Source organism: Ornithorhynchus anatinus, chromosome X1 (assembly GCF_004115215.2).
Source record: "Ornithorhynchus anatinus isolate Pmale09 chromosome X1, mOrnAna1.pri.v4, whole genome shotgun sequence".
NCBI lineage: Eukaryota > Metazoa > Chordata > Mammalia > Monotremata > Ornithorhynchidae > Ornithorhynchus > Ornithorhynchus anatinus.
The window spans coordinates 1,974,691-3,128,123 of NC_041749.1; the positions used below are offsets into that span (position 1 = coordinate 1,974,691).

Below are 1,153,433 nucleotides of genomic sequence, written 5' to 3' on the forward strand. Positions count from 1 at the left end.
TGGTACCTCACAGTCAGTCGATGAGCAGTATTTGTTAAGCGCTGACTATGTGCAGAGCACACTGTTCTAAGCACTGGGGTAGATACAGAGTAATCAGGTTGTCCCACGTGAGGCTCACAGTTAATCCCCATTTGACAGATGAGGTAACTGAGGCACAGAGAAGTGAAGTGACTCGCCCACAGTCACACAGCTGACGAGTGGCAGAGCTGGGATTAGAACAGTGCTCTGCACATAGTAAGCGCTGATCAAATACCAACATCAGTATTGGCTGACCACCTACCGTGTGGAGAACGCTGTACTAAGCACTTGGAAGAGGGCAGTAGAGTGTGTGTGTGTACCGCTCCCTGCTCTTACCTTCTCTAATCGTGGGCCGTAGTATCTTGTCTGATCACTCTACTTGGGAATATCTTTATGTTTGTCTCCCCCGTTGGAGAGGTAAGCACCTTGTGGACAGAGGACAGGTCACTGAGTCATTCTGTTCTTGTCTAACGTCTAGATCGTTGCTCTGCACCGAGCAAGTGGTCCATAAATGGGGATGGTGGTGATGCCGATGGCGGTTACTGCTTCTAGTACTACATCAACAGGAGTGGACGTTTATCATCAGTCATACTTACTGAGCACTTAATGTCGGTATTCGGTAAGGTCTTACTATGTGCCGAGCACTGTTCTAAGCACCGGGGTAGATACGGGGTGATCAGATGGTCCCACGTGGGGCTCACAGTTAATCCCCATTTTACAGATGAGGTAACTGAGGCACCGAGAAGTGAAGTGACTTGCCCAAAGTCACACCGCTGACAAGTGGCAGAGCCGGGGTTCGAACCCATGACCTCCGACTCCAAAGCCCGGGCTCTTTCCAGTGAGCCACGCTGCTTCTCCCCTTACCGTTCGCAAGGAACTGTGCTAAGCACTTGGGAGAGTACAGTAAAACAGAATCGGTAGACAAGCTCACTGCCCACAAGGAGCTGTCTGATGGCTTCTCTTGGATAGATCACGGGCCTGGGAGTCAGAACGATCTGGGTTCTAATCCTGGCTCCACCACATTGGCATCGTGTGACCTTGGGGGAGTCACTTGACTTACTGGACCTCAGTTCCCTGACCTGTAAAATGGAGATTAAGAGCGGGAGCCCCATTATGTGGGACAGGGCCTGTGTCCAACCTGAATGGCTTGTATCTACCCCAGGGTTTAGACCAGTGCTCGACACGTAGTGAGCACTTAAGTGCCGTTATCGTTATTATCATCATCACTGTTAGTCTAGATGGGGAGAGAGACATTAAAATGAATTATGGATAAGTGCCGAGGGTAGGGTGAGTAGCAAGCGCTTAAAAGGTACAAATCCAAGTGAAAGGGCAACACAGAAGGGAGAGGGAGTAGGGGAAATAAGGGCTTAGGGAAGGTCTCTTGGAGGTGATATAATTTTAATAAGGCTAAGAAGGTGGGGAGAGTTGTGTTCTGCCAGACAGTAAGGGGAGAGAGTTCCAGCCAGAGGCATGCGGTATATCCTCCTTCCTCAGTGGTTCAAGGTGAGAATTTTCCCACTGACCAGTCCTAGAAGGCAAATGGTAAGAGGCCTGATAAAAAAACGGCATGTATCGAGAGCGGTATTACGTGTTAAGTGCTAAAGTCGGTACAGGATCATCAGAACAATAATAATAACGATGATAATCGTTAAGCGCTTACCAGGTGCCAGACACCGTACCAAGCGTCGGGGTGGATACGAACAAATCGGGTTGGGCCCAGTCCCCGTCCTACCTGGGGCTCACGGTCTCAATCCCCATTTTACAGATGAGGGAACTGAAAGCACAGAGAAGTGAAGCGACTTGCCCCAGGCCACGCAGCAGACGAGTGGTGGAACCGGGATTAGAGCCCATGACCTTGGCACTCTCAAGCCCGCGCCCTGTCCACTAGGCCATGCTGCTTCCCGGATGCCTTCGCCGCTCATAAGGGGTCTCCAATTTAACGGGCCCCTGAATTTAGGAGCGTAAAGCTTCATATTCGGATATTTACAGATGTCTCGATTAAACTAGCGCACGAACAGTTATCTCAGCCTGGGCGGTTGCTCCAACGGGAAGGAAACTAGAAAGTACCGTACTCAGGGAGAAAACTGGATTTTTTGGCCCCCAGTCCTTCTAGGTGCTTGTTTCCTCTGTGGGTTTTCCGTCCGGCCCCTCAGTCGGCTTCTCTGTTGAGGCAGGTACTGGCATAGCACGGCCGCGTTTGCCATAGCCACCGAGGTCAGCGGAGGACTCCAGAACCTGCCCCCTGCTCACCATGGCGTGTACCAGTGGCCGCGGGACTTGCTCAAGCCCGATCTCGTGCTCTTGCTTACGTTGTCTTCCGAGGAGAGGGTTCGGCGGATCCAGAGGCGAGGCGTAGAAAAGACGGAGGAAGAAATGGAGCTGGAGGCCAACGACTTGTTCCGCCAAAAGTAGGTCTTCCGGAGGGACACGTGGTGGGGCTGTCTCTCCCTCTTTTCCTCTTCGTTTTCAAACACCGGATGCTGTTCTCTGCGCACATTATGGATTCATTCATTCATTCATTCATTCAATGGCATTTAGTGAGCGCTTACTATGTGCAGAGCACCGTACTAAGCGCTTGGAAGGTACAATTCGGCAACGGATAGAGACAATCCCTGCCCAGTGTCGGGCTCACAGTCTAATCGGGGGAGACGGACGGACAAAAACGGGATAACGTAATCACGATAAATAGAATCAAGGGCACGTACACCTCATTAGCAAAATAAATAGGGTAATAAAAATATATACAAATATATACAAAATAATGGTGGTTTTTGTTAAGCGCTTACCATGTGCAAAGCACTGTTGTGAGCTCTGGGGTTGATACAAGGTCATCAGGTTGTCCCACGAGGGGCTCCCAGTCTTCATCCTCGTTTTACAGATGAGCTCACTGAGGCACAGAGAAGTGACTTGCCCAGAGTCACACGGCTGACAGGCTGCGTAGCCGGGATTCGAACCCCTGACTCCCAAGCCCGGGCTCTTTCCATTGAGCCACGCTGCCTCAGTAATAAACGGACCGTTTATCTTCCGGACAGTGCATCTTCTACAGTGCTCTGCACGCAATATGGGTCCAGCACAGTGCTCTGAGAACAGCATAGTTTTCTTTCCACTATATACACTGAGCACAGTGCTCTGCCCCCAGTACGCATCCAGCACAGTGCTCTGCCCCCAGTATGTATCTAGGACAGTGCGCTGCCCACATTGTGGATTCAGCAGACTGCCGGATCTCCTCCTGCCTTCAGGTCACGTCTACTCGGATGTCCTCCCCCACCTCAAACCCAACACGGCCAAGACGGAGCCCCTTATCTTCCCTCCCAAACCCCGTCCCCTCCCTGACTTTTCTGTCACTGAGGACGGTACGACCTCCTTCCCGTCTCACAGGCGCGCGGTCTTGGTGTCCTCCTTGACTCTGCCCTCTCATTCACCCCAGATATCCGGTCCGTCACCAAAGCCTGCCGGTCTCGCCTTCACGACGTCACCAAGATCCGCCCTTTCTTCTCCATCCAGACCGCTCCCGCATGGGTGCGGTCACTCATCCTGTCCTGACCGGATGACTGCAACAGCCTCCTTTCTGACCTCCCAACCTCCTGTCTCTCCCCACTCCAGTCCATACTTCACTCTGCCGCCTGGATCATCTTTCTAGAGAAACATTCCGGGCACGTCACCCCTCTCCTCGGATATCTCCAGTCGTTGCCTCTCAACCTCCGGATCAAACCAAAACTCACTGTTGGCTTCAGAGCTCTCCATCACCTTGTCCCCTCTTACCTCACCTCCCTTCTCTCCTTCTAAATGCCAGCCCGCGCACCACTCCACTCCTCTGATGCCAACCTTGTCGCTGTGCCTCGTTCTCGCCCGTCTCGCCGCCGACCCCTGGCCCACGGCCTACCTCTGGCCTGAAACGCCCTCCCTCCTCAAATCCTCCAAATAATCACGCTTCCCTCTTTCAAATCCCTCCTGAAGGCGCACCGCCTCCAAGAAGCCTTCCCAGGCTGAGCCCCCTTTTCCTCAGCACCCCGCCCCTTCCTCCGCATCACCTCGACCTGCTCTCTTTGCTCTCTCTCCCCCGCACCCCCACCCCCCCCGGCCCCACAGCACTCATGTATATATGTATATATCTGTAATTCTATTTGTTTATACTGATGCCTATTCAGTTGTTTTGATGTCCGTCTCCCCCCGCCTCCCATACCGTAAGCCCGTTGTAGACAGGGATTGTCTCTCTTTATCGCTGTATCGTGCTTTCCAAGCGCTTAGTACAGAGCTCCGCACACAGTAAGTGCTCGATAAATACGATCGAATGAGTGAATGAATGACCGACGGTCGTGATGGACTGTGGCTTTGAGACTAGTGAAGTGATGCTGCAGTTTGAATGTTTTGGAAAAGAGCTAACACCCCTGACCTCCGCCAGTGACCACAAAGAAAGAGCAGAATCCCTGACGGCCTTGTTATAAATTTAAAACAAAAGCCCAGTAATTTCTAGGGAAAGAGCAAACACTAAGGCTAACTGCAGCAATCCCCCCAAATTCCCCACTGTGCATTTTCTTAGTCCTGGTCGTCGTCTAAGCATCTGTTTTCTGGTAATGAGCACAGCACTGGGAAAGAATTTCTTTTATGTGGGAATATAAACACTGATTAAAAATAGCAAAAATCTACTATAAAACAAAGTGAGTCATTTTTTTTTACTCCTAAACTGAGCTAATTTCCTCTGTAAGAAGCTGCGAGTTGAGAACATTATATGACTGCTGTCTGCTGAGGTGATTAATTTGTCTTTTCGTTTGTTTTTAATTGGCAAATTTTCTCCAGCTGCAGTTGATTCCACTGCTAAAGATGTGAACGTCTCATATGTGTTCACATTCGCTAAGGGAACTTGTAGAAATGGTTAAGTTTAAACTATAATTAAATAGAAATAGAAATAAAGGCTGTTGAAGTTCAGATAATGCACAGTTAATTTTCGTAGTCGAACATATCCTGTTCAATAATTACCAAAATGGTAATCAGATCGGTGCGTAGTAACTCAGTCGGCTCTGGGGCCATCTTTCTCAGGCTGACGGTTAGAATTTTGTTGCCCCATAAAAATATGAAGGTAATTACTTCCAAAAGCGGCCTTCCTTAGTAGGAACTAACCTTGGGGAAGAAGCGTCTTAATGATTAGCTTGGAATCCAGAGTTTTCTTGGTAAATCGCAGAAATGGCCGGAAACCACCCTAAACAAGCTTTTATAGTGGGAATGCAGGCTGGATGTGCTTAAAGATAGAGTGGCCAGTTGCTCCATATTATCCTACAACTTCAAACATTTCCTCTGCCTTCCTGCCTTTCGTCTTCCCAATTTCAACCGTGCGACACCCGTTTCGATATTCGCCCTTTGCTCATTCTCATCACCTGCTGAAATTCAAAAGAAAAATGCATTTGGTGTAGGAAAGAGTGTGAAGTCAGTTGGGATTTAGATTCGTCAAAACGGCAGTCACGGATGGCTCCGTGGAGAGCCAGTCGAGTGGTCGATCCAGATAAAGGGATTGAGGACATTCTAATCAAATTTGCTGAAATACAGATTGGGTAAGGTGGTGAACACTTAGCAGTGGAAGACTAACGGGCGGTATACGATCGTGCTTGACTAAGCTAGGAAGTACTCATGATTAATCACAATTAAAATAACGTCCAAGAGACCAGATTTATGAGCAGGTGATCTCACCTGCATTGGTGCGTGGATTGGCATCGATCTGAGTCGGTGTCGTGTCTTTGCTTTCGGAAATAGCCGTGTCTAGTTTTATTCTGAAATGATTTTCTAAAGCTGTATGAACTGCATGCCCTGTTAAGGTGGGTGAGATGAAAATGTATGAGAATAAGAGCCGTGGCCACGCAGTGAGTGGATAGGTTTCACGAGCACTGGCTTTCATCGGGAAGAGGGAAGAAGCGGATTCTCTGTGAATCAGCAGACACAGTGAGACGTGGATAGTGGGTAGCCCGGTCCAGTCTCTTTGGAAAGCACCTGAAGATTCCCCGAACGTCTGTTGTATCCTGGCTCAAGTTGGTATTTTCAGCCTCCACCATTTTCTCTTTTTTCTTTGTTATAGGGTGGAAATGTCTTACCAGAGGATGGAAAACCCTGGATGCCAGATAGTTGATGCCAGCCACTCCAGGGAAAAGGTTCTGGAAAACGTTTTACACTTAATTAAGGGCCACTGTGATTCGAGGTAGTGTTCTTGGCATGTCCCCAGTTGGAATGGATTTACTTCGTGCTGATAATTAGTCTGGCCAGACTGCTTTTCTATGTTGGTTTGTTGGGCATTAATTGCAGCAGAAAACTGAATAAAAGAGAGGACTTTTCTCAATCATTCTCACTTTAGAGGTCATTATATTTTGCTAATCCTGTCTACTAGAGTGTGCTATTTCAGATTGTATAATCCTATCTGCCTGTCCCAGAGGAAGGAACTATTTGCACATGGACTGACTTCTTTTAACCCCCGTTTGGAATGTCAGCTCCTTGAAGGTAGAAATTGGGTCCACCCAGTCTGTGGTACACTCCCAAGCTCTTGTCACAGTAGGTGCTCAATAAATACTACTGCCTGATGACTGTAAGGAAGAAATGTGTGCTACATTTGGGGTTCCTTTCAGGATTGGTCCGGAAGCTCGATTCTTCTCTACTCGACATCCTCACGCCTGCCCACCGGGCGATCCGGGGCCCAGCCAGTAGCTGACCGGCATGCCCGGAGCTCACCAAAAATCCCTTACTCTCCCGGTGACCTCCACGTTCTCCAGGGGGGCTGAAGACCAAGGCCACCTCGAGGCTACGATCGGTGTCCTGGGCCTCTCTTGGTTCGGATGCGTAACAAACAGCAGGATCCGGACGACTTGGAGGACATCTGTTAGGGAATTCGGTTCATGATGCTAGGCCCTATGTCATCACTGTTCCACTGGGCCTGGACCTAACGGAGAGAAATGAAACAGGACTCTTTTAGAGAAGCAGCGTGGCTCAGTGGAACGAGCCCGGGCTTGGGAGTCAGAGGTCACGGGTTCGAATCCCGGCTCTGCCACTTAGCTGTGTGACTGAGGGCAGGTCACTTCACTTCTCTGTGCCTCAGTTCCCTCATCTGTAAAATGAGGATGAAGACTGTGAGCCTCACTTGGGACAACCTGATTACCCTGTACCTACCCCTGCGCTTTGAACAGTGCTCTGCACATAGTAAGTGCTTAACAAATACCAACATCATCATCATCATTATTATTATTCTTACCTTTGCTGAGTTCAACAGCTTTTCCGATGGTCCCACTTTAGAGAGAGAACACCATGCAATGAGAAACAAACTAACCCTTTTCAAGTTTATTTGGATTAGTGTTTTTAGTCTGCCCCCCTTCCTGGCTTTTCTTCTGAATACCTAGAATGGAAGATATGGGCATTCCATCCAGCTGGACACTGGGCAGTGCTCAGTTGAGCTGTTTAGGCATTGTACCTGTTTTGCTGTTTCTGAGTTTTCCTCCCTGTACTGGCCGTGCCTCGCAAATTAAAACTCCAGATGGGAAGATGATAAAATCCTGGTAGGGCACTTCTGTTGCATAAGCTTTATTTAATAATAAGGATGGGGTTTGTTAAGCGCGTACTATGTGTCAGGCACTGTTTTTAGCTCTGGGGGAGATAGAAGCCAGTCAGGTTGGAAACCGTCCCTGTCCCACATGGGGCTCACGGTCTTAATCCCCATTTTACAGATGAGGTAACTGAGGCACGGAGAAGTTAAGCGACTTACCCAAGATCACACAGCGGACATGTGGCAGAGCCAGGATTAGAGCCCATATCCTCCTGACTCCCAGGCCTGTGCTCTGCCCACTAGGCCACGTCACTTCTCATTTATCTGTCTAAATGTGCTTTGTGGTTTTGAGAGTTTGATGTGTACCAGTAGCTCTTCCATTGACTGAGAATGGTGTGATTTAACCTGACATATTTAGCCACCTAACCCTCCTTCAGGACTGAATGCCCCACAGATGGAAGGAAAAAATAGTCTCCCTTCTACCGACCTCATCGATAAACAATATTTCCAGAAGGCAGAGTCAAATTATATAACCAACTGAACTGTAACCCCAACAAAAGCCTTACTCGTGAGGATGAATAGTTAATACCAAACAGAGGTGGGGTGTCTTCGGCTCCCTCACAAGAGTATTCAAAAACTGATTCTTTTGTAGAAATCCTACAAAGCAGGTGACTTAGGGCAGGAGATTGTTTTTCAAGGCCTAGGGAGTCATACTGCATTTTGATTTTGTTTCCTTTGCATTTTGGCAAACTTCAGAAATGATACTGTAAGAAGCGTTAAGCATGTCTGCTGATTGGCATATTCATATCAACTGAGTAAATGTGCACATTTCCCAAGTTGGTACTGGTTTTCTTGCAAAGGGCTATTTCAGTCCGGGCTGTTGATACACTGGCTGTAGGCTCAACCCGGTATGACTCTCTCTAAAATCCAGTGACAGGTTTGGGGTGCAATGAGCTTAATGGGCTCCTGCTGAAAGTCAGGGGTGATCATGGAGATGAGGAGATTTTGGGAGCAGCATCGTTTCAGAAGACCCCCGATTCGATTTCTCCCCCGTTTAGACCGTAAGCCCGTCAAAGGGCAGGGACTGTCTCTATCAGTTACCGATTTGTACATTCCAAGTGCTTAGTACAGCGCTCTGCACATAGTAAGCGCTCAATAAATACTATTAAATGAAAAGACCCTAAAATCTTAGATTCAGGAAAACAGCCGAACAGCTACAATCTCAGAAGCCTAGTCTCTACTGATTTGAAACATAATTTTTGACAATGTTGCCTGTGTACCAGTTTGAAAATTATGGTACCTTTGTCCAACAGGATCTTATTTGCCAGCGTTTTGTGGAAAAACAGAATCATCCTCTCTGTGCCTGTCGTCTAGACTTTTCCCTTAAGAGGTTGGCGTTAGTCATGTGTCAGTTGTGGAAGCAGAAAGATGAATAAGATTCAAAGGATCATATTCATTCTTGCCCCTCTACCCTCACTGTTCTGCTCTCACCACTATCAGCCCAGAACTTCCCCGCCCACCCCCTTCCTTAAAACCATCCCCTGAAATGACAGAGTGTGGGAAAGAACTCACAGAACTCAGACAGTCCCCCCAAAATAGGACGCCCAAGTCATCTTAGATCATTGGAAGTACCAGTTCTCCTGGGATTCTGTGGCATGTGGAATTTGGTCCACTTTCCCTAACGAGCCAAAATAAAATAAAAATAAATGGTGGTATTTGTTAAGCGCTTACTATGTGCAAAGCACAGTTCTAAGCGCTGGGGGGTACAAGGTGAACAGGTTGTCCCATATGGAGCTCACAGTTTTAATCCCCATTTTACAAATGAGGTAACTGAGGCACAGAGAAGTGAAGTGACTTGCCCAAAGTCACACAGCTGGCAAGCGGCAGAGCCGGGATTAGAACCCACGACCTCTGACTCCCAAGCCCGGGCTCTTTCCACTGAGCCACGCTGCTTTTCGCAAGCCAAGTAAGCCAGGTACAGGTGGATCTTTTTACCAAGCAGCCATGGCGGTGGCCTTCTCAACGTTGTAACCCTTGAGCGGGCCTCACTCTGCCATCATTTGAGTCCTTCCCACCCTAGGGAAGGGGCTCATGGGAGTCACGGCAACGTGGGAGGATAACAGCCTCTCGTCTAAAGGGTTAGGCCGCAGAGCAAACCCTTCAGGTTCGGGGAGAAGCGGAGGGCTCGCACGGTTATCAGTGGGTTTGAGCAGCATCCGATGGGAGTCTCGGTAGTATGGGGAGAGGGATCCAGGGGTCAGATGTAGAGGACGCTTCCCTGGCTATCGCCATGTTGGTATATGTTAAGCGCTTACTATGTGCAGAGCGCTGTTCTAAGCACTGGAGGAGATACAGGGTAATCAGGTGGTGCCACGTGAGGCTCACAGTCTTAATCCCCATTTTACAGATGAGGTAACTGAGGCACAGAGAGGTTAAATGACTAGCCCACAGTCACACAGCTGACAAGTGGCAGAGCTGAGATTCGAACCCATGTCAAACAAAGCATCGTCCCTCAGCTCTAATCATGGATCCCCATTTTCAATAACCAAATAAGAATATATTGCAATCAGTGGAGAGCCTCATCAGAGTCCAGATGGCCAGCTAACTGAGAGGGTAACCGGACTCTCGACGGGAGTCCATTCTGAACTGAAGAATGCATCGCAGCTCGGGGAGGGAAGACGAGAGAGAGGAATCGGGGAGTTCCCACCCTGGAATCTGTTGAATCCACACCCCGTCTCCCATCTGCTATACCCACTCCCCTTCTCCCATCCCATCTGCTTCCATCCTGACTGTCTGAGTGTCTCCTGGCTTTCTCCAAGCCCCGCGTAACAAGGAACGGTTCAGAGCCAGAAGTGCTCTGCACACAGTAAACACTCAATAAATGTCATGGATAAATTGCTTAAAATGCGAACAAAGTTATTATTCAAATACACTTGCTTCCTGCCTGCAAATCACTCCTAGCTTAAAAATAAATGACAAAAAAGAAATGTTAGGGTGGGTTCAGAGGAAGGATACAACTAGTTCTAGTAGCAGTCATAGTATCACTTATTGGGCACTCAAGGGAGGCAATATTCTGGACAAAAGGATTTGGAGAAGACAAAAGAAACCAGTGCCATTCCCTGCCCACAAGGAGTTAACGCTCTAAAGAAATGTGAAACAATAAAACCCACAAAAAGACAACGTAAAAAGACAAGGACAATAATGCAGATCAGGGAAGACAGAAGACTGAGCTAAGGACCCATTGATCTGACACATGTGGTATTTTTTATGTTCTAAAATTCTTAAATCTGAACCATGCCTTGAATTTCATTCAGAGATCACATCATTGTTTAAGTCTCCTTAGATGTCTGTCCTGAAGAGGGGCCTCTCCTGCCTAGCCCTCATTTCCCCTGTCTATTTGCCATCCTCTCCGTGTCACCAAACTCTTGGGTCCGTTTCCCAAGAAGCAACGTGGCTCAGTGGCAAGAGCCCGGGCTTGGGAGTCAGAGGTCGTGGGTTCTAATCCCAGCTCCGCCACTTGTCAGCTGGGTGACTTCGGGCAAGTCACTTCTCTTCTCTGGGCCTCGGTTACCTCGTCTGTAAAATGGAGATGAAGACAGTGAGCCCCACGAGGGATAATCTGATAACCTTGTACCTAACCCAGCGCTTAGAACCGTGCTCGGCACATAGTAAGCGCTTAACAGATACCAACATTATCATTTCCATTAAACACTTTAATAGTCACCCTACTCCTACCCCACATCACTTATGTATGTATCCTAATTCTCATTTCACCTATCTTTAATTTATTTTAATGTCTGTCTCCCCTTCTAGATTATAAACTACTTGCAGACAGGGATGGTATCTCCCAACTCTATCGTATTATACTCTCCCAAGTGCTTAGCAGTGTTGTGCACGCAGTAAGTGCTCACTATTTGCCATGGATTGCTTAATTAACTGATTTCACATTAACCTTGACTCTTTTAAGGCTGTGAGCCCCACGTGGGACAACCTGATTCCCCCGTGTCTGCCCCAGCGCTTAGAACAGTGCTCGGCACATAGTAAGTGCTTAACGAATACCAACATTATTATTATTTTAAAATAAAGCAAGTCAGAATCTATTTTTGAGAAAATCTGCAATAACTTGCATTTGACTGGACCTTTGAAAATTGGTTTAGCTGAAGGTTTTTTTTTGTTTTGTTCGTTTTTGTTTTTTCCAAATTTCATTATAAATTCAAAGAAGGAAATAGTACCACAAGGGGGCATATAAGTGTTACAGTTTAGCAATACGAAGGCCTGGATCTTTAAGAAAAAAGAACGCATCCCTGCCATTGACCTTACATTCAACCGAAGGATATTGAGAGATATGACAACAGTTTTACGTTTAATCATCCAAACAGCTAATTGCTTCGTTCAACTTAATACTTGCTAAGGAACATTTTCTTCTCTGCTTTGTGAATATGCATATAGTATTAGGAAACCAGTTCCTTTTTCGTTTGCTTTCAAAAGAAAGAAAAATCCCCAAATGCAAAATACAAGTAGCTTCATCTAGCACGACTGATACCTAACTCCGGATAATGGGAAACTGAAGGCCGGAATTCCTGTAATCACCGACAATATGAAAATTCCCAAGTGGGGAAATAAAATCACAAATTTCCTGTCGTGTGTCCAGAGTTTTTAGCGACATGCTGTAATAGCTGGGTTCTTTCTCATATAATTCAGAGTGTGTCAAGGTTTCCCCTAATCACACTGTGTTTTAGGAAAATATCAAATTTCACTTCTGGCTGAACCTGACACGCATTCAATCTCATTAAAACTCATTCCTAATGCATTGTGGTTTTATGCTGAGGAATGCAAGATTCCCTTTGCTAAATTTGACTTGTACTCATCGATTCGAAAATTAACGTTTCTTGGAGTCTCTTTCTGATAGCATTTCTTTCACCGCGTCTGTGGTATGTGGCCAAATGTAGCCCGATTAGTTTGACCATTTGACATAATTGGGCTTATTTCCGCTTTCCGGGGAGAAAGCGATCACTAGTCCACATCAGGCATGATACCCTCAGCCTCCCCTGCTTCCCAGATTTTTCTGAGAAGAGATTCCATTTGGTTTTTCTAGGACATAAAGAACCAAAGCAGGAAGCCGAGGGGCGGGGGGTGTCAGACGAACTGTCAAAATGTAACCATTAAAAATTACACTTATTTTTAGCCTTGTCTTTAATGCTTAAAGAAGGCAGTGGAATTCTACCCATGAGTGCTCATGGGACTGGCAGATAAACTGTGACTGCATGATCCACAGACTGAATTTACCGGCAGTGAGATCAGAGAAAATCATGCACGTAGGGGATCGTAGATCATTTTTACAATAATTACTCGTCTCATCAAGTACAGCTTTTTCAGAAGAAGGGTCACTGCTCCATTTTGGGGTGAGAAATTTGCTACAGATCCCATTTCAATCATTCGGAATGGCCAAGTCAAGTTGCAGTTAGCTTGATTAAAGTTAACATTGAAGGATAATTAGAGGAGAAGCAATTGTGTGAAAGTGCACTCTCAGAAACAGTTAATGTGATGTGGCTTACCCTACAAATCCTCTTTTTTAAAAACAGTATTTGTTAAGTATTTACTATGTGCCAGGCACTGTACTGAATGCTGGGGTGGAGACAAGATAATCTGGTTGGGCACAGTCCCTGTCCCAGAGAGGGCTCACAGTCTAACTCCCTGTTTTACAGAGGAGGTAACTGAGACACAGAGAAGATAAGTGATTTACCCAAGGTCACAGAGCAGGTGAGTGGCGGAGCTAGGATTAGAACCCGGGTCCTCTGACTCCCAGGCCCATGCTCTTTCCACTAGGATAAACTGCTTCCCTCAATGCATGCAAGGCATGTGTTCAGAGAATATTCAGAGAATGAATTTATTCCGTGCTCATTCCTGTTTATCGACAGTTTAATGATATCTAGCACACATTCTTCTTTAGTCAGACTGAAGCCCCCCAGAAGCCTATTATGGGAAGCTAAGAAACACTCATGAGGAGTTGGAGAGATCCAGGACTTTGCTGTAAAACACGGAGCTAAGGACTTTAACTCCTTCCAGAAGAATCTCTCTGAGCCACGTCCACAGAGCTGGGCTGGTCGAGGTAAGGGCGCCACGGCCTCAGCCAATCTCCTATCATCATAATATCTGGGGTATTTGTTAAGCACTTACTATGTGCTGGGGTAGGTACAGAATAATCGGGTTAGAGACAGGCCCTGTCTCTATATGAGGTGTGTCCATTGTAGGAGGTGAGACCATTTATCCCTATTTTACTGATGAAGAAACTGAGGCAGAGGGAAGTCAAGTGTCTTGTCCCAGGTTACACAACAAGCAGAAAATAATAATGATAATTATTAGCATGGTATTTGTTAAGCCCTTACTACGTGCCAAACACTGTTCCAAGTGCTGGGGTAGATAAGAGGTAATCAGTTGTCCCAACGGGGGGTTCACGGTCTTAATCCCCATTTTACAGATGAGGTAACTGAGGCACAGAGAGGTTAAGTGGCTTGCTCTAGGTCACACAGCAAACAGGTGGCGGAGCCGGGATTAGAACTCACGTCCTCCGACTCCCAAACCCATGATCTACCCACTAAGCCACGCTGCTTTTCTAATGGTAGAGCCAAGATTAGCATCCTCTTAACTTCAGGAACAAAGCCATTTCTTGGGGCATTTTAAGGATGTCTTCTTAAAATGCCTGCTGCAGAGTGGCCCATGTCGACGTGTCTGCCTCTTGAACCATGGGGATTGGGGTGGTATAATAATAATAACTGTGGTATTTGTTTAGTGCTTACTCTGTGCCAGGCACTGTACTAAGCTCTGGGTTAGATACAAACAAATCGGGTTAGACACCTTCCCAGGCCAACGTGAGGCTCACACTCTTGATCCCCATTTTTAGGATGAAATAACTGAAGCCCAGAGAAGTGAGGTGATTTGCCCAAGATCACACAGCACACAAATGGCAGAGTCAGGATTAACACTCAGGGCCTCTGAGTCCCAGGCCCGGGCTCTATCCACTAGGCCATACTGCTTCTCAATCAAATCTCCTCAAGACTTAGCTCGCTGTGAGCAAGGAATGTGTCTGTTTTATCATATTGTTCTCTCCCAAGCACTTAGTACAGTGCTCTGCACCCAGTAAGCGCTCAGTAGATACGACTGAATGAATGAAAGAGAACTCACATTCCTAGAATCGGACGTAAAATCACCCTCCGGTGAGCAGCAGCTCTGGTGGGGCTGAGGAGACATGATGGGTGGGTGTACGTGTGGCCAGACAGCCAGGCAGGAAGAAGAAATTTGATGATGAGTTAGCACCTTTCATCCCTGGATTTAGTAAATGCCTCTTTCTGGGCCTACCATGACTTGGTAGCTATATCGGTGGGTGGCCGCGTAGCCAGGAAAAAGGAGAAAAGAGGAAAGCAGGCGACCAGGCCTTCCTACAGGCAGTTTGGATAACAGTCACACCTCATAGGCCTTGGCTTTCTCAGCTCATCACCTTGCCTGGGACCATCCCCGGGCCGATCGAGTCCGTTGAAATGATTCCTCTGCCAAACCGTGTTCTCTAATCTCTAATCCCTAGGGCCTCCCTCTCTCTTAACACATCAAGTATCTCACTATGCTTGATTTAAACTTCTTCAACTCCTCCTGTGTCTGATGAGGTAAGACTTAGTAAGGCGATATTTTGGCTCCCATCCCAGGGTTGTAGATTTAGGCGCTTCCCAATGATAATTTGCTCCTAATTTCTTTTAACGAATGTACGGCCATTAGAGGATGTTTCCCCGTACCAAAATGTACCCTACCAAATGGACCATGCTCTTCACTCAATCTAAATGTAAATGCCGCCAAAGGGGGAAGCCGGATGAGGGAGGGAGGAAGCTTCCAGATGCCCGATCTGACCAACGGTCATCAAGTTGAGAATTCTGCGTTCCACCTCGCGTGCTGGGAGAAACAGTGGGAGAGTCTCCCAGGACTCCCACGCAATGAAATGGCTTGTGGGGCTCCCTCCACATTGAGGTTGATGCCCCTTCTAAATTGGCAGTCCCTCCCAGCGTGAGGCAAAAAGGGTGAGAAAGAAAATGAAAAAGACCCCACAAATCAAGGGGCCGTTCCCCAGATGATCATCAGAGCCACATCACGGGAGCCAGTCTGCCCGAAGCGGAGCGAACGGAGAGGATTATAACGCCGGGCATCTGTGCTGGGCACGGGGAAATGCTGTGGCAGCAGCTGGAGTTTTCTCTGGCTACATCTGTTGGGTCACAGCCAGGCCCCACAGATGGGAACTGGGTAGAGCACCTCCTACCCAGAAAGACAGTCAGTTCCCAAACAGGTGACAGTGGAAAGGGAAGGGGCGTAATAAGAAGAATTTTTGTACCCGTTAAGCGCTGACTTAATGTCAAGCATTGTACTAAGCACTGGAGTAAATACAGTATGAAAAGGTCCCTCCCAGTAATAAAAATAATAATGGTATTTAATGACTGCGGTATTTGTAAAGCACTTACTATGAGCCAGGCACTATACTAAACGCTGGGTTGGATACAAGCAAATCGGGTTGGACACAGTCCCTATCTCATGTGGGACTCACTGTCTCAACCTCCATTTTACAAGCGAGGTAACTGAGGCCCAGAGAAGTTCAAGTGACTTTCTCAAGGTCACACAGACGACAAACGGCGGAGCCGGGATTAGAACCCATGACCTTCTGACTATTTCCGCCGGTCCACACCGCCACAGGAGGAAGACGGTGGAGAAGCGAATCGTTTCAGAAATCAGCTGGATTAGCTGGTCACATCTGGAGGGAAATGGACTTGGTGTCGGGGGTGGGGTCAAACACCAGAAAGGGTAAACTCCGGGTGTTCTCTACCAGGAGGGCGTACTGACTTTTCTGGGCGGGGTTTTTGCTGAGTGTGTGCATTGTGTCCCCATTTGCTTCCGAAAATCACCTAATCAATCAATTGTGTTTATTGAGCACTTAACTGTTTGCAGAGAGTTGGACTAAGTACTTGGAGAATCCAGCAGGTCACACAGAAAAGCATCAGGACCTAGTTGAGAGAACGCAGAAGTGGGTGTCAGGAGACCTGGGTTCTAATCCCGGCTCTGCCACTAGCCTGCTGTGTGGTCTTGGGCAGGGCACCACCTCGGTTTCCTCATCGGTAAATTGAGGAATATATAACCGTTCTCCCACCCCTTTAGGCTCTGGGCTCCATGTGGAACAAGGACTGCATCTGATCTGATTGAACTGTAGCTACCCCACCTCTTGGTTCATCGCTTGGTCCGTAGTAAGTACTTCACAAATACCACTCCTGTCGACCTTGTACGAATAGAGTCAGTAGGTTCAATCTCTTTTCTCAATCTAATTAATTAATTAATTATGGTATTTGTTAAGCACTTACTATGTGCAGAGCACTGTTCTAAGCGCTGGGGTAGGTACAGGGTAATCAGATTGTCCCACGTGGGGCTCACATTTTTTAATCCCCATTTTTACAGATGAGGTGACTGAGGCCCAGAGAAGTTAAGTGACTTGCCCAAGGTCACTCAGCAGACAAGTGGCGGAGTCGGGATTAGAACCCACAACCTCTGACTCCCGAGGCCGGGCTCTTCCCACTAAGCCACGCTACTTCTAGGGAAGGCAGACCCTAAAATAATTTAAACGTGGATAATCCAATGTTTCTGCTCACGGTGAACGTTCCATCAGTTTTCTTTACTAACTTCAATCCTTATTTTGACCCCTAAAGCTCATTTTCCTCCAGTTCACAAAGACTCCTACAGAAGAACCCTCCTGCTTCCGCTGTTGGTGCTTCTTAAATCTCCAGCCTGCCTTAGCCAAGTCCAAACCAGAGCAGTTCACCACATAAAAGTCTGGATTGATTTCCCAAACTCACTTTATTTGTAAACAGTATTCTATCCAGTGCAGAGGAACATAACCGGACTCCTAAACTGGCATGCTCATACAATGTTTTCCTGTGTCTTTGGGGATAGGATTGGGCTTTTGGATAGATTCAGCCTGCAGTAAACCGGCCTCAGTAGAGTCAAATTATAGTAAACAAATGTGTCAAATCTGGTACCGCTGCGGTGCTGAGCCCCTAGTCTACAACAAAGTGAAATTGGCTAATGGACATGGAATCTGGGGGTTAATCTAGTGATGAAGCGTTCCTCTGTTTCAGACCAGGAAACAGAAGTGATGCCCAGATGGCAAATTTCTCTCTTCTGCATTTTCACATTCAGCATTAGAAAGTCAAGGATCTAATTGCTATTCATAATTTACAAGGTGAGGTCTGTTACGATTGCTTTCAAAAAGCCTGGCCTTGAATAAAATGTTCTAGGGCTTGTGCTGAAGAGTGAAGGATCTTGATGTGATATAGAGCGAAGCTTTCAAATGGCAGGAGCAGACAACGTGGGTGAACCCTACATTCTTTACTGCTTAGCCACCTCCCTGACCTCCCTGACTCCAGTCTTCTCCCCTCTCTTGTACATGTATCACTCTGCTTGCTTGGATCAATTTTTTCTAAAACCTTAATCTGTATTAGTCTCCTCAAACGAAAAAAAATCAGTATTAAAATCAGTCTTATTGACTGTGTGTTTACTCTTTGCAGAGCACTGTACTATTCGCTTAGGAGAGTACAATAGAGTGAGTAGAGATGACCCCTGTGCCTGAGGAATTTACAGTCTTTTGGGGGAGAACCCCCCCCCCCCACTAAAATGAATTACAGATAAGATGAAGAAATAGAATGTGAAGATAGGTGCATAAGGGCTAAAGGATGGAAAGGGAATGAGTGCTTGAATGTGTAAATTGCATAGAAGTACTGAAGTGGCAGTAGAAAGGAAATGTGGTGGACATAGTAGAGGTTAATCAGGGAAGGACTCCTGGAGGGAAGGACATTCTAGGCGGAAGGGAAGGAGCAACCAAGAGGTTAGCGGCAAGAGGGACAAAAACCAGGCGTAGTGAGTAAGTTGAGAGGAGAAGAACAAAGCGCGTGAGCTGGGGTGTAGTGGGAGAGGAGTGAGACTGACTGGGAGAGAGAGCCTATTGACTGCCAAAGCCGGTGTTTAGGAATTCCTGCCTGATGTGGAGAGGAAAGGACAATGATGGGAGGACTGGAGGGAACTGGGAAACATGTACAGAACTCCCTCCCCTTTCAAATCTGTCAGAGCACAGTTCAAAGTCTTCCTGAAATTCCACCTACTCCTGGAAGCTTTCCCTGACTGCTTTTCATCCCCCTCAGTCAAATATTCATTCTTTCAGTAGTATTTATTGAGCGCTTACTATGTGCAGAGCACTGTACTAAGCGCTTGGAATGTACAAATCGGTAACAGATAGAGACAGCCCCTGCCCTCTGACGGGCTTACGGTCTAATCGGGGGAGACGGACAGACAAAAACAATAGCAATAAATAGAATCAAGGGGATGAACATCTCATTAAAACAACAGCAAATATAACTACCACCTCCAAACCTGTGTGCTCATATCCACCTTTGTACATAGCACTTTATGGACTCTACTACTTACACAGTCATCTATTTGCCTAACTATATTTCCTTTCTCTTTTTCACACAAATGGTAATTCATTCTGCGACTCCACCTCCTGTTAGACTGCAAGTTCTTTGAGGCCAGGCACCTTATCTTTTATGCCTACTATATCTCCTAGCCAGATAGCCCAGTGCTCTAAAGACGGTAGGCACCCAGTAAATGCTGCTGATTGATCAATTTACTGTGGTAAGGAGAGGGGTTTAATAATAATAAGTATCATTAGGGTGTTTGCTAAGCGCTTCCCATATTTCAAAGGTCTATGCTAAAGCTCTGGGGAATATATAGGATAATTAGATTGGACCTAGTCCTTGCCCCACATGCGACTCACAATCTAAGGAATGGGAGAACAAGAATTTTACTCCCCTTTTACAGATGAGGACACTGTGGCGTAGAAGTTCTCCGGCCAGTGGCTGAGCTGGGATTAGAACCCCGGCCTCTTGACTCCCAGCCCCAAGCTCTTCCCATTGGGCCACACCGTGGTTTGTTATAGATTGGCGTAGCTTCCAGTATGCTTCATATCTAGATTGTCTGTGTATTATTTCCCTCTTGTTTTCCCTATAATTTTGCATGCAAAGGTTCACACTGTTACCAATTTGGGACGAACAGTAAGGTGAGGAAAAACAAATGGTCAAATAAAAAAAATCCCCTTAATACTTGTTCATGTTCCATGAGAAATTAACTGTTCTATGACTCCCTCTGAATTACGTGGGACTTTGTGATTTCCAATTGTTCACCATCCTTAGAGCCATTTCCGATATGCACTATTTGCAAATAAAGTGGTGCTATATGAAATAATAATGATACATTCATGCTCGAGCTGCTTGAAGAAAAGCCCCAATTTATCTACTTTTCTCCATAATTCTCTCATCACTAAATTGTCTTGGGTCCATTATTGAAAATAATTGGCTATGGAAGTAATTTGGCTTGGCCTATGAAATTAAAAAAAAAATCCAGACTGACAGGAAAGTATGATTTTGACTGATGATATAACTAGGTTAGACAACAGTCTTCTTAATAAAGCTTCAAATTTTGGAAGAAAAAGGCTTCCAAACAATTGTACTAAACACTTGGGAGAGTACAGTTACAACAGAGATAGGCCCAATTCCTGCCATCATGGAACTTACACTCAAGTGGAGTAGCTTACTGAATGAGAGCATATTATGTAGTCATTTTCAATACAGACAAATCAGAGAGGCAATGCTTAGGTTTTTAGCAGCAAGAGGTGAAGAATTGTACGCTTGGCCAGATGTATGTTCGGGTGAGATAAATCAACGATATTGCTCAAGCCTTTACTCGGTGCACAGAACTGTACTAAAAGCTTGGGAGAGTATGACATAGTTGGTAAATATGATCCTGCTCTCTGGAAGCTTACAGTCTGACAGATGCGTGGTGCGAGGAGTTGTTTGATAGGGCAGGCTGTACCGTGGGGCAAGCTGTATGGTGGGATGAACTGTTTTATTGGGGAGCTTGCCACACCTGGTATGCTTAGATGTGGGTCTTATCGCGTGTAGCAGCTCATTCCCTGCAAGGAATTCCCAGAGCAGTACCCATCTTTGGAAAAGGAGAGCACATTAAAAAAGCTACTCTGGCCCATTTGAAAGGCTGGAGCCTGCACCGGTAGTCTTTTTGGAGAGGTGGCTTGGCTTGGGAATGGTTGCAATTAGTTCCGATAGTATCACACGTGGGCACACACACACATACACACTCACTCAGACACACAGCATGGCAAGAGCTCCCTGGGCCCTGACAAAGAGTTCTTTGGTGAATTCTGTTGTTCCGGCAGTTTCATTCGTCATCCTTTACTTGTTTACTTCGCCAGGCGAGGAGGGGGAGCCTTCCAACCCCGAGCAACGTAACGGTGACGGAGACCCAGGTTGAAGGCTCTCTCTGGCCCGTTAGTGCAGGTGCGGGTTGCAGCTACACGATCAGCGCAGAGTCCAAATGCAATAAGATGTCATTAATTTGACATTAGGTGAAGTGGAAAAAAATGGACTTCGAATGAACGGTGCTTCCATTATCCAATATTTTTGTTTAAAAACATCAGAACCTCTAGTAGCCCGAGGAATCACAGTTGTATCTTAATTAGGTTTCGTTATAGGCCAGGAAGAAATCCCTGTTATTAAAGAAAAGGAGACCTCTTTTTCTGGCTTGAATTGCCTAGCCAGGCAGTCCATATTCATCTAATTCACCGAGCAATCGCTCAGCCCTCCACTTCCCTCTGCCAGGGCGGGCGGAACTTGGGGAAGCCAGGAAAGACCGGAAATGATCTGAGCTCTGTCTTGCCTTGCTTTGTCTATCCAATCCTGTGCGTGGGCTACGTTTTCCCTTTGTTTTCTGTTTGTCTTGTTCCCGAGAATATCATCTCCAAACCAAATGTGGAGTGTGGGATCTAAAGATGTACATTCCCCTTTTAGGGGTAGGGTCATGGGAGGGTGGAACTGGGGATTCTGGCCTCTAGAGAGAGGCCCGGTAGCCTGGTGGAAAGAGCCTGGTTGAGGGAATCAGGAGTCAGCTCCGCTTCTTGACTGTTGTATGGCCTTGGACAAGTGCCTGGCACGTAGTAAGTACTTAGCAAACAACACAGTTATTATTACAGTGCCCTCCTCTTTCAGCAGCTGTTTGGATATCCCTCTGTCACCCGCTTTCCTCACAAACCATACAGTCTCCATGAGCATCACCTAGATCAGGCAGGCACGCTATGTTCCAGCCCTTCGAGCGTACGCAGCAACTGGAAGGCTCTGTGCAGCCGTCAGAGCAGCTGGCTACATTGCTGAAGGAAGATGAAGATCAGTTTAGGCAAGCCCTTCCTCACCCATCTTCACGGCTCAATGCTTGGTGTTTAACTCACTTCTGCTCTTCACCCCCCCCCAGCAAATATCGCTTCAGAAACCAAGAAGCATAGCATAGTGGATAGGGCACGGGCCTGATGGTCAGCTAATCCTGGCTCTGCCACTTGTCTGCTGTTCTTCTTCACTTCTCCGTGCCTCAGTTACCTCATCTGTAAAAGGAGGATTGAGACAGTGAACCTCACATGGGACAGATACTGTCTCCAACAGGATGGCTTGTATCACCCCAGCGCTTAGCACATAGTAAGGCTTAACAAATACCAATATTATTATCATTATTATAAAATGAGGATTATTTTCTAGGAGAGCCTAATTATGTTCCCATTTAATAATAATGAAAATATAATCAATTGTTAGGGTGGTATTTCAAAGCCATCATGTATTTATTAGAATGAGATTTTTTTATAGGTATTTGTTAAGTGCTTACCATCTGCCAGAAACTGTACTAAGTCCTGGGGTAGATACAAGCTAATCAGTTTGGACACAGTCCCTGTCCCACCTGGGGATCACAGTCTCAATCCCCATTTTCCAGATGAGGGAAATGAGGCACAGAGAAGTAAATTAACTTGCCCAAGGCCACACAGCAGAGAAGTGGTGGTGTCCGGATTAGAACCCATGACCTTCTGCCTTCCAGCCCCATGCTCTGTCTACTAGCTGCTTGTCCCACTGGGCCATCCTGCTTCTAGGGGCACCAATTTTCCTAGTACAAATCTATTTGAGAAATGGCCTTTGTTATTCATCAGAGCTGCCCAAACAACTCTCTACAGTAGTGGGATTAGCTGAAGTATTTGGTAACAGCTTACTATGAAGAGGGCTCTGAACTTGGATCTGTACTGTAACGACAGGATACCCACCCAGCTGCTGCATTGAGAGCTGAAACTGGGAAACCAAAAGGCAGATAGGGCAGAGGAAGCATTATAAGGCCATTGTAAAAAGGAGAAAAAGAAAAAGAAAAAAAAAGCCTCAGACATGGCTACAACCCAGTTGAAAACTGGGAGTCACCTGATGTGGGTAGACCAGAGTGGCTCATTGCCATCAAGAAAGGAGGGACTTTGTTTTGAAGATACGTTTCATACAGAATGAAAGACAAGAAGGCAAAAGAGAAAACAGCACCAGTCACTGCAAACATACAACGCAAGAGGGAATAGCCTTTTTGTGTGCACAGTGTGGCCGGGGCTGGAGTCCTGTGGCGACCTAGCAGTCACAAATATATCCGTAGGTAAATCTCACCTTCAGGGGCGACTTTTTTTTTAATGGCATTTTTAAGTGCTTACTCTGTGTCAGACACTGTACTAAATTCAGAGGTAGATAGGACGTGATCAGGTTGGCTACAGTACATGGCCTACATGGGGTTCGGTCGAAATCCCCATTTTACAATCAATCAATTGTTCATATTTATTGAAGGTTTACTGTGCAGGGCACTGTACTGAGTGCTTGGGAGAGTACAACATGACAATTCATTCAATTATTCATTCAGTGATATTTATAAGTGTCTTCTGTGCACAGAACACTATACTGAACGTTTATGACGGACACGTTCCCTACCCGTAACGAGCATACAGTCCAGAGGGGAAGACAGACGTTTATATAAATAAATTACGGATAGCTACGAAAACATCGTGGGGCCGGTAGGGGGAATGAATAAAGGGAGCAAGTCAGGGCAACTCAGAAGGGAGTTGAAGAAAAAGGAAAAGGAGGCTGAGTCAGGGAAGGCCTCTTGGAAGGGATGTACCTTCAATAATGCTCTGAAAGTGGGAGAGTAACTGTCCGTTGGATATGAAAACAGAGGGCGTGCCTGGCCAGAGGCAGGGTGAGAGGTGGGTGGCAAGATAGTTGAGTTTGAGATACAGCAAATAGGTTGGCATTAGAGGAGTGAAGTGTGCGGGCTGCGTTTTAGTAGGAGTAGCAAGGTGAGGGAGGAGGGGACAAGGTGATTGAGTGCTTTAAATCTGACGGTTAGGAGTTTCTGTTGAATACGGAGGGGGATGGGCAACCGCAGGAGAGTCTTAAGGAGTGGGGAAAAGTGAATCGAACGACTCTGTAGAAAAATGATCTGGGCAGCGGAGTGAAATATAGGCTGGAGTGGGGAGAGACCGGAGGCTGGGAGGTCAGTAAAGAGGCCGATACAGTAATCAACGCAGGATTGGGTAAGTGATTATATTAACGTGGGAGCAGTTTGGACGGAGAGGAAAGGTTGGGTTTTAGCGATAACGTCGAACCTACGGGATTTAGTGATGGATTGAATATGTGGGTTGAATGCAAGAAGTCAAGGATAACGCCAAGGTTAAGGGTTTGTGAGACGGGAAGGACGGTGGTGTTGCCTACAGTGATGGGAAAGTCAGGGGAAGGTTAGGGTTTGGGTGGGAAATTAAGGAGTTCAGGTTTTGCATGAGATAACTGAGGCACAGAGAAGACTTATCCAAGGTCTCATGGCAGACAAATGGGAGAACAGGCATTGGATCCCAGGTCCCCCAGGTCCACGTTCTTCACACTAGGGCCGCTTTGCTTCTTCTTTGAGCACAAAGGATCACTAGAGATAAATCTTGCACTTTTAGTTTTAAGTAACCTGGGATAAATGCAAGTTTTGGGAAGAGAAGATGGCAGTGAGAAGGAGATTATTTACATTTTTTCTCCCTCCCGCATGTTACCCTTCCCCCCTTCTAAACCTTACTGAAGGCTCATCTCCTCCAGGAGGTCTTCCCTGACTAAGCACTTAGAACAGTGCTTAGAGCACGGTAAGTGTTTAGAACAGTGCTTGGCACATAGTAAGCGCTTAACAAATACCGTTATTTTAATTAAGCACCCCCTGTCCTCTTCTCCCATTCCCTCTGCATTACCCTGACTTGCTCCCTCTGTTCTTCCTTCGTCCCAGTCCCACGGCACTAAAGTACATATCTGTAATTTATTTTTTTATACTGATGTCTCTCTCTTCCTCTAGACTGTAAGCTCCTATGGGCAGGGAATGTGTTTGTTTATTGTTGATTTGTACTCTCCCAAGCGCTTAGTACAGCGCTCTGCAGAGTTCAATAAATTGAATGAATGAATGAATGTCGACTTTCAGCGGGCACAAAAGTTGGAATAACTCATCCGTGTCTCTCTCGCTCTGTTAAGTGCTTCCTCTGTGTCAAGTACTGTACTAGGCGCTGGAGTAGACACAAGTTAATCAGGTCAGACACAGACCCTGTCCCACATGGGGCTCACAGTCTTAGTAACTATAACTTTATTCATCAGTAACTTTAGTTCTCTGGTGTCATTTTATAGATGTATTTAAATTCCCAGGCAAACTTTCATTTTTCCTCCTTTCCTCCAGGATCCTCTTTCTAGAATTATCTTGTGGGGGAATGACTGAGTTGCTTGGTGATTGAGAGGAGACCAGCTTTGGGTAATTTAAGAACAGAAAGACAGGCTGAAAGCTCTCTGATTTAATTACAGGATGTAAAATCTGGGGATTCAGAGCACACAACTGACAGACGATGGAAACCTTGACCTGTTTATCCTTGTTTCCATCTCCAGAGATAATGTTGACAGATCCCGGGGGAAGATTCTGAGGCAATAGTAATAAACGGCCACTTTTGTTTAAATGCTGCAGTGAATTGCGAGGGAATTTGGGAGGAAACTCATCAGAATAACCTGTTCACTCTTCCCGTCTTTCTCAGTGCAGTTCCCCTCTCGACAGAATCGTTACAGAGGCAACATTAGAGAACTAGACCGATTCTCTTTTTCAGCACATTTTCCCAGATGAGTAATCTATCATGTTGGGTCCATAGCATTTGGGGCCGTAGGCAGAGTATAGAAGTTGTCAAGATATGAAAATTGAGACTTAGCTCCGTTTGTACTCAGACCCATGAAGACTGGAAAGAGCGCGGGCTTTGGAGTTAGAGGTCATGAGTTCAAATCCCAGATCTGCCACTTGTCAGCTGTGTGACTGTGGGCAAGTCATCACTTCTCTGTGCCTCAGTTACCTCATCTGTAAAATGGGGATTAAGACTGGGAGCCCCACGTGGGACACCCTGATTCCCCTGTGTCTACCCCAGTGCTTAGAACAGTGCTCTGCACATAGTAAGTGCTTAACAAATACCAACCTGGACCAGATCAACTACCCAAGGTGGGTCTTCAAACAAGAGGAGGAGCATCTTCTACATCCCCATGGATTTTTTTCTGAGAATACTGAAAAAGGCAATCGATCAACCAATCAATCGTTGGTACTTATTCAGCACTTGCTGTGTGCAGGGGACTGTACTATGTGCTAGGAGAATACAACAGAGTTGGTAGATACGTTCTCTGCCCACAAGGAGCTTACAGTCTAGAGGGGGAGACGGACATTAAAATGAGTCACAGATATGAAGGTGAGGTGAAAATTAAGTGCCTAAAAGGCATATATTTATTTATTTGCTATTTATTTGCTATTGCTTTAATGAGTTGTTCATCCCCTTGATTCTATTTATTGCTATTGTTCTTGCCGTCCGTCTCCCCCGATTAGACTGTGAGCCCATCAAAGGCCAGGGACTGTCTGTATCTGTTACCGTTTCGTCCATTCCAAGCGCTTAGTACAGTGCCCTGCACATAGTAAGCGCTCAATAAATACTATTGAAGGAATGAATCTATCTGGGCATAAGCGACGCAGTAGGGGGTAAACTCACCGTGGGCAGGGAATGCGTCTGTTTACTGTTATATTTTACTCTCCCAAGTGCTTAGAACTTAGGGCTCAATAAATACGGTTGAGTGACTGACTGACTGCGTCTGTCAAGCCTGTTGTACTCTCCCAAGCACTTCTTACAGGGCTCTGCACATAGAATGCACGCAGTAAATACCTTTGGTGATGAAGAGGGGAAGTAAAGGCTTGGGGGAGTACATTAGAGTTGTTAGACGGGATTCCTGCCCGCTTGGAGCTTACACTATAATAATGGTCCCCAAGAGGGTGCCAACCAGGGTTGTCAACTGCTGAGAGTGAGTTTTCCTTGGAAGCCATCAGCCCAGAGCTACCAAACTCCTCCTTCAGATGTCCAGTGCTTTATAGAGAAGCAGCGTGACTCTGTGGAAAGAGCCCGGGCTTGGGAGTCAGAGGTCATGGGTTCGAATCCCGCCTCTGCCATCTGTCAGCTGTGTGAGCGTGGGCAAGTCACTTAACTTCTCTGTGCCTAAGTTACCTCATGTGTAAAATGGGGATGAAGACCGTGAGCCTCACGGGGAACAACCTGATGACCCTGTATCTACCCCAGTGCTTAGAACAGTGCTCTGCACATAGTAAGCGCTTAACAAATACCAACATTATAGAAAGGGGTGAAGGTGGCGAGGGCACTCCCGGGATCCCTCCTCCTGTTTCCCCAGCTGCCAGTGTTTATGAGCGCCCAAATATTTCTATGAGCTTTACAGTCTTGACCGATCCTAGCTCATTTCTGTGGGTTGTCTGTGAATTTATGGACGAATGGCAGCCCGGAAGCCAAGGAAGCAGCTTTGGGGAATCTCACTGGCCAATATCCTGCAAGAAGTAGAGTAACTCTGGACCGATTGCTAGGGAGTGTTGCCAACCCCTGGGTCCCAGAGTCGCAGTTTGGCTTCAGGGTACAGTGAGGCATGGTGAAATTGATCTAGTGAGGGGTTCTTAAATGAAGAGCAGGGGACAGTATGAGGGAATCCCTGTGGCGTTCAGAAACTTTACAGACATTTAAAATGACCGGGAGGCTTAGATTTTGGCAACTCCGATTGCGTTTGGTTGCCTAGAAAACTGGTTGAGAAGGAAGTGAGCACAGGAAAAGAAAGAAGAAAGAGGGAGAAGGAATAGAAGAGGGAAAAATGGGTTTAGATGTCGGGTTCTAAACAAGACCGATTCAGAAAAGACTGGATCGAAATTTAAAAGGAATCAGGTCACTGTAATGTTGAGAAGTCATAAATTTGAGCACAATAAACTTTGCTCTGACAAACCCACAGAGGGACTGGGTGAGAGGGTGTGGATGATGCTGGTCAAACCGTCACCGATACTGGAGAAGTAAGTCCTGCTTTTGTCCTGCTGATGGTGAAATATTCCCTCTGCTCACCTTTTCCAAAGTCCTAGGTACATTGAGCCCCGAATCTGAAGGTAATGGATGAATCAGTTAGTCAGTGGTATTTATGGAGTGGTTACTGGTTGCAGAACACTAAACTAAGTGCTTGGGAGAATCGAGTACAGTTGGAAGATACGATCCCTGCTGTCAAGTAGACTAGAATTTAATGGAGGAGATACAACACGGTGTCCAAGTATACCTATTTAGGGCCCTGCCACTCACCTGCAATGGGGAGGATCTAAGAAAGGTTCCTTAGATGTTACCTGCCCTGCCAAACTCTAGTAATAATAATAATAATTGTGCGCCAGGCTCTATGCTAAGCACTGTGTTGGGTACAAGCAAATCAGTTGGACAAAGTCCTCGTCCCACATGGGGGTTCGCAGTCTCATTCCCCATTTTACAGGTGAGGTAACTGAGACCCACAGAAGTGAAGTGAGTTGTCCAAGGTCACGCGACAGGCAAGCGGAGGAGCCGGGATTAGAACCCAGGTCTTTCTGAGTCCCTGGCCGGTGCTCTATCCGCTATGCCACGCTGCTTCTCACGGATGCCGGGACACATCCGAAACAGGCCCCCATTGTGGGACAGTCCCACCTCTATGACCAGAATCCAACCTTTCTTGAACCGACGCACATTGCTCTGTTCAGCAGATATAGATAACACCTCACTGTCACACAAGCTCACACAAACACACACACACACACCCATTAGAACACTCTACAGGACTCACTGCATTCATTCATTCATTCAAACGAATTTATTGAGCGCCTATTGTGTGCAGAGCACTGCACTAAGCACTTGGAAAGTACAACTCAGCAACAGAGACAATCCCTGCCTACCCCAGACTCATGGTCGGAAAACGGGGAGACAGACATCAAAACAAGAAAACAGGCATCAGTAGCATCAAAAGTAAATAAATAGAATCATAGATATATGCACGTCACTAATAAAAATAGACAGAATTATAAATAGGTATGTATATAGTCCAGTGCTGTGGGGCAGAGAGGGAGGTAGCGAAAAGGGAGCGAGTCACGGTGCTGGGAGGGGAGGGGGAGGGGAGGAAAAAGGGGGTTTAGTCTGGGAAGGCCTCTTGGAGGAGGTGAGCCTTCTGTAGGGCTTGGAAGGGAGGAAGTGTGCTAGTTTGATGGATTTGAGGAGGGAGGGCATTCCAGGCCAGAGGTAGGACGTGTGACAGGCTCACTGAAACACCCTCTAGGACGTATAATTGCATGCTCACACTTGAGCCTGTTGGCTCCCTGCTTGACGAGGAGCAGCATGGCGTAGTGGATGGAGTCGCATCACCTCTCCGTGCCTCAGTTACTTTATCTGTCAAATGGAGATTGAGACCGTGAGCCCCCCGTGGGACAGGGACTGTGTCCAGCCCGGTGTGTTTATATCAACCCCCGCTCATTATACAGTCCCTGGCACATAGTAAGCGCTTAACAGATACTATATTATGCTCCCCGGTGTGCTAATAAATGAACATGACCAAGCAAAGGACAGTACACGGTGTAATTCATATTTATTGGTGTGTGTGAGAGAGAGAGTGAGTGTGTGTATATAGACATATAGGGTTGGTAGACGCCTCATTGACAATCTCCATCAACCTACGTGGGCATCATCGTGGCATATCTGAGCCCCTCGGGGAGCCCTCTGTCAATGGAAGATTCGCCAAGATCCACCCTTTCCTCTCCACCCAAATGGCTATCTTAGTGTTACAGGCTCCCGTAATATCCCGGCTGGATTATTGTGTCAGCCATCTCTCTGATCTCCCTTACTCCTGTCTCTCCCCGCTCCAGTCTAGTCTTCATTCCTCTGCCCGGCTCATCTTCCTGCAGAAACGCTCTGGGCATGTCACTCCACTTCTCGAAAACCTCCAGTGGTTGCCTATCGACCTCCGCACGAAACAAAAACTTCTCACTCTAGGCTTCGAGGCTCTCCATCACCTTGCCCCCTCCTACCTCTCCTCCCTTCTCTCTTTCCACCGCCCACCCCGCACGCTCCGCTCCTCCGCCGCCCACCTCCTGGCCGTTCCCCGTTCTCGTCCATCCCGCCGTCGACCCCCGGGCCACGTCCTCCCACGGTCCCGGAACGCCCTCCCTCCTCACCTCCGCCAAACTTATTCTCTTCCCCTCTTCGAAACCCTACTTAAAGCTCACCTCCTCCGAGAGACCTTCCCAGACTGAGCTCCCCTTTTCCCTCTGCTCCCTCTACCCCCCCACTTCACTTCTCCACAGCTAAACCCTCTTCTCCCCCCTTTCCCTCAGCTCCTCCCCTTCTCCCGTCCCACCCCCTCAGCACTGTACCCGTCCGCTCAACTGTATATATCTTCATCACCCTATTTATTTTGTTAATGAGATGTACATCACCTCGATTCTATTATTTGCTATTGTTTTAATGAGATGTTCTTCCCCTCGATTCTATTTATTGCCGTTGTTCTCGTCCGTCCGTCTCCCCCGATTAGACCGTAAGCCCGTCAAAGGGCGGGGACCGTCTCTATCTGTTACCCATTTGTACATTCCAAGCACTTAGTCCAGTGCTCTGCACAGAGTAAGCGCTCAGTAAATACTACTGAATGAATGAATGAATGGAAAGGGTCCACCGAGGCTGGGCTTTCCACACAGGCACTGAGAATGCCAGATTTCCCCACAGACTCTTCCATATAGGTTAGCATCAATTCTATCTACCTATCAACCGATCAATCAATCCAGTATTTATAGAGTGTATACTCAGCTCAGTGCACTGTGCCGAGCACTTGCCGGGCCCGGAGTCCTCATGATTAATTCAAGTATAACAGCTTGGGGACAAATCTAGTGGGAACCATATTTTTCTGCAAGCAGAAAAAGTATTAAGATCATTACATTTCATAGGGATTTTAATATCATACGTTGTTTTAATTACTGCACTCAAGTGTGAATTTATAGCACAAATATAGCTGAATTTTTTCAGTTCCATACTTTTATCCAAGTAACTATTACAAACTGGACTGCTTTAGACCCATTCCTACACAAGCCTCTAAGTTAATGATATGAAAATAAGGGATAATGAATACTCAGTTGTACATAATGGGGTTGAAATTCAATGGAGGGAGATGCTTGAGTGGTTTACTAATGTTACTAGAAATTCAAACGGAACCACAGCCTGCCCTGAGTGTAAGCACCCTGGAGAATTTCATCAGTTCGGTTTTAGCAGAAATAGTCCTGCGTGATTTCCTTTGCTGACGGGTGTCGGTCTGAAGCCCTGAGCTGTCTAAATTAGGTTGGCTTGTTGAGAGGAGACTGACCTTTTCGTCGTCAGTGATATTTATTGAGCGCTTACTGTGTGCAGAGAACTGTGCTGAGCACTTGGGAGAGGGTACTACAACGGAGTTGGTAGAAACGTTCCCTGTCCACAACGAGTTTACAGTCTAGAGGGATCGCGTTCATTCAGTCGCATTTATTGAGCGCTTACTGCGTGCGGAGCACTGTACTAAATGCTTGGGAGATTACAGTGCAACAATAATCAAACAGACATTCCCGGTCCGCAATGAGCTTACGGCGCATTCTCCGGTAGAGAAGCAACGTGGCTCAGTGGAAAGAGCCCAGGCTTGGGAGTCATAGGTTATGGATTCGAATCCCGGCTCTGCCACCTGTCAGCTGTGTGACTGTGGGCAAGTCACTTAACTTTTCTGTGCCTCAGATACCTCATCTGTAAAATGAGGATTAAGACTGTGAGCCTCACGTGGGACAACCTGATGACCCTGTATCTCCCCCAGCACTTAGAACAGTGCTCTGCACGTAGTAAGCGCTTAACAAATACCAACGTTATTATTATTATTATTGTTATTATTATTCCATGGAGGAAGACATAGGACTCTCCAGATGAGGAAAAGGTGATCTGGAAGCAGAGACTGGGTGATGGACGCTGGGTGTTCACTGCTTCTGGATCACAGCATCCCTTATCGTCATGGGCTTCATGTTCAATCCACGTAATAATAATGATAATGATGTTGGTATTTGTTAAGCGCTTACTATGTGCAGAGCACTGTTCTAAGCGCTGGGGTAGACACAGGGGAATCAGGTTGTCCCACGTGGGGCTCACAGTCTTCATCCCTATTTTACAGATGAGGTAACTGAGGCCCAGAGAAGTTAAGTGACTCGCCCACAGTCACACAGCTGCCAAGTGGCAGATCCGGGATTCGAACCCATGACCTCTGACTCCAAAGCCCGGTCTCTTTCCACTGAGCCACGCTGCTTAAGCCTCCTTAAACAAATCGCTTCAATTCCTCTGGTCCTTCAGCCCCAGACCCTACATGTGCTCTGCTCCATTCTTTCTTTTTCTATCTGTCCCTCGATTATTCTTCTCTGAGAAGCGGCATGGCCGAGTGGGTAGAGCACAGACCTAGGAGTCACAAGGACCTGAGTTCTAATTCCGGCTGGGCCACTTGTCTGCTGTGTGACCTTGGGCAAGTCACTTCTCTGGCCCTCAGGTACCTCCTTTGGAAAAGGGCGACTGAGACTGTGAGCCCCATGTGGGACAGGGACTGTGTCCGACCTTAGTGTGTCTTTCCCCAGTGCTTAGAAAAGTGCTTGACATATAGTAAGTATTTAACAAATGCTATTATTATCATTATTTAATGTCACCTTTATCTTGTGTCGTACACTGGGTCTAGTTCAAGGAATCCTTGTCCCCTACTCTGGTTCTTGGATTTAGAGTTCTGAAAGAAGTAAAATGTTCCCGTTGAATCAGAGTCACACTTAACCTTGGATTAGATGAGTCAATCAATCAAGAGCATTTATTGAGAGCCAACTGGGCACAGAGCACTGTTATAAGTTACACGCTCTAGTAGGGGAGACCAGCTACTAAAATAAATTATCGATAGAAGGAAGTAATGGAGTATAAGAATATGCACGTGAATGCTAGAGAGGGTTGTGAAGATTTAAGTTCTTGGCTGTCAGGGAAGTGCTGAAAAGGCAGTTGGTGTTATAAAGTGGAGAAACTGGTGATCAACCAGGGAAGGCCTCCTGGAGGAGCTATGATTCATTCATTCATTCATTCATTCATTCATCCAGAAGGGCTTCAAAGATGGGGAGAGAAGTGGTTTGCCAGATGTGAAAAGGGGGGAAAGTTCTAGGCAGAGGAGAAGGTGTGATCGAGGGGTCGGAGTTGGGAGAGATGAGGATGAGGAATGGTGAGTAGGTTGGCATGAGGGAAACGAAGGGTGTGGGCCGGTGGATAGTGGGTGAGGAGTGAGGATAAGTAGGAGGGTGAGATCTGACTGAGTCTTTTAAAGCCACGGTCAGGAGTTTCTGCTTGATGCAGGGTGGAATGCGCAACCACAGGAGGTTTCTGAGGAGTGGGGAAGTGTGTGTGGAAGAATGCTTTATAAAAATGATCTGGGAAGCAGAATGAAGAATGGACTGGAGAGGAATTAGAACGAGGGTATCGTGGGCAAGAGGTGGGAAAGCAGGGGCACAAATGAATTAAAGGAAAGTCACCTTCGAGTCCTTGTTTCAATATCGTTTTTTGAAATGGTCCTGATGATTAGCACCCCTCCAGTAGATTCGTGTTTTCACATATGTGAACCAATTGGGTAATATTATTGTCACTCTGGGAGGGTGGCTGGATTATTTTGGCCCATTGTAGGGTGTGAGGGACTCAGGAGCTGTTGATGAGAGAAGCATCGTGGCTTAGTGGGCAGAGCACAGGACTGGGAGTCAGAGGACCTGGGTTCTAATCCCGTCTCCACCACTTACCTGCTCTTTGATCTTGGACAAGTCATTTAAATTCTCCTTGTCTGTTTCCTCATCTGTAAAACAGGGATTAAATAACCATTCTCCCTCCTGCTTAGACTGAGAGCTCCATGTGGGGTGGGGATGCTGTCTGAACTGATCGCATCCACCTAGTGCTTAGCACAGAGGTTTGCACATAGTAAACACTGAACAAATGCCACAGATTATACTGTTATTATCATTAATGACTTATAATAAATGAGAAACAGTGCGGCCTCGTGGATAGAGCACGGGCCTGGGAGTCGGAAGAACCTGAGTTCTAATCCCGGCTCGGAAGCAGCATGGCTCAGTGGAAAGAGCCCGGGCTTCAGAGTCAGAGGTCATGGGTTCGAATCCCAACTCTGCCACTCGTCAGCTGTTCGACTATGGGCAAGTCACTTTACTTCGCTGTGCCTCATTTTCCTCATCTGTAAAATGGAGATTAACTGTGAGCCTCACGTGGGACAACCTTATTACCCTGTATCTACCTCAGCGCTTAGAACAGTGCTCTGCACATAGTAAGCGCTTAACAAATACCAACATTATTATTACTTGTCTACTGTTTGACCTTGGGCAAGTTACTTCACTTCTCTGTGCCTCAGTGACCTCAACTGTAAAATGGGGATTAAGACCGTGAGCCCCATGTGGGACAGGGACCGCGTCCAACCTGATTGTCATGTGTCTATCTCAACAGTCAGTCCGGTGCCTGGCGCATAGCAGGTGCTTAACAAACGTCAAAAAAAAGAAGTCTCATAACCACAGATATTATATGCTCACAGAGATTGGATAAATATAAAATCTTCAGGGTGCCCTTGCCCCGAAAAACTCAGTGACTCAGTGTATGTATCAAGGAACACTAGCTGAAACCTCTTATTCATCTTATCTTTGGAGCAGCATTTCCTTGCTTTCCCTCCTCCCTCCTCCTTCTCCACCGCTTTCCAGTGCATTTGGCAGAGATCCTATCACACTGGCTCTTTTCAGTTTCACTGTATGCTCTTGGAGAAATTACCCTTCAAGCTGAGTTTTGCTCCAAGCCTCCTTAAAATATCAGAGATTTTTTCAGCGCAAACTGAAACTTAATAACAGTAATGAACAGATGGCTTTTATCTTGGTTTTTGCCAAGTCCAAGTATTATGGCTAAAAACCTTCATAATTACCCCATCATTTTATCTACGATGGCTTAGTCAGAGGATTTCAGGAGCTTTGTTGTCTAAGAGGTAATCTAGTGGGGGAATATTTTGAAGCTGTCTGGCAGCAATTTCCCCTCAAAAGAGGCATTGTTCTTATTGGGGTTCATCTACCATTCCACCCAATTATCCTTGACATTTGCAGTTCGCACTGTGAACCTTTAAGGTAAAAAAAAAAACCCAAAAAATGAAAAACAAAAAACAGTTTGGTCTCTGTCCTCTTTATCTCTTTGATGTTTTTTGGTCACTCATTTTGCAAAAAAAGAAAGCCTTCCCCCTCACTTCTGAGTGGTGTGGGTAACCGAGTCTTTTCTAGTTGGGGGCAGGGGAGACTTGGTTCTAATCTTGGCTATGCCACTCGTCTGCTGTGTGACTTTGGGTAAATCACCTAACTACTCCAAGTCTCAGTTTCCTAAACTCTAAAATGCTTCCTCTCTTTTTTTTGTTTCCCTGTCAGGTTTGCACATTTTCCCCTATGAAATGTTATTCAGGAAAAGTCCTTCAAAATGATATGACACTTGGGTGGATTCAATGGCTACTGCTCCATCAGCTCACAGATCAAATTATGAGATCACTCGATTTTGAGATCGGGGGCGGTGCCGGAGAAGGAGGAGTGGGACTTTCCCGAGAAGTTCACAGGAGGAAGGGACTCACACGGGGAGCGGGATGGAAACCCGAACACACGTGCTTTCCTCTGAACCCGAACAATGTGTGGGTAATAATGATGATAATTGTGTATTTGTTAAGCGCTTGCTCTGTGTCAGCCACTCTACTAAGCTCTGGGGTGGACACAAGCAAATCAGGTTGGACACAGTCCCTGTACACATGGGGGCTCACAATCTCAATCCCCATTGTACAGATGAGGTAACTGAGGCCCAGAGAAGTGAAATGACTTGCCCAAGGTCACATAGCTGACAAGTGTCAGAGCCGGGGTAAGAATCCACAACCTTCTGACTCCCAGGCCTGTGCTCTTTCCACCACTCTATGACGTTTCTGAGCTGGCTTCCTTGGCACGGGGAGAGGGGACCCCAGTCTAAGCCACCACACATGAGGGACTCCCAGCTCCTCGAGAGAGTTCATGCTGCCCGAGATCAGTCTCCCCATTTGTCAGCTCAGGTTTCGGGGAGGCGGCTGGAGCACAGAAAGCAGGGAAACACCCACGGTTCCTCACCAGACACTTGACCTGTGGTCCCAGCTCTGGGCTGGCTCGAGGAGATGAGTGTTTATTTTTTACTTAAAAAAAATCTACAAAAAATAACTTCCCCTGAGGACAGCAAGGATAAGCCCCAGACCAGGGAGCACTGTGGCCACTGCCCGGCCTAGTGAGTAGGACGTGGGCACCAGGCTATCTATCAGATTGCATTATTTGATTCTACTAAGGATTGGTGGACTTGATAGTCCATCCAGACAAATTAGTCAATCAACCAAATGCATCTTTGCAAATCACATCCTTTCACGGACACCTTGGCAGCCAGTAGGCACTCAATAACCACTATCATTATGATGATGAATATTAAAACACAGTTTTGGACTTGACAAAACAAGCTTTTTCAATCCAACACATTTAAGGGTTTTATAGAACAAGCTATTCAAAACTTTTGTGACATGAACAACCACAAGGTGATCTCTTGAAAATTTTACTTGAAATAGCGCCTGCCCAGGGGGTTCTCCTGAAGATTACAGATCTTACTAGAGAAAGCCAATGCCAAGAGTAGACTGCTGAGCTCGTCGTGGGCCGGGAATGTGTCTGTCGTACTGTTATATCGTAGTCTCCCAAATGCTTAGTACGGTGCTCTGCACAGTAAGCACTCAATAAATACGATCGACTGACTTTTGGGTAATTTCCATTCTCTCTACCATCTCCCTTCTGTGTCACCTATGCATTTGGATCTGTACCCTTTAAGTAATTGATAGCCCATCCTCAGCCCCACAGCATTATGTACATATCTATAATTTATTTGAATGCACATCTACCCCTAGACTGGAAGTTCCCTGTGGGCAGGGAACGTGTCTGCAAACTTTATTGTGTTGTTCTCCCCCAACCACTCAGTACAGTGCTTTGCATGCAGTAAGCACTCACTAAATGTCATTGATCGGTTGACCTGAAATGACAGATTCCCCCCTCCCCCCACCCACCCATTCCTTACCCTCTCCTTTCCAACTAAGTGGATGAGAATGCTCTGTTGGACACCTTGCTTAGTGGATTGGCCAATTCTCAAAGGAGGTGGGGATCTAGACTGTGAATTACTTGAGGAAAAGGGTTGAGTCTTCTATCACACTCTTCCAAGTTCACAGAAAAATGCTGGCACACAGTATGTGCTCAGAAAATCCTACTAGTCGGTGATTGATTGAAGGGGAACAAAAGGGTTCTGGGTCGATCAGCTATAGGGAAGTCCTTCCCCATATTACTTGCTGCCCCACATTTCAGAGAGAACACGTAGCAGGCCGTGAGGGCTGAATCTAACAGCCCGGCCTGTCTTGGCTTTTTGTGGATATGGAAGGGGATCTGGATATGTTAATTAATCAATCGATAATATTTGAGTTCTTTCAGTCTATAGAGCGCTGCAGTAAACACTTAGGGAGTACAATATACCAGTCAGTAGATACATTTCCTGTCCACAAGGAGCTTACGGTCTAAAGGGGCGGACTGACATCAAAATAGATTCCAGATATGTACATAAGTGCTGTGAGACTGAAGGTGGGAGGTGAATATCAGGCACTTTAAGGTTATATATCCAAGGGCATAGCGGATGCAGAGGAGAAGGTGTGTAGGAGAAAATTTTTAGGCCATTGAGAGACACGTGGATTACAGATTGTATGAGGACAAAGCCAAAGTTCTCTGTCTGCCACTGAAGGCACCTATGGCCTGTCTGTACTGATGTATTTCTGCATGTCTACAAGGACCTAAGGGAGGTACTTTCCCAAGTGGAGAAGCTACACAGCAGCTGGGTGGCAAGAGCAGTGAAATGGCCTACCTACCTAGCGGCAGACAGAAATGGGGGGACTGGTTAAGATCAGGGACTTCTGGAAGATTATGGCACCAATAATAATAATGATAATTATGGTACTCATCAGGCGCTTACTATGTGCCGAGCACTGTTCTAAGGGGTGAGATAGATACAAGTTAATCAGATTGGACACATTCCCTTTTCCATATGGGGCTCACGGTCTTAATCCCCATTTTACAGTTGAGGTAACTGAAGCAGAGAGAAATGAAGTGACTCGCCCCAAGTCACACAGCAGACAAGTGGCGGAGGCGGAATTAGAACCCAGGTCCTCCACACCAGGAGGCACCAAGGAAAAATTAAAACAACATCAGGCTCTGTGAGTAACAAATGCCACATGGCCACCTAGGGCACAATATCTCTCAGCACATTCCATTATCCGATTCGGTGCAAGGATTTGAGAGGCATCGTGGACAAGTGGATAGAGCACAGGCCTGGGAGTCAGAAGGTCACGGTTTCTAATCTCAGCTCCTCCACTTGTCTGCTGTGTGATCTTGGGCAAGTCACTTAACTTCTCTGTGCCTCAGTTCTCTTACCTGTAAAATGGGGGTTAAGAGCCCACTGTGGGACAGGGACTGTGTCCAACCTGATTATCTTGTATCTACCCCAGCCTTAGAACGGTGCCTGGCACATAGCAAGAGCTTAACAAATACCATCTTTATTATTGTGATTATTATGATTACGATTATGATTATTATTATGTCCTGGCTGAAAAATCCTGCTTCGATCAGCTTTGGATTTTACATTGGCGTGGTCAGGTAAGTACACAGACTCAAGTGGAATTGCCATTGGAAGGATAGGGCAAGTACACGCCGCACATTTCATACAATTAAAGCCGAGGGTGCTCATACTAAGAATTCCCCTTGGCTTTGAGTGATCATTCAAAGAGCAATTTCCTATTCTGGTTGTTTCATTTCTAGAGTCACAATCGTATTATCCCATCAAGGTGGTTTGGAATCAGTACAGACCATTCTTTTATGTGAAAAACTACTTAACGATGTGATATACAGGGCAGTAGTTCATACCAACTCATTTTCTTGCTGTCATCTCTCAACATGGCCAGTTAGCCTGAGGGTTCTGGGCCTGAATACTCTCGTTTGAGCCAATCTTCGGGAGAATGAACAAATGTAGCTCTTACGGTTTTCCACTGAGAGGCACTCTGACTCCACAGAGTCACAACTCATCCCCTATCACCGGGGAAAACGGAATTCAAAAATCAAGAAGGGCAGAAGTGGAATTTTTGTGGTGTTGGGTGTGATGAGCTTCTTAATGTGATTTATCTTCACTTCGAAAACGTCATCCGTACGTGTCTTCCCACTTAAATGCCGGTGTTCGGATTCTACGGGCGGAGTCGGCTTGATTTTTTGCTGCTGCTGTTGGCTGGCTTCTCCAAATCAAAAGCGACGAAGAACCAGTTACTTCACAGGATGTCCAGTGTGGCCGTGCCTACCGCATCACTTAGAAGATTAAAAATAAATTGAAGTACATGTCACTTCGAAGGGGGCACGGAAAGGACGTCGGCGTTATTCGATGCATTAATGAGAAAGTTCTGCTGTGCCTTGATGTGAGAAGGAAGGAAAGCGATAGGAATGCGTAACCTTGTGGGTTGAAAACATTTCAAATGGTTTTTTTTTATAATGGGAGCGACTTTTTTTTTTCAACCCGTGTTCCTCCTTCTCTTTTTGACAGACGATTGGTAAATTGAGCTTCACTAGCCTAACTGAGAGAGTTTGCCGAAAAAAGGGCCAAAGCCATCTAGCTCCAGATATCTAAGGCTCAGTTTCAGTAGAATAAGCAGGAACAGCTCTCTTGCCTGAGGCCAATCTTATGAAGCAAGGCCATCTGTGCAGCTACAAACTAACTATGGAGGGCACCGCATGATGCTATAGGCATTAAGCTTGGGCTCACAAGCCAACACCTATCCATCTCCACTGATCTTTTGTTTCAAAGACTCATCCCCCACAGGCCCCTCAGTTTTTCCTGAATCAAACACAGTAGCATCCCAATAGCAATTGCCTTCCTTCCAATGGAGGGGGAGGCCCTTATCCTTCTCGTTTTTCATGCCCTGTCACGGGGACGGAGCAGTACGTAGAGTGGGAAGCAGAGGAGAGCCGGCCTCGGAGAGGGACGCAAAGACAGATGCCCTCATGAAAAATTAAAATACGAAGTTTCCCGGCTGCGCTCCCTGTCCCCCGGTCAGTCCAGCTGTCCTGGGAAAGGCTCCTTTGGTACAGAAGAAAGGGGGACTTCCAGCGGGCTAATGCGCTGTGGTTTTCACGCACGGGGTCTGTTCTCCGGAGACTCAGTTGCAAATGCAGTTTAGGCTAAATTGATGAAGTATCAGTTCATCTAAGCCTGACAGCTCGGGGAGCCGCAGCTGCAATGAGCTGCCGCAGTCTCAGAGCAATAGGACCAAAAGGGAGGAAAAAAAATCAAGTAGAACTAGAGCATTCATCTTCTACGTTGCACTTTCCCAAAGTTAATCTGCCATTATCCCTGGCTCCCAAAGAGGGGCGAAATGCACTCAGACTCGGTTTCCCTGCTCCATTTCTTATCCTCTTGCAAATACCCCAAAGGCACAAGAACGTTCTTCTTTCTTTGGAGATGACGTGAGATTCGCCATTCCTTATGGAAACAAGTCCTCCATCTCCAGATGCAAATCACCTTTCTTTGACTAGCATTCTGAGGCATAATTCATAGAATTCCGGGGATGGGAGATATATACCAGGTCGGCTGTTTACTCGGGTGATAGTTTCTGCAGATGACTCCAACGTTGTGGAAGCAGTTGATTCCGTCGGTACAACATTTCGTGATCCTGCAGAGTTGTGGAGAATACCCTCTTATTTTCTGACCTGCTGTGTGATCCTGGGCATGTTCTGTAACCTCTCAGGGCCTTAGGTTCTTATCTGTAAACTGAGGAAAAAAAATAGATTGTGGTCCCTTTGTGGGTCAGGGACTATGCCAGATCTGATAGCCTCGGCAAATAATAAGCGCTTAACGAGTACCATCGTTATTATTATAGTCTCGTGTCCAAGCCACGGTTTAGCACATCGTAAGTGGTTAATAAATGCTGTCGTAGTGCTGGAGTCGACCACCCCCTGAAGTCATTTCTATTCCTCTTGACCAGCGTCGGTGACAAAAGGGATGTATCAATCAATCAATCAATGTATGATCAGACGGATGTATGAGAAAACTCTCAAATTTGGCCCATGTCAATGAGGCAAGTCCTTAATAGATCAAACAATAGTATTTATAATACTGGTAATATTATTAATAATAATGGTGGTAATTTGATAAGCGCTTAGTATGTGCCAGACACTGTACTAAGTGCTAGGGTGGATACAACAAATCCAGTTGGACACAGTCCCTGTCCCATGTGGGGCTCACGGTCTCAATCCCCAATTTACAGATGAGGAAACTGAGGCCCAGAGAAGTAAAGAAATTTGCCCAAGATCACACAGCAGTCAAGTGGTGGAGCCGGGATTAGAACCCCATGACCTTCTGACTCCCAGGCCCGTGTTCTATCCATTACACCATGCTGCTCACTCTGTGCAGAGCACTGTACTAATTGTCCGGGATCTGTTATTGGGCAAGAACTTCACCGTTACTTTTCAGGCCACAGGATATCTTCCTGGAAAACAAGCACCTTCGCCTTGGTGGGGACTGTGACTACACATCATTTCAGTCAGTTGTAGGAGTTTCTTCCTGTCTGTAGGAGGTACAGTTTCCAAGTTGGCGGGATTCGGTCTCTGGAGGGTCAGCAGGCCCCGGACAGTGCTCTGTAACTGTTGACCCGAGAAGCAGCATGGCGTAGTGGAAAGAACCCGAGATTGGGGGTGAGAGGATATGGGTTCTAATCCCAGCTCTGCAACTTGTCTGCTGTGTGACCTTGGGTAAATCCCTTAACGTCTCTGTGCCTCAGTTACCTCATCTGTCAAATAGGGATTTAGACTGTGAGTGCCATGCGGGACAACCCGATTACCCTGTATCTACCCCAAAGCTTAGAACAGTGTTTGGCACATAGTAAATGCTTAACAATACCTTTATTCTTATTCTCATTCCTGACCTACGGAGCAGGAGAGCAGATTCAGGGTAGGAGAGGGAGGGAGCCACTCGTTTCCTGACCCAATCTCCAGTGGTGGTTAGCACCACCTCTAGTTCCAACGTTCCCACTGAAGCCGACTCTTTATGGATTCTGTCACAGAAGTCAGCCAGTTTCAATGATGATGGTAGTTGTTAAGCGCTTACTATGTGCAGAGCACTGTTCTAAGCGCTGGGGTAGATACAGGGGAATCAGGTTGTCCCACGTGGGGCTCACAGACTTCATCCCCATTTTACAGATGAGGTAACTGAGGCACAGAGAAGTGAAGCGACTTGCCCACAGTCACACAGCTGGCAAGTGGCAGAGCTGGGATTTGAACTCATGACCTCTGACTCCAAAGCCCGGGCTCTTTCCACTGAGCCACGCTGCTTCTCTAAACGTTCAAGAACGTTTTTGGTTCACCCCCAAAACTCCACCTCTGTGTAATGAATTCCTTTGCCTTAATCTATCAGATTTAGGGACGTCATTGGTCCAATTTAATCCCGAACAGTCTGGCTTCCTGCGGATCGGTCCGATACCCCGTAACGATTTGGAACCAGATGCTTTTTGGTCCATTTTTAAACATTTGGTGCCGAGCCTCCTTCCGACGTGACTCTAGCTCTAAAGTCCTGTGCCTCAGACTCAGTCATTCGGTGGTATTTATCGAGCGTTTTCGGTGTGCACCGTTCAAAGCACTTGGGTGAGTCCAGTACAATCGAGTTGTTACGCATGATCTCTGGCCTTCAGGATCTGGCTGCATTCACGTGGACCCGGCACCTTTCTCTGGAACAAGTTGGGCTGGTGGAGAGGGCTCGGGGAGCTTGAGAATGGTGCAAACTCATTGAACGTCTACAAAACGCCACCTGTGATGTCATCACACCACACTCTGATGATAATCATAATAATAGCATTTGTTAAACATTTACTCTGTGTCAAGCCCTGTACTAAGCGCTGGGGTAGTTATGAGCTAATCAGGTCCCACATGGACTTTCTGGTCTAAGTAGTAGGGAGAACAAGTATTGAATCCCCATTTTGCAGTTGAGGCAACTATGGGACAACTGTGTAAGTTGTGACTTCCCCAAGGTTACACGGCAGACAAATGGCAGAGCGAGAGGGTCGGTGCTCTTTCTGCTAGGCCGCACTGCTTCTTACTAGACCACACTGCTGATGTTGCCCGAGTCTCTGTCCAGGATTTGCAAAGACAAGAGGGCAGCACAATTTTCAATAACCTCACAAAAGCATTTGGCGTCCTTTAAACTGTAAGTTTTCTGTGGGGAGGGACCCCCTCTACCGACTCTCTGGTAGTATACTCTCCTGAACACTTTGTAGAGTGCTCTGCTCAGAGTAAATCCTCCTTGATTGATTGACTGATCTGTATATCTCAACTCTGGTAGTTACTTAGTGAATTTAGCCCCATGGAAAATTTCATTAAGATTCTGAATTTACTTCATAGCAACATCACTGGTCGGGTCAGCAGTGGGGCTATCCAATCCCTTCTTAATTGCCAGAGGGGGAAAGCGATCGTGGTCCAGCTCAATTTCTTCTATACAGCCGCACTGTGAGGGAGCTGGGTGCAGGTTCAATTGAGTGTACACTCCTTGTGGAAGAACATGTGTCATTTGCTTCTTCTGGACCTCCCAACTAGCCAGTCATAATGATAATGTTGGCATTTGTTAAGCGCTTACTATGTGCAGAGCACTGTTCTAAGCGCTGGGGTATACAAGGTAAGTAAGTACTTCCACCCATAAGTACTGGGTGGAAGCAGCATGGTGGAGTGGCTAAAGCACGAGCCTGGGAGTCAGAAGGTCCTGGATTCTAATCCTGGCTCCACCATGTGTCTGCTGTGGGCAAGTCACTTCACTTCTCTGTACCTCAGTTACCTCATCTGTAAAATGGCTATTTGAGACCTTGAACCCCACATGGGACCGGGACCGTGTCCAACGTGACTTGCTTGTGTCCATCCCGGTGCTTGGGACAGTGCCTGGCACATAGTAAGCACTTAACAAAAACCATAACTAATAATTTTATTATTATCCTGTATGTGGGCAATAAATGTGACCACTGCTGCTCCTCCTCCTCTTCCTCTTAATAATAATAATAATTATGGTGTTTGTTAAGCGCTTACTATGTGCCAAGCACCGTTCTAAGCGCTGGGGTAGATACAAGGTCATCAGATTGTCCCACATGTGGCTCACAGTCTCAAGCCCCATTTGACCAATGAGGTAACTGAGGCACAGAGAAGGACTTGCCCCAGGTCATGCAGCAGACAAGTGACGAAACTGGGATTAGAACCCACGATCTCTGACTCCCAAGCCTGTGCTCTTGCCATTAGGCCATGCTGTTCCTACTACGATTACTGTGTGTCAGAATACTTTTAACACTTTTAAGCTTTTGGGAATCCCTTCTACCTCAGAAGCCTTTTAACAGCATCCCAAATCCTAGAGACGATATGCAGGTGACTGCACCCTCTAAGCATATACCCCCAGAAGACCTGAAAATGATTGGAAATCTATTCTCTGAATCGACCAAGTGCTGTGGGCTGACAGTCAGCCTGAAGAAAAAGCAAGGTGAAGTATGAGCTTGCAGTCGGGAAGCCATACCCACTATCAAAAATCCATTCAGGCAACACAGTTGAAAGCCGTCCCAGAATATTGCCCAGCCAGCACACTGACCATCCAGTGAGCGACGAGGAAACAGAAAACAGAATGAAGAAGGTCAGTGCATCCCTTATGACACTGTGAGACAGAATGGGGTCCAACCTGGTACCAGGTTCCAGACCAAACTGAAGGTCTACAGAGCTGGAGTGTGGTCCAGTCTTCTCTCTGGAGTGTTTTCCAATCTGCTCCACCCAAGGACCGTGTCCAGAGGGCTCCTTGAACAGTTCTATCAGTGTCACTAGTGGACTCCACACACCACTAAATTGCAGGGCAGGGTCTCAAATACCAAAGCCCCAGGAGGAAGTCAATCTCTCAGCCTCAAAGCCGGGCTTAACTTTATGCTGCTCCATTGCGGAGACGTATGAGGAGAATGAGCTACGGCAGCTGCTGTATGAAGCACTGGATTTGGGAAACCGGAAGCAAGGATGGCCCAGGAAGCATTTTAAGGAAATGGGAAACAAAGCTTCAGACAACGGTGCATCCCATCTGAAAGCAGGTCATCAGTTGCCAAAGACAGCCTGGAACGGTGCACTGTGATGAGGAAAGGAGTAACTCCGCTGGAGGAGACTCTCCAAAAGGAACATGAAATAAGGAGACAGAATGGAAACAGAGGCTCGCGGCGTGAACAGCAATCATGACTGAAAAGCGAGTGTCTGTGTGTGTGTGTGTGTGTGTGTGTGGTGTGTGTGTAATTCATTTATTTACAGTAACGTCTCCCTCCCTCTAGACTGTAAGCTCATTGTGGGCAGGGAATGTGTCTGATTACCATTGCAGTGTACTCTCCCAAGAACATACTAAGAGCTCAATAAAGACGACTGAATGCATGTGTGTTTGTGTGTCAGATGTGGCCAGGACTGTGGGTTCTGCATTGGCCTTTTCACCTACACATACACACACATTCATTCATTCATTCAATAGTATGTATTGAGCGCTTACTATGTGCAGAGCACTGTACTCAGCGCTCGGAATGTACAATTCACTGTGAGTGGCATCTTCTTTTAAAGTAAATATATATATATATATACACATATATATTTATATATATACACACATACACATATATGTGCAAATACGCAGTCATAAATAATAATAATAATAATAATAATGTTGGTATTTGTTAAGCGCTTACTATGTGCCGAGCACTGTTCTAAGCGCTGGGGTAGACACAGGGGTATCAGGTTGTCCCACGTGGGGCTCACAGTCTTAATCCCCATTTTACAGATGAGGTAACTGAGGCACAGAGAAGTTAAGTGACTTGCCCAAAGTCACACAGCTGACAAATGGCCGAGCCGGGATTTGAACCCATGACCTCTGACTCCAAAGCCCTTGCTCTTTCCACTGAGCCACGCTGCTTCTCATAAATATAATATGTATACCTGTATTATACATGTATATATGTATGTGTATATTTACATGTATATAAATACATATACACATACACACAAGTACATATATGAGAACTCCCCAGAGCTGTCCAGATTACAATGGGAGCAGTTGGTTAAGAGAACAAGCCTCTACATTTAAACCCCTTTACATTTTGAGATCCTCAGTAGATAAGTACTTCTGAACGGTCCTTACATCTTTTATCAAATCCATCTTTTTACCTCAGGGTCAGATAATCACTTACAACTGCATTTCTGCTCAGTCCAGTTTATTTTTTTCTCATTTACCTTTCTAAATAATTAAAAGTTATCTCACGATCACCCCCCAATTAAGAATCTTTCACATTTGAAATTTAAACAAAGCTGTATAATTACTTCTTCATTGATTCACTACAGGTCAGCGGATTTTCAACATTAAAAAAAGGATATCGATGGAGAAAGACATTTTTATTTAAAACACTACTTACCAACATTCTCTCCACCCTACAGATCTCTATTATAGAAGAGACTGATCAAATCTGAGAAATGGAGTTAGAGAAAGAGGCAGGATACGTAAGAAGGTACAAACCAGACAGGTCACTGCCGCTCAATCACTGACATTTACTGAGCACTTACTGTGTTCAGAGCCCTGAACTAAGCAGCTGGGAGAGCAAAATAGATTTGGTAGACATGGTTTCTGTCCTTTAGGAGTCTATATCTAATAGCTCTATGTTTATTTAATGAGTCCTTCTTGGTGCAGTGCCCTAAATTAAACACTTGGGAAAGTAGTGGTAATAATATGTATTGAGCACTGACTGCAAAACACTGTAATAATAATAATGTTGGTATTTGTTAAGCGCTTACTGTGTGCAGAACACTGTTCTAAGCACTGGGGCAGATACAGGGAAATCAGTTTGTCCCACGAGAGGCTCACAGAAAATCCCCATTTTACAGATGAGGTAACTGAGGCACAGGGAAGTGAAGTGACTTGCCCACAGTCACACAGCTGACAAGTGGCAGAGCCGGGAGCCGAACCCATGACCTCTGATTCCAAAGCCCACGCTCTTTTCACTGAGCCACACTGCTGTACTAAATGCTGGGAGAAAATACACAGGTGGGAATTAAAAACGGTTCCTGTTCCTCATGGGATCACATGTCCCACCCAAAAGGAACTTACACTTAAATGGAGGGGACAACGCACACGCACACAAACACACAAAAAAATCAAACTAAATATATAACAAAGTGCTGAGGGTAGAAATGAATAAGAACCTTGAGTATAAGAGTTGGTGGTTATGTTACTGTGATCTGGGGTGTTAGGGAATAGTCAGGAAATGTTTGTTGGAATGGCAGAAATTCAAGAGGGATTCAAAAATGTGGAAAGCTAGGATCTGGGAGATTGGGGATGAGGGACACTCTCAAGCCAAAGGAACAGCGCTGAGTGAGGGGATGTAGGCGGGAGAATCGAGAGTCAAGTTGTGAAGTTGGCTTTGGAGGAGTGAAGACAGCAAGCTGAGGAGTAGCGGGTGAAGAAACCGACATACAAGATCTGGAACCCACCTCTTTACAAGACATCCATGCCAGAAATATAAGAGTTCTGTGCTTGAAGAAGCAGCAGAAACCACGAGACCTCTACGAGTTAGGGAGGTCTTTGCATCTTAAGTAGAACAGATTTCCTGAATCCAACCTGCAAGAGTGTTGAAACCCTTTGAAAGTGGATTCACAGGGAGTGTGGAATAAGAAAGAAAGAGGGAGTGAGAGGAGGGACAAAAAGAGCGAGCGAAATGGAGAGAGAAGGGGTGCAGAGACAGAGTAACAGAGGACCTAGTAGCAAGAGAAACTGATGATTCAGAAGGGGAGAAAGGGAAATTCATAGTTCTCTTAAATGTGCCCCCTTGTGATAAAACTGGGTTATCTTTCTTGAAATTCAAGTTGCACCATGAATGTTGTGTCATGGAGAATGTTTTCCTATAAAAATAGATGTCATTAATTAGGTTTTGTTACAGATCCTCTGGAAAAGTGATGTGAATTTTCTTCTCATACTCTATATTGTAATGGTAAAAATTATGAGACATTCCTAATCTTTATTAATAGTATTTCAAAACAAAACATCATAATATTCAACGAATGAAGAGCTGTAACATGATTCGAGTCTTTATACGGAGCAGCGGAAGGTAGGTTTGTTCTAATTGTGGGTTTCAATTTTAGTAAAAATAAATCTTTCCAGTGTATATTGAAGAGCAGTCTTCTTCCCTTCTCGGTGCTCCTTGCAACCGTCGGGCTCCTCTGAAATTCTCTGTGCGTCTTTGTACTCCTCTCTACAAGGGCAGCCTTCAATCATGTTTTCAAGTTCATCCACTATATGGAAATGGATGCAAGACTTTGAATCCCAAGGTTTTAAATGGTGGTAGAGAAACCATCTGCCTCTCAGAGTCGCACCTGGAGAGTTTCCAGCACTCTACCAGTCTTGACTATGGGGGTCAGAGTCAAGCAGAGGCATATCCATTCCATTCCTAGCTTGGCCAGGGACTAGCGAGTGGCAGACAATCTGCTACAGGTCAAAACTCACCTATATTGAGCAGCAGCGGCATGGGAGAAAGTCAAGAGTGGAGACTCAGATTTAATGCGCAGAAGGAGGCAGTGATAAGCCACTTCCATATTTTTACCAAGAAAACTCTATGGATCCACTACCGGCACGATTGCAGGTGGAGGTGGGGCGTTCTGGGAGAGATGTGTCCATGACGTCGCTATGGGTCGGACATGACTCGACAGAATAAGACAACAACAGAGAAACCATAATTTTATCATCATGTGATGCATCATCTTGCAAGGATGCTTTGGTTTGTCAATCTTCATTGAAGTTATCAGAAGAGTTGCTCTCTTGGCGAGTCGCAATCAACTTGGCTATCCATTACTAAATCAATTCAACACCTTTCTTGGCATCAGCTCTGGAGTCTTTTCAGTGTCTTGAAAGTCCATCACAAACTATGGGCTGAGCCTTCCCCCTGTTCCGTTTCCTGTCAGTGGCTCAAAGTCAGCCCTGGGGGTGGGGAGGAGAGGATGGGGAGAGTGACTTACCTGGAGGGCTCGGTGGAACAGCTGGGGATGGTGGGCCTTGAGGCATCAAACAACATAGATCCCGACTCCGGCACTCGTCCGCTCTGTGACCTTGGGCAAATCACTTAACTTCTCTGTGCTTCGGTTACCACATCTGTAAAATAGGGATTAAGGCCATAAGACCCACGTGGTACAACCTGACTACCTTGTTCATTCATTCATTCATTCATTCATTCATTCATTCATTCATTCGTATTTATTGAACGCTTACTATATGCAGAGCATGTACTTAGTGCTTGAAAGTGCTTAAAACAGTGTTTGGCACATAGGACTTAACAAATACCATCATAATTAATAATAAGATGGTTACCCCATCAGTGGGAGGCACGGCAATCCGCGGTGTGACCTGACTACTGTAAAAACCTCCTTGCCACCATCAAGAAGGAAGGGTAAGAGAAGACCCGTTGTCTCTCTTCCACTCCTCTTCTTTTTTGGCTGTCACCATGGTCCCTACACCTTTTGGGACTCTTCAACCTCCACCTGAAAGAGAAGCTCAATCTCTATCATGTTCTCAAGTGCTCTCAATCAATCCATCGAGCAGTTACTATGTGTAGAGCACTCTACTAAGTGCTTGGGGTGGTATGAGTAAGCAGACATGACCCCCGCTCTCAAGGAGCTGGAGAGGAATTTGCAATCTAATGATTCATTCGGGCTCTGTAATCAGTAGATGTTCAGTGAATGTGATTGCGGCTATTGATGATGCTGAGGATGATGGTGGATTCCACCATGGAACAATAAAAATAATTTATAGAGCCCGGTCCTGGAAGTCAGAAGGTCACGGGGTCTTAACTCGGCTTCTCCACTTGTCTGCTGTGTGAACTTGGGCAAGTTATTTCACTTCTCTGGAGCTCAGTTACCTCATCTGTAAAATGAGGGACAGGGACTGTGTCCAACCCAATTTGCTTGTATCCACCCCAGTGCTTAGTACAGTGCCTGGCATATAGTAAGCACTTAAATATAATAATAATATTATTATTACTATTATTAAGTGCCTATTGAGTGAAGGGCACTGTACTAATTATTTGCAAGAATCCAAAAGAATGAAGTGATCCCTTCAGCTTAATATCCAGTGTGTAACTAAGGGGTTGGGTGATATTTTGGGATGCCTTTAGTAATTCTGAAGTCGTGGAGTCGTGCTAATAGGTCTGTTGAGACTGATCATACTCTTTTTTTTCTGTGTCTCAGTATTCCATTTAATCGCCCTAGATGGGAGGCGGTGGTTTTAGCCATGTCTAACAGTGAATGCTCAAGCAGGTTTTCACCAAGCTGACCCAGCTATTGGTTGTTTGAAAACTCTGATTAGCTCGAGTCCACAACCCTAAGTTCTCAGGTCAGGCGCGATCAGTTAGAGCCCGCGATTTGGTAGTACAATGACACTAGAAACATGAAAGCAAATGGAAGGTCTGCGGTCCAAGTTAATTGGCCCGAACATATTTAACACATGGGCTGGGCCAACCACCCTAAGGCTCTAGAAGAGATAAGGACAAAGACTAATTGTGCCAGACCTTTCTGAAATGTGGTTGTTTTTGTGTTGTGGATGACTGGGCTCTATTTGTGAAACTGAATGTGCTGTCATAATTGGTCTCAATGTGAATCCCGAAACTAAGGCTTAAAAAATACTTGTCTGAAACACTCCTCAACCCCAAAGACAAAACCCTCTGTCTTCTCTAAATGTGAACCTTAAATTCATTTGCAGAGTCTAAACAGAAACTGCAGACATTTGACTATAAGGTGATTTTTAAAAATTCACTGGTGGAAGACTTTTTCTTTGGAATGAGAATCTTAGAAACCAGTAACGTGTCTTTGTGTGTAAAAGAGTGACTGTTGTGGGAAAGATGGCACAGTATAATTTGCATTCGATTTTTAAGACAACCTATAATACTTTAGTATACTCGGTTGTTGTATTTTTATATTACTCCTTTCATAAAGTAAACATGAAATACATGTTTCAGGCTCATAAAAATTAAGACTTTTTTCCCTCTCTTGCATGTATGCAATTGAAGGATAGTTTTGGTTTTGACATGTAAATCAGCACCGTTGCAAAAAGTGATATGTCATGGGTTTATTCACATATCAGTGCCTGGAATGATTTTCCAGAAACATCTGAGGATGAGTACAAACAAATAACCTGCTGATTTCTAGAGGGGCCAAGTTCCTTTATAAGTGTTTTGCAGGCTGCAGCGGTGGAAATATTTTCTTAATATTAGTTTCAGGTTCTTCCGGTGTTAGAATAGGATTTTAAGGACAACTATTTTGCCAAGTAGTTAAATTACTGAGACTCTTCTAGTAGCTCTCCTCTCCCGCAAAGAGACCTCATATCTCTAGGCACTTTTTTATGGTATTTTTAAGCACTTGCTACGTGATGGGCACTGTACTAAGCACTGGGGCAGTTACCGGATAATAAGGATAGGTTCAGTCCCTGTCCAAATAGGACTCACGGTCTTATTCCCCACTTTACAGATGAGTTCACTGAGACACAGAGAAGTGAAATAACTTTCCCAAGGTCACACAACAGACAGGTGGCAAAGCTGGAATTAGAATTGAGGTCCTCTGACTCTGAGGCCCATGCTCTGTCCAGTATTCATTCAATAGTATTTATTGAGCGCTTACTACGTGCAGAGCACTGTACAAAGCGCTTGGAATGAACAGGTCGACAACAGATAGAGACAGTCCCTGCCGAACGACGGGCTTACAGTAGGCCATGATGCTTCTCCCTCTATTTATCCCGGGCCGATGAGACCCATTTGGACAACCAACCCAAACTCCCTTCTCTACCAAACTCAGTCCCTAAAGCCCCCAACCCTCTGTTGACAACACCCGCCACTGATGATCACAACATGCCCCCTTCTCACTTGAGCTAACATAATTAGTTGGGATCCTTTCAACTGACCTTGGCCACCTCTAATTCTCTCTCAGATGCTATAACCCTGCTCTCTCTTGTGTTTACCGCCACTACAGCCTCTTCCCTAATCGACACCTATGCCCACTGTCCCGTCAACTAATCCAGATTTTTAAGTTCTTCCTGAAACTTCCAGTGTCCCCATCTACCTCCCCTCTAGCTCTTGCTGTCCTGGCCTTTGCTCACAAAATTGAAATCCTCTGGCATGGGCTGTGCCAAATCTCCCTTTCACCTTCCCGACCCACTCTCACCCATGACACACTAACAGTGGGGATCCTGGATGAGCTTTAGTGCTGGATTTGGCATTCATGATTTCAGAAGCAGTGTGACCTAATGGATAGAGCACGGGCCTGGGAGTCAGAAGGACCCGGCTTCTAATCCTGCCTCTGCTTCTTGACTGCTGTTTCATCTTGGGCAAGTCGATTAACTTCTCTGCGCCTAGGTTATCTAACCTGAAAAGTAGGGATTAAGACTGTAAACTCCAGGTGGGACAGGGACTGTGTCCATCTCAGTTTGCTTGTATCTACCCCTGTGCTTAGTAAAGTGCCTGGCACACAGTAAGCAGTTAAAAAGCACAAAGTTAAGCTTATTAGTACTCAGAAACTTTGGATTTGTCTGCACACTGGATCCAGAAAGATGCAGATCAAAAAGCAATGTCTTTTCTTTTCCCTCAAAAAATGCTCTTGGCCCAGGCTGAATCAGCAAAGCGCTTAGAGCAGTGCTCGGTACATAGTGAGCGCTTAACAAATATAATTTTCATCATCAAAGTATCTCCTTCATATCTGGCTCCGTGGCTATTCTAAGCAACGTTAATGTTGGTATTTGTATTTGTTAAGCGCTTACTATGTGCCGAGCACTGTTCTAAGCGCCGGGGTAGACACAAGGGAATCAGGTTGTCCCACGTGGGGCTCACAGTCTTAATCCCCATTTTACAGATGAGGTAACTGAGGCACCGAGAAGTTAAGTGACTTGCCCAAAGTCACACAGCTGACAAGTGGCCGAGCCGGGATTCGAACCCATGACCTCTGACTCCAAAGCCCATGCTCTTTCCACTGAGCCACGCTGCTTCTCTAACGTTAAGCAACCATCTTTGGTGGAGGGAAATAGGAAGTTTAGTCATTCTCTCGGCTATGACTGTCAGCTCCTGATGGGCAAAGAACATGGCACTTCTCTGTTTGACACTTTCCAAATGCTTGAGTGCCATGTATTGCACATACTGAATGCTCAATCAATGCTATTGATAATAAACTGCCTTTGATGAAAAATGATTATTTGACTTTAATTGCTCCTATTTGCTGTCTTTAATCAGCATAAGAATAATTATGACATTTGTTAAGTACTTATGATGTGTCACAGTGGATAGAGCACAGGCCTGGGAGTCAGAAGGACATGGGTTCTAATCCCAGGTCTGCCACTTGTCTGTTGTGTGACTTTAGGTAAGATGTTTCACTTCTCTGGGCCTCAGTTCCCTCATCTGAAAAATGGGGACTAAGACTATGAGCCCCATGTTGGACGTGGACTGTGTCCAGCCTGATTTGATTCCATCTGCCCCAGTGCTTAGTACAGTGCCTGGCATGTAGTAAGCATTTAATAAACACCACAATTATCATTATGTGCTCTGGACAAGGTGCTCTGGGAAAGCAGCATGACCACATGGAAAGAGCACAGTCCTGTGAGCCAAAGAATCTGGGTTCTAATTAGAGCTTTACCACTACCCTACAATGAGACCTTGAACAAGTCACTCGACTTCTCTGTAACACAGTTTCCTCATCTATAAGATGGGGATTCAATACCTATTCTCCCTCCTAATTAGATTGTGAGCCTGATGAGGGACAGGAGCTATGTCCAGCTAGATTATCTTGGATTTACCTCAGCGCTTAGTAGGGTGCTTGATATGAAGCAAGCACGTGCTTAACAGATACCACCATTATCATAATTATTTGAGATAATCAGGTTGGAAGCAGTTCCTGACCCACCTGAGGCTCCCAGTTCCTCTAACAACTGTTAGCTTTATTGCTCTCGGGCTGCTCAGATGCAGGTTCAGGAGTTTCAGATTTCATTAGCCATAAGTAGCATTTGAAGTTCACCCATGACTGCATATGTGGATGAAAAGCCCAGTGAGGGAAACACAATCGCAGCCTCACTGTGCCCCACAAAAACTCTCCCTTGTTGTGTTGTCGTATTTAATGTTTGCAATGCCTGGTGTTGTTCATTCGATTCAATCGTATTTATTGAGCACTTACTGTGTGCAGAGCACTGTTTCGTCTTTAATAATAATAATAATAATGTTGGTATTTGTTAAGCGCTTACTATGTGCCGAGCACTGTTCTAAGCGCTGGGGTAGACACAGGGGAATCAGTTTGTCCCACGTGGGGCTCACAGTCTTAATCCCCATTTTGCAGATGAGGTAACTGGGGCACCGAGAAGTTAAGTGACTTGCCCAAAGTCACACAGCTGACAAGTGGCCGAGCTGGCATTTGAACCCATGACCTCTGACTCCAAAGCCCATGCTTTTTCCACTGAGCCACGCTGCTTCACTCCTTGTCTCTCATTTCTTAGGAATCATTTCTCAAAGAGAGCCACTCCATTCTTGATCATTCTCCACAGCTTGTTGCTGATCAGAGATGCTAGGTTTTATTCCAGTAGATGTAAAATGAAAGTTTTTACATTTTGACAGTGCAATAAACATACTCTTTGTTTCTTCAATCACTTCCTCGGCTATCCTCATTGTACTCCTACATAGCCATAATGAAAAGGAAATGTCTTGAGTCTGTGACATCGCCTCCATTTTTACATATTTCATTTTGCTCTACACGCCTATTTGTTTAGATGGAGCAGCTTCCAATAAACCGTGTTTGACACAACTATTTGGAGGGATGGATTCAAGTTATTGCCTATATTAAAGTTATATATATGTATATATATATATATATATATCTGTATCTCCAAAGATATAGATATATATATGCTTGTAAACGTATGCATGAAATGACCATATTTTAGAAGGAGAAACAACACACACACAAACATACACAGGGCAGTTCATGTCCATTCATTGCATAATCAGTGAAATTAAATTTTTAAAAGACAATGAATTACTAAGATGCCTTTGTGCAACCGCTTCGGACAGGTGACTTTTCTCATCTCAGAAATCCTTCTTGGAAATAGACCTTATTAATTTTGAGCTGCGAATGCATGCGTTCTTTAAAAAAATCAAACAACCAATATTAAAATACGCTGGGTTACCTGGCAGATCACAAATCAAGTTATGCCAACGAGTATCACAAAATATAATATAAAATAGTAAAGGTAGCTAAACTCAAAAGAAAGGTTGCCTGTGGTTATATGTATCACAGGCATGACATCCATTTCCCTTTTTAAAAAAAGAATTCAATATATCTCGCTCTTTCAAGTGAAAAATGAAAAAAACAGGCTATATATCAAGCTGAAAGGCCTCTGTCGGTTAAAGACTCTTGCATTTTTATTGCGATGCGTTTTTTTTTTTTTTTTGGTAAACTTTTTCTGTCACAAGCTGCTGCATGAATGTATTTATAGTCTAGTTGCATTTAACTCTAATCATTCGTACTGATCTGTGGCAGATTTATTCGGCCATAGATTCCTCATGTCACTGCTGCATTATTTATATTTCTATAAATTAAGGCCATTATTATCAAAGATGGCTGCTGACAATAGAGTGTGGTGGTTGGAAATTGCATTTAATATTTCCTAGGTTCTGATAAATTCTCTAAGGTTTACAGCTTGATGTAGCATAAGAATTTTGTGTCTCCTAGGAGAGAGAAAATTAAATCACTAATGAAATAATAAAATTCTCGGACTATTTGTGGACATCGGCTTTTATGCCGGAACACCAACACAGGTGATAAATAGTCAAGAGATGCAAGACGTGGCTGATGACAAAGATAAACCAGGTCCGTAGCTTTCCCCACTGAAAGGAACTGAAAGCTTCACTTGAAGCTTTTCTTTCCTTCTGTAGGTTTGGGGCTGAGGCTGACAACCGAGGATTTTAAGCAAGTGTTTTATGACAGATGTCGTACCTAGAAATTTTATCTCTCTGGCCTCGATAAAGCAATAAAACTTAATTGGATGCTATGGATTTATGAGCCGAATCAGGTAGCTACTCAAGAGATCAGGGGGAGAATGGGTGGATCAGTGTCATCATCATTAAGAAATTCTCTCGACGGTGTCACTCCGATTGGGCTACACGGCTCCCTTAGCTTTCCATCCATGAGTTTAAACACCGATTTCCACAGGTGAGCTTCCTCTACGTCTTTTTCTCCAGGTGCGGACTCTCTCAGTGTGGTTTCCAAAATTCATTTATAGAAACAAAAAAAATCCTTCCTGGAGAGTGTTCTGGTCTTCCATCTGGACTCCAAGTTTCCCTGAGATTTTAGGGCTGGCTGACCCACTTTGTGGGATAAAATATTAACTCCTAGCTTCCTGTCTGTCAGAATATGTGCTTTTCAGGATTGCACTGGTAGGGTATTCATTATTTTTTCTCTTGGCCCTGGTATGTGTTCTCTTTTTTATTGTTATTACTATTATCATTACTATGACTCTGGCATTTATAAAGTGCTTACTCTATGCTAAATTCTAGGGTAGGTTTAAAATATTGAAGTCCAACATATTCTCTGTCCCACTTAGGACTCACAGTCTATCTTTTCTCATTTTGCAGGTAAATAATAATGATAATAATAGTTATGGCATTTGTTCAGCACTTAATGTGTGCCAGACTCTTTGCTAAGCACTGGGGTGGATGCAAGAAAATTGAGTGCCCTGTCCCACGTGGGGCTCGTATTTCAATCCCCATTTGACATATGAGGTAACTGAGGCACAGAGAAATGAAGGGAAGTGACTTGCTCACAGTCATTTAGCAAAGTGGCAGAACGGGGATAAGAACCCATGACCTTCTGACTCCCAGTCCCATGCTCTGTCCACTACTCCACGCTGCTTCTCAATAAAGAAACCGAGGCCCAGAGAGTTTAACTGATATGCCCATGGTCAACCAGCGGACCAGTGGCAGAGCTGGGCCTTGAACCCGACTCCCAATCCCACACTGCCTTGTTGTCTCTCCACCATCTTTCTTTACTATCAGTTGGCCCTTTCCAATTTGAGCTAAGCTTAACCTTTCCTGGCTATTTCCTGGGTTTGGCTCTCGAGGAAAAGTGTGGTCCTGCAAGAAGCTGCTCTTTGTGGGCAGACAACATGTCACTTCTCTATTCTCTCCTTCCCAAGCATCTCGTACAGTGCACTGCACCCCCTGAGGGCTCAAAGGGTTCAATTATTCCGAACCGGAATCAGGCTGGGAAGGGACATAGTTTTCCATGGTAGGAATCGACTGCATCGGTGGCAATAGGCATGGGCAGTTTTTCACCTCCTCCCTGCTCTCCCGTCTCCTTTCCCAACGGTGCTTTCCCGCCTGTGGGTGGGGATGGTCCAGAGCCCCGGGTATTTGCAAGAGACTCCAGGAAATGCTTCTAGTCACACCTCACTGCTTTCCTCCATTTCAGCTGCCACGAGTCCCCACAAATCCACTCACGCTCGCAACGAACAGGGTTTATGGACCATGTGATGATTTTTTCTTGCAGACCATGGATACGCAGTCAGTGAGGAAACTCCAGTATTCTTTAAATAGATTGGTTAATTTAGGTCTCTGGTGTGCCTTTCACTAACCTACTTCTTGTAGAGTGCCCAGTGGAGCCTTGGAGCTAGACCATCTCAAACCCTTTGGGTGGATCTCTCACATGAGCTGAATCCTCAAGACTGGTTATCCCCTTCCCCGCCCTCTACCCCTGGGTCTTTCTCTCATCTGAAGGCTCACAGCACCCTTTTTTTCCTTTAATTTTTTTATGGTATTTGTTAAGTGCTTCCTAAGTGCCAGGAATTCTACTAAGTATTGGGGTAGTTACGGGCTAATCAGGTTGACCCCAGTCCATGTCCCACCCAGGGCTCATAGTCTTAATCCCCATTTTACAGATGAGGTAACTGAGGCACAGAGAAGTGAAGTGACTTGTCCAAGGTCACACAGCAGGCAAGTGTCAGAGCCTGGATTAGAACCCAGGTCCTTCTGACTTCCAGGCCCGTGCTCTGTCCACTAGGCCACACTGCTTCTCACCTGCTGTAGAGATCTCTCTGTTGTCAAACTCTGGTTGTGTCCTGTCTCTGTCTAGCATCCTTCACTACTATCGATTTCTGTCTCGCCTTCCTGCCTGGGTTGCCTTTCGCCTAACAGGGAAGGGAGGGTTGGGAATGAAGGCACATCTCCTCCAAGAAGCCTTCCCTGATTAAGAGCTTCCTATCCTCTTCTCTCACTCCCTTCTGTGCCACTCTTTTTTTGCTCCTTCATTCATCTTCCCTCCCAGCCTGTCAGCACACATCTATATATATCTGTCATTCATTCATTCATCTATCTATCTATCTATCTATCTATCTATCTATCTATCTATCTATTTATTTATCTATTTATTTATATTCATGTCTCTCTCCCCCTCTAGACTGTGAGCTCATTTGTGAGCAGGAATGGGACTGTTTGTTGTTTTATCATATTCATTTATTCATTCATGTTTATTGAGAGCTCACTGTGTGCAGAGCACTGTACTAAGAGCTTGGAAGGTATAATACAGCAATAAAGAGATACAATCCCTACCCATAATGGGCTAACAGTTTAGAGAAGGGGAGACAGACATCAAAACAAGTAAACAGATATCAATATAAATAAATACAATTATAGATATACACATAGATACATAAGTGCGGCGGGGTGGAGGGGGGGAAGAGCAAAATGAACGAGTTGAGGTGAAGCGGAAGGGAGGGCGAGCTTGGGAGAGTATATTGTACTCTCCCAAATGCTCAGTACAGTGCTTTGCATACAGCAGATGCTCAATAAATACAATTCGATGAATTAATGAATGGTCAGGGTCCCCAGTGCAGGTCAGTGAAGGTCACCTAGTGAGGGTGTGGAGGTCAGAGAAGCTGACCTCTGGAGGACCCAGCTTAGGTTTGACCCCTTTCTTAAACCTCTAGTAGAGAAGAGCAGTGAGCAGTCCTCCCCTTCACTACCCTGATCTGACGAGGTTCTGATTGGTAGAAGTTTTTGTTTTCCAGCCGGAGCAGTGGGAAGTTAGAAAAGATTTTTGAGTAGGGAGGGGTGGATAGCATTAAGAGAAAGGAACGGTGGAAAGCAAAAGGGGCTATACTCTAACTTCTTGAGAGTAAGGATCACGTCTATCAACTTCATTCTAGTCTCCCAAGCACTTAGTACAATGCTCTGCACAAAGTAAGTGCTTAGGAATACCACTGATTGATTGAAGTGTAAATTAGGCAAGGATCTAGATTAAAAAACAAATGTATTTTGGAGGGATGTGGTTAAAAAAAAATTTATAGAGATTTTTGGTTTATCTCCTTAAGGCTGAATATTTGGATGTAACACAAAGTGGAAATTGAGTATAAATGGACGTTAATTGGGAAAGAAAATGATTTTGATCACTTTTTCCCGGTCCAACACTTCAGCATTTAATGAAACCCTCAGAGGATATGTGATAATGTATATGATGTGCTTAGCGTTTGTTTGAAGAAAGGCAGGGTGGGAATTCAAGGTAGCAATTAGCTCGAGACTTTCTGGGAGCTTGGTTCAAGTTCAAATGCATTAAGGCAAACATTCGAGGTAGTTCATCTTAATTTGCCAAAAAACTTAACGGAAAATGCCCAAGAATACATTTTTTAGAAAACTATAATACCGCCCCTCAATCTTCATACATGCCATGACCTGGGGACTTTTTGCTGTGTAAATTTCAGTCTGTCTTGCTGCTTCTGGCATTGAACAACTACACACTGGTCAAAAGGAGGAGAGAATAGGGTTAATAATAATAATTCTCTGGTTTTGTGTAAGGCTTTTATTCCCAAAGTGCTCTCACATTACTTACCTCATTTTTTTCCCTCACAATAACACCGTAAGGAAGGTAGAAGGGTAGGAGTTATGATTCTCATTTTGCAGATGAGGAAATGGAGGTCTAGCACATCTCCTCCAAGAGGCCTTCCCCTACTAAGCCCTCATTTCCTCTTCTCCCACTCCCTTCTGCACTGCTTCTGCACTTAAGTTTCCACCTTTTGTTGACCCCTTCTTTAGCCCCGCAGGACTTATGTAGATATCCAAAATTTATATATTTATGGTAATATCTGCCTTCCCCTCTAGACTGTAAACTCATTGTGGTCAGGGAACGTGTCTACCAACTCTGACACATCATACTATCCCAAGAGCTTAGTTCAGTGTTCTGCACCCAGCAAGCAGTCGATAAATATGATTGATTGATTGATAGATTATTAGTTCCTTGTGGGCAGGAGTCGTGTCTACCAATTCCATTGTATTACACTCTCCCAAGTGCTTAGCACAGTCCTCTGCACACTGTAAGACCTCAATAAATATCACTGATGAAAAGATTCAGAGTGTGGTCTAGTGGAAAGAGCACGGGCCTGGGAGTCAGAGGACCTGGGTTCTAATGCCGCTCCATTACTTGTCTGCTACGTGACCTTGGGCGAGTCACTTAACATATCTGCGCCTCAGTTCCCTCATCTGCAAATTGGGGATTCACTGTCTGTTCTCCCTCCTTAGACTGTGAGCCTCATGTGGGACCCGACTATCTTGAATCTACCCCAGTGCTCAATGACACCTAAGTGCTTAACAAATATCATAGTTATTGTTATTATTATTATGAAGTGACTTACCCAGGCAGGTGGCAGAGCTGGGACTCAAACCCAGGTCTTCCAGCTCCCGACTGGCCCTCCTCCACTAGGCCATGCTGCTCTCCCTTGAAGGAGATGATTTAATGGCTATTTATGCCTTCACTCTGCCACTTCTCCTGGCCAGTTCAGGATTCCATCTCGCCAAATGGCCCTGGAGAGATTTGGATGGTTCATCAAGTTTGTTAGAATTAAACCAGCTCTTGCTTCCAAAGTCATATCCACTTCTTCTCCTTCCTTCTTTCTGTAAACTGTTTAAATGACTGTTTCCCCATCGAGATTAGTGGTAGCAGGAATAATAGCAAAAGCAGCAGTAGGAGAAGTATATAGCGGATTTCCACTGGGTGCAATACAGTGTGCTAAGCACTTGCACAGTAATAATAAAAACTATAATAATGATATTTGTTAAGCGCTTACTATGTGCCAGGCGCTTTACTAAGCACTAAGGTGGAAACAAAAAAATCAATTTGGACACAATCTCTCTCCCACATGGGGCTCACAATCTTAATCCCCATTTTACAGCTGAGGTAACTGACGTACAGAAAAGAAAAGTGATTTAAATCAGCAGACAAGGGTCTTAGCGGGGATTAGAACCCAGATCCTTCTGACTCTCAGGCCCATGCTCTATCCACCAGACCAAGCTGTGAGAATACAATATAACAGAGTTGGTGGACATGTTCCCTGCCCACAATGGGCTTATAGTCTAGAGGGGACCACAGACATTAATATAAATAAATTAATTGAATTATGGATCTCTACAAAGGTGTTGCAGGGGCACAACAGCCAGCAGCATTGCTTGCCGAAGGTGAGGTAGAGGTGTGATCTTGCCCAAAGTGGCCTCTCTGTTACTTTTCAGTTCAAACTGTCCTTCCATTTTGGCCTGGAACCAAAGTGGCATCCAGACATGCCTGAATGGGACATGGGCCAGGAAGAATGCCAGTGGTGTTTCTCTTCACACTCTCCTCCTTTATCTCTTTAGTTTTCCTCTTCATGTAACTAGAATAGAATTGTGACTACAGATTAAAAGGAAAAGTTTCTACTGATAGTTTGCTTCTTTTCTGGGGGAATAATTGTCCATTTTTTTAATCAAATAGTCATGGTGTTTTACACAGTCTGTCATTATTCTCCTCTCTATAAAAGTGGCTTCCAATTCTGGGAAGACGAATCAAATCTTTTTTTTTTTTTTTTTGGTGGCATTCAAGTGCTTTCTATGTTCCTACGTGCTGTACTGATCGCTGGGGTAGATACAAGCTAATCAGGTAGGACACAGTCTATGTCCCATATGGGGCTCTTACTCTTAATTCCCACTTTACAGATGAGGGAACTGAAGCTCAGAGAAGTGAAGTGACTTGGAAGGTCACACAGCAGACAATTGGCAGAGCCTGGATGATAAACCAGTTTCTTCTGAATCTCAGGCCCATGCTGTCTCCACTAAACCACACTGCTTCTTTTCTTATAACTAGATTAAGGCAGTAGTCATTGCCCAGACCACAGGATATGTAGTTCAACCTGATCATTTCCTGACTCTCCACGCTCTGGAAGATTTGAGAAAGAGCAAAGCAGTCAACAATGTGGAATTTGTATATTTTTGCATATGTCGAGCTAAATTATTACAGGAGCTTGATTTAATATTAAATGGGGACTCACAGGTTCACAGAGGACATTCATTTTGCTGAATGATTGGAAAGGGGTATTGCTCACTTAATTAGCAGAAAGTGAGGTAAGGTAATGACCCTCATTCACCTTTTGACATGTATTCCTGCTCTTTTATCCTACTGACTCTCCATCCTCTGATTTCTCCATCAGAAAATTCCAACTGAACCCTGGGCCATAAAATGCTTTCTGACTTTACATCTAATAAAAACTCAGATTTTGGTATTCCAAAATTCTTATGTTGAGCTAATTCGTGCTCCAGTGATGAGTAATGTGCAAGCCTTTCAGTATCCACACTTGCAAAATGATTATGAGCTGGCCAAATGTCGCAGAAACGTGATGACGTCAAAAAATGTCTGCTGAAATGAATCAGATTTCTCCAACAAATGTAACCGAATTGTTCTGCTTCTCCTAGATCCACTAGCATTGGTAGTAGGAGCTTATGGAAACAGCTTTTTTATTGAATTGCATTTCTTCAAAACAAGATATTGATGTTCCACTCTATCATGTGAATGGAAGTCTCACATTCCATTGAGAGGCTGCAACTGCTAGGAGCGATCAGGGACTCACTCATCCAAAGGAGTGAAGGGCAGGCAAAAAACCAGATTGGAAAGGAAAAATAAAGCTTGCATCAGTCTCCCCCGGTGGACGTCGACCAGTTAGATTCTCAAGCCATCTTCATCTTTTTCTCCGGTCTAAATGTGAAGTATTTGTTTTCTGCTTTAAACCGGCCCAACCCAGGCTCCCTAAGTCTTGGCTCAGAACTTGAACAGACCCTCCCATCAGAAGCTGGCCCCCATTTGAAGCAGACTTCCATCTGTTGCTGCTCTCACTGACTACTAACACTCTTGGCTGCATACCTGTTCAATCCCTAAATGGTTTGAAATTTGCCAAAGCACAATAATAATAATAATAATAGTGTTATGTATTAATGTTGGTATCTGTTAAGTGCTTACTTTGTGCAGAGCACTGTTCTAAGCACTGGGGTAGATACAGGGTAATCAGGTTGTCCCACATGAGGCTCACAGTCAATCTCCATTTTACAGATGAGGTAACTGAGGCACAGAGAAGTGAAGTGACTTGCCCACAGTCCCACAGCTGACATGCGGCAGAGCCGGGATTCCAACCCATGACCTCTGACTCCCAAGCCCGGGCTCTTGCCACCGAGCCACGCTTCAGACCTCCTCTACCTGCTCAGCATATGTGATCTTTATGTGCACCTGTTCCCTGGCTGCAGAGATAACTTCAGATGATCTCTTTGAGGGGCAGAGATAGAAGGCTCAACTGCCTTTCCGCTCAGTCCTGTGGGCCTCTGATCCAGACGTGCTCTGCGCACTCCATTCCTCGAGGATAAGAGCTGCTGCCTCGTTCTCTCATTGTCCACTCCACCGATCAGCCAAGCCGCCTCTTTGGGAACTGACAGTGGCTCTCCCCTACACCAAAGAGCCCGGGCTTGGGAGTCGGAGGCCGTGGGTTCTCATCCCGGCTCTGCCACTCGTCAGCTGTGTGACTGTGGGCCAGTCACTTAACTCCTCTGGGCCTCAGTTACCTCATCTGTAAAATGGGGTTAAAGACTGTGAGCCCCACGTGGGACAACCTGATGTCCTTATATCTATCCCAGCTCCTAGAACGGTGCTTGGCACATAGTCAGCACTTAACACAAACCAACGTTTATTTCATTTACTATCGGCAAGATCCAACCCATCCTGCCGGAAAGAGAATAACACTGGCAGCGTGAGGTCCCCACAGAGCCTCAGGAAGACGGGAGGCTGTTTTAATGGCCACCGTGACTATTGTTGTGCCTCGGATTCCATGTCTTGAGGAGCCTGAAATTCTCCTGTAGGCACAGCACCCTACTGATTAGTGTTTCCGCTTTGTACACTTCTCCACATGTTTTATGCTGGTTTGTTTTATGTTTTCATCACTTCCTCCTTGTCTTCCTCCAGTTCTCTCTCCCCTACTTAAATTCTGGATTCTATGCTTCCTAAGGGGACAAGGATCATGTCTTATTCCCACCTATATGTTCTTTTCTTTTCATTCATTCATTCATCCGTACAGTTTTCTGCTCACAGTAAGTGCTTAATGAATATTACTCCTGCGAATTGCTTCAGCAATGATTAGCATCTTTCTGCTGTCTCTCCCCATTAGATTGTAAGCTCCTTGAGGGCAGAGATCATGTTTATTATCTCTATATTTCTCTCCCAAGTTGTTAATAGAGTGTCCCCTCTGCACAGAGTAAGCACTCAAACAGTGCCATTGATTGGTTGATTGACTGAGCGGTAGGGCATCTGTGTCTACTTTATTATACTCTCCCAAGTGCTTAGTACAGTGTTCTGTATGTTAGTGAGTGCTCAGTAAATACCACTGATTGTTTAATTGATTGATTGTTGGGGTGAGAAGTGTGCGGTAGGAAAGACAAGCTGGGCGTTCTCATGTTTCTAGGATTTGGGATTGCAGGGCTGGGCTGGGATATGGCAGAGGGACTGAGAGGTCTAAAAGTGAGGAGGATATGGGCATCTGGAACCATTTTGGGCGTTATGGTAAGTGGGGGTAATATCAGGCAAGGGAGGAAGGAGGGAAGGGGGAGATGAAGTTGGGTGAATCAATCTTCAAGAGTTCCAATCAGTTTGGGGGAAACAGTATCCAAAGCCATCAAAGATATATGTAGAGCTGCAGTGAGTAAATCAAACCATATTGGCTGCTCTATTTTGGAGCTACTGCGAATAGACCCCTCCAGACTATAAACTCACTGTGAGCAGGGAACATGTCTACCAACTATGTAGCGCTGTTCTCTCACGAGCGCTTAGTAGAGTGTTCTGCACACAGTAAACACTCAGTGAATGCCATAGTTGATAGTGGCAAAACCGTAATCCTGAAAAAAAACTTCCACTTCCCTGTTCCCCATCTTTAAAACTACCTTCTCTTATTTGCTTTAGGCTTCTTGCATTTTACAGCTATTTTTCTTCACTTAATTTCCTTCTTCATCATCCACTCTCACCTCTCTCAGTTCACTTTTGCCACATACCATTTCCTGCTTTCTTCCTTTCAACACGCTTCTAAACTACTCCCGGGTTTGGAAGCCTGCTTTCTGTCTTTCCCACTCCTTAATTAAACTGCATATCCTGCACGAGAAACTGCTGTAATAGGAGCTTGCTTGTTTTCCTTTATATCGTGGTCTTGTCGGATATTATGTATCTGTTCTATAAGGGATTAAAAATACAAATGGATAAGAAGAGGTGAAAAGAGACATTTGAAAGTCAGATGAAAGTTGAACGAGGAACACAGAAGCTAATTCAATGGCATTTTCAGTCCTTTCTATCAATTTATTCATCATGCCAGTAGTAAATAATACTTCTGAGACATCCAGATGATATCCAAGACACATCACTGTGCAATTTGCCGGAAATCTACATATGCTTTCCCTTTTCAAAATCTGTGTGTAATTCATCTAAACAAGCACCTGAAAAAGTCTTCAATTAGTCCATATGCCCCCTTTTGGTAATGCTGGAAGTGATTAATTTTATCTGATTATGGAGACTGTCTTTGGCATCCAGAATTGTTGGGTGCCCAGAGAGAATTCAGTTTTTTCCCTGTTATGATTAAATATTTATTCAGCAACTGTAGCATCCATCTAGGGGAGGGGAATACTATTTTTATCTTCTGTTTTCCTCTTCCAGCCGAGCTTCTAAGAGGGATTTAAAGAGTGATGGAATAAAAGGAGGAGAAATTAAGAAAACAGCACTCGTTACCCCTATTTGGATATTCCCCCCCCTTCAAATCCAGCCAAACACAGTTCTTCCCATCTGCATAGCTCTGCTGAATTTATGCCTACTCCAGGAAGCCTTCCTCAATTTATTTCCCTTCACTCCAACTTAAATCCCCCACCTGCAACTTTTTTTTAAGGATATTTGTTAAGCACTTACTATATGCCAGGCACTGTATTCTTTGCTGGACTAGATGTGAGAGAAGTGGATTGGATAGAGTCCATGTCCCACCTGAAGCTCAGTCTTAATCCCTATTTTACAGATGAAGGAACTGAGGCACAGGGGAGTTAAGTGACTGGCCCAAGGTCACATAGAAGACAGGTGGCAGAGCTGGGATTAGAACCCAGGTCCTCTGAATACCAGGTTTGCATTTTTTCCACTAGGCCACGCTGCCTCCCTTTTGTATCATTTGAGCACTTCTATACTCACAACTCTCATAACACTTATGAATATATCTTACATATACTATTACTTAATCATTAACTCATATTTTGTGTTTATATATATATAAAGGAGGGGGAGAGAGAGAAAGAGAATGAGAGAAAAGTGGAGAGAGAGAGACACAGACAGAGATAGGGAGATCTACAAGATGCCTACCAAAATGTATCCCTTCCTTGTCCCTTTTCTATGTACCCTAATTTACTTTAATATCTCTCCTATTAGACTGTAAGCTCCTCAAGGGCAGGGATCTTGTCTATGTGGTCTCCCTATCACTTGTACAGTGCCCCGAACACAGTAAGTAGTAGGCGTTCAGTAAATAATACTGATTGATAGGCAGTGTGGCCTACTGGATGGAGCACAGACCTGGAAGTCAGAGGGACTTGAATTCTAATTCTGACCCTGCCACTTGTCTGCTGTGTGACTTTGGGCAAATTACTTAACTTCTTTGTGCCTCAGTTATCTGTAAAATGGGGATTAAGACTGTGAGCGCCACGCCGAACACGGGCTGTGTCTAACCTGATTAGCTTGTATCAAACCCAGTGCTTAGAACAGTACCTGGCAGATGGTGCTTACCAAATACCACAAAAAACAATGACAAAAAGCAATCTTATTTACCAGGGACTGAGAAGAAAGAGCATGTGCTTGGGAGACAGAAGACCTGAGTTTTCATCCCAGCTCTGCCACTTATCTACTGTGTGACACTGAGTAGGTCACAACTTCTTTGTGCCTTAGTTACCTCTTCTGTAAAATGGGCAGTAAATCCTCCTTTCTATGACTTGGTCTTTGAGCCCCGGGTGGAACAGGGCATGTGTCCAACCTAAATATTTTGTAGCAGTTCCCGGTACAAAACAAAACCCGTAAAAGCAGATTCCAGATAAATGCACAGTCAAGGATAGGAGGAGTCAAAAATGTGCAGTTCATTCTTGCTGTTCTGAGGAGACTTTTTCTCCCTCGGTGATGACTTGAGAGTGCATGACTGAACTTCCTAATTAAAATCCCAATGGCATTTAATCAATTAATGGCATCTAATGGCACTTACTGTGTGCAGAGCATTGTACTAAGGGCTTGGGGGAGGCTTGGTACAACAAAGTTGATAGACATGATCCCTGTCACAAAGACATTTCTGGGTCTGGTCCAAAATCCCCATAAAGAAAGTCACCTATTCAGTTATCTAGAATGGTGAACATGGCAGAGTGGCTCAAATGTAATAATAATAATAATAATAATAATAAAAATGGTGTGTGTTAAGTGCTTACTCTGTGCCAAGCATTGTTCTAAGCCCTGAGGAAGATGCAAGGTAATCAGGTTGACCCACATGGGGCTCACAACCTTAATCCCCATTTCACAGTTGAGGTAACTGAGGCACAGAGAAGTGAAGAGACTTTCCCAACACCACACGGATGACAAGTGGAGGAGTCGGGATTAGATCCCACGACTTCTGACTCTCAAGCCCGGACTCTTTCCAATAAACCAAGCTGCTTCCCAATGTCTCAACTCGAACCTATTGCTGGATAACCCCAGTCATCCAAACCTTTGGCAGCGATGCTAGAGGTTTAGAGTGCTTCCACAGCTTGTCATCTTGGATACATATCCATAGGCATATCCTTTGCCCTATCCATGACCATATCCATAACTAATAATAATAATACTAAAAGTAAGAGTAATGATGATTGTGCTATCTGTTAAGTGCTTACTATCTATCAAGCATTGTAATAAGTGCAGGGGTAGATACAAGATAATGCGGTTGGACACAGTACTTATCCCACGTGGTGCTCACAGTTTAGTTTAGGGGCGAGAACTGGTACTGGATCCCCATTTTACAGATGATAATAATGTTGGTATTTGTTAAGCGCTTACTATGTGCAGAGCACTGTTCTAAGCGCTGGGGGAGATACAGGGTCATCAGGTTGTCCCACGTGAGGCTCACAGTCTTAATCCCCATTTTACAGATGAGGTAATTGAGGCACAGAGAAGTGAAGTGACTTGCCCACAGTCACCCAGCTGACAAGTGTCAGAGCTGGGATTCGAACCCATGACCTCTGACTCCCAAGCCCGGGCTCTTTCCACTGAGCCGGAAGCTGAGACCTGAAGCAGTTACGGGACTTGTCGAAAGTCACACAACAGGCAAGTGGTAGACATGGGATTGGAACTCAGGTCCTCTGACTCCCAAGCCCATGCTCTTTCCTCTAGTGGACATTACAGGCTCCATCGCCATATCCATAGCCATATCTGCGGTCATATCCATGTCTCCTTCCTCCTTTCAGTAAAATGATGTTAGGGGAGTCCCGCCTCTAGCTCGTTAGTAGTAGAAGTAATAATAGTAGAATTTAGTATTTGTTGAGCGCTTACTATGTGCAGAGCACTGTACTAAGCGCCTGGAATGTACAAATCGGTAACAGATAGAGACAGTCCCTGCCCTTTGACGGGCGCACGGTCTAATCGGGGGACACGGACAGACAATAAAGGCATTTATTGAGGTTCCTCTGGGTAAAGAACGCTTGGCTAAGCTCTTAGAAAAGTACAGCTGCAACATGAGACGTGTTGGTTTGTTTGTTTCAGTTTTATGGAAGGAGGGCAGCCGCTATTTCTGAAACTGGATTTTGGAGATATTTTTTAAATCAGATATAATAATAATAATAATGATAATGTTGGTATTTGTTAAGTGCTTACTATGTGCCAAGCACTGTTCTAAGCGCCGGGGTAGATACAGGGTGTAATCAGGTTGTCCCACGTGGGGCTCACAGGCTTCATCCCCATTTTACAGATGAAGTAACTGAGGCATCGAGAAGTTAAGTGACTTGCCCGTAGTCACGGACCTGACAGGTGGAGGGGCGGGGATCAGAACTCGTGACCTCTGACTCCTAAGCCCGGGCTCTTTCCCCTGAGCCACGCCGCTTCTCAATATGCCATCTGAACTTTGTCATCTGTATTCATTACAATAAATCTTAATTAACTGAAGGAGAGAAGCAGCATCACTTAGTGGATAGAGCTTGGGTCTGGTAGTCAGAAGGACCTGGGTTCTAGTCCTAACTCTGCCACGTCTGCTGTGTGACCTTGGACAAGTAACAAGTTCTCTGTGCCTCAGTTACTTCATCTGTAAAATAGGGATTAAGTCTGCAAGTCCCTTGTGGGAGATGGACTCGGTCTAACCTGATTAGCTTCTAGAGCTCAGAAGATTGCCCGGCATAGAGTAAACACTCTTCATTCAATCTTATTTATTGAGCATTTACTGTATGCAGAGCACTGTACTAAACACTTAGCACTGTACTAAACACTTAACAAATACCATTAAAAAATTTGATAGTACCAGAGGTTTCTCTTTCGTTTTAATCAGGAATGGGAAGTAGCATGGCCCAGTGGAAAGAGCTCAGACCTGGGAATCAGAAGACCTGGGCTGTAATGCCAGCTCTGCCAATTATTGCTGTGTGACATTAGACATGTCACTCAATTTCTCTATGCCTCAGTTTCCTCATCAGTAAAATGGGATTAAATACTAAATACCGGTTCTCCCTCATACTTAGACTGTGAGAGACCCATGCCAGTTAGGGATTGCGTCCGCCCTAATTAATCTGTATCAATCCCAGTGCTTCGAGTAGTATTTGATACGTAATGAGCACTTCACAAAAACCATAAAATAAATGGGACAACATTTGGCAGGGGCAGTGTGGTTATGAGGACCGACCCAATAAATTTTGTGTCTGCCACAGAGCTTACAACAGTGCTTGACAGATAGTAAGTGCTTAGCAAATATAACAATAATAATAATGATGATAGTAGTAATGATAATAATAATAATGCTAATAATGTTAATAAAAGGTCCTCTTTCTTCTAGGCCCACACTCTTTCCACTAGGCCATACTGTATTTCTCTCTTTTAATAGTTGGAGAGGGGAGGGGATAGTAGGCTAACTGATCCCAGCTTTTGCCAGTGGTGGGATCTCACTGGATGCTGGGTCCCAAGGTTAAAAAAGCAGGGTTTTGGCTCCCGTCATGGTTGGTTTCGAGGGTGAGGTAAATGAGAAAAAGTGATGACTGGAAATAATTCAATGAGAGAGGTGAGGCTAACCTTGCATTTCCCTCTGTACCATAAGCTCGTTATGGGTAGGGAATGTATCTGCTAATTCTGTTGTGTTGTACCCCCCCAAGCGCTTAGTACACTGCTCTGTACATAGTAATCGTTCAATAAATATGATTGATTGTGATTGACTGTTTGATTTCCCCTTCTGGTATTGGCCAGCGGACACAATCTTTTAGCGAGATTTTGTTTATCAGGAAGTGGTGTCAACATGGCTCAGTCGACTTCCTTTCTACTTTACCCCAGTATTGGGTGCCAAACACTGAGCAGGCAGGACCTTTGTGGGAAGGCCCTGGGCCTGACTTACTGGGGCTGGTGGAAAACCCCACATTGGGGGCTCAAGGAAATGTGGTTGATGGGGCAGCAAGGGCCAAGTGAGGGAACGGTGAGCGGCAGCAGGGGGAGGTTTGTTTAGGAGTCTGCCCTGTCCCTGCCAAACCGATGGCCCCGGGAGCCCTGGCCTCTGGGATCAATGTTACTGAAGATCCTTTCCCCTCACTTCCTCTTCTCCTCCTCCCCTGCTCCCTAGCCTCCACCCTCCAGCCTTTCAAACAGCCTTGGACCTGCAGGTTGACAGTTCCTGGAGATTTTTTGTTAAAAAAGCTCTGTAAAAAGTACTTTCCAGGAAGAATGTCCAAGGGCACAATCACTGAGGCCTGTTGCTGCCATGAATTTTATGAACAGTTTGATGGAAACCATATAAAAAGGCAACATTAGCCCACAAATCAGGTCGCGGCGGCCTCCTTCCAAGCCTGGGAGAAGAGTGATTCCGGGCGCGTTTGGGATTCCAGGGCCGCCAGTCAGGCAGGACCATTTGTCAGTTTCCCGATCCCATAGCTGCCAGGCTGCAGTAGTCCTCGCGATTGCTTCTTAACGATCGCTGCACACTGTGCTTGTACACATCCAGCCCATCTTCAGAATCGCCCCGGAAGCTGGAACCCTCGCTAGCCGAATCCGAATAATGTTAGCCTGCCTCCTTCGGTGACAGAGCCCCCGTGAGGAAATTGGCTGCCGATATCGCGCTGTGATGGAGCAGCAAACTTAGCCAAAGTAGAAGGGCCCAGTGAACTGTGGGATGTTCTCTGTTAAATCGAGAGGGAAGAGTTTGCGTTTAGAGCTGACGGGATAAAATGAAGTAGAAGTAGAGGTTTGAAGAAGGATGGGAGTCCCAGAGGAATTCAGAGCAAGAGTCTGCGAGCCAGGAGGCCTGGGTTCTAGTCTCGACTCTGCCCCTTGACCTTCTGTGTGAGCAGAGTCAAGTTACTTTACCTTTCTGGGCCTCAGTTTCCTTATTTGTAAAATGGAGAATAGATCCCTGTTCTTGGACAGCCCTCTTTTATATTGGAAGCTCTTTTGTGGGGTAGGGGCTGAGCCTGATTTCATCATCACATATCTACCTCAGCACTTAGCACAGTGCTAGGCACATATTAAGAACTTCATAAATGCCATCATTATTATTTCATTTTCCTGGATTTTGCCGATAAGGTCCTCCAGTATCTTTGGGTCTGAGTGTCAGAACACCTCTCTAAGGAATTAGTTGACATTAGGACTGAGTGATCAGAAATAATCCAGTTTAGCTTCCCACTTTCCATTCAAGGTGTTTTGAAAATGAATAGAAAATTTATTACTGAAACTTCAGCTCCAAACTGGAAACTCCAAATAAAACCAAAATGGCATATGATTTTGTTCTGAATCTCAAATTCTGATTTAACCTTTGGGGATTATCTCTATTTGTTGCCGAATTACACTTTCCGTTCGCTTAGTACACGGAGTGTTCTGCACAAAGTAAGCATTCAATAAATACAATGGAATGAATGAATGCTCTGTACAGGTGATCTACTACAGGTAAAGATATATCGGAGAAGGAGGAGTAATAGGCTATCATAAGTTGTATTTTCCATTTTCAATAAATCTTTTATGAACTGCATAGAGCTCCGTGCCAGGAAGGGCCAACGTTCTTTGCCGTTGGCTAATGTGAATTATATGTTAGTCATCGAGAAACATTTTTCTAGTGCTAAGTGATGCTTGAATAGCGGTGATAATAGTGATAATTGTGTCAGACGTTGGTGATGATAGTGCTAGGCATGCTTGAAAGTAAGAAGGTCAAGAAAATGTCAAGCCTAGCCATCAGTTTCGGCTCTGGGCCTCCCATATCTTTAAATGAATCATGAGGCCTGTCAATCACCAGCAGACCCGAGAGCTGTAGTTCCGGGAATTCAATCCTCATACTCTTCAGAAAACTATAAATGTTCGAATGAGTCAAATGACCAAAGAGGATGGTGGAAATAAAGACTTCAATTCAGTGGATGTTTTTCGCTTCTTCATCTCGGGGCAGAGGTAAGCTAAAGACGACTTTCTAACTGGTCTCAGGCAAAGCGGAGTAATTATTCCCTTTGAATCACAATTCTAATGGATTTGGAGCATTACATTTAAAATGTAAAAAACGCTGGTTCCAGCTTCAGCAGTGCATATCTAAAATGTGGGAGGCATAGTTTTCTTGGTTATGTGTCAAAAGGGGTAGGCTTAATATAGATGCTGAAAGGTTTCTCTTTCGTAGCTTCCACCTGTCAAGTAGAGAGTTTTAAAAAAAATGGGTCACTGCTTTCTTTGCCTCCATTTACTTGAGGCTTTATTTTACTGGGCTTTTTATTAAAAAGAAAAATAATAGTAATAAAAAAACTTACATGGCACAAATCCCACCATAGAAAAGAAACAAAATTCACCCCCAAACAATTGATCTTGCACCAGGAAAATCAACATATTTCATTTCACTAGGACAGTGATGTGAGAATTGTTTATAAAGCACTTAGAGCTCTCGAGAAAGATGAACTAAAGATATTCAATATAGTGTAAATGGATTTCAGATTTTGGTCAACTCATCAAATATAAGGATGAGTTTTTCTTTCTACTTAATAAGCTCAAGATTTTGAAAATCCCAATAATTCTTGGTCCTAGTTTTATGAGGAAGGCCTAGATTTTACAGTATTAAAAACAGAGGAAATGACCAGTTGCCCTATCTACGGCTGCTTTTACTATTCATAGCTTTGGAGGTACCCGGATAAATTTCAGAGAACTCGTTTCCTTAGAAAGCGGCAGGTATGAAAGTTCAATAGCCTCATATCTGGATATAGATTGAAATTACGATTCTTGGTATTTGCTTTTTCTTAAGAGTGATACCACGGTGAATGAATTTTCTTTAGTCACTTGCTCTTTAGAAGATGCAGTCTCCTTTTAGAAAATTAATTGTGTCAAAAATAGAGTTTGGATTCAGGGAGGGAACTCACTGTCAATCAATCATTACTATTCCCTGAGCACTGACTCTGTGCAGAGAAACCAGGAAACTACAAGTTTCAATTGTACTACAAGGAGCAGCATGGCCTAGTAGGAAGAGTAAGAGCAAGTCACTGATTTTATCTGCGCCTCAGTTTCCTCATCTGTAAAAGGAGGATTAAATGCCTGTCTTCCCTCCTGCTTAGACTGTGATCCCCTTGTGGGACATGGACTGTGTCAGATCTGATTAATTTGTATCTGTATTTGTATTTGTGGCTCAGTGGAAAGAGCCCGGGCTTGGGATTCGGAGGTCATGGGTTCGAATCCCGGCTCTGCCACTTGGCAGCTGTGTGACTGTGGGCAAGTCACTTAACTCCTCTGTGCCTCAGTTACCTCATCTGTAAAATGAGGATTAAGGCTGTGAGCCTCACGTGGGACAAGCTGATGACCCTGTATCTACCCAGCGCTTAGAACAGTGCTCTGCACATAGTAAGCGCTTAACAAATACCAACATTATTATTATTATTATTATTTTTACCTCAGTATATACAGCAATATTCAGCACATAGTAAGGGCTTACCAATTACCATACTGATACTAATGATAATAATGATATAATAGAGTTAGTAGACATGACTCCTACCCTTAAAGACTTGACAATCTAGCTGGAAAATCAGCCATTAAATTAAAATATAAAATAAGAGGAGACAATCAAATATACGGATCTGTACATGAATGCTGTGATAGAGGAGTATGTGAGTTCCTACGTGCTTAGTGGGTCTGGACCCATGTGGAAGGGAGAGAAACTAGGTAAAGGAGGTGAGAGATTAACCAGGGAAGGCTAACTCTCTCTCTTTGTCCCCTAGTCTGGCGGTACCCGGCAAATGTTCGGCGATAACACTGGCAGGCATAGGGGATGCGTTCACCGGTCTTCAAGGATTGGAGGGGAACTATTTGTGGTTCTCAAGAAGATAAATATCTTAAATTCAGGCTGCTGAACATACACAGCTTGGCTCACGCAGCAAGCCCTAAACCCGTCTTGTAATTCAGCAACTGCCATTCAGCTCAGGACTCTAAATCCTTTCCCCATAGAGTAATTATTCAGGCTGCAGGTGGGTAATGGCTTAAGTGATTAATGTATATACAGCCATCATTTACCTTGAAGCCTCCGTCTCTTGCGGGTCTCCTGGCAAGCTGGCCGTGTTGCCCACTTCCCGGTCCCCAGCGTCACCCTGACCAACAGGAGAGATGTGGGCATGGGCCACTGAAGGAAGGGCAACCCTGGAGCTACCGTTGTCTATGCTCAAGAGGCTCTATTCACCCACCTGCCAAACTTTAAGAGAGGAAAGTGTGAGACCAGAAGGAGCCAAGTGAAAGCCAGGTGCAGAGGGCTCTAGGCTTTCCTAGATTCCGTGGAGAGAAGGGACGTTGCCCAGCCCTGGGCCAAGACCCAAGTCACCTTTATCCCTGTCCCGAGCCGTGCTCGGCCCTGGCGCTGAGAGGTCTCGAGAGACCTGGAGGGTGAGAAGCGGAGAGCTGAATCTAGGGAGCTCAGCTCCCGAGGAATGTGGAGACTGCGCTGCACATTATAACATTGGTATTTGTTAAGCACTTAGTATGGGCTGAGCACTGTTCTAAGCTCTGAGGTAGATACAGGGTAATCAGGATGTCCCACATGAGGCTCACAGTCTTAATCCCCATTTTAGAGATGAGGTAACTGAGGCACCGAGAAGTTAAGTGACTTGCCCAAAGTCACACAGCTGACAGGTGGCAGAGCCAGTATTAGAACCTATGACAAGACTCCTAAGCCCGGGCTCTTTCCACTGAGTCACGCTGCTTCTCTACAGATGTGAGACAGCCATTCCCGGCCGGAGGAATGTGGGCAAAACGGGAAGGGGTGGTCCTTCGGGCTGAATCCGGGTGGGTGGCCGGCTCGGGTCGCGTTAATGGGCACCGCTGGCCGCCGAGCAGCGCGTGAGCTGAAGCACACGGGCTAGCGCTATGATGTCACATGGAGCTTTTGGCTGGAAGCCCCACGTGGGGTAGGCCCAGCGTCCCATCTGACTGCATCCTATCTGCCCCAGAGATCAGCAGCGTGTGTCACGGCCATGCTGAAATAGTAATAATAATAATGATGATGATGGTATTTGTGAAGTGCTTACTATGTGTCAAGCGCTGTTGTAAATGCTGGGGCAGATACAAGACGGACAAGTTGAACAGAGCCCCTGCCCCACGTGGGGTTCACCGTCTTACACCTTTCCTAATGGTCAGAGAGGCACTGGGGTGCAGAAAGTGGGCAGAACAGCCCATTTTACAGATGAGGTGACTGAGGCACAGCAGCAAAGTCACGCAGCAGACAAGTGGAGGAGTGAGGATTAGAACCCAGGACCTTCTGACCCCCGGGCCCGTGCTCTATCGCTAGACCACGCCGCTTCTCGGCAGCAGGGTGGGGAGTTGAGATGAAGGACGTGAAAGATTAATCAAGGATGGGCCCTTGGAGGAGATGAGAACCTTTTCTCCTTGGGCCCCTTCGATTCGTTCAATTCATTCATTCATTCAATCGTATTTACTGAGCGCTTACTGTGTGCAGAGCACTGTACTGAGCACTTGGAAAGTACAATTCGGCAACAGAGACCTACCCAACAACGGGCTCACCTCACAGTCTAGAAGGGTGAGAACGACAACAAAACAAAACAAGTGGACAGGCATCACTACTATCAGAATGGATAAATAGAACCACAGATAAATGTACATCATTAATAAAATAAACAGAGCAATAAATACGTACAAATATATGCAGGTGCCGTGGGGAGAGAAGGGGGTAGATCAGAGGGAGGGAGTCGGGTGGATGGGAAGGGGAGGAGGAGGGCTCAGTCTGGGAAGGCCTCCTGGAGGAGGTGAACTCTCAGTAGGGCTTTGAAGAGGGGAAGAGATCTTCCCACGTGCTGCCAGGGCCAATGCATTCCCCACCCCCAGGCCCTCGTGGACAAGGGTGCTGCTTCCCAGCCACAAACCGGAGGCAGGAGACTAGGCGGAAGGAGATTGGGTGCTGGAAAAAAAAAAAAAAAATCACCTAAGAAGATACCGGTGCCGTGCCTATATCGGACAGGGGACACAGCAGCTGAAAGCCCGACTCCCTGGTAGAAATCGAGACACGTGGCCACCTGTGTCAAAAACCTTCACCTTGACGGCCGAGCTCGGGCAAGCGTGGACGCCGATGGCATAGCTCCTGGAAATAGTCCCCTCCGGCCTACTGTTTCATTCCCAGCGCGGTGTCGTGCGGACTCTTTCTCTCCTAGTATACAACTAAGATTACCGCTGTTGGGTTGCTGTCACCCACGCTCAGCGGAACACGTCAGAGGTGAGGCTGAGGAGGGTGTTTTTTTTATTTTATTTTTTGCATTGAATTTGGGAGCCCCCCGGGTCCCCTGGTTTCCAGGGAGCGACTTTCCAGGATGCCACATCACTGAGCAGATGGGCAAGGGGGAGTAAGGAAGAAGGGAAAGGAAGGGGAAACGGAGAGTGAAACAAGAGACGGAGAGGAAGGCAAGCAGACAGCCCTTCCTCTGCTTCCTTCCCCTGATGGGAACGGGCTCTCTGTGCCGAGCTGGGCCCGAAGGAGGAGGAGCTCCTCTCAGCAGCAGCGGCCAGTCTGTCTTTTGTTCTCTCTCCTCTTACAAACACAGACCCCTGTGGTGGTCCGGAGCCCCTCTCGGAGTCTCGCCTGTTCATCCGCGGGGAAATGTTATTAAAGGCCCAGCGGCAGCTGCAGCCAAGCAGAGCCCCAGCTGCACCCGGCCGACAGAGGAGAGAATGGGGACTGTTTCCATGCCCCGCAAACATGGAGGGGGCAGAGGGAGAGATGAATGAAAGGCATGATGGAAACCTCGGTGTAGGCCCCGCTGAACGCATGGCCGCTCCTAAATCCAAAACGGGCTGTGGTCCGGGGAGGCCCGAGGCGATCGCTTGGGACCCGGTGCTTTCGATCAACTTTTAGCAGCTCATTTCACCATTGTGTTACATGGAGTGGAAGTGGGTATGAGTCAGTGTGCCAGTAAAAAAGGTGATGGTGACCAGGAGGATGATGGATGTTGGTGGGCAAGGCCAGAATTGTAAACAAAGAGGTGGGCCATCCAGAGAGATCAAGAAAGAGCCAAATTTTAAAGACTGACTACTTGAATTCACACCTAAAACCAACATGCTGTCAACATGTTATTTAATGGATTTTTGAGCCACCCTAGGACAGGCAGCTTGATGGAAGCCCAGCTGTTGGGGGAGAGAGTGAGGCTGAATGACTCGCAGCGTAACAGTGGGGGATGGGCCGTTCTAGCCGGGGACAAATGCTTCTCAAAGACACCCCAGGAAGCTAAAAGCTCTGGGATCACCAGCAAAGCTAAATTGGCTTCTGCAGATACCTGATTCTCCCTTTCTGAGCTTTCTGTTTTGCTTTTTTGCGTGTGTTTGCAAAACTAGTTGTTTTTAGAATGTGTAAAAGGATGCCTCCTATTTGTTAACCAATTTTTATGCATGGGTTTTTTGGGGGGGGGGCCATAGGGATTATTCATTTTGCATCCTCCCATCTGCCTTATTGAACTGTAGGTTTCAGCATGCTCATATATTCTGATAAGGATATCTTAAATGCCTATTGTGCAATCCAGTCACATTAACACTATCCTTAGGAAGATATGCTGACAATCAAACAGTAGCTCAGCTGACATTTAAAATTCCTCAGTGTATTCCAAGCCCCCGAACTGCAGCCAAGTTAAAACAGAACTACGTTTGTAAGTGCTTAATAAATATGATTGAATGAATTGCAAGATTTCCAGGCCCTTGGATCGAGTGACAGACTCATGGTGGGGTGGTCCTCTTTCAGGAACCTGAAAATTTTCAGATTTTCAGATCCCTGAAAATTTAGATTAATGCAAGGCACCTATGCGTATGTTTTCAACTGCAATTTGTAGCCCACAAAATAGTTGTGACTACAGATACAAAGAAAACACTAAAGCTGATTCCTTGTTAAATCAAGGCGATGAGATTGACTAAGGATTTCAGAATGCTGAAGGGCTGGAGGAAAAATAATAATACTAATAGTAATAATAATAATAATAAATAATTCTATTTCTTAAACCCTTACTATAGGCCAAGCACTCTACTAAGTGCTGGGTTAGATAGGAGATAATCTGTTCTCACATTGGGCTCATATTCTAAGTAAGAGGGAGCATAGATATTGAATCCCCATTTTGCAGATGAGGGAACTGAGGCCCAGGGAAGTTAAGTGACTTGCCCAAAGTCTCACAACAAAGAAGGGGCAGAATGAGATTAGAACCCAGGTCCTCTGACTCCCAGGCCCCTGTTCTTTCTACTCAGTTTGACTGGCGATCAAAGAGTAGGAAAAAAAAAATGTGCATCTTTCTTAACACAATCAATTCCTTTTCTGAAAAGAAAGTGAGAAGGTGAAGTATTGGGCTGTGTACATTTTGACTTCATTAAATAATAAGCATTTTTATAAAAATGACAATTCATAAATAGAAGCAGCATGGCCTAGTGGAAAGGTCACGGACCTGGGAGTCAGAGAACCTGGATTCCAATCCCTGCTCTTCCATTTAATAATGTTGGTATTTGTTAAGCGCTTACTATGTGTCGAGCACTGTTCTAAGCGCTGGGGTAGGCACAGGGGAATCAGGTTGTCCCCCGTGGGGCTCATAGTCTTAATCCCCATTTTACAGATGAGGTAACTGAGGCACAGATAAGTGACTTGCCCACAGTCACACAGCTGACAAGGGGCAGAGCTGGGATTTGAACTCATGACCTCTTACTCCAAAGCCCACGTTCTTTCCACTAAGCCACGCTCCTTCCATTTAACAAACATGTGACCTTGGGGAATTTATTTAACTGTTCTGTGCCTTGGTTTCCTCATCTTTCTTTTTTTAATGGTATTTGTGAAGTGCTTACTCTGTGCCAGGCATTGTACTAAGCATTTGGGCGGATACTGAGTAATCAGGTTGGATACAGTTCTGCCTCTGCCACTTGTCAGCTGTGTGACTGTGGGCAAGTCACTTCACTTCTCTGTGCCTCAGTTACCTCATCTGGAAAATGAGGATTAAAACTGTGAGCCCCAAGTGGGACAACCTGATCACCCTGTATCTACCCCAGCGCTTAGAACAGTGCTCTGCACATAGTAAGTGCTTAACAAATACCAACATTATTATACAGTCCCTGTCCCACTTGGGATTCATGATTTTAATAGCTCAGTGGAAAGAGCCCGGGCTTGGGAGTCAGAGGTCATGGGTTCATATCCCGACCCTGCCACTTGTCAGCTGTGTGACTGTGGGCAAGTCACTTCACTTCTCTGTGCCTCAGTTACCTCATCTGGAAAATGGGGATTAAAACTGTGAGCCTCACGTGGGACAACCTGATCACCCTGTATCTACCCCAGCGCTTAGAACACTGCTCTGCACGTAGTAAGTGCTTAACAAATATCAGCATTATTATTATTATCTTACAGATGAGGTAACTGAGGCACAAAGTGTGGTGAGCCCACAACAAGCTGCATTGTTGGGTGGTGGGGGGGGGCTTTTTCTCCCTGTTCTACCCAGTAACGGGCCTAGACCAACCAAGGACTGCAATGTAGAGCCACAGCTGTGATGCCTAAGGCAGATAAAAGCTGCTCATTGTGAGGGGGGAGGGGGCACCTGGAGGCATTAGGAGCGGAAATATGCAGGCAGTAGCATGCTGAGACGTAGAGAGAAGTATTTGAACAGCAGAAGACCGGAGCACTTGGAAGCAGAAAGAAGAAGCATAGGCAGAAGAGGTTCCTTTGACTATGGACCGGTAATAATAATAATGTTGGTATTTGTTAAGCGCTTACTATGTGCAGAGCACTGTTCTAAGTGCTGGGGTAGATCCAGGGTCATCAGGTTGTCCCACGTGAGGCTCACAGTTAATCCCCATTTTACAGATGAGGGAACTGAGGCACAGAGAAGTGAAGTGACTTGCCCATGGTCACACAGCTGCCAAGTGGCAGAGCCGGTATTTGAACCCATGACCTCTGACTCCAGAGCCCAGGCTCTTTCTACTGAGCCATGTTGGATCCTTGAGTGAGAGTGTGTATGTGTCACTCCCTTGCACGTTGATAAAACTAAGTAAAAAGCCTGGCACAGTAATCTTGGTGATCAGAGGTGTGGTTTGAGCTCTACTTAGTGTCACCGAGGCTCCCCCAGTCCGGGAAGGGCCTGGTCGGTACAAACCCGTGGACTCGCGACACAAAGACTTGCCTAAGGTAGCGCTACAGACAGCGGGGTGGGATTAGAACTTGGGTTCTCTGATTAGCAAACCCAAGCTCCATCCATGAGGCCATGGTACTTCTCACCTGGAAAGTGGGGATTCAGTACCTGTTCTCCCTCCAATTTAGACTGTGAGCCTCAACTGGGATAGGGGCTGTGTTCAGTTTACCCCACTGCTCAGAAAAATGCTTGACATAATAAATGCTTAACAAAATGGTGATGATGAATAATAAATTTACCTGAGTGGCAGTGAATTTAGAGGTATTGGCCCCTGGCTGTCAGAAATTTCTGCACTGGGGCTGGGGTAGAAGTGTTTTGTTTTTTTTTTCTTTCCTGGGGAGATCAAATATCACTATAAAGCATATGTTTCAATACGTGTATTTCTATAAAACCTCATGAGATTGCGAATTTGTTTCCCCAAAATGACTTCAAGATGGCGCTTCCCTTGACGCACAAATGTAGCAGTCCTTCCCCTTCAAAGGTGGCCTTGCTAATGGTGAGATTCTTCTCAGCCGGGACTGAAAAGACTGACACCCAACTGACAATCTCTTCCGCACTGTGTCCATGAAAACTAGTTCCTTGCTAAGCTGATGCCTTTGCCTATACAGAGCCTGTATCCGTTTTCCAATAACCCTGTGACCCTTCCACCATCCAACTTGCTTGTGAACAGTCCGCCTTTATTGCCCACAGCCCTAGGGCTTAGGCCCAGGCCCGTGCTCTATCCCCTCAGAAGATCATGGGTTCTAATCCTGGCTCTGTCACTTGTCCTTTGTGTGACCTTGGGCAAGTCACATCACTTCTCTGGGCATCAGTTACCTCATCTGTAAAATGGGGATTAAAACTGTGAGCCTTCTGTGGGACAAGGACTATGTCCAACCGGACTAACTTGTAACTACCCCACTGCTTAGAACAATGGTCTTTGGTAGAGGTTAAAAGAAAAGTATCTACCCTTGAAATGAAGAACCAAAGGAAATAGTACCCCAGTGGTTTGCAAAGTGGAGATAAGGGCCACAGTCAAAACTGGCATACCGAGCTAACCAAGGCACAGCAATGCCTAAAACTGCCCTGTGGCCATAGACTACACCCCTCATTTCAATCACACATCTGGAAAAGCCTGCCGGTGGTTGGGGGTCCTGGATGAGAGAATGTGGATGGCTCAGAGCATATCTTCATCACTGCTGAAAACATAACTCCAGCACATGTCCCACTGATGCTGGGATGCCCCCTCCCCTAGCCCCCAAACTAAAGGTTTCTACAAAGAAGATGGTTCAGGATATTGGTTGTTCAACAGCAGAGCAGATGCCTGCCAGGATAGGGTGACACCTTCATGCTTATCCCAAATGGGGGAGGGATCAAAAAAACACGTCCTCCTCATTGCCCGCTACTCCAAGCTCAACACTGGCTCGTTAGATATTGGATCTTGGCAACTCATAGGCCGGGGCACAGTTCCACAAGAAATCATTGAATAGATGGAATGCAACCATCACATCTCGGAACAGTTTGACACTTTTGGACGATGGAAGCAGAAATCATCCCCAAAGGACGAGACCCGTAGGAAACTGAAGTTTGTCTCAAATTGGACTTCCCAGATGAAGCATTCCAGACTTTCTCCTGATAGATCCCCTAATTGACACTGACTATTTAGTCAGTGGTTTGAGCTGCTGTAAATGGACATGGGATAAATATTGTTTGTTTTGTTTGTTTCTGAAAGCAGTCACAAACTCTTTGCATCCTCTGAGCTGATAATGGGAACCTCCCTAACATGCTACGGGATCTAGTGGAAAGAGCACAGCCCTGGGAGTCCAAGGTCCTCAGTTCTAATCCTGGCTCTTCCAGTTGCTTGCTATGTAACCTTGGGCAAGTCACTTAACTTCTCTGTGCCTCAGTTCTCCTAGTCTCCCTCCTGTTTAGACTGTGAGTCCCATGCAGGACAAGGACCGTGTCCAACCAAATCAACTTGAATCTACCCCAGAGTTTAGAACAGCATTTGACACATAATAAGCACTTAAATACCACTAAAGACAAAACAAAAAAAAAACTTTCAGTAAGTGAATATTTATTTTATTTTTTTTTAGTCTCAACCAGAGGAAACAGCCTAGTGTTACAAAAAGAGCAATACAAGAGTGTCTGGTGCACTGATTCACACCCTGTGCGATCAGAATTCAGAGGACATGAATGATCTACAGAGGATGAGTAAGCATATAATTACAAATTTTCACTATAAGGATTTGAAGATTCATGTAAAGTGCTGGAACATTTGTGCACTCTCTAAGATTCACTGTTCCACATAAGAAAGGGTTGATGTAAGTTCTATCAGTATAAGTGAGACACAAGGAGGTGGAAAATTTGTAACGGTCATAAATGCAGTTGGAGTAAAGTGCACACAAAAATAATGTCTGCTATTATTACATTTCAGTAGTAAGAGCCTGTGCAGGAGTCCACTGTACCAAGACTTATTGACTCAAATATATTTAGTTGGGAATTTATCTTTCACCATTACTCGGTTCTTCATGAAAACTCGTGCATCCAAACTAGAGCTGCATTTTGTAATGACTCGTCATTTTCCCTAATCTTAGATCGGAAATTCAAGTAATATAGGAAGACTGCTAAATTGGAGCCTCCAAATCATTGTATCAAATGGATATGCACTTTTTCACCCATCTGCCAGAAAATGGAGAAGGAGGGGAGAAAATATCTTTGAAGCAGATTTTGTGCATCCCAAGAAATGTTTGAACTTCTTGTTTGGATTTATTTTTCAGTGAATACAATCATTTCTGGGGATTCTCCATTTTTATTAGAAAGTGATTTTTTTTCCTCTACAATGTACTAGCGACTGATACTGAAAAAATATCATCTGTGAGGCACTTTCTAAATTAAGTAATCTCTAAATTATGTAAAACATTTGAAATGAGTTGGCAGGGAGGTAGAGAGGGATTAAATGACAGAATCAATATCATAAACTTAGTGGCTTCTTGTTGCCTGTATTGCTCTGTTCCTTGCAGACTACCCTTCTGTGGTTTCTATGTTTGAAAAATCTGAAACGTCAAATGCGATGTTCACCTCCTCTTCGCTGCTTCTTTGACATCTTCTATTGTAAGTTAGGGCCTACAGTTGAACATTAAACCCTATGCCATAGATATTAGCTGAACACGGGTTTGGGGAAAGATAATGATTATGGTACTTGCTGAGCCCATACTATGTGCCAATCGCTGTTTTTAATGCTGCAGTAGATACAAGTTAATAATAATTGTGTTATTTGAGCATATACTATGGGTCAGGCACTGTACGAAGCACTGGAGTGGTTCCAAGCAAATCAGGTTGGACACAGTCCCTGTCCCATGTGGGCCTCACAATCTCCAACCCCAGTTTACAGATGCGGTAACTGAAGCCCAGAGAAGTGAAATGACTTGTCCAAGGCCACACAGCAGACAAGTGGTGGAGCCAGGATTAGAACCCATGGCCTTCTGACTCCCAGGTCCATGCTCCATTCACAGTGTCATGTGAGCCCTTGTCCCAAATCGAGCTCACGGTCTAATAGGAGGAAGTAGGATTAAATTCCCATGTTACAGATGAGGTAACTGAGGCACAGATACATTAAGTGACTTGCCCAAACTCACCAAAAGACATGTGGCTGAGTCAGGTCCTCTGACTCCCAGACCCACATTCTTCCTACTGGGCCACACTGCTTCTTAGTCAATCGGTAATAGCTTTTTATTTGATTTCTAAAATAAAGTAGAAATGAACTTTGTATCAGCTGATGAAATGGAAGAACCAGCCACAAGGTTAGTTAGCACAGAGGAAGAACCCAGCTCGAGTAAGGTGCAGGACAGGCTCATCAGGTGTAATTTGTCACACTTTAATCTCAGACCTAAAGCTGCTGTTTAATCATTCTGACCCAAGAGGAAACGCAGGAGCCGGCTGCTGGAAGTGTAGGCAAATAGCACTGCCTATAAATCTCTTCTCCTCCACTGTAAATTTGCTTAATGCAATACCATCTTCCAGTACTTGGGAGCTTATAAAGGTCACACTAAATCAAAACACCAACAAGTGTTACTGGTTACAATTTCTGATCCCCAGAATTTATGGATCATTTCTTTTTCCTGTCTCTGGTCGAAGCTGGGGTATTGAACAAGCCGTCACTCCCACCTATTTGTTAACAAAGGGGAAATAATGTTGTGGTTTTGTCACTGAATGACCCTCGGTTTCTGATGAAGTCAATTAATCAGATCAGAGCACTGTACTAAGTGCTCGGGACCTTGCGATAGAGTTCGCAAAGCAGCGTGGCCTAGTAGAAAGCGCACGGGTCTGGGAATCAGAGGGCCTGGGTTCTAATCCGGACTCTGCCACTTGTCTGTTGTGTGACTTTGGGCAAATCACTTAACTTCTCTGTGTCTCAATTTCTTCATCTGTAAAATGCAGATTAAATCCTACTCCCTCAATTTAAACTGTGAGCCCCAGGTGGGACCAGGACTTTGTCTAACCTGAATATCTTGTATGTATCCCAGAACTTAGAATTGTGCTTAGCACACAGTAAGTGCTTAACAGATATTCATTCATTCATTCAATAGTATTTATTGAGCGCTTACTATATGCAGAGCACTGTACTAAGCGCTTGGAATGTACAAGTCGGCAACAGATAGAGACAGTCCCTGCCCTTTGACGGGCTTATAGTCTAATCGGAGAAGACGGGCAGACAAGAACAATGGCAATAAATAGAGTTAAGGGGAAGAACATCTCATAAAAACAATGGCAAATAGAATCAGGGTGATGTACATCTCATTGAACAAAATAAATACCATACAAATACCATTATTAGACATGATCTCTACTCTCAGGGAGATTACAGTCTAGAGGAGATAAAGTATTAACGTGACTACAGTAAAAACAATCATTTGGGTAAGGATGACAGGCTCAGGTGAAGCTCTCTAAACAATGGCAGGTCTTTGAAGTCACAGTAGTAGTTTGTCCATCCAACTGTTATCACTCCTTTATCCAGTGTATGTTTGTAATTGTGTCTTCTTGTCTTCTCCAACAGATTATAACATTCTCAAGGGGAGAGCCTATGTATTTTTTTTCCACTGTATTTTCTCAGTGTCAAGTTCAGCAATCAGTGCTGTTGCTGACACCTTCTGTACACTGTCCTCCTATAACTCAGGGTGGGTATTTTCTTGATGAATTCCCACGTTAATGTAAAAGCTCATTAGAGGGTCCGTGCCGTGATCTGCATCACACGTGCACAATTGTTTCTTTCAAAAAGAGCATCAGGTTCTATTCAGATAAATGTGCATTGCTGAATGTTACCCATTCCAAAGCAGCTTTCTATCCAAAATATGTAACAGAAACATTTTTTCAATCTGGGCAAAATTCAACTGCTGTGCAACTTTCAGCCAGCCACAAATCCTGCCCCCTTTCAAAAGATTAATTGGGAAAGGAGAGAGTGGATGGGGTTTAAGGTGATGTGCCCTGAATCCTGCAATGAACCAGTTGCTCGGTCAATGAGTGACCTCTGGATATCAGAGTTTCTGGGAAGGAGACCTAGGCCTATATCTATAAACTTAGCAACTTCCTACATAAATTCCCTGATTAGCTCCCCACGTCCCAAATCATATGAGTCAACAGCCTACTCCAGCACTGACGTATATACTCAATCCCTCCTCAAAATTTATTTTCAACTGCACATCAATTATTATTTTTCTTTTAATGATGGCTATGGCACTTGTTAACCACTTACTTTGTGCCAAGCACTATTCTAAGTGCTGGGGGAGATATAAGTTAATTAAGTTGGTCCTTGTCCCACATGGGGCTCACAGACTAGATAGAAGTTAGTCGGGTTAGACACAGTCCCTGTCCCACATGAGGCTTACACTCTTTAATTGTAAACGCTTTTATGTCTGACTCCCCAAAAGGAAGTTCCTAGGAATGTGTCACTTGCTGAATTGCGCTTTCCAAGTGCCTAGTGCAGTGCACGGTATCTAGTAGACACTCAATAAAAGCTATTTCTACTAATATAATAGATTTTCTCCTCACTGGTCTTGAATTTTTTTTTTTTAAAAAAAGATTAAGGATTAAGTAGCTCTTCCTTAGTTTAAGATCAGGCAGACAAAGTCTGTGTTGCTCTGACTCCCCTTGTGCCGTATTTCCAAATGGATCAAGTGAAGCAGCCGCCCGCCATTGCTGTCCAAGATGGCTGCACTGACGGGTGGCGATCGGGTTTGAGGTCACATAATGTAATGTAGCAGCTTTGGTATGTCTATCTGGAAATTGAAATAGTGTGGTCCAATTTTAGCATGACCTGGATCGTATGGAGGCTGGGTTTGTTGGTGTGGAGACCAGGACCTTTGCAACTGAGCATGGTTTACCGGTCATAGGCAAACTGAATACTGTGCTTAATTTCCAGAATAATGGGGCCATTGGACCCATTTATCCATCTCAATACAGCCTGTGTCTTCGGCTCACCATTGTGCTAATGAATGGTCCTGCTCAAGAGCTGGCAGTGCAATCTAAATCCTATTAGTTTTCCTATCTTTGCTCTGGCTGACTGAGTCTGCAGGTGCTCTATGAGCAGCTGGTGACCCCATAGCCTCTCCCCTCTCCAACCCTCCCCTCTCCTCCACCTTCTTCTTTCTCTGGTCTCCCCAGGAAAGAACCCGTGCGTCAATCTGCTGGTGCCTGATCTAAATGTGGAAAGGGTCAGGGAGGGTGATGGCGGGAGGGGGCTGGACTGGGCCACAGAAGGGCACAGACTCACTTTTGTCCTGAATGACTTCTTGGCACTGTCTAGTAGTAATAATATTTATCCTTGAGCAGTATTCAGGAGAGGGTGGCTCCCGGTGATCTTGGCTATCATTTTATTCATATCATTTGTCTCCGAGTCTCTGGAATCACATGAAGCTATAACACAGCCAGAGTAGTTTATAACGGACAACTAAAGACCACTTCCAATTTAAGTGCTTACTGTATGAGCCTCCTTGCTGACCTCTTTGCCTCCAGCCTCTCTCCACTCCTACTTCATACTTCACTTGGCTGCCTGCCTCACTTTTCTACAAAACGTTCAGGACACGTTTACCACTCCTCAAGAAGCTCCGGTGGTTGCTCATCCACCTCCACATCAAAGAGAAACTGCTCACCATTGGCTTTAAAGCAGTCAGTCACCTTGCCTCACCACCCCTGACCTCACCTTGCCACTCTCCTACTACAACCCAGCCCGCACTCTTTGCTCCTCTAATGCTAAACTTTTCACTGTACCTCAGTCTCCTCTATCCCTCCACCGATCTCTCACCCACATCCTGCCTCTGACCTGGAATGTCCTCCCTCCTTATATCCGGGGGACAAATACTCTCCCGTGCTTCAAAACCTTAACGAAGGCACATGTCCTCCAGTGGTATTTCGTGACAAAGGCCTCCTTTCCTCTTCTCACACTCCCTTCTGCGTTGCTCCTTCCAGCCCCACAACACTGCTGTACATATGTGTAATTTATATATATATATATATATATATATATAATATAAAAATTAATGTCAGTCTCCCCCTCTAGACTGTAAGCTCACTGTGTTCAGGGAATGTGGCTATGTGGCTATTTATTGCTATATTGTACTCTCCCAAGCTCTTAGTAGAGTGGTCTGCACATAATAAGTGCTCAATAATTATGACTGGCTGACTGACGAACCCAATAGCCAGCTCTAGAATTAACTCATACTCCTTCAAAGCATTCACACACACATACAAATGTGTTCATTGGCTTCATCATTCAATGACTTCAGTTGACTCTTCTATTTGTAAATAACTTGAGGTCATTAACCCCCTACTAGTAGCCTGTAAGTCCCTTGAGGATAAGAAAGTAGCTAATGGGTTCCAGTGAGACAGGATTGGGATTAGGTAGTAGAGAGAGATCTGATTGACTGCCTTAAAGGAGACAGAGGTTTCTGCCACAAGCTACCCACCTACCTATCCTCAGTGGAAGGCTGAGAAGAGTGAAGTTTTGTCTGGAGGTTCAGTGACGAGAGTCAGCCCTGACACACGAGTTTCCATTTTCGGCCAAGGGTAGGATTTTCCATGGTAGAAATGAATACGATGCCAGCTAAAAAAAAAAAAAGTGTTCCTTCACCACTAGACTTGAAGCTTTTTGAGGGCAGGGGTGTTTTTTTACTTAACTCCGTTCTACTCATCCACATTTTCTACAGTACTTTGCATACAGTAAACTTGTAGTCAATCAACCAATCAATCATATTTATTGAGTGTTTACCATGTGAAAGTCTACTAAATGCTTGGGGAGTACAGTGCAACAGAGTTGGTAGACACATTCCCTGGCCAAAATGAGCTTACACTCGAGGTGGACCGGGAGCAGACACTGAGATGAATTAAATAATTACAAATACATATAGTCACAAACATAAGTGCTGTGGGGTGAATATCAGAAGCCCAGAGGTCACAGATCCAAGTGCATAAAAAATGCAGAAGGGAACCAGGAGCCAGGGTAAAGAGCGAGAAGCAGCATGACCTAGTGGAGCTGAGTGACATCCATGGGCCTGGGTTATAATCCTAACTCCACCACTTGTCTGCTATGTGACCTTGCCCAAGTCACTTCACTTCTCTGGGCCTCAGTTCCCTCATCTGTAAAATGGGGATGAAGCATGTGAGCCCCATGTGGGACAGGGAAGGTGTCCAACCTGATAGCCTTATATTCACTCAATAGTATTTGAGTGCTTACTATGTGCGGAGCACTGTACTAAGCGCTTGGAGTGTACAATTTGGCAACGGAGAGAAACAATCCCTGCCCAATAACGGGCTCACAGTCTCAACATCTACCCCAGCACTTAGTACAGTGGCTGAACACTTATAAGTGCTTAACAAATGCCATTTAAAAATAGGGGGCTTAATCAACGAAGAACTCTTGGAGGAAATGTGACCTCAATAAGGCTTTGAAGGTGGGGAGACCAGTGGTCTGGTGTATATGGAGTGTGGCTTGGTGGAGAGAGCACAGGGCTAGGAGTCAGAAGGTCATGGGTTCTAATCCTGACCACCACTTGTCTGCCGTGTGACCTTGGGAAAGTCACTTAACTTCTCTGGGCCTAAGTTCCCTCATCTGTAAAATGGGGATTGAGACTATGAGCCCCATTTGGGATGGACTGTGTCCAACCTGATTAACTTGTATCTACCCCAGTGCTTAGAACAGTGCTTGGCACATAGTAATCATTTAATAAGTCCTGTAATTATTATTATTACTATGTGGAGGGAGAGGGAATTCCAGGCCAGAGTGTGGATAAGGGAAAGGGGTCGGTTTAGGATAGACAAAATCAGAGCACGGTGAACAAGCTGCACTGCAGGAGTGAAGTGTGAGGGCTGGGCTGGAGAAGGAGAGTAGTGAGATGAGGTAGGAGTGGGCAAATTGACGATTACTTTAAAACCAATGGTAAGGAATTTCAGAGGTCAAGTACTGGGCAACCACTGGAGACTTTTGAGGAGTGAGCAGATATAGAATGAATGTTTTTTTCTTTAGAAAAATGATCTGTGTAGTAGAGTGAAGTATGCACTGAAGAGAGGAGAGACAGGAAATGGGGAGATCAGCAAGGAGGTAGATGAAGTAGTCAAGGTGGAACAAGATAAGTGCTTGGATCAGCATACTAGCAGTTTGGCTGGACAGTAAAGGGTGGATTTTAGTGATGTCAAGGTAGAACTGACAGGAGTTGATGACAGATTAAATATGTCGGTTGACTCAAAGAGATGCTTTGGTTAAGGCCGATGATATAGGGAGGATAGTGGTGTTATCTTCAATGATAAGAAAGAAGGGAGAGGACAGGGTTTGGGTGGGAAGATGAGGTGTTCTCTTTTGAACATGTTTAGTTTCTGGTGTTGGTGGGATAGCCAAGTAGAGATGACCTGAAGGCAGGAGGAAATGAGAGGCTGGAAAGAAGAAGAGAGATCAAGGAGTGGAGATTTAGATTTGGAAATCATCCACATAGAGATGGTAGTTGAAGCCTTGGGAGCTAATGAGTTCTCTAAGGGAATGAGTCTAGATGGAGAATAGAAGGGGACCCAGAAATGAACCCTGAGGGACTCCCTCTACCGGATGGTGGGAGGCAGAGGAGGAGCCGTCAGAGATCATCGGAGAATCAGCCAACCTTACATATTGAGAACACACTCTGTGCAGAGGTGCTGTATTAAACACTTTGGATCATTTTCCTACAGAAAAGTTCAAGACATGCCACTCCACTCCTCAAAAAACTCCAGCGGTTGCTCATCCATGCCCATATCAGACAAAAGCTCCTCACCAGTGGCTTTAAAACAGTCCCTCACCTTGCCCCCTCCTACCTCACCTTGCTTCTCTCCTACTACAACGCTGCCGAACACTTTACTTCTCTAAAGCTGACCTTCTCAGTGTGCCTCGATATCACCTGTCTTGCCACTGACCTCTCACCCAAGTCCTGCCTCTGGCCTGGATCACCCTCCCTCCTCAAATCCAACAGACAATTATTCTCCCCCACTTCAAAGCACATCTTCTCCAGGAGGCCTTCCCTGACTAAGCCTCCTCTCTCCTCTTCTCCCACTCCCTTGTGAGTTGCCCGGACTCGCCGTCTTTGTTCTTCTCCCCTCGGCCCTAGAGTGCTTATGGACATATCTGTAATTTATTTATTTATGTTAATGTCTGTTTCCCACCCTCTAGACTGAAAGCTTATTGTGTGCAGGGAATTTATCTGTTTATTGTCATAGTGTTCTCTCCCAAGCGTTTAATTCAGTGCTCTGCACACAGTAAGAGCTTAATAAATATGAATGAATAAATAAATGAAAGTCCTATAACACAGAGTGGGTAGACTTGCTTCTTGCCCACAACAAGCTTAGAAGCAAGAGAGGATAGTGTCAGTGAAAACTCTTAGGATTAACTGATAATCCTAATGCTCCTATTTGAAATTTATTTTGCTGTCTGCCTGCCCCAGTAGATTGTGAGCTCCTTCTGGGAGGAGAGCATGTCTACCGTCTCTACTGAACTGTACTCTCTCAAGAGCTTAGTAGGGTGCTCTGCAAACAGTAAGGGCTCAATAAACATCATTTATTGAGTGATCACTCCCAGTGCTTCAGTATCAAATTGAAGTAAGGCACTTGTATCACGACCGAGAGAGACAGTGACTGAATAGGAGATTTTACTCTCCTGCCAAAGATATTTTCCAAAATGGCTATCTAAGATACTTGAGTTCGGGACTTTGAATGAAAACGCTTACCTTTGAAAGCTCCTTTGGCTGGGTTAGCGATTGTTAATTAATATTTATGGAACCCCAGGAAGGTGGTAGATACATTACACACAGAAAGATAGACACGGTGTCCACCCACTGACTTGCATTTGGAATTAGACAGATGAAAGACAAAGTCAAATGAGAAACAAAGGGCAGAAGGGAATTTAGCATAGGGAGACGTAGGTGGCAGCTGATACAGGGTGAATGCAAGTGTTTAGCTTATCACTGACTGTCAGAAGGGGAGTCTCTATTGTCGGGGAAAGGCTTCAGAGAGGGTCTTACTGGTTTAATGGAAGGGGGTGGAGACTGCATATGAACAAACAAGGAGAAGTTGTTCTACGCATAAGGGATATATGGAGGAAGCAGATGAGAGAGGAAAGGAAAGGGAAAAAAAATGGACGGTGAAGTGTAAAGCTAGGGCAAGAGACCAACTAAGGGGTTAAGAAGAAATGAGAGTCATGAGGCATTTAGAGGAAGTGTGAAATGCCTGGAAGTGTAAGGAAAAGAGTGTAAAATTAATGTGAGGGAAAGGGAAAACCAATAATGAGATGAGAGGTTTTTTATTTGTGAGGTCCTCTTACTGATTGTAAGTGAGATGAGGGTCAAAGAGGTGAAAGACAACGAAAATGAAAAAATCCAGAATGGTTGAAGGATTTATGATAATTTAGGATTACAAGAGCATGAGCGAGGGCAGATCAGGTAAAAAGCAGAGTCAAGATGTAGGATGGAGAGAGGTGGTGGAGAGCCTTGAATCCAATAGTAAGAAGTCTTTGCTCGATGAGAAGGGGTAGACACTTCAAGTTTTTGAGGTGTGGAGAGATTTTTGCACAGCGACAGATAAGGCAGTTGATGTGGGCATCCACATGTAGTCTAGGTTGAAAGAGGGCTAGGCTGGAGGTTGGGTGAGCAGTGAGGAGACCGAGTCACGACTTTAATTGTGAAATGATGAGAGCGTGAGCCGGTGTGTTGGCTGTCTGAGTGGAGAGGAAGGATATGGAAAATACTGTGGCGGAAGGATGAATGTAATTTAGCACTTGATTGAATACAACAGCTGAAAGACAGTGAAGGAATAGTCAAGGATGATCTCAAAGGTTCAGTGGAGAGATTTCTGGGGAGATAGACAGCTGGATAGAGTGAATAGATTATCCGCCCAAGAGAACCAGTGTAAGAGAAAAGAATGGGAGGCCAGAGCAGAGCCCATGGAGCACCTCTAGAGTTAATGGAAGAAAGAGGGATAAGGGGCCAGCCAATGAAACCGAGAAGAAGCTCCTTGGATAGAAAGCCTTTTCAGATTCTTGCACAATTAGAACAGACCTCGAAAATGCTAAAATGGAAGGCAGGCAGGGAGGGCTGTTTCTACGTCCACCTCCCCTCCTTATTTATGTTACAGTTAATAAATAATCAGTGGTATTTATTAAGGACTTACTATGTGCAGAGCTCTATAAAAATGCTTGGGCGAGTATAATTTGGTTGATAGACCTGATCCCTGTCCTCTAGGACCTTACAATCTGGTGGGGGAGATGGGAATTACAGTAAGTTACAGTAGAGGAAGAAACAAAATATAAGATGTTGTACACAATTGCTTTGGGAAGAAGGGGTGAGTGACTCTCAAAGCTAACATAGAAGCGACAGAGACTGGAGCCGGAGATGAAAGCTTAGTGAAGGAACACTTCCTGGAGTAGATGTGATTTGAGTAGGGCTTTGAAGAAGGGGAATTTGGTGGTCCTTTGGATATGGAGGGGGAGGGAGTTTCCAGCAGGAGGGAGGATGTGAGCAAATGGTTGATCACAAGACAGGCAAAAATGACACAAAATAAGTAAGTTGGTGTTCAAAATGTGAAGTGTGTGGACTGGGTTGTAGTAGGAGAGGTGAGGGCACAGGTGGGATGAGGAGAACTGATTGACTGCCTTAAAACCCCAAATTGAGGAGTTTCTGTGTGATGCACAGAAGTCTGGGAATCCACTGGATGTTTTGATAAGTAGAGAAATGTAGGCAGAATGATTTTTTTAAGAAACATGATCCGGGCAGCAGAGTGAAGTAGGGATTGGAGTGGGGAGAGACAGAAGGCAGGAAAGTCAGTTGGGGCAGTAGTCAAAGCGGGAGAGGATAAGTGCTTGCATTAGCATTGAAGTAGTTTGTTCAGCTCTGTGACTGTGGGCAAGTCACTTCACTTCTCTGTGCCTCAGTTACCTCATCTGTAAAATGGGGATTAAGACTGTGAGCCTCACGTGGGACAACCTGATTCCCTTGTGTCTACCCCAGCGCTTAGAACAGTGCTCTGCACATAGTAAGCGCTTAATAAATACCAACATTATTATTTGGGTGAGAAGAAGGGGCAGATTCTAGAGAGGCTATGAAGGTAGAACTGACAAGATTTGGTGACGGGTTGAATGCTAGGGTTGAATGAGAGAGATAAGTTAAGGATAATGCCAAGGTTAGTTCATTCAGCAGTTTTTATTGGGTGCTTATTATGTGCAGAGCACTGTACTAAGCCCTTGGAATGTACAATTTGGCAACAGATACGATACCTGCTCAATAACGGGCTCACAGTCTAAGTGACAGTCTAAAGATCGTAGACGTACGAGACAGGGAGGAAGGTGATGATTTCTGCTATGATGGAAACCTGAGGAGAAAGGGAAGGTGTGGGTGGGAAGACATGGAGTTCTATTTTGGACAGATTAAGTTTGAGGTGTTGGCAGGACATCCAGGTAAGTACTCCTTTGGGGAGGAAAATAGTCCCCAGGAGGGTTGAAATAGGACCTGGGAGTCAGAAGTCCTGGGTTCTGATCTTTGGCTCCGCCGCTAGTATGCTGGATGACCTTGGATAAGTTATTTACTTTATAAATTCAGTTTTTATGAATCCAGGAAATGATTCTCCCCTATCCATGCTCTAGGTCTGGGCATGAGGTGAGGTAAAAATAGCTTTTCAGCTCTGAGTCAGCCTCAGGCAGGGTCAGTGAATGGGAACTGGGATCCTCTGCTTTGCTCTGACCAAGCATTGCCCTATTGAGCACTGTGACCAAAGTTTCCTTATTTTTTAACCCGATATGAAGTGGCTATAGATGATTTAATGCACTCCCATCTCTCCCCATCTTCAAAGCCTTTCTTAAAGTCACATCTCTAAGAGGCCTTCCCAGATTAAACCCTCTTTTCTCCAATTCCCTCTCCCTCACCTTTGCACTTGAATTTGCACCCTTCATTCACTCCACCCTAACCCCGGCAGTTCTTATGGATATAGCTGTAAATTATTTATTTATAATAATGCCTATCTCCTCCTCTAGATTGTAGGCTCACTGCGAGCAGGGAACATGTCCATCAACTCTGCGTGTCTGTACTCTACCAAGTGCTTAGTAAGGGGCTCTGCACACAGTAAGCTCTCAGTAACTACCTTTGATTGACTGACTTAATAGTCACAGAGACGCTGTTGGTACTTATCGGCACTTACCGTTTACCAAGCTCAATGCTAAGCGTTGGGGTAGAAAGAAAATAATGAGCTTGGACACGGTCCCTCTCCCACGTGGGGCTCACAATCTGAGAGGGAGAGAAAGCAGGTATTTTATTTCCATTGGAACTGAAGCCCAGAGAAATGAAGTGATTTGCCTAAGATCAAAGAGCAGGTAGGGGCAGAGCCGGGGATGGACCAGGGTCTCCTTATTCCCAGGTCGGTGCTCTTTCCACTAGGCCACGTGGTCTCTCAGGACGCAATTAAGGGCTGGCATTCTGATTGACTTCAGAATGTGGCAGGAATGCTAAACTCTTGGTTCATTTCCTGAGAAGACTAGACTCCAATTTAAATAGATATGCATGACATAGGAATTTTTACATTTTCACTTCTGATGGTGGAGACTAATTCTCCCCTCCCCGAAGCCCCCGTACAGACTCCGATGAAAACGCATCCTCAAGGGAATAATACGCGCTGTAAAGCAAAGCCATCGCTTAGTTTAAGGGGAGTACGGAAGAGGGCAGTAGAGACCAGACATGTTTTCTATTTCTGGGCCTGGTCTAGTCCACCTGGCTTGCAATCACCAAGGGCTTCTTAAAGCTACCATTATCCAATAGTTCTAAGCCACCATCTCCCAATGCAAGCCATTATCAATGTTCTTGTCCTTTTAAATGCTGGGTGTTTGCTAGGTAATGTCAGCGGCTTTGAAACTTTAATAAGCACATGGCATAACTGTTCTTGCTTCAGGAAACAGGAATGTTTAACTGTTGGCCTTGCATTCATTAGATTAATTATATGCAAACAGATTTTCGAACTACGCTAATTATTTTTGACTGCACTGTCCAGGTTGAACGGAAAATCACAGCAATTTATTACATTCCTGCTAAACAACTCTATTAGCATGTGAGTAGAGATTTTTCTGGATCTCCTGTTGAAGAGCTGGAAGATAACCTCCAATCTTTAAATATGTTGCTATTTTACAGATTATCACTATTATATGTTGCTCTGTATAATACTGCACACACGAGGGAGATTAAATCAGTTGTGAAACTAATCAGGAGTCCATGTTTCCGGGGCCTACGTAAATCAGAATGAGTCTAAGGAGAATTAGGCAGGTGAATAGTGACGCATTGGAAACGTTCAACTTTCATAACAGTCGGTGTTTCTGGAGATAATCAGAGCGTATCCGCCGAAAGCAGTTGCTTTTATTCTGCGCCTGTTTGGTAAAGCGTTGGAGATGGGGTTGGCAAAGAGGGACCCGTAAGGATTTCCTTTGCAAATCATATGATATTTGAAAACCATTAAAATGGCTGGCTTAACGGTGGCTAAGGCTGCTCGTCAGTACATAGTTAAATAATCCTGGTATTTTTAAAACACTAAATGCCAAGCACTCTGGTAGATACGATACAATCAGAACAGCCAGAGTCCCCGTTTTACGTGAGGCTCGGAACCAAAGGGGGAGGGATAAAGGCACTTAATCCCTATTTTACAGATGAGAAAACTGAGGCACAGGTAAATTGACTTGCCCAAGATCCCACAGCAGGCAAGAGGCAGGATTAGAAACCAAGATCCCTGCACTCTTCATTACTAGGCCATGCTGCTTCCCAGTTTAGCTGGGTTGGGCCTCGGGGGTCACATTTGCTAGCTCGATTGTCAGCAGTGCTGCTTGGGTAGTTTAAAGCTTAGTGTGACCCTGGCATTTGGTCACCGTGGCGTTGGGTATCTCTGGGTGGGGGTAGGGGTGATAGGCTGACGGGAAGCACGCTATGATCCCTTTATGCGAGGAAAGACTGTAGGGACTCTGGGCGTGGCCCGGTCCCACTTCTTCATGACTTCAGAGACTGCCTGAAACCTTTGATCAAAATGAAACACCCCATTTTTGGTTGTTGCAATCCAGATGGGTTAGTTTGATCCTGCTGCCTCCCAGCATTTCGCAGAGCTGTCTCCTCCTTTGAAGGTGAATTTCATTCCTTCTTTCACGCAACAGTAATTGATCCACCCCACTGCATGCAAAGCACGGTACTGAGGACTAGGACAGAGTGGGTGGCTGGGAATTGGACACGGTCCCAGACCCCTCTGGGCTTCCAATCTAAGAATAAATGATAGCGGTGGTAGTATCAGTAGAAATAACATGTACAGAATAATGTTGGTATTTGTTAAGCGCTTACTATGTGCAGAGCACTGTTCTAAGCAGTGGGGTAGACACAGAGGAATCAGGTTGTCCCAAGCGGGGCTCACAGTCTTAAGCCCCATTTTACAGATGAGGTAACTGAGGCACAGAGAAGTGAAGCGACTTGCCCACAATCACACAGCTGACAAGAACACTCACCGGCTGCAAAGCACCATACCAAATGCTTGGGAAGAACAACGCAGAATCAACCGATGGTATTTATTAAGCACTTACCATGTGCAGAGCACTATTCTGTGCACTTGGGAGAATAAAGTACCTCAGTTACACGTACGAATACACCGTCATGGGTGAATTTCACTGTCAGTGACATCTTCCATCATAAAGGGCAACCCTAGACGCAGCTTTTGGACAACTCTTTCCAAATTTTGGATTCTCTTCGTAGCCTGTCGATTCCAATCCCAGTGGATCAGAAGAAGCATTCTGGAAACCATCTTGCTAGTTCCTCATTGCCTTCTTGGGCATGGCGACATAGAGTAGCATAATAATAATAACGTTGGTATTTGTTAAGTGTTTACTATGTGCAGAGCACTGTTCTAAGCGCTGGGGGAGATACAGGGTAATCAGGTTGTCCCACGTGAGGCTCACAGTCTTAATCTCCATTTTACAGATGAGGTAACTGAGGCAGAGAGGAGTTGTGATTTGCCCAAAGTCACAGAGCTGACAAGTGGCAGAGCCGGGATTCGAATCCGTGACCTCCGACTCCTAAGCCCAGGTTCTTTCCACTGAGCCACGCTGCTTCTAGCAGATCTGGACTCAGCTCTCACAGCTTGCCTTCTTGACAAGGTGAGAAGACGACAGGGGCAGACAGGCCACTTCCAATCACTCCTTGACCTAACATCCTTTTACAGAGTAGCTTTAGAATCTTGTGAGCACCTCTGGCCAGTCTCTGGCTTGTTGATGACATCAAATGCTTTGTAAGATCCACGGATAAAGTGGAGAAGCCTTGGGAGTGTCCCTTGATCTGTTGAGTGACACAGATCAGGTCAGCTGGCCTGCCCTTTGATTTGAAGCCACACTGTTTCAGGCATGTCTGGGTTAACGACATTATCCAGTCGCTTTTCCAACATTATTCTGGGTAGAATTTTTCTGACAATGGAGAACGGTGGACAGCCTGACGTCTATCGATAACTCTTACTGAACACCTTCTATGTACAGAGCACCATTCTGGGTAAGTGCTCGATAAATTCCATTAATTGATTGATTGCCTGGACCGCGCTAAGAACTGCATAGCTATCACCCACTACTCCTATCAATCCCATCTTGAATAATCCATCCTCTGTATTTAAAATTAAAAATGTTGATTTTTTTTTGAATGCAATAAGTGGCTGCTTTTCCATCCCCTAGAGGTGTGGAATTATCATTAGGAACCTGTCTTTCACTTGTCTGTTATTGCAACCTTGACTGTTGGACATTTTTGTGAAATATCTGGGTTTAGGATGACATTCTTGACTGTGCATAATGACTGTCTTTATTTGGCTATCTGGACTGATGACTAAAATGAATACTTCATACTCACAGGTTTTCATAATAGAAGATTCTGCTGTCTGACAGAGTTATTTCTTGTGTGAACATATGTGGCAAGAAAGACTAATGCGTGAGCTGTTCTTTCCACTTGGCTCACCTGCTTAGTTTGCCCCCGGGGTTGAGTTGCGCATCCTCCTTGAAGGATTCATGGTGGTTTTAATTTCTTCCTGTTCACACATGATATTCCTTCTCCATTAGTCTCCAGTGTAGGTCTTGGATCAAAATTGGGACTGCTTTTCTGTAAATCCTCCAACAAGGAACGAAACAGACATTCTGTATTTAGGACTATGAAAGCAGTACATGGAATTAAGAACTTCATCCTGGATTTCATTGAGTTTTGTAGCGGCTCCAGCACCCTTGAACTGAGATAAACTTCTAAACCAAAGAGGATCCAAATCAGAATTTAATTAGTGGTCTTTCTCACTTTCATCTGAAGAGTGGTTGTCTAAAACATCTACCGGAAAGTGACCATTGGAAGACCTGTTAAAATTCCCTCTGAATGATGAGATTGCCAAAAAGTTCATAATTCTCCCCTAGAGTTGTTGTCCTTTAATTATAGTCTTTTTTAAAAAAATAGTATTGTTAAGCACTTACTATGTGCCAGGCAGTGTATTAAGCACTGGGGAATATACAAGACAAAACAGGTCGGACACAGTCCCTGTCCCAAATACGACTCACGGCCTTAATACTAATTTTACAGATGAGGTAACCGGCATACGGAAGTGAAGTGACTCGTCCAAGGTCACACCACAGGAAAGTGGCAGAGCCAGGATAAAAGCCCATGTCTCCTGACTCTCAGGCCCGTGCTCCATCCACTAAGCCATGCTGCTTCTGTTTCTTTGCTTCCTTCTGTCTCCTGGGTCCACCCTGGGAACAGCCCATCTTTGACCTTAGGTTCACAGGAAGGGAGAAAGTATCTCTGCCAAGTTTTCCCCAACATGGACTCTTTATCTTCTTGCTGCTTTGAAAGTCAGATCATTTTCCTTATGCGCCGATATGCTTTCTACTAACCAGCTGTCGAATTACAGAAAAAAAAAATATCAGCCATAATTATATTCTCACCCCTAGCTTTGGCGTTAACGTTAATCTGAAAAACACTCATTTTTGTAGGGAACATGATATGAAACCAGAATTTAGACACAGCAAATGGCTCAATGTCGGATTTTGTTCTGCTGTGTTTCGGCTAGGAGTGCTGCTTGACAACTGTGAAAATGTTGGCTTGCCCTGTGTCTTCAAGGGGAAACTTTAAAGAGCCTGACATTTGTCAAATGAAGCCGTTATCAGTATAACTATTTTTAGGTCCTCCTTGAAGCACCAGGCCTTAACAACAGAACCGGAAAACTAATGAACTACCTTGTGTTTCAACAGAGCTGACAAAGAGCCAATTTCCTGGAGGTGGGGAGATTCTAGAATCAGACTGCTGAGGTGGGATTTGGGGAGAAGAGAGGTGAGAATAAAGGTAAACTGTGATGTGTGAGTTAAAATAGTCTGAATTTTAGCGGGCCAAAGGGACGATCTCAGGATATTTTTATGGTTCTCACTGGAGTCGAAGGGCAATGGATTTCTTCTTGCGGATCCCCTAAAATATACAATTCTTGATCTCCCCTTATGTGTCTGTCCCCGGTGTCCTGTCCAATATTCTTAGACTGTGAGCCTTTGGTGGGTGGGGAATAGATCTGATTCTCATCTATATAGTTTATTCCAGGGCTTAGTACTGTGTTTTGCACAGTGTAGGTGCTTGATAAATACTATCATGACTACTATGGCATCGATAATGAAAATAGTAATGGCACTTGTTAAACACAAAGATTTGTGAACCCCCTCCCCCCTTGCCAAAGGGACAGGGACCATGTCTAATTTGCACATATGTGTTCTCTCCCAGGTCTTAATATGCAAACAGTAAGCACTTAATATATGCTATTTGTTACCCTATGCAAAGTCCTGGGGAAAATGTAGGACAATCAAGCTGGCACCATTCCCATCCCCGCAGTATAAGAAGCAGGGAAAGCAGGCATTTAATCTATATTTTACGGACGAGGAGACTAAGGTCCAGAGTAGTTAAGTGACTTGCCCAATGTCAAACAGCAGGCTCGTGGTGGTGCCAACATTGAAACTTGTAGTCTGACTTCCAATCCCATGCTCTGACAGCTAAATCATAGTAGCAGTCTCCCTCTAGACAATAAGCTCTTTATTTATTTTTTTAATAGTATTTGTTACCTGCTTACTTTGTGCCAGGCACTATACTAAGCATTGGAGTAGATACAAGCTCATCAGGTTGGACACATTTGTTGGACCCAGTTGTCGTGGGCAGGAAACTAGTCTACCAACAATGTTTTAATGTACTCTCCCAAGCGCTTAGGCCAGTGCTCTGCAAACGGTAAGCGCTCAATAAATATGACTTATAAATTGATTATTCCGAGCTTACTGTGTGCTTAATATTTCCTTGCATCTGTGGAAATAGCTGAGGTCCCTGCACCGTCATGCAGAGTAGGGACCCTCACTTAGGTGGGGGCGAGGAGTCAGGACCCAACGGATGATTTTCATGGCCTCAGTGAAAGCATCTGTGGGTGTACAATGATAATTTTCTCCCCAGTCTCGTGGGCGGGGAAGATTCCTAGAATGGAGACCCTCGGTGGAGAAGGGAAAACGGCAGTTATCAGTGGATGATTTTCTTGGCTGCAGCGAAAGGATCCAAGGTTGTATTACAGCAAGTTTTGTCCCGACCATCATGGGCCTGGAACATCCTGGGAACAGCAGCGTGGTCTAGTGGAAAGAGCCTGGGCTTGGGAGTCAGAGGTCATGGGTTCTAATTCCGGCTCCGCCACTTATCAGCTGTCTGACTTTGGGCAAGTCACTTCACTTCTCTAAGCCTCAGTTACCTCATCTGTAAAATGGGGATTGAGACTGTGAGCCTCATCTGAGACAACATGATTACCCTGTAACAAGCCCAGCGCTCAGAACAGTGCTTTGCACATAGTAAGCACTTAATAAATACCTTAATCATTATTATTATTAGTGGCAAGAGCACGGGCTTCGGGAGTCAGAGGCCGTGGATTCTAATTTCCGCTCTGCCACTTGTCGGCTGTATGACTTGGGGAAAGTCACTTAACATCTCTGTGCCTCAATTACCTCATCTGTATAATGGGGATGAAGACTGTGAGCCCCACGTGGGACAACCTCATTACCTTGAATCTACCCCAGCACTTAGAACAGTGCTTGGTATATAGGAAGCACTTAATAAATACCATAATTATTATTATTAGAGACTGTCGGAGTGGGGGGGAAGAACCGTAGCGGTTCCCGGTGGTTGATTTTCTTGTCCTCGGGGAAAGGGTTTGAGGGTATGAGACTGCAGTTTTACCCCCGGCCAGTTGGACCCAGTGATTATCAGGGCCATTTGATGTCAGGAAGGAAGGAGGCAGGTGCAGTGGGCCTGGGGATGATGAAAGGGAGCAAGTCAGGGCAACACAGAAGGGAGTGAGAGAAAAAGAAGGGAGGGGGAGGGTTTACTAAGCACTTACTGTAGGGAGCATTGTATTAAGCATTTGGGAGCGTACCATAGAGGTAGTAGACTTAAATAACCTCTATTCCCAGTTGATAAGGTTTATTGAGTACCTACCGCATACAGAGTACTGCCCTGAGCTCTTGGGAAAAGAGTCAGGAGACATGATCTCTGTCCTTCGGTGTTTATAATATAATCAATCATTTAATCAATCACCTGTAAGAAGAGCCCACTGTGTGCAGAACACTGTTTTCTAAGTGCTTGAGAGACTACAGTAGAGTGACTAGATATGATCTCTGTCCCCAAGGAGCTTCAATCTAGTGGGTTTCCCCTTAACGGTGATGTTTCTCTGGATGCATAAGATTTAGAAATGGCAGCAGCCTAGACATTCATTCATTCGGTAGTATTTATTGAGCGCTTACTATATGCAGAGCACTGTAATAAGCGCTTGGAATGTACAATTCAGCAACAGTTAGAGACAAGCCCTGCCCAATGACGGGTTCACAGGCTAAATGGGAGAGACAGACAGCAAAGCAAGACAGAACAAAAGAAAACAAGACAAAATCATCGAGATAAATAGAATCAAGGAGATATACACCTCATTAAGAAAATGAATAGGGTAATAAATAATGTATACAGATGAGCAAAGTGCTGAGGGGAGGGGAAGGGGGAAGAGCAGAGGATGGAAGGAGGGAGGTGGGGAGGGGAAGCAGAGGGAAAGGGAGGCTCAGTCTGGGAAGACCTCCTGGAGGAGGTGAGTTCTCAGTAGGGCTTTGAAGAGGAGAAGAGAGTTTGGCGGATGTGAGGGGGGAGGGCGTTCCAGGAGAGCGGTAAAACGTGGCCCAGGGGTCGACGGCGGGACAGGCGAGAAGGAGGCCCAGGGAGGAGGTGAGCGGCAGAGGAGCGGAGTGTATTGGATGGACTGGAGAAGGAGAGAAGGGAGATGAGGTAGAAGGGGGCAAGGTGATGGAGGGCTTTGAAGCCAATAGTTAGGAGTTTTTGCTTCATGCGAAGGTTGATAGGCAACCAATGGAGAGTTTTGAGGAAGGGATTGACATGCCCAGAGCCTTTCTGTAGAAAGATAATCAGGGCAGCGGAGTGACAGAACAAGACGAAGGAGCTGCATCAATTCTCTCCAAAATGTGCCTTTTTAAACTGTGTGATGGTGTGTAACTCTCCGTATCTCATTCCGGTCCTCCGGACAGTGCTCGGCTCAGAATTAGGTGCTTAATTTACACCCTACTGCTTCCACGAGCTGACCTGGCCACGACCTTGGGGTCCTGAAAGAAGCCCGGATATCAGCAGGCTAAGCACTTGGGAAAATACAATACGGCAGAGTTGGTAGTCAAGTTTCTATCCCATTAGAAGTTTACAGGCTAGTGGTGGGGTATTATTATTGTTAGTAATAATAATAATAATGGTACTTGTTAAGCTCTTACTGGGTGCCAAGCATTGTTCTAAGCGCTGAGCACTGTTCTAAGCGCTGAACACTGTCTAAGGACCGGTAAGGTATTTCTCAAGAATTTAGTACAGTGTTCTGCAGACAGTAATGCCACTGATTAGTTGATTGATTGGATACTTTCTAGTTATTAGTTATCATTGGCTTTAAAGAGCTCAGTCAGCCCACCTCCTCCAGTCTTACCTCACTGACCTCCTTCCACTGCCCAGCCCACATACTTCGTTCTTCTAGCACAAGATTGCTTACTGTGCCGTGATCTCGTCAAGCTAGGCGCCAGTCCCTTTCCCGCATCCTCCCTCCGGCCTGGAGCACCTCCTCCTCCATATTCACCACCACTCTTCCCGTCTTCACAGCCTTATTAAGCTCACATCTCGACCAAGAGGTCTTCCCCGGTTAAGCCCTCTTTTTCCCGACTCCCTCTCCCTGCTGCATCGTCTATGAGCTTGGATCTGTACCCTTTTGGGGCTTGGTATTCACCCCACCTTCAGCCCCAGAGCACTTATGTACATGTAGACAAATTATTTATATTAAAGTCTGTCTCCCTTCCCTAGATCAAAAGCTCTCTGTGGGCAGGGAATGAGTCTACTGACTCTGTTGTACTCTCCCACGTGCTTAGTACGGTGCTGTGCACACAGCAAGTGCTCAGTAAATAGCACTGCAGAATTGATTAATTAGAAAGAATCTCAGCCTCTGAAGCTTTTAAGACAGGCTTGCCTCACTTCATACATGTGAACAGTTTATAATACATGGCTTGGTTGACTAGAGTTTATTTTTCAGTAAGGTGACTGCTTGAACTCATTTCACAAGCACTGAAACGGGCCCATTTATAAAAACCCTTCCTGTATTGTTGCTGTTATTCAATCCTTGGGTTTTTTGACGAGTCAGTTTATCAAACTCAGAGTCTGTTCCTCTCTCGATTTTGTGCCTGTGAAATGTGGGGAGGAAGAAGAAGGAAAAGGGGCTGGGAGAAAGGGGAAGGTCTCTGACGAATGAAGAAACAGAAAAGTGAGAAGGGGCTGCCAGTGTCTTGGGAGCAGACGGTGACAGGATCCAGGAGCCCCAGGGTCTCAAACCTGCCCGGGTCACCCACCCCAGATAAACTGGGCTGCAGATAGGTAGAATCTCAAAGTGAAAGATAGATGGAAGAGGTGCAGCTGTGGTTTTTCAGTCCAGATAGGAGCATTCTCAAGTAAAGAAAACCCACCCAGCTCTGAAAAAAAAATCACTAGAAGAAGCTGAAGCAAAGGGAGAAGCTGAAGCAAAGGGAGAAGCAGCGTGGCTCAGTGGAAAGAGCATGGGCTTTGGAGTCAGGGCTCATGAGTTCGAATCCCAGCTCTGCCACTTGTCAGCTGTGTGACTGTGGGCAAGTCACTTAACTTCTCTGTGCCTCAGTTCCCTCATCTGTAAAATGGGGATTAAGACTGTGAGCCCCACGTGGGACAACCTGATTCCTCTATGTCTACCCCAGCGCTTAGAACAGTGCTCGGCACATAGTAAGCGCTTAACAAATACCAACATTATTATTAGACATTCTCCGGAAACTTCTCAATCGTGGCAGAATGAAAATGCAGTATTTTACTTTATATTCTAAACATAAATTATATTAGGGATAATTTAGAGAAAAAAAGCTGCTGTCTATTGCATTTTAAGGAACAAATGTACTAAATTATTTGAGCATTTATTGGGCTTACTATGTGCTAAATCCTGAGGTAGATACAAGATCATCGGTGTAGGCACGGTCCCGATCCCACACGGAGGACATGAGAACAGTTATTTTATCCCTGTTTAACAGATGAGGGAGCTGAAGCACAGAGCAGTTATGTGATTTCCCCAGGGTAACACAGGAGCCGTGTGGAGCTCAGACTCCTTAGGTATGTATTTCTCAGAGGATCATAGCAGGTTCAGTGCTTCAGGTCAATTTTTACTTATCTCTCCAAACTGGAGGTGAAGTCTCTAAGGGGCAAAGAAAAGTAAGGCAGCACAAAGACCTGGGATTTCAGCTGATTCTCCCCCATCATTTTGAAAGAAGTAGCCTTGCTTAGGAGAAAGGACACAGGCCTGACAGGAGACCTGAGATTAAATCCCATCCCTGCTTGCTGGGTGACCTTGGGCAAGTCACTTAAATCAACTGTGCCTCAGTTTCCTTGTTTGTAAAATGGGGTTTAAATACTTGTTTCCCCTACCCCTATGTCTGTGAACTGCTTGTGGGACAGGAATTATACCTTATCTGATTATGTTGTATGCACTCTACTGCTGAGCCCCTAGGAAACCCTGAACAAATAGTGTAACATCATTATTATTATTATTATTAATATCATTGTTAGGAAGATCCCTGAAAGGGTAGATATCTATTTTGAATTGGAGATTTGGTTCAGCTTAAAGCATTGAGTTCATCCAGTTCCTACTCAAATGTGTGTTTGGCTAGGACATTTTTAAGGAATTGGGGCATATTCTCCTGGTATCACAAGCCTGGCTGGGCCTTATGGGAATGATAGTAATCAATAATTGTGGTACTTCTTAAGTGCTTACTATATGTCAAGCACTGTAATAAGCACTGAGAGAGAAACAAGATAGTGAGGTTCCATGGGGGCTCACAGTCCAAGTAGGAGAGGGAACAGGCATTGAATCCCCATTTTGCAGATGAGAGACCTGAGGCACAGGGAGATTAAGTGATTTCCCCAAAGTCACATAGCAGGTAAGTGGAGGAGCAGGGATTAGAACCCAGGTCCTTTGACTCCCAAGTCCATGCTCTGCTGCGTGACCTTGGGCAAGTCACTTCACTTCTCTGTGCCTCAGTTACCTCATTTGTAAAATGGAGATTGAGACTGTGAGCCCCACGTGGGACAGGGACTGTGTTCAACCCAATTTATTTGTATCCACCTGAGCGCTTACAATCTATAATAATAATAATAATGGTATTTGTTAAGCACTTACTTTGTGCCAGATACTGTTCTAAGCACTAGGGTAGATACAAGACATTCGAGTTGGACACAGTCCCTGTCCTACATAGGGTTCACAGTCTTAATAACCATTTTACAGATGAGGGAACTGAGTCCCAGAGAAGTGAAGTGACATGTCCAAGGTCACACAGCAGACAAGTGGCTGAGCTGGGTTTAGAATCCACGACCTTCTGACTCCCAGGCCCGAGTTCTATCCACTAGGCCAACCTCCTCCTGTTGGGGCAATAGGCAAACTCAAATGATATACAAGTGGTTGGGAGCACAGTGAGGCAATCGATTTGCCCTTTAATAATAATGGTGGTATTTGTTAAGCGCTTACTATGTGCAAAGCACTGTTCTAAGTGCTGGGGGGATACAAGGTGATCAGATTGTCCCACGTGGTGCTCACAGTTTTAATCCCCATTTTACAGATGAGGTAACTGAGGCACAGAGTTGAGTGCCTTGCCCAAAGTCACACGGCTGGCAAGCGGCGGGGCTGGGATTAGAATCCATGACCTCTGACTCCCAAGCCCAGGCTCTTTCCACTGAGCCTCCAGATGAAGGAAAGGGGCAGAATTGAATAAATTAATGACAAATTGCAGGAAATTCTTGGAACTCTCTATATTCCAATGCCTACGGTGACACTGTCCACAATTGATATGATTGGCATTTGCAGCAACATCACCTTGGGTGGTAGAAAGTGAATTGGAGAAAGTTCTTAAGAGGAGGTGGAATTTCAGGAGGACTCTTCAGAGTTGTGGCCAGCTGGAGTTCCAGGATGAGGGCGATCAGACTGGAGGAGTGGTGTCGATAAGTGATCGAAGATGGGAGAGTTGAGAACGAGGCAGGTTGAGAAGGCCAGATTGGGAGGAGAGAAGATCATGGACTGGAGGGTCACAGCTGAAAGGAGAAGGTATCACTTCATCAGTGGTATCTCTTCAATCAGATCGATCAACCAATCAGTGGTATTTATTGAATAATAATAATAATGTCGGTATTTGTTAAGTGCTTTCTATGTGCAGAACACTATTCTAAGCGCTGGGATAGATACGGGGTAATCGGGTTGTCCCACGTGAAGCTCACAGTTAACCCCCATTTTACAGACGAGGTAACTGAGGCACAGAGAAGTTAAGTGACTTGCCCACAGTCACACAGCTAAGTGGCAGAGTTGGGATTCGAACCCATGACCTCTGACTCCCAGGCCCGGGCTCTTTCCACTGAGCCACTCTGCTTCTCAGTTGAAAACGTAATGTGGGCAGAACACTGTACTAAGTGCTTGGGAGAGAATAATACAACAGAGTTGGTAGACACATTTCCTGACCACAATAAGGTTACAGTCTAGAGGGGGAGATGGAGCTTGATATAAAGCACGGAGAAGCAGCGTGGCTCAGTGGAAAGAGCACGGGCTTTGGAGTCAGGGCTCATGAGTTCGAATCCCAGCTCTGCCACTTGTCGGCTGTGTGACTGTGGGCGAGTCACTTAACTTCTCTGTGCCTCAGTTCCCTCATCTGTAAAATGGGGATGAAGACTGTGAGCCCCACGTGGGACAACCTGATTTCCCTATGTCTACCCCAGCACTTAGAACAGTGCTCTGCACATAGTAAGCGCTTAACAAATACCAACATTATTATTATTATTATTAAATAAATAAATTGTAGGTAGATACATAAGTGCTGTGGAGTTGAGGTGGGTGAGCTTATGGTCTAGAGGACATGTAAGGGGGAGATTGTTGGTGGAGAACCTTTAATCCCAAGGGCAGGAGTATCTCCTTAGTGCAGAGGGGCATGAGCAGCCATTGCAGGTCTTTTATCTGCTCATTTTCTGCAGACCTTTGGGTTCTGGAAGCAACAAATTTATAAACGAAGATGAATGTTTTTAAAAAAAAATTATCATCCGTAGCCCTTGCAGTCTATTTGGCAGCTTTGTGGCAGAGGGTACGTACGGTCTGACAGCTCATGGAGAACCACTAACACGGGGAACAGGTCCCCTCATGGTCTGAACTCCCGCTTCATTTCGGAGAAATAATGGACCAATTCGTGTACAGTCATTAAAATGTCACCGAGCTGACAAATGGCATTTTCTAGGCTGGAAAACTGGCCAGGTCCTCCTCCAACCCTGGGTGACCGAGAGAGCCCCGGAATGGGCTCGGTGGAGGGTGCAGGACTCTGACTCCAGCCCTTTATGTCAGCCCCAGGTCATCTATTTGGATCATAGTGTAGACACAGAAGGTAGTTATTTGACTGGAGACAAGTGGCATGCCATGATCCAGCACCCCGAGGCAATAAATATGTCACCATTGATAACATTTTTGTTCTGTCAAAGTATAATGGCAAATTCTGAGCAGATCTATGTACAGTTTCCCGTCTCCCACCAGAGGTGATAGTGAAAACACAGGAGGAAAGAGTGGTCAGAAAACTGCCAGGCAGCTTTTGAATGTGATCAATCAGCAATATATGATACTGCGTGATCTTGTTTACCTGGTTTGCTTGGTACTGAGTGACACATGGATACCGAACACTTCAGACATTCCAGGAATAACTGGCAGGAAATCCCAGGAGTTATGGGCGAAGTCCTACAGCCATTTCAAGCTGACCTCAGCTACTCACTCCAGCTCTCTTGCCCGTATCCTACTGTCTGAATTTAGGACCAATTTACAAATGGTGGTACGATGGGATTCGCATCCTTCCGCATTTCTTGGCCCAGAGAAATTCAGAGCGTCCCTATGCTTTTCTGGTCTTTTTAAAATTAATCATCCTACTGCCATCTGGATAAAGGTAATCCCTACTCTGCCACTTGTCCGTGTAACCTTGGACAAGACACTTCATTTCTATAAACCCCAGTTACCTGTTACTGGGTAAAATGGGATTGAGACTAGGAGTCTCATGTGAGACAGGAACTGTGTTCAACTCGATTTGCTCTTATAATGTTGGTATTTGTTAGTATTAAGTGCTTACTATGCTCAGAGCACTGTTCTAAGTGCTGGGGTAAATGCAGGGTAATCAGGTTGTCCCACTTGGAGCTCATAGTCTTAATCCCTATTTTACGGATGAGGTAACTGAAGCACAGAGAAGTTAAGTCACTTGCCCATTGTCACACAGCTGACAAGTGGCAGATCCGGGATTCGAACCCATGACCTCTGACTCCCAAGCCCGGGCTCTTTCCACTGAGCCACGCTGCTTCTCTTATCCACCCCAATGCTTAGTACGGTGTCTGGCATGCAGTAAGCACTTCAATACCACAATTATTCTTGTTATTGTTATCCATTCAGTCAATAATATTTATTGAGCGCTTACTATGTGCAGAGCACTGTACTAAGCACTTGGAATGTATAAGTCGGCAACAGATAGAGACAGTCCCTGCCCTTTGATGGGCTTTATAGTCTAACTGGGGGAGACGGGAAGACGAGAACAATGGCAATAAATAGAGTCAAGGGGAAGAACATCTCATAAAAACAATGGCAACTAAATAGAATCAGAGTGATGTACATCTCATTAAACAAAATAAACAAAATAAATAGGGTGATGAAGATATATACAGTCAAGTGGACAAGTACAGTGCTGAGGGGGTGGGATGGGAGGGGGGAGGAGAGGGAAATGGGGGAGAAGAGGGTTTAACTGCAGAGAGGTGAAGGAGGGGGTAGAGGGAGCAGAGGGAAAAGGGGGGAGCTCAGTCTGGGAAGGCTTCTTGGAAGAGGTGAGCTTTAAGTAGGGATTTGAAGAGGGGAAGAGAATTAGATTGGCGGAGGTGAGGAGGGAGGGCGTTCCGGGACCGCGGGAGGACCTGGCCCAGGGGTCGAGGGCGAGATAGGCGAGACCGAGACCGAGGGACGGTGCGGAGGTGGGCGGCAGAGGAGCGGAGCGTGCGGGGTGGGCGGTAGAAAGAGAGAAGGGAGGAGAGGTAGGAAGGGGCAAGGTGATGGACAGCCTTGAAACCTAGAGTGAGGAGTTTTTGTTTTGAACGGCAGGCAGGAGACAAGTTTCTCTTATTGAATCTGTGTTTTCGAAGTATTTGTTAAGTGCTTACTATGTGCCAGTCACTGTTCTAAGCACTGGGGTAGGTAGAAGATGATCAGATTGGACACAGTCCATGTCTCATGTGTGGCTCACAATCTTAATCTCTATTTTATAGATGAGGTAACTGAAGCACAGACAAGTTAAGTGACTTGCCCAAGGTCACACAGCAGACAAGTGGAGGAACCGAAATTAGATTCCATGTCCGCTGACTCCCAGGTCCACACTCTTTCCACTGGCCGTGCTGCTTCTCCTGGTAACTGGTTGAAATAGGGCAAATCCTCTATTCTCTAAGTGTCATGGTAGCCCTCTCTGTAAAATAATTTGCCGGTAGCATTTCCTGTGCAAGATCAGAGAAGAAGGCTATACCTGGAGAATGCTTCAATCCCTAGCAAGAAAGGTCAAGTCGTTGTTACCCGCCTGAAAACCAATCTGGTTTCTCTGTGCAGAGGCTAGTTGTGAACATTTTAAAATGAAACATTCATTTTTTAATTAAGACTTTTCCTAGAGTTCATTAGCACCATTAAAAATATTTCACTCAGTGGGATAGGTAAGGAGTAAAAATAATGATGGGATGGATTAAGCGCTTGCTATGTTCCAAGAACTGTGGTAAACTCTAGGATAGATACAAGGTAATTGATTGGAAACTATCAATTCTATTTGTAGACTGCTTACTGTGTGTAGGGCACTGTACTGAACACTTGGGAGAATACAATATGACAGACATGTTCCCTGCCCATCTCAAGTTCTCCAGGGCCTCAGAGGAGATTTATTATTGAAAAGGGATATGGGGAATGTGAACACTGGGGAGGGAATGAAGGGTGAATAAAGGAGATTAGTTTAGATTGTTCTTAACCTAAAAAAAAACACCAATTTACCAAATCAGTGAAATTAAAAACTAGAGTGGTTCCTATTTGGTGTAGCATGGGGCAGGGTGTTTGAACTGGAATTTTGTTTTCTCAGTCTTTCAGAGAATTGCGTTTAGGACTAAAGTACTTCGCCATCTCCAAATGATTACTTTACTGACCAGTTATTTTAACACTGGAACATTTGGTTGGGGTTAGTTTCATATTCCTCTAATCTTTGTCTCCTGTGTAATTCAAAAGAATTACTGAGGGATTTTCTCACATATAATGGGATCTCTGCCTTCATTTTCAATCTTGCTTTTCATGTTGCTGAAATGTTTAAGATGTTTAGTTTAAGTGCTTTCATTTTAGTGACTTAAAAATGGAGATGAAAAGAGAAGTCTAAATGAATTTCTTGATAGTGTCAATTTCTACTAGTAGTTTTTGGTAACGTTGCAGAATGATTAAACTTTCCACATTTACTTAAAATGGCTTACCTTTATTACCGTACAATTTTAGTCAAAATGGAAAACAGATTTCCTTGTATCATACCGGCATTAGAGAAAATATGCATTCTTCAGACCGATCGAATAATTTCCTTTAAGACTAGCAGGGGCTAAAGTCTTAGAAAAAAATTGTTCAGAATCACCTTCCATTTCCAACTTCTCTTTGTGGCAAGAAAACATTGTTCGGTGAAAATTCAAAGCGAGGATTATTTCACAGAAGCCATCCAGCCGGCTTAGATCGCTCTCAGATCATTCTTTTCCTTGTTCATCTGATCTCTATTCATGTGCTATGAGGCTCTGAAGTAAATGGGTTCTTCTAATCACTGACTGAGGGCGGTTGAGAAATTCCGTGCTAGCCCATGCGATCTTTGAGTCACGGGCAGCACTCTTCAATCCTATCCTAATGAAATCTCACTGTTTGGAAATGAACTGGATCGCATAGAAATAGGCTGTTCATTAGAAATGCTGCGGAAAGTCATATTTCTGCCACTGTGGTTTCAGTTAAAGGTTCGAGTTTGACAAAAGGATCATATCAAAGCCTGTTTCACTCCGATTGGGAATGTATCCCTGTCATCATCTTATCCTCCACCTTTGGGCTCAAGGGGACCAGACTCTTTCATTCTTAAAGGCTTTGTCTTTATTGTCCTGCTCAGAAATCACTAATTCATTCAAATGTATTTATTGAGCACAGACTGTGTGCAGAGCACTGTACTAAGCGCTTGGAAAGTACAATTCGATGCTACTGTACGTTCACGTGGTCTCTAGGCTCTAGTCTTGAGAGGTGGTGTTAGAAATGAAAGGACATTGTTTTGTCACTGGACTTAATCATATTTATTGAGCATTTACTGTGCGCAGAAAACTGCGCTTAGCTCTTGAGAGAATACAGTGGATTCGGTAGACATGTTCCCTGCCCCAAAGGATCTTACAGTCTGGAGGGGGAGAGCGGCATTATTAAAAATTAATATATTACCGAGAACTACATAGGTGTCGGGGGTCTAAGGTTGGGGTGAATAAAGTGTACACCACTGGCAGTGGGGTCTAGTGGAAAGATAACCAAGATCCTGGGCAAGGGAGTCGGAGGACCTGGGTTCTAGTTCGGGTTCTGGTGCTTACCTGCTGTGTGATGAGAAGGGGGAGAATGGAGACCTGAAGGCCTTCTAGACTGTGAGCCCATTGTTGGGTAGGGCTTGTCTCTATCTGTTCCCGAACTGTACTTTCCCAGTGCTTAGCATAATGCTGTACCCACAGTAAGTGCTCCATAAATATGATTGAATGAATGAATGAGCAATCCAATAACTACCCACTGGAAAGAAGCTGAAAAACAGAAAATAGAAAATGGCAGATGAGGAGGGGAGAAATAGGTGTAGGCCAGGCAGGGGAAAGGCCGGAGGTGATAGAGGTGGATTGGGCAGGGGTGATGAAGTTCTGGAGGTCAGAAGACTCGGGTTAGGAGTTGGGTTACCAAGTGCTTAGTACGGGGCTCTGCACACAGAAAGCGTCAGATAAATGCCATCTGCAGGCATTTGGCTGGATGAGTCATTCCCCCATAAAAAGCACAGATTTGGTAGACTGTCCCTTCTCAAGTAGGACCTGTGACCATCCTGAGACTACCTCATTCAAAATAGTATCTGAGTGCCCGCTGGGTGCAGTACAATGTACTGGGCACGTGGGAATTCCATCACCATTCCCTACCCACAAAGAATTTGTGGTACTCTCCCCTACGACCTCTGGAGCAGGAACACATTCCACCCAGAAGCAAATGATATTGGGAGCGCTAATATCTGAGCAGAAGCAGCATGGCCTAGTGGAGGCTGCACGCTCCTGGGTGTCGGAGGACCTGCGTTCCGGTCCCGGGTCCACTATTTCTCCATTAGAGAAGCAGCATGGCTTAGTGGAAAGAACCCGGGCTTGGGAGTCAGAGGCCGTGGGTTCTTATCCCGGCCCCGCCAGTTGTCAGCTGTGTGACTTTGGGCAAGTGACTTCCCTTCTCTGTGCCTCACTTACCTCATCTGTAAAATGAGGATTAAAACTGTGAGTCCCACGTAGGACAACCGATCACCCTGCATCTACCCCAGTGCTTAGAACAGTGTTTGGCACATAGTAAGCACTTAACAAATGCCATCATCAGAGAAGCAGCATGGCTCAGTGGAAAGAGCCTGGGCTTCGGAGTCAGAGGTCATGGGTTCGATTCCTGGCTCTGCCACTTGTCAGCTGTGTGACTGTGGGCGAGTCACTTAACTTCTCTGGGCCTCAGTTACCTCATCTGTAAAATGGGGATTGACTGTGAGCCTCACGTGGGACGACCTGATTACCCTGTATCTACCCCAGCACTTAGAACAGTGCTCTGCACATAGTAAGCGCTTAACAAATACCAACATCATTATTATTATTATTATCATTTGCCGGCTGTGTGGTCTTGGGTAGATCGCTTAGGTTCTCTGCTCCCTGATCTATAAAATGGGGACTAGGTCTGTGGGCCACATGAGGGACATGGACTGAGATCGACCTGATTGTCTTTTATCTGCTCCAGTGCTTGGTGTTTTGCCTGGCACATGGTGGGTGATTGGGAAAAGCCATTTAAAAAACAACTCTCAAGGGCAGAGTGGACCCTACCCAGAAAGAATGGCACTGGATATGAAGCACAAGCAGGAAAACTAGTCAAGGGCAAAAACCCAAGGTTAAGGCTCTGCAGCTTGGGGTTCTGAAACCAAGTGTGTTAAGGGCTCCTGGGATTCCAAACAAATGCCAGATTGGCTAGAAGCTCCAATAAACCTCACGCCGGTGGGACTGCCTGAAAGTACGGCCCTCCCAAAATGCAAGCCTGTCACCTCCGAAGCCACAGGGTCCCAGTGGCCCCTCCAGATGCGCGTAATGGCTTCCCTGTCACTGGCCTCTTAAAGTGGAAGGTCAAATGCTGCCTTTTTAGCTCGAGGTCAGTAACAAAGGACTCCGCTTTTCTACGGTGGTGTCGTACCGTTTGGCCAGAAGGGGATTTCTGCATATGCTGGGGTAGAGACAGCGAGAGAGAGAGAGAGAGAGAGAGAGAGAGAGAGAGAGAGAGAGAGAGAGAGAGAGAGACAAAGGCAGCCAGAGAGAGGGCATCAGAGATTGAGAAACAAACAGAGACTGAGTGAAATCGTGACACAAGCAGGGTAGAGGCAGAAAGATGGCATTTTAAAAGAAGCTGGATGTTCCCTGGTTTTCTGCCCCTTTTTTTTCCCCATTATCCCAGCTCTCTTCCTGCCTTCTCAGAAATGATGCTCAACCCACTGGGACATTCCATACTTTGGACATTATTTCAGCTGAAATGTACCAAGAGAACAAAATGGCTTAGAAATATTTTTTATCTTAATGCATTAAAGAAACAGGCTAAATTGTTGGGGTCTCTTATTGCCCATTCCCCGGCCCAGTCCGAAACAGCATGGCGTAATGTGTTGAGCATGGGCCTGGAAGTCAGAAAGACCTGGGTTCTAGTCCCAATTTCACCACTTGTCTGCTGCGTGACCTTGGGCAAGTGCCTTAACTTCCCTGTGGCTCAGTTACCTCAAGTGTAAAATGGGGATTAAGACTGTGCGCCCCATATGAAACAGCGACTGAATCTGACCTGATTACGTTGTATCTACACCAATGCTTAGAACAGTGCCTGGCACATATTAAGTGCTTAATAAATTCGAATAAAAAAAAATACAGTAGAATCCAAAATTAGAACTCAAGTCCCCTACCTGGCCTGTGCTCTTCCCACTGTTTCTCAATTATTATTGTTATTAAAGATAAGGGTGCCTCTCCAGCACTTAGAACAGGGCTTTGCACAAAGTAAGCGCTTAACAAATGCCATCATCATTATTATTATTATGCCAATCTCAGTGATGATGATGGTGGTTTGAGACTGTGAAATCTCACTGAAAGGAATCACTCAGGGTAATCGTAGAGAGAGTGCAAAAGTTTGTGGTTTGAAGGAGTTCAGAGCAGTTCCAGATAGATGGGTTGAAGAAGGTATAATAATAATAATGATGGTATTTGTTAAGCGCTTACTATGTGACAATTACCGTTTTAAGCGCTGGAGTAGATACAAGGTAATCAGGTTGTTCCACTTGGGGCTCACAGTCCTAATCCCCATTTTATAGATGAGGGAACTGAAGTGAAGTGACATGCCCAAGGTCGCACCGCAGACAAGGGGCAGAACAGAGATTAGAACCCACGACCTCTGACTTCCGAGCCCGTGCTCTTTCCACCTAAGCCACGCTACTTCTCAGGCACTATATGCACCGAGACCCAGATGAATGTTAGTGGATCTGTTAGGTCTGGGGACTAGTTGAGAGTCAGTGAATTGCATCTCCTCTACTCCCTATATCAAACCAAAGCTTTCTCCTCCTTTTTTAAAACAATGAAATGCCTGAAAATTTTGAGATACTTTCCTTAAGCTAATAACTCTCAGCTTTCTTTGGTTGTAAGGTAGGTAAAAGTTTAAACCGTGTGGTTTGATTGTGAAAAGACTTGACTGTGAGCCCCATGTGGGGCAGGAACGGCGTTCAACTTGGTAATCTCATAGCTACCCCAGTGTTTACTGCATTGCTTGGTAAATCGAAAGGGCTTAACAATTGCCACAAACGCACACAGTGAGGTGAAAGAGAGCCTGCTATATGATGGGCCCCTCAGCGCGTAGAACAGCAGCTAATGCTATTCCTGAATGATTTTCTCTGACAGACATCCCACTGGATGACACTCCAAGGTTACTATGGATCACCCATCATTCGTCAAATAGAAGCAGACCCACCCTCTTGGAATGTGCTCAAACGGCAGCCGGGTCTGGTGCCCGGACTTGCTCGCGATCACTGCACTGCTCTTCTTTCCTGAATCATCACAGTCTGGAACTGTCATCTCAGCGACCGTCTCTGGAGGGTTAACTTCGGGGAAATGAGTGGAAGTCATCTGAAGTGTTTTCTGTCGTCTTTTGATGTCATTGTTAGGCGTAAAATGAAGACTGTTAATCTTGGCCATTTCCTCAAATTTTCAATTTAAAGGAAGTGACGCGTTTACCATTGTCGGTGGTCCGAAAGGCAGAGATCACCACCATCATCATTCCGCCCTCCTCACCGTCACCAACACCTACGGTTCGTCTTCTATTCACACGCACATATGTGCATGTTTTCCAATTCACGCCACGTCATGCCAGTCTGTTTCCATTAACCGTAACAAATGATGAGAAGCGGCGTGGCCTGGTGGATAGAGCACACGCCTGGAAGTCAGAAGGACCTGGGTTCTAAGCCCGGCTCCACCATTTCTCTGCCGTGTATCCTTGGGAAGGCCTCTCTATGCCTCAGTTACCTCATCTGTAAAGTGGGGATGAAGACTGTGACATGGGACATGGCCTGTGTCCAACCTGATCAGCTTGTTTCTGTCCCACTGCTTAGTACTGTGTCTGGTATATAATAAGTACTTAACAGATACCATTAAAAAAAAATAATTCTCAACTCTCAAAGGAGTCGCGAAACTGACCCGGTGGCCAGAATGAGCCAAGGCGTGACTGTGCGGAGCTTCTAGGGGATCCTTGGACCAGAACGGTTTTGACCTACTACCACAGAATTGAAGTAAACCATGCTAGTTGATGTATTCTTAGACGACATTGCTGATGGTCCAGTCCCGCTGTGATTCCGTGTGAAACTGAAAAGGTCAGTGTGGCACCCACAGTGCCAACCAGCTTTTTGCACAGAAAAAGGCTGTCCGTTGATGGGTTCCCCATCCTAACTGCTGTCACATTAATCCAAGCCTTGATATGCAATAGCATCATCCTCCTCGCTGACCTCCCCGCCTCCTGGCTTTCCCCATTCCAGTCTCTATTCTTGACTGCACAGACCACTTTTCTGCAACAATGTTCAGTCATGATTTCCTGCTCCCCAAGAACCCATCCACCTCTGCATCAATCAAAAAACTCCTCACCATTGGCTTTAAAACACTCAATCACCTCGCTCGGTTCTTCTAATGCCAACCTACTAACTGTATTTCGATATTGTCAATCTCGCCATCAACCTCTTGACCATGTCCTACCTCTGGCCTGGAATGCCCTCCTTTTTCATATCTGACAGATGATCATTACCCGCCCCCCTCTTTGGAGCACATCTCCAAAAAGCCTTCCCCAACTAAGCCCTCATATCCTCGTCTCCCACTCCCTTCTGCATCACCCTTGTGCTTAGATTTGCACCTTTTATTCACCCCTCCCCCTCAGCCCCACAGAATTTCTGTACATATACATAATTTATTTGTATTAAGGTCCATATCCCCCTCTAGACTGTTGTGGGCAGGGAATATGTCTACTGACTCTGATATATTGTAATTATTAGATAATAATAATGGTATTCATTCATTCAATCATATTTATTGAGCACTTACTATGTGCAGAACACTGTACTAAGGTATTAAGTGCTTACTATGTGCCAGGCACCATACTAAACATTGGAGTGGATGCAAGTAAGTCAGATTGGAAGAGACCCTGTCTCACGTGGGGCTCACAGTCTCGGTCCCCATTTTACAGAAGAGATAACTGAAGCCCAGAGAAGATTAGTGACTTACCCAGGATCCTGCAGCGGACAGGTATCAGTGCCAAGATTAGAACCCATGACCTCATGACTCCAGGCCCGTGTTCCATCCATTACACCATGCTGCTTCTCCCAAGTGCTTAGTATAGTGTTCAGCACATAGTGAGTGCTCAATAAATATGATTGATTTATTGACTGATTGTTGTCTGTCCAGTGTTACCAGTACCTGGTGCTGTTTCCCCATCTCTTACAAAACTGTTGCTCAAAGAGGTCTGCTGTTTCCTTGACAGCAGTAAGCCATGCACGACTATCCTTAGCAATCAACTCTCAGTCTTAGGTTGGTAGGTAGCGCTATCTTTTCCAGGTCCTTCAATCAAGTCCTCTGTTATCCGTGTTTGCAGTTTTCTTATTTCAGCTGTTTGGGTATCCTGCTACTGTTCATTTTCCTCACGCGTCCCACCCAGGGTAGCTGCGTTGAGGTGAGCGGGACTTCACGTCTTGGAGAATGACAACGTTCCAGTCTGGGGAATGCAGAAAACTGATTAGTGCTTTGGCTCTGTGATATTTCAAAGGACGGGCAATCGGGTTCCGTATCAGCGTCAGCTAGTCAAGTGGCCTTTCATGTTCAGAGCGGCATTTTCCCATCTGCTGTCTCCTCGCTAATGCGCATGAAATGATTCGGTCAGACTTGAGCAAGCAGTCTGCGGCAGTGCTCTCTCTTCGTGGAAGCTCTGCAAGTTGCAAAAGATCAGAAATGTCAGTCCACAAGTAGCACCCCAGTCCTGTGCTTTCTCTGCTTCAGTGGTTGTGTCAAGCCTGAGTGGTCCTTCTGCTTGGCATGAAGGCCCCTGACCCACTTCGCGGTCTGCTTGCCTATATGCAATTCCCCTCTGAAGCCCCCAGACAATGAATACAGAACTGAGATTGCTTCATCATGAAGCCAGTTTTCCAGTGTGACTCACTATGGGTTTACTGCATATTACCAGAAACAAATGGCCAGCTGTTCTTTAATCTTCAATTCACTCATTTAGTTTTCCAGGATTTTGTCCTAGTCATTTTGTGTGGTGACTTGTTTTCTTTGTATCTATTTATCTTTTATATTTTCTCTGTGTCTACTGTGTACCGAGCCTTGTACTTAGAGCTGACGTAGATACGAGTCAGACATAGTCCTTGTTTCGCGTGACGCTTACAGTTTAAAGGGAAGGGAGAACAGATATTTCATCCCCATTTTATAGATGGGGAAACTGAGACATAGAGAAGTGAAGTGACTATACCCAATTTCACACAGCGGGGAAGTGACACAGCCTGGATGAGAAAATAGGTGGCCTGACCTAGCCTGTTGTCTTTCCAGCAGGCCATTCATTCATTCATTCATTCATTCATTCATTCATTCATTCAATAGTATTTATTGAGCGCTTACTATGTGCAGAGCACTGTACTAAGCGCTTGGAATGTACAAATCGGTAACAGATAGAGACAGTCCCTGCCCTTTGATGGGCTTACAGTCTAATCGGGGGAGACGGATAGACAAGAACAATAGCAATAAATAGAATCAAGATCCTTCTCATTGTTATGAACAACTAGCTTTTTCATTACTATTTTATTTAATAGACATTTTGCTGGCTTTAATGTCATCTGAGCAATTTTTCAAGAATTGAGTTCATTGATTCCTGCCTGACAAAGGCTCTCTATTGAGGTCAGTGAAAGATCTTTCCAGTTAAGGTAAAAATAAATGAATAAATGTGCTTACATTATCTCCAGTTTGGGTTTCTGTGAAATTATCCCTGTAACTTAGGCAGTGTCCAGGAGGGCTAAAACCTAAATGTGGTATCTGTTAGCACTTACTCTGTTCCAAACACTACCAAACACTGAGGTAGAGACGAGATTATCAGATCAGACCCGATCTCTGTACCCAAGGGGCTCATAGTCTAAGTAGAAGAGACAACAGGTATTTAATCCCCATTTTATAGATGAAGAAACTGAGGCTGAGAAGAAGTAAAGTGATTTTCTCAAGGTCACATATCCGGGAGATGGCAGGCTGTTCTTCTGGTGACCTGCAGACTAAAAATGAGTGGATAGTATGCTTGAAACTTTTAAAAATTGAGTTGGGGATCATTCAAAGCCTTTACATAATTATGGTCCCACAGATCACGATAGAGCAGATGATCTGACTTCCTATGTGTCTGATTCCCATATAATTAGTTCCAAGCCCCCCAAAGCTAGAGGCCCCATGTGTTCTACATGTTGCTGCATCTATGTATGCATATGAGTAATAATCTTTCAGAATAAAGGGGGAGAGAGAGATGTTGAGTAAATGTTGAAAGAATCGGATGCATAAATGGTGAAACTGATATATACTATTTTGCTATTAAATTAACCATGGAATAAATAACACAAAATCTGTATTTTCCAGCAGAAATAATTGAGTATCTAATATCCCTTTTGAATAGTTCCGTTGTCAGTAGGCATCTTTCTTTTCACCCAATCTATTAAAATTTGCTCTGTTCTCCTACTGAGCTAGAGCTCTTTTAATTTTCTGCTTCATCTAATTCCTATAATCCCTTTTGAGTGGCTCCTGATAAAGCATCCACTGTAAAAATATTTTTAAATTATACTTATGTTACAATTGTGGATTTCAGTTGCCTGCTGGAATATCATTTCGGTTCTGTTTTCCAACAGAGTTGTTTGCCACACCAGGTTTTGATCCTTTGGTGTCTCTAAGGTAGATTTTGGGATTGATTCTCCAACCCACATCAAGACAGCAAGTCATCAGCCTCCATTGCTCCTCCATGCCCCAAATGGATGCTATTTTTTTTCTCTCTCCCACCTTGGATTTACATCCTTTCTTATTCTGCATTTGGGAGGCAGCATGGCCTAATGGTAAGAGCCCAACCCTAATCTCCCCCCATTCAAAGCCTACTGAAGGCACATCTCCTCCAAGAGGCCTTCCCAGACTAAGCCCCCTTTTCCTCATCTCCTACTCTCTTCCGCGTCACCCTGTCTGCTCCCTTTTCTCTTCCCCCCTCCCGGCCCCTTGGCACTTAAACATATCTAACTTATTTATCTGTATTGATGTCTCTCTCCTCACCCTTGAACTATAAATTTGTTGTGGGCAGGGAATGTGTCTGTTGATTGTGGTATTGTATGCTCCCTAATCCTTAGTACAGTGCTCTTCACATAGTAAGCGCTCAGTAAATGCAATTGAATGAATTAATGGATGACATGGGTTCTAGTCTTGGATCTGATACTTACCTGCTGTGTAACACTGGATAAGTCATTTATCTGCTTTGTGCCTCAGTTTCTTTATCAGAGAAAAGTTTCTTGCTTCAGAGAAGCAGCGTGGCTCAGTGGAAAGAGCCCGGGCTTTGGAGTCAGCTCTGCCACTTGGCAGCTGTGACCTTAGGCAAGTCACTTCACTTCTCTGTGCCTCAGTGACCTCATCTGTAAAATGGGGATTAAGACTGTGAGCCCCACGTGGGACGACCCGATTCCCCTGTGTCTACCCCAGCGCTTAGAACAGTGCTCTGCACATAGTAAGCGCTTAACGAATACCAACATTATTATTTATCTGTAAAATGGGTTTTAAGTACCTGCTCTCCCCTCTACTTAAATGTTGAGCCTGATGGGGGATAGGGACTGTATCTGACCTGATCCATCAATCAACCAATCATATTTATTATGCTTGCTCTGTGCAGACTACTGTGCTAAGCGCTTGGGAGAGCACAACATGACCAAATTGCTAATACTAATGATGGTATTTGTTAAGCACTTACTATGTGCCAAGCATTGTTCTAAGCACTGGGGAAGATACAAGTTAATCAGGTTGCCCCACACGGGGCTCACAGTTTTAATCCCTATTTTACAGATGAGGTAACTGAGGCACAGAGAAGTTAAGCTCTCCCCCGATTAGACTGTAAGCCCGTCAAAGGGAAGGGACTGTCTCTATCTGTACATTCCAAGCGCTTAGTACAGTGCACCGCACATAGTAAGCTCTCAATAAATACTATTGAATGAATGAATGAAAGTGACTTGCCCGAAGTCACACAGCTGACAAGAGGCACGCCGGGATTAGAACCCACCACCTCTGACTCCCAAGCCCGGGCTCTTACCACTAAGTCACGCTGTTCCTCCATTCCCGGTCCACAGTGAGTTTACATTCTAGAGAGAGAGACTGACATTATTGTAAATAAATAAATGACGGTGTGCATATAAATGCTGCGTGGCTGAAGGAGGGGTGTATACAGAGAGCAAATCAGGACATTGCAGAGGGGTGGATGAATAGGGGGAATGAGAGCTTAGGGGAAGCCTCTTGGAAGAGATATGATTTTTAGGATGGCTTTGAAGGTGGAGAGGGTCTATCACATATGGAGGAGGAAGGACTTCCAGGCCAGAAGGAAAGATGAGGGCAAGAGAGCTGTGGTGAGATACAGGAGATGGAAGCATAGTGAGAGGGTCACTTAGAATCATTCCCACCTCCATATACTCAAGGCCCCGCACCAGAGTTGAATTTTGGGAAGAACCAAAGAAAACCCAGTCCTGGTCCAACCGACCGAGGGTTTGACTCTTATAATAATAATACTACTAATAATGTTGGTATTCGTTAAGCGCTTACTGTGTGCAGAGCGCTGTTCTAAGCACTGGGGGAGATGCAGGGTCATCAGGTTGTCCCACATGAGGCTCACAATCTTAATCCCCATTTTACAGATGAGGTAGCTGAGGCACAGAGAAGTTAAGTGACTTGCCCAAGGTCACACAGCTGACAAGCGTTGGAGCCGGGATTCGAACCCGTGAGCTGTGACTCCCAAGCCCAGGCTCTTTCCACTGAGCCATGCTGCTTCTCTTCCATCCCGGAGTCCTGCGGCCAATAGGTGCAACACAAAGCTTGGCAGTAAAGGGCCACGTTCGCCCTCCTGTCGCTCAACCCGACGTTCGACGATGAACTCTTCCCTCTCCACCCCTAACTCCCTCTGACCTTATCCAAACTCCTCTTGATCCCACTGATGTTTTCAGTCTGCATGCCTTCCTGCTGTATCATTATTCCATGCCGCTTTGGCAGGGGCCAGGACGATTTCAAGGACATTCTTTTCATTTTCTCCATGCCAGGTTTCTGGATTTTTCTTTTAATTTTTTCGTAAACCTAGGCCTTCATCCCCAGCTCCTATGTTAATTGTTAGAATTAATGTTTCCTTTCTTTAGACGTGTTACAGGAACGATATTTTTCAATGATAAAAGAGCCACAGGGTGAATAAAACTCCGATCTGTAGATATTACCTAAATATATCTTGCAGAAGAGAATTTCACACCACCGCGTGTAAATATTTAATAACAAATTTTCTTCAAGGATTAAGATAACTAAAATCAATTTTCTGTCGCGTGTGTGATGAAAACATTATTAGGACCATATTATTAGGACTGCACCCCCCGCCCCCGCTTCCATCTCAACACCCCTGCCCTCATTATATACTTAGGTGTCTGTAGCCCTTCTTGGTCCAAGAAGACACCAGTGGGGTGGAGCTCACCAATGAACCCCTTGCGTGCCATTGGCAAGGCCAACTTTTGACCCGTGGCCGTGGACACGTGAGGCATGCACAAAGATAGTGTTGCCCAAGGGAACGTTTATGGGCCAGAGAGTCAGAGAACCTGGGTTCTTATCCCAACTCTGCCACTTGTCTGCTGTGTGACCTTGGGCAAGTCATTTAACTTGGAGAAGAAGCATGGCTTAGTGTGGATAGAGCATGGGCCTGGGAATCAGAACGTCAGAAGGCTCCTAGTCCTGGCTCCTCCACTTGATGATGATGATGGTATTTGTTAAGCGCTTACTATGTGCCAAGCACTATTCTAAGCACTGGGGTAGATACAAGGTAGATATCAGGTTGTCCCACATGGGGCTCACAGTCTTAATCCCCATTTTACAGATGAGGTAACTGAGGCCCAGAGAAGTGAAACGACTTGCACACAGCTGACAAGTGGCAGAGTTGGGATTAGAACTTATCACCTCTGACACCCAAGCCCTTGTTCTTGCCACTAAGCCACGCTGCTTCTCACCTGTCTGCTGTATGACCTTGGGCAAGTCATTTCATTTCATTGGGGAAGCAGCGTGGCTCAGTGGAAAAGAGACTGGGCTTGGGAGTCAGAGGTCTTGAGTTCGACTCCCGGCTCTGCCACTTGTCAGCTGTGTGACTGTGGGCAAGTCACTTAACTTCTCTGTGCCTCAGTTACCTCATCTGGAAAATGGGGATTAACTGTGAGCCTCACGTGGGACGACCTGATTACCCTGTATCTCCCCCAGCGCTTAGAACAGTGCTCTGCACATAGTGAGCGCTTAACAAATACCAACATTATATCTCTGGGCCTCAGTTACCTCATTCATTCAGTCATTTATTGAGCGCTTACTGTGTGCAAATCACTGTACTAAGTGCTCGGGAGAGTACAATATAACAACAAACGGACACATTCATGCCCACAACTATCTTTAAAGTGGGGATTTAGACGTGATCTTCATGTGGTTCAGGGACTATGTTCAACTGGATTTGTTTGAATCCAGTCCAGCACTTAGTACAGACCCTGGCATAGTAAGTGCTTAACAGCTCTTAGATGATGATGATTATCTTCTCTGTGCCTCAGTTCCCTCATCTGTAAAATGGGTATTCAATTCACTCCTCTCTCCCTCTTAGACTGTGAGCCCTGTGTGGACCTGATTATCTTCTATCTACCCCAGCACTTAGAATAGTGCTTGGCACAGAGTAAACACTTAACAAAAAACATATATTATTTACAAGATGCCATTGTGTTATCATGCTTGGGGTTTACAGAGCCTGGTGATGTTTTTACTTTTACCTCCTTATCATCTCCCAATCCTTGGTAGTTTCTGCTCTTAAAGAGACTCTCTTTTGTTGTTGGGGGTGCAGTGTTTATTTACACCTCGCTATCAGCCTTTCCCAATTAATTTATCTTTTCCCACCCAAGCCTCACTCCCCCAACCACCAACTTCCACACTTCTGCCCCATACATGCATTTGTGTATTCACAACCACCCACAGCAGCTGTGTACCTAGCATTTGATTTCCATAACCTCCTATTTTAGCACTTACTCATCTACCCAGCCAATTTTTCTCTCTCTTTTTGTTTCTGTAAATAATTCCCTGTCTCCCCTTTTAGGCTGTAAACTAAGTTCAAAGCTCTGGGGTGGATATAAGATAATCAGTTTGGTCGCGGTCCCTATCCCACTGGAAGCTCACCTTCTAAGAGGAATGGAGAGAACAGGTATTTTATCTCCATTTTGTCGCTGAAGAAACCGAGACACAGAGAAGTTAAGTGACTCCCCCAAGGTCACACGGCTGACAAGTGGCAGAGCCAGCACAAAGGATCGGAGTCTATGATTACCAGAGCCATGCTCTTTTCACTAGACAGTGGATTTGTCTTCCGTAATCTCAGGTCTCTCAGCACAGTCATACAGAAGGCTGGACACCAACTCAGCCTTGGAGATCCTCAACACAGCATAAAGTCTGATTTTTTTTTAAAAAAGGACTTGGTCGGGGCTACCTTTTTGACCTAAATCTGTAGATTTGAAGAAGGGTAAATAAACATACCCATCTAAATAACAGTTCCAAATACCCATACAGGGTATCAGAGAGGAAGGGTAGGAATCAGAGATCGCCCAGTAGGAGGGTCTAGATGTCGGCCATCAGGTACAATGCGTCCGGCTGTGCCATCTTGGCTCTCCATTTGGCAATAAGAAAATTGGGTAATTGAGGTGAAGGGAAGCAGGTAGGTCTGAAATCATTAAGGAAGCCAGAACTTTAGAAATTTCCAGACCTCACCTATGGAAACGACTGTGATTCCAGCCAATCCTCATATAACCACGATGTGTTTTTTAAAAGCTACCTGTTTTGGGAAACGATTCCATTTACTCAGGGGAGTGCAAACGGGGTATTTCCGTCGTCTGGCTTTTTCTGTCGGCTGCATGAAAAAAGATCATGTTTCTTGGAATTCCATTTACCTCCTTCCCCGAAGACATAATCTTGTGCATTGAACATCATATTCATTTTGACAGCTATCAATTGTGTTCTGCCATGAAATTTGGTATCTTGCTATTAAGACAACAGATCTGAAATGCACAACAGAGAACTAACCGTCCTTCTACACGGCCTTCTAGGAAGCCCATAAGCATTAGGGAAATTGGGGACTTTGAATTTAAAACTGCAAGTTTTCTGTTTTACCCAAAGCCAGCCTTCTGTATGTTTTCCTAATGGAATAGTGATTACGGAACATTTTAATGTAAGAAAGGTTTTAAGACCATTAAGCTTCTAGGCAGAGACTTAAAGCTTTCTTATTTAATGAATAGTGCCTTGGAAAAAACAACAAATTGATAATGAAAAGTCAAGTCTGCTATTATTTGTCATGCCTACAACAGCTACTAGATTGCTGTCAGGTTGGGTTGTGTGCACTGCGCATTCTTTAACAGTACTTAGACATGCCTACATAAAAGACGAAGATGATCCAATTATTTTTTTTTTCTGCAGCTGCATCGCATTCTGCTAATGCTTACAAATTAAGGGTGTCTGACACTCCCTTCGTGGAACAGCCCATATCTCATTTTAAATCTCATGAATTTTAGAGTTAGGCAACACTAAAATGCAGAAGTAACTCTTAACAGTTAATAGTTGACCTACAGATCCTAATCCCTGTCTAGTCAGTATGAAAATCTATCTGAGTGGGGAATTCAAAACTTATTCACCCAATGTCATTTGATATTAGTAAGGATATCTGTACCAATTTACCGCTAATGGACGATTTACATGAAGTACTTCATGTGAAATTGGTTTTCAGGTGGAAATCTCTGTGTGCTTAGCTAATTCTGCCCGATCAGATTGTGTTAGCTGATTTTTTTTTTATTTCCTTTCGAACCGCCACATCACTGTTTTTATTGCTCTTTCGAGTCACATATGGATACAGACTTGTATGCTAGATGGGGTGGAGTGGTCCCTGGAAATAGAAATGATAATAGTGGTAGTTAGAGCTTGCTGTGCTAGGGTAGATAGTGGATAATCAGCTAGGATACAGTCCCTCTCCCACATGAGGCTCACATTCTAAGAGGGAGGAATTGGGATTAAATCCCATTTTACAGAGAAAACTGTGTAACAAAGAAAAGATCTGTCCAGGGTCACCCAGCAGTCGAGTGACAGAGTGGGGTTTAGAACCCTGGTCCTCTTACTTTCAGGCCCCTGGGCCGTCCACTAGGCAAAGCAGTCCTGCTACCTGTGGCGGCCCAAGTGGGGGAAGCGAAAGCCTCCATTTCCCCATCCCCATCCCCCTCCCCGCTCTGCTCCCCGGAAGATATACAAACCCACTCTCCAGTTGTGGCAGAAAGCAGAAAAGGGGACTAGTCTCAGAGACTTCCTAGAAATTCTGGAAAATTGGACCCGGGGTGGGGATGTGAAGAATCGGCAGGGAAGTCTTGCCCCTACCCGTTTGACTTTGCTATTCCCACCTGTGGCATTGGGCTCCCCAAATCCCGAACCCCTGCTCCAAAAGCAGATCTCCAGGAGCACTTGGGAGACTGAAGATCCTGGGCCTTCTCACTGCCTTCGAAGTGAGGAGGTTATGGTGCTACCCAAAAGGGTAACTCCATCACCCAGTCAGGTCTAAATGAACCCTAGCCCTCCTACATTACCTCACTGATTCCCTACAACAACCCAGTCCTCACACTTCACTCTTCTAAGGCTAACCCACCCTGTCTGTCTCCCCATCAATACCTTGCTACAACCTCTCCGTGGCCTGGAACTGCCTCCCCTTCAGGTCTGAGAGACCACCACTTTCCCCATCTTCAAAGAGAAGAAGTGCGGAATAGCGCGGCTAAAGTCCGGGCCTGGGAGTCAGAAGGTCATGGGTTCTAATCCCTGCTCCTCCACTTGTCAGCTCTGTGACCTAGGGCAAGTCACTTCACTTCTCTGGGCTTCAGTTACCTCATCTGTAGAATGGGGATTCAGCCCGTGTGCCCCTCTGGGACGTAGACTGTGCCCAACCTGATTTGCTTGTATCCACCACAGCACTTAGTACATTGCGTGGCAAATAGTAAACACTTAAGAAATGCAGTTATTCTTCTTCTTATTATTATTCAAAGCCCTACTAAAATCAGAGTGCGTCCAAAAGGCCTTCCCTGACTTAGCCCTCCTCTCCCCGCCAGAAAAGTCTTGCCTTTTGCAACGCCTGTGAACTTGGGTCTGGACCCCTTAAGCAGTTGATATTCATCCCCATGTACATAACCTTATACTCCGCAGATTCCCCCTATTTGTAACTTGTTTTACTGCCTGCCTCGACTTCTAGACCTAAAGCTCCTTGCAGGCAGGGAAGGTATCTACCAACTCTATTGTATTGCACTTTCCCAAGGCTTAGATCAGTGGTCTGCACATAGTAAGACCTCAATAAATTCATTTGACTGACTGTTTGACAGAAATGTCCCAGTGAGGAGCAGGTAAGAATGACTGACAGAAGTGTCTCAGTGAGGAGCGGAGAAGTATGTGTTTGCTAGAGTCTCAGTTAGGCCTCTTTCAGGATTTGAATTGATAACTTCCAGTGGAAATGGCCAGTGTCCAGGCTGAAGGGTCTGGATAGAATGTGTACAGTCGCTTCATTCTCACTACCAAATGAGTCAGAATGCACAGTTTACCCTCAGCCCAATAAAAATGATAATAATTACGGTATTTGTAAAGTGCTTCCGATGTGCCAAGCACTGTTCTAAGTGCTGGGGTAGATAGAAGGTAATCAGGTTGTCCCACGTGAGGCTCACAGTCTTAATCCCCACTTTACAGATGAGGTAAATGAGGCACAGAGAAGTTAAGTGACTTGCCCAAGACCACACAGCTGACAAGTGGGGCAGCAGCAACTAGAACCCACGTCTCTGACTCTCAAGCCTGTGTTCTTGCCACTAGGTCATGCTGCTTCTGTCCCCGGAGGCGGGTCATCAGTGACTATATGAGCTGTGTGTGGGTTTGTGTGTGAACACGTGAATGGGAGGAGAGCTGGAGAGAGAATAGGATGCAGATCGGCCCCTGCATCCTTCCTAAATACCCTCCCTCCCGACCTTCATCATCATCATCAACATCGTCACCCACATATGTGCGCTGACCATGCTACTAATGCTTGGAAGCATCGATTAGACTGTAAGCCCGTCAGTGGGCAGGGATTATCTCTATCTGTTGCTGAATTATACATTCCAAGTGCTTAGTACAGTGCTCTGCACATAGCAGGAGCTCAATAAATACTATTGAATGAATATAGCAGAGTTAGTAAAAACTATCCCTGTCCCCAAAGAGCTGCCAATCTAACACAGCAGAGGCCAAAAGGAATAACAGGTAGGAGGAATTCATAAACTAGAAGGATGTGTGGTTAAGACAGTGAGTACATACGTGCCTAGGTGGCAAGGCGGGACCGAAATGGCATTTGGGGGATAAATGGCGAAAGAATGAGCTATTTAACCAGGGAAGACTCCCTGGGGGAGTTGTCTTCTCAGTAAATGGGGATAGCACCGTAAACTCTTTGGGTCAATTTAAAGAAGCCATTTAAAGGGCTTCTAAATGTTCAAGGCCATGGGTTTTAAGGTGTCAGACTCAAGAATTTAGTATCTTTAGTTTTTTTCTGGATTATCGAGGTATCACCCATTTTAATATCTATCTGCCATCTTGTAGCAGAAAGTGGAAAATGCAAATGAGGCTATTCAAATATTCGGTAATTTGCAAAGCATTCCCTTGGGATTCCGGAGCAAACAAGCATGAGCAAATAAAATGGAAAGGGGGACTTTGGGTGGTAAAGTTGCAGTATTCTTTCATCAGAGCCAAGCTAAGCAGAAATCTAGCTATTCACATTTCCATCACCGGGAAAACATTAAAAAAATTTCAATTAAAAATGGTCCCTGTTCTCAAATCTCTGTGGTCAGTTTAAGGTGCTTATTTCTTTGAAACAGCTGACTCTAGTGTTTTTCAGCTTTCATTGAGCATTTGTACAGGAATGTTCATGTTGTAAAGTCAGCCTTAGAGAGCAAAGGAGGAGTGAGAAGCAGTGAGGTCCAGAGGAGGGAACACAGGCCTGGAAGTCAGAAGGACCTGAGTTCCAATCCCAGCTCTGCCATTTGTTTGCTGTGGGACTTAAGTCACTTCACTTTTCTGTTTCTTAGTTTCCACAATTGTAAAATGGGGATACCTCTTCTCCCTCCTACTTAGACTGTGAACCCCATGCAAGGCAGGGACGGTGTCTGACCGGATTCACGTGTACCTTACACAGCTTTTACAATAGTGTTTGACACACATTAAGCATGAACACATGCCATAAAAAAAAAAGACAGCTGGCTGTTCTACTACCATCCTCTTCTTTCCTCGGGGCATGGCAGTTCACACTGTCCCTTTGGTGACCTGAATTCTATCTGGGCTAGAGATAAAGAGCAGTGTCCAATGCTTAGAACAGTGCTTGGCCCATAGCAAGCACTTAAATACCATCATTATTATAAAGAAGGCTTACTCATCTGAGCTTCTCAACTGCAAGGCTCTACTGTGTTGGACAACTGTGGAGAGTACTAAGTCCCCTTCACACCTCCATCCACCCAGTCATGTAGCCAGAGTGATAACCTCAACTTGGAGAAGGACTGTAGCCTAGGGAGAAGCAACACGGCCCACTGGATAGAGCGTGGTCCTGGGAGTCGAGGGGCCCGGGGCTCTGTGGCTCAGTGGAAAGAGCCTGGGCTTGGGAGTCAGAGTTCATGGGTTCGAATCCCGGCTCTGACACTTGGCAGCTGTGTGACTGTGGGCAAGTCACTTCACTTCTCGGTGCCTCAGTCCCCTCATCTGTAAAATGGGGATTAACTGTGAGCCTCACGTGGGACAACCTGATTCCCCTGTATCCACCCCAGCGCTTAGAACAGTGCTCTGCACATAGTAAACGCTTAACAAATACCTACATTATTATTATTATTGTTCTAATTCTGGTTCTGCTCTGTCACCTTGGGAAAGTCACTTGTCAGTTGTTATTCATGGAGAAGGTAAAATATTTCACAGTCATCGTATGCTATGTTCAGCTTTTTCTAATATGGTGTCAGCTACCTAAGAGCTCTTAGCTCATCTAAGACCCTCGCTTCCCTCTCTGGCTTGCGGCTTGGTGAAATGGCTTTATCCATTTCTGCTGCTCTAAGGAAATGGGAAGAAATCACCTCACCCTAACCCATCTTCAGTTTATTAAACTTCTCTGGGAGACGTTTAGCAGGAGGATTTATTGAAAATGGTGGATTGGCTGGATTTGGGGTTATTGGGCCAGGGCGGCAGGAATGGGAGCCAGTTGAAGTGCTCACACGAGTCAAAAGTCAGAAGTGATAACCTCGTGCTAAGAGCCAAGGCTCTTTCTCCGAAGGTCCTGTCCTCTTCGATGACTGTCAGCTGGAGAAATCATTGCTAGCTGCTGATCGCTCCGTCTTCCCTCAAGAGAGGTATCGGATCTGGCCTGGAGCAGTCAATATGGGTGATGCTGAGGACATTATTCAGAATAATAGGAAGGGGCCTCCTTTTCTGCAAATTTTCAATATAGCTTTGGGGTAAAGCACAGCTTCTTAGGGGTAGCCAATACAGATGTCTCTTTACTAATCTCCGTAGGATTGGTTCACAGGTGTCCCCGGGAGACCTTCCTCAATAATTACTTTTCCATCTGAAAGGATTGATTTACCGCACAGTCGTGGACTGTGTCTTCTGGTCCCCATAGTTCAAAAATAGGTATCATTTGAGGAACCCATGTTAGAACACCCTAGCTGGTTAAACTCAGAGAACGGTGCCAGTTTAAGAATTCTACTCTCTTTTTATCTTTGAAAGGCATTCTTCAAAGAACTTTAATGGCTTCCCATGAATACTCCTCTTTCATAATATCTTTACTATTGAGGCCTAGAGGAAAGAGAACAAGCATAAGTCGGAAGCCCCACTCGAGACAGTGTCTGTGTTCAACCTCATTATCTCATCTCGACCCCAGCATGGAGTACAGTGCTTGGTACATGGTAAGTGCTTAATAGTTAAAGTTCCACCACTGGCCTTTGGAGAGCTCCCTGTTAGATGCTCAGTAAAAATCAACTATTAATGATGATGATGATGATGATGATGGTACTTGTTAAACGCTTACTGTGTGCCAAGCACTGTTCTAAATGCTGGGGATAGATTATTCAAGTTAAGTTGGACTCAGTCCCTGTCCCACATAGGGCTCACTCTTTTAATCCCCATTTTACAGATGAGGTAACTGAGGCCCAGAGAAATGAAGTGACTTGCTCAAGGTCACACCACGGACAACTGGCAGAGCAGAGATTAGAACCCATGACCTTCTGACTCCCAGGCCCGTGCTCTATCCACCGTCACACTGCTTCTCATCCAAAACCGAGAACAGGTTTCTAAGCTGGAAAAATCTATCAAGTCCATTAGAGGACTTTTCCAGGGCCAGCTTTTCTTGGGTCACTCTTCAGAGTGACACTAATTTATAGTTTTGTAGGCTTGCCTCGTCCAGAGGGACACAATTCCATTCGGTAATATGAGAAGACTCTGCAGCTTCCTTAGCAAATTTTCCAAGTCGATCCATCCGTCATTTTTCCAAGATTCTGTTCCGGGAAAGAAGGCCCAAACCTTCTTTAGGGTGTCAGTGGCCCCCACGTTTCATTTGGTTCGGAGTGTGGTAATTTTCTTGAGAAGTTTCCATAAGAGGCCCTGAAAAAGGTATAAACTTTTTACTTGAATCTAGTCACATTTCCAAAACAATCCAATTAAGCCCACCCAGATCACTCCTAGGAGAAGCAATTCAATCTCAGTTCTAACCTGCTGCGTTTTCAAAGGATGGAGCCCCATCGACTCACCCAGTTATAAGCAGGGTTGCCGGTGAGAGACCTTTTGGTAGCTTTCACTTGTGTCTTACGTGGTGGCAAACACAAGCCTGCAGAATGATTTCCATGATTAGTGGGGAATCTCACTAATTTCAGCCATCAGCTGCTTCCCGCCCCCCCTCCCCCCCCGCCAAATCTGGAGCCTTGTAAAAGGGATAGAAAGAAGTGGTAGGCCACCATCTGGCCTCAGACTCTTCGATGCAACTTAGCATATCATCTGGAGCTTAAATGTGAACCGATTGCTGTGACATATGGATTTGGGATCCTTTGAACCAGCGTTAGATGAGCAGGGAAGTGTCGGTACCCTAATGCCTGGTATTGCACGTCTTAACGTCTGCACCAGTGACCGGGCAACTCATTTGTAGCTTTATCTGGTTTTGTTCTCCCAGTAAATGCTCTTGCATTAAGACAACACAGAGCTTCACTTAATCCCTCCCTGTGAGAGTCCTCTCTCTCCTTCAGTGCAAAGCCCTGATTTTCTCCAAGAGGCTCTTCCTCTCCCTCTAATTTTCATGTCTAAATGCAGGAAAATGGTTCCTTCCTGCTCGTCTTTAATTCTTAGTCTCTCTATCTTGGGGATTGGCGGAGGATGGAGTTTGCCGTTCATATCGCCTCATCGTTCCCTCGATGGGAATGCTGGAGACCATGTTGTAATTAACCCTCCCGCATCCTGTAGGGGAAGGAGCAAGAAGAGGAAGGGAAAAGGCTTCTCCTCCACACCTACCCCGGGAAGAAAGGAAAGGCATGTCAGTGAGCGATAAGCTTTCTGCCTGCCCTAACCAGAGGATTTCGTGTCCCCCGTGCCCCCGCCAGACTCATCCCTGAGATTGGAGTTAAGGTCGGTCCGTGTGTTGAAGGTTGGTCCACTCGCTGCATCGGCTGAGATCCCCCAGAACGAAAGGGGACCGAGATAGGATACAGATCCAAAATAACATGACGTCGATGCACTCCACACTGCTGGAAAAATGAATTTTGAGTGCGAGCCGATTAATCGGCGCTTCGCCTTTCTGTCCCGTTTCACATTCAATTATCGTTCCTCTTATCGGCTTCGCGATCGCCTCCATTGTGCACATGGGAAAACGGAGGCCCCGAGATTTAGTGACTCAACCAAGAGTACACAGCACATTAATATGTGCCTTTGGGTAGCTGGGAGTTTGCAATCCCACTTTATAGTTAGACTCCGTTTCCCTCTCTGTCTTGTTAGCCAGAGGGAAGTCATATCTTTCCCAGCCGGCGGCAAGATCAGAATGGATACCATGAACTTTGGGTAGGCCCACAGAGACTTCTAAATGGTCACTGCGGTGAGTCTGCCTGTGTGGATGCAGATCCATTCATTCATTCAGTCCTATTTAATGAACAACTTACTGCGTGCAGAGCACTGTACTAAGCACTTGGAAAGTACAATTCGGGCAACAGAGACAATCCCTACCCAACAACGGGCTCACAGTCTAGAAGGGGGAGACAGATAACAAAACAAAACAAGTAGACAGGCATCGGTAGCATCAGTATAGACACATAATGATAATAATGTCGGTATTCGTTAAGCGCTTACTATGTGCAGAGCACTGTTCTAAGCGCTGAGATAGATACAGGGTAATCACATTGTCCCTCGTGAGGCTCACAGTCTTAATCCCCATTTTACAGATGAGGTAACTGAGGCCCAGAGAAGTGAAGTGACTTGCCCACAGTCACACAGCTGACAAAAGGCAGAGCGGAATTCGAACCCATGACCGCGGACTCCCAACCCGGGCTCTTTCCACTGAGCCACTTTGCTTCTCTCCATAGAGTTATAGATATATGCACATCATTAATAAAATGAATAGAATAATAAATATGTACAAATATACACAAGTGCTGTGGGGCGGGGAAGGGCGGAGAGCAGATGGAGGGAGGAGGGGCGATGGAGAGGGGAGGAGGAGCAGAGGAAAAGGCAGGGCTCAGTGTGGGAAGGCCTCCTGGAGGAGGTGAGCTCTCAGTAGGGCTCTGAAGGGGGGAAGAGAGCTAGTTTGGCGGAGGTGCGGAGGGAGGGCGTTCCAGGCCAGAGGTAGGACGTGGGCCGGGGGACGACGGCGGGACAGGCGAGAACGAGACCCAGAGAGGTGGTTAGTGGCGGCAGAGGAGCGGAGCGTACGGGGTGGGCTGTAGAAGGAGAGAAGGGAGGTGAGGGAGGAGCCGGCCAGGTGACGGAGATGCCCGCATAGATTACCTATCAAGTGTCATAATCTCCCTTACGGAGCCGGGCACTGTACGTTAAGGATACCGTCTAAACCCGGGCTGACCACCCAAGTTCCTCATTGAGACTTCTTTCTGGTACGGTTCCAACAGCAGGTCGACCTTATCAATTCTGTTTCAGTGAAGGCACGTAGGTCGAAAGGATGCCCTGCTCACCTTACGTTAACGCTTTCCTGATGCCGCCTAGGAATCATTGAGAGGATTTCTTTTGCTATTTCTGTAACGTCAAGGATTTGGAGCACTTGGATTCCTGCTTTAACGCCCCCTCCCACCTCTCCCCACACCGAACGGACATCCTTGGAGCCACGGGGTAAGAGTCTATTCAGTTCTAACAGTGACATTTCCCATCATCCTGCAGCGCTCCATCCCAAACAGGCCGGCCAATCTGTCCTTCCCAGATAATGGGCTTTTCTGTGGGTTCTTGCCAGACCTTTCGTGTGGATCTCGCCGTTTGGAGCAGCAGGCGCTCAAGGGTTAAAAAGCAGCGCACACCCAAGCGAGCGGGACAGGTGCCAGCGAATCACGTTCTGAAATCTGATAAATGACAAATGGGGCCGCGATCGGATTTAATCACATTTGTATTCAGATGTTGTTGAGAGCAGACACTGATTTATGAACTATCAACAGACACCAGGGCTTCCTGACCGCTTTACGTTACGTGGGCACGGACGGACGGCCGCTTAGATAAACGGACAGGGAAATCACGCCGAAAATCGCCAGTCCCCAGAGCCGCTTCTAGCGGAGATCTCCTCACACCGATATCCAAAATGGGTTAGATAGAGTTTTTCGGAGCAGTTCGCAGAGGTGCTTTCATCTTACCATACGGGATGCTTTGAAGATAATTTCCCTCGGATTAGTATGGTGGATGAACGGTGTCTGTAGTTCTCTAGCACGGTAATCTCTGCTTAGAGGGATGTTTTAGATGTGATGGAAGTAGGGAGGAGGTAGAAGATTTGTGGTAATACATTACATCAAGTCCTCAATTATCTCTATCAGCCACACCTTTAAAAATATAAAACCAAGCAGTACATAACTACACACTGATGCACAGGAATACGAATTTCAAACAAGAGTGTGAACGAGGGGAGTAAGGGAAAGAGAAACGTGATGTATTATTGATGAAATGGAGGAAGAAAACACGAACAGAAAATAAACGCCCATCTGCTGACATAAATATATGCTGAAGAAGACCTCTTGCCTTACAAACGAACCACTGCCCAATCCCCAACCCAGAAAACCTCTTGCCAGATGCCTTAGGGCTTTCCAACACGGAATCCCAGAGGAATTTTATTCTAATTCAGTGGTAATACCAAAGTTCGATTTGTTACGCATGTGGTCCCGAGAGATGGGGACCGGAGGGTTTTCGTGCACTTTGATAGTCAGCTGTGGTGATCAGAAAGTGCCGCTCAGGAGTATTAGAATACACGACTCCCCCCGCCCCCGCCGGGACAATCGGAACGGGCAGCTCCCCTCGGCGGGATCATCGGAATACTTTACCTCCCCTTGTCGGGATGATCAGAATACACAGCTCCCCTGGCTGGGATGATCAAAATATGTAGCTCCCCTCGTCAGGACGATCGGAATACATAGTTCCCATTGTCAGGACAATCAGAATGCGCAGCTCTCCTTGTCAGGACGATCAGAATACGCAGCTCCCATCGTCGGGAAGATCAGAACACGTAGCTCCCTTTGTTGGAACAATCAGACTATGTAGCTCCCCTTGTCAGTTTGATCAAAATCAGAATACACAGCTCCCCTCATCAGTTTGGGGTCTTTGACCAACAGTCACTGTGCTGCAGACTTTATTCTCAGCAGACAGGACTGTTTTTGCAATATATCTATATTTATATATATATATACACACACCTATGTACTGCATGGAAGAAAATCGATTATTCTCTGGAACCAGGAGCGGAGAATGTATATTCTTCAGGAACATGGAATTCACTTTCTTCTCTTTGTCCCCAAATTAGGAGGTTTTGGGGGGGTGGGGATTTTTTCAGTAATTGTTCATTATATTGATTTGTATGGAAACGCTATGATTGCTTAGATTTGTTTTAATAGTATTTGTTAAGTGTGTACTGTGTGCCAGGCACTGTGCTGGGGTAAGTGCTGGGGTAGATACAAGGCTGTCAGGTTGGACGCAGTCCCTGTCCCAAGTGGGGCTCACAGTCTTAACCCTCGTTTTACAGATGAGGTGACTGAAGTGACTTGCCTAAGGTCACACCGCAGACAAATGGCAGAGCTGGGATTAGAACCCGGATCCGTCTGATGACTCCCAGTCCCATGGTCTAACCACTAGGCCAAGCTGCTTCTCACGGACTAGAACTAAATTACTGAGAGGCAGCGTGCCCTAGTGAAACGGGCACGAGCCTGGAAGCCGGAGGATTTGGATTCTAATTCTGGCTCTGCCACTTGTCTGCTTTGTGATTTAGCTCAAGTCTTTTAATTTTTCTTTGACTCAATCTCCTCCTCTGTAAAATGGGAATTAAATACCGTTCTCTTTCCTACTCAGACTGTGAGTCTCAGGTGGGAGAGGGACTATATCTACCCTGATTATCTTCCATCTCTCCCAGTTCTTAGTAGAGCATTGGCATATAATAAGTGCTAGACAAATGTTATTACTATTATCGTTATTATTATCATTACTTTTAATTCAACTTTAATCACTCTGGGCTGCATGCGTGCCTATATAAATGTCTCTATATCCATATATCCTACTACTAGATTTCATGACACGCGTATGAACTATCAGGGCAGATCACAAATCCGGGAGGAAATCTGTGACCAAATTCCATGTTTCTCTGTATTACCAGAAATTCCCAGTGAAGTTCCAGAAGCAGAGGATGGGGCGGGAGGTTGGTGGGTGGGAACTGTGAGGTGGGCCCTGAGCAAGGCCAGCGAGCTAGCTGGTTCAGCCGCTCGGCCTTGTTAACTATCTCCCCAGCCCAGCTGCCCCACTTCCCGGCTTTTGGACTTGTCTATGTTCATTCAATAGTATTTATTGAGCGCTTACTATGTGCAGAGCCCTGTACTAAGCGCTTGGAATGAACAAGTGGGCAACAGATAGAGACGGTCCCTTGCCGTTTGACGGGCTTACGGTCTAATCGGTCTAAGTCTATGTCCAAGTTGCCCGGGGCCAGCTCAACGGGTCACTCTCTCTGGGCCCGCAGTCCTTCCCCCGTCCCCTCCCCACACACCGTTCTGTGCCCTCGTGGCTTTGTTGCTGTTGTGGTGGGAGCGGCTACCTAGTCTCTCTGTCGCCCTGGGCCACTGCCCTGCACAGGGCATGGCCCCGGGGGTCGGAAGGACCTGGGTTCTAATCCCACCCCCGCCACCTGTCTGCTGTATGACTTTGAGCGAGTCACTTCACTTCTCTGGTCCTCAGTTCCCTCATCCGTACAATAATAATAATGCTGGTATTTGTTAAGCGCTTACTATGTGCAGAGCACTGTTCTAAGCGCTGAGGTAGATACAGGGTAATCAGATTGTCCCAGGTGAGACTCACAGTTAATCCCCATTTTACAGATGAGGGAATTTAGGCCCAGAGAAGTTAAGTGACTCGCCCACAGTCACACAGCTGACAAGTGTACAATGGAGATTAAGACTGTGAGCCCTACGTAGGATAGGGATTGTGTCCAACATGATTATCTTGTAATAATAATAATAATAATAATGATGTGGGTATTTGTTAAGCGCTTACTCCGTGCCGAGCACTGTTCTAAGCGCTGGGGGGAGACAGAGGGGAATCAGGTTGTCCTATGTGGGGCTCACAGTCTTCATCCCCATTTTACAGATGAGGTAACTGAGGCACCGAGAAGTGAAGTGACTTGCCCAAAGTCACACAGCTGACAAGTGGCCGGGCCGGGATTCGAACCCATGACCTCTGACTCCAAAGCCCGTGCTCTTTCCACTGAGCCACGCTGCTTCTTGTACCTATCCCAATACATAAAACAGTGCCGGGCACACAGTAAGCGCTCAACAAATACCGTTATTGGAAAGAGCCCGGGCTTGGGAGTCTGAAGTCATGGGTTCGAATCCAGCCTCTGCCAGTTGTCTGCTGTGTGACTGTGGGCAAGTCACTTCACTTCTCTGGGCCTCAGTTCCCTCATCTGGAAAAGGGGGATTAAGACTGTGAGCCTCACGTGGGACAACCTGATGACCCTGGATCTCCCCCAGCGCTTAGAACAGTGCTCTGCACTTAGTAAGCGCTTACCAAATACCAACATTATCATCATTATCATTATTAGATGGACCCCTTAGAGCCAAGGTTCAAAAAGCCGTGTCATCCGTTGCCAGGCCGATGAGGGGGCTAAACAGCAGGATAGATGGGAGTCCCCTGCTACTCCAATGGGAAGATTGGAATCAAACCCTCTAGGGTCTGCTTAGCTCCTGCCCTGGCTCTTAGACCTGTTTTGCTCTCAAGCAGGGGTGCCAAGCGGGCGTCGGTGGGCCTTGTCTGCTCCCTGGGAGGGCAGAGGCTCAGCTGAGCTCTCAGGAGGCTCAATTTTTTGCTCTGAGTTACTCTGAGTTGAGGTGATAGTTTTAACTATTTTTTTGTTGTTCTTTCGCTCTGTTTTATGTCATTCGTTAAGCAATTGCTATGTGCCGGGCACTGTTCGAAGCTCTGGGGTAGATACAAGCTAACAAGAATAATAATAACGATAATAATGATGGTATTTCATTCCATCCTCTACCGAGTGATTACTGTGTGCAGAGCGCTTACTGTGTGCCTAGCACTGGGCAGAGTCCATGTCTCCCATGAGGCTCACAGTCTTAATTCCCAGTGTGCAGATGAGATAATTGAGCAGCGTGGCTCAGTGGAAAGAGCCTGGGCTTCGGAGTCAGAGGTCGTGGGTCCGACTCCCGGCTCTGCCACTTGTCAGCTGTGTGACTGTGGGCGAGTCACTTAACTTCTCTGTGCCTCAGTTCCCTCATCTGTAAAATGGGGATTAACTGTGAGCCTCACGTCGGATAACCTAATTACACATAGTAACCTCTGCACATAGTAAGCGCTTAACAAATACCAACATTATCAATTGAGGCCCAGAGAAGTGAGAGACTGGCTCAAGATCAAACAACAATAAGTGGCAGAGCCGGGACTAGAATCCAGGTCCTTCTGCCTCCCAGCCCGTGCTCTATCCACTAGGCCATGCTGAAGAAAATCTGCCCTTCTTGGTGCCAGGATTAAGAGGTCAGGGTCGGGGGGGGCGGGGTTGGAGGTGGCCCTCTCCCCACTTCTCAGGCTCCAGCAACCCGGGAGGATATTTCTCTGGAGCCGCAGGGTTGACGATGGTAATAATCATAATGACGATTGTTGTATTCGTCAAGTGCTTAGTATATGCCAAGCACTGTGCTCAACATTAGGGAAGATGTAATGCAAATTGGAGAGCACACAATCCTTGTCCCACACAGGGTTCACTGTCTAAGGGGGAAATGAATCCCCATTTTACAGAAGAGGAAAGAGACTCAGAGAAGGCAAATGACTTGTCCAAGGTCTCAACACAGCTCGTAGGTAATGAGGCGATTCATTTTACTGGGGTTGATCGGTATACACGTTAGCCATCAGTTGTATTCATTGAGTGCTAACTATGTGCAGAGCACTGTACTAAGTGCTTTAGAGAGTACAATATAACGGAGTTGGTAGACATGTTCCCTGCCCACAGAGGAGCAGTGTGGCTTAGCGGATAGAGCATGGGCTTGGGAGTCAGGAGGAACTGAGTTCTAATCCTGACTCCAGCACTTATCTGCTATGTAACTTTGGGCGAGTCACCACTTTTATTGTGCCTCAGTTTTCTCATCTGTAAAATGGGGATTAAGACTGTGAGCCAAATGTGGAAAGAGACTACGACCAATCCGATTAACTTGTATCTACCCCCAGTGCTTAGCACAGTGCCTGGCACATAGTAAGTGCTTAAAAATACCTTAAAATAGAGCTTACAGTCTAGAGGGGGAGACAGATGTTAAATAAATAAATCCCTGACACGTACATAGTGTCCTATTGTGATTTTTCATTTATTTCCAATACTTCTGTGGGCAGTGAAGTGAAGTTGAAACCTGGAGGAGTACCACAGGATGACACTGATTGGCGAATGGAACCCGTCCAGAGGAAATGCTAAATATCAGCCTAGGCTTCCCGGCGTTTGGCTGGCCAGAACATAGTAAGAGAGTGTGGCGTACCCAAGATTTAACCCCTGGCTGATGGTGAGGCCCGAGGCCTGCTCCTATTCTGGCTGCTTGAGATACCAGTGCTCCCACCATCTCTCACATACTCAAGGAGAAAGGGGAAAGTGCTCCCAAGCTCCCCAGTGCCTCAGGGGACCTCACGGCTCTCAACTGCTGGCAGGATCGTAGTCAGGATCTTCTCAGATCAACTGCGGATGGACTTTCTTAATCCCGTGGCACTGGCAACTCAGGGCGACTTCAGACGATAGCAGGGTGAGGAGGGAAGAGTCTTCATGGCATCTCCGGTTCAGGAGAAGCATGGGGAAGACTATATGGTGTTTGGAAACTCGCTATAACTCTTGACACCATCAACGTCAAAATTTACTGAGACCCTGAGTTTATTCCATGATGGTACAACTGAGCACTTGAGTTTCTCCTAACCCCCATCAGAATAAAGCAAGGCAGTGTCCATCTACTTTCACTCATTTATTCACTTCACTAAGCCTCCTCCTGAGTCTGCAACAAGGCATCTGGAAACCGGTGTCAAAATGAAATTCCGATCCTCTGGGGACTTTTCAGTCTGAAGCAAAAACCCTTGGAATACTTCTATGACTCTTCCAAAATGCTGGTGACTGAGGCCTGAGAATACAGTCCAACTTTGCATCTTCTCCTCTGGCTACCTCTAGCCACATTTGGCCAGCCCTGGCCACCTCTGGAGCATTCTCCTGCGCTGCCAAGCCTCCCTGCTAGCTCTCTTTCGATTGTCACCTCGAATTCCAGGCTTGTGCTCTTTCCATTAGGCAACGCTGCTTCAGTGCCTGTTGAGACGGATGTCTGGAAAGGAGGGACTTAACTAAGAAAAGCCTATTTTAGGGGAGCCTTGAAGGGAAGGAACCAGTTTGGAGAAGCAGAGTGGAAGGATGATCCGGTCAGGAGAAAGATGTGACTCTAAGGATAAAAGAAGGAAAGTTTAGAACGAGTTGCGGTCGAGGTTTTTCCAAGAAAGGGGTGAAGACCATGAGTTACTGAGAGGTGAGATTAGTAATTTTACCTTGAGGCCAATGAAAGCAGACTGTCCGTCTGGCATGTTGCAGGCATCTGGCCGCCCTCGTTAATTAAACAGAGGATTTGGAAAAGGTTCCTATGATCCGCTCAGGTCGTCGTGCTTGGGCTATCTGAGTCCAGAACTTTGATGGCCTGATAAGAGTGACCAAAGGCCAGCCTTATGTCCTTACACTGAATATCCAAGATCCTCACCTCTAGAAGAAGATAATCTCATCTGAGGCATCACAGAGTGTGACTAGCCAATCAAACCTAAGAACAGAAGCCCACATGAAATGCCATTTTTCTCTCGTATTCGTGGTTCATTGAGTACAGTGTTCTATTTCTGGTAATGGCTGGACAGATCCACCCAAGTGTTAAGGACGGACCTCCTAGCATCCTTCATCTTTACCTCACAGGCCCTCATAGTCTCTTTAAGTTGTACCACCTTCAGGTTTCAGTGGAGCTACTTCACCCTGTCATGATAATAATAGTCATCATAATAATAGTGGAAATCGTCATCATTGTATTAATAGCAGTTACAGTATTTGTTGAATTCCTGTTAGGTACAATACACTGTACTTGCTATTTAGGAAGCGCAAAAGAAGCGAATGACACATTCACGATCCACAAGGGGCGCTTAAAATCTAATGGGGAAGTCGGACGTAAAAGAGAAGTCAGTAAACAAAGCTGAGGAGGGACGTTCAGAGAGTTAGTAGGTTAGTACCATGTTACTGCTACATAGAAGCACGGACCGTGACCATGTTGTTACTACATAGTAACGTAGACTGTAGCTCCCTGTGGGCAGGCAACATGTCTTGCTACCCTGTTTTACTCTCCCAAGCATTGGGTGTAGTGCTAGGCACAGAGTAAGTACTCAGTGAATACCACGGACGATGATAGTAACTAGAGTAGTTATTGTAGAACTCCTATTCATTAATCGCATACTGTGTGCAAAAGCACTAGGAACAAAATACACCGAGGAGAATTGGACATGGCCCCTGACCCCAGATGAGACTCACCACCTGGAAATAAAGAGGGAAAGGGGAGAGCAGTGACAGATTCCTTAGGAAAGAATTTACCTCTAAGTACTCTGTACTGGAGAGCTTAGATGTTGTCTGACCGCCAAACTCTAATTAAAGCAAAAATGGGTAAAAGATGATGTCGATGTTATGTATCAATATCTTTCCTGCTTCCCACTTAGACTGTGAGTCCCATGAGAAACAGGGATTGTGTTCAACCTGATTATCTTGTATGTACCTCTGCGCTTAGTAATAATAATAAAGTTGGTACTTGTTAAGCGCTTACTATGTGCAGAGCACTGTTCTAAGGGCTGAGGTAGATATAGGTTAATCAGGTTGTCCCATGTGAGGTTCACAGTCTTAATCCCCATTTTCCAGATGAGGTAACTGAGGCACAGAGAAGTTACCAGTTGTGCTGTCAGTCACACAGCTGCCAAGTGGCAGAGCCGGGTTTCAAACCCATGTCCTCTGACTCCCAAGCCCGGGCTCTTTCCACTGAGCCACGCTGCTTCTCCAAGTACAGTTCTTGGCCCCTAGTAGGGGCTTAAGAAATACCATCGTCATCGTCTTCACAACGAGGAACTATTCTGAGAATCCCAAGATAGAAGTCCACCCTTTCCTTACCTAAATTTAAAAGGGAGGAAGGAGAAATCTCTGATCGATGGGGGTGTCCCACATTAACTCACTCCAGGAGGAATGGTGGCTGTGCAGCAGTAACTGTAAGCTTGTTGTGGGCAGGGAATGTGTCTCTCAATTCTACCATATTTTACTCTTCCAAGGGCTTAGTACAGTGCTCTGCACCCAGTAAGTGTTCAATAAATACCATTAATTGATAGTCATCAATCAGGACATGGGACTATGAAGGCATTGTAAGACTGGAGAAGGAAATTTATTTGCAAGCCAAAGATCTGATTTTGAGAGGAAAACTAGGGCTTGTTGGGATCTGAGTGGAAATGGAAATTTGGTAGGTTTTCCTTATTTCTGAGAATACACACCCTCACAAACACATGCACGTTGTGATTTTTCTTTCATTTCCAAGGCAGCCAGTGAATGTCAGCAACTCTCACCGTGCACAGATCTCCATCCTAGGCAGTGCTGGATACCAGGGCTAGGCAAAAGAATGTGAATCAGTATCATTTCCCAGTGGACTACTTCCCCGGGATTCTATGGACTTTGGGCTTTGTAAAATTTCAGTTTCAGTTGCCAGTGTCTAAGGGCTGCAAAAAAGAACTAAGAAAAAAGAATTCTAGAAAGCGTATGAGGAAGGAGGGGTACGTTCAAGGAATGATTAAAATGTAAAATTGCATACCGAGGAAACGGAGTGGCACGTATTGAAAAATGCGAGGCTTAATGGGATCCATTTCTGTGAGCTGTAGCATTACGGAATGTAGCCGCGAAGAAGGGGTCAATCCTGCGAAAGGCTCTGTGAGGGCTGGAAGATCAATGGTCTAGCCTTCCTGGGAGAATTTCCTTTGTCAGTGCGAAACAGAAAATCAAAATCCTGAGGGAAAAATCCATGCACGAGATTTGAAATTCAGATTTAAGCTTCTTTTTTAAGACAGGCTTTATACAGAGCTGAATGTGTAAAGTTGCAACATTTATTCAGTTGGACTGGAGAACCTCTGAAACGAAGCCAATTTATTCTTTCCGAGCGACCTGATCTCTGTCTAAATGGGAGTCATGTGATCCGCCACCCTCTGTCAGGACAGAGTGCAGCTGGGCCCCTCTTAGGGGCACCAGGAGGAGTTGGGTGGGGGGAGGGAGGGCATTTGAAACCAAACAATGGGCATTTAACAAATCACAAACCCAAGGCAAAGCAGGTTGTCTTAGGAGTGTCCTCGGCCCCTCAGGGCTCCCTTTTACTCATCCTGAAAAAAGAGAGGAGACTAACGTGTGATCTTTTTTGTACAGGAATTTTCTGCTGGTGGAACAGATCAGTCCTTGGAAGGTGGAAAGCTGGGCATCTGGGTATTAACTGACCCTTAAAGGTGAAGAAATTGTTGATAGGGAAAAAAGAGCGCAGATATAAATACGGAATTGATGATGGATGGATGATTATGATTATTATCATCAATAACAATGATAATTATGATAGTATTTGTTAAGCGCTTACTATGTGCCAAGCACTGTTCTGAGAGCTGGGGTAGATGCTTGGTTATCAGGTTGTCCCACTTGGGGCTCACAGTCTAAATCCCCATTTTACAGATGAGCTAACTGAGGCACCAAGAAGTTAAGTGACTTGCTCAAAGTCACACAGCTGACAAGTAGTGGAGGCAGGATTAGAACCCACAACCTCTGACTCCCAAACCTGGAATCGTTTTACTAAGCCACGCTGCTTCTCATATTACCACTATTATTATTGGAAAATAATAACAGGAGAAGTCGTGCAGCTCAGTGGAAAGAGTACGGGCTTTGGAGTCAGAGGATGTGGGTGCTAATCCTGGCTCCACTACTTATCAGTTGTGTGATCTGGGGTAAGTCACTTAACTTCTCTGTACCTCAGTTACCTCATCTGTAAAATGAGGATTAAGACTGTCAGCCCCACCTGGGACAACTGATTATCTCCCCCTCTGCTTAGAAGTAAGTGCTTAAAAATACTATTATTATTATTAACTCATTATTACCACTATCATTATATCTATCAAGCTCTTAGTCCGTGTCAAGCACCATATCATTTGCTGGGGAGAATATAAGACAATCAGCTCAGATATGGCCCATGTCCTGTATGGGGCTCCAGAGTCTAAGATGAAGGGAGAGCAGAGATCTTTCCCCCATTTCACAGATGAGAAAACCGAGGCCCTGAGAGGTTAAGCCATTTGCCCAAAGTCCCACAGCAGACTACGAGCAGAGCTGAGACTAGAACCCAGGTCTTGTGACTCCCTGTCCCATGTGTCACTCACTAGGCCTTGCAGAATTGGCTCCCATCCCCATTGTGGACTTGAGAAGCAGTGTGCCATAGTGGAAAGAGCACGGGTTTAGAAGTCAGAGGACTTGGGTTCTAATTCCGGCTCTGCCACTTGTCTGCTGTGTGACCTTGGGCAAGCCACTTAAATTCTCTGTGTCTCAGTAATCTCATCTGTAAAATGGCGAGTAAGACTGTAAACCCCTCGCGGGACAATCTGATTACCTTAAATATACCCCAGTGTTCAGAAAAGTGCTTGGCACATAGTAAGCGGCTTAACAAATACCAATATTATTACTCTTATTCCTATTATGACTTAGGGAATTTGTACCGGCCAACATCTGGACGGAAGCAACAAACCGGCCAACATCTGGATGCTGCCTGCTGTTTCCAACCCTATGCTCTCTCTGCCACTCTGTTGTCTCCAGTCCCGTGCTCTCCTGCACCTCTGCCGACGTCTCACCTCGCTTTCTTTTCTCCCAGCAGCTCTCCCAACGCCAGCCCTGAACTCCCAGAGGAACTTCCAACCCTGCCCTGTGGTTCCAGCAGCTCTTCCGTCCTAGCCGTAGGAAGCAGTGTGGCTTAGTGGAAAGAGCACGGGCTTGGGAATCAGAGAACATTGGTTCTAATCCCAGCTCCGACACTCGTCTGCTCTGTGACTTTGGGCAAACCACTTAGCTTCTCTGGACCTCAGGTACCTCATGTGTAAGATGGGGATTAAGGCTGTGAGCCCCATGTGGGACAATCCGATTACCTCATATCAACCCCAGTGCTTAGAACAGCGCTTGGCACATAGTAAGCACTTAACGGATACCATTATTATTATTATTAGCCCTTTACTCCCAGAAGCAGCATGACTTAGTGGAAAGAACACGGGCTTGGGAGTCAGAGGATGTGGCTTTTAATCCTGGCTCTGCCACTCGTCTGCTGTGTGAATTTAGGCAAGCCACTTAGCTTCTCTGTGCCTCATTTCCCTCATCTGTAAATTGGAGATCTAGAATGTGAGCCCTATGTGGGACTTGTATCTACCCCAGCGTTTACAACAGTAATTGGCACATAGTAAGCGCTTAACAAATACCATAATTGTCTTTATTAATACCCCTGTACTCCCAGAAGGTCTCCTAACCCATCCTTGTAGTCCCAGGACCCAGCACCCCTTCCAACCCAGCCCTGCAGTCCTAGCAACCCTTCTTACCCCAGCTTTATGGTCCCAGAAGTTTTTCCATCCCAGTCCTGTAATCCCAACACACCTTCCAACCCATCCCTGTAGTCCTAGCAACAATTCCTTCCACAGCTCTGTAGACTCAGCTATGCTTCCTACCCGAGCCCTTTACCCTCCAGCTTTCCAGCAGCTCAGCTACTCTTTGCTAGGGTCCTGCCATCATGGTAATGATTGGATTGTGCTTTCGCTGCTCTCACGTCAGCTAGGTGAAGAAGTAGTTCTTTGAAATGGATTCCATTCTCTCCTCTTCGTACCCCCTGCCAATTTCCTAGGACTCTCCTTTCGATCCCTCCCCTGGGATATTTAGAAATAGCTAATGCCTCTTCAACTGATTAGAATCAAAGCTTTTACCTGAGTCAAACTATTGTGGTAGGCTTATCTCTTCTGCAGCATCAGACTTCTCAGTGGTGATAGGCCATCCTTGATTCATTTTTCCAGTTGCCAACAGTCTTGCAGAGATGTCCGGGCTTGAATTCTTTCACATCAGATCCGGGGGAACCCCATTCTCTGATGATCCAGAAAAAGTCATCTACTCAGATCCCACAGTTAAACAATTAAAGGTATCCAAACCAGAGTGAACGGGTGTTCCTCTAGGGAGCATCTGACTGCCCCTATAATACTAAAAAATGTTCATGATGGCATTTGTTATGTGCTTACTGTGTGCCAGGCAGTATACTAAGCGATAGGCTGGATACAAGCAAATCAGGTTGAACACAGTCACTGTGCCATGTGGTGCTCACAGTCTCAATCCCCATTTTACAGGTGAGATAACTGAGGCACAGAGAAGTAAAATGTCTTGCCCAAGGCCACACAGCAGTCAAGTGGTGGAGCCAGGATTAGAAACCATTACCTTCTGACTCCCAGGACTGGGCTCTATCCACAACACCATGCCGCTGTTCCAAGATGCATCTCTAGGATCCCTCCACTCCAGCCCCCTGAGCAGGAGCTGCGGGAGGGTGGGATGGAAAGCGAGGTGAGGTGGCTGGGTCTTATAGGGTCTGGAAATCCAAGCCCCTCAGAATGGCATGCTCGGCAGCTCAGGACAAGTGGTCCTCCAAACCAAGCCCCCAACGCTGCATATTGTACTCTCATTGAAAATTGTATATAATGTATTATATTGTACCCTCCCAAGGGCTTAGTACAGTGCTTTGCACACAGAAAATACTAAATAAATATGATTGAATGAATGAACATTCACTCCAGATGAACAGATGAGCTCAATGTCCTCATCTGTAAAATGGGGATTAAATCCGACTCCCTCCTACATCGCCTCATGGGAGCTCCACGTGGGACATGGACTAAGTTCAACGTGATTATCCTGCGTCCACCCCAGGTCTTTGTATAGTCACTGGCACGTAGTAAATGCTTAACAATTACTTTTAAAAGCAAAGCATCACCAACAAAAAAAAACCTCCTAAATCCCGTGATGAAAATCTCATGGGAATGTACAAAATGTACAGTGCAAAGCTTAATAAATAAATAAATAAATAATAATGGTATTTGTTAAGCGCTTACTATGTGCCAAGCACCGTTCTAAGCGCTGGGGTAGACACAAGGTAATCAGGTTGTCCCATGTGGGGCTCACAGTCTCAATCTCCAGTTTACAGATAAGGTAACCGAGGCACAGTGAAGTGAAGTAACTTGCCCAAAGTTACACAGCTGACGTTGAGAACCCACGACCTCTGACTCCCAAGGCCATGCTCTTTCCACTAAGCCACACTGCTTCCCCATAATGATGATGAAGACTTGATTTTAGTAGCAAAACCAGTTAATGTGGCCCAGAACGCTACAATCTTATAAGAACTGATCAAAAATGATTTACTATTTCTAATGATGGTGGGTTTTAGTGCCTTTGAAAATATCCCAACATCTTCCAGAGTGCTGCATTGTAACTGGATTGCTATCAGTACTGCGATGTTGCTTGAGAAATGACTGTTGGAAAGACCTTCTGATAGCAAAAGGAAAGTCAACATTTTAAATGAGATTCTAAACAGAAATATGGAATGAGGCCATTTCATTATTCAAGCAAACCATATTTTAAATACATAAAATTTCTACATGTCATGCTTATTCATGATGGGGAAGAGACATTTTAAAATGCCCCAAAATGGCTATTTTGCTCAAAAGCCCGATACCTCCAATACTACTGAGAGTTTGTTTTGAAGTGTAGCTACCAAAAAAAGGTGTTTTTATCTCATGTCATATATATTCAGGAGTCAGATACAAAAGAACCCCCTTCTTATAAGCAGTCTCCACCAGGCTGCTTTTGCATAAGATTGCTTTACAATGAAATCTCAGTTTTATCTCTAAGAAAAATGAGACAATGAAAAGTTCTATCCCTAAAGGTTATTTGCACATAAATTATTGGACTTGCTACTGAGCTAAATTCTGAGTTAGCTTATTTGGCTACAGCTACCTCAGAATGGGGAAGAATTAATACCCTCTCCCTCCTCCATCTCCCACGGGGGAAGAAAAATGGTGAAATCATGTCAGTGGCTCCAAGGTAAAATGAGTTTGAAAAAGAAAAAAAATCCTGAAAATCTACTTTGTAAAGACAGAAAAGTCATTGTATTTAGAAAATCCCTTAAGAGAAGAATACAGGTTATGTTATAAAAGTAAACAAAAATAAGGCCTCCTTGAGTAATAACTGAAAAGATTCACTGCAACTTTTAAACTGGACATATCAATTTATAGTATAATAATAGTATAACAGAATTTACAGAAAGGGTAATCAAAATAAATGATTGAGAGTACAATTGAAGATATGTATGTATAAATATATATACACAAACACATTTAATAAATATAAATACCAAGAATAGATATAAATAAGTACCTAAGTGCTCTAGATGTCTGAAGCAAGCATAATTCCTTCCAATCCCCTATGATAGCAATGAATCTGTATTGCACGTTGTAACGATTTAAGTGGAAAATGCTGGAATTGATCCTTTGCTAGAAGGAGGGAGCAGAAGCAAGAGGGAGCCCCCCGCCGAAAAAACCCACTCATGTTCCAAACATCAACCCCAGACTGCTGCCGGGGGTAGATTATGGGTCACAGGTGACCAGAGTGTGAGCCGTTATGCCAGGGGCCGGGACTAAGATCTTGGTTGTCAGACTCAGGTGGCTTTCCTAGGTGCAAGACACAGCTCTGTAGCAGAGCAGCTCCCTCCCTGGGCAGACTTAGCCTGTGAGGGTGACACCATCGCCTTCTCCCTCAGGCTTTCTGTAAAGGAGGTAACTTCTCTCTGAGCCAGGATGGGGCCATGGGAAGTCAGAGTGGAAGGTCCATTCCGTGCCATCCGCTGGCAGGACGCGGCCCTGGCCTGGGAAAACTGTGTGGCAGTGGCTAAACCGCTCTCGTGTTTGACCACTTCCCCTAGACCCCCGCAGGGACCTGAGCAAGCAGTAACGGTGTCCAAGCTCACTAGCCACACTGAGCAGGGAAGGGGAAAGCTCATTACCAAGGGTGCTGTTGTGTCAGCATCATGGCAGGAGGTAAGAACAGCACCCAAGTCGGACATCACACACTCCTTGCCCATCCATGGCCTCGGGGCAAGAGCACTTGGGAGGCAGAGGACGTGCGTTCTAATCCCGGCTCCCACACTTCTCTGCCGTGTGACCATGGGCAAGTCACTTAATTTCTCTGTACCTCAGTTACCTCATCTGTAAAATGGAGATGAAGACTGTGAGCCCCATGTGAGACAACCTGATTACCTTGTGTCTACCAGTGCTTAGAACAGTGCTTTGCACGTAGTAAGCACTTAACAAATACTAAAATTATCATTAATTTTTTTTTTTATGGAGGAAAACTTCATCCCCACACCACACACATCCCATATCCGGAGGGATAGTGGTGATAGAGGCAGGGGTGACAAAGGAGAAGGAAGACGAGGAGGGACATAGATGGGATAATACCAGGGCGAATACTTTACCACCATGGTCCCAACCAGAATTAGATTTGTCCTCTCTCTCTCTCTCTCTCTCTCTTTTTCTGTCTCCATCATGACCATTATCAAATCAATTTTTGGAGTGCTTACTATGTGCAGAACACTGTACTAAATGCTAGGAAGACTACAATGCAACAGAGTTGGTAGGCAGGTTCCCTGCCTACAATGAGCTTTCAGTCTAGAGGGGGAGAGAGACATTAATATAAATAAATATATACATCCTCTCCTTTTCCTCTCCTCTTCCCCTTTTTTTCTTTCCTCCCCTGCCCCCTCTTTTCTGTTGCAAAGGTACTATTGGCTCTTTGCACCCCAACTCCTCAAAGATTTCGCTTTATTGGGCTCTGCACAGAAAGGTTGCCATCTCCTTCTTGAAGCTGGCTCACCGGCATGATATATTACTTTCTTGGACATAGTGAAATGTTTTGGAATATCACTGAAATATGGTTCTGATAGATATCTTTAATGATATGATAATCAGAAATGAACTAATTAGATGCCACTTGATAACTAATCAGTTGCAACATTCATAATAACTCTGTCTCATTTCCTCTTAACATCAATTTAACAGATGGTGTCTGGTCTACTCAGGACAAAAGCACTACCCAACCTCGGGAAGTGGGATTACTGTTGAGGTTCAGTTCTTCGGTGTAGGCACTAGGGGGTCAATAAAGAAGGCAATGCTGGGAAACAAGAGTGATTTACACTTGGACTTAATCTATTTGCAAAATTCTAGGAACCACATTAAAAAAACAAAATCTCATCAACTAACACCTGAATTTCCTCAGTGCCATCTGTCTGCTTCATTAAACAAAGCCCAGGGGACTTGGAGAGGGAGAAGAGGCAAAGTTTGAATGATTAACCTAACCTGGATAACTTGATAAATGTGACCTTGGTTGCTAGTTATTAGATACCGAGTCACTAAAACGGGAGAAAAGATTTAGACCAAAAGGATTTCCACGTCAACGAGTAAAACGGCCTTAGCTCTCGCTGGACCTAGCTGCCTGGTAAACGTGCAGACTAAGCTTTTCTTAACAACCAAGGCGTGCTGTAAAAAAAAAAAGTTTGGAATTCTCTTGGCCAACTGACTAATGTTCTTTTTGAGCAGCCCACCACATGAAATACTATGAGTGCAACATCATACTAACTTAGTTCATCTATTTGTCATCATCATCATCATCATCATCATCAAAGGTATTTATTGAGCATTTGTACGCAAATCACTTTACTAAGCACTTGGGAGAGTACGATGCAACAGAGTTTGTAGATAAGTTCCCTGCCCTCAGTGAGCTCACAGTCTGTTGCCTTTGAATTCTGAGCCTGTAGTTCTTCCTCACAGATGTTACCATCAAATGATATTTTCCATGGTTAGGGAATCAGGCTTTTGCAAATTAAAAAAAAAGGGGGGACTGTCTTTTTCTTGGTGGAATTTTATAATTTTGCCAAAGCATCTTTCGTCCTGGGAATTCAGGCTTTTAGTTTGGCAGGAAAGCTGGGAAGGAATAAACTCACTAGTTTTTATGTATTTGTATAAAGCTAACTGAAAAACTTTGATAAGCATAACTTGCCTTTGGAATGAAAAAAAAAATCTGACCAAGGTCATCAAGACAAAAATATACTTATTCATTAGCAAGCTCAGTGCAGAAGATCCCAGAGAAAATCAAGAAAACTGAAAAGCAAATTCCCATTTATGCAGCAGATGTAAAAATGAGAGAAATAAAGTGCAATCTAAGTTGCATATTCAGCATTTGTTAAGCAGAGAAAAATGAATTGATCGCTCTTTTTCATTGATCAAAATCCAATATAATAAAAAAAAAAGAAGCAGAGGCCAGTTGAAATCAAGTGCTCAAAAATGGAGGGATTGGGCCTATCCTGATCCCCATCTGGGTCAAATATCACCTCCATTTTGGAGGGTCAGGGAAAGGAAGAGGCAAGTTGTGATGGAAGTTCTCTGCTGCTGCACTAGGAGTAGTAGAAATGATAGTAATGGAAATAGTAATCAGCAAACTCTCATCTGGTGCAAGCCACAAGTGCATCTGAGAAGTATAAAACAGAAAACTGACACAATCCCTACCCACAAGGAAACTGCACTGTACTGGGGAAAACATACATAAAAATTTTTCAAAGTAAGCAGCTGAACATCCCATATACTTATCGGGTTCAACACAAACTCGGTCCACTGTGTGACTCGTAAGGTACTGATCGTTGAAAGAAAATTACTTTCCAAGTATGGACTTGCATCCATATCAACACAATGTGAACTGAAAGAATCAATAAATCAATAGTGTCCACTGAGGGCCTATTGTATGTAGACCACTGAACTAAGCAGGCAGTACTTAGAGTACAATAGGTTAGTAGGTACACTCTGTGCCTTCCAGGAGTTATACGTTTCTTCTAAACTTATCCTTGATAATCATTCGTCGCATTCTGATTTCTTTTAGGCTGTAACCATTGGACCCGGGCTTATTTTCCAGCCTGTTAATCCTGTCTCTTTTATAAAATGTTTGGGATATTCTCTCCTATTTTCCCCGTAGGTTCAGTCTCAGTCATTCATTTATTCAACGGTAATTATTAAGCACTTACTGTGTGCAGAACACTGCACTAAGCACTTGGGAAAGTACAATACAACAATAAACAGTGACAATCCCTGCGCACAGGGAGCTCACAGTCTAGAGGAGGGGAGAAGGACATCAATAGAAATAAAGTTACAGATGTATACATAAACGTAGTGGAGCTGGGGCGGGGGTGAAGAGCAAAGGGAGCAAGTCAGAGTGACAAAGAAGGGAGTGGGAGATGAGGAAAAGTGGGGATTGATCTGGGGAGACCTCTTGTATGAGATGTGTTCATTCAATAGTATTTATTGAGTGCTTACTATGTGCAGAGCACTGTACTAAGCGCTTGGGATGAACAAGTCGGCAACAGATAGAGACAGTCCCTGCCGTTTGACGGGCTTACGGTCTAATCGGGGGAGACGGACAGACGAGAACGATGGCAATAAATAGAGTCGAGGGGAAGAACATCTCATAAAAACCGATGGCAACTAAATAGAATCAAGGCGATGTACAATTCATTAACAAAATAAATAGGGTAACGAAAATCTATACAGTTGAGCGGACGAGTACGGTGCCGTGGGGATGGGAAGGGAGAGGTGGAGGAGCAGAGGGAAAAGGGGAAAAAGAGGGTTTAGCTGCGGAGAGGTAAAGGGGGGATGGCAGAGGGAGTAGAGGGAGAAGAGGAGCTCGGTCTGGGAAGGCCTCTCGGAGGAGGTGAGTTTTAAGTAGGGTTTTGAAGAGGGAAAGAGAATCAGTTTGGCAGAGGTGAGGAGGGAGGGCGTTCCGGGACCGCGGGAGGACGCGACCCGGGGGTCGACGCGGGATAGGCGAGACCGAGGGATGGTGAGGAGCTGGGCGGCGGAGGAGCGGAGCGTGCGGGTTGGGTGGTAGAAAGAGAGAAGGGAGGAGAGGTAGGAAGGGGCAAGGTGACGGAGAGCCTCGAAGCCTAGAGTGAGGAGTTTTTGTTTGGAGCGGAGGTCGATAGGCAACCACTGGAGTTGTTTAAGAAGGGGAGTGACATGCCCAGATCGTTTCTGCGGGAAGATGAGCCGGGCAGCGGAGTGAAGAATAGACGGGAGCGGGGCGAGAGAGGAGGAAGGGAGGTCAGAGAGAAGGCCGACACGGTAGTCTAGCCGGGATATAACGAGAGCCTTCAATAGGCTTTGAACGAAGGGGGTGTGGAGAGAGAATAATTGGTGGATTTGAAGAGGGAGGGCATTGCAGACCAGAGGAAGGATGTGGGCCAGGAGGTGGTGAAGACAGGGTAGACTGAGGCACAGTGAGAAGGTTAACAACAGAGGGGCAAAGTGTGTGATCTGTGTTGTAGAAGGAGAGAAGCAAGGTGAGGTAGGGGCGGGCAAGGTGATGGAATGTTTTAAAGCCAATGGTGAGGAGTTTTGGTTTGATACGGAAGTGGAAAGGCAACCGCTGGAGATTTTTAAGGAGGAGGGTGACATGCCCTGATCATTTCTGGAGAAAGATGATCCCGGCAGTGGAGTGAAATATGGACTGGAATGGGGAGAGACAGGAGGTTGGGAGGTCAGCAAGGAAACTGATGCAGAAATCTAGGCGGGATAGGATGAGTGATTGTATTAATGTGGCCTCAGTCAGCTGTTCACAAAATGTTTGGGATGGACAAAAGAGAGAAGGTGGGGCATTGAAAGTTTGAAAGAAACAGTCTGTAATTTGTTCACTAACTAAAAGCTCTGATCTTAAAACATTTTGAGCTGATCTAAGAAATCTCTTAATGTCAGCAGACTTATTTGGAAAGATTGGGTTTATCTTTGTTTTCTACAGAACTCAAGTCAGTGTGAAAATTAAACTATTTGACTGTGGAACTGTGTAGAATTAACCAGGCACTATTTTCCATTTGTCTTACCTCACACTATAGATTTGGTTAGAAATCAGATCTCCTCTGGCTCATGCAGAAAGTACTGTGTCAGCAGAAGCCATTTATAAATACGGAACTCAGGATAGGGTTCAACACATGGTAATGATAAAAATCGGGATGATAATAATAATGATAATAATATTTTTAAGAGCTTAGTATGTGCCAAGCAGCCTACTAAGCACTGGAGTTGATGAAGACAATCGGATTGGATGCGGTCCCTGTCCCACAGTGGGCTCCCTGTCTATGTGAGAGCACAATTGATACGGTTGATGGATGGTTTGAAGAATTGGATTTGATATTGGCTGAAATTAGGGTTTGGATTAAAGGAATCCATAAAAAATCACCTTCGACAGCCAGGTGCAGATCTTAGATATAAATATGGCAACTTATTGTTTTTTCATGCCTCGAGTGTCGACCTGCCTTGAGAAGAAATCCAAGTTTTCACTCAGTTGGATTTTAATCCACAAATTTCAAGAGTGGTAGAAATACCTGCTGGGAAATTCACCCTTAAACAAGCATGAACAAGCCCAGATACAAACTTATTCATAAGGTTATTTGCTCCAGTACCCAATAACACTATGGCAATTCTCATGCATACAGATAGATACACACATGTATCGTGTCCCCTACCATAACTCGTTCTCCTCTTGGCTATTGTATCACTTGGGTCCCCGAGACAGCTCCCTAAGAAGGATGCCAGCTTTCCTACCCTTCCCACATTTCTAGGGCTCACAAACCCAAGAGAGTCTCTCCTGAAAAGCTGGCTTTCTACGGTATGTTGTCCCCAATGCTTCATGATCAGTGACTTTGTAAAGGTTCAGTAGGCTTGTTTTTATATAAAAACTGTGTGGGTAATTAACATGCAAGGATCCAGCAGCAGGACATCATCTCATTAACTCTTATAGCTCCATTTTCTGAATACTGCTGTGACACTCATTTATATTCATGTATTCTTCCTCCTGCTGTTCAGAGAATACGACAACTGCCAGCCCCCACAAGGGAAGCTTGTGTTAAAGCAGCACCGTTGTTTTCCACTGCCCCGAGGACTCTTTCTGTTTTAAGGAAGAAGTGGCTTTTTGCCTCTCTGCCTGAAGCGAGCCGAGTTCGGAAGTGGCAACCCAGCATTGTCCTGTGACTGGTAGACGTACCCTCTGCTTAGCCAAAAAATGCTCACATTCTGGGAGCCTCAATCATGTATTTACCCATATGCGCTCATGTGTACGCGTACACACACACTCACACACAAACGCACAGCCAATATATCCATCCACCCTACGGTGATTTGAAAATCTGAAATCTGTAACGTAAAAAGAGCATTTTGAGTTAACATAATCCTACTAGGAGCTTTCAGATTCAAAGCCAGACGGCACACCAGCTATCCGGTAGCTGTTAATACTTTAGTATATTTCTTCCCTGATGTTTTCCAGTTTCAACTAAATTTGCTATATTTTTATTGCCCAACATCTGTATTTATCCTACAAATTACTTAGACAGTTCTTCTAATTGTTAGGTTCTTCAGATCCCCTCCATTTCCTTTCATAAGGCAAAGACGTATGATATTGACCAGTAAATAACTGGATTTAGAACAAGTCCTTTTGATTTTGAAGAAGCATACAGATATAATTCTCACTAATTTGAAACTGCGGGAAGCATCTGCCGCTGAGAGGCCCTGATCAGCTGTTTTGTGGTAGCCGGGGCAGAGGGGTGCTTTGAAAAAAAACTTCACCCATTTATCTTTTCCAGGTTGACTTGCTACTTCTTTCCACCTCCCCCATTAACGGAGGTATTGAAACTCAACTTGAGTGTTTCCCTACAGATAAAAGCCCTGCATTCATTAATGATTTAGTTTTTCCTAGTCCAGTAATAAAATCTTTTTTTTAACCAATCAAAGGGCAGACAGAAATGTAGACAAGCAACAGCCAATGGAGTATATAGTTTAAAATCAAAGGGAACAAGACAGGGCAACACAGAAGGGAGTGGGAGATGAGGAAAAGTGGGGCTTAATCTGGGAAGGCCTCTTGGAGGAGATGGGCCTTCAATAAGGCTTTGAAGGGAGCGGGCGGGGATAATTGCCATTCCAGACCAGAGTTAGGATGTGGGCCAAGGGGAGGCGGAGAGACAGGTGAGATTGAGGCACAGCGAGAAGGTGAGCGGCACTAGAGGAGCGAAGTATCTGGGCTGTGCTGTAGAAGGAGAGAAGCGAGGTGAGGTAGGGGCGGGCAGGGTGACAAGCTAATGGGGTTGGACACAGTTCCTGTCCCTCTTTAGGCTCACAGTTTAAATAGGAGGGAGAACAGGCATTGAATGCCCATTTTACAGATGAGGAAACTGATAATACTAATAATGTTAGTATTCGCTAAGCCCTTACTATGTGCAGAGCACTGGTCTAAGCACTGGGGTAGATACAGGGTAATCAGGTTGTCCCACGTGAGGCTCACAGTCTTCATCCCCATTTTACAGATGAGGGAACTGAGGCCCAGAGAAGGTAAGTGACTCGCCCACAGTCACACAGCTGACAGGTGGCAGAGCCGGGATTCGAACCCATTACCTCTGACTACCAAGCCCGAGCTCTTTCCACTGAGCCACGCTGCTTCTCTAAGAGAAGTACTTCCGATCATACAACAGGGCAGTGGTGGAGGTAGGATTAGAACCCGAATCTCCTGACTCTCACGCTCATGCCCTTTTCATTAGATCATACCGCTTTCGTGAGAAATGATTCAACATTTTAAGGAAAAGCAATGTGGCTCTAGGAAAAATTCCTCTGAAGGGAATCCTTTGGAGTGCTCTGAGTCAGAATTGCCTGTATTAAAGCCCCAAAGTCTTTGTAACCTCACTCAGTCGCATTCGTTTCCCTCTAATAGATTGACAGTTCATCGATCCAGTTTCTTCCTCGTGCCTAGCCCATTCCCCATTTATAAATGAAGCTGTTAAGCAGACACATTAACTCAGTGAAGCCACTGAGGGATAGTTATTCTAGAAAGCAGTAAATATCTGACCAAATGGAACTAGAAAGAGGGAGGGAGAGCATTTCCCTCCGTGCTAAAATGTAGTGACTATGACAAGAGCAAGACTAGACCCCACTGGCCAGGTAAAAATCTCACCAGTTGGTTGCTAATTTTATTAAAGGAAAACCAAAACTTTCAAATGAAACTGTGTGATTGTCCGCTCTCATAGCGTACAAAGCGAAAGAACAGTAGCTTGTTCCAGTTCGAGCAGTTTATTCCCACTCCCTGCTAGGAGATTCCAGCACCTATAATAATTATGGTGTTTGTTAAGTGCTTTCTATGTGCCAAGCACGGTTCAGGCACTGACCGCACGTTGTCAGCAAATCTGGCCTTTTATAGCTTCCTGTCCATTTACCCAGTCTCTCCCCAAGATTAAGAAGCAGCGTGGCTCAATGGAAAGAGCACGGGCTTTGGAGTCAGGGGTCATGAGTTCGAATCCCGGATCTGCCACTTGTCAGCTGTGTGACTGCGGGCAAGTCACTTCGCTTCTCTGGGCCTCAGTTCCCTCATCTGTAAAATGGGGATTAAGACTGTGAGCCCCACGTGGGACAACCTCATTCCCCTGTGTCTACCCCAGCGCTTAGAACAGTGCTCTGCACATAGTGAGCGCTTAACAAATACCAACATTACCAACATTATTGTCACACCGACACAAATTCTCCATGTCCTTCCACTGGTTGCTGGGCTGTCAATCCGTTTCCTCAGCCAGACAGTGGTCATCTCCTTCAGTACTACTCGCTCCTTTTGGTAGGGCACGGTAGGATCGCCCCCCCCCCCCACTATCACGTGACTGCGGTCTGAGGCCTGAGCACTGGGCAGAGGTGAGGCCAGTGGGGATCACACCCCCAAATGCATTCATTCGTAATAATGATAATGTTGGTATTTGTTAAGCGCTTATTATGTGCAGAGCACTGTTCTAAGCGCAGGGGTAGATACAGGGTAATCAGGTTGTCCCACGTGAGGCTCACAGTTAATCCCCATTTTACAGATGAGGGAACTGAGGCCCAGAGAAGTGAAGTGACTTGCCCGCGGTCACACAGCTGACAAGTGGCAGAGCCGGGAGTCGAACTCGTGACCTCCGACGCCGAAGCCCAGGCTCTTTCCACTGAGCCACGCTGCTTCATTCATTCAATAGTATTTATTGAGCGCTTACTAGGTGCAGAGCACTGTACTAAGCGCTTGGAATGGACAAATCGGTAACAGATAGAGACGGTCCCTGCCCTTTGACGGGCGCACGGTGGAATCGGGGGGAGACGGGCAGACAAGAACAATAGCAATAAATAGAATCAAGATAAATAGAATCAAGATAGATTCCAGAGTCCACGGGGGCAGGAGAACCCTGGTCCCTGCCACTGCAGGGCTGAGCACTGGAAAGCAGGAGGGAAGGAAGCATCTGAGGAGGGTCAAGCAGAGCTTCCTCCGCCACGTGACTCCACAAAGTGTGGAGTGGAGTTGAAGGGGGCTGGGACCAGGCTCTGATCTCTGCGTGGTACTCATACCTTCCCTCACTTCCACCAGTGGCCCAGTCCCGGGGCAGCCCTGCCCCACCCCTGACACAGCAACCTGAGCTCTTGCCATAGTGTGCACACTGGCCCCATTTCCCTCCTCCTCATAATAATGTTGGTATTTGTTAAGCGCTTACTATGTGCAGAGCACTGTTCTAAGCGCTGGGGGAGATACAGGGTAATCAGATGGTCCCACGTGAGGCTCACAGTCTTAATCCCCATTTTACAGGTGAGGGAACTGCGGCCCAGAGAAGTGAAGCTACTTGCCCACCGTCACACAGCTGACAAGCGGCAGCGCGGGGATTCGAACCCGTGACCTCCGACTCCCAAGCCAGTGCTCGTTCCACTGAGCCATGCGCCTCATCTCAGACCGACGCGTCCGCCAAGGCCGCACTAAAACACCCCACTCCTCCCCGCAGCCACCATGGGCTCTATCTCAGTACGGTAGAGTTGGTAGACGTGTTCCCTACCCTCAGGAGCCTTACATTTCTCATTTCACAGGAGATTCCGCTCTAAATCCCAGGGTGAAAAATAGAATAACCAGCTATCTGACTCCAATTGTGAAAAACTGTTTAATTCTCTGTGGTGCCTCACAGTTTATTACGGATATTAAGCAGATTTGATTTGTGTTCAGTCTCCCAAGAGTCATACTGGAAGCAGAGAAGCTTGCGCCTCTGAAGCACAAACCAGATAAGTGCTCTGAGAATATACTGAGAAAATCTTACATAAATAGATCTTTTCTGTCCTTAATTTCTGCTATCCTTAAGTAATGTTTTAATGAGAGAATATTACCTTACAGGAAGCTCCGTTCTCATTTGATTTCTTTTAGGTTTCCGTGTTTTTTTCTATAGTTCGATTGGCACTTGATCAAATTTAGCGATGAAAGATTTTCTGTAATTTTAACCAAAGCAATAGCAGGATGTCATTAAATTACTCCTAGTCCTAATTTGCCAGTAGAGATCAAACATTTCTTTGCTGAATGTTGAAGTTTGGGTCACAGCTTAGTTTCCAGTTGAAAGCATCGATTGCTTCTATGGAGAGATTCAAGCGTAGGATCTATAACGAAGAAAATAATTGGAGTCTGCAGCAGGGTACAGAATCGAGCACGGTGCTGTTCGATCAATCAACAAATCAATCGATAGTATTACCCCTGATATAATCCCCTAAAAAATCAGTACAGCCAGAGTTCATTGCTCTGTCTGCCCGTTGGAGACTTCTGAGGGTTTCTCAGTGGCTACTGTCTAAACTCTCAGCTGGTCAGCCCGGCTCGTGTACATCTTGAATTTTTGACTAAGTGGCAACTCCCCTTCTCCAAGCAGGTTAAATGACTTAGTTTAAAGAGTGACACATTTGTCCCAAGTGTGGCTCAGTGGAAAGAGCACGGGCTTGGGAGTCAGAGGTCATGGGTTCGAATCCCTGCTCTGCCACTTGTCAGCTGTGTGACTGTGGGCAAGTCACTTAACTTCTCTGTGCCTCAGTTACTCATCTGTAAAATGGGGATGAAGACTGTGAGCCTCACGTGGGACAACCTGCTTACCCTGTATCTACCCCAGCGCTTAGAACAGTGCTCTGCACATAGTAAGCGCTTAACAAATACCAACATTATCATTATCATTATTAAGCTGAGGCTGAGCGGATAGATATTCGGGCAAGAGGTGGCCCTGACTTGCTCCTTTTGTTCTTCTGCCCTCCCAGCCCCACAGCACTTACATACATATCTGTCATTCATTTATTTCTAACGTTGTCTGTCTCCCTGCCTCTAGACTGTAAGCTCATTGAGAGCAGGGAATGTGTCCGTTTATCGTTGTATTGTACTCTCCCAGGCGCTTAGTACAGTGTTCCGCACACAGTAGATGCTCAATAAATATGATTGAATGAATCCTCATCCCTCTAGACTGTAGTGGGCAGGGAATGTGACAATTTATTGCTCATTCATTCAATAGTATTTATTGAGCGCTTACTGTGTGCAGAGCACTGAACTAAATGCTTGGAATGTACAAATCGGTAACAGATAGAAACAGTCCCTGCCCTTTGACGGGCTTACGTTGTACTCTCCCAAGTGCTTAGTACAGTGCTCTGCACACAATAAGTGCTCAATAAATACAATTGAATGGTCCATGACCATGCATACTTGATGGCTTGCTACCATTTCACAAGGAGTCAGTTTCTGGCCTGCACCCCTCAATCGATCAACCAATAAATAAACTGTATTTCTTGAGATCTTACTACATGCAGAGCACTGTAATAATTTCCTGGAAGAGTATAATACAACAGAATTAGCAGACATCTGGATGGCCAGAGCATTGCCAGCCCTCCTGTAGCATTCGTAGTCCGGGGAAAAACACTCCATAGAGGAAGACAGCAAAGGAGGATGGAAATAGATCTAACTGGGATGTGGACCAACCCATGCTGGAAGTGCTCTGCACACAGTAAGCACTCAATAAATACGATTGAATGAATGAAAGTCGCTTTACTTTGCTGATGGTGGTGGTGATGGTAGGGGGTGGTGTGGTTGGTGAGATCCCAGTGTTGCAAGTTCTTACACGCGGAATACTGGAGATCTGAGGAGAGAACCTTAGGAGCACTCCCTGTGTCCACCAGTAGTTCGGTGGTTATACTGTATATATCTTCATTACCCTATTTATTTTGTTAATGAGATGTACATCACCTTGATTCTATTTATTTGCTATTGTTTTAATGAGATGTTGTTCCCCTCGATTCTATTTACTGCCATCGTTCTTGTCCGTCCGTCTCCCCCGATTAGACTGTGCGCCCGTCAAAGGGCAGGGACCGTCTCTATCTGTTACCGATCTGTCCATTCCAAGCGCTTAGTACGGTGCTCTGCACATAGTAAGCGCTCAATAAATACCATTGAATGAATGAATGAAATACTCTTTGAAAATTGGCTCCAGCAGCCATCTCCAAAAACCAGTAGTTGTACGATCCCTAGAACAACAGTCAAAGGTTTATACTGGAAAAAGAATAAAGTCTTCCCCTATACTGCAGGGTACGGAATCAAATTATTTTGGCTGGAACTCGAACAAGACCCCTAGCTCGAATCCTGCACATTTATGTAGGAACTAGAGGTTCTTTGAAAGTCTAGGTCAGTATCTTTTTCTTTCAAATTAAGAGGAAACTCTATCAGAAATTAGATTTACTTCCATCTTAAGGAAACATTTGTTCATATTTATTGTATTGTGTAAGTGAGAGGCGTGGCAGACAAACATCAATTGCCACTGCGATTTAGTTTGCTACCCTGTTGCTCCATGAATGCTTACCTATGTAAATGCAGTGGGAATCAAGCTTGGATTTCAGGATTGACCTTTTCATGAGTGCTGTTGGTTTCTTGGTAAACTTAGAGGAAAATGAATGTCCTATATCGCCTAGAAAACGAATCTCCTAGAGAAGCAGCGTGATTCAGTGGAAAGAGCCCGGGCTTGGGAGTCAGAGGTTATGGGTTCTAATTCCGGCTCTGCTGCTCGCCAGCTGTGTGACTTTGCGCAAATCACTTAACTTCTCTGTGCCTCAGTTACCTCATCTGTAAATGGGGATTAAAACTGTGACCCCCATGTGGGACAACCTGATAACCTTGTATCCCCCAGGGCTTAGAACAGTACTTTTTACATAGTAAGTGCTTAACAAATACCACCATTATCATTATTACTATATTATTTCTCACAACTCTGAAAGATTCCTTGAGATGATTTCCTCTAAGTGACTTCCCCATGCACTCCTGCTTTGGAAAGTGAGAACACCGACAATGGTGCTGTGATTCTGGAAGACAAGGGGACCGTGTCTGCTAATGTTATTAGCAAGAATATTCTAATACATCATTCTGTGCAGGTCTCCTCACTCCTTAAAAACCTCCAGTGGTTATCCAACCATCTCTGCATCAAGAAGAAACTCACACCATTAGCTTTAAAGGACTCAATCAACTCTATTCCCCTGTCCTATGCACGGACCTCTCCCATTTCAAACCAGCCGTCTCTTCTTACTCCAATCTACTTATGGTACCTCCATCTTCTCTCTCATCATCAAACCCTTGCAAATGCCTTCCTCCTGCCTGGAACTCCCTTTCCCTTCTTATCTGGCGGATCATCACTCACCCCACTTTCAAACCCCTACTTAAATTACGTCTCCTCTAGGAAGCTTACCTGAGTAAAACTCTCATCTCTCCACCCTACTTAATAATAATGGTATTTCTTAAGCGCTTAGTATGTGCAAAAAACTGTTCTAAGAGCTGGGGGGGATACAAGCTGATCAGGGTGTCCCACGTGGGCCTTACAGTTATTATCCCCATTTTACAGATGAGGTAACCGAGGCACAGAGAAGTTAAGTGACTTGTCCAAAGTCACACAGCTGGCAAGCGACAGAGCCGGGATTAGAACCCATGACCTCTGTCTCCCAAGCCCAAGCTTTTCCACTAAGCTACGTTCTGTACCCCCATAGCATTTATGTTACTCTATCCTCCCAACCACCCATCACTTACATACATATCCTGACCATTAGTTGTTTCTCTTACCTGTAATTTATTTTAATGTCTATCTCCCTGGCCAGATTGTAAACTCTTTGAAGGCACTAATAATGATGATGATAATAATAATTATATTTGTTAAGCTCTTATTAGGTGGCAGGCACTTTTCTCAACACTGGGGTGGAAACAAGCAAATCATGTTGGACAAGGGGCTCACGGCCTTAATCCCCATTTTACAGATGATGCAAATGAGGCCTAAGGTCACACGGCACAGAAGTGACAGAGCCGGGTTTAGAACCCAGGTTCTTCCGACTCCCAGTCCCGTGCTTTAGCCACTAGGCCTCGCTGCTTCTCAAGCACGGGTCCCCCCTGCCAGGTCTCCAATATGGACCTGATGGAGACCAGGCATCACCCAGAAAACTCCCACCCAGAGAGATACCATTTTGGCACAGAGAAAACCCGAAAGAGAATTCTGGGACTGAGGCCTCTCTGCACATCCCAAATTGACTTCTGTACTCTCCCAAGCACTCAACGTAGTACAGTACTCTGCAGTGATGAGTAATAATAATAATGATAATGATGGTATTTGTTAAGTGCTTACTATTGCCAAGCACTGTTCTAAGCACTGTGGTAGATTCAAGGTAATCAGGTTGTCCCCTGTGGGGCTTACAGTCTTAATCTCCATTTTACAGATGAGGTAACTGAGGCCCAGAGAAGTTAGGTGACTCGTCCAAAGTCACACAACTGACAAGTGGCGGACCTGGGATTCGAACTCACAACCTCTGACTCCCAAGCCCGGGCTCTTTTCACTAATACATGCAGCTTGAGTAGGCGCTCAACAGTTACTATTATAGATTGATTTATTGATGGAATTGGGAGTCATTCTCCAGTAGATTGTCAGAAAGCCAAACATTCTGCCTGGGTTTCCTCTGATGAATGAAGAAAATAAGTAAATCAAGAGTGTGCATTTTGATAGCATGCATTATTTAACGCTGTGTAAAGCCAAGAGGGATAAATTCATCATGTCCTATGCCGCTGCAGTTCATAATTAGCCACATGTTGGAATCCTATAGTTGGCTCCTGAATATGGAGGACCTTGGAGTTAGTCTTTTTTCCACCTGGCTTCACAGTTTCCAATCTCAGCAGGACCATAATTCAGAGGCCTTTCTCTTCCTCTGTGAGTTTCACTTTTACCCTTGTCTCGTCCTTGAGTGCAGATAAAACCAGCAGGTAGTACCTTTGTGGCAGAGGTCCAGAGTTTTGACACTATTTTGGGCAAGAAATTGATTACAGGGTATTTTCTCCCGTGACAACAAAATAGTGTAGTCTGTGCATCTTTTCTCTCTGTCTCAGTCCAAAGAAAGGTGTCTATTTTTCTTATTGTACTTCGCACTCTGTTTTCCAGGACTTCTAAGGAACGAGGTGATTCTTCTTTTATTTGGTATGGTTTCAATTAGTATTATCGGGTCTTATTATCGGTATCCTTCAAGTTACGATCCTAAAATAGTCTTATTCTGAAACACTTCTCGTTGTGAGGGTCCGTGTTGAGGGGTTTGGAGGTGTACACCACTGTTCAGCACCAACCCGGCAATAATGCAGATTGAAGATCAAGACAATGGATCATGAAATGGGGAGAGATTAAACTATGTTTGAATGACTTAGAATGCAAGATCCCTAGTACTAAATATCTGATTTAAACTTAATTCAAACTTCTAACTGCAATACCAAAGAGTTAGGTTAGCCTTATTGTCACTCTCTATTTGCATTAAAAAAAGAAAAAGCATATTGAGTAAGGGTGGGTTAAAAATAATGTAAATCAAAAACAAGACTGAAATGCCCATCCGGTTTGAGATAAAATCAAAGAATTCATAGCAATTGTTAAGCATTATATTTTCAAACAACTGGAAAAATTGTTTGCTGTAAAACGAATACTCCTTTCCAAAGAGCTAGAAATTATTTGAAACCCTATTAAAAAAAAGATAACAAAGCAAAACAAAAACAGGGAAAATATAAACTTAAATAAGTATGTATCTGTCTATGTATTTATTTATTTTTATTAATGTCTGTCACTCCCTCTAGATTCTAAGCTCGTTGTGGGAAGAGAATGTATTTGTTTATTGTTACTTATTACTCTTCTGAGAGCTTGGTAGAGTGCTTTGCGCACAGTCAGTACTCCATAAATACAACTGAATGAATCAAAGACTTATTTTAACTTGCAGGGAAAATTCCAAAGTTGTGCTTGATAGATTTAAGATGATATCAGATAAAGTCTCTGCCCACATGGGGCTCAAAGTCAAACTGAGAGGGAGAGGAGATATCTAATCTCCATCTTGCAGATAAGGAAACCGAGTCATAGAAATGTTAAATGACTTGCCCAAGGTCACACAGGAGTCACCTCTTTGTTCTTTTCTCCCCAAGAAGCTTTCTCCAATTAATTATTGTAGTCTCCCAGGCCCATGCCCTTCTGACACCCAGGTTTGTGCTCTATCCACTAAGCCATGCTGTTTCTCTTGTTGGCTGTATGACCTGGGCAAGTCACTTCACTTCTCTGTGCCACAGTTACCTCTTCTGGACAATGGGGATGAAGACTGTGAGCCCCATGTGGGACAGGCCTGTGTCTAACCTGATTTTCTTATACCCATCCCAGGGCTTATTAGGGTGCCTGGCACATAGCAAGTGATTATTATTAGTATTGTGAGGGGTAAGGGATGAATTGGGGGCAGGCATTAAATTATTGGGTTTTGTTCATCGGCTTCAAGATTTTCCAACTGCATAGAAGAGAAGGATGTTAAGGCCAGGGAAAAACACAAATCTCTCCTTAGCTCCTGAGATGCTCTTTCCAGCCTCTGCTGCATCTGCCACTTCTGGGACACTCTAAGTGGGGGTGGGAGGGGTGAAGGGGTGAAGGGGTCGGGCACAGGCACCTTGTCCTCACCCAGAGGCCCAAAGTATCAGTTTGGAAGAGAACATCCAGGAACCCAGCTGTAATGTTAGTAGCAGTATAGTATTTACTGAGCACCCCCTGCATGAAACACACTGAATCAAATACTTCAGAAGTGGAAAACCAAGAAGTGACGCATATGCAGCCCACAAAGAGCTTACACCTTAAATGGGCAGAGCAGGATGGAGGGGTGCCGAAGCCTGAATCTCTTCATTCTGCACGTTGCAGGACTCTCAGACCCAGGTAAAGATTAGGTAGATGGCCACCCGTCGTCATCTCCGCGCCCCCCCCCCCCCCCCATGGCTCCGCCACTGACCCATAGACAGCCACAGTCTGGGGAGAAAGAAGGTATTTAGGGAGAGATGGGAGTTGAGCATCTGCTGGCTTCCAGAGAGAGAAGCTCTTCTTTGGCAAGCAATAATAATAATGTGTCATGTAGAAAATACAAAAGCAAGTGAAGCCCCATAGAGAATGCTGACATGTGTCATGTGTTTGATGAATTTCCATCATGCCAAGAAGATAGGGCTTGTGACCAAGAAGATAGAGAAGCAGCGTGGCTCGGTGGAAAGAGCAAGGGCTTGGGAGTCAGAGGTCATGGGTTCGAATCCCAGCTCTGCCACTTGTCAGCTGTGTGACTGTGGGCAAGTCACTGAACTTATCTGTGCCTCAGTTACCTCATCTGTAAAATGGGGATTGACTGTGAGCCTCATGTGGGACAACCTGATTACCCTGTATCTACCCAGCGCTTAGAACAGTGCTCTGCACATAGTAAGCGCTTAACAAATGCCAACATTATTATTATTATTATCTTCCTCCTCTTCCCTGTCCCTGGATGAGACAAGCCACTGGGACTAGTGAGGTCCCATTTTCTTTACTTTCACCCACTGATCGAACGGGTGGTGTCAGTAGAGGAACCACTATATGCAGCTTTATTTTTCAATCAATCACTGGTATTGTTTAGTGTGTGCTGAGCACTGTACTAAGCAATTAGCATTCCACTAAGCGCTTACTCTCGTGATGTAGTTTCTCATCCTGCACTGTATAGTCAACTCAACCCTGATTTTAACCTCTGATATTATTTGTCCTTATTAACGTCTCATATTTCCTCTCCACAGAGCTGTCTTCTGATATTTTTAATGGTTATTCAACGTTTTATCATGAGACAGAGGAGTATTTCAGTGGTCATTCAGCCATTTGGTCTATTTCGGTCTATTCTATAATTTGCCGTAAGGCGTATCAGAAATTGCTACTAGATTCTAAATTCTACTAGACTGCAAGCTCTTTGTGGACAGTGATCATGTCTGTCCGCTCAATAATATTGTATTCTCACAGATGCTTAGTACAGTGCTCTGCACACATAAGGTCCCAATAAATACCATTGATTAATCAATTATCGATTAACTAATTACACAGTAGTTTTCCAATGATCTCTGTGTACCTTGATCTCTTAGCATCAATACTGTGAACATAGATTGGCAAATAACAGTTCTTATTTCTATCTCTCACTTAGACCTTGAGACCCACATAGAACAGGAACAAGTGTCTGATCTGCTTACTTGTTATGTATCCCAGCACTTAATACAATAATAATGGTATTTGTTAAGCGCTTACTACGTGCAGAGCACTGTTCTAAGCACTGGGGTAGATACAGGGGAATGAAGTTGTCCCACGTGAGGCTCACAGTCTTCATCCCCATTTTACAGATGAGGGAACTGAGGCACAGAGAAGTGAAGTGACTTACCCACAGTCACACAGCTGACAGGGGGCAGAGTTGGGATTCGAACCCATGACCTCTGACTCCCAAGCTCGGGCCCTTTCCCCTGAGCCACACTGTTTCTCTAACCTTAATCTGGAACTCAGCAAGTACCATGACAAAAAATCAAAATGATTAGGGCTCCAAAATGATTAGTGGAGTGAGACTAGGCTGAAATGGTGTGAATATATTTGAAAAACATAGATTTTCCAAGGAATATGGTGTTTTCTGGATCAAATCTGACCTCAGCCACTCCCTCAATCAGTGCTGTGGAAATTGAGGAAGCTTAAAACCCAAGTCTACCTTTGTAGGGTGGCAGATGGTGAAGAAGTGCAGAGAATCACACCAAGACCTGTTTTCTTTGATGAGATGTACAAGTCTGGATGTGAAGGGGTGCAAATTGGGTGGCAAAGACATTTTCAGGGAAAAAGGGCTTCTCAAGTGTCCGGACTAGCTCCCTGATGGTTCTGAGTTATAATGTTCATTTTTCATCCTTTGGTCTAACTGCAACTTCATCCGCATCTCTCTGGCACTTCCATTATCCACACTTCCAACATGAGAATCAGGTTTTATCTTTAGCTAACCTTAGTTAACCTTCGCACCTGCTGATACCGCCTCCTCCTCTTCCCAGCCCACCTTCTCCCTTCCCATACGGTCATCAAGGAGACCGCTCCTTTTGCCTGGTTCTTACAGAGTGGTTGCAGATGAAGCAAGTTGAAAATCCTTCCCTTTCATTTACAGTGGAGAAACTTGCACTCTTTTCATCATGGTGACTTTTTCTAATGAGCCCCAAGACGGGGGATTGATTCTTTTGTTTCTGGGAAATTCCAGTTGCTCTTTTTGGCAAGTGGGGATTCAGGGAAAGCCCATTCCCTTTCGGGGAGGAAGGCTGTCAACATGACGAATGATGAACAATCCAGATCATCATTAGGGACTAGTAAAATGAAAATCAAAAAGGACAAATCCGATGGATGAGCTTTCGGTGAGGAAAGCAAAATTCCTCAGAGAACTGAGGCAAACAGGACTACTAGGATGTCAAAAGTGAAGGGAAAGATGGGGATTTTCTCAGAGAAGAGTCCAGATCTGAATGCTTGGAATGGCCCTTCGGCCAACTTCTGCCCATCATTTCTCATCTTCCCTAGCAGGTGCTCTCAGCAGGTGGGTTTCTTCTGCCATTCATATTTACCATTTAGATTTCCAATAAAATGAGCCTAGTTGCTCCCCCTAAATGATAAATTTGAATGGGAGAAGTAGCCTGTGGATGAACATCACCTTACTTTATATGTACGAAGTTCAATTCGAACCCTTGAGCCAGACTCTTTTACACATGGACTGGGCTGGCTTCTGGAAAGATGCCAGTGATGATAATGGTGTTCATTAAACACTCACTATGTGCTAGGCACTGGATAGAAGCAAATTGGGTTGGACACAGTCCATGTCCCACATGGGGCTCACCATCTCGATCCCCATTTTACAGATGAGGTAACTGAGGCCCAGAGAAGTGAAGTGATTTGCCCAAGGTCACACAGCAGACGAGTGGCACAGACGGCAATAGAACCCATGAGCTTCTGACTCTCCTCTCAGACCCGTGCTCTACCACTCTACCAAGCTGCTTCCCTAAAGTTGTTGCTTTCCCCATTACATAGGTCCTAAAGGTGCCCATACCCAGCCCAGTCTCCTTCTGCTACGTGTGGCTAAGACTTTTTAACTTGGAAAGCAACTTCCAAGGTGATTAATTCTAAAACCAGCCAGTAACGCTAGTTAGTGGCAAGATTTCAACTGGGTTATTCAAAGTAATCTTTCCTCCATGAGCTCATTAGGAAATGTAGGCATCCAGTCATCACAAAATAAATGGATTTTCCATTGCATCTGAAATGAGAGAATGTTTTACCTTTTTTATGGAGATTTATCCTCATGATGGTTCATGAACTACTAGTTCGGTATTCTAATGAAGTGTTCTGTTTATCTACCAGTCAAATTCACTGATTTTTCAACTGCTTTGTCAGTTACCTTGGGGAATAGGTAATTTATTGGGTAGGGAGTCTTCACCCTGAAGTTTTTCTCAGTTCTACAGGCATTTTTATTGGGCATTATTAAATTATTTATCAGCTTTAAAATCCAGTATGTGAAAAAGAACTCTTTGCATTTATCATTACTTACAATGTGAGGCAGAAGACTTGCTTCTGGAGAGAAAGGTTGGAATCTGAACACAAGGGCTTCGACTTGATTTCAGTATGTGGGGCAGGATTTCCTGGCTTATACAACTCTCCTTTGAAATGTTTCAATGAAACATTTGTTGCAGACCAGTCATTTCTCCCAGCCTGATTGGAGATTTGCAGAAAGAGGCCTCTTGACTGACATTTGATGGTCAGATTCCCACCTACTTCATTTGGTCTGCTCAGAGCTAAGGCAGCTAATGGAAGGGAAGACAATGGGGGCCAAATCACAGTTTCGATGGTAAAACCCTTGCTCCCATTGATGGGATACTAAAATCATTGTAATTTGATTTTTTTCCACTTCCAGTAATAATAATAAAGAAAAAAACCTTACAGTCAAGTGTTGCTTTAGGATCAAGGTCTAATTTGTTGCTTTAAATGTCTCATAGAGGGGGCCAGAGGTCTTTGAGAGTTGTTCCATTGTAACAGATTTCAAAAGTAGAGAAATTACATCTCCCTGGGAGGGAGGGACAGTTTCATTATTATCACATACACTGGTAGGTAAAATATAAGAAGGAAAGTGTCTGGAGCCTCATAATTTCATTCTCCAAATGCCTTTCTGACCCTGAATTCTCCTCATGAAATGGGGGATAAAGGGTGATGGGGGAGTGGTGTGTGTTTGGGGGGGTGGGGGTTGTTTGGGGGGGGTGGGGGTTGTTTGGGGAGAGAGGGTGGCCTCTTTGACCACATGTGGGTTTCACACAGACCTCCAATTAGTCACTGGTATTTGAGGGCTTACTGTAAACAGACAACTGTATTAAATACTTGAGAGTGAACAATATAACAATATAGCAGAGTTGGGTGACTATTTTTTAAATAGTATATTTTAAGCACTGTTCTAAATGCTGGGACATATACAAGGTGATCAAGTTGGACAAAGTCTACATCCCACTTGGGGCTCACAGTCGTAATCCTCATTTTACAGATGAGGTAACTGAAGCCCAGAGAAATTAAATGATTTGTCCAGGGTCACCCAGCTGACAGGTGTTGGATGTGGAATTAGAACCCAGGTCCTTCTGACTCCCAGGACTGTGCTCTATCCACTAGAGTATGCTGCTTCTCACGTTCCCTGACCACAGTGAGTTTACAATCTACAGGGATATGATCGTTCACAGTATGTGCACATTATCCAGGAACCGTTACAGCTGCATTGTGGTGATTTCCTGTATTCTGTTACAAGTAATATTCATATTTATATAAACAAAAAAGCCAATAAATTTACTAACATCTGTGTTTTATGCTTTAATCTCCGCCGCTGGCAGATAAGTGCACTTTCCAAGATGAGTGTTACCTAAAAAAACCCAACAAAATTTAAAACAACAACACACTCATTGCTTACCAGTGAGGACTTCTATTTATAGACACCAAAATCCCTTACACCTGGGCAGGTGAAACTAAGCACACAGTTGGAAAAATACATACCCTATCATATGAGAGCTTATTACATCTGAAAGAAAAAAAAAACAGTTTTCACTGATAGTTCAGACATTATTTTACCATGTTGTCATGATAATTTGGGTAAAAAAAAATAAAATTAATGTATAAAATCTGAGTTCCCATCCCCCTTCCAATAAATGATCAGTTATCGGTATTTATTGAGTGCCTTCCGTTTGCTGAAAACGGCACAAGCATTTGGGAACATAAAAAATAAAGTTAGTAGACACGATCCATACCCTCAGATGGAGCAGCGTGGCACAGTGGAAAGAGCCCGGGGTTGGGAGTCAGAGGTTCTAATTCCACCTCCACCACCTGTCTCCTGGGTGACCCTGGACAAATCATTTAATTTCTCTGGGCCTCAGTTACCTCATCTGTAAAATGAGGTTTAAGACTGTGAGCCCCAAGTGGGATGTAGACTTTGTCCAAGTTGATTACCATGTATATGTCCCAGCATTTAAAACAGTGCCTAGCACTTAGTTAGTGCTTAAAATATACCATTTAAAAAATAGTCACCCAACTCTGCTATATTGTTATATTGTTCACTCTCAAGTATTTAATACAGTGCTCTGTTTACAGTAAGCCCTCAAATCCCGGCTCTGCCACTTGTCAGCTGTGTGACTGTGGGCAAGTCACTTCACTTCTCTGTGCCTCAGTTCCCTCATCTGTAAAATGGGGATTAACTGTGAGCCTCATGTGGGATGACCTGATTACCCTGTATCTACCCCAGTGCTTAGAACAGTGCTCTGCACATAGTAAGCGCTTAACAAATACCGAGATTATTATTATTATTATGGAGACTAAAATCTAGTGGAGGTGATAGTCTCTTAAATAAATTTCAAGTAAGGGGAAGCAATAGAGTGTAAAGTTGTGGATAAAATGCTTCTGGGAGTTGTGAGTCTGTGAGTGCTCAGAACATTCTATCTTCATGTGCTATTTCTCCTGTGTCCTAGGTACATTTTGGCTTCTTGTTGTGATTATGAAGCCATGGGGCTGACTGGTCTGTTTCGCTTTGTCAGTTTAAAGTAATTGACTTCAGAATAATACAACCCTATTTTTTTTTTAAAAAAAGATTATAAATGGACCCCAAGCAGACTAAGCAGGAAAATGTTTCTTCGTTAAGAAACAACAAACTAAAACCTCTCTCACCAATAATCATATATATTCTCCCCTACTCACGAAGGGTCTGTCCAGAACAGCAATCCCCAACAGTTTGAGAGCTTATCTTTTTTTTTCAAATCTCTTTATCCTTTCTCAAACTGTGAGACATTGATGGCAAAGTCACTTAACACTGCCCATCTACAGCTGGGTGGGTTTTGCATAATTAATTATTTATACCAAGGCAGACAGAGCAATTAACATCCAGATGAATATGATATTCTGATCTGAAATGCTTTGCATTTCAACCAGCCCTCAAGCAAGTAACTGTCAAGACTGGACTAGCTGACAGAGTGGGCCTGCCCCAAACCACCCAGACATCTGCTCTGCAACAGAAAGAACTGATTCTCAGAGCAACGTGTGCACACATTCCCCAGTTTCAGCAAGCGAGGAATAGCTGATTACCCCGGCACGAATGCCGATCAATTTAGTCTAGTTCCAAGAACATCATCGGGCAGTATCTCGCTGAAGGACTGAATTTAAAATGAAAAGGCTAAGTGTCTCCGGGTGCCTGGGTGTCGAAAACCAGGCACTCTCCTGTTCCTTTCAGTTCTGAGAATGGAAATGGATGTCCCTTTTCTCCTTCCCATTGGCTGAAAAAACAGCAGTCCCATACATTATTAATAGCAACAGTTCACGGTGTAGTCACTTGACACAAACTTGCTTTACACCGTTGCAGTGGAAAAGAGAACACCTGAAATATGTCTTATCTTCTTGGAAACAGCTTGCAAATTATCATTCGGGAGCATTCAGTATTGTTCTCAGTAAAAAAAATACTGCTACCGGGGAAAGCCCTATAGACGGTAATAGTAATAACAATAGAGTAGAAATAAAAGTATTAGATTGTAAATCCCATGTGGGATAAGGATTAGTCCAACCTGATTACCCTATATCTAACCCAATGCTTAGCATAATGCTTGGCACATAGTAAGTGCTTAATGAGTAATAACAATAGTAATAATAATAATAGTATGTGTTAAGCGCTTACTACGTACCAGGCACTGTACAATGCGTTGGGGCAGATACAAGCAAATCGGGTTGGACACAGTCCCTGACCCATGTGGGACTCAGGGTCTCAATCCCCATTTTATTGATGAGGTGACTGAGGCAGGGAGAAGTGAAGTGACTTGCCCAAGGTCACACAACAGACAAATGGCAGAGATGGGATTACAACCCATGACCTTCTGACTCACAGGCCTGTGCTCTATCCACTTCACCATATCTGATGATGATAGTTACTAAGTGCCCACCTAATGGAAGGCAGTTCCCTAAGAGCTTGGGGAAGTCCAACACAAAGCATGAAGCACGTTCCTTGCCCACAAGAAGCTTCCACTATCACAGGGGAGATAGATTACATATGGGGTAATCAGAATTTCTAGACTCTACAATCCATCATACGGATGCACTTTTAGTGATGACAAAGGGTATAAATAAATAAAGCTGGTTTAATAGCACTGAAGTGATCCTCAGCTCCGCTGTAATTCATTGCATGGGACATGGGAGGAGAATGAAAAATTGCGGGATACCCAAATACCTGCTGAAAGATGAGCTGAAATAGAGTGACTGAAATCAAGGGGAAAGAGAGAAATTGTTTTAAGGATTCAGGAAAGTGCAGCACCACAACTAGAAGCCGGGAGCCAATTGCCAAGGTAGACCAGGGCGATGTGCTGGGATCAAGAAATGATTAAGTGGTTGCTTTTGAACAGTAGCTCTTAGTAGTGAAAGAAAACTGCAAAGATTAAGCAGTGCCCAGCATTGCCATAGTCAAGGTGTCACATTATTTTGTCAGTCACCAAATCCCACTGGTTCTTCCTTCTCAATATCTTCAGACTCCGTTGCAGGGAAGCAGCGTGGCTCAGTGGAAAGACCCCGGGCTTGGGAGTCAGAGGTCATGGGTCAAATCCCGGCTCCGCCACTTGTCAGCTGTGTGACTGTGGACGTCACTTCACTTCTCTGGGCCTCAGTTACTTCATCTGCAAAATGGGGATTAAAACTGTGAGCCTCATGTGGGACAACCCAATTACCCTGTATCTACCCCAGCACTTAGAACGGTGTTCTGCACATAGTAAGCGTTTAACTAAATACCAACATTATTATTACTGAAAATGGAAAGAATCTGGGCCTGAGAGTGAGAGGACCTGAGTTCTGATCCCGGCTCTGCCAATTCCTTGCTGTGCCCTTGGGCAAGTCACTTCTCTTCTCTGGGCCTCAGTTTCCTCAACTGTAAAATGGAGATTAAATACTCTTCCTCCTTCTTACTTAGACCGTTAGTCCCGAGTAGGACAGGGAGTGTGTCCAACCTGATTAACGTGTATCTATCCCAGTACAAAGAACAGTGCTTGACTCATTAAAAATATCATAAAAATAATAATAATATTATTAGATAGGAGCTTTTAGCCAACCAAACATGGACTGCTTCGTCTCCTCCCATCCTTTGCCTTCTACCAGCTATCTGCTTCCACAGAATCTATTTCTGGAACGGCAATGGATCCGTTAATGAAACTCAGTGAGTGCCCCCTGAATGCTGAATGCTTAGCCTTATATTATTTATTTGGGAGAGTACAGCTGTAGCCAGATATGTAGCCAGGAAGCTTATAATTTATTAGGGGAAGCTGGCAAAAACTATTTACAGGTCTTGAAAGGTGGAGGCAAAGAACTTTGAAATGGAGAACAGTCAAAGCATATAAGGATGAAACAGCGGACCAGATAATCAGATGAATAACTAGGTAAATAAAATCTAGAACTACATTCAAATGAAAGAAATAAGAAGGAAATCATATATCTGTGCATTTGTGTCGAGAGTAGGAATAAAATACCCAGGTGTGAAGGAGGATGCTGGGTTTAAGTGATGGGGGTGTTTGAATCTATCAGGGTAGGCTTCCTGGATGTGGCAAGGTTTAAAATTTTGGTAGAGCTGTGATCTGGTAGATTTGTACAGAGAAGGCCTGTCCGGGCTGAGAGAACAGTGTGAGTGAGGGATTGGAGGAAGGAGAGTGGAGAGACTGGTAGAGTTTGCAGATGAACCTGAAAAGATAAGAGAACACGCTGGGAGGAAGTCTAAATGTAAGAAGGAGAGAGGGAGAGATGGAGAGAGAGAGATGGAGGGAGTGAGGGAGAGGAAAGCTTCTTCTAGACAGTAAGTTTTTTTGGGGCAGGGAATACGTCTACCAGTTCTGTTATATTGGACTCTCCCAAGCACTGTGGAATACGTCTACCAGTTCTGTAATATTGGACTCTCCTAAGGACTGTGGAATACTTCTACCAGTTCTGTTATATTGGACTCTCCCAAGCACTTAGTACAGTGCTCTGCACATAGTGAGTGCTCAATAAATATGAGAGAGAGAGAAAGAGAGAGAGAGAGAGAGATAGGTAGAGATAGAGATAGATAGATAGATAGATAGATAGATAGATAGATAGATAGATAGATAGATAGATAGATGGATGGATGGATGGATGGATGGATGGATGGATGGATGGATGGATAGATGGAGAGAATGAGGGAGGAAGAAAGTGAAAGCGAGAGGAGGAAAGCAAGGGAAAGAGGAGGAGAAAGAGGGAGGAAGAGAAGGAAGGGGAAGAGAGAAGGAGAAAGAGAGAGAGAAAGAAAGAGGGAAAAAGAGGGAGGAAGGGAGAAGGAAAAAAGAGGGAGAGCAGGAGAAAGGGGAAGAAGGAGACAGGGAGGGAGAGGGAGAAAGATCTAAAGGCCAGTGATAGAAGTTTTTACTTATGCAAATGATTCTACAGATGATAGAGTGAAGTTCCCTCTTAAGAGATGTTCTGTCCAGAGAAAACCAAAAATCAAAAACCAAAAAAACCCCAAAAACCCAACTTGATTTCATTGTGAGTGGCAAGGGCAGGAATGGCAGGCGAGTAAAGCCACAGGCAAGTTGCTACTGCCCTCCATTTACAAAGCCTTGCAATTGTTTAGATTAATAAAAAACAGATTTCACATTCTTAAATATATGTACAGGTGTCTTAATAATATATAACTAGAGGAAATATAGCACCAAGGAAGATTATTGCTTTTTCAGACGGCCATAATGATGTGAGGCCTGTTTATTGTATTGAGAAGATACACAGTCCTTTGGGTTCGATACTCGGACCACCCCGAGGAACCACATATTTAACGTAAGTGCACTCTGAAAATTGGAAAGTCAAAGTTCAGGAAAGAAAATGCACAAGCAACTCAATAAAAAATTACAGATTTGTATTTTTGTAAAATTCCATTTATTGGAACGGTTTCACAACACTTTGAAGACTCAACATTTCTCACAGAGAGATAAATTATTTCCCAGATAAAATCAATCAGATCATAGCCAGACTGGCTGCTCTGTAACATCACAGTCATGCTTGGAGGTGAGCTGCCAAAAAGGGGAATACGATGTTCCATCAAGGGCACGGATTCTGCCCCTCCTGTGTCCTGAGCACTTACTGTGTGCAGAGTACTGTACTAAACGCTTGGAAGTGTTAGTAGTCATGGAACCCTCTGGACCGAAGGCATACTGAGGGCCAGCAATGTTCTGTCAACTCTGTCGAACTGTGCTTAACTCAGTGCTCCGCACCCAGGAAGATTTCAATAAGTACCACCAATTGATGTGTAGATAGGAATGTTATGGGTCTCATTTTACAGGGAGAACTGAGGTCAGAGGGACCGACCAGAAAGTAGGGAACTCATACTTCCAGCACTTGATGTCCAGAAACAAATTTACCAGCAGCGGGAAGCCCACATTTCCCCAAATCCTCTGGGAATTAGCCCCACTGAGCAGAAATCCAGGAGTACAGTGCCTCAGATCTCTTTCTGCTTCTTCTATTGAGTCACATTCTGGCAGCCAGTCAGTCCATCACAATTCTTTTTTTTTTTTTTTGAGCAATTACTCTGTGCCAAGTACTTTACTATGCACTTGAGAAAGCACACTAAAGACAGTAGACATGTTCCTGGCCCTCAGGACTTTATGATCGGGTGGAGGAGACTGGTCAGGAGTTTCTGTTTGATATGGAGATGGATGAGAAAGACATGCGAAAAATGATCTTTAGAAAAATTATCCAGGTGGCAGAGTGAAGTATAATAATGATAATAATAATGATGTTGGTATTTGTTAAGTGCTTACTATTTGCAGAGCAGTGTTCTAAATGCTGGAGTAGATCCAGGGTAATCAGGTTGTCCCACGTGAGGCTCACAGGCTTAGTCCCCATTTTACAGATGAGGTAACTGGGGCCCAGAGAAGTTATGTGACTTGCTCACAGTCACACAGTTGACAGGTGGCAGAGCCAGGATTCGAACGCATGACCTCTGACTCCCAAGCCCGTGCTCTTTCCACTGAGCCATGCTGCTAGACTTGAGAGGGAGAGGATAGAGGCAGGAAGGTCAGTGAGAAGGATGAAAGAGTAGTCAAGTAGGGATATGGCAAGTGTTGGACTAGCATAATGATAGTTTGGATGGAGGGGATTATTATTATTGTTTATTAATTGTTATTATGTGTGTCCAACATTATGTGCCAAGCACTGTTCTAAATGCTGGGGTGGAAACAAAGCTTATCAAACTGGGCATAATCTCTGCCCAACATAGGGTTCACCACCTAAATTGGAGGGAGAGAGATTTAATCCCCATTTTACAGAGGATGGAACTGAGGCATGGAAAATTTAAGTGACTTGTTCAAGGTCACACTGCAGACAGGAGACAGAAGCAGGTTTAAAACGCAATTCCTCTTTTCCCCCGCTCCCTTTCTCTTCCGGTTGTCCATGCACTTGAATCTGTCTGTGACTTTTGGACATTTGATATTCACCCCACCCTCAGCTCAACAGTAGTCGTGTACATATCTATAAATTATACATTATAGGTTATTCATTTCTATTAATGTCTGTCTCCCCCTCTAGCCTGTAAGCTTGATTTTTTAAAAGGTATTTTAATGATAATGGCACTATGCTAAGCTCTGGAGTAGATACAAGTTAATCAGGTTGGACCCAGTTCCTGTCCCAAATAGGGCTCACGGTCTTAATCCCCATTTTACAGATGAGGTAACAGAGGTAAGGAGAAGTTAAGTGACTTGTCCAAGTTTACAGAGTACATTAGTGGTGGAGCTGGAATTAGAACCAAGGTCCTTGTTTCCTTCTCCTGCTAAGATCACCCCGGCCTTGGATAATCTCTGCCATCCACTTCCCTTTCGTATGATTTTGCAATCTTCTTTGAAGCCCAAGCTCTCTGCCTGCTTGGCTTCCACACTTTCAAAAAAGTTCCATGTGCCACTTAACTGCTATGCACATAGGTCACTTGAGGCCCAAAGTAGAGCCAGGAGCCAAACCTGAACTCGGGAACTTCTGTTGGCATCTGCTTGCAGGAGCAGTGTGGCCGAGTGGAAATAACACGGGCCTGGGAGTCAGAAGAAGTCACATGTCTGCTGTTTGACTTTAGGCAAGCCACTTCGCTGTGCCTCGGTTACCTCATCTGTAAAATGGGGATTAAGACTGTGAGCCCCATGTGGGACAGGAATCTGATTACCTTGTATCTACCTCAGCATTTGGAACAGTGCCAGGCTCATCACAAATGCTTAAAAAATACCACAATCGTTATTATTATTATCTGCTGCATGTGCATTGAACCTGAACTCTTGCCCAGCATGTGCCGCTGGTCCACAGGGGAGACTGCTGCTCTTCTCCTCCTCCTCCTTTTTCCTAGGCGAGGAGGAAGACCCCTCGATGAGGAAGATCGATACCGCTGACCTGTCAGCGACAAGGTTTTGTGGAGCAACTGGAATTAGCCCGGTGACGTTTCTTCCGGGACAAGTTTCCCGCTAATAATGTAATCCATTCAGATAGGCACTTCGTCGAGACTCACTGTCATGGCTCCAGCCAGGTCAGGTGAATCCAGCCACAGGGGACACCTCTAAACAGCCCCGCTTCAATGCTGCCAAGAGCCCCTCATATGCACTTATACAATTTAGATCAGAAATACCGACAGCGTATTTCTCTTCTATACTCTGGAAATTTTGACATTTCGGAAAACCACAATTTTTGCCTTTATGAATATCTTCTTCAAAAGGAAGTTTCCAAAAAAAGAAAATATTAAACAACCCAAAGTTTTAAAAACAGCAACAACCTTCTGGTATGCTTGAGCCATGAATGGGGAGAGTCAAGAGAGCAGAAAACAGTTAAGGGGAGTAGCTCTGTTATCTTTAGATAAGATTCCATTAGGATCCAGAGGACAAACACTGAAAAAAATTCCTCAGCTGGGGCTTCTGGTAAGATCTGTGCAGATCAACTCTCTTCTTCTGCTACTCCCCAGTTCATGCCCTTTACTCCTCCCATTAGCACCAGTGTATTCTTTCCTAGCTCTTAATATAGCACTCAATAAATACTACTGCTCTTATTTCTATTACTTCCAAATACTTTCTGCCACATTCCGTGGTTCTCCTAGGTCACCTGAAACATATTGAGGGTATTCTTGCACAAACAGGCATTAAGGAAAAATCATGCTGCAGACTCATCTGTCCCAAAGTTGCACCCCTAATGTCTGTGCACATTCTCTTTCTCCCAGTATGGTGGTACATCTTTTCAACAGGTCCCCACTGGAAGATAATATTTCCTAATTCCCTACAGCATCCTAATCAATATCAAAACTTTATATTCATAGCTATCAACATTCCCATTTCTGACCCTTTGCTCACACTGTTTCTCCTGCTTAGAATTCTCTCCCAATTCAAATCCATCACGGGACTTCTCTCCCCTTCTTCCAATTCCTCCAAAAGTCTCACGTCCCCCACAAGAGCACCTTTGTCAATTAATTCCCCACATTCCAAGCTGGGTCCACCCAATCCATCCTTAGCACTCACTCAGTGATTTATTCGGCTATCTCATCTTGATATATTGGACCTGCTATTATCTCTTATATCCTTGTTCTTCCTCCTGCTCCCACTATTTGTAAATAATTTATGTCTGCCCGACTCCCACGCTTGATTGCATATTCTTTGAGGGAAGGGGTTGCGTGTTTGCTCGTTGTAGGCAGGGAACGTGTCTACCGACGGCATTATTTTGCATTTGGATCTTTGACATTTGGGCATTTGATTATCAGTTCATCCCCAACCCTGCAGCACTTAGGTAGTATCTTTAAATTATACATTACAAATTACTCATTTATTTATATTAATGTCTGTTTCTCCTCTAGACTGCAAGCTCATTATGGGCAGGGAGTATCTGCTAATTATGTTGTATTGTATTCTCCCAAACAGTACAGTACTCTGAACATTAATATGCTCTCAATCAATGCCACTGATAGATTTTTTTATGGTATTTATTAAGTGCTTACTGTGTCCCAGGAACTGGGCTAAGTGCTGAGGTAGAGTCAAGTTAGTTAGATTGGACACAGTCCCTGTCCTACGTGAGACTCACAGACTTAATCCCCATTTTACAGATGAGGTACCTGAGGCACAGAGAGGTTAAGAGACTTGCCTAAATTCACCAAGGATCTTCTAACTCCCAATCCCATCCTCTATTCACTAGGGAATGCTGCTTCTCCTAGGCCATGCTGATTCTTATTGATTGATCCCAATGCTTATTTCAGTGCTCTGCCTGCAGTAAGTCCTTAATAAATACCATTGATTGATGTTGGAATAGCAGGAGGAGGAGTAATTGTAGTTATTGAGTGCCCACTGATTGCCGTGCACTGAAATAAGCAATTGGAAAATACAGCAAAAATGTAAAAAAGCGACCCTTTCCCACAAGAAGTTTGCACCCTAATTGGGGAGTCAGGCATAGAGAGTGGTGCACTTTCTCTAATGCTTAGTACAGTGTTCTGGACTCAACAGACATCCAACAAACAGTAAAGATTACTTAAATAATCCTGATCCCATTGGACATGCAAGTCAGGAGGAAGGGCATGGAAGCCGCATGGCCTAGGTGAAAAGAACCTGGACTTGGAACTCATATAACCTGGCCCTTAATCCCGGCTCTGACACTTTTCTGCTGTGTGAGCTTGGGCAAATCAATTCACTTCTTTAAGCCTCAGTTTCCTCGTGTATAAAATGGGGATTAAATCCTACTCCCTCTTACTTAGGCTGTGAGCCTTAAGCGGGACAGGGACTGTGTCCATCTTAATTAGTGTGCATCTATTCCAGTGCCTAATACAGTCCTTGACACACAGTAAGCATTAAACACATATCATTTTTTTTAAAAAAGGCAGGCATTTTCCCTTCCACTACCATGGACCCATCAGTCAACTAATCAATCAAATTATTGAGCACTTACTGTGTGCGGAGCACTGCAGTATGAGCTTGGGAGAGTACAGTACAGTAGATAAACCTTGTCTCTGCCCTTCAAGACTTTAGACATCATGGAGTCAATCCATTTCAATCCATTTTGTGGGAGTTGAAATTAAAGCGACTAAGTCTCTGGTCTGTATGCTGTGGGCAGAGAATGTGTCTCTTATGTTGTCACCTTGTAATCTTCAAGTGCTTAATACAGTGCTTTGCACATAGTAAATGCTCAATAAATACCACTGACTGGCTGACTGAAAGTTTGGTCCAAACCCATGAGCCCAAGTTTGCTGTAAACGTTCAATGACGATGTATCTAGTGATTTGCTTTCTACCACTGTTTAGGGTTTCTATACTTACTCCATTAGGTATGCTAAATATTTATGGAGAAAGTGGTAAATTGCAAATGCATTCCAGTCTCTTCTCTACGACAGTAGTAGATCCGGGTTTATTGAGCACCCACGAATTCTTTGCACAAATCTAAACTTTGAGGAACACGGAAAAAGGAAGTGAAACACTCCCTTCTCACAAGGAACTTTCAGTCTAGTGGGGTAGGAAGGTATAAAAATATTTAAGGGAGGCAGCATGGTTTAGTAGAAAGAGCAAGAGAATCAAGAGAGCGGTGTTATAACCAGGTCATTGCCTTGCTGGGTGACTTGGGACGAATCACTCTCAGGGCCTTAGTTTCCACATCTGTAAATTGGGGATAAATACCTCTTCTCCTTCCCTCTTGGCTTGACCACTTCTTGGTACACAAGGACTGTGTCCGATCTGATTGTACTCAGAGAAGCAGCGTGGCTCAGTGGAAAGAGCACGGGCTTTGGAGTCAGAGGTCATGAGTTCGAATCCCAGCTCTGCCACTTGTCTGCTGTGTGACCTTGGGCAAGTCACTTCACTTCTCTGGGCCTCAGTTACCTCATCTGTAAAATGGGGATGAAGACTGTGAGCCCCACGTGGGACAACCTGATGACCCTGTGTCTACCCCAGTGCTTAGAACAGTGCTCTGCACATAGTAAGCGCTTAACAAATACCAACATTACTCTATCTACCTCAGCACTTACCACAGTGCTTGGCTCATAGTGAGTATAGTAAGTACAATTTCTATTCAATTACTTTCATTCTGTGAGTTGGATGCAAAGAAGCTAAAGTTACATTGACCATTTTTCGTGAGGAGAAATCTGGTTTTATAAACTGTCAGACAAAAGTAATGAGTAAATGCAACCCATGTAGGCCTAGGTGAGATCTGCCCTAGTGAGAGTACTTCAGTCGAGGACATTGAGGACATTTTTCAGTCATCTATTTTTTAAATCCCTTTGGGTTTCCAAGCATCTGCTCAACTCTTCTGCCGAAAGATAAATTACCAACTTATACTTGTCTCTGGAGCCTCTTCATCTGTACCTTTCATGTCAACCATACCCCCTAACCAGGAAAAGAGAACATGTCATCCATCTCTCCCGTCACTGAAGGGAAAGTTGGAATTTTGGTGATATGCTCCCATTGGGAGGTGGCTGTTGGAGGAGTTTTAAATAATGCAGAACCTGGGATGTCGCGGGATGGACAGGTTGTAACCTCGAAAGCAGCTTGTCAGTCATTCATGTTCATTGAATGCTTACTTTGTGCAGAGCACTGTACTAAGCTCTGGGGAGAGTACAATATAATGATATAGCAGACACATTCCCTGCCCACAACAAGCTTGCAATCTAGAGGGGGAGACAGGCCTTAATATAAATGAATAACAGATATGGACATAGTGCTATAAGGCTGGAAAGGGGATGAATAAAAGGAGCAAGTCAGGGTGATGCAGAAGGGAGTGGAAGAAGATGAAAGGAGGGCTTTCCCTTCTAATTAATATGTTCCTATTCTAGTGCTTAGAACAAAGTTTGGCACATAATAATAATAATAATAATAATGGTATTAAGTGCATATTATGTGCCAGACGCTGTTCTAACTACTGGGGTAGATACAAAATAATCACTGATTGAATGTTATTTATAAAAAATACAATTAATAAGCAGGTCTGGAAGAGGGAGGTGTCTCAGCCTGTAAGGAAGTCAACTATGCTTAGGTAATGGAGAAACCATGGCCCAGAGGAAGTAATTGAGTGAATTTTATCCCTGCAGGGCCACCCTGACATCTGGTTGGGTTACAGTGGAGTTTGGAGTCAGAGTGTTCTAATGATTTGAAGCTTCATTCCCGGGAGATACCTTGAGCCCTGGTGTTTAAGGAAAAGTTTAGAAAAGGGTTGAGAAGGTAGGGGGACACTGGATCTGGACCAGAAGAGAGACATATGGTTGTTAATTCAGTGCAGTGTATGATACTGCTTTGCCCAAACCCCAGCATTTCCTTGATTTGATTTCTTTCTCATTCAGGTACTCCATTGTTAAATTTCTTCAGAGAAGAGTGGGGGTGACCATAACCTGAGTCACTCAGCCCGGTCTTTACCAACACCTCGAGAACTGAGACAGCAGGCCAGGTGGGGTCAGAGTCAAGAATGGAAAATTCCAGAAGCGCCAGGACTGTGGCCATGCCTACCTCTTTACGTCCCAGCTCTCCTCCCAACCCAAACACAGCAACAGTGGCCCTACAAGGGCCCACAAGGCAGGCTTCCACCTGGCAATCCAAATCTCGAGCAGAAAACCAGCAGGTGGAAGCCACTGGCCGTTCCCTCTTGCTCCTGGCGGCACTTTGGTTGTCTCTGGCAACCACCTCAACTCCAAGTTCCTTGGTAAAAGTAGACTTGCATCTATCTCATCTTGTTTGTCTGCTATTGCTCTGACCACTCCAGTGCAGTGTGGCCTAGTGGAAAGAGCAAGCTAGACCTGGGCTCTAGTTCCAGTTTGGCCACTTACCTGATGTGTGACCTCGGACGAGTCTTTTAACATTTCTGAGCCTCAGCTTCCTCATCTACAAAGTGGTTATACACAACCTGCTCTCCTCCCATCTTAGGCTGTGAAACCCTAGGTGAGACAGAGATTGGGTCAGGGATTGTGTCTACCAGTTTCATTGTTTTGTACTCGTTTAACCCGTTTTCCCCAGCTCAGTCTCCTTTAAGCATACCTGTGCACTACAGTCTGTGATCTTTGGACACTTGATATTTGTCCTACCCACAACCCCTCAGTTCTTATGTACATATCTTTAAATTACATATTATAAATGACTCATTTATTCATATTAATGTTTGTCTCCCTCTCTAGATTGTAAGTTTATTGGGCAGGGAACGTATCTGTTAATTCTGTTGTACTTTAATTGTAAAAATGATGATGATGGTATTTGTTAAGCACTTACTATATGTCAAGCACTGTTCTAAGCACTGGGGTAGATACAAGGTAATCAGGTTGTCCCACGTGGTGCTCACAGTCTTCATCCCCATTTTACAGATGAGGCAACCGAGGCACAGAGAAGCTAAGTGACTTGCCCGAAATCACACGGCTGATGAGTGGCAGAGCCAGGATTAGCACCCACGACTTCTGACTCCCAAGCCCGTGCTCTTTCCACTAAGCCATGCTGCTTGTCCATTATTTTCCATTAGCCATTATTATCATTATTATTACTATTGTACTCTTCCAAGTGCTTAGTAGAGTGTTCTGCACATTGTAAGTCCTCAAAACATACCTCTGACTGATTGGTTGTATCTCATCTGATTATTTCATTCATTCTTTCATTCAATCGTATCTATTTAGGGCTAACTGTGTGCAAAAGACTGTACTAAGCTTTTGGGAAAGTACAGTACAACGATGAATAGTGGCATTCCCTGCCCATAATGAGTTCACAGTCTGGGGGGGGGAGACAGACATCAATACAATCCAATAAAATTACAGATATATACATAAGTGCTGAGAGGCTGAGGGAGCAGAGGGGTAAGAGCAAAGAGAGTAAGTCAAGGCTATGGAGAAGGGAGGGGGAGATAAGAAAGTGGGGCTTAGTCTGGGAAAGCCTCTTGGAGGAGATGTGCCTTCAGTAAGTCTTTGAAAGGGGGAAGAGTAATTTGAGGAGGGAGGGTATACCAGGCCAGAGGCAGGACATGTGTCAAAGGTCGACGGCGAGACCGGCGAGATCGGGGCACAATGAGAAAGTTCGCTCTGGAGGAGCGAAGTATGTGGGCTCCGTTGTAGAAGGAGAGAAGCGAGGCTCAGAAATGTTAAAAGACTCGTTAATAGAGGCGAGGTAGGAGGGATGCAAGATGAAGGAGGGCTTTAAAGCCAGTAGAAAGGAGTTTTTGTCTGGCATGGAGGTTGATGGGCAACCGCTGGAGATTTTGGAGAAGGGGGATGATGTGCCCTGAGCATTTTTGTAGAAAGATGATCCAGGCAGTGGAGCGAAGTCTGGACTGGAGTGGGGAGATGCAGGAGGTTGGGAGGTCAGCAAGGAGGCTGCAGTAATCTAAGCGGGATAAGATGAGTGATTGTATTAGCGGGAAGCAGCATGGCGTAGTGGATAGAGCGTGGGCCTGGGAGTCAGAAGGTCATAATAGTGCTGGTATTTGTTAAGCGCTTACTATGAGCAAAGCACTGTTCTAAGTGCTGGGGGGATACAAGGTAAACAGGTTGTCTCACGTGGGGCTCATAGTCTTAATCCCCATTTTAAAGATGAAGGTAAATGAGGCAAAGAGAAGTTAAGTGACTTGCCTAAAGTCACATAGCTGACAAGCGGCGGAGCTGGGATTAGAACCCATGACTTCTGACTCCCAAGCCCGTGCTCTTTCCACTGAGCCACACTGCTTCTCAAGGTCATGGGTTCTAATCTGCGGTGTGGCCCAAGGCCTGTGCCTCAGTTACCTCATCTGTAAAATGGGAATGAAGACTGTGAGTCCCATGTAGGACACACACTGTGGCCAACGTGATTTGCTTGTAACCACCCCAGCACCTAGTACAGTGCCTGGCACATAGTAAGTGCTTAATAAATACCATTATTGTTATTATTATTAATGTGGTAGCAGTTTGGATGGAGAGAAAAGGGCAGATTATCCCGTATCGGTCCCAGTGCTTAACGCAATGCTAGACACCAAGTAAGCATTTCCTACACCGCATTATTATTTTATCCTCCTTTTAATAATTATCCGCCCATTTCGAGGAAATCCGCTTCCTTTCTCCTCTTCACATTTAGCCCAAGATTTTGATAAAGAGGCTTTAACATCTAGTGCATTATCAGATTAAAGAAACGCTCTGTCTTCACCATTTCAGACCTCTGTTCAGACCTCTCAGCAGGAGCAAGGCAGGCCATTGAGGCACCATTAACAAATAGCTGACAGCTAATTGATTTTACACTTGTGTATCAGAGCTTGCAAGCCATAATTTAAAAACTAATTTGCTTCTGAGTCTGTAACACCAGAGGCAGTTACATGTCCTATCTCAAAAAACCAAAATATGTCATAGTTTATCATTTTTACTGATATTGGTCCATACTTTGGACTTCTATAAATCCAGTCTCTATGTACTAGTGCACTTCCACCTAGCACAGATGCAAAATAGTCAGCCCCGTAGCACCAGCTGATTCACCAAGGCTCCAGTACCGAGTTTTCGGGAACTGAAGCCACTTCAGGGGAGTTTTAATGAGGTAGTATTTGCTAAAGCATGACTGACAGAAATAATAAGTTAACATTTATGAGGGAAACCTTCGAACTGAAGCTGTAGCAGGCAGACAGCCAACAGAAATTGTTTTGTGGATGAAATATTTCCTAAAAATAGCTCTCCCAGCTCAGCCTAATGCAATTAAAGTTAGTGATGTACATAATAAGAAAACTGGGAGCTCTTCCTGTTAATAACCACTGTGTAACTGAGGCAATCCACTTCATTAATTTAATATACACTTTCAGAATCCCCTGATAATAGAAGCGTAATTAAAATGATCTGCTTTGATGGGCTTCTCTTTCCAAAGGGAAACTGTGTGAGGGTATTTCTTAAAATGATACTTTTGGTTCAATCCTGACCCCTGTACTCTCATTTCTGATGGTCCACATCATCAGTGGTATTTATTGAGCACTTACTCTTTTATCGTATTTGTTAAGCGCTTTCTATGTGTTGTGCACTGTACTAAGCGGGGGGGTAGATACGGGGTTGGACACAGTCCGTGTCCCATGTGGGGCTCACTGTCCTCATTTTTATCCCCATTTATAGATGAGGTAACTGAGGCACAGCAAAGCGAAGTGACGTGCCCAAGGTCATACAGCGGACAAGTGGTGGAGTTGGGATTAGAACTCAGGTCCTGCTGACTCCCAGGCCTGGGCTTTATCTGTAAGGTCATGCTGCTTCTCAGTATTTGAAAAAGATAGTGGGGAGAGGAGGATCTTTCAAAGACATGTTTTGCCTTTGGCTGATCCCAACAGTTCTCCAGAAACCCTTACCTCTGGATGGATTGATCGATCAGTCAATCAATCAATGGAATTTACTGAGCACTTACTGTGTTTAGAGCACTGTACTAAGTGGTTGGGAAGAGATCCAGTCCCAAGATTACTTTTGCAGTTTCAAAGTGACTCCTTTCTCCACAGCCCCAGATACCAGAATATCATTAATTTTTCAGAATACCACAGATTGTGTCAGCAGGATGGTATATGTTTTCTAAACTTTGTGCAGCTTTGATCACTTCAGATAAAAATTTCATAGAAGAAGAACATTTGGGTACACTTTTCCTAGTAAAATCACATGGGCACTAACATAGGTCAAGCCTATAAATCTGAGACTGGCCCAGGTTGAGTCTTTCCAGACGAACGGACTATCTGAAGCAGAGGGATTCTGCCTATCCATCAGTCAATCCATTGTATGGTCCCTATGTGAGACAGGGCATCACACTCCTTTTTTTTTTTTCCTACTGGCCTGGGAGTCATGAAACTTGGAAAAGTTTCCACGTTTGGGCATGGACAGGAGTTGATAATAGGGGAATCACAACAGAGGTCTTGGAGGCCATTTGTAGAAAAGAGAGGAATTTCTGGAAAACTAGGGGTTAAACAATTATTGGCAAATCAATTTTGCTGCTAAAAATCACATTCACTATGAAATTAGCCACTTAATAGGTTAACCCTTTCCTCATTAGGGTTAGGGTTTCTAAATCCTTTCACTTTTCCTTCCATTTTTAAGTTCTTCAGTTAGACTGTCTGACCATTGGGATTTCAAGATATTCCATTGTTTGATGTTATCTGAGCATATCTTGATTCCTTGGTTTTGTGGGGTTTTGATTGGTTTTTTTTTTTTTTTTCATTTCACTACCTGCTGAAGAAGAAATCCAGCTCTCCCCCGGGTCACTGTTTCGCTGAGTGGGCTGGCCCATGTTGTGTGTTTTAGGACACTTTAGGGTCCTTGATCACTGCTAGATTTAGTAGGTTTAGTCTCTGCACTGATGCAAGTTTGCATTTGAGCTCATGGATGTTGGTGTCCTTAGTGACACATACATAGAGATGTTAAAAGAATTTGCACCTATTTTGCCTTGCCCTTTAAAAACTAACAATGATAATGCTGCTGCTGCTGCTGCTGCTGCTAATGGTGCCATTTATCAAGCCCTTCCTAGGCACCAAACACTGTGCAAATGGTTTGGATTAATAATGGGATAAAACCTAGTCCATCATGTTGGTATTTGTTAAGTGCTTAGTATGTGCAGAGCACTGTTCTAAGCGCTGGGGTAGACACAGGGGAATCAGGTTGTCCCACGTGGGGCTCACAGTCTTCATCCCCATTTTACAGATGAGGTAACTGAGGCACAGAGGAAGTGAAGTGACTTGCCCAAGGTCACACAGCAGACAAGTGGCAGAGCTGGGATTCGAACTCATGACCTCTGACTCCAAAGCCCGTGCTCTTTCCACTGAGCCACGCTGCTTCTTTTTGGGGCTCAAGGACTATGAGGGGAGGGAGAGTCGACATGTTCTCCCACTTACAGATGAAGAAACTGATGCACAGAGAGGTGGGGTTTTTTTGTTGCTTGCTTTTGTTTTTTAATACCATTTAATAATAGTAATAATAATGTTGGTATTTGTTAAGCACTTACTATGTGCAAGGCACTGTTTTGAGCCCTGGGGCGATACAAGGTTATCAGGTTATCCCACGTGGGGCTCACAGTCTTATTCCCCATTTTACAAATGAGGGAACTGAGGCACAGAGAAGTGAAGTGACTTGCCCGAAGTCACACAGCTGACAAGTGGTGGAGCGGGGATTAGAACCCATGACCTCTGACTCCCAAGCCCAGGCTCTTTCCACTGAGCCGTGCATTTAAGTGCTTACAGAGAAGCAGTGTACCTTAGTAGTGTACAGCCTGATTACCTTGTGTCTACCCCAGTGCTTAGAACAGTACTTGGCACATAATAAGTGTTTAACAAATACCATCATTATTATTATTCTTATAGCTATTATGCACCAGGTGCTGTTCTAAGCAATGGGGTAAATACAAGTGAATTCAGTTGGACACAGTCCCTGTTCCACATTGTGCTCACAGTCTTAATCCCTGTTTTACAGATGAAGTAACTGAGGCACAGAGAAGTGAAGTGACTAGCCCAAGGTCACACAGCAGACTAGTGGCAGAGCTGGGATTAGAACCCAGGTCCTTCTGACTCCCAGACTTGGGTTCTATCCACTAGGCCATGCTGTTTAAGTCAAGATGCTTGATTAAGGTTATGCTGATGAAGTGACTTGATGAAGGTCACACAGCAGAAGTTGGGACTGGAACCCAGATTTCCTGCTGCAGTACAGGGATCACCTTATCTCCTTTTGAATTAAAAATACATGCTTTCGCCTGCAATTTCTGTGGAAATTCGAGGACGTTCAGAGCTGCCACAGATTGCCCAAGAGCTCATGCTTTAATGACCAAATTTCATTCATTCATTCATTCATTCATTCATTCATTCATTCATTCGTATTTATTGAGCTCTATTTGCAGAGCACTGTACTAAGCGCTTGGAATATACGATTCGGCAACAGATAGAGACAATTTCTGCCCAATGACGGGCTTACAGTCTAATCGGGGGAGACAGACGGACAAAAACAAGACAACATAATCACGATAAATATCATCTGCCCTCAGGATCATGGGAAGCAGGTTTGAGACGCAGAGGAGAACCTGCCATCTTAAAGCCTGCAATTACTATGTTCTTAGTCTAAGAGTCAGCCAGTCAGCTCCTTGTGGTGCTGCTTGGTGATGGTTGGGGCTGTGGGGATGGGTTGGTGGGAGGTAGAAGGGAGGTCTTACAATTTTTTTCTTAGCTGCTTCAGCAGCTATAGGAGGCAGGCAGCATAAACTAGTGGAAGGAACAAGGGCATATACCTAGGAATCAGGAGACTTGTTTCAAACTGCTTAGTGACCTTGAACAAGTCACTTAATCTCTCTGAGCCTCTGTTTCCTCACCTGGACAATGGGCTAAGGTTGGCCGTGAGCCCTGTGTGGGACAGGTACCGTCATAACCTTGTGTCTACACCAGAGTTTAGCACATAGCAAGCACTTAATAAATTACCAAATTAATTTATGAGTATTGCTGACCTTTATATAACTTTGTCCTTCTCTTTTAGATAGTAAACTCTTTAAGGACCTGGATATGTCTTTTAACTCAGTAGTCTCCAAAATGCTTAGTAGAGTTCTCCACTCTTTAGGGTCTCAGTGCAAATTACGGATTGATTTCTTCATTTTGAAACACATTCTTTAGCTATCTCATCTGGATGTAAGTCTGGAAAATCAGAGATGAAATTTAATTAACTGTGCCAGGGTATCTTTGTTTTGATGAAGCTAGGATCTTTATTTCCTCCACGTTCTCCATGTGAAGGAATGGGCCAATCTTTCACTGATTTTGATGATTTTTTAAATCCTGGGGCTAAATGTCTTTTCTTCGTGACATTTTGACTTGAGATTTCTTGTTGAGGACTGACTACTGAATTTTCTTTTACAAAACATCAGATCTGACAAAAAGGCAAGAGATCAATGAATTAGGTTGAATGTGGAGAAACTTGGAACAGACTCACACTGTGAGTAACTGATCACTGATAACTTCTCAAAGGGAAACATGCCCAAAATCATTTCATTTTCTTTGAGCAATTTAATCTAACTTAGTCTAAAGCGAAAAAAGAAAAATGGTTGGTTGTCCAGTTAACGCTGCATCCAACCCAAGCTACGCAGTCATACAATGGTGATCCAAGGCACCAGCTTTGGCAAAGGCCTGGACTATGACCGCTACAAACTAAAGAACCCGGAGGCGGCCACAATCGATAAAGTGGTGATAGGTGCTCTGGTCTTGGTGGGAATGCACTGTTGCTTGGCCATCAGAATCTTGAAATCCAGGACCTCACCCATCCAATCTACGAGGCTTTTAAGTTAGACTATTATCCTACAAGACGTTGGTATTTCCCAACAAGTGGCTATTGAAGCTGCTCTGTGGGTCTGCTCTGAGGTTAAACTAGCAGCATAGCCTGATTAATCAATAGGAGTTTATGACATCCTGTGGCGACTTTGATTGCGTTCCCAGGTACCGCCATTTAGTTGCCTCGTAGATGGTGATTTGGAACTTACTTCCTTCATTTTGTTGCGATTCAAGGCTCCCAAATGAAATGTTTTTCTCCATTCCACTAGTTTTTCCCTCTGAGGACTCAATCAATCAGCAGCATTTACTGAGTGCCTATTGTTTGCAGAACGCTGTACTAAATGCTTGAGAGAGGACAATCGGGTCAGTACACAGGGTGGCTGGTCAAGAAGTTTGCAATCAGACTTAGCCCACTCCATTAAAATGATTTTACAGAGTCAGTCAAGGGGTAGCGTAACTCACCAGAGTTGATGTTGAGTAATGGAAGAAAAGGACTGAGATTAGAAATGGTGTTACTGGTAGATTCAATCGTATTTATTGAGTGCTTACTGTGTGCAGAGCATTATATTAGGTCCTTCTGGTAGAGCAGAACTCAGACTCTTGAGAGCATGAATCTTGCTAAGAAACACAATTTTCTGCTGAAAAGAGCCAAACCCAGTTCTGTTAGCAGCCTAAGCAGAGAAAGCAGAGGAGAGAATCTAATAATCATAATGGTATTTGTTATTATTATTATTGTTATTATTAATTCTGATATTTAAGTCCTTACTAAGTGCTAGGCACTGTAACAGCGCTGGGGTGGATATAAGCAAATCAAGTTGGATGCAGTCCCTTCCTCTGCAAAGGGCTCACAGTCTTCATCCCCATATTACAGATGAGGTAACTGAGGCCTAGAGAAGTGAACTCGCTTGCCCAAGGCCACACAGCAGACAAGTGTCAGAGCTGGGATTAGAACCCATGACCTTCTGACTCTAGGCTTCTAAAACACAGCTGTCATGGTTTAGGCCAAATTCAATCAATCAGTTGATCAACCAATGGTATTTACTGCTTTGTCCCTTTGCTCCATCATGGGTTCTGGTTCTCATTTTAAGCATTTTCTGACTGAGCTCCTCACCAAGTGGTGGTGATGAAACAAAAATATCCTTGATTCTGGTTCCTACTCTAGATCCTAGCTAGCGGATGATTGCGTCAAGAAGACATTTGCTGCTATTGATTTTCTATTCATGGCTAGGATAAATACAAATATCAAGAAGGGCTAAATAAATTGCAAAGTAAGGCAAAAATCTTTGTAGATAGACTTGAACCAAGAGTTTAAAATCTGTTCCTAGATAGCACTGAGGTGCATTTCTCCAAGGCTCAGTGGCTAGAAATAAACCTCTCTACCTCTCGCCCTGAAGTTGAGGAAATAGTTCTCTGTGTTGATGGAAAAAGAAAATCATCCTGGATTAAATATCCAGTTAAAAGTCCTACAGTATAGACAGCACAGCCTAGTGGAAAGAGTATATGACACGTGAAAAGGTTAGCGGCACCAGAGGAGCAGAGTGCATGGGCTGGGATGTAGAAGGAGAGAAGGGAAGTGAGGTAGGAGGGGGCAAGGTGATGGAGAGTTTCGAAGCCCATAGTGAGGACCTTTCGCTTGATTGCTCAGGGTGCTAGAAAATAATTGCAGAGAGCTGGCTGGAGGAGGTAGAAGTTCAGGCAGGCTTTGGAAGCGGAGAAAACTAAGGTCTGTGATGTGTGGAGGAAAGGAGGGAGTTCCAAGCTAGGGGAAGTGGGTTTTGAGGAGGGGAGAGTTGTAGGCCGGTCAGTGCTTCAGGAAGATGATCCGTGCAGCAGTGTGGAGGACAGATGGGAAGGAGGAGAAGCTGGAGGTCGGGAGGTTAAAGAGGAGGATGAGATTGGAAGGTCCGTGAGGGCAGAGATTGAGTCTATTAACTCTTCCGCGCTCTCCCAAGGGCTCAGTACAGCGCATCGTGTAAATGCGTGAGTAAAAACTATTGTTTGATTGATTAGTCTTAACTGCGAAATGACCAGAGCTTCTACCAGCTGCCTGGAAGAGGCACACACAGATATAGGAGACACATAAGAAGAACCAGCAGGATTTGGATGGAGACTGAATGTGAGATGGCATTTGAAATGAACCACCTACCTACTCCGTGCTTCCAAAATTGGCTCTTTCCAGATCTGTAGCACAGGAAATGATATATGCGGTGCCTAGGAAATAAATATATTTCTTTCCTCCTTTTAGCAGGATTGTAGAAATTGCACTTAGCATTTCTTTGCTGAACACTCTCCCCCTCCCCCTCCCTCACACAGCTGGCTTGCAACGGCTGAATATGCCGAGTCAGCTCATCATAGACACAATACTTTCCGCAAGCTGTGTGATTCCACTCTTCCTTGCTGTTTCAGCAGGGCCACGGAGTGTTCTTGAAATTAAAATTTACATTGCCATGATATTATTAGAAATGTATACCGTATTTAAGCCGTATCTCTTTTGAGTGGGTATGGAAACCGCTAGTTCCTGTAGGTGTCCTCAAAACAGGATGCTGGAAAAAGTAAAGACCCAGGATGGCCTTATATTTTGGATTAAGCCTTCATTCGACACCACAGAAATACTTCGGGCATTGTGAGCGTGGGTGTGAACAGCTGCAAACTGCCCGGCAGAGAGCAAGAGGGTCGAGGAGGCTGGGGGAGGCTGAAAAACCGGCAGGAAGTTCCAGGAGACTGCAGGAGCCTGACAGCGTTTCCAGGAAGTCCCAAGAGAATGAAGGAGGCTGAGGTCCCAGGAGGCTGCAGAAGGCTGCAAGAGGCTGAAGAAGAATCCAGGAGGTGCTATGAGGCTCCAGGCATGGCCAGGAGGTTCAGTCGCGTGTGAAGGCGTTGAGCGCAGCTCCAGGGAAATGCGGTTTGATTTTGGTTTTGGTAGTGCAAGATGAGGTTGGCTCCACCTAAGGGAGAACTGAAACTTGCTATGGGCAGGGGATATGTCTGTATATTGTTGCATTATACTCTCAAGTGTTTAGTACAGTGCTCTGCGCACAGGAAGGGCTCAATAAACATGATTGAATGAATGAATGAAAAGTAATCAGGTTGGACACAGTCCATGTTCATTCAAAAGTATTTATTGAGCGCTTACTATGTGCAGAGCACTGTACTAAGCGCTTGGAATGTACAGTTCGGCAACAGATAGAGACAATCCCTGCCCAATGACTGGCTCACAGTCTAACAGGGGGAAACAGAGAGCAAAGCAAAACAGAACAAAACAAAAACAAGACAACATTATCAAGATAAATAGAATCAAGGGGATGTACACCTCATTAACAAAATAAATAGGGTAATAAATCCCGCATGGGGCTCACAGTTGTAATCTCCATTTTACATCTGAGGTAAGTGAGGGAGAGAGAAGTTCAGTGACTTGTCCAAAAGCACACAGCAGACAAGTGGTGGAGGCAGGACTAGAACCCAGGTCCTTTTGACTCCCAGGCCCGGGATCTATCCAGTAGGCCACGCTGCTTCACTTCATATGTGCAGAACACCGTACTAAGCACTTGGGAGAATGTAATATAACTGAATTAGCAGGCACGATCCCTGTCCATAGCAAATTTATAGTATAGAGGGGAGATAGTCGTTAATATGAATAAATGATGTATAATATGTAATTTAAAGATGTGATTAAGCCCTCTTCCTGCCCCTGCCCCCCACTCTCCCTTTTGTATTGTCTTCGCACTTGAATCTGTGACTTTTGGATATTTGACATCCTCTTCACCCCCAAACCCACGGCACTTATGTCCATATCTTTAAGTCAAACATTATAAATTATTCCTATGAATGTCTGTCTCCCCCAGTAGACTGTAAGCTCATTATGGGCAGAAAACGTGTCTCTTAATTCTCTTAGTACGGTGCTCTGAACATAACACTCAAATACCACTGATTGAATGATTGATTTTAGGGGGGTTTTGAAGGTAGGGGGAGTGGTGGCCTGTCAGGTACGAAAGGGCAAGGAGTTCCAGACCCAAGAAAGAAAGCGAGCAAGGAGTGGGTGGCGAAATACACACGATCCAGATAAAGAGAGTAGACTGGTTTCATAGGAGCTGAGTTTGTGGGTTGGGTTGTAGTAGGAAATACATTTTCCTTCTTTGCTGAACACTCACCCCCTCTGCACACAGCTGGTTGGCAACAGCTGAGTATGCTGTCGGCTCATCACAAACACAATACCTTAGGGCGAGGTAAGGTAGGAGAGAGAGTGCTGATTGAGTGCCTTAAAGCCGATTGTGCGGAGATTCTGTCTAATGTGAAGGTGGATGGGCAACCATTGTAAGTCTTTGAGGCGTGGAGAGATGCGGACTGAATGTTTCACAGCAAAACGATCTGGGCAGCAGAGCGAAGTTTGGACAGGAGAGGGAAAAGTGTAGGGAAGAGATTGGAGGGAAATGGGGTAGGAGAGAGATTTGGGGACTTGGAAAGGGGTAGATTTGGATGTGTATACTATAAGATCACTGTGGGCAGGGAATGTGTCTGTTGTTGTATTATACTCTCCCAAACACTTAATACAGTGCTCTGCACACGGGGAGTGCTCAATAAATATGACTCACTGACTGAGGTTGGACTGACTTCACCTCAGCCCCGAACAGGCCATTCTCTGTCTCTGCTGCGGCTCCACCCACAAAGGGCCCGAAGCGCAAGAACCTAGCTCTGGCTTGGACTGTGGACACAAAGGCCGGGCGCCACCAAGCTCTGGAACCAAGTCATCCGTACAGGAGCCTTGCCGCTGCCCTCAGAGAGATGATGTCACATCTCTCTAGGCCAGCCGTCATATTCTTTTTCGCAATCAATCCTGGAACGCCAGGCTGTGGTCCTGGATTTCCCTGCCACACTTTGGACCATCGTTGCTCACTGGTAACGGATTGACAATATTGCCTTAAGGTGTCTTACTTTCCTCCAGTCTTGCCACCTGTTATACCAATAAGACAATTAATTGAATACTCTAGTATGCAGAGCATTAAACTAAGTGCTTGGGAGAGTACAGTAGCTTTAGCAGCTATGATCCCAGGCCTCCAGGAACTTACAATCTAGTGGAGGGGACAGACATTTAAATATTTTTCTTGTAGGAGAAAGAAGGAAAAGGAGATAGGGCATGAGTTAATGCTTAAGTAGTAGACCATAGTAATAAGTAGTAGAGTATAGACAAAGTGGATTCACTTGGGCTGAGCAGCAGCAGCAGCATGAGAAAGAGTCAAAGGCAGATGATTAAGAAATCAAAACATTAATCAAAGACTCAAGAATTTACTGCACGGAAGAAGGCAATGGTAAACCACTTCGGTGTCTTTATCAAGAAAACTCTATAGATACACATACCAGAATGGCTTTATGATATAAAATGGGACATAATAATAATAAAAATGATAATAATTTTGGTATTTGTTAAGCGCTTACTATGTGCTGAACGCTGTTCTAAGCCCTGGGGTAGATACAGGGTAATCAGGTGGCCCCACATGGGGCTCACAGTCTTAATCCCCATTTTGCAAATGAGCTGAGGCACCGAGAAGTTAAGTGACTTGCCCAAGGTCACACAGCTGACAAATGGCAGAGCCAGAAGTAGAACCCACCACCTCTGACTTGTAAGCCCGTGCTCTTTCCACTAAGCCAAGCTGCTTCTACATTCTGAAGAGGGCGTATCCATGGAGTCTCTATGGGTCAGAAACAACTCGACATTTGAAGAAGAAGAGTAGAGGGTGTGTATTAGTAGGCAGAGAAAGTGAAGTACAAACAGATTGAGAGGCAAAAATGAACAGAGAGGTAAAAGAAGGGGGGGGACAGAAATAGCTAAAGAAAACACATAACCCTTTAAAGACTATAAGCTCATTATGAGCAGGGGAATGCATCTGCTAATTTAGCTCATACTGTACTCCCCCATAGGCTTAGAATATTGCTCTGCACATAGTAAGTGCTCAGTAAATACCACCAAATGATGATACAACACTGAGACTGTTCATTTTTCCATCTGAAAACTGGGGAGGGTGGAGGATGCCTCCATTCTGACACTTCTAAATCTGGGCCAGAAAGGCCCTGCTTTGTTCTCATCTCTTCTGTAGTTTCCTTCTGCACAAAGGTCATTGTGGGCAGGGAATGTGTCCATTTATTGTTATACTGTACTCTCCCAAATGCTTAGTAGAGTGCTCTGCACACAGAAAGCACTCAATAAATATGAGGGAATGAATGAATTAATGAACTGGAACTCCCTCCCCCTGGAGTCTGGTAGACTCAACAGTCCCTTTCCCCATCTTCACCACCCTCTGGAAATCACCCTTCCTCCAGGTGACCGTCTCTGGTCAGTTTCTTATCTCCCCTATCTTATATCTCCAATTGCCATTGCTCACCGAAACATAAAGATTCTCAGACAATCCTCTAGTATTTCTGAGCATATCTGTATACTGTATTATTTCCTCCTACATGTTATTTATTTTTGTGTCTGTCCTTTTAGCTAGTCTAAGTTCTTCCAGGGCTATTAACTCTACTGCACTTTCCCAAACCCTTAGTACAGTAATCTGAATACAATTGGCACTTGATTGAGATGCTATTAAAAAGGATGCAGTTTGTCTTTTGAAGCATATTGCAGTGCTTTTACCTAATTCCCTCACTTTTAATTTGGCTCAATCATTTAAGCAATGGTATTTATTTCACATTTACTCGGTGCAGAGCACTGTACTAAGCACTTGGATAAGTTCAGTTACCTCATCTGTAAAATGGGAATTAAGATGATGAGCCCCATATGGGTCAGGGACTATGTCCAACCCAATTTGTTTTCATCCAGCTCAGCACTTAGAACAGTGCCTGGCACGTAATAAGTGCTTATTTTTACTGCTCAAAAACAATTCTGATTTAATGAACAAAGAAAGTCAAAGGTTTGAATGAGAGCAAAGTGTTTAAAGACCTTCCTTTGTTTCAATTCAGAAAAAGGCCGATTTATGTATCAGACGCAGGATTTACATGGCCAAGTATTTGTCCTAAATTGGACACCCTACCATCTCTTTAAATTCATTTTATAAAATGAAAACTTCAGAAGATTCTCAGAGGTATGTGCCTGTGAGTGTGTTTGTGTTCTGAGTCAGAGATTTGCCTGGCTAAATCTCTTCTTTCGGCAAGCATGTAGCAGCAGCAGCTTCTGGGTAGTCACAAATTTTTCTTGTAGGAGAAAGAAGGAAAAGGAGATAGGGCATGAGTTAATGCTTAAGTAGTAGACCATAGTAATAAGTAGTAGAATGTTCCTGAGAAATCCCAGATTTGGGAATGCTAGATGCCAGCCTCTCACAGGCTGGAAAGAGGAGGGGGAGAATGGAGAGGGGAAGAAGAGAAAATTGACACTGGGGGAGAATGCGGAGGGAAAGAGGTGAGAGAAAGAAGGATAAAGAAAAGAGGAGGTGGGGGGGGTTGAGAAGAGGAGATAGGGGGAAGAGGGAGGAAAAGGGAGGGGAAACAAAGAAAGGCAAAGATAGACTAGGGGAGATAAGCAAAGGTGAGTTCATTTTTCTCTTGATTAAGTTTTTGTTCCAGCTGGTAAGTAATAATAATAATAACAATAATGTTGGTATTTGTTAAGCGCTTACTATGTGCCAAGCACTGTTCTAAGCGCTGGGGTAGACATAGGGGAATCAGGTTGTCCCACGTGGAGCTCACAGTCTTAATCCCCATTTTACAGATGAGGGAACTGAGGCGCAGAGAAGTGAAGTGACTCGCCCACAGTCACACAGCCGACAAGTGGCAGAGCTGGGATTCGAACTCATGAGCCCTGACTCCAAAGCCCGTGCTCTTTCCACTGAGCCACGCTGCTTCTCTATTTAATCTTAAGTATTGAAGGGTGAGGCAAAGGTTTTTCTACAGGCAAATGTAGAGTGGCCTAATGTAATTAAAGAGAATAACTTCAAGCTGGGAGCAGCGTTCCTTCTCCTTCAGTTAACTAGAGTGACTGGGAGGGAGAACTTAGTCTAAATTGTTCAGGTTTTCAACAACGACCCTGAATTTTTCTTACTGCAATTTTATAGCATTTACACAAAGTTATTTAGCACTTTCTTTGAATTCGTTTTGAGTGGAACTACTAACTGCTTTCTTCAAAACAAGGTAGGTCAGTGGGTGGAATTTTCCAAGCTCATATTGGTGGTATTTTGGCTTTCTCAAGAGTGATTAAAAAGAACCAACACAACTCTGGGGAGAACATATTTAAAGGTGATTATTTTTTGAGGCTTGCCTAATGTGCAGTAGTCTACTTATTTTAAAAAAGATCCTTTTATGTTACTGCTCTTTTAAATCATGTTCAATTTAAGCAAAATAATGCATTTAGAGAGAAAATGATTGATCCGAGATGGTTTATCATCATGGTATCGTAATTGAAAGAGGCAGGATCTATAAAATGTGCTGATTATATCCCTGTTGGCCCGAAGTGGATTATTATTGCTATTAGTAGTAATAATTTTTTCATCATTATTATTTCATAACAATAACAATGGGTTTTGTGGCATTGCGACTGCGTCATAGGGTGCTTTGATTGAATTTGAGGTCTGGCCTGTCCCGCCTATGCTAAAACCTGCCAGCCCCTCACCAGGAATTTCCTGTAATGTATAAACACTTGACTTCATGCTAACCTTCTCCCCCTGCCTCCAACACATCCTTGCCTTGCATATCAATGATCTGGGAAAAGGCCACTCTTGTGTGCAGCTCTCTCTTGTCAACAGCCTGAATTGATCAAGGCCTAAGGATTACTGCTCCTCTGACTGCTAATCAATAGATATTGAGTGCAATCCCCGCTCTAAATTCACCAGGGTTAATAAGTGTCTACCCAAAACAATGGCTTGAAATACAATCTTTCTATTCAAGAAGCAAGGAAAGGTAGAAAGGTCCGTTCTGGCAGCTGCAGGCAGGATCTGTGGGAACCAGGGTTTTAGTTCCCGGAGCATTCTGGGTTGGAGAAGTGGGGTGGACATCAGGCCAAATTTTGTAACAGACGAGAGGGGACCCTCTGTGTGATTTCCCATTTCTGTGCCCCCAAAAGTCTTATCTTGATCCCCCACAGGGATTGAGGCCATACAAAGCTGCTAAAGATTTGTGAGGGATACCTTCTGGGGCTTACTGAGATCAGCTGTCTGCAGTGAACTGCGCTTGGGAGAAGATACAACTGAACCGTGAAACTGGTTCCCGGCTCACGTTCTAGTGGGGCAGACAGACGTGAACATATTTACCCACTGCACATATCCACAAGGTCTGGGGGAGAGGATACGTGTGTAAGTGTGAAAGTACTTAAGGAAAGTATTATTGCATTAAGAGCTTACTGTGTTCCGAACCCTCGACTAAGGACTGAGGTAGATATAAGGTAATCAGGTCAGATAAAATCCCTGTCCTATATGGGGCTCACAGTAGGAAAAAATAGTCACTGAAACCCCATTTTAGAGATGAGAAAACTGAGGCACAAATGTGTGCAGTGACTTGCCCAAGGTCAGGCGACAGGCAAGTGGCAGAGCTGGGGTTAGGACCCTGGTCCTCTAATGCTCAGGCCCATGTGTCTTTTCACTAGGCCATTCTGTTCTTATCAAAATGGATGTTACAGGGGGGTCTGCACAGTGAAGGATGCATCATAGAGGAAATCAAGTACCATATTTATGATAGCTCCAACTGGCGCTTCGTTTTCTTAATTTATTTTTCCTCTCTCAAAGTCTTTATTGATGGAATCGTCAGATCTTCATCACTAACGCCAGGCCCTACTCAGTTTTTATCGAGTGCCTTCTGTGTGCCCAGCTCTGTGAGAAGCATTTGGGAGACTACAGTAGAGTTAGACACAATATTAATTCAGTCATATATATTGAGTGCTTACTGTGTGAGGAGGGCTGTACTAAGTGATTAGAATGTACAATTTGGCAATAGAGATAATACCTGCCCAGCACTACCTGCACTCCTGGAACTAATGAAGGAGACCAGCAATAAAAGAAATTGCAGTCTTGAGGAAACAGTAGTGTATGAAGAGAGATTTTCAGGCACTCTGGAAGGTGGGTGGTTGAGTGCTCAAGTGAGTAGGAGGTGTGGAAGTGCTGATGGCAGTTGGGTGGAAACCAGGGAGGAAGATGAGGGGTTAATCTGGGAAGGTTTCCCGAAGGAGGTGTTTATACATTCAGTTGCATTTATTGAGTTCTTACTGTGTGCAAAGGACTGTTCTAAGCGCTTGGGGTGAATTAAGAAGTGCTTTGACAAGTGGATAGAGTTCCCTATGGAAGGAAGTAGGTGAGCAAGAGGTCACTGGGGGAAGAAAGGAGAGTGAGGTCCAGTGAGTAGGTTAGCTCGGAGAGGAACACAGGGCATATAATAGTAATGTTGGTATTTGTTAAGCGCTTACTATGTGCAGAGCACTGTTCTAAGCACTGGGGTAGATATAGGGTAATCAGGTTGTCCCACATGAGGCTCACAGTCTTAATCCCCATTTTACAGATGAGGGAACTGAGGCACAGAGAAGTCAAGCGACTCGCCCACAGTCACACAGCTGACAAGTGGCAGAGCTGGGATTCGAACCTCTGACCTCTGACTCTCAAGCCCGGGCTCTTTCCACTGAGCCACACTGCTTCTCTAGCATATGCATAGCATATGCACTCTTATGTTTATGGTAGACCATTCTGTTCACATTGATACAGATGGCCCCAAAATGGTGTATGCCACATGACAGCAATAGGTAGAACTAAATTTAAGATCCCTTTTCCACTTCCTAATGTGTAAAACCTACAATTTGTCAAGTGCCCTTAAAATTAAATGATGCATTTAATATGTAACACTAAAGAACAAGCCATTCATCTATTTATTCTTACTTGAAACTGTTTTAAAGCTATAGGCTTAAGCGTCTCATCGATCATGTCTATGTCAACTGAATAATCCTAGATTTACAAATCCTGCATGTGATTATTGCCATAGTGATTATTAATGTAAAATTTGTCATTCCATGTAAATAATGTAGCAGAATAAAGTGGTTTTAGTGGCATGATAGAAATATTGAGCTGGATTCCTACCATCAATTCTTCCAAAACATGTTTTTTTCACGACACTTTTGGCTAATAGTGTTAATTATGATATTTGTTAAATGCTTATTATGTGCCAAGCATTGGTCTAAGTGCTGGGGTGGAAAAAGCTAATCCAGTTGGACACAGTCCATGTCCCACACAGGGCTCACATTCTTAATCCCCATTTTACAGTTGAGGTAATTGAGGCACAGAAAAGTCAAGTGGCATGCCCAAGGTCACAAAGCAGACATTCGTTCATTCATTCATTTGTATTTATTGAGCACTTACTGTGTACAGAGCACTGTACAGAGCCCTTGGAAAGTAGAATTCAGCAATACAGCGATCGCTGCCCACACTGGGCTTACAGTCTAGAATGGGGGAGATGGACATCAAAACAAGTAAACAGGCATCAATAGAAATAAATAGATTTATAGATATGTACATATATATACACATCCACAAGTGCTAAGGGGCGGGGAGAAGGAGGTAGAGCAAAGGGAGAGAGTTGGGGCGACTCGGAAGGGAGGGGGAACTGAGGAAAAGGGGAGCTTAGTCTGGGAAGGCCTCTTGGAAGAGGTGAGCTTTTAGTAGGGCTTTGACGGGGGGAAGTGTAATCAGAGGATTTGAGGAGGGAGGGCATTCCAGGCCAGAGGTAGGATGTGGGCCAGGGGTCGACGGCGGAACAGGCGAGAACGAGGCACAGTGCACTCCAGAGGAGTGGAGTGTGTGGGCTGGGTCTTAGCAGAGAAAGGAGGTGGGGTAAGAGGGGGCAAGGTGCTGGAAAGCTTTGAAGCTAATAGTGAATAGTTTTTTTGTTGATACAGAGGTTGGATACTGGAGATTTTTGAGAAAGGGGGTGACATACCCAGAACGTTTCTGTAGAAAGATAATCTGGGCAGCAGAGTGGTATATGAGAGTGGTATAGTGAGAAGCAGCGTGGCTCAGTGGAAAGAGCACGGGCTTTGGAGTCAGAGCTCGTGAGTTCGAATCCCAGCTCTGCCACATGTCGGCTGTGTGAGTGTGGGCAAGTCACTTAACTTCTCTGTGCCTCAGTTCCCTCATCTGTAAAATGGGGATTAAGACTGTGAGCCCCATGTGGGACAACCTGATTCCCCTATGTCTACCCCAGCGCTTAGAATGGTGCTCGGCACATAGTAAGCGCTTAACAAATACCAATATTATTATTATTATATAGACTGAAGTGGGAAGAGACAGGAGGTTGGGAGATCAGAAAGGAGGCTGATGCAGTAATCCAGTCGGGACAGGATGAGTGATTGGACTAACATGGTAGCAGTTTGGATGGAGAGGAAAAGGCAGATCTTGGAGATGTTATGAAGGTGAGACCGGCAGGCTTTGGATTGGATATGTGGGGTGAGTGAGAAAGCAGAGTCAAGGATGACTCCGAGGTTGTGGGCTTGTGAGACGGGAAGGTTGCTTGTGTCATCCACAGGGATGGGAAAGTCAGGGAGAGGATAAGGTTTGGGAGGGAAGGTAAGGAGCTCTGTCTTGGACATGTTGAGTTTTACATGTTGCAGAGCTGGGATTAGGACCCCTGATGACGACCTGACTCTCACGTCCATCCTCTATTCAATCTGCCATACTCCTCCTAACAGAATGGCAATCAGTTGTATATACTGAGCATTTACTGTGTGCAGAGCACTATAGTAAGCACTTGGGGAAGTACAACAGAGTTGGAAGACACAGTCCCTGCCCACAAGGAGGGAAAACAGCTATTAATATAAATGCACCCTAGGTATGTATGTAAGTGCTGTGGGAATGAGATTGGAGTGAATAGCAGGTGATTCAAGATTATAGATCCAAGTACATAGGCAATACAGAAGGGAGAGGGTATAGGGGAAATGAGGGTTTAGTAGGAGAAGGAAGTTCAGTGGCAGAATTGGGAGATGTGTTTCTTTGGAACTATTACGCTCTGTGTGTTCAAGGTGAATGATGTGAGTAGCGCAGCATGAGTTTCTACAAGCAATCAAAAGTAAGAATTGATAACATACTGCATGTGGAGCTCTGTGCAATGATCGGATAATTTAGAGTTAGTAGAGTTAGAAATGATGATCCTTGTCATAAAGGAATTGGCAGTCTATCAAGGAGACGGGCACCAAGATAAACTAGGTCAGAAGGAAGAAGGAAATGGGGATATAGATATGAGCTAAGCTTCGTGGGCAAGGAATTTGTCTATCAACTCATATTATACTCTCCCCAGCATTTAATACAGTGCTCTGCCCACAGTAAAAATTCAATAAATATGATTAAATAATAGAGCATGTAGGATATTTACAAAAGTGTAATGTTAAGAGCATTTCACTATTAGGTGGCAAGGAGTTGTTGTGATAGTAATTGTGGTATTTAAGTGCTTATCATTTGCCAAGCACTGTACTAAGCCCTGGGATTAGAGGCTTTATGATGACACAATTGTGTCACAAATGAACCATTGTGTCATTAGAGGCACAATCTCTACCATTATGGAACTCACGATTGTGTGAGAGAAACAGGCACAAAATAATTACAGATAGGCACCCCAAAAGAATGGAAAAATGGGTATGTGGATACATAAGTGCTTAGGCGTTATAGTATTTAAATCCACGTGTCCAGAAGTGTTATATGGTGAGTTGTAAGGTGTGAGTTCATAAGTGTGGTGGTGGTAGCCTGGAGGATATGAGCTGAGTGGGAGGAAAAATCCATCACACCCTCTGTAATGAAACACTCGGGAAGGAATGAATACAAATATTGAAATGCATTTTACAGGAAAGAAGTGTCTAGGAGGGAGGTCTGATTTCGTCAGGGCAGACGGATTGATTTGGTGGTCCTGGACAATTTTAGAAAAATATACAAGTGTCCTAGATATCAGCTTATCCTAGTCCCAGCTGCTCAGCATGCTTTAAGGGTATTCGTTAAGCGTTTGCTATGTGCCAAACACTATTCTAGGCGCTTGGGTGGATAGAAGTTAAATGTTTTAAATGCTCCACGCATGATGCTTGGGCCAGGACACGATTCCATGAGTCTCACGGAGTTCTGGGCTTCACCGTCTGGGAAGCCAGAGTGCAGAGCTCTCTTAATGGCACTTTCCCTCTTCTCCCCAGCTCCGGTCCACATGGGATAGGGAAGGGATGGGAATCCTGGGATCTATTTACACGTTCCTGTTTACAATGACAACGATAGGGTCAGCCTGCTGACAGGACTTCCCCCCTAACCCCTTCCCAGAGGAGAGTCCAGTGCATCGGCGGCTCAGTGTGTGGAGTTTTGAGTTTTCCTGTGATTGCCGTCTGATTAACCTTTCTTGGATATGGAAAAAAAAATGATGCAGTGCTTAGCTGGCTCTTGTGCCTCCCTGCTCTTGTTTTAATGACACTTGAAATGAGTCAGCTACGTAGTGGTCCAGTCAAGTGGCTGGAGGAGTGCAATTAAAAACATGCACCGTTTAGTTTCTTATGTTAACTGTACATGCACTTGGTTTTTCCCTTCAACTTTAAGAGTTTTGCAAGATGAGAAATGGTTTCATTCGGTTGAGCTTGGTCTGTAAGTAGTAATGGTAATAGTAGTGAGAGAATTAAGTGCTGTGGTAGGTCCAGATAACCATATTGGTCACTCCCTGTACCACACAGGGATCACATTCTAAGGGATGGGGAGAGCTGGGATGTTATTTCCATTTTGCGGGTGAGGCAACTGAGGCTCTGAGAGGTTGTGATGTGATCATAATCACAGAGCAGTCCAGAGGCAGATCCTGTTTCCTGATAAGTAGGTCCTTGCTTTTTCCACTAGGCTACACTGCCTCCCAAAGATCCCAACTGATATTAAGCATTGTGAGGGATTTTGATGCAAAATATGATGATCAATGCTCCCAAATTCAACATCTATCACCTAATATAAACTCTTTCTAAAGTTACATGAGATGTAGGAAGTTTTAGCAGGGCATTATTATCTTAATAATTATAGACCCACCCTTTTATGTTGATTGTATTTTAGGGACAAAATTCTAGAGATGTAGACACAATTGTTGCATGAAGGTTGGCTAATGATACTTAGAAAAATGGTTTTCCCTTCTTTCAGAAAACATTCTGAGCTCCACGATGCCTGCGTTATTGCTGACTCCATGGGGGTGAAGTGGGTTGAGGGGTTAGAACATGAGTTCTAATCCCGACTTCACCACTTGTCTGCTGTGTGACCCTGGGCAAGTCACTTAACTTCTCTGTACCTCATTTACCTCACCTGTAAAATGGAGTGTGAGCCCCATTTGGAAAAAGCTGATTACCCTGTATCTGCCCCAGTGCATAGAACAGTGGTTGGCACACAGTAAATGCTTAATAAATACCATTATTATTACTGAGGGGGTCGCTATGGAAAACTGGGTGGCCAGAACACTGGGGGCCCCACCCACACAGTCAGTCAATTGTATTTTTTTTGTTTTTGTATTAACTCTCCCAAGCACTTGGTACAGTGCTCTGCACAGAGTAAGTGCTTCAATAAATATGACTGAAGTGAGGGTCTCACCTGGAGTAGCAGAGCCTGGGGCCCAGAATCAACCTCAATCTTTCCCTAAAGGACCAGCCCCAAATAGATCCCCTCCAGGATTGACTTGATTCAGGACCCCTAAACCAGCAGATCCTGCTTTACCACACTGTGGCCTGTACTTGTTTCCGGGGACAATTTTAGGAGTTTAGTGGGTTTGCCCAAACACACGTGAAGCCAGGATCTATCATTCCATCTTCCCGCTTTCTGAGTAGTCCATCTTGCCTCCTGTCTCTTTCCTTTTCATTATCATCTCTCTGTGACTCCCATTGCTTCTGTCTCTGCACTTTCCTGTGCATTTTTGCAACTCTTAGTGTTCTATAGTTATTTGGTTTTGGGAATCTCTCTTTTCTTCCCTCGTCCGGTTAGACCATGAGCTCAGGTTTTTGGTTTTTTTTTAAAAGAACAATCAATCATCAGTGGGATCAATCGATGGTATTTTTGGTGCACAGATTTTATGCAGAGAACTGTATTAAGCTCTTGGGAGAGTGCCACCATGTAATAGATTTGGTAGACATTAAACTTGCCAGCAAGGAACTTACAATCTAGCTGGGGAAGACAGACATTGAAATGAATTCCAGATGGAGGCAACCGAGAATAAGGGTTTGTACATGTACGTAAATGCTACTGAGTGGAGAAGTGAGTATCCAGGTGTTGGGGATGTGGACTCAAATGACGGAACAGGTTAGGACATTATGATCCTCTTTACCAGCCACACCGATACCCTGAATCTGTCTCCCTCTTTAGAAGGAAAGCTCCTTGTTAGCAGGGAACATCTCTACTAACTCTGCTACCCTGTACTGTCTCTGCTTAATACAGGGCTCTGCACACAGTGAGTGAACAGGAAGTATAAATACCATTGATTGGGTAAGAAGTCCCATGCTTCGACCAGTTGGTGATGCTTCAAGTAATTCATTTGACTGTCAGATTGGACGAAGAGAGGTAGCTTTACTTCTTCTTTACACTCCCTTGGCACTATTACAACAGAAAAATCCCATCTAGAGTGTGTCACTTCAACATCGTATCTCAAAACCCATCTGGCTTCCCAACCCCCTCAGAGACTAGAGTACCTCTTTCTTGAGTGCCAAAAGTTTCTCATTCATTCGATCATACTTATTGAGCGCTTAGAATGTGCAGAGCACAGTACTAAGAGATTGGAATGTACAATTCGGCAACATTAGACATCCATTAGAGCAGTAGACTGGGAAACACCTATGTAAGCAACTATAGATTTAGGTTCCGTCGCCTGAGCCTCGCGAGCCATTAAATTTCTGGGCACTTGTCTCGGTGGAAAGACCAAAAATTAAATGAAAAAGGAGGGAGAACTCACAGGGATGAATGACAAAGCAGGAAATTATTTCCAATTAGAAAATTATGAGGTTGAATGAGAGACTATCTGAAAGCGCTTTGGCTTTTTGAGGAGAAAGTCATTACATCAATCCAAAGTGTTTCATTACTTAGTGTTCTTCAAGAGTTAAAACGCCTTAAATTAGCACCGACTTTCTTATCAGGAACTACTGGAGAACAGTGTGATTGCAGCAGTTGTTAGTGTAAGTCCATCAGTGTTATTCCCCATCTTGAACGAATAGCTTTTGAGACGGATCCAGAGACAAAATCCACCATCTCTGTGGCAAAACCATAGAATCCAATCTTTGAAGCCACCAGGGGGAGATGTCTAACTTCGACAGGGAGAGGTGAAATCTGATCTTCTGACCCCTAATTGAGCCTGGAAAACAAAGCCCAAAGATTGACTCAACTCACCTGCCTGTCTGCATTCGTTAACATTTTGACCATTTTTTTTTTTTCCAGTGCACCGTCAAACTAATTTAGCAAACTAACTTTTCGGACCAAGGGGGCCGCACATTTTTTTTCTTGAAAAATAAATCATTTCATCTTCTGCCTTGATCGGCATGGCACATGCCAATCACAGGGAAATCTGAAGCAGATATGGTGGAGTGTGTTTGTGTATATGTCTACTTAATTCCTTTTAAGCTGTCATTTACTACTTATCTGGTTCAAATACCTGGGCAAATGCAAAGAAAACATTCAACTGAGTCAAAAGTGCAGAATTATTAATCAAGTTGTTCAAACAAACAGATGTGGCCTTAGTGGTTCACCTTTAGAAGGATTTCTTGGAGTTCCATAAATGAAAAATGGAGGGGATCTAGACGACCTTGATTCTTATCAGGCCAAGTTTATCTCAGCTCCATGTTTACTCGCCATTAGCTCCGAGAAAGGACTAAATTGGCTTGGAAAGGCTACCCTAGCCCACAGTGTGTTGTGTTCTTAATTGCTCACACCATTCATTAATCAAAAGAAGGCAAGCCAGGCTAGGAGTACCCATGGGGGACCTTCCGTTCAGGACTACCTCGTTGGGTATGCTAATGACAACTGATTTTCCTAATATGCCAGTCAAAAGCTACTTTCTCTAATCTGTTTTAAGTTGCTGTGACAATCCTAGCACACGGTGACAGCTGGGAAGTCAGAATGGCTCCCCCCACATGTTTGGGAAAAGCAGGGCTCCATTTTCCATCTCTGGGGGAAATTGGACACATGGCCCCTGGATTCCGAGATGGCAGCACTTCTCTCTCTGTCTTGCAAGGTTGGGCTAGGCATTTTTTAATCCACACGTGAGAAATGGTGGAAAGTGCCTATCTGTGTACTGTGATCAACTTCATCGAATGGCAGTGCTAAATTCAGAATGCAGAAAGTCTGTGTTACCGTTTTACCCAAACTTCAGCTGAAGAGGACAAATGTAGGACCCAGGCTATGGAAATGTTTGAGATGAAAGTACTTATTTCTGATCTGGACTATCCAGATAATTAGGGTGTGTGTGTGTGTGTATATATATTTGGTTTCAATTACTTGAACAATTTGCCGTGATCTGCTTCCCGTCTATGAAGTCTCTTTGCAGAGCTGCAATGCTTTTTTTCGTCATCTGTTGGAAATTGCTAAAATTTCCAGGGGTGTTTGTCTCACTAGAATTCTTAGCATCAGAAACATCAAGGAACAGTAATTGTGCTTTTAGAAGCAAAATTGTCTTGGTGTTTTTCTTTTTGAATGGTATTTGTAAAACTCTCACTATGTACCAAGCATTATTCTAAGCACTGAGCTAGTTACAAATCTGTCAGGTCAGACGCAGACCCTGTCCTGTGTTCTGGCATAATGGGTGTCTTGGCTGGAATGCTTAATGGGGAATATGGGAATTTTAAGAGAAGCAGCATGGCTCAGTAGAAAGAGCCCGGGCTTTGGAGTCAGGGGTCATGAGTTAATCCCAACTCTGCCACTTGACAGCTGTGTGACTGTGGGCAAGTCATTTCACTTCTCTGTACCTCAGTTACCTCAGCGGTAAAATGGGGATTAAGACTGCGAGCCCCACGTGGGACAACCTGATTCCCCTGTGTCTACCCCAGCGCTTAGAATGGTGCTCTGCACATAGTAAGCGATTAACAAATACCGACATTATTTAGTTGGGCTTCCCAAGCCTGTCTGCATCCTGTTTGCTGCAGTGTGGCAAGAGCCCAGGCTTGGGAGTCAGAGGTTGTGGGTTCTAATCCCTGCTCTGCCACTTGTTTGCTATGTGACCTTGGGCAAGTCGTTTCACTTCTCTGTGCCTCAGTTACCTCATCTGTAAAATGGGGATTGAGACTGTGAGCCCCGCGGGGGATAGCAGTGCTTGGCACATAGTAAACACTTAACGAATACCATTAGTATCCCACCTTCTAAGCTGTGAGCCCATTGTTGGGTAGGGATTGTCTCTATCTGTTGCCAAATTGTACTTTCCAAGTGTTTAGTACAGTGCTCTGCACACAGTAAACGCTCAGTAAATACAATTGAATGAATGAAAGCAGTGTTGGAAGGAACTGTGGTGTATATGTGTGTGTGTGTGTGTGACGTTGGACCCAGTGAGTACGACAGCGCAAGTTTTGCTTGACACAGAATTGTGTGACAATTTGAGAACTCGTTTCTTTCTAACCACAAAGCCATGTGTGGCTGGTGTGCAGAAGACCGCCCACCCAGGCTAAATTCAGCTTCCTGTTTAACTTGAGCCATTCTGTGAGCCCCCACACCTCCTGCTTTGAAAAGAGTTTTGGATGACGTTTTCTGTGTTTCAGGAGGTCACCGAATGCGATTGCGCGTCTGTTGGAATACAGAGAGCTTTTCAAGGGAAAGGCAATTGCCAAAACGTATGACGAGTCTTGGGAGGGTTTGTTCAGGTTAGGACACATTATATTCAGTAAGTTCTTGGGTTCTGTAAAGAATTTCTGGCAAGAGTGATCAGCTCTGACAGCTAACAGCTCTAGGTCTTGCATCTATTGTTGTGAAGTTTTCTGGGAATCCATAGGGTACATGCGTGGTAGGGATTCAGGAACAGTTGTGATTTGGTATGTAATAATAAAATTATAATTGTGGCATTTTGTTAAGTGCTTACTCTGTGCAGAGCAGTGTATCAAGTACTGGGGTGGAGACAAATCGTCACATTGGGCTGAGTCCCTTGTGGGGCTCATAGTCTAAGCGGGAGGGAGAAAAATGATTTTAATCTCCATTTTACAGGAGAGGAAACTGAGGCACAGAGAAGTCATCTAAGATCACTAAGCGGGCAAGTGACAGAGCCAGGATTAGAACACAGGTCCTGTGACTCCCGATAGGCCATCCCACAGCTGCATAGTGCACTAAAAGTAAGATTTGGAACTAGCCGTGTCTATTATAAAATATGGATTGTCAGTGGTAGAGGCATTTCCCCCTCTGGAGTTGAATCCTTGGTGGTAGATTTTGTTGGTTTTGCTGATAGAATCTGGAAACGAATGAGCATTTTTCAGATCTGGGTAAATGCAGCTTGATCTTTTAAAGATAGATCATCATTGTATACTTCTTGGTGACACAGTGTTTGGAGAATGTCTGGGCTGCTCACATTCTCACATTTGAAAATGGGTTGTGATGGCAATTGTGGCTTCAGATAGATGATATTTATGATTATCATTGCTATTCCAAATGGAAAAACTCTAGTAGGTCATAGAGTTCATTCTCCTTACAGCACAGGGGAAAAAAGAATTCAACCAAAATACCTCCTCCTTTTCTTCTTAGAAGAGAATCCTTAGCTTCTTCTTGTGGTAACCAAGGCAGAGTTCCAAACCTCTTTGTTTGAGAATTGGAAGCAGTACTCAAGGGGGGGGGGGGGATTTCTAGAATTTTATCGATTAGTGTTTTTGAAGTGTTTTTTCTTTTTTTCAGCAAAAACATAATAGTTGTGGTATTTAAGAACTTTCTACGTGCCAAGCACTCTACTAAACCCAGGGAGTATTTAGTATATGCAGATCGAACCCAGTACGTGTCCTGTATAAGGATCACAGCTTAAGTAGGAAGGAGAACAGGACTTGAATCCCCAGTTTACAGATGAGGAACCTGAGGCACAGAGAAGTTAAAGGACTTGCCCAAAATCACACAGCAGGCAAGTGGCTGAGCCAGGACTTGAACCCACATCCCTGTCCTGAGTTCTTTCCACGAAGCCACCCAGCTTCTCTTTAAATATCCAGATTCCTGATGAGTCTATCATCAGGTTCATCTAGGGCTGCTTCTAGTGCCTTTTCAGACCAACATAAGTATATGCACTCGGGGAAGTTTGAGAGGCTTAATGTGTGATTTACCCAGAGACAAGGGGAGGAGGAGTCTCTAAACTGCATACGTGGAATGAATTTTTAGTGGGAATTTTTGAGATCAACTAGCAAAATCTCTGCCTCCCACAGATGAAAAGATGTTTTTATTATAAAGTGCCCTCAAGTCATTTCCAATTCATAACGACTCCATGGATATGCTTTCTCCAGAACGTCCTGTCCTCTGCCATAATCCCGCAACCATTCTAAAGGTTCTTCCATTGTACTTGTTATGGTCTCCATCCATCTAGCTGCTGGTTTGCATTTTCTTCATTTTCCTTGGACTTTTCCTAGCATTAGCATCTTCTCAAGAGAATTAGTCCTCCTGACTGTGTGTCCAAAATAATAGTTGAGTTATTTGGCTTTCCGAAGACCACTCTGGCTTAATTTGCCCTAAAATCCATTTGTTTGTTTCTCGGGCAGTCGATGCTACTCACAAAAGCCTTCTCCAACTCCATATTTCTAAAGAATTGATGTTCTTTCTATCTTGTTTTTTCACAGTTCAGCTTTCAGATACATACATTGTCTCTGGAAACACCATAGAATTGAAGATTTGTATTTTTTTTGGCAATTCTTGTATAGTCAAATAGATTATATTATTTGTAGAAAGAGATGGAGGAGTTCTATTTTGGCAGCAAAATAGGGATTGATTCATAGGGGAGGAAAAGTATGAAGAGCTTATTAACAATAATGAGTAAACAACAGTAATTACTATGTGTCAAGCTCTGTCCTAAGCTCTGGGTAAGATGATTAGGTCTCACGTGGAGCTCACATCCTAAGTAGAAAGGAGAACAGGTATTGAATCCCCATTTTTCAGGTGAGCAAACGGAGGCACACAGAAGTTAAGTGACTTGCTTAAGGTCATGATATAGGTACTTGGAGGCTGACTCTGACTCCTAAGCCTGTGCTCTTCCCCCTAGGCCACGCTACGTCCCTACACTTGTCTCTACATTAAGTATAAATTGCCTTGAACTAGGTAGCAGGTTGTGAAACACAAGAAGTCAAGGTAAGTTGATGAGATCATAAAAATGAGACATTTTGAGTCTGCCTGTGCCATTTTGTTACTCTCCGTTGCAGCCTGGAAGCCAAATATAAAAATCATAATGATAATTATGGTATTTGTTAATCACTTGCCATGTGCCAGGCACTGTACTAAGCGTTGGGGGTAGATGCAAGCAAATCGGGTTGGTCACAGTCCCTGTCTCAAGTAAGGTTCAGTCTCAATCCCCATTTACAGATGAGGTAACTGAGGCACAGAGAAATGAAGTGCCTAAGGTCACACAGTAGACAAGTGGCAGAGCCAGCAGACCATTTCAGAAAGAATGTAGAAATAAATCAAATCCTTTTTGATATAAAAACAAAAAGCTGTCTGCCACAATAACAGGTTTTGTAGCCAAGCTTACAAGTTACTGCCTCACCTCAAATTTAGATTTGCCTTTTTAAGATTTCTTTTCTGCTTGTGGAAGAACTGATATCTATGGTTCTATAAAATGACCAGCTTTCTTTTGATCTAATTATTTCAAAGCAATTTGTGCAGATGATTTCATTTTGGGGTAGAGCATGGAAAATAGAAAGTTCAGAGGTTAGCTTGCAAGCTCTTATTTCTGTGGTGAACTCTAAAGGGTGAAGCGTCGCTTGTTTCGTTAATAGCATTTATTAAGCACTTTCTATGTTCTGGAGCCTGGGACAAATACCCCAAGTGGTCAAATCAGACAAATTCCTGTCTCAAATGGCTCCTGGTCCAAGAGAAAAAGAGCCAGGACTCAAACCCAAGTCTTCTGATGCCTTGAGCCCTTTTTTCTAATAGGTCATACTGTCTCACCGGAAAGTAACCCCAAAGAGAGGTGAACCATGGGGCTCTGTAATAAGGAAAGGTTTATCCATTCTAGATTAATAAGAATATTTCAGCCATCTATTTGTTTTGCTGAGAGGTCACATTCAAATGCATCAATAAATAGGGAGACCACCAGAGTTTACCTGGTATCTAGTCTTTTCAAAAACATTTAAAAAAGCAAAAAAAAATTCCATGAAATGTGTAGAGAGCAATTAAGCAGCATAGGCTCATTTTTTAGCATTTGAAAAATGGACCCGTAAATTTGAGAATTGATCGAAAATATCCAGATTTTGTAATTGGATCACCACTCTTCAAATCATCTCCTTCATCTCTCTCTTATTTCTCCTTGCTTCTCCTCCTCCCCTTTCCTCTCCTCAACTTCCTCCTCCTAGTTCCAGGAAGGCTTCCTCTGAGGAAGCTGGGAATTCTGCCTGAGCTGAATCACAGTTTCAGAATCCCCAAGAAGAGTCTGTAGCCTCCCCCTCCCCGCCAAAAAACAAAACCGAAGCCACCACACACCCAAAGTGAGCAATATCTCTGGCGAAAGGCCCACAGGAAAGGAGAGACCATATTACTATTCCGCTTGTGAGACACCCACACAAGTCTTGTGGGAAGTGGACTGGTGGAGTCTTGCAATCTGTGCCTGGAAGCCAAGCCAAGTGTGTGGCCTCTTACTTTCCAGGCTATGATACATAGGATTGAAGGATTGAGCTCCTCTTGGGGGCCACTGGGAGAGAATGGCAGGTTTACCAATGGGATGGGATTGGCCAAAGGGTAGGGAATTCTCTGGCTCCCAGATCCCGGCCATCATCATCATCTTCATTATTATCCTTATCATCAGTGGTATTTATTGAGCCCTACTAACTCGACAGCAAAGTCGGCAGAGGCTCCCAACCCACAGTGAGCTTTCAGTCTGGATGGGTGGCAGACATTAACATAATTTATAATATCTAATTTATGGATATGTACACAGGGGCTGAGGATGGAGAGAATACCAATTGCCCAAATGCCATAGATCCGAGGTCACAGATAAAGTAGAACAGAGAGGGAACCAGGGAAAAGATGACTGACTCAGGGAAGGTTTCTCTGAGAGTTAAAAGGCTCTCCCACTGGGTCCCCCTCCTCTAGCTGCTCAGTGCTGGAGTCACGTTGAAGAGCTTAGGATCTGATAGCTGAATAATAATAATGGTGGTATTTGTTTAGAACTTACTATGTGCAAAACACAGTTCTAAGCGCTGGGGGGATACAAGGTAATAATAATAATAATGTTGGTATTTGTTAAGCGCTTACTATGTGCCGAGCACTGTTCTAAGCGCTGGGGTAGACACAGGGGAATCAGGATGTCCCACGTGGGGCTCACAGTCTTCATCCCCATTTTACAGATGAGGTAACTGAGGCACAGAGAAGTTAAGTGACTTGCCCACAGTCACACAGCTGACAAGTGGCAGAGCTGGGATTCGAACTCTTGACCTCTGACTCCAAAGCCCGTGCTCTTTCCACTGAGCCACGCTGATCAGGTTGTCCCACGTGGGGTTCACCGTTTTAATCCCCATTTTACAGATGAGGTAACTGAGACACAGATAAGTGAAGTGACTTGCTCAAAGTCACACAGCTGGCAAGTGGCAGAGCCAGGAATAGAACCCATGACCTCTGACTCCCAAGCCCGGGCTCTTTCCACTGAGCCACGCTGCTTCTCTAAGTTTTGGAGAGACCAAGTGGGAGCCCTCATCTGTTGACAACATCCTCAACTGGAAACCCCAAAATGACCTTCAGCTGATCATGGATGAGTTTAAGGAATGTATCAAGGACGAGCTTGGTGACCCCCTGGCCGGGGGAGCATGGCCTAGTGGTAAGAACGTGGGCTTGGGAGTCGGAGGCTATGGGTTCTACTTCTGCCTCTGCCGCTTGCCTGCTATGTGACCTTGAGCAGATAACTTAACTCCTCTGTGCTCCAGTTACCTCTTCTGTAAAATAAAGATTAAGATTGTGAACTCCAAGGGGGTCAACCTGATTTACCTTGTACCTACCCCAATGCTCAGAACCATCCTTGGCATATCGTAAGCCCTTAACAAACCCTTTTAAACCCTTTAAGCCCTTAAAATAATAACAATTATTATTATGGAACCCTATGCCAAGTTCCCCACCAAAACAACTCATTGGTGCCCTGATGATCAGTCAGAAAAGAGACAACCTTAGCTTATTGGCTACTGAATCAATTAATCATATTCACATGCATGCCATGCAGAGCACTGTACTCTTGGGAAAGTACAATATAACAAAAAACACATTCCTTGCCATTATTTTATGATATTTGTTAAGCACTTAGTGCTTAGCACTGTTCTAAGAGATGAGATGGATACAAATTAATCAGATTAGACACAGTCCCTGTCCCAAATGGGGTTCACAGTCTGAGAGGGAGAACAGGTATTTAATCCCCATTTTGCAGTTGATAACTGAGGTGCAGAGAAGTTAACTGGGACTTGCCCAAGGTCACGCAGCGAGCAACTGGTGGATCTGGGATTAGAAGCCAGATCCCGTGACTCCCAGGCCTGTGCTCTTTCCACTTGGCCATGCTGCTTCTCGAGGGGATAAGCGGTTTAAATGGAGTATTGAGCTTGCTTTCTCTGCTTCCATCCACCTTTTAAATAGGTGCCCCATGGGCGCAGACCCTGAAGTGACAGACACCTGATTAACAGACACTCAGACCCTGTCCGTGTCCACGCTCTTTCTGAAGAGGAGCTCTCATCTCCCACCCTGTATCAACCCCCAACAACCACTTCAACCCTTCCACGTCACTTGATAGTCAGTCGTATTTATTGAGCACTCACTGAGTGCAGCGCACTGCGCTTGGGAGAGTACAATGTAACAAGAAAACAGACACATTCCCTGCCCACAATGAGCTTATAGTGTAGAGGACTCCACCTCCACTTAGATACCCTCCCCCTGGCCCCCTCACTTATGTCCATATCTTTATAATCAACGCTTCTTCCTCTCTGTAATTTATTGTGTGTCTCCCCCATTAGTTTATAAAGTCCTTGAGTCTCAGATTCATGTCTGCTAACTCTGTTGCACTTTCCCAAGTCCTTATGACAATGCTTACCACACAATAAGTGCTCAATTAATACTACTGATTGACTGGGAAATGGGAGTCACAGGAGAGTAGGATTGCAAGAGAAACCCTGTGGGGAAAGTGGAGAGAGAACATAAACATGGATTATGGTTTCATTCTTTCACATATTTATACTCATGAGCATTTTGGTGATGTTTTTCCTTATTTTTCAAATAGGTGAATGTGTGTGTATGTATATATATATATATGTGCATACATATATATTTATGTGTACATATATATATATATATATGAATTCCCTTGTTTTTAACCTAAGATTATTTGTTATTTTATTATGTCTTTTATGTGTTTTCGCATAGTTTAGTTCAAATTTCACTTGCAATTCTCCTGCCCAATTCCCTGGTGTTTAAGGCCATCTGTTCCAAATTATTTAGAAGTCTTAAAAAAAAATTGTGTCCTCCATAAACTTCACCAAATTGCTGTTCATTTATGTCTTAAAATCATGAAATGGTTATCAATATTAGTCCAAATTCTGCACCATGGGGGTTCTTCTCTGAGAACAGTATTATTCCTTTATCTATATTTCTAAGCCCTTTTTTTTCCAAAATCGTGTTATATTTCAAACAAGATTAACAAGTAAAAGGAGCATTCTTAAAACACAGCTTCATAGTGACTTGAAATCAGTGTAGTGCCGACATGGATTATTCATTCATAATGTACAGATGTCCTGTTTTCAAATGGTGAAAAGATGCGCTGTTTTTACCATTTACGTAGCCATCCTTTAATAGCATTTTTAACTATTTTTGGCCATTTTTCTTCACAAATTTCCCAAATTTAAATAAGACAAGCTTTCCTGTGCATAAATTCATTTTTTAATGGTAGTTGACATGCACTTACTATGTGGCAGACAATTTTACTGAGTGCTGGTGTAGATACACGCTAGTCAGGCTGGTTACAATCCTTATCTGAACTTGGGGCTTTAATTCTCAAATGAAATAATATTGAATTTTCCGCATTGCTTTTATGTAATTTACTTATTTTCCATTTATGCAGATGTAGGCCATACATAATAGGAATGGGAAAATGTTGGTTACTCTGACAGGCTAGGAACCCACCCTCCTCTGGACGTTTTTGATTTTAGCAGTGGCTAAAGTCTTCTGGGACTTTAGCCACTTTTGTTTCAAAAGGGCAATGTGACTTCTTTCTTTTTTCCTTGAAAGAAAAAGCTCACATAAAAAAGCACATAAAAGGTTCATATGGCTTCTTTGACATCAAATAGTTCTTTAAAAATAACAAATAACAACCTGTTTTGATAAGTTGAGTGCACCCAAATCTAAAACATATGGATTACACATGGGCAACAAGGGAGAGGCCAATGGTAAATGGAAACACCATTTCAATATTGAGGAGAATTGTGGGTGATGATTTGCAGGCTCATGACACCACATTTTCCCATCTTTATTTCCAGTGTGCATAAACCATGTCTCTATTCCTATTCAGGCCTTTAGTTGTTCATTAATCATGATGATAAAGGATAATTAGATGAAACTGAATATTCTAATATTGCTGAGCAGAGGAGAAATATTTGTTCATCAGGAACCATCTACTGGGTCAGAGCAAGAATTACTGTGGCTTCAGATAGAGAAATCCCTTTATTGAGACACACACACAAATGGCATTGAGCGATGTGGGAAATAAAAATGAATTGTGGGCTAATACGGTCACATGAAAAGAGCCTGAGTGATCAAAGGACCCAAACTCTTTGGCTTCAACTGTTCTGTTGGGGTTGCCATTGTCCAGAGGCTGCTTAGCTGATTTCTATAAAGGAAAATCCACTTCTAAAGGTGGTTTCCTATCAGAGCTATGGGCTATTTTAGGAAGGAGTTATTGATGAAGTGTGTTAGCTATAATGAGTCAGTAGCAAAAAAAAAGGGGGGGATTTTTCTTTTTTTGTTTTTTAACACCTACAGTAGCATCTACATGCCTTGGGATGATGACACCTTACCTGGCCCAAATTTCTGCAAAACCCAAAATTAGCAAAGACCCACCTTATTGTTACTCATCTCACACCTGTGCCATCCAATCCTCAGAGTGGCTTTATCTTGACCTGCAGATTGAAACCAAGGGATGAGACGATCGTCCCGATGATTCTGGATGTTTTTCTCTGGGTCTGAATAATCTGATCAATCGACAGTATTTATTGAGTGCTGTGTGCAGAGCACTGTATTACGCCCTTGGGAGAGTACAAGAGAGTTGATAGGTTCTCTGCCCATAACAAATTTAGAGCCTAGAGGAGCTTATAGTCTAGGCAGATCCTTATCTCACGATGAATCACTTCATTCAGTCGTATTTATTGAGCACTTACTTTGTGCAGAGCACTGTACTAAGCACTTGGAATGTATAATTCAGCAATAGAGAGAGGCAATCCCTGCCCAATAACGGGCTCCAGTTTACCAGTGGATGGGATTCCCAAAACTGCTCTAGTTGAGCTGGAACAAAACTGCAAGGAAGCTTGGCAAGCTCAAAGTCCCAGAAACCTCCAAAGTTTCCTACCTCTCTTGAGTCAGTGTATCCATGCCAGTGATTTTTCTTTTAATGGTATTTGTTAAACATCTACTATGTGCCAGACATTATACTAAGTGCTGGAGTAGATGGAGTAGTTGAGAAGCAACGTGGCTCAATGGAAAGAGCCCGGGCTTGGGAGTCAGAGGTCATGGGTTCGAATCCCGACTCTGCCACTTGTCAGCTGTGTGACTGTGGGCAAGTCACTTAACTTCTCTGTGGCTCAGTTACCTCATCTGTAAAATGGGGATTAACTGTGAGCCTCACGTGGGACAACCTGATTACCCTGTATCTAGCCCAGTGCTTAGAACAGTGCTCTGCACATAGTAAGCGCTTAAATACCAACATTATTATTATTATGCAAGCTAATCAGGTGGACACAGTCCATGTCTCACATGGGACTTACTGTCCAATTCTCCATTATACAGATGAGGTAACTGAGGCCCAGAGAAGCAGCATGGGTCAATGGAAAGAGACCGGGCTTGGGAGTCAGAGGTCGTGGGTTCTAATCCTACCTCCACCACTTGTCAGCTGGTGACCTTGGGCAAGTCACTTCTCTGTGCCTCAGTGACCTCATCTGTCAAATGGGGATGAAGACTGTGAGCCCCACCTCGGACAATGTGATTACCTCGTATCTACCCCGGTGTTTAGAGCAGTGCTTGGCACATAGTAAGTGCTTAACAAACACCAACATTATTATTATTATTATTATTACTTTCCCAGTGTCTCACAGCAGGCAAGTGAAGGAGCTGTGATTAGAACCCAGTTCCTTTTGGCTCCCAAGCCCACTTGACCCTGCTGCTTCTCATGACTGAGATGTTCTCTCTTCAGTGACGACAGTAGAGCGGAGCTGCCCGGACTGAATTTCAGCAGCTAAATGGGAGGTGGAAGCTGGCATTCTTGGGTGACTATTTGGAAGGGACAAAATTTGCTTGGCAGCAGCTGGACCAACATCATATTGACTGGGAGGGGAGCATGTAGAACGGTTGAATACCAGGATGAGTAGGAGCAGCTTTTTGCAATGGCTGAGGACAGTGCCCCGAGTAGAGTAATATGAATCAGAATAATGATAAAAGTCATCTTTAAGTGCTTGCCACACGTTGAGCACTGGAGAAGATATAAACGAACATATCGGACACAGTCCTGAACCCACGTGGTGCTCACTCTCTAAGTAGTAATGAGAAGAAGTATTGAATGTTATTTATTAAATGAGGAAACTGAAGCACAGAGAATTTTTGACTTGCCCAAGGTCACGCAACAGGCAAGTGGTAGAGCCAGGTTTAGAAGCCCGGTCTGACTCCCTGACCCGTGCTCTTTCCACTAGGCTTCACTGCTCTGGGCTTCTGGGGGTGGGGCTTATAAGGAGTGGGCAGTTACAGGGAGGTGGGTGATATTCCTGTGATGAGGGTTGTGATGGGCTTTCATGTTGAGGGTCCAAGGGGGTTTCCAGGCATGAGGCAATCAGCTAGCTTCCTGAAGGGGGGCAGGATGGCCTTGGGGTGGGGGAGAATGGGAAAGCAGACCCCACACTCAGCGTGGCTCAGTGGAAAGAGCCCGGGCTTTGGAGTCAGAGGTCATGGGTTCGAATCCCGGCTCGGCCACTTGTCAGCTGTGTGACTTTGGGCAAGTCACTTAACTTCTCGGTGCCTCAGTTACCTCATCTGTAAAATGGGGATTAAGACTGTGAACCCCACGTGGGACAACCTGATTCCCCTGTGTCTACCCCAGCGCTTAGAACAGTGCTCGGCACATAGTAAGCGCTTAACAAATACCAACAAATACAAAATCAGTTTGGTTCTTAGTCGCCTCAGGTCCTACCAAGGGATGGAGGGTGGGTCAGGGCGACAGGCTCCAGGTGTTGGTTGAGGAGGAGAAACAAGGAACACTTCCTAGGTGGTTCTCTCCCCTGCCCCGCGGGTGGGAGGACAGAGAGGGTCTGGATGTCCCTGACCCTGACCCCAGAGAACCCTCTCTTACTTTTGTTTTTGCCCTGGGCTTCAGGCATCCCAACTCACTGTGTCAGAATGTTAGGCTGATGGCTCGCTGAAACTTTTATGATGTCACGGGCTGCAGGCTTTTACTTTCACCCCTGTATAAATTGGTGTCAAATGTGGCCGGCCTTGAGCCGGCTGGATCCGGCCCGTTCCGCTCCAGCCTCGCATTGCCGGATACTGGTTTGAATTCAGAGGAGGTCCGGAGTGGGACTAACTGTAGGCTGTCAGAGAGGCCCGATCTGGGCTCCAGGCTGCCTAGGGAGGCCCATACTGTCCCCTAGGGTAGCTGTGGCTGGTTGGCGTAGGTCTGGGCTACCCCAGGAGTTGGTGGGGGGCCTGGCGCGGGCTTGCCCGGCATTAGAAACTCACAACCCGGGTTGACCGAGCTTCGAAAAAGACGTCCCCAGTTAGCCTGACCCGATAGAACCGGCCTCAGAATGGCTGGGCTCTTTGACTCCGCCATTTGCATTCAGAAGACAATCGAAGCACTAGACTGTAATAATGATATAAATTAAGCACTTCCTATGGGCCAAACCCGATGCTAAGTGTTGGGAGTAGATGCAAACAGTGTGTCCTAATGGAAAGGGCATAGGAGTCAGAGGACCTGAGTTCAAATTCAAGCACCTAGTACTGTGCTCTATAAGTGCTCAATAAATACCACTGATGATAATCCAGGCTCTGCCACCTGTCTGCTGTGTTACCTAGGACAAGTCATTTAATTTCTGTGCGCTTCAGTTCCCTCATCTGCAAAATAAGGATTCAACATCTTTTTTCCCTCCTACTTAAACAGTGAGCCCCAACGGATTATCTTGTATGATAATAATAATTATGGCATCTGTTAAGCATTTACTATGTGCCAGGCACTGTACTAAGCGCTGGGGTGGAGTCAAGCAAATTAGGTTGGACACAGTCCCTGTCCCTCGTGGGGCTCACAGTCTCAATCCCCATTTTACAGATGAGGTAACTGAGGCACAGAGAATTGAAGTGACTTGCCCAAAGTCACACAGCAGGTAAGCGATGGAGCTGGGATTAGAACCCATGACCTTATGACTCCCGGGCCCGTGGTCAATCCGCTACGCCATGCCGCTGTAACTACTCCAGCACTTAGGATGGTGCTTGGCACAAAGTAAGCTCTTAGAGATACCATAATAATTTTACAAGATGGGCAGATTGGGCCCAGTCCCTGTCCCTCATGAGGCTCAGACCTCCACTACAAATGGAAACTCTCAGTGTAGAGGCAGTCGACCCGAAGGAACCGATCATCTGGGGAATTGCGAGATCCTCAGGCCTGGCGATATTTAGTCAGCAACCAACAGCAGCCCTTCATTTTTCGATCCTTGGTTTCTCTACTGAGATGACGCCTCTCGAGGCCTCGAACCGGCAGAGCCCTAATTCATTAGCGTGGCTCTCCAAACGTGCCATGGGTCACGTCGACCTCGGTTTCTTCTTCATTATCGTCATCAGGAATGAATCAGCCTTTGCCCACTCGGTATTTTCCGTGACGAGCCCGGCCGCCGTCGACGTCCGACGAATGAAGCTCTCTCCCTTCCCGCTCATCAGGGGTAGCAGCTTCGGCTGCTCCCTCAGCCAGTTCATCCCTGAAATTTCCGAGCCTTCCCCGACCCCATCCCTGGCTGCCTCATCTGGAAAAATCATTCCTCTTCTCTCACTCCTCCTCGTTACTGGCTGCCACCCACGGAGCAGCACCCCAGGCATCCATCAGCGGTGCCCCGCCACATGGCCACCACGGCCTCCTGGGTAATAAAAGCCATTCCATAAATCATAGAAATAAATATGGCCATCAATCTTGCCCTGGCGTTACACCCATTAAATCTCGTTGTGCAGAAGCGACCGTGTGACGGAGCCGACGAGGCGCTCCCCTTTCGCGCTCTATATACACGGGCCCCTAAAGCCTCACACAGGTGCTTTTGGGGGGATGATGATAAATGATAATAATTGTATTAAGCGCTTTCTATGTACCAGGCACTGCACTGAGTGCTGAGGTAATTGCAAGCTAATCAGGCTGGACCCACAGTGGACTCAGTGTTAGTCACCATTTTCCCGATGAGGGAACTGAAGCACAGAGAAGTGAAGTGATCTGCTCAAGGACACACAGCAGATCAGTTGTAAAGTCAGGATTAGAACCCAGGTCCTTCTGACTTTCCAGGCCCGTGCATTATCCACTATGGTGACAGAGAAGGTGTCCCTAAAATGCTGCCTCCCGGCCAGATGGATTGGTCTGTGAGCTGCAGGATTAAATTCACTCTTCCCTTCTGCTCTAAGATTGGGGTCTGTGGAAGGTTCTCTCACCTGGAAAGAGTAGAAGGAATGTGTAGCGTGGACTTGGGTGTCAGAAGGTCATGGGTCCTAATACCAGATCTACCACCTGCCTGCTGTGGGACGTTGGGCATGTCACTTCAGCGTGGCTCAGTGGAAAGAGCACGGGCTTTGGAGTCAGAGGTCATGGGTTCGAATCCCTGCTCGGCCACATGTCAGCTGTGTGACTTTGGGGAAGTCACTTAACGTCTCGGTGCCTCAGTTACCTCATCTGTAAAATGGGGATTAAGACTGTGAGCCCCACGTGGGACAACCTGATTCCCCTGTGTCTACCCCAGCGCTTAGAACAGTGCTCGGCACATAGTAAGCGCTTAACAAATACCGACATCATCATCATCATCACTTCACTTCTCTGCGCCTCAGTGCCCTAATTTGTAAAATGGGGATTGAGCCTGGGAATCCCATATGGGACAGGGACTGTGTTCAAACCAATTTGCTTGTATCCTCCCCAGGATTAAGTACAGTGCCTGTTAATTGCAATAATAATAATAATAATGGTATTTGTTAAGTACTTACTATGTACCAAGCACTGTACTAAGCACTGGGGGAGATACAAGGTAATCGGGTTGCCCCATGTGGAGCTCAGTCTTAATCCCCATTTTCCAGATGAGGTAACTGAGGCACAGAGAAGTGAAGTGACTTGCCCAAAGTCACACAGCTGACAAGAGCTGGAGCTGCCATTGGAACCCACGACCTCTGACTCCCAAGCCCGGCCTCTACCCACTGAGCCATGCTGCTTCTCAATTATATTTAAAATTATGCATAATATATAATTATAATGATATAATATATAGCATTATAATGTAAGTATAATATTATAATGATAATTATGATACTTATTATTATTACTACTAATATTTTGATTAAGTGCTTACCATGTGCAGAGCGCTGTACTAAGCTCTGGACAAAGTCACGTGCACAGATATATTTCCAAGGGGGAAAGAACTTTAATTTTCTCCACATCCCAGGTCTGGACCCGGGTAGCAGTCACGAGGCTGGGGAACTCGGCGGACAAATTAGGAGACGCATCTGCTCCGTTGCTCACTGCTTTGGGTTTTGTCCATAAAAGCAGGGCCAGAGTTGGGATTCCAGCTACCCTGGCTTCAGGTTCTGCCTCAAACCCCTCTGATTAATGTGGAATCGCAGCCTGAGAGGCCGGTCAGAGTGTCAGGGCATTTCATCTTTCCTTCTCTCTGCCACCCTGGGCTGGTGACTCCAGAGGCCATAAGTCCGGCACCAGGCTGATTCAACCCTTCTGCCTCTTGGCACCTCCAGGAGGGGATTCTGGTGATGAGGGAAAACGTCATCCTGATGATATGACACAGAATCACTTAGATTTCTCAGATTGTGAGCTGCTTTTTTATAATATTTGTTAAGCGCTTACTATGTTCCAGGCACTGTATACTAAGTGCTGGGGTAGACACAAAGTAGTCAGGTTGGAGACCGACCATGCCTCACATGGGGCTCAGAGTATTAATCCTCATTTCACAGCTGAGGTAACCGCGGCCCAGAGACATAAATGCCTTCCCAAGGTCACACAACAGAGTGGAGGAATCAGAATTAGAACCCGTGCCCTTCTGACTCTCAGACCCATCCTCTGCACGGTAGCCCATGCCGTCTCCCTGTCCCTTGAGGTCAGGAACTATGTCTATATCTCATCTTTGTATTTACTTCCCAGCGCTTAGTTCAGTCTTCTGCACACAGTAAGCACTATATAAATACCATTAATACGACTCCTTCCAACTGGTCGTCTGCCATCACACATTTAGGAGATCCTCTAGCCTGAACCCGAGTACTTGGCTAAACTCCATCCTTCGTCTCCTTTGAAGCTCTACTAAGCTCTCACCTCTTTATAACAAGAAACACCTTTAGTAAAGGTTTCCCCTGCCTCCTAGAAACCCACGGATTAAGCAAATGATCTTTTAACCTTCCCTATAACCAAAGAGTGCAAATAGAGATCATCGGCGCTTGATAGCCAACGAAATCTTGCCTGTTATTTGATGCTCAGTGAACCTGGAGCACACTGGAATAAGTTTTCTTGATGTTGCAACTAAGCTTTCTCTTCTGGCTAAATTGCATCGAACAGCCTGAAGACCTTTTCTTGAAGAACCCATTTTCCAAGCCTGTAATCGTTTTAGTGACTCTTTTCTGAACCCTCTGAATTTCTCTACTTCCGTTTTAAATTGCCGTGACCAAGCCGAGCCCAGCTCTCTAATAAAGGTTGGACCTGCAGAATAGAGGGGAAGTATTATTTCCCAGGTTTTTCCTGCTAATTCATTCCAGCACGAAGTTGGCTTTGTAAACAACGGCAAAAATTACTAATTCATATGACGTGAGGTCAATAGAAAACTCCGGGTCTGTTTCTGCTGTTCTTGTGTCTCATAGGTCTTTACTATTTTTCCTCCCCATTGCCTCACACATGTATTTGGTCCTACTCCCTAAGCTCTTAGGGTACTTACCGCCCCCTCAACCCCACAGCACTTATGTTTACGGTTTTATAGTCCATCGCTTCACCTAGCCGTAGGTTATTTTAAAGGCTGCCTCCTAACTCCCAGCCCCCCTGCACAACCTCACCCCGCCACTAGATTGAAAGGCCACTGAGAGTAGAAATTGTCAGTTAACCTATAGTACTCTCCCAAGTGCTTAGAACAGGGCTCTGCATGCAATATATACTCGTTAAATGCCACTCATGGATTGAATTGATTTATCTGTGCACTATGAATTTTGCTGCTTGTTCTGATCGACTTATTTGTACATACTTTAACGTCTGCATAAATCAACTGAAGGCCTTTGTTGAGCTCTTACTGTATGGAAAGCACTATTCTGAATGCTTGGGAGAGTTCAGTAGAGTTAATAGATATGAGACGTGATCACTGCCTTCAAAGAGCTTGCAATCTAGAGAGGAGATAGGCATTCACATAAATTTCAGAGAAAAGGAAATTAAAAATATAAGTTCCTTTTGGGCTGGAATTTTTGCTGCTGTTGTATTTGCCAGGCTCTTAATACAATGCACTGGAGTCCAGTAGACACTCAACAGCAAGAACCTTATGCTAAAAATATCCTGGACTATTGAATTTGGGTTTTATTTGCTTTTGCTTCTGACATTTTGTTCCTGGTGTCCTGTAGTACCCTTTTCCTGCCCTGTCTAATTTCATTCTACTGTTTCTACGACTGAGAACCCAATCTATCCAAATGACTTTTAATCCTCTACCTCTTTCAAATGCTGGGCAGTCACCCAAACCATTGGAAAGTTATGAGAAAGTTTCCCTTATTTTGAGTCCCTCCTGCCTGCTGTGTGGACCCATGCCTGACTGCTGATGGGGTCTTGAACTTTACACTCAGCCCACTCTCCATCACCAGCCCCCCATGAGATCGTGCATGCCTACCTGATCTATAACTCCTGAGAATTGGGGCAAATCCCGGAGTTGTTAGTTTGGTTCCCCATTTTATGCAGAATTTGCTTCAGTAGAATTGACCTCTTTAAGTGTGTGTGCACATACACACATGTACACTAGGGACATACCTTTAGGAGAAGGGATTGTGGGCCAGAAAATATACTCTCAGAATAAGTGGGAAAATGTGTCATTTTCTTGGTATGAATATAGAAAAATTTCTTAAAAATCTTCCACATGACCCCTGCCTTCCAGGAGTTTATAATCTAATACCAGTGATGACTGTGGTATTTGTTACGCACTTACTATGTGCCAAGCACTGTACCAAGTACTCAGATAATCAGATTCATGCAGTCGTATTTATTGAGCACTTATTGTGTGCAGAGCACGGTACTAAGCACCTGGAATGTACAAGTTGGCAAGAGATAGAGACAATCCCTGCCCAATAGTGGGCTCTCACTCTAAGAGGGGGAGACAGATAGCAAAACAAAACAAGTCGTCAGGCATCAATACCAACAAAGTAGAAATACACTACCATAGATATATACACATCATTAAGAAAATGGAGTAATAAATAATATACACAAATATACACAAGTGCTGTGGGGAGGGGAAGGGGGTAGGGTAGAGGGAGGGAGTGGGGCAGTGGGGAGGGAAGGAAGGGCAGAGGGAAAGGGAGGGCTCAGTGTGGGAAGGCCTCCTGGAGGAGGTGAGCTCTCTAGGGCTTTGAAGAGGGGAAGAGAGTTAGTTTGGCGGATGTGAGGAGAGAGGGCATTCCAGGTCAGAGGTAGGACGTGGGCCAGGGGTGGAAGGCAGGGCAGGTGAGAATGAGGGACCGTGAGCGGCTGCTGAGGAGTGGAGTCTGCAGGGAGGGCTGGAGAAGGAGAGAAGGGAGGTGAGGTAGGAGGGGGCAAGGGGATGGACAGCTTTAAAGCTGAGTGAGGAGTTCTTGCTTCATGTGAAGGTTGATAGGCAACCACTGGAGGTTTTTGAGGAGGGGGATGACACGCCCAGAGCTTTTCTGTAGAAAGCTAATCCGGGCAGCGGAGTGAAGTATAGACTGAAGCGGATGAGAGAGGAGGATGGGAGATCAGAGAGGAAGCCGATGCGATAATCCAGTTGGTATATTATGAGAGCTTGTACCAGCAAGGTAGCAGTTTGGATGGAGAGGAAAGGGCGGATCTTGGCGATGTTGCAAAGGTGAGACCGGCAGGTTTTGGTGACGGATTGGATGTGTGCGGTGAATGAGAGAGCAGAGTAAAGGATGACACCAAGGTTGCGGGCTTGTGAGAAGGGAAGGATGGTGGTGCCATCCACAGTGACGAGAAAGTCAGGGAGAGGATAGGGTTTGGGAGGGAGGATAGGGAGCTCAGTCTTGGACATTAGAGATCTGAGACATCCCCTGACCCTTATGGGGCTCACTGTCTAAGTAGTGGAGCAGAGTAGTAGAGGAGCAGGTATCGAATCTCCATTTTACAGATGAGGAATCTCAGGGCCAGAGAAATGAAATGACCTGCCCAAGGTCCACAACAGACGAGTGGCAAAGCTGGGGTTAGAATCCTGATCCTCCAACTCCCAGACCTGTGCTCTTCCCACTAAGGAACACTGCTTTTCACAAGTGATGGGAAAACTGGAAATCACAAAGAAAGAGAGAATGGAGTCACTGCTTTGTGAGCAAATCTATTTAGCGACAGAGGGGAAACAGTTCGGGGTATTTAAAGATTTCAGAGGTTGCTTTGGTAGTTGATGAATCTCAGAGAAGGTCCATTCCACCATGGGGGCATCCACCAAAGGATTCCAAGAGACCGTGTGCAACGTTAGCCGGATGCCCTCTCCAGGGAGAGAAGTGTTTGCCTTTCCTTTTTATCATTTCATAGTTTACATTAGCACTTCACATGAGCTGTTAGACTGGAATAGTATTTAGCTCTACACGTCTGCCCATGGCTAGTAATCTAACAAATCAGATTTGTTCACAACACACCCCTAAAATGATGCGGCAGGATTTTAGCGAATGGATAAAGACAAAAAGTGGAGCCTGTTCTTTTTGGAAGATCCTTGTGAGGAATGGGGGGGCGGTCTTCTTTCCTCTAAGAACACACACCAAAAGTCCTGCATGACAAATGTTAGCTACATATGTTTTTAATAGAGACACAAAGGAGTTTGTTTAAAAGAATATCAACATCCAAAGAAATGTCACCCCATATTTTATCAGATATTAGTTTACCATCTCAGGCTTTTCACCCTGAAACTGTTGCTTTGCTGAAGGATATGTTGGTTTAGAGTTTATTTCTGCTGGAGAGAATCCATTTTAGGGGGCAGAATTTAAACACATAATATCAGCTTCATAGAGATGGTTTTGATACCCTATTTTGAGACTAGAATCTCAATATTCTTACCTCAAATAATAGTCCTATATGTATAACCTTACCTATAAATCCTTAAAGCTAAAAAGAATGCCCAAAACCCATCTAGAACATCATTCTACATCCAATAACCCTAATGTCAGGTGTCTGTCAATTTTTTGGTTTTTTTTTTATATAGAGCACTCCCTTGAGAGCACTTAACCAAAATTTTTGACCTTACTAGTCAAGAAGACTTCATATTTAGATTGAATAATTTCCACTTCATGTATTAATCTTCTTGTGTTAGGACCATCTTGGTTATTAGTAGTAAATTGTAGCTTGGGTTGCAGGGAGACTGAAATATCATCCAAATACAGGATATGTTGATAAGAGGAAGATGGTCTCGATAATGAAATATGCATACAGCAAGAAATGAGAAATGTTTCTACCTAGTAAAAGAACCACTGTGGTTGTTTTAGATCTAGGCACAGCAATAACTATAGCCCTACATGATTCTGTGACATTCCAGAATGAAGCCTAAATTTTATCTCCCTGGTATCAAAACACTTTCATATTTCCAAGAAGCCAAGCAGTTGACCAAACCACACTTCTCTGGAAGACCACCTGACTAGATGCTCTAGTGAGAGTTCACACTGTCAGTACTTGGCTCCAGCATAAAAGTGTGCCTGAGGACAGGTAATTATGCACACAAGAAAGTGTGGTTGTGGATATTCACAGACAAGTTACACTTGGCAAAATGAAGGAAGAAAGAATGTATGTTGTGCAGTGGATTTAATCAGTCAATAAATTGTATTTATTGAGTGCTTACTGTGTGCAGAGCACTGAACTGAGCACTTGTGAGAGCACAATAAAAGGGAACTGGTAGGCACATTCCCAGCTCACAGCAAGGTTACTGCAAGCTCGTAAATTGTAATCCATCCCTGAATTTTGTTAGCGATTAATCACTAATTGGCAAGAAGTGGAAATTCACAACCGGGTTTTCCATTTTAATTATAGGTTAGAAAGAACACACTCTTTCTTTTTCTACCCCCTTTGCCTCTCCCCACCTCTCTGTATCTCTACCCGTTCTACTCCTTCACTCTCTGACTCCCCTCTCTTTCTCCCACCTAATAAGCTATACATGTGTGTGAAAGCTCACCTCCTCCAGTAGGCCTTCCCAGACTCAGCTTCCCTTTTCCTCTCCTCCTTCTCCCCTCCCCATTGCCCGGACTCCCTCCCTCTGCTCTACTGCCTTCCCTGTCCCATAGAACTTGTGTATATATATACATATTTATTATTCTATTTATTTTATTAATGATGTATATATATCTATAATTCTATTTACATTGATGCCTGTTTACTTATTTTGTTTTGTTGTCTGTCTCTTTCTAGACTGCAAGCCCATTGTTGGGTAGGGGTTCTATAGGGATTCGGTGTCTGTTGCTGAATTTTACTTCCCAAGTGTTTAGTACAGTGCTGAGCACACAGTAAGTGCTCAAGAAATGTGATTGAATGAATGAAGGGTGTGTGTGCAGGTAGATGGGAAAGACCACCAACGGTGCCCCTAATTTGTTATTCCTTTTTTACATGTGAAGCTGATTTTCTCATGGCAACTGGAGGAATTACTTGTATATGAAGAAATTATCTATATTTCTACAATGTTGAGTAAATGGATTGCAGAGGAAATGTTTTAAATAGTTCAGAGATGCTATCACAGCTTCTTTCAGGAAGGAAGGAAATACAATACTGTGGAAACTACAGAGGCCTGAACAACGGATGAAAGCCCAAGATCTTCTGTATTCCCTGGTTTTCCATGTCAGAAAGTGGGTAACTCAGAAACGGAAGTGTTCCTTTAGATGATGGCAAGTTTCAACTCTTTGCAGTGAGGAGGATAAAGGGAAAGTGCAATGAGCATCAAAGGCTTTCAGCAGGCCTGGTGCCCACAGTTGTTTTTTAGAATAGCTTGACAAGAGAAGCTTACAAAGATTCTCAAGCTACACTAGAGTTATGTGGCCAGTCCTGTTCAACTTTGTGGGTCCCTACTCGAACATTCCTCATTCCTAAGGAAGAGAAGCAAAATCTCTTCCCAGGTGCTTTATTCAATCGATTGCACGTGGTCTTTTCTAATCCTCAGGGACAAATTTAGAAGCCGGTTTAGCAATAGGTTTCTGGGTCTCCGGGAAACTCTTAATAATTACGGTATTTGTTAAGTGCTTATTAAGTGCCAGGCGCTCTACTAAGCCCTGGGATGGGTACAAACAAATCAGGTGAGACACAGACCCTGTCCCACATCGGTGCACAGCTTTAATTCCCCTTTTACAGCTGAGGTAGCTGAGGCACAGAGAAGTGAAGTGTCTTGCCCCAGGTCACAGAGCAGGTAAGTGACAGAGCTGGGATTAGAACCAGTCCTTCAGATTCCCAGGCTTGTGCCCTATCCGCTAGGTAACACTGCTTTTCATTACTCTTCTGACTAAATACAATGTGGAACACTATCAGAAATGATTGAATATGCTCTGTGTGCCCCAAACTCTATTCCGAGGTAATGATTGTGGAATTTAAGAACTTGGTCCGTGCCCAGCACTATAGTAAGACACCGTCTCCGCTCCCATATCGGAGGGAGAAGAGACATTAAATCCACAATTTTCAGGTGAGGAAACAGACACTAAGAAGTTGAGTGACTTGCCCAAGGCCATATATCAGGCAATGGTGGAGCTGGGATTAGAACTTCTGACTTCCAAGCCTGTGCTCTATTCACTGGAACACACTGATTCTCAAGCTGCTTACCGTGTAACAAGCACTGTACTAAATGCTGGGGTTTTGACAAGGTCATCAGGTTAGACATAGTTGCTGTCCTGCATGGGGCTAATTGTCAGATAATTTACTGTGTGCACAGCACTGTTCTCAGCATTTGGGAATGTGCAATTATGGTTGGTAGACATATATCCTTGCCACAAGAAATTTACAATCTGGTCTATCTTTTTATGGTATTTATTAAGTGTTTACTACGTGCTAGGCACAGTACTAATCTCTCGGGTGAATGCAAGCTAATCAGGTTGGATGCAATCCCCGTCCCACGTAGGGCTCACGGCCTTTATTCATTCATTCAATCGTATTTATTGAATTTCTTACTGTGTGCAAACCATTGTACTAACCACTTGGGAGAGTACAATACAACAATAAGACATATTCCCTGCCCATGATGAGCTTAAGTCTGAATCCTCTTTTACAGGGAAGGCATATGATTCACCCTAGGTCACAAAGGAGACAAGTGGCAGAGGCAAGATGAAAACCCAGGTCCTCTGACTCTCAGGGTTGTGTGCTCTTTCCATTAGGCCATGCCACTTATCAATACAAGCCATTTTGTAAAATCAGCACAATAAGGAATGCCAACAGTGTTAAACCAGTTCATTCCACAAATCTGTCTTCCCAAGGAAAAGCCAGGATGCAGAACTCTGGTATGACTGAAGATGAAGCCTAGGATGAAGCCAGTTCTTGGAAAGGACTATTGGAAACCCATTGGAAGAGCAGGCCATTCTAGTGCCAGACTGACTAGCGGACTGGGTTGGAAGCTATTTGCAAGCCATTGACATCAGAGTATGTATGTGTGTGTTGGCGGGGGGGGGGGGGATTTGCCCCCACCTTGTTGATTTTCCTCTGAAATTACTCCCCCTATAGTTCCAGACCTTCAAAGCCCCCATGCCTCCCTCAAAATTTAAATTGGTGTATATGTTTACAGAGTTAGGAGGAAGGAAAGGAGGAGGAAGAAAAAAGACGGAGAGAGGAAGGGAAGAAAATGTAAGAAAAAAGAATCTTTCATGTATACTGCATCTCTTCTTCCTCCTCCTTTTACATGGTAAGGAGGCGGACATGCCCCTTGAGGTGATGGAAGAGTGGAGAGCTGTGATCGTGTGCAACAGAGGGTAGTGTAACCTGGAGGGGTGTTAGAGACTGGAATCAGGAAGACCAGAGAGAAGGTTAATACAGAAGCCTATTCATGAGTAGACAAATGTTCAGATCAGGGTGGTCCGTATTTGGGTGGAGAGGAAGAAGAGAATCCAGGAACTGTTTTGGAGGCAGAACTGGCAAGATTTACGGTTAATGAGAACTGGAAGACATTGAGGACTCGCTTGATCCTAGAGTGTTTTTTTTTCCACTTTGCAATGAGCCACTTGTGGGCAGGGACTGTGTCTATCAAGCTCTTAGTACAGACTTCTGAACAGAGGTGATGTTCAACAAATGCCACTGATTGATAGAACCTTTGCATTCCGCTCCCTTGTCAGCATGAACCCTGTCCTACCTCCGCTCCATGGTTCCGGGCACAGGGGCTGCAGCAGAGGAAGGCTTGAAGCTGACGATAGTAAAACCTAGAGGATAAAGCAAGGGGCTTGGAGTCAGAAGGACCTGGGTTCTAATCCTGGCTCCATCGTTGGCCTGCTGTGTGACCTTGGGCAAGTCACTTAACTTCTCTGTGTTTCACTTCCCTTATCTGTAAAATGGGGATTCAGACTGTGAGCCCTGTGGAGGACAGGGGCTGTGTCCAACCCGACTATCTTGCTTCTACCCCAGTGTTTCAAACAGTACCCAACACTTAGTAAGCACTTAACAAATACCATTATTATTAACACCTTGACAGAATAGTGTCTAGGAAACGGCCGTGGTGTTGGTCAGCTGAAAATAAACCCTCAGATAATGTTACAATTTTTGAGGCTATTCTGGCAAGTTTTGAACACTTCCATCTAGTCGGCTTGTCAAATTCCCGTAAAACCAAGTCACGATTGGACCTTGGAGAAAATCTTCTGATGTTAGCAATAATAATAATAATAATAATAATGTTGGTATTTGTTAAGCGCTTACTATAATAATGTTGGTATTTGTTAAGCGCTTACTATGTGCCGAGCACTGTTCTAAGCGCTGGGGTAGACACGGGGGAATCAGGATGTCCCACATGGGGCTCACAGTCTTAATCCCCATTTTACAGATGAGGTAACTGAGGCACAGAGAAGTTAAGTGACTTGCCCACAGTCACACAGCTGACACGTGGCAGAGCTGGGATTTGAACTCATGACCTCTGACTCCAAAGCCTGTGCTCTTTCCACTGAGCCATGCTGCTTCCCATGTGCTACTATGTGCCGAGCACTGTTCTAAGCGCTGGGGTAGACACAGGGGAATCAGGTTGTCCCACGTGGGGCTCACAGTCTTCATCCCCATTTTACAGATGAGGTAACTGAGGCACCGAGAAGTGAAGTGACTTGCCCAAAGTCACACAGCTGACGAGTGGCAGAGCCGGGGTTCGAACCCATGACCTCTGACTCCAAAGCCCGTGCTCTTTTCCACTGAGCCACGCTGCACTGCGACTGTCTAGGGAATTGTGCCGAGAGATAGTAAGCTTGTTATTGAAAGGGAATGTGTCTGCTAATTCTACTGTGCTATAACCTCCCAAGGGCTTAGCGCAGTGTTCCTCACACAGTAAGTGCTCAATATATAGTGCCGACTGATGAGATTGTCATCATCATTAGACTGTGATCCCCATAGGGACAGGGACTGTTTCCAACCTGGTTATCTTCTATCTACCCCAACACTCAGGATATTCTCTGACACATAACAAATGCCGCAGTTACTATTAGAACATTTCTAGTACTGTCCTGGAAAACCGTCTAACGGACCACTCTTCTCGGGTCACTGGTGCCTTCTGGCATAATCCAAACCAGACAAGGAGTTTGCGTCCACTGAAATAAAGCGTTCAAAGAAAACTCCATGAAAGACAAAGAAATGCCGGGGGTGGGGAGGGAGGCTTTTTTTCTGGATCGCTTCTCAAAGCGTTACTCTTATTCCATAATAGCCCCTAATTGCCAAAAACAGATAGTCAGCCCTTTGAGAAAGTAATGTAAACACTTCAATGAAAGTCTATTTAGAGGAACTCTCAGGATGATGTGGAATTCGATTAATTGTGCACAGATGGATTCTCTTTCCTCCTGTTTCTTGCAACCTCTTGAAGGTTCAACTCGAAGCAGCTCTCAGCGTAAAACCTTTAAATGAAATCTTTAGACAGACTCAATACAGGAATGTTTCCTCTTGCTATGGGGAAACTAATGTTCAAGGCTTCTCTGGGTCAGAAAAAATTTAGCAAGTGAAAAGGGAAATAAAAAAAATACCATGGACCATGTTGCTGCTTGATTTCAGAATCAGCCGGCCCAAGTGTCATTCAATGCAAGTATTTTTATAATTGTGCCTCTGCAGTCCTGGCTAACAGTTGTTTGGCAGAAGTTTGTGGTGACTAGAATGCTTGCTTCCTGAGGGCCCCGACCCTGGTTTATAGGTGCTATAGGTTTATAGGGCTAGAAATAGTCCAGAAGGCCCATGTGTTATCAATACTAGTCATTGTGCTTTCCTTGTAAATCCACAACCCAATTACTGACAAACAAATATAGTAACATGGTCCCAGGCCCTGGGGGAGAATGTAAGTGGGGCCCTTCCTGAAGATTTGGAACATTCTGGGGAAGGCAGACAGATGAAGTATGTTCACTTCTGAACCTTTGCCAACTCAGGCCGGACGTTTGATATCAATGGATGTCGGTAGACTTTCTTAGCGTAAAATAGGATTAGCTGAAAATGAGGTGGAAATTTTAGGAGCCATTCAACTAAATAGCCTTCTCGAATAATGTTTTTCTGTTCTTTTTACATTGTTTCTTAGAAAAGACTCTTCTTTTGGACAAGTCAGTCGCTCTGCTTACATTGTGTCTTCAGATTGGAAATGGCCCAGAGACAGTATCATTCCTCGGAAAGATGGTAAATTGTCTTGCAGATTTGCCCGCCAAAGGAACGGTAAAATTGTACTACCACCTCTCCCTACTCCATTTGAAATGAGGGATATGTGTAAGTCAGCTATTTGCACACAAGTCTGACTGGTGAGTGATTGTAACAGAAGAACTCACTCAGTGATTTTGGCTGGGGGGGAGCGATCCCAGATTCCCGAGGGTCCTTAGATGGGTTGCACGTACAAACAGAGAGTTGTGGATATCCATGTGCAGAGAGCTGTTGATTTCAGAATGTTATGCGGCCCATCTGGGCTGTATCGATCGTACCATCTTGGAGTCAGTGACTTAAGAATTTTCTAGACATTAGTCGTCTCTGTTTTATTGACAGTGCCAGGTGAATAATAAGGATCATATTTTTCAGGAACACAATAATGATTATTATCTGGGTGAAGTTTGTACATTTATCTCGGGAGCATTTGCATGTGGAAAAAGGTGTTTTCCAAAATGATCTTGAGCAGAGCAAGGATTCTCCCTCTACTCCCTCTACCACCCCCCCTTCACCTCTCCGCAACTTAACCCTCTTTTCCCCCCATTTCCCTCTGCTCCTTCCCCTCTCCCTTCCCATCCCCTCAGCACTGTACTCGCCCGCTCAACTGTATATATTTTCATCACCCTATTTATTTTGTTAATGAAATGTACATCGCCTCGATTCTATTTAGTCGCCATCGGTTTTTACGAGATGTTCTTCCCCTCGACTCTATTTATCGCCATCGTTCTCGTCTGTCCGTCTCCCCCGATTAGACCGTAAGCCCGTCAAACGGCAGGGACTGTCTCTCTCTGTTGCCGACTTGTTCATTCCAAGCGCTTAGTACAGTGCTCTGCACATAGTAAGCGCTCAATAAATACTATTGAATGAGATTTTGTCTACTGATGTCTAGTGATTTTTTTTTTCCAAGTGGTGGTAAGGGGATGTAGCTTATAGTTTTATGAAGCTCTCTGTAATTGCTTACTGACTACCAAAAGTATTTTTGATGATAAAAAAAATTTGTTGGAGGAAAAGCTTAGTTGTAAAAATAAGTTAACATTAACCAATAACATTAACATAATAACATTCTGGTGAATATTACCTTCCAGTCTGAATAGTTGTCTTTTGTACTTGGAGTTGGTGCTAATAAAGGTGAAATTTACCGATGGGTGCGAGTGTAATAATAATAATAATAATAATGTTGGTATTTGTTACGCGCTTACTATGTGCAGAGCACTGTTCTAAGCGCTGGGGTAGACATAGGGGAATCAGGTTGTCCCACGTGGGGCTCACAGTCTTAATCCCCATTTTCCAGATGAGGGAACTGAGGCACAGAGAAGTTAAGTGACTTGCCCACAGTCACACAGCTGACAAGTGGCAGAGCTGGGATTCGAACTCACGAGCCCTGACTCCAAAGCCTGTGCTCTTTCCACTGAGCCACACTGCTTCTCTAAAAGGACTATGTGGAATTCACAGTCCTGGCAATATGGGGCACACAATTGTGTTATTTGCAGCCTCTGGTGCTGTTTCTCTTTGACCTCCTCATTTCTTTTTCTTTACATAGCTTCTGTTGAGGAAAAAAAGAAAAACTCCTTTCTTGATTGCCATAGGCTATGTTGGTCAGTCTGTGGAAATTACACTTTAGCTGTAAGTATTTTTAAGTTTATCTCTGGTATTAGAGCGTAAGCTCCTTGTAGACAGGGAATGTGTTGCATCAATATTCTGTACTTACCATGGGGCACTTAATAAATACTAAAAATTGGTTTGGGGTTTTCATCTGGAATGCGTGATTGAATGAAGCTTTATTTTATTACATGTTTAAAGCCTTCAAATCTGGTATTTGACCATACTACATAAATAGAGATTTTTTTTTTACTTTCATGAAGAAAACATTATTTCCCAGAAAACGAGTTTTCAGCTTTTAGTAGATTCCTTTGGCAAAGCATCATGCTCTCTTGAAAAATTCAAGTAAACATGAAGGAATCACCATCTTTCTTAAAAAGGAACAGTTCTGTTTTGGGGGGGTAATTATTTTTTTAAAACAAGTGTTTAAAAAAGGGAAATAGAACAATGCCTCTTGTTCAAGTCCCACAAATTGGAAATGAATGAAATGATATTCACTGTTTCTAGACTCTTTATTTTCTTCTGACATTTCCTTCAGTTAAGGTAATCAGAACCCATCACAAACCTCACTGAATTGCACAAATAAATGGAAGAAGTTCCGGTCTGGAAGAAAGATAAGATTCTCTCAGGCATTCGAGGGAAAATAGAAGGCAAATATAAATGCGTGATTCTTTTTGAGCTAGAAAATGTTGTCCTCTTTTTTTTAAGATATTGCTGACAGTGAGACGTTATCTATGTACGCAGGTGTCAGTGGAAAGATGGATTTGTGGCTGACAATATGATTCACACTGTGAGCAGATAAATATTTTCTTCCGTGCTGATGCTGAAGCAGCATGGCTCAGTGGAAAGAGCCTGGGCTTCGGAGTCAGAGGTCATGGGTTCGATTCCCGGATCTGCCACTTGTCAGCTGTGTGACTGTGGGCAAGTCACTTCACTTCTCTGTGCCTCAGTTCCCTCATCTGGAAAATGGGGATTAAGACTGTGAGCCCCAAGTGGGACAAACTGATTCCCCTGTGTCTACTCCAGTGCTTAGAACAGTGCTCTGCACATAGTAAGCGCTTAATAAACACCAACATTATTATTATTATTACTGGTGACCTTGTGGCTGTTTTTAAGACAGCCAATGGGTATCTTGATCTTCCTGAAGTTTTTGTTGAAGGAGTGTGTACATATCTGTAATTTTCATTATTTGAATTGATATCTGTCTGCCCACTCTAGACTGTGAGCTTGTTGTGGGCAGGGATTTTCACTTTTTATTGTACTGTACTTTCCCAAGTGCTTAATATAGTGCTCTGCACCCAAACAGTGCTTAATAAATATAACTGAATGAATTTTGGATTGCTGCCTATGAGGCCAGGTCTACTTGCTATATTGGGCATCCTGCAGTCCAATGTTCTATCACGGAGTTTGAGACCAGGCATCACTATATCTATAAAATATTTGTTCTGCTTTTGCTTTTTGTGCAAACTCCCTTTCAGATTATTAGATGACAGCTTGAGTGGAGCAGATTTGAGACATGATCATATGCTCATTTATGAGGGAAGGAACAGGGCTTTAGAGCTGTCTTCTCCAGAGCCTATTTAAGCAAAGATTTGGACTGGTATCTTTCTGGTGGAACTTTATTGCAGTCTTGTCTGGAGGGAGGGGGTTGGCCTAGAAGGCTCTTTGAGTCCCTTTCAGCTCTTTGGTTCTATTCAGCAATGGGTGTGAAATACCATTTCCCAAAAATAGATGAAAAACCAGGCTTCCCCCTGGAGGTCACAAAACATAAATTCTATGTTGGTAACTTCTAAGTCTGACATTTTTGTACAGAACATTGACAGCTAATTAATATTGCTTCTGAAAAATGAAATGTGAATAAAGGACTAAAACTAGAAGCAGCGTGGCTCAGTGGAAAGAGCCCAGGCTTGGGAGTCAGAGGTCATGGGTTCAAATCCCAGCTCTGCCACTTGTCAGCTGTGTGACTGTGGGCAAGTCACTTCACTTCTCTGTGCCTCAGTTACTTCGTCTGTAAAATGGGGATTAACTGTGAGCCTCAGGTGGGACAATCTGATTACCCTGTATCTACCCCAGTGCTTAGAACAGTGTTCTGTACTAGTAAGCGCTTAACAAATACCAACATTACTAAAACTATTTAGGTGTGAAAATGAGATGATTATCACCCCTGCATGAGAAATAACTGTCTTAAAATGACTAGGGATTGTTTCCTTCTTTTGTATTCTTTTTTTTAATGGCATTTGTCAAACACTTACTAAGTGCCAGGCACTCTACAAGCACTGCAGTAGATAGATGTGAATCAGGTTGGGCACAGTCCATGGCCCACACGGGGGTCACATTATAAATCCTCATTTTACAGATGAGGTAACTGAGGGCACTGAGAAGTGAAGTGACTTGCCTTAGGTCACACAGCAGACAAGTGGCAGAGCAGGGATTAGAGTCCAGGTCCTCCTGACTCCTAAGCCCTCACTCTAGCCATTAGGCCATGCTGCTTCTCAAGTGTTGGAGACTTGCAGATTCCTTCATTTGACTGACTGCCCAAGAACCTATGTGTGTGCTTTCCAAGCTTAGTTCCGTCAGTAGCTTAAAAAGCAACTAAGTTAGAAATGCTGGGGTCTGGGAGCTTAGGCAAACAGGAGGGACTGAAAAGTCTTACCTAGGTGGAAGGAATATAACGAGCCCAATACTGAACCTCAAGAGGCTCCCACAGTTAGCCGGTGGGAGGCAGAGGAGAAGTCAGTGAAAAGGACGGAGAGCTAGAAAGAGAGGTAATAGAGAACGGTATCAGTGAAATCAAGGTTAGGTAGTGTTTCCAAGATAAGGGGGTAGTCCACCATGTTGAAGGCAGCTGAGAGATTGAGGAGGATTAGGAGGGGGAAGAGACAGGAAGGAAGACATTGGTGACATTAGAGAGGGCAGTTTGGGGTAGAGCGGGTGGAAGTCAGATTGGAGAGGGTCAAGGAAAGAATTGGAAGAGACAAAGAGGAAGTCGCTCACGTAAACAATTCTCTCAAGACGTTTGGAAAGGAATGGTAAGAGGCATATGAGGTGATGGCTGGAGAGTGCGGTGGGGTTAAGGGAAGGTATTTTTAAGACAAGGGAGTTGGGGAGGATGAGGTTTGAGAAGGGAGTTGAACTGAGACAGCTGCCACACACAAAGAATTGGTGTGAAAATTGGTAAAGATGGAGAAATCATGTTGCCAAGTAGAGAAGGGGCCAGAGGAAAAGCAGATGAGGGTGAATTTTCAGTAGACGAGATCATTTTGGAGTCTATTTCCGCCTGTAGTTCTCAGCAGCAGAAGGAAGGGTACTGTGGAGGTGATCCAGGGTGGTGGGTTAGAGGTAATAATAATGTTGGTATTTGTTAAGCGCTTACTATGTGCAGAGCACTGTTCTAAGCGCTGGGGTAGATACAGGGGAATCAGGTTGTCCACGTGAGGCTCACAGTTAATCCCCATTTTACAGATGAGGTAACTGAGGTCCAGAGAAGTGAAGTGACTTGCCCACAGTCACACAGCTGACGAGTGGCAGAGCCGGGATTCGAACGCATGATCTCTGACTCCCAAGCCCGGGTTCTTTCCACTGAGCCACGCTGCTTCTCAAGAGGTATGAGATTAATGGAGAGATAGAAGAGGAAGGGAGTTGCCTTTCAGTGGAGAAAACATGGATATGTGTGTCAAGAGAAGGTAGGTTGGTTATGGAGAATAGATGGGGCATGGTGACTTCGGAAAATTGAAGGGTGTTGACAGATCAGAGATGTCTGTGGCAGAACAGGACAGCGTAGTGTCCTTCTACGCTCACTCCCTTGAAGAACTCATTCACTCCCAAGGCTTTAACCACCACCTCTATGGAGATGATACCCAAATCTCCATCTCCTCTGCTGATCTCTCTCCCTCTTTCCAGGCTCACATCTCCTCCTGGCTTCAAGACACGTCTTTTCGAATGTCCTCCCATCACCTCAAACCTAACACGGCCAAAACAGAGCTCCCTATCTTCCCACCCAAACCCTGTCCTCTACCTGACTTTCCCATTATGTAGATGGCACCACCCTCCTTCCCATCCTCCAAGCCCACAACCTTGTAGTTATCCTTGACTCCTCTCTCTCATTCCACACACATATTCATACATTCGTTCAATCATATTTATTGAGCACTTACTGTTTGCAGAGCACTATACTAAGCGCTTGGAAAGTACAATTTAGCAACAAATAGAGACAACCCCTGCCCAACAATGGGCTCACAGTCTAGAAGGGGTAGACAGACAACAAAACAAGTGGACAAGCATCACTACCATCAAAATAGATAAATAGAACCACAGATAAATGCACATCATTAATAAAATAAATAGAGCAATAAATATCTACCAATTTATACAAATGCTGTGGAGAGGGGAAGGGGGTAGAGCAGAGGAAGGAGTAGGGGCAATGGGGAAGGAAGGAGGAGCAGAGGGAAAGGGAATATTCAGTCCATCACCAAATCCTGTCCCACCTTCACAACTCCACTAAAATCTGCCCTTTCCTCTCCATCCACACTGCTTACCACGTTAATACAATCACTCATCTTATCCCACCTAGATTACTGCATCAGCCTCCTTGCTGACCTCCCAGCCTCCTGTCTCTACCCGCTCCAGTCCCGTACTTCACTCCTCTGCCCAGATCATCTTTCTCAAAAACCTTCAGGACATATCACCCTCCCCCCCCAAAAAAAAATCTCCAGTGGTTGCCCCTCCACCTCTATTTCAAACAAAAACTCCTCACCAGTGGTTTTACAGCAGTCCATCACCTTGCACCCTCCTATTTCACCTCACTTCTCTCCTTCTATAACCCAGCCTGCATGTTTCACTCCTCTAGTGCAAACATTCTCACTGTGCCTCCATCTCGCCTGTCTTGCTACCGACCCCTGGCCTACGTCCTGCCTCTGGCCTGGAATGCCCTCCCTCCTCAAATACCAAAAGACAATTACTTTCCACCCCCTTCAAAACCTCAAAGAAGGCACATCTCCTCCAAGAGGCCTTCCCAGACTAAGGCCCGCTTTTCCTCATCTCTGAATCCCTTCTGCGTCACCCTGATGTGCTCCCTTTGTTCTCTCCCTCCACGCTCCCATCCCGACCCCACAGCACTTATGTACATAGCTGTCATTTTATTCATCTGTACTGATGTCTGTCTCCCTGCCTCTAGATTGTGAGCTTACTGTAGGCAAGAAATTTCACTGTTTTCCATTTTATTGTGCTTTCCCTGGTGCTTGGTTCAGTGCTCTGCACACAGTAAGCTCTTAATAAATATATTGAATAAATGAATGGTGGGAGGGGGAATGTGGTAGAGAAGGTGGGTGAGGAGGTTGTGGTTGGCTAAAGGAATTTCAGAGTTGGTGAGGTTAGAGCTCGTACAATGAGTAGAGTTGATAAGATCGATCACGTGTCCTAGTACTAAGAGCGTGGGAGAGTATGACAAAGCTAGAGTAGAAGAGTCATTTATTTTGTGAACAATAAATAGCCCACATCACAGAGAGAAAATACACTCTACTGCAGGTCAAAATGTTACTTATGACTTTAATAAATGCTTAACTATTTTGTGTGAGCCCAGCATTGGTAAATGAGGGCTACCATGGCCCTCCCCACCCCCTGTTCTCAATAGTGCTTGAAGTCATTCTCTTGATTTGTAGCCATTTTCTGCAGCTGTGTAATGACTATAAAACTGGCAAAAGCATAAAACATGAAAGAAAGGTGTTGAAGTCAGCCTTAAGGTACTAAATTCCTGACAGCAGCTTGTAAAGCATTTGAGATTTAGGTGCTGTGAGGTGATGATGGTGGTTTGGTGGTGGGTGAAGGAAGGTGCTGAGGCAATGGAGCTATGACAGCCCTAGAATAAGATAGAATTGAAAAATGGCAATGGAGAATTCACTGACTCACTGAGAAGAAGCGCTAGAGAATGAAGAGAAATAAGTAGTACGAGGAAATACAAGGAGATGTGGAAAATGAGTAGCTAACTGAGCCCTGAGCTATGTAATAGCTTTCTCACCTTTTCTTCAGGATATGGGTTCGCAGGCAGTGGAAAGCTTTTTTTAATATGAAACATCTGGCTGATTTTTTTTGCACTTAGGGGACTTTCCTTTATGTGCCCTTCTGTAGTGTGGTTCCTTTGAAAGGGCAGGTCTAAGTCTATAAGAATTTCTAAGTAGCTTTCTCCAAATAAAAAAAGGCAGGGCACGTTTCAACGCTTACAGGTTTCGAAACCATCCGCGAGAGAATAGTTTTCTACATATGGCGCATTGAAGAATCAGTATGGACGTCTGATTTCTGAAAGCACTGATGTTTCTAATACAGACCAAGGTCTAAATGCAGAAAGCAGGTCAAAGCCCTCTACTTCCTGACTGAGAGGCAGAAAAAGGCAGTCAGGGAGTGTGCCATTGTCCTTTCTCTCATTAGGGATGAAAAGAGTTCTGTTCTGCCCAAATGGATTTGGTTTGGGCTCAAGCAAGTCCAGGGCTTTCCTCCCCCAAGTCCTCCCCAGTGGGAAGAGGATCTTGGTTGGGTCATGAGGTGTATGAGGTGTATATCTCCTTGATTCTATCTTGATGATGTTATCTTGTTTTGTTCTGTTTTGCTTTGCTGTCTCCCCCGTTTATACCTTGAGCCCATCACTGGGCAGGGATTGCCTCTGTCTGTTGCCGAATTGTACGTTCCAAGCACTTAGTACAGTGCTCTGCACCCGATAAGGGCTCAATAAATACTACTGGATGAATGAATGAACAGGATCTGGTCCTACAGTTCATTCGTTCACTCGTATGTATTGAGCACTTACCATGTGCAGACCACTCTTCTAAACACTTGGAAAGTACAATTCGGGCAACAGAGACAATCCCTACCCAACGACGGACTCACAGTCTAGAAGGGGGACACAGAGAATGAAACAAGACACGTAGACATTAATAGCAACAAAATAAATAGAATTATAGAGATATACACATCATCAATAAATAGAATGATCAATATGTACAAATATATACGTGTTGTGGGGCGGGAGAGGGAGGGAGTAGGGGCTATGGGGAGAGAGGAAGAGCAGTTTGCTTCCTGGCCTGGTGTAGTGGAAACAGCCTGAGCCTAGGAGTTAGGAGGTTATGGCTTCTAATCCTGACTCCACCACTTGTCCGCTGTGTGACCTTGGGCAAGTCACTTCTCTGTGCCTCACTTCCCTCGTCTGTAAAATGGGGATTAAGTCTGCGGCCCCCACGTGAGACAGGGACTGTCCAACCCGATTACCTCGTATCTACCCCAGCGCTTAGAATAGTGCTTTGGCACCTAGTAAATGCTTAACAAGTACCATTATTATTATTGTTACTCTTATCATCATCATTATCTTTATCATTATTATTAGATCAAGGACAGACAGAGTTCCAGGCTGGAATTGCTGTCTGGCCATAATGTTTCCAAGACAAGGGCTCTCCAGAATCCCTCCTGGATCGTTGGCTTCGTCACCCACAGACTAACGGAGGGCATTGGCAGATCGTGCCAGCGTGCCATTTCAGAGGAACCTCTTGGGACCCTAACTCCTAAGGAGAGAACTGGCAAACTGTCAGTGGTGGAGGCTCCGCTCTAATCGACAGGCGAGGTTCAGTGCAGCTAGGTAGACTTGAGAATTCTATTTATCTTGATGATGTTGTCTTGTTTTTGTTTTGTTCTGTTTTGCTTTGCTGTCTGTCTCCCCGGTTTAGACTGTGAGCCCGTCACTGGGCAGGGATTGTCTCTGTTGCCGAATTGTACATTCCCAACACTCAGTACAGTGTTCTGCACTTAGTAAGCGCTCAATAAATACTGTTGAATGAATTGTGAGCCCGCCATTGGGCAGGGATTGTCTCTGTTGCCGCATTGTACATTCCAAACACTCAGTACAGTGCTCTGCACTAAGTAAGAGCTCAATAAATACTATTGAATGAATGAATGAATGAGGACCGAGAACCTGCATGAGGGTATTGACTACTGAACTGGTAGTGGTTGGCCCGGTGCCTCTCGACACTCTCTCCATCTTGCCAGTTGTGTTCCTGCTGGGGCACAGAGGGTAATAACAATAATAATAATAACAGTAATGTTGGTATTTGTTAAGCGCTTACTATGTGCAGAGCACTGTCCTAAGCGCTGGGGTAGACACAGGGTAATCAGGTTGTGCCACGTGAGGCTCACAGTTAATCCCCATTTTACAGATGAGGGTACTGAGGCACAGAGAAGTTAAGTGACTTGCCCACAGTCGCCCAGCTGACAAGTGGCAGAGCCGGGATTCGAACCCATGACCTTTGACTCCCAGCGCTCTTTCCGGTGAGCCACGCCGCTTCTCTATAATAGGGTAATGAGCGAGTCAGCTAGAATGAAGCACACTACAAAGGATGGAACATATCATCGGACAGGTTGTTGCAGCACAGTGTAGATGCTGTGCTTCTATGATCCAGCGGGTCAAGGTAGCTGCTAGGATTTTCACTGTTCACGTCAACTGGCTACTCATTCGTTTATTAGATTATTTTAAGGGTATATGGTAAACGCTCACTGTGTGCGGGCACTGTCCTAAGAGCTGTCGTGGATATAACTTAATCGGGTTGGACACAGTCCATGTCCCACATGGGGCTCATACCCTAATTTATTTATTTTGGGGGATTCTTGCTGGACTTCTCCACCTCATAAAATGCCATAGGTTGTTCTTCAGTCAGAAATGTTCACCGGTGGTGGCTTAGGGTCAGCAGTCATTCCCTATTACTGGCTGTGATTTACCCATCCTCCGATCCTCGCCCCATGGCACGGTGTCACTTCTCATTGCCTCAGTTTCCTCATCTATAAAATGGAGATTCATTAACTGAGCTCCCTCCTACTGAAACTATGAGCCCCTTGTGGGATGGGGACTGTGTCCAATTTGATTAACTCGGTCTAGCCCAGTGCTTAGAACAGCCTTTGATGCAGTAATGGCTTAACAAATATTATAATTATTATTATTTAAGGATGGGATGATAAATTAATGCCTGGAGGATTCTATGATTCAGTTGTCCAGAGACACAACCAATGACCTGAGAGACATAGAGCGACATAAGGGATATTTATCTCTATCTTTCTTTCATTCATTCATTCAATTGTATTTATTGAGCATCTGTGTGCAGAACATTGTAGTAAGTGCTTGGAAAGTACAATAAAGAGAGATAATCCCTGTCCATAATGGGTTTACGGTCTAGTGGGGTGGAGACAGACATCGAAACAAGTAAACAGGCATCAATATAAGTAAATAGAATTATAGATATACACAAAAGTTTTATGGGGAGGGGAGGGGAAAGGGAAAGAGCAAAGGGGTGGGTCGAGGTGCCACAGAAGGGAGGGGGAAATGAGGAAAAGGGGTCTTAGTCTGGGAAGGCTTCTTGGAGGAGGTGAGCCTTCAGGAAGGCTTTGAAGGAGGGGGAGAGTGATTGGCAAATTTGAGGAGGGAGGGCGTTCCAGGCCAGAGGTAGGAAGTTGGCCAGGGATCGGTGGTGAGATAAGTGAGATGGAAACACAGTGAGAAAGTTAGCACCAGAGGAGTGGAGTGTGTGGGCTGGATTGGAGAAGGAGAGAAGCGAGGTGAGGTAGGAGGGTACAAGTCGATGAAGTGCTTTCAAGCCACTGGTGAGGAGTTTTTGCTTGAAATGGAGGTGGGTGGGCAGCCACTGGAGATTTTTGAAGAAGGGGGTGATGTCCTGAATGTTTCTGTAGAAAGATAATCCGGGCAGGAGAATGAAGTATGGACTGAAGTGGGGAGGGGCAGGAGGTCGGAAGATCAGAAATAGTCTCCCTAATCTTTCCTTCATAATGAGATTCAAGAAGAGAAAGAAGCAAAATTAATAGCAGTTGGCAGGATCTATTATTCTAGAAATGAGAGTCCATAGACTGATGGTGGAACTGCCTGTGATTTCTATATGCTGACATAGAAGAAGACCTTCGGTTTTGTGCATTCTAAATGTTTTCAGGAATCTTGGCACACACTTTTTCTAGGAAAAATAGATTTATACTCAAGACACCATGAGGACGTCAGAATGCACTGTGGGTAATGGGGCTTTTTCAACATGTGCAAACTAGAAAAAATTTAGGGACTCATAGAATCCAGAATGCTACAACTACTAATTCAAAATGTTTACTAAAGACTAGAGGAATGCTTTCATTTTTTTAAGATATCAAAAACGAAGATATTTTAGACAATATATCTGCAACCAATGGAATTCATCACTAATTAAATGTACGATTAAGGGGTAATTTCGTATTAAAACCAACCATTAATTCGACTAGCATGATTTGCTACAAATATTTTCCATTACCTTAAATCTCCCAGTAACTCACTAAACAGTAACTCACTAAAAATAAGGAAATACACCTTGGAAATTGAAATGCTGTAAATAGGATAGTTAACTGCCTAGTGATCCTCTAAATTCAGCATTGAAAAATCTATGAAAAGAATCTTTAGTGGAATTTCAACTGATGTAATAGTACTCAGCCATAAAGAAGAAAATATTTGGATGGATAACATCACAATACTAGACCTAACACCAATACTCTTATTATATTTATATTATGAGAAGCAGCGTGGCTCAGTGGAAAGAGCCAGGGCTTGGGAGTCAGAGGTCATGGGTTCGAATTCCAGCTCAGCCACTTGTCAGCTATGTGACTGTGGGCAAGTCAATTCACTTCTCTGTGCCTCAGGTACCTCATCTGTAAAATGGGGATTAACTGTGAGCCTCATGTGGGACAACCTGATTGCTCTGTATCTACCCCAGAGCTTAGAACAGTGCTCTGCACATAATAAGCGCTTAAATAGCAACATTATTATTATTATTATACATATTCCCTCTGGTCAGGTTAGAAGATAATAATGTTGGTATTTGTTAAGATGACAGTGCTTGGCACATGGTGAGCACTTATCAAATGCCATAATTATTATTATTATCATGGTGATATTTCAATCGTGTGCCGTAGCTGACGTCAGGCTGCTGACCACCTTTTTTATTTTATTTTATTTTTCATGAATTTGTTAAATGCTTACTATGTTCCAGGCACCGTAGATATAAATTAATCGGGTTGGAGCCAATCCATTTCCCACTTGCTACTCACAACCTTAATCCCTATTTTACAGATGAAATAACTGAGACACAGTTAAGGGATTTGCCCAGGGTCTCACAGACAAAACGTGGCAGAGCTGGGATTAGTACCCAGACCCGGGCTCTACCCGCTGAACCACACGACTTATCCACCACCATGCCTCTTCCAGAGCATGAGTCAGTAGACCTTTCATACCCCTGTTGTATTTAGTATCTGCAGGATGTATTTTCTTCCATCGATTCTGCCTCTTGGTATTGAACGTAAGCTTCTTGAGTCCAGGGAATGTGTCACTTATTTCATACTTCCCAAGCACGTAGTTCAGTGCACTCCACTCAGTGGGCGCTCAGTAAACCCTATTTCAGTACTGCCTTTTATTACATCATCCCACTTGGCCCAGAATGTAAATGTACATTACATTACATTTTACATTTTCCAAATGAGGTAACTGAGGCCCAGAGAAGTTAAGTGACTGGGTAAGGTCACACAGCTGACAATCACCAGATGCAGAATTAGAACCCAGGTCCTCTGACTCCCAGGACCGTGCTTTTCCCACTAGATCATGCACCTTCTCATTTCTACTTGCTGCATGCAAAAGTGGTCAGTCTGGCCCTGGAGTCTCCCAGCCACCTACCTGTGATATTGGCATGTCTACAATTAAATCCTACTCTAATAATAATAATAATGTTGGTATTTGTTAAGCGCTTACTATGTGCAGAGCACTGTTCTAAGTGATGGAGTAGATACAGGGTAATCAGATTGTCCCATGTGAGGCTCACTGTCTTAATCCCCATTGTACAGATGAGGTAACTAAGGCACAGAGAAGTGAAGTGACTTGCCCACAGTCACACAGTTGACAAGTGGCAGAGCAAGGATTTGAACTCATGACCTCTGACTCCCAAGCTCGTGGTCTTTCCACTGAGCCTAACGTACTTTCCCAAGGGCTTCGTACAGTGCTCTACTTTCAGTAAGAGCTCAATAAATTCCACTGATGGATTTTCCTTATCACATTTCTCCTGTCCTTTCTTCCAATTCCCCCATTCGTGCTCACCGCAAAACAGCTGCTGGTTTCCTCGTGGCCGTCGATCCACCTCACGTGTTCCATCCAGGCAAAAGTGTGATGTGACAAGCTTCACTTCTACATTCTCTGGAGGTGGGCTGATCTGATTGCAGGCAGGCTCATTCGTAGGGGCGACCCGGGACCAGGTATGAACTCCTCGTCTTCTCTCGTGTCTCCCGAAATCGCTGTTCTGTGTTAAAGCTACGCTGAGATTCGGGAATGCTAGCAGTCAGTGGGGTTTTGCCAGCAGTAGGGAGACTCCTTGACAGTTTCTGCCATCAGTCTTCTCACTTTTCTTAATGAAGCTGGTGATGATGATAGCATCTTTGCCATCCTGTAGCAGCTCCTCCGTGTCCCATATGTTGGGGAAATGTCTATGTGGGTGATGGAGGAATATATTCACATCCTTTCTGCCCTTTTCAGCGAATCAGGGATTAGGCAGTTCTTTTCTTCTTGGCTAACTCTGGCGGGGGGCTTCACTTAATTGGGAAGAAAAGGCCGGGCTCTTCCCACGTCGATTCACTTGCTAGGTTCCATAGAGCCTTGTGATCTGTGGTACAGGGTGGGTGGGGTGGGTGATGATAGAAACAGATGTTTTTTCTTGTTTTTTTTTTTCCCAAGTGGTATTTATTCAGTTTTACTCTGCGCCAGGCCCCGAACTAAGTGCTGGAATAGATACAGGCTCATCAGGTTGGACACAGTCAATGTCCCACATGGGGCTCACAGTCTTAATTCCCATTTTACAAATGAGGAAACCGAGGTGCAGAGAAATGGAGTGACCTGTCCAAGATCACACCAGACTAAGTGATGAAACTGGGATTAGAACCCAGGTCCTCCTGACTCCCGGGTCTACGCTCGCTACACTCTTTTTAGAGTTCCCTACCTGTTCCTGACTGGAAGCGATAGGTATGGTCCATAGTGGTTCTTCAAGGACCCATGGAACTCATCTGATTCTTCAAGAGTTTCGATTTCAGCCACCTCCATGGTTTGGGAGACAGTTGGAGATGTATCGCTTGTATCACCAGCGGAAATCGAATCGCATCAGGCAGGGGTTAAACCAACATTTGGCATTTTGCTAATGACTAGTCTTCACTTCTTTCTCTTTTCCAGCCAGCAGAAAACCACGCTGGTGAAGGCAAGCTGATTCACGTCCCCCAGCAAGAGCAGAGTAGTCCTATTTAGCTTTCTAAGCCTGTGTTTGTTGTGTCCAATCATTATTTTTTCACATTTATGCATTGGTGCCCTTTGCAAGTGCAGAAATCTCCCATAACAATTACCTTGTCAGCTATTGACACCTCTATAATGAGCGTAGCAGAATGTTTATAGCATCATTCTTTTTCCTCAAGGTATTTATCAAGATGAGGGCGTATGGTCTTGGAACAGCAGCTACTGTTTTAGCCATGGGCCTCAGGTTCCTAGATACTCACTGGTAATTCTGGAAAAGTTTGGATGGTTTGAAACAAGCAATTGATTGCAAGTTGACACTTGGGGGACGAGGTATTCAGAAGAAATGAGAGTGATATTCACCGAGATATTCGTTAAAGGCTCGCTACGCCAAGGACTGTAACATGGACTGGGTACCTGAAATATATGTAGAATGAACACATTCCCTGTCGCACGTCGGGTTCACAGTCCAAGGGAGCCTGTAACCTCGTTATGGGCTGGAAATGTTTCTGTTACCTTGTATTCGCCCAAGCACTTAGTACAAAGCTCTGTCCACGGTAAGCGCTCAATAAACATGATTGACTGATCTCATTATGAGTACTCTCAGGTGCTTACTACAGTGCTCTGCACACAGTGAGATGCTGATAAATATCGATTGACTGGCAGAGCAGAGCAATGTCTGGAGCTACACAAGAGCAGCTCCACTTGCCATTTGCCCCCGTGGCCAGGCAGAAGGAAAAACATGGCATCAGATGGGCTGGCACTTGGGTAACTCCTGCCATTCCTCAGGGTTAGACCCTCTTCCCACTGGGCTCCGCTAACCGACAGGATGCTCCGCTTGTGACCTTGGGCAAGTCCCTTCACTTCTCTGGGCCTCAGTTCCCTCATCTGTAAAATGGGGATTGAGACTTGGAGCCCCACGTGGGACAGGGACTGTGTCCAACCTAATTTGCTTGTATCCGTCGCCATGCTTACTACAGTGTTTGGCACAGAGTAAGCGCTAAATGAACACCATCATCCCGGGGCTGACTTTGGATGCTCCCCCGTTGCTCTTGGGGCCCTGCTGTCTCTGGACCCCTGGCCACGTCCGGCAGGGTGGTGATGGGTGGGTATGAGAGCCCGTCTGGGATTGTCCAGGAAAAGCAGGCATCCCAGGCCTCGCCTGACATGGACCTCAACTAGAAATGGGCTCTGGCCTGGCCCCAACTGCCTTCGCAGTGATCCCTCAGCCCATATATGCCTGGGTCCTCCCTCTCCATCCTCTCACCTCTGACCTATTCATTCATCCCATCGAACTTATTGAGCACTTACTGTGTGCTGAACACTGCGCTTAGTGCTTGGGAGAGCAAAATATAAGACACATTCCCTGCCCACAATGAGTTTACAGTCTAGCTGGGAAGACATTAATATAAATCAATAAATTACAGATATGGACATAAGCGCTGTGGGGCTGGGTGGGGGCATAATATAATAATAATCATGATATTTAAGTGCTTGCTATGTGACAGTCACTGTACTAAGCACTGGGCTGGAGATAAGCAAATCGCGTTGGACACGGTCCCAGTGCTTCATAGGGCTCACAGTCTTAATCCCCATTTTACCGGTGAGGTCACTGAGGCACAGAGAAGCGAAGTGACTTGCCCAAAATCACACAGCTGACAAGCGGCAGAGGTGGGATTAGAACCCATGACCTCTGACTCCCAAGTCCAGTAGGAGAGCAGCATGGTGAGGAAAGACTGACCTTGGAAGGATGTGTCTCATTTTACCCCTGAGCTGACCCTTAAGTACCCTGCCTCACAGTCACTTCAGCATCAAAAGAACAAACCGGCTCCCGTGGCCAGTAACCTTTTTTATCTTTTTTGTTTTCAACTGTAGGTTCCTTTAGATCAGTGATCGTGATCGTGTAGAAGCAGCGAGCCCGGGCTTGGGAGTCAGAGGTCATGGGTTCGAAACCCGGCTCTGCCACTTGTCAGCTGTGTGACTGTGGGCACATCACTTAACTTCTCTGTGCCTCAGTTACTTCATCTCTAAAATGGGGATTAAGACTGTGACCCTCACGTGGGACAACCTGATTACCCTGTATCTACCCCAGCACTTAGAACAGTGCTCTGCACATAGTAAACGCTTAACAAATACCAACATTATTATTATTATTATTATTATTACCAACTCTATCGAACTGTTCTCTGTCAAGTATGTAGTACCGTGCTCTTGAGCACATTAAGCACTCGATAAATACCACTGATTCTCTCCAGAGCTCAGTAGATAACATTATGTCACATGGTATCACCCCAACTTTTCTCACTGTCTTCTGGTTATCCGGGTTTTTGAGAATCCCGAAAGCAAACCATGAAGATGAAGGGTCGATTTCCAAGCTCCTGCACCATTTTATCAGGGCCAATTGGTTTAGATTATTTTTCTCGAGCCTATTTCCATTTCATAGCAAAAATCTAGGTTTGCCAAGTACACATCTGGAAGATCGGATCGATGAACATCTTTCGTCCAAACTGTACGTTTCTTTTGTTCTTCTGGTAAAACACATTTAAACGCTCCCAGGATTCTTCAGAAATGGAGTGCTGAATAAGCAATATTTCCCCCCTTGACCTGAAAATCATCGTTTTCTCTCGTTTTCCTTGGGGTCCCTTTAAAAGAAGAATTCCTTTGAAAGAAAGAAATGAGTTGATTCGAGAGATGGGGCGATGAATCCTCCAGCATTTTGGCTTTGTGTTGCTGGACGATTCCACTAAAATATTTTGTTTTTTGAGTTGTTCTCCGTGAGAGTAGACATTTGCCTCTTCTGATCCATATATGTCACCTGCTTTTTCCCATAAAAGCTAATGGGCTAGCCTCTCTGGGATCCTAGACCATTTGCATAAAGTCAAGGAGTTTAGGCTTTTAAGCTGTTTTGTAAATTCTACCATTTGCATTTGTTGTCATTTGTGACAGTTTCTCTGACTGTTTTGCATGTTGATTTGCCTTGGAAAAGATTGCCATTCACTCACATGATGTCTGCATAATTAATGCACCCTGTCACTTTGAGGCAGAAGAAATGAAACCCTTTTTGCATTTTTTTTTGTGTTACCTCTGAAGGAAACATGGAAATGGCCCTGAGGGGCCAATTAGATCACCAAATGGCAGTGACATCTTGCAAGGAGTCACTGCAGATTGTTCTCATCATTCTTTTCAGAAGATGGGGACTCCATTCTCAGGGCTCTAATCATCACAATAGACTGGCGTGGAAACTTCCCTCTATTTTATAGAAGAGCCAGAGAAACATTTGCCACTTCTCCGTGTTCATTTATTGCTAGCTGAGCAAATGCATTTCACCACTTTTTTTGCAAAAATGGAATATATGATGGTGAGGGCATTCTCTAGGTGCTAATGACAGCACTTTCTTTCCTGCTTGACAACAGGCTTGTAGAAAATACAGCTTGCAGTGAAAGACATCTCCTAACTCATCAGGATGCATTATATCCGGGCAAGCTCATATCGGGTAGCCGGTCCCGGGAAGGGCGTGTTTCTAAATGAAAAAGACACAGACTATTAGGCCACAACGTGGTTAACGGCTTGATTAGTAATATGCTTTAAAACTCCTAGGCACTTTAATTCAAGTTTGATGATGAATCCGTCCAATGTAACTTTGTGGCAATAAAAAGTGACCGTGAGGATTTGGAGAGGGATATAGATCTCCCGCTACTAGAATGAATGCTTCTTTGGCCTTGACATTTATAAATACTGAGGCTTTTACTTTGCTCTTCAGTACTTTTCTGCAGCGGAGAACATTAGCTAAAGCTGAAACCTTTTCCAGCTGATAGATGATTGCTTAATTTTATTAGTCTTCTTGAGGCGGGAGTAAAGGAGGACCACAGAACCCTTTGCTTTTGCCTTGAGAAAGTTGTACGTTCTATTGGATTGAGAAATGTAAATTTCAAGGGAGAAAATGGAGGAGAATGAGTTCCTTAAAAATACCTCCCGATTACGGACGGGGAACGTGTCTGTTAATTCTGTTGTATCAAACTCTCTCAAGCACTTAGAACAGGGCTCTGCGCAAAACAAATACCATTGATTGATCAATAGAGGCTGGGTCCAACCAGATCATCTCGTATCTGCCCCAAGAGCACAGGCTTGGGAGTCAGAGGATGTGGGTTCTAATCCCGCCTCTGCCACTTCTCAGCTGTGTGACCTTGGGCAAGTCACTTCACTTCTCTGTACCTCACTTACCTCTTCTGTAAAATGGGGATTAAGACTGTGAGCCTCACATGGGACAACCTGATTACCCTGTATCTCCCCAGTGTTTAGAACAGTGCTTGGCACATAGCAAGGGCTTAACAAATACCAACATTATTATTATTACAGTGTGTGCTAAATATCCACTTGGAAAAGCGAACCACCATGTGTCCAGACAGAAAAGGTTACTGTCTGCAGACTTCTCGCTAAATGTCCTCAGCCCTCCCCAGAGTTCAGCTAAAGAGGAATGAGTTGCGGTGCACACCAGAGTCCTGAAACAAAAATTCAAGATCAGGGAGTCTGAAAAGGTATTTTTTACTTCTGGGGCAAGGTCAGTCAGGGAGGAGAAGAGGGCTACCACTCTCGGGAGAAGCAAAGCATAGAAAGCACGTGGAAGAGCAGCTCATTCCAGTCCAAATGCCTTTATTCCCCCACCTTCCCTGGAGGTCCCAGCACACGTCTGTGGGTCCAGGTGCTGAGCACATGTTGTCTACCAATCTGGCCTTTTATTGTTTTGGCCATTTATGTATCCCCTGCCCCAAACATTCATGCAGACACAAATCTTCCATGGCCTTCCATTGGTAGCCAGGCCATCCATTTGAGTCTGCAGCAAATAATAATAGTAATAACGATGGCATTTGTTAGGTGCTTACTATGGGCCAAGCACTGTTCTAAACCCCGGGAGAGATGCAAGGTAGGTAATCAAGTCGTCCCACATGGGGCTCACTGTCTTAATCCCCATTTTCCAGAAGAGGTAACTGATGCAGAGAGAAGTTAAGTTACTTGCCCAAGGTCACAGAGCTGAGAAGTGGCGAAAGCGGGTTTGGAACTCACGGCCTCTCACTCCCAAGCCCTCGCTCTTTCTGATAAGCCACGCTGCTTCTAATAATAATGATGAAGATAGTATTTGTTAAGCGCTTACTATGTGCCAAGCACTGTTCTAAGCGCTGGGGTAGGTACAAGGTAATCAGGTTGTCCGACATAGGACTCACAATCTTAATCCTCGCTTTACAGGTGAGGTAACTAAGGCCCAGAGAAGTGAGGTGACTTGCCCAAAGTCACACAGCTAAGTGACAGAGCTGGGATTAGAACCGATGACCTCTGATTCCCAAGCCCGGGCTCTTACCACTAGGCCAAACTGTGGTCGCTGGCTTCAGCCTCGGCTTCTCCTGATGGGGATGCGCCAGGCGAGGTCTGGTACTTGAACTCTGGGCATCAGGATTTGGAAAGGGTTCTAGATCTCCTGTTATAGATAAAACAGTAATAATAACTGTGCTATTAAGTACTTACCATGTGCCAAGCACTGTACTAAGCGCTGGGGTGGGTCCAAGCAAATCAGGTTGGACCCAGTCCCTAACCCACGTGGGGCTCACAGTCTCGATCCCTATTTTACAGATGAGGTAGGTAAGTGAGGCTCAGAAAAGTGAAATGATCTGTCCAAGGTCATAAAGCAGACAAGTGGTGGAGCCGGGATTAGAACCTCTGTGGCCTTCTGACTCCCAGGCGTGTGGTTTATCCACTACGCCAAACTGTAACCGCCACGAGACCCCGGGCGGACCACCCCCAGAATCCGGACAGAAGGGAGTCGGAGCATGGGGTTCCCGCTGTCGTGGGGCTGACGGTTGAGAAGAGGCGCCTGGGGAGGATTGGGGTGGGAGGGCGGGACCCCTTCCTTAAAGGTGGGCGATGGAGGGGGAACATAAGTAAGGCTAAGGGGGGGAAGTGAACCAAGAGCGTCTCGCAGGATACTCTCCCTTGGGCTCTCTCTATGTTGAACTCCCAACAGAACGAGGTACTCCGTCGCCCTACATATCCCACAGCCCTTCTCGAATGTCATCTCCGCCAGCAGCCTCTCCCTGATTCATCGCTCATCTCCACGCTTTCTATCCTTCAACTGTCATCATCAGCACTTTGGGGCCACTCGTATTTGAGAGCTCCCAACCGTAACCCTTACGTGCCGATCTCTTACACCGTAGCCTTCTTCCCGAGTATAATATTCTTCGGTACCTGCCTCCCTTGCTAGGCTGCAAACTCACTGATGGCAGGGATCATGTCCGCTCTCTTATATCCTTGCAAATACCTAGCGGATCCTATAAGTGGCAGGCCCTCAACGAAATCGTTGCTTCATTGATTGTCCGAAAGGGCTTTATTGGTTTAGTTACGGATAGGTAAACATAGAGAGACTTCTTTTGGATGTAGTCATCTGGCCAGGGAGGCGAGCTTAATGCGGCTCACTTTAGGCTGGCTATTGAACTTTTAGTAGGAAGCCCAGGCAGTTTTTGTCATGTCGAGGAGATGAATACAGGGATAGTCCTCTTCCTCCATCTCATATGAGTGGGAATTCTGTTTAGGAGGGCTCTTGGATATGTACGATAATTTGACTTGGTAAATGCTTACTATATGGCAAGTACTGTACTACGGGCTAGGGTATCCCCACTGTAAGCAATCCCTATCACACCTGGGGTTCCCAGTCTAAGAAGGAGGGAAAACAAGTACTTAACCCCAGTTTTCAAAATGTTCCAGTCGTCGCCCATCCACCTCCGTAAGAAACTGAGGACCCTAGCCGTCAGCTCTGTGGTACTCAGTCAGCTCTCTCTCTCTCTCTTCCCTGATTTCCTGCTACTTCAGAGAAGTAGCATGGCTTAGTGGATAGAGTCCAGGCTTGGGAGTCAGAAGTCATGGGTTCTAATCCCGGGGTCTGCCACTTATCAGTTCTGTGTCTTCGGGCAAGTCACTTAACTTTTCTGTGCCTCAGTTCCCTCATCTGTAAAATGGGGATTCAGTCTCGGAGCCCCACGTGGGACAACCTGATTACCTTGTATCTACCCCAGTGCTTGGCACATAGTAAATGCTTAAATACCATCATTATTATTATTATTATTACAACCCAGCCTGCACACTACACTCCTGTAATGTCAGCCTAGTCACTGTACCTCAATATCATTTTTCTCAATGCTGACCCTCGTCAATGGGCTGAAACTCTGGCCTGAAGCCTTCTTCCTACAGACCATCATCCTCTTCAGCGCCCTCCTCTAATTACATCTTTTCCAAATGGCTTTTCCTGACTGAGCCATGATTTTTCCCTCCCCATTGCACGGCCTGTGCACACGGCCTACGCAGGTGGTATTCACCCTCAGTTCCATAGCACATATGCACATATACTTACACTCGCATTTCCACTTTCCATATTTTATTTTAATGTCTGCCTCCTCGAATGATGATGATGATGATGAAGGTGTTTGTTAAGCACTTACTATGTGCCAGGCACTGTACTAAGAGATGAGATGGATACAAGCAAATCCAGTTGGACCCAGTCTCTGTCCCATTTGGAATTGACTGTGTCAACCCCCATTTTACAGATGAGGGACGTAAGGCACAGAGAAATGAAGTGACTTTGTCAGAACCCATGGCAGCAACAGGATTTGAACCCATGACCGTCTGACTCCCGGACCCGTGCTCTATCCGCTACACCATGCAGGTATCATGTTGAATTGAGCTACCCCAAGCACTTAGTACAGGGCTCTGCAAGCAATAAATGCACAATAAATACCAGTGATTGATTAATTTTATAAATTGGGGAATGGAGAAAGATAATAATAATAACGTTGGTATTTGTTAAGCGCTTACTATGTGCGGAGCACCGTTTTAAGCGCTGGGGCAGATACAGGGTAATCAGGTTGTCCCACATGAGGCTCACAGTTAATCCCCATTTTACAGATGAGGTAATGGAGGCACAGAGAAGTAAAGTGACTTGCCCACAGTCACACAGCTGACAGGTGGCAGAGCCGGGAGTCGAACCCGTGACCTCTGACCCTGAAGCCCAGGCTCTTTCCACTGAGCCACGCTGCTTCCTTGATGTTAAGTGACTTGCCCAAGGTCGCGCAGCGGGCAAGTGATGGAGTCAGAATGAGATCTCAGGAGTTCTAACTTCTAGATCTGTGCTCTTTCCACTGCTCCTAGAGGGCAGGAATTGTCTGCTAATCTTATGGTATTATATTTTTTCAAGCACTTAGAGTAGTGCTCTGCAATAAATGTCATTGAATAATTAGGCCACATGGCTTCTTAAAGAAATCGTCTAATGAACAAATTATATTTGTGATGCGGGATTGTCGCCAACCTTAAGGACTGGTGATTAAGTACCATTTTAATTTAGATTTAAAACACTTCAAATCTTACGATCTATAGCTATGAGGTGATGTCACTAACATGGTTCTACGCTATTAGGGATATAAGTAAATACATCACTACTCTCAATTCTAGTTCAGTGTGCCATTAGAAATCTTTCAAACCAAAGAAGGCACAGAAATTAAATGATACACCCAGTTGTCTGAACTAAAGAAATAATTTTGATTGTATGGAATGTGTGGACCTGTTTATTTTCTGAGCTCCTCAGTTTTCATCAAATCAATATCATTTATTGAACACCAATCCTGTGCAGAGCACTGCACCGAGAGCTTAGGAAGGTTCAGTAGAGTTAGTAGACGCAATCCCTGGCCTCAAGGAGCTTAGACTTCTCTTCCCAATTTATTGTGTGGACTCACTGCTTACTCTCTTGGGTCCAGGGGAAGCAAAGCAGAAAAAATGATCCCCGGTGAAATTGTACTTTGACTTCTGAATTTGGTCATTTTGTAAAGGACCAGATGTGCCAGGCCAAGATTCTTGAGAGAACTGTTTAATTACGGTGGTAGAGGCAACCGTCTGAAGCTAAATATCTCTACCAGCTCAAGAGAAGATGCTGTGAAATCTGTGACCCACTTCGCGAGGTACTGAGAAAATTAGCAAAACATTTCTTGGGAGAAAAGCTTAGTAAATGTCAAGTACTGTTAGGAAAGCATGCTGCGATTGCATTAGTCTGAAGTGTGTGCGTGTGTGCGTACTTTAGTTCTCTCTTCCCTGCACAGTCCACAAACCTGCAGGTCCCTTAGCCTGATGTGCTAGTCGTGGCCGGCTTTTGTAGGATCAAGGGAAGCTGCGAGGAGTGGTTGACGTAACATTTGCTCGGCTGACAGCAGCGTATGGATCGTGGAGTCGTTTTTGCTGAGGCTGCGTTGGTGATGGCTCCCTCCTTGGCATCCCAAGCAATTGGAAAAGCAGCATGGCACAGTGGAAAGAGCACGGGCTGGGGAGTCAGAGGTCATGGGTTCAAATCCCGGCTCCGCCGCTTGTCAGCTGTGTGACTTTGGGCAAGTCACTTAGCTTCTTCTCTGTGCCTCAGTTACCTCATCTGTAAAATGGGGATGAAGACTGTGAGCCTCACGTGGGACAACCCGATCACCTTGTATACCCCCAGCGCTTAGAACAGTGCTCTGCCCATAGTAAGCGCTTAACAAATGCCATCATTATTATTCTCCCACAGTCTGGATCCCATAAAGCAGCAGAAATTCCGGGACGTCCCCCCCACCTCCGCTACTGCTTTTAGGGTTGGAGTTGGGACCTTCTGTTTCACGGGGGTTCTGTGGCATCATTTTAATTTTATTCATTATTCTTTCTGCTCTCACAACATAAGATTAAGGTCCCCTGGGACAGGCCCTTTGGTGAAGCTGATTTGAGATCTGTGAGGCAGGTGATGTGGGGGGCAGCTAGACTACTCTCTCCCCAACTGGAGTGAGAAGATATTCCTAAATAGAATCACTGAGAAGAGGGTCAGGTCAGCAGACTGCGAGGCCCATGTGGGAGAGGACCTGATATGCCTCTCGAGAAGCAGCACGACCTTGAGGAAAGACAATGTGTCTGGGAGTCAGAGGATCTGGGTTCTAGTCCCAGCTCCGCTACTTAGCTGCTGTGTGACCTTGGGCAAGTTGTCTACCTCCTCTGCACCTCAGTTCTCTCATCTGCAAAGGAGGGATTCAATACCTGTTCTCCCCGCTACGAAGATGGTGAGCCCCATCTGGGACCTGATTTACGGGTATCTACCCCAGCGCTCCCCCTCTCGGGGTCGCACCTGAAGAGTTCCAGTCTTCTACCATTCTTGACTACGAGAGGGAGAGTCAAGCGGAGGCCTACCCATTCCATTCCTAGCTGGGTCGGTGGTTAGTGAGTGGAAGGCAATCTGCTACAAGTCAAAACTCACCTGTGCCGGGCAACAGCAGCATGGGAGAGAGGCGAGGGTGGAGATTCAATTTTACTGCTCGGAAAAAGACAGCGGTAAACCACTTCCATGTTTTTACCAAGAAAACTCTATGGGTACATGACCGGAATGCTTGCAGGTGAAGGTGGGACATTCTGGGGGAGATGTGGGTCGCTATGGGGCGGAGACGACTCATCAGCATAAAACAAGACAAGACCCCAGCGCTTAGTGCGGTGCTTGGCACATAGTAAGCATTAACGAATACCACAATCATTTTATCTACCCTAGTAATTAGTGCGGTGCTTGAAACGTAGTAAGTGCTTAACAAATGTCATTATTGTTATTATTACTACTGCTAATAATAAACTGTTCCTTTTCAGTCTCTTTGCAGCCTCCTTCTCTGATTTCCGATTCCTGAGAATAGGGCTTCCTCACTGCTCAGTTCTGGGGCTCCTTCTATTCTCCCTCTACACCCACTCCCTTGGAGAACTCATTCTCTCCCATGGCTTCAATTTCCATCTCTATGCAGATGATTACCAAATCTAATTATAATAATTATGGTTATTGGTTAAGCACTGACTATGTGCCAGGCCCTCTACTAAGTACCGGGGTGAATTCAAGCTTATCAGGTTGGACACAGAGTCTGTGCCATATGGGGCTGACAGTCTCAAACCCCATTTTCCAGATGAGGTAACTGAGGCACAGAGAAGTGAAGTGACGTAGCAAAGGTCCCACAACAGAGAGGTGGCGGAGCCAGGATTAGAACCCATGACCTTCTGACTCTCAGGCCTGTGCTCTATCCACTATACCGTGCTGCTTCTCTACGTCTCCAGCCCTGATCTCTCGCCCTCTCTGCAGTCTCACATTTCCTCTGGACTTCAAGACTTTTCTACTTGATATCCCACTGACATCTCCAACTTAATGTGTCCAAAACAGATCTCATCATCTTCTCTCGCAACCCCTGTCCTCTGCTTGACGTTCCCATCACTGTAGGCAGCGCTACCATACTCCCTGCCTCACAAGCCTGTAAACCTGGCGTTGTCTTCAACTCGTCTCTCATTCCACCCACATATTCAATCTGTCACCAAATCTTGTCAGAACTACCTTCACATTATTGCTAAAATCCTTTCTTTCCTCTTCATTCAAATTGCTACCATGTTGATCCAAATAATAATAAAGATAATGATTATGATACTTATTAAGTGCTTACTATGGGCCAAGCCCTGTTCTAAGTGCTAATACAAAGTAATCTGCCCCATGTGGGACGACGTGGGGCTCACAGTCTTAATCTCCATTTTACAGATGAGGTAATTGAAGCCCAGAGAAGGGAAGTGACTTGCACAAGGTCACCCAGCAGACAAGGGGCAGGGCCAGGATTAGAACCTAGCTCCCTTGACTCCCAAGCCCATAATCTTTCACTAAGCCACGCTGCTTCACTTATCCTATCCCACCTCGACTACCGCATCTCCTTCCTTGCAGATCTCCCGGCCTCTTGTCCCTCCCCACTCCAATCCACACTTCACTTTGCTGCATGGAACTTTTAACAGCAAAAACGCTCAATCCATGTTTTCCCCACTCCTTATAAACCTCCAGCCACTGATCATTCGCCTCCGCATCAAGCAGAGACTCCTTTCCTTTGGCTTTAAAGCACGAAATCAACTTGCCCCATCCTACCTCACTTCACTAACCAACTACAGCTTCGCCAACATCTCCGGTCCTTTCGCACCAGTTTACGCGCCTACTCACCGAGCTGCAATCTTGTTTATCTCGCTGCCAACCCCTTTCCCACGCCTTCCCCCAAAACTATAATTCACTCACCCTTGTCCAAGAGGCCTTCTCCAATTAAGCCCTCTTTTCCCTGGCTCTCTCTCCTTTCTGTATCATCTAGGCACTTGGATCGGTGTCCTTTGGACATCTGCTACTCACCCCACCCCCAACCCTACAAGCACTTACGTACATATCTTTAAATTATATAGTATAGATTATTCATTCATATTAATGACCCTTTCCCCCTCTAGACGGTAAGCTCATTATGGGCAGGGAACGCGCCTGCTAATTTTGTTTTATTGAACTCTCCCAAGCTTTTAGTACCCTGCTCTGCCCACAGTAAGCGCTCAATAAATATCACTGATTGATTGAACACAAGTGCTGTCTCTCCAACACTGGAACAGCCAAAGCCACAAACCTTCTCCATCTTAGGACGCTGACTTTTCCCCCCTTCAGGAAGATGCACACTGTGAGTTGTGTGTAATCATCCACACCCTCTTGCCTGATCCCCCAGTGAACAGCGGCACACGTTAGCTGGAGTTGACGTGCAGTCTGTAGAGTGGAATAAAAGGTCTCTGCATTCCCTCTGCCGTACTGACCCTTGTGTGTCCTTGTCTGCTTTTAGCACCGCTGTGGCACGGTTCGCTCGGCCTCGCTCTAAAATCCTCCCGGGTCTTTGTTCCGGAACCAGGGAACGTTCCAATAGAGTTTCTTGAGGTTGCTTGTGGATACACAGGACTAAATTGGGCTTTAAAGGGTGGGGAAGGGGAGAAAGTGAGGACCTAAGGAAGCTTTGGGATGCTAAAAGTGGTCCAGGAGGGGATAAACAAAAAAAGCCCAGAGACTTCAAATTCCTCCTGTATTCCAATTCACAGATCAGCTAAACACACAGCCCTTTTTATAATATTCGTCAAGTGGTTACTATGCACCAAGGACTGTACTAAGTACTGGGACTGATCCAGGTTTGTCAAGTTGGCTCAGTCATGTCCCATCTGGGGCTCAGTCTTCACCCCATTTCACAGGTGAAGTAACTGAAGCTGGGAGAAGTGAAGTGACTTACCCAAGGTCACACTGCAGATGAGTGGGCAGAGCTAAGATTAGAACCCAGATCCTTTTGGCTCCCAGGTCCATGGTCCATTCATTTAGCCACATTGTACCCTTTCCCAGTATGTCCCTTGGGGCCAAGGGGGGTTGACAGAAAACACACTGTCTCTCTCTCTCTCATAGGGGAATTCCATCATTGGTTAGGTACAGTGCTATGAACTTAGTACCGTGTTCTGCACAAAAGAAGTGCTCAATAAACAACACTAATGAATTGATGTTCAGTCATTTATCGAGCACTTACAGTGTGCAGGGCACTGTGCTAAGTGCTGAGGAGCATACACTGTAACAATAAACGGGCACATTCCCTGCCTACAGTGAGTTTACAGTTCTGGGGGTGGAACAGACGTTAACATAAATTACATATATGTACATAAATGTAACAGTGGTTCACTTAAATTGGGACCTTTCTTGAAAGCATATTTATTCCTTATTTTGTTCATAGAATTTTCAGTGCTACAGTGAATGGATGGAATGAATTGATTAATTAGCACAAAGACATGATGGAAGCCTTTTCTTTGCGACGAGAGTTGACTGTAGTCAAGTATACCCTTAAGATAATGCTGTTTTTCCCTCCAATACTGAGAGTCCTCATCTATAAAGCTCATCTTTCCAACAGCCTAACATCGATCCAAATAGGATTAAGAAAAGAATACACTATAAGAAGAGGTCCACTCAGAAGACTTGCATCTTAGAAATTCATTCATTTTTTTATGGTTCGGGGTTTTTTTTCCAATTTTTTTTCCATGCTTCTGCCAACTCCGCTTGCTCTCCGCCCCTCACCTTGAGAAGCTGTCAGCGTCTGACATGTGTACATGTCCTCAGAGGTCTCTTGCCTTGTTACATATGCTGTGCAACTGCAGAGTGGAAATGGTGCAGTGACTACCAGCTTAGCTGTAAATCCTCTGTCAAACCAAAACACCTAGAGCTTGCCCATGGACTTTTGAACTCCTTTTTTTAAAATCCACTGTGCAAGTGTGACAAGGAGGCGAAGTCATTTTCTCTCTCCTGTCCTTGGGGACTGCAGATGGACTGGTCTCTGAAGCCCTTATATTCTGATTGATAACCTTGGTAAATGGTGATTGGGGAACAGTTCCCTGCTTTTGCAAAAATCTCCTCGAGTATCTTTAAATTGCTAAAGTGGCTTGGGTTCGGTAAAACCCTTATTTCTTCTCGCTGAAGCAACAGCCAGATTTCTCCTGCGCTGTGCTGTCAAAGGAAAACGGAGTGTGACTGAAATGTGCAGCGACTTTGGAGCTGCCCGTACTGATCACCGAGGGGCCAGGTCTCTTCCCTCTTCAGTCCCCACTGACTGAGGAGACACTGTGGATGTAGTTCATCAGTGAACAGTTGAGGAAGAAAATGAAAAAAGTATTTGTTGACCATGCAATTTGGGTTGCAAGATGAATTTGGTGAACAGGGCTGACCTGAAGCTCTTGAGGAACACTGTGTTGTCTTATGCCGTCGAGCCGTCTCCGAGCCATAGTGATGCCACGGACACGGCCCTCCCAGAACGCTCCACCTCCATCAGCGATCGCTCTGGTAGTGGACCCATAGTGTTTTCTTGGTAAAACTACAGAAGTGGTTTACCATGACCTCCTTCCGGGCAGTAAACCTCAGCCTCCACCCTCGACTCTCCTGGGCTGCTGCTGCCCTGCACGGGTGAGTTTTGACTTGTGGTAGATTGCCTTCCACTCGCTAGCCACTGCCCAAGCTAGCAATGGAATGGATATGCCTCGCTTGACTCTCTCTCCCATAGTCGAGACTGGTAGGGTACTGGAAACCTTCCAGGTGTGACCCTGAGAGGGGTTGAGGAACATTATCACCACTGAATTTCAAAGATTGGTGAAATGTAGTTCCAGAATCAAGCACCTTCTTTCATTCAGGACTCAGGGCAGTTCTTCTTTCTTCTTCATCCTCATCTCAGTAGCATCTATTGAGCACTTACAAGGTGAAGAGCACTGGAATCATCATAAGAGATATTTATTTACTGGGTGCGGGACACTGTCCTAAACACTTGGGAGAGTACCATACAACGGTGTTAATAGACTCATTACCTGCCCACCATTCATTCACCCATTCATTCATATTTACTGAGCACTTACTGTGTGCAGAGCCCTGTACTAAGCTTGGGAAGTACAACTGAACACAAGCCTGCAGTCCAGAGGGGGAGGAAGACATTAATATAAATAAAAGATTCATAATGATGGTTGTTGGAAGACTTCAGTAGAAGCAGCATGGGCCTGGGAGTCAGAAGGTCATGGGGTCTAATCCCAGCTCCAATGTGTGTCTGCTGTGTGACCTTGGGCAAGTCACTTCACTTCTCTATGCCTAAGTTACTTCATCTCTGTAATGGGGCTTGAGACTGTGAGCCCCACATTAATTACTTAATTAATGTTGGTATTTGTTAAGTGCTTACTATGTGCCGAGCACTGTTCTAAGCACTGGGGTAGACACAGGGGAATCAGGATGTCCCATGTGGGGCTCACAGTCTTAATTCCCATTTTACAGATGAGGTAACTGAGGCACAGAGAAGTGAAGTGACTTGCCCACAGTCACACAGCTGACAAGTGGCGGAGCCGGGATTCGAACCCATGACCTCTGACTCCCAAGCCCGGGCTCTTTCCATTGAGCCACGCTGCTTCTCTACATGGGGGACATGGGACAGGGACTGTGTCCCTCCAATTGAAATAGTCCAAGGGACTGTGTCCCTAGTGAAGGCTCTCCACCTCCAGGAGGCCTTCCCAGACTAAGCCCTCTTTCATTCTTCAGCTCCCCCTCCCCTCTCCCTGGCTCGATCCCTTTGCTTTACTCTCCCCCCCAACCCCAGGTTCACGGCACTTATGTTATATGTTCATACCTATAATTCTATTTATTTATTTATGACTAATGACTGGTTACTAGTTTTGATGTATATATATATATATATATATATAAATCCGTAATTCTATTTATATTGACGCTATTGATGCCTGTTTACTTGTTTTGATATCTGTCTCTCCCCCTTCTAGACTCTGAGCCTTTGGTGGGCAGGAATTGTCTCTCTCTCTTGCTGAATTGTACTTTGCAAGTGCTTAGTAAACTGTTCTGCACACAGTAAGTGCTCAATAAATGTGATTAAATTGAATGAATGAATGTGTTCAACCAGAGTGGCTTGTATCCACTCCAGTGTTTAGTACAGTGTCTGGTAGATAGTAAGCACTTAAATACCGTGATTAATATCATTACTGTTAATAGTCAGGAGACAATCCCTGGCGTACCCTATAACTAGGGAGAGAGATAATAAAATCACAAAGTAGCCTCTCTCTTTCCCCAGATCTGACAGTGAGAAATATAACCTTCCCTAGTACTTGTCTTATTCTGAAAAACAATCAAGGCCCTATCAGGAAGCTTACCTATGACATAGGTTGCTATTTTGTTAAGCGCTTACTATGTGCCGAGCACTGTTCTAAGCGCTGGGGTAGACACAGGGGAATCGCGTTGTCCCACGTGGGGCTCACGGTCCCCATTTTACTGTTGCGGTAACGGAGGCCCAGAGAAGTTAAGTGACTTGCCCACAGTCACACAGCTGACAAGGGGCAGAGCCGGGATTCGAACCCATGACCTCTGACTCCAAAGCCCGTGCCCTTTCCACTGAGCCACGCTGCTTCTCATACCTGTGCTTCCCTATGTTACACCTATACCTATATACCTATGATATATCTACCCACCTGTGCTTACGTCTTTATGATAGCATCAGCGGGGACCCAGATCTTCTAGGAGAAGAATGATGATGGTGAGGATGATGGAACCTATTGAACTAGGGCCTCAGTTCAGTCGCAAAGATGTCAGGATGGAGACCCTAAATGGAGGAATTGATTCTAGTACTAATGGCTTGTGTGGTAATAATAATGATAATGATGGTATTTGTTAAGTGCTTTCTATGTGCGAAGCACTGTTCCCAGCGCTGGGAGGGATAACCAGGTGATCAGCTTGTCCCCTGTGGGGCTCACAGTCTTAATCCCCATTTGGCAGATGAGGTAACTGAGGTACAGAGAAGTTAAGTGACTTACCCAAAGTCACACAGCCGACAAGTGGCAGAGCTGGAATTAGAACCCATGACGTCTGACTCCCAAGCCGGTGGTCTTTCCACTGAGCCACGCAGCTTCTCTGAGTATCATTCACACACTCGTTTCTGCTTGCCGGGCTTCCAGTGGGCCAGCAAGCGGGGACTGTATCTGACGGTCAACTGGAATCCACCTCAACTAAATGCTCTGTTTGGCACAAAATTAAAGGACAACAGCAGAAAAGCAGAATGGGAGGCCGAGCGGGGATGTTTTTACTGAAGCAGAAGTCAATCTGAGGTCTGCGGGTGCCCGTATTTTAGGTCAGTAATATTTTTCAGGGTTCATCGGGGAAGCAGTGTGGCCTAGTGGAAAGAAGACAGGCCTGGGAGCCAGAGGAGTTGGGTTCTAATTCGAATCCTCCACTTACCTGCTTTGTGACCTTGGGCAAGCCACTTAACTTCTCAGGTGTCTCATTTCCTTCATCTGCAAAATGGGGGTTTAGTACCTATCTCCCCACCCCCCCTTAGACTGTGAGCCACATGTGGGACCTGATTATCTTGTACCTACCCCAGAGCTTCAAAAAGAGCTTGGCAGATTGTAAGCACTTAAAAACCACCACTATTGTTAAGGGAAAGAGGTTGAGCGACTCAAGCCTTCCTTCCTTTTTAGTAGTACGCAGTTTTGAAGCTCCATTTTGTTTCCAAAATGCTGAGACTCTTTTTTTGCCCCCTTTTTCTAACAGAAAAAGGGATCAATTGGAGGGAGGGCTGAAAAAGAAAGCCTCAATTTTCTCAACATCAATGCCAACCTCCCCTACTTTTAAGTTCATGAGATTGCAGTTGTGGCTGAAGATCAACCTAGTTAAAATCAGACCCAGGAAAAAAAAAAAAAAGTTCTCACACCAGAATGGCTTCGAAAATAGTCAAAGCACTTTGCAGGGGCTATGGAAACAGAGCAACAGGAACTGCAACTGACCACATGATGCCCCGAACTTCTATGTGTACATGGAGATGCTCGCTGTCTGGAGAGGCACACATTCCACACATTTAATGAGTATTAAACCGAAAAAATAATCATCTCCACCCTGAGATCCCCTATTGGAAAAGAAAAAAACCCTTAAAACGGATAGCAAAGCAAACAACGCGTTAAAAAGAAGAAAGGATATTTCTGTAATGTTTCGAAAACACTTTCTTATGTTTCTTCTTTGTAGCTTGTTGCTTTGGTGGCCCAGAAAAATCTGGTTTTGCAGTTTGTTTTTTCTGCCTCTACAACTGCCTGCCTTCTTTCTGTCCTAACACAAGCCATCAGCTACTTCAAAGGACAGCCACTTGACTCATATTTGAAAATGAGTAGGTGGTAGGATAACCTGATCAAGCACAAATCATTTTTAAAGTCCCTTAGGGATTCAGGGAGGAGCCCTATTTTCTGCGCATCTCCCATTGAGATTCTTTTTAAATGTTTATCTCATTTCCATTTATTGCCTGGCTTTCTCACAGCTCTTTATGATGGGCATATGCCTTTATTAAAATGTGCTAACGCACTTAAAAATCCCGATGTGCTACACTGTGATACGCATTCAGCACTTCATTAAAGCAGGTACGGCAAGGCTGGTCAAAATCGTCCATCAGGGAAATGGAGTTCCGCTGAAGTCCTTTGAGGTGGCATGATCTTCCAGTATATTGACAAATAGTAATGTATAATAGTCTTTTCATAATGCGCTGTTCAGCTGATTTACAACCGTCGAAATCAAAGTCCACATTTTAAGGTACATTATTGAATAGGGACTCAAAGAGTCTTTGTTTAAGAAAGAATTTTTGGTTTTAACCTTGGTCAAATTCTTCCCCTTGGGTGTGTTCACTGGGCTTCTGAGGGTTTATTGTAAAGAGAACGTTGGCCTTCTATTATCTTTGAATCTAGTCATTCAAAATATAAATTTCCTATCAGGGGCTAAAATGGACCTCGTCGGGAGAATATTGCAGAAGGAAAAGCCTACAATTATGACTTTTTTGGGGGCCTGCTTTTGTCATAAGGAGATGCCAGAAGAAATCAATTTACCTGAAAAGTGAGAATGATTATACTGGCATTCAGTACGGGGTTGTTAGAGAGATTAAGGAATAAGTGTAAAATGCCCTTCAAGAAGAGGTTTGATTTCAGAAAATGGTAACAAATGTTTAACAGTTAACAATGCTTTCTTGGCTGAAATGACCACTGTATAGTATTTCTCTCTCTTGGCTTTTCAAGATTTATCTCCAGCAAGAACATTTTGGTCTCTTTTGTCCACCTCCTGGTATGATCATTTTAGAAAAGGGGCCAAATCACAAAAAAAAAAGAACAACAACCAAAAACCTGATATTCCAACAGAGGACCTATAATGCTAGGAATCAGCACATATAGCTGGTGCCAGGGGGATTTGAAATCTAAGCAGAAGGTGAAGTCAGAGAAGCCTAACTAGTAAATGCTCGAAGAATACAATCCGTTCTTCTAAAAAAAACCAGGTAGGGTGTATTCAACGAAACCCACGTTAAAGAGAGTTTCCACTCATACCTGTTACATTACCTTGTAGCTCACTCAGTGCATAGAACAGTCCTTGGCACATAGTAAGCACTTAATAATAATAATAATAATAATAATAATAATATTGATAGTATTTGTTAATTGTTTTCTAGGTGGGAAGCACTGTTCCAAGTGCTGGGGGAGATATAAGGTGATCAGGTTGTCCCACAAGGGGCTCACAGTCTTAATCCCCATTTTACAGATGAGGGAACTGAGGCACAGAGAAGTGAAGTGACTTGTCCAAAGTCACACAGCTGACAGGTGATGGAGCTGGGATTAGAACCAATGACCTCTGACTCCCAAGCCGATGCTCTTTCCAATGAACCACACTGCTTCTCCTAACAAATTCCATAATTATTATTATCATTATTATTATGCGCATGCCTACCTATTTTCTTCCAACCCCATTGCACTCTGTCTCCAATCAGGCTCATCACTGTATTTTACAAATACTCTAACAATACTCTACACAACTGGGAAGCAATATGTACTAGTGGATAGAGCCCGGGCCTGGGGATCTGAAGGACCTGGATTCTAATCTTGGCTTTGGCACTTGTCTGCTGTGTGTCCTTGGACAAGTTGCATGACTTCTCTGTGCCTCAGTAACCTCATCTTTAAAATGGGGATTAGGGCTGGGGGACGTGGGCTGTGTTCAACTTGATTAGCTTGTATCTACCCCATTGTTTAGTACAGTGCTTCGCATAGTAAGTGCTTAACTAATACCATTAAAAAAAAGCACCCAAACAAAAATCAATTTATGCTGTTAAACACCCTTTGTGGAATAACTGAGTGTATGCAGTCCTTCCACAGTTTCTCTGTGCATCTAGGATGGCGTCCTGCCTAGGTAGTAGAATTTGGTGATATGTTTTGCATGTGCAAATATTTTGTTGTATTCCATTTTTCCTTGTCTAAGTTTCTTCAAAATCTAGACCTTTAATACATTTGTCACTTAGCGCTCTTTTATGCTTTGAAAATAAACAGCCATCTGCATATTATTTATATTTCTACAGGCATGATAACGACTGTGGTATTTGTTAAGCACTGCCTGTGTGGCAAACGCTGTGCTAAGTGTTGGGATAACTACAAGATAATCAGATTGGGCATTATCCCTGTCGCATATGGGACTCACAGTCTGAGGGGTAAGGAGAACACGTATTTAATCCCCATTTTACAGATGAGAAAACTGGGGCAAAGAGAAGTCAAGTGACTACAGATGAGAAAAGTGGGGCAAAGAGAAGTCAAGTGACTTGCCTAAGGTCATGCAGCAATCAAGAGGCAGAGCCGGGATTAGAACTCATGTCCTCTGACTACCCGGCCTGTGCTCAACTAAACCATGTAGCTTTTAGAGCTCGGTCATCAGCGTTCACGTGGCAGTCTGTTCTATTGAAAAAAAAAAATCAGATAGAATTTATTGAGCACAAATGGCATACAGAGTACAATAGAATTAGAAGACATGCTCTCTGAGTCTTCTCCGCAAGGAGTCAAGCGGAGGATTTTATCGTCTAGTGTAGGACCTTACAGTCTAATGGTTTTCCCATTGAGAGGAAACCAGTTTTTACACCAATTTATGTACCATTTTATGCTTCTAATAATAATAATAATAATGTTGGTATTTGTTAAGCGCTTACTAGGTGCTGAGCACTGTTCTAAGCGCTGGGGGAGATACAGGGTAATCAGGTTGTCCCACGTGGGGCTCACACACTTTTAATCCCTATTTTACAGATGAGGGAACTGAAGCACAGAGAAGTTAAGTGACTTGCCCACAGTCACACAGCTGACAAGTGGCAGAGCCGGGAGTCGAACTCATGACCTCTGACTCCGAAGCCCAGGCTCTTTCCACTGAGCCACGCTTCTATAGAGAAGCAGCATTGCTTAGTGGATAGTGTGTGGTCCTGGGTGTCAGAAGAACCCTGGATTCTAATCCTGGCTCCACCACATGCCTGCTATGTGACTTTGAGCGAGTCATTTCAGTTGTCTGTGCCTCAGTTTCCTCATCAGAAAAATAGGCAACACTACCACGTGGGATGGGGACTGTGTCCAACCCAATTTGCTCGTATCTCCCCCAGTGCTTAGTACAGAGCTCGGGACATGGCACGTAACAAAAGCCACAATTATTATTATCATTATTACCACTTTCCCCAAACTCCAGAATGGCAGCAGAGACCACACGGAATGAGACTGGCCCTGGTGTACTCCAGTCAGATCGGGAAAAATTCAGGCAGAACAGATGAAACTCTGACTTTTCCCACCGTAGAGTCCTCATGTAGCAGGAGGAATCTCGGTGGTGTTCCCTAGGGAGCCATATCAGTGGCTCAGTGGAAAGAGCACGGGCTTGGGAATCAGAGGTCACGAGTTTGAATCCCGGCTCTGCCACTTGTCAGCTGTGTGACTGTGGGCCAGTCACTTAACTTCTCTGAGCCTCAGTTACCTCATCTGTAAAATGGGGATGAAGACTGTGAGCCCCACGTGGGACAACCTGATTACCCTGTATCTCCCCCAGCGCTTAGAACAGAGCTCTGTACATAGTAAGCGCTTAACAAATACCAACATTATTATTATATCGGCTTAACGGTTGCCATAGTCCAGTCTGAGGCTGGAATCGAAAGCTATACAGGATCCACAAATTCCATACGGAGGTCTGGGTTACTCTCTACGTGTCTCCTTTATCTGACAAGCCGTGGAGATTGCGCTTGTACTTCGTGCTGCTGAGACGTCTCGTTGTGATGGAAGGAGTTCTTCCAAATCAACGTGGTCTTCGGTTGCCTGTCGACAGGGCTCTGGCTAGGATCTCACCGGCGTCGGAGAGCCGCGGGATGGCCTGGTACCCTGGGAGTTCCCGCAATCTCCTCTCCCCTTCTTGAAAATGTAGATTGGGGTGGCGACTCTCGTGGCCCGCGATGTTTTCTCCACTGTTCTATCGAGGAAACGCCTAGGCAGATGTCTAAGGACTAGCACTATGTTTCTGAGATTTTACATTTTTTTTTAGGTACTTCTTAAGCTCTTACTGTGTGCCAACTGCCGTATTGAGCGTTGGGTTTAGTACAAGCAAATCAGGTGAGGCACAGTCTCTGTCCCATGAGGGTTCACAGTCTATGTATTGGGGAAGCTTCTGAAGAGTTACTGTCTTATCTGAATAATACCAGAGGGATCATTGTGAGAAGCAGCGTGGCTCGGTGGAAAGAGCCCGGGCTTGGGAGTCAGAGGTCATGGGTTCGAATTCCTGCTCTGCCACTTGTCAGCTGTGTGACTACGGGCAAGTCACTTCACTTCTCTGTGCCTCAGTTACCTCATCGGTAAAATGGGGATGAAGATTGTGAGCCTCACGTGGGACCACCTGATTACCCTGTATCTACCCCAGAGTTTAGAAGGACTCGGGTTCTAATCTTGACTCTGCCACTTGTCTGCTGTAGGACCTTGGGCAAGTCACTTCACGGTAAGCCCGTCAATGGGCAGGGATCGTCTCTATCTGTTGCCGAATTGTACATTCCAAGCGCTCAGAACGGTGCTCTGCACATAGTAAGCGCTCAATAAATACGATTGAATGAATGCTCTGCACATAGTAAGCGCTTAACAAATACTAACATTATCATTATTATTATTATTGTGCAAGACTTTTTCAAGTTCTTAGTACTGTGCACTGCACATAGTAAGCGCTCAATAAATCCCAGTTAATTGACAGATAGGTACTTTCACATTTTTGTGGTTCTCTGTGTGTCACCAGGCCTCATGCTCATTGAGGAAGGTTCGTGTCTCCAAGAAGAATACGTGCAATGCCATCAGTATATGATTTCTTCCGCGATTAGGGTAGAGAGTCATTTATACTCTTTAAGGAAACTGGGTGGGTATTCACAGAGCCACAGAGGGTCTTCAACGATAAGCGGATTCTTTTGGTTTGAGGAGCCGAACCTAGAATTTGATCTCTTCAGACATAAAACTCTCCTCGCTGGGTGACCATGTTTTTAACTTGCTGTTTGATGGGTCATCGGTTCATTTTCACCTGTTTAGTTGCTGTGACAGACATTGTCATTTATGCCAAATGTCACTGGGGGCATTTCTTGTTCTTTGGCACACAGTTGCGCAAACTCTGGATTATTTTCATCAAACCAACCTTGGTGGTGCCCCTTAGAAGAACGTTTGGGATCTGCGAGGTTGTTAGTGTCTCACGACTAGCGAGTTGCTGTTCCCATTGGTTCTTGTAGCTCTGTTTTTTGTTGTTTTTTTTTACTTCAAGAGGACTCGTCATCATCACTGGCATTTATTGAGTGCTTATTTAATCATCATGACTGGCTGATTGCAGAACAAAGAGCTTGGGAAAGCACCTTATAACAGCGTGGGTAGACGAGTCCCCTGCCCACAACAAGCTTAGAAAGGGGGATGCAGACATTAACGTAAATAAATACATTATGGATATATACATAAGTGCTGTGGGGCTGAGGGAGGGATGAATAAAGGGCACAAATGCAAGGAAGACACAGAAGGAAGCGGAAGAAGAGGAAATGAGGGCTTAGTTGGGTAAAGCCTCTGGGAGGAGATATGTGATTTTAATAAGGCCTTGAAGGCGGGGTTTCTGTTCTCAATGTATGCAGACCACTCTACTAAGCTCTTGGGAGAGCACAATACAACAGGGCTTGTAGATATGTTTCCTGCTCACTACTTGCCACATTTTAGAGGGGGAGACAGGTGTTATTATGAATAAATAATTTATAATATATAAAACCTCTGCTATTCAAAATGTCTCCAGGAGCTTCACAGAGAGTTTTCTTGAGAAATCTGTCCATCAGTGATATTTACTGAGTGCTTACTGTGTGCATAGCACTTTGGGGAGCATTATGTGACAGAATTGGTAAACATGATCACTGCCCATAAGGACATACAGACAAGAAGGAGACAAGGTTCGAGTTCTGCTTTTTAACCCACTGGCTGAATTACTAGCCCAAGATTGGGCCTCATTAGACAATGATTAGTTCATTTACTTGATTGATTGATATGACTGGAGAGAGATATGCAACTTTTAAGGTTGCTAGATGGGCAATGAGACGATTGATAATTTGTCATTATTTAGAGTTTGGATGCATGCTGTATTTTCTTTACTTTTTTATGGTATTTGTTTAGAGTTCACTATGTGTCAAGCATTCTTCTAAACTCCGGATTCGATCCAGGATAATCAGGTTGGACACAATCCCTGTTTCACATGGGGCCCACAGTCTAAGTGGGAGGGAGGATGGGTATTGATTCCCCTTTTAGAGCTAAGAAAATGAGGCACAGTGAAGTTAAATGACTTGCCCAAGGTCACACAGCAGGCAAGTGGCAGAGCTGGCATTAGAACGCAGGTCCTCAGGCTCTCAGGCCCGTTCTCTTTCCCCTAGACAACATTGTTTCCCACGTTGCTTTACTTGATCTATTGCATATAGTGATCAGAAGCTGATCTTGGCACAGTCTCTAGTCAGTAGTTCATTCATTCATCCAATCGTATTTATTGAGTGCTTCATGTGTGCAAAGCATTGTACTAAGCACTTGTGCGAGTACAGAATAGCTACAAAATGACATATTCCTACTCACAGTGACTCAGAGTCTAGAGAGGGAGGCTTGTCTTTCACTTTCAAATCTTATGCGGTTCAAAGCCTTATAATAATAATAATAATTATGGTATTTGTTATGCACTTATTATGTGTAAAGCACTGTTCTAAGTGCTGGGGTAGATACCGGATAATCAGGTTGTCCCACATACGGCTCAAACTTTTAATCCCCATTTTACAGATGAGGTGACCAAGGCCCAGAGAAGTGAAGTGACTTGCTCAGGGTCACACAGCAGACAAGTGGTGGAGTCGGGATTAGAACCCACGTCCTCTGACTTCCAAGCCCGTGCTTTTCAACTAAGCCATCTTTATTACATGAATAGCAGTTCATAGAAATCCCTCATGAGCCTAAACCTGCCTGCTTTTGGTATAGCTCCAATGAATTCCATCAGTTCCTTGTATATCTGTATATATATACGTATATATATATATATTTTTTACTTTGTCGCTATTAATTTCTGTTGAGGCATACACTCTGAGGATTGTAGCAAGCTGCTTTTCAGTCAACCAGTAGAATTGACTGAGCACTGACTGTGTACAGAACATTGGGCAGAGACCTCCGGAGAGTACCACAGAGATAGAATCAGTCAATCATTGCTATTTATTGATCTCCCTACAGTGTGCAGAGCCCAGTGTAAAGTTCTTGGGAGAGTACAATCCCTGCCCTCAAAAATTTAAATCCAGGAGTAGACACTAAAATCATTTTCAGATTGGAAGAAGGGACTCAGATATGTGGGTGAGTGAGTGCTGAATAGATAGGGTTTGTCCACAAAGGAGAAACAGTGTTGCTGAGTGGAAAGAGCCCAGACCTGGGAGTCAGAGGTCATGGGTTCTAATCCTGGCTCTGCCGCTTGCCAGATGGGTGACTTTGGGCAAGTCACTTCACTTCTCTTTGCCTCATCTCATCTGTAAAATGGGGATTGAAACTGTGAGCCCCATGTGGGACAACCTGATCACCTTGTATACTCCCAGCACTTAGAACAGTGCTTTGCATAAAGTAAGCGATTAACAAATACCATTATTATTATTATTATTATTATTATTATTATCATTAAAGGCTTCAGGAGTACAGAAGTCTGTGGTGGACACAGAAATGCTAAAGTGAGAGCTGGGGAGATAAAACTCGGGGAGAGGAGCAATTTCATGAGGAAGGTTCCTAGCAGAGATGGATTGTTTGAGAGATGACGTCCTAAGGGGTTAGAACTCTCTCATTCAACCCACATCATTCATTCAGTCACCAAAGCCTGTTGGTTCTACTTTCAGAATGTCACTAAAATCCACCCTTTCCCCTCTGACCGAGGCTGTTACCACATTAATCCAAGGACTCTCCGTGGCCTAGTGGCTAGATGATGGACCTGGGAGTCAGAAGGACCTGGGTTCTAATTCCGGGTCCACCACTTGTCTGCTGGGTGACCTTGGACAAGTCAGTTCATTTTTCTGTGCTTATTTTACCCATCTGTAAAATGGGGATTAATAATAATAATGATGACTTTTTTAAGCGCTTACTATGTGCAAAGCACTGTTCTAAGCGCTGGAGGGGATACAAGGTGATCAGGTTGTCCCACATGGGGCTCACAATCTTAATCCCCATTTTACAGATGAGGGAACCGAGGCACAGAGAATTTAAGTGACTTGCCCAAAGTCACACAGCTGACAAGCGGCTGAGCCGGGCTTTGAACCCATGACCTCTGACTCCCAAACCCGGGCTCTTTCCACGGAGCCACGCTGCTTCGCTAAGATTGAGCTGTGAGCCTCATGTGGGATGGGGACTGTGTCCAATATGATTAGCTTGTATCCACCCCAGAACTTAGTACAGTGCCTGGCACATAGTTACCACTCAACAAACACCATTTAATAAAAAACAAACTACAGCTCATCACGTCCCCCCGATCGGCCTCCTGGCCGACCTCCCTGCCTCCTGTCTCTCCGCACTTCAATCCATCCTTCGGTCTGCTGCCCAGATCATTTTTTGACAAAACCATTCAGGCCATTTCCCCTCTCCTCAGTAACCTCCGGTGGTTGCTCCTCCACTTCCACATCAAACAGGAGGTCCTTACCGTTGGCTTGAAAACATTCAGCCTCCTTGCCCCTGGCTACCTTACCACTGATTTCCTTCCACAACCCAGCCCTGCCACTTCACTTCTCTAATCCTAACCAAAAAGCACGGGCTGGGGAGTCAGAGGTCGTGGGTTCTAATCCCAGCTCCGCCACTTGTCTGCTGTGTGACTTTGGACAAGTCACTTCACTTCTCCGTGCCTCAGTTACCTCATCTGTAAAATGGGGATAGAGACTATAAACCCCACGTGGGAAACCTGATTACCTTGTAACTACCCCAGGGCTAAGAAGAGTGTTTGGCACATAGTAAGCACTTAACAAGTACTAGAATTATGGTTATCATTATTACCTTGATCTCATCTATCTCACCGCTGACCTCTTGTCCACCTCCTTGGCTCTCTCCCTTTGCTCTACCCCCCTCCCCGTCCCACAGTACTTGTGTATATAGGTCCATATTCATTATACTATTTATTTTATTAATGATGTGTACATAGCTATAAATTCGATTCATTTATATTGATGCTTTTGATGCCTTTCTATTTGCTTTGTTTGGTTTTAATGTCTTTCTCCCCCCTTCTAGACCGTGAGCCCATTGTTGGGTAGGGATTGTCTCTGTTGCTGAATTTTACGTTCCAAGCACTTAGTACAGTGCTCTGCAAACAGTCAAGTCCTCAATAAATCCAACTGAATGAATGAATGAATCCTGCCTCTAGCTTGGAACTCCCTCCCCCTCCACATCTTTCAGATAATCACTTTCCTCACCTTCAAATCGGGCACATCTCCACTAAGACACCTTCCCCAACTAAGCCCTCATTTCCTCTTCTCCCACTCCCTTCTGCGTTGCCCTGATTTGCTCCCTTTATTCACCCCCACGGCTCTTAGGTCCATGTTCGTAATTTACTTATATCAATGTCTGTCTCCCTCTCTAGACTGTAAGCTCCTTGCGGACAGGGAGTGCTTCTACCATCTCTGTTATATTGTACCGTCCCTGGTGCTTAGTAGAGTGCTCTGCACACAGTAAGTGCTCAGCAAGCACAATTAATTGATTGATTGACCCATGTTTTCCCACTCCTCAGGAACCTCTGGGGATTGCTTATCTACCTTCGCATTACTTACCATTGGCTTTAAAACACTCGATCACCTTGCCTCCTCCTATTTCACTCGTTGATTTCCTACTAGTCTAAATCTCCATTTTACAGATGAGCTAACTGAGGCAGTGAGAAGAAAAGTGACGTGCCCCGAATCACACAGATCAGTCTCCGGTCCTCTGACACTCAGGCCCGTGCCTTTTCCCTTTCCAAGCTGCTTTTCTTTTCCTCCCTTCCATCTCTACTATAGTTTCTTTTTTCCCTGCTAGACTGCAGTCTCCGCAAGGGCGGGGATTGTGTCCACTGACTTTCTCGTGCTTTTCTAGGTGATTAGTACAGTGTTCTGTTCTCGGTCTGAGAGGTCTGAGCTGGAGATGTGACAGCTTCTATCAGACATTTGGGCTGCAGTAAGGACCCTGGAACTCCCGGTTCACTAGGGGCTCCATGACAACTGGTTTTACACTGGAGCCCTCCCCACTTGCGCAGGGCATCTGGACACCCCAGTAGCATGATACTTGGTTTGCTCCGGACCGTAATGTTGCCATATCATGTTGGGACCGTGGGGAAGCTGCGTATCGCAATATTGGGATGTCGGGGTGGCTGTAGACTGCTCTCTTGTGACATTGTCGGATATCGCATGGAAAGAGTTTAGAAAAACGACAGTCATCATTAACTTAGACTGTAAGCTCATTGTGGGCAGGGAATGTGTCTGTTTATTGTTGTTTTGCACTCTCCCAAGCACTTAGTCAAGTCCTCCGCACGCAGTAAGGGCTCAATAAATATGACTGAATGAATTAATGGTGGAAGTAATAATAATAATATTTACGGTACTTGTTAAGCACTTACTATGTGCCGAGCACTGGTCTAAGCACTGGGGTAGATACAAGTTAGGTTGGGCACAGTCCCTATCTACGCAGGGCTCACAGTCTCAATTTGCATTTTAAAGATGAGATGACTGAGGCCCAGAGAAATGACATGACTTGTCCAAAATCACACAGCAGACAGGGGGCAGGGGGCATGGGATTAGAACCCATGACCATCTGATTCCCAGGCCCAGGCTCCATCCAGTGGTTAGAACAGTGCTTAGCACAAAGTAAGCGCTTACCAGATAGCATCATCATTATTATTATTAATATTATTCACTAAGCCACACTGCTTCTCACAGAAGTACTAATAGAAGAACTAAAGCACCCTCTGGTTCCAGTGCCCTGTACTAAACGCTCGAGAAGCAGAAACAAGCATGTCCTTTCCCCATGGAGCTTCCTGACCACCTGCTCTGTGCAGAGCGCTGTACCCAGAGCGTGAGCAGAGACCTCCCCCACCTTCAAAAAACTTACATATTTTACATCTCGGAATGCCTTAAAAATGGACAAGTCAAGTCAGAGTGGTGGGTAGCCACAGGGAGTGGTGGAAATTGCCAGAGTAGTGGAAAGTGCCCCTGGAGAAATGATGTGAGCAGAAACAAGCGGTTTGGAACCGCCTCTCGGCTTGTTACTGGAGGGAGGGGCTTCGGGTTATTTCCCCCACCCTCACTGCAAAAAGAATGAACAAAAGATAACCTCTCTGCAGTGGAGATTTTACTAAATGCATTTTGCGTATAGATTCTAACATTGTACACTGGCGGTAGTCAGTGTAAACAGACAAATTCACTTGATTCGCCAGAAGATGCCCAGTACTTCTTTTACTATTATTAATAAATATAATGTGCTCCTAGGGGGATTAGGAAGGATTAGCACAGGCCTAACAATGATCCATATTTGATTACACATTACACTTCCATGTCAAAGATAAAGAGGATCTTAGGGAAATCCCTCCCCTCCCCTAGAAAGTTTATTAAAATGATAAATGAGGTTTGGTGGCAGTTGTAACAGCTAGAAAGAACTCTCTGGTGGACAAACTCCAGCCTCCTGCTAGCTGGCAGAAAATCTGACTGGGAGAAGCTGGCTGGAACACAAGCCATCGGGATCGCGATCGTGCATTACCTGTGGTTGTCTAGGTAACCAATGCCACAGGACCGCTGGAAACGACATCTTCCAAAACTGGGGTTGGAGATACCACAGTCATTAGAGATTCAGACACCGCCCTCTGAATGGATCATTTTCTTTGGACTAGTCTCAGGAGAAATAGTCAATATATTAATTTTCAAAATGAAACTCAACTCTGACAAGGAATAATGAGGGGGGTTTATAATGGTGTATCGCCCATCTGTCTTGGGTCCTGCTGAGTATCCACGCGTTGCCGTCAGACTCCCGGCTTACACTACACAGACGCCACTGCCTCCAAGCCCATCGTTTCATCGACACTTAAGACGACTGGGTCCGAAAGTCCAACGTCACGGACGTAATTTTGAGGGACCGTCGTGTGTTCCGTTCACCCCAAGACCACTATTTGGGGCCTTTTTAAATGATTAAGATGATAAGCAGCCCCATTCCTTCATTCGCTTCCAATCTAGTACACACGCTTGAGACCAAGTAAATCACAGGTGAATGTCTCATCAATGTTTAATGACACAGAAATGCCTTAATGTATTTATCCTTCACCTAGTGACACAGGCCTCTTTTGATGTGAGCTAATGACTTTTGCTTTCCATTTCCAAACTTCCCCACGGTAATTACAATGAAGCACAAATGCTCACCTGCTCTCTCCTGGCAAGAAGCAAGAAATGCTCTTTGAAGCCTAGAATATTCTGTGAGCGGTTTTCTGCACTGCTTTCTGAAGCGGGCCGTACCGTGTTCTTCTGGCCCGCTGTGAATTACACGACATTGCCATTAAAATGAATCGGGCTCATCAAAAAGCCAAGTTGATGCTGTTGATAATGGGATTTCAATAAAAGTTGAATTTTCTTAAGCTCAAGAGTAGAGGGTTTATAAGCTTAAACTCTTCAGCTAGCATAAATCCAACGAATGATGTTAAGACTAATGAAGCTGAGGAAGTTTTCACTGTGGTTATTCAAAAATGATCATTAACTTCAATCTCAATCTAAAGAAAACTATCTGCAGACTTTGTGTCTCCTTCTGAACTTTGCCTAGCGGAAAGCCACGACCCTGGGAGTCAGAAGATTGGGGTTTTAATCCTGGCTCTGCCACTTACTTGCTGGATGACCTCGGGCGTGTCACATCTTCACGGTACCTCAGTTTCCTCATCTGTAGCTTGGGAATTAAATATCCTGTACTTCTTCCACTGCGAGCTCCATGTGGGACAGGATCTCTGTCCGACCAGATTAATTTAGATCTGCACCAGCATTTAGTGTAGAGCCTGGCGCTTAATGAGTGTCTAACAAGTATCATTAACAATAATGATTTAAATTTTGAGGTTTTCGTAGCAGCCATGATGTCGATTCACATCACTGCTATTACCTTCAATCCTGAGGGAAGTTCAGAAACCAAGCACACAGCAGCATAAATTTAGGTAACAGCTCTCTGAATCCCCATTTGGTGTATGGAATTTTAATGCTTTATTTATTTCTAATAGTATTTCTTAAGCACTTACTATGTGCCAAGCACTGTACTAAGCGTCGGGGTAGACATGAGATAATCAGTTGGACACAGTTCAAGCCCCCCCATAGGGCTCACAGTCTTATTCCCCACTTTACAGATGGGGGCACAGAGAAGATAAGTGACTTGCCCAAGGTCACAAGGCAGACGGATTTGGAGCTGGGATTGGACTTCAGGTTCTTCTGATTCCCAGGCCCAAGTTCTATCTGCTAGACCGCACCACTTCTTCCGCACCGCCAAATGAACGGTCAAGTCCCGACTTCCTGGGATTTAGTATTAGTTCCGCTTCTGTCAAGTTTCAGAACTTCAGGCCGGTTGTTCAGGCTCTCGTGGCCTCAGTTTCCCCATCCGTTACACGGATTCAAAATCCTTACCGCTTTCTGGCTCGGAGGATCGCGATAGTCAAAAATGAAACAAAATCACGAACGTGATGACGATGGCGGTATTTGCTAAATGCTCACCTGTTCCAACCACTCTACTAAACACTGGAGTAGATGTAGTCTGTGAAATTTGGACACAGTCCTTCTCCCACATGGGGCTCACGGCAGTCTAAGTTGGGGTCACAGCTTAAGTAGGCCCAGAGGTGAAATCATAGAGGTGAAAGCAGAGGGGCTTACGGAAAGAAAGAGGATTTATTAGTCTGTCACCGTGGCTTTACTATATGGACTTTTAGGTCTCGCGGTGACCGAAGCCTCATGGTTCCTGGTTTCTGTGGATCTACTTGAGAGTTTAAAACGCAAAATGGTCGACTCCCAACCTTTGCAGAAGGGTTGGCAGGCGATGCCATCTAAGAACAAAGCCGGCAGCATCTTCCCTCCAGAGACCAAGCACATTACTTCTATGACATACTTAGTCTCCATCTGCTCAGAGAAAGAGAGAGAATTTCCCATATGGCAGAGCACTGAGCTGCTATTGAACCACTAGATTGACTCTCTCCACAATGCCGAATTGAATGTTAAGTAACTTTAGGCTGCTTTAGTGCTAACAGCATATGCATGCTTTGCAAATAAAAAAAAATGTAAACTTTGATTATTTTCCTCTACTTCCGTGTTAATAGGAGAGACTGTTAGTAATCACTCATCAATTTATAATTACATCGGTTAATTTCAGTGACTAATTTTCCATAAGTAGTTCTAAAGCGATGCCCATCACACTCATCTCTGAATTATATATTCTTGAAAAAATTTTAAAAATACACCCACTGATATGATACGGTCATATTTTCCACATAAAAATAGGCATTTATTTCCTCTAGCAGTGCTTAGAGCCAGCCCAATATGCAATTTGCTGGGCTATTTGGCACCTAAGAATGATTAAGACCCTGCTGTTTGCAGTTAATATGGCACATAAGTTTAGTCTGAGGCCAGAAAGGGATGTGGAACTGATTCTAAGCTCTCGTTTGGTTTTTGCCCGGCGAAAGTTGCACAGTGTGGAATGCAGAGTTCTGTGGGTTAATTCACTAGGCCAGGGGCATTCAGCAAGGTGGGAAAGCCCAGCATTCACTAAACATTTCATCCCGCTCCTCCTTGAAAGAACAAAGTAGGTGAAATAAATGATTTAAGGGAACGGAATAATAAAAATAGTAATAATAACTGGGATAATTATGGTATTCATTAAGTGCTTCTTATGTGTCAAGCACTGTTCTAAGTACTGGGGTACATACAAGCTAATGGGATCGGACAAAGTCAAGGCTTAGAAGATAGGAATTGGCGATCAACCGGACCCTAAAAGGGGAGAAGAGGCCCCGCGGAGCGATTTGCTGCTGCTTTTCGTTCTCCAATTCGGTGCACTGATTCATGGGCCCCACCCAGGGTCTGTCTCTTGATAGCCCCATCTTCAGGAAATTTCCCAACCTTAATCATTTTCCCTGCCCTCCTCATGGATTTGTGTGCCTTTCCAGGTTGCTTTGCATCAGATACTTGGGTATCTTTCTTCTGTTCGTGTTCCTTAAGCAGTTTCCATCTCAGGGAGGTGTGGGGAGGCAGAGACTATCTGCCACCCATCTGCCCAATGCTCTGACCTTGCCCCTTGCCATGACCCAGTTCTCCTGCTGATACCTACACTGTTGCACGTGCAAGCTCACACGCCCGCATGTGCACACACACACACACGCGAGCAATGATGACGATGATGGTATCTGTTAAGCGCTGACTTTGGGTCAAGCACTGTTCTTAGCGCTGGGATAGATACCAGTTAATCAGGTTGGAACCGGTCCCTGTCCCACCTGGGGCTCATAGTCATAATCCTCATTTAACAGCATGGTTTAGTGGAAAGAGCCCCGGGTTGGGGGTCAGATGTCACGGGTTCTAATTCTGCATCTGCCACTTGTTAGCTGTGTAACTTTGGGCAAGTCACTTAACTTCTCTGGGCCTCAGTTCCCTCATCTGTAAAATGAAGTCTGTGAGCCCTACGTGGGACACCCTAATTACTTTGTACTACCCCAGCGCTTAGAACCGTGTTGTGCACTTAACAAATGCCATCATTATTATTATTATTATTATTATTAATCCCCATTATAAAGATGAGTTCATTGAAGCACAGAGAAGATAAGTGGTTTGCCCAAGGTCACTCAGCAGACAAGTGGTAGAGCTCGGATTAGAACCCATGTCCTCTGATACCCAAGCCCGTGCTCTTTCCACTAAGCCACGCTGCTTCATCAGCCTGTATCTACCCCAGCACTCAGAACAGTGTCTGGCACATAGTAACCATTTCACACATACAATGAAAAAAAAAACCATCACTAAATACCATTGGTCAGTTGATCATTCCACCTGAGCACTTAATACAATGTTCTGCCCATATTAAACATTAAATAAATGCCACTGATGGATTTATCGATTACCCCAGTAGAAACCTGGCCTGCCTCTGCACTGTTGGTGGGGGTCGGGGGGAGGAGCAGAAAGAACACTTTGCTCAGGATGAGAAGGGGGAAAGGGGAAGCAACACCCTGATCCTAAGAAAGGTGGACTAAGTGCTCAATAAATAGCACTGATTGATGGATGGATTGATTGGAGCCACTGTGGGGCTACTGTGTGTAGGTGGGCACATAAACAGGTGTGTGTTTGCGTGTGGGAAGCAGCATGGTTTAGGAGAGAGAGCCCGGGCCTGGGAGTCAGTGGGACTTAGGCTCTAATTCCTGCTTCGCCCCTTGTCTGCTGTGTGACCCTGAGCACATCACTTCATTTCTCTGTACCTCAGTTATCTCATCGATTAAATAATAATAATAATGGCATTTGTTAAGTGCTTACTATGTGCAAAGCACTGTTCTAAACCTGGGGAGGATATAACCTGATTACCCTGTATCTACCCCAGCACTTAGAACAGTGCTCTGCACATAGTAAGCGCTTAACAAATACTAACATTATAAATTGATCAGGTTGTCCCACGTGGGGCTTACAGTATTAATCCCCACTTTACAGTTGAGGGAACTGAGGCACAGAGAAGTGAAGTGACTTGCCCAAAGTCACACTGATGACAAGCGGCGGAGCGGGCATGTCAACCCGTGACCTCTGACTCCCCAGCTTATGCTCTTTCCACTGAGCCACGCTGCTTCTCTAGCCACGAGTGTGGGCCCCACATGGGACAACCTGATTACCTTGTATCTACCCCAGCACTTAGAAGGGTGCTTGCACATAGTAAGTGCTTAACAAATATCATCATTACCGTTATCATTATTATTATTATTATTAATCAGGTTGGATACAATCCATATGTCACATAGCACTCACAGTCTTAATCCCCATTTAAAGAGGAGGTAACTGAAGCACAGGGAAGTTCAGTGACTTGCCTAAGGTCGCACAGCAGAAAGCAGAGCAGGGATTAAAATCCAGGTCCTTCTGACTGCCAGACCCGTGCTCTAATTGCCAGAGAACACCGCTTCTCAAGTGCTTTATTTAGTGCTTACTATTTGGAGAGTGGACAGGATGTTCTAGAGAAAGTATATCCACGGAGTCGCTGGGAATTGGAAATGACTCAATGGCCCTTAATAATGATAATAGCGTGTAGAGCACTTGACTGAGGACTTGGGAATGTACAATACGTGAAGGAAAGAGTAAGGGAAATGAGGGCTCTGTTGGGGAAGGCTTTGAGGAGGAGTTTGATTTTAATAAAGATATGAAGGTGAAGAGAGTGATGGTCTGTCATATCTGAAGAGGGAGGGAGTTCCAGGCCAGAGGGTGGTCATGGGCAGGGGATTGTCCGTGAGACAGGTGAGATCAAGCCTCAGTGATTAGGTTGGCATTAGAGGAGCAAAGTGTGCCATGTGGGTTGCAGGAAATCAGCTAAATAGGGTAGGAGGGGGAAAGTCGATTGAGTGCTTTAAAGGCAATCGTAAGGTGTTTCCGTCTGACGAAAACGGAGCTGGAGGTTCTTGAGAGTGGCGAGACGTGGCATGAAATGATCTCTTTTTAGAAAATAACTCGGACCGCAGAGCGAAATAAGGACTGGATTTGGGAGAGATGGAAGGCAGGGAGGCTAGCGAGGAGGCTGATGCAGTAGTCACGGTGGGCTATGAGTGCTTGGATCAACACGGTAGCAATTTGGTTGGAGACACTAGAGAAGAGACGAGACGTCAGTATGGAACCCGGATGCCTCGTTCTCTTCTTCCCGGCGCCGTAGCATTTTTCCCATTCTCCTTTCCTTGCTCTCCCCTTCTCTATCTCCTCCCGTCCGCTCCGCTGTTCTCCGTTCCCAAGAGGCCACAACAGAGTAGCTAGTCACCATTCAAACTGACGGCAAGTTGGTCCACCGTGATCGCGTAGCTCTGAGTCAGCTCCGCTTTTTTAGAGTATAAGGCTTGTCAGTGGAGGTACCGAAACCGCTCTAGAAGCTGGGTGCGTTGTCTGCTGTCGGTTCAGGTCTCACAGCCAAAAGGAAGATGGAATCTGCCCCCAAAACCTCAGCACAGTGTGTAGTGTGATGTTTTGTCGTTGCTGTTTTTGAGTCTGTTGTCACTGTGGTGCAGCAGATAGCACGGGCCCAGGAGTCAGCAGCACCCGGGCTCTAAACCCCGCTCTGCCACTTGCCTGCTGTGTGACCTTGGGCAAGTCACTTAATTTCGCTGTGCCTCCGTTACCTCATCTGTACAATGAGGAATAAGACCGTGAGCCCCACGTGGGACTAGGCCCAACACGATTTGCTTGCATCCACACATCGTGGAGCAGCGTGGCTCAGTGGAAAGGGCCTGGGCTTCGGAGGCGAAGGTCGTGGGTTCGACTCCCGGCTCTGCCACTTAGCTGTGTGACTGTGGGAAGTCACTTCACTTCTCTGTGCCTCAGTTACCTCATCTGTAAAATGGAGATTAACTGTGAGCCTCACGGGGGACAACCTCATTACCCCGTATCTACCCCAGCGCTTAGAACAGTGCTCTGCACATAGTAAGCGCTTAACAAATACCAACATTATCATTATCCACACCAGCGCTTAATACAGTGCCTGGCACATAGGAAGCGCTCATCAAATAGCACACGTTATTATCGTTGCCACACCGCTGACGTTCTGGTCGCTGCTGTTTAAGCCGCTGTGGCTGTTTGTGTTGCTGCTTCTATAGCCGCTCACGTTGTCGCCGTTGTGGCGTTCCTACTCTTGCTGCCGCCTTGCTTGGGTGAGAACGAGACAGCAGCAGCAGTTAGGGCGGTTTTCTAGACGTGGGATGTAGCTTTTGCTTCTGCTCTCTAAAAGCAGAGGGTGTGGTCAGAGGAGGAAGGCCAAGAGGCAGGTTTAAGGTTTCTCGGTTGTAGGGAGATGTCTGGGTGGAAAAGATTTCAGAAGAAATTGAGAGGCAACAGGAGGCCACTCTCTTAAAAAAAAAAAAAAAAAAAGGTTGTAAATCCCTGATATAGTGATTTGAAATCCCCCGCAAAACCTTAGGATCACAAGTCGCTTCACTTCTCTGGGCCTCAGTTTCCTTCTTTGTGAGCCCATCATTGGGCAGGGATTGTCTCTATCTGTTGCCGAATTGTACATTCCCAGCACTTAGTACAGTGCTCTGCACATAGTAAGTGCTCAGTAAGTACTACTGAATGAATAAAATGCAGATTCAGTGCCTGTTCTCCTTCTTCCTTAGGCTCTGAGCTCATGATGGCTATAATAATGATTGCTGTCATATTTAATAATAATAATAATGTTGGTATTTGTTAAGCGCTTACTATGTGCCGAGCACTGTTCTAAGCGCTGGGGTAGACACAGGGGAATCAGGTTGTCCCACGTGGGGCTCACAGTCTTAATCCCCATTTTACAGATGAGGGAACTGAGGGACCGAGAAGTTAAGTGGCTTGCCCAAAGTCACACTGCTGACGAGTGGCAGAGCCGGAGTTCGAACCCATGACCTCTGACTCCAAAGCCCGTGCTCTTTCCAGTGAGCCACGCTGCTTCTCTATATTTGTTAAGTACTTCCTACGTACGAAGCGCTGTACTTCGCGTGAGGATAGGTGCAAGAGAATCAGGTGGGACACAGTCCCTGTCCCATGTGAGGCTCACAGCATAGGCTTGAAGGAGAGCAGTCATTAATTCCCCATCGCACAGAGGAGGAATCTGAGGCATAGAGAAGTTAAGTGACTTGCACAAGGTAACACGGCAGACAAGTGTCAGAGCCAGAATTAGAACTCAAGTCTGACTCTCAGCCTAGGCACTTTTCAGCAGATCACACTGCTTCCACCGTGGGTAGTCCCCGAAGCAACTACCAGCGGTGCTACTGCAATGACTGCACCGAGCGGAACAATACCGAGAGCCCGGAGGAAACATTCCCAAGATGTTCTTGGCTGACACACAGGTTTCCCAAAGGAATAAACGTTGCCCCGCCCACTGCCATGGTTTTCCTCAGCTAAAGTCAGATAACAGTTACCACCGCATATTGTGAAAAGGAAGAAATGAAAATGCAAAGGAACGGGAAGAATGTGAGCCATCTTAATTTCTCTCTCCGTCTTCCATCTTGAATAAGATTATTTCCATCCAGTCGATTAAAGACTTTGCCCTTTAGGAACATAAATAATTAAATCTTAAAATGTTCCTGCCAGGTTGCTAAGTGTTATTCCCCCATTTTGCAGATGGGGGATCCAAAGGTTAAGTGCCTTGTCTGGACCACTCAAGGAGCCTGAAATAGAACTAGAGACTCCCGAGTTCAGCTCGAATTCCTTGATCGTCCTACCTCTTTACCCCTTGCTGAGTGCACACCAGTGAGTGAACTTTCCAAAGCACACAGATGTGCCAGGATTTGGATAAGGGTGCATTCACAAGCTCTGCACCTGGATCTGAGACGTACCAGTTGACATCTGTTCTTAAAGCGAAGTGAAATATAGTAACTCTTTTCTCGGTGAACTATTTTAAAATCTATATAACTTTACGGCTTTGGCACACCAGACTTTCTTGACCAAGTTCAGCCCCTCATCCTGGGGATGTGAGCACTGCCCAGTTCCAAATTCAGAGTTACGAAGTCCACCTACATTTGAATTCATTTATGACAAGGTGCGATTCGTTTGAATCCGATAAAAAAATAAATCTGTTTCCCCCAATTGTTAACTCGCAAATGCCTAATTCTATTTCTGTGAACTGTCCCCCCTGCATCACATTCTGCTGAGATAAGTCTAAGCGTGAGGTGCTTCTTCAGGAAAGGCTTTTCAAACAATGCATGGAGCGGAAGTATAAAATACGATGTTCTAGATTTTCTACAAAGATGCTGTAACACTTCTTGGATTCCCGTATGCACGGACTGCATGCCTAACGTCAATTAATCAGTCAGTGAGTAGTATTCATTGTGCATCTTGTGTGTGCAGAGCACTGTGCTAAATGTCTGTGAGAGGTCAGTTGAGGTACTAGCTATGATTCTGGCCCTCAGGGAACTTACAGTCTAGTGAGGAAGAAAGGTAAACTCACCACTGTATTCTTCTACAGCAACCCGACCCGCACGCTTCGCTCCTCTAATGCTAACCTTCTCACTGTACCTCACTCTCATCTGCCTTATCTCTGACGTCCCGCCCACATCCCGTCTCTGGCGTGGGGCATCCTCCCATCTCACGTCCCACCGACAATTACTCCCCCCCCCCGCTTCAAAGTCCTGTTGAAGGCACATCTCCTCCAAGAGGCCTTCCCTGACTAAGCCCCCTCTTTTTCTCTTCAACTTTCTTTTGTGTTGCCCTGACTTGCCCCCTTTATCCTTCCCCCATCCCAGCCCCATGACACTTATGTACACCACCACGTTTCTTTTAAATTTATATTAGTGTCCGTCTCCCAGTCTAGACTGTAAGCTCATTGTGGCAGGGATTGTGTCTGTTTATTGTCCTATTGTACTCTCCCAAGCACTCAGTACAGTGCAGTAAAGAAATTAACATAAATAAATTACAGATATGGGCGTAAGTGCTTTGGGGTCGTGACAGGGGTGAATAAAGGAGACAAGTCAGGGTGATGCAGAAGGAAGTGGGAGAAGAGGAGAGGAGGATTGAGTGATGGTTTCATGGAGGAGATGTGCCTTTGGTAAGTTTTTGAAGGCAGGGAGAGTAATTGCCTGTCAGATATGAGGAGGGAGGGCTGTCCAGGCCAGAAGGAGGATGTGGGTGAGAGGTTGGAGGTGAGATAGACAAGATGGAGGTCCAAGGAGAAGGTGAGCGTCAGAGGAGTGAAGTTGTAGACAGAGTTGTAGTGGGAGAGCAGCAAGTTGAGATAGGAGGGGGCAAGGTAAATGAGTGTTTTATAGCCAATGGTTAGGAGTTTCTGTTTGATGCAGAGGTGGATGGGCAACCGCTCAAGGTTCTTGAGGAGTGAAGAAACATAGCCTGAGGGGTTTTGTAGAAAATGATCCAGACAGCAAAATGAAGTATGAACTGGAGTGGGGAGAGACAGGAGGCAGGGAGGTCAGAAAGGAGGCTGATAGAGTAATCAAGGCAGGATAGGATAGGTGATTGGATTAACGTGGTAGCATTTTGGATGGAGAAGAAAGGGAAGATTTGAGCTCCTGGTGGCCCAGGCCATGTTGACCTGCAAAAACAAATTCCCAGACAAAGACTGCCATGAGAAGTCTTCCCGATTCATTGGTGTGGTGAAAGTGGGGCTGGGGGAGACTGTGACACATTGCTGGTCAGACTGACCACCGTCTCCATGTCGCTGCCCTCCAGTTCCTGGCTGAGCCAGGACACCTCAGCTCTACCCCCAATCATCTTCCTTCCACCGAGTGCCCTCGTCACCGTAGGATGAGACTTTTCCCAGACTAGCCCGAAATTCTGTCTCTCCCGCCTCCCTGTCTGCAGAGGACCCCTTAACACTTAAGCGTTTAGTACAGTGTTCTGCACACAGTAAACAATCAATAAATATGATTGAATGAACACTGTGATACTCACCTAAGCCCCCCGGGATAACATAGTGGATACAGCACAAGCCTGGGAGTCAGAAGGTCATGGGTTCAAGTGCCGGGTCTGCCACTTATCTGCTATGTCACCTTGGGCAAGTCACTTTAGCACTCGGAACACTGCTACCAGCACTCTTTCATTCATTCATTCATTCATTCATTCATTCAATAGTATTTATTGAGCGCTTACTATGTGCAGAGCACTGTACTAAGCGCTTGGAATGAACAAGTCGGCAACAGATAGAGACAATCCCTGCCGTTTGACGGGCTTACGGTCTAAACGGGGGAGACGGGCAGACAGGAACGATGGCAATAAATGGAGTCGAGGGGAAGAACATCTCGTAAAAACAATGGCAACTAAATAGAATCAAGATGGTGCTTGGCACATAGTAAGCGCTTAAATAATACCATCATTATTATCCTTCTCTGTGCCTCAGTTACCTCATCTATAAAATGAGGATCGAGACTGTGAGCCCCACCTGGGACAGGGACTGTGTCCAACCCAATTTGCTGGTATCCACCCCACCGCTTAGGACTGTGCCTGGCACATAGTAAGTGCTTAAAAAATGTCACAATGATTATTATTATTATATTAGCCTTTTACTTTACTATTTCCCCTACTTGTAATGTCTCCCCCAGTAGACTGTAAACTCCCTGTGGATGTGGGATTGGGACTACCAACCCTGTAGTACTGAATTTTTTCTAAGTTCTCAGTATGGTGCCCCGCACCCAGTAAGCACTCAATAAATACCATTGATTGAATGATCGATAATAATGATAATAGTGGTGCTTCTTAAGTATTGTTTGTCAGACCGGATAATCAGATGTTAAGCAGTTGGGAGACTATAATAGAGTTAGTAGATGTGGTTCCTGCCCTCAAAGGGTTTACAATCTAACGGGGATGTTAGAATATCCTTCAAGATGTCAGGGAAACCTTTCTGTCTATCTCAGTCGGCTTTCTGCATTGTGGAAGTTTTCAATTCAATTATATCAGTGGTATTAATGATAACGTTGGTATTTGTTCAGCACTTACTATGTGCCGAGCACTGTTCTAAGCACTGGGGTAGACACAGGGGAATCAGGTTGTCCCACTTGGGGCTCACAATCTTAATCCCCATTTTACAGATGAGGTAACTGAGGCACCGAGAAGTGAAGTGACTTGCCCAAAGTCACACAGCTGACAAGTGGCCGAGCCGGGATTCGAACCCATGACCTCTGACTCCAAAGCCCGTCCTCTTTCCACTGAGCCACGCTGCCTCTCTGGTATTATACAACAAAGACCGTGTCCCGGAATGGGATAGCGAAAAGGGAGTGGAAATATTCATGAACCCACGTGCTGAATCAGCAAATGGTACACACCAATGGTTAGAGAAGGTGGAGATGGATGATGTAGCAGACTGCATCTCTGAATTCTTCCATCCAATCAAAGATTCCCTTCGTGCGAGAGGGCGAATGTCGTCACTAACATATAGTCCGCTGTTACCTGTCTAGCAGCATGGATTATCCATAGACCGAGAAGAAAAAGAAATGAACAGAATCATGGGGCCAATGCGAGAAAATGATTAATCGTTTGGCCCATAAACGACTCCAAGCTTCAGGCCAAGCTGAAAATCTGTATAGTTTCCTATGTTCGTTGTGGCTTTGTTCCCAGGTCCATATAACTTGAGCAATTCCATCTATGGCATCTGTATGTACTTACTGCAAAATTACAAGATCATTTCACAACCAGGCCCTGGAATACAAACTGCCACCAGGCCTAAAGCATTTAGTATCATTATCGATAATGATAATAATTATAATTATAATAGCAGTATACGATCAGCGCTTAATGAATGCCAAACCATGTGCTAAGTGCTGAGGTAGACACAAATTTAGCAGATTGAATACAGTCCCTGTCCCTCATGGGGCTCAAGGTCCAAAGGAGAGGGAGAAGAGGTTTAATCCTCAGTTCATAGATGAAGACACTGCGGCACAGAGCAGATAAACAATTTTCCCCAGCTCACACAGCTGACGAGAGGTGGAGCCCAAGATTGGAAGCAAGTAGGCCTGATTCTCAGTTCTGTGCTCTTTGGCACCGTGGTTCCCTGGCAGTTAGGCAGATTTTGCTTTACAGAATGTCAATCAGTCCAAATCATTCAAGGTGATCCAATAAAGGAGCCTTTAATACATTCTCCCATCCGGTTCTTTGCATAGTTTAGATCGTGAAGTTGTCAGACTTTCTGAGCAGGGGGCAACACCGGGGAAGCCTGCTCTCCCGGCACATTTTCCCCAGCTTTGGAGGGTCGGCTGTAGTGGGAGAAGCAGGAAAATGCATTTCCCTCGGCTGTGCTGGTTCATTTTCCCGGGCTAATCCCCATGGCAGGAGGGGAGAGCTACCGTTTCCATCTCCCGGGCTCGGGACTGTGAGAACGGAGGCGGGTCTGGCTGGGCTTTCCCCCTCAGGGAGAGCGTTCACGCTGCTCGAGGTTCCGTGGGTTGGGCAGAGGAGAAGGAAAGAAAAGCATCCTGTTGGTTTTCTTTTGATTAAAAAAAATGACAAAGAAATAAATTCATTCATTTATTCATTCAATCATATTAACTGAGTGCTTACAGTGTGCAGAGCACCGTGCTAATCCCCTGGCCCACCCTAGCAGAGTCCGTGTCCAGGAGAAAGTGCTGCCATCATTTACCGATGGTCGTGGAGAGGTTGGGAAGATTCGTCCTGCCTGAAGTCCATCTCCCCACAGACTGTATCGAGGAGATGAATCAGGAAGCCTCATGTTTGTTTGATCTTTAAGACCGAAAACGAATGCCCCGGGGCTGGCAGCGGTCTGAGGCAGGAGGGAGGGGAGGGTGGTGATCGTTACCCACGCCCGGGAGGAGGGCAATGGGCTCTCCACCGACTGTGTCACGTGACTGCCGTTCGGCAAGGGGGAAGAGGGCAGGCGGCTTCACGTGGGGCCAGAGTTCAGCCTCTTCGCCTCAGAATTGGTAGAATTGACAGGTCTTTCAGACAACTTCATAAACCAACCAAACGTCTCTTAGGCAACTCTCACCCCGGCGACGAAGCTTACCCGCCTTCTCATTAACGGCGCACATAGCTTGACTAGATGAGCCTGGGAAAATTGGGTGCCTTGGTGGCTGTTTTACACTGAGCTGAAGTTGGGGCACCATAAACGTCGTGGAAAGGGCACAGGCCTGGGCAGACTAGGTTTTTAATTCTGACTCTGCCACTTGCTTGCTGTGTGACCTTGAGTGAGTCACTTTACTTCTCACTTTCCACTAGGCAGTGCGGCTCCTCTGTGGCCTAGAGTGGCTCGTTTAGAGCAGAGATTTATGGGAAGAATTTGAGAAAGAGCGTGGGCCAATGGAAAGAGCGTGGGCCTGCCTGGGAGTCCTCTGACCTGGGTTCTAATCCTGGCTCTGCCACTTGTCCGCTATGTGACCTTGGGCAAGTCACTTAAATTCTCTGTGTCTTTTACCTCATCTGCAAAAAGGGATTGAGACTATGAGCCCCATATGAGACAGTGACTGCGTCCAACCTAATTACCTGTATGTACCTCAGCACCTAGTACAGTGCCTGGCACCTAGTAGGCCCTTAGCAAATCCCGTTATTATTATTATAATATAACATGATAATTATAATAAAAAGAGAAGCAGCGTGGCTTAGTGGAAAGAGCATGGGCTTGGGAGTCAGAGGACTTGGGTTCGAATGTCACCTCCACCAGTTGCCTGGTGTGTGGCCTTGGGCAAGTCACTTAACTTCTCTTTGCCTGTTACCTCATCTGTAAAATGGGATTAAAAGTGTGAGCCCCACAAAGGACAACCTGATTACTCTGTATATACCCCAGTGCCTAGAACGGCTTACAAATACCATAATCATTATCAATATCATTATCATCATCATTATTATTATTATTAATAATCCCGACTCTGCCAATTTCTTATTGGATGACCTTGGGCAAGTCACTTAACTTCTCTGTATCTCAGTTTCCTCAATTGTAAACTGGGAATTGAATACCTTTTCTCCCTTCTACTTAATGTCTGAGCCCCATACTTATCCCCAGCAGTTAGATCAGTGTTTGACATAAAGTGCTTAGCCTCCTCTCAGGGTCGCACCTGGAGTGTTTCCAGTCCTCTACCAGGCTCGATTACAGGAGGGAGAGTCAAGCAGAGGTCTGTCCATCCCATCCCTAGCTTGGGCAGTGGTCAGCGAGTGGAAGGCCATCGGCTACAAGTCGAAACTCACCTATGCCGGGCACCAGCAGCCTGGGAGAGAGTCGAGGTCAGGGACTCAGGTTTACTGTGCCGAAGGAGACGATGATAAACCACTTCTGGATTTTTACTAAGAAAACTCTATGGATCCATTACCAGAACGATTGCAGATGGAGGTGGGGCGTTCTGGGAGAGAGGTGTCCGTGGCGTCGCTACGGGTCGGAGACGACTCGACGGCATAAGACAAGACGAGACAAGTGCTTTCCAAATTTCCTAAAGTAAAATAACAGATCTTAGGATTGCCAGTTTATGACAGGAAACGTGTCTTTTTTTTTTTTCTGTTGTACTCTCCCAAGCATTTGGTGTAGTGGTTCGTCCACAGTAGATGCCCAATAAATACTCTGATTTGAATAGACAAAGCAAAGCCACGCACATACATTCCCTAGAGACAGCCTTTATATTTGCACAGCATGGAAAGACTGCTAGCAATGAATTGGTGTGTTCAACTTCACTTTATACATGGATGAAATCTCATCATCAGGACATACCTGCTCACATTAAGGACAGATCTCTGTCTCATTCTTTCACACAAACGCAACAGAGGTAGACATGAATTAAACAAAATCTTAAGCCTGATCTTCTCTAGCTCCACCTCAGCTCCTGCCACGAGAGGCAGAGCCGACTTTGGGGTTTGACATGTTGTAACGTAATGTTTTGCTTCCAGTGGCTTGAAATACACGATGACAGATTAAATGTTAATGCATGTTCATAGGTGAGAAATCTCTCTCACCGGCCCTAAAGAAGCTAATGCAAAAGTTCACTGAACATTTTCTTTGACCAAACAAACCATTTGGAAGATCTCTAACAACCCGGTAGGTTTTGTGATTTCTGGTCAATTCCTTAGCTCCTTATGGGCAGGAAGTTGACCGCTAATTCTGCTGTATTGCGTTCTCCCAGTCGATCAGTCAGTTGTAATTATCGAGCGCATACTGTATACGGGATACTGTACTTAGCACTTGGGAGGGTCCAATAAATCAAGACAACGGATACATTCCCTTCCCAGTGCCCTGCGCATAGTAAGCGCTCAGTAAATACCGCTGACCGACTGATTGAACACTAATGGGACAGGACTGTCTGTATGACCTGATTATCTCGTGTCTATTTCAGTGCTCAGTACAGCTCTGGGCCCATAGTAAATACCATTACTATTATTGTAATCACTATTATTATTATGATGAGTATCATTTTGTTGCCATTATTTACTTAGAGTGTGAGCCCCAGGTGGAACAGCGACCGTGTCCAACCCGATTATTTTGTATCTACCCCGGTGCTTAAAACAGTGCTTGACACATAGCAAGTGCTTAACAAGTACCATAAATTATTAATAATAGTAATTATGATAACAATGATGACAATGATAACAATTATGGCAATATACCATGGTTTAATCCTGGCCAAAATGGGCAAGGGGCCTGGTAAGATGATTAATCCAAGTTTGGATATTTTCAAAACTAAAGTCTCTCTGCCTGGTTAGAGGAGGAATTTCCTCTCACAAGCTGAGGTGGAAGGAGTTGTTTTTAAAACAGTGGCTGACGCCCTTAACTCCTGCAAAAAATTGCAGTAAAGAAGATTGGGCTCTCCCTTTGGGGGGCCAGCTAAGAAAGTAACAGGCTAACAAAGACCCAGCCTTTCTGGTAATATCCCTGGAAGAAAAGGGAGGCCACCTGGTTTAACCAGCTCTCTCTGGTTACAAATGGCCGATAAAGAAGGATAGTATTCCTTCAGGACTTCTCAGGGCAAGGAAATCTGAGAAGGCAGGAACTGAGTGAGCTAAGCCATAGGAGGCAAAATGTAGGTTAACTCCTTAATGCCCTTAAACACTGGGAGGATTTATTTTACTGGGCTTTTTGAGGTCTGCCCTGAATGGGCCAGATGTTGCCTCCTTCCGTTTGTTTGGGGTTTTATTCCGTAAACGGGTAAGAGCTCCGGCTTCACATGAAAAGGGGAAAATATGTGGACACCTGACCTGGAGTCCATTTTAGAAAGCATATTTGGTGGGAGGAGAATGCAGGAATGTTTGAGCTTTCAGAACTGCAAAGATTCAGATTTATAGTCAGTCTGTTTATCCTATATCATGAGAGGTAGCATAAGATATCAAAGGTAGAGAGCCTACAGGGCTACCACCGTTTTAAATGAAAAATGGCTCTTCTTCTCATGCATGGCATTATAATGCGGCACAGATGGAAACTTGTGCTTTTCTGTTTTACTGTTTCGGAACATTATACAGGCAATAAATACTGGTCAAATCAAGCAGTAATTTCTAAGGTTCCATATAACCTATTTTACCAGTATCAGCTGCCGCAGTTTATAAATCCCCTGGAGAAAGGCGGCCCAGGTTGCCAGCTTTTATAGGCCATTCCAAAGAGACCCCACAAATAAAAATGAATGGAAAATATGACCCATATTTTGAATATCCATATCTGTAACAACCTGCGTTGGCTTATGATAGTTGACAGTTTTCAGGGGTGTTGGGCAAGCACACTTTTACCTCTTCAGTGGCACGGTTAGTTTTTAATACCCAGTTTCTTGCTCTTTTAGGAGATTCAGTGGGAAATCACCTGGAGGAGAAGTGTATAATGGCCTTTCCCTGGTGTCCAGGATCAGATTTGACCGGCGGGAAGATCTTAGATTATGGTTTAGCCGGCAAAGGGACATTTCGGGTGAGGCGGAGGGTGGACGTGGGGACACTGAAGGGGAAATCCTGTCTCACACATGGGAATGTCCCGTGAGTCCTGAAGTGGGACGAGTTGAGTGCCGGATCCAATAGAGCCAGTCAATCAGTAGGTCTATCAGCAAGGAGAAGCAGCGTGGCTTAGTTGTTAGAACATGGGCCGGGAGTCAGAAGAACCTGGGTTCTAATCCCTGCTCCGCCACTTGTCTGTTGGGTGACCTTGGGCAAGAAACTTCACTTCTCTGGGCCTCAGTTACTTCATCTTTAAAATGAGGATAAGAGTGAGAGCCCCATGTGGGGCAGGGACTGTGGCAGACCAGATTAACTTGTACCTACCCCAGTGCTTAGAACAGTGCTTGGCACATAGTACACGCTTTACATATTCCATTATTATTAGTAGTATTAGTAGGATTATTATTATTTCCTGGGTACCCACCAGATGCAGAAGAGTAAACGCTGACAGGAGTTTAAAGCAAGTTCCTAATGTATCCCTTGCCTGCATGGAAATCTCACCATTAGTACATTTTGATGAAGGAGAGACGATATGCAAATTAACCCAGGTGCAGGGAGTTGAGTTTAAGCACTCTGTGTCTCCGGAACTTGACCTTCGCCTTGCTCCTGGAGGATCGTGGGTGTGGGACCGGGGAAAGTTCAGTAAATGTCGTTCCTACTATCCTGGTAGAAAGAGTTCAGTGCACATAATAATAATAATAATAATAATAATAATGGTAATTTTGCCATTTATCAAGTGCTATGTGCCAAGGACTGTACTTAATGCTGGGAAATGTGATGTGCTCTAGTAGGTGATAGAAAGTTGTGAGATTGAATAAGTTCCCTGTCCCACACAGGTCTCACTAGCAATCGTATCCCCATTTTACAGATGAGGGGAAGGAATATGTCATCTGTCTGATGATTCTCAAGCACCTAGTACAAGGCATTATCCCCAGTGTGTGCTCAAGAATTATCACTACTAAAAGAGGTCCAAGACCCGCCACAGAAGTCAGCTATCAAATCTGGTGCACTGTACTCTCCCGAGGACTTAGCACAGCGCTCCGCTCACAGTACATACTCATTATTCGATTAGTCGGTGGATTGAGCCAATTTCCGAACCAGGTAAAAGAAACACTGAATGGAGAGCAAGGCTGAAGAAGTACTGTGAAATCATCACTGATTGATGACGGGAACTGGTTAGGCGAGGAAAATTTCACATACGTTGCACACTGCAAATATAACGCCATGCCATCTCTCCAGGGATTTTAAATTCAACTGTGGCACATTTTATTACCTAGCATTTTCTATACTCTTCAACGAGCTAGATGTCTTTTAAGATTTTTTTTTGACATATTTTGAGGAAAGGGAAGCATTTCGACTTGAGCATTGATGCACATTTAAATTCTACTTACCGTGCTCCATGTCTGAGTGCTGCTACTCAACTTTCACACGTCTCGGTTTTCCTCTTCGGTGGCTTGAGCAGAACAAGGGAACCAAGAGGGTGCACGTTAATCAACTTCTCTTAACTTCATGAGCACAAATTCACATCCCTGGATTTTCTGGTGTCCGCGTGGTCTAGTGCGAAGACTATAGGACATGTGAGTTAGGAAGCTTGAGATCTGACCCACTCTTACTATCGCCCCGGTATGTGACCTTGGGCAATTCACTTGACCTCTCTGGACCTCGATTATTCTATCTGCAAAATGGAGATAATTATGATACATGTCATCATGGCTTTAATTCAGTCCTGGAGCCACAGATTGTTCTATATAAGTTTGCTTTATGTCTTTTCAAAGATACAAAGATATTTCATCCTATCTATCCACTGCATTTGTGGCTACAAGCAGCTCAAAATTCAACTCTGTTGGTATCTTTCTGCTTCTTTCTCCCATTTCTCTCTCCCTATGTTTCTGTCATTATCTCTCTCACAGAAGAATCTTAGTTCCAAATCTGGATTTAGAATCCTCCCAAACCTTATGCATTGGAGTTTCAAGCAAGAGCTCAAACCATTTGCTATTCAAGTTCTCTTACTCTTCTTGGCTAAACATGACTTCCTGTTTCTAAGGAGAAAGGCTTAAAATGTCTCATAAAAGGCTCAAAGGGCTTCTTAGATATCAAAGGGTTCTTACAACACATCGTTTGATGAGTTAAGTGTACAGGAATAAGAAACACACACGGATTTCATTTCCTTTAAAATACACATGGGATTAAAAATTAAAGAAAAAGGGGGCCCTCAAAAGGGCTTTTTGAGTTTTATCAAACTCAAAGTGCTTAAATCATGGTTGGAAATTATTAATCAATCTAACATGGTTCAGTATTTTTTGCCAGAAATATATCTCTAAGGAGAAAAATGTCTCTCAGTGCCTGATGTACTGTCAGGAACAGGCATGTACCCTTTATGCGTATTAGAAATGTGTATATGATAAATGTGTGTATAGGAAATTCTAATACGTGAAGAGGGACATCAGAATTGCAAAGTGGCTGCAGTTCTCTTTAAATAGAAATTAATAGAATGGAAATAGAAAATAAAATATGGGCAAGGAGTCAAGAAGTTTACAACTTCTGTCTCCCAGGATTCAAAGAGCACAGCAATTACAGTGAAATTCACCTCATTATGAGAATGAGTAGTCACTCAGTCAGTTAATCATATTTATAATAATGTTGGTATTTGTATTTGTTAAGCGCTTACTATGTGCAGAGCACTGCTCTAAGCGCTGGGGGAGACACGGGGGAATCAGGTTGTCCCACATGGGGCTCACAGTCTTAATCCCCATTTTACAGATGAGGTAACTGAGGCCCAGAGAAGTGAAGTGACTTGCCCACAGTCACACAGCTGATAAGTGGCAGTGCTGGGATTCGAACTCATGACCTCTGACTCCAAAGCCCATGCTCTTTCCACTGAGCCACGCTGCTTCTCTAACTTATTGTGTGCGGAGCACTGTACTTAACGCTTGGGAGAGTACACTGTGGCCCACGAGGGACCCTCTGTCCTGGACACAAAGAGAACCAGTGTAGCTTGTGGAAAGAGTACAGGACCGAGAATCGGCAGACTTGGGTTCTACTCTCACGTCCGCCACTTCCCCGCTCTGTGGCCTTGGGCAAGTCACTTCACTTCTCTGCGCCTCAGCTCCCTTCATCTATAAAATAGGGATTAAATAACTTCTCTCTCCCTCTTAGACTGTGAGCTCCATGGAGGACAGGGACTGCGCCCAATAGGATTGTTTTGTAACTATTCCAGTGCTTAACATAAATAAAAGCTAACTCGCTATTACTGTGATGACATTATGCACATAAGACGGCTACCCCTCACGTTGTCATAGTTGATGTGTGTAAGCACCTGATGCTGTTTTGGGGTTTGGCCTCCTTGCCTCGCAATTCTTCCTTCTGCACTTTTGCAGTGTGGCATGCTGATTTATCTGCAGCACAATTGACCCCCGGTTTTCAGCCGGGCGCAGCATTATTCGAGGCTGCGTTTTACTGGGTCCGTAATGTCTTTCATTTGCACCCACTGCTTCGGGTTTCCAGTTTCAGCTCTCCACACAGCAGCTGTTTGGATAACCCCATGTCACCCACTCGCCACCCATGTCTATTGGGTTGGAAGAGTTTCTCAGAGGAGCGGAAGTTTATTCTAACGACCGAATCCCTATCTTTCGTTTCATCCTTCAGCAGAGCCGCAAAGAAAGAATCTCTGATTCAAGGCTCTGATTTACTCCACGGGCAATGGGGATATCAATCAGTCATTTGTCTTTAGTGAGCTCTTACTGTGGGCAGAGCATTGTACTAAGTGATTAGGAGAGTAAAATGAGCAGGGTTGGTAATAATAATGATGGTGTTTGTTAAGCGCTTACTGTGTGCCCAGCACTGTTCTAAGCGCTGAGAGAGATATTAAGCTCTTACTGGGTGCCAAGCACTGTTCTAAGCGCTGAGAGGGGTACAAGGTAATCAGGTTGGAGACAGTCACTGAGACAGGGGTATAACCCGTCCAGCCGTGCCTATGTCAAGTAGGCCTCAGATCTTTATGAATTTTTCACTAATGAAGGTGCCTCAAAAACTGTCACTTGTCTTCTTAAAAGGATGATGATGGTGGCGGGGGTGCCACCTTTGTGATCCTGTGGCATTTCCTAAGTGTCCCCCGAGTTAAGGATGATAGGAGAAGCAGTGTGTCTTAGTGGGTAGAGCACAGGCCTGGGTTCTAATCCTGGCTCCGTCACTTGTCTGCCGTGCGACCTTGAGCAGGCCACTTGTCAGATGGGATGTAATACCTGTTCTCCCTTCTACTTAGACGATGAACCCCTAAACAAACCCTTAATACAGTGCTCTCTACCCAGTAAACATTCAGTAAATCCCGCTGATCAACTGATAGATTGTTGCGTAGGTTTTTGGCGTTTTTTTGTGGACTGTAATAGAGGAAGAGGTTTGATATATTTTAGTGAATGCTTCTCCTTGTGAACCCCTCAAGGGACAGTAACCATGTCTGGTCCCCCCTCCCTATGCTTAACCCACTGGGCTGCTAATAGCAAGCACTTAATAAATACTATTAGTGCTGCTGCTGCTATTATTATTTCTGTTGGCTCAGTGGAAAGAGCATGGGCTCAGTGGAAAGAGCAGAGGCTTTGGAGTCAGAGGTCATGAGTTCGAATCCCAGATCTGCCACTTGTCAGCTGTGTGACTGTGGGCAAGTCACTTAACGTCTCTGTGTCTCAGTTACCTCATCTGTAAAATGGGGATTAAGACAGTGAGCCCCATGTGGGATATCCTGATTCCCCCGTGTCTACCCCAGCGCTTAGAACGGTGCTCGGCACATAGTAAGCGCTTAACAAATACCAACATTATTATTATTATTATTATTATTATTCTGTTATTACTGCTCTTCCTGTGGTTTTCTACCTGTAATTTATTTCAATGTCTGAACCCCCTACTAAACTGTAAGCTCCTTGAGGCCAGAGGTCAAGTCTACCAACACTTTTGTGTAATAATAATGATGGTATTTGTTAAGCGCTTACTATGTGCAGAGCGCTGTTCTAAGCACTGGGGTAGACACAGGGGAATCAGGATGTCCTACGTGGGGCTCACAGACTTCATCCCCATTTTACAGATGAGGTAACTGAGGCACAGAGAAGTGAAGCGACTTGCCCACAGTCACACAGCTGGCAAGTGGCAGAGCCGGGATTTGAACTCATGACCTCTGACTCCAAAGCCCGGGCTCTTGTGTACTCTCTCAAGAGCTTAATACATTGATCTGCACACAGTAAGTGCTCAATAAATGCCACTGACTGACTTATCATCTTGTGTAATAATAATAATAATGTTGGTATTTGTTAAGCGCTTACTATGTGCAGAGCACTGTTCTAAGCGCTGGGGTAGACACAGGGGAATCAGGTTGTCCCACGTGGGGCTCACAGTCTTCATCCCCATTTTACAGATGAGGTAACTGAGGCCCAGAGAAGTGAAGTGACTTGCCCAAGGTCACACAGCAGACAAGTGGCAGAGCTGGGATTCGAACTCGTGACCTCTGACTCCAAAGCCCGTGCTCTTTCCACTGAGCCACGCTGCTGTTGTGTCTACCCCAACGCTTAGCACAGTGCTTGGCACATAGCACATTCATTCATTTATTCATTCAGTCGTATTTATTGAGCAATTACTGTGTGCAGAGCACTGTATTAAGTTCTTGGAATGTACAGTTTGGCAACGGATAGAGACAATCCCTGCCCAACAACGGACTCACGGTCTGAAAGGGGAGACAGACAATAAAACAAGTAGTCAGACAAATGCTTAATAAATACTAATTGTAGTAGTCATAATAATAATGGCATTAAATGCTTACTAGATGCCAAATGCCAAACACTGTTTGAATCACTGGGGTAGATACAAGTTAATCAGGTTGGGCACAGTCCCTGTCCCACAGGGGACTCACAGTCTAAGAAAGAGGGAGGGACGGGTATTTAATCCCCATTTTACAGAGGAGGAAATCGTGACTTGTCCAATGTCACAAAACAGGTCATTAGCGATGCCACAATTCGAACCCAGGCCTTCTTCCACCCTGGCCCACGCTCTTTTCACTAAGCCTCACTGTTAACAAAATGAAGACAATATATTTTCTACTGTACAATAAATTATTCACTCTGATTCCAATAGGTGTAAACGTTTTTCGTGGTAATGGCAACGCATCTTTGCATTCCTCTTATACTTTCCCAAATGTTTAATACAGCACTTTACCTAGGACCTAGGGTATACCCAATACCGTTTTGATACTGGTAGAACTATCTTAATCAGCTCTGGATTTCAATAAGGTACATTCTTTGTCCTTCCAGCAGGCCCTTGAGGAGGCAAGAAAAGGCCCCGTGAGGAAGTAGAGCAGGCAAATATGGAATGCAGAGAAGGGCACAACTCGGGAATAAAAGCAATTGGACTGTTCAGCCGCTCCTGCTCCTCTCCTTTCTGGATTCACTTGCTCCCAGGAATCCCTGGAGAGAAAACTAGGGGCCTTCTCCCGTCGTTAAATCCCCCTTACTCTCCGGTTCTTAACACGGAGCCCTGCTCCGTTCCACATGCTGAATACTGCAGCGCGATACCTCAGGGTATCACTCCAAAATGGTCTTCGGCAACGGCAACCTCTGCGCCGTCTCACCACAGCTAGCGAAGAGGTTCTGCCGTCCTAGCGCGCACATTAACTCAGGGATAATTACGAGTTCCGAACCCTCCTCAATCAATCAGACCGCAGCTCTTTTACAAGTAATTTTCTAAAAGCAATTGAAAATTGCCAGTTAAGAAGGCATAGTGATGTTTGTCATAAGACTTTTCAACACGAAGATCTGTATTGGAATTTTGAAACCACATATCATGTCAGAGATCCATTGTGTCAAGGATCCATTTCTTTGAAATAGCTCCTGAATGGGAATTTGGAATTCAATAGACCATATGAGCATCAGAGAACTAGTCAAGGGGTAGTGATTAAATATTACAAAACTGACTGCTTAGATGACAGAAAGAATTGCTATAGTCAATTATTGAAATACAAATCCCCAAATGGATGTCTAAGCACCTCAAAGTAACCATTTAGTGCTGCACATGAAGGAGCGGGAAACTATGCACAGACATGGGAAAAACAATTTTTTCGGGTGATCAAAGTCACCAGGGAAAGGAGGTTAGCTATCCTAGGGAAACAGTCTCGGGGAAGCGTGTGTCTTTCTCCGGGAGAGGAGTCGTGATCTCTCTCGTGTCTGGGAAATGCGTCTTATTCCCATGACCATGGATGGAGAACTGTGTACTTTCTCATGGCCCGGGGAAAGCTGTCCTTTTCTGTGTCAAGGGACATCGTACGCCCTCCAATGAGAAGCAGCATGGCGTAGTGGATGGAGCACGGGCCTGAGAGTCAGAAGAAGGTCATGGGTTCTAATCCTCTCTCCTCCACTTGTCTGCTGTGTGACCTTGGGCAAGTCACTTCACTTCTCTGGGCCTCCGTTACCTCATCTGGAAAATGGGGATTGAGACTGTGCTCTCCATTTGAGACTGGGCCGCTATCCAACCGGATAAACTTCTATCTACCCCTGGGCTTTACCCCAGTGCTTGGCACATAGTGAACCCTTAAGAAATACCACAATCGTTATTGTGATTATGGCTGGGTGGGGTGAATGAGTCATGTTCTCTCCACAGATGAGAGAGATGAATCCTCTCAGAACCTTGTTCTTGTCAGCTGGAAGAGAACAGTAGAGAGACTAAGACTTGGTAGATGGTATCTTTGCCCTGAAGGAGATTACAGTCTAGCTGGAGAGTTGGAGAGTAAAGGATATTACACCTAGGAGGAAGTCACAGAGTATATAAACTACGTATACAAATGCCAGAGGGAGTCCAAAGTACTTAAGTGGTGCAAACAAGCTGACATGGGAATTAGAGGATATGAAAGTGGAGGGGAGGGGAGGTGTTTGCTGTTGCTAGCTGGACTCTAGACACAGTTCTCCTTTCTCAGTGATTATCGAGCAGTCTAAGGAACCAGAGTTGCCAGAATTGTGAAGAGTCTTCAGACCAAAATGGAGTCTAAAGGCCATGACCTCTGCTGCTTGTCCGACAGGGGAGACGTGCAGGGAACAACATCAGGGTCTCTCTACATGCAGTTGAAGGGCCAATGATGATCCTGTGGCCTGGCAACTCCCGAAACGTGGTCCTTGCTCTGACAAGTTTATCCAGCTCCAGAGATCGCTCTAAATTGGTATGACTAGCCATCTTAGAATAAGCAGGACCAGATCTGTTTCCTTTTATCAATCGAGAAAAGCAGGCCCGTGGGCTAGGTCCAGTCTCGTTCAATCGAATCTTTGCAGTCCTCTTGCAGGACATGACAAAGAAGCTGGAAGTTGATACCAGAAAAAGATTCCGATCCCCTGGGAAACTCCGTTAATTTAACAATTTGAGATTCTTGAAATCACTAATACAGGAGAAATGACTTGAACTAATGAATGGATTCCCATACTTATTAATCTATCAGTGGCATTTATTGAACTCTTACTGTTTGCCGAGCACTGTATTGAGTGCTTGGGAGAGTACAAAACAAGACAGTTGGTATTAAATGCCTACTCAGTGCCAAAGCACTATTCTAGTCAGTCTATCATATTTGTTGAGCGCTTGCCGTGTGCAGAGCACTTGGGAGGATACAACAATAAACAGACACCTTCCAGGCTAGACACAAGACCATCAGATAGAAATGGCCACTGATCCACATAGAGCTCCCAGTCAAAGAGTGAGTGAGAGTAGCTTTCTTGTACCCATTTTACAGGTGAGGACCCCCAGGTAAGGAACTCGGAACTCCCAGAGTTCAAATGGTAGAGCAGGGGAGCAGGGGATTAGAATCTCCATCTCTTGACTTCCACTCTTCTGTCCTTTTCACTGGGTCACACTACCACAAGACATCAGGTGGCATTACGGGCAGGAATCTGTACCTTTTTAAGTCTAACATTTGAAGGTAGGGGTGCAAATTCAATAGGAATTGAAGATGTTATTATAAATATTAATTGATGATACTCTCTTAAGATCCACGTACTTCACAGAATATGTTTAGGCTTTCCTGCTAATACTGTGGGTTACTAAATATAAAAGACTATGGATGTTTTATCAGAATTGTAAAGGAAGGCTATAGAAACATTAAGCATAGTGATTCCATCTGATGACCTCATTATCACATCAGGCTCAAAGTGGCTGGAGGAAGAGAGCTCAGCTCACCCTCAGAGAGCTCAACTCTGAACAGCAAATACCTCTTATGCAAAAGCGACTTGCAGGCAAAGTATCAGTTTGAACTTGTCCAATTTTAAGATGTCATTAATGTAATACTGCAAATTTGCCTTAGCCTAAAACTCTTTGGTGATACTTTAGTTCTTAGTGTTTTATCCTAAATAAAAAAAGTATAATTATTGCTAAAGACCACAGATACACAATACAGATGTATAAATATCCTAGGTACCCCCAAAAATTAACATTAGCCAATGTTGTGGAATTATGTGACGGTATTATCTACTAAAGAAATCTGGTAAACGCATTGTGATACAAATAAACATTATGATTTTCACAATGGAATAGTATTCCATTGAAAGATAATGTAATTAAAAATAGGCTAAGCAAAGTATTTTAATGCTTGCATTTGACAGGAGGTGGGATCCAAAGACGAAGCAATCCAGGGCTATGCAGACCACCTTAAACCAAAATAGTGTATGGCCTGTACATGCAACTGGACCCCTAGGAGAAAATCCCTGGCACTGGCTTCTTCTTTGGGAAGCAGTGCGCCCTAAAGGAAAGACCACAGGCCTGGGTATCAGAGGACCCGGGTTCTAATGCCGACACAGCCACTTAACTGTGCGATCTTGGGCAAGTCACTTAACATCTGTCTTCCTCAGTTCCCTCATCTGCAAAATGGGAATTGAATGCATGTTATCCCCTCTACTTAGACTGTAAGCCCTTTGTGGGACTTGATTATCTTGTTCCTACCCCAGTGCTTAGTACCATGCTTGGCATATAGTAAGTGCTTAAAAGTATCACAATTATTATAATTATTATTATTACTATTAATTAGTAACACATAGGGCAGGTTGGCACACAGCAATAGCTGAGGAATGTCATTGGTAGCCATTTTGAAAGATGAGCCAGTGGCCCATGAGGCTGATAATCATCATCAGTGGTATATAATGAATGCTTAATGATTGCAAATCTACTAAGCATTTGAGAGAGTGCAATAGAAACAAGACACATAATCACTGCCCTGTGGGAGCTTAAATCTAATGGGGTAGACTAGTGGAAGCAGCATGACCTAGTAGAAAAAGCAGTGGCCTGGGAGCCAGAGGAGCTGGCTTCAAATCCCACCTCTGCCAATTGCCTGCTATGTGATCTTGGTCAAGTCATTTCACTTCTCTGGGCCTCAGTTCCCTCAGCTGAAAATGGGGATGATATGCCTCAGTTTCCTCAACTCCAAGATGGACATTCAATACCTATGCTCCTTCCTATTTAGATTGTGAGCCCCATGTGGGACAGGGATTGTGTCCAACCTGATAATCTTGTATCTCAGCCTTTGGTTAGAACTGTGCTCGACACAGCGTAAGCACTTAGCAAGCCATGAAAAGAAAATGGGGTGGACAGGCTGACAAAAAAATAATTCACAAATAGCAAGTGAGAGAACATGGATGCAATAGGAGGTAGTGCAAAATTTCAGGAGGAAATTGTTGAATAAAGAGTGGCATAGGCAAATGATTATTTAAGTAATGAATGTTTAGAAGGTTAAGAAGCTGTGGATAAGAAGGAAATAGATGAGTGGTGTTGGGTTGATGTGATTGGTGTGTTCCAGGAAGGCTTCTCAAAGGAGGGGGGATTTTAGAAGAACTTTGAATTTGGGAAGACCCTTGGTCTGGTGGAATCTGGGGAAAGGAGTTCTGGGCTGGGATAATAGCAGGACCCAGGGGTAAGGAAGAAGGGGGAGATTTGTGCCTGAGATACAGATAGAAGATGAGTTTGGGAAAGGAACAAGTTCAATTTCCCATCTCTTTTCTAAAGCCGATTGAATCTTCTTGGATTTTAAGTTTTTGAGGTATCTATTTGTTAATCAATTGATTCTTTAGAAATATTGACTAGGCCTCCAGGGAAAAGAACTTGAAAGTACAGATAATCAATTAATCATATTTATTGAGTGCTTAGTGTGCTCTGGGCACTGTATTAAGTGTTTGGGAGAGTACAACACAACAATATAACAGACATACTCTACCCACAATGAGCGTGCAGTCCAGAATGAGAGATGGACATTTATATAAATTAATAAATTACGGATATGTATATAATTGCTGTGGTATGATGAATACAGGGAGAAAGTCAGGATGATGCAGAAGGAGATGGGTAAAGAGGAAAGGAGGGCCTAGTCAGGGCAGGCCCCTTGAGACGATGTGCCTTCATTAAGGCTTTGAAGATGGGGAGAGTAATTATCTATTGGATATGAAAAGAGAGAGGGTTTCAGATCAGAGGAACTGCTCTGGCCCCTACTCCCCCTACTTAATGAGCGCTTACTGGATGCAGAGCACTGTACTAAGCTTACAGAGCCCAAGCCAGAGGAAAGAATTCATTTTCCCCCTATTTTACCATTTTTATAACTCCATCACACTCCTCCATGTCCTTCCTTCCGTGATCTCCCTTTCCTCAGTCCATTCCCTCCCAACATAGCAGTCGAGCACACGGTAGAAAAATAGCGACTGTTTCCCATTACAGAAGATCTTTATTGATACAGTCAGTACTAACAGTATTCAAGAAACAGATTGGACATGCACAAGCCAAGTGTTTGCTGATATCTCATTAGTCCCAGATGCTCATATTGTTAGATTTTAAACTTGACATTCGAACCCATGTATTATGTACCCAGTACACATTCTGAAATTACCATTCTCTTAAATACATATCTATATCTATATAGTGTGGTGGAGTTTACTTGGTAAAAATAAAAATTGCAGTAGGGAAGGGTATCCTGTTGTCTGTCCAAAGTTGAAATTTCTGGTATGAATTCTTATGCCTAGGCAGTAAAGGCCAGGGATGAACCAAGTTCATGAAATTCGGCAGGCACAGAAGAGATCTTAAAGGCCCCTGGCTAACGTAGGTGGTGAAAACCACTGCAGCTACCCAGGCAACGACCTGAAGGAGCTCAGCATCAGCACTCTGCTTTGGTCACCACTGTATGCACTTGGAGATGTGTGGGATCCCCGCCCATCTATTCACTCATTCCACCCTGTCCCCCAGCGGGAATCTGACCAGTGAGGCAAAAAAAAGCATGTGAGTGTCGAACAGTGTCGTGCATAATTTCCTCCTACACCTTCTCAGCCCAGAAATGTCAGGGTGCAGTTCGTCCGTCATTCACGTTGAGCCCCTCAAATACCCTTATAGTAGTGATAATGTCCAGAAAGGCCAGTGAGCTCTTCTAGCAGCATGGGTCGTAAAACCAGATATTTCTCTATTAAGGTGGGCCCCATGCAAGTCCTCTCCCTGTTTGGAGCGCATCTCTCGGAATCCCAGTCATCATATATCCTCTGCAACTCTTCCCCTGTTTGCTATCCACCAGGCTGATCTGACTAATGAATTGTTCTCCCAGCAGACCTCAGCTATATCATTTCTTTTGAGAGTGTGTTTAACTAGGTCTTAAATTCACCTATTCTGCCCTCCAGGCTTGTCTACTGTCCTCTTCTGGCCACCATACACCAGCTGCTCACATCCAGTAGCGTGGGCCTACAGGAGAGATCACGGACCTGGGAGTCAGAAGGACCTGGGTTCTAATCCCAGATCCTCCACTTGTCTGCTGTGTCACCTTGAGCACGTCATTTCACTTCTCTGTGCCTCAGTTACCTTATCGGTAAAGTGTGGATTGCAACCCTGAGCCCCACATGGGCCAGGGACTGTATCCAGTGTGATTAGCTTGTATCGACCCCAACACTTAGAAAACTGCCTGACACCTAGTAGCACAGCTTAACATATACCACAGTAGTAATACTACTATTTTATTATCATTATTGATACGCTTCTTTCCCTTGTCCCACCAAACAGAGCTTTGACATCATGAGCATTACTTAGAACTCTGAGCTGACTGCAATCCTGGGCCTTATTAAGAGTGACCTTGCCCTGCCGTTGGATGTTGTTTTCCATCCCCTTGCCCCCTCCTACCTCACCTCCCTTCTCTCCTTCTCCAGCCCAGTCCACACACTCCGCTCCTCTGCCGCTGCTAACCTCCGCACTCTGCCTCATTCTCCCCCGTCTCGCCATCGATCTCTGGCCCATGTCCTACCTCTGGTCTGAAATGCCCTCCCTCCTCACATCCACCAAACTAGCTCTCTGCCCCTCTTCAAAGCCCTATTGAGAGCTCACATCCTCCAGGAGGCCTTCCCACACTGAGCCCCCCTTTTCCTCTGCTTCTCCTCCCCTTCCCATCGCCCCTATTCCCTCTCTCTGCTCTACCCCCTTCCCCTCCCTGCAGCACTTGTGTGTATTTGTACATATTTATGACTCTATTTTATTAATGATATGTATATAGCTATAATTCTATTTATCTATTTTGATGGTATTTATGCCTACTTGTTTCATCTTGTTTTCTGTCTCCCCCTTCTAGACTGTGAGCCTGTTTTGGGGTAGGGATTGTCTCTATCTGTTGCCGAACTGTACTTTCTAAGTGCTTAGTACAGTGCTCTGCACACAGTACATGCTCAATAAATACGATTGAATGAATCACTAGGAGAGATGGTGAAACAGCTCCAGGTGCTGGATGAGTCTTTTGTAGCAGGTCCAGGTTTCAAAACCCTGTAGGAGTTCTTTTAGCCCTTCCACCAGGAATGGACCTTTCATTTTATTTTTTAGGTTATTAAATGCTTTCTTTGGGCAAGCACTCTTCTAAGCCCTGGCGCAGATGCCAGTTAACCAGGCCAGATACAACTCCTGTCCTACAGGGGCCTCACGGTCAAGTGGGAGGGAGACCAGATATTAAATCTTCATTTTTTGATGGAGGAAAGCGAGGCTCAGAGAAGTTGAGTGATTTGCTCAAGGTCACAAAGCAGGCAAGCAGAGGGACTGGAATTCAGAACCCAGTAACTCCACCGTTCATCAGTGTGGAGCTTGATCCTCCATGTTCTGCTCTTGGGCCTAATTATAATAATAATAATAATGTTGGTATTTGTTAAGCGCTTACTATGTGCAGAGCACTGTTCTAAGCGCTGGGGTAGATACAGGGTCATCAGTTTGTCCCACGCGGGGCTCGCAGTCTTAATCCCCATTTTACAGATGAGGTAATTGAGGCACAGAGAAGTTAAGTGACTTGCCCACAGTCACACAGCTGACAAATGGCCGAGCCGGGATTCGAACCCATGACCTCTGACTCCCAAGCCCGGGCTCTTTCCACTGAGCCACGCTGCAAGCTATGACTAGGGGATGCTTTGACCGCTGTTTTTCACCCACCGCTAGGTTTGCCCAGTGTAGTTTGTTCAGTGCCTGCATGGTTAAATAATAAACAATTACACAATCACACATTAAACAATCGCACAATAAACTCCAAATAAAATCCTCCCTTCTTTCAGCTGATAATAGCGTCTGTGGTATTTCCTAAGCACCTACCTGGGATAGATACAAGATAATCAAAGCTGACATAGTCCCTTATCCCATATGGGGCTGACAATCTAAGAGAGAGGGAGAGGGAGCATGGCATCACTATTTTCCAGATGAGGAAACTAAGGGATCGATAAGTTGATTGATTTGCCCAATGTCACCTGCAGGGAAGCAGCATGGCTTAGTGGAAACACCATGGCCTTGGGAGTCGGAGGACCTGGGTTCTAATTCCAGGTATGCCTCTTGTCGGTTGTGTGAGCTTGGGCTAGTCATTCAAAGTATAGATGCCTCAGTTTCCTCAACTGTAAAATGGATATTTGATATCTGTTCTCCCTCATACTTAGACTGTGAGCCCCATATGGGAGAGGGATGGTGTCCAACCTGATTAATCGTTAACAACCCCGTATAATAATATTAATAATGCTGGTATTTTTTAAGCACTTACTATGTGCAGAGCACTGTTCTGAGCGCTGGGGTAGATACAGGGGAATCAGGTTGTCCCACGCGGGGCTCGCAGTCTTAATCCCCATTTTACAGATGAGGTCACTGAGGCACAGAGAAGTGAAGTGACTTGGCCACAGTCACACAGCTGACAAGTGGGAGAGCCGGGATACGAACCCATGACCTCTGACTCCCAAACCTGGGGTCTTTCCACTGAGCCACAGTGTGACATACAGTAAGCCCTTAACAAATATAAATATGATATAACTATTATAATGATGGTATTACTGCTACCATTAATAATGCTGCTTGTTAATAATAATCTAATAATAAATGGCAGAGTGGGGATTAGAATCCAGGTCCTCTCAATCCATGCTCTTCCCACTAGGTCGCTCTGCTTCTTCTAGGCTAAGTTTTACTTTGATAAGCGATGGAGATTGCAAGTTAATGTATTTCATTATCAGTTGTATGTGACATACTTGGCCTCTCCTATAAACCTGGTCTACTGAAAATAAATTTAATGACTCTTCTGCTAGAAACAATGCTCCCTGGATTTCACTGCATAGCTAATCTTACTGTTGTATTTCTTTGATCAAGCGGGATAGAGGGAAAGAGCCACACGGTGAAACAGGGCTACATAAAGAGTTGCTCAGCAGGTTCCAATGTGACACCACTAAAGATAAAATATTATTAATGTATTAGTGTGTGGAAGGTAAGATGGAGGCACATTGGACAATTCTAGATTCATCATGTGTTCAGACATCTTGCCCTCTGCAGCAATATTGCATTTGTTACCCACCATGTTTGACGCTATTTTTATTTCTTCTTGCAGAGTGGCCTAGTGGCTAGGACACGGGCCGGAGAGTCGGAAGGACCTGGGTTCTAATCCCGGCTCTGCCACTTGCCTGCTGTGTGATCTTGGGCAAGTCACTTGACTTACCTGGGCCTCAGTTCCCTCATTTGTAAAATGGGGATTAAGACCTTGAGCCCTATTGTGGGGCAGGGACCGTGTCCCATCTACGTATCTTGTATCCCTGGCACTTAGAACGGTGCCTGGCCCGTAATAAGCACTTAACAAATACCACGATTATTCTTTTTATTATTATTGAACTTTCTGAAGCCCACGCTCAAAGGCAACAATCCTGCCTCAGATAGTGCATTTCGTGCTGGGCCGACGTCCGCTGTTTTGTCCCAGCTGGATGCTCTTCCGCAACTTCATTTAAGGTTTTGCTTCACCGAGTCTATAAAGCACACTCTCTCTCTCTCTCCCGTGGATGATTAGCCCTGTTTCAGCTCACCACTGGGAACCTACTTGGGTATCCTAGTTCTGTCCTTTCTCCTCACGTGAACTACCCACCGAAGGTGTAAGGCAATGAAGCACTGTTCACAGCTATCTGCACTGGACCCTGAAAATCAGAATTCCTGTTTTTTGAGTGACCTCATTGGCCCTCCAACCAACTGTGTTCCACTTACCTCCTACAACTTTGTAGCTCAGTAGTCCTTTGACAGTTTAGAGACAGTCGAATCCAGAAATGTATGTTCTGCAACACAATTAGAAGGTATATGTGGGCCTACAATTTTAAAGTACCATGGACGATGTGATCTTTTGTACTCATAGACAGTGCTGCCAGTTAAGGTGCACTGGAGAAGCAGCGTGACTTAGTGGAGTCAGAGGGAATCAGAGGACGTGGGTTCTAATCCTGCATCAGGCACTTGTCTGCTGCGTGACCTTCGGGAAGCCTCTTCACTTCTCTGGGCCTCAGTTACCTCATCTGTAAAATGAGGATTGAGACTGTGAGTCCCAAATGCTTGAATTGATCCGAGCACTTAGAACAGTGCTTGGCACATAGTAAGAGCTTTACAAATACCATTATTACTATTAATGGTAATAATAAACAATTATTAGAAGACTGGTCATGGACTGTGAGTCTTATGGTGACTATTTAGTCTTGTAGGGTTAAATCTGAAAATCATCATATTCTCTCCACATGGTCTTGGGAGAGTTAGCCATGTTTGTAGCTGGATGTGAATTTAGATATCTTTAGCCAGATTAAAGAGAGAGTACAAATAAGAAAAGGAACGGAAGATTAGCAGTGGGATTGGAGGACATATTTAGATATGCTTAGACTCAGTGATCAGGTGTGCATAAGCTGAAGAGAAGTGCAAGATCCCATATCCGAACTGCAGTTGGTCAAGGGCAGATAAATAAATTGTAGGTAGAGAAGTCATCGAGTACAAGGATAAGTACACAGGGGCTGTGTAGGATGGAGGTAGGCTGAGTATTTAAGGCTTAGTGGGTGGGACTAAGTTTATAGTTAAGGCAGTAGGGTGAAGGGATAAGAGCTTAGGGAAGGATTCCAGGGTGAGGTAAAATTTTAGTAAGGCTTTGAAGATTGGGAGAATGGTGTTCTGCCAGATATGTAGTGGGAGAGAATTGTAGGAAGTGGGGAAATGAGCACAGAACACTATTTTAGTAAAATGATTTGGGCCACAGAGTGAAGTATGGACTGGAGGGAGGAGAGAAGCCGGATGCAGAGAGAAAGTGAAGAGACAGAGACAATAGTTGAGTCTTGCTAAAACAAGTGCATACATCAGCATGGAAACAATTTGGATGGCAAGGAAAAGGGAATTCTAAGTATCTTATGGACTGACTGAACCTGCAGGATGAGAAGAGAGGTGAGTCAAGGACAGTTCCCAGGATGTGGGTTTGTGAGACGGGGAGGATGGCGGTGCTGTCAGTAGTAACAGGAAATCTGGGGAATGGATGGGATTTGGGAGGGAAGATAAAATGTTCAGTTTGGGACATGTTGAGCTTGAAGTGATGGCAGAACCCCCAGGTAGAGATGTCCTGAAGGCAGGAAGAAATAGAAATTAGCAGAGAGAGGAAGAGGTCAGGGCTAGAGCCATAGATTTGGGAGTCATCCACATGGACATGGTAGTTGAAAACCTGGGACTGAATGAGATCCCCAAGGGAGGGCGGGTTAATGGAAAATAGCAAACAACTAAGAACCAGTCCTGGCTTCCAGTTCTCTGGGGAAGTTCTGAATTCAACACATCCAGCTCTCTCAGATTACCATTACTATTTTCTTGTTCTTGATTATTGAAGTCAGCTGGTTTCTTCAATCAAAACATCTCAATGTGTTTACAATAATGTACTGAACTTTTTTTTTTTCATTTTGAGGCAATATAGTCCAGGAGAAATTTTCTTTCACAACTACCATCTGCTAGTAGACCATATGAAAAGAAAAATGTAAGTTTATCTTGGTAACATGAAAACTATCCTTCTGCTTCTATTTGGAAAGCATCTGGTTTAAAGACATAGTTTTATGGGCAAAAACTTTTTACGCTTTTCTTAAAGGAGGGGTATTCAAAGATACGATATGTGAGTTCTTACAGATACAGACACAGAGACACGGTTGAATTAAGATGATTCGCAAAATACGAAACAAAAAGTACTCCTTGGTTTGTGTGGACAAGATTTCCCACAGCTTAATCAAACATGCTATATTAGAAAATCTGAACTTTTATTTGTCTTTGATTCACTGACTGGCAGTTTTGAGAAATATGCTAGCACTGGGCCTGGAGTTCAAAATGAGTTTTGGGTTTAATATAGCATTCATATCTGTGCAGATATTTAATTTGAAAGAAAAAAACTCTAAAGTAAATGTCTATCCCTCATAAAAATGATTTCCAGCTATATCTCTAGCTCAGTGACACATGTGCAAGAAGATATCACATTATGGCCTTGAGAATATTTGTGAATAAATATGTGATTAATACATTAAATTCAATGTGTGCATTTACAAGTAACTTTAAAAATGGAATACATCAAATTCACTGTGTGCATTTACAAGTAATTTTAAAAATGGAATACAGTTTTGAAATCTTACCATTAAGGGCATCAAAGTCCTGTGATTTTTAACTATTTTACTTAAATATTCTGTCAGCATTAATTCCTTATTTGAAACCTAGTTTAGTGTAATGCAATATATTAATAATAATAATGATGATGATAATAACACATGTTAAGTGCTTGCTATGTGCCAAACATTATATTCGGCACTGGGAAACTTGGATTGGTACCAGTTTATCAGGTTTTACTCAGTCCCTGTCCCACCTGGGACTTTCAGGCTAGGTAGATGGGAGAAAAACAACGTGGCTCAGTGGAAAGAGCCCGGGAGTCAGAGGTCACGGGTTCGAATCCCAGCTCCGCCGCTTGTCAGCTGTGTGACTTTGAGCAAGTCACTTCACTTCTCTTTGCTACAGTTCCCTCAACTGTAAAATGGGGATGAAGACTGTGAGCCCTAAGTGGAACAACCTGATCACCTTGCATCCTCCCCAGCCCTTAGAACAGTGCTCTGCACGTAGTAAGCGCTTAACAAATACCATCATTATTAGTACCCAGCGCTTAGAACGGTGCTTGGCATACGTGAGTGCTTAACAAATACCAAAATTGTTATTAATAAAAGCTATTGAATTCCCAGTTTACCAGTGTGAAAACTGAGGCCCAGAGACATTAAGTGACCGGCTGCAGGTCACACAGCAGGCAAGTGGTGGAATGGAACTAGAACACAGGTCCTCTGAGTCTCAGGGTCACACCCTTTCCACTAGATCATCCTGGGAGACGGCAGATTCTGAGATAGAGTCTTATGAATGGTAATTCACTTGAACATCAACTGAACACTTCTCTACTCACAGCTACTTCCTGCCCTTTGATCCATACTCTACAATTCCCCTACTTATCTACTTTCATTCCTCATGCTGTCTTTATACTTTATTTCACTGCCTTTCTCCTCTGTTAGACTATAAACTCCTTAAGGGCAGAAATTGTCTACTAATGCTATTGTACGCTCCCAAGCACTTACCACTAAGCTCTGCACACAGTAATAATAATAAAGCACCATGGCCTAGTGGAAAGAGCACTGGCATGGGAGTTAGAGGGCTGAGTTCAAATCTTACTCTACCTCTTGCAGGCTGAGCAAGTCACTGCTCTGGGCCTCATTTTCCTAATCTGTAAAATGGGGTTGAAATACCTCTTCTCCCTCCCGCTTAGTCTGTGGGCCCCATGTGGGACAGAGATTGCATCCAACCGGATTACCTCTTTTCTACTCTGAAGAGCAGAGTACAGTGCTTGGTACATAGTAAGTGTTTAGCAAATACCCTCATAATTTTTATCTTTATTATTGCTATTAAAATTGTTGTTATTATTTGGCTGACATGAGCTCTTAGTTTAAAATTCTGTTCCTTAGCATTTCTGTGCTTTCCCTGTCTTGTCTGACAAAGCAGCATAGTGTAACAACAACAATGTAGGTATTTGTTAAGCGCTTACTATGTGCAGAGCGCTGTTCTAAGCGCTGGGGTAGATACAGGGTCATCAGGTTGTCCCACGTGAGGCTCACAGTCTTAATCCCCATTTTACAGATGAGGGAACTGAGGCACCGAGACGTGAAGTCACTTGCCCACAGTCCCACAGCTGACAAGTGGCAGAGCTAAGATTCGAACCCATGACCTCTGACTCCCAAGCCCGGGCTCTTTCCACTGAGACACGCTGCTTCTCCCAAAGCAATGCAGTGTAGCGGATAGCACACAGGCTTGAGAGTCAGAAGGTAATGGATTCTAATCCCGTCTCGGCCACTTGTCTTCTGTGTGGCCTTGGACAAGTCACTTCACTTTTCTGTGCCGTGGTTACCTCATCTGTAAAATGGGGATTGAGACTGCAAGCTCGACATGGGACAGGGACTGTATCCAACCCGAGTTCCTTGTATCCACCCCAGTGCTTAATACAGTGTCTGGCCTACGGTAAGCACTTAATAATATCCACCAGGACCATGACAGCGATAACGGAAGAACCATTAGGAAAGTTGCGGATTATGGCAGAGGACAGGATGTTCCGGAGAAAGCATAGCCATGGAGTCGCGATGGATCGGAAACAACTCGGCAGCACTTTATAATAATAAGGAAATCCTGATTGGAGTCTCAAATTCTACACACAAACAGTATTGATGAGATCCAGATCCTTTCCAAGAACAACAACAACAAAAAGATGTGATGGGATTTGTAGCTTTGTGAACAATCTTTCAGTTCTCTCCTGCTCTCCATAAAGAGTCAAACATTAGCATGTCCAGAGACTGGATTCTTGATTTCCCTGCTTTATATTCTGCTTGCATTACCTCCTCCCTCTTATTTTTCCGACGATTTGAATAGTTGTTTTACTCCCTAATCTCTAAGACTGAACAGAAAGAATTGCTTAATGAATTTAGTAGACTTGTGTTTAGACAGGACAAAGTCACCTATATTATAGAATAAAGACCTGGATAATCATCAGCCCCTACGTACCATCATGTTCTCAACTTAACCTTTAGAAAAATGGTCTCACACTGATTGTAAGCCCTCAGCAGTAGAGTAGTGCTAATCACTCATATAATACTCTAACTCAGCTCCTTTCCCTGGCCTGTTAGAGATTAACCCCTCCAACAGAAAATCCAAAGAGACTTAAATATCCCACAGTGCCTTCCCAGAGGCTTTCTAGACCAAATCTCCGCTGTATATCCATGACATGTGTATACATTTATCTGTATACGGTCCTAGTTAATGTTCTGTGTAGTTTCCATAGGTTGTCAGATATCCCAACAGGGTAATAGAGCTACTTTGGAACCAGCGTGGCCTAGTGGAAAGAGCTCAAAATTGGAGTCCGAGGATGTGACTCATTTTACCTCATTTGTAAAACGTGGATTAAGACTGGGAGCCCCACGTGGGACCATTGACTCAATGGTCTGTCACAGAAACAGAAAAGAAAATCATGCTGGTCTCATATAATTTGCTCTGTAAAGTCACATCAATTGTCAGATTTTTCATCACCTTCAGGAGATGAGTGCGACCTAAAATGGAGAAGCAACATGGTGGGAGTAGACAATAAAAGAGAGAGAGAGCAGATTGGACACAATCCCTGTCCTGCATAGGGCTCCAAATCTCAATCCCCATTTTAAAGATGAAGAAACTAAGGCACAGAGAAGTGAAGTAAATTGCCCAAGGTCCCACATCAGATACGTGGCAGAGCTGGGATTAGAACCCAGGTCCTTCTGACTCCCAGGTCCGTGCTCAATCCACTAAGCCATGTTCCTTCTCATGGAAGCATATTTTGTAATAATAATGGTGTTTGTTAAGGGTGTGGGCAGGGAATGTGTCTAACAACTCTCGTGTATTGTACCCTCCCAAGCATTTTGCACAGTGTTAAGTGCTTATTAAGTACAGATGATGATGATGAAGAAGGGCTTACTATGTGCCAAACACTGAGCTAAATCCTGGGGTAGACACAAGATAATTATGTTGGACGTAATCTTTGTTCTCTATGATACCCACTCAATCAATCATTCGTATATTTATTAAAGGTATTTATTAAGAGGTAGTTATATTCCAAGGATTATACTAGGCTCTGGGGTAGTTCCAAGATCATCAGTTGGACACAGTCTATGCCTCACATGGGGCCCACAGTTTTAATCCTCATTTTTGGATGATGTAACTGAGGCACAGAGAGGTTTTGTGACTTGCCCAAGGTCACATAGCAGGCAGGAGGCGAAGCTGGGATTAGAATCCAGGTCCTCTGACTCCCAGGTCTATGATCTTTCCAATAGGCCACACCGCTTCTCGTTAATAAAGACGTCTCTAGGGCTGTCCTACTGCTTCCAAGACGACATTACGAACGACCTATCCGTTCCACAACTCATGTATGCATCCATTCATTCAGTTCATTCGATAGTATTTATCTAGCGCTTACTGTGTGCAGAGCACTAAGAACACCCCAGAGTGCGTGGATTTCTTGTGTTGATTGCTGTGTGTCACAAGATTCCTGTCTCTCCCTTACGGTTTCACTATCTTCCCTGTGAAGGGAGAAGAGGTAGATTACTGGAAACTGGATCATTTGTCATCAATCAATCAGTGATATTCACTGAATGCCTCTGTGTGCAGAGCACTGTGTTAAGCTCTCGGGAAAGTACAGTGCAGAAGAGTTGATCGACTTAGCTCCCTGTCCACAGGGAGCTTAGTCTCAAATTATGACCGTCTCTATTCTGAAGAGCTTCTTCATTTCTCTCTGCAGTCTGGATTATGTCAGCGTGAGTAGCTGATGAGGTGATGTTTCGACGGGTTTTGATTGAATTCTACTTTTCTTCGTCTGTTCACACGCAAAAGAGGCTGGTTAGCAAAGGAAGAGGGGACCTACTAAATCGAGACTGAACCAACTCCAGACTTTCGGGTAGAAGTACCTAAAGGAAGAGCAGCGTGACCTAGTGGATAGAGCACGGGCCTGAGAGTCAGAAGGATCTGCATTCTAGTCCTGGCTCCGCCACTTGTCAGCTATGTGACCTTGGGCAGATCACTTCACTTCTCGGTGCCTCGGTTACCTCATCTGTAAAATGGGGATGACGACTGTCAGCCCCAGGTGGGACCCGGGCTGTGTCCGGCCCGATTACCTTGCCTCTACCTCCGTGCTTAGGACAGTACCTGGCATGTAGTAGGGGAAGAGCGTGGCTCAGTGGAAAGAGCCTGGGCTTTGGAGTCAGAGGTCATGGGTTCGACTCCCGGCTCTGCCACTTGTCAGCTGTGTGACCGTGGGCAAGTCACTTCACTTTTCTGTGCCTCAGTTACCTCATCTGTAAAATGGGGATTTACTGTGAGCCTCAGGTGGGACAACCTGATTACCCTGTATCTACCCCAGCACTTAGAACAGTGCTCTGCACATAGTAAGAGCTTAACAAATACCAACATTATTACTATTATTATGTAGTAAGTGCTTAACAAATATCATAAAAAAGTGTTAGTATTAGTAGTTAATGAAGTGCCTGCTGTGGGGAAACCACTGGCCTCAGCACTGGAAAAAAATCTGGGATGAGAAAGACACAATTCCCGGCCCACTAGGAATTCACGGTCTAAGAATAAAGAGAGGTGAGGGGCTGGCAACTCTCACATCAGGAAAAGACACGATGAGAAGACTAGTAGAAACTAGGAGACCAGAATGGTGAAAAAGATGAGAGCTGTACAGTGTTCATAGCCATGTTTCAAGCACCTTGCGGCTCAGTCCTGCAGTCCTCAGCATCCTTATCAACCAGTCAATAAGTGGTATCTATTTAGCACTTATTACTAAACACTTGGGGGAGTCCAGCTCAATAGAATTGGTAAACACATCCCTGCCCATGACGGGTTTACTATCTAAAGGGGTCCAGGCCTCAGACTGCTCAATCCTCTAAAGATCGAAGAAGCCTCCAGCTGATGGAGTTTCTTCTCCCTTCCCAAGCTGGAACAGGGACTGACGGGATTCTCCAGGATTGTGGATGGGCCCCATCTCTCCCGCTTCACATGCCCTCACCAGCGGTGTGGTTGTCGATTCCTAATCCGTTACGTCATCTGCAGCCAAAGCGGATGGAAACCCTTACAGAGATTTTTATTTAAAGTCATAGATTTGTTCTCCTTTTGAAGTTTTCACCACCTTAGACAACTTTCGAGACGGATTCCGTAACGTTCTTCACCGGTGCTTCTGACTTTATTCAACTCAATCATGGATTATCATGGCTTCTCGGAATAGGCTGCATCTTGGGAATTGTGTTTCTTTTAACTCTGAAGAGAAGATGAGGATGACCGTTCTTCCCGGTTATTGGGGGAAAGTTTGTAGCTTCCTCTCTGGTGGTGAGGGCGGGTATAATAGGAATGGTTCTTAACTCATCACATTTGCAATTTAATGGATATTTCTTCCAGCAGCTCCATTCAAAGCCAGAAGAGTGATAAATTTCCCCCTACAGATCCACCCTCCAATGCTGCAACATTCCTAAATTAAACTTTCACAATTAGATATCTAGATTTATTGAGCAGGCAGTGAGTCAAGCCAGCAGTCAGTTTTATGGTCTTTATTAAGCAGTTGTTTTACCATAAGGGAGGAGGGGTTCTTTTTCTGCAGGGCTGATGTATTTAGTCATTTTTTTGAACATCTGGGTAGGTCTTATTTTTTTGAGATTTATCGTCAATATAATATGATATGGTTGCCATCTCTCATTTTGAATAGGATGTTTCTGTTTTCAAGGGCTTTATTTTGTGCTCTGCCTTGAGGGAAGTGGGTCGTGTTTTCGGGATCTGTCATTCAATTACTCATCTTCCAATCACTCTGTCTCGTTTGCCATTTCTTCTCCAGACCTCATTTTTGTCAAGGCATTTACAGTAAAATGGATACCGATAAATGGTTCCAAGTTTCCAGGCACGTCAAATGTCTTAATTCAAACAAAGTCATGTTCACATTCAAAAACAGGCTCGATCACCAGATTCCCAGCATGGCCTGGTAGTCAGAGGAGCTGGGCTCTAATCCCCTCTTCACCATTTGCCTGCTGTGAGGCCTTGGTCAAGTCATTTAATTTCTCTCTGCCTCAGTTTCCTCATTGATAAATTGGGCATTAAATGCCTGTTCTCCCTACCCACCTAGACTGTAAGCCCCATGTGAAACAGGAACTGTGTCTGACCTGATTCTTTTGTACTAGTACAATGTGGTACCGTACTACCCCAAGCACTAAATACAGTGCTCTGCACACAGTAAGTGCTCCATAAATACGATTGAATTGAATGAACATAGTAAGCACTTACCGAAGACCGTAATTCTTATTCTAATTAGTATTATTAGAAACAAAAATATATGCCCTTGAGATAATGTGAAGTAATACGCATTTTCAAAAGAAAGCTAGATTCCCAGAAATTAAGGAATTTCTCTTTCTTACAGGTCCCTGAAAAGTCATAATCCTTTGGGTGAGTAGGGTTCAGTGGGTGAAGAAATTATTAGGTGGTGTAATATCACTGGATCTGATAGGTCCATCTCCTAGCAGTGTGGTCTAGTAGATAAAGCACGGGCCTGGATGTCAGAAAGACCTGGGTTCTAATCCTGGCTCTGCTTCTGGTCTGCTGTGGGACCTTAGACAAGTCACTTCACTTTTTGGGGCATCAGTTACCTCATCTGTAAAATGGGGATTAAAACTAGGAGCCCATGTAGGGCAGGGACTGTGTCCAACGCAATTTGCCTGTATCCATCCCAAAGCTTAGTACAGGGCCGGGCACATAGTAATTGCTTCACAAATACCATAAGTATTAGCATTATTATTATTTCTTAGTTTCAAATTCAGGCATGATGCATTTACTTTTGACTTGGAATCTTTTGGGGTCAGATCCATAGTCTATTCTACTCCCTGACAAATCACACAATGTGCTGAAAACATTTTACAGATGAAGGCAGGAATTATTTAAAGCTCTGATAAATGGGTCATGTATTAAAATTGCAGAACAAAGCACATCCTGAAAGCAAAAAAAAAAACCAAAAACAACAAACTGGGCAGAGGAAAAGTCAGAAAGAAGAGAAAATGAAGTGATTTTCTAGTAGGTCGTAGTGGTAGAGTGTGGTGCTGAAATTACCAAGTGGAGGAGCTGAAAGAATCAGGAGTGCTGGAAATTCACTGGCTATAGAGAAGTCGGAATATGTAATGGGATAATAATTAAGGATAATAATTACGGTATTTGTTAAGTGCCTATTAGAAGCCGAGCACTGTCCTAAATGATAGGATAGATACAAGATTAATCAAGTTGGATACAGTCCCTGTGGCACATGGGGTTCACAGTCTAAGTAGGATGTAAACCCCCCATTTCAGATGAGGAAACAGAGAAGGCACAGAGAAGTGAAGTGATCTGCTCAAGGTCCCCCAGCAGACAAGTGATGGAGCTGGATTTTGAACCCAGGTCCTCTGATTCCCAGGACTATGCTCCTTCCCTTAGACCACTCAGCTTCTCACGGGAACAGGACGGGAAGAGTGGAAGGCCTGACGTAGCTCTGTGGGATGTGAACTGAGGAAAAGAGCAAGATTTATTCATGAGTACTTAAACTTGAAATGGAGAGATGGTGAAAGAAGAACAACAGAACATATTAATGGTAGCTTATGCCAATTATTCTGTTCTTTTACAACTGTTCTTCCTCTTTGTTAGTGCAAAATGGGCAGTGAGTGATGTCTACGTTTGGGGATCTCTTTACTTACACTGGACATGATTTCATAGAGGAGAAAGGAAATCTTTTGGAGGAACATGAATTCCCACAGAGGAACTGTGTACTGGCTTATCAACCACCACTTGGAGTTCCAAAAACTGTTGCCTTATAGCCTGAAGGTTTATTGCATTATCCTGAATTGAGCAATTTATTTCTTTCACACGGGTTGCTTGGGGCCCACAATTTTGAAAACTAACTACAAAGCTGCCTATATGTTATCCCTCTGGCATTCCCTTTGCCCTTTGCCAGTGATAATTCAAAGAAAAAAAATATATCTCATTTGGTTTCATCTCCAAAACATATTTAAGCCTCATAGACAATCCCCATTTGTAATTCATAAATAGAAGATTCTATGAAGTTCTTTCTTGTGTGTTTTATGTTTTTTTTAAAAATGTTGGCCTCATCTGAAAAGGAATGCTTCTCACGCAATCTAACTATTTTCTTAATAAGAGTGAGGTTTTAGTTTCGATTTTTAAATACATGTTTTTTAACCAGGTAGCAATGGTACATTTTCCAAACTATATCCCAATTTCAATTTGTGACACGAATGACTTCTCTGGGGCGTTGGGTACAGCAACTAAACTCCCATATTTCACTTCCGAGAGTGAATTGCTTCTATTTGCCTACAAGGGAAGACTATAGCGGGAGAGAAGATTTCCCCTTCTGTTTCTGCAACCATCTTCTTCCAGAAACCATCTGGTCATTCAAATAGGGAATTATTGAGATCAGATAAGGATGATCATATTCAGTTCTTTTGTCCTTCCATCGCTTGACTCGAAGACTCAATTAATTATCAGAATGGAATTGGGCTGGGATTTGCTCTGTAAACTGCTAAAGAGTTTAACTGGAGAGACGAGAGAGGTTATAGATGACATACAATGACCTCTCTAAGAGCTAGCTCCTCCAGCAATTGGTTGTATTGAAACCAATTTCGGGAGTCATTCAAAAGGAGCCATTTATTGCTTCCTAAATGCATTTACTACATGCCAGATGTCCGTTTCAAACGGGTCTCCTGCATGCCTTTTACTGACCCTATATTGAGATGCAACTCCTTATATCCATTCCACAGGAAGTGTGGTTCACTTAGCCCTGCCCCTTTGGGATTCTAGGCACTTGGGAGACCAATCCATCCCCGCGGACACTTGAAGGAAAATAGAAGCAATTGACTAAGTATTGTCGAGGTGTGATGTCACCTTGGTAAGGGTAGTCCTATGAAAAAGATCCTATCCTTTCATCCCATCCTAGCCTCGGGAACTTTGCTCAGCCAACCGTTTTCATTTTCTTAGCAAACTCTGACTTCCTTTTCAAATTTAAGAGATAGATCTCCTCCCTGTAACTCCGGCGAACTTCATATCGGATAAGGATAGAGAAGCAGCGGGGCTCAGTGGAAAGAGCACGGGCTTTGGAGTCAGGGGTTATGAGTTCCAATCCCAGATCTGCCACTTGTCAGCTGTGTGACTGTGGGCAAGTCACTTAACTTCTCTGTGCCTCAGTTCCCTCATCTGTAAAATGGGGATTAAGACTGTGAGCCCCAGGTGGGACAACCTGATTCCCCCGTGTCTACCCCAGCGCTTAGAACAGTGCTCTGCACATAGTAAGCGCTTAACAAATACCAACATCATTAGTATTATTATTATTATTATTATATCGGAGACGTGAGGATAAAGCTGATTCACAGTATGTAGTGAATTGGAGGGGCCAGAAAGTAAGGGCCTTCCCAATACCCCCTGGCTTGAGACTTTTGTCTCCACCTGCCCCCTACAGAGTGGGAGAGGCCTTCTGCCTTCATCTATTTTTTTAAATTGTATTTGATAAGCTCTTATTATGTGCCAAACACTGTTCTAAGTGCTGTGATAGATAAGACACAGACCCTATCTCACGTGGGGCTCACGGTCTTAATTCCCATTTTACAGATGAGGTAACTGAGGCACAGAGAAATGAAGTGACAAGCTCAAGGTCACCTAGCAGTCAAGTGGAGGAGCCTGGACTAGAAACCAGGTCCTTCTGACTCCCAGGCCCGTGCTCTAACCACTAAGCTTCGCTGCTTCTTGGTGCATAGCCTATATGAAGGCAAGAGGTAGAGAAGGAATGATCTTGATTCCTTCTGGTCCTAGATTCTGGTCCTGAGAAGCAGCGTGGCTCGGTGGAAAGACCACGGGCTTTGGAGTCAGAGATCATGGGTTCGAACCCCGGCTCTGCCACTTGTCAGCTGGGTGACTGTGGGCAAGTCACTTAACTTCTCTGTGCCTCAGTTACCTCATCTGTAAAATGGGGATTAAGATTGTGAGCCCCGTGTGAGACAACCTGATTCCCCTGTGTCCACCCCAGCGCTTAGAAAAGTGCTCTGCACATAGTAAAGGCTTAACAAATACCAACATTATTACTATTATTATTAGATTCTACAGACCTTTACCTGCATTTCCTCCCCCTTAAACCAGGTACCACTGAGACAGGAATTCACTCTATAAAACAATGTCAAAGTCGAGAGATTGTCATTTTCTTGAGTACCAACTGCATTCCTTCTAAATGGTAGGGAGTGAATCCCTATCTATGAAATAGGGATTCAGCCAGTGGCGGGGTGGCCTATGGAAACTGAGTCAGCCTGGAAGTGTCAGTCCATGCAGAGATAATAATGAAAGACTGAAGTAGGATGAATTATCTCAGAAATTGGTTTCTTTTTTTCAGGTGAATTCTAAGATAGAGTTCTAGATTTCTCTGGCAATCCTGAATTCCTAACCTGATCTGTTTGAGAGGAATTTCACCCAGTAAGAGTTTTGCTACAGTTTTGGGATGCAGAGTGTAAAATTAATAAAAATTGCGATTTGGGAGATCATCAGCGTTCACTCTTGTCATTGTTTGAGTTTGTAATTGTAAATGACGCATGATCTTTAATCAAATTTATGTAAAATTTATTCCATTTTCTCTTTGGCTTAGTAAAAAGTAATTGGATACAATTCATTTATTAAATTAGCGACATGAAGGACAAAGCGGTTACACCCACAGGGATAACTCGGCTTTTCCAGAAAGTAGAAAGGAATTTGAAGTGTCAGTACCCCAGCGATTAGAACAGTGCTTGACACATAGTAAGTGCTTAATAATATCAACAGTATTATTATTTTTATTATTACATGAGCTGAAAGAGCTTAACTTTACGCTGGCATCAGTGAACAAGGAAAGAGCTCTGAGAGAATGTGGAAATATCAGTAGGAGAAAGTCAGACTCTGACTCCACTCTAGTGGCACTTGGAAGGGCCTGTTTGTAGCGTGAGGTCAAACCCAAATGAGATATAATCCTCAATCAATCAATCAATAGAATTTATTGAGCACAGAATGTGTGCACTGGGGGAGCACAATAGAGTCATAGAAACCATACCTGCCTTCAAGGAGCTTGCAATTTGTTCGGGGAGACAGATACTAAAACACAGAGGGAGGAAACAATGAAGTATAAATGTATGGGCATGGGTTTTATGGGAATGGAAGTACCCAAGTGTTTGGGGTACAGAGAAGTGCTCAAGGATGTAGGGTGCAAAAAAGAGAAAATGAGAGATCAAATGGGGGAAAGCACTATTATTTATTTATCTTTATCTCTATATCTCCCTCTAGACTGTAAGCTCATTGTGGGCAGGGGATGTGTCTGTTATATTTTACTCTCCCAAGTGCTCAGCACGGGGCTCTGCACAAAGTAAGTGCTCAGTAAATACAACCGACTGACTAGAGGAGTTGAAATTATGAAGTGACCCCATTGGTAATCTTTTCAAACCATTTTATGGGGAAGCATTTCCAGATACAGTCCAAGGAATCTCTACTCCCCGGCTCTGTCAGATTGGAGCCTCAGCAAAGAAATTGGTCTTAAGCTTCAGATCTTCTCCAACAGCTCAAGTATTGAGGTTTTATCAAAGCCCATATCCTAATAAAACTAACTATCATTGTGCAATTCACTGAGTGCTGACTCTGTGCCAAGCACTGCACTAAGCACAAAGTAGGTACGAAATAAGCAGATTAGACCCAGGGTAACACAGGTGGGTTCAAGGCGATTGAGTGCTTTAAAGTTGATGGTAAGGAATTTCTCTTGAAAGAGGTGGATGAGTAATTACTGGTGGATTTTGAGGAGAGGGGAAATGTGGGTTAAGCATTTTTATTTTTTTTAATGATCATAACGGCAGAGTGAAGGACTGGAGTCGGTAAACACAGGAGGCAGGGTGGTCAGCAAGGAGACCGATATAGTGGTTTAGGCAGTATGTAAGTGCTTGGATCAGCATAGTAGCAGTTTGCATGTAAGGGAAAGAGTAGATTTTCATCAGATGGGAAGGTAGAACTGATAGGATTTGGTGATAGATCAAATATGTTGGTTAAATGAGAGAGATGAGGATCATGGCAAGTTTATGGGCTTGTGAGACAGCAAGGATAGTAGTGTCGTCTACAGTGATAGGAAAGACGGGAGGATGACGAAGTTTGTGGTAGAAGATGGTGAGTTCTCTTTCGGACATGTTTAAATTGGTTGGGACATAATAATAATAATAATAATAATGTTGGTATTTGTTAAGCGCTTGCTATGTGCCGAGCACTGTTCTAAGCGCTGGGGTAGACACAGGGGAATCAGGTCGTCCCACGTGGGGCTCACAGTCTCAATCCTCATTTTACAGATGAGGTAACTGAGGCACCGAGAAGTGAAGTGACTTGCCCACAGTCACACAGCTAAGTGGCCGAGCCGGGATTCGAACCCTTGACCTCTGACTCTAAAGCCCGTGCTCTTTCCACTGAGCCACGCTGCTTCTCATCCAAGTAGAGATGTCCTGGAGGCTGGCTCATGCACATGGTGGGGGGGGAATAGTTCCTGATGATGATGGTGGTATCTGGTAAGCGCTTATTATGTGCAAAGCACTGTCCTAAGCGCTGAGGGGAATACAAGGTGATCAGGTTGTCCCACGTGGGGCTCACAGTTTTACTCACCATTTTACAGATGAGGTAACTGAGGCACCGAGAAGTGAAGTGACTTGCCCAAAGTCACACAGCACTGTGCCACATGGGTCTCACAGTCTAAGAAGGAGGGAGGACATGTATTTAATCTCCATTTTACAGAGGGGTAAATTGAGCTTCAGAGAAGTTAAGTGACTTACCCAAAGTCACAGAGCAGGCAACTGGAAGGGCAGGGATTAGAATGGAAGTCTTCTGACTCCCAGACTCAGGCTCTTTCCACTAGGCCACACTGTTTCTCTGGGACTTCTCTGGGACTTCTGGATTCATTCATTTATTCAGTTGTATTTATTGAACACCTACTATATGCAAAGCACTGTACTGAGTGTTTGGGAGAGTATAATGCAACAACCAAAAGACTCATTCCCTCACCATAACGAGCTCACATTCTAGAGAGGGAGATTTTGGATCTCATGGCCTTTAATTCTAGTCTATGTTGTTAGAGAAGCAGTTTGGCTAAGTGGAAAGAGCCCAGACTTGGGAGTCAGGGGTCATGGGTTCTAATCCCGACTCCGCCCCTTGTCAGCTGTGTGACTTTGGGTAAGTCACTTCACTTCTCTGTGCCTCAGTTACCTCATCTGTAAAATGGGGATTAAGACGGTGAGCCCCACTTGGGACAACCTGATCTCCTTGTCTCCCCTCAGCACTTGGAACAGTGCTTTGCACATAGAAAGTGCTCAACAAATGCCATCATTATTATTAATATGTTGTGGAGATCCCAGTCATTGGCATTCATCCTGTGGAGTGACAGGTGATAACGATGTTTGAATTTGCTTATTATTATGGTATTTTTTCATCCCCAGCTAGACCGTAAGCTCCTTATGGACAGGGAATATGTCTCCCAACTCTGCTGTATGGTATTTACCCATAGACTTAAGACAGTGCTCTACCCACAGTAAGTGCTCTGTAAATATGATTGATTGATAAATTAAGCACTTTTTATGCACTAAGCACTGGGGGAGATAAGGGATAATCCAATCAAATATAGTCCCTTTCCCCCGTGGGCCTCATAGTCTAAAAGGAAGGGAGGAAAGGATGTGGTAAGCCTACAACAAGCTGCTTTTTTAGTGACTGCTTGTGATCCCGTGAACAACAAGGAAGAGATTCGGGAAGGTCTGGAGGAGCTCTTCTTGAGGCAGGTGATTACTAAATAATAATAATGTCGGTATTTGTTAAGCGCTTACTATGTGCAGAGCACTGTTCTAGGCGCTGGGGTAGATCCAGGGTAATCAGGTTGTCCCATGTGAGACTCTCATTTAATCCTCATTTTACAGATGAGGTAACTGAGGCACAGAGAAGTGAAGTGACTTGCCCACAGTCACACAGCTGACAAGTGGCAGAGCCGGGAGTCGAACCCATGACCTCTGACTCCGAAGCCCAGGCACATTCCACTGAAGATTACTAGCCTGTGGGGGTGGAGCATGGAGGGAGACATGGCCTTCTCTCCCTCTTGTACCCAGTAATGGGCCTGCCATGCCATGTAGAACCACAGCTGTGAGGACCAGGACAGATTAAAGCGGTTGCTTTGACTCACCGATGACATGCAAAGGGCCCACAGAGGAACCAGAGCAGAGGCACATAGAAGGCACGCTGAGGCACATACAGAAGGCAGCACTGACGCAGAAGCAGCAGGAGAGTAGCACTCAAAAGCAGCAAAAGGTAGGAGCATTTGGAGCGGAAAGAAGAAGCATTGGCAGAACGGGCTCCCTTGACCAGCAGAATGGTATTGGACCTTTGGTGAAGTGGAGCGAGTGAGTGTGCGTATGCGTCACTCCCTTGCACGATGGTAAACCTAAGTAAAAAACTTTCCACAGTAATCTCGGTGATCAGAGGTGTGGTTTGACCGTATTACACGTCACCAAGGCTCCCCAGGTCCAGGAAGATCCTGGTAGGTACAAGCCGGGGGCTTGCGACAGAAAGGAATATCATCTCCATTTTACCTATGAGGAAATTGAGGCCCAGAGAAATTAAATGACTTGCCGAAGGCCACACAGCAGACAAGTGGTGGAGCCAGGACTCCAACTCCTAGAGGTCTCTTGACCCTAGTCCGGGTGTTTCCCAATAGCTCATACCGCCTCTTCAGCATAATAAAACAAATAGATTTGAAAACAGAGTATGTGGAATATCCATGTTATAATTAGTACCGCTATAGAAATGAGCATAAAACATATGGGAATTAGTACGACAAACAAGCTGTAACTCAATGAACGAAAGCGTCAGAATTGAGAATCGCTGGGTGGCAAGGGACGATGGAGCATGAATAGGTGAGTGAACATGCAAGTAAAAGAACATGAAAGTGAATGGGAAAACTAGAAAATGTTGAAGTGGGTGATGGATGTACCAGATGGGGACGTAGGGGGATCTAGAGGAATGTGTCAGTCGAAAGGAGTTTAACTGCGAAGTTTAAAGCCATCTATTTTGCGGAAATTGCTGCACATCTTTTTTTTTCTTTTCCCCTAAAAAAAAAAAATTGATATATTAAGGGTGTTTTGTTTCCTTTCGCTTCTCTGCTATTCAATTAAGAAGTTCATAAAGCCCAAGACAGCACAGTGAGAGTATTGCCACTCAACTTCCTTCTCTTTGACATTTGTTGCGCTTTGGTGTTCGAAAAGGCGACACAGATTGTGCCAGGGTATTGATAAGAGCAGCTCGGAAAAGATGTGTAAAGAACAATTAAATAAGAGCAAAATGAAGGAAGGAAGCAGCCATCCTATTTCGAGATTTGATACACTATTATTAAGTTCTGGAAAAACAGAGTAAAAAGAAGCTCAGGGATCATAAATCATAGCGTAACATGTTAAAGCACTTGAAAAAGAATCCAAGTAGGATAGTAGGCTCTCTGTGTACAGTGGAACACTCGCTCATCATAGGCAATGCAGAAGATAAATCTAGGACACGGTGAGAGCGGCTTTAAGATTGACTAACTTTACGTGAACTGAAGAACCATCACTCTGCGTATTGGTAGTTTCTAGTAGGTTCTGGAGACCTCAGTCAATCAATTGCATTTATTGAGTGCTTACTGTGTGCTGAGCACCATACTAAGCGTTTGGGAGAGAACAGTGCAATACGTTGATAGACACGTTCCCTGCCCACAAGGACCTTACAGTCTAAAGGGAGAGACAGACACTGATACAGATGAATGAATTACGGATATGTACAAAAGTGCTGTGGGTCTGAGGGTGGGGTAAATATCAAATGCTTGAAGGGTAATGCATGAATCAGTCATATTTATTGAGTGCTTACTATGTGCAGAACACTGTACTAAATGCTTGGACGAACATTCAGTATAATGGGGTTGATATGCATGTTCCCTATCCGCAAGGAGCTTGCAGTCTAGAGGAGGAGACACACACCAAAATAAATTATGGATATATTTGTAAGTGCTGTGGGCCTGAGGATAGGGTAAATATCGAGAGCCTAAAGGCTACAGATAATAACGTTGGGATTTGTTAAGCGCTTACTATGTTCCAAGCCCTGTTGTAAGCACTGGGGTAGATACAGTGCCAAGGTGAAGAAGAAGAGAGAGGGAGTAGGGGAAATGAGATCTTGGATGGGGAAGGTCTCTTGGAGGAGATGTGATTTTAATGAGTCTTGGAAAGTGGAGAAAGCGATGGGTAGAGTGGGAAGTGGGGAGAGTGATGTTGAGTTCGGAAAATATGCAAAGCTGTGATGGATCTGGTTTCTAGAATCCAGAACTTATTCAGTGCTGCCCTATTCTTGTTTTTCTGAGTCCAACACATGTTCAGTTCTGTTTGGGACCAATTTCCTGAGTCCAGAACATATTTCAAGGTGCGCTGGGGCTGGTTCCCGGACAGCAAGCGTCCTTCTCCATGACATCCCAAACAAAGGGGAGAGTCTCAATCTTTCTCGTCTTTTGGGTTTCTCAAGGCTTTCATGAAGGATTAGCATCATTTTGATCTATGACCCCTTTTCCAAATGAACTCCTTCAAGATGACTGAATAATTGGTCTCCTTATCTGGGAACCTACTCCAATGTCTCAGTGCTTTAACTACATAGTCACAGGCCTAGCGACAAAGGGGGAGAGCCGAGGAAGACAGAGGTAGGGCATTCAATAAACCATGCTCCCCGCCTCCCAAATTTGTTCGGCATTCCTCCCCTTCCCCCTTCCTCCCAAGGAGCTCACGGTATAGTAAGGGAGTCTACCGACTCCATCGAATTGTACTCTGTCAAGAATTTAGGGCAGTATTATACACTGGGAGTGGTCAATAAATACCATTGATGATGATAATGATGGTACTGACGATGACAGTGAAATAAATTGCATATAGGGGAAATGGCTAAGAATAAGGATATGTACATGATAATCATAATAATTCATCGTATTTTGATAGTGATAGGATAATAATGTTATTTGTTAAGCGCTTAGTATGTGCCAAGCATTGTTCTAAGTGGTAGGGTAGATACAAGGTAATCAGGGTGTCCCAGATGGGGCTCACAGTCTTAATCCTCATTTTACAGATGAGGTAACTGAGGCACAGAGAAGTTAAGTGGCTTGCCCAAGGTCACACAGCTGACAGGTGGCAGAGCTGGGATTAAAAAACAGGGTCTTCTGACTCCCCAGCCCGTGCTCTTTCCATTAAACCACTCTGCTTCTCCTGTAATTATAATAATTGTCTTTATTAGTCACTTTCTATGTGTCAAGGGCTGTGCTAGGCTCTGGGATACACACATTATAATCAGTTACTGTCCCACTGTAAGTGAAGAGGATGGGAGGAGTATCCATCACAGTGCTTAATACGGGGCTTAGCACATAGTAAGCACTTAACAAACAGCCTGGTTGTTATCATTTTGCGAGCATCATTAATAAGTGATTCTGTTCTGATTCCACTTTTCTCTGCATTACTACATTTCTCAGGAAGTCAGGATTGACACAACTCTTCATTTTTTCTGGAAATATTGCTAGTTCTTTCATTCCAATAAACAGTGCTGGTCCAGAATTGATTTTGTAAGATGACCCTCCCGGCTAAGCAGGGCCCAGCAATACAACAACCCAAATGCGCACTCAGGCAGCAGTGGTCATCAGCAAACCTTCGGCCAAGAGAAGGATCGTGAGGTGCTTTCATTTTGGAATTATTGTACTCAAGCATCACGTTCTGTTTCCAAAGGTATTTACGTTTTTAACTTCCCGCAGAATCGATCAGGATAGTCTAACTTGATAAGGGCGTGGTCTTTGACCTGAAGAAAGTCAAGGCTTAGCAAATATTTCAGAAACTCTACTATGCATTTATAACACTGGGGGAGCAACCTCATTTATATCATTTCTCTCAGTGATCAAATCTGCGCAGTTATCGCACGTACGTATCCTAAGAATTGAACGGGTAAATACATTACTCATTATTTTCACAATAGACCTGCGGTTATTGTGACTAAGATATTAATCACGATAACATCAGTGATCACTTATTAATGATGCTCGCAAAATGATAAATTATGCAAAGGCATAAAAACTCTTAAAGTTTAATATTGAATTAGATGGACAGCGGCAAAGATATATTTTATTCATAGGAGCTCTCTCGAAAATCATACTTTGGGGAATGCTGTTTCTCAACCTCACTTTTCAAACACCGTACACGAATGCATGACAGAACTCTCCACTTCACTCCCGATGCCTCTGGAAACAGATCCCACAACTCAGTCTAAGGGTGCAGGACATCGGGGCCTTTGAATGTGACGGCTGATGATGCTCGTTGCTGGCAGAACTGGGAACTAATTTGAAAGAAGGATGACTCTTCCAGACAGGCCACTTTTGAACTTGTTCATCAGTATTCTCATTTTCAAGCCAAGCTATCAAAGGGAATACAAAAGGGTTTTTTTTTTCATGTTTTATTTCATCTTAGTTGATTATGGAAGAAAAAAATTCCCCCTTGGAGCTGAGCCTCAACAGTAAGACTGACACATTATTCATCATTTGCCCCCAAACTTCTGTTCCTAAAATATACATTATTTAGTTCAGCAGGATGGTAGCCCTGTCTGTGGGCAGGCGGTGCTTTTTCGGCGGGCGAGATACCAGAAAGCATGGGAGGCAAAGACCCGAAAAACTAAATGGTTAAGGTTTCAACTGGCAAAGATGAGGATTGGAGCCAACACGTCTAATGGATCTGTAGTGGAGGTGGTCTGTGGCTTTCTCTCCTGCCCGTCACACAGTCTTTAGACCTGGGCTACTCCGAATGCTATTAATAAATGGTAACGATTGATTCCAAAGGTAATTGGATCCCAAATCTCAGAGTGGACTCTGATGTAGGGAGTGGATTTTTAGGGTCTGATCTGATTTCATCCTAATTCTACTGGCCAAATCATTTTTTTTTTTAATTTGGATTAGGCTCCCGATTTTTGTAATTTGAAAAATATGCGTTTGTGATAGCTTCACTGTGAACATGGAGTAGTGTTGTTTAGTGAGCCCAACCTTGCTCTGCTAGCCCAAAGTAAGGGAAATAACTTTTATGGGCTACATTGTCAACACCTTTACTCACTGCTTCAGTCAAATCAACATGTAATTTGGAAGTGGTACCTGGAAGTTTTAGTCATTTTTAAAGCTTCATATCTAGTTTCTTCTTCTTATGGCAATTGTCCTCTCCCTCTAGTGAATGAAGATAATAATGATAATAATGATGGTATTTGTTAAGCGCTTACTCTGTGCCAAGCACTGTTCTAAGCGCTAGGTAGATGCAGGGTGATCAGGTTGTCCCACGTGGGGCTCATAGTTTTAATCCCCATTTTCCAGATGAGGTAACTGAGGCACAGAGAGGGGAAGGGACCTGCCCAAGGTCACTTAGCAGACAAGTGGCAGAGCCGGGATTAGAACCCACGAGTTCTGACTCCCAAGCCCAGGCTCTTGCCACTGAGCCACGCTGCTTCTCATCTTATATCTTAGCATTTCATTGGGTTTTGGAATCACCTTGAAATCTGATATCTTAAGGGCAAGGATCATGCCCAGTGTTTTGAGTGTACTCTCCCAAGTGTGTAGCAGAGTGAAGCCAGTCTTCTAGATGTTCCTTTCTCTCAACTTCCCTCTTTCATCCCCTTGCTCACACAGTTCCCCTGGCTTGGAACTCCCTCCCTTTTAAGATCCATCACACTACACCTCTCCCAAGATTCAAATCCCTCCTAAAATCCCGGCTCCTCCAATAATACTTTCCAATTAATCTCCCAGCACCCTAGGCCAGATAAACCTATCAGCCAACTTTAGCACTTATGAATTTATAATAATACAGTTGGTATTTGTTAAGTGCTTACTATGTGCGGGGCACGGTTCTAAGCGCTGGGGTAGATACAGGGTAATCAGGCGGTCCCACGTGAGGCTCACAGTTAATCCCCATTTAATAGATGAGGTAACTGAGGCCCAGAGAAGTTAAGTGACTTGCCCACAGTCACACAGCTGACAAGTGGCAGAGCCGGGATTCGAACCCATGACCTCTGACTCCCAAGCCCGGGCTCTTTCCACTGAGCCACGCTGCTGTATTTATGAATTCAGAATCTTTGGCACTCTTGCTTATATGTTTATTCAATTTTATATTCAAGTATTTATGTGTCCGCATCCAGAGAGGTGTAGCATAGAGAAGGCAGGGCAACAGCTTCCTCCAAATTGGGCACCTTTAATCCTATTTCTTCCCACGAGGTCTTAGCACGGCACTGCCCGTTCAGGTCTTGAGCATGGCCTGCTTAGACTTGTAGGGTTTTCACACCTTCATCCAGTTACAAAAGCCCCACCCCTAGCTGACATAATCAGCTTCCCTTGGCCTTAATATAGTTGATCCCTCCGAGTGAATTATCATTAAAATCCCCATGCTGTCGGTCGGATTCCGCGGCCTCTCACTGGTGGTTGAGCAAGAAATCAAGAAGTAGGGAATTATGAGAAGTAGCGTGGCCTAGTGGATAGAGCCTGAGCTTGGGAGTCAGAAGGTAATGGGTTCTCATCCCGGCCCCGGCAACTAGTCTGCAGTGTGACCCTGAGCTAGTCACTTCACTTCTCTGTGCCTCATCGGTTACCTCATCTGTAAAATGGAGAGTGAGACTTTGAGCCCTACATGGGACAGAGACTGTGTCCAACCCAATTTGCTTGTTTCCACCCCAGCATTTAGTATAGTGCCTGACACGAAGTAAGTGCTTAACAAATACCATCATCGTCTAATTGGCACCCCTCAGTTTTGATTGATATTCCTCATCACTCTTGGTCCCCCGTCCAAAGTTTCCACCAGCATACAAAATCTGCAAGAACTCCTCGGTGAGCTTCAATTCGACTTCTTCATCTTCATCTCTTGGCCACACTGCCATCTTGGAGAAACATGGGCCCGAGTTTGGGCTAACACAAGGTGCTACAGGAAATTCCACACTGCAGTGGGGAAAGGGCTGGAGATGTCCTGTGGAAGCAACTGGTCCAGGACTTGCTGCGAGTTGTGTTGGATGACGGGGCTGGACAAGTCCATGGCGCCTCAGTGTCGGGCTGTGTATGTGTGTGTGTATTAGGGATGGGGTCCTGGGCCACTGGAGCTAGTCTGAGAGTAGAGGTAGATGAGTCTGGGGCACCGTGGGGGTTGGGGAGTTTGGGGAGAGGTAGAAGGCACCGCAGAGAGGACCTGATGCTGGCTCCCAGCTCACTTGCAACTCACTTTGCAAAGGATGTCGGACCACGGGTACACAAAGGGTTACGATTTAGTTTGACAACTCCTGTAAATAATAATAATAATTATGGTATTTGTTAATGCTTACTATGTGCCAGACCAACTACACTACGCACTGGGTTGGATACAAGAATCGGCGTGTGAGAAGCAGCTTGGCGTAGTGAATAGAGCATGGACCTGGGAATCCGAAGTTCCTGGGTTCTAATCCCCGCCCTGCCACTTGTCTGCTGTGTGACCTTGGGCAAGTCCCGTAGCTTCTCTGTGCCGCAGTGACCTCTTCTGTAAAGTGGGGATTGAGACGGTGAGGCCCGTATGGGATGGGGCTGTGTCCAACCTGATTTGCTTGTATCCACCCTGGCACATAGCACTTAATAAATACCATTATTATTAGTATACAAGAAAATCAGGCTGGACACAGACCCTGTCCCACATAGGGCTCCCAGTTCCAACCCCCGTTTTACAGATGAGGTAATTGAGGCCCAGAAAAGTGAAGTGACTTGCCCAAGGTCACCCAGCAGACGAATGGCAGAACTGGGATTAGAACCCATGACCCATGAACCCAGGCCAGTGCTCTATCCACGCCACGTTGCTCCTGTGTGCTTGTATGTCTCGTTAAAGTTGCATTCATTCAGTCGAATTCATTGAGTGCTTACCGTATGCAGAACAATGTACTAGGTGCTTGGGAGATTACATAAAGAACCCGGGATTGGGAGTCAGAGGTCATGGGTTCGAATTCCGGCTCAGCCACTTGTCAGCGGTGTGACTGTGGGCAAGTCACTTCATTTCTCTGTGCCTCAGTTACCTCATCTGTCAAATGGGGATTAAGCCTTTGAGCCTCATGTGGGACAACCTAATTACCTTGTATACCCCGGCGCTTAGAACAGTGCTCTGCACATAGTAAGCGCTTAATAAATACCAACATTATTATTAATGTAACAGTCGAATACACGGACCCATGACGAGCTTACAGTCTACAGGAACTAAATGGCCCATGGGGGGCTCAAAGCCGTGAGGTTGGTGTTATCAGTCACCCTCTCTAACCAACTGAGCTAAGTGGCCAGCCCCATTTTAATCACCTCGTGGGCAGCTATCACGTCACTTCTTTATTCTGGACCACCCAGGAATTTAGCATAATGCTCTGCATATGCTCAAAGTGCTCAAAGAATACTGCACCACCACCTCGACTAGTAATAATAACAGTAATGACGATGGCATTTGTTAGGCGCTTACTATGTGCCAAGCCCCGTTCTAAGCACTGGGTGTGGGGTGGTGAAGATAAGATAATCATGGAGCTCACAGTCTTAATCCCCATTTTACAGATAAGGTAACTGAGTCAAACACAAGTGAAGCGCCTTACCCAAAGTCACCCAGCTGACAAATGGCAGAGTCGGCATTAGAACCCATGACCTCCGACTCCCAAGCCAAGGCTCTTTCCACTGAGCCACGCTGCTTCTCTTACTTTAGTGAGTGCTCAGTGAATACTAATGATTTACTGACTGATTACCTTCAATTAAATTAAGGTGCCTTAACACTGTTTTGCTTGCTAACAGGTAGGATGATGAACACTTGATTAGCTAAATGTGCTATTTCTAAATGCTGGAAATAATAATAATCCAGAAGAACATTTGTTATGAAGATAGTACTTATTTTATGCTGTCCATTTTCTCTGATCCACAGTGACGCCATGGACACATCTCTCCCACAACACCCCACCTCCATCTGCAATCATTCCGGTAGTGGATACATAGAGTTTTCTTGATAAAAATCCAGAAGTGGTTTACCACTGTCTTACTTCCGCATAGTAAACTCCAGTCTCTGCCCTCGTCTCTCTCCCCTGCCTCTGCTGCCCGGCCCAGGTGAGTTTTGACCTGTAGCAGGTTGCCTTCCACTCGTTAGCAGCTGCCCAAGCTAGAAATGGAATGGTTATGCCTCTGCTGGACTCTTTCGCCCATAGTCAAGACTGGTAGGGTACTGGAAGCTCTCTAGGTGTGACCCTGAAAAGGGCTATAACTGATTTAGGAGGTAAAAGTGCAAGCTAAAACAAACACAATTTTGGAAATTTGAGAAATGTGAAACTGATTTTTATGTGAATTTTTTTAAAAAGGCCAACAGCATAATAATTGCTTCTGAACTGCATAGTTTTTAAAACTCCCCAGATACCTGCCCTTCTGTTAAGTCTAGTGTATGGAAATACACAAGAAAGATGCACAGTGCTTTCATGGTACAAATCTGACCATGTTTGGAGAAAACCAAAGTTCTGTACTAATGTTTACCTAGAAATCTCTTCATCCAACCCAGGAGTTGGTGAACAACACAGATTGCAAAGCGGTTGCTGAATTCTGATCTTTAGAGCATAATATACATAGTGCACTGTGCGTGTTGGGAAACAGCCTTTCCCAAAATCATAAGTTTTAATCAAAAGCAGTGCACTTTCATTCAGTAGTATTTATTGAATGCTTACTATGTGCAGAGCACTGTACTAAGTGCTTGGAATGTACAATTTGGCAACAGATAGAGACAATCTCTGCCTAGTGATGGGCTTACAGTCTAATCAGGGGAGACAGATGGACAAAAACAAGACAACTTAATCACGGTAAATAGAATCAATGGGATGTACACCTCATTAATAAAATAAATAGGGTAATAAAAATATATAACAAATGAGCACAGTGCTGAGGGGAGGTGAAGGGAGAGGAGCAGAGGGAAAGGGGGCTTAGCTGAGCAGAGGGGAAGGGGGGAAGGGGGAGGGAGCAGAGGGCGGAAGGGGAGCAGAGAGGGAGCACAGGGAAAAGGGGAAGCTCAGTCTGGGAAGGCCTCTTGGAGGAGGTGAGCTCTCAGTAGGGTTAGTTTAGTGGGGACCTAGAAAGAGTAGTTACTGATGTCAAAATCTCACAATTACATTATTACATAAAAAGAAGCTATCACAGTGGGAACTCTGGAAGCCTATAATCCTGCCCTTTCATTTAAACAAGAATCGGGAAATTGGTCAGTCTCGGTAAATACGTCTCGAAATATCTATGAAATCATGTGGAAAAAAATACCAGAATTAAAAGTAAGATTTTCTTTATTCCTCTGGCGATTTCTCCATTTTTGTCCCTTTTCTGTAAGCATCCCATGGAAAATTTTACCAGTCAACAGTAAATAAGAATCACATCTTAGATACCTTAGGATGTGGGTAATACGATTTTGTTTCAGGGTTTTGTTTTTCTTCATTATACACTTCTAATTTTTACTACTTGGGCCTTATTAAATGTGTTTTAAGTGTTCAAACACAGAAAAAGGAACCGTAGAAATTACAAAGAAATCTAGCTAAAAATTCACTGGTGCCCATGTAGAGTGACATTTTATAATAACACCTTTAGCTCTGAATCCAACTCCTAAATTCCTTATTACAAAAACCTGAAGCACAAGAACTGATCCATTTCAAGTTTATTAGGTTTTATCCATTTCTTCCTGACCCAATTACTACTAATGGAATACACATTACAAAAATCAATGTCAGAATCCTTTCAGTAATGCATTCAAGCTATTGCAGCAGTTAACTTTATTTTATTTATATCTATTTGCTGGGGTTTTTTTTCAGTTCATAATATATGCAGTTTTATTAATAATGAAAACTGAGAAGAGGTCAATGCCTTTTTGCAGGGCCTAACACTTGAAGATCAATGGATGGAAATATAGACTGGAAGATGGTTCATATTTTAAATGGTTACAAAAAATGGGCAGAGGTACAAGAAAATTTTCAAAGTATTTTCCCTACTTGAATTTCGTTCAGCATAATATAAAATATAGCAGTGGACAATATGATGAGGAAATATCTGAGCCGTGAGGAAAGTCTCACCTATCGAGAGTATCAGCTTTCCTAGGATTGAAACAATGATTCCGCTGTGGAGGCTTGCTGCAGAATGTCTGTCTTTTCCAAACTGGAATCTAACCCACTGATAGCACTTAATCACTGCCAGACGGCTTCTACAATTCCCATCTCTGTGTACCCTCCACCAAGTCCAAGCATGATGCAAGATGCATCTGTTTCATTTGTCATTATGGTGCTCTGGCTTACCATTTCCCTGAGACAGATTTTAGCCTGGTGGTTTTCAAATAAGATTTCATTGTGGCCAAATATGTGACCACCACATTTGGGTGACCAAATCTGTAGCAAAGTAAATCAATAATGAAAACTAATAGAAACTTGTGAAACATTCATTGTGTTGGTTTTTTAAATGCCTCACTCTCAGTCTGCTGTGTCTTTGGATTTCTAGGTTTTCTTTCTTCCTTTCTCTCCCTCCTCCTCCTCTTTCTCTTTTTCCTTCACCTCCTCCTCCTTTTCTTCCTCCTCCTCCTTCATCTTCTCCTTCTTCTTCTTCTGTTTTTCTCTTCCTTTCTCTCTCTCGTTTCCTTTCCCTCTCTCTTTTTCCTCCCTTTATTCCTCTCTCTCTTTCTTACCACATGTTTTCTTTCTGATATAAATATATATAATCATATATTTGACTAGGAAATAAGAATGAGATTTTATCACTTAATATGAGATAAAATTGCTGTATAATAAGCAATGTAAAGATTGTCCCTTAGTATTTGTTACCCAGTGCCTGGCACCACTTTTGTTTCTCCCTTTTGGTTCCACAGTTTTCCAGGAGCCTCTGCTTTGAATTAGTCAGTCAACAGATGCTATTTGTTGAGGACTTACTCTGTACAGAGCTTGGTACTAGTAGGAGATGTGAGGTAAGGTAGGAAAGCGTGAGCTGATTGAGTGCTTTAAAACCAATGATAAGGCGTTTCCGTTTGATGCGGAGGTGGATGGGCAATCAGTAGAGTTCCCTGAGGAAGGGGGAGACTGTACTGAAGATTTGAGAGGCGGCATGGCTCAGTGGAAAAAGCACGGGCTTGGGAGTGAGAGGCCGTGGGTTCTAATCCCGGCTCCGCCGCTCGTCAGCTGGGTGGTTTTGAGCAAGTCACTTAACTTCTCTGGGCCTCAGCTACCTTATCTGTGAAATGGAGATTAAGACTGTGAGCCCCACGGGGGACAACCTGATCACCTTGTATCCCCTCTGCACTTAGAACAGTGCTTGGCACATAGTAAGCGCTTAACAAATGTCATTTTACATATGAAGAGGAATCTTCATATGAGACCCAGGGAAGATAAATGTCTTCCCTCAAGGTCACGTGGCGGGTTAGTGACAGAGTTGGGTTTAGAAGCCATGTCCAGTGACCCCTAGCCTGTGCTCATTACAATAGCGGATGCTACTTCTCCAGTCTATCTCCTGTACCAGCTGGACTAAAAGAGCACAAGTACTGATAGCAGGTTTTGCCCAGCTACAGGTACATGATGAATTTGGTTAGAAAAGGGGGGAAAAACAGTAAATTTGTAAATGGGGAATTTAAATTAAAAATTTTAAAGGAAATTTGAAAATGGGGGAAAAAAAGTCCTTGTAAAATTCCCAGGGGTATTCGCTAAACTTTGCTGAATTCCCCACTGTCACTTGTCACGATCCCACTGATTGGCAGGGAAATGAAGATAGCTCGATTGCTGTTTTAACCGTGATTACATGCTTGAAACTTTTCTTGTAAGAAAATTAATCTCTGAACGGTGGCACGTGAACTGGGCTGTGGGGAAGAAAGCCCTTGGAAGGTTACTGTTAGTCATACTAGGATTAAGATTAGTCCCAGGACTTTTTTGCTTGTTGCTTTATGTGCTTTCTTAGGTGCTTACTATGTTCCATGCACTGGAATAAACACCTGGAGAGATACAAGATAATCAGGCTGGACGTATTTCCTATCCCACGTGAGCTGACAGTCCATGTACGTAGGAGGGAGTAAAATTGAATCCGCCTTTTACAGATGAGGTAACTGAGGCACAGAGTAGTTAGGTGACTTGCCCAAGATCACACAGTAGACAAGTGTGCCTGGGGATTAGAACCCAGATCCTCTGACTGCCAGGCCCATGTTCTTTCCACAAGGCTGCGCTGCTTCTCCCAGCCAGAAATTGTGGAGTTTGTGTGCCCTTTATCAAAGTTATTTTGCTACTGACTTCAATTTCTTTTAAAAAGAATTACTGGGCCAGAAAAGGAAATGGATAATGAGTTAGGAGACAAAAACTCAAAATTGTAATTAGGGGGATTGAGTCTGCGAATCATGTGGTGGGCTTTTCTGATTGGTGGAGGATGAAGGAGCATCCACATTCGTCTGTTGCTAAATATTCTTAATGCTGTTGGGGCCAGGAAAATCTTAATTTGGAGATTTTTAGTAACTCATGACTACTGTCTGCCAAATTGTGCTTGTATCTAGGGTAAGGATGCTTGCTACAAATTTGTGTCAACGAAGCTCCAAGTATCAAGAGAAAGAGAAGGAAGATAGCCTAAGTACTTCAGGCTGGGTGAATATGCTGGTATCCCCAAAGCAATAGCTTGATGCTAGGAACAAGGACCAAGGTATGGCAAGCTCCTAAACGAAAGAATAGACTGAAAGGGAAATGAACGGTGACACCCAATGGGACAGTTTACTAGGGATTAGGGCTCTCCTTGGGATTAAAAGGGTGCCCCGATGTTTTTATAATCTAATTCTGAGAATATAAAATCGGTGGGTATTCACATGACTGCCAGAAATAACAAATGATGTCGAAGTTGCCTCTAGAATCCCACATGACTTTAATAAAACACACGTTCCACATTTTCTTGGAGTAATACAATACCTGGGAATGCTCGAACCATTTTCCCTTGTGCACATGCGATGCGGTGATAGTTCTGCTAATGCAATTGGGGTGCAACCCAAAATGATAACAAAGGAGTGGGGATCAATCTGTCAAGCTATTTTATTGATTAAATTCCTACTGAGTTTTGAGCACCGCAATAAGCCTTTCAGAGAGGACAGTAATGTGCCCTAGAGACATGATCCCTTAGAAAAACAGTGTGGTCTAATGGCTACAGCATGGACCTGGAAATCAAAAGGGACCTGGGTTTTAATTCCTGGATCCTCCACTTTGGGTAAGTCGCTTCACTCTTCCTGAACCTCAGTTGCCTCATCTGTCAAATAGGGTTGAAGACAGCGAACCCCACGTGGGACAGGGACTGTTTCTAACCTGATTTGTTTGTATCGATCCCGGGGCTCAGTTCAGTGCCTGCACTTAGTAAGCACTTAAAAATATTGTAATTATCATTATTATTACCCTCAAGGAGCTAACAGTTCACTGGGGGATAAATATTAGGGCTCCACCAAGTGACTGTAGCGTGACCTTGGGCAAGTCACTTTATTTCTCTGTGCTTCGGTTACCTCATCTGAAAAATGGGGATTCAATAAGTGTTGAATCCCTGTAGACTGTAAAGTCATTATGGTCAGGAAAGGTGTCCAATTTCGTTGTATTCTTCTCTCCCAAGCAGTTAGTACAGTGCTCTGCACAAAGTAAGAACTCAGTAAATATGATTGATTGATTGATTGACCGTTCTCCCTCCTACTTAGATTGTGAGCCCCGTGTGGGAGAGGAACTGTGTCTGACCGGATTATCTTGTATCTTCTCCAACTTTTAAGACAGTGTTTGACACAATCCCTCCTGTCTCACAAGCCCGTCTCCTTGGTATTAATTTTGACTCCTCTCTCTCATTTGACCCACATATTCAATCCATCAGTAAATCCTGTCGGTCCCACCTTCATAACATACATATATTATGGCCTTGTACATAGGTGCTGTGGGGCTGAGGGAGGAGTGAATATAGGGGGCAACTTCAAGTGCAAAAGTGCTCAGAAGGGAATGGGAGAAGAGGAAATGAGAGATTAGCTGGGGAAGGCCTCTTGGAGATATGACTTCAATTTGACTTTGGAGATTGGGAGAGTGATCGTCTCATATGAAGAGGGGAGCCATTCCAGGCAGAGGCAGGATGTGAGAGACAGATCTGCAGCAAGGTAACTAAGACTGAGGTACAGTGAGAGGGTTGGCATTAGTGGAGCGAAGTGGATAGGGTGGGTTGTAGTAGGAAAGTAGTGAGATGAGGTAGGAGTGAGCAAGGTGAATGAGGGCTTTAAAACCAGTGATGAGGAATTTCTATTTGATGTGGTCGTGGTTGGGAAACCACAGGTGGTTCTTTACATGGACTGAACGTTTTTGTAGGAAAATGACCTGGGCCGCAGAGTGAAGTATGGACTGGACTGGGGAGAGACAGGAGTCAGGGAAGTCCGCGAGGAGGCTGATGGAAAAATTAAGGGAGGATAGGATAACTGCTTGGATTAACACAGTAGGAGTCTGGATAGAGTGGAAAGGGTGGATTTTAACAATGTCTTGAAGGTTTTTTCAACAGGATTTGGTGACAGATTGAATATGTGTCTTGAATGAGAGAGATGAGAGAGGACAATGCTAAGGTTGCTGGCTTGTGAGACAGGGAGGATGATGGGGTGGTCTACAGTGCCAGGAAAGTCAGCAGGAGGACAGAGTTTTGGTGGGAAGACAAGGAGTTTTGTTTTGGACACGTAAAGATTGAGGTGTCTATGAGACATCAAAATGAGATGTCTTGAAGGCAGGAGGAAATGCAATACTGCAGAGCGGGAGACACAATAGGGCTGGAGATGAATTATTTGGGAGTCATCCATATAAAGATGGGAGTTTAACCATGGGAGCGAATGTGTTCTCCAAGGTCGTGGGTCTAAATGGGGACTAGAAGGGGACCTAGAACTGAACCTTGAGGGACTCCCCTAATTAAGGGATGGGAAACAGAGGAGAGCCCATGCAACAACCTGAGAGATAGTAGGGAAACCGGGAGAGGACAGAGAAACCAAGGTTGAATGATGTTTCCAGGAGAAAAATACCTGAAAACTCTGTTCCAGAATTGCTGGGGTCTGGGTCTGGAGGAGGGAAGGCTGGCTGAAAGGAGTGAAAACCAGGTCTCCTGAAGGGAAGCTGCTTTTCACAACAGAAGTTCTAAAACAGGCCAGGAGATCTCCTAAGATACTGCTGGGAAAGATGGGACTGTTGAAGAAGGGGCAGGAGGACCAAGGGACCGGAGAAGAGCAGATGTACTTCTAGGGAGATCATGCCTGATGTTTTCAATTTTCTCAATAAAGTGTATGATCAGGTCATTGGGGGCAAGAGAAGGGGGAGGTGTGGCGACTGGGGTTTTGAGGAGGGAGTTAAAGCTCAACGTGGGCAGAGAATGTGTCTGTTGTTGTATTGTACTCTCCCAAACACTTAATACAGTGCTTTGCACACAGTAAGCGCTCAATAAATACGATTGAATGAATGAATGAAACAACTGGCTAGGGCAATGGGCATGGGAATCAAAAGGATGGGAAAATATTGTTGCCAGGCAGAGGAGAGGGCATATTTAAAGCAGGCAAGGATATCTGGATATCTGGATTTCCAACAGCAGCTCATGCACAAGAGTGAAGGATGGGGATTGGGGAGGTGAACCAGGGTTGTAGGTTAGTGGTCCAAGATTCTCATCTCGGTCGACACCACCACCCTCCTGCCCATCCCAGGAGCCTACAGAGTCGGTGTCATTCTTCATGATTCACTGCCTTTTAGTTGACACATTCACCCCACTGCTATAAATTCTGTCATTTATTCCTCCACAACGTTTCCTGTTTCTGCCCTTCCTCTCCACTCAGACTGCTTCCACCGTGGTCTAAGTGGGAAATATCACAACTAGATTAATGCATTATCAATCCATATTAACCCGCTCGCTGACATCCGTTCCTCTGCCCTCTACCCGCTCCATTAAAACTATACGCTGCGGCACGGAGTCGGCATCCAAAATCTTGTAACTACCCCAAGGTTTTGCACAGTGGTTGGCATATAAAAATAATGAATATTATTATCATCATTATAATCGTATTCAGAACTTGAACTATCCACTGCTTAATTGATCATTTTGGGATCAGAAATTCCACATCTTTATGTTAAATTACTATTTTTACATCTGCTTTAATCAAAGTTTTTTGGTGTCTAACACGGCCACTCTTTTTTCTTTCTTGAATATAATTTTCAAGATCATCACTCTGCTTTCATAGCGTCAGATTAGTGATTTGAGTACTAGCTCAACATGTATACAAATGACCAGGGTGTTATAGACCATCTATGGACAATGACACACACTTCACTGCTCAGGAGAACAGCTTCCATCTCACTCCGCTCCCCTGTTTTCTTCTCCATAAGAAAAAAATCAAGGGTGGCTTCAGTCGGATGTAACTGATCGTCGGGTTGCCATAGCAAAAGGGGGTGCAGTTTAAGACAAACGGAACAGTTGAAACATTAGGGCAATGTGAAGCCACTGAGGGTAAATCATGGAAATTGAATTAAGTATGTTCAACTGGCTAGTTACCTTCAATCTCTAAAGTATTCTGCCATTTGCAATTTCTCCATGCGACTGCACCCCACCTCTATTTGCAAAGCACAGGTTTCGATGCAGTGCAAGTTGAAGATGAATAAACCTACTGTCGACAAGTGCTTTCTTGAAAACTCCCTGCTAGTCAGGACAGGCTGAAATTTGCCTCTCGACAGGAAATTATACTTCATAATAACACAACCTCAAGATTGAAAATGCAGTGCAACAAATACACAGCAAGATCATTAATGACTCTCAGAAACTCCCGCTCAGACTTCAAAGATTCTAAATTATCATCGTCTATCCATGACTGAGACAGTATGATCCAGTGGAAAGAGCATCGGGCTCAAACGATACTTAAATACCGAACTAACAGGAGTGAGGGGAGGGCAGATGGAAATCCACCGTGGAAGGGTTTGGGGGGCCTACAAGCGGTTATGGAGAACTGAGAGAAGCTAGTTTTAAACAGGGAAACAAGGAGATCTTTGAAGAATCAGGCTCACCCCATGCTTCCTCCCCACTCCTCTTCAGCTCCCCAAAGCAGGCTGCTCCATCTCCGTCTACTGATGAACCTCCAACTGTTGCTCCTACATCCTTCCTCCTCCCCTTCCTCCACTGTAGTATCTCATTTGCGGAGCCGTGGGAATACCTGACATTTATTACTTAATTGTAATAACAATGTTGGTATTTGTTAAGCGCTTACTATGTGCAGAGCACTGTTCTAAGCGCTGGGGAAGATACAGAGTAATCAGGTTGTCCCACTTGAGGCTCACAGTTAATCCCCATTTTACAGATGAGGTAACTGAGGCACAGAGAAGTTGAGTGACTTGCCCACAGTCACACGGCTGACAAGTGGCAGAGCTGGGATTTGAACCCATGACCCCTGACTCCCAAGACCGGACTCTTTCCACTGAGCCACGCTGTCACTTTCAGTGGACACCCACATTCAAGAAGAAGTAGGGCTTATCTGCAGCAACCACAAATCTGTATTTCCAGAGAGTATGCTGAGAAGCAATGTGGCTTAGTGGATAGAGCATGGGCTTGGGAGTCAGAAGGACCTGGGTTCCAATCCCGGCCCTGCCATGTGTCTGCTGTGTGATCTTGGACAAGTCATTTCACTTCTCTGGGCCTCAGTTACCTCATTTGTAAAATAGGGATTAAGAATGCGTGCCCCATGTGGGACAGGGACTGTGTCCAACCTAATTACCTTATATCTACCCCAGTACTTAGAACAGTGCTTGACACAGAGTACGTGCTTAACAAGTACCATTATTATTATTATTATTATTATTATGCTAATTCTCTGTGACATGGTTTGTTCATTTGTGTGCTCAGCTACCAGAGATGTTTGAAGTCAGATGTTTGGTGGATCTGAAGAATAAGCTGACTGAATGGAGATATGGAGTATAAAAACTAACATTTCAGGTTTTGACATATATAAAATGATGTAGAAAGTGCAGGTATTGATAAGGTTGATAAGTTGCATAGAGAATCCCCCTCCCACCAATTATTCACTAAATTCCAGCAAATTGTGTTTCTCTCAGTACTGCTGCTCAACTTAGACAGAAAGAATCAAATGAGAAAAAATGGTACGAAAAGGCAATGAAAAGAAAATCTAAACTGATGTATGTATGTTTGTCGGGAGCATTTTCATGGTTCGGGTCCACCTGTACACTAGCAACTATGGTGAGGGTGCTTTATTGACAGATGGAATCTGTGATCTCCATGCTTATTGTTCTCACAGGCCTATTAGTACATATCAGAAAGGGAAAGAGAGACTGAATTGGTTTCACAGTGAACAAAAGAAGTGGATGGAAGTTGGGGTGGTGAAAAATCACTGCTCCTATTGACTGATTCACTATATTACTCAATTCCAGTTTCTCAGTGAGTGGTAGCGATAGGTGAATCTGAGAAGACTTGGAGGATGTAGAAATGGATCTTCGCTTCACCTCAAGAATCTCATTTCATTCCCCCAGTATCATCTTCCTTTGCAAAAGGGCAACCTGTGGAGATCGATCGTGGGTGCAGAACAATTTCCTGGATGTCTTCTGGATGCAGATGCCTATAATGTCTAGAATGATATACTGGGTCCCCGCTACGTGCGGACTGCTGCCCTGGGTACTCGCTGGGTGCAGAATGCTGGTTGGGGCACTGTGAAGGCATCCTATTGGAGAGCTACTGTATGAGAGCATCATACTGAACATCTCTTTTGTGCAGCCTGCTGTACTAAACACTTGAGAGCATAAAATGAGGGGGAAGGGTAACCGGATACCTGGAAGTCGAATAAGTCGAGCAAAGTCACCAAAGATGATTCTCTCTTACTTAGATGTCCTACTTTTGACTGTAAGATCGTTGTGGGCAGAGAATGTGCCCACCAACTCTGCTATATTGTACTCTCCCGAGAGCTTAAGACAGGGTCTGGTCACAGTAAATGTCCAATAAATATGCTTGATCGATTGATGGATGTGTACCTTGAAGTAATTAAGACTATGATATTAAACATTGATGGCATAAGCAAAACAAGGAGAGTGATTGAGCTTCATTGCCCCTTGGAATAATGATCCACTGTTCCTCTACAATGCTAAGAGAGTTTCAGAGGTAGAATTCAATAGGAAGAAGCACTGGGGCCAATGTTAGGAAACAAGGATATCTTCTTTCTGACAGTAGTTGCATTCATCCTCCAAAATGAATGTCAACTAACGTGCAAATAGAGTCTAGATTGCAGTCGAGACATCCAGAAGACAAGGGAACAGAATTATTATGTTGAGGTTAAAGATACTCTTCAAAATAGGTCAAACTAGGCCATGGAACCAGTACTTTCCCCTCTCAGGGTCACACCTGGAGAGTTTCCAGTACTCTACCAGTCTCGACTATGGGAGGGAGAGTCAAGCAGAGGCCCGTCCATTCCATCCCTAGCTTGGGCAGTGGTTAGCGAGTGGAAGGCCACCTGCTACAAGCCAAAACTCCCTTGTGCTGGGCAGAATCGCTATGGGAGAGAGTCGAGGGCGGACACTCAAGTTGACTGCATGGAAGAAGTCAATGGTAAGCCACTTCCGTATTCTGACCAAGAAAACTGTATGGATACGCTACCAGAACGATTGCAGATGGAGATGGGACATTCTGGGAGAGATGCACCCTCTGAGTCGCTATTGGTCGGAGACGACCTGACCTCATAAGACAAGACCAGACCAGTACTTTAACGCTTTTGTAGGCTTAATAAGGAATGAGCAAAGATCTGGGAAGCAGCGTGGCTTAGTGGAAAGAGCCTGGGCTTGGGAGTCAGAGGTTATGGGTTCTAATCCCTGCTCTGCCATTTGTCAGCTGGGTGACTTTGGGCAAGTCATTTAACTTCTCTGTGCCTCAGTTCCATTATCTGTAAAATGGGGATGAAGACTGTGAGCCCCATGTGGGACAACCTGATTACCTTGCATCTACCTCAGCGCTTAGAACAGTGCTTGGCACATAGTAAGTGCTTAAAAAGTACCAACATTATTTTTATTATCTCTACTGGTATGTTTGGGAAAAGTCAACAATGGGAATGAGGTTCTCAATTATTTCCTCTTACCTAGGCCTACTGCCTGAAAACCATTAGACTGTCAAGTGTTTGAAGGTAGTGATCACGCATTTTCCTTCTGTTGTATTCTCCTAAGTACTTGGAGCAGTGTGGACCAGTGGGGAAAAAAAAAATGTGGTTATTTGTTAAGCCCTTACTATGAACCTGGCACTGTTCTAAGCACTACAGTAGATAGACGATAATTGGATTGGACACGATCCCTGTCCCACAGTCCTAATCCCCATTTTACAAATGAGGGAACTGAGGCACAGAGAAGTGAAGTGACTTGCCCATGGTCAAATAGTAAGTGCTTAAAAAAATCACAATTTTTTTTTATTATCATTTCTAATGGTCTTAGTGGTCTTTAAAAGGTTCCATTGTCATTACTCAGATTACTCTGTGTTAATGAACTTTTAAAAAGTCTCATTTCTTGACAGTGGATAAAAGAAGAAAATTCACTGGGTTGGACCACAAGCATTGCTGTGTTCCACAAAGTTTTCATTGCTTAAGTCTGAGTCTGAGTCATTCTACTGATTAGTCTACCGAGAGAACTTACTGTTCCAGCTGATCTATTTATTATAAGTAATGACAAAACCCACTGGTCTTCTTTTTCTTTTCTTTTTTTTTCTTAGCTGGACATATGGTGGCATTTGGAAGTACAGTTCAGTAGATTATTGACTCTCTGGTTCCAGTTTATCTTCGATGAAGGTGAACTGTGCCAAGTTTTCGGAAAGGAGTTGTTTCGTATCACTGTATCTATTAATCTGTCGGCGAGACCGATTCATCTGTGCCAATACAGGATGAATAGCCAGTGTTTTGGTATTACATATAGAAGATTCCACTTTTATTGAGTTAGGGGGACATACCTAACTAGCTCTTGCCTGATAAGTCATGTTTTTCACTTTTCTGTGGCAGCTGAGTCATACAGTCAAAGCGTTAATGTAACAGTGACCAATTTAGAGGCGAGGTGAAGAATATCACCATTTTGCTAGAATATTTTATTGTAGATAGGAATAGTTCACTAATCAGAACCTGAATAATGCAGAAAACTGAATACTTTCACTACCAGTGACGATGATAGTTTAATAATAGAAAGAGCAATAGAGACGCTTGCTTGCTGCTTGATGGTGGCTAGAAATCCAATCCTAAAAACAATGATAGCCTGAAAACTTTTAATTACACAGCAAAACCGATTCCTTATCTCCCTGTGTAAGACAGTATTTTAATCACAATGAAATGGACTTCGATTTAATACAGTGATATAGAATTATAGAGAGAAAAGACCTGGTTCTTGATGGTGTCATGTTTCCCGGGGTTTTCTCTCCCTTGAAAGGTTGGACTGGGGCACATTTTCTGTGACTTGTTGCTTGCTGGTGGTCTGCGAATTAACCTGGCTTATCGGCATTCTTTGTGTAAGGACACAGAAAGTGCCCTTAGAGAAGTATGACTAGAAAAACCAGGGGAATTCTAACTCTCTGAAGATAGTTACTCCTTTAGGATCCATGTGGGAGCCCTTTTTGTCCTTCCCGTCCTACCTTTTCTGTCTCTTTGCCCTTGCGAAGACGCACAAACATAAACACATACAACACCACAGAGGCACGCACTCCCCGGTACCTTCCTCCCAACATACCACCTCCTCCTCCTGCTTGGCTTTCTCAGGCAGAGGCTGAGAATTAAGTGCTCTCTGGGAGATTGCCGAGTCTTTATCATCCCAGGAGGGCTGCAGCTGTTTCTGCCGTCCAGAACACACGCTTTAAAGTCTTTGCCGTTTACCTCCTTTATGCAACAGCGCTTTCTTTCCATCTCTCTTTAAGTGGTGTGTTGAATAAAGGGGAAAGTGGGACCGGGTAAGGCAGAGCAGGGGAGAAATTAGTCTAGGGGAGGGCAATCGTGGGATATCCTTGTGGCTTTCAGGGAGTTCTTGGAAGATTGCAGACGGATGCACTTGGATTTGTGCCCTATATTCACCTCACTCTCAGTCTCGCAGAACCTATGTCGATATCTGTAATTTAATTTGGTGTCTGCCACCCCTCTAGACTCTAAGCTCCTTCTAAACAGGCAACACGTCTACCAAATTGGTTATACTGCACTCTCCCAAGCACTTAATAGAGCACTTTGCAAACAGTAAGCACTCAGTAAATATGATCGATTGATTCATTCATTTCATTCAATCGTATTTATTGAGTACTTACTGTGTGCAGAACACTGTACTCAGTACTTGGGGGAATGCAATGTAACAGTTCCCTGTCAAGTGATGATTGTGTTTGTGTGGGGTGGTGTCTGATGTCAGAAGCAAGTCAGAAAGCAGTTTAACCCCCTCCCCACTGAGGAAGAACGGGTAGGAGTTAAAAGGTTCTAATCCCGGCTCCACCACTTGTCTGCTATGTGACCTTGGGGAAGTCACTTCACTTCTCTGTGCCTCAGTTACCTCATCTGTAAAATGGGAATTGAGACTGTGAGCCCTCCATGGAACTGGGACTGTATCCAACCTGATTTGCTTGTATCCATCCCAGCGCTTAGTATAGTTCCTGAGAAATAGTAAGTGCTTAAGAAATACCATAATTATGATGATCTGAACCCCAGTGGGACTGTGCACACCTCTTTCCCAACAGAAAGAAGTAAATTGGGAGAAAATATTTCCATTTCACTCGCTTTCATGAAACAGCCCAGGGATGGAGCAGGAGAGGGTCTTCCACAAGGGGAGGATACTGACCTCCAAAATCCTCAGACTGCTGACTCTGGTCACTTTTTAGGTCACTCTCCTTTTCCCATAGTGCTGGGTGGTTTCAGAACTCTCTCACTCTCTGGGGTTTCCAAAATCGTCAGAAGGCCAGTTGAACATCGTACATCCTAATCAGTAGCCAAGGTCAGGTTGGATGGTGGAGCTTTTCTGTGGCTCCTTGTGAACAGGGAACACGTCTGCTAACTCTGTTGTATTGTACTCTCCCAAGCGCTTAGTACAGAGCTCTGCACATCTTTAGCACTCAGTAAATACCATTGATTGATTGATTCATTCATAATAATGTTAAGGGTACTCGTTAAAAATTACTATGTGTCAAGCACTGTTCTAAACACTGGGGTAAATACAAGTTAATCAGGTTGGACACAGTCCCTGTCCCACATGGGGCTCATTGACATGGTAATCAGTTAGAACCAAATTATTTAAAATCTATGGAGAGTTGTGTTTAGTACACTTTCCTCTGAATTGACTGTTAAGGTACATGCTGTTGGAGTTAATCTGCTTATTTTCATGTGGTTTCTCTATTATGATTATTATCGTTATTTTGTTTATATTATTTGTTCCGCTCTTACTACGTGTGAAGCACTGCTCTAAATGTTGGGGGTAGATACGAGTTAATCCAGTTGGATACAATCCATGGCCTACAGGGGAGTCGCAGTGTAAATCTGAAGGAGAAAAGGAATTTGATCCGTTGTGGAAGGCGAGGCACGGAAAATTTAAGTGACTTGGCCAAGATCACCCAACAAACAGTTGGCAGAGCTGGGATTGGTGAGCAAGGTCCAGGAGAGGCTGGTTCTGACTCCGCTCCCACTGAGCGTCAGGGAGAGAGTCACCCCTGGTGAGGGAGGGAGGGCAGGAAGGGGAGATCAGGCCGAGGCCCACCCTCAGGACAGAAAATGATGGAGTGTACCCCACCTCTAGCTTGCAGAACCCCCTTATTTTGTCCTGAGCCTGCAGCACTCTCTCCCAGCTCTAATCTGACGTTCTAGGATCAGTGTGTTTTCCCCACCGTGCCTGGATGGAGGTCGGCCACAGATTCTTTTGGCAGGCTGATGCTGTGCCTTCTGGTGACAGGGCAGTGTTTCTGGATTGCAAAAACCACAGTGATGCACCTTATCTCAGTAAGCATTGTATTTCTGGTGGGGCAGCTCACTGGGGTCAACCGCCTCACATATCCACAGAGCCAGAGAAGGAGGGCAGCGATTGGCAGTTCAAGGACAGGCTATGGTGATAATGCAGGCAGTTGTGAGTCAGTGGTCATAGCTGTGTGACCTTGGGCAAGTCCCTTCACTTGTCTGGGCCTCAGTGCTTCTGCGAAATAGGGATTCTCCTTCCCGCTCACACTATGGGCCCCGTGTGGTACAGGGACTGTGTGCAACCTAATTACCTTGTTCCTACCCCAGTGGCTTACCACAGTGTAAGCCCTTAACAATGCCACAAATATCTTTATTTTTTTTTTTTTTTCGGTCACACTGCATACGTACCTAGAGCAGGAAAGATGAGGTGTCACACACTGGACTCTGTGGTCCCCAAACACAATAAGTCATCATTAGAAATCATCTTAAAGAGTGGAGGAAGTTGATCCACAAGGGGATATAAAAGTCACCTCAAAAATTGCAGTAGCTGCTGTGAAAATAATTTGCATATACAAAATAATCTTTATTCATGGGTTGCACCTTATGCCCCATATATCAAGCAGGGCCTCAAATTTTAATTTTGTTTGTGCATTGTGGAGTGAATGCAGATGAAATTGCCGTAAGTCAAATGTGATCCTTTGCAGAGCTGTACATTTATGGAAAATTGCCGCTTCCACCAGCTACTTCTATTGTGGCCGTCTTGACTTTTGCTTCCCTACGAACCTTCAGAATAAAGGTGCACGTCCATCAAAACGTCAAACGGAGCCTTGGATTGATGGAGTGGCTTTCTCCCCAAGAAGCCAATGTTGAAGTTCGTGGCCGAGCTGAAATTACAGCCCAAGACGTCTGAACTCAACCTCAGAGAGGCCCATCATTCATTCATTCATTCATTCAATCATATTTATTGAGCACTTACCGTGTGCAGAGCACTCTACTAAATTCTTGGGAAAGTACAATATAACAATAAACAGTCACATTCCCTGCCAACAGTGAGTGCACAGTCTAGAATGGGGGAGACAGACATCAGTACAAATAAATAAAATTGCAAATATTGCATAATAATAATTATGGTATCTGTTACGCGCTTACTATGTGCCAAGCACTGTTCTAAGTGCTAGGGTAGATACAAGGTGATCAGGTTGTCCCACATGGGGCTCACAGTCTCAATCCCCATTTTACAGATGAGGTAACTGAGGCACAGAGAAGCTAAGCGACTCGCCCAAGGTCACACAGCAGACATTTGGCAGAGGTAGGTTAAGTGCTTTGGGGCTGGGAGGGCGGAAGAGCAAAGGGATAAATAAAATGACAGGTACGTATGCTGCCACCCGACTCTTCCTCTACTTCGGTAGTGATTGTGGTGTTTACTAAGCACTTACTATGTGCTGAGCAGTGTGCTAAGTCCTGTGCACTGTTGGGGCCTTGCCTCTCAAGTGGCCAGGCCATGGCTAGTGGTGCTTCACCCTCTACAGAATTGATCTGGTACAGCTGAGCCCACCACAAACCTATAATAATAATAATAATCGTGGTATTTGTTAAGCGCTGACTATGTGCCAAGCACCGTACTAAGTGCTGGGGTAGACCCAAGTAAATCGGGTTGGACACGGTTCCTATCCCACGTGGGGCTCACATTCTCAATCTCCATTTCACAGATGAGGTAACTGAGGCCCAGAGAAGTGAAGTGACTTGCCCAAGATCACAAAGGAGACAAGTAGCAGAGCCAGGATTAGAACCCACGATGCGTTATGCCCATCCGCCCGTATCTGCTCCGGCAGGTCACGGGTGGGAACTCATCTGGATAATGCGAGGGATGGTTAGGAATAAGGAGAGCAAATTTAGGACATTTAGATGGTTCTCCCTTTAGGTCATTTCAATTCAGTTCATTCAGTGGTATTTACTGGGTGCTTACTGTGTACAGAGCACTGTACTAAATGCTTGGGAAAGTACAATACAACAATAAAAAGTCACATTCCTTGCCACAGCGAGCTTACAGTGTCAAGGGGAAGCATTATAATAATGATGGTGTTTGTTAAACGCTTACTACGTGCAAAGCACTGTTCTAAGCGCTGGGGGAGATGCAAGGTGATCGGGTTGTCTCACGTGGGGCTCACAGTCTTCATCTCCATTTTCCAGATGAGGTTACTGAGGCCCGGAGAAGTTAAGTGACCTGCTCAAAGTCACACAGCTGACAAGTGGCGGAGCCGGGATTAGAACCCATGACCTCTGATTCTCAAGCCCGTGGTCTTTCCACTGAGCCACGTTGCTTCTCTTGTGCATTATGGCCTAGCGGAAAGAGTACAGACCTGGTTCTACCTGCTGCGGGGCTTCGGGTAAAACCCTTAACTCCTCTGGGCCTCAGTTTTCTCCTCCGTAAAATGGGGATTCAATATCTGTCCTTCCTCCTACTTAGGCCGTGAGCCTCAGGTGGAACAGGGAATGTCCTATCTGTTTATCTCGTATCTAACCCGGGGCTTAGTGCTTGCACGGAGTAAACACTTAACAGATGCCGTTATTAAGAAGGGCCATCGTAGAACATCGTTTGCAGCACCGGAATGATTTTGATCAGAACGGAGTATTGGATTGGATAGGTCTATTAGAGTTAGCAAAGTAATCTCGTCTTCTCTATCTTTAAACCTGGCTGGTAACGATAAGCGTTTCCACTGACTTTTCTAGAGGTTGAAGCCCAAAGACTGGACCAGCTCAACTGGCTTCTTAGTGACTGTGGTCACTTTGTTCCTCCATCGAGAATTGGCTCCTGAGGGGTGCAAGATTTGGATTGTCGTGCTATTCTAAGGGTTCAGTCTATGCCAAGCACTGTACTTAACTGTGGGATGGATAGGAGATAATCCAGTCGGACACAGAGGTCCCAGTGTAAAGGGGAGGAAAAATGGGGATTTCATCCCCATTTTCCAGATGAGGTAGCTGTAAAATGACTTGCTTAGGCCACCTAGCAGGTTAGTGGACCTGTAAACTCCTTGTGGGAAAGGAACCCGTCTACCAACTCTATGAGCATTCAGTCCGGTGCTCTGCACAAAGTAAGTACTCAATAAATACCATCGATGGATGACTGATTGATTAGAACCCACAGTCTGATTCCCCAGCCTGTGCTCTTTCCGCTAGGCCGTGCTGCTTCTCGTGCCGCTCTCTGCATGTGACCCTCCTCTTACCACACTCTTGATCCATAATGTTTAGCATTAGTGGTGCTATCCCCTGTCATCCCAGTACCAGGGGATGCCAGGATTGAGTGACCACAAGACCGGAGAGGGAGTTGATTCCCAGGGGAAAAAAAAGAGCAATGATCAATTGAGAACAGTGTTTTTGTCCAGAGCTGTCTCTTTCAGACTTTCCCTACTTCTCTCCACTCCCTGTGTGACCGACCTGCCACGGGACCCTATTGCAGCAAAACTCAAACCTTCACCTCCACTGTCGGCTCCCGTGATCTGGTTCCTCAGGTGAAACAGAGCCACTGAGACCAGCCGGCCTTCTCCCTTCCTCATCTTCCCTCTTCTTCACCTTCCCCCTTCCTCGCCTTCCCCCTTTCTCAACATCCCCCTTCATCCAGCTTGGGTGATTCACCCCCTTTGCTGCCATTAACTATCAAACTTGAAAGCCTTATTATTATATTCACTGTATGGAGTCTTAAATGTAGAAGGCTGATTTATCTTCTACACGTCCTGCTGTACGAATCTTTTATATCGAGGCTTTCGGTCAGGGACTACAGGTGCCTTGTTCTGCTTTCACTACCTCAATCAATCTACCGGTCATATTTATTGAGTCCCTACCAGAGTGCTGAACATTTTACTAGGGCTAGGGACAATACACTATGACAGAGATGTTCGACAATTTCCCTGCCCACGATGAGCTTACAGTCTACAGCGCGAGACGGGCATCGGTATAAATACGTAAATTATAAATACGTACATATATAAATTATAAATACAAAGGTGCCAAGGGGATGATATGGGTGAACAAAAGGTGCAAAGCCAACTGCAAGGACAACGATGAGGAAAGGGGGAGAAGAGGAAATGAGAGCTTAGTCGGGGAAGGCCTCAAGGAAGAGATATGTCTTCAATAAGGCTTTGAAGCTGGTGGGGTAAGTTCCAGGTCAGAAGCAGGATGTGGGCGAGAGGTCAGCGGCAAGATAGATGAGATGGAGGTACAGTTAGAAGGCTGGAATTAGAAGAGTGAAGTGTGGTCTGGGTTATAGTAGGAGAGTAGTGAGGAGAGGTAGGAGGGAGCAAAGCGATTGAGGGCTTTAAAGCTTAAGGGGTTTCCATTTGAAGCGGAGGTGGAGGGGCAACCGCTGGAAGTTCTGAAGGAGTAGGGAAATATGAACACGTGCCACACCACAGCACCCTCGTTGGCCACTCAGACGCTGTGCCCAGCTGGCTCTGCCTAGCCTTAAACTACCCCGGGAAAACGAACGAACCTGTCTGCAGTCCTGGGACCTGAGTCCAGCTTTGTACACTGAGCTAGAGCTTCCAGCGAGTTAGGAGCATTTGTGTTTCTAGGGATGTTTTTCAGGAGATGGGACTGAAACTATGCAGGAGTTTAATGATTCGTAAAATTTTCTGTCAGCACATGTTGAGATGTTGCGTCTGAGGAGATATTTCTAACTTAACCTCTTCTACAGGAGCAGATATGATTCACTTGGGATTGAACTGGCTGATTAGAAGAGATGGTACTCACAAAAATGTCTCCAGCCTTGTTCCATTTTCCTCAGTTGATGTACTTCTTTTGGATAATTGACATATTTGTGTTTAACTAAAACCATCCTGTGGCTTTTAAGGAGGAAGGTAGGAGTTTCTTACCAATTGTCAGTTTCCTGTGGAGAAATGATTCTGACCCTCATTTGGACAAGCGAGCAATCCAGTGATCCTTGTGTTTCAGGGCAAGAGCCTGTCGAGGACCAGGCATTCCATAACCAACAGGATGGGTCACAAGTGGTGGGGGCTCATCCTGTCATCTGAGTAGGCCAGAAATAATTCTTCATACCCAGAGGCAATGTGTTGGAGGAGGAGCGGGAGGAAGGGAAGGAGGGAAGAGAAAGGAAAGAAGCAGGTAGATGGGAAGGAAGCAGGGAAAGGAGAAAAAGGAAGGAGGAAGAAAAAGAGTGTGACTAAACGGAAGCAGCTTCTGCAGAAAAGCTTTCTCTAGAATTTGTAGGAGCAGGAGTAGGAAGTGTGATAATAATAGTAATAATGATAATAGTGATGGTGCTTACAATATGCCCAGAACTGAACTAAGCACTGGGGTAGACAGAAGATAATCAGGTCCCCCATGGGGCTCAGAGTCTAGAGGGGAGGGAGAACAGCTATAGAATCTCCATTTTGCAGATGAGGGAACTGAGGTAGAGAGAAGTGAAGTATCTTGCCCAAGGTTACAATCTTGCCCAAGGTTACACAGCAGCTAAAGTGGCGGAGCAGGGATTAGAAGCCAGATCCTCTGAGTCTCAGGCCTGCCATCTTTCCACTGGGCCACCCTGATTCTCCACATCGTGATGGTCTGGCTTATCTAAAAGGATGAAATATCATGCGCTGCTTAAATTCCCACATGCATAGGTTGCAACCCTAACCTCAACCAGTCAGCCAACTGGTAGCATGTACTGAGTGCCTACTGGATCAGAGCACAGAGAGAACAATAAACTTCGTAGACATCATCCTGGCCCTCAAGGAAACCAGTTGAAAGGGGAAGATAGACATCAAATTAAATTGCAGACAGGAGGAAGAAAGTAAAGGAGATATGGACATGAGTTAGCGCTTAGGAAATGGGGTTTCTAAGGTTACGTGCTTGAATGTTTAGCAAACCTCTTATTTCCCCAGCCTATCTTCCCCAGTATGTGCAACTCTGCAGTTGGGTGGATGCCCTGACAGGATTTTAATACTCACTCCAGCCCCACAACACATAAATATCCTTCGACTCTACTATTTCCCTTATTTGCCATCTATTTGAACTCTGTCTCCCACTATAGACCTTAAGCTCCTCATGGGCAGGGTTCATTTCTACTAATTCTATTATCTCGTACTCTCCAAAACACTGAGTACAGTGCTCTGCACTGTAAATACTCATCAAATACCATCGGTTAAATGATCATATGAGTGCTGAAATGGCAGTTGTATATTTAGGGTGGAAAGATGAGAGATTAATCAGGGAAAGACCCCAGGAAGAGATGTAATTCCATAAGGTCTTTGAATTTGGAGAGAGAATTATGGCTGTTGAGAATCACCTACCCTAATTCCGTATGAATGACAGAGGAATTTTCAAATGGCAATTAAGCCATTGCCAAACATTTGAAGGAGAATGACCTTGTGGCACTAGAAGCCCCACAGAAGCAAGTAACAAGGTTTTTATAAGTGTAGTCGGTTCTTGTGGGCGGGGAATGTGTCTGTCAACTCTGTGGTATTGTACTCACCTAAGCATTTTATTCAGTGTCCTGCACACAGTAAACGCTCAATAAATAAGATGAGTTGATCGATTGATTCTTCACACATGTTTTCATTTTGCGTAATGGCTATAATATTCTTGGAGAATTAGGGGTTGGGTATGTGATGGTGAACCTGTGCTAGAAGGCAGTGGGTTCTAGTGAAAAGAGCACAAAACTGGGAATCAGGAATGCGGTTTCTAGTCCTGGCTCTACCGTTGACCTGTTGTGTGATGATAATGCTTTCTAAGGCCTCAGTTTCCTCTTTTGTAAAATAGGGGCAAAATATCTCTACTCTCTCCCTCTTAGACTTTCAGCACCATGTGGGACTGGAGCTATGTCCAATCTAATGTCCTCATATCCTCCCAGTGCTTAGTTCAGTGCACTGCAGATAGTAAGAACTTAATGGCGTAATTATTTTATGATGCCCCATCTTTTATCTTTTCCCCTGAACGAAATTTCTTTCCCACTCAGTAATAATCCTGGCATTTGTTAAGTACTTCTTGTGGGCCAAAGCAAGCTTGTTGTGGGCAGGGAATGTGTCTTCCAATTCTTTTATATTATTCTCTTCCATATGCCTAGTACAGTGGTCTGCACATTCATTCATTCAGTAGTATTTACCCAGTGCTTACTATGTGCAGACCCCTTTACTAAGCACTTGGAATGTACAATTCGGCAACAGATAGAGACAAACCCTGCCCAGTGACGAGCTGACTGTCTAATCGGGGGAGACAGAGAGCAGAGCAAAACAGAACAAAATAATAACAAGAAAACATTATCACGATAAATAAAATCAAGGGGATATACACCTCATTAACAAAATAAATAGGGTAATAAATAGGGTAATAAATAGTATATACAAATGAGCACAGTGCTGAGGGGAGGGGAAGGGGGGAGGAGCAGAGGGAAAGGGGGCTCAGCTGAAGGGAGGTGAAGAGGGAAAGGGGAGGAGCAGAGGGTGGAGGGGGAACAGAGGGAAAAAGGGGTAGATCAGTCTGGGAAGGCCTCTTAGAGGAGGTGAGCTCTCAGTAGGACTTTTAAGAGGGGAAGAGAGTTAGTATGGCGGATAGTAAGTGCTCAATAAATATGATTGATCGCAAAGCACCTGGGTTTGAAACAAGGTATTAACTCAGACCCAGTTACTATCCCACCCAGGACTCACGATCCAAAAGATGAGAAGAGCAAAGAAGGGTCTTGGCCCATTTGAGAGGGAGCAGAAACTCAGAGGATAAATGCCTCTCCTAAGGTCTATCGTCATCATCATCTTCATCATAACTGTAGTATCTGTTAAGTGCTTACTGTGTGCCAGACACTGTGATAAGTTCGGGGATGGATACAAGGAAATTGTGAGTCCACCTGGGCCTCACAGTCTCGATCCCTATTTTACAGATGAGGTAACTGAGGCAGAGAGAAGTGAAGTGACTTGCCCAAGGTCACACAGCAGACAAGTGGTGGAGCCGGCATTAGAACCCAAGGCCTTCTGATTCCTAGGCCTTTGATCTATCCAGTACACCATGCTGCTTCAATCATCCTCAGTGGTATTTACTGCATGCTTACTATATGCACAGCCCTGCACTAAATTCCTCAGAAAAGTACAAAACAACAGATTTGGCAGACATTTCTCTTGCCCACAACACACTTACAGGCTAGACGAGGAGACAGATATTAAGATACATGAATAGTGTATAACATATAATTTATGGACATGTACATAAGTACTGTGGGATTGAGGGTGGGCCAAACATCAAATGTCCAGGAGGTCACAGATCCAAGATGAGGTTGGCAGTAGCAGTGGGTGTTGAAATTGGGGCCCCTGATTCCCAGGTCTCGGCTCTGTCCGTTAAGAAGCACTGTCTTTTTCCTGGCTTCTGAATGACTCCCCCATGTCACAACAGTGGTCAATGACCTGCCCACAAATGACCCCAAAATCCTCATAGAGACCGTATAGGATGAATTTTAGAAGACTTGCTCCCTGCACTGACACCATCCAGCGGTGCTTGGGCCTCACGTTTTCAACTCCTGTCATGCTCTAGGAGACTCATGAGAACGCTGGCAGTTTGAGAGACCCATGTGGGGTCACCCAAGGGGTCAGAGAGCACCTGGTTGCTTACAGACCCCTACGTGCATCTGGTTTTGCAAGTCCAGCTGGCTGAGCTTTCTGGAAGCAGACAGTCTTAGCGCTCATGTTGCTATCGGAGAAGCAGCGTGGCTCAGTGGAAAGAGCCCGGGCTTGACAGTCAGAGGTCATGGGTTCTAATCCCGGCTCTGCCACTCGTCAGCTGTGCGACTTTGGGCAAGTCACTTCACTTCTCTGGGCCTCAGTGACCTCATGTGTAAAATGGGGATTAAGTCTGTGAGCCCCATGTGGGACAACCTGATTACCTTGTATCCTCCCAGAGCTTAGAACAGTGCTCGGCATATAGTAAATGATTAACAACTGTCATCATTATTATTATTATTATTGAAATAAAGATGCCATCAACCCACAGGTGACTCATGTAGTTGATCAAGAAAGCCTTCTCCACTCAACTAGAGTGTAATAATGATAATAATCATATATAATAATCATCATAATAATGACAATAATAGTATTTGTTAATGATTACTATGTACCAAGCACTGTAATAATAGTAATGATAATAATAATAATTACAGTATTTGTTAAGCACTTCCTATGTGCCAGGCACTGTTCTAAGGGCTGGGGTAGATACAAGCAAATCAGGTTGGACGTGGTCCCTGTCGCACAAGAGGCTCACACTCTCAATCCACGTTTTCCAGATGAGGTAACTGAGGCCCAGAAAAGTGAAGTGACTTGCCCAAGGTCACCCAGAAGACAAGTGGCAGAGTCGGGATTAGAACCCATGACCTTCTGACTCCCAGGCCCGTGCTCTCTGCATTATTCCATGCTGCTTCTGTACTAAGTGCTGGTGCAGATACAATATATGCTAGGTGGACATGGGGTTCGCAATCTAAATAGAGGGAACAGGTAGTCCCCATTTTACAAATGAGGAAAAGGGGTCAAAGAGAAGCTAAGTGACTTTCCCAAGATCACACAAGTGGAGGAACCAGGATCAGAACCCAGGTCCTCTGACTCCCAAGCACGTGCTCTTTTCACTAGGCCGTGCTGCTTTGCGTGAAAGCTGATTCAAAGCTGGCCAAAGCCTGATGATGGAAAAACAGTCATCTTTCTCTGATTCCCAAACCATAAAACAAGCCAAGCCCGAGAGCTTGTCTATCTGCTTAAACGACAGCAGCCTTTAAAAGTCTGTTTGTGTTCCCTCTGTCACTAAAGCTTCCAAGTTTCCCAAAAGCGGGGTTTCGGGACAGATGTATTTTGCAGTGACGCCAGAAGGACAGGCGATGATCCAGTGGACCTGACTTGTAAAGTGTCACCCCTGCACCGTGTCCTCTGGATTTACTTGGGGAAGTGTTGACCAGAAAATCCAAGAGAAAGCAATGGCCTTTTACCTTTTTAAGCTGCATTTTGAACCCTTAATAATAGGAAGTGAAATGAGTCTGGGGGTTTGCGTTAGTCCCTGACGGACCGCTTTCCACATCATAAAGCCACAGCACATCGCTCACAGCTGACTGGACCCTCTGCTCAGGGAGAGGCATGTGAGGGCCCGAATCCCCCCTGCTCCACTAGAGCCCGTTTCCCCATTGAGTCGGGGCGGGCGGTGCCCGAGTCGAGCCGCCTTAACGCCACCTGCTCTCTCTTCCGAAGGGAAGCTTCCTTCCCTGATTCCCCACCCTCCCCCCATCCTCTCCCTTCTCGAGGCCCGAACGGCCCGGGCGGAACACGCCGCAAAAGGGGAACAATAGATGGAGTATCCCGGCGAATGCACGGAAGTGATATTTTTATTAGATACGGGCTGTAGACTTTATCTTCATTTATATTTATTCTTCTTATTTCCAAGGAGTAATCAGTTTGAGACCTTGTCAACATAATAAAACTCAAAGAGGCAGCCAGAGGCAGATTCAATTCTGGGGGAATACAGAAAAGACCTATTATCATGGAAACACTGCATTTGCATTTTGCTCTCCTTGTAAGTCATAATCCCGGGAAGCTAATGCAATCGCCTGAAAGAAGCCTTTTATATCTAATGACAAGGCCGTATGCCTCCAGGGTAGTTATAGTATATATTTTTCATCACGCGTCTCCTCGAAGGTTCCTCTCCGACGGGTGGGGCCTGCCGGTCTCTCGTGGAAGGGAGAGCCCGGTCTGCGGGGACGGGGGACGGGGGCGAGACGGTCTTCTCCGGGCCGAGCGGCGAGCTCCCCTTCCCCAGGCCTGGGGGCCGGGGTCCGGTCGTTGAGCTTCGCGGCCTCCTTCTCCCGCCGGGGCCTGATCGATCCCAGGAATGACGGCAACTCCGGTCCGCTCGGGAGTGCGCACTCCGTGCCTTTCAGAGTCGGGCCTTTAATCATCGCAATATTAAAAATGGATGCCGAAAAGCCCTCCCAAAGGGAGCGCGATGTATACATTTCTTTCACTTCTTTGAAGAAAGTAATATCATTATTGTAACCAGTCTTTCCCGAGCGGTCGGGGGAAGAGGGAGGGAGAGAAGCCGCACGGGCTACAGCAGTTCTAGACTTGAGCAGACTATCAACAGCTGCTAGGTTAATTATGGTTCTTTAAAAAAAAAAATCCCTGCTTTAGAAATGAAAGATAAGAAATTCTTTAGAGTAATTATAGGCTGCTGGGGCCTTATGGTAATAATAAAGGAAAACATCTGACTGATTTGCAGCAGGAAGACGCAGTGACAGTAGCAGTGCAGGTTGAAAAAAAAGAATTGAAATCAGCTTCTCCACTATCTTTGGGTGAGCCGTCAATCAGGTTCCGAAAAAAGAAACGCTAATGAAATATTAATGTGCTGTTTTAGATTTTATATAACGGTCTTTTGTTCCCTGCTTCTGTTCCAGTTTGTCAGTCAGAGGGGTCAGATGCGAAAAGAAGAGCGAATCGGTGTTGGAGAGGGAGGAGACGGGGCGCCGGTAAGGACTCTTTGACCTCAGAAAGAATCTACTCAAGCATTAAGACAGACATCATTAGGAGGGCACACTCCACTGATAGTGACTCACTCTGCTTGGCTTTCGGGAGAAATTATGGCAGGAGGAAAAGGCATTTCAGACTGACTGACACCAAATGTCAGCCATCATCATGATACAATCAGTGCCGTTTTTATAATATCTATAAGTGGTTTCAAAGTCTGCGGATGCCAGACAGTTTCAAAATCTAGAAGAAATTGTGTCTCACAGGTAGTCTTCGAAGGAGACATAACGCACACACTTTTCCGTTCGATCAAATCAATCATCCAGGCAGTCGCTAAAATAGACGGCGGGCTCTGAGGCCGTGGATAGACGTGGACGTGGAGGAGAGATTCTGATATTAAAAAGGTCTCCCAAGGGATCGGGGCGATGGTCCTTGGACGATCGGAGTATCGTCGAGGCCAGTTCCCCGGATACTTCAAAATGCATTATTGCACCCCTTTTACACTTTTGTTGGAATCGCTTGACGAGCAAATGAGTTTCCAGCGGTAGATGCATTGTGCGGTTTGTAAATCCTGTGGTTAATTGATGAGGGTGCTTTGGCAATCTTGCTCAAGATTTATAAATACCAAGATATGTCGAATCGGCCTAGGCGACTCCCTTTTCTCACCAAATACGGCCAAAGTACCGGCGGAGGATTTCAAGTGTTGGTATATTAGGGCTAGAGAACAATATTTTGCCTTCCTAATTGGAGCAGTGTTTGTGCACAGATTTTCACCAGGCAGTCTCTGCCCATCTGTAGCCATTGGTGAAAAGGATACTAATTTCCCGGTATCTCAACAGCGCGAATACTGTAGGCAAGGGCTTGAAGACGTTGGTTTTCCACTGAAGAAAGAAGGGGGAGTCTTTTGATGTGGTCCAATTCAATTGCTATTTGTTTTCGGCACCTCTCATTTGATTTAGAAAACATTTGTCAGTAGGCATGTTGATTGTGGTCATCTAAGGATGGGCTAAGGATATTTCTTGAAGAGAAAGTTTGGGTAATACAGCTAGTCTAGTAGTCTCCGTATCATGCCGACAGATGGACTTGTAAGAAAAATTCATTATTCGCAAAACGGGCATTTGCAAACTATTATTTCAATTGGAAACAAGACCATGCGATCCTACCCCTTTCAAGGAACTCTGGTTTGTGTTTTCTATCTACGAGAAGAGCATTTTTTCCATTTTTTTTGATCAAAGGTTTCCCTATATGGTCCATTACCTTCATGGATTTGGCATTTTGGTGTATCGATCGTACCCTAGACGCATATGCATTATGCACACAGCAAAGAGCTGATCCGACTTCGACGTGATTTCCATCTTCACTTTCAACGATAATGACTTCCCTGGCTTTTATTAGCCTTTTCTCTTGATGGAGATAATCAGTGCCATTGCTTGGTCGAGGTAGTCCACACAAGACCACAACCAGACTATCCGCCTTTCCTCCTCACTTGCAACTTGTGAATGGGAAAACTGAGGTAAACTGGAGCATGGCCTCGTGGAAAGAGAGTGGAAAGAAAGGGGGTCAGAAGATCCGGGTTCTAAACCCGGCTCTGGTAATTGCTCTGCCTAAGTGTTTGTCGTGTGACCTTGGGTAAGTCACTTAAGTTTTCTGTGCCTCAGTTTCCTCAGCTGTAAAATGGAGAACCTGTTCTCCCTCCTACTTAAGATTGTGAGCCCCCATTCGGGATGGAGACGGTGTCCAACCGAATTACCTTGTACCTACCCCAGTGCTTAGAATAGCGTTTGACACATAGTAAGTACTTAACGGATAACATAAAACCAAAACGGCAGTCCAGTGCCGGGTTCTCAACCCACCGTTAGGATGAAATCAAGGCCGGAACCAGCTGAGAAGCAGCACTGCCTAACGGATAGAGTAGGGGCCTGGGAGTCGGAAGGACCCCGGTTCTAATCCCACCTCTGCCATTTGTCTGCAAGTCACTTCACTTCCTATGTGCTTTCAGTTACCTCATATGTAAAATAGGGATTGAGACTGTGAGCCCCATGTGGAATAGGGACCGTGTCTACCCCAGCACTTAGAACAGTGCTTCACACCTAGTAAGTACTTATCAAATGCCATATTATTTACCAGGAGGGCATTCAAGCCCACACAATCATTACTCTAGTACTCTAGACCCCCTTTTTTCCCCTAGTTTTCATTCAATTCAACGTGTGTGAGCCTGATCAGCAGAATGACCGACTCCTACCGGCTATAATGATAATGATAATAATGACACTTTTTTTAAATGCTTACCATGTACCAAGCACTGTCCTAAGAACTGAGGGGTAAAAGGTAATCAGGTTGTCCCACATGGAGCTCACTGTCTTAATCCCCATTCTACAGATGAGGTAACTGAAGCCCAGAGAGGTCGAATGACTTGCCCAAAGTGACACAGCTGATAAGGGGTGGAGCCGGTGTTAGAACCCATGACCTCTGACTCCCAAACCTAGGCTCTTTCCACTGAGCCAAGCTGCTTCTCTATCCAGAGGCCAAATCCCCTCCTCCTCCATACCTTATCTCACCTTGGCTTCACGGACTCTGTCCTCTCCCGGTTCTCCTCTCACCTCTCTGGCCGGTCATTCTCGGTCTCCTTCGCCTGAGCCTCCTCCCCCTCCCATCCTTTAACCGTTGGAGTTCCTCGAGGGTCAGTTCTCGGCCCTCTTCTGTTCTCCATTTACACTCACTCCCTCGGTGAACTCATCCGCTCTCACGGCTTCGACTACCATCTCTACGCAGATGACACGCAGATCTACATCTCCGCCCCTGTCCTCTCCCCCTCCCTTCGGGCTCGCGTCTCCTCCCGCCTCCGGGACGTCTCCACCTGGATGTCGGCCCGCCACCTAAAACTCAACGTGAGCGAGACCGAGCTCCTCATCTTCCCTCCCAAACCCGGTCCTCTCCCAGACTTCTCTATCACCGTCGATGGCACGACCGTCCTTCCCGTCTCTCGGGCCCGCGATCTCGGTGTCATCCTTGACTCGTCTCTCTCGTTCACCCCACGCGTCCTATCCGTTACCGAGACCTGCCGGTTTCACCTCTACGATATCGCCAAGATCCGCCCTTTCCTCTCCACCCAACGGCTACCTTACCGTTACGGGCTCTCGTTATATCCCAGCTAGACTACCGTGTCGGCCTTCTCTCTGACCTCCCTTCCTCCTCTCTCGCCCCGCTCCGGTCTATTCTTCACTCCGCTGCCCGGCTCATCTTCCCGCAGAAACGACCTGGGCATGTCACTCCCCTTCTTAAACAACTCCAGTGGTTGCCTATCGACCTCCGCTCCAAACAAAAGCTCCTCACTCTAGGCTTCGAGGCTCTCCATCACCTTGCCCCTTCCTACCTCTCCTCCCTTCTCTCTTTCTACCGCCCACCCCGCACGCTCCACTCCTCCGCCGCCCACCTCCTCGCCGTCCCTCGGTCTCGCCCATCCCGCCGTCGACCCCCGGGTCGCGTCCTCCCGCGGTCGCGGAACGCCCTCCCTCCTCACCTCCGCCAAACTGATTCTCTTTCCCTCTTCAAAACCCTACTTAAAACTCACCTCCTCCGAGAGGCGTTCCCAGACCGAGCTCCTCTTCTCCCTCTACTCCCTCTGCCATCCCCCCTTTACCTCTCCGCAGCTAAACCCTCATTTTCCCCTTTTCCCTCTGCTCCTCCACCTCTCCCTTCCCATCCCCACAGCACTGTACTCGTCCGCTCAACTGTATATATTTTCGTTACCCTTTTATTTTGTTAATGAATTGTACATCGCCTTGATTCTATTTAGTTGCCATCGGTTTTTATGAGATGTTCTTCCCCTCGACTCTGTTTATTGCCATCGTTCTCGTCTGTCCGTCTCCCCCGATTAGACTGTAAGCCCGTCAAACGGCAGGGACTGTGTCTGTTGCCGACTTGTTCATCCCAAGCGCTTAGTACAGTGCTCTGCACATAGTAAGCGCTCAATAAATACTATTGAATGAATGAATGAATCCACTCACAGGTGGAACCCTGTTATTTCAATATCAGGGGAATTTTCCTTGGCTCTGGTTGTCAGATTTCTGTAGACTGTAAGCAGGATGTGGGCAGGGAATGTGTCCATTTATATTTGTACTGTACTCTCTCAAGCGCCTAGTACAGTGCTCTGTACAACAGTAAGCACTCAATAAGTACGATTGAATGGATGAATAGTAATAATTGTTAGGACTTACTGTGTGCCAGGCCCTGAGGAACAGAGTGTACAGGGTGGGCTGGAGAAGGAGAGAAGGGAGGTGAGGTAGGATGGGGCCAGGTGATGGAGAGCTTTGAAGCCGAGAATGAGGGGTTTTTGTTTCATACAAAGGTTGATAGGCAATCTTGAAGATTTTTGAGGAGGAGAGCGACATTCCCAGAGCCTGTCTGTAGAGAGAAATCCGGGCATGACCATTATACTATTGCTTGTACTTTCCCAACTGCTGGGGTAGATACAAGCAAATGGAGTTGGACAGTCTCCTTGTCCCCCGTGGGGCTCCCAGGATCAATCCCCTTTTTACAGATGTGGTAACTGAGGCCCAGAGCAATGAAGTGACTCGCCCAAGGTCACACCGCAGACGAGTGGCAGAACTGGGTTTAGAACCATGCTGCTTCTCAGGAGGATAACGTGATGAATGTTATCCTCTTCCCGACACCTGTTACCTTCAGCTGCAGAACTACAGAGAGTTGTAACCTGACCACCACTTTGAATTCATGACTAGAGCAGCAATGATGATAATATAAAAATATCATTATTATTATTGATAATAATAACATTAATGGGAAATAGTGTGGCTTAATGGATAGAGTACGGGCTTGGAAGTCAGGAGGACCTGAGTTCTAATCCTAACTCCATCACTTGTCTGCTGCATGACCTTGGACAAATCATTTCGCTCCTCTGTGCCTCAGTGACCTCATCTGTGAAATGGGGATTAAGACCGTGAGCCCCATGTGAGACAGGGACTGTGGCCAACCCAATTTTCTTGCTTCAACCCTGGAGTTTATTACAGTACCTGGCACAAAGTAAGCACTTAACAAATACGAAGAGGAAGAAGAAGAAAATAGTGGCATTTGTTAAACCTTAGTATGTATCTGACACTGTTCTAAGCACTGGGGGCTACTCAAGATAACCACTTTGGACAGAATCCCTGTCCCACGTGAGACTCATGGTCTGAGTAGGGAGGATATCAGGTATTGATTCCCCATTTTAGCCGTGGCATTTGGTAAGCACTTTTTCTGTGCCAACCACTGTTCTGAGGCTAAAGGAAGAAATAAATCATCAGGGAAGATACAGTCTCCGTCCCATATGGGCTCCCAGTATGAGCAGGAAGCAGGAAAGGCATTGAGGAAACTGAGGCACAACGAGTTAAGACACTTGACCAAGGTGAAATCATCGGCCAGTGGCAGAGCCAGAATTAGAACCCTTGTCTTCTGACTCCCAGGCCAATCCTCTTTCCACTGTGCCTTGCTATTTCTCAAATATTCCTGTAGCTGAAATAATTTTGCAACTTTTGCTTGCAACGGTCAAGAGCGGCAGTGATGGTGTGACATATAAAGTCCAACTTATGCATTTTTCCGTAAAGAGCCTTCTTTGCAGCATATTTCCGCCAGGGATCAGGAAACAAGGTAATCGATCACCTCCTTATTTAACAGAATAACAGCAATGCCTTCAGCAATCACGAATGTGTTTTTCCAAAAGGTATTAAAGTTAATGTGGGCAGGGAATATTCATTCATTCATTAAATTCATTCAGTCATTTATTGAGCACTTAATATGTGCAGAGCACTGTACTGAGCACTTGCAATGTACAATTCAGCAACAGATAGAGACAATCCCTGCCAAACAACAGGCTCACAGTCTAAACGGGTGAGACAGACAACAAAACAAAACAGAACAAAACAAAACAAGTAATCTGGTGTAAATATCAAGATAAATAGAATCCTAGATATATACACATCATTAACAAAATAAATAGAGTAATAAATAATATATACAAATAGGCACAAGTGCTGTGGGGAGGGAAAGGGGGAAGAGCAGAGGGAGCGGTTGGGGGGAATGGGGAGGGAGGAGGACCAGAGGGAAAGGGGGGGCTCAGTCTGGGAAGGCCTCCTGGAGGAGGTGAGCTCTCACTAGGGCTTTGAAGAGGGGAAGAGAGTTAGTTTGGCGGTTGTGAGGAGGGAGGGCGTTCCCGGCCAGTGGTAGGACGTGGGCCAGGGGTTGATGGCGGGAGAGGCGGGAACAAGGGACTGTGAGGAGGTGAGTGTCAGCAGAGGAGTGGAGTGTAGAGGATGGGCTGGAAAAGGAGAGAAGGGAGGTGAGGTAGGAGGGGCCCAGGTGATGGAGAACTTTGAAGCCAAGAGTGAGGAGTTTTTGTTTTATGCGAAGGTTGATAGGCAACCACTGGAGGTTTTTGAGGAGGGGAGTGACATGCCCAGAGCATTTCTGAAGAAAGAAACCCGGACGTGTCCATTCTACTATCGTTTGTTCTTTCCCAAGTGCTTATTACAGTAACTGTACACAGTAAGTGCTCACAAATATGACGGATTGATTGACTGATAATTTTCATTCCATGAAGCTGGTCTGTATGTGTTGAAGAAGACTCCATGGGTATGAACTTCCTGGGGACAGGACAGGGGCCACACTCTCTGTTGTATAGCTCTCCAAAACATTATGGTGATTACGACCAAAGACTTTTTTATTTGGTGAAGTCCTCCGAGACCAGCAGATAAGTCGCTGCAATATCTCAGCACGTCAACCGTTTTCTAAGAAGCGTAGGCTACTTTAGTTGCTAGGCTAGGAGAAAGAGCTAGGCCAGAGGGACGTGGGACACGGCTTAGTGGATAGACCGTGGGCCTGGGAGTCGGAAGGACCTAGCTTCTAATCCCAGTTCCACCACGTGTCTGCTGTGGGGCCTTGGATAAGTCGCTTAACTTATCTGTGCCTCAGTTACCTCATCTGTAAAATGGGGATTAAGAGTGTGAGCCCTTAAGAGTGGGACGGGGACTGTGTCTAACCTGATCATCTTGTAACCATTCATTCATTCAGTCATATTTACTGAGCGCTTACTGTATGCAGAGCACTGTATTAAGTGCTCGGGAGAGTACAGTGCAACAATAAACGAACACGTTCCCTGCCCACAACAAGCTTACGGTCCAGAGAGGAGGAGACGGACATCAGTACAAATAAATAAATTACTGATCTGTGCATAGGTGCTGTGGGGCTGGGAGGGGAGAAGAGCAAAGGGAACAAGTTGGGGAGATGCAGAAGGGAGTGGGAGCAGAGGAAAGGGGAGAGCTTAGTCTGGGAAGGCCTCTTGGAGGAGATGTGCCTCCATTAAGTCTTTGAAGGGGTGGAGAGTAATTGTCCGTGGGAACTGAGGAGGGAGGGTGATCCAGGACAGAGTCAGGACTATGTTCAACCCGACTGGCTCGTATCCACCCCAGCACTTAGCACAGTCCCTGGCATATGGTAAGCGCTTCATAAATACCACAGTTATCATTAACACTATTAGGGGTCGGCAGCAAGATAGGCAAGATCGAGACACAGTGAGGAGGTTAGTAGTGGGGTAGCCAAGTGTGTAGGCTGGGTTGTAGAAGGAGAGTAGCGAGGTGAGTAGGAGGGGGCAAGATGGTAGACTGCTCTAAAGCCAATGGTGAGGAGTGTTTGTTTGATCTGCCCCATCGTTTAGAACAGTGCATAGCAGATAGTAAATGCTTAACCAGTATCATTGCAATTACTACTATTATTGCATACTTTTAGACCCAGCTTCTACCCTTCCTGCACCCGTCTCCTGAGGCAGAAGGGAGCTGAGAAAGTGTTGTGATACGGCCATAATAATAATAATGTTGGTATTTGTTAAGCGCTTACTATGTGCCGAGCACTGTTCTAAGCGCTGGGGTAGACACAGGGGAATGAGGTTGTCCCATGTGGGGCTCACAGTCTTAATCCCCATTTTACAGATGAGGTAACTGAGGCACCGAGAAGTTAATTGACTTGCCCAAAGTCACACAGCTGACAAGTGGTAGAGCCGGGGTTCGAACCCATGACCTCTGACTCCAAAGCCCGTGCTCTTTCCAGTGAGCCACGCTGCCATCTCCCTTAGCCCCCGGAGAAAGAAATGGTGATGCTCTTGTGGGTGCCAGAACAGTTCCGGGGGTTTAGCCTAGAGGAGATGAGTGAGGTGGGACACGAGAGCTGGGAAGGGGGAAGGATGCCGGCGGTGTCTAGGATGGCTCAATCGTATTTAAGTCCCGCCATAATTTCACTGCCTCAGAAGATTGGCGGATCTATCGATCCATCAGATCCGATCCACAGGAGTCATTCAGAAGACACGGCTCACGAGCATGCTGGAGATCAACCCCTTCAGCTGAGTAAAGTATGATCAGATACAGGCGCCCAGGGATGCCCGTGATCCAATGAGATATACCCTAGGCAATGCCTACCCAATCGATCGAAGAATCAGTTTTCTTTATTGAGTGCTTACTGTAGGCGGGGAACTGAGCTAAGCGTCTGAGAGAGTACTGTGTGAGAGAGTTAGCAGACGTCCCCTGTCCACGAGGAGCTTACGGTCTAGAAGGAAAGGCAGACGCTAAAATAAATCATGGATATGTGCTGTGGGGCTGTGGTTGGGGTGAAGAAAGGGCACGATGCCAAGATGCCAGAATGGAGTGGAAGCAGGGGACACGAAGCTTTATTCAGGGAAGGTCTCTTGGAGGGAGGTGGTTTTTGAAAAGTATTTGAGGTTGAAGTGAGTGATGGTCTGACCTAGATGAAAGGGGAGGGAATTCTAGGCAAGGGGCAGGATGGGGGTGAAGAGTTGGTGGCAAGATAGAGTGAGGCACAGTGAGAATGTTGGTGTTAAAGGAGAGAAGCGAGCATGCTGGGTTGTAGTAGGAAATCAGAGCGATAAGGCAGGAGATGACAAGGTGCTTAAGTGTTTTCAAGCCAACGATAAGGATACTGGGTTTATACAGAGGTGGCTGGGCACCTCTGGAGGTTCCCAAGCAACAGGGAAACATGGACTGCATTTGTTTTAGAAAAATAATCCTGGCAGCAGTGTGTAGTATGGAATGGAGTGGGGAGAGGCAGGAGGGAGGGAAGTCAAGCAAGGTGAAGCAGCTTGGAGTAGCAGATAGAGCAAGGGACTGGGAGTCAGAAGGTCAAATCCCAGCTCTGCCGCTTGTCGGCCGTGCAACTTTGGGCAAGTCATTTCACTTCTCTGGGCTTCAGTTACCTCATCTGTAAAATGGGCGTTAAGACTGCTTAACAAATACCACAGTTATTATTATCATTCTCATTTTGAGTCAAAGAGGGATAGGACGTGTTGGGCTCAGTGTAGCTAGCAAACAGAATTTATCAGATTCAAGATACAATTTCTCTGGTAGAAAAATTGGACAAAATTCATCTTAGGGGCCGATTACCAGACTAGAGAAGTAAAGCACTTTAACAGAATCAGTCAATCAGTGGTTTTTATTGAGACCTTAAAGTGTGTAGAACACTGTTTTAAGCACTTGAGAGAGTATAATAGACTTGGTAGACACGTTCCAGGCTCACCAGGGGCTTACAATCTAGAGGGAGGAAAGACATTAATATAAATAAATGAATTATGCATATACTAAATAATATAAGGACTTAATGAATACATTATGGGTACAATCCTAAATTAAAGATACGATAAATAAATTACAGCTAAATGCAGAAATTCTGAGGGGTTGAGGATGAGGTAAACATCAACTGATTAAAGGATACAAATCCAGGTGCAAGGGCAATACAGAAGGGAGAGGGAGTAAGGCAAGCAAGGGCTTAGCCTCCCTGAGGCCTCTTGGAGATGTGATTTTAATAAGACTTTGAATGTGGGGGGGTTGGCGGTCTGTAGTAGATGAAAGGGGTGGGGGTTCCGGACCCAAGAAAGGACACGGGCAAGGGTCGTTGGCCAAGAACTGGACATCGAAATACAGTGAGTAGGTTGGAGTTGGAGCTGGCTGGGTGAGAGCAGGAAATCAAGAAGGTAAAATGGGAGGGGGTTGAGCTGACGGATTGCTTTAAAGATGACCGTGAGGTGGATCGGCAGTCACCGGAGGTGTCTGAGGCATGGGAAGAGTCAAGAGGCAGGGAGAGCAGTGCAGAGGCAGATGCCGTATTCAAGGTGGTATGTTAGAAGTGCTTGGATCAGCTTAGTAGCAGTGCGAATGGAGAGGAAAGGGCAGATTTTAATGATATTGTGAAGTTTGAACTGACACGATTTGGTGACAGGCATCCTGCCTCTGGCCTGAAACACCCTCCCTCCTCTAATCCGACAGGCAACCACTCTTCCCCACTTCGAAGCCCTACTGAAGGCACAACACCTCCAAGAGGTCTTCTCAGACTAAGCCCCACTTTTCCTCATCTCCCGCTCCCTTCTGCATTGCCCTGACTTGTTCCCTTTGCTCTTCCCCGCTCCCAGCCCCAGTGTACTTATGTACCGATCTGTATCCGTCCTCGCAGCCCCTAAGCACTTATGTACATATCTGCAACTTTTTTTATTTGTATTGATGTCTGTCTCCCCACTCTAGATTGTGAGCTTGTTGTGCGCAGAGAATGTCACCCTTTCCTGTTGCATTGGTCTTTCCCAAGCGCCTAATAGTGTGCTCTGCACACAGAAAGCTACTGAATGAATGATACTATTGCACGAATGAATAAATGAATGAAATGTATGGATCGAATAAGAGAGCTAAATCCAGGATACCGTCAAGGTTGCAGGCTTGTGAGACAGGGAAGATAGTGGAATTGCCTACGGTGATGAGAAAGACAGTGATGGGTGGGAAGAAAACGAGTCCTGTTTTGGATATACACACAGAGTTCCATGAACTGAAAATGTTACAGGATTTAGCATACAAGGAGTTCCGTGGAAAATAATAGAAGAACAAAATAACGTTAAAAAAAACCAAACCCGAATCAAATGCCATTACTCAACTTCTTTTTTCCCCCATCTACAAAATGGGAATTCTGTACCTGTTCTCCCACCTTCTTAGACTCTAAGCCCCATGTGGGAACTGATTATTTTGTATCGTCCCTCACACTTGGCATATATCAAGCGCTTAAAAAGTACCACAATTACTATCATTATCGTTAAAGTAATTTTTATTATAATTACTATCCTTATCATTATTATTATTATTATCATGTGACTCTGGGACCCCTTAATTGTCCCCAAGAATCTGCATGTCCGCTTCTTTTCCGTCACATGTCTGCATGTCCATTTCCTCATGCCCATCAGTCTCCAGGTCCACTTCCTTTTCCCTGCTTGCCTGAGTATCCACTTCCTCGTCCCCAAATATCTGTGTGGCTACTTCATTGTCCGTACCTGTCTTCCTGCCTAATTCCCCATCTGTGCCTGCCTTTGTCCCTGTGTGTCAGCATTGCCCACTTTCTTATCCATGTGTTTCTGTGTGTCTACTTCCTTATCTCTCCTTTTTGCATTTCTACTTCCTTGTCCCCACATTCTGCCTGTCCACCGCCTTGGGAGTCTCTCCTCCCCTCTCCCTCTTCCTCCATTTTAGAACAGTCACTATTTTAGAAGAAAAAAATCCTCCTTTTTGTGTTTACTGGATTGTATTGGAAACATTTTAATAAACAGCTGAGTGAAACTACTGAACTAGCCAAATACATCCATGGAGACAAAGAAGAAAATAAATGGATCATTAAGCTGAAAAGGGATTGTTGGCCTAATGGATTCAAATTAGAGTAACAATGACTTAAATCACCACTCGAAGAAGAAAAGAAGTTCTTACCCCCAAAATGGCAACACTCTTTGCTGGGGACTCAGAAATGAAGCAGTCAAAGATATTAGATCACTTGTAAACTCTCTCAGAAACCCTATTTTTTAAAAAAACAAAACAGCAGACTCTATTTCAGGTTTGACAGCTACACTAACAACACTGAAGCTTGTATAAGTAATAATTGATTAAGATCAAAGCATCCCCCAGTGATAGAAATATGGACTGGCAGACCAATGGTGAAGGTAATAGCAAAAAAGTAATGATGATGATGCTAATAATAATAATTATAATCACAATTGAGGTACTAAGCGTTTACCATGTGCCAGGCTCTGTACTGAGTGTTGAGGTGGATATAAGCCTATTGGGTTAGACACTGTCCCTGTCCCACAAGGGGCTCACAGTCTCATTCCCCATTTTACAGATGAGATAAGTGTGGCACAGAGAAGTTATGTGACTTGCCTAAGGTCTCACAGCAGAAAAGTGACGAAACCCAATCCAGGTCCCTCTGAGTCTCAGGCTCGGGCTCTATCCAATAGGTCAGGCTACTTCTCATTCAAGCTTACTGGGCAGCTAGAAATCTGGAAAAATTAGTTCCAATCTTTGAAGACCCTTTAACTCTGGCTACCTTATGCTGAAAATTGGCACAGTGTGGATGTACCAATGAGAATACCTACATATTTTTTAAAACTTTTGAAATTGCAGGTTGCCTGTTAAATTTTACTGGAATGATATTTCAAAGGTGTTATTTTATTTTATTTTTAATCTGGATTGAAAACAAGCGTTCTTCCTAATACCTTGAATAGTTCATTGCAGCTCAGACACCGAAGGAGGTATGTAAACGATGGCTCTCTCCTTAAGACCCGAAGAAGGGCATCTTCCCATAAGGTGGAGAGCTTCAATTTCGGGACAGTCAAGAGATGCCATTTCAGCCTCCCCATCCCCCCACCTTCCACTCCCCCGCCCTCCCCCACATTATTTTAATGGGATCTTGGCTTTCTCTTCAAACAGCACTTCGTGTTATTGACACTTCTCAAAAGTGCTAGGCATGTCTAACACTTGCGCACCCCTACAAAGTGCTTAATGCAAAAGTCTAGAAACTCTTCATATGAAAATTTCATGCCTCCAGGTGCTCCATTGATTATTCATGAACCCTTTCGAGCTGTCACCATGGGAGCCAATTGGCTGCAGCATATTTAGCATATTAATGACCTATCAAGATTTAGTGCACCACGAAGAAATACTGCACCACCTGGACCGTAAGTCGCAAAACTGCTGCTGGAGACAATCGGCTTTTTGCATTTGAGATTTGGAATTTGAGACGTTCTGCAGGAAATCTACCGGAGACGCAATATTTGCAAATCTACCAATCCAAATCAGTGGACGGTCACTGGGAAGATGACTTTCCCCACACTCTCCTTTCCCTTCGTTCCCCCCCCCCCCCCCCGCCCATAGGTTCTTGGCTTTGGAAGGTCCGGTCCGTGTTGTAGCAGTGTGGTTCTTCGAGGCGCGATGGGATTGTGGCAAGGGATGTACCATTCACGCATGACATCGGAGTGATTTAATATTCAGAGGATCAGATGGGAAGTCAGACCCAGCTGCTGGTGCTGCCATAATGTGGAATGCAGATCTGTGCTGGTCTCTGGAAGGGGGCGAGACATAATGGTTCCAGTTAATTGCCAGTTTTGCTAGTCAGCAATCGTCAAAGAAATAGGATTCAAGAGTTAGAACTGTTCAGCGGGCAAATGCGTCATTTGCTGTTGACGGATAACCCGCAAGAACGAAGAGGAGAAGAAAAATAACAGTGAGAAAAAATGCTCCCCAAAGCTTTGCATCAAATCAATGAGTCTGGGCTGTGCTTTCACGAGCTTGATATTAGCGATGCACTTCAGTAAGGTACAGAAGAGTGGGAATGTGAGTTGTCAGGCAACTGTGAATCTCTTTTCCTCTGAATGTACTCCCGAGCTTGCTGTTGAGCCTGTCGAAGTAAAAGGGATGAGCAGTCGCGGGGGAAGGAGAGAAGGTGGTGTGGCGGGAGCGGGAAAGTAGTGCATAATTTGTTCAGATGTTTTCAACTAAAAATCTCTTTGGCCTTATACTGTTGATAAACTTTGGATCGTTTTGCAAACGGAAAGTCTTTTAGAATCTATTACATCACACAGGATGATCACTCTCACATACACACACACACACACACTCTCCTGCTCTTTGGCTCTTGCGGGATTAGAATATAGAGTTCAAAGATAGTCATGTAATCATTCAATGTGTAGAGCGTGGTACTAAGCACTTGGAAGTGTCAAATGCACAGTTGGTAGACACGTTTCCTGACCGCAACTCGTTTACAGTCCAGAATATGGGCACAATTGTAATGTACATTAATGTAAAGTACACAAGGTGCTTATTGTCACTCTAAGAAGGCAGAACACTTTACTGAAGCTTCTTCTCAAACATAATACCAATCAATAAGTCAGTGGTATTTATTGAGCTCTTATTTTGTTCAGAGTAATAATAATAATAATGTTGGTATTTGTTAAGCGCTTACTATGTGCAGAGCACTGTTCTAAGCGCTGGGGGAGATAGAGGGTAATCAGGTCGTCCCACGTGAAGCTCACAGTTAATCCCCATTTTACAGATGAGGGAACTGAGGCACAGAGAAGTGAAGTGACTCGCCCACAGTCACACAGCTGACAAGTGGCAGAGCCGGGAGTCGCACCCATGACCTCTGACTCCGAAGCCCAGGCTCTTCCCACTGAGCCACGCTGCTTCTCTAGTAAGAGTACTTACTAAGCGCTTGGGAGAGGGAAATACAACAGTGTTGGCTGACATTGGCTGACACGTTCCCGCCCACAACGAGCTTCCAGTCTGGACTAGACAGACATCAATATAAATAAAGTGATTTAATAATAATAATAATAATAATAATGTTGGTATTTGTTAAGCGCTTACTATGTGCAGAGCACTGTTCTGAGCGCTGGGGTAGACACAGGGGAATCAGGTTGCCCCACGTGGGGCTCACAGTCTTAATCCCCATTTTACAGATGAGGTAACTGAGGCGCAGAGAAGTTAAGTGACTTGCCCACAGTCACACAGCTGACAAGTGGCCGATCTGGGATTCGAACTCATAACCCCTGACTCCAAATTAAAGATATCTACATGCGTGCTGAGGGGTCAAGGGTGGGGTGAATATCAAATGTCCAAAGGTCACAGATCCAAGTGCGTAGATGACGCAGAAGGGAGAGGGAGCCAGGGAAAGGAGGGCTTAATCGGGGAATAGCAATAAGGATACTATCCCTATTTTTTAGGCACTCTCTGTATGCCAAGTACTGAATTCATCACTGAGGTAGTGACGAGATGATCAGGTTGGACGCAGATTATGTCCCACATGGGGCTCACAGTCTAAGAGAGAGAGAGAACAGGTATTTATGGTGGCTGTCCTTAATAAATAGGTTATTTCTTAAGCACTTACTATGTGGCAAGAACTCTACTAAGTCCTGGGGTCAATACTATATGAGCAGGTGGGACTGTGTCCCTGTCCCACGTGGGGCCCACAGGCTAAGGAAGAGCGAGAAGTGGTATTTCATCCCCTTTTGACAATGAGGAAACTGAGGCCAGAGAACTTAAGTACTTGCCCATGGTCACAGAGCAGGCAAGTAGAGGAACAGGGATTAGAACCCAGATCTCCTGGCTCCCAGCATTCATATTTATCGAATGCTCACTGTGTGCAAAGCATTGTAGGAAGAGCTTGGGAGAGTACACTGTAAATATGAATAGACCCATTCTTGCCCACAGAGAGCTCTTCCCGTTAGGCCACACTGTTTGGGTTGTGTTCATTTTACCTATAAAGACAGCATATCGAAGAGTAGAATGGTCCCCTTTCATGGCAAAATGCGAAATGACATTTTGCTCGGATTTTTAACTTCAGATTTCCGGAGAATTATCCTTCAAACTTGAAGAAGACGGTAAAATTAATCCGTAGATGAGTGTGTGCCCCCCAAACCCATTGTGGGACAGGAAAACGGGAAGACAAGCCCTCCATCTCCGATTATTCCCGAATACAACCATGCCTTTCCTGACCTTAAGCCAATTACAACATCCCTGGGTTTTCTCTGAACCCACCCAGAAGGGACCAGATGCAATGCAAAAAAAAAAAGAGGGCCGAGAGCTGAGCTATTATGAGAACATAGCATTTTTAACTCTTGTTTCCCCAACGGAAATAGGGCCTGCAGGGCAGAACTAAGGAATCTAGCCAATCTTGGCATAAAAACCCAGGGGCCCTAATCACTAATCACCAGATTCTCTCCAAGAATAAATGCATTTGGCTGAGGTGATCAGAGTTCTTCCTTTTGTATCTGTGCAGGGCTGGAATTCCCTTTTCTCCATTTTAAAATTCCCAAATCTTTTCAGGAATTAGGAGATTTTGCCAAGCTTTTTCTTCAGCAGTGCTGAGCATAGGATCATAGGTTTTCTTTTCATCTATTTATCTATCCCTATCTATCTATGATCTATCTATATATAGTAAATATACATACACATATATAATTACACCCCTATAAAATTATGTATGATGATGTTTAAAGAAGTGAAGAGTTCAAAATTGAAATATGAGCCTGGTAAATAACCTATTATGCCCATAGAAATCCTGATTGCCTATTCATAGTTGAAATTTACATGAACCCTAGTTCATTAAAGAATGAATAGCTGCTAATTTGCTGCATTACCAAAGCAAAGTTCAGATGATAGAATATAAAACAGACCCCACAAATCAGAAACCCACCAGCTGTCCCATAGAAAAGCCACCACGACTTCCTCCTCAATACCTTATGGGTGCTCTATTTTATAATTTTATCCAGCTAAAACTATTAGGAAAGTAAAGATAAAGACTGCCAGATTTTAATTGAATGATAAAAAGAGAACCAAAGAAAGCAGAACGACCCCAAAATTGGCCCTGATTCTATCCATTCTTGTGGTTGCTGCGATCAATCAATCAATCTTATTTATTTAGCGCACTCTCCCCAGTACTTACTACAGTGCTGAGGAGAGTACAATATAACAGAATTGATAGACCCCCTTCCCTGTCCACGATGAACCTAAAGTCTAGAGGGGAGAACTGACATTAAAATGAATAAATACATTATAGATATGTGCATAAGGACTATATGGGGCTGAGGGAAGGGTGAATAAAAGGTACAGATCATTCATTCAGTCAATTGTATTTATTGAGCGTTTACTGTGTGCAGAGCACTGTACTAAGCGCTTGGAATGTACAAATCGGTAACAGAGACGGTCCCTGCCCTCTGACGGGCTTACAGTCTGATCGGGGGAGACGGGCAGCAAGAACAATAGCGATAAATAGAATCAAGGATTGAGACTGTGAGGCCCATTTGGGAGAGGGAATGTGTCCGACCCAATTGGCTTGTATCCACCAGTGCTTTTTTTTTGGCCACTCTGGTCTACCATCCCCAGTTCTTAGAACAGCACTTCACAATAAATCAATCAAAAGTACGTATTGAAAGCTTATTATGTGCAGAGCAGTGAACTAAGCACTTGGAAGAGTACGATTCGAGGAAGTTGGCAGAATCGGTAGACATCACCCCTACCCTCCAAGAGTTTACAATCTATGGAAGCAGCGTGGCTCAGTGGAAAGAGCCTGGGCTTCGGAGTCAGGGGTCTTGGGTTCGACTCCCGGCTCTGCCACTCGTCAGCTGTGTGACTGTGGGCAAGCCACTTAACTCCTCTAGGCCTCAGTCATCTCATCTGTAAAATGGGGATTAAGACTGTGAGCCTCACGTGGGACAACCTGATTACCTTGTATCTCCCCCATAGTAAGCACTTAGCACATAGTAAGCGCTTAACAAATACCAACATTATTATTCTCTGTGCCTCAGTCACCTCATCTTTAAAATGGGGATTAACTGTGAGCCTCACGTGGGACGACCTGATGACCCTGTATCTACCCCAGCGCTTAGAACAGTGCTCCGCACAGAGTAAGCGCTTAACGAATACCATCATCATCATTATTATTGGAGCCTCCATCTTAAGACTTCTGGATGGGGATCCTGTGTGGAGGAATTATTTTTCCTGCTAGTGGCTTGCCTGGTGACACTCTACTCTCTCTCCTTCCCAACAGTTGTATTCCCACTGCAGCTTAGATTGCTACAAGCAAGCTGGCGGTTGGGGGTGCCCTAAGTTTTCAAATGTACACACAAAGAATTTTTCCCTACAAGACCCATTTAAGGTGGAAATGACAACAGCCCACGCGGTGGTTGTCCCACCAAGGCCCGCGGGCTTGGTAGCCGCTGCGTTTCTTCACCTCCCACGTTGACCAAAGGCTTTGATGGATTCCTAATTTCCCTCTAGCCACGCTCTTCTGGGTCCTTCCATCAGAAACCTTCCCCGATGGTGGCACAGCCTGGGACTTGAATAGAACCTTTCCTGATTCCTAGAACCGGGCTTTATATTTTTATAATAATAAAGTTGGTATTGGTTAAGCGCTTACTAGGTGCAGAGCACTGTTCTAAGCGCTGGCGGAGCTACAGGGGAATCAGCTTGTCCCACCTGAGGCTCACAGTCTTAATCCCCATTTTACCGATGAGGTAACTGAGGCACAGAGAAGTTAAGTGACTCGCCCACAGTCGCACAGCTGACAGGTGGCGGAGACGGGATTCGAACCTATGACCTCTGACTCCCAAGCCCGGGCTCTTTCCACTGAGCCACGCTGCTTCTTTTTGCCTAAATTTCACTGTGAGCTGCAGAGTGAATAGGACCACAACGATGGTGATGATGATTCTCGACTGTAAGCTCGTTGTGGGCATGGAACGCGCCTACCAACCTTTTTGGTACTGTACTCTCTCAAGCATTTAGTACAGTGATCTGCATACATTAAGCACTCAGTCCATACCATTGATTATCAGCCCATCGACTCCCTTGACTTCACGGCAAAGGGTAAGATTAGGGTACTCATTCATTCATTCATTCAATAGTATTTATTGAGCGCTTACTATGTGCAGAGCACTGTAATAAGCGTTTGGAATATACAATTCGGCAACAGACAGAGACAATCCCTGCCCGTTCACGGGCTTACAGTCTAATCGGGAGAGACAGACGGACAAAAACAAGACAATTTATTCACAATAAATTTTGAATCAAGGGGATGGACACCTCATTAACAGAATAAATAGGGTACTGATTGTACCTCATGCAGCGTGGCCCAGTGGCAAGAGCCCGGGCTTGGGAGTCAGAAGGTCATGGGTTCTAATTCCGACTCTTCCCCTTGTCTGCTGTGTGACTTTGGGCAAGTCACTTCACTTCCCAGGGCCTCAGTTACCTCATCTGGAAAAGCGGGGATTAAAAAATGTGAGCCCCACGTGAGACAATCTGATTGCCCTGTATCTACCCCAGCGCTTAAAACAGTGCTCTGCACAGAGTAAGCGCTTAACAAATACCATAATTAGAAAGAGGAATTATAACATTTTTTCTATGGGGATTGCCAGGAAAGCCTGGAAGGATTTCCTAATAACCTTCCCAAACCCTTTCTGACTCCCCTATAAGGAGATTCTGTGAGTGGTTAGCTCTCGGATGGATTGGCTGTTTCCATGGGGTGGGACTTTGGAATTAGGGGCTGAGTTTGAGCATTAGACCCAAATATGAGGACCTGGGGTGGGCTGAGCCCCAGGATTCTGACCAGACACTGCTTTTCCTTCTAGAGAGTTTCATATCCAGTGGTTCTTTGGTGTACATACTGGAGTGTGTGGGGCCAAGACAGCATACCATCTTTTCTGTTTTGGAAAGGAAATACCAAGGGATGGCCCTGCTCAACAGAAAGTGGGTAGAGAAAAAAACACCTGCCTACAGTGACTTGGGATCCCTGAACGGGAGAGAGACTCAAAGCCAAGAGACTATGATTTAAAACTATGATTTTAGAGAAGCAGCGTGGCTCAGTGGAAAGAGCCCGCGCTTGGGAGTCAGAGGTCATGGGTTCGAATTCCGACTCTGCCACTTGTCAGCTGTGTGACTGTGGGCAAGTCACTTAACTCCTCTAGGCCTCAGTTATCTCATCTGTAAAATGGGGATTAAGACTGTGAGCCTCACGTGGGACAACCTGATTACTTTGTATCTCCCCCAGCGCTTAGAACGGGGCTCTGCACATAGTAAGCGCTTAAAAAATGCCAACATTATTATTTTTATTATTGAGCCAAGACCACATTTCTCTCCTTAAGTGTCAGGGTTGATCCACCCCAGGGGTCTGTCAATTAAGAAGACAAACTTTTTGATATAGCCGAATCCTTAGATTTGATTGTCTTTCTGATCGATGTGATTGCCAAAGAATAATACAGGCTGACTGTCCAATTAGAGGATCCGGCCTTTTTGTTTCGTTTCTTTTTTTTGGCTCCCCCATTAAACTTTCATGAGAGTTGGGATAAATCATTTCATTTATATTTGTCCTTGATTCTACACCTGTTTCATTAGAATAATTAAGCGTGTAGAGTTTTTGAAGGGCTCAAGTCAAGTATATAGAAAGCATTTTACTTTGAAATCTTCAAGTCAGTAGATAAATGAATCAGTAGTATTTACTGAGAACCTACCGTGTGCAGACCACTGTGTAAGTGATTAGGATGGTACAGTAGAGTAAGCAGACATGACACCTACCTTCAAGCAGCTTACCATGTAGCGGGGCAATGAAAGGCGCTTAATACAGTGTCAGGAACATAGTAAGCACTTAATAAATACCAAACGAAGGCACCATAAAAAAAGTGAATATTATTATTCTTTCAACTTTGGGAATTTACACATAATAAGCCCTTACTTACTGATTCCACCCTGCAAGTAAAATGTGTTAAATCTATAAGTGGTTTCCAGAAGCTGTGCCTGCAGAGCTGACTCATCTGGGATAGGTGAGGTTATTTTTACTCAACTTTCATTTTTGGGTCAGCTCTTTTTTAACCCAAATAGTCAACTCATTAAAATAAATTCTAGGAAGGTTCTGTTTCACTGAGCTCTGAGCATCGTGACTTTCCCATCACCGTAGACAGCACCACCATCCTCCCTGTCTCATAAGCCCATAACCCCGGCATTTTCAACGCATAGCTCTCATTCAGTCCACATATTCAGTCTGTCACACAATCCTATAGTTTATATAACTTCACGTCTATAAAATCTGCCCTTTCCTTTCCATCCCACCTGCAACCACATTGATCCAAGCACTATCCTATCCTGCCTTGTCTATTGCGTCAGTCTCCCTGCTGACCTCCCAGCCTCTTGTCTCTCCCTTCCAGTCCTTCGCTCTGTTGCCTAGATCATTTTTTCTAAAAATACGCTCACCTCACAACTCCCCCGACTTCTCAAGAACCACCCGTGGTGGCCCATCCACCTTCCACATCAAAGAGAAATTCCTTACCATTGGCTTTAAAGCACTCAATCCCCTTGTCCAGTTCTATCATGCCTTGCCGATTTCCTTTTACAACCCAGCATGCTCATTTCAATCCTCTGACACCAAGCTACTCACCGTATCTTGATCTTATCTACCCTGCCATCAATCTCTCACTTACATCATGCCTCTGTCCTGGAACTCTCTCCCCCCTTTACGTAGACAGATGATCACTCTTCCCACTTTCAAAGCCTTATGAAAATTACAAGAGGCCTTCCCCGATTAAGCTCTCGCTCCCCTTACTCCCTCTCCCTTCTGCATCGGCCTTACACTTGACTCTGTGCCCTTTATTCACCCTACCCTTTGTATCACAGTACTTACTTCCATATTCATAATTTATTTTCACATCTCTCTGAACTGTAATCACCTTATGGACCGGGGACATGTCCACTAAGTCCTTTACTCTGTTATATTGTACTCCCCCAAGTGCTTTGCTCTTCATACAGTAGGAACTCAATCAATAGGATCGGTTGATTGACCGATTTAGGGAGGTGGGGAGAGGAAAATCAATGGCAGCTCCAGAGGGCTGAGTTGTATGGAATAGTGAGTGAATGTTGAGATAGCGGGTTGAAAGGCCAAAGCCACCCTGGGCAATCAGAGAGAATAATAATCATCATCATAATTATGGTATTAATTTAGCACTTACTATGTGCCAGGCATTGTACTAAGCACTGAGATAGATACAAACAAATTGGATTGGTTGGAGACCATCTCCCCAGTTGCGCTCACAATTTCAATCCCCGTTTTACAGGTAACTGAGGCATGGAGAAGTCAAGCGACTTGCCCAAGATCGTAGAGCAGACAAGTGGAGGAGCCCGGATTAGAACCCATGACCTTCTGACTCCCAGGCCTATGCTCCATCCATTATGCCATGCTGCTTCCTATGAGAAGGAAGTGGGGGAATAGCGGGAAGGGGGCAACAGACAGAAAGTCCAGAGAGGCAGTTGGGAATTGACCGTGAGCTCATCATGGGCAGGGAATGTGTCTGTTTATTTTTACCTTGTACTCTCCCAGTCTCTTAGTACAGTGCTCTGCCCACACTAAGCTAAATAAATATGACTGAATGAGTGAATGAAATGATGGGTTAGGAGGAAAGGGGTTGGAGAAAGTGTAGGGCAGAAAAAGACAATGTAAAAGAAAATCAGGAAGTGGGAAAAATGTGAAGGAAGGAAGGAAACAACAGAATGGACCATGGTCCCAGGCAGTTTGACTGTGTTCCCTCAGAACTCTTTCTTACGGAGGTCATCTCAGTTATCTTATAAAGTAACCATACAAATGCAAGTACGCTCACCACTGCCCTGATGCCATCTTTAATAGGCATTTTGCTAGAATCCAACAGCAGAATCAGGGAAGAGTCTTCCAAAGCAGCTTGGAGTGGTAGATAGACCACAAGAGTCAGAGGGTTGTGGGTTCTAATCCTTTCTCTGCTACTTGTCTGCGTGTGTGATCTTGGACAATTCACTTCACTCGTCTGTGACTCGATTTCCTCACCTGTAAAATGAGGATTAAGACCGTGACCCCCGTATAGAACAGGGATGGTGTACAACGCAATCTGCTCGTATCCACCCCAGAATTTAGTAGAGTGCCTGACACACAGTAAGTGCTTAACACATGCCAAAGTGATTATTATTATTATTGACTACACAACCCTGCTGGGGTAAGAGAAGTGCAGAAGAAAGCATGTTTGGGCAAGTGCGGTTGTGTATACAGTGAGCCCTGAAGCCCTACAGTCTTACTGCATTCTGACCTCTGCCCAGAGTTCCTGCAACCGCCACTTTCCAAGAGAACTTGGAAAGGTGCTTAGATTTGCACCTTTGGTTGGCCACATCCTCGGCCCGACAGCATATTTGTTCGTAATCTATTTATTTCTATTAATGTCTCTATCCCCTTCTAGATTGCAAGCTCCTTGTGGTCAGAGAACATGCCTACCAACTCTGTTGTACTGTACTCTCCCAAGTGTTTAGTACAGTGCTGTGCACACAGTAAGCGCTCGATAAATATGGTTGACTGATTCAAGAGAACTGGTTATTAATGAGGTTCCAGGCTTCCGAACACACTTCATCGTCCTAATTAATGACACTTCTGACCTAAACACATAATTTTCACCTATTCCAAATGCAACCTTTGGTTTATGAACGATAAAATGTTATTCCCACTCAACTTAAGGAACTCTCCTGGAGGGATTTTTCATACCATAGTCATATCCCCTTTAAAAGAACTTTATTTTAATTAAAGATACCCGTCTCCCTGAATATTTTAATGTTGACTACTTTTCGCCTGCTACGGTCTTGTGAAGCAAAACTTTGAGCAAATGGGAAACAGCGGCGGAAGTTAGACCAGTTAGAAATGAGCTAAATATTTTAAAGCAGATGTTGGCTTTGCAACTTTTTAATGTGAGAAAATCATGTCACTAAGGAGAAAATAGAAAATGAGGTCAAGCAGTTGGGGTAACTGAAGCGTTTCAGCAAGGGAAGATCTTTATGTTCATATGTTGGGGAAAGGATTATCATTTTTGTATCGGTCTCACTGGCTGTCAGTCGCATTTACAGATAAAAATGTCACTGTCAGTAAGACTAAATGGACATTGAATTCTCTATCTAATATATTTTAGCATCTCTCTCCCCAGTTTGATGGGAAGCTCCTGAAGGCAGAGATCAAGTGCATTAACTTTATTGTACTCTCATTTACACTATGCTGTGTGACAACCATCTGGGTGTATTCATAATATCCAAAGTTCCCTTTTAGGCACTCATATGAGAATTGCAGAGAAAAAAAGCAGTGACTACATTTCCCGGTAAGCCAAGGGACTGATTTATTACCTTTTTTCACCACAGTAAGGGGTGGGACCACAGAGAACCAGGACACCTTGGTAAAAGTGGGGAGAGATGCTCTCTTTTTCTCTCCTGGTATGGGTGGAGTATGGAAATTCACTTGAGTAAGAATTATCTGTCTCCTAAGTTGATAGGAAAGTAGCTGATGGGAATTGAAGGTTGGCTGGGGTTTTCTGTTATAAATCCTAACTTGGGGCTTTCAATCTCTGTTTGAATTTACTTTCCTGCATTCTTGACTGTGATATCTCTGATTTAAAAAAAAAAAATGACTCGTTAGCCAACATGCTTTACCAGAGGTTTATACTTCTTCTAAGGAGTCAGGCAGAATTCCTTTTCAGATTCCAAGTGCTTAGTACTAGGATAGTCAGTCAATATAATTGATTAATTGATTGCTCATCTTCAAATCCTGGTATGCAAAATGGAAATAGTCAAGATCTTCACCAATATTTTTTGTTTGGTTGGTTTTTTATGGTATTTGTTAATGGCTTATTACATGCCAGGCACTGTACTAAGCGCTGGGCTAGGTAGAAGATAATCAGGTTGGACACAATCCATGATCCGTATGGGGCTCACAGTCTTACTCTCCATTTTGCAGATGGGCTAACTGAGGCTCAGAGAAATTAAGTGACATGCCCAAGGTCACACAACAGAGAAATAGCAGAGCTGGGATTAGAACCTAGGTCCCAGGCCCGTGTTCTCTCTACTAGGCCAGACTCATTGTGGGGAGGGAATGGTATCCACCAACTCTGTTATATTCTACTCTCCCAAGTACTTAGTACAGTATTCCGGACACTAAAAGTGCTCATTGAACATAATGGATCGATTGATTGACCATTTAATATGTGCAGAAATAGCACTGAATCAGGTCACGTACATAAATGTCCCTACCCGTAAAGAGAGTGCGACCTTATAACTTTGGTATTTGTTAAGCTCTTACTATGTACCAGGCACTATACTAAGCGGTGGGGTGGGTAGAGGTAAATTGGGTTGGACACAGTCTCTGTACCACATGGGGCTCACACTCTTAATCCCCATTTTACAGATGAGGTAACTGAGGCCCAGAGAAATGGAGTGACTGGCCCAGGGTCACACAGCAGAGAAGTGGTGGAGCTGGATTACATCCCATGACCTTCTGACTTCCAGGCCCGTGGTCTATCTACTGTGCCAAGCTGCTTCTCAATCCTGGCATCTCCTCCAAACCTAGTCTCCTCCAAACCTAGGGGAGGAGAGAGGGACACATAATTATGATAATAATTGTGGTATTTGTTAAGTATTTACTGTGTGCCAAACTGAGATAGGTACAAGTTAATCAGGTTGGACACAATCCCTATCCCACGGGGGGCACACTTTTTAAATAGGAGGGAGCAGGATTTAATATCCATTTTCGGGTAAGAAACTGAGGCACAGAAAAGTGAAATGACTTCGCCAAGGTCACACAGCAAAGTGGCTGAGATGGGATTAGGACCCAGGTCCTCTCTCTCGCGGGCCTGGACTCTTTCCACTAGGCCAAGTTGTAAGCTGCTTCCCTCGTGTTATAAGACACATGCCTTATGCGTACATTAGGAACAAGAAGAAAGCATAGATTCTGATAACAATGAAACAATAAAAGGAATTACAAAAGAATAAATAAACAAGGGAGTAAACCTAATGAACCCATAATGGCTAAGGGCAGCATCTAGATACTTTGTATTCTACGAAGGTGAAACTGATAGTAAAATAATTATAATAGTAGTAATACTAATTATGACATCTGCTAAGTGCTTACTATGCACCAAACACTGTGTTAAGCACTAAGGTAGAAAGGAGACAAGCAGGTGGGATGCTGTCTCATCCTGATCATGGGCAAATCGTTTAATTATTCTGTGCCTCTGTCACCTCATCGGTAAAATGGGGCTTAAGACTGTGAAGCCCTTGGTGGATATAGGCTGTGTTCAAACTGATTAGCTTGTATCTACCCCCAGTACTTAGTACAGTGCCTGGTATGTAGTAAGTGCCTAACAAATACCATAGAAAAACAGAAAAAAAGACAAGGGGCTCACAGTTTAAAAAGGAGGGAGACTGGGAATTTAATATCCATTTTACTAATGAGGAAATTGAGGCACAGGGAAGTCAAGGTCGCAGAGCAGGCAAGTGCCAGAGAGGGAATACAACCCAGGTCCTCCGATTCCCAGGCCCACGCTCTTTCCAATAGATCCCGCTGCTTTCCGTGGGCACCTGTGGCTGGAAAAAGCCTCTGTGGGACTCAGAGTCCTGGCTGCATTGTGCACGCAGAGAGACGGACCCTTTTTATGTCGTCATGCTTAATAATGGCCGCACCAGGTGCTGTTTTCTCTTTTGTCTCCTTGTCTTGTTTCTTCGGAAATTCTCGCTTAAGAGAGTCATCCTTTCTCAGTAGCCACATATCATGCAGGTCTCTCCTCAGAAATCATCTCCCAGTTTTCAACTGGGATGCAGCATTATCTGCGACTTTGACTCTGCCCTTAAAATGTTTTCTCTGTCCTCATTGCTTTCGGTGGCCCAATTTCAGCTGTTCGTACAACGGATGCTTGAGTGTCCTGCTGTCACTCATTCTCCTCAGACATCCATCCCACCAATGTAGCTGAATGGAAGTGACTTCAGTGTTAGAAGACTGACTTTTTCCAATTCGTCACTGTCTATGAGGAATTAGACTATATCCTCTGAGACTGTAGCTTGGAGAAGATGTCAATATGCAGAATTGAATAAAATATAAAAATCTTTTGACCAAAAATATCAGATATTTCCACTAGAATCAGAATGAAGAATTTGGAGTCATTTGTCTTCTCAAGGCAAACCCACAGTTCTAAGGTTATAATATCGGAATAGCCACCTCCAAAATCCACTTCTAATAATCATAATAATACTTTTGGTTAAGCACCGCTATCTGAGAAATGCTGTACTAATCCCAGGGGTAGATTTGAGGGAATCTGGTTGGACACAGTTCCTATCCCACATGAGGATCCCAATTTAAATAGGAGAATCCCCATTTTACAGAAGAGGTAACTGAGGTGGGTCCCAGCTGCCCCATTTTGCTGCGTGGCCTTGGGGAGGTCACTTCTCACTTCATTTCCCTAGGTCTCATTTACCTCACCTGAAAAATGGGGATTGAGACTCTGAGCCATTCCTGGGACAGGGACTGTATCCAACCTGATTTGCTTGTATCCACCTCAGCGTTTAGTATAGTGCCTGGCACATAGTAAGTGTTTTACAAATACCACTATTATCATTTTTATCATGATTATAAGTAGTGTGACCAGGTTCCCATGCGGGAACGTGGCAGAGTCAGGTTTACAACCAGGTCCTCTGACTTTGAGGCCTATGCACATTCCCATTAGGCCACACTGCTTCCAAAGAAGCAATTCCCAAGTGATTTCTCCACTCCACATCACGTCACCCCTAAAGCTACCCTAACCACTCAGTGCTTTCTTTGTTACAGTCATTCTTAGTGTTACCTAAATCCCACTTGTATTCATCTATTGGTCATCTACTGCTTGCAAGCTTATTCTTCCTTTCCCATCATTTGTGAATTATTTGTGCCTGCCTTTTAGCCCCAGCAAATTGAAAGCTGCCTGGGGGCAAGGATATTTATTTTACATGGACTGTACTCTTCCAAGGATTTAGTGCAGTGTTTGACACTTAGTATTGCTCAAAAAATCCGACTGATAGACTGATTGTTCTGTCCTTCCTGTGTGACCCTTCGGTGTTCACCATTCAGCAGCTGTAATTAGCAGCTACAGCAGCAATAGTAGTAATAATAATTATAATTCATTCATTCAATAGTATTTATTGAGCGCTCACTATGTGCAGAGCACTGTACTAAGCACTTGGAATGGACAATTCGGCAATAGATAGAGACAATCCCTGCCCATGACGGGCTCACAGTCTAATCGGGGGAGACAGACGGCAGGGCAAAACAGAACGAAACAAACACAAGACAATGCTATCACGATAAATAGAATCAAGGGGATGGACACCTCATTAACAAAATAAATAGGGTAATAAAAAATATATACAAATGAGCCCAGTGCTGAGGGGAGGGGAAAAGGGAGGGGGAGGAGAAGAGGGAAAGGGGGCTTAGCTAAGGGGAGGTGAAGGGGGGAAGGGGGAGGAGCGGAGGGCGGAGGGGGAGCAGAGAGGGAGCAGAGGGAAGAAAGGGAAAAGGGGTAGCTAGGTCTGGGAAGGCCTCTTGGAGGAGGTGAGCTCTCAGTAGGATAATAATAATGGTATTGGTTAAGGGCTTACTCTGTGTCAAATACTGTTCAAACTGCTGGGGAAGATACACGAAAATCCAGCCAGGTACAGAAGGAGAACACTTACTGGATCTTCATTTTACAGATAAGGTAGCAGGCCCAGAGAAGTTAAGTGACTTCCCCAAGGTCACCCAGCAGGCATGATTAGAACCCACGTCCTTGCCTTCCCCTGCACCATGGTGCTCTTCTAGTAGCAGCAGCAACCGTGGTAGAAATGGCTGTAGGGGCAATAGCAGTAATGGCAGGAGCAGCGTGGCTCAGTGGAAAGGGCTTGGGAGTCGGAGGTCATGGGTTCTAATCCTGACTCCGCCACTTGTCAGCTGTGTGATGTTGGGCAAGTCCCTTAACTCCTCTGTACCTGTTAGCTCATCTGGAAAATGGAGAATAAGACTGTGAGTCCCACGTGGTACAACCTGATCATCCTGTATCCCCCCAGCACTTAGATGAGTGCTTTGCGCATAGTAAGTGCTTAACAAATACCATCATTATTGTTATTAGCAGTAGTAGCAGCATTATTGAAAACATTATCACCCTCTAGGTTCGATGCATTATATTAAGCTCTAGGGTTCTGTGGGATGCCCACAAAAATTCGAGTTCATTAATAATAATAATATCAGTATTTGTTAAGAAGTGCTTACTATTTGCAGAGCACTGATCTAAGCACTGGGGTAGATACAGGATAATCAGGTTGTCCCATGTGAGGCTCACAGTCTTAATCCCCATTTTGCAGATGAGGTCACTGAGGCACAGAGAAGTTAAATGACTTGCCCACAGTCACACAGCAGACAAGTGGTAGAGCAGGGATTTGAACCCATGACTTCTGACTGCCCAGCCCGTGCTCTTTCCACTGAGCCACGCTGATTCTCTCACTATCATCACACATTAAGTATGGTATTTGTTAAGCGCTTACTATGTGCCAAGCACTGTACCAAGCACTGGGGTGGATACAAGGAAATCGTTTTGGACCCAATCCCCTTCTCACACGGTGCTCACAGTCTCAATCCCCATTTTACAGATGAAGTAACTGAAGCCCAGAGGAGTGAGGTGCTTGGCCAAGGTCGCCCCGCAGACAAGTAGCAGACCTAGGATTAGAACCCATGATCTTCCGACTCCCAGGCCAGAGCTCCATCCTCTAAGCCATGCTGCTTCTCAGCTTTCAACATTACCCTAATCTCATGGTCTAATAATAATAATGATAATGTTGGTATTTGTTAAGCGCTTACTATGTGCAGAGCACTGTTCTAAGCTCTGGGGTAGATACAGGGTAATCAAGTTGTCCCACATGAGGCTCACAGTCTTAATCCCCATTTTACAGATGAGGTCACTGAGGCACAGAGAAGTTAAATGACTTGCCCAAAGTCACACAGCTCACAAGGGGCAGAGCTGGGATTCGAACCCGTGACATCTGACTCCCAAGCCCAAGCACGTGCCCGTGGGTCTACTCGGCACAATCCTCACCCATCCTATAAGGAACCAGGCCACAACTGAATTTTTCTTTTTTCCATGACTGTGAAACGATTTGCAAAAATGGAAACAACCGTCTCTTGAAAAAATGGAAACAACCCATCAAGCGTTTCTAAGCATCATTCTTAAAGCGAGTCAGTTTCTGTCCTCTGCTCCATGATGCTTTTTCAATCTGACTTGAAACCATTTTGCCAAGAATCAATCCGGGCCGCTCCAGACCTGGTTCCCCAACAAACTCGCGGTTCCACTGTTACTTTGGAGGGAGCGGAGTGAGGGCAGGTTATACCTATCCACGACAGCCAGTTTTGTTCCCGACGATCTGCAAAGCAGATTATACATTTGGTGGATCCCTGGGAGTTGATCGTAACCGATGACTAGGGAATCGTCGGGCTATAAAAGCTGAAAGAAAGTGATACAGAGAGCGATAGATTTATTGACCGTGAATTTAAAGTTTTAAGCTTCAAATAAAGGCGGATTTCAGAGAATCTCTATAATGGAGGGCAGAGGTAGAAGAGGATGAGAAATCCATCTTTCTCTCGTTCAGGGAGAGCAAGATCCATTTCCTACTTTCAACATTGAATTCCCAGCCATAAATCTACGCCCAAAGAAACCGGCACTTGAGTCTCTGTCTTCTTTCAGAGTATTTGGATATTTCACCAACTTCCATTTCACTGGTGCATGGCACCTCAAGAAGGCACGGAAAAACTGTAGATGTCAGAACACGAACTGCAGCTAGGACTGACACCTTGTCTCGGGATCCTTTATTTATGTGAAGCATTCAATGGAAATGAAACTATTGAAAGAGAAAATGGCTAACAGATGTTTCCTGTTTGGTTAAACCTCTCTTATGTTTGCATTCAACAAGCATCATATTAATAATCTGGAATTTAGCATCGCCTGAGGTAATCGGTTTACTTTATAGACAAATTGAGCGTAATAAGCACCCTCCAAGTTAACCTGTTTGGGGAATTTCCGAAATTCATTGCAGATGAAACAATAACAAGATGGGGGAATGGCATCAACATTCCTTTTCCTAGAGGAGCAGTTCATAGTTCACACTGTGGTTGAGCCTTGGCCGTGGGGAAGTGATCTGCACGTCAGAATAGTCTAGTGTGGATAGGCCAAGTATGGACCCTTCACGCAAACATGGTGAAAACATCCTAAGTAAATTCAGCATCACCGGTTGCTTGCATTACCTGAGAGAGCATCAGACGGATTTAAAGAGCTGGCAAATTGTGAGGATGGACATTTAAAGGCCTTAACGTTATTTAGACTGGAGAAGAGAAGATTGAGAGGCAACCGAGGTTTGTGAGGGAATCCAATTTGGAGACTGTCACCACTGTCTGCCCTCTCCAGTGCAAGGAGTGACAGAAGAAAATTGGCTTAGGGATTGAAGTTCAACATACAGTAAAAAGCTTCCTGACAGAAAGGATGCTTAAATATTGGAATGGCTCCTGTGGGGAGCTATGGAAACTCTTGCTGTGTATTTTGTGTGTGTGTGTGTGTGTGTGTGTGTCTTCATGGGCTCACTTGGCTACAGTCCAGCCTGGATGGAAAGGACTCCGGCAGATCTATGTTGGGGGGGAAATAGTGAGAGCACAGAGACAAGGACAAGGAATTGTAGACCAGAGAGTGAGGTCTCACTAGAAAGTTACCTTAGGAAGAAAAAAAAAGACAATGGAGGAGCAGGTAAGAGCAGACAGGAAAGGTGGGCTGGGTTTTGTTTTTTTTTAACAGTAATGGGAATCCCTAAAACTGACCCAGAGAATTGAAGTGATGAGAGAAGCAGCGTGGCTCAGTGGAAAAGAGCTTGGGACTCGGAGGTCATGGGTTCTAATCCCGACTCCGCCGCTTGTCAGCTGTGTGACTTGGGGCAAGTCACTTAACTTCTCTGGGCCTCAGTTCCCTCATCTGTAAAATGGGGATTAAGACTGTGAGCCCCACAGTGGACAATTTGATAACCTTATATCAATACAATGGAGGAGCAGGTAAGAGCGGACAGGAAAGGTGGGCTGGGTTTTGTTTTTTTTAACAGTAATGGGAATCCCTAATACAGGCCCAGAGAATTGAAGTGATGAGAGAAGCAGCGTGGCTCAGTGGAAAAGAGCCTGGGCCTCGGAGTCAGAGGTCATGAGTTCGACTCCCAGCTCTGCCACTTGTCAGCTGTGTGACTGTGGGCGAGTCACTTAACTTCTCTGTGCCTCAGTTCCCTCATCTGTAAAATGGGGATTAACTGTGAGCCTCACGTGGGACAACCTGATTACCCTGTATCTCCCCCAGCGCTTAGAACGGTGCTCGGCACATAGTAAGCGCTTAACAAATACCAACATTATTATTATATCCCCCCAGTGCTTAGAACAGTGCTTTGCACATAGTAAGCACTTAACAAGTACCATTATTATTATACAGATGTCATCATCAACTGTTGTCGAGTCATTCCTGATTCAAAGTGACTTTATGTATGTCCATAGAATTTTCTTGGTTAAAAAAAAATTACGGAAGTGGTTTACCATTGCCTTCTTCCACGGAGTAAAATCTTAGGTCTCTGCCATCGTCTCTGATGGTCATTTGAACACTTGATTATCCGCCTGTTTCACTGAGTCCTGGTCACGGAAAGAAAACTTCCCTGCTCCTCCTCTGCCTCCCACGCTCTAACTAGTCTATTCTCCCCTTCTATTCGTTCATCCCCACCACTGCAACTCTCATCTCTACGTGGAGGATTCCCAAGTCAACTTCTCCAGCCCTAACCTCTCTCCTTCTTTGCAGTCTCAAATTCCCTTTTTCCTTCAAGACACCTATATGAGAACGTCCCACTGATATCTCAAATTTAACATGTACAAAATAGAACCTCTTCAACTTTGGAGCCAAACCCTCTGTTCGTCTATGCCTTTCCATGACTGTAGACATCACCACCAAATTTCCTGTCTCACAAGTCCATACTCTCGACATTATCCTCAATTTAGCCCTCTCATTCAATCCACGTATTCAGTCAGTCACGAAATCCTGTCAGTTCTACCTTCACTACATTGCTCACATCTGCCCTTCAACATTCTAGCCTAATGGCTACCGTACTTATACAAGCATATATCATGCCCTACTTCCACAACTGCATCAACCTCAATCAATTGACCAACCGTATTTATTAAGTGTTCACTGTGTGCAGAGCATTGCTTACCAAGAGTTTGGGAGAATACACTGTAACAGAGTTGGCCGACATATTCCCTTGCCCACAAGGAGCTTATGTCTCTCCAAACACCACATCATTTTTCTAAAAGTCTGTTCTGCACGTCTCCCCACTCCTCAGTGGTCACCCATCCATCTCTGCACCCAAGAGAAACTCCTTACCGTTACTTTTAAGGTGCTCGATCAGCTCTCCCCATCCTACCCAACTTTGCTACTCTCCTACTGTAACCCAGCCTGTACTCTTCGTGCATCTGACCCCAACCTTCTCTCTGTACCTCAAGCTCATCTTACCTACCTCTGAACCCTTGCTTGTGTCCTCCCTCTGGCCTGAAACTCCCTCTCCCATCATATCCAAAAGACTCCCACTCTCCCCATCTTCAAAGCCCTACTAAAATCTTATCTCCTCCAAGGAGCCTTCCTTGATTAAGTCCTCACCTTCCCTATTTATCCTCCCTACTGCATTGCCTACGCACTTGGGTCCGTTCCCTTTAAGCCCTTTGATTCTCCTTCTCCTCCAACCCCATCATCATCATTACCATCATCGATGGTATATATTGAGTGCTTACTATGTGCAGAGCACTGTACTAAGCATTTGAGAGAATACAATGCCACAGAGTTGGCAGACACATTGTCTGCTCACAATGAGCTTCATCCCAGCCCCACAGACCTTACGTGTACATTTTCATCTGTAACTGATTTTAAAGTCTGTCTCTCCTTCTAGTTCGATAGCTTCTTGAAGGCAGGGTCATCTCTACCAACTCTCTCGTAGTATACTCTCCAAAGTGTTTAGAAAAAACGCTCAGCTCACAATAATGTTGTAGTAAATACCACTGATTAATTGAATACATCCACATTACGGAAATCTGAACTATGCAAAGAGATTTAAGCAGCAACATGTAATGACACAATCTCAATCATTTACTTTCCGCCCCTCATGTGAAGTATATGGAAACATCAGACCCAAACACCGGTTATCAAGAGTAGTCCATTTTTTTCCAAAGAAAAGCTTGAAGGCCAGACCTCTCAGTTCAGAAAAGAAATTGCAAAGTTGATGATGAAAGAAAATCTCAGTACCTTGGCCTACAGATTGTCACTTAGACGAAAGCAATGGAATGATACTTCCACCTTGCTGAAATTTGAACTTCGTCTTTCCCAAGGGCTTCAAAGGCTAATATCAGTGCTTTTATGACTTTGCTCTCTTTGAAAAAGAAATAATTATGGCACAATTTATTCCAATGCTAAATTTAAGCCTTGATTAGAGATGTGCAATCTTAGCTTCAAATCAAATATATAATTTTCTGGAGTGCATGCATTCATTCACTCAGCCATCTTTATAAATTACAGTCGATTGCTCCCATTTTGGCTTTTGGTAGCATGCATTCAGGACCTCAAAGGCTTACCTGCCCTCTACCTTTCCACATATTGTGTAGCTCCTAGGAATGTCATTTTAATCAAGAGAATTCTAGAAATTCTGTCATCTGACTGCAGTTCAACTAACAATGTACTGCCACAGAAAATGAGTGATGCCAAGTGATGAGAAGTTTTACATTTCTCAGGTGAGAGTTTCCTTAGGAGCGTTAGAATCGCCCGGGACATTAAGAAGACAGGTAGACCTGAGGATTGCCCAAGGTCACAAGGCAGTTCAGCGACCCAGCTGGGCCTTAAACTCCAGTGCCCTGTCTTTCGATCCCGGGCTCTCGATCACATAATCCCAAAGAAAAACGGTGCTAGCTCCGTCGTCTCCGGAGCTATTGGATCTTCTCCGGACTGATGTGTGAAGTGAATAATCTTCCCGGCACAGTTCCTTTTCTTTTTGAACTTCTCACCCTGGGGGGACCACGACCAGATGGCTTAAATAGCGTTGGCTTGACAGACACGTGCGGTCCACCCTGGCCAATTCCTCTCCCGTCCCTGAGTGGCCCCACAGGCCGAGCATCCAGGCAGGAGATGTAATTTAGACCGCGTTCTGCAGGCATTAATGGAGAACACGGTTTCTGCCTGCCAGAGCAGCAGACAGCTCTTGCGGAGTTCAAGGCAACGAGTTTCCAGAAGGATCGGCTCGCCATCCCCATGACCCCTTGAGGGGCCACCGGGAAGGGGAGGAAAGAAAGTGACCTGGCTTTTCATCAACACCCTCGTGGGAGCCATCCCAAATGCCCAGAGAAGACTACGTAGGCTGCCCTTTTCAGAGGTCAGTGAACGTTTTGCCTTCTTTCATTAGGGATTTTTTTTTTCTTTTGTCTTTGCCTCCCATTTTTCCCTCCTCCTCCATCTTCTCCTCCCCTGGTCTGCAATGCTCCACCTCCCACCTCGACCCCAAATGTCCTCCGGCTGCGGCCGTCTCCATTCATCTTCCCAGTCTCCTCTCATTACATTTGAAAACAAAAAGAAAAAATCCACTACTCGGGACAAGGGTGACCCCTGCCTCCCCACGGGCGTGTCTGAGGCCTGGCATCTTCCGTTTCTCTAAAGTCATTTACGGCAAGACTGCTCCCAGTATAGATAGTTTCAGATGCTTTGTACCCAGCACTTCGGATGTTGTAGCTTCTGCATAAATATTAAATAATAGTAATAAATACCAGGCATAATAAATGCTTTTCAGAAGAATAAAAGCCGTGCATGCCAACACACCCTCAATTAGTTGTCGAAGTTATTAGCAGAGTCTTTGCAGCATAAAGAAAATTTCAGAGGTTTCAGGGGCGGCTGAGATATTTTGGCAAACGTCTGGAATCCTTTCAAGGTGAAAAATCAGAATGTCATGGACATTTATTTTACTCTAGAATTAGATACAACTGTTCATAGGCGTTTCAAAGCTGAGTTGTCAAATGTTCATCATGATGTTCTTTTTCATCCCAGATCTCTCCACATATGATTATTATTTTGTCAAAAGAACTGTTGCATGTTTAGAACACAGTACTATTACATATTTTTAAAAAATCTGAATACAAAAGGAGCTTTCAACAAGACAATTATAAGCATCTAATCCATGCTGCGTGTTGCTCTAGTGAATAGAAGCTTTCCCTTGTGCTTTTGAAAACCTCTTTCTACTCATACCTTTTTGTTGTTGTCGTTATTCAGCGCTTACTATTTCTGAAGCACTGTTCTGAGCGTTTGGACGGCCTTAATCAGGTTGGACACAGTCCATGATCCACATGGGGCTCACAGACTTAACCTTCGTTTTACAGATGAATTAACTGAGGCAAAGAGAAGTTAAATGACTTGCCCAAAGACATACGGCAGACAAGTGGTGGAGTCGGGATTTAAACCCAGTTCCTTCTGACTTCCAAGTCCATGCTGTGCGACTGTGGGCAAGTCACTTCACTTCTCTGTGCCTCAGTTACCTCATCTGTAAAATGGGGATTAACTGTGAGCCTCACGTGGGACAACCTGATGACCCTGTATCTACCCCAGCGCTTAGAACAGTGCTCTGCACATAGTAAGCGCTTAACAAATACCAACATTATTATGTTCTATCCATCAAGCCATCCTGCTTGTCAGGGGAAGCAGCATAGCTCAGTGGAAAGAGCCGGGCTTGGGAGCCAGAGGTCATGGGTTCGGACCCTGCTCTGCCACTTGTCAGCTGGGTGACTGTGGGCAAGTCACTTTTCATTCAATAGTATTTATTGAACGCTTACTATGTGCAGAGCACTGTAATAAGCGCTTGGAATGAACGAGTCGGCAGCAGATAGAGACAGTTCCTGCCGTTTGATGGGCTTACGGTCTAATTGGGGGAGACAGACAAGAACAATGGCAATAAATAGAGTCAAGGGGAAGAACATCTCATAAAAATAATGGCAACTAAATAGAATCTAGGCGATGTACATTTCACTAACAAAATAAATAGGGTAATGTAAATATATACAGTTGAGCAGACGAGTACAGTGCTGAGGGGATGAGAAGGGAAAGGAGGAGGTGCAGAGGGAAATGGGGGGAAAGGAGGGTTAAGCTGCGGAGAGGTGAAGGGGAGGCGGTAGAGGGAGTAGAGGGAGAAGGGGAGCTCAGTCTGGGAAGGCCTCTCGGAGGAGGTGAGTTTTAAGTAGGGTTTTGAAGAGGGGAAGAGAATTAGTTTGGTAGAGGTGAGGAGGGAGGGCATTCCAGGACCGCGGGAGGACGTGGCCCGGGGGTCGACGGCGGGATAGGCGAGACCGAGGGACGGTGAGGAGGTGGGCGGCGGAGGAGCGGAGCGTGCGGGCACTTAACTTCTCTGTGCCTCAGTTCCCTCATCCGTAAAATGGGGATGAAGACTGTGAGCTTCACGTGGGACAACCTGATGACCCTGTATCTCCACCAGCGCTTAGAACAGTGCTATGCACATAGTAAGCGCTTAACAAATGCCAACATTATTACTATTTTTATTATGGGTGAAGATCGGGCTTTGCCAGCCTTCACCAGCTAACCAGAGCACATCATTTACTTTAACATCTTAACAGCAGTAAGAGGTTACATGATAAGTCAGAGCCTTTGCTTAAATCGTGCAACATCTAATCGAGACACCTTGGAGAAATTCAGCTAGAAGCAGGCTTGTTGCTATTAAGACAGTTTTCTTCATGGAACCACCCAATAGACACGTCAGACAATGTCTTTCCTGGGATTGCTCTTTGCTGGAGGTAGAGAAACTATTCATACTTGGGCATTTCATCCCACTTCGTCAGATGAGACAAGTGAGGTCCCAAGAGATTAGTGACTTGCCCAGAGTCATGTAACGGTCTTGTGTCTATGGTGGGAGTAGATACTGGGTCTGCAGACTCCCATTCCCACGGTCTTTCACTAGCCCACGCTGCCTTGGCAATAGTTTCTAGAATTCTTGAAATCGGATGGCTTTCCAAGCCTGCGTTGGTTTTTTCTGATATCACCGATGCCTCTTTCCTCTAGCCATCCCTCCCTTCTTCTACTACTTCTCAAATCACTGTATTCCTGTTGGCTACCAGAGTCATCGGATTATATGAAGTGAAATCTCTGCTGAACTATATCCATTTGGCACCCAAATGTGTTTGTAGCTAATCTAGCCCCAGACTTCAACCCTACATCAATCGATCAATCGATCAATCAATCCATCAATAAAAAGACCCTCATGGTGCAGCAACTCAGGTCACCCTTAGTCCATTCACATCCAAAGCATCCCCAGTTTCTAGCAGTAATAATATAATAATAATAATAAAGTGCTGGAGTAGATAGAAGATACCATCCTTGTCCCACATTGGACTCACAACCTTAATCCCCATTCTGTAGATGAGGTAGCTGAGGAACAGAAAAGTTAATAATAATAATAATAATAATGTTGGTATTTGTTAAGCGCTTACTATGCGCAGAGCACTGTTCTAAGAGCTGAGGTAGATACAGGGTAATCAGGTTGTCCCACTTGAGGCTCACAGTTAATCCCCATTTTACAGATAAGGTAACTGAGGCACAAAGAAGTGAAGTGACTTGCCCACAGTCACCCAGCTGACAAGTGGCAGAGCTGGGATTCGAACCCATGACCTCTGACTCCCAAGCCCGGGCTCTTTCCACTGAGCCACGCTGCTTCTCTAAATGACCTGCCCAAGGTCATATGGCAGAAAAGTGGCGCGGTGGGATTAGGACCTCCGGATCCAGGTCCTTCTGTCTTCCAGGCCCCTGCTTTATCCACTAGGCCACACTGCTTCCTTAATAGTAGGGGGTGTGACTGTAACTGCTGCTGCTTAAATCCCTCACGGCCTGGTGTGCACAGGGTATGCACAGAGCCGGGATCCAGGACTCTCACTTAGTCACTCCAATTTACTGAGCACTAACTCCATGCAGAGCACTGTACTAAGGGCTTGGGAGCATCTCATATAACAACATGAGAGACAAATTCCCTGTCCGCAACAAGCTTACAGTCTAGAGGGGGCTTCAGACATTAATATAGATAAATACTTATATATATATAAGTGCTGTGGGTCTGGGAGGGGATGAATAAATGTTTTAATGAGACGTTCATCCCCTTGATTCTATTTATTGCTATTGTTCTTGTCTGTCCGTCTCCCCCAATTAGACTGTGAGCCCGTCAATGGGCAGGGACTGTCTCTATCTGTTGCCCATTTGTACATTCCAAGCGCTTAGTCCAGTGCTCTGCACACAGTAAGCGCTCAATAAATACTATTGAATGAATGAATGAATAAAGAGAAACAGCAGAAGCAGACTCAGCTTCTAATATCAGCTCTTTCGCTTGACTGCTCTGTGATCTTGGGCAAGGCCTTTAACTTCTCTGTACCTCAGCTTCCTCATCTATAAAACAGGAATTCAATACCTGGTCTCCCACGCCTTCAGCATCCGCATTATAAAACTCAACTTGGGACAGACACTATGTCGTATCTGATCACCTTTATCCACTCTACCATGTACTCAGTGGAAAGAGCAAGGGCTTGGGAGTCAGAGGTCATGGGTTCGAATCCCAACTCTGCCACTTGTCAGCTGTGTGACTGTGGGCGAGTCACTTAACCTCTGTGTGCCTCACTTACCTCATCTGTAAAATGGGGATTAAGACTGTGAGCTTCACGTGGGACAACCTGATTACCCTGTATCTACCCCAGTGCTTAGAACAGTGCTCTGCGTGTAGTGAGCGCGTAACAAAAGCCAACATTATTACTAAAGGGGGCAAGTCAGGGCGATGTAGAAGGAAGTGGAAGAAAAGGAAAAGAGGGCTTAGGCAGGGAAGGCCCCTTGGAGATGTGCCTTAGCACACTGCCCTGTAAAACAGCAAAATTAGTAATAATTTAAGTATTTATCGAATGCTATAATGTGCCCCTCGTGGCACTATGTGTTAGAGTGGATAAAGGTGATCAGATACGACATAGTGTCTGTCCCACAATGAGCTTTATAACGTGAATGCCGAAGGCGTGGGAGACCAGGTATTGAATTGCCGTTTTATAGCTGAGGAAGCTGAGGTACAGAGAAGTTAAAGGTCTTGCCCAAGATCACAGAGCAGTCAAGTGAAAGAGCCGAATTAGAAGCTGAGTCCTCTGACTGCCAAACCCATGCTTTTCACACTAGACCCTGCTGCTTCTCTGAATAAATATCATTGATCGATCGATCGATTGATTCACTTCAAAAGCGAATGATGGTTCTCTCTGTGTTTCCATCTTTCCCTGTCACTATTTCTGTCTTTTAATTTCCCCATTTCATTTACTTCTGGTTTTATGTGTACGTAAACTGTGGGACAGGAACTGTGACCAACCTGCTCAAACTATCAACTTTATCAACCCCAACGCTTAGAACAGTGCTTGACACATCGTGCGTGCTTAACAAAAACCCTAAAACTATTTAAAAATATATAGAAATGTACATATAGAGACATAGAATGTCTATATATAGGTACATACAAATATGTATATACATGTATAAGAATAATAATTATGGTATTTGTTAAGCACTTACTCTATGCCAAGCACTGTTCTAAGCACTGGGTTAGATACAAATTAATCACATTGGACATAGTCCCAGTCCCACATAGGGCTCACGCTCTTAACCCCCATTTTACAGAGGAGGTAAATGAGGCCTGGGCATTGTGAGTGTTATCCATGCATAATACTTATAGAAATGAGAGAAAAGCGGTATCCTCGTTTATCGTGTTTTTCAGAAGTTGTTTTTGCCAGGAGTCCCAAAATGTTCAAGCCATAGACATCATTTGATGAGGTTTTTTTTTTCCATAACTTTCTATTTATTTGTATTTGCTCAGTTTACCATTAGTGATTTATGGTGTATTTGAAAACCTATAATCTAGGTGGAACTATTTCCAAATATCCTTATGCACCCATTTATGCAGAATCAATGGCCTCATATTACTGCAGTTACAAATTGGTTGTAAGTAAAAAAAAAAAAAAATTGCTACCGAGTAACCTCACACCCACTCTGTCTTCATCTCCTCCTCATAAATGCTCGGTGTGTAGAACAAGACAAGTAATGCCGTAGTTAGGACAACAGCAACAGATGATGGACTCTCAGCCCAGGTAATTTCAGGCCAAATGATCTTTCTTCAAGTGGGAAGAAGAACACTAAATCTGAAAGTGATACAGATTGAAGGAAAATCAGAGTTAGTGGCTTTAGCTCAAGTACTAATTTAGTTCTGGAGGATTAGAACTGCAATGCAATTACAGCCAATGGACATTTTGTCTGAGCAGCACTGAAATAGCTAAGATGAAAGCACATAAAGGATTGAAGCTCACTCTGCTAACAGGCCAGACTTTGAACAGTGCTTACCCGAAAGGGTCGTGGGCCTATTAATTATCCTGCAGAAAAATCTCCCTGCTATTCCCGCAAGGTTTTACCATGCTGCAAACCTGGCTTTTGTGTCCTGGGTGGGTGCGTTTTTGCCTGAAAAACAGGCTGTGGCAATGCCAATTTAAAATCTAAGCTATCCATGATGCCCAGCGGAAATATTCCCTGCGGCTACTGCCCCCAGAGACCCAACTGCAGACTCTCTGTAAGCTGTTAGAGAGGTAGAAGCAGGCGGGAGATCAAATATTCTCCCTTTTCCCTTTTCCAAGCGTAGGTATTTGCATTTCTAGGCTGTAAGCTCATTACGGATGGGGAATGTGTCTACCCATTTGGTTACATTATACGCTTCCAAGTGCTTTGAACACCCTAAGCGCTCAATGGATACGATGGGTCGATTTTCCTAACCTAGGTGCTTTCTTTGTCCGGCTTCTGGTTTTTCCCAGGCTCCTCCTCTTTCTCTCAACTCCTCATTGTGGGAGTTGCTGAAGACTCCTTTCTGAGTCCCCTAATACCCACTCCCTCGGAGAACTCGGAAACCTGCCGTTTTGGATGTTTTTATCCCTGACTGGAACGCTCCGATTTTGCCCGAGACCCTGGATGAGCAAGTCTATGAAGGTAAGTCAAAAGATGGGGTGGGATTACCCCTCCTTTCACCACTGTGGAGAGGGCACCAATGGTCCAACTGAGAAGCAGTGATGCGCAAATGTCTGATAGGCCACGACCCAGTCCTTCTCTTCCCGCTCACCCGTCGTTAGGAGAAGGGATTTCCGGCGGGAGGGAGTGGGCAGGATGGAAGCTAGCAACCATGTGATCTCAGGTTTCCCTGCCATCAGGGACTTGGGGGGCTGTTGACAGGCACCGGACAAGGGAGGGGGGTCTCTCCCTCCTCCCTCCTGCTATCGCTAACGAGTAGATCCATGACTCGTTCATTCATTCATTCGATCGTATTTATCGAGTGCCTGTCATGTGCAGAGCACTGTACTAAACCCTGTAACGATAGAACATTAAATAATAAACAGACACATTCCGTGCCCACAACGAACTTACAGTCTAGAGTCCAGGAGGAGGTCAGCAGAGGCCCTACCTAAGTGATGTTTCAAATACTGAGGGGCGAAGACTACCAAACCTAGGCGGCCTAATTAGGGTTGGGAAGGATCCAAGGTTCCTTTGAGAAGCAGCGTGGCTCAGTGGAAGGAGCACGGGCTTGGGAGTCAGAGGTCATAGGTTCAAATCCCGGCTCCGCCACTTGTCAGCTGTGTGACTGTGGGCAAGTCACTTAACTTCGCTGTGCCTCAGTTACCTCATCTACAACCTGATCACCCTGTATCTCCCCCAGGGCTTAGAACAGTGCTCTGCATATAGTAAGTGCTTAACAATTACCAACATTTTTATGTGACCCTGGGAAAATCATTTCAATTCTCTGTGCCTCAGGTCCCTCAGATGTAAAATGGAGATTACGACCCTGAGCCCCACATGGGATATGGACTGTGGCCAACCCGATTAGCTTGTGCCTTCTCCGGTTTAGTGTGGTGCCTGGCACTTAGTAAGTGTTTAACAACAAAAACAAACAAACAGAAAGGATTTCCTTACCTGGATTGCTCCTCTTTGCTGTTAATGTTATTGCTGTTGAGTTATGTTTTAATTCAGTCCGTCGTCATCGTTGTGACCTATCCTCATCTCCTCAGGCCACTTTGAGACCGGGGGGCTTGGGGCCAGCTTTGAATCAGATATCTTGTGAAGAAGATACAAATGACGGTGAGGTTCACCTATGAATGTGCATGTGGTTGAAAAGGCCAACGTGGGAGCGATTTAGGCCAGAGCCACGCTGTGCCCACAAAAATGTTGTCCCTTGATCAATCATCATCCATTCCCTCTGGGGTTATTTCAATATTTGGCACGAGACATTCTTAACTAATGAAATACTTAATAAGAATAAGTGATAGCAAGGCCTTAGATCTATAACATAGGCATCTCATAAAAATAATTACATTTGGAAGCACTTCTTTAGCATTGGAAGAAGTTAAACTTTAAGACAGATGTGCGTTATATGCACGCGATACTCTGTACTTTTGAACAAAAGAGGTTTGAAATCAGTCTATTAGCCTGGGGTCAAGAACTCCCTATGGCCCCACAAATTTTCCGTAGTCCCAACTTACACCCATGAAGGTCCTCTCGATTAGTTCTCTGGGCAAGGATGACAACTGCTCTTTCTCGTTCTTTAATAATAATGTGGATATTAATTAAGCATGTACTAAGCACTGGGGTAGATATTTCCTGGAATACACTTTAAAAAGTCCTTAACAATCAATCAAACAACCTTATTTATTGAGCGCTTACTGTGTGCAGAGCCCTGTGCTGAACACTTGGTAGAGTACAATATAATAAGGTTGGTGGACCAATTCCTTGCCCACTGATAAGCTTACAGTCTAGAGGGAGAGACAGACATTGACATATATAAATTAATAAGTCATTAATTATTAACAAATAAATCATATAAATGATTAATGAATACATCAACCTGCACGCATACTGCATAATTTTATTTTCGGTATTATTCCTGCAGGACCAAATATTTCAGCTGCTTATGGGGTCCGATCAAGTTCCTCCAAAATATTTTGACACTCTAGTGACCTGAAGTATACGCAGTCGTCTAGTAAACCTGTGACTAGTGTGCATTACAGTGACTGTCTGTAATCAACAACGCATTCTCCTGCCTAACCAATAGAAAACTCTATCAGGGGAGACCTTAGATCAGAAAATGGCCACTTCTATCACCGTTCACCGTCAGGATTTAGAGGTTTTCACCCTGTAGCCGATCCTGCCGGCTTCATTCGCACCAGCAACACGGAAAGACTAACAGATTGTCGATGGTGACTATCACACAGTTGGCTTTCTTGAGTGATTCAGCAAAGAAAAGGAACCTCGAATCACACTCCAAAGGCCAATCTGCTTCTTTTAATTAATCAGTTTTTTATAATGACATTTGTTAAAGTGCTTGCTGTGTGTCACATGCTGTTCTGAGCTCTGGGATAGGTACAGGTTAATTAGATCAGACATCGTCCCTGAGGTACCTGAGGCACAGAAAAGTTAAGTGACTTGCTCAAGGTCACACGGCAAGTCACTGGCAGAGCCGGAATTAGAACCCAGGACCTTCCTACTACCAAGCCCGCGTTCACTGCACTAGGCCCCACTGCTAGTATGGTATTTATTGAATGTTTATTGTGTGCAAAGCATTGTAATAAGTGCTCAGGAGAGTACAGCACAATAGAGACGATAGACAGGTTTCCTGCCTACAGTCTAGAAGAGGCGTTTGCAGTTCTGTATCTCTCTGGAGGTTCCTCCATGTCATGCTTTTTTTCCTCAGCATTTTTGCCCCACCTTTGCCCGTATCCACATGCAGTCCTCCATGTAGCATGCTTACACGTAGAGCAAGGGCCTAGGAGTCAGAAGTTCATAATAATAATAATAATAATGGCATTTTTAAGCACTTACTGTGTGCAAAGCACTGTTCTAAGCGCTGGGGGGGATACAGGGTGATCAGGTTGTCCCACGTGGGGTTCACAGTCTTAATCCCCATTTTACAGATGAGGTAATTGACACCCAGAGAAGTTAAGTGACTTGCCCAAAGTCACACACCTCACAAGCGGTGGAGCGGGGATTAGAACCCATGACCTTTGTCTCCCAAGCCAGTGCTCTTTCCACTGAGTCATGCTGCTTCCCATGGTCATGGGTGCTAATCCCAGCTATGACACTTGTCGGCGGAGTGACCTTGAACAGGTCACCTCCTTTCTCTGGGCCTCAGTTCCCTTATCTGTAAAATAGAGATAAAGACTGTGAGACCCACGTGGGACAGGGACTGTGGAAAACCTGATTTGCTTCTATCCACCCCAGAGCTTAGTACAGTGTCTGGCACCTAGTAAGCACTTAACAAATACCATTATTATTATTATCTTTAATATTATTATAGACTGTAAGCCCGTCAATGGGCAGGGATTGTCTCTCTCTGTTGCTGAATTGTACATTCCAAGCGCTTAGTACAGTGCTCTGCACATAGTAAGTGCTCAGTAAATACTATTGAATGAATGAATAAACACTCATTCATTCATTTTTCCATTCCTTTTCTGCCTATCTGACTATTTTTTATCCACCCAACTAGGTTTTAAATTCCTTGAAGACGGGAATTACGTCTACTAACTCTCTATCACGCCCCTAAGTAAAGTATTCTACATAGCCATATTTGAAGTAGTGATAGATCTAGAAGATAGTGTTAAAATAAGATCCCTACCCTCCAGAAAAATTCCAACTCAATAGTATAAGCCCATCAATCAATCAATCAGTTCCGTCTACTGAGCACTTACCGTGTGCGGAGCGCTGTACTAACCTCTTGGGAGAGTAGAGGGTAACAGAGATGGTAGATAAAAGTCTTACCCACGAGGAGGCTACTATCTAAAAGGGGTGAGAGAAATTAAAATAAATCACAGCTATGCACGAAAGTTGTGTGTGCTGAGCATAATCGAAAGTCCTGGAATCACTCATCCAGTCTTTGCTCTGTGTTCTGTGTTCTCTCCTCTGTTCACACTCGGTGTCAGTCAGACAGTCAATCATATTTACTGAGCGCTTACTGTGTGCAGAGCACGCTGATAAGCACTTGGGAGAGTACGATATAAAAATATAATAGACTCATTCCCTGTCCACTCTTTTCCTTTTCTTCCACTCCCTTCTGCACTTCCCTGACTTGCTCCCTTGACTCATTCCCCATCCCAGCCCGACGGCACCTACGTTCGTGTATGTAATTTTATTTATTTATGTAAATATCCGTCTCCCCTTTTAAACTGTAAGTTCATTGTGAGCGGGGAATATGTTTAAGTTATATTGTACTCTCTCAAGTGCTCAGTACAGTGCTCTGCACACAGTAATCACTCAATAAATACGAATGACTGACTGCCCACAAGGAGTTTCCATTCTCTAGTGAGAACATAAAACCCCTCAGAAGCCACGTACAGGATTATCAGAGCCTTGTGGCATCAGTCAAGTGCAGAGGGCTGTACGGTGATCATTGCCGACAGACATACACATCATGGCTGGCCATTTCTTCTGAAAGATTTGTGACTAGTCTGTCGTCCTCTTTCTTGGATTTGCAGTGATTGATTTTATCATTGGATAGATATACTACCGTGCATTTTTCTTATTGAATATCACTACCCTGTAGGGGAATTTTGGCCTATTTATCATGGTCACTTTGAATCGAGTTCTCAGCTTCGAATACATTCGCAAAATGGGTGTAATCGACACCCTGGATGAGCATACCATCTTCACTGCTTAAGGTGGAAATCGGTCTGCCCTCGTGCAGTACCCAATCCATTCTCTCCCTTCATTTACAATTCCACCCTTGAGCCAGCCCTCTCCTAAAATAACATTGGGAAGACCACACTTTCTCGGCTTGACACAGAGAAGGGTTTGGGGGAACTTGGGGGAGAAAGGCCTCAAGTTCTACTTAAGTCTAGAAGGATTTCATTTACAATAATGATAACGATGGTATTTGTTAAGCGCTTACTATGTGCCAAGCACTGTTCTAAGTGCTGAATGGTCCAATCCCTCTTCCATGGAAGGAAAACACATTGGTTTGACATCATCTGTTCTTCACAAAGTCCTATCTGTCGCTCCCTGGTACCGTATGCTCTTTTAATCGATTACAAATTGACTGTTTTTTTTTCTTTGGACCTTTCATGGAAATGAGTATTGAGGGACAGCCTTTAAGTAGTAATAATAATAGTTAATGATAATAATAATTATTATTGTGGTATTTGTTAAGTGCTTACTATGGGCCAGGCACTCTTCCAAGTGCTGCAGTTGACACAAGATAACTGGGTTGGACATAATCTCCGTCCCACACGGGACTCACAGTTTTAATCCCCAGTTTACAGGCGAGGGAACTGAGGCCCAGAGAAGTGAAGAGACTTGCCCAAGGTCACACAGCAAACAAGTGGCAGATCCGGGATTGGAACCCATGACCTTCTGACTCCCAGGCCCGTGCTCGATCCAGTACACCATGCTGCTCCTCCAGTGCAGAGATGCAGATGCAATCTCGCAAGGTTGGATATAGGTAAGAATAGATTGTCAGGGAACAAACTTTAGGGTTCCTGGAGCTTCCCTAAGCCGAGAAGATCCCAGCCACAAAATCCCAGCTCTAGAGGGGCCTTCCCCATGCCATCCGGCCCATTGCCACCATCCCCTCGCCGATCGGCTTCATCTCCACCATGGTCACCTCTCTAATCCGAGACCGACATTCTAAACTTGGACGGTGATAAGCACTAGCTTCCTGGCAGATTGGAACTCCAACCTTCCACATGAACACATAGCACTGTGTCCGTTTCAGAATTAATTACCAACAAGAGACAGGCCTCATAAAGGTCTTTATACAAAAAAAAGGGGCTTTTAAGAGTAATTTCCTTTAGGGCCGCCAAAGACGAGGAGGAGAACACATTTTACAACATCCTCAGCCCTGAAGTTAGAAAGCTTTTTTCCTGCATGGAAATGCCTTTTAACATAGCACTGCTGGGTCTAAAATGAACTTTATTTTGAATGACAGTCTGCTATTTTCTTCTCAGGATCCCCAGTCTAACTCTATTTCATGGTGTGTCGACTCTCTATATGATTACTCCAATATTCAGGTGCAGAGAAGTAAATGTTTCATGAAAGTGATGTCCCTGTCAGTAGTGTGCATATCATCTGGCCCCCTGAGCTGTCAGTGAACAGATTGTAGAATTACCATTAGAATACAGGAGCCCATAGCTGCAGGCAGTAAATGGAGAGAGCCAGTAAGCATATGTCATCAGCATGATATTTTAGCTTCATATGAATCCGTAAAGTGGAAATAAGCCAGCAGTGCTGCAGCAACTGTTAACTGTTCTCTCCACCCGTGTTTCCACATTCTGCCATATGTTCGGAAAAGGCTCAGGAACGGGGCTAAAAACGACTTCTCCTTCCTTCTACCAAAGCGGACCATTCCCGAAGATTTAAAATAGCGTGAATAATGCTTCGGAACTGGATTTCTTCCAAAGCTGGACCGACATCTCTTGAAACTACTCATTGGCTTGGTCTAGATGCAGGCAGAAATACAAGCGTCAGCAAAGGGTCTAGAAGAGAGTGCCAGGTATTTTCTGATTTTAAAATCTCCTGTTTTGAATAGTGCTAGGTCAAGACTGGTATGTGACACAATTCAACCTCCAGATGAGGAAAATGAATATTTAGATGGTTATGCATATTACTATTATGAGAAAAGTATTTCCCCTTGCATAATGAGGGCCACATTGTATTGATGATCTTTGTGAACAATTTCCTAAACCTTCATCACAGATACAGGAGTGATGAGCACTCATTATCACTGAGAGCGGGTCTGTACCCATTGACCTACATTCCTACGTTCTAACCGCTAACTCATATACATGTAACCATTTCTCTTTCCTCCTCTCTATAAATGGTTTTAGTGCCCGTCTCCACCAATAGATGCTAAGGTACTTGAGGACTGAGGCCATGTTTACTAACCCTATTCGTTCTCTCTGAACCTCTTGGAACAGTGCTCTGCACTTAACAGGTGCTCAGTAAATACTGTTTCATTGTTCCATCAATTGATGTGAGGCTACAGAAGCTGTAGTCGCTTAAAACCAGGCTATCTAATTTGGGATCCGTAACATTGTTCCCTCTTTCAAATCCACTTCAGTTTCAAAACTGTTTTGTTTTGGAGAAACCCAAATTACAAAAGGTGACCAAAAGCCTTCCGCTCTGGTGGGGGAGGGGGTGTCACTCTATTTAAAGGTACAGAATTGCCATATTTCTGTTAGTAACTTTCACCCAATTGATTTTTCATCACTAACAGCATAAACGGGGCAGTCCATTTAGTCCAGTTTGCATCAGACCATTTTTCTGGGTTAGGCTTGGTGATGTAGAGACGCAATATTTGAGAGTAGGTCCGCCGACTTCAGGACCCTTCCCATCTCTAGAACCTGCCAGCTTTCACGAAGGTCCTAAGGTAAATCACCAAGGAACTATTTTCTGCCCAAAGCTGTTCCCGAAGGGAAAGCAATGAATTGTTGATTGCTCTGTCTGTCTTTACAAGGAAACACTAAACGAGGTAAAATCCCATCTAGAGGACAGGGACCTTGGGTTTAGGCTGCCTCTAGTAAAGGGCCATGGGATGATGGCATTCATATGTTACTGAGATCCTGCCATAAGAATGTCAAATGAGAGATGAAGTGATGACAAACTGGAACAAAATGGCCATATCAAATGGCAGTCTGTTCCTATCTGATATAGAGGACAACGGAGCATATGCGTCTGTCTCTACTTTATTCTTGTCGCTTGAAACCATGGGTGACAAGAAGGGCTGTGCTCAGGGATGTGAGAGAATGAGAGAAGAGGCATGCTCTCAGGTGTGAGAGGACAGGAGAAGAGGTGTGCTAACACGTGTGAAGGAAGGAGAACAGGGGATTGCTCAGAGATGTGAGAGGAAAGGTATTCTCTCGGGGGTGAGAGAACGATCAGAGAGGCATGTTCACAGGTGTGATAGAATGGGTGTAGGGATGTGCTCCCATGTGTGTGAGGACAGAAGGAGAGGTGTGCTCACTGGTCTGAGAGAAGGAGAGAAGAGGTGAGGTCACGGGCGTGAGTGAATGAGAGAAGAGGTGTGCTCTCGGGTGTGAGAAACAGGGAAAAGACATATGATCACAGGTGTGAGAGAAAGATAGAAGAGAAATACTCCCAGTTAAGAGAGAGGGGCCAATTCAAATATTTTGATTGCAGCCCGATTTGCCTTCCTGACAAGTTTTCTAACAATAATTATGGTATTTGTGAAGCGATGATTATGGGCCAAGCACTGTGCTAAGAGCTGGGTTGGATACAAGTAAATCTGGCTAGATACGGTGCCTATCCCACATGGGACTCACAGTTTCAATCCCCATTTTACAGATGAGGTGGCTGAAGCCTAGAGGAGCAAAGTGACTTGAGCAAGGTCACACGGCAGACTAGAGGTGGAGCCGGGATACTGTTGCTCTGTGATGCTTAATAGGCAATAATGGGGATGAAAGGTGGACAGGGAAAGCATGTAACTAGATCCTGAGCATTAGATGAGGCACTTACAGTCACAATCACCACTTCAACAACTAGCATCTTCCTCCTCCTCGCCTCTCTCCTTCTCATCCCCTTCCTCCTCCTGCCTCCTCCTCTCATATCGTCCTCTTCCTTCCTCCTCCTCAACAATTATCATTAAGGATCCATATGGTCCATAGGCCCGAACTAGGTGCTAAAGGTGCACTTTACAAACTATCCTCAGGTCCTGTTCTTAAATAGATTGCAAGCTAATAGGGGAAACAAGACTGGAGGAATGTAGAATCAATCTGAGTAAATACGTATTGATACACCACTAAAAGAATGAGTTGGGGAAGAGGTCAAGTGGTCATGTGGATTGTGATGGCCATTAGGAAAATGAGTGGATTCGATTGTGAGAAAAAACGTTCCAGAGGTGGTGGCTTCTCTTAGAAATAAGATTTTGCGGAGAAGGAAGACGGTTGATAAGAGCACGTTTGCAGGGACTGAGGCGTTGCAGAAACAGCGGGACTCTTGCGTTTGAAAAAGAGTGAAATATCAAATACCCTAAGATGGAAGGTCAGTGGACAGGCAGAGTCCTAGTACTGCCTACGGTGCTGGACAAGTTACAAAGATGAGGACTTTGTGGAGAAAGATAAACCTCTCTGGGCCACACTGAAATGGAGAAGACAGTAGCCCCTTCGACCTCTCTGGCATAACGAAGGAGCTATGCTGCCTCTCGGGATCAGAATGGATAGCACCCAAATACAGTGGCCAGCACATGGGGGGCTTAGATGAACGTGAATGATGGGGAGCTGCAGTTACCAACAATTTCTACCCTGACTGTGGCTGATCCAATCATCCACTCACAGCTCCGAAAGCATCAACTTAGATAACGAATCCTAGATATGATTATCTGAAAATCACTGCAGATGGGGCTTAGGTGGCCCTTTCCTCCCCAAGCCATGCTGTCTCTCTGCTTTCCCTGGGCAAATGGTGGGGCACAGAAAGTGTAATGACCACACTTTCTGTTGCCTTGAAATTTGCTTTCTATGTTGACATCACAGTCAAAGTTAAACTACATCATCCAGCCGGCAGGGACAGTGGGTGGTGCATTTATTGAGTAGTGTTAAATGACTTCGTGGTCATTAGAAAGGAATCTTGGGGATGGAAATATGGGTGAAACTGAGAACAACTTTAATCATTGTGTACGTGCGTGTGCGTGCTTACCCACCTGTACAAATACCTCCAGAGAGTGAAATAGGCTGCACATACAACGGGCATACAGTCACTACATAGTGCTTTTTCTATTAGGCATCAGGCTTTTAATGCTTGACTTTTTTTTGCAAAGTAGGAATGTCTCAGAACCAAACACACTTTAACACCACACTGACAATACAATCATGGCTGTATTTTTTGTGCCAGCAACACTGAGATGTCACTGTGTTGGTGATGCATTAATGCAATACATTAAGGCAGAGAAGTATTCTCCTGATGTATTTCTCCAAAGCTAGAAGGGCTCCGGTGGCAGATTTAGTTTAATTAAGAAAAAAGGTCAGAGAAGAGAGCATCTTTACGAGGCAGGTAACACATGTGAATGGCTGACTTTTCTACACCTGGTGTCTGACCACTACATTCATATCAGAGAAAATCTACTTATCCGATTCCTATTTTAACATAACTGGCTGGCTGCCTTTTGTAGTAAAATAATTCAGATTACGCTTGGTGGTTCATCCCTTTTCAGTGTTTAGCCTATTTACGATGCCCTAATACCTCCTGAGTGCTTATACAATGTTAAATAACCATCCCTTCAAAACCACTTTTACGGTAATTACCTTACCTGTACTGTACTGGAAGCCTGGAAGATTGTCATCAGATTGGCGACCAACTGATCTCCAGCACCTTCATGGGTGAAAGAAGAAGTCACATTAATCGTTAACTGTAATACAGGATGATTTTGATTAAGCAGGTTGCCTGATGGATAAAACACGGTGCTGGGAGTCAGAGGACCTCGGTTTGTATCCCGACTCTGTCTCTGCTGTGTGATGTTGGGCAAATCACTTCACTTTTCTTTGCCTCTGTTATCTCATCTGTAAAATGGGGATTAAGACTGTGAATCCCATGTGGGGCGTGGATTGTAGTTGGCACATAGAAAGTGCTGAACAAATACCACTTTTTTTTGGAAGAGAAATGCTTATTAAGTGCCAAGTCCTATTTTAAGACAATGGGGGAGATATATGATAACAGACCTAACAGTCCTTGTTCCTCATGGGGTTTACACTCTAAGAGAGAAAGGGGGAGACCAGGGATTTTATCCTCATTTTAGAAGTGATAATATTGAGGCAGGCTCAGAGAAATTGATTTTCCCAGGTATAAAGTTGGTTAGCCGTAAGTTCATTCACAACTCCTGGGAAAAATGTAATACTTTCTCTCCTATCCTAAAAAAAAAAGTCTCTACAGCACACTACAATTATTGTACCGATTTTCTCCTACCATTTCTTTTCAAACCCCTCAATTAAATTGGCTATATCTGTTCCCTCCATTTCCTCTCCTCCAATTCTCTCCTTGACCTCCTGTAATCTGGATTTCAACCCCCACCACCCTGCCCCGACTTCACAGAAATCACCCTTTCAAAGACCACCAATGACCTCCTTCTGGTCAAATTGAATGGTCTCTACTCCATCCTAATCATTCTTGACCTCTCAGCTGCCTTTGACGCTGTGGACCATCACCTTCTCTTGGAAACTTTCTCTAACCTTGGCTTCATCAATACCTGATTCTCTTTCTATCTTCTTGGCAGCTCCTTCTTAGTGCCTTTCAATGGTTTCTTGTCTTCCTCCACCCTCATGGCTTCAATGATCATTTCTAGGTGGATGATTCCCAGAGTTACATCTTCAGTCCCGACCTCTCTCTTTCCACGCTCACATTTCCTCCTTTCTTAAAGGTATGTCTACTAGGATGTCCAGCCCACACCTCAGTCTTAAAATGTCCAAAAGAGAACTGCTCTTCTTCCCACCCAACCCCTATCTTCACCCAGACCTTTCAATAACTGTAAACAGTACCACTACCCTCCCTAACTCTCAAGCCATTACCTTGGTCTTTTCCTTGATTAATCTCTCTCATTCAACCTGCGTATTCAGTCAGTCACCAAATCCTGTCAGTTCTTCCTTTGCAACATCTCTAGAATCCACTCCTTCCTCTCCACCCGTAATGTTATTATGCCGATCCAGGCACTTATCATCTCTCCTCTTTGTTTACGATCAGCCCTTCCTCCTCTGTGCTTTGATTGTGTCGATGCAACTGGGGCAACAGTGTCCAAATAAAGATTCTGGAAGGATATTTTTGAAATGGCATTTGATGACCACTTACTATGTGCCAGGCACTGTACCAAACACTAGGGTAGATACAAGCTAATCAGGTTGGACACAATCCAAGTCCCACAGGGAGTTTACAAGTTTAATCCCCATTTTACAGTTGTTAACTGAGGCACAGTAAGTGACTCGCCCAAGGTCACACAGCAGATGAGTGGTGGAACTGGGATTAGAACCCAGGTCCTTACAATCTAGAAAGAGTACGAGTGGAAGGACAATTCAAGATCCACAGTACTAGCAGAAGCACTGGGGGAGTACCGTTAAATAGGAAGACATGTGTCCTGTCCCCACAGAACCTACGTACATATCCGTGATTTAATAATTCATATCGATGTCTATCACCCCCTTAAACTGTAAACTCACTGTGGGCAGAGAACATGACTACCCACTCTGTTGTGTTATACCTTCCCAAGCATGTAGTCTGGTGCTTTGGATAAATAAGCACTCAATAAATACTATTGAGTGAGTGATTGTCCCAGTGTTCAGTACAGACCTTGACACTTGATAAGTCCTTAACAGGTACCACAGTTATTATTATCATCTCTTTTATATGAAAAGAAACTGAGAAGGAAGGGTCAGAGAGGGGGAGACCCAAGAGAGGACAGTGTCAGTGAAGCCGAAGTTGGTTATAGTTTCAAAGAGAAGAGGCTGGTCTACAGTGTCAAAGGCAACTAGGAGAATTAGGATAGAGTAGAGGCCATCAGATTTGGTGAGACGAAAGTCACTAGGCACCTTAGAGAGGGCTGTTTCTTCAGAGCACAGGGGGCCGAAGCCAGATTGGAGGGGATCTGGGAGAGAATTGGAGGAGAGGAAGTGGGCACACTGGATGTAAACAACACTCTCAAGAAGGTTGGAGAGAAATGCTAGGAGGAAGATGCGGTGATAACTGGAGGGAGCCATATGGTCAGGGAGATTTTGTTTTGTTTTTTTCAGGTTAAGAAATACACAAGTATGTTTGAAAGCATGGGGAAGAAGCCATTGTAAAGTGAACGTTTGAATATGGCAATCAAGGAGAGAGGAAGGCAAGCGAGCAACACTCTGTAGGGTACAGCAAAGCTAGCGTCATAAGCTCATTTTTTTTTTTTTTTTTGGTGGAGAGCAGAGTAAGAACATTTGGCAGCAAGGAAAAGATGAATGATAAGGTAATCGGCTTTACTGTAGTAAGATCCAAATGTGGTCAGTGCATTCTTTCAAGTTTAAAAGTCTTTGCTGTTCTCAATCTGGGAATTTAAACCACCTCTTCACCGGCCAGCTCTATTAGAGACACAGACACCAATGTCTCTGATTAACGCCTGGGCAAAGAGGAACCTTCACCCAGACTGCTCTGCTTTCCAAAGTCGTGGACCCCGTAACCAGAGCCTGTTCAATTATTCCCCTTCAAAGAGAACAGACAGCCAAGAATGGCAGGTTCAAAGGCAGGACTGTAATTTCGGAGCAACTTCCTGTTTTGCATTTGAATTTAAGTTGTTTTGATCTCAGTTCTGTGACTGGATGAAAACGGCACGAAGGAGATGTACTTTCCACCTGAGAGTCACATCACTAGTAATTACGGAATCTGTTATTTAAGAAACTTTGCCTTTGCACACGGCACTGTTCCAAATTCTCCTTTCGCTAATACGTAGGCTTGTCAATGATTACTTTGCCCAAACCCCATGAACGGATTTCCATCTAAATCTAGCATGGAATAGAGTGCCATGTTATAGACAGTGACTCATTTCAACGGAGCAAAAAAGCACTTTAGAGCCCAAATAATTTTACTCAGCTAGAGTCTAGGTGAATAATAATAATAATAATAATAATAATAATGTTGGTATTTGTTAAGCGCTTCCTATGTGCAGAGCACTGTTCTAAGCGCTGGGGGAGATACAGGGGAATCAGGTTGTGCCACGTGAGACTCACAGTCTTAATCCCCATTTTACAGATGAGGTAACTGAGGCACAGAGAAGTTAAGTGACTTGCCCACAGTCACACAGCTGACGAGTGGCAGAGCCGGCATTCGAACCCGTGACCTCTAACTCCCAAGCCCAGGCTCTTTCCACTGAGCCACGCTGCTTCCCCATGTCGTAATGGTGACGTTCATGAAGCAATTCCTAATAAGAGCTTTGCTAAGGACTGGAGTCGGTACAGATAACCGACTTGGACACAGTCTAAGAGGAAGACAGAGAAAATTCCCCTTTGATAGATGAGGCAGTGTACGCATACGTGTATATCTAAGTACAGGAAGCAAGGTGGGCAGAGAAAGTGTTTGAAGGACAAGGTAAAACTAAGCCTCAGATAATGCTGCTTCCTAACTGAAAACTAAGTCGACTGCAGAGGACAGAGCAGAAGACCGGCCACGTGGCCATGAAAGGGAGGAGGAGCTAACGTCCCTAAAGCTTCATAAAAAGCCATTAAGCAGCGTGACCTAGTGGATAGAGCACAGACCTGGGAGTCTGAAGAGCTGTGTTCCAATCTCCAACCTTGCATTTCTCTGCTGTGAGACCTTGGACAGGTCACTTCACTTATCTCTGCTACAGTTTCCTCATCTGTAAAGTGGAGATTCAGTGCCCCCAGTTCAGGCTGAGAGCCTCAGGGGGCAGGGATTGTGTTTGACCTGATTATCTTGTGTTTACTCCAAAGCCTAGTAGTTTTGTGTATAGAGTAAATGACTAGTAAATACCAGAATTATCACTATCATTACTGTCTTTAAAATGGGAGGCGAGTGGATTAAAGAGAAAACAATGTTAGATACTACAGAGTTTAAATGGAGAGAAGCCGCATAGCCTCGTGGAAAGAACATAGGTCTGGGATTCAGGGGATCTGGTTTCTAATCCGTGCTCTGCCTCTTGCCTGCTGTGTGATCTTGTGCAAGCCACTTGACTTCTCTGTGGCTCAGCTTTCTCATCTGAAAAACAGTGATTAAATACCGGTTCCCCTTCCTATTAAGACCCCTGAGTCTCAGGGGTTGTGTCCATCCTGATTAGCTTTCATTTACCCCACTGCTTAGTACAGTGCCTGGCCCATGGTAACACTTAAAAAATGCCATAAAAGAAAAGGAGCCCACTCGAAGAAATGAGCTTGATTTGCTTGTTGTCATTCACAAATTCACTAAACAACGGTGGTCCAGGGTGATACAATCCTCGTCGCCTAACCAGATTAGAAAGGGATTTTGTATCGTGGGGGAGTCCGGCTTACTTATATCAGCATTTACTCATAGACTTCAGTCAGTTTCAATTCTCTGGTCTTTTAAGCAATGACTGTATACAATTATTTGATTGATGGATTGAATTTTCTTAGGAATGTTAATTTTTTCCTCAAGTCAAATTTGTTATGTAATATAAATCAAAGTAAACATTAAAATTCCCATATAGGTCCGACACGATTATCTTTTACCGGCTCTGGTTCTCAGTATGACCCACAGAAAGGACTTAAATGACACGAATATTATTATTCAAATTGCTATCAAGATGCATTTACAAATACTTATACAAACATGCTACATTAATCATGCTTTTCTGGACTCCATTTATTATCTCAAATTTTTAGTTAAAGACAATGGTCTTCTTCCTCGTTGCAGTTTCTGCGTTATAATCGGGCTATAGAGCTCTGTGATTTCTCCAGACATCACACAGTTGTTTCACTGTTTCAGTATCTGTGATGTTTCCCCAATTCATCTAATTAAGCTTGAGTCATTCCATTTGCCTGTATGTGAAACATTAGTGAGAAATGAAAGTGCCTGAGCCGGTTCAAGTTACACTTGTGCGGCAGCAGCAGCAATGAAAAGCTTTGAAATAGAATCAGATGTGAGATTAAGAATCTCGGGGTCACACCCCGAGACCCTTTTCTGCTCTGGGCTCACTTACACTCAAGTTTTCTCCATGGAGATAGCACACTCTAAAAGAAACTGGTCTGCAACAGGATCTCATTTTCAGTAACATCATTTTTCACTTTGGTAAAAAATCTCCAGCCTAACTTTTTCTAGCATAAGGTTCTTAAAAGGCAACCAATATCTTCTGGAACGTATTACCAAATTTTCTGGCAGTTGATCGGGAGGATCAATTGTTTATACAGCAGCGTGGCTCAGTGGAAAGAGCACGGGCTTTGGAGTCAGAGGTCATGGGTTCGAATCCCCGCTCCGCCACTTGTCAGCTGTGTGACTTCGGGCAAGTCACTTAACTTCTCGGTGCCTCAGTTACCTCATCTGTAAAATGGGGGTTAAGATTGTGAGCCCCACGTGGGACAACCTGATTCCCCTGTGTCTACCCCAGCATTTAGAACAGTGCTCGGCACATAGTGAGCGCTTAACAAATACCAACATTATTATGGACAGAGAGGGTATTTATTCACCCCACCCTCGGCCCCTCTTTACTTAGTTCTGTCTCCCCCTCTGGACTATAAGCTCTTTGTGGGCAGGGAACGTGTCTACTGTTATATGGTACTTTCCCTAGCGCTTAGTACAGTCCTCTGTACAGAGTAAGCACTCAATAAATACAATTAGTTGATTGACTGATTCATAGTGTAAGTTATTTCCCAACAGCTCCAGTGAGGGAAAGGGATGTTTGGTGGAAGGGTTGTTTTTCTCATGCCTAATTCCCAATTGGGTCTTTTTTCTAGTGCTTAGCACAATTTAGCACAGTGCTCTGCACATAGCAAGTACTTAATACATGGTATAACTACTACTTACTACTACAACTCTCTCGGGGACTACTCACAATTAAAAGACAACAACAGTCAATTGCATTTATTTCTTAATGGTGTTTATTAAGCACTTTCTATGTACCAGGCTCTGTACTAAGCACTGGGGTAGATACAAGCTGATCAGGTCGACCAGAGTCCATGTCCCACATGGGGCTCCCGGGCTTTCTCCCCATTTTACAGATGAGCTCCCAGCGTTCAAATTTTGTTAGAGAAGCAGCGTGGCTCAGTGGACAGAGCACGGGCTTGGGAGTCAGAGGTCATAGGTTCGAATCCCGACTCCGCCCCGGTCAGCTGCGTGACCGTGGGTAAGTCACTTCACTTCTCCGTGCCTCAGTTCCCTCGTCCGTAAAATGGGGATGAAGACTGTGAGCCTCACGTGGGACGACCTCATCCCCTGCATCTCCCCCAGTGCTTAGAACAGTGCTCTGCACGTAGTGAGCGCTTAAAAAATACCAACATTATTATTATTATGAGGTAGCCTAGGCACTGAAAAGTTTAGTGACTTTCACAAGGTCACACAGCAGGCAGGTGGCCGAGCAGGGATTAGAACTCAAGACCTTCTGATTGCCAAGCCCACCCTCCGTTCACTAGATCTTTGACTAGCTAATGTGATTGAGTGTCTACTGTGTGCACAGCACTGAGGTAAGCACTTGGGGAGTACAACAGGGTGAGTAGACGAGATCCCTACCCTTAAGGATTTTACAATCTAGAGTATAATGAGCTAGTTTGTGTCAGTGAGTTTGACATGGAATAATTCCACCTTGTAATAATAATAATAATGATGGCATTTGTAAAGCACTTACTAGGTACAAAGCACCGTTCTAAGAGCTGGGATAGATACAAGGTAATCAGGTTGTCCCATGTGGGGCTCATAGTCTTGATCCCCATTTTACAGATGAGGTCACTGAGGCTCAGAGAAGTGAAGTGACTTGCCCAAAGTCACACAACTGACAGGTGGTGGAGTCGGGATTAGAACCCATGACCTCTGACTCCCAAGCCCGGGCTCTTTCCACTGAGCCACGCTGCTTCTCTCCAAAGGCCCTCATGACACAGAGTATCAGCAGTCCTTTTGGTTGCCCCTTAGGCCTCAACTTGTCATTTTGAGGTTCAAAATGAAATATCCCTCCATGACTACTGCATTAGCCTCCTTGTTAATAATAATAATGATAATAATAACAATGTTGCCCCAACTCTATTCTCTGGAGACAGGGGCTGGGCCTCATTCATTAATAATAATAATAATGTTGGTATCGGTTAAGCGCTTACGATGTGCAGAGCACTGTTCTAAGCGCTGGGGGAGATACAGGGTGATCAGGTTGTCCCACGTGAGGCTCACAGTTAATCCCCATTTTACAGATGAGGGAACTGAGGCACAGAGAAGTAAAGTGACTTGCCCACAGTCACCCAGCTGACAAGTGGCAGAGCAGGGATTCGAACCCATGACCTCTGATTCCCAAGCCCAGGCTCTTTTCACTGAGCCATGCTGACCTCTTTGCTTCCTGTCTTTCCTGACTCCAGCCCCTACTGTACTCTGCTGTCCAGATGACCTTTCCCACGAACGTCCGGGGGTTTCCCATCCACCTCTGCCTCGCAAACTCAGGAAATGTCTCTACCAACTTTGTTCTATTATACGCTCCCAAATGTTTAATATAGTGCTCTGCATGGAGTAAGTGCTCAATAAATACCACTGATGACGATGATTATGATGATATCGTTATCACCAATAGCATAAAACTCAACATCAGCAGTAGCAACAATGATTTCATCATAATTGACACATCGACAGGTTTGGCGTTACCATGTTCGTTGGCTTCACCAGTGATTATTCCAAGCGTTCAGTTCAGTGCTCTGCACGTAGTAAGCGCTCAGTAACACAATTGAATGAAATACGATTGAATGAATCTCCATTTTTGACATCATTAATGTCATCGTCATCTTAATCATCATCCACGTCATCATCATTCGCATCATATCCAGCTTCCTTCTCTCGTAGGCATGACGTGAGGGTTTGCGAGACAACTGATCTCAGTGCATTGTGGAACACAATGTCTTCAGAATTATCTGGTATATTTAATGATTCAAGTTACCTGAAGATGGGATACTTTCTACAGTTTTTTAAATGACATTTTAGAAGCAGCGTGGCTCAGTCGAAAGAGCTGGGGCTTGGGAGTCAGACGTTATGGATTCGAATCCCGGCTCTGCCACTTGTCAGCTCTGTGACTGTGGGCAAGTCACTTGACTTCTCTGTACCTCAGTTACCTCATCTGAAAAATGGGGATTAAGACTGTGAGCCTCACATGGGACAACCTGTTTACCGTGTAACTCCCCCAGCGCTTAGAACAGTGCTCTGCAAATAGTAAGCGCTTAACAAATAGCAACATTATTATTATTATTCAGCACTTACTATGTTCCAGGCACTGTTCTAAGCACTGGGTTAGACACGAGGTAATCAGGTTGGACACTGTTACTTAGATCAAGTGCTTTCTGTGGAAGATTTCACTCTGTCAAAATAAACATGAATGATCCAATATCACAGCATCTTTTATAAAGTGAAATTAATTTTTAAGGTATTTGTTAACATTTATTATGTTCCGGGCATTGTATTAAGCGCTGGGGTAGACACAGGCTAATCGAGTGGGACACAATCTTTGTCCCTCATGGGGTTCACAATCTTAATCCCCATTTTAAGATAAGGGAACTGAGGCATAGAGAAGTAAAATGATTTGCCCAAGGTCACATAGACAAGTGGCAGAACTGGGATGAGACCCCCAGGCCTGGGCACTATCTGCTAGGCCATGGTGCTTCTCAATATCTTGCGATATATTTTTATCTCCATCATTTCATAGCCTCTGATGTTTTGCTTTTGTGTTGGCATTCGGTTAATTCACCATAAGAGAATCGCATCGTCTTTTTCAATTAAAACTCTCCAACTCCCTTCTCTCCAATAAAAATACCCATAAAATATATATTTCATATTTCTTGTGCTTAAAGGAGATATTTTCTCCTCCTTCCACCTCTACTTAGATGTATTTTTTTTTAATTGACCCATCGTTTGATTATTTCTTCTGGGCTCACGAAGAAGTAATTAAAAAAAACACTTGGCAAGCCCGAATCATTTTTTTTTCCAATCTGAAAGCCTTCTCTGCTCCGCCAACCTTGACCTAGCCTGAACTGAAATTGCATTTTCCTACCTGGATAAGAGGCCCAGTGGTGGTAAACTACCTAATCCACCATTTGCCTGCCGGTCTCCTGGTAATCTGAGTCATCTAAAGTTCAAAGTACAAAGTTCAGCAAACGGCTACTTTCTACTGCCTCCACCCACATCCTGCCACATCCCAGCACCCCCCACCACAGGCCACCACATCCAACTGCCCCTCATCATATCCCCCCCCTCCTCCTATCGCCTCCTGATCCATCTAATTGCCTGCCACTACATCCTGCCACATCTCATCGCATCCCGCCACCTTCCACCACGTCCCACCTCCTCTGTCCACGTGCCACCACATCCAGCTACATCCCACCAGAATCCAACATATCCCATCACCTCTCATCACATCCCACCCACCTCCTACCGCATCCCGCTGCATCCCACCACCGGCCACTACAATTCTCCACTTTCCGCCACGTCCTGCTGCATCCCACCACCTTCCGCCACCTTCAACCACCACCCACCACCTCCGGCTGCATCCCACCTCCTCCTGCCACCTCCTTCCATATCAAATTGCATCCACCACCTCCTACCACATCCCTCCTCCTCCTCCTCTTCCTCTCTCTGCCTCCCACAACCTTCCACCACATCCCACCACCTCCTGCCACAGCTCATTTTCAATGAGATCTTCCCGGGGGAAATTCTTAGAGGTTGATCCTATGCCCTTTTGCAGGCATAATTCAACCTGAAAGCAAATGGCAGCGTTTTCTTAATGAAGAATACAGATCAGGCTTTTGTGACCTACATGTCATTACATTAAACGCAGGAACAGGGACATTAACCTTGCTGGTCTCTAAACGGGAAGAGTAGAACCGGTATTTACAGGTGTTTGAATAGAATACATTATTTTTGAAGGTACACTGGAAGAAAAGGCTTTTGTGTTAGATGATCTCTTTGTGTACACTGGCGCATCAATGCATTATTGTGATTTTTGCATAGATACATCGTAATTCAAGCTGTGTAGGTTGCAAAGGGAGAGATGTGTCCGTTGTGGCGCTACGGGTCGGAAATGACTCGACGGCTAAAGACCGGACAAGAAGGTTGCAAAGCTTTCGATGTTAGATGCTTTCAGAGCCATCTAAAATAAGAAACCGTCTGAAAAATACACACAGACCTGTAGGAAAGAGAATGTCTCAAACCATAACCCCAAATGCTTTCGACAAAATATTGATTAAAAGCAACTGACTCTCAAAGAAGATGACTCAAGCACCATGGATACATACAAGATATACGTGAAACCACTAATCCGGCTACTATTCGACCAATCGGAAAGATATTTGCATGATAAAGGAATGAAAGTGGAGCCGACCGGGAAAATCAAGGAAATATTCATCAGGGACAAATCCTAAAATTCTTCCTCATGATCATGTGGCACTCAATCAGCTCTCCCCTTCCTGCCTCACCTGGCTAATCTCTCCTTACAACCAATCTGCACACTTCACACTTCCATCATCAATCTTCTTACTGTACCTCAGTTCAGTCAGTCTCTCCAACGGCTCCTTGCTCATGACCTCCCTCTAGTCTGGAACTCCCTCTTCACTTCAGGGTGAACAACTTACCGCCTTCCCCGCCTTCAAAACCTTAGCAAAGCCACATCTCCTTCGGGAGGTCTTCCCTGACTAATCCTTCGTTTCCCTAACTATTCATCCTCCCTTCTGCGTCGGATCTGTTCACTTTAAGCACTTTGATTCACACCACCATGATACACTCTGATATTCACCCTACTCCAGCCCCATAGAACTTATATAAACATCTTTATACTTTGCCATTTCCACAGGTTCTGAAGGAAGTACTCAGTGGACTTGAATCGACATTACTCTGGTTAGTGTTCCTTTTTTATGTATCCATGTTGTGGTGAGGTGTGAAGTGGATTTGTGTGTGTAGAGGAGAAGGATAAGCGTGTGTCCTGTCTCTGTGTGGAGAGGTGGGGATGTGGGGAGAAATGGTGGTGACACGGCCGCCCTACCACAAAGATGGCAGCAGGAATAATAATAGTAATGATGATTATGATATTGTAAAGCACTTACTGTGTGCCGAGCACTGTTCTGAGCACTGGGGTAGATACAGGTTAATCAGGTTGGACACAATCCCAGTCCCACTTGAGGCTCACGGTCTTAATCCCCATTTTACAGATGAGGTAACTGAGGCCAGGAGAAATGAAATAACTTGCCCAAAGTCACGCAGCAGATATGTGACAGAGCCAGGATTAGAACCCAGGTCCTTCTGACTTCCAGGCCCATGTTCTATCCATTCACTAACCCAAGCTGCTTCTCATGGAGTGATAGGTTGCAAGGAGAAATACTTACTGGGGGTGTGGCTCAAAGTCCAGTTTGATAGTAATGTTGGTATTTGTTGAGCACCCACTATGTGCAGAGCACTGTTCTAAGCGCTGGGGGAGATACAGGGTCATCAGGTTGTCCCACGTGAGGCTCACAGTTAATCCCCATTTTACAGATGAGGTAGCTGAGGCCCAGAGAAGTGAAGTGACTTGCCCACAGTCACCCAGCTGACAAGTGGCAGAGCCGGGATTCGAACCCATGACCTCTGACTCCCAAGCCCGGGGTCTTTCCACTGAGCCACGCTGCTTCCCTATGATGATGGTGTTCCAGGAGGCAAGGGGAAGAACAATGGTGACACGGTAGTGAAGACACTCTCTTCCCCAAATGCTGCATATGATATCACCCCATAGTATTATGTTGCCTGCACCTGCGTCATTATTACTGAGCACTTACTGTGTGCAGAGCATTGTACTAAGCACTTGGGAGAGTGCATTACAATAGAATTACCAGACATTTTCCCTGCCCATAATGAGCTTATAGTCTGGACGGGAAGACAGACATTGACAAGAATAAATAAGTAATTTATAAGGTATAATTTAAAGATATTTTCATAAATGCTGTGGGCTTGGGGGTAGAGAGAATATCATGTGTACAAAGGTCACAGATTGAGGCGCACAGATGACACAAAACTATGGTATTTGTTAATTACGTTTCTTGTTAGGTGCTTACTATGTGCGAAGCACCGTTCTAAGCCCTGGAGTAGGTACAGATCAATCAGGTTGGACACAGTCCCCATTTTCTGACAGAAGAGGTAGCCGAAGGAACAGAGAAGTTAAGTGACTTGGCTAAGGACACACAGCAGACAAGTTGTGGAAAAAGGATTAGAACCCATGACCTGCTGACTCCCAGACCCGAGAGCGAGTTGGGAGAAGAGGACTTAATTGGTGAATATAATGGCATCATATGAAGACGGAGGGTTTAACCCTCTCAGGCCGGCTGTATGTCTGAATTAGAAATCTTCTACTTCCAATGCTTCTTCAGTATTCCTGCCTTGCTGCAGCTCCTCATGTAGAAGGGACACAGCAACATCCCTGGAACAGAGATGATGGTCAAAAATCCATGTTTCCTCTCCAGCTCATAGTGGGAGCCCAAATGTGGAACAGGGATCGGGTCTAAAGTGATTATCTCGTATCAACCCTAGCACGTACCACAGTTCTTGGAAAATGCTAAGCCCTTAAAATAAGTACAGCAATTATTTTTCTAGATCATAAACGCTTTGAAGGCAGGGATTATGTCCACCCACTCCAATGTGCTCTCCCAAGTACTTAGCACAGTGCTCTGCGCTTAGTGAGTGCTCAGTAAATTCCACTGATGGATTGAACATTATCCTCATGATTGATCAGTTTTCCCGCTCTACTTTGTGCTAGGCAATCAGGCAATCATCAATAAAAGAAACTAAAAAGTGATTAATTCAAAGCTTTCAGAGCTACACTTGAGTTCCGGGAAGATGGAACTTTTCCAGAAACATCTTGTGGGGTTGCTACAGCTCCTTTATCTCCTCTTTACTGCTTTTTCCAGTTTGTCCTGGTGGATCTTGCAAATCCAGCTACTAAAATGAGAACACTGAGATGTCTTTGTACCATGAATTCACCGGCCTCCATGCCAGCCTGGTTTGCCTTATCTTTAATTCTCTCTCAAGCTTTGTGATCACAAGCAAGATGCGGAGAGAGAAAATATTTGGAACTAAATTTCCCGGGCATTTTCAGAGCTTCGTGGACAGTGGTATCACTGGCACAGTGAAATGTGCCACAAGGAACCTGGGAAGGAGAAAGAAAAATGTGTTTCTGATCATATCTCCAGTGAGGTTCCCAGACCAAATCACTGCATCTTGAGTTTATACACAATTTTGAAAAATAACTACAAATGATCACCTGCCCTGAAACTGCCAAATCTTGGACAAGCAGCTAAACCAAGTTTCATTTATGATTCCCTGAGAAATCTCAGTAAATGAATTAGCTGACAACTGACCACACAGACAATTGAAAAGGATCAAGAACAAAGGCACATTGAAACCGAGTGAGTGAATCTGATACAGATTATAAAGGATTAGCACAGAAAGTGAGGGACCAAACCTCCTATCTGAAACAGAGAGACCCATTGACTTTGACCTGTGAGATACCAGTCACTAAATGCTGGGGTATTATAAATCAATGTTCAAACAGAAAAAAAAAAGTCTTATGACTCAGGAGACTAGCCGTCTCAAACTGAGGAGGTCACAGACTTCTATTTGTAAAGGCGCGTTTGAAGAACGTTTAAATCCAACAAAAGGAATTGGATCTAACTGTTCAGAAAATAACACTTCCATCACTTCTTCAGATGAATCCAAATCAAAACCTTATGAAGATCAAAAATCAATCCGTAATAAGGTTGATAGACTACAAAATTCTAGAAAATCTGACCAAGACCTCTTATATGTCATCCTAGTCACATTGGAAATAGCCTTTAATTTAAGAAACCTTGTGATCAAGAATGAACAGGAAATAAAATTAGATCTCCAGACCTAAACCCAGTACAGAACCCTTATTAAAATTGATCAATCAAATCCCTCGAGCTGGATACTTCATTGAGAATTGGTAAATGCTAATTTTCCCCCCAGTGAAAATAGATGTGCTATCAATTCAAATAACTCCAGAACTATTTACATTTGTAGCTATATCACAAATGGTCTGTCTTATTTTTAGTTGAAAATCCTTGTTACAAAACTACATTCTGTGTCATAAAACTACCAGACATGTGCAATAACAGCCTCTCGTAGTAAAAATAGAATAACCATTAGGTAGCATATTTTATCCGTTTTATTATAACAGTGTGAAACTTTGGGGTCCTAGAATACCTTTGCCTAAATGGAACAAAAATCCTCAAGATAATTTGAGATTATCCTAGAACACCATAGTCATCCAGTGGATGCAAAATAGAATGATTCTTCTAGGGATATAATGTGCTGCAGTATTTTTAAGTTTACCAGGGACCTTGACTAAAAGAAGATTGAGCCTAAATTGAGAGCCGTTCCTTTTCCAGAACTTTGTCTTGGGAAGCAGCATGGTCTAGAGGAAAGAACAAGGGCCTGAAAGTCAGAGGTCCCGGGTTCCAATCTTGGCCCTGCCAATTGCCTGTGTGACCTTGGGTGAATCATTTCAGTTCTCTGTCCTTCAGCTGCAAAACTGCAAAATGGGGATTCAGTACGTATCTCCCTCTTAAACTGTGAGCCTCATGTGGGCCAGGGACTGGGCCAGACCAGCGCTTAGAAAAGTGCCTGATATATTGTAAACATTTCACAAATACCATTAAAAATACCATAAGGCATTTTTATTGCAGACGCCTTAATTGAGCAATTAATCAGTGATATTTATTGAGTGCTATGGTGTACAGAACTCTGTACTGAGTATATGGGAGATTACCGTAGTGTTGGTGGACACTGTCCCTACTATTGAGGAATTTATAATCTGGAGGACCAAGTAAACTAATGCGGACATTCCACAAACAAATGACGTTGTTTCTACTACACTCTCTGTTCCCCAGTGAATGAGTACAAGGATTTACGAATTATTAAAAAAAAGTCAAAAGTCTAAAGATTCCAGGATAGTTACTCATATTTGCAAATTGTAAATACTTATATTTGGGCATGAACGTATAATGATAATGACATTGGTTTTGATTAAGCTTTTTCTAACTTTCAAGCACCGTGTTGTGTTAGAAAATGAAAAAGATACGAAGTAATCCGGTTGCATATAGTTTCTCGCCCACCCAAAAATGGAATAGTTTCTTCTTCAATCCTACTTACTGAGTACTTACGGTGTGAAAAGCACCGTACTAAGCGCTAGGGAGAATGCAATATAGCAACAAATGGACACATTGCTGCCCACAGCGAGCTCACAGTCTAGAGGAGGAAAAGACACATAAATAAATAGTCATTCATTCATTCAATAGTATTTATTGAGTGCTTACTATGTGCAGAGCACTGTACTAAGTGCTTGGAATGTACAGTTCGGCAACAGATAGAGACAATCCCTGCCCAGTGACGGGCTTACAGTCTAATCGGGGGAGACAGACAAAAACAAGACAGCATAATCACGATGAATAGACTTAAGGGGATGTACACCTCATTAACAAAATAAATAGGGTAATAAAAATATATGCAAATGAGCACAGTGCTGAGAGGAGGGGAAGGGAGAGAGGGAGAAGCAGAAGGAAAGGGGGCTTAGCCGAGGGGAGGTGAAGGGGGAGGGAGCAGAGGGCGGAGGGGAAGCAGAGAGAGAGCAGACGGAGCAGAGGGAAAAGGGGAAGCTCAGCCTGGGAAGGCCTCTTGGAAGAGGTGAGCTCTCAATAGAGCTTTGAAGAGGGGAAGAGAGTTAGTTCGGCGGAGGTGAGGAGGGAGGGTGTTCTAGGACAGCGAGAGGACGTGGGCATTAAATAAATATGTAACTGATATAAACAGATCTCAACAAATGTGCTGTGGGGATGGGAGGGAGGATGAATGAAGGAGCAAGTAAGAGCGATGCAGAAGGGAGTGGGAGAAGAGGAGAGGAGGGACTAGTCGGGGAAGGCATCCTGGAGGAGATGTGTCTTCAGTAAGGCTTTGAAGTAGGGGAGAGCAATTAGCTGGCTGATATGAGGAGGGAGGGCAATCCATGCCAGAGGTAGGATGCGGGCTAGAGGTCAGAGGTTATATAGACAAGATGGAGGTACGGTGAGAAGGGGAGCATTAGATGAACAGAGTGTGCTGGCTGGGTTGTAGTAGGAGAATAGCGAAGTGAGGTAGGAGGGGGGTAAGGTGATTGAGTGCTGTAAAGCCATCGGTGAGGAGTTTCTGTTGGATACGGAGGTGGATGGGAAACCACTGGAGTTTCTTGAGGAGTGGGGAAACATGGTCCGAACGTTTTTAAAGGAGAATGATTCAGGCAGCAGAATGGTGTATGGACTGGAGTGGGGAAAGACAGGTGGCAGGGAGGTCAGCAGAGAGGCTGATAGAATGATCAAGGCAGGATGGGAGAAGCGCTTGCATTTATGAGGTAGCACTTTGGATTGGATGGAGAGGTAGGGGCCGATGGGAAACCGGACACTCAGAAAGGTTGTATGTATTAATATATCAGTATATGCTTGACCGGAACAATTGAATTAACAGTTGACTTCAGGAATAACATTGGGTAAAAGATTCCAGACTAAAATTGTTCATTTAAGCTAGAGACCAGGTCGGGGGGATATACTTCTCGATAAGATTGTAAAGAAGGAATTTCAAGATGCCAGTTTATCTCTCCCACTGCCTATTGTCAGGATGATGCATAAACCACAGTAATCAAAACTCAGGTGGGTTTGCCATTTCCCTGCAAAGGAACCGAAAAAACACACAAAAAAAACCAAAAAAAGGAAATTCAGGTTAATAGCTTCAACCTATCAGCGTGGCTCAGTGGGAAGAGCACGGGCTTTGGAGTCAGAGGTCATGGGTTCGAATCCCGGCTCGGCCACTTGTCAGCTGTGTGACTTTGGGCAAGTCACTTAACTTCTCGGTGCCTCAGTTACCTCATCTGTAAAATGGGGATTAACTGTGAGCCTCACGTGGGACAACCTGATTCCCCTGTGTCTACCCCAGCGCTTAGAACAGTGCTCGGCACATAGTGAGCGCTTAACAAATACCAACATTATTGTTATTATCAAATAGAACCCCCGTCCTCTGACTTCCTAGCCCATTCTCTTGCCACTAGACCATGCTGCTTCTCCTCAGCCAGTGGAAGCAGACTGGAAAGCCGCATCTAATGGATCTGGGCTCAGGGAGGGTTGAGTAGACCTTCATTCATTCATTCATTCATTCATTCATTCATTCATTCATTCATTCGTGTTTATTGAGCACTTACTGTGTACAGAGCACTTACTAAGTGCTAAGTACTTGGAAAGTACAATTCGGCAAGAGATAAAGACAATCCCCAGCTAACAACCGGCTCACTGTCTAGAATGGGGAGACAGGCAACAAAACAAAACAAGTAGACAGGCATCAATAGCAGAGGCAGTGTGGCTCAGTGGAATGAACCCGGGCTTGGGAGTCAGAGGTCATGGGTTGTACTCCCGGCTCCGCCACTTCTCAGCTGTGTGACTTTGGGCAAGTCACTTCACTTCTCTGTGCCTCAGTTACTTTATCTGTAAAATGGGGATTAATACCGTGAACCCCACGTGGGCCAACCTGATCACCTTGAATCCCCCCCCAGTGCTTAGAACAGCCTGACAAATGTCATCATTATTATTATTATTATCAAAATCGACAGCATCTCCTGCATTGCCTTCTGTTCTAAGTAGCACCAGTCAGTGATGTGTTGTGATGGCTCTTTCCCAAGGCAAATAGAAACGTAGGACGATTTGGGGAACAACACAGTTTTGGGCAGTGTTCTCCAGCCTCTGGCCAAGACACCTTTGAATAAGAAATTGCTCTTTGCCTGAGCACATTAGCATAAAAACTACTTCAGATGATGTTGAACAAATCACTAGCCCCAAATGGCACAAAAATCAGAAACCATGTTCTCAACCAGAAATGCTGGTCTACGCCAGCAGTTAGGTAAACAGCCAAAGCTTCCAAGTAGAATGGCTGACTTGTTAGTAGAGAAATCATAGATTCGGTCCTGGAAAGGGAAGGGAAATGCTGAAGTTTAATTTGATTAGTCTTCCATATAAGAAAACAGAAGTTAAATTCTGAATGCATTGACAGCCATTCCGAAAACATAAGTGAATGGTCGCCATGGTATTACAGATGCCTGATTACTTCCAGTTCTACTGTTGCAAAGGGGACATTTTGCAACTTGGAAGATTCTTCAGCAAGGCCCTCAGTCACATGCTCTATCCACTAGACCACATTGCTTCACCCTAGACCGCATGGCTTCCCTCTCCTACATAAACAGTGAGCCCCATGTGAGACCTGATTATCTTGCAACTATTCCAGTATTTAGTACAGTGCTTAACACATGGCAAGTGCTTAACAAATACCACATTATTATTATTATTATTATTGTAAAGATTCAAGTGCAAGGACAACAAAGAGGGGAGAAGGAGTAGGGGAAGTGAGGGTTTAGTTGAGGAAGGTCTCTTGGAGGAGATGAGATTTTAATAAGGCTTTGAAGGTGGAGAGAGAGAGAGAGGTGGAAGTTCCAGGTGAGAAGAAGAACATGGGACGGGGTCAGCGGCTAGAAAGAAAAAACTGAAGTACAATGAGTAAATTGGCATTTGAGAAGTGAAGACCTCAGACTAGGTAGCAGTAGGAAATCAGTCAGGTATGGTAGGACAATGTATGGACCCGAAAGCTGAACAGTGAAAAACCAGGATAGAAAGAGCATCTATCTACTCTTTTGAAATGTGGTGTTGGAGAAGACTTTTGTGACTACCATGGAATGCCCAAAAAACAAATAAATTTTGGAGCAAATTAAGCCAATGTGGTCTCTGGAAGGCCAAATGATTAGCATATTTTTGAACACATATTCAGGAGGACTAATTCTGTGGAAAAGCCACTAATGCTAGGAAACGTCCAGGGAAAACCTGGAAGAGACAGACCAGCGGCTAGACGGATAGACATCATAAGAATGATAATAGAAGAACAGTTACGAGGTTACGGGTTATGTAGAAGATGGAACGTTCTGGAGAAAATACATCCATAGCGTCGCTGTGGATCAGAAATGACTCGACGGCACTAGATGATAGCAATAATAAGGTAGGAGGGGTTGAAGCTGATTGAAGTCTTGAAATCAATCAGTGGTATTTATTGAGCGCTGACTATGTGCAGAGCACTGTACTAGGTGCTTGGAAGTACTAAATGCTCGGTAGACTACAGCACAACGGAGCTGATAGACCCATTTTTTTTTACACAACAAGATTACAGTCTATGATAAGGAGTTTCTCTTTGATGTGGAGATGGAGAGGCCACCACTGGAGGTTACTGCAGAGTGGGGAGTCATGAACTGAATATTTTTTTTAGAAAAATGATCCAGACAGCAGAGTGAAGTAAGAACTGGAAGGGATAGAGATAAGAGGGCAGGGAGGTCAGGAAGTAGGCTGATGCAGCAGTCAAGTTATTGACCTTCTCTGATAAGCTGATCCTGCCATATTCCTGTGGTCATGTAGGCCCTGGACCCACCCCCTAGCCAGGCTCCCTGAGTAAGAGTAACTGGCATTTAGCCTAGTGCTTTGAGCAGTGCTTGATATATAACAAGCACTTAACATATAACAATAATAATAAAAACAACAATAAAAATATTAATGATGACACTTGGAAAAACTCATAGAACCATATTTTGGAAAGCACAATAGAAATAGTAGGTTTCTGCTCAAAGAATATGGTAAACGTCAATTTGCACCGTTAGCAATGCAACACGAATACAGTCTTTCTCCCACTGAAAAAAAAGATATTTTGAGTGAATCGCTGTGAGAAGGAGCCCAGCTTAGTGGAGTCCGCACGGGCTTGGGAGTCAGAGGTCATGGGTTCTAATCCCGGCTCTGCCACATGTCTGCTGTGTGACTTTCGGCAACATTATTACTTCACTTCTCTATGCCTCAGCTATCTCATCTGTAAAATGGGTTGAAGTTTGTGAGCCCCATGTGAGACAACCTGATTACCTTCTATCTACCAGTGCTTAGAACGTGCAAAGCACGGGCTTTGGAATCAGGGCTCATGAGTTTGAATCCCAGCTCTGCCACTTGTCAGCTGTGTGACTGTGGGCAAGTCACTTCACTTCTCTGTGCCTCAGTTCCCTCATCTGTAAAATGGGGATTAAGACTGTGAGCGCCACGTGGGACAACCTGATTCCCCTGTGTTTGCCCCAGCGCTTAGAACAGTGCTCTGCACATAGTAAGCGCTTAACAAAAACCAACATTATCATTATTATTATTAGAACAGTACTTGGCACATACTAAGTGCTTAACAAATACCATCATCATCATTAGCGAAACACTGGCAAATTATTGATTTCTGGCATTCCTTCTGAGGTTGTGAGTACCATTAATTGACTGAAATAAAACCAGTTGGATGACTGCACATTCAACATCGACATGGCTGTGAAATATAATAGTGTTGGTATTGGTTAAGCGCTTACTATGTGCAGAGCACTGTTCTAAGCGCTGGGGGAGATACAGGGTAATCAGGTTGTCCCACGTGGGGCTCACAGTTAATCCCCATTTTACAGATGAGGGAACCGAGGCACAGAGAAGTTAAGTGACTTGCCCACAGTCACACAGCTGACAAGTGGCAGAGCCGGGAGTCGAACTCATGACCTCTGAGTCTGAAGCCCAGGCTCTTTTTCCACTGAGCCACGCTGCTTCCCAGCGTACATTAATTAATTAATTAATTAATTAATTAATACACTAGCCATATACTCCCTGACTTCTTCAGGAATCCATCTGTGTCCCCTCTCTGCCCAATTTCACATCAAATGACAAGATACAATAGCAAAGAGTTACTCTCTGAGATATAGCTAAGTCCACAGGCCTGGATGCAATTCGTGCTTCTTTACCCTCCATTGGATGGACCCACTGGCCACGAAGGATAAATGGATGCCAAAAGGACATTCAAACAACTTCTGTGCAGAAAACTCAAGTTAAGGAGCATCAGTCAAGAAAGACAGGCAATTTGAAGAAACAATGGAGCAAACCTGGCCCTGCTTAGGGCTTTTCGGGGGCCACAGCAGACCACCCTGGTGTAAGGCAATTGGACTGGAAAGACTCCTTAGAGGAGCTGCTTTAAGACATCATAAAATCTAGCGGTGAAATCTCAAACGGTCATGCAGGTAATCGGTACTGGAGGAAACGAATCTGAAAATGGGGCAAGGACCCATTTCCAGTGTGGAGGAACCGTGTTATCAGTCACACTTACACTCATGGATTGAATCCCCTTCCCTCCCGACCGATCCATCACCTCATCTGAGAGTCCAAGGACACGAAAGGTGGATTCTCTTCCTCAAAATCGGTGTCTCTGCCTCAGCTTGCAAGCCGCGTTTTTCATTTGTGCAAGTGGCGATGCAGCTCAGTCATTACCACTTCCTGCAGAGAGCTAATGCTGTCTTTATTGCTTACCTGTTTGAGGCTCTTTGTTATGGGAATGCACAGATTCCCACAGTTTTAAGTTTCCTTGGTGGAGAGTGAAATTAGTAGCCGGCTAATTAAATTGTAAGGGGAATATCATTTTTCAAGACGGTATGAAATGTAAAGGGGGTACAGAAATGGCCTCTAATTTTGTTTTTAAAATCGCACTGAAAAGTTTAGGGTTAGGGTTAGAGTTAAGGTTAGGATTTGGGTTAGGATTAGAATGGGAACCCCAAGTGGGATAGGGATTTTGCCTAATCTGATTATCTCCTTTATAAAACATACTTATCTTAAACACATTTTATGTATAATATAATAATATTTAATTTTATTTCACTGTGAAGTAAAGAAGAAGCAGTGATTGGGAGTAGATTTTCACTGCCAACTAAAATCAGGAAGGAAGGGTTGTAAAGAGGCTGTAAGGGAAGACCTCTCTTGAAATCAGACTGTAGGAGGAGAACAAAAGCAGAAAGAACAGCCTGATGGTGGAAAACTCCAGTTCACCCCAGGGTCAGATCTTACATCTGTCAAGCCTGACCATCTCTCTGTAAATGAGCAATCCTGTGCTTTCCCTTGCAATGAGCCTTATTAACCTTTTGAAGATTAAGCACACATGGAAAGACCCTTGGAGGCATATATTCCTACAGAGATATTCAAATACATATCGCAAACACCCATGCGTGCTGACAAATGTGTTTTTCTCATTAGTTGTCTTGAAAATGCTCTCCTCCAAAGATGATGATCCTACTTTTGTCCACATATGGTGTGGTCTTACGATTCCATCCAGGGGGATTTTATTTAGGGAAGGGTGAGAGAGAACTCCACGTCTTCGTAAAGCTAGGTGATTGCCATCGTCATGTTCATCTATTCATTCGATCGAATTTATTGAACGCTTACTGTGAGCAGAGCACTGTGCTAAGCCTTTGGAAAGTACAATTCGGCAACAGAGAAACAATCCCTACCCAACCTCGGGCTCACAGTCTAGAATGGGGGAGACAGACAACAAAACAAAACAAATAGAGAGGCAACTGAATGTTTTACCGAATGACTCCGAGTTGTCTGATCCATCAATTAATGGATGTCAATCCATTTAAATTTTGCTCTGATGGAGAGAGTCCAGCAAACTGCTCTCATCACACCCCTTTTTTCCATTCAGGGAGGGTAAGTTGCAGTGCTCATTCCTCCCCTGCACGGTTTTACGTATTGGATGTTACTTCTTGAAGAGACATTTTCGACAGAAAACATCATTCTCATCCATACCCGACACTGGTCGGGACTGACCCGTGAAGACGGTCGAAAAATCAAGGAGACACATGCCCCAAACTGAGCTTCTGCACGCCCCGCAAATCCCGATAACCATTTCTGCTCGTCGGACAGATTGTCGTAGGTTCTTGTTTCTCCAGACTTGGCCCTGTGCCCTGATTCAAGATAGTCCAGATTTCAGACAGTGATGAATAAGTGGATTAAGAAGTAGAAACAGTAGTAGGAGTGGAACTAAGATTAGTAGTAGTTAGTAGTAACAGTGTTTATTGAGTGTCTACTTCATGCAGTGCCACGTAGTAGGTGTCCGGGAACTACAGAATAATAAAGCGACACAGTCGCCGCCCCTGAGGAACTTAAACTCTTGATGAGGGTTTGGGACAGACTTAAACATATTTACAAATAACTTCCATGAATCAAAAAATAGTATAGAGCCATGTGAGCTTTTCCAGACGATTATTTTAGTCAGCGGCAGATGGTAGCAAGAAGTTTGTTACAGACTCCAGCGAACTTGCCGAAAAATGTGCTCACCAGAAACATGTGAAAGCATTTTTAAAGTAAAAAGCAGTTCCACGACCTCTTCCCGGGATTTTCTGCTCTCAGCCCTGCGAATACAGATCTGGAAGCAAATATGGATGTAAATTAGGGTTTTTAGGAGATCTTTCCTCTTGGGAATCCAGGGAGTTGTGTCAGAGGATCTGCTTTGCAGTGACTTGTGTTTTATTAGTAAGGACTGATACGTCCCAGGTAACTAAGGATGGTTGTCTCAGCCCTGTTTTCAGCGCTGTGGGGTTGTTTTCTTATGGTGTGATAGCACTACATTGCGAGCTGCTTGAGGCCAGGGTCTTGTCTACCAACTCTATTGTATAATATTCTTTCAAGGATTTAGCACACAGCTCTGCACACAATAAGCATTCCATAAACAATGATAGTAATATTAATAATAACGATTTCAAGCACTTACTGGGTGTCATACGGTATACTTAGCTCGGGGGTCGATGTTCCCTCTGCTCCTCCTCTTCTCCCTTCCCATCCCCTCAGCACTGTACTCGTCTGCTCAACTGTATATATTTATTACCCTATTTATTTCGTTAATGGAATGTACATCGCCTTGATTCTATTTAGTTGCCATCGGTTTTTACGAGATGTTCTTCCCCTCGACTCTATTTATTGCCATTGTTCTCGTCTGTCCGTCTCCCCCGATTAGACCGTAAGCCCGTCAAACGGCAGGGACGGTCTCTATCTGTTGCCGACTTGTTCATTCCAAGCGCTTAGTACAGTGCTCTGCACATAGTAAGCGCTCAATAAATACTATTGAATGAATGAATGAATGAATGAATGAGATAATCAGGTTCCACATAGGACTCACGGTGTAAATAATCAATCGATCGATGGTATTTACTGAGCATTTACTAGGCACAGAATATTGTACTAAACTCTTGAGAGAGTACAGTGATGGCAGACACATTCCCTTCCCACAGTGAATTTGCAGGCTACTGGGGGAGAGAGACGTTCATACAGATAAGTAATTTATACTGCATGATTTAGGAGGGAGAACAAGTATCGAATCCCCGTTTTGCAGATGGGGGATCTGAAGCCCAGAGAAGTGAAGTAACTTGCCCAAGGTCCTTACCAGAGCTGGAATTAGAAGCTGGGTCCTCTGACTCCTATGCCCATGTTCTTTGCAGATTGCTTGATTTTACCCCCATCTCCTCCCCACAGCACTTGTGTATATTTGGACATATTTATTTTGTTAATAATGTGTATATATCTATGATTCTCTTTATCTATTTTGATGGTATTAACACCTGTCTATTCGTTTTGTTTTGTTGTCTGTCTCCCCCTTCTAGACCATGAGCCCCTTTTTGGTTAGGGATCGTCTCTATCTGTTGCCGAATTGTACATTCCAAGGGCTCAGTACAGTGCTCTGCACACAGTAAGTGCTCAATAAATATGATTGAATGAATGATCGAATTTGGGAATCATGCATAGAAGAGGTCAAGGAGCAAATTGTAGGAGGAGAAGTGGAGGCAGCAGGTGTATGAGCAGCGTGGCTCAGTGGAAAGAGCACAGGCTTGAGAGTCAGAGGTCATGAGTTCAAATCCCGGCTCAGCCACTTGTCAGCTGTGTGACTTTGGACAAGACACTTAACTTCTCTGAGCCTCAGTTACTTCATTTATAAAATGGGGATTAAGACTGTGAGCCCCAAATGGGACAACCTTACCACCTTGTATCCTCCCCAGTGCTTAGAACAGTGCTTTGCCCATAGTAAACACTTAACATATGCCATTATTATCATTATTATTCATTAATTCATTCATTCAATCATATATATATATTGAGCACTTACTATTTGCAAAGCAGTATACTAAGTGCTTGGGGGAGTACTAAGCAATGATAAAAGGCACATGTCCTTCCCACAACAAGCTTACATCTAGAGGGGGAGACATACATTAATATAAGTAAATTACGGATATGTACATAAGTGGGACTGCAAGTGGGGAATGAATGAAAGGAGCAAGTCGGGGTGACACAGCAGCGGAGACCGAGGCCCAGAGATTGAGTTGGCCGTGGTCACACAACAGGCAGTGGCACATGGGATTAAGGACTGTGTCTCCTGACTATGAGGACCCTGGTCTTTCCACTATTCCACACTGTCTCCCTATCTTTCATTTATTCATTCAATAGTATTTATTGAGTGCTTACTATGTGCAGAGCACTGAACTAAGTGCTTGGAATGAACAAGTCGGCAACAGATAGAGACAGTCCCTCCCTGCCCATTGACGGGCTTACAGTCTAATCACGGGTTTACAGTCTAATCACGGGCTTACAGTCTACAGTGTATAGCTCGGGGAACAAATGTAATAATAATGTTGGTATTTGTTAAGCGCTTACTATGTGAAGAGCACAGTTCTAAGCGCTGGGGTAGATACGGGGTAATCACGTTGTCCCACGTGAGGCTCACAGTCTTAATCCCCATTTTACAGATGAGGTGACTGAGGCCCAGAGAAGTGAAGTGACTTGCGCACAGTCACGCAGCTGACAAGTGACAGAGCCAGGATTCGATAGTGATCGGATGTAAGACAGTCAGGCCGATGTTGACTCTGGATGGTCTGCCCAGCTTGCCAGATGTTGTCTGGTCATCAGACAAATTATCATTTCATCGCAATTGCTGCTTCCAAGAAACTGTTCCCAAGTGGTTCTGATGGTTTCTTTGAGTACATCCTCTCAGAAAATGCAGTCAGTCAGAGATTAAGACCTCCCATCTGACTGATTCGGGCCCTTTTAGTGTTCTTTCCATCTGTTTCACTGAAAGAGTTTTCCAGAAGATTCTAATCATATTTTGCCTATGGCTCCCACACCACTTCTTGCCCTCAAGAGATTACGGTCTAGAAGGAAAGTAATCCAGTATTTTATACGGCCAGGAGGTCTGTTCCCACTCCAGAAAGTACATCCAGCTTTATGAGCAATTTCACCATCAAGAGATAAGATATGAGGGGGTAAGGTGGTTAAATGCTAAAAAACCAATGAAAAGGAGTTTCTGTTTGATGTGGAGGAGGATGGGCAACCACTGCGGGTTCTTGAAAAGTGGAGAGATGTGGACTGAATGTTTTTGCTTTGTTTGCTTCTTTGTTTTTTAAGCAAAATGGTCTGGGCTGCATAGTGGAGTAGGGACTGCAGTGGGAAGAGATAAGAGGTAGAGAGATCAGCAAGGAGACTGATGCAGTAGTCAAGGGGGAATATGATAATTGCGTGGATGAGCAAAATACCAGTTTGGATGGAGAGGAAAGGGTGGATTTTAGAAACGTCGTAAAGGTAGGACTGACAGGATTTGGTTACAGACTGAATATGTGGCTTGAGTGAGAGACTTGAGTCAAGGATAATGCCAAGATTATGCGCTTGTGAGAGACAAAAGGTTGTAGTGTTGTCTGTAGTGACAGGAAAGTTATGTGGAGGGCAGGGTTTGGGTGGGAAGATAAAGAGTTCTCTTTTGGACTTGATGAATGAGAGGCATTGGCAAGACATCCAGGTAGACATGTCCTGAAGGGAAGAGGAGATGAGAAACTGCAGAGAAGGATAGAGGTAAGGGATGGAGAGAGAGATTTGGGAATCGTTCACATAGAGGTGGTAGACGAAGCTATGAGAGCAAATGAGTTCTCCAAGAGAATAAATGTAGATGGAGAATAGAAAGGGATTCAGAAATGAGCCTTGAGGGATTCTCACTGTTAGAGGGTGGGAGGCAGAGGAGCCAGAGAATCCTGCCGACTGTAAGCTCCTTGTGGGAAAGAATAGTGTCTAATAAGAAGAAGAAGAAGAAGAATGTTGGTATTTGTTAAGCGCTTACTATGTGCAGAGCACTGTTCTAAGCACTGGAGTAGATACAGGGTCATCGGGTTGTCCCACGGGAGGCGCACAGTTAATCCCCATTTTACAGATGAGGGAACTGAGGTCCAGAGAAGCGAAGTGACTTGTCCACAGTCACACAGCTGACAAGTGGCAGATCCGGGATTCGAACCCATGACCCCTGAATCCCAAGCCCGGGCTCTTTCCACTGAGCCACGCTGCTTCCCCTTCTACTAAGCCTACTGTATCAAGCTCTCCCATGCCCGTAGTTCAGTGCTCTGTACTCCGGTTGATTGATTGGTTTATCGGTCATCAGCTGAAGCCATATATTTCACATAGTCCGTATTGTTTGCAGAAGTCCTGTTTTGTTTCAGTCAATCAATCGATCAACGGTGTTTTTGGACTATGCGAAATGTACGGCTTCGACTGGTGACCCGTGAATCGACCAATCACTGGTGTGTATTGATCAATTTACTGTGTGAAGAGCACCGTGCTAAGTGTTTGGGAGAGTACAATATAAAGAGAGTTGGGGGATGCATTCCCTGCCCACAACAAGCTTAGAATCTAGTGGGACCAGCATAGACCACTTGTTATCCTTCATGTGAGGAGGCCGAGTCAACACCTTCTGAATTACCAGCCACGTGAATACTGACATCGAAGCGATGTCGTGTTCTTATATGAAGGACAACGAGATAGATAATCTCTGCCAAATCCATATTTACACAAGAGGACTACATATATCTTTGCACTCTGGGCTTCGCTGTGATTTTCAAGGTGAAAGAGCGCAGAAGGGAATATCATTAAGAGTGAACATTGAAAAGATTGCGATCACCGAAACTTCTGCATTATTAAAGGAAAGACAAATTGGGCGACGATTGCTGAGCTTTTTGCTACATTTTTCTAGGATATAGGCATGAAATTAAAATTCACCTCCCATATCCCTGAGCAAAATCTTCTAGAGTATTGGGGATTGTTGCATTTTTAAGTGTATAGAGTTTCCGTTGTCATTTAAAAAATAATATTCGCCAGTATCAAAAGCACAGTGGTCTTCCAAAGAGGGCTATCTCGTGAGTGATATAGTTTGAAGAGTAGATATTCAAATGAAATGTCTGTGGCACCCAGACCATGAAAAAATGGCACTAATTTCATAAGACCAGATGAGCTACACAAGTATGTATTAATTTGGTATAAATAATTCATTTCTTTCCTGCAGTTGGCCTTAAAGGCTCTTTCTTATTAGCATAAACTGTCTTTCAAAGGCAGAAAAAATTGTGTAAAACCTCCAGAAGGAAATCCAGATTTGCCCTTATTATGACTTTGCTAGAAAGCGGAAACTTAAATGAGACATACTGGCTGCATCAGCTCAGAGCACGAGAGTTTTAACCTAAATGCCCATCATGTAGAGCTGTGAGCGTTACGACTGTGACAGATAAACGAGGCTAACTCTTGAAAACTCCTTTTTTCTGTGCTATTTGTGAAGTGTTTATTATGTGTCAAGCAATGTTCTAAGCACTGGGGCACATACGAGGTTCATCAGGTTGGGCTAAGTGTCTGTCCTACAAGGGGTTTGTAGTCTAAAAAGGAGGGAGTGTTAAGTGCTTACTATGTGCCGGGCACTTTACTCAGCGCTGGGGTGGATACAAGCAAATCGAGTTGGACACAGTCCCTGTCCCACGTGAGGCTCACAGTCTCAATCCCTCTTTGACAAATGAGGGTACTGAGAGCCCAGAGAAGTAAAGTTACTCGGCCAAGGTCACACAGCAGACAAGTGGCGGGGCCTGGATTAGAACCTATAACCTTCGTAGTATCTGCGAGCTGGGGTAGATACAAGTTGGACATAGTTCCTGTCCCATATGGGACTCCCAGTCTAAATAGGAGGGAGTGAGCCCGGAGGCTTGGACCTATTTGTGGTATCGTGGTTGGACCCAGGTGAGCCTGGTGGTTTATGCCCGATTGTCAAGACTTTGACTCTGAATGCTACCATACCTCATAACTAGACGAGACCGACCACTGGGTAATGTTGTGTTGTGTGGCTTCCCGATAGATGTGATGACTGCAAGTGGCTTTAGTGAGTCAGTGTGTTGAATATTAGCGATCCTGTCCTTCTGATATCTGTTAAATGCTTACCATGCGCCAGGCACTGTATTAAGCTCTGGAGTGGATACAAGCCGATCGGGTTGGATACAGTCCCTGTCCCGTGTGGGGCTCCCAATCTCAATCCCCATTTTGCAGATGAGGGAATTTAGGCCCAGAGAAGCATAGTGACTGGTCTAAGGTCACACTGCAGACAAGTGGCGGAGCCGGGATTAGAACCCCTGACCTTCTGACTCCCCGGCCCACGCTCTATCCACTAAGCCGTGCTGCTTCCATGTATGTTCGTGGTTCTTTAATATTGTGAATACAGTAAGATGAATGAAGAAACTTGCATTCTAAATAGCGAGGTGTGGTGTGGCTCATACCAAGGGTGAAAGTAGGATCCCCAAACCCAGGTACCAAGGATCGGTGACAGGCACAGAGAAGCTAAATGACTAGCCCAAGGTCACACAGCAAGCAATTTGCAGAGCTGGGATTAGAACCCAGGTCCTATGACTCTCAGGCCCAGGCTCTTTCCACTAGGCCACGTTCCTTTCTTCCTTGCTTGTGGAGGCAAATGGGCTCATGTGCATTTCCCGAAGGATTCAAACCCAAATTGGTCAAGTCCAACTTTATACGGGACACTCGTAAAGATAAAAATGCGGCAGGTAAAATTCCCCAAGGCAGAATTGTGTAGGATGTGATCCAACTAGCCTAAGCCATCTAGAATCGGATGTGAGGGTAAGGATGCAACGATCATTCCTAATATTTGAAAAAGATTTGCCAAGAAGTCCACGCCTCTGGAGAGTCACGAAGTATCCATAAGTAAAGTATCCAAGGTACACTCAAACCCAATGAGAAATAAAATGGTACATTCTTTTGGGGTTTAAATACATATGAACTTCAATATTAGTTTTCAGTCTTTGAGAGTAATTCATGATGATGGCTTTGACTGAAACTCTTTGCTTATATGCCATTCTGCTGCTGTTTAAATAACAAAAGGATCAAGTCAAAACATCCTACTTCCCCTGTTGCTTTCCTTGCTTAGGAAATTTTTTTAATGTTCGAGGTAGATTTGCATAAACATTTAAATTAAATTTGCCGAGTGCAGTTAAGCAAATATCAGACTAGTTTATTGTTTCTACTAAAGTCCGATGAGTACATTGCACTTGGCAATTTGTGTATTTACAGGACTTTAAATATCAACTACAATTTAGTATAATCTGAGATAATTTACCTAGCTGTGAGCCCTGTGAGGGACTGGGATTTTGTCCAAACTGATTATCTTGTCTCAACTCCAGTGTTTAGCACACAGTGTGCTCAAAAATACTATCATTAATCAATTAGTTGTGAATTTTGCTGTCGTGACATTATTTGAACTACGAGTACTGTTTTAAAAATCATCGGCTTAATACTTGTTTCTGTTCTGGGAAACTTTAGTTTGTCCGGATTCCTATCAGTTGTTTTCTTCTCTCCCATTGTTTGGGTGTGATCAATCACAAGAGGGAATGACAGTGCCCTTTTTCTCAAAATAACAGAAAAGATAGCACAGGTAAGTGGAGAGTCCTAGCTTGTGAATGGTCTCTGATGCCATCGTTAGCACTTTAAACCAGGTCAAAACACAGCCCAGAGTGACCCTATCATTGGAAAATGTCTTATGCTTATCTCTCTTGACTTTGGGGTGCTTCTTGCCAATAGACCAGAAAGCAGAAATGGGAGGAGCCATTTTTTAGTGATATCTGCTCATTGTGCAGTGCGGAAGTTGAGGAGGGAGTCTTCCAACAGGAATGACAGAAAAACCTCAGTGCTGAGACCTCAGGATGGAGCAACTGTGCAGAGGAGTTGATAAGAGTGCTCTGGCCTGGAATTCCCTTGCCCTCCACATGCACCAGCTTCAAAGCTGTATTAAAGATACAACTCCTCCAAGAGGCCTTCCCTGAATAATCTCTCTTTTCTCCAGCTCCCTTTCCCTTCTGCACCATCTATTCACTTGGAACTGGGCTCTTTGGGCATTTGTTATTCACCCCACCCTCAGCCCCACAGTACTTTTGTGCAATTGCTCCATTCCAGCTTCTGGTCTGGAACACCCTCCTTTTTCATGTCAGAAAATTATTCTCCCCACCTTCAAAGCCTTATTGAAGGCACAACTTTTACAAGGGGCCTTCCCTGACTAATCCCTCTTTCCCCCTTTCTGCATCACCCTAACTTGCTTCCTGTACTCACCACCCCCTGCATCTGAACAGCATTTATGTACATATCTATTATTCATTTACATTAATGCCTTTCTCCACTTCTAGACTGTAAGCTTGCCGTGGGCGGGGAGTGTGTCTATTATATTGTCGTGTTGTTCTCTCCCAAGCACTTAGTATATTGCTTTGCATACAGTAAGTGCTCAAGAAATACGATTGATCGATAAGTTTTGCTCCACTCCTGCTTCTGATCTGGAATACGATAAGTATTATTAACAGCAGGAGAAAAAAAGAAGTGAACTAAGTGAAGGGAAGAGACTTAATTAAAAAAAAAAAGGACCACCTCTTCCCTTTCATGCACACTCAAATTCTATCACCACAAAAGAAGTGTTAGCCTGTCCCCAGAAACAACTTTGACAGCAAGTACTGAAAAATCTTGCTCACTCTTTCCAGAAAGTCCCAGAACCATGGTAAGTTATTTTGGTTTTCAGTTGAACTCTCTCAGTCTGTCATTCACACTTCATCATTCTAAGTTTCTCACATTTCATTCATTCAATCGCATTTATTGAGCACTTTCTGTGTGCAGAGCATTGATCTAAGTGCTTGGGAGAGTATAAAGCAACAATAAACGGGCACATTCCCTGCCCACATTGAGCTCACAGTCTAGAGCAGAGGGGCCAGATGTAAATATAAATAAAGCAATTACAGATATGTACCTAAGTGCTGTGGGACAGCTATATGAAAGTGAATGGTTGAAGATGGAGGTCAGGGAGAGAATCAGCTTTTAGTTACCCAGGACTTAGTGCAGTTCTTAGTATATAGTAAGCACTTAAGAAATACCATTAAAAAAGAAGAGAGCAGCAGAGGAATAGGGGAGCTAAAGAGTTGAGTTCAGTGGAGAGAGCATTGCCAGTGTGTGTCGATTTGTTCATCAAGAGAAAGTGTTTTGGGTATGGAGACCAAATAGATCAAAATGCCTTTAGGAAAGTGGGGAAGGACAAAATATTGGAAGTCTCTGGGAGGGATGAGGACGGATTTGTGAGGAGGGAGTACGTGGAGAGAAGGCAGGTGAGGAAGCTGGAGTTAGATAGAAGTACTGCAGAGTTGGGAAGGGGAGAAACTGCAGAGTGACTAGAGATGATGAGATTGAGCATGTGTGTCCAAGTCGGTGAGAGTGAGGTGGGTGGAGCAGGAGGTCAGTAGAGTTGAGGAGTGACAGGAAGCAGACAGGAGCAGGATGTTTGGGAATGTCCACATGGATATTGAGGTCCCCAAGGATCCATTTAGGCATGGAAAAAGGGAGAAGGAATGTGAAAAAGGGATCAAAATGGTTCAGAAAGTTGGAGGTGTGGCCTAGGGGTTGTGATTAGTAACTAGAGTGGAGGGCGGAGATGGATGTGTACTGCTGCGTACTACTGTGTCTGACCTCTGACCGTAATCTACAACCCACTTTTCTTAACAGTCTTTCCTGTTTTGTACTCCCCTTGAAAAAGTCAAGACTCTCCAGTGGTTCTCTAATGAAAATCTCAGCATTCAGGAAAATAGGCTTGGTATTTTGCAGGTGAACTCCACAGAATCATGGGGAGATTTAGTTAGGCATTCAAAGTAAGAGAGGCAATTATAAACCGAAGAGGTCCAGAGGTGGTCTCTCAGAATGAGTCCAGATCTGTGTTCCCGATGGAGTACGGCCTGCTGGAAAATGATGTTGCCAGAAAGTGAGAGGAAACCGTGGATGGCAAATTTCAGTGAGGTTTTGAGACTAAAATGTAATTATCTCCATTTCCCCTAATTAATGCCTGATGTCGCCATTTCATTTTGATAGCCAGATCAGATAAGATGCCGCAAAGGCCTCGGGTGCTGATGAATTTCGGTGGCTGGATATTTCCTCCTATTCCTATTCACCACTTAATAACTCGGCCACCGACTTCTCCGTTGCCTTAGGCAAGTCACTTAACCTCTGTGTATTTGAGTTTCATCATTCTGAACAGTACTTCCTAATGCAATATTAAGTACCTATCTGGAAGGGTGTTAGAGAGATTAACTAATTAATAATGATTCAGTTCTGTATAAATGCCAAGTGTTATTCTTCAGAACAAGCGAAGGGGGTAGCACTAGGGAACTTTATAAAAACACCAAAAGGCATTTTGTAAGGTAGCCCAGTATGTTTAGATGCCTTAATTTGGGAACATTGTTTTTTAACTTGCATGGTACAACTCCCACAACAACATCTAAATTAAGTTACAGAATTCTGATGGACGGAAATTGCCCGATTGCTGCTTTCACCACTTGCACAAAGTGAAGAAGAAGGTGGGTACTGAAAGACACTGGATTTGGGTAATTTAGGTACTTTGGGTAATTGATCTGGATAATAAAGATAATAATGTATCTGTATGTCTAATGATATATATATACATATATATGATATATATAATATACATATATATATATATATATATATATACTTTAAATTATCCAGATTGTGTGTCCATGCCATCTGGACTTGCCAGATCAATTTTCGACCTTCAGTTTGGCTTTGTGCTATGTTTACCTTTCAGCTAGATTTCTGACAAAATCTCTAATATTTTGCTCCTGTTCAAACCAGTTCCTTCAAGTTATTCAGAAATAGAACACATAAATTCGCTCTCTCTGCCTGCCATCTGCAACAATTCAAAAGTATTAAATTCCTGTTTCCTTTGGGTTTGTTGAGCGTGCAAGGAAGAATAATCTCAACAGAATCATAATCGATTCGTGATGCATCGAAGAAATGAACTGCAATCGCCTAATTGAAATTTGACTATTCTAAAACTCATGAATAGGATTTCAACCACCAACCAATCAATTTTTCAATCAATGGTATTACTGAGCACTTAGTGCTTGGAAAATTTTCATTATCATCATCAATGACATTTATTGAGCACTTTCTGTGTGCAGAGCACTGTACTAAGCACTTGGAAAACTCTACTATAATAGAGTTGATGGATGTGATTCTTCCCTACCGGGAGCTTACAGGGAGCTTGACTCTATAGGAAGAGGCAAGAATTAAAATAAATTATAAACTGGGGAGATGTTAGAGTATAAGGTTATGTATATAAGTATTGGGGACCAACTATGAATTCCAAAATGTTTAATACAATATAACAGAGTCGGTGGATATGATCCATGCCCACAACGAACTTACAGTCTCTTCAATAAAATCAATAATATATAGGGAAAATAAGGGCTAAAAGTGGGGTGACTAGCAAGTGCTTAAGGGTTATCGAGAAATGCATAGTCCTTGTAGAGAGGAGAGCAGGTAGGGGAAGAAAGGGTACAGCTGGGGAAGGTTTCTTGGAGGAGATTTGATTTTAATAAGTCTTTGAAGGTAGGGAGAGTGATTGTCTGTCAGATATAAAGGTGGGGTGGAGTTCCAGGCCAGAGGGAGAAGGTGGGTAAAGGCTTTCTGTGGAATGAGGGGAGGGGAGAGGTAGATGAGAATGAAAAATGGAGAGTAGGTTGGCATTACAACCTTGGCCCAAACCTGCAAATTTTAATGCAGAAAAATTGTCTGAAAATGCCCAAGGCTGTTGTCACCACCATAGATCCCCACCTTCTGCTCAAAAAGACCTCATGTCCTAGTAGCTGGTGCCCAAACTTCGGCTATTCAAAGTGGCCGTGAAGTGAGGTAATCCCTGCTGGGATTGGTGTGAGTGACCAAAGGACGCCAAATGTGAAATTGGCTAATGATGCTGAACACTTCCGTGGTGACACGAGCCAAGTTGGTCGGCACGATCTTGCTGAAGCCTTATAAAGAGTAACCCCTCATCCATCTCTGCGGAAAGAGGTCATCAGCACCAAACGTGCTTCACAAAACACCACCAGCCCTTAGCCCATTTCTGTATTGTAGCCGTAAGAGAGCTGGAAAGGAAATGTCAGAGCTGGCAGCTGCTGAGCTGGAGAGGAACTTCTCAAAGTCCTAATGGTTGAGCAACAGTGGCTGAGAAGGGTCCCTTCATGTGGAGGAAGGGTGGATAAATTGAAGAAGTATAAAGCGTCAAGGAAATAAATGAAAACACACATTCAGTGGGCGACACAGCAATATAGATGTCTATATCCATATCCCTATCCGAACGGAAGTAGCATGGCCTAGTGGATACAGCACGGGCCTGGGAGTCAGAAGTACCTGGGTTCTAATTCTGGCTCCACCATTTGTCTGCTGGGTGACCTTTGGCAAGTCGCTTCATTTCTCTGGGCCTCAGTTACCTCCTCTAGAAAATGGGAATATTCATTCATTCAATAGTATTTATTGAGCGCTTACTATGTGCAGAGCACTCTACTAAGCTCTTGGAATGAACAAGTCGGCAACAGATAGAGACAGTCCCTGCCGTTTGACGGGCTTACAGTCTAATCGGGGGAGACGGACAGACGAGAACGATGGCGATAAATAAAGTCGAGGGGAAGAACATCTCGTAAAAACAATGGCGACTAAATAGAATCGAGGCGATGTACATTTCATTAACAAAATAAATAGGGGAATGAAGATATATACAGTTGAGCGGACGAGTACAGTGCCGAGGGGATGGGAAGGGAGAGGGGGAGGAGCAGAGGGAGATGAGGGAAAAGAGGGTTAAACTGCGGAGAGGTGAAGGGGGAGTTGGCAGAGGGAGTAGAGGGAGAAGAGGAGCTCAGTCTGGGAAGGCCTCTTGGAGGAGTTGAGTTTTAAGTAGGATTTTGAAGAGGGGAAGAGAATCAGTTTGGCGGAGGTGAGGAGGGAGGGCGTTCCGGGACCGCGGGAGGACGTGGCCCGGGGGTCGACGGCGGGATGGGCGAGACCGAGGGACGGTGAGGAGGTGGGCGGCGGAGGAGCGGAGTGTGCGGGGTGGGCGGTAGAAAGAGAGAAGGGAGGAGAGGTAGGAAGGGGCGAGGTGACGGAGAGCCTCGAAGCCTAGAGTGAGGGGTTTTTGTTTGGAGCGGAGGTTGATAGTCAATCACTGGAGGTATTTAAGAAGGGGAGTGACATGCCCAGATCGTTTCTGCATGAATAAAGACTGTGAGCCCCATGTGGGACAGAGACTGTGTCCGACTAATTAGCTTGTATCTACCCAGTGCTTAGAACAGTGACACATAGGAATTGCTTAACAAATACCATCATTATCGTTATTATTAATATGTCTTCAAATTATATACTATAAATTACTTTTTCATTCATATTGATATCTGTCTAGCCCTCAAGACTGTAAGCTTGTTATGAACAGGGAATATATTTGCTAATTCTGTTTTATGATCCCAAGTGCCTTGAACTGTGTTCTGCATATAGTAAGGGCTCAGTACATAAGACTGATTGATTAGAAGTAAGAAAAAGGAGTCAGGGCCACAGGTTCCTCGTGAGGACTGAAAGAGAACTATTTTATTTTGCTATTTGGCATCATTAATGTATGGACAGAATTGTAGTCTAGAACATATATTCATTCATTCAGTTGTATTTATTGAGCACTTAGTGTGTGCAGAGCACTGTACTAACGGCTTGAGGAAGTTCAGTACAGCAGTAAACAGTGACATAGCCTGCCCACCATGAGCTTCAAGGCATGGTTCAAAGTCTTAACTAAAATAATAATAACAATTGTATTTGTTAAGCATTTACTATATGCCAAGCACTTTTCCAAACACTGGGGTTGATAGAAGATAATCGGGTTGGACACAGTCCCTGACCCACTTGGGGCTCACAGTCTCAATCCTTATTTTACAGGTGAGGTAACTGAGGCACAGAGAAGTGAAGTGTTTTGTCCAAGGTCACACTACAGACGTGTAGCAGAGCCAGGATTAGAACCCATGAACTTCTGACTCTCGGTGAATCTAATCATACTGGTCTCACAGCCTAAGAGGCGGAGAGAGCAAGCTTCTGACTGCTGTTTTACAGAGGAGAAAACTGAGGGCCCCAGGATACAGTATCCTCACCTCTCATGTCATAGATTCCTCTATCTGTAATGTGTTTTAGTACCTCACTTTCCTTCTAGACTGTAAGCTCTTTGGGAGCAGGGAATATGTCTACCAATTCTATTATATCCTCCCAAGGGTATATTCAGTGCTCTACATATAGTCATCCCTCATTAAATGTCATCAATTGATTGGTTGATTGAGTCCCAGAGAGGTTAATTTGCTTGGCCACTGACTTGCCCAAAATCACACAGCAGCTCGAGGTGGGATTAGAAACTGGGTCTTCTATTCTCATGCTCTCTCCACCAGGCCAGAAGGTCCAGCACCCGGGCAAACTACTTACATTCCACCTTAACCAATGCTATCTTTTTTCCCTCATGACTACCTCTGCATCCTACTATTCCCTTCTCTCCTTTCCTGCTCCTCCTTCTCCTCTTCCTCTTTTTCTTCCTCCTTTCATTATGGTCAGTGATCATAAGAATTTGCTTTGAGAAAATGGACCCCAAGCTCCCCAAACACAATCCCATGAAAACTGGTAAAAAAGAAAATAGGCAGCATGGTATTCTAACATTTTCAGTATTTTCCTGGCTAATTTCTACGACTCACTGTTTAATTTCATTAGACAAGCACAGATTCCTTTTTGGCTCCAGATATATGAGCCAGAGCTGATTTCCATGACTATCTTAAACATTGATCTCCATTCTTTCTGATGCCATTCTTATTTTTCTTTTCAAACCACACACATGCATACACTTGCAATCTGATGGAAGCAGTCATGCTGATTCTGTTTTTGAGTAAATGTTCAACCTGCTGTTCTTAAGCAGCAAAAAAAAAAAAAAATCAATGTAAAGATTCTGGATGCCTCATAGATGCAATAAGAATGAAATACTGCTTCTATTTCCTGATTAATTTACTCCTCTTCCTCCTGCTCCTTCCCACATTGATCCCTGTCCTCCTTCTTTTCCTCCCCTTCCTCCTCCTCCTCCTTCTCTTCCAGTGTCACTGGATATAATGCTGACAATGCATATTCATATTCTCTGCTGGAGAAATATTACCATAGGTTCAATCACCCTCTGAGCTTTTCTTCTCTTTTCTGATAGAATACAGTGAGAATTTATACTCAAAGAAAGAAAAACAAAGGGACCTTCTGAATTTTTGACAGAAAATATGTTTCATTAAGGTTAAATGCATCTGGAGTCCTGTCTAGAAAAAAAATATTGATACATTAATTTATCAAGGGTACTTACTGTGAACTCTTACTATGTGCAGAGAATTGTATTAGGCACTTGGCAGAGTATAATATAACAGAATCGATGGACACTTCCCCTGTCCTCAGGGAACTTAAAGTCTAACTAATATTCCTAACTAAGGTGCTGTCTGCAGTGATCGTAATGGAAGGGCAAACACTGCTCAATATTTTCATTTATATCAGCAAGAATCAAAACACATTTAAGTCACTGATATACCTGTATCCGAGAGTTGAAATCTGAAAATTCAGCTCATGAAAGTAGGAACAAAGGTACTCCATTAATGAGCAAGGGTCACAATAGTTTATTCGCACAATGCCTATTTTCCTCCTAAATTCCTCATTTAGGATCCTGGCGTATAAAATTTTGTTCTAATTCATCATCAGTCCAAAGGAGACTAGCAACCTTTACATCACCTTTTAATTTTCAGTGACATGATATGGCAAGAAGTTCACTCACTGTTCTTTCCTACATTTCAGGAGAAAGCTTGTTGCCCTGTGATTAATAAACTCAGAAACAGCAGACAGTTAAGGCCAATTTGCTTAAAGGCCCTTCAATTCATTTATTCAGTCACATTTATTGAGCGCTTTCTCTGTGCAAAACACCGTATTATGGGCTTAGCACTGTACTAAGAACTTAATTCCAAAATCAGTTGCTTTCTGAATTTTCTGGCTTTTGACAAATGTGCTTTTGGCCTAATGAAATTAGGATCGAGACCATGACTGGAAAGGTTTGTCAACAATCCTTCTCTTGAGTCTCTTCAGCCTTTAGCATCCCATCTCCCACAGAACCATAGAAATGGGACCCAACGCGGGGCGTCAGACGGCTGCCTGCCGAGCTCAGGGATTTACTCTCCCATGTTTACTGGCGGGTGGGGACACTGTAGATTCTGTTGTCAGTGGAGAGAGTGGAAGCTGTAGTTATGATGAACAGCTTTTAAAATTCCTAGTCTGCAAATCTGGGCAAACTCACTTGGGTGACAGACTGTAATGAAAGCCAAAAATAGGAAAAATAAATTCCTTCTCAGAAACAAAGATGAGCATAGAAGACCGACAAGAGAAGCCATAAAATGGCTGTTCTCAATACCAATACTACCAGGGTGGGTTCTTTGGCTTTCTGAATTGGGGCAGTTTACTTATGTTAATGTGTGTTTGAGAATCAGCTGGTCAAGAAGCAAAACATCCAGACCTATCTAGCATTTTTTCATCTGATGTCCCGGATATGTGAAGGAAGAAAGCCGCAGAAAGGGTGTACGGCGTCAGGAACAGATGGAAGAGAGTTAAAGGCAAGTTATGTGATGAGCCTGCTCTTCCAAAGCTAATGTCATTGATGATGAGTTTTACTCATGAGTTTGGTCTGGAATGGCCAATGGAGAAGCAATAGTACTGACACATTTGCTGTTTGCAAATGCCTGCTGCTGTTTCGTGTTCAAGCTCCATGTCATTACTTCCAGCAAAAATGATAGTAAGAGAAGTACAAAGAGAAGCATTAGAAAGGCGAGGAGAAGGTGGGAGAAAAGCTTAGCAGGAGGAGAAAAAAAGGAGAAAGAGGAAAAGCACAGGAAATATAATGGGAAGAAAAAAAGGTTATATGAAAATGGGAGGGGAGTGGGAGTGAAATGGGGAAGAAAGAAGAGTAAGAAAGAAAACTAGTCAGAACTAAGGGCTGGGAAGACCAAAGGACATTTAAGGGTGTTTAAGACAATCAATCCATTAATTGTATTTATTGAGTGCTTACTTTGTACAAACCACCGTACTAAGCACATGGGAGAGTACTATTTAACTATATTATTTAACAGAGTTGGTAGGCACATTCCCTGCCCAAGAGGAGCTCACAGTTTAGATGGGGAGACAGACATTAATATGAATAAACTAATGAATTACAGATATATACATAATTGCTGTGGGGCGGAGGGTGTGTTTAGCATAGGGAGCAAATCCAGGTGAGACAGAAGGGAGGGGGAGAAGAAGAAATGAGGGCTTAGTCAGGTACGGCCTCTTGGAGAAAATGTGTCTTCCATAAGACTGTGAAGGTAGGAGAGTAATTGCTGTCAGATATGAAGAGGGAGCGGTGCCCAGAGGAAGGATTTGGGGCTAGGTCAACGTTAGGTGAATTTGAGGTACAATGAGTAGGTTGGCGTTAGAGGAGTGTAGTGAGCTGGCTGAGTTGTAGTTGGAGAGCAGCAAGGTGAGATTGTAGGGGGCAGTGATCGAGTGTATTAAAGTCAATGGTAAGAAGTTTCTGTTTGATGTGAAGATGGTTGGGCAACCAGTGAAGGTCCTTGAGGATTGGGGAAATATAGGCTGAACGCTTTTGTAGACAGTCTTAAATGCTGAAAACAGAGTCGGTAATTAAAAGGTTTTTTTTTTTAAATAGACTTTTGTGACCCACTAACTGTAAGGTATTGCAAGTTCACTTTGCATGTGTCATATAATTGACTTCCTTATTGGTTGAAGTTTGCAGAAGTAGTGGTTTTGCGTTTGATGGAAGTAGCTATAGTTGTATCCCTTCCTGCTTTTTACATTTTCTTTTGCTTTTTCTTGGCACTTGCTATCTCTTCTTCACAGAGATATCTTCTGTTCATCCTGAACATTTTGAAAAAAATGTTCAGAACGACGAGTGAGCTTTGGGGAGAAGTTCTCCTAGGGAGAGATAGGAGGTTAACAAGGAGGTTGATATATCAGTCAAGGCAGGTTACGAGAAGTGCTTGGATTAATGAAGTAGCAATTTGAATGTAGAGGAAGGGGAATGTTGGAGAGCAGTGGGGAAGAAGCCATGGGAAAGCAAACAATAGAAGATGGTGGTCAGGAAGGGATGAAGGGAGGGAACAAGTACTTTGAGAAGCAGCAAGGCTTAGTGGAAAGAACCCGGGCTTGGGAGTCAGAGATCATGGGTTCAAATCCCAGCTCAGTCCCTTGTCAGCTGTGTGACTTCAGGCAAGTCACTTCACTTTTCTGTGCCTCAGTTACCCCATCTGTAAAATGGGGATGAAGACTGTGAGCCCCACGTGGGACAATCTGATCACCTTGTATCCTCCCCAGCGCTTAGAACAGTGCTTTGACACATAGTAAGTGCTTAACAAATGCAATTATTATTATTATCATTTGATAAGGTATGAAGAGATGGAGTCAGATGCACAATGGAGGGGGTGGATTTTGAGAGGAGATCTGCTCTTGATATGCTGCTGGGAAAGATGGGAGAGTTGTAGAAGGGGCAGAAAGAGGGAGGAACTGGAGAAGAGCAGAGGAGATTTCAGCGAGATCACACCTGATAGTTTCAATTTTCTCAATGAAGTAGGTAGCCGGGTCACTATGTACAATAGAAGGGGAGGTGGCGAGGCAGAGTGTTTGAGGAGGGAATCAAAGCCTGGAACAACTGGCAAGGGCAAGGGCTATCGGGGTCATTAAGGATGAAGAAACAATTCTGCTGGGTGTAGGACAGGGTAGAGATAAAGCACACAAGGGTGAACTTGAGGTGGATGGGATTTGCCTGATATCTAGATATTCACCAGCAGCACTCTGTGGTTAGCACCCAGAACCAAAAGAAGTGGACTGTGGAAGTGATCCAGGGATGTGTAATAGTGGTAAAAGATCATAAAGGGGACAGGTGAGGGAGTGAGTTGAGTTCAGTAGAGAGGGTGGTGTTGAGAGAGTCAATTTGATCATCAAGGGAAGGTAGTAGGGTATGGAGGCTAAATGGGGCTTGATGAGGGAACAGGACAGCTTTGTGGGGAGGAGGAGGGTGGGAGAGCATGCAGCTGAGGAAGTTATGGTCAGATAGAGGGATTTCAGAGTTGGCGAAGGAAGAGGTTGCACATTGACTAGAGATGACGAGATCAAGTGTGTGCCTAAGTTGGTGAATGGGCAAGCTGGAGTGGAGGAGGAGGTCGGTGAAGTTGATAGGAAGTGAGCAACAGAAGTGTCATCAAAAACATCTCCGTGGATCCTGAAGTCCCCAGTGATCATTGTAGGGATGGAGAAAGAGAGAAGGAAGGTCAGTCGGTCAGTCAGTCGTATCAATTGAGCACTTACTGTGCAGAGCCCTGTACTAAGGGCTTGGGACGGTCCAATATAACAATATAACAGACTGAAGCAGCGTGCCTTAATGGATAGAGCATGGACCTGGGAGACAGAAAGTTCATAAATTGGCGGAAGCAGATGATATGGGTTCCACCTTTCTTTCCCTTCCTTCAAACCCATATCATCTGCTTCCGCCATCCATTCCAGATTCTAGTAACAGTCATCTACTCCCATCCCCTATGTCACACCTCTAACTTCTTTAATGATTTTGATCTCTTCCTCATGTAGGCAGAAAATGTGTCTGTTAATAATAATTATAATGGTACTTGTTAAGTGCTTACTATGTACCAACAGCATTCTAAGCCTTGGACTAGATACAAGTTAATCAGGTTGGACACAGTCCCTGTTCCACATAATAATAATAATTATTATTATGATACTTGTTAAGCACTTACTCTGTTCCAAGCACTATTCTAAGTGCTGGGGTAGATATGAGGTAATCAGATTGTCCCATGTGGGGTTCACAGCCTTAATCCTCATTTTACAGATAAGGTAACTGAGGCCCAGAGGAAGGGAAGTGACTTGCTCAAGGCCACACAGCCGACATATGGTAGAGGCGGGATTAGAATTTATGAACTTTCTGTCTCCCAGGTCCATGCTCTATCCATTAAGACACGCTGCTTCAGTCTGTTATATTGTGGAAGAAGTGCGAAAGAGACACTGGGGAGAGAAGGAAGATGACGTCTTCCCTTTTCCTGAGAGTCTGGGGAGCGGGTGAAGACGAGGGCCCCTCTAGAGAGAGCGGCAGGGGAGACCGTGTCATCTGGGGAGAGCCACGTTTCAGCCACGGTGAGGAGGAGCGGTGATCGGGTCAGAAACAGGTCAAGGATGAAGGGTAACCTCCCCATAATGGAGTGGGGGTTCCACAGGCCGCAACTGGCTGAGGCGGTCGAGGCGGGTGCAGATGGAGGGGAGGGGTTGGATGGGAGTGAGACGAGGGGATGAGGGAAGACGCTGGGTCGGGAAGGAGGATGGGGGCGTCCCAAGGGGTGGGGAGGGGTTGGATGGAGGGGGAGGAGGGGAGAAAGGGTTGTGCTGGGAAGGGAGGACTGGGCAGGGATGACTGGAGGGTGGGGATTGAGGGGGTCATGGTGAGGTCGGGGAAGTTTAAGAGTTTAAATTTAAAGAAGTTTAATGGCAAATTGAAATATGAACGTATCAGTGAGCTGGAATATTCCCTAATGCCACTATGCAAAGGGAGAATATGGAAAAGAAGTGGCAGCTCTGAGCTTGTTTTCCCAGATTTTAAAATCATTTAACAAGCTGCATTTGGCTAAATTTCTGAAAGTCTAATTCTTGCAAACTATAAATATCGCAGACAACATCTGCCTGCATTTTCTCTGCAATTTCTCTGCAATTTTCAGCAAAACTGGGCTTAAATCCCACAATTTTCCCAACAATTTCCTAGAAGCCTTGCTCATTATAGTTTTCAAATTGTTATCTCATGGTCTCATCATATAACTTTCCCTTGGATGGTTTTGTATTGCCAGACAATACAATTGCAAGCTTCGGTGATCTTCCCTCTCGAGCTCACAGTCATGAAAGGACTTTTTAATGAAATTTTAACTTTGCCAGGCTGACTCCCAAAATGAAGTAAAAAAATAAATGAAAATCTAAGCAATGGGTTATTTCATCGTGCCTCATCACCAGATTTGCTTTAGACGTCTTTGTCCCCCAAGCGAGCGAATTGGTGATGTTTGCGAATCAGCTGTATTTTCTAGGTGATTTTCTCTGAACAGTTTTCCTCAATTAATCAATCAATTGTATTTATTGAGCACTTACTATGTGCAGAGCATTCTACCAAACACTTGGGAAAGTTCAAAATAACAGAATTAGCAAACACGTTCCCTACCATAACCAGTTTACAGGCTAGAATCTGTGAAAATAACAATCCCCACTTCAATCAAAGGTATCGCTTGATCACCCTTGCAGAAGGAGGGTGAGAAGTTTGGAGTGTTATCTTCATATGTGAGAACAGTTCTCGAAGCCGTATCCTTTTGTCGTCTCCTAGTGTTTCTCAGGGTCCCGCCTGCACTTCTAGAGAGGCTGTAGACCTGGACATTTTTATTTGAATCAATTAATCACAATTAGGAGGTCTGCCAGTATTGACTGACTCTTTGCTCTGGGGTTTAGGAGCATCGGGGACAATGCCGAAGCCTACCACGTAGACTGTGAGAAGTTGACGTATTCTGGTCCTGTCATATTGAATATGGACGTCCCCATCCTATCAAAATCGTTGATGATTTTGTGTCCGTTGGCAGGTTGGTTTGCATCTTTGGTGGGTTCATGGATCATTCTCCCGCAATGCCTCGGACGGTTTATTCTTCGCCTGAATAATTCTTAGCTGTATTGCAAAAGCAGTAAGTACATTTATTTCTTTTAACTAATATAAAAGAGACTAAAAAGGAATGGTAAGAGAAAGACCACCAATTATTTCTTCAGATATGAATGTTTTCTGATTCATTGATTTTAAACAGCAATCCCAGATTTTGTATGTCTGGCCAACAGATTGCATCTTTTGTAGTGTGGCTTAAATGTCCTTGGATAACCCTTGGAATGAGAAAAAATCTCTGATCCAGTAACATAGGAGCAAAAGAGTTTGATGTATCATATTTCTGAAAGCAAACCAGGAGAGATGGGGGTAGAGGCGGGGAGAATCATCTTTATTCTCGGAATTATTTAAGCAAAGAATAGACATCCAGTTTCAAGGCAAATCACTGGAAATTAAGTACCTAAATCAAACTGTCTAAAAAAAATCTATGTTTCAGTTGTCCAATTGTCTGAGGAAATCAAGTGATGAAAAATGGTAAAATTCGATTTTCCACCTTGCCCTCTCTGCCCCTCCCCTCCCCACCGTCCCCAACAGGGGCTTGATTTTTTAGGGATGCTGATTTTGTTTTCTGAAATCTTCCAGGATTTGAGGATGTCATCCTAGTTGTTTTGATGTAGATAGTTTGTTGGCAGACATATCGGGCTGAGAAAAACTTTTCTAAATAATTTCACCCGAGGAGCATATGGCTCTGAAGGGATATAAAACAGTTACCTACGAACTGATTGATTGATTGATTGACTGACTGTCAGTCCCCTGAGAATATCAGGCAGCACCCACAAATTCTGAAGCTGACAGGGAAGCCAGGGGCATGCTTAGCTTCCTCTCTAGACTGTTGTCTCCCCCTCTAGAGCTTAAGTTGATTGTGGACAGGGTTTGTGTCTGCCAACTCTATTGTACTCTCCCAAGTGCTTAGTAATAATAATGATAATGTTGGTCCTTGTTAAGCGCTTACTATGTGCAGAGCACTGTTCTAAGCACTGGGGTAGATAAAGGGTAATCAGGTTGTCCCACGTGAGGCTCACATTTAATCCCCATTTGACAGATGAGGTAACTGAGGCACAGATAAGTTAAGTGACTTGCCCACAGTCACACAGCTGACAAATGACAGCTGATCTCCCTTCCTCCTCTCTCACCCCGCTCCAGTCTATTCTTCACTCCGCTGCCCGGCTCATTTTCCCGCAGAAACGATCTGGGCATGTCACTCCCCTTCTTAAACAACTCCAGTGGTTGCCTATCGACCTCCGCTCCAAACAAAAACTCCTCACTCTAGGCTTCGAGGCTCTCCATCACCTCGCCCCTTCCTACCTCTCCTCCCTTCTCTCTTTCTACCGCCCACCCCGCACGCTCCGCTCCTCCGCCGCCCACCTCCTCGCCGTCCCTCGGTCTCGCCTATCCCGCCGTCGACCCCCGGGTCACGTCCTCCCGCGGTCCCGGAACGCCCTCCCTCCTCACCTCCGCCAGACTGATTCTCTTCCCCTCTTCGAAACCCTACTTAAAACTCACCTCCTCCGAGAGGCCTTCCCAGACTGAGCTCCCCTTCTCCCTCTACTCCCTCTACCGCCCCTCCTTCACCTCTCCTCAGCTTAACCCTCTTTTCCCCCCATCTCCCTCTGCTCCTCCTCCTCTCCCTCCCCATCCCCTCGGCACCGTACTCGTCTGCTCGACTGTATATATTTTCATCACCCTATTTATTTCGTTAATGAGATGTACATCGCCTCGATTCTATTTAGTCGCCATCGGTTTTTACGAGTTGTTCTTCCCCTCGACTCTATTCATCGCCATCGTTCTCGTCTGTCCGTCTCCCCCGATTAGACCGTAAGCCCGTCAAACGGCAGGGACCGTCTCTATCTGTTGCCGACTTGTTCATTCCAAGCGCTTAGTACAGTGTTCTGCACGTAGTAAGCGCTCAATAAATACTATTGAATGAAGTGACAGAGCTGGGATTCGAACTCATGACCTCTGCCTCCCAAGCCTGTGCTCTTTCCACTGAGCCACGCTGCTTCGTACGGTGCTCAGCATATAGAAAGTGCTCAATAAATAATATTTATTGCTTGATCGATCGATTGTCCTAGGCTCAGAGATTGGGAAATTAGCAAGTGGACCAGGATAGCAGGTTTCTGTGTCGAATCATCCCCTGGTGGGCCACATTTTCTTTGACTGCATCTAGCCAAGGTAGGTGTAGGAAGCACATGAGAGAAGAGATTCAGAAACTCCTTACCATCAGCTTCAAACCACTCAATCTACCTGCAGCTTACTCACTGTGCCCCCATCTCACCTACCACACTGGAAGTAGCGTGGCTCTGTGGAAAAAGGCCGGGCTTGGGAGTCAGAGGACATGGGTTCTAATCCTGGTGCTGCCGGTTGTCTGCTGTGTGACTTCTGGCAAGCCACTTCACTTCTCTGTGCCTCAGGTACCTCATTTGCAAAATGGGGATTAAGACTGGGAGCCCCACGTGGGACAACCGATTACCTTGTATTTACTTCGCAGCTTAGAACAGTGCTTGGCACATAGTAACCACTTAACAAATTCCATAACTATGAATTATTATTACCTCACCACTGACCCCTTTCCCACATCCTCCCCCTAAGATGGAATACCTCCTCCTCCATTTATGCCAAACCACCTTTCTCCCCACCTTCAAAATATTATTAAGTTCACATCTCCTCCAAGAGGTCTTCCCTGATTAAGCCTTCTTTCCTCCCGGCTCCCTCTCATTCATTCAAGAGTATTTATTGAGCGCATACTATGTGCAGACCACTGTATTAAGTGCCTGGAATGTTCCTCTCCCTTCTGAGTCGACCATGCACTTGTATCTGTGACCTCTGGACCATTGATATTCAGCCCACCCTCAATCGCACGGTACTTATGTACCTAACATTAATTTATATATTATAAATTATTTATATTAAAGTCAGTCTCCCCACCAGACTTTTAGCTCATTGTGGGCAGGGAATGTGTCTGCTAACTCTGTTGCGTTATACTTTCCCAAGCCCTTAGAATAGTGTTCCATAGCACTTTTGTACAGATCTCTAATTAATTTATTTGTATTGATGTCTGTCTCCCGCTCTAGGCTGTAAACTCGTTTGTGGGTAGGGAATGTGTCCGTTTATCGTTATATCTTACCCTCCTAACCGCTTATTACTGTACTTTGCACACAGTAAGACCTCAATTAAAGCAATTGAACGAATGAATGAATTAATGCTTTGCACATAGCAAGTGCTCAACAAATGCCACTGATGAACTGATCGATCGATCAATATCGCAACAGATCCGGTGCAGTGTGTTACAAGAGCTCTCCTTGCTGTTGAGCACAGCGCAAGTAGCCTTTCATTCCCGACTTCCACAGTGCCCCCCAAATTAAGGCCCTTTGCTATGTGACACTTTCCAGGTTGGGACTCGGTTTCCCCAATTCTACAATGTTGTGAATCATTTGTTCTTATTTGTTACCATTTAAAGTGATGTAACCCTTAAAAGTGACTAGAATAAAAGTACACTTTCCGTTACATGTAAGCTCCATGTAGGCAGGCAAGCTGTCACTTCTTGTTTTTGTACTTCACGTGTTTCGTATTTTCCATTGGAGGCAACCCAGCCTAATAGAAAGAGTGTGGGCCTGGGAGTCAGAGGATCTGGATTCTAATCCCGGCTCCTCCAATTACCCTCTGTGTGAATTGAGCAAGTCACTTAACTTCTCAGTGTTTTTTAGTTCCTCTTCTGCGGAATGGGGATTCAGTAATTGCTCTCCCTCCTACTTAGACTGTGAGCCCCGTGTGGGACCTGATTATCTCGTGTCTAACCCAGGGCGTAGTACAGAGCTTGGCACATAGTAAGCACCTAAAAGATAACACATTACATCAAAATGCCAAAATGAAGACCTCAAAGCTACTGACTGTACTGTAAAGCAGAAACTGATTTTTTTAAACTTCGGTCCTTTATGTCCGTGTCACGTACGATGCCTCCAACCCTGAGTCTTTTCTGAATAAGGAAGCAGGTTGTTTGCAGCATTTGTGCTGGGTGAGAGTGGCAACAGGAATTTAGGGGGAATAGTAATAACTGCAATCGGAGCCTATTCAGAATCCCGCCTTGCAAGGCCCGTTACTTAATACTCCGTTCCCTTCGATCCCCTCTGCAATCAATGTAGGGGAGAATATTCGTGGATTCCAGAAGGTAATGGGATGATTTCTATTAAGACACATCTGTTGAAGTTCTCTGTAAGGGTGCTGATTATTATAATAAATAATCCATGGAAAAATGTCATCTATACCATTTAAATAAATATCAAGCTTTACTCAACGACCAGGCAATTGCTTTCACAGAAAAACATTTGTCTGAATTCTCCACTGCGGTTTACTACACTAGGCAATTGTTTCCACCTTGTCTTTATTGTCTTGACTGTCTTTTTGATTGGCTTCATGACACAGTGTTATATGCACAGGACTCCTATGGTTTTATTGATTAATTTCTGGCAAATCCTGAATGAGATGTCTGATATTCACAGCATCCTATGAAGATATGTTTTCTTTATGATATGACAATATTGACAATAATATCCTGTGCTACAGATAAATAGAATACTAACATACTTCACAAACACACTTGTTAGTATCAGGCTTGCCATCTTAGCTATGAGCCTAGAAAGGAGACATCGTCAAGGACGGTGGAGAGAAATAGGCACCGAGATTCAAACACTTCTTGCAGGTTTGCAGGAAATGCATCCAAAATTCTTCACAATGACAACAAAATGGAAATCTGCAAAACTCTGAAATGGAGCCCGAATATCATTCCAAGAACATACAGAGGTGAGTGGCCACAGCAGAAGAGATCAATAACATTCATAATAAGTATGGTATTTGTTAAGCGCTGACTATGTGCCAAGCACTGTTCTAAGTGCTAGGGTAGATATAAGGTAATCAGGTTGGACACGGTCCCTGTCCAACATGGAGTTCGTAGTCTTAATCCCCATTTTACAGTTGACGTGTCCGAGGCGCAGAGAAGTGAAATGTTGACTTCAAACGATTTTTGCTTGTATCCACCCCAGTGCCTGGCACATTGGAAGCGCTTAGCAAATGCCACAATTATTATCATTATTCTTTCATGTAGCCGGTATTTTATCCATGATGGCAAATTCTCTCCAATCCCATGAGTAATCAGCGTTTCGAAAACCAAAGGGCTTTGGAAAATGAAAATGTGTCGCGTGTTCTCTTTCCTCTCTATCCTGCCACTCTCCTCCCAGGGAGGGACAGTGGCAGAAGCCCGGTAGCGGTATGTTGGTGGTCCGGTTTTAGTGGCCTGGGCCAGGACGGTCCGGTCCAGGGAGGGAGCTGCAGCTGCTACTGGACGGGAGAGGTGGGCAGCCATTTTATGGCCTATCCTCGCACTGAGCATCGATACTTCAGGGTAGCACAAGCTTCTCATCTCCGTCCTCATTTCCCTCCCGCACCTCTCTGTAGTTACTGGGCTTGGGTTCTATATCCAGCTCTATTCCTTACTTGTTGTGTGACCTGGGGCAAGTCGTTCAACTTCTCTGTGCTTCAATTTCATCACCTGTAAAATGCGGATTAAATACCTGTTCTCCCTCCTCTCTAGATTTTGAGCCCCATGAGGGACAGGGAGTCTTTCCATCATAATTACTACAGTGCTCAGTACACAGTAAGCACTTAAAGAATACCACAATTATTATGTATGCATGATGTCAATGTAGAGGGTGCGTCTAGTTCTTTTAGTCAAGAAAATCACACAGTTGGGAACTCCTGATATGTGAAAGGTCTCCTCTATCCACAGCAGCCTATCAGTTTTGTTTTTATCTTGGGTATTGCCTGTGTTGCTTTTCAATCTTTCATTCATTTGTTCATTCGTATGTATTGAGCGCTTGCTGTGTGCAAAACAGTGTACTAAGTGCGTGGAAGGTACAATTCATCATTCCTGTTGTGTCTATCTCCAGTCCCTTTTCACAATTTATAATCTTAGACCACACGCCCCTTGAGGGATGGGCAAAACATCTAATTCCCACCTGTGTATTCTCTCCCAGTGCTTAGCACAGTACTTGGTACCCAACTAACACTTAAAAGATACTACTGAGGCTACTTTACTCCCCCTTTCCTTCCTTCTTTCTCTGTCTCCAACTTCTTTCTTTCAGCACCCACCCCGGAGACCTGACCAGCAAATAATAAAAATCCTGGTATTTGTTAAGCACATACTACACATCGAGCACTTTTTAAGCACTGAGACAAGATAATCAAGTCGACAAAATCTCTGACACACATGGAGCACCCGGTCTATGAGTAAGGCCCGGGGCCTGGAGAAATAATTCTCAACTAAGTGTGCTTAGTGAATTTTTGACCAGACACAAAACCGGGACCTTCTCTCTTCATCCTACGTTTTCCCTAGTGTTTCTATTCTTTCGGCCTCATCGTCACACTGGCTGTCCATTTTGAATGACTCTCTCAAGGCACTAGGAATGGAATATTACATGCGCGACGACACTGGAGCGGCATAAATATTTGGCTCTGGACCTTGCTGGGAGATGTGAGAACTGCAAATAACTCTGCAAATCTAAAAATGAGTCATTCCACCCCTTCATAAAAAGAACCCAAGCTTATACTCATTAACTTATATATCAAAGAAAAATAATAACACAAAATAGACAGTCATTAGCATCCTACTGTTATGCTAATTATTTCAGATCCAGATGTAGATAATGTGATTTGATATTAGCTTTCATTTCTGTTGCATTTTTGGGTCAGCGTGTTTGTGCTTAAACCCAGCCATGCTGATATGGAAATCACTGAGCGAAAAAGGCAGGCAAATGTAGTGTAAAAAAAAAATGAAATTTCAACACTGACGTATTCTTTAACTAAGAATTCGTCTTTAAAAGCTTTCAGAAATTCATCACAAGGGATGCTGTCCGGAGTTGTGTATTGCATAGGATACTTCCTCATTTCACTAATGGTGATATTAGTAGTAGTGTGGTATTAATTGAGCGCTGTCTGGTCGTGGTGCACAGTGCATAGTACAGTGCTCTGCAAACAGTAAGCCTTGAATGAAGACTATAATAATGTTGGTATTTGTAAAGCGCTTACTATGTGCAGAGCACTGTTCTAAGCGCTGGGGTAGATACGGGGTAATCAGGTTGTCCCACGTGAGGCTCACAGTCTTCATCCCCATTTTACGGATGAGGTCACTGAGGCCCAGATAAGTGAAGTGACTTGCCCACAGTCACCCAGCTGACAAGTGGCGGAGTCAGGATTCGAACCCATGACCACCGACTCCCAAGCCCGTGCTCTTTCCACTGAGCCACGCTGCTTCTCTAAGCGGACTATTCCTACTACAGGTATGGGAAAGCAGGAGAGAAGCTTGAGGCTGGGGCCTCATCCGATTAACCTGAAGTCCAACTCTCAGGATCCCACAGAGTCCTGCTGGAGTGGGTTGGGCGGAAGTGTCTGGGTACCAGGAGAGATTGACCTCAGGACAGCCTGCCACGGCAGCTCAGACGATCTCCCTGGCCGTTGAAATCCGGGAGCAGGCTGGGGCTCTCTAGCAGTAACGGTGACAGCAGAAGCCTCCGTCTGGCCCGGAGCAGAGGAAACTGCTCCGGGAAGAGAGGCCCAGCTGCCTCTCTCCCCTCTCCCGGACCAGCTGCTTCCCAAGCAGAAGAAAGAGTCAGGAGTCTGCCCCTGTGCTGCCAGGACCCAGAATTTTCCCCACTCGTTTTGGCTGGAAAGTCGTTAGAGAGCGATGGTGGAGCCGCCAGAGCCTGTCTGAATCCAGGACACTGCGGTGTCGGGAGGAACAGGTGCTCGTATTTATGGCATTGGACTCCTGGAGTCCTAGAGCACCGACTTTCTTTGGCGTGGGGTTTAGTGGGAACACCACCCCATTTTGTGTGCTCTGAATGAACGTATCTATCTTTGATGCTCTCTCTCTTTCCCTCTCTACATATGTTTTTTATCTCCCCCGCATCTCTTTCTCTCTTCCACTCACTATGCCAGTCCCTCTTTAACGTGTATATTTTCTGTGACTTTCACTTTCCCATATCTCTCTAGCTCCAAACCCCGTTTCCCCAGATTTATCTCTACTTTGCTACATCATTTTCTCTCTCTTTTGACCCTCCCTTTACCCTCTACCCTGACCTTAGATCACGGCTCCTTGTCCCCTGAAATCCTCACTCCACTATCCTGGTTTGGAGCACCCCTTTAAACCTGAAGCACTGATTGCCATTCAGTGTTAAATAATAGTGCTAGTATTGATTAAAAGCAATAATAATATGTATCAGATCCATTCTACGAGCAAAGCAACATTCTAGATGCCGGGAAAATTAAAATACCTAGGACAGAATTAGACATGATTTCTCACTCCTCACACACGTAAGGAAAGATGGAAACTAATAATTTTACTTAGACTGTGTGCCCGATGTGGGGTGGGACGTTTTCCAGAGTGACTAACTTATATTTATCCCACTACTTAGAGCAGTGTTTGACTTAGTAGAGCCCTTAACAAACATCATCAATCGATTGATGGTCTTTATTCAGTGCTTACTATATGCAGAGCATTGTATTAAGCACTTGGGAGGACACGAAACAACAGAATCAACAAGCACGTTCCCTGCTCACAATGAGTATACAGTCTATCAGAAGCACAGACCTCGAGCCATAAAGTTATGGGTTCTAATTCCGGCTCCACCACTTGTCTGCTGTGTGACCATGGGCAGGTCACTTCACTTCTTTGTCCCTCAGTTACCTCATCTGTAAAATAGGGATCAAAACTATGAGCCCCGTATGGGGCAGGCACTGTATACAACCGATTTGTTTGTATCCACCCCAGTGCTTAGAACAGTGCTTGGCACATAGTAAGTGCTTAACAAATACCGTAATTATAATTATTATTAATAAATACAACTATTATTATTATCACAGCACCAATATAGGAGATGTTAAATATGACAGGAGCAGTGGGGCTCTGTGGCTGGAGGAAGAGAGAAGTCACAAACGCAGCTCCGGCTTCAGCTTTCCAGATCTCTTGAAGTTGAGAAGCTCTCCCGCAGCTTGAGTTTATTCTCCCTTTCCAGGCAGGGGCAGGAGCCAACCAAATTCCTGGGAGCTGGAGGCTGGGCCTCCTTTCTCCCAAATTTTACCATTTTCTGCTACACTAAAAGCTCCTTGAGGGCAGAGATCTGCCTTTTATCTGTATTATTCTCTCCCAGGTACTCTGGACGGTGTTCTGCACACAGTGAGTGCCCGAAAATATGATGTATTCATTGATTGATTTTTTTAATTAACCTTGACGACAACAAGATGGGGAACAAAATCAAGTGTACAGAGAAAAGTCAGAGCAGAGTCAGCTCTCTGATAAGCCAGATTTATCCAACCGAACTAGTTAGTCAGTCAATCGTATTTATCGAGCACTTACTTTGTGCAGAGCACTGTACTAAACTTTTGGGAGAGTGTAAAATAACAATATAACAGACACATTCCCTATTCACATTGAGCTTACATTCTAGAAGGGGATACAGACATTAATATAAATTAAATTATAGGTATGTTCATACGAGGTGTGGGCCTGGATGGGAGGAAAACAAAGGGAGCGAGTCAAGACAGGGCAGAGGGGAGTGCGAAAAGAGGAAAGGAGGGCTAAGTCAGGAAGGCCTCTTGGAGAAGATGTACCTTCATTAACACTTCGAAGCGGAGGAGATTAATTGTCATATATGAAGACTGATACACACTTCACTCCTCTAGTGCTAATCTTCTCACTGTGCCTCCATCTCATCTGCCTCGCCATTCACCCCTAGCCCATGTCCCTCCTCTGGCCTGGAACGCCCTCCCTCCTCAAATCTGACAGACAATTACTCTCCCCCCACTTCAAAGCCTTATCGAAGACCCATCTCCTCCAAGAGACTTTCCCAGAATAAGCCCCACTTTCCCTCATCTCCCACTCCCTTCTGCATCTTGCTCCCTTTGCTCTTCCCCACTCCCAGCCCCACAGCACTTATACATATCTGCAATTATATTGATTTGTATCGATTTCTGTAACTCCATCTCCCCCCGCCAAACTATAATCTCGTTGTGGGCAGGGAATGCCACCGTTTATTGATGTATTGTACTTTCCAAAGTGCTTAGTACAGTGCTCTGCACACAGTAAGCTCTCAACAAATATGATTGAATGAATTGAATTGAATTGAACTGAATTGAAGAGGGAGGGCATTCCAGGCAAGAGGCAGGACTTGGGCAAGAGGTGGTCAGTGAGCTAGACAAGATGAAGCAAGACAGGGAAGAACTACTTACAGCTACAGTCCTTCGTCTCACTGAACTCCCCATTCTCCACTCCCTTCCCACTTACCGCATCAAACCATTGATCCAATGAACCAATGTGGTCCTGCAATATCATGGAAGCCGTTGAGAAGCAGCATGGCCTACAGAGAAAGCCATAGGCCTGCAAGTCAGAGTTAGAGGATTTTAATCCCACTTGCCTGCTATGTGGCCTTGGGCAAATCACTTACATTATCTGTGCCTCAGTTTCCTCATCTTTAAAATGATGATTATGGTATTAGTTAAGCGCTTACTGTGTGCCAAGCGCCATCGTAAGCACCGGGCTAGATACGAGGTGATCAGGTTAGACACAAACCCTGTCCCACGTGGGACTCAGATTCTCAATCCCCATTTCACAGAGGAGGTAACCGAGGCACACAGAAGTTAAGCGCCTTGCCCAAAGTCACACAGCAGGCAAGCGGAGGAGCCCGGGATTAGAACCCATGTCCTCTGACTCCCATACCTATGTTTTTGCCACTGGGCTATGCTTCTTTCCCTGTTCACCTTCCCTCTTAGACTGTGAGCCCCATGTGGGTCAAGGGTTGATTATCTTGCATCTATCCCAGTGTTCAGTACAGTGTGTGGTAAATAGTTAGCACTTTATAAGCATTGCTATTATTATTGTTATCATCATCATCAGATGACATCTGTGACATGAAAACTCTGTTCACTGAAGAAAATCGCACTCATTGTTTAGGTTTTGGAGTTTTGTACATTCTGAGTCTTGCAACTCAGCTGTAGAAAAAACAAGACCCCTAAAGGAAAGGGGCTGGATAACTGGCCCAAATCATTCTAAATCAAAAGGTAATACTGCTATTAATTCAAAGTCTACTGGGCAAACTGTGTCTGAGAAGTACCAAACAAAGAACTGCCACATTCCCTACCCACAAGGAGCTTCCACCCTAAAGAGCGAGAGAGACCAAGAAATATGTGCAGTTAGAGTAGTCAGATAATTGAATGCACGGTTGAATAAACATATATACAAAGGTGCTCAGAAAGGGTGTAAATAAAACCTACCAGAAGGAAGGCCCTCGTGATAGATTTGGTTAAAGCTCATAAGAAAATAATATCACATGCAATCTTAATTGCAATCTGTTCCTATTTACTTAGATATTTGCAAATTGGAAAAAAACAATTGGAATTGAAAAAAAATTGGATGGGGTGAAGTGCATTTTGCGGGCTTGAGGAGTCGTTGAATGTGGTTGGGGAAGTAGAAAGTAATAGTCATAGTAATAATAATGATGATTGCAGTATTTGCTAAGCACTTACTTTGTACCAGACACTATATCGAGCCCCGGAGTGGATACAAGCAAATCGCATTGGACACATTCCCTGTCCCACATGGGGCTCACAGTCTCATTCCCCATTTTACAGATGAGCTAACTGAGGCCCAGAGAAATGAAGTGACTTACCCAAGTTCACATGGCAGACAAGTGATGGAACTGGGATTAGAACCCACAACCTTCTGACTCCCAGCCCCGTGTTCTATCCACTATACCATCGTGAAGCATACAAAGTAAATTAAAAATTAAGGTGAGACTTTGCAAAATGCCATCTAACCTAAGAGGGAAAGGCTAATTAGAAACATGGATATTCCGTGGGAGGGCGAGACTTAGAAAGCATTACTGCCAGGGGGTGATAAAAATCACCTCATGACAGATGAATGTACAAAAATCCAACACGTAAGCAATGAGTGCTATTCTATTCAGTGAACAGAGAGGTTTCATGTCACAGTAACAGAAGTAATAGTCTCTTTAAACTTTATTTAGACAGCACCTGGACAACTGGATTTGGGGCCTTAATATTTCAGCTATTTATGGGCCATCCAGTTTCAGAAACCACTAGATGAGGAAGCTCAAGGGGAAAAAAATGGTTAAAGTAATGGAAAAATTGATTTACAAAGGAAGATTAAATGAGCTTAACATGAATAGGTTGCTTAAATGACATTTAAAAAGAGACAGGATAGCGATCTACAGATAGTTGAAAGGTGTAAACACTAAGGCAGAAAGAGAAATATTTAATGTGGTCTCTAATTAGATACCTAGCTGTACTCATATACCACAATGATTAGTGTAATACAAATGAATCATCATCATTATCAGTGGCATCATTACAGTAACTCTTAGGAGTAATAAGATGAAATTAAGAAAGGGAAAACTGGCTGGCTAATAAAAATTAAAATCCTTCCCTACCGTGAGCTATATCATGAGATGATTTCGTCAGCAAAGTATTGGAGTCACAGTACTATTAATATCATCATCAGTGGTATTTATTGAGCACTTACTATGTGTAGAGCCCTGTACTAAGCAGATGGGGAAGTGCAGTACAACAGAGTTGGTAGACACGTTCCCTGTCCACCATGAGCTTACAATATTCAACATTTGCACGGTGATTGAGAAGCAGCTGTGGCTCAGTGGAAAGAGCCTGGGCTTGGGAGACCGAGGTCACGGGTTCGAATCCCTGCTCTGCCACTTAGCTGTGTGACTGTGGGCAAGTCACTTCACTTCTCTGTGCCTCAGTTACCTCATCTGTAAAATGGGGATGAAGACTGTAAGCCCCACATGGGACAACCTGATTGCCCTGTATCTACCCCAGCTCTTAGAACAGTGCTCTGCACATAGTAAGCGCTTAACAAATACCAACATTATTATTATCATTATTATTATCGGGGCTTGACACACATTAGTTCTTTATTAATTTGTCATTTTTCATAAGATCCTGTTAAATTGGGCTTTTGTGAAGTCAGCAGGGACTTAATACAAGTTCAAAGAGAGTCATTTGTAGAAACTCAATGCCTTGAGTTTCCAAACTTCAGTTGAGTTCCTTTAGCTCCTTTGCTTAAAGCCCACTTGCTCTATTTACCAAACATTACTTCCTCAGTTCCTGAAGATTGGTAAGAAGTAGGGATGAGGTAATTGAGGCACCAGAGAAGTGAAGTGATTTGCCCAAGGTCACACAGCAGACATTATTATAATCACCAAAGACATCCACTCCCTTTTTGGTGACAATATGCTGTACAGTTCTGTTCTCGGCAACTGACTCCCAGTTGCCAGCTAGGATGCAGAATTTTCTGAGGCTTAGTTTTGCCAGGTCCTCTATCCTCCTTGCTTTTGACTTCCCAATTTGAATAATAATAATATTATTATTGTAGTATTTTGTTAAGCACTTACTTTGTGCCAAGTCTGTTCTAAGCACTGGGGTATTTTTGAAGTGCTTACTATGTGGCAAGCACTGTATTAACCACTGGTTATATGCATTATAATCAAGTTGGACACAGTCCATGTCCCACATGGGGCTCAAAGCTTTAATCTTAGAGAAGCAGCATGGCTCAGTGGCAAGGGCCCGGGCTTGGGAGTCAGAGGTCATGGATTCGAATCCCAGCTCTGCCACTTGTCAGCTGTGTGACTGTGGGCAAGTCACTTCACTTCTCTGTGCCTCAGTTAACTCATCTGTAAAATGGGGATTAACTGTGAGCTTCACGTGGGACGACCTGATCACCCTCTATCTACCAGCGCTTAGAACAGTGCTCTGCACATAATAAGCACATAACAAATATCAACATTATTATTATTATAGCCTGGCTACTAGGGGAACGACTACATTCCACGACTTCATCATCAGCTAGTGTCCATCCAACACCCCCAGGTGTGCACAGAACCCTACAAGCATAAAGGCACATTTGTAGCTCACTGTGGGATGGAACCATGTCCACCAATTCTGTCGCACTGTACTCTCCCAAGCTCTTCGTACAGTGCTCTGCACAGAATAAGCACTCAATAAATACCACTGATGATGAGGAGGAGGAGGAGGAGGAGGAAGAGGATTAAAGAAGAGATTCTCTACCGCTGATAGGCGGAGCGGAACCATGATATATGATTCCAAATGTAATCATGGATAACACCTCATTATTGTAAACAAAGAGTGAAATCATTTGTAGCATTGATATTTCCCTGCTTAAAATGTGTAAATTAATTTAGTTGTAGAGGACTGTGGAAGTGTTAGAAGGTTGTTATGGAAAGGACCGAACCCAAGAAGCAGCTTGGATTTGTGGATAGAACACTGGAGTCAGAAGGATCTGGAGCCTAATCCCTTCTCGGCCAATTCCTCGCTGAATGACCTTAGGCAAGTCACTTAAATTCTCTGTGCCTCAATTTCCTCAACTGTAAAGTGGGGACATCTCTTCTCCCTCCTACTTAGACTGTGAGCAGGACAGGGACTGTGCCCAACCTAATCAATCTGAATCAACCCTAGTGCTCATAACAGTTTAACAAATATCGTATAAAAAAAAATTGCAGGATGACTTCTGGGCACCTGGAACATGTCTTGCATTTGAACCGGTTTCCACAGCTGAAAGAGAGGTGAATTAATCTTCATTATCAACCCTCCCGACGTCAGGATTCAAAGCCCGAAATGTTACTCCCCAGGTACAAGAAGAGAATCATCTAACTTGCACATTGTATGAGGCCCTTTAGGAACCAGGTGCGGCCATGACAGTTCTTGGCAAACAAGGTGATTTTCAACAATGATCTAACCTGGCAGTTGTTTTTGCTTCCTCCTCCCAGTGTCTTCTGATGAGGATTGCTTGCTATTAGACAAATCACGTTGTCTGTAATCTAGTCCCTTTCCCCCTATAGCAATGATTCATTCTGACAAGGAAAGTTTAAAGCAACAAGTAAAATATGATAAACAAGATCCATCATTGTATAGGGGAGCTTGGCTAAAAGCTTCCTGTCACCATTAATAATATTGTTTAGTTTTCGGCTTCCCGACGTATTGCATTAGCAGAAAATGTGAAGTACTGCAACTGAGCCCTCGGGGCCACCTACCTGGGAATGCCCCGCTCTGTCTGGAGATGCTTTGTCCTCCAGGGTCGCCATTCATTCATTCTTTCAATAGTATTTATTGAGCACTTACTATGTGCAGAGCACTGTACTAAGCGTTCGGAATGTACAATTCGGCAATAGATAGAGACAATCCCTGCCCATTGACGGGCTTACAGTCTAATCGAGAGATTGAAATGTGATGACCATTCAAGGTCAGGAGGCCCAGACATGGCATTCATTCAGGAGCAGGGGTGCCAGTGAGGTGTCATGAGTATGGTAGGAAGAAGGTGGGCAAGGATTTTGGGGGATGGAGAGACTGGCGGTGTAGCAAGCGATAGAGAGCCATCATCTGGGGCTTATCGACTTCAAGGACACTCCCAGTTCCGGTCAGAGAGGTCGAATGAGCAAGTCTGGGGCAGCTGGTTGAAGGGGCCGGGGGCCGGGGGCACATCACTGTGGCCCCTGTGGTCAGAAATTGTCAGAATCCAATGTCGCCACTGAGGTACGCTACATCATCTCGGCGTAGATTGGGTCTACAGGGCACAAGACATCAGTTCTCGACAGGGGTTTTCAAAGGGAAAATACCTTTTGCGGCCTGAACCTGCAAAGGTTAAATCTAACTCTGGGCATTAATCAACACGTGGTCTCGCCTTGACTGGAACTCTATCCGAGAGGGTCAGGAGCATCAGAGACACCGCACTTCTCCACGAGAGTGGCAGTAGAACGGGCAGAGCCCTATGGCAAATTGAAAGGCACATGGGGTACGGAGGTCATAGAGTCAATGTCATGCTCACCGCAAATCATCAAACAATACGGTATAATGACTGCGTACTCAGTCCACCCTAGCTTGAGTGGAAACGGAACTGGGCCCAGAGAGTAGAAGTTTCGGCGAGCAGATCTTCAGTTCATTCATTCATTCATTCAATAGTATTTATTGAGCATTTACTATGTGCAGAGCACTGTATTAATCGCTTGGAATGTACAAATCGGCAACAGATAGAGACAATCCCTGCCCTTTGATGGGCTTACAGTCTAATCGGGGGAGACAGACAGAAAAGAACAGTTCAAAAATATCTTAAATTGCACACCAGAATTTACTTCCAGTTGGGTAATTTCAACGGCATAGTGGCTAGAGCACGGGCCTGGGAGTCACGGGTTCTAATTCTGTTTCCACCACTTGCCTGCTGTGTGCTCTTGGGCAGATCACTTAACTTCTCTGTGCCGACTGTATGCTTGGGTGGTGGGTAGAGAAGTGTTTACCAACTCTATTATAGTGTACTCTCCAAAGCTCTTAGTACGGTGTTCTGCACACAGTAAGTGCTCAATAAATATGACTGATTGATTGATTGATTGAAACTAAGAGGTATTTTATGTCCCGGAGGGATGGATCCAAGGATTTACCACTGCAAGTATGACTCAGTGGGTTCAGCGACATTAACCCACTTGAAATACGCGCTGTATAGTTTTGGTGGACCCATTCCCTGTCCACAAGGAGCTTAACCCCAGTAACTTGTTTTCTGCTATGTGTCAGTCACTTGGACTCTCTATGCCTCTGATATTTCAGTTTCTCAGTTGGTCACACAGAGAAAATCCTCACATCAGAGAGTGGCAGAAGTGAATAGGCTCAGATTTTGAAAGCCCTAGGTTTCTTTGGGAAGATTGAGCCCAATAATCATCATCATAATAGTTATTATGATGATGATGTCAATAGTAGTGGAAGTAGTAGTTGGAATAACGGTATTTTTTGAGCCACATTCTTTAATAATAATAACAATAATAATGATGTTGGTATTTGTTAAGCGCTTACTATGTGCAAAGCACTGTTCTAAGCACTGGGGGGATACAAGGTGATCAGGTTGTCCCTCATGGGGCTCACAGTCTTCATCCCCATTTTACAGATGAGGTAACTGAGGCCCAGAGAAGTGAAGTGACTTGCCCAAAGTCACACAGCTGACAAGTGGCGGAGCTGGGATTAGAACTCATGCCCTCTGACTCCCAAGCCCGGGCTCTTTCCACTGAGCCGCGCTGCTTCTCTAACCCACCAGAAGCTCACTCTCCATTGCGGGAGGTAGGCATAACGATAGTTAAGAGTGGTGTAATTAGAACAAATCTACTGACTGTACAAAAAAGCGTTCCTAGATTCCTAGATGCCAAAGTGCTGAATGTGGATAGAAATAAATAGGTGGTGGCTGATGGATTAATGCGACGCGTTGCGAAGTTTATTAAATGCTTACTATGTGCTAAACAGAAGTCTCAACCAAAATCAATCTTTGGAATTAATTGAGCATCTGTTGGGTGCAGAGCACTGTGCTGAGAACATACTTTGTGAGGAGCCTGCAAGAATACAGAAGATGCCTGCCCTCAAGAAGCTTCCCTACAAATGGTCATTGTCCTGTCCTGTCATGCATCATTAATCCCACCAGGTCAAGGGTGCTCAAGCCTCATTACTTGGGGCCATTTTATGTGCAGTCACACAAACCCAGATTAACAGAAACTGGGCCAAAGATCTCCTGCTTCCTACTAGATGTTGCCTTTTTTACTTTTAAGTCTCAGCACCATCTCAGGTCTACTGGGTGGCCTAGGACAACTCGCTTAAACTCTCTGGGCCTTGCCTTCCCTATCTGTAACATTATGGTATCTATTATCATTATGGTTATCGCTATTATTATGGTATTTGTTAAGCGTTTACTATGTGTCAAGCACTGTTCTAAGCCCTGGCGATCACCTTCACAGGCGCGGCAGAGTACTCCTGGCAGAAATCCAGATATCCTCATTTCCTTTTCTCCCACTCCCTTCTACATCACTCTTGCCCTTGGATTTAAACCCGATCCCTCAATCCTACAGCGTTTATGTACTTATCCGTAACTTATTTATTTGTATTAATGTCTGTCTTTCCCTCTAGACTGTAACTCGCTGTGGGCAAGAAACACGTCTCACAACTCTGTATTGGTCTACTCTCCCGAGCACTCAGTTCAGTGCTCTGCAGAAGTGAGTGCTCAGTAAATAAGACCTGTTGATTAATCTGGTACACGGAAGAGTACTCAACGTGAATATATAGACGCCTCTAGACTGTAAGCTCAGGAGCAGGGAATGTGTCTACCAGCATGGTGAAGTTGCATGACTTGCCCAAGGTCACGCAATATGCAAACTTGATGAGCGAAGATTGGAACCCAGATCCTCTGACTCCCAGGCCCATGCTATTTCCAGGCTATGCTATGGCTCGGGATTATCATTCTATTTCATATTTCATCATAAAATTCCAGCTCTCCCTCCCCTTCAGGGAGTGAGCCTTGTGTGAGTCAGGGAGTGTGTCCAATCAGATTTCCCTCTATCTACCCCGGGATTTGGACCGTGTCCAGTCCAATTGCTTGTATCCACCCCAGCGCTTAATACGGTGCCTGACACATAGTAAGCACTTTACAAATACCGTCATTATTATTCTTACTTATCATAGAGTGAGCACTTAAGAAAAACAACAACAATAATAATATTAATAATGATAATCGTAACCTCTGGGTGTCCCTCTAACCCTGTCATTATACACCAGATTCAAACAGCAACAGTGGATTAAACAGTTTGGACTGGGAGTCCAGCAGAGAAAGTGAGAAAATGGAGTGCCAGGATTTTCCTTTGAATAAATCGGGGCCTTTACAATGATCAAAAAGTAATTTACATTCCATAAATTGCCAGGGGCTTCCAGGCAATTAAAATGCTGTTCAAAGCCAAAGTAAATAATGTAAAGTAGTACAACATAACTAGATGATAATTTAAAATACATCCACACACAGGGCTGGCCTGGAGGAAAAGAGGCTTCCTGCAGAAATGTGATCAGCAGCCCCTGATTTCTCAGGAAATGCTTCCAGCCTGCAGAAGGAACTGCCACCTAGATCTAATAATGGTACTTATTAAGCCCTGGAGTAGATACAAGATAATCAGGTTGTACGCAGTCCCTATCCCACACGGGGCTCACATTCTAAGTAGGAGGGAGAAGGATGTAGGGCTCTAAAGGAAACTAAAGCCCAGAGAAGGTAAGGGACCTACCCGAGGTCACACAGCAGACAAGTGGCAGAGCCGGGATTACAACCCAGGGCCTCTGACTCCCAGGCCCGTGCTCTTTCCACTACACCACACTGCTTCTCTACAACTCTGGGCCGTGTGCCTCACCCCATGATGAGTTCTGCAGATACAGACAAGTTGTCTACGCACTTATCCCTCAGGGGCAGGACACGGGCAGAGAGGTTGGCAGCGAGTTAGACCAGATCAAGGTTCATTAAGTATGGTGGCTTTAGAGGAGAGAAGTGAGCAGACTGGGTTGTAGTAGGAGAGCAGAGAGATAATGTAGGCAAGGCCATTGAGTGCTTTAAAATCAGTGGTAAAGAGTCTTCCATCTGAAATGACTGAAGCCCACCATAAATGATCACCAAGCCACTAGAAACTCCCACAGAGTGAACAGGTAACCCCAAAAGCTGTAGAATGATGACAATTTTGGTATTTGTTGATCATTTACTATGGGTCAAGCACTGTTTTAAACACTGGGGTAGATACAAGTCAATCCAACAGTCTCTCGGGATTTGATTTATGAACCCACCACAAACATCCAGCTCTTGTCAGTAGGTGGTCCATGCAAGAATTAATGACCAAAAATGATGTCCTCAATGCAGCTGACTGTGGATGAGCCATGACAAGATGATGGATAACAGCAGGGTGCCCAGACAGCTGTTGAATGGGCGACGAAATGAGCGATCAGCATCGAGGCAGGACAGGGGGTGGGGGGAAATACTTTAAGGATGCTGTAAAACCCAGCCTCAAACCCTGCAGCTTCAGAAGGCATGGCGAGAGATGATCACGGCCGACAGACCAGCCTAGTGTCCTTTAATCAATAAATGAGCGGTTCTTTTAAGAATGAGCTCTGTTGGGATCAAGAGACAATGAAGCACAAATGAAAGCAGCGCTACGTACTGCAAACAGCTAGCAAACAGCATTTTTATGTGCACAGTGTGATGACAATTATCCTCCCAACTATAGGCAACTGTCATGACACCATTCTGAATAAACAGCACAGTCATAATTTAGATACCTGTAATCATATCATGGCTTTTTCGGTGATATAGAGGACCTAGCGGTAAGAACCTCTCCCTTCTCCTAATGAACCGAGACCTCCTTGTTCTGGAACCAAGAATTCATGTCCATAGAGTTGGGTGACACCAAGGGAAGAACAAAATCCCATTTAAGCCTTCCTGCAGGTCCTGACCTGGAGATGGGCTTTGAGGGACTAAACCTCAAGTCCAGAATCAGAAATGGAATCCCTTTGCTGCTCTGATATCAATGATGGGGAGAGACAATACTAGTCTTAGTCTCCTGGTGCCAAATCTAAGTTCACCAACATGGCTCTGCTAGATGGGACACAAGTGTTGTGTGAGCAATCACAGGATATTCAAATAGCTATTGTATGTGACAGCGGAGCTTGAGAAAGAAAGCAAGAGGGCAGAGGAAGCATTCTAAGGACATGGTAAAGCAAAGTTTCAACTAGTGCTGCTTCCCTGCTGAAATCTTCCAGACTGTAAGCCCATTATGGGCAGGGATTGTCTCCCTTTATTGATGAATTGTACCCTCCTAGCGCTTAGTACGGTCCTCTGCACACAATAAGCGCTCGATAAATATGATTGAATGAATGAATTGAATGCATGAACTGGGAGTTCATTGTTGAGGAAAGACCAAAATGGCGCACTGCCATCAGAAAAGATGTGGCACCATTTGAGCAAAGGTTTGTAAAGAATAAGCGATAAGGCACCACAAGCAAAATAATAATAATAATGTTGGTATTTGTTGAGCACTTACTATGTGCCAAACACTGTTCTAAGCATTGGCGTAGAAACAAGGTAATCAGTTTGTCCCAGGTGGGGCTCAGAGTCTTCATCCCCATTTTCCAGATGAGGTAACTACGGCACAGGGAAGTTAAGTGACTTGCCCAAAGTCGCACAGCTGACAAGCGGCGGAGCCGGGCTTAGAACCCGTGACCCGTGACTCCCAAGCCTATGCTCTTTCCACTAAGCCACGCAGCTTCTCAAAACAGTTCCGGCTCCGCAGATAGAAAGCATAACAACACATCAAGGGTTTGCCTTTGAGGCATTCACTGTATCCAGGGCTGTATATCCCACATTCATCCTTTTCGCCACACACCCGCTTGTTGGTGAATGTCGCGGTCATTGATCGAGTGCTTCATTCAGTTGTACTCATTGAGCCGCTTACTGCGTTCTGAGCACTGTACTAACTGCTTGAGAGAGTACAAGATAACAATAAACAGACACATTCCCTGCCCATAAATGAGCTTTCAGTCTAGAGGGAAAGAGACGTCAGTATGAATAAATGACATGACCGTGTCTCTTTGAAATACAAAGGACAACTGAATATTGTAGCTTACTTTCTACGCAGAGGTGGAGACTACAGAGGAGAGCCAGAAGACACTTGGGACCCATTTTTCAAGCTGGACTGTTCTAGAAGGAGTCTCCTGCAACCCAAAGCACTATGAGATCTGGATCTCTGGTCACCAGATTTTCTGTCTTCTTCCCCCTGCTTCTCCTCACTCCCTCTCTCCTCCCTCTTTCCTATCCCTAACTCTTCACAGGCAGCACACGCCTCATCTTGCTGGTATTCATGATGCAGATTCTTCAAACATTTCTTTCCAGCAGTACAGAAATCAAAACTGGTGATTTGCCTTAAATGAAACCAACGATTTATCTTAAATCTCAACATGTAGCGACTCAGAGAAATTAAGAATGCCATTAAATCTTCATTATAATCACATGGACAGCAAAAATGTCCATTTCTTCTTGTCAGGAAAAGGGAGGGGTCGTTTGGGAGTATTGACATCACAGTCCCCGAAATATTCCAAAAATCATGCTGCTTCTTGTAACTCTTTTTCATTATTTCACTGACTATGAATTAATCTCTTGAGAAAAAAACATAAAGTGGCTTACAACATATTTAGCAATTGTAGGACTACCATATTGGCTAGAGTACTGATTAATTTGTCAGTCAGTTTTACTACGTCTTTATTGAAATGTATATTATTAGTTCATAGTTCCTGAATGACAATAAACTGGATTTTATGCAAGCTTTGAAAGCCACGGACTCTATCTGCCAGATTGACAGTCTACACCGTCGGAAGACAGAGAGGCAGGGGAAAGATGCAGGATGAAAGATGCAAGTTGAGAATCAGAGTGGTTCAGCACCATTAAATCCATTCTGGCTATCTTGCGGGATCTTAATGTAGACTCCAGTGAGTTTGGAGTAGGAAGTTAGTCTTGAGGTGGGGTTGGAGAGAGCAGAAGGACGTGCCTCAGATTCGTAGCAAATTTGGAGATGATGAAAAATGTCCAGATTCAAGAAAGGGAACAACTCCGACTGGCTTCCTGAATCCAAAGTTCCCATATGTTGGGGTAACACCGATGACCCAGATCTGGGAAAGGAATGGATCTTCAATGTTTGGGCTGGAGCAGTCCACTTCACTCTGGTCCAGGCCACTTCGAAAGTGACTGCAGACAAACTCTGGACTCTCGGGGCTCCTGCCTGGCTTGTTCCTTCCCTTCATGAATTTCCTATTTTCCTTTCAGTTCAGAAAGTGTCATGCAGATGAGTAGCAGTCAGAGCTGGAAGGAAAATTTATTTGGGGCTATTTAGACACCTTCCATAAGGCATTTTAGACATTGATAAAATTCTTAAACTGAAAAGAGTCGGATTTAGACATTGATAACATTCTTAAACTGAAAGGAGTCAGAGCTCTGTGATTCTCAGTACATTTACTAATTTACACTGGTTTTCCATTTTCAGAAAACTCGGCCATCGTCAGTGGTACTGATAAGAGTAATTGTGATATTTATTAAGTGCTTACAATGTGCTGACCATTGTTCTAAGCAGCGGGGTAGGTGTAAGGTACTTAGGTTGGTCACACTCCCTGTCCCACATGGACCTCACAGTCTAGTCTTAATTCCCACTTTTACAGATGAGGTAACTGAGGCACAGAGAAGAGAAGTGACTGACTCCAAGGTCACACAGCAGACATGTGGCGGAGCTGAGATTAGAACCCATATCCTTCTGACTCCCAGGCCCGTGACCTTTCCACGAGTCCAGGCTGGTATCTCCATGTGAACAGTGAGAAATTTTATAGTTGGGAGAATGGGAATCAGTCTATGGCAAAAACAAAGAGAGATGGTTTCACCAATATTTGGTGGTTTTAACCAAATAAATATCCTATGCTTTTATCTTGGAGTGACTCTCACCAGGTATCGCCGATCACTGACTTCCACCACTTCAAATTCACTCTGACTGGTTATAATTCAGCTCATTCCTCTGCTCAGTATCATGTATGTTGTTCTCTCATCAACCCCCACACTTTCAGCCCCCTACCAACTATTCCAAACCTTTAACTCCCTCTCAAACTCCCCAGCTTCCCCCTCACATCCCTCCCTAACCCCTGATAACCTCCCCAGCTACTTTGTTGGTAAAATGAAAACTCTCAGGCATGAAATTCCCAGAGTTCCTCTAACGGCTCCTCACCGCTTTACTATTCCCTCCTCGTCTTCTAGCTCCTCCTTTTCGGCTGTCTCTCCAGGACTAGCTTGCTGACTGCGCCATAGATCTACACCCTTTATCTGTGCCTCTGGCGCGATCCCTTCTTACTTCTTAAAAATGCTTGCTCTCACTTCTCTTCTCACTCTCCACTGCCCTTCTAATGCACTAAACCCTCTTCTGTACCAAAAAGTGATTTGGGGGATTCCCTCCGCCCTCTCCGTCTGTTGCCCGGTGTTCTTCCTCCCGTCCCTGTCTAATCTATAACAGGTTGTCTAAGCAGTGTCGCTCAGGGGAAAGAGCCCGGGCTTGGGAGTCAGAGGTCATCGGTTCGAATCCCGGCTCTGCCACTTGTCAGCTGTGTGACTGTGGGCAAGTCACTTAACTTCTCTGTGCCTCAGTTATCTCAGCTGTAAAATGGGGATTAACTGTGAGCCTCACATAGGACAACCTGATTACCCTGTATCTACCCCAGCACTTAGAACAGTGCTGTGCACACCGTAAATGCTTAACAAATACCAACATTATTATTATTATTATTATTATTATTATTAATGCCTTCACTACCTCTCCACCTACTCTCTTGTTTACCTGCTACAGACAGTTTTTTTTTTTTCCTCCCTTCACTCCACTGCTATTACACTCTCAAAAGTCACCAGTGATCTTCTCATAGTCCAATAGGCTCTCTTTATTCCTCGTCCTTCTTGACCTGACAGAAGCCTTTGAGCCTTTAACCCTATTTTTTAGATACAGGGTAATCAGGTTGTCCCACATGAGGCTCACAGTTAATCCCCATTTTACAGATGAGGTCACTGAGGCCCAGAGAAGTGAAGTGACTTGCCCACAGTCACACAGCTGACAAGTAGCAGAGCCGGGAGTCGAACCTATGACCTCTAACTCCGAAGCCCGGGCTCTTTCCACTAAGCCAAGCTGCTTCCCCTGTTAAGTGCTTATGATGTGTTAATCACTCTTCTAAGTACTGGAGTAGGTACAACTTATTAGATCAGACACAGTCCTTGTTGAGCGTGGGGCTCACAGTCTAAGAAGGGAGGACAGGTACTGAATCCCCATTTTACAGTTGAAGAAATTGAGGCATAGGGATATTAAAAGATTTGTCCATCCTCACACAGCAAGCCAGTGACAGAGCTGGATTAGAACCCAGCTCCTCTGACTTCCAAACTGGAGTTTTTTCCCATTAGTCATGCTGCTTCTCTCTGTTAATCCTCTCCTACTTCTGAAAATGCTGTTACCTTGGTTTCACCAAGATAGAACTGTCCTGGTTAGTAATGTTGGTATTTGTTAAGCGCTTACTATGTGCAGAGCACTGTTCTAAGCGCTGGGGTAGATACAGGGTAATCAGGTTGCCCCACGTGAGGCTTACAGTCTTCATCCCCATTTCACAGATGAGGTAACTTAGGCCCGTAGAAGGTAAGTGACTCGCCCACAGTCACACAGCTGACAAGTGGCAGAGCCGGGATTCGAACCCATGACCTCTGACTCCCAAGCCCGGGCTCTTTCCACTGAGCCACGCTGCTTCCCATGATTCTTCCCATGGTTCTCATCTTGCCCCAAACCACTCAACAGTTGCCTTTTCCGGCTCTTCTTCCACCGTTTTTTCCCGACAACATTCACTCCTTCAAGGAGTTCAATCATTCCCCATGGCTTCAAGTACCACCTCCACAGGTATCACTCCCAAATCTGTCTCTCCAGCCTCACCCTTTCTCCTGCCTCCAGGACATCTCCACTTGGATGTCCCTTCAGCACCTCAAAAACAAAGATGTCTTCAAATGAAGTCCTCTTCCCTCCTAAACCAACTCCTCCTCCTAATTTTCCCATCCCTCTCTACCACACCACTGCCTTCGCCGTGACAGAAGCCCACAACTTTGCTGTTATTCTCAACTCAACATCATCCCTGTCCTTAAGAAACTTGCGATGCAGTCGGGGGAAAACAGACATTAAAATTTCAGCCCCTGCAATCTTCCTCAAGCTTTTGTCATCTTGCTTTTGGTAAACTCTATCAACTAACTTGCCCTTGTGTCTCTCCATGCCTTCAGTTTTTACTCCAGGCTGTTGCCTAAATCATCTCCCTAAAATGCCATTCACCACACAGATCCTTCTGTCTGTCTATGTGTATTCTCCTCCCTCTATGGTTAGGGCAAATTGATCGATCAGTGATATCTATTGAGTGCTTACCATGTCGATTAGCCTGTAAGCCCGTCAAAGGGCAGGGACCGTCTCTATCTGTTACCCATTTGTACATTCCAAGCGCTTAGTACAGTGCTCTGCACATAGTAAGCGCTCAATAAATACTATTGAATGAATGTGCAGAACACTCTACTAAGCACTGGGGAGAGCGCAGTATGCCATATTTGATAGACGTGTGTGCTGCCCACAAGAAGCTTACAGTCTGAGGGGGGATGAGCTCAGACTGTGAGCCCGCTGTGGGCAGGGATTGTCTCGATTTGTTGCTGAATTACACTAAGTGCTTAGTACAGTGTTCTGCACACGGTAAGTGCTCAATAAATACGATTGAATGAATGAATGAGTGGGAATAGAGCAGAGGAGGGGTTAGGACTACAGAGTCAACTCTTTAATGGTCTTCATCTAATAATAATATAATGTTGGTATTTGTTAAGCGCTTACTATGTGCAGAGCACTGTTCTAAGCGCTGGGGTAGACACAGGCGAATCGGGTTGTCCCACGTGGGGCTCAGTCTTAATCCCCATTTTACAGATGAGGTAACTGAGGCCCAGAGAAGTGAAGTGACTTGCCCACAGTCACAGAGCTGACGAGTGGCCGAGCCGGGATTCAAACCCATGACCTCTGACTCCAAAGCCCGTGCTCTTTCCACTGAGCCACGCTGCTTCTCTGGAATCAGCACTTTCTCTGTAAGCACAGAACGTTTCCCCAGCTGATGTCCTGTCGGTGGCTACTGCCAAGCAGTCAAGATGAGGGCTGGATTAGAGATTATAGATTGAAGTAACAGCATGGTGTAGTAGATGAAGAAGAAGCCTGGGAGTCAGAAGGTTTGGGTTCTGATCCCAGCTCCGCCACTTGTCTGCTGTGTGACCTTGAGCAAGTCATTTCACTTCTCTGGGCCTCAGTTACCTCATCTGAAAATTGGAGATTGAGACTGAGCCCCACGTGGGACGGGGACTGTGTCCAATCCGATTTGCTTGTATCCAGCCCAGGATTTAGAAGTGTGTCTACCACATAGTAAGCGCTTAGCAAATACCATTATCATCATTATTATTATCATAAGCCCTTGAGGACAGAGATATATCTACTAGTTCCCTAATATTGGCTCAAGCACTTAGTGTACAGTGCTCTGATCACGGTAGGTTCTGAGGAGTGGTGTAAACTAGTGGAAAGAATGAGGGGCTAGAGTCAGACGACCGGGGTTCCGATCCAAGCTCTCCCACTCTTCTGCGGGGTGACCTTGGGCAAGTCCCTTAACTTCTTTGGGCCTCAGTTCCCTCATCTGTAAACTGGGGCTTTGTTACACGTTGTCCCTTCTACTTAAACCCGTATCAGACACCAGACTATCTAGTATCTACACCAGTACCTGGTACTGTATGTGACACGTATAGTAGGTGTTTAAAAAGACACCACTTTTTTCTACTATTGATGGTTTATAAATTCCTTGAGAACAGGGATCCTGTCAATCAATTCTATTGTATTCTCCCAAGAGCTGCTCAATAGATGCTCAATAAATACTACTGATTGATGGTAAATACTTTGAAGGTTGGGATCATACCCATGAATTTCATTGTATTCTCCCAAACGCTTACAATTGTTTAATGCATTTCCCCCTCTGTACAGAGTGGATGGTCTGTGTAAATCCTGCTCATTGCCCTGGGGGGGGGGGGTCCCAGAAAGCCTAATTAGCCCAACTTCCCCTTCCCCAGAGTAAGTCTGGGAAGCGGGAAAGTCGCAGGAGACGCCAGAGACAGATCTTCACCCATTGTGTCGAGAGGACTTTGATTCCCTGGGGACTGTGGGACATAAAGACGTTAAAGCCATCGAAACCTACTTTATTTGAGATTGTAGCCATAAAAAACTATTCATTTTCTACTGGAGGCATTCTTCTAAATATATATTCTTTACTGGCGGCTCTTAGCCACGCATGCTGTTCTAGAACTTGGTTTATTGGAATTTTGTGGAAGAAAACAAAAGGACTCTTTTTGAGATTCATCTCCAAGTCATGCTCAGATAGTGAATGGTTTAGAACTTTCTTGAACAGCCTGTGCATTCACATCTCTATTTTAACATTTTCTCCAATGCTGATTAGAAAATTGTGTATTTTTAGCTGACATTTGAAATGCCAAATTATTCATTTTTTACTGCAATAGTTGAAAATCTTGTGCCATTTTTGCCTACTATCTTTCCATATATATATATATATGTATATATATATATATATATATATATTCAAAGAAAGCTACTTTGATTTGGAAATGAGAAACAGAAACAGTTCCAAAGTATTTTTTCAGAGTTTGGTGAAAACTGATAAGAAAAACATTCTTTTTTTGGATTCTACTCTCAGATTTTGACACTGGGGACATTTCACTATCTCAAAAACATTTTTGCCTTAAGGTGATCATGGAAATGGCCAAGACTGCCTGGAGAATATCCGTTTTTGAGCTGTTGATTTTGTGTGTTTGAGTCTTTGCTTCCCTGACTCGGTGCCATCCAGCAGCTAAAATATGGACAGTTTCTTCATGTTTTTCTATTTTTTTTAAACTCTAAAAAACCTTTGCTCTTTGTGTCAATCCAGAATTTGAGGAACAGAAGGGAAGCAATGAGTTGCCTGGTTGAAAGAGCGAAGACCTGGGAGTCAGAGGAACCAATCTTATCTACTGTGTGACTGTTGACAAGTCACTTAACTACTCTGTGCTTCAATTTCCTGATCTGTAACATGGAAATTAAATACCTATTCTCCCACCTCCTTAGAAAGTGAGCCTCATGTGGGACAGGTATTCTGTCCAATCTTGCATCTATCATTGTACATGTCTTATGCTTTAGAGTCGTCTCCGACCCATAGCGACGCCATGGACACATCTCTCTCGGAACACCCCACCTCCATCTGCAATCGTTCCCTTAGTGGATCCGTAGAGTTTTCTTGGTTAAAATCTGGAAGCGGTTTAGCATGAACTCCTTCGACTCAGTAAACTCGAACCTCCACCCTCGACTCGCTCCCATGCCGCTGCTGCCCAGCGCAGGTGAGTTTGGACTTGTCGCCGATGGCCTTCCTCTTGCCAGCCCCTGTCCAAGCTAGGAATGGAATGGACAGGCCTCTGCTTAACTCTCCCTCCTGGAGTCAATACTGGTAGAGAACAATCCTGAGAGAACAGCCTCGTACTTAGTACATAGTAAAAGCCTAACAGCATGGCTCAGTGGAAAGAGCACGGGCTTGGGAGTCAGAGGTCATGGGTTCAACTCCTGACTCAACCACTCGATAGCTGTGTGACTTTGGGCTAGTCACTTAACTTCTCCGTGCCTCAGTTACCTCATCTGTAAAATGGGGATTAAGACTGTGAGCCCAATGTGGGACAACCTGATCACCTTGTATCCTCTCCAGCACTTAGAACAGTGTTTTGCACATAGTAAGCGCTTAACAAATGCCATCATTTATTTATTTTTATTATTATATCATTATGTCATTATAAAGATTATTTCCTTCGGACTCTGGTTCTCCCTAGCAATGAGATGGGGATCTATGACGCTGTCTTCTAACCAGGAAAAGGAGAGGAATACATCTCATTTATCATGGTCCTCTGACATTTATCTAAAAGAAACCATTTCAGTATCAAGGGTTGGTTTACTCCCTAATCCAAGCAGGTGCAGGAACCGGGCACTGGGAACGCAGGTTAACTGACAATGTCAAAGGTAGGGAGATGACAAGTCCACTTGAATCAGCATATGAGACATGACTTTTTCCAAAGTCTAGAAAAGATGAACTGGTCAAATCATCAGATAGTTATTTTCATTATCTGTGTATTAGGTACTCAATTGGGAAAATATTATCAAGATCCTACTAGTCTATGATTCTTATAATTTCCTTATACAATACCTGCAGTTCATTTTTTTCTGGAATAATAATAACGATAAAAGTATTTGTTAAGCACTTATCCCAAGATGGTAATCCGGTTGAACACAGTCCCTTGTCCTACGTGGGCTTCACAAACTTAATCCCCATTTTACAGATGAGATAATGGAGGCACAGAGAAGTTAAGTAACTTGCCCAAAGTCACATACAACAGATAAGTGGCACAGATGGGATGATGATGATGATGTTGGTATTTGTTAAGCGCTTACTATGTGCCGAGCACTGTTCTAAGCGCTGGGGTAGACATAGGGGAATCAGGTTTTCCCACATGGGGCTCACAGTCTTAATCCCCATTTTACAGATGAGGGAACTGAGGCACAGAGAAGTTAAGTGACTTGCCCACAGTCACACAGCCGACAAGTGGCAGAGCTGGGATTCGAACTCATGAGCCCTGACTCCAAAGCCCGTGCTCTTTCCACTGAGCCACGCTGCTTCTCTAAGGAAGCAGGGATCAGAACCTGTGTCCTCTGACTCTCAGGCCTATGCTCTTTCCACTAATCCAAGCTGCATGAAGTGGAATGAGGGATTATTTTCATAATTCTCTCATACGCTTTAAATCTCTCACTTCATCTCTGCCTTTCTCTCATCACATGTTTAAAATGTCATTTCTTTACCAACCCATCAATCAGTAAAATAGTACTGACTGAACACTTACTGCATAAGGAAATATAGACTGTAGGCTCCTCTAGAGACTGTAAAGTTCTCTGTAGACTGTAAGAACCTCGTGACCAGAGATCACATATACCAATTCTGTTGTAGTGTACTTTACCAAGCTCTCAGTATGGTGCTTTGCACACAGTAAATACTCTGCATGCAGTAAGTGTTCAGTCAGTACTATTTTACTGATTGAGGGGTTGGTAAAGAAATGACATTTTAAACATGTGATGAGAGAAAGACAGAGATGTACTGTGTGCAAAGCACCATACTGAGAGCTTGGTAAAGTACAGTACAACAGAACTGGTATATGTGATCTCCGGTCACAAGGTTCTTACAGTCTACAGAGAGGTTTACAGTCTCTAGAGGAGCATACGGTCTATATTTCCTTATACCAAAGATGAGCAATCAAGTGTTTCAAGATTTTAAACCGTGAACATTTTCACCTATTTTGTTCATCCAGTGTCAGGGTGTACTGAATTCTGGAGTGTCTTACCAAATCAACCACCTGTTATTGGCCAAAGCAAGGAGAGAGAAATCTAAATTTAGCCGGAAATCTTCCACAGACATTCAGAGCTATGAATGGATGTTGTGAAACTTTATTAACTGGGAAGTATACTGTCAGTTACCCGTGTAGAGGGAAATCGGGTGGCTCTTTGGATGGGGTTTTTGGAATATGGCATCGGCGTCATTTCATTCCCTGGAAGACTAGAGTCTAAAGGTGTTGTGTATGTGAAAGGAGATCACCCAGCCGTGACCTATTTGGATTCTATACCAGTTTCATCAATGGAATAAAAGGCCAAAGAACAGGTCAAGAGCTCCTTCTGTGATCTTGTTGATAGGCGGGTCCTTTTTGGAGGGACCCAACTGTTTCTGCCTGTCAGTCCTGTTGCTGTGTGGATTATGCGCTCTCTAGTGAAAGGGACAACTCTCATTATGCCCTCAAAAACTCCCATTATCTAATCACATCTCCTCCAGGAGGTCTTCCCCAACTAAGTCCTCAGTTCCTCTACTCCCTCTCTCTTCTACTGGATTTTTAGAAGCACTTTGTACTCTTTATTCATCCCACCTTCAGTCCCACAGCACTTATGTACATATCTATAATTAATTTTAATAGCTGTCACCCCCTCTAGACTGCACCTTGTCTACCAACTCTGTTAAATTAATATTCTCCCAAGCTCTTCGTACAGTGCTGGACAGGCAGTAACTCCTCAATAAATGAAAGTGATTGAATGACTGATTGATCGATGACCTGAACTAGACAAGTTGCTCCATGAGATGTGGTATTGTGATTGTGATGATGAGTTAACATGTAGTAAAAGCCCACTTCCTCAAACAAGTGCATTGTGAAACAGGCTAGGCAGAAGAAATATGAAAACACACATCCAATGAGTGTTTTATTTATTTTCAATGTTTCTCTCAATCTTTGCCGAGAAGAGAAAACGATGATTAATCCTATACTGAAAAAAAGTGTAGAATCCTTTTCAGATGGAAGCAGCTTGGCTCAGTGGAAAGAGCCCAGACTTGGGAGTCAGAAGTCAGAGGTTCGAATCCCGGCTCTGCCACTTGTCAGCTGTGTGACTGTGGGCGAGTCACTTAACTTGTCTGTGCCTCGGTTACCTCATCTGTAAAATGGATATTAAGACTGTGAGCCTCACGGGGGACAACCTGATTACCCTGCATCTACTCCAGCGCTTAGAACAGTGCTCTGCACGTAGTAAGTGCTTAACAAATTACCAACATTATTATATCCAAATCTGGGCAGGGCATTAGACATTTGTGTTCCTTATGGGAGTAGGTTTGTTATGGAGTTCATTTTAGAAAACTGGATTAGTAAACTGTGACTCTTCCCCTCTTTCAAACCCCCTGCTTAACCCAGGGGCCCGAATGGAAAGTGAGAAAATGGTTCGGCGTAGATTTGATAACCAACAACTCTCTGCTGCTCCCAAGAGGAGGTCTTCCATGCTGACTGTCCTACTTGTCTTGAGATTTAGAATAGTTAAGGTTAGTTGTTGCCAATCAATCAATCAATCAGTGGGATTTAGTGAGCGCCTACTATGGGAAGAGCACTGTATTAAGCACTTGGGAGAGTACAGTAGAATTAGCAGACATGTTCCCTGCTCATAACGAGCTTACAATCTAGAAAGGGAACCAGACATCAGTATGAATAAATTCCTGAGAATGTGCTCGCTATCCCTTACTCAGTGCCATGGAGTTCATGGGGATGGAAATAATAATAATGATGGTATTTCTTAAGCGCTTACTATGTGCCCAGTTCTGTTCTAAGCGCTGGGGTAAATACAAGGTTATCAGGTTGCCCCACGTAGGGCTCATAGTCTTGATCCCCATTTTAAAGATGAGGTAACTGAGGCACAGAGAAGTTAACTGACTTGCCCAAGGTCACACTGCAGACAAGTGGAGGAGCTGGGAAATGAAAGGGATATGGTATTGGAAAATACACATTCTAATGTCCTGGCCCATTGGAATGCCATTATAATGGAAAAAAAAAGAAAAGAAAAAAGAAATGCACATTACAGATTGGCTGCAGGAGCAGCAGTAATAGCTATGATGGAGACAGTAGTTAGTTACTATCATCCACTCTGGAAAATTATAATAAAACATTACATCAAGGCACTCAGAAATAAATGGGGGAGTAAGAGAGATACAGAGTCATGAAAGAGCTAAAGAATAAAGGACAAGAATGCTAAAAACACGACACAGAAGAATGAAAATCTTGGGAGTGGGGTTGAATCTTGGGAGTGGGGTTGATATTGATTGGGCTCCATATTAGCCTGGAATAGAGGGAGAAGGTAGCACGTCTAAGGCACAGTGGAGGGTTAATCTAAGGAAAGTGGGTTTGTGGAAGAGCTCTGAAGGAGGTAAGGAGCTTGCTTGGGGAAGTAGAGGAGTAGGGAGAAAACACAGGTGGGGGAAGCAGCGTGGACCCGTGGGAAAAACAAGAGTCTGGGAATCAGAGGACCTGGCTTCCAGTTCTGGCTCCGCCACTTGTCTGCTTTGTCACCTTGAGCTACTCACTTCATTTTGCTGTGCCTCACTTACCTCATCTGTAAAATGGGGATGAAAACCGTGAGCCCCATGGGGGACATGGACTGCATCTAACCTGATTAATTTGTATCTATCCCTGAGCTTTGTACATTATCTGACACATAGTAAGGCTTAACAGAAAACATTTTAAAAAAGAAAAGTGAAAGCCTGTGCACAGGAACTTGGAGATGAGAGTCACGTCACAGGGATGGGAAGCAGGTTTTCTCAGATAGAGGAGAGAGAGACCAAAAGGTAAGATTTGGTGGAGAAATTGCTTGACAAGGGGCAGTTGTCTGGGGGAGGGACTTGAAGCCCACGGATAGGAATTTGATACATAGCACTGCCGAAAGCCTGGAGAAAAATTGTGAGGGAGAGAATTCTTAGTGTTGTGTAGAAGGTGCACTGGAGAAGCTGGAGACAAGGAAAATTGTAATGAAGAATTAGAGTAATCCCTGGAATGAGATTAATCAAGACTCTTCCTAATATTGTGGCTTCATGATGGTATAAAAAGGGGGTAAGGGATCCACAGAATATGTCTGTGCAGGAATTGGCCGGCATTAGATTGTCCCTGGACAAAGAATGGCAATGGGAAGCAAGAGAGGCAACGTGGCGTAGTGGATAGAACACAGGCTTGGGAGTCAGAAGTTCATATATTCTAATCCAGCTCTGCCACTTGTCTGCAGAGTGGCTTTGGGCAAATCACTTCACTTCTCTGGGCCTCAGTTATCTCATCTCAAAAATGGGGATTGAGTCTGTGAACCCCATGTGGGACAGGGACCATGCCCAACCCAATTTGCTTGTATCCACCCCGGGCCTATGTACCTGGCACACAGTAAGTGCCTAGCAAATATAAAATATCATTATTTTTTTAATGGCGGAGGGGTGTTATCGATGCTGCAGCATTTGCCGAATGGGGGCTAAGGGGGAGATCAGTGGAGTTGGCCCTAACTGTAAGCTCACTGTGGATAGGGATCCTCTCTACTATTGCCAGATTGTACTCTCCCAAGCCTTTAGTTCAGTGCTCTGCACACAGTAAGCGCTCAATAAATACCACTGATTAATTGATTGATTGAAAAAGTTAGAAGGAACTGAAGTTAGGAGAAACTATGTCAGTCTCATATCCATCCTTTCAGCCACATGACACACATGGAGGGGTTTTTAGCTTCTCTCACTCTCTTGCCCTCTCCTAATTATTCAGGTAGATATTAATTTTAGGCTTACTTTCCTTTTCACCGGTTTTTACCAGTCATCTAAGATTCTCTTGTTCTCGTGCTGAGTGAACAATCTGTTTCTCCTTTGACACCCATTCCCAAATATACCATAAATTCGTCCACCTCCGAGACCTTGTCTCCTACAGTGGGATCGGGCTGCAGCAGGGTGAAAGGGCTGAATGCAGGGTTAGCAGCAAGGAGATATTGCTGTTAATTTGGGCACCACAGCTCTAGGAAGGACTGGCAATCATAGCTAGCCTGCCCTACCCCTTGAAGTCAGAAAGGACCAAAGACAGACTCAAGATGGAGCAAAATTGGTAACATCAACACGGGCTCGCGGCTGTCAGGGCAGAGAAGGATGATTTATACCGTCTCCACTGGCTGGTTTTTCTAGTTTCCTGGCTAGGGATATAAATGTGCCAGAAAAAACGCGGGTCTAGGAGCTGAAGACCTAATCCTAGACCAAGCTCTGCCACTTGTTTGCTGTAAGATCTTGGGCCACCTTCAAAGCCTTAATAAGAACACATCTCCTGGAAGAGGCCTTTCCCAACTAAGCCCTTGCGTGGCTCAGTGGAAAGAACACGGGCTGGGGAGTCAGAGGCCGTGGGTTCTAATCCCGACTCTGCAACTTGTCAGCTGTGTGACTTTAGGCAAGTCACTTAACTTCTCAATGCCTCGGTTACCTCGTCTGTAAAATGGGGATTAAGACTGTGAGCCCAACCTGAGATAAACTGATTACCTTGTATCTACCCCAGTGCTTAGAAAGTGCTTGACATGTAGTAAGCATTAACAAATACCATCATTATTATATTATTATTATTATCTTCTCCCACTCCCTTCTGTGTTGTCCTTGCATTTGCATTTGCACCCTTTTTCTACCCCTCTTTCAGGTCCACAGCACTTATGTCCACATCCACACTTTATTCATAGCAATGCTTATCTCCCCCTTTAGATTTCAAGCTCGTTGTGGGCTGGGAACGTGTCTACTAACTGTTGTTGAATTGTACCCTCCCAAGTCCTTAGTTTAGTGCTCTGCAACCAGTAGGCGTTCCATAAATATGGCCCACTGACTGACTAATTTGGGCAGGCCACTGACTCTCTCTCAGGCTTAATTTCTTCATCTGCAAAAATGGGAATGATAACACCTACCTCTCCTCCACCAGAGAGATGTTGTGAGGAAAAAGCTGAAAAGAGCTTTAGCAATAAAAAGTTGTCTAGAATGATGATTAAGCTCCCTGTGGGAATGGATCACGCCTCCCAACTCTAATAGTGTACTCTCCCAAGAATTTAGTACAGTGCTCTATACATAGAAAACACTCAAAAAATATAGTTGATTGATGATTCTAAATATACAAAACTGTATAATGGAAAGTTACACACTGTTGGATGCTTTGGAAGAGCAAATGGAAAGATTCTATACTTTGGTGGGTCTTTTTTTTTTTCATCTTGTCATGATTATCCCATGATGTAGTTTGATTCTTTGGAGTTCACTGACCCACTTGGCGAATTCACAGACAAACTTGGCAGAGGTGTTTTCAATCATGAAAAAGTATCTTAGCTCCTGCCAGCCTGGTAGAGCCAAGTGTAAGCTGAACACTAGCTTTCCATAATCCCATCAACCCAGTCTGAAGGAAGGGTCAGGGGTCAGTAACCGCTTCTAAAAACACTGTTCAATTGATTCCAAACAAGCCCTTACCTACTAAGCAGCTGCTCGCAAACAATTCAGAATCTGTCCTCTCCACCAATTGCTCAGACTTCCCTATTACTAGAAAGGCCTGCCTCCTGAATATAGCCCTAATACACCAATAAGTCTTCATCTGAAATGCTAAGGAATGAAGTCAGTGGATTTAGTTTCAGTATTTTTAAGCACAAAGGAGCAAAGTTTCAGCAAGCCATTATAAACCGACTGGTCCACGAGTTGTCGTCAGAAAGTAAGACATGCTGGTTTGTACCAGCAGAATGTAGTGTCCAAAATAGTGCTTACATCCAATGAAACCAAGGAAAATCGAGTGAACCACAATGTCAGTAGGTTGTTCTTCAGTTTTTCAGAAAGTCTTTTGGGTGATTTTTTTGGGTGTTTTTTTTGTTTTGTTTTGTTTTGGTATTTTTTTTTTTAGTTTTATTTTATTTTAGGCCTGAGAGTGACATGAACATATGGGCACTGTAAACCTCACAGAGGCCCATTGGTGTTTTGCACTGACTCAGGGTTTGGCTTACGTGTCCTGACCAGTGCTGGTTCGTAGCACTTCCTCCAGATTATGACACACTTCTAGAATTAGGACTGGGGAATTGTCATTTTAAAAGGGGAATGAAAGGTAGTGATTCTATAAATATAGAAGGAAAGAGTCTTCCAACACATCCTCAAAGCGAGATTGAAGACTCAGAAGAAGGCTTGTGCAAAATTGTTCATGTGTGTGGATAAAAGCAAGCCTCTCACTGGTTTCCTCCCTCTCCCATCCCCCAACCTCCTTTCTGATCCCAGACGAACACTGATTGGTGAAGTTAGTGGCCAGATACTAAGCAGATCTTCCTGACACCAATAGCTCTTTTGCAGCTTTTCCCACAAGAAGCCCGGTGCTCGGAAGATGAAGAAAATATCCCCAACTGCAAAACCAACTGATTTAATTAAAAAAAAAATCCATTGGTTTCCCTTATTTTGTTTCACAATTTTTCCATTTTTATCATCTACCCCGAATCTCTTCAGGGTTTTGCTACCTTTTGCTATTTTGTACAATGTAACTGAATTTTCCTGGAAAATCTCCTACAAGGAATATCTCTTGGTTTGTTTCATTAGATTATTTCGATACGATTAGTTTATTAGATCGATTGTGGATTTTCTTTTTTTCTTCATAAATAAATGTCTTTAACAAAGTTTTGCCAGAGCCAGTATACTACATAAGTATTGAAAATATATATATTTATTTTCCTCTCTGTGACCAGTGTCGAGGACAGTGAAGGGTGGTGATCTAATCTGAGGCAGCAAGGGCTGACCCCATTGCCAGACAAGGATCTCAGAATAAGGACTCCTGGGTCCTACAGTCAGTCACATTGATATTTCATATTTGTATTATTTACCAGTTAGTAATTATTAATTAGAATCTTGATTACACTGCATCAAAATTCCAGAAATAGTTAAGGGTAAAGCTTTCTTATTTCCACCATATTTCCATGTGTGTAAACATACATATTTATATATAAATATGAAACACACATATATATATTATATATATGTCATATATATATATATATAACATATATATTATGTGACACTTGTTCCTTTCCATTTTCACCTAGTAACCAGAATCATTTATAAAGCACTTCAAGATATTAATACTAAATAGAATGATACACTCTTATAGCCCATTTCTTTTTCTTCTAATTCCTTTCCCCAAAGTCTTGCTTTCAAAATGCAGTTTGTTTTAGAAGGAATATAGTGAAAGGTTAGAAAATATAGAAAAGTGAATGCCCCATCATGAAATTAATTTCTTGCTAAATTTCAGATGATTTGCATCTCCTTTGCTTTTTTATTTGGGATGAGAATTTGTGACTTTTCTATCTACGCAGCTTATAGCAATGAAATAAGATACGGTTTTACTTCTTTGGGGTGCTGGCCAGCAAGTATTTATTTTATATTACACCTGGTTAGTCCCTCAAAGCATAAAATATGACAAAAATCTATCTGATTTGAATTCCTGACTTGAATGACCACAACTTCTGTCGTTTGAAAACTTCCAACCCAGATTTAAAACATACTATTGAACAAATGCATGGAAATCAGGAATGATTCCCAGCAGTTTTCATATTATTTCCCTTTGCTTTAATCCCACTTGCACATCATGTTTTGCTTTCAGGAAAAGACTGTGTTGTGCCCAATAAATGTAAAAATCTAGCTCATATGGGGCATCTGCTATTGGTCTACTGAGTTTTTTTCATAAAATAAGACAACCTATTGGTAGGTTCATTCCCATACAAATACATTGTTTTTCGAACTTTACTATTCCCTCGCCTCTGTTGAGTGTTACTTACAGCTTTGTCTTCAGGTTGAAAGGAAGAGCGACTTATTAGTAGCAAGGGTTTTAGTTAAAACAAACCATATAGTATGGTTCCTGGTATATTTTCATGTTCTCTTTTCTCCAGAAAAACCCCAATCCACATCATTTCAAAGTTAAATGAAGGTTCTCCTCTATCCTCACCCTTATTAATTCAACGTGAGACCATCGTAGCTGGAGTCGAAAGTTTATTCAGGTGGCGTGAATCAGACAAGGGCTCACTGAGGCAAACTGGAGTGTCAGGAAGCACAGTCGGCTCTGCCTCTCCCCCTCCCTAAAAAGGAGCATAACAAAACCCAGAGCAAAACAGGCCGGCAGTAATCTCCTGGCCCTAGCTAGAAGACAGGGGTGAGGAAAAGCTGGCCTCCCATTCTCCATTTGGTCTCAAGGTTAGAATTAGACCCTTAGGGAAAGTAGCTGTCAATTAGAGATAATTCCAACCAATGCCGCCTGAAATCTTGGACTTATCCCCTAGCAACTCCCACTTCTTTCAGGCCAGGGGCCCTTAGCTCTGCCTTGAGCTCCAGAGTCACGCTGCAGACAGTGAAATAACCTTTTCAGTTTGGGGCAGATGCAGAAAACGAGTTCCGCTCCCGAGCCTGCGCGGCTCTCTCAGAGGCATTTGATCGAAGATGAGCTGGGATCTAGAAAGATTGGTTTTTCTCATTTGCAAATCGCCAGTGTTTTCATCTGGTAAAGTAACCGAGCTGCTCCCCCAAGAGTCAGGTCTGTAAATTCAGTCCTATCCCCGCCTCTCTTCACTCGGCGAGAGAATCCACCGTGCTGAGGCAAATGGCTGGCACGGTCTTTGCTTCTATTGCCTTTCTGGCACCAGGAGAAATTTGCCAACGTTCGGGAGTTCAAAGTGACCGTGGCGACGGCGAGAGCCATTGAGCTCTCTTTATCTACCGTGGCGGGGCAGAGAGAGAAAGCCGACAAGCATAAATCCTATTAAGGAAAGCACAAGGTTATGCACCCTTGATGTAAGGGACATCACAGAATTTACCAGGCGAAAGTGTGCTAGGTTAAAAAAAAAAATCACATACATTTCTAAGGATTTCCTATTCATTCGATTTTAGAATCGCATTGTTAGCCGCCGTAATCTCAAGCAGAGTGAGCAGGCTAAGGGGGGAAAAGGCGAGCAAGTGCTTGGAAGAAGAAAAGGAGCTGGTCTTTGATTCCATTGGTGTCCAGATGCACAAAGAGATCACTCAGAAATTTTGTAAAAATAGCATGCGCAAAATGTGAGCCCCACGAGGGGCCTAATTCAGGCACTTGTCTTGTAATCAAAGATTCAGCTCAACACGGCTCCTTTGTGTGTGACAACAGCATCGTTTCTCTAGCCAGGCCGACCAGCAGGCCCCTCTGTGCAGGCCGGTCTGCTCTCTCCAGCATCACCACCCAGGACGTTCCTCACGGTTTTTTTTTTTTTTTTTTCCCTTTCTTGGTTGATGCCTGGCTTTATTATTTTTTTTTCTTTCAGTTTGGAAACCGGGTAGCATCTCGCTATTGAAAATCCAAGGACGCTCTTTCATGCACGCTGGATTGCATTTTTCCCGGCAATTAAAAATGGGGAATGCGTCCTTCAATTTGACTGGATATTCTCGAAAAGGAAAGAAGCAGGCCGGTCGGTATGGTGACGGTAGAGATTCCCCTCCTGACTCTGCAGGGAGCATATTCTGGGTGGATTCTGGCATTTGAGGACCTCTGGATTGGGGGCAGTGCACCCCACTTCTTTGCTACGCAGAGAGTCATTGTATTTCTCCTCAAACCTAATTAAATCAACAACAGAGGATTGATTTCACCGTCTCCCTGGGTCTGGGTGTGGAGGTGTATTAAGTTTCCGTGTTTTTGGTTTCCACTTTTCCTCAAGTCAGCCAAGCAAAGTACATGTAAATACTTTGGGAGGGAAAAGAAAAAGGAAGAAGCTGTGAAAACCCTCAGGGTACTTTCCCTTGGTGACTGGCATTTATAAACGGGTTGTGGATAAAATCGAGGAATAAACCAGAGCTCTTTTGTTTCGAAGGAGCAGTAGGTTACAGCGTATAAAGGCTACTACATTTTTTGGAAATTGACAGCATGAAACCATGAACCCAATGTAGAGAGCACCTTTGCCATGGTTTTCTCAAGGAAGCGACAGAATAGGATGCGCTTCTTTTAGAGAATCAAGTAGATACTTGAAATTTGAATTTTGTATTCAAACCACTAAAATGGCTTCACCTCATTGCAGTTTTTATTGGACCCAGTGTTGCAAAAGGTGACTTTGGCATGTGTCTCGTATTTCTATCTCTGTAGTGCCAGTCGGTATTGCTCCAAAACTCTCTGCCATCGTTACACCTACTAAAATGGAGTTTAAAGAAAAATAAGGTGAAAAAAAAAAGAAAAAAAATGGTGAGTACATTTAGTTTATGACACAGCTAGCCAGCACAGTCCATGTGACAACCACAGAATCTTGCCAGTTCCCTTGGAGACAACTGATATTAACCTCTTCAGTGCTGTACTCAGCTCAGAGCCTGATCCCCAGGCTTTATTCTTGCCAAAGGGTCATTAATCAGGGGCCATAAGCCCCTGATTTCAATGGATCTTTAGTCTGGATAATGGGTCAGGGAGCAGGTTGCAACTTCATCTTCTGGGTGTTTTCATTCTTTAATTTTTGCTTTCCCAATCTATCTAAAAAGCCAAATCTCATACCTGGCAGCCCTTCTCTTTGTGACTCGGTCTTATTTGAATGGCTGAAATGACCTAATTCCTGTGACATTGGTTATTTTTTTAAATTACAAAAGAGAAACTTCTAATAGGGTCTTAAATTGTTAGCTATGTTCCTAGAATTCAAGCCGGGGTGACGGTTGTATTTTTAATGAGAGATCTTTACTTCTTGGGGAAAGTGAGGTATGTGATATTTACACTCACCCTTGTTTATGTGCATAGGTTAGTACACTGAAAACACACACACACACATCCACAATCTGAAAGGGTCAGAATAGGCCTGGAATAGTATTATCCTTGCCTTGTGCTTTAGATTGTCAGATGAAAATGTATGGAGTGCAGATCAACAGCTCATGTGCCACAACTCAGTGTTTTGGGCGTGGGCAGGACAAAATGAAAAGTATTCCCCAGTGATCAGTGCAAAAATGCGATTTCGGTAGTCAGAAGGAGCAGGGTGAGTTGACTGTCGCACAGGCAGGATACCTCTGACCTCTCACAATTACCCTCTTAAACTCAAATAATTCCGGGAACATCGCTCTTTGGTCCCGTTTTTACTGAAGCAATCTAGCGATTTAAAAACTGCAGGTTTTCCCAGAGGAATTCCATCCCTTATCACCACTATTAATATGTCCCCATCTAATTGAGCTGGCTGGTGAGCCCAAGTGCTTAGGTTGCATGCAATCACCAGTAATGCTTCAGCTTTTATCTACTGCCAACTTTCCCGCTCGCACTCTCTCCGGGTTATCCCCACGCGATGTCTGAGTTATTGGGAATAGCTTGGAAATGGAAGGACTATCTCCGTGACCTTTCCAGGATCCTCTAATTCTCCGAAGATCGGCGCTAGTCTCAGAAAGCAGCTGCTAGGTAAGCTGACGTCGGCAATTAACCGGCGCAGGCCGTCAGGGGGGATGCTTAGTCCGGGCAGTCTCAGAACAGCGGCCCCCAGGGCCCTCTAGGATCCTTCGGGATTCGCCTCCATATTGATGAAAGATGGTCGCATTTGATCCCCAGTCTGAGAAGAGGGGGAGAATCCTACTGTGTGGTGGAGAAACTTTCTAGCCAAGCAGACCACGTCTGCCCGGAGGAGGTGAAGTTAGAGCAGCCAATGGTGGTACTTTGTGACCGGTCTCTGAGGCTCACACTCGCAAGATTAGAGATTTCTTTGGTCGAAGACACCGCAACAAAGGGGGCCGGGGGCCCTGTTTATTGGCAATTTATCTTTAAAACTCTTCTGAAGCTTGGAGGGTAAACCAAATGTGAGGTAAGTTGTTTCTATATACTTGGACGGAACAGACATTTTGAAAGAATTACACTGAATACAGGCCAGGATTCGAGACACCGGCTGGTCTGGTGCCCTACTGCTTCGGACATGTTTATCCATTTGAGGAGATGGAGCCTATAAGCAGTGTGGGCCGGTGGAATGATCCCTGGGACGGAAGTTGGAAAAATCTGGCTTCTAATCCTGGCTCTACCACTTGCCTGCGGTGTGACCCTGGGGACATTACTCAACTTCTCAGTGCCTCAGTTTCCTCATCTGTAAAAGGAGGACAAAGTATCATTTTTCCCCTCTGACTTTAGACTGCGAGGCCCACGCAGGACAGGGATCATGCCCGTTCCGATCGTATTGCTTCTATCCCGGTGTTTAGCACAGTGCTTGGCCCACAGCAGTCCTTAACAAATATTCATTCATTCAATAGTATTTATTGAGCGCTTACTATGTGCAGAGCACTGTACTAAGCGCTTGGGATGAACAAGTCGGCAACAGATAGAGACAGTCCCTGCCGTTTGACGGGCTTACAGTCTAAACGGGGGATCACAACTACTGTTAGTAGTAGCATTATCAACATAATATCAATATATGGCAATATAATATATAGTATAGTAGTGTTAGATTGTGAGTCTTCAGGAGAAGCAGCGTGGCTCAGTGGAAAGAGCACAGGCTTTGGAGTCAGGGCTTATGAGTTCGAATCCCAGCTCTGCCACTTGTCGGCTGTGTGACTGTGGGCAAGTCACTTAACTTCTCTGTGCCTCAGTTCCCTCATCTGTAAAATGGGGATTAAGACTGTGAGCCCCACGTGGGACAACCTGATTCCCCTATGTCTACCCCAGCGCTTAGAACAGTGCTCGGCACATAGTAAGCGCTTAACAAATACCACCATTATTATTATTAGAAGGCCAGGGATTGTGTCTAATTCCTGCCTATGTATTCTCTCCCAGCGCTTAATACAGTACACTTCATAATAACTTCTACTACTCAATTTTAGAATTTTCCCTTCGGTGATACACCGTCCCAAATCACATCCTAGTGTATGCCCTCCCAGCGCTTAGTATAGTAAAAAATAAGAATAATAATCATGGCATTTGTTAAGTGCTTAACTATGTGCCAGACACCGTAGTAAGCAGCGTGGCGCGGTGGAAAGAGCACGGGCTTTGGAGTCAGGGCTCATGAGTTCGAATCCCAGCTCTGCCACTTGTCAGCTGTGTGACTGTGGGCAAGTCACTTAACTTCTCTGTGCCTCAGTTCCCTCATCTGTAAAATGGGGATTAAGACTGTGAACCCCACGTGGGACAACCTGATTCCCCCGTGTTTACCCCAGCGCTTAGAACAGTGCTCGGCACATAGTAAGCGCTTAACAAATACCAACATTAAACGCTAGGGTAGATATACGCAGATTAAGTTGGACACAGTCCCTGCCCCACGTGGGGCTCACAGTCTCAATCCCCATTTTACAGACGAGGGAACTGAAGCCCAGGGAAGTGAAGAGACTTGGCCAAGGTCACACGGCGGACTGGTGGCAGAGCCGGGATTAGAACCCATCACTTTCTGACTCCCGGGCCCGTGCTCTATCCACTATGCCACGCTGCGGTAGACTTAATAACTACTACATCTCTTCTTAGAATTTTCCCTCCCACGATCTAACGAAACAGTAAGGTCTCCTTACGCCGTCCTAATGTGTAGGCAGCGATATATCTGAACATTAATCCTAATGTTTAGGCAGCGATATATCTGAGAGAAGCCTAGAACGTCCTGATGGTTCAATTTTGGTTTGACTGATTAAGGCACCAAACCGGTGACTTAGGCTCATCCAAAGAAACCTTCCAGGATCACACATCACTTGGGCTTTGAATTTGGAAACGAGTTAGACGGCTGGGCCTTTTCCTTATTCGGGACAAGACTAGATTGAAATTCAGGATGGGTGAGGGGAGAGGGGAGGCAAGAAACCTGCAGGGACTTTGTGGCTTAATGCTAGGCAACCGGCCATCTCCAACACAGCAAACATACGACCACAAAACGAATGAGCTCATCTACAAATCAGCTATTTGATATGCAGATCTGCCGGCAGCCCTCACCAACAATACACCACTTCTCAGGCAGCAGGTGCAGCATAAAAGTAAGTGGTCTTTCCACATTTCAAAAGCCATGACCAGTTTGCTCACTCCTTCTGGCCCTTAACAATGTCTGCAGCTCCATTATCTTCATGTTTCATTTAGACCTCCCATTGAAGAAGCCAGGGTTCATCCTCTGCCCTCCATCCCGGAGCCCAACCTTAAGCCTAGACAAGAGGTGGCAGCGAGAAGTTCCAGGAGCAACGGGGTAAGACGACCAGAATGCTTTTTTGGCATCAATACGGATGCCCGTGGAACAAAAACACTTGGAAGTACAGCTGTGGTGTGATTCTGAAAACCTTATCCCCCTCTTGTTACAAGCGCGCACGCTTCTTTGAAAATCACTGTCGGTACCCAGGGCCCGAATGGAGTTTGTTATTTCATTTGTGTGGAGACTGGGAAGTTAAGTTGGGTGGAAAATGAAAATCTGCCTCAGTCCTGTGGAAACGACCGGTGCATTGGATCATAATTGTGTCTAGTGCATCAACGGGGTGGGCTCGGAAAGGAGTTATGACACGTTGGGTCAGAGAACGAAGGCATTTCTTCGGCCAAGAAGGAAGAAAATAAAGCATTACTCCCTCCCCCACTTAACTACAGAACACTGGTGAGCTTCTTAAGGCAATAAAGCACAATGTAACATAATTTATATTGTCTGTGGTTGCAGGTTATGTCCTGAAAGTCATAAACTATAACAGCTTTATAGCTATGCAGCAGCTATTAACTAAATGAAAGAGTTATTCATTCTAAATCTGCAGTCCGTACAATGCTTAATCTTAAATTCATCAGAACGCACGGGTGAAAAGGATGTTGAAACGCTACAGATAAAGGAGGCACCAGGTCACAAAGAGAAGAAAAGAAAATGCATAAAGCCGGCGTCGGGCAGCGTGGACGTTCTTTGTGGCGGTGCAGGCGATCTGGGCCTGTTTAGTGGAGATTTCGATTGCTCAGGGCTATTGAGAGATTCAGGTATCGATCTGCAGAAAGCTATTTGGGGGCTGGTATAGATGGCTACTGTAGGAAATCCACAAAGAGATGCGCTACTTCTATATTCGTACAGTATCAGCAGAGGGATCGAGTCAGTTCTGAGATGACGTACATCGGCCATAGACGTAGTCGGTATATCTCTCGATCCACAGCGGTTACTTGTCACCTGCTGTGAGCGGAACGCTGTATTAAGTTCTCGGGGGCATAGAGCATACCGCTGGGCCCCCACACCGCCCAGTGTTTATCTTACTATCCTCATGGTTTTGCCCCGTGACTTCACGTGCGATATCTTTTCAATTAATATTCCGGAGTGTCGGACTTTTACGGCTGGAGCCCATCGGTGAGCCAGGGCAGCGTGACACATATTAACCTTGATCGGAAGCAGGATTCGTGTGACGCACTTTCACATCCCGGGACCGATTCTGCACTTGGATGGATAGCTTTAAGCAATCCTATGAGGGACACATCTTCCAGATGGGCTTCCCTCATTAATCTCCCATACACTCTCTCTTTTTCCCCTCCTACAGCCACTTAAGCCATTCCATTCTGCCTTAGAAACCTGGGGGAGTCGCAACTTTCTCTTGAACGCTCCTCACCCCGCCCCTCCCCTCAGAAACGCTTAGATTGCTATCGATAAGCATGCTGCTTCCCCCTACTTGGGATGTATTTTAGTGTCTTTATCCTTCGTTAGACTGTAAGCTCCTCGAAGTCAGGGATCATGTCTACGAAATCAGAAAAGCAGTGATGCCTAGTGGAAAGAGCACGGACCCGGGAGACAGAGGACCTGTCTTCTAAACCCAGTTGTCTCATTTGTCTGCTGTACGGCCTTAGGCAAGTCACTTAACTTTTCTGGGCCTCGGTTTCCTCATCCGAAAATAGATTCGATACCTCTTCCCCGTCCCATTTGGCTCGTGAGCCCCGTCAGGGACTGGGTTCAAACCGATTCTTGTATCCACTCCAGAGCTTTAAATCTGGGTTAGTGCTGAACCAGACCGTCTGCCCCACTGTAGTCTCTTCTTTGACCATGAGCGAGAAGCTTCCCTTTCTGTGATGTAGAGTTATTCCACCGCGCCTCCTAGTTGCTGCAATTACACCCTTGCATAAAGTAGCCACTTTCAACTGAGCACTTCCACGTCTTGGAGGCAGTCGACTTTACTACATAAGGCCATAGCCCTCTCTCCTGTTAACAATATGAGAAGCAGCGTGGGATTGTGGAAAGAACACGGGCCTGGGAACCAGAGGACACGGTTTCTAATCCCTGCTCTGTCATTTGTCTGCTGTGTGACCTGGGGCAGGTCACTTAACTTCTCTGTGCCTCAGTTACCTCATCTGTTAAAATGCAGATTCGGACTGCGAGCCCCATAGTGGATGTGGACGGGGTCCGACCTGATTATTCAGTATCTACCCCAATACTTATCATGTGCCTAGCACACAGTAAGCCCTTAACAAATGCCATTAAAAAAAAAAATCCCATCCAGATCCAGAATAACATTGTACACGAATGTGTGTGCGAGCAGCAAGAAGTTCCTCCTGCGTGATATAAAACCTCCTCTCCCCCAGTAGTGGAGTTGAGCTCCAAACATTATTTCTGTGTCGTTTGGAAGAGAGGCAATTTGGGGAGAAAAAAATGGGTCTTTTTATTGTGTTGATTTGAATGTCATTCAACATGAACTTGTGCTGTTTTAAGAAGTGTTCAGATGATAGACTTTTTTCTTTACAAATGAAGATACCCAAATAAATGTAAAGTACTTCTCGAATTCCAGAAGGTTGCAACATTTTGGTTCTGCTGTGTGTTAACAGTGTGAAATAGTCTGCATACTGTGTCTCAAATGATCTTTCATGCCCTCCACTAGAGCACATCACGCCACTTCTCCAGCTTCCTGTCACAGTCGAGATCAAATGCAACCTTTATCTGTCCCCGTGTGGGACAGGGACTCTGGCCGATCCAATTATCTTGTGTCTACTCCAGTGCTTCGCACATTGCTTGACACCACGTATGCACTTAATAAGTGCCATCATCATTATTATTGTCATGACTATTACCGTTAATATTATTATTACCTTCATCAGCTAGTCCCAACCACTTACAGGCTTTATTATTTATTATCTGTTACAGCCCTGAAACAGAAATCCCTTACTATCTGCTTTACAGCGTTCAATCAGCTCCCCCCTTCCTCATTATCAGTGGTACTTATAAGTATTGACTTCATCATTTTCTACTACAACCCAATCCACATACTTCACTCCCCTAACATCCAACTGCTCCCTGTCCCTCCATCTCATCTATTTCACCGTCAAAACCTTGTCCGCATTATCCCTTTGACCCGGGACTGCCTCCCCCTTTATATTCAACAATCACTTTGCCCACTTTTAAAGCCTAATTAAAATCACATCTCCTCCAAGAGGCCTTCCCCAATTAAGTCTTCTTTTTCCCTACTCCCTCTCCTTTCCAGATCGTCTATGAAAGTGGAGCCATACCCCGTAGGCACTTAGTAGCAGCCCCTCCTCAGCCCCTCAGCACTTAAATACATAGCTGCAATTTATTTTAATGTCTCTCTCTCTCTCTCTCTAGACCATAAACTCCTCGTGGGCAGGGGTGTTGTCTACCAGCTCTGTTGTATTGTACTCTCCAAAGAGTGCGTTGCTCTGCACACGGTGTGTACTCAATAAATGGCACTGATTGATAGACAGCCAATTTTAGCTCATTTTTGCTGACTGTGAATTTACACACGATTGGCTATTTTGGCACCGAGTTAATATGCACTGGTGATGGTAATGATGATGATAATCATCATAAAAAGATGCCCTGTTGCTCTACTGAGGCTTACCCGTGAAATTCAAGTTCTGCTAAATTTTTCCTGCTTCAGAAGACCAATCACACCCCATATGGTGTAAGGTGAAAGTGTAAAATATTTCAGTGCGGGGACAAGCTTCACATCCTGTGAGATTTTTGGCCTGCACTGTGAAATTTCTAAGGAACACGGTTTTCTGGTTTCTGAAACACTGAGGCTTAGATTGTGGAGTTCTCAGAAGATCTCAGAGCTGGGAACTTTGAGCTTGAACGTGTACGGTTCAAAACAAACGAGGGAAACACTTGGTCCAGCAGATGGTAAGCATGTCATATTTCTTACCATAAAAATTGCTTAGAGGCTGAGAAGCAGCGGGCCTAGTGGAAAGAGCATAAGCCTGGACGTCACAAGACCTGGGACCTAATCCTGACTGCCACCTGTCAGCTGTGTGACCTTGGGCAAGTCCCTTAACTTCTCTCTATCTCAGTTACCTCATCTGTACAATAATGATTAAGACTGTGAGCTCTATGTGGGACAGAGACTGTGTCCAACTTGATTACCTTGATCACCCCACCATTTAGTATAGTACCTAGCAGATAGCAAGCGCTTAACAAATACTGTAAAAAAAATAGAAAAAAACAATAGGCCTAAAGGGACTATGGATAAATTTATGGATAGGCCATCCATAATCGATTGTTAGTGGGAGATTTTGGGATAAGAGGGAAGAGTTCAGGGAAGCAGCATGGCCCAGTGGATAGAGCAAAGGCCTGGGAGGCAGAAGTACCTGAGTCCTAATCCTACCTCCACCACTTGTCTGCTGTGTGACCTAGGTCAAGTCACTTTACTTCTCTTTGCCACAGTTACCTCATCTGCAAAATGGGGATTAAGACTGTGATCCCCACGTGGTACAGGTACTGTGTCCAACCTGATTAGCTTATATCTACCACAGAGCTTAGAACGGTTCTTGACACGTAATAAGTGCTTAACAAACGATTATTATTATTATTACTATTATTATTGGCATGTTTGAGGTGATCTACCCTTAGCGACTGAGACAGAAGACCAATATCATGCTATTCCTCCAAGAATTCCACCTCCCTTAGGGTCGGGCCAAGCAGTGTGGCCCAGTGGAAAGATACAGCCCTGTGGGGATGTGGGCTCTAATCTCAGATCCCCCACCAGCCTGTCGTGTGACCACGGGCAAGTCACTTAACTTTTCTGTGCCTCGGTTTCCTCGTCTGTAAAATGGGGCTTACGTAGTCATTCTCCCTCCTACTTACGCTGTGAGACCCATGTTACAGCATGAACTGTGTGGCTGACTTCAGTCTTCAACATCATCGTTACCAATACCATTACCTAAGCACCTACTGCATAGAAAACACTGTGCTAAAAGCTTGGGAGAGTGTAATAGAGTTAGTACACGTGTTCCCTCAAGGATCTAAAAGTATAACGGGATCCCCATATGGAAATGGAACCACTCCCAACCTATCTAGTATCTATCCTACTGAATGCTCTGCGTGTTTAACAAATATTACCCACCATAATTACAATAATTTGCATAATTACAATTACAATTATTATTATAAATTACAGAGAGAATTTTGAGGTACATGTGGATATTAGTGATACGGGGACTCTGATATCGTTAGCACTTAGGTAGCACAGAAGGGCCACGATAGCAGTTAGGAGATGCGAGGTGGGAAGAATAAGCTATTAAGCAATCAATCAATCAATGGTATTTATTGAACTCTTACTCTGTGCAGAGCATATTTCTTATGTTCTTAGGTTCTGTAACGGGGTCTAATATGGAAAAAGGATTGTGGAAATGCTGCCTTGGCATTTTGTGAGTGAGGAAGTAAGCTGGGAGAAAATCCAGGACCGTATATAAATCACGACGTTGCTGCCAGTAAATTTGCCGGGTGTAACTGCACTCGTGGTTGTGAATTGTCCATAAAGCACATCACGGGTTGTGAGAACCTGAATATTTATGAATATACGATGCAGATCCAGAGGGACTGATATTTAAGGGAATGGGAAATATTTGTTAAAATTCATGACTTTAAAGAAAACGGGGACACACTATGACCTTTTCTGAATGGTGAAAGGAATTGAATTTGATCAATTTAACAAATGTGTCCTGTTTAGCATAGCATTCCAGAAACATAACTGAGAAACACGAAATATAAGAAAAAGACAAAAAATGCTAAAAATTATGTCGATTATACTTCATTCTGTTTTTAGAAACAAAATCACCAAGATGCAGAATCAGTTTTACTTCTCTGTCTTTAAGACGGTGTTTTGGAATACCGGTGTGATATAAATGGGGAATTTAAACAAATGGTAAAACCTATTTCTGAATATTTGGGGGAGGGTTTTGGCCTGTGAAATCATAATAATAATGATAATGATTGTGGTATTTGTTAATAATAATAATGATGATGGCATTTGTTAAGCGCCTACTATGTGCAAAGCATTGTTCTAACCGCTGGGGAGGTTACAACTTGTCCCACGTGGGGGTCACAGCCTTAATGCCCATTTTACATATGAGATAAATGAGGCACAGAAAAGTTAAGTGATTTGCCCAAAGTCACACAGCTGACAAGTGGCTGAGGCGGGATTTGAACCCAAGACCTCTGACTCCCCAGCCCGTGCTCTTTCCACTGAGCCATTCTTTATGTGCCTGGCACTGTATTAAGCTCTTGGGTAAATACAAGCTAATCAGATCAGACACAGTTCCTGTCCCAGATGGGGGTCAAAGAAGTAATCCCCATTTTGCAGATGAGGGAACTGAGGCACAGAGAAGTTAAGAGGCTTGCCTGAGGTCACACAGTAGACCGGAGGGCAGAGTGGGAATTGGAACCCAGGTCCTTCGGGCCTCCAGGTCACTGCTCTGTCTACTAGTCTGTGATGCTGTGGCTTGGGCCGGGATTTCAAAGCAGCAGTAGAGCAGAACTACCGCCCGCTTTTGGAATTGATTCTGAGTAATGAACGGCTAATAAATAAAGGCTCACTCTTCTATGTCCCTTGGGTTACCTACATGACCTCAGGTTGTAGACTTTTCTTTTTCCTTTCTCCCTCTCTCAGAGGAAACGCTGAAGGACTGTGACAACCCAGAGCTTAGAACAGTGTTTGACACATAGTAAGCACTTAAATACCATAAAACAAAGCATTAAACAATAGGGACCCCAGTGTTTAGTACAGTTCAGGATAAAAATGGCTGTTAGCTCCATCACTGCTGCTCTTTTGTCGGTCACTAGTTCAATCGACCAGTTGATATTTATTGAGTGCTTCCATCAGTTTTGACTTCATGACATTAACCTCCTTCGTGTCTTTAGTTAGCTCCATTTACCGCCTAAAGTACAAGTCAAAGAGTAGTCTCTATCGGGTACCTACTCTGTGCAGAGCACCGTACAGAACACTCGGGAGAGCACGACGGAGTTGGTAGACCTGATCTTTTGCCCTCGAGGGGCAAAAGAAACTGATTTTCCTCTGTACTCCTTGATGTACTCATTGTTATTTGTTAGTTTCCTGGCATTAGTCTGTTTGATATTTACTGCTGCTCTCCCTGCGGTTGGTCAAGTGGAAAGAGCACTTGCCCTGGAATCGGGCAAGCTGCATTTTAATGGGACACTCTCTTAACCACTGGAAAAAAAAATTCCGATTGGAGAGCGGCCTACTACGTTTTGCAAGTCTCACAGGCCCACCAGGAGCCCTGAAAAATTAGCTGGCTAACATCAACTCGCAAAGATTAGACTGTAAGCCCATCAATGGGCAGGGACTGTCTCTGTCTGTTGCCGAATTGTACATGCCAAGCGCTTAGTACAGTGTTCTGCACATAGTAAGCGCTCAATAAATACTATTGAATGAATGAAAGCCCTCAGTGGCTTCTGGTTCCCCTGGATCTGATCCCGGCTCCACCCTTGTTTGCTGTGTGACCTTGGGCAGCTCACTTCACTTCTCTGTGACTGAGTTGCCTCATCTGTAAAGACTGTGAACCCCATGTGGGACAGGGATTGTGTCTAACCCGATTTGCTTGTATCTTGCCCAGCACTTAGTTAAGTGTCTGGCACATAGTAAGCCCTTAACAAATACTATTATAATTACTATCATCATCATTATTATCATTATCCCCCACCTGCCTCGTCATGGCTCTAGGACACAGCACCGGAACAGTTTCAGCCTTAAGTGGCCTGCGCATCTAAAACAATCCTTCATATGCACTTCACTAGATCCTATAGACTGTAAGCTCACTGTAGGAAGGGAATGTGTTTATTGTTATATTGTACTCTCCCAAGTGCTGAGGGCATAGCTCTGCATAGAGTAAGTGCTCAATAAATATGATTGAGTGAATAAAAAAATGGTGGTATTTGTTAAGCGCCTACTATGTGCAAAGGACTGTTCTAAGCGCTGGGGGATACAAGGTGATCAGGTTGTCCCACGTGGGGCTCACAGTTTTAATCCCCATTTTACAGATGAGGTAACTGAGGCACAGAGAAGTTAAGTGACTTGCCCAAAGTCACACAGCTGGCAAGCGGCGGAGCCGGGATTAACTCTGACTCCCAAGCCCGGGCTCTTTCCACTGTACCACGCTGCTTTTTAATAATACGACTGAATAAATAAATTCAACTGAATGAATGCTGCAACCCTGCCGATCGCCCTTTCTCTCTTCGCACCCTGTGTCCCAGAGAGAACGTGGCGGGCAGGGATAAGAAAGTACCACCGGGGCCGACTGAACCACCGACGCCATCATCAATTCCGTCAGTTACGGTCTTGGTCTGGAAATACCGGGCCTAAATCTTTTCTGTCATCCCTAACGGGAGACTCTAGTTACCCTGATAGTTATCCAGCTGCACTGATTTTCCATGTGTTGATTAGCCCTTACTTTCATGGCCTTATGACTACTGTATTTTCTTGGGTTTGTATCTCATTGTCTTCCCCGTTAGATTGCAAGCTAACCCAAGGCAAGGATTGCATCTTATTCTGCATTTTGTTGCTCTTCCAAAGAGTCTAGCACAGTGCTGTAAGCACCGTAGGTGCTCACTAAATAGTGTTAGTTTTGAGGAAAAGGATGATGATATTCGTTGAAGAGGTAAACTGTGGAGGTGCAGAGAGAGACACAGGGGCACAGGACATTTCCAGTGGGGAAGTAAGTCTCTCCACAGATACCATAGGTCAGTTCAGGGTGAAAACAGGGCTTAATATATATGAACTCATATAAGTGAAAGGTGATAGGAAGCAACTCTTGTTTCACGTTGTTCAATCCAATTATTTTTTCAAATAATTTTGAGTTGGACAAAAGAATAAATGCATTCAGCCTGCTCTTCCTCTATTTTTAAAGCCCTGTGCCTTTGAGGGGAATCTCCTCCATATGTTCCTAATTCATGTTCATTAACTCATCTCGATTCTGTTTTATACGATCCATTTGAGGTCTTTTTATAAGCTCAGTTGAATGTTTCTTTTCCTTTTTCAGAGCAGGAAGGATTTGTCCTGAGAGAATGCACTGTACCTCTAAGGGTATAAACTTCTCTTCTTGAAAACCCCAAATTGAAAGTTGAAGAGGTGTCTCTGAAGAAAAAGAAATGTGCTTTCTTCCTCTCTGCCTTAGCACATGTTTTCAAAGCCAGTGGTTTCCACGTAACAGATGAGAAGCTGTTGCCTCATGTGAACATCAGCCAGTAACCTCATTTACCCACTCTTGTCCCCTCCTCACTGCCCCCAGGGACACACCTACACATCTGTTTATTCACCTCTAGATGTCAGGGAGCAGTGTAATTTTCTCCTACAAAAAAGATCCCAGAACTGTTGACCTTTCAGTCTGACCCTAACAGTCAATCAATCGATTAATCAGGAGTATTTGCTGAGCACCCTCAGTGTGCCGAGCACCGTATTCGGAGCCTGGGAGGGTGCAGCGGCGCTAATAAGCAAGTAACCTTGAGAGTATCCTTGACTCTTCTCTCTCATTCAACCCACATATTCAATCTGCCACCAGATCCTGTCGGTTCAACCTTCCCAACATGGCTAAAATCTGCTCTTTCCTCTCCATCCGAACTGCTACTTTACTGAGCCAAGCACTTTTCATATTCTGCCTTGACTGCTGCATCTGCCTCCCCGTTGGCCTCTCCGTTGCCATACCGTCCCATTCTAGTCTTTACTTCACCGTACTGCCTGGATCGTTTTTCTAAAAAAAAGTTCCATCTACATCTCAAGAGCCTCCAGTTCTTCCTCATCCACCTCCAACCCAAACAGAAACTCCTTATCATCAACTTTAAAGCACTCAATCAGCTCGCCCTCTTCTACCTTACCTTGCTGACTTGGTAAAATCCAGCCCTGTACGCTTCACTCCTGTAAAGCCAACCGACTAACTGCGCCTTGCTAAAGTCTATTTCACCACTTGCCCTTTGCCCACGTCCTCCGCCCCACTTCATGTCCAACAGGCGATCACTCTTCCCTCCTTCAAAGCCATTTTAAAATAATATCTCCAAAGAGGCCTTCTCCAACTTCGCCCTCATTCTCCCGACTCCCTCTCCCCTCTTCAAGCACTCAATCTGTAACCTTTATTCACCCCACGGCAACTATGTACGTGTTTGTAATTTATTTTAATGTGTGTCTCCCTCTCTAGACTGTAAGCCCCTTGGGGACAGGGGACATGTCGACCTGCTCTGCTGTACTGAAATCTCCCAAGTTCTTGGTACCCAATAATGAGCCCTCAGTAAATGCCACTGATGGATAGACATGATCCCTACCCTCAAAAACTTTATAATCTACATGTGAGACTATGTCACGGGTAATAACCTTTCATAATGTTGAATCCTGAAATGGAGCCAAAGAATCTCCAAACATATTATTGGCTATAGCTAGCATAGGGCAGCAGTAGTAATAATAATAATAAGTGTGGCATTTGCTATGTGCCAGGCAGTTTACTAAATCCTGGGTTGTATACAAGCAAATCGAGAGGGACACACTCCCTGTCCCCCAAAGGGGTCACAGTCTTTATTCCCGCTATACAGATGAGTTAACGGAGTCACAGAGAAGTGAAGGGACTCTCCCAAGGTCTGACAGCACACACGTGGCAGAGTCGGGATTAGAATCCACATCCTCCGACTCTTGGGTTCATGCTCCTTCCTCTAGGCCACGCTACTTCTGCCTCCCGGAAGAATACGCTCTATCCACTGCTTCGTGCTGCTTCTAGTAGTAGTCATACTAATGGGATTAATCGAAGACCTACTGTGTGCACTGAATTCCACCTAGCACTCAGTGATCCTACATAAGCACAAGACAGGTTCCCTGTCCACAGAAAGCATATTCTCTAACTCGAGAGACAATCGTAGAAATATTGAATACCTACCTATACACGGGTGCTGAAAAATTCAAATGAATTAGAGTACTATGAACATAGCAATCTCGATAAATACTATTAATTGATTGACCGAAATAACAACCCACCAATCGGGTCCTGTTGTGGTGATGAAAACAGTGACTTTTAACTTACATATGAGAGTGTGTGTGTGCTTGTGTGTGTATACACATTAATTATAGGTGTAGATTTTAAAGCAGTGGCATGCAGTAATGCAATTGAAGATTTTGAAAACTTTAAAAATATATACGCTTTTTGTGGAGAGTACAGGAAATGACAGTATCTCAAACAATGAAGTTCTGGAAGGAAGTCAGTCTGTTACCACTGAAGACCACTGAAGATATGCTTGCTTTGATCCAACTTGCCTGGATGGGACATGTGAGAATGTCCAAATAGTTGATGTGTAGATAGCTGAAATTAGGAAACCAAAAGCAAGGACAGATGAAGTGTTTTAGGAACACAGGAATACAAAGCCTCAGGCAATTCTGCATCCATCCCAGCTGAAAACTGAGCCATTCCCTTGGAATAGATAGAGTCATCTAGATGGGAATTTCCTCTTGAAGCCAAAGCTTCAGAGGGAAAGAGAGACAGGGAAGCAAAAGAGAAGACAGCACCAGCCCCTGCAAACACTAAACAGAATAACGCAACAAGGAGCAACCGTTTAATGTACACGCAGTGGTGGGAACTGGATCCGGTGATGTCCAACTGATCTACACATATACTCATAGGTGAACTTCAAGGTCCAAGACATTACCTGCTAATATAAAGATAACTGGAGGTAGAAAATGTACTAAACCAGGAAATATCTGGAACTTTTCTTGTATTGGATTTGTTCTTCGTTAGAACGCAGCATGATTTAGTTTGCAGGTCAGGAGGATGAACAGTCTTTTATCTTGTCTTATGCTGTCCAGTCGCCTCCGACCCACAGAGACTCCATGGATACGTTTCTCCCAGAATGCCCCACCTCCATCTACAATCATTCTAGTAGTGTATCCATAGAGTTTTCTTGATAAAAGTAAGGAAGTGGTTTACCATTGCCTTCTTCCGCACAGTAAACTTGAGTCTCCCCCTTCAACTCTCTCCCATGTCGCTGCTGCCCAGCGCAGTTGAGTTTTGACTTGTAGCCCAAGGCCTTCCACTCACTAGCCACTGCCTAAGCTAGGAACGGAATGGGTATGCCTCTGCTTGACTCTCCTTCCCCTAGCCAAGACTGGTCATGTCTTGTCTTATGCTGTTGTGACTTCTCCTACCCAGAGCGATTCGATGGACACATCTCTCCCAGAACGCCCCACCTCCATCTGCAATCGTTCTAGTAGTGTATCCACAGAGTTTTCTTGGTAAATATACGGAAGTGGTTCATCACTACCTCCTTCTGCACCGTAAAATCAACTCTCCATCTCTCCCACGCCGCTGTTGCCCAGACAGGTGAGTTTTGACTTGTAACAGATTGCTTCCATTCGCTAGCTGCTGCCCAAGCTAGGGATGGAATGGACAGGCCTCCGCTTGACTCTCCCACTGGTAGCCAAGACTGGTAGAGTACTGGAAACTCTCCAGGTGCGATACTGAGAAGGTGAAAGTCTTTTACCTCACGCAAAAAAAATATCCAGGGTACGGTATGCAAATCAAACATTAGCTTGTTCTATATGGGTGAGATCCAAATTGCTATCAATTGAAGGACGGTTGCCTGTGTCTGGTCTTCCGTGATAGCTGTCATCTGGCTTGCAAGAGAGCTTGAAAAAATCATGGAAGGAAGTCCTGTGAAGTGGGTTTATGGGACACCTGTTTGGGAAGCCAAAGCGAGAGTCACTGCAGTTAACCTGTAGTGAAATTCAGTTTCTAAAAATATTCCCCCTCTCTGCTAGGATTTGAAATACAAGTGGTTCACCGTAATGACTCTTGTAAATTAATTGCAGAAGCAATCGTCCACTGGCATTCTCAGAAAAAGTAGCAAGTAGTTAATTGCAGTCCAAATTAGCCAATTCTGCCCATAATTAACTATTTGAAGGCCATTAATTGCACTCATAATATTTGCACCTGCAACTAATTGTAGGGCCTCAAATTGCTCCTGGAAAAAAAGGCCAATGTGGAACGCAAAGCTCTTTCTTTCCCAAGATCTTCTAGAGGTCCTCTGAGATTATCATTTAAGAAAAATCCACCGTCCTTCAGCTACATAAACAAAGCCACCAATGAGTACAATAATTGCTACCAGCAAGCTACGTGTTTCAAATGTTGTTTTTTTTTGTCATCATTTGATAGATCACTCATGTGAACTTATCTGCCACTCTCCTTGCTGGCCTTAAGGGATGATGAGTGTTGTCCAGCGTGGAAGGGCAATCCTTCTCACCCTCTCCCCTCTGCTCTCCAAGGTGAATGTGGAAAGAATTACATACATTTCAGGTCAATTGTAATTCTACCCATCCACCTTCAGAGGTTTGTAGAGAGAATGGGGAGGGAACAAAGACCCTAGACTTATATCAACCTTAAGGGGTTCCATTTCTACGGCTAGTGAGAGCTCACAGAAATATTTTCTGAATTCACAGCCTGAAGCCCAAACTTCAAACATCCATTCTGAAGCATGAGCTATTATGCCTTGGAACCTGAATGAGAGAGTACGAATGGCAAAGGGTGGCATAACGGAGCACTCCAAAGAGGAAAATAAATGGCCAAATTTTAAATCCACCGGTTATTCGGATGTCCAAGTTAAGAGCCTTATTCCCGGACATGTATAGGGATTTGCCCAGCTTCTACTTGGAAAGGAAAAGGGGGATAAGATAGATCATGAGCTCTGAAGTGGGACAATCAATCAATCAATCAATTATATTTACTGAGAGCTTACTGTGTGCAGGGCACTGTATTAATCACTTGGAAGAAGGCAATGTAACAGAGTTGGTAGGCACATTCCCTGCACACAGTGAGCTTACCGTTTAGAAGAGGAGACAGACAATATAAGTAAGTAAATTAAGATATGTACAAAGGTGCTGTGGGGCTGAAGATGCAAATCTAAGTGCAGGGATGGGGACTGTGCCTTATTCCATAATTATGTATCTACCTCAGTGCTTAGCACATAACGAGGGCTTAGTAAATGCTGTAATTAGAGGACTATTATACACCCAGGCACAACCTCCCTCCTCCCAGACTCTCCTCCCCCTCCAACACACAGACACACACATCTATCTATTGTCCTTTAGAATGTAAGCTCCTTCTGGACAAGGAAACCATCAACTCTGTTATACTCTCCCAAGCACTTAGCACGGTGTTCTACACCCAGTAAGCACTCGATAAATATAACTGATTGATTGATCCATCTGTATATGTTGTTCATCTTGACAGACGGTGACAGACGGTGAGATCCCAAACCTGCGTGTGAGTGAAGCAGAAGAGGCACACAATGAACACACGATGCTTAGTACATTGCCAGAGCTTAGTAGGGTGCCTGATCCCTAGTAAGCGCTTAACAAATACCATCAATCTTACTATTATAAGTATAACTGATTGATCGAATTGACTGACTGATTGATCAAAGACCAAAACACTCTTCCTCCAGGGTGCATGTGAAAATCTGTCTTGGCTAATAGGCCTGTGCCACCCAGGGCCTGTCTCTGTTTTCAAGGTTGTCCCCCAACCTCCTGATCTCCGCAAAGCCTTTGCTCCCGGAAAACCACCCGTCTCCTGACTGCTGCCTGCCAGGCCTTGTGTGTCTACTTCGGAGACACAGGCACAACAAACGGTGCTTTGTGAGAGACTGCGTTTCACTGGGTCTTTAAATCATTCACTCTACCCACCTGCCTGTCCTCCCGGCTCACGTGGGCCCCTTTCAGAACAGCCTAGAGCAGCTGTTCGGGCCTCCTGCTGTCGTTCATTCCTTTCACGTGTCCTTCCCAGCGGAGCACTGGGGAGAGGACTCTGGACCACACTTTAAGGCCATGTGTCCTAGTAAAGCTGGAAATGCTGGGAAACAACGGAAGTCTCTCTTTTTGTTTCAAAACAAAACTCAAGAAAGGGCCATGTGTTTCTTGCGGTTCATCAGAAGATAGGGAGTACATGAATTTCTACAAAGTGGAAACATGCATAGGGTGGTGGTGTCCCCGGGAGAGGGTAGAGATTAGGCTAAAATCAAAATGTCTCTGTCGCCCACTTGAGCAAGCAAATATTTTTCTTACAGTTTGACAAGTTGTTCCCCTTGTGATATCTTCAAACACTGTCAATGGCTAGTTGTCGAACATTTATTTCGGGCAAATTTGCCCCGTGATATGAGATTGTGTAATCAAAGGATTCCACTTTACCCAGATAACCTAGATGCTAAAAGGCAGTACAAAATGCGTAAAAATCAGAATCCTGCAGATCTGCCCCCTCCACCCCACCCCATCCGCCCCAATCCCCTTTGCCCAAACTATTTCAAAATAAAATAGAGGGAAGAAGTTCTTTAAACCCAGATGTAAACAGACAAATAGCTCTCAACCCCCAATGTACTCCCGGCTTGAGAAATAGTTCAACAGTAGTTGAAATTGTTTTTCAACCTTTTCAGTCATGTTGCTTTACCTTTTTCACTTTTATAAATTGAGGTTGAACTTTGAAGCAAGTCAAACATTAAAGACATATTTAATCAAAATTACGTGTTTTTTCCTTGGTGTCTTCTGGAAGTAATTTTTTTTAGCTGAATTTAATACAAAAAGAAGAAAAGCAAGAGTCACGGACTTCGTCCGGAGTAGCTAGAACATGATTGTGAACAATAATTTACAAAACGATTCAGAGATACAGGTTAGATAGACATAAAAGCGAACTTGCTTATGGATGAAAAGCAACTCAATTAAAAATGTGATTTGAGGAGAAAAATCATGTAAGCTCTCAACTAAACAATCCTTTTCCTCCACCAAAATAAGCAATTCCAGAAACCAAATGAGAAATGTATTGACATAATCTCATAGAATTACAGAAAATGTGAAAGTGAAATACAGCGACAATTTCGGTCCACTACAAAAGTTCCATAAAGTATTAAACAGCAAGAACTAGTACACATTTGTAACAACTAGAAGCAGACTGAATTGGTAAAATAGAGTGAAAAATATTGTTAGACACCAAATACATGCAAATTGATATTTCACAGGAATTAAAGTCAAATCGTCACCCAGGGGATTTCAAATCTGTAAACTTCTTCAGTTGGGGCAAGGATGGGGGGGAGAGATAATCAACCATGGATAGACTAGTGGTGTATCTGTCTTCTGCCATTCAAACCCTGAGATTACAATAAATACCTCAATAATCAGGCAAGGAAAGGACACAGATGATTATATAGTCTATTACTTTAAGTCATGCACTGTCTTCAACCGTAATCTCTGGCCAATTTCTTTTTGTTTACAATGTTCACAAAACATGTTCACTTGTCAAAAGAAAGAAAAAAATCATCAAGATCATTTTCAAATGACTTTTGAACCTGAGAGGCATCAAATTTTTCTTCGTAATAGATTTCTTTCCTGTTAAGACTTCAAATAAAAACACCCTCTTCTTTTTAAGGTACTGTATAGTGTTTGGGGGATTATTCGTTTATAAAACTCAAGGGGGAAATGATTTTGAGAAGTGTAAAAGCAAGTGCTTTGTATGAAAAAACTAATTGCAATTCTGCGATGAGAATGTCAGAATCTTGCTTTGGGGCACATTTAAGGAATTATGAACTAGAACATTTCATTCAAATCCACTTTGCTTTCATGCATGATTGCTTATTTTATCTTATTCAAACCATGAGTGGCTCTTTAAAGCTGCAGTGAATCTGGAGATATATATCAGCCAATTATTAGTGTAAATTCAGTTGGTGGTTTTTTTTTCCTACTAAAGGGACAGGAAAAAACACGAGGGGAAGGAAGTGAGGATGGCATAATGATTCCAGAAAAGGGTAGAAGCATCCTGGTCTAGTGGAAAGAGTGTAGAATGGAAGTCGGGAATCCAGGTTTCAGTCCTGAATATGCCACTAGGCTGTGGGATGACCCTGGGCAAGACATCTAACTTCCCCGGACTTTGGTGTCCTTTTCTGTGAAATATTGGCTCCCTTTCACCCTTATTTTGTGAGCCCTTAGTGGGAGAAGGGATGGCTATCTTGTGTCAAACTCAGTGCTGAGCAAAGTGTTTGACACTTAGTAAGCGATCAATAAATACCGTAGTTTTGAGACTGCTTCGACCAGAACTTCCTAAGTTTCCCTATTTAAAAAAAAACAAACCGCCAGAATCCACCACATACACTGCTATTTTGCTATAAACTGTTGGCTATTCCTAGAAGTATTGTGTCATTTTTGTATACGTGACAAGCAGGCACCGGTTTAATCGGACATATTTTAGAGGCCAAATGTTCACAACCTGATTGGGTCTGTGAGGGCAAATGTATTATTTTTGGAGAGATTTTTTTTTCTCTATAATTTGTATAGAGAAAATAAGACTTCTGTTAGCTCCATTTAGGACAGGGACTGCCTAAACCGATTATGATGTATGGCCCCACACTGCACTGATGATAGCATATAGTAGGTGCTTAACAAATCCATCAGATAATTAGTGTCTCCTGCTTCAAAGCCTTAGGAGGCTTCCCTGACCAAGCCCTCCTGTCTTCTTCTCCCACTCCCTTCTGCGTCGCCCTGACCTGCTCCCTGCCTTCATCCCCCTCTCCCAGCCCCAGCGCTTATGTACATATCTGTAATTTATTTATTTATATTGATATTTGTCTTCCCCTCTAGACTGTAGGCTCACTGTGGGCAGGGAATGCATCTGTTTATCATTTTATCATACTCTCCCAAGTGCTTAGAACAGTGCTCTGCATTCAGTAAACGCTCAATAGAAATGATGGTAAAAATAGAATGAATGAATGAGCAAACACCGCCTTATTATTATTCCAGCCAACGTCTGTGCAAAATAAGCTGCATGTTCTGGAGTCATATTTTCCTAGATGCCCCTTGTACCCACCTCCCTCTCCCGCAGGTGTTTGCTGGTGTCCCAGTGCTTGGATCTCATTGGACCCCATCCGGTCACTGGTTTTGTAGGGGAACTGTGAGGTCATAAAAAGCAGGACGAACTGCTTTCGTCCGAGATGCAACCAATTAGTCCAATCTGACAGGACAATACAACTCTCCTTCTTTCTCAAAGATGACCAGGGGATATTTCGCGTCTCTGTTTTGTAATTTCCAAGTCCTTAGCACCTGTGCTTGGCAGCCAGTGGGTGCTCAATCATTGCTTCTGCTCCCACTAGTGCTCCAGGTTTAAATATTGGAATTGATTTCCCTCCTGCAAGGGATAGGGCCTGAGACTGGGAGGACATGGAATGTCAGCCAACCAATTGTCAGGGCACTCAGGAAGGATATCCGAGGAAACCATCCGACCTAAAAACAAAAGCAAAAACAACAACAAAAAAAACACACAAAAAAACCAAATGTCTTGCAACTGAGCTGTAAAATCAGTGACAAAATATGTTTTTATGAATCTTTCTGACTTTCTTTGAAAAAAAGGCATGTCTCTCTCCACTGATGCCACTAAGAAATATGTATGTTCCAAATGTTTTTTTCCGAGAATGACTCGACCCTACGAAGATAAGACTGTCGTCTGCTGATTTTTTGGTGAGATTCAAACATTTTGATTGAGTTTATTTTCAAAAATTGAATTTATCTCTTAGCAAGCACCAAGTGCTTCTGGATGGCAAATGTAATTACCGTCAATGATCTTGCCAGGAGATATCATCCCTTCACAGTATAGAACTGCCTGAATGCATGTACTCACTAAATAAAATGTCATGAGAGCTACTCAGCAGAGGATCCACTTTGCTTAATCTCCCCCTCTCCAAAAGGAAGTATTTCTTACAAACAAGCTTCAGAAAGTTTTAATCATTTTTTGGTTTTTTTCTACTGAATACCCCACTGTGTGAGAGCAACACTCGGGAGAGAGTAAAACAGAATTACTAGGCGATGATCCTACCTTCAATCAATCAATGCTATTTATTGAGCACTTACAGAGCACCGTATTAAGTGCTTGGGCGAATACAGTACATCAGAGCTGGTAGAGGTGTTGCCTGCCCACATTGAGCTTACAGTCCAGAAGGAACTTGGAGTTCACCTGCTGCTAAATGTGCTGTGAAGGATAAGCACAAGTCTCATCGTGTTTAGTGGGAGAAGTGGAGAGTGGGTGAGCATCTAGTCAACACTGATGTTTTCAAAAAATTACTCTGATCAAGACAGAGTTGATCTGCATGGTACTCGTTGTAACAAATTACCCATCGGAAGAAGTTATTTGGTTCTTTCTTTGACTTCCAAATGTCCTTTAGCGTCTGGTATTTCTTACACACCAAAAGGGAAGGTAATTGAAAAGGCCACTGAAAAGGAAGCTTCATGGTGCTTCTTAAGATATTTTCGGAGGTAGATCTATTTTTCAGTACCTAGTAGCCTCAGACAACCTAAAAGTTGAAAATTGGGAGTCAGAAGGTCATGGGTTCTAATCCCGGCTCCGCCATTTGTCTGCTGTGTGACTTTGGGTGAGTCTCTTCACTTCTCTGTGCCTCAGTTACCTCATCTGTATAAAAGAGGATAAGACTGTGAGCCTTAGGTGGGACAGACTGTGTCCAACCCAATTTGCTTGTAACCACTCCAGCGCTTAGTACAGAGTCTGGTACACAATAAGTGCTCAACAAATGCCACAATTCTTCTTACTGTTACTATTATCAATGAGAGTTAATCGCTGAGGACAGACCTGCGGGGTACAATGCCATTAAGAAGGGAGTGGCTCTTTCTGAGCAGTAGCTTCAAAAAGAAAGAGAGATTAGGAGTCAAAAAAGACACTACAAACACTAAACACAATAATACAAGAAGGGACAAGCTTTTTGTGGGCCCAAAGTGACATGACCGTGGATTCCACAGTGGTCTTTTCAGCCACACGCACACTACAGGTGAACTTCACCATTGGTGGGGTCTTCTTTCGTACAGGATCTGCCACTTGTCTACGGTGAGACCTTGGGCAAGTCACTTCACTTCCCTGTGCCTCAGTTACCTTCTCTGTAAAATGGGGATAGAGACTGGGAGCCCCATGGGGGACAAGGACCGTGACCAACCCGATTTGCTTGTATCCACTCCGGCTCTTAGTACAGTGTCTGGTACAATGTAAGTGCTGAATAAATCCCTCAGTTATTATTATTATTACGTAGGACACTGTAGAAGCAGTCAAGAGATATTCCACCAACCTGTGCTGCCTCTCTTCAAATGTGGATTTTACGGGTGAAGCGGGATTTGGGTGTCACCTACCTTTATGGAGGGTGGTTCATTTGACACCATCCATAGCCCACCCCAAGCTGTTTGCTGAAACTGTGCTGTGGGATGAGTAAACTCTAGAAAATCCCCCTTAAAGCGAGTGGAGGACTGAGGTAGCCCAGCCTCTTCCCCGGAGGCCCCAACTCTATTCTCTGGAGACAGGGGCTGGGCCTCATTCATTAATAATAATAATAACGTTGGTATTTGTTAAGCTCTTACTATGTGCCGAGCACTGTTCTAAGCGCTGGGGTAGATACAGGGTAATCAGGTTGTCCCACGTGAGGCTCACAGTTAATCCCCATTTTACAGATGAGGGTAAGGTAAGTGAGGCACAGAGAAGTTAAGTGAATTGCCCACAGTCACACAGCTGACAAGTGGCAGAGTCAGGATTCAAACTCATGTCCTCTGACTCCCAAGCCCGTGCTCTTTCCACTGAGCCACGGTTGATTCAATAGTATTTATTGAGCGCTTACTATGCACAGAGCACTGTACTAAGCGCTTGGAATGTACAAATCGGCAACAGATAGAGACAGTCCCTGCCCACTGACGGGTTTACGGTCTAATCGGGGGAGACGGACAGAAAAATCAGTAGGCACGGAGGTTAACAGCATGGTAGAGGGCTTAAAGCATGAGCCAGGGAATCAGAAGGTCACGGGTTCTAATTCCCACTCAACCACGTGTCTGCTGTGTGAACTTGAGTAAATCACTTCACTTCTCTGTGCCTCAGTTACCTCATCTGTAAAATGGGAATTGAAACTGCGAATCCCAGATGGGACACAGACTGTATCCAACACAGTTTGCTTCTAGCCACCCCAGGGCTTAGTGTAGTGCCTGACACATAGTAAGTTCAGAGGTTAACTTCGTGGTATAGTGGATAGATCACAGGCATGGAAGTCAGAAGGTCATGAGTTCTAATCCCGGATCTGCCATTTATCTGCCGTGTGACCTTAGGTAAGTCACTTCACTTCCTCTGTGCTTCAGTTACCTCATCTATAAAACTGAGACTGTGAGCCTCAGGAAGGACAGGGACTGTGTCCAATCCACCCCAGAACTTAGTACAGTGCCTGGCACATAGTAAATGCTCAGCAAATACCATGATGATTATTGTTATTATTAGGTGAAGTGGCTTGCTCAAGGTTCCACAGCAAGCTGGGGTCAGAGGTCCAACTCAAACCTGGGTCCTCCAATATCCAGACTGGTGCTTTTCCTCTACCCCATACTGTCTCTCCTGCCTCCTCAGTATGTACCCCTGATGGATTAGTCCATTTATTTATTCATTTTGACTCATTTTTGTTCCCAACACTTGTATCTGTGGTCTTTTTTTTTTTTCCCATTATATGAGGACAAACTACATCTACCTTCCTCCCCCATTAGACTGTGAACATCTCAAAGGCGGGGCCCATATTTTCAACTTCGAATGCATGTGGCCCCCAGCTTTCAGTACAGTAAGCCTACAGCAAATACTGGCGGGGTTAATTCCCATGATCACAAACTAGCGAGAGATACAGATCTCTTTCATTCTAAAATTCTAAAATGATCGGATTGGATTTTAAAACAAATACATTGCTCTGTCTTCTCAAATCCTAGAGGTCTTTGCATTTTCCCATCCGGACAGGTGTCTTCCATTAGAGTCAAAGGTCACTATGAAGGTGTAATAAGAAAATAGACCTTGGTAAGAGTAGTCCAGCTCGTACACCATCTTGCTGTTCAGGAGAACTGAAGCTCTGACTCCCTGGGGTACAACACATCTCCCTGTTTTTATGCTAAGGTTTATCAATTGGCAGTGACTAAGAAGGTCATTAAGAAATTGTGCGAAGTGGGGATCTATTCCTGCGCCTTATTCCTGAAAAACCCTTGCTGGGTAATTTACATAATCACCCCTTCTCCGTGGAAGATGGAGTTGAACCGTTTGCCCTTTACTCGGAAGGAGTGTTGAGCAGATCACGCATTTGCAGCCCGAAGACCAAGACTGATAGATTCTGGCATATTAAATTCACCTTCCTTAGCGCATCTACTCTCTGGAGTTTGATCTTAGCCTCAACTCCAACAAATGCAATTAGTTTAGAGGTTTCGAAGGAAACAACCTCAGCCCGGTAAAGGAGAATTGACATGAGAGACGATCAACATTTTGTCCTTACAATAGAGACAGCGAGGATGTGATCTTTCCGTGGATGGAGTCTTCTTCCCCTGCTGCAGTCTTGGTGGGTAAATTTGCAATTTGAGGGGCACTTCTTCGCTGACTGATGGATCGATCTGACAATTTCAGCCATCTGTTCATTCATCTAGTCGTACTGAGCACTTACAGTGCGCACAACACTGCAGTGAGTACTTGGGAGAGTACGATACCACAGTAAACAGACACATCCCCTGCCCACAATGAGCTCACAGCCTAGAGGGGGAGACAGACATCAATATAAATCGATAAATTACAGATATGGACATAAGTCCATCGGAGAAGCGGCGTGGCTCAGTGGAAAGAGCCCGGGCTTGGGAGTCCGAGGTCATGAGTTCGAATCCCAGCTCTGCCACTTGGCAGCTGTGTGACTGTGGGCAAGTCACTTCACTTCTCTGGGCCTCAGTTGCCTCATCTGTAAAATGGGGATGAAGACTGTGAGCCTCACGTGGGACAACCTGATTAACCTATATCTACCCCAGCACTTAGAACAGTGCTCTGCACATAGTAAGCGCTTAACAAATCCCAACATTATGATTATTATTATTATTAAGTGGTGTGGGGCTGGGTGGGGGGAAGAAAAATGGGAGCAAGTCAGGGCGATGCAGAAGGAAGTGGGAGAAGAGGAAAAGGGGGCTTAGTCAGGGAAGGCCTCTTGGAGGAGACGTGTCCTCAGTAAAGCCTTGATGCTGCAGATGACATGCGGTCCAATCAACATGGGTATCTGGGTTGCCTGTTTGCATAAACAGCAGATGGAAAACACATTTTCAACCTATCTCTACCCCTGAACCCATCTGTCTCCTAGGGCATATAGTAACATTTCGACCCCAATTTTTAATTTGATTAAAAGGAGTGCAAACACACCCTAACACTTGACTCAAATCTAACCGGTATCGCCTTTCCCACCAATACCATTTGGACTGGACTGCTTTTATTTCCCTCAATATTGTTTGTCTACAGGAGGTAGAGATTAGATTAATCTGGTTGACTGTGATCCACTGGGGCCTACTGATAGACTAATGAGCGGATGCTTCTATTTGGAAGTCTCCCCTCAACCAGGAAGAAATAAAAGTATTTAAAAAACGTATCGCGGAGCAGAATCGAGTCCCAAAATAAGATGCAAAAATTCTACTGGTCAATTTCTTCACGAAAAAGAAAATATGTTTGCTCTTCTAGAGACGAAAGATGAATGATCCCACCAGGCAATCTACTCACTCATATTTTTTCCTATTTCTCCTTGAATAAAGCAAATGCAGCAATTAGAAAATATTGTCATATTGTCAGCTGGGAAAACTGGTGAGAAAGGCACAGTTGTGATATTTTTACCTCTAAAAGTAAAAACAAATATTTATTAGATAGGATCTACTAAACTTTGATTCATTAGTTTAGTTTAAACCTCGCTGGGACACCGACAGTTATATACAGTGAACTTGTGTGCCATAATCACACTTGCAGATACAGAGAGGTAAGAATAAGGGGGTCTCAGGTCCCACGAAGCCCTAGCTTGATTTGTGTTAGACAACCTCTTGGTGGGTTTTCTAGCCACCTTCCTTAGTGTTTGTTCCACTTGAAGAAATTAAGCTGCCTCGCCGCCTTTCCTTACTGTTCTTCCACTCATTTATGCAGAAATGAGAGAATAAATTTGTCAGGAACGTTGCACTGAACTTTATCCACTATACTCGGGAAGCAGTCAATCAATCTTATTTACTGAGTGCTTATTGTGCGCAGAGCACTGTATTAAGTGTTTGGGAGTGTACAGTATAGAAGAGTTGGTAGACACATTCCCTGAAAACAGGGAACTTACAGTCTAGAGGGAAGCAGCATGACCTAGTGGAAAGAACACGGGGCTGGGTATTTAGAATACCCGCATTCTAACCCCGACTCCTCCACTTGCCTGCTGTGTGACGTTGGGTGATTCATTTAACTTGTCTGGGCCTTAGTTTCCTTGACTGTGAAATGGGGACTGAATACCTATTCCCCCTCCTACTTAGACTGTGAACCCCAAGTGGGAGAGGGAATGTGTCTGACTTATACAATCTGTATCTACCCCAGGGCTAAAATCAGCATGTGACACATTGCAAGCATTTAACGGACAACATAATTATTATTATTATTGTTAAACTCAAATGGGTGCGCTCTGTTTTTCATTAGATAGTGTTTAGGGCATTGATACTTGACCTCTTTCTACTACCTGGGTTCAGCAAGTGTCCGCTTTTCAAGCCCAAACCCATATATATAAGCTGGCGTTGATTTCTCCCCCACTAAACTAGTGTTCCGAAACCACCCTTTCCTTCTACTTGTGGAGCAGAATTCCACATTTGGAAAATGTGTTACAGCTTTTTTGGTGATAGAGCAGGATATAAAAATGAATCTCTTGAACAGTTCTTACCATTTTCATCCAAATTCTGCAAGTCCCAAAATACCAGAGGCATTCTGTTCCTTGAGTCAACGCCCCCATCCCCCTTAAAACAAACAAACAAAGCAACAAAAAACAAAACATGGAATCCACGAGCATGTTTTGGAAAGTCAGGGTGTTACCAGGATCCCGGGGAGCAACTGAAAGCGAGATCCAGTGGCCCCTGTCTCCCTCCTAGCCCCGAGCCCCGATGGCGGGGCTAACATTTGTGCCAGCTTATTCCCGGGCACGACCTTGACACTTAGGCATTTGTTGAGGGACTGAAGCCAGTGTCCCTGGGGGAATCGAGCGTGGGCTGAAGGCTGGGGGCCAGCTGGTTCATCTCAGAAACCATTAGCCTCCGAACACTTCACCCACCTTGATTGGGAAAAAACAAGCCCAGATGAAGGAAGCGTGTGCTGGTCGATAAATGCGGTATTTGGGGGAAAGAGTAACTGAGACTGAGGAGAAGGGGTGCCGCCAGTAGGTCAATTTTCTAACTGAGAAAGAGGCTGCTAAAAATGAATAGCCCCTGAAAATAAAAACCTACAGTAGGTGAAATGATAGTTCAGCTTATGCCATTCCATATTAGGTTATTCCATGACTTGGAACCTTTACATTTTTCTAAAAATAGCATTTCCTAAGACGAATGTAAAAAGAAGAAGAACGTGGTAGTGGGGAACACTGCCATAGAAACAGGATGATAATGAAAAGCACTGACACTTTGGCATAAACAATTTGCTTTCACATCCCCCTCAAGGTGTAGCTTCATAACTTGCAAATTTCCCAAGGGACTGACAGCACATTGCCTTGATAATCTCCAATTTTCAGTGAGCCTGCTTTGGTATTTATAATAAGCTTTTTCTACATTATTTACCAAAACTATGTCAGCAAGTGAGACATAAAGTTCTTTTTACTGGAAAAAAAAAAAGGACAGATAAACTCCTGATAGGAATAATACTATTGAAAAATGTTTCTCACTATCATGGTATTTTTTTTCTTAAATCCTAGACCTTTCTTTGCCACCGTCATCATCTTCATCGTCGTCTTCGTCATCGTCATTATCGTCACTGGTACTGGACACTTGGGCACATACAGAGAAGCAGCGTGGCTCGGTGGCAGGAGCCCGGGCTTGGGAGTCAGGGGTCATGAGTTCGAATCCCACCTCCGCCGCTTGCCAGCTGTGTGACTTTAGGCAAGTCGCTTAACTTCTCTGTTCCTCAGCTCCCTCATCTGTAAAATGAGGATTAAAACTGTGAGCCCCACGTGGGACAACCTGATCACCTTGTATCCCCCCAGCGCTTAGAACAGTGCTCTGCACATAGTAAGGGCTTAACAAATACCAACATTATTATACCAGTCAAGAAAAAGGCCCCATACCCGACCTTGAGGAGCTCACGGTCTAATGGTGGAGGCTGGCTGAAAGAGATTGCACAAGTGCCATTTAGACAAGACTAAGAGATCGACAGAGCTGATAAAAACAAAATTTATTTACTGAATAAATGATAAAAACCAAATGAAATAAAGAAGCAGACAAAGGGTAGGTGATGGGGGTTACCAAGGAGGTGAGGATTAATTGAGGAATAATTTGCCGGGGGCTTTGTAGGAAGATTTTGAAGACAGGAGGAAATATGGTGTGGAGCCCTTGAGGGGAGAAGGAATTCCTTTCAATTCATACGAATCCTGTTAAAACAAATCTCCTTATAATGAAAGTTTCCACACAGATCCAAGTCATTATCGGTGGCGATGTTTTTCTCCACGCTGGTCATCTCTGTCGGTTCGCTCGGGGAGAGGTAAACCTCGACACTCTCATCAAACACTGGGCTGCTCCACAGGGCTGGCCCACACCACACCTAGAGCTTGGCTCTGGCTTGGACCGGCGGGAAGAACTCTCGACAGAGCTTTGCTTTGCAGGAAATCCACTCAGTGCTTAGTACAGTGCTTGGTGCACAGTAAGCGCTTAACAAATACCATAATTATTAGTATTAATTCATGGAGGCCACCGAGAAACTGCCAAAGAGCAGTCGCCCCATGATCACCTCTCGTTGGATCTAGGAAGTTTGATGCTTGATTTCACTACTCTCATGGAGCGGGGCATACAGTGTGACAATGTAATCACTTTATACAGAACGTTCCCTGGAGGTTGGCCAGACACGGAGCGTTTCTTTAGTGAACCCTTAATAATCGATTGTTTTTGTTTTCCAGGGAGACCCCCATCCTGACAACTTGCTCCTGAGGCATTGTGTTGCCCTCCCAGAGCCCCAGAGCTCCACAGGAGACCACTTCTGAGCCCCGAAACCGAAGGCAGAGAGGCAGAGGGAAGCCGGATCCTAGCATTCAATAACAGACATAAAGTGCATTTGCCATAGTGAGGATGGGACACACCAGCTACAGTCTGAGCTGTTTTTCTGCTTTTTGATTCTTGGAAGTTTAACTGATAGTATTTGTTAAGGACATACTATGTGTCAAGCGCTGTTTTAGACACTGTGGTAGATACAAGCTAATCAGATTGGACACAACCCCTGACCCACTTGGAACTCAGAGTCTTAATCCCCATTTTACAGGAAGAGGTAACTGAGGAACAGAAAAGTGAAGTGACTTGCCCAAGGTCACACTACAGACAAGTGGCAGAGCTGGGATTAGAACCTATGACCTTCTGACTCCCAGGCCCGGGCTCTATCCACTGAGCCATGCTGCTTCTGTTCGGGGGAGAACCATGGGGCCGAGCAGCAGGAGGGGCTCAGGTTAGGCTCGGGAGGAACTGGGAGGGCAGGAAGGCGGTTCGGCTGGATGGATTCAGATTAGACTTGAGGATGGGTTTCTAGAGAGATGTGTCAGCAGAAGAGAGGCCCCCATGTGTGTGTATCCCAGGGATACTTCTCTGTGCCGGTTACCTCATCTGGAAAATGGGGATCAAGACTGTGAGCCCCATGCAGGACACCCTGAATAGGTTGTATCTCCCCCAGCACTTAGAACAGTGCTTGGAACATAGTAAGGGCTTAACAAATACCATCATCATTATTATTATCATTATTTGGCACGAAACCAGATGAATGGCCCAAATAATGGGGACACACACACCTTTAGCTGCAATTTCTCTCTTTCTGCCTCCATTTTAGTCTCCCTCTTTGGCTATCTCTCTGTCTCTGCCTCCCTGTTTCACACTTTCATTTTTTTTTTTCCACGACAATGTGGTGTAGGCTGGCAGTTTACAGTCCACATTGGCAATCAGACCAGGAATCAGCCAAAATTCAGACACTCAGCTGTGTCAGTAACTGCCATTTAAGTTCTAGTGAAAAATATTTAGGAACTTCCAGAGCAGAACATTCTGCCCTGATGAACATATAGGCTTCTGGGTTCTAGTCCCTGCTCCACCACTTGTCTGCTGTGTGACCTTGGGAAAATCATTTTACTTCTCTGTGCCTCAGTTATCTTTTTGTAAAATGGGGATTAAAACTGTGAGCCTCACTGGGCCATGGACCGCATCCAAACTGATGACCTTGTATTCACCCCAGTGCTTAGAACAGTGCCTGGCACATAGTAAGCGCTTAACAAATTCTATAAAAACAACAACAAAACGAAACAAAAAAGCAGGAACCATAGAAGTCTAAGCATTGACTAAAAATCAACAGAATTGTTGGAAGTCAATCAATATTCTTTAATAGGTGTCTCATGTGTGCAAGACACTATACTAAGCATTTGGGAGAGTGCAACAGAGATAGTAGATATGATCTCCATCCTCGAGGAGATTTCAGTCTAGCAGGGTACAATCCAAGATGCGTGAGGGCTCGATTCAATCTTAATTTGTTCCACCTTTTCAGTGTTATCACCCAGGGTTTGCCACCAGATAATATTCTCTTAGAATGGAAGCCCCATGCGGGAGAAGGACCGTGGTACTGAATCTACCCCAGTGTTTTTTTTCTTTATTTTTTTTTAAGTGATATTTGTTGAGCACTTACTAAGTACCAGGCACTCTATTTAGCTCCGGGGTAGAAATAAGCTTGAAGAAATATCTATTTCTTGTTGAATAGATAAAGCATAGGACAGTAGCATGGCTTCCCCTCAGGGTCACACCTGGAGAGTTTCAGACACTCTACCAATCTTAACTACCGGAGGGAGAGTCAAGCAGAGGCCTAGCTTGGGCAGTGGCTAGCGAGTGGAAGGCCATCGGCTACAAGTCAAAACTCACCCGTGCTGGGCAGCAGCGGCCCGGGAGAGAGTCGAAGGTGGAGACTCAATGCTAAACCATTTCTGTATTTTTACCAGAAAACTCTCTGGATCCACTACCAGAACGATTGCAGATGGAGAGCGGGGCGTTCTGGGAGAGATGTGTGTCCATGGTGTCGTTATGGGTCGGAGATGAAGACGGCATAAGGAATAAAAAAAGGATAAAAGCTAATCAGGTTGAAAAGAGTCCATGTCTCATATGGGGCTCACAGTAGTAATCCCCATTTTACAGATGAGATAACTGAGAGCTCACCTCCTCCAAGAGGCCTTCCCAGACTGAGCTTCCCCTTTTCCCTCTGCTCCCTCTGCTCCCTCTCTGCCCCCCTTCACCTCCCCTCAGCTAAGTCCCCTTTCCCCCCTTTCCCTCTGCTCCTCCCCCTCTCCCTTCCCCTCCCCTCAGCACTGGGCTTATTTGCATTTTTTATTACCCTACTTATTTTGTTAATGAGGTGTCCATCCCCTTGATTCTATTTATTGCCATTAAGTCGTCTTGTTTTTGTCCGTCTGTCTCCCCCATTAGACTGTAAGAGGTCAGTGGGCAGGGATTGTCTCCATCTGTTGCCAAATTGTACATTCCAAACGCTTAGTACAGTGCTCCGCACATAGTAAGCGCTCAATAAATACTGTTGAAAGAACGAATGAATAACGGAGGCAGAGAGAAGCGAAATGACTTTTCCAAGGTCACAGAGCAGACAAATGACAGAACGGGGATTAGAACGCAGGTCCTTTTGACTCCTAGGCCCATGGTCTATTAGGCCCCTTCATTTCTCATGCTTCTTAGTGCTTAGTATAGTGCTTAGCACATAATAGGCACTTAACAAATATATTACTGTTATTTTATTACTATTATTATCACTATCATTATTTTATGGCCTGGAAGCACAGCGGGTGCTTCCTCATTCTGGAACTATAGAAACTAAACTTCTGAAAGAGTACTTTCTAAGAAATATATCAGCGGAGGAATAATTTGTATTAAAACATAAGTAGTAATAATAAGTATAATATGCCCTACGTGTTTTTGGTTCGAAGCCACAAAGGAGGCTATATGAGAAAGTCAATCAGATAAAACTGAAAAACCCAATAAGAAATCTTATAAGCAAGTTTTCATCAAAAAAAAAAAAAAGAAAAATCCTTAGATCCCCTTTAGTCATTTGTATTTATCATTTTGTAATCTTCTCAGCAGGGGTAATGAATCACAAGCCTTAAATTAAGATCAAAAGGGTGTTTAGGTTCAATGTAAACATTTCAGATAAGACTGCCAAATGTGGAGGATTGTTAAATTCACACCTTAATGGCTTTGTCAGGTCCTAAACAGCAATGCAAATAACACCTTTTCTCAGTCATGCATCCAGAGTACTGATAGCTCTGCTTTTGCTCGCAAGGAAGTCCCAGTGGGAAAATACACTGTCTTCAAAAGTTCCAAATTGACACAACTTTTGCCCTTAAAGTCATTTCTACTTTACTTTGACACACAGATAGATCATGGAACCTATTTTTATCCAGAGGAATTTACCTTTGCACTAGAAATATTTGTGTTACTCTCACTATGGAACAATACTTTGGAGAGAAAGTGAATTGCTATTCCCACCCCTGTTCAAAACGTGAACAACCAGGGAGGCTGGAAAGCCTAATGGAGAGAGAGAACAGGACAGAGAGTCAATAGATGGACTGTAATAATAATAATGTTGACATTTGTTAAGCGCTTACTATGTGCAGAGCACTGTTCTAAGCGCTAGGGTAGATACAGAGTAATCAGGTTGTCCCATGTGAAGCTCCAGTTAATTCCCATTTTACAGATGAGGTAACTGAGGCACAGAGAAGTGAAGTGACTTGCCCACAGTCACACAGCTGACAAGTGGCCGAGCTGGGATTCGAACCCATGTCCTCTGACCCCCAAGCTCGGACTCTTTCCACTGAGCTAGGCTAAGCGCTTGGGAGAGTAGAATATAACAACAAACAGACACATTCCCTGCCCACAACGAGCTTATAGTCTCCATGAGACTGGATAACGACAAAAGTGCTTTTGTTTTTCTGGTCAACTTACATAAACAGAAAACAGTTTTGCACTGTTCTCCAAGTCTGATACTTAACAGGTTGTTAGTTTCTAATTTTTTTTTTTAAAAAAACCCTCCCTTTTGACATTTTCTTCTCTCTCTTTCAATTTCTAAAATGGAGTGTACAACTGGGAGCTCTGAGAAGGTTAATTGGAAAATCTTTCCCAACTAGATTGAAAACTTGGAGCGGGTGACAGAAAGACTCTGAAAAGTCTCGGTGTCCTAACAGTGGAGTGTGATGGGTCCAACAGGACCATTTTTAAGCCAAGTTTGTTGGGATAGGGAGATGACCTTGCAGCACGGGATTTAGAAATCCCCTCACTTATTCAGCTCCTCCTTTTAAATAACTGTACAAATTTAGAATTTTTATTTAAATATAGAGATGGCAATATTTTTGTATCATTTTATAATCTCATTAGGTAGTAGGTAGACCTTCCTGTTTAGATGTCTTTCAAATTCTTAAAATAATTATCTTGGTCATTATCTGTGTTACATGATTTAGGTACTTCTTTGGGTTGTAATGGGATTCATTAGAGTATAAAAATAGAATGATCCCTGCCTGTTCAGAGAATATTTGTAAAGCTCAGTTATCCAAAGGGAGAAGTCTACAAAGAGTTTTACTCTCCTCATTTAAATGGTTACATTTTGAAAATGGAAAATGATTTTATAGTGGAGCTACGTCTAAATGCTGGGGGCTTTATTCTCAGAATCTAGATTACTTGTTTTAGTGTGTACTTGTTTGTCCTCTACAACAAGTGAGAAGTTGTGCGGCCTCCTGGATTTGAAGTCGGAAAGTTTTGCTCCAGATGGGCAGAGAAAGCCAGAGAGCTCCAACTCGATGAAACTAGAGATCCAGAGGCTGTGGTGGAGATTAGAGGCATCGAGGCATGGTTCCCAGTTGAAACGGGTCACCTTCAGGATCCAGGAAGGTGGACGGGACTATGTTTTGTGAAGTCAACTGGGTTTTCCTAAACCCATAAGAAAACATCCAAACCTTCTAATCAAACTGATTCCTTTTAGGTGGTGCATTTTTTTTAGACCATGCACCCTCCCTGGAGATTTTTCTCTCTATCAGAATGTTCAGCTGATGGACTCTTAGACAGGATCATAGAAGAGAGTCATGTTTTTCACTGAGTTTATTATTAAAAATGACAAAAGTATTCTTGGGGTTGGCTATATCTGGTGTTAGAATTAGAGCTTTCTAAACCAATTTTCGCGAATCATGACATTGCGGATGTCTCTTGTTCAGAATAGTTATTCATTCCTTCTTTGCCACATGTCTAAAATAACATCCATTATACATCGCTCAACCCGAATCAGCCAGACCCAGTGGCCACAGAAATCATAAGAAGACCTTCCGGCAGAGAGGACAAGTCCCCGGTAGACATCCCTTCAGCATAATCTTTAAGCCAAAGAAAACTTCTCGGTGTAGTTTAGTAAAGGAAATGAACTGAGCGTCATGATAATCATTTTATCTTTCCACGATGCAGATCTAGAAACAGTAGAAGGGCAGTGTGGCCAAGTGGAAAGAGCACGGGCCTGGGAGTCAGAGGACCTGAGTTCTAATCACAGATCCACCATGTACCTGCTGTGTGACCTTGAACAAGTCACTTATCTTCTCTGTGCCTCAGTTCCCTCATCGGCAAAATGGGGATTAAGACTGTGAGGCCCATGTGGAACAGGGACTGTGTCCAGCCCAATTAGTTCGCATCTACCCCAGAGTTTAGTACAGTGCTTGGCACCTAGTAAACACTTTACAAATGCCACAGTTATTACTATTATTATTATTCAAAATTAATAATTTTTAATTAAATACTATTAAAATATAGCAAGACTGGTAAGTGTTCGGTTGATCTTAGCATCTATTTGATGAAGAGAAAGAAAAGCAGTTTAAAACATCTCTCTAGTAGCAGCCCAGGACCAAGTGACAAGTACAGGAGTGAAGAGAGGAACAGTTCAGAGCTGCAAATAATTGAATTAATGAAACAAGCTTTGTCTTTTTTAAGGTCTTGTCACAAATCAGGATATAGTAGGCTTCCCCAATTAAGTATGAAAAAACAAAATCAGTCTGGTTCTTTCTGTATTGGTTTTCCCTAGAAATCGCAGAAGATGACAGCTAGACATTATAAATTAGTTAATCCGCAATAAAAAGCCAATGTCTCTGTCAAAAATGCATTCTAAATATCTGAGGCCTCAACAGCAAGAGATTCCACCGTGCCCTCAACCGTTTGGTAGCCGGTGTTACCATGGCATATGTCAGGATTCTGTATTCTGTAACTGTGATATTGCATGAAGTTCAATGTGCCTTGGAAAAATCATAATAAAATGGGAGTGGTACACAGAGGAGAAGCCCAAAAGATGAGGGTGTTAGAGAAGCTCCTAGAAGAGGTTAGGCTGAAAGTTTTAGGACACATCGGATTTGGTGAATGCTGAGAAGTTACAGGATCGAGGTCGAGATTGGAAATGGAATTATCAGTTACCAAACTCGCAGCACCAGGATGAGGGAGTGCTATCTACCTTAGAAGGGAATAGGCTAAAAACAAACAGAAGGGAACACCAAGTACATAATAAATACATTCAGTTTATTCTCCAAGGAGGTTGTGTAATTAATAATGATGGTATTTGTTTAGCACTTACTAAGTACCAAGCACTGTTCTAAGCCCTGGGGTAGGAACAAGGTAATTAGGTTGTCTCATGTGGGGTTCACAGTCTTAATCCCCATTTTGCAGATGAAGTAACTGAGGCCCAGAGAAGTTAAGCGACTTGCCCAAAGTCACACAGCTGATAAGTGGCAGAATGGGATTAGAACCCACGACCTCTAATTCCCAAACCCGTGCTCTTTCCAATAAGCCATGCTGCTTCTCGATGGGCTGAGATGCAGATGGGAAGAGCAGCATGATATAGAAGGGGAGCAGCCTGGCTAGAGAAAAGAGCACGATCTTGGGAATCGGGGGCCCCGGGTTCTTATTCTGGTTCTGCCACTGGCCTGGTGTGTGACCTTGGACAAGTCACTTAACTTGTCCAGACCTTGATTTCCTCATCTGTCAAGTAGAAATTCAATATCTGTTCTATATCTGTTCCCTTCTATGTAGTCTCTGAGACCCATGTAGGTCAGGGACTGTGTCTGACCAGATTAACTTGTAACTCACCCAGTGCTTTGAAAAGTGTAAAACACATAGTAGGCACTTAACAAGTACCAGAATTTTTAAGGGAAATATCAATAGGTTCAAAGGTGCGAGGTTCTGCTTTGGCCGGAATCTGGCTGGCAGTGTGGAAATAAAATATTTGAGTATTAACCCCAGAAACAGCACGACCAGAATGGAAAGAGCACGGGTTTGGGAGTCAGAGGACCTGGATTCTAATCTCGGCTCTTCCACTTGCCTGCAATGTGACGTTGGGCAAGTCACTTAGCTTCTCTGGGCCTCAGTTTCCTCATCAATTAAATAGGGATTAAATCCCATTATCCCCTGTTTAGACTGGTGAGCTCCATGTGGGTCAGGGACTGCTTCTAACCTGATTATTTCTATCTCCCCCAGTACAGTTTCTGGCAAATACTGAGCACTTAAAAATACCCTTAAAATAATAATAATAAACAAAACTGAACTAGTAATGGCAACACCTATACTTCTCGGAAATGTTGTTTCCTTGAGATTTGAAACCTTCTATCACCCTATAAATCCAACAGGATATTTCAGGTCATTTTCATCCTACCCAGCTCTCTCCAACCACCAGGAAAATCTTGGGAATTGCAATTCCAAACTGAAGGTTTTAGTAAAAGAAAAAAAAAAAATCCTGCGATTGGATTAGCCTTCATTGAGTAAAGTGGGAAATCTTGACTACTACAATTGTGTAACAAGGACCTTCCACTTCTATTAATGCAAATTTCCCTTTCGCGGGGATCAGTCTATTGTATTTTCTAGAATGCAGAGTTGTCCTTGATTATCAAAGACGAGATCCTAAGCATGCGTTCAAGTGTGGCTGAAAAGACAGCTGCCCACCCGACTTATCCTTCTGTATTGTTTGCAAGGAAAGGTAGTTCCCTGCTGGGCTGTTCTTGCCTTTTACCGGATCTGTCTTTTTTTCCAGCTTGCCCCCTGTTATCCCGATCTTCCTGAAGCCTCTGCTCCAAGCCCTCTCTTGCCGTGGCTTCCTGCCAGGTGATCTGTGGGTCGTGGTGCTCTTCCAACAGTCCACTGCCACGTTGCATTGTCTGAGGCTGTACTTCACTGCATTCAATAATTTATTCTTCCGCCACTGTCAGAAAATTCTCCCTTCAATTCCCCCTGGAGCAGGTGTCCGGCATCCCAGCGTAGGTCTGGGAATCAGAAGACCTGAGTTCTAATCCCAGCTCCACCATTTGTCTGCGTTGTGACCATGGACAAGTCACTTCACTTCTCTGGGCCTCAGTTCCCTCACCTGCAAAACGGGGATTCAAATACCCATTCTCCCTCCTACTTCAGACTGTGAGCCCCACGTTAGGCCTCATCATTTCGTATTTACCCCAGTGCTCAGTACAGTGATTGGCACGTAGCACGCACTTAGAGAAGCAGCGTGGCTCAGTGGAAAGAGCACGGGCTTGGGGGTCAGAGGTCAGGGGTTCGAATCGCGGCTCTGCCACTTGGCAGCTGTGTGACTGTGGGCAAGTCACTTCACTTCTCTGGGCCTCAGTTACCTCATCTGTAAAATGGGGATGAAGACCGTGAGCCTCACGTGGGACAACCTGATTACCCTGTATCAACCCCAGCGCTTACAACAGGGCTCAGCACATAGGAAGCGCTTAACAAATACCAACGTTAATTAATTAATTAACAAATAATATTATTATCATTGTTATTATTATTGTTATCCATTATCCACACCTGTCCTCTCAAGCAGAGCTATTTTGCAGTGAAATGAGTCTGAGAGCTGGACAGTGACTGCAGTCCTCATTTTTTTTTTTTTATGGTTTGGGAAGTGCTCACTATGTACGGGGCCCTGTACTTATTTGTTGGGGTGGGTTCAAGATAATCAGGTTAGACACAGACCTGTCCCACATGAGGCTCACGGTCCCAATCCCCATTGTACAAATTGAGGTTACTGAGAGACAGAGAAGTGAAATGAGTTGCCCAAGGTCATGCAGAAGGCAAATGGCAGAGATGCGGTTAGAACCCCCATTCTCTGACTCCCAGGATGATGCTCTTTCCATTAGGCCACGCTGATTCTTGTTGAATGTTGTTCCCCATTGATTGATTGACTGACTGGTAACTTGTCCAGGTTGATGTTGTGGTGTGGTTCAAAGGTGAGGCTGGTGACACCGTTCAAGAAGTTAGACTTGTCTTCAGTGTGGCAGTTCTCACAGTTATATAGGAGGTTGAGTGGTATTACTCCTTTATAGACCTACAGAAGCAAACACGAATCCTCCTCTTCATCCCAATAAGCACAGATGATCTCGTTCACCATTAATTGTAATGTTTTTTTCCTTTTTTTCCCCCATAGCGGAGGAGCAAAAATCACAGGAATCCGTGTTCAAGTGGTATCTGTGAGGAGATTTTCCGCTTTAGAATAGAAGGGAAGGAAGATACACATTGGTGGAAACGTTACTTTCCAGCTCTGCAGTGATCTCTAGTTTCCTTCAGACTGGACTTCAGAGCACGCCTTACCCTCAGGATTTTCCTCTTCCTTAATCCAAGCTTGGAACGAGGGAGAACGCTTACTCTGTTCTCGCTCTAAATCCGCAGCCAACTGATCCTGGGATTAGAACGCGGAGTTCAGGTGACTGACACACCTCACAAGCTGGCGGGGTGACTGATAAATGATCATGCGCAAGCTCTGGGCTCCAAAATGAAATCCCATAATTCATTTGACTTCCCTCAATTTGGATTCCGAGGCAAGATAACGGTAGCTCACTGTTCTCCTCTGGAGGATAGCAGTGACTACCGTAGAATATTTGCATTCTGTGACTTTGGAGAGACGATATAGTCTTTTGACCGATCAGGATGATTTAAATGAGAATCGTCAAATACAGTATATTCATATCATTTATAAGTACGTAGGCAAAGTATTGGAAGCCTCTATGTAGATACTGAGCTCCATTCCCTCGAAAAAATGTGAATAGATGCTGCCTCAAGAGGCAGAGTTACATTTAATCCTACTACACCCCTCTCCTTTTTTTATTATTAATTATTATTACCGTTATCGTCATCGTCATGATTCTCCTCATCTCATTTGTCAAATGCTTACTGCGTGCCGAGCACTCTCCTAAGGGCTGGGTTAGATCGAGTTAATCAGGTCAGATACGGTGTTAAGTATTTTCTATGTACCCAAAGTACTGTGCTAAATAAGCCCTGGAATAGATAAAGGCACTGAGAACACAATCTGTCTCAGTCAATCAATCACTGGTATGCAAAGAGCAGGCATTTATATTTGACAGAGGAGGAAACTGAGGCTCAGAGAGAGTTACTTAGCAGTCCCAAAGTTACATAACAAGGCCAGTGGCAGAGCTTAGCTCAGAACCCAGGTCCTCTGATTTCCAGGCCCTTGATCTTTGAACTAGGCCAATCTTCAGGGACTGAGATAGACACATGCTTGTCTCAATACTGAAGCTTCGTTTATTCATTCAATTGTATTTATTGAGCGCGTACTATGTGTAGAGCACTATACTAAGCACTTGGGAAGGTACAATACAACAATAAACAGGGACATCCACTGCCCAGATGAGCTCACAGTTTAGAGTGGGAGACAGACATCAATACAAATAAATAAAATGACAGATATGAACATAAGTGCTTTGGGGCTGGGAGGGGAGAAGAGCAAAGGGAGCAAGTCAGGGCGATGCAGAAGGGAGAGGGAGATGAGGAAAAGTGGCGCCTTCCCAGACCTCTTGGAGGAGATGTGCCTTCAGTAAGACCTTGAAGCAAGGGAGAGTGGTTGTCTGTGGGATTAGAGGGGGGAGGGTGTTCCAGGGCAGAGGTAGGATGTGGGCTAGGGGTCAGGGGAAAGACAGGAGAGATGGAAGCACTGTGCGAAGGTTAGCATCAGAGGAGCAAATTGTGCGGGCTGGGTCGTAGGAGAGAAGCGAGGTGAGGTAGGAAAGGACAAGGTGATGGACCGCTTTAAAGCCAACAGAGAGGAGATTTATTTGATATGAAGGTGGATGGACAACCCCTGGAGTTTTTTGAAGAGTGGGATGACTTGTCCAGAATGGTTTTGAAGAAAAATGATCTGGGCAGCAGAGTGAAGTAGGGACTGGAGTGGGGGAAGATGGGAGGCTGGTAGGTCAGCAAGGAGGCACTTGCAGTAAACCAGGCCGATGCCCCGCTAGCTTCCCTCCACACAGGGCAGGGTGGGGAGCGACCTCTAACCTTTCACCCGAAGTCCCTCCGACAAATGCTTAGAGGGCTCAGAAAGGGATTCCCTGCTGCAGGGTTGACCTGCTCTACCCAAGATATGAGTCCCCCAAATATACTCACTTTTTCCAGTCCCTCCGCTAACCAAATCTACGGGCAATGCCAACCGGGACCTAATCGATTAGAGTTCAATCAGCGGTATACATCGAGCACTTACTCTGCGCTGAGCACTGTGCCAAATGATTGGGTGAGCTAATAGTTAACATACTACACCATCCCAAATCGACCAGTGGTCTTGATTGAGTACTTTATGCAGAACATTGTACTAAACAGTTGGGAGAGTATAATACAGTAGAGTTCATAGACATGTTCCCTACCCGGTGGGGAAGCAGCGTGGCTCAGTGGAAAGAGCCTGGGCTTCGAGTCAGAGGTCATGGGTTCGACTCCCGGCTCTACCACTTGTCAGCTGTGTGACTGTGGGCGAGTCACTTCACTTCTCTGTGCCTCAGTTACCTCATCTGTAAAATGGGAATTAACTGTGAGCCTCACGTGGGACGACCTGATGACCCTGTATCTCCCCCAGCCCTTAGAACCGTGCTCTGCACATAGTAAGCGCTTAACAAATACCAACATTATTATTATATGGCGCTTACAATCTATCAAAACACATATGTTGGATTATGCTTCTTGAAATATTCAGTTACAGTGTAGTAACTTTTAACCAACACTGGTTTGGTCAGTTCTGGTTAAAAAGAAGAGTAATAATACAGAATGCAGAATAATTCAGATCAAGGCAAATGACGGCTTATGTTTTCTGCAGAAAAAGTGAATAGAGAGACCTTAGAGATTCTGTAGGCTTTTGTGGGGAGTCACTGAACTCTGTAAGCCTGCAAGGTAAATGAAATCTCAGGCTGACAGGTAAATATTTGATTATGGAACTTGATGATACTCTTTCTGGGCCTTGAGGCAGGCATTTCTTCGATAAAGAAAACGGTTGCTGTTTTGCCCCAGCTACAAGGTTCTAGTGAAAACACTTACTTCATTAACGAGATTTCTTGGAGTGTGGCATAACAGTTTGCAATATAGGACTGGCTATTTGCGGGGTCACTCACTGGACAAAGAGCATAATCCTTCCCTGAATCTTTCTCCCCCTGCCACTCACCCTTTACCTGACCTAAAAGGCATGGTGATCATGCTAACGAGGTACACCCACAGCCTTGGGGTTTATTTGCAGTATTTTGGTTCTCAAAGAGTGAAATGCTGATAACAGCCCAAATCCAACCATTAAAGGAGCCTGCAATTCTCAGGGAAGGAGAAGTCTTATTTGAAGAGCCGAGAGACACGAAATTTATGGCACCTTGGATTTGAACAGTGCTCAGAAAACGCTGTAAATGCTTTAATGGGCTGTGGGCAGTTTATTCCTGTGTTAATGGCCACCAAAGTCATCAGTTCTGCTTGTGGAAGAGTTCACACCTCCAGGTCAGGCGTAATTGGATAAGAACCTCAATCAATAAATCAATTTTTTCCTTATGCCAGATACAGTTAAATAATGGTTTTCCAATTTGAATTTGGACCTATGCTTTGGAAATATCAAATAACCATAAAAATCTGAGAGTTTTCAAGCTGGAGTTAAGAGTTAATCGGTGGTATTCACTGAGGTCTTATTGTGTGCACAATACTATACTAAGCACTTGGGAGAGTACAATACAGTAGCATTGGTAGACATGACTTTGACCCTCAAGGTGTGGGCAGGGATTGTCTCTTTTTTTTCCTGAATTGTATTTTCCAAGTGCTTAATACAGTGCTCTGCACACGGTAAGTGCTCAATAAATACAAATGATTGAATGAATGAATGAATAAATACAATTTATCTCTAGGATTCTATAATACGAAGTTTTCCGGTTTTTTTCAAATGATGTTACAGCCTAATTTCTTCCTCGGGCTATCTCAGGTTCATGTATTGTTCAATCAGTGTGGGAAAATACGTGTTTCAAGCCAATCTCTTTGGAGGCTCTTTGTAAGTAACTAATTAAAGCCCATTTTGCATCATAGTCTCAACAGGAAAAGGCAGTCAGATGACTGAAACTTGGGTCAGTTCCTAGAAAAAATAATTTTCCCAAATGTCCCAGTAATATAGCCCCCAAGAGGTCATGGGTTTGAATCCCAGCTCTGCCACTTGTCAGCTGTGTGACTGTGGGCAAGTCACTTCACTTCTCTGTGCCTCAGTTACCTCATCTGTAAAATGGGGATTAAGATTGTGAACCCCATGTGGGACAACCTGATTACCCTGTACCCACCCCAGCGCTTAGAACAGTGCTCTGCACGTAGTAAGCGCTTAACAAATACCAATATTATTATTATTATGTGTATGATTTCTAAGCCACAGAAGGCACTTTGTATTCAGAAAACATGGACAGTCACTTTTATTTCATTTCCCAAGGCAGGGTATGATTCACCGTCGACTTTATGAGGTGAATCATCGTGTAAGGGTTAGAGTTAGGCTCTTCACCGTCAAATCACACGGTGTTTGATTTCCGTTCATCAAACCGCCAAGCTTGACCATTGCAGTTTACAATCTCAGCATCTTTAAAGATTACCGGGCAAACGTTGACTTGGATATTTTCTGTTCATCACCCTTCTCAATCTGTGACACTGAGGGAAACCCAACTTCAGTCATTATCTTGATTAAGAATCTGGTTCCCCCATCAATCAATCAATCATTCTTAGTTACTGAGTGCTTTCTTCCACTCAGTATAAACCCAGGTCTCGTCCAACACGGGGACTCCTGCATCAAGGCTGCAGTGCTCACCCATTCTGGCACCTCACATTTCCATCAACACCACACTACCTACTGAGCAGGTATGAATATTCCAACTTCTCTGGCCATGTCCTAGCCAAAATGTGTAGTGGGTATCAATGCTGTGGCAGAACTGAGTGAATGGATTGAGAGCAGAGAATGGAGCGCAATCCCCACTAAGCCAAGGCTGCGGGTAATGGCTATGTGGTCAGGTGGTGTGGTGCAGAGGGAGAGCGCTTCTCCCTGTGTCGGTTTGGCCACAGGGAGGACTGGCTTTAGACCTAAAGATTGTAAGCTAGTTGTGGGCAGGGAATGTGTCTGTTTATTTCTATTGTACTCTCCCTAGCACTTAGTACAGTGCTCTGCACACAGTAAGTGCTCAGTAAATATGATTGACTGACATCTGGCCAACCTGAGGCAAGGAGAAATTCACAGTGCTCCCTCTCGTTCTAGTCGATGTTATTTTGGGCTATACATGTGTGATTCTGTTACACTGTAGGCCACGCACACGCAGCAGGACAAAACGGCAACATACAGACGTCAGTTGGAACTCTCCAGCTAGAGCTTTTCCTTCAGGGACTCGAGACTTGCCCCCGGCCAACCCTTCCTTCCCGGGCATTTGGGGATCCCACTGCTCTCTATTCATCACCTCTCTTTGCCATGCCCTAAGGCAGTTGCCTTGCTGCTTGCCATCCTAGGATGGTGCCCTGTAGGTGCCCACAAGTTATCCTGATGCCCATTTTAGGTTGGAGTCTTCATAGGCTCCCCCAGTGAGGCTGAGAATCTAATCCTTCGTTGCGCATCGTAATAGTAACGATGACAAGGATACGTATTTGTTAAGCACTTCCAGGTGCCAAGCTTTGTCCTAAGCCCCGGGGTAGGTACTTCCATTGAGATCGATCGATCTTATTTCAATCAATCCTATTCATGGAGCACATACTGTGTGCAGAGTGCCGTACTAAGCGCTTGGGAAAGTGCAACGTAACAGAGTCGGTAGACACGTTGCCTGCCCACAACGACCTTCCAGTCAAGAGGGGAAACAGTCCTTGTCCCATTTTGGATTCACGGTCTAAGGGGGAGGAAAATGAGGAAACCGGATGCGCAGGGAAGTGAAGTGACTTGCCCAAAATCACACAGCCTCAGAGGGGCAGAAGTGGGATTAGAAACCACATCTCCTTCCACTAGGCCACATGGCTTCTGGCCTCAAAACCTCACTTCCTCTGTGGTCTTCAGGGGCCACGGGGTCGCTTCTGGAAGATTGTACAAGATTTTCCTTGTGCAAATCCGACTTAAACCTCATTTAGGAGACTTACGTCCCACTTTTTCTCGGCAGCAGATAGTTTCCTTCTATCTTATCGTTTAGATTACTGGAGAACATTAGTAGGCTTCCCTCTAGGTGTGCCTGTCAGACACCTTGGTTAAGAACATATTGCCGGAGGCCTGCAATCTTCCAAGCCAACGGGAGTCGGTGGGGAGGAAGTGGCCACTACGCACAGAAACATTTAAAGCGAAAACTGGCTTTCACCAGGCCTCTAGACCAACTGTCCTCTGTCAACAGCTGCCGACCGTTGCAGCATCTAGGACAAGTGAACGGTTTGCATCAGGGAGCGCAGTGACCCTGAAAACAAGCGAAAGGACTTTCCGGGGAGTAGAAGAATGATTTCTTTCATCGAAGCTACTGTATTTGAGATAAGTGTAAAGTCAGCCAAAGCCAGTCCCGGTGTGAGTGCCTGGAGGAGGTGAAAATTCCCTTCGGATTCAAGCCAGGATAAAGAGTCCTGGAAGGCTCTGTTGAATTATTTTTGTATTTTTATAACCTCTCATACTACAATATCACAGATTTCTTAATGCGTCGTTAGATAACTAAAAGTCATTCCATGCCTAAATGCCGTCGAGATGGTGGCTTCCTACTGATTTGAGTAATTATAAAGAGATTTCAGGCACGGAGCTAAATTAAAAAGTCTTAAAATTCACCCTATTCTTTGTAACAACCGTGATTTAACAACCTATTCGTATTGAATTGTATATTCTCTTTATGGGAATAAAATTCAAATTTTATATGACTATACTTTTAATTTAGTGATATTGGAGATTATTTTTCATCCATCTTGGCGAAAGCTAGATATAGGTTTACAGGCTACTCTGTCTCCTATATATGCTAAATATGATTTCTTTTTTCTTTTTTTACGGTTTCAAGCATAGTGCAAAAGCAAGAGATAACTGATAGGAAAAGGTTTCTATTGTCGCTACTACTATTGAGTTAAACACAATAAAGATGATCACTAAAGTGCACAGAGCAGCAGGTAAGCAAACGGGGTTTGCCTCAGTTCATAAGCAAAGTTCTTATCTCTTGTTTTCCTTTCTGTAATGCTCCAAAGGGCCTAGAAGATTATCACCGGGGCTTTTCTCTCCCACAGTGTAACCCTTCCTGCCAGCACCAGTCCCGTTTCCTAAGAAAAACACTTTTCCAGGAAAAATTCTCAGAGAGGGGAGCAACGTACACCCTTTCGTGTTTCCTGCTGCCCATCCCCACCTTCAGTAAAGCCCTCCTTCCCCTTTGGCAAATCCTGCCTCCTCGGGGCTACCCTCACCCCACCGCCCCCCTACCTTCAGCGGCAACCCCAGATAATAATAATAATAACGATGGTATTTCATTCATTCATTCATTCAATGGTATTTATTGAGCGCTTACTATGTGCAGAGCACTGTACTAAGCGCTTGGAATGGACAAATCGGCAACAGAGACAGTCCCTGTCCTTTGACGGGCTTACAGTCTAATCTAAGCGCTTACTATGTGCCAAGCACTGTTCTAAGCTCTGGGGTAGACAAAAGCAAATCGGACTGGACACAGTCCCTCGCCCATATAGGGCTCACAGTCTTCATCCCCATTTTACAGATGAGGCCCAGAGAAGTGAAGTGAGTTGCCCGAGGTCACACAGCAGACTTGTGGCGGAGCTGGGATTAGAACCGAGATCCTTGTGACTCCCAGGCCCCTGCTCTATCCACTAGGCCATGCGCAGCTCCGCCACCAGTTCTGTTCTCAGAGGAATAGAAAGTTATTAATCCCGGGGACCGGCCAATGCCAAATCCCCTCCTTTGTAACCCAGAGATATCCTGCCCCCTCCCCCCCCCAAACACCTGGAGCCACTGTTTAAAGCCTCAGATATCCTTGATTCCCCCAACTGACCCACCAAACACATCTTCACAGAGGCATATAATGCACCAACAAATCCTATAGTACACATACCCAAACACCATCACAAGGACACATAAAACCCAAACACGCATTCTGACATATGCACTCCCTCACACATCACATTCAGATGCATTCAATCATTCAATCATATTTATTGACCATTTACTCTGTGCAGAGCACTGTAAAGTGCTTGGGAGCGATTGTCCCTCCATCAACCCCTGGCCCATGTCCTACCTCTGGCCTGGAACGTCCTCCCCCTTCAAATCCGCCAAACAATCACACTTCCCCCCTTCAAAGCCCTACTGAAGGCTCACTTCCTCTAAGAGGCCTTCCCAGCTAAACCCCCCTTTACCTCACCTCCCCCTTCTATCCCCATTGCCCCAACTCTTTCCTTTTGCTCTCCCCCTGCCCCACAGCACTTGTGCATAGATGTACCTATCTATAATTATATTTATTCATATTAATGCCCGTTTACTTGTTTTGTGCATATACGTGTATCTCTAATTCTATTTATTTATATTGATGCTATTGTTGCCTGTTTACTTGTTTTGATGTCCGCCTCCCCCCTTCCAGACCGTGAGCCCATTGTGGGCGGGGATTGTCTCTGTTGCTGAATTGTACTTTCCAAGCATTTAGTACAGTGCTCTGCACACAGCGCTCAATAAACACGATTGACTGAATGAACAATGTTAACAGACACATTCCCTGGACACTGCGAGCTTACACACATGCACACACACAAAACAAAAAACAAACACACACTCATGGACGTTAAAATGCTTTCATAATGGTACCTGTGTGTACTGATACTCGTGAAGCAGTTACTATGTGCCAGGAACTGCACTAACCACTAAGGTAAATACAAGATAACAGGTCGGGAACAAGCTTCCTATCCCACATGGGGCTCACAGTCTAAGAGGGAGGGAGGATAGGTATTGAATCCCCATTTTACAGATGGGGTAACTAAGGCCCAGCGAAGCGGAGTGGTTTGCCCAAGGTCACACAACGGTCATGTGGCCGAAGCGGAATCGGAACTTGGGTTCTCTGAGTCCTGGGCCCATTGGTCTTTCCACACCGGGCCTCACTACAGACAGATAGCCCCAGCGTGGAATGGCAGGACGGGAAAGCTGACTTGAAATTACAGAAAGGCGTAGGTAGCTATTACTTCCACCCTCTCTGCGGCCAGTGTCTTGGACTCCCCGAGCCTGGGGTGGCGAGGATGGCAATCACAGATGCTTCCCTCAGCTGTAGCCCCACTTAACCGACCCTGTTAAATGAGTGGTATTTCAGCAGCATAACCGTTCCGAGTTCCCACCAGATGACATAATACCGATGCGCCGTGAAAAAGGACTCCGTCGCCGAGTCCCTCTGCCTCCTCTCTTAAGGCTCTTCCAGATTTCTCTCCCCTCTGCTTATCTTAGTGATAATCAGTAAGAAACGTAAAAAGCGTCTTCTCCGTATTTATCATCCTAAAAATAAATCCTCCTCCCTCTCGGCATGTGAATATTTTAAGGTAACATCTTTAGATGCAAGCATACATATTTCATGAAGTTTCCCTGGCACCCACAGCTTTCCAAGAGATATTCTAATGGGTCAGCTCTTCATCTGATACCATATCTGTCTTCAGTTTAATCTTTTGCCAAGAGATAAACTGCACTTTAGGTTAACTAGCAGATGTTTGCTTATTCTAAGAAACCCTCCCCAAGCCACTTAGAGAGCTCAAGGCCAGAGCTGGCAACGGGGAGGAGTCCTGGATCTCTCCTGTCTGTGATTGTATATGGTGTGTTTACATGCCATTCCTTCTTTGGGATGGAGCCCCGTTCACCAAAGGTGAGTCAGTAAAGGGGCAGAGCAAAAAAGCCATTAAGGGCTCCTTGAAGAATCCTTACCACTATAAATAAAGGTGTTCCTTTTTAATAAGGGGTGGGGTGGGAGGGGGTGCTCTTAAATTGAGATTGCTTCCTCCCGGCAGCATATCTCACACATAGGTTGTCATTTTCTTCCTTCTGCAGGATAGGCATATAAGCCTCTGTGCGATTGGCACGTACGGCCCCTCGAAACCGTCGAGCCACCTTTGTGATCGGGCAAGCTGCCATCCCAACAGATGGGCATGAGTGATGGCATGTCGGAGAGCCAAGACGTGCATCAAGACAGCGTATTAGAGGACGATTTCCTGTTCAGAAATGTCGGCACGTGAACGCGGGCCACGGCCGAAGGTAAAGCGGTCTCTTGCATAAATAACAGCATCGCTGCGACTGAGCGGGGTGGCTATTCTCCATCTTTAATGGATTTCCCGAATAAGCTCTCCTCGTGCATGCTCATTTTGATGCAGTAGTAGAACTCAAGTCCCCTTGTTTCGTGGATAATCCTCAATCGTTTTCAGAGTGTCAGAAAACGTGTCAAGTTGCTCCAGCCCCAACACAACTGGCATATTTAAACCCAATTATGTGCGGCTCTTTGAATTCATATACGGTGGGACTCACTTATGTCATTTCTCTTGGGAAAGAGAAAAGGAGCTGGAGTCTGTCGAATAAATTGCTTGACGGTCTTTCCTCGGAAGCTTCAACAATTAATGTGCAACCCAGGAAAACAAAGACACGGGATAATTCGGGCTGAAGTACATGGGGGTTGCCTGACCCCAAAACAGTGCCGATGTGAATACGTTGTAGTTGTTAAGATTGGCTCATAACCATAATGGTATTTACGAAGCTCTTACTTGATAAGTGAGAGGGAATAAGCCACATGGTCCACTGGAAAGAGCATGGGCCTGGGAGGCAGAGGACCTGACCTCTAATCCTGGCTCTGTCTCTTGCCTGCTTTGACCCGTGTACGAGTCACTTGACTTTTCTGTGCCTCAATTTCCTCATCTCTAAAATGGGGATTTAATAATGATGGCATTTGTTAAGCGCTTCCTATGTGCGAAGCGCTGTTCTCTGTTCACCCTTCTGTTCTCCCTCCAACTTTGGGATGTGAGCTCCATGGTGGGCAGGGACTGTGTCCAATCTGGAGAGCTTGTATAATAATAATAATAATAATAATAATGATGGCTTTTGTTAAGTGCTTACTATGTTCCAAGCACTGTTCTAAGCACTGGGGTAGATACAGGGTAATCAGTTGTCCCACATGGGGTTCACAGTCTTAATCTCCATTTTACATATGAGGTAACTGAGGCACAGAAAAGTGAAGTGACTTGCCCAAAATCACACAGCAGACAAGTGGCAGGGCTGGGATTAGAACCCATGACCTCTGACTCCCAAGCCCAGGCTCTTTCCACTGAACCATGCTGCTTCTCTTCACCTCAGCGCTTAGTACAGTACCTGGAACATAGCATTTAATACCACTATTAGCATTATTATTATTATTAATTTAGCATATTACTGAAGTATCACATACCCAGATATTTTAAGGAATATTTTGAACAGACTCATTGACCCATGCAGCCTTTCACTGTCGACCCACTGGTTGTACATCCAGGTTTCATGCCAACGTAATTCCAAAATCATCCGTGTATAAGGGCTGAGGAAAAATAATAGTGCATCTCTGGGGCGGATTTGAGTTCTGGAAAAATTGAGCGCAATTTTGGAGGTGGTTCTAGAGAAGAAGCAGCTGGAGAGTCAGAGATCATGGGTTCAAATCCTGGCTCTGCCGCTTGTCAGCTGTGTGACTTTGGGCAAATCACTTCACTTCTCTGTGCCTCAGTTCCCTCATCTGTAAAATGGGCATTAAGACTGTGAGCCCCACGTGAGACCAACTGATCACCTTGTATCCTCCCCAGCGCTTAGAACAGTGCTTTGCACACAGTAAGCGCTCAACAAATGCCAACATCAGTATTATTATTATTACTCATATTACCGATTTAACTTCCGTTTCCCTAGAACTCTGGATAAGAGTCCATTCTTAAGGAAAGTATTGCGCCTTCGACTCAGAAAAACATATGAGACATGCAGAAAACTAAATAGTGCTCGATCGATCTGAATTGACAACATAAAGGATCAAATCCATCTTAAGGAAATTGAAACCCACATCATGGAGCGAACATAGATGCAGTAACCCGAGGACTCGGACCACCAGCAAATTATCTCTCAGTAATCAAACCAAATCAAGTTTTAGATAAGTTTGAGCCTACTGCCTGCAATAGCATCTGGGATGAAGAAAACACATTCGTTTTCCTTGAAATATTACTTTGACATACCTAAGGCATTTTTTAAACCTGTGAAATTTCTGAAAAGAGCAGTTTTTTCATTAGGGCTAAATGATGTTCATTCAGTAGCATTTATTGAGCGCTTACTATGTGCAGAGCACTGTACTAAGCGCTTGGGAATGTCTGCTTTTTGTGTATCAGTATTTCTAATAACATCTCTTAAGTGGTTACTTTAAGCAGAGGACTGTACAAAGTGCTGGAAGAAAGTACCCAAGTGGTAATCAAGATGGATCCTCTCCTTCTAGGGGCTCCCAATCTCTGAATAAAAATGGGGGAGAGGGTTTGATACAGACACATCAGGAGCAATAAAAGAGTGAAACAACAAATAGGATAAGGCACAATCTCCACTCCGCTCTCTGCTCTCTGCCCCTACCTCCTAATGCCTTTACACTATTCCGACATTCTGGTGTCATTTGAAGAAGCTGAAACCAAACCCCCGGCTCTCTGTGGGTAATGATTAGGGAGGAGCTAGGCCTAGTGAGTCCCTTCTGTGTCTCCCTAGCGCTTGGATCTGTGTCCTCTGTGTACTCTCAGCCCCACAACACTTCCGTATATACCCTCATTTATTTTACTATCAATCTCCCCCTGTAGACTCTCAGCTCCTTGTGAGCAGGAAACCTGTTTCCCAACTCTGTTATATTGCACTCTCCCATGTGTTTAATGCAGTGATCTGCACACATGAAGCACTCACTAAAAGTGATTGATTGATTGATTGATTCCACTCAGTAGCACAAGACTGAGTGGAAGAAACAGGGTTCCAGTTCCAGCTCTGCCACTGGCCCAGTGTGTGATCCCGGGTAAGTCGCTCAACCTCTCTGGGCTTCGGTTTCCTCATCCGGAAAATGGCGAAGGTAGATTGTGAGCTACGTGGGGGACGGGGACCGAACGCAGCACTTAGCCGCGTGCTGTTACCGATAACGACAGCAGTGTCGATTCGGCCCCGCGGACCGTAAGTGGACTCTACCCAGGAAAGGGCCTCGGTGTCTGAGATGTGGCCGGGACAAAGTCGTCTCCCTCACCCGAGAGCCTCCTACCTTTCTCTGAAATCGATGGCGTAGTGGATAGAGCACGGTTCGTGGTCATGAGTTCCGATTCTGTCTCCTCCACTTGTCTGCTGTGTGACCTCGGTTAAGTCACTTCACTTCTCATGCCTCGGTCACTTTATATGTAAAATGGGGATTGGAACTCCGAGCCCCATGTAGGACGGGAACTGTATCCAACCCAATTTGCTTGTATCCACCCCAGTACTGTGCATAACACATAGTAAGCACTTAAATACCACGGTTATCATCAATATCCTTATTATCATTATTATCATGATCTCCGAGTAGGGATCCTCCAGGCTCACACCGTGCGTGGCTTTCAATTTATTTTACCTAGGAACAAAATCAATCGGGATGTGTCACACTTCAACCACATTTGATTTAGTAGGAATTTTGCAGGAAAAATCCATCCCTCTTAAGAGGACTTTGTCATCGCGTAGTAAGAAAAAAAATCATTCAATTAAAGATCACCCCATGACACTGGCTAAAATCACCCACGTTAGTTGGCAAACTCTTCCCGTGGGCTTGTTAATGGAAGAAGCAAAATTGCAGGCATTTCTAAGGAAACAGTACGAAGGAGCAGCGGTGATAAGAAGTCAATCGGTCTTGAAGATTAAGTTCACTTCTAGGCTCCGTAGTGGGATATCAGTGAATGCAAGCCCGTGAGCTTCCATCTGTCTGGAAGAGATCATTTACTAACCACCAACTTCATAAGGTGATAATTAATACCTATCTTGCAATAAGCTTGTAAGAAGACTAAGAGATGCCCTACGCTGGCATCATGGGGCTGCCAGCAAAATACGCCTAAAGATTAGGCTAAACTGATTGTACTAACTCCTCTGCATTACAGCAAAACCATACTAATTCACACTAATGACAGGCAAACCCATTGTGAATTAGCAAATTCTGCAAATTAGCAATTAAGAAAAAAGAACATAATTAAAAGAATTAAGGACACTGCATCAGAGCATGCACCACGCTCATTTATTTTGACAAGTGTAATTTAATTTTACTTATTTAGAAGAATATTTCATAGTACACTAATGAATGCACTACTATCTTTTGGAAAAGTAATGAAATATTAGTAATATGAGACCTCACTACCGCTCTCTGTTATTGCTAGTAATTGTTGCTGACAAGTGAAGTAAGACCACCAGGGAGACTTTTTTGCAAGAATTACTGGGTTTGTGGATTAGTAAAGTGAAAATTAGTCAGTTTACTGAATTACGCCTGGTGTTAAGTGTTCTGCACAATACTCAGCCTCAAATGTTGAGCCTTGGAGTGTTTACTGTGTTTGTGCACGTCTAACTAGCTAATTAGCTGGAATACATGGAAGGAATAACTTTCTCTGGCTCAAACTTACATAACTTCCCGTCTAGCCTTTATTTGTAAAATCAGATTTAAGTGAGTATTAGCTTGCTGTTTTGCCTACGGCAAACTGTCGGTAATATAACAGATACGAAACATATAGCACACGCTCTTTTGTCCTACGCATCGGACGTGATTCTTCTCAACGTACGTGATCGCTCACGAGAGTCTCTGTGGATTTTGAGATATTTCGGCTCCACGCTGCTCATGATCGATAGTGGTGGTGTAGCCCCAAACCCCCAGATTTGTGCCTTTTCAGAGCTATACTTTGAAACCGTTCTACTTTTAGAAAAGGACAGAGAAATCAAAGAATGAAAGGCATTCTAAATATAGTCCCCATTAGGTACGGGCTGGATTCATTCCCAACAAGCATCTGTCTGGAGGGTGTGCGAGTGAGGCTGTCTCACCTGCAGACCTTGTGGATGAGAGCCTTAAATTGGGACACGATCTCCCTGGCTGTCGTGTGTGATTTCTGGGAAGGGCCTCTCCAACTGCTGGCAACGTATCTTTAAAGGAATGATCCAGCTCTCCGCACAAGTGAGGAATGAAAACCCGAGCCCAGGCGAGCGATAGATGTCATCTCCCCGGCCCGTTGCGAGTCACTGAACGACAGCGATTCGGGATGGGGTTAGGTGGGGAACGCGGGGTAGAGAGAAGGGAGACAGAAGCAGGGAGAGTTGTCCTGTTCCCTTCAAGCCAGGCCTCTTCCTTAAGAGATTACCACCCTTGAAGGCAGTTTGGATGAACTCCGTGTTTAACACTTGAACTTTCAGCTGCTGAGATTTGGCATGAAGGAGCTTAATTAGTCAACAAGACACGACAACATTCTGGTTGAGTGAGATTACACACACCTTTGGGGTGTTATGAAGCACAGAGTAAAACTGTATAACTTCAAAGACCCGGAAATAGTGTTATCTCACACAAACACATTCACGAGAATGCTCAAGAAGATAAAATTCACGGAACGAATTATTTTTTTTCTAACCGAAGTACAATGGAAGACAGGAGAATTTCGAATTTTAAATCTTTTCTCTTTGGACGCTCCATATGTGTTCAGTGATTTGGGTTAACTAATACTCATTAATATTTGAAACTACAACCATACCTTATATTTGTATAGGATCTTTCTCCAGGGACCATAAAGCTCTATTCAGCCTTTACATGGCCATATTATCATTTCTATTTTGTTCTCATTTCATTATTTATAGCCCTCCATTTATGCGAAGGGCATATGTTTTTATTTTGTTCTTTCACGTGTTATTAAAGAGGACAAGGGAGTGTAGGAATTCACAAGAGATTCCCTCCACATAATGATGTTTCTAATTATGACTGAAATGGCAATAAAGCAGAAAATCAAAGCCCCATGCATTTCTAATCATTTCACATGATCCCATGAACAATGAATCCAGCCTCCCTCCTGAAATATTCTGCTAACACGTTCTTTGTGATCTTCCAAGAAGCCACCCATAGCAGTCTTTTAACAGCTGGTAAAAGTTTTGAAGACCATTTCTAGCCTGCTTATATTACACCTTTCCCAGCGATTGAGTTCAGTGCGTTGTGCCAAGACGTCCATTTACCGGTTAAGCGGAAAATCAATCGATCTACCTGAACAGATTAAGAATAACCTAGCTCGGCTAATTTAGCAGAGTTCTTTTATTTTTGTTCAGTCAAACTATTATTTCTCTAGTTATCTGTGCCAACCTTGCTCTGTTACCTGTTTGGTGGAACACCCAAGCTTCTGGCATATAACAGTCTGTAGTCCAGCGATGGGCGAGAGGAATTTCATCTTCAACATACAGCGGAACATTTGATTTCTCTTAGGTCTGGGACATCATGAGTTAGTAAAAAACATACGGGTCTGGGAGACAGGAGACCCGGGTTCTAATCCTGGTTTTATCGCTTGCTTCCTGTTTTCTTTGGCGAGGAGCTTGACAAGTCACTTAATTTATCTGGACCTCAGTTTCGTGAGCTGTGAAGTGGGGGCTAAAGACTTCGTTTTCCTTCACCGTAGACTGCAAGCTCCATGTGGGCCAGGGACTGTTTGATTTGATGATCACATATCTATCCCAACAGGACATTCATTCATTCAATAGCATTTATTGAGCGCTTACTATGTGCAGAGCACTGTACTAAGTGCTTGGAATGTACAAATCGGTAATAGATAGAGACAGTCCCTGCCCTCTGAGGGGCTTACAGTCTAATCGGGGGAGACGGGCAGACAAGAACAATGGCAATAAAAAAATCAAGGGGATGAACTTCTCATTAAAACAATAGCAAATAAATAGAATCGAGGCGATGTACATCTCATTAACAAAATGAATAGGGGGACGAAGATATATACAGTCGAGCGGACGAGTACAGTGACGAGGGGATGGGAAGGGAGAGGGGGAGGAGCAGAGGGAGATGGGGGGAAAAGAGGGTTTAGCTGCGGAGAGGTGAAGGGGGAGGGTAGAGTGAGTAGAGGGAAGAGTGGAGGTCAGTGTGGAAAGGCCTCTTGGGGGAGGTGAGCTTTAAGTAGGGTTTTGAAGAGGGGAAGAGAATGAGTTTGGCGGAGGTGAGGAGGGGGGGGTTCCGGGACCGCGGGAGGACGTGGCCCGGGGGTCGACGGCGGGATGGGTGAGAACGGGGGACGGTGAGGAGGTGGGCGGCGGAGGAGCGGAGCGTGCGGGGTGGGCGGTAGAAAGAGAGAAGGGAGGAGAGGTTGGAGGGGGCAAGGGGATGGAGAGCCTCGAAACCTAGAGTGAGGAGTTTTTGTTTGGTGTGGAGGTCGATGGGTGACCATTGGAGGTGTTTAAGAAGGGCAGTGACATGCCCAGAGCGTTTCTGCAGGAGGATGAGCCGGACAGGGGAGTGAAGAATAGACTGGAACGGGGAGAGAGAAGAGGAAGGGAGATCAGAGAGCAGGCATAGTGGATAGTGCACGGGCCTGGATTCTAATCCCAGCTGTGCCACTCGTCTGCTGTGTGACCTTGGGCAAGTGTATTGACTTCTCTGGGCCTCAGTGACCTCATCTGTAAAATGGGGATTGAGACTGTGAGCCCCACGTGGGACAGGGACTGTGTCCAACTTGATTTGCTTATATAATAATAATGTTGGTATTTGTTAATAATGTTGGTATTTGTTAAGCGCTTACTATGTGCCGAGCACTGTTCTAAGCACTGGGGTAGACATAGGGGAATCAGGTTGTCCCACGTGGGGCTCACAGTCTTAATCCCCATTTTACAGATGAGGGAACTGAGGCACAGAGAAGTTAAGTGACTTGCCCACAGTCACACAGCCGACAAGTGGCAGAGCTGGGATTCGAACTCATGAGCCCTGACTCCAAAGCCCGTGGTCTTTCCACTGAGCCACGCTGCTTCTCTGTTAAGCGCTTACTATGTACAGAGCACTGTTCTAAGCGCTGGGGTAGACACAAGGGAATCAGGCTGTCCCACGTGGGGCTCACAATCTTAATCCCCATTTTACAGATGAGGTAACTGAGGCACAGAGAAGTGAAGTGACTTGCCCACAGTCACACAGCTGACAAGTGGCAGAGCCGAGATTCGAACTCACGATCTCTGACTCCAAAGCCCGTGCTCTTTCCACTGAGCAACGCTGCTTCTCCGCTTATATCCACCCCTGTGCTTAGTACAGTTCCTGACACATAGTAAGTGCTTAACAAATACCAGCATTATTGTATTAAATGGTTAATAGGCATTAATTATATCCTAATTAAACAAATCAATAAATGAATAGAATGTATTATAACAGAGTAGGATCATTACGAATAGTATCAATGAATGAATGAATAGAATTCATAGAACACCTGCTAAATTAAATGCTTAGGCTATTACAGGAGATTTAGTAGAGAGGAACTTCTGAAGGGAGAACCCCTGCCTTTAAGGATCTTTCAATCTAACAGGATCAACTGAGCACCTACCGTGTGCAGAGCACTGTGCTGAGTGCTCGAGAGAGCACATGATAGGATTAGTCGGCACAGTAGTAATAATAATGCCGGTATTTGTTAAATGCTTACTATGTGCCGAGCACTGTTCAAAGCGCTGGGGTAGACACAAGGGAATCGGGTTGTCCCATGTGGGGCTCGCAGTCTTAATCCCCATTTTCCAGATGAGGGAACTGAGGCACAGAGAAGTGAAGTGACTTGCCCAAAGTCACACAGCTGACAAGTGGCAGAGCCGGGATGAGAACCCGCGACCAAATGACTCCCAAGCCCGGACTTTTTCCACTGAGCCACGCTGCTTCTATCGTACTCTCCCACACACTTAGCATAGTGCTCTACAGACAGTAAGTGCTTAGGAAATACGACCGAAGGAATTAATCCCTTTCTCGAGGAGCTTGAGGTGTAAACTGCAGGATTTCCCCTCTACACACCACAAATCCAGAAAGGTTCTGGAACTTTTAAGATGGCCCTCGGGAGTTCAGGAATTTAACTGCAGTCGCCTCAGAGAACCCCACAAGACCTTTCCTCCAAATCGACTGATCCTATCTTAACCGGTCACCTACGGTGTGCCCCAAACACCACAGGAAGTGCTCGCGAGAGGTAGCGGACAAGATCCGAAGCATCAACGGGAAATCTTCGGCTGAGTAGTTTCTGCGCTCTGTGGAATCCTAGATGATAATGAAAAAGGTTCGGGAATCTCCAGTCAGAGTTTCAGGCCGCTATCAATCAATCGATCGATTGTTTTGTCTCTCCTACAGCATCATAATTAGCTTCGAGGTCTGTGTCTGCACAAGGCAAACCTCAGGTCAAATCCTTTGTGCGGGACACACATTTGTCCTCAGGGCACTAATGCCCTCTGACCTTCTGGCCAGCTGTTGATAGGGTGATTGGCTATTAGCAGTATCCATTGCAGCTATTTAGCCTGAATGCACTGGACGGCATTTGTCTGAGGTCAGGGTTTTCTTTTTCCTGTAAGAGATTGCTCCCTTTTATGAGCTTTTTAATTGGTCTACGGTCACGCACGACAGACATCTGTTGCCTAAAGCGGACTCGTCTGGTTCTCTACCCTCCACTGCGGCGGCTCCGGCCCCCATCCGCAAGTCCCGGGTCTCAGGGGGGGCACCCGCGCTGGTAGGGTCCCGGAAGGGAAACTCAGCCGTCGGAAGGCGGGAGGGGGACGGTCAGGGCCTCCCGGATAAACGGCTCGGGGGCGGAAGGCCGCGGATGGACTGGTGCAGAATGGAGTGTGTGACGCCGCTGTGTTATGCCACGTGGCCGGGGTAACGTTTAGGATGGCATAAGGTTACGCCGTGTGCCCGGGGGGATGCCAGCGATGCCTTGGGCGGCATGGGATGTCTCAAGCATACGTGTCCGGTGTCCCCTCGGCTCCCGGTGACCAGTTACTTAGTCTCCCGAGCAGTGTGGCCTGGTGGCAAGACCATGGGCCGGGGAGCTGGAATGACCTGGGTTCTAATCCCAGCTCCGCCGGCTACTTAGATCACGAGCCCTAGAAATCACTCAATCAACCATATTTACTGAGTAGTTACTGGGTGACACTAATAATAATCATTGTGGTATTTGTTAAGCGCTTATTATGTGGCAGACACTCTACTAAGCTCTGGGGTGGAAGTAAGCAGATGGTTTTGGACACAGTCCCTGTCCCGCGTAGGGCTCACCGTCTCAGTCCCCATTTTGCAGATGAGGTGACTGAGGCCCAGAGAAGTGAAGCGACTTGCCCAAGGTCACCCAGCAGACAAGTGGCAGAGCCAGGCTTAGAATCTTTTGACTCCCAGACGCAAGCTCTATCCGTTACACCGTGCTGTGTGCAGAACTTGTAACCGAGTGTTCGAGAGAGTACAGTACGACAGAGCCGAGAGACGTGTTCTCTGCCCGTAGCAACCTTTCGGGAGGGAAGGGAATGGGAGAAGAGGCAACGGAGGCTTAATCGGGGACGGCCCCTTGGAGGAGATGTGCCCCGTGTGTGGCAGAAACGCTGTCTGACGTGATTAACTCATTCATTCAAACGTATTTATTGAGCGCATACTGTGTGCGGAGCACTGTACTAAGCACTTGGACAATTGGGCAACGGATAGAGACAATCCCTGCCCAGCAACGGGCTCCCGGTCTAAAAGGGGGAGACAGACAGAAAAACAAAACAAGTAGACAGCATCAATCCCATCAAAATAGATGAATAGAATCCTTGAATCTCTCCCAGCACTGACCATCTCAGCTGGGATAGCGGACAGCAGGTTTGCAGAAAGTCGCGGATCTTGGTAATCCGCTACTCTTCCCTACCTCTCGCGGACACGGTTCTGGAGCGCTACTGAGGGGCTGGATCCTCTCTCCAGCTGTGACTGCCTGTGAAGACGACGGGTCTTTGATGACCGCCTCTGCCCCCGCAGCCAGGAGAAATGGGCCGAAGCCTCAGCCCTCCGTCCCTCCCGCGACTCGTCTGCAACCTCGGGTAATGTTTAGCCGGGTGGAATGAAAATTCATATGAACTGCCCTGGGATTCAGTCTGGGATTTGTACCCCAACTCTACCATCTCTGGGGTGCTCGGTATACTGCTGAAATAGTCAATCGATCATATTTATTGAGCACTTTCGGCGTGCAGAGCACTGTACTAAGTGTTTGGGAAAGTACAGTGTAACAATAAACAGACATATTCCCTGCCCACAATGAGCATTTCTTGTTGGTTTTTTTCCTCCATTCTGTAATTTGTTTGCCATCAATCATTTGTGTTAATGCAGGCTCTTGGTGATTTCAACTAATTTGCAGGAAGTTAGTACTTGCTCACTTCTATCTTTATAGCTTCAGGGGAGTTTATGAAATGAAATCTGTTTTACTTAGTCATTCACACTGCCTCAGTGTTGGTGATTTTGTTATTTCGCAAGCATCCCATCTAGTTGTTTGGTTTTTTAGCTTTCTTTTGGTTTCTTTGATTTTTTTTTTTTCTGGTGTGTTTTTTTTTTTTGGTTTGGGTTTTTTTATACAGTCCCACATTGATAAGAAAAATATATACACATATGCCACTCATATTAAAACATGTTTTCTCCTGTTGAATTCTCGAAAGGAATCTGTAGAAAGAAAAGAAAAGAATGTCGGTGTTCTTGAGAGCTCCGAGGTTTTTTCCTACCTTATTGTGCAAAGTTTCACTATGGGGCGTGAACTGCCAAAGTAGCAGAATTAAATCAACCCATTTAGTTCATAGCCTAAGTATTCCTTGAACCCACAGTCAACACCAGGTACTTTGGTGATTCTCAGGAGTGGCTCATATCTATCCACGTGTCTGATTGTACCATCGAATTAGAATTTTAATTGGGATTTTCTAGAATTTCAATCCCATGTGCGTTGTCCTCTAATTAGAAATTGCTTCCTAAGATTCCACCTCTTTCTGGGCAAGATCATCAATCAGTTGTATTTATTGAGCACTCACTGTGTGCAGAACACTGTAGTAATAACGTTGGTATTTGTTAAGCGCTTACTATGTGCAGAACACAGAACAGTGTTCTAAGTGCTGGGGTAGATACAGGGTGAGCAGGTTGTCCCACGCGAGTCTCACAGTTAATCCTCATTTTCCAGATGAGGTAACTGAGGCACAGAGAAGTTAAGTGACTTGCCCACGGTCACCCAGCTGCCAAGTGGCAGAGCTGGGATTCGAACCCATGACCCATGACTCCCAAGCCCGGGCTCTTTCCACTGAGCCACGCTGTAGTAAGCACTTGAGACAAGCTAAACTGAAAGGCTGATACCTTCCAACATCAAACAGAATATTTAAGCAACACTGGTTTTCATCCTTGTCAGTCAGTCAATCAATCATCTTTATTGAGCGCTTACTGTGTGCAGAGCACTGTACTAAGCACTTGGGAGAGTACGATGCAACAGTAAACGGACAGATTCCCTGATCTTTAGTGGATGGAACAGAACGATGAGAAGAATGTTGATTCCTACAAAGCATTAGAGAAGCAGCGTGGCTCAGTGGAAAGAGCATGGGCTTTGGAGCCGGAGGTCATGAGTTCGAATCCCAGCTCTGCCACCTGTCAGCTGGGTGACTGTGGGCAAGTCACTTCACTTCTCTGGGCCTCAGTTACCTCATCTGTAAAACGAGGATGAAGACTGTGAGCCCCATGTGGGACCACCTGATTCCCCTGTTTCTCCCCCAGCGCTCAGAACAGTGCTCTGCACATAGTAAGCGCTTAACAAATACCAACATTATTATTTTGAAGAATTTGGGGAAAACGACTGGGAATCACGGCATCACCATTGACTACATCATTTTCATTTCATTCCATTCCATTCCCTTCTTTTACTGAGGCCTATCATCACATCTCTATCTTCCGTTCAGATGCGACTCTATTAGCTCGCTTTTTCAAGTATCCCCGCTGAGCCTATCCGCTTCGTACAGCTCCCTGCCTCGTTCGTCGGGTCAAAAATCTTCACTCTGCCTGCCTTGCTTATAGCTCACTTTCACCTGTCCTCCTCTGGCTTCCCTCCCCTCAACCGCCACAGTGAGGTCTGGGTCACTAGACTGGAAGCTCGTTGTAGGCAGGGAACGTGTCTGCCGAATCAGTTATATTGTACTCCTCCAAGTACGGTGCTCTATACACAGTAAGCGCTCGATAAATACACTGTATTAATGGAATGACTGGCCACAGCAGCTGGTTGTCTACGGTGCTCTGGCCCGGGCCCGGCACCGGGCTATGGTCCCTTCAGCCATGAATGGGTTCTGTATAGAAATGCCTTGTGTACCGATGTGTTCTGTATAGAAATGTCTCGTGTACACTACGACGTGTGCCTCACCCCTTCCCATTTGCTCTCTCGTTGCACTCCATAACCCAGAGGGAACAAGGCCGGAGGAGATAATAATAATAATAATGTTGGTATTTGTTAAGCGCTTACTATGTGCAGAGCACTGTTCTAAGCGCTGGGGTAGACGCAGGGGAATCGGGTCGTCCCACGTGGGGCTCACAGTCTTCATCCCCATTTTCCAGATGAGGTAACTGAGGCACAGAGAAGTGAAGTGACTCGCCCAGAGTCACCCAGCTGACAAGTGGCAGAGCCGGGATTCGAACCCATGACCTCTGACCCCGAAGCCCGTGCTCTTTCCACTGAGCCACGAGACAGTGCGAGCCGAGCCGGGCCGACCCATCCTCACTGTAATGACTTGCTTCTCTCAGACTTTCGGGAAGTGATAGCCTACTGTGGACATTATCAATCAATTCATCCGGCGATGAATTCTCTCCCCCGATCTTACCTTGCTGATTTCCTACTCCGATCCAGCCAACGCTAACGCCAATCTACTCCCCGCACCTCAGTCGGATCTATCTCACCACCGCCCCTTGACCCACGTCCTCCTTCTGCCTCAGAACTCCCTCCCTGCTCCGTATTTGACGGCTCATCCTTCTCCTCCTCTTTACAGCCTTACTAAAATCACATCTACCCCAGGGCACCTTCCCTGATTAACCTCTCCTTTCCCTTACTCCTCCCCCCTTCCGTATTGCCTATAGCCTTGGATCTGGACCCTTTAAGCATTTGATATTTGCCCCACCTTCATCCCTTCAATATTTTTGTACGTAATCATAATTTGCTCAGGTTAACGTCTTTCTACAAGCTAGTCTATAAGCTCCTTGTGGGCAGGGAACGTTTCCACCAACTCTTTGGTACTGTTCTCTGCAAGCAGTTAGTACAGTGCTTTGGCAAACGGCACGCCCTCAATAAATATCATTGATCCGTTGACCGGTTGAGTGTTTACTGAGGGCTCGGTTCTCCCGAGCACTGTACTCAATGTTTAGAAGAGCGTAGTACAGTTGATGAAAAGCCAGTGAAAGCGATGGGAGCGAGTCCATTGCTTTGACAGGAATATTTTGGCTTCAGCAACTTCATGGAACTCTTCCTCACTCTGCAGGCAAATACGACATCCCTCAGGCTAGCAGTGGAAAAGGAGAGAAATCGCGTGCTTTCGGGTAATCGGGGTCAATCACGTGGCCTCCCTGACCGATCAGGAAGCGGCCTCAAAATCACTGTCACAGCAAGAATACCGCTGAAACAGCCCTGAGATATCAGTTTTTCCATCCTACCGATCTGAATGCCACAGAGAAAAATACTAGCGAAAAATGATGATGATGCTGGTGATGACGGTACTTGTCAAGCAGTTATTGTGCACCAGACACTCTACTAAGCACTGGGGTAGATACAACTTAATCAGGTGGGACACGGTCCCTGTCCCGCATAGGGCTCACAGTCTTAATTCCCCTTTCACAGATGAGGTGACTGAGGCCCGGGGAAGTGAAGCGACTTGACCAAGGACGCACAGCAGACAAGTGCCAGAGTCGGGATTAGAACTCAGGCTCTCTGGCTCCCGAGCCCGTGCTCTATCCAGGAAGCCACACTTCTTCTCTAGCTGCTTCTCTTGTCGACAGAATGAGTACTACATCCTACGCAGCCCTGCAATCTAGACAGATCCTGGGGTGCAAAGTGCACCAGAACATGTTTGTAAACTGCCACCAAGGATTCATCTGGTCCAGGCCTACTTCTGATTGAACAAAAGAATGAGAGTGGATGATGTAGCCCCCTGTGCTTTTTGGATAAAATGGTGCCGAGCCCCTGGAGCATCTGCCTTGAGAAGCAGAGTGGATTAATGGACCAAGCTTGGGCCTGGAAATCGGAAGGACTAATTTCTAATCCTTGTTCTGCCGTTTGCTTGCTGTGTTACTGTAGAAATGTCACTTAACTTCTCTGTGCCTCAGTTTCCTCAATTGTAAAATGAGGATTCAATCCCTGTTCTCCCACTGAAACTGCGGGACGCGTGCACACATGTAGGATACGGGCTGCTTCTGACATAATTAACTTTGACCTGCTCTAGCGCTGAGAAGAGTATTTGACACGTAGTGAGCTCTTGACAAATACCATTTTAAAAAATGATGTCACCAGAAACGGTCTTTCGCGGAACACGGCATCAATCGAGAGTGAATCCTACAACTCACGTTCTATTCAGTGGTGGGTCTATCAAAAACATAGAGGGGAACTAACGACATTCACGTGTGTGAGCAATGTGACTTTAAATAGCAGGACAAAATCTCAAAACGCAAAGTAATTCATAATAACAATAATGAAAAAAAGTAACGATACAATCACAGCATTTGTTAATAATAATGCTGGTATCTGTTAAGCGCTTACTATGTGCAGAGCACTGTTCTAAGCGCTTGGGTAGATACAGGGTCATCGGGTCGTCCCACGTGAGGCTCACAGTTAATCCCCATTTTACAGATGAGGTCACTGAGGCACAGAGAAGTTAAGTGTCTTGCCCACAGTCACACAGTTGACAAAGGCCAGAGCGGGGATTCGAACCCGTGACCTCTAACTCCCAAGCCCGGGCTCTTTCCACTGAGCCACGCTGCTTCCTGTGCTTGGCACAAAGCAAGCACTTAAATATCGTAAAAAAAGAGGCTAGATTGTAAACTGCTTGAGGCCAAGGATCATATCGCCTTACTTTATTGTACTTTCTCACCAGCACTTACTAAAGGGCTCTGCACACAGCAAGCACTCGATAAATATTGTTGCCCGATCGACTGATTGATTAGACTGTAAACTCATTATGGGCAGGGAACACGGCTAATTCTGTTGTACTCTCCCAAACACTTAGTACAGAGCTCTGCACATAGTATGCTATGTGCCTAGGGCATAGTAAGCACATAGTAAGCGCTCAGTAAATACCATTGGTTGACGATCGATCGATCGATTAGCGCTTTGCTACTGAGACTTCAGTCACAGTCGAGTCGCAGATAGGGGAGGCTTCTCACCGATCTCCTTAACGAAATGTTTGAGGTTCATCCTAACAAAGCAGCGCTTTGCAACCAAAATGTCAGCCGCGATTAATCCCGGATCCTCTATTTGGCAGCCGTGTGACTTTGGGTAAGTCACTTAACTTCTCTGCGCCTCGATTTCCTCCTCTGTAAAAATGAGAATTAAGACTGTGAGCCTCCCGCGGGGCAACCTGGTTACCCTGGATCTACGCCAGAGCTTAGAACGGTGCTTGACACGTAGTAAGCGCTGAAGAAATACCGTTGTTATTATCATTATTATTATTACAACCCGTTTCTCCTGAAATCCACAGCACTTGTGCACCTATTCTTAGACTCTGTTGCTTCCCATCCCTCTCATCAATTTTGATGTCGGTTTCCCCCACTAGAATGCAAGCTCCTTGAGGGGAGATCGTGTCCATCAACTCTGTCACACTCACAAATGCACTTAGACCTGAACTCTGCCCACTGTAACCTCTCAATATACGCCTCCGCCGGATTGACTGAAGAGAGCGAAGTCCCCGTGGGCAGGGAACGCTTCGTTTCTTTGTTTTACGCGCCCCGAAATACTTGGTTCAGTGGTCAGTCGCATCGGTCGAGCACTTACCGTGCGCAGAGGACTGTAGTAAGCGCTTGGGGAAGCACGATATAGCAACCGAACTGCCATATTCCCTAAAGTGCACTGCATCCAGAGGACACTCAATAAATACAAGCCCTACAACTCTGAAGAGTGGAAATATCCGTCGGACCGAGCCAGGCCGTAGATCTGACCATCGGCCAAAGGTCCTCAGTCGTAATTATACCCCGCAGGCAGCAGCGGCGGTCAATATCTAAAGAGCACTCGGCGGCATTGCTGGGGGAGTGATGGCCAGTGACCTTTTCCGGCACGTTCACACACGCTGGAAAGCACGCCGCCGTCGGCAGCTTCTCCTCTGGCAGCTTTGAAGGGGACGACGTGTCATATAAAAGAGTTAAAGCAGGCAGCCCTGGAAGAGCTAGAAAGTGCCCACATAGGGCTATTGTAAGCCCTTTTGGATGTGCTTAGCTCTTTCTTTAATTAAGCCTCTCTCCTTCAGCTCATCCTGCAGAAAAAAGCACCTGCTTCCCATCTGCTAACCCAAACAGCAAGACACAGAGCGACTTCACACTGTTACTTTTATAGTTTCGCTGTGGCACGGTTATTTTTCAAGAGCAATAGCACACCGAATTGCCTGCTTGTTTTCTCTCCCTGGGTCATCCTCTCTCTTTAAACAATATTAAAAGCGTGAGACCCAAATGATTTTCTTCAGAACCAGAGGAGGTGACAAACCATAACCACCTCTAAAAGATCCAGCCCAACCACAGGAAACCTCCAAAATTACAGGCAGAAATTTACCAACCGGTGCCAATTATAATGTGACAGGAATAATTCAAGAGTGGGATGTCTTCGAGCGTTTTCAAAAATGTTCGATTTTGAGGCTTTCGCTCTAGTTCCCTTTTCTGCCGTAGTTTATTTCGCGGTATCGTTTCAGTTCGCCCCCGTTATCCGCGCCACGCTTTAGGCCGGAGAATGTCGGCGGCCGACTACGAACCTCCATCATCACAGATGATGTTTTCAGAGGAATGAGGGCTCTCTCGGCCGACTCGCTATCGTCCACCCAGTGAGGAAGGTTGTCAGGTTATCTGGGAATTCATCCGTTGGTTAAAAAGCTCCCTTTATGTTTTTAACTAAGGAGAAAAATAATGCCCCTCGCTGGACCTTTTTAAGGAAGGATGAATAGTCACCCTTTATGAGGCAGGGAAACTGAGGCCCGGCGAAATGGAAAATGGTACGCCCAAAGCGCACGGAGGGAAGAGAGTCAAGATGCTTGACTGCGCTACGTCTCTTGAAAAATGATTGTATGCCTCAGTCAAGCTATAAAAGACACAGTGGGAAGCGATTCTCTCCCTGGGCTCACCCATTAGACACCTGCTCTCGCATGCACGGTCATCCCTCTGCGCGTTAACTCCCCTCCCCCCGTTTCTCCCTTTTTCCTCTCTTGGCTCACCGCGGGCACACGTGGCACCGGTTAGGCTGGTCGTGCCAGCACCCTCCTTCCCGAAGCTTCACCCCCTTGGCCCTGCAGGCCGGCTCTGACGGGGACGCCCTAAATGCACTTATTGCCTGATTATTCTATTGTCAGCCCCAGAGCACCCTGGGTCTTCGGAGCTAAGGAAGCACTTTCATTACACATTTCTCATTTTGAATCTATCCACCCTCTGACTGCAATTTATTGCCATTCTCAGGCGAGTGGGGACCTAAATGTAAATGCAATTCCATCTTGAGACGTCAAATCATTTTCGATCGAGTTGCGTTGTTCAGTTCACGTTATTCAGACAGTTGCAAAGTCTCAGGCCTGTATGTTTCTAAGATAAACTGATCTTCGAGTATTTTTCTTTTTTGATGGCATTTAAGTGCTTACTGTGTTCCAGACACTGTTCTGAGGTCTAGGGTAGATACAAGCTAATCGCTGTGTCCAACGTGGGGTTCCAAGTCTTATCCCCTGTATACAGTCGAGGGAATCTGAGGTCCAGAGAAGGGAAGTGACTTGTCCAAGGTCACACAGCAGACAAGTGGTGGAGCCGGGACTAGGTCCCAGGTCCTTCTGAGTCCTGGTCTGTGCTTTATTCGCTGGGCCAGGCTGCCTCTCTTCAGTTGTGGCAGGTGACTTTGAGAGCTTGGCTTTTCTGGCATGACTTCGAGAGCTTGAAGCAGCCTGGCTCAGTGGAACGAGCCTGGGCTTCGGAGTCAGAGGTCATGGGTCCGACTCCCGGCTCTGCCACTTGTCAACTGTGTGACTGTGGGCAAGTCACTTAACTTCTCTGTGCCTCAGTGACCTCATCTGTAAAATGGGGATTAACTGTGAGCCTCACGTGGGACGACCTGATGACCCCGTATCTCCCCCGGCGCTTAGAACGGTGCTCTGCACCTAGTAAGCGCTTAACAGATACCAACATTATCATTATGTCTCGTTACCAGACATCCACCCTAGGCCCGCGTGCGGTCAGACCAAAAAGCAAGAAATGAACTCCCGAAAGGTTAGGAAGGGGTCGACTGGTGAGTGGGATAGAAGCATCAGAAAATTCCCGAATGGTCTGTTAACTAACTTAGAAACAGCTCTTTGATGTTTACAAACAGGATCGGGATGTTTCAGCAGGATGTGTTCAATCCTATTATTAATACCATTCTCTCCCCAAATCTAGAATTGCATCTTCAAACATACACTCATTGCATTTAGCATATAATTAAATGTGTTTGGAGAGGGCCTTCTTTGTGTCTTACAAGCTTTAAAATACCACAAATACGCTCTGAACAGAATGAATGCTAGAAAGGATTTAATTTTGAAAGGGGGAAAAAAAAAAACTATTGAACAGGGAAGTTGGAGATATCAGAGCCCCAGGATTCTGTATTTCCTTAACCGGGCAGGCTATGAAAATTGGATTTTAATGGCTTCCTCGAGTATAGTTACCAAAGGCCAAGCTGCGACTAGATCATTGAACTGGGAGTCTCACTTCAAAATTCAGCAAATTTAAAATGAGAAAAGAGCCGGTCCTTTTCTGAGTTAAATCCAGGTCTTCTAATATCAACTGTCCGACCATCCAGCCTTGCATTCTGAGTTGCAAATAGCCAATGGCCCACGTGGGGTCAAAGGAGCTCCTCGGGCGCTACTTTTAAACACGCTCGTGTCTCACTCATTCATTCAGTCATTCAGTCGTATTCATTGGGCACTTACTGTGTGCAGAGCATTGTATTAAGCGCTTGGAAAGTACAATTCAGCCATAAAGAGAGACAATCCCAGCCCACACCGGGCTAATAGTCTCGAGGCGCGGAGACGGACATCAAAACAAGTAAACGGGCGTCAATAGAAATAAATAGAATTATAGATCTATACACATCAAAACAAGTAAACAGGAAACAGTATAAATAAAGTGAATTACAGATATGTACATGTATACTCAAGTGCTGTGGGGCGGGAGGCCAAGAGCAAAGGAAGCGGATCGAGGTGATGCGGAAGGGACGGGGAGCTGAGACAAAGGGGAGCTAAGTCTGGGAAGGCCTCTTGAAGGAGGTGACCTTTCGGTAGGACTTTGAAGCGGGGAAGAGTGACTGTTTGGCGGATTTGAGGAGGGAGGGCGTTCTAGGCCAGAGGTAGGGTATGGGCCAGGTGTCCAAGGCGAGACAGGCGAGATCGAGGCACAGTGAAAAGGTTAGCACCAGAGGAGCCGAGTGCGCGGGCTATCTGAAAAAACGAAACAAAACAAAACAAAAACGCTCCCTGGATCCCACAGCTCCCTTCAACTGTCGTCCCATCTCCCCCGTACCAATCCAAGACTAGATCGTCATCACCCGTAGACACCGTACCACCACTCTCCTCACCGACTCTGAAATCTCTCTATCCGACTACAGACTCCTCACCTTCCTTCTCTCCCACACACACCCTCCCCTCAAAGCTGTCCTGTCCCCCCACCGAGATCACCGATCTTTTGATTGCATTTTCTCAAGCATAATGCCTCGTTTTGTCTCCTTACACCCGCTGTCTCCACTTTCTCTCCCCCAATTCTCTCCTTGACCCTCTCCAGTATGGCTTCTACCCTCTTCTCTCCACAGAAACTGCCCACTCTGAGGTCACCAGTGATTTCCTTCTTGCCAGATCCAGTGGCGTCCATTCCACTCCCATCCTCTTCAACCTCTCAGCTAACTTTGACACTGTCAACCACCTCCTTTTCCTGGAAATATTATGACGTTGGCTTCACTGACAGTCCTCTCCCGGTTCTCCTCCTGTTTCTCTGGCCAGTCCTGTTCAGTGTATTTTGCCATGGCCTCCTCTGCCTCCCACCTCTAAATGTAGGAGCCCCTCCAGGCTCAGTTCTGGAGCCCATGAGGAAGCAGCGTGGCCAAGTGGAAGGAGCGTGGGCTCGGAAGTCAGAGCAACTGGGTTCTAAATCAAGCACTGCCACGTGTCTGCTGTGGGACCTGCAGCAATTCACTCAACTTCTCTCTGCATCGGTTTCCTCATCTGTAAAATGAGGATTAAATACCTGGCCTGCCTGCTTTACTCGTATCTATCCCAGTGCTTAGAATAGTGCTTGACACATAGTAACTGCTTAATAGACATTATTATTATTATCACTGATGTTATCACTATTGTTATCATCTCCAGAACACTCTCTTGAAACTCTGCAGAAACTCTCTTGGAGAACTAATTTGTTCCCACGGCCCAAATCTTCCTCTCCAGTCCCATCCTCTCTCCTTTTCTGCCATCTCACATTTCCTCCTGCCTTGAGGACATCACTACTCGGCTGACCCTCCACATCTCAAACTCAACGTGCCCAAAGCGGACCTCGTCAACTTCACACCCAAACCCAGTCCTCCCCATTGTTCCGTGACACGGTGAACGGTGCCTCGATGTTCCCTCTTGCACAGACTCATATCCTTGGCTTTGTCCTCGACAAATCGCCCTCATTTCAACCCACATATTTGGTTTGTCACCAAACCCTGTTGCTTTTACCTCACGGCTTCTCTAGGATCTGCCTTTTCATCTCCATCGAAACTGCAACTATGCTAATCCAAGCACTTGTTCTATCCTGCTTTGACTACCGCATCAGCTTCCTCGCTGACCTTCCTACATTCTGCCACTCCCCACTCCAGTCTGTATTTCGCTCTGCTGCCTGAATCGTTTTTCTAAAAGTCGGCTCAATCCACATCTTTCCACTTCTTAAGAACGTCCAATGCCCATACAGCTTCACATCGAATGGAAACTCCTTATGAGCGGCTTGAAGGTACTCATATTCAATAGTATTTATTGAGTGCTTACTATGTGCCGAGCACTGTGCTAAGCGCTTGAATAATGTTGGTATTTGTTAAGCGCTTACTATGTGCAGAGCACTGTTCTAAGCGCTGGGGTAGACACAGGGGAATCAGGTTGTCCCACGTGGGGCTCACAGTCTTAATCTCCATTTTACAGATGAGGTCACTGAGGCACAGAGAAGTTGAGTGACTTGCCCACAGTCACACGGCTGACAAGTGGCCGAGCCGAGATTCGAACCCATGACCTCTGACTCCAAAGCCCGTGCTCTTTCCACCGAGCCACGCAGCCTCTCGGCTCTCCCCCTTCCTACCTCACTGATCTACTACAACCCAACCTTCACACTTGAGTCCTTTAACATCAGTCTACACTCACTGTATCTCAATCAGACGTGTCTCATCACTGACTCTTGTCCTCATCCTCCCTCTGGCCACCCCCTCGATATCCAACGGAACACCACTCTCCCCGCCTTCAAAGGCCTACTTAAATCATATATCTCCCCCGAGAATCAGTGTTGCCTTGTGGATAGAACACAGGCCTGGAAGCCAGGAGGGACCTGGTCCTAATTCTGGCTTCACCACTTGTCTGCTGTGTGACCTGTGGCAAGTGGCTTAAATTCTCTGTGCCTCAGTTACCTCTTTTGTAAAATTAGGATTAAGACTGTGAGCCTCATGTTATTATTATTACTATTATCATGGTATTTCTTAAGCATTTATTTTGTGCCAGGCACTGTTCTAAACGCTGGGGCGATTACAAGCAAATCGGGTTGGACACAGTCCCGGTCCCATGTGGGGCTCACGGTCTTCATCCCCCTTTTACAGATGAGGTAAACTGAGACATAGAGAAGTGAAATGATTTGCCCAAAATTTGGCAGAGCCGGGATTAGAACCCATGACCTTCTGACTCCCAGGCCTGGGATCTAGCTGCTACACCATGCTGCTTCCACTGTACTTTCCCAAACACTTATTACAGTGCTCTGCATTTAGTAAACCATCAATACATACCACTGCTTGATTGACCGACTGATTGGAGACTTGTAGGCCTGGTATGGATATATTACAGTTCCAAAGATATCCTTCCCTAGGTAGTTTCTCCTCCAATTCCAGGATTCTTGCTGGATTTTTTGGTGTGAGATTAAATGGGGTCATTCATTCAGGTCTCCTGAGCTGCTCGGGCCTGAATAAATTAAAAAAAAACACACAAAGAAACCTGAATTTTCTGGAGGTTTTCCCATCCACTGCCAATATGCACAGTCAAGTCCTGGCTCAGAGGGCAGTTCGACAATGGCCTAAGCTACAGAAAGAATGCGGAGGCGGTCCTCACCTTTCACTCCCCAGTCCTTCTTCCCTTCTTCCGTTTATATCTTCGCACATAAATGCAACCAATTTCAATTTTCTCAAGCTTGAATATCTGAATACCTCTTTAAGTGAAATTTAATTTGTCATCTTCCTGGGTTTTTGAGTTATGAATCTTTTGGGGTCATTCAAGATGCAATCCCAACACTACACTCCTGGAATTTTGATGGACTTGATTCAGCAGGTCATGTTAGTTCGTGCTTGCACGAGCGTATACGCAATAGTGTATAAAAGTTTGTGTAGCCATATACACAAATATAGAGAGAGGTTCATTGCATTTCTATCACTTAGAGCTACATGCTTAGGTATGGGCATAGATATATAATTTATTTACACCAATCATTTTTTCTTGGAATACGTTATTAAAGTTGCCTATAGTAATGCTCCATATTTCCATAGTACTATGATTAAAAATTCCGAACTACAGATTTATATTTGACACGCTATAATTTACACAGTTTCCAGAATAACGACGGCGGTTGTTAACGACATCAAAATTTTATTGGGATTATGTTCTGTTCAGTTCTTTTACCCTCAATTCCATCTGAGTGAAGCATATGAAAAGGTTTCTCCTTTCCAAGGATATATGTACATTTCTATCTATACATTTATAGAGAGACAGATATATACACATATACACACATATACAATATGCCTATATGTATATACATACACACATATATACATAGGCAAACATGTATGTGTATATGTGTATGCACATATGAGCATATATGTATGTACACACATACACACACACACACACACAGAGAAACCCATGCACCACACCAACATATATGCAATTCGAAGCTTTGTTACTTTTTGGAAAGAGCATGGGCCTGGGGGGTCCCGGGATCAGGGTCCCAAACCCCCTTCTACCGCTTGCCTACCGTGTGACCTTGGGCAAGTCGCATAACTGCTTTTTCGCCTCAATTTCCTCATCAGTAAAATGTGGATTAAACGTCTGAATTCCTTGGTCCTTAGACTGTGAATCCCATGTAGGACAAGGACTATATCTGACCTGATTATACTCGAGTCAGTCCTGGCACTCACTAAAGTGCTTGGTACATAGTAAGCCCTTAAAAGATATCGTGACTATTTGTTTCTTTTAATTTCAATTAGGAAACGACCTATATAACGGGGAGGATCTGATTCAGTGTTCTCATACAGTAATAGAACTATATGACCCTTTCGGAAGCTGAAGGGAATTTGTGTTTGTTTTATTTTTTGTGGTATTTATTAAGTGCTTACTATATGGCAAGCAATGTTCTAGGCGCTGGGGTAGGAACAGGTTAATCGGGCCAGATACAATCCCTGTCCCATATGGAGCTTACAGTCAAGTAGAAGGGAGACCTGGTATTGAATATCTGGTCTTTGCAGTTCAGGAAACTGAGGCCTAGAGATGTGAATTTTGTGAGTGATTCATTGTTCTTACAAGGACCACTAAGGGATAAAGGCCCGGGGATGGAAATTAGTGGCCTCTACCTCCAGACCTTTCCATCTCTCTTTCTCTTTTTCTCTCCAAAAAGTACCTAGTGCTTATTTGGCCCCTGCAGAGCAGATGTGGCGAAGTTGTGGCCAGGTGGCTTACCACTCGATTTCAGTAGAGAGACTTTTCTTTCAGTGCCATAAGGAGATTCAGTACTGTAAGGCTCTCTAGACTATAAGTTCGTTGTGGGCAGGGAATGTGTCAGTTATCCTGTTATATTGTATTCTCCCAAGAGCTTATTATAGTGCTCTTCACATGGTAAGGGCTCAGTAAATAAGATCGACTGATTGCAGAGCCCGGCCAGAGGGAGGCTATAAACTCGGGGTGCGGGGTGGTTAAGATGTGGAACAGGTGTTCCGTAGCTCTCCTTGATGCCAGGTTTTGGGAGGCCCAGATTATGCACAATGAAAACTCTGTGAATCTCTTAAATTCCCCACCCCGGGCCATAAAGGAGAAACTCTCACTTGATCCAGTTCCATTAAGCATTCCTCCTTTTCCTCCTCCTGGAGAATCCCTCTGATCCCTGTCTCCTGTTAGGCTCCTTTTGGAAAATCAAAATCAAGCAGAGAACCAAGAGCAAGGGAGACAAGGGAGCCGAGGAAGCGAACGGGTCAAGGTGGTTCCCGGTACATTGAGTCGTGACAACTTTGGGTGCGAGTCCCCGCGTCACAAGGCCTGGTGATCCCTTTCAGCATTCAGTCGACGGGAGACCACCTTTTGTGAAAATGATGCTATCGCGGGGACTGTAATTTATGCAAGGAAATTCTACTGCACACAATGATTAAATTAGAGTATACAACACAGCGCTTGTGGAGCATTTTTGTCAGAGAGGCTCACTTTTATCTATCCTACCATCGGGTCTGCGAAAGATTTATGCGCGTGCTTTTATCTATAAAAAAATGAAACATTTCCACATGTCTTTGTGTATTTTTCAGAGAGGAAAAAAAAAGCCCAGTCCTACCCTTAACGACAACCATGTATGTAAAAGGAAGATGACTTTGTTCATTAAGAAAATCAGCCGAGAGCAGCGTGCCTGGCGAAATACGGAAGTTAAGCTGTGCACAGTGTGCTCTGTTTAAAATGACAATACTGAGAAATCTCCGAAGTCACACTGCGACCTGCATGTGGGCTTAGATAAGCTTGCAGAAGGGACCGGGAATCTAATGTGCACATAGTTTAAGGCTCTTTCATTTCTGATAGGGCAACTCGCCATGTAAGCGGAGCTGTTCAAGGGATCTTCTTCCCTCTTAAGCCACCATTTTGTTGTCTCCTCAAGAGCTCCATGAAATGGTGGCTCCCAGGAAGGCAGAGAAACTAATCTCTACGGTCAGCAGCGCCTTCCACCAATCCACTGATCTGTTCCAAGAAGGACGGGATTAGGAAAAGAAAAAGAATTAAAATCCCAATAGTATTTCAATTTGGGAAAATGCACCCTTTGAAAAATAATCAGAACTCACAGCCTTAAAGTGAAGATAATGAGATTCGATATTAAACATGCAAATTTTGGACCAGGGATCAGACTGCTTTCGCTTCCCTTCGACTAACGTCTTTGTCTTGATTTCCCGAAGTATGTGTTCGGAACACCTGACTTGGCCTCCGAGAAGCATGTGCCGTTTGTACGTTGGGCCCGATGGACTCGGTACTGTGGGCGAGGCTTTGTTTTAAGATCGAGGGGGCGTCCTTGGAGCGTTTAAGCGGACAATTTTCTCCCTCGCTCCCATTTCACCTTTTTTTTTGCTGTGTTTATCCTCAGATCTATAACCGAGACCACTCCATTTGTTCCTAACAGAAGGGGAGGGCATTCAGAGAAAAGCAGTCACCACTCCCCCCCTCTCCTCAGAATCGTGGGGTGTGGATCGAAAGAGAGATATCTGGTGTGCTGTGTAAAGAAGGAAATAGAAAGCCTACAGATTGATTCCTAAAGACATTCCAGCCTCTGGTCACCAGGTCAGGTCGGCCATCCATCATGTCAAGGGGTTATTTTCAGGAATCAATCCCGTCTGAGAGCCGAGCGGTGTGGAAGCCTGTACCGGTGACAAAGTGTCCCTGGCTGAGACGACGAGAGATGGGGAAATGAAGTGCGTAGAAAGAGGAGGTCCCCTATTCCCTCCACACACATTGCTCTGGGCCTGAAAAGTAGGCAGGAAACAAAGAAAAGTTGTCCTTGAAATGCTGAATTGAGATCCTAAGTGTTCCTCTTTCAGGGGCTTTAGGTTGGCCTCTCTTGACTTACCGACGATTCACGAACACACCGTGTACGAGCACTCATACTTAGTCACACACCCATATTCACTCACACACACACACACACACACACAGCCACGCACATACACACACAATACACATGCACATAGTAATAACTGTGGGATTTATTAAGCACTTCCTAAGTGCCAGGCGCAGTATTAATGGCTGGTGTGGATACAAGCAAATGGAACTGAGCACAGTCCCTGTCCCACATGGGACTCACAGCCTTAATTCCTATTTTATAGATGAGGTAACCGAGGCACAGAGAAGTGAAGAGAGTTGCCCAAGGTCACAGAGCAGACAGGTTGGGGCAGTTATCCAACAGAAACTCCTCACCATTGCTCTCCATCACCCTGCCCCCCTCTTACTTCACCTCCCGTCTCTCCTTCTGCATCCCAGCCCGCAGATTCCACTCCTCTGGTGCTAACCTTATCCCCGAGCCTCGATCTGACCAGTCCCGCCGTCGAACCCTGGCCCATATCCTACCTCTGGCCTGGAATACCCTCCCTCCTCAAATCCACCAGTCAATCACTCTTCCCCCGTTCAAAGCCCTACGGAAGTCGCACCTCCTCCAAGAGGCCTTCCCAGACTCTCTTTTCCTCAGCTCTCCCTCCCTTCTGCATCCCTTTGCTCTTGCCCCCACTTCCCGTCCCACAGCACTTATGTATATTTGTATATATCTATAATTCTAATTATTTATACTGACGTCTGTTTGTTTTGATGCCCGTCACCCCCGCAGACTGTAAGCCTGACGTGGGCAGGGATTGTCTCTCTTTATTGCTGAATTTTACTTTCCAAGTGCTTGATACAGTGCTCTGCAAACAGTAAGCGCTCAATAAATATGATCCAAGTGGCGGAGCTGGGACTAGAACCCAGGTCCTTCTGACTCCCAGACCTGCGCTCTATCCACTGTCATCCTTCTTTCATTCATTCAGTTGTATTTATTGAGCGCTTACCGTGTGCAGAACACTGTACTAAGCACTTGGAATGTACAATTCGGCAACAGTTCGAGACAATCCCTACCCAACAACAACGGGCTCACAGACTAGAAGGAAGGGAGACAGACAACAAAACAAAACAAGTAGACAAGCATCAATAACATCAATATGCTTCTTACATACAAACTCACATTCATTCAATCGTACTTACTGAGTGCTTACTATGTGCAGAGCACTGTACTGAGCGCTCGAGCGGACACATCCACACCCCCACACGCATGCACATGGACACTCAATCATTTTAAACTGAATGAGATAACTCTCCCCCTGAGCTGCAGCTTTAATCTGGTTGCCTGGAAGTTGATTCCTGTAGTCTCTGACAGATTTTTCCACCATCCACACGCTGCTTCTCCAGCCCAGGCTAGGCAGGAGCTCGGGGGTCACCTCGGTCTGGATGGACGGTCCGCCTAACGAGATTCACCCGCTCATCTTCGTGCACCCGCAGAGTGGAGTGCTGTCGTTGGGGCTAGTGACAGCAGGTGGTGCCCAGGGCCAGAATGCAAGCCGTCTCTTTCATCATGCGCAGAAGCGTTCAGGACCTTGGGTTCGCCACCTAGGAAAAGAAAAAAAAAATTAAAGAGAGAGAGAGAGAGAGAGAGAGAGAGACAGATAGGGAGAAAAAGAGAGAGAGAGAGAGAGCAAGAACTCTCCTAAATTCGATAGGGCCCACGCGTTTTACTGATTGCCCCTCGTTCCCAAGGGACTCTGAGAGATGTAGGTCTCTGGCTTCTGAGCAATGTAGTTCTCTGACAGCAGGTGTTGTATAATTATGTTCCTTAGACTATGCATCCAGTGTGGGACAGGGTCTGTGTCTGATCTGATTATCTTGAACCCAGCACGCTGAATAAATACTTGGAATACAGCAAGTGCTCAATAAATACCACAGTTATTAATTCTCCTCTTCAGGCCATTTCCCTCTGTTTTCTCTCTAAGAATCTGGACATTAAGGGAAACCTCAACCTTTACTTTCTTCTCTTCATTTATTTCAATGTTTGTCGCCCCTCTAGACTGCGAGCTCCTTGTAGGCAGGGAAATTGTATTGTATTGTTTTCTCCCCAGGGCTTAGTACAGTGTCCTGAACACTGTAAGCATTCAGTAAATATTCTTGATGATTAATTAACTGATTGATTCTTCTCTGAAGTGACTGGGCCCAGTTTTCCCCCTTTAAATAGACTCTCCCACCGAAAGGGACCCTATTCCTTCTAGCTGGGGCGCCTTGAAAATTTCTTCCATCCTGATGGGTCCCAGGGTCATCTGACCACAGTGGCAACATCACTGTCAATAGCTCATCTGGTGCCAGGAATCATGGACCGAAGGCTGCTAATTGCTCCCATCCAGCAACTGAATTATCCTCCCTTCAATAGGCCTTTGTGCTTTCTTAGCGAAAGGGGTGGGATGCGAAGAGAGGGGAACGGTAACCAAAAGGAAGAGGAGGAGAAAAGAGAAGGAACTGGACAATTGGTTAGTGGACCAAACTGCCTAGGGAGCCTGAAGCCTCCCCTCCCTTCGGTCAGGGTGAAGAGGCATGGCGAGTCTTCCCGAAGATGCTCAGCTGCCTCTTGCTTTCAAGACGGCAATTCTGGAAGCTTGGGAACCCATGGAGAGAGAATCATCCCACTCAGGGACTGCGGATTCTCATCCCGTCCTTTGGCTTCTTCCGGCTCGTCCCAGAGCATGTGTTTTCGTCTGGACTTTGGACAGAGCACTGTACTAAACACTTGGGAGAGTATGACAGAATAGAGTTGGTAGACACACACACCCCGGCCTCTTGGAGCTTGTAATCTTTCTCGTGCTGTGTGACAGGCCCTAACTGGGCCTATCTTTCTATCAGTCATTCATCCGTATTTATCGAGCACTCAGTGGTAAGCAGAGCACCCTACTAAGCACTTGGGAGAGTACAATATATCAATGAACGGACACATTCCCTGCCCTCAACGAGCTTACAATCTCGCTCACCCTCTGATTCCATCCTTCCTTCCGTATTTATCTCCCTTCTCTGCCTTCTACCCCGTCTATGTGTCGTTTCATTAGCTGTCTCACCTACTAACAGTCACACTTCCCCCCTTCGAAGCCCAACTGAAGGCTCACCTCCTCCAGGAGGCCTTCCCTGTCTGACCTCCTTTTTCCTCTGCTCCTCCTCCCCTCCCCATCACCCTGACTCGCTCCCTTTGCTCTATCCTCTGCCCCACAGCACTTGTGTATATATGTACACATGTATAACTCTATTTATGTTAATAATATGCATATACCGGTAATTCCATTTTTTTATAATGACGCTCCTGATGCCCGTTTACTTGTCCCCTTTTCTAGACTGTGAGCCCGTTGTGGGCAGGGATCGTCTCTATTGCTGAATTGTACTTTCCCACTGCTTCGTACAATGCTCTGCACACAGGAAGCGCTCAGTAAATCCGATTGAATGAATGAATGAATGAATACTAGATCATCAGCTCCTTGAGGCCAAAGATCGTGTCTACTAAATTGAACTTACCCAAATGCTTAGTACTGTGCGCTCTCTCTCTCTCACTCCCTTTCTCAGTGCGCAGTAGATATTTTGGATTATTCCCCCCCCCCCCAGGCCTGTCACTGGGAAATCTCTTCCCCACCCACTCTGTAACTTGTGAAAGTCTGGTCCCTTTAGGGCAGTCAGGTGGGACGTAGTGAACGTAGCCAAGGGTGTAGCGCCTGCCATCTGGAGAGTCACCGTTCCTGCCACGGGGTAGGTCACCTTGGCGGCTGGCATTAACGGAGCCAGCTGGGAGACCGAGAAATCAGACTTCTCTTGGTGGGCAGCGGCTATCAATCAGTCCATCGTATTCACTGATGGACTGAGTGCTTACTCTGTGCAGAGCCCTGTTCTAAGCACTTGGGAGAGTACAATAAAAGAGAATCAGTAGGCTCGTTCTCTGCCTATAATGAGCTCCCAGTCTAGATGGGGAGACAGACACGAATATCCTTCTAGACCGTTTCGTCATTGTCGGGTAGGGATCGTCTCTATCTGTTGCCAGATCGTATTTTCCGAGCGCTTAGTACAGAGCTCTGCTCACGGGAAGTGACCGATAAATACGGTCGAATGAATGACTACGATTTCTATTCAATTCATTCATTCGATCGTATTTATCGAGCGCTTACCGTGTGCAGAGCGCTGTACTGAGTGCTTGGTGGAGTAGCATATAGCAATTCATTCATTCATTCATTCACTAGTATTTATTGAGCGCTTACTATGTGCAGAGCACTGTACCAAGCGCTTGGAATGTACAATCCGGCTACAGATAGACACGATCCCTGCCCACTGATGGGCTCACAGAGAGATAGACAAGAGTAGGAATCAAACATTAATAGGAATAAATGTATCTTTCCGCCACGGATATTTAGGGTTCAGCTTCTCTCCGGCATCCCTCCGGAGCCTCTGAACCCAAACGCCTAGCATCCGACCCGAAGGTTTCCGGGAGATGGTGAGTTCCAGAACAGGTTGCATCGATAATAACCGTCGATGAAATGTAGTAAAACAGGGAAGCATCACGGCCTGGGAGGGAAGCAGCGGGGAGAGCCCGGGCCTGGGAATCAAAGGACCTGGGCGCGAATCCTGGCTCCGCCACTTGTCTGCTGTGGGATCATGGGTGAGTCACTTAGCTTCTCGGTGCCTCATTTACCTCATCTGTAAAACCGAGAGTAGTAATGATGATGACGGCATCTGTTAAGCACTTACTATGTGCCAAGCACCGTTCTAAACGTGGGGGGAGAGCAAGGTAATCGAGTTGTCCCTCTTGGGGCTCCCAATCAATCCCCATTTTACAGATGAGGTAACTGAGGCCCAGCGAAGTAACACAGCTGGCAGGTGGCGGAGTCGGGATTAGAACCCATGACCTCCGACTCCCAAGCCCGGCCTCTCGCCACCGAGCCACGCTGCTTCTCGAAGATTAAGGCTTTGAGCCCCATTTGGGTCACGGACTGTGTCCAACCTGATTATCATGTATATACCCAGTGATTAATACAGTGCTCGCCACATAGTAAGCACTGAAAAAATACCATGAAAAATGATTCTGATCGTCATTACGATTTTTTACTAAGGGCTCGCTATGTACTGAACACCGTACTGAGAACTGGGGTGGATGAAATCGGATCGGACACAGTCACTCTCCTACATGAGGCCCACTGTTTAAGGGGGAGAGTGAAATGGGCCCTAATCCCCATTTTACAGATGTGGAAACTGAGGCCCAGAGAAGTTAAGCGACTTTCCCGAGGTCACCCAGCAGATAAGTGGAAGAGACGTGGGTTTCGTGGATCCTGATCCGAGGCTCTTCGGACTAGGGCACCCTGGTGAGGTCATGTGAACTTCACCTGTCTCCCGGGGCCTGGGGGCTGTGGAGGTTCCAGTCCGTTCCAAGAGCCTCTTTCAGAATGTGCTTTCCAAGCGCTTAGGACAGCGATCTGCACATAGTAAACCACTTGTCAGCTGTGTGACCGTGGGCAAGTCACTTCACTTCTCTGGGCCTCAGTTACCTCATCTGTAAAATGGGGATTGAGACTGTGAGCCTCACGTGGGACAGACTGATTACCCTGAATCTACCCTAGCGCTTAGAACAGTGCTCTGCACATAGTAAGCGCTTAACAAATACCAACATTATCATTATTACAGTAAGCGATCAAGAAATACGAATGAATGAATGAATGAATGAGTGTTCCATCTCCTGGAAGAGATAACAATGTTGGTATCTGTTGGTATTTGTTAAGCGCTTACTATGTGCCGAGCACTATTCTAAGCGCTGGGCACCGTTCTCACGGTCCTCCCCGATCCCAGCTGGGACAGATTCCGCTACAGCCGGGGCTCCCTGAGCCTGGAGCACTGGAATGTGGGGGCTTCAGTCTCTAGGACGGGCAAGCTGTGCTTTCGCTAGTTGCAGCTGAAAATAACAAGACGGAGAAGCGTGGTTCTTCACACACAGTGGGTGCTTAATAGATAATATTACTCCTCCCGCTGCTACTGTGCTTAGCACGGATACGGCCCAGATCCCGGCGTGGACCGCTACGTATGTCAGAGCACAGGTCCCACAGAGGTGTCAGCCCGTGAGCAGGACGTTTAAATCTCGGGACTCAGAGGCCACCAGCCTCCCAGCCGGGGCAGCTGAGCAGCTTGGCCTACTGGATAAATGATGATAATGATAATATTGGTATTTGTTAAACGCTTACTATGTGCAGAGCACTGTGCTAAGCGCTGGGGGAGATTCAGGGGAATCAGATTGTCCCACACGAGGCTCACGGTTAATCCCCATTTTACACATGAGGTAACTGAGGCCCAGAGAAGTGAAGTGACTTGCCCACAGTCACGCAGCTGCCAAGTGGCAGAGCCGGCATTCGAACCCATGACCTCTGACTCCCAAGCCCTGGCTCTTTCCACTGAGTCATCCAGGCCTGGGAGTCAGAAGGAACTGGGTTCTAATCCCAGCCCCACCACTCATCCGCTGTGTGACCTTAGGAGAGTCACTTCACTTTTCCGTGCCTCAGTTACCTCACCTGTAAAATGGGGATCAAGACTGTGAGCCCCTTGTGGGACAGGGACTGTGTCCAACCTGATTACCTTGTACCTATCCTAGTGCTTAGACCACATAGTAAGAGCTTAACAAATGCCATTCTTCTGCTCCTTCTTCTTCTTCTTATTATTAATACTTGATGTTATTGCTTGTGCGTTTTCATTTATGGTATTTGTTAAGGGCTTACTGGGTATCAAACATTTTTCCAAGTGCTGGGGTAGGCACAGGTCAACTAGGTCTCCCCCGATTAGACCGTAAGCCCGTCAAAGGGCAGGGACTCTATCTGTTGCCGATTTGTCCATTCCAAGCGCTTAGTACAGTGCTCTGCACAGAGTAAGCGCTCAATAAATACTATTGAATGAATGAATAGGTCAGACACAGTCCCTGGCCCTTGTGAGTTCACGTCCCGTGTAGGAGAGAGAATAGTAATTTAATGCCCGTTTTTCATCCAGATTTGCGACTACTCCGTATGTGGGTATTCAGAACTCGGTAAACTCACTGTTTTATTTCGATCCCCTGTCTGAGGGTGCCCTAACGATTCTATTTATTGATTCTATTTATTGCTATTGTTTTTGTCTGTCTGTCTGCCCCGATTAGACTGTAAACCCGTCACTGGGCGGGGACTGTATCTGTTGCCGATTTGTCCATTCCAAGCGCTCGGTACGGTGCTCTGCACAGAGTGAGCGCTCAATAAATACTATTCAATTTTTCAATAGAGGAAACTGAGGCAGAAGGACATTAAGTGATTTAGCCGGGTCTCACAGCAAGCAACCGCCAAAGCTGGGATTAGAACCCAGGTCTTCTGTCTCCCAGGCCCGGGGTCTCTCCACTAGGCCACGCCGCTTCCACCTGGGCTCCAACAGGGGGAAATGGACACAGCTGTAAGCCCGTGAATGGGCAGGGATTGTCTCTATCTGTTGCCGAATTGTACAATCCAAGCGCTTAGTACGGAGCTCTGCACATAGTAAGCGCTCAATAAATACTATGGAATGAATAACCGCTTCCCTAAAAGTTTCCGGGGGCTACACGACCCAGGCACTTGGGCCACAAGATCCTGAGATGGCTTTGACGTCTCTCTCACCCTGACGTCTCTCACTCCCATTTCCAGCATCCCCTTCTATGGGGGTCCGGGCATGATACCCCGGAAAAGCAAGTTTCCCCTCCCATTTTCAGAGAGACCTAAGAGCCGCTCAAGACACCAGCCGCATTGGCGGCGGACTATCTACGTCTCCCGTGGCAGGAATCTCCTTGACTGCAGAGGGCAACTCTGGGGGCCTGACCGGTTTTCCAAGAGTCTGCATTTGGCGAGGTCCCGTAAGGCGGGGATTTTGCCTACGGCACCTAGTAGAGTCCTCTGCACACAGTAAGCTTTCGAAAAACACCACCGATTGAGAAGCGGCACGGTTTAGTGGATAATGGATAGAGCACAGGCCTGGGAGTCGGAAGGAACCGGATCCTCGTCCCAGCTCCACCGCGTGCCTGCTGTGTGACCTTGGTCAAGTCACTTAAATTTTCTGGGCCTCGATTACCTCATCTGTAATCGACATGTCCAAATCATCATGCCCAATTACCTCACGTTCAAGACACGACTCCTTTTCTCTCCGTCCCCTTGCCCCCTCCTACCTCGCCTCCCTTCTCTCCTTCTCCAGCCCGGCCCACGCACTCCGCTCCTCTGCCGCCGACTTCATCACCGTGCCTCGTTCTCACCTGTCCCGCTGTCGACCCCTGGCCCGCGTCCTACTTCTTGCCTGAAATGCTCTCACTCCTCACGTCCGCCAAACTAGCTCTCTTCCCCCCTTCGAAGCCCTACCGAGAGCTCACCTTCTCCAGGAGGCCTTCCCGGGCTGAGCCCCCCTCTTCCTCTTCTCCTTCTCCCCTCCCCTTCACCCCTACTCTCTCCCTCTGCTCTACCCCCTTCCCCGCCCCGCGGCGCTTGCGTATATTTGTACGTATTTATTATTCTATTTATTTTACTAATGATGTGGATGTATAATCTATTTATCCATTCTGATGCTATTGATGCCTCTCTACTTGTTTTGTTTTGTTGTCTGTCTCCCCCTTCTAGATTGGGAGCCCATTGTTGGGTAGGCATCGTCTCTTTCTGTTGCCGAATTGCACTTTCCAAGCACTTAGTACAGTGCTCTGCACACAGTAAATATCAAATAGGATTGAATGAATGACTGACTTTCCCATCACCGTAACTGGCACCACCATCCTTCCCGTCTCACAGGCCTGTACGTAACCTTGGCGTTATCCTTGACTCCTCTCTTTCATTCAACCCACACGTTCAATTCATCGTTAAATCCTGTCGATCCTACCTTCACGACGTCACTAAAATCTGCGCTTTCCCCTCCATCCACTGTAGACACATCTCTTCCAGGAGGTCTTCCCTAAGTCTCCCCCCCCTTCCCCTTCTCCCATTCCCTTCCGTGTCACCTTTACTTGCTCCCTTTGTACTTCCCCCCTTTTCACCCCCCAGCACTTATGTAGATATCTGTCATTTATCTATTTGTATTAATGAGAGGCAGCATGACCTAGCGGGAAGAGGACTGGTCTGGGATCCAGTCCCAGATCTGCCACTAGCATCCGGTTTGACTTGGAGCCAGCTGTTTAATTTCTCTATGCCTCAGTTTCCACCTCTGTAATATGGAGATAAAATAAACCGTGAGCCCCATCTGGGTTCCGTTAGACTGTAAGCTCGTTATAGCCAGGGAATATGTCTGCTAATTCTGTTGTACTCTCCCAACCACTTAGTGGCTCAATGGGAAGAGCCTGGTCTTGGGTGTCAGAGGTCGTGGGTTCTGATCCCGGATCTGCCTCCTGTCAGCTGTGTGACCTTGGGCAAGTCACTTAACTTCTCTGTGCCTCAGTTACCTCCTCTGTAAAATGGGAATTAAGATTGTGAGCCTCATGTGGGACAACCCGATCACCTCGTATCTCCCCAGTGCTTAGAACAGTGCTTTGCACATTGTAAGCACTTCACAAATATCATTATTATTATCATTATTATTTTGTACTGTGCTCTGCACTCAGTAAATTCCATTGATCACTGGATCGATCTGGGACAGTTTTCTTCAACTCAGATCGACCCCAGTGCTTAGCACAGAGTTTGTGCTTAATGAATGCCATAATGAGTCTCCCGTTTCAGTGAAAGAATCGGGAAGGCGGGCAAAGTAATTTCACAGAGTAAGGCCACACATTTAACAGACTCGCAATTGTCATTTGATCTGAGAGAATAACAAACTTGTAATTTACCCCTTTGAGGATAGACAATCCCTAGTTAGGGGAGGAAGTTCCTTTGCTGAAGAAAGCATCGTAATTAACCCAGCTGGCCTAAACATGTGGAGTTTAGGAAGAGGCTAGAGTGCTCTACTTCGGCATTCCCCGGAGATGCTCAGATTTGTGACCCAGAACATGAAGTAACTGGATAGAAGACGGGCTTCATTCAAATGGCGTTACCTTGGTTTTGACTAAAGGTGGACTCTAGGCCTGAGCTTCAGGCCGCCCTCATCCCCAAGGATGTGAAATCCCCTGCTAAAGACACCTAAGGTAACTAAAACCTTTCAGTGGTTCTTTGCTATCCCCCAGGAAACTTAGTAGAGAATTCAGAAACCTCAGATAATGGGGTGAGGAGAAATGGATGTACTTCCTGGATGAAAGCTTCGTTTAAAGATTGGTGCATGTGGGAGATCTCGACTAACTACAGAAAGTGGGGATGTTTGGAATAAAGCTGGGTGTTGTCAAATAGAGTGTACACTCTATGTACAAATCTGTAATTTATTTATATTAATGTCTTTCTTCCCCCCACCCCCAGGCTCTAAGCTTGTTGTGGAGAGGGAATATGTCTGTTTATTGTTGTATTGTACTCTCCCAAGTGCTGAGTACAGTGCTCCGTACATCGTAAAAGCTCAATAAATAAGATTGAATGAATGAATGAGTGAGTTCTAAATGTGACTGGCAAAATACCTATTTAATTTGCTTCTCTATCCATCAATCAAACCATTGTATTTATTGAGTGCCTATGGGGTGCAGAATACTGTACTAAGCATTTGGGTGAGTAGTGCGATAGAACTGATAGACACATTCCCTGCTCACAGTGAACTGACAATCCGGAGGGGGAGACAGACATTAATATAAATAAATGTTACTGATATACGCATAAGTGCTGTAAGACTGAAAGAGGGGTGAAGAAAGGGTACAAATCCCAGGGGAAGGATGACATAGAAAGGAGTGGGAGACGGGGAAATGAGAGCTCAGTCTCTAGAATTCGTCTGGGATTGGACACGATGAATTAAAAAAATCCGACGGATGATTCGGTGATGACGATAATGCCGATAACGACGATGACTAGACTGTAGGTTCCTTGTGAGCGGGGATGGTGTCTATCAGCTGTTCATTCATTCAGTCATATTTACTGAGTGCTTATTATGTGCAAAGCACTGTACTAAATTATATTAAACTCTTCAAACTGTTTAGTACAGTGCCCTGCACACATTAAGCACTCAATAAATACCACCGACTGACTGATGATGCGTTTGATGATAGCGGATGGGGAATGTATGTGTTTGAAGAATCAGGTTTCAAAAATACCTCATTCGTCTTCTACTTAGCGGTAACCCTTCCCGCCAGTAATCTCACCACTCACTTTATTAGTATAAATTATGCTGTGAGTAATCTACTATACTTGAACGGTGAAAGGTTGTCCTCTACTGTCCTGGTCGCCATCCCCCTTCCCCCCACTATCTTACCCTGCCTCACCAATCACACCACACCCCCCCACGCTCCTCCACCCCCATCTGCTGGGCCCCTCCCAACCACTCTTTAAAAATTCTTCCAGGGACCCCACCGTAAGACAGCACAGTCATTTTCCTTGGCGTAGCAGTAGAAGTCAGACACGCTGTTGAGAAACCATTGCTGGAGGTAAATATGTATTTCAGTCCGGATAACTTAAATAAGGAATGAATGATAAAAGAGGACTACTAAGTCAAGTCACAGGAAGTTAAGTATGTGATAATTCCTGCTGGGGATGTTCAAATCGCTGAGTACTGAAGGAACTTTGAAATCACCCCATCACTCTGGTGCACTTGGGCTTCGTAGGGAGGAACCAGGAAAATATGCCGGATAAAATAAACCAGTGAAGCGGTTTTCTTAAATCTTTTCCTGCAGACTGTCTGATCTGTAAGTGACGTCCTGAAGTTAGCAATAATCAATTGCTGTCTATTTTACTTTCCACAGTGTACCAATTCTTTTTTTTCCCAAATTTTCTCATTAACAGAGAAATTGTGAGAGCCACTTCACTCTTGGCTTCAAAGCTGTCCATCACCTTGGCCCTTCTTACCTCACCTCCCTTCTCTCCTTCTCCAGCCCGGCCCGCACACTCCGCTCCTCTGGTGCCGCTAACCTCCTCGCTGGGCCTCGTTCTCACCTGTCCCGCCGTCGACCCCTGGCCCACGTCTTACCTCTGGCCTGGAACGTGCTCTCTCCTCAAATCCGCCAAACTAGCACCCTTCCCCCTTCAAAGCCCTATTGAAAGCTCACCTCCTCCAGTCTTTCCAAGTCTAAGCCCCCCTCTGTTCCCCCTCCCCTCCCCATTGCCCCGACCTGCTCTCTTTGCTCTACCCACTAAGCTGTGCCGCTTTCCAGTAATAATTGATAGCTGAATCCCACGCCTTATGTAGGGAATGCATTTGGTCCATCATTTCTACATAGAGTCCAGCGTCTAGTAGAGAATGCATCTATGAATTAAGATTTCCCATGCCATCAAACGTAGGATGTAACATTTTCTTCTCAGAGTCTGGGGGTAGTTTCATAAAAGGTCACGGGATAGGAAGGAGGTGGGGTGGGTCTGTGGCTTCTGGTGTCACATTTCTTGGGATGGAGCTACTTCAAGGTATCCCATAATGCACAATGTAAATACATTCTGGGGACACCGTGGACCCAAACCACTGTGTTTCCAATTTTTGCTAAAATGGAGCCAAACGTATCACAGTGTGTCATCCAACCATCTGCTAACTCCTGAAAAGTCCCGTTCCACAGGGGGAGGGAGAACAAGTACTGGATCCCCATTTTACAGATGAGGAAACTGAGGTACAGAGAAGCGAACCGACGTGCCCCAGGTCACAGCAAGGAAGTGGCGGAGCTGGGATTGGAATACAGACCATCTAAGGTCTCTTTACACTAAGCCATGCTGCTTAGATTTACTGTTTCTAGCATTCCCTGTTGATCACAGCAGCCGGTAGGGACGAAATATACCTTTGAGTCGACCCCAGCCATGTAGCACGCTCCTGGAAGACTATGGCGACAGCGGCTAGCGGTGGGGAGGAGGGACGGGGCCAAGCTTTTTTCGATCAGAGACTGTGTTCATGCAGCAGCCCCAGTCAGACCAACTATCGAGTTGATTTGTTCCCTGTCCACAGTTCAACCAGCTAAGACAAAATGGCCTTTTACCCTGGATCACCACGCTGGGCTATGGATATGGAACTATTCGGGCTAGACGATTTCTCTTCCTTCAACCGATCGAGAACTGTATAAGCTGTAACTGAACTATTTGTTTCACGTATTGACTTACTAGGATTATATCTTTATTGCATTTGATTTGTGCTCTTTATTCACCCCTCCCTCAGTTCCACAACACTTACGTGAAACCGTGGGCCCCAAGTGGGACAGGGACGGTGTTCAACCTGATTAGCGTCAATCTGACCCAGGGCTTAGACCGTTGTACATTGATACATAGTAAGCACTTAACAAACACCGTCATCATCATCATTATAGGCATAATTAATTTATTTATATTAATATTTGTCTTCTACTCTTCACTGTAAGATCACTGTGGGTGGAACATGTCTACCAACTCTACTATATTTTACCCTCCCAAGTGCTTAGTACAGTGCTCTGCACATACTGAGCCCTCAAGAAGTACCACTGTTTGATTTATTGATGGACTGAACAGTTTTAATAGTTTCCCTTTAACAGATTGTTTTTATGATCTTTTTAACGAGTAATTAGTTACACATATTGAAGGCAGATGTAAAGCATTCATAGTAGGGCTAAACCTATCTCTTGTAAAGTCATTTTTTTTCATGTTTTTTGTATTGATTGCAATATACCCATAGTCAAGCTCTTTGGTGGCAATAACATCATTCCAAACCTTTCTTCTTATGTATAACCCCTCGCCAGATAATAATCTCTCTGAGTGGTTTTAATGAAATTCTTTTCACCTCCTGCTATAGTTGAACATTTATTAAAAAGTTCTTTGTTTTTCCCTTAACAAAACTTTGGAGTTTCAGGTGTCGTTTGGATCCGGGCCCCCACCCGCCCCTCGCCCAGGAAAAAGAGGCAAAAAAAAAATCTAGAATTTTCCTTGCCTCGCAAGTGAAAATGCAGCGATAAAAAGAATAGCTCAATCAAATTGGCCAGTGAGTGAAAACCCTCCCAGAATATTGACAGAAATAAGGCACAGTTAGAAAATATATAGGACCGCCCCGCCCGCCCCATTCCTCTTGCCTTCCAACATTGGCTAACCCTCTCCACCGGTGAGGAACTGTCTGATTGATTCAGCGAACTCAGTTAAACTTTTGAATTTCATAAGGAAACATCTCTTAGTCCCCCTAAAAGCCTGTTACATCCTCTCTACTGGGCTGAAGCGAGAGAAAAAAAGGACCGCATAAGGAAGAGTTTCCAAAGTTTTCACGGCGTAGTAGAAATCGATCGAGTGCTCGTGAAATTCATCTAGGGCACTGTTTTCATAACTCAGCATAAGCAGAGTTCATAAATTAAAGTAATAAGGAACAGGACAACATCTGTTCTGTAGTATCTGAATGAAGGGAATTTGGACATTTGAGAAGCGGTGGTACTGATATGACATGTTACTTGGGAACATATGGGGAATATTTGTAGGAAAAAGTGCCCTTCCATCTCAACTTGGGTTTCTTTTCTGCATCCTACATCTGCTCTGAAACCTTTCAGACGTGGTGCTTATTGACTACATTGGCAGGATCGTCTTGTGGATCCCATTTCATTCTGAGATGATGCATGCACTGAAATGAGTAAGCTCTGTATCCTCCTGGATCTCAAGATTCTTTGCTTTCCTTTTAGTGGCACTTTGGCCTCAGTGTTTTAAAATCCAATGTCTTCTTCTGTTCACCCTAAACTTTTAAAATCCAAATGCGACCTTATCCAGCGTCATTCCGATAAAATCTGTTGAAAATACGTCTCGAACTAGAAGGGGATTTCAGAGCTACCAGACTCCATTTCCATTGCTAAGTTAACCACTAATTACTGTTACTAATAAAATCCCATGGTAGGTTGATTTAAATAAGGTTGCTTAATTCTAGATGAAAGCCAAGATTTAATTTTATTCATATCTAGAGAGATGAAGGATGCCGTCAAGTTCATGTATGGGCTGTTAGCTAATGGAATATTTACCTCCTACCTAAAAATAGTTCCCCAGCTATTGTTTGTTTGTCTTTGCAGCCGATGGTCTGAAGTTCAAATAGCAATATTACTTGCGTATTACTTGTGACCTAGGAAAAGGAGGATCCCGGGAGCTCCTGCGTAGACGGGGTTAGAAGAGGCTTAGGAGAAGGAGACACAGAGGCATGGGCTACATGAGTTATTTTACCTATTAAAGAATGGTCTTATCATAAAGTAGAAAACCCAGGTCATTTTACTGTCTTTGAATTAGCTATCCACTGGTAAGACGGCAGGAGACTTCTATATGGTCGGTTAGTGGTATTTATTGAGTTCTTACTGTGTACAGAGTACTGTACTAAGTGCGTGGGAGAGTAGTGTACAGCAGAATTGGTAGACGTGTTCCCTGTCCACAGTGACCTGACAGTGTAGACGACCGAATGCAGGGATCCAAAGATTCTGATACGCCCTTCGATGGACATGACTACAGATCACGATGTTATACCACATTCCTCATGAAATGATTAATTAATGATATTTACCGAGCACTTACTGTGCGCGGAGGATGTTGCTAAGCACTTGGGAGTGTAAAATGCAAGATTTGAGGAGCAGCTTGGCCTAGTAGAAAGACCTTGGGCAAATCGCTTGGGCAAAGACCTTGGGCAAATCTGGCTCAGTTCTCCTCCTCTCCCTCCTTCTTAAACTGTGAGCCCCATGCGGGACAGGGACTGTGTCCAACCTAAATATCTCGTATCTACCTCAGTGCTTAGAACGGTGTTTGATACATACTAAACACTAAACAAAGACCACGAAAACAAAGCAAAACATGGTTGCTCACAACCAGCTTACAATCTAGACCAAGAATGACGAAGAAAGTCTTGTAGATTTAAAAACTAAACTCTGCCAGCAACATGGCACAGTGGATAGAGCTCGGGCCGGGGAGTTAGAAGGACCTGGGTTCTAATCCGGCTCTGACGCCTTTCTGCTGTGTGACCTTGGGAAAGTCACTTAACTTCTCCGTGCCTCAGTTGCCTCATCTGTGAAATGGAGATTGAAACTGTGGGACAGGGACGGTGTTCAACCTGATTAGCGTCAATCTGCCCCAGTGCTTAGACCATTGCTTGATACATAGTAAGCACTTAACAAACACCGTCGTCACCATCGTCATCATCATCATCATCATCATCATCATTACCATCATCAATTGTTAGTTAACTTTTGTAATTGGTAAAGTTGGTAAAAAAATGGAAGATTTGTTCTAGGTCACAGAGCAAATGACACCACACTGGACAGTGTTGAATGTAGAAACTAACTTGCAAAGGAGAATGAGAAATTGTCTACATGAAAACACATTAGACTGGATTTTTTCTTAAAAGTATCTGTTAAGTGCTCACTATGTTCCAGGCACAGTCCATATCCCACAATGGGATCACAGTTTCAATCCTCATTTTGCAGATGCGGTAACTGAGGCACAGAGAAATGGAGTGACTTCCCCAGAGTCATGCAACAGACGAGTGGCAGAATCGGGATTAGAACTCAGGTCCCTCTGACTCCCGGGCACTTGCTGGGCCATGCTGGATCGATACAGTGCTCTGACGATTGACAGGATTTAATCAATCACTAAATATGGCGGTTAAATGACAGAGGAATCAAGGATGACGTCAAGGTAGAGGACTTGAGAAGTGGAGAGCGTGTTATGTCGTCAACCACGAGAGGAAATTTAGGAGGAAGATAAGATAATCAAATCAAATACATCCTGGGATGACGTGTTCTTCTGACAAGAGAGCAGTCTGGCATTTGTGGAGGAGATACAGCATTAGCACCATAGTGTAGTGGATAGGGCACGGCTTGGGAGTCAGAAGGTCATGGATTCTAATCCCGGCTCCACCACTTGTCTGCTGCGTAACCTCGGGCAAGTCATTTCATTTTGCTGCGCCTCAGTTTTTATCATTATTATCAAGTGCCGTCGAGTCATTCCGATTCGCAGAGACTCTATGGATGTATTTTCTCCTGGATGTCCCGTCTTCTATCATAATCCTTAATCTGCCTAAAAGTCATTCCATTATTGTTGTTCGGTTACCTCATCGGAAAAATGGGGATTGAGACTGCGAGCCCCACATGGGACAGGGACTGTGTCCAACTTGACAAACTTGTATCCACCCCAGCGCTTAGTATGGTACCTAGGGCATAGTTGGCTCTTAACAAATACCACTCAGACATTCCTAGAACCGTTAGTGGACTAGAAAAAGAAGCAACGTGGCTCAGTGGAAAGAGCCCGGGCTTGGGACTCAGGGGTCATGGGTTCTAATCCCTGCTCTGCTACTTATCCGCTGTGGGACCTTGGACAAGTCACTTAACTTCTCTGTGCCTCAGTTACCTCATCTGGAAAATGCGGATTAGAACTGTGAGCCCCAGGTGGGGCAACCTGATCACCTTGTATCTACCCAGTGCTTAGAACAGTGCTCGGCACATAGTAAGCGCTTAACAAATACCAAATTATTATTATTTACTGGATTTTCTATTTTACTCTCCCAAGCTCTCAGAGCAATAGTCTACATACAGTCATCGCTACTGAATCGATCCGACTGACTGATCGGCTCAGTCTTCGTTGAAGAGGTGGAGGGCTATGGAAAAAATATGTGTCCTTTAAGTAGGGTCTAGTGGACAGCGCATGGGCCTGGGAATCAGAAGGGCATGGGTTCTAATCCTGGCTCTGCCATGCATCTGCTGTGTGACCTGGGACAATTCATTTCACTTCTCTGGGCTTCAGTTACCTCATCTGTAAAATGGGGATAATAATGATAATAATAATGTTGTATTTGTTAAGCGCTTACTATGTGCAGACCACTGTTCTAAGCGCTGGGGGAGATACGGGGTCATCAGGTTGTCCCACGTGAGGCTCACAGTCTTACTCTCCATTTTACAGATGAGGTAAGTGAGGCACAGAGAAGTGAAGTGACTCGCCCACAGTCAATCAGCTGACAAGTGGTAGAGCCGGGATTCAAACCCATGACCTCTGACTCCCAACCCCGGGCTCTTTCCACTGAGCCACGCTGCTCTGAGTCCCGTCTGGGACAGGGACTGTGTCCAACCCGATTTGTCTGTATCCATCCCGGTCCTTAGTACAGTGCTTGGCATGTAGTAAGTACTGAAGAAATACCATTATTATTGGTATTATTGTTATTATTACCCTCTAATCTCCAGCTGATGAAACCATACGCTGAATGCATTCTCTATTTCCTATTACTTGGATATCTTCAAACCTAGATTCCAGATCGAAGAAGTTTTCACATGAAAAGGATGAACTGAAAAAGCAACAGAGAAGAAAACAAAACAAACCTTAAACATAATAGCTATAAATTGCTGCCTAAATCAGCCCAATGGAAATAGCAAGCTTTATATTGTTGAGAGGAAAAGCCTTGAAGAAATCAGTCGGGCCAATCAATCAATCCCTAGATCGAACCCAGTCCCTATCCCACATAGAACTCCCAAATTTCTTTGGCCCTGGCCTGATATAACATTCCTTGGCTATAAGTAAATTCCTCCTACCTCCGCTTATGACATTTTATTTCTCTTCTTTATCCTCTGGGTAGAGAGGAGAAGGTTGGACGGGGGAAATAAGCAAAGTAGCGTCAACTTCGGTGAACAGCTCCATATATTTGCAAGTTTAAAAGCCAATCTAGGTTCCAAGGGTGAGAAGCCACGCAGGCACCCGGCTGCTATTTGCAGTGGCCAGAATTCAATGCAGTGCTCTACTAGGTGTCAAACCCGATCATGAGACGTCCAGGCAGAGAGCACTTAACTCAGCTGGAAGGGCACTGAACAACCCAGACCAATTAGGAAGTTAGAAATGCAGAAGGGAGCATGCAACAATCTGAATTCCTTTGAGGAGGAGGAGAGCGGCATCTCCTCCAGACAAGAACAATTCCGTGCTTGGCCATTTAGGTGGGCCCTGCTCTCTCGGCTGTAGGTGGCCTCTATTGTTCAGGGCCGCTGACCCTTGCATTCCCCTAACGAGGTCACGGTCTGCCTTGGGAGAGTAGGGAGAGGGGGGTTGATGCTTCACCACCCAGTTGCCAATGGAATGACAGTGCTCCTGTTGGATTCCAAGTCCTCGCTGGCCTCCTGCTGCCGCTGGGCTTCCCACCTTTGCTGCCCTGCCCTGCCTCACATGTTCGTCTTCCTTCTTCAGGACCAAACCTCTCCTCGTTAGTCATTAGGCCCCAATCCATGCCTCCATCCTTGCTCCGTCCCTGTCCTCCATCCGAGTCTCCACTCCCTGTATTTTCTTGCTTTCCAGCCCTGCTGATTTTCTCCCACCTTCCTCCTTCTCCACATTAGTCATTAGACCTTCCCAACCCCGGGCCTCTCTCCCTCTCTGCAGCCTGGCCTCTTTCCCTGGCCCTAGCTCACACCTTTTCCCCTTCCCCTTTTTCTGTCACCTTCAGTGACTCTGATTTTTACTGTCTCTGTCTCTGTCACACCCCCTGACCCTATACTCTTCTCCACCTCTCTCACTGCCCTCCCTCACCCTGCCCGTTACACAGCCCTGCTGATCTTCTCCCACATTCATCTTCTCTCACATGCCTCCCTCTTCTACACTTTGGGCTCTGCCTCTGACTTCTTTTTCCCTCCATCTCTCTGTCTCTGTCTCCTGTTCTGTCTCTCTTTCCCAATCCCAAGGAGACAGGGGCCTCCATCTGTGGCTTTGCTGTGGATTCCGAGTCATACGTGACAAGCTGAGGACCTGGTTTCTCAACACTGCGTATTGTTGGTCATTCATCCATCCATCCATCCATCCATCCATCCATCCATCCATCCATCCATCCATGCATTCATTCATATTTATTGAGTGTTTACTGTGTACAGACCACAGTGCTTGAAAAGTACAGTTCAGCAACAGAGACAATATAATCCCTGCCCTCAATGGGCTCACAGTCTAGAAGGGGGGAGCCAGACACAAAACAAGAAACAGGCATCAGTATAAGTAAATAGAATTATAGATATACACACGTTAAAACAAGTAAAAGGGCATTACTATAAATAAATAGAATTATAGATGTGTGCACATATACACAAGTGCTTTGGGGTGGTTAGGGCAAAGGGAGGGAGTCAGGGCAATGGGGAGGGGAGAAGGAGCTGAGGAAAGGGGAGGCTTAGTCTGGGAAGGCCTCTTGGAGGAGGTGAGTCTTCAGTAGGGACTTGAAGGGGGAAAGTGTGATTGTTTGACAGATCTGAGGAGAGAGGACGTTTCGGGCCAGAGGTAGGACGTGGGCCAGGGGTCGACGGTGGGACAAGCGACAACGAGGCCCAGTGAGGAGGTTAGCGGCACCGGAGGAATGGAGTCTGCAGGCTGAGATGTAGGAGGAGGGAAGTGAGGTAGGAGAAGGCAAGGTGATGGAGACCTTTGAAGTCAAAAGTGAGAAGTTTTGGCTTAATTCATTCAACAGTACTTATTGAACGCTTTACTATGTGCAGAGCACTGTACTAATTAATACAGAGGTTAATTAATATCAATTGCTTAATACAGAGGTTGATAGGCAACCACTGGAGATTTTTCAGGAGGACGGAGACATGCCCAGAACATTTCTGTAGAGAGATCATTCTGGTAGCAGAGTGAAGTATGGAGTGAAGTGGGGAGAAACAGAAGGTCAGCAAGGAGGCTGATGCAGTAATCCAGTTTGGGAATGTTTTGCACACGCACAAAAAAAAAAAAAACAAAACCCTAAATAGAGAAAAGCCCACAGATCTGAAAGTTAGAAATATTTGTGCATTACTGGTAAGCCCAGAGAATTTGCCATAGCTTGAAGAATATGCAATGAAGGTGAGTCAGGGGCATGTGAGAAAAATATTGCTCAAACAGCTGCTGTAGGGAGACCTAAAATTGGGAAATCACAAGCAGGAAGTGTTTTAAGGACACAGTAAAACAAAATCTCAGTCAAACACTGGGAGCCTTTATTGAGGACAGACCTGCGTGGTGAAGGAAGTGGCTCTCTTTGAGTGAAAACATCGTATGGAAAGATAGACTACGAGGAAAAAAGAAACTAAGAGGTGCTACGGACATTATGCCAACAACATAACAAGGGACAACATTTTTGTGGGTCCCATGTGTCTAGGACTGTGGATTCTTCACTGACTTTTTCAGCCAAGCAAGAACTCATAGGTGAACTTCACCATCAGTCATGTCTTCTGTGAATATGAAGGACACTCTATGACATCATCATCATCAGGGAAGCAGCGTGGGTCAGTGGAAAGAGCCTGGGCTTCAGAGTCAGAGGTCATGGGTTCGAATCCCGACTCTGCCACTTGTCAGCTGTGCGACTGTGGGCAAGTCACTTCACTTCTCTGGGCCTCAGTTACCTCGTCTGTAAAATGGGGATTAACCGTGAGCCTCATGTGGGACGACCTGATTACCCTTCATCTCCCCCAGCGCTTAGAACAGTGCTCTGCACATAGTAAGCGCTTAACAAATACCAATATTATTATTATTATTATTATCAACATCGTGATCCTGAGGGTGGGAATCATGTCTACCTATTCTAGTATAACAATAATAATAATAATGTTGGTATTTGTTAAGTGCTTACTAGGTGCAGAGCACTGTTCTAAGCGCTGGGGGAGATACAGGGTAATCAGGTTGTCCCACGGGAGGCTCACGGTTAATCCCCATTTTACAGACGAGGTACCTGAGGCACGGAGAAGTTAAGTGACTTGCCCACGGTCACACAGCTGACAATCGGCAGAGCCCGGAGTCGAACCCATAACCTCTGACTCCGAAGCCCAGGCTCTTTCCACCGCGCCACGCTGCTTCCCTCCGTACGTTGTTAGAACTCAATAGATATCATCAATTGATTGATTAATTGGCATTGATTTATTGCGTTCTGGGGAAGAAGCAGATAATCAGACAGACACAGTTCCTATCCTTTCTGGGGCATCGTATCAATAGTATTTATCGAGTGTCTAGTGAGTGCAGAACACTATACGAAGTATAACGGGGGGTATAACAGAGGTAGGAAACAACTGCTGTTCAAAAGGAGCTTACGGTCTAAGGAAGGCGATAGCCTGGAATCTGTACTTTCTGTAGCTCAGAATTATTATTACGGCATCGGGTTAAGCATTTCCGGAGTGTCAAGTGACGTTCTAAGCGCTGGGGTGAGTACAAGTTAATCGGATTGGAGACAGTCCCTGTCCCACCTTGGGGCTCACGGCCTAAGGAGGAGGGAGACGAAGTATTGGATCTCCATTTTACAGATGGGGAAACTGAAGCACAGAGAAGTTAAGTGACTGGCCCAACATCACACAGCAGGAAGGTGGCGGAGCTGGGATACATATGGCTCAGTGGAAGGAGCCCGGGCTTGGGAGTCAGAGGTCATGGGTTTGAATCCCGGCTCTGCCCCTTGTCAGCTCTGTGACTGTGGGCGAGTCACTTTACTCCATCCCCTTGATTCTATTTATTGCTATTGTTCTTGTCTGTCTGTCTCCCTCCCTTAGACCGTAAGCCCGTCAAAGGGCAGGAACTGTCTCTATCTGTTACCTATTTGTCCATTCCAAGCGCTTAGTACAGTGCTCTGCACATAGTAAGCGCTCAATGAATACTATTGAATGAACTTCTCTGTGCCTCAGTTACCTCATCTGCAGAATGGGGGTTAAGACTGTGACCCTCACGTGGGACAACCTGATTATCCTGTAAATCTACTCCAGGGCTTAGAACAGTGCTCTGCACATAGTAAGTGTTTAACAAATACCAACATTATTATTATATATGTGTCCATATCTATATTTTATGTATTTATGTGTTTATGTATGTTTGTTGTATTTATTCATTTATTTACTTATTTATTTATATTAACATCTATCTCCCCCTCTAGTCTGTAAGCTACTTGTAGGCGGGGAATGTGCTTATATCGCTATAACGTACTCTCACAAGTGCTTAGCACAGGCCTCTGCACACAGTAAGCACTCAATAAATGCAACTGACCGACTGCCTGATAAGAACCCAAATTCTAATTTGTCAACCCAGACTCCCAGGCCTGCGTGCTTTCTACTAGGCCCCACAAGATTATCCCTGTGTGCTTAACAGCATTCACTTCCGGAGCCCGTGGGGAGGGAAGGGGTGGCAAGAAAGAAAATCCCTTGGATCCTGGCTAAAACGTGGACCAGGCTAGTGGAATGCTGGATCGCCTCCAGCCAGCTGGGTGACTGCCCTTAGCGGGGCGTGAGAGAGTGGTAAAAGTTGTGGACACCTCTCTGCCCCTGCTACTTCTCGCTTACTCCCCCTTCATACCTGGGCGCCCTCTCCCCCTCCAGATTTCCAGGCATTTCACCCATCGCCAACCCCTCAGCCTCGTTCTGTTTTGTGCTCACCACCTTTCCAGCCCCTAAAAAAGGACTCTGTCCTTGCCTTGCAACTGCATCTCCTTGTTACGATAAGGATTTAACACACTTGCTTGAGAAAATTCAGAAAGCCTTTTCTAGGGTTTGTAAGACGAATTTACTTTCCTGCAGTTTGAGAAAATGCAGAAGCCTTTTCTAGGGTTTGTAAGATGAATTTACTTTCCTGCAGTTTTTTTTTTTTTTTCCTTTCCTGCCCATTCAAGAGTACAGTGGCATATTTGTCTTTTCTGGAGGGAGTTTATTTATCTTGATTGACAACAGTGGGTAAGTGACTTATGCAGAACAAATTAACTGTTAAACAATGCACTCAGTGATTTGGTTGGGAAATGCTGTTTCTCCATCACTGAGAGACTTCTAAAGTTAGTCCTGGGGAGATAGTTTCAAATCGTTCAAAAGGAAATACCTAATGTAGTTACCATATGAGGGACAGATTAAGTCCTAGATAGGGTTAAATTCCCCATTTTTAACCCCCCATTTTGTGTTTTTCTGTTATAATTTTATGATCGTCTAATTAAGCAAACTGGTTCATTACAAGCAACACTAAGGTGCTAATTCAATTCCCGCCTGTGATTTTTTTTCAAGCTTGTTTACCTGTGAAGCCATGTGTAACTAAAGAAAATTCCCACAGCAAGTAGTGGGAGATCGAGGGGGAAGAGGCCTCAATGCTGTATTCGTCCGGACTCTCCAAGCCCCCAAGGTTTAATTATCGTGTGCAGTCTAGTGTTGAATAGGAAAAGTGGGGGCCGCGGGGAGACCGAAAAATTCTCACACTGACACCCACAAAGGAACGGGAGCGTTTGAATCAAAAACTAGCCCCTGATGTCCTGCATTCAAAAGAAATGGGAGAAATATAACTTTTTGCTGTTTCAACACATTTCTGGCTTTCTAAATATTTAATCTTTCGCCCTTATCCTCTCTAAAAGAGAAAGAAAAATGTATCGGCGGGCTTAAATTTAGCATAATACATGAACTGGAAACTCAGAAGTGAGTTTTCTTTCTTAAGCCAGCACTGGGGTTTTGTTATGTTACCGGGTCTGCAGCAATGAAAGGTGAAAAAGCCCTCGCATAAGAATTCAATTTGACCACATGTGTGACCTGGAGGGGATTAAAGGTGGATGGAGCCCCATTCACTGCATTCTCAAAGTTCTAAAAGGCCTTTTCTAAAAGGACCTCTTTAAACAAAGGTTGCCCAACTAAGCAGTGCTTTTGTAGCTGCTCGGCTATAGTTTGATGATACGGAGGAACCACCTTTTCCATTTAATTTAATTGAGGCTTTCAAATGTTCACTCCTAATCATGTGTGGGTATTCCCGAGATGTATGTGTAAACATCTAGGGTAACAGGGCAAAAAAAATATATCTTTTAGAGATAGATGTGCACTCATATAATGTGTGGGCCTACTTATTTGGCATATCTATCTATATTATACGCATGTATATCCAACACATTTAGATACATAGATGCATCTTTATATATGTCGATCGATAGGCTCAATCGAGTGCCCATTGCATTCAGTATCAAGTAGTTGAATAAGTAGACTGTACCTAATAGATGTTATCCCTACTTTGGCAAATCATGCGGTCTAATGGGGAAAATTACATGTGGCTCAGTGGAAAGAGCCTGGGCTTGGGAGTCAGAGGTCATGGGTTCGACTCCCGGCTCTGCCACTTGTCAGCTGTGTGACCGTGGGCAGGTCAGTTCACTTCTCTGTGCTTCAGTGACCTCATCTGTAAAATGGGGATTAACTGTGAGCCTCACGTGGGACAACCTGATTCCCCTGTATCTCCCCCAGCGCTTAGAACAGTGCTCTGCACATAGTAAGCGCTTAACAAATACCCACATTAATATTATTATTATCTTTCTCTCTCTCTCTATGTGTTTGTGTGCTCAAATTTGCATTCTGCTTCATCTTAAGCAAATGCATTATGGCTCTATGTGAAGTAAGAATAAGAGGAAGCCACACACATATGCTACACATTTGTTCATTTGTACATTTATGCCTGCACGGATTACCCACTTACCTGTATTTACCGGTCTGAGCACCAGACTATTAAAATTCTCACGGAAATCGTATACCGCGGACTTGAAAATTAAACGCAGGAGATATGTAAATGGTAAGCTTGATTACTAGTAGTAGTCATACAATTTATTGAGCACTCACTGGGAAATAAACACGGAGAAGTGCCACATCCCCTGACCTCGAATAACTTGCGCTGTAGTGGGGAAGACTGACCTAAAAGTATTTAACAAATGGAGTAGTCAAAATGAAAATCCAAATGACTAGTTGACTGAATACATGAAGAAAAGAGCTGACGATATATAGTGTGGTGGAAAGGGCAGAGTCTGGTGTCGAAGGAGTCAGGTTCTAATCCCTGCTTTGTCAATTAATTATTATTATTTTTTTTTGGTCAAATGGTATTCGTTAAGCCTTTACTCCGTGCCGGGCACTGCACTAAGCACTGGAGTAGGTACAAGCTAATCGGTTTGGCCACGGTTCCTGCCCCACATGGGGCTCACAGTCCAAATCTTTGTTTTACAGATGAGGGAACTGAGGCACAGAGAAGTGAAATGATTTGCCCATTGACTTGCTGAGTGACCTTGCCCAGACAAGCCGCTTAATCTCTCACACTTCAGTTTCTTCACCTATAAAATGGGGATGTTCATATCCGCCTTTCCCTTCCTCACAGGGACATTCAAGAGGGAACGAAAAAATGAGATAAAGCAAAAGCGCTGTGGGAATTTAAGTGCTGTATGAAAACAAGATATCGGAGAAGCAGCGTGGCTCAGTGGAAAGAGCCCGGGCTTGGGAGTCAGAGGTCATGGGTTCGAATTCCGGCTCTGCCACTTGTCAGCTGGGTGACTGTGGGCAAGTCACTTCACTTCTCTGGGCCTCAGTTCCCTCATCTGGAAAATGGGGATGAAGACTGTGAGCCTCACGTGGGACAACCTGATGACCCTGTATCTACCCCAGCGCTTAGAACAGTGCTCTGCCCATAGTAAGCGCTTAACAAATAGCAATGTTATTATTGTTATATCAGAGAAGCAGCGTGGCTCAGTGGAAAGAGCACGGGCTTGGGAGTCAGAGGTCACGGGTTCAAATACCGGCTCTGCCACTTGTCAGCTGTGTGACTGTGGGCAAGTCACTTCCCTTCTCTGTGCCTCAGTTCCCTCATCTGTAAAATGGAGATGAAGACTGTGAGCCTCACGTGGGACAACCTGATGACCCTGTATCTACCCCAGCGCTTGGAACAGTGCTCTGCACATAGTAAGCGCTTAACAAATACCAACATTATCATATCATCATTCTGCATAAGTATCCAACAGCTAGAGATGGCAGATGAGTTTATGCAACTTGAGGTGCTGGGAGTTCATCAGGTTAGAGAAGATGGGATAGAGAAAGGAAAGGTCTTCAACTCTCCCCGGCACCGTGCCTCCTAAAGAGGGGTGAAAGTTATGGAGTAGGGGAGAAAGGCATCTCCTGCTCCTTCTCTTTTTACCTCCTCCTTCTCTCTGCCTCATTCACTTTTTGAAAATTGACCGATAGACTACACAGATCCTGACACACAGACAGGCCTTCCTAGAGCTGCAGAGTGGCTCAGTGGAAAGAGCCCGGGCTTGGGAGTCAGAGGTCATGGGTTCGAATCCCGGCTCCGCCACTTGTCAGCTGTGTGACTGTGGGCGAGTCACTTCCCTTCTCTGTGCCTCAGTTCCCTCATCTGTAAAATGGGATTAAGACTGTGAGCCCCAGGTGGGACAACCTGATTCCCCTGTGTCTACCCCAGCGCTTAGAACAGTGCTCGGCGCATAGTAAGCGCTTAACAGATACCAACATTATTATTATTATTATTATTATCATTATTATTAGAGCTCTCTCTTAGATGCTCTGGAATGTTACCGTTGGGAAATGTGTTACCTGTTCCAACTGTTAACAACAGGAAGAATTAACAACAGGAACAATTCCCACTCTCCACTAGCTGTTGGTTGGACCCTTTAGGACACCTCAAGGAACGAAGACGGCCGGGAGCAGTATCCAGATCCAGAAGACGTGGAGGATTCTCCCTTCTAAGCCAAACTGTACTCCCTTCTGGTTCTTCAGTGTCCAACTCCTTCTCTCTGCTGAATAGATTGCGGGGTAATATGTTGGGGAAACAGAGGAAACAGGAAAACAAAGTACTTAATTACAGTGCTCGAGCTCTTCAGCATTTGCACAGAGTAAGCGCTTAATAGATATGATCGAGCGGGTGAAAGGAATTACCTCGAGGAGGCTGCGTATGAAGAATATAGAGAACGGATCAGGGGGTCACAAGGACCTGGGTTCTACTTCCGGCTCCTCCACCTGTTTGCTGTGAGACCTTGGACAAGTCATTTAACTTCTCTGGCCCTCAGTTACCTCATCTGTAAAATGGGGATTAGGAGTGTGCATTCCATGTGGGACTGGGACTATGTCCAATTTGATTTATTCGTATCTACCTCGGCACTTAGAAGAGTGCTTGGCACATTGTAAGTGCTTAACAAATACCATAATTATTATTGCCCCCCCCACCCAATCACCCCAGACAATAAGCTAGAAGTGGGCAGGGAATATGTCTGTTTATTGTATTGTCCTCTCCCAAGCACTTAATAATAATAATAATAATAATGTTGGTACTTGTTAAGCGCTTACTATGTGCAGAGAGCACTGTTCTAAGCGCTGGGGTAGATACAGGGTCAACAGGTTGTCCCACGTGAGGCTCACAGAAAATCCCCATTTTACAGATGAGGTAACTGAGGCCCAGAGAAGTTAAGTGACTCGCCCACAGTCACACAGCTGACAAGTGGCAGATCCGGGAGTCGAACCCATGACCCCTGACCCCGAAGCCCAGGCTCTTTCCCCCGAGCCACGCTGCTTCCCCCAATACAGGGCTCTGCACACAGTAAGCGCTCAATAAATACGACTGAATGAATGAATGAATGAATGAATGATAAAAGAGACACTTGTTATTTAATTTATATATTCACAAGTTCCATAGATGAATGCTAACGTATACCAACCCAGAAACATACAACACTGAAATTGTCTGTGGTTATCAAAGCTGTATTTTAATTTATTAGGTAGGAAAGTTTTAGAAAGAGAGTTGTTTTCCTTTTTCTTCCTTCTTTTCTGAGGGAGGCAAAAATGGAAGTCATCAAGCAGCCCCTCCTGAGCCGCGGGACTCTGTACAATAGTGTATTATGGTCTTCGAAACTACACCATCCATTTCCAACAGACCCCTAGGCCCCTTGAATTCGTTCACGATTAAAGCAATATGTAGGTTTGACCCAATTTCACTCAATGAAATATTTTTATTGCTCTTTATTATTATTTCGACCTTAAACATCTCCTTCAGGGCCAAAGCTCCGGGCATCGGCATTTCCCTGGAAACCTGAACCTTTGAAATCCCGAGAGCTTTATCCGATGTAGGGAAACGCAGCCGTGACCGACAGGTCTCTACGAGGGTCCGCCCCGTTTGACTTGGCAAATTTCCACTCTGGCTTGCATTTAGCCTCTTCTTTTATTTATTTCTTTATTCTTTCTATAACATTACCGCTATTTCTCCCTCACTGATAAAATTCAACTCAAACGCACCATTCATTTCTGAGTTCAGAGAACACGTCCAGACCACCGGGTGGAATGGTCTCTGACAGGATACGAGGGACCGACAGCTATTTCTATTGGATTTGCGTCTCTAGATCGAAGAAGTAGACACGGGCACCGTTCTTTCATTCCTTCGGTCGTATTTACTGAGCGTTTACCGTGGGCAGAGCACTGTACTTGGAAAGCACAATTGGGCAACGGGTAGACGATCCCTACGCAACAGCGGCTCACGGTCTAGAAAGGGGAGAAGTAAGTCTGCTGCAGAGAGGCACGGAGCCCTCAGTGGAAGGGACCATTCAACACCTCTGAGAACTGCCTCCTTTTTAGGAGTGTCCACATCACCCCAGATGGTGGAAGACCAGGCCAAGGAACCCCTACCTCACCCAGAGTCAAAGAGAATCACCAGAGGCCTAAGCCTGGTGAGTCCTTCCCAGGCAGTGTAAAACCCAGGACAGACAATAACCTTCCATAAAAAGGGCGTGATCACTCCGGCATTGGACTTGTAGGACCCCTGTGACCTGATCAGTCATCCCATCTGTAACGCCGCCTCCTCCTTGAAGGAAGCAGCGTGGCTCAGTGGAAAGAGCACGGGCTTTGGAGTCAGAGGTCATGGTTTCGAATCCCGGCTCTGCCACTTGGCAGCTGGGTGACTGTGGGCAAGTCACTTCGCTTCTCTGTGCCTCAGTTACCTCATCTGTAAAATGAGGATTAAGACTGTGAGCCCCACGTGGGACAACCTGATTCCCCCGTGTCCCCAGTGCTTAGAACAGTGCTCTGCACATTGTAAGCGCTTAACACATACCAACATTATTATTATTATTATCTCGGCTAAGAACCCTTTTAGAGTGTGTCCAATCCTTGTACCCTCCAGGAATGGGAGGGAGAGGCCCGTCTTCTAGATCAAAATGAATTCAGTATTGCATCGTACTTTCCCAAGAGCTCAGGACTGTGCTCTGCATACCGTAAAGACTCAATAAATACCACGACATGACTGATTTCAGGACTACAAAATCCAGTTGAAAGATACTTTAAAGTGTCTGACCTCAGCTGCCTAAGCTTAGAAAAGAATCTTTTCTAAGTGGGAAAATATTTAAACTGGAGGAAAGTCTCCTGGGTTTTTAACACATGAATGCTGGCAGTAGAGGATAAGAGGTAGGCTTTTTGGGATTTTCCCGGATAGGGGATTTCCCAGATCTCCAGGACTCCTCTTTACCCTCATCCAGCAATGAAATGAGGAGTCTAGGAGTCTTCTATGGCAAGAATGAAATCGGAATTCTTCAGTCGGCAACAATTTCACTAGCATCACTGATTAAACTTCCTGAAGGCGGGGATGCCGTAGACAACTTTCAAGCTCTGCTGATTGACCGAAGATCTATTGTAAGATCCTTGAGGACAGAAATCCTCACGGAGCTAATGAGGATAATAATGTTGGTATTCCTTAAGCACTTACTATGTGCAGAGCCCTGTTCTAAGCCCTGGGGTAGACACAGGGGAATCAGGTCGTCCCACGTGGGGCTAACAGTCCTAATCCCCATTTTACAGATGAGGTCACTGAGGCGCCGAGACGTGAAGTGACTTGCCGGGATTCGAACCCATGACCTCTGACTCCAAAGCCCGGGCTCTTTCCCCTGAGCCACGCTGCTTCTCTCAGAAAGGATGCTGATGCAGTAATCCAGTCGGGATAGGATGAGTGACTGTACTAACAAGAAAGAGGTTTGGATGGAGAGGAAAGGGGGGATCTTGGCGACCTCGTGAAGGTGAGACTGGTAGGTTTTGGTCTCGGATTGGATGTGCGGGGTGAATGAGAGAGCGGAGTCAAGGATGACACCGAGGTCGCGGGCCCGTGAGACGGGAAGGACGGCGGTGCCGTCCACAGTGCCGGGAAAGTCAGGGAGAGGACAGGGTTCGGGAGGGAAGATGAGGAACTCAGTCTTGGACATGTTGGGGAAGTCACCGCACTTCTCTGTGCCTCGGTACCTCACTTGTAAAATGCAGACTAAGCCTGTGAACCCCACGTGGGACAGGGACCTGTGTGTGTGACCTGATTTGCTCGTATCCACCGCAACGCTTAGTACGGTCCCTTAATTCGGCTTAACGAATGCCAACGTTATTCTTATTACTGGGCGACTCTGGTAGAGAGACCTTGATGGAGAATCCCTGCTCCAGCTCCAGCTAGATTCTTCTCTCCCGATTTATTCTAAGGTAATCTCTGACACCCAGGGCTTTCAGCGAAGAGATTCTCTCCACTGATATAGACATAATATTGACTTTGCTTGGAAAAGGCTCCCGGAGTCTGGGACGGGGCCAAAGAGACCCAACATACCCATATGCTCCAATGCACTTATAAATGGAGCCAGCGGGTTTCCGAAAACGTCTGGCCGAGGCCAGCGGCGACCGTGCCAAGGTGACAGCTCTCCGTCCCGGTCATCCGCGGGCACGCTGCTGGCGGGCTCCAATCCCAGCCCTTTCCATTTCACGGACGACCGGAGGGAACTCTGCGAAGGGGAAGGGCAGAGAGATGAAAGCAGGTAGATGCAGCTACCGCACTGATCTCAAACTGCCAACTACGGAGTGAAAGCCAGGGTGGTGGAAATTCTCTGGTTAATCGGCATCACTTTCACCCCTAATGAGCCCCGCTGATTCCTAGGCAGCGTGGCTCAGTGGAAAGAGCCCGGGCTCAGGAGTCAGAGGTCGTGGGTTCTAATTCCGGCTCCGCCACCTGTCGGCTGTGTGACCTCGGGCAAGTCACCTCGCTTCTCGGTGCCTCGGTGACCTTATCTGTAAAATGGGGATGAAGACCGTGAGCCCCACGTGGGACGACCTGCTTACCCTGTATCTACCCCAGCGCTTAGAACAGTGCTCGGCACATAGTAGGCGCTTAACAAATACCAAAATTATTATTATTATTTTTACTGATCCCCTCCTCTCCTAGCTACAACAACTTCTAGACTTGCTCTCTGGACCACCCCTATTCACCCCCCAGTTTTGCCACTACCATCTTGTTCTCCATTTTTTTTTTAAAGTAGCTAACAAATGTATCAAACAGTGTTCTAAATGCTGGGATGTTAATCAGACTAATAAGGTCCCGAATCCCATATGGGGCTCACAGTCTAATAGATAGAGCTGGGATTAGAACCCAGGGCCCCTGCCAGTCCCGTGCTCTTTCCATTAGGCCTCACTGTTTCCAGGCACACATGGAAGTCCTCTTTAGGGATATATATGCAGAGAGAATGGGCAGGTCATTTATGAATCCAAGGAGGTGACGAGGGGAAGCAGCGTGTCTCAGTGGAAAGAGCCCGGGCTTTGGAGTCAGAGGTCATGAGTTCAAATCCCGGCTCGGCCACTTGTCAGCTGTGTGACTGTGGGCAAGTCACTTAACTTCTCTGTGCCTCAGTTCCCTCATCTGTAAAATGGGGATTAACTGTGAGCCCCACGTGGGGCAACCTGATTCCCCTGTGTCTACCGCAGCGCTTAGAACAGTGCTCTGCACGTAGTAAAGCGCTTGACAAATACCAACATTATCGGGGCCGGACTGAGCCCCCGATCCCCAGCTCGGTGCCAGATCAAGTACCTAGGGCTGGATCGCCCTGTACGCCGCCATCACATCCGGCAAGTCACGGCTCCTCATTTCTACTCGCATCCTTCCTCCTCCCGTCGGCTGCTGCGGTGGCTATGGGTGGGGAAATGGCATCCTTGGAGAAGCCATCTCAGATTTTTCCCTTCCAGACAGAGGATTCACCAAGTAGGCCTTTTGATCACTCCCTCAAGACTCACAGATGACCCACATTTTGGTTGGGTTTGGCACCGTCCCTTCCATCCTGGAGCCATTTTCCCAGTAACCCTCGGTGCTGTTTCAGAAATCAGTGAGTCGGAGAAGCACATTCCGTGTCCTGAAACCCTGGGCAGCAGCAGGCATCATAATAACCGAGCACAATGTAGCCACGATGCTTTACGAGCTGATGTCTCTCTGATCACTTGGCCAAAATTCATGAAGGAATGAAAAAAGATTTGTTCTTCCTTTGAAAATTCCCAGTGGTGACTTCTTCAAAAGAGTGACCCACCGTATGTATGCCAATGAGACTGGATCCCAGGGAAATAGCTGGCAGAATGAAGCATGAAGACCAGAAGCAGTCTGACAACTTCAAGGACAGGGAGCTTCCAGGGGTACTTGTGTTGGCCCCCTTAATTATGTGGCTTAAAATCCTTAAAACCGACCCCGTGTAAGAAAGTAAAGTTCTCAATAAATGCAATTAATTGAGCGATCGATTGGAGGGTTGATTTTGCAGACGCCGCACCACTGCAGTTCCGGGACACAAGACTCCAAGAAGAGAGACAACGGAATCAGGCACTACGTAGCCGTAGTGACATTGATGATATTTACTGAGATCCCTCGCCGGGCATCACGGGCAGAATTAAACAGTTGGGGAAAACAAAACAAGTAAGTGGCACATCCCTTGTCCATGGGAAGCTTGCACTCTAAGAGAAGAGACAGGCGTAAAAATATTTGCCAAGAGAGTCATTAGAGGAAATCATCGAACCCACAAATTAAAACGTTTATGTAATTTCTGACGACGGGCGTAAGTGGATAACTAAGAAGTAGAGATGGATAATGGACTATCTATTACCCTAGAGCCACATCTTCTCCAGGAGGTCTTCCCTCACTAAGCCCCCTCTTTTCTCTTCTCCCACTCCCTTCTGCATCACCCTGACTTGTTCCCTTTGCTCTTTCCCCCCCCCTCCAAGTCCCACAGCACCTATAGGCGTATCTCGAATTTATTTATTTATGTGAATGTCTGTCTCCCCCCATCTAGACTGTAAACTCACTGTGGGAAAGGGATGTGTCTATTCATTGTTGCGTTGTACTCTCCTAAGCGCTTAGTAGAGCGCTCTGCGCACAGTAAGCACTCAACAAATATATTTTAATGGATGAATGAATGGGTTTACGTGATTTGGGATGCTGGGAATTGATCTCTGGGTTGCTGATGTATTGGTCCAAATTACTCCAAGTTATGGTGGTAGCTCTGGACAGTCGGTCAACATCAGGAATAAGCAGTGGGGCGTAGTGGTAGAGAAGCATAAACTAGTGGAAAGAGCATTATCTTGGGAGTCTGAGGATCTAGGCGCTAACCCCAGCTCCACCACTTGCCTGCTATGGGACCTTGGGCAAGTTGTTTAACTTCACCGTGCCTCAGTTCCTTCATCTGCAAAAATGGAGATAAAATCCCGGCTCGTCCTCCTGCTTAGACCGTGAGCCCCACAGATTTCCCCGTATCCTCATAATAGAACCTTGAACCAAATGGGAAACAAAAGATTCAGATCGGATTTACACCATTTTCAAAATCCTTCTCGTGCCTAAAGAGCAGATGAGAAGCAGCAGGTACGCCAGTGGAAGGAATTTGAGGACAGGGAGTTGGGAGAGCGGTGTTCATATCGCAGTTCCTCCACGTGCTTGCTGTATGAGCTCGGGCGAGTCATTTAACTTCTCTGCGCCTCAGTTTCCTCTTCTGTAAAATGGGGATTAAATACCCGTTCTCACTCACTCTTAGTCTGTAAGCCCCACATGGGACAGAAACAGTGTCTGATCTGATCCTACTGTACCTGCCAGAGTGCTCGGATGACAGTAAGCGCTTAATAATTCTCGTTGTTATCATTATTAATATAATATAACATTAATAATCACCTGATAATAACCTTATTCTGTTCTTCATTTCCCAAACCCTCAGGTTGACTTCTAAAAGTTGTTTCCAGCTCTGCAACTTATTCATGGGGCTTTTCCGTGTGAGCACTAAGCAATGTGTGGATTTTGGGGGGGTTTAGAACTAATGAGGTGTTTTGGGGGTCAAAACCTGAATGTGTGGAGAGGAAAATTCCCCCACGTCGGCAAGCAGGGCTTGGCTGTACCTGGAGAGGCCGACAGCCTCACCTCTCTGGTTCAAGGCCAGACGGCTGAGCAGCGTCGACTCCTATTCTGACGAAAACTCTCCGTACGTGAGCCTGCTTTCGTCGAGTTTTTAATGGTCTCATTCCTGGGATCATAACCTCTGAAGTGTGTTTAAGATGGATATTAGAGTGGTGCCACTATTCTTCTGCATCTGTCTGCGCTGATCTTAGGGGCCGGGATTTTTCGGAGGGTTGTAACCCAACCCTTTCAAATCTCACCAAAAGCGAGTTTGTACAACTGTGTCGGCCAAGAAAAGGTCTTTTAAGTGAAGGGGAGGGAGAGGGCAAGTCCTGTTTTATTAGTTAAGCCAATTAAAGTAGGTTGAGAACATAAAAAGACATTCTTAAAGCTTTCAAGCTTTTCTCCCAAATCTATCCAACTAGAAATCACTTCATTTTTTTTTTAAGCAGTCATTCCCCAATTCCCTTATAACATGCCGTTCTGATTTTAGGTTTTGGATTTGAAAGAACTGAATATGAAGGACAAGGGAGGCTAGTTGGGGGGCGGGGTACGGCAGAAAGAAAGCATAACTCTGCAGGAAGTCCATAGCATACTTTAAGATGTGATTCACATTTGAACATAACGACCATCACCGTAGAGCCCAGGTAAAGATAAAGAGTAGCCAGGGGACCAGTGAAGGATCTGCCCAGGTGGCCTCACAATCATTCAGTCAATCGTATTTACTGAGCGCTTATTGTCTGCAGAGCTTGGAAAAGTAAACAGTAAACAATTATAATAAAAAACAATAAATCATAGATAGCAAACAACAATAAAAGGACACATTCCTTGTCCACAACGAGTTTACAGTCTAAAGGCCCCATGACCACATCTCTTTGGGCCTTTTGCTGCTTTATGCTTGATCCCTCAAACATAAGCTAATGTAAGACCCAGTACTAATAATTATAGTACTAATAACAACAATAATAATAATAACAATCATGGTATCTTTTAGTATTGTAAGCCAGAAAGTGCACTAAACTCTGAGGTGATCGGGTTGGAATCAGTCCCTGTCCCACACAGGGCTCCCAGGCTCAATCCCCATTTTACAGATGAGGTAACCGAGACACAGAGAAGTTAAGTGACTTGTCCAAGGCCACACAGCAGAGAAGCGACTGAGCCGGGATTAGAACCCAGGTCCTTCTGGCTCCTAGGCCAGTGCGCTGTCTACTAGGAGAAAGAGATTTTATGAAGATCCCTGCTGAACTATCAATAATAATAACGATGGCATTTGTTAAGTGCTTACTATGTGCCAAGCACTGTTCTAAGCACTGGGGGGGATCCAAGGTGATCAGTTTGTCCCACGTGGGCTCCCAGTCTTAATCCCCATTTTACAGATGAGGTAACTGAGGCACAGAGAAATTAAGTGACTTGCCCAAAGTCACACAGCTGACAAGTGGCGGAGCCGGGATTAGAACCCATGACCTCTCACTCCCAAGCCCATGCTCTTTCCATTGAGCCACGCTGCTTTCCTGAGAGGCTGATTACCGGGAGAGATTTTGACATATGTGTGGTAAATGTTTCTGAAATATGGGCGACGTGAGAGGGGTATATTCACCGGAAATGGTCTAATCCTAGGCAGAGTGGAAAGAGCACCGGCATGGGTATCAGTAGGCCTGGATTCTAGTCTCGGCTGAGCTACGTGGATGCTGCGGAACCTTGGGGAAGCCATTTCATCCCTCTGAGCCTCAGGCTCCTTTTCTGGAAAATGGGAATCAGATAGGTGGTGAACCCCACGTGGGGACAGAGATTGGGTCCAACCTGAGAGCCTTCTACATACTTCAGGGCTTAAAACACAGTGAGCACTTACTACGGGCCAGAATTCTCAGCATTATAATGGAATCGGCCAATTATCAGCTTTGGTCTCAACAATCCCAAATAAGAGATAAGTTCCAAACTTTCACGACCTATAAAGCCAATATATCATTAAGTGCCATCCAAAACCCTCAGATCGCTCAATCAATCAATCAGTCGATCAACGGGATTTATTACACACTTACTGTTTGCAGAGCAGTGTGCTAAGCGTTTGGGAGAGTTCAAATTTAACGGAGTTGATAGGCACACTTCCCGCCCAGAGCTCCTTGAGAGCTGACAGAATTACTCACAAGAAACTTTGTGGCAAGATAGAATTACTCTTATTAGGGTGAGAAACCTTTCTTGTCTCTATTCTCTTTAAGGTACACTCTACCAGACAAATTCCCTGAGAGACAGGGACCATTTCTAATCCCCATATATGCATTCTCTCCCATAATAATAATAATAATAATAATAACGTGGCATTTGTTAAGACCTTGTTATGGGTCAAACACTGTATTAAACACTGGGTTAGATACAAGATAATCAGGTCAAACCCAGTCCCTGTCCCACAGAGGGCTGGCAGTCTAAGTCAGAGGGAAAACAGGTACTCAATCCCATATTACAGGTGAGCAGACTGAGGCACAAAGAAGTTGATGATAGCTTGCTCAAAATCACACAGCAAAGTTTATTCATTCATTCATTCATTCATTCATTCATTCATTCTATTGTATTTATTGCGTACTGTGTGCAGAGCATTCATTCATTCATTTAATAGTATTTACTGAGTGCTTACTATGTGCAGAGCACTGTACTAAGCACTTGGAATGTGCAATTTGGCAACAGATAGAGACAGTCCCTGAACATTGACGGGCTTACCGTCTAATCGGGGGAGACAGACAAAAACAATAGCAATAAATGGAATCAAGGGGATGGACATCTCATTAACAAAATAAATAGGGAAATAAAAATATATACAAATGAGCAGACGAGCACAGTGCTGAGGGGAGGGGAAGGGAGAGGGGGAGGAGCAGAGGGAAAGGGGGGGAAGGGGGCTTAGCTGAGGGGAGGTGAAGGAGGGGGAAGAGAGGCAGCAGAGGGAGAAGAGGGAACAGGGGAAGCTCAGTGTGGGAAGGCCTCTTGGAGGAGGTGAGGGCTTTGAAGAGGGGAAGAGAGTTAGTTTGGCACACAGCAGACAGGACAGCAGGAGGACGTGGCCCAGGGGTCAACGGCAGGATAGGCGAGAACGGGGCACGGTGAGGAGGTGGGCGGCGGAGGAGCGGAGCGTGCGGGGTGGGCGGTGGAAAGAGAGAAGGGAGGAGAGGTAGGAGGGGGCAAGGTGATGGACAGCCTTGAAGCCCAGAATGAGAAGCTTTTGTTTCTTGTGGAGGTTCATAGGCAACCACTGGAGGTTTTGAAGAAGGGGAGTGACATGCCCAGAGCGTTTCTGCGGGAAGATGAGCCGGGCAGCGGAATGAAGACTAGACTGGAGGGGGGAGAGACAGGAGGAAGGGAGATCAGAGAGAAGGCTGACACAATAATCCAGCCGGGATATTATGAGAGCCTGTAGCAGTAAGATAGCCGTTTGGGTGCACTGTACAGAGTAGTACAGAGCACCGTACTAACCTCTTGGAAAGTACAATTCAGCAATAAAGAGAGACATTCCCTGCCCACAATGGACCTCCAGGCTAGAAGGGGGGAGACAGACATCAAAACAAGTAAACAGGCATTAATGTAAATAAATGGAATTATAAATATGTACATATAAATACATATACATATATAAATATGTACAAGTGCAACGGAGGGGGAGGGAGATGGAACAAACGGAGCTAGTTGGGGCGATGGGGAGTAGAAGGGAAGCTGAGGAAAAGGGCGGCTTAGTCTGGGAAGGCTGTTGGAGGAGGTGATCCATCAATAGGGCTTCGAAGGGAGGAAGAAGGATTGTTTGGCAGATTTGAGGGGGGAGGACATTCCAGGCCAGAGGTAGGACATGAGCTAGGGGTTGACGGAGGACCGGACAAGAATGAGGCACAGTGAAAATGCTAGCACCAGAGGAGCGGAGTGTGCGGGCCGGGATGTAGAAGGAGAGAAGAGAGTTGAGGTAAGAGGGGGCAAGGGGATGGGGAGCTTTGAAGCCAATAGTGAGGTGTTTTTGTTGATATGGAGCTTGATAGGCAGCCACTGGAGATTTTTCAGGAGGGAGGTGACATGCTCAGAATGTTTCTATAGAAAAATAATCTAGGCAGCAGAGTGAAATATAGATTGAAGTGGGCAGAGACAGGAGATTGGGAGGTCAGAAAAGATGCCGATGCAGTAATCCAGTCGGGAGGGGATGAGTGATTACACTAACATGGTAGCGGTTTGGACGGAGAGGACAGGGAAGACCTTGGTGATGTCGTGAAGATGAGACCGGCAGGTTCTGGTGACGGATTGGATATGTGGGGTGAATGAGAGAGTGGATAGCACCAAGGTTGTGGGACTGTGAGACGGGAAGCATGGTAGTGCCATTCCCAGTGACGGGAAAGTCAGGGAGAGGACAGGGTTTGGGAGGGAAGATGAGGAGCTCTGGCTTGGACGTGATGAGTTTTCGGTGGCGGGAGAACATCCAAGTAGAGATGTCCCGAAGGCAGGAGGAGGCGAGAGCCTGGAAGGAGGGAGAGAGAACAGGGGAGGAGATATAGATTTAGGTATCATCCACGCAGAGATGATAGTTGAAGCCGTGGGAGCTAATGAGTTCACCAAGGGAGCGGCAGAGTTGGGATTAGAACCCAGATCCTCTGACTCCCAGGCCAGCGTCCTTTCCGCTAGGACACACAGCTTCCCAGTGTGTGCTCTACACACAATAAGCACTTAATAAATACAAGTGTGGCTTAGTGGAAAGAGCACAGGCTTGGGAGTCAGAGGTCGTGGGTTCTGATCCCGGCTCTGCCGCTTATCAGCTGTGTGACTTTGGGCAAGTCATTTAACTTCTCTGGGCCTAAATTGCCTCATCTGTAAAATGGGGATTAAGACTGTGAACCCCATGGGGGACAACCTGCTTTCCTTGCATCTCCTCAGAGCTTAGAACAGTGCCTGGCACATAGCAAGCACTTAACAAATACCATAATTATCATTATTATCGTTACTATTACCAGTAGTAGAACTACTACCTCTTCTATTATTAGCAGTTGTTATTACCTGTTGCCGATCTGTCCATTCCAAGCACAGTGCTCTGCACATAGTAAGCGCTCAATAAATACTATTGAATGAATGAATATCATTACTACCTCAACTGATAATAATTACGGTACTCGTTAAGCGCTTACTATTTGCCAAGCACTGTTCTAAGTGATGGGGTAGATACAAGTGAACGAGGTTGGACATCTCATCTGTCTCCTACCTGCTAACTGTGGGAGTCCCTCAAGGCTTCATCCAAGTTCTCCTCATATTCTCCATCTATACCCACTCCCTCTGAGGATGCAATCACTCCCTCCACTTCAACTACCATCTCTATGATGAAGATTCCCAAATCTACATTTCCAGGTCGGACCTCTCTCCTTCCCTGCAGTCTCACATTTCCTGCCTTCGGGACCTCTCTACTTGCATGTCCTGCCAACACCTCAGACTAGGTTCGTTCGACGGGACTCTTCATCTTCCCACCGAAACCCTGGCCTCCCCTTGACTTTATCATCACTGCAGATGGCATCGCCATCTTCCTTATCTCACAAGCCCGTAACCTTGGTGCTATCCTTCTCTCATTTCTCTCATTCAACCCTCACATTCAGTGTCTCACCAAATGCTCTTGTTTCTACCTTCCCAACATCTCTAAAATCCACCCTTTCATCTTCATCCAAGGTGTTACTATGTAGCTGACCTACCAACTGTCTCTTCCTACTCTAATCCACACTTCAGTCTGCTGCTGGGATTTAAAAAAAAAAAAATGTTCAGTCCAAATTTCTCCACTCCTCAAATGTCTCCTGCAGTTGCCTCTCCTCCTTCACATCCAACGGCGACTCCATACTACTGGCTTTGAAACATTTAATCATCTTACCCCTTTCTATTTTACCTCACTGATTTCCTACCATAAACCAGCCCACTCACATCTGTCCTCTAATATGAATTTACTCACTGTATCTTAATCTCATCTCTCTTGCCATTAACACCTCACCCAGATCCTCCCTTGGACCTGGAACTTCCTCCTCCATATCCGATAGACAATCACTCTCCCCATCCTCAAAGCCTTATTAAAATTGCATCTCTTCCAAGAGGCCTTCCCTGACTGAGCCCTCGTTCCCCTATTCCCTCTCCCTTCTGCATCATTCTTGTACTCTGATTTGTTCCCAGCACTTAGAACGGTGCTTGGCACATAATAAGCTCTTAACAAATACCATTATTATTATTACCCTTTTAACACTTGATATTCACCCCAGCCTCAGCCCCAGAACACTTATGTATGTCTGTCCCTCTTGACTGTAAACTCCTTGTGGACAGGGAACCTGTCAACCTCCGTAATATTGTACTCTCCCAAATCTTTAGTACAGTGCTCCTTACATAGTAAGGGCTCTATAAATAACACTGATTGATTGCTCTTGTAATAATAAGAACTCTGGTATGTGTTAAGTGCTTACTATGGGCCAGGCACTGCACTAATCACTGAGATAGGTATAAGGTAATCAGTTTGGACACAGTCCCCATCCCCCATAGGGCTGACAATCTTAATCCCCATTTTTACAGATGAGGGAACAGGCACAGAGAAGTGAAGTGACCTGCCCAAAGTCCCACAGCAGACAAGTGGCAGAGCCAGTATTAGAACCCAGGTCCCCTTCTGATTCCCAGGCCCATGCTCTATCCATTATACCATGCTGCTTCAGCTGCTTGAAGTTACCCCATCACATAGTACAGTGCTCGGCACATATTAAGCACTTAAATATTATCATTAGTGTTATATTCAATCATTTCTTCACCGGATTTGTTCACAGATTCTCATTGAAGATGAAAGAGCAGGCAGAAAGATCCTTTAGATTTGTGCAGCCCTATTTAGAAGCTTGGTTCCACCCAGAAGGTGGTCATAAATGCAGAAACATTAATAGAGGCAAACTCTTCCCATAAAGTCCCAGTGGCTGATGGAAACTCTAGATAATCAATCCCTTTACCTATCGGGAGGTAAAGTTTCTTCTTCCCTCTCCTATGTTTCTCTTATTCATGTCCAACTGTACCTCTGACTGGATGTTTTCAAATCACACAGCTCTCACTACAGATTAACTTTAATCCACTAGATATATACAGGATCTGTTCCGATGCTATTGTTGCCTGTCTACCCGTTTAGTTTTGTTATCTGTCTCCCCCTTCTAGATTGTGAGCCCGTTGTTCATTCATTCATTCATTCATTCATTCATTCATTCATTCGTATTTATTGAGCGCTTACTATGTGCAGAGCACTGTACTAAGCGCTTGGAATATACAAATCGGTAACAGATAGAGACAGTCCCTGCCCTTTGACGGGCTCACGGTCTAATCGGGGGAGACGGACAGACAAGAACAATGGCAATAAATAGAAACGAGGGGAAGAACATCTCATTGAAACAACAGCAAATGAATAGAATCGAGGTGATGTACATCTCATTAACAAAATAAATAGGGTGATGAAGATATGTACAGTTGAGCGGACGAGTACAGCGCTGAGGGGGTGTGACGGGAGAGGGGGAGGAGCAGAGGGAAAGGGGGGAAAAGAGGGTTTAGCTGCGGAGAGTTGAAGGGGGGTTAGAGGGAGCAGAGGGAAAAGGGGAGCTCAGTCTGGGAAGGCCTCTTGGAGGAGGTGAGCTTTAAGGAGGGATGTTGGGTAGGGATGGTCTCTAACTGTTGCCCAATTGTACTTTCCAAGTGCTTAGCACAGTGCTCTGCACTCAATAAATATGATTGAATGAATGAATGTTGGCCACTTCAGCAGCAATAACACATATACAGGTTGGGACTGAAGAGTAGGTCCCACTTTTCCTATCGTCTCCTCAATGCACTCGATTTAAAGAACACTAAAACGTGCCTGGACTCCAATACATTCAGACTCCTCCCACTATCACAAGTAAGTGCCAGTGAAAAAGAACAGAACGATGTGACCAGGATTTACTAGATATTTTTCAGGTTCATCGTTAGATCTTCATAATGGCCAATCGGAATCCTTTATACGCATGGACCCAAGCTAATTTTCGTGAAACAGTTAAATGCTTTCCTTCCAGAAAAACATTTTATTTTTGTTTGTTCCTGTGATTAAGTTGGGGGGTAAAATGTATGAAAGAATGTTAGTGGAGGCAAGACCGAGAATAATTTATCACACTCTTGAACCTCCTAATTTCTTCAGAGATCAATTAAAATATAAGAGCAAACTCTTAATTTCCATTTGATGTTGTACAAATCACACGCAGAATTTTAAAACCTAGCCTGAAAATAAACAGAGTGGTAGTCAGAACCAAATGTTACGTGGACTTTTCCGATCAACATAATCATTTTCCTAACAGAGATTATGAAATAATGATTGAAAAGATATTACTCAAATTACATGTTTACCTTTTTCTAAACTTAATTTAATCAGTGTAAAAAAAAAAAATTGGCATACCATTCTTCAGTAGAAACAGAATATCATGAACAATATTCCATTACTCCACACAGGCTTCTAGAGACAACGACGTCACCCTCACTTTTTGAGGAAAACAGAGAAGAGATTTAATTGAACATATTGCCCTGCTCCTTTGTAAAAGCCTCACCGATATTCTGCAACTGGAGCAAGTCTTCTGACCATTTCAGTCTAGAAATGTGTGCATTACATAGCAACCTCACCTATGGATTAGACCAGTAGCAAGAGTTGAATGGAATAATCTTGTTTGCCCCCATCCAGGTCTCTAGCTCGTTATATATTTATTCATGTGATTCAAGTTCCCGTGAGAGGGAATTTCATGCTTTTAGAAGCCTCAGAACTGAAGAACTCATCCTCTGGCCCGTCAGGCTGCCAGTAATGAGCACAGCGAACAAGAGAAGCAGCATGGTCTAGTGGAGAGAGCACAGGCCTGGGAGTCAGAAGGACCTGGGTTCTAATTTCCACTCTGCCTCTTGTCTGCTGTAGTACCTTGGGCAAGTCACTTCACTTCTCTGTACCTCAGTTCCCTTCATCTGTAAAAATAGGGATTAAGATTGTGAACCCTATGGGGGACGGGGGCTGTGTCCAAACTGATGACCTGTATCTATGGCCGTTATTAGTACGGTGCCTGGCACATAGTAAGCGCTTAACAGATACTATTATCATTATTATGATTATTAGAGTTTGTAGACATATATAAGGAGTTACATAAAGCTTTCTAATATTCTTTAAACAATTTTCCTTCACTTCCTTGTCAGTTCCTTCACTGTCTAGACTTGGGTGTCAATCAATCAATCAGTCAAATGTATTTATTGTGCACTTACTGGGTGCAGAGCACTGTACTAAACTCTTGGAAGAGTACAATATAACTATATGAGTCACAGTCCTTACTCACAACGAGCTTACAGCCTAGAGCGGGAGACAGACGTTAATATGAATAAATAAATGAATTATGGATATGTACAGAAATGCTGTGGGGCCAAGGGAAGGGTAAATAAAGGAAGCAATTCAGGGCAACACAGAAGGGTGTGGGTGTGGTGTAACACACTACACTACTCAAAACCATGGTCAGAGGAATGTTGGTAGATGAGGCTAAGCGGAGACAACTGCAGCAGGAAATCCTTGACGGTGGCAGAGTAGCAGTGTGGCCTAGTAGAAAGAGCATGTTTCTGGGAGTCAGAGGAAGTGGGTTTTAATCCCAACTCCGCCACGTGTCTGCTGTGTGAACTTGGACAAGTCGCTTCACTTCTCTGTACGTCGGTTAGCTCACCTCTAAAACGTGGACTATGACTCTGAGCCCAACGTGAGACAGGGACTGTGTCCAGCCCGATTATTTTATATTTACCCCAGCACTTAGTATATTGTCTGGGACATAGTGAGCATTTAACAAATACCACAGTTATTAGGGAAACCTGTTGATAAACCCCAGGTGCAGAAGCAGTGAGTTCTTCCTTTGTGTCAGTGAGTTCATCATGGGTGTGCCTGCGTTTTTGTGTGTGAGTGTCTGAATGGCTAAATCTGAGTAAGATTGTGTGTGTTTATGTGTTAAATTTTTAAGTTCTCTATGCCTCAGTTCCCTCATCTGCAAAATGGGAATTCAAAACCTGTCCTTCTTCCTACTTAGACTGTGAGGCCCATAGTTGACCCAATTATCTTGACTCTACCCCAACATTTAGTACAGTTCTTGGCACACAGTAAGCTTGTAACAAATGCCACACTGATTAATCATCATTATTGACGATTCACATCTTCTATCCTCCTTCAAGAGAAGAAAGTAAAAAATGTGAGCCGATCTGCACCAGAATCCATATTTGATGGAATAACTACAGTAGCAAGGTTTCTCTGTCTTTCCTGGCTTCTTTTTTGACCAACTCGAAAAGTTTGTAACTTTCAGTTTCATGTAGCTTTCCCAGATTCTTCTTAAGACATTTTTCCTTCTCTGCCTTGTCACTTCCTTGGTTTATATCTCTTGTTCTCTAATTCTACTCTACAGAGTGCTTCGAAGTATAAGATACTCTGTAAATTAAGCAGCCTTATCGCTGTGCACCAAAATTGGACCCCAAGCCATCGTTTTCTTTCTATTATCATTACTGCTATTATTGTCAATGATAAACACTTTGTGCGAGGGAATTGTTTAGCAATCATTTCTCCTCATGTTTTCAGTCATTCACTAGCCCTACGAGGTAGGCCGTATTACCATGCCCATTTTCTGAGAAGGCTAGGCTCATTAAGCTTAGTCAATGGAAGAGCTGGAATTAGGAAAAACAATTCCTGATGATTAGGCCACACTATCATTTGTGGAAAATTGATCTATCAGAAAGAAAAATGAGGAGGTAAACATGAGATTTTAGCTTCTGAGCTAGCTGCTCATCTTGTGAATTTCAAATGGTAAGAGGAGGAAGATTTGGGACCTATACAGTTTTGGGGATTGCATGTATTTAGGAGACACAGATTGTATACATTGAAATGGATAATAATAATAATAACGAGAAAAATAATAATGATCAAACTCGTTAAGCCCTTACTACGTGCCAATCGTACTAAGCGCTGGGGTGGGTACAAGCAAATCGGGTTGGACGCAGTTCCTGTCTCACTTAGGGCTCACAGTCTTAATCCCCATTTTCTAGATGAGGTAACTGAAGCCTAGAGAAGTGAGGTGACTCGCCCTAAGCCACGCAGCAGACGAGTGGTGGGGCCGGGATGAGAACCCGTGACTTTCTGACTCCGCTATGTCATGTGGTCCCTGCCTCGGGGGCACCTCTGGAAAATTTCTAAGCCCAGTGGAGATCCCCGTTGCCCACTTACCCGGAGTTCTGCCATCGCAGGTTCACTCTCCTACCCACGGCCAGGGCAGTAGCAAACCTGAGAGGTCTGTATATCCACAGGGCACATCTCACTATCTTGCGCCGCAGCTGTGCTGAGAAAGCCTCAAGGGCTGACCTCTCTCAATCAATCAATCAATCACTTCATCTGGAGCACTGTAATAAACTCTTTGGAGAGTAAAATTGAATAGAACGGGTAGACACAATTCCTGTCTATAAGGAACTTACAGACTAGGGAGGGATACAGAAGATGGTGGCCTCTGGCAGCAATACAGTCAGGTTGGGCACAGGTCGGGCCCCTGGCAGAAATGATAATGATCGGCAAACAATTCCCTCGTATGAAGTGTTTAGTATTAGTACATGGTATTTATTTATATGCTACATACTGTACTGAGCACTAGGTTAGATACGATATCAGCATCGTGGCTTACAGAGGGATAGGTACCTAAGTGCTACGGGAATGGAGCGCTTGTCAGATACCAACATTATTATTATTATTATTATTATTAACTTCTCTGTGCCTCAGTTACCTCATCTATAAAATGGGGATTAAAACCGTGAGCCTCACGAGGGACAACCTGATGAACCTGTTTCTCCCCCAGCGCTTAGAACAGTGCACCGCACATAGTGATTGCTTAACAAATACCAACATTATTATTATTAACAAATACCATCATCCTCATTATTATTAATAAAAATGATTATCATTAACAGATACTATAATTACTACTGTTTTTATCTGTCTCCCCCAGTTAGACTGTAGGCTCGTCAGTGGGCGGGGATCGTCTCTATCCGTTGCCAAATTGTCCATTCCAAGCGCTCAGTACAGTGCTCTGCACATAGTAAGCGCTCAATAAATACGAATGAATGAATGAATGAATGAGTGACAGTCAAAGTGCTTTAGGTTTACAGATCCAAAAGCTTGGGCAGACTTGGGATAGGATTGGGAGAGGAGATGAGTGAAGTAAGGTAGAATAGGGAGAGCGGATTAAGAGTCTCAAAGCCAGTGGTAAGGAGTTTCTCTTTGATGTGAGGTTGAGTGGGTAACCACTGGAGGTTTTTGAGGAGAGAGTCATGGATGGAACATTTATTTCAGAAAACCGATCTGAGTAGGAACCGGAGCGGGGAGAGACAAGAGTCAGGGAGGTCCATAAAGATGCTGATGCAGTTGTCAAGGTAGGAAATAATACCTGCTGGGCTCAGTGGGCTAGCAGCTTGGCTGGAGAGAAAGGGGTGTGCCCAAACAGTGACAACCCAGGGAGACTCTCACCCTTCTCGGAACAGCTCTGCTCTGGGAAGATCCTACCCGAGGGATGGGTTGTTTCTCCCAGGCTCCGGGGAAGGTTCCTTAACATCCAAAGGTCTGGGAGGATTCCAAGAAATACTCAGAAGGTGAATTCAGGTTCCCAAGGATTCATTCAATAGTATTTATCGAGCGCTTACTATGGGCAGAGCACTGTACTAAGCGCTTGGAATGTGCAATTCGGCAACAGATAGAGACAATTCCCGCCTCTCACCAATGGAGGGTGATCACCAACTGAGAAGCAGCATGGTGCAGTGGTTAGAGCCCGGGCCGGAGAGACAGAAGGATCTGGGTTCTGATCCCAGCTCCACCACTAGGGAGATTAACAATAATAACAGTGGCATTTGTCAAGCGCTTACTATATGCCAACTGCTGTTCTAAACACCGGGGTAGAAAGAAGGTAATGAGGTTGGACACAGTCTCTGTCCCACATGGGGCTCACAGCTCACTTGTCTTCCGTGTGACCTTGGGCAAATCCTTTCACTTCTCCGTGCCTCACTTTTCTCATCCGTAAAATGAGGTTAAGACAGTGAGCCTCATGTGGGACGTGGACCGTGCCCAACCTGGTTAGCTCGTGTCTACTTTAGCACTTAGTATAGTAAGTGCTTGGCTAATACCATTGAAATAAAAATCAAAAATAGAACAGGACGACATAGGTCAGCACACTCTTACCTTCTGCCTTGCAAATTTGCAAGAAGCCACCCTATGACCCTGGCAACAGCTCTACCTACCCACCTGCCATCATCAGAGAAGCAGCGTGGCTCAGCGGAAAGAGCACTTCATGGGTTCTAATCTCAGCTCCGCCACTTAGCAGCTGTGTGACTTTGGGCAAGTCACTTCACTTCTCTGGGTCTAAGTTCCCTCATCTATAAAATGGGGATGAAGACTGTGAGCCCCACTTGGGACAACCTGATCACCTTGTATCCCCACCCAGTGCTTAGAAAAGTGCTTCGCACATAGTAAGTGCTTAACAAATACCATCATTATTATTATTATTATTATGGTAGCTACAAGGTGGCAGAACCTCATTTTCTAAGCCCTAGAGCACGGAGAAGATGGCGGACTTTGGTGGCTGTTATTAGTATTACTGCATGGTAGCAGTAATAATACGAATATTCTTTGTTATATTATGACTGGTACTATTATTTCTTAAATGCCTCACACTGTACTAAGCACTAGGCCAGATACAACAGCGCTTAGAACAGTGCTCGGCGCATAGTAAGCGCTTCACAAGTATCATCGTTATTATACAACATCAGAAGAGATCAGAGCCCCTGCTCACGAGCGATTTACAATCTAAGGGAGAGGAAGAACTGGTATTTACGATTGCATTTCTCTGATTTTCATTTTTATTGTATTTTTGTTATTGCCTTCAGACGAGCTCTCATTGTGTTGTTCACGGATATACAATTATGTGGCTGTCTGGCAGCACTTAGATTGTGATCTCCTTCGGGGTTCGAGTCTGTGTCCGATCGATCTTCTTGTAATGACCTCAATGCTTAGGCTAATGCTTTGCACACTGTAAACACGTCGTAAATGTTAGCAATAAGGATAGTATATGCATTCTGTAAGGACGGGCTCTCTCAAAACATTTGGCAGTCGCCGTCAAAACGTGACCGATTCTCACGTTCAATGAGTTTTCGCTTTTCACCACTCCAACGGGTAGCTCATATCCTAGCTGTTGAGAATGGATATTTTTTTAACCGTAAATCCATGTTATGTTCATAGCATTTTAAATTAGTGCCTGACCTCATGCAGTTCATTACTTTCTAAGCTAAAACAAATATTTAAAATAATCGAGGCAGCATATTATTACAAATTAGCATAGCCATCCTTCCCTCATTTGGAGCCTCTGGCGTGCTTTCATTTAAGCACTTCCACATCAAAAGAAGATGGGAGCTACAGAATGGAAATTGTTTAGAGTCTTTGGCACATATAGGGATGGGAATAAAATACTCTTTAAATCATATTGCTCTCTGGTAAGTTCAAGTCGAAAATTTCCGTTTTAGAGCCTTGGTGTGATATGAGGTTGTTGTTTTTTACTGACACCTGTAAGCAAACCCCAGCCACTGCTCCTGTGAAACTCAGCTGTGCACCCAGAGTTTTTGACTTGCACCACAATAAAACCAGCCAACATGCCCTCTGGATACTCAATAAACTGGTATCGATCTGATGCCTAAACCGCTTCTCTGCTCTCTATAAAATGTATATTCCTGTATAACGGGATTTCGGAAGATTTTTCAGAGAAACAGCATGGCGTAGTGGATATAGCATGGACCTGGAAGTCAGAAGGTCATGGGTTCTAATCTCAGCTCCGCCACGCATCTGCTGTTTGACTTGGGGCGAGCCACTTCACTTATCTGGGCCTCAGTTATCTCATCGGTAAAATGGGGAATGAGGCGGCGAGCCCCACGTGGGACAGGGACTGTGTCCAACTCGATTTGCTCGTATCCACCCCGGCGCTTAGTAAGCACATAGTAAGCGCTTAACAAATACCATTATTATTATTAATCTTTTCAAAATGCCAGTCATTGATCCTCATCATCCAGCAGTGAGATGGGAAGGTGGGGATCATTTTTAAATCTACATTTTGTAACAGAAGAGTGGCCTGAACAGTGAAGTGGAACTATCAGCGTGCGCCACCGTACCCAAACTGTCCAGCATAAAATAAGCCCTACCCCGGGTTAGGGAGAGGGGTGCCGAGCTTGGCACATGACGGGAAAAGGTAGTGTTGCCCTGGTCTAGTGGCAAAAGCACGGGCTTGGGAGTCATCTGTAAATGGGTATAGAATATTGTGTCCAACCTGATTACCTTGTATCAACCCCAGTGCTTAGAACAGTGTTTGGCACATAGTAAGCATTTAGAAAAATACTCTAATTATTATTATTATGGCAGAGGGACCAGCCAACCCGCAACTTACTGAAAATTTATTGTCTCCTGGACCCTGGAGACAAGGGCTGGATCGTGGTGTGTCTCTATCCTAACGGCCCAGATCAATCTGTCAACTCCTCATTTCAATCAGCTGAGAGAGTGGAGCTCTCACTGCGGGAGGGACGGTGGGGTGGTGATAAATGTTGTGTCTTCGGGTGAAGTTAACGTTCTTTACTTCCACTCAGGAGAGAGGGACATCACAGTGGACTTTTACACGTAGCAACATGATCCCACTAAAGATGAAAAAGCATTTTACTGGAAGTCTTTGAAATGCTTAAAGGAACAAATTTTCATTTTCCTGGGATGGCTTAAGTGAGCTCTTTAGGAAAGGACTAGATGATCTTTCACAGGTCTATTTAGGGTCTGTAATTCTACGATTCTAAGCTGAGAAGAAGTGTGATCTACTGGAAATAGTCAACTCGGTGACCATTATTCCTTAGTGAGTAATAATAATAATGATGATGATGATGATGATGATTATGATGAGGCTTATTGTGGAAATAAGAAATGGAATGGTTATTTCGGGAATAGCAAGTGTTTAAAAGAATGTTATGGCTCAGTGCTTGTGAAACTGCTAAATGTTCCCCACTATCGGGGAGCAAAAGTGAGGGCTAAAGAAGATACCCATGAATATTCCTCAAAGTTAAAAAACGTTCTCCTCTACCAAGAGTAACCACCGACTGAAATCACACAGGACGAACAGCCTCATCCCAGAATAATAATGTTGGTATTTGTTAAGCGCTTACTATGTGCAGAGCACTGTTCTAAGCGCTGGGGTAGACACAAGGGAATCAGGTTGTCCCACGTGGGGCTCACAGTGTTAATCCCCATTTTACAGATGAGGGAACTGAGGCACAGAGAAGTGAAGTGACTTGCCCAAAGTCACACAGCTGACAAGTGGCAGAGCTGAGATTCGAACCCATGATCTCTGACTCCAAAGCCCGTGCTCTTTCCACTGAGCCACGTTCCAGAACCCACTCAGGTGTCCTCTCTGGGTAAGAGCAATTCTCAACTTACGTACAGTCTCTGCGGTAGCTGTTGTGCCGTGTCTTTGGTGGGCTAGGAGGGAGCCACGGGGCCGAAGGACGCAGGTTCGAGTCCAAGCTCTGCCACCAGCTTGCTCTGTAACCTTGGCGAAGTCCTTTAACCTCTCAGTACCTCAGGTTCTTCACCTGCAAAATGGGGATGGTAATGCCTGCCTTCTCTCCCTACCTCACAGGGTTGTTCCGGAGGCAGAAATGAGATAGGCAGTGTGAGAAATCCTGGGGAAGTCAAACGCTAGTCAAAAATCAAGGGATTATTTGAGCGGGCTGGCAACAAGACTATCAGTTTCGCAAGAGCAGAGATCAAGTCTACTGATTCCATCATACTCTTCTAAGTGCCTAATTCATTCAGTCGTATTTATTGTGCTCAATGCCACGCTCCGCACACAGTAGATCAGTAGGCACTCAATAAATACTACTGATGGATTGATTCTGGATGGGGTGGAATTTGAGCAGTATTCTTACGGGCTTGCGTTCCCGAGCATAGATTATTCCTTCTGTACACTGCCCTACTGTATTGCGTTGAGGGAATCAAAGGTTTAATCCTGGGTAACCATTTTCGATCCTGATTCTTCCAAGACTGTAAAATAGATACAGGACGTGACAACCCTATTCTTGACCTCTCTCGGGCCTCAGACATATACAGTCCTAGCAGCTGTCCGCAAATGCTCTGTTATCACCAAGTGAAACGATCGCTTAAATAACCAGAACAAAAACAAAATGTTACCGTGATAAAAGGGAAAAAGCCAATATCACTTGGTTTCTCTCTCTGAAGGTGTCTACCGAATGCACAGCTGTGATCAGTAAATTGAATCAAATAGCAGGAATTGAGAAAGAGAGAAATAGTAACATTGCATAGAAGTAGTACACATTTAGAGCCATAACCTTGCTCATGTCTTCTAAGAACCGGGGGTAGTCCATGAGCCACGGAAAGGAAAAAAAAATAGAAAAGAAAGATCTTCCTTTTACACGACTCAAAATTGGCTGCCACAAGGTAGTGAGACAAATGACTTGATGAGTTGTAAAGAGATGGGCCGGAATCACGTCTACTAACTCTATTGGACTCTCCCAAGTGCTTAATACAGTGCCGTTCTACATCCAGTAAGTGCTTAATAAATGCAATTGATTGATGAATGAATTGACTATCAGTCACTGGATTCTCAACGCAAGATGGAGAAGACCAGTTCCACAAGTATGGTGATTAAATTAAAGCGATTCTCTCAAAACCCACCCGCTCCACCTGCACACCGATCCCATTGTTTGCACCCCATCGAAACACTCGTCCCCTCCCTTCCTCCCTCCCTGACCTCCATCTTCAACTGTTTGCTCTTCAGTGGCTTCTCCCCCACTGCTTTCAAACATGCTCATATCTCCCTTAGTGTAACAAAACAAAACAAAAACCTTCCTTGACCCCGAGGCTCCCTCCAGCTATCGCCCCATCTCCCTCCTACGATTCCTCTCCAAACTCCTTGAGCGAGTTGTCTCCACCTGCTGCCTCCAATTCCTCTCCTCCAATTCTCTCCTCGACCCCCTCCAATCTGGCTTCTGCACACTTCAACCCACAGAAAACACCCTCTCGGGGGTCACAGATGATCTCCATCTTGCCAAGTCCGAAGGCATCTTAATCCCCGTCAACCTCTCGGCTGCCTTTGGCGTTGTCGACCACCCCCCTCTCCCGGAAATATTATCCCACCTCGGCTTCACTGACGCTATCCTCTCCTGGTTCTCTTCCTATCTCTCTGGCCACTCATTCTCAGTCTCTTTTGTGGGCTCCTCCTCTGCCTCCCACCCCCTAACTGTGAGTGTTCCTCAAGCTTCAGTTCTGGGTCCCCTTCTATTCTCCATCTACATCCACTCCCCTGAAGAACTTATTCACACACACTGTTTCAACTGCCACCTCTATGCAGATGATTCCCGAATCTACATTTCCAACCCTGATCTCTCTCATTCATTCGATAGCATTTATTGAGCGCTTACTATGTGCAGAACACGGTGCTAAGCGCTTGGAATGTACAAATCGGTAACGGCTAGAGACAGTCCCTGCCCTTTGACGGGCTTACAGTCTCTGCAGTCTCACATTTCCTCCTGCCTCTGTGACATTTCTTCGATGTCTTGCAGCCACCTTAACATATCTAAAACAAGACTCTTCTTCTTTCCACCCTAACTCTGTCCTCCCCCCCTGACTTTCCCATCCCTGTAGACAGCACCACCATGCTACCTGTCTCACAAGCCCGTAACCTTGACTTTATCATTTTTTTACAGAAACGATCGGGCCATGTTTCCCCACTTCTCGAGAACCTCCAGAGGCTGCCCACACACCTCTGTGTGGAACAGAAACTCTTTACCATCAGCTCTAAAGCACTCAATCATCTTTCTCCCTCCTATTTCACCTTGCTATTCTCCTACTACAACTCAGCCCACGCACTTCACTTCTCTGATGCCGGCCTACTCACTGTATCTTGATCTCATCTATCACACCACCGGCCTGTCGCCCACATTCCTGCCTCTGGCCTGGAATGCCCTCCCTTTCCATAGAGAAGCAGCGTGGCTCAGTGGAAAGAGCCCGGGCTTGGGGGTCAGAGCTCATGGGTTCTAATCCCGCCTCCGCCATTTGTCAACTGTGTGACTTTGGGCAAGTCACTTCACTTCTCTGTGCCTCAGTCACTTCATCTGTAAAATGGGGATTAAGACTGTGAGCCCCACGTGGGACAATCTGATCATCTTGTATCCCCCCAGCACTTAGACCAGTGCTTTGCACATAGTAAATGCTTAACAAATGCCATTATCATTATTATTATTATTATTATGCGTGACAGACAATTACTCTCCCCACCTTCAAAGCCTTACTGAGGGCACATCTCCTTCAAGAGGCCTTCCCTAACTAAGCCCTCATTTACTCTTTTCCCACACCCTTCTGCACTGCTCTGACTTTAATCACCAACCACCCCCACTCACCCCGGGTCCCACAGAATTTATGCACTTAGCGAAAATTTATTTATATTAATGTCTGTCTCCCCTTCTAGACCGTAAGCTCATTGTGGGCAGGGAATGTACCAATTATATTGTGGTTTGCATTCTCCCAAGTGCTTAGTACAGAGCCCTGCACACAGTGAGCACTCAATAAGTGTGATTGATTGATCGATTGGCCTGTGCACCCCACCATTTTGAGATGATTGAGCCACAAGAGCATCAGAAGCATGACTGGACGACTCTTTCTGAAGAGATTGCCTCTGATGGAACCAGAAGCTGCATATGGTCAATTCCAGCCAATCGAAAGAGTTGGCCGCTCAACAACAATGGTCCGAGACACAGCTTGGGTGAGTTCAGGGGCAGGGCTGCCAATCCGGAGGAGCCAGAACCGATCATTCACACTGAGACCGCTCTTCCCTCTGGCAAAGGTAGTGCTGTGCCATCATTAGAGGAGTCCGTGGAACTGGGCAAGTGGCACGGCCACCAGCGGCCCCTTCCATCTACCGCCGCAAGTCAACTCTCCTCTGTGGCCACATGGAAGGCTGGCAGAACCCAGACCAAAGAGTACCTCCCCTCTGTGCCTGGTAGAACCGATTTCAGAAGCCCTTCCAGGAATAAAGGAGAAGATCAAACTGACTAATAAATCTTTGGATCTATCAATTTTACAGAGAACTCGAAAGTCAAATCAAACATTTTCCTTCAGCTCCTCTATTGATAACTGATGGTAAGTAAGGATCCCATGAAAAAGGGAAATCTAGCTTACCTGAGCTAGAGTACTAGGAAGACACCACTCTGACAAAATATTTCTATTCCAGTCTTACCATCTCACAGTCTCTATACACGTGCGTGTGCATTTGTGTACACACACACCCCTCGCCACTAATAGACTCACCCTCTGAACAGCGACTCCCAGTTACATCAAACCACCAGAGATGGAGATCTGGCCGGAGGACTCCTGAATGGTAACTGGGCAGAGAAGATCAAATCTATGTAACATTTTGAGGCGGCCAACGTGGATTTTTTATCTTTAAATGGGAAAGGGCAGCGTGGAGTTAACCTACAGCTTTACTCCCTTTAACCCACTTTTCCCCTCTTGCTTCCGTCCATGCATTTTCATTTTAGGAAAGCCTTGTCCTAGTCAGGACTGCTCTGGCACGTTGGGCTTCCTGGGACCGTTGATTCTCCGCTGCTACAATTTGCTACTAGTGTGGGAAGACAGGAAGAGATGGTTCTTTGCTCTTTAATGAATGGGGCCTCCATGCAAATTCAGGCTATAAACAAGGGATTAAGCCTTTCAGAGTAGAAAAAAAGAGGGCGTTCCCTCCAGGCCTATGCATTCTCATCCCAACACCACCCACGTTCACCACATAAAACGCTTAATGCGGGGATCTGGACATTTAAACGGGCGATTCACTCCTACTACAAAGTTTTACATTTTGATCGGCGAAACCTAAAGTCACTCTTTTATTACTTAGAACGCAAACCCTCCCAACGAAATGTCAACAGGGCCAATACATTTTTTAATATTTTGTCGCTGCAAGTCACGCTTAATCCACTAAAGGTGGAAAATGTGATTTCGAAGAAGAGCGCCTCAACTTTTTGCATGCATGAAGTCACGCCAGGAAGTAATCACAGAGTGTTTGGAGTCTGGCCATGTGAGAGAGGAGGCTGACGAGCTGTATTCCTCTGTGTATTGCAGGCTGAGTGAATCCTTTCCCTTTCAGTTAGAGATAAAAGCTAAAGTGTCATTCCAACACTCAGTAATCAGGAATGTCTCTTGCCCAAGAGATAAGCCAAAGTTTCTATTTGTAACACATTATATCCTCGTCTATCTATTTCCACTCTTGCGGGCTTGGAGACTGCAGAGAAATCACTGTAAAAAATGAGCCAGTGTGCAGGCACAGTGAGAATTGCAGACGGCTCTGGACGATGTCCACGGGGCTGACGTTTCTGCGTAGATTCAGGAAAGCTGGTCTTCGTGGATGAAGAGGAACGTTTCTTCAGTAGTTCTCAAATGAAGATCGATCGACGATTATCCCTGCGGGGGGTCAAATCGAGTTGAATTGAAAGATTATTTAGCATTTTATTGCTTTCAAGTGATTTTACAAAGCGTGTGTTAGTGCGCACGTGGGTGTGCAAGAAACAGAAATCTATTGAGTTCGACCAGACCAGACGTCTACAATCTGGGAAGGTTCACTGCAGCCAGTAAATTTGACTTAAACTTTTTTTTATTTTATTTTATGAATTCTGCTGTAAAAGCAAATCCTTCTTTCTAGATTTAGCATAATTGCAAAGACACTATGAGTGCCAAAAATGTCAGCTGTAAGCCTCAAAGAAGGACCCATTTAAAAAGAACCATATGTCAGCATAGAAGGGTAGACCCCCAAGTTAGGCTGTCAGCTTACCTTTTGCATCAGAGTTAATTTATAGTTCACCTTCATGTTAAGCAAGAAGAATGAAGGCCGTGATAAATTACATTACTCTTCAATAATTTATTAATCAGGCTTAATCAAAAAGAGAAATGTTATCAGTGCTCTCTACATCCAGAAGTTAGGGATTTACAGATGTCTAGCGTGGTGGAGCCAGAGGCTTAATATTAATGAGGTCTCATTACGGCCTAATCAACTGGTGATATTTTGATCTTGAGAGAGGTTTATGGGATTATGGAAAACACAGCGAAACATCTCTTTCTTTAAAAAGGAGCCATAAAAGGTGAAAATTTAGGGTAGACGAATCACGGCCCAGATGATAGGCTGTTGGCCTTTGAACGTTTTGAAGTATTTGCATTGGGTGGGTTGGTACTCTCACTGACAATTTTAGCCTTATTGAAGGGGAATCGAAACACATTCAGATTTAGGCAATAGATTTCTATGAGGCATTAATGATGCTAATGATGCATAATCTTAATGATGCGTAACTATTCCCTAGCTAGTCGGTATTTAAAAAAATAGGCCTATTTATAATTGTAAACCATGAAACAAATTCACCATGCTGTTTGGATGGCAATTCTGGGCCACTTATACGTGTGAAATCTACTCGTCTATAATTAGCGTTTAGGTTTTCTATATGTGAGCGCATTTGGAGTTAGAATTAGTTGGTTTTCCAACAGGCGATATTGCTAAATGGAAAGGGAAAGTACGGCCAAAGTTAGAGTGTTGAAGGGTGGTGATGAATTGAGGACCTTCTCTGGATAATGTCGACTTTTAATCCGTCCTAAAGTATGGGCATAAATAAAATGAATAGCTTCATCTAATGAAGCATAACAAACTAGTCTCAAAACTCCATAGGCAAAATGGACATATTTTAAAAATCCTCCAATTTTAATAAATCTGGAAAAAAAATCTGCCTTCTTGAAAAGTTACACCGTCACCAGCGGTGTATTAAGTAAGCAGTGGAATAATAGTCACTTTCACATAACTTAGAGTGCAGCTGCTCAGAATTCTAGGTTTTGGGACTTCCCTTTTAAGATTCATCTGCCGCACATAAACTCAGATTTGTCTCGAGCTCCTTTGCAGACTCTATTTTGAAACAGGGGAGACGACACCAGGAAGGCACTTGGGGGCCATCGGAGATTTACGGTGAGTCTGTATGACTGTATGGACAGAAGACAGCTCTCCCTCCAGGCAGAACCTTCCTGAAATCCCACCTCTTCCAGGAACCCTCCTTGGATTCATTCTCAGCATCCTCAGCTGGGTAAATACATCGGCAGTCACCGGGACTTGTATATTTATTTGTTTCTTCCTCAGAACACAAACAAACATATAGAGTGACACATATTTAGAGAAACAGCGTGGCTCAGTGGAATGAGCATGGGCTTGGGAGTCAGAGGTCATGGGTTCGAATCCTGGATCTGCCACTTGTCAGCTGTGTGACTGTGGGCAAGTCAGAGAAGTGAAGTTCCCTCATCTGTAAAATGGGGATTAAGACTGTGAACCTCACGTGGGACAACGTGATCACCCTGTATCTACCCCCGCGCTTAGAAGAGTGCTCTGCACATAGTAAGCACCTAACAAATACCAACATTATTATTAGTAGTAGTATTATATTTATGTCTGTTTCCCCACTAGAAGGTAAGCTCAGTGGTGGACGGGGAATAGGTCAATGCTTTGTTTAGCATTTCCCAAGCATTTAGTACAGTGCTCTGGGTCCAGTAGGCGCTCAATAAATATCACTGATGGATGGGGGTATTACTTGATCGTAAGGAGCGTTCAGACTGCGGCTAGGTGGTGTGATACCGGGACACCACTATAAGAGACTGTAGAGTCCAGGCTTAGACGGGCTGTGGGGGAGATGGAGAGCGGGATCTAATCAGAATGGAACTTCCTAGCAGTTTTGCCTTCGGTTCTGTCTCCTCCTCCTCTTTGTTCTCCTCCCAGGAACGACCCGGCAACTATCGTTTCCATGGAACGTATCCAGTCCCTATATGAAGAGGTTTGCTATTCCAACTGCAAAGCAAATGTCATCTTTCCATTTCTTGTCGGTTTTGTTTTTATGGTATTTGTGAAGCATTTAATATGTGCCAGGTACTGTACTGAGTGGTAGGGTAGAGCTGTGGAAGCTCACTGTGGGCAGGGAATGTGTCTGTTTATTGTTGCATTGTACCCAACCAAGTATTTTGTACAGTGCTTTGCGTACAGTAAGTGTTCAATAAATATGACTGAATGAAAGAATGAATACACGATCATCAGGTTGGACACAGTTCCTGTTCCTCGTGGGCCTTCACAATCTTTATCCTCACAGAGGAGGCAACTGAGGCACAGAGAATTAATAATAATGTTGGTATTTGTTAAGCATTTACTATGTGCACCGCACTGTTCTAAGCGCTGCGGTAGATGCAGGGGAATCAGGTTGTCCCACATGGGGCTCACAGTCTTAATCCCCACTTTACAGATGAGGTAACTGAGGCACAGAGAAGTTAAGTGAATTGCCTACAGTCACCCAGCTGAAAAGGGGCAGAGCCGGCATTCAAATCCATGACCTCTGACTCCAAAGCCCGGGCTCTTTCCACTGAGCCACGCTGCTTCTCTGAGCCACGCTGCTTCTCTAGAAATCAGGCGACTTGCCCAAGGTCACGCAACAGAAAAGGGTCAGAGCTGGGATTAGAGCCCAGGCCCTCGGACACCCAGGCCCCTGTTCGATAATAATGTTGATATTTGTTAAGCGCTTACTATGTGCAGAGCACTGTTCTAAGCGCTGGGGTAGACACAAGGGAATCAGGTTGTCCCACGTGGGGCTCCCAGTCTTAATCCCCATTTTACAGATGAGGTAACTGAGGCACAGAGAATGAAGTGACTTGCTCAAAGTCACACAGCTGACAAGTGGCAGAGCTGGGAATCGAACCCATGATCTCTGACTCCAAAGCCCATGCTCTTTCCACTGAGCCATGCCCCGCTGCTTCTTAATGGTATTTACTGAACACCTACTGTGCAGTTGGGAGAGTAAAAGAGAGTTGGTAGACATGATCCCTTCCTGCAAGTAGCATACGCTATTTGTTATACTTTAAGGAGTGTAATAGATCGGAGAAGAAAGGAAAGGATACCCACAAGATTCGACAAGTGCATTCCTTCGCATACGGCAAGTATAGAGGAAAATTTAAGTTCCTCTTTAAATTCATACCCCAAATTATTTTATTTGGTCAAAGCAATAATGAAATTTGCACTCACATCATCACACATTTTTTCCAAAAAATCACTGAAATTTCATGACGGACACTGACATACTGTGGAATTTGGGGGTAATATGTAAGCTGTTTCCTCTCCTTGTGTTTTCTAACATTTCCTGTCAGAAATAGGAAGGGACCTGTTCATGAGAATATGCTGACATGATGAGCAGTTTGAGAATACAACAGGATTTGGCATAACGTTTCCAATTATTAAAAGAAAACATAAGGTTAGAGATGGGTTTTTCTCCGTGAAAAAAATATTCTTATAATGGATGTACATGGTTCCTTTTATTCACCACATCCTTCCCACCAGAGGAAAATAAATACAGTTCTACTGCTTAGTTTTCAAAGGGCTATTTCTGTAGCTTTCCTATTAAGAAAAAAAAAAAAAGACAAACTGAAACAATGGACTGGCAGATGGACTGGTAATTTATGGAAGAGCCCCAGCAGCAACACTTGTGTATTTCACTTATCATGGACTATATTCAGAGTCCAGAAAGATCAATAAAAACTGCTGTTGAGATATAGTGATTTATTATGAAAACTGCAGCTAGTGGGAGAACCAGTTTGTTTTTTTTTTAAAAGAAGTTGCTTCATCGGTGTTGGAAATGCAGTGAAACCCGTTAAGGGGTCCCCATCCTTTGAAATGTGAGGATCCTTGGAATCTCTGCTAAGTACAGAGGCCTGGGCTGGAGCACAAGTGACTTGATGTTAGTATCATTGTTATTAATAATAATAGTTATTATAATTAGCCCTCTGGCTCTAGTCAAGGTTCTAATCATTATTATTCCTATTATTAGTCACAGTAACTATCACCTCAGGCTCTAGTCCGGGGATGTCACACGGCACGAATGCCCAACGGTAAACTGAAATGGCACCCTCCATCTGGAGAACATCCTGTAGAGAATTGCTTCATCCCATGATGGTTCCACCTACTGAAACCGTTGCAGAACACAGACCCTTACGTTTGGTCGGTCAATCAAATAAGCAATGATATTTATTGAGCACTTACTGTGTGCAGAGCACTCTACTAAGTGGTTGGGAGAGAACAGTTCAGTAGAGTTCGAAGATATGTTTCCTGCCAATAAGGAACTGACAGTCTAGGGGAGGAACTTAGAGTCTAGAGGTTTCCCCGTCTCGTGCCGGTTTAATTTTTACTGTTCAAACCCATGATGGGAGGGAGATGTCAATGGAAAGAGAGTTCATTGATCACGATTACGTTTGCCCTGATCCAATCTCCGTACGTATGACGGGAAAAGGGCAATAGCCTCAGCCCATAGGTCGAAAGCGGGGCATGGCTAGGAAAGAGGAGCCGGGGGAACCGGAATTCCCCTCAGATGGCTGGTAGGTTCCCATAACGACTTGTACAGTTGTTAGTCATTCATTCATTTAATCGTATTTATTGAGCATTTACTGTGTGCGGCTTTACTAAGCAATTGGGAGAGTACAATACAACAATAAACAGATACGTGCTCTGCCCACGAGGACTTTATAATCTAGAGGCGGGGATTGTGTTTAATACAAATAAGCACATTACGGAGAAGTACCAAAGTGCCGTGGGCCAGGGAGCGGGGAAGAACAAAGGGAGAGAATCAGGGTGACACAAAGGGAATGGGAAAAGAGGAAAGGGGGGCTCGGTCAGGGCAGGCCTCTTGGAGGAGGTGTGCCTTCGATAAGTACCCAACTAGAGCCGCCATGGTGTGGTGGCTTCTAGAAGTCCCCCTTCTAGCCTGTGAGCCCGTTGTTGGGTAGCGATTGTCTCTGTTGCCGAATTGTACTTTCCCAGTGCTTAGTACAGTGCTCTGCACACAGTAAGCGCTCAATAAATGCGATTGAATGCACGAATGAATGAATGGTGAGCAAAGATTCAAGCCTAGGAGATCGACTTCAATCAAGAGCTTGTTTGCTGTGATTTTGCCATTTGATAATAATCATAGAGCCCATAGGAGATATTGACATAACTGTACCAGGAACAGTGCTCTGCACATAGTAAGCACTTAACAAATACCAAAATACTAGGAGGCAGATGTGACACGTCACAGTTGTAGAGAAGGCTGGATGCGAAGACGGATCTATAGATCTTATTTGGGTCTGGTGCCTAATGGACCTTGTTTAACAGTCTCCCAAATGAGGTCTTGGTCCTTTTTGTGTGGCTTTCTACGTCTCTGTCCGTCTGTCATTGCATCTTTGGTCAAGAGACCCACTAGATGGTCAGCTAAGTACAAGACTGTAAGCCCGTGGTTGGGCAGGGATTGTCTCTACCTGTTGCCGAATTGTATATTCCAAGCGCATAGTACAGTGCTCCGCACATAGTAAGCACTCAATAAATACTATTGAAGGAATGAATGAAAAGTGTTCTGCGTGCCGTAGACATTCAAGAAATAGCACCGACCGATCGATCGATTGATCGGCCGGTTGCCGTCAATGTAACATAATTCTGCGATAACATTACTCTCTCTGTTGCCAGTGTAGATTTTTAGCCGTAGGTTTGGACTGAAATATGATCTGATCCGTTATGTGATATACTTCTCCGAAACATCTGACTGATAAGGCAAAATGGTTTATCACGTTTGCATGAATTCCTGGATGGGTGGCTCGAGGGCATAGTCGTTTACTACAACAGTGAGCGGAGGGCTGTCTCTAGGAGTTTTGCTGATGAGCTTAACAGGCTATTTTGGAAGAGCAAGGTATATTCTACCACCTGGATTTGTGCACTCAATTAACAAACTGCGGTATTTGTTAAGCACTTGATACGTACCAAGCAATGTGTTAGCACGGGGCAGATACGAGGTAATAATGTTGGTATTTGTTAAGCGCTTACTATGTGCAGAGCACTGTTCTAAGCACTGGGGGAGACACAAGAGAATCAGGTTGTCCCACGTAGGGCTCACAGTCTTAATCCCCATTTTATAGATGAGGTAACTGAGGCCCAGAGAAGTGAAGTGACTTGCCCAAAGTCACACAGCTGACAAGTGGCAGAGCCAGGATTCGAACCCGTGATCTCTGACTCCAAAGACCGGGCTCTTTCCACTGAGCCACGCTGCTTCTCTACAAGGTAACCCGGTTGAACACAGTCTCTGTCCTACTCGTGTCTCTCCATCTCAGGAGGAGGGAAAACAGGCATTTAATCCTCATTTTAAAGTTGAGGAAACTGAGGCACGGCGAAGTGAAATGGCTTTTGCACAGCAGGCCAGGTGCAGAGCAGGGATTAGAACCCAGGTCCTCTGACTCCCAGGGTGGTGATCTATCCACTAGGCCATGCGGCTTCTCAAAATCGGCATTGTGTTCTGCTCCTTGCCCAGAGCAAATGGCTAATTGTAAAGCTGCTTTAGGCTTAGTAAAACTTTAAACAAATCTTATCCAAGATTTTCTTCTGAAATGTTTAAATCCATGTATATTTATTTTATGGAAAATTCAACCCATATGCTTTGGGTTCACTTTGCTCTTTAAAATACGTCGGAATATTATTTGGTAAAAATAATTCTGCTGGCCCCCCAAAAAGTGTATTAGAACTTTTCATAAATCCTTTTAAATATTGGATTTAGAACCACAAATAAACAGATGTAACTTTTGCCAAAAGCAAACCTATTTTGAACCCCAAGAGTTTGGGGATTTTTTAAAAATTCAGAATTTGTGAGGTTCATGTGTGTTCTAAATGTAGTAAAAATGTACTTTCCTTCCTAATTAAATGAATCTTCAATTTACTGATGGGAAATTACTGTATTGGACTATGCTAAAATGATTCAACTTTGTCATTTTTTTTGTTTAATTAATCGAGTGCATATACATCGATTCTCTTCTTCGGACTAATAGAGCAATTTCAGAAGAAAAGCCTCATTTCGGTAATTAACCAGATTAAAATAGATAACGTACAGTCTTGTTTAATTGGTTCAATAATTGAGTTCCACTAGTTTAAATTTAAATCTACTCATTAGTTATTAGACCTGAAATATATGTTCATTCCAAAATTGAAAAACTCACAAAGAGTGCATTTTACTCATTATATCGGGTTTCATATATTACCCATTGAAGATTGTTATTATTTCAAGTTCATCCAAAATAGGAAAAAAAAAGTTTTTCCTTTCGATACGTACAGCACACTTAGTAGGATGTAAGTGCTCCACTAATGAGAAAAACATTTTTTATTTCTTCAAGAGGACAAAAGTGTATCATATTACTGAGTTTAAAATACTATGAAGCATAACAAGGAAATAAAGCCGACCAGAGAAACATAAACAAAACATAATCAAAAATCCCCATTAGCAACTGTAAGAAAGCAGCTTAGAACAATGCCATATTTCAAAATAGAATCACCAAGCTGTGACAACTCGATTGACTTACAGTTCACCCCAAAGACTCCAAAAAGGCATTAAAGGCGGAGCGGGTAGTGTTGGAAGGCAGAAATTGTACGAATTTCCGCAACCGGTTGAGGGAAATCATTCAGGGCTCTGTGCCGCCCGAGTATGAAGATTGGCCACCACAGGTCGCAGCCCCCGCTTGGATAGTGATCCCTTGCGTAGACCTGAGAAGCAGCGTGGCTCAGTGGAAAGAGCCCGGGCTTGGGAGTCAGAGGTCATGGGTTCTAATCCCGGCTCCGCCGCTTGCCAGCTGTGTGACTTCGGGCCAGTCACTTCACTTCGCTGTGCCTCAGTTGCTTCGTCTGTAAATGGGGATTAACTGTGAGCCTCACGTGGGACAACCTGATGACCCTGTATCTACCCCAGTGCTTAGAACAGTGCTCTGCACATAGTAAGCGCTTAACAGATACCAACATCATCATTATTATCATTATTTAAACTCCTCCTCTGGAATGTAAGTTCCCTGTGGGAGGGATCACGTCTAAAAACTCTCTTGCACCGTCCTCTCCTAAGGGCATGCTCTGCACACTGTAAGCCCTCAGCGAATATTATGGATCGATTGGAGCAATCATAACACCTACTAGATTGTACAGTTGGATATACATCTATTGTACAGTCGCATAGCTCTAGATAAGTGTTCAGGATTAGAATCGATGTGATTATAAATGCTAGGAATATCCTCTATTAATAATAACAATAATAATAATAATAATTATATTGATTAAGCGCAGAGAAGGCAAGTCACATGTGGCGGGGCCGGGATTAGAACCCACGACATCTGGCTCCCAAGCCCGGGCTCTTTCCATTAAACCACGCTGCTTCTATACCTAGGTCTCTAGGTCCGTACAGATTAGGGTGCTGGGAATTAATCAGGGAAGACTCTCTGAGAGAGGGGGAATCTCAGGAGGGTTTGGAATGTGGAAGAGCAGCGGGCTGGCTGATGTGGGAAGGGAAGGTGTTCCGGTCTTAGGGAACAGAGCGAGAGAGCGATGGAAGCGGGACCGTCGAGAGCGAGAAAGAATTAGAAGATTGACTTGGGAGCAGTGTCTGGTCCATCCAGAACTAATAATGATAATGATAACAATGGTATTTATTAAGCTCTTATGAGAAGGAGCATGGCATGGTGGATAGAGCACAGGCCTGAGAGTCAGAAGGTCATGAAGTTCTCACCCGGGCTCTACCACTTGTCTGCTGTGTGCCCTCGGTCAAGTCACTTTACTTCTCTGGGCCTCCCGTGAGCTCATCTGTAAAATGGGGGTTGAGAATGGGAGCCCCATGGGACTGTGTCCAAACCAATTTGCTTGTATCCACCCAGCTCTTAGTACAGTGCCTGGCACATAGGAGCGCTTGACAAGCGCCATCATTAAAGCTCTTACTATGTGCCCAGCACAGGTGCTGGGCCAGTAACAAGATGATCGTGTCCTACATTCTAAGTAGGAGAGAGAACAGGTATTGAATCCTTATTTTGCTGGAGAGTGAACTGAGGCACAGAAAAGTCAAGCAACTTGCCCAAGGTCACACAGCGGGTAAATGGTGGAGCGGAAATCAGAACCCAGGTCCTCTGAGTGCGAGACTCCTGCTCTTTCCACCAGCCCACGCCGCTTCCAATTAATATAACCCTGCTATGTTGGGAACTGATCAGGTTGGGGGCCGGACTCTCATGATTCCCACCAGCGCCCACCTCCTCTGCTGTCCACCCACCCCCGCCCACCATTTCCTGCCACCGCCTCCAGTGCCCAACGCTGTCGCAGTTCAGGCGTCGGGACCCCCGTTCCCGGTGAAGACGGCTGTACGGCGAGCACGGTTTAGCTTAATGTTCGGGACACGTTTCCTAAAAAAATCCCCATAAAACAGGATTTTTAATTTAAAGCTTTTCAAAGAGCGATAGTGATTTTGTTTCAAAATCACTCGTCCTCCATGACGTATGGAGATTTATTCAAATGGGATTATTAATTGGAATGAATCAATGAGCACGACCACGTCTTCAGACTTTGAGGTAATAAAGGGAAAATGTCGAACTTTGTTATACATTCTAACGCTCCGGTGACTGAGCAGAACCACTGAGAGGGTGGAGTCATCCAACTTCAGAGGCTAAAACTGCTTGAACTGTGTCCGTTGAAAGTGGGGTGGACGCCTTAGGACAAAGCAAAGGTCAAGGAAGTTGGCAGCAGGAAGTACACGTCGTCATTTCACTTCCACTCCACCTTATGGAAGCAGCATGGCCTCGTGGACAGAGCAAGGGCCTGGGAGATAGAAGGCCATGGGCATTAATCCCGGCTCCACCGCCTGTCTGCTGTGCGGCCTTGGGTAAGTCACTTCACTTCTCTGTGACTCAGTTCCCGCATCTGTAAAATGGGGATGGAGAATGTGAGCCCCACATGGGAGAGGGACCGTGCCCAACCCGATTTGCTTGTATTCACCACAGCCCTTAATACGGTCTGGCGCATCGTAAGCTCTTAACAAATAGCATTATTATTATGGACTGACACCATCAACTGGATTCGGTCTCCGGGAAAGGAGGAAGTGATGAACTGATTTTTAAGAACGGGGATTAAGTGCAGTATGGCCGAAGTTTCTAAAGGCATCTGTCCCACAGAAGTAGTGGATGGTCCCAAAAATCCATCTTGGTCCCACCTTTATTTACCGACGTTTCCATTTCCGTATACGGGCATTCCCACATCCCTAGGCTAAAAGAACGCAACACAGCACCGGCCCACGGCAAATAGATCTCGCATTCCCTCACAAACATAAATTGCCACACAAATCATGCAAAAAGAAACAAGAAGCAGAGTATATTCAATTTCCTCTAGGTCTGCTAGCTTGGTTTAGTTTGGCCTCCTGCCTGTTTCTCATTAGGACAAACCTTTTTTTTTTTCTTCCTTCTCATTCTTTTCCGGATACCCTTAGGTTCAAGGGCCAGGGCTCATTTTCATGGCTGATTTAGTGCATGTGGCTACCCTTAATATGGGGTCTGCTTGCATTTGCGCTAGGCTGTATAAATGCATTCATAATATTCTGCACCCTTGGAATCGGTTTTTAAATGAATACTTGCAGCCAAGATTCCTGGTACCCTTTTCAGTAGGGTGGCACCCCTATGGAAGAGTCCAGGGAAAGATGCATTAAAATGTAGAAAATATGTAGATCAAATGTAGAAAGCAGTAACGTCGCAGGATCCAGAATGTTAGAGGAAAAAGGAAAAGCAGAGGAGGCTCAGGGTAAAAATAGCACAACAGAAACACACTCGGCGAGGTCACATACTCCTAATAGCAGACCTGACACTGTACCGAGCAAGCGCGAGTCGTGAGCTCTGTAGTTGTAAAATACTCAGTCGGGTGATCGACATCTTATTTCTAGAATGCGGACATCCAAGCGGAGATAGTGGAAACTAACACTGGTTTCGCTGGCAACGTTTTCAAGCATTTTTCTCAGGCATTTCAGTAACGTTAACTAAGTTAGGTTTTATGGCAACAATTCACTTTGCAGATGTTTATTCAGGCTAGCTGTCATTCATATCCCGACCGGCAAACTTTCCTGTTGGCTGGGAGCTCCTGAGGGACTTCTGGAATATGCCTGATTGCGAGGTCTGTAAAAATATCCATGCCAGTCGGACGGCCAAAACATTTTCCTGAAGTTAAGAAGCTCCTGTTAAAACACGTGTTTTCCTCCTCACAGAAAGAGTCGGCCTCGACAGAGACACAAGCCAAGAAAGACTGAGAGAGATTTCATATTCCAGAACCATCAGAGCTGAACACAACCATAGAAAGTCTTGCTTCCTTCTCCAAATACCTTCTGAGAAATTCGGGTATCTCAGTGCACATACTCATTCAACCCGATTGTTCGTAAGAGCTTTCTATTGTTCAGGCTCCGAGTCTCATCCTGTGAAACTCAAAGGGAGTCTCCAAGTGGGAGACTTCTGTCTCCTGTGGAGGTACACATGCGAAAAGGTGGCCTGGGTAATTAGCAATTTCGGGACACGCTTTGGAATTCCCCCGTCTCTGTCCGGTTTCCCATTCTCTAATTTGCTATTGCAAATACGCCTCCGTATCTGTTCACTTATGAAGTAGAGTCCGAACAGTTCCTACGACGGCCGTACGTCGGAGGTTAGGTGAGCGGAAATACCAAGGTGAGAAATTGCGTAACTTCTTAGGTTACGGTGAGATGGTGGAAAGTCCATTAAAAGAGAGTGCTGCAAAAGATAGTGAATTACAGAAATGATCATCACTTTTTAAAATATAACTCAGATTTTGATAGCAAAAGATTTCTTTCAGTACCTCTATCTCGGCAGGTGCCGTAAAAAGTAGAGCTCGAAAGACTTGCAGTCCTACACGGCATGAATATTTTTGAATTGAGTTTTAAATTTTTTAAATTATTTTTGACGGTTTCTACTGTTGAATGATTTCAAAGACTTGGATGATATCGAAGTTTGATGTTAGAATTAATGAACTGCCAATAAATGATCTAATTGGGATTTTAGTTTGAATTAGGGCAGCAGCATGGCGTAGCGGATAGAGCTCGGGCCTGGGAGTCAGAAGGTCGTGGGTTCTAATCCCGGGTCCGCCTCTTCTCTGCTTTGTGACTTTGGGCAAGTCAATTCACTTCTCTGGACCTCATTTCCCTCATCTGTAAAATGGGGAATGAGACTGGGAGCCCCACTTGGGTCAGGGACTGTGTCCAACCTGAGTTGCTTGTATCCACCCCAGTGCTTAGTATAGCGCCTTGCACATAGTAAGCGCTTAACAAATACCATAATGGTCATCATCAATCATCAATTCATTATCCTCACCAAAAGCTTTCTCATAAAGACCATGTGATCGTTCATCCCACGTTAACTGGGAATTATGACTTAGAAGGTGCCGTCCCTTAAAAAATAATCTGATGGAAATACTTCCAGGTGTTGCTTTGGGTACCACAGTATTATCAATCAGTTGTATTTATTGAGTGCTTACTGTGTACAAAACACTGTACCGAGCACTTGGGGTAGTACAATATACCAGAGCTAGTAGACAACATTAACACCCATAACTGTGTTATTGTGTTAATTTTATTTATTTATTGTGTTAATAACTGTGTTATTGTTATTGTGGCTCAGTGGAAATAGTGGAAAGAGCCCAGACTTGGGAGTCAGAGGTCATGGGTTCGAATCCCAGCTCCACCGCGTGTCAGCTGTGTGACTGTGGTCAAGTCACTTCACTTCTCTGGGCCTCAGTGACCTCAACTGGAAAATGGGGATGAATGACTGTGAGCCTCACGTGGGACAACCTGATTACCCTGTATCTACCCCAGTGCTTAGAACAGTGCTCTGCACATAGTAAGCGCTTAACAAATACCAACATTATTATAACTGCTAAGGTAGGAACTTTCTGTTGCTCATCTTTACCTTTTGTTCATCTGTTTATGGGTTGTGTATATGTTGTGGGAGGGTGTTTGTGTGTGTGAAAGTCTGTGTGTCTCTGTGGATATTGGTCGGTCTTTCCTGCGCTAGCCCATCTTTCTTATTCACGTTCTCTGACCCTCTCCTTTTCCCTTCTTCCCTCCTTAAAAGACTCCTTCCAAAGCCTCCTCCAGGAGATATATGTGATTAAATCCCCCCCGCCCTTGTCTCTCTCTCTCTCTCCCCCATCGCTCTCTCTAACCCTCTTTCCCTCCCTCCCTCTCTCTTTTTCCCTGGATCCTTCTTCCTCACTGTGCTCTTTCCAAATTGTGTAAGAAAATTTTGCATTATCCCAGAAGGGACTGGAGAGGATAAACATAAACAATGGCTACACTTGCCCTAAGCTATTTCAAAGCAGAACAATTTCAATTGCCTTTTTAAGGGGCGTGTTTGATGTCACATAAGAAAGCAAGATAGTATTGGAAACTTTGGAAAGGAATGGGATTAGAAGGTATTTTTCCATTTAAATAAAATAAAATAATCATGACGAACAAACATTTTAAGTAGATTCTTCATTTTATAATGGTATTGTTACACTATTTTACTTTAGATGGATCATATAGTGTTAGATTTACAAACTATAATTGTCCACCTCTGATCGACCCCGATGCTGATGTTTTTTCTTCACTTGTCCCCCTTCTCTTCCATCTCTCTCTCGTGTGTCTCTCTCTCTGCCCTCTCTCTCTCTCTTCCTCCCTCCCTCTGTCCATTTTTCATCTAGCTCAATCTAGTCATCTCTCCTTCTCACTTTCTCTCTCTCTCTCTCTCCCCCTTCTCCCTCCCCACCCTTGCCCCCATCTTTCTTCCTTCCTTTTCCACAGTTGCTGTTTGTCTTCCCTTCATTTTCAGTTCAGCCCTCTGGAGAACCCTATCCCAGAAGATTTCCATCCCTGTAGCTTCCACCGGGGTCCCACTTTGAACGCACACAAACAGAGCCATTTTAGTCAAAGAGCTTATACTACGGATGTTCTACCTGGAGAAAGAAGGACGACGTTCCCTGTGTCAGTTTACAGATCCGTTCAAATAGCTCCTAATTCCAAACTGTGCATGCTACACATTGCGATTTTATTGCTTCATCCAGCTAAAACTATTATTGTTGTTATGTTAATTATTAATAATGAGACAGATCTTTTTTCAGAGCCTAGGAAGCCCTTTAGGTGTAAATTAAGCACCTTTGGATGGTATAGAACTTAAAGTCACCAGGGTGCTATTTACTACTATGCTGCAGTAAGTTGCTGATTAGATTATGTGCTTACTGAAATTGCTTTCTACTTTCTGGGTGAAAAAGGTCACTGGGAAGCTCTGCAGATTTGAGTAAAATCCTTGTATGTTAATCAAGTGAATTCAGTCTACCAGCAGAGCTAGTTTTTTTTTCCTGCTTCGGGGAGGCTGTTTGGCCTAATGGAAGGAGAACGTGTCTGGGAGTCACAGCCCTCAGGTCCTAGTCCCACCTCTGCCCTTGATTTGCCGCGTGACCTCGGGCCAGTCGCTTAATTCCTATGCGCCTTAGTTTTCTCATCTATAAAGTAGGGATGGAAATGTTGGTTCTCTCTCCCTCTCGAACTAGAATAATAATAATAATAGTGTTGGTATTTGGTAAGCAATTTACTATGTGCCAAACACACTTCTAAGCACTGGGGTGGATAAAAGGTCCATCAGGTTGTCCCACGTGGGGATCAAAGTCTTCAACCCCATTTTGCAGGTGAGGTAACTGAGGCACAGAGAAGTTAAGTGACTTGCCCCAGGTCACACAACTGACAACAGGCAGAGTCGGGATTAAAACCCACGACCTCTGAGTCCCAAGGCCATGCTCTTTCCACCAAGCCGGGCTGCTTCTCAAACTATGGGAAAGACACTGTGCCTGATCTGGTTATCTCGTATCGATCACTCAATCCGTAGATCATATTTAGAGGAGTAGTACGGCACAGTGGATAGAGCATGGGCCCGGGAGTCAGAAGATCATGGGTTCTAATCCTGGCTCTGCCACTTGTCTTCTGTGTGACCTGGGGCAGTGGGGCTGGGGTGCTTTTCTGTCCCACATCTGTAAAATGGGGATTGAGACCGTGAACCCCACGTGGGACAGGGACCGTGTCCAACTCAATTTGCTTGTATCCATCCCAGCGATTAGTACAGTTCCTGGCACTAGGTAAGTGCTTAGCAAATACCATAATCGTTATTAATTATTATTACTGAGAGCTTACCGCATGCAGAGCACTGTACTAAACGCTTGGGAGTGTACAACAGAGTTGGCAAACACATTCCCTGCCCACAACAAGCTTGCATCTACCTCAGAGCTTCAAATGGTGCTCTGTCCCATGATAAGCACTTAACAAGCAGCACGGCCTACGGGAGACGTTAAAAAAAACTGCAGATGGAAAATGGCAGAACATAAGGATATCTCATTATCAAGCAGAGAAGCAGCGTGGTTCAGTGGAAAAAGCACGGGCTTGGGAGTCAGAGGTCATGGGTTCTAATCCCGGCTCCGCCGCTTGTCAGCTGTGTGACTTTGGGCAAGTCACTGCACTTCTCTGTGCCTCAGTTTCCTCATCTGGAAAATGGGGATTAAGACTGTGAGCCCCGCGTGGGACAACCTGATTACCCTGCATCTACCTACCCCCGCGCTTAGAACAGTGCTCGGCACATAGTAAGCGCTTAACAAATAAATACCAGCATTATTATTATCAGTAGTATCATCTCTAGTCACTGTCCAGTCTCTAACGTTATCTATCTCTAATCTCCGACCACAACTACCTCACCTGCCTTGTCTCCCGCAGATCATCTCCCCACAAAATTGTCTTGTCCCCCAGAGAGACTTCCAATTTCTTCTGGCCCTCTCGAACCTATCCCCAAACTTCACGCTCCACTGGGCCTCCAGACACAACCTCCCCTCTCTTGACGCACAGATGCAAGCCCTCAATCCACCCTCCCTATTAAGCTCAATTCCCTTCCTGTCAATTCAATTCCTGTCCCTTCGTCCGTCTCACACCGGCAAGCCACAACCCTGGATCACCTCCACAGTACACTTCTTCGGCCCTTGTGCCCACGCTGTGGAACACTACCGATCTCGCCCATCTCAAATTCACTCTCACCTGCGCTTATTCTGCCCCCTTCTCTGACCAGAAACATTACCTCTCCCTTACTGATACCCTGTCCCATTGTCTGAACCAGTTATTCCAGAGTTTTGACTCTCTCAAATCCCCACTGCTCCTTCCTCCCCATCTCTCACCTCTGATGTTCTTGCCAATTTTTTGAAAACTCAAAACCAGGAGTGAAATCCTCAAAATTGGCCACTCCACTGCCCACCTCCCTCTGCCTTTTCCCTTCCCGATTCATTCTCTCATCCTTCCTGGCTATCTCTCAGACAAGGACTTCTACCTGCTTTCCAAATTGCTCCCTTCCACTTCCACCTCCGACCCCTTCCCGTTGAACACGCAAGAATAGTTGTGCCCATTCTTCTTCTCTCTCTAACCACCATCTTCAACTGCTCAGTTTTTGGCAGGCATGCCCAAATCTCTCTTACCCTAGAAAAACCCAGTCTGGATTGGCTGCCTCACCCAGGTATTCCCTCATCTTTCTCCTTCCCTTCCTGCCCAAACTCCTCTAATGGGCCACGCACATATCCTTTATTCCATTTTCAACCGATCAATCGCTCAGATGTATTCAGTGCTTACTGTGTGCGGAACACTGTACTAATTGCTTGGGTTAGTACAATTTCCCCGATCTGTAATTGATTTTATTGTCCGTCTTCCCCGGTAGACCTCACATCTACCAACTCTGTTGGATTGTATTTTCCAAGCACTTCATTCAGGGCTCTGGACACAATAAGCGCTTGTGTCCACAATACCGCTGATGGGTCGATTGACTGATGGATTTGCACCACTGCCTCCGTTTCCTTTCCTCTGACTCCCTCCTTGACCCTCTACAGTCTTGGCTTCCTTCCCTTCACTCCACTGAAGCTTCTGTCTCCAAGTCCATTAGTGACTTTGCCCTCACCAAATCTAAGAGACTCTCCTCCATCCCCATCCTCCTCAACCTTTCAGTTCCTTCAGACACAATGGACAATTCGCTCTCCCTGAAAGAATGATCTAAGCATGATTTCTCTAATCGACTTCTCCTAGTTTCCCTGCTACCTCTCTGCAGCTCCTTCTAAGTCTCTTACTCCACTCTACCTCTGACCTCTCTAATGGTGGGTGTCTTTTAGAGGCCCAGTTCCGCGTCAACTTCGAGTCTCGATCTACATTCACTTCCGTTGGGAGATCTAATGACTTCAACTAAAACCTCTATTTGGATGACTCTAAAATCCATCTCTCTTGTACCAACCTCTCTCCTTTTCTGCAGGTTTGGTATCTCCTCCTGCTTCCCACACATCTCTACTTGGATAACTGGCTGGATCTTCAAGCTCATCATGACATATACACTCCCAAATCATTTCTACTAAAACTTCCCATCACTTTTGACAACACCATCAATTTTTTTTCTTTTTTTAATTTTTTTTATTGATCATTTATTGTGTGCAGAGCACTGTTCAGAGCACTCGATCCTTCCAACTGTTAGCCTGGCCAACTTAGCATCATCCTTCTCTCTCATTTTCCTCGTAGGCAGCTGGGCTCACCAACCACTGGAACAAGTGGTTCACCTGTCTCCATGTTCAATACTTTGGGAAAACACCCTGCGGTCAGGCAGGCTCCGAGGAATCAAATTGGAAACATCAGCAAAGTGGAAATGGGCAAAATTGTACATTTTTTTCTTCAGTCTTAAATTCTAGGTATCCAAAGGAGGAGACAAGGCAATTCTTCTACATCTGATGTGAAGCCATGACATTAGACAGTAGGCTTATTCACTCTGAATGCTGATTTGCATTTATAGGAAGAGATTTGGCATTCTATATTTATCACAGACTTTGGATTTCCCTCAGTTCTTGGTAATAGATTCAATTGCAATGTAAAAATTCTCCCCTTTCATACATTCCAAATGCTAACGAGTGAAAAAGATGTCTACATAAGGCTTTCTCTCTTCTTGGAGTTTCTGAGAGTAACTATTTTACTGGGATACGTCGTCTTTCCCCAGAAGCAAGCTAGGGGAAATTTCTTTTTATGATTCTCCACCCCAGGGCCAGTTTCAAAGGGCAGGGATGATAGGAGTTGCTGGTGATTTAACCCCATGTGTTTTAAACTCCAGGGAGGAAGAGAGGTTGGGAGATAAATGAGTGTGACTGAGATGACGCCTATTTATTGGGAGACACAGTACGTAGAGCATGGAAGAGTTCACAGAAGCAACAGGTATATTCCCTGCTCTCAAGGAGCTTACGATCTAATGGAGAGACTGGCGGAATAAAATTATTTTAAAATCACGGAAGTAGGAGGTAGCGGGTGGTGTGAATGGGCCAGAAAGAAATAGCAAATTAAATAATCGAGAGTACGATTGAAAATGAGGGGATACGTGTGCTGAGGTTGGTATGAGTGCATAAGTGCTGAGGGGAGGGGCTCTTGGCTTGACACACTTTATGTTCTACAACTCTCAGCTGATCCCTCGCCACCCAACCTCAGAAAAACGTGTGCTCCTCCCGGGCCACTAGACCGCCAGTGACAGCTGGAAGCATCGACTGGCCAGCTGTTCCTGTTGCTGTTGCCGCCGAAGCCACTTCCGGTGTTCCCGCCTGCTCCCTGGTTGGAAATATTCCTGTCAGTGCCAGCTGCTGCCCAGGTAAGACGGAGAAGATTTTTGCTATTCCTGCTCCCCCCTTGCCTTCCTTTAAACGCCTGTACCCAATCAGGTAATCGCTCCCAGGTTGATCCTAGATGTTTTCTTCATTAAGATACCTTTATTGAATGGGGAGAAAGAGGGATGTGGTGGGAAGGAGAACAATGGAATAGGCAAAAGAAAGTCAACTGGTGCCCAGGAAACTCTGGGTCCAGGAGATTTGATTATTTTAGTAGACTAGGTCGGGGTAGAAGTAAGGGAGGAGAGGAGGGAACAGTCAGGCAAGGACATGCAAGCCAAGAAAAAAAACTTTCTTCATGATTTTCTGGGCAACAGGTGATACAGAGATTGTTGGAGCGCTGGCTGGAAATAGGAACTGGCTCTTATTATGGTAATGGCAGCGTTGGAGGGTTTAGGATAATAATAATAACAATGATTATGATATTTGTTAAGCACTTGCTATGTGCCAAGCACTGTTCTAAGCACTGGGATAGCTACAAGGTAAGCAGGTCGCCCCACGGGGGGGCTCGCATTCTAAATACCGATTTTACAGATGAGGTAACTGAGGCCCAGAGAGGTTAAGTGGCTTCCCCGAGGTCACACAACAGACAGGTGGCAGAGCTGGGATTAGAACCCACAACCTCTGGCTCCCAAGCTCAATAAATACGACTGAATGAAGGAATGAAAGGACCATTGTGAGAACGGCAGCCCTTTGGATCCCCCGGGTTGTTTACGTGGAAAAAAATCAAAGATATGAATAAGCTAAAGGAATGACCGGAAGGGTGTCTTTGCTAGACCTTCCCCATTTGAGGGAATGTCTCGAGCTGGTCAGTGACCGCTCGGGTATGCGGAACAGGAGTGAGTGATGCCTCGTCGGTCATCCAATTACCAGCGTCCCGGGCCACCTGATGGAGCCAGCCTCTGATAGAGGGTGGGGAAGAATATCCCACCGTTGAACCCAGGTAGACAAAGGAAACGGATCGGACATCCCTGCACGCCTCCGTCTGCCGAAGGCACAAATCAGGGCAGTTGGTACCTGGAAGAGTGGGAATCTTAGGGAGATGATAATAATAATAATAATGCTGGTGTTCGTTAAGCGCTTACTATGTGCCGAGCACTGTTCTGAGCGTTGGGGGAGATACAGGGTCATCAGGTTGTCCCACGTGAGGCTTACAATTAATCCCCATTTTACAGATGAGGTAATTGAGGCACAGAGAAGTTAAGTGACTTGCCCAAAGTCACACAGCTGCCAAGTGGCAGAGCCGGGTTTCGAACCCATGATCTCTGACTCCCAAGCCCGGGCTCTTTCCGCTGAGCCACGCTGCTTCTCGTGGAGATGAGTCCAGAGGCCGAAGCCGTGACAGCCGCCACTGGCTTTTCATTTTCACTTGCCTCTGCCTGGGAGTCAGAGGACCCGGGTTCGAAGCCCAACTCTGCAGCCGCCTGCCGCGTGACCTTGGGCAGTCACAACTTCTCCATACCTCAGTTTCCTCATCTGTAAAATGGGGATTCTTCATAATAATAATGTTGGTATTTGTTAAGCGCTTACTATGTGCCGAGCACTGTTCTAAGCGCTGGAACGATGGTAATCGATAATAGTAATACTGGTCCTTGTTAAGCGCTTACTCTGTACGAAGCACTGTTCCAGGCGCTGGTGTAGATCCAAGCCAATCAAGTTGGACTCCCTCTCTTAATCCCCATTTTACAGATAAGGTAACTGAGGCACAGAAAAGTTAGGGACAGGACCCTCACCCCTATCAATCTCCTCCCTACTCTGTGAGCCCCATGTGTCATAGGGTCTGGGTCCAGCCTGATTATCTTGTATCTACCCCAACAGTTAGTACAGTGCTTGGCGCATAATACGTGCTTAAACATACCCCAGTTAGGAGCCCAGAAAGGACTGGAATAACAGGATGAGGCCAGAAGAGAATAAAAGGCATCTCTGGTTTGACCGTGGCCCGCTCCTCCTCGTTTCCTGGTCAAGGTTCCCGTGGTGGACAAGATGGTCTTTACAGAGCAATGGAAGAGAAGCAGCGTGGCTCCGTGGAAAGAGCACGGGCTTGGGAGTCAGAGGTCATGAGTTCGAATCCCAGCTCTGCCACTTGTCAACTGGGTGACTGTGGGCAACTCACTTCACTTCTCTCTGTCTCAGTTACCTCATCTGTAAAATGGGGATTAAGACTGTGAGCCTCTCGTGGGACAACCTGATGACCCTGTATCTACCCCAGCGCTTAGAACGGTGCTCTGCACATAGTAAGCGCTTAACAAATACCAACATTATTATTATAATTATTATTAAGTTTATAGTCTTCCCTCCTTCCCCCTGTGGGTAGAAATGTTGACATACATGGAAGGAGTGTTCTAGACGATACAGGAAGCAGTGCTGCAGAGAAGATGAAAAGCGTACCAGCTGCACCACCGCATTAGACTCGGGTTCATCTGTATGTGTGCTAACTCCATAAATAATGATAAGCAGAATTACGGTACGTTTCGCGCTCTCACTATGCGCCAGACACTGTCTTAAGCGCTGGGGTGGATACAAGCAAATCGGTCTGGACACAGTACCTGTCCCACGTAGGGCTCACGGTCTTAATCCCCATTTTACAGATGAGGTAAATAAAGTTCAGAGAAGCGAAGTGACTCGCTCAAAGTCACACGGCGGACAAGTGGCCGGGAGGAGGGGGGTGAGCTATGAATTTCCGAAAGCCTCCCTCAGTTAGGATGCCTCTCAGCGGCTAATTCAGCTTTGATGAGGATCCGTCTCTGTGCCCTTGTGCCCGGCCCTGGCCCATCTCACCTTTCCCCCGTCCCTCCAGGGCACACCGTCTCTTTCTCCCTAATCACAAGCCTGGTCGGGGCAGTTTTGCTAGGCCAAGCGCAGTCTCGTGAACAGTCGCCGAGAGCACGGGTTTGGGAGTCAGAGATCGTGGGTTCTAATTCCGCCTCTACCACCTGTCTGCTGTGTGACCTTGGGCAAGTTAATTCCCTTCTCTGTACCTCGGTTACCTTGTCTATAAAACGGTGACTAACAGTGTGAGCCTCATTTGGGACAGGGACTGTGTCCAACCGGATTACCTTGTATCTAACCCGGAGCTTGGAAGAGTGCTTGGCACATAGTAAGTGCTTAACAAATATCTCATTATTATTATTGTTCTTATTATTTAGCGAGAGGTTTGCACTGACCTTGGGAGGTATGCTTAGGGATAAGATGGGACACTGGTCATCTGGGTCTAGAAATGTACGTGAATCCAATCGTGGCTTAGAAGAATAAACACCTTGGATCAGAGTGCCTGGAGAATCGATGCCTAGGGTATCGATTTTGCTTCCTAAACGGCTTGACACCAATTTTTCCCCTGGTGCCCTTGGGCAGTGACAATCCTCGAGAAATCTGAAAGGTTACTAAACAGAGAGTGTAGACCAAGTGCTCACCATTTCCTCGGGATCTCAAAGAAAAGGAAACCACTGTAAACTGCAGGAAGAGGGATTTAGGAATCATCTAAGGAGGCATTTCCTGACATAATAATAATTAATGATGTTGGCATTTGTTAAGCGCTCACCGTGTTCAGAGCGGTGTTGTAAGCGCTGGGGTAGATACAGGGTCATCAGATTGTCCCACGTGAGGCTCACAGTCTTAATCCCCATTTTACAGAGGAGGTAACTGAGGCCCAGAGAAGTGAAGTGACTCGCCCACAGTCACCCAGCTGCCAAGCGGCAGAGCCGGGATGCGAACCCGTGACCTCTGACTCCCAAGCCCGGGCTCCTTCCACTGAGCCACGGACATCCAAGCTTGTCAAATACTGATGGGCTCCCAAGTGGGACTCTTCCCCCCGACTCAGTTCCACCCGTCTGGCATTCATTCATTCAATCTTTCATTCATATTTATTGAGCACTTACTACGGGCAGAGCACTCTACTAAGCACTTGGGTCAGTACAATGTAAAAATAAACACATTCCCAGCCCACAGTGAGCTGACTGTCTAAAGATGGTTTGAGGATGATGCCCCTCTAGGCTAAATGCCCTCTTAATATTCCTCTCCCTCCTCCCTGTCCAGAAAGAGTGACTGCCAAGTGACTCGGCATCCCTGCACAGTTCATTCATTCAATAGTATTTATTGAGCGCTTACCATGTGCAGAGCACTGTACTAAGCGCTTGGAATGTACAAATCGGTAGCAGATAGAGACGGTCCCTGCCCTTTGATAGGCTTAGAGAAGCAGTGTGGCTCAGTGAAAAGAACACGGGCTTCGGAATCAGAGGTCATGGGTTCGACTCCCGGCTCTGCCGCTTGTCAGCTGTGTGACTGTGGGCGAGTCACTTCGCTTCTCTGTGCCGCAGTTACCTCATCTGTCAAATGGGGATTATCTGTGAGCCTCACGTGGGGCAAACTGATTACCCTGTATCTGCCCCAGCGCTTAGAACAGTGCTCTGCACATAGTAAGCGCTTAACAAAATACCATCATTAATCGGGGGAGACGGACGGACAAGGACAATAGCGGTGAATAGAATCACGATAGCAATAAATAGAATCAAGATAAATAGCATCACACAGTCCAACGTGCCATCTTGAAATTCGGTTCCGTGAGGAGTGGCCTAGTGGATAGAGCACGAGCCTGGGAGTCGGAAGGACCCGGGTTCTGATACCGGCTCGGCCACTTATGTGCTGTGTGAACTTGGGCAAGTCGCTTACTTAAACTTCTCTGTGTCTCTGTTCCCTCCTCTGTAAAATGGGGATTAATACTGGGATAATACCGTGTGTCCCATCTGATTAACTTGTGTCTAACCCAACACTTAGTACAGGGGCGGGCACGCAGGAAATATTTAACAAATACCATTAAAAATGGAAAACGGGAAAGCATAAAATGTTGGTGTTTAGTAAGGGTTTATTTGAGATGTAAGCTAAGCACTATGCTAAACACTGGGGGATATAAGAGATAATTTATCTCTTATAAGATAAGCAGCAGCGTGGGAAGTGGAAAAGGCCTGGGCTTCAGAGTCAGAGGTCATGGGTTCGACTCCCGGCTCTGCCACTTGTCAGCTGTGTGACTGTGGGCGAGTCAGTTCACTTCTCTGCGCCTCAGTTACCTCATCTGTAAAATGGGGATTAACTGTGAGCCTCACGTGGAACAACCTGATTACCCTGTATCTCCCCCAGTGCTTAGAACAGTGCTCTGCACATAATAAACGCTTAACAAATGCCAACATTATTATTATTGTTATTAATCTGACTACACACAGTCCCTGTCCCTCTTAGGGTTTGCAGCATTTCCATTAATATTATTATTCCTCAGAAAACATAATTTTGGGAATTCTCAGGCAAATACGGTCAATAGAGCACAGAAAACGTCCATTGTGCCTGCTTACTTTTCAAATATCAAAGTATAAAGAACGCAAAACAAATGGGGTGACTTTTCAACTTCACGTTCATTAGTTGAAAGCAGCCTTAATAAGAATGTATACTAGAAAAAATTGCTTCCTAATGTTTGTTCAGTCAATACTTTAAAAGGGAATTAAAGGCCTTTTGGATATTGTAAAGCCATTTAGCAGGTCCCACCATGGTTTATTTTTCCTTGAGCACAAACTAAGTGATTACATTAAATCTATACAGGAAAAAAAAAATCCTAAATTCTTGAGGAGACATGCTTAGTGAATAACTGTGTCCTAAATCACCAAATACCAAGTTCACTGCGAGAGAGTGTGTGTTTGTGTGTGTTTGTTTGTGGGTGTGTGTACATTTCTTTGTTGGTATTTGTTAAGCGCTTACTATGTGCAGAGCACCGTTCTAAGCGCTGGGGGAGATTCAGGGTCATCAGGTTGTCCCACGTGGGGCTCACAGTTTTAATCCCCATTTGACAGATGAGGGAACTGAGGCACAGAGAAGGGAAGTGACTTGCCCACCGTCACACAGCAGACACGTGGCAGAGTCTTCGCTCTCCCTCCGAAATCATTCCAGCTGGAATTATTGAAAAATATATTTTTTGCCAAAATGCCCTTCACACCTTGTGTGATAGAGCTGTCACTAAGGTGGTATTCTCCAGTGGAATTCATTTCATTATAAATCAAGTTGGCTCCTTGAGTACTCTTACCGGCTCTGTTAGATTCTACACATCCCAGTAGAATTATTTCCAGAGGATTCGGTTGTTCTTATGCTTCAGATTTGCATTTATGCCCATTAGGAACATGACTCTTTAATACACTATTCAGTAAAGCCAAAAAAAAAAATCTAAAATTAAAATGGCTCAATTAATAGATTTAAAAGATCCCCAAGCCATCCCAACTAAAACTTCAATTGCTGAAAGGTCTAGTTCCATTTCGTCGACTCAGGCGATGACGAGTTCAGCCCAGTATTCAGTCCCCAACATAACGGGAGAACTTACTGCTACCATCTCTTACAGAATCAAGGTGGCTCAGTGGAAAGAGCCCGGGCTTGGGAGTCAGAGGTCATGGGTTCGAATCCCGGCTCTGCCACCTGTCAGCTGTGTGACTGTGGGAAAGTCACTTTACCTCTCTGTGCCTCAGTGACCTCATCTGTAAAATGGGCATGAAGACTGTGAGCCTCACGTGGGACAACCTGATTACCCTGTATCTACCCCAGTGCTTAGAACAGTGTTCTGCACATAGTAAGCGCTTAACAAATGGGAAGCAGCGTGGCCCAGTGGAAAGAGCACGGGCTTGGGAGTCACAGAGGTTGTGGGTTCTAATCCTGGCTCCGCTACTTACCAGCTGTGTGACTTTGGGCAAGTCACTTAACTTCTCGGTGCCTCAGTTACTTTATCTGTAAAATGGGGATTAAGACTGTGAGCCTCACGTGGGACAACCTGATGACCCCGTATCTCCCCCAGCGCTTAGAACAGTGCTTGGCACATAGTAAGCGCTTAACAAATACCATCATTATTAATATTAGCTCTGCACAGATGACTCCCAAATCTACATTTCCCACCCCAACCTCTTTTTTTTTTTACAATGTCGGTATTTGTTAAGCGCTTTGCATCTTTTCATCACTGCAGTCTTACATTTCCTCTACTGAATGTCTTATTGCCACCTCGAACTCAACATATCCCGAGCCGAACGTCTCACCTTTCCTGCCAAACTCTCTCCTTCACTGGACTTTCACTGCACTGTAGACAACATCACCATCCTTCCCGTTTCACAAGTCTACAAATCCGGCATTTTCCTTGACTAATTTCTTTCCTTCAACCCACATATTTGCTCAGTCGCTACATCTTGTTGAATCTATCTCCACGACATCTCCGGGGTTCACTCCTTCCTCTCCATCCATCCAAACTTTCATCACACTTTTTCAAACACGTACCCTATCCCATCTTAATCACTACATCAGCCTCCTTGCTGACCTCCCTGCTTCCAGCCTCGCCCCTCTCCAGTCTATATTTCCCTCTGCCGTCTGGATCATTTTTCTCAAAAAAAAAAAAAAAAAGAATGGCCTCGTTCCCCCCAACTTCTTAGAAACCTTTAGTGGTTGCCCATCCATCTCCACATGAAACAGAAACTCATCCTCATCAAAGTCAAGAAACTCAGTCGGCTCTCTCTCTTCTTGATTTATCATCACTCCTCTCCTACGGTAACCCAGCCTGCACACTTTACTCCTCCATTACTAACCCACTCACCTTCCCTCACTCTTGCCTCACCTACTACTGACCCCTTGCTATTGCCCTAACTTCTTCCCTCTCCCTATATATTCCAAAGAACACCGGTCTCTACATCTCCGAAGTCCAACTGAAAGCCTCTTTCCTCCAGGAATGATAATAATAATAATGTTGATATTTGTTAAGCGCTTACTATGTGCAGAGCACCGTTCTAAGCGCTGGGGGAGATACGGGGTCATCAGGTTGTCCCACGTGAGGCTCACAGTCTTAATCTCCATTTTACAGATGAGCTAACTGAGGCACAGTTAAATTAAGTGACTTGCCCACAGTCACACAGCTGACAAGTGGCAGAGCGGGGATTCGAACGTATGAGCTCTGACTCCGAAGCCCAGGCTCTTTCCACTGAGCCACGTTGCTTCCCCGACGGAAACGTTCCCTCATCAAGCTCTCCTTCCCTCATCTAACTCTCCCTCCCAGCAGACTCACCCACGTATATTTGATCACACCCTCTAAGCATTCAGATACTCCCCACCCTCATCGTAACATCATTTGGGTGCATATCTTTTTACTCCATTGCTTCCCTTACCTGCAGCTGATTTTAGTGTTTGTCTCCCCCGCTTGACTGTACGCTCTTTGAGGCCAGGGTTTCTGCCTACCAACTATGTAGCACTTTCCCAAGTGCCTAGTACAGGGCTTTGCCCAAAGTAAGCACTCATTAAATACTATCGACTGATTATGTATGCAGAGAACTGAACTCGGTGTATACTATGTGCAGAGCACTATACTAAATTTATCATCTAAAGGGGAAGGCGGGCTCCCCCCAAATATGTATAAATGGAGTAATCAGAATAAATACATTGTCTATCAATTGATCATACCTAAATGCATAAATGGTGAGGGAGGTTGTAAGTAAAAATGTAACTGCAAGAGGTGGATGAGGAATTGAGGAAATTTGGGTGTTTTAGAGTAAATCTGGGAAAGCTTGTTGGGGGAAGAGGGCCTTGAAAGTGAGGAAACCCATGTCCTGTTCTAATAGGGGTTTTTAAACAGGTGGATTTGGGCCAACATCGGGATTTATCTCTGCATCTATATCTGTATTGATTTTATTTATTAAGTGTTGCCCCCTGCCAGATCTGCCCAAAAAGCTGTTTCCACAGAACCTGGATCCGCCCTTTCCTCTCCATCCAAACGGCTATTTATCGGGATGATGTTGTCTGTTTCGTTCCGTTTTGCTCTGCCGTCCGTCTCCCCCGATTAGACTGTGAGCCCGTCACTGGGCAGGGACGGTCTCTATCTGTTGCCGAATTGTACATTCCCAGCGCTTAGTACAGTGTTCTGCACAAAGTAAGGGCTCAATAAATACTATCGAATGAATGAATCCGTGGCTCAGTGGAAAAGAGCCTGGGCTTCGGAGTCAGAGGTCAAGAGTTCGACTCCCAGCTCTGCCACTTGTCAGCTGTGTGACTGTGGGCAAGTCGCTTCACTTCTCTGTGCCTCAGTGACCTCATCTGTAACATGGGGATTAACTGTGAGCCTCACGCGGGACGACCTGATTACCCTGTATCTACCCCAGCGCTTAGAACAGTGCTCTGCACATAGTAAGCGCTTAACAAATACCCACATTATTATATGGTGGGAAGTTCCTTCGGTAGCAATGTTGAAAAAGCACGAGCCTACGGCTTGACCGGTCCCAGACCCAAACTGTCTTTGGCCATTATCCCAGCCTGAGGGACACCTTCACAATCCTCTGCCCAGAATAAATGAAGGAACGACATCCCCGAGAAGCCCTTTTTTCGTTTTTTTTAATTGTACAGTGTGGAAATCCACCAGATCAGCCGTCTCGCTCTCTCCGGTGGAATCGGTAACCGTGTAAACTGGAGAAACCCTCCAGCTACAATCCTAGAGATTCGAACGCATTGTTGAGCTCCTGCCACCTTGGCTTGGGAAGTCTAAATGACACACTCAGCCGTCATGGGGAAGAGCAAACCAGGAAACTGATCCAAGAATGTGTATTCGCTGAGGCCGCAGAGGAGAATTTGCTTGGCTGGTCAGCCCCTCCCACCAGCTGCTCAGGGCGTGTGAGCCCGGCTCTTTTGGGAGCTACTTTGGGGAGGACTTGGGAAATCACCATCACAGATATGGGAGCTGGAAACTTTCCCTTTCCAGGGTGAGGCAGGGGGGAGGAAGGAAACCCTTGGTCACTGGGGCCTAGGCTCTGGGTCACCAAATATCGAGATAAATCCAACTCCCCAAAGATGTTGTTTTCAGGAAGAATAATGGTGAGAGAAAAAAAAAATCTGCAAACCTGACTGCTTTGAAAAAATTAGGAAAAAGAAAATTCTTGTGTGCAGGGTGGTCTGTAGTATTTACTGAGGCCTTACTCTGTGCAGAAAGCTGTCCTAAGCGCTTACGAGAATATGCTACACTAGGTATTGAACACAGTAGGGGGTGGCAAGTGGACAGAAGAGAAAAGTTAAATAAAGGGCCGGGAAAGAAAAAAAAACGAGGCACTTTCTCTACGCTAAGCCCTCTTCGACCCGCACTTCTCTAAATATCTCAGGTGGAAGAAAGACACTGAAAAGGTCCAGTCTTCCGCCTTGCGGTGAAAGCCAGGTCGGGACCCAGGCAGCCTCCCGGGGCTCCGTCCCTTGGGCGTCAGGCCATTAAAAGCCACGGCTCTCCAAATTTCCAGCGTGTGGCATTTGAAGCAGGACTCGGGCCGCAACCTAATCTAGGAATGCCGTTGTACCCTTCCTGGAAGTAAGTGCTGGGACATGCTGGTGTCAGCTGGGTCCCGGGGTTGACTCTTTATTTAGCAGTCGTGCATTGTCTTCCCGCTTTAGATACGCTGAGCATTTCTGCGAAAGCGGGCGGGGATGCCTCGGCTCTCCGACCACGGCAGTGGATCCGGCCTGCACCGGGAATGTATATCATGCATTATTTCAAGCTGGAGAATTTTTCCTCCCCGCCCTGCCCCCGCTTAGCCTAAAGAAAGCATGCTATCAGCGTGATTATTTCAGCTCCTCTAATTCATATTCGACCTCTGTCCAGAAGTAAGGAGGGGGGATCAAGAGCTAGCCCTATCCGCCTTCTAGCTGGCATGTTATTAAACACAAGTGTCTAATCTCCCTCTTCCTCTGTTGGAGCAACACAATGACAACAGAGAAACAGCCCTGCCTTGCTAAGGGTTTTGGCTGCTTCCAGAAGTCCACGCATACCTGCTAAATTCATTGAAGTGAAATCATTCAGCAGAGGCTCTGAAGTTCTCCCTGAGAAACCGCCTTCTCTTGAACCCTCTTCCGCCCCTTCGACATTCCGCGTGCCGTGTCAAGCCGCACTGTCTACCGACAGGCACGAAGCTCAGAAGATGGAAGATTTCGGGCAGGTTGGAAAACTCCACCCTCCCTCGTCAGTGTGAGATGGCTGGTGTCGGCTTGGGATTTTCCTCCTTCAGCTGCTCTCTGGAAGGAATTAAATTATTACTCGGGAATTTCTGGTCGAAAAGTTGGTTGTCTGAGAGCCGATTCACATCGGTGACAAAAAGCAAAGGGAAAATGAGTAAAATCAAGCATTTTGAAATCTTAACTGACATCCTATCTGGGACTGGAGGGTCGTTCGTTCTTAGAGCTTGGAACGAATACTATGACCCACAAAAGCCCCAGACGATTAAATCTGGTTTCTTGGAAGAGGGATTTATTCAGCAGTTATATAACACTGCCGCAGAAACCATTAGCAAAATAAAAATAAACAGCCCCACGTGTGAAATTTACGAGTTGGCCAAGAAGTGATGAAGTATGTAACGGAACACTTCATCTCTCCAGCTACGGCTATTCATTTTCTTGGGGCTTTCTTCCTTCTTAGTGACGGTCTGTAAACCAAACGTAGTATAGGCTCCTGGACTGAAACAGGAGAAAGACAAGCCAGGATATTTCGCCTCTGGAGGGTCACGGACGTAAAATGGGTAAGAGGAACGTCGGCGTGTGTATCGGAGATGGAATCGCGGATGCTAATTCCAGCTCTGTCGCTCTCGTCCGCTCAACCTCGGGCCACGGAAAAGCAGCGTGGCCTTGTGGGAGGAGCGGGGGCCTGGAAGTCAGGAGACCTGGGTTCTGATTCTACCTCTGCCCATGGCCCGCTGTGAGATCCCGGCCAAGTCGCCGGGAGGTGGAGGTGCGGTGAGTAGGTTGGCGTTCGAGGAACCAAGTGTGTGGACTGGGCTGGAGGAGGAAAGCGGCGAGGTAAAGGGAAAGTGTTTTAACGCCAACGGTGAGGAGTCGCTGTTTGATGTGGAGGTAGATGGGCAACCACCGGAGGTTGTTGAGGAGTGGGGAAACGTAGACTGAATGGTTCTGTAGAAAAATGATTAGGGCAGCAGAGTGAAATATGGCCTGGAGTGGGGAGAGACAGGAGGCAGGGACATCAGCGAGGAGGCTGATGCAGTCATCCGGGTGGGACAGGAGAAGTGCCCGGATTAACATGGTGGCCTGTAGTGGGCCGTTCTGGGAGTCATGGAGTCGCTGTAGCGGGAAGATGACTCGGCAGCGTAAGACAAGACTGTTTTCCTATCCCTTAACTAGACTGGTATGCGCAACCCAACGGGAGAGGTTGGCTTGTTATCGGCCAGGGACCTGAGACGCTGCAAGATTCTCTCGAGGCTTCATTTCATCATTCGTATCACTTTCATCAATGCCACCTTGATGGAGCCAGCCACCCACACCCAATTGTATTTACTGAGTGCTTACTGTGTGCAGAGCACTGTACCGAGCACTTGAGAGAGCACAAAATAGCAATATGACAGATTCCTTGCCCACGACGAGCTTACAGTCTAGAGGGGGATACGGACATTAGTATGAATAATTATGAATACGTACATATGATCTGGGGGTCCGAAGTCTTCAGGCAACCCTACCCGTCCGAATACCTGGATAATGCCCTCTCCTTATCGTCGTTTACCTTTTCATATTTTTCTTTTTATTGTGGTCTAATATATTCTGCCATCCTTCCCTCCCACCCGCCCTCCTCCATCCTACCTCTACCTCCGTTGAACTCTCCTGGACGCACATCTCCGCCACACTCGCGGTCAGGCCTAACAGTGGCATTTATTGAGGGCTCTTCTGGTGGAGTATGGTGCCAGACCCTTACGACTCTATGCTCTGGGGAGGGTCAGTGAAGTCAACGTGAAGCAGTCCGTAAATTATCCTGCTCCTTCTCTCTCGTTTATCACTGCCATTGAATATTTTATCGGCCTCTTGATTGTGTCCGATCCTTTGAAACAGCCTTGAAAGCCTCCTGGTCTATGACAGTGCATCGTGAAGGTGTACGGGGTGAAGAGAGCCCAAGGTGTCAGCCTTCCAGTGGGGTGCTGGGGTGGGGGTTGGTTAAAGGAAGCAGTGGGAGAGACCTGGAGAAGGGTCCCATTATTTTCTTATTTATATATATGTACCCACACACATATACATATCTATATCTATCTATCTATATATACACAGGTATTATAAATGAATATGTATAGGTGGGAGAGCTGGAGGCAGCGTGGCCTAATGGCTAGAGCCCGAGCCTGGGAGTCAGAAGGGCCTGGGTTCTAATCCCGGGGCTGCCACTTGTCTGCTGTGTGACTTTGGGCAAGTCACTTAACTTCTCTGTGCCTCGGTTCCCTCATCTGGAAAATGGGGATGAAAAGTGTGAGCCCCACGTGGGACTACCTGATCAGCTTGTATCCCCCAGTGCTTAGAACAGGGCTTTGCACATAGTATGCGCTTAACAAATGCCACCATTCATTTGGGTAAGCAGCGTGGCTCAATGGAAAGAGCTCGGGCTTAGGAGTCAGGGGACATGGGTTCTAATCCCGGCTCCGCCACCTGTCAGCTGTGTGACCTTGGGCAAGTCACTTAACCTCTCTGTGCCTCAGTTCCCTCATCTGTCAAATGGGGATGAAGACTGGAAGCCTTATGTGGGACAACCTGATTACCCTGTATCCACGCCAGCGCTTAGAACAGTGCTCAGCACATAGTAAGCGCTTTACAAATACCAACATTATATATATATATATACATACATATATATATGTGTGTGTGTTTGTGTGTATATACGTATACATATATATATATATGTATATGTGTATATGTGTGTGTGTGTGTGTATAGTGTAGCTTCTCAAATACATATATATATATATATATATATATATATATATATATATATATATATACATTTGAGAAGCTGCGTGGCTTAGTGGAAAAAGCCTGGGCTTGGGAGTCAGACAGAGATCATGAGTTGTAATCCCGGCTCCGCCAGTTATCAGCTGTGTGACTTTGGGCAAGTCACTTCACTTCTCTGCGCCTCAGGGACCTCATCTGTAAAATGGGGATTTAGACTGTGCATCCCACATGGGTCAACCTGATTGCCTTGTATCTACCCCAGCGCTTAGGACAGTGCTTTGCACATAGTAAGCACTTAACAAATACCATCATCATCATCATTGTTATTATTATTAATCAGTTTGGGCACAGTCTCTATCCCACAAAGGGCTCACGGTCTTAATCCCCATCCCCAGCACACACGTCCCGGAACCAGGAATGGAAGCTGAGAAGGAACGTGGCATAGTGGATAAAGTACGGGCCTGGGAGTCAGAAGGACTTGGGTACTAATCCCCTCTCTGCCACTTGTCAGCTGTGTGACCTTGGGAAAGTCATTTAATTTATCGGCGCTTCAGTTCCCTCTTCTGTAAAATGGGGATTGGGACTGTGAGCCCCATGTGGGACAGGGACTGTGTCCGACGCGATTACCTTGCATCCATCCCAGCGCTGAGAACATTGCCCGGCACAGAGTACGTGCTTCACAAATACCACAATCATAATTATTACTGTTACTGTTATCACTAAAAAAAAATGGTTAGTGTAGTTCTGTGCACACAATAAGTTTTCAAATATACCACCGATGGTTTGATTGAATGCAGTTTCAGGCTCTGTGCATTCAACAGAACCCCTTAAATCGAGGACTAGAAGGACCTCAACACTGTAGGTTTAGAATTTTAAATTTGAAAACAATGAAAACTCAGAAATGCCTCCCTACGGTATATTTCAGTATAAAGTTATACGTCCCCGGTATGCACAGTCCTTCAGGTAGTAAAATGCAGTGCTTAGAGAACATTCACTTTTATTTTTCCTAATATTTTACATTTTAAATTTGCAACATGTGGCCCGCGTCTGATTCTTCTCCAGCTCTTGAGAGCTCACTCTCCTCTGCACGTGGAATCCCACTGAGGATGCTGGGAACCGAGCCAAGTTTCCAACCTTCAGAGGAGAAAAGACCGCCATGACCCTAAGCTGTAGAGGGGAAAAAAAAGAAAAAAATGAAACCGAGCAGTGAAACGGTCTTGCAGCGATTCCCAGGAGAGCAGCAAGATGTGACTAAAAGCAAGATTTGACTGCTCGCTCTTGATGTGGGCTCACTGTCTAGGCCCAATTTCTCCAGCTCGACTATAGACGTTTCTTTATTATGGCTTTCAAGTAGGATACCATAAAAAAAAACCCCAAAAACAAAAAAAAAAAGCTCCGTTTGAATAAAGGAGGCAGTGGGATCTAGTGGAAAGACTGCAGGGCTAGGTATAAGGGACCTCCTATTCTATTCCCAGCTCTTTCACTGACTTGATGGGTGACCTTGGGCAAGTCAATTAACCTCTCTGGGACTCAGTTTCCTCATCCGCAAAACTGGCATTAGATACCTGCTCCCTCCACCTCTGAGCCCGTGACTACTGTGTGATAGAGTGGCCAGATCTGATCTGATTCTCTTGAATCTACTCCAGCACTGAGAACAGAGTTCTGCCTATATTTGTATCTACCCCAGCCCTTAGCACAATATTATGCACTCAGCAAACACTTGATATCTCACAATTATCATTATTATTAGTAATATAAATACCACGATTAGGGAAATTGCCACGTATAAAAGAAGGAACCTTTTGAAACTAAATTCTTTCCCAGTCTCCTAGTTCGAACTACTTTGTCAGTGAGACGAAAGCAATATTGGATGAGGTCGTAACTAGGGAAGCCTCTTCCTTTCTAAACTTTCAAAATTTGCGCAGCACTTCTCTCCGGTTAGAAAATACATTCACGATATTCCCCCTTTGCTATAAACTTCTTGCGGGCGGGGGATAGATCTACTAACTCTGTTGTACTCTCAAGTTATTAGTACAGTGCTCTGTACATAGTGAACACTCTGTAAACACCACTGATTGATGCCCTTGATTAATGTTTGTAAATTCTCTGTTTTGGGGTTATTCTGGTGGGGAGGGTTAAGGGTATTTAAGTGCTTAGTATGTGTCAAACACTGTTCTAAGTCCTGGGATAATGATAATTATAATTAATAATAATTATGGTATTTGTTAAGCATTTACTATGTGCCAGGCACTCTACAAAGCACGGGGGTAGGTCCAAGATAATTGAGTTGGACACAGCCCCTGTTTTGCCTGGGTCTTGCAGTTTTATTAGGAGGGAGAACTGGTATTCCCGTTTTACAGTTGAGGAAACTGAGGCACAGGGAATTACCTGAGATGTCCCAAGTCACGTAACGAGCAATTGGCAGAGTTGGGATTAATAATCATAATTATGGTATTTGTTAAGTGAGTACTCTGTACCAGGAGCTGTACTAAGCCCTGGGGTGGTTACAAGCAAACAGGTTGGACACAGTCCCTGTCCCACAGGGGGCTCACAGTTTTCATCTCCATTTTACAGATGTGGTAACTGAGGCCCAGAGAAGTGAAGCGGTTTGCCCAAGGCCTCACAGCAGACAAGTGGCTAAGATTGAGTAAATGAATGAAAGTGACTGAGCTGGGATTAGAACCCATGACCTTCTGATGCCTAAGCCTATGCTCCATCCATTACGCGTCCCACGTCTGTGCCCTCTCCACTCTGCAGCATTAAATAACACATCATCTGAGATGGTCTCGTATGTCTGCTCTACCTCCCACTCGCTTAGTACATCACATGGCACTCGTTAGATGCTCGGTAAATTCAATTTCTACTAGGACTCCTGCTTGTCGGTCCCCTAAAATCAGGTGAACAGCATACGGCCACCTGATCGAATCGTGAGAAAGTCATTTCTGTGCATTAATTGATCTAAGTGCTTGCCAAGAGCCCACCCTTTATATAGCGACACACGAGTCGCCATCACCTCTGAGATTTAATAAATTGTGAAGCTCATATAATGAACAGGCTGTTTATTTTATGTAAAACGTTGACCATCTTTCATTCTGTAATGGCCTAATTATCAGTTAACATTTCAATTGAAGTTACATAAAATATATTTGTTGCTCCACCTCAAACACTAATCAAGACAAAGATATTTTGCCCCAATCTTGCTAGAAACCATTTCAGCAAAGACTTCTGAGAACCAGCAGCTAGCACCCTACAAGATGTCTGTGTCTATTTCCAATCCCGGCTCCACCACTTGTCTGCTGTGTGCCCTTGGGGTAAGTCACTTCACTTCTCTGTGCCTCAGTCACTTCATCTGTAAAAAAGGTATTAAAACTCTGGGCCCCATTTGGAAAAGGGACTGTGTCCAATCTGATTACCTTGTGTCTACCCCAGTGTTTAGAACAGCGCTTGACACATAGTAAGCGCTTAATAAATACCGTCATTATTATCGTCGTCATTATTTTTCTACTTATGCTCAAATCAGAGCTGGAGGTTAAGACCGTGCCATAAGGAGAAAGGATATAAGAAATGTACTGAAAAAAAGGCTTAAAGAAGCAAAGCAAGTGAAAGGAAAACAGAATGTTGGGAGGTGAAGGCAGCAAAAAGATCTGGTTGCCATGCAGACTCTCTGCAGATTCTAGACTGCAGAATCTAGACTTTAAGATCCATGCGGGCAGGGAACGCGTTTGCTAACTGTGTCATAGTGTCCCCTCCCAAGCAGTAATACGGTCTTCTACACATTGTAACGCTCAATAAACACTGTTGATTGGTGCAAAAATAAAGAAAAAAAGTCATTCTTTGTGAGCGGGGACCTTGAGAAGAGTCAAAAATGTAGAAAGCAGGGAAAAATTCGTGCCCGCTCCTACCATTTAACAGAGGACAGACCCTATTTTTCCTTATGTGGTAGAAACAGTTGTTTACGAATGGTATTTCCAGAGGCATCGAAGCGTGGAGGTCGAATTCACCACCAGTAGAATGACCCCCAAAACTAGAGGACAGTTCTCTCTCATTCTCTCTCTCTCTCTTTCTCTCTTTATCCCTCTCACCCCATCCCTTCATAAGCATATTTTGAAAAGTGGCACACTCTAATCCGTTGATTGATATTTGTGCAAATATATAAGTATATACGAATGTATTGATCAAGATATTTTGGAGGCATTTAAAAGGCATTCGGCAGCTAAATCTTTTTGTAATATGCTTTTTGGAGACCTTTAGATATGTAGATGTAGCTCTGCAGATAGTTTAATGGAAAGAGCACTATCCTGGGAATCAGAAGACCTGAGTTCTAGTCCCGGTTCTGCCTGTAGCTGGCTAATGTGGGCAGAGACCGGCTTACTCACTCGTTGTGCTCCGTGCCCGAGTGGAAAGAGGACAGGGAGGGATGAAAGCATTTGACTGGCACTGCGCAAGCGATTAACACTAGCATCAACTCCTCCATGGGAGGACTCCGTCCTGATGTGTTGTGGCAGGGGCCTGTCCATCATTTCTCCTACCTCCCCAGTCAATCCATCACTCATTAGTATTTACCGAGTCCTTATTCCGGGCAGAGCACTACTAAGAGCTCAGGACCGTACAGGTAGGCGGAGGCCCCAGAGGAAGACCCTTAAAGCCGAAGGTCAGGAGTTTCTGCTCGATGTCGAGAGGAACGGCCGACCTTTGGAGGTTTTTGAGGAAGGGGGAGATGTCGGAGGGGCTGTTTTAGAAAAAAGGACAGGGCAGCAGAGTGAAGGTGAGCGGGGAGAAACAGGACATGAGGAGGTTTGCTAACAGGATTGTCAGGGGGTAGACAGGCTAACGGCGTGGCTCAGTGGAAAGAGCGCGGGCTTGGGAGTCAGAGGTCACGGGTTCTAATCCCGGCTCCGCCGCTAGTCAGCTTTGTGACCTTGGGCAAGTCACTTAACTTCTCTGTGCCTCAGTTACCTCATCTGTAAAATGGGGATTAACACCGTGAGCCCCACGTGGGACAACCTGCTCAACTTGTATCCCCCAGAGCTTAGAACGGTGCTTTGCACATAGTAAGCGCTTAACAAATACCACCATTTAGAAGCAGTGTGGCACAGTGGAAAGAGCCTGGGCTTGGGAGTCAGAGTTCATGGGTTCGAATCCCGGCTCCGCCGCTTGCCAGCTGTGTGACTTTGGGCAAGTCACTTAACTTCTCTGGGCCTCAGATACCTCATCTGTAAAATGGGGATTAAAACTGTGAGCCCCACGTGGGACAACCTGATCACCCTGTACCCCCCGGCGCTTAGAACGGTGCCTTGCACATAGTAAGCGCTTAACAAATACCACCGTTTTTTGAGTCCGCGACGGGGGTGAGATCTGCATGAGGTATTTCCTTGGTTTCGGAAGTTGTCTAGGGGTCCCATCGGTTCTATCAGTCCTGAGGCAAAGGGGTCAAACTATGGTCTAACATGGTGCTACCATATGACACAATCTGGTCCTGGTCTGGTGGCTCCCCTTCCTGTGCAACCCTGCTCATGGGGTCCCCTCCCCTGGCAATCATTCACTCAGTCGGATTGATTGAGCGTTTACGGTGCGCAGAGCGCTGTACTGAACGCTTGGCACTGTACTAAGACGTAAGTCATAAGACACCATCTGACGCGCTGCCCCAGCGCTCCCCGGTCACGGGGGTACCCCTGCCTTGGGTGGCTGCTGGCCCCAGGGGATTTATTTATTTATTAACGAAAAGGAAACAAAGATGAAGTGTCTCACAGGTGCTTTCTGCTTTGGTTTGCGTCCCTTTCCCGCTTGGGCATAAAGAGAGAGACGAATGTCCCCCCACCCAACGTGTGCGCACACGTCTCCACCCAAACATCTTGGCATCGGCTACGGCACCTGTGACATCGGCAGCTCTTCGCGGGCTCTGAGTCCTTCCCCTCTCGCGGTGTGTTGCACGTTCCCAACTGATGATTGGAGAGGTGGACTTCAGACGGCGTGAACCCACCCCAAGAGCAGGGAGAGCCCTGGCTGTGGCGACCCCAGCTCGGAGCCTCCCCAGCTCCAGGTTTGCCCCCACACCCCTCGGTTTGGGAGGAAAACCCCTGCAACCCTCTGGTCAGCCTGAGTTCCTTCCTCCTAAGGAAAGGCCTGCCTCCCTCGTCCCCGTCTCCTACCCCTGCTCCCCAGACTGGGTGACCTAGCAATTCAGACTCCAAGAAGATCGAACATTAGCCTTAAACAATGTGGGATTGTCCTATCTTCTCGGCTGCTTTAGCCTGAATAATGTCTTCGTAGAGCAAAGTGCACCCCCCATCTTTAAATGTTTTCCACCGAGACCCCAAGTCTGTCTTTTTGTGACGCTCGAGAGCTAGGTTTTCTTCGGTCCCACGTACCATCAGCAGTTCCTGAGCGTCACTCAGCTGGATTTCTGAACCTGTCAGCTGGAGTTTCTCTGTCCGGAGGCGTCTAATGGAGTGGCTACAGAGATGCCCTCAGTGACAGAACAGAAGGCTGCTTGAGAATGAATACTAAAATGTGATTTATTTCCCTGGTGGTCCTAGCATGTGTCTTCAGATGTCTGGAATACATGGAACATTATTATTAGGGCTCAATTGTGTGCTGGAGCAATCTCCTAGGAAACACAGAGGCAAAAAAAAATACAACAAACCATAATCAGCTAAAGACGAGTATATACAGATTGTGAAGTATTCTGTTAATAGGTTGCAAGCAGTTCTAATCATAACAAGGCACAGATTCAATTCAAGGGTTGTCAGACTTTTGGAAAAGAGCAGAATTTTTATGTTCCGAAATAAACTGTGCTCGATATCTTCCTATCCCTGTCTGCGTTATAGTTATTTGCGGGACGTGTATAGGCAAATCTCTTTCATCGATAAGTGTGTGGTGGGGGGGCAGGCTTTAACCCACCCCCAGACACACCTCTCTGAAAACCTACCACTTTAAATCCCAAAAGCTTGAAATGATATTATAGCCCTGAGAGAGTGACTGTAAGATAAAATTAGGCTTGACTTCCAACAGAATTTCATGTTTCGGTAACAATAGTAGGCCATCTGGGATCCTAAAATATTTGGAAATGATGCAAATTTGTTTCCCTCTTCCTATGGATAATTTTGAATTGGGCAAAATTTGAAAATCCTGCTTTAACCAATCAATCAATCATGTTTATGGAGCGCTTGCTATGTTCAGAGCACAGTACGATGCAGCTGAGTTGGTAGATATGTTCCATGCAACGAGGAGCTTACAGTCTAGGGGACTTTCAATCTAAGAATTCCTCCTCTCACCTTTCTTCCTTCCACCCTGAAGAAGAGAAGACAGGCCATTACCAACTTTTCCCAATACGGCTAAACTAATTTAAGCTCATTTCAAGGCTCATAAGCCAAGGAATAAACCCATAACGTATCCATTCGCTGATCAAAAGGCCTGCAAGGAAACTGATGCATCAATCATTTTGTCTAAAAATTGCTAGGTAGGATGTTTTTAGGTGGAGGCACTGTCTACAGTTAAAGAAAGATTCCCGAGACCCATAATTTAATGTTTGTTCAGTCAAAAGGTCACACGGAAGAATAAATACTCTGATTGGAGACCCTATTCAGGAAAATCAATTAATTATTTCAAAATAACTGCTTCATCGGACCTTATCCACAGCTGGACAAAGAAGAGAAAGGATTGAGTCTTTTGAAGATATCGAAAGCCAGACTAAGAGAATATTCATCTGGACATACTCCAAGACCTGGTCAAAGACTCCAGGGTTTTCTGCAGAGAGAAAAGAAAGGCTGACCACACTCATCCAAGAAAGCTGCAAATTTACCTAGTGCATTTCAGATTCCTCTTTCACCTTACATCCCTCTCTCGGAAAGTGTTCCCCTCTTTTCTCTTTGGGAAAGAAATATGTCCAACGCGTCGATAACTGTCCCGGGTATTTGTCACAGATGTGAGAAACAAAATTGCTTCTATTCCATTTGCTAACCTTTATATCTTGTTATTAAATTATCATACATTCTTCTGAATAAAGATGCTCCTCGGAGGAATTCAAAAGTGTTCACTGAATGTGTTTTATGAATCTCCGACTGCAAAATAGGTCATTATGTGAGACAGGGAAGTAACAATACCTACCTGTCAAAATCTACCTAGTTCGGAGATGATTTTCTCCATCATGTTCTCAATTTATTTCCAAGATGCTTCCTTATTGTTTTTTAAATAACAGATTTGCAGTGCATTTCAGTGAAATAATATATCCTCGTTACACTCTTTTCTCATCCTACTTTTACCATCCTCTTGGAGTGGAGGTTTTGCAAGAGCATCATTCCCCGTGTAATGAAGCTGAAATCTGTTGTGTTCTGCAGAAGAAGCCTGGAAATCTGACAGGTCTCTGCTTCCTGGGTAAAAGATAATGAGAAGGAGCTTTCTTAACCTGTGCATCCTCTGATTCTTTGTGTTTTTACCGGAATAGCACGTAAACAGATTCCTAAATGGCAGAGCAGAAACTTAGTCCATAGAAACCCGTGTACGGCTACAGCGGCCGCAAAAAAATGTGAAAATAGATGGAGGGATATGTTACCCTGCGAACAATGCTTTCGCATATACTGAGAGATGAACATGCGCAAAAGTGGTTAATGCTTTGAAAGGTATCCATTTCTCAGTAGTATCGTATTTAGTGATGTCCAGTGCAAATGTCTTCATGATCTGGTTAAATTGAGGAGAACAAGGAACAGAAGTCTGCAGATGATGCTTTGTGCGGATTCAGTTATAATGTGTATCGAGTTCATTAATTTAAAAATGTAATCTAATCCAGTGAAATCAAAGCCTCTACTTTGGAGAGCATTTTGTCTTTTAGGCTGTGTTCAGCTGAAGCAAATTTCCAAAGATGCTGGATTCTTTGAGCCCAAATCACCTTCCTTCATTTCTCTTCCATCTTTTCTGCCTAACTGGGGATAGCAAAGGAGTTCCAGATAAAACAGAGAGGATGGAAAGCTTGTCGAGTAGGAAGCGGCGTGGATAGAGCACGGAACTGGGAGTCAGAAGGACGTGGGTTCTAATCCTGGCTCTGCCGCTTGTCTGCTGTGTGAACTTGGGCAAGTCACTTCACTTCTCTGTGCCTCAGTTATCTCATCTGCAAAATGGGGATTAAGACTGTGAACCCGCTGTTGGACCGGGACTGCGTTCAACCTGATTTATCTGTACTTCCCCCAGCGGCTCGGTACAGTGTCCTTGCACATAGTAAGTGCTTAACAGATACCAGAGTTATTATGCCAATATTATTAATCAACAGATGGTATTTATTGAGCCTATACTATGTGCAGACCAGTCAGCCAGTCAATCACTTATATTTTTTGAGTACTTACTGGGTAGGGAACACTGTACTAAACTCCTGGGAGAGTACAATATAACGCACACATTCTCTGCCCATAGCTTGCAGTTTAGAGGCTGAGACAGACACGGATATAAATAAATAAAATCACAGATAGGTACATGAGTGTTGTGGGGCCGAGGGTGTCGGGGGATGAACGAAGGGAGGAAATCAGGGTGGCCCGGAAGGGAGTGGGGAAGAGGAAAAGAGGGCTTAATCAGGGAAGACCTCTCGGAGGAGACGGGCCTTCAGTAAGGCTTTGAAGGTGGGGAGAGCAATTGTTTGTCGGATTTGAGGAGGGAGGGCCTAACAGGTAAGAGTCAGGGAGTGGACAGGATAAAAGAGATTGAGGTACAGTGAGAAGGTTAGCACTAGAAACGCTCTGGGCATGTCACCCCCCTCCCTAAAAACCTCCAGTGGTTGCCTATCAACCTCCGCACGAAACAAAAACTTCTCACTCTGAGCTTCAAGGCCGTCCATCCCCTCGCCCCTTCCTACCTCTCTTCCCTTCTCTCTTTCCACCGCCCACCCCGCACGCTCCGCTCCTCTGCCGCCCACCTCCTCCCCGTGCCCCGTTCGCGCCTATCCCGGCGACCCCCGGGCCACGTCCTCCCGCTGTCCTGGAACGTCCTCCCTCCTCACCTCCGCCAAACTAACTCTCTTCCCCTCTTCCAAGCCCTACTGAGAGCTCACCTCCTCCAAGAGGCCTTCCCAGACTGAGCTTCCCCTTTTCCCTCTGCTCCCTCTGCTCCCTCTCTCCTCCCCCTTCACCTCCCCTCGGCTAAGCGCCCTTTCCCCCTTTCCCTCAGCTCCTCCCCCCTCCTTTCCCCTCCCCTCAGCACTGTGCTCATTTGGATAGATTTTTATGACCCTATTTATTTTGCTAATGAGGTGTCCATCCTTTCATTCTATTTATCATGATTATGTTATCTTGTTTCTTCCTCGGTCTCCCCCTATTAGACTGTGAGCGCATCAATGGGCAAGGGATTGTCTCTATCTGTTGCCGAATTGTACATTCCAACTGCTTAGTAGGATGTTCTGCACATAGTAAGCGCTCAATAAACACTACTGAGTGAATGAATAAATGAATGAATTAGAGGTGTGAAATACGCGAGCCGGGCTGTAGTGGCCGAGCAGTGAGGTGAGGTAGACGGCGACGAGGTGATTTCGTGGTTTAAAGCCAACGGTGAGGAGTTTCTGTTTGATGTTGAGGTGGGTGGGTAACCGCCGGAGGTCCTTGAGAAGTGGGGAGACATGACCTGACTGTTTTTTTGCAGAAACATGATTCGGGCAGCAGATTGAAGTATGGACTGAAGTAGGGAGAGACGGGAGACAAAGTGGTCAGATGGATGGTGGTGTCGTCTACAGTGATGGGAAAGTCAGAGGAAGGACAGGGGTTTGAGTGGGAAGATAAGGAGTTCTGTTTTAGACATCTTAAGTTGGCTGTGACCATGGGGCATCCGAGTAGAGATGTTTCGAAGGCAGGAGGAAATGTGAGACTGCACTGAACTGTTCTGTACTCAGCACGTGGGAAAGTACAATAAGTGGGTCCTAGTGGCAGGACCATGGGCTTGGGAGTCAAAAGACGTGGGTTCTCATCCTGGCTCTGCCACTTATCCGCTGTGTGACCTTGGCCCAGTCACATAACTTCTCTGTGCCTCAGTTACCTCATCTGTAAAATGGAGATTAAGAGTGGGAGCCCCATGTGGGACAGACAGGGACCGTGTCCAACCTGATTACCTTGTATCTACCCCAGTACTCAGAACAGTGCTCGGCACAAAGTAAATATTTAGCAGATAAAATGATGATAGTAATAGCAGATGGTTAGACTTGTTCTCTCCCTAAAATGCGCTTACAGTCGAGAGGAGGAGGAGACAGGCAGTGGTACAGATAAAACTAGAGAAGCAGCATGGCCTAGAGGATCGACCAAGGGCCGGGGAGTCAGAGAACCTAGGTTCTAATCCCAGCTCCATCAGTGGGTTCTAATCCCGGCTCTGCCGCTCGCCAGCTGTGTGATTTGGGCAGGTCACTTCGCTTCTCTGTGCCTCAGTTCCCTCATCTGTAAAATGGGGATTAAAACTGTGAGCCCCACGTGGGACGACCTGATCACCTCGTATCACCCCAGCGCTTAGAACAGTGCTTTGCCCATATAAGCGCTTAACAAATACCACCATTACAAATACCACCATTATTAATATATTTTATGAATCTCCAACTGCTAAATAGGTCGTTATGTGAGACGGGGAACTTGCAATACATGCTTGTCAAAATCCACCTAGTTAAAAGTTGACTTTTTCCGTTATGTTCTGTTTTTTCGTGACCTTGAGCAAGTGACTTCACTTTACTGTGCCTCACTTACGTCACCTGTAAATGGGAAGCAGCGTGGCTCAGCGGCATAGAGCCCGGGCTTGGGAGTCAGAGGTCATGGGTTCGAATCCTGGCTCTGCCACTTATCAGCTGTGTGACTTTGGCCAAGTCACTTAACTTCTCTGGGCCTCAGTTACCTCGTCTGTAAAATGGGGATGAACTGTGAGCCTCACGTGGGACAACCCGATCACCCTGCATCTACCCCAGCGCTTAAAACATAGTAAGTGCTTAACAAATACCAACATTATTATTATTATTATTATTATTATTAAAGATTACTTTTTCCATTATGATCTGAATTTAAGTGACTTCACTTTTCTGTGCCTCATTTACCTCATCTGTAAAATGAGGATTAAGACCGTGACCCTATACGAGACAAGGACCGTGTCCAACTCGATTATCTATGCCAGCACTTAGCACAGTGCCTGGCACATAGTAAGTACTTAACAAATACCATAAAAAATAAAACAAAATACTTGATTTTACAGCTTTGTGCATAAGTGCTAAGGGGCTGAGGGTGAGGGGCGTACCAAGTGTCCAGTGGATGCAGATCCAAGCACATAGAGGAATTAGAAGGGAGAGGGAGTTAGAGAAAAGAGGGTCTCGAAGTTGTAAAAGTTTTCTCCATGGTTCACACTGTTATACCGTCAATGCCTTGCCTTAATTTTTCTCTTGTCTTTGTCTTGGAGGGATTGGCATCCGATCCTCGTTCCGACGTGTCACTCATTTCCGCGCCCGAAAGCCGATTAGAAGCTTTTAATCTCAGAACTCCCAAACGATATGGGAGAGTGCACAGCTTCAAAACAATCGATTTGATGAAACATTTCTTTGGCTGGATCGAGATCCCGCTTAAAGAAATCAAGCCTCACTTCAATATTTACTGGTAGGTAGCAAACTCAGCCGGAGTGAATTCAGTCTGACAGTGGTATTCAGATTGTGACGATTACGTCTGCCTCAAAAACATCCAAATATTTTCAGCAGTGACTCAGATTGTATGCCAGCACTGAATTTGGCTACCTAGGCGACGGTACACATTGTCCAATAACGCAAGGAGAGACAGAAAGTGAAAATATCAACTCTAGAGTGCAAATATGTCTTCCAGGAGACCGACAGACAATATGCGGTGCCAAAATGCTATTAATAGACAAATTAAATTGAATGTCTATAGACCAATTGCATCCAACCTTTTCTACGTCTGGGAGACCTTGACTTACCTCAGGTGTCCCATGCAACTTCTACATCCTTAATTAGTATTATACTCCAAGAACGTATTTCCAAGAAAAAACTCTAAACCCTCAGTCTGTCGTCCGGTCCGAGCAACGATTGTGACATAACGATTTTTCTGTGGAGGACCTATGAGGAGAAACTGGACAGCAGACAAGCAGTGTGGCCTAGTGGAAAGAGCTCGGGCGTGGGAGTCTGTAAGTCCGTTGTGCGCAGGGATTGTCTTTATTGCTGTATTGTACTTTCCACACGCTTAGTACAGTGCTCTGTACACAGTAAGTGCTCAATAAATGCGAATGAATGAAGGAATGATTCAGAGGACCTGGGTTCTAGTCCTGGCTCTGCCACTCATCTGTTGTGTGAGTTTGAGCGAGTCGCTTCACTTCTCTGTGCCTCAGTTACCTCATCTGTAAAATGGGGATTAAAACTATGTGCCCCACGTGGGACGACCAGATCACCTTGTATCCCCCCAGCACTTAGAGCAGTGCTTTGCACATAGTAAGCGTTTAACAAATGCCACCATTATTATTGGATTATTGTGTCAGCCTTCTCTCTCATCTCCCTTCCTCCTGTCTCTCCCCGCTCCGGTCTATTCTTCACTCAGCTGGCCGGCTCAACTTCCTGCAGAAACGCTCTGGGCCTGTCACTCCTCTTCTTAAAAACCTCCAGTGGTTGCCTATCGACCTCTGCACGAAACAAAAACTTCTCACTCTAGGCTTCGAGTCTCTCCATCCCCTCGCCCCCTCCTACCTCTCCTCCCTTCTCTCTCTCCACCGCCCACCCCGCACGCTCCGCTCCTCCGCCGCCCACCTCCTCACCGTCCCCCGTTCTCGCCCAACCCGCCGTCGACCCCCGGGCCACGTCCTCCCGCTCTCCCGGAACGCCCTCCCTCCTCACCTCCGCCAAACTCATTCTCTTCCCCTCTTCGAAACCCTACTTAGAGCTCACCTCCTCCGAGAGACCTTCCCAGACTGAGCTCCCCGTTTTCCCTCTGCTCCCTCTGCTTCCCCTCTACCCCCCCTTCACCTCCCCTCAGCTAAGCCCTCTTTTCCCCCCTTTCCCTCTGCTCCTCCCCCTCTCCCTTCCCCTCAGCACCGTACTCGTCCGCTCAACTGTATATATCTTCATCACCCTATTTATTTTGTTAATGAGATGTACATCACCTTTTTTCTATTTATTTGCTATTGTTTTAATGAGATGTTCATCCCCTTGATTCTATTTATTGCTATTGTTTTTGTCCTTCCGTCTCCCCCGATTAGACCGTGAGCCCGTCAGAGGGCAGGGACTGTCTCTATCTGTTACCGATTTGTCAATTCCAAGCATTTAGTACAGTGCTCTGCACATAGTAGGCGCTCAATAAATACTATTGAATGAATGAATAATAATGTAAGTATTTGTTAAGTGCTTACTATGTGCAGAGCACTGTTCTAAGCACTGGGGTAGATACAGGGTAATCAGGTTGTCCCACGTGAGGCTCACAGTTCATCCCCATTTTACAGATGAGGTAATTGAGGCCCAGAGAAGTGAAGTGACTTGCCCACAGTCACACAGTTGACGAGTGGCAGATCTGGGATTCGAACCCATGACCTCTGACTCCCAAGCCCGGGCTCTTTCCACTGAGCCACACTGCTATTCTACATGCATCCAAGGGCCTATCTGTATGTGCTCACCACGGGCAAGGGTTTATCAGCCGCCTACATCAGTTTTAGAAGTACTAAAGCACACTTGGAGAGAACCTGGCCATCAGGTTTGAATCGCAAGGGGCAGCTAATCTCACGTAGCATCCCTCCGCCACTGCTCTGCGAACGTGTTGCTATCTCTGATCGAAGGAACCGAACGTCTTCCCAGAACCGAAGGGTTCAGAATTCCTGGGAGTAGGCCACACATTAGAATGGTGAAATCCAGGATTCCGCATTTCCGGCAATCCTAAATTAGAATGTATCAGAGTGGGGACAGTAGCCCATGTGAGAAAGGGTGAATCATTTGGATACCGGATACTGGGAAAAGACAAGCTCTAAGGATAGTTTAGGATTAGACCGAAGATGACAAAAGCAGATCTCCGGCTTCTGCCTCCCCATCTGCCAGACAAAGGTCAGTACCCAGAGCTTGCATTTCATCTCACCAAAATTCCGGTTTCCAAAGTCTCTGGTGCCCAGGGAATGTGTTCAAAGACAGAATAATCTTTTCTGCTTAGGCAGAGAAGCATCCTCGCCTAGTTAACGGAAAGAGAGCAGGCCTGGGAATGAGGAGACCTGAGTCTTAATTCCCAATCTGCTACTTGCCTGCTGCATATCCCGTAAAGAAAGACACTTTACTCTTTTGTACCTCAGTTTCCTCCTCTGTAAAGTGGGGATTCAATTCCTGTTCTCCCTCCTCCCTTCTCCCTTAGCCTCTGAGCCCCAACTGGAACTGACTGCTTCTAATACATAATAATAATAATGTTGTTATTTGTTAAGCGCTTACTATGTGCAGAGCACTGTTCTAAGCACTGGGGTAGATACAGGGTCATCAGATTGTCCTACATGAGGCTCGCAGTCTTCATCCCCATTCTACAGATGAGGTAACTGAGACACAGAGAAGTGAAGTGACTTGCTCACAGTCACACAGCTGACAAGTGGCAGAGCCGGGATTAGAACCCGTGACCTCCCGACTCCCAGGCCCGGGCTCTAGCCACTACGCCACTCTGCTTCTCATGCTTCTTGATACATCTACCTCAGTGCTTACTGCAGTGCTTGGCACTGTGGTAGATGCCACAAATACCCCAATTAGTGCTAACCTGGGAAACTGTTGCCGGAGGACATGAATTCTTACATATTTTTCCTTCCTTCCTTCCTTCCTTCCTTCCTTCCTTCCTTCCTTCCTTCCTTCCTTCCTTCCTTCCTTCCTTCCTTCCTTCCTTCCTTCCTTCCTTCCGTCCGTCCTTCCTTCCTTCCTTCCTTCCTTCCGTCCTTCCGTCCTTCCGTCCTTCCGTCCTTCCGTCCTTCCGTCCTTCCGTCCTTCCGTCCTTCCTTCCATTTATCGAGCACCTACTGTGTGAAGACCACCGTACTAAGGTTGGGAAAGTATAATACGGCAATAAATAGTGCCATTCCCACAACTCGCAATGAGCTTACAGTCTAGAGGCGAGGAGACCGACATCAATAAAAAATGAATAAAATTACAGCTATGTACATAAGTGCTATGGGGCTGGGAGAGGGGAAGAGCGAAGGGAGCAAGTCAGGGTGATGCAGAAGGGAGTGGGAGGTGAGGAAAAGTGGGTCCTGGTCTGGGAAGGCCTCTTGGAGATGTGAATTCAAGAAGACTTTGAAGCGGGGAGAGCAACTGTTCGTTAGATTTGCGGAGGGAAATCATCCCAGGCCAGAGGCAGAACTTGGGCTAGGGATCGGCTGCGAGACAGGCGAGGTCAAGGCCGGTTCATTCATTCATTCATTCAATGGTATTTATTGAGCGCTTACTATGTGCAGAGCACTGTACTAAGCGCTTGAAATGAACAATTCGGCGACAGAGACAATCCCTACCCAATGAAGGGCTTACAGTCTAATCAGGGGAGACAGCCTAATCGGGGGAGAAGGTGAGAAGTGAGAAGGTTGGCAGCAGTAGAGGAGCAAAGTGTGCAGGCTGCGATGGAGGAGGAGAGAAGCGAGGTGAGGTAGGAGGGGGCAAAGTGGTGGACTGCTTTAGAACCAACGGTGAGGAGTTTTTCATTGATACGGATGTGGATGGGCAACCACTGGAGTTTTTTGAGGAGCGGGGTGACGTGTCCTGAATGTTTATGTAGAAAAATGATGCCATTATCAACTTCTCTTACTCCTCTTCTTCCTCCATCTCCTGTTTCTCATCCTTGTCCTCCTCTTCCTTCACCCTCTTCCTCTTCCTTTTTTTCCTTAATGTTTTCTGGTAAATGTTGAGCACTTCCTATGTGCCAGGCACTGTCCTAAGCTCTGGGTTAGATAAAATGTAATCGAGTTAGACGCAGTCCACATCCCACGTGGGGCTCACGATAATAACGTTGGTATCCGTTAGGCGCTTATTATGTGCCGAGCACTGTTCTAAGCGCTGGGGGAGGTACAGGGTGATCAGGTTGTCCCACGTGAGGTTCACAGTTAATCCCGTTTTACAGGTGAGGTAAGTGAGGCACAGAGAAGCGAAGTGACTTGTCCAAGGTCACACAGCCGATAAGTGGCAGAGCCTGGCCTAGAACCTAGGTCCTTTTGACTCCCACGCCAACGGGAGGTCTACTACGCATAAACGCTCCTCATTCTCCTCCTTTTCCTCCCCCTCCTTCTTCTTATTATGACATTTATTAAGCACTTACTAGATGCTAAGTGCTGTGATAGGCAAAGGAATCATCTTGGACACATTCTCTTTCCCTCACAGGGTTTCATTATATTCATTTTTGTTATCCTCGCTATCGTCGTTATCGTTTCACATGTATTGATCCCAGATCACTCCAGACAAATCTGTTTACTTCAGGACACCGTTCAAATGTGGACAGTAATAATTGTTGCTTTCCTTAAAAGATCTACCTGTTTTGTCTGGCCATGTTGACAGTAAACTTACCAAAGTGAACTTTGTATGTCTTTGTATTTCATAGCTCCAAATATTCTGTCAATACTCATTAAATATTATACATGAGTAAAGTAAAAATGTTCAACAACTGCATTTTTATCAAGTAATTATGAGTTTTGGTAATAGCGAGATGATTGTACATAGGGATGATCACTATAATTAGCTTAAATTTTACCTAAAGATGTTTGGAGAAAATTGTGGCCAATTTTCTCAGCTATTCATTCATGATTAACTTCAGAATACACAGGATCTCGGGGTGGAAAGCAACCCTGGAATTTCAGGCCCAAATACTGTCTATTTAGCTTTTATCATTTCATCACGGGGAAGAAAAAAGAGAGTTCTAAAAAAAAAGCTTCTAAAAGCACTCTAACTCAGCGCTAGAAGTAAATAGCGCTCATTTTAGCAATCATTGTCATAGATTTCTGTTAAAGAAAGAAAAATATCAGAGCAAGTAATTTTTATCCTCATCAAAGTTGCTATTTGAACTGTGAAAAGTCTCTTTCAGTCACAAGCATTATCTTTTATAGTGAATTCTACACAAAGCCTGCCATTCCAGCATTATTCATTTTAAAGAGAAGCTAGGGCGGTTTTAATATACTTAGGTTCGTGGCCATAAAAGTGATCATTTATCCCTTTCTCCATATTTCTAAGTTATTTCCATAGATCGATATTGTTTTCCAAAACCACGGTTCATTTATTTGAACGCCTTGTTTATTGGAATTATACTGGATAAAATAGTAGAAGAAGCAGCCTGGTTTAGTGAAAAGAGCTCGGGCTTGGGAGTCAGAAAGTCATGGGTTCTAATCCCGGCTCCGCCACCTGTCTGCTGTGTGACCTTGGGCAAGTCACTTAGTGTCTCGGTGCCTCAGTTCCCTCATCTGTAAAATGGGGATTAAGACCGTGAGCCCCACATGCGACAACTTGATTACCCCGTATCTACCCCGGCGCTTAGAACAATGCTTGGCATAGAGTGAGCACTTAACAAATACCGTAATTTTTATCATTCGAACTGATTATATTTCTGAAGCACCCCCTGTGTTCAAAGTACTGTGTTCAAAGATAATAATAATGATAATGTTGGTATTTGTTAAGCGCTTACTGTGTGCAGAGCACTGTTCTGAGCGCTGGGGTAGACACAAAGGAATCAGGTTGTCCCACGTGGGGCTCACAGTCTTAATCCCCATTTTCCAGATGAGGTAACTGAGGCACAGAGAAGTGAAGTGACTTGCCCACAAGTCACACAGCTGACAAGTGGCAGAGCGGGGATTCGAACCCATGACCTCTGACTCCAAAGCCCGGGCTCTTTCCACTGAGCCACGCTGCTTCTCCAAGATATACAGGATCCAGATGGGCCTTACGGGCCAAGTTGGAGAGAGAACAGGTATTGCATCCCCATTTTGCAGAGGAGGGAACTGAGGCACAGAGCAGTTAGGTGACTTGATCAAGGTCACACTGCAGGTAAAGTGGCTGAGCCAGAATTAGAACCCAGGGACCTGGTGAAGTCAATAAATACGTTGGAATGAATGAATGAAATCTGCTGAATGTGCCTCCAGAACCACAGGTGGTTCTAAAATGATTGTGGCTAATCAGTGTCATCAAAATTCTGTAGCCGATCAGGAAATATTCAGCACAGTGTTACCCTCGCGACAGCTTGGAGAACCAGGAGTTTCAACGATTATATAAAATAGGGACAAGGCTGCCCACAAGCAAAGAGGCTGTGTTCGCTGACCTTTGATTGACCCTTGATCTTTGGCTACATATGGTTCCCATAAAATGATCCCAGACTTTTGTCCTGGGGTAGTTCAGATTAGCTATCTGATTCATTCCAGAAGCCGATCCGACCTGAATCTCTGTTCTTGGACCTTGAAACTGTGACTCTGATTTGCAGTACTCTTGCCTGATCTGCTGGCAGATCTCTAACCTTACCCTTACAACTTGGACTTGATTTCCTTGTTTTGACTTAGCCAACTAGCCACCGCCTACCTCCGAGCGTCTCCATTTATGTCATTTAAACCCCAGGGGCCACGTGCACACACAAACGTGCACATGACATACACACATGTTCACAAACACACACATTAAACCCCCCCCACACACACACCACGTCGAGCACCCACTGGGTGCAATGCATTGGACTAAGCACTTGGGAAGTACGACTAGGGAAGCAGCGGGGCTCAGTGGAAGGAGCACGGGCTTGGGAGCCAGAGGTCCTGGGTTCGAATCCCGGCTCTGCCACTTGTCCGCCGTGTGACTGCGGGCGAGTCACTTCACTTCTCTGGGCCTCGGTTAGCTCATCTGTAAAATGGGGATGAAGACTGTGAGCCTCATGTGGGACAACCTGATTACCCTGTATCTACCCCAGCGCTTAGAACGGTGCTCTGCACATAGTAAGTGCCTAACAAATACCGACATTGTTATTATTACAAAACAAAGAGGTTCCCTGACCCCAAGGATTTACCGTCTGGATTCCCCTCATCATTGTGAATACCGCTGTCCATTCATTCATTCAATCACTAGTAATTACTGGGTGCTTACTGTGTGCAGAACATTGGACTGAGCAGTTGGAAAAGCATGCCGTAATAGAGCTGGTAGACGATTTGATATAGTCAGATGGAAGAAAAGGCAAATAGGATTTGATGCAAATTAGATAAAATTATACAGATACGGCCTTCAAATCGCAAATAGTGAAAATGCAGAATAGTCCAAGCCTATGAGCCTTTATCTCAGTGGAGTGAACTCCTAGAGTGATCGGTCTTTCAGGGGAATAGAGGTTAACAGGGAAGACCTCACTGAGAGTAAAAGGAGAAAAGAGAGAGAGACCAAATATAGAGCATTTATGCTCCCACCTCACACAGAATTTATGCACATGTCTTGAAACTCTGTTGCTTCTCCCTACCTGTAATTTCTTTGAACGTCTATCTCTCCCACTAGACAGTAAGATCGACGAGGCCAGGGGTCATGTCTACCAACTATTGTACTCTCCTGAGTACTTAATACAGTGCTCTGTACAGAGTAAGTGCTCAATAAATACCAGCGAGTGATTGCTAAGTGCTCTTAGGGTGCAAATAGAATGTGTCATCCATGCAAACTAGTTTGCCCAGGATGTTGAGACGGATGTTAATCCTCTAAAATAATTTAAATGAAATCAACTCTGCTTTCTTGGCTTTTCCCTTTCTTTTACCTATTCACACTCATCTGTTACTGCCCATGGAAGAATGTACTTGTTCTATGGCAGAAAGATGTCCTTCCCTTCTGACATTACATTCTCTTTTCTCTGATTTTTTTTCTCTCCCGGCTTCTGTATGGATTATCCGTGACGTCTCTGAAGCAGTCTCTGGGGACAGGTTGTCCAGCCCTGACATTACTGAACCCTTAAGATCACCTCCCCAAAGGACCCTGGCTTTTGATTGCTATTAAATCCACGCATTATGCAGAATCATCAGTCAGGACCCGCTACTGGATACAGTTCTGCTTTAGCTACTCCACCTGACTTTAAGTTTTAGGACGGAGCCAGGAGGTGCAGGGATGGTTCTGATCTCTGTGATTGAAAAGTCCTGAGCATTCCTCTTTGTGGAGATTTTGAAATGCACAGCGACCTGTGCGATTTTCCCAATCAGGCGCGCTCTTGATGGCGTGAAGGCCACAATCATGAGTTTTGTATCGGTCGGCAGTTGGTGTATTATCTATGCTCACTCCCATGCACTTGTGAAGGATGCCAGTAATGCTTCTGTTGAAGATTTTCCAATCATCTCTTCCTTCTTTTACTGGTCTGTGGAGAAAATATCCATAATGGGGTGCAGTTGAGAGATTTTGCTTGTCCCTCCCTGAGGTTGCCTTGGAAACAGACTGGTGGGTAACAGCTTTTCCCTTCATTAGCAGAGAGACCGAACATTTAGAGTTGATTTTCTCCTCTGTCCCTATTGCTATTTATGCCACTTAAGGGAAGGATGAAAAATCTTATCCCATTTGTTCAGAATAGAAATGACATATTTTGGCAGGGTTCCTGGGTATGAAATCTTAGCAGAAAATGCATGGTTCGGGGATTAAAGCCAATTCACAGAAGCTATCTCTCCAGTACAGCATTCTGGTCTCAGTATTTCTTTGAATATCCCTCCATTTAATGACTCAATATCACATAGCTTATGCTTATCCACATCTCGAATCAATGCTTCGATATGCAGAATGCCGAAATAAGGTTCCCTTATCGGACGGTTCTTTTTTTTTTAATTTCATTCATCTATGTTTATTTGGGTCTTAAATGGACCCCACTTTTTATTTTTAGCAACTCAGAGAATGGATCAGGGACTTACAAATGTGAAGAACCCCTCCTTGGGTAAAATAATAAACGGAGGTAGAACTCCGGGCAAGAAGGATTAGGGAGGAAAGGGGAAGAGAGGGCAAAGACAAGGAAAGAAAGTCCTGGGGAAAGTTGGAGCAGCTTCTTCAGGTGGTTACAGGTTAATATGCCCAGATTGAGCCCCTACTGCTCGAAGTGAGTGTAGGCAGAATTCTAATAAAAGAATCCATAAATGAAACTATGCTCCCACTCCCACATGCTCTCACCCAATACACAACTTAGAATATCAGCGTCGAATAAGATGGTCCATCGAGGGCCCTGGTTCCTTAGCTGAGACCCTCCATCCCTCCGTGGTGCCCCCAGGGACCACCTTGGACATAGTTACGCATGGCCTCCGGCGGAAGAAACGAAGGGCACACAAACAGCAGCGGCAGCAGCTAACCAGCTGGGCATACGTGGTAGCAAAAAGAGGCTCCAACATTTCTGTTTTCTTGTTCACAGGAGAGATGTTTTTCTTCTCTACATTTTCCCTTCGTGTATGAAGAACAGGGATCCTTCGGTGGGAAGCATAAGAAGTGTCCCAAATGCGGGGCCGACCTGTGCTCCCAGTAGATTGTCCTCAGAAACTAGGGGAGGCTGCGTGACCTACCTAGTAATAATAATTAGAATGATTAATGATAATGGTATAGGTTAAGCGCTTACCGTGTGCCAAGCACTGTACTAAGCACTTAGGTAGGTACACTTGGGTAGCCCTTGGGGAAGCAGCGTGGCTCAGCGGAAAGAGCCCGGGCTTCGGAGTCAGGGGTCATGGGTTCGACTCCCGGCTCTGCCGCTTGGCAGCTGTGTGACTGTGGGCGAGTCACTTAACGTCTCTGGGCCTCAGTGACCTCATCTGTAAAATGGGGATTAACTGTGAGCCTCACATGGGACAACCTGATTACCCTGTATCTACCCCAGCGCTTAGAACAGTGCTCTGCACATAGTGAGCACTTAACAAATACCAACATTATTATCATTATTATTATTACAAGGTAATCAGGTTGTCCTCGTGCGGCTCACGGAGAAGCAGTGTGGCTTTGTGGAAAGAGCGCGGGCTTGGGAGTCAGAGGTTGTGCGTTCTAACCCCCGCTCCACCACTTGTCGGCTGTGTGCCTTTGGGCAACTTCTCTGTGCCTCAGTGGCCTCAGTTGTAAAATGGGGATTAAGACTGTGAGCCCCCATATGGGACGATCTGATTACCTTGTATCTACCCCAGTGCTTAGAACAGTGCTTGGCACATAGTAAGCGTTTAACAAATACCATCAATATCATTAATCCCCATTTTACAGATGAGATAACTGAGGCTCAGAAAAGTTAAGCGTCTTGCCCCAGGTCACACAGGAGACAAGCGGCAGAGCCGGGATTACAACACGCATCCTCTGACTAAGCCACGTCGGTGGAAAGAGCCTAGCAGTGGGAGAGAAGAGACCTGGCTTCTAATTCCATTTTGACCGTTGGCCTGCAAAGTGACCTTGGGAGAGTCTCTTAACTTGGGGGAGCACAGGCCTGAGAATCAGAAGGTTCATGGGTTTTAATCCCGGCTCCTCCTCTGGTCTGCTGCCCGTTGTTGGGTAGGGATTGTCTCCATTTGTTGTTGAATCGCAGTTTCCAAGTGCTTAGTATTCATTCAATAGTATTTATTGAGTGCTCACTATGTGCAGAGCACTGTACTAAGCGCTTGCAACGGACAAATCGGTAACAGATACAGTCCCTGCCCTTTGACGGGCTTACAGTCTAATCGGATAGACAGACAAGAACAATAGCAATAATTAAAATCGAGGGGATGAACGTCTCATTAAAACAATAGCAAATAAATAGAATCAAGGGGATGTACATCTCATTAACAAAATAAACAGGGTAAAGAAAATATATACAGTTGAGCGGACGAGCGCAGTGCTGAGGGGAGGGGAAGGGAGAGGGGGAGGAGCAGAGGGAAAGGGGGAAAAGAGGGCGTAGCTGAGGAGAGGTGAAGGCAGGGGTAGAGGGGGAGCAGAGGGAGCAGAGGGAAAAGGGGAGGTCAGTGTGGGAAGGACTCTCGGAGGAGGTGAGCTCTAAGTAGGGTTTTCGAAGAGGGGAAGAGAATGAGTTTGGCGGAGGGGAGGAGGGAGGGCGTTCCGGGACCGCGGGAGGACGTGGCCCGGGGGTCGACGGCGGGTTGGGCGAGAACGGGGGACGGCGAGGAGGTGGGCGGCGGAGGAGCGGAACGTGCGGGGGGGACGGTGGAGAGAGAGAAGGGAGGAGAGGTAGGAGTGGGCGAGGTGATGGACAGCCTTGACACCTAGAGTGAGAAGTTTCTGTTGTGTGCGGAGATTGATAGGCAACCATTGGAGGTTAGTGCTCTGCACACCGTAAGCGCCCAGTAAATACGACTGAATGAAAGAATGAATGCCGAGTGGCTTTGGGCAAGTGATTTAAATACCCTGGCCTCAGTTACCACTTCTGCAAAATGGAGATTCAGACCTTGAGCCCCACATGGGACAGGGATTGTGTCCAACTCGATTTGCTTGTCATCTGACCAAGAGGAAACTCTCTTTTACTGTCCACCCACCGCAACAGAATATCAGTCACCTATTGGTCCTATCGGTCCCGCTCTCACCCACCGAAAGAATTTCACCGCCAAACTCTTGCCCGCATCTCGTCTCGAGTCTGGGACGTCCTCCCTCTTCGTAGCTGACAGATAATTCCTCTCCTCCCCGTCAAAGTCTTACTGAAGGCCCACCTCCTCCAAGAGGCCTTCCCCGACTAAACCTCCTTTCCTCTTCTCCCAATCCCTTCTGCGCCGCCTTTACTCGCTCCCTTTATTCATCCCTGTCCTGGCCCTACAGCACTTTCGTACGTATCTGCGATTTCATTTATTTACGTTCATGTCTGTCTCCCCCTCTGGACTGTAAGCTCATTGTGGGCAGGCGATGTGTCTGTTGTATTGCTATATTGAACCCCCAAGTGCTTAGTGCAGTTCTCGGCACAGAGTAAGCGCTCAGTAAGTACGACTGACTGACTCACTGGTGTATTTGGCTGTGAATGATGGCTCTGCTCCTTGTTACTGAGCCCTCTTCAGCACTGAGCACTCTTAGAGAAGCAGCGTGGCTCAGTGGAAAGAGCACGGGCTTTGGAGTCAGAGATCATGGGTTCGAATCCCGGCTCTGCCACTTGTCAGCTGTGTGACTTTGGTCTAGTCACTTCACTTCTCTGTGCCTCCGTTACCTCATCTGGAAAATGGGAATTGAGACTGTGAGCCCCACGTGGGACAACCTGATTCCCTTGTGTCTACCCCAGCGCTTAGAACAGTGCTCTGCACATAGTAAGCGCTTAACAATAATAATAATAATAATAATAATAATAATAATGCTGGTATTTGCTAACAATATTTATTATTACTATTAATTATTGATATTAATTAATATTAATATACTATTATCATATAATAGTATATTGTAATACTATAATACAATATATTAATTATAATATATAAAATATATAATATTGATTAATATAATAATTATTAATATGATATTAGTATTAATTATTATTATTATTAGTTGTGCAGTTTAGTACTGAAACGGCATGACGTAGTGGATAGAGCACAGGCCTGGGAGTCAGAAGGTCATGGGCTCTAATCCCCGATCTGCTTCTAGTCTGCTGTGTGACCTTGGGCAAGTCACCTCACTTCTCTGGGCCTCAGTTACCTCATCTGTAAATTGGGGATTCATAATAATAATGTTGGTATTTGTTAAGCGCTTACTATGTGCAGAGCACTGTTCTAAGCACTGGGGTAGATACAGGGGAATCAGGTTGTCCCACGTGGGGCTCACGGTCTTCATCCCCATTTTACAGATAAGATAACTGAGGCCCAGAGAAGTGAAGTGACTTGCCCACAGTCACACAGCTGACAAGTGGCAGAGTCGGGATTCGAACCCATGACCTCTGACTCCCAAGCCCGCGCTCTTTCCACTGAGCCACGCTGATTCTCGGATTGAGACTGTGAGCCCCATGTGGGACAGGGATTATATTTAACTTGATTAACTTGTATCTACCCCACCGCTTAGAACAGCGTTTGGCCCATAGTAAGTGTTTAACAAATACCATAATTATTATTATAACTAAGCGATTGGGAAAGTACAATATAACAACAAAGAGACACATTCCTGCCCACAACGACCTCACACTCTAGAGGTGTCAATCGGCGGTATTTATTGAGCACAGACAAAGAAGAAGAAGAATTATGGTATCTGCTAAGTGCTTAGCTCATTGTGGGCAAAAGATGTGTCTTGTGATTGCTACACTGTAGTCTCCCAAGTGCTTAAAACAGTGCTCTGCACCCGGTAAGTGCTCAATAAATATGACTTGAATGAATGAATGAATATGCCAGACAAGTTTCCAAGCACTGGGGTAGATACAAGATAATCGGGTTGGACACAGTTGCCCGTCCCACAGAGACTCACGGTCAGAATCCCCTTTTTAAAGATGAAGTAACTGGAGGTACAGAGAAGTGAAGTGACTCGCCCAAGGTGACGCAGCAGACAAGTGGCGGAGCCAGGATTAGAACCCAGATCCTTCTGACTCCTAGGACCACGCTGCTTCTCTCATGCTACTTACTTTGTGCAGAGCTCTTCTCTCATGCTGCTTACTTTGTGCAGAGCTCTGTACAAACTGAGTGGGAGGGTACAATTCAGCAGACACATTTCATGCCCACAAGGAACTTTCAATCTAAAGATGAGGGTGAATCACCGTGATTTGTTACAGCACCTAGGGTTTTTTTTTTAAATTAAATTAGAACAAAGTAATTTGCTCATATACAGAACCGAAGTACACAAAAGGCCTCATCTACCAAGGTGCAGACCTCTCAAGAAACCATTTCTTGAAACACTGAGCCCAGATCTAGGAACTTCGGCTAAGGGTTACATTCCTACTGCCTTTCCCTGTAGATTTTTTTTTTCCCCGTACTCATATTTTAAATCTTTCTGTGGGGGAAATTCTAATGAACTTGTAGCTCAAAATATCAAATCAATAGCTTCTTTATAAAAAGTTGCCCCAAGCTTTCTATTTTACGGTATGTCTCAGTGATTTCACCTAGCCCTGTCTTGGGTAGGGAAAGTGCCTTATAAGAAGCCGGATCCTAATAGAAAAAGCCAGTCCTGGGTCCGTCACACATTGGCATCCCTCATTCCCCTCCCCTTCTAGTGCAAACAGGAAGGACCTGGCGGCCTTCATTCCTGGGGACAATGGGAATGACTCTCCCGTCTTTTTCCTAGACTCATTTTGAATACTAGATCACAATGACAGACAGCCTGGAGGCAGAGTCCGGGGTCCCTAGTGGAAGTTGATATCTCTTTCTTTGTATAGAATCATCTATTTGTCTTTCCTCACCACCACTGTTGGAAGACAAAAGCATGGCTTCCTGTGATTTAGATGGACAAGACAAAGTAAGAAGCAGTACCAGGCCATTTGTCAGTCTTAAATCTGTTGCACTTTGATGAGTGGGAAACTAGACGGATGCGGGCCCGAGAATGGTCAGGATGGCGTTACCCAGAGATCGGGAAAACCTGCCACTGCGGCTTGCTTTTCTGTTGAGTTTGGGATGGCCGGTTTGGCTCTGGAGGAGGGAACTTGTTCGTCCTCAGGTCAGAGTCGTTATTGAGTTGACGTTCTCAAAGCTCCGTCTCTTTGAGGATGTCTGCGCTGTTTTATTTTTCAACTGAAGTCATTTACTTTATCTCTTCTCTTCCATTTCCTTCAGGAGCTCTCCATGTAGAACTTCAAGGAAATGTAGGTTTGCACAGAGTCAGAGTGACTCCAATTCCTCAGAGGATGTGAGATTTAGTGTGGAATATTATTAGTTACTGGAGCAAGGTGTTTGAAAACATTTTCCATTGTTTTTATTGTTTGGAATCCTTTCCTCCAAAAACTAACACAGAAGAGTGACAGAATGATGTTAGTACAATAAAGGAAAGTGATCAACTGAAAACAACATATACACACACACACACATATATATATATATATATTTATATTACTTGGTTTAAATGTGAACACAAACAGATATATTCATTTTGAAAGAGAGAGAGAGAAAGAGTGCATGGAAATTCTGGCTTCCCATTGCTTTTTAAATTGTATTTGTTAGATGCTTATTATGTGCCAAGCACCGTTCTAAGCACTGAAGTAGATATAAGATAATCAGGTTGGATACGGTACCTGTCTCACATGGAGCTCACATTCTAAGTTGGGAGGAGAATAATTTTATCCCCATTTTACAGATGAGGTAACTGAGCCATAGAGAAGATAGATGACTTGGCTAAGGTCACACAGGAGACAGGTGGCAGAGCTGGGATTAGAACCCAGGTCCTCTGCCAGGCCCGTGCTCTTTCCACTAGGCCATGTGGCTTCCCCAACAGTCCACTGAAGACAATAAAATTAATAATTGTGGTATTTGTTAAGTATTTACTATATGCCAGACACTGTATTAAGCGCTGGGGTAGAAACAATATAATTGGTTTGGACACAGCCCTGTCCCACTTAGGACTCACAGCCTTAATCCCCATTTTACAGATGAGAAAACTGAGGGTCAGAGTAGTGAAGTGACTTGCCCAAGGTCACCCAGAAGACAGGGGCAAAACTAGGATTAGAACCCAGACCTCTGACTCCCAGGCCTGTGCTTTCTCCAGGCCCTGCTGCTCAGAACAAACGATGTCCCTCCCAAATCTCATGGAGCAGCAAGCTCACTGTTATTTACTTTCACCAAATCTCAAAGCTCCACAAGCTCAATACTTTTGTGGGCCAATTTGGAGCCCAACAGATATGATCTTTACAGTTCAACAGATACAACAAACGGGTAGAGGGCAACATCAATATTATTATTCCATGTGCATTCATCTCACAGAAACGTTTGACACCTTCCACAGGCCAAGGTTCTGGAAATTGCTAAGGAAATTGGCCATCCTGAGCCATTCCCCGCCATCCTTAGGCTGCGCTGCGGTGGGATAATTGGCCGAGTCAGCATTGTAGGGGTCATTCATTCATTCATTCATTCATATTCATTTAGCTCTTACTTTGTGCAGAACATTGTACTAAGTGTTTGGGAAACTACCATACAACAATAAACAGTGGCATTCCCTGCCAACAAGCTCACAGTCTAGAGTCGGGGAGGCAGACATCAATACAAATTAATAAAATTACAGATATGTACATAAGCCCTTTGGGGTTGGGAAGGGGATGAGCGAAAGGAAGAAATCGGGGTGACGCAGAAGGGAGTGGGAGATGAGGAAATGTGGGACTTAGTCTGGGAAGGTCTCTTGGAGGAGAAGTGCCTTCAGTTAGGTTTCGAAGCAGGGGAGAGTGGTTGTCTCTCAGATTAGAGGAGGTAAGGCGTTCCAGGCCAGAGGCAGGACGTGGGTTAGGGGTCGGTGGCGAGGCAGGCGAGATGGAGGCCCGGTGAGAAGATTGGCATCCCAGGAGATACGTGTGCTGGCTGGGTTGTAGAAGGAGAGAAGCGGGGTGAGGTGGGTGGGGGCAAGCTGATGGCCCTGTATGGATCTTTCCCCATCACATTTGGAGTGAGGTGGGGCCGGGTGTTCGATCTGGTCCTTCCCAACTTATTCACTGCTGCCATGATGGTGGATGATGATCAGATGATGATGATGAAGATCAGAGCTGTTGTGAGCTTGAGTCAGAGAATATGCTCCTAACCCCTTGTGGAACTCTTCTTATTTTTAAATAGTATTGGTTAAGCACCTACCATGTGCTAGACACTGGCCTAAACCCTGGGATAGATACAAGGCATTTAAGTCGAAACTGTCCATGTGTCATATGGGGCTCACAGTCTTAATCCCCACTTTGCAGATGAGATAACCGAGGCACAGAGAAGTGAATAATAATTATAATTGGGCATTTGTTAAGTGCATACGTATGTGCCAGGCACTTGTACTAAACACTGGGGTGGATACAGCCAGATCAGGATTGATACAGTTCCTGTCCCGCCTGGGGCTCACAGTCTTACTCCCGTTCTACAGATGAAGTAACTGAGGTCCAGAGAAGTGAAGTGACTTTCCTAAGGCCACAGAGCAGACCAACGATGGAGCCGGGATTAGAACCCATAACTCCCAGGCCCATACCCTATCCCATATTTCATGCTGCTTCTGATTCTTCTAACGCTGCTTGAACTCTCCCAGTTCAAGGGCCACAAGCTTCATCAAAAGCCTTTGAGGCTGTAGTTCAGCAACTCCTTCATTAATGGACAACTTATGCCAGTTGTTATGAATCACTTTATGGATTTTCAACCTAGTTTTCTAGAGATAAGATCCCTTCTGTCCCCCCTTCTCCCTTCCTCACCTTCTATGATCCTGGTGCAGAACATGAACTGTGACTAGATTCTCTTATATCTTCATCAGAGCATAACATACTGCCTGGCACAGAGGAAAAACACTATAACTAACTAATAATGATCACTGTGGCATGTGTTGGGCACTTAGTTTTGTCTGTCATCTTTGAAGTCTTTGATCCTGTTCTCAGTAAAACTTGGTCTAGCCTTTAACTAACTGTACATTTAATTGTACATTTAATTAAGAGAACTGTATTTGAGGATTTAAGATGACATGAAGAGTGCTATCTGAGGCGAATGGAGAAGCGTGGCGTAGCGGAAAGAACGCGGGTCTGCGAGTCAGAGGACCTGGGTTCTAATCCGGATTCACCACATATCTACTGTGTTACCTTGGGAATGACACTCAACTTCTCTGGGACTCAATTACCTCATATCTAAAATGGGGATTAAAGTTGGGAGCCCCATGTGGGACAGGGACTGTGTCTTGTATCTACCCCAGGACTTAGTACAGTGCCTGGCACATAGTAAGTGCTTAACAAATGCCATTTTTTTAAAAAAATTCCCCTCCCTATCAGACTGTCACTGACGACGAGAATGAGGAGGATACTCCATGAAATTAATGAATAATATGCACGGCAGTAATAAAGTTGAACCCTCCTCTTGTACGACAAAGTTAACTGGTAGAGCATGTTGGGGTGAAAAAGCCAAAGATAATGGGTAGAGTTTTAAAAGGGCTATACAAGTGGAAGACCAAAAATAACATCACAGTTATACTTCTAAAATAAGAGTAATACAATTTCATGCTTCAGGGAGAAAGCTGACTGCCCGAAGGTCAGGGATGACTTACCTCCTCTCCTTCTCCAGGTCTCCCACACTTGAAGAAGTTGAATTGCACAGTGAGAGCTGTTTTCTGAAGAACAATCAGGGCGGAAGGAAGACTCTTAGGAAAAAAAATCTAGGATTTTCCAATTCTTGCCAGAGGCACCGAGAGTGGTCTGGTTAATTCAAAGTCCATACGTGTAAGGAATGAATTGAAACCAACTGGATCTCCACGGAGTATTTAGAAAGGTGTAGGCCAGCTGAGGGAAAGTCCGCTCCTAAATTAGAGCAGGCCTCGTACTTGTGAAGATGGTGGCATATTGCCATTAAACTTGAGACCCGTAAGGAAATTTTTTTATGATTTAAAATAGATTTTCTTTTCCTTGCCTGCAAATCTCTTTCCATTTTGTGGAAAAGCCTCTATGAGGTCCAGGCCTTGTTGAGAATGTAATGGATTTAATTAATCAAATATGGTGTAACAGCTGCTGGCTTGCTGTTTATATCATGCCTGTCCTTGCAGCTCTAAGAAAAAGGAAATTTTCCTTTTCTAGGAACTGCATAATCATTTCTTTCCAGTTCTAATACCATACTCTTCAGGAAATCATGTCAGGACATATAGACAAATTTCAAAATGGAAATGTTACACATATATATAACATTGATGTATATATATATACAAAAGCATCAATGAACTCAAATAAGGTAATGTACCTAAAAGTGACACCCCTAAGGCTAGAAACCACTGGGTGAAATTTACCCTCATGTAATTTTGTATCTATCTCCTCCCTCCAGAATACAAATTCCTTGAGAACAGTCTTGGCACATAGTAAGTGCTTAACAAATACAATCATTATTATTATTATTGAGGGCCGAGATTATGACTACTAATTATATTATCTTCTCCCAAGCATTTAATAGTAGACTCTAGACAGTAAACTTCCCTCTAGACTGTGAGCTCCTTGTGGTCAGGTAACATGTTTACAAACTTTTTTATACTGTACTCTGCCAAGAGCTTTATACACAATAAGCTTTCAAAAGATGATCGATTGATTAATATAGTGCCCTTCAGACAGTAAAGCGTTAGCTCCTGGAAGGCCACATGAACTAACTCCATTTTATTCTCCCAGCTGTTTAACAATGTTGGTATTTGTTAAGCGCTTACTATGTGCAGAGCACTGTTCTAAGCGCTGGGGTAGAAACAGGATAATCGGGTTGTCCCACGTGAGGCTCACAGTCTTAATCCCCATTTTACAGATGAGGGAACTGAGGCACAGGGAAGTGAAGTGACTTGCCCAAGGTCACACAGCTGAGAAGTGGCAGAGCCGGGATTAGATCCCACGACCTCTGACTCCAAAGCCCATGTTGGTTCCACTGAGCCACGCTGCTTCCCCTTGTATTGTACTTTAATACAGTACTCGGTAGCGGGTATTCACTAACTACGATTAATTGATTGCTAATTAAAGTTATAACCCACCCAGGACACAAGTATACTGGGCGCTGGTCAGCCCCTGCCAATATGATGGCAGTTGGTGAGGATGACCTGCATCCTGGCATCACTCAAGTGATGCCCCTGGGTTAATCAGAGGGCATAGCATAGGCCACACACCTGTCACCTTGTCTCCAGGAGTCCCAGGCTAGCGTTTGCCCGAACAACTGGCTCATTTGCAACAGCAACAGTGACAGAAAACTTGCGGGACCCAGCTCCGCTGGTGGGTCGTGAATAAAGGAGGAAATATTTGACTCGTTAAGCCACACGTGGAACCCATTAACTTTTTTTAGAAAAAAAACTACTGTGTGGTGGTTTGCTCCAGGCAGACATGTCCAGGGAAAAACTTTGCACAAAATATGCTTCCAGATTAGGCCCTTTTCTCTGGAAAACTTGCCAGGTTGGGAACAAAGGTGTGTGAATGTTGTAATGCACCACTTCATTTAAGGAAAGTGACCCAGTAGGAAAATGTATATGGGTAATAAGTGACGATGAAGGAAAAAAAATTAGTACATAGATATATACAATAGACTGAGCCTATATGTGTATGGTCTGGTTTGCAGAGATGCTTGTAAATATATGGCTGTGGAATATATGTATACATATATAAATGCCACTTCTTAATCAAAGGATAAATATGCCTAAATAGAGGTACAAATGTACTTCTAATAATAATGATGATGATGGTATTTGTTAAGCGCTTACCATGTGCCAAGCATTTTTCTAAGCTCTGGGGTAGGTACAAGGTGATCAGGTTGTCCCACGTGGGGCTCACAGTTTTAATCCCCATTTTACAGATGAAGGAACTGAGGCCCAGAGAAGTTAAACGACTTGCCCAAAGTCACACAACTGACAAGTGGCAGAGCCAGGATTAGAACCCATGACCTCTGACTCCCAAGCCCGGGCTCTTTCCACTGAGCCACACTGTTCTAGACTGTAAGCTCCTCCTCTAGACGGTAAACTCTGGTCAGGCAGGAAATGCGACGGAGAACTCTGTTTTATGGTACTCTCCCAAGCACTCAGCACAGTCCTCTGCATGTAGTGAACACTCGATACATATGATTGATTATTGTACACTTTGCGTAGAATGCATTTTGCAGAGAGAAGCAGCGTGGCTAAGTGGGAAGAGCCCGGGCCTGGGAGCCCGAGGTCGTGAGTTCGAATCCCAGCTCTGTCACATGTCAGCTGTGTGATTGTGGACAAGTCACTTAACTTCTCTGTGCCTCAGTTACCTCATCTGTAAAACAGGGATTAAGACTGTGAGCCTCATGTGGGACAACCTGATTACCCTGTATCTCCCCCGGCGCTTAGAACAGTGCTCTGCACATAGTAAGCGCTTATCAAATACCAACATTATTATTATGCTAAGCACTTGGGAAAATACAGTGGAGGTGGCAGAAAGGATGCCTGTCCTCAAGGAGCTTATACTCTACTGGGGAAGATAGGAATCAGTGTGAATTACAGTAGGGGAAGGCAAAGAATAGAAGGATATGAAGTGCTAAGAGAGTAGGGGTTGGAGTGAGTACTGAGTGCTTAGAGGGTACAGATGACCCAGTCGGGAAGGAAATTGACTGAGGAGATAATGAGAGGTTAATCAGGGAAGGCTTTCAGGAGGAGATGTGCTTTCAGCAGGGCTCTGCACGTGAGGAGAGTGGCGGTTGAATACGGAGGAGATGGTAGTCCAGGCCAGAGGGAGGATGTGGGCAAAGGATTGATGATGAGATAATGATAATAATGGTACTTGGTAAGCGCTTACTACGTGCCAAGCACTGTTCGGAGCACTAGGGGGGATACAAGGTAATCAGGTTGTCCCACACGGGGCTCACCGTCTTAATCCCCGTTTCACAGATGCGTTAACTGAGGCCAGAGAAGTTAAGCGACTTGCCCAAAGTCACACGGCAGACAAGGGCCAGTGCTTAATAGAATGCCTGACTCAGACTTAAAAATACCATTGAAAGAAGACACTGCAGTGTTCCTCCTTTATCACAGATTCCCATATCCCTTCGGGAGGTACTGGAGATCCCGTCTGTGGCTGCGGCCGTAAAAAAGACCGTGATTGCTGGATTTCACCAGGATCACCCAAGTGCATCCGTACATGGAGGACACTTTCATCGACGCTAGATTCATCCCAAATTCATTCACTAACTTCCTTGTGTTCCTAGCTCGTTGTAATGCAAATCAGCAGCTAGCTTGGAAAGGCAGTGGCTGCTGGTTTTCAATCAACTATTGCTCGTTATGTCAATCTCCCTGGTTTATATGATCTTGAACAAGATGAATGCTGACAGGGAGAGATGAAATAGAATGACACAGCTTAGCTTCAAACAGGTCATTTATAAAGCCATATGGTTTTCCAACATTGAAATTCAGAGCCAACGTGGAAATGTCATTCCCCACTGTCAAGTTAGTGGAAAAATCTATTCCCTGGTTTCCCTGAGCAGATTCATAAGGATTGAGGGAATGTCATAAGTAGCTGAAGTTAGGGCTCGGGTCCAATACAGCTGTAGTTGGAAGGCGAGTGTGTGACAGCCCTGTTGTTTGAGGCAATCTTTTTTTTTTTTTTTAAGATGATGAAGTTGGCAGTGAAATTTGTGACTTCCCACCCGAATTTTCATGCTGTGAATTCAGCATAGTCTCCCAGCACTTAGATTGAACTACTGCTAGAGAACAGCATGGAGAGCTTCTCAGAGGCAGTGGGGTCTCTTGGTCATGGTTCTTGGGGAAACCTGAGAAATCTATCTCCTCTGTGGCTCCACAGGCCCTGGGAAAGAAGTCCCCCGCTTCTCCAGGGATGAGATTGTTTGAGATGTGGCTGTGGGTACCGGGGTTCGGATGAGGACAGAATAACCAGGCTGCGAGGAGGCAGTCAGTCCGTCTGTCAGTCGGATGTATTTATTTGGTCCTTGCTGTGTTCAGATCACTGTACTAAGTGCTTGGGCTAGTTCAATAGAATGGTCTTAACAGTTTAAGGAGCAGAAAAATCACAGCTGCAGTTCTTTAGATCCTGCGTCAGGTTCCGCATGGGAACCTTTCAGGTTCCACTCCACTCACAACCCTCACGTGTCCTACGCTTGCGGAGACCTAGGGATTTCAGTGGGAGAAGCACAGAGCCTCTATGGATGGGAGAACAATGAGAGGTTTTGGCTGAGGCTCCACTCTAGGTGACTTAAGCGATGGCCTTCTGTACTTCCTGCGCCACAGGACATGTCGATTCTCATCCGACTATTTTCATGTTGCTTTAGTATTTATATATGATTTCACTGCCTATCGTGACTACCAGCAAACTCTCCCCTAGCTCATCCTAGATTGCGAGGCCCTGAAGACCCAGGGAGAGCTCCTGATTAGAGAAGCAGTTTAGCCTAGAAGAAAGAGCCCGGGCCTGGGAGTTAGAGGACATGGGTTCTGATCCCAGCTCCTCCACGTTCTTGCTGGGTGACCGTGGGCAAGTCCCTTAACTTCTCTGTGCCTCAGCTCTCTCATCTGCAAAATGGGGATCCAATACCTGTTAAGATTGTGAACCTCCTGATCACGTATCTTTCCAAGCGCTCAGCCCTGTGCTTGGCACATAATAAGTGCTTTACAAATGTCACAGTGATTATTATTATTACTATTGATATTGTTGTCATTGGTATCGTTATTATTATGCCTTCTCTCCCCCCCATTTTTTCCCCAGGGCTTAATACAGTGCTCTGCACTCCTTAGACTGTGATCCCCATGTGGGGTGGGGAATGTATACAACCTAATTGTCTTGTGTCTACCCCAGGGCCTAGTACAGTGCTTAACAATTGCCATCATCATCATCACCACCCAGTAGGCAGTTAATACTATTATGACTGTTGCCGAATTGTACATTCCAAGTGCCTAGTACAGTGCTCAGCACATAGTAAGTGATCGATAAATACTATTGAATGAATGAATGAATGACTACCATTACTGCTGCCCTTCAGAGAAATGGAAGTCACTGTCCTCTGCACCTCATTCTTTCTCACTGTTGTATCGTTATGTACAAGTTGAGCCAAAATACTTCCACCTTTAGTAAGGAATGAGGACACGGCATTAATTGACAAATACATAAAAAAGTGGGTTGTCCTCAATAGCAATTCTTCCTTTGAAGCAGTTTTGAACCCAAAGTTCTAATTCCAGGTCTATCATTTGTCTGCTATGTGACCTTGGGCAAATCACTTGACTTTTCTGGACCTCAATTCCCTCGTCTGTAAAATAGGCATTAACACTGTGAGCCCCATGTGGTACCCGGACTGTGTCCAACCTAGTTATCTTGTATCTACCTCAGCACTTAGAACAAATGCTAGGCGCATAGTAAGGCTTTACAGATTACATTAAAAAAAATAGGTGGAGTAATTTTGCTTTCTCCTCAGCCCACAAAGATGCTACAAGTAAGCATCCATGTGGGAGGTGTGGGAAATTCTTAATTTTTGATTTCAAAGGTCTGGATCTAGAGGTAAAACAAGGCAAACTAGGCTTGGGTGGGAAGATTAGGGTGAAAATCACTCAAAGACTAAAATCACGAGTCTGCAGTTCTCAATAGGAAGCATAAAAACATTCAATCACTGAGAGTTTCTAAACACGTTTCTCCGAAGATGCAACAGTTTTCGTTGGAGAAATTTTTTAATTGGTATGGGCTAAGCACTTACTATGAGACAGAGACTGTACTGGGGGAGATGAAGTTAATTAACCTGGACACTGTCTATATCTCACTATATCTCACTTTGCTTATATCTCCCTCATTGATCATGAACCACTCATGGGCAGGGATCGTGTCCTAAATTATCTCGGATACGAGACTATGGGCTTGCCCAAATAGCCCCTAAATAATTACTGTTCTAGGACCACTAGTGTACCTCAATCTATGATGACATTATGCTTGATCAGAATGGATGGTAGTTTGCTCAGTTAATTGAGAAATGGGGAACCAAAAATGTCAACAGTTCAGTGATGTGAAAACACTAAGACTGGATCCCAGTGGGCATATGAAAAAACTGGACAAGACCTAATAGCCGAAACCAACTGTCCCAGGAATCTGAATCTTAGTTTGAGTATCCTGATCAACCATTTTTAGATGGGCTACACACCTGAAAGCCAAACTTTCTGAGTTGAGAATGCACATATTGGTTTCCTTGTTCCTGTAGTGACTGTAAGCCTGTAAGACTGTAAGTCCAATTAGACCGTAAGCCCGTCAAACGGCAGGGACCGTCTCTATCTGTTGCCGACTTGTTCATTCCAAGCGCTTAGTACAGTGCTCTGCACATAGTAAGCGCTCAATAAATACTATTGAATGAATGAATTGAATGAATGACTGTAAGCTCCTGGAGGGCAAGAAATCAATCTATACTTATAAATGAGAGTTAAGATATGATTCAACCATGAACTATCTATGAATATCATTTCAGCAAGGCTCATCATGACATACCTAAAATGTCATTTATGTCTCCCACCCTGCAGCTATTTCCTCATCTCATCCACATGGTAATTCTGTGCAAAAATATCCCGAACACTAAGAATCTCTGTCTTTTTTAAAGAAATTCACACTTTTATGTCTCCTTCACTTCTTCCTCATTCTAATGTCCTTTAGGTATCTACCCAATAGATTCTGCTAATCGACTGCTTACGTAGGTTTTTTTAAATTATATGACTGTTTACTGATTTCTTTTTTTGCAGTGCAGCCTGTATGATCAGCTAACTAAAGTTCCAACATTAGCTACCGTTTCTGAATTCGGGAATTTTTACGTTAAGCTGACATATGTGGGTGATTGTTTATTTTTGCTATCAGGCTGCACTCACCTCCTTAAATGCGATGTCTGAAATGTCCTTGCATCAGCCATGCAAATTCATCCCTGCTATTGTCAGAGGGTCATCCCAAATTCCCGTCAGTCTCACCATTCCAGCAAGTCACACGGAAACGGGAACTCATTCCTTAACTAGCTTACCGAAGTTCTGTAAACCCTAAAATGCTGTACTTTCTGAGAGGAGTTATAAATATTCTACTCGCTCTCGAGAATAGTGATTAGGCATTAGCACTCCTCGATATCATAAAACGTTCCCGATTATTAAACAGTGTGGGTAATCCTATTTCAAATTTAGAATAAGGAAAGGAGAGGACAACAACCTTCCTTGCTAAATCCTCAAGTTGGGCTTTTGTGAGTGTATATGAACAAACGGAAGGCCCATATTGAGAATTTCCCATGGCAACAGAGTTATTGCTTTAATTCTGGAGAAAAGAGATCGAAGTCAAATGTTAATCTCATAACTTCAGTTAGCCTCGCCATGGGGTTGAAGTGACCATGCATCCTTCATTAGGAGGGATAGTCCCAAATTTGAGGATCCTATCCCATCAATGCCCCAGATGGCTGGAGGACATGCTTATTATTTAGCCATGTGGAAAGAGAAGAACGTTTCTTCACAGCCTCCAAATCTGTCTCTTCTCTTCCTTCTCTTCTCCTACTTCTCCTCACCTGGATTCTAGGATCCTGTGTCCCTTTCCTCTCTCTCCAGAGTGCGGGGTGATACACTGTTCCCCCTTTCTCGCTCTCCAGAGAGTGAAATCAGGCATGAAAAGCGTAGGGATTAGTATCAGGAATCGAACTCAACTGTCTCAAGTCCTGCCCATCCCCCTACTCCCCACAGCTTCTGACACCCAACATGCTCCTCAACTGCACCTTGCATCCGATCCTCAGATCCCACTTCTGCTCCAACTTTGGAGGTGCAAGGCTGTGGAGAGAGGGCGGCTTCTGGAATCCCACTCCACTCCACTGGAGCTCCACTCCAGTTCCTCCAGATCCCAGAACAGAGAGAAGAGGCAAACTTGAGGGGGTCTGTCCTCTCTTCCCCACTCACCCCGCAGCTCTCGATCTGCAGAGGGGTGGGAGGAAGGGGCCAGATAAAAAGTGGAGTTGGAGAAGCTCGCATTTCCCCTTTGAAAAAGCTAGACCTATTTACTAGCTATTGGCAGTCCCTTCAATCAATCAGTCATATTCATTGAGCGCTTACTGTGTGAGGAGCACTGTACTAAGACTTTGGGAGGGTGCAGTGAAATAGAGCTGGCAGTCAAGTTTCCTGCCCACAAGGATTTTATAGTCTAGAGGAAGAGTTTACAGTTAAGAGTCAGAACTAGTGGTAATCGCAGCTGTGTCATAGACTTTCCTGAGAATCCCCACAAAACTTACAACATGTCGTCCATAATGGCTGTCGATTGAATAATAACTCCTCACTTAGTCAATCATATTTATTGAACATTTACTGTGGAAGAGTACGCTATAACAGCCACATTCTCTTAGAGCAGATATGAGTCTGTTATAAGAGAACGTATCTGTGATATTGTTATACTATACTCACCCAAGCAGACACTTCTGTAACCTAACAACTGAACAGAACTTGCAGTGTGTTTTTATTCTTAACTTGGTAGCTGTTATTTGTTAAGCGCTGTGATTAGCACGGGGATAGGTGCCAACATCATAGATAAGATACAGTTTCAGTCATAAACTAGGAGGAGGTAGGCATCTAGAGACAATGGTCAAAATGGATTCCAGCAATAGTGGACAACAGAGTCAGCAGGCCAAGATGGCAGTGCCAAGGCAAGTGGAGACGGGGACTTTTCCAGGCTTTCCACAGGCCCAGACAAACAGACCTCAGTTACAAATCATGGTCTAAAGAACTTGCCATTTCTCTGTCAGACTCAGAAATACTCTAAAACCATTCCGACAATTTGATAAACATCTCTCATTCTCATCACCCTCCATTACCGCTGATAGTCCTTCCTTGCACTGGTTTTAACCTCAGATTTTCCTTGGAACTGGAGTCGGGGAGATCCACAAACATCTAAGGCCTGGGAACAGAATACTTGGCAACTTAAAGGCCTTTCATTTAGTCACCGTTTAGTGAGAAAATCACGGTTGTTAAGAGGAGCCAGGGGATTCAGGTTCAGAGAATCCTTCTGGATCTCATCTTGAGCTGACATTACACATGTCGTATCACTGTCAGGTCCATTAGCTAAGAGAGGCATGGATGAGAAGTCTCCATGTTAGCTCTAAATTGTCAATCATTCTACATTCCCAACATGCAGACTTCCTCGATAGCTAGCAATAATATTCCAGATGACTGAAAGTGCTGGCAGGGAGAGAGTTTAAACACTTCACATGTGTGGTTACAGTCAAGGCAAAGTGGGCAAAACATCATTGATCAGAAACCCTTCAGGACTCACTAGAAAGCAAGTCTGGATATGCCGGGTGGAAAAGACTGAGAATAAGGGTTCTTTGTCTAAAAGAGATGGGGGTCATGACTGATGGAAACATGGGCCTGTGAAAGAAATACAAGGAGGTAATAGGCCTAGTTGAGAAAGAGGCCAGGGGCCAATAAATTTCTGGCAGAAAAAACAAGAGGTCGTAAACTCCTTAAGGATAGGAATCATGGCTACTAACTCTATTGTACTCTCCCCGATGCTTAATGCGGTGCTCGGCACACACAGGTGGTGCTCAGAAAATGCTGCTGATTGATTGGACTTCAGGATTACAGGACGTAGGTAGGAGTCACCCAGTGCATTAAGTGATACCACAGTGGTTTGAAGGATTTAACGAATTTCCCAAAGCTTCCTAGGATTCCCCAAAATCAATATCTGTGCCTAAGGACAACTTGGTTTAACATCTTTCTCTTGGCTTTAGGTACCATAAGTGTTGTGGAAAAATAGGTATCATTTTAATTGTTCTAACCCATCTTGCATCCCTGAGGTTTATAGTAAAGATTAAATGATGACAGTATGGTCTAGTGATAAGAGCAAGGGTCTGAGAATCAGGAGACCTGGGTTCTAATCCCAACTCTGCCCCTGGCCCCTCAGTGATCTTTGGAAAGTCATTTAACTATCTGCGGCTCAGTTTCCTCACTGATAAAATGAGAAGATACTTGCTCTCCCTGATTCCTAGATTGTGAGCCACTTGAGGGCCCAGATTATGTCTGATCTGATTGCCCTGCAACTACAATAGTGTTTAGTCTAGTCTCATAAAGTCTAATAGTCTAATTAGTCTAATAAAGCTTACATATGCCCAAAATGGCAGCTAAATCACCTGAAAAAAAAGATGGGATACTGTTAAATTGGCAGTTGAACGGCAAAGCAAAACAAAACAGAACTCACCTTCCCACCCAAACTCCCACCTCCCTACTTTTCCACCACTGTTGACAACCACATTCTCCATCTCAAAAAACCACAGACTTGGCATTATCCTTGACTTGTCTCTCTCCTTCAGCTCACATATTCAGTCAGTCACATTTCCAGAATCTGTCCCTTGATTTCCATCCAAATTTTTAGTAGGCTCCAAGCTTTTGTCAGATACTGACTTGACTAATGCATCAGTCTCCTCACTGGCATCCTTGGCTCCAGCCTTTCCCCTTTTCATTCTATTCTTCACCCCATTATCTGGATCGTTTACAAAAAAAATAGCTCTGTGTACATCTCCCCTCCTTGAAAATCTCCAATCTTTCCCCATCCATCTCTTCATCAAGCAGAAACTCCTTACCATCAGCTTTAAGGCCCTTAATCAGTTCTCTTCCCCTTACCTATCTTCACTTCTCTCCCACTACAACCCAGGTCACACCATTCACTCCTCTCACATCAATCAGTTTACTGTACCTTGATATTATCTCTCTCACAATCCACCGTCTGCTAATATCCTCCCTCCTGTCTGTAACACCCCCGAACTTCATATCTGACAGAACACTTCTCTTCCCATCTTCAAAGTTGTACAAAAATCCCATCTGTTCAAAGAAGCCTTCCTTGATTAACCTCTCATTTTCCCATCCTATTCTCCCATCCTTCTTCCTATGCACTTGAGTCTCTGGTCCCTTATCACCCCAGCCCCAGAGCCCCATAAGGCCACATCCTTATATGCTGATGCTTCCCCTTCCTCTGATTTATTTTAGGGTCTGTCTCCCTGACTGTATTGTAAGCTCCTTGCGGGCAGGGACAGTGTCTACCAACTCTATTGTTCTCTCCAAAGTTCTTAAGCACTCAATAAATGTTATCGATGGATTGATTCAGTGGTGAAGAAACTGACTCATTTAATCTCTACGGTGCTTTCAAACTGGAAACCTTTCAAGATTCTTCTTCTGGCAATCCCTACCCTACATCGAAAATGAGAAGCACAGCTTATAGTAATGCCACCTGATTTCTTAGAGTCTATATTTTCCTCACTTACCCTCCATTTATAATGCAGATCCAGATTGTAGTTGGTACAGAAGTGTTAATGCCGAGTTCTGAATCTGTTGCTCAAAGGATTCGTGGGAATTTGAGCCACCTTTTCTTGGCCATGAATTGTTTCAATGAGTTTCAGTTGGGAGAGTTCCAGTGCTTCCCAAATTAGCCCAGCACACGAGTGCCATTCACAAGATCCACAGGGTAACTGTACTGCCAGAGCCCACAGCATTTTACTCACCGTAATGGAACAGCACTGACAATGGCTAGATGCCTCCCGGTGATACGAACAGTTCTGCCCTGCCCTGCCCTACCCAGCCCTGCAATCGGAAGAACAGAAGTCACCTACAGTGACGGATCAGGACGGGCGTGACTCTATGAAACTAGCAGATGGTGGAGGAAGAGGAGGAGAGTGGGGCCCGGGGCAGGCCCCGGGCCACTGCTGCTCCTCCTGTCCTGCTCCCCTTTCCGATCCTTTCTGAAAAGTGCCTGATTTTGTCATTAAGCTCCTGGCTTCCCTCACCATTTCTTGGACTCCAAGCTCCTTACCCAAGAGGGAATCCTTGTCACCTATGCACTTCGATCTGTGACCTGTGGATATTTGATAATAATAATAATGGTATTTGTTAAGCATTTACTAGGTACCAGGCACTGTTCTAAGCCCTGGGGTGGATGCAAGCAAGTGAGGTTGGATGCAGTCCCCTGTTCCATGTGGGGCTCACACTCTCAATCCCCATTTTCCAGATGAGGTAACTGAGGCCCAGAGAAGTGAAGTGACTTGCCCAGGGTCACACAGCAAGACATGTGGCAGAGCTGAGAATAATAATAATGATGATGTCGGGATTTGTTAAGCGCTTACTACGTGCAGAGCACTGTTCTAAGTGCTGGGGTGGATACAGGGTAATCAGGTGGTCCCACGTGAGGCTCACAATCTTAATCTCCATTTTGCAGTTGAGGTAACTGAGGCACAGAGAAGTGAAGTGACTTGCCCACAGTCACACAGCTGACAAGTGGTAGAGCCGGGATTCAAACCCGTGACCTTGGACTCCCAAGCCTGGGCTCTTTCCACTGAACCACGCTGCATCTCTAGAACCCATGACCTTCTGACTCCTAGGCCTATGCTCTATCCATTACACCAAGCTGATTCTCCTATTCACCCCACCCCCAACCACACAGCACTTACGTACATATCCTTAAACTATATGTCATTTATTCTTATTAATATCTGCCTTCCCCTCCAGACAGTAAGCGTGTTATGAGCAGGGAATGTGTCTGCAAGTCCCAAGCACTTAGTACAGTGCTCTGCACATGGGAAGCACTAAATGAATACCACTGATCGATTGAATCTATGCAACATAATTCAGTACCCTCGAAAGGCTTGCAGCTGACTTCTCCATGGATTAGAAACATATTTTTATGGTATTTGCTAAGTGCTTAGTCGGTGTCAAACACTGTAGTTGTAGGATCTGTCGAGATGCCAACCCAGAGCACTGCAATCAAATTCTTATCCATCACTTAGAATCCGTTAAAAGAGTGTTAGTTGCGATTTTAAACCAAAGGATTTACAAATTATCCAAATTTTGTCATAAGGATCATTCTGTAGGTCAGATGGTACCTGATATTTTTTCATGGTGAAAGGCAGTGTATTATTTGGTAATAAAGAGATGCATTAGGTGAGGAGGGTGGGAATTGGCTGAGGCAAGAATGTGACCGGAGCTGAGCTAAACTCAATTCCCTTGTCCAGGTTCTCAGTCCTGGAGGCTCATGGAGGGAGTCCACCGGTCTCTTTCTTCTTGAGGCAGAGGTTCGGATTAGATAACCTTCTGAAAATCTTATTGAAGACACATCACCTCCAAGAAGCCTTCCCTGACTTCCTGTCAGATACAGGTTAAAATGGTGGGGTGGAGATGTACCAAAGAGATAAGAGGGTCTTCTTTCACTCAATCATATTTATTAAGCCCTCCTCTCCTCTTCTCCCACTCCCTTCTGTGCTGCTCTTTCTTGCTCCTTCATTCCTCCTCCCTCCCAACCCCACAGCACATCTGTATACTTCTGTATATATCTGTAATTTATTTATATATGTATGCATTTAATCTATTCATTTATTCATTTTTATTAATGTCTGTCTCCTCTAGACTGTGAGCTCATTGTGGGCAGGAATGTATCTGTTTGTTACACTGTACTCTCCGAAGTGCTTAGTACGGTGTTTTGGATGCAGTGAGAGCTCAATAATTGTGATTGAATGAATGAAGGCCCTCCTATCTCTGTGGTGCTTTGACACTACATCACTACCCTGCCATTTTAACCTGTATCTGACAGAAAGAAAACCTCTTCAATTCCCATGCCCTGCCCTGACGGGGAATGCAAAAAGCTGCAGCAAAATGAACACTAATGTTACAACCAGAAACTCAGCTTCCTGCTTCCTATCCCTTGAGATACCGTAATTGAGTTTCAATTGTATATGGTCACTAATGTATCATCACTTTATTAATTTCTTTTATTAGTGAATCTAGAAGAGACTAACAGAGAGCCCTCTCCAATTTTCCACGATAAAGCACAAATGGAGATGATATGTCTACTTGACTTTCTGAGGTCAATCGGGAAGTGGAAATGTTACATTACAAAGCATTTATTTTGAATTTGTTCTGCCATGTTTCAGTTTCCTATTTTTTAGAACTGTGCATGTTTCCTTAATTATTTTAGGGAGGAGGTAAATGATTGTAAAGTAGAAAAGAAAAGTGCAAAACTGAACAACACTCTTAAGAAGCAGCAAGGCCTAATGGATAAAAAGCACAGGCCTGGGAGAAGGACCTGGGTTCTGAGCCTGGCTCCACCACTTATCTGCAGTGTTACCCTGGGCAGGTCCTTTAACTTCTCAGTACCTCAGATACTTCATCTGTAAAATGGGGATTAAGACTGTGACCCCCAAGTGGGACATGGACTGTATCCAGCCTGATTCTGTTGTATCTACCCCGGTGCTTAGTACAGTGCCTGGCACATAGTAAACACATATAAATGCCATTTAAAAAAAACCCCAAACACTCCTTCTCATTGTGCTTTAAACATCTAATAATAATAATAATATTAATGCTGGTATTTGTTAAGTGCTTACTATGTGCAGAGCACTGTTCTAAGTGCTGGGGTGGATACAGGGTAATCAGGTCGTCCCACGTGAGGCTCACAGTCTTAATCCCCCTTTTACAGATGAGGTAACTGAGGCACAGAGAAGTGAAGTGACTTGCCCCAGTCACACAGCTGACAAGTGGCAGAGCTGGGATTCGAACCCATGGCCTCTGACTCCCAAGCCCAGGCAGGCAATGGGAGGCTGAATTTAAGTTTAATTCCACCTTTTCCTGAATCATGTTCGGGTCAGGCAATACCTCAGCCTGTTAAATGTGGGGGTCCATTTGTTTTCAGTGAAGTAAAAAGTGAGCACTGACCCCATCCTGAGAAGTTTTAGTCTGCCAGCAGGGCAGTAGAGACAAGATCTCTGCCCTTAAGGACCTTAAAATCTAGCAGGGAAGACAGAGGGACACGGAAATAAATTACGGGTAGCAGGAAGGAATAGAATATAAAATTGCTTGTATACATGTGCGTATACACGAGCAATCAACCAGTAGTGTTTATTAAGTGCTTACAGTGTTCACAGTACGCACACTGCAGTACGTTGTAGTAATAATAATAATAACAATAATGAGAATAATAATGGCGGTATTGGTTAAGCTCTTAAACTAGGTGCCAAGCACTGTTCTAAGCACTAGGTGTAGATACAAGGTAACCAGGTTGTCCCACGAGGGGCTCACAGTCTTAATCCCCGTTTTACAGATGAAGGTATCTGGGGCACAGAGAAGTGAAGTGATTTGCCCAAAGTCACATAGCTGACATGTGGCGGGGCCGGGATTAGAATCCACGGCATCTGGCACCTAAGCCCGGGCTCTTTCCACTGAGCCATGCTGCTTCTCTCCACCATGCTGCTTCTCTCCATTGTAGTCTGTATCACTGTACTACAGTAGTAGACAAGATTCCTGTCTGCAAGGAGTTTACAGTCTTGGGAATAAGGGTTAGAGAGTAGAGGAGATGGCATTGCTGATCATTCTTTGCAGCTCTTAACTCAATCTTCAACTGGATTGCAGAAACTTTTGACTGGCTCAAGCCTTCTGTTCTAAAAAAATCTGTGAAAACCTACTTGCATCCTCGAATTATAGAATCGAAGGTGATGTCAAATCATCTTAAACACCCAACTTTTCTACATTGGTAAATCCCCTTTTATTGAAATAAGATTCTGAATTTGTTCTCTGAACCCTTAACGATTTTTCATGAGGTGCTCAGCGGTGCGCAAAGAAAAGAATCCATCACTGAAATTATCCTAGAAATTGAATAATTCAGAATTCAGAGGGTAGATACACGAAATTAAAATGCCTATGCACGATTTTCCTCCCTTCTCAAAGTGAAGGCTGTGATCAGCCTGGATTTAAACAATTACAACCACTGTGTAAATGTCCCATCAAAAAATCAAGGATAACTTGAACCTTTTCTTCCTAGTAGCCTAAAAAAGGTCAAATTGTTCATGTAACCCCAGTATTTACCAATCCCCGTGATTTCAGTAAGTGATGGAAGATTAGATCTAACTGGTCCAAGTTAATCGAAAGTTTTACAAATAGAGGAAGAAGAAAACTATTTGACCTGGTCAAATACCATCTCCATATCTAAGAACCAAATCTAAGCTGTTCCAGTATGGACAAATGGATTTAATTATATATTCCTTTTAACATTATCAACGGAGACCCGACCTCTCGAAGAAATGATCTCAATATTCTCGCCTTTATTCTAGCAGCGCTGAACTTTCTCCTTTCTGGGTTCCTGGAGGGCTCGGCATAGAACAAGTGGGACCGAGAAATACAAACTCTGAAGACTTGTGAAAAGATGGGTCTTCTTTCTCTCACCCTCTCCATATGCCTGTCTCTGTACAGATCCTAGTTCTTTTCTTGACTTTTGCTGTCGAGTCGTCTCCGACCCGTAACGACGACATGGACACATCTCTCCCAGAATGCCCCAACTCCATCTACAGTCATTCTGGTAGTGTATCCATAGAGTTTCCTTGGTGAAAAGATGGACGTGGTTTACCACTACCTTCTTCCACCCAGTGAACCTGAGTATCCACCCTAGACTCTCTCGCATGCCACTGCTTCCCAGCACAAGTGGGTTTTGACTTGTAGCAGATTGCCTTCCATTCATTCATTCATTCAATAGTATTTATTGAGCACTCACTCTGTGCAGAGCACTGTATTAAGTGCTTGGTATGTACAATTCGGCAACAGATAGAGACAATTCCTGCCCAATGACGGGCTCACAGTCTAATCGGGGGAGACGGACAAAAACAAGACAACATAATCACGATAAATAGAATCAAGGGGATGTATACCTCATTAATTCCACTCACTAGCCAATGCCCAAGCTAGGAATGGAATGGGTATGCCTCTGCTTGACTCTCCCTCCCATAATTGAGACCAGTAGGGTACTGGAAACTCTCCAATTGCGAACCTGAGAGGGGTATCTTATTTCTAATTCCTCAGAAACCCTCCCTTTACTTTCTCAAAACACCTCCTTATGGCTTTTCAAAGCCTCTCTTCGAACCCACTTTCTCCCCCCAAACTTTCCTCGAGTAGATGAAAGTGAAGCCTTCTTGCCACAGCCCGAAAGTCACATCTCCTATGCCAAGGCCAAGCAAGACTAGTAGTGTTCTAGCCAAAACTTGGATCACCTGAACTCGGCAGCAAAACACACACATTACAGATGATACGGTCACTAGGCCACAAGAAGTAGCATGGCCTAATGGATGGAACACAGGCCTTGAAGTCATAAGGACCTGCAAATCCTGCTCCGGCTTTGACAGAAGCCAGTTCATAGACAAAAGGTAGAGGGCAGGAATATTGCTATGGTTCCAAATGAAGGGATCACCAGCAAGACCAGGAAAAAGATGACAACAAAGAGGGCTGAATGTGAGTGCTTCAGAAACTGTCTCTGAAGAAATGAATCTCTAGGGGCAGCATGGCCTAGTTGAAAAAGTACAGGCCTGGGAGTCGAAGGACCTGTGTTCTAATCCTGCCTCTGCTATTTAGCTTTTTCCTTTTTTTATACAGAATTTGTTAAGCACTTACCATGCGCCGGGGACTGTACTAAGCGCTGGGGTTGATAAAAGTTACTCAGATTGGACATAGTTCATGTCTAACATGTGGCTCTCAGTCTTAATCCCCATTTGGCAGAAAAGGCTATTGAGGCACGGAGAAGCTATGTGATATGCCCAACGTCACGTAGCAGACAAGTCGGGGAACCGGATTTAAAACCCAGGTCCTTCTAACTTCCAGACCCATGCTCTATCCACTAGGTCGTGTAGTGGGATTAAGACTGTGAGCCAAAGTGGGACACGGATTATGTCCTACCTGACTAACTTGTATCTACCCCACAGTTTAGTACAGTGCCTGGCATATAGCGAGCACTTAACGAAAACCATTAAAGAAAAAGCATAACAAAACAAAAAACCCTTCCAATTTTTAGTAGTGCTTAAGCTTAAAATATCCTTGATCTGCTCACCTCCCACCACATCCCAGCTCATTCCCCGTTCCTCTCGAGCTCATCTACTTTCCTTGCCTCTTGTCTCCCCTGATTCTAAATTCTTGTTCCAAGCCCTTCCTCATGCCTGGAACTTCCTTCTCCTTCAAATCCCCCAGATCACAGCTCTCTCCATCATCAAAGTCCATCCGATGTAGTCCATCAGCTACATCTACATCTGCTAGAGAAGCAGCGTGGCTCAGTGGAAAGAGCACGGGCTTTGGAGTCAGAGGTCATGAGTTCGAATCCCAGCTCTGCCACTTGTCAGCTGTGTGACTGTGGGCAAGTCATTTAACTTCTCTGTGCCTCATCTGTAAAATGGGGATGAAGACTGTGAGCCCCACGTGGGACAACCTGATTCCCCTGTGTCTACCCCAGTGCTTAGACAGTGCTCTGCACATAGTAAGCGTTTAACAAATACCAACATTATTATTATTATCTGCTAAGTATTTGGGAGAGTGCAACACAACAATACTACAATCCCTGCGCACAACAAGCTTAGAGTCAGGGGAGACAGATATTAATATAAATAAATTGCAGATCTGTGCATAAGTGCTGTGAGTCTGGGTTGGGTGATGAATAAAGAAAGCAAGTCAGCATACAGGGCCTAGTCAGAGAAGCCTCTTGGAAGAGATGTGCTTTCGATAGGGCTTTGATGGCAGGGTAGAGTAATTGTCCATCAGATATGAAAAGGGAGGGTGCTCTAGGCCGGAGGCAGGACATGGGTGAGAGGTCGTCAGCGAGGCAGACAACATCGAGGTGAAGAGATTAGGTTGGCATTAGACGAGTGAAGTGTAACTGGCTGGGTTGTAAGAGGAGAGTGGTGAGATGAGGTAAGAAGGACAAGGTGACCGAGTTCTTCGAAGCCGATGGTAGAGAGTTCCTGTGTGACGCGGAGGTGGATGGGCGACTACTGGAGGACTGGGGAAACATGGATTGAATGTTTTTGTAGAAAAATGATCTGCGCGGCAGAGTGAAGTATGGACCAGAGTGGGGAGAGACAGGAGGCAGGGTGGTCAGAAAGGAAAATACAATAATCATGGTGGGATAGGATCAGATGCTTGGATTAACGTGGTAGGAGTTTGGATTGAGAGGAATGGGCAGATTTTAGCCATGTTGGATGTTATATAACTTTAAGTAATATGTCATAAAATATTTATTTATATTAATGCCTTTCCCCCTTGAGACTGGTAGCTCTCTTTGGGCAGGGAGCTTATCTACCAAATCCATTGTATTGTACTCTTCCAAGTGCTTAGTACAATATTCTGCATACTGTAAGAGCTCAGTGAATACCACTGGTTGATTGACTGATGATGATGATGATGATGATGACATTTCCCCTTTCATGGCAAGTTGTGCTATTTTTATCTTCCTTAATGATTTAATGCTATGAACCAATACCTATTGGGCATGCTAAATGCTAACTTCTTAAGATGCCGTTGTGATCTATTTTTAACTTTCACAATAAGGGGATTTACCGGATTTTAAATTCCCGTTTTACTGTGCGGCTCGCAGCAGTCACTAAGGGAGAATAAACGAGTCGACATCAGCAGTTCTGCTTCAGAGTGCGGTTATAGGTCCCCGTGTTATTTATGCCCCTCAAATCCAAGAATCAGGAGCTCATCCTCTGATAAATAAAGTCTAGGATTAGTCTGACAACGGGACAGCCAGTGAAGCAGTAGACCATGGCAGGTTAATAGAAACAGGCCTTAGGGCAGAAGAGGAATTTTTACAAGCGAATAAGATTTTATGATAAATCAGTATCGCCATTTGATAATTTAAGGATGGGGTCGGGGGCCCTTCTTAGATCGCAAACCCCTTGAGGATCGAGGATCGTGTCCAGTTCCCACCCGTGTTTTTTCTCAACATTCAGCACAGTGCTATCCACATAGTAAGTGCTTAATAGATAGTTTAAAAATTTGACTGTGGCTGTAGAACAGTGACTTCAACTATCTGAATAATTGAGGCAATGACCTCTCATTATGCTTTGCCAGAAATATCCATATATTTGAGTATAATGCATGGCAATCTGTAGGGGTCAGAGGAGGGAAGGGGATAAACAAAAGGGGCGGGTATGATTCATTCATTCATTCCTTTATTCATTCAGTTGTATTTATTGAGCACTTACTGTGTGCTGAGCACTGTACCAAACACTTGGGAAAGTACAATGCAACAATAAACAGACGCATTCCCTGACCAGATGGAAACTATGCACAGAAAGGTAGTAAGAAGAGGAAGGGAAAAGGGGAAAGGGTCATTTGAGGATGGAGAGGGCCAAAGATTCCTGTAATTTATTCACCTTTTAAAATTAATTTTTTGACATCTGTACCCTTTAAGCATTTGAACTTGACCCCACCCTCAGCTTCACAAGATTTACGCATCTACATCCATAATTTATTTTAGTGTCTGTCTCCCCCTGTAAATCGTAAGCTCCTTGTGGGCAGGGAACATGTCTACCAACTCTGTTGCATCATCCTCTCCCAAGCACTTAGCAAAGTGCTCTGCCCATAGTAAGCACTCAGTAAATACCGTTGATTGATCGATTGATTTTTAAGGACTCTTCCACAGGCATGAATCAGTACTGCTTCGAGAAATCTGTAATAGTAATAATAATATCACTAATATTATTTATTATTGAGAAAGCAGCATGATGTCCTATGAATCAACACCTCATCATGTCAGGAGAATGTGCGTACACCAATGAAGTGGAGAGTTATGCCATTGAGAAATAGTCTCTCGTTAGGGTTACCCATAATAGAATGGAAATGGCTTCGGTTTAGACAAAGTTGATTCACCTGTGCTGGGTAGCAGTGCCTTGGGAAAGAATCAAGGATGGATGAACAACAATAATAATGATAATAATAATTATAGTATCTGTTAAATGCTTACAACGTGCCAGGCACTATACTAAATCTTAGGGTAGTACAAGCAAATCGGGTTGGACACAATCCCCGTTCCACATGGGGCTCACAGTCTCAATCCCCATTTTACCGATGAGGGTAGTAAGGCCCAGAGAAGTAAAGTGACTTGCCCCAGGTCACACAGCAGACAAGTGGAAGAGCCTGGATTAGAACCCGTTCAATTGTATTAGTGCTCTAGGAACCCAGAAAGGAGAAAGTTCAGCGCTGCTAGAATAAAAGCGAGAATATTGAGATCATTTCTTAGAGAGGTCGGGTCTCTGTTGATAATGTTAAAAGTGAACACTTCACTCGTCTACTGCCAACCTAATCGCTTCACCTCGATCTTGTCTGTCTTGCTGCTGACCTCTCACCCATGTCCTACCTCTGGCCTGGAACCCATAACCTTCTGACTCTATCTGGGCTCGATCTACTACGCCATGCTGCTTCTCCTGTGATCAAGTGATCAAAAGTGAGCAAGCGATCAAGTGTTGATCAAAGACAACGAAAAGCCTTAAGTTTTTACTGCATGGAAGAAGGCGATCGTAAACCACTTCCATATTTTTTGCCAAGAGAACTCTATGCATAAAAAGTCCATTAAGACGCTTTATGTCTTCAAAATCGCTCTATGTCTTCAAAATTGCTTCAGGTCGGAAACAACTTGGTGGCATTTGACGATGATGATGAACATGGTCTAGTGGAAAGAACACCGGCCTGGGAGTCAGAGGACCTGGGCTCTAATCCTGGCTCTGCCACGTGTCTGCTGTGTTACCTTGGGCAAGTCACTTAACTTCTCTGTGCCTCATTTACCTCATCTGTACAATGGGGATCAACACTGTCAGCCATCTGTGCGACAGGGACTGCGTCCAAACTGATTACTGGGCATCTACCCCAGCACTTACAATAATAATGATGGGATTTGTTAAGCGCTTACTATGTGCAAAGCACTGTTCTAAGCGCTGGGGGGCTACAAGGTGATCAGGTTGTCCCACGTGGGGCTTACAGTCTTAACCCCCATTTTACAGATGAGGTAACTGAGGCCCAGAGAAGTTAAGTGACTTGCCCAAGGTAACACAGCAGACACGTGGCAGAGCCAGGATTAGAGCCCAGGTCCTCTGACTCCCAGGCCGGTGTTCTTTCCACTGAGCCACGCTGCTTCTCTGCTTAGAGCAGTGCTTAGAACAGTGCTTGACACATAGTAAGCACTTAGCAAATACCATAATTATTAGTAGCTGTAGTAATAGAGAGGCAGCATGGCCTAGTGGAAAGAGCATGGGCTCATGAGTCAGAGGATCTGGATTCTAATCCCAGCTCCCCCAGGTACCTGCTGTGTGACCTTTGGCAATTCACTCAACTTCTCTGTGCCATCGTTCCCTTATCTGTGAAATAAGTATCGAGACTGTGAGCCCCATGCGAATCAATAACTGGGTCCAATTAGATCTGCTTGTATCTACTCCAGCACTTCGTAATAATAATAATAATAATAATAATAATGATTATATTTGTTAAGTGTTCATCTACTAACGCCAAGCACTAGTAGAGACCCTGACACACAGTAAAAATTCCACAATTAGTATTTCCTGAACATTTCAGGCTTCTAGCTCCATTCTTGACTTTTGATTCGCCTCCAAATGATTCTCTTAGAAGCAGGACCCTGGAACTCACCCATCTCCTGCCTTATGTTGAGAGACAGGGATAGAAAGAGATTTGGAGAAGGGCAAGCATTTTTCAGATCACTGACTATAGATCAACTCCAACGCCTTGCCCCCGCTAAGCCTGGATCTCCCAAACAGTCAAAAACTCCAGGAAATCCTTCAATCTCATTGACGTGCTTCTTTGTAAGGTAGATTACTTGAAGGTTTCAGGTGAGCTATGGGAATGGCCTTGGTGCCTTTTAAATCAGAACCTCTGATCAAAGGCAAACAACATTTAAATTCCTTAGTGAGCTTTATTTTGGGCGGAACGTGGCTCCTCCCTACCAATCAACAATCTGTGAGTATAAATGTGATAGAGCATGTGTGCTTGCTTGGGAGAATAGATTTGTATGTGTATATTCTATATGTGTGTGTATGTGGGTGTATATATCCCTACTGATACACAGAGTCATAGCAAGTTTCTCTTCTGAGGAAAGATGCTCTACAGGTTGAAGTTAAAATAACTGTGGCATCTGTGAAACACTTACTATGTGCCAAACAATATATAAGCATTGAAGCAGATACAGGATTCATTCAATAGTATTTATTGAGCGCTTACTATGTGCAGAGCACTGTACTAAGCGCTTGGAATGTACAATTTGGCAACAGAAAGAGACAATCCCTGCCCACTGATGGGCTTACAATCTAATCGGGGGAGACAGACAGACAAAATCAATAGCAATAAATAGAATCACGGGGATGTACACCTCATTTACAAAGTAAATAGGGTAATAAAGATATATATAAATGAGCAAATAAGCACGGTGCTGAGGGGAGGGGAAGAGAGAGGGGGAGGAGCAGAGGGAAAGGGGGGAAGGGGGCTTAGCTGAGAAGAGGTGAAGGGGAGACAGCGAGGCAGCAGAGGCAGCAGAAGGAAAAGGGAAACTCAGTCTGGGAAGGCCTCTTGGAGGAGGTGAGCTCTCAGTTGGATAATCAGACTGGATACAGTCCCTGCCTCATACAGGATCACAGTCTAACCGGTGGAGATAATGTGTAGGTAAAATCTCCAATTTACAGATGAGGAAATGGATTCGCAGAGAGGTTTAGTGTCCTGCCCAAGTCACACAGCAGGTAAGTGACAGAGCTAGGATTGGGACCCAGATCTTCTGACTCCTAAGCCTTGCCCTTTCCACTAACCATGCTGTTTTTCTGTGTTCTAGAAACAATATGGTATAATCAATAGTCAGAGCTCTTAGAATTATTATCTTTCAGGAAATTACAATCCAGTGTCATTATTTAGAAGCAGTATGACCTAATAGAAAGAACACAGGCATGGGAATCAGAGGACCGGCGTTCTAATCTCTGCTCTGCCCTTGGCTGCTGTGTAAGCCTGAGCAAGACACTTATGATCTCTGGGCTTCAGTTTCTCCATCTGCAAAATGGAGAATCAATACTCGTCCTCCTTCCTACTGAAACTGTGAGCCCATTGTGGGACAGGAGACTCGATCTGACCTGATAACTTGGTAGCTCCCCTACCATCTACTACAGTGCTTTGCATATAGTAAGCACTTAATATATATCACCATCATTATTATCATTACTATTATTGTTATTATTTAACATGTTTATTAAAGAAATTATTCATTGAATCATTCAATCATATTTATTGAGTGCTTACTGTGTGCAGAACACTGTACTAAGTGCTTGGACTGTACAATTTGGCAAACAGAGACAATCCCTGCCCAACAACGGGTTCATAATCTAAAAGGGGGTGACAGCAAAACAAAACAAAAATGATCACATAGAGAAAATGAGACAGCAGAAACCTGTAACATTCAAAAGATAATACTTATGAGCTTTGCACGTCTAAAGATTATGCTTTCTCAGGAACATGCTTTGTAGAGCGACAAAGCAAAAATGGGCTAAACTTAAGAGTTTGGATGTTCTGTGGTTTTGCTTGTACTATAATTGTGAAAGTAGTATAGTAATTCATATTTCTGGTAAAAATATCCTCTTCTTCCAGTGCTTGGAAAAATGCTTGACACATAGTAAGAGTTTAACAAATACCGTAAAAAAACAAACAAACAAACAATGGGGCTTATAGAGGCCATTTTACCCTAAATCATATTCAGACTACTGGATACTTTTTTCCTCTAGGTATGTGGTTGAAGGAATATGAATTCTTACTAATTTCTTCCGAACACTGAAATGGATACATATTCTTCAAAACTAGGACATCTGTCTCAGAGGGAAAAATAATTTACAATAATTTAGTCATATAGGCAATTAATAAGTGATCCAATCAATCAACTGGTGGTATTTATTGAGCATTTGCTGTGTGCAGAGCACTGACTGTACTAAGCACTTGGAAGAGCATAATACCAAAGAGGAGGTAGGGACCATCCCCGCCGAGAAGGAGCTTACAGACTCGATCGGGAGACAGACAATAAAATAAATTACAGATGACTACATACATAACGGCTGTGGGCCCAGGAGAAGGATGAATATCAATGGGCTTAAGGGGAAACGATTCCAAATGATAGCATGTTCATCTAACATTAAAATTATTAAAATCGATAAGTTGAAATAGATATTATTGAAAACACTGTATAGCTGAAAACCAATTCTGTAAATGGTAAGAGCAACCTCTAATACATCTAAATTGCCTTATTAATGCCTAACATGTTGGCGTTTTCACTGTGTTTTGACTTAAGTGCCTTAAAAATCCCTAAAGAAGGAGAGGTGTGAATGCCCACAGATAGGCACAGTCACAAAGACGGAGGCACAAAGAAAGTATTATTTCCCTACATGATTCTTTTTCAAGATGGTCTACAAACATAGTAAAGACCTGGGAAATGCATGCCTATGAAATCCTGGGCCAAAGCAGGCTCCTTGAGCCTCATTTTTAAGAATTGTATCCCATTCAATTCTGTTTCCCTGCAACTCTTGGTGTTTTTTTTTTAAATTGGTATTTATGAAGCACTTATTATGTGTCAGGCACTGTATTACTGCCAGGTGCTGGGATAGACAGAGGATAATCTGGTTGAACACAGTTCATGCCCCAGCTGGGCTTACAATCGTAATGCCCATTTTACAGAGGTAACTGAGGCACAGAGAAGTTAATAATAATAATGATGTTATTTGTTAAGCGCTTACTAGGAGCCCAGCACTGTTCTAAGTGCTGTTTAAGTAATTAAAGTAAGTGGCTCAAGTAACTTGCTGATTAAGTTGAGTAACTCGCCCAAGTTCTCACAGCAGACAAGTAAGCAGAGTCAGGATTAGAACCCGGGTCCTTCAAACTCCCAAGCCTGTCCTCTATCCACTAGGCCAAGCTGCTTCTACATTACTATTCAACTGAGCACCTTTCTGTCTCCCATCCACACACAGAATCCCAAAATAGTCACACATTGGCTTGCTTAAATACCATTTCATTGTCACCTAGGTAAAAGTTCCCTTTGGCATTAAAGACGGTGGATGGTAAGCTTGCTTGATAGATCGCTTGACTGTTTGGAACTAAAAGCCAAACAGCCAGTAGGGATTTCATGATGTCCTCACTGTCATGGCTTCGAATCCCAGCTCTGCCACTTGTCAGCTATGTGACTATGGGCAAGTCACTTAACTTCTCTGTGTCTCAGTTACCTCATCTGTAAAATAGGGATGAAGATTGTGAGCCTCACGTGGGACAACCTGATTCCCCTGTATCTCCCCCAGCACTTAGAACAGTGCTCTGCACATAGTAAGCGCTTAACAAATACCAACATTATTATTATCATTACTATGGCTGAATGAAGCAGCTGGTGTCTGCAGTGTCACCTCCCTGCCTGCCTTTGGACCCCACCCCAATCACGGCTGAGAGAACGTCCTGCACCCAGCATGCTTTCTGCAGGCCCGGCTGTGTGGAAAAGCCACTGCTAAGCCTTCTCGGCCTCCTTTCTGGGCAGCTGAATGAAACATAATATGGGCCCCATCCTGCTCTGTGGGTTAGCCACTCCACCTCCCCAGGAACTGGCATTGGCTCCCCTCCTCACCACTGAGGATACTCCATTCCAACCCTACCTTCACCAACCTACCAGGAAAGAGAAGAGCACCTGCAGCAGGAAGCCTCCTATTCATTCATTCATTCATTCAATAGTATTTATTGAGCGCTTACTATGTGCAGAACACTGGACTAAGCGCTTGGAAAGTACAAATCGGTAACAGATTGAGACAGTTCCTGCCCTTTGATGGGCTTACAGTCTAATCGGGGGAGACGGACAGACAAGAACAATAGCAATAAATAGAATCGAGGGGATGAACATCTCATTAAAACAATAGCAAAAAAATAGAATCAAAGTGATGTACATCTAACTTCAAAAAGGTTAATGGCCGTGGTAGCCCTTGTTGTGGCTTTGGGTAGATCACGGACCCTGAACCGTAAGGAGCCTGAAAATCTGCTCTTCTACCCCCAGTGCCCTAATGACTTTGGATTTTCATCTGTATATTGTATATTTGTCCTTATCTCATACCGTTTCAGTGTTTTATTGTGTCTCTCTCTCCGGTCCTCTCCCCACCTCATATTTGTAAGACCCAAATCACCTATGCAGATTCTTGAGGAGTGGGGAAACATGAACTCAACGTTTCTGTAGAAAAATGATCAGAACGAAGTATGGATTAGAGTGAGGAGAGATGGGAGGCAGGGAGGTCAGCGGGGAACCCATTTACCTGGCTCTGACCTCTGAGGCTCTTTCTTTAATGGCTTTCCTTCCAGCAACTAAATTGGAGAAAAGCCCAAAATACAATGAGCAGTAGACCACAAGTATTTTAAGTCTCACAACACCTTAGTCACCAGGGGGCAAGGTCCACTTAATCCAGCCTCATAAGAACTAAGGGTTATCAAGAAGAAAGACTTTATTAAATGACCCCTTAGGTCTCTATCATCTCAGGCAGTAACACACATGCTCAAATAGACAAAGAATGGTGCTAAATAAAAAGGAGAGGCAGCAAAGATTTAAAAAGGAGAGGCCGTGAAGATTTAATTATTTCGACCTGATTTTTAAAATTTATATTAATGTCTGCCTCCTGCTCCACTCCCACTTTCATTCATTCATTCAATTACATTCATTGAGCACTTACCGTTTGAGAAGCACTGTAATTAACACTTGGGAGAGTACAATATAACAACAAATAGACACATTCCCTGCCCATAGTGATCTCACAGTCTAGAGGGGGAAACAGACATTAATATAAATAAGTAAATAAATTACAGATATATACAGATACATAAGTACTGTGGGGATGGGAGGGAGGATGAACAGAGGAGCAAGAGAGTGGGGGAAGAAGAAAGGAGGGTTTAGTCAGGGAAGGCTTCTTAGAGGAGATGTGCCTTCACTAAGGCTTTGAAGTAGAGGAGAGCTATTATCTGTCTGCAATTCGGAGGGAGAGTATTCCAGGCCAGAGGTAGGATACGGGCGAGAGGTTGGCGGTGAGATAGATTAGATCGAGATAGAGTGAGAAGGTGAGCATTAGAGGAAGGAAATGTGCGGGCTGGGTTGTAGTAGGAAGGTAGCGAGGTGAGATAGGAAGGGACAAGGTGATTAAGTGCTGAAAAGCCAATGGTGAGGAGTTTTTGTTTGATTCGGGGGTAGATGGGCAACCACTGGATTTCTTGAGAAGAGGGGAAACATGGTCTGAACGTTTTTGAAGGAAAATCATTCGGGCAACAGAATGGAGTGTCGACTGGAGCGGGGAGAGACAGGAGCCAGGGAAGTCAGCAAGGAGGATGGTAGAATAATCAAGGCAGGAGAGGAGAAGTGCTTGCATTAATGTGATTAATGTGGTAGCAGATTGGATGGAGAGGAAGGGGTGGACTTTGGTGATGTTGGAAGCTCACTGTGGGCAGGGAACATGTCTACCAACGCTTTTTTATTATACTCGCCCAACCATTTAGTAAAGTGCCCACAGTAAGAGCTCAATAAATGACACCGATTTATTAGTTAATTGACTTCCCATTGAAGATTCCAATATGATACTTACCATATTTACTTGCATATTTGCCACAACTGCACAGTCTCCCCATCCTCATTTTTGAGGAAGAATTAAAATAGGTTTTTTTGTACCTCACAATCTGAAATAGTGATGGTAGCCTGCAGGGAATAGGAGTAGAAGAGGAGTAGTGTCAGAATGTGAGAACACAGCAGAGAGAGGGTCACACCCGGGGATGGAAAGCTTCTTCTTTGAAACAGGCCCACTTCGGGGAAGGGACAACATAGGTAACCAAAAAATAATAATAATTGTGGTGCTTGGTGAGTGCTTACTATCTGCCAGTCACTGTACTAAGCGTTAGGATAGATACAGAATTATCGTGTTGTACATAGTTCCTGTCCTGCATGAGGTTCAGAGTCTTGGCGCAGTGGATAGAGCACAGGCCTGGGATTCAGAAGTTCATTGGTTCTAATCCTGCTCTACCGCTTGTCTGCTATGTGACCTTGGGCAAGTCACTTCATTTCTCTGTGCCTCCATTACCTCATCTGTAAAATGGGGATTGAGATCGGGAACCCAATTTGCTTGTATCCACCCCAGCACCTAGTAGAGTGCCTGGCACATTGTAAGTGCTTCACTAATAATAATAATAATAATAATGTTGGTATTTGTTAAACGCTTACTATGTGCCGAGCACTGTTCTAAGCATTGGGGTAGACACAGGGGTATTAGGTTGTCCCACGTGGAGCTCACAGTCTTAATCCCCATTTTACAGATGAGGTAACTGAGTCACCGAGAAGTTAAGTGACTTGCCCAAAGTTACACAGCTGACAAATGGCCGAGCCAGGATTTCAACCCATGACGTCTGACTCCAAAGCCCGTGCTCTTTCCACTGAGCCATGCTGCTTCGCAAATACCATCATTATTATTATTATTACCATCATTATTAATGGGGTGGGAGAACAGGTATTTCATCTGCATTTTCAAATGAGGAAACTATGACACAGAAAGTTAAGTGACTTGCCCAAGTTCACTGCAGGCAAGTGGTAGAGATGGAATCAGAACTCAGGTCCTCTGACTCCCGGGCCCATGGTCTGAATTATCATTATGATTATTATTGTTGTGTTTGTAAAGTGATCAGTATGTGTTGAGACTGGTCTAAGCATTGAGGTAGATACAAGTTAATCAGATCTTACAGAGTCCCTGTCCCCCGATGAGACTCACAGTGTATGCACTGTTTGCAATAATGAAAGAGACCGGGTCTCAAGTGCCCTCTTATCCTTCCCTTCCTTCTCCCCTCTTTCCTCCTCCTTTAATTTTTCTTTTCCTCTCTTATGCCTGACCCCATAATACTAAGTAGACAGCTAGAGTCTCAGGTTCTGAATTCAAATCCTCACGTAGACATAAGATGATTCTCTGACCTTAGCCAAATACCCCTGACTCATTAAGCCTCTATTTCCTTACCTGTAAAGAAGGAGAAGCATGATGTCAGAAGAGTAATCACTAGATTGCTCTTATGAGAAGCGGCTTAGTGGAAAGAGCACGGGCTTGGGAGTCAGAAGTCATGGGTTCAAATGCCGGCTCCGCCACTTAGCTGTGTGACTTTGGGCAAGTCACTTGACTTCTCTGTGCCTCAGTTACCTCATCTTTAAAATGGGGATTAAGACTGTGAGCCTCACGTGGGACAACCTGATTACCCTGTAACTACCCCAGCAGTTAGAACAGTGCTCTGCACATAGTAAGCACTTAACAAATATAATTAGTATTATTATTATTAGCTGTACCATCATTATCCTCTGGATATTGCAGAGGAAACAATATACAAAACCTGAAAGAAGCAGCATGGCCTAGTGGAGAGAGTCCGGGCCTGAGCGTCAGAAGGACCTGACTTCTAATCATGGCTCTGCCAGTTGTCTGCTGGGTAACCTTGGGCGAGTCATTTAACTTCTCTGTGTTTCAGTTACCTCATCTGTGAAATGGGGATTGAGACTATGAGCCCCTTGTGGGACATGGACTGAGTCCAACCTGATTATCTTTTAAATACCCTAGCACTTAATACATTTTCTGGCACATAATGAGCACTAACAAATACCCTAAAAGAACACCTATTGGTCCCACCTTCACAACATAGCTAAAATCTGCCCTTTCCAATCTGCTACCACCTTACTACAATCACTCATCCTATCCCACCTGGATTATTGCATCGGCCTCCTTGCTGGCCTCCTGTCTCTCCCCACTCCAGTCCATACTTTGCTTTGGTGCCTGGATCATTTTTCTACACAAATGTTCAGGACGTGTTACTCTGCTCCTCAAAAAACTCCAGTGGTTGCCCATCCACCTCCACATCAGACAAAAACTCCTTACCATTGGCTTTAAAGCCCTCTACCACCTTGCCCCCTCCTACCTCACCTTGCTTCTTTCCTTCGACAACCCCGCACGGACACTTTGCTCCTCTGATGCTAACCTTCTCAATCGCCTATCTCACTGCTGACCCCTCGCCCACGTCCTGCCTGAGGCCCGGAACATTCTCCCTCTTCAAATCTAAGAAGCAATGTCTCTCCCCGCCTTCAAAGCTTTATTGAAGGCACATCTCCTCCAAGAGGCCTTCCCAGACTAAGCCCCATCTTTCCTCATCTCCCACTACCTTCTGAGATACCCTAACTCACTCCCTTTGCTCTTCCCCTCTCCCAGCTCTAAAGCACTGATGTACTTAGCTGTAATTTTGTTTATTTGTATTGATGTCTGTCTCCTCCTCTCTAGACTGTCAGATCACTGTGGGCAGGAACACTGTACTCTCCCAAATGCTTAATACAGCGCTCTGCACATGGTAAGTGTTCATTACGATTGAACGAATGAACAAACTTTCTCTTCATTTTAACCGTGCCAACCTACTCCTTTCAGATAAATGAATCGATTTCCTCAGAGGCTTCAGCCCTGCATGCCCGTGGCCTACTTTTCTCTCGTTCCACGACAGATGAGCCACGAACCAATCAGAGAGTGATAGTGGTTTGAGCAGAGTCAGTCCCCGTCTCTCATCTCCGCTGAGTCTGTGAGAGCAGCTGGTTGAGGAGGTGAGCAGCAGTGTCCCTGTTGGGGACAGAAATAGCGAAAGGGGTCAGAAAAGAATCGCTCTATTTTGGCAAGAATGGGAGAATAGCCTTCTGAAGTGACAGTGAAGACAATAAACCTTGAAAATGTGATGGATTGAACAAGTCATTATAGCAATACCACTCCTTTTAGCAGAAGAGGATTTAAAATCTCCCTTATTCTGTGATTCCTGAATCCCTATGACCCACCTTTGGAAGTTTTACTAAAGTACGCTTATTAAAATCAATTGGGACTGGGGAAAAATAACCAGGTTTGGGGAGTTAGGAGATGTGCATTCTACTTCCAGCTCTGATGCTCCCCTGCTACATGACCTTAGGCAAGTCATTCTATGCCTCCATTTCATCATCTGTAAAATGAGAATTCCCCTCTCAGGGTCACACCTGGAGAGTTTCCAGTACTCTACCAGTTTGGGCTACGGAAGGGAGGGTCGAGCAGAGGCCTGTCCATTCCATTCCTAGTCTGGCCAGTGGCTAGCGAGTGGAAGGCAATGTGCTACAAGTCGAAACTCACCCATGCGGGGCAGCAGCGTCATGGGAGAGAGTTAAGGGTGGAGACTCAGGTTTATTGCGCAGAAGGCAGTAGTGGTAAACCACTTCCGTATTTTTACCAGGAAAACCCTATGGATCCACTACCAGAACGATTGTAGATGGAGGTGGGGCATTCTGGGAGAGATGTGTCCATGGTGACACTATGGGTCAGAAATGACGCGACGGCATAAAACAGCCCAAAAATGAGAATAAGCTACCTGCTCTTCCACTTAGGCTGATTTCCTCATGGGACAGGGACTGGCTGATCTGATATCTTGTAACCTTCCAAGAGCTTGGCACAGTGTTTGGCATATTGGAAGCACATTATTATAGTAACATGAGCGTTAATGCTATTATTGTTATCATCATCATCATCATCCCAGGTCCTCTAAAATGCTTTTCGTGGGTAAACACGGCAACTGCACGAGCCGGGTTTCCATTCAACATGGGTCATCAAATCAATCAATCAATCAACAGTATTAATTGAGCACTTAATGTGTGCAGTGCACTTTGATAAGCACTTGGGAAAGTACAACAGCCTTGGTAAACATCTTCCCTGTCCACAACAGTTTCCAGTCTAGAGAAGGAGTCAAGGATTAATATAAATGAATAGTTTATAACTTATAGGTGTGTACATAAATGCCGTGGGGTTGAGGGTGTGGTGACTACCAAGTGGCCAAAGCGAAGAGATCAAAGTGCATAGATATGCCGAAAGAAAAGGGAGTGGGGGACAGACAGCTTAAATGGGGGGAAGGCCTCTTGAAGAAACCGTGACCTTAACCAGACTGAAAAGGTGGGGAGAGGGGTGGTCTGGCATATTTGGGGGGAGAAGAGGTTCCAGGGCGGAGGGAGGAAATGAGAATAGGGTCAGGCGGTGAGATGGATGAACTCAGAGCACAGTGAGCAAACTGGCCCTAGAGGAGCCAAGTGTGAGGGCTGGGTTGTAGTAGGAGGTCAGAGAGGTGAGCTAGAAAGAAGCTAGGTGCCTGAGTGCTTTCAAGCAGATGGTAAAAATTTTCTCTTTGATGCAGAGGTGGATGGGCAATCGCTGGAGGTTCTTGAGAAGTGGGGAGTCATGGACTGAACTTTCTTTAGAAAAATGGTCCCGAAGAAAATGAAAGGTGAAAAACGAAAAATGAACGGAGATAAACTGTAGATCGTATATTTGACTGAAACACAGCTAGTCAGAATGAAGCCTCGAATGTGCTTAGAATTAGCCCAAGTGTGGCACTTGTAACGTAAAAACCCGAATCCATTTAGCACCAAACCCACCAATTGCTAACAGGGAACATAGAGGTTTAGCAAAAGCTCATTTCTGTTAATATATAGAGTCAGGGAAGAGAGATGTGGAGAAATTGTTTTATCCTCTTACCTCCAGAAGTTGAGGGCTATTATTCCTGATTGTAACTGAGATTTTAAAGACCCTTCTATATAATGATTTAACTACAACATTAACCATTACCAAAATGTTATGGAAGTAAGGCCTCCCTAGAAAATGATCCATTCAAAGACAAAATGATAAGTACCCTGAAATTTTTTTGGAAATATTTCTAAAAGTAAAGATTGTTTTTTAAAGGGCAACCACTTTAAGTAACCAAATGCAAGACCCCAGAATTTCCTGGTTGAAACAAACAAAACAGCTGCCAAAACATATAAAATCAGTTCAATATTTCTGGAGATGAAGTTTGTTACAATCTACATGTGAATTTTCACAGGGAGGGATGCTATTTTATTGAACATATTCAGTGAATCCTATATTCATTTTGAGCCCCTTGAGGCACAGCGTCTGTGCCAAATTCTCACCTGTATACTTGATTCTATTTATTGCTATTGTTCTTGTCTGTCCGTCACCCCCGATTAGACTGTAAGCCCATCAAAGGGCAGGGACTGTCTCTATCTGTTACCTATTTGTACATTCCAAGCGCTTAGTACAGTGCTCTGCACATAGCAAGCGCTCAATAAATACTATTGAATGAATGAATGAAAGTGTACCACTATTCAGCTCCTACTATGTGCAGAAGCAGTGGATAGAGCATGGGTCCAGGAGTCAGAAGGATCTGGATTCTGATCCTGACTCTGCCACTTGTCTGCTGTGTGACCTTGGGCAAGTCATTTAACTTTTCGGAGCCTCCATTACCTCATCTATAAAATGGGGATTAAGACTGTGAGCCTCATGTGGGACAAGGGACTGTGTCCAGCCTGATTAGCTTGTATTTACCCCAGTGTTTAGAACAGGGCTTGACACAGAGTAAGTGGTTAGCATCATTAACTCCGCTTTATGCACTTGGAGAGTCCAATTGAATTTATGGACACAATCCCTGCCCTCAAATATTTTACAATCAATAAGTGAAGATAAGCGTTGAAATAACTAACAGGTAGTAGAAAGAAGCCGAAGTGGATTTGCGTATGAGTTGATCCATAAATAGCAGGGCATGGGAGGCATCTTGTAAGTGGTGGTGAGTTCATAAGCGCCTAGTTGGTGCAGAAGAGCTGAAGTGATATTTTGGCAGGGATAAATCTGGGGGAAGAGAAAGTGACTGGGGAAGATCTCTTGGTTGAGATGTGATTTCAGACAAGCTTTGAAGATGCAGCGAGCTGTGATCTGATAGTTTAGAAGAAAAAGAGAGTTCCAGGCCAGGGAAAGGGTGTGAATAAGAGGCTGGAGATGAGAAAGGTGAGAATATCATGTATTGAGCAATTCTGGGTGCATGAGAAAACACAGACAAAACTCACGCTACTGAGTTTAAATCAATCAAGGAGTGTAGGACTGTGCAATCAGTTGTTATTTTAATAATGGATCCATAGAGAACCAATCAATCAATCAAATTTATGGAGCACTTACTGTGTGCAGAGCACTGTGCAAAGCCTTTGGGAGAGTACAGTTCAACAGAGTTGGTAGCACCTTCCCTGCCCACTAGGAGCTTACGGTCAAGAACGGAGTCAGACATTACTATAAATAATTACAGGTACATACATAAGTGGTGTGGGGCTGAGGGTGGGGTGAATAAAAGATATAAATCCAATGACAGTCTTGTTTAGAGAGAAAAAGAAAAGAGAAGAATGCCAAAGGAACATCAAGTTTAGAGTCATAAGTTTTCTTCCTAAACATCTCCTAATCGTGACAGAAGAAAACAGCTAATATAAATAAGATTAGATTAACAAACCACAATGGTAGGAGAAAGCAGCAGATCATTAAGCCAATCAAGCACTAAATAAAGTAAAATCATCTGTTCAAGCCTGCACAGTGAAGTAGGTCAAAAGCAGAGTCGTCCAATTAACCCTAGGGTTAGAGGTGGCCAGTGCGTTATGGATTTTCCTGATCTGGTAAACCCGTGAAGCGCATGTGAAGGCAGATGATGAGGAATAGCTGATCTGATGCAATTTAGAAGGGGTTGATTCAACCCAAAGATGCTCACTGGTTTATGGACTCCGGATTGAAATGAAACAAGAGCCAGGCCGGCCACACAATTAAGATACATTCGCCCCCAAGGTAAGGAGTGTGGACTTCATTAAGCAGCTTGGTCTAGTGGAAACCAGCATGGGGCCTGAAGTCAGGAGCCAGGATTCCACTACTCCCTGCTCGGCCTTTTTCCTGGTATGTGACCTTAATCTCTCTGGGCATCAGTTTCCTCATCAGTCAAATGGGACCAAGATACCTGGTTTCTCCGACTGGGGCTGGAATGTGAATAATCAGATCGTCTCTTATCTACCCCATCCTTAGCAAAGAATAATGACCTAATAAATACCATTACTGTTCCTTTTATTAGGAGACAATTGGAAGGGAAGGGACGAAGGTTGCTGATGTAAAGTGATATATCCTTCCTCTGCTGGCTAGCTGAATTTTTACCTCACTTAATGCACATCCTCCTGCTCTTCCTCCATCCCTCTCTCCCTTTCTTCCTCCTCCCTTCATTTCTCTCTCTCTATGTCTCTCGCTTTGTCTCTCTCTGCCTCTCTCCCCCCACCCCCCGCCCTCTCTCTTCCTCGAGACTGTGAGCTTGTTGTGGTCAGGGGATGTGTTTGTTTATTGTTATATTGTGCTCTTCCAAGGACGCAGTAAGCGTTCAATAAATATGACTGACACTCTCTTTTTTTCTCTCTTCCTCTCCCTCTCCCTTTTTCCCTCCCTCCCTTGCTCCCTCGCTAGGACTATGAAAGGTTGCAGAAAGAAGTAGGGGTCTCTTCAGGCAGCTGGAGCCCCTTGCCCACTTCTGGGCTTCCCCGAGGCAGCTGCTCTACCCCCACCGATCTAGCGAGGCCTCTGGATGGACCCAATGGGAACCCCCGCAACGACCTAATGAAAAATGCAGAATGCACCTGCTTGATGATCCCCTCTCAGCCAGCTGCAGCCGTGAAGCAGGGTCACAAGACTCATTCACTGGCCGTCCCCCCACCAACACCTCCCTTCTTCCTTCTTTTCCTCTCTCCTTCCATCCCTCTGCCCCTCCTTTCCTCTGTGGTGAATGCTAGAGAAAGAATGGAGTGAAATGTGGAGGAGTTGGGGGTGGGAGAAAGGGACCAGATGGGGAGGCAGCAGTGACATAGGCCAAGATAGGGTGAGCTGTGGAGGAAGGACCAAAAGAGGAATTGGAGAAAAAGCCTCATGTTCATCAGTGTGGTAGCGAAAAGGTCTAGGGATAGGGTTAACCATCCCGGTTGATGAAAATGCACAGAGATAATCTGCAATTCAAATAATCCACAGATGGGGAATGAGACGTCTTCTGCAAACTCTGCCTTCCCTTTCTCTTCTTTTCTTTGTTTGGGGTTTGTAGGATTCTGAGTTTGTGGGGGATTTTGGAGCGTAGGTGTCAGAGGCAAGATTCTTTCCTCCTGGCTGCTCACCCGGCACCACAAGGGCCCTGTGAGGGTATCAAGGACAGTGATTCTATAGGTGCATCATCTTGAATAGGGTCAACACCAGACAGCTATTTTGGGAGCCCAAGGGAATTGTTAATTAACACTCATGAGCTGGGCATTAACACTTGTGAAAATGTTCAGATAATACCAACAAAGACTGTTAGCACAATTAGGACTGTCGGAATAAATGTTAATTCTACTAGGATCAACACCAGATTACTTCTTGAATAATGATAATGATGGTGTCTATTAAGCCCGCGCTACTAATAATGGCATTTGTTAAGCGCTTACTAGGTGCCAAGCACTGTTACTACACGCCAAGCACTCTGCTAAGCACTGAAGTAGACATACGTTGAGAATCAGCACGGCCTAGTGGATAGACCGCGGGCCAGGGAGTCAGAAAGACCTGGGTTCTAATTCCGGCTCTGCCTCGTGTCTGTTGTTTTACCTTCGACAAGTCACTTAACTTCTCTGTGCCTCAGTTACCTCGTTTGGAAAACGGGGATTGAGACCGTGAGCCCCATGTGGAACAGGGACTGTGTCCATCCAACCTGCTTATCTCGTAACTACCCCAGCTCTCAGTACGGTGCCTGGCGCATAGTAAGCGCCTAACAGATATCACGATTATTCTTATTTTTACAAGACCATGCAATGTCGACTCCTTGTAATTTAACATTTGAAAGAGTAGTGTCGGTTGGGATTATGATTTACAAATAACGTGTTTGAGAACGATTTGACATTTATGTTAGAACTGCGTTTCCTCTGCTTAAAATTGTCTGCTCACTCAGGCTTGGCTGCCAGTACCACACACAGAATGCTGAAGGGTGTGTCTGTGTGTGTCCGTGTCTGTCTGTGTGTAACTGTGTGTGGTCTTCCTTTGTTTTCCAGGGTGACGTACTGATGGTGATCCCTACCCAACTGTGGGGGTGTCTGAGAAGACCGATGTGTGGCTGACGCTCCCTGCTGCCTTAGGTGCCTGGAGAGATAGATCTGTCTATTGATAAATCGGTCTATCTTGCCACTGACCTCTTCCAATTCCCTCTGGCCTGGAACGCACTCCCCTTCATATGCGACAGATCACCACTCTCCCCACCTTTAAAGCTTTATTAAAATCATTTCTCCTCCAAGTTGCCTTCCCTGACTGAACCCTCATTTCCCCTACTCCCTGTCCCTTTGCATCAGCTTTGGGTCTGTATCCTTTATTCACCCCACCCTCAGCCCCACAGCATTTATGTACATGACCATCATTTATTTATTTATATTAATGTCTGCCCCTCCGGGCCGTAAGCTCGTTGTGGACAGGGAATGTGCCCGTCATATTGTTATATTGTACTCTCCAAAGTGCTTAATACATTGCTCTGTAAACAGTAAGCGCTCAGTAAATACCACCGATTGACTGATTGATTGAGTCTTGCTGTGCTCTATGGCTTTGGCCCCAAACAGGACATGTCTCTGATTTTAAGCCTGCCTACTGGAATTCATTTCTTTGTGTGGTCTCTCCCAACTTTTGCTCATCAAGCTCATCAGCAGGAAAGAATCTTTTTTCATTCTCTCCCCTGTAGATCGAGAGCAGAGGTGGCGTCTACTAATCTATTGTTGGTCAGTACAGGGCTCTGCTCAGACTGTGTGATCGATTAATACTATTGATTGACCTCTCTAGTTGTAATTATTGGGTTTCATTTTTGCCTCCCCCATTAGACTAACATTGCTTTTCTGGTGACAAATTGGTGTGATTGACTGATCTCTTCTGTAAGGAAGATTTGCCATGTCTCAGTCAGTCGGTCAGTCGATCGTATTTACTGAGTGCTTACTGTGTGCAGAACACTGTACTAACCGCTTGGGAGAGTACCAAAAAAACAAAACAATGTAACAAACACATTGCCTGCCCATAATGAGCTTATGGTCTAACAGGGGAGGCAGTCATTAATATAAATAAATGGATTACAGATATGTAGATAAGTGCTGTGGGGCTGGGTTTGGAAGTCGCTTCACTTCTCTGTGTCTCAGTTACCTCATCTGTAAAATGGATATTAAGTCCAACTGCCTACTACTCATAATTATAGTATTTTTAAGCGCTAACTAGGTGCCAGGCACTGTACTAAGTGCTTGGGGGGAATACAAGCAAATCAGGTTGGACACCATCCCCGTACCACATGGGCCTCACAGTCTTATTCCCCATTTTGTAAGTGAGAGAACTAAGGCACAGAGAAAGTGAAGTGACTTACCCAAGGTCACAAAGCAGACAGATGGCAGAACTGGGAATAGAACTCACTCTTCCACTCGTCTGCTGTGTGACCTTGGGCAGGTCACTTCATTTCCTTGGACCTCAGCTCCCTCATCCGTAAAATGGGAATTAAGACTGTGAGCCCTATGCGGGACATGGATTGCGTCCAACCTGATTATCTTGTATCTACTCCAGCGTTTAGTACAGCACCTGGCACATAGTACGTGCTTAACAAATTCCATTTAAAAAAACATATATCTAAATTCAACATAAGATCGTTTTTCCATTCTTTGTCTCCTTTTCACTTTTCTGTGTCAAGGGTACTGGCATAAACACTGAGGTCTATGCAAGTCTGAGTCTGACTTTGTTTTACTACAACCCAGGTCACACACTTCCTCTACACTAATTCATTCATTCATTCTTCATTCAACAGTATTTATTGAGCGCTTACTATGCACAGAGCACTGTACTAACTACTTGGAATGTACAATTTGGCAAAAGATAGAGACAATCCCTGCCCAGTGAGGGGCTTACAGTCCAATCGGGGGAGACAGACTGACAAAAACAAGACAACGTAATCACAATAAATAGAATCATGCCAACCTACTCACTGTACCCCAATCTCGTCTATCTCACCACCAACCTCTCGCCCACATCCTGCCTCTGGCCCGGAATGCCCTCCCTTTTCATGTCCTATAGACAATTGCGCTCAGCATTTACTGAGCACTTACTGCACGCAGAGCATCGTACTAAGTGCTCGGGAGAGTCCAGTAGAACAGTAAACGGACACATTCCCCGTCCTAAGATCGATGAAGTAGAAACTGCCCTTCCCTCCAATATAGAAAAGAATTGGGAGATACATTGAAAGTAGATAGTAGATAACCTTGTTTGCCTCCTACCAGACCTTGCTTCATCATTCTTAATAGCAAACATCTAGGTATCGATTAGTTCATTTGAAATGTTAGTGAGGTAAATGTCACACCACTTTGAACTGATGAAAGAATTGAACAAAAGAGAATTACAATAATTGCCGAATGCTAAAGAATGCAAATGACACACACTGAGCACACAGAACTAAACACACAACTATTCACCTCAAACCTTAGAAAGAAAAGGAATTTCATGACAGGTTGATGAATTCAACTTAACCCCGGCCTGATCTTTCAAGTCTCCTACAACATGTCTTTGTAGCGGGAACTGAAGCCCCATCCGAAATCAATATGGTTTCTCAAGGAATGAGATTCCATCATAAATCATCATTTGCAGGACGTTTGTGCTAATAAACCTACGGCTGGAAGGGATAAAAAGGGCCTGGTTAACAATACACCTCCATTTTAAAATAGAGAGAAAAATACACAAAACTTTTACTTTTTACTGGCACTGGAATATGTATCACCTTAAGAGGCCATTGAATTAAAATTCCTCCCTCTTGGGCTGGGAGCCCTGCCTGGGACAGAGACTGTGCCTGATCTGTTTCTCTTGTATTTCCCACCCCCCCCATGCTGAACACAGTGCTTGGCACAGAGTAAGCACTTCTTAAATATCATCGTGAGGCAGAAAACATCTGGTTTATTCTATAAGTGCCTATCTCACAGAGTTCAACGGAAAGTTCAGGCTAGCAGAGAATGACTTTAACTTCCCTTTTTTATGGAAAAGGAAATCATACTCTTTGAATATTGCTGCAGAGCAGGCGAACTGCCTAAGTTTGTCTTGGCTTCATTTTCACCCGTTTCTCCTCTAAATGCAAAAATTGGACTAAGTCCGTATTTTGTGGTTTGGACAAAAAAAAAAACAAACCAAAAGAACTGATTACCCAACAGACTAAAAATTTTCTTTCAAACCTCAAACGTGTGCTCGGTAACCACTTACATGACAAAAAAAATCAAATTAGGTTAAGTAAAGGCCACGTGGATTGATGGGTTCGCGATGATGACTTTCTAAAGTGTTTCTGGGCCCGTCGACGTTGGGTATCCTTTCAAAATCAGCATTTGAAATCAAGAGCAAAACAATCCATGTGGGATTAGTATTTGAATATGGGAAAAAAAGAGCAGTCCTTTTAAGTTCCAATAGAGTACATGTTATTAAATCAGATAAGACCTTTCTGATACGATTTCAAAATGCAGCTAAGAGGATGGAATAGATTTTTTTCGCATCAATTAATCCAACACCTGACCCTCCAATGATAAATCACCATGAAATGATTTTACTCTTTTTTTTCCCTTCAAATGATCGTGATTACTTCCCACGTCTTATTCCTTTTTCTCTCCAGGCAACTCCTTGTAATTTCAAAGGTTACGTCTTCTCGTGATTTCGGGAGTTTGTTGGTACTGTGGACATTTTCTGCCTGCCTCTAGATTTGCTTCCAGTGCCTGTATCTCATTGGAAGCTAGGGGTGTTTTTCTCCTTGATCAATGTTTTTTGACAATGGTAATAATTATTACTAGTGATTCTGACCTATCCACAAAGAAACCGAATGAAGTGCAAAGATTTCATCTCAAAGGGTCTGGGTCAAGAGGATAAAAGTTGAAAAAAGACCTCCAAATTCCCCAATGAATTTGGGTTTAAACTTGTTGGCGGAGGGGATATAAATTAGAAAATGAGTCCCCAAGACAACCCCGTGAGTGGGCAACAATCAATTCCATGGTGCTGCATCTATCTACCCCTCCCTCTCTGGCAATTACCCTGCAAGAATCTAAGTTCTGTAAGGGCAAGGATCATGTCTATTAACTCTATTGAAACTCCCAAGTGCTCAGTCCCAGGTTCTGCAGAGTAAGCACTCAATAAATATTATTAATTGATTGATTGATTGAAGGGCTATGGAAGACGATAAGTCTGAAATCAATCACTATCAACCATCTTTCATCTGACCCCAGATTTTCATTGGCTGGGAAGAATTTAATGTCATTAGATGCTGATATTGGGGTTTCTGCTATGGGGGGGGGGGGCGGACACTGTCTACAAAAATGTAGAAAACAAAATCTAAACACCCAGCAGAGCTGTCAGGGATTGGAAGAGCACTGCAGTGTGAGAAGCAGTGTGGTCTACCGGAAAGAGCATGGGCCTGGAAGTCAGATGTCCTGAGTTCTAATCCCCACTCTGCCATCTGTCCGTTGTGTGACCTTGGGCAACTCACTTAACTTCTCTGTGCCTCAGTTACCTCATCTGTAAAATGGGGATTTAATCCTGGTTCTCTCTCCTACTTAAATTGAAATCACCACGTGGGACATGGACTATGTCCAACCTGATCAGCTTGTATCTACCCCAGGACTTAGTACAGCATCTGCCCCGACCGTCAAACGGGAGACCGGGGTTTGATTCCCCATCGGAGCGGTCATTTTATTTTTCTTCTAGACTGTAAACTCATTATGGAAGGGGAACAGGGCTGCAAATTCTGTTTTATTGTACTCTCTCAAGGACAGTACTTTGCGCATAGTAAGCATTCAGTAAATACAATCGAATGATTGATTGCTTAACAAATATCATAAAAAACAAACAGAAGAGGGTGACATCAAATTTCATTCCAATTTAAGGCCTACAAAACCGGAGTGTGGCATCCAGCCCTTTGAACATGTTTAGCAATCAATCAATATATACAATTGATTGATTGATTGCTTAACAAATATCAGAAAAAACAAACAAAAGAGGGAGACATCAAACTTTATTCCAAATTTAAGGCCTATAAAACTGGAGTGTGACATCCAGCCCTTTGAACATGTTTAGCAACTACATGTACAGACCAAAGTCACCACCCAAGTGTCACGCGATTACCAACCATCGGGTACTAGCTGTGTCCTCAAGAGGAAAGTGAAGCAATGCTCATGGACAGGGAATGTGCCTGTTTAATCTTGACCTCTCCCATGTGCTTAGTACAGTGATGTGCACACAGTAAGCGCTCAATAAATATGATTGAATGAATGAATCCTAGTCACACAGTTGCGCTAGATGGGTCTGCGGCAAAAATGGGCAATAGCAGAAACCCCAATTATCTGCGATATGTTAGGCTGAATCGATCCATCGTATTTCAATCGATCGATGATATGTATCGAGTGCTTACTGGGTGCGGAGCACTGAACTAAATGCTTGGGCGAGTATGATATAACAGAGTCGGTAGACACGGTCCTGTCCACAGTGAGCTTACAGTCCAAGGGGGAGACAGTCATTGACATTAATAAATTAATTAGGTATATGGACATAAGTGCCGTGGGACTGAGGGAGGATGATTTAAAGGAAAAGATCCGAGTGAAAATGGAACCCAAATAAGCAAGGAGGAGAGAACGATATTGATTAATCGTATTTGTTTAACTGAGAAGACTTGGGAGAGAACAATATATCAGAATTAGCAGATACGTTCCCTGCCCATATGAGCTTACAGTCTGAAGAAGCTCGCAACAGTCACAAACCCTGGGTTGTCAACAAAAAATATCCCTGGATTGTTCATGCTCTGAGGCAGGCAAAACCTGGGGTGAGTCTGGATACTCTCCTACTGCTAACGCACCCTGTGATGAGAGTAAGAACTGGAAGTGCATATCGTATCTGTAATTTATTTATATTAACGTCTGTCTCCCCCTCTAGATTGTAAGATGACTGTGGGCAGGGAACGTGTCTATCATATTGTTACGTCGTACACTCCCAAGCACTCAAAAAATGCAATTGACTGACTGACCGGAGGGCTGGGACATGCTTGGCCCCAGACTCAAACTAGAGGGGGGAATTTGGATCCCACCCAGACAACATTTGCCGAACCCTACCCTGCTCTAAGAGAAAAATCGAGTCAGGGCAAATTCCAAGATGATATTACGGCTTCTGACGGATGGGCTAGGTCATCGAGGGCAAAGTCAGCTCCGAAATTGGGATGAATTGGTTTGGGAAACGCTAGGAAATATTTGAGATCCTCTCCTAGGGGCATGGCTAAGTATTTTGGTCCCTGGGGTAAGTTTCTCTATCCAAAGCCGGAACAGTTGCGCATTGTACGCCCCCATTGTACGCCGGTCACAAGCCTCACCCCGAGCAGCTGGCTCACTGGCCCCTCCCTAGTTATGCCACTGCCGGACTCCAAATATGCAGAAGAGAATGTCGCTTTGCCACTACGAGGGACTCGGCCGGTGAATGGTGCCAGGCTACTCTGCAGTGAACTTCGGAAATCCAAGTCGTCTCTTTCTCGGTAATTTGGAAACTACGTTCTGGGAAGATATTTTAAAAATGGGTTCGGCCACTTCAAAGAACCCATTCGTATAAACAACAGTTTGGATGTCATGGAACTGGGGCTCGCGGCGTTTACTGCCTCTCCACAGTGGCAGGGTTAAGCAGACATCCGAGAGGCCGGTGGTGTTCTCCCGTCCTCTGTGAGGCTCCAGAGGGATCTTCTTGGTGAGATTCCACCCTGGAAAGACCAAGGTTTTCCGAGTGGTCTAGTGGATAAGAGATAAGAAGGATGTGGGCTGTAATCCTGGTTCTGCCAGTGTTCTTATGTATCACCCTGGGCAAGTCACTTCATTCATTCATTCATTCATTCATTCATTCATTCATTCATTCGATGGTATTTATTGAGCACTTACTATGTGCAGAGCACTGTACTAAGCGCTTGGAATATACAATCCGGCAACAGATAGAGACCGTCCCTGCCCAGTGACGGGCTTACAGTCTAATCATTTCTCTGTGCCTCAGTTACCTCATCGGTAGAACGGGGATTAAGACTGTGAGCCTCAGACGGGACAGGGGCTGTGTCCAGCCCGATGATCTTCTATCTACTCCAGCGCTTAGAACGGTGCTTGACACATAATAAGGGCTTAATAAGTGCCATCATCATCGTTATCATTAGAGGATCCCACAGCAGATTGGCACGTTCTGCGCTACGACGCATTAATCGGACAAAATCCTTTGAGATGATCCGATAAGCGAGCGGTTTATATCAATTCTTGTTCTATGATATTACTAGCTTAAATGATGACGCCTCCTGATATTGCAACGGGGAGGTGGTACTGGGGAAGAAGGGGGAAAGACTTTTTGGAGACCCAGGTCAGCCTCTCCCACTGCCCCCACTGTGGGCGTCAGCTTCTCTAGCCACAATGTCGTATACTCGGTGTTGTGTTTTATATTGTTGCATGTGTTTTTATTGTGCCAAGGGGAGGACTCTGGGTCGTCCTCTCCCCCTTTCCCCTTTGAGAAGCAGCAGTGGATAGAGCACCGGCCTGGGAGTAAGAAGGTTATGGGTTCTAAATCTGGCTCCAACACTCGTCTGCTGTGTGGCCTTGGGTAAGTCACTTAACTTCTCTGTGCCTCAGATAGCTCATCAGTCAGTATGCCGGGGATTCCGTCGACCCCGGCCCATGTCCTACCTCTGGCCTGGAATGCCCTCCCTCCGCAAATCCACCAAACTAGCCCGCTTCCCCCCTTCAAAGCCCTACAGAAGGCTCACCTCCCCCAAGAGGCCTTCCCAGATTAAATCCCACTTTTCCTCAGATCCTCCTACCCTCCCTATCGCCCCAACGCTCTCCCTTTGCTCCGCCCCCCTCCCCGCCACACAGCACTTATGTTTATATGTACATATCTATAATTGTTCATATTAATACTTGTTTTGATGTGTATACATCTATAATTCTATTCATTTGTACTGATGCCTGTTTACTTGTTTTGATGTCTGTCTCCCCACTTCTTGACTGTAAGCCCGGTGTGGACAAGGATTGTCTCTCTGTATTGCTGAAAGTCAGGGGTCATGAGTTCGACTCCCGGCTCTGCCACTTGTCAGCTGTGTGACTGTGGGCAAGTCACTTCACTTCTCGGCGCCTCAGTTCCCTCATCTGTAAAATGAGGATGAAGACCGTGAGCCCCACGTGGGACAACCTAATTCCCTTGTATCTACCCCAGCGCTTAGAACAGTGCTCGGCACATAGTAAACGCTTAACAAATCCCAACATTATTATTATTATTATTATTATTATTATCCTCTGCACACAGTAAGCGCTCAATAAATACAATTGAATGAATAAATGAATGAATGAAGACTGTGAGCCCCATGTGGGACAGGGACGGTGTCCAACCTGATTAGCTTGTAATAACCTCAGCACAGTTCAGTTCTTGGCACATAGTAAGCGCTTAACAAATGCCACAATTATTATTATTATTTTCCTGCTGTGGGGGGGGCAACTCTGGAGGAGAATTCGGGATGCCTCTCTCCTTGTCCCTGCTGCGAGGATCAGCCCCAGAGGAGGAGACTGCGTGGTTTTTCTCCCCGCGCTCCCCACGATGGAGGTCAGTTCTGCAGGAGGAGCTTCGGTGGCTTCTCTCCACAGCCCCCACTTTAGAGGTCAGCTCTGGAGGGTGGGAAGGGAAGATAATTGAAGAATATTTAAATTCTGCTCATCTCCCATTTTCGATTATTTATGAATAAATTAATGGGAAGCTCCCCTCCTTTTGATTATAATAATAATAATGATAATGTTGGTATTTGTTAAGCGCTTACTATGTGCAGAGCACCGTTCTAAGTGCTGGGGTAGATACAGGGTCATCAGGTTGTCCCACGTGAGGCTCACAGTTAATCCCCAGTTTACAGATGAGGTCACTGAGGCCCAGAAAAGTGAAGTGACTTGCCCACAGTCACACAGCTGCCAAGTGGCAGAGCCGGAATTCGAATCCATGACCTCTGACTCCGAAGCCCGGGCTCTTTCCACTGAGCCACGCTGCTTCTCGACTATGTCTTATGATTATGTCTTTCATATCTCTCCCGAGTCTCTTTGCCAGTGGGGAAAACTGGGGGGACGGGGCGCCACGATACAGGCTCTGGACTATCCTCTGGAGTACGGTTTTCTCTGCCAGGGTCACGTGAGGATTGAGGGGGCCGGGAGAAGGCTTGGAGGGGGAGGGGGTCATTCAATCAGTCAGTCATATTTATTGAGTGTTTACTGTGTGCAGAGCACTGTTTTAAGCACTTGGGAAAGTTCATTATAACCACGGCTCAATGGAAAGAGCCCGGGCTTGGGAGTCAGAGGTCATGGGTTCGACTCCCGGCTCTGCCACTTGTCAGCTGTGTGACCGTGGGTAAGTCACTTAACTTCACTGTGCCTCAGTTCCCTCATCTGTAAAAGGGGGATTAACTGTGAGCCTCACGTGGGACAACCTGATTACCCTGTACCTACCCCAGCGCTTAGAACAGTGCTCTGCACATAGTAAGAGCTTAACAAATACCAACATCAATCATAAACAGACACATTCCCTGCCCACAGTGAGCTTACAGTCTAGAAGGGGAGACAGACATTAATATAAATTAATAAATTGCGAAATGTACATAAACGCCGTGGGGCGAGGAAGTACAGGCCGACGTCAGATTGCATCATATGAATACCGGATGTCAATCAAAGGGACGTGCTTCCATGTTGATTCATAATTCAACCCCTATCTCTAGGGACTGATAGATCGATAGGACGCCCAGATGCATTTGTAATCCAAATAAACACCTCTTTTGCAGATCTCACCCCACATGGTGTCCACGATAGAGTTGATGATGATGGTATTTGTTAAGCGCTTATTATGTGCAAGCACTGTTCCCATGTGGACCTCACAGTCTTAATCTGCATTTTACAAATGAGGTAACTGAGGCGCAGAGAAGTGACATGACTTGCCCAAGGTCACACCGCAGACAAGTGGCGGAGCCGGGATTGGAACTCAGGCCCTTCGGGCCTGTACTGTGTCCACTAGGCCACGTCACCAACCTTCTGCCCATCTTCGGGGAGCAGATAAAGATGGAGTCAGTGAAAGAGAGAATATTCTCTCATTCGCTTTCCCTCTCTCTTTTTCTCTCTCTCTTTCTCTACTGACCTCTTGCTTACCACCTCCCTCCTGCCTAGAATTCTTTCCTCTTTTACATTTAGCTCTTTCCATCTTCCAAATCCTCCTGAAATCACGTCTTCTCCGAAAGAACTTCCCCCATTAATCTCTTATCTCTCAGATTATATCCTCCCAACTGCCATATCAGCTCTTCCGTGTCACCTGTGCACTACGGTACTGTTGCCTTCCTGTAGCATTTGGATCTGAATCTTCCATACCCTGTTACTCAAGTACTAAGTCATTTACGGACAAAAATTGTGACATTTGTTAGGTGCTTATTATGTATTAAACATTGTCCTAAGCAGTGGGGTCGATAGTATACGTGCAGGTGAGGTTTTCTGTTCCTGTCTCCCACATGGGGCTCGCAATCCTACATAGGAGGGCAACAGGCATTTAGTCCCCATTTTATAGAAGAGGAAACTGAGGCACAGAGAAGTTCCCCTGTTCCTTCTTTCTCCTATCGGTAATTCATTTTAGGGTCTATCTTCTCCTCTAGAGTGAAAGGTCTTTGAGGGCAGAGAGCAGGTCTTCTAACTCTTTTTTACACTCTCGAGTGCTTAGTGATGTTCTCCGCAGACGGTGAGCTCTCGATAAAAATCACCGATGGTAATTCACCTTCCAAACTGCCTACCTTACCCCCAGGAAGGATTTGAGCTTTAGACAATTGGACTTGACATTAACAGCGGTGAGAAGAATCTACCTGGCCAAGTCGGTATGAAAGATTGCTTTTCCTCGGCGGCTCCCCGGCACGTATTTCCGTCCTGGAGGTTTCTTCAATATCCATTCATGTCAGGTCAATCTTGTACTTTTTTTTGAGGGGGTAATGCCATTACAAGTCTCCACGCTGTCTATCCAGGGGAGACTAGAGCCTACAAAACATGAAAATATGGATCTTGTCAATGAAAATGAGAAACCGTCATCTCTTTCTTTAATTAAGGACTGGCATTAGGCTTTTAACGACGTGCCTTCAGTGCATAAAATGTTTACTCTCGTGAGTTTTTTAAAATCATTTTTATAGCTTTCCTGGCCTCTTAAAACAAGATTTTTTCACTCTGTGGGCTGAGACTTTAATTTAATGGAAGTTTCCAGGATTGCTAGTTGTTGTGTTTTGGGGGGCTGAGAGAGGGACTAAAACATTTGATTCCCTTCTTAACTAGAACATCTGTTTTCACCTAAAATCGATCTATTTTTGATTCTCTTTATACATTTAACTCTGCTTTCTTGGATTTCCATTCAAGCGATATCAGTTAAGTCATGGAATGAACACAGCGCATTGGCTAAATGCTGAGTAGCAGCACATAGATTCCAAATTGTAACAAACTGTGGTCGGGAAGCCTGTGGAGTTCATTCTCAAACTAGAAAGTTCTGTTTTAGATCATTATATTCCGTTTCTAGTTTTGGTCTATCTTTGGCCAAAAACCTTTCCTGATTTGTAAATCCTTATATAGCACAACTAACTCTTGGGGGTAGTGTTTCTGGGGGGAAAGAGGGCTTTGCTTGTAATGCTTTCCTTTCACATCTCACTCTTAAACTTCGAGATTAAGCGTAAAATAAAGAAGGATACTGTTAAGCATCCACACGTTTTCCAAAGTATCATTTATTTTGGTAATCTCTACCACATATTTTCCTAGTACTTGACCTTTATCACATCACCGATATGTTCGATCACGGTATCCATGACAGATTGTGATATTACTGAGTAGGCAACAGCTAGACCTGTTTTAACTGAAAATGTGATAGCTTCTTAATTCACCTGCCCGTGTTAGCATCAGTACCAAAGCCCACTGCTTTAGAAAAGACTTAGATGAGCTCTCTTCTCTCTATATAGTCTTCATGTATTCTGCATTTTTACCCAGAAGAAGCCCATCATATCTTCTCAGCGTATGAAAAGAATGCGAGAAACACCAGCTCACACACTTTTGTTACTTGCAGTTGCTTTTGCAGCTTTTTGGATTTTCATCACCAATTATTTGCTCTTTTCCTCAATCCTACCATCACGGTCCCCCCTCATAGGCGAGCAGGGAGGGGTCAGCAAGTCAATCAGTGATATGTGTCGAGCGTTTACTGTGTGCGGAGCACGGTTTTAAGCATTTGGGAGAGTAGATGGAGTTAAAAAGACTCAATCCTCGCCGTGGAGGAGATTACAATCAAGAGGGAAGACAGACATTAAAACAAATTAGAGGTCGGGTAGACAACACTGTGGGGCTGGGAGTAGGGTGAGTTACTCAATGCTTAGAAGGTGCGGACTCTAGTGCACAGTAATGAGGAAAAAGAGCACGGAGAGGTGAGAGATTAGTAAGGGGAAGCTTCGTGGAGATGTGATTTCAGTAGGACTTTGAAGATGCGAGAGTGGTAATCTTTCAGAAGCGAAGGGGGAGGGGACACGGGAAATGCAAGGAAGGTCTTCAGAGTTTTCGTTATATGGAATCCAGGACCCAGCTAGTACAGTTTATATCTTTTCAACTCTTCACTTTTCATATCTGAATTCGATTTTCTGCCATCAAGACTGTAAGTTCACTGTGGGCAGGGAATCTGTCTGTTATATTCCTATGTCGTATGCACCCAAGCACTTAGTACGGTGCTCTGCGCAGAGTAAGTGCTCAATGAATGCGATTAACTGTCTGACTGCCATCTGAGAAACTATCATAATCTAGACTTGAAATTCAGAAAAGAGTCTATTTTTCCCTAGAATGACTGGGACAAGGACATCGCTTGGTCTTCTCAACGAAACACAGACTTCTCACTGAAAATAAAGTCTTTTGTCAAAAAAAGGATGAAGCAGTGGGACATGAAGCGGCATGGCCTCGTTGAGAGAGCATGGGCGGAGGCGTCGGAAGGACCTGGGTTCTAATCCCGACTCTGCCACTCGACTGCTGGGTGACCTTGGGTAAGTCACTTTACTTCTCTGGGCCTCACATCTCATCTGTAAAATGGGGATGACTATGACAGTGAGGAGAAGTGCAGTAGCAATAATTGCAATTCCTGAGCACCTGCAATAAGCACTTGAGAATTACTACAGATGCCCAAAAACTTTCCATGCACACATCTTCGAAGTCACCAACCTCAGAATATTGTACATATTGATTATTCTACTTATTTTATTAATGATGTGGGAAGCAGCTATCTGCAGATCCCTAGGGATCCCCAAACCCACACTTTCCACACAAAGTAATAATAATAACAGTAATAATGGTATTTATTAAGCACTTACGATGTACCAGGCACTGTTCTAAGCGCTAGGTAGATAGAAGATAATCAGGTTGGACGCAGTCCCTCACGGTCTTAATCCCCATTTCACAGATGAGGGAACTGAGGTACAGAGAAGTGAAGTGACATGCCCAAGGTCACCCAGCAGACAACTGGCAGAGCTGGGATTAGAACCCATGACCTTCTGACTCCCAGCCCCGTGATCTATCCACTAGGCCATTCTGCTTAGGGAGGTGGACTGCTGTGGCCCCGTGGATATATGACTTTCACTCATTCATCCATTCATTTGATCGTATTTATTAAGCGCTTACTGTGTGCAGAGCACTGTACTAAGCACTTGGGAGAATACGACATAGTCCCTGCAGTAAGCAGATGTGATAATAATAATAATGATAATATTGATGGTTTTTGTTAAGTGCTTACTATGTGCCAAGCCCTGTTCTGAGCGCTGGGGTAGAGAAGCAGCGTGGCTCAGCGGAAAGAGCCCGGGCTTGGGAGTCAGAGATCGTTGGTTCGAATCCCGGCTCCACCGCGTGCCAGCTGTGTGACTTTGGGCAAGTCACTTCACTTCTCTGTGCCTGTTACCTCATCTGTAAAACTGGGATTAAGACTGTGAGCCTCACATGGGACAACCTGATTACCTTGTATCTGCCCCAGCGCTTAGAACAGTGTTCTGCACATAGTAAGCGCTTAACAAATACCAACATCATTATTATTATCATTAGATGCAAGGTGATCAGGTTGTCCCACGTGGGGCTCACAGTCTTAATCCCCATTTTCCAGACGAGGTAACTGAGACACAGAGAAGTTAACTGACTTGCCCAGAGTCACCCAGCTGACGAGTGGCAGAGGCGGGATTAGAACCCACGACCTCTGACTCCTAAGCTCGTGTTCTTTCCACTGAGCCACACTGCTTCTCTGGGCCTGCCTAGCTTGTACCTCGGTGCTGTGCCTGCACAAGAAATCAGTCTCAAGAGCTACGCTTTTGGGGCAGGCGGTAGGTGGATGCCTTGATGATATTCCCATGCCCTTTTCCAGCAGTCAGTCATCATCACACACGGCCCATTCATTCAGTAGTATTATTGAGCACTTACTATGTGCAGAGCACTGTACTGAACGCTTGGAATGTATAATTCGGCAACAGATAGAGACAATCCCTGCCCAGTGACGGGCTCACAGTCTAAACGGTCTGAGGGCGAGAGAATCCGCCACTGTACGGCCTTGCAGCCCATCCCCGCTCCTCTTGGGGCAAGAGAATTGCAAACTGTACATGAAAAAAGACTTCATCTTCACGTTGATTTGCCCTTTTGTTGCATCCACGCCCATTTCACTCACCCGGTGGATCGGTAGGGCTAAATCTTTTGAAGGAGTAGAGATAAGAACACTTATTGTGGATTATTTTGTGATTGATGGGCATGACAAAAATGTGTATTTCTGTCCTCAGCTTCTCCCGTCCCATTGGAAAAGGATGCTACATCTCAATGGGATTCTTCTGGTGAAACACATAATAAATAAAGCAGTCATTTATATAGTCTTTCATAGTCATTTTATAGTCTTGCTGGAAAAGATTTTAGTTGTCTCTTCAATCTCTGCTCTAGTCTTTCTAGTCCTAATTTCGAGGCTTAAAAATTGCTTTGGAAATCCAAAGAAAAACATAGTTAAGTCAAGGATGAAAGCAGCGGAGAGATACAGTACTGTAAATATAAATGATAACCAGATTAAGTCTGACAGAACTATTTTCTTCTGTGTCGGCATTTTATGGCTTCGCTGAATAAAGACACTCTTGTGTCCTCCATTACACGCTGTATAAGCTTGTGTTTTTATGAGGTTCTTTCATTTAGAGAACATAAACTGTGTATTCTCCCTCCTGGATTATTGCAAATGCCTTATAGCACAGTGCCCTAATAGGCGGGGTGGAGTTTGCCTCGGAAAAAATAATGGTGATTGACTTTTATATAGCTTCTTTATGTCAGGGATTCCAGGGAACTCTAGAAACTAATTTCAGACTCTGCACCAGAGAGAAAAAGAGTACCCATTACGGAATACTGCTCACCGGGGCAGGCAGCAGCCAATTTTAAACCACATTTAAACAGAAGTTCATTAGAGAAGGCGCAGAAGAATATTCTATTCAATTGACAGAACCATGGAAGAGAAGGCACACTTCCAACAAGCGGCATGAATATCGCAGTTCCTGTTTTTAAGGGGGTTCCCGGTAACTGTCATTAGGTATTCGTCCCAAAGTTCCACTCTATCACCCATTTTCCAGGGGAGGAAACCAAGATGCAAAGAGATTGAACGATGACGGTGAGGCCCCGGTGCATTTGAGGAAAGCCAAATATTCCCGAAAGAATAAGTCATCCCGAGTTGAAAGTTGGGGTTACAAGGGTTCTGCTTAGTTCGGTCTTTGCTTCATCATCAGGTTCCTTGCCCCGCATGAGGCTCACAGTCTAAATAGGAGGGGAAAGTGGCATAAAACACCACTGAATCCCCCTTTTACAGATGAAATACCCGAGGCACAGATAAGTGAAGTGACTTGCCTGAGGTCACCCAGCAGAAGAGTGGTGGAACCGGGGCTAGAACCCAGGTCTAGACACCGAAACCCATGCTCTTTCCACTAGGTCATGCCTCTCTTTCCTTAATAATATAATAATACTAGTACTTGTTAAGCACTGACAATGTACCAAACACTGTCCTAAGCTCTGGGGTAGATATAAGTTAATCAGGTGGGACCCACAGTCTTAATCCCCATTCTACAGATGGGGGACCTGAGGCCCAGAGAAGTGAAGTGACTTGCTCAAGGTCACACAACTGACAAGCGGCAGAGGCAGGATTAGAACGCAGGTCCTTCTGACTCTCAGGTCCGGGCTCTAACCACTAAGCCACTCTGCTTCTCTTCTTCTGGGGGGCTGTGTATTTCAACTATTTCCAAGCCACGTTCCTCGCCTCAATCAAAATTCCCCCGAACACAGTACATTCTTTCTGGACATCGGCAGATAACCTAACCCTGGGCACAACGCTGAGGGTGGGACAACCGTCTGCTCTTCCTCTGCCGGTGCTCTGGCGCCTCCAGCTCCTCCCACATCCTTAAAATCGGGAGGACGCTCCCGCTTCCTTTCCCCTCCTTCCCACGGAGCCCAGATCCTGGGGGACTTTGGAAGGAGAGGAGGGAACGGTTCTCTCCAGCCGCCCCTCTGACTTCACAGCGACACCCACGTAGTCTGGAATGTAAAAGGGAGGCCAGGTGGTGGGAGGAAAATGGGGGGTGGGGACGAGCCGAGCCATTTCCTTCTCTGCAAAATGGGCATTTTAGAGTTGAACTGTTAACTCCATGTGGGACTGGGACTGTATCCAAACTGAATATATATATATAATGTTGGTATTTGTTAAGCGCTTACTATGTGCAGAGCACTGTTCTAAGCGCTGGGGTAGATACAGGGTAATCAGGTTGTCCCACGTGAGGCTCACAGTTAATCCTCATTTTACAGATGAGGGAACTGAGGCACAGGGAAGTGAAGTGACTCGCCCACAGTCACACAGCTGCCAAGCGGCAGAGCCAAGATTCGAACCCATGACCTCTGACTCCCAAGCCCAAGCTCTTTCCACTGAGCCACGCTGTTGCTCTACGGTATGGGGTCTACTCCTCTGTATTGTACTTTCCCAAGCATTTAGTACGGTGCTCTGAACACGGTAAGCGCTTAATAAATACGACCGTATGAATGAATGAATGAATATGATCATAATTATAATAACGGTATTCGTTAAACGCTTACTACGTGTCAGGCACTGTTCTAAATGCTGGGGTGGATACGAGCAGATCGGGGTGGGCACAGTCCCTGACCCCAGTTGGGCTCACAGTCTCAATCCCCATTTTACAGATGAGGTAACTGAGGCATGGAGAAGGGAAGTGACTTGCCCAAAGTCACACAGCAGACAGGTGGCAGAGCCGGGATTAGAACCCATGACCTTCCGACTCCCAGGTCCGTACGCTCTCAACTATGCCACAGAGGAAGCCCTTAACAAATATTATTATCGTCATCATCATCATTATTCCATTGGAGGATAGTAGAAGAACAGGTTCGAGGGTCTGGGGGGGGTGGGTTGGGGAGAGGGAATAGTTTGGAGAAATGGGGAGGGTCTAGGAGTCAATCAATCAATCCATCAATCAATCAGATTTATTGAGTGCTTACCTTAAGCCCTTGGTAAAGTACACTATAATGGAGTTGGTAAACACTTTCCCTACCCACAGTGAGCTTAGAGTCTAGAGGGTGAGACAAACCTTAATATTAATAATAATAATGTTGGTGTTTGTTAAGCACTTACTATGTGCAGAGCATCGTTCTAAGCGCCGGGATAGACAGAGGGTCATCAGGTTGTCCCACGTGAGGCTCACATCCCCATTTTACAGATGAGGTAAGTGAGGCCCAGAGAAGTGAAGTGACTTGCCCACAGTCACACAGCCGCCAAGTGGCAGAGCCGGGATTGGAACCCATGACCTCCGACTCCCAAGCCCGGGGTCTTTCCACGGAGCCACGCCGCTTCTCTCATAAATTATGAATGAGGACAGAATTGCTGTGGGGCTGCTGGTGGGTGAATAAAGGGTACAAATCCAAGTGCAAGGGTGATGTAGAAGTGCGAGGATGACAGAGACAAAGCCAGGTGGCGTGTCACAGTGTGACACTGAACCATCTCTATCCTACAAAAATCCTTGAGTGGGAACACTGTCTTCCCATAATTCTCTGACACAGAAGAAATTGTCACTGCATTTATTTGACTCCTCCACGATCCTGGAGATGGTAAGACTGATTTCCGGCTTCCAAATTATCCCACCGCAACAGGTCTCCATCCCCTCCGGGCTTTTCCCGAAGGCCCCATCCCACACCTCCTCCCCCCCCCCCACCCCCGCCCCCGCAGCGTGGCTCAGTGGAAAGAGCACGGCCTTGGGAGTCAGAGGTCATGGGTTCGAATCCCGGATCTGCCACTTGGCAGCTGCGTGACTGTGGGCAAGTCACTTCACTTCTCTGAGCCTCAGTTCCCTCATCTGTAAAATGGGGATTAAGACCGTGAGCCTCATGTGGGACAATCTGATGACCCCGTATCTCACCCAGAGCTTAGAACAGTGCTCTGCACATAGTAAGCGTTTGACAAATACCAACGTTATTATTATTTCGAGCCTTTTCTCTCTCCCACCAAACCCTTCCTCTCTCCCTCCTCAGGTTCAAGGAAGCAGCGGGAAGCAGGCCCGGAAGATTCCCAGAGTGCCCACGTGTTCCTCTCTCCAGTCCACGGGATTCTCAGTCCGGAGACTCCCGCTCCCGTCTGTGCTCCTGCAAGTGGCTGTGACAGGACTCGAAAGGAGACCGGAGCTGAGGGTGGACAAGGAGGGGACAGAAATGGGGAATGGAGTGGGGGGGGGGATGGAGGACAGGAAGGGGGAACGGAGAGTAGACGGGGTTTCCCATCATTTTCAGCACAACCCACTTCCCTTCCTCCCCATCCCTGAACCAACTCCTCCTAACCCCAAATAGAAACAGTGCAAACACGAATGAAGTGCGTTCTTTATTAATACTCCAGGAGGAGGGGTGGCCTACTGGAAAGGGTGTGGAACCGGGAGCCGGGTCACTGGGATCTAGTTCGGACTTCAACCGCAACCTGCTGGGTGACCTCGGATGAGTCACTTAACTCGTCCGTGGGGTGAGCCCACGACAGGCTGCCTTATTGGTGACCGTGATCCCGTGACCGGCAAGAAGGAAGAGAGTGGTGAAGGCACTGATGGGCTCTGATAATAATAGTAATAGTAACGTTGGTATTTGCTAAGCGCCTACTATGTGCAGAGCACTGTTCTAAGCGCTGGGGTAGACACAAGGGAATCGGGTTGTCCCACGTGGGGCTCACAGTCTTCATCCCCATTTTACAGATGAGGGAACTGAGGCACAGAGAAGTGAAGTGACTGGCCCAAGGTCACACAGCTAAGTGGCAGAGCTGGGATTCGAACCCGTGATCTCCGACTCCAAAGCCCGTGCTCTTTCCACTGCTTCTCTGCCTGGGACGGGTGACTACTGGCCTGTGGGGGTGGGCTACGGAGGGGGGCACGGCTTTCTCTCCCTGTTCTACCCTGTAATGGACCTGGACCGACCAATGACAGCCACATAGAGCCACGACTGCGGTGTCCCCAAGGCAGATAAAAGGCGCTCTCTTTGAGTCGCGAGGAGGCACGCTGGGGCGCGCAAGAAGAAGCATGCAGAGAAGCCGCACTGAAGCACACGCTGAATAATAACAATAGTAATAAAGCTGGTATTTATTAAGCGCTTACTATGTGCAGGGCACCGTTCTAAGCGCTGGGGGAGACACAGGGGAATCGGGTTGTCCCACGTGAGGCTCCCAGTCTTCACCCCCATTTTCCAGATGAGGTCACTGAGGCCCAGAGAAGTGAAGTGACTTGCCCACAGTCACACAGCTGCCAGGTGGTCGAGCCGGGATTCGAACCCATGACCTCCGACTCCCAAGCCCGGGCTCTTTCCACTGAGCCACGCTGCTTCTCTGAAGCAGCTGAGGCAAGGAGGAAGCAGACTGAGAGCAGCGGAAGCGACAGGAGAGCGGCACTCGAAAGCGGCAGAAGGCAACGGCACTTGGAAGCGGAGAGAAGCGGCATGGGCAGAACGGGTTCCCTTGACCGGCAGGCTGGTTGTGGACGCTTGGTGGAGTGGAGTATGTTTCTGTGTCACTCCCTTGCACATTGGTAAAATAAGTAAAAAAAAAACTTCTTTCCCCCTAACCTCGGTGATCAAGGTGCGGTTTGATTCTACTACCTGTCACCGAGGCTCCCCCCGCTCCAGGAAGGTCCTGGTTGGAAGGTCATTCATTCATTCAATAGTATTTATTGAGCGCTTACTATGTGCAGAGCACTGTACTAAGCGCTTGGGATGAACAAGTCGGCAACAGAGAGAGACGGTCCCTGCCGTTTGACGGGCTTACAGTCCTCGGGGGGGAGCTCGCGACACCCTGCGCCTCAGTTTCCTCATTGACAAAATAAGAATAAAATACCTGTTCTCCCTCCTCTCAGACTGCAAACCCCATGTGGTACAGGGACTGGTCTGATGATAATAATAATAATAATAATGTTGGTATTTGTTAAGCGCTCACTAGGTGCCGAGCACCGTTCTAAGCGCTGGGGTAGACACAGGGGGATCAGGTTGTCCCACGTGGGGCTCACAGTCTTAATCCTCATTTTACAGATGAGGTCACCGAGGCACCGAGAAGTGAAATGACTTGCCCAAAGTCACACAGCTAAGTGGCAGAGGCAGGATCACGTTGTCCCTCCCACGGGACTTGGCACCGCGCTTGGCCAGAGTCAGCATCTAATAAGTTCCATTATCATTATTGTTGTTATTACCTGAAATGCACAGTTCTTGCTATATACGTATTCGTGAAGAAGAAAGAAAAGTCAAATCGACACAATAAATAAAATAAACCGTGATAATCAATCGATCAAGCATATTTATTGAGCACTTACTGTGGGCAGAGCACTGTACTAAGCAATAGGATGAGAACAATGCATCAAAAGAACAGACAAATTCCCAGTGTACAGTGTACAGTGTTTTGCAGACAGTACGCACTCAATAAATACGATTGAATGAATGAAAGGGTGAACGAAAGGAGCACATTGCCTTCAAAGGCAAAATGAGAATTTGTTGTCTTTCAAGGTGTTGCTCTGCCGAAAAGAAGGCCTGGTCTACCTGATGAGATATGAAGCAGCGTGGCTCAGTGGAAAGAGCACGGGCGTGGGAGTCAGAGGTCATGTGTTCAAATTCCGACTCGGCTACTTGTCAGCTGTGTGCCTGTGGGCAAGTCACTTCACTTCTCTGTGCCTCAGTGACCTCATCTGTAAAATGGGGATGAAGACTGTGAGCCCCACGTGGGACAACCTGATCACCCTGTATCTACCCCAGCACTTAGAACAGTGCTCTGCACATAGTAAGTGCTTAACAAATACCAACATTAGCAGTATTATTTAATGATGAGGTGTGCTATGACGGGCTATGATTAGATATGATAGCTTATGATGAGCTATGACGAGGTTTGATAAGATATGATAAGGTGTGATGAGGGACGATAATCCAGTAACTGTATTGCTTTAAGGAAAACGAGACTCCTTCTGGGAGATATTTTCTTCTTGGTCCAGGAATGAGAGGAAAGGAAGATAATTATTAGACAAAGAGAAGATCGTCAACACTGTGGTCAAATAATTTTTCTACAATTAGGACTCTGTACAAAGCCTATAACTTAGTGCTATATCGCTGATGTTTTTAAATAGGACCTGAAGTTTGAAGGGCACTTTTTCGTCAAACCCTCGCTTACCGGTACCATATTTAGAAATACCCTGGCAATAAATAAATACAGACATCCCTTCTGACTCTCATGCATGGAAATGTATACGTGCAGAAGAAATCGCCGAGCAGAATCGTGGCTTTGTGTTGTGTCTCTGGAGAAAGGAAGGAGGAGATCAGGAGGTCTTATCTTTTTCAGGTACAGACCACAGGAAATGAAGATTGTTTTACACTACATCATTTCCTTGCTAAACAGAAGCAGACATAATTAGAAACCTTAGACTGAAGGTTATAAGGCTGCCTTCTTTTAGATGTCTAACCCCAAGCCTCCCATTGTAAGACGAACCAATAGAAGTGATTGTTTGCTAGAATTTCCCATGATCTGTGGGTTTTCAAAGGGCTCGGGCACTTTGCATGTTGTTTGTGTAAGTTAGATACTTTTAGAGATCCATTCTTTCATTCGCTAACTGAAAATATCACCCAAAGTGTTCCACTGACACGAGCTAGTTTCCTCTCCTGTCAGCCTTCCTCAGTCTACTGCTAGTTCTCACGTCCCCGATAGGAGTTGTTTCTTCTGCCCTTTTGACATTCCAGCTCCTTCCTCCTCTTTCCTGGGGCGGGCAGAGAGCTTCCCGGCTTCAGAAAGATTGAATATGAAACGGCTCTACAGATATGAGGAGAAGGAATCTCTCAGGCTGTGGCCGGCGTCCCTAAAGCACGTTCTCTTTTAGCCTTTGGTTTCAGAGACTCCTATTATAGAGAAGGTCCTTTTTTTCAGTTTTCTCCCTCTCCCTTCAGCAGTTCAAGAGAAATTCACCAAAAAGGCAGCAAAACGGACAGAATAGTTCCCTTTTACACAAAATGTTGCTTAAAAGAATTTGAAATGGGTGGCATTCCTCCCTCACAAGGACAAGAAACAGGGGAGAGGGATGTCACTCAAACTAAAAGGAAGGCGGTTCATCCCATCACGCATCACAGGGTGGCTGAACCCTGTGCCCATCATGTACTGGGACAACTCCAACCCCCACATTTTAAGGGAACACAGTAGGAAGAGTGTTCTGAAGTCCTTCCAACCAACATTTAGGAGTTCTTCATTTCCTCGACTTCCGCAGTTGGGCTCCTGTGTCGGGAGCGGTCACTGTCGTTACGATTACACGCGTTCATTCATTCGCTCATTCAATCGTATTTATTGAGCATTTTTTCTGTGAAGAGCAGTGTACTAAGTGCTTGGGAGAGTACAATATAATGATTATTATGATCCCGGGCAGACTTGAGGGGGAGGCAGGAGCAGAGCGTTGGCTTTTTTGGTTTCATTCGAAGCTTGGCCATGCCAATCCCAGGGTATGAATTTACCAATCCCAGGGTATGAATTTACAGCCTTGTTAATCCTCAGGCCCGGTCCTAGCCCCAGCCCCATAGTACTTCCGGGAAGCGACATGGCCTAGTGGAAAGAGCGTGGGCCTGGGAGTCAGAGGACCTGGGTTTGAAACCAGGCTCGGCCATTTGTCTTCTGCGTGACCCCGGGCAAGGTGCTTAACTTCACCGTGCCTCATCTACAAAATGGGGTTTTAATAATGTTGGTATTTGTTAAGCGCTTACTATGTGCAGAGCACTGTTCTAAGCGCTGGGGGAGATACAGGGTCAGCAGGTCGTCCCACGTGAGGCTCACAGTTAATCCCCATTTTACAGATGAGGTAACTGAGGCACAGAGAAGTGAAGTGACTCGCCCACAGTCACACAGTTGACAAGTGGCAGAGCCGGGAGTCGAACCCATGACCTCTGACTCCGAAGCCCAGGCTCTTTCCACTGAGCCACGCTGCTCCCATAATAATGTCGGTATTCGTTAAGCGCTTACTATGTGCAGAGTACTGTTCTAAGCGCTGGGGTAGATACAGGGTCATCAGATTGCCCCACATGGGGCTCAGGGTCTTAATCCCCATTTTACAGATGAGGTAACTGAGGCCCAGAGAAGTTAAGTGACTCGCCCACAGTCACACAGCTGACAAGTGGCGGAGCCGGGATTTTAACTCAATGACCTCTGACTCCAAAGCCCGTGCTCTTTCCACTGAGCCACGCTGCTTCTCATATCTGTTGCCGACTTGTACATTCCAAGCGCTTAGTACAGTGGTCTACACATAGTAAGCGCTCAATAAATACTATTGAATGAAATTCTACTGAATACTTAGACTGTGAGTCCTATGTAGGAAAGGAAGTGTCTGGCCTTATCAACTTGTATCTAGCACAATGCAAGTACAGTGCTTGACGCATAATAAGTGCTTAACGAATGCCACAGTTGTCATTACTCGCTTCTTGGCGGTCCAGTGAGATCCTTTAAGCTTCAGTATCACCAAAATATGTATATTTTGTATATATGTATATATATATGTGTGTAAATATCTACACTTTTATTCCCCTTAATAATAAAAAGGTGGTTGGGGTAACAGCTTCACTGAAGGCAAATTTATTGGATTTCCATCTGGAAGGGTCAATGTGATGATGGTGAGCAAAAAGGAATCCAGAAATCAACACAGGCCCATCTCAGACTATATATCCTTGGATCATTTCAGCAAGGTTCACACTTTTTTTTTAATAGCATTTGTTAACATTTACCATGTGACAAACACTGTTCTCAGAGCTGGTATAGGTACAAGTTAATTAGGTCTGACACAGTCCCTGTCCTGAATTGGGCTCACACTTTAAGAGAAAAGCAAGTTACAACCCCTTTGGGCTTAAATCTTCCACCATAAATGGGTATCGGCTGGGAAAAGGTGAGCCGGAGCTTAATAATGTTGGTATTTGTTAAGCGCTTACTATGTGCCGAGCACTGTTCTAAGCGCTGGGGTAGACACAGGGAATCAGGTTGTCCCGCTTGGGGCTCACAGTCTTAATCCCCATTTTACAGATGAGGTAACTGAGGCACCGAGAAGTTAAGTGACTTGCCCAAAGTCACACAGCTGACAAATGGCCAAGCTGGGATTTGAACCCATGACCTCTGACTCCAAAGCCCGCGCTCTTTCCATTGAGCCACGCTGCTTCTCTAGCCACGCTTAGTGAGACAGTCATTGGTCCACTGTCTAATTGCTATTAAGACCCGTATGGGCATCTGCACTTCATTTGGCCTGATTGCACTACGTAAGAATGGCTCTCTCCTTGGAAATCCAAAGTGAAACTTCATTCAGAATCCTGCAGGCTTAAGGGTGTACACGATTTGTGTGGCATTCACGTGACACCTGTGATCTGGAGTGTGCACTAGCTAAGTGCACTTTGCTCTCTCACCTTCAAAAATCATAAATAGTTTAGTATAGGTGTTCCTTAATGATCATCTCTTTACACAGCTGAAATCAGCTGAGCAATCATGCTGGCCATTTCCACTTGGAGGGAGCAGAAGGAGGCTCCGTGCACCCAAAGACTCATTTCACTTCCATGTTCTTTCAACATAAGATCTACAAGAACCAAATCCATTGCCTACTGGAAGAGAAACAAAGATGAAGGATGTGTGGATAGGGGCAAGAGGAGAGGGAGAGGAGAATAGAAAGAGAGGTGGGGTGTAGAAAAGAGAAAATGAGGGAGAGGAGAAGGGGGGGGCTGGGGAGTGAGGAGAAAGTAATCTCATCCATTTTTCTCTCACTACGTTCCGGCCACCCCATCCTCCATAACCCTTCCCCGGTACCTGGCCCTAGCAATTCTGCCAGAGGAGGCTGGTGGCCAACACAACCACCTAGTCACATAGTTACTAAAGAGCACCAAAACTGTTGCTCCTATTGCAGCTGTCCCTTTGCCACGCTTCACTGGCTATTTTCCCTCCCCATTACACTATGAGCTCCTTGGGAGACAAGGACAGGGTCTGACCTGATTATCTTGCATCTACTCCACCGTGCAGCACAGTATTTGGCATAAGGTAAGTGCTCAAACAGCAAATAATGATTATAGTTATTGTTAATAATAATATTAAGGACTTTCTCACTGCCACTTGGATGGCAGTAGAATCCTAACAGGGGCAACTTCAGGTCTCTGAGATGCTGGGAGCAGAATTTCCCATCTGTAAAGGGAAAATATCCAAATCATTTTTCTCATTGCCTGGATAATGCTCACTCACACTCCGAGTCCTGGTTTGAGAAGCAGTGTGGCTCAGTGGAAAGAGCCCAGGCTTGGGAGTCAGAGGTCATGGGCTCGAATCCCAGATCTGCCACTTGGCAGCTGTGTGACTGTGGGCAAGTCACTTCACTTCTCTGTGCCTCAGTTACCTCATCTGGAAAATGGGGATGAAGACTGTGAGCCTCACGTGGAGCAACCTGATTATCCTGTATCTACCCCACACAGCGCTCTGCACATAGTAAGTGCTTAACAAATACCAACGTTATCATTATTATCGTTCTTAGAATATTCTAGACAGTACTAGATGTTGGTTTAGAGGGGGTTCTTCCTGAGCTCATTGTCTTGTTCTGTCTTTCCAGATCCTTCCAGCTCACAGGAGCTCAGAGGTTGTGGGAGAAAGAAAAGGGAAAGGTGGAGGAATAGGCAGTCACTTCCTTCTAGTGTCCCTTATTCTCTAAACTGAAATCTGATAAGAGTCAGGCCAACTTATGCTAGGCCATGTAAAGTTAGAGCTTGATGTTAGCTAGCGTGGGAGGTTGAGGGAATGTGAAAACGGGTGGATATTAGCCGGCCTAGTGGCAAGATCAGGGGCCTGGGAGTCAGAGGATGTGGGTTCTAATCGCAGCTTTGCCTCTTGTCTGCTGGGTGAAATCGGACAAGTCACTTCACTTCTCGGGCCCTCAGTTACCTCATCTGTCAAATGAGGATGAAGACTGTGAGCCCCATCTGGGACAGGGACTGTGTCCAACCAGATTGCTTTGTATCTACCCCAGAGATTAGAACAGTACATAGCTCTTAACAGATACCATTATTTAAACACTTGGCCCAGTGCTCTGTACGCAGTAAGCATTCAGTAAATGTGATTGAATAAAAACAGCTGAATGAATCTATGAGTTGGGGTGGTGATGGAAAAGAGAGGTGGTGATGGGGAAAAGGTCAGAGAAGTTGCCTTGAACTCTGGCTTGTGGTATAGACTAAGGTCTGGGTGACCTTTTCAGGGAAGCCAGATTGCTTAGCAGTTATTAATATTTATTGAGGTTTTATTGCATGTCAAGCACTGTTCTAAATGCTGGGGAAGATAAGAAATAATCCGGTCAGACACAGATTCATAATCTCAGTAGAGAGGAGAACGGGTCATCCTCATACACAGGTGTGGGAACTGAGGCCGAAAAAATTTAAGTGACTTGCCCGAGGTCATATAGCAAGGATGTGGAGGTGTCAGAATTCAAACCCCGATCCTCTGACTCTACTGTACTGATCCTAACCCACACAGCTATACAAGCAGGATATAGATGACTCGTTCTGGGAGTGATATCGTCTACAATCTTGCAGTAATGACAAGCGGATAGTTTCCACAGTCACCTTTCTCTCCTTCCTTTTTGAATTACCCATTTGTAGCAGAGAACTACAGAGCACGTCTTCATATGATGATTTTTTTTTCTACCAGAAAAGAAATGAATCAACTTCTTGTGAGTGGAAGGGAGCAAAGAGACTGTTTTTTGTTGTTTTTCCAATTAAAAGATGCCAGGACAGTTAACAAAGTAGTTCAAGGACACTGAATTAATAAAGGCAAAGAGGCATTTGTGTATTAAATTATATATGCTAGTGTTACAGGTGCGGTAGTTTCGGAGAAAAATTGCTTTGAGTTTCAACAGATCTTTTGTTTTGCAGAATATTAATGAGAATTAAAGAGAATATTCTTTCACCATTCATGAGCTCCCAGATATTAATGTCAGGATTAACCCCAAAGTATGAAATCAAGACAAAATAAAGGCATTGCTCATCAGCCGATCAAACTGTTATTTAATGAGCATCTAGAGAATGCAAAACACTACAGTCAGTAGTAGATGCAATACAAACAAGTGCTTCGTACAGTATCCCACATATAGTAGGTGCTCAGTAAATGACATCGCTTGATCGATGTACATAGATTTGATCTCTGTTTCTTCTCCCTACTTGTAAGTTAATCAGTGGTGTTTGCTGAGGACTTACTTTGTGCAAACACACTGTACTAAGTGCTTGGGAGAGTATAATGCAACAGAGTTGGTAGATGCATTTCCTGTCCCAAAGGAGTTTAAAGTCCATTTTAATGTCTGCCTATCCTGCTCTAAACTGTAAGATCTACGAAGGTCAGGCCCATGTATAACTCTGTCATACTTCCAAAAAGCTCTCCACAGAGCAGTCAATACACACCATTGATTGATTCCTCCTAAAAAGCCAAAGCCAGTCAATTCACTGTATCTGTTGAGGGCTTACTCTGTGCAGAGCACTGTATTAAACGTTTCGGAGAGTACAACATAATAGACACATTCCCTGTCCACAAGTTTACACTCTAGAGGGGAAGACAGATATAAATATTAACTAAATATAAATATATTACATTAATATGAATATAAATGTGGGACTAGGTGGGGGATGAATAATGGGAGCATGTTAGGGCAACACAGAAGGGAGTGGGAGAAGAGGAAAGGAGGGCTTAGTCAGGGGAGGCCTCTTGGAGGAGATGGGCCTTCAGTAAGGCTTTGAAGGAAGGGAGAGTCAATGTCAGATATGAAGAGGGTGGACATTACAGGCCAGAAGCAGGAGGTAATAATAATAGTAAATATTACGGTATTTGTTAAGCACTGAATATATGCCAAGCACTCTTCAAAGCACTGGAATAGACACAAGATCATCAGTTTGTTCCACGTGGGGCTCACAGTCTCGATCCCCATTTTACAGATGAGGTAACTGTAAAATGATCCCCATTTTACAGACGAGGTAACTGTGCCTAAGGTCACACAGCAGACAAGTGGCAGAGCCAGAATTAGAACCCACATCCCGTTACTCCCAAGCCTGTGCTCTTGCCATGAGAAGTCGGTAGAGAGATGGATCAAGGTTCAGTGAGAAGGTCAGCATCAGAGGAGCGAAGCGTGCGGGCTGGGCTGTACTAGGAGAGTCGTGAGATGCCCTCCCTTTTCCTTTGCCCCGACTCGCTTCCTTTGCTCTCTCCCCGACCCCCTGTCCATAGGACTTGTGTCTATATGTACATATTTATAATTATAATTCTATTTATTAATGATATGTATATGTCTATAATTCCATTTATTTATAATGATGCTAACGATGCCTATTTACTCATTTTGATGTCTGTCTCCCCCCTTCTAGACTCGAAGCCCGTTATGGGCAGGGATTGTCTCTATTTGTCACTGAATTGTACTTCCCAAGCATTTAGTCCAGTGCTCTGCACACAGTAAGTGCTCAAAAAATACTAGTGAATGAATGGGCCGCGTGGCTGAGTGCTTTGAAACCAGTGGTGAGGAGCTTCTGTTTGATATGGATGGGCATTTATTGAGTATCTACTGAGTGTTTAGCACTTTATGAAGCATTTGGGAGAGTGCATCATATGAGTTAGACAGTATTTATAGATTGCGAGAGGTGGTAGAAGAAGAGGGGAAAAGCAGGAAACTGCGATAGCTGGGCGAAACAGATGGTCCAATAATTGACTGTCAAAGATAATTATATAAATAAAAATTCACATACGAATACTAGTGTGAAAGAGCGGATCAGGGCTGACCTATGGCTTGCCTCATGCTGGGGTGTTATTAATTCATCAGGAAAAGCTTCCTGGAGCAGGTGGGATTTTAAGAAGTCCATAAAGATGGGAGAGTCATGGCTCGTTGGCTTGATGGAGGGGGAAGAGTTTCTAGGCTAGGGAAAAAAGTACGAGTTCAGGGTCCAAGGTGGGAAGAGTCGAGAGCAAGGTAGAAGGAGAAGGTGGGAGAAGGAAAGATGATGAGCTGGGGAGTAGCGGAGGAAGAAGAGTGTCTCTAAAGAGCTGGTGGAGAACCTTGAAGCCCATCATCTGAGTCTCCGGGTGAAAGGGAGAGAGATGGGCAGCCGTCGGCGGGGTTCCAGGGAGGGGAGAGATGTGCGCCGAATGGCACTTCAGGAATACGATCCGTGCAGTATTGCGGATCGAGACGGGAGAGGTTGGATGAGCAGATGCCAGGCTTCAACCTGGGCAGCCAGCTGGTGCGTTCAATCCTGTGGCAATGGGCATTTCTGCATTCGAAGAGGCTGCCGGTTTTGCACAGCTGCTGCGCGTTGCCAGTCTAACAATGACCAAGACACATCTTTATGTATAACTTCCTGGAAGTGAAATCACACCCAGCTGCTCTAGCTTGCTCTAGGGCCTACTTTGTGTCGCGTGCCTCCATCAGAAAGTCCTGACGGGTATTTTCATGCCTCGTTAGGCTTTAAGTTCAAATGAAGCATTAAACCTATGAGTACCCTGTTAAAAACGATGCTATAAAATCTCTGCCGACATTAACTTAGAGTCAAAGGCTAAATAATGCATTAATGCTAATAATGATGGCATTTATTAAGTCCTAAGTACCAAGCAATGTGCTAAACTCTGGAGTGGGGACAAGATCATCAGTTTGGACGCTCCGGAGGGGCTCGCCGCCTAAGAGGGAGGGACAGGGTGCGGCGTGGTTTAGTGGAAGAGCCCAGACTTGGGAGTCAGAGGTCGTGGGTTCTAATCCCGGCTCCGTCACTTGTGTGCCGTGTGACCTTGGGCGGGCCATTTGACTTCTCTGTGCTTCAGTCCCCTCATCTGTAAAATGGTGATGATGACTGTCAGCCCCATGTGGGACAACCTGATTACCTCATATCCACTCCAGCGCTTAGAACAGGGCTTGGCACATAGGAAGCACCTAACAAATAGCATCATTATTATTATTATCACCACCTTACAGGGGTGGAAACTGCAACCCAGGGGAGTGACCCGTCCAAGGTCACCCAGCAGCTAAGTGTCAGAGGCAGGATTCGAGTTTAACGTCACCTGACCCTTAGTTTATTCGTTCGTCCGGTCGTATTTATGGAGTGCTTACTGTGTGCAGAGCACTGTACTAAGGAAAGTACTACATAACAATAAACAGACTCATCTGTTGCCCACAGCTAGCTTAGCTCCAAACTCTTTCCACTAAGCCACATGGTGCAGACTGTAATTTGAGACGCCCGACGTCCAGATCTTCATTCGATTCAGTGTTTGACTTAAAGCGCGGATTCCGTCCCTTTTCTAAATGACATCGTCTTTACCCAGCAGAGTAAACGACGGTACTATATGGCCCTTGTCCACTCACTTGATCGGGTCTCTACGCTGCTCACTTAGGCATTTCAGCTGTCAAAGTGCATCGTGATCATCTGCGAAAAGACCCACGTGAGAAGTGGCAGAAAGAGCGAATGCCCGACGCCGGTTTTAAGCCGCCGCTCAGGAACTGCTTGCCATTTTGAGCACGAGGCCGGCTAAACTGCTCGATGTCATTAATGCCTCGTGTCCGTTTCATGGATTCCCTGAGCGCTTCCTAACTCCGGCAGTCGTTCGTGGGAAGATGTGAGCTCGTCCGTTGTTACCGCATGAGGTGGCTCACACCGACATCCACCGGAAGCTTGCGTTACTTGTGTGGAAACGCATATTTTGAAGTAGAAAAGATTGCAAAGAAATGAACGTGTGGGAGGAATCCAGGCAGCGGGCAGATCCAAACATTTTCTTTTCAATTTGAAATGGGATTTTCTCAGCTAGCTTTCTATTTCTCTGATATATTTCCTTATCTCTATAATAGATTTTAATCAACATCAAAGGCAGTTTATTAAGCATCTCTAAATATATGCTTTTGAGCTGGATAATGCATAAACACATCATCAATCGACTATTGCATCTGAGAAACCTCTATGCACAGGGCACTAGAAATAGTGTTCGGGAGAATATAAGAAGACGTTGTTGGTAGACTCTCGCCCTCCCCAGAAAAAACTTCCAGTCAAGAAGGGGAGACAGACATTAAAATAAATTATGGAACTGTATATAAGCACTATGAGGCCGAGGGTTCGGGAAATAAAGGGTACAAAATCAAATGCAAGGGCGACACAGAAGGGAGAGAGAGTGGAGGCGCCGTCGACCTCTGGCCCACGTCCTACCGCTGTCTTGGAATGCCCTCCCTCCTCACCTCCGCCAAATTAACTCTCTTCCCCTCTTCTCCCCTCTTCGGAAGAAGCAGCGTGGCTCAGTGGAAAGAGCCTGGGCTTGGGAGTCCGAGGTCATGGGTTCAAATCCCAGCTCTGCTGTGTCAGCTGTATGACTGTGGGCAAGTCACTTCACTTCTCTGGGCTTCAGTTACCTCATCTGTAAAATGGGGATGAAGACTGTGAGCCTCACGTGGGACAACCTGATGACCCTGTATCTACCCCAGCGCTTAGAACAGCACTCTGCACATAGTAAGCGCTTAACAAATACCAGCATTATTCAAAGTCCTACTGAGAGCTCACCTCCTCCAGGAGGCCTTCCCAGACTGAGCTTCCCCTTTTTCCTCTGCTACCTCTCTGCCCCCCCCCCCATTCATCTCCCCTCAGCTAAGTCCCCTTTCCCCCCCTTTCCCTCTGCTCCTCCCCCTCTCCCTTCCCCTCCCCTCAGCACTGTGCTCATTTGGATAGATTTTTATGACCCTATTTATTTTGTTAATGAGGTATCCATCCCCTTGATTCTATTTATCGTGATTAAGTTGTCTTGTTTCTGTGTATCTGTCTCCCCCGATTAAACTATAAGCCCGTCAGTGGACAGGGGTTGTCTCTTGCCGAATTGTACATTCCAAGCGCTTAGTACAGTGCTCTGCACATAGTAAGGGCTCAGTAAATACTACTGAATGAAATGAGGGCTTATTCGGGAAAGGCCTCTTGCAGGAAATGGGATTTTAATAAGGCTCTCAAGGTGGGGAGAGTCATCATGTTTTGAATATGAAGGGGGAAGGGAGTTCCAAGCCGGAGGCGGGACATGGACAAGGACATGAGAAGCAGCGTGGCTAAGTCGAAAGAATCCAGGTTTGGGAGTCAGAGGTCACGGGTTCTAATCTAATTCTAATCTAATTCTAATTCTAATCTTCTCTTCTTCTACTACTGAGCCACTACTGAACTACTACTACAGAGAAGCAGTGCGGCTCCGTGGAAAGAGCCCGGACTTGGGAGGCAGGGGTTATATGAGTTCGAATCCCTGCTTTGCCACTTGTCAGCTGTGTGACTGTGGGCAAGTCACTTCACTTCTCTGGGCCTCAGTTACCTCATCTGTAAAATGGAGATTAACTGTGAGCCTCACGTGGAACAATCTGATGACCCTGTATCTACCTCAGCGCTTAGAACGGTGCTCTGCACATAGTAAGTGCTTAACAAATACCAAAATTATCATTATTATTATTATTGGGCCGTCCACATACTATGACCCCAGTAGTCTATCAGTAGTATTTATTGAGTGCTTACTATGTGCAGAGCACTGTACTGCACGCTTGGGAAAACTATGGATGCTAGAGTTGGTAGCTGTGATCCCTGCCTACAAGGATCTTACAATCTCCAGGGGGAGACGGGCATTAAAATAGATTACAGGAAGGGGAAATAGTAGAGTATAAGGATGTTACATAAACACAGTGGAGTTGGGGCGACTATCCCAAACTGCTGATGCCTGGTAGCGAACTCTTCTGGCAGGACCCCCAAAAATCGGTCAAGGAAATGAAACGGGAGAGGCACAGAAATGCCGGGAGAGGCAGAGGGAGCCGAAGGGGTTTTGTTATGGGGAGAGGTAGCAGACTTCTCTGTCTGAACAGGTTTTTGAAATTCCCACGGTCACTGCTTTGGTTGATATAAAGCGTAGACATAAAAAACTCAGCAGCGCAATGAATCAGTTTAAAACCTAGCGGATTCTTTTCAAGAAATCAAAAAGGACGGGCAACGCCAACTAGCCGGCAAACGCCCAGCAACTTAACAGGACAGTGGACCCTGCCCATCCCTGGACAGTGATAACTAAGCGTGGGATCAGCGGAAACTGTACAGGCCAAATAGAGTGAGGGATGACCTGGTGATTATCGCGAACCATTTGCAAGGCTGAGCTGCCACTCCCAGTGCACAATTTCTAATAATGATGATATCTGTTAAGCATTTGTGATGTGTCGAGCACGGTCCCCCGTCAGGTCGGATATAGGCCCCGTCCCCCGCAAGGGCTGACGGTGTAGGTGGGAGGGAGAATCCCCATTTTACAGATGATGAAACTGGGACACAGAGGAGTTAGGTGACCCAACTGTTCGGTTCGCACTAATAAATGATTTGATCATTCCTATTTCAAAATAGGGTTCAACCTGATGTATCCCTCAGTCCCACAGCACTTATATGTCTGTATCTGTAATTTATTCATTTATATTAATGTCTAACTACCCAGCAAGACAGTGAGTTCGTTCAGAGCAGGGGATAGATCTAGAACTCTGTTACCCTGTATTCTCCCAAGCCCTTACCTCAGTTCCCTCATCTGCCCAATGGGGATGCAATACCTTTCCCCCCGCCACTCAGACTGTGAGCTTTATGTAGGACCTGATTATCGTGTATCTACCCCAGTGCTTAGTACAGTGCTTGGCACGTATTAAACACTTAACAAATATCACAGATGGGATTATTTTTATTATTCAAAAATGCTGTCACCTGAACCTTTTCATTTCTTTATATGTTTTCTGAAAAGCAGCCTGATGTAACGGATAGGGCACGGGCCTGGGAGTAAGGAAGTCATGGGTTCTAATTCTGGCTCCACTACTTGTCTGCTGTGTGACCTTGGGCAAGTCACTTTTCTTATCTGTGCCTCAGTTACCTCATCTGTAAATTGGGAATTGAGACCGTGAGCCTCACATGGGACAGGGACGGCGTCCAACTCGATTCGTTTGCATCGACCCCGGAGTTTAGTAAAGTGATTGACACATAGTAAGCACGTAAAAAAAATCCCATCGATAATCGATGAATCGATCTTGGGAAACTGAAATCACATTGCCTCTTTTGGGTTTGGATTTTCAAGATAATTAGCAGTTACAGATCCAAGATAAGAATTACTTTAAGAGAAGCAGCGTGGCTTAGTGGAAAGAGCACGGGCTTGGGAGTCATAGGTCGTGAGTTCTAATCCCAGCTCTGCCACTTATCAGCTGTGTGACTTTGGGCGAGTCACTTCACTTCTCTGGGCCTCAGTTACCTCATCTGTAAAATGGGGATGATGACTGTGAGCCCCACACGGGACACCCTGATTACCTGGTATCTACCCCAGTGCGTAGAACAGTGCTTGGCACATAGTAAACGCTTAACAAATACCACCATTTCTTTCTTTTTTTTTCTTAGCAAATTGTGTCTTACTCTCTCCCACAGCTGGAAAAAAAAAAAAAAACATGCAGGAAAGGTTAAGCCTCCTCGGTGGTTTCATGTAGGGGATTTAGGATGAAGCCGGATACATCTTTTAGGTCCCTTCAGGTGTAAAATAAATAATGTTGGTATTTGTTGAGCGCTTACTATGTGCCGAGCACTGTTCTAAGCGCCGGGGTAGACACAGGGGAATCAGGTTGTCCCACGTGGGGCTCACAGTCTCAATCCTCATTTTACAGATGAGGTAACTGAGGCACCGAGAAGTGAAGTGACTCGCCCACAGTCACACAGCTGACAAGTGGCCGAGCGGGGATTCGAACCCATGACCTCTGACTCCAAAGCCCGCGCTCTTTCCACTGAGCCACGTGTACTGGCTTGCAGGACCTGAAGACAACTCCTCCTGGAAGAGTAAGAGGAGATGGAGGAAGAGAAGGATGAGGAGGAGGACGAGGAGGATGAAGACAAAAAGGCGGAGGGGCTGCAGGCAGGGAGAGGTGCATTCTTGCAGCTAGTTTCAGCAGGTCCTCCCCCCAGAAATGTTTGTGGCATAGAAGGTCAGGTTCGCAGCCACTTCCAGGATTATTTATGCTGAAGTGACCACATTGATTAGCCAAGTGAGTGCCCAGCTAGAGAGTAACGTGAGCTTGGTAAAAGCTAGACACTGAGAGGAGAGCTCTTTCTTTCTCCTCAGTCCTGAGGGAGGTGGTTGGTGGTGTTTCTGGAAACAGCAAGGGGAGAACTTAGTCCAATATAGAACAAATAGACGCTCTTTCCAGGAAATAAGACACAGCATTTTTTTTAACCTCAGGATGATTTTTATAGCTTGCTTTCAGAAGTACAATGTGGAATAAACCACTACCCTAAACATTCTTTCTCTAAGAGAAACTCAAGTCGAGATTGTGCCCAGCAACTACAGAATCCCAAACCGTGGGTCATCCAATTTTCTGTATCCCTGTCAGAAAGTCACTAGTCTTGAATTATCTTGAAGGGGAAAACTGTTATTTTATGATTCATTCTCTGGTCTTGAAATAGAGGACTGAACCTTATATTCAGAAAAATTGTAAATGCATCTGAAGGTGAAAATAACTTAGCTGCACTTGAAATCAATGTGTAACTTTCTGATTAGGGCGCTTGAGTCCATTAGTGAACTGAACTAATAGGTCAAGAAAAGAAATTGTCAGATAAATATTTTATTAGCATGTCTTTGAATCTTGCTAATGGGGAAGCCGGCTAATCCAGCAGTAATAAAAGTCTTCATTCTGCATCAGGTCATTAGCCAATGAATACTGTCTCCTGTTCTACACAAATGGATTTTTTTTTTTTTTTGGTGAATTAGAGAATTAGAATTAGGAGGAAATTCCTTTTTCCTCTTATCTCTAATTTATTCTAGTGTCTGCTTTCCTTTCGGGATGTAAACTATTTTACTTCAGCCCAATAGTAGGAATAAAGTAATAATATTTCTTAGGGACCTACTAAGGTCTGTACTTAGCACTGGGAAAAAATACATGGGTGAGAAATAGACCCCAAGCGGGTTGACATCTAAGAATTAAATGTTGGGGAGGGGGCATGGGTTGGCAACACACCCATTAGGGGTGATAAGAAATATAACACTAAAAAATAGCAAGACAAGGGCAAGGTAACTAGAAGAAGAGCAGTGTGGCTTAGTGGAAAGAACCCAGGTTTGGAAGTCAGAGATCGTGGGTTCTAATCCTGACTCTGCCACTTATCAACTGTGTGACTTTGGGTGAGTCACTTAACTTCTCTGTGCCTCAGTTACCGCATCTGTAAAATGGGGATTAAGACTGTGAGCCCCACGTGGGATAACCTGATTACCTTGTATCTACCCCAGCTTTTAGAACAGTGCTCTGCACACAGTAAGCTCTTAACAAATACCGTCATGATTATTAAGAGATGTGGGCATAGCGGGTAGAAGAGCAGAATTATTGCCTCCTTCCTTCATTCAATCATATGAATTGAGCACTTACTGTGTGCTGAACACTGTACTAAGCGCTTGGAAGCGTATAATAGAACAGTACACAGACACATTCCCTGCCTTCAATGAGCTTACAGTCTAGACTAGGTTGGAGAGACGAATATCAGTACAGATACAAATAAATACAAATACAGTACAAATAAATAAATTGCAGATGAGTACATAAGTGCTGAGGGGCTGGGAGTGGGGAAGAACAAAGGAAGCAAGTCAGGGTGTCGCAGAAGGGACTGAGAGAAGAGGAAAGTGGGGCTTAGTCAGGGCTCAGCCTGACAGCAGTTCAGAGTCTGACAGTCACAACAGCAGCCATGGCAGAGCGTGGGGCGGGGTGGGGAAGGGAAGCCCTGGGCCCTGGGGTCAGTTAGTCAATCGGTCGTATTGATTTATAATAATAATGTTGGTATTTGTTAAGCACTTACTATGTGCAGAGCACTGTTCTAAGTGCTGGGGGAGGTACAGGGTGATCAGGTTATCCCACGTGAGGCTCCCCATTTTCCAGCTGAGGTCACTGAGGCACAGAGAAGTGAAGTGACTTGCCCACAGTCACACAGACGACAAGTCGAAGGGCCGGAATTCGAACCCATGACCTCTGAGTCCCGAGCCCGGGCTCTTTCCACTGAGCCACGCTTTTTTGAAGGCTTACTATGTGCAGAGCCCTTTATTGAGCGCTTATCTTGGGTTAGCAGCTTCTCCATGATCTATAGAGGGAGGAGGCTTCATTTTGCTAGTGTCTCTTCTCTCTTCCCTAGCTAGAGCAGGGGCTAACACTTTCAGGGTAAAAACAAGCTGTTTCTCTTAGACTCTGGAGGCCACCCAGGAACCAACCTCCTCCTAATTCTTTTTTTTATTATTATTGTTTTTTTCCTTTTATGGCACTTGTTGAGGGTTTATTGTGTTCCAAACATTAAAGTAAGCCCAGGGGTGGATACAAGAAGATCTGATTGGATACAGTTCCTTTCCCTTATCGCGTTCACAGCCTAAGTGGGAGGGAGTACAGGTATTTAATCTTCATTTCACAGATGAGGAAACTGAGGTACAGAGAGGTGAAGCTACTGACCCAAGGTCACACGACAGTCAAGTGGCAGAAATGGAATCAGATCCCAAGTCCTCCGACTCTCAGGTCCGTGCTCTATCCCGTAGACCACCCGGCGCTTTATTTGAGCGCTTTCTGCGTGAGGTCCTTGAGGGCAAGGATCATGTCTACCACCTCTGTGGTACTGTACTCTCCAAATGCTTAGTACAGTGCTCTGCACACAGAAAGCCCTCCACAGATACCATTGATTTATTGAAGAGCACTAAACTAAGCACTTAGGAGAGTACAATATAAGAGAGCTGGAAGACCCGCTCTCTGCCCACATGGAGCTTACAGTCCAGAGGGGGAGACGTTAAAATAAACTCCAGATAAAACTGCATAATATAAGAAAACATCCCTAAGTGCTGTGGGGCTGAAAGTGGGGTGACTATCAAGCGCTTAAGGGTTACAGATCCAAGGTCATAAAAAAGTGGATCGCCAGACTCCGGGGACGGAGAAGGGACGGTCCCAGCCTGTGGGAAGTTACCCGTGGACTAATTCTATAAGGGTGCATTGGATTTGAACTGATTTAATCTTCTATGGAATTGGCATGGGCTAGATTGCTTCCCTGTTGCTAATAGTTAGCTAAATGTCCTTTCCTAATCTTTGGGTATGCTTCTGATTGTTAAATCATGTTTGTTTAAAATACCTAAGTGAGCTGATGTACAGGTACATGAGGCTAGGCTATTTCTGTAAGCGAGAAAATGGTTCCTTTTTTTTTTTTCCTTGCTCCACTGTTTCACTGGGGCCCCAGTTGTACAATAGTCATCAGGGCTGCACATAATCACAGGCAATCTCCCAGTGTATGGCCCATCTTAATTACCTGGGATAGAGAGTTTACCTCTTTTGGCAATCAGATCGGGCTTTTATTCCCGCCTTTCTGCTTCCTTTGCCTGAGGCCCTGAACAGCAAAACTGGCAGTTGAGCACCAACCTGCAAGATAACAGAACAGCCCTCCAGATCGCAGACCTGCCTTTGGCGAAGCCCCCTGTTGTTGTTTTACTATATATTTTTTACTATAATCTACTATAATATTAATAACGGTATTTGTTAAGTGCTTACTCTGTGCCAAGCATTGTTCTAAGCGCTCCGTCGGATACAGGGTAATCAGGTTGTCCCCTGTGGGGCTCACACTTTTAATCCCCATTTTACAGATGAGGTAACTGAGGCACAGAGAAGTTAAGTGGCTCGCCCAAGTCACACAGCGGACAAGTCGCAGAGTCGAGATTAGAGTCCACGGCCTCTGACTCCCAAGCCCGTGTTCTTTCCACTAAGCCACGCTGCTGTGACTGACACTGTTCTAAATGCTGGGGTAGATACAAACTAATCAGGTTGGACACAGTCCCTGTCCCACATGAGGCTCACAGTCTTAATCCCCATTTTACAGATGGGGGAATTGAGGTATAGAGAAGCGACTCGCACACGGTCACACGGCCAGAGAAGTGGCTGAGCCAGAATTAGAACCCAGGTCCTCTGACTCCCAGGACCGTGCCCTATCCGCTAGGTTACGCTGCTTCTCTGATTAAAATATCATCTCCCTGTTGCTCTATTTTCCTCCCTACTGCCACTCTCCTTCAGAAAATCTGGACGACCTCAAGACTTGGGACTCCACACCTGGAGCACATAAATACATATCTTTATACTCCCTTCTATTGCCACCTTTTAACTGATTTATTTTAGTGTCCAGATTGCCTGATAAATTGGAAGCTCTTCGAGATCAGGGATCGTGTCTTCTACCTCTCTTGTTCTCCTCCGCTTAGTATAATGCTCTGCACACAGCCCGGGTTAAACCAATACTCTTGATTGATCGATTGATTACAGGGACAATAATAACGTTGGTATTTGTTAAGCGCTTACTATGTGCAGAGCACTGTTCTAAGCACTGGGGTAGATACAGGGTAATCAGGTTGTCCCACGTGAGGCTCACAGTTAATCCCCATTTTACAGATGAGGTCACTGAGGCACAGAGAAGTGAAGTGACTTGTCCACAGTCACACAGCTGACAAGTGGCCAGAGCAAGGATTCGAACCCATGACCTCTGACTCCCAAGCTCGTGCCCTTTCCACTGAGCCACGCTGCTTCGATGTAGGTATAGGGAGCACGACCGGGGGGGGGCGGGGGGGGGGGGCAATGCAAATCCCTGCTCTGGCACCTGTTAGGTCCCCTGTAAATGTCCCAGATGTGTCTGACAAGGCCACTTTAAAGGTCCTACGAGGCTGACGGTGGGAGTGAGGGCGAAAAGATGGCGCTGTGCCAAAATCCACTTCCTCCCACCCACCCCAGGAAACGGAGGCACTCCTCTCTTCTCTCCACTCCCTTCCCTTCCCTCGCACATTTGGAGCTAAATTTAGTTCCGAGCAGGGACGGCATTCATTCAATCGTATTTATTGAGCACTTACTGTGAACAGAGCACAGAAGGCTTGGGTTGGAGCTACCCACAGGAAAACCAAGAGGGTTTCCAGGTTCCACGGCCCTTCCCACACCGACCCACCTCCCACGCCAGATGTGATGTTCCAGTGCTGGAACTCCAAGAAAGTGATTGTAAAGCATTTGGGGAGGCACTTGGGTCATAGAAATGCTCCTTCCCGCCCACCTCCTCTGCCCCTTCTCCAAACCCTCTCTGGTGGCCACCTTGTCCTATTCTGGCCCGGGATCATCAAAACTCTGTCATTAAATCTCCTCGTTTCCCTAAGGGCAACCCTGTTCTTATGCAGGAGAGCCCCAGAACTCAACCCATCAGACGATCACAGACACCGAGAGACATTGCCCTCTGCTTCGGGATGGTGGTTATTTTCCTCCCGAACTTCTCTCTCCCCTCTCTGCAGAATTACCATTACATTTAGTACTGATCCTCAGGATAAGCTCTGGCCGAGGAGAGTCGGGGAAATATTTTCGTAACTAGAAAACATTTATTTATATTACTCCTGGGGTTTCATATTAGAAGCCTAGGCATCATGTCAAAATCTCTGTTAGTTTAAGTGTGTGATAAATGGATCATTAAGACAAGGATCCTGTTGGTTTTCACCCCTGGATTTTTAGAAACCTTTCTGTTTTTGTTCAAGGAAAGAAACTCAAAATTTCTTTCTCTTCAACTTATCCTTGGCATGACTCCTGCTTGTGGGAGGAAACTGTAAAGGCCTTCCCGGTTTCATGGTGTTTCACTGTATATGAATTATTCCTGGTATGTATTCCTTCTAGGAAACAAAAATGTGGTTATCTTTAGAATGTAGTATAAAGCAGACACATAACTTTAGTTAGAAGAGTCTACAACATTATGCTGAATGATTTCAGCATTTCCAAATCGATTAATAGTATTGATTGGACATCTACTCTGGGAGAATTCTGTGCTAAAGCCTTGAGTACAGCATAGACCAACAAAACATGAGAGTAGAAGTGATGCCTTCCCACAAGGAGCTTATAATCTGATGAAAGAGACAAACATGGAAATAAATCCCAGGAAGGTTTAAACGGGAAAGGAGAATATAATAATACTTAAACATACTGATCGTGTATTTGTTGAGCACCGTCCGAAGCACCGGGGTAGATACAAGGCATTCAGGTTGGACACAGTCCCTGCCCCACGCTGGGAAGGTTGAACCAACGGGTTTTAATGATGATTGAATACGTGGATTAGATGAGAGAGATGAGTCAAGAATCACACCAAGGTTATGGGCTTGTGAGACAGTGAGGATGGTGCTGCCATCTACAAAGATGGGAAAATCGAGCCGGGGGCGACAGGGTTTGGGAGGGAAGACAGGGAGTTCTGTTTAAGGACATGCCAAGCTTAAGGCGTTGGTGGGATATGCAGATAGAGGTGTCTTGAAGGCAGGAGAAAAGGTGAGACTGCAGAGGGAGAGAGGTCAGAGCTGGAGATGGAGATTTGAGAATCATCCCTATAGAGGTGGTAGTTGAAACCGTGGGAGTGAATGAGTTCTCCAAGGGAGTGGGTGGAGATGGAGAATAGAAGGGGAACCATCGGTGAGCCTTGAGGGACCCCCACAGTGAGGGGGTGAGAGGCAGAAGAGAAGCCCGGGAAAGTGACTGAGAATGAACAGTCAGAGAGATTGCAGTAGAACCTGGAGAGGACAGCGTCAGTGAAGCCGGGTTCAGGAGCGTTTCCAGGAGAAGGGGGCAGTCGACAGTGTCAAAGGCAGCTGAGTGGTCGAGGAGGATTAGGATGGAGTAGCGACCACTGGATTTGGCAAGAAGGAGAAGCAGCGTGGCTCAGCGGAAAGAGCCCGGGCTTGGGAGCCAGAGGACATGGGTTTGAATCCCAGCTCTGCCTCTTGTCTGCTGTGTGACCTTGAGCAAGGCACGAAACTTCTCTTTGCCTCAGTTACCACATCAGTAAAATAGGGATTAAAACTGTGAGCCCCCTGTGGGACAACCTGATTCCCCTGTATCTACCCCAGCGCTTAGAACAGTGCTCGGCACATAGTAAACGCTTAACAAATACCATAATCATTATTATTATTATATGTGATCTCTGAGAGGGCAGTTTCTGTGGGGTGAAAAGTAAGAATGAACACATCCCAGAGTTAGGCTGGTGAATCATGGATTCACCCAAACCAGGCCCCAAGGCAACTCTCTGAAAGTGACTCCTTTCCTAGGAACAAGGTCTCAGGCGATTTTCAGATTCCTTCTCAATCTAGATAGGATTCATTTTGTGGGGGAAATTGTTCATACACTCTATGAAAGATCATCATTAAATTTAAATTAACTGCTTTCTCCATTAAGTGATTCCGATTTTAAAAAGTGCCATATCAACAGATAACAGATAGACTGTAAGCCCGCCAAACGGCAGGGACCGTCTCTATCTGTTGCCGACTTGTTCATTCCAAGCGCTTAGTACAGTGCTCTGCACATAGTAAGCGCTCAATAAATACTATTGAATAACTTGAATATTTTGAATGGGCTGACTTTCGCTCTTAAAACCAACAGGCATACGACAGAAAGCTCTGACCTTCAAGAGACCCTCCGATTCTGGTCTTCGAGCTCCCTTCCAGAGTCGATCTTTCTCACTCTTTTGGCTCAGTGGAAATGAATGTGGAACCCTTAGGAAACGGGGTGACTTAAAAAGTCTTACTGAAAGCGCAACTCCACGAGGCTTTCCCTGACTAATCTCCCCCGCTTTCCTCTTCTCCCATTCCCTCTGTCACCCTGACTTGCTCCCTCTCTTCTTCCCACCTCCCAGACCCAAAGCACCTGGGCCCATATCTGCCCTTTTTAATATTACTGACATTGTATTATATTAACATTAATTATATTTATATTAACATAAATTGCTGAGCCTCTTGGGATGGGGTGAATAGATGGTACATATCCAGGGTCAAAGGTGACACAGAAGGGAGTGGGAAAAGAGGAAATGAGGGCTTAGGCGGGGAAGGCCTTTTGGGGAGATTCATTCATTTATTCAACCATACTTAGTGAGCACTTACTGTGTGCAGAGCACTGTACTAAGCATTCGGGAGAGTACCATACAACAATAAACAGACCCATTCCCGGCTCACAACAGGCTTATAGTCAAGATGTGATTAAACAAGATACTTTGGCCAGGTACGTCCCAAACTGTGCAGGTAGGATGAGTACAGGTGCGTGTTTCGTGAGAGCTGGGCAAGATAGAAACCAAGAAGAATGTACCTGGGGAGGTCTATTCCGATCTAGCACAAGGAGTTGAAAGCAAATTCCCATCGCAAAGACTCCTTCGTTTTTCATTCCTAGGATTTTTCCTAAAGAATCTGATCATCACTCTTCACTGTTAAATTGCATCTCATTGCTGTCATAAATCACTCTGCTTTATAGTATTATCTCACCAAGGTTCTTCCCCATCTATCTCTTATCTATAGATAGCCGTATTGACATTTCACTTTTGAGGACCATCCCATCAAGTGTCAGAACTGTCCCTATGAGGTCATCATTTCTATTTATAGCTTAGGTTCGTTTCTTGTAATAATCCATGGGCTCCTTGTGTTTGTGTTGACATTATTTTTTTTTTCCTATTGTTCTCTGTCTCTTGCGGAGTATCTCTCCATTTAGACTGTGAGCCCGTCTTTTAGGCTGTGAGCCCGTTGTTGGGCAGAGATTGTCTCTATCTGTTGCCGAATTGTACATTCCAAGCGCTTAGTACAGTGCTCTGCACACAGTAAGCGCTCAATAAATACGATGGAATGAATGAATCTTCTGATCTGTTTTTGTTAAAACTCCACGTCACCTAGTTTGTATTCAATTCAAACTCTCCTTTCCCTCTCTTTCTTAGAGTATTCGCTTTAAGGGTTCTACATCATGCTCGGCCAATTTCAATGCCAGTAAATTGAAACTGGTAAGTCTCGAAAAGCTATACCGATGTGAATTAATTAAGCAGAAGAACACACTTATGAGGCAGGGACTATTATCCATGTGTTGCAGGTGGGTCAAAAACTACACATAGATTGAGTGATGTTGTCATTTAGCACTTTGAGATTTGCAGAGTACTTGCAGTCATTTTTTATTGCTTAGACATCACATCGGCTCTGTGACATATGCTGGCATTAGCAGTTCCATTTTTCAAATGAGGAAATGGACAGAGAAACTTAAGAAGCAGCGTGGCTTAGTGGAAAGAGCATGGGCTTGGGAGGCAGTTGCCGGGCTCCACCGCTTGTCAGCTGTGTGACTTTGGAGAAGTCATTTAACTTCTCTGTGCCTCAGTGACCGCAACTGTAAAATGGGGATGAAGACTGTGAGCCCCACCTGGGACAACCTGATCGCCTTGTATCTTGGCACATAGTAAGCGCTTAACAAATACTATCAATATTATACCGCATCAGGTAGCTAGTCAAAAAAAAAAAAAAGCAGAACAGGATCAGAATTCAGAATTGGTGAGCTTTCAGACCTTGGTAACTTGGAGATTCCTCTGATAAAGGACGTAGAGCAGGTGAATGACTGAACTAGCAATAAAAGGCTGAAGTTGTCATTTAAAGAGCTCTCCATCGCTCCAGACTTTAGATCTGAATCTAAATTGCCATTTAATGCAATTTGGATCACTGCAGGAATCAGATCTAGATCCCAAATACAGTGTTTTGTCTCCCGTGCATCTTCCAAACATACACAGTGATTCGTTCATGGACAGCATTGAAGGAATCCAAGTCCCGAACAGCCTGGAAAAGGCAGAAGAAACCTGTGAAGTGCTGATGGCAAAACCGTAGCACACGAGGTATAGAAATCAGAAGGAGACAGCGGACTAAAGATGACAGCAGAGCCTGGAGTGACAGAAGAAATTCATCACCTTTTCATTGCCACGGGAATTGTAATAGTTTCTGGTCCTTTTGTGCACCTCTCTGTCTGACTTCCACTTCAATTTAGAAATCTATTCATTAATACGATAACCAGTAGCGTAACTTGGCTCAGATTCCCAGATTAGTGATTCAAACTATTTCACTGTCACCAATTAATGCTTATTTATAGTCATCAAAACTGCACCTTCGTCTAGTGTATGGAAAAAGATGTGGGATTGTTTATTTTGAACTTTTTTAACTCAACAAAGTAGGTCTCTAGGACTATCCCCCAGCACCAGTTACACACCTTACATATTTTATTGCATATGTGTGTATGGTAATATAAATATTTTTATACGCACATGTCACCGTCAGAGGTGTCTTCTGATACAGAGGAAAACTACAATTGTATTTGAAGACACGATGATGGTGAAGTTCACTTAGAATGCATGTGTGGCAGAAAAGGCCAATATGGGATCCACAGTGCGGTCACATTGGGCACACAAAAAGGTCGTGTTTGTAAGCACCTGGTGCTGTTTTCTCTTTTGCCTCTCTCTCTTTCCACGCAAAGCTTTTAGGAAAGCAGCACGGCCTAGTGGAAAGAGCAATCCGTCGAACAATCGTATTTATTGAGAGCTTACTGTTTTCAGGGCAAGTACTTGGGAGAGTCCAACACGGCAGTATTAGATTCATTCTCTGTCCACCATGAGCTTACATTCTAGAGGATGGGTCTGGGAGTCAGAGGACCTGGGTTCTAATCCTGGCTCTGCCACGCGGGTGCTGTGTGGCCCTGGGCAAGTCATGGAACTTCTCTATACCTCAGTTTCCCTATCTGTGAAATGTGGATTCGATACCTATCTCTCCTTAGGCTGTGAGCCCTGTGTGGTAAAGCGACTGTGTCTGATCTGATTCTCTTTAACCTACCCCAGCACTTAACACGGTGTTTGGCACATTTTAAGTGCTTAAAGAATACCAATCAAATCAATCAGTGGTATTTTTTGAGTACTTACTGTGCGCAGTCCACTATCTTAAGTGTTTGGGAGAGTACGAGGGGAAGGACACGGGCTTGGGAGTCAGAGGACATGGGTACTAATCCCGACTCCGCCATTTGTCTGCTCTGTGACCTTGGGCAAAGCACTTCACTTCTCTGGGCCTCAGTTACCTCATCTGGAAAATGGGGACTAAGACTGTGAGCCTCACGCGGGACAACCTGATTACCTAGTATCTATCCCAGAATTTAGAACAGGGCTTGGCACACAGTAAGCGCTTAACAAATACCATAATAATAATAGTAATTGCCATACAACAGAGTTGGTAGACACATTTTCTGCCCACAAGGAATTTACAGTTTAGAGGAGGAGACAGGTGTTAAATAAATAAATTGTAGATATGTACGTAAGGGTTCCCTTCTCAGGATGGCACCTGGAGAGTTTCCAGTCCTCTCCCGGTCTCGGCTACGGGAGGGAGAGTCAGGCAGAGGCCTGTCCATTCCATCCCTAGCTTGGCCAGTGGCTCCCGAGTGGAAGGCCATCTTTTACAACTCAAAACTCACCTAGGCTGGGCAGCGGTAGAATGGGAGAGACTCAAGGGCAGAGACCCGAGTTCACCGCATGGAAGAAGGCCGTGGTAAACCACTTTCATATTTTTACCAAGAAAACTCTACGGATCCACCACCAGAGTGATCGCAGATGGAGGCGGGGCCTTCTGGGAGAGATCTGTGTCCACGGAGTGGCTACGGGGTGGAAACGACTCGACAGTATAAAGACAAGTCGTACGAGTTGTATGGCTGACGGTGAGGTGAATGACAAGTGCTTACGGGGGTCCAGATCCAAATACCTTCATTAGCACGGCTCAGTGGAAAGAGCCCGGGCTTGGAAGTCAAAGGTCATGGGTTCAAATCCCGGCTCTGACACTTGTCAGCTGTGTGACTGTGGGCAAGTCACTTCACTTCTCTGTGCCTCAGTGACCTCATCTGTAAAATGGGGATTAAGACTGCGTGCCTCACGTGGGACGACCTGATGACCCTGTATCTACCCAAGAGCTTAGAACAGTCCTCTGCACATAGTACGCACTTAACAAATACCAATATCATTATTATTATTATTGCGATCACCATTATTAATTTGTTACCCTAAAGAGAACTGTTATAGAGATCTGTCCTCAGCAGTTTTCAGCTCCCAGTCTTCATCTGCGGTGCAGCACTGTGTGAGACTTCATTTTACCGGGCCTCTAAAACACTTCCTCTGCTCTCCTGGCTTTCAATATCCCCATCTCAGTTGTCCATGAAGCAACTGTTTGGCTATCCTGCCGTCGCTCATTCCACTCACATGTCCCACACAACATAGCTGTGTTATGGTGTGATGGTGAGCAGAGCTTTGATGCTAGGAGACCGACTACAACCCAGGCCTTCACAGCTCACGATCTCGTCTGGCCATTTGATATTGGGTACGGCCCATACCGGAAGCTGATGGAACTGCTCGTGGATCCTATTGCTTCCGTCCTAACTCATGACCATGTTCTCTTTTCCTTCTTCTTTCTGCAAAAATGATTTCACTCCCAGTCTCGCCTATCAATCAATCAGTGGTATTTATTAAGCACTTCCTCTGTGCAGAGCATTGTACTATTATTATTATTATGGCATTTGTTCAATTCATTCATTCATTCAATCGTATTTATTGAGCGCTTACTATGTGCAGAGCGCCAGCAAGCTCTGAGGAAAGGCCAGAGAACACTGGTCTTATTGCAGAAGGGAAGACCGAAGGGAGTCAGTGCACAAGGGTGGCCAAGGGTGGGGTGTGTGTGTGTGTGTGTGTGTGTGTGTGTGTGATGGTGTGTGTGTGTGTGTGTGTGTGTAATAATAATGGTATTTGTTAAGCACTTACTATGTGCCCAGCACTGTTCTAAGTGCTGGGGTAGATGCAAGGTCATCAGATTGCCCCTCGTGGGGCTCATAGTTTTAATCCCCATTTTACAGATGAGGTAACTGAGGAACAGAGATGTCAAGTGGCTTGCCCAAGACCACAGTAGACAGGTGGCAGAGCTGGGATTAAAACTCAGGTGCTTCTGACTCCCGGGTCTGAGCCCTATCCTTGGTAGTCAGAGGTCATGGGTTCTAATCCCAGCTCTGCCACTTATCAGCTGTGTGACTTTGGGCAAGTCACTTCACTTCTGTGTGCCTCAGTTACCTCATCTGGAAAATGGAAATTAAGACTGTGAGCTCCACGTGGGACAACCTGATTACCTTTTATCTACCCCAGGGCTTAGAACAGTGCTTGGCACCTAGGAAACACTTAGCAAATGCTATCATCAGCATGGCTCAGTGGAAAGAGCCCGGGCTTGGGAGTCAGAGGTCATGGGTTCGAATCCCGGCTCCGCCACTTGTCAGCTGTGTGACTGTGGGCGAGTCACTTCACTTCTCTGTGCCTCAGTTACCTCATCTGTAAAATGGGGATTAAAACTGTGAGTCCCACGTGGGACAACCTCATCACCCTGTATCTACCCCAGCGCTTAGAACAGCACTCTGCACATAGTAAGCGCTTAACAAATACCAACATTATTATTATTATCATCATTATTATCATTATTATCCACTAATCCAGGCCACTTCTCCCATTCCCTGCCTATGAGGCGCTTAGAGTCTAGAGGATCGCAAGTTCCATCAGAATGCAAGCTCCTTGAGGCCAGAGATCACGTCTACTGGCTCTTTTGCACTCTCTCAAGCATCTTATATAGTGCCCTGCGCACAGTCGCATCTCGTCGTGCCGTCGAGTCGTCTCCGACCCGTGGCAACTCCACGGTCACATCTCTCCCGGAAGGCCCCACCCTCCGTCTGCCGTCGTTCTGGTAGCGGATCCAGAGAGTTTTCTTGGTGAAAACGTGGAAGTGGTTTACCACCGCCTCCTTCCGCACCGTAACCTTGGTCTCCGCCCTCGACTCTCTCCCGTGCCGCTGCTGCCCGGCACGGGGGAGTTTTGATGTGTACCCGATTGCCTTCCTCTTGCGAGTTACCGCCCGAGCTGGGAACGGAGTGGACAGGCCTCTGCTTCGCTCTCCCTCTCGTAACCGAGACTGGTAGAGGACTGGAAACTCTCCAGGTGCCATCCTGAGAGGGGCCGCCCACAGTAGGGACTTGAGAAATAGGACTGACTGATCGATCAGTGGATCGTTTTGGACTAAAAGAAATAGGGAGGGTCAGAATCGCAGGCCCGCCGTGGAAAATGCCCCGCTTTTATTTCTGAGTTTAAATCTGAAGACTTTTAGCAGAAATGAATGAACTAATCTCATTTCTAGGATTCCGGAATCCTTGAGAGGAAATCTCTAAGGAAAGAGGGTTTTATAGACTCAACAGTTAGAATTACACTTGGAGCTAGCCAGGTATCCTGTGCAGTTTTCCAAGCACTAGGATAATTCACTCCTTATGGTTCATTCCAATAAACTGAAGAGCACTTGCCGGCTGTAGCAAAGGCAGTCCCTCATAAAAAGCGCTGTAGCACTCCAAACGGGAGAGGTGAATAACCGTGGGAGGTCTTCATCTGAATGAAGGGATTGCAATTTCTTTTTCCCATTGCAATTAGGAGCAGGCCCTCCTTGCTACAGCTGTCATCTAAGAAATGGAGTGACCGGGGGTCCAGAAGAGCCCCCAGGTTGCAGAGGTCATCGTCAGAGGGTTCCATCCCCTCTCATCAGAAGCCCGCAACCGTCCCTGCTGTTAAAAAGATGAAGTCATTCTCAAAACAACACCGCGCGAGGCTGCTACTTTGGTTAATTGGGAAACTGAGATGGGGTGTTAAACGCTCTGTTTGGAGCCATAAAAGAGGTCAGTGTGCAGTCTGCGTTCGCATCACTATTGGGGCGGAGCTCGTGCAGATAATTTCTCCAGCTGTATGGATATACAGTGAGTGTGTTTGAGAGAGAGAGAGAGGGAGAGAGAGAGAGAGTGTGTGTGTGTGTGCCTGTGTGAAAGAAAGATTTAGACCATACCTTCCTTTACAGACAAATCATTCTCTGCGATTTTCCAGGACCGTTTCTCAGTGTTTAGTGCATTTGTTTCTTAAACGCCTACAAAAAAAAAATAATTTCGCTAAAGAAAGAAAGAACTCAGAAATATTCTGCTCATTTCCTAAGACTGTTCAGAAATACCTGTCCATTAAATGAAGTTATTTCAAACTCTAAACTTGGGATCCCACAGAACATTATTTTTTTTCAACGTCATTTCCTGCTCCAGTACTGTATTGTTGGTCACCGTATTTGCCAAGTGGAAACGGAGCTAGTAATTCCCCTGCTCTGATATACCGACACAACATCCTCCCCGGTCTTCCCCCCGCCCCGCAGATGCCAAACGTATAAGTACTGAAGAGAAGTTAGTTTGGGGATTTTTTCACTTTTCACATAAGATGAACTGTTCAGGAAATAAAACATTTTATTTAACTCTACCAAAGTTTAATGGAGATGAGAGTGAATTTCCAATTACGGTAAGTTTCTTGGGCCATTTGTTCTGTGGAAGCTTTTACTCCAAGCCGTGTCGTTTTTGCCTAATTCCCGGTCGTCCAAGATTTCTAGTCATTCATCCTTTGGGAAGCAGCATGACCTAATGGAAAGAGCACGGGCCTAGGAGTCCTGGGAACTGGGTTCTAATCCCAGTTCTGTCACTGGCCTGCTATGCGCCTTTGGGCGGTCACTTCACTTCTGGGCCTCAGTTTCCTCATCTGTAAAATGGGGATTAAACTACTGTTCTCCCTCCTATTCAGACTGGGAGCCTGATGAGGGAAAGAGACCGTGTCTGACCTGATAATAATAATAATGTTGGTATTTGTTAAGCGCTTACTATGTGCCGAGCACTGTTCTAAGCGCTGGGGTAGACATAGGGAAATCAGGTTGTCCCACGTGGGGCTCACAGTCTTAATCCCCATTTTACAGATGAGGGAACTGAGGCACAGAGAAGTTAAGTGACTTGCCCACAGTCACACAGCCGACAAGTGGCAGAGCTGGGATTCGAACTCATGAGCCCTGACTCCAAAGCCCGTGCTCTTTCCACTGAGCCACGCTGCTTCTCTATCGTCTACCTGATCGTCTGCCCCCTGTGCTTGGTACAGAGTTTGGCACAGAGTAAGCACTCAACAAATGTCAAAGTTATCATTGAGTTTGACTTACCACGTTTGCATGAGGCGGGCCGAGCAGGAAGAACTAGAATTTTCGATGGCTTCCATCCCTTGCTGCCCAATAAACATACAATTTCAAAGCTCTTCTGAAATCACACCTCTACCGGGAGGCCTCCCCCAGTTAATCTAACGTCTCCTGCTTATGCCCCCCGACACCACCCACACACTCACACACTGTCCCTCCAGCACTCCCGCCCTACGAGCAGCTCGCCCCAGCGGATAGAGCTCGGGCCTGGGGCTCGGAAGGACCTGGGTTCTGATCCCAACTCCGCCACTTATCTGCCGCGTGGCCTGGGGCAAGTCACTTCACTTCTCTGTGCTTCAATTACCTCAGCGGTCAAATGGGGATGAAGATTGTGAGCCCCAGTAGGAATAGGGATTGTGTCCACTCCGATCTGCTTGAATCCAACCCAGGGCTTAGAACAGTGCCTGGCACATAGTAAACGCTGAACAAACGCCACGGTTATTAATATCGTTTTTATCATTACCGGAGCGCTTGGGCAGTCGCAACCTCCCTGGACATATTTGTTCCCATTTTAGACCCTTAATTGCCGAAGTTCCAACTCATATCCCAAATCCCCTTCTCCAGCTTCCTCCCATCTGTAATTTATTTTAGTCTGTCAGTCCCCTTAGCTGCCAATATCCTCAAGGGCAGGGATCATGTTCTCCACGTTGATTGCGCTCTCCCAAGCCCCTGGTACAGTGCTCTGCACCCAGTAAGCACCCAATCTATACGATGGCTTGACTGTTAATTTTATCCAACCACCGTTCCTGAACAGAAAAACTCCATAACCTAAAAGGGGCATGTGATCCCTGAGAAAAGGAAGAGACGAGTCGCAGCTCTGAGGAACTCGAAATGGTAAGATCGTAATGATGCTCTCATGTTTTCAACTGTAAAATCATCCTTCCCGAACAATTCAGATTCGATGCGAAGAGGTCCCAATTCGTGATGATTAAACGAGGAAATCCGATGCAGAGTTACATTGCCGTAGTTGTAGATCACCGATTTAAAAACGCTTCTCAATCACTTGTAGTGGGTGATGTCAAAAAGAGGTTAATTGCATGCTCAGAGCCACAGAGGAATGAAACCCCATGAATGGAAAATGTCAAGATGTTGCACAAATACGGTACCCAGGGAGCAGAGAAGCAGGGGCTGTTCGGATCCCCGGGAACCCCACACCCTGGATTTCATTTGAACGGAATGAAAATGGTCACGTTTCTAATCTCTCGTTATGAACCTGGCAAAAATGGATTTGGAGAAGTGAACAGAAATTTTCTACGCGTGCCGATGGTTTGGATGTACGTAGTAACCCCGCCTGCCCGTATTTCACAACTTGGGGGTTGATTTTTCTTTTTTAAAATAAGGGCAAGCGATTTGGGTCAAGGGCAGGGGGAGAACTCGGAACCGACCGGGGCTTACGCCGGTGTTTCTACAGCCAACGCCTTTCTGCTCAGAAAACTCGAGGCACAGAAAAGGGCCTATTTTCAGTTGTGTCAAGGTGAAAGAGCCCCCGAGAGACGCAGCCCGCCACACGTTTGCCCCTTGAGGTGTGAATTTCAAATATGTCTCGGTTTGGGAGAGTGTGGTTCCGTGAAGTGGGTAGCGTTCATTGCGCACTTTGGAATCTGTTACAATATCACACAGATGTTTCTAAAAAACCAAATTTAATATACAACAAACACTCACCATGTAAACACATCTTTTTTGTTAAAAATCTTATTATAATTCCAAGAATCACTTACAGGCTTTCATAAAAGCATTTTATATCAAGAATCTTAATACAGAATGATTTCTATGTCAAAATACATTTACACTGTAAATTGCTTATAGAAAAAGACACAGAGAAATGGAGTTTGCTGGCATTGAATTCAATAGCAGCAACTGCCCCTGATATTTTTTTTTTCCTTCATTTCCTACGTTAAACATCGCCCGAAAAACAAATTAATCTACACTTCTCTATTCTGTCAATGCTTTGATCCAATGTGTTTGCTATTCCGGAATTTTGAGAAATGACCACGCTTCTTCCTTCTCGGCATCTCTCCAAGGCGCCCGGCGGAACGTTGTTCGCCGTCGGCATACCCCACCGCCACCCCCACCCCGGCCACGGGGATGCCAGCCACGTTTATTTGGAGAGAGGCCTAACACTTCCAGAGCCCGTCGGGAACGTGGGTTGCGAGACAAACGGAAGTTATCCGATGCAAAAACTGGGGGAAAAAATGCACATAAAAACCACCAGTGCAGATTGATCACACAATTTTATTAGAGTCATTTTGAACAAATGTATTCCTCTGTTAAAAACTCTTGCAAAAGAGACATTGGAGTGTACTATTTTCAACCCTGAGCATTAACACTGCATACCAAGTACGGTAGTAAAGAAGCTGGTTAAAAATTGGAGCACTAGCACAAGCCACCGATATTCTCTATGTGATCAGGTTTTTACAAAAAAATACATAGTTTTCAATAAATAATGCTTAATTTTACAACTTTGATACAGCAATGTCATACACTGTTTGAACACACACTAAACTCTGCATGCTATATAGTCCACTAGAAGACAAAACCTTACCATGCATTATCTTTTTTCCTAGTGCTATTAAACACTTCTTCCTCCAGTGCACCGCCTCAGCCAGCTTTACCCCCCCACCCCCCTCTCTCTCTCTTTCTCTCTCTCTCCGTTTTACCGCCATAGGCCATACACTGGCATGCAAAACCTAAAAAGGGTTTCTTCCCCCTCCCCCCCCCCAACCCACAAACCACTCAGACTCCTAAACAAAAGTATTTTTCAGTTCTCCGCCCCCAGACCTGGAGTGGCTTGGAAAGCAAATTTCACGTGGCCTTAGAAAGGAAATACTTTTCAAAGTGTCATGCTGAAAAACTGCTCTAAAACATTCGTTGTTTCAGCCTTCGTGTGGCCTTCCTACAACAGACAACCGGCAGGGGGGCCGGGAGGGGGGGAATCCCGTCCCGGAGAAAGAGGCCTCGGTTTTAAAACAGTCCATCAAAGAAAAATGTTGTACAAAATTCATGTAGAGACTCCAAAAAACTACAGTATATGTACAAGAGTCAAAGTAGAAATAAATGGCAAGTGGATTGATTATGGCATACAACCCTCTGTGACCCAATGTGACCCAAAGGCTGAGGCAATTCGTTTTGGGGCACAAGCTCAAGATAAACCCCACCTGCCCACCCCTCCTCCCCGCCCCCCCCCCCCCCGCCCCCCAAAAAAACAAAACAAAAACAAGAGGTGATGGAGGGTCCTGTGTCAGTATATATTTGATCAAGTTTCTTCATGGGGTCAATTTTCATTTCTGCTTTTTGGGATATGTGGATGTTAAAACAATGGAGCAGCCAGAGATGAGCAATAACTCCGGGAACCCGGAGAAAATTAGATTTTTCACACACTTTAGTGGTTTGATTTTTGTCATATTGCTTTATTCTCTCAGTCTTCACAGCATGGAAAATCCAGGTTTAAGTGACTACAAAAAAACAACAACATAAAAAGAGGAACTTTGATCAAACAATAAGACTGGAGCCACCACTCCTTCACTTCCAGGTTGTTGAAATTGATCTATTTCTCATTGAAAACCACTCATCCCAACCTGACCGTATTGCTTCTAGTGGTTCGCTTTGCTTTGATAAGAGAAGTCACTCATTTGCAACTGCAGTGAATCCAGACTTCCTAAGAACATTTAAAATATTTCTAACTTTGCACCGGCAGAGGTATGGGATCTTTAAAGAGTATCTCTACCCAATAAAATTATTACTTCTATACATGGAACATAATGAATGCTTTCCCTTTTGTAAGCCATTTTACACTTTTTGCACTTTTGTGCTTCTATTGAATATAAAAATAGGTCTCCTTTAAAACTCTGTTTAGTTTAAGTTCACTAAAAAACTACGTGCTTGTGAAATTCTCTTACAAACTCACTGCATCCACAAAGTGTAGATAAAATTAATTAGGCAGCTAATTGACATAGGTAGTGTTAAAAAAAAAATCAAGACTACAATGGGGGTAGAAAAAGAAGAAAACCATGGTAGGAATCAAAGGAAAAGGACTGCAGCAACTAAAATGGAAGAGCTCAGTCTAATGAATTTCCTTTTGATCTTTATTATGATTGAAGACAGACTGAGTGAAAGAAAGAATTCAGTTGCCATCAAATAGCAGTAGTTGTCAGGTCATCAAGAGTGAAGTGAATGTGGGTGAAAGAAAATGAATGAATCGAAGATTCTCAAAAATAAGATTTTTTAAAAAAGAGCCAGACCTGACTGGGGGCAGGGGGTGGGGGTGGGAAAAAATATATATCTATATATCTATATCTCTAATCTATCCTGCCCATGGTTTGGGGAAGGTGTGGATTCCTGTATTTTCCTACATTAGTCTCTCATTTGGTCAAGAAAAAGCACGTGACACAGCATTGAATTCCCCACCAAATCAGATTGGATGGGGGGGGAGTGGGGGGGATGATTAGAAACCAGTTAGTAAAATATGTCTCCTAGGAGAACTGAGAAATACTTAAAAGTGTGCCCTGAAATCCTGTCCAAGAAAATTGGCTTTTGGTGGGCAAAATTATATCCACCTCAGTAAACTGTTTTCACTCATCCTCCTATGTTAAAAAAAAAAAAAAAAACCCAACCAAACAATAAAACAAAAGACAGTATAGACATAGATGTCTATATCTATATATACATATCAGACATTCACCTCAGAGAGGTACTGTATGGAGACCTGTTAGAACCGGGAGTGGGCGGTAAAACAGTATAAAGATACTATAAATTAGGAGATGAACAATCCCTTTTAAGAAGGGAGGTGACAAGTATACATTTGCACACCTAAATAGAAAAAAGTAGGCACGCTACATGTTAAGCATATCAGTGTAAAAGAAAGCTAAGCCTGATATACTCTATTAAGCAATCACTTTAAAATAGAGCAACTGAATTGCTTTAATTCTCAGAATCCCTGGGAAACCTTTCAAATTAAATTTCAGTAAAAGAAGAAAATCACACTCGCGACAAACTCTTTGTGTGCATACTGCCCTTAGTTTAAAAATATTCAAGTCATAAATGGTTTTGCAGTTTCCTTTCAAAAGCAAGATACCAACTCCAGTCTGTTTAGAGGACTTTTCTTCTTCCATTCGACTGAAGAACAATCAACAACAACAACAACAGAAAATTCCGTCTGACTCTGCTCTACATGCCTACTTAAATCACTTATCCTTGATTAACATTAAAAAGCACAATCTCCGCCCCAAACTACTCGAGTCGGGATTTTCTTCGAGACCCGCGAAATCAAACTCACCCTCTGACTACAGCTTGTCTTTAGAGAATATTTGCAAAGCACAGCCTACACCGCCTTTTGTTTATCATCTGATAAAGGGATGCCCATCGGAAGGATAGGGCAGGAAGAATTCTTCCACAGATCCTCTAGAGAGGATCTGTAGAATTACCAAGATGATTTGGGCTCAGTTTTTAAAAAAGATGGAAATCTGTTCATCCGATGCCATTATCATCATAGTCTGTGAACTAGTTATAAACAGCAGGACACCCACTGGCTAGTCTGCACAACACTCAAATACTCTTTTGTCCCCTCAAAAGACACGAATGTTCAGATTTGAATCTAATTTGTAAATTCTACCGCTGTAAAAATGACTTCTGAGACCAAAACATGGAAGTGAAAGAAATACTTTTCGAAGACTCTTCGGTCTCGAGGATCTCTCGCGTCGCCTATTTACAATTTCAACTTTCGGCCGAGAATTCACAGAAAACCACTGCCCCGATGCCTCGACCCTCGCCGTCAACATGGGGATTGGCTTCGGTGCCACCAGGCACGCACGTCGGTGCCGAGCACCGGCGAGTAATGAATTTGGATATCTAAAGTACTCGATCATCTAAATTTACTAGCAAGAATTGGGCCAAGTAGATCTCGTTTGGAACCGTGAGTGATTTGGGTAATTACGGGAGAGCCACCGATCGATCATCCCACTCCCCAGCTTTAGGGTGGCAGGCACGGATCTCGGCAGCGAAATCGCCCAAGATCAGTCCTGGATGTGAAACGTAAGACGCACGCAGGTGTTTCGCAGGGTTTGTTACATTTTCTACGCCTTAGAGATTCAAGCATCTAACTGCAGCGGCGGACGCCGCTCCAGATGACCGGCCCAGTGAATTGTCATTGTAAAACGCTGGCTCGTTTTCTCCTAGGTACAAATCAAGCCTCTTTTCTTTCTTTCTTTCTCTCTTTCTTTCTTTCTTTAACCCGGTGGCTGCCTCGGCCTAGCATCTGGCAAGACAAAGCAGGAGGAAAAAAAAAGGAAACGGCTTGAGAAATACAGTCCAATCTGGAGGCCCCGGCTGACCCCCGCGGCCTAGGAGGGAGGGACCAAGCCCAGGCCACCCCTGCGGAGCCAGGAGAGGCGTCGGGTCACGCCCCTTTGGTGGCAGACCCTCTCTCGGTCGGATTTCGACCGCTCCATCGAGTTGGGCCAAATTCTCATACCTCCGGAGGGATCCGCGTTTCGGAATGCCCTTCGGGCCGAGTTGGGTAAATGGGGGGGAGAAGAAGAGGCACGGAAGGACGACGACGACCGGAAGAAAAATAACCCGCCCGGCACCCCCTTCTTGGAGAGGCAGGGTCTTCCGCTGGGTGGCCATCGGTCATTTCCAAAATCTGCCCCCTCCCCATTCCGATGGTCCCAGGTGGAGACGCCTCCTCTCCCCCTCCGGCTCGGCACCGATGGGGCGGTGGCCAAGGCGGGGCCCCCACCCCGCTCGCAAAGCTGCCAAGGGGCACCGCCTGGGCCCGGGCATCTGCCAGCCCAGACCTACCAAAGGGGCTCTGGGCCTTGGTGTCCAGCGACTGAGGAGCCCACGACCGTTTTCCCTAAAAAGCAGCCCTCTCCCGCCTGTCCTCTCCATTACGCGCAGCTCCGACCTTTACGCACCGAAGATGGTCCCCGCTGTCTGGCGGGGGGGATGGGGGGCGTGGGGGGAGGGGGTGTCGGGAGGGAGGGAGGGGGTGGGGAGGGGGGCTCAGAGGAGGAGGGACGGGGGGGAGGGGATGCGGGGGCGGGAGGGGGAAGATCCAGATCGCGCCAACTGGCCAGGGGGACCCGGAGTCCAAGGACCGGCTGCGCTCAAGTCAGGGGTGAGGAGGAGGGGGCAGAAGCCCCTCCTGCAGCCCCCTCCCCCCATCGCTTTGCATTTCAGAGCAGCCCCCCGACCCTCCCCCACCGTCTCCTCCTCCTCCGGACTGGGGGGGGCGGGGGGGCTTTTAGTTTTCCCCTCGGGCTCCATCCCCAGCCTCCAGCTAGCAGCCAGCAGGATTGCTCCCACCGACCCTCCTCCCCAGCCCCCGAGCTGGGCGAGGGGTGATGCGGGAGGGAGGGGGGCCGGGCCAAACCGGAGCCAGCTCCCTGCTCGGGGAGGAGAACCCGGGAAACCGGGGACCCCGACACACCAAATCCGGAGGAGGGAGGGGGCGTCTGGAGATTCGATTTAGGGGGGGGAAAGGCCGAGTCCCCGGTCCCTGGCCACAGGCTTGCAAGAGGCCTCGGCCCGGCGCCAGTGACCCCGACGGCCCTTGTCCGTGTCCCCTTGGGAATCTTTTGGTTCCCCATTCCCACCGCGGCCAGTCCTGTCCAGCCCGGTAGACCGGGTCCAGAGCCCCCGCCCCCACCCCCCACCCCTTAACCCTCTGTCTCCCCCCAGGCCACCCACCCCTCGCCCTTTCCCCCTCCGAGGGGGCAGGGGATGAGGGTGGGGGGCGGGTGGGAGGAGCCCGTCATCGGGCAGGGACCGTCTCCATCTGGGGCCCAATTGTCCATTCCAAGCGCTCGGCACAGTGTTCCGCACATAGTAAGCGCTCAATAAATACCACTGAATGCATGAATAAATGAAGGGTCCCCTCCTCTCTCCTCTGACCCTCCAGGACCGTCCATCTCCCAGGCCCCGGCCTCGGACGGAGGGAGACGAAGCTGAAATCGATCCCCGCTGGGAGCCAAAGCAAGGACCTGCTCCTTGGAGGCGGCCCCCTCCCCCTTCTCCTCCTCCTCACACCACCACCGCCTCTGCAGACCCTCCCAGCACAATAACGCGCCGAGAAGACCGAAATAACGTGCATGAAATCACGTCCACTCCAACCCCCTTTTTCTCCCTCCCCACCCCTCTCCATCTCCTTTCATCCCTGGGAGTCTCCCGGGCGGCCGGACGGGGGAAGGGAAAGTGGGAATGGGGAGGGAGATGGGAGAAGGGAGAGGCCTCCAAATGGCAAAAGGGGAAAAGAAGTGAACGGGAAGGGTGCGGGGAGGGAAAGAGACGCGGTCATTCGGCTATGAAAACTCTATCCAAAGAGGAAAAAGAAATCCGAATACCGATTTGGCTCATCGATTTAGCACTCTCCAGTCTGCGCATCATAGACAGTCTCCCTCTCCCTCCGACCCGCGGTCCGGCGAAAGGCCTTGCCAGAATTATCGGTATTATTATTCCCGGATGCATGTTTTCTCCTGGAGGATGGAGGGGCGGGAAGCCGGGATCTCCAGCTTTACTTCCAGAGAGACTAACGGCGATGCGTGTTTCTATCAGTTCCAGCTGATTTATTAAAATCGTCAAATACAGACTTTCAGCATAAAAAAAAAAACCCAGGCAATGATGTTGACAGTGCACGAGTCTGCTTTGCCATCATTTGCTACAAAATATGCAGATGGTCTGTACTTTATTTAGATTATATTGCACAAAAGGAAAAAAAAAAACTTTCTTTTACTATGTGCCTTTTTTTTTTTTTTTGCTAAAAATCGAGAATCCAGTTTCATAACCTTCCATCCGGGGCCCCATCCACATATCACAGCGTATGAGATACATAAAGTCCTACTATAATACAGTACATATACAATCTTTAAACTAAGGTAACAGCTCTGAGGTCCTATATCACCATTTTCAATAAATCTTTACCTACAAATATTGAACAAATCTGAACTATAGCTGTACAAAAAAGTGTTTGTTTTTTTTTTTTAAACCACAAGGCCTTTAGATGCAAGGATTATTTTAAAATTGTAATCCTTTTAAAACCAGGACGTAACGTACCAACATACTTGCATGCTAAAAACAGAGGAAAAAAAAAAAAAAGAAATCAAAAGGGAAGAAGTGCCTGAAAGTCTTACTGAAAAAACACAGCAAGAATGTTCCCTTTTCACTGTACAAAAATACGCCTGAAAATATATTAATTTTTAAAAAAGACTGAGGTCTGTTATGTATCAAAAATGTTTCAATACCTTTTGTACTGAGGTCTAGGCTGTCTGGTATTCAATCAAGGAGGTATAAGGGAACAAGTTACAAAAAAAAAGTTGGCAAGTAGAAATCACATTTGTAAAACCATAAACAATTTGATCTGAAAAGTAAACTCTGATCTTAAGTCAGTTCACAGTTTTTTTGTTTTTTTTTTGTAAGCGTTTGTACAGTCTGCATTTTTTCAAGCTCCCTGCAGCTTTGTTAAGAATCGGATGCATAGAAGACATCAGTTTTCTCCCTCCAAAAAAAAAAAAAGTTGCAATGGTCCCTTTTTTTTAAAAAAAAAAAATCAACAGTTCTTTAAGATCTCTCAGGAAAGAAATAAAAATCCACAAACCCCCTTGAGTTAACAGTTGTGCTGCCAAAAAGGCTTCTTTGCAGACCGTCTTCCAGACTTCAATCAAAGACTGACATGCTTCTAACAGCGCAGCATTCCGGCGCGTTTCCCCCCAGTCCCATTCGCCTTTGTTGCGATGATCGATTTCAGGAATTTAAAAAATAATACTCATTAAAAAAAAAAAACAAAAACATAGCTGGGAAAAGAAAATCACAACTCCAGGCTCGGTTCGGAACTACCTTGAGACACAATAAGAAAAGAAAATAGAAAAAAAAAAAATAACAACAACAACAAAAAAAAAAATCGAAGAGCTACTCATTTCGCTTTAACTCCAATTTTTTTTCATCATCTCTTTCCGAATTTTTTTCTCTTCTCCGCATCATCTCCATCCTCCGCGCCTTCCTCTTTTTTGTGTGTTTTTTTCTCTCTCTCTCTCCTCTCCTCTCTCCTCTCTTTCTCTCTCCATCATCACCACCAGGCCCACCACCACCACCACCAACGCCACCGCCACCACCACCACCAGTGACCACCATCACCGCCTCCGAGGCCCGGGGTTTCAGTAGGTGAAGACCAAGTCGGAAAAGTTGGCCTCCAGCCAATCTCCCGCGATCATCTCGCTGAGCTCGGGGGTGCAGTAGTCGGGGAACTCAAAGTGGGAGCCCATGCTCCCCTCGCTGAACGAATCCAAGTCCTTGTCGACCAGGGTGAGGGCCAGGTTGCCCGCCGCGGGGTTGCCGCTGAGCTGCTCGCCCGGCCCTTGGGGGTTCTGGGAGAAATTCAAGCTGAGGTCGAACATCAGGTCGTCCGTCTCTTCCCCGGAGCTGGAGGTGGACACGGAGCGCGAGGAGGCGGGGGACAGGCTGGTCATCTGGGCCTGCTGCTGTTGGGCCTGCTGTTGGGCCTGCTGCTGCTGGGCCTGCTGCTGCTGCTGTTGGGCCTGCTGCTGCTGCTGCTGCTGCTGCTGCTGGGCCTGCTGCTGCTGGGCCTGCTGTTGCTGCTGTTGGGCCTGCTGTTGCTGCTGAGTGTTCTGCTTGGTGATGTTCTTGAAGCTGTAGTAGAGCCGGCTGGCGCTGCCCCCTCCGCCCTGGCCCGCCGAGGGGGCGACCGCCCCGCGCACCTCCTCGTACAGGCTGGCCCCCTCGGTGGACTCGGCCGAGGAGCTCAAGGTGGGACTGGCGGGCACCTTGGCCACGTTGTAGCGCCGGAGCAGCTGCTGCTGGTGGTGGTGGTGGTGGTGGTGGGCGTGGGTGGGGTGGGCGTGGGGGGCATGCGGATGGTGCTGCGCCGGCTGCAGCCGCTGCTCCTCGTCCTCGTCCTCGTCCTCCTGCTTGATGCGGAGCTGCAGCTCGTCGTCGTCGTCGTCCTCGTCGTCGTCCTCGTCGACGAACACGCACTTCACCGCCTTGCCCCCGCCGCCGGCCCTGACCGGCCCGAAGAGCCGGTCCTCTCCGCATCCGTCCCCGGGGTGCGCCCCTCTGCCAGGAGGCCCGGCCTTGGGGCAGGAGCCGCCGGAGGAGGAGGAGGAGGAGGAGGAGGAGGAGGAGGAGGAGGTGTTGGTGGAGGTGTTGGTGGTGGTGGAGGTGGTGGAGGTGGAAGAAGAAGAGGAGGAGGAGGAGGAGGAGGAGGAGGAGGAGGAGGAGGGAGGGGTCTTCGGCTTGCTACATTTCTTGCTGGAGCTCTTGGACCCTTTGGTGCCTCCCCCTCCCGTGCCACAGCCCCCTCCTCCTCCTCCACCACCTCCACCTCCACCTCCACCACCTCCACCTCCACCACCTCCACCTCCTCCTCCTCCTCCGCCGTTCTTCTCCGGGCTCTGTCCGGCCCCCGGCTTGGCCGCCGGGTCCATTTTGGGCTTTTTCCTCGGCCGGTACTTGTAGTCGGGGTAGTCGGCCATGTGCTTGAGCCTCAGCCGCTCGGCCTCGCGGATGAAGGGGATCTTCTCGCTGTCCTTGAGCATCTTCCAGCGCTTGCCCAGCCTCTTGGAGATCTCGGCGTTGTGCATGTCCGGCGACTGCTCCATGATCTTCCTCCTCTCGATCTTCGACCAGACCATGAAGGCGTTCATGGGCCGCTTGATGTGGCCCGAGGCCGTCTTGCACCAGTCCGGGTCGCTCTCGTCCAGGGCGGCCGGGCTGCAGGCCAGGAACTCGCCCTCCTCCGTGTCGGTGGCCTCCCGGGGCAGGGCTCCGTCGCCCTCGGGGCCGTCCGCCTGCTGGACCATGGTCAGCCGGGGTGACAAGGGGTCTCCGGACCCCCCGCCCCCGCCGCTCGGACGCTCGGACGCCGGCCCGTCCACCCTCGACGACCCCCGAGGCCCCGGCCCGGCGCCCCTCTCCTTCCTCGGCGGCCCCGACCTGGAGGGGACGGACGGACGGAGGGACGGAGGGAGGGACGGAGGGACGGAGGGAGGGACGGAGGGACGGAGGGAGGGACGCAGGGAGGGCTGGAGGGTGGGGGGTCGGAGGGAGGATGGCCGGACGGATGCTCGCCGCCCCCCGGCCGGAGGGCGGGGGAGGGGGGCGCCGGCGGGACCCTCTGCCAGACCCTGCGCGCCAACGGCCGGTCCTTCGACGCTGCCCCGGCGCCCGCGCGCGGCTCCTTCTGCGAAAAGTTGCGGGCTTCTCCCCCAACTAGTTATCAGGGTGGCAGGGGGGTGACATCACCGGGGCCGGGAGCCAATGGCCGGGACCGGGCACCGCCCCCCGTCCCCGTCCCCCCGCCCCTCGCCCCTCCCCGTCCCCGTCCCCCCCTTCCCTCCCCGTCCCCGCCCCCCGCCCCTCTTCCCGGCGCGGCTCCCTTTGGAGAGAAGGAGCCGGGAGGGAGGCGTGGCGACCGGCGACCGATGGAGGAGTCGCCCGGACGCCCGGGACCCTCCGGCCGGCCGGACGCCCACGCCCTCCCGGACGCCCCCTCTGCGCTGCAGGACCGGGTCCGGAGGCGGGACCGGCCGGGGGTCCGGAGGCGGGAGTCCCACGCGTGTCCCCCGCCCCCTCGGCGCCGTTCCTTGGAAAGCCCGACCCGGAGGCGGGACCGGCCGGGAGCGCGTCCTCTAGGCACCCGCCCGGGGCCGGACGCGTGGGACCGTCCCGTGCCACCCACGCGTGTCCCCCGCGCCCTCCGTTGGCAAGCCGGACCCGGAGCAAGGACCGGCGGGGAGCCTGGCCTCTAGGCCCACGCGGGGGACGGTCCACGTGCGACCCACTCCCGTCTGCCCCCCCCCTCCGCCCCCCCCGGCCGTCCACGCGTGTCCTGGCTTGGAAAGGCGGACCTGGAGTGAGGGAGGGCCGGCCGGGAGCGTGGGCCTGCAGGCCCCCGGCGGGGCGGGGGAGGGGGCCTGGGCCTGGCCGCGGGGGACCCACGCGTGTCCCTGGGCGCCGGCCGGCGGCCCACCCGCCCCGTGGCCACCGCGGGCCGGCCGGCCGGCCTCTCTCCTCCCCGCGTCCGGCCACCCCGAAGGAGGCGCTCCAGCACCGCCAGCCTCGGCGGGCCCGGACGGCCCCCTCCCCCCTCCGGGCCCCCTCCTCCTTCCTTCCCTCCCAACCCTTCCCCACCCTCTCCCCCTCCCCCGCCTTCCCGACCCCCTCCTCATTTTGCCCCCTTCTCCCCCCTCGAGGAAATGAAATCCATTCGCGGCCCGACAGGCGGGATTTCGTCTCCGCGGTTCGCGTGCCATCCGTTACGCCGTTGTTCGACTCCCCCTTGTCGGCACCGCGCCTCTTCGGTGGAGTCTTTTTTATTTTTAGTTTGGCCGCCCCCCCTCCCCTCCCGAAACCACTGTCGGACCCCCCTCCTCCTCCCCCCCACCCCAGCCCCGAAATAGGACGTGGAGCAGGGGCTCCGGGGGACCGGAGAGATGCCCTTCCCGGGCCGGGAAGAGAGGATGCCGCCAGGCTGCCGAGATGGCCTGCCCCTCCGATCTTGGCCGCTCCTTCCCCTGGACCGCTCCCCTCGCCATCCCCTCTCCCCCACCCGCCGTCCTCCCTCCTCTTCTCTCTCTTTCTCTTTCCGTCCGTCGGTCTCTCCCCTTCCACCTCCGGATCCTGGGGGCGAGCTCGTCCCCAACCCGCAAGAAGCCTTCCGGCACCTCAGGCTCGCCCTTTTCCGTGGATGACTCCGAGCGGAGCGAAAGAGAAAGAGGCAGGCATTTCCCCCCCGCCCGACCGTGATTTCTGGAGGTAGTCGCTACCTAGCCAGAGGAGCGGCGGCGCACGCCGACTGTTCGGACGGCACCCGACTCTGCCCGAGGACGATCCGGGTGCATCGGGGTGCTCTTTGGGGACGGGGTTCCGATGGGGGAGGTCCCTCCTGTGTCCCGGAGGAACTCGTCGAGGCGGTTGCCCCGCGTCTTGAAGTCTAACGTTTTCTTCAAAGGAACGCTTGGGTGTGGTGCCTTCCCCCCCCCACCGTCCCCGAGGAGAGAGGAAACTCTGCCTTAGAGAAGAGAGGGGAAGAGTCTTCCTCTGGGATTCCGCCTCCGGCCACCGCCGGCTCCGGCTACTTCGCGCCGGGTGCCGATTGACCCCGGTGCGGTTATTTCGGTTGGTCCTGGCGGAAACGATGCATTTTCACTCCGGCTCTAGTGTCGGGGAGAGAAATGGCAGGAGGCGGTAGATCTCCCTCCTCCATCTCGCAGCCTGTCGACGAGAGGCCCGCATCCCAGTCCTCTACCCTTGGCTCTGCCAAAAAAGGCGTCGGATCTGCAATCCCCGGAGATCCCGGCCGTGTCGAACCCTGATATCGTTGTAAATCCGTGCTCCTTTAGGGAGCCGCCTTCCCTCCGGAGCGTCTTCTGCACGGCGGGGACCTCCCGCCGTGCCTCTTGGAGGTTCGGAATCTACAGGATCCCGGGCGGTGTGGAAAAATTCATTCCTTCGATGGTATTTATCGAGCGCTCACTCTGTGCAGAGCGCTGTACTGAGCGCTTGGAATGTACGCTTAGGCAACGGGTAGAGACCCGTCCCCGCCCGGTGACGGGTTCACGGTCCGAACGGGGGAGACAGACCGCAAAGCCCAACGAAACGAAAGACGACATCATGGGGATAAAGAGAAGCAAGGGGATGTGCACCTCAGTAACGAAATAAATGGGGTGATAAGTGATAGATACAGATGAGCGCAGTGCTGAGGGGAAGGGGAAAGAGCAGAGGGTGGAGGGGAGGGGGAACAGAGGGAAGGGGGAGGCTCAGTCTGGGAAGGCCTCCTGGAGGAGGTGAGCTCTCAGTCGGGCTTTGAAGAGGGGGAGAGAGTTAGTCTGGCGGAGGTGGGGAGGGAGGGCGTTCCAGGGCGGCGGCAGGACGTGGGCCGGGGGTCGACGGCGGGATGGGCGCGAGCGGGGGACGGTGAGGAGGTGAGCGGCATCTTCCCCAGCCCTCAGATGCTATGGTGCGTTTGATTTGCCCTCACGGGTCACCCAGCTATTAGAAGGGAGGTGGAGCGAAGGGATCATCCCACCTCGTGATAATAATCATGATGATGATGATGGCGGCATCTGTCAAGCGCTTGCTCTGTGCCAAGCCCTCTTCTCAGCACTGGGGTAAATACAGTGTAATCAGGTTAGCCCACGAGGGACTCGGTCCCAATCCGCATTTTACGGATGAGGTAACTGAGGCACAGACAAGTGAATGATAATGTGGGTATCTGTTAAGCGCTTACTATGCGCAGAGCACTGTTCTAAGCGCTGGGGTAGATACAGGGTAATCAGGTTGTCCTACGTGAGGCTTTAATCCCCATTTTACAGGTGAGGGAACTGAGGCACAGAGAAGTGAAGTGACTTGCCCACAGTCACACAGCTGACGAGAGGCAGGGCCGGGATTCGAACCCACGACCTCCGACTCCCAAGGCCGGGCTCTTTCCACTGAGCCACGCAAGTGAAGTGGCTGGCCCAATCACACGGCAGGCGAGCGGCGGAGCCGGGATTAGAGCCCACGACCTCGGAACTCCCGAGCCGGTGCTCTCGCCACCAGGCCGTGCCGCTCCCCTTAACTTCACGTGACTCGCGATAAATTTCCACTCCGCTTTGAGGGCCGAAGACAAACTGGCGAAACTCACTCAGCGTGATGTTACGTCTCACTCTCGTCTCTTGGAAATGGTTTTCGAAATTCCTCGCCAGTGAGGAATCTTTTTATCCTGTAACATTTGACCTGTCTTCGGGTCATAGTAAAAAGCAATGTTGACTTCCGTAGGGATGTCACAATCGGTGTGGAGTTAAAAGAAAGATATTAAATTGGATTTTCCTTTTCTTTTTTTCCCTCCTACTGCGCATACTGCTCTTTTAAGAGGTTTAAAGAGCGTTGTGCATCCTTTAGAAAGGGAACGAGGTTGTTCCCGGATCGGGGGTGAGTGGCCTGTAAGGTCCTCGTGGTCGGGGAATGTGTCTGTTTATGGTGGTATTGTACTCTCCCAAACTCACAGTACAGTGCTCCGCACACGGTAAGTGCTCAGTAAGTAACAGAGGAGCAGTATGGCCTAATGGCAAGAGCCCGGGCTTGGGAGTCAGAGGTCGTGGGTTCTAATGCCGGCTCCGCCGCTTGTCTGCCGTGTGACCTCGGGGAAGTCACTTCTCTTCTCCTCAGGTACCTCATCTGTAAAATGGGGATTAAGACGGGTGAGCCTCTTGTGGGACGGGGACTGTGTCCGTCCTCCTGATTACCTTGTATCTAACCCAGCGCTTCGAACCGCGTTCGGCACGTGGTAAACGCGTAACAAATCCCGTCGATATTGTCACCGTCATCACAGGACTGACCGACTGGCTGACGGACAACTGGAAGGAGGGAAATTTTGCATAGGAATGAAAATTGGCAGAGAATGAGTGGGGCAAGAAAGTGACGGTACTGGGTGAATCGGTGACTCAACTAGATTTTTCCGAAGAGGGGTATTTGCATACCTCTTAGTTACTTTCAATAGAGTATTTTCCCCAGAATATAAGCTCCAAAAGACCCGTGAAGTAAAAGGAACAAACTGTTTTACTTCAGCGGCTTTTTCAAAAATTCTTTCTACCGCGGATCTACCGTACTGAGTTCCGGGTCGCCAAAGTTCAGTAGAAGAGGAACGCGGTGCATTTTCAGTTCGTCTCTTGGTATTGCGTTTTCTTCTGTTTTTTCCTCAGCATCTCTCCGAAGATATTAAAGTCCTATGAAAACTTCCGTTCTCCTTTCAGACACAGTAGTTTCATGGCATATCCATGGAAAACAGATGCTTGTAAAAGAAGCATCAATAAACTGCTTAAAGAATGTTGAGATAAGCAAGCCAGAAAACCTGGCCTTCCAGAATAGTGGCCCATCTAGAAAATCAAATTTAGTGGAACAAAAGACTTTCTGCCTTGTTTCCCACATGGGAAATGGCTGGATTAAATCCAGAGGATACAGATTTTCAAGAGCAACTTACGTTCCATCTGTAAATTTAAAGAAAACAAGACACGAGTGTCTTTTTTTTTCCCCCAATCTGACCGTAAGCGGGCTGATAGATGGTTTGGATAAGAAAATAGGAAATTGCATTTTTTGTTTTCCAGAGATTAGACCTTCTAGATAGAACTGTCATGATAACCTGTTGGTGGGTTTTTTTTTTTTTCCCTGGTTTATCAGGAATTCAGCGTTTGGAATAAGAATAGGTGTCTGAGGCCAAATTTACACAGTAACTATTTATTGGCTGACCGAGGTGAGGGTGTTGCGAGGGGTTGGGGGTGGGGGAAGGACTCCTGTATTCAGGGGGTTGGACAAACAGAAAAACAAGTCTGGTTGATGCAGACTAAGGTGGTTTTGTTGGGATTTTTTTCCCCTTAACTTCCTGAGCTATATAAGCTATGACGATCGATATTGTTTTTGCTTCACAAGGCCTGACCTGAGCTTTAATAGGATTTTGGGAGTAACGATACCTGGAGTCCATGCAAGGTTCAGAAAATAATGAAGAGACAATATCTCAAAACAGCAGGAAGGCAAGACTTAATGTGGTCTTCCAGCCTCCTGTTGCTCTCCTGCTCATCCCGTAATACAAGCCCATAATAATAATAATAATAATTACGGTATCTGTTAAGCGCTTACTATGTGCCGAGCACTGTTCTAAGCGCTGGGGTAGATACAGGGGAATCAGATTGTCCCACGTGGGGCTCACATTTTTTAATCCCCATTTTTACAGATGAGGTTACTGAGGCACAGAGAAGTTAAGTGAGTTGCCCAAGGTCACACTGCTAAGTGGCAGAGTCGGGATTAGAACCCATGACCTCTGACTCCCAAGCCCGGGCTCTTTCCACTGAGCCACGAGAAGCTTGTCGCTGTGTGATCTTGGGCAAGTCACTGAACTTCTCTGGGCCTCAGTTCCCTTAAACCTGGGACTCAGAGAGTCAGGGGTTCTCACCTAAGCTTCATCACAGTGCTCTTTCCACTGAGCCACGCTGCTTCCTCAGGCACCTACTATGGGCGACACGTCGCTTAGTACAGAGCTCTGCGCATCGTAAGCGCTCAATAAATACGATCGAATGAACGAATCGTATTGAGCACTCGGGAGAGTACCTCAGAGTTCACAGACATGATCCCTGCCCTCGAGGAGCACCTAGTGAGGAAGACACAAAAATGATCCTCGCTTACACGCAAGCGGATGTAGCGTCTTTGGAAAAGACTAGTCGGTACCTTCAGAAATTTCCCGTGACTTTCCGTTCCAAAGCCCGTCTTTGCTCTCGCCACATGAAACACCTGCCATCCCTCACTTTTGACTCTCCTACCTCTGATCTATTATTGTTCAGGTCTTCCCCCTCTTTCACAGAAAGTCACCTCCTCTGGAAGTCAGCCCGATTAATCCTCCCTTCTTCCCAACCATGTTATCCCCTCAGCCACCCCGGCGGTCTTGTTTATTTATTAGTTAGTCATTCTCTCGTATCTATCATTTGTACCTATTTTCTCACTCTTGACTCTGGTCCATTCATCATCCTCTTTATCAACATCTTCATCAGCGGCATTTATTAAGCATCCACTGGGCAGAGAGCAATATACCAGGCCCTTGTGGAACGTAAAAGATGTGATTCCCATGCTTAAGGATAAGAATACATCATATGCACCTGCGTGCTGAGGCAGTTGAGGAGGTGGCTTGATCGGGAAGAAGGGAATTTACCCTTCTGCCTTCCATAAGACTCTCTGCTGACAAGGATTATTCTCTTGCATTTCTCGTACTTCTAGTAATAGTAATACCATCCAGTGAATGTTCTATGAATCCGTTCAGTTCTGCCATCCGTTCATTCGGCTGTATTTATCGAGCGCTTACTGTGTGCAGAGCGGCGTACTAGACGCTTGGGAAAGGACAGTACAACGACAGAGACAATGCCTGCCCACAACGAGCTCTGCTCTTCATTTTTTGATGATGATTCCACTCATGGTGAGGCATTCTGTGTCTAATTCTCTTCCTCTCTTCAAATCCCTACTTAAAGCTCACCTCCTCCAAGAGGCCTTCCCAGACCGAGCTCCCCCCTTTTTCCCTCTGCTCCCTCTACCCCCCCTTCACCTCTCCGCAGCTAAACCCTCTTCCCCCCCGCCCTTTCCCTCTCCCGTCCCACCCCCTCAGCACTGTACTCGTCCGCTCGACTGTATATATCTTTATCACCCTATTTATTTTGTTCATTTTGTTTAATGAGATGTACATCACCCTGATTCTATTTAGTTTTACGAGATGTTCCTCCCCTCGACTCTATCTATTGCCATTGTTCTTGTCTGCCCGTCTCCCCCGATTAGACCGTAAGCCCGTCAGAGGGCAGGGACTGTATCGGTTGCCGACTTGTACATTCCAAGCGCTCGGTACAGTGCTCTGCACATAGGAAGCGCTCAATAAATACTATTGAATGAATGAAATTATGTGTGTGAATGTGCCCGGCAAGACTGATGCATAACCGACATGCCTACTGCCTAGTTTGCCTTCGTTCATTCATTCGTTAGTATTTTTTGAGCACCTGCTCTGTGCTGAGCGCTGAACTAGACACTGGGGAGAGCGCAAAACGAAGACACTGACCCGACTCTCAAGGAGAGACGGGGAGTCATAATTGATATCCCCTCCGGTGGGAGCGGGAGAAAACAAAGAGATATTACTAGAAATGGCAAGTAGTTACTTGTAAAGTAACTACTAGTAAAAGTAACTAGCGTGGGAAAATAAATGAATGAACCAATGGAGTAAATAAATCACCGTAGAGTCGGATCTCACATTTAACTTCACAACTGGTTCCTAAAAAGGGCTTTGAGTCTAAATGTTAGTCATAACACATTTTCTCAACGGAACAATGTTACACAAGGAGGTTTGGTTCCCGAATCAGGGTCGAAAATCGACAATTTTGGACGAGTAGTGTCGGTCTATATTTTATAAAATATGTATAGAATATAAAATACATATAGAAACTATTAACTAGTCAATTTAAGTATATTTTCAAACAATATTTAAGCACCTACCATGTGCCAGGTAGTGTACTAAACACTGGGGTAGATACAAGATGATCAGGTTGGACTCAGTCCATATCCCTCATGGAGCTCACAGTCTTAGTTAATGTTTGTATTGTAAATAGTTACAATATCGATAGGAAAAATCAAAGAAAAGTTAAAAATAGAGTACAAAAATAGTACCGTGCTCTATTATCATTATTATTACATTTCTTAAGCACTTACTGTGTGCCAGAAACTCTTCTAAGCACTGGGGCGGATACAAGCAACTCAGGTTGGACACAGTCCCTGTCCCACACAGGGCTCACAGTCTTAATCCCCGTTTTACAGATGAGGGAACTTTTGAGAAGTGAAGTGACTTGCCCAAGGTCACCCAGCAGACAAGTGGCAGAGCCGGGTTTGGAACCCATGACCTTCTGACTCCCAAGCCCGTGCTCCATCCACTGTGCCATGCTGCTTCCCTAACACTCTACATTGTATGAACCTTCTCTATGAATGTACTGAAACTCGTGGACATACTTAACCCCTTTTTTTTCTATCTTTCTGGTTCTTCTGGTTTGTTTGTGTGTTTGTTTTTGTTTTCTTGTGTTTTTTTTTTAAGAAATTGTGCCCATAGGCTTTTGGTTCCGTGGAGTTCTTCTCAAGACCAGGGTAGGACATAACCTCAATTTTCTTCGAGCCTATTCTCAGTCCATGGAACTGTGTTGAACTGGTAGAATGACTCTAGTCGCTTGCAGGTCTCCCCTCGTATAAATGTCCACGGAGATTCCCAAGCTGCAGCCTAAATGGGGTCGATGGTGCTCGTGGCTGTTTGAGCTGGTGGAGTTGTCTGGCCTGCGTCAGCATCCCGATTCTTAGGCTGAACGGTCCCGGGCTCCCACACCTGCTTCCCTCTGCAGCTGATGGGTCTTTCTGGACGCCCTTCGTCGTAGTGTCACGAAGCAACCGAAGCATCAGGACGGCTGAATTTGCTCAGTAATTGCCGGACCCCTGGAGAGTTGATGGCATCAAATATTTTTGTACAGTCCGTCCACTCCTTGTAGAGCTTTATGTTACCGACGGTCGTTGTCGTCTCATGCCGTCGAGGCGTGTCCGACCCACAGTGACGCCGTAGACACATCTCTCCCAGAATGCCCCACTTCCACCGCCAATCGTTCTGGTAGCCTATCCGTAGAGTTTCCTTGGTATAAATACGAAAGTGGTTTTCCGTTGCCTCCTTCCTCGTAGTAATACCATTATTATTATTATTCTTATTATTAAAAGAGTCTCTGCCCTCGACTCTCTCCCACGCCGCTGCTCCGCAGCGAGTTTTGATTTGTAGCAGATTGTCTTCCACTCACTAGCCGCTGCCCAAGCAAGGAATGCAAGGGGTAGGACTCTCCTTGACTCTCTCTCCTGTAGTCGTGACCGGTAGAGTCCTGGAAGCTCTCCAGTTGCGACCCCGAGAGGGGTTACTGATGGTAGTCTATACTTTTCCCGTAACCGTCATGCAGAAAAACATTTATCCGCGCTGCTCTTCCATTAGACTGCAAGCTTCTCCGGGGCAGGGATTGCATGTACTGTATGGTAATGATAATAATAATGATTGTGGTATTTGTTAAGCGCTCTCTATGTGCCAAGCTCTGTTCTAAGCACTGGGGTAGATACAAGGTAATCAGGTTGTCCTGGAGAATGGGGCGTACTGTCTCGATCCCCATTTTACAGATGAGGTAACTGAGGCCCAGAGAAGTTGAGTGACTTGCCGTAGGTCACACAGCAGACAAGTGGCTGAGGCGGCATTAGGACCCACATCCTCTGACTCCCGAGCCCGGTTTCTTGCCACTAGGCCAGGCCGATTCTAGTAATTAATGGTATTCGTTAAGCGCATATTATATGCCAAGCATCGTACTAAGCGCTGGGGTGGAAACCAGTAAATCGAGTTGGACACAGTCCCTATCCTATCTGGGGCTCACGGGCTCGATCCTCAGTCTCCTGTCGCTCTCCACTCCAGTCCATACTTCACTCTAGCGCCCAGATCATTCTTCTAAATGGTTGTTCAGTTCACCTCTCCCCACTCACCAAGCACCTCCACTGAGTGCCCGTCCACCTCGGTGGGTGTCCTTCACAGATCCTCTCCTCCCGCTGACTTTCCCATCACTGTAGTCCGCACCACCATCCCTCTGTCTCGCAAGCCTACAACCTTGGCATTATCCTCTACTCATCTCTCGCAATCAGCCCGCATAATTAATCCGCCTTTCTCCTCCATCCAAATTGCTATCATGGTAATCCAAGCACTTATCCTATCCCACCTTGATTACTGCGTCCACCTCCTCGCTGACCTCCCAGCCTCCCGTCTCTCCCCGCTCCACTTCGTACTTCACTCTGCTGCCCAGATCACTTTTCTACAAAACTCTTCAGTCCACGTTTCCCCTCTCCTCGAGAACCTCCAGCGGTTGCCGATCCACCTCCGCAGCGAACGGAAACTCCTCACCATCAGCTTTAAAGCAGTCGACCACCGTCCGCCCTCCTACCTCACCTTGCTACTCTCTAACTGCAACGCAGCCCTCCTACTAGCTGAGAGTGACAGTTTCGGAAGAGGACAGGACTGGGATCAGAAGAAACGCAAAATACCATCTTTCATTCAGGTAGTGAGTCAGAGGTCATGGGTTCGGATCCCGGCCCCGCCACTTGCCAGCTCTGTGACTCTGGGCAAGTCACTTCTCTTCTGTGGGCCTCAGTTACCTCATCTGTCAAATGGAGATTAAAAACTGTGAGCCCCACGTGGGACAACCTGATCACCTTGTATCCCCCCAGTGCTTAGAACAGTGCTTTGCACATAGTAAGCGCTTAACAAATACCACCATTATTATTACCACTCTTCTTTTTACCATCCAGTTTCCAAGGCTACAGCATTTTCCTCCTCACATCTAGCATGCCCAGGTCATTTTTCCGATCGTCTCCTTAAAGCCTTTCTGCTCTACCCCTGGTTTCGGCCTTCGGCCATCCTAGCGTCTTCGTAAATTCTTATTTTCACCCACAGACGGATAAGGAGTCTCATTTAATCGGTCAATCACATTTGCTGATCATTTACCGAGGGCAGAACACAGTACTAAGAGCTTGGGAGAATACGATATAACACTTGATAGACACGTTCCCTGCCCACAGCGGACTTAACGTACGTCATCCTCTGTTTCCTGTCCTATTTTTGATGTATTCTACGGAGTACCATTCCACAAACCCCAACTTAACCGCCACAAAGCAGCACTTGATAACGAGACATTCTTCTATGCAATCTACGTCTGTCTTCCCCCTGCTCTAGACTGTGAGCTCTCTGTGGGCAGGGATTGTCTCTATTGCTGTATTGTACTTTCCCAAATGCTTAGTACAGTGCTCCGCACACAGTTGGAGCTCGATAAATACAATTGAATGAATGAGTGAATAAATCTGAAATTACAAAGATCTCTTCTCTGTTTCTCCTTATTCGGTCTTCGCTGGAGCCGTTCAGCCAATCATCAGTAAAATTGATTGGGGGTCTGCTGGGTGCAGAACACTTGGGGACAAAGAGTAATGATAATAATAATGTTGGTATTTGTTAAGCGCTTACTATGTGCAGAGCACTGGTCTAAGCAATGGGGTAGATACAAGATAATCAGGTTGTCCCACGTGAGGCTCACAGTTTTCATCCCCATTTTACAGATGAAGTAACTGAGGCACAGAGAAGTTAAGTGACTTGCCCACAGTCACACAGCTGACAAGCGGCGGAGCCGGGATTCGAACCCATGACCTCTGACTCCCAAGCCCGGGCTCTTTGCACTGAGCCACGCTGCTTCCCTAAGTAGACTTAGAAGACATGATCCCTGTCCTCAAGGAGCTTAAAATCTAGCAGGGAGACAGACACTAAAATAAATTACAAAAAGGAGCCCTATATAAGCAATTGTGTATTTTCTCCAGACTAAATAATACCAATTATTTAAACACTTCTTCATCAGCCTCCTGGTCCAAACCTTTAATTGTTAATGTCTGCCTTTGGATTCTCGTAAAGAAGCTCTTAACCTGTTAAGTCAAGGAGTAGTCCAATGAAGAGTATACTCTACTGAGTGTCTGATCATTGTTGAATTGACTGGATGGAATAATCTTGTCTTTCTTTCTAGGGAGAAAGCAATGAAGAGAGAGTGGGAGGAAGCAACTAAAAGAGTTGGATATAGATTAGCAAGGGGGCAGAGGGAGGAAAAAAGTTGAAGGAGTTTATATAGATAGTAATAATAATAATAATAATGATGGCATTTGTTAAGCGCTTACTATGTGCCAAGCACCATTCTAAGCACTGGGGGAGATACAAGGTAATCAAGTTGTCCTAGGTGGGGCTCACAGTCTTAATCCCCTTTTTACAGATGAGGGAACTGAGGCACAGAGAAGTTAAGTGACTTGCCCAAAGTCCCACAGCTGACAAGGGCCGGAGCCAGGATCAGAACCCACGACCTCTGACTTCCAAGCCCGTGCTCTTTCCACTGAGCCATACTGCTTCTCTTAATAATGTAGGGCAGTCTAGTGAACATGAATATCTACCATGATGCTGGAAGGCAAACTTATTTTTCAGACAGTTTCTGGCAGCTCTGTAAAAATGGGGATAGGAACCCTTAGCCTTTGAAGAGAAATAAGGGAATTAATAAAATTAAAACACACAAAGAAAGAGGATTGTTGATAAAGCCTGCTGAGCATATATTACTTTGATAGGCTGGAGAGACCATGTCAGAAAGTCAACATTAAGAACCATCCCGCAGCCGTGAGGGAGGGAGGACAAGGAGAGGAATAAATGAGGAGTTTCTGAGGGTTCTAGATATGGCAGTTATCTGAGGCCCCATCTCTTGGTAAGAAAGGAAAATCAAGACCCTTCTCTTCTCACTTTATGGCAGAGTTAGGGTCAGGACCGGACGGTGTGTGAACGGTAGCACCCTCAACCCAGCCCCCTCGCCAAATCCTGTAACTCTCGTCTTGAATTTTTGCTGATATTTATTAACAGCTAAACGGTACTCTCTAAAATTTCCAAATATTATGATGTTCCCGGCCAAATGAAGAAGGATAGTATCAGTATTAAGAAGAAACAAGGAAACACTGGCTCACGGGTTCATTCCCCCAGGCCTGCAAGTAATTAGAATAATTAGCAATTTGGGGTTAAAAGGAATCAGATGTGGGTAAGTTAGGCCTTCGGTATGATTTGACTCACAAGCCGAGGAGTGTGCTTTTGCCCACAGCCCCTCTCCCTCCCACATCTGGCATTCCCTTCCCCCGTCACATCCGCCAGGCCGAGCTCTCTCCATCTTTAGGGCCTTTCTGAATTCGTATCTCCTCCAGGAGATCTTCCGTGATTAATCTCTTATTTCCTCACCATATATCACCCATCTGCCCCTTCAGTCCTTGGCAGCTAAATACCTCTCCCCGTAGCGCTTATGTATGTATTTTATATCTTCTGTCACTTCCTCTGACTTATAACTTATTTAAACATCGATCTTCTCGGTTTGGTTGTATGAGTCCTGAGTGCGGGGATCTTTTGAGCCCGGTAAGAAATAGGAGGTGGCTCATGCAGATAACCTTCTATCTACCCCAGCACCTAGCATGGTAAGTACTTGCGAAATGTGATCCATTCCATATTTATACCACTGCCTTTTTTTTTTTTTTTTGCAACCCCAAAAGAGGGGAGGGGATATTGCTTGTGGAAAATGGTCTAGCAAAAAGGGGAGTAAGAGGAAAAAAATGAAGAAAGGAGGGAAGGTAAGAGGACGTGAGGCTGTATCTCTTACTTGTATCGCACTCTCCCTAGTGCAGCCTACAAGAGGCACCTAGTGAATTAGAGTGATTTTATTCCTCCTCCTTTTCCTATACCAGAGTTTGCATGTTTCTACTTACCTCAGTTTAACCCTCCTCCTCCTCCTACCCCGGCATCTACCGCTCATAAAAATAATTGTTTATTTCCTCAAAAGTGGGGGGAGGGAGTTATGTGGTGAAGGTAATTATGTGAGTGAATTGGATACTGCCTTAGATCTGAAAATAGACTGCACTATATGGGAAAATCACTTATCACCAAAATGTAATGCCAACATTCAAGTTGTGTTTCAGTTGTAACATCAATATAATTATATGCCACATACAAAACTAGAAAACATAAATAAGGTTTAAGCTTAAAGTAATTTTGAGTAATTTTTTTCCTAGGCTACTTAAATTCTTATTATTCCTCTGTTCAAGCTTTGAATATTAGACTTCGAGTAAATTCCTAACAGTATTTTAAACTAGGTTTATCGATTTGTGTCTGGAGTCATCGCTTTTTTAGCTTAGAGAAGCAGCTTGGCTTAATGGAAAAGGCACAGGCCTGGAAGTGGAGAGGTGTGACCACCATGTGACAGGAACTGCGTCCAATCTAATTAAGCTGTAGCGATCCCAGCATGTAGAACGGTGTTTGTCCTATAGTAACAAATGCCATAAAAAAGTTCTTAATGACCCCAAATCCCAGGTGCATCCTAGACGAGGAAAGGGAAGAGGATTGAAAGTGAGAGAGAACACCTAAGGCGCATTCGTCCAGTCCTTCTGGGTCTTCCTGGGTAACCTCTCCTGGATCCGTTCCTTTCCCCTCCACCCTAACCGCTATCACCTTGGTATAAGCTCTGGTCTATTTTATTGCTTCGACACCCTCGCTGGTCTCCCAGCCTCCAGTCTCTTCCCACTCCAGGCTGCTGCCCAAATCATATTCCAGCAGCATCAATACCTGCTGATGCTGAGGGACAGGTATCATCGCTCTCCCTTAAACTGTGAATCTCAGGGGGGGATAGGGATTGTGTCTGACCTGCTTTTATTGCACCTTCCCCAGCGTTTACTGCAATGCTCTGCCCATACCTCTCCTCAAAACCCTCAACTGATTTCCTCTGTCACTTCACAGCACACTTTCCTCACAGTCAGGTTTGTTTCCCTTCCCATCTGAGCCCACCAGACCTATCTGCTATCATCACTCCCTATTCTCCAACTCGCTCAGTTAATTGCCTCCCGAGCCAGCTGTCCAGCTGGCCTTGGCTCTTGAGTCTCCTGCCTCCATCCCCCCGCCCCCCATGCACTCTGTTCGTCTGACTCGGGACTCCCGCCATCCCCCTTCGGATCGATCGTCTCTCTCCACTCTGAAAGCCCACCTGAAGTTTTACCCTTTCCAACAAGACTTCGATTAATTTCCTAGCATCCTTCAGCCAACTCTAGCACTTAGGAGCTTATTTATGCCCCACTCACCACTCATTTTTATGTGTGCTCAATTATTTATTTTGACCACTTAAGTTATAAATATTTCTGTGTTCCTTTCCCCCGTTAGAGTGTAGGGTCCTTGTGGGCAGGGAATATGATGCTGCTTTACTCACTGCTTTCTAAGCGCGTAGTGGTGCAGGGCACCGCTCTGAGTCAACAGTCAGTAAACGCTTTCCTTACTGTTATGATTTTCTTCTGCTTTACCATTGCATTAAAGGCAATAAACATCACGGTGGGCTTCCTCGTGGTGCAGTTTTTTTGAAGAAGAGGGAAAAAGTCCAATTGTTTTCTCTCTCCTCTGGAGCTTCAGTTTGAAGACAATTCTTACCGAAACATAGCTTCCTTTATATCTTCTTCTTTGTCTTACCCTCCAGGGAAGACAAGTATAATTTTCCCATCAGTTTTCTGTTCATTCTTGTGGGTTGAAGAAAGGATAAGGACTCGGTGGTTTGTGACCAAAGAACACACACAACCCTTTTTATCTTCAAGTGAATTTCCTATCTCAGCTGATTTATCTCATTCTCTTTCTTTTCAATGTATATCTATGCACATGCATAATTACATAGACTTGTTTTAGATGATGAAGCATGAGAAACAGACTGAGAGCTAATAACTATCAAGAAAATGAGCATCCCGCCAATTTCAGGCTTCTGGTTATTGCAGTTGTATGAGGTACGAGTCTATAAATAGCCCTGACTGTGGCTCTGAAATCACTGACTCTGCCAAGAGAAGTTCCTATTGCTGTTTTTTTCCTGTTAGTGGGATGAGGTAAAATTCTAACACTCAGGTTTTATGACTGAGTGGCGAAGCTAGTGGGGAGGAGGGGTTTGTCGGTAGGGAAAGAAAAAAGAGCCCAATAATTAACTAAATCTTTTCTTAATTGATTCTTCTGAACTTCAGGTGCTTAATTGCTGGGGTTTTTTTTGTTTTGTTTTGTTTTTTTTCCTTTCCTCTTGGTCCTGGCTCAATTCCTTCATCTCCTCCCATTTTATTTGCTCCTATCTAGGGATTTTCTGTAAATGGAAAAAAAAAAAAAAAGAACATTACCCATCCACATGGGGTCTCTCTGGATGAAACATGACATGCCAACCATACAACACATTTTCAATAAATGTTAAATAGTAATATGTTAAAAATGGAGTACAATAAAGGGAACTTTACCAGAATGCAATGAGTTTCCATGACAGGAGATTTGTGCAAGCATACCCGCTGTAGACTCTTAGAATTAGAAGGCTGGAAGGAACCCTCAAAACTTACTCAAGCCAGTCTCTTGGAAATATATAAAGGAATATGCCTAGACATGTAAGGACCTAGTGGAAATCCCAGCTTGGCTGTCCAACCTGCCTTTTGTGTGACTTTGACCTTGTCACTTATCTTTACTGTTGCCTCAGTTTCCTCATCTGGAGAATAAGAATGAAATTACCTATTCTGCTGCCTGCTTATACTATGACCCCTCCCCCCCCCCCCCCAACTCCACCCACCACTATTTAGTACAGTGCTGGACACATAGTAAGCACTTAAAAACACTACAATTATAATTTTAAATACTATTGGTTATCTATGGCTAGATAACCTATGTAGTTAGCTAAGTGACTACTATATATATGATATTCTTTTTTTTAATCACATTTAAGCACATAGTATGTGCCAGCCACTGTACTAAGCACTGGGGTAGATACAAGCTAATCAGGTTGTATACAGTCCCTGTCCCACATGGGGCTCACAGTATTAATCTCCCTTTTACAGGTGAGGCTACTGAGGGACAGATAAATTAAGTTGTTCAAGGTCACACAGCAGAAAAGTGGTGCACCTGGATTTGAAATCCAGGTCCTTCTGACTTCCAGATCTGTGTTCTATCCACTAGACCATGCTGTTTCTCTACACCGATGATGATAATATTGTTGGTATTTGTTAAGCACTTATTATGTGCCAAGCACTGTTCTAAGCACTAAAGTAGATAGAAGGTACTTGGGTTGTCCCCCTGGGGCTCACAGTCTTAATCACCATCTTACAGATGAGGTAAATGAGGGACAGAGAAGTTAAGTGACTCACCCAAGGACACACAGCTGGCATGTTACAGAGTTGGGATTAGAACCCATGACCTCTGACTTCCAGGCCCATGCTCTTTCCACTAAGCCACGCTGCTTCTCATCTACAGCATATATAGATCTATGTAGCATATATACTATATCATGCTTATATTATCTATACTGTATGTGTATATATATATTTATACACAAATACATATGTGTATGATCAATCATATTGAGCACTTAGTATGTGCAAAGCATGGTAGGATTGTCTCAGGTGCCAAATTGTACTTTCCAAGTACTTATTGCAGTGCTCTGCACACATTAAGCGCTCAATAAATATGATTGAATTGAATGAATGACTACTGAGCACTTGGGAGAGGGCAATACAGAATAATTAGCAGACATGATCCCTGCCCACAGGGAGTTTACAGTCTAGAAGGGGAGATAGATATGAATATATATGAATAATGAATAATTTAAAATTATGTCCATAAGTGCTGTGGGGTTGGGGGTGGGGTGACTATCAAATGTCCAAAGATCACAGATTGAAGTGCATGGACAACACAGAAGGGAGAGCGAGCCAGGGAAAAGGCATCTTGGAGGAGTTGTGATGTTAGTAATGTTTTGAAGGTGGAGAGAGTGGTGGTGCCGCATATATGGAGCGGGAGGGAGCTCCAGGCTAGGGGGAGGCCATGGGAAAGTCGTCAGCGGCAAGATAGGCGACATAAGGGCCCAGTGAATAAGCTGACGCTAGAGGAGGAGAGAGCAGGGCTGAGCTGAGCAGGAGATTAGGGAGGTGAGGTAGGGTGGGGCATGCTGATCGAAACCAGTGGTAAGGAGTTTGAAGAGACATTTGTTCCCCAAGCTCAGATAAGGATACATTTGTCGATCCAGCTCTGCAGGCTGACTAGCCTTGAGAGGATCCTGGGGTTCAGGTGGAGATTTCTTCCCCTCCCAATTTTTTTTTTTTCCTAAGTAATCCCTTTGCGATGGAAGCTCTAGGTCTCAGCATCCCCGAGAAGACCAACAGAGGTATAGGGTTTTCTTGGAACAGAGAGGCTGCAGAATTTGAACAGCCCCACTCGGGGTAAAGAAGCAGAGAAGCAGCGTGACTCAGTGGAAAGAGCCTGGGCTTGGGAGTCGGAGGTCATGGGTTCGAATCCCGGTTCTGCCGCTTGTCAGCTGTATGACTGTGGGCAAGTCACTTAACTTCTCTGTGCCTCAGTTACCTCATCTGTAAAATGGGGATTAAGACTGTGAGCCCCAAGTGGGACAAGCTAATTACCCTGTATTTACCCCAGCGCTTAGAACAGTGCGCTGCACATAGTAAGCGCTTAACAAATACCAACATTATTATTATGTGGAAGTGGATGGGCAGCCACTGGAGGGTCTTGAGGAGTGAGGAGACACGAACTGAGCAATTTTGTTGATAAATGATTCACGTATGGATTGGAACGGGGAGACGCAGGAGGCCGGGAGGTTAGTGAGAAGGCAGATTCAGCGGTCAAGAACAAGTGATCCAAGGATCGGCGTGATAGTTGTTTGGATGGAGAGAAAAGGGCAGATTTTAGCAGTGTTGTGAAAGTAGAACACAGGATTTGGTGAGAGACTGACTCGGGATTGTCTCTCTCTATTGCTCTATTGTACTTGCCAAGCGCTCAGTAGTGCTCTGGACACAGTAAGTGCTCAATAAATATGAATGAAAGATTTATTCAATAGTATTTATTGAGCGCTTACTATGTGCAGAGCACTGTACTAAGCACTTGGAATGGACAAATCGGCAACAGATAGACAGTCCCTGCCCACTGATGGGCTTACAGTCTAATCGGGCTTAAAGTCTAATTGAGATAAGATTAGATAAAAAGATAAGTTGATGACAACCTTACAAGGTTATGGCTTGTGAGGAAGGGAGGATAGTGGTGTTTGTCTACAGTGATGGGAAAGACAGGGGAGTGGGAAGAGAAGGAGTTCAGTTTTGGACATGATAATAATAATAATGGTATTTAAGAGCTAACTATGTGCCAAGCACTGTTCTAAGATCTGGGGTAGATACAAGGTAATCTGGTTGTCCCACGTGGGGCTCACAGCCTTAATCCTCATTTTACAGATGAGGTAACTGAGGCACAGAGAAGTGAAGTGAGTTGCCCGAAGTCACACAGCTGACAAGGGGCAGAGGGGGGATTAGAACCCACAACCTCTGACTCCCAAACCGTGCTATTTCCACTGAGCCGCGCTGCTTCCCAAGCGACTTGGTCAAAGTCACACAGCTAACCAGGGACAGAGCTGCGATTGGAACCCATGACCCCTGACTCCCAAGCCCAGGCTCTTTCCATGGACCTGATTCATTTCAGGCCTCAGTGGGGCATCCGAGTAGATATGTCTTGAAGGCATGAGGAAATACGAGATTGCGGGGAAGGAGAGAGGTCAGGGCTGGACATAGAGATTGGGAATCATCTGCATAGAGATGGTAATTGAAACCATGTGAGTGAATGAGTTCTCCAAGGGAGTGAGTGTAGAGGGAGAAGAGGGGACCTAGAACTGAGCCGTCAGGAACCTCGAAGGGTGGAAAGCAGAGGAGAACCAGCAAAAGAGACAAAGTAGGAGCCGTCAGAGATAGGAAGAAAACCAAGAGAGGACAGTGTCAGTAAATCCAAGGTTGGAAGGGGGTGGTCTACAGTGTCAGAGATGGCTGAGAGTCTAGGAGGACTAGGATGGAGTAGAGACCATCGGATTTGGCAAGAGGAGGACTTGGAGAGGACTCTTCTGTGAGGTAAGGGGGCAGAAGCCAGACTGGAGGGGATCTCGGTGAGAACTGGAGAATAGGAAATGGAGACAGCAGGTGGAAACGACGCTCACGAAGTTTGGAGAGAAATGGCAGGAGAGAGATGGGGCGATAACTGGAGGGAGCCGTGGGGTCAAGGGAGGGGAATTTCTTTTCTTTTTAGGAGAGGGGATAAGTAAGCCTGTATACAACATCGGAGAAGCAGCGTGGCTCAGTGAAAAGAGCACGGGCTCTGGAGTCAGAGGTCACGGGTTCGAATCCCGGCTCTGCCACTTGTCAGCTGTGTGACTGTGGGCAAGTCACTTCACTTCTCTGTGCCTCAGTTACCTCATCTGTAAAATGGGAATTAAGACTGTGAGCCCCACGTGGGGCAACCTGATTCCCCTGTGTCTACCCCAGCGCTTAGAACAGTGCTCTGCACATAGTAAGCGCTTAACAAATACCAACATTATTATTATTATTATGATTATTAATGGTATTTATTGAGTACTAACTGTGTACGGAACATGTTACGAAGCACTCTGGAGAGTAAAATATAAGAGGTTCCCTGCCCAGTGTGAACTTATCACATATACATGTGATTTATTGATCTATATATTAGAGAGAGAGAGAGAGAGAGAGACATGTTCTATATTATGAAAGCCACACACATATTCTTGTATACATCTATAATGATATTTGTTTCTCCGTATACACATATCAATCTAGCTAGGTGGCTATACATTTCTCTCCTGCCTTTAACCGTGGCATGTTTTTGTAAACATGCCATTATTGTTTGTTTTGGGAGATGCTTAGCCTGATATTCTTAAAGCCCCATGACATGCTTATTCTGTGCAAGTGACGTGCCGGAGACGGAGCCTGCCCAGTCCTCCTGGGGTAAGCGAATGGCTCCTAAACCAATGACCGGTGGATGTGGGGCTTATGACAGTCAAGCTTTGGATATGAGAAATGAAAGGTGGGTTAATTAGAGAATATCCTGGCCATTCATAGGCTGGCTAGACTGCTCCAGCTGAAGATTGTTTATTGTTTTAATGCTAATCACAGTAATTCCACAGCTGGCTCAGGAAGAAATGGCTGGTGAGGCTGTTCTGAATTAGGCACTCAAAACCCAGCACATGGGAGCAGAGAACAGGTTAAACGTCGAGCATGTTTTCCAGATAGGAAAAACTTGCCAGCAGCCAAAGCCCACACACACTACACGACTATCTCTCCAGACTCGATTCAATGGCCGGTTCTTGGGTGGTCACTGTCCGTGCAGGGCAGCGATGGACCAGTGGTCTTTTGAACAACTATGTGCCTCAGTGACCAGGAAATATCATTAATATATAAAAACATTTCAATCAACGAATCAATGCTACTGAGCTCTAAGCACTTAGGAGAGTAGGATATAACAGATTTGGTAGACATGTTCCCTACCTACAGCGAGCTTACAGTCTAGAGGGGGAGATATAAATTGAGATATGTACATAAGTTCTGTGGGGCTGAAGTTGAGTGAATATGGGGTGCAAATCCTAGTGCACGGATGAAGGAAACAAAAAACAAAAGCAGTCAATTATACCTAAAATGTACCAGTTTTCAGAATGTTGTTTATGGATTGTTAGACCCAGAATGAACATAGAAGCCAGAGGGGGCGAGTGGGGAAGGTCTAGGGAGGGAACGCTTTGGAGGAGTGACTGAGCTGGGAAGAACCCAGGTCAAGGTTTGAATCCTGACTCTGCCATCTGCCCGCTGTGTGATTATGGACCAGTCACTTCACTTCTTTGTGCCTTCATTTCCTCATCTGTAATTGACCACTGAATCCCTGTTCTCCTTTCCCCGTTGTCTGTGAGCCCCATGTGGGACAGGTACTGCGTCCATGAGAAACAGCATGGCCTAGTGGATAGGGCACGGAGCTGGGAGTCAAGAGGAAATGGGTTCTAACCCCAGCTCCGCCATATGTCTGCTGTGTGACTTTGGGCAAATCACTGCATTTCTCTGTGCCTCAGTTACCTCATCTGTAAAATGGGGATTAAGACTGTGAGCCCGTTGTGGGACAGGGACTGTGCCCAACACGATTTGCTTGAATCCCCTGTGGAGCTTAGTACAGTGTCTGGCACATAGTGTTTAACAAATACTGTAATTATCGTAATTATTATTGTGTCCAAGTGGATTATCTTCTGTCTATCCTCGTGCTTATTAGTTTAGTGGTTGGCCCATAGTATGTGCTTAACAAATACCACAATTATTATTATTACAGACCAGGCCTTAGCAATTCAGCCATATAATATCCCAATACCATCAGCCAGAAGTCTTACAAAGGACCGATGAAATCTTAATTTTATCTCCACTTTTGGTTAGCCTTGATCTCGAAAATTCCTTTAACTGCTCACTCTTAATGTCATATGCACAGGTAGGCATTGCATGCCTGCACACGTATGCACGTAAGCACATACTTTCTCTCTTCTGGCAGAGCCAATGTTCCCTATGTAAACTTAGCTATCGATGTATATCATTTTAGCAATGCATTCAGTTGATATGAGAAGTAGGGTGGTCATAAAGAGGAGAAAGGTGACCCCAACTACACCAAGAATTTGAGAGAAAAGTCCTCTCAGCCCTGCTAAAATGACAGTGGTCAGAAATGAAAAGATCCCCTCTTTTCAGCGTGCTGGGAACAGTCTGGCAGTGACCTCACGGACAGCAATCATTGAATTAAATGATATTTATTGAGCTCCTTCTGTGGGCAGGGCATTGTACTAAGCAGTTAGGAGTTTGAGGTTGCAAATTGAGCCTCAGTAACATAGAGGTTTGTAATCCCAATTAATGAATTTTTAGGCAGACTTCTGATTCTTGAGGGAAAGATGGATGTTAGGGAGAGAGAGGTACATGGCCTAGTGGAAAGAGCTGCCGTCTGGGTGTTAGAGGATGTGAGTTCTAGTCCTGCCACTTGTCCGCTGTGAGACCTTGGCCAAGTTTCCGTGCCTCAGGCTCCCCATCTGTAAAATGGGGATTAAGACTTTGGGCCAGGGACCGTGTCCTATCTGATCATCTTATAATTAACCCAATGCTTAGTACAGTGCCTGGCACCTAGTAGCCACTTAACAAATACCATTAGAAATATCATACAGAGTGTGATAAGTTCTGATAGCCTCCCTATTAGTTGGTAAACTATGAAGCATGTGATGACATTTATCTTTTAAGTATGTTTCTAGTCCTGGAGTGGAATCAAGCCTAGCTATGTCAAATTCACCTCCTTAAAAAAACAAAAAGCCAAATGCCCCGTGGGTCCTCACACAATAGTCCTCTACATTCTATTTAAGCCTGAACAGGCCCGCCTGAGTCCTGGTTTTGGAGGACACAGTAGCACCAGTGAGTCATTTGATTTGAGGTTTTCCTGGACTATGTCTTGCAACGATGAGAACATCCTAGCACAACTAATTACATCAGCTCAGATGTTTAACTTGTTCTGGATGTGTTCTAATATATTGGAAGCATAGAAAACTGATTGGCTTGTGTCATCATGGCTTAATTCCAGCTCTTGAATGCAGGACATGGTTTCTAAAGATTTTTATGACTCAATTGAGATCCAGTCTCATTAGGCATTCCCCAGCCCTGGCTAATCCTCGAAAGTGAGGCATTAGAGCTGCTTGTTAAAGAATCCAGGTTATTATTTCTAGAGAAAATAACTATTTTGGTAGCTAGTCAGAAATTGAGGAAAAGAAATGAAAGCATTCAAGTACCAGTGAAACAACAAAATTTAATTTTTTTGTTTTACACATCTGAAAGGTTCATGAGAGGGTTTTTTTTTTTTTTTTTGAGAATTACTGTCCTTATTGGTGAAAAAAATTCACCTTAGAAGGCAGAAAATTGGAATGTTTGGTTTTCTTCTACTGAAGTTAATGTGAGTAGTAAGAACCATTTTAAAAGGAAGCTGGGTTTCGGGTTTTCATTCCACTAGAAAAGGCTCTGGGGCCTAGGGTCCAGGTTAAAGAGGATTTCAGCCCCTTTGACTTGCAACTTTTGTTTCAAAATTCCTTGTACAGTTTGTACGCGCATTTTTACAATGCTTTCGTTTTCATTTTCTGTAAAGAAATAGTTTGATTTCAGCTTATGTAACCAGATGGGACTGTGGAAAGGGTGTGATGTAGTGGAAAGAGTCAGGAGACGTTTGTTCTCAACTGTTTCTGCCACTTGCTTGCTGTGCGCCCTAGGGCAACTCACTTAACTTCTCTGTGCCTCAGGTTCCCCATCTGAAAATGGGGTTTAAAAACCTGACCTCTCTCCTTAAACTGTGAGCCTTATGTGAGACAAGGACTGTGCCCGTTCTTTTTTTATCCTGAATTTACTCTACAGCTTGGCACGTTACTATTATTATTAAGTGCCGTCGAGTCGTTTCCAATTCGTAGCGACTCCATGGATATACTTTCTCCAGAACCTCCTGTCCTCTGCCATAATCTGCAACCTTTCTGATGATTCTGCCATTGTCGTCGTTATGGTCTCTATCCATCCAGCCGCCGGTCTGCCTCTTCCATGATTTCCCTTGACTTTTCCTAACATTAGTGTCTTCTCCAGAGAATTAGTCCTCCTGATTATACGTCCAAAATGTGCAAAATACGCTCATCTAAGTTGACTCATTTGGCCTTCTAAAAACCACTTTGGTTTTACTTGCTTTAAAATCCATTTGTTTTTCTTTCAGGCAGTCCACGCTATTCGCAAAAGCCTTCGCCAACACCACACTTCAAAATAATCTATGTTCTTTCTATCCCGGTTTTTCACTGTCCAGCTTTCAGATTCACACATCATCACTGGAAATACATAGTATGCACTTAACAAAAAGAAGCAACACTATTCTATTGTTATCTGTGTTTCTCTCCTAGGTTGAGAAGGTTGAGGCAGTTTCAGGGAAAAGAACAATTCAAGTTTTTCCTTGATAAACATCTTTTCTTTGCCTGCCATTTGGAATCTCATTCTTTTTGCCAGAATTCAGCCCTGAAGAGGTTTATTATCACTACTGCTATGCTGTGCTGCTGCTTCCCATGTGAGGCCTGGTTATCTTGTATCTAACTCACCACCCACATCCTCCCTCTGGCCTGGAATGCCCTCCCTCCTCACATCTGCCCAACTAACTCTCTTCCCCTCTTCAAAGCCCTACTGAGAGCTCACCTCCTCCAGGAGGCCTTCCCACACTGAGCCCCCCTTTCCCTCTGCTCCTCCTCCCCTCCCCATCCCCCCTACTCCCTCCCTCTGCTCTATTCCCCACCCCACAGCACTTGTGTATATTTGTATATATTGTTTATCACTCTATTTTATTAATGATGTGTATATATCTATGATTCTTTCTATTTTGATGGTATTGCTGTCTGACTACTTGTTCTGTTTTGTTGTCTGTCTCTCCCTTTTAGACTGCGACCCCGTTTTTGGGCAGGGACGGTCTCTTTCTGTTGCCGAATTGCACATTCCAAGTGCTTAGTACAGTGGTCTGCACACAGTAAGCACTCAATAAATACAAATGAATGAATAGTGTAGTGCTTGATGCGTAGTCAGCACTTAGCAAATACCACGGTTATTGTTCCTGAGGACCGAGCTAGGGATGTGATTTAATTTCAAGCGGGCTCTGAAGAGTTCCGCCTTGCGCCTCCTTCACTGAAATCCAACCAGAAAGATTTTCACGTGGCCAGGTACTTCTCTGTCTGAATTGTAGCCGGGGCAAAAAGGAAGCTAGGGGCAGGTAAACCTGGTTAGGCCTGCCCCACGGGTGATTTTAGAGTAAAGTGTGTCCCTCAGGTTTTCTGCAAGCCAACCTCTGAACTCCCTCGCTAAATCCCCCTGATCTGGATCCCATCTGCTCGGAGCCTATTCAGATTTGAGGGGGTTGGAAGAGACTGAGGCAGGGAGGATGCTACTCCTGCAGTGGGGAGATGAGCCAGGTGATTGGGTCTAATTAGAACCTCTGAAGGGCAAACCTGAGCCTCATCTAGGATTCCCTGACCTGACTCAGTCTTTTCATTCATTCATTCAATAGTATTTATTGAGCGCTTACTATGTGCAGAGCACTGTACTAAGCGCTTGGGATGAACAAGTCGGCAACAGATAGAGACGGTCCCTGCCGTTTGACGGGCTTACGGTCTAATCGGGGGAGACGGACAGACGAGAACGATGGCAATAAACAGCGTCAAGGGGAAGGACATCTCGTAAAAACCGATGGCAACTAAATAGAATCGAGGCGATGTACAATTCATTAACAAAATAAATAGGGTAACGAAAATATATACAGTTGAGCGGACGAGTACAGTGCTGTGGGGATGGGAAGGGAGAGGTGGAGGAGCAGAGGGAAAAGGGGAAAATGAGGCTTTAGCTGCGGAGAGGTAAAGGGGGGATAGCAGAGGGAGTAGAGGGGGAAGAGGAGCTCAGTCTGGGAACGCCTCTCGGAGGAGGTGATTTTTAAGTAGGGTTTCGAAGAGGGAAAGAGAATCAGTTTGGCGGAGGTGAGGAGGGAGGGCGTTCCGGGACCGCGGGAGGACGTGACCCGGGGGTCGACGGCGGGATGGGCGAGACCGAGGGACGGTGAGGAGGTGGGCGGCAGAGGAGCGGAGCGTGCGGGGTGAGCGGTAGAAAGAGAGAAGGGAGGAGAGGTAGGAAGGGGCGAGGTGATGGAGAGCTTTGAAGCCTAGAGTGAGGAGTTTTTGTTTGGAGCGGAGGTCGATAGGCAACCACTGGAGTTGTTTAAGAAGGGGAGTGACATGCCCAGATCGTTTCTGCGGGAAGATGAACCGGGCAGCGGAGTGAAGAATAGACCGGAGCGGAGCGAGAGAGGAGGATTTCTGATGGGAGTCAAGATCACCAAGTGACTCTGAGGAGAAATGGGAATTAGGTCAGTAAGGGAACTTTGCAGGAGCTAAAGGTACTGGAAATAGGAGGAACAGCATGTCTAGTGGATAGAGCATGGGCCTGAGAATCGGAAGGATCTGGGTTCCAATCCTGGCCCTGCCACTTGTCTGCTGTGTGATCCTGGGCAAATCACTTGGCTTCTCTGAGCCTTAGTTCCCTCATTTGTAAAATGGGGATTGGGCAGGGAGTCTGTTTGTTTTATTGGATTCTCCCGAACGCTCAGTACAGTGCCTTACACACCATAAGCCCTCAAATTCATTCGAAAGAATGAAAAGACTGTGAGCTCCTTGTGGGACATGGACTGTGTCCCATCTGATTAACTTTTATATCCCTAGTGCTTAGCACAGAGTAAATGTTTATCAAATACCATAAAGATAAGGCCACAAAAAGTACTCCTCTTGAGGGAGAGGAGTGAGGCTGGAGGGAGACCTAAGAAGGAAATGCAAAGGATGAAGTCACAAGAAGAATCTGGATGAGATAAGGTTACATCTGTTTGGAGCCATTTTGTGGACAGAGTCAAAACCTAAGTTTTTTCTCTCGGCTTTTATAAGGATTGTGGTATTGTTCTTTTCCTAGTAGACCATTTAAATTCAATTGTTGGAAGGAAACTAGGAGTCGGGATCCTAGAAGTGAGATAAAACATCTTTACATCCCAATTGAATAATCATAGCATAATGGAGCTAGAAGCGAATCGGGGTAGGGGCGGGTCCATCTGGACCGTGAAACGCTACTTTCCCCAGCCGATCGCCCCTCAGATGGCCTTCAATGTTATTTTAAGAGGCCACTTCCAGCAACATGCGGACAGGCAAATAAATAAAACCAGCCAAATCATTTGCATTCTATTAGATTTTAATTATGCAGTGTTTTTAAATAGGCAAATCAAATGATTTAACTTGATTGGCACTGTAAATTATTTGGTAATACAGTAGAAAGCAAATTCTTCAAGCTAATTGGGGTGAAACAAATGATTGGAAGTTCAGGTAATCAAAGCATAGGGTTATCTCGGACTGAATTTTGTTTGGTTGTCTGAGGTGGGTGTTTTTCTGAAAATACATGAAATGATTCCCAAATTACAGCATGCTATTAAAAAAAAAACAAACACCTACAGCTACAGAGATGTTTAAAGCGTTTATTAGCTTATAAAAGTTCCCTATGGAGTGTCATAAAGTGCCATTTATAAGTACTCGCATTGGCTTTGAATTATAGGTTGAAAGATGTTTCAAAACAAAGTATTAGACAATTTTGCATTATCTCTTAATCCAAGGTGTGTGGGTGTTATGTATTTGATCATTTGTATGGAAATACTAGCTTCAGAATTTGAAAATCAAAGGCTCCACAAGATGTAAGCCTTAGCATAGGCAATCCTTGGACTTATTGGTACAATTGGTTCAGGGAAAGTGCATCTTAAACTGCAACGTTATAAGTTAGACCCAGTTTTCCCATAGGTACAACGTCCTAAGTGTGGGACTGGTTTGCAGAAGTAGGCAGAATACCTCATTTTTATCTGTGACCCCAAATGGCGTGCCCAAATCGATCTTTTTCACTGCAAATAAAAGAAGGAAGCCCCTCCTCACCCGGTGACTCTCCCTTCCATCCACACCCCTCTTGCTCTACCTCTACTCTCTCCACCCTCTTTGAAGTTCCTCCCCTTTCCTTCTCCCTTCATAGCTTTGAAAACCTTGATAATAATAATTATAACTGATCGTGGTATTGGTTAAAGATTTGGTATTTGTCGAGCACTGTTCTAAGCGCTGGGGTAGATACAAGTTAATCAGTTTGAGCACCGTCCCTACCCCACATGGGAGCTCATGGTCTAATGGGCAGCGAGAATGGGAATTGAATCACGATTTTACGAACAAAGTAACTGAGGTCCAGAGAAGTTACGTGACTGGTCCAAGGTCACACAGCTGGCTAGGGCAGGGCAGGGACTAGAACCCAAGTCCTCTGACTTCCACACCAATGCTCTTTCCATTCTCAGGCCTTGTTGTCCTCACATATTCCGCATTCTATCCCATCACCCCCTACAATCACCACCTGCATCTCTGGAGCTAGTGCCAAAAACACGATAGTGTTATAAAATTGAAACCGATGCATTGAAGTGATGAGACAGGGTATACGCGTCGTAAAGTCTCGTAAATGTTGTTACTTTTAACTCAGAGCATCTTGAGTTAGAGGACTATAGGGATCAAGACCTAAAATTCCATTGTTAAACTCTTTAAATAACGCGCACTTTTTGAAGACGACCCTCGAGGTTAAAGGAGCCAAAATTACCTTGTTTTTATCATGAGATTACAGGTTTTTTTTTTTTAAGATTTAATGGATACTATTTTGCTTCATCTCTCCATATGTTTCTGTTACACTCCTCTCTCCTCCACTTTTATTTTTTAACTGAAAGCCCCCAAAGGGACAGGGACTGTGTCTAATGCCAACCTGTATATCATTTTCCAGAGCTTAGTACAGTGTTCTGCACAGAGTGTTTAATAAAAACTACAACTACTAAGTTTGTCTACTAACACTTTTATATTGTACTCCCCAAGCACTTAGTTCTGGGGTGTGTGTGTGTGTGTTCGTATCTCTATTCTATTTATTTAAATTGATGCTATTGATGCCTATTTACTTATTTTGGTGTCTATCTCCCCCCCCTTCTAGACTGTGAGCCTGATGTGGGCAGGGATTGTATCTCTTTGTTGCTGAAATATACATTCCAAGTGCTTAATACAGTGCTCTGCACACAGTAAGTGCTCAATAAATGCAGTTGAATGAATGTACACAGTAAGTGCTCAGTAGATACAACTGAATCAATGAATACAGTGCTCTGCGCACCTTAAGTGCTGAGTACCATTGATAGATTGATGCTACTATACCTGCAGACTTCCCAAATTCCATGATAATATTCTTGTACAAACTAAAACTATCAGCTCATATTTCAAAGTATTCAGCAGCAATGCTAAATCTGAATTTAATCTGTCAGTGGATTGCAGGACATTACATTCTAGAAAATAGAAGACGCTTCTGTCACGGGGGAATGCAAGGTGAGGTGAGTGATTGCCCTTTGCCTGCAACTGAAGGTCTTCTTTTTTTAATTGGTATTTGTTAAGGGCTTACTATGTTCCAACCACTATTCTAAGTGCTGGGGTAGAGAGAAGCTAATCAGGCTGGACACAGTCCTTGTCCCACAGGGGACTCAGAGTCTTAATCTCCATTTTACAGATGAGGTACCTGAGACCGAGAGGAAGTGAAGTGACTTGCCCAAGGTCACGCAGCAGACAAGTGACAGATCTGAGATTAGAATACAGATCCTTCTGACTCCCAGGCCCACGTATTATCCAGTAGGCCACGCTGCTTCTAGCAGTGAAGACATTAACCATAGCTAAAGTGTTCAACTCTAGGTCAACTTTACCATTCAAATTTGCACAAGAAGCAACAGGGAATAAATCAAGATCAAACTAGTACCGCCGACTGCCTGACGTTTAAAGATCTCTTTCCGTCGACTAGGTTTGAAAAAATACTGTGAACGTGCTTCGATAGAACGTCTTAAGCGCTTAGCTGGAGAATCACCCTGTGCAAGTTGATGTCGGCTCTAGCTCTGCAGGTGTGTGCGTTTTTGTTTTCATTTGAAAGTTCCACTTCCTGAGGGTTTTTTTCCTTTGCTATTTATCAACAAGCTCTCTATTGAAGTCACTGAGGCATTTCGGCCACTCCTACGGAGCCTGGCTTCTGGCCTTTTGTCTTCCGACGCTTCCCGGTGTCCTTGAAGCGGCCACGTTCCCAACCGGGATTTCGGCCGCCGTGCCATGAAGCCGATGACACTTAATGATATTCAGGCCTGGGAGAAGAAAAGAGCAGCTGCTTGCAGTTGGGGTTCTTCAAATGGTCCCCAGAACCCAGCAGGAAGCTGGGGAATTTAATTCAGTGAAGCAAATTTAATCATTTGCCTCTTTGTAAAAGGGGGCACGGCAAAAAGAGATTTTCTTAGGAGAATTCTTACCCAACTACAACATTTATTTTAAGCACAGAGACTGCTTGGATTTCTTTCTTTCATCATCTGCGCAAAACTGGCAAGATGTTTGAAGGTCTGACACAATTCACAAAGTCAAACGTGATTTATGCCAGCACGGCTCTGGGGTGTTCGTTTGCAAATATTTTATCATTGTTTTACTGGACAGTGAAAAGTGTAGGGCCCATTTCAATAGAGAAAAGGAAATAGACCATATTCTAGACCATCGGTTAGACTATAGAAGCGTTTCCGTCGGCATGGTTATTTTTTCTTGGCTAATTAGAAGCGGCCCATTTCATTACGTATGAATACATTTATGGATTTTTCAATTTATGTCTGCTTTTTTGTTTCAGCAAACTACCTACAAATTAAATCTACAACAGCGAACCTGCCATTCCAGAAACCCATTTAATACTAATTATTGTGTTAGGGTCTAAGATTCATAGTAATCTTTCATCATCACCATCAAAATTTACAACTGGTTTTATGACCACATCATTGTATAAAACAAGCAGCTATACCGTCATCCTTATTATCATTATGTGTTTGCACTCCGTAGTTAAGGGTCTGTCAGTGTTTCCATTTGAAACACTTCATTTTCAAGAAAGGCTAAGGCTGAGGTGGAGAACATTCTTGATAAGATAAAATATGGACTGCTCCTTAAAGTTTTGTGGTCAGTTATCGCCGTCTCGAATGATACGTCGTCGTTCTTTTGCTTCTCAGTAGCCGGATGATAGCAGTGGGTAGACTTCACTAGATAAATACAGAAAAGCGCCTTATGAAATTCATTGTTTTGACCTAAATCATTTTTCTCAAAAAGCAACCCTACGATGTAGACTACGTGCAATCTTCACATTGATCAGTAGGTCTGTTTTTGGCATTTGCAGCTACAAATAAACTGCAACCTCAAACCGTGTGTATCAAGTGTTAGCGTGTGGTGTCGACCACGGCTCTGAGCAAAGCGAGCGATGGACAAGGTGCTGGCTTATCAGACTGATAGCTGAGTCTGACAAAATGAGGAATCGATCCTGTGGATTTGTTTGCCCCATGCGGACATTCTAACCATAATTCAGTTCGCCACGTCCAAGTTGGGCCCTGAGTGATCTCTTTGGGCTGCTGACTTGAGCAGATCAGCAAGACGATCGTTTAGTTTTGTCCCTTCCCGGGGCTGGGCAGATACAGTAATACATTACTTACTGAGTGCTCACTGGGTGCAGAGCTCTATATTCGGCACTTAGAGCACCATACCAAAGACATTCCCCGCCCACGAAGAACTTGCAGTCTACAGGGAGAGAAGAATGTGAAAAAAATTACAGATAAGGGAAATCATAGAGTATAAGGCTATGAACGGAAGTGTTGTGCGCTGAGAGTGCGGTGAGGGACTATCAAGTGCTTTTGGGATATAGATCCGAATAGAAAGGCAGCAACACAGAAGGGAAAGCAAATAGGGGAAATGAGAGTTTAGTTGTGGGGAAGGTCACTGGGAGGAAATATAATTTTAGGATGGCTTTGAAGGTAGGCACAATGGCGGTCTGTTGAATTAGAAGGGGGAGGGAGCTCCGGGCCGGAGGGAGGACTCGGACAAGGGATCCATGGTGAGAAAGATGAGATCGAGGTACAGTGATTAGCTTGGAATGTGCTGGCTGGGTTGTACTAGAAAATGAGTGATGTGAGATAGGAATGGGAGAGAGCTGAGTGAGTGCCTTAAAGTCAATGGTAAAGGGTTTTTGTTTGATGCAGAGGTTGATGGGAAGTCACTGGGGATTTTTGAGGAATGGGGAGATGTGGATTGAAAGTATTTTAGAAAAATGATCCAGGCAGCCGTGCTTCACCACAGTAAGCGCTCGATGAATACCATCGATTGATGGAGAGACAGAAGGCAGGGAGGTGAGGAGGATGATGTGTGATAGTCAAGGACCTCCCTGGTAGTGGTGTGGATGGAAAGAAAAGGGCGGATTCCAGAGAAATTGTGAAAGAATCAACAAGGTTTGGTTGCGGATTGAATATGCGGGTCGAAAAAAAGAGCTGAATTAAGATAATACCGAGGTTATAAGCTTGGGTGACGAGGATGGTGAGATTTCTTACAGTGCGGCTTAATGGATAGAGCACGGGCCTGGCAGTCAGAAGGACCTGGGTCCTAATCTAGGTTCTGTCACTGGTCTTCTGTGTGACGTTGGGCAAGTCACTCAACTTCTCTGATCCTCAGTTACCTCATCTGTAAAATGGGGATTAAGACGGTGAGCGCATGTGGAACGTGGACTGTGTCCAACTTGATTAGCTTGTGTCTCTCCCAGCGTTCAGTACAGTGCCTTGTACATAGTAAGCGCTTAGCAAATACCATAAAAAGAGATCACAGAGGGGACAGGATATGGGTGGGAAGGTGAAAAGCTCTATTTTGGATATGTTAAGTTTGAGGAGTTGGTGGGACATCCAAGTAGAAATGTCCTGAAGGCGGAAGGGAATGCAAAATTGCAGAGGAGAGAGGTCAGAGCTGGAGAAGAGAGATCTGGGAATCACCGGCGTGGAAATGGTAGGTGAAACGGTGGGAGCCAATGAGTTCTTCAGTGCATTGGGTGTGAATGGAGAATAGAAAAGAACCCAGAATTAAGCCTTGAGGTACTCGCTCAGATAGTGGGAGGCAGAGGAGGGGCCAGAGACGGAGACTGAGGATGAGAATGCGGAGACATGAGAGCAGAAGCAGAAGAGGCTAGTGTTGGCAAAGCCAAGGTTAGATAATGTTTCCAGCAGATGGGAGATGAAGGCATTGGAAAGGTAGATGAGAATTAGAATAGAGTAGAGGCTGATGGATTTGGCAAGAAGAATGTCATTGGTTTTTTAGAGAGGACTGTTTCGGTCGAGCGAGGGGGAGGCAAGCCAGATTGCAAGGCGCCGAGGAGAGGAAATGGAAACAACGAGTGCCGAAAACGCACTCGAGGAGTTTGGAAAGGAATGAGAGGACGGCTGTGGGGTCGTAACTGGAGGGTGCCATGGGATGGAGGGAGGGAGGGTTTCCTTGGGATACTGGATATTTGAGCATGTTTCAAAATAGTGTGGAGGACCCACTGGAAGCTGATCAGTTGAAGAAAGCAGTCAGGGATGGAAGAAGGAAGGGAGCAAGTGGTTTCCATAAGGTGGGAAGGGTTGGAGCTTGAGCTGTAGGTGGAGTGGGTAGATTTTAAGATTTCCCTCGAGTTAGCGCTAAGAAACGGGGGGACAGTCGCAGACAGAACGGTCGAGAATTTTACGTGAAACGGCAGCTCTCCCTCTATTGTGACCTGTTTTCTGCTTGTGTATTCTTTCTCAAAATGTTCCCTTGGAGCCAGTTTTCTGTCTTGGCATATCATCCCCAAACCAAATTGCCTTAGACATTTTTTATGTTAAATCTGTCTATTTTTAAACTGCTTAAAAAAGAAAAAAAATGTTGTTCATGTTTTAAATCCTTTTGATGCACGAGTAATTTAATAACATATGGACTCTAAAATGCCAATTCTTGCTTATGGTGAAATATGAGGGATGTTCAACTGCCTAAGTTGGAACTTTTAAAGTTAGCATTTTATGAACAATTAACCATTTTTTTCTCCCAGCAGTACTTTTATTCAATTCTGGCATGGCTTGAGTTTTCTTACCTGCCCAGAATGTTTGACATCAATAATTTATAAACTCCAGAGTAAGAATATTCCTCAAAATCTATTTCCTGCAAACCTTACAAACGGGAACCTCGTGAGGAACATGAACCGTGTCCAACCCGATTAGCTTGTATCTACCCCACCGCTTAGAACAGTGCCGGACACATAGTAAATGCTTAACAGATACCATAAAATGTCCCTTTAAAGCAATTATTTCTCATTTATTAAGTTTTCAGAAGAACAAAACCAATATACAAAAATTCCAACCAAAATAAAATGTACTGAAGTAAGGAAAGTCAAAGAAACGCACACATTTAAAAATATACTTGGGAAGACATGGAAACTGACTTTGTGAATGACTTGTCAGTGTAGGTGGTATGTTTTTAAAGGGCTATTAACCAGATTCAAATCAGAAAATGAAAGACCAGTCTCTACCTAGGCAGTGTAAGGCATATTAGAGTGGAAACCTCTTCTAGGCTGGTAAGGTATCACTTGTTAGTTTCGTACTTTCCAAGTGTTTAACGCAATACACTGGTCTGGGTGAGCCCTGAAGTATATACTCTTTCTACTATAGTAATCAAGGGGTTCGCGTCTCATTTCTATTTTCTCAACCACCTATCATCCCTTGAGTCGAGCAGAAAACGTCCTTCTAGAAGAGTTTTATCGGAGCATTTTCATACCCATTCAGCTTCCTTTGTCCCAACCTACCCTCCATAATGTTTCTTTTACTCGTCTCAACTCCGTAGCAGAGTTCTGCAAAGCAAATCCGGAAGAGGAGGGAGGTTTGGCGGGTTGGGGGGGGACGGCGGTGCACTGTTCCTTCAAAGTCACTAAATCTGATTTATCGTTAACTCCCACTGTTCTACTTTGAATCTTGAATAGCACCTTGGCCTAGTGTAAAGAGCATGAGCCTGGGAGTCAGAGGTACTGGGGGTCTAGAGTAGCAGCGTGGCTCAGTGGAAAGAGCCCGGGTTTGGGAGTCAGAGGTCGTGGGTTCGAATCCCAGCTCCGCCGCTTGCCAGATGTGTGATTGTGGGCAAGTCACTTAACTTCTTTGTGCCTCAGTTACCTCGTCTGTAAAATGGGGATTAAGACTGTGCGCCTTATATGGGACAACCTGATCACCCTGTATCTACCCCAGCATTTAGAACAGTGCTCTACACGTAGTAAGCACTTAACAAATGCCAACATTATGATCATTATTATTATTATTAAGCCAGCCTCACCACTTGCCTGCTGTGAGACTTTGGGCAAATTGCTTAACTTCTCTGTGCCTCATCTATAAAATAGTGATTAAATCCTCCTTTTTCTGATTTAGGCTGTGAGTCCCGGGTGGGACAGGGACTGTGTTTTTTCCTGATTATCTTCTAACTACCCTGGCATTTAATCCAGTGCTGGTAAGCACTCAATAAGCACCATTGGAAAAAAAAAAATCTGAGTTGCTAAATTGAAGAAAGGAGTACTGTGATGTTGTGATGTTTTCTTAACTTTTCATATGATGTCCTTATAATCACAAGTTTAAATATCCATGTTAGAATTCAGTCTACCTTTTATCCAGCGTGGCTTAGTGGAAAGAGCAGAGCCTTGAGAGAGGTCATGGGTTCTAAGCCCAGCTCCTCCATTTGTCAGATGTGTGTCTTTCGGCAAGTAACTTAACTTCTCTGTGCCTGTTACCACATCTGTAAAATAGGGATTAAGACTGTGAGCCCCATGTGGGACAACCTGATTACCTTGCAACCGCACCAGTGAACAGTGCTTGGCACATAGTAAAAACTTAACAAATGCCATCATTATTATTATTATTAATTACTCACTGTACTCTCTCCAGGTCTTAGGCCAGTGCTCTGCGTGGAGCAAGTGCTCCATAAATACCATGGATTGATTGAAAACTCAGACATTATCTCTACCAGGTTTTTGCCTGAACAAATTAGCTGGTTTATCTTAGAATCAGTCCCGGGTATGGGTGGTTTCATCGGCACGTCTTCCAAATGATAAATGCCTCTAAAAATGGGACTCAACCATGATAATGAAGATGATATTATTGATGGGGGTCTTTTAACAGGGACTTTGGTTGTGTTTTGGACCTGAAAGGTCAGGGCTGAGAATCTGATGAGAATGCAAGTTGGCTGCATCAGTGCCATTTTCACTCTCTCGCTCCTGCCTTTTTTTTTTATGGCATTCATTCATTCAAACATATTTAGTGAGTTCTTACTGTGTGCAGAACGCTGTACTAAGCACTTAGAAAGTACGATTAGGCAACAGAGACAATCCCTACCCGACAGCGGGCTCACAGTCTAGAAGGGGGGAGACGGACAACAAAACAAAACAAGTAGACATCAATAATATCAATATGAATAAATCAGTAAGAGGTTACTGTGTCAAACACAGTTTTAGTCACTGGGATAGATAGAAGTTAATCAGTCGGACACGGTCCCTGTTCCGCATAGGACTCACAGTCTAAGTAGGAGGGAGAAGAGGTGTTGACTCCCAAAATTACATTAAGGAAATGGATATAGAGAAGTTAAGTGACAAGCAAATAGCAGAGCTGGGATTAGAACCCGGGTCCCTTGACTCCCAGGTCTACGTTCTTTCCACCAGGCAATACTGCTTCTCTAGTGTTTTCCTACTAGGACAGCATATAAGGCAAATTCTCCATGCTGACTCTCCTTTTTGTATATAAGAAGAAAGCTTCGCAGCAGATCTTCTGGTTTTTCTTAGCATTTTGTTGCCTATTCTTGCATATCTAGCAAATTGCGGAGCCAAATGTTATTCAAAATTTGTCTTATGTCTTTTACCACACAACTGAATTTGATGAGGCCTAGGGGAATGTGTTTATCCTTAATCAGAAATATAGAGATTCTGGGAAATAGGGACTTGCTTCTTAAGTGAATGAAGCGGCAATTATCCATGCTGCCAGCCAAAATTCTAATTGAATTTGTTCTTGGGAAGGTCTCATCATCATTCGGTGCCCACTGAGGGAATGAGGGGCTCTGGCGATTGATGTCACGGCGGTTGTCTGAGCCCCAACGGAGCCGTGACCGGGCCGCTGGTCTACCCGACCTGCTCCTTAAAACCAGGACAACCTATGACCACCTACGGGCTTGGCACCTTGAGGAAGTTTGGGGGGGGAGTAAGAAGTTGGAGGATCGGCTCTGTGGTTGCATAGTGAGAGTTGTGTGAGGGAGTTGAAGGAAGAGGTCTGCGTTATAAAGGGAAAGGGGCTTGGTTTGATTCAAAAGTGAATACCAGCCTGCGTATTCTGGTAATTGTTACCTCATCTGTAAAATGGGGATAAAGACTGTGAGCCCCACGTGGGACAACCTGATTCCCCTGTGTCTACCCCAGCGCTTAGAACAGTGCTCTGCACAGAGTAAGTGCTTAACAAATACCAATATTATTATTATTATTTATTTCTGGCTTCAGGGGCACAGAGTGACAGGATTAATACACCGTTCTCAGCTATTCAAAACATAATAATGTTGGTATTTGTTAAGCACTTACTGTGTGCCAAGCACTGTTCTAAGCGCTGGGGTAGTGACAAGGTAATCAGGTTGTCCCACGTGGGGCTCACAATTTTCATCCCCATTTTACAGATGAGGGAACTGAGGCACAGAGAAGTGAAGTGACTCGCCCAAAGTCACACAGCTGACAAGTGGCAGAGCCGGGATTAGAACCCGCGACTTCTGACTCCCAAGCCCGAGCTTTTTCCACTGAGCCACGTGACATCCTGGCACATCAACGGCGCCACTTGATCCACAAGCTTGGGGGTCAGAAGACATGGGTTCTAATCTGGTTCTGTCAGTTGTCTGGTGTGTGGTCGTGGGCAAATCCCTTAACTTCTCTGTGCTTCAATTTCCTCTTCCGTAAAATGGAAATTCATTGCCTGTTCTCCCCTCTACTTAGACCGTGAGCCCTGTTTTTTGAGGGGGGGGGGTTAAGGCATTTGTGATGCATTCGTGTGCCAGGTCACTGAAGCACAGAGAGGTTAAGTGACTTGTCCAAGGTCACACAGCAGACAAGTGGAGGAGTCAGGATTAGAACTCGGGTCTACAGGAGAAGCAGCATGGCCTAGTTGTTAGACTATGAGTCTCGAAGTCAGAAACACCTATGTAGGGAGAGGGACTGTGTCTGACCTGATCAAGCTGTATCTACCTTAGTGCTTAACACAGTGGTCGACATATAGAGAGTGCTTAACGGTGCTTTCCAGCATGGCTCAGTGGAAAGAGGCCGGGCTTGGGAGTCAGAGGTCAGGGGTTCTAATCCCGGGTCTGCCACCTGTCAGCTGTGTGACTGTGGGTAAGTCACTTCACTTCTCTGGGCCTCAGTTACCTTATCTGTAAAATGGGGATTATCTGTGAGCCTCACTTGGGACAACCGATTACCCTGTATCTACCCCAGTGCTTAGAACAGTGCTCTGCACGTAGCAAGTGCTTAACAGTTATTGTTATCATTATTAATAAACAAAATGATGATAGTGTAATGAGGCTATGGAGACCAGGTGGAGTCAGGGCAGAAATATGAAGCCCAGACTAAATCCTAGTAATTCCGACAGTCTTCTGGACAGTAAGCTCCTTGCGGGCAGGAAATATGTCTACCCACTCCGTTGTATTCTACTCTCCCAAGTGCTTAGTACAGTGCTCTGCACACACTAAGTGCTCAGTAAATACCACTGATGATGATTAGCTCCTCTCCACCAGCCCAAGGTTGAGTCTATGTCTACGCAATGGAGCCGTGCATTCAGTCAATCATTTGAACACTCAGTCGGTGGTATTTGAGCGCTTACTGTGTGTAGACCGTCGTATAGAATACTTTGGAAAGAACTTTGGTTATAAATCTATGATTCTATTTATCTTGATGGTTTTGATGCCTGACTACTTGTTCTGTTTTGTTGTCTGTCTCCTTTTAGTCTGTGAGTCTGTTGTTGGGCAGGGATTGTCTCTTTCTGTTGCCATATTCTACCTTCTAAGTACTTTGTATAATAATAATAATAATGTTGGTATTTGTTAAGCGCTTACTATGTGCAGAGCACTGTTCTAAGCGCTGGGGTAGACACAGGGGAATCAGGTTGGCCCACGTGGAGCTCACAGTCTTAATCCCCATTTTACAGATAAGGTAACTGAGGCACAGAGCAGTTAAGTGACTTGCCCACAGTCACCCAGCTGACAAGTGGCAGAGCTGGGATTCGAACTCATGACCTCTGACTCCAAAGCCCATGCTCTTTCCACTGAGCCACCCTGTATAGTGTTCTGCACACAGTAAGCACTCAATAAATATGATTTAATGAATGAATAATGCAATAGAGTCGCAAGACAAAAGCCCTGCCCACAAGGAATTTACAGTCTGCAAGGTGAGACAGACATTAAAATAGATGTGGGATAAGGGAAGTAAGAGTATAAGGATTTGTGTATAATCCCGGGGTCAGTTTTACAGTGCTTGAAGGATACATAGCCAAGTGCGTTGGTGAGGCAGAGGAGAAGGTAGGTGGGGGGAAATGTGGGTTTAGTCAGGCTCTGAGTGGGCTCCAAGGAGAGAGCTGGGTATGAGGCAAGTAGTGCGGAGACCGACAAATTATTCATTCATTGATTCATTCATTCAATTGTATTTATTGAGTGCTTACTGTGTGCAAAGCACTGTACTAAGTGCTTGGAAGAGTACCCTACAACAATAAACAGACATGTTCTCTGCCCACAATGAGCTGACATTCTAGAGGAGGAGACAGACCTACTACTATTTTATTTATTTCCTCTACTCTTTATAAATAAATCGCATTTGAGATTGCCTCAGTGTCACGTAGGGGCTCAAGCACTAACTATCCAGTAATACAGATGTCAAAAGTGCATTCCTTCTCAGAGTCAACAGTGGGAAACCTGCTTTCTAACACAGAACATCTCTACACTAGTGAAACAAATGGCTCAGGCCACCTCAGAGAGAACTGGATTGTTCCACGGCTTTTCCCCAGCAAGGCCCAGGGCCTCCTTCTCCTCCTCCCCTCCTCGCTTAAAGATGCAGGATACTTAAGGTGACTTTGAGATTTGGGTCCACTTAGGAGATGCCTGGGGAGAACCTTGAAGGAAGAAGGCCCTGGTGAATTATCCATCACTTGAAACTAAGGAAATCCAATTATTTTGAAAGGTGCAGTTCTGAATGTGTCCTTTCTGACTGTCCTCTCCCCCCAAAGGTGCTGGGCTCTGCTGGATTCTTCCACCCTTTACAACTCGGTGGATTACATCAATTTAAGTGATGGTCTGTATCCATTTCAGGTCAATAAAAGAGTGGCTGCACACAATTAGAAATCAATTAACTTACTTTCTGACAAGCTTTTGTCCCTTTACTGTTCAGTTCCTGCATATCCACCCTTCTGTGCATTGAGGCCTGAGGACGTTTTCCAAAAGTCATATAGAGAAAAGGAAATTAAAAACAAATGATATAATCGTTCAAATAAAACAGACCGCATAATAAAATTATTTAAATCAAAAAGAGCACACGGTGAGAATCACAAGACAATTATATGGAATATGGGAAAACAAAGTTTTCCATCTTTAGTGTTCATTAGAGAGATTTAAGAAATTTTCCTGTACACCTTGTTCAATACTGTGTGCACCTTTATTCAAGGATTAAGCCCCTGATTGACAGTAGAACAATTATTCTACTCATTAGCACGTCTGTTGGTGAAGGAAGGTAGCATAGGGTGAGGGGAGAAGGAAGGGGAGTTAAACACAAAGCCGTAGATGGAATTTACTTATATTTTCACCCAAGTCCAATTTTTGACAGGAAAAGAAAGGATGTTTTGACCCAGTGAAGTATTTCTCAACTTGTTCCATCAAAGATTCCTCATAAGAATTCACTCTTGACTCTATGCATGAGGCAAGGGTGAAGGTACGTACTTTTCAGAGTGGATATTGTGGGGACTGTAGACTATTTGTACCCTATAAGAAAGATGGGCCATTCTTCCTCCTGGGTCCAGATTTGAAGATCACTTTTCATTGAGGTCACCACTTGGTCCTGTCTTTTGCTGTTAAATAATAGTCACATTTGCATAATGAAATCCTCGTCTGAACATAAAATCTTAACGATGTCACAAGTTGTGATGAGTTGACGCTATCGTTGCGATAGTGATTAAGTGATCCAACTTCAGTAAGAAATTCAATCTTTACGTTTTTATAGATGAAAGTAATCCAGTCTTTGCTAGCTAATTCTCTTTTAAGCATGCTCCAAAAAGTGTGTCGTTTCTCTGTCTGTCAATCAGTAGCATTTATTGAGCACTTTTTTATATGCAGAGTACTTAATTAAGTTTTGCAGAGAACATACAGAGTAAGTAGACATGATCCCTGCCTATAAGAAACTTAATGATTAGAGGGAGAGATGAGATATTAAAAAACTTTGCATATGTACATATTCATTCAATAGTATTTATTGAGCTCTTACTATGTGCAGAGCACTGTATTAAGCGCTTGGAATGAAGAAGTCGGCAACAGATAGAGACAGTCCCTGCCGTTTGATGGGCTTCCAGTTTAATCGCGGGAGACAGGCAGACAAGAACAATGGCAATAAATAGAGTCAAGGGGAAGAAGGGGAAGAACTGTGGGGTTGAGGGTGGGTTTCCTCAAAGGGTTTAAGGGACACACATACGTCGTGCAGAAGGGAGGGAAGGGAGGCCTCTTGGAGGAGGTCTCATTTTAGTAGGGCTTTGAAGACGGGGAGAGTGGTCATCTGTCAGATATGAAGGAGGGACAGAGTTCCAGGCCAGCGGGAGGATGCAGGCAAGAGATCAGCGGCGGAAAGATGAGATGGAGGTACGGCGAGTAGGTTGGAATTAGGGTAGCGGAGTGAGCAGACTGGGTTGTAGGAGATTAGCAAGGTAAGGTAGGAGGGCGAGAGCTGATTGAATGCCTTCAAGTCGAAGGTATGGAGTCTGATAAAGAGATGAAGGGGCATCCACTGGAGGTTTGAGGAGTGGGTAGATATGGACTGAATATTTACTCAGAAAAATGATCTAGACAGCAGATAGTAAGGAAATGAGGAAGAGAGGTCAACGAGGAGGCTGCTGCAATAATTAAGGTGGAATACAAAGTACTTACTACAGTAAGCACTAGTTCTAAGCACTCAATAGAGAAGCAGTGTGGCCTAGTGACAAGAGCACAGGCTTGGGATTCGGAGGATGTCGGTTCTAATCCTGGCTCTGACACATGTCTGCTGAGTGACCTTGGGCAAAGTCACTTCATTTCTCTGGGCCTCATTTCCTTCGTCCGTCAAAGGGGGATTAAGACTGTGAGCCCCATGTGGAACAGAGACTGTGTCCATCTTGATTACCTATTGTCTACCCCCAGTACTTAGAGGGCTTGGCACATAGTAAGTGCTTAACAAATACCACTGTTATTATTATTATCAATAAATACCTTTGATTTAAATAAGTGCTTGGATCAGTGTGGTAACCATTTGGATAGAGGGCAAATGGTGAATTCTAGAGATGTTCTGAAGGAAGAACTGATGAGACTGGTGACAGACCGAAAATGCAGATTTCATGAGAGAGATGAGTTGAGGAAAATGCCAAGGTTACGGGCTTGACAGGGAGGACTGTGGTGTTGGCAGTGATGGGAAAGGTGGGGAGAGCAGAGTCGGGTGGAGGATGAGCAGTTCTGTTTTGGCTATGGAAAAGAATAGAAAGTCTGTGTGGAAGGGAGAATGGGCATTTTACCCCATTTCACAGATGAGGAAACTGAGACCCAGGGGGGTTCATTGACTTACCTAAGATCACCCAGCAGGCAAGTGGTAAAGCTGGGGCTAAACTGGAGAATCCAGTTCTCCCGATTCCCAGTCTCATACTCTGTCCTCTATGCCTAGAGAAGGGAGCAAGAGAGAAAATGGAATTGGAGAGATTATAGGGGAGGGGAGAGAGAGGGAAAGGCAGGCAGAGGAGGTAAAAATAATAATTGAAGGTACACCTTATCATGCCACCCAGTGAGAAGGAGGGTGGGTGGCTCTGATTATCACCCTGGGTAAATAGGTCCAGTTTGGAATAGACCATGAAATTGGACAATGTCAAACCTCGGGCACGAACCCAAGATGGATCAATAGAGGTATTGCATCTGTATACCTGGAGTGTGGGGAGCACTGGGAATGTGTCCATTTACTGTTATACTCTCCTAAGTGCTTAGCACAGTGTTCTACACTCAGTAAGCACTCAAATACAATAGAATGAATGAGGGTCATTCACTGGCTTCAAAATACATCTTTCTACCAGCCAGACCCCCGTCCACTCGCTTGCACATAGTAAGCGCTTAACAAATATCAACAGCATCATCAGTACTGAACGAGTGTCCCTTCTCATTCTCCCGGGCTACCTCAAGGGAGCATGAAGTCCCCAAGTCCCCAGGTTGTGAGGCTTGGCTTCTTCCACTGGTCAGCTCTCTTTAAGGCTCGCATGGTTTTCCACGTCTGTGTCCTTTGTACCCATGGTACATTTAAACTACAATGTTCCAGCTCATTCTCAGAAACCCTTTACTTACGTTTCTATTATCGTTTCCCCTGTTAGGGCTTCAAAATAGTATGTAGCTTTGGGATTTTTTGTCCGTGGAATTTTAGACTCTCTACGAGTCTCCTTCCATCAAATTCCCTCTGACGTCTTCAGATTACTGGTGCGCATTTGGGTGCTGGAAAATATGTCCATTTAGATACTCTCCTACCTCACTGCCTGCTTCCAAATGTAATTACTCATTTCAGATACAGCACAGAAGGTGGGCACAGAATGAAAAGTTCTCACAGAGCCAGCTGCAATTACACGCTCCAGACGCTCAGGAAACCTTCTCTCTCTTTCTATATTTTCAATAGTCGATGGCTTAGACTCTTAGCCACCTGGTTGGCTACTTGGGACCCGTGACCTAATTTCATACCTTTTTAAGAACCTCTTATATGCATCCAGCTCTCATCGAGTAAAAAGGTACGAGTCTTATGACTCCAGGTGTTTAATGGTTCAGGTGTTATTTTCTGTATGATACATATGACCTTTATTTGTTACGAAACAAAACTATTCTTTCATTAAATAGTATTTATTGAGCGCTTACTATATGCAGAGCACTGTACTAAGCGCTTGGAATGTACTTGTAATTCGGCAACAGATAGAGACAATCCCTGCCCATTGATGGGCTTACAGTCTAATCGGGGGAGACAGATAGGCAAAAATGATAGCAATAAATAGAATCAAGGGGATGTGCACCTCATTAACAAAATAAATGGGGTAATAAAGATATCTACAAATGAGCAAATGAGGCCAGTGCTGAGGGGCGGGGAAGGGAGCGGGGAGGAGCAGAGGGAAAGGGGGGAAAGGGGGCTTAGAGGGGAGGTGAAGTGGGGGGCAGAGAGGCAGCAGAGGGAAAAGGGGAAGCTCAGTGTGGGAAGACCTTTTGGAGGAGGTGAGCGAATAATGTAATAATAATAATGTTGGTATTTGTTAAGCGCTTACTATGTGCCGAGCACTGTTCTAAGCGCTGGGGTAGACATAGGGGAATCAGGTTGTCCCACGTGGGACTCACAGTCTTAATCCCCATTTTACAGATGAGGGAACTGAGGCACAGAGAAGTGAAGTGACTTGCCCACAGTCACACAGCCGACAAGTGGCAGAGCTGGGATTCGAACTCATGAGCCCTGACTCCAAAGCCCATGCTCTTTCCACTGAGCCACGCTGCTCAGTAGGGCTTGGAAGAGGGGAGAGAAAAATAGAAAAGAAGTGAAGAGAAAAATAGAAATGGATCCTGGCACGTCTGTTCACATGGCAGGTGAAATGCCAGCAGTCAAATGGCCCAGTGGATCAGACCACTGGGCCATCCGGTTCAACTTGTATTGATGTCTTGTCTCCCCCACTCTAGATGGTGGGCTCTTTGTGGGCAGGGAATGTCAATGAATTGTATTGTATTCTCCCAAGTGCTTAGTACAGTGCTCTGCACATGGTAAGTGCTCGATAAATAGGATTGAATTGAATCAAATTGAAGGATTTTGCTTCTGATAGTGGCAGTTCAGGTGGAAGAAGAAAGTGAGCTAGTCTCAGCTTGTCCCCCAACAGCACTTAAGTCTATATCTTTATTTTCCCCTTTCTCTATCTATAATTTACTTCAGTATCTGTCTCTTGCACTAGATCCTAAGCTCTTTGAGGGCAGGGATCATGTCTACAAACTCTATTGTCCCTTCCGAAGTGCATGGTAGACTATGGTGCATACAGTCAAATGTACCATTGACTGACATCCAACATATCCCTAATTTTTCCCTAAATAACACTGATGGATCTCCTATTGAGCTTCAGTAAACAATCACAAATGAAAGGGTGATTGGAAGAGTACAGGGATATGTTTCCTAATATAAAATCCCCTCTTGAACCTGAGTCTGTAAGGGAATGGTTAACAACTAAATATCCAACTGGGAGTAGAACGAGGCATAGAAAATCGACTCTGCATCTGGGCAACGGCTTCCAGTCGAGCACTTAGTACAGTGCTTTGCACACAGTTAGTGTTCAATAAATGTGATTGGATTGAATGAATTGGCACCAACAGATCCTAGATTAATTGGGGGGAAATGGTATTACACCCAAAATACCATCTACATCAGCTAGAACTTTGGGGGCCAACATTTAAATTGGAAAAAAAATCACTGATATCAAATCCTCTTAATGTTACTGAGATAAGGTGGAGCCTTTTACATCAAAAAGGGAATTCTCTCACTTATTTTCAGTAAGTTACGTTTTCACCTCACAGACCCAACCTATGTGTCTCCTGCTTCCATATATTTTTTTTCTTCAGGACTATTGCAGCTTAAGAGAGGCAGAGTGGAGACTTAGCCTCTAAATTAAGAAAAGCTGATGTCAAGACCTCCACACCCAGTATTTTTTTTTTTTTTTGAGTTCTCATTCCCTGGTAGACAATTCATAAGCTTTTATCATTGATGCTGTAAGCAGCTGGCTGTAGTTTAATTTAGCATCCTGTAAAATGTATTCAATCATTTGCTAAACCCACAGGGGTGTTATGAGATTGAATTATACGCAACTTCTGAAAAGACGATTGGCAGCTTACCGTTCTCCCGACCTTACTAACGGATCGACAACATAAGTGAGTTCGTCAACAGGTTTCAGTCAACAGGCGCTGCTGGAACCCAGGTCTTGATTTCTCATCCCAGGTTCTTTCCACTAGACTATGCTGAGGTCCTTGTCTTCAGGAAACTTTCCGTTTAATGAGACATCACAGGAAAAATACAGTAAAAGAGGTGTGCAATTGCACGATGGGACACATACAACCTACTAATTTAGCATTTGCCAAACCAGGGATAAACACAACTTTGCTAGGAAATAGAAAATCGAATGCGTTTTTGTCACTCTGCCGACTTGACAGATGAGAAATATGAAATGTACCGGTCATTGTTTTGCTCAATAATAGGATCTCGTCTCTATCTCTGTTCTATGGCTTCCAATTTGACACATGGCTATTGGGAGTTGAGGTTCATTCGAAGAAGCGGCTCCTGACTGGCAGAAGAGATTCAAACTTCCACCGTTAGCCTCTCTCTGTGCCCCCGCGCCTCTATCCCTACTGTTGATCCAGTGGCTGTGGGAGTGAGGAGACCTGGGTTCTGGTTGCCATTCTGCAAGCAGAGGAAGGCCTGCTGGACTTGTGTCATTGGTGGGGAAGGTTTTTCACCAGAGGATGTCCCATCAGGTGAACTGACAGCAGGAATTCGGAAAAAAAGATCTCAGGAGTTATGAGGGTAAGCACCCGGTGGGGCATAGCACAGAGGCACACCGGCAACCCTCTCCTGTGGTTTCTTTAACCATTAAAGGGTCCTGCGCATAACGTGTATGGACACTTCATAGTTCTAGGTGGTAAGTTCTTTGACAGAGATTGCATCTCTTGACCCTAATATACTCCCCCAAGCACTTAGTACAACGCTCTTCACACAGAAGATACACAGACACTTTGGATTGATTGCTGCCCACTGCCCACCTACTCAACCGGTGGGATTTATTGAGCATTTATCGTGTAGAGCGCTGTACTAAACACTTTGGAAAGTACAGTGGAACTGGCAGCAGTGGCGTAGCTAGAGTGTGGCTGCCCGGGGCAGACCTTGAGTTTGCGGCCCGGCGCACCCCCACCCTGCCCCCAAGAAGGTGTATCCCACCCACAGCGCTGCTGCGGCATTAAAAGAACACCCCCGAGTCCGCTCACAGGTTTCACATTGTCAACAGTGATAAAACAGCCCTGAATACATCACTGAATGATGTTTATCGTTCGGCCAAGATAAAAATCGCTTAAATACATATATCATAGTTTGTTACTCGAAATTGAAAAGGTCCTTCAATGGTGAGTAGTGTCCCGACATTAAAACCACTTTTATTTCAATACAGCCTATACAGGCTTATACAGCAGACTCAAAAGGGCCAGCCCCATAAAATTGTCACCCGGGACGGACCACCCCCGTCGCCCCCCTCTAACGCTAGGGACTGGCAGACATGATTCTTGTCTTCAAGGAGCTTACAATCTTGTGGGAGGGGTCGGCATTAAAATAAATGACAGGTAAGGGAAGCGACAGAGTCGAAGAATATGTGTTTAAGTGCTTCGTGGATGGGGTGAGAATCAAAGTGCTTAGGGGTTAGGGATATAAGTGTTTGATGAGAAGAGGAGGAGGACAAGGTGGGGAGATGAAAGATTAGAGAAAATCTGTGGGAGGAAATAGGATACAAGTGGGGCTCTATAGATGGGGATAGTGTAGGTCCGCTGGATATGAAGGGGAGAGAGTTATATCAGGAGGAAGGGAATGGGCCAAGGGTTGACAGTGATGTAACCGAGGCACAGTAAGATTAGTGTCCCCCTCTCAGGACCGTACCTGGAGAGTTTCCAGTACTGTGCCAGTCTCGACTACAGGAGGGAGCTATCAAGCAGAGGCATAGCTATTCCACTCCTAGCTGGGGCAGTGGCTAGTGAGTGGAAGGCAATCGGCTACAAGTCAAAGCTCGCCTGTGCTGGGCAGCAGCAGCACGGGAGAGTGACGAGATCGGGGACTCAAGTTTACCGCGTGGGAGAAGGCAATGGTAAACCACTTCCAAATTTTCACCAAGAAAACTCTGTATGGTTTTCTCTACCAAGAAAACACTACCAGAACAACTGTAAGGGGAGAGTATGGTGCTCTGGGAGAGATGTATCCATGAAGTTGCTATGGGTCGGAGTTGACTCAACAGCTGAAGACAAGACTAGGTTGGAGTTGGAGGGGTGAAGAGCACAGATTAGGTTGTATCACAATTATCTAGTACTTACTATGTGCAGAGACTGTACTAAGAGCTTGGGAGAGTATAAGTGTTGGTAAATACGTTCCTTGCCCACAAGGAGTTCACAGTCTAGAAGAGGACAGACGTTACTATAAATAACAGACATGTAGTGGGAAAAGAGAGAGGATAAAAAGTAGGGAGGGAACCGGTTGACTGTACTAAAGCTGACGGTGAATTTCTGTTTGTGGAAATTGGTGGGCAACCACTGTAGGAGATGCCTGCAGAGCAGTGTTTTAGACAAATGACATGGGCATAGAGTATAGGCTGAAGATGGGGAGAAGCTGGGGGTAGAAAGGTCAGTGAGGAGACTGAAGCAGGATAACTATAACGCTAATAATAATGTTGGTACCTAAGTGCTTACTATTTGCCAAATACTGTTCTAAGTGCTGAGGTGAATACAAATTAATCAGGTTGGACATAAGATATAAGTGCTTGGATCGGCAGGATGGCAATTTGGGTGGAGAGGAAGGGGTAGATTCTACTGATGTCGTGAAGGTCGATCTAACGGGATTTGGTGGCAGATTGAATATGCAAGTTGAATGACAAAGAGATGAGTCAAGGCTAATGCCTCATTTGAGGCTTTCTGAGAAAGGGAGGAGAGTGGTGTCGTCAACAGTGATGGGAAGGGCGAACTTGGGTGGGAAGATTAGAAGTTGACTCGCTCCGCTCTTTCCCAGCAGGATCCCTGGAGCACTACCAGCGGGAACAAGGGAGTATGAGTAGCATCATCAATTCCTCCACACAAAGTCTCATCCTGAAGTTTCAGGACCGAGTCTGATCTGTTCACTTGCCACAAGACTTATTATTTATCCTGGGATGACCTGCCGCCACCTCAAAATTAATATGTCCAAAACAGAACGCTTTATCTTCCCTCCTAAACCCTGTCCTCTCCCTGACTTTCCCATCACTGTCTCTGTCTCTCAACCCCGAAACCGTGGCGTCATCCTCGACCCATCTCTCTCGTTCAACTCACGTATTCAATCTATCACTAAATCCTGTCTCTACCTTCTCTCTCCACTCCAGGCCATACTTTACTCAGCTGCCTGGATTATTTTTCTACAAAAATGATCAATCCATGTTTTCCGACTCCTCAGGAACTTCCAGGGGTTGCCCATTCAACTCCTCATCAGAGGGCAACTCCTTACCAATGACTTTAAAGGGCTCAATCACCTTGCCCCCTCTTACCTCGCCTCACTGCTCCTCTTCTACAACAAGTCCACACACTCGCCTCCTTTAATTCCAACCCATTCACTGTACCTTGAGGCCTCATCTCTTGCCGCCGACCTCTCGGCCACGTCACGGAACGCCCACCCTCCTTAAATCTGACGGCCAATGACTCTCCCCGCCTTCAAATCCTTATTTAAGGCACAACTCCTCCAAGAAGCCTTCCCTGGCTCAGTCCTCATTTTGTTTTCTCCTTCTCCCTTCTGCACTACCCTAATTTGCTCCCATTATTCACCCCCACACACACCTCTTAGCCTCAAAGCACTTATGTACATATTCATAATTTATTAATAATATCTTTCTCCCCCTCTAGACTGTAAGCTTTATGATAGGCAGGGAATATGTTTGCTTTATTGTACTCTCCCATGCAGTTAGCCCAGTGCTCTACACACAAATACTCAATAAATCTGACTGATTGATTTTTCCCTCCCCTGACCTCCGGTCCCTATTGTTGATCCTCCCCAAAATTAGCAGGCCTGAAAGTCTCCCCCTGGAATTTGTGTCCCTCTTGGCAAGGTGACTAGACTTGAGAAGGTTTAAAAGAACTGTCAAACACTTGTATTCATTACCCTTTTCTCAAAGTGTCCTAAGGGGAGTGGGGGTGGGGGGAAACTAATTGCACGGTGGCAAACTGGATTGACTTACTCACAAATAGAGTTGTTTTCTGAAGAGGAAACATGATTTTCATCCAGCTCCCAGAGTGTGCTTTAAAAAAGGATAGCTCATCGCTGATTTTAATCAACTATGATAATGAGAACTTCTAAGCAGGAAAACTTCTCGTCAAAACGTAAACACAGAATCAACAACTTTTCTGTTTTTCATTTTCTACTGGCTCATTATGAACAATTTGTAATTACAGTAATTTTGCTTTCTAGAGTGAAATTAGAGTCACTAAATCGCCTCTCCTTTGGCACAGGCAGATTGGTAAAGCTTGCTTTCTTCTTTCCTTCTTTCTTTCTTTTTCTTTCTTTTTTTTTAATAAGTTGGGAGAGGGTTATTCATATCTTGCCTCAGCCGCTGCATTTGCCTTGTGGCTGACCTCTCTGGCTCCTGATTCTCCCCACTCCAGTCCATGCTTTACGCTGCTGCCTGGATTATTTTTCTAAAAAAAGTTCAGTCCCCATCTCCCCATGCCTCAGAAAACCTCTGGTGGTTGCCTACCTCTCTCTACTTCAAACAGAAACTTCTGGTTATTGGCTTTATGGCACTGTCAGCTCTCTCCTTCTTACCTTACTTTGCTCTTCTCCCACTTCAACCTAACCTCTACACTTTGCTCCTCTAATGTGACCCCACACCTGTAATCAGTTTTGTCTCTTCTGCTGCCAAGGCCTTATCCATGTAATAATAGTAATAGTATTTAAGCGCTTACTGTGTGCTGAGTATTATTCTAAGCACTGGGGTAGATAAAAGGTAGTTAGGTTGTCCCACGTGGGGCTCACGGTTCTAATCCCCATTTTACAGACGAGATAACTGAGGCACAGGGAAGTTACGTGGTGTACCCGAGGTCAAACGGCAGACAAGTGGCGGAGCCGGGATCCGTATCCTCCCTCTGGCCTACAACCCCTTCCCACTTCATATCCAACAGACCGCCATTTTTATATATCTGGGACTGTTCTCCTTAAGCACTTGGATTCCCCCCCTACATCAGTACATCAGTAACATCAGTTACATACATATCCTCATACTCTGCCATTCTGCCATTTCCCCTCTCTGTAACTCATTTTAATGTCTGTCTCTATCGATGAATCAATCAGTGGTATTTATTGAGCATTTATTTTGGGCGGAACAGTGTACTAAGCATTTGAGAGAGTCCAAAACAGTATCAAAGATAACCAAGAGGTCAAGGAGGATTAGAGCTTTGAAGAGACCTAACTCAGAAGAGACCCTTAGACCTTAGTGCGTGCATTTTCAGAAGGAAGGAGGTGAAGTCCCAAGTGTTGTTGGGAAAGGAAGGTAGCCCTAGTATAGAGCTCATTGAAAGAGTTTAGGGTGGACTTGGAGAGGGGAGATGGGTGTTAACCGGCAGGTCTTCTGGAAACAAGAAGTCTTTTTTTTCATTCAGAGAAATGAGCTTTAATATTTAAATATTATCAGCCAATAATATTTATTGAGTGCTTACTGTGTGATGAACAGGACAGTGACAGGTAGAAGATAGTCAAGATGATGGTGAGGAGAGAAGCAGAGGGTTTGGATAACTGAGCAATGATTGGACCCATGGCCTAGGGGGTCAGGGTTGGATTTTAAGAACAGGCGGGAAGCCTGCTTGATGGGAAGCACCTGGGAAGGGAGAGAACGTGCATGAGCACTGAAGAGACTAAGTTTGCTCCTCAGAACCTTGCCAACAGGTGAGAAAGATCTCTGGGGTTAGAGATGGAGGAGGCGTGGGACCCTGAGTGTTTATGGAGAGTTAAAGGTTTGAATAGTGGTTACAGCAAGGGCCTGGGAGACAGAGGGAGCCATCTTCCAATCCCAGAGCCACCACTTGTCGGCCCTGTGACCTCCGGCAAGTCGCTCACCTTCTCTGTGCCTAGGTTCCCACCTAACGTTGGTATTTGTTAAGCGCTTACTATGTGCAGAGCACTGTTCTAAGCGCTGGGGTAGATACAGGGTAATCAGGTCATCCCACGTGAGGCTCACAGTCTTAATCCCCATTTTACAGATGAGGTCACTGAGGCCCAGAGAAGTGAAGTGACTCGCCCACGGTGACACAGCTGACAAGCGGCGGAGCCGGGATTCGAACCCATGACCTCTGACTCCCAAGCCGGGGCTCTTTCCACTGAACCACGCTCCTTCTCTATCTGTAAAATGGGGATGTAGGTTGTGAGCCCCATGTGGTCTAGGGACTGTGTCCATCCTGATTAGCTAGTCCATCTACTCCACTGCTCAGTACAGAGCCTGGAACATAGTGAGCACTTAACCATACCATAAAATGCCATAAAAAAAGTACACAGTAAATACAATTGAGGATCGACTGATCTGAATACCGATCAGAGAGCTTCTGACTGATAGCTCGGTCATTAAATGCCATTTTTACCAGAATCCCGGGACCTTGGCCGTTCCTGCCCTTTCGCAGAGGCCCGGGCCACTTTGTAGACATTCCTCTCACCGGGCGGGGTGAGGTGAAGCCTCCGTGAGGCTATTAACGAGGTTCCATTTAATGAAGTCAGTTATTTTAATCAGTGCAGATAATCACTACACTTAAAAGTTAAATTCGAAACATTTAATTCATTCCAGGTCACATTGGTGGTAGAGCGGAGTGTGTTTGTATTTGCAGAAGTCATTAGCAAACTGATTGAATATTGGCCTCACAAAGGAATTTGTCAGCTCAGGGTGCCTTTCAAGTGTAAAGCTTTCTTATCTAAGATCGCAGTTACTCGGTGGTTTTTCTCCTATTGTCAGTCGCTCTTTTGTAGTGTCTCCTACCTGCTCACACAATCCATCATCAGCCCCCTTCCCACCACACAGTGTTGCCCAAGATGCCTCATATACTGAATAAATTCTCCTTACCTGTTAGGCAAAACACTCCCCTTTGAGTCTCACCTCAATGCCCGACCGCTCTTAATGATGATGATGATAATGTTGGTATTTGTTAAGCGCTCATTAGGTGCAGAGCACTGTTCTAAGCGCTGGGGGAGATACAGGGTCATCAGGTTGTCCCTCGTGAGGCTCACAGTCTTCATCCCCATTTTACAGATGAGGGAACTGAGGCACAGAGAAGTGAAGTGAACAGAGAAGTGGAGTGACTGGCCCACAGTCACACAGCTGACAAGCGGCAGAGGCGGGATTCGAACCCATGACCTCTGACTCCCAAGCCCGGGCTCTTTCCACTGCGCCACGCTGCTTCAGAACCTTTTCTCCCATAATCTCAACGGTTCGTTCATTCAGTCGTACTTAATAATGATGTTGGTATTTGTCAAGCGCTTACTATGTGCAGAGCACTGTTCTAAGTGCTGGGGGAGATACAGGGTAATCGGATTGTCCCTCGTGAGGCTCACGGTCTTCATCCCCATTTTACAGATGAGGGAACTGAGGCACAGAGAAGTGAAGTGACTCGCCCACAGCCACACAGCTGACAAGCAGCAGAGGCGACATTCGAACCCATGACCTCCGACTTCTTACGTCCAGTGCAGAGCTCTGTATTGAGCGCTTGGGAGAGGACAATCTAACAATAAACTGACACATTCCCATTACAGTCTTTAAGTATACATAGAGAAGCAGCGTGGCCCAGTGGAAAGAGCCCGGGCTTGGGAGTCAGAGGTCATGGGTTCGAATCCAGGCTCTGCCATTTGTCAGCTGTGTCACTGTGGGCGAGTCTCTTAAGTTCTCTGTGCCTCACTGATCACATCTGTAAAATGGGGATGAAGGCTGTGAGCCCCACGTGGGACGACCTGATTACCCTGTACCCCAGCACTTAGTACAGTGCTCTGCACACAGTAAGCGCTTAACAAATACCAACATTATTATCAGTAGTAGTACATATCAGAGACAGTCTCAGTTACACACCCCTGTATTAAGCTTTTGGGAAAGTAAGCCTGTAGTGGGCAGGGATTGTCTCTATTACTGTACTTTCCCCTCTGCCTTCAAACATGCCCACGTCTCCCCCATCCTAAAAAAACCCGCTCTCGACCCCACTTCCCCCTCCAGTTATCGCCCTATCTCCCTACTACCCTTCCTTTCCAAAATCCTAGAACGGGTCGTCTACAATCGCCGCTTAGAATTCCTTAACTCCCATTCTCTCCCGGACCCCCTCCGATCTGGCTTCCGTCCCCTCCGCTCTACCGAGACCGCTCTCTCTAAGGTCACCCGTGACCTCCTTCTTGTCAAATCCGATGGCTCCTACTCCATTCTGATCCTCCTCGACCTCTCTGCTGCCTTTGACACTGTCGACCATCCCCTCCTCCTCCAAACCTTATCTCACCTCGGCTTCACGGACTCCGTCCTCTCCCGGTTCTCCTCTCACCTCTCCGGCCGGTCATTCTCGGTCTCCTTCGCCGGCGCCTCCTCCCCCTCCCATCCTTTAACCGTTGGAGTTCCTCGAGGGTCGGTTCTCGGCCCTCTTCTGTTCTCCATTTACACTCACTCCCTCGGTGAACTCATTCGCTCTCACGGCTTCGACTATCATCTCTGTGCAGATGACACAGAGATCTACATCTCCGCCCCTGTCCTCTCCCCCTCCCTCCGGGCTCGTATCTCCTCCCGCCTCTGGGACGTCTCCACCTGGATGTCGGCCCGCCACCTAAAACTCGACGTGAGCGAGACCGAGCTCCTCATCTTCCCTCCCGAACCCGGTCCTCTCCCAGACTTCCCTATCACCGTGGACGGCACGAGCATCCTTCCCGTCTCTCGGGCCCACGATCTCAATGTCATCCTTGACTCGTCTCTCTCGTTCACCCCACGCGTCCTATCCGTTACCGAGACCTGCCGGTCTCACGTTTACAGTATCGCCAAGATCCGCCCTTTCCTCTCCACCCGAACGGCTACCTTACCGCTACGGGCTCTCGTCATATCCCGGCCAGACTACCGTGTCGGCCTTCTCTCTGATCTCCCTTCTTCCTCTCTCGCCCCGCTCCGGTCTATTCTTCACTCTGCTGCCCGGCTCATCTTCCCGCAGAAATGATCTGGGCCTGTCACTCCCCTTCTTAAACACCTCCAGTGGTTGCCGATCCACGTCCGCTCCAAACAAAAACTCCTCACTCTAGGCTTCAAGGCTCTCCGTCACCTCACCCCTTCCTACCTCTCCTCCCTTCTCTCTTTCTACCGCCCACCCCGCACGCTCCGCTCCTCCGCCGCCCGCCTCCTCGCCGTCCCTCGGACTCGCCCGTCCCGCCGTCGACCCCCGGGCCGCGTCCTCCCGCTCTCCCGGAACGCCCTCCCTCCTCACCTCCGCCAAACTGATTCTCTTCCCCTCTTCGAAACCCTACTTAAAACTCACCTCCTCCGAGAGGCCTTCCCAGACTGAGCTCCCCTTCTCCCTCTACTCCCTCTACCGCCCCCCCTTCACCTCTCCGCAGCTTAACCCTCTTTTCCCCCTTTTCCCTCTGCTCCTCCCCCTCCCCTTTCCCATCCCCACAGCACCGTACTCATCCGCTCGACTGTATATATTTCCATCACCCTATTTATTTTGTTAATGAGATGTACATCGCCTCGATTCTATTTAGTCGCCATCGGTTTTTACGAGACGTTCTTCCCCTCGACTCTATCTATCGCCATCGTTCTCGTCTGCCCGTCTCCCCCGATTAGACCGTCAGCCCGTCAAACGGCAGAGACCGTCTCTATCTGTTGCCGACTTGTTCATTCCAAGCGCTTAATACAGTGCTCTGCACATAGTAAGCGCTCAATAAATACTATTGAATGAATGCTTTTCAAATGCTCAGTACAGTGCTCTGCACACAGTAAGCACTCAATAAATAGGACTGAATGAATGGACACATTCTTTTTGGTCTACATATATGTATGAGACAGATTCGGTTACACATCAATCATATTTATTAAGAGTTTACTGTGTGCAGAGCACTGTCTAAGTGCTTGGGAGAATCCAGTATAATAGAGTGGGGAGACGGTTCCATACCAATAATGAGCTGATAGTCTTGAGTGGGATATAGATATTCATTTCATTCATTCCTTCAATCGTATTTATTGAGTGCTATACTGTAATAATAATAATAATAATAATGTTGGTATTTGTTAAGCGCTTACTATGTGCCGAGCAATGTTCTAAGCGCTGGGGTAGACACAGGGGGAATCAAGTTGTCCCACGTGGGGCTCACAGTCTTAATCCCCATTTTACAGATGAGGTAACTAAGGCACCGAGAAGTGAAGTGACTTGCCCAAAGTCACACAGCTGACAAGTGGCTGAGCGGGGATTCGAACCCATGACCTCTGACTCCAAAGCCCATGCTCTTCCACTGAGCCACGCTGCTTCTCTGTGTACAGAGCACTCTACTAAGCACTTGAAGTACAATTCAACAACAAATGGAGACAATCCCTACTGAACAACGGGCTTCCCAGTATAGAAGGGGGGAGACAGACAACAAAACAAGTCGACGGGCATCGATAGCATCGGCATAAATAAATAGAATTATAGATTTATGCACATTAAAATAAATAGGATAATGAATATGTGCATATATACACAAGTACTGGGGGCAGGGAGAAGGGTAGAGCAGAGGGAGGGAGTCAGGGTGATGGGGAGCGGAGGCGGAGCAGAGGGAAAGGGAGGGCTCAGTCTGGGAAGACCTCTTGGAGGAGGTGAGCTCTCAGTAGGGCTTTGAAGGGGGGAAGAGAGCTAGTTTGGCAGATGTGAGGAGGGAGGACGTTCCAGGCCAGAGGTAATAATAATAATAATGTTGGTATTTGTTAAGCGCTTACTATGTGCAGAGCACTGTTCTAAGCGCTGGGGTAGATACAGGGTGATCAGGTTGTCCCACGTGAGGCTCACAGTTAATCCCCATTTGACAGATGAGGTAACTGAGGCCCAGAGAAGTGAAGTGACTCGCCCACAGTCACACAGCTGACAAGTGGCAGAGCCGGGAGTCGAACTCATGACCCCTGACTCCGAAGCCCAGGCTCTTTTCCGCTGAGCCACGCTGCTTCTCTAGGACTTGGGCCAGGGGTCGACGGCGGGACAGACGAGAACGAGGCCCCGTGAGGAGGTGAGCGGCGGCAGAGGAGCGCAGTGCGCGGTTTGGGCTGGAGAAGGAGAGAAGGGAGGTGAGGTGGGAGAGCCCCAGGGGATGGATGGCTTGCAAGCCAAGGGTGACGGGTTTTTGCTTGATATGGAGGTTGGTGTCAATAACAGCGAAGCAGTGTGGCCTAGTGGCAAGAGCACGGGCTCGGGAGTCAGAGGATGTGGGTTCTAATCCTGGCTCCGCCATTTGTCTGCTGTGTCACCTTGGGCAAGTCATCTGTAAAATGGGGATTAAGACTGTGAGCTCCATGCGGGACAACCCGATCACCTTGTAATTAATTTCTTACTAAATTCAAGGTATAATCCAGTAGACCCAGTCATAATTCCATTAGTTTTCATGATCCATTTGTAAATTACCCCCGTGCTTAGAACAGTGCTTGCAAATAGCGCTTAACAAATACCATCGTTATTAATATAGATGAGTGAATTATGGATATGTACATAAGTGCTATGGAGCTGGGGGTGGTGAATAATAATAATAATTGTGGTATTTGTTAAGCTATTTTGTGCCAGGTACTCTACTAAGCTCCGGGGTGGATACAAGCAGGTGGGGCGGGACACAGCTCCTGTCCCACACTGTACTCACAGTTTCAATCCCCAATTTACAGATGAGGTAACTGAGGCACAGGTAAATGAAATGACTGGACCGAGGTCACGCAGCAGACGGGTGGCAGAGCTGGAATTAGAACTCGTGACTTGCTAACTCCTAGGCCCGTGCTCTATCCGCTAAGCCATGCTGAATAAAGGGCACAGATACAAAACCGCAGATTGTGTGAATGTGTTGGGATCGGGCGCACCCTCATGCTCAAGTGTGAGTGTGCAGAGTGTTCTTTTGTAAGTGCTGGAAAGATTGCATGAATGTGTTCAGATTGGGTACACCTGCTCCCCGTCTGTGTGTGTGTGTGGGGGGGGGGGGGTGAAGCAGCACGGTGTAGTGGAAAGAACACGGAGCCCAGAGTCTAATCCTGGCTCCACCACGTCTGTTGTGCGGCCTTGGGCAACTCACTTCACTTCTCTCTCCCTCAGTTACCCCAACTGTAAAATGGGGATCGCGTCTGTGAGCCCAACGTGGGACAGAGACTGTGTCCAACACGATTCGCTTGTATCTGCCCCAGTGCCCCGATTAGACCGTAAGCCCGTCAAACGGCAGGGACCGTCCCTATCTGTTGCCGACTTGTTCATTCCAAGCGCTTAGTGCAGTGCTCTGCACATAGTAAGCGCTCAATAAATACTATTGAATGAATGAATGCTTAGTACAGTGCTTGGCACATAGTAAAGGGTTTTACAAATTCCACAGTTATTGTCCTTAGTACTGTTATTATTATTAATAATAGACAAAATGATGTGTTAAGGCAGCAAGGGAGGAAATTTCCCTTGACCCTGTTTAGTCCTCTATCCTTCTCTGATCCTGAAGGTTGTAGTCTGATATTCCGAGTTGATATGCACGATGGATTATAATGAGAGGTCACCGTTAAAAATAAAGTATTTCATATTTAAATGAGCCAAAATGTTCATAATGCAAAATATCTATATGCTCCATCAGTAGAAGTGGCATAAATTGCGAGCACAGTAGATCAAAGAAGAGCTATTGAACCTCTTAAAACCATGAACCAGATTCACTTCTTCCAACCCAGAAGGGTCCTAGGTGCTTCCTTTCTGAGGAGAAAGTGGGGTTGGGGAATGGATAGCCAGTTTCCAGTGAAAGGAGCTAGCGTGTATAATTGTTCAAGTATAAATATCACCTTCCATGCCTTAATGCTGGCTTCTAGTCAGTGGACAATGATTTTTTTTTTTTGGATTCTGAGGAAAAAGCAGTGCTTTCTACTAGATTTTATAGGCAAATAATCTGATGAAATATGCCAAACATCCTGAAGTGCATTTTGTTTTATTTACAAATAATACAAATTTACAAATGGATCATGAAAACTAATGGAATTGTGATTGGGTCTACTGGATTATACTTTGAATTTAATAAGAAAACATTATATTTTCTTCAAATTTTCTTTATACATTACACATAAATCATTGCCTTGTATAATTCAGTTATAAGCATATTCAGCAATCCATTATAATTTAAGATGATCGATTATTTCTTTAATCACAAATAGAACTCTGTCTTGACTTCAAGGGAAGCAGCATGGCCTAATGGATAGAACAGGAGCCTGGGAGTCAGAAGTATCTGGGTTCTAATCCCAGCTCCGCCACGTCTGCTGGGTGACATAGGGCAAGTAATGATAATAATAATTGTGGTACTTGTTAAGCACTTACTATTTTCCAGGCGCTGTATTAAGCTCTAGGCTGGGTACGAGGAAATCAGGTTGGGCACAGTCCCTGTCCCACCTGGGGCTCACAGTCTTAATCCCCATTTTACAGAGGAGGTAACCGACCAAGGTCACACAACGGACAAGTGGCGGAGCCGGGTTTAGAACCCATGTCCTCTGACTCCCAAGCTCGTGTTCCTTCAATTAAGCCGTGGACGTGGAAGTTTACAGAATTAAGAGGATAAATTTGGATTAATTAACAGTGGCGTTTAAGTGCTTAGATAAATTAGAGCCCATGACCTTCTGACTCCCAGGCTTGTACTCTGTCCACTATGCCATGCTGCTTCCCCACTATTAAATCAGATACGGAGCAAGGAATTAAAAGCCCTGACACGTATAGCTTTTGGGAGAGTGGACAGTAATTGTGTCAAAATTATCTTCTACGACACTCGGAATATTTTCTTTAGAGCATGCACTTCAACTGCGGTCTGTTCAATCAGAAGTTAACCAACCCAAAGCTTCTGAGCAAGCCACTATTTTGGAGACTTGGTATGGTTCAAGTCACTTCACTTTTCTGTGCCTCAGTTCCCTCATCTGTAAAATAGGGACTAACACTCTGAGTCCCATGTGGGACGGGGACCGTGTCCAACCTGAGGAGCTTTTATCTACCCGAGAGCTTAGTACAGTGCCTACCACATAGTAAGCGCTTGACAAAAAAATACCATAAAGATACCACTTGGGGCTCACAGTCTTTATCCCCGTTTTACAGATGAGGTAACTGAGGCACAGAGAAGTTAAGTGGCTTGCCCAAAGTCACACAGCCGACAAGTGGCGGAGCCACAACCTCTGACTCCCAAGCCCGAGCTCTTTCCACGAAGCCACGCCGCTTCTCAAGAATGACAGTTGAGGGTATTTGATAATTATTTTCTATGGGCTAAAGAAAGGAAATGCAAGAACTTGGGGGCAAAACTAAAGTAAATCATTAATCCAGGAATGATTAATGAACTGGTCTTCACGTGCCTTATTATAACCGGTCAAATTCAGTCCACATGAAGTCCAGGCCATCTTCCGTTCAGGCTTATCCATCTGGTTCCTGAAAACTGTGTCCTGTGTCAAAGCTTTTCATAAATGATCCAAAATGATTTTATTTTCCAAAATGAACTCGAACTTTGTCTTCAGCCAATTATATATGAATAATATAGCTACATTAATGTATGAGGCTCTGTGTTCATTTCTCCAGCATCTCTAGGTGAGCTGTATTTCTTCTCCCTACCCTCCCTCTTCTCCCACTACACCCCTGGTTCACACTTCTCTTACCTCTCAACTACTTTGCTCCCTGTTTCTTGTTCCAGTCTCTCCTCATCGTGACCTTTTGCCCATTTCCTTCCTCCTACCTGGAGCTCTCTCTCACTTTCACATCTGCCAGACCACCTCATCTCCCCATCCTCAAAAACATCTTGACATTCCATATCCTCCCGGAGGATCTCCCCACTTTTTATTCCCGAGAGTGCTTTTGTGCCTCCGAAGCACTACTGTGTTCACAACCTCCGGTAAAAGTATTTGTGAGTAAATGCCATTGATTATACGTAGCATACACACCAGACTATATAAGCACTGGCCCATGTATATATGCTCTTTTCCCTCTTCTTCCTCTCTGCTAATTATTTACTGTTGCTCTCCTCCACGAGATTGGATGCTCCTTAAGGGTAGGGATCCATTCATTCGTTTAATCATATTTACTGAGTGTTTACTGTGTGCCGAGCACTGTACTAATCACTTGGAAAGTACAGTTTGGCAACTGATGAAGACAATTCCTACCCAACAACGGGCTCACAGTCTAGAAGGGGGAGACAGACGACAAAACAAAACAAGAAGACAGGCAGCATTTCTGGCAATTCTCTATTTTCTCCCGAGTACTTAATATGACCCTTTACACACTATCACAGTTGTATTTCATTGGAATAATAATAATAATGGTACTTGCTAAGCACTTACTATGTGCCAAGTACTGTTCTAAGAGCTGGGATGGATACAAGGTTATTAAATTGTCCCACTTGGGGCTCACAGTCTTAATCCCCATTTTCCAGATGAGGTAACTGAGGCACAGAGAAGTTAAGTGGCTTGCCCAAAGTCACACAGCTGACAAGTGGCAGAGTCGGGATTAGAACCCACAACCTCTGACTCCCAGACCAGGACTCTTTCCATTAAGGACATGCAGCTTCTCAAGAATGACAACTGAGGGCATTTGATAGTTGTTTACTATGGGCCAAGTACTGTACTCGGCACTGGTGAAGTAACAAAATAATCAGGTTGGACGCAATCACTGTCATACCTGGGGTTTTCTGTCTAAGTAGGAGGGAGAAGGGGTTGACACTTCAGCACTTCGGTGTCCCTGGGCTTCGGAGTCAGAGGTCATGGGTTCGGCTCCCGGCTCTGCCACTTGTCAGCTGTGTGACTGTGGGCAAGTCACTTCACTTCTCTGTGCCTCAGTTCCTTCATCTGTAAAATGGGGATTAACTGTGAGCCTCACATGGGACCACCTGATGACCCTGGATCTCCCCCAGCGCTTAGAACAGTGCTCTGCACATAGTAAGCGCTTAACAAATACCAACATTATTATTATAGAGTATTTGCACACTCCCCTCCACCTCATGTTGCTGGCACTTATGTAAATATCTTTAAACTCTTTTCTTCCCCTTCCTGCAATTTATTTTAGTGTCTGTTGCTCCCCACTGAACCCTGGCCTCTTTGAGGGCAGGGTTCATGTCCATTAGCTCTATGTACCCCCCTAAGCGCTTCTTGCCATGCTAGACATAGAAGGGGCACCCAATAAATGTTATTGATTTTTCTGCCTTTGCTGCCCTTCCCCTGCTGGGGTTCTGAGAGCTTGCAGTCGAAATGAGAATCACTGTCAACTAGGAATTGATCTTAAAGCCATGTTTGAACCTTGAAATTTGTATTTGCTTCCCCTTTTAACGGTACAGTCCGGGGCAAACCCAAAGTTGAGACTTGAAAATAGTGCACAGGCATCTTGCCAGAAAATCAATGTATCAGTTGTATTTATTGAGCTCTGTGTGCAAAGCACTGGGCTAAGCTCTTGGGAAAGCACAATATAACAGAGTTTACAGTCCAGAACTTGAAGTCTGGAAGGCACATGTGTTCTCCACACCACAAGCACAGTCAGGCCCGAGGCATGATTGGTTGTGCTTCTCCTTATTTTCATTCCTAGTTTTCAGAAACCACAACATCTGTGCTGGCATGGTGATGTTACCGTCTCCACCACCTTCTGAAGCAGCCTGGGTGGAAACGCTGCTGGCTAAAACTCGGTGAACCACTTTGAGCAGAGCCCGTATCGGGGCTGTGACCACTGCAGTGAAATCCCTTGTGCAAAGCTGCGTTTGAGAGGCTGTAAAAGTCATTTACCTGGAAAGGGAGAAGGGCAAGGTGAGTTCTTAACAGAAGTATGCAAGGTGAGGAAGAGCATAATAAAATGCATCAGCCCCTCCTATTTAGACAAGGCCGGGGAGAGGGGATCACTTGAGAACCAGAGATGAAGTCATTCAACACAATAAAAGAAGGAAATAGTCAGTAGATACCCTGAGCAATTCCTTGCCTCCCTGGGTTATGGGATTGCAGGTTGTAGCTGGGTTAAAAGCAGGCTGAACGTTTTAAAATATTTGTTCACATTCTTGCTAGGGTGGAATGCCTTCCTTTAGGTTCAAAGAAACTACAGTTTCTTCAAGGGAATATCAACCATGGCCTGTCAGGTAAGTGATCCATCTGACCAGAATTCTAATTCCAAAGGACACTTGTGAACATGATGATGATAATTGTGATATTTGCTAAACGCTTACTATGGCTTGCTCCCTTTGATCTCTCCCCTTCCTGCCCTTAGCACTTAACGTACATTATCTGCAATTTATTTATTTGCACTGAGGACCGTCTAGACTGTAAGCTCCTTGTGGGCAGGAAATGGGTCTGTTTATTGTTGTATTCTACTCTCCCAAGGGTTCCAGTACGGCGTGCTGCACACCATAATCGCTCGATAAATACGATTGGATGAATGAACGAACATGTTAGGAGGCAGTAGTAAAGGATTGGAGCCGTGTTTGACTGCGACTGAGAAGAAGAGTGGGCTAGTGGAAAGAGATGGGAGTTAGAGAATCTTGGCCAGGGGAAAGAGTATGGGCCCGCGAGTCAGAGGACCTGGGTTCTAACTCCAGCCCCAACACTTCTCTACTGCGTGGCCTTAAGCAAGTCACTTAACTTCTCTGTGTCTCCGTTACCGCCTTTGTAAAATGGGAATTGAGACTGTGAGTGCTGTGTGGGACATGGACTATGTCCGGTCTGATTTGCTTGTGTATCCCAGTGGTTAGTACAGTGCCTGGCACAGTGCTTAACAAATACCATTAAAAAGAAGTACATATCTACATCTATATCTATATCTATGTGTGTGTGTATATATGTGTATATATCTATGTGTGTGTATATATCTATGTATGTATGTGTGTGTATGTGTATATATCTATATATATATATCAAGACCTAGGTCCTAATTTCTGCTCCATCATTTGCCCACTGAATGTTCTGTACATGTCACTTCTCTAAGCTTTGGTTTCCCATCTGTAAAAAGAGGATTCAGTGCTGTTTTTCCCCTCCCTTTGACGGTGAGCCTCACGTGGGACAGGAACTGTGTCTGATCTGATTATTCTTTATCTCCCTCGGGGGTTTCTAAATACCACAATTATTATTACTTGATTGGTAACAATGCTAACATTTTCCCTTAAGTCATTATGTTTCATCCATGTTTCTATTTAGCCCTTTTGAATATTACACATGCACACACATACACACTCAATATCTAAAAGAGAAGGAAAAAACTTGTATTTTGATCTCTCTTTTCTGCCTCTTTCTTCCATTATGAATACTTAATATTAAAAAAACCACTCTTGCCTGGGATCAGAAACCTATGTGCATGTCAGTGTATAATAGAGGCCAGAACATATCTTGAAGGCCTGAAGAAGTCAAGTTTCCCAAATGAGTCCCCAGTATTAGATTCAGGCTGATAAATCCAGGAGAGTATATATATATATATATATATATATATATATATATATATATATATATATATCGGATATGTATTTTCCATTTATGCATTCCCACAAAGAGAATGCTCACTAAAAGATCACATATACCAAATGCCTAAATTAATTCAGGACACGAGAACATAAATAGCAGCACACAAAATATTTTAACATTATGAAATTCCTTCAAATCATCTTTGGTAAAACGAAAATGAGTCAGTATAGCGATTTTCCTTTTCCAATAGTGAAAGATGAGGTGAATTGCTAATCTTAGAACACATATTACTTAATGTAAGGGAGTGTAATTGGACTGCTCGGGAAGAAATTCATCAGAGCTTTTAGCTCTAAAAAAAAAACAATTTTTGGAAGACATATTACCAAGCAACTTTGATTTAAAGTTTCTGTAAGTTTGGAAACATTTTAAACCAAAAATCACTTTGAGAAAAAATTGCACATGCTTCAATTTTACTCTTGAAAAATTTGGAACGGTTTTAAATTTTAACATATGGAATGTTTATAATTTACTGAGGGAAAAAAATAACATTGTTAAAGTCCAGATCTCCCTCCTTTTTACGTAATTCGGAGACGCACATGTAAACTATGGTTCATTTAAAGAGAAGTTTAAGAAATATTTCATCTAGTTTGACTGTAAATGCAAAGTATGAGGAGCTTAATATGTTTTTCAGTTGTGTGAGTGATGGGAAGTTCTAATTATTTTAAACCTTAGCCTGCAACCAGGGATCTTGGAGCCGGAACTAAGATAGACAGAAAACACTGAAAATACAGAACCACATTGTAAAAATGTAGACAAACTCTCTGTGATCTTTCATGGAATTGACATCTACAACAAATAGCAAGGGCTTCGCTTCGTTCTTTTCCTGTCCTTAACTAGGAACAGATCCAGGGTGTTTAGCAGTCTCCGTAGAGTAGAAAACTGGGGGAGAAAGAGTGAAAAATACAGGAAGTGCTTGGCTTGAAGCAGAATGTATTGCTGAGCGGCAAATATATTGACCGTACCCGAACGCTGAGCCGAAAGAGGCTGGGATAGATTTAGGACTCGTATCAATTACAGTTGTTCTGTCAGAAAAAATAGCTTTTCTGCAGAGCTTAGATCGAAAGTATCCCCTCTCACCATTACCCTGGGTTTCATATTGAAGAATTTCTTCTTATATACTGCATTTATTAGCCATTCACGCTTTTTAATTTTGTTTCTCAAAGAGAAGTTTCCCTAGGTTCTGTCTGCCACTGTCTGACCTCTAAAGATTTGACAGGTTTGATTATTTCATGCAGATTTCAGCCTCTGGTCTATCAAGCGCTCTTTTGGCCTTGTGTTTACAATTTCAGCACGAGGCCTAGGCAAAGCGATTAGAAGTAGGCACTGACACTGGTGTCCAAACCCTATTAATGCCTCCTCTGATATTGCTTTCTTCTGTTGCTACTTGACCCTACCAATTGATTCCCTCTTCCCTACTTACTGTGTCAGTGTAGGTCCTTGATCAACCCTTTTCTATTTTTTCCATAACCAATAACAAAAACAATGATGACGTTATTGATTAAGCCCTAATTATGTGCCAAGCACTGTGGTGAATGCTGGGGTAGGTACAAAATAATCATCTTGGGCACAGTTCCTCTCCTTCATGGCGCTCAGAGAAGTAGCATGGCCTACTGGAAAAATCTTGGGCCTGAGAGTCAGAGGACCTAAGAAAAATAATGATAATTGTGATATTTAAGTGCTTACTGTTTGCCAAGTCCTGTACTAAGCGCTTGGCACATAGTAAGCGCTTCAGAAATACCATAATTATTAAGTGCTGAGGCAGATACAAAAAACTCAAGCCCCACATGGGGCTCACAGTCTAAATGGGAGGAGACCAGGGGTTGAATCCAACGTGGGGCAGGGATTTTGTCAGACCCATTTATCTTCTACCTACCCATTTACGGTAAATACCGCATTTACCGTTTATGGTGATCATTATGGTCTAGGAGGGAGGGAGAACAGGTGTTTTATCCACCATGAACAGATGAGAAAACTAAGCCACAGAAGAGGTCAAATAACTTGTCCCCAAATCCCACAGCTGGTCAGGGCAGAGCCAGCCTTAGAACCCTGATCTGGTCCCAATCTTGTTCTCATTCAAATGGAAGTCAGAGACAGACATGCTGTAAACTCCACCCTAAACCTAATTCTCTCGCCCTAAGCAATATTTTTTGCCTTGTAAAATAGATATGAATATCTTAGAACAGTGTCCCAAGTGCTTAATACAGAGCTCTGCACCCAATAAGCACTCAATAAATATGATTTATTGAGTGATTGATCATTTTGATAATCTAGTTAGGATATTTGTTAAGATCTTTCCATGTGTCCGGCAGTGGGTGAGAAACAAGGTAATCGGGTCGGACAGAGTACCTGTCCCACATGGGACTTAATGTCTCAACGAAGGGGGAACGGGAAGAATAGGGTCATTCTCCTTTATTTTGTTAATGAGATGTACATCACCTTGATTCTATTTATTTGCTATTGTTTTAATGAGATGTTCTTCCCCTTGACTCTATTTATTATTCATTCATTCAATAGTATTTATTGAGCGCTTACTATGTGCAGAGCACTGTACTAAGCGCTTGAGATGAACAAGTCGGCAACAGATAGAGACAGTCCCTGCCGTTTGACGGGCTTTCGGTCTAATCGGGGGAGACGGACAGACGAGAACGATGGCAATAAACAGAGTCAAGGGGAAGAACATCTCGTAAAAACCGATGGCGACTAAATAGAATCGAGGCGATGTACAATTCATTAACAAAATAAATAGGGTAACGAAAATATATACAGTTGAGCGGACGAGTACAGTGCTGCGGGGATGGGAAGGGAGAGGTGGAGGAGCAGAGGGAAAAGGGGAAAATGAGGGTTTAGCTGCGGAGAGGTAAAGGGGGGATGGCAGAGGGAGTAGAGGGAGAAGAGGAGCTCGGTCTGGGTACGCCTCTCGGAGGAGGTGAGTTTTAAGTAGGGTTTCGAAGAGGGAAGAGAATCAGTTTGGCGGAGGTGAGGAGGGAGGGCGTTCCGGGACCGCGGGAGGACGTGACCCGGGGGTCGACGGCGGGACGGGCGAGACCGAGGGACGGCGAGGAGGTGGGCGGCGGAGGAGCGGAGCGTGCGGGGTGGGCGGTAGAAAGAGAGAAGGGAGGAGAGGTAGGAAGGGGCAAGGTGACGGAGAGCCTCGAAGCCCAGAGTGAGGAGTTTTTGTTTGGAGCGGAGGTCGACAGGCAACCACTGGAGGTGTTTAAGAACGGGAGTGACACGCCCAGATCATTTCTGCGGGAAGATGAGCCGGGCAGCAGAGTGAAGAATAGACCGGAGCGGGGCGAGAGAGGAGGAAGGGAGGTCAGAGAGAAGGCCGACACGGTAGTCTAGCCGGGATATAACGAGAGCCCGTAACGGTAAGGTAGCCGTTTGGGTGGAGAGGAAAGGGCGGATCTCGGCGATATCGTAGAGGTGAAACCGGCAGGTCTCGGTAACGGACCTGGGATGCGTGGGGTGAACGAGAGAGACGAGTCAAGGATGACACCGAGATCGCGGGCCCGAGAGACGGGAAGGACGGTCGTGCCGTCCACGGTGATAGGGAAGTCTGGTAGAGGACCGGGTTCGGGAGGGAAGATGAGGAGCTCGGTCTCGCTCACGTCGAGTTTTAGGTGGCGGGCCGACATCCAGGTGGAGATGTCCCGGAGGCGGGAGGAGACGCGAGCCCGAAGGGAGGGGGAGAGGACAGGGGCGGAGATGTAGATCTGCGTGTCATCTGCGTAGAGATGGTAGTCGAAGCCGTGAGAGCGGATGAGTTCACCGAGGGAGTGAGTGTAAATGGAGAACAGAAGAGGGCCGAGAACTGACCCTCGAGGAACTCCGACGGTTAAAGGATGGGAGGGGGAGGAGGCTCCGGCGAAGGAGACCGAGAATGACCGGCCAGAGAGGTGAGAGGAGAACCGGGAGAGGACGGAGTCCGTGAAGCCAAGGTGAGATAAGGTATTTATTTATTAATTATTAATTAATAATTAATTAATAATTATATAATAATACAATTATATTGTATTACATAATTATATTATATAATATATTATATATTATAGTATATAGTTAATATACTATAATATAATAATTATAAATAATAATAATTAATTACTTATTAATTATTTATCGATTTATTACCATTGTTCTTATCTGTCCGTCTCCCCCGATTAGACCGTGAGCCTCTCAAAGAGCAGGGACTGTCTCTGTTACCGATTTGTTCATTCCAGGCACTTAGTTCAGTGCTCTGCACATAGTAAGCGCTCAATAAATACTATTGAATGAATGAATGAATGAATACTGTGAACGCGGCATTTTGATGACGGGCTCACAGAGATTTTGGTGTTGAATTCACTATTGTCCTTTTCATTCAGGCCACTTTTCATCTGATCTTTAATAATAATGATGGGGATAAAGATCATTCATAAATGTGTGAGCTCTTCTTTCCGTGTCCTCACATTTGGAAATAACGATGCTATTTGAAAACTGAAAGAGCGAAACGGAACAAATAGTCTCTCCCCCAGTGTCCTTTGGTTTGGAAGCCGAAGTAGCTTCTTACAGCCCATGACAGAGTTTGGACTTGACTCTTACATTAGTGGTTAAAAGAATCATCCTCTTCCTGACTACTGCTGTCCAGATTGCTTGCTTTTCCATTGTTTCCTACTCACCATAGCTACCCTGCATTGTTTGAGGTTGTATTTCATGGGTCTTTAAAACTATTTGTTTTTATCCAACTCATTTGTCACCACCTCACTTCAATCCACTCATGAGGAGTTTCATAGTAACAAAACACTGCAGGGCTCAAAGCGTAAAGAGCGTCACTTCCACAAAATCCAAACCACCGGGCACGAACCCCAACCCCTTCCTCCCCCGCACCGAAACCTCCCCGTCACTCGCCTGACTCTGGCCTAGCAGCCATCCGCTCTTCTTGTCCTTCCTGGTTATTTCTTAAGGAGATCCACATCCTTTCAAACCCTCTCCTCTCACTTATGTACATAGCTGTAATTTATTTATTCGTATCAATGTCCGCCTCCCCCCACCCGCAGACTGTAAGCTCGCTGTGGGCAGGGACTGTGCCTGTATTGTTATATCGTACTCTCCCAAGTGTTGAGTACAGTGCTCTGCACACGGAAAGCCCTCAGTAAATACGACTGACCGACCGAATCTCTTCACGCCTTATAGAAGCCCTTCCAGTCGGCTGCCATGTTCAGCAATTCCCACTTCTCGTCCTCAGCTTTCAGATACGCCGAAGTCTTTCCTCTCCTAAAAGCCCTCTCGTCTCCGCTCCATCATCCGGCCCCCAACCCGGCTCCTCTCCCTCTTTCCACTTCTGTCCCAACTCCTTGAACAGGTCGCCCACGTCTGTTGCTTCGGCTTCCTCTCCTCCAGATCCCCCGTTCGGCCCGTTGCGATGCGACTTCGGCCCCACCACTCCCCCGAAGCCGCTCTCTCCAAGGTCAGCGGCGACCTCCTCCTTGCCAAATCCAACAGACTCGATTCTTTGACTCCTCCCTATCTTTCAGTCCGTGTATTCAGTCCGTCACCAAATCCTGTCCGTTCTAGCTCCGCGACATCTCTAGAACCCTTCCTCCCCAGCCAAATGGTCACCATGCTCGCCCAAGTCCTTGTCCTATCCCAACTCGACTACCTCATCTGCCTCCTCACAGAAGCAGCGTGGCTCAGTGGAAAGAGCCCGGGCTTCGGAGTCAGAGGTCATGCGTTCGAATCCCGCTCCGCCACTTGTCAGCTGTGTGACTGTGGACAAGTCACTTCACTTCTCTGGGCCTCAGTTACCTCATCCGTAAAATGAAAATTAAGCCTGTGAGCCCCATGTGGGACAACCTGATTACCTTGTATCCGCGCCCCACCCCCTCCCCCCCGAGCTTAGAAAAGTGCTTGGCACATAGTAAGTGATTAACAAATACCATCATCGTTATTATTATCATTACTAAACACTGGGTTGGATACAAACAAATCAGGGTGGACACAGTCCCTCTCCCACATGGGGCTCCCAATCTCATTCCCCATTTTACAGATGAGGGAACCGACGTCCAGAGAAGTGAAGTGACTTACCCAAGGTCACACAGCGGACACGTGACGGAGCTGGGATTAGAACCCACGACCTTCTGACTCCCAAGCCTATGCTCTATCCACTACACCATGCTGCTGCTGCTCACGATGTGATCAGCGCTGTACTAAGCGCTTACACGTTAACCTTGGTGATCAGAGGGGTGGCTTGATTTCTACTACGTGTCACTGAGGCTCCCCCGATCCAGGAAGGTCTTGATTGGTACAGACCGGGGCCTCGCAACATTTACTATGTTCCAGGCACTGTTCTAAGCGTTGGGCTGGATACAAGCAAATCAGGTTGGACACAGTCCCTGTCCCACGTGGAGCTCACAGTCTCAATCCCCATTTTACAGAGGAGGGAACTGAGGCCCAGAGAATTGAAGTGACTTGCCCAAGGTCACACAGCACACAAGTGGGCAGAGGCGGAATTAGAACCCATGACCTACTAACTCCCAGGCCGTGCTCTATCACTACACCATGCTGCTTCTGTTCTTAGGAACACACTGGTTGTTAGTTTTCTTGCCAATCAGCTGAATCACTAGGGAAGACCCTTCTAGCATTCGAATCTTTTACCTTTACTAACTTCAATCATTCAATAGAATAACATTATTATTATTATCATCAATGATAAAAATGATAATAAGGACTTAATAAGCGCTGCGGTAGAAGATAATCGGATCAGGCACGGTTCCCGGGGCTCTCAGTTTCAATAGGATTCTTGCGTGTATCCACCCCAGCTTTTAGGACAGCGCATAGTAAGCGCTTAACAAGCACCAGAATTATTGTTTTCCAGATGAGGTAAATGAGGAAGGGAGGAGTTAAGTGACTTGTCCAAGGTCACACAGTCGGCAAGTGCTTGCAAAGCACTGTCCGCTACTCACTTGGGAGAATAGAGTGGAGTCAGGAGACGTGATCCCTGCCCTCAAGGACCTCAAAATCAGCAGGGGAGGTAGACACTAAAATAAATTATTCCTTACCGGTTTCCACCTTTCCTTGAACCTGGTTATACTTCATGTTGTTCTTTCCAGTCAGTCGGCTTGTAGATCGATTATCTTTTAGTTTTTGGAGCAGAAGTTAATGGAATTACAGCTCTCGAGATGCCTCCGCACATCTCCTTCCTTAGCCGTTCTCTGGTTTAATCATTTTCACCCACCTCCGACGAACAAACATCTTCCTGGAATAAATCTCATCAGTCCGGTCTCCTCTTGGCTCACGGTATATTTTGGGGGGCCTCTTTCATGTTCCCTACGGTGACATCTGGCATAGGTATCAGAATCCGGTTTCTCTGACCTCTCTGGGACAATGGTAGTGAAGCAGCGTGGCTCGGTGGAAAGAGCCCGGACTTGGGAGTCAGAGGGCATGGGTTCGAATCCCGGCTCTGCCACTTGGCAGCTGTGGGACTGTAGGCAGGTCACTTCTCTGTGCCTCACTTACCTCATCTGTAAAATGGGGATTAACTGTGAGCCTCATGTGGGACAACCTGATTACCCTGTTTCTACCCCAACGCTTAGAACAGTGCTCTGCATGTAGCGCTTAACAAATACCAACATTATTATTATTATTATTATTGGTGCATAGGGTGGACATGTTTACTCCTATGGGTAAAGTACACCTGAGCTCACTCAATCGTTTTTATTGTGTTCTTGTTGTGTGCAGAGCACTCTACTGAGCACCTGGGAGAGTACACTATAACAATAAACAGACGTATTCCCTGCCCACAACGAGCTGTGAGCCTGAGTGATATTTCTTCTTTAGTGTCAGAGGATTTTGGGTGGGGATCCTATGTTCTGTTCCATGGGCATATGACTTATGTGTGTGTGTTTTACAATGCAGAAGGTTTATGAACTGAGCCCCGTGTGGAGATGAGACCTGATTATGCTGTATTTTTCCATTCATTCATTCAATCATTTTTATTGAGTGCTTACTGTGTGCAGAACACTGTACCACGCCCCTGGGAGAGTACTGTATAACAATAAACAGACACACTCTCTGCCCACAATGAGCTTACAGACTAGACAGGAAACAGACCTTGATATAAAGAAATAGTATAATATCAATAATCATAATCAAAATCTGAGTATGAATATGAATATCCCAGTGCTTAGTAGAGTTCTTGACACGCTGTAAACACGTAACACCTACCACAGCGATTATCATTCTTATTACTGTTGTTATTGTTATTATGATAAATACTACTGAATGAATGAATATGAAGGACAAGAACACTGTTGATTGAAAGAAATGCCGGAAGTGCCTAGGATTTGAAATAAATACGAAGATGATGATGCTGGTATTTGTTAAGCGTTTACTATGTGCCTAGCACCGTTCTAAGCACTGGGGTAGATGCAAGGTAATCAGGCTGTGCCATGTGGGGCTCACCGTCCCATATCTAATCCCCATTTTAGATATGAGGTAACTGAGGCATAGAGAAGTGACTCGTCCAAGGTCACACAGCAGACAGGCGGCGGAGCCGGGATTAGAACCCACGTCCTCTGACTCCCAAGCCCGGGTTCCTTCAATTAAGCCGTGGATGTGGACGCTTACAGAATTAAGAGGATGAATTTGGTTCCTGAGACCTGGCCGTTCTTTGAAGGGTCGAGGGGAGGGAGGGGGACAAGTGTAAAATCTGGCTCGACGAGGCACTTCTGATAGACGCATCTCAGGTTCCTTGCTATCAAGTCGCCCGACTGACCAGAGCGGCGGAGGCATCCGGGAATGTCCGCACCTGAGAGGCGGAGACGGAGACGGGAAGACAGAGATAGAACGAGACGCTGCCAAGACAGGGAATGCCGGGGAAATGTTACGAACGGTAAAGTTAATAGTCGTGTTGCTCTCATAAAAACCATTCACTGTCACATTCGAAGGCCCGGATGATCACCGTCGGGATCGGGAATAATTTAGGACGTTCAACATTGCCCGATTTGTAAAATCGCCACATCATTTGGGGGCAGGAGGTACAGATGACTTTAGAATCCAGTCTTTCAGTCTCTTTCAGGAGTGAACCATGGGCCGTAATGGGAACGTTCAAGCCTTTCTACCCAACGTGGCAACGCTCTTTTCACCGAGTGATCTGTTTTCTGGTACGTTACACCGGGAACTGCCCAAAAGCCACGATTTGGTTTAGGAGGGGAGTCCCATGATAGTACATAAAATGATTCCACTATTATTAAGAAAACAGCTGCTTTAAAATACTTGTCCCACCCAGGGTAGTTCTTTAATTGGTGTGCATTTGTGGAGAACCCGTGGGCCTCCTCCAAAATAGCCTCTCTGTTGTTGTTTTTTAATATGCGGGCGACTGGTGTTTGCTTTGGTGGAACGTTTGCTCCGTGAATATTCCTTATTTTATGTTTGAATGATTCCAGCGAAACGTAAGGGCTTCCCCCCACCCTGTCTCTGGTTGATCTTTATTAGTCCCTAAGCTTGTGTCATTCATTTTAAAGTCATTAGTCCTTAATGAAAAACAGAAACATTTTGGACTGAGTGCACACTGAATTCCTCATGTTAACTTTTCAACATACATTTTTCTCCCTGACCGCTTTCCAAAATGAAAATGTTCTCTACCCAATAAACAAAAGCCAGAGGTTAATGTGGGGAAATTCCTTAGTTCTTCCCAAGCTGCATGTTAATAGGCAGAATAAACGGCTAAGTCACTCCTATGCTTCTCTTTCACCCAGAGCAAAGTCAGTTTTCTCATACGTGTGCCCAAAACTCCCAGACTTCTGAATTTCTGTATGCGCTTCCCCAGATTTTTATGCGGGGGGGTGGTGCTCCAGTAGTTGAGAGTAGTAGTAATGATAATGATAATGGAATTTGTTAAGCGCTTACTGTGTGCCAAGCACTGTTCTCCAAGAGGCCTTCCCAGATCGAGCTTCCCCTTTTCCCTCTGCTCTCTCTCTGCTTCCCCTTCACCTCCCCCCCAGCTAAGCTCCCTTTCCCCCCTTTCCCTCTGCTCCTCCCTCTCTCCCTTCCCCTCCCCTCAGCACTGGCCTCATTTGTCTATATTTTTATGACCCTATTTATTTTGTGGACGAGGTGTCCATCCCCTCGATTCTATTTATCGTGATTACGTTGTCTTGTTTTTGTCCGTCCGCCTCCCCCGATTAGACTGTGAGCCCGTCACTGGGCAGGGATGGTCTCTATCTGTTGCCGAACGGTCCATTCCAAGCGCTTAGTACAGTGCTCTGCACAGAGTAAACGCTCAATAAATGCTAGTGAATGAATGAAAGAATGTTCTAAGCGCTGGGGGAGGTAAAGCGTAATCGGTTGTCCCACGTGGGGCTCACCGTCTTAATCCCCATTTTACAGATGAGATAGCTGAGGCACAGAGAAGTGAAGTGACTTTCCCAAAGTCACACAGCTGACAAGTGGCGGAGCGGGGATTGGAACCCACGACCTCTGACTCCCAAGCACCTACTCTTTTGGAACTGGTGGTCCATTATCCCCCGTTCTCTCAGCGACTCAATAGTAGCTAATCTTTTCTCTGGGCTTATCAACAATAGAAATACTGATCATTTTTGTTAAGTGCTTACTCTTTGTCCCGTACTGGTCCAGGTTCTGGGGCGGATGTACGATGATCGGGTCCGACACTTGGGCCACAAAGCCTAAGGGGGAAAGAGAATAAGCATTTTCTCCCCACTTTACAGTTGAGGGTATTGCGGCCCTAAGAAGTTAAGTGACTTGCACGAGGTCTCCCCGCAGACCAGTGTGAGAGCTGGCACTGACTCCAAGTCAAAGATACATGGATTTACTACTAAAATTATCATCATTATAACCCTATTAGTGGTAATATTATTCATTCAAACCATCCCTCGTGTTAATCGGGTGCTTACTCTGTGCGGAGAACTGTATTAGATTAGACTGCAAGCCCGTCAATGGGCAGGGGTTGTCTCTATCTGTTGCCAAATCGTACACTCCAAGCGATTAGAACAGTGCTCTGCACATAGTAAGCGCTCAGCAAATACTATCGAATGAACTGTATTATGTGCTTAGCAGAGCACAGTCTAACAGAGTTGGTAGGCAGGTTCGCCGCCCACGACGAGTTTACGATATAGACATATATTATAGATATACGCAGTATAGAGTTCACAGTCTGCAGCCTATTATTCATGACGACGATATAACATTAGCGTTATTATTCTTACGGTACTTGTTAAGCGCTTACTGTGTGTCGAGCACTTTTCTACGTACTGGGGGTAGATACAAGCCGATCAGGTTGGGATGTGATCCCTGTCCCACGTGGCGTTCACAGACTAAATGGGAGGGCGAGCAGGTATTGAATCCCCACTTTCCAAATGAGGAAACTGAGGCCCAGAGAAGGTAAGAGATTTTCCCAAGGGCCCACAGCAGGCAACTAGAAGAGCCAGGATTAGATCTGATCTGTTACCGATTCGTCCATTCCAAGCGCTTAGTCCAGTGCTCTGCACATAGGAAGCGCTCGGTAAATACTATCGAATGAATGAATCCCAGGTCCTCTGTCTCAAAGGTTAGTGCTCATTCCACTAAGCCGTGCTGCTCCTCATTAACGGCCAAAGCCCATTTATTTTTTAATAAAAAAATAAATGTGATTGTAACAGAAGTGTCCTCTCCTCTCAAAGCTTCACTATAAAATAATGTTTGGCGTATGACCACCCATCCAAAAATATCATCGGTCAGCCTTTGGGACCTATCCGGGTTTAGGCGTGAGTCACGCTAGTGCTAGCTGTGTTCAGAAAGGGCGTTTTTATGCTCTTTACCAGATGTCTCCTTGAATTCAGCGGAAACTTCCGGGTGGTCTTTAAACATATTCCCCAGTAGAATGTTTTGTGGTAGCCGACCAAACTGCCTGCTTAACACGGTTCTCTTTGCCAAATATTTCACCTGAAACAGTTGTCTCTCTAACACCACAGTCAGGCGTAGGCCCGTAGGAGGTACTTTCATTCATTCAGTACTATTTATTGAGCGCTTACTATGTGCAGAGCACTGTACTAAGCGCTTGGAATGAACAAATCGGCCACAGATAGAGACAGTCCCTGCCGTTTGACGGGCTTACGGTCTGATCGGGGGAGACGGGCAGACGAGAACGATGGCAATAAATACTTTGATATCTTGCCCTTGGTATTAATAATAATGTTGGTATTTGTTAAGCGCTTACTACGTGCGGAGCACTGTTCTAAGCGCTGGGGTAGATACAGGGTGATCAGGTTGTCCCACGTGAGGCTCACAGTTAATTCCTATTTTACAGATGAGGTAACTGAGGCCCAGAGAAGTGAAGTGACTCGCCCACAGTCACACAGCTGACAAGTGGCCGAGCCGGGAGTCGAACTCATGACTTCTGACTCCGAAGCCCAACCTCTTTCCACTGAGCCACGAGTCCTTTAATAATAATGTTGGTATTTGTTAAGCGCTTACTCTGTGCAGAGCACCGTTCTAAGCGCTGGGGTAGATAAAGGTTCATCGGATTGTCACAGTCTTCATCCCCATTTTAATAATAACGTTGGTATTGGTTAAGCGCTTACTCCGTGCAGAGCACCGTTCTAAGCGCTGGGATAGATCCAGGGTCATCAGATTGTCCCACGTGAGGCTCAAAGTCTTAATCCCCGTTTTCCAGAGGAGGTCACTGAGGCCCAGAGAAGTGAAGTGACTTGCCCACAGTCGCACAGCTGACAAGTGGCAGAGCTGGGATCCTTTACCTCCGCGGAGCCTGCTCTTACCCAAATGTTCATATCCTGCTGAAGCCCAACTCATGCTCTTTCCCACATAAACCTTCATCAACACCGGTATTTGAGTGTTTACGGTGGACAGAACTCCCTACTAGGTACATCGGAGTTGGTGGACACATCCTCTGCCCACAAAAAGCTTACCGTCTAGAAGGGGAGACAGACATTAATATAAATCATATATATATATGTATATATATATATATATATGTGTAATTTATATCTATGTACTTAAGTGTTGCAGGATTAAGGGAGGGGTGAATTCAAGTGCACCGATGATGCAGAAGGGAGAGGAAGCTGGAGAAAAGCACGCTTAATCTGGAAATCCCACTACTGTCTCCTGCACGTGAATGATCTTCTCCAGCCACAGTGCCTACTTCATTTTTCCTCTTCTCCACCGCTCTATCCTGCCTTGACTCATTCTTGGTTTTAAATGGTATCGATTGAATTCCTACCCTGTGCCAGGCACTGTGCTATGCCCTGGGGTCGATAGAAAATTTTACAGTTAGACACGGTCATCGTCCCACATGGGGCTCCCGGTCTTGATCCCCATTTTACGGATAAGGCACCTGAAGCACGGAGAAGTCGTGTGACTTTCCCAGGATCGGCCAGCAGACAAGTGGCGGAGCCGGAATTAGAACCCAGGTCCTCCGACCCCCCGGGCCTACGCTTTCACCGGGCAACTCTGTTTCTCGTTCATGTTGCAGGATTCCCCGAGCCCTCGGTGGAACTTTCCTATCATTTGGGGTCAGTTAAAGCTGATATTATTTTGGACTTTTAACAGCCCTGAATCCGAGGGGAGTACTTCATGAGTGCTTTCTGAAGTTGATGATTTCTGCCTTGCCGGGTTTAAATCCCAACTCATTTTCTTTCCCTGTTGTCATTAAATTAGTTGGGTCATGGGTGGGCTTAGACCAGATGGAAATGAAACGTAGCATAATTTGTCTTTAGCAGCAAAAAGCAATAACCCCAGTATCCCGTGTATAGGCTTTTGCCTGTGGATTCTGGAAATTGAAAAATCTGGGGGACCTTTAATAGTCTAGAATGCTGATTCGATCTCCCGTACACATCGCTAAACACGTATAGAGAGCCCTGACCGGGAGGCCACCGCACTTCATTCATTCAGTAGAGGCCTGGAAGCTCTCCAGGTGCCACCCTGAGAGGGGGACTTATCAAATACCACAATCATAAAGGCTGCTGTGAACTGGACTCCACCACATTCGCAGCTTGGCTTCCAATACCATTCCTGAGAGGTGGGTTCGAGGCATCCGGTCTGAGAGGGGAGCAGGAACCGTTCGGGAAGCCGTAGTGCATCCTCTCTATTCTTACAGATTTGCCCATAAATTCTAGTCCATCCGTAGATTGGGACTCTGGCTACTGCCTAGCAAATTTGGCTGCCTGGAGAAGTTTGTCAAATCCAAGCAGCGTGGCTCGGTGGAAAGAGCCCGGGCTTGGGAGTCGGAGGTCATGGGTTCGGATCCCGGCTCCGCCACTTGGCAGCTGTGTGACTTTGGACGAGTCACTTCACCTCTCTGTGCCTCAGTGACCTCATCGGTCAAATGGGGATTAACTGTGAGCCTCACGTGGGACGACCCGATGACCCTGTATCTACCCCAGAGCTTAGAACAGTGCTCTGCACATAGTAAGCGCTTAACACATACCAACATCATTATTACTGGATCAGAGTCAGTGGTCTCAGTTTGGCCCTTTCCGATCAACTTCATTATGAAAAATTAAGCATTTACTATGTACTAAACACTGAGAGAGACACCTAATTATGAGGTGGGCCCGATCCCCAACCCACATGCAGCTCACACTCTGCAGTGTGGCCTAGTGGAAAGAGTGTAGACCTGAGAATCAGGAGACCTGGGTTCTAATCCTGGCACCGCCACTCGCCTGCTGTGCGATCTGGGGTAAGTGCTTACCTTCTCTGTGCATCGATTCCTCCTCTGTAAAATGGGGGTAAAACAAGCGCTTAACGAATAACATAATTAATGCTATTTTTAATAGACGATGATACTCTCAAAAAGCACTATTTTTTTAAAAGCCATATTACTTTAGGCTCTTTTTTCAACAGATGAAGATCTGGGCTGGAAATCCCAAACTATCGGACGTATTCATTTGAAATTTAGCGTTTTATTTTAATGCCAAGAAACTTGTAGCCGTCGACCGCTTTGGCCCCATCGCATCTCCGTTTCCGCTTCTAGAAAGCTCTGTCGTTCGGGCCCGAGACTCGAATGGGCAAAGGGCAAGTCTTTGTAGTTAGAAAAGAATACGGTGGTTTGCAGGAGGCTACCGGATGGTCACTGTCGTGTAGGAGTTCGGTGCGCGTTCAGCTATGTTGGCTAAATACTGAAATCCTATAGGACATTTTCCTTTGCAACAGGGGCTTCGGGATCGGCACCGCTTGATCCTTCTGCTAATTCACTGTGCGACTCTGCGGCGGGCCGCAGAGCACGGTGCCGTCCAGACCCGGTAACGTCCGTTTGGGGGTTGTCGGGAAAATGCGTACGGACTGAGCTCCGGCCATAAAAGTTCCCCAGCTGCCCACAGAGAGAGCGCACGAGAGAGGGAATGATCAAGAGCATCGTGAAACCTTGGAGCCCACTGTGCAGAAGGCAAGTGGAACAAAGAGACGTCCTTCTGCACTGACATTTAATTGGGATGGAGCAGGTCAGGTGGGAGTCTTGCATCCTCTCTCTTTCCACCAATTGGTACCTTCTACCGGGCTAAGTCCCAGCGGCTGCTGGACTATAATTCAAATAAATATATTGTATATTGGGAAGCAGCGTGGCTCAGTGGAAAGAGGCCGGCCTTGGGAGTCAGAAGTCATGGGTTCTGGCAGCTGTGTGACTGTGGGCGAGTCACTTCACTTCTCTGGGCCCCGGTGACCTCGGCTGGAAAATGGGGATGAAGACCGTGAGCCTCACTTGGGACGACCTGATTAACCTGTATCTCCCCGTGCGATTAGAACAGTGCTCTGCACATAGCGCTTAACAAATACCAACATTATTATTATGATTATAAGCTCATTGTGGGCAGGGAATGCATCTGTTTTACTGTTGTGTCGCACTCTCCCAAGAGCTCTGCACACAGTAAGCGCTCAATTAATACGACCGAATGAATAAATGGCCAGAGTAGATTCGCAGAACTGCCCCACTCGTCAATTCTGAGTTTTTAGAACCCTCCCGAGGGCAGGAATTGGGCCCCGGTTCAGCTGTGGCGGTAGGAAAGTAGGGGACGAGGTATGGAGTGGGGATCTTAGCCTCCTGGGAGGTCTTCGTGGGATCTAGAGCAGTACAATAGGTTGAGTTCTTTTTTTAAAATGTATTTTCTTTCCAATAAGCTTACGCAGTTTTAGAGTGAAAGGATAATTTAATTTGGATGAGGACTTGGTTGATCCTCATGGATTTTATCATCTCTTTTCCCTGCTTAAGATAAGATCATTTCTTTCTTCATCTGCTATTAGGCTTTCTAATTAAAAATGAGAGCTTGTGGATTGATCGTTTAGGGGAAATCTTTAACAGATTTTATGCATGTTGTAAATTTTGACACGGGCATGGATTGAGAGAATGTTCCAAAGATAGCCGTCAAATTAAATGTGTTTTTTGGGGGAAAAAACCAAAGGTAGTTTATGTTAATTACGTACATCTACATCTGTAATTTATTTGAATGTCTGTCTCCCTGTCATGTCTGTAAACTCCTTCTGGGATGGGTTGTTCTCTACCTACTCTTTCGGATTGTATTCACCCAAGCGCTTAGAACAATTCCTTGCCAATATAAGCACTCAGTAAATTCCATCGATTGAATGATGGATTAAAATTGAGATATTGTTATTATTTTCTTCTAAATTTCACCTTTTTTTTTTTGACTTCTAGTGTCAGGGGAAGCAGAGAAGCAGCATGGCTCAGTGGAAAGAGCCCGGGCTTGGGAGTCAGAGGTCATGGGTTCTAATCCCGGCTCCGCCATTTGTCAGCCGTGTGACTTTGGGCAAGTCACTTCCTTCTCTGGGCCTCAGTTACCTCATCTGAAAAATGGGGATGAAGACCGTGAGCCCCACGCGGGACGACCCGATCACCTGGTGTCCTCCCCAGCGTTTAGAACAGCGCTGTGTATTTTTGGTGTAGATCTCTTTGATTCTATTCATCTCGATGACGTTGTCTCGTTTTCTTTGGTTCCGTTTCGCTTGGCTGTCGGTCTCCCCCAGGGAGACTGTGAGCCCGTTTTGGGGCGGGGATTGTCTCCATCTGTTGCGGAATTGTAATTCCAAGCACTTAGCGCAGTGCCCTGCACATAAGCAGCGCTCAATAAATACTATTGAATGAATGAATGGAGGAGAAAGTTCCCCGGCACAACTAGTAAACTGTGCTATCCCTTTAGAAATTCTCACTCAAGGCACGGTATCTTTCCATGTCTCGTAAGGTGAGGGCACGGAAGCAGCCGGTAATTTTAGCCAGACTACATAAGGTGACTATATATAGTATTTTTTACATTAACAGAACGTACCACTGGCGGATAAGTATGTCGGTGAATGTGTATATGTGTGTGAGACTAAAACCGTCAACCTACAGGTGTGAAGATCATTCCTTCATTCAGTCGTATTTACTGAGCACTAACTGGGTGCAGAACACTGTACTGAGCACTTGGGAGAGTACAGTACAATAATAATTGTATTATTATTAGACTGTAAGCCCGATTAGACCGTAAGCCCGTCAAACGGCAGGGACCGTCTCTATCTGTTGCCGACTTGTTCATCCCAAGCGCTTAGTACAGTGCTCTGCACATAGTAAGCGCTCAATAAATACTATTGAATGAATAAATACTATTGAATAATAAACAGACATATATCGAACATATATATTCTCCACCGAGCATGCATAGCAGCGTGGCTCAGTGGAAGGAGCCCGGGCTTGGGAGTCAGAGGTCATGGGTTCGAATCCCGGCTCCGCCACCTGTCGGCCGTGTGACTGTGGGCAGGTCCCTTCGCTTCTCTGTGCCTCAGTGACCTCATCTGTAAAATGAGGATGAAGACTGTGAGCCCCACGTGGGACGACCTGATTACCCTCTACCCCAGCGCTTAGAACAGTGCTCTGCACATAGTAAGCGCTTAACAGATCCCAACATTATTATCATCTCTCTAAACCTGTATCGTCTTGTCTTAGGCCGTCGAGGCATTTCCGACCCACGGCGACACCGTGGACACATCTCACCCAGGACGCCCCGCGCTCCATCTGCAGTCGTTCTGGTCGTGGATCCACAGGGTTTTCTTGGTAAAAATACAGAAGTGGGTTAGCACTGAGGCTCCGCCCTCGACTCTCTCCCGGGCCGCTGCTGCCCAGCGCGGGTGAGTTTTGAGTTGTAGCAGGTGGCCGTCCACTCGCTAGCCACTTGCCCAAGCTAGGGATGGAATGGACGGGCCTCTGCTTGACCCTCCCTTCCATAGCCGACCCTGGTAGAGGACTGGAAACTCCCGAGGTGCGACCCTGAGAGGGGCTACACCTGTATATGTAAGGTATACTGAGTGAATGTATACATTATATGTGCGTGTTATTACATTTGTATCTGTAAAATGCAGTAACGCACACACATCAGTTTATACATTCACTCATTTTCAGATGTAAATAAATATATTTTAACAGATATTTAAGCATGTTCAAATCAATTTCTGTTCATCGTTATATTAGCAGCGTGGCTCGGTGGAAAGAGTACGGGCTGGGGAGTCAGAGATCATGGTTTCAAATCCCGGCTCCGCCGCTTGTCAGCTGTGTCACTCTGGGCAACTCACTTCTCTAAGCCCCCCGTGGGACAAGCTCATGACCTTGCATCCCCGCCCCAGCGCTTAGAACTGTGCTTGGCACATAGTAAGCGCTTAACAAATGCCATTATTATTATTATTGTATCTCCCCCATAGCTTCCAACAGTGCTCTGCACATAGTAAGTGCTTAACAAATGCTGTTATTATTATATATAATAAAGAGCCTGGGCTTCGGAGTCAGAGGTGATGAGTTCGACTCCTGGCTCTGCCACTTGTCAGCTTTGTGACTGTGGGCAAGTCACTTGACTTCTCTGTGCCTCAGTTACCTCATCTGTAAAATGGGGATTAACTGTGAGCCTCCCGTGGGACGACCTGATGAGCCTTATCTACCCCAGTGCTTAGAACAGTGCTCTGCACTTAGTAAGTGCTTGACAAATACCAACATTATTATTATTATTATTATATATAATGCAATGTAGAGATGCATGTAAATACATGCTCGTTAGAGAATGATATTTGCTTATTCTGAAAAGAATAACCAACTCTTCTACTAATATCATTATGTTAATCGTGTTGCTATTATAGGTCATAACCGATGGCTGGGACCACTGGATATGCTTCCTTCCCGAACTGGCTATGGCTCAAATATAGTTACTTGCCCACAGTCACCATTTCATTTGAAAAGTATGGCCCAACCTGGGCGAAGCTCACAGGCAATCAACTTTGCTCATGGAGATATAGAATCAGATTTCCAATCCTTTTACATTATCATATTTGGGAAAAATCTTTGGCTCTCTCCAGGTGGAGTCCATTATTTCTGAAAAAATGCCGGGTATATAACTTTTGAAATCCTGTCCGAAAAGAAAATATACCAAGAACAGCTCAATGAAATTTTAAATTGTTTTCTTTAATACGCGTGCCTTTATTTTCCAGCAATCTAGGATATATCCCTCCGTGGGAAATAACGTGGAGCAAAGTAGAGCACATAAATTTCTCTTTAAAAAATCAGCTTTATCTGCTATTTTTCACAGTAGTTCCTCATCTGCCTATCGCCTCAAAGTCTTGAAAAGAAGAGTAGTTTTCACTGGTCTAGTGTGGTTTGAATGTGAATCTGCCTGAAAGCAGAGGAAATGCACTCGATATCTCAAGGCCCCTTCTCATTCTTTAATTGTATGACCGTCGGTTTGCTAGAAGCTCATTTAATACATACTATGTAGGTATATCTGTGAGTATATATAGATTATATGCATATAAATCATATAGTTATATATATAGAATTGCTTGTAAATTCATATATTTATGTGGATTTTATATCGTATTGTGTATATATGAATTTTCATGCAACTCTTAGGAAAAATAGTCTTTCCTCTTTTGAAATTGTCTTCTGTTAGTAGGGTATGTTCATTTCCTATACATATGTATAATTCTGTTTAACAGCATTTTTTTTTTCCCTCTTGCAATCAAAGGAGATCTTGGAAATCTCCCAACTGTTCATTTCCTGAACAGTCATTTTTTTACCTCCCTCTGCACATCCACTGCAAGTAGATGTCTGCTGTGTGACCTTGGGCAAGTCACTTAAAACTTCTCTGTGCCTCAGTTCCCTCATCTGTAAAATGGGGATTAAGACCGTGAGCCCCGCGTGGGACACGGACTGGGTCCAACCCTATTACCTTGTATCTTCCGCAACCCCCGACCCATAGTAAGCGCTTACCGAATACCAAAAGATTTGATTCTATTTATTTGCTATTTTTTTAATGAGATGTTCATCCCCTTGATTCCATTTATTGCTATTTTGTCTCTCTGTCTCTCCCGATTAGACCGTAAGCCCGTCAAAGTGCAGGGACCGTCTCTATCTGTTACCGATTTGTACTTTCCAAGCGCTTAGTACAGTGCTCTGCACATGGTAAGCGCTCAATAAATACTATTGAATGAATAAATAAAACAAAACTAAAGAAACCCAAAGTGGATCCCAGTGCACAGAATGAGATGTCAGAGATATCTTCTGGGGCATAATATACCACACAAACACATGTGGGTTAGCCATTTACCTTGTGTAGCTTATCTACACAAAGTGACAAGGACAGAGGAAAACACGAGCAGTTAATTGATAAAATGGAAAAGATCAAAAACATTTCAGAAAGGAAAGCCGTCTTCTCTTCGTTCAGTGATGTTCCTAATTTAGCCGCATCTGAGAATGATTTCCTAGTGCGACTTTAGCTTTCGAGAGTGGGATATGGACCTTTTCTAAGAACACTCTATCTGCGTTTTGTTTTATAATGTAGATGTGTAGTCAAGAATGCTATCTACGAAATTCTAGCAGAGGGAAAGGGCCATCTGACCTAGCATCCCTGACTTTTGTTTTAGACTAATCCCACCTTCCTGGGTTTCCACCATAACCTTTAATCCCTTTTTTCTTTCTAAAAAGACTGGGCTGAGGTGTCTATTGAGCAGACTTTCTTGGTAACTTTTTCCATATGTTTATTAACTTTCACTTGAAAAAATTCAGCCTTTGTTGCATTGGCCTTTCTGCATCCTTTAAAGTTGGGTTCTTTGTCACCATTTTACCAGCTTTAGAAAAGAATAAAAAAGGCCTATCTTTGTTTTTAATCCTAGATAATTTATTTCGTTTTCCTTTGAAAGCTTCACTGAGGATTAACTTAACTTCAAATTGTCTTTATTTGCTTTCAGAAAGGGTTTTTTTTTCCCCCTTTTCCCCGGATTTTGGAGTAGTCACCAAGTGAACTATTGGGGTAAAAAAAAAAAAATCAAATTATCATTGAGAAATGATCTGTGGTGTGACATGAAACTAAGGACTGTTTGTTTGGAGAAGTTGGGTATTGGACTCTCACCTTCATGATTTATTCTCTGGTTTTGACCTTGTAGTCTTCCTTGACTCTGTTGCCTTGTAGTCTTCCTTGACTCTGTTGTCTGTTTGCATTAGAGAAGCAGTGTGACTCAGTGGAAAGAGCCCGGGCTTGGGAGTCAGAGGTCATGGGTTCAAATCCCAGCTCTGCCACTTGTCAACTGTGTGACTTTGGGCAAGTCACTTCACTTCTCTGTGCCTCAGGGACCTCATCTGTAAAATGGGGATTAACTGTGAGCCTCACGTGGGGCGACCTGATGACCCTGCATCTCCCCCAGCGCTTAGAACAGTGCTCTGCACATAGTAAGCGCTTAACAAATACCAACATTATTATTATGTCACCGTTCCTGTCGTCTTTAGCTGTCTTTCCCCAACCAAACTGAGAATTCCATGTGGGAAAGGAACTGTTATCGATCTGCTTATATTGTTTCTGCTACATCATCTATTGTGATCCGTGAAACATTGGAAGCACTTGAGAAATTACATTATTATTATTATTACCCTATGTGGAGTGTTTTACCAGGGATCGTTCCTCTAATTATAGTGCTTAAGGCTGAGACTCTTCGGGAAAACTGATTATCAGGTCAGCTGATGAGCAGTGGTGATTAGAGAGTTGGGAAGCGGCATGGCCTCGTGGAAAAAGCACGGTCCTGGGAGGCAGAAGACCTAGGTTCTAATCCTGGCTCTGCCACCTGTCTGCTGTGTGACCTTCGACAAGTCACTTAACTTCTCTTTGCCTAAGCTGCCTCACTTTAAAATGTGGGTTAAGACTGTGAGCCCCGTGGGGCACAGGGACCTATTCCAACCTGATTATTTTGCACCTACCCCGGGCTTAGTTTTTGACAAGTTCCACTGAAAAAAGTGAGTGTCTCCATGCTTCTAACTATGTTGATCATTTCTCTGTTTCATTTTCCTGCCCCAGGAAGTACCCTATCCCCAGGAGAAGTGGTAGAGAGAGGTGTGCACCCCCTAAGCAGGCAAAAGGTTGGTTGGAGAAGTGGCGTGGCGTGGATGGAGCGCGGGTCTGGGAATCAGAAGGACCTGGTTTCTAATCCCAGCTCCACTACCTGTCTGTTTTGTGACCTTGGACAAGTCACTTAACTTCTCTGGGCCTCAGTTACCTTGTTTGTAAAATGGTTTGATGACTGTGAGCCTCCCATGGGATAGGGACTCTGTCTGTCCTAATTAGCTTCTATCTACTCCAGTACTTAGAACAGTGCCTGACACGTAGTAAGAGCTTAGCAAATACTATTAAAAAAAAGTAAGCGCTCAGTAACTATGAGTGATTGATTGACGGATCGATTGACCGTGAGCCCCATGCGGGACAGGCACCGTTTCCTACCTGATAAACTCGTATCTACCCCAGTACTTAGTACATTCATTCATTCGTTCAGTCTTCTTTCTCGAGCGCTTACCGTGTACGGAGCACTGCGCTAAGCGCTTGGAACGTGCAATTCGGCGATCGATAGAGACGATCCCTACCCAACAGTGAGTTCACAGTCTAGAAGGTGGGTGGGGGAGGTGTGCCTGGAACATCTTGTCTTATGCCGTCGCGTCATTTCCAACACAGAGTGACTCCTTGGCCACATCTGTCCCACAGTAAACACTAAACAAACACCAAAAAAATGGCGATTCCAGAGGGGCCTTTGCCTTTGATCATCTTGTCTAATAAATCTCCTACAACGTCTATCAGGTCCTCCCCGTGCGCTCCACTCAAGCGGCTACTACCCTGGAATGAACTCTCATCCCTACTCCATCAGCCTTCTCGGCCGTCTCCCCGATCCCACTTCCTCCCCAGTTTCTCTCCATGTTGCCGCACCCTACTTTCTGCAGATTCCTCCAAAAGTTACCCACCGCTCTCCGCATCGAGCAGAAGCTCTCCTCCCTCGGCTCCGAGGCCGGCTACTAACTCTCTTCGTCTGACATCTGGGCTCGCTTCACCCGCTAACCCCCTCCACCCCGCGGGGTTCTGACATTTTTTGCTCCTTCCAAGCTCGCCTCGCTCTACCTCTCTCTTCGCTTTCTTGCCTCCGACCCCTAGCTCGTGCCGCTCATTGATTCAATCGTATTTATTAAGCGCTTGCTGAGCACTCACCCAGCCTAGGATTCCCCTTTCCACCCTTCCCTCCCTCCAAGTCCACCAGGCTACAGTTCTTCCCCATTTATGAAAGTCTCTCAAAGCTCCACCTCTTCCAGGAAGCCTCGCCTGATTAACTTCATAAAACAATAATAACAAGGATGATAATAAAAGACTGTCTTCTCCTTGTGTGCAGGTAATATGTCTATTCTGTCGCACTGCACTCTCCCAAGTACGGTGCTCTGGACACACTAAGCACTCAGTAAATACCAATGACTGATGGACGGTTAACTGCTCGCTACGTGCCAAGCACTGTACTGAGCACTGAGTAGAGTCAAGACAATCAGGTTGGATGCACATGAGACTCACATTTTAAGTAGGAGGGAGTAGCATTTGGTCCCCATGAGGAGGTTGAGGCACAGAGAAGTTAAGTGAATTGCCCAAGGTCACACAGCAGACAAGTGGCGGAGTCGGAATTAGAACGCAGCTCCTCTGTTGTTCGGGCCTGCTTTCCTTCCGCTAGGCCACGCTGCTTCGCCGGTGGTGTCAAACCAACACTCACCCTTAGGACCACTGTTCCTTATTCCTTTTCTCAGTACTCATGCGCCTATATATGTTTCATTTCTCCATCATTTATATATTTCGTTCACTCATTTTCAGCTGCTACGCCCGAACGGATTCGCACAGCTTTCTGCATTTCACGTGCTCTTCTTCTGTCTTTCACTGTCAGTAAATCATTTTCTGTGTGTCGTTCCCACTGGCTTGTAAACCTTTTGAGGGCAGAGGACATGTCTTTTCAGGAGTATTATGCTCTTCCAAGCCCCTAGTGCTCAGCACTCCTTGGTGCTTAGTTAATGCCACGGACTGAATGATCCTGCAGATCATTTGAAACTGTAAACTGAGCCACGTTCACTCGGACTAGGATATATTTTGGTTGTAATAATAATAATGATAATGTTGGTATTTGTTAAGCACTTAGTATGTGCAGAGCACCGTTCTAAGCGCTGGGGTCGATACAGGGTAATCGGGTTGTCCCACCTGAGGCTCACAGTTAATCCCCATTTTACAGATGAGGTCACTGAGGCACAGAGAAGGGAAGTGACTCGCCCACAGTCACACAGCTGACAGGTGGCGGAGCCGGGATTCGAGCCCATGACCTCTGACTCCCAAGCCCAGGCTCTTTCCACTGAGCCACGCTGCTTCTCGTCGGTCTCCATGTTGTAGCATTCATCATCTCATCATCTGGTCAGCTTTCCCACTGGTCTTGTTGTCTGTCGGTTTTTATCAAAATCAGTGCGTCCGTGAATGCCGATATTATATTTTCCCCTGCCCTTCTTTTCTCTTCATAATAAGGTTGGTATTTGTTAAGCACTTACTATGTGCTGAGCACCGTTCTAAGCGCTGGGGGAGATACAAGGTGATGAGCTTGTCCCACGTGAGGTTCCCAGTCTTAATCCCCATTTTACAGATGAGGTAACTGAGGCACTGAGTAGTGCAGTGACTTGCCCAAAGTCACACAGCTGACAGGTGGCAGAGCCGGGATTAGAACCCATGACCTCTGACTCCTAAGCCTAGGCTCTTTCCACTGAGCCACGCCGCTTCTCTGTTCTTCCTTCCCCACGTGTGCAATCTCTTCCTTTCTGGCCAACAGAGCTTATCAGCCAAATGAAGCGGTCCCAGTGTATTCAGTCGTATTTATTGAGCGCTTACCGTGTGCAGAGCAGTACGCTAGGTGCTTGGGAAAGTACGGTACGATCAACAGTGACATTCCCTGCCCTTAACGAGCTCACAGCCTCGAGTCGGGGTGACCGACACCAAAACAAATAAATCATAATAATATTGGTATTTGTTAAGCACTTACTATGTGCCAAGCACCGTTCTAAGCGCTGGGGTAGATACAGGGTAATCAGGTCGTCCCACGTGAGGCTCACAGTTAATCCCCATTTTACAGATGAGGGAACTGAGGCCCAGAGAAGCGAAGTGACTCGCCCAAAGTCACACAGCTGACAAGGGCCAGAGCGGGGAGTCGAACCCATGACCTCTGACTCTGAAGCCCAGGCTCTTTCCACTGAGCCACGCTGCTTCTAAATAAATAAATGAATAAAATTGCAATTAGGTACTTAAGTGCTCTGGGTCTGGGAGCGGGGGAGAAGAAAGGGATGAATAAAATTGGAAGCTAGAGACGATGTCTGCACAGGCAAAAGTTTCTCCCTGCCTCGGTGAGATTCCTTCCCCTTCTCCCATTTCCCTCCCTCTGGAGTTGGAGGGCGTCGTCTGCCCCTCTGAGGGTGTGACGAAGCTCTCGAATCCCCGTGGTCACAAAACCTGGAATTTCAGGGGCCGTTCTGACCAGCATTTCTCAATTTTATTTAGAAACCATCTGAACGAAGAGAATAGGTGTCTTCTGTCCTTTGAGTCAATTTCTTTGGTAACCTCAGTACTTCTTTGCTTCCCCAGGTCATTTCTGGATTGGAAGAAAACAAAAAAGTTTTGGTGAGGTAAAGGGGCTAATAATGAATATTCTTGGTGATGATTTCTTTCGAAGGTAAGCGGTTAACTTACTGTGTCTGTTCATCAGTGAGGGAAATACCAGGCCAGCATCATCTTTTTTTTTCAATTTGTATATAATAATGCCGGTATTTGTTAAGCGCTTACTAGGGGCCAAGCACTATTCTAAGTGCTGGGATAGATACGAGGTAATTAGGTTGTTCCTCATAGGGTTCACGGTCTTCATCCCCATTTTCAAGATGAGGTAACTGAGGCACGGAGAAGTCACGTGACTTGCCCAAGGTCACACAGCTGACGAGTGGCGGAGCTGGGATATTAAGTGCTTACTCTGTGTTCTTAGCACTGGGGTAGATACAAAAATCCGATTGGACACAGTTCACGTCTCACATGAGGCTCACGGTCCTAATTCCCATTTTACAGATGAAGTAACTGAGGCACAAAGAAGTTACGTTACTCACCCAAGGTCACCCAGATGACACGTGGCAGAGCTGGGAGGAGAACCCCGGTCCTTCTGAGTCCTTCTTGATTCTATTTATTTGATGTTCTTCCCCTCGATTCTATTTACTGCCATCGTTCCGGTCTGTCCGTCTCCCCCGATAAGACCGCGAGCCCGTCAAAGGGCAGGGACCGTCTCTATCTGTTACCCGTTTGTACATTCCAAGCGCTTAGTACAGTGCTCTGCACATAGTCAGCGCTCAATAAATACCCTTGAATGAATGAATGAGTCCCAGGCCTGTGCTCTAGCTGCTCCTCATTGTCACCGGCCACCACGGCCGGGGCGACGGGAATATGAAAATCGGGTGATTTCTCCTATCGCAGGCAGGGAGCGTTTCATCCCTTTTAGACTACGACAGCCTCTGGATGTATTCTCCGACTCTTTTTAAACCCCACAAAAGGTTGTCAGTCACCTTATTCGTCACATGACAATTTTATCACTCCACAAAATTTACAAGACAATTTCTAGTATAATCCATGAAAAGAAAAATACTGTTTTCTCCTCATTCTTGTAGAGGATTTTGGACATTAAATAAGAACATCAACCTCAGAGTAAAAGTGTGGTTAACTGAAAGTCATTATAAAGCTTTATCTTCTGTAGCAAGGGCCAATTCAAATTATAACTATTACTCTTTCTTCCAGAGTCAAACGGCATGGAAAAAGGAAATTTCCTTTGAACGCTGTTATTGCTTCACTTTTAACATTTCAGAAAAGTCATTGTTTTCCTAATCAAGATCTTGTGCTTTGTTTTTATATACATGAGAGAACTGAGGCACGGTGATGTGATGTGACTTGCCCAAGGTCACAAAGCACACAAGTGGCAGAGCCAGTATAAAATAATGCTAATGATGATGGTATTTGTTAAGTGCTTTCTATATGCAAAGCACTGTTCTAAGCGCTGGGTGGGGGGGGGGATATAAAGTGATATAAAGTATACAGATGAGGGAACTGAGGCACAGAGAAGTGAAGTGACTTGCCCGAAGTCACACAGCGGACAAGCGGCCGAGCCGGGATTCGAACCCATGACCTCTGACTCCCAAGCCCAAGCTCTTTCCACTGAGCCACGCCGTTTCCCCTAAAATGTGAATGAAGGCTGTGAGCCCTAGCTGGGACAGGTGCTAGGTCCAACCTGATTAACTTGTATCTACCCCAGCGTTTAGTACAGTGCCTGGCACGTTGTAAGCGCCTAACAAATACCATAAAGAAAAGAAGAACAAGAATCACAACGGTGCGGCAAGAAATTTTCTACCCTGGCTCCCCGCACGCCACGTGGAGTGGATTGCCGGTCAGGCCTCGTTCTTCTGGACCTACCCGAGGACAGGGCCATGAGGAGGAGAAAACACACTTTTCTTTTCATGGATTATACTAGAAATTGTCTTAGAAATTTTGTGGAGTGATAAAATTATCTTGTGACGAAAAAGGTGACTGACAACCTTTCGTGGGGTTTAAAAAAGAGTCGGAGAATACATCCAGAGGCTGTCGTAGTCTAAAAGGGATGAAACGCTCCCTGCCTGCGATTGGAGAAATCACCCGATTTTCACATGCCAGTCGCCCCGGCCGTGGTGGCCGGCGATGATAATAATAATGTCGGTATTTGTTAAGCGCTTACCGTGTGCCGAGCACTGTTCTAAGCGCTGGGGGAGATACAGGGTCATCGGGTTGTCCCACGTGAGGCTCACAGTTAATCCCCATTTTACAGACCAGGCAACTGAGGCCCAGAGAAGCGAAGTTATGTGAGCCCAGAAGCTGACAAATGGCAGAGCCGGGATCCGAACTCATGACCTCTGACTCCCAAGCCCGTTCTCGATCCACTGAGCCACGCTGCTTCGAGAAGCAGCTAGAGCACAACACACAATACACACACAAACACACGTGAAAGAACACAGGGCTGCGGGCCAGCAGTACCGAGTTCTAGGCCCAACTCTATCACTTCCCTGCTGTGCGACCTTGGGCGAGGCATTTAACCTCTCTGTGCCTGAAGTGTCCGTCCGTCTCCCCCGATTAGACCGCGAGCCCGTCAAAGGGCAGGGACCGTCTCTATCTGTTACCGATTCGTCCATTCCAAGCGCTTAGTACAGTGCTCTGCACATAGTAAGCGCTCAATAAATACTATCGAAGGAATGAATCTCTTCATCGGTTCACGAGGGCAAGATATGTGGCGAGCCTAGAGATAGAGGTTGATGAGCTCAGATAGAGTCCCTGTCTCACATGGGACTCAGAGCCTAAGAGGGAAGTAGAAGGAGATATTTTATCCCCATTCCACAGTTGAGTAATAATAATAATGTTGGTATTTGTTAAGCGCTTACTCTGTGCGGAGCACTGTTCTAAGCGCCGGGGTGGACACAGGGGAATCAGGTTGGCCCACGTGGGGCTCACGGTCTTCATCCCCATTTTACAGATGAGGGAACCGAGGCCCAGAGAAGTGAAGTGACTCGCCCACGGTCACGCAGATAAGTGGCCGAGCGGGGATTCGAACCCATGACCTCTGACTCCAAAGCCCGTGCTCTTTCCACTGAGCCACGCTGCTTCTCTAAGAGTAAACTGAGGCTCAGAGAAATTAAGCCACTCAACCAAGGTAGGCAAGTGGCAGTGCTTTTTCCTCTCTTTAAACACTCGGTACAGCGCTCCGCACGGAGTATGCACTCAATCGATGCGATCGACTGATTTGATTTTCAGCAGACGGGGCGGCCTCCCATTCACCAGTGAGGCTAGTCCTCGTTGTAGCATTGGGCGAATCCCATCTCGGGCCCGTCTCTCTTTCCAGTTGGCAACCGTGTCCCTCGGGAGCTTTTCTTCCGGGAGAGCCGCCCCTCTCTCCGTCACCCCCCCGCCGGACGGAGAGGCAAATCAAAGCCGAACTGAAGTCGCGTATCTTCTCCGAGAAGCCTTCCCTGATGAAGCCCCCATTTCCCCTATTTGCCTTTTCGGCAGCGCCTCTGCACCTGGGCCCGTAACACATGAATATCTTGATAGAGGAGCGGTGCCGCTCGGTGGAACCCGGGCTTGGGAGTCAGAGGTCATGGGTTCGAATCCCGGCTCTGCCGCTTGGCAGCTGGGTGACCGTGGGCGAGTCACTTCGCTTCTCTGGGCCTCAGTTCCCTCATCTGTAAAATGGGGATTAACCGTGAGCCTCCCGGGGGAAGCCTACCTGATGACCCCGTATCTTCCCCAGCGCTTAGAACGGTGCTCTGCACAGAGTAAGCGCTTAACAAATACCAACATTGTTCTTACCCCTGGTCGATTGAGTCCCGGAGCGGTTGTCAGGTTGCCATCTTAAAGACTTTTGACAATCCTCTTGTCTGCTTAGCTGGACGGTTTCCAGTGGACAATAATGACGATAATTATAATGGTGCTATTTGTTAAGCGCTTACTAGGCTCCAAGCACTGTTCTAAGCACTGGGATAGATACAAGGTCATCAGGTTGTCCCACGTGGGGCTCACAGTCTTAATCCGCATTTTACAGGTGAGGTATCTGAGGCTCAGAGAAGTTTGGGAAGCGGATCCGGCCTCCACCTTGCAGATCTCTTAGTCAGTTGTATTTACTGAGCGACTACTATGTGCAGAGCACTGTACTAAGCACCCGGGAGAGTACAGCGTAACACTAAGCGGACACATTCCCTGCCCACGGCGAGCTGACGGCTCCTGGCATCCACGACAGGGACCCTGTTTCAGATTCGGGCTCGTCGCCCGGAAGCCTGAGGATTTTGAAAGGTTTCTCGGGGGGGTTGAATTTGCGTAGCAGTTTCCGGAGGTCTGGTCTGTCGCTGGTGTCAGATGGTCTCGGAAGATCAACAGAGACGGCGTAAAGGTCTCGGTGGCGTTTGCTACACTCTTCCGGTGTCTGCGATTCCACAAGGGGCACGGATGCTCTGTGCATATACAGAGTTGCACCTTGACCTCTAGACCTGGTCTGCAGTCGGTCTGTAAATTGTCCAGGATAAATCCAAGCGACCTGACCGGGACTTTACAAGGAGGGTTAATCCACCCTGCTTTCCCTCAAACCCCACTACTTTGTGCCTCCCCTCCCAGAAGGAAATGCGTTTCGTCCAGTCTGTGGGAACAGACAATTATTTAAACTTTATTTAAATAAATAAATCCTCATCCCGGCTCCGCCCCGGGTCTGCCGTGTGACCCTGGGCAAGTCACTCTACTTCTCTGGGCCTCGGTTACCTCATCCGTAAAATGAGGATGGTTTTTCTTAAGCGCATACTGTGTGCCAGGCTCTGTACTACGCACTAGGGTAGATATACACGTCCAACCCGATTGTCTTTTATCTCTCCAAGAGCTAGAACAGGGCTTGACACGTAATAAGCGTTGAACGAACGCCATCAGTATATAAGATAATCCAGTTGGACACAGGCCAAGTCCCACGGCTCACGGTCCCAGTCCCCATTTTACAGATGAGGGAACTGAGGCACCGAGAAGTTGTGAGGTGCCCAAGGTCGTACAGCCGACGACTGGGGGAGCCGGGATTAGAACCCAGGTCCTCTGACTCCCGGGCCCATGTTCTTTCCAGTAAGCCCCACTGCTTCTCTGTACCTCCTGGAACTCCTGGGGAAACCCCCCAACAACAGGTGATTTATGCTGTCCAATCAACCAGGCAGTCAATGGTATTTATTGAGTGCTCACTATGTGCAGAGCACTGTGCTAAGCCCTTGGGAGAGGAACGGTATAACAACCTTGGCAGACAACGTTCCCTCTCCACAACGAGTCTACAATCTACAGATGAGTTTATAGTCTAGAGATGAGATTCTAGTCCGGGGGTTCAAAGGGTGGAGGAGACTGTGAGCCCGTCAACGGGCAGGGACCGTCTCCATCTGTTGCCGAATTGTCCATTCCAAGTGCTTAGTACAGTGCTCTGCACAGAGTAAGCGCTCAATAAATACTACTGACCGAATGAATGAATGATTGAAACTCCCGGCAGGCTTAAAATATCCCAAAGGGAGAATTCAAAACGGCGGGGCGGCACAGTGTGACAGTGAAGTCTCGTATTTCGGGCAATACGTTTTTCTCGAACACTTCTGTGTGGAAAATTTGCTACTCTGCTACAAACTATCATAAATAATTCAAACGGAATTTCACTGGATCAAAGACGATAAACTGCACTTTGTAATGAAATTTCCATGTGATCTAATCATCTTTTCCCATGCTGATTTCCCCAGTTTACCAGCCAGCATCGGTTTCCCCAGTTGCTAATAATAATAATACTTGTCAAGTGCTCACTATGCGCCAAACACTGTACTAAGCACTGGGATAGACACAAGATAATCAGGTTGGGCTGAGTCCCTGTCCCGTATGGGGCTCACAGTCTAAGTTAATGAAATTTGGGAGGCAAATCTCCAGTTTTCAGATGGATAATATGCACTTTGCAGTTAGTACCAGCGATCGTGTTGCACAGTCCACAGTGATCTTGTGAATCTCTCAGAAACACGTATGTAGTGTGTAGTATGTAGGCCATACCCGTGCAGAAAGAAGCTGCACGGCCTAATGGAAAGAGCACCAGCCCGGGAGACAGAGGACCTGGGTTCTAAACCCACTCCTCCACTTGCCTTCTGTGAGGCTTTGAGCAAGTCGCTCCACTGCCTTGAGACTCAGTTCCCCATTTGTCAAATGGAGATTAAGGCCCCATGTGGGACGTGGACTGGGTCCAATCCTATCATCTGGCATTTACCCCAGCGCTCAGTACAGTGTCGGGTACATCTTCATCTCCAAGTGCCGTCGGGTCGTTGCCGACCCGTAGCGACGCCGTGGACACGTCCTCTTCAGGACACCCATCTTCTATCATAAATTCATTCTGATACATGTATCCATAGAGATCGTGGCTCAGCGGAAAGAGCCCGGGCTTGGGAGGCAGAGGTCATGGGTTCGACTCCCGGCTCTGCCACTTGTCAGCTGGGTGACCGTGGGCGAGTCGCTTCGCTTCTCTGTGCCTCAGATACCTCATCTGGAAAATGGGGATTAACTGTGAGCCTCACGTGGGACAACCTGATTACCCTGTATCTACCCTAGCGCTTAGAACGGTGCTCTGCACATAGTAAGCGCTTAACAAATACCAACATTATTAAAAATACGGAAGGGGCTTACCACTGGCTTCTTCCACGCAGTAAAAACTTGAGACTCTGCCATTGTCTTTGATCAATAATAATAATCGTGGTATGTGTTAAGCGCTTACTGGGTGCCAGGCACTGTTCCAAGCGCCGGGGGAGACACACGATAAGCAGGTTGGACACGGGGGCTCACAGTCTTAATCCCCGTTTGACAGATGAGGGAACTGCAGCGCAGAGAAGGTGTGACTCATCCAAGGTCACACAGCAGACAAGTGGCAGAGCCTGGATTAGAACCCATGGCCTCCCGACTCTTCACCCCTTAACGTCTGGTCACTTGATCATCCACCTTTGACTCTCTCCCACGCCGCTGCTGCCCAGCGTAGGTGAATCGATTTGGTCTGACGCTTCGCCTTAGACCTTTCCGTTCTCGGCGACCCCATATGTCGTGGCTCTAAGCTCCATGAGTGTCTGCAAATTCTCCTGCCACGATAAGGCGTCGATTCAGTTTGTTTTTTGTTTTTAACGATATCCGTTAAGCACTTGTATGCCCGGTACACAGTAAGTGCTTAACAAATACCATTAAAAAAAAACTGTACGCCTGTATGACATGCGATGGGAGCATGTAGCGCCGGGTCCCAGATCGAGGCCGCGTCCATTATGATTTAAAGCTAGCCGGGGGTAGGGCCGCATGGCTCCAACGCCGCCTTCCGCAGCATTCTGAGTACTTCCAGCTGCCGACACTGAATAGCCTCGTTTCCTCGTGTGGAACACTTGCCAGTGGGTTGCCCCACCCCCTCTCCTTTTTATTTTTGCTGCTGGAAGGATGTGGGTGATGATTTATAGAGCATGTCCAATTGGCTCTGTTTGTCAGAGGCCTGCGCGCTGAGGTCGCCGGTGTGGCTATAGGGTGGCCCTCCAAGAAAAACACCTCACAGCAGGCAAACATGCAAACTAAGCAAAACAAGCTGAGGAATGCAGTCATCTGCTTAGGAAAGTTGCCGAAGTGTTTGCCATCACAATAAAGTCGCAATCGGGAATCTCCATATTCAGGGCCAGGCTTAGCAAGGGAGGCTTTGGCGTTTTTCAGATATGTAGATAATTGCTTTAAGTAGGCTTTTAGGAAGGGCTTCCTCCTCCGAGCGGAAAATGCAGTTCAGTCACCTTTATGAACCTGCTCTCGGACAGTTTCCCCATTGGATTATGGCAGGGGAATCTCGGGGAAATTCTACATCGAAAGTCCCCGACTCTCATCCGGGTAACGTCGAGATGCTTCGTTCTGTTGATGGCCTTCGGTCTCGCATTTTTCTTCCCACTCCAAAAAGTTAACTGTCGTGATGATCTACGGTTTACGTGCTTATATCCCTCTAGGTCCCAGCTCTGGTTATTATTTAGCGGACTTTAGTAACTAACGTTAATGCAAATTTGACATTATTCTGGAGGTTTTATGGGTTTTTTTTTTTTGTTGTGTGTGTAGGCGTGATGGAATTATTTCACTGATGGTAAGAACGGCCCTAAAAATCTTTCAGAACACAAGTTGAAGTTCAGAAGTATACACTCCCCTACTGCTGCTATGGGCTCTGGAGCTGGCTGGGAATCTTTGGATGACAAAGTAGCTATTCTTGGAAGTAAAATAAATAAAATGAAATAAATCCATGCAGCAGTTAGTGAGAAGCGGCTCAGAAAACAGAAAAAGTCCAGGGTCTAAGCGAAATGCATCCCCTTGATTCTGTTTATTGCCACTGTTTTTTCTGTCCGTCTCCCCCGATTAGACCGTAAGCCCGCCGATGGGCAGGGACCGTCTCTGTCTGTTACCGATTTGTCCATTCCAAGCGCTTAGTACAGTGCTCTGCACATAGTAAGCGCTCAATAAATACTTTTGAATGAATTTCTATTGCATTCACAGGGATCTAGAAAGTGTTCAACTCAGTGTCAACATCTTCATGAGTTTGAGTCTCGCTTCGATCTAATCCAGTTCCCGATCGATTTGCTCCGACTCAAATGGCTCGTAGAGAGAATAAAGCTAAAATAAAATTTCAGTCTTGTAAATTTCAAGGATTTTTATTATGGGAGACTTAAAGGGAGAGCTTTTTCAACGTGGAGAGGAAAAAGCACAGACATTTAGCTCATAATTCAAAGCTTTCCAATCTGCTTGGGTAACATAACTTTCTTAAAGAGAGGGGCTTATTAGGACAAGTAACTTTTAAAAGTTATTTATCTGATTCCTGTAGGTATTATTAACATCATTCTACTGTCTTCTTTCAAAACCATTCTGCTAAAACTGCCTTTTAATATTTCCTTGACCTGCATTCTAACAATTTTTTTTTCCTGGGTAATTGTTGGCGAGAGGTACCTATTTAGTTATAAAATTGGCAGGTAATTATCATTTATTGGCCAGCGTCTCTCATTTGCTGCTCTTCTAATCCAACTCTAAGAACGTTGTTTATTTTGTTCATCTTCACTTAGAGATTTGGAGTCCATTAAGGGCGGAATTCCCACTGAATGGATTTTGGGGGGGGGGGTGGGGGGCACTCCTATTTCTTGTTCCCTGGCCCTCTGTGCAGGGAGAAAACCACATCTTTGTTTTGCTAAACGCCTTAATTGTGTAAATTCTTTATTGTTGCACTCACAAAGGCTCTGACAGAGTAGATTGGTGTTTCCTAAACTGGAACTTATGCCCGTGGGGCACGGAAGGCAAGAGAAGTCGGTTTGGGCCCAGAAAAAAGGTGCTTTCCTCATCCACTCTTGGTGTCTGTTTATTGTTACAGGGTACTCTCTCCCAAGCTCTTAGAAAAGCGTTCTGCACACCGTAAGGGCTCAGTAAATGCGACCGAATGAATGTATCCATATTACCGAGTGGATTTTATCACCTGGGTTTGCAGGATCACCCGTCTTTCCGGGCTGTAAATCGAAGGCCGCACAATTCTGGTCTTGCCACATTCATTATAAATGATGTCTTCTAGCCCCTAGGTCTTAGTGAGCCCAAATCACCGGACGAAGCCTCCGGTGCCTCGTGATCCCTGGACGAAGTATTGCTAAAGGAGGAACTGCCGCAATGACCAAATTTTATCTCCGTGTCCATGCTTGTACTATTGATTCGTGTATCTTTGAAAGTTTGTAATTCTTGCTTCTAAAAAATATAATAATAATAAGGGGCCTGGCGGTGGCTGAGAAAACCGTGCTAGGCAGGTCTGTTGCCATGAGATAAGGGGGAAAAAAGTGAATTAAATTTGCATTTTTACATGTGCAAATTACATGTCCCCGATTTCTTTTGTCTGTTCTTGCTCTTTAAGAATTCCAGTTCCTGAAATACTTGCCAGATGCTCATGAGGTGGGCTTTCGACAGCAGCTTACGGCGCAGCACAAATGTAATGTTTTCATATGCGATGATAAAACGCATTCTTCGCAAACAGAATGTTAGGCCGGGAAAAATGAACACGGCATATTCTCGCCCGTTTTCCCCGAAGATTTGCTGCATTCCTCTTCTACCTCATTAGGCTCTTTCCCCCCCAGTAAATCCAGCAGTTTGGAGGTGTCTTGGTCATAAGTCCCTCCCTCTTTCTTCCTCATTTGCTTTCTTTTGGTCCCCGTTCCCTTCTCTCTCACACTCGCACAACTGAACCGAAGCCCCTGCCTCTTCATCATCATGTCACGTACGGTGAAAGCGAGGCGGGGGGGAGGCAGAGGAAGAGGAAGAGAGGCAGAGAGAGGGTCTCAGATGGGTTGTGTCAAACAGCACACCTAAATCACGGTAGTCACGGGATCGCAGATGAAATATTCATCTGCAAAGAGAGGTACACACATGTGACAGGGTACGTCTGCCTGGGTATTCAAATAGATTTTCTGTCGTAGATTCTTCTCCACTCCGACACGCAGCATTTCCTAGTAGAGTTTAGAATGGATGGGGAAATCGGAGAAAGGGCTAGGCGAGGGATGCAGAACTTAAAGGGCGTGATCTATTATTATTAATCACGATGATGCTAATGACTGTGGTATTCGTTCGGTGCTTCCTACGCTCCAAGAAGTATACTAGGCGCTGTAGTAGATATAAAGCGACCGGACTCGGGCCCTGTCCCGCATAGGTGTCGCAGTCGAGGCGGGGAAATGGAATAGGTCCTTAATGCCCATTTTACAGACGGGCGAACCGAGGAGCGGAGAAGCTCGATGATTCGTTCATTCAATAGTAGTTATTGAGCGCTTACTATGTGCAGAGCACTGTACTAAGCGCTTGGAATGTACAGATCGGTACCATAGAGACAGTCCCTGCCCTTTGACGGGCTTTGACGGGCTCACAGTCTAATCTCAGGCAATGATGCCTGAGATTTTCCCTAGAAAAATCACGAAATGAATATCCGTACTTATCCCAAGGCTTACTCCGTCCTTTAGCACGCTAAAAGTGCTTAATGAATAATAATGATTACCTGGATTATTAATAATGTCTTAGGGCCTCAGTCTTCTTATCTGTTCAATGGGCACTGCGTGAATACTTAGAAGCGGCATGGCTCAGTGGAAAGAGCCCGGGCTTGGGAGTCAGAGGTCATGAGTTCGAAACCCAGATTTGCCACTTGTCTGCTGTGTGACTGTGGGCAAGTCACTTCACTTCTCTGGGCCTCAGGGACCTCATCTGGCAAACGGGGATTAACTGTGAGCCTCATGTGGGACAACCTGATGACCGTCTATCTACCCCAGTGCTTAGAACAGTGCTCTGCACATAGTAAGCGCTTAACAAATACCAACAACAACAAATACCAACATTATTATTATTATCATTATCTCACAGGGTGGAATGGAAAACAATTGTCGACCGAGGTGCTTTCCTGTTCTTCTTCAGTCTCCCTCTGATCACTCAATCATCAATCATATTTACTGAGTGTTTACTGTGAGCATTATTACTCAACGCTCGGAAGAATACAGCGTAACAGAGTTTGTAAACATGTTCCCTGCTCACCGCAGGCTAAGAAGGTCACTGATGTCTGTGATGAATTCAAGCCTCTATAACTCCTTTCATGATTTGGATACGAAATTATTAATATGAATTATAAAAGGCAAGCACACGTTTCCAGTAGGAATAACACAAGTCACGGTAGAGAAACTGGAACCAAGTTAGTACCGTTTCCCCATCCCAGGAAAGACTCCCAGTACTGGCCTTGCGCAAAGTACTGCGCGAAGTAATCACTAAGTAACATTGATTGATTGATTGATGCCTTCGGTCCTGGATACCTTTCAAAGTTCGATCTGTTCCGGGGAATCTCGGCCATTCCTGACAGATTCTCTCTGGAAAGAAACCTCTCCAAAAGACCCTAGTTCATTAAACTTCCTGAGCTGCCCTGGTCTCCAGCCAGGGCACGAAACCAGCGGTCAAGATTTGTTGACTTTGAGGAAAAAGAAGTCTCTGTGGCAGATGAGTTCTTTGACCTTGGTGCTGAAGCGTACCCACTGCCGAGAAACATATTCGTTCCAGGAAACAGAACTCATCGAAATCTATCGTTATTATCATTAATAATAATAATGTTGGTATCTGTTAAGCGCTTACTAAGTGCAGAGCACAGTTTTAAGCGCTGGGGGAGATGCAGGGACATCAGGTTGTCCCACGTGAGGGTCACAGTCAATCCCCATTTTAAAGATGAGGTCACTGAGGCCCAGAGAAGTGAAGTGACTCGCCCACAGTCACCCAGCTGACAAGTGGCCGAGCCGGGATTCGAACCCATCACCGCTGACTCCCAAGCCCGGGCTCTTTCCACTGAGCCACGCATTAAGCACGTATTCCCCAAACTGACAGGTTGAGAAGCAAAAAGATAGGGAATGGTGACTGGGTGAAACAGACCACGCTCAAAGTTCGTTTAGGGTTTTGTATTCTTTCCAGCGTGATGGGAACAGAGACTCCTGCAGGGTTCGGAGGGGAATTTGAGCTGTTTGCTCAGTACAGTGCTCTGCCCATGGTAAGCGCTCAGTAAATGCTACTGAATGAATATGGCAAATGGAACTTTGGTAACTCTTGAAAAAGGGCTCATTTGTAGAATTCAGCGTAGTTTTTATTGAAAACGAGAAGACTGTGGTATTTGTTCGGCGTTTACTACGTTCCAAGCGCCGTGCCAAGATTTAAGATGATCAGGTTGGACACGGTCTCGTCCACACCTGGGGCTCAAAGATGAAAGGAAAGGGAGAACAGATCTTTAATCCTCCTTTGACGGACGACAGAGGCGAGGCACGGGGAAGTTGAGTGACTCGCCCTAGGTCACGCAGCAGGCAGGTGACTGAGGCGGAACTAGAACCCAGGTCCTCTGACTCCCAGGCCTCTGTTCTTTCCACCTGGCCATGCTGCTTCTCACTCTGTCAGATTTGAAGGCCTAGAGGTAATGCTTATAATAATAATAATAATGTTGGTATTTGTTAAGCGCTTACTATGTGCAGAGCACCGTTCTAAGCGTTGGGGGAGATACAGAGTAATCAGGTCGTCCCAAGTGAGGCTCACAGTCTTCATCCCCATTTTACGGATGAGGTCACTGAGGCACAGAGAAGCGAAGTGACTCGCCCACGGTCACCCAGCTGACAAGTGGCAGAGCCGGGAGTCGAACCCATGACCTCTGACTCCGAAGCCCGGGCTCTTTCCACTGAGCCACGCTGCTTCTATAAATACTTTCATGTTTCTCTCCCCCATTAGAGTGTAAGCTTCTTGTGGGCAGGAATTTGACACTATAGTTTGTATTAACTGAACACTTAGTAGAATGTGTTGCACCCAGAGATAAATGCCTACTCGGCCGGGCATCGTGGCTCAGTGGAAAGAGCCCGGGCTTCGGAGTCAGAGGTCGTGGGTTCGGCTCCCGGCTCTGCCACTTGTCAGCTGGGTGACCGTGGGCGAGTCACTTGACTTCTCTGTGCCTCAGTTACCTCATCTTTAAAATGGGGATTAACCGTGAGCCTCACGTGGGACATCCTGATCACCCTGTCTCTACCCCGGCGCTTAGAACAGTGCTCTGCACATAGTAAGCGCTTAACAAATGCCAACATTATTATTATTATTATTATCTCTAGCATGTTTACCCTGGTTCATCCTCAGTTTTTTGGTGTATGTGTACATTCACTTGTTCAGTCAATGATTTATTTTGATTTCTCTATTTGTCAGTATTCATATATCTTTCTCTCCTGTTGATATAAGCCTTTTGTGGGCAGGGAATATATCTTGTGCTTCTGTTGTACTTCTTGAAGCGTTTAGTACAGTGCATTTTACCCAGTAGAAGCTGTTACTACAACTGCTAAAATATAACTTTACTCAGAAATTCCATCTATCTCTCATCTACCTCTCAACTTCTCTGTCTCTCTCCTGATAGCTAATAATTACTAGGAATAATAAGAATAATGTTGGTTTCGGTTAAGCGCTTACTATGTGCAGAGCACAGTTCGAAGCGCTTGGTGGATACAGGGTAATCAGGTTGTCCCACGTGGGGCTCACAGTTAAACCCCATTTTACAGATGGGGGAACCGAGGCCCAGAGAATAATAATAATAATTATGGTATTTAAGCGGAGCACTGTTCTAAGCGCTGGGGTAGATACAGGGTAATCAGATTGTCCCACGCGGGGCTCACATTTTTTAATTCTCATTTTTACAGATGAGGTAACCGAGGCACAGAGAAGTTAAGTGACTTGCCCAAGGTCACACAGCAGGCGGGCGGCGGAGCCGGGATTAGAACCCATGACCTCTGACTCTCAAGCCCGGGCTCTTTCCATTGAGCCATGCTGCTTCTCTACTAATAATAATCAGTAATAGAATAATAAATAGAATGATGATTATGGTATCTGAGTGCTTACTTTATGCCAAGCCTGTTTGGGTTGGGTAGACGTTAGAGTAGATATAAAATAATCAGGTTGGACACAGCCCCCGTCCAACACGGGGCTCACTGTCTAAGCAGGAGGGAGATCGGGTCTTTAATCCCCATTTTACAGAAGAAGAAACAGAGGCAGAGAATCAGGTGACTCGCCCAGAGTCACCCAGGAGGGAGATGGCGGCGCCGGGATTAGAATCCGGGTCCTCTGACTCCTAGGCGCCTGCTCTTTCCAGTAGACCCTAAGTGACGAAAAGCGGCGTGATCGAGGGGACGGAGGACGGGCCCGGGAGTCGGGATTGGGTTCTCGTCCCGACTTCTCCGCTCGTCCGCCGTGTGACCTCGGGAAAGTCACTTGACTTCTCTGGGCTTCAGTTACCTCGTCTGTAAAATGGGGACTGATCATGAGCCTCGTGTGGAACGTGGACTGTGCCCAACCTGATCAGCTTGTATCTACCCCGGTACAGTGCTTGGCACAGAGTAAGCGCTTTACAGAAAAAAAAACCACACAACTGCCGCCCGGGGGCCGATCCGCCGCACGAAACGGTCTCGCGGCGGTGCGCCGCTGAATCCCGTGGAGACGGTACTTGGGGATGTCTTGCAAATGTTTGTTCTTCCCCTCTTGTTTGTTTACAGTTGCTTTCGGTCGACCGCCCAGCAGCTTCTTGGGGAATCCTGCTAGCAGCCGGTCTGCTCGCCCATCCTGTCCAGAGAAGCTGCGCTGCGCTAAGCGCTTGCCCCGGCGCTGGCGAGTCGGGCCGCGGCCCAGGGCCTCGGTGCCGTCAACCGTGACGGAAAGCTAGGAGGACGAGGTGGGGGAAGGAAGATGGAGGAGCGGACATGGAGGAAGCGTAAAGAAGCAGCCGCACGCACGTCCCGGAGGCGCGTGGAAACCGGAGATCCCGGAAGACGCGAGAGGTGAGAGATCGTGGGATAGATTCGGCGGTCGAAACCGAGGGAGCGTGGAAGACGAGAAGCGCGGGCCGCGAGGAGAAAGCCCTGGGAGACATTCACGGTGAGGAGCGGAAGGCCCAAGAGGAGCCTGACGAGAATGCTAATGAAAATAATTAATAGTGACTGTGGCGGTTTTTAAGCGCTATGCTCCGGGCGCTGTTCTGAGCGCTGGGACGGATACGAGCGTATCCGGTTGGGCACGGTCCCGGTCCCACGTGGGGCTCGCGGTCAGTGGAAAGAGCCCGGGCTTCGGAGTCAGAGGTCACGGGTTCGGCTCCCGGCTCTGCCACTTGTCAGCTGGGTGACTGTGGGCGAGTCGCTTCGCTTCTCTGGGCCTCGGTGACCTCATCTGTAAAATGGGGATTAAGACTGCGAGCCCCACGTGGGACCACCTGATTCCCCTGTGTCTCCCCCAGCGCTTAGAACGGTGCTCTGCACATAGTAAGCGCTTAACAAATACCAACATTATTATCCCCATTTTTGCAGGTGAGGTAACTGAGGCAGGGAGGAGTGAAGCGAATCGGTCAAGGTCACCCAGCAGACGCAAGTGGTGGAGGTGGGATTAGAACCCATAACCTTCTGACTCCCAGGCCCGCGCTCCCATCCACTAGGCCAGGCTGACCGAGAAGAAGCAGCCAGAGACGTAGGAGGAGAACCAGGGCAGAGGGTTTCAGTAAAATCAAGGGCTGGCTTGTGTTTCTTTATTGTCATAATTTTAACTATTCATTCATTCATTCAGTAGTTATTGAGCGCTTACTATGTGCAGAGCACTGTACTAAGCGCTTGGAATGAACAAGTCGGCATCAGATAGGGACAGTCCCTGCCGCTTGACGGGCTTACGGTCTAATCGGGGGAGACGGACAGACAAGAATTATATAACTATATTTATAGTTATAATTATAGTTATAATTAATTATAATAAATATAATTATAACTATAATTATCATTAGTTAAATAATAATAACAATAATAATGGTACTTGTTAAGTGCTTACTATGTGCCAGGCACTGTTCTAAGCACTAGGGTGACTCAGGGGAAAGAGCCCGGGCTTGAGAGTCGGAGGTCATGGGTTCAAATCCCAGCTCTGCCACTTGTCAGCTGTGTGACTGTGGGCGAGTCGCTTCACTTCTCTGGGCCTCGGTGACCTCATCTGGAAAATGGGGATTAACCGTGAGCCTCACGTGGGACGACCTGACGACCCTGTATCTCCCCCAGCGCTTAGAACGGAGCTCTGTACATAGTAAGCGCTTAACAGATACCGACATTTTTATTATTATTATTATTAAGACAGTCGGGTTGGACACAGTCCCTATCAAAGTCTTAATCCCCATTTTACAGATGAGGGACCCGAGGCCCAGAGAGGTCAGGTGACTTGTCTAAGGTCACACGGGAGACAAGTGGCGGAGCCCGGATTAGCACCCGTGACCTTCTGACTCCCAGGCCTGTGCTCTATCCACCAGGCCATGCTGCTCACCCTGTGTCAAGCGCTGTTCTCAGTACTGGGGTAAACCCGACAATGGGCAGGGATCGTCTCTCTCTGTTGCCGAACTGTCCATTCCAAGCGCTTAGTACAGTGCTCTGCACATAGTAAGCGCTCAGTAAATACTATCGAATGAATGAATGAATCCACGTAAATCCGGTTGGATCCGATTTCCAGGAGGAACGAGGAGTTCCTGAAGGGTCAGGGAGGGTTAAGAGGCTTAGAACAGTGCTCGGCACATAGTAAGTGCTTAACAGATCCCAACATTATTATTAAGAGACAGTAGAACCCAGTAGATTTAGCAAGAAAGATGTGCGTGAGAAATGTGGCGAAAAGAAGCCAGGAACCAGGCTGCGGTGGCTCAAGAAGGGAATGGGAGAAATAGAAGGGTGAGTGGGAAGCATTTATATTCCATGGAAGGAAATGGAGGCAGAGAGGTGGGGAATACCTGGCAGTGGCACCGGGACCCAGAGAATGGTTTTTTACTGAAGGAAAGACCTGGCACATCTGTAGGCGGAGAGGAAAGCGGGATCAAAGAGCCAGGCTGAAGATGGCAGTTAGGGAGGAGAAGGCTGAGAGCCCGTTTAGGAAGCCAGATTTTGAAAGCAGGTGGGAGATCTCTTGAACGGTGGCGGGGGCAGGTGAGAGACGGGATGTTCGGGCGGGGAAGCGGCGGAAAAGGGAAGAAAGCACAGGCCTGGGAGTCAGAGGACCTGAGTTCAAATTCCAGCAATGCTGCTTGCCTGCTGTGAGACTGTGGGCAACTCACTTAGAATCTATGTGCCTCAGTTTCTGTAAACTGTAAAATTAGGGATTCACCGTCGCTTTTCCCTCCTTCCAAGACCGTGAGCTCCTTGAGGGACGGAGAGTGTGCCCGACCTGATTCACTTGTTTCTGCTCCGACCATCAGAGCAGTAGTAAAAGTTTAACGAGGTTCCACAGTTCTTACGATGAATGGAGAGTTCGCTGGACTTCTAATTTAAAAGCTCTCTTCACCAACTGAGTCCACATGTTCCCTGAGATAATCTTTTTTTATTCATTATATACCCCACCTTTAAGGAATACACACCCTCTCTTTGTAAACTCGTTGTTGAAAGGGAACCTGTCTACCCCTCCCAGCTCTTCCACCTGTCAGCTGTGTGACTGTGGGCGAGTCACTTCACTTCTCTGTGCCTCAGTGACCCCCTCTGTAAAATGGGGATTAACCGTGAGCCTCACGTGGGACAACCCTGATGACCCTGTATCTCCCCCAGCGCTTAGAACAGTGCCCTGCACAGAGTAAGCGCTTAACAAATACCAACGTTATCATTATTATTACCGATTCTCTTATACTGTACTCTCTCCAGAGCTTAGTACAGTGCTCAGTGCTCGGCACGCAGTATGTGCTCAATAAATATGATTGATTGATTGTTTGATTTGATCTACTGCAAGCTTCATGAAGTAACCTCTTCCTCGCAGGATAATAATAATGTTGGTATTTGTTAAGCGCTTACTATGTGCAGAGCACTGTTCTAAGCGCTGGGGGAGATACAGGGTAATCAGTTTGTCCCACGTGAGGCTCCCAGTCTTCATCCCCAATTTACAGATGAGGTAACTGAGGCACCGAGAAGTGAAGTGACTTGCCTACAGTCACACAGCTGACAAGTGGCAGAGTTGGAATTCGAACCCATGACCGCTGACTCCCAAGCCCGGGCTCTTTCCACTGAGCCGCGCTGCTTCTATCATCGGGATCTCACCATCTAAAGGAGAACCATCAAAGTCCAGGGTGAAATCTGCCAAAATTGGTCATAAAAGACACTGGGAGAAGCAGCTTGGCCTAGTGGAAAGAGCACGGGTCTGGGAGTCAGAAGGACCTGGGTTCGAATTGTCAGTTGTCTGCTGTGTGACCTTAGGCAAGTCACTTGACTTCTCCATCCCTGTTACCCATCTGTAAAATGGGGATTAAAACTCTGAGTCCATGTGGGACAGGGACGTGGCCAACTCAATTAGCTTGTAACCACCCCAGCACTTAGAACAGTGCCTGGCACATAGTAAGCGCTTAACAAATGCCACAATCATCATCATTATTGTTATTGGATCAGAATATTGGTGAATCGCCTACCCCTACTCTATTACCAAGCTACAGACAGTGAACAACTCATCTTCAGTCAAATCAATCAATCATTTGTAATTATCGAGCACTTACTATGCAGAGCACTGTACTAAGCACTTGGGAGAATGCAATATAAGAGAGTTGGTAGATATATTCCCTTTCTGACAACGAGCTTACAGTCGCTAGAGGGCTAGATTGCTTCAGTCCTCTGTGGGCTTGTGGCTTCCACGTAAAAATGTGAAAAACTGTAGAAAAATGATCTGTGAAGCAAAGTATGGACTGGAGCGGGGAGAGACAGGAGGCTGGGTGGTCAGCAAGTGCAGTAATCCAGGGGCGATGGGATGAATGATTATATTAACGTGATAGCTGTTTGGATGGAGAGGAGAGGGCAGATTTTAGTGATGTCGCGAAGGCGGGACCGACAGGATTTAGCGATGGATTGAATACGTGGGTTGAGTGAGAGAGACGAATGAAGGATAACTCCAAGGATAGGGGCATGGGAGACGGGAAGGATGGCTGTGCCATCTACAGTGATGGGAAAGTCAGGGGAGGAGAGAGTTCGGTTGAGAAGATAAGACGTTCTGTTTGGGTCAAGTTAAGTTTCAGGAGACGAGAAGACGTCCAAGGAGAGATGTCTTGAAGGCAGGAAGAAATGCGAGACTGCAGAGAGGGAGAGAGATCAGGGCCGGAGTCGTGGATTTGGGTATCATCTGCTAGAGGCGCGTAGTTGAAGCCTTGCGAGCGAATGAGTTCTCCAAGGGAGTGGATGTAGTTGGAGAATAGAAGGGGACCCACGGTTAGGTGAGACACCCAGAGTTAGGAGGAGGGAGGCAGAGGAGGAGCCTGCAAAAGTGCCAGAGAATGAAGAGCCAGAGAGATGAGGAGAGCCAGAAGAGGACAGTGTCAGTGAAGCAGAGGTTGGATGACGTTTCCAGGAAAAGAGGGGGGTAGAAAGTGTCAAAGGCAGCTGAGAGGTCGAGGAGGTTTAGGATGGAATAGAGGCCTTTGGATTTGGCCGGAAGATCATCGGTGACCCTTGAGGGGACGGTTTCTGTGGAGTGATGGGGATGCAAGTCAGATTGCAGAGGGTCAAGGAGAGAATTGTAGGAGAAGAATTTGAGACGTAGGCGACTCGCTGAAGGAGTTTGGAAAGGAATGGCAGAAGGAAGATGAGGCGATAACTGGAGGGAGCCACGGAGTCAAAGGAGGGTTTTTTTTTTTAAGGCTGGGGAGACATGGGCATGTTCGAAAGCAGTGAGGAAGAAGTGTCGGAGGGCGAACGGTTGAAGATGGCCTTTAGGGAGGGAGGAAGGGAGGGGGCAAGTGTTTTGCTAAGGTGCGAAAGGATGGGGTCAATTGTGCAGGTGGAGAGGGTAGATTTTGAACAAAGGCAGGAGATCTCCTCTAGAGATACTGCCGGGAAAGATGGGAGAGTTGAAGAAGGGGCGGGGGGGGGGGGGGGAGCCTGGGGAGAGGCAGGGGACATTTTCGGGAGATCACGCCTGATAGTGTCAATTTTCTTAATGAAGTAGGTGGCCAGGTCGCTGGAGGCAAGGGATGGGGAAGGTGAGGAGATGGGGGAGTTTCAAGAGGGAGTAAAATGTCTGGAATAACTGGCCCAGGGCGATGGGCAAGAAGGGTGGAGAAAAGATTTTGCCAGGCAGAGGAGAAGGCAGAGAGGCAGAGTTAAAGCACGCAAGGATAAACTTGAAGCGGACAAAGTCGCCCTGATATCTAGATCTCCTCCAGTAGTGATCTGCAGTTCATGCACAAGCTGTAGATCGATCAATCAATCAATCAATCAGTCAATCGTATTCACTGAGTGCTTACCGTGTGCCGGACACTGTACTAATTAATGTCGGTATTTGTTAAGCGCTTACTATGTGCAGAGCACTGTTCTAAGCGCTGGGGTAGATTTACGGGGTAATCAGGTTGTCCCACGTCAGGCTCACAGTCTTTATCCCCATTTTACAGACGAGGTAACTGAGCCACAGAGAAGTTAAGTGACTCGCCCACATTCACACAGCTGACAAGTGGCAGAGCCTGGATAAGAGCTTGGGAGAGTACAACACAGCAACGTGACAGATTATCTGGCCGCAGTGAGTTTTCAATCTAGAGGGAGAGAAAGATATTTATCTAAATGAATGAATTCCAGGTAAATGACAATGTTGGTATTTGTTAAGCGCTTACTCGGTGCCGAGCACCGTTCTAAGCGCTGGGGTAGATACAGGGTCATCAGGTCGTCCCACGTGAGGCTCACAGTTAATCCCCATTTTACAGATGAGGGAACTGAGGCCCAGAGAAGCGAAGTGACTCGCCCACGGTCACCCAGCTGACAAGGGGCAGAGCCGGGATTCGAACCCATGACCTCTGACTCCCAAGCCCGGGCTCTTTCCACTGAGCCACGCGGCTTCTCAGTGGGCCGCGGGGCTGAGGTTAGGGCGGCCAATAAAGGGAACGAGTCAGGGCAGCAGAGAAGGGAGTGGGAGAAGAAGAAATCGGGGCTTAGTCGGGGAAGGCCTCTTGGAGGAGATGGGCCTTCAGTAAGGCTTGGAAGGAGGGGAGAGTCACCGTCCGGCGGATACGAAGAGGGAGGCCGTTCCAGGCCAGAGGCGAGGGGTCTGCGGCCAGACGGATGAGATCCGGGCGCAGCGAGTAGGTGGGCGTTAGGGGAGAGAGAAATGTGCGAGCTGGCTTAGAGTAGGAGAGTAGCGAGATGAAGTCAGAGGGCGAAAGATCAGCTTGCACTAAACACTTGGAAAAATAAACTAGAAGAAGACAAGACCCTGCCCACAGAGACTTCACAGTATAACGCGGGAAGCAGCGCGGCTCAGTGGAAAGAGCCCGGGCTTCGGAGTCAGCGGTCATGGGTTCGACTCCCGGCTCTGCCACTTGTCAGCTGGGTGACTGTGGGCGAGTCACTTCACTTCTCTGGGCCTCAGTGACCTCATCTGTAAAATGGGGATTAAGACTGTGAGCCCCAAGTGGGACAATCCGATCACCCTGTGTATCCCCCCCCCGCCAGCCCTTAGAACAGTGCTTTGCACATAGTAAGCGCTTAACAAATACCACCATTATTATTATCATTAATGCGGGAGACAGACATAAAAAGTTGAGAAACTATGTGGTATAGTGGAAAAAGCAGGGGGCTCATTAGTGGGGACCTGGGTTCTAATCCCTGCTGCGCCATTTGTCTGCTGCGTGACTTTGGGCAGATCGCTTGACTGCCTCAGTTTCCTCACCTGTAAAATGGGGACGAAATACCTGTTGGCCCTTCATCTTCGTTTGAGTCCTATGCAGACGGAGTCTGAGTCGGATCTGCTTCTATCTTATCTACCCGAGTGTTAGTACAGCGCTCGTCACATCTTAAGCAGCAGCAGCATGGGGGTAGTGGCAGAGAAGCAGCGTGGCTCAGTGGAAAGAGCACGGGCTTTGGAGTCAGGGCTCATGAGTTCGAATCCCAGCTCTGCCACTTGTCGGCTGTGTGACTGTGGGCAAGTCACTTAACTTCTCTGTGCCTCAGTTCCCTCATCTGTAAAATGGGGATTAAGACTGTGAGCCCCACGTGGGACAACCTGATTCCCCTATGTCTACCCCAGCGCTTAGAACAGTGCTCGGCACATAGTAAGCGCTTAACAAATACCAACATTATTATTATTATTAGTGAGAAGCAGCATGGTGTGGTGGATAGAGCACGGGCTTGGGAGTCAGAAGGTCGCGGGTTCTAATCCAGGCTCCTCCTCTCGTCTTCTGTGTGACCTCAGGCAAGTCACTTCTCTGGGTCTCGGTTCCCTCATCTGTAAAATGGGCTCTGCCACTTGTCTGCCGTGTGACCTCGGGCAAGTCATTTCACTTCTCTGGGCCTCGGTTCCCTCATCTGTAAAATGGGGATTGAGACTGTGAGCCCCACGTGGGACAGGGACTGTGTCCACCCCGATTTGTTTGTATCCACCCGGTCTTTAGTAATAATAATAATGATGGCATTTGTTAAGCGCTTACTATGTGCCAAGCACTGTTCTAACTGCTGGAGGGATACAAGGTAATCAGACTGTCCCATGTGGAGCTCACCATCTTGATCCCCATTTTACAGATGAGGTAACTGAGGCACAGAGAAGGCAGTGTTTAGCGCATAGTAAGTGCTTAACAAATACCATCATTATTATGCCTATTATTGACTTGCCCGGAGTCACACGGCCGACAGGTGATGGAGCTCGGATTAGAACCCATGACCTCTAACTCCTAAGCCCGTGCTCTTTTCACTAAACCACGCTAAGCGCTTAACAAACACCGTTATTATCGTTACTCATTATCATTACTTTTATTAAAATTCACCAATAAAAGAAAGAAGCACTCAAAAAGTGTAGGATGTAAAATGATCCATATGAAAGTTCACAGAGAAGTACCGAGGGCCAAAGTATCGAGGGAATGCAAAAGTGCTGAGAAGCTAGTATGGAAAACGCGTCTGGGAGAGAAGAAATACTGATTGAAAAAGACTCTTGAAGGTAGGAGGGGTCAGTGATTTCACAAGGGGTTCGAAGATGGGGAATGCCGTGATCTGGTGGATGCGAAGAGGAGAGTTCTGAGCGGAAAGAAAGGCCTAAGCACGAGAAAATGAGGCTGAGGCACAGAGAGAAGGAGAACTTGAGAGGAATGGAGAGCGCGAGCTCCATGTTGTAGAAGAGGGAGAGAGATGGAGTGTCTTAAAGACAATGGTCAGGAGTTTCTGTTCGATTTGATCTAGGTATAGGAACTGCAGGACATATTTCCCCCCTCTAAAAATAAATGCCACTGATAAACTTCTGAATTGTTCTAAGTGGGTCCTCTTGACTGCTTAATTCCTCCTTCGGATTAAAACGGCAAATTACTGTAAATAGATACTGCCATCCTGGTAGAGTTTTTTATCCCCTGATTTTTTCAAGCTATTTTTTAAACAATTATTATATGTCGAGCACTGTTCTAAGCGCCGGGGTAGACACATGCTTTTTCAGGTTGGACGCGGTCCTCGTCTCACACGGGGCTCGGTTTAAATTGGAAAGAGTCCAGGTTAGACTGCCAGAATTGGGACCTCTGGTCTTCGCCTTGTCTGTTCCTTCCGTCCCTGTGGTTGTTAGAAAAAGCAGTTTGGAGCCTTGGCTCCTAAGTGATCTTTCCTTGCTGTCCAATGTCTCCGAAGGGGGGCCGGGAGAGGCTGAAAAGTGAGGTGAGACTTCTGTCATGGCCATTTGCGGGGAAAATAAAAAGGGTGGGATGGTTGGGAAAAGGTCAGAAGTCATAAACATAAAATTTGCAATAAGTCCCTTACCACCAATGGGCTTTTTTTTTTTTTTTTTTTTACCCACTTATATTCTTTGACTTTTAATAAGGAGCAAAATAGCACATCGCTAAATTCCCATGTCAGAGTGGTTAAGCTCAAAGCTTATATTATCACCACAATCCAGCCAAAGTCTCTTTGATTTTTACAATGTGTTCATTTACTTTAGGAAAGGACTGCGAGGAGTCTTTTGGTGACTTTTAAAAACTGAAAAAAAACTCATTGACAGATCCTGAGTCGGTTCTTTGCCAGCCTAAGGTTTTTATTAAAGTAATAATGATGATGATGATAACGGTGGTATTTGTTAAGCGCTTACTAGGTGCAGAGCACTGTTCTAAGCGCTGGGGGAGACGCAGGGTCATCAGGTTGTCCCACGTGAGGCTCACAGTCTTAATCCCCATTTTACGGATGAGGGAACTGAGGCACAGAGAAGTTAAGGGACTCGTCCACAGTCACACAGCTGACAAGCGGCGGAGCCGGGATTCGAACCCACGACCATAACAATAATATCATTATCGTAATAATGATAATAATACTACTAATAATAGTGGTTAGTCAATTAATCAATGGGATATATTAATATTAATGATAATAATGATAATAGTGCGATTTGTTAAGCTCTTACTACGCGTCAGGCACCGTACCGAGCGCTGGGACGGACACAAGCAAATCGGTTCGGACACAGTCCCTGTCTCGCGTGGGGCTCACAGCCTCAATCCCCATTCGACGGACGAGGTGACTGAGGCCCAGAGATTTGAAGTGACCTGCCCCAAGGTCACAGAGCAGACGATAGGCGGGGCCAGAATTAGAACCCACATCCTTCTCTGACTCCCGGGCCCGCGCACGATCCGCTGGGCCACGCCGCCTCGCTAACCGAAGGCACGATCACCCAGAATCCAGTGTTAGTACTGGATTTCTTGAGTGGATCTCCTCCGGTGTCAAGAGTTGTGTGGTCTTCCTGCCCCCAGCTGCTTTCTCCTCCCCCACCCCCAGGTTGCTCTGATTCCGTTTTTCAATCGACCTATCATCAGTCTAGCCTCCTTCAAAGGACACCCTTATCTTTCTCATCCACTCAGATTGTCAGTTCTCTTACCCTTTTGCTAACTGAATGGAATACTTACTTAACAAAATTAACCCACCGCTACAATGACCGTGAAAGACTGAAAATAACTCTCTCCGGATTTTGGGTTTCACGAAGAATGGATGCAACTCACCTTTTAATGAATCCGTTAATCCCTCCAAGAGGGCTTCTGGCTTGAATAGTTTGCGGTGCCCAATTAACTTCGGGCCATTTATGGTGGCGTGCTCTATCCGGTCCGTTCACGTGGCGCTTCGGATATTTGTCTGCTGGCTTATGGCTTTTTTTTCTTTTCCACATTTGTCAATAGGGGCCTGTCTTGTTTCTGTACGTTGCATTTCCAAGAAAACCCAGGGTGGAGTGGGAGGGGGCAGAAATCCTCAAGTTGAGCAGCAGAATACAGCTCCCAACTGAAACATAAACACAAACAAAATCCGACACCCCTTCCCCCACAAGGAATTCAAGGGCTCGAATAAACGAACGGACATTTCGGGGGATCGACAGACTCGATTTCTGTCTGACCAGCAGAGGGACGGAGTTCTCAGATTCCCTCCTCGTCCACTGAGCTAGCCTGCCTCCGCTATCGCAGGATTTAAATCTGGGAACTGTCAGCAGAAAACAAGCTGAGGGAAATAAGCCATTTCCTCCACCCCCTCCACCCAGACTTAACCTGGCCTGGAATGCTGATATTTTGGTGTCTTTATTACTTCTGAGGGCGTCAGAAAAAAGGAAAATTGTTTGTCCCATTGTGCCCCAGATAGAAATTATGTAATGATGGTCTTGTTAATTAAGTGATGATGGCGTTTGTTAAGCGCTTACTACGTGCAAAACACTGTTCTAAGCGCTGGGGGGATAAGAGGTGATCAGGTTGTCCCACGTGGGGCTCACAGTCTTCAACCCCATTTTACAGATGAGGGAACTGAGGCACAGAGAAGTGAAGTGACTCGCCCGCAGTCACACAGCTGACAAGCGGCAGGGCCGGGTTTCCAACCCATGACCTCCGGCTCCCGTGTCCGGGCTCTTGCCACTGAGCCACGCTGCTTTCTATGTTGGTATTTGTTAAGCGTTTACTATGTGCAGAGCACTGTTCTAAGCGCTGGGATAGATACAGGGTCATCGGGTTGTCCCACGTGAGGCTCACAGTTAATCCCCATTTTACAGACGAGGTCACTGAGGCCCAGAGAAGTGAAGTGACTCGCCCACAGTCACACAGCTGGCAAGTGGCGGAGGCGGAATCCGAACCCATGACCTCCGACTCCTAAGCCCGGGCTCTTTCCACTGAGCCACGCTGCTTCTCTGATACATGTCTATATCTAGTTACCTGTCTGGTCTCATGCATATATTTAACTTCTCTGGATAAAAAAAAAAAAAGGAGTCCTAAAGCAAACTCAATCCGCAGAGTATGCCTATGTAGATGCTAAAACAGCGTTGCTCAGTGGAAAGAGGCCGGGCCTGGGAGTCAGAGGTCATGGGTTCTAATCCCGGCTCTGCCACTCGTCAGCTGGGTGACTGTGGGCAAGTCCCTTTACTTCTCTGTGCCTCAGTGACCTCATCTGTAAAATGGGGATTAACTGTGAGCCTCACGTGGGGCAACCTGATTACCCTCTATCTACTCCAGCGCTTAGAACAGTGCTCGGCACATAGTGAGCGCTTAACAAATGCCAACATTATCATTAAAAATTTTGTAATCTTCAGAAAATGGTAGTGGTCGTGTGACTGAGTACTTGCTTTATGTGGTGTACTGTTACTCGTCCCTTGGGAACGACCAAATAAAGAAGTGACGCTTTCCCTGTCCACAAGGAACTTACACTCTAAGGAGGAGAGACATCTAAAATACTTCCAGTTAGAATGGTCACTGTCTTCTCGTTTAGTTTTCCGGGAAGAACGTGGTGAATGGATCAGCTGAAAGGTCGGCGCTAGAAATGGAGTAATGAAATACACACACCTTCAGTTTAACCCGATACGTTTCCGGAGAAGCAAACGCAATTTACCGCGTGCGTTTGCTCCCTCCTCCTCGGATTCATTCCCCGCGCCGGAGAACCTTGCATTGGCAAAGCCGTCTCAAAGAGAAATCCTCTCCCGAGTGTCCGGTCACGGCGGCGTCTCCCCGAGCCTACCTGCGAAAGCCAAGCTTGCCGCGCGTTCAAAGTAACGGGCATTTCCTCTTCCTTTGGGAATTCTTTTTTTTTTTTCCCCTTTCTACGTGAAATGGACTATATTCCAAACAGCTTGTTAAATGTGTGACAGATGGGCCTGAAACCGGGCCGCTCGCGGGCTCCAGACCTGCCCGCTTGCTAATAAAGCGGCTACAGATACAGACACTCTGCAACAGGGTTTAAGTTCCTTTTACACTTGCTCATGTTTCAACATGCAGCCACTCGGCAGTTTGTGTTTTCAGCGGGACAAGTGAGTGGATGTCTATGCATTACAATTCCAGACATCACTCCGTACCAGATGTGGTGCCTTTATTTTGAGTAGGGCGAGAGTGTCTGCTGACCTTTCCTCACCCCGTGTCCAATGAAAGATTGACTGCCCTGGGTTTTCTTATGGTAAACCATATATTAGAAGACAGTAGATTTACAAATTAATTTGGGATTAGTTTCGGTACGACTACGTGCGGAATTATTTGGCCCGCGGATGAGAAATGAAAATCTCCCTCCGAAGGAAAAAAATGGGAGAAGTGTCAAATTTTAATCCAATTTCCCTGAAAGAATCATCATGCCCCTAGACCCTTCCCAGAACTACAATTAATCATTTCCAGCGAGAACCTTTTTTTCCCCAGACTCTGCCCCTAGCCACGCTTCAACGGCCAAACTTCCCTCCCTGGCCCGAAGCAAGGATTTAGGGACGCATTCAGAAAAAAATGAATCCGCGTTCTGCTGGACGGGTCCAGAGGCGTGAAGATGCAGTAGTCCGGTGGCTATTCCGAGGTACGTGAACACTCAGTAGGTTGGAGGAAATGGGATACGAACCCAAAGCCAGAAAGCGGGCCATCTATGTTTCGTTCAAAGGTCTGCTCCGCTTTAATCCCTGCTAGAGAGAACCCGGGCGTCTGCGTCTCGCGAAATCAAAAGGAAACTAACCCCACAGCCGGGCGTCTAAGTGCAAAGACATTTTTTTTTATTAATTAAAATAAGAAATTTTCTAATTAAAGCCAGATGACCAAGGTAGTTCTAGCAGAGCAGATCAAAAGATAAGGCCAAAAGGCCCCATTCTAGGATAAAAATACACATTTTATAGTGCCAAGACATATGGGCTATAAACATAACTACACACAATAAAAACACCCTGAAAGAGTTGTGTTGCGTTTTGAAATATTAAAACCTGAACCCCCTCTCAACATGACTCTTGATATTGAACAGCGTTATGATTCTGGACGGTTTTACTTATTTATTGTCTATTTTGCAGCTCAGGCGAGAAAGCACATTGGAGAGAGGACACAGTTTATGCAGCAAGATGGCTTGCAACAATGGATTCTGTTTAGTGCACTATTTGATATGATCATTTCCTGAAAAAGTGCTCACGTGACACCTTATTTTCAAAGCATGGAAGAAAAAAAAAAAAAAATCAAGTGCCTGCACTGGAGCTAGATGGAACGGAGTGGAATTAAATCCCCTCTCTGAGCAGCGCCAGGAGTAGGCAGGCCCTGGTGATTGCCGGATCTTCTACTGCATACACGCATTTTCTGCAAAGCCAATTAAGCGGGCCACCATAAATGGGAATAAAAATTCTGCCGGATCAGGTGTTTTTGTTTTCGAGGGGAGGGAAGGGGGGGAAGGGGGCTCGTTTCCATAGGCATGCGCACCCCCCTGCCCATTTTGTACCTTTCTGTGGCTTTTTTACCTCATTAAAGGAAAGCATTTAACTGGGGCCCTTGTGGCCTGGTCGTTCTTTGCTGATTCAGCTAACTTGACGCGGAATCAATTTCCAAAGCCTCCACCTCCTGGAAGCAAGAAAATACGTTTCACTGAACGATGATCCTAATTTGCAGACCGTGCTCGAGAAGGGGAACGAAAAGGAGAAAAGGTAACGTAGAGGATCGTGTGATGCGGGCGTCTCTCACGGAAATCACCGTTGCTGCGCACGTCTTTCATGGAAGGCCCTGATTTCCTTGGGCCTTTCTTTTGCGTGAGGAAAGGTCCATTTGAGGTTACTGTAGTACGGATCGGCAATAAAAATAAATATCTTCAGAATAAAATTTTGTAACTCAGTTCGTACTAAGGAGTCTCTAAAATTCCTAAATCCCCTTTTTATTAAATCGATTTTAATCAGAATCAAAACCCAGGAACTACTCTGGCATGAAGGTAAATGCCAAGTCTTCGTAACTGGGGAATTCGTTCAGAAACTGCTTTCAATTGGTTAGCAACAACAATGTTTTTCATCTAGTATTTTATTGCCTTTCTGGATTCTTTGCAGAGCCCACTCTGAAACGAAAATGAGTTTGAATTGAGTAAATGCTAATCCACAGCGCTTTTTATCCCGGTGGAAAGAGGGAGGAGGCCTGTCCCGGCAGTTGTGCCGGACACACTCGCGTGCAACAGGGAAGGAGAATGGTGAGGGAACTTAATCACTGTTGTCTCTGTGTGTCTGTTGTGTGGATGGCAGGGGGTGTCTGGTCAGGGTGACCACCCTGGGCTCTGTATTAAGGGGTGAGAGGGTCACGACTGGCTGAAGGAACAAGGTAGCAGAAAAAAAAAAAAAAAGAACTTATTGTGTCTCCTTCCCGGCACTTAGTATGGCATAATGGCTAGACCGTGGACCTGGGAGTCAGAAGGACCTGGGTTCTAATCTCGCCTCTGTCACGCGTCTTCTGTATGACCTTGGGCAAGTCACGACCCTCTCAGTGTCTCAGTTACCTCACCTTTAAAATGGGATTGAGTGTGAGCCCCTTGTGGGACAGGGACTGTGTCCGACCTGATTAATTTGTATCTAATCCAGCACTTAGAACAATTATCGGCCCATAGTAAGTGCTTAGTTACCTTAATTATTATTACTGTAATGCTTGACTGACCCTAAAGTTATTATTATTAGTAATAATAATCATGGTATTTGTTATTATACTATACTATAAATATCCCTTGGTCCAAAGCACCAGAACCTCTGCGTTCAGTCCACTGCCATGGACCACCGGGATCTGGCCTAAGGCCGTCACCAGGAAACACGGCAGCTTCATTCCAGGGAAGCCAATGAGCTAAGATCATGCAGGACAGGAATGACCTTTTGAAGAGGGAGGAGCTGAGGCCTGGGCTCACCCTATCCTGGAGCCCTCATTCATTCATTCATTCAGTAGTATTTATTGAGCGCTTACTATGCACAGAGCACTGTACTAAGCACTTGGAATGGACAAATCGGTAACAGATAGAGACAGTCCCTGTCCTTTGTCGGGCTCACGGTCTAATCGGGGAAGAAGGACAGACAAAAGCAATAGCAATAAATAGAATCAAGGGGATGAACATCTCATTAAAACAATAGCAAATAAATAGAAACAAGGGGATGTACATCTCATTAACAAAATAAATAGGGTGATGAAAATATATACAGTTGAGCGGACGAGTACAGTGCTGAGGGGAGGGGAAGGGAGAGGGAGAGGAGCGGAGGGAAAGCGGGGAAATGAGGACTTTAGCTGAGGAGAGGTGAAGGGGGGGTAGAGGGGAAGCAGAGGGAGCAGAGGGAAAAGGGGGAGCTCAGTCTGGGAAGGCCTCTTGGAGGAGGTGAGCTCTTGACGTCACCTGAGCTCCTCGCTAAGATTCAGTCGATCCCGGTCACTGTTGTGCTAGGAATGATTATTGAACGCAGCACATCTGGCCTGGGGCAAACTTAGCGAGGTGTTATTCGCAAATGGTCGATCGACGGACGGTATTTCCTGAGCGTCTACTCTGTGTGGAGCCCCGTCCTAAATGCTAAATCCTTTATCCTCCCAAAGATCCAGACGGAAAGGATACTCTAATCAAGTCCTAAATATGTCTCTCACCATCTAGGTGATGCCCTTTAAAGGGGAAGAGCCAGGCTTTAACGCCTCTTGTTTCCGATCTGCAGAAAGGTACAAGCGAGGAGGGAGAATAGGCCACAGGACTTCAAATTCCACTGCAAGAAGAAGGAAAGGGAGAGGAGGAGACTGGAGATCACTGAATATTCCTAGTCCTTGAAGGCTTCTCTCTCTGTGTCTCCCCAGTATCCCTGACTCTAATCTCTGCCTGTCAGCGAGCAAGGCTAAATCGGCTACCGTTATTGGGGAAGCATTGGTGTTTATGAAGTTTAGAGTGTCTGTCGTGGGGGTAATCGGGAAGGGGAAGAACACTGATGAAGGAGAGAGAGAAAGAAAGAAAAAAGAAAGTTCCGTTATATTACTTATGTAAATTCACCTCTGACAGGTGCACTTTTTCCACGCTTCTATTTACATGTTTTTGCAACTGTTTCTGTCCTGTCTTCCCCACTGGATGATCAAATGGTAAATTCTATAATGACTGTGTGCTTTTATTATGGATGTTAGCTAGAAACCTGCTGCAGAATCCACGGTTGCAGAATCCAGTCAACCAGTCTTATTTTTTGAGTGCTTACCATGTGCCGAGCACTGTAGTAAGCTCTTGGGAGAGTAGACCACACGGTTGGTGGAAAGGTCCCCCGCCTGCTGCCGAGAACAAGCTTACAGTCCAGAGTTCACAGCTACAGAATCCTCTGTGGCTCTTTGAAAAACACATTCTGTCTGTCTGTCCGTCTCTAGTACAATGTGGTGAAGGAGGTTAGCAATTCTGCCTTGACCCATGATGTTGGATATAGCCTGAGAAAAATAAATGGTGGTATTTGTTAATCGCTTACTGTGTGCAAAACACTCTTCTAAGTGCTGGGGGATACAAGGTGATCCCCATGCGGGGCTCACAGTTTTAATCCCCATTTTACAGATGAGGTAACTGAGGCACAGAGAAGTTAAGTGACTTGCCCAAAGTCACATAACTGGCAAGCGGCAGAGCCGGGATTAGAACCCACGACCTCTGACTCCCAGGCCCAGGCTCTTTCCACTGAGCCATGCTGCTTCCCTAAGAAGAGATGCAACACAAATTTGCATGGATACCAGGTTCTTCAGGAAAGCAAGGCCTTTTCCTTAGCCTTATTATCAGTCTAATGAACTGGACCATATCTCCTCCTCCTCCTTCTCCTCCTCATCATCAGTGTTGTTTATTGAACACTTTCGATGTTCACGGTACTGTACTAAGCCCTTGGGAGAGTTGTCAGACACGTTAACTCCCCATGATGAGCTTAAGTCGAAAGGGGTAGACAGACATTAATGTAAACAATCTATAATATATCATTTAAAGATGTATAAAGTTGGTATCTGTTAGGGTCATCAGGTTGTCTCCCGTGAGGCTCACAGTCTTCATCCCCATTTCACAGATGAGGGAACTGAGGCACAGAGAAGTGAAGTGACTTGCCCACAGTCACACAGCTGACAAGCGGCAGGTCTGGGATTCGAACCCATGACCTCTGGCTCCCAAGTCCGGGCTCTTGCCACTGAGCCACGCTGCTTCGCTATAATGTCGGTATTTGTTAAGCGCTTACTATGTGCAGAGCACGATTCTAAGCGCTAGGATAGATAGGGGGTCATCAGGTTGTCCCACGTGAGGCTCACAGTCTTAATCCCCATTTTCCAGATGACGTAACTGAGGCACAGAGAAGCGAAGTGACTTGCCCACAGTCACCCAGCTGACAAGTGGCAGAGCCGGGATTCGAGCCCATGACCTCTGACTCCCAAGCCCGGCTCTTTCCACTGAGCCACGCTGCAAGGGCTGTGGGCTTGAGGGTGGGGCAAAAATCAAATGCCCAAAAGTCAAAGTGCAGAGACAACACAGATTGGAGGCAGAGCCAGGGGAAAGAGGGCTTAATCCGGGGAGCGATTCATCTCAATCTGCAAAGTGACTCCTAATAATTTGCTTGTCTTCTCGTGAATGTGCCTCGGCAACTCAGTCCTCGTGTGGAACGGTGACTGTGTCTGGTCTGGTGATACCGTATCTACTCCGGCACTCGGCTCAGTGCTTGGCAGATGGTAAGTGCTTAATAAATACTCTAATGATCATATAGAAGTTCCTGAACGATAATCACACAGACTTTTGGAGATGCTCACAGCCTGTTGAGTGGAGAGTTACCGATCAAGTGTATCCGGTCTCCAGCTTTCAGATGGCTCGCGTCACTGAATAATACTACTAATGATGATAATAATAATGATGGGAATTAACTGCCACGTTCTGTACTAAGCATAGGGTAGACACACAATACCTGGAGGCTCAGAGTCTAATAAGGAGGGAGAACGACAGCAAATACCATTAAGAAACCCCCACCAGTTTTGAAATTCCCATTTTACAGGTGAAGAAACACTAAGAAATGTCTTGCACAAGGTCAACTGGCAGATAAGTGGTGAAACTGGGATCAAATTCCAAGTCTTGTGCCTCCCAGGCCCGTACTCTTTCCATTAGGGCACTCTGCAAACTCACTCTAGATGTACGCTCTCTTTGGACAGGGAACGCGATGGCTCGACTTTGTTGTACTGTGCTCTCCAAAGAGCTTAGTACAGTGCTCTGCGCACAGCAAGTGCTCAATTACTATCGGTGGTCGACTGATCGACAATGTATCTCGTCCTTCTGTGGAGGCACATGTCATCGTCATGGTCCACAATGCCATGGTTATTCTCCATCCGAGTCCCCTGTGAGACAGGGATCGGGTCCAACCCGATTATCCTGTATCTATCCAGGGCCCAGCACAATGCCTGGCGCAGAGTGAGCGTTTAACCGAAACCACCACCCTTATGAGTAGTGTCAGTAGCACCTGTTTACTTTCTCCTTGTCACCGCACTGCCGCGTTGAAGTTCACGAACCTAGAAAAGCGAGAGGAGGGCCAGACCTGCGCAAATACAGCTTTTCTTCGTGTCTTTCAACCTCAGGTTGGAGTCTGGTGATCCCAGATGGCTGAGGTAAAGCCATCTGGTAGCACTTGGCCGGGGAGTTCAGCGGGATGAAACGGATCCAGGCAGCTGGCATCGGATGCGGAAAAATTGGATGCGATGAGACACGTGGAAGCTTTTGGCAGAGCCGGTTCGGTGATGAAAAGAATCAGTAGAGTGACAGAGATTTAGGGAAGACTATCTCTCGCACGTTTCTGTTGGGCAAAGGACGGGAACTTTTGATGTTGGTGCTTCGATTGCTGTGGGCTAGGGAGCCTATATTTCCTAGCCACTTGTGGATGGAACCTTTCACTTATTATTTTAGGAGAATTGAAGATAATACGTATTTTCCATAATGCCCCTTGTGAGTGAAACTACCACGCGTCTACTTTTTTTTTTTTTAACTGGGTAAATGGACTTGTGGAAGAAAATGTGGAATATGTTTTTTTCTTAAAAATTAAAACTAGACCCAGAAATTGGACATTGTGCCTCCCCAGGGAAGGAAGACAATACTCCCGCTTTCAGAGGCAGTTTCTCTTTAAGCAAAATGTTGCTGCATTTCCCCTGATAAATCTCTCTCTCTTTTTTTTTTAAACCAGTTAGCCATATTGGTTAAAACTCGAGTAGCTATTTGTGGTCATTGTGAATTTATGTAAATAGCTGCCAGCATGGAGCATAAAATAGTATGCAAAGTGGGCATCAGATACTAAGGAAAAAAAAATCCTCCCTCAAAAAAGAGCCTGTTCTGCTTTTAGATGAGATGAAAAGAGCTGTCATTTCTCTACTACTCTTTGGCACTGGGCAGGGAACTGAATCCTGGATCTGGGCCAATCCTCCATGTGATTAAACTGTGCTTCCTTGTAGGTGGAAAGCTTCTGGAATGATATTGCAGAGCCCGTCTCAGAGTTATAGAATCTTGAGTGGAAGCCCTTGGGGAACCACGGGGTCCTCGTAGTAGGCATAGTAATAGTATTTATTAAATACTTACCATGTGCAGAGGACTGTACTAAGCACCAGGAGAGAGGCACAGATGGGAATTAAACACGGTCCTCCTTTCTCGTGGGACTCACAATCTCAAAGTTCAAGTGGGAGAAGGGGTCGGAGGCAGACACGTCGGTGTGATGAAATATCAAAACACAACACAATAGACAGACTAGGTTCAAAATCTTGGCACTTCTGGAATCCAAGAACATGCAGGAGCATGCCAGGAGCGGGGACTCCCAGTCGTGGTGCTTTTCTTGGTGAGGATGAAGGGGTCCGAGAGCAGAAATCCTCGGTGGTGGGAGAGAAGTTGACAGTTGCAACGGTTCCTACAGTCCCCTAGACTCTAAGCGCGTTGTGGGTAGGGAATGCATTTGTTTGTTGTTGTATTGTACTCTCCCAGTTGCTTATTACAGCGTTCTGCACACATTAAGCGCTCAGTAAATATGATCAAATGAATATGGCGCTCTTCTTGAAAGAGCACGGGAGCAGCTTTTATCCCCAGCCCGGGGGGGCACAGAACACACTGGAAGCAGGGACTCAGAGTGGGGGGATGGAAGTTGGCAGTGGACCACGGGTGCTTCTCTCCAAGGCAATGGAGGAGTCTGAGAGCACGCCAGAATAGCTTTGACAACTGTTTTGCGTTTCAGCTGCCTAACTTCCGAAAGCTCGTGCTTTCGTTCAATTCATTTGTATTTATTGAGTGCTCACTGTGGCGGGTCACTGTACTAAGCACTTGGGAGAGTACAGTACAACAATAAACGGACATATCCGCTGTCCGTAAAGAGCTTACAGTCTGGGCGGGGGGGGTCTCTGGTGGATATCAATATAAATATATAAAGGAGAGATATGTATATAAGTGCTGTGGGGCTGGGAGTAGGGGAGAACAAAGGAAGGAAATCGAGGTGACGTAGAAGGAAGTAGGAGAGGAGGAAAAGTGGAGTTTAGCGAAGGGCTCTTGGAGGAGATCTACCTTTTGAAAGGCTTTGAATTGGAGGAGAGTAATCGTCTGATGGATTTGAAGAGGGAGAGCACTCCAGGCCAGAGCAGGATGTAGGTGAGGGGTTGACGGCGAGATAGACGACTGCAGTGAGAAGGTTAGCATTAGAGGAATGAAATGTGTTGACTGGGTCGTAGTACCAATAATAATTATGTTGGTATTTGTTAAGCGCTTACTATGTGCAGAGCACTCTTCTAAGCGCTGGGGTATACAGGGCCATCAGGTCGTCCCACATGAGGTTCACAATCTTCATCCCCATTTTACAGATGAGGGAACTGAGGCACCGAGAAGTGAAGTGACTTGCCCACAGTCACACAGCTGACAAGTGGCGGAGCCGGGATTCGCACCCATGATCTCTGACCCCCAAGCCCGGGCTCTTTCCACTGAGCCACGCTGCTTCTCTAAGTAGTAGTAGGAGAGTAGCGAGGTGAGGTAGCAGGGGCCAAGGGGATTGTGTGCTTTATAGCCACTGGTGAGGAGTTTGTGTCTGATGTGGAGGTGGATGGGCAACCATGGAGTTTCTTGCAGAGTGGAGAAACATGTATGTGAGTGCTGTGGGGTTGGGATGGGGGGGATGGCTAAAGGGAGCCAGTCAAGGTGACACAGAAGGGAATGGGAGAAGAGGAAAGGAGAGCTAAGTCAGGAAAGGAGAGCTTAGTCGGGGAAGGCCTCTTGGAGGAGATGCTTTCCTCAAAAGGTGGAACATGGAGACCCACCGCATCATGAGAGCATTATTGGAAATCAGCCCACTGCATCCAAAAGCGGGAAATGCCACAGATCGGTGAGGGTGAGAAATAGTAATTAGGATGAATAATTATGCGATCTGTTGAGCGCTTACTATGGGTAAGCATTGGGTTATATACAAGATAATCAGGTCGGATGCAGTACCTGTCTGACGTGGAGGTTCACAGCCTAAGAGAGAGGAAGAACAGGGATTGAATCCCCATTTTGTGATGAAGGAAACTGAGGCACAGAGAAGGGAAGTGACTTGCCCATGGTCACACAGCAGATAAGTGGCAGAGCTAGAGTTAGAACCCAGGTCTTCCGACTCTCAGGTCTGTCCTCTTTCCACTAGGCCAGGCTGCTTCTCTCTGAGAAACTTTGTAATTACCGTACTCGGCTCAGGGGTAGCTTTTCACTCAATGTGGTCACTGAGGGCAGGTGCTAAAATGTTTTGATATCTTTTTTTTGATTGATTTATCTGATAGCTAGTAATGAAAAGCTGAGTTTAGAGAGTCTCTGACAAGTCCATTAGCATTCCAACTTGGTGCACTGATTGTGTCGATGATTATTTTGACACAAGCTTCAGGAGAGAAAAATGGAATGTAGCCGAGTGATTTTTTTTTAATGTACAGTGTATTTTTTTGTGTGTGTGTGTGTGTGGGGGGGGGGGTTTCGGTATGCCTGAGGCATTTCAAAGCTTTCCAAATACAGTTTAAGGAGGTTAGTGTTACTATTTGTAGTTGAAGGTGTAGCATTTTTAGTGACGGATGAAGCACGTGGAGTGAATGTTTGTGAAAAAAAATTCTGAATGTGGAGAGGGTATTGTTGCAAAATATCCACTTGGGTCAGTAGGTTAGAATTGGAAGAAAATGAAAACGTTCAGTTCTACTCCGATCACACAGAGGTTGTGGAACTCCACGGTAAGGAAAGCTCGCACTATGGTTCTGGGGAACAAAGAGTTCTTCCCGTCCTGTTCGGAGACGTATCCATAACTGTGCCCTGGTGGCTGGCCGGAAAGCTCAGGGAAACACATACAAACTCCTTGAAGACAGGGATGGTATCTACTAATTCAGTTGTGTTCTCCCAGGTGCTGAGCACAGCACTCTGCATGCAGTAGACCTAAGCTCCTTGAGGTTCTGGATCATGTTTACTAACTCATTTGTAGTCTCCCCAGTGCTTAGTACAGTGTTCTGTATTCAGCAGGCTATTGGTAAACAGTACTGATTGATGTTATGGCAGAACTAAGGGGCCTTCCTAAAGCACCCTTAGAGAAAAAAAAAAAGAAAAACACACAAGCAAACCATGCTGACTGCTCAAAATCAGTATATCAAACCGACCCGGCCAATAAATAATTCATAACCCATTTGTCCACCCCTAGGCACGACTGTCCTTTCCATCCTGTACTCCCTGGAAGCTGAGAGAGGCCCCTGAATTTCTGGGGTGCCACGTATTCAATCTATCACTAAATCCTGTCCGTTAGACCTTCACAACATCGCTAAAATCTGCTCTAGCCCCTCCATCCAAACCAATCCAAGCACTTATCCTATTCTGCCTTAATTTTCTTGGCTGACCTCCCTGCCTCCTGTCTCTCCTCATCCCAGCCATACTTCACTCTGCTGCGTAGATGATTTTTCTACAAAAACTTTCAGTCCATGCATTCCCACTCCTCAAAAATTTCCAGTGGTTACCCATCCAAACTCCTCACCATCGGCTCTCAAGCGTTCACCTTACATCCTCCCTTACCTCGTTGCTCTCCCGCTACGACCCAGCCTGCACACTTTGTTCCTCTAATGCCGACCTACTCGTGTAACTTGATCTCATCTATTTCACCCCTGACCTCTTGCCCACATCCTGCCTCTGTCTTGGAACACCCTCCCTCTTCCTATCCAACAGATGATAACTCTCTCCCCCTCCAAGTCTTACCGAAGGCAGAACTCTTCCCAGAGGCCTTCCCCGACTAGGCCCTTATTTCTTCTTCCTCCAATCCCTTCTATGTCACCGTGACGTGCTCCCTTTTTCACCCCTCCCTCAGCCCTACAGCACTTATGTAGGTATCATTCATTTTTTTATATTAATGGTTTTCCTCCCAAACTGTAAACTCACCGTGGAAGGGAACGTGTCTAACAACTCTGTTGTATTATACTCTCCCAAGCGCTTAGTAGAGGACGCTGCACGCAATAAATTCGATTGATTGATTGATGGACTGTGAGACCGTCCTTAATGGGAGAGACAGAAGCTGAATCTGGCCACGGGGTCCGGAGCTCTCAGCCACTAGAGCTACTGTGTTCCTTAGAGATACTCGGGACCCTTCTGCCCATGATCTTGTGGGAGAAACCTTCCTCTCCAATCATTGCAAAGATTGTAGTGGTCTTGACTGGTGCTCCCAGAAGCCCATGGGTAATCACTGCCACTCCCAGCTCTGCCACTTGGCTGTGTGGCCTTGGGCAAGTCACTTTACATCTCTGTGCCTCAGTAACCTCATCCGCAAAATGGGGATTAAAACTGCGAGCTTCCTGACGGACAGAGACTGTGTCCAGTCTAATATGCTCATATTCACCCCAGCTCTTAGTACAGTGTCTGGCATATGGTAAGTCCTGAACAAATACCACAGCTTGCTTGCCTCCTTATCCCTGTGGCTGAATTGTTTTAGGCTGTATTTGTCAATTTATCCAGGGTGTTCTCTTTTTAGAGTTAGAAAGTGTCATCTATGAGAAATAGGAGGGACTCTGAATTATCAACCTAGTGCCTTCCTCCAGCATTTAACGATGTGTTCTACCTACAGGAAAAACACTGAGAAATGCAATTAAGTATAATAATACTAATTTGAAATCCCTTCCTCAACCTTAGTAGACACATTTCTTGCTTCTCAGGGGCCCTGATCGTTTGGAAAAATATGAAGCTGGTCCTGGTTGCTTCAGACTTTCAAAAGCAGTAACAAATTCATTCATTCAGTAGTATTTATTGAGCACTTAGTATGTTCAGAGCACTGTACCTAGCACTTGGAATGTACAATTCGGCAACAGATGGAGACAATCCCTGCCCAATGATGGGCTCACAGTTTAAACGGGGTGTGGTGTCTGCCTTTGAAGGTTACGATTTAATGAGCGAAACAGTAATCACTAGTTGACAAACTGACACTATCATTCATATAGACAGAGTGACATATAAGAGACATAGCGGTCATTGTGGCCAGAGTATTGTACTGTCCTTAGCACTTAGTGTTCTGCACACGGTGAGCACTCAATAAGTACGATCGATTAATTGACTCGTGATGACTAAATATCATAATTATTGTTGTGAATCGACCCACTGCTGTGGGGTAAAGCCGTGGAGAGGAGATTCAGGCTGGAGTAATATTAATAGCGTTTACTGAGCACCTATTGGATGCAATATACTCTTCTAAGTACTTGGGCAAGTATTAAGTATAAGCTAAAGAAGGGGCACCCCATGCTCACAGTGATCTTAGATTCTAACAAAGGAGACAGGCATAAAAACCTCTAGAGAGTCATCTAAATGAATAATTTTGCCCTTGGATCTGTGACAGTTGGGCATTTGATATTTGCCACAGAGGCCCTTAACAAATACCACATATCTTACGATTAGTATCAGCCTGTGATCTACTTGTGACCATGAGAGCTTTTTTTTCTGCCGAATCTCTGTCCCTGGTAAGTTGTTTCCGATTCATATCTGGACTGTTGATTTTTGTGACTAGCATATCAACTTAGCGCGTGCCATTATTAACTTTCATTTTGCTTTTTACAAATTTCTCTAATTATAAGTTCATATGGGCAGGGATCGTGTCTACTCCTCTAAGTGCTTAATGCAGTTCTCCGCACATAGTGAACACTCCCTAAATACTATCGATCGATTGATTGATTGACAGTGGAGTTTTATTTTTGAGTTGTTAGCAAACCCTCCGAAATTTAGTATCTCCTGGAAATTAAGGACCAGGTCTCCAAACTTTCCTGGTGGTCAATGATAAACTACATTGAGTAGAACTCGTCCCAAGACAGTTCGCTGGAAGACCTCACACATCCTCAGGTTGACGGTCAGGTATCTCAGAGATTTTAGGAGCGACCTTCCAATCCTAGAATCCTGAAAACTACCAAAATATAGGAGGTTAGTGGTCAGAGTGAGGATGCCTGAACTGTCACGTGAAACTGTTTATCAGTGGTTGTTCTGAATATCACCAAAGTGACTGAGGCAAATCTGGCAATTCACATGGGTGACGTGGGAAACCTTTGAATGCACGCTTTTGGAAAGAGCAAGGATTTGGGAGGCTGGGAACCTGGGTTCTAATCCCCACTCTGCCAATCGTTTGCTGTGTGACCTTGGGCAAGTCACTTAGTTCTCTGTGCCTCAGTTTCCTCAACTGTGAAATGGGGATTCAATACCTGTTCTCCCTCTATTTAGACTCTGAGCCCCATGTGGGTCAGGGACTGTGTCTGACCTGATCAACTTGTCTCTACCACAGCAGTTAGAACAGTGCTTGATACATAGTAAGCACTTAACAAATTCCAAACAATGATAGTAATAACACACAAACCCTCCCCCAACCCCCATTCCTGAATGATTTCATGCGTCGTCACTGAAATGTAATATACTGAATTTCTGATGGCAGCATCCCTTCAAAACTGAGCTTTTAAAATCACACATTCACACTGTAGTAAAGAATTTTGTTTCCAGTCTAAGATATAAACCACAAGGTGGTATTTCATAGGGAAAAAAAACATAATTGCTTAATTGGAATTAGGCCAGAATACCCATCCTAACCCCAGTTCGCCTGAACATGAAGCCATAAAAAATAAGAGCATTTTTAACATTGTCATAGTAATCACACCTGGTTTTGATCCATAAAAGGAATTGTAGTCATTAGAGTAAAGAATAATTTGTTAGGCTTAAATCAAACCCTTAAAGCATTCTAGTTTGAAATGAGCCAGGCAATATTTGGGAAATTGCTCCAGCTACCAACCACGGAGAGGTATGCGCGAAAACAAATGTCCCATCATTAAGGTTGCCCTTTAATGATATGCTGATGATATGAAAATAGTAGAAATAAACATTTACCTACTTTGTAGTCCATTTCTTCCTCCTGGCTCTGGCATCATGCGAGATCTTCATGCCATTTCTAATGCAAATAAATGATGCTGCCTTCCAAAGTCATTTGTTTGTGGGGAGAAAAAGGCATAGATTGATCATGTTAAGCAAATGTGGAAATAGAGAAACCTACCCAAACTGAAACATCAGACTGTGAACTTGACACTTTTTGGCTTAGTTCAGAAGCAACACCAAAAGCCAGTTGAGTGTTTTTCAGTTCTCCTGTCAGTCAGGTTCGCGTATCCCGATCTTTCTCTACATTTGAGGCCCTTCCTAATAGTAATAATAATAATTGTGGTATTGGTTAAGCGCTTACTATGTTCAGAGCACTGTTCCAAGCGCTGGGGTAGATACAGGATAATCAGGTTGCCCCATGTGAGGCTCACAGTCTTAATCCCCATTTGACAGATGAGGGAACTGAGGCCCAGAGAAGTCAAGTGACTTGCCCACAGTCACCCAGCTGACAAGTGGCAGAGCCGGAATTAGAACCCATGACCTCTGACTCCCAAGCCCGTGTTCTTTCCACTGAGTCACGCCGCTTCCTAGCCCGGCCCTAGTCTGGACTGACTGCCAGCAGCTGCTAGAAGACAAACCGTCTCTCTGAAAGATGGAGACTGCTCTCCGACGACTGGCCGAGCAGCGACTAGAAAGCCCTCTGTCCCTTAACTACAATGATTTTAACCTTTCTGTTCTTGACCAAAATGATAGTTCAGTAACCCAATATACTCCTTATTAACTCTGAACATTAAAAACAACCACCACCACCAAACAAAAAAACCAAACCAAATTGCCTTCTAATGAAATGTAAATAGACTTATAAAATGAGCATTATGTAATCCCTTTCTTCCAATGCAATACCTATTTAAGCATGCAACAATCTTGAGAATTTAAAATGAGGAAAGATAGAGTTTAGCTGACAAGGTGAATCATGGAATAATAAAAGCCACTTAAATTATCTTGTAATACAATCCACACTTTTTTTTTTCCTGGTTCCGCTATAATTTCTTTTGAAAGTGCATTCGACCAGAGGTAAAGAATTGTTCATTTCAATAACTGAGTGGTCTATTGGAATTCTGGTTTGTAAACTGGAGCCACGTACATTTTGAGAACAATTCAAGATACCGCTTCTAAGGTGTGCCTTGTTATAGGACGAACTGTAATAAAACAGTGAAGGATTTGAATACAAAATTCTGAAACATTTCTCTCTGGTGCATCTTCATTTTCATTCTAAACTTCTGTTAATACTTGAACCGGAGGCTTCTATTTTTTGTGTGTACATATCTTCCTCTATGCAAATACTCGCTTCCCAGAACTTCCTTTTATTTTATAAGATTACAGAAAATGCTAACTAACCCTTTAATTTGGGAGATCGATCTCCATAGTAGTGGCAACATGTAAGTGCTCTGGGTTTCATTCATTCCCTTGATGCCTTTGCGACTGTTTCAGCCCCCTTAAAGTTTCTCTCCAATTACTCTGCTGCCCTTCCCGCTGCCCTTCCTGTCCCCATTATCACCACCCCGGATCTTCTTGAATGGCAGACACCAAGTCGTGGAGGCATTTTAAGATCAAACATGCTTCCACCACTTTATCTTTCTTTTGTTCCCCCTCTTTTTGGATGAATATGGCAGTAGGGAATGTGATCGGTTTGTCATGGTGACAGGGTGGAGCATGGTTGTCTGTCCGTCTCCCCCGACTGGACCGTAAGCCCATCAGTGGGCAGGGACTGTCTCTATCTGTTGCCGATTTGTCCATTCCAAGTGCTTAGTACAGTGCTCTGCACATAGTAAGCACTCAATAAATACTATTGTATGAATGAATGAATGAATGAACTTGGTTGGCCTGCTCACTGGGCATGTTGACTTGGTTTGGCATGGTGACAGATTGGAGCAGGGTGACTTGGTTGGCCATGCTAAGTGGGCATTGTGACTTGGTTTGATATGACGGTAGGGAAGAATTTGATAAATATGGTGACTTGGTTGAACATAGTCACTGGGCACGATGACCTGGTTTGGAAAGGTAGATGGGTGGAGCACGGGAATGGCGAACTAGTTGGGCAGGGTGGCTGGATTGAGCCTGGTGATTGGGTAAGTGACTCGGATGTAGATGGTGACTGATTCAGGCTGTTGAAGCCAGCTTTAGGGAAGTAGGGGGAGGGAAATTGACTGCTAATTCTATTGTATTGTGCTCTCCCAAGCACTTAGTACAGTGCTCTGCACACAGTAAGCGCCGAATAAATACAACTGAGGATTACAGCTAAGAATGAATAAAATATAACTATGGACTGAGTAACAGATGATAAAAATTAGATACTTCTAAGTGAATAGTTTTAATCAATTTATGTCCCAGAAAACAATCCAATCTACTGTGGTCTCCTGTACCATTTCCTTGGGTATGTCTTAGATTCTTGTCGTCATTTATCCACCACAATATTAATAAGCTGCCTTTTGTAGTTGAAAGACTGGATGGGAGAGACAGATCATATTTGTAAGCATCACTGATTTACATATATATATATATACATATATATTAAATAAAATCGATATATATATCATATCATCTTTGTAAGTTTCATCATATATAGAGAGAGAGAGGAGATATAGTTTTGCAGTTACTTCATCGTTTCAATTTAAGGATTGTGTACCCTCGAGGTTGATATTTGTATTAATTGAAATAGACCCACATTTCCATGCTAATATTCATGTGAAGGACAAGGTAATTCAGGATAAAAAATCCAGTTATATAGAAGAACCTATGCAATGCAGATAGGCTTGAATGATGGACTAGTTTCTCTGAGGAAAATAATCTTTTCAATATCATTTTTCAGAGAAACGATGGCAGAGGCCTGATGAAGCGTGAATAGCGACAGAGATTTTGGTGACTTGGACCAGGCTATCTACCGGCACCTGGACGGAAGCTATCAACCCATGTCCCACAGGCCACTGAGCAGGCCTGAGATGGTAATGGCTTTCAATGGTCCCTGACCTCCGTCTATTGAAAACGGTGACCCAGAGGTGAAAGGCGGCATATCCTATTAACAGACATCTGATCTCTCGGTCCCAGATACATTGTTTGGTAGAGCCCTTTTCACTCCCCTCCTTCCCATGAAGGGAGAGGAGAGGTTTTCATAAATCCTCGGAGTGACACTTCCACAAACTTAATTAGCCCGTGGGGAGGGCGCTTCTTTCTCTCCTGAGCAGAGCCCCAAGGCCACTGGCCTGCACCATCATCGTGGGAATGGGGGGAATAACTGGGGAGGGACTGAAATGGGGTAACCGAACACGAGCAGAGCGATTCCGCCCGGTTGTCGTGAAAGGCCGCGAACTGTAGTCCCGGTGGGGAAGGCTTCGTGCCCGGTGTCGGTGTTGTCGTCGAGGCCACGTTGTTTGTTCACTCTGCCTCAAGATCCAATCTGGTGCCTCGGTCCACCGGTGGTATCTCCGTAGAGCTGCAACACTCCAGTCTCAAACCTCTGAATCAACGTTCGAGCTGTCAGCTTGATATACTGACGGTGGGCCGTGGTGGGACGAGTTAGTGTGACTCTTTGGTTTTTCGGAGCATGATTATTGCACAGTGTAAAAGTAGTCGTGGATTCAAATCCCAGATTAACCTGGGCCCTTTTTTCTTCTCATCCGCTTCTGGGAAGCTTCAAGGTGTCCTCTCAAGCAAGCGAGGAAGGTCCCTTCCAGCCTTTCAATGTTAAATCAACGAGGATCTAATCTCTGTACTCTTGCCTCAGTCATCTATGGCTAGCTCTATTGCTCATGGGCCCTGCTTTTCTTTAATGCGGATTCACTACTCTCCTGCGTTTAGCCTGGCAACAGATCCCTTTCTTCATCTGAGAGGTTCTCGAGAGGGGAAGGAACTTCATTTCAGAGGGTGGGAACATTTCCACTGTCGACTGACTTCATTCATCGCTCGTTAGCTACGGAAACACTTTAAGTTGGTTGTCCTTTTTTTTTTTTTTACCAAGTTGGATTTCACTGAAGAATATGAAATCTGAGAAATTACTGGTACCTTTCCTCTCCTAATCTTCCTCAAAGCTGGCATGGCATTTCTTAAATATTCTAAAGCCATTGTGCACACTGTATTCACTGAATGATGTAGCTGACGTGGAGCTGGCAGTTCGGTGGTGACAGGTTCCGTAGAGAACATAATTTATTTCTGCGTATCCTGTCTGGATGTGTTGGCCATAAGAAAAAAAAAACCAAGAAAAGATGATTCCAGTTACAAATGGAAAAATGCCATGCTTTATTCTTTGAACAGGGGAGAAAGCACTACTCGTATCAATCAATCGGTAGTATTTATTGAGTGGCCTGCTGTATGTAGACCACTGTACTGAATGCTTACGAGGGGCCAATAGAGTAAGCAGATACGATTCCTACTTTTAAAGAGCAGTGAGATGAGGATTGAAATATTGCACAGTTAAGGATCCAACAGACGATCAGTCTCCCCACCCTCAAAGGCTTATCCAAGGCACACCTCCTCCGGGAGGCCGTTCCTGACTAAGCCCTCCCTTCGTCTTCTCCCTCTCCCTCCTGTGTCATCTTTGAACTTGGATTTGCACCCTTTATTCACCCCTCCCTCAGCCCCCCAGCACATATGTACAGATCCATAATTTACTTCTTTATAATAATGCTTGTCTCCACACCAAACTGAGATCTTTGTGGGCAGAGAACATGGGAACCAACTCTATTACACTGTACTCTTCCAAGCACTTAGCACAGTGCTCTGCACATAGAATATGCTCAGTGAATACGGTTGATTGATTGATATAGTTCTAACGCCTTTCCTGACTAAGCCCTCCCTTCTCTTCTCCCTCCTGTGTCATCTTTGAACTTGGATTTGCACCCTTTATTCACCCCTCCCTCAACCCCACAGTGCTTAGATACATATCGATAATTTACTTCTTTACATTAATGCTTGTCTCCACACCAAACTGAGATCTTTGTGGGCAGAGAACATGGGAACCAACTCTGCTACACTGTACTCTTCCAAGCACTTAGCGCAGTGCTCTGCACTTAGAATCTGCTCAAAGAATATGGCTGATTGATTGGTATAGTTCTAACCAAGATGTGTAAGGGGACTTGGAAGGGGATAGACAATGACGAAATAACTAGTTTCACTCTGAAATAGCGTGGAAGATGATCCTGGAAAGTCAGTCAGTCTGTCAATTGTATTTATTGAGCGCTTACTGAGTGCAGAGCACTGTTCTAAGCACTAGGCACTCCTAAGTGAGAGTGCAGTATAACAATAAGCAGACATATTTTCTTTTCATGCTGAGTTTACACTCCAGAGAAGGAGATAAACATTAAATATATATAAATAAATATAAATAAATAGATATAAATAAATTATGGATATGAACTTAGATGTTGTGGGTCTGAAAGGGGGGATTAATTAAAGGTCAGTAAGGTTACAGCTCCCAAATAATTCCAAACTAAAGGTAATAATCAATAGAAAATGTAATAACAGATGAAGAGGTAAATGGAAATAGAACTAGAAATGTAGATGAGCCATCTAATACCACTTTACAAGTGTTCTCTTTTCAAAAGAGAGATGGACTTAGTGTTTGGAAGACTCTAAGCTCCTTGTGGGCAGGGAACATGTCTACCAATGTATTGTACTCTCCCAAATGCTTAGTACAGTACTCTGCACACAGGTAAGCACTCAGTAAATACCCTTGATTGATCGATTGCATTCCAAGTCAGTAACGATAGCTCAGTCTCTACCGTACGTTTCCTTTTCCAGTCTTTATTACAATAAATTTCAACACTTCAGATAAAAACAGGAAAGCTTTTATGAAATTTTCTCTTCCAATGAAAAATTATGTACAAGATATTCTAGGGAAAGTGAGATTGCGCAGGTCTGAAAACAACCTCAATGGAAAATGGATATCAAGTGAAGCAAAGAACAACAGTATACCTTCTCCTGCAAGGTATACATTCAAATCTTTTTCAAGGGTTTCGGGATTTCTTATAATAGCCAGCGTAATTGCAATATAACAGTTACCTTATAGCTTGCTTCTTGGGAATATTTGACTGAAAATGCTGTTCTTACATGTTCAGAAGAGATGAAAACGGAAAATTAAATATTAATAGCAGACAAAGTCACACATGTGAGATGTCATGTGAGTGAAATATACACATATACATTTAGGTAAATTCCTAATAATTCATCTGTGTCAGTGATGTAAAACAGCTGTTTAAAGCCATATTCAAGATACGTGAGCCAATTTTACCCAGAGGAATATTGCTATTCATTCATATTGCATCAACTCTGAATTTACAAAGAAAAGGGAGATAAATGGCTACCTCAGAACATTTGATAAAGCTCTGAAATTTCCAACTGGGTTTACGGTGGAACAGAATGGGAGATGAAATGTACATACCTCCTCCACAGAGCAGCTGCACCAGCGTTCTGGATCGTGATTTTTGTTGCTCGCCATGACCTACCGTTTGAGCTATGCCCCCTTGTCTCTATTTGGGCTGTCTGATCCTTAGAAGTAGCAAGCTGGGATGTTGTTCTTTTAGTGCTCTGAGACTATGACTTTGGTAGGGTCAGATTTCAGGATTTCAGCACAAGCCCAATAAAGCAAACAGACGTGCTCATGGTAAACTTCAGCGTTAAGGTGAGCCAGGGGGCCAAAGAGAGGGTCCGTTTCCTTGCCACGTCACCAAAACCATTACTCAAAGCCACTGTTGCTGGAATAACAGGTTCTGTGTTTTCTCTGCCACGATCTGAGCTGTCCCAAATGGAAATTGGGCATTTCAGGATTGGAAATGTGAAGATCAATCAGTAAGCTTATTTGGTCTCCACACCTTATGAGAGTTCATTATCATCATGATAATTATAATAACGATGATGATGACATTTGTCAAGCACTTACTAAGTGTCAAACATAATAACGGTATTTGTTAAGCGCTTACTATGTGCACAGCACTGTTCTGAGCGCTGGGGTAGATACAGGGCAATCAGGTTGTCCCACGTGAGGCTCACAGTCTTAATCCTCATTTTACAGATGAGGCCACTGAGGCACAGAGAAGTTAAATGACTTGCCCACAGTCACACAGCTGACAAACATGCTTCTAAGTGCTGGGAGAGATGCAAGTTAATCAGATTGGACACAATCCCTGTCCCACATTGCACTCACAGTCTTAAGCCCCATTTTACAGATGAGGGCATTGAGGCACAGCGAAGTGCCTTGCCCCAGGTCACACAGCAGAAAAACCGTGGAGCCGGGATTACAACCCAGGTCCTTCTGACTTCAAGGCCGGTGTTCTATCCACTGGGCAATCTTCTTTTAGTCCTAGCTGCTTCTGAAAACTGCTTCTGATCCGTAAATTTCCAAACTTTCTCTCATGGTCCCAGGTCTCAAATCAGCAATAAAGAATTCTTGTCAGAATGCTTTCATGATCTCAGTGGAGAAGAGCAGATGTCTTAAGTAGCACATAGCATATGCAAGGGGATCTGAATACTTCAAATTCCACTGGTCATAGTGATATGCACAATCTAATTTTACGGTATACACACCCAGGTCTTGAACCATCTTTTAACTTATTATTATTATAATTATCATATTATTATAATATATAATATTATAATATAATAATATATATAATATAATATAATAATAATAATAGCGCTAATATTGATAATAATCAATCGATCGATGGTATTTCTCGAACGCTTACCATGCGCAGAGCGCTGTACTGAGCACTTGGGAGAGTACGATGTAACAGAATCAGTAGAAACTTCCCCCATCCACAAGTAGCTTATGGTCTAGAGGAATTTGTATCTTAATAGTGTATGTTGGAAGCTTACTAGACACCCAAGATGGGTGAGGTTCTGGGTAGATACAGGATAATTAGCTGGGGCAGAATCCCCGTCCCTCACGAGACTCACACTCAAAGAGTAAGGAAGGACAGGTACTTTATTCCCATTTTACAAATGAAGAAACCGAAGCAAGAGAAGTCGAGACTTGCCCAAGGTCAAACAAGCAGGAAAATAGGTCTCCTCATTCCCAGCCCCATTTTCTTTCCACTAGGCCACCTCATAGATTGGTTTTGCTTATATCTTTGGGGATTGAGTAGATCAGATAATAAAGTTATTCAGTAAATTATTTTCTTTCCATCGTGGGGAAGAAAAGCCAACTGAGATCACAAAACAGTAGGAAAGCAGTGTGGTCTAGTGGAAAGAGCACGGGCCTGGGAGTCAGAGGACGTGGGTTCTAATCCCAGCTCCACCATTAGCCTTGTGGTTTTGGGCAAGTCACTTAATCTATCTGTGCCTCAGTTCCCTCATCCACAGAATGGGGATCTAATACCCATTATGCCTCCTACTTAGACTGTGAGCCCCACATGAGACCTGATTATCTCGTATCTACCTCAGTGCTTGGTACAGTGTTTGGCACGCAGGAATTGCTTAACAAATACCACTCATCATTATTACTATCGTTATTATAGTATTCAGAGTCAGATGCAAGGGAACCTTAGTTTCTAGTATCTTGTGAGCTGCGAAGGAATTGCAAAAAAGTGTTGGAAAAAGTGTTGTAATGGTGAAAACAGTGTGAATATTTGATCGCCCCGAGGTCTTCTGCAGTGTGATCCACTCTAAGTACCTTGAAAAAAAATGATAGCATATGAAATATATACTTTAAAAATGAGGCAGTGTGGTCTAGTGGAAAGGGCATGTAACTGGGAATCAATACCAATTCTGTCACTCTCCTATTGCGTGACCTTGTGAAAGTCACTTAGTCTCATTCTCAGTTTTCTCATCTTTAAAATGGGGATGAGAGAGATCGTGAGAGCTGTGTGGGACAGAAACTGTGTCCCATCTCATAACCCCAGGGTTTAGTCATGGCTTAATAAATGTCAGGATTATTATATCTCAAAATAGAGAAATGATCTCTGTTTGCAAAGAAACCTTCTCCCTTCCTTTCCCCTTTCTTTCCCTTTCTTTCTTCTCACATCTGGAAATTCTCAGAGAGTCCCCAAAGAAAGTGAAAGGATGATTTGCAATTGCAGTTCATTACATGTGAAAGCCTAAAATCTTGGAAAAATACACATTGAATGATAAGATATAAATTTGTTTAATACATTTTTTTTTCACATGGCTGTTTCCTTCATGTGATTTACACATAAAGATCAATCTAAAGTTTTTCTTTTAGGTAAAGTGTTTTTTTTTTAATTCCATTGACACAGATCTATCATAGAAGTTTAACCACAAACAGCACAGCAATTCCATATTGTGCCTGAAGAGGAATGCTCACCTTTGGCTTTTATTCCTTAGAGCCCCCGTCCTAAAAAGTGAGTTAAAAATCAGCATCTCAAACAATTGTGCCACAAATTATAAGCTCAGTGGAAAGAGCACGGGCTTTGGAGTCAGGGCTCATGAGTTCGAATCCCAGCTCTGCCACTTGTCGGCTGTGTGACTGTGGGCAAGTCACTTAACTTCAGTTCCTTCATCTGTAAAATGGGGATTAAAACTGTGAGCCCCACGTGGGACAACCTGATTCCCCTATGTCTACCCCAGCGCTTAGAACAGTGCTCGGCACATAGTAAGCGCTTAACAAATACCAACATTATTATTATTATTATTAATTTGGCGTAACAACAGGGAACAACCTTTCTGTGTGCACAGTCAATAATAATAATAATGTTGGTATTTGTTAAGCGCTTACTATGTGCAGAGCACTGTTCTAAGCGCTGGGGGAGATACAGGGGAACCAGGTTGTCCCACGTGAAGCTCACAGTCTTAATCCCCATTTTACAGCTGAGGTAACTGAGGCACAGAGAAGTTAAGTGACTTGCCCAAAGTCACACAGCTGACAAGCGGCGGAGCCGGGATTCGAACCCATGACCTCTGACTCCCAAGCCCAAGCTCTTTCCACTGAGCCACGCTGCTTCTCAATCAGTAGGTGGCATTCATTGAACATGGAACTGTGTGCTGAGCACCGTCCTAAGCATTTCGGAGAGTACAATAGAGTTGATGGACACAATCACGCATATGTCCAGGACTACGGATCCCACACTGACCTTATCAGTCAGTGGCATCTTTGAATACACAGGACAACTGTTCCTTCAGTCGTATTGATTGAGCTCTTACTGTGTGCAGAACACTGTACCGAGTGCTTGGGAAAGTACAATACAACAATAAACAGTGACATTCCCTGCCCCCAGTGAGCTTGCATTAATCGTAGTATTCATTGAGCACTCATTTGATGGGTTACACTGTACAGGGAACTTGGGAAGTACAGAAGTAATAATAATAATCATAAAACCTTTGGTTTTAAGTGCTTAGTATATGCCGAGTGCTGTGCATACTACTAATAGTAATAGTATTTAAGTACTAGGATAGGTAAGATAATCAGATCATACGAGACGACTAATATGTGCCATATTCCATGCCCTTAAGGAGGATACAGTTTAATGGCAGAGATATTTATAACTAGATTGGTCAAAATAAATAAAGCGAACCTATATAGATATGAGGGCTAATGAGGATAGAATTTGATCTGTAAAGTCGAGAGTGGGCTGAAGGGATGAGATGGGGCAGTTTGGCGCAGTGGAAAGAGCCTGGGCTTCGGAGTCAGAGGTCATGGGTTCGACTCCCGGCTCTGCCGCTCGTCAGCTGTGTGACTGTGGGCGAGTCGATTAACTTCTCTGTGCCTCAGTTCCCTCCTCTGTAAAATGGGGATTAACTGTGAGCCTCATGTGGGACAACCTGATTACCCTGTATCTATCCCAGCGCTTAGAACAGTGCTCTGCACATAGTAAGCGCTTAACAAATACCAACATTATTATTATTATTATGGTTCAGATACCGAGACATTGATCTGGGAAAACTTCTAAGAGGAAGTGAGGTTTTAGGAGAGATCCAAATGGTAGAAGAGCTGCGTTCCGTGGGATGTGGAGAGGGAGGGACTATCAGAGCTTGAGAATAATGTGAATGAGGGGATCGAGGTGGGGGAGTCAAGAGACAGGGAAAGCTAGCAGATTGGCTTGGGAGGAGCGAAGGCAGTGGATCGGGTAATAGCAGGTGAAGAGAGGAGATGGCTAAGGTGAGGCCGGATGGTGGACAGTCTCGAAGCCGATCGTGAGGAGTTGCTGTTGGTTGCAAAGAGAGACACAGCGTCCGTCGGGGGTTGAAAGGAGAAAAGAGATTTGTCCACCCACGTGAGACGTATTTGGAGCGGGGAGAGGCTGGAGACTGAGAAACCAGCAAGGAGCTGAGCTAGATGAGAGCTCGGGCTGGGGTGAGAGTGGATTGGCTGGAGAGGAAGAATCTGGGAGATATGGAGGAAGCCGATTAGACCGTAAGCCCGTCAGACGGCAGGGACCGTCTCTATCTGTTGCCGACTTGTTCATTCCAAGCGCTTAGTACGGTGCTCTGCACATAGTAAGCGCTCAATAAATACTATTGAATGAATGAACTGGCAGTAAACTCAGTGTGAGAGTTGAAGATGACAACAAGACTATAGACTGCTTCTTCTTACACTCCATATTTGCTCTACCCCCAACCTTACAGCACTTATGTACCCATCTTTAAATTATATATTATAAATTTATCATTCATTTATATTAATGTCTGTCTCCCCCTCTAGACTGTAAGCTCTTTATGGGCAGGGAACGTCTGCTAATTCTGTTGCAAAAATAATAATAACGATGATGGTATTTGTTGAGCGCTTACTACGTGTCAGGCACCGAACTATGCACTGAGGTGAATACAGGCAAATCGGGTTGTGGGTTTCAGTTTCATTACCCATTTTACAGGTGAGGTAACTGAGGGCGAGAGAAGCGAAGCGACTTGCCCAAGGTCACACAGCAGACAAGAGGCAGAGCTGGGATTAGAACCCGTGAACTTCTGACTGTCAGCCTTGTGCTCTGTTCACTAAACCATGCTGTTGTACTCTCCCAAGTGCATAGTACAGTGCTCGGCACACATAGTAAGTACTCAAGAAATATGATCAATTGATTGGTTCTAGGAAGACAGTGCTGTTTCTGCGTGAGATGGGAAAGATTGAGAAAGTAACCGGTTTAGGGGAAAAGTTGAGAAACACTGTGGCCTCATGAAAAAAGGACGTGCCTGGGGGTCAGAAGGGCCTGGGTTCTAATCCTGGCTCCACCGCTTGCTGCTGCGTGACTTTGGGCAAGTCACATCACTTCTCTGTGCCTCAGTTCGGCTATAAAATGGGGATTAATAGGAGCCCCAAGTGGGACATAGACTCCGTCCAGCCTATCGGCTTATATCTACCCCAGCGCTTAGTATGGTGCCTGGCGCATAGTAAGCACTTAATTCATTCAATAGTATTTATTGAGCGCTTACTATGTGCAGAGCACTGTACTAAGCGCTTGGGATGAACAAGTCGGCAACAGATAGAGACAGTCCCTGCCGTTTGACGGGCTTACAGTCTAATCGGGGGAGACGGACAGACAAGAACGATGGCACTAAACAGCGTCAAGGGGAAGAACATCTCGTAAAAACCGATGGCAAATAAATAGAATCAAGGCGATGTACAATTCATTAACAAAATAAATAGGGTAACGAAAATATATACAGTTGAGCGGACGAGTACAGTGCCGTGGGGATGGGAAGGGAGAGGTGGAGGAGCAGAGGGAAAAGGGGAAAATGAGGCTTTAGCTGCGGAGAGGTAAAGGGGGGATGGCAGAGGGAGTAGAGGGGGAAGAGGAGCTCAGTCTGGGAACGCCTCTAGGAGGAGGTGATTTTTAAGTAAGGTTTTGAAGAGGGAAAGAGAATCAGTTTGGCGGAGGTGAGGAGGGAGGGCGTTCCGGGACCGCGGGAGGACGTGACCCGGGGGTCGACGGCGGGATAGGCGAGACCGAGGGACGGCGAGGAGGTGGGCGGCAGGAGCGGAGCGTGCGGGGTGGGCGGTAGAAAGAGAGAAGGGAGGAGAGGTAGGAAGGGGCGAGGTGACGGAGAGCCTCGAAGCCTAGAGTGAGGAGTTTTTGTTTGGAGCGGAGGTCGACAGGCAACCACTGGAGTTGTTTAAGAAGGGGAGTGACATGCCCAGATCGTTTCTGCGGGAAGATGAGCCGGGCAGCGGAGTGAAGAATAGACCGGAGCGGGGCGAGAGAGGAGGAAGGGAGGTCAGAGAGAAGGCCGACACGGTAGTCTAGCCGGGATATAACGAGAGCCCGTAATAGTAAGGTAGCCGTTTGGGTGGAGAGGAAAGGGCGGATCTCGGCGATATCGTAGAGGTGAAACCGGCAGGTCTCGGTAACGGATAGGATGTGTGGGGTGAACGAGAGGGACGAGTCAAGGATGACACCGAGATTGCGGGCCTGCGGGACGGGAAGGATGGTCACAAATACCATTAAAAAAAAAGAGAGAACAGGGATAGTGAGGTATATTTGGAAGTCATCTGCACAGAGGCCGTAGCTGAAGCCATGTGGGGTGATGAGCTCCATGATAGAGGGAGTGTAAATCAAGAAGAGGGATTTTCCATCTTGCCTGTGGAAAGAGAATAAGAGACAGAGGAGGTATCAGAGATTGAAACTGAGAAGTAGGGGGAGGATCAGGCCAATACTGTGTCAGCGAAACCAATTTCTGAGAGTTTCAAAAGAGAAGGGGGTGGTCCACGGCGTTGAAAGCAGCAGAAAGATCAGCGGGTTGAGGACGGAGTAGAGCCTCTCAGACTCGTCTAATAATGTTAATGTTGGTATCTGTTAAACGCTTACTATGTTCAGAGCACTGTTCTAAGCGCTGGGCTATAAGGAGATCCTTGGTTACCTTGGTGAAACAGCAGAGCACAAGTGGAGCGGTTGAAAAATCCGACTGTAGAGGCTGGGGAGAAAATTAAGGCAGCAGCTCTCTACGACCTGCTCTGCACCCAGTAAGCGCTCAGTAAATACGATCGAATGAACTGAATGAACTCGTTCGAGGAGTTCGGATGAGAATCGGAGTAGGGCGAGGAAGCGGTACCCGGAAGAGACTGTGGTGGCGTGACGGTTATCTAAGATGGTGGAAGCTTGTGTGTTTTTTGAAGCCAGAAGGGAAGGAGCCGTTGAAGAGTGAGTTGTTGAAGTGAGAGGTGATTTAATAAGGGTTTAAATGAAACCTGATTTTAATTGTGTTGTATAGGGTTACAGCTAAAACTCTGTAAAGACATGCTTTACTGATCATTCCATTATTATAGGCTCAATGATGATAAACCCCCAAGGGTTTCTGTTCCCCTTAATTAGGCGGAGCACATTATTCCTCTAGAAATTGAAACACCAGGACATTTTCCAAGCTTGAGCTTCCCGCTTTTCCTTACTGGTGACTGGTAAGAGAGAGAAAGAGCACAGGCCTGGGAGTTGGGAGACCTGCATTCTAATCCCAGCTACGCCACAGGTCTGTTATGTGACTTTTGGAAAGTGACTTTATTTTTGTATGCCTCTTTGTCCTCACCTGTAAAGTGGGAATTAAATACCTTTCCCTCCCTTCCCATTAAACCCCAGTTGGGGACAGAGATTTAATCTGACTTGATTATCTTGTACTGACCCAAGCCAAGGGATTTTTTTACCAGAGCAGTGAGGGAGAGAAATGGAGAAGAGGGCTTGGAGGGCATGACGCAGGTGACTTGGTTCTGCTCTACTCTTCCGAGCGCTTAGTAGAGTTCACTGCACTCGGTCAGCTCCCAAAATGATTGCCATTAATTGATTAAAATCTCCCAGCATTCTGGGACCATCACAAGGCACCTGAATCCACCATGACTTGAATGATCCCACTCAGGACCCACGACTGAAGTCCAGGCCTTTATTATGGACGAGAAGAGTGGGCTGGTTAGTCTGGAGGTAAGATAATTATCTTGATGGAATGACCCAAATTCTTTTTTTTTTCTAGATGATACTTGTTAAGTGCTATGCACCAGGCACTGTACTAATAGCTGGGTAGATCCAAATTAATCAGGTTGGACACAGTCCCTGTCCTGCACAGGACTCACATCTTAATCCCCATTTTACAGATGAGGTAACTGAGGCCCAGTGACTTGACCAAGGTCACACAGGAGACAAGTGGCAGAGATGTGAATATCAGAGATGTCTGATATTCACCCTTTCCATACGTTGGAAGGCTTGTAGGAGCTGTGATTCTTGCTGTCATTTACTTCTAGGCTGATCTCTGTTTTCAACAAACACTGGGATCGGATAATTGTGGGTGATCTCTGCTTTTCCAATGGTAAGATGTGATTTTAATATCATTTTTCTCAAATTCATTCAAGGAAACTGCAGCATTAGCAGAAAAAAAAATTATCTTAGGTACATTTTATACTGCCCATTTTTAGAGATTTTCTTTTAATGGGGGGAAAAGGTGAATAATTAGTTACTTGAGCTTTAATGATCCAGACAGCAGAAAAATGGAAGGCTGGAAGTCCAAATCCTTAGGAGGAGGGTAATGACAAATGACTCAACAGGTGCTGGGAGGAGTAATTTGAATCTAAAAACAAATTGATCAGCGTGGCTCAATGGAAAGAGTCCGGGCTTGGGAGTCAGAGGTCGTGGGTTCAAATCCCGGCTCCACCACTTGTCGGCTGTGTGACCTTGGGCAAGTCACTTAACTTCTCTGTGCCTCAGTTCCCTCATCTGTAAAATGGGGATGAAGATTGCGAGCCCCACGTGGGACAACCTCATTCCCTTGGATCTACCCCGGCGCTTAGAACAGTGCTCAGCGCATAGAAAGCACTTAACAAATACCAACATTATTATTATCAGCACTGGAAGTCTACCGAATTACTGGGAAACCCCAATGGGCCAGTGTGTCTAGAGGCTGATCCAGACTACATCTGTGGCCATGGGGGAATGAGTCAGGAAAAGCTGTTATTCATTCCTTCCTCAATCTCCTCAGCTCTGAGTGCCCGACACGGAACAACCTGCCATCAACAGCCAAAGATAGAGGAGCTTCCATCCCCTTCCCCGCCACTCCACCCACCACACACAAGGGCTTTGCTCACAAGTTTGCAGCGTGGCTCGGTGGAAAGAGCACGGGCTTGGGAGTCAGAGGTCATGGGTTCGAATCCCAGCTCTGCCACTTGTCAGCTGTGGACTGTGGGCAAGTCACTTAACTTCTCTGTGCCTCAGTTACCTCATCTGTACAATGGGGATGAAGACTGTGAGCCTCACGAGGGACAACCTGATTACCCTGTATCTACCCGAGCGTTTTGAACAGTGCTCTGCACATAGTAAGCACTTAACAAATACCAACATTATAATACCCAGATTTTCCCAGTATGCTTTCCAAGCCAGTCTGGCCCTGACTGAGTGAATGGCAGCTCTGCTTAGAGAAAGAGAATCAGGCCTAGAGCCTGACTCGGAGAACCAGAGTGTAGAAGACAGGGGATGAAGGGGATAAAGCATTAGAACATACAGACCTATTGTGAGGAAAAGAAGCCGATCGATAAATCGGTAGTATCAATTGAGCAGTTACTGGGTGCAGAGCACTGTACTAAACACTCGGGAGAGTACAATACAATAGAATCAGCGGGCATGTTCCCTGCCCATAATGAGCTTACAGTCTAGAGGAGGAGGCAGACATTTATATGAATAAAATAATAATAATGATCATTGTATTTTTTAACTGCTTACTATGTGCCAAGGACCACACCCATCATCGAAATAGACACAAGATAATCAAATAATAATAATAATAATAATAATGTTGGTATTTGTTAAGCGCTTACTATGTGCCGAGCACTGTTCTAAGCGCTGGGGTAGACATAGGGGAATCAGGTTGTCCCACGTGGGGCTCACAGTCTTAATCCCCATTTTACAGATGAGGGAACTGAGGCACAGAGAAGTTAAGTGACTTGCCCACAGTCACACAGCCGACAAGTGGCAGAGCTGGGATTTGAACTCATGAACCCTGACTCCAAAGCCCGTGCTCTTTCCACTGAGCCACGCTGCTTCTCCAGCCACGCTGCTTCTCCACTTGCGGCTCACAGTTTACGTAGGAGCGAGAACGGGTATCGACCCCTTACTTTACAGACGAGGAAACTGAAGCACGGAGAAGTTAAGTAAGCCCAGAGGTCACAGAATCAAGTGCATAGATGACACAGAAGGGAAATGGAGCCAGGGGACGGAGGGTGTAATTGGGAAGGTCTTACAGAGATCTGATTTTACGAAAGCATCCGAGGTGGGAAAAGTAGGGGTCTTTTGGATGTAAAGGGGGAAGAAGCTACGGGCCAGAGGCAGGATGTAGGTGCGGGCTCGGTGGCGAGATAGAGATGGAAGTTCAGTGAGTAGATTGATGTTAGAGGAGCCAAGTGTGTAGGTTGGGTTGTTGTAGATCAACAAAGTGAGGTAGGAATAGGGAGAAAAAACGAGGATTTCAGTTTTGGTCATGTCCGAGCTACAGAAGCTTTAATCAAAGAGACGTTTTGGAGGTAAAGTCTGAGATAGCAGAAATTTGCTACCAATCTGGATAGCCTGGCACACAACCCATGTGTAATGATATGCTGCTATTTTTATAAGACTGCAGTAGTTAACAATTTTCCCATGACCCGTGTGCCTACCTCAGGAAAAAAAAAGGTAATAAAGTGAAATTCCGGGTAATATAGCAGCAACACTTGATCACTACAGTCTTTCACTCTGCCTGAGATCAGTTTATTAGTTTTGGCTTACGGTGCTTAGCCTAGGATTACTGTTTTGTCACCCTGTCCAAGGCTATTACGGCTGAATCTAAATTAACGTCATGTAGTTAAGTGTGATGTTGTGCTTTAAAGCCAGTTAAAACCACATGTCCAAAATGAGGCTGAAATGTGGCCCGATGTCTATATGACCAGCCATTGTTAGTAATTAATAATTATGGGACTTGTTAGAGGCTTAGAACCCAGGTCCTCTGAATCCCAGACAGTATTCATTCATTCATTCAATTGATTAAATCACATGTAGTGAGCGCTTACTGTGTGCAGAACACTGTACCAAGTGCTTGGGAGAGTATAATACAACAGTAAATAGACAGATTCCCTGCCCACGACAAGCTTACGGTCTAGAAGGGGGATGGGGAGGGGAGATAATATAAATAAATAAATTAAAGATAGGTACGTAAGTTTTGAGGTGTTGGTGTCGGGGGGAGAACAAAGGAAGGAAGTCCGGCAGGGCTTAAGTCAGGGAAGGCCTCTTGGAGGAGACGTGCCCTCAGTAAGGCATTGTAGCGGGGGGAGAGCACTTGCCTGGCGGATTTGAGGTGGGAGGGCGTTCCAGGCCAGAGACGGGACGCGGGTGAGGGGTCGGCGGTGAGAGAGGCGAGATGGAGGCACAGTGAGAGGCCGCGATGTTAGTGATATTTTCCAACTTTCACCATTTTTCTGTAATCCAAGCAGGGTCACATTGGACACCCCACTTCTTGAAGCCCTTGCCTAAATGTCGGAACACAGATCCTCCTGGTTTGGGGGAGGATAAAGGGAGGCAGTGATGCCCAATAGAGAGGGTACAGAACTGAAAGTCAGGAGACTCAGATTCTAATCCCCGCTCTGCCTCTGGCCTGCTCTGTGACCTTGGCCCAGTCACTTCACCTCTCATGACCTGTTTCCTCATCTGTTGTAAAGTAGGAACGCGATAGACTATGGATCTCGTGTGGGAAAGGGTTTATTTCCAATCGGATAACTTGGTATCTTCCCCGAGGCTAAGCACACAGTGCTTGAAAAATTCCATATTTAAAAATTAAACGTTGCTCCTCAAATCCAACCTACTCGCAGTATCCTCATCTCATCCATCTTGCCGCCGACCCCTTCTCCGTCTCCTCCCACTGGCCAGGAAATCCCTCCCCCTTTCTGTCTGACAAACCACCACTCTTCCCATAAACACAGCCGTTTATTGTCTTTCGCTGTCGAGTCTTCTCCGACCCATAGCGACACCATGGACACATCTCTCCCAGAAGGCCCCGCCTCCGTCTGCAATCGTTCTGGGAGTGGATCCAGAGCGTTTTCTTGGGAAAAATACTGAAGTGGTTTAGCACCGAGTCTCCACCCTCGACTCCCTCGCGGGCCGCTGCTGCCCGGCAAGGGTGAGTTTTGACTTGTAGCCGATTGTCAGCCACTCGCTAGTCATTGGCCAAGCTAGGAATGGAATGGACAGGCCTCTGCTTGACGGTCCCTCCCCCAGTCGAGACTAGTAGAGTCTTGGACACTCTCCAGGTGCGACCCTGAGAGGTAAATCAAAGCCGAACTAAAGTCATGTATCTTCTCTAAGAAGCCTTCCCTGATTAAGCCCCCATTTCCCCTATTTGCCTTTTCTGCAGCGCCTCTGCATTTGGGCCTGTAACACATGAATATTTTGATAGGAAAGCAGTGCGGCTCAGTGGAAAGAGCCCGGGCTTGGGAGTCAGGGGTCACGCGTTCGGACCCCCGGCTCTGCCACTTGTCAGCTGTGTGACTGTGGGCGAGTCACTTCACTTCTCTGTGCCTCAGTTCCCTCATCTGTAAAATGAGGATTAACTGTGAGCCTCACGTGGGACAACCTGATTACTCAGTATCTCACCCAGAGCTTAAAACAGTGCTCCGCACATAGCACTTAACAAATACCAACATTGTTATTATTATTGATATCAACCCACCTCCAGCCCCACGTCAATTTACACTCTATCATTTCTTTTATCTATAATTATGGACATATCTTTACTCTGCCATTTCCCCTATCTTTAATTCATTTTACTGTCTGTCTCCCACACTAGGCTGAAAAATTAGGGATCATAACTACCAACTTTATTTTACTGTACTCGCCCAAGTATCTGGTATATTGCTCTGCACACACTATATGCTTAATAAAGGCCACCGACTGATTGGCCCTAGAGAGAGCAGACTTACATCTTATGGGAAGCAGCATGGCCTAATGGATAGAGCACGGGCTGGGGAGTCAGAAGTAACTGAGTTGTAATCCCGGCATCACCACTTCTCTGCTGTGTGACCTTGGGCAAAGTCACTTCACTTCTCTGGGACTCGGCGCCCTCATCTGAGAAATGGTAATTAAGATCGTGAACCCTATGTGGGACAGGGACTGTGCCCAGCTTGATTATCTCGTATCTGCCTCAACGCTTAGAACAGCGCCTGGCACGGAGTGTTTAAAAAATGCCATTATTATTATTCATTATTATCATTATTATCTTTGATTTAAGTGGAAATATGTCCTTTTTGTAACCCTATTCCCTCTCTGCCAACTTCTGAATTGGCTTCATCATACTGCACCTTGCTTGCTTTTAGAATTCCTCCAGGGAGAGCAAACATCTGTCCACTGTTCGATACTGGCGACGAGCTTGGAGACCACATTTCCACCAGTGATTTGGAATAATCATGTTGGTATTTGTTAAGCGCTTACTCTGTGCAGAGCACTGTACTAAGCGCTTGGAATGTACAATTTGGCAACAGAGAGAGACGATCCCTGCCCGATGACGGGCTCATATGTGCCTAAGGGCTGTGGGACTGACGGTGGAGCGAATGAAGGGTACAAATCCAATCCAAGTTCAAGAGCGATAATAGTAATAATAGAAGAAATAGTAGGGAAAATGAGGGCTTAATACTTATTTCTTCCCCTTGAAAATCAGGTTTCACATTTGCAAAGTTAAAAACGCTCCCATAAAATCCCTTCCCTGGTCAGGTGAGCAGATGGAAGTCTAGTTTAGACCCAACATGGAGGCTGATTCTGCTCTCCTCTTGAAAAGAAACCAAGTATCACTTCCACACTGGGAAGCCAGAGCATCCCACTGCAGTCAGGTGCCTACTATTACTGTTATTATTATTACTAGGAACATTTTGATAAGTGCTTCCAAGGTGCGAAGCACTTGCTGGGGTAATTACAAGGAAAGCAAATTAAGACACAAGGGGCCCGCAATGTAAATGGGAAAAGACAGGCGCGTATATCAACACAATAAACTGCCGATACGATGGAAACAAGTTGAAATTCCGTAATAAAATAATATCAACAGTAGAAAATACAGCAACTGAATGGTACCTGGAGTTGGCTTCTGGCCTGGAACATCCTCCCTCCTCTTATCCAACAGACGGCGACTCTTCCCACCTTCAAAGCCTTATCGAAGTCACGTCTCCTCCAAGAGGCTTTCCCTGACTCACCCCTTCTCTCTTCTTCGCCCACTCCTTTTTGCGTCCCCCCGACAAGCTCCCTCGAGTCATTCCCCCATTAGCCCCACGGCACATATGTACATATTGTCATTTGTTTATATTAACGTCCGTCTCCCCCTCTAGACAGAAGCAGCGTGGCTTAGTGGAAAGAGCACGGGCTTGGAAGTCAGAGGTCGTGAGTTCTAATCTTGCCTCCGCCACTTGTCATTCAATAGTATTTATTGAGCGCTTACTACGTGCAGAGCACTGTACTGAGCACTTGGAATGTACAGTTCGGCAACAGAGACAGTCCAGTGTCGGGCTCCCAGGCTTGGTCTGCTGTGTGACCTTGGGCAAGTCACTTAACCTCTCTGTGCCTCAGTACCCTCATCTGTAAAATGGGGATTAAGACTGTGAGCCCCAGGTGGAACAACCTGATTACCTTGTATCTACACCAGCACTTAGAATAGTGCTTGTTACCTCGTAAGCTCTTAACAAATACCATTATCATCATTATTATTACTAGACTGTAAACTCACTGTGGTCAGGGAATGTGTCTATCATTGTTATATTGTACTATCGCAAACGCTTAGTGCAATGCTTTGCACACAGTAAAGGCTCAATAAATATGATTAAATGAGTGATAGTAGGAGAGGGAGACAATCCAGACAACTGGTGAGCTTTAATGGCTCTCAGAGAACAACTTTCTTGAGTATAAGGAACATGTCTTAGAGAAGCAGCGTGGCTCAGTGGAAAGAGCCCGGGCTTGGGATTCAGAGGTTGTGGGTTCAAATCCCAGCTCTGCCACTTGTCAGCTGTGTGACTGTAGGCAAGTCACTTAACTTTTTTGTGCCTCACTGACCTCATCTGTAAAATGGGGATTAATACTGTAAGCCTCATGTGGGACAACCTGATTACCCTGTATCTACTCCAGTACTTAGAACAGTGCTCTGCATATAGTAAGCGCTTAACAAATACCAACATTATTATTATTATTATTATGCCTATCAACTCTAAGCCGCGTGGCTCAGTGGCAAGAGCCGGGGCTTGGGAGTCAGAGGTCATGGGTTTGAATCCCGGCTCTGCCGCTTGTCAGCTATGTGACTGTGGGCGAGTCACTGCACTTCTCTGGGCCTCAGTTACCTCATCTGTAAAATGGCAATTAACTGTGAGTCTCACATGGGATGACCTGATTACTCTGTATTTCCCCCAGTGCTTAGAACAGTGCTCTGCACATAGTAAGTGCTTAACAAATACCAACATTATTTATTATTAACTCCGTTATACTGTACTCTCCCAGTTGCTTGGTACAGCGCTCTGTACATAGTAAGTACTCAATAAATATGATTGAGTGATTGAGGATCCAGTTTCTTGAAAATCCTCATAGTCCCAGCTTCTCCTAAAAGCATTTGGATAAAGATAAGTAGGTAAGGTAAATGAAGAAAAGAACACAAGTTTAGCATGAATAGCTAGATATCATGGTGATCGCAAAGCTAAGGGAGTCATAGGGAATGGTTGCATATATAGTAAGGAAAGTGTATAGCAGAAGGAAAATTAATGCCCGGTCTTGGGCAGAGATTGTCTCTATCTGTTGCCCAATTGTACGTTCCAAGCGCTTAGTACAGTGCTCTGCACGTAGTAAGTGCTCAATAAATAGTATGGAATGAATACATGATTTTAAAAGCAAGAGAATCCTCCAATCTACTCTAACACTACTGTCATGGAAATGGAGCGAATTGGATATGAATCCCATAAATTTTTAATGGTATCTGTTAAGCATTTACTATGTGCCAAGCATTGTACCAAGCACGGGGTAGATACAAGGTAGTTCACATTGCACGTCCCACAAGTGGCTCTCCGTCTTAATCATTCATTCATTCAATTTTATTTATTGAGCGCTTACTGTGTGCAGAGCACTGTGCTAAGCGCTTGGAAAGTACAATGCGGCAACAGATAGAGACAATCCCTACCCAACGATGGGCTCCCGGTCTAGAAGGGGGAGACAGGCAACAGAACAAAACACCCTCCTCGGTCTCGCAGCCCTACCCCACTTATGTGTGTATCTGGAATTTTATTTATTTGTACCGATATTTGTCTTCACCCCTCTAACTATGATCTCATTAAGGGCAGGGATTGTCCCTGTTGATTATTGTATTGTACTTTTCCAAATTCTTAGTACGGTGCTCCTCGAATAGGAAGTGCTTAATAACTACAATTGAATGAACGAACTAATTGAAGGCCTCTCAGCTCTAAAGCCATCAAATCCAACCTCAGCGAACTATTTCCACTGTGTTTTCCTCTTCTGAGATATAATTTGACCTTTGCCAGTGAAGCCTCCTTATTAATACTGCAAGGATTGCATCATAGCAGCAAAGTATGCTTTGTTGGTCTTCTAATGTTCCTTTTCGACTTTCCCTCTTAGATTTGTTTACTGGTCACAAGGCATTTAACACCTTATCAAAATGAGAGCCTCTGTGATGCCCCTAATTATGGTTCAGATGAAGTTTACATTGAGAAAGATAATAGAAGAGTACCCTCGGGTAAGAAAGAGAGTTTTGAGAGAGAAAAGAAAGAAAGAAAATATGCAGACAGGAGGGGAGGAAAGACCAGGTAGCCAAAGCCAGGCCTACACTTAGCTAAGACAAGAGACTCTTCTTTTTGACTCCTAAAGGTCCTCCTGAAATCAGGGCCTGATTTGTGGAAAACAAAAGGCAGAAAAATCAATCCCTTTTCAGGGCTCCTGGATTTTCACTTGCTACATAAAAGGAAAGTGTCCTGGTCCCTATCTAGTTCTCCTTCAATATACCAATCTCCAGCAAAACAAACACTTGCAAATGTCAGGCTTCTTGCCTTTGCCTGGGGTGTTTGCTTGAGATATGTGATGTGTGGTGATAACTGAGGAGAAGGGAAGCCAAAAGCTACTTTAGAAACCACTGCAAATCCCCAAAGCTCTCTGGGACACTGGGACTCTGTTTCTCATCTCTTTGTTTTCCTTTTCAGTGAAGAGCACCCAAGTTAATTAAACCCCAATTAAGCCACAATGAAGATCTAAATCTCATTCCTTCCCATTCATGAACAAATTAACTTGTTGTGGCTGATCCTGATCTTAAATTGCACAAATGTGGAGCAGAGATTGCATACAGCTTTAAGGTGGCAGAGTAAATATATACAAACATGTCTTCACTCGGGTCTGTATGTCTAAATAGTATTTTTTTTTTTAATCCTGAAAGTATACGTTGTTGCCTTTTCATGTGTAGCTCTGTCTGATTCTACCAAAACCACAGTGGACCTGAACATGTTATTAGCCATTAACTTGTCAATTCCTCCAAGAAAGAATATTCAAAATGGATTTGGTATGGGTACCCTCAAAATATGCAACCCTGTTTCTCCTCGCATCATATTCCCCGGAGTCTCTTCCAGCAAATTGATACCCATAAAAACACGAAACGGAAGCTTCTAAACCAAATTTGGATTTGGAGAGGTACTGGGCGTGTTCAGCAAGTTAGAAATGGTGGAAGACCTCTCACTAAAAGCATAGACCTTATTTTAGAATTCGCCACAGGGGTTGCTTTTGCCATTCAATTTTTGTAATATTTCATGGGAGAATACGGAATAGTTATGGAGTTGAGTCAAATGGGGATAGCTCATTCGTTATTTAAACTGCTTGATATTTAAATGTATTAATTTAAAACTTTACATTGCAGTGAGGTATGATTACTATAACGGTTGTCGTTAATTAAGAAATCTAAATAGTTGAACAAAATCAGATTCACAATTACAAAATCATCTTACACGGAAAATGAATAAAATGCTTGAACGGGGAAAAAAAAATATTGTCAAGCGATTAAAAGAGTTCCTTCTTCTGGCCATGAACTCCCCTCTCCTTTTCTCACTCTCTGCCCCTAGGTCTGTCTATTTCCTCCTCCCTTTCTCCCTCTCTCTCTCTTTCTCCTTCCCTCCTCCCTTATTCTTTTTCTTCCAAACCGAAGTGATGGATAGAAGAAATGTTCCTAACTAAAGAGAACTAAAGGACCCAAATCAGGAGCCTAAATCCTGCTCCTTCCATCCCTGCAGCCGGAGTAATTTGGGTTTGGTCCAAACCATTGTGAGGTGCATTATTATCCTTCCCGCATGTCAGTATATGCAATTCAGCCCACCCTGATGACACACCACTAATTAAACTGAGCTGTGTATGTATTGAAGAAGAAATGATGTTGACACCCAGCACACAGGGGAGAACTCTTCAAATCGCAGTTCGCAGCAATACCACAACTTGTCAAGCTTAAAGAGAACATAGCACATCTGCCTCTCACCGTGGCGCTACTAATAGGTAGTTATCTTTCCTGTTCCTTAATAACTGTATTTAGTTGGGTTTATTCTTTCTGGGTCTTGGCTGCTAGAGGAGGGAGTCCCTGCCTACATAATTTGAGGATGGCGATAGCAGGCTATCCACGTGGACAAAGACTCTCTCGCGCGAGGTGAAAGAGCTCCTCAAATTCAACCGCTAACCCGTTAGGAAGAGCACGTCTTTGTCTGAATAGCAAGTTCTGAGAGCAGAAGGGCATCTTATGTTTTCAACGATGTCAGCCTGATTTGTTCGGGGGTCACCTGGTCTCCCATCCTTATATTTGGCTTGGTCAGGGATTCTGTCAGAGGTATAGTACAGGAGAGAGAGAGAGAGAGACTGCGAGACTGCTTATCCAACTTGCCCTTCAGAGCCACACGGGGGATTTCTTGGGGTCTGTCCTGAGAAAGTTGGGCAACATGGTCTCCAATCTCCAGAATAAACCCCTCATCTCCCCCTTTATTTGCTCTCCCTTCCGAGTCACCTTTGCGCTTGGATACATTCATTCAGTTGTATTTACTGAGCACATACTGTGTGCAGAACACTGTACTAAGCTCTTGGGAAAGACAGTATAACAATAAATAGTGACATCCCTGCCCCCAGTGAGCTCACGGTCTGGTGTGGGGGGTCTGGAGGAGACAGACATCCATGCAAATAAATGAAATGACAGATATGCACGTAAGTGCTTTGGGATTGGAAGTGGGGAAGAGCAAAGGGATAAATAAAATGACAGATACGTACACCAGTGTTTTGAGGCTGGGAGGGGGAAGAGCAAAGGGAGCAAGTCAGGGTGGCACAGAAGGAAGTCGGGGATGAAGAAAAGTAGGGCTCGGATCTGTACCCCTTAAGCACTTTGATGCTCACCTCATCCCAAGCCCCACAGCATTTATGTTCATGTCCTTCTACTCTGCCATTTCCGCTAGCTGTAACTTCATTTTAATATCTATTTCCCCCTCTATTTCGAGCACTTCTTGAAGGCAGGGTTCATGTCTATCAACTCTACTATATTGTCCTTTCCCAAGCACTTAATACAGTGCTCAGCACTTGGTAAACACTCAAAAAATTATTATCGTGATGATACTTTTTAAGCACTTAAGTATCAAGCACAGTTCTAAACATTGGAGTAGATACAAGTCAATCAGGCCAGACTCAGCCCCTTGCCCACATGAGGCTTACAGTCTAAGTAGGAGGGGGAGCAGGCAATGAATCCCCATTTTTCAGTTGGGGAAACTGAAGCACAGAGAAGTTAGGTGATTTGCCCAAGGTCACGTAGCAGACACCTGGCAGAGCCGGAATTAGAGCCCAGGTCCTCTGATTCTCAGGCCCGGGCTCTGTCCACTCTCTTCATCCTGTTCCATTTAGATCATTCACTGGATTAGTATACTGAGATATGGCCGGGGTCTCTCAGAACTGCCTTTAGAAATGATGAACTTGATGTCCGTCTTCAGATGACATTCCCAATAAAGAAATCACATCTGCCAGTCAGTCAGCCAGTTAATCGCATTTACTGAGCGCTTACTGTGTGCCGAGAACTGTACTAAGCATTGGGAGCCTACAAGGTAACAAAAAACAGTCACATTCCCCGCCCACAGAAGCCTCATCGAAGCCATTCAAGGCCCCAGTCTCGTCCACGGCTCTTCCGATGCTACAGATAGTGGGTCCTTCTGTCCCTGTGACTGCTCGGCCGCGTCCAAGATTCCATCCAAAGCTCCGAGACGGTCGAGCCGAACAGAATGGAAACCAAACTGTCTTCCGGCAACCGTCGGTGACATCGAGCGCATAGAAAAACACTTACCTTTTCCACATAGACTCTGGTACGAATGCTGATTACTGCCCCGGGTTTCTACAACTCCCATTGGGAGAGTTCTTCATGCAGATCAAGGGCAGCATATGGCTGTAAGTTATTAAAAAAATAGATTAAAAAATAGATTAAACAGCTATGTAAAAACACGTGAATAATAGCGCATGTATTACCAGAACCCTGGGGCTGTGGGGTTTATCCATTTCTTAAAATCTGTGCATATGAAGGCGATTTTAAAAATGAGGGCCTTTAACTTCCGACTGCGGAGATTTTTGGCATGGCAGTATGGCAGCGATCTGCCATTCAGGATAAGGGAGGGACTTGAAATGGAGAGAAAATGCCAAGACAAAAGAGCGTCTCCAACCTTATTATCTAGGACATGACTGGGAGATGTTTGTGCTCGTGTTGGGAGCAATGAGAAAGTAATGTCTTTTTACCCTCAGAGATCGACAACGTGATTTTGTCCAACTCTAGTGCAGCGATCCTTCGAAACGGCATCCGCCCAGAGAGCTCTGGAGTTCGTAGCTATGAAAAGGAGAAATCATTCATTAGATTCTCAGAGAGATGATGAGTATGTTGCGCAAATAGCATCTCTGTTTTTTAATGATGAAAGTGTAAAAACGTTATAGTATCTATTAAGTGTTTACTGGGTGCAAAAAACTGTACGTAGTGCTAGAAAACAATCCACTGGTGAGAACTAAGTCCCCGGGCCTCATTCTCCCCATAAGAAGTGTAAACTCATACTACTAATAATAATGATGATGGTATTTGTTAAGCTCTTACTATGCGCCAAGCACTGTTCTAAGCACTGGGGTAGATACAGAGTAATCAGGTTGTCCCACGTGGGGCTCACAGTCTTAATCCCCATTTTGCAGATGAGGTAACTGAGGCACAGAGAAGTGAAGTGATTTGCCCAAGGTCACATAGCAGAAAAGTGGCAAGGCTGGGATTAGAACACCCGATCTCTGACTCCCAAGCCCAGGCTCATTCCACTGAACCACACTGTGTCTGCTACTTCTGTTGTACTCTCTCATGCGTTTCATACAGTGTTCTATACACAGTAAGTGCTCAATAAATACCACTGACTGCTTGCTTGATTGATCGATTAGGTAGATCAATCCCCTTCTCCCTTCCCCCCTTCACCTCCCCTCAGCTAAGCCCCCTTTCCCTCTGCTCCTCCCCCTCTCCCTTCCCCTCCCCTCAGCACTCTGCTCATTTATTTATATTTTTATTACCCTATTTATTTTGTGAACGAGGTGTCCATCCCCTTGAGTCTATTGATCGTGATGATGTTGTCTTGTTTTTGTCCCTCTGTCTCCCTCGATTAGACTGCAATCCTGTCGCTGGGCAGGGATTGTCTCTATCTGTTGTCCAAATTGTATATTCCAAGCACTTAGTACAGTGCTCTGCATATAGTAAGCGGTCAATAAATACATTGAATGAATGAATGAATGAATAGAGAGTTTGGGAGCCTACCTTGACATAATAATAATAATGTTGGTATTTGTTAAGCGCTTACTATGTGCTGAGCACTGTTCTAAGCGCTGGGGTAGACACAAGGGAATCAGGTTGTCCCACGTGGGGCTCACAGTCTTAATCCCCATTTTACAGATGAGGTAACTGAGGCACCGAGAAGTTGAGTGACTTGCCCAAAGTCACAACAGCTGACAAATGGCCGAGCGGGGATTTGAACCCATGACCTCTGCCTCCAAAGCCCGTGCTCTTTCCACTAAGCCACGCTGCTTCTCTAATGAAAGCAGGATCTTGGGAAGTGCAAGCTGTTAGAAACCAGAGTCCGTTCTTGGGTAGGGTTTGTCTCTATTTGTTGCCAGATTGAACTTTCCAGGTGCTTTCGTACAGTGCTCCGCACAGAGTAAGCGCTCAATAACTATGACTGAATGAATGAATAAACTGTATCCTGAAAGCCTTTTTTTTTGGCAACGGTATTAGTTAAGTACTTACTGTGCACACCAGACATTGTGACTAAGGGTTAGGGTAGATACAAGCTTATCAGGTTGGACACATTCCCTGCCGCACATGGGGATCACATTCTTAATCCCCATTTTACCGATGAGGTAACCGAGGCACAGAGAAGCAAAGTGACTTGCCCAAGGTCACACAGCAGCCAAGCGGTGGAGCTGGGATTAGGACTCGGGTCCTTCCGACTCCCCAATCCACGATCCTTGTTGGCAGGGATTGGATCTAAACTCGTTGTGGGCAGGGAATGTGACACAGTTTACTGTTGTAACGTCCTCTCCTAAGCTCAGCACACAGTAAGCGCTCACTAAATACAACCGAATGGATGAATGACTCTGTTGTAGCCAACTTACCCAAGAGTTTCGAACAGTGTTCTGCGCACAATCAGCACTCAATACATACCATTGATTGCTTGACTGAACGGGGCAGCTAAGGTCCCGGGCGAGGAGATTAGAGGAGCGAGAGAGAAAGGTCTGGATTAGGACCTTGGTCGGGGCTAAATCTGTCGCTGAAGTCCCAGGGTTCAGCCCTGGCTTCTCTTAGAAGCAACTTGGCCTAGTAGAAGAAGTACAGGATTGAGAGTCAGGAGATCTGGATTCTAATCCCGGTTTCACCCCTTGCCTCCTGTATCCACTTATTCATTCGATCATTTTTACTGATCGTTTTCTTTGTGTGCATCACCGTACTAGGTGTTTGGGAGAGTATAATACAAGTGTGATTGTGGGGAAGTCACTTAACTGCTCTGTGCCTCAGTTACCTCATCTGTAAAATGGGGATTAAGACTGTGAGTCTCACGTGGGACAACCTGATTACCCTATTTCTACCCCAGCATTTAGAACAGCGCTCTGCACATAGTAAGCGCTTAACAAATACCAACATTATCATTATTATTAAGTATAACCTTAGGCAAGTTGCTTTATTGTTCGGTGCCTCAGTTTTCTCATCTGTGAAAAAGGGAATATGCTATCCTTACCTCAGCCCTTAACACAGTGCCTGGTACCTAGGAAATGCTTTCCAATGACCAAAACAATGACAACCATAATAATAATAACAGTGAGGATAACATTAATAATTATCATTAATAATAATATCATCCCCCTTGTCATTATCATCGGTTCACAGCCCTGGCCCCTTTAGACTCGCCATTTCTCATGTGAAAATAAAACAGAATGGAAATATTTTAGACGTGTGATACTCTTGGCTGTAAAAGTTGTAAAGGTTAAATTAAATCCTAAGTGATAGAGGTTGGTCTGGGGCGAGAGCAGGAAGTAAGTCTGCTGTGAGAAGAGGAAGTGGATATCGGAGGAGAATAGGAAACGCGCATTAGTTGATTACTCATGAGCGGATGTCAAGAGTGAGAACAGGACCAGGTGGAAGGAGAGAATGGGACCTGAGATCGGTATAGACCTGGGTGATTAAGGTGATAACATTTACCGAAAGAAAAACAAAAAAGATTTTCATTTTATTTTACTGTGGATACCCTTACTCATTACTCTAGAAGTGCTCTGTGGCATTTCTGGTTTCTGAGTTTTACATCACAGCTTTTATTTCACACCAACAGAAAAATGAGTTACATCTGCTTAATTAGTCTGATATCTAAGGGGATGTGAGCTTCTCCCTATGGGCTAATAAGTTCATTAGAAAAATCGGTGTTAATGAAAATTATATCTCTCGAAGCACAGAGGAATATTAGGAGAGTCAATACCTTGAATGATGGGCGACATTCGTTAAAATTTTAACAAATAGCTTTTCAAATCTGCTGTTTTTGCGGCACTTCAGTGTTGTCATTTTCATTATCTGACTACCCCCACCGAGGCCGTGAAGTCCCGTAGAAAAGGAACTGCTTCAATTAATGGATGAGTCTGTGGTATTTGCTGAGAGCTTACTGTGTGCAGAGCACTGTACTAAGAACGTGAAAGAGAGTACTATATAATAGAATGGAGAGAAATGTTCCCTGCCCACCAGACGCTTACAGTCTGGAGACAGCCCACGGCACTTAACGTACATACCTGTAATTTATTTATATTAATGTCTGAGGAAGAGGTGAATAAAGGGAGCAAGGGTGACACAGAAGGGAGTGGGAGAAGAGGAAATGAGCCAGGGAAGGTCTCATGGAGGGGATGTACCTTCAATAAGAGAGTGATTGGGAAGGGTGATTGATCACTTCTAGATCTGTTCTGTTGTATCTGTGTGCTCGGCACATAGTAAGCATTTAAGCGGCATTACAGTATTCAAGAACACTCTTCACTGTTCCCTTGAACAGATATCTTCTCCTGGACTATGCCAACGTTGTGAAGTTCTCAGGACAGGAAGAATAACACCGAATAAACGTGGAAAATCGTTCCCACTGCTGGACTCCAGAAAGCTATCAATCAATCCGTAGCATTTCGACAACGCCTGCCTTAATAGAAGTGATTGTGTTTATGAAGTGCTTACTGGTTGCATAGCTCTGTACTAATCAACTGGGAAAGTATACAGAGGAGGAAATCAGACACGGTCCCTATCCCTCAGGAGGCTCACCTTCTAAGCGGAGAGGGAGCAGAGGCTCACAATTTAAAATTATGTGCAAAGCCCAATATTCATTCATTCATTCAATAGTATTTATAGAGCGCTTACTATGTGCAGAGCACTGGACTAAGCACTTGGAATGTACAAATCGGCAACAGATAGAGACAGTCCCTGCCCTTTGATGGGCTTACAATCTAATCGGGGGAGACGGACAGACGAGAACAATGGCAATAAATAGAGTCGAGGGGAAGAACATCTCGTAAAAACAATGGCAAATAAATAGAATCAGGTTGATGTACATCTCATTAAACAAAATAATTAGGGTAATGAAGATATATACAGTTGAGTGGACGAGTACAATGCTGAGGGGTGGGGAGTGGAGGGGGGAGGAGCAGAGGGAAAGGGGGAAGAGGGTTTAGCTGTGGAGAGGTGAAAGAGGTGGGTAGAGGGAGCTCAGTCTGGGAAGGCCTATAATATTGGCAGAGCACTGTTCTAAGCGCTGGAGTAGATACAGAGTAATCAGATTGTCCCACGTGAGGTTCACAGTTAACCCCCATTTTACAGAGGAGGTAACTGAGGCACAGAGAAGTGAAGTGACTTGCCCACAGTCACACAGCTGCCAAGTAGCAGAGCTGGGATTCGAACCCATGACCTCTGACTCCCAAACCCGGGCTCTTCCTACTGAGCCACGCTGTAGCCTTGGCATAGAATAATGGAATTAGTAGACACTATCCCTGCCCTCAAAGACTTTACAATCTACCCAGGGAGGCAAACAACTGGAATCAATTCAAAACAATAATAATAATGTGCCAAGCACCGTTCTAAGCTTCGGGGTAGATACAAGGTAATCAGGTTGTCCCACATGGGCTCACAGTCTTCATCCCCATTTTACAGATGAAGTAACTGAGGGTCAGAGGATTAAAGTGACTCAGCCAGACAAGTGGCAGAGCCGGGATTAGAACCCATGGCCTCTGACTCCCAAGCCGGGTCTCTTTCCACTAAGCCACGCTGACTGGAACAAGGACCACCAACAGAGTATTTAGGACTCCGATTAAAGCAGTGCAATGGCAAACCTATCTTTCTCTGAGGATAATCATGATAGCAGTGGAATGAGAAAATATCAAAACTGTGAGGGACAATTTGATGATGGATATGAGTCTACAATTTATACAAAAATCTTGATTATTCCTAAACGTTTCTTTTGCTCCCCTCACCCCACTCCCGACCTCCAAACTGGAAAAAAGAATACAAATCTGCCCAGGACTCATATCATTTCCGTCAAATTTGATGTTAAACAGCTTTTTCACAATGCTTCCTTGATAGAGGATCAGGCCAGAGAAATTCTTTGCCTTCTCTCTAACACAAATAATCTCTCTAGAGTTGAAGCAAATCAGGCATATAATCGCACAGTCCTTCCCACACATCGCTGGGAAATTATTTGATTTATTTATTGATACATTTAAGGCTTGTCACTAGAATGAGAACAATTGCGTGCATGTTCAAAATACGAAAATGGCACTTAAGCAAAATCCAGAGGGTAAAATTCTTCTTAAAGAGAAAATAAGCATCAATCCTGACCGGACATCGGCAATTAGAAAAATGCTTATATAAACCAAGGGCTTTTACAAAAGCAAACCAAAAAGCAATTTCAGTTGACCACACTGTTTATACAGTTGTCTGTCTGTCTTAGATTGTAAGCTTTTTTTGGTACCATTGTGTCTGTTCAAATTATGCCTTGGAGCCTCTTACTCAGTTCCTTGAACTGGTGCAGTTTAATGAAAGTGTTGGAAAGTGATAATCCACAAACTCTTAGTTTTCTTCCCCAAACTCTCTTTTCATTTATTAATACTATGCGAGAATAACACAATTTAATTTTCTAATACCTTAGACTGTAAGCTCGTTGTGGGCAGGGAAACTGTCTACCAACTCTGTTGTGCTCCCCCAAGCTCTCTGTACAGTTCTCAGCACAGAGTAAATGCTCAGTAAATATCTTTTTTATAGTCTTTGTGTAGTCCAGCCAAATTCACTTGTTTCTACCCCAAAATGTAGAACAGTGTTTGACACGTAGTAAGCATTTAACAAATATCATTAAAAAAGTGCTTACTCTCTTCCAGGAACTGTACTAACGTGGCTCAGTGGAAAGAGCCCGGGATTGGGAGTCTGAGGTCATGGGTTCAAATCTCGGCTCTGCCACTTGTCAGCTGTGTGACTGTGGGCAAGTCACTTCACTTCTCTGTGCCTCAGTTACCTCATCTGTAAAATGGGAATTAACTGTGAGCCTCATGTGGGACAACCTGATTCCCCTGTATCTACCCCAACACTTAGAACAGTGCTCTGCACATAGTAAGCACTTAACAAGTACCAACATTATTATTTTGGGCTGTCATCGCACCAATCATGTTTACTGAACCCCTGCTGTGTGCAAAGCACTGTATTAAACACTTGGGAGAGTACAATTTAACAGAGATGATAGATATGTTCCGTAGATTTCTAGGGAATCTCAGAAGGAACAGCATGGTAATCAGAGGTTCTTGGTTTTAATCCCTGGCTTCACCTCCTGCCTGCTGTGTGACCTTGGGTAAGTGATTTGACTTCTCTGTGACTCAGTTTCGCCAATTGTAAAATGGGGATTCTACTTAGATCATGAGCACCGCATGGGACAGGGACTGTATGTAGCTGACCTGATTACCTTGTATCTTCCAAAGAATTTAGAACAGTGCTTGACGCATAGTAAGCACATAATAAATACCACAATTGCTGTTAAAATAGCAATCCCATTGCTTTTTTAAAAAAAAAATCATGGCGACACTCAGAAACACCATCTGGGCACTGGCAGCAAGGTTATGCTGGTTCATTCATTCTGCGTCTTCCAAAGTCTGCAGACAGCACTTGAGAATTTCCTATTATTCCTGTGATTTGGCTCACTTAAATGCCATCATGGGAAGATGCACTTATTTCCATGAAAATGAAAAATAAAATCACCTTTGGGAAGTTGGTGCACCATGCACAGCCAGGTGGCTGGGAGACAGAAAGAACCAGAAGTAATTCATCCCTAATCAATGGTCCTCTTCACTAGACCATAAATTCTTTGAGGGGAGAGATCCTGTCAACCACCCTTTTTTTTTAATTCTCTGAAATGTTGAGCACAGTGCTCTGTATACAGTAGACACTCCGTAAACATACGTAAGCTCTATACGCCCCTCTCAGGATTGCACCTGGAAAGTTTCCAGTACTCTACCAGTCTAGATTATGGGAGGGTCAAGCAGAGGCCCGTCCATTCCATTCCTAGCTTGGCCAGTGGCTAGCGAGTGGCAGGCCATCTGCTATAAGTCAAAACTCACCTGGGCTGGGCAGCAGCGGCGTGGGAGAGAGTCGAGGGCGGAGACTCAAGTTTACCGGACGGACAGAGGCGGCGGTAAACCACTTTCACATTTTTACCAAGAAAACTCTGAGGATCTGCTATCAAAGCGAATCAGATGGAGGTGGGGCGTTCTGGGAGAGTTGTGTCCGTGGAGTCCCTGTGGGTAAGAGACAACTCGACAGCAGAAGACAAGACGAGGTCATTATGGGCGGGGAATATGTCTCCTACCTCTGTTGTGTTATACTCTCCTAAATGCTCTACCCACACTAAGTGCTCAGTAAATACCATCGATTCATTGATTTGATGTGTACAGGATGTGCAAAAATGCAGTTATGAACCTGGTTTTTAAGCCACAGTTATCTTTTGGCATCTTAAGGACTTTTTTCCATCACATGTTGGGCTATCAAAATCAATTAGAGTTCTAGGTCTTTTCCATGTTATTGATTTTTTTTTGGTCACTTTTGGCATCTCAAGGACTTTATTTTCATCACGTTTGGCTATCAAAGTCAATTAGAGTTCTAGGTCTTTTCCATGTTAGAGATTTTTTTTTCACTTTTGGTACCAGAATTTGAAATGTTGTCCTATATCTTGAGATATATAATTGTACCGGAAGGAGAATCCACTTAAAATGAGCAAAATATGAGCCCTCATATAAGTTTCCCCCAGCAAGCCTATTAACATTTCTGCTTGTGGGACAAGGCTGCATTTATTGCATCTCCTCCAAGAAGGCTTCTCCAAATAGGCCCTCTTTTCTCCGGCTCCCCCTCCCTTCTCTGTTGTCTGTGCACTTGGATATGTGAATTTTGGGCATTTAATATTTGCCCCACCCTCCACCTCTTACAGTACTTAGGTACACCTCCACGTCAAACAAAACCCCCTCACCGCTGGCTTCAAAGCGCTCAATCACCTTTCCCTCTCCTACCTTACCTCCCTATTCTCCCACTACAACCCAGTCCACACTGGGCTTCTCTAATGCTAAACTTCGCACTGTACCTCGATCTCACTGCTTGTTGTCCTCTCCCAAGCACTTCGAACATAGTAAGCACTCAGTAGATACCACGGATTGATCGAGTGATTGATTATTAGGTAAAAATATAGCTTTCCCTCTTGCATTCCCACTCCTCGTCTTCTTCATCTTGTCTCACTCTGGCCCCGACACTGTTTGTGTGTGGGAGTGTGGGTATGGTAGGTCTTAGCTTGAAAATCATGTTTCCAACAGTGAGAATATCACTGATATGTTCAGGTGTGTCCACTAGAATTGATGGTGATTCACACTCACCTCCATATCAGGTGTCCCAAATCCTTCCTCCTGTTGCATCGTTGTGATTGCCGAGTTTAACGCCTGATTCTCTTTCTGGGCCTTCCTCTCCATTTTACAACCGCCTAAAGCTTCTGTTCTCACACCACCAGGCTGATCTGTCTTCCGCTTCTGTCCCCCAACTGTCACCGGCTCTGCCAACATGCCTGGGGGTTTTGCTTCATGGCGTTTTAAGATTGACGAGGGGCCAGATTCTCACTTTGGAACCAGACCGAGGCTGGAAGGGCAGTCTGAAAGGTAATCCATCTCTCCCTTCGGGCCCTCTACGTTTTGACTCGCAGAAACCGTGTCTTTTCTCTAGCCTGGTGCCCAAAACGGGATCGGGGCCTTGCGGGATTGGCAGAAAGGGGCAACACGTGTGGACTCTCTGACCCTGACTTCCAGACAACGGGGTTGCAGACTGCGGTCTTTCATTTTTCACCCCATCACTATCAAATTGGCATTGGCATACCATAACTCATCCTCTGCCAAATGCTCTGCGAGATAATGGAATCTTCCATCTGGCTCATTTAAATTTTGCACTTGCAAGTTTCAAGGTATTTCTCATCACCCTACTGCTGTCGTGAGAGTGGATGAATGACCACTACTCTGTCCTCCTTCAAAGCATTGCTAAGGTCACATCTCCTCCAAGAGGCCTTCTCTGATTAAGCCCTCTTTTCTCCGGCTTGCTCTCCCTTCTGCATCCTCTCTGTATTTCAATCTCTGACCTTTGAATATTTGATATTTGCCCTACCCTCCACCCCAGAGGTCATACTTACATATCTTTAAATTATAAATTATGTTACTTATTCATTTTAATGTCTGTCTCCCCCCCCGCCTTATTAAGGGCAGGGAACGCGTCCTCTAATTCTGTTGTATTGTACTCTCCCAACGCCTTAGTACAGTGCTCTGAATATAGTAAGTGTTCAATAAATACGATCGATTGATTGAACGACCAAGCAACCAGTGCATCGTGTTTAATGAGTGATTACGGTGTGCAAAACCCTGTCTTAAGTGCTTTGGAGAGTACGACCGACAATTCCCTTGTCCACCCTGTCCATGTCTTTGCTAATTATGTGAATACCTTCATTCATTCCATCATACCTTCATTTATTCAATCTTATTTATTGAGCGCTTATTGTGTGCAGAGCACCGTACTAAGCACTTGGGAGAGTACAGTGTAACAGTGAATAGATACATTCCCTGCCCACCATGAGCTCACAGGCTAGAGTTTAGTGTCATGAAGGAATGGCCTCAGAATTGGATATTCCAATCACGATAATTCTACACTTCACCGTCGTAAAGAAGTTGGATGCTCAGTTGCTCTCCTGACTTTCAGTGCCATGTTATGACTGTTGGTCTTCAGTCAGTCGATCAATCATTCGTTCATTCAGTTGCATTTATTGAGCGCTTATTGTTTGCAGAGCACTGGGCTGAATGCTTGGAAGAGTACAGGACAAAAGAGTTGGTAGTCACATTTTCTGCCCACAACAAGCTCAGAGTCTAGCGGAGGAGACGGATATTAATATAAGTAAATTATGGATATATATATACGTAAGTGTTCTGGAACTGAGGGAGGGGGCAATAAAGGGTGTGAATCCAAATGCAAGAGTGATGCAGAAGGCTGCCACTTGTCAGCTGTGTGACTCTGGGCAAGTCACTTCACTTCTCAGTGCCTCAGTTCCCTCATCTGTAAAATGGGGATTAACTGTGAGCCTCATGTGGGACAACCTGATTACCTTGTATCTCCCCCAGCGCTTAGAACAGTGCTCGGCACATAGTAAGAGCTTAATAAATACCAACATTATTATTATTAAGAGGAAACGAGGGCCTAGCCTTCTGAGGACGTGCCTCGCCTTTTTCATTCAATGCTCTTCTACTTCTTGGCCAGCAGAATTCATTGACAGCATGAGCTCTGATGTCCTCTCTCCCACTTAGAGTTCTCTGCAAGCAAACCTCTGGATCCAGACATGGCATTTTCTGTCCCTCTGCAATGGCGTATCATTAAATGTTGGAGTGAAAGCCATTCTCCACATATCAGCAAGCTGATCATTCACCACGGAATGACGTATTCACAGGTTGAAAATGTGTTACGGAGACTCAGTGTTCTTACCCACTTGGATGATTCTGTCTTTGTGAAGAGAAAAGCTCTTCTCTGAGCTCCCTCTAGGCTCTGAGCTCATTGCGGGCTGGGAATGTGTTGGTTTGCTGTTGTATTGTACTCTCCCAAGCGCTTAGTACAGTGTTTTTCACATAGTAAGCACTCAATAAATCTAATTGAATGAATGAACGAATAAATGAAAGAGGGGGTTATGTTGTTCACTCTTCATTAGTGATATGGACTGGATCCACAACAACTTCTGAAAGTTACATAGATATTTATCAATCAATACCATGTATTGAGTGCTCACTGTGTGCAGAGCACCGAATTCAGGAGAAGCAGCGTGGCTCAGAGGAAAGAGCCCGGGCTTGGGAGTCAGAGCTCATGGGTTCTAATCCCACCTCCACCACTTCTCAGCTGTGTGACTTTGAGCAAGTCACATCACTTCTCTGTGCCTCAGTGACCTCATCTTTAAAATGGGGATTAAGACGGTGAGCCCCACGTGGGACAACCTGATCACCTTGTATCTCCTCAGCGCTTAGAACAGTGCTTTGCACGTAGTAAGCACTTAACAAATACCATCATTAACAGTACAATTAATAGGAGTTGATCCCTACTCTTGAGAAGAGGGTGCCTGGTACAGATTTATTCGATGAATTGCACTTCCTGAGTGAAGAGAGATGTGGGGATATTCACATTACCACTGAAAGCAGGGTACTGAATCATGGATAACTTTCCCCATAATATGTTCTAAATAGTCACAATCCAACTACTACATCACAAAAGTGGCACCTAAGCCATCCATCGTCCTGCCCCAGCTCATTCCCCTCAATCCCTTTCATCAACACCTCTAAATGTTGGACAGGAACAGAGTAGAGAAGCAGCGTGACTCTGCCACTTGTCAAATGTGCGACTGTGGACAAGTCACTTAACTTCTCCGTGCCTCAGTTCCCTCATCTGTAAAATGGGGATTAAGACTGTGAGCCTCACGTGGGACAACCTGAGTACCCTGTATCTACCCCAGTGCTTAGAACAGCGTTCTGCATATAGTAAGCACTTAACAAATACCAACATTAGAGAAGCAATGTGGTCTTCTGGGTAGAGCAGGAGGCTGAGAGTCAGAAGGACCAGGGTCTTAATCCCAGCTTGTTGTGTGATCTTGATCAAGCCACTTAACTTTTTCCTGCCTCAGTTACATCACTGGTAAAATGGGGATTAAGACCTTGAAATCCACATGGAACAAGGACTGTTTCCTATCTGATTAGCTTGTATCTACCCCAGTGCTTAGTAAAGTACCTGGCACAAACTAAGCCCTTAACCAATACCAGAAAAAATGTTAGGTGTTGGGAAGCAGCGTGGCTCAGTGGAAGGTGGCCGGGCTCGGGAGTCAGAGGTCATGGGCTCTAATCCTGGCTCTGCCACTTGTCAGCTGTGTGACTGTGGGCAAGTCACTTCACTTCTCTGGGCCTCAGTTCCCTCATCTGTAAAATGGGGATGAAGACCGTGAGCCTCGCGTGGGACAACTTGATTACCCGGTATCTACCCCAGCTCTGCACATAGTAAGTGCTTAACAAATACCAACATTGCTATTATTATTATTATTATCATCCAATCAATCATATTTATTGAATACTTTGGGCATATCACTGTACTAAGAGCTAGGGAGAGTACAATACAAAAGAGTTAGTAGACACTTTTCCTGTTCACAACGGGCTTCCAGTCTAGTGGGCGAGACCGACAACAAGGTGAATTACAGATATGGATATAAGTGCTTTGTGTCTGAGTGTGAGTGAATAAACCGTAGAGATCCAAATACAAGGGGGACCCTGAAGGGAGAGAGAGTCCTTGTTTCTGTCCTCCAAACCCACCGTGGCTCTGAGGATTCATTTATTCATTCATTCATTCATTCATTCAATAGTATTTATTGAGCGCTTACTATGTGCAGAGCACTGTACTAAGCGCTTGGAATGTACAATTCAGCAACAGATAGAGACAATCCCTGCCCATTGATGGGCTCACAGTCTAATCGGGGGAGACAGACAAAAAAAATAGCAATAAGTAGAATCAAGGTGATGTAAGTCTCATTAACAAAATAAATAGGGTAATACAAATATATACAAATGAGCGGACGAGCACAGTGCTGAGGGGAGGGGAAGGGAGAGGGGGAGGAGCAGAGGGAAAGGGGGGGAAGGGGCGGAAAGGGATCCTTGGAGCTGCTGCCAGAGGGCAGATGAAGGGGCGTGAACAGTAACCCAAGGTCTCAACGATATTGGGCAGCAACTCCAGACAGGATTGAACAATCAGGAGGCCTCCAAGAGCATGGTCTTACATGACCATAACTCCATGGGCTCAGAGACGATCCAACAGTGTTTGACTAGAAAGACAGCTGGTTATAGTTGTGCTATTCTGGGGATTAAGCTCCAAGAGCTTAATACAGCACTCTGCCCACAGTAAGCGCTTAACAAATAGCATTGATGACGATGGATTGGGGTTGGATTTGGATGACTATCAATTTTTATCTCCTGCTGACCTCGTTCCTATGTGAAATGCTTTCAGTTAGGGCTAACTGAGATTCCATTTCATATTTTGAAGGATCCCATGCCCATCTCCAGCGCATAAACCTGTTTACTTTCTGCTCTGGGGTAGGGCCTCCCTCGGGCCCATATCGGCACAAATGTTTAAAGCACATCCATGATTATGCACACTTGTGCTTAAACACACAGATATTTAAAGCTCTCAAACACCTAGTCCCCTCCTACTTCACCTCTCTACTCTCCTACTCCGATCCAGCCCGCACGCTTCACTCCACTAATGCTAACCTTCTCACTGTACCTCCATCTTGTCTATCTTGCCGCTGACCTCCTGCCCTCATCTTGCCTCTGGCCTGGAACGTCTCCCCTCCTCTTATCGGACAGATAGTTACTCTCCCCACTTTCAAAGTATTTTTGAAGACACAGCTCCTCCAAGAAGCCTTCCCTGACTAAGCCCTCCTTTCCTCTTCTCCCATTCCCTTCTACAACATCCTGACTTGCTCCCTTTATTCATCCCTCCTCCCAACCCCACAGCACTTATGTGCATGTCTGAAATTTATTTATTTATGCATTTATACTAGTGCCTGTCTCCCCCTCTAGGTTGTAAGCTCATTGTAGGCAGGGAACACGTTTATTTATTGTTATATTTTACATTCCCAAGGGCTTAGTACAGTTCTTTGCACACAGTAAGCATGGTCAGTGAATACAATTGAATGAATGAATGAATGAATGAATGAATGAATGAATGAATGAGTGTTCAAACCAATAGATCCAATTCCAGTCCGGTGGTAATAATGAAAATAGTTTCTCGGTTTCACAGGATTTTGGTCCTCAGCATGTTTCAAATGAAAATTAGAGACAAATTTCATGGGTAGAAAAAACAAAATTCAAAATCTGAAATGATGAAAAGCCACGTTTTTGATACTGTCAACCTGAAGGTTATCGTTTTGACTTAGATGCCCCACACATCAACTTTCTTGATTCCAAATGCATTTGCTGTTCATGAAAATATGGAGAATGTTGTGTAAATCTGTAAGAGCAGAATTAGGTCTTTGGTCTACAAAGAGGTTATTATATTTATAATTTTAGTCAGATAATCCTGGGTAAATATGAGCCAGGGAGCATGACTGCATTTAAATAAAAACATCTCCCTCATCTGTTCTCAGACAATGCTTGGAAAAGCCAAGTCATTACCTCTAGGCACTTAATAAATTCTTACAACACTTAAAAGAGCTTCAGATGTCTAAATGAAGGAAGGAGAGAGGCTGAGAAAAGCTTTAATATTTGGAAGAATAAGGTTTGAGGTAAATTATTCTGATCTTTTGGGGAATGGATTCACACTTTTTTTTCCAGCCCCAGATGGAATTCCATGTAAGGAAAATTTATTTTTTTAATTAGTTGAATCAAATTTCCACCCTGGCAAATACTTAGGGGATAGGCAGAGGGAAGTTGGAAGGAGGTGTTTGGCAATAAAGTTTCCCCCAGAGATAACAGTGAGTAGGAATCTACCAATAGAGTTAAAAGCCTTCTCTCCAAAATAGAGCAGAGTTTTCACATCTTGAAAAGAAATTATCATGGTTTTACAGCCCCCAGTGCCGTCGTTTTATGTCCTCTGTAGGTCAGGTGGGTATAAAGTCATTCTTTTACTGGTGGAGAAATTCACTAGTGCTATTTAAAGTCGTATTTACACTAACCCACTCAAAGAACGGGATCATAATTTGAACGAGCTCCACGGAAATGCATGTTTCATCAGGATAAACAACCATTGAAATAATCAGTGCTCACTCCAGTGCCTTCCAATCCTGCTTGCATATGTGCCGTCTTAGATTCTTTTTCAGGTACGAAATTTGTGGAGCACATAGTTTACTGTCTGAGAATTGAAAGAGGCTCTTTCTAACACATTTGCTTCTAATCATGTGAAAATCCATTTTGTTCCTTCCTCAGCGCAATCCTCTGGAAGAGAAGATTGTCATCTCGGTGCCTCCTGAAACAAACAACCCACAGTTAGGTATCTTTTTCTTTGAAGTTGTCATTTCCTCCTTCAGGCTCCGCAATACCCAACTGGCAGCCAAAAGTGTAGAAGATCTGGAAGGAAAACAAGGGTAAAGAGGAACGACTGAACCTTATCCCATCTCTGCCTTCATGGTCTAACCAGACCAACCAAAGTGCGATTCGATCCCATTTTTAATCAGATTTCTTCTCCTTTACGTTTGACTAATGCTATCAAACTATGAAGTTACATGAAGCGCTTCCTTCTATCATGGGAGCTTTGAAAGGTTAGTTTCACTTAGAAGCATTCAGATACTCCTTTGGTCTTTGAAACTTTATGATGAAATGTTCTGCAGAGCACAGCTGGATTTCAGGAGGAACCCTCTGCAGTTTGACTTTTAGGTGAACAGCTCAAAGTAGCATCAAGGAATCTTTGATCTCCACCACTTATTTCTCATTAACAAGTGTAGGAGCTGTGCGTCTCATTCTCTGTTCCCTGAGCTGGAAATTCGCTTCTTAACCTTCAGTACTACTCGGTTCTATCCATTCAAAAATACCCTCTTCATCAAGCTTGCAATAGCCTTTCCTTCTCTGTCTCTCTGATAAAATGTTCGCATATTACAACCGCCACACATATCCTTCACACTTTGTGGTGTGGGTTAATGTAAGGGTTTCCCGACCAATGGGAAGGTGTGAATTCATAACGAGATCTAATTCAGCCTGGCTTTAGCAGCTTGTCAAATATGTCCGTTGAATATAATGATTTCAAATCTGGTTATGGGATTTTCCGGGGCCTGCAAGTCGCTTAGTATTTATGGTAGAGATGCACGAACCCCCACTAAAAATCTGTTTTTCATAAGCAAAGCCAGGATAGCATCCGTTACAACTTCTTCGCAAGATGTTGGGTTTGTAGTCACTAGTAATCAGGGTTTCTTTCTTCAGTGTTATTTTGATCTAGCTTAGATAGTGTTCATGTGGGTCTGGGCAACTGAAAGTCGGTTGGTGTTTTATTACAGACCACATCAATTGTGGGGGCTAGCTAATAATAAAACAGGATAGAAAGAGCATCGATTGTTTTGAAATGTGGTGGTGGAGAAGACTTTGGCAAATACCACGGACTGCCTGAAAAACAAAAAAATGGAGTTTGAAGCAAATTAAGCCAAAGTGGTCTTTGGAAAACCACATGACTCGATTTAGATTAGCATATTTTGGACACGTAATCAGGAGGACTAACTCTCTGGAGAAGACACTAATGATAGGAAAAGCCCAGGGAACATGTGGAAGAGGCAGAGCAGTAGCTAGGTAGACTGATAACATAAAATGATGACGGAAGAACCGTTAGAGAGGTTATGGATTATGGCAGAAGTTCTAGAGAAAATATGTCACTATGTCAATATGTCATAGAGTCACTATGAATCAGAAACGACTCAACAGCACTCGATAATAATAGTAATAATTATCTAGCAATAAAATGGTATTTGTTAAGCGCTTACTATGTGCCAGACACTGCACTAACTGCTGGGTTGGATACAAGTGAATCAAGTTGGACACAGTCCCAGTCCCATCTGTGGCTCACCTTCTCAATCACCATTTTCCAGATGAGGTGATTGAGGAGCAGAGAACTGAAGTGTCTTGTCCAAGGTCACACAGCAGAAAAGTGGCGGAGCTGGGATTAGAACCCATGACCATCTTCCTCCCAGGCCTTTGCTCTATACACTACCGTGCAGCTTCTCTTCTTAGCTAGTTGAGCGTACAATGTAGATGCCTTCTCTTATGCAGTGATTCCATCATATCAACTGGGATATTTGTGAGAAGGTTTAGTCTAGTGATTTTGAAATGCATTTTCAATTTTACAAATTCACCTGAGTCTGTTTACTCTGAAGGTGACCTGTGCAGCAATCCGGTCCAATTAATTCCTTTCAAAAAACCTAACATCGCTTCATCTTCTAACAAAAAGCAATACTAATTCAGTCATCTTAAAGAGCCTTAGCTTGATTTGAAGATAAGTACTAGCTTTGAATTCTGACTTTTGATCATACTTGTACTCATTAAAAGGATGTTTCCATGTGAGAAAAATAAATGGAAAACTGGGGAGGTGCTCATCTTCCTCTCTTTGCTACCTGCGTTTTTCCCCATTACCAATCAGTCGATCATATAAATTAAGCACCCACTATAAGAGAGTGCTGTACTCAGCGCTTAGGAGAGTAAGGTTAGTGGACACGATTCTTCCCTCAAGGAGCTTTCAGTCTTGTTATTTGACTCTGTGTATTACCTATGTACCATGAGGCCTCTGTAACACTGAACTTCCCATTTACCTACTGTGTACCTGAAACTTTCAATAGGCAAAAAAAGGAATTGCTTCTCACCTTGGCTTCACTGACGACTTCTGGTGCATGTTATTTGAAGAATGGGGAAATGGAGACAAAGAATCCCAGGTGGACAAGTACCCCCTGATACATTGTTTCCCTTTCTTCCTCCATCTGATCGTTAAAAGGTTTAATGGTAGTAAAAATTCTGTTGTTAAGCCTTTACTGTGTGCCAGGAAAGCAGTGTGGCTTAGTGGCAAGACTCTGGGCTTGGAAGTCAGGGGGTGTGGGTTCTAATGTCGGCTCTGCTGTGTGACCTTGGGCAAATCACTTCACTTGTCTGTGCCTCAGTTCCCTCATCGGTAAAATGGGGATTAAAAGAGTGAGCCCCATGTGGGACAACCTGATAACCCTGTATCTACCCTAGTGCTTGGCACATAGTAAGTGCTTAATAAATACTATGATTATTATTATAATTATTACTAAGCTCTGGGATAAATAAGAAGCTAAGCAGGTTGGACATAGTCCAAGTCCCAAATGGGGTCACGATCTTCTATTTTTTGGTATTATTTTGCAGAATGAAATAGCTGAGGGACAGAGAAGCAAAGTGACTTGTCCAAGGTCACACAGCAGACAAGTGGTGGAGCCATGATTAGAATTCAAGTCTCTCTTACTCCCAGGCCCCTGATCTATCCACTAGGCCACATAGCAATTTGAAATATGCCCTGTATGTCCAAATGCTTTGTAAACCATTTCTTAGTGTAAGCAATTTCTTTACTGTCAGTAAAGAGATGGAGCTAATCCATGGCTCTAGGCAGCAGAGTGGGTATCCTCAACTCCTCAGACCTAGGGTGGATCAGGGTGGCAGAGGGTGAGGGTGCTAACAGGAGATGAGGGAAGGGGCCCAGGACATTAGCCTGGCAGAATGAAGCGTATGAGCATGTAAGGACATAAGCATGAAGTGAAAGCAGTGGGGTCTAGTGGATAGAGCCCGGGTCTGGGAAGCAGAAGGACCTGGGTTCTTATCCCAGTTCTGCCACTTGTCCACTGTGTGAACTTGGGGCAAAGTCACTTCACTTCCCCGGTTCTCACTTACCTCATCTGTAAAATGGGGTTAAGACCGTGAGCCCCAAGTGGAAATGGTGTCCAACATGATTAGATCGAATCTACCCTAGCATTTAGTACGATGCCTGGCATATAGTGCTTAAAAAATGCCATTAAAAAAAAAATAAAACAGACTGATTGGGCCTACTGGAGGTCCATTCGGTACCGGCTCACAGATGTCTTTTTTTTCTACTTGTCAGGGAAGGTGTAGCCAAGAGCCACGAGAATATTATGTCCAAGCCTGAGCTCCTTATCCTCCCTCCCAAACCCTGTCCTCTCCCTGACTTCCCTGTCACTGTAAACGGTACTACCATCCTTCCCGTTTTCCAGGCCCGCAACCTTGATGTCATCCTTGACTCAGCTCTCTCATTCACCCCACACATCCAGTCCGTCACCGACCACTGCCAGTCCCACCTTCACAACATCACCAAGATCCGCCCTTTCCCCTCCATCCAAGCTGCTACTGTGAGCTGTACAAGCTCTCATTATATCCCTACTGGATTATTATATCAGCCTCCTGTCTGATCTCCCATCTTCCTGTCTCTCCCCGCTCCAGTGTATTCTTCATTCTGTTGCCTGGATCTTCTTCCTACAGAAAGGCTCTGGGCATGTCACTCCTCTCCTCAAAAACCTCCAGTGGTTCCTTATCAATGTTCGCATGAAACAAGAACTCGTCACTCTTGGCTTCAAAGCTCTCCATCACCTTTCCCCCGCCTACCTCACCTCCCTTCTCTCTTTATACTGCCCACACCATACACTCCACTCCACTGACGCTCACCTCCTCACGGGGTCTCGTTCCTGCCTCTCCCACCGTCGACCCCTGGCCCACGTCCTACCGCGATCTTGGAATACCCTCTCCCCTCACATCCGCCAAACTAATTCTCTCCCCCTCTTCAAAGCCCTACTGAGAGCTCGTCTCTTCCAGGAGGCCTTCCCAGACTGAGCCCCCCTTTCCCTCTGCTCCTCCTCCTCTCCCCATTCCCCCTTCTCCCGCCCTCTGCTCTTCTCCCTTCCCCTCCCTACAGCACTGTGCGTATTTGTATATATTATTTATTACTCTATTTATTTTGTTAATGATGTGTGGGGCTCAGTCTATATATCTATATAGTCATAGTATATCTTTGATTCTATTTATCTTGATGATATTTACGCCAGACTACTTGCTTTGTTTTGTTCTGTTTTGTTCTGTGGTCCTTCTTCCCTGTTTAGATTGGGAGCCCGTTGTTGGGCAGGGATTGTCTCTATCTGTTGCCGAATTGTACATTCCAAGCACTTAGTACAGTGCTCTGCACCCAGTAAGCACTCAATAAATACGATTAAATGAATGAAAGAGTACTGTAGAAAGTGCTTATGGGAGTACAGTAGACTTAGTAGCAGAATCACTGCCCTGAAGGAATCGGGGAGACATTCTAAGATAAATTACAGATAGATGGAAGTAATGGATATATTACCGTACAGGAAGAGATGGGCACCGAGAACTCGGCTCTAGATGTGTCCCGTGCCATTTGGGGGTCATATTTAACATTCGTCCCGAAGGATATGCGGGCCTCACGAAGATAGAGCCTCTACATACTCATGCTGAAAGGGGAAGACATTCTTCTCCTTTTATGCATACCAGAATTAGGTTCTGGGAGAGACTCACTGAAGTGAATTTCCAAACACTTCTACACACAGTGGGAGGTAAACATATGGAATTCATTAACACAGGAAGTTATGCAGGCCAAAATACCAGTAGGTTTAAGAGGGGTTTGGAAAGACTCATTGATGAGAGGCTGATAATGTGGTGCCAGGGGAAAGCTAGGGAAGTAGAGAGAAGGGTGAGGGGCGTGAGATGGTGAGGCCCTAATCATTAAGATATCGTCAAGGAGAATAGTCTTGTTGCTCCAAGCATCTGCTTGCCTCTGTCAAAGACGGTAGCAGGAGCCAGTCTGATCGATGGTCTGCATAGCACGGCATTACAAATCTTGGCCCGGTGAGAATAACAGTGACATTTTGTAGCTCCTCATGAGTTTATTATGATAAAAACCAGTATCTTCTGGTAGCAGGGCCTAGTGGAAAGAGCCTGAGCCTTAGAGTCAGAGGACCTGGATTCTAACTCCAGTTCCACCAATTGTCTGCTGTGTCACCTTGGGTAAGTCACTTAACTTCTCTCTGCCTCAGTTCCCTCAACTGCCAAATGGGGATTCCATGTCTATTTTCTCTTGTACTTAGGCTGTGGGCCCCATGCGGGACTTGATTATCTTGTTCTACCCCAGTGTTTAGTAATAATGTTGGTATTTGTAAAGCGCTTACTATGTGCAGAGCACTGTTCTAAGCGCTGGGGTAGATACAGGGTAATCAGATTGTCCCACATGAGGCTCACAGTCTTAATCCCCATTTTACAGATGAGGTCACTGAGGCACAGAGAAGTTAAGTGACTTGCCCACAGTCATACAGCTGACAAGGGGCAGTTTGGCTTAGTGGAAAGAGCAAAGGCTTGGGAGTCAGAGGACGTGGGTTCTAATCCCAGCTCCATCACTTGTCAGCTGTGTGACCTTGGGCAAGTCACAAGGGACAACCTGATTACCTTGCATATCCCCAGTGCTTAGAACAGTGCTTGGCACATAGTAAGTGCTTAATAAATACTATAATCATAATAATTACTATTATTACAGTGCTTGGCACATAGTAAGCATTTAACAAAGATCAGAATGATCACTATTATTATTATTGAATGAAAGGCAGAAGCCATACCATGGTCAAATTCCCGAGCCAAGGCTGATTATAAGATGTAAGATTATTGGACACCTTCTTTGGACTCATCACCCCTCCAACCATCAGTAGAGTCACGGGACCAAACTTCCTGAGGATGGCCCCCCAAAAAAGGGCCCCCATTAAGACCATGGAATGATAGAAATGCAGTCACGTGACATCCACTATATCGTAGAAATATTTAGTTTAAAATGCAAATAATGCGGTAGAGTAGATGTCCCTAGGGGCATCCGGGACACAGCTGTGTTACGTTTGAACCCATTACCTTAAATTGGACTCAGGTGTAGGGATTTCAGAAAGGCAATTCTGAAGGTGATGCTCCAGGAGAGCCTCCTATCATCTTGCTAAAGTTGAGGAAGAGACTTCAGCTGGCTGAAGGTCAGTTGCCCTCTTTGAGAGCCCAAACGTTTGTTCATGCAGCGCTATTTGAAAATGTGGGTGAATTAGGGGGATTTTCTGCATTTGATTTTTAATAGAAATAAACAGGTGGGAGAACTAGGAGAATGAGCCAAGGATGTGGAGAACAGAAAAGAGTTGGTTGAATGTGAATCAGAAGAGAAGCTGGTGCCGGGATTGGTCATTCCCTAATCCACAGTCATTTACCCGGGAAATTTTGGAAGCAGTGTGGCCTAGAGGAAAGAGCACAGGAATGGGAGTTAGAGGCCTGGGTTCTAATCCGGATTCTACCACTTGCCTGCTGTGTGACCTTGGACAAGCTGCTTCATTTCTCTGTGCCTCAGTTCCCTCAGCGATAAAATGGAGGTTAAATTTGTGTTCCCCTTCTACTCAGACTGTGGGAGTCTGACCTGATTATCTTGTATCTACCCCAGCAACACTTAGGTCAGTGCTTAGCTCACAAAGTATCACAATTATCATTATTATTAGTAATAACAATGATAAATTAATTTAAATAGATAGTCCTCAACATTCTAAGGACAGCCAAGGAAAGTACTTTGCTTACTCTGCTTGGGTTTAATTGCCTGAAGCCTGTCCCATCTTCCTCCAACCAGGAGACTCTGCCTCCCTCTCACACTCCCAGGTGGCTGATTGCAAACTCCCAGAGGGCAGAGATCACATTTACTAATCCTATTATACTCCCCCCAGAAGCTTAATACAGTACTCTGCTATTTATTGATTGCTTGGGAAACGACTCTTTCCAATTTACTGACCCAGCTCCCTGGGGAACAACCTCTCATATGGGCTGTGGAAGTTTAGAGTGGGGCAGGGAGCTTTTAGAAAGGGAGCAAGGCTGAGTGAAAAGCAGGCTCCTATGCGTTAGGGCACCGGCAAAGCACAGTTTGGGGCCATTTCGAGCCTCCTCAGAAACACTCTAGGCTTTTTGGAGACTTAGAGTTGAGCAAACCTGGGAGTTCAGCACCAGAAACGGTGGGAGCCCAGACAACAGAGAATCCCGGGGGGACTAGTGGCCTCTGTCATTACAAGGAGCAGATTCCTTCATCCTAGCTTGTCCATTTCCCCTTTTTTATGGTATATGTTAAGCACTTATAGGGAGGGCATTTGTTAAGCACTTACTATGTGCCAAGCACTGTTCTAAGCACTAGGGGGATACAAGGTAATCAGGTTGTCCCAGGTGGGGCGCACAGTCTTAATCCCCATTTTACAGGTGAGGTAACTGAGGCACAGAGAAGTTAAGTGGCTTGCCCAAAGTCACACAGCTGACGAGTGGAGGAGCCGGGATTAGAACCCATAACCTCTGACTCCCAAGTCCGTGATTTTTCCACTGAGCCACGCTGTTTATATCAGGTACTGTACTAAGAGCTGGTGTAGATACAAGTTTCATCAAGTTGGACACAGTCTTAATCTCCATTTTACAGATGGGGTAACTGAGGCACAGCAAATCGGAGTGACTTGCCCAAGGTCACACAGCAGACAGATATCAGAGCCGGGATTAAAACCCAGGTCCTTCTGACTTCCAGGCCTTTGCTCTATCCATTAGGCCATACTGCTTCTCTTCCCTTTCTTCTTTCTTCCAACTGCTTTATTTTGTTTTCTGATTTGTTAAAGGATTAAAGCCCCTGGCAAATTGTGCAGCGGACGACCAATGGGAGGATATTTCCCCTTGCAACAATATGGAACACTGCTGGGAGTACTGGGAGTCGCCACTGTTTTATGTGTTTCAATAATAAGAACCCTCTTTTCAAATGGATTTCAACCCTATTGGAAGCTCACTTAGAGGTAAATCTAGGCATGATCACCTGCATCACTGTGAAAACTTGTGTTTTGCTGGTTTTCTAATGCACTTCTTTAACATAAATCATATTTTATGCTTAGAATCACTTTATTGTTGGTTTAAAAGCAGGCTTCCCCTAACATACTAGGTGGTATTTTTTTTTTGAAAAACACAATAGAGCATCATAAGGAGAGGTTTTGTTTTCAACAGGGGATAAATCACTCTATAATGATATGTTCTACCACAAATCTCAGCCATCATTTTCTCTTTTAACATTCTCTGCATTTGCTCTCTTGATCTTGCTTCTTTATGCGCAAGGTTTCCCCTTCATTTTATAATATGGTCATTCACTACTCCTTCAGCGTTTCGATGGCCACTTGACGGTGTCGGTGTGGACCAACTACCTCGCGAGGTCTCATATCATCACTGTGAGTCCTGACTGCCTGTCCTGCTGTTAGTCCTCAGGAGTAAACTCATTGGCATTGATTGGATTTCATTTAGGGAGTGTGTGTTCAGATGAAAAGAAACTCATAAGAGAATTCCATAAGGGCACTGAGAAATGAGACCACCGCAGGATCATTTGGTGATTCAATTTTCCCATTCTGGGCATAAGGACATACAAACAAACGCACCCTTGCCCTCTCTTTGGGATTGGTGAAGTGGGGAAGCTTCAAACATCCCTAGAATCCAATTGAAATTCAATAGCATTCTCTCCAGAGTGAATTTCTCAAAGAAAAATCGTCTCCGTAACAAGGGCCTTGGGATTAGCTGAAACAGAGGGAGTCCACCAAGATGGCTGGCTCAATATCAGGCCAAAGAGTCTTAGTTCTGCTTTCACCCGTTCCCCTCACGTTGAAACCGGCAAAGTCTGCAGTGTCTTTTCATAGCTCTTGTAATGTTACCTCGGTGGAGTTAGGCGGTTAAGGATAGAGACGACAATAATCAAGGGTGAACGGAGTAATTCTAATGGGTGTGATGGGAGAGATTGCTCCTTGGTGGCACAATTAGCTCGATTCCTTTTGCCATTCCCATGAGCTATTGTCTAGCCAGAGTCTGGGCACTGACGTCGATTGAAATTTAGTAAGTGCTAAGCATTTGCCATCTGGGTCAATTTCGGGAACAGAAAACTATTAAGTCGGCAAAGAGTCTCTATTCATTGTATGACTTTGGTCAAATAAAGAGAGGGAAAGAGGGCAAGCATGATGATCAGAGAGGCCTGAAGTTACCCAGGCTAAATGATCAAAGGTGAAGGAGTGGTAAGACAGTGTTTTCTTAGAATATTTTTTTTATGGTATTTGTTTAATGCTGATTATGTGTCAAACACTGTTCTAAGCATTAGGGTAGATATGAGTTAATTAAGACATATCCTGCATGGGGCTCACAGTCTAAGTAGGAAGGAGAACAGGTATCTGATCCCCATTTTACAGTTGAGGAAACTGAAGCACGGAGAAATGAAGTGACTTGCCCAAGTTCACATAGCAAGAAATTGGGAGAGCTGGGATTGGAACCCAGGTCATCTAACTCCCAGGCCTGTGCTCTTTTGTAAATGAAGTTCCCTGAAAAGTTTCCTGAAGCCCACAATTGTACTCTTTTCACTTTGAAAGAGTTGTCTATGACCTGTAATGTGCTTTTCCAAAATCTTAGTACAGTGTTGTTCACTGAATAAGTGCTCAAGAACTATGATTGATTGATCATTTGCATGTGTCTTAGTGAAAAGTGACCCTGACCCAATGATCTTGAGAGCAAACCCTGAATGTCAAAGAACTTCAAAACCTAGAAAAAGGCCTATCCATCCACAGTTTGGATTAGTTTCCATGATGGACAGAGTCTGACTATCCCCTTGAAATATTTAATAGTGTTCTGCTCCAGAGTGAGTTTTTCCCAGACCGTTAATTAATCAATCCTGTTTACTGAACGCTTACTCTGCGAAGAGCCCTGTTCTAAGCATTTGGGAAAGTGCTAATTGAGTGCTAGGCGTGTTTCCCGGACCACACTATCCCCAAAAGAGATCCAAATTGAGAGTTGTGGGAACTCTCCCAGTGAAGCAGCCGTGGATCTCCAACTCTTTTTTTTTTTTTTGATGACCCTGAAAGCATGTGGCAAGTCCAGAAAGAAATAGTTGGAGAACGAATTTCAGAAACAACTTCAGGTTAATGCTGGGTCACCTTTGCTGTGAATCATAAATTGCATACTGGCTCCACCATCTAGTTGGTAGAGGCTGACGGATGTTAGGAGTGCAAGAAGTCAGCAGGCATTAAAGGGCATTCCTAGCTCTAATTTATCACCGAATGGTACCTCTCCTCATTAGCCCAAGCAATGTTGTTGGCCAAACCACTGATTAAGGCACCACAACAAGCAGGCTGATGTGGGATTTTCAATTCATTCCAAGCAGGCTGGGTCCTACTCCCACAAAGCAGGATATAGCTCATAATGCCTAGGTCTGAGGGAAAGAAAAAAAAGGAAAAGAAAATCATTGTGGCCTATAAACATAACTAAGTAGTGGAACTCTCGACCAAAAAGCGATAAAAAGAGAACACAAAGAAGCTTGAATTTCACTAGCAGCGGTTTAATGGCTACGATTGCCAGGAGGGCTAGTTTCTGGGTTTCCTTCCAACCCTATCAGAGTCTGGGGTTATAGGGAGAGAGGAAAACCCTCCAGGAAAATATAAAACCAGACACTCTGTCTTCATTTGCTGAAAGGTTCACGGAGCTGGATGCTGTAGCCTTTCAGAGGAGCGGCGTGACCTAGAGGATAGACCACGGGCCTGTGGGTCAGAAGGACATGGGTTCTAATCCCCGCTCTGTCACTTGTCTGTTGGGTGACCTTGGGCAAATCGCTTCACTTCTCTGTGACTCACTTACCTCTTCTGTAAAATAGGGATTAAGATTGTAAGCCCCATGAGGGACAGGGACTATGTCCAACCCAATTTGCTTGTATCCACCCCATTGCTTAGTACAGTGCCTGGCACACAGTAAGTACTTTACAAATGTCATTTAGAGTCACTTAAAAACTGCCATAGGGTTGTCTTTTTTATGGAGATGAGGGAAGAAAACCATCTTGTCAATCTTTATTGCTGAATTGTACCTTCCAAGTGCTTAGTACAGTGGTCTGAACTGTAAATTCTCAAAAATATGATTGGATGTTTGAATGAATGACTCTCCTTGAATGAATGACTCTCTGAGCAATTTTCCTTTTTACAACATCATGTCCAGGCTAATTATCTTATATCTATCCCAGTGCATAGAACAGTGCTTGGCCCACAGTAGGTATTTAACAATAAAAAATAATGATAATTACTATAATAAATCCTGTTGGCTATTGGTTCATAAGTAGTATAAATGTATAAAGCATCAACCTAACAGACTCAACTGCTTGTCAATTTCCTATGGTTAGAGAACATGTAAGTTACAAAAGACTTATTTAAATGCCTCATTATTCCCAGGAAGAAAACCAAAGAAAAGGGCACTAATACCAAAATTAAATAAAAAAAAGGAAAGCAAATCTAAATAAAGTGCAAATAAATTGCATTATATTGCGAGGAGGTGTTTTGGGGTTAGAACTTGAAAAATCGGACCAAAAGCAACCCAGGTTCTTCAGTGTTTAAATACTGGCTCTTCATCACTAAATGCAAGTGCTAAAGGCAGAGTTGGGAAAAGGAGAAAGACAGGAATTTTGACAAAAACTAACCCACATTCTAGGTAGCATTTCTAGGAAATGAGAAATGTGACCACATTTACACTGAGGTATTTGCTTGAGCTACTCTGAAAGAGCAAAGCTTAGCTGAAATAATAAGGAGTCTACTGTAATTTTTAATGTGACCAGTGACATGTGAAATGCAAGTAACTTGGAAAAAGCACCTAACTTTCTGGACCCAGTGAGGCTTCAGATTTTGCATCAGCTAAATAGTCATACCGGTTTCCAGCAGCAACATTTTCCTCAAAAATACAACTTTGTCGATGACTAGGAGATTTTGGTTCTGTTGACAGCTAGAGGAATAATGCCAACTTTCATAGTAATTACATTTACACACCTATATATGTACTTCTTCCTTTCGATTTTGAGAAAGGTTAACAGGTGACCCTGGTGAGGCTCCTGAAGAAGCTGATGTGTGTCTTATAGGGTAGCCAGTAGAAATATGGAGACTACTACAGCTCTCATTTGTTTGTTAAACACTTACTACACTGTCAAACTTTGTTCTGAGTGCTGGGGTAGATAGAAGTTAATCAGTTCAGACACGGTCCCTGTCCTTCACGGGGCTCACAGTCAAAGTGGGAGGGGAACAGTCGTGAAATCCCCTTTTACATTGGGGGAAAATAAGGCATAGAGAGATATTAAGTGGCTTGCCCAATGTCACAAAGTAAGCAACTGCCAGAGCTGGGATTAGAACCCAGTTCCTCTGACTCCCAGGTTCGTGCCCTTTCCTTTCCCCCATGCTGCTTCTCTTTGTACCTTCTATTTGTAGGTGCTGCCCTGGATACCTTCACCTTGATATAGGCCATAATTCCCTCATATCCCCATATTACGCCTGTCACCTTGTAAATAACTGGCCATTTTATTCTGTTACTTTACACGTTTGTCTATCGGTTCGCCGCTGGATAGAGTGCTATCCGGCTAGTAGAATTTGGTGACAGCCTTGAGTTCTGCGTTTCCAATGAAAACCAAGTCTGGTTTGTAAGATTTCCTGGGTGAGAGCTGGTTATCTTCAAAGATTCTGTCGGTCTGTTGCACTGTGAAAGATCATAATTCTTCTGCATAACTTAGTGGTAGCTGCGGCATTTATCCTTGGATATGTGCCTCAGAGTTCAGTCGTCCTCAAACGGCAGTTCCCGAGGCACTGCCTCCAAGATTTTCGAGGAGCCAGTTGAGTGGGAAGAGTTTTCCACTGGATCGGAAGTGATGTTTGGTTCCAGCTAGCAGTTCTCGCCTCCTAAATCCTCAGCCTTTCAGCGGCTTTAACAGGATAAGAGCCTCATCGACAGCCTTGCTTCACTCTGCTGGTGAAATCTGTGTTAACACAAAATAAACAAAAACTTTGTTTTGACGGCAAGGCTGAAAATGATTTTGTGCAGGGAAGCCTCAGTTCGGACTCAAATGATAAAAATTGTGGGGTTTTTTTTTAGTTCTTTTTGTTCCAAGCACTGTAATGATAGTAATAATAATAATAACAACAACAATACTGGCTAAGGGCTTACCATGGGCCAAGCACTGCAAGTTAGATGCAGGTTAATCACGACGGACACAGTCCCTGTCCCACTTGGGGCTTACACTCTTATTTCCATTTTACAAACAAAGTAACTGAGACACAGAGGAGTGAAGTGACTTGCTCAAGGTCACAGAGCTGACATGGGGCGGAGCCAGGATTAGAACCTAGGTTCTTCTGACTTCCAGGCCTGTTCTCTATCGACTAAGCATACAATATAAACAGGTTGAACCTCTCCTGTCCTGATATAGAGTTCAAAGAAGGAGGGCCAACAGGTATATGCTCCCTATTTTGCAGGTGAAAGAACTGAGGCACAGAAAAGTTGTGACTTGTGGAAGATTATTCCGTAGGCAAATGGCAGAGCCAGTGTTTAGAACCTAGGTTCTCTGTCTTTCAGGCTGGAAGGAATTAGCCTGGGGAACTTCATGAATTTCTCTAGACTACACATCTTTTAAACGTGGGAATTGTAACACCTATCAAACACTTACCTATAAAACAATCAATTTCATTCATTTATTCATTCAATAGTATTTATTGAAGGCCTACTATGTGCAGAGCACTGTACTAAGCACTTGGAATCTACAGTTCAGCAATAGATAGAGACAATCCCTGCCCAATGACGGGCTCACAGTCTAAACCGGGGAGAGGCTATCAAGGCAAGGGATTTGCTGAGTGCTTACAGTGGAGCTCCCCCAGTTAGACTGTAAGCCCGTCACTGGGCAGGGTTTGTCTCTGTTGCCGAATGGACATTCCAAGTGCTTAGTACAGTGCTCTGCACATAGTTTGTGCTCAATAAATGCTATTGAATGAATGAATGGAGGAGAAGCCCTTGGGGCGAATACAATTCAAAAGAATCTGTAGATATGACCTAGCTTGCTCTCTGTGAGACGGGGATAAGGTGAAGATCAGAGTACTTAAGGATGATTTGGAGTAGGGAAAATATCAAAGTACTCAAGAGGTACAGACCCAAGTGCATAAGTCGATGCAGAAGGGAGGGTGAATAGGTGTGAAAAAAGGGGTTAGACAGGAAAGCTCTTTTGGAGGACATGTGATTTTAGTAAGGTTTTGAAGATGAGAGTTATGGTCTGATGGAGAAAGATGTTGTGAAGACATGATGAGAGAAATGATCTCAAAGCTCTTCGAAAAAATGAATGTTATTTGAATTCTAGGTATAAGTATCTTTACCAATATAAATACCTTAATGTTGCTTTCAATTCTTTTCTTGTATCTTTCATGTCACATAGTTCATATCTTCCGTGTTGAAGGCCCATTGGAATTCAGGTAATGCACAGTTGACCCTCCAGAAGGCCCTTTTCCTAGAATCTCAGCAGCCATCAAAAGCAGTTTGATGCCCCGTTTTCTTCACATTTCATTCTTCTAGGAGTGGGTCATTATGGGTGCATTTCTGAAGTCTTGTGGCATTACAACAGAGATCCATATGTTGAGGAAACATTAGTGCAGTTGTCTGAAGATCAGGCACACTCCGTGCTTGAAGATTTATGCAGAGATGTCAACAGATCCAGGTGATTTTTCCATTTTCATGGCTTTGACTAATTATGGTACTTCAACCTACTTGTTGTCCCTCACTCTCATCTGTCTTGCCGTTGATCTCTTGCTCACACCTCCCTCCTTTCTGGAACTCCACCTCCAGCTTCATATTCTGCAGCACACCGCTCTCTGCATCTTCAAAGTTCTTCTGAAATCACATCTTCTCCAACAGGCCTTCTCTAATTCATCCCTCACCTCCCTCCCCTTATTTACCCCCAAATGTCACTTCGGCCAATGTGTGTCACCTAAGCATTTAGATATTCAACTCTTTACCCTTATGTGAAGATGTTTAAACCCAGAGAATCCCTACTTTTAAGTTATTTCAGCATCTGTGTCTCTCTCTCTGATGCTTTATGTTGAAGGGTTTCACAGTGTGTTCTAATGCAACATATTGAATTTGCAGATGAAAAAATGGAACACGGCAAACCCTAAAAATGGCTTACTTGGGCACACATGTAGCTGAAATATTCTAATGGGTTTCAATCAAGGACTACCAAGGTCTATCATTTCTTTTTAACATAGCCTGGCACATATGGTAAGTTTCCATTTCAAAAAAAAAAATCATCTCACACATTTATGGACAAAGGACCTTGCAAAATTCAAATTTTGAGAATCTTTCAGAGCATGTTGCCTCATGCTGAAGCATTTTTGCAGAGCCACTCAAAAGCAATCTCATTTGGGAAAGGAACTCTGATTGCAGCCACTTATGTCCATGTAATGGTTTTATAATTGGATTCAGGATTCCATCTGGAAAGCAGGAATAGGAAGTGGGAAAAATAAGTCCCGGGGTATTTCTTTTTTTCAGGATCATTGAGAAGCAAGCCACACTGAAACAAGAAAGAGGTGGGAATCGGTGTCCTTAAATTGGAAGGAAACTAGCAACAAAATATTTAGAAATCATTCTCAAAAATAAAACCAATCTTTGATTATGTTGGAAAGGCAAGAAACATGAACATTCTTTGGCTGATCATTAATATAATTTCTTGTTTCAGATGGTTCTAGGCTATTTTATTAGCTTTAACTAAGTATATTGTGAATAGGAGTCAAGCTAGCCTTGGCAATAAGTGGAATATGGCAATTCCATTTGCTTCTCTGGCAGGAACCCAGTAACTTTTCATTTTCCATTCTTTTTTTTTTCATTCTGCAGAGAGCTGAGATCTAGCACATACAAAAACTTCAGGCCTTTTTCATTTGACATTTTTAATGATTATAACTTGGCTAATTTCAACACGATGTGAACACATCTTCTCATCACTGAAACAAAAGTTGTGATTAATTGTGTAAAAGTCAATGAGACTACTTTTTCCCCCCACACATGTAGTGTTTTACCCTCACAAAAAAAGTCCTAGAGGTGTTCACTTCCATATTCAAGATAAATTGCAAAATTGGAGTGGGGATGGAGGAGAGGAAAAGGTTGAGGTTGAATTAGGTTGGTGCTTATAGTGTTCTCGGTCCTGGACAACACAATGTAGACAAGAACCATCTGGGGTGGATGTGGAGCGGCTCAGCCATTTATCAGAGTAACCGATCAACTGATCAACCATTTGGTGTGTTTCTCAAGGAAAAATCCTCTGAAAATACATAGTAATTTTCAATCCTTAGCATTTATTGAGCAGCGCCTATCTGTACAGATAACTGTACTAAGCACTGGGGAAAGCACAGTAGAGTTAGTAATCCACCAGTCCAATCAATCACATATACTTAGCACTTACTGTGTGCAGAGTTCTGTATTAAGCATTTGGGGAAGTATACTATAACTGAGTTGGTAGACGTGCTCCCTGGACACGACAAGCTAACAGTTTTGCGAGAGAGGTACGCATTAATATAAATGAATAAATAAATAATGGCTGAGTATGTAAGTGCTGTGGGGCTGAGGGAAGGTGAATATAGGGGGAAAATACAAGTGTAAGGGTGGCACGGAAGGGAGTAGGAGAAAAGGAAATGAGGGCTTATTCAGGGAAGGCCCCATGGAGGAGATGGGCCTTCAGTAAGGTTTTGCAGGTGGGGAGAGTCATTGTCTGTTGGATGCGAAGAGGGAAGACATTCCAAGCAAAAGGAAAGACATGGGTGAGGGGTCAGTTGCTAGCTAGACAAGACGGAGGTACAGTGAGTAGGTCGACTTTAGAGGAGCGAAGTGTGCCGGCTGGGTTCTAGGTGGAAATCAGGGAGGTGAGGTATGAGGCGATTGAGTGTTTTAAAGCCTATGGCAAGGAGCTTCTATTCGTGGAGGTGGATGGGCAACCACTGGAAGTCCCTGAGGAGTGGGGAAACGTGGACTGAATGGTTTTGAAGAAAAAAGATCCAGGCAGAAGAGTAAAATATGGACTGAAGTGGAAAGAGACAGGAGGCAGGGAGGTCAGCAAGGAGACTGATTGAGAAACTAGGGTGGGACAGGCTAAGTGCTTGTAGTAGCGTGGTAGCGGTTTGGATGGAGAGGAAAGGGTGGATTTTAGTTAGTGGGCAAGACCCCTGCCTTTGGAGAACTTACACTCCTCAAGAACCTCTAGTGTTTGTCCAACCACCCTCGAATCAAAAAGAAACTCCTTACCTTCGGCTTTAAAACAATCACCTTGTCTCCTTCTACCTTACCTCCCAGATTTCCTATTACAACTCACCCCACACACTTCTCTACTCTAAAGCCAACCTATTCACTGATCGAGATTGAGATTGATCAGCGATTAAGGTCAGTGTACCTCGATCTCGTCTACCTCGCCGCCAACCCGGTGTCCACATCCCGCCTCTGGCACTGAGCTCCCTCTCCCTTCAGATGTGACAGATGATCACTTTCCTCATCTTGTCCCACTAAACTCTCATTTCTTCTTTCCCCCCTCCCTTCTGGGTCACCCTTGATCTTGCAATTGTACCCTTTTTTCACCCCCAACCCTCAGTTCGACAGCCCTTATTTGCATAGTCATACATTATGTATTTATATTATTGTCCGTCTCCCCTCTAGCCTGTCAGCTTCTTGGGAGCAGGGTATGTATCTGTCAACTCTGTTAAACTGTACTATCAATCAATCCAATCAGTTGTATCTATCGAGTACTTACTGGGTGCAGAACACTATGTTAAGCACCTGGGAGAGTACAATATAACAATATAACAGACACATTCCCTGCCCCAAATGAGCTCTCCTAAGGCTTAGTACAGTGCTTGGCACACAGTAAACACTCAATAAATATGATTGATTGATTACAAAAATCTAGAGAGGGAGATAAGCACTAAGATCATTTACAGAGGTAGAGGAAGGAAAAGTGGATAGATATATAAGTTAACGCTTAAATAATTGGATATGTACATAAGTGTATAAATGGTGCTAAATGCCGAGGCAGTTATTCTGGAAGATATGACCTGGAAGATGATGGAAAGATGAATTTTTACACGAGTAAGTACTGAAAGAGTGAAACAGCGTGACTCAGTGGGAAGTGCAAGGACCTGGGAGGCAGAGGACCTGAGTTCTAATCCGAGACCCCAACAATTGTATGCTGTGTTTCTTTTCTTCCAAGTCACTTCATTTCTCTCCAAATCAGTTCTTTTTTTTAAAAGAATGGCGATTCAATAGCTGCTCTACTTCCTGCTTAGACTGTGAGCCCCATGTAGAACCTGATTATCTTTTATGTCCCCTAGTGCTTAGTACAGTGCTCGCTCCCTAGTAACCTCTTAACAAATACCACAGTCACTATAGTAGAGTGTGTAGGATGATATGTTCAAAAGTGCTGATGGTGGTTGGAGGGGGTAATCTATGAGGCATTAGGTTGGGAGGATATAACTTGGGAAGAAGAAAAATTAAGTAGGATTTCAGAAGGGTTTTGAAGAAGAGAGTTATGGTCCCCCAGATATGAAAAAACAAATGAAGTGTGTGAACAAAATGTCAGTGGCGGAAGAGATGAGAATGAGGCATGAGAAGCAGCATGATCTAGTGGTAGAGTACAGGTCTTGGAGTCAGAAGGATCTGGGTTCTAATCCGGTGCCTCGGTTCCCTCATCGGTAAAATGAGAATTAAGAATGTGAACCCCATGTGGGACACGGACTGTGGCCCACCTAATTAGCTCGTATCCACCCAAGTACTTAGTCCAGTGCCTGGCACATGGAGCTTAACAAATGCCATAAAACAAAAAGCAATGCAGAGAATAGTTCATAGAAATGAAAAGAGTAGTGGGAGAAGATAGTAGGTCAGAGGAATAGTTCAAGAGTGAGTGTCAAATGGTCAGAAACTTTGGGTTGATATGGTGAGGAACTGTCAATATTGAAGGCTTCTGAAAAAGATTAAACTTGTTCCACATGACATTTTAGAAAAAAATTATTCCTTGAAACAAACTGAAGTATCGACTGGAGAGAGTATAGAATGGAGGCTGATAGACCAGTGAAGAGGCTGATGGAGTAATAGAGAAGCGGCGTGGCTCAGTGGAAAGAGCATGGGCTTGGGAGTCAGAGGTTTTGAGTTTGAATCTCGGCTCTGCCACTTGTCAGCTGTGTGACTGTGGACAAGTCACTTCACTTCTCTGTGCCTCAGTTACCTCATCTGTAAAATGGGGATTAACTGTGAGCCTCACGTGGGACAACCTGATTACCCTGTATCTACCCCAGCTCTTAGAACAGTGCTCTGCACATAGTAAGCACTTAACAAATACCAACATTATTATTATCATTAATTCACTCATTCATGCAATCGATCGTATTTATTGAGCGCTTATTGCATGCAGAGAACTGTAGTAAGTGCTTGGGAAAGTACTACACAACAATAAACGGACACATTCTCTGTCCACAACAAGATTATAGTCTAGAGAGGGGAGAATAATCTGTTCACTGTTCTTGATACCTATTTTGGAAGGGAAGACTTAGATTGCAGCCCTCTAGACTGCAATACGATTGATCGATTGAAGATCTGCTTAGCGAAGCAGCGTGGCTCGGTGGAAAGAGCACGGGCTTTGGAGTCAGAGGTCATGAGTTCGAATCGCAGCTCTGCCACTTGTCAGCTGTGTGACTGTGGGCAAGTCACTTAACTTCTCTGTGCCTCAGTTCCCTCATCTGTAAAATGGGTATTAAGACTGTGAGCCCCACGTGGGACAACCTGATTCCCTTGTGTCTACCCCAGCACTTAGAACAGTGCTCGGCACCTAGTAAGCGCTTAACAAATACCAACATTATTATTATTATTACGAGGTGGCTATCCTTTTCACTATTTTCCCATCCATTTTACCCTTTTGTCTTCAACGCCAAGTTCTGTATGCTGACTCTCCAGTTTTTTTTGGGCAGGTGAGTCACAAAAGTGGCAGGTGGTCTTGATAAACAGGGCCATCGGCCCTTTTTTTTTTTTTTTTTGGTTCTAGCCTCGCGGGGGTGGAAGATGTTTTTAGATGAGCCGGGGAGAGGTGGAATCCAATTTGAGAATGAACAAGGAGCTATTTGAGCCAGCCAAAAAGGGTAACAGCATGGGTGTGGGGAAGGTTCTGGTTGAATGATCTCTTGTTGTTTAACTGCATATTTAACATTTCCTTCCCAAATGATTTCAGCATTTGAAAAAGCTGCATAAACTCCTTATATTAAGAATGAAGCAAATAAAAGGCAGAGGTGGGAAATAGGGCTCAGCAGGGAGGAGAATTATTGGAGAAAGTTATCGGGTCAGAAAATCAGTCACTTTCGCAAGATGCTCGTGCATTTCAAACCAAAGGAGCTCACATGTTTAGGACCCATTCGAAAAAAAGGAGGAAAATCGGGATGCCAAAGCTAAAAATAGGATTAATAAGTATTCTAATAAAAACAACAGTTGGGGTATTTGTAAAGTGCTTACTTTATGCCAAGATCATTGATCTGTCCATCCCTCTAGATTGGAAGCTCATCGTAAGCAGGGAATGTGTCCATTTATTGTTACATTTTACTCTCCCAAGCGCTTAGTGCAGTGCTCTGCACACAGTAAGCGCTCAATAAATGTAACAGACCGACTGTAGATAAGTAGTATTCAGGTTGGATGCTGTCCCTTTCTCACACAAGGCCAATAATCTAAAGGCCAGGGAGAACAGATGTCTTATCTCCATTAATCTTAATAGAGAAACTGAGGCACAGTTCCTTGTGGTCAGGGACCCTGCCTACTGACTATTATATTTTACTCTCCAAAGCACTCGGTACAGTGCTCTGCACACAGTAAGTGCTCAATAAAAACCATTGATTGATTGTCCAGTTAAGTGACTTGCCCAAGGTCACTCAGCAGGGAAGTGATGCCTAGAACTCAGGTGTCATGATTCCCAGGCCCCTGCTCTTTTCACTGGGCCAAGCTGCCTCTGAAATGAGACCGTCTTCAGATAAGCAAAGCTCCTTCGATGGGAAATTTCTCCCGTAGTCGATGAGTTGTAAATACAGCAACAGTTGACTAACTGAAGTATTGACCCCATCTGAATTGCACGTAGTGATATTTCCTTTAATGTTATGATTCCCCAACAGGACCTAGGGTTGCTTCCTTTGTAAAATATTGATTGAAAACCAGCCTTCAGGGCAAAGCGAGGGGAAATTAGGTTGGCAGTCTCCCATGCTTTCTCCTTCCTTCTGGCTTTCTGTGCGGAGTCTGTGGGCCGAGGTTTGGGGTGGGACCAGAAGTGAGGACGGCCCTACCGCTCTGGCTAGAAGCCCACACTCTGCCAAAGCCCACCTGGCCAGCCTGGCCAGAAACTCTAAAAATGCAGGACTAAGAAAGCAGAAGTCACGATCGCCTTTGACAAGGCAACTCTTTCCCCAATCCGACAGAATGAGGACGTCAAATTCTGGGTTCCCTGAGGGAATTCATTCATTCATTCATTCATTCATTCATTCATTCATTCATATTCATCGAGCGCTTACCATGTGCAGAGCACTGTACTAAGTGCTTGGAAAGTACCATTCAGCAATAAAAGGAGACGATCCCTGCCCACAGTTAACTTGTGTAGGAGCCTTGACTTGAAGATAAGCATTGTACTTGGCAAGAGACCGGGCTTGAGGGTCAGAGGATGAAGTTTCTAATCCTGGCTCTGCCACTTGTCTGCTGTGTGACCTTGGGCAAGTCACTTAACTTCTCCGTGCCTGTTACCTCATCTGTAAAATAACGATGAAGATTGTGAGCCCCGTGTGGGACAAGGACTCTGTCCAACCTGATTACCTTGTATCTAGCTGGGGACTTAGATCAGTGATCGGCACATAGTAGGTGCTTAACAAATATCATTATTATAATTAATTACTGTTAATTATAATGAATAGCAAATCATTTTTCTCACTGAGCCATTCTAAATCTGATCTGCTTATGTTGTATCTATCCAGAGATTAGTATAGTGCTTGACACATGATTAGCACTTGGGAAAATACCACAAATATTATTAATAGAAGTAGAATGGTAGAGACAATGCGGCCTGAGTTCCGGGCCTGACACCACAATTTGCCTTCTTTGTGACCTTAATCTAATCACTTCACTTCTATTATACCTCAGTTTCCCCATATATAAAAAGAAAATTATACACCTGCTCTCCTGCCCACCCTTGGACTATCAGTTCTATGTGGGACAGGGACTGTGTTGAATTTGATTATATTATACTTACCACAGTGCTTAACACTGTGCCTGGCACATAGTAAGTAAAAATGGAACAACTAATAAACAGTAGAAAGTCTACAAAATGACAGTGCAACATATACTTCAGTATGTGTGTATGTGAGGGGAAGCAGCGTGGCTCAGTGGAAAAAGCCCAGGCTTGGGAGTTAGAGGTCGTGGGTTCTAATCTTGGCTCTGCAGCTTGTCAGCTGTGTGACTTTGGGCGAGTCACTTCACTTCTCTGTGCCTCGGTTTCTTCATCTGTAAAATGGGGATTAAGACTGTGAGCTCCATGTGGAACAACCTGATTACCTTGTATCTACCCCAGCACTTAGAACAATGCTCTGCACATAGTAAGCGCTCGACAAATGCAGTCATTATGATTATGATGATGATTATTATGTATTACTTATTGTGTGTGAAGAGCAATGTGACTTTACGCCAAACTAACTCTCTTCCCCTCCTCAAAGCCCTACTGAGAGCTCACCTCCTCCAAGAGGCCTTCCCAGACTGAGCTACCCCCTTTTCCCTCTGCTCCCCCTCTGCCTTCTGCTCCTTCCCCATCCCCTCCCCTCAGCTAAGATCCCCTTTCCCTCTGCTCCTCCCCCTCCCCCTCCTTCTCCCCTCAGCACTGTGCTCATTTGTATATATTTTTTATTACCCCATTTATTTTGTTAATGAGGTGTACATCCACTTGATTCTATTTATCGTGATAACGTTGTCTTGTTTTTGTTTTGTTCTGCTTTGCTCTGCCATCTGTCTCCCCCGATTAGACTGTGAACCCATCATTAGGCAGGGATTGTCTCTATCTGTTGTCGAATTGTACATTTCAAGCGCTTAGTACCGTGCTCTGCACATAATAAGCGCTCAATAAATACTATTGAATGAATGAATGAAAAAATCCTTTCTTTTAAGTAACAGGTATTGCTTTATGAAATCTTTTAGAATGTCTTCTGTATGCCAAGAAATTGTCATTCATATACATCACAGTTTACTTCCGCTGAATTTGTCATTCTAGGTCTAGGCTGTTGGCAATTAGTCTCACTTTACAAATAATTATAATAGCAAATGATAACTTTATAAATGATAATCAAAATAATAATCATAATTGTGGTATTTGTTAATCGATGGTATCTGAGAGCACTTACTATGTGCAGAGCACTGTTCTAAGCACTTGAGAGAGTACACTACCAGAGAATTAGCAGACATGTTCCCTGCCTATAATGAGCTCACAGTGCGGAGGGGAAGACGGACATTGATAAGAAGAAACAATCTGTAATAAATAATTTGAAGATTTGTGTATAAGTGCTGTGGGGTTGGGGGTGGGGAAAGCAGGCCTGTCATTCTAAAAGGGAGGAGAACGGGCAGTTAATCCCCATTTCATATATGAGGAAACTGAGGCATAGAACTAGAAGTTAAGCCATTTCTTCAGAGTCCCTCAGCAAGGAAGTGAAAGAGCATGACGCAGCGGATAGAGCCAGGGCCTCTAGGTCAGAAGGTCATGGGTTCTAATCCCAGATCCACCACTTGTCTGCCGGTGTGGTACCGCACAGCTACAGGGGAGGCAATAAACAGTGTTTTGCCTTTCCGCTCCTCCCCCGTGTCCAGCTGTTGCCCAGGGAGGGTCTCAGGCCAGCCTCCAGAGGTCAAGGGGTCGGTCCAACGGCGGGGAAACCTCCCATTAAATCCCCTATAATGAGGCCTCACCCTGCTATGACCTCCAACTAATACCCCTCACTCCTTCGGCTCTGAATTGAGACAAAAAGTCCTATTATTTAATCCCATTGACAATTAGCCAATTAATGCAGTAGTAGATTTTTGCTTTGGTAGGGAAAGGGCGCTCTGCTAACTAATGGATAGTGTCAGATCCTTAAAAGGCCATGCTTTGTTCTATTGTCTAGCTCTGTTGTATTGTCCTGCATTCGTTTAATCAATCAGTCAAACGGTGGTATCTATTGAGTGTATATTAATAAGGAAGGTATTTGTTAAGTGCTTACTATGTGCCAAGCACTGTTCTAAGCTCTGGATTGTAGAGTACTGTAGTAAGCTCTTGGGACAGTATACTACAACAGAGCTGTGAGATGGTGTTCCCTCTTCACAACGAGCTTACAGTCTAGAGGGAAGACAGACATTAAAATAAATTATGGCTGTCTAATACAATGCTCTGCACACAGTAAGCATTCAATAAATACCACTAATTGCTACATCTTTAAATCATGAGGGGATGAATATCAAATGTATAGGGGGTGCAGATTCAAGTGCTACAGAAATGCCTGTGGGAAAAGGACTAGAGGGATTGAGAGATTAGTCAAGGAAGGCCACTTGACCCAGCTGTGTTCATGGGTTCGAATCCCCGCTCTGCCACTTGTCAGCTGTGTGACTGTGGGCAAGTCACTTCACTTCTCTGGGCCTCAGTTCCCTCATCTGTAAAATAGGGATTAAAACCGTGAGCCTCACGTGGGACGACCTGATGACCCTGTATCTACCCCAGCATTTAAAACAGTGCTCTGCTTAACACATACCAACTTTATTAATTGTAATGATAATTATGGTTTTTGTTGAACCCATGACCTCTGACTCTCAAACCCATGCTCTTTCCACTGAGCCACACTGCTTACAATTTACTGAGCACAGTATGTGTGGAGAGCACAAAAATCACCATTAAATAGCACTTAGCCACTCTCCACCACTCTAAATGCAGTAGTTAATAGTGTCTTTGAATAACGGTGAGGAAGCACGTCCTAAATGTTGGTACAGCGGCATCCACGGTGGGGGCAACCAGAAATGTATTGCATCTTTTCCCAAGTAACAAATGAAAGAGCAATGATTTTTCTTGATGGACTCTGTAAAAAATATTTTCTAGCAGACTGAGGTCTACTCTCTTTTGCGTGCTGTTGCATTTGAGGTGCTATTATAAGCAACATGTCCATCTTTCAAAAAGTACCGCCCTAAGTCAACATATAAATATCATTAGGATGTCACTCTATCTTTTACATGAGAAAAGACGTCACAAAGCTTTTTATGAATTTGGAAAATGCATGCTCTTTTTAAACTTATTCACTAATACACTACTGAGAGTTTCATGTTTTCATCTGGACACAACAATGTAATGAAATATTTCTCATTCCTTTGGATTAAGACATGAAATTTGTTCGCTTTTTCTTACTCCTTTATACAGTTTCACATATGTATAAGAAATGGAAATAGAATGCAAAGCACATCAAAAAATATTCATCATTCACATACCTCTAACCTGCAGCCCTGGATCACCTCTACGGTCCACCTCGTTCGCTCCCGTGCACGAGCCGTATAGTGCAGCTGGCAGAAATCTAGATATCAGACTGACCTCTTCCACCTGGAGTTCATTCTTGCCCACTTTAAATCTGCCCTTTCCCCTTGCCTGGCACAATTATTTCTCCATTCTTATTGACAGCCATGCCCATAACCTTTGCCAGTTGTTCCAGACCCTCAAACCCCTTGTCCCCCCAGTTTACCCCATCCCTGGACCCTAATAACTTGGCTACCTACTTTATTGAAAAAATTAAAACTACAAGGGGTGATCCCCCTAAAATCTCCCCTGTTCCTCTCCAGTCCCTCCCTCCTCCTACCCCTTCTTCAATTCTCCTATTCCTCCCAACAGTATCTCACGAGGACATCTGCCTTCTCTAAAAATCTACCCCCCTCCACCAACACAATCGACCCCAGTTTGCACCTTATCAAAACTATTTCCCACCACTTTCTTCCCTCCTTGACTGCCATTTTCAACTGTTTTTTTTCCCCTAATGGCATCTCCCCAACTGTTTTTAAACATGCTCATGTCTCCCCTAACCTAAAAAAAAATGAATCACTCAATTGTATTAATTGAGTGCTTACTGTGTACAGAACACTGTATATGAGCACTTTGGGAGAATACAACATAATATAGTAGACACATTCCCTGCCCACAGTGAGTTTACAGCCTAGAGGGAGAAATAGATATTAATAAACATAAATTACCAATATGTACACAAGATGTTGTGAGGCTGGGAGGGGGCATGAATAAAATGAGCAAGTCAGGATGACACAGAAGGGAGTGGGAGATGAGGAAAAGTGGGGCTTAGTTTGGGAAGGCCTCTTGGAGAAGATGGGCCTTCGATAAGGCATTGAAGCAGAGAAGAGTAATTGTCCGTTGAACATGAAGAGGGAGGGCATGGGGCCTTCCTTTGATCCCAAAGCTCCCTCGAGTTATTGCCCCAACTCCCTCCTATCCTTCCTCTCCAAACTCTTTGAATGAGTTATCTATACCCACTGTCTCTAGTTCCTCTCCTCTAATTCTCTCCTTAACCCCTGCAATCTGGCTTTTTTTCCCTTCCCTCCACAGAAACCACCCTCTCATAGGTTGCAAATGATCTTCTTGCCAAATCCAACGGCTTCTATTCTATCCCAATCCTCCTGGACCTCTTAGCCTTCAACCATGTCGACCACCCCCTTCTCCTGGAAACATTATCTAACCTTGGCTTCGATGATACTGTCCTCTCCTGGTTTTCCTCCTGTCTTTGGGACCACTCATTCTCAGTCTTTTTGTGGGCTCCTTCTCTGTCTCCCACTCCCTAACTGTGGGGGTCCCTCAAGGTTCCATTCTGGGTCCCCTTCAATTCTTCATCTGCACCTACTTCCTTGGAAAACTCATTCACTCCCCTGGCTTCAACTAACAAGTCTATGCAGATGATTTCCAAATCTGCATCTCCATCCTTGATCTCTCTCCCACTCTGCAGTCTCACATTTCCTCCTGCTTTCAAGAGATCTCTATTTGAATGTCCTGCCATCACCTCAAATGTAAGTCACAAGCAGAATTCCTAATCTTCCCACCCAAACCCTGTCCTCGCCATGACTTTCCCATCACTTTGGACAACACCACCATCCTTCCTGTCTCACAAGCCCCTAACCTTGGCATTATCCTTGACACCTCTCTCATTCAACCCACACATTCAATCTATCACTAAATCATGTCGGATCCACCTACGCAACATTGCTAAAATCTGCCCTTTCTTTTCCATCTGAAGTGCTACCATGTTAATCCAAGCTCTTATTCTAGCTTGCCTTGATTACTTTATCAGCCTCCTTGCTGACTCCCTGCCTCCTGTCTCTCACCTCTCCAGTTCATACTTCATTCTGATACTGGGATCGTTTTTTCTACAAAATCATTCAGTCTATGGTTCCCCACTCCTCAAGAATCTCCAAAGTTTACCTATCCACCTCCACATCAAGCACAAACTCCTTATCATTGACACCTTGCCTCCTCCTACCTCATCTCACTATTTTCCTACTACATCCCAACCTGCACATTTTGCTCTTCTAATGCCAACCTACTCACTCTGCCTTGATCTGGTCTATCTTGCAGCCTATCGTTCACACATGTCTTGTTTCTGATCTAGACTCCTTTTTTCACATCTGACAATTACTCTCATAGCCCTATTGAATGCACATCCCAGAGAGACCTTCCCTGACAAAATCCTCATTTCTTCTTTTCCTACTCCCTTTTGCATTGCCCTGACTCACTCCCTTTCTTCATCATCACCACCCCCAACTCCACAGCACTTATGCACGTATCTGTAATCTATGTGTTTATATTAAAGTCTGCCTCCCCTTCTAGACTGTAACTTTATTGTGGGCAGGGAATGTGTGTGTTACATTGTTGTTGGACTCTCCCAAATGCTTAGGACTGTGCTCAATAAATATGATCAGTTGGTTGAAATATCAGAATTCTGCTGCAATTTCAGAACTTATTAAAAACAAAATGATAGGGTATTGGTTAATAAATATGACATTTTATGTTTTAATGAATGCATAAAAGCTACTGCATTTTTCTTGAAAAGGTTTCTTTTCTGCTTGTTTGGGGGAAAAGCACAAGTCCTGTTGCTAAACAGAATAATCTTGCATGTCATTAGCTTGATCATGTGTTTAGTTATTGGCTGGTTGATGAGATTCACTTACAAAATAAGCACTATTTAATCCAGTTAGGTCACCTCAAAGCAATATTCAAGTAATTGTTTCAGGCCTTTGTAGAACTATCTATTCCTGTTTAATGTAGTGCAAATCGTGGCTTGTTTTTTTTTGAAAAACAGAGTTGAAAAGTTTATTTGATGCCATTTTAAAGACCGGAGATATGAGCTCACATTTTGGGGGACATTTCCAGAGTAAATGAGTACAAATTGAAAATGCAGAGGCAAGAATGAACATAGTCAAGGCTTTTCGTAGGTGTCCTCATATAAGTCTGAAGTCAATTTGAGTCTGTCCTTTTGATAAACAAGTAGCTGACCCGAGTACTGAGCATCTGTGCTTGTGGTCAGAGAGGTTCCAGCTCAAGTTCCTGTCTGGGGTGCACTTTTCCCAAATCTGGCCTCAGAGAGTGACCTCCTATTCCTCCAGCTAATCCCCAAATGCAACATAGTCTAGTGGAAAGAACACAGGTTCGAAATCAGAGTACGTGGGTCTCACTGCCGACCTCTAGTCCACATCCGCCTCTGGCAGGGAACACCTCCCTCCTCAAATCCGACAGACGATTAGTCTCCCCTGCTTCCAAACCTTATTGAAGGCACATATGCTCCAAGTGGCTTTTCCAGACTAAGCCCCACTTTTCCTCATTTCTCACTCCCTTCTCCATCACCCTGATTTGTTTGCTTTGCTCTTCCCCACTCCCAGACCCACGGCACTTATGTACATATCTGTCATTTCATTTATTTGTATTGTTGTCTGTCTTCCTTTCCCCACCCCAACTCCTCCTGTCCATTGTAAACTCGTTGTGGGCAGTAAATGTAACTTGTTATATTTTACTTTCTCAAGCACTTAGTACAGTGCTCTGCACACAGTAAATCCTCAATAAATACGATTGAATGAATGAAGGAATAATCCCAGCTCTGACACTGGTCTGCTGGGCTTGGGCAAATCACTTCACCTCTCTTTGCCTCTCATTCCTTTATATGCCCCATTGCTTATTATGGTCCTAAGCACATAGTAAGCATTCATGAAATACCTCAAATACTCACTCTTGCTTAGCCAATTTCACCTTGACCCTCAACCTCTAAAAAGACAATCCAATTAATTCCACTCAGCCACAGAGTGAGGTAAACCACATATTCTTTGGACACTGTGGAAATTTTGTTTTTGCCATCTTGTCCTGTCCCCATTATGATTGAAAACTCTGCTGCTATGGTCAAGCTGAGAGTCAAGCACAATTTCAGCAGAGGTGTTTGCTTGAGAAGGGTCTAGCCTAAAAAACTATAGGCCTGAGCGTCAGGGGACCTAGGTTCTCTCACAGTCTTAATCCCCAGTTTATAGATGAGGTGAGGCACAGATAAGTTTAGTGACTTGCCCAAGGTTACATAGACATATGGCAGAGCAGGGATTAGAACCCAGATCCTTCCGACTCCCAGGCCTTTCTAATCCTGGCTCCATCGCCTGCTTGCTGTGGAACCTTGGGCAAGTCACGCAACTTCTCTGTGCTGCAGTGTCATCAGGTGGAAATCGGGGTTTAAAGATCTACTCTCCCTCCTTCTTAGACCGGGAGCTCCAGGTTTGGATAGATTCTGTGTCCGCTCTGATTGTCTTGCATATACCCCAGGGCTTAGTACAGTGCTTGGCACATAATCAGTACTTATCAAATATCAGCATTGGCATTATTATTATTATTACCATTATTATTAATGATGCTGGCAGTAATCATGATAATAAATTCCACAGTTATTATTGTCAGAGGGGCATTCTCAAAGCAGAACAATTTCCATCTGCTATGCTAATAGGGCCCTACACATGGTCTTGGAGGGTCTTTTTTCATGTCTAAATCTTCCTGACTGTCATCTCATTCAGCAGCAGGGAAAGAAAGGGACCACTAGAGGATGTAGCCTAGCTGGCTTTTGTGCCGCAACACGGTGACATGCTACACTGTGACATTTTAATGAGAATGTCTATGATTTTACATCTGTTCCCTTCAAATCTTTGGGGGAAAGGGAGTCATCACAGAGAAAAAAAGGAGCTTCATTACTGGGGCTACAACTCACAGTCACGCCACACCTCACCAATTCGCACCTGCATTTGGATGAAACAAAGAGAGCTGAAATGTCTCTCTTTCAAAACGCCTTTAAGTTTCACCAGACACTAAACACAGCAGCCCCTCATTAGGAGAGGACCTGCCGCATTTCAGATGCTTCACTTCGGCTTCCCACCATTTCATGTCAAAATAGTCCACCTCTTTTAGACCAGCTACTTTAATTTCACTTTTAAATTATGGTTGTGCCAAGGCCTTAGGAAATAATTAGAAACCTGACAAATAAAAGCCAGTTGCTAGACACCTCTAAGGTCTCACTGACACCTCTCCCTACAGACTGGAAAATTCTTCCTCCTCCACATCGGGCAGAGAGTTGTTCTCCCCGTCTTTGAGGTCCTTCTGAAATCACCTTCCTATTTTGTGGATGATGAAACTGAGGCCCAGAAAAGTTTAATGACTTGCCCATGGTCACCCAGCACTCCAGCGATGACTTGTACTCATGTCTGATCGCTCCCAGGCTCTGTTGTTTTCCCACCAAGCCCTCAAGCCTGACAGAGACCATAGCCTTTGGTGTGCTTTGGTGAGGAGATCAGAGAGCTCAAATTAGGGTGTGGAGCAGAGTGGAATCGTCAAAGAAAAGAACAAGGTAGAAAGGAACCTGTGGAGGCTTTGGTTGCTCTCTACACACCGCTAGAGAGCTGGGATCTGTTTCTGCTCCGATGTGAGGGCCTTAGTTTCCTCCTACACAGAGTTAGAAGGGTTCCAACTCTATGTGGGCAAGGTTGGGGGGCTAGCTGGTCTTAGGGGGATGAAGACTCCGCTCCCCCGTTCAGAGGAAACAACTGGGGTAGAAGCGGGGTGATACCATTGCCGATTTCATAATCCCCCAGCCAGGATTCTGGGACAGTCCCCAACTCCCAAGACTTGGGTTTCATCATTTCGCAGGTGACCATTTACTCCTACTTACTCACGCTATGGGTGTCCAGCTATGTTGCTCCCTCTGGAGATGACCGAGAATGGAGATTTGGCTTCAGCTGGCAGAGAGAATGGTTAGAAGGTTGTAAGAACCCTGAGGACAGGGAACATGTTGTTCCCTCCCAAGTGCTCCCTGAATACAGTGCTCTGCACACAGTAAGTGCTCAAGAAATATCACGGATGGACGGATCAATTGAAGTAGGGCTAGACCTGTAAAATGAGAACAGGCCACGAGAGGTCTTTCCCAGTTTATATAAAGAACTCAAGCAATAAATAGAAAAATGCATTTATTTTAGCTGCCTAGTTTCTCATCAGTCCCTTGGAAGGTCCAGGTGGGTTCATGGTTTCAGGAATTGCATGTAATGAACTCTTTTTCTTCAAGTGGAGAAATGAAGAATTGAGCTTTTGTTCTTATTTTCACAAGAGAAAAAAATGACTTTTTTTTAGGCCATGTGGACAAAAAAGGAGCTATTGAATATAGCTTGAAATCCTGGTTTGTAAGAGCCATGAAAGAAGATTGTGTCCTGAATTATCAGCAGCATTATCAATTTCAGAGTATCAAGTAGCATATTCATTTAGCTTCTCCTGTGCCATAATGAAAGTGTTTATGTCCTCCTATGGAAAATGTCAGTTAGTAAGGTAATTATCTGAACGCAAATGGAAAATACAATGCAGGTTCTTAGTAGGGAAGGAATGCCATAATCGATGGGAAATAAAATGGAAAACTGGGGTTCTTTTTCAGACCTTTGTTCCCAGATTATGCAATTTTTTATTCTTTTAAACTTCAATAATGTTCAGGAAAAAAAAAAGTTGACTGGACTCTGTACATCTCATTGTGGTTATCACTACCCTTTAATGTGGTTTTGGTGTTAAAAATAGGTTCTATCCTGTTTCCAACATATCATACTTCACTAACACCTATCATTTTACTGCCCTAGCCTTAAGAGTATCTTTTTTTTAAGTTTGAGTTTTTTGCAGCTATAAAGGAAATTAATTTAAATATGTCGAGTATTCTAAATGCCTAGTCATTCAGTAGCCTGGGAGCTTTTAGACAAACAGTCAATTGTATGCCTGCGAAATTGCATAGGGATATGGAATCTGTGCTAAATTATTTTCCATTTTCAAAATTCTCCCATTTAGCCATATAACAATGAAATGTTATTAAGAATGACTTTAAATATATGTTTTATTTGCTTTCATGCTTTGTTCTCCATGCTCTGCCTCACTGGAAATTGCTAGTCTTGGCTTCTTTATAATTTGTTAAAGGTTTAATTGTTAGCATTTTGATTAAAACATTTACTTTTTTCTAATAAGAATCAGTTACTAACCTCCATAAAACTGGTCTTCCACATTGCTCTCCTAATCACTTCCAAATTCAGAGGATTTATGAAGTTGAAAAGCTGATATTAAAGTGTTGTATGGGCATTCTTATACACTGGTGCATTCATCTGTCAACACATGCTTCAGGATCCCCATCAACCTCAGTTTTCATTTTCTCTCTGCTTTTTCATGTTATTATTTTGAATTCTTCCCTGAACGGTGTCTGAGATCTACATAAAATCACATCTGATCGGGATGAACTCTGAATTTCACCTGGTTTGGACATTTTTGCAAGGCTAGTCAAGTTGTTCTGAAACCAGTGTTTAGGTGACAGTGCTCTAGATGCAAAGTAGTGCTTTCTCATCTTTAAAAGGACGGCTTTCTTCCATCTTCCTGACTGTAATTTACTTTCATGTCTGTCTCCCCACTGCTAAATTGTAAACTTCTTGAGGTCAGGGATCATGTGTGCGGATCTTTCTCCCTTACTCCAATCTCACATGTCCTCAGACCTTCAGGACACATCTACCTGGCTGTCCTTCTCTCACCTCAAATTCAACATGGCCAAATTTGAACTTTTCATCCTCCCTCACAAATGCTTTCCTATCATTGCTTTCCCAACATCATCTTCGACTCACAGGCTTACAGACTTGACATTATCCTTGGCTCACCCTCTTCTGACACTTGCTAAGCCCTCCATAAACCCTATCGATTGGCCCATGAGGCTGTCCCGCTGAGCGTCTCAATTTAAATGAGAGGGCATGGAACTCTAAAGCCAGATTGAAGAAATGCAGGTAGTTCCAAACTCTGGAGTGTGAGGTGTGAGTAAAAGATGTTTGTAAATCTATGTGTGGGGAAAGAAATTTACCTCTCACAAAAAATCAGCCCTTACACACAAGAAAGGACCACGATTTAAGTAGGTGTTCATGGCATGATTGAAAAAACAAAATAACCTTTAATATCACACATGCTATTTTTCATTGGAGACTAATACAGGATCACGACGGCAATGCAAATACATTTCAGATCCATCATTTTAGCCGCAGATTAACTAGTTACAGCAAGCCATCACATTTATCAACAAATAAAACACACATTTTATCTTCATTCTACCTCTGCATAGATCTAACTCCTTGATGAGTTATTTGTCACGATCTCTAGCTGTCTTGAGGTTCAGAAACGAAGCTATTGATGGTGTGATTTTGCTTGGTGTGTGAGAGTGGCTGATTGAGGTCAACGTGTGATTGACAATCTTGTGCATGTCAGGATTGTCCCTCGCTGCAGCGTGTCATTTGGTTGGCTCCTCTTGCTGACAGGTTTCTCTCTCTATTGTTTGCCCCTCAGTGCCACGGTCTACCTAAAATGTCTGTTCCAGTGGCCCAATTTCTAATTGGTGAGGCACCATTTGAGGCTTTGCTTCAATGTGTTGCATTTACTGTAACCCCATTTTCGCTCACATTCAAGGGGTTGTTCAGTTATAGGTTGTTTTCCTCGGACAGGCCACCCAGCAAAGATAAAATTAATCAATCAATCGGTAGCATTTATCAAGAATTTACTGTGTGGGGAACACTGTACTAAGCAGTTGGGAGAGTACAATCTAACAGAGTTCGTGGAGTTTGTAGGAGCTTGCAGTTTAGAGGCGGAGCTTACAGTCTAAAGGGAGAAATTTACAGTCCAGAGGGAGGATATGATAAGCATTATTTTGCCACCGATGGACTATCTATTAAACTCTGTTGGGTCTAGTGTAGTGATTCTACTAGAAGAGAACTTCTTCTAGTCTAACAGTGTTGATTTTCACAAGCAATTATCACTTTAAAGAAGGCTTTGGGTCATTGCTATTTCCTGGTTGATCTTCTTAGAGGTCAGGGAGCTGGGGGAGGAAGCAGAGAGGTCAAGTAAATAATAATAATGATAATAATGTTGGCATTTGTTAAGCGCTTACTATGTGCAGAGCACTGTTTTAAGCGCTGGGGTAGGTACAGGGTAATCAGGTTGTCCCACATGAGGCTCACAGTCTTCATCCCCATTTTACAGATGAGGGAACTGAGGCACAGAGAAATTAAGTGACTTGCCCACAGTCACACAGCTGACAGGTGGCAGAGCCGGGATTAAGACCCATGACGTCTGACTCCCGAGCCCGGGCTTTTTCCACTGAGCCACGCTGCTTCTCTGAGTGAGTAAAACCACTCACGCGATCGTTCTTCACGTTGGAGACGACATCACTTACGATGAAATTCAGATACCTGCAGGTGTTGCTGAAAAGTTCAGTGGAGGAAACCGCAGTTCTGACTACCTTTTGCACACAGGGAAGCAGTGTGACCTGGTGGATAGAGCACGGGCCTGGAAGTCAGAAGGACCCGGGTTTTAATCCCTGCTCCACCACTTGTAAGTTATGTGATCCTGGGCAAGTCATAGTAAGCGCTTAACAAATACCATTATTTATTTTCATTATTACTATAGAACTAGGGAAGCAGCATGGCTCAGTGGAAAGAGCCCGGGCTTGGGAGTCAGAGATCATGGGTTCGAATCCTGACTCTGCCACTTGTCAGCTCTGTGACTGTGGGCAAGTCACTTAACTTGTCTGTGCCTCAGTTACCTCATCTGTAAAATGGGGATGAAGACTGCGAGCCTCATGTGGGACAATCTGATTACCCCCATCTACCCCAGCACTTAGGACAGCGCTCTGCACATAGTAGGTGCTTAACAAATACCAACATTAACAAATACCAATATTTAAATTATCCTGGCTTCAGCTTGCTCATCTGGAATATGGGGATTAAGAGTTTGAGCACTACGTAGGACAGGGAGTGTGTCGAACCTTATTAGCTTGTATCTACTCAAAGCCCTAAGTTTAGTGGCCGGCACATGGTGCGCACTTAATGAATTCCATAAAACACTAACAGCAACAACACAAGAAGGTGTTTCTTATTGTTTTGTGATTTCTGATGTCCGGGGCATCCGCAGCTGTCACCTTGCTTCCCTTCTCTCGTTCCTTATGAAACTTTTGCTCGAAATAGCCATGGTTTTCTCGATAGCTCCTGTCTCTCCTCAGAAACGTATTCTCCTTTTCCAGCTGGGATGAGATGTTGTCTGAGGCTTTTCGCTTATTTTAATGTCTGTCTCCCACTCTAGATTGGAAATTCTTGTGGGCAGGAATCACGCTACCTACTCCATTAGATTGTACTTTCCCAGTCGCCGACTACAATGCTCTGCCCATAGTAAGCACTCAAAAGATACCATTGATTGATGGATGGATCAGTGGAAAATACGTTTCTACTGCATTATGCCAAAACTCACAGGTGAAATCTGGGGTGGATCATGGTGTCATGACTACCAGCTGACAACACCTCTTGCAACACAGAGGTCTAAGTAGCTCATCTTCTGGGCCACAAGATTCCAGACCACACTCCTCAGTCCTCAGAAGCTTCTAGGTAAGTAAATCAAAAGCTTTCCATGTCCACAGTTTGGTCAGTGGAAATTGATTCTCAAAGAATGAAAATGGTGTTCTGACACCCGCTTCTTTTTGGGCCCTTGATGAACAAAAAAGTCCCTCTCTACTCTGTTGTTTATGGGGAAAAGATGAGAAGTGGTTGCTCCCAGGTTGACATGGGCAGACCAAACTTTATGGAGTAATCTTGGGCTCTGGACCAAAGGCTTAGCAGCCAAAGGAAGATAGAAAGTGATCCCTAATGGATTTAGAAGCCTTGAACCATTAAGATAAATGTCATTAACAGATGTCAATCTAAAGTGAAGGTTTCCCTAATTATTGAACTGATCAGATTATCTGGTGCAATAATTAGTTATAGCATTTTGCTCAACCAGTACTGAAACGTTTAGTATGCATATTCATTTGCAACATCAAAGTTTCACCTAAGAGATCTATAATCCCTAGGCTTGTTATATCATTCATAGATATTTTTCCTATGTTTATTTTGCTAATAGTTTCCTTCTCTGGATGACTGACTGTTCACTAGGAGAAGCAGCGTGGCTCAGTGGAAAGAGCACGGGCTTTGGAGTCAGGGCTCATGAGTTCGAATCCCAGCTCTGCCACTTGTCGGCTGTGTGACTGTGGGCAAGTCACTTAACTTCTCTGTGCCTCAGTTCCCTCATCTGTAAAATGGGGATTAAGACTGGGAGCCCCACGTGGGACAACCTGATTCCCCTATGTCTACCCCAGCGCTTAGAACAGTGCTCGGCACATAGTAAGCGCTTAACAAATACCAACATTATTATTATCACTTCATTGTTGGTCTACTACAGGGAGGAAATATTTTTCCAAATTCCTAATGTAGATATTTAGGAGAAACTTGGATGGAACTCTTACTTTTTCAATACTACATGATGGCACTGGATACCAGGAAAAATATTTAGATTCTGAAACTTTTAGATTGTGAGTCCCCCAGTTGACAGGGACCCTGTCAAATGCCCACATCCATATTCTTTCCCAGTACTGAATCAGTACTTTTAAAATACTCTTACTATTGATACTGGAAAAAAACAATGTGATAGTATTGCTTTTAACAACATGAAAACATTACAACTACTATTACAACAATAACATAAATTGCTGTTGGGGATAGGGGCTCTTCCCCCTCTTCTCCCTCTGCCATCCCCCCTTTACCTCTCCGCAGCTAAAGCCTCATTTTCCCCTTTTCCCTCTGCTCCTCCACCTCTCCCTTCCCATCCCCACAGCACTGTACCCGTCCGCTCAACTGTATATATTTTCGTTACCCTATTTATTTTGTTAATGAATTGTACATCGCCTTGATTCTATTTAGTTGCCATTGTTTTTACGAGATGTTCTTCCCCTTGACGCTGTTTAGTGCCATTGTTCTCGTCTGTCCGTCTCCCCCGATTAGACCGTAAGCCCGTCAAACGGCAGGGACTGTCTCTATCTGTTGCCGACTTGTTCATCCCAAGCGCTTAGTACAGTGCTCTGCACATAGTAAGCGCTCAATAAATACTATTGAATGAATAGGGGCTCATTTTTAGTCAATTTTAACCCTGACTTGTGTTATCAACGTGGCTCAGTGGAAAGAACACGGGCTTGGGAGTCGGAGGTCATGGGTTCGAATCCCAACTCTGCCACTTGTCAGCTGTGTGACTGTGGGCAAGTCACTTAACTTCTCTGTGCCTCAATTACCTCATCTGTAAAATGGGGATTAAGACTGTGAGCCCCACATGGGACAACCTGATGACCCCATCATGATGACCTGATCTACCCCAGCCCTTAGAACAGTGCTCTGCACATAGTAAGCACTTATCAAATACCAACATTTTTATTATTATCAGTCAATCGATCGGTGATATTTATTGGGCATTTACTACCTGCAGAGAACTGTACTAAGCTCTTGGGAGAGTACAATACACTAGAGCAGACAGACACAATCCCTAGAGGGGGAGACAGATGTTAAATGTGAGATGGATATGCACATAAGTGCTCTGGGGCTGGGGTTGGGGGTAAATGTAAAGCATTTGAGCGGAACAGACTCGTGCTTAGGTGAAATAGAAGGGAGGGTCTAGACTGGGAGGTGAGGGCTTAGTGAGGGAAGGCCTTTTGGAGGAGATGTGATTTAAGTAGGGCTTTGAAGTTGGGAGAATGGTGGTCCGTAAGAAACGAAGGGAGAGGGAGTTCCAGTGCTCTAGCCCAGCCTGCACACTCCGTTCTTCTAATGCCAATTTACTCACTGTGCCCCAATCTCGTCTACTTGTCCGCTGACCCCTTTCTTAGTCCTCCCCCTGGCCTTGATGTATATTTTATAAATGACCTCTTTTTTGTGTTCCTGTCTTGCCGCCCCCTCTAGATTGTAAGCTCATTATGGGCAGGGAACATGTCTGCTTATTCTGTTGTAATGTACTCTCCCAAGCGTGTGGTAGTGTTTTGCACGTAGTTAGCACTCAAATGCCATTGAATTATTGCTTTATGGATTCCAGGTCAGAGGGAGGATGTGGGAAAGGGCCACGGCGAGAAATGCCAGATGGAGGCAGAGTGAATATGTTAATGTTAGAGGAGTGAAGTGAACAGGCTGAGTTATAGTAGGAGATCAGAGAAGCAGTGTGGCTCAGTGGAAAGAGCACGGGCTTGGGAGACAGAGGTCATGGGTTTGAATCCCGACTCTGCCACCTGTCAGCTGTGTGACTGTGGGCTATGCCTCAGTTCCCTCATCTGTAAAATGGGGATGAAGACTGTGAGCCTCATGTGGGACAACCTGATTACCCTATATCTACCCCAGCGCTTAGAACAGTGCTCTGCACATAGTAAGCGCTCAATAAATACTATTGAATGAAAGTAAGAGGGAGAGAGCAGATTGAGTGATTCATAGCTAATGGTCAGGAGTTTTTGTTGGATGTGGAGATGGATGGGCAACTACCAAAGGTTTTAAGGAAGGGGCAAGTTTTTTCTAGAAAATAATCTGGGCAGCAGAGTGAAGTGTGCACGAGAGAGGGGAGAGACAGGAAGCAGGGGGGCCATTGAGAAGGTAGAATCAAGGTGGAATATGATAACTATAATAATAATAATAATAATGTTGGTATTTGTTAAGCGCTTACTAGGTGCCGAGCACTGTTCTAAGCGCTGGGGGAGATACAGGGTAATCAGGTTGTCTCACGTGGGGCTCACACATTTTTAATCCCCATTTTACAGATGAGGGAACTGAGGCACAGAGAAGTGAAGTGACTCGCCCACAGTCACACAGCTGACAAGTGGCAGAGCCAGGAGTCGAACTCATGACCTCTGACTCCGAAGCCCAGGCTCTTTCCACTGAGCCACGCTGCTTTGGATCAGTGTGATAGTAGTTTGGGTGGAGAGGAAAGGCCGGAGTCTAGAGATATTGCAAAGCCATGCATCCTATGGGAAATTCAATTTGCCAAACATAAAGCAGAATATGCGAATACAAAAGTGGTTTTTTAGGTAACACTTCAATCTATAGTCAATGAGTCATATTTATTGAGCACTTATGGTGTGCAGAGTACTACACTAAGCTCTTGGGAGAGGACAATGTAAGGGACACACTCCCTGTCTAAAATGAGCCTGCCGTCTACAGGGACAGACAGACGTTAACATAAATGAATAAATTATGGGTATATGCATAAGTGCTGTGGGCCTGTGGGGAGGGGTGAATAAAAGGGGCAAATCAGAGTGATGCAGAAGGGAGTGGGAGAAAACAAAATGAATTATTTAAAGTCTTATAAATCTGAGCAAAGTTTCAATGCACTATAACAGGATAAAAAGGCCGGAGAAGCTGAGAAGGAGAAGCAGTGTGGTCTAGTGGATAGATAATGGGCCTGGGAAACAGAAGTACATGGGTTCTAATCCCAGCTCTTCCAGTTGTCTGCTGCGAGATTTTGGGCAAGTCACTTCACTTCTCTGTGCCTCACTTACCTCATCTGTAAAATGGAAATTGAGACTCTGAACTCATGTGGGACAGGATCAGTGTCTAACCATTTTTCTCGTATCTATCCCAGCGCTTAGGTTAGCGCCTGACACACTGAAAGCCCTTAAGAAATGCAATGATAATAAGAAGAAGAACACTCTGCTAAAGTGAAGGAAAACTAGGAGGATGGCAAAAAACTCAAGCAGCCAATCAATCAATAGTATTGATTGAGCTCCTACTTTACTAAGCTCTTGTCAGGGTACAGTGGAATTGACAGAAATGATCCCTGCCCTCGGTGAGTTTATAATCTTGCGAGAAGGATAGGCACTGGAATTGACTACAGGTTGGAGAAAGTTACCGAGCATAAAGGATGCTTTACAAGATATAACCTCTGGTTTCTTGGGAGGACAAAAGTGAGGGCCAGTGTATGGATTAATGGCCACGCTGGTTTTCCCTCATCTGTGGAGCTTCTTGGGGTTTTCTTGGGGATTTCGATGGATATTCACCTCAGATGTTATATGTGAATGTCACAGTGAATGTGGAATCGGTGGTCAAATCATAGCAATAGCTGCACCATTGCCTTGACTTCTTCTGCTGTTTCTTCCATTGTCACCACATTCTGCTGTGCCTTGGTCAAAGTGGAGCCTATCAATCAATCATTTAATTAATCATATTTATTTAGACATTGCTATTGTTCTCGTCTGTCCGTCTCCCCCGATTAGACTGTAAGCCCGTCAAAGGGCAGGGACTGTATCTGTTACCGATTTGTACATTCCAAGCGCTTAGTACAGTGCTTTGCACATAGTAAGCACTCAATAAATACTATTGAATGAATGAATGACTGAATGAATGACTATGTGCACAGTTGGGAGAGTACAGTACAACAGAGTTGGTGGTTCACATCTCCTCCAAGAGGCCTCCCCTGATGAAGCCTTCTTTTTCCCTGCTCGCTCTCCCTTCCGTATTATGTATGCACTTGCATTTGTGACCTCTAGACGTTTGCTATTAGTCCCATCCTCCACCCCACAGAGCTTATGTACATATCTATATATGACAGATTATAAATTCCTTATTTGTGCATTCATCTTAATGTCTGATTCCCCCTCTGAACTGTGAGCTCAAGGACCAGGGAATATTTCCACTAATTCTGCTGTATTGTACACTCCCAAGAGCTGAATACAGTGCTCTGCACATAGTAAGTGCTCAATTAAAACCGTTGACAGGTGGATTTTACAGATGAAGAAACTGGGGCCCAGACAGGTTAAATGACTTGTCCGAGGTCACAGAGCAGGCAAGTGGTAGAACTGGGGCTAGGCCAGGATTCACCCGTTTTCCTTTCTTAAATGACCACGTGGCTATCGAGATCATAATACACCTTTTCGGTTGATATTTGCAAGCATCAGGTTAAGCAGTTTTAATTCAGATTAAATTTGTCTCATTCCCCTTGAAATTTTACAAAGCATCTGCACTCTTAAAAGCTATCCAAGAATCTCAATCACATGGAGTCGTCGAAACCCAGTGTGATTAATGGGACACCAGGAATAGCTTTCTTATGTTCTACAATGATTTAATATTTTCACCTGCTGTTGGTGTAACAGAAGGCAATAGGATCTGAAAGGCACGGTAGTGATATGTGATTTAATGTTAATCAAGGTAATGAATGAGTCTCTTACTGTCCATCTGTGTGAATCACTGCATCCATTCTGGAATGAAAGGAGAGATCTGGAAGCCTTTGAAAAGGAAACCTGTGAAAATATGACCAAAACACTATATCCAAAATAGTCGCCTAGTACCTAATGGGGCCATTTTCCAACATTTTAAGCACACTTCAAAATGAAATGATGCTTGATGCCGGGTGCGGGGGGAGGGGGGAAACAAAGCAACACTGTTTTAGGGAGTGCATTGGAAATTTAGATTGTAGAGCAGAGTAAGCAGCAATTAAATTTTATTTCTCAGAGAGTCCGAGGCAGAAATGCAAAATTGTTTCCCATGGTCAGTTCATTTGGCCAGAATTCTCTTATCATTTCATTCAACAAATTTATACTCCTTCAACCAAATCAAAGAAAAGCTGATTCCCCAGAGCAAGGGGAATATTTGTGTTTTCCAAGGCATATGCTGCTATTTCATCCCTTTTGAGAATCTTCCCTTAATATGTTCAGAGGAAATACATTTAAACTATGTAGTTTGACTAGAAATCATAATTAAAAAAAAAAAAAAACAAATCCTCAGTGCTAATTCAAGTTGAAAATCCATAGAGCTTTAAACATAGATTTGCCCAGGTTATATTTTACTGGGGAAAATGAGGAACAATCTTCAATAAGTAATGATATTTCCTCCAATGATTTGCCGAGCTTAATACTCAGCCATTTTGGCAGGGCTCATTTATAACTCTTTTTGTCTGGTTCTACTTCGTTGGCAAAATCAGGAAGAAAAACAAGTCATTTTCATAATTATTTGGTTGAGATTAAATCCTTCCACAGATGAAACATTTCTGAATTGGATTTATATCACCAATATGTAGTAGAGGAGAGTTTCAGCTGCAAATATTTATGAAATATAAAAATGAATAAATGCCAGCAGGGTAAAGACGTGTCTTCCAACACTTTTGATCTTGTTGTAATCCACGACAAAATGGGGTTATCATTTGTCTACTTTGGTATCTAAACATGATTTTGTTCCTTTTGATTTTCTTTTTTTTTTTAATCATTGGGATTGCTCTTTGGGTAAAGCATTCTTCTACGCAGAAAAAAAGATAAGGCTACATAGTGGTACTACGTAGTGTCAAATATATGAAATGGGATAGTTTGCTTCATGGGGTGAATTGTGAGAAAATCATTCTGACTCTGACTGGAAATGTCTCCGGTCCATCTTGCAAAGCAGATATTGAAAACACACACACACACACACACACACACACACACACACCGGTTACGCCCAAGTCCCTGGTGTTTAATGAGGGTGACTATTCCATTCTTCTTAGCTAAAATCCTTAAAAAACTAAAGTGGTTAAACTTAAATAATCCTATTAGACCCTAATAGTTATTTTATTAGCATTTTTCTCCAAGGATTTTTCGGTCTGATTATGAGTACTTTGCAATTTCAGACAGTATGATGGATGCTACTTTTGTATGACAAGAATTTTAACAGTCCTTCTTCAGTACTCCATGCACACCCAATTATGCGTCTGAGCTAGTAACCTTGAATTTATGTTGCCATGGTGACAAACTGGTCATGCATTATGGATTATCATTGAAATTCTACACCCCTACCTAGCATAATGAGAGTTGGGGACTTAATCAAATCAGCCATTCTGTGTGACACAAAGTAAAGAACTGGCTCTTATTGTTCAACGTCTAGAAAGGAAGCCAGCCTGGTAGACTGGCAGCTGCAACCCTACAGTCTGATAGATTGCCCTTATATACATTCGTGAATGTATAGACAGATGGTTTTCAATGTCTGGAATTTCCAGCTTAGGAAGCAGCTGTTCGGATAACCTCTGCCGTCTCACCTTGTTGTCATGGAACATCGAACAGGGACCGAGAATGTGGATGGTTACATTGACGGGCTGACTGAATTTACACCGCTTGGCATCCTTCTCTTAGCGTAAAACTGCAGGGCTAGAGTAAGGCGGGGAGAGCGAGAGAGGGAGAGGAGGAAGAGCGGATGTCGTATGTGGCTGAAAGCCAGATCGGGGCATCGGAGAGCACCCCTTCCCATTTCTAGCCTACTAGGAAGGAATCGGACAGATTGCAACCGATGGTGGTGATCATGGTCTCAGAGTGCTGTAGAGTCCATCCCTTCGCCATTGAAAAATCCCAGCCAGGGTCTCACGGTCTGTCCGTATGCAGCTTGTTCACTCGTAGAACCATCCAGATCTTGGCGTGCCCTGAGGGGACAGTGTATCTCTGTAATGTCCTTCAGTCCCACGGAGGCAAAATACTGGCCTGACTGTGGAGGCCACGAGGATCGAGGTCGAACGTTAAGGCAACGTCAAACCAAAAAGACGGGTAAATTATCCGATTGTTGCATCATTCATTTCTGTACTATCACTAAACCTGGCTGCTTAAACTTTGACAAGTGTGGTGAGGCATAATAACATTTTGACAGATGCTTTCAGAGGTCAGCTTACTGTGAAAGGTGTCTGCTACCGGTTTTTTATATTTTCTAAAGGATCTTTAAAATCAAAACTGAAAAGCATCCATTTCATAAGCTAGTGGAGCTAGTGGATTCATAAGATGGGAAAATTTTACTCTCCTGAGACAGCACACGTGCTTTTTTGTGCATATGTCAGATACCTATGCACACACCATTACTTTATTTTTTGAAAGCTGCTAACTCTTGGCAAATATTTTCATTTTTATGTTAATGGGAGGTTTACTATATTACTTAAAAATGTAATTATTTTTCCTCCTCAAAACCTGAAAGTAAAAAGGACAGGTCATTCGGAAGACTCGCTGGAGTATGCCATGAAAATCTTCATGAATTATTTCCTACGTTTTTGTTCATCATCTAATCAGACCCACCTCCGTTATTGCCAAGATTTTCACCGATGGCCTTATCAATAGAGCATGCTTTGGCCCAATAGAACATAGCAGCTCTGAAAAAGCCATTATCCTTGATCAGGTTAATGCTCCACAGACTTTAAGTACCCAAGTAAGTCTCGTGAAATATAAAGGCTCTACAGCTGTCTCTATCAGTATATCAAGCTAATAGAATGTGCATTTTGGAAGTTGCAAATCCAGTCAATATTGCACATTTAAAAACTTGAAAGGAGTCATTATTTACTCTCAGGGAATGTTGTACCTAGAAAGTTGCTTAGAATAAATGTGCTAGGTGATCTCTCAGGAAAATGCCTGCCATAAATAACAATAAAACATAGAATATTTGATTTTGACTGAGGAAAAAATCAAATTATGAAGTGGGGTAATAAAATGGTAGGCTGAAATCTTTATTTTTTTTCTTTTTCATTTCTATACACAACATTTCGTTTTAAAAGAAGGCAGAACAACGTTTACAGCCCCATCTTCGAATCTCTTCTTGTGTATATGTTTAAGCAACAGCTTTAAATATTTCTGTCAAATTTAATTCCATTTATGTGGAGGAACAGCATTCAATGGGTGGTGGTTTTGCATGAAAATGATACAGATGGGCCTAATAAGGGCATCCATCCAAGTAATGGTTTGGACTTTAAATATGTATTTCTTAAACACAAACATAAAGACAGTAAAATAAAAAGATGATATTTCACTCATTATTTCTTCATGGATATTTATGGAAAAATGTCTTTGAATGGATAACTGAGAACGTATGTTATTAAAAGAAGTATATGTGATGTAACAAAGTGGTCCGCTGAACTGCCAACCGTTTTTCTGAACAGAAAGTATTGTCCGATCATAGAAACCAATGTCCAGTTTAAAAAATGAGCTTTTTGTAGATTTGTAAAATCATATTCTTCTAAATACTGCCTACCAATCTGTTGTAATGCCAGGTCTTTATTTTAAAATGAAAACCTTCTTTTTAATAGGCATGTTGTGTTGAAAATGAAAATTGTAGTCAAGCATATTTTTGCTCTATAGAAAAACATTGTAACCTAGGAAAAACACTTAAAATGAGAGTTTTAAGTATCCAAGAACATATTCCTTCAGCAGCCCACCCAAATCAAATTTGGATGAATTGTGATTAAAGAGCTTTCACTTACTTACTTTTAGACTGTGAGTCTGCTGTTGGGCAGGGATTGTCTCTGTAGCCGAATTGTACATTCCAAGTACTTAGTACAGTGCTCTGCACACAGTGAGTGCTCAGTTAATATGATTGAATAAATATGTTCAGATAAATACATCGGTGGGGATTTTTTCAAGCATTCTTTGGGCTTATTTCCAGAGCCTCAAATCACCTCCAGTCTCCTTCCATGTCCCAGCCCTCCCACACATCCCCATTCCACCGAATTAACTTTTCAAAGTTCTCCAAAAGAAATCTCTTCCTTCCCTTTTCCTTTCCCTTCCCTTCCCTTCTTTCCCTCCCTTAATTTCCTTACCATCATGGGCCTAAATGTGCACAGTAGTTGTCAGTGATACATCTGTCTCAACTTCAGTCAAATTATATTTTTCTCTTAGACATTGTCTCAAAGGCTTTCCTTTCTCTAGAAAGCAACTTTTAAGGTGGCCGTGCTGCTATTTTTGAGTCTGACATGTTCCCTTGCTCTCTACAATGCTAGATTATTTTGTCTATACCAAAAGTCAAAGGAGATGCCTCCATAAAAACCAAGGCAACCAATCAATCCATCAATTGTATTTACTGAGTGTTTACTGTATGCAGAGCACTTTATTAAGTGCTTGAGAGAGCTCAACAAAAGAGAAAGAAGCAGCATGGTCTACTGGATAGAGCACGGACCTGAAAGTCAGAAGGACCTGGGTTCTAACCCAGGATCTACTACTTGTCTGCTGTGTGACCTTGAGCAAGTCACATCACTTCTCTGGGCCTCCGTTACCTCATCTGTGAAATGGGGATTGAGACTGTGAGTGCCAGGAAGGACAAGGACTGTGTTCAACCTGATTGACCTGTATCTATCTCAGCATTTAATGCAGTGCCTGGCACATAGTAAGTGCTTAACAAATGCCATAACAAACAGATATAAAACAGATTTGGTAAACTGTGTACCCTCCCCACAGCAAGCTTACAGTTGCATTAAACATATACATCCTGGTACCTTAGTAATGACATCCCATTACTCATATAGATTAAAATAATAATAATTTTAAATATGCGGTATTTGTTAAGTTTTTACTATGTGTCAAGCACTGTATTAAGCACTGGGGTGGATACAAGCCAATGGGGTTTAGATGTGAGTTTATCTGGAGTTCTCCTTCAGGAAAGCCTATTAAAATCGAAATCCCTCAGTCATTACCGTTCTGGATTAATGGGATTTTCTACAGAATGACTGTTTAAAATTATGTTTGTGTGTGTGCACACATTTATCTCCCTCTGTCTCTTTCTTTCTCTCTCCATTTACACGTATATATGCTCAGCAAAAGATTTTGTAGAAACAATAATTGCTCTGCTAGTCCAAAAGGCTTTTAAAGAAAAGTCACTACTTCTCTATTTTAGTAATATATTTGGGCATCACTGTATTTTTGGAACACGGGCAATCGATCATCGATCATCTCTTGTGGGCAGAGTTCTGTACCAAATCCTTGGGAAAGTATGATATAGTAGATATTCTTACCCTCAAAGAGTTTACAGTCTAGTGCGGGAGAAAAACACTAAAATAATTTGCAGATATGAAGAAGAAGAAAAATGTGTATACATATATATGTATATATGTATATATATATACATATATATATGCACACATATACATATATAATAATAATAATAATAATGTTGGTATTTGTTAAGCGCTTACTATGTGCCAAGCACTGTTCTAAGCGCTGGGGTAGACACAGGGGAATCAGGTTGTCCCACGTGGGGCTCACAGTCTTAATCCCCATTTTACAGATGAGGGAACTGAGGCACAGAGAAGTTAAGTGACTTGCCCACAGTCACACAGCTGACAAGTGGCAGAGCTGGGATTCGAACTCATGAGCCCTGACTCCAAAGCCCGTGCTCTTTCCACTGCGCCACGCTGCTTCTCATTATTGCATATGTATATATGTATAATATATATATATATATATATTTATAGTCAAGTAAATTGGCAAGATATCCGCAAATGTGCTATATATGGCTGAGAGTACACAAATGCATAATCTATGAAGAAGTGCTGAAGTAGTAGCTGGAGGGATAGAACCTGTATAACAAGCATTACAGAACTCATTTGCTTTCTGTTTGCAATCCACTATTACCCTTAAATCATTTCCTGCCAGACTTGCTTTCTCCAGATTATATTTGTGTAGTTTGTGTTTTCTCCTTCAGGGTATTATCCTACATTATTTGTTCCCGCTTTATTCCGATTTGGGAGTATGGAGGGCGAGGAAGAAATGGTGGAATTAAATGGGAAGAACAGAAGATTTCAGAAAAAAAAAATAGAGAGCAGTGAAAGGTTAGCTGAGTAGAAGTCAATTTATGTCAGAGAATATTATGGGACGTCAGATAGCAGTAATGTTCTCTCTATCTAAGCAGTTCACGTACCTGATATTAAATGTGCTTAAAGGGGGATCTGATCACTTGGGTTAAACGGCTGCCAATAAACACTCTTTTCTTGTAGAATTAATATTGGCTATGATAGTCTAGATTCTAATGCATTGCTTCAAAGAAATAAAAGCTCTATTTAGCATAACCTGTATATATGTTTATTAAATTGTATGTTCCATTATTCATTTTCACACGGTGAACGCTTTTAGGCCTCTTTCCAGTAATGGAATATAAGCTCTTTGTTGCCAGGGAATGTGTCGCTTTCTGGTTTTGTATTCTTCAAACCACTTAGCGTTCATTACACCTAGGAGGTGCTCAGAAAATACTAGTTCCATTACAACTAATAATGCCATTACTGGGAACATCTGTTGCCTAATTGTATATTCCAAGTGCTTAGTACAGTGCTCTGCACATAGTAAGTGCTCAATAAATACTAATGAATAAATAAACAGTAGATAGACCCCAGGCCTGGGAGTCAGAATATCATGGATTCTAATCCCGGCTCCGCCGCATGTCTGTTGTGTGACTTTGGGCATGTCACTTCACTCAGAAGCAGTGTGGCTCAGTGGAAAGGGCACGGGTTTGGGAGTCAGAGGTTGTGGGTTCTAATCTCGGCTCTACCACCTGTCAGCTGTGTGATTTTGGGCAAGTCACTTAACTTCTCGGTGCCTCAGTTACCTCATCTGTAAAATGGTGATGAAGACTGTGAGCCTCACGTGGGACAACCTGATTACCCTGTATCTACCTCAGTGCTTAGAACAGTGCTCAGCACGTAGTGAGCACTTAAAAAATACCAACATTATTATTATTATTATTGTTATTATTATTGTTCTCTCTGCGTCAGTTACCTCATCCATAGACTGGAGGTTGAGAAGGTGAGCTCCATGTGGGAAAGGGACTATGTGTGCCCCTATTTGCTTGTATCACCCCAGAGTTTAGTCCTGGACCTGGCAAATACTAAGAATTTAACAAATACCACCATTATTATCATTATAATTATTACTACTACAGTAAACTACCACTAGCATTAATTGTACTACTGAGAAGCCATACAGCTTACCGCAAAGAACGTAGGCCTTGGAATCATAGGACCTGGGTTCTAATCCAGACTTTGCCACATGTCCACTTAGTGACCTATCCCCTTGATTCTATTTACTGCTATTGTTATTGTCTGTCCTTCTCCCCCGATTATACTGTAAGCCCATCAGAGGGCAGGGACTGTCTCTATCTGTTACCGATTTGTACATTCCAAGCGCTTAGTACAGTGCTCTGCACAGAGTAAGCGCTCAATAAATACTATTGAATGAATGAATGACCTTGAGCAAGCCACTTAATACTAATAATGTTGGTATGTGTTAAGTGCTTACTCTGTGCAGAGTACTGTTCTAAGCACTGGGATAGATACAGGGTAATCGGTTTGTCCCACAGGAGGCTCACAGTCTTAATCCCCATTTTACAGATGAGGTAACTGGGGCACTGAGAAGTGAAGTGACTTGTCCATAGTCACCCATCTGACAAGTGGCAGAGCGGGATTCGAACCCATGACCTCTGACTCCCAAGCCCGGGCTCTTCCCACTGAGCCATGCTGCTTCTTAATTTAACTACTTTGTGCCTCAGTTATCTCACCCGTAAAATGGGGATTAAATCATAACCCCTCTTACTTCGACTGTGAGGGCCTTGTGGGACTGGGATCGTATCCAACCTGATAAGAATTTATCAGAGAAGCGGTGTGGTTTAGTGGAAAGAGCCCGGGCTTGGGAGTTAGAGGTTATGGGTTCTAATCCCAGCTCCGCCACTCGTCAGCTCTGTGAATTTGGGCAAATCACTTTACTTCTCGGTGCCTTAGTTACCTCATCTGTAAAATGGAGATGAAGACTGTGAGCCCCATGTGGGACACCTGATTACCTGATTACAGCACTTAGAACATTGCTTGGCACATAGTAAGTGCTTAACAAACACCACTATTATCGTTATCATAACCTTGTATCTACCCCAGCACTTAGAACAGTACTTGTCATATAGTAAGTGCTTAACAAGTATTATTATTATTGTTATTATTATTATTATAAGTATTATTACTATTACTACATCTTCTACTGCGTAAGTCAGCATCTCTGGAAATTCTCATCCATGAAACATTCAAAAACACCCGGTTTCACTGGTATTTTTGAATCATCTTAAATGTAAATACAGTAGGTATTTACGGTAAGAATGTAAGTACAGTTCTGAAATTGTTACTGTTTGACTACAATCAGTCTTTGAATTAAGAGTATTTCTTTACAGATTCAAATAAGGATCATTCATCTTTAATGGAAGCTTTAAGGACCAATAAAATCAAACCGAACTACTTTGTCAATTGAAAAGAAAGTGGAATATGAATAACCCTGCTGACCAAGCTACCTGATGTATCCTAGAGCTTGGATCCCTTACAAGAATTAAAATAAATGATGGCTACCACTCAATCAGTGGTATTTATTGGGTGTTTACTGTGTGCAGAACACTATACTGAGTCCTCGGAAGAGTACGATTACAACAGAGTTGGTTGTCATGTTCCCTACCTACAGTCTAGATGGATTAGATGGTCGATTAGACTGTGAGCCCGTCAATGGGCGGGGCTTGTCTCTATCTGTTGCCAGACTGTACATTCCAAGTGCTTAATACAGTGGTCTGCACATAGTAAGTGCTCAGTAAATACTACTGAATGAATGAATGGAGAGGCAGACATTAATATAAATAGATCAATTACAGATATGTACACAAATGCTATGGGGCTGAGGGTGGGGAGCATGTCGAGTGCCATAACAGTACAGATACAAGTGCATAGACGATGCAGAAGGGAGAGGGACTAGGGGAAAAGAGGGTTTAATCGGGGAAGGGCGTCTTGGAAGGGAAGTGGTTTTAATGAGGTTTGAAGGTGGGCAGAGTAGTGGTCTGTCACATATGAAAAGGGAGGGATTTTGAGGTCAGAGGGAGGATGTGGTCAAGGGATTGGTGGTGAGATAGATGAAACTGAGGGACAACGTTTAAGTTGGCATTGGAGAAGTGAGACGTGTGGGCTACATTCTTGTAGGAAATCAGGAAGATAAGGTTCCTACCTTATCCTACCTTATCAGCTTATCCTACCTTATCCTACCCAATCAGCTGCTGGGAGAGAGCTGATTGAGTGTTTTAAAGCTGATGGAGAGGAGTTTCTGTTTGATGCGGCGGTGGATGGGCAATCTCCGGAGGTTCCTGAAGAGCGGGAGATGGGTGCCGAATGTATTTTTCTTTTAATGACCTGAGCAACTGAGTTAAGCCTGGATTGGAGTCGGGAGAGACGGAAGGCAGGGAGATCAGTAAGGGAGCTGATGCAGTAATCAGGGTGGGATATCACAAGTCCTTGGATCAGACTGTACTCTTCTCTAGATTGTAAGGTCATCTATCTCTAGAATTTAAACTCATCATGGGCAAGGAATTTGTCTAACAGCTCTGTTGTGTTATTCTCTCCCAAGCACTTAGTACCATTGATCAATTGATTGAGTGGCATTGTCTCAGTTTGGATGTAGAGGAAAAAAGGGGATTTTAGCAATGTGGTGAAAATAGAACCAGCGAGATTTGGTGACACTGAATATGAATGGTGAATGAGAGAGAGGTGTCAAAGATAATGCCATAGTTACGGAATGGTGAGATAAGGATAGTGGTGTTATCTACAATGGCAAGAGGAAGACAGTGGGGTTGTCTATAGTGATAGGAGGAGGACACTGTTTGGGTGGGAAGATTAAACTTGCAGACAAGGGTCATGTCTACCAATTCTGCTATATTGTTCTCTCCCAAGTACTTAGTTCAATACTCTGCACATAGTAAGTGCACAATAAATATCATTGAAGATGAGTTCTGTTTGGACATGTTAATTTTGGCCATCTGTGACATCACCCATAGCTAAATATAAACTTGTATTCACAGACTCATATTGCTTAGAAAAAAAAAATTCCGAGCGCTTCTCAGGTACAGTCACTGGGCTCGAGGCAGGAAAATGGCTAGGTCATTCAGAGCAGTTATTATCTATCATTAAAAAAAAAATCCATTAACCAATTGAACACTATACTAAGTGTTCAGGAGGGCACAGTAGAATTAATAGAAATGATCCCTGCCTTCAAGGGGTACAAAGATCCCTGGGTACTGTAAACTCCTTCATACCTGTTCTATTTTTGGTCCCACTGATGGTCAAAAAACCTTCTGGCTATCAACCCAAATCCCACTTTTAATTGCATTCCATTTCTCAAGCTTACCCTTCTGCAGGATGAAGACCAATCAGTGGTATTTTCTGAAAAAAACCCAACTTTCATGTCTTTGATGACTGTCACCTCATCACCTAATCAATTGATTAATCATATTTATTAAATTTCTACTTTTTTAACGGTATTTGTGAAATGATTACTACATTCCAGACAGCATACTAAGCACAGGGATAGATACAAGTTAATCAGGTTGGACAGAGTCTGTGCCCCACATGTCCCATTTTACAGAGGAGCTAACTGAGGTACAGAGGAGTTCAGTGAGGAGCAGAGTGCTAAGCATTTAGAAGAGATAAACAGAGTTAATATGAACAATCCCTGCCCTCGAGGATCTACCAGTCTAGCATGTAAGACAGACATTAGTCTATTACAGATAGGGGAAGGAGGAGAAAAGAGAAATTTTAATTAGATTTAGCCTTTGCTTTCATATATGATTGAATTGGTTGTGTCCCCTTCACTTCTGGTATTTGTTAAGTGCTAACTATGTGCCCAGAACTATACTAAGCACTGGACTATTTCCAATTCCCATTGAGAATTTGCGAAAGCTATTTTTACCTTCACGATTTATTGCTCAATGAAATCCTGTTGTATAATTCCATGATCATGATTCCAACTTTATTCCTGTTAATTCCTGTTAATAGTTATTTTTTTTAACATCGAATTATCTACCACTTTAGAGTCATCTGCAAATCTGACCTCCTTTTCTACTCACTGTTCTTCACGGTACAGTCTTATACGGCTTCTTCACCCTCAGCTGAATGGAACGCCTTTTTGCAGGTCAAAGCATTAGGTCCCTAAAATCTAGTCTAACAAACTTGAGAGGGCAAGATGAAGTGGTGAATATTTCTGCTCCTTTAAGATTACGAGTGAATATGTCTGTTAGAGTGACATCTGGTGGATCCTAAATAATTCAGATATGTAAAGCTCTTTCTAGGAATCCCAGCATATTAAAGCCAGAATACGTCTCCTGACCGTTCACCTTGGGAACCCAAGAGGAGTGAGCAGTGTGTGTGTGTGTGTGTGTGTGTGTAAATCCTAGCCCCTTTGACTCAATGTCACCCTAAATATTCATTCATTCACTTAATCATATTTTGTGCGTGCATACTGTGTGCAGAGCACTGTACTAAGCAACTGGAACGAACAATTCAGCAACAGAGACGATCCCTACCCAGGAACGTTCGAGAAGAGGGGAGGATGACAAAAACCTTTTGGTATTAATAATTGCAGTAAATAGTGGAGTGGCAATAATAATGATGGCATTTGTTAAGTGCTTAACTATGTGCCAAGCACTGTTCTAAGCACTGGGGAGGATACAAGGTGATCAGGTCGTCCCACGTCGGCTCACCGTCTTAATGCCCATTTTACAGATGAGGTACCTGAAGCCCAGAGAAGTGAAGTGACTTGCCCAAAGTCACACAGCTAACAAGCAGCAGGCTTTGAACCCATGACCTCTGAGTCCCCAGCCCGGTCTCTTTCCACTGAGCCATGCTGCTTCTCTGTACTAACAGTAATAATAATGATAATAATAATGCATTAATAATATAGTGATGATAGTTATAATTATGGTATTTTTTCATGAGTCCATCTCACACCTTCAGGCCCTTATTCTATAAGTCCGTCCCTGGTACTCTTTCACCCCATCAGGCACTCAATGACAAGTCAAACCACAGTGAAACCGAAGCACCACGGTATATAGGAGAAAGCGTTATTTAATTTTCAGTCTAATTGAAGGGGTAAATGTACATGCGCATGTGTACACGCACACAGGCACACATAGATACACTGTCCAAAGTTTTTCCCCTAGCTCACGCAGATGGTCTCCCATCAGAGGCTATCCGGAAGCACGGAATAAAGAAGTGATACATTCCACCCTGCAAAAGGAGCTTACATTCCCAACGAGGAAAAGAGACATAAGATCTCACTCTAGTGGTGATGACGCTAGCTTCTTTAGAAAATAGAGGACAGGTGATGTGCAAAACCATCATAAAAAACTACTCAGCCATAAAAGCTAGTAGATAACCACGAGTCCATAGCATCAGCAGTATGGCATCGGACTTAAAAAGAAAGCACTTTACGAGATGCACGAAAAGGAATTTAGCGTGTCGGAGTCATGGAGTCATTTTTTCCATTATGCTCAGCACCTCTCGGCTTCTTGCTGGAGCACCGTGCCTGCTTACCGCTCAAAAACGCCATCCGTCTAGGCCGGCGGGACAGCCGCAAAGATTATTCATTGGTTTTATTTGCCAACTACATCATCGAGTCCTAAAAGCACTGGGCTTATTCTTCTTGGATGAAGTTAGGTTTAGGAACCAAATTAATATTTCCAAGAATGATGATAATGTGGTATTTGGTAAATGATTATTGTATGCCAAGCACATTACTAAACTCCGGATTGGGTACAAAATAATTAGGGCAGATACAGTCCCTAACCTGCCATGGACTCACAGTCTAAAGGGGAGGGAGAAGGTTTTTAATCCCCATTTCACAGATGAGGAAACTGAGGCACCGAGTGGTGAAGTGACTTGTCCAAGGCTACAAAACAGGCGGGCAGATACAGAATTAGAACCCAGGTCTCCTGGCTCCCATTCCCTTATAAGCCATGCTGCTTCTCAAAATATTGAGGGCTCTAAGAGAATTGTGTCCCGCTCATCTCTTCGTCACTAAGGCCAGTACAAGAGATGTTGGAAGACATTTACATTGACTGTAAAGAAAAGAAGGACTGTGGGTGCAGCCAGACGGGGGAAATGTTACCAATGTATCCGATTTTCTAGAAATCTTTTAAAGTAGGATGAATTCTCATCTAACAACAACTCTACTCTGGCAAACTATCGGAGATCGTTTCCCATTCGCTCGTCCACGGATGAACCATGCCCACAGTAAGCCATGCACATGGTAACATTCTGTTTTCTCATCCGGAGCCTCCCAAGTCAGAGGTGCATCGCGTCTTGGAAAACCATTGCTGCATCCGAATTCAAACTGTCATCATATTGTCCTATATTTTCTCCTTCCTTTCAGTTTCAATTCATCCTCCCATATCCCACTGGGGAAAGCCCACCTAAGGCAAAGCTGAAAAGAAGAGAGAGTAAATCAGTTTTGTGTCTGTGTGAAGAGAAGGAGATCTAGAACCTGATGGAAAACCATAAAAGCCTCACTAGTACCTCTGGATCTATCAGTCAATCTATGTTATTTATTACGTGCTTACAGTGTGCAGAACACTGAACTAAATGCTTGGGAGAGCACAGTATAGGGGAGTAGGTAGACTATAATCACTGCCCCGTAGGAGCTTACCGTCTAGAGGAGGAGGAGGAAGAGCTTCTCGCCAACCATTCCTGGTGACCACCTTCTGGCTCTCTCTAATGGACTCTATTCAGCCCTAAACCTTTGTGACCACTCAGTTGTCTACACATTTTGTTCTTGTTGTTGTCATGTGCTGTCGAGTCGTGTCCGACCCGTGGAGACGCCATAGACGCATCTCTCCCAGAACGCCCCACTTCCAGCCACAGTCGTTCTGGTAGCGGATCCAGAGAGTTTATGAACCTGGAGAAGCAGGATGGCCTGGAGGAAAAAGTAGGGGTCTGGGATCCGGAAAATCTGGGTTTCAGTCCTGTTTCTGCCACTTTCCTGCTGTGTCATCTTGGGCAAGCCACTTAACTTCTCTGTGCCTCATCTAGAAAAGTAGGATTAAAGATCTGTTTTCCCTCCTCCTTAAACAATAAGCCTCAGGAAAGGCAGAGCCTGTGTCTGACTTGTTAGTTTTGTATCTATCCCAGAGTTTAGTACATTTCTTGGGATATAGTCGGTGCTTAGAAGATGACATAAATATCATTATTATCATTATTATGGCGACTATTATTCCTCTTCTATCTGGCCTCGGTTTTCCTGTCCCCCAGACCCCAGTGAGTCATTAAAAGCTAACCCTGAATTCTGCAATTAAATAGCAGATGACTTAGCTGAAAAGTAGAAAACCAAATTGAAATAGGTTCATTTGTCTTTCTGCAGATGGACCAAGTAGAGCGTCAAGACCCAGACTAAAGTGAAGATTTGCAGACCAATATTAAGCTCCAACCCTCTACGTCGCTCCCAGATTTAAGCTGGTCACGTCCAGCGTAGTGTGGGTTAGACCTTACGTAGGTTGTGAGTCATTTCTTGACTGTCAGCTCTGTTTCATTCAAGGAACAACTGTCTGTCCAGAATCTCTCCCTACAGGACACTGATATATTCATTTTCTTTTGTCCCATTTGGGAACTGCAAATAATGAAAATATAATTATGCCATTTGTTCAGTGCTTACTAGGTACTAAGCATTGGTCTAACCACTGGGGTAGATGTTAAGATAATCAGGTTAGTTGCAGTCCTTATCCCCCAGGGGACTCACAGCCTAAGTAAGAGGAAGAACAGTATTGAATTTCCATTCTACAATGAGGAAACTGAGGCCCAGAGAAGTGAAGTGACTTGCCCGCAGCCACATGGCAGATAGCACCCAGCAGAGCTGGGATTAGAAGCCTAGTGCTCTGACTTTCAGGCCCCTGCTCTTTCCACTAAGCCATGAGATTTGTGAGATTCCCTCTGAAACTTAGCCTGAAGTTTATTTGTAAATTACTCCGTTTGTCAGGTCCAGAGTTTGGCGGAGATTCTGACTTTACGCATCTATCCATGACGTTAAGGCAGGCAGGAGGAGCAGAGGAGGTTTCGGATGAATCAATACTCACCCAGTTAGAAGCATCTGGTGTCAGATCTGTTTCCAGATCAAAACCACACTATAAGATATTAAATCATCAGGCAAATGTCCACCTTAAACCCCAGGTGCCACCCTGATCTGGTGGGCAGAGGTACACGATGAAAAGTCAAGCTCTACGGACTCCGCGTCGACCCATCTGATTGAACAAGCTGCCAGACCTACCCCTGAAGAGTCACTTTGCTGCCTCAAACTCACAAGCAGACCAGCTTGAGGAGTGGCTATTCCTTTGATTTATTAACCACGTATCTTTTTCTTATTTTATTTTTATTATCATTGTTATCACGGACTGATCTATAGGGAAGCAGGGAGGGCGGGCTGATGGATGGAGCAAGGAGGGCCTGGGAGTCAGAGGATCTGGGTTTGAAGTCCGGCTCTGCCACGTGGGCGACCTTGGGCAAGTCATTACACTTCTCTCTGCCTCAGTTACTTCATCGGTAAAATGGGGATTAAGACCGTGAGCCCCATGTGGGACGTGGACTGTGTCCAATCTGATCACCTTATTAGCTATCCTAGCGCTTAATACAGTGTCTGACATGTAGTAAGTGCTAAACAAACACCGACATTATTATTATAATAATGACACACAGTATGTTGTTATATCATCATAATATAATAATTATATATTTTATAATAATGATGATGATGATGATCACCTGCTCCCTTGGTGGGGTCTGGCAGTTTTGCATTGCAGGTCAGTTTACAGGAGGGATTACTTGTTATCTCCCCATGGGTCTTCTTGACTCCAGCTTATCCTGTCTACCCTTCATCCGGCCCCTTCGGTCATCTTTTCAAAATGGCATTCAGGGCACGTCAGAACTCCTGTTAGCCACAGGCTTTCAGGCTCTCCACCCATTGTCTCCTGAGAAAACCCCACCCTCCCACAAAACCCTTTTCAGCCTTAAGCTTCATTTATTTATGAAATACATCCACGTTCAAAAAATGTCCTGAAGATGTATTGATTTGTAAATCGCAATGTGCTCCTACGCATGGTAAGTGATTTCACATCCAGGAATGATCATGCATTTCCTATTTTTCAGTTTCCAATAAAAGAGTTCACCTTGATGTCTATAACGTATCATCTGTGGGATTAATTTCTTACTCAACCTCATTCCCTGAAGAATGCGACAAACTAATTTTTTTTTTCTTTTGGAGAGAGCACACAAACATGGATTCCATTTTCTATTGTGGTGAGAGGATAGGTCTCCGAAGCCCGTCTTCTATCCCCCAGTTGCTGGGCATTAGGTTTTCTTATTAAAGTCTCGTTGTGCCGCTGTGCTGTGTGAAATCTCCCTTTGCAGTTTCTAGTTACAGTAAAAGCTGATGCTGTACTGCTTAATATTTACAGTTAGGAGAGCTACCGAGATGATGCAACCTCTGCTTATCTTAAATGCATTACCTCCCTCTGTCTATGATTCAGCACCATTAGATCAGCATGGTATCATCTTTTCAAGAAGGGTAAAAAAACCAAAAACACTTAAGAGTTCTGGGAATTGTATATGGAAGGAGAAGAGCTCTGCTAAAGGCCCCAGCCCTTGGCCAAGCGAGAGCTCTGTTGGGCTCTGGTGATTTCTGATCTCAGGGTTGTATGACATTTGCAGGAAACCGAGACCCGATCAGGATCTTCGGAGAAGCAGCGTGCCAGACAGTAATTCTGAGAGGAAAAAGCAGCTGGGATGGGTGATCGGGTATTCTGATGAACGGGGATTTGAAGCTTCTTGAAAAAAGAATTGCCGGAGAAGGTAGGGTTTGCTGTCTGTTTCAACTTGACCGACTAAAACTTGATGGTGATGAGTTTGGAGTCTCCTATCAGAAAGCAGAACTAATACTAAGAGTAGTGCTAAGTGGAACTGGAAGGAGCGGCCCGACATTAAACGCTAAAGTAGATACAATTTAATCAGGTTGGGCCTGGTCCGTGTCCCCATGGGGTTCACAGTCTTAATCTCCATTTCACAGGTAAAGTAACTGAGGCACAGAGAAGTTGTGACTTTGCCAAGGTCACCAGCAGGCAAATGGTGGAGCCAGGATTAGAACCTAGGTCCTTTTGACTCCCAGGCTGGTGCTCTATCCACTAGGCCAAGCTGTAACTTGGGATGGCTGACAAAATCAATTACAGATTGGAGAAACATGGAATAAGAAGCAGCAGGGTACGAGGACATATACAAGAATGTGGATACTCATTTATTCATTCATTCAGTGGTATTTATTGAGCACTTACTGTGAACAGTACTAAGGGCTTGGGAGAATACGATAAAACAAGACGCATTCCTGCCCACAGTGAGCTCGCAGTCTAGAGGACTGAGGCGTAGAAGGGAAATTATAACCCCCAAATAGATTTAAAGCTCTTCTCGTGTTCTTTCCTGATGATATAAAGGAGCATGTGGAGAATAGCCCCTCTGACAGTGATGGAATAAGATACTGTGGATGGGATGTACCACCTTTTATGGCACGAAGTCTGCAACTTTGGAAACCAGATCAAAGTTCTCGAAATGACTTGATGTGTGTTTCTCCTCTCGGCTCTTATATTTCCTTCGTTCTAGCTTGTGCAGGTTCAAATAGCGTCCGTGTCTCGGGGTCTACGAATATCTCCAAGACGGGCACTAACGAAGAGCGAGGGGATTGAGCAGCTTTAAGTATCAAATGTGTCAGAAGCATCAGAAGGGAATTTCAGCACAGGTCGGGCTCGTTATAACCACCTTGCCTATTTGCAATTAAACCGAGATCAGTTTCCCACGGCCTTCATTTCTGCAGATTATCGAATCCTATGATATCGTTCCCTCATCTTATCAGAACAGAACCTGACCATTACAGACATTGGCAGGCCTTACAGGTAATCCTTTCTCTTCATCTGCCGTTGCAATTTAAGGGATCTGTTGTTAAATCTTACTAATTGCCACTGGCCATTAAGATTTGGTGCCAAAATGAAAAGAGGCAGGGATAGCATCTGCGTATTCTGAGGGATTCCCTGCCCTTCAGTCCTGGGATTTGGGATTTGGTGACTCACAATTCCTTGTTCTCCATGCCCACCGCCTTGGTTCTTCTATATACCACAGTCATGGCCTTTGTATATCCAGAATGAAGAGTCTTCAACACGCTGTTTCCCTCTCTGAACCATTTCCTGCTCCGTCCTAAAACTTGGTGACCAAGAGCGCAGGGGTGGACCTGTTGCATTTTACAAAGGGACAAAAGCCTGGTTTTATGTTTATTTATTCATTCATTCAATTATATTCATTGGGTCCTTATTGTGTGCAAAGCACTGTATTAACTGCTCGGGAGAGTACAGAATAACAATAAACAGAAACATTCCCTACCCACAACAAGCTTACCTTTTAGAGGGGGAGACGGCCATTAATATAACCTATTGAATTATAGATATGGATTTTAATGCTGTGGGGTGAGAGGGGGGATAAATAAAGGGAACGAGTCAGAGAGGTGCAGAAGGGAGTGGGAGAAGAGGAAAGTGGGACTTAGTCAGGGAAGGCCTCTTGGTTGAGATGGGCCTTCGATAAGGCTTTGAAGGCGGGGAGGGTCATTGTTGGATTTGAGGAGAGTAGGCGTCCCAGGCCAGAGGCAGGGCGTGGTTGAGGGGTCGGTGGCGAGATAGACGAGATGGAAGCCCAATGAGCACCTTCTGTGGACCCTTCCCTCTGGTGCGCAGGGTTTGTTTTACCTGTTGGCTGCTGCTTACAGGGCTGAGGATGAAAAGAACAGAAACTCGTGGCTCAGAGAACGGACATTCCAAGCGTTTAGGACAGTGCTCTGCTCATAGTAAGTGCAAAATAAATACTAGTGAATGAAGGACTGAATTGCCCTGAACTCTTCAACAGGTAATTGTCATTTGGAGGGTTTTTCTCTGGGTGCATCACACCTGGCATTTACCACCACGGAAGCTCAGCTGTCTTCTTTCAGCCCGTCTACTTAGTCCCGAGAGGTCTTCTGCTGCCCACCTTTGTGACTAGGGCAGATCAGGGAGGTACTCCTCCTTTAATCCTCCCTCCATTCCCTCTCTCTTATTGTCCACTTCAACACCCAGCCATTTCCACTCCTCCTCTCTCAAAGCTCCACCCCTGTCTTCAAAATGGAAATTTCTTTTCTTTTTTTTTCATGACAAGTGTCACACACTGTTCTAAGCACTAGGGTAGATCAGGTAATCAGGTTAGGCAGTCCCTTTCTACATGGAGTTCAGAGTCTAAGGGGGAGAAAGAACAGGAATTGATGAAGAAACTGAGGCAATGAGACATGAAGTGCCTTGCCCAAAGTCACACAACAGGCACATGGCAGAGCCAAAATTAGAACCCAGGCCATCTGACTTCCAGGCCGTGCTCATTTCGCTAGGCCACAGTCCATGCTGTTTCTCCAAGCTGTATGCTCATTGTGGGAAGGAATCATTTACACCTACTTTACGTAATAATAATAATAATAATAATGGTGGTATTTGTTAAGCACTTACTATGTGCCAAGCACTGTTTCTAAGAGCTGGGGTAGATAGAGGGGAATCAGGTCTTCCCATACGGGGCTCACAGTCTTAATCCACATTTTACAGATGAGGTAACTGAGGTACAGAGACGCTAAGTGACTTGCCCCAAGTCACACAGCTGATAAGTGGAGGAGCTGGGATTAGAACCCCCAACCTCTGACTCCCAAGTCCATGCCCTTGTCACTGAGCCATGCTGCTTCTCACGTTCGTAGTGTATCCTCGCAATGCAGAGAAGCAGCGTGGCTCAGTGGAAAGAGCCCGGGCTTGGGAGTCAGAGTTCATGGGTTCGAATCCCAGCTCTGCCACTTGTCAGCTGTGTGACTGTGGGAAAGTCACTTCACTTCTCTGTGCCTCAGTTCCCTCATCTGTAAAATGGGGATAATAATAATAATAATGTTGGTATTTGTTAAGCGCTTACTATGTGCCGAGCACTGTTCTAAGCGCTGGGGTAGACATAGGGGAATCAGGTTGTCCCACGTGGGGCTCACAGTCTTAATCCCCATTTTACAGATGAGGGAACTGAGGCACAGAGAAGTTAAGTGACTTGCCCACAGTCACACAGCCGACAAGTGGCAGAGCTGTGATTCGAACTCATGAGCCCTGACTCCAAAGCCCGTGCTCTTTCCACTGAGCCACGCTGCTTCCCTAAGGGATGAAGACTGTGAGCTTCACACGGGACAGCCTGATGACCCTGTATCTCCCCCAGCTCTTAGAACAGTTCTCTGCACATAGTAAGCGCTCAACAAATACCAACATTATTATTAGTATGATGCTCTGCCCACAGCATTCAATAAATACCTTTAAATGATTGTTTGGGGTCCCTGGAGGCTGTGAGAAATGTTCTTCCACAGTTAAGATGCATGTGATGTCATTGCACTGCATTACATTACTGCATTACATTACTGCATTAGAGAAGCAGTGTGGTTCAGTGGAAAGAGCCCGGGCTTGGGAGTCAGAGGTCATGGGTTCGAATCCCTGCTCTGCCACTCGTCTGCTGTGTGACTGTGGACGAGTCACTTCACTTCTCAGTGCCTCAGTGACCTCATCTGTAAAATGGGGATGAAGACTGTGAGCCCCACGTGGGACAACCTGATCACTCTTTATTTCCCCCAGTGCTTAGAACAGTGCTCTGCACATAGTGCTTAACAAATACCAACATTATCATTACATGTGTGAGTGGAGAATCATGATAGTGTCCCATGGAATAGAGGTATGGGAAGTGCAGATTTGGACTTCATTTGGATTTTCATGGGGGAGTTGAGTGAAGAGGTGGATGTGACACATATTATAAAGGGATCATGTAACCTTGGAAAGTTGAGAATTCTTTTGGCCAATATATGGGGACACAGAAATGTCTATGAAATGATTAGGGGCATGAGGTCTGTTTGAAGGATTGTACCCTACTCTTCTACCACTGAAATAATTCACTAGATTGTAAAATCTTCACTAAATTAGTTGTTCAGTTACTATTCATGGGTTCGAATCCCCGCTCTGCCGCTTGCCAGCTGTGTGACTTTGGGCAAGTCACTTCACTTTCTGTGCCTCAGTTACCTCATCTGTAAAAAATGGGGATTAAAACTGTGAGCCCCACGTGGGACAACCTGATCACCTTGTATCCCCTAGCGCTTAGAACAGTGCTTTGCACATAGTAAGCGCTTAACAAATACCACCATTTATTTACTCTATTGTACTCTCTGCTTTGTTTAGTATTCTACATACAGGAAACCATCGATTTATAATTCCTCTAAATAAGATATTTATGATATGATAGTCAATGGTAGATAAATATGAGGAAGACTGATTATGCCAGAATTTGAGATTGGATGATTAATGATAAAATTCAAGTATTGATAGATCTTGGGAACATTTTTTAAGAAATATTTTTGACTTAAAAATGGAAAGCAGTGGGAGAGAAGACTTGTACAAAATTCAAGAGTACTGGGAGAGTTTTGGAGATGAGTACCTAAAATCAGCTCCTGGAAGCCATTTTATAGCCCAGAGTCTTCTCACATATAACTTCCTACCAGGTGGATGAAAGACAATCTGGGTTTACTCTACGCACCTTCATCCCAGTTTGGAGTCTGTCAAAATTGGAGAAGTTGCATGGCAGTTCATGGGCCTGGGAGTCAGAGGTCCTGGATTCTAATCCCAGCTCTGCCACTCATCTGTTGTGTGACCTCGGGCAAGTCTTATGCCTCAATTACCCCATCTGAAAAATGGGGATTAAAGCTGTGAGCCCCAGGTGGGGCATCATTAGATAATCATGTACCTACCCCAACACTTAGTACAGTGCCTGTCACATAGTAAGCACTGCCCGGTTTAGACTGAGAGCCCGTTGCTGGGCAGGGATTGTCTCTATCTGTTGCAGAATTGTGCATTCCAAGCACTTAGTACAGTACCCTGAACATAGTAGGGGCTCAATAAATACTATTGAATTAATGAATAAATACAATTAAAAATGTAAAATCTTAACTGTCTGACGTATGAAGTCTCCATTTATAAATTTCTGTAAACCTTTTAGGCTATAAAATCTACTTCCTCTGAACTTGCATTCCTCCTCTGAGACATCCATTTGAAACCAATGAAATGCAGTAGACTCCAGTCTCTTTTATTTTTCCAATGAAAATGAAACCTTCCACTCTTTACATCTGTCTGTATTCACATAATCCTTTTTTTTCAGTTCAAAATGTTGCCACAGAGACTGATTTATGCATAGCTTACGGCAATTACAGGCATTGCACAGCTTAGGGACACTGCATAGTTTAGAGACATCATATAGCTCAGAGAAGTAGCTCTGAAGAATCTTTTTGCCACATAAAGACGGTAAACCCCCTAAAATCCTAGAAATGGAGGTGACAGTGGTTGGTCCATACAGTGTAACACCAACCCATGAGCTAGAGAACAGGTAAACTCACCCAGGAGGACAGTAAGTGGCTCAGTGGAAAGAGCCTGGGCTTTGGAGTCAGAGGTCATGGGTTCGACTCCCAGCTCTGCCACTTGTCAGCTGTGTGACTGTGGGCAAGTCACTTCACTTCTCTGGGCCTCAGTTCCCTCATCTGTAAAATGGGGATTAACTGTGAGCCTCACGTGGGACGACCTGATTACCCTGTATCTCCCCCAGCGCTTAGAAAAGTACTCTGCACTTAGTAAGCGCTTAACAAATACCAACATTATTATTATTAAGTTCTCTGTCCTCATCTTAAATTTTCCAAGGAATTTGACACCGTACAATCTCCAGTGACAGCCTAGTCCAGTATTTTACATTATCCTGATACAAGCAGTTGCTCCTCCTGTCCAGCTGAATCTCTTTGATTTAAACTAGCAGCAGGAATAATAATAATGTTGGTATTTGTTAAGCGCTTACTATGTGCAGAGCACTGTTCTAAGCACTGGGGGAGATACGGGGTGATGAGGTTGTCCCACTTGGGGCTCACAGTTTTAATCCCCATTTTACAGATGAGGGAACTGAGGCACAGAGCAGCGAAGTGACTTGCCCACAGTCACACAGCTGACAAGTGGCAGAGTCGGGATAGTAATTAACATTTAATAAGCACTTTCTAGTTGCAGCGCGCTGAACTGAATCCATTCAATCGTATTTATTGAGTGCTTCCTGGGTGCAGGATATTGTACTAAGCCCTAGGGAGAATACCTGGGAGTCAGAAGGACCTGGGTTCTAATCCCACCTCTGCCACATGTCTCCTATGTAACCTTGGGTAAGTCTTCTCTGTGCCTCGGTTACCTCATCTGTAAAATGGGGAAAAGAGTGTGACCCCCACGTGGGACAGTGTCCGTGTCCAACCTGATTAACTTGTATCTACCCCAGTGCTTAGAATGGTGCTTGGCACCTACTATGCGCTTAACAAGTATTGTTATTGTGATTATTATTAGGAGAGAGAGCCAGCATTGAATTTTACAGGGGAGTTAACTGAAGCACAGATAAATTAAATGACTTGCCCAAGGTCACACAGTAGGCGAGTTGCAGAACCGGGATCAGAACCCAGGTCATCTAATTTCCAGGCCCATGTTCTTTCCACTAGCCGTACTTTTAGATTTTGCTTGATGTGGGTGGATCTGGGGAGCCAATGAAGGGTTTTGAGGAGAGGAAAAAGGAGGCTGAGTAGGGTTTCAAGATGATGATATTTGCAAGAAACGTGGGGTGTCGATCGGAGGGGTGATGGGCTGCAAAATCGGCAACGGATATGAAGAAAACAGCGTGGCTCAGTGGAAAGAGCCCAGGCTTAGGAGTCAGAGGTCATGGGTTCTAATGCCGGCTCCACCACCTGTCAGCTGTGTGACTTTGGGCAGGTCATTTAACTTCTCGGTGCCTCAGTTACCTCATCTGTAAAATGAGGACAAAGCTTGCGAGCCTCACGTGGAACAACCTGATTACCCTGTCTCAGAGCTTAGAACAGAGCTCGGCACATAGGAAGCGCCTAATAAATACCAACATTATTATTATTATTATTGTGAAAAAATCCAGTCACAACATGACCAGAGCTGGTATCCCGTAGCCATCTGAGTGGAGAGGAAAGGGCACATTTGGGAAACGTTTAGGAAGAACTGGGAGGATCTGATAGTAATTGAAATCTATTTCCTTTAGGTTTATCCTTGTTGGATGGGGAGCAAAGTAGTTTAGGCTTCTTCCCTGAAAAACCCTTTCTATCCTGGAATACTTATTAAATCACATGCACCTTCATTTCTCGAGCTAAATAGCTCCAGTTATTTGAATCTTCCTTTAAAAGATTTCTTGTCCAACCTTTAATTTTATCGGATACTCTTTGACTCTTCCCCAGTTTTTGTATCCCTTTGAAAATATGGTGACTCCGAAGGGATAGAGTTGTGTCTCCTGTACTCTCCCAAGCTCTTAGTTCAGAGCTCTGCACACAGTAAGCATTCAACAAATACTATTGATTGATGGATTCATATTGATTTAGATAGAACTCTAAGGGACCCGAACAGTTCCGGTCATATTCCTGTTAATTCATTAGTGGTCTTGTCACAGTCTACTTTTCAGAGGCATATTTGTCCAAGTATATGTTTTCGGTGATAGCACACTGAAGAATCCTACTCAGGGTGTGAATTCAATCTGCATTTTGTGTCATTCTTGTGCCTACCCAGTCTTTTTCATCCTATATGTGTGTGTTTTGTTTTTCTTCCTGTGTAAACTGTGCACACTGCCTATTTTCCTCCAGTGGATTTCACCCTGTCTCCGAATGCCCATTCTATTCCCGTCTTCCAAAAGGTCTGCCGGCAACTCAGCCTTAAATCATCATCAGAAAGGCAGGGGAGCTTGCAGCTGAGCGATTTCCATCCAACACGATTTCTCATCAGGACTTCAGTCCGAGAAAACGTAGAATCCACTCCGGAATTTGACTGGTGACTCTGGCCAACTGTTAGAGTGCAGAGGGCAAAGAATGAGCATTGTTAAAGGGTACAAAAGCCACCCTTCCCGTGGGGTTCCAATAAAGGCAAATGGTAAATAGTTCAACAGCTCTCTTGTTATCTCCCGTGGCTCACAACAAGGAGCGTTATTTAGGTGTCACTCTAGGGAAGGAAAGGTTTACTTATTCAATCCAGTTATATGATTCTGTAAGGACACCTCAATTCAGCTTAGGGTTTGGTGGGGAGAGTCCTCAGTGTACAGTTTCTTAGTTTTTACAAGGTGGGGAGGGGCTTCAGGAAGGGTGAAAGAAGAGCAGAGGGCTGAGTTCAAAGGTGCTGCATTATTGTTAGGCAAATCCGAGGTCCTGATCTCTTTCCCATCAAATGAAAGTCATCCAGATCCCACGGGTTGTCTGGTAAATATCCTATAAATAGAATTAAATGATTGGTTGGATGGAAGAGGGTGAAAGGAGTCCCTGAGTGGAGGCGGGCTGGGGGGCGGGGGGGAAGAGACCCATCAGGGCATTCTCCAGGTAACAGAATTCAGAGGTAGCATTTAGATCAGTCACTCAATTGTCTTCTTGGTTGTGCCTAGATATTTTCAAGATGTTCTCAACATCGGTATCTCTTTGTATTCCTGTTCTGACACTGTAGGGATGCTGCATATAATGGCATGGCGGGCAGATGGTTATTTTCAAATTAACACCATTTACAGTTAAGCTGTTGTTTTTTAAAAAAATGTTGTCTGCAAGGAGGTCTCTTGTCATGAACAACTCTGTCTATGGCTGCGAGTCCAAGACCTTCTATTAAAACACATCCAGTTTTCAAACCTCCACCTGAAATGATGCATTGTCATGGACCCGTGGATACTTGGGAGACTGAGGACCTTGGTGGGAAAGCATTGGAGGTTAAGAAGTGGCACGGCCTAATGGACAGAGCAGGGGCCTGGGAGTCAGAACGTCATGAGTTCTAATTCTGCCTCCACCACTTGTATGTTGTATGACCTTGGGCAAGTTGCTTCACTTCTCTGGGCCTCAGTGACCTCATCTGTCAAATGGGGATTGAGACTGTGAGCCCCATATGGAAGAAGGACTGTGTCCAACCTGATTTGCTTGTATCCACCCCAGCGCTTAGTACAGTGGCTGGCACATAGTAGGTGCTAAACAGATACCATCATCATTATAATTATTAACTCCTTGAGGGCAGGGAATATGTCTCCTGATCTTATTGTACATTCCCAAGCACCTAGAACAGTGTTTTGCACATTGGAGGGGTTCATTACCTACTATTAATTGATTGAGAATGATTTATCTTCAAAAGCAACATACCAAAATATAAGCTGAGACAAACAGATCAGGGGAACAGGGTACTATATAATAATGATAACGATGATAATGATCACTCTTAGGATTATGGTATGATTAACTGAATACTGACAGTGCCTAACCACTGAGGAAGAAAATAAGTTTGGACACAGTCCTTGTGTCACCCAAGGCTCCCAATCTCAGAGAGAGGGAAGGTAGGGATCTGTTCCCGTTTTATGGATGAGTTAATTGAGGCCCATAGAGGATAAGTAACTTGCCCAAGGTCACACAGCAGCCCGGTGACAGAGCTGGGATTAGAACCCAGGGCTCCTGACTCCAGTTCTGTGCTCTTTCCATACTGTCTCTCCAGGAACAACATGGATGTACATGAATGAGATTAGATCTTTTTACCCACAGTTGTCCTTGAGAGTATTCATAAGATCTTCCGCAGTCACTTCATCTTCTAAAATTAATTACAGCCACTTCTCACTATCCCCACATCCGTCCTTCACACACATTTATATCGATACATATTGCCAAATGTCAGCTGAACTAGCGAAACTCGGTAAGAGGTTTTGCAGGCCAAAAGACGTTTTGAAAAGTAGTCATCTGGCTGGTTTATTACACTACTTGTCTCTCCGACAGTATGGAAACTACCTTGGGCTAAGTACTTGGAGTTGAGGTGCAAAGGAGAGTTGTTATCTCCCCTCTGAAAGAAAAAATCTTGAGATTCCTTGTTGGCCATGTGTGAGGAGGGTGCTTACCTCCAGTGTGTGCATTTAGGCCTTCCAGGGACAGACCTTTCTTTAAGTGGATGTCAAAAAGTGCAGTTTTTAGAAGTGATATCTGTGTGCAGGTAGGGGCAGGCCAGCCCCAGGTGGAGTCGAGAAAGGAGGAATGTAAATTGGAATGCTTTTTCTCTAGCAGGACTATGGAAGAAAGAAGTCAGGTCAGTCAACTTCTTGCTCGCTGACTGTGGAATTTGCTAAGAGCTTACGATGTGCTAAGCTTGAGGGGCTCCAAGCCATCAGAGGAGTGAGATGAAACTACTGCTCAAGTACTGCCTACTCGCCCCTCACTCTCGAGACCCTTAACGGGTCGTCGTCTGTCATCTCATCTCCGCTCTATTCTAGTCCCTTGGCATTACTAATCCGGCCATGATGGGCTGAAAATTCCAATCACACACGATTGGCAGTTGTGGTGGCCTAAAAATCAGCTGACTGATGCTTATGCCCTTTTTTTGAATGTTTTTGTGCTGAGTACTGAGCTAACCACTGGGACATAGTCAAGCTAACCAAATTGGACACAACCGTTGTCCTATGAGGTAGCTGAGGCACAGAGGAGTTAAGTGACTTGCCCAAGGTCATAAATTCATTCCTTCATTCGGTTGTACTTCTCGAGTGCTTACTGTGTGCTATGCACACAGAGCTTTAGATAATTCTGACTATGCACGGAATTAGCCTAAAACCAGTTCAGTGACCATGTGCGGGTATGTGCCCAGCAGAAATCTTCAATATTTGGAAGCCCAGTACCACCTATCCCCCAAACATTATTGCCAGCTCATCTGTCTGGTAGAAATGGAATAGTCTTCCCATCCTGAAATGCTTATCTCTCACACCTTTCTTCCTCTACCTCCTGTCATCAGGCAGGGAGACAGGATGGTCCAGTGAAAACAGCACAAGACTGGGTTATAGTTCCACTTCTGCCCCTGGTCTGCTGCGTCCTTCGACAAGTCACTGAATCACAGTACCACCTCTGTAAAATGGCAGTCAGATATAAGGCGATCCTTGGATGGGATAGGGACTCGGTACAATCTCATATTCTTGTACCCAGGCTTTAGCACAAGGTATGTCCTTAATGTATTCCATAATCATAATTGGGGGCCTTAGTCTGTTCTGTCAAAAGGGTGGCAGAAGGAAGGGGGAGGATAGAAACGTTAGTACGTCTTGGCATCAGCTGCATGTTGCAGATTTCCAAGTCAAAGAGGAGTCATGTGAGAGGAGCAGCCGAATCCTTAATCTCCCTTTTTCGTGTGGCACTAGTTTAACATTTTTAATGGGGATTGTAGTAAAAAGGCAAATTTCTCTCTTGCTAGGTGGCCAAAGAATCAGATAACATTACTGCCCACCCGATTAGATGGTAAACTTCTTGTGGGCAGGGAACAAGTCTCATGTTCCTGTTGAATTTTCATAAGCACTTTGAAGAGGGCGCATCTTCCAATGAGTACTCAATAAATACCTTTACTACTACTATTACTATTATTCTCCTCTCAGGGTGGCACCTGGAGAGTTTCCAGTCCTCTACCAGTCTCGGCTATGGGAGGAAGAGTGAAGCAGAGGCCTGTCCATTCCATTCTTAGCTTGGCCAGTGGCAAGCGAGTGGCAAGCCATCTGCTACAAGTCAAAATTCTCCCGTGCTGGGCAGCAGTGGCACGGGAGAGAGTCGAGGGCAGAAACTCAAGTTCACGGCACGGAAGGCGGCGATGGTAAATGGCTTCTGTATTTTTCCTGAGAAAACTGTCTGGATCCACTAATGATAATAATAATGTTGGTATTTGTTAAGCGCTTACTATGTGCCGAGCACTGTTCTAAGCGCTGGGGTAGACACAAGGGAATCAGGTTGTCCCACGTGGGGCTCACAGTCTTAATCCCCATTTTACAGATGAGGTAACTGAGGCACAGAGAAGTGAAGCGACTTGCCCACAGTCACCCAGCTGACAAGTGGCGGAGCTGGGATTCGAACTCATGACCTCTGACTCCAAAGCCCGTGCTCTTTCCACTGAGCCACGCTGCTTCACTACCAGAATGATTGCAGATGGAGAGTGGGGCCTTCTGAGAGAGATGTGTCCATGATGTCGGTATGGTCGGAAATGACTTGACGACATAAGATGAGACAAGACTATCATTAATTAATGCTATTATAAAATATCCTTGGCATTTGAAGAGGATGCCATTGCGTGTAAGATCTTTGTGGGCAGAGAAGATTTTAATCCTTCATGTGGTACTTTATGAGCATTTAATATAGTGCACTCCATGAAGCGGGTGTCCAAGAAATAATCAATCGATCAATCATATTTATTGAGTGATTACCGTGTGCAGAGCATTGTACTAAGCACTTGGAAGAGTACAATATAACAGAGTTATGGACATACACAGGGTTGTGGCTCAGTGGAAAGAGCCCGGGCTTGGGAGTCAGAGGTCATGGGTTCGAATCCCAGCTCTGCCACTTGTCAGCCGTGTGACTGTGGGCAAGTCACTTCACTTCTCTGTGCCTCAGTGACCTCATCTGTAAAATGGGGATTAAAACTGTGAGCCTGACGAGGGACAACCTGATGATCCTGTCTCTCCCCCAGCGCTTTGAACGGTGCTCGGCACCTAGTAAGAGCTTAACAAATACCAACATCATTATTATTATTATTATATCCCATCCCACATAGAGCTTACAGTCTGGAAGGGGAGAAAGACATGGATATAAATAAAGAAATTATTCGGTATTATGTTAATATAATAACGATATTATTATTAATACGACTACTACCACTATTAGTGAAGGTGCAATTCACCTTGGAATGCACTTGTGGCCGAAAAGGCAAATGGTCACAGTCCCAGCCCTTTTGCCTGCCAAAAAAGTAATCCCTTTTTGAGTTGTCATGTTTGACGTTTGCTGCCTTGGGTGCTCTTTCCCCGGCTGCCTCTTTTTCTCTCAGCCCTGGTGAAGTTTTGCTAAAAAAAAAAAAAAAAAAAAAAAAAGCTGCTCCTTTCTTGACAGCAGTGAGCCATGCTGGTCTTATTAAAGTGCTTCATTTTGGGGGAAAAAAGTAAAACGCGTAAGGATTTTCAGTGCTTCATCATGTACTACATACAGACTAAGTATGCATAGTTTTCCAATTTTTGTTTAATGAGAAATGACCCCTCTCCTCCTGGTTTCACATAGCTAGATAAGACACACTTTCGGCATTCTCTTCAAACAGACAGTCAGAAAAACACTCTGGCTAGACTCCGTGACTGCAAAAAAAAATCATCTTCTTCATCTTCAACCATCCCAATCGCCTCTTCGGCTGAATTTTCTTTGCTATTCCCTTTGAGAATACAACCTTGGGCTGAAAGACAGTGGAGCCAAACCAAACAGACTTTGGGAGAAGGGAAGAAAGTAAAAAAAAAAAAATTAGCCAAGCCCAGGCTCCCCTTCCTGCTCAACTCATCCTGTCCTGGCCTGGGGCCATTTGCTAGACTCCTTCTACATCTTGTCTGTGGTGGGGAGGGTCCCCTTGCATTCCAGAGGAAGCTTTGAGGATTTTCCCCATTAATCCCCTCTCAAATGTCCCTGGCTGTAGACACTTCCCTGCCTCTTTGGAGGCTGAAGTAAGCCCTCCCCAGCTCACCTAGCTGCCCCAAAGTGAAGGGTCTGGAAAAATATATATATGTATATATATATGGCCGGGTCTCTCCGTGCCCCTGGGGAGAAGTGTTAAAGTGTTTTAGGGTTGTTGTTTTTTATGGTACTATTTTTCTATGTGCTTACTATGTACCAGGCACTGTGCTAAGAGCTGGGTTAGAGAGAAGAGAATCAGATTGGACACAACCCATGTCCCACAAGGGGCTCACAATCTTAATCCCCATTTTACAGATGAGGGAACTGATGCCCAGAGAAATGAAATGATTTGCCCAAGGTCGCACAGCAGACAGGTGGCGGAGCCAGGATTAGAACCCAGGCCCGTGCCCTATCCATTAGGTCATGCTCTTTTCCCAACACTCTGAGTGCTGGGATGAAGAAGTTATCCTTGTTCATTTCAATGTGTGAAGGCATCAAAAAACAAAATAAAACTGATTCTGGATAGCTGAAGAAGAGGCAGCAGGACTTGGGTTCTAATCCCAACTCTGCCACTTGTCACTTCACTTCCCTGTGCCTCAGTTACCTCATCTGCAAAATGGAAATCGGGATTAAGACTGTGAGCCCTATGTGGGACATGGACTGTGTCCAACCTGATTAGCTTGTATCTACTCCAGTGCTTAGAGTAGTACCTGGCACATTGTTAAGCGCTCAACAAATACTACTTCAGAACTAAACAAACAAAAAGAAAGGCTTTATTCTGCATGAAAACCACATTACTCTCAGTTGGGTTTTGAGCAGAACGACCGAACGGAAGCCCAGGCTTCACAGAACGACAGAGAACATAACAGAAAATGCATTTCTTGAGTTGCGCATCAGCCTGCTGTAATCACTTGCTTTCCAAGTCATGGCAGATGAGGTCACCATGTAACGAATTAATAATAATGTTGGTATTTGTATTTGTTAAGCGCTTACTATGTGCAGAGCACTGTTCTAAGTGCTGCGGTAAATACAAGATAATCTGGTTGTCCCACGTGGGGCTCACAATCTTAATCCCCATTTTACAGATGAGGTAACTGAGGCACAGAGAAGGTACGTGACTTGCTCACAGTCACACAGCTGACAAGTGGCAGAGCGAAGATTCGAACCCATAACCTCTGACTCCCAAGCCCGTGCTCTTTCCGCTGAGCCACGTAACTATCCAGCTCCTTCTTAGTCCTCTCCCCTCATTCATACCATATTCCAGGCCCCTCTTCCCACACCCCAAAGTCACCCGCTGTCTACCAGGTAGCTCCAAGACTTTCCTCGTTTCTACTACATCTGTTTATAAATATTTACGTTTTCTTCTACAGTTCCAACATCACAGACCTCAATGCTGCGGCAGCTCTCTTATTCACTCATTCATTCAATAGTATTTATTGAGCGCTTACTATGTGCAGAGCACTGTACTAAGCGCTTGGAATGGACAAATCGGTAACAGATAGAGACAGTCCCTGTCCTTTGACGGGCTTACGGTCTAATCGGGGGAGACGGACAGACAAGAACAGTAGCAATAAACAGGATCAACGGTATGAACATCTCATTAAAACAATAGCAAATAGATAGAATCAAGGTGATGTACATCTCATTAACAAAATTATGAGGTTGAGTCTTATGACTCAGCCAATCCACTAGACTGTAAGCTCTTTCATTCATTCAATAGTATTTATTGAGCGCTTACTAGGTGCAGAACACTGTACAAAGCGCTTGGAATGTACAATTCGCCAACGGATAGAGATAATCCCTGCCCAATGACGGGCTCACAGTCTAATCGGGGGAGACAGATGGACAAAGACAAGACAACATAATCACGATAAAATCACGATAAGCTCTCTGCGGGCAGGGAACCTGCCTAACAACTCTGCTGTTATGTACTCTCCCAAGTCCTGAATGCAAACGCTCTGCGCTCAGTAAGCTCTCAATAAATACCACTGATGATCTGACTGATTGAACCGATCGATAATAAGGATGGTGTACCTGCTGACTGCAGAGGATTGTGAACTTGGCAGAATTAGTCAATCATATTTTTTTGAGCACTTACCGTGTGCGGAGCGCTCTACTAAGCACCCTTGAGAGAGCACATTAGACTTAGTAGAAACAATCTCCGCCTGCCCGCTCTGCTACCTGTGAAGCTGAACGAAGAGGAGATCCTCCAGGAGATCTCTAATAATAATAATGTTGGTATTTCATTAATTCATTCATTCAGTAGTCTTTATTGAGCGCTTACCATGTGCAGAGCACTGTACTAAGCGCTTGGAATGAACAAGTCGGCAACAGATAGAGACAGTCCCTGCCATTTGATGGGCTTATGGAATAATCGGGGAGACGGACAGACAAGAACAATGGCAATTGTTAAGTGCTTACTATGTGCAGAGCACTGTTCTAAACAGTGGGGTAGTTACAGGGTAATCATCTTGTCCCACGTGAGGCTCACAGTCTTCATCCCCATTTTACAGATCAAGGAACTGAGGCACCGAGAAGTGAAGTGACTTGCCCAGAGTCACACAGCTGACAGGCGGCGGAGCTGGGATTAGAACCCATGACCTCTGACTCCTAAGCCTATGCTCTTTCTACCGATCCATTCATTCCTTCATTCAATAGTATTTATTGAGCGCTTACTATGTGCAGAGCACTGTACTAAGCGCTTGGAATGGACAATTCGGCAACAGATAGAGATCATCCCTGCCTATTGACGGGCTCACAGTCTAATCGGGGGAGACAGATGGACAAAAACAAGACAACTTAGTTACAATAAATAGAATCAAGGGGATGGACACCCCACGATGCTTCCTCTTCAAGGAGGACCAAACCAGTATATTAAAGCTACAATTGTGTGCCCTGTAGCGCTCGGGCTATCCCATGGTGTCCCCCGACGTGACAGGGCTAGCTTGGGAATAGCTGCGTCCTCTCCAATTAATGAGTGGCTAGACCAGGGGCCCACTAGGACCATTAGTCCCCACCCCAGAAGGGTCACAGGACGCCCCACCGTGGTTGCGCACCAGTAGCGGAAACGTCGCTTCTGGAGTTCCTAGCAGGCCAAGTATCCGCTTTAGTGGGGAAGCACCCTGATCCATGAAAAGCGTACGGGCCGGGGAGTCAGAGGACCTGGGTTCTAATCCTAGATCTGTCACTTGCCTCCTCTGTGATCTCAGGCCAGTCACTTGCCCTCTCTGTGTCTCAGTTTCTTCATGTGTCAAATGGGGATTCAATCCTCAGCCCTCCAACTTAGAAGGGGAGCCCTATGTGGGACAGGGGCTGTTTCCGACCTGAATATCTTGACTCTGCCCCGACATTAAGTACAGTGCTGGGAGTGTAGTAAGAGCTGAACAGATACCACCGATATCATTTGTCATTCCTAGCTCACTGTCTCCATTCCTGAAGGTTTCTTGGCCTCTTTCCTGCTCCTTAAACTCACCCCTTTCCTCCCCAGACCCCCTTAGCCCACTTACCACTTGAGCATTTTAATCTCAGTCATCCTCATCACATATATATTTGTGCTTTTTCAACTAGACATTCAATTATCTATGCCAATTTATTTCTCTGTAAAATTCTGCCTCTCCTATTAGAGTGTATATTTCTTGAGGTCAGGGAATGAAAGAGTTCCCTGTTGTATTTTCTGAAGAATGTAGTCCCTTTCATTACACCCAGTAGGTGCTCAATCAATTAATCAATCGTTAATCAATTGTCTTTATTGAGTGCTTACTGTGTGCAGAGCACCGTACTAAGCCTTGGGAGAATACAGCAGCGTGGCTCAGTGGAAAGAGCATGGGCACTGTTCTAAGCGCTGGGGTAGATACAGGTAGATACAGGGTAATCAGGTCGTCCCACGTGAGGCTCACAGTTAATCCCCATTTTACAGATGAGGTAACTGAGGCACAGAGAAGTGAAGTGACTCACCCACAGTCACACAGCTGACAAGCGGCAGAGCCGGGAGTCGAACCCATGACCCCTGACTCCGAAGCCCAGGCTCTTTCTATTAGTGTCATCGTTATGTTCTTCAACAGTCCAAGGCACCCATGAAAATCAAACAAAACAAAAACTAGGCTCAGGAAGCCAGTGGCCAGATCTTTGTAACTTCTACCTCCTGACTTTCCTGTCTTCATTTTCAGGCCTGCTCTAACTTCTGGAATCGCTCTAGGATTCAGGTCTAACATGAACAATCACCCCTAAAGATGCAGTTGTCATTTGCATGGAGATAACACTTGGACTTTTCTCTCAGAAGCACGGCCAGACGAGGGGACATCCATTTCTATACTTAAAGACACTGACACCTCTTTTCACTTACCTTGGCTCTCTTTTTATCTATTCCCTTTGATGGCTTCAGTTCTGATTCCTGCAGCTTGTACTAGAAATGACTTGCGTTGTTTCGGCTTCAGCGTTGACAGTCAGGAGGAATCGTTTAAAAACATATTCAAGTTTAAACTTGGTAGGCCAAGCTCTAGTAGCCACTAGTTTCAGAATCACACCCAGCCCCATATCACTACTAAATCATAGCCCAGGGCCACTCACAGATGTCTATAAATAAAGGCTTTTTTTCATTCACTCAACTTCCTGTGGATTGCTGGTGGATAGCTTATGTTTCACATTAGGTATGTGGGCCTTTTCTTTGCGATCTGGTTTCCGGAGGAAAGAGTTATGGCAATTTTGCACACTGTTCTTTTGATTAAACAATAATACAAGTGTTCAAACGTCCGCTTGGGTTGTCTCTGCTTTATAACTGTCAGTGGCTCTACAGAATGTGTTTCTGTTCCTGATTCCTTGGCTTGAGTTCTCAACGCTCTTTGGTCTTAGCTGGTGAGTTGGGAATGGAGAAATACAGAAATATCGCCTAGCAGAGAGCACTCATTTGGAGCAACTGTTGAAGCAGTGTGGCACGCTGGCTAGAACACAGGCTTGAGAGTCAGAAGGACTTGGGTTCTAATCCCGGTTCCGCCACTTGTCTGATGTGTGACCTTGGGAAAATCACTTCACTTCTCTGGGCCTCACTTACTTCATCTGCAAAATGGGGATTAAGACTGTGAGTCCCCTGTGGGACATGGACTATGTGCATCTTGATTAGCCTGTATCTATCCCAGCTCTTAGTACAGAGAAGCAGTGGGGCTCAGTGGAAAGAGCCCGGGCTTTGGAGTCAGAGGTCATGGGTTCGAATCCCACTCTGCCACTTGTCAGCTGTGTGACCGTGGGCAAGTCACTTCACTTCTCTGTGCCTCAGTTACCTCATCTGTAAAATGGGGATTAAGACTGTGAGCCCCACGTGGGTCAACCTGATTCCCCTGTGTCTATCCCAGCGCTTAGAACAATGCTCTGCACATAATAAGCGCTTAACAAATACCAACATTGTTATTATTATTATTGTTGTTACAGTTCCTGGCACATAGTAAGAGCTTAACAAATGTCATAAGAAAAAAAAAAATCTTAGCAGAACAGGAGGGAGGATCAAATTCTTACCCATTTCAGTATGGTGAATTGACTGACTGTCTCTATCTGTTGCCGATTTGTCCATTCCAAGCGCTTAGTACAGTGCTCTGCACATAGTAAGCGCTCAAAAAACACTATTGAATGAATGAATGCCCCACCTCCACTATTGAGTGTGGTCACATAACGGGACATAGCTGGGATGGGCCATTAAGCTTGTGTGGACAGAGAATGTGTCCGTTTATCGTTATGTTGTACTGTCCCAAGCACTTAGTATAGTGCTCTGCCCGCAGTAAGCACTTAATAAATATGACTGAACGACTGAATTGATTATTCTGCCAAGTGGCAGCGTTGTCCAGATCAATCGCATTTCTTGAGGTAAGTGTTTGAGTAGAATATGTTTGGTAGATACTATCTCTGAGCTAAGGAACTTACGGTCTAGTGGAAAAACAGACAGTACAAAAATAACAGGGAAGGGAAACAAGTGAATATAAAGACATGTAAAGAAGTGCTTAAAGGTGGAATTAATTGCCTGGCTGACAGAGTAGAGGGGGACATAGAGTCAGGGGACAAGGGTTTAGACAGAAAAGGCTTGCAGGAGGTGATAAGTTGCTGCTGGAATCTCAAAGATGGGGAGAGCGGTGATCTATAGAACACGGAGGGGAAGGGAATTCCTGTCAGGATGGAGGGCATGTGCAAGGGCTTGATGGCGGATGAGATGGGAGCTGGGGAGTAGGTCAGTATTAAGAAGTGAAAGGTGTGGTCTGGGTTGGAGTGGGAGAGGATTGAGGATAAGTAGCGGGGAGAAAGGGCTGATTGAATCCCTTGAATCCAATGGTGAGAGGTTGGTGCTTGATGCAGGGATGGATGGGCAACCACTGGAGGCATTTGGGGAGTGGGGAATTGTGCACAGCAAGTTTTTTTTAAAAAATTACCAGCAGATTGGCGAGAGGAGAGGCTGGAGGCAGGAAGGCACGGAGGTCAGTGTTTTAGTGTCAACACAGGGAAGGTCTATCCCTGCTTTCAAGTCGCACAGAAACGTTTACCTTGAAGACATCTTTATCTCAGTTTTTGGAAGAGAAATGAAGTCAGGAAAGATGTGAAACAGGTCTATTGACAGCCAGATCAAGTGGAAAATGTCTCTGGTAGCTAAAGCAAATTTAAAAATCTGAAATTTAGATATGAGGGGAAACAGGTGGGAATGAAAAATGGAATAGTATACACAAATGTACTGACTGTCAAAATGCCAATTTGCTCCTTCATCGTCCCGGGCTATTTTTCCATCTGTACAATGAGAAGAACAATCTACTTGAAAAGGCTATAGGGATACTAAAGTTAGATTGTAAACATCTATAAGGATGCCTTGGTAAAAGAAAGCAAAGCAGTATTGGTTAAATGCACGGTTGCCTGATAACCGAAAGCTATTTCAATAACATGGTAACTGCTTCCCGACATTTGTCTATAAAATTTTGGTATCCAGAATTGCTGATTTAGGAATTGGACACAGAATGGCCAAAGATTTGTAAATGCATTCTCAGTAACTCAGACACAATAAGGAATCAGTCAACGGTGTTTACTGAGTGCCTTCTACCAGTAGAAGCACTATTTTACAAAATATATTAATGAAAAAACTCAGTGATAGAAAAAACTCAGATTTATGAAAATGACTTTAAGAAGCTTTTAAGCCCAAACGGAACGACTAAGCTGATTCTGTGATATGATTTGAACGGATGGGCTAGGAATGCAGACAATTATTCTTCCTTCTTTGAAATTGTTTGACTCCTAATCACAGACTCATCTGCTCCTCTCCATCTTCCAGCTGTGCAGGGAAATAAACTAGCACGAACAGGTATTGCCAGGCACAATCTAATTAGTCTACTAAACCATAATTTATTGGCATTATTATAAATATGAAAAATATAATTTAACAAATCTATTTCCGTGTTGCTGCAATAAACACTATGCCGATGTTATTTCATTATGCATATTTTATTATGTTTCCACGTGTGTTACACTATATATTACAAGGGCCACAAAGCACGTGCACAATTATAATGAAATATCCATCTACCCACCCATGTATTTCTCTATGATATACCACCTGAGTCTCACAAAGACATGTCCATAACCCCTCTCTCTCCTCTTCCTAACTATAATTTATTTTTGCGTCTCCTTCCCCCTCGATACCGTAAACTCCTAGAGGGAGGGGCTTGTGTCTACTAACTCTATTGTCCCGTTCAAAGTACCTAGTGTGCTTCTCTGCTCATGACTGTGCTGGATAAATATGGCTGATGGATTGCTATGGTCCACATCTTTGGAGGTTTTCGAGAATGGAAAGAAGTGGAAAGAGCTGGGAGAATGAGCGTAGTGGACAGGGTAGGGCAGGAAGTGTTAACAGGTACCCTGAGGTGGAGTGGAAAGCAAGACTGAGCTCTTGGAATATCTATTTTAGTAGTCGTGGTCGTGATAGTATTTTTTTAAGGGCTTGCTGAGTGCAGGGTACTGTATAATAATGTTGGTATTTGTTAAGCGCTTACTATGTGCAGAGCACTGTTCTAAGCGCTGGGGTAGACACAGGGGAATCAGGTTGTCCCACGTGGGGCTCACAGTCTTAATCCCCATTTTACAGATGAGGTCACTGAGGCACAGAGAAGTGAAGTGACTTGCCCACAGTCACACAGCTGACAAGTGGCAGAGCGGGGATTCGAACCCATGACCTCTGACTCCAAAGCCCGTGCTCCTTCCTCTGAGCCACGCTGCTTGAGAATATAATAATAATAATAATAATAATGTTGCTATTTGTTAAGTGCTTACTATGTGCCGAGCACTATTCTAAGCCCTGAGTAGATACAGGGTAATCAGGTTGTCCCATGTGAGGCTCACAGTTTTAATCCCCATTTTCCAGATGAGGTAACTGAGGCACCGAGAAGTTAAGTGACTTGCCCAAAGTCACACAGCTGACGGGTGGCGGAGCCGGGATTTGAACCCATGATCTCTGACTCCTATGCCCGTGCTCTTGGGAATTAGACACAGACTCGGTCCCCTGTTTGGGGGGTTTGTAATTTAAAAATAGAAATGAGGAGAGGAGAAGGGCGACCGATGCTCAGGAGAAAACACAAACTGATCTACTTTGTAGGTAGAAGCGAAAATGAGTGTGAGGGAAATTCCATGAGAGAAATTCTATCATCTAGGATAAAGCTTCTCGACCACACTGTCTGGTCAGTAGTCCTTCCCAATTTTATTTTCTGTCCATCAGCTGGGAGACCTTTTAAGGCTGGGTTTGCTTGACCCTCGTAAGGTGTAATATCATCTGCAGGTTTCTACCTAGAATCAGGCACCCGTCGGTGAATGAATGAATTCATCAATTAACCAGTCTTACTTATTGAGCATATCCTATGTGCAGAGAACTGTCCTAATCACTCGGGAGAAGATAACAGAACAGAGTTGGTAGATGAATTCCCTGCTCACAAGAAGCTTGAGGTCTAGAGACTCAGCTTCCCTACTGGCCATACTGGGGGAAAATCATTTAGTCTCAGTTTTCTCATGTGTAAAATGGGGATAAAATACTTGGTGAGCTCATATGGGACAGGGCCTGGGTCCAATCCCCTGATTTTGTATTTATCCTCGTGCTAAGCATATTGCAAATGCTTAACAATGTGATAATAATATTACAATTAGTAGAATGATTATAGCCTAGGATTATTCATTCATTTTAATACAATTTATTAAGCGCTTACTGTGTGCAGAGCACTGTATTAAGTGCTTGGGAAAGTACAATACGACAATAAATTCTCTGAACACAATGAGCTCACAGTCTAGAGTGGGAGACAGACATCAGTAGAAATAAATAAAATGACAGATCTATACAAAGTGCTGTGGGGCTGGGGCTTGGGGGAAGAGCAAAGAGAGCAAGTCAAGGTGACACAGAAAGGAGTGGAAGATGAGGAAAAGTGGAGCTTAGACGGTGAAAGCCTCTGAGATTATCCATTAGATCAGCCAAATTGCTGGCAAAATTAAATGTTTCTTATGTCTTGGAGAGCTGCAAATATCATGGACTGATCTATGTTAGAAGGAGAATCTTATGAGAGTCATGGGCTGCCAAATCTAGGGAATCTAGGGAATCTGCTCTTCTGCAGGGAAAGTCACTTTACTTCTCCATGCGGGACAGGTGCTGTAACGGCACAAATTGAGAAGCAGCATGGCTTAGCGGAGACAACACCGGCCTGGGAGTCAGAAGGACCTGAGTTCTAATTCTGGCTTCTCCACTGGTCTGCTGTGTAACCTTGGGTGTGTGACTTCATTTCTCTGGGTCTCAGTTACCTATCTGTGAAATGAGGATTAAGAGTGTGAGCCGCACGTGGGACAGGGACTGTGTCCAACCAGATTAATTTGTATCTACTCCACTGTTTAGAATAGTGTTTGGCACAATAGGCATTTAACACGTACCATAATTAATATTATTTCTAACTTGTACCCAAGCTAGTGCTTAAGAAGCAGCGTGGCTCAGTGGAAAGAACCCGGGCTTGCGAGTCAGAGGTCGTGGGTTCTAATCCCAGCTCCACTTGTCTGCTTGTGACCTTGGGCAAGTCACTTAACTTCTCTGGGCCTCAGTTACCTCATCTGTTAAAATGGGGATTAAAAAAAAATGTGAGCCCCACGTGGGACAATCTGATTACCCTGTACCTATCCCAGTGCTTCGAACAGTGCTCTGCACATAGGAAGCGCTTAACAAATACCATAATTATTATTAGAGAAGCAGCGTGGCTCAGTGGAAAGAGCATGGGCTTTGGAGTCAGAGGTCATGAGTTCGAATCCCAGCTCTGCCATTTGTCAACTGTGTGACTGTGGGCAAGTCACTTCACTTCTCTGTGCCTCAGTTACCTCATCTGTAAAATGGGGACTAAGACAGTGAGCCCCATGTGGGACAACCTGATTCCCCTGTGTCTACCCCAGCGCTTAGAACGGTGCTCTGCACATAGTAAGCGCTTAACAAATACCAACATTATTATTATTATTATTATTAAAACAGTGTTTGATACATAGTGAGTGCTTCAAAAATACCACGAAAAGGGTCTTTGATTCCCAACCCCATGGTCTTTCAACTCAGCCACTTTGCCTCCCCATTTTCCTGACGAGGAAACTGAAGCTGAAAATGACAAGTTGCTTACATTGGCGGACTATGAGCATAGAGTGAACGAGATTAGCTGTCACAGTCATTACTTTAGGGTGCGGTGAAATGAGGCAGCAAAGCAGGGGGTCGGAGAAAATGTTCACTAACATAATGGAGTCTAGCCCGGTCAGTTCACCTGAACTTTAGATCCTAGAGATAAGATGAAAGAGGGTTTTATTAGCCATCAGCTAGCACTGAGCATAATGACTATTTATTTGTGTGTCTAAGCAATAATGTAAGCCAAAGGCTCAGTAAACTTTGAAGTTTACCAAGTCAAGGGACCCTTTTAACTCTTGGGGGGCCTTTTTCTCCATGAGCAACAGTCAGAACAAAGCAAGCTCCGCATCGCAATGATCCGCCAGACTGGGGAATGTACTTCTGTATGACTTGACTTTTTTTTTAATTTTAATGGTATTTGTTAAGTGCTTACTAGGAGCCAGTACTAAGCGCTGGTGTCGTTACAAGATAATCGAGTTGGCCACAGTCCTTGTCCCGCGGGGGACTCACAGTCCTAATCCCCACTTTTCAGATGAGGGGACTGAGTTGCAGAGAAGTTAGGTGATTGCCCCAAGTCACACAACAGGCAAGTGGTGAAGGTGGGGTTAGATCCCAGGTCATCTGACCCTCAGGCTTTTTCCACTAGGTGAAGCTGCTTTCCTTCCTAAATGTGGAGTTTGGGGTGGAATTCATTCATTCAATAGTATTTATTGAGCTCTTACTACGTGCTCAATAGTACACATCGCTTGGAATGTACAATTCGACAACAGATAGAGACAATCCCTGCCCACTGACGGGCTCACAGTCTAATCGGATTCCCCACACTGCTACCTAGGGTACTGAACGTATCCTTCCATTCATTCATTCAATAGTATTTATTGAGCGCTTACTATGTGCAGGGCACTGTACTAAGCTCTTGGAATGTACAATTCGGCAACAGAGAGAGACAATCCCTGCCCAGTAACGGGCTCACAGTCTAAACTGGATTCAGTGATACCTCTCAAAATCAGTAGAGTAAGCCATCGTAACTGTTCAGTGCTTATTCTGTGCCAAACGCTGTGTTAACTGTGGATGGGGTAGGTACAAGATAATCAGGTAAGTCACAGGTCTTTTCACACATGGGGCTCACAGTCTTAAGAAGAGGGAGAACAGGTATTGGATCACTATATTGTTGTTTAGGAACCTGAGTGAAGAAGTGAGGTCTAATGGATAGAGCACAGGGATGGGAGTGAGAGGTCCTGAGTTCTAATTCCTACTCTGCTACTTGTCTCCTGTGAGATTATGGTCACTTCATTTCTCTGTGCCCCTGTTACCTCATTTTTAAAATGGGGATTAAGATTGTGAGCTCCATATGGGACGTGGACTGAGCCCTCCCTTTCCCTCTGCCCCTCCTCCCCTCCTCATCGCCCCTCCTCCCTCCCTCTGCTCTACCCCCTTCCCCTCCCCACAACACTTGTGTATATTTGCATCTATTATTTATTACTCCATTTTATTAATGATGTGTATATATCTATGAATTTATTTATTTTGATGGCTTCGATGTCTGTCTACTTGTTCTGTTTTACTGTCTGTCTTCCCCTTTTAGACTGTGAGCACGTCGTTGGGCAGGGATGGTCGCTGTCTGTTGCCGAATTGTACATTCCAAGTGCTTAGTACAGTGCTCTGCACACAGGAAGCGCTCAATAAATGTGATTGTATGAATGAACATGGACAGTGTCCAGTCTGATTAGCCCGTATCTTCTCCAGCACTTAGTACGGTATCTTGCACATAGTAAGTGCCTAACGAATACTAAGACATACAGTTGATCCGCTGCATGATGGTGCCTCAAAAATATTTCTCCTCCCAAAGCCAGAATACATACGATACTACTCTTCCCCTTCCTATGAATTTCCATTATAAACACATTACTACAAAATGGTGTACCAGTCTAAAATGTTCTGTGTGGCCAAATGTGTCTGAACCAGGTTATACATTACATGAGAGACTAAGCTTGGATTCTGTGTCTGTATTTAAAATTTCCTGTTTGTAGGATCCGAGAATGTTGTTTTATCCCTCATCCTATTCCATCCTTGCATTGGGTTCCAAATCTCAAGCAAATTATTTCAATTCCAGATTCATTCATTCATTCATTCATTCATTCATTCATTCATTCATTCAATCGTATTCACTGAGCACTTACTGTGTGCAGAGCACTGAGCTAAGAGCTTGGAAAGTACAATTCGGCAACAAATAGAGACAATCGCTACCCAATGGTGGACTCACAACTGAAAGACAGTTTGGAAGTCAGATTGGAAGATACAAAGCCTTCATATATATATATATATAAATATATGGAAAATTTGTTGTGACCCTTTTCCAGTCAAACATTTCTGGAAACAGAAATATCTTCCCCTGTAGAATGTAAGCACCTTTCAGGCAGGGATAACATCTACCAACTCGGTTGTGTTTTATTTTCCAAAATACTTAGAACACTGCTCTGCAGACAGGAACCTCTCATTACCTACCATTGATTGATGATGGATGGATCTACCATTCTTCCAGAAGTTGTGAATATTCACGTGTTGGCACCACCCTAATGAACACCCAGGTAGGGCTGATGGCCAGGCTTGTGGACCCACACCCAGGACCCACTGTTCTCCTCCCTAGTGCTCTCACTAGCTGAGGAACCAACGTCATTTCACTGGAGGAGGAGCTGAGGCCCCTGACTCCACTTCAGCTACTGCTCAAACCGGTACGGTGCCATCAGTGGCCTGGTCCTCTTGGGGACTCAAACCCATTCCTCTGGGAGCTGGTGGTGGCTAATTACCTGGAGTAATCTGGGGGTGCACCAGCAAGTTACGCTTGGCAGCGGATAATAATAATAATAATAATGTTGGTATTTCTTAAGCGCTTACTATGTGCAGAGCACTGTTCTAAGCGCTGGGGTAAACACAGGGGAATCAGGTTGTCCCACGTGGGGCTCACAGTCTTAATCCCCATTTTACAGATGAGGGAACTGAGGCACAGAGAAGTTAAGTGACTTGCCCACAGTCACACAGCCGACAAGTGGCAGAGCTGGGATTCGAACTCATGAGCCCTGACTCCAAAGCCCGTGCTCTTTCCACTGCGCCACGCTGCTTCTCTACCATACCATACCATACCATGGTATGAAGCTGCTTCGCTGCTTCGCTGCTTCTGCGGATAGTGAAGGAGGTGTAACATGAGGGCCCCCTTTCTCTGGAAAGGGTCAGATCTGGGGAGAGGCTGCAGCGGCTGTTTTTGGGGTCGGCTGAGGGAAGGTAGCACGATCCCGCGGGACTTGAGGTTCAATCACCCGCTGGTGTCCAGAGTCCCACTCAAGGATCAACAGGGAGAAGCTTTTTCCCGAGTCATTTACCTGCACCTGCCTCGCCTAGTGGGTGAGGAACAGACCTAGGAGTCAGAGGACCCGGGTTCTAATCCCAGCTCTGCCACTTACCTAATGTGTGACGGTGGATAACTCCTCTGGCCTCAGGTTCCTCAACTTCAAAACGGAGTTTCACTACGTATTCTCCCTTGTACTTAGACTGCGAGCCCCGTGTGGAACAGGGAATGTGTCTGGTCTGCTTTTATTGTATTTACTCCAGCGCTTGAAATGATGCTTGACCTGTAGTAGGTGCTTAACAAATGCAATAAAACAAACAGACAAACAGAAATAACTGCACAGCTACAGGATCCCCAGGCCTTGGTCTGGAGTCTGAAGTGGCCTCCCCACTTTACACCTTTCCAAGAAGTTATAAATGTTGTTTATTCCACTTCAACCGAGGCCAGCACCAGGAACGGATAGAGGAGGAATTTTATAGAAGAATTAGCAGTACAGAAATTTACTAAGTGATTGCAATGGGAAGATAATACGGGGACATTTTGTTCATCAAATCTGAGGTCCCCAGTGGGCTCACTAACTAGGAAGACGCAGATCAGACATCCAGGTGAAGAAGAAAAAGATAAATTCAGCAGGAAAAAAACCTCCAAAACATTAGTTTACTGAAACAGCAGGAGGAAGTATTGTCTGTCAAAGCCTTCCTAGCATTCGAAACGTTGGGAAGTCTGCCCTTCTCCTTCACCTATCTCAAGGTGTCAAGTGGCACTGGTAATAATAATAACAATAATAATAGCAGCAGTAATAATAATTATGGTATGTCAGAGACCATACTAAGCTCTGGGGTGGATACAAGCAAATCGGGTTGCACACAGTTCCTGTCCCACGTAGGGCTCACAGTCTCAATCCCCATTTTACTGATGAGGCAACTGAGGCACAGAAAAGTGGTGTGACTTGCCCAAGGTCACATGGCAGACAAGTGGCGGAGCCAGGGAAAGTGGTACTGTGCGGGGGGGGCATCTTAAGGCTTCGGTGACCTCCTTGGACAAGCCTGCTCCCACCCTGAGTAGTTTGATCGGGTAGTAAGAGGTGCTGACAACTCTCCTTCTTCATTGACATAGGGAAGATACTGTGGACCACAGAAGCGATTTCCAAAGTTGGAATTTCTGGAGAAGCAGTGTGGCCTAGTAGATAGAGCACAGGCCTGGGAGTCAGAAGGACCCGACTTCTAATGCCAGCTCCAACACTTGTCTGCTGTGTGACCTCCAGTAAGTCTCTTCATTTCTCAGTGCCTCGGTTATCTCATGTGTAAAATGGGGATTAAAGCCGGGAGCCAGTGTTGGACAGGGGCTGTGTCCAACGTGATTAGCTTGATCTGCCCCTGTGCTTAGAGCAGTGCTTGGCACGGAGTAAGTGCTAAACAAATACCATAAAATAGAAACTAACAAAAAAAACAGAAGAACGATCTGGATTTATGGAGTAGAAATAGGCTGAATTTATGCAATAAGGTGGGTTTGAAAGGTCATTTGTCTGAATTCCTGGAGTTCTAGCGGTCTGGAGAACCAGTGGTCTAAAGTCCGAGTTGTCTGGATTTCTGGAGTTCAGGTAGTCTGGAGAACAAATGGACCGAAGTATCAATTGTCTGGATTTCTGCAGTAACAGTGGTCTGGGTTTATGAAATACCACTGATATGTTAAAACTGGATTTTCCCGTCAAAGATAATGGTCACTGCAGCAAGAATGAAACAGTGATCCATCCACTCTGGCTTTAGAAGACATATTTTTTTCTCTGAAGGTGCTCTGTGGTGAGAGATTCAGCACATGAAGGAAACCGGGGAAAAATATGGAAATGATCCTGGAAGCCTATTCACAGTGACACACAACATGCAACTGGGACTTGGCAGCAATTCTGCCTCCACGAGGCACCATGTAAACCTTTCTTTCTTAAGCCGGCGAAGGTATTTTACTTGCAATCGTCCATGAGAAAGTGGTCGAATTCCATCCAATTTTAGGGGAAAAAAATCTTAATGGCTCTAGTGATGAGAGGCTGCTGAACAAATTAGCCATCAATTCTGAGTATTACACCTAAAACAGCAATAAATATGATATTCATAATCCAAAATGAATCTCATCAACCATTTGCAAAGAACATCCAGTTTATTTAATAGAATGATATTAATGCATTACCGTGAAGATAATGGTGCCGCACCGCTCAATTTAATGAGCGGATTGCCACCGGATAGACATTTGGCCTCAGCTTTTGCAAGCCAAGATACTACCTGCTGAGAAGATGGATCATTTTCCAGTTTTTTCTTTTCCCCCCAAGGTGCATATGTTTACCTGACTTACATACTTATTTCAGTAGGTAAATCAGGAGAACCTATAATTATGAATCACAGGGATAAGTGCTAGGTAAAGTGCTCTGCACGCGATAAGCACTCAATAAATGCCGTTGATTGATTGATAAAAGACAGGGGACCGGGTGAGCGACGGGTTCAGATTTCAGAGTTTTCGACAATCACCAGTGGATGTGTTTAACGCCGCAGAATTTCCGACGCGGTCAGGTGGGTTAGTTCAGGGTTTGGGAGTAAAGCTTCATCTGAAAAAAAGACAAGGAGCCCCTTACCCTCACTCACTCAGCATTGTTCTTCCTGCTGAACTCACGGATTAGCCCTGTGATAGTCTGGATAGTACCTCAATGGCCCACACAGGAATAAATCCAATAAGTGATGTTGGCATTTGTTAAGCGCTTACTATGTGCCAAGCACTGTTCCAAGCACTGGGGTAGATGCGAGGTAATCAGGTTGTCCCACGCTGGGCTCACAGTCTTAATCCCCATTTTACAGATGAGGAAACCGAGGCTCAGAGAAGTTAAGTGACCTGCCCAAAGGCACACAGCTGATAAGCGGCGGATCCGGGTTTCGAACCCAGGACCTCTGACTCCCAAGCCCGTGCTCTTGCCACTGAGCCACGCTGCTTCTCGTGGCTCGGAACACCCTGGAACGCAAACTTAACGGTGTCACTGAAAACAACCTGCAAAAGATTGGAAGAACACTTCCTTCCTTGGCTGGAACCCTGAACGCTCTGAGGTCTTAACCAGTGAATTGAGAACCAGTCAGAGAATTGTTGCCTAGCAAAGAGGACTCAGTTGGACCAGCTGTTGAAGCGGTACGACCTCCTGGCTAGAACACGTGCCTGACGCTCGAAAGGACCTGGGTTCTAATCCCGGCTCTGCCGCCTGTCTGCTGTGTGACCTTGGGTAAGTCACTTCACTTCCTCTGTGCCTCAGTAGCTGGAAAGTGGGGATTAAAAATGTGAGCCCCATGTGGGACGTGGACTGTATCCCACCTGATTATTTTATGTCTACCACAGCTCATAGAGCAGTGCCTGGCACGTAGTAAGCGCTTAACAAAACAGAAAAAATTGTCTCCCCCGATTAGACCGTAAACCCGTCAAAGGGCAGGGACTGTCTCTATCTGTTGCCGATTTGTCCATTCCAAGCGCTTAGTACAGTGCTCCGCACATAGTAAGCGCTCAATAAATACCATTGAATGAATGAATGAATCAAAAAAAAGAACCTGACTGAACTCTTCCCGATTCATCCTGAGAAAAGTTGATCGGTGTCCCAGGCCATTCTTGGCTGCCTCAAATGATCACATAGTTACTTGCATTACAATAATAATTTTGAAGTTTATTAAGTGCTGACCGTGTGCTAAGCTTTGTACAAAGCACTAGTGCAAGAATATTATAATCAGATTGGGCATGGTTTCTGTCCCACATGGGACTCACTTTCAACGGGAGAAGGAAAAGAGGCATTTCATCTCCGTTTCATAACCATTCAATAGTCGATTCAATCGTATTTATTGAGCGCTAACTGTGTGCAGAGCACTGTACTAAATGCTCGGAAAGTACAATTAGGCAACAAATAGAGGCAATCCCTCCCCAACAACGGGCTCTCAGTCATAGATGAGGAAACTGAGGTGCAGAAAAATTAGGTGACGTCCCAGGTCATGCGCAGAACGCAAATGGCAGTGTGGCTCAGGGGACAGAGCACGGGCTTGGGAGTCAGAGGTCATGGGTTCGAATCCAGCCTCTGCCACTTGGCAGCTGTGTGACTATGGGCAAGTCACTTAACTTCTCTGTGCCTCAGTTACCTCATCTGTAAAATGGGAATTAAGACTGTGAGCCTCACGTAGGACAACCTGATTACCCTGTATCTGCCCCAGCCCTTAGAACAGTGCTCTGCACATAGTAAGCGCTTAACATAATACCAACGTTATTAAATGGCATAAGTAAGATTCAAACCCACGTCTCCTGACTCCCAGGCCTGTGCTCCCTAGGCCAAGCTGCTTCTCTAATAAGTCCAATTATTATTATTTCCTCATAGCCATAAGTGGATTGAAAAAAGTCTGGTGTACGGTGAAGACTAAAGGAACAGCTAGAATATTCTTAGATATATGGCTGCTTTTCTGTTTCTCCTTTCACCTCAACCTTTAATGTATTACCTCAAGTCAACCTAGCTGTAGAGAGTATTTTTAGCTATCTCTTCATTAAACCCTCTATAGCGTTTATAAATTATTTGTAAACGCTATAGAGGGTTTAATGAAGAGATAGCTAAAAATACTATCAGAAGCTAGGTAACTGACAATCCTGTTCTGTTGTTCTGCTGAAATCTTCATTGGAAAATAGGTCCTTTGAATGTGCAGAGAGATTTTAGATGGAAACATCATCCTACATGAAAAAAATGAAGCCTATATCATTTTCATAAATATTAAATAAACCTTAGTGAAGAACCTTGAACCATAAAAGATAGCTTATCAATCCATTCTAAGCATCACTTTTATAGAGAAGCAGCGTGGCTCGGCGGAAAGAGCCCGGGCTTGGGAGTCGGAGGTCACGGGTTTGAATCCCAGCTCTGCCACCTGTCAGCTGTGCGACTGAGGGCAAGACACTTTACTTCTCTGTGCCTCAGTTCCCTCACCTGTAAAATGGGGATGAAGACTGTAAGCCACACGTGGGGCAACCTGATTACTTTGTATCTCCCCCAGCGCTCTGCACATAGTAAGTGCTTAACAAATACCAACATTATTATTATTATTATTATTATTATTTTTGTTCCCCAACAACTAACAGTGAGGTCCTGGAATGTAGTGGGAATACCAGCACCTAGTCCACAGAGAGCTTTTCATTAAGCAAGGAAAGTGCATCGGGGTAGTTCAGCGTGGTCGCTGCTGAGGGGGAACTGCCATGGAGCCGACACAAGCAGGAAGAGCCAAATGAACATTTTAAGTGGAAACCCAACCTCAAACAATGTGGTTTGCCAGCGGAGGGTTGGCTGATAACCAGGTCAGACACAGCCTGAGGTGGGACAATCAGGAGAGGGATTGTTCTCCTTGGGTAGAAATCTGGGGAAGAGTGGGATAAGGAAGGTCCATTCTCATCCAGGGACGGGCACTGCGAGAGGTAAACGCGGAAAATCCTGGAAAGGGGCGATCTGTCGACGCACGTCAGGCAGAATGTGTGCTGGGCACAGCCTCGTTCAAACTTGAATGAGAACTCCCTGTTATTAATGTCTTTGAAGACAAAGGGAGACCTCACCCGTCGCTCTCCAAGGAAGATGGAAAGATGTTTTCGAAGGACAGCTGCATTATATGCTGCATGTAATTTTAATATTTAAAGATATGTATGTAAGTGGTACACCAAATTAGTAGATATGCTCCCTGCCTATAATGAGATAACAGTCTTCCCGGCGGGACAGACATTAATATGAATAAATAAGGAATTTATAATATATAATTTAAGGATATGTACATAAGTGTTGTGAGGTTGGGGTTGGGACAAACCTCAAGTATCCAAAGGTCACAGATCCTGCCCCGCAAGGAGCCTACAGTTTAGAGGGAGCTCAAATTTGTGTGTACACTTCATAATGTTGAGGGTGCTTCACAATGTGCTACACTTCCTGCTCACGGATGGACCTCTGCGGCAGGGTGACATCACAAATCCTTCCCGAAAACTGAACCCCATCAGAACCGTGGACAACATCTTGCTTTTCCCCACACTGCCCAGGTCCATACCGGCCTTTCACGATCTGTCTTCTCTCTCTTTGTGTCTCTGTGCGTTTCTAGTAGTGGACTGCCTAGAGCACAACTAGGTGACTGCTCTAAATTGTGTTCTTTGGCTGCGCGTCGGGGTTCCCGGAGATGAGCCAGCTGACGACTTTGGTTTTCTTCGAATTCGTTGCTTGTCCGATAGCTCTGGGTTGAATCCGTGACTCGATTCAAAATCCTTTTCCTGTCTTCTCCCGTATGAGCCTCTAGAGCAGAGTCATGGTGCGGTAGCTAAACAGCTACCTCAGAGACTTCCGAGGATGTTTGGGGAACGTTGGGCTGAAGGGGTTTCTCGGTTTGCGGCTCCCGGCTCGCGTCCGTGGTCGGAGCGGCGTAGAACTGACCACCGCACAACTCTGCCTTACGCTGTGCGTAGCGGACCGATTCTTCACAGGTCTCTGCGGAGTCTGCATAAAAAAGGCAAGTATTGCTTTGTTCATCTGAGTAGAACACCCTTCCTGCTTCTGCTCTATAACAGATCTCTGCTTCCAGCTCAACGTGAGGAGAGATTCCCCTCCAAAAAGAGCTTGAGAAGTTCGAATATTCATGTGGAAATTATCCGGGATTCAGAAATCCTTTATCGACGCAAAATCTGTTCCTTTAGCAAGCCGAATTGTGTTCTCTTCCCTCGGCGAGCTGGATCAGCTACTGGTAAGCGGAAAAATGATTGGCAAAGTGCGAGCTCAGCTCCGTTCTTTAGGCAGGGTGTGCACGACGAGAATATGTAAAGCGAGGATGATGTGCCCTGTTTTCCTATCCCTCCTTTCAATATTCATGTCATTATTATCACGATCCTTTGCTTAGCTTAGCAAGTTCGGATGCTGAGTCTACGCTGAGAGTCGAGGGAATTCTGTCTGATGCCAGTCAGGGCCTGCGCTTCAAGGGGCTGTTTCTCGCTTCATTGCTGACTGGGTTCGGGGACACTGGGATTTAGTCACCACAGGTTCCTAGGACCAGAGGCAGCATCTGAAATTGTGCGGCGTTCAGTCCCTTCCCGCATCTTTTAGAAGGTCTCCGGATCCCAGGTCCTGGGGGCGGGTAAGGACTCACCGGGTGGGAGACTGTCCCCCAAATCCCACTCCGTTGCTGGTTTGGTTCTCCGGGTTTAGCAGCCCCTACTAAGAACCGGCAATCCTGCTCTCTTCTTCTCCGATCTGCAGCCTGCCAGAGCTCACTGAAGAGTAATCAAGACCACACTCTGGACTCTCCCGGTTTTTATGTGTCTGCCAGGCAGGGCCAGCTGCTCTCTTCGCTTCGTCACCCGCTGGAGGGCACGATCTGCCCCCAAGTTGGGCTGTAAACACATGACTCACACCATTAGGGATTACAAATTAAACACTCACGCTCTCACCTAGGGCTACAGCCGGCTGCTTCAGCCGGCAGTTTTTCAGGACTGGGAAGGGGGAATTTCTCTCTTTTAATTGGTGAGAGGGACGCGAGGTTAAACTATCTATATTCAATGTCTTGTTTCATTCAGCGGACTGGCCACCGCCGCTGGAAAGTGGAAGCAAATACCGGACCTCCGTTCTCTCTGACTGGAGAATTTACTGCCGATTTTTTGGTGGAAACACGGAGAGTTTCTGACCCCATCCCCTCATTACTGAGAATTAATCGTTCCCCTATCTGTAATTTATTTGAATGTCCATCTCCCCCTGTAGTTCCTCTGGTGGACGGGGATCACGCCTACCTACTCTATTGTATTCTTCCAAGTGCTTAGTACATTCGGTTAGTCAGTTGGATTTATGGAGCACTTACTGTGTGCAGAGCACTGTGTACAGTTCTCAATCAATCCCATTGTGAGAACCCAGAGTAAGGGGATCAGAGGTCTCATCATCTTAAGTGGGATAATGACAATAATAATAATAATGACATTTGTTAAGCATTTATTATGTGCCAAGCACTGTTCTAAGCGCTTGGGGGGATACAATAGTAATAATAACAATAATGTTGGTATTTGTTAAGCGCTTACTATGGGAAGAGCACTGTTCTAAGCGCTGGGGTAGATACAGGGTCATCAGGTTTTCCTACGTGAGGCCCACAGTTAATCCCCATTTTCAGATGAGGTAACTGAGGCCCAGAGAAGTGAAGTGACTTGCCCACAGTCACACAGCTGACAAGTGGCAGAGCCGGGAGTCGAACCCATGACCTTTGACTGCGAAGCCCAGGCTCTTTTCACTGAGCCACGCTGAGTCAGGTTGCCCCACCTGGGGCTCACAGCCCTCATCCCCATTTTACAGACGAGGTGACTAAGACCCAGGAAAGTTACGTGACTTGCCTAAAGTCACGCAGCTGACAGTGGCGGGGCTGGGATTAGAACCCATGACCTCTGATTCCCAAGCCTCTGCTCTTTCCACTGAGCCACACTGCACACAAAAATAACGATGGTGACAAGTGGAGGAGCTGGGATTAGAACCCATGACCTCTGCCTCTCAAGCCTCTCTGCTCTTTCCGGTCGTTTTAGCAGCTGTAGTAGAAATAATAGCGGTGGTGGTGATAGTCGTCACGATAGGAGTAGCAGTAGCCAGCGCTTAGAACAGTGCTTGGCACAGAGTAAGCGCTTAAGAAATGCCATCGTAATTATTATACGGTCCGGAATATAGAGCTGCAGCCATTCCAGCTCCAGGCTGAGTTGGGGAGAGGGGGTTTTACCTCGCTCTGTGCTTCTTCCTCTCCCTCTTCCCCGTCCTCCCTCTTCCCTCTGCTCCTCTTCTCTCTTTCATTCATTCAGTCGTATTTATTGGGCGCTTACTATGTGCAGAGCACTGTACTAAGCGCTTGGAATGGACAATTCGGCAACAGAAAGAGACAATCCCCACCCATTCCCACTCTCCTCTCTCACGTGCCCCCTCTGGAGAGAGGGATGACTGCCAACGGAGCTCCCGGGGTCGATCGCTCCTTCCAGGGCTGAGCCGTGCTCTGCTCTCTGCCCGCCAGATTTCTGCGAGGACCGCCGCCATTCAGGAGCTGCTGGGGCAGACAGACCTCCTGATTTCTCAAGTGGGACGTTCGGTCGCTGTGCCACTGAGCTAGGCTCTCATCCGTTTGATCAAATCAACGGTATTTACGGAGCACTTACTAAGCACTTGGAAAAGTACAATACGATAGAGTTGCTATAGACAGTCTCTGCCCACAGAAAAGTTGCAATCTAGAGGGGAGACACGCAAAAATTAATTACACATAGGTGAAATGGGAGAGTTTAAGGATAGGTGCGTATGTGTTTTGGGGCTGAGGGAGGGGTTAATATCAAGTGCGTAAGGGGTGCAGATCTTATCCTACTTTATTGCATCAGCTTCGTTGTAGACCTCCTGGCTTCCTGTCTCTCCCCTCTCCACTCTGCTGCCAAGATCATTTTTCTACAGAAATCTTCAGGCCACGTTTCTCCACTTCTCAAGAACCTCCAGTGGCTGCCCATCTGCCAAATTAACACTCTTCCCCTCTTCAAAGCCCTACTGAGAGCTCACCTCCTCCAAGAGGCCTTCCCACACTGAGCTTCCCCTTTTCCCTCTGCTCCCTCTCTGCCCCCCCTTCACCTCCCCTCAGCTAAGCGCCCTTTCCCCCTTTTCCCTCTGCTCCTCCCCCTCTCCCTTCCCCTCCCCTCAGCACTCTGCTCATTTGGATAGATTTTTATTCCCCTATTTAATTTGTTAATGAGGTGTCCATCCCCTTGATTCTATTTATCGCGATTAGGTTGTCTTGTTTTTGTCCGTCTCTCTCCCCCGATTAGACTGCGAGCCCGTCAATGGGCAGGGATTGTCTCTATCTGTTCCCGAGTTGTACACTCCAAGCGCTTAGTACAGTGCTCTGCACATAGTAAGCGCTCAATAAATACTATTGAATGAACGAATGAATGAATCTGCCTCCGCATCAAACAAAAATTCCTTATCATCGGCTTTAAGACACTCAATCCCCCTGCCCCCTCCTACCTCACCTCACTACACTTTTACCCAGCCCACGCGCTTCGCTCCTCTAGTACCAACTTAGTGTACACTGATCTTGTCACTTTCTCCAGCGACCTCTCGCCTATGTCCTGCCTCTGGCCCGGAACACCCTCCCTCTTCATATTCTACAGACAAATACTCCCCCTTTCCCACCAAAAAAGCCTTATTGAAGGCACATCTCCTCCAAGAGGCCTTCCCTGACTAAGCCCTCTATACCTTTTCTTCCACTCCCTTTTGTGTCACCTTGTCTTGCACCCTTTACAGCAAGTATCTATAAATCCACAATTTATTTATAGTAATGTCTGACTCCTCTTCCAATCAATCAATCAATCGCATTTATTGAGTGCTTACGGTATGCAGTAAACTCTACTAAGAGCTTGGGGGAGAACAATGTAACGATATAAAAGACACATTCCCTGCCCACAACAAGCTTACATTCAAGAACGGGAGACCATAGACTGTAAACTCATTATGGACAGGGACTGTTTTTGTTGTATTGTTACATTGTACTCTCCTGAGCACTAGGTACAGTCTTCTACACACAGGAAGTGCTCAAAAATAGACTAATTAATTAACTAACTTCCAATCTGAGATGATCTCAAGACTCCAAGTTACATCGAACAGAGCAGATTGGCTAATGTAGCGTTTCCCACAGAAAGGAGACACTTCTATTACCAGAGATGATCAATTTCTCTTCCTCTGACTGACGAAACTACGGTGAGTTATAAATGAACAAAGCTGGTTCGATATTTTACTTTTGGTAAAGAAACTGCTAGGGCATCGCTGTAGTATTAATTCCAAGAACGTCGGCCGCTAAGACAAAGGTCAACCAAGGAAAGGCGGTCACCCTACGCTTGAAGCCAGATTGAAAAACGAAGCTAACCTTACACATTGACATTTCATCACTTTTTATTTAAGGGAATAATAAAAATGCTAACATACCAAACACCAAAAAAAGGATTTTGTAAACAGTTCTGCTCCTCTGGAGTTTCAGCCCATTAGCCTCATTGATTGATAGGTTAGAACTACTACTTGCCATCTAATAATAATAATCAGGATTTTGGTATTTCTTAAACTCTTAATATGTGCTAAGGGGCCAACATACTAAGTGTGGGTGAGGATACAAGATGATCAGCCCGGACACAGTCTCTCTCCCACAGGAGGATCACGGTCTAAGTAAGAGGAAGAACAGATATTGAATCCCCATTTTCCAGAACAGCAGACTGAGGCATCACCAAGTTAAGTGACTTGCCTGATGTCACACATCAGATAGGTAATAATAATAATTATGGTATTTGTTAAGCGCTTACTATGTGCTGAGCACTGTTTTAAGCACTGGGGTAGATACAGGTGATCAGATTTTCCCACGTGGGGCTCGCCTTTTTTTTCTAATTCCCATTTTTACAGCTGAGGTAACTGAGGCCCAGAGAAGTTAAGTGACTTACCCAAGGTCAAACAGCAGACAAGTGACAGAGCAGAGATTAGAACCCACGACCTCTGACTCCAAGCCCATGCTCTTTCCACTAAGCCACGCTGCTTCTTTAAGTGGCAGGTAAGTGGCAGAGCTGGGGATATAACCCAGGTCTCTGTCCCCCTGAGGGACAAGGACGGTGTCTAATGCCCACCTCCGTATTTTTTTCCAGGGCTTAGCCCAATGCTCTGCACATAGTAAGCAGTAAATAAGGTTACCACACTATCACTTCTACTCTGACTCCCAGGCCTGTTCTCTTTCCACTAGACCGCCCATCTGAACATTTCATTACCCTTAGTCGTCTTGACCGAGCGGTATTTGTTATCCCTCACCGAATGCCAAGCACAGGAGTAAACACAGGGCAATTCAGTTAGATCAGACACAGTCTCTGCCCATCGTGGGGCTCACGGTAAAAGGAAGAGTGAACACGTGTTTAATACCCATTTTACAGATTAGGAAACCGAGGCCCAGAGAAGGCAGGTTGACCTGCTCAACTTCATCCAGCATGTCTGTGGTAGAACCAGGATGAGGACTGAGGTCTCCTAATTTTCAGTCACGTGTCCATTCCACTGGCCACGTTGCTCCTGGCAGTGTCTGCGCGTGGCGTGTCTGAGTTTGCCGGGTGCCGGGCGGGGGAACGAAGCCCGAGTGGACAGCCTGTGATCCAGCTGCTGTGGCTTACCGGTGTGGATGCAGAATTTATTTTTATTAGGTCTCAGAGGAGCACGTTTCCAAAGGCTCCTCGGAGGCACCCGTTAAATCATTCAGCATCGGAAAAGGTTAAGTATTCCTATCGGGGTTCAGCTGTACTAAGATTCCTTGTGGAGTCAGCACCTCATGGGAACGCCAGCTATCGCAACCGATTGACGGTGAGCATCGACGGCCGACGTGACTTACTCCCCGGAGAGATCCTTCAATTTTTGGTCAGTAGCGGAGGGCGGCTGTCGGGGGACCTGGAACACGAATGAAATGCGGGCCGGGCGTTTTGACTCCCAGGACGCCGGCACTTGACCGTGGGACTGAGAACAGAAAAGACCGTTTCCCCCTTATCCTCTTACACAATAGAGGAAAAAGTCACATTTTCATCTTGCCATTCCAGTACTGGACCACTCGGAAGATCCCATCCCTAAGTCACTGTCAGGTCCGAGACGGGTGCACATTGAAGGCAAAGCCACAACTGAAATACAAGAGGTGCTTTAGGAGGACGTTTATCCGACCCACCTTTGAAGCTTCTCCAGTACATGACAAACGAGAAATAATAGCAAAACTGTTTTGTTTTATTGTTTTTTTAAATGGTATTTGTTAATCACTTGCTAGGTGCCAGACACTGTACTAAGAGCTGGGGTAAATACAAGCTAATCAGGTTGAACACAGGCCCTGGTCCTCCACTTTGCCCATGGGGTAACTGCGGCACAAAGATTTTTTTTTTTAAATGGTATTTGTTAAACACTTACTACGTGTCAGTCACTGTACTGAGCACCGGGGAGTATACAAGATAATCAGGTAGGACACAGTCCCTGTCCCACACAGGGTTTACAGTTTTAATCCCCATTTTACACCAGGTAACTGAAGGACAGGTAATTTTTTTTGTTGTTGTCGATTGTTAAGCGCTTACTATGTGCCAGTCACTGCACTAAGCTCTGGGGTAGATCCAACCTTGTGGGATACAAGTTGTCCCACAAAGTGTTCACAGTCTTATTCTCCATTTTACACACGAGTTATCTGAGAACCGTGGCTCAGTGGAAAGAGCCCGGGGGTGGGAGTCAGAAGTCATGGGTTCGAATCCCGGCTTGGCCGCTTGTCAGCTGTGTGACTGTGGGCAAGTCACTTAACTTCTCTGTGACTCAGTTCCCTCATCTGTAAAATGGGGATTAAGACGGTGAGCCTCACGTGGGACAACCTGATTCCCCTGTGTCTACCCCAGCTCTAGAACATAGGAAACGCTTAACAAATGCCAATATTATTATTATTAATTTAAGTGACTTCCCCAAGGTCACCCTATGGATAAATGGCGGGGCTGAGATTAGAATCCAGGACCCTCTGAGGCTCAGGCTGGAGCTCTATCCACTAGGCGACACTGCTTCTCTATCGCTGTTATGCCCAAGAACGACCGACAGGACCGGGACTCAGCTACATACGTGGCAGGAGATACTTCCAGTCCAGATACTTCCCGTTGCTGACCGTTCGTTCTGAGCTGCCAAGCCCCTTCCTCTTCCTGATGAGAATCGGTGGCCGTGACAGGAATGAAATGCCGACTACAGCCTGCAGAACCCGCTCTGCCACTCTTCTGCACTGCCAAAAGACAACAACGCAACCTTGGAAAATCAAAAAATCTCGATGCTCTATTAAATAATGTTGGTATTTGTTAAGCGCTTACTATGTGCAGAGCACTGTTCTAAGCGCTGGGGTAGACACGGGAATCAGATTGTCCCACGTGGGGTCCACAGTCTGAATCCCCATTTTACAGGTGAGGTCACTGAGGCACAGAGAAGTGAAGTGACTCGCCCACAGTCACACAGCTGACAAGTGGCAGAGCCGGGATTCAAACCCATGACCTCTGACTCCAAAGCCCGTGCTCTTTCTACTGAGCCACACTGCTTCTATTTGCATTCATGGTGAGCCAAATCCTCTCCTTTTAGGGCCCCTATCATTCATTCATTCAATTGTATTTATTGAGCGCTTACTGTGTGCCGAGCACTGTACTAAACGCTTGGAAAGTACAATATCACGTTGGCTTGGGGATGTGGGCGTAGAACCAGGAGCCGTGCTAAGTCCCTTTGCCGAGAGTTGCCACGTGGACACCATCTAGACGTTTTATCTGGGTTCCCCGTCTGCTGAATCTCCGGCACATCCCCTCGTTCTGAGTAGGGAATGGGGCTGCCTACTCTGTTGTACTGTAATTATAATAATAATAATGTTGGTATTTTTAAGTGCTATGTGCAGAGCACTGTTCTAGATGCTGGGGTAGATACAGGGTAATCAGGTTGTCCCACGTGAGGCTCACAGTTAATCCCCATTTTACAGATGAGGTAACTGAGGCCCAGAGAAGTTGTCAAACAGCTGACAAGTGGCAGAGCCGGGATTGGAACCCATGACCTCTGACTCCCAAGCCCGGGCTCTTTCCACTGAGCCACGCTGTTTCTCACTCTCCCTATGGCTTGATACAGTGCTCTGCACAGAGTAAACACTCAGTAAATACCGTCGATGATCTCCAGACATGTACCCCTGAAGCCCGGACCAAGCACTAAGGCTATTTATCTTGGGAAGAGAAGAACAGAGGCGGGGATTCCAAGTTGGTTTTATGGCCTACTATTTAAGCGCCAATTCATGTCGAGAGCCCCTTTTCCTTCCTCCTTCTGTCTACCGTTTCACCGCCCGTCTCTCCTGCTGGATTGCAAGTTCCACGATGGAAGGAATCACGTCTATTTATTCTACTAGACTCTCCTGAGTGTTTAGTTCTATGTCCGCCCAGAGGAGACATCCAATAAATACTCTTGAATGTTTGATTAATCGAATGATTGGACCAAATATCCGGGTCTCCAAGGAACTCTCCTCCTCATATTTGTGTTTGCTTGTGACACTGGAGAGGAAGAGTTCCTTCCTCTTACCTCTTGGATAGAGTGGTCCTACGAGGAGTTGTATTCATTCATTCATTCATTCATTCATTCAATAGTATTTATTGAGGGCTTACTATGTGCAGAGCACTGTACTAAGCGCTTGGAATGTACAAATCGGTAACAGATAGAGACAGTCCCTGCCCTTTGACGGTCTTACAGATGAACTGGCATATAATCAACTCTCAATTTAAATAAACTTATATACACAAGTGCTGAGGATGAATATAAGTTCATACATAAATGCCACCAGTGACTGATGAGTTTCCGTGACTTGTGATTCCGGGAATTTGGGGGGAAGAAAGTATGGAAGCCCCTTATAGACCGGATTCATCTTCCCCTACGTATCGAACGCTCCCAAGGGCTTACTACAGTGCTTCGCACACAGAAAGTACTCAATAAACTTCATTGATTGATTGATTGACTGAAAGACTTTAAATTTGGAGAGAGCCGTGATGCTTCCTCAGATAATTTCCTGGAGAGTATATTATCACGCAGTGTAGGAAATCAAGGAAAAATCAAGGCCACGGTCAGGCCGCCAGACAGCAGAGCTTGGCTCCATTTTCAAAGGTGCCGGAAGGTCCGAACCGGGTCAGAAAATGTCACAGTTATCAGGCTTTAGGTCGGCCAGCTCAGAAAAGACTCTCTGTTGACCAGAAGAGAGAGACTGGGGGGGGGGGGGGGGCGGTGCTGTGGCGGGAGGACAGATGCCAGGTGTCAAATTATAGCTTCAGCGCTGTCTCTTTGGAATTGACTTGGGTTTCTGCTTTTGCTTTTTAAAGACATTAAAACGTTCTTCTTGTTATTGTGAAAACTTGTCGCTCATAAATCACCTTTTTCTCATAAACCCATAAATTGAGTGTCCAGGGGCAGACGCTGTTAACTCCGCCAGATACCAGGTGAGTGTGACCTCATTGGAAGGAAACTAAGGGCAAGTTTACACTTGGACCAAAGCTCCCTCCTTAACGGGACTCATTAAAACCTCAGAGGCTCAAGCGCAAATCGTCATTTTTCCATGTCGCCATGATTCTATATCGCTACCAGAGTTATAATTACTCAACGGTGTCTCAAGAATTGCTTATAATTGCTTTCTTAAAAGCACATAAAAGCTAACAGATATAAGGATATAAATATAATCCACCATTCAGTGATTATTTCAGACCACATTAAGCATTTCTAATTTCCACCTTTCTATTTTTGGGTCCCGAAATTTCTTAAGGGTTTGATTTCCATGTGTGAGATTATTCTTCAGTGAGAAGCACTGGAACATTTATTCCTCCAAGTGACTTCTTTTAGAGTCGTGTCCAAACATCGTAGACTCTCTTAGCGCTGTATAAAAAGACACCGTAGTATTTAGTCCACCACGAGGTCAGTTCATTCAGTTTTCACCATTCCGATCCCAATCAAAGTCACTCAAACCACTGTACACGTGTCAGAGAGCCTTAGGAGCCAATTTCACTTTGGCAGCTATTTCACACAGAGTAGTGAATATCATCCGTTCATCTGTAACTTTAAAAAATCTATCGTCTGAAATCAGACTCAATCAATCACCCGGTCAGTCATATTTACTGAGCGCTTACCGTGTGCAAGACACGGTACTGAGAGCTTGGGAGAGTAATAATGTTAATAATAATGTTGTTATTTGTTAAGCGCTTACTATGTGCAGAGCACTGTTCTAAGCGCTGGGATATACAGGGCCATCAGTTGTCCCACATGAGGCTCATGGTCTTCATCCCCATTTTACAGAGGAGGGAACTGAGGCACAGAGAAGTGAAGTGACTTGCCCACAGTCACACAGCTGACAAGCGGAAGAGCCGGGATTTGAACCCATGACCACGAGAGTACACTACAACAGAGTAGGTAGACATATTCCCTGCCCACAACGAGGTCTAGAGGCGGGGACGGACATTAATATGAATAAGTAAATTATGGATGCGTATGTGAGTGCTGTAGGGCTAAGGGAGGGATGAATAAGGGGTGCAAATCCAGTGTAAAAGTGATGCAGAAGGGAGTGGGAGAGGAGGAAATGAAGACCTAGTTAGGGAATGCCTCTTGGAGGAGATGTGGCTTTCTATAACACATCCTTAAAGCTATTATTATTACCTAGAGGGCTTTGTCCTTTAGGGGAAGCAACTACCCATCCTTGCCCAAATCCCCAGTTGAGTTTTGATGAATAAGGGGTAAAAAGTTTATTATAATTGCTAGCGCGTCCAGCGGGTTACAGCTCAATTAAGCAGATGCATCTCTATGTCCAAATCGATCATAGAAATATAAGGATTTCACCAACCTTACCAAGTGGCGTGGCCTAATGGATAGAGCATAGGCCAAGGTGTCAGAACCTGGGTTCTAATCTTGGCTCCACCACTTGTCTGCTGTGTGACCTTGAGCAAGTCACTTAGCTTCTCTGTGCCGCAGTGTCCTCATCTGTAAAATAGTAAGCATTCGATAACTCATAAAATAATAATAATTCAAAATTCAATTAACATAGTAAAGCGCTCAATAAATATTATTGAATAAAATGGGGATTAAGAATGTGCGATCCTTGGGGGTCAAGGACTCTGTCCAACCTATTTAGCTTGTATCTATCCCGGTGCTTAGTATAGGGCCTGCCATATAATAAACACTTAACAAATATCTTTAAAAAAAAAACACAACTGAGCTAAGAATCAGTACACCGAGCATATCCTTAATTTTATCTCTAGCTGTTTCCTTAATCACTGGGCCGGATTCAGTTTCAAGGCCACATTTCCACTGAACCATTTTTACTGAAGCCCTAGTTCAAGATCTCCATCAATAATCATTTAAATCTGCAGCTAATCTGACAGAGATAGTGACCTCGCCTTTCAGTCAGGATTAGGGTGGTAGAGTGATTCTATAATTGGTTTGTATTTTTTTACAGTGCCTAATGGAAAGAATCCTATAGCTATTTTTTTGTTGTTTGTTTTCTTTTGTTTTAGAAAGATATTCACTGTTATTCCTGAATGGTTTTAGGTATAAATATTTAAAGTATGTCACCCCTGAGGTCACCGTGAACCGTGGTTCACACTCCTTCTTTTCTGTTTCCAGAATTTGAAAAGCATTAAAATACACAGTTACCACCATAGCAACTTTATAAAACTTCCCTAGGTCGTTGATTAGCCTAATGTGCATTCTGAGGAGAAAGACGCCAAAAAAATGAATCGAATTAAGCAGCATGACCTAGTGGAAAGAGCATGGGCCTGGGAGTCAGAGGTCCTGGGTTCTAATCCCGGTTCCACCACTTCTGTGTGACCTTGGGCGAGTCTCAACTTCTCTGTGCCTCAATTGCCTAATTTGTAGAATGGAGATTAAGATCGTGAGACCCACGTGGGACACTGAGTGTATGCAACCTGATCAGCCTGTCTCTACCCCAGCATTCAATACAGTGCCTGGCACAGAGTCAACCCTCAACAGATATCATTAAAAAGCAAACAAAAAAAGAAAATAACCCAGAAACAGGATTCCCAGTGCCCCTTGGCTATGATAGGAACATAATGAGGCAATAGGCCATTTGCAGGAGAGGAGATTCTCCTCTGAGTCTTCCCCCATTAGATTTTAAACTCTGTAGGGAACTTCCTGCCTTTATCTTTGATTGTATTCTTCCAAGCACCTAGTACAGTGTTTTGAACCCAATGAGTGCCCAGTAGTGTTATGTTAATGTCACAGCACTCATTTCCATATCTGTAATTCACTTTTATGTCCGTCTCCCTCTCCTGATTGCAAACCCTTTCAAATTAATCAATCAATCAGAGGTATATATTGATGCCTTACTACGTGCAGAGCACTGTACTAAGGACTTGGGAGAATACAACACAACAGAGTTAGCACACAAATGTCTACCAACTCTGTCGTATTCAACTCTTTCAAGCTCTCCGAAGAAGTATTCTGCACACGGTAAGCGCTCAACGAATACACTGATTGATGGATTCTGGTTCAAGTCGGTGAGCAGAGAACAACCTGGTGCTTGGAGACCTGAGAGGAGACGGTCAGGCGGGGAGGAGCCATCGAACACCCTCCCTCAGGACTAGCCCTGTGAGAGTGGTAAGAAGACGTGAGAGGCTGAAGAAATAGTTTTCATTCCATCTTATTTATTGAGCACTTAGTGCGTGCGGCCCACCGCCGAGAGAACTTGGGAGAGTACCACCCGACAATAAGCAGACGCTTTGAGATCAACTACCGGCCCGTCGCTGGGGAGAGATTGTCTCTGTTGTTGCTTGTAAGCCCGTCAAAGGGCAGGGACTGTCTCTAGCTGTTACCGATTTGTCCCTTCCAAGCGCTTAGTACAGTGCTCTGCACATAGTCAGCGCCCAGTAAATACTATTGAATGAATGAATCGGACTTTCCAAACGCTTAGCGCTGCGCTCTGCACGCAGTAAGTGCTCAATAAATACGACTGAAGGAGTGAGAGCGGAAGCCAACGCCCAGTTCCAAACATCTCGAGGAGCAGCGTGGCTCATTGGAGAGAGCCCGGGCTTAGGAATCAGAGGTCATGGGTTCTAATCCCGACTCCTCCACCTGTCAGCTGTGTGACTTTGGGCAAGTCACTTGACTTCTTGGTGCCTCAGTTCCCTCATCTGGAAAATGGGGATGAAGACTGTGAGCCCCAAATGGGACCACCTGATTACCCTGTATCTACCCCAGCGCTTAGAAAATACCAACATTATTAACCTTATCATTCTTATCATCGCTACAGAGCAGTTATCAGTTGTTGCTGAAAGTCTGCATCGCTAGGCTCCACGACCAGAGATCACCCCGGATGAAATGGAAAACTGGGGCTGCGGTGACTAATCTAAATTCCTGGGGCCGAATTTCCAGCTCCCAGGGTTGTCACTGGATCTCTCTGTTCAGTGGTGTCTCATATTTCCTCTCACCGTCTGACCGTCTGCCGCTCCTCAAAGGCAAATGGGAGACTTCCAGAGAAAACCCAGTTGGGCCCGGATGTGAAGCTAGAACACTGTGGGCTGTCAGTCTTCTCCCTGACACCGAGGCACAACGAGGTCAGGATGCATTTTCCCTCAAAGGTCACATCTCCTCCAAGATGCCTTTCCCAATTAAGCCCTCTATTAATAATAATGATGATAATGGTATTCGTTAAACGCTTACTCTGTGCCAGGCGCTGTACTCAGCGCTGGGGTGGATACAGGCAAATGGAGTTGGACCCGTTCCCCGTCGGGCTCACAGTCGCAATCCCCATTTGACAGATGGGGTGACTGAGGCCCGGAGAAGTGAAATGGCTTGCCCAATGTCGTGAAGCAGCTTGGCGTAATGGATAGAGCAAGGGGTTGGGAGTCAGAAGGTCATGGGTTCTGATCCCCACACCACCACATGTCTGCTGTGAGACCTTGGGCAAGTCACTTCACTCAATAATAATAAAAACGATGGTATTTGTTAAGCGCTTACTATGTGCCAAGCACTGTTCTAAGTGCTGGGGTAGATACAAGGTGATCAGGCCGTCCCCCGTGGGACTCACAGGTTTCATCCCCGTTTTACAGATGAGGTCACTGAGGCCCAGAGAAGTGAAGTGACTTGCCCAAAGTCACACAGCTGACGAGTGGCAGAGCCGGGATTAGAACCCATGACCTCTGACTCCCAAGCCCATGCTCTTTCCACTGAGCCACGATGCTTCTCTGCCCTCAGTTACCTCATTTGTAAAATGGGGATTGAGGCTGTGAGCGCCACGAGGGACAGGGACGGTGTCCAACTCTATTTGCTGGTATCTACCCCAGTGCTTAGAACAGTGCTTGGCACAGAGTAAGCACTTAAGAAATACCATTATTATTATTGCTATGATGTGGCAGAGCGAAGATTAGAACCCGTGACTTTCTGACTCCCAGGCCCGTGCTCTATCCACTAAACCGTGGATACCGATTTGTCCATTCCAAGCGCTTAGTACAGTGCTCTGCACATAGTAAGCGCTCAATAAATACTACTGAATGAATGAATAAACTGTGCTGCTTCTCTATTCCCTGGCCTGCTCTGCCTCCCGTATCATCTCTGCACTTGGATCTGTGACCCTTGAACATTTGCTATTCTCCCCACGCCAACCCCAGAGCACTTAGGTACACATCTTCAGCTTACATATTGTAAATTTTGTATTTATAGATTATAAATTTTGTATTTATATATTTTAAATTTTGTATTTACATATCATACAGATTTGTATTTATATTGCATTTATATCTAGAATCTAAACTCATTAGAGGTCACGAGTTCAAATCCCCCCCCCCCAGCCGCTTGTCAGCTGTGTGACTTTGGGCCAGTCACTTAACTTCTCGGTGCCTCAGTTACCTCAACTGTAAAATGGCCATTGAGACTGTGAATCCCAAGGGACAACCTGATGACCTTGTAGAGCAGTGCTTTGCACACGGTAAGCGCTTAACAAATGCCATCATGATCGTTATTATTACGGGCAGGGAAAGTGTCTGCTAATCCGCTATACTCTCTCTTCTGTACTCTCAAGCGCTTACCACAGCGCTCTGCACATAGTAAGCTCTCAATAAATGCCACCGACTGATTGACTGACTGATTGAAAGCGGGCATGACTTCCAGTCAAGCGCGAGTGATTCATTCCTCCCTGTTTATTTTCGCTACAGTTTTAAGAGATATGTGTGTATTCTAGAATGCATCTATGGGGATCATTAATCTGAATAACCGCCGCCGATCCTGTCCTGTTTATACAGCCGAGTGACAGAGGTCAACAATTGTGGTCCCCCGCCCCCTCCGCTCAGTATTTGTAACATTCCTGAGAGAACTTCTCCACCGCTATCATCGTTCTAAAAATAACCGTATGCAACGCTCCACGAGGAAATAAATTCACAGTCTGGCTTAGAAGAGGCTGAGCTCCGAGTCAGCGCTAAAGCCTCTGTTCTCCATTGGACTGTCCCAGGATCTTATCGCTACAAAGGTCACGGAGTTAGAAGATATCTGCCCCCATCTGGGAATTTTCTGGAGGCTTGGCAGCAGGGAGGATAACAAATCACTAAAAATGAATGTGGAATGGTTCTGTCACCACGTGAAGTCTAGTCGTCGGCAGCCCATTTGAGGACCAAACCAGCCGTCCCCCCGAGGTCCGTCCAGTCCCTTTCTCTGAGAACACCAATGGGGAAGGGAGCATCTGCCATTCAGAAAATGGGATTTAACGGACCCTGATTCGATATGGGGCGTCGATTTTATTTCCAGGGTGCTTCACTTGGGTAGAACTATTTTTTATGGTATTGGCTAAGTGATTTCTGTGTGTCAGAATAATAATAATAAAAATGATGTTGGTACTTGTTAAGCTCTTCCTATGTGCAGAGCACTGCTCTAAGCGCTGGGGGAGATACAGGGTATTCAGGTTGTCCGACGTGAGGTTCACAGTTAGTCCCCATTTTCCAGATGAGGGAAATGAGGCACAGAGAAGTGAAGTGACTTGCCCACAGTCACACAGCTGACAGGCGGCTGAGGCAGAATTCGAACCCATGACCTCTGACTCCCAAGCCCGGGTTCTTTCCACTGAGCCACGGAGATGTCCTTGGCAGGATGGACGGGAGTGGCTTTGGAATGCCACAGCCACTAGTCTAGTCTAGTCTAGTAAGACTAGAGAAGCAGCGTGGCTTAGTGGAAAGAGCATGGGCTTGGGAGTCAGAGGTCAGGGGTTCTAATCCTGCCTCTGCCACTTGTCTGCTGTGTGACCTTGGGCAAGTCATTTAACTTCTCTGTGCCGCAGTTACCTCATCTGTAAATTAGGGATTCAAAAATGTGAGCTCCACGTGGGACAATCTAATTACCCTGTATCTGCCCCAGCGCTTAGAACAGTGTTCAGCACAGAGTAAGCACTTAGCAAATACCATAATTATTAATCATTATTAAGACTGACCATGTGGGTGGGAGTAGGGGGAAAGTTCTTATGGGACATTCTGGGCAGTCCTGGAGACAGGGGACCTAAACTATGTGGGATCACAAATGTTACTCTTCACTCTTCACAACTCGATTCCTACCAAATATTAAGGAGGAGTTTAAATTAAGATCATCCCAGGCCAGGTAGATCCTCAAACTAAATCTTCTGTGGGATAATTTTCTTCAGAGCGTAACTTGAGCCTGGGCTGATAGAGAAGAAGAAGAAGAAGAGAAGCAGCGTGGCTCTGTGGGAAAAACCTGGGCTTGGGAGTCTGAGGTCATGGGTTCGAATCCCAGCTCTGCCACTCATCAGCTGTGTGTCTGTGGGCAAGTCGCTTCACTTCTCTGGGCCTCAGTTCCCTCATCTGGTAAATGGGGACTAAGACTGTGAGCCTCACGTGGGACATCCTGGTTACCCTGTATCTCCCCCAGCGCTTAGAACAGTGCTCCGCACATAGTAAGCGCTTAACAATTACCGACATTATTATTTTTATTGTTAGCATTACATCCTCTGAGGTAAATTAAGAAGGTCTAGAGTGACCACTAGCAGGATTTAAAGGGAACTAGAAACATCACAGATATTGCAGGTGTGGCCTTTTAGTGTGGTCGGCCCTCCGTGAATTTGGCCGCAGTTGCTATTTGAGGCCTGTAACCCAAACTCAGCTGTGAGAATAGTTGGTGAAGGGGATTTGAGTGTTGCCCCTCGTGGGGGTGAACAGGGCTGGGCAGGAAGCTAGCTGACGTTGGAATCTCAGTCTCTCCATTGTCGAGCTGGGGTTTCATTCCTAGAATGGCTACCAAAATGACTGAGCTGGGATTCCACGGTCCGAGGGTTCAGAAATAGGCCATGGGAAAATGCCCAGGGAAAGATCATCACTCCTTTCCACATAATTTCCACACCCACGTGCGTCTTTATAGAGGAAATGTGGTCTCCACTCCTTTTAAATGCCAACGTTCTAGAGTTTCTATAGGAGACCGAAAGCAGGGTGGGGGATGAAGAGGAGGAATTCTCAGAGAAGGGGTGGAGGGATCATATCTCAGAGCCTGAAAGCATCCAGTTCCAGTCATGGGGGCGGGTCAAGCTCGGTCCCGTCCTTTGAAAACGCACCTCGTCCCAGGAATAACCGGCCTAGGTGTGGCTTGGCCTTGCCTGAGAAGCATATGAGACTTCTTAAATAATAATGTTGGTATTTGTTAAGCGCTTACTATGTGCAGAGCACTGTTCTAAGCGCTGGGGGAGATACAGGGTAATCAGGTTGTCCCACGTGAGGCTCACAGTTAATCCCTATTTTCCAGATGAGGTACCTGAGGCACACAGAGAAGTGACTTGCCCACAGTCACACAGCTGACAAGTGGCAGAGCCGGTAATCTCTATGGATTTACCGGTAATCTATGGTGTTGACCGGTAATCTCTACCGGTAAACACCAGTAATCTCTATGGACTCCTTTTGTGGGGCCGAAAGATGTCTTTTTTTATGGTATTGCTTAAGCACTTATTATGTGCCAGGCACTGTTTTAAGCGCTGGGGTGGACACAAGTCCCTGTCCCACATTGAGCTCACGGTCTTAATTCCCATGTGCAGATGAGGTATCTGAGCACAGATAAATTAAGTGTAATAAATTAAACTTGCCCAGGTTCACACTGCAGACAAGTGGTGGAGCTAGAATTAGAACCCAGGTCCTCCTGATTCCCAGGCCTGTGCTCTATCCACTAGGCCATGCTGCTTTTTTGCCTCAGTGCTATGGATAGAGGAAAAATATCTTCTGCTCTCCCCTAACGGGTTGGGAATTGCTGCAGGGATAAACCTCCATCGTCTTTCCAAACCCTCCACTTCCCGGGAAGAATCCTCCCTCTTCTCGCTGGGCAAAGAATAAGCAACATTAGATCCACGTCCCTCATTAAAATGAAAGCTCTTGGTGGGGAGGGATCCTATTTCTTCTTCATTCTGAACTTGCCAAGAGCCTTCTATAGTACACCACACCAAGTGGGTGCTTAAGAAACTTTTACTTCTGGTAAGAGAATTCACACAGTTTGACTGGACTGTCGAGGTTGTGTTGTTTTCAGAAAACTGTGTTAAGGACACCCATGTGGCAGGAATAGCCTGTGTCAAACTACATAATGAGCGGAGAACGTTTCTGTCAACTCTGTCACAGTGTACTCCCCCACAGTGTTTAGTACAATGCACTGCACATACTAAACTTTCACCAGATATGACCTATTAATTGATAGATGCACATCCATTTCCTCTAACATTAGGCCAAAAAGTATCCAGACATGCATTATGGTCAGAACCTTCCCAAATTCTGAATGCGATGAGTCTACCACAAGCTGCCTTTTTAGTGACTGTTTGTGATCTCATGAACGACAACAAAAAGGAAGAGACTGGCGAAGGCATTCATTCATTCAATCATATTTATTGAGCACCTACTGTGTGCAGAGCTCTGTACTAAGCGCTTGGAAAGTACAATTCGGCGATAGATAGAGACAATCCCTACCCAGTGATAGGCTTATGATCTAGAAGGGGGTTGATAGACAACAAAACAAGTATACAGGCATCAGTAGTGTCAATAGAAATGAATAGAATTATAGATATATACACATCATTACTAAAATTAATAGAATAATCAATATGTACATATATACATGTGTGCGGGGTATAGCAGAGGCAGGGAATCGGAGCAATGGGGAGGGGAGGAGGAGCAGAGGAAAAGGGGGGCTCAGTCTGGGAAGGCTTCCTGGAGGAGGGGAGCTTTCAGGAGAGAAGTGTGTTAGTTTGGTGGATGTGAGGAGGGAGGGCGTTCCAGGCCAGAGGTGGGACGCGGGCCGGGGGTCGGCGGCGGGACAGGCGAGAACGAGGTCCAGTGAGGAGGTGAGCGGCGGCAGAGGAGCGGAGCGTACGGGCCGGGCTGGAAGAGAGAAAGGAGGTGAGGTAGGAGGGGGCAAGGGGATGGAGAGATTTGAAGCCGATAGTGATGGGTTCTACCTAAGGCAGGTGATTACTGAGCATGGAGGAAGGCACGGCTTTCTCTCCCTGTTCTACCCGGTAATGGGCCCGGACCAATCAGTGACTGCCGTGGAGAGCCACAGCTGCCGTGCCTAAGCCAGATAAAAGGTGGTTGCTTTGAATTATGAGGTGGCACCTGGAGGTACTTAAAGGGTAGCAGAAGAGCGGTACAAGCAGGGGCATGCACAAAGAGGCAATCAGCTGGGGGGGGGAAGAACCATTCCGAGGGGCAGAAACATGCAGAGAAGCAAGAAGGAAGCACGCTGAGAGTAGTGGAAGCAGCAGGAGAAAATCAGCAGAGGGCCGCAGCACTCGGAAGTAGAAAGAAGAAAAATTGGCAGAATGGGCTCCTTTGCCCCCAGACTGGTATTGGACCCTGATGGAGTGGAGTGAGTGTGTGTGTATGTGTCACTCCTTTGCACCCTGGTAAAACTGAGTAAAAAAACTTTCCACCTTAACCTGGGTGATCAGAGGTGTGGTTTGACTCTACTATGTGCCACCGAGGCTCCCCCGATCCAGGAAGGTCCTGGTTGGTACAGATTGGGGGCTCTCGACACTGAGAATGAGAAACAACCAGGTGATTTACTCTGCTCTTGGTAATCTGTGAGAAAGATGACTCTGGACATTCACTTGTCCGCTTTGTGACTGCGGGCAAGTCAGTATACTTCTCTGTGTCTCGGTTACCTCATCTGTAAAATGAGGATTAATATGGTGAGTCCCACATGGGACTTGGACTATGTCACAACTGATCAGTTTTTTTCTACCCCAGCATTTAGTAGAGTGTCTGGCACATAGTAAGCAGTTAAAAAATGCCACGTTGGTACTCCTCCTCCTTCAGGGCCAAATAGGGAGAGAATTCTTACTGTATTTAAGAATCGTAGTCTTTTGTGCCCCAGTAAGAGCATTACATTCCCTGTAGTAAATGATAATAATGATGGCATTTGTTAAGCACTATGTGCAAAGCATGGTACTAAGCACTGGGGAGGATACACGGTAATCGGGTTGTCCCACGTGGGGCTCACAATCTTAATCCCCATTTTACGGATGGGTTAACTGAGACACAGATAAGTGACTTGCCCATAGCCACACAGCTGACGGGTGGCCGAGCTGGGATTTGAACCCATGACCTCTGACTCCCAAGCCCGGGCTCTTTCCACTGAGCCACGCCGCTTCTCGGGACCGTAAGAGAACCCGAATGAGTGAATTTAAATCCAGCAGACTTACGATTCCAACACACACATACCCTATCTTCAGAAGGGAAATTCCCATAGTTTACACACTCTGCTCAGTTAATGCCAAGCTCTAACTTGTTCACATCCCTTTTGCCTTCCTCCGGTCTGTGAACTATTGCAGCGTCAATCTCCTCCGCTAGATTGGAGGCTCCTCAGTGGCCAGAATCACGTCGAGGCGCTTTATTGTATTCTCCCAAGTGCTTAATACAGAATTCTGAACCTAGTAGGTGCTCGATAAAGCCGATTGATTATTCAATCAAACTCTTTTCCCGACACTTCCTTTTTCCTCTGCTAAATCCCAATTTGAGTTCTGGCCCTGGATGATGCTTGTAGCTATCAACTGTAGCCCTGCTCCTTTGCCGTCTCTGAGAACTAGATGGGAAGTGTTTAAAGGGGTGTGCGGAGTCTGCTTCCTCGCTACTAGTATCTCAAAGGGAGGCTTGTCAGCAAACTGAGAAACTGCCCCACTTCTTCCCCATGCTTGCTAACTGAATAATAATAATTACGACATTTAAGTGCTTCCTATGTGTCCAGTACTGTACTAAGCGCTGTACTGGAAGGAAGGGTTAGGGTTGTCCTTCCAGAAAATATCCTGTGGGCTACCCTAGCCCACACACCAGCGTGTGGGCCTGGATCATCAGTTTCAAAGTTTGTCCCACCAGTGAAGTGAGGGACAGTGAGATGACCTGGTTTGTGACGGATAACTGGCCCTGAAAATTTGACTAGAAGCAGTGTAGCGTAGGAAAAAAAAGCCCAGAATTGGCAGTCATTCCAACCCTCGTTCCACCACTTGCCAGTTGTGTGACCTTGGGCAAGTCCTTTCATTTCCCCGTCTCTCAACTGCCTCAGATGAAAAATGGGGATTATACACCTGTTTTCCCTACCTCTTACACTCACACCCCCATGTGGGACAGCGTCGGTGTCTGACCTGATTATTTTGTACCCCATCCCCTAGGTATAGTACACAGTAGATAGGAAGCATTTGAAGATTATCATTATTTTAATGATGAGACTAACTCTGACTTTAAAAATCTAATTTAAATTTACAATTTAAAAATGTTTTCTCCATAAAGATATGAAGAAAGTATAATAAATATAGCAAGTGGGGTATTCTTTGAAAGGTGATCATATAAAGTCAAATGTTTAAATTCAGAAAAATATCCATTTCTAATTTTGTAAGCCCTACATTGGACAACCTAACAACCTTGTATCTACCCCAGTGCTTAGAACAGTGCTTGGCACAGGGCACTTAACAAATACCATCATTATCATACGTATCGATCACTTTGATCGTTTAGAGGGGGAAATGGGTATTAAGGTATTTAGATTAAGGTGTTCTATTCAATAGAAGAGAATTGTGAATTTCAACTATAATGCTGAAATAAGACAGAGAGAATCAGCAGAATGAAGGATTCGGGAAAGAAACGCAAAGATGACCAGCTCTGAAAGAAGAAGGCTTAGGCTAAAGTCTAAGAGTTGGAGATACAGAATTGAAGCAGTAGTCGAGAGAGGATCGTGGACCCGCGTTGGAGAGAACAAAAAGGTAAGTGATAGAGCGGCAAAAACTTGCCTCTGCTCTAAAAATAAATTTGCAAACAATTAGAGGTTAAAATCCCTAATTGTACTGTTCTAGACTTCTGAATTCCATCTTGGGGCATTCTGCCTCAAAAAAAGATGTAGACAATTTGGAAGGAGTCCAGACAGCAACAATAGTGATTAGGGGGATGGAGGGATTGACTTGAGAAAAGAGATGAAAAGAGCCAAATCTGTATAGCTTGACTAAGTAATAACTATGGGAGGGTATGGCAAATATCTACAAAAATTCAAAGGCAAAAACACCCGGGAGTGAGAGGAATTAATTAGCATGAAATGAGGGGGTATAACCTAAAGGGAAAGGAAGAAAGAGAAAATTATACGAAATGTCAAGAGATACAAATAGCAAAATCCATGAAGATTTGGAAACTCCATCCCCGAGACATGTAAAGTGGCTTAACAAAGGGCTAGAGAAGTAGATTGTAGGGAGGAAGTCTCTTGTTGACAGGGGCAGAGATGCAGACGTTAGGTTTTTCCTCTCACTAATTTGTAGAATTCTGAGCGCCCGGCTCTCAGTTATGACTATAATTTTCGTGAACCACACAAGCTGTCTGACAGGCATTGAACTGAGTCTCCCGGAGCTCCGTCTTGAGGGTGCCATGAAATCCTGGAACTCCACAGTGAAGGAACGAGACCTTTCTTATTCACTATCACTGGTCACTTGGAGTACAAAATGGACAAGAAGGTGTGATGGACTTTTTGTTATTATTGCCCTGTGATTTTTCATCGCACTCCTGCTCCTCGAGGAGATGATAAGCCCTGATACTAGCTCTGATGAAACTAGGTTCGAAGGAGAGCGTAGAGGCCCACGGGGCATGGAAAAAATGCTGAAAAGATGCACATTGAATGGGAGTAGTTGTGGGTAAAGGAACTCAAATCAACCAAAAAAGTCACTTTCTCTTCTCTCTGCCTGCATCAAGCAGGAGAGTTTTTTAATCCAGCTCTTTGCGGACAGGGGATGCGTCTGTTTATTCATGCGATTGCATTAATTATTCAAACGTATTTATTAAGCACTTGCTGTGGGCAGAGCCCTATATCATTGTACTCTCCCAAGTGAGCAATACAGTGCTCTGCACATAGGAAGTGCTCAATAAACACGACTGAATGAATCAACAAGTGCGCTTGGTCTGTGGGCAGGCAATGTGTCTGTTATATTGTTCGATTGTCCTCTCCCAAATACAGAGCCCTAAACACAGCAAGCGCTCAATAAATACGATTGACTGGCTGACTGAAACACAGTAAATCTTCCTTACAGACGGTCAATCACCCCAGTTCTTCAGCAGAGAAATCGCATTAAGTCAAAGCCCAGAGGAACAAGCAGGTATCCGCGTCGCCGGATGACGAGAGAAGCGGCAGTGGGCTCGAGTGGAAAACTCACAGACAACTCAGGGCAGGTAGACCACGTTCTGGAATATCTTCCCTCACTGAGTGAGCGAGCCATTTAATGGCTGAGATTTGGATTTATTTCTTCACGGATCTACTCCAGAGCAGCTTTAATTTCGGAGCTATGTATCTTTGCGCTAATCCTATATTTTTATGCCAGTTCTTGGAAGTCGTGCGTTGTTTCAACGAAAAAGAGAAGACTTGCTACGCTTCAAACGCGGCAGAAAAATACTGTACAAGCCACAACAGAAGGAGGGGACTTTTTTTTTTTTTCCCCCAAAATGAGGGGACCCAGGCGAAAGCATTTGGAGTCAAACTGACTTCTTCAAACCGCTCAGGATTTGCAAGTTTCTCTGAACCGGAGTCTGAATGGCAGATGTTGTGAATGCCTGGCAATAGGATTAAAATCTTACAACAAGTTTTAGGAGGTTTTCAATTTCATTGTGGGCACGGCTTCCCTCGGGCCTCCGCAAAGCCTCTCTAATGAGGCGTTCCCTCCCCGGCCAGAATCCACGCGGTGGAACCACCCAGAGACCAGCATTCTGGGAGAAAGGCGGTGTCAGAGCACAGATGGGGCTTGATGGATCCTAAAAGGAAGGCATTACCTGCTGGAGTCACTGAGCAGCCACAATTATTACAGGTCTCTGGGCTCATTGTCAATTAGTGTGGCAGTTAAAGCGAGCAGCAGCTGTGACAGATGGCTGGATTCCAGCTACGTTGTGGTAATGGGATCGGGGCCAACTCAAATCTTTTCTTCCCTAAAAAAAAAAAAAAAAAAAAAACCCTACATAGTTGTCAATTAGTCAATGTATAGGGGGAAAAAGCATCATATCTACAAAGAGGTCATTTATCTGCTCCCTACTAATCCCTACTTTTTAGCTTTTAGAAGCAGAGATTTTGTTTATTTATTACTTACTTCAAACATGTTTTAGCAGGGTGTTCAACCCAGAAGACGTCTGATGCTAAATCTTTGTTCTGAGCAAACTTACAATAAGGTCTGCTCATAACTGAGCTGTCTCACCCAAGTTGTTAGCATTTTAATTAGAGAAGGCTTTCCGACTGGAATTTATAGACTTTGCTCCTGTTTACACAGGGTACGGATAAAAACAAGAATGTACTTCTTGTGTCGGGCAGGCCGTATTCATAAAATGAAATGTGCCCCGTAGAACCTTGCTAATTTGTATTAATGAAGGGAGACTTGTTGCGGACAACTGAATTTTCAGAATCGGTCTGTATGTGAGCAAACACAATGTAAGTCAAAGATTCGGGCAGACTAGATCGAACAACAGAAGTGTACTTTAGCGGCGCAGGGGAATGTAATCTAAGAAGATCACAGGCACTTTGGGAAACGGGAGGATTCTTAGCCGAGAAGCGCCGCAAAACTTTCAACCAGTGCCCTTTACGATTTCTCCTCGAATGTGATTAGGTTGGATGACCTCTGCTGAGTGAAGCAGCTACGTCTTGCCCAACTCCATTCGTAGACGCCATTTACAGATTTAGCACCGGTAAATCCCCCAGATCCAGTCTTCCGCGACGGCACGGAAATCTCCCACTGACAGGGCTCTTCCCCATTCTCTGACTCCATCTGGAGTCCACGGGATTCATTTGTCCGGAAAGGCCGTCTGTGGGAACCGGTCCCGGGAGGGCTGAACTTAAACCCAGCGGGTGGTTTCCAAACGGCCAACCAGATAAGGCGTTCAATCAATCAGTGGCATTTATTGAGCGCTTCCTATGTGCAGAACATTCCGTTCACTCATTCAGTCATATTTATTGAGCCCTTACTGTGTGCAGAGCACTGGACTAAGTGGGAAAGTACAATACAACAATAAACAGATACACTCCCTGTCCACAGTGAGCTTACTCTCGTCTAGAGCAGGGGAGACAGACATCAATATAAATAAATTACAGATATGTAGATAATAATGTTAATAACGTTGGTATCTGTTAAGCCTTTACTGTGTGCTGAGCACTTTTCTAAGAGTTGGGGTAGATAGAGTAATCAGGTTATCCCACTTGGAGCTCCCAGTCTTCATCCCTATTTTACAGATGAGGTCACTGAGGCACAGTGAAGTGACTTGCCCAGAGTCACAGAGCCGACAGGTGGCAGAGCCGGGATTAGAACCCATGACCTCTGACTCCTAAGCCCGTGCTCCTTCCACTGAGCCGCACGTCGGGGCGACGCAGAAGGGAGTGGGAGAAGAAGAAAGGGGGTCTAAGTCAGGGAAGGCCTCTTGAAGGAGATGGGCCCTCGATCAGGCTTTGAAGAGGGGGTGGAGGAATAACTTCATGGACTCTGTGTTGTGTTTGGGTCTGTGAGAGAGACGTTCTGTTAGTACGAGCACTCTTTCTATCGCACTAACAGGGAGTCGTGGTAGATGGACAGATTGCTGTCAGTCAAGAACAGCTCAACTCCGAGCGATCCGGAGCTGTCTTATACAATGGAGCGTCTAATTTAATCAAAGAGTACAATACAGGATAAATACATCAGCCTAGGCAGTCACAATGTTGGTATTTGTTAAGGGCTTACTATGCGCAGAGCACTGTTCTAAGTGCTGGGGCAGATACAGGGTAATCAGGTTGTCCCACGTGAGGCTCACAGTCTTCATCCCCATTTTACAGATGAGGTAACTGAGGCACAGAGAAGTTAAGTGACTTGCCCACAGTCACACAGCTGACAAGCGGCAGAGTTGGGATTCGAACCCATGACCTCTGACTCCCAAGCCCGGGCTCTTTCCACTGAACCACGCTGCTTCTCTGTAACAACTCCTTGGGATGGGTTATCCATCCCGCCTCCACTTGTCAGCCCTGTGACCTTGGACAAGTCACTTAACCTCTCTATGCCTCAGTTCCCTCATCTGTAAAAGGAGGGGAAGACTGCAAGCCCCAAGTGAGACAACCTGATTACCTTGTATCTACTTCAGTGATTAGTACAGTGCCCTGAATGCACTCAGTAGTACTTACTGAGTGCTTACTATGTGCAGAGCACTGTACTAAGTGTTCAATAAATACCATTGAATGAATCATTAGTGCTTGGCGCGTAGTACGCGTTTAACAAAACCATTATTTATTATTATTATTATTACCTCGTTCTCAATGGGAGAGTAGTTGTCTGTCAGATTTGAGGAGGAAGAGCTTTCCAGGTTGGAGGCGGGATGTGGGCGAGGGGTAGGCAGCGAGATGGACGAGATGGAGGTACAGCGAGAAGGTTTACATTAAAGGGGTGAAGTGCGTCGGCTGGGCTGGCGTAGGAGAGTAGGAAGGTGAGGTAGGACGGGGCGAGCGGATTGATTGCTTTAAAGCAGTTGGGAGAGTCCAGTACAAAGAATTAGCCATCGCGTTCTCTGCCCATAATGACCTTACAGTCTAAAGACCAGCTTACCAGGTCATAATAATAATAACTATGTATTCGTTAAAGTGCTTACTCTGTGCCGAGCGCTGTACTAAGCACTGGGGTGGATATAAGCAAATCAGGTTGGACCCCATCCCTTTCTCATGTGGGCCTCACAGTCACCATCTCCATTTTCAAGGTAAGGCAACCGAGGTACCGAGAAGTGAGGTGACTTACCCGGGGTCACCCAGCAGATAAAGACTGTGAGCCCCTCAATGGGCAGGGATCGTCTCTATCTGTTGCCGGATTGTACATTCCAAGCACTTAGTACAGTGCGCTGCACGTAGTAAGCACCCAATAAATACTACTGAATGAATGAAAATAATAATAATGTCGCTATTTGTTAAGCGCTTACTACGTGCAGAGCACCGTTCTAAGCACTGGGGGAGATACAGGGTAATGAGGCTTTCCCACGTGAGGTTCGCAGTCTTCATTCCCATTTTCCAGATGAGGTCACTGAGGCCCAGAGAAGTGAAGTGACTTGCCCACAGTCACACGGCTGCCAAGTGGCAGAGCTGGGATTCGAACCCATGACCTCTGACTCCCCAGCCCGGGCTCTTTCCACTGAGCCACGCTGCTTCCCCAGAATGAAGTGGCAGAGGCGGGTTAGAACCCATGACCACCGGGCTGCCAGGCCTACGCTCCATCCACTAGGCCATGCTCCACCTCTGGATTGGATTGAGTGGCCCAGACAAAGTTTCTAGCAGACTTTTGAGGCAGACTCTGCTCTACAAAATCCATCTCCAAGTTTTAAACGATCACTACCACTGTCATTCAATAATAATAATAATCATAATGATAATTATGGTACTTGTTAAGTGTTTACTATGTGCCAAGCACTGTTCTAAGTGCTGCAGTAGTTGCAGGTTAAGCTGGTTGGACCCAGTGCCTGTCCCACATAAGGCTAACACTTTTAATCCCCATTTTACAGACGAGGTAACTGAGGCACAGAGAAGTGAAGTGACTTAGCCAAGGTCACACAGCGGACTGTGAGACTGTTGTTGGGCAGGGCCTGTCTCTATCTGTTGCCGAATTGTACATTCCAAGCGCTTAGTACAGTGCTCTGCACATAGTGCTCCATTAAAATATGATCGAATGAATGAACGACAACTGCTGGGTCAGAATTAGAACCCATGTCCTCTGACTCCCAAGCCGAGACTCTTGTCACTAGGCCATGCTGCTTCCTTAGTACTACTTCTAGAACTTCTACTCGTAGTAGAGGCCGGGCTTGGGAGTCAGAGATCATGGGTTCTAATCCCGCCTCCACCACATCTATTGTGTGATTTGGGGCAAATCGCTTAACTTCTCTGGGCCTCAGTTCCCTCATCTGGAAAATGGGGATTAAGTCTGTGAGCCCCACGAGGGACGACCTGATCAGCTTGTATCTACCCCAGCACTTAGAACAGTGCTTGGCCCATAGTAAGCACTTGACAAATGCCATTATCATTATTAGTATTATTATTAGCACTTCTACTCTTATTACTACTAATACAAGAAGATGTGATCCCCGCCTTTGAGAATTTTACAATCTAGCAAGGGTAAGTTGACACTAAAATAAATTACTGGGAGGGGAAAGCAATATAATATATTAACATCTGTACATGCGTAATGGCGGAGTTTCAGTATCCAAGTGTTTCCTTAGATGATGTAAAAGTGCTGAAGATGTAGTTGGGGCATAAAGGGTGAGGAGAGGAGGGATTATTCAGGGAAGGCCTCAATAAAAATTATTCTAGACTATAAGATCCTTGCGGGGAGGGATCGTGTCTACCAGTTCTATTGTACTCTCCTGAGCAATTAGTATAGTGCTCTGCACAGGGTAGGCACTTAACAAATAACATTCGTGGATTGACCAGTTAAGCAGGGAATCTGCTTTATTTGTCTCTTTCCCAGGTGCTTTCTATGGGGCATATGTACAGAGTAAACCATCCATTAATATTGTCGATCGATTTATCGTAACGCACCCAGTGGGTGCTCAGTAAATACTGCTACTCAATCATAATAATAATTATGGCATTTGTTAAGCGCTTATTATGTGCAAAGCACTGTTCTAAGCGCTGGGGAGGATCCAAGGTGATCAGGTGGTCCCTCGTGGGGCTCATAGTCTTCATCCCCATTTTACAGATGAGGTAACTGAGGCACAGGGAAGTTAAGTTCATTCATTCCATAGTATTTATCGAGTGACTTGCCCAAGGTCACAAGGCTGGCAAGCGGCTGAACCGGAATTTGAACCCATGACCTCTGACTCCCAAGCCCGTGCTCTTTCCACTGAGCCACGCTGCGTCCACTTCTATCTAGGTGATTAATATTGTTATAGTAATGTGTTAATATTTAGAGAGAGATGCTCCATAATAGAATAGTGGACGTTTTCTTCATCAGAGATAGACTTTTTCTTCATCATACAAGTGTCCTCACTCCCTGGCGATCTGGTAACGTCCCTTCCTCCTCCCCGGACTCTTTCGATTTTCTCTCCCTCGCATCCTATCATGGTTTGGAAAATATCTTCCCCGTGACTTTCCTGAGTCATTCAATAGTATTTATTTATTGAGCGCTTACTATGTGCAGAGCACTGTACTAAGCGCTTGGAATGAACAAGTCGGCAACAGATAGAGACAGTCCCTGCCGTTTGACGGGCTTACGGTCTAATCGGGGGAGACGGACAGACGAGAACGATGGCGATAAATAGAGTCGAGGGGAAGAACATCTCGTAAAAACAATGGCAACTAAATAGAATCGAGGCAATGTACAATTCATTAACAAAATGATTCCCCGGTGTTTGCACCCCGGAGCTGATACGGTAAAGCCGCAACCAAAGTAGTGTAGAGCTGAAGGGGGGAGGACAGTTTGAAGCTTTGCAAGGACTCTTCATCATCAATACTATATTTTGAATGTTTACTAAGTGCTTGGGAGAATACAGTCTCATAGAATTGGTAGACAAATTCATTCATTCAATAGTATTTATTGAGCGCTTACTCTGTGCACAGCACTGTACTAAGCGCTTGGAATGTACAAATCGGCAACAGATAGAGACAGTCCCTGCCCATTGACGGGCTTACTCAGGATCGCAACTTGAGACTTTCCGATACTCTACCAGTTTCAACTTCAGGAGGGAGAGTCAAGCAGAGGTATTCCCAGTCCATTCCCAGCTCTGGAAGTGGCTAGCGAGAGGAAGGCAATCTGCTACAAGTCAAATCTCACCCGTCCTGGGCAGCAACGGCGAGGTAGAGAGTCGCGGGCGGAGACTAGTTTACCGTGTGGAAGAAGACAATTTTTACCAAGAAAAGGTATGGATGCGCTACCAGAACAATTGCAGATGGAGGTGGTGAGTGCTGGGAGAGATGTGTCCTCGGAGTCACTATGGGTCGGAAACGACTCAACCACACAAGACCCGCTCATTCCAGCTTGAAGGATTGTCTGTACAGAGAATCCAGAATTCTCAGGCCTCAGATTCAGATTTTCAGGCCAGTCAATATCATTGTGTTGTTTTGGATGTTCCAGGAATGAAGCAAGCACGTTTCACATTGGCTATAGTGCTTTTTTCCAAAGAGGGGAGGCAGAGATAGGAAGGGGCAGATATTGACCATCAGCCAGTCAGTCGGTCGCATTTACTGAGCTCTTATAGTGTGCAGATCACGCCTTTAAGCGCTTGGGAGAGTACGATATACCGATAAACAGACCCATTCCCTGCCCCAAAAGAGCTTACACTCAAGAGGAGACAGCAGAAGGGCTGTGGTCGAAACTAACGGCTCTCTGCCGAGTGGCCGATAATGTGACAGAACCCACGTTCACTGCACTCTGTTCCGTGAAGAAAATAGCTCACTGTTTCCATCGTCGAGGAATATAGAGCTCACGGATTTTTTTTTTTTTTCTTCAAAGCATGGTTTATCTTGCCCTAAGTAGACCCGGCCTCTCTTTTGCAGACAGATCAGCAGCTTGAACCGGGTTGGACTTAGGAGAAGACTGAGCGGTAGGCTCTTTCATCCCTTCGAAGTAGGGCAGGACGGAGGGAGCAGTCCTCCGCTCCCCCCAACTTATTAACGGGTTTTCTAAAGGAAGAAATCGCAGCCCGCTTTCGCCGGATCTGCTTTGATATGGGTGACGCTCTGTCAAACCACCAGGGAGGGAAAGGCCTCTTCTCGGGGCTCTGCAGCCGTATCACGCTCGCCTCTCGTTTGAGATGTGACCTCCGATGAGTACGGAGAACCTGATCTCTGAGGGAATTCGGGAAGACACGCTAACCCCCGCCGGGAGTGCGAGACCAGAATAGGAATAGCTTGTGGGGGCAAGCCTGCTTGAGCACAAATGCTTCCCCTGGGGATAAATCCTTCATGGGTGATTTACATTATTTGCAATCACCGACTCATCCTCCATAAATAGTCAGTGGAGAGTTAGTACCTCCCTCTGCAGGCTCGGAGGCTCCCAGAGCCAGTCGGGGCCTGTCTCCACTTTCGTGCGATTTCTTTCTAATTCAGAGATTAGGCTTATGTATACTAGAATTAAGCACTTCAGATTCCCTCTCCTGGCACTTTTTCCAGGCAGGAGAGAGGGTGAGAGAAGAGGAAATAAACCAGATTGAGCCCAGGTAGAATTTTGAAGTTCATCGTTGACTCCGAGCCTCACAGGGATGAGCGGAAGAGGTGACGTGGATGGGCAGTAGAAGGAGATCCGCCGGGAGCAGATGGTTGAGCTCAGGATCAATCCGTATCTGCGCATCGTGCGTACCACCTCAATCAGGTGAATCGCCAAGCAAAAAGTAAGCCCGTATCGGTTCAGAGAATCTATTTTGCAGGGAGCGAAAGAATGTCACTTCCTTCCTTCTTAAGCTTCTGAAGATTTATGTTTACCCTGCCTTGCCTTCGCTTGTATTTGTTTCTGTCTGCACACTGAACAAATAGACCTGACCCAGGGTGGAATAGCCACACACCAAGCTGGTTATGATATTCCTCCCTTTCAAACACACACTCCCGAGCAGACCAGTCCAAACGTTAAGAAATTAGATTGGGTGGTTTTGTGTTTATAGTTGAAAAGTTGCCTAGACCCAGTCTTTAGACCAAGATAAATTGAAATGGATTTGGCATCTCTTTGCATTTCAATTAAAGACCAGGTAATAATAAGAATTGTGGTATTTATTAAAAAGAATAACGGTATCAAGTGTTTAATGTATGCTGGGTGCTGTACTAGGTGCTGGGGTGGGTACAAGCAAATCAGGTTGGGCTCACAGTCTCCATCCCCATTTTACAGATGAGGTCACTGAGGTACAGAGAAGTGAAGTGATTTGCCCAAGATCACACAGAAGACAAGTGGCGGAGCTGGGATTAGAACCCATGACCTTCTGAGTCTCATTCCCGTGCTCTATCCACGATGCCATGCTGCTTCCCTAATGATATGAACAGTTTAAAGATGAGGGAGAATGAATATTTAATCTAATCTAACATGGGAGAAGCAGTGCAGACTAGTGGAAAGAAGACAGGCCTGGGAGTCAGAGGACCTGGATTCTAATCGGTCAGTCAGTCGTATTTCATTCATTCAATAGTATTTATTGAGCGCTTACTATGTGCAGAGCACTGTACTAAGCGCTTGGGATGAACAAGTCGGCAACAGATAGAGACAGTCCCTGCCGTTTGGCGGGCTTACAGTCTAATCGACGGGCTACTATTATTGAGCGCTTACTGTGTGCACAGCACTGTACTAAGAACTGATGCTTGGGACAGTAAAATATTACAGTAAATGGACACAGTCCCTGCCCCAGCTCTACCTCTTGCCTATTTCTTGGACTTGAGCGATCACTCAACTTCTCTCTGCTCCAGTTCTGTCTTCAGTAAAATGGGGATTCACTACCTTTTCTCCTCCTTCTTGGACGATAAGCCCCGTGTGGGACCTGATGATCTGGCTCATATCTACACCAGCTCTTGGTTCGGTACTTGGGACACAGTAAGCACTTAAAAAATACACTTGTAATTAATCTCCTAATTTAAGAAAGGGAAATGAAGGCATCGAGAAGTTAAGTGATTTACCCACGGTCCCAATACCAGCAAATGGCGGAGCGAGGATGAGAACCAAATTCTCCTGAATCCCAGAACTTTGGTCTTTCCGCTAGGTCACTCGGCTTTTCATCAGGAGATCATTCGGTGTGAGGACATGGAAATTCCAAAAACTACATCGTTCACTCGACTGCCGTTCATCACCACGGGATTTGGGGCAAGTTCCATCACCTTTCGTGCTTCAGGTTTTTCACCTGTAAAACAGACAGGAATAATTTTAACTTGCCGGGGTACTGAGGAGCAACTGATGGGTGTGCGCCATATGACTACGTTCGTGCGAATGAAAACATCGGCAGCTGCTGAATGGAGAGCTGAAACTGGGTTGCAGACAAGCGGGGAGAGATGTTTTTTAGAATTACTATTATTATCGTTATAATATTTGTTAAACTATTACGATGTTTCAAGCACTGTTTTAAGCACTGAGATAGTTACAAATTCATCAGATCGGACACAGTCCCTGTCCCACATGAGGCTCACAGTCTCAGTAGGAGGGAGAACATTCCCACCCATTCCCATTTTACAGTTGAGGGAACTGAGGCCCAGAGAAGTTAAGTGAGTTACCCAAAGTCACACAGCAGACAAGGGAAGCTGCTTGGCGTGGTGGATAGAGCACGGGCCTGGGAGTCAGAAGGTCATGGGTTCTAATCCCAGCACCATTTGTCTTGTGTGTGACCTCGGGCAAGTGGCTTCACTTCTCTTGACCTCATCTGGAAAATGGGGATTGAGTCTGTGAGCCCCATAGGAGACGGGGTCTGTGTCCAACCCAATTTGCTTATGTCCACCCCAGCGTTCACTATGGTGCCTGGCACATAGTAAGCGCTTGACATATGTCATGATTACCAAGTGTGGGAGCTAGAATTAGAACCCCGGGTCCTCTGATTTCCAGGTCCATACTCCCTTCACTAAGCCATGCGGCTTCTCAAAAGTGCAGCATCATAATTTCACCCTAAGAGGCCCGGAATGCAAATCCACCACCCTGGCTTTGCTGCTAATCAGGAATTGGGTGTTCCCTGATCATGACTCCGAATTGTATTATACTTTCCAAAGAACTTATTACACTGTTCTACGTACAGTGGGCCCTCGTTGACTGCTACTGATTGTCAGGTCTACTAATGACATTATACTCTTCCAAGAATTTAGTTCAGGGTTCTGCAATCAATCGACTGAGTAATCAATTCTTCCATTAACGAAATAATTAATCTACTGACTGTTTACAGTATGCAGAGCACTGAAATAAGTGTTTGGGAAAGTAGAAAACAGGGAAGTGGTGTGGCCTCCTGGAAAAGACATGGGCTCAGGAGTCAGAGGGCCTGGGTTCTAATTTCTGCTCTGCCACTTGTCTACTGGGTGATCTTGGGCATTTCACTTCTCTGTGTTTGGTTTCCCAATCTGTCAAATGGCCCACCTTCACCCCCAAAACCCAAAGGATAATGTGCAAAAGAGGTTTGGGCTGGAGCATACCCTGATCCTTCACGTGAGAAGAGAAGGGGCTGCGCCCAGCTCATGTATCTATCTCTCCCTCTGTCTCTCTCTCCCCTCCTAACTCACCTCCATCTCCATCTCCCTCTCCTGCTCTTCTCCCTCTCCCCTCCTCCTCTCCTTCTCCTGCTCATCTCTCTTCTCCTGCCCTTCTCTCTATCCACCTGCTCATTCTTCTTTCCTCTTCATCTTCCTCTATCTTCCTTCTCACTCTGAGTTCCTCACCCCCGCCCCTCTTGGTGTTCACCCGCTCCACTCCCTGCTCCTGATGGAGAAGGCGATGGGGTGGGGTGAAAGGAAGGAGATATACTCCTCATCAAACCATTTGCCAAACTGGGGAACTCCCACTGTCTTCATCTGTGAGGTGGAAATTAAGGGAGCATGTTATTTGTTTCTCGGAAATTTTAATCTAGCTGCGACCTTACCTAAGGTCAAATTTGCTCTCTCAGCATTCTCTATAGGCTAGGGAGTGTCTTCGTTATTAAACCCTACCATTTTTCAGTAAAGTAAGCACAAATGAGGAATATATCGAAGAAGATTAAGTTTCCATTTCGGACATATTCACTCTGACCATGACCACACTTAGCTCCGGGAATTCACTGAGGATGAATGGTTTAGCTCCATTTCATGAACTTGACGCGTCACTTTCAAACAGATATAAATCAGTCAAGGGCAGGGATTCAGGGAAGCCATCTGTTCTGTCAGTAACTCAGACATGTACATTTTCCTGTATACAATAAATGGAGGCAGCAATTTCAGAGACAACCTCCCCACAAACCCGTCCTCTGGGTCCTCACAACTTTAGCAGGGAGCTTTAGGAAACTGTGTTAATATAAACCAGCTCTGTTCATGACTGCAGAATCAGAAAACAGAGCCAATCGTTCATTTGAAAGAACCTACCGATTTTTTTCTTGGTAACAGAGGATTAAGGTCTTGAAGTCTTGAGCACACAAACCTTTACATAACCAAAATTCCTACTTAGGTGGTGGTTGTTTCACAGATATTTACTTTCATTTTTTAAACTGCTCCGTTATCATGCCTGACTCAAGTTCCCACAAAGCCCGCAATGGAGAAGTGAAAAATCGAAAGGGGGTAAGGACATTAGTTTGGGATATTAACTCAGCTACATCTTCCAGTAAGGAGAAGCAGTCAATCGATCAACGGTGTTTATTGGTATTACTCATTTATTGGGAAGAGTGTGGCCTAGAGGGAAGTGCATGGGCCTCGGAGTGCGGAGACCAGGGTTCTAATTCAGGTTCCTCCAGCTGTCTGCTGATCTTGGGCAAGCACACGAGAATGGGCAGGGAATAGGTCTGTTTATTGTTGTACTCTCCCAAGTGCTTTGTACAGTGCTCTGCCCATAGTGATAGCTAAAAAAACTCTCATAGTGAGAGTTAAATCATAAACTCTCATAATGAGAGCTAAATAAATTTAGAGAAGCAGCGTGGCTCAGTGGAAAGAGCACAGGCTTTGGAGTCAGAGATCATGGGTTTGAATCCCAACTCTGCCACTTGGCAGCTGTGTGACTTTGGGCAAGTCACTTAACTTCTCTGTGCCCCAGTTAACTCATCTGTAAAGTGGGGATTAAGAGTGTGAGCCCCACGTGGGACAACCTGATTCCCCTGTGCTTAGAACCGTGCTCTGCATATAGTAAGCGCTTAACAAATACCAACATTATTATTATTATTATTAAACATGATTGAGTGACTGACTTAATGTCTCTCTGCCTCCATTATCTCATCTGTAAAATGGGGGTTAAAACTGTGATCCTTGTGTGGGACAGGGACTGCATCCAACTCAATTTTTTTGTATCTATCCCAATACTTGGTACAGTACCTAGCACATGATAAGCCCGTAACAAATGTCATGAAAAAAAAAATTGAGGACCTTTTGTGTGCTAAGCACAGTACTAGGAGCCTGGGAGCAAACAATATAATAGAGTGGGTAGACCCATTCCTCAACAACAAGAAAGTCACAATCTTGGGGACAGGGGTGGACAGAAGTTAGAATAAATTACTAATGGTAGAATGGGAGAACACTGAGATAATTACTTAAGTTCTGTGAGGATGGGGGTGGGATGAGGGGAATATCAAATTCTTAAGGGGTGCAGATCCAAGTGTGTAGAGAAAGTAGAAGGGAGTGAGAATGGGAAAAATGAGGGCCTAGTCAGGGAAGACTTGTTTGAGGAGGTATGGTTTTAGTAGGGCCTTGGAGACAGGGAGAGAGATGGCCTGTCAGCTATGAGAAAGGGAGGGAGTTCCCACCCAGAATGCAGATGTGGACCAAGGATCAGCGGTGAGACGGACAAAATCGTGAGGTGGAATGAATTAGTTGGTTTAGAGAAGTGAAGTGTGCAGGTTGGGTTATAATGGGAGATCGACCAGACAACTGAGTAGTATCTGACATGTGACCCATCAATCAAAAGACAATCGATGATATATACTGCGCTCTTACTATCTGCAGAACACTGTACTAAGAACTTGGGTTAGTACAGTACCACAGAATTAGCAGAAATATTCCCTTCCCATAATGAACTTAGAGTTTAAAAGTCCATGGTTCTATTCTTCCAGAGAGGTCAGTGTCGTCAGCGAGGGAGGGTTGGGGTCGATATAAGATAATCAGCCCCAACACGGTAGTCCCTGTCCCAATCGGGGATCACAGTCTAAGCGAAAGGAAGAACGAGTATTGAATCGTCTTCAAATTGGGGCATTTATTGAGGTGTCTCATTACTTTTCGTGTCTGGCAAGATCCTAACCAGAGAACATTTGGATTGGCTACTGAAGAACACTGCCAATCAACATTCCCGGGTTGGCAATGTGGATTCAGATCACAGTGTGCCAGAGCAGATACGATCCAGGCAGCAGACCAGGGAGCAGGACAGTGACCTCCAGGTCTTAATAAAGCAATTGACCTTCTTCGTCGGTAGATCTGGACTCTGTAAATGGCTGAGTGAAACCGGCTGCCCTGAAAAGTGTATTAGGATTCAGACTGTCATGTTGACGTGGGTGGCTAGGTCAGAGCTGAGGGGTGGGAAGGGGCCGGGTGCGTGGCTTTCCTATCCATTTCCCATCATCAGTGGGATGAAATGGGTTCAGTCCTGTTCAATTTATTCTGCCAGCCTTGGTGGAAGGTGGGACACAAGACTTGGGTGCAGGTGCTAGAATATGACTCATGCTTCTCTCCGGCCCCTCCTCCTTTCTTTCCTCTTCTCTGACTTTCCCTTCTTTCCCATTGATAACTCGAGGAGGTCTCCCACCTCCTCTCAAAATCTAACCTCTCCACCTGGGCCTCGGACCCCATCCTTTAGCACCGTATCAATCAATCAGTCAATCGCATTTATTGAACATGTACTGGGTGCAGAGTACTACAATAAGTGTTAGGGAAAGGATAATGTAACAGATTAGGTTGTCATGGTCCCTGTCCTCAGGATCTTGCAGTCTAGAGGGGCAGACAGAATTAAAATGAATTATGGATATAATAATAATAATAATAATGTTGGTGTTTGTTAAACGCTTGCTATGTGCCAAGCACTGTTCTAAGCGCTGGGATAGATACAAGGTAATCAGGTTGTCCCATGTAGGGCTCACAGTCTTCATCCCCATTTTACAGATGAGGTAACTGAGGCACAGAAAAGTAAAGTGACTTGCCCAAAGTCACACAGCTGACAGGCGGCAGAGCTGGGATTTGAACCCATGACCTCTTACTCCCAAACCCAGGCTCTTGCCACTAAACCACGTGCTGTGGGATTGAGGGTGGAGTTAATAAAGGATGCAAATCCAAATGTCATTGTGACGCAGAAGTGGGAGGGAGTAGGGACAATGAAGGCTCAGGCGGGGAAGGTCACTTAGAGGAGATTTGAATAAGGCTTTGAAGATGGGACGAGTGATCGTCTGTCGGATATAAAGTGGGGAAGGTCACTTAGAGGAGATTTGAATAAGGCTTTGAAGATGGGACGAGTGATCGTCTGTCGGATATAAAGGGGGAGGGAGTTCCAGGCCCAAGTCAGGATGTGGGCAAGGGGTCAGCGGAGAGATAGATGAGATCACGGACACTTACCCTCTCACTTCTCTGCACACTGACTGCAATCTTCGGGCACTCACTCTCCAACAGTTCCTCCCCCCGCTGTTTTCAAACACGTTCATATCTTCCCACCCTAAAAAGGCCTTCCTTTGACCCCATTGGCCCTTCTCCCACCTACTACTTCTCCCTTCTACTCTGCCTCTCTAAACTCCTGAGTGACCTGCCGGCAATCTAGACTCGGCTCCCTTCGCTTCGTGGAAACGGCCCTCTCTAAAGTCACCCGTGACCTTCTTTCCAAATCAAACGGCCTTTACTCCGTCTTAATCTGTCTCAATCTCTCAGATGCTCTGAACACTGTGGACCACCCCCTTCTCCTGGAAGCATCTAACTCTGGCTTCACTGAAATGGTCCTCTCTTGGTTCTCCTCCACTCTCTCTGGCCACTCTCCTTCTCAGTCTCTTTCACGGGCTCCTTCTCTGCCTCTCACACCTAAACTGTGGGGGTCCCTCAAGGCTCAGTTTTGAGTTCCCTTCTATTCTCCATCCACACCCTCTCCCTTGGAGAACTCATTCACTCCCACTGCTTCAACTCTCATCTCTATGCAGATCATTCCCAAATCTACCTATCCAGCCCCGACCTCGAGCATTATCCTCAACTCATCCCTCTCACTCCCCTAACATATTCAGTCTGCCACCAAATCCTGTTAGTTCACAGCGTTTCTAGGATCCATATCTGACTTTCCATCCAAACAACCGCCACGCTTGATCCACAGGCCCGGGAGTCAGAAGGACCTGAGTTCTAATCCCAGCTCCGCTACTTGTCTGCTATGTGACCTTGGGTAAGTCACTTCACTTCTCTGGGGATCAGTTCACTCATCTGTAAAATGTGGATAAAGACTGTGAGCCCCATGTGGGACAGGGACTATGTCTAACCTGACAAATTTATATCTGCCTCTTGGCTTAGTTCAGTGCCTGGCACACAGTAAGTGCTTAACAAATACCACAGTTAAAATAGTTATTATTACTGCATCAGCCTTCTCACTTATGTCCCTGCCTCTTGCCTCTTCCCATTTCAGTTCTTCCTTAACTGCTGCCAAGATCATTTTCCTACAAGCATTTTTAACCTACACCTCTCCCAACTCTGCTCAAATTTCCAGTGGTTGCCTTTCCACCTCCACATCAAACAGAATTTCCTCACCAGCAGCTTTAAGGCGCTCAGTCGGGCCTCTCTCTCGCCGACCTTAACCCGCTGATCTCTTTCCTCACCTTTGCCCTTCTAATAGCATGGCCTAGATGTAACATGGCATAGTGGCATACTGTATAGAACATGGGCCTGGGACTCTGAAGGTCATGGGTTCTAATTCTGGCTCCACCACTTATCAGCTTTGTGACCTTGGGCAAGTCACTTACTACTCTGTGCCTCAAATACCCCATCCATAAAATGGGGATTAAGACTGAGCCCCCGGTGGGACAGGGACTGTGTCCAACCCGATTTGCTTCTATCCACCCCAGCTCTTAGTACAGTGCCTGGCAGAGATTAAGCACTTAACAAATGCAGTGATAATAATGATAATTATCATTGTTATTATTATTAATGCCTACGATCCTCTATTCTCTATCCTTAGAGAAGCAGCATGGCTCAGTGGAAAGAACACGGGCTTTGGAGACAGAGGTCATGGGTTCGAATCCCAGCTCTGCCACTTGTCAGCTGTGTGACTGTGGGCAAGGCACTTAACTTTTCTGTGCCTCAGTTACCTCATCTGTAAAACGAGGATTAAGACTTTGAGCCCCACGTGGGACAACCTGATTCCCCTGTGTCTACCCCAGCGCTTAGAACAGTGCTCTGCACATAGCGCTTAACAAATACCAACATCATTATTATTATTAATGCTCATTCATCTATCTCACCACTGCCAGTTGGCTATGTCCTTTCTTTGACTTGAAGCTATCTTCCCTTTCATATCCAACACATCATCAATTACCCTACCTTCAAAGCCATCCTAGCATCACATCTCCCCCCAAGAGACTTACCCCACTACACCATTATTTCCCCTGTTCTCTCTCCCTTCTATGTCAACCATACACTTGGATCTGTAATCCTGAAAGACTTGATATTCAACCCACTCCCAGCCCCTAAACATTTCTGTACAAAACCTTATACCCTGCCATTTCCCCATCTGTAATTTATTTTAATCTCTGCAAACTTCTAAACTCCTTTTTTTAAGGGTATTTTCTAAACACTTATTATGTACCTAGCACCATTCTAAGCACTGGGATAGATACAAATTTATCAGGTTGGACACAGTCCCCGTCCCACTTAGGGCTCACAGTATAAATGGGAAGAGGAAGATTTAATCCCCATTTTACAGATGAGGTAACTGAGGCACAGAGAAATTAAGTGATTTGCTCCAAGCCACACAATAAGCAATTGGTGGAGCCGGGATTTAGAACCCAGCTCATCTGCCTTCCAGGTCTGTGATCTTTCCATTAGGCATCATTGTTTCTTCCCTTGCTTTTCTGTTCCTTGTGAGCAGGGAAAATACCAAATTCCTTGTATTGTTCTCTCCCAAGCACTTAGGATAGTGTTCTGCACACATTAAGAGCTCAATAAAATACCACGGATGGATTAATTGATTGATATGATTTGGCTCCTCCTATAAAATCTTTCAACTCCAAAGGGTCCAACCGAGACAGTCCGGTAGAAACCGGTTGCTCTGCGGGATACTAATCATACCAGGTGATCAGTTATGTTTATTCCCTACTTTTTTACTATTTGGAGACTGCCTGTTCTGATGGGATGCTGTGAGGCCTTAGGAAGTTTATCTAGATAAGGAATGCAGGATTGGACACTCCAAGAACAAATGGTTAGTGGGTTTTTATGAGAGGATAATTGAGAGCATGTCTTTAAAATATATTGGTGCTGTTTTCATGCAGCATTAAGTTTACATTTTGAAAAGCAGGACCTACACCAAGGGGAAGAGAAAAGCCTTCCCATGACTACCGTCATAAATTAGGAAGGACTAGAAAGCAGAGAAATAGAGATGCAGAAGTACTAACTGATCCCTTCCAATCCAGCCCTTTTCTGAAATGCGGCTGCTGCTCCCGAAATAGGGTAGGGGGAGACGTGGTTTGTCAGCCAATCCCTTAGGAGCATCAAATCTCAACGTTTCTTTCTCAAAACCATTTGCTTCTGCCAGCACAATGATGAAAATGCATCCATAGAAACAATTTGAAAAAGATTAATTCTCCCAGTGCAAATTAGTAGCATTGCAATAACGACGCTGGAAATGTAGAAGTCTATGAAACGAAATATTCACCTTTGTTTAGTGAAACGATAATAGCCTTCAAAAGGGAGTTTTCATCCAGCTCTCAGCAGTTCTGGTGACATGATACATCGCTTGGGTATTCATCCTCAAAATGCTACCTGGTTGATTTGATTTCCCATTTCTTGGCTAGTAAGACTTCAGTGAGAGCTTTAAACTTGAAGAAACACTGTGTGCCTGGTGAAAATGCAGAATCTGGTGTAGGGTTTCCCTGGAGCGTGCTGATATATAACCTTGTATTTCTGGCCCATTGTCCGGCCACAGCCTGTACTGACTCCCACATGATTTATAATCATCTGCATGTGTTCTTGTTTATCAGCCAAGACTACACCACCCCCAACAACCAGCAGCTCATGGATCTCCCTCTTTATGTCTCACAGACTACTAGCTGTTGAAGTGAAAGATTTTCCCAGCGGATGAGAAGTCTATTCTGCTCAATCAATCAATAGTATTTCTTGGCCACTTACTTCGTTTTCTTTTTAATGGTATTTCTTAAGCGCTTACTACGTGCCAGGCACCGTTCTAAGTGCTGGGTTCGATATAAGCTAAATAGGCTGGACACAGTCTATGATCCACACAGTCTTCAACCCCATTTTACCGATGAGGTAACTGAGCCAAAGAGAAATTGGAAATGTACATAGCCTTAAAACCTTCCATTTCTCCTATTTTCAGTATTAAGTTCAATATCAGTTTCTCCCTCTGGACTGTAAACTCGTCATGGACAGGAATCGTGTCTACCAGCTCTCTTTTATTCTCCCAAGAGCTTAGCACAATTCTATGCACTCAGTAAGCAGTGAGGAAGCAGTGTGACTCAGTGGGAAATGAGGCAGAAGACCTGAGTTCTAATCCTGCTGTGTGACTTTGGTCGAGCCGCTTCACTTCTCTGTGCCTCAGTTACCTCATCTGCAAAATGGAGATTACGAGTGTGAGCCCCTTCTGGATAGGGGACTGTGTCCAATCTAGCTTGTATTAACCCAGTGCTGAGTGCATTCCCTGACCATGTAATAAGCATTTAACAGATACCATTGAAAAAAGTGTTCAGTAAATACCACTGACTGATCAATTTCACAAAGGCAGTTAAATACCGGAAAAGGATCCGAGTATTGCTCTTTGCCTATCTCAATCGATCAATCAGTCGATCAATATGTGCTAAGAAGTTATTGGGTGTCTTGCCGCTCAGTATGTAGAAGAGTTTCGCAGAATCGGGAGAACGGATCCCTGCCCTCTTAGAACTTACCGTGTTATACCTGTGGGATCGCAAAGGGTCTGAAGCTGTGACTCAACGGATAATCACCGATGCTATTCTTCGATCGCCTTTCCAAAGGCCACTTGGGAGGGCCTTACTTGTCACCCTCTAGACTGTAAAGCTCACTGTGGGCAGGGAATACGTCGATTATAATGTTATACCCTCCCAAGCCCGTAATACAGAGCCCTGCACAGAGTAAGCGCTCAATAAATACGACTAACTGAATGACTGACTAGAACCAGCAGGATACCTGAGTCGTTCCCACGGTGATTTTGATGGTATTCAAATCTTTTTGCACCTACCCGCTGTTGTAAATTGTGAGAGAAATCTGGGGAAGATATCAAAGCAGTAAAAGCTCTCCTGTCTTGTAGCCGCCTACACTTTTCTAAATGTTTCACTGAGTTCAGGATTTTCTCCAACGTCGCTTCACCAGGCGCCCTTGATTGGAGCGGTTGTGACTGGCCAGTTGCTGCAGAGGATCAACAGATTAGGTTTTCTGATCTGTGAAGGGGAGGGAGTTGTGAGTGCATTATTCACCAGCCTTCAGGAAGTGTGGATTGGACCCTGGAACTGGAATCTGAGTTTGGGGGTTATAAACTTAATTTCTCATACTCAGATTTTCCACTACCCGCCCTCCATGCTGCATCATTTGATCTCAAGCTGGTCTAATCAATCACTGGTATTTCTGGAGGGCTTATTGTATGCCAAGAACTATACTAAGTGCTTGGAAAAGTACACTAATTTGTCTATTTTTTCATTATTAATGGTATTTGTTAAGCACTTCTATGTGTCAGGCACTGTATAAAGCCCTGGGGTAGATACTCCTTCATTCATTCCTATTTATTGAGCACTAACTGTGTGCAGAGCACTGTGGTAATTGCTTGGGAGAGTGCAGTATAACAATAAGCAGACAAATTCCCTGTCCACAGCAAACTTTCACTCAAGAGGACAAGCTTCCAGTTTAGAGAACGAGCTTCTACAAAATAGGACAGAAATAATTCTTGTCCCACATGTGGCTCACATTCTGAATTCCCATGTTACAGATAAAGGAACTGAGGCACAAAGAAGTTAAAAGACTTACCCAAGGCACACAGTAGCAGGGGATCGAGGTAGGAGTAGAACCCACATCCTCTGACTCCCAGACTCGTGTTCTTTCCATCCGTCCATTCAGTCAATCACATTGAGTGCTTACCGTGTGCAGAACACTGTACTAAGCACCTGGGAGAGTACAACACAACAATAAATAAATAGGCCCTGCTGCTTGTCATGATCATAAAGAGTTTCAAGCTAGGTTTCATCGGTATCGTTTTCAGTGATTCAGTCTCGGGTGCGTCATCTTGATTGACTGAGATTAGGAGGAAAGGAGGAAAAGGAAAGAGCTTAGTAGAGCGCTCTGTGCACAGTAAGCGTTCAGTAAATATGATTGACTGAAAGAGTGGGAATCCAGAGGACGTCACCACTGAAATTGCCGCTGCTGTTGATGAGGTGATGCTTTCCTCTTCTCTGGGACGTGGGGCCAGATTGGGCTTCAGTTGCCTGGGCTTGGAGCCTGTCAGGATGAAGTCGCCCACCCCCACCTCGCCCTGGGCAACCCCAGAAGCTTGTGGACACCCGGAAGAACAAGGTAGAGTCACAACCCCAGTGCTGAGGCACAGTTAAAACCCCCAGGAAAACAGGTCCCCTAGGCCAGATCGAGAAGCAGCACGGCATAGTGGATAGAGCACGGGCCTGGGAGTCGGAAAGTCGTGCGTTCTAATCCCAGCTCCGCCACTTATCTGCTGTGTGACCGCAAGGGACCTCACTTCTCTGTGCCTCAGTTTCCTCATCTGTAAAATGGGCATGCACGCCTTCATTCAGTCGTATTTGTTGAGCGCTTACTGTGTGCAGAGCACTCTACTGAGCGCTTGGAAAGTACAATTCAGCGACCGAAAGAGACAATCGCTACCAACAACGGGCTCACAGTCTAGAAGCGGGAGACGGACAACAAAACAAACCGAGGAGACAGGCATCACTGCCGTCGAAATAGATGAATAGAACCATAAATAAATGCACAAATAGATATGTACAAATATATACAAGTGCTGTGGGGAGGGGAAGAAGGGAGAGCAGAGGGAGTAGGGGCAGTGAGGAGGGCAGGAGGAGCAGAGGCAAAGGGAGGGCTCAGTCTGCGAGACCCACATGGGACAAGAACTGCGTCCAAGTCGATTTGTTTGCGTCCACCCCAGCTCTAAGTACGGGGCCTGGTGTACGGTAAGTGCTTAACGGATACCAGAATTCTTCTTATCGCGCTAGGGGGGAAAAAGGCCATGGCTGTGGTGATCACTTCCTTCCAGGAGAGGGTGAGAAGTGGCAACCACGCCTAGCTCCAGTCCTGCACCCTGACCCCAAAGCACTTCCCCAGACTCCCGCGGGGTTGACATCACTATTAGCTGTAACGTGAAATGGAGTCTGGAGGGTGTCCAAAATGTTACTTAAGCACTAACTCGTGTTTCAAGTTCATAACCCCTTTTCCCTCTTCCTCCTGCATCTAAATTATTTTACATCTTTACCCCCGCTAGACTGTGGGGTCCTTGGGATCATCAACCCATCGGTCGGTGCTATTCAAGTGATTACTGTGTGCAGACCACTGTCGTAAGTGCTGGGAAGAATACGCTATAACAGAGTTGGTATCCACTACTTAGCTGTGTGACTTTGGGCAAGTCACTTCACTTCTCTGGGCCTCAATTCCCTCATCTGTAAAATGAGGATGAGCCCCACGAGGGACAACCTGATCACCTTGTATCACCCCCAGCGCTTAGAACAGTGTTTGGCTCATAGTAAGCGCTTAACAAATACCACCATTATTATCATCCTTGTTCCCTGCCCATCAGGTGTTTACAGTCTAGAAAGGAGTTTGCAGGCTAGAGATCACATCTTCTAATTTTTCCGTACTAACCCAAGTGCTCAGTACAGTGCTCTGCGTAGAGTAGGCATTTAGTACATACCATCGTCTGTCCGATTAAGACAGTTCAGCACTGAAGGCCTTTCGCGGGCAGGGATCTGAACCTCTTCAAAGCACTGCTTCATTCAGGAAGAACTGGTAAGTGAGCATTCCACGTCGGAGAGGTTAACTGGAATTTTTTGACCTCAACCCTTTTATTCTCTGTGAATTTAGAGTAGAGATCGCCAGAAGGGAGGTTTGGTGATTTAAATAATTGCCCGTCATTATGATCATCACTAGGTCACTGCTTCATAATGGGTAAAAATACTTGATTGGAAAGGGAAGTGAGAGGAAGAGGGAGGGAGGAAGATTCTGTAGTAATTGAAAATGATAAATTCTATAAATATGTACTATTATTTGGGGCATTTTCCCTAATGGAAACTAGAGTCGGTTACTCGATACTTTGCATTCTAGGGATTATGTACTTTTCCTCTTGAAATTCTTTCCAGACCCTTCAATGAAAGCTTTTAATAGAGGCCGAGAAGAGAACCATGCCTGTTTCACGGAAGGCTGGCTGACTTTTGCCTGGAATCTTTAGAGGACTTAAGTCTGTCTGTTTCTGGGGAAACAATGGGACTTTATATGCACTAATAGTCTGTCAAAGCAAACTCCTTCATGTCTTTCCCCCATCCCAGGTGCAAGCTTTAGAAGAAGCAGGGCTGACATTTAAAACCTGCGGATCTGGGCCTGCAGCTTACGGGATGGGCGAGGCCTGGGCTTGGAACCTGTGCTCTACAGGCAGTGGCCAAGAAGAAGAGATTGGATGAGCAGAGGGTGAACGGGTGAACGGGGGAGATGCCAAGCTGGAAAGCCCAAAGAGCGAGCATCATTTCCAAACGTTTGCCCCTGAATTGGCCGGGGAGATTCGGCCTGGGAAAGTAGCCACTTTCTGACTCACCTCTCTGAGCCTCAGTTTCTTCATCTGTCTAAAATGAGAAATTAATGCCCCGTTTTCCCTCCTACTTGGACTGTGAGCCCCTTGGAAGGCCGGGACTGTGTCTGACCAGATTAACTTACATCTACCCCAGTGCTTAAAAGAGCACTGAACACAAGAACGTGTAAACAAATAAAATAATAACAATAATTGCAATAGTAATTATAATTGGAAGCTCCCCTAAAACCTTTGTCTTCCCAGATGGTGAGCCTTTGAGCCACCCTTCCTTTTGGGTCCATCAGTGATTCTTACAAGGCATTTTTTATAAAGCCCACCACCAGAAACAGGACTGTGGGGTGACAACTCCAAGGGAAAAAAAATATCAGACTTTCTTCAGTGAACGACTGCTACCTCTGGACCGAAACTTTTCTCCCTCCTCACATTAGGCAGATAATTGCTCTTTCCTATTTGAAAACCTTACTGAAGGCCCATCTCCTCTGAGAAGCCTTCCCAGCCTAAGCCCTCCTCTCTTCTTCTCTCACTCCCTTCTGCGCCACTCTGACTTGCTCCTTCATTCATCCTCTCTCCCATCCTCACAGCACAAATGGGTAGATCTGAATATTAGCTGTAATTTATTTACCTGTTCGTCTATTTATGTCAATATCTGTCTCCTCCTCTAGACTGTGAGCTCCTCATGGGCGGGAATGCACTTGTTATATTGTACTCTCCCGGGCGCATGGTAAGGTGCTTTGCACGGGGTCAACTTGATCAAGAAATACGATCGAATGAGTGAACGAATAAATCTCCCGAGCAGATCGACTTGGCTTCTGAGCACGTGTCTGTGAACAACATCGACGACGACGACCCCAACCGCCTAAAGGAATCGGGACTTGGTACTGATATCATTGAACAATATGCTGTGCTTCTGGTTAGCGTTGGGGCTTTGTCATCTCTAATTTAGTATTTCACAGATGTGTCAAGTTACCGTAAAGCTCAGTCCATTTTGTCTCACTTTGAACTACCTTCAACAGCACTGACAAGGTGGATCGCAGCCGAGAGACTCGGAGTCCACGAACCCATTCAAGCGTCAGATTTCCTGGCTAAGAAAGACAGTTAAAAGAGTGGATTTTGAAAAAGGCAAAAAAATAGTTTCTTTGGGGGGAGGGAAGAGGTGGGTGGGGTGGGGAATAATGACCTCTTATTAAATGAACTGATTCTTGTTTTCTAACCTCTACTTTGTACTTAAATTGGTGGAGCTCGAATGCCGTTTTCATGAAGTAAAGTCACCCTCTCCCAGGGGAAGGAAACGGCTGTGAAAATGCAGCTCCCGTGGCATAGCGGATAGAGCACGGGCCTGGGAATCACAAGGTCATAATTATGTTGGTATTTGTTAAGCGCTTACTATGTGCAGAGCACTGTTCTAAGCTCTGGGGGAGATACCGGGTAATCAGATGGTCCCACATGGGGCTCACATTTATTTTTAATCTCCATTTTTACAGATGAGGTAACTGAGGCACAGAAAAGTTAAGTGACTTGCCCAAGGTCACACAGCAGACAAGTGGAGGAGCCGACATTAGAACCCACGACCTCTCACTCCCAAGCCCACGCTCTTTCCATTGAACCACGCTGCTTCTAATCCCGGTTCTGCCACTTGTCTGTTATGTGGCCGTGGGCAAGCCGCTTGACTTTTCTGGGTCTCACTTACCTCATCTGTAAAATGGGGACTGAGACTGAGAGCCCCGTATGGGCCCGTGTCCAACTCGATTTGCTTGTATCCACCTCAGTGCTTGGTACGGTGCCTAGCACAAAGTTCTTTTCAAATACAGTTATTATAATTATTATCATCATTTGCTGTTGCAGAGGAACAGGATCGCCGATAGGGTTGGGAATGAGAGCCGGGAGTCCCATAGGTTGCCAGATGCCATCCAATTGTCCGTGACTGCTGGGATTTATACTCTCATGTCCTTCAGAGAATGATGGCTGGTCCAGCCTGACCTCTGAGGCGTACAAAGTCACAGCTTCTTGCTCGTTTCAGAACCACGTCAGAGGGAGAGCTAGGCCCACTCCTTCAAACCGCAGCTCCGGGGGGCATCTGGGGAGCGTCATTTCCATCTTGACTCCCTCCAGGGCTGCGTCAACTTTTCAGTGGGAGAGTGGGAGGTGGACAGGGATTTGAGTGGTAAAGCTGCCGGCTTCAAAGGCTTAGCCTGCCCGAAAATGACAACTTCCTATCTCTTTGGAAATTATCAGAGATAATAATGATAATAATAATAAAGGAATTGGTTAAGTGCTCATTATGTCCCAGACACAGCACTGCTGGGATTGATACAAGCATATCCAGTTGGATACGGTCCCTGCCCCATATTGGATTCACAGTCTCGATCCCCATTTTACAAATGAGGTAACTGAGGCCCAGAGATGTGAAGTGACTTTTCATTCATTCATTCAATCCTATTTTTTGAGCACTTGCTGTGGGCAGAGCACTGCACTAAGCGCTTGGAAAGTACAATTCAGCTACAGAGACAATCCCTACTCAACAGTGGGCTCACAGTCTAGAAGGGGGGAGACGGACAACAAAATGGAACAAGTAGACAGGCATCAGTAGATTTGCCCAAGGTCACACAGCAGACAAGTGACAGAGTTAGGGTTAGAACGCTGGTCTTTCTGACCCCCAATACCTTGCTCTATCCGCTAGGCCATTCTACTTCCCAGAGATGATGATATTTGTTAAGCGCTTACTATGTGCCAAGCACTGTTCTAAGTGCTGGGGTAGATATAAGGAAATAAGGTTGTACCATATGAGGTTCACCGTCTTAATCGAGAAGCAGCATGGCTCATTGGAAAAAGCCTGGGCTTGGGAGTCAGAGGTCATGGGTTCGAATCCCAGATCTGCCCCTTGTGAGCTGTGTGGGCAAGTAGGCAAGTCACCTAACTTCTCTATACCCCAGTTCCTTCATCTATAAAATGGGGATGAAGACTGTGAGCCTCATGTGGGACAATCTGATTGCCCTGTATCTACCCCAGTGCTTAGAACAGTACTCCGCACAAAGTAAGTGCTTAACAAATATCAACATTATTATTATTATTATTAATCCCCATTTTGCAGATGAGGTAGCTGAGGCACAGGGAAGTTAAGTGACTTGGCCAAAGTCACAGAGCTGACAAGTGGTGGAGCCAGGATTAGAACCCATGACCAATCCCGGGCTCTTTCCACGGTGCTTCAGAGATGGGGGATGAGCACAACTGAAGTCCAGCTCAAAAAGGTGTGGGGACGGTTGTCTTCCTGTCTCTCCCATGAGTCGGGCAGCTCAGCCTCCAAGATGAGCCCTGGTAGGAGGAAACTAGAGTATAAAACCAGGGAAATAAGGGAAACGGAGGGTGGAATCAGGCATGAATACTTAGGTGACATGGAAGGGCCGATGTGTCAGGAGCTGGGGAGGCAGGGAGGGAGAGATCCAGGGCGGGAAAGCGGGTGCTTAATCAGGGAAAATCTCCTGAAGAGAGAGAAGCAGCATGGCTTAATGGACAGAGCACGGGCCTAAGGCTCAGGAGGCCCTGGTTTCTAATACCGGCTCCATGACATCTGCTGTGTGACCTTTGTCAAGTCATTCACTTCTCTGTGCCTCAGTTACCTCATCTGTACAATGGAGATTAAGGCCGTGAGCCTTATGCGGGACAGGGACTGTCTCCAAACCGATTACCTTTTATCTACCCGGGCACTTAATACGGTGCCTGGCACATAGTCTGCACTCAACGATTACTATTATTGTCATTATTAAGATTTCAGCAGAGCCTCGGGCCTTTGGTCATTTTTGTTTCATGCTGGTTGCCTTGTTTTGTTGTCTTTTTGTTTAAGACCCTCTTCCTTCTCATCCATTTATTTAAGAGAAAAGTGACTACTTTCATTAAGTTCTTGAAAATTTTACTAGTCAGCTAAAATTATAAATAAAACATTAACAGGATATAATAACAGTAATGTGGGTATTTGTTAAGCGCTTAATGTGTGCTGAGCATTGTTCTAAGCGCTGGGGTAGATATAAAGGAGATCAGGTTGTCCCACGTGAGGCTCACAGTCTTAATCCCCATTTTTACAGATGAGGTAACTGAGGCACCGAGAAGTTAAGTGACTTGTCCAAAGTCACACAGCTGACAGGGATGGCGGAGCTGGGATTAGAACCCATGACCTATGACTCCTAAACCCGTGCTCTTTCCACTGAGCCATACTGCTTCCATGGCATTGCATGGACAATACATTGGAGTCAAAAAAACTTTAGAATCTGCTACAAGAGCCTTGGAAGCTGTTGTTAGAAAGCATATCCTTTCCTCTGGTGACTCTTCGAGCATCGAATGAGATCCTTAAATCAGTCCCTCTGGTGCCTTGTTTGGGAAGCATACAGAAACATTCTTAGAAATTGCTTGTGGAATCATCAAAGCATCAGAGTTCATTCAATTCATTCATTCATTCAATATTATTTATTGAGCGCTTACTATGTGCAGATCACTGTACTAAGCGCTTGGAATGAACAAGTCGGCAACAGATAGAGACGGTCCCTGCCGTTTGACGGGCCTACGGTCTGATCGGGGGAGACGGACAGACGAGAACGATGGCGATGAATAGAGTCGAGGGGAAGAACGTCTCGTAAAAACCGATGGCGACTAAATAGAATCGAGGCGATGTACATTTCATTAACAAAATAAATAGGGTGATGAAAATATAGACAGTCGAGCGGACGAGTACGGCGCCGAGGGGACGGGAAGGGAGAGGGGGAGGAGCAGAGGGAGATGGGGGGAAAAGAGGGTTAAGCTGCGGAGAGGTGAAGGGGGGGCGGTAGAGGGAGTAGAGGGAGAAGGGGAGCTCAGTCTGGGAAGGCCTCTCGGAGGAGGTGAGTTTTAAGTAGGGTTTTGAAGAGGGGAAGAGAATGAGTTTGGCGGAGGTGAGAAGGGAGGGCGTTCCGGGACCGCGGGAGGACGTGGCCCGGGGGTCGACGGCGGGACGGGCGAGACCGAGGGACGGCGAGGAGGTGGGCGGCGGAGAAGCGGAGCGTGCGGGGTGGGCGGTAGAAAGAGAGAAGGGAGGAGAGGTAGGAAGGGACAAGGTGATGTAGAGCCTCGAAGCCCAGAGTGAGGAGTTTTTGTTTGGAGCGGAGGTCGATAGGCAACCACTGGAGGTGTTTAAGAAGGGGAGTGACAGGCCCACAGCGTTTCTGCAGGAAGATGAGCCGGGCAGCGGAGTGAAGAATAGACCGGAGCGGGGCGAGAGAGGAGGAAGGGAGGTCAGAGAGAAGGCTGACACAGTAGTCTAGCCGGGATATAACGAGAGCCCGTTGTAGTAAAGTAGCCGTTTGGGTGGAGAGGAAAGGGCGGATCTTGGCGATATCGTAGAGGTGAAACCGGCAGGTCTCGGTAATGGATAGGACGTGTGGGGTGAACGAGAGAGACGAGTCAAGGATGACACCGAGATCGCGGGCCCGAGAGACGGGAAGGATGGTCGTGCCATCCACGGTGATAGGGAAGTCTGGGAGAGGACCGGGTTTGGGAGGGAAGATGAGGAGCTCAGTCTGAAGAGAGCCGAAGAATTCAGAATTACCCAGCAGCCAGAACCTGGCAAGTCCTCTATCAGTGAGTCAATCATATTTCTTGAGCATTTACTGTGTGTGGAACACTGTAAGCGCATGGGAGAGAACGATATAACAATATAAGAGACACGCTACTTTCCCACAACCAAGGAGCTTCTTCTGCTAGTTGGGTAGCTCGCTGACCAAATGAGAGCAAATTCAAGAACCTCAGAAACATTTTCTTTGAGAAACAGAGGAAGACACCGACGTGGCATTGTTTTATCCCAAGCCGACAGTTTGCAGAGCAGTTGTGGTGGCTAAACTTCTCAGTGGTTTTGAAACTTGTACTGTTTGTATCTACCCAGATGGTCTCTGAGGAGTTTTACCAGCGTCAACCCCATGTCTTGCTCAACATCAAAGAGCACATGATGACCCCAAGAAGAAAGATCTTGGAAAGCAGTGAGGCCTCCTGGAGAAAGTAAGGGCCTAGGAGTCAGAACCTGGGTTCTAATCCCAGCTCTGCCACTTTTATTTATTTATTTATTTATTTATTTATTGAGCGCTTACTATGTGCAGAGCACTGTACATAAGTTTTCTGTGCCTCAGTTACCTCATCTGTAAAATGGGGGTTAAGCCTGTGAGCCCCATGTCCAATGCGATTAATTTGTATCCACCCCAGGAGCGCGTATGGTGCCTGGCGCATAATAAGCGTTTAACAGATACCATTAAAAAGTGATCAAGGATCCACTGACTCAGAGCAGAAACATCAGTAAGATTATGTATCGGGTGAAAATTTAAAATGCTGGCCTGCCCCGGTGGTAGAAATTACAAGAGCAGAAGAAAGGATGATCTTTATATTCACCTAACGTGGAAGGCTCTGTCAGTCACTAATTGGTCTGTTCAGCCACACCCATGGTTAGGAGTTGCGGGTTATCTAAATCATCTGAAGCAGTAATGACTTCCACTGTGCTGGTGGTGATAGAAATAATAGGGATATTATTTATTAAGTGTTTCGTGAGCGTGGAACACTGTACTCAGCACAGGTAGCCGGGTGGGGATTAGACATGGTCACCGCCCACAATCTAAGATCTGCAGCCTGGCTAGTCCGGTCATGTGGTGGTCCCTTGGGGCTCCAGACCTTCAGATCCTTATAGCGACTCTGGGCCCCGCGTAGGTCAGACCATTTTTTCTCCACTCCACAGAAACCTCCGGTGGTTGCCCATCCACCTCTGCATCAAACAGAAACTCCTCACTATTGGCCTTAAAGCCCTCAGTCGCCTTTTCCGATCCTACCTCACCTCGCTACCCTCCTATTATAACCCAGCCCGCGCACTTCGCTCCCCTAATGCTAACCTTCTCTCTGTGCCTCGATCCTGTCTATCTCACTACCGACCTCTCGCCCACGTCCCGCGTCTGGCCTGGGATGCCCGTCCTCCTCAAATCCGACGGACAATTAATCCCCTACTTCTTCAAAGCCTTTTTGAAGGCACATCTCCTCCAAGAGGCCTTCTGTGACTCCTCTCCCTCTCCTTTCTGCATTTCCCTTGACTTGCTCCCTTGATTCATCCCTTGTCCCAGCCCCACAACATTTATGTGCATATCTGTCATTTATTTATTTGCATTCATTCATTCATTCAATAGCATTTATTGAGTGCTTACTATGTGCAGAGCACTGTACTAAGTGCTTGGAATATACAATTCGGAAACAGATAGAGACGATCCCTGCCCAACGACGGGCTCACAATCTAATCGGGGGAGACAGACGGACAAAAAGAAGTCAACGTAATCACGATAAATAGAATCAAGGGGATGGACGCCTCGTTAACAAAATAAATAGGGTAGTAAAAATAATGTCTGTCTCCCCCTCTAGACTGTAAACTCGTTGTGGGCAGGGAATTAGTTATACTGTTGTAGTCTCCTTTCTCAAGGACGTAGTATGGTCCAATACACACAGTAAGCAACCATTAAAAATAAGATTGACTGACTTACTGGTTTTTAGCCTGCTCAAATGTCAGCCCCTTAAGGGCAGAGATCAAGACTTCTACATCTCTTGTACTCTTTCAAACATTCGGTATAGTGCTTGCCACAGAGGAAGGACTCAATAAATACCCTTGAGTCACTGATCTTCCACTGCTGCAGGGAGTCCTGTGGTGGTTGACCTGAGTGGAAAGTGTATAAGTTTATGATGCCCCAAGTTTTTTTTTTCTTTTTTAAAAATTATATTTCTTAAGTTCTCATTGAATGCTGGCTCCCAAGTGCTCAGGCTTGTTGTAGGCAGGAAATGCATCGCTTTATTCTGATACTGTAATCATAATAATAATGTTGGTATTTGTTAAGCGCTTACTATGTGACGAGCACTGTTCTAAGCTCTGGGGTAGATATAGGGTAAAAAGGTTGTCCCACGTGAGGCTCACAGTTAATCCCCATTTTACAGATGTGGTAACTGAGGCACAGAGAAGTGAAGTGACTTGCCAAGCCCTGAATACACTGCTTTGCTCTCAGAAAACGCTCAGTAAATATGATTGAATGATTGGATGAATGGAGTGCTTTGAATTCGGTAAGCGCTCAGTAAATATAATTGATTCGGTGGTTTGACTGGAGTAGATGCAAGTTTTCAGATTAGATACAGTCCCTGTCCCACCAGTGGCTCGCATCTATCTTATCCCCATGTTAAAGAAGACTTGTCCACCGTCTCACACAGCAGGCCAAGGTCAGAGTCGGAACTAGACCCTGGGTCTTTCGACTCCCAGTCCCCTGTTCTGTCCATTAGCCTCTTTGCCATGAAAATTAAATGGTCAAACACATCTATGTTGACCTGAATATATTTTTTTTTCTTTCTTTTTTTTTTTTTTTGCAAATTGTTTGAGCTTGGGTTGAAGGTATAACCGTCTTTGCATTTGTGAAAAAAAATTAATTTTCCTTTAGATCTAAGTGTTCTGCTCTCTCGCTCTTCCTTTCCTGTGATTTCAATAGATTTAAATAAGGTTTTGTTGAAGAGTCCCTTCTTTACAGAGGATCTGTCCTACGTTTATTGCCTGAAATGAATCAGAATGAATTAAACATGGGTGGAAGAAGCTGATAAGAAAATGCACTCAGCTGATGAAAATGTGTCCAGCTAAGCAGTTTCCAAATGGATCCACTCCAATAAGCCAGATGTGGGGGCCAGGGCTTTGGCTAGAGCTGGCCACCTGGGCTTCTCTAGAGAGTTACATTCATACATTCATTCAGTCGTACTTATTGAGTGCTCATTGTGTGCAGAGCACTGTACTGAGTGCTTGGAAAGTACAATTCATCGCCCTTAGGTTACGAATGCCTCATCACATGGCTCTGATATCCAAACACGTTTCTGTGTTGAATTTTAAAAAACAAAGACCCATTTAACAATTGTGATTTAAACCTGCGTTAGGGATGCCGGTGGTGGGCTAATGCTGTCTTGGCTAACACATTAATGTTCAAACTCTCATCGGAGGCAAGACGCTCATCTCTCTCACCTTCCGGAGTATGGAGCCGTCGGGAACTTCTGAGAAAGAGACAGGAGAGTGTTTGGGGAGTAAAAGGGGAAAGGTGTATAGCCAAGAAGAAGTTGATTCATGGCCAATCAGGCCATCAAAGGAATTAATTAAGGGCTTACTGTACACAGAGCACAGGGCAAGCCCACGACAAGAGAGTTGGTAGACAGAATCTCTGCCCTCTTGGAGTTTACAATTTAGGAGCTTTGGAAATTTTAGGTTTCTTCATAGGCTTCCAGCAATCTAATACTCTCCCAATCAATCAATCATATTTATTGACTGCATATTGTGTGCAGAGCACTGTGCTGAATGATTGAGAGAGTACAACCCAACATTATACAGACACATTCCCTGCCCACAACGAGCTTGCAATCATTACTCCCATCCTGCCCCTAACTCTTCCCTCTTTTCTTTTCTCCTTTAATCATCCCACTGGATTTAGGACGTCTCTTAAATATCTCTTAGATCTCCCTCTTTTTTGCACACCCAGGTGGAAAGAGCACAGGGCTGGGAGTCAGAAGACTTGCATTGTAACCACAGCTCCACAACATGCCAGTTGTGTGACCTTGGGCAAATCATGCTATTTCTCTGTCTTGATTTCCTCATCAGTTAAATTAAATATTTTCCCTCTCTTTCTTTGACTGTTAGCCTTTTGCAAGATAGGGACTGTTTCTGACCAGCTTACCTTGTAACTATCCCTTAGTACCACAAACTATCATTGTTATTCTCTTTTTTTTTCCTCTCCCACCCCTATCCTTTCTCATGAGGGATTGTACTGGACTTTACCTAGGTTTCGGAAAGGTCAGATCAGATTAGATTGTAAATTCCTTGGAGCCTGGGGTCATGTCTTTTCGTTTTATCATAGGTTCCCAAGCATGTTGTTCGGGGCTCTCTGAGCACTGCCAACATTCAGTAGATACTGATGATTGATAATGTCTTTCTGAGAAATGTCAAAATTTCTTCAAGTTCAGAGTACGATAGCCGGTTCGGGGGATCGAACTTCCAGGGAGTGAGGCTGATGGGGTGAAGATGCCGGGGGGGGGGGGAAGGTGGCGAAAAGTTGGAAAAGGAAACCCAAAGACACATTCAAGAAGAGAGACAGACAGAAGAAGAGAGAAACAGAGGAGATGTACCCATGTGCCTATGAAAGGATGTTATTTCTGCCCCGTGGGTATTTTCAGACATTTGGTTGCCTGCTAAAGGCAGCACTTAATGCAGTGTCCTGCACACAGTAAGTGCACAATCAATGCAATTGATTGATCGATTTCCCATCACTCCCTCCACTCCTGAAAATCAGGCTCCACGGGCACACAGCATTCCACGACAAAATGCATCGGGCGCTATGCCCATTCATCTTTCTGGGTGATGTCGTCACTCTACACTCTGTGCACTGGGAGTGTTTGGGGTGAGTTGACTGCAGATGGAGTCAACGGGGATGGAGAAGAGGGAGAGTTTGGGTGTGGAGTAGATCAAGGAGAGAAGGAGCCTGTGGTCGTGGTGGGCTACGTGGCCGAAAAACAGGGCCGAGGAAAGGAGAGAGGAAATGATTCGGTGTTTTTACTCTCCCGCCTGCATCTTCTCTTCCTTCCTGGTCTCTGCCTACTCAGGTTTTCTTCCCCACCATCTTTCCCTTGATAAACTCTCTTTCCTTCTTCTCCTCACACCCCATCCTCCCCACTTGAGTCTGCCTGTGCTTACGGAGCAGCCTCCGTGGCAGGTAGGAAGTAGCGGGTGTGAGGAGAGAATGCTGGGCCCAGTTGGAGTGGCGTGAGGGGTATGGGTGGGAGGGGATAGAAGTGAAGGAATAATGTGGGGGGCTTTATGGAGTTTGGGATTGGAGGGTGGAGAAACTTAGAAAACAGCCCAAACAACAACCAGCGGAGGAGGAGAAGGATTGTGACTTAGTGGATCATCAGAAGGACCTGGGTTCTAATCCTGGATCGTCCACAAGTCTGCCCTGTGACTTTGGACCAGTTGCTTAATTTCTCTGAGCCTCAGTTACCTCAACTGTAAAATAGGGATGAAGAGAGTGAGCTCCATGTGGAACAGAGACTGCATCCAACCCAATTCACATATTACAGCGTCTGGCACAGAGTCAGTGCTTAACAGATACCACAATTATCATTACTATGAATATTATCATTATTAAGGAGCCTTGGGTTCATGACTCTGCCTCGAAGAGGTTGTGGCTTTATTTTTCCCTTGCTTTCAGTGCAATATTTTGAGGTAGGATTTTTGGTTTCAACTATGAGTCTTTATATGTCCTACCGATAATAATTTGTTAGCAGATGTCTGGTTTACATAAAACTCAGGTGGTCTTTGGGATTTAGACTATTAATAATTCGTGTAAAATGAAAGTCCTTAAAAAATTCACATCAGTCAACCCTTTCTTTTTCCAGATGCCCCTTCCTCTCTCAGCTTCCCTGCTTCAGTTTAAGGGTCTTCTCTATTATTACTCATAACCACACACCATTTAGACACATCAAACCTAAGAGGTTCATTTTTTCTAAATTCAGCACGAGTCTTCCTTTCATTCTTTCTTTTTTTCCTGACCAGGAGCTATATAAAGGTTTCTTGAAAATTTGATCACCTCAGCCACACAGTTTTCTATGTCTATTTAAAGCAAAACAACAACAACAAAAAAGATTTCTTACAAAAAAAAAATCTTTTTATGTTTGTAGTTTTAATTTAACATTAGTTGGGACATCTGCCAAGCTAATATAGGCACTTTCTGTGCACTGGAAAACCCAATTAGGACATGTTCTTAGTTTGATTATCAGTCAGAAACATGCATAAGGAAATATTCATTAGAGACCTACTGAGAGCTGTGATAAAGCAGCAGACAGCTGAATTATAGAGTGTCTTTCACTATCCCCACAACAATTTTACATTTGCTTGATAAAGGACGCACAACAAAATATCTAAGATGTTATGGGGTAGCCACTGGGTCTGAACTTCATTGTGACATGTATTGTTCTGCCTCTCTTTAGAATGTTAGGAAGCATTTCACAACACGATATGCCTTACAAATGGCGAGGCACCGAATTAAATACCACAGCCATTAACGGCCATCAGCATGCACAGACGAGGTAGGTGTGTTTTTCGCTTTAATTATGAACCCTGGAAACAGTCTGCATGATGAAGCTTTAGAAAGATTTCATTTACCCCTCAAATATAATTTCGAAATCATGTAATTCTTTTAAAAGGAAGGTCTGCCATTCATCTGGCGTAATGACCGAACATAGCAGAAAGCACTTAACGAAGCGGAGGGTAACCTAAAAATATGAACATGTTTAGTTCTGTAAATTAGCCGTGTTTATAAAATAGCTTCTGTATTAGTTTACGGGCCTGGCTAATGGTTCTCTGAGCACTGTCTGGTTCATGGGTACGTCAGCATGTGACTCACTGGCAAAACTTTCTAGATGCAATCAGAAGAGGGTAAGTGCACACTGCTGTCTTATTATTGTCAGCTAACAAGATCAAAGTCTCCTGTGCAGTTTATTTAAAGTGCATTTGGGAAATTTCATTCTTAATGATTTCAATCTGTTTTCTTTTCCAAACATGTGATGCAACACATTTGGAGAACAAGAAAAAGAAAGCAGGCGTTTTTACGTTGAATGTGACATGAAGTTGTTTGCTTTTTTTTTTTTTCCAAACACAAAGTACCAAGGAAAATGAAAGAGCCTTTGAAAGAAGCGTTTTCCACTGAGAAGGCAAATTTAAAGGTTTACGTGGTAAAAGTAATAGAAAATGGAGGGGTTATGGGAAACTACAGAAAAAAAGTCATACGGTCGCTCTAGACATCTAAGTAATAAGTTAATTTTAGCATTTGCTATCAATCAGTCAATAGGACTTACTGAGCATCTGCTGTGTGCAGAGCGCTGTTCTAAGCGTTTAAGTGAATACAATAGAATTAATGGACACAATCCCTGTTTTCACGCACCTTCTCATCAATGTCATACAATCAATAAATATTATTCACCTCATCCCTACTGTGTGCAGAGCACTATACTGTGGTGTTGGGAAGAACACAAGCAAGGCCTAGTGAATAGAGCATGAGCCTGGAAGTCAGAAGGTCATGGGTTCTAATTCCAGCTCTGCCAGTTGTCTGCTGTGTGACTCTGGGCAAGTCACTTCACTTCTCCTCTCAGCTTAGCTGAGAAGCAGCGTGTCTTCGTTGAAAGAGCCCGGGCTCGGGAGTGAGAGGTCGTGTGTTCTAATCCTGGCTCCGCCACTTGTCAGCTGTGTGACTTTGGGCAAGTCACTTCACTTCTCTATGCCTCAGTCACCTCATCTGCAAAATGGGGATTAAGACTGTGAGCCCCACATGGGACAATCTGCTGACCGTGTATCTATCCCAGCACTTAAAACAGTGTTTGGCACATAGTAGGTGCTGAACAAATGCCATTATTATTATTATTCTCCATTCTTCATTTACCTCATCTTTAAAATGGGGAGATTGAGTCCGCAAGCCCCACATGGGACACGGACGGTGTCCAACCAGATTTGTTTGTACCCATCCGAGCACTTATCACAGTATCTGGTACATAGTAAATGCTTCACAAATACCACTATTATTAGTAGTATTAGTATTAATAATTATAATGTTGGTATTTGTTAAGCGCTTATTATGTGCAGAGCACTGTTCTAAGTGCTGGGGGAGATACAGGGGCATCAGGTTGTCCCACGTGAGGCTCATAGTCTTCATCCCCATTTTACAGATGAGGTCACTGAGGCACGGAGAAGTGAAGCGACTTGCCCACAGTCACACAACCGACAAGTGGTAGAGACGGGATTCGAACCCGTGACCTCAGACTCCCAAGCCCGGGTTCTTTCCACTGAGCCACACTGTATTATTAAGAAATTTTCAATTGGTGATGGAAACAGACACAAAAATTGATTACAGATGTAATGATGGGCCTTTGGTGATCAGAAAGTCCCAATTAACGACTGAGGCGGTACTTACTATGTGTCAGGCACTCTATTAGGCACTGCGGTAGATATGAGCTAATCAGGTTGGACACAGTTCCAGTCCCACATTGGGCTCACCATCTTAATCCCTATTTTATAGATAACTGAGGACCAGAGAAGTGAAGTGACTTTCCCCAGGTCACACAGGAGACAAGCGGCGGAGCCGGGATTAGAACCCAGGTCCTTCCGACACCCCCCCTCCTGATCTATCCTCTGGGCCAGGCTGCTTCAAGTTGATGAACTTTGGCCAAATGTCTAGCTTGCCTCTTGGCTAAAGTAGCACTCTATGACTGGATAAAATCCAATATTTCTATTAGTCGCAGACGATAATCCTTTCAAGCTAAGGACCGTTCTAAATTTTGAGAAAGCTTTTGCTCTCTGTGTGCCCTGAATCTAAAGTTCATAATTTTAAAATTCTGTCTTTCTTTGACAATAGGGCCTTAACATTTGCCACTCACCTTACGGGCTAGGGTTGGCTGACAGGCAATCGGGTTCAGCTGGGACGGGCCCTAGCTACCTTAAAACAAAAAAATAGCAGCACCCCCAAATTTATGTTGCCCCAGCTAAACTAATCTCCTGCCTTGCAGAGAAATTGAGCTGCCCTAACTCACGTTAACTTGAAATGCTGGGATTTCCAGGTCTGAGCTAGATCAGCAGCTCAATTTATATCTTATTGTATGGAAGCCTCAGAATGAAGAGGGACTTAAGCTCTCCCCTGTCTCTCCCTTTGGTCAGTGAGACAGGAGAGCCCTAACTTGGGGATGTAGTCATATTAGGAAATGGAACAAAAATAGCTCAAAATATCTAGTCCCATCTCATTGCAATGAAAAGTAAAATTTTCTATGTGAGTGTGACTTCACCACTTTGAATTAAAAAGGGAAACAGAGATAATAATAATAATAATGTTGGTATTTGTTAAGCGCTTACTATGTGCAGAGCACTGTTCTAAGCGCTGAGGTAGATACAGGGTAATCAGGTTGTCCCACGTGAGGCTCAGAGTTAATCCCCATTTTACAGATGAGGTAACTGAGGCACAGAGAAGTGAAGTGACTTGCCCACACTCACACAGCTGACAAGTGGCAGAGCCGGGATTCAAACTCATGACCTCTGACTCCCAAGCCCGTGCTCTTTCACTTGTCATAGACTAGTTCCAGAACGATGTGACTAAAGAAAAATTTACTTGAATATTCTGTCAACTCATATTATTTGTTGGCACAGATTCTGAAAGCGAGAATTATGGAGGATGACTGTCTTGCTCATTTATAGTTGACCAGGCGGTTGTGATAACCTCCGTATCACATTGGTACTTCTGGCCCTACGTGCAATAAATGCTTAGGAGAATACGTGTGTCAGTCGTACAAGGATTTAACTATGGTTCATGTTCAGCTCTGGTTTCCCCGGTCACACTGAGGGACGTTCTGGAAATGGGTCCTCGTTCCTAGGTGTATTTCATTTTAGTGCCTGACTCGCCAGCTAGATTGTAAACTCACTGAGGGCAGGGGTCATCACTACTAACACTACTGCATTCTGCCAAGTGTAGAGAAGCAGCGTGGCTCAGTGGAAAGAGCCCAGGCTTGGGAGTCAAAGGTTCTAATCCCGGCTCCGCCACTTGTCAGTTGTGTGACTTTGGGCAAGTCCCTTAAGTTCTCTGTGCCTCAGTTCCCTCATCTGCAAAATGGGGATGAAGACTGTGAGCCCCACGGGGGACAACTCGATTACCTTGTATCTATGCCAGTGCTTAGAACCGTGCTTGGCACATAGTAAGCGCTTAACAAAGGCCATCATTATTATTGCAATACGGTGCTCTCCAAGTAGTAGGTGGTCAATAAGTACCAATGATTGATCGATCGGCCGACGCTTCAATCGGGTACGACTTGAGCTGAATGGTAGCCAGTTAATTTAGATCGGGGAAGACATCAAGATCTAGGAGGTGGATATCACCTTAAAGAAAAGAATTATCATTCAACGTGGCCTTACAACATAGCGTAATGGAAAGGATGAAGTTCAGTGGATGAGGGTTCAGTAGTAAACAGGAAGACGTTTGAAAGGGACCAAGTGCGTTCTCATGGGAATTAGGGCCTCTGTCCAATGAGATCATCTTGTATCTACTCAAACAGTACAGAGTGAATACTTAATAAGTACCTTAATTATTCTAAAACACAAGTGCAGAGCAAAGCACCCCACATCTGTTTCTTTCGATCGATCAAGAACATTTATTGAAAATATACTGGGTGTAGAAGACTGCACAAGGTACTTGAGAGAGGAGAGGATACAATAGTACAAGGAGATAAAACCTCTGTTCTCAAGGAGCTTACGTGCTGCTCTTGAGTAGTAGTTTTTTTGGGTTTTTTTAAGGTATTTGTTAGCGCTTACTATGTGCCAGGCACTGGTCTATGTTCTGGGGAAGATAAGAGGTAATCCATTTAGACACGGTACCTGTCCCTCAAGGGGCTCACAGTCTCAATCCTCATTTTAAAGATGAGGTAACTGAGGCACAGAGAAAATATGTTATGTTGATATATACATACATACACTCAATCGCCTTGCCCCCTTCTATCTCACCTCACTACTCTCCTACTACAACCCAGCCGGAACACTTCACTCTAATGTTAACCTTCACACTGTACCTCAGTTGTTTGTTTTGTTTTTTTTAATCTCGCCACCGACCTCTTGCTCAAGTCCTCCCTCTGGCATGGAATGCTCTCCCTCCTCATATTTTCTTATGGGAAAGACAATCACTCTACTTACCCCCTCCCGCTTCAAAATGAAAGCACTTATTGAAGGCCCATCTCCTCCACGTGGCCTTCCCTGACCAAACCCGTCTTTCCTCTTCTCCCGCTCCCTTCTGCATCACCCTGACTTGCTCCCTTTATTCATCTCCTCTCTCAGCCCCACAGCACTTACGTCCATACGTGTAATTTATTTTTTTAGTCATATTGTCGCCCCCTCTAGAATGTAAGCTCACTGTGGGCGGGGAAGGGCCTGTCTATTGCTGTATTTTACTCTCCCAGGTGCTTAGTCTAATGCTCTGCACACAGTAAGTGCTCATTGAATATGACTGAATGAATTTTGTTGCTTGCTGAACTTTACCCAGCAGACAAGTGGAGGATCGGGGATTAGAATCCAGGTCTTTCTGACTCCCGGGCCCGTGCTCTATCCACTAGACCACGCCACCTGCGTAGTGAAGCTTAGTGGAAAGAAAGATCCCAGGTTTGGGAGTCAGAGGATCTGAGTTTAATCAAAGCTCCGTCACTTAGGGGCGGTGTGACCTTGGGTTAGTCACTTCATTTCTCTAGGCCTTGGTTCCCTCATCTGCAAATGGGGATTCTATACCTTTCCCCTTCCTATCAGTCAACCGGTCAATCATATTTATTGAGTGCTTAACATGTGAAGAGCACTGTACTAAGCGCTTGGGGTAATGCAACACAACTGTGAGTCTCAGGTGGGACCACATTATCTTGTATCACACCCAGCGCTTAGTACAGTGCTCTTCAAACAGTAAGCACTCAATAAATACCACAATCACTATTATTATTATCACCATCATTAGCATCACTGTGACAACCCAGTTAGAAAGACAGACCCTAAAATAAACTACTGATAGGAGGAGGGTCTAGATTAGAAAGGCCTAGGCTCTGCTTTCAGTAAAATAACACCTGTTTCGGAGAACGGATTTGCAGAAAGGGCCGCCACCCGGAGTCTGACAGAACTGACTTTCAGAGGTCTCTTCTGGACTGTGGGTTTATCGCTTTAGAACATGACTTACTAGGGAACCAAAGTACGCACGTCTCAAGTTAAGAAAAATGACATTCAAGAATAACAAAAAAAGAATTTTAAACCTAGCACCATATCTTTTGTTTTGAAAATCTTGATTAAAAGAATGGCAACAGTTTTCAGAGTAGAAACAGCTGTCATTTGGTCTTCTTTCTTTAGCAGTAACACCCACACCCAAAAGACTCAGTTGTTTATTTAAGTTACTCAGGACATATGGGAAGCCCCTGAATACCCCCCATACAAGTATAGATAGTAAGATAGGGGAAAGAACTAAAATTACAACATATCAAAAAAAAAAAAAAAAGAAAGAGAACACTGTTATTCTTGAAAATATGAATCATTTAAATCATGAAGTCATTTGGGTGTGAAAAATACATTTGGGTTAACCTGAAATATTGACTCTGGGACATGAAGTTTTTTCTCTTGCTGTTTCCAGGGGAAAGATAACCTCCCTCCTGGCTCTTGGAGCTCATAGAAAAAAAACCATTCCTGGGACCCTCATGGATACTTTTGGCCTTATGAATTTAATTCTGTGAAATGAAAATTTCTTGTTCCATTTTTGGGTAAATATTTTTGCTATTCTATTGTGAGTGAAATATGAGAAGGAAAGGAAATGCCGAATTCCAAGACTAGTAGGAGAATGATCCCATGAGCCAGCAGGAATTCGCTGGCCCATTTTGTGATCTATGAACACAAGCCCGGCCAAAAACAGAGGCTGTAGACTGTTGTACTGAGTTTCCGGTGGTGTTGGCAGCTCTGGTGGGCAACACCTGTAGAGACTCTTCCAGATTCTTGGGTGGGTGGGGGGAAGTGCTCTTTCTTGAGTCATTGAATCCCCATTGCGTTAAATGAAGATTTAACAGACGACATCAAGGGGATGAGAATTTAGATTACAAATAGTAATGTCAGGATTTATTTGGTAGGCTCCAGGGCAGCTACAATGTTCTGACATTGAACACAATCTTTGTTTTACTCAGGACTCACAGTCTAGGAAGCAGCGTGGCTCAGTGGAAAGAGCACGATCTTGGGAGTCAGAGGTCATGGGTTCGAATCCCGGTTCTCCCACTTGTCAGCTGTGTGACTGTGGGCAAGTCACTTAACTTCTCTGTGCCTCAGTTACCTCATCTGTAAAAAAGTGGGGATTAAGACCGTGAGCCTCATGTGGGACAAACTGATTACCCTGTATCTACCCCAGTGCTTTGAACAGTGCTCTGCACATAGTAAGCGCTTAACAAATACCAACTTTATTATGATTATTTTATCCCCACTTTACAGGAGAGGAAACTGAGATCCTGAGAGGTTAAGAAACTTCCCCTAGGTTACACAGTAGACTGGCGGTGATGTTGAAACATGAACCCCACTCGTCCCACTTAGGCCCTGCTGATTCTCAGTTAAAAGCAAACAAACAAAATCTCGGAAAAGGAGTCAACTCTCCATCACTAGATTGTACGCTCACTGAGGCCCGTGTCTACCAACTGTATTGCGTACTTTCAAATGCTTAGTATGGTGCTCTGCACACTGGACACATTCTATAGGTACCACTGATCGATTGACTGATCTTCTCCACAGAGAGAAGATTGAGATATTTTCCACATATTGAATCAATTGCATTTACCAATCAAAAGTATTTATTGAGCGCTTACTGTGTGCAGGTCACTGTATTAAGCATTTGCAAGAGTATAATATAACAATTTAACAGAAGCATTCCCTGTCCGCAACAAGCTTACAGTCTAGAGGAATCACTGAGCAGCATCTTTACAGTGGGTTATCTTGACCCGATACATGAAAAATCGATGGCTTCCCGATCTTCCGAGAAACCTTTGTTGTCTGGTTTCATCCAGTTTATTATCTCCCAACACCACCCATCCTCTGATTGGTTTCCCAAGACACTAGTGAGCAAATCTCCCTGCTGAGTATTTGCCAAAACCCGACTAGTGGGAAAGTCTGCTGTTAGAAACACTCCCTATCCAACCCCTCCCACTTGCCACCCCATGCAAAAGCCATCTTGGTCACTCCACCTGCTAGTTGAAAGTTTTAGAACTTTCCCACTAGTTTGTGCAGTCACTGACCAATCACATCATCGGTCGTGGGTTCAAATCCCGGCTCCGCCACTTGTCAGCTGTGTGACTGTGGGCAAGTCACTTCGCTTCTCTGGGCCTCAGTTCCCTCATCTGTAAAATGGGGATGAGGACTGTGAGCCTCACGTGGGACAACCTCATTCCCCCGTATCTACCCCAGTGCTTAGAACAGTGTTCTGCACGTAGTAAGCACTTAACAAATACCAACATTATTATTATTATTATTACATCGCTCAGTAACAAGACACGGTGAGACAGAGAGAGACACAAAGAGACAGAGAGAGACACACACAGAGACAGAGAGAAGCAGGGAGACAGAGACACGAAGAGGTACAGAGTGAGGCAGATCCAGAGACACACACCGAGACTTGTGGGACACCGAGACCAAGAAAGAGACAGAGAGAATGTCTCTAGAAAATCAAAATCAGCTCGCTGTGGGCAGAGAACAGTGACTACCGACCTTATCATACTCTTTTTCCCCATGTACTTAGCACAGTGCTCTACGTGCAGTAAGCTCTAAATAAATTAGATTGAATGATTCAACTACCAACTCTATGCGGATGATTCCCAAATCTCCCCCTCTAGTCCTGTTCCCTCTCCTTCTCTGCAGTCTCTCGTTAGACCGTGAGCCCGTCGTTGGGCAGGGATTGTCTCTCTCTCTCTGTTGCCGAATTGTACATTCCAAGTGCTTAGTACAGTGCTCTGCACATAGTAAGCGCTCAATAAATACTACTGAATGAATCTCCTCCTGCCTTCAAGACAGCTCTATTTGGATGTTCTGCTGACATCTCAAACTTAACATGTCCCAACCTGAACTCCTCTTTTTTCCACCCAAGGGAGGATTTGGAGATGGAGGATAGAAGAGAACTGATGCAGAATTGAGACCGAATCATTTCTCAAGCCTTGAAGTCTCGGGATTGTGGCTCATCCATTATCCCTGTCGGGAGACTCTATCATCACTGTTTAAATATCATCATTTATGGAAATATGCATGACAAGTCACACTAGACTTCAGATTGTAAAATCCTCAAGGGCAAAGCCCGTGATTTGTATTTTTTTTTTATTGTATGTTTCCAGGTTCCCTCAAATAGTGCTCTGCGTACAATTTTAGGTGCCCCCCAAATTGATTAATCACTCGGTGATATTCATTCATTCATGATAAATCTGTCAAGTATATTTATTGAGCTCTTACTGTGTGCAGAGCACTAAACCAAGGGAGAGTACAAGCTAACAGAGCTCCCTGCCCATAAATAAGAAGCAGCATGACCTACTGGATAGAACATGGACCTGGGAGTCAGAAAGACCAGGGTTCTAATCGCGGCCCTACCACTTGTCTGCTCTGTGACTTTGGTCAAGTCGCTTCACATCTCCGTGCCTCAGTGATCTCATCTGTAAAATGGGGATTAAGACTGTGAGCTCCATGTGGGACAGGGATTGTGTCCAACCTGATTAACTTGTATCTATCCCAGAACTTAGAAAGGTGGTTGACACAGTGTAAGCACTTGAAAATAACTATGATTATAATAGTATTATAATTTATTATTATTATTAATAAAGAGTTTACAGTCTCGAGAAGCATTTAGTGGGCTCAGTGATTTCATCAACATGGCTGAAAGTCAAGAACCTCCCAGTGCTTAGGCCTAAACACTGGGGACTCCCATGTGACATAGGGGGAGATCAGGCAACACACAGTTCAGTAGCCCCTAACCTCAAACTAACCCACCCTCACCACCAATATTCACCAGGTTCATCCTACTTGTTGAGGGCAGGGTACATAGCTACCAACTCTGTCTCTAAAAGTGTAGTGGTCAAGAGAATTTCAAGTCACCAACACCAAAAGTCGGGCCTAGCTAATTTGATTGGGCCACCAAAATAATTTGCATGCTCTTCCTCGTTTAACCCGGGAGGCTGAGCGTGGACACCTATGAGATTAATGGATCTGTTTTGAAAATAAAAATATGGTCCCTTCCTTCAATTTGTTAAAGCCTTCGTTGTCGGAAATATCTAAGTGCAATTTTGTACTAATAGACCGCTCTTTCGAATAGTCTTGACAGAACCGACGTTAATCCCAATAATCCCAGTGCACACTCAAAATCGTTGGAAATTTAAGATGTAAAGTGACAGAATTACTTGAGCTCCACTTTCATAGCTATCACTCAGTGGTATTTATTCAGTGCTTACTGTGTGTTAAGCTGAGCCACCTTTTCCTCTGCTCCTCCTCCCCTCCCCATCGCCCTTACTCCCTCCCTCTGCTCTACCTCCTTCCCTGCCCCACAGCACTTGTGGAAATTTGTACATATTTATTGCTTAATATTTATTTATTATTATTAATGATGTGTATATATCTATAATTCTATTTATCTATTTTTGACGCTATTGATGCCTGTCTACTTGTTGTGTTGTCTGTCTCCCCCTTCTAGGCTGTGAGCCGTTGTTGGGTAGATATTGTCTCTATCGGTTGCCAAATTGTACTTTCCAAGTGCTTATTACAGTGCTCTGCACACAGTAAGTGCTCAATAAATACGATTGAATGAATGAAAGAGACCACGGCATTCAAACAAACGAATAAAGACAGTCCTTACCAATCTAAAAATATGCTTGCTGCTGCTGTTTTTATTCATTCCTTCATTCAGTTGTATTTATTGAGTGTTAACAGTGTGCAGAGCACTGCACTAAGCCCTTGGCAAAGAACAAGAATAAACAGACACATTCCCTAAGTATTAGGGAAAAGTTCCTTGGAACGTGTTTTAGAACTTTTTTTACACTAACACCAATCTACCCTGATTACCATTTTCCTTGTTCCATTGACCAATGTCAAGGGAAGGAGATCTTCTGTCAATCTACAAAGAAATCTGCCTCTCTAGGTTTCCCACATGACCCTGCAAGTGATTCTCCATCACCTTTGAAAAAAGCACCTTCTCATTATTTCTATTCATCAATTTCTATCATAATTGCTCTCATATATAGACAATATAAGGCTCATAAATCGTTCTGATATCCTTCTTTGAAAAGTACTACGCGGAGAACAAATCAAGGTGTTAAATTGAAAGAATATCAGTTTCCCTTACCCAGTCCAGGATTGCACCTAATTTGAAAATTGAGAACCAGTTTAGCCAAATTCCATCTTTAAGTTTTCCTTTGCTTCCATAGATTATTATTATTATCATCATCAAAATGTATTCTTAATGATATTAATAATTCCACAATACTATTAGTAATACTGATAATAATGTTTATCAGTATTAATAGCATTAATAGTTCAGCAGTTACAACATGCCAAACACTGTAATAAGCTGTGGGATAGATACAAGATCTCATGTGCAAGGTCAGGCCAAGTATGAACTGCCACTAAAGTGGAAAATAAAACATGTTTTCTTTGTGACATTTCCAATATTTGCTGAGGAAACATACAAGGACTATTTTGATTGACAAGGACTGGGGTAAAGTGAATTATGACAGTTTGAACTGCTGTTCGATTGAGTTGACAGTTTGCATGAGATCAGTGAAGTGGGAAACACTGAAGTTTCTTTTTTTTCTCTCTGCAGAATGGAAAATTGGAAAAATAGGGAGATTGATACTTGTCCCATTTATTGAAAATAATGATAACAATGACAGCATTGGTAATAATTATTGCTATTATTATTATCCTTCTTAACAATAGCTCATATCACTGTTATTTTAAAACCCCATCTCCACCTTTATCATTTTAGCCTAGGAAAAGGAAAATCAAAAGGAAAACCAAGGGTACGCGGATCCAAGAAATTAAATTATTACAATCAAAATAACACTGAAAATGAATGGGCTGCAACATGAAAAGAATAATGAACATTTCAGTTTAGATGATAAACTGGGTCAAAACTCAGTGGAGTTTACTACTTGCATCGAGAGACAAATGTTCTATGCACAGGTAGATTGGGAGTGGAAGATATTTGTAGTAGAGCCGTTTTATTTGATTAAAAGGCCAGACGTGCGTCTCACACACTCTTCAGTAACTCCCGAGTTTCCTATCCCATGCCTATAGCATCCACTTCACATGCCTTTATATTCATTTGAGGAGATTTACAGTGTCTTCCTGTTTCACTTTGGGGATGCACACTGAAGCGTACTTAAGCACTGTAGGTAGTCTGCCTTTCCTCTAGCTTTGATGGCCCCATCCTCAACTCCACACCATTTATGTATATATTCCTAATTCATTTATATTGGTGTCTGTCTCCCCCACTAGACTACGAGGTCAGTCAATCAGTCAATAGCGTTCATTGAGAGCTTACTGTGGGCAGAGCATTTGGGAGAGTACAGTGGAAAAATATATAACAATAGGTCCTTGTGGGTAGAGAACGTATCTCCCAGTTCTGTTTTCTTACACCCTCCGAAGCCTCTGTACAGAGTAAGAGATCAATAGATGCCATTGATTAATTCATAGCCTGCTTAAGATTATTAACAATCTGCTTGAGAAAATGATGATCATATCTGTATGGGGATTCATTCGCTCATTCACCGATTCAATCGAACTTATGAAGCGCTTACGGCGTGCAGAGCTCTGTCCTAAGCACATGGGAAAGCACGATACACAATAAACAGTGACGATCCCTGCCCCCAACGAGCTCACAATCTAGAGGTGAGCAGACAGACGTCGATACAGATAAATAGAATTACAGGTCTATTCCTAACTGCCGTGGGGCTGGGAGAAAGGGGAAGAGTAAAGGGACTAAGTCAGAAAGGAGTGAAAGATGAGGAAAAGTGGAGCTTAGTCTGGGAAGGCCTCTTGGAGGAGGTGTGCCTTCAATAAAACTTTGAAGAGAGGGAGAGTCATCAGTTGGATTTGAGGAAGGAGGGTTAGCAGTAACTGCATTCATTCTTTCATTCGGTATGAATTTATTTTATTTATTGAGTGCTTACTATGTGCAGAGCACTGTACTAAGAACTTGGAATGTACAATTTGGCCACAGATAGAAACAATCCCTGCCCAATGACGGGCTCACAGTCTAAACGTGAGCATAACTTCCCTGAGGACACCTTGTTGATCTTTACCCATAAATCTCCTTCCAGTTTCAGTGTTTTACCATTTAAATTGAATACGGTTTAGTGTGTGTTAGATGGCAAAAGAAGTGGGGTGAAGAGCAGAACTTTAGATGCACCTCTCACCTGAAGAGTAAAGTGCAGTTCAGCACAATTTTAAACAAAGGGGCAGGAGCATAAATAACTAGGGGGGCTTCAGGTAAGATGTCACTTCACTTCTCTGTGCCTCAGTTACCTCATCTGTAAAATGGGGATTAAGACTGTGAGCCCCACGTGGGACAACCTGATTCCCCTGTGTCTACCCCAGCGCTTAGAA

At 45.0% G+C, this 1,153,433-nt stretch overlaps 2 protein-coding genes, 3 long non-coding RNA genes and 3 other non-coding genes across 8 annotated transcripts in view; 6 read left to right on the top strand and 2 right to left on the bottom strand.

Moving 5' to 3' along the window:
- CMPK2 (cytidine/uridine monophosphate kinase 2) overlaps positions 1 to 6,344 on the top strand; it is a 16,673-nt gene extending 10,329 nt beyond the window's left edge. The window contains exons 5-6 of the mRNA XM_029050208.2: positions 2,193 to 2,426; positions 6,083 to 6,344. Coding sequence (XP_028906041.1) covers positions 2,193 to 2,426; positions 6,083 to 6,206 — 358 coding nt within the window. The 3' untranslated portion in view covers positions 6,207 to 6,344. The remainder of the gene's footprint in view (positions 1 to 2,192; positions 2,427 to 6,082) is intronic.
- A 74,296-nt stretch (positions 6,345 to 80,640) lies between these two features.
- LOC114806580 lies at positions 80,641 to 84,190 on the top strand. The gene is made up of 3 exons (XR_003754617.2): positions 80,641 to 80,779; positions 83,307 to 83,424; positions 83,808 to 84,190. It is a non-coding gene; the product is annotated as an uncharacterized LOC114806580 (long non-coding RNA).
- Positions 84,191 to 170,648: 86,458 nt separating this feature from the next.
- On the bottom strand, positions 170,649 to 170,774 carry MIR1411 (microRNA mir-1411). The gene is given in 1 exon segment (NR_034885.1): positions 170,649 to 170,774. It is a non-coding gene; the product is annotated as a microRNA mir-1411 (primary transcript).
- A 186,980-nt stretch (positions 170,775 to 357,754) lies between these two features.
- Positions 357,755 to 357,892, top strand: LOC114806710. The gene has a single exon (XR_003754772.1). It is a non-coding gene; the product is annotated as a small nucleolar RNA SNORA7 (small nucleolar RNA).
- A 384,358-nt stretch (positions 357,893 to 742,250) lies between these two features.
- On the top strand, positions 742,251 to 742,388 carry LOC114807105. The gene has a single exon (XR_003755158.1). It is a non-coding gene; the product is annotated as a small nucleolar RNA SNORA7 (small nucleolar RNA).
- A 65,781-nt stretch (positions 742,389 to 808,169) lies between these two features.
- On the bottom strand, positions 808,170 to 811,604 carry SOX11 (SRY-box transcription factor 11). The gene is made up of 4 exons (XM_029051593.2): positions 810,974 to 811,604; positions 810,848 to 810,913; positions 810,214 to 810,715; positions 808,170 to 810,078 (listed from the first exon to the last, which is right to left on the bottom strand). Exons 1-4 carry the CDS (start codon positions 811,437 to 811,439, stop codon positions 809,775 to 809,777), a joined length of 1,338 nt encoding a protein of 445 aa, XP_028907426.1. The 5' UTR covers positions 811,440 to 811,604; the 3' UTR covers positions 808,170 to 809,774.
- A 119,038-nt stretch (positions 811,605 to 930,642) lies between these two features.
- Positions 930,643 to 932,597, top strand: LOC114806600. The gene is made up of 3 exons (XR_003754643.2): positions 930,643 to 930,953; positions 931,432 to 932,049; positions 932,440 to 932,597. It is a non-coding gene; the product is annotated as an uncharacterized LOC114806600 (long non-coding RNA).
- A 168,252-nt stretch (positions 932,598 to 1,100,849) lies between these two features.
- On the top strand, positions 1,100,850 to 1,105,288 carry LOC114806640. The gene is made up of 3 exons (XR_003754702.2): positions 1,100,850 to 1,101,048; positions 1,103,240 to 1,103,434; positions 1,104,740 to 1,105,288. It is a non-coding gene; the product is annotated as an uncharacterized LOC114806640 (long non-coding RNA).
- Positions 1,105,289 to 1,153,433: the final 48,145 nt, after the last annotated feature.

Coding starts and splice junctions, on each gene's coding strand:
- SOX11 (XM_029051593.2), bottom strand. CDS start 811,439: ATGGTCCAGCAGGCGGACGGCCCCGAGGGCGACGGAGCCCTGCCCCGG. Junction 810,716..810,847: donor GACCCCTCCCTCCTCCTCCT/CCTCCTCCTCCT, acceptor GCGGCTCCTGCC/CCAAGGCCGGGCCTCCTGGC. Junction 810,079..810,213: donor CAACAGCAGGCCCAACAGCA/GCAACAGCAGGC, acceptor CCAGATGACCAG/CCTGTCCCCCGCCTCCTCGC.